At 37.1% G+C, this 1139276-nt stretch overlaps 54 protein-coding genes, 2 long non-coding RNA genes and 1 other non-coding gene across 76 annotated transcripts; 29 read left to right on the top strand and 28 right to left on the bottom strand.

Annotated features, from left to right (window-relative positions):
- The first annotated feature begins 3199 nt into the window (after positions 1–3199).
- On the top strand, positions 3200–11663 carry LOC106142091 (uncharacterized). The gene is made up of 6 exons (XM_013343718.2): positions 3200–3344; positions 7923–8012; positions 8829–8927; positions 10124–10206; positions 10712–10917; positions 11537–11663. Exons 1-6 carry the CDS (start codon positions 3302–3304, stop codon positions 11643–11645), a joined length of 630 nt encoding a protein of 209 aa, XP_013199172.2. The 5' UTR covers positions 3200–3301; the 3' UTR covers positions 11646–11663.
- A 25711-nt stretch (positions 11664–37374) lies between these two features.
- Positions 37375–70061, top strand: LOC106142087 (extracellular serine/threonine protein kinase four-jointed). Its single transcript, XM_060952978.1, has 2 exons — positions 37375–37576; positions 67844–70061. Exon 2 carries the CDS (start codon positions 67885–67887, stop codon positions 69592–69594), a length of 1710 nt encoding a protein of 569 aa, XP_060808961.1. The 5' UTR covers positions 37375–37576; positions 67844–67884; the 3' UTR covers positions 69595–70061.
- On the top strand, positions 64999–66683 carry LOC132903795 (uncharacterized). 2 transcript variants are annotated; one of them, XR_009657489.1, is made up of 3 exons: positions 64999–65654; positions 65729–66287; positions 66398–66683. It is a non-coding gene; the product is annotated as an uncharacterized LOC132903795 (long non-coding RNA). The 2 variants fall into 2 exon arrangements; XR_009657490.1 differs by having other exon boundaries at positions 64999–65959; positions 66123–66287.
- A 23749-nt stretch (positions 70062–93810) lies between the features above and the next one.
- On the top strand, positions 93811–97107 carry LOC132903794 (uncharacterized). The gene is made up of 2 exons (XM_060952982.1): positions 93811–93866; positions 94438–97107. The coding sequence occupies exon 2, from the start codon at positions 94442–94444 to the stop codon at positions 97037–97039; it is 2598 nt and encodes an 865-aa protein (XP_060808965.1). The 5' UTR covers positions 93811–93866; positions 94438–94441; the 3' UTR covers positions 97040–97107.
- A 10909-nt stretch (positions 97108–108016) lies between these two features.
- On the bottom strand, positions 108017–151166 carry LOC106142077 (uncharacterized). The gene is made up of 49 exons (XM_060952977.1): positions 151095–151166; positions 150186–150302; positions 149077–149203; positions 147712–147849; positions 146655–146748; positions 145477–145626; positions 145020–145161; positions 144005–144178; positions 142921–143053; positions 142421–142549; positions 141942–142043; positions 141213–141340; positions 140133–140276; positions 139254–139389; positions 138189–138284; positions 137566–137676; positions 136351–136440; positions 135653–135824; positions 134770–134933; positions 134055–134268; positions 133435–133605; positions 131072–131259; positions 129902–130006; positions 129071–129185; positions 127884–128047; positions 127411–127477; positions 126167–126346; positions 125559–125648; positions 124540–124641; positions 123586–123720; positions 122949–123091; positions 122369–122560; positions 121907–122011; positions 121255–121472; positions 120049–120222; positions 119521–119719; positions 118731–118834; positions 117934–118087; positions 117368–117423; positions 116425–116581; positions 115331–115454; positions 114466–114575; positions 112922–113083; positions 112226–112324; positions 110719–110806; positions 109976–110076; positions 109426–109494; positions 108849–108935; positions 108017–108100 (listed from the first exon to the last, which is right to left on the bottom strand). Exons 1-49 carry the CDS (start codon positions 151109–151111, stop codon positions 108017–108019), a joined length of 6321 nt encoding a protein of 2106 aa, XP_060808960.1. The 5' UTR covers positions 151112–151166.
- On the top strand, positions 150742–155763 carry LOC106142090 (ubiquitin-fold modifier-conjugating enzyme 1). 2 transcript variants are annotated; one of them, XM_060952979.1, is made up of 4 exons: positions 150742–150930; positions 153807–153938; positions 154302–154469; positions 155609–155763. In XM_060952979.1, the coding sequence occupies exons 1-4, from the start codon at positions 150808–150810 to the stop codon at positions 155690–155692; spliced, it is 507 nt and encodes a 168-aa protein (XP_060808962.1). In that variant the 5' UTR covers positions 150742–150807; the 3' UTR covers positions 155693–155763. The 2 variants fall into 2 exon arrangements, with proteins under 2 accessions (XP_060808962.1, XP_013199171.1); XM_013343717.2 differs by lacking the exon at positions 150742–150930 and adding an exon at positions 152165–152401.
- Positions 155764–174755: 18992 nt separating this feature from the next.
- Positions 174756–178370, top strand: LOC106133323 (uncharacterized). 2 transcript variants are annotated; one of them, XM_013333018.2, is made up of 2 exons: positions 174756–175053; positions 176110–178370. In XM_013333018.2, coding segments are annotated over exons 1-2 (2049 nt in total). In that variant the 5' UTR covers positions 174756–175051; the 3' UTR covers positions 178157–178370. The 2 variants fall into 2 exon arrangements, with proteins under 2 accessions (XP_013188472.1, XP_013188470.1); XM_013333016.2 differs by having other exon boundaries at positions 174756–175243.
- A 353-nt stretch (positions 178371–178723) lies between these two features.
- On the bottom strand, positions 178724–181266 carry LOC106142076 (uncharacterized). Its single transcript, XM_060952852.1, has 2 exons — positions 181053–181266; positions 178724–180492 (listed from the first exon to the last, which is right to left on the bottom strand). Exons 1-2 carry the CDS (start codon positions 181264–181266, stop codon positions 178724–178726), a joined length of 1983 nt encoding a protein of 660 aa, XP_060808835.1.
- A 1656-nt stretch (positions 181267–182922) lies between these two features.
- Positions 182923–216106, bottom strand: LOC106142084 (fatty acyl-CoA reductase wat). The gene is made up of 11 exons (XM_013343710.2): positions 215913–216106; positions 198541–198730; positions 190977–191070; positions 189935–190057; positions 189446–189600; positions 188821–188937; positions 188081–188190; positions 186889–186950; positions 185836–186055; positions 184461–184641; positions 182923–184004 (listed from the first exon to the last, which is right to left on the bottom strand). The coding sequence occupies exons 2-11, from the start codon at positions 198726–198728 to the stop codon at positions 183638–183640; spliced, it is 1617 nt and encodes a 538-aa protein (XP_013199164.1). The 5' UTR covers positions 198729–198730; positions 215913–216106; the 3' UTR covers positions 182923–183637.
- Positions 216107–218665: 2559 nt separating this feature from the next.
- On the top strand, positions 218666–242569 carry LOC106142074 (uncharacterized). The gene is made up of 12 exons (XM_060952851.1): positions 218666–218796; positions 219240–219299; positions 232415–232556; positions 233136–233232; positions 233764–233932; positions 234327–234494; positions 235187–235357; positions 236120–236140; positions 236839–236997; positions 239596–239793; positions 241722–241822; positions 242183–242569. The coding sequence occupies exons 1-12, from the start codon at positions 218736–218738 to the stop codon at positions 242564–242566; spliced, it is 1731 nt and encodes a 576-aa protein (XP_060808834.1). The 5' UTR covers positions 218666–218735; the 3' UTR covers positions 242567–242569.
- Positions 219743–231285, bottom strand: LOC106142075 (uncharacterized). The gene is made up of 9 exons (XM_060953002.1): positions 231269–231285; positions 230424–230544; positions 229575–229689; positions 228029–229477; positions 225735–226864; positions 223996–224100; positions 222927–223104; positions 221208–221346; positions 219743–220471 (listed from the first exon to the last, which is right to left on the bottom strand). Exons 1-9 carry the CDS (start codon positions 231283–231285, stop codon positions 219757–219759), a joined length of 3969 nt encoding a protein of 1322 aa, XP_060808985.1. The 3' UTR covers positions 219743–219756.
- Positions 242570–249347: 6778 nt separating the features above from the next.
- Positions 249348–376261, top strand: LOC106142102 (uncharacterized). The gene is made up of 16 exons (XM_060952949.1): positions 249348–249938; positions 263915–264162; positions 358135–358282; positions 358604–358671; positions 359444–359591; positions 360071–360183; positions 361185–361299; positions 361584–361711; positions 364080–364195; positions 365043–365152; positions 366456–366592; positions 367304–367402; positions 373575–373694; positions 374239–374361; positions 374696–374806; positions 375580–376261. Exons 2-16 carry the CDS (start codon positions 264069–264071, stop codon positions 375675–375677), a joined length of 1728 nt encoding a protein of 575 aa, XP_060808932.1. The 5' UTR covers positions 249348–249938; positions 263915–264068; the 3' UTR covers positions 375678–376261.
- On the bottom strand, positions 286596–286667 carry Trnay-gua (transfer RNA tyrosine (anticodon GUA)). Its single transcript has one exon. It is a non-coding gene; the product is annotated as a tRNA-Tyr (tRNA).
- Positions 376262–381923: 5662 nt separating the features above from the next.
- Positions 381924–407331, top strand: LOC106142098 (MAP kinase-activated protein kinase 2). Of its 2 annotated transcripts, none has more exons than XM_013343726.2 (8): positions 381924–382238; positions 395310–395435; positions 395873–396010; positions 396626–396832; positions 397323–397577; positions 397984–398136; positions 398691–398750; positions 399205–407331. In XM_013343726.2, exons 1-8 carry the CDS (start codon positions 382146–382148, stop codon positions 399208–399210), a joined length of 1038 nt encoding a protein of 345 aa, XP_013199180.1. In that variant the 5' UTR covers positions 381924–382145; the 3' UTR covers positions 399211–407331. The 2 variants fall into 2 exon arrangements, with proteins under 2 accessions (XP_013199180.1, XP_013199179.1); XM_013343725.2 differs by having other exon boundaries at positions 398691–398773.
- Positions 407332–407757: 426 nt separating this feature from the next.
- Positions 407758–504383, bottom strand: LOC106143145 (putative fatty acyl-CoA reductase CG8306). 2 transcript variants are annotated; one of them, XM_060952964.1, is made up of 13 exons: positions 504280–504383; positions 432247–432460; positions 431630–431797; positions 430331–430414; positions 429789–429934; positions 428483–428592; positions 423305–423388; positions 421148–421256; positions 415536–415652; positions 415108–415227; positions 413848–414007; positions 413387–413484; positions 407758–409605 (listed from the first exon to the last, which is right to left on the bottom strand). In XM_060952964.1, the coding sequence occupies exons 2-13, from the start codon at positions 432445–432447 to the stop codon at positions 409467–409469; spliced, it is 1536 nt and encodes a 511-aa protein (XP_060808947.1). In that variant the 5' UTR covers positions 432448–432460; positions 504280–504383; the 3' UTR covers positions 407758–409466. The 2 variants fall into 2 exon arrangements, with proteins under 2 accessions (XP_060808947.1, XP_060808946.1); XM_060952963.1 differs by lacking the exon at positions 504280–504383 and having other exon boundaries at positions 432247–432561.
- Positions 434384–435674, top strand: LOC132903791 (uncharacterized). Its single transcript, XR_009657485.1, has 2 exons — positions 434384–434414; positions 434775–435674. It is a non-coding gene; the product is annotated as an uncharacterized LOC132903791 (long non-coding RNA).
- Positions 453441–455388, top strand: LOC106135606 (uncharacterized). The gene is made up of 4 exons (XM_013335963.2): positions 453441–454071; positions 454247–454441; positions 454639–454771; positions 454948–455388. Exons 1-4 carry the CDS (start codon positions 453877–453879, stop codon positions 455217–455219), a joined length of 795 nt encoding a protein of 264 aa, XP_013191417.1. The 5' UTR covers positions 453441–453876; the 3' UTR covers positions 455220–455388.
- Positions 455490–457580, bottom strand: LOC106139017 (putative nuclease HARBI1). 2 transcript variants are annotated; one of them, XM_060952965.1, is made up of 6 exons: positions 457196–457580; positions 456843–457083; positions 456564–456760; positions 456332–456464; positions 456090–456231; positions 455490–455936 (listed from the first exon to the last, which is right to left on the bottom strand). In XM_060952965.1, exons 2-6 carry the CDS (start codon positions 457077–457079, stop codon positions 455509–455511), a joined length of 1137 nt encoding a protein of 378 aa, XP_060808948.1. In that variant the 5' UTR covers positions 457080–457083; positions 457196–457580; the 3' UTR covers positions 455490–455508. The 2 variants fall into 2 exon arrangements, with proteins under 2 accessions (XP_060808948.1, XP_013195805.2); XM_013340351.2 differs by having other exon boundaries at positions 456843–457580.
- LOC132903784 (uncharacterized) lies at positions 469813–470877 on the top strand. Its single transcript, XM_060952850.1, is given in 3 exon segments — positions 469813–470002; positions 470072–470236; positions 470486–470877. Coding segments are annotated over 3 exon segments (747 nt in total).
- LOC132903783 (uncharacterized protein DDB_G0271670-like) lies at positions 475388–481245 on the top strand. The gene is made up of 4 exons (XM_060952849.1): positions 475388–475403; positions 475999–476057; positions 480617–481093; positions 481153–481245. Exons 1-4 carry the CDS (start codon positions 475388–475390, stop codon positions 481243–481245), a joined length of 645 nt encoding a protein of 214 aa, XP_060808832.1.
- Positions 504384–508695: 4312 nt separating the features above from the next.
- LOC106143034 (uncharacterized) lies at positions 508696–557192 on the bottom strand. Its single transcript, XM_060952893.1, has 20 exons — positions 556880–557192; positions 534456–534543; positions 532832–533313; positions 531705–531861; positions 530701–530896; positions 529741–529817; positions 528776–528974; positions 526838–526973; positions 526201–526318; positions 518836–519028; positions 517355–517514; positions 516344–516830; positions 515445–515601; positions 514498–514540; positions 514003–514125; positions 513035–513153; positions 511928–512282; positions 511193–511346; positions 509439–509610; positions 508696–508778 (listed from the first exon to the last, which is right to left on the bottom strand). Exons 1-20 carry the CDS (start codon positions 556908–556910, stop codon positions 508698–508700), a joined length of 3528 nt encoding a protein of 1175 aa, XP_060808876.1. The 5' UTR covers positions 556911–557192; the 3' UTR covers positions 508696–508697.
- A 6-nt stretch (positions 557193–557198) lies between these two features.
- On the top strand, positions 557199–572781 carry LOC106143025 (uncharacterized). Its single transcript, XM_060952894.1, has 12 exons — positions 557199–557326; positions 559396–559496; positions 560909–561020; positions 561597–561760; positions 563546–563716; positions 564191–564350; positions 565549–565619; positions 567941–568004; positions 570950–571080; positions 571408–571527; positions 571732–571886; positions 572703–572781. Exons 3-12 carry the CDS (start codon positions 560933–560935, stop codon positions 572773–572775), a joined length of 1197 nt encoding a protein of 398 aa, XP_060808877.1. The 5' UTR covers positions 557199–557326; positions 559396–559496; positions 560909–560932; the 3' UTR covers positions 572776–572781.
- A 5916-nt stretch (positions 572782–578697) lies between these two features.
- Positions 578698–616166, bottom strand: LOC106143100 (putative fatty acyl-CoA reductase CG5065). The gene is made up of 12 exons (XM_013345086.2): positions 615877–616166; positions 595546–595748; positions 594181–594297; positions 592748–592870; positions 592026–592151; positions 589804–589957; positions 588661–588762; positions 586971–587163; positions 582365–582471; positions 581457–581589; positions 580195–580452; positions 578698–579459 (listed from the first exon to the last, which is right to left on the bottom strand). The coding sequence occupies exons 2-12, from the start codon at positions 595654–595656 to the stop codon at positions 579312–579314; spliced, it is 1572 nt and encodes a 523-aa protein (XP_013200540.1). The 5' UTR covers positions 595657–595748; positions 615877–616166; the 3' UTR covers positions 578698–579311.
- LOC106136109 (uncharacterized) lies at positions 606991–607866 on the bottom strand. Its single transcript, XM_013336558.2, has one exon. It carries the CDS (start codon positions 607864–607866, stop codon positions 606991–606993), a length of 876 nt encoding a protein of 291 aa, XP_013192012.2.
- An 8578-nt stretch (positions 616167–624744) lies between the features above and the next one.
- On the top strand, positions 624745–637656 carry LOC106143114 (uncharacterized). Its single transcript, XM_060952848.1, has 15 exons — positions 624745–624755; positions 625328–625394; positions 626311–626464; positions 627404–627430; positions 628201–628284; positions 629289–629345; positions 629824–629916; positions 630886–630927; positions 631453–631503; positions 632861–632914; positions 633256–633432; positions 633971–634018; positions 634781–634909; positions 635674–636117; positions 636929–637656. Exons 1-15 carry the CDS (start codon positions 624745–624747, stop codon positions 637018–637020), a joined length of 1530 nt encoding a protein of 509 aa, XP_060808831.1. The 3' UTR covers positions 637021–637656.
- Positions 637657–638697: 1041 nt separating this feature from the next.
- Positions 638698–643197, bottom strand: LOC106143085 (arginine-hydroxylase NDUFAF5, mitochondrial). Of its 2 annotated transcripts, none has more exons than XM_060953028.1 (6): positions 642783–643197; positions 642184–642335; positions 641565–641672; positions 640250–640395; positions 639708–639891; positions 638698–638931 (listed from the first exon to the last, which is right to left on the bottom strand). In XM_060953028.1, the coding sequence occupies exons 1-6, from the start codon at positions 643081–643083 to the stop codon at positions 638734–638736; spliced, it is 1089 nt and encodes a 362-aa protein (XP_060809011.1). In that variant the 5' UTR covers positions 643084–643197; the 3' UTR covers positions 638698–638733. The 2 variants fall into 2 exon arrangements, with proteins under 2 accessions (XP_060809011.1, XP_060809012.1); XM_060953029.1 differs by having other exon boundaries at positions 639718–639891.
- Positions 643198–643726: 529 nt separating this feature from the next.
- LOC106143109 (small integral membrane protein 12) lies at positions 643727–645551 on the top strand. The gene is made up of 3 exons (XM_013345100.2): positions 643727–643868; positions 643964–644093; positions 644483–645551. The coding sequence occupies exons 2-3, from the start codon at positions 643964–643966 to the stop codon at positions 644614–644616; spliced, it is 264 nt and encodes an 87-aa protein (XP_013200554.2). The 5' UTR covers positions 643727–643868; the 3' UTR covers positions 644617–645551.
- Positions 645552–647016: 1465 nt separating this feature from the next.
- Positions 647017–648878, top strand: LOC106143092 (gastrula zinc finger protein XlCGF17.1). The gene has a single exon (XM_013345073.2). It carries the CDS (start codon positions 647290–647292, stop codon positions 648262–648264), a length of 975 nt encoding a protein of 324 aa, XP_013200527.1. The 5' UTR covers positions 647017–647289; the 3' UTR covers positions 648265–648878.
- A 58-nt stretch (positions 648879–648936) lies between these two features.
- LOC106143016 (glutamic acid-rich protein) lies at positions 648937–650457 on the bottom strand. Its single transcript, XM_013344981.2, has 3 exons — positions 650371–650457; positions 649896–650114; positions 648937–649235 (listed from the first exon to the last, which is right to left on the bottom strand). Exons 2-3 carry the CDS (start codon positions 650106–650108, stop codon positions 649134–649136), a joined length of 315 nt encoding a protein of 104 aa, XP_013200435.2. The 5' UTR covers positions 650109–650114; positions 650371–650457; the 3' UTR covers positions 648937–649133.
- Positions 650458–656734: 6277 nt separating this feature from the next.
- Positions 656735–694955, top strand: LOC106143007 (serine/threonine-protein kinase BRSK2). Its single transcript, XM_060953012.1, has 25 exons — positions 656735–656819; positions 662209–662303; positions 662940–663025; positions 663521–663661; positions 664236–664386; positions 670509–670625; positions 671332–671430; positions 672110–672244; positions 673765–673829; positions 674554–674689; positions 675556–675629; positions 676502–676575; positions 678056–678118; positions 678825–678896; positions 679284–679382; positions 680425–680514; positions 681943–682056; positions 684225–684394; positions 684969–685073; positions 685539–685620; positions 687778–687909; positions 690772–690890; positions 692013–692072; positions 693178–693262; positions 694633–694955. Exons 1-25 carry the CDS (start codon positions 656735–656737, stop codon positions 694788–694790), a joined length of 2607 nt encoding a protein of 868 aa, XP_060808995.1. The 3' UTR covers positions 694791–694955.
- LOC106143159 (kinesin-like protein KIF23) lies at positions 665608–669190 on the bottom strand. The gene has a single exon (XM_013345178.2). The coding sequence runs from the start codon at positions 669113–669115 to the stop codon at positions 666518–666520; it is 2598 nt and encodes an 865-aa protein (XP_013200632.1). The 5' UTR covers positions 669116–669190; the 3' UTR covers positions 665608–666517.
- Positions 694956–703845: 8890 nt separating the features above from the next.
- On the top strand, positions 703846–710718 carry LOC106142997 (uncharacterized). Its single transcript, XM_060953036.1, has 7 exons — positions 703846–704276; positions 705304–705396; positions 706548–706694; positions 707918–708022; positions 708447–708641; positions 709332–709468; positions 710528–710718. The coding sequence occupies exons 1-7, from the start codon at positions 704216–704218 to the stop codon at positions 710642–710644; spliced, it is 855 nt and encodes a 284-aa protein (XP_060809019.1). The 5' UTR covers positions 703846–704215; the 3' UTR covers positions 710645–710718.
- Positions 710719–715270: 4552 nt separating this feature from the next.
- On the bottom strand, positions 715271–725805 carry LOC106142987 (uncharacterized). The gene is made up of 10 exons (XM_060952847.1): positions 725630–725805; positions 725227–725295; positions 724638–724733; positions 722740–722940; positions 721560–721622; positions 720721–720789; positions 719546–719590; positions 718783–718901; positions 718290–718479; positions 715271–715275 (listed from the first exon to the last, which is right to left on the bottom strand). Exons 1-10 carry the CDS (start codon positions 725694–725696, stop codon positions 715271–715273), a joined length of 924 nt encoding a protein of 307 aa, XP_060808830.1. The 5' UTR covers positions 725697–725805.
- A 5154-nt stretch (positions 725806–730959) lies between these two features.
- Positions 730960–758526, top strand: LOC106143168 (cullin-2). Of its 3 annotated transcripts, none has more exons than XM_060953049.1 (20): positions 730960–731107; positions 731676–731758; positions 732734–732858; positions 733879–733974; positions 735318–735411; positions 736278–736352; positions 737873–738034; positions 739223–739376; positions 740077–740225; positions 741515–741658; positions 742464–742571; positions 748108–748205; positions 748935–749082; positions 750225–750389; positions 751865–752031; positions 753077–753088; positions 753336–753442; positions 755014–755193; positions 756289–756395; positions 757630–758526. In XM_060953049.1, exons 2-20 carry the CDS (start codon positions 731696–731698, stop codon positions 757789–757791), a joined length of 2316 nt encoding a protein of 771 aa, XP_060809032.1. In that variant the 5' UTR covers positions 730960–731107; positions 731676–731695; the 3' UTR covers positions 757792–758526. The 3 variants fall into 3 exon arrangements, with proteins under 3 accessions (XP_060809032.1, XP_060809033.1, XP_060809031.1); XM_060953050.1 differs by lacking the exon at positions 753077–753088 and adding an exon at positions 752915–752926; XM_060953048.1 differs by lacking the exon at positions 753077–753088 and having other exon boundaries at positions 751865–752043.
- LOC132903803 (uncharacterized) lies at positions 747018–748060 on the bottom strand. The gene has a single exon (XM_060953011.1). It carries the CDS (start codon positions 747945–747947, stop codon positions 747036–747038), a length of 912 nt encoding a protein of 303 aa, XP_060808994.1. The 5' UTR covers positions 747948–748060; the 3' UTR covers positions 747018–747035.
- Positions 758527–761457: 2931 nt separating the features above from the next.
- On the bottom strand, positions 761458–779218 carry LOC106143075 (putative fatty acyl-CoA reductase CG5065). The gene is made up of 13 exons (XM_013345049.2): positions 779095–779218; positions 773233–773336; positions 771623–771739; positions 770437–770556; positions 769224–769349; positions 768210–768355; positions 767132–767244; positions 766361–766553; positions 764569–764715; positions 763847–763936; positions 763199–763363; positions 762614–762712; positions 761458–762293 (listed from the first exon to the last, which is right to left on the bottom strand). Exons 2-13 carry the CDS (start codon positions 773329–773331, stop codon positions 762143–762145), a joined length of 1566 nt encoding a protein of 521 aa, XP_013200503.2. The 5' UTR covers positions 773332–773336; positions 779095–779218; the 3' UTR covers positions 761458–762142.
- A 6288-nt stretch (positions 779219–785506) lies between these two features.
- LOC132903782 (uncharacterized) lies at positions 785507–787974 on the top strand. Its single transcript, XM_060952846.1, has 2 exons — positions 785507–785528; positions 787229–787974. Exons 1-2 carry the CDS (start codon positions 785507–785509, stop codon positions 787972–787974), a joined length of 768 nt encoding a protein of 255 aa, XP_060808829.1.
- A 3136-nt stretch (positions 787975–791110) lies between these two features.
- Positions 791111–801526, bottom strand: LOC106142976 (uncharacterized). The gene is made up of 4 exons (XM_060952887.1): positions 801310–801526; positions 799382–799511; positions 794130–797927; positions 791111–793981 (listed from the first exon to the last, which is right to left on the bottom strand). The coding sequence occupies exons 2-4, from the start codon at positions 799493–799495 to the stop codon at positions 793133–793135; spliced, it is 4761 nt and encodes a 1586-aa protein (XP_060808870.1). The 5' UTR covers positions 799496–799511; positions 801310–801526; the 3' UTR covers positions 791111–793132.
- Positions 801527–806881: 5355 nt separating this feature from the next.
- Positions 806882–829838, bottom strand: LOC106143131 (SID1 transmembrane family member 1). Of its 3 annotated transcripts, none has more exons than XM_060952873.1 (20): positions 829573–829838; positions 828778–828847; positions 828550–828652; positions 827551–827652; positions 826058–826170; positions 824505–824608; positions 822175–822262; positions 821405–821488; positions 820442–820575; positions 818975–819105; positions 817743–817856; positions 816402–816507; positions 815709–815784; positions 814712–814888; positions 813701–813818; positions 812539–812661; positions 811821–811937; positions 811047–811179; positions 808738–808942; positions 806882–808368 (listed from the first exon to the last, which is right to left on the bottom strand). In XM_060952873.1, the coding sequence occupies exons 1-20, from the start codon at positions 829686–829688 to the stop codon at positions 808192–808194; spliced, it is 2391 nt and encodes a 796-aa protein (XP_060808856.1). In that variant the 5' UTR covers positions 829689–829838; the 3' UTR covers positions 806882–808191. The 3 variants fall into 3 exon arrangements, with proteins under 3 accessions (XP_060808856.1, XP_060808857.1, XP_060808858.1); XM_060952874.1 differs by lacking the exon at positions 829573–829838 and adding an exon at positions 829351–829414; XM_060952875.1 differs by lacking the exon at positions 829573–829838 and adding an exon at positions 829275–829343.
- Positions 829839–830154: 316 nt separating this feature from the next.
- On the top strand, positions 830155–879875 carry LOC106143123 (protein son of sevenless). The gene is made up of 35 exons (XM_060953046.1): positions 830155–830532; positions 831628–831747; positions 832195–832335; positions 833499–833675; positions 834483–834692; positions 835324–835453; positions 835789–835892; positions 836779–836854; positions 837196–837352; positions 837906–838036; positions 838638–838738; positions 839056–839170; positions 840393–840534; positions 841321–841468; positions 842511–842691; positions 848151–848262; positions 849278–849458; positions 850335–850500; positions 852989–853152; positions 853627–853796; positions 855502–855596; positions 856882–857003; positions 859064–859183; positions 863760–863868; positions 864870–865062; positions 866189–866245; positions 866625–866751; positions 867445–867523; positions 869517–869583; positions 871218–871271; positions 871859–871932; positions 872340–872422; positions 873899–874029; positions 874959–875066; positions 876108–879875. Exons 1-34 carry the CDS (start codon positions 830437–830439, stop codon positions 875056–875058), a joined length of 4233 nt encoding a protein of 1410 aa, XP_060809029.1. The 5' UTR covers positions 830155–830436; the 3' UTR covers positions 875059–875066; positions 876108–879875.
- Positions 879876–881196: 1321 nt separating this feature from the next.
- Positions 881197–882897, bottom strand: LOC132903781 (DNA-binding protein Ets97D-like). The gene is made up of 2 exons (XM_060952845.1): positions 882653–882897; positions 881197–881734 (listed from the first exon to the last, which is right to left on the bottom strand). Exons 1-2 carry the CDS (start codon positions 882895–882897, stop codon positions 881626–881628), a joined length of 354 nt encoding a protein of 117 aa, XP_060808828.1. The 3' UTR covers positions 881197–881625.
- A 3182-nt stretch (positions 882898–886079) lies between these two features.
- LOC132903780 (DNA-binding protein Ets97D-like) lies at positions 886080–887232 on the bottom strand. Its single transcript, XM_060952844.1, has 2 exons — positions 886988–887232; positions 886080–886347 (listed from the first exon to the last, which is right to left on the bottom strand). Exons 1-2 carry the CDS (start codon positions 887230–887232, stop codon positions 886239–886241), a joined length of 354 nt encoding a protein of 117 aa, XP_060808827.1. The 3' UTR covers positions 886080–886238.
- Positions 887233–889845: 2613 nt separating this feature from the next.
- On the bottom strand, positions 889846–891818 carry LOC132903779 (DNA-binding protein Ets97D-like). The gene is made up of 2 exons (XM_060952843.1): positions 891574–891818; positions 889846–890655 (listed from the first exon to the last, which is right to left on the bottom strand). Exons 1-2 carry the CDS (start codon positions 891816–891818, stop codon positions 890547–890549), a joined length of 354 nt encoding a protein of 117 aa, XP_060808826.1. The 3' UTR covers positions 889846–890546.
- A 3182-nt stretch (positions 891819–895000) lies between these two features.
- On the bottom strand, positions 895001–896153 carry LOC132903778 (DNA-binding protein Ets97D-like). Its single transcript, XM_060952842.1, has 2 exons — positions 895909–896153; positions 895001–895268 (listed from the first exon to the last, which is right to left on the bottom strand). The coding sequence occupies exons 1-2, from the start codon at positions 896151–896153 to the stop codon at positions 895160–895162; spliced, it is 354 nt and encodes a 117-aa protein (XP_060808825.1). The 3' UTR covers positions 895001–895159.
- A 2617-nt stretch (positions 896154–898770) lies between these two features.
- LOC106136547 (DNA-binding protein Ets97D) lies at positions 898771–915778 on the bottom strand. The gene is made up of 11 exons (XM_060953030.1): positions 915474–915778; positions 914911–915009; positions 913673–913794; positions 912332–912497; positions 911510–911663; positions 909819–909944; positions 908615–908688; positions 907682–907761; positions 906613–906751; positions 900486–900639; positions 898771–899580 (listed from the first exon to the last, which is right to left on the bottom strand). The coding sequence occupies exons 1-11, from the start codon at positions 915616–915618 to the stop codon at positions 899472–899474; spliced, it is 1368 nt and encodes a 455-aa protein (XP_060809013.1). The 5' UTR covers positions 915619–915778; the 3' UTR covers positions 898771–899471.
- Positions 915779–918073: 2295 nt separating this feature from the next.
- Positions 918074–934042, bottom strand: LOC106136546 (uncharacterized). Of its 4 annotated transcripts, none has more exons than XM_060952888.1 (9): positions 933589–934042; positions 929885–930026; positions 928738–928828; positions 926808–927420; positions 926256–926348; positions 924641–924709; positions 923236–923316; positions 922309–922388; positions 918074–921901 (listed from the first exon to the last, which is right to left on the bottom strand). In XM_060952888.1, exons 1-9 carry the CDS (start codon positions 933785–933787, stop codon positions 921875–921877), a joined length of 1395 nt encoding a protein of 464 aa, XP_060808871.1. In that variant the 5' UTR covers positions 933788–934042; the 3' UTR covers positions 918074–921874. The 4 variants fall into 4 exon arrangements, with proteins under 4 accessions (XP_060808871.1, XP_060808872.1, XP_060808874.1 ...); XM_060952889.1 differs by lacking the exon at positions 933589–934042 and adding an exon at positions 933222–933368; XM_060952891.1 differs by lacking the exon at positions 933589–934042 and adding an exon at positions 932988–933207.
- Positions 934043–934501: 459 nt separating this feature from the next.
- On the top strand, positions 934502–943608 carry LOC106136549 (uncharacterized). The gene is made up of 4 exons (XM_013337133.2): positions 934502–934870; positions 935612–935751; positions 936698–936794; positions 938049–943608. Exons 1-4 carry the CDS (start codon positions 934660–934662, stop codon positions 938573–938575), a joined length of 975 nt encoding a protein of 324 aa, XP_013192587.2. The 5' UTR covers positions 934502–934659; the 3' UTR covers positions 938576–943608.
- Positions 943609–951440: 7832 nt separating this feature from the next.
- LOC106136556 (uncharacterized) lies at positions 951441–970362 on the top strand. Of its 2 annotated transcripts, none has more exons than XM_060953039.1 (6): positions 951441–952620; positions 957732–957837; positions 961645–961820; positions 962488–962600; positions 963218–963373; positions 967691–970362. In XM_060953039.1, the coding sequence occupies exons 1-6, from the start codon at positions 951620–951622 to the stop codon at positions 967726–967728; spliced, it is 1590 nt and encodes a 529-aa protein (XP_060809022.1). In that variant the 5' UTR covers positions 951441–951619; the 3' UTR covers positions 967729–970362. The 2 variants fall into 2 exon arrangements, with proteins under 2 accessions (XP_060809022.1, XP_013192599.2); XM_013337145.2 differs by lacking the exon at positions 967691–970362 and adding an exon at positions 963835–967167 and having other exon boundaries at positions 951445–952620.
- On the bottom strand, positions 968936–1047711 carry LOC106136543 (scavenger receptor class B member 1). Its single transcript, XM_060953045.1, has 12 exons — positions 1047473–1047711; positions 1027817–1028059; positions 1013025–1013116; positions 1008335–1008495; positions 1005840–1005981; positions 983757–983963; positions 982788–983014; positions 977951–978108; positions 976938–977059; positions 975581–975706; positions 974431–974573; positions 968936–973868 (listed from the first exon to the last, which is right to left on the bottom strand). Exons 2-12 carry the CDS (start codon positions 1027872–1027874, stop codon positions 973757–973759), a joined length of 1548 nt encoding a protein of 515 aa, XP_060809028.1. The 5' UTR covers positions 1027875–1028059; positions 1047473–1047711; the 3' UTR covers positions 968936–973756.
- A 3304-nt stretch (positions 1047712–1051015) lies between these two features.
- LOC106136539 (uncharacterized) lies at positions 1051016–1066076 on the top strand. Its single transcript, XM_060952841.1, has 9 exons — positions 1051016–1051050; positions 1051821–1051897; positions 1053147–1053322; positions 1053550–1053657; positions 1054875–1055344; positions 1056029–1056131; positions 1063401–1063496; positions 1064689–1064844; positions 1065491–1066076. Exons 1-9 carry the CDS (start codon positions 1051016–1051018, stop codon positions 1065548–1065550), a joined length of 1281 nt encoding a protein of 426 aa, XP_060808824.1. The 3' UTR covers positions 1065551–1066076.
- A 1889-nt stretch (positions 1066077–1067965) lies between these two features.
- On the top strand, positions 1067966–1077235 carry LOC106136540 (uncharacterized). The gene is made up of 8 exons (XM_060952840.1): positions 1067966–1068000; positions 1069361–1069613; positions 1070831–1070938; positions 1071899–1072134; positions 1072729–1072831; positions 1075353–1075448; positions 1076089–1076244; positions 1077116–1077235. The coding sequence occupies exons 1-8, from the start codon at positions 1067966–1067968 to the stop codon at positions 1077173–1077175; spliced, it is 1047 nt and encodes a 348-aa protein (XP_060808823.1). The 3' UTR covers positions 1077176–1077235.
- A 612-nt stretch (positions 1077236–1077847) lies between these two features.
- LOC106136548 (zinc finger protein ZFP2) lies at positions 1077848–1083699 on the bottom strand. 3 transcript variants are annotated; one of them, XM_060952987.1, is made up of 7 exons: positions 1083440–1083699; positions 1082967–1083093; positions 1082432–1082488; positions 1081883–1081921; positions 1080997–1081050; positions 1080100–1080165; positions 1077849–1079414 (listed from the first exon to the last, which is right to left on the bottom strand). In XM_060952987.1, exons 1-7 carry the CDS (start codon positions 1083578–1083580, stop codon positions 1078141–1078143), a joined length of 1758 nt encoding a protein of 585 aa, XP_060808970.1. In that variant the 5' UTR covers positions 1083581–1083699; the 3' UTR covers positions 1077849–1078140. The 3 variants fall into 3 exon arrangements, with proteins under 3 accessions (XP_060808972.1, XP_060808970.1, XP_060808971.1); XM_060952988.1 differs by having other exon boundaries at positions 1081003–1081050; XM_060952989.1 differs by lacking the exon at positions 1080100–1080165 and having other exon boundaries at positions 1077848–1079414.
- A 357-nt stretch (positions 1083700–1084056) lies between these two features.
- LOC106136544 (gastrula zinc finger protein XlCGF57.1) lies at positions 1084057–1089913 on the top strand. The gene is made up of 7 exons (XM_013337124.2): positions 1084057–1084279; positions 1084636–1084777; positions 1085194–1085241; positions 1086091–1086144; positions 1087086–1087199; positions 1087829–1087879; positions 1088234–1089913. Exons 1-7 carry the CDS (start codon positions 1084127–1084129, stop codon positions 1089421–1089423), a joined length of 1752 nt encoding a protein of 583 aa, XP_013192578.2. The 5' UTR covers positions 1084057–1084126; the 3' UTR covers positions 1089424–1089913.
- Positions 1089914–1093330: 3417 nt separating this feature from the next.
- On the bottom strand, positions 1093331–1095431 carry LOC106136560 (adenosine 5'-monophosphoramidase HINT1-like). Its single transcript, XM_013337153.2, has 2 exons — positions 1094998–1095431; positions 1093331–1094312 (listed from the first exon to the last, which is right to left on the bottom strand). The coding sequence occupies exons 1-2, from the start codon at positions 1095325–1095327 to the stop codon at positions 1094151–1094153; spliced, it is 492 nt and encodes a 163-aa protein (XP_013192607.1). The 5' UTR covers positions 1095328–1095431; the 3' UTR covers positions 1093331–1094150.
- A 1494-nt stretch (positions 1095432–1096925) lies between these two features.
- On the top strand, positions 1096926–1107601 carry LOC106136561 (ribosomal RNA processing protein 1 homolog). Its single transcript, XM_013337154.2, has 12 exons — positions 1096926–1097188; positions 1097963–1098042; positions 1099161–1099310; positions 1099764–1099866; positions 1101384–1101475; positions 1102039–1102218; positions 1103159–1103259; positions 1103585–1103734; positions 1104279–1104436; positions 1105177–1105283; positions 1105989–1106669; positions 1107395–1107601. The coding sequence occupies exons 1-12, from the start codon at positions 1096957–1096959 to the stop codon at positions 1107560–1107562; spliced, it is 2202 nt and encodes a 733-aa protein (XP_013192608.2). The 5' UTR covers positions 1096926–1096956; the 3' UTR covers positions 1107563–1107601.
- A 2161-nt stretch (positions 1107602–1109762) lies between these two features.
- On the top strand, positions 1109763–1135059 carry LOC106136557 (fatty acyl-CoA reductase 1). 3 transcript variants are annotated; one of them, XM_013337147.2, is made up of 14 exons: positions 1109763–1109870; positions 1111654–1111761; positions 1119428–1119544; positions 1120346–1120465; positions 1121342–1121467; positions 1122911–1123050; positions 1124127–1124239; positions 1126504–1126606; positions 1127258–1127347; positions 1131508–1131654; positions 1132263–1132355; positions 1132934–1133098; positions 1133500–1133598; positions 1134827–1135059. In XM_013337147.2, the coding sequence occupies exons 2-14, from the start codon at positions 1111675–1111677 to the stop codon at positions 1135056–1135058; spliced, it is 1632 nt and encodes a 543-aa protein (XP_013192601.1). In that variant the 5' UTR covers positions 1109763–1109870; positions 1111654–1111674; the 3' UTR covers position 1135059. The 3 variants fall into 3 exon arrangements, with proteins under 3 accessions (XP_013192601.1, XP_013192603.1, XP_013192602.1); XM_013337149.2 differs by lacking the exon at positions 1121342–1121467; XM_013337148.2 differs by lacking the exon at positions 1132263–1132355.
- Positions 1135060–1135936: 877 nt separating this feature from the next.
- LOC106136551 (BPTI/Kunitz domain-containing protein) lies at positions 1135937–1138785 on the bottom strand. The gene is made up of 5 exons (XM_013337137.2): positions 1138639–1138785; positions 1137935–1138031; positions 1137290–1137384; positions 1136729–1136816; positions 1135937–1136123 (listed from the first exon to the last, which is right to left on the bottom strand). The coding sequence occupies exons 1-5, from the start codon at positions 1138661–1138663 to the stop codon at positions 1135961–1135963; spliced, it is 468 nt and encodes a 155-aa protein (XP_013192591.1). The 5' UTR covers positions 1138664–1138785; the 3' UTR covers positions 1135937–1135960.
- Between the last annotated feature and the right edge of the window lie 491 nt (positions 1138786–1139276).

Genomic DNA, 1139276 nt, shown 5'->3' with positions numbered 1-1139276 from the left:
GCGCGGGAAAGGAAGCCGTTGTATTATACTACGTTTTTTTTTCGCTGGTAAATCAGCATGGATAAGAAGAAGTATAAAAATAAACAGTATGCGAAATAAAATTAAAAAAAATGTATTTATTCGTATTTATTATTAAAATCTCATATAAATAAATTAATCTGAACAATGTATTATCTCGTCCACATTTCTATTCTAAGTTTGGATAGTTGTGAAGTAGACGTTGTTGAAGAAAATGCTGCAGTGCAGTTTGTTACCGCTTCTTCTGCACTGACACCTTGAAAGCGGCAGTAAACTTAGTTTTAAGTAATTTATTTGACGTCAACCAATGTTGTGAAACTAAAAGATTTGACAATTATGCAGCGATATCAAGTATCCAAGAATAACGAATAATTTTTTTTTTATTGAATTTGAAAAAATAGTTTTATTTATACGCTATAGCGAAATATTGCCTCTGAAGCTCTCTCTACTAGGTAAAGCATAAATAAGGTGCGTTGGGGTAACATCGTGAATGGGGGAAGACCGTTTTCTTTGAATATTTACGAAATCATTAGTAATTTTTCTAAACTGACAACATAGCGCTAGATGCCATTTTGTTGTGCACCTCCCCGCAGTCAGCGTCCTTCACTGAGCCGCGTCGTTTGTGTGTCAGTAAAATTTGATTGATCTGGGTTAAATGTCACAAGAAGGCAAGTTAAAGGTCGGATATTTTGCTATTATGGGCTGTATGTTCTGAGCCATAAAATCGATTTTATATCATTTCCGAACTTACCCCCACTACATCCGATCTTACCCATGGATTTAAAAAAATCTTTGTGTACTTTAAACTCTGTTTATGCGGCAATCATTTAGTTTAGCGAGATATCCGCATTTAGATTTGATACTTTGACATTTCATAAACAATTCCCAATTAAACTTAATGTTTTAATTAAAATATAAGTCTAGAAAAAAAAAACATAAACATGACCTGTCAAACATAACGAAAAACAATCCGAATTTACCCCAACGCACCTTACATAACAAATAAATCACATCTGCGTGATTTATATGTTATGTACCCTCGACTGCGTGAGTCTAGTTTCTACACGAAGCGACTCCCATCTGACCTCCGCAACCACACACAAATGTTTCTAACGACTTTTTTTTTACTCATCGTAAAAGCATCGGTTAGTATTCAAACTAATATTGGTACATGGCCGAGGTGCCGTGTGGTTCCCGGCACCAATAAAAATAAAACACTTCATCTCGTTCCCATGGATGTTGTAAAAGGCGACTAAGGGATAGGCTTATTAAACTTGGGATTCTTTCAGGCGACGGGTTAGCAACCTGTCACTATTTGAATGTAAATTCTATCATTAAGCCAAATAGCTCAATGTGGCCTAACAGTCTTTTCAAGACTGTTGGCTCTGTCTACCGCGCAAGGGATATAGACGTGATTTTATGGCCGAGGTGAGATTCGAACCTGTGCCGGACACCTTACGATTCGTCCACCGAGGCACCAGTTCCGAAGTTCGAGACTTGTGATGGGATTTCTACCTCGTTGGAGATCGAACTTGCGACCTTGTGACTCAGAGGTAAGCACATTCGTACTATTCCACAGAGGTCAAGAATAATAATCATTAAGTCTATAATAATTGAATAATTTGGACAGTTAAAGCAGTGCGCGTAATGCTATATAATTACAAAAATGTCCCGACTTATCCAATCCTAAATGAATCATCACTAATTAATTTGACTTAAGTGTAGTTTTATAATAATTTTCATGGTATAATTAATGGCTGACCAGGAGGAATTATATTTTATTCTACACCTTTTGTAAATCCTTGTCATAAGCAAATAAATATATTCTATTCACTCGTAAAATTATTCGACTTATTAATTGCTAGCGGTGGTATTTCTTCATAACTAACTACCCATTATAAAAAATGTAATTGGACTATGTCTATATAAGATGTTAAAAATAATTTTGATATTAGCTTTTGATATATTTTTTTTTTTTTTTTATTTATTTTATTTGTTGTCACTCTGAGTTTGTTGATCACATGTGTAGAGCAGCTTCCTGGTTTGTGTGCTATTTGATGCATCTTCAAGCCAGGTTGCTAGTGTTTTATGCAATGTGATAACGCAAATGGTTTATTCTATATTTATATATGTTTATATTATATTAATTTGAATTGAATTTTGAGTCACATCTTTATTTAAATAATTGAGGTAGCCTTCTGGTTTGATTGCCATTTGATGCATTTCAACCCAGTTGGCTAATGCTTTGCTTATTTTAAATGGTTCACAAATGGTTTATGATTTGTATATGTATTATAATGTATTACTTAATTAAATTGAATTTTGTGACTTTTGATATATTAGGTTAGGTCTAAAGTGCCGTGTGGTTCCTGGCTTTAGAATAGGACTGCTCAATATCTTACTCATGGATTTCGTGAAAGGCGGCTAAGGGAACGGTTGAAGAACTTCGGAATCTTCATGTGACTGATGGACTCGCGACAGGTCGCTATTTGAGTCTCAATTCCATCATTTAGCTGAACGTAGCCTTCGAGTCCTTTGGTGGCTGTTGACTCTGTCCACCCCGTGAGGGATTAAGACGTGGTTTGTATGTTTATCCAAGGTCAACACACTTAAATCTAGATTTATCTTATATGTAGATAAATATACACATCCTGCTTACTTTCTACGCAATAGGAAGCATGCTGTCACACTCTTACACTATCGTTTTCACGAAATAAGAAAGTGGTGGCATACTCGCCCGTGTCAAAACGTCATAACTCCTAAATACAACAATCTGAATTAAACTTTATTCTGTTCACGTTAATAATCAAAAGTGATTGTTAATTTAGATAGATTTATTATATTAAAGTTTTTCACTTTACCCAGTGAATGGAAACTCACACATGCATGTTACATGCGTGCAGATTTTTCACGTGCGAAATTCAATTTTAAATTTAAGATTATAAAGCTGATTTCAGTAGAGCAGTTATTTAAAATTCCGAACGCATGGACCTCTAAATTTGTAATTCCATAGCGTATTAACTCATGACTTATTGCAAAAGAATTCGAACTTAATGACTCATATTAATAAGAGTCCAAATTAGTTGATTAGCTCTTACTACTTATGACATAATTATAATTTATTTATTGCGACATTGGGTTGTTGAGTTCTGCGTTCAGTTTGGCGGCAAATTTAGTCGAAGCAAGTTCTATTTTTAAATGTTTTTTACTTTTTAAAGTTAAGGACAGTGGTTATTTTTTTAAATTAAAAAGTGATTGTGATTTTTGTGGCCATATTTTTAAAATGGATACTAAATTGTATATACTCTGTTTCCTGTTTTCGTTAGGTAAGTTTTAATAATCGATTAATATGATTCGTTTAATTCGAATTTGTTAGATAAGAATGTTGGGTAAGCGCTTGATCTGTATAAATTTAACTTTTTCTAGTTTTATTAACTTCTACATTCGGCTCTCACATTATAAATAAATAAATAAATACGGGACAAATTACACTGATTGAGTTAGCCTCGAAGTAAGTTCGAAACTTGTGTTACGAGATACTAACTCAACGATACTATATTTTATAATAAATACTTATATAGATAAACATCCAAGACCCAGGCCAATCAGAAAAAGTTCTTTTCTCATCATGCCCTGGCCGGGATTCGAACCCGGGACCTCCGATGTCACAGACAAGCATACTACCGCTGAGCCACAGAGGCCGTCAACATTAAAAAGACAGTCATCACAAAATAATTTGCAGATATTACTCGTATATTCAAGGACTAGGTATCATGGAGTGTTTATAGGTACTTTTTTTTTATTTCTTCCGGTTTTTATTAAGTAAGAGTAAATTTATTTGACTTATGCGTACTATTATTATAATATTTGCATGCGATAATTAATAGCTGATCAAGAGGAAATATGTTTTATGTTACAACTTTTGGAAGCCCTTATCAAAAGCAAATTAAAAAAAAGATTCTATTCTATATGAGCCCGCTAGCTTTATTTTTTTTAAATAAACTAAAGCTATTGAACACAAGGACTTGTTGGCAAATACGGAACCACGCAATGACGAGTGAGCCGTTCACTTCTATAATAAAACTAAATCAATCAATAAATATTATAAAACAATAGATAACCTTTTTTGTCGTACACTGAAAATATTAAAGAAACACTAATTACTTTGACCAAAATTATGTACTTAAATACATACGTACAATCACGTCTACATCACCTGTTGGTTGGACAGAGCTGAACAGTCTCGAAAAGAATGACGGCCACGTTCAGCTGTTTGGATTTTCATACAATAAAAATCGCAAATATTATTATATTTTCCCTTTGTCGCCTTTTACGACATCCATTGGAAAGATATGAATTGCTCTTTTTCTTAAGTGCCGGGCACCACACGTCACTTGAAATATACACACAAAAATTATATATTTTGTTGATATTTATTATAATCATAAAATATAATTTAATATATTAATAACTTACTCGAGCGAGCCTCCTTCCCGTAGGACTATAAAGAAATATAAAGCAGCCTAAAAACTAATTATAATTTTCAACACTTTTCATCAAAATCTCTTCGGTAATTTAAGCAAAAAACATATACATAGGTTTATGTATTTACAAATCCTTCTAAACTTTCACATTTACGATATTAATAGCTATTGCCCGCAACTTCGTTCGCCTTAAATCTTTATAAATTTAAACATATTATGTTACTTCAATGTCTTAGCTATACCTATAACTGAAAAGATTCATGAAAATCCATAGTTTTTGCGTGCAATAGTAACAAACACACACACATCCTTACAAACAGTTGTGTAGTTTTAAAGATCTAAGCATACATACAGACAGATATAGGGACAAACGCGGGAAGCGACTTTGCTTTATACTATGTAGTGATAGCAAAATAGGATATATAGTTAGATTAAGTGTAATTTTATTTTATAGGGTTAGAACTCAATTCGTCTTTTTTATTTATTTAAACTTTATAGTTCAAAACCATTTAACATTATCTACTGATGCCGTGTGGCTCCCGGCACCAATAGGAAAATGAATAGGACCACTCCATCTCTTACCCATGTATGTAGTAAAAGGCGACTAAAGGCTAGGCTTATAAACTTGGGATTCTTCTTTTAGGCGACAGGCTAGCAACCTGTCACTATTTGAATCTCAATTCTATCATTAAGCCAAACAGCTGAACGTGGCCTATCAGTCTTTTTAAGACTGTTGGCTCTGTCTATCTTTTTAAGTTATCTTTATAATGATATGACGCATTTAAAAATCCTTCACAGGTATATTCCAATGATGAAAGAAACTTACGTTTTTTTGCAAATAAAAAGTCTAATAATGACATGTCAGGGCTAGTATTACGAAAAAACTTCTCGTAATGGTAATTAGTAACATTTTGGAGGTCTCATCACGTTGACTTCAAGAGTCAACGTTATATTTATTTATTTAAAAACGTTCAATTGAAAAATATTTATTTATTGGAATCTCAATTCTTTCATAAAGCCATACAGCTGAACGTGGCCTTTCAGTCTTTTCAAGATTGTTGGCTCTGTCTACCCCGATAGAGATATAGACTTGACTGTATGTATGTATGTAAAACTAAAACGTTTCATTGAATATTTATTTATTTGAATCTCAATTCTTTCATAAAGCCATACAGCTGAACGTGGCCTTTCAGTCTTATCAAGATTGTTGGCTCTGTCTACCCCGATAGAGATATAGACTTGACTGTACCTATGTATATATGTATTTAAAACTTTCCCTTTTCACCTGGCGTTCCTCCCGGTAACATCATCACCCCTCTGGAGACGAACCCGGGGGGCCTTTGGCCATGATCTTGCTTTGAGTCACTGAGTCAGTCAGGTTTTACACGAAGCGACTCCCGTCTGACCTCCGCAATCTTTGCAGGGGAACATAACCCATATTGAATCCTGGTAAAGCTGCAGTAGATAAATGAATCTGTTCCCTTAGTCGCCTTCGTCCCTTTTACGACATAGGTACATGGAAAATAGATGGAATGATGGAATGGCACCAATACAAAAAAGAATAGGACCACTCCATCTCTTTCCCATGGATGTAGTAAAAGGCGACTAAGGCATAGGCGTACAAACTTGGGATTCTTTTCTAGGCGACGGGCTAGCAACCTGTCACTATTTGAATCTCAATTCTATTATTAAGCCAAATAGCTGAACGTGGTCATTCAGTCTATAGGATATAGACGTGACCATATGTATGTATGTCTTATTCTAAATTGCCAAGAACAACACGGCATAAACAAGTCTTTAACTCAAATGATATAATAAATTACCCCATTAAATATATAACAAGCGTCATAATAGGTATATTATAGCGTTAAAATGAACATAGTATTTTCACTTTTTAACAAGAGAAAATAAGCCTGTATTATTGATATCATTTTCTAACCCCCAGCAGAAAAGAGGTGTGCCATGGTTTAAGGATTTTTCATGCGTCGAGCAGTATGTCTGACATTTATTTTAAATATTTTCGATTAATCTAACGGATATAAAACGAGGTGAGGTATTATCCTCACCTCTCCGGAGAAAAGAGGAAAGATTGTAGAAATTATTTATTGTGCTTAAAAAATTCGGTAGGTCATGATGTTAAGTACCTACCTACCTACGTGAAACTTTATAATACTTACGTATGTAATCAATCGGTGTAATCTGTCCAGTATATATTGATTATTTAGCATGGACAGTTGAAAAACACACATACATATATATTCACGTCTATATCCCTTGCGGGGTAGACAGAGCCAACAGTCTTGAAAAACTTCAAGGCAAAAGTTCAGCTGTTAAAGAGCTGTCAGATAAAATCATCGTTATATCGTTATTATAAGTTATCTTTTGTACTAGCTGTGCCCGCGACTTCGTCCGCGTGGAATAGTTATTGGGCATCATTGAAGCCCTCAAGGATGAATTATTGCCCCCGTTTTTTCACATTTTCCATTATTTCTTCGCTTCTCATAGTTGCAGCGTGATGTTATATAGCTTAAAGCCTTCCTCGATAAATGGTCTATTCAACGCAAAAATAATTAATCAATTCGAACCACTAAGTTCCTGAGATTAGCGCGTTCAAACAAACAAACAAACTCTTCAGCTTTATAATATTAGTATAGATTTTTTTATTTTTTTTTTTTTACACGCGCCTGCGCAAACCTTAAGATACTCGTAATTACACAACATGTGGCACACGTGTCCGCCTGTCGCAATCGGGTTATTGGGGTCGCCGGTTCATGGCGTTTTCGTAAACTGCGCGACAAACAGCACAGGTTTTTATTTTATATATGTACTAGCTGTGCCTGCAACTTCGTTTTTGTCACTTTTATCCATTATTTCTTTGCTCCTTATAGTTGCAGCGTCATGTTATACAGCCTAAAGCTTCCTCTATAAATGGTCTATTCAACGCAAAAAGAATGTTTCACATCGAACCAGTAGTTTCTGAGATTATCGCGTTCAAACAAACGAACTCTTCAGATTTATAATATTAGTATAGATGTACGAGTATATCTTAAAAACATGAAGAAGAAAATACAAACTTTGCCAAATCATATTGCAATGGGGTTTTAGGGAATTTAGTTATATTCCATTCATTGATATAATCACGTCTATATCCCTTACGGGTATGACACAGCGAGCAATCTTGAAAGACTGACAGAACACGTTCATCTGTCGGGCATGATAGAATTGAGATTCAAAAAGAGATAGGTTGCTAGCCCGTCGCCTTAAAGAAGAATCCCAAGTTTGTAAGCCTATCCCTTAGTCGCCTTTACAACATCCATGGGAAAGAGATGGAGTGGTCCAATTCTTTTCGTATTGGTGCCGGGAACCACACGGTACTATTTTATGAGATACATATTAATAAACATTTTCAATAATTTCCAGTGTCATGCGCCCGAAGGAGCGTCATCATTCCGGAGGAACTTCCATCACTCCTATCAGTCGCGTACTCCAACATACCTCCCATCAAAAAAGGTGAGTTCTCTTTATATAACACTAACTTTTACCCGTGCCGTGTGGTTCCCGGCACCAATAGTAAAAATACCTATTCCTTTTTCTATTGGTGCCGGGAACCACACGGACACAATCATATTTTTTTCCCCATGGATGTTGTAAAAAGCGACCATATCCCTTGGTTTGCTTATAAACTTGCGATTTTTCTTTTAGACGATGGGCTAGCAACCTGTTACTATTTGAATCTCAATTCTATCATTAAACTGAATATGACCTTGCAGTATTTTTAAAACTGTTGACTTGAATAATATGTACATGCATACATTTAATCACATCTTCATCCCCTGCGGGGTAGACAGAGTCAACAGTCATCAAAAGGCTGAAGGGCCTCGTTTAGCTGTTTGGTTTAATGATAGAATTGAGATTCAAATTGGTTGACTTGGTTAAGATGACAAAATCAGCAAATTGAGACTTTTATAATGCGTCGTGTAGACGAATCACTGCATTGATTCTTTTCAAAAAATATATGTAATATTTACTAACTAATTTTTCACTTTGAACCAGTAGTTCCTGAGATTAGCGCGTTCAAGCAAACAAACAAACAAACTCTTCAGCCTTATAATATTAGTATAGATATGTATAATGTAATAACCTATCTTTCCTTTAAATTTTGTCACGCCATGCGCTATCTGTGGTAACAGGTGTTGTTGACAGATGGCGTTGAAGTCGACAATGTCAATGTGCGCTTGCGTTTCTAAATTTCATTTAGCTGATGTAAGACCGCTAATCTGTTCTGATAAAGACGCGATATAAGATATGTACGAATGAATGTTTCAGGCACCGACTCCCGCATCGGTTTTGGTTACGCGTTCGGGAACCACGCTGACTTCCAGGTGCTTTTGGAACTGGGGCCACAGACAAACACACAAAACTTAAGTGAGTATGTTAATGCCTTTTACAGACTCTGTGGCGCGGCGGTAGTTCGCTTGTCTGTGACACCGGAGGTACCGGGTTCGAATCCCGGCCAGGGCATGATGAGAAACGAACTTTCTCTGATTGGCTTTGGTATTTATTATAAAATACAGTATCGTTGAGTTATAGAGCGATACGGGATAGATTACACTGATTGAGTTAGCCTCGAAGTAAGTTCGAGACTTGTGTTACGAGATACTAGCTCAATGATACTGTCTCTTTTCTTTTGGCTTTAGTCCCGGTTGCATCCTCACCTCTCTGGAGAGGTGCCCGGGGTATACCTGTGACCATGGATCCTGGATTGGGGGAGTCAGGTTTTTACACGAAGCGACTCCCATCTGACCTCCGCAACCTTTGCAGGTAAACTTAACCCGTATTGGATCCAAGGTTACACATCCAGTTGCCTGAATGTGCAGGTTTCCTCACGATGTTTTCCCTCACCGTAAGGGCACCGATTAGTACATCCATACATACATAAATCACGCCTATTTCCCGGAGGTTTAGGCAGAGACCACATCTTTCCACTTGCCACGATCCCAAATTTCAAAAATTCAAATTCAAAAACTTTATTGTAAAACATAGGTAAGTAGTACAGATCTGTTACATGTGTTTATAGTATCACTATGTTTTATCCTGGAGAGGATGTACAATAGTTAATTATCACTCACAAAATATCGTTAACATTTATGTTTGATCATGCATTAAAACAAATAGAAGAAAATTATAAATTGGCACATTAGGTATATTATTAATTGTCATTTAAAAAATCATTTATCGTGTAATAGCATTTATCTAATAAAAATAATTTTAATGTCTTCTTAAGGTTAAAAAAATTGAGATCCTTGAAACTCTCTGGCAATTTATTATATATAACAGGGGCCATACCAAATATACTTTTCCTTAACAACGCCGTATTGTGGCCGCCCACTACCAACTTGTGTACATATTGTGGTCTAACATGCTCTGCCCTCCTTCTTGTATCCCTTATTTTCTGCATACTTCTTTCGCTTCATCCACATTCATAACTCTTTTCATGCAAGCTCGTCGGTTTCGGGTACTCTTGACCAGACCTTTACCGGTTATTACTCAAAGTAATTTAGCATATCTTCGATAGAATGGCCGTCAAAGAAGTAATTAAAAGATTATTCTTTAATTTGCAGCGGGTTCAGGTTTTGGCACCAGCAATGCCAAACGTCAGGCGCCTCCGTTGCAGCCACTCAAACTGAACAAGAGCAGAGAGAAGGTATACACACATTAACTTTATACATACATACACATACATACATAAATCACGCCTCTTTCCCGGAGGGGTAGGCAGAGACTACCTCTTTCCATTAACTTTATATTTACATACATACATATCACAATTCACAATCACGTCTATATCCCTTGTGGGGTTGACATAGCCTACAGCCTTGAAAAGACTGATGGACTGCAGAGACTACCTACATTTTGCCGTATGCTACCGTGTTTATTTCGGTGTGCAATAAAGATATTTCAAACAAACATAAAAACACGGCTTCTGTGGCGCACCAGTATTACGCTTGTCTGTGACACCGGAGGTCCCGGATTCGAATCCCGGTCAGGGCATAATGTAAAAAGAACTTTTTCTGATTGGCCTGGGTCTTGGATATTACATTAAAACACAAACATACATACCATCACGCCCGTTTCCCATTGGGGTAGGCAGAGACTATGGAATTCCACTTGCCGCGATCCAAACATACAAACGACCTGATGATTTCCAGTACCTTCAAACGGACGCCGGGAAATACCTTCAGAGCTGGGCCCAGAAGATGAAGCATCCCCACAAGACCACCAAACCTCGCCCGGGGGAGGTGCCCAACCTGGAGGACTCCGTGGTCGAGCTGGTGAAGAATTCCAAGGGCGAGTTCGAGATCCATCAACCAAAGCCCGGACATTTACCGCAGAATGTTCTGGACGATTTGAAAAGGTAAGTTGTTTAGAGTTAAGTGCCATTTCTGATTTCTCATAACAGGTCTCGTATGGTCATGTCATGTGGGTTAACTACTAAGCCCATTATGAAGGGTTGTAGCGGGAGCGATGGTTCGGCTCGACCGCCACCAAAGGGAAGATCTTCCGCCAGGCTGGTGTGACGCCTGGGGAACCGCGCGACAGACGACGTTGTGTCGGATGTTGTATATATAGCTCCAATCCATGAAATCTCCGAAATCGCGATTTAGATTCTTCGCTGCTATTGGTAGAGCGCGTCAATTTCTTCGTGATGATTGACAGTTGTTGTGTGATTTGATGTTGTTGATGAGTGGCGTAGAGATGTCGCCACAGAGTCTATATCCCTTGCGGGGTAGCCACAGCCAACATAAACTGATAGGCCACGTTCAGTTGTTACGCTTAATAATACAATTGATTCTAGAGAATCACCTAAAAGAAGAATCTCAAATTTATAATCCTACCTCTTAGTCGTCTTTTATGAGATCCATGGGAAAGAGATGGAGTGGTTCAATTTTTTTCTACTGGTGCCGGGAACCACACGGCACTTATGTAATAATATATTGTTTTTTTTTTTCTCTAATGAATTTATTTTCTTTCAGGTTATACGGCATAAAGAAACAAGAAGCCATACAGTTAGGAGAACAGAAGAGAACGGCGGAAGAAGTAAAGAAGATCACAGAAGATCTATCGAATGTTGATCTGGATTAAGGGATTTTTAATAAAGAGGGGTAGAATGAAAAAGGTTTTTATTTTACAGAATCTCCTTAATAATTAAAACTCAGGACAACTCCACCTGATCCCCATAGATGTCGTAAAAGGCAGTTAAGGGACAGTCTTATAAAAAACATAACATTTTATTTTTTGTTGTTTATTTTTTTTTAAAACATATAATCACGCCTACCCCTCCGGCAAAGAGGTGTGATTACATTATATCTGTATGTATCTATACATATATTATAAAGCTGAAGAGCTTGTTTGTTTGTTTATTTGAACGCGCTAATCTCAGGAACTACTGGTTCGTATCGAAAAATTCTTTTTTGCGTTGAATAGACCATTTATCGAGGAAGGCTTTAAGTTATATAACATCACGCTGCAACTATAAGGAGCAAAGAAATAATGGAATATGTGAAAAAATGGGGAAAATTATTCCTCCTTGAGGACTTCAAAGATGCCGAAAATAAATATTCCACGCGGATGAAGTCGCGGGCACAGCTAGTTGTATGAAATGTTCCAGTCAACGAATGCTCACTAAATATTAACTCATAGCAAAGATGTATATTAGCCAAATTGGTATAAATTTAAAGATTTGCCTCAATTTCGTATCTTAATTTAACGTAATTCTCAGTTCATCAATTCTTCTACCTCCGACTTTAGTCCTGGTTACATCCTCACCACTCTGGAGAGGAGCCCGGGTATGCCTTTGACCATGGACCCTGGATTGGGTGAGTCAGGTTTTTACACGAAGCGACTAACAATTTAAACATACATACATATGGTCACGTCTATATCCCTTGCGGGGTAGACAGAGCCAACAGTCTTGAAAAGACTGAATGGCCACGTTCAGCTATATGGCTAAATGATAGAATAGAATTGAGATTCAAATAGTGACAGGTTGCTAGCCCATCGCCTAAAAAGAATCCCAAGTTTGGAAGCATATCCCTTAGTCGCCTTTTACGACATCCAAGGGATGGAGATGGAGTGGTTCTATTGTTTTTTTGTATTGGTGCCAGGAACCACACGGCACTAACAATTTAAACTTGTATCGTATCATGGTTACACATCCAGTTGCCTGAATGTGCAGATGTCTATTCGCTTATTTATTCGCTCCTTATAGTTGCAGCGTGATGTTATATAGCCTATAGCCTTCCTCAATAAATGGTGTATTTAACACAAAAAGAATTTTTCAATTCGAACCAAGTATTTCCTGAGATTAGCGCGTTCAAACAAACAAACTCTTCAGCTTTATAATATTAGTATAGATAATCAATGGCTTGGTTATACATCATGAAAGTTAATATAGACAAATAGACAGACGTACAAACGGATTTTATTTATATATATGCCTTGTTAAATCCGTACAAAACAACGTATTGGCATTTAAACGTAGGACGACGGTGCGACCGATTTATTAAGAGATCAATGTTTGGTACAAGTCATAAGTCGTGTGGTCCCCGGCACCAATACAAAAAAGAATAGGACCACTCCATCTCTTTGCCATGGATGTCGTAAAAGGCGACTAAGGGATACGCTTACAAACTTGGGATTCTTTTTTAGGCGATGGACTAGCAACCTGTCACTAGTTGAATTTCAATTCTATCGTTAAGCCAAATAGCTGAACGTGGCCATTTAGATTTTTCAAGTCTGTTAGCTCTGTCTACCCCGCAAGGGTTATAGACGTGAACATATGTATGTATGTACAAGTCATAAGATGAAATACAAACATACACAAAACACGACTCTTTCCCGGAGGGGTAGGCAGAGATTACATACACCACTTACTGGATACTTCTTTCGCTTCGTCTACATTCGTAATTCTCTTTATCAAGATCGTCGGTTTCGGGTACTCTTGACCTGACCCTTAGCTAGAACGTCTCCGATTTGATCAAGGTACGTTCGTCTAGGACTTCCCACTCCAACAGTCTCATTAACACTCCCTTTGTATATCTACTTAGTCAAATACCTACTTAAGTGCTTAGTAAGGTACTTGTTGAAAATTTTATGATTTCTGCCGTAATTTTTACAAGGTTCCGTGTGGTTCCCTGCACCATTAAAAAAAAGAATAGAATCACTTAATCTCGTTCCCATGGATGTCGTGAAAGACGACTGAGGTATAGGCTTATAAACTTGAGATTTTCCCTATCGGCTAGAAACCTGTCACTATCATTAAGCCAAACAGCTGAACGTGGCCTATCCGTCTTTCAAGACTGTTGACTTTGCCTATCTCGCATAAAGACGCGATTACATATATGTTTGTTTGTTTTTACAAAGGGCCATTGCGTATGTATGATAAATATGAATAAATCATCACTAAGAATTTATCACTACAAATAGAACAGAAGGAATAGTTCATCTGTTAATTAAATCGTTTCTAAAGTTATCACGTCACAAACATACCTACATAAAACTCGCAAAATCGCTATCGCTTATAAATCAGACCCGCTCTCCTCATTCACAATAGTTTTATTTTAAACCGAGAATCGAACCTACACTAAGCAGCTTATGCTTAATAGACATATCGCGTTGTGACGGCATCCAAGTCTTATACAGGATGCTCCGGCGGCCGTATACAGAGTGTCTTAATCTCTCATTTAAAAATAGAACATGATTTCGTTTGGAAACGCGTGTACTTTCTTCGTTATTTTTTTTTTTAATTATCCTAGCTTTTGTTCGCGACTGATTTCCCTTAGAAATTTTAAGAAATCTTTCAGACACTTTACTAAAGAAACTTCATGCTAAGTTTTAATAAGCTTTTATTAGAATTGTACTTTCTACGTGTGTGTCAAATTTCATACATACTTACATACATATGATCATTACATATGTATGTAAGTATGCATTCCCTTGCAGGGTAGACAAAGCCAACGGTCTTGAAAACACTGTTAGGCCACGTTCAGCTGTTTGGCTCAATGATAGAATTGATAATGAAATAGTGACAGGTTGACCAAAATGCCCAATCGACTAAAAAATTGCTGAAAAATTATATTTGTTGTATGCGCAAGTTTTATAATTACTTTACTCCCTTAGTCGCTTTTTACGCCATCTATGGTTAAGATCGTATCCTAAATTGCCGGGCACCACACGGCACATCAGTTTGTTTTCACCTCATTGTTTTTGTTATTTTCTCAATATTAATGACGACGCTCAATTGCTCACTCTTTATTCAGTATAACTATAAAACTTCACTGCGATTTAAAGTTATAGCTAATTTATTAAAAAAAATCAATACAATTCAATATTTTATTGGTAAGTTGTGTAGGCGACAATGTTTTATTTATCAAAGATTTGCACGCGAATCAAGCCTCGGGCGCATTGATCGTAATTTTAATAATTTTATTATTATTTTCGCTTTCAATTCTTTAATGAATTATGTAATGGAACTGTTGGATTGTTTACTCATACATACAGTCACGTCTATATCCCTCGTGGGGTAGACAGAGCCAACAGTCTTGAAAAGACTGATCGGCCACGTTCAACTATTTGGCTTTAAGATGGAAGTGACTACAATATTTATATTTGTATTGAATACTTTACTCAACTCCGAATAATAGAGGCGTTATGTTTTAAAGTCAATTTATATATAAATGATGTGAGATGTCATTCTATACGGACTTAAGAAAAGAAAGACTAATATTTTTACTTGGATGTCTAAAGAGGCGACTAAAGTGATATTTAGATTTAAGATCTATTTATGAATTCACGTTGTTTAGGAAGGAAGCTTATACCTACTAAGTGCATGAGCGCTTATTCTCTTAGTCGCATTTAACGACATCCATGAGTACTATATAAAGGGTAGATATATATCGGTTTTGTTCTCGTCACAGAAATTTAAACAAATGGAAATTGCGTCTCAACAGACTGTTATCTTTTCAAATTAGTATCTTCCCGGTAGTTGATAATAATTACAAGCAATTATGACAAAGTACGGCACAACGACAACATCTTAAAAAAAAAATAACAACCACATCATTTCCCCATAACCGAAATTTCGGAACATATCATTATTGAGGCGTACCTTCAAAAACTCCACCTTTTCCGAGATATTTCAAACAAAAAACCGAATGCAGGGTGGAGCCATGGTATAATACGCGGTGACGCAACTTATTTTTCACATAACCTCAAAATTTGACAGCTGTCACACGAAGAAAATAAGGCGCCAAATCGCGTGCGAATTTTTCTCGGTGGCCATATTTAAAATTGTCGTCCCGAAATGCGTTCTGGCTCGCAATTGCAAGAGTAATTAAACTCATTTTGAACTGCATCGTGGCATTTAATGTTTTTTCATTGGATAACTGTGTGCAGTTATTTTCTTTTGCTTGTTAAAGATATTTGACTGTTGCCGGACGGGGAAATGTGGAGGCTGCTTTTATATATTTTCTTTTAATTTTTTTTATGGCCTTTGCAATTTATGAATGTTAGTAGAAATGTTATTTCATTTTCCAAACAAAAGTAGTACTATTAAAAATTTAAAGGTTTTGAAATATTAAAATATATTACAAATAAATGTGAATTAAGCAAAAGATAAATAAAAAATGAAATATATAACTGAATTTATCTACAATTTAAAAATATCTTCAAAGATATATATAATAAGAAAAAAAAATGTAACAAAAATGAAAGCAAAGGTGATAGGATTCTTTCAAATTTACACGGAAATAAAGTTTCGGAACAAATTAGTAGGTCAGTCATAAGTGTAACAATATTTTTGTCTGAGTAAATGTTTATAAGAGGACACTGTCTCACAAATTGATACAGTCTAAACCGGAAGGTCTAAAAGTAATTGGGAACTGGGAAATAAGGCCGATAGATTCTCTACCTTGTGGTTCCCGGCACCTATAAAAAAAAGAATAAGACCACTCCATCTTTTTCACATGGATGTCATAAAAAGCGACTAAGGGATAGGCGTATGAACTTGGGATTCTACTTTTAGGCGATGCGCTAACAACCGCTGTCACTATATTGAACCTTAATTCTACAATTAAGCCAAACAGTTGAACGTGGCCTATCAGTCTTTTCAAGACTGTTGGCTCTGTCTATCCCGCAAAGGATATAGACGTGATTATATGTAAGATTCCTAATGTGGTCTAGGGATGCACTGCAAGAGGACGTCCCAATATTCCCACGTGACCGGATAGTAACCGGATTTTACCTGTTATGCACTGCGGGAGTATTCTTTGTTTAATTAAAAGTCTTCCTCCATACTTTTCACAGCTCCGACGAAACGCTTACAGTGTGTTTAACGGTCAGCTGAATTTTTCTCCAAAACTTTTTCGGCATCGACAAGAACTCAAGTTTTTCGTTCGTGTAGGTCTTTAGTACATTGTATCCGAGTATCTGGTTCTGAAGAACGCCAAAATGAATGTTTTATTTGACAGAGTAAAAGATCATTGTATGCTTTCTTGTTATTCTGGACGTCTTTCAGGGAGAGTGCCGTGTGGTTTCCAGCATAATAGGACTACTCTTTCCTATGGATATCGTTAAAAGCGACTAAGGGAAAAGCCTCAAAAAGGTTCTCCTGAAAAGGTTCCGGAGGTCAGACGGGATTTGCTTCGTGTAAAAACCTGACTCACCCAATTCAAGATCGTGGTCAAAGTATACCCCGGGCTCCTCTCCAGAAAAGTGTGGATGTAACCGTTTCTAACGCGAGTATAAAATAGGAAAAAGAAAAATCTAATAAATATGGAAAAATATGGCGACGTTATTAATGCATTATTAGCATATCCTATATTATATTACGTGCGCAGATTGACCTGCACTAGCGCCTAGGTCATAACTGAGAATATGTATTGCTCTATAGCTATAAATTCGTTGTGATGTGACCTTTTTGTATTGCTGCAACTCACACCCATATTAATTTGTATTTCATCAAAAAATTAATCATTATCTATCCTAATATCCCAAAGGTTGACTGGAAGATATTGCTTTAGCGATTTAAGTCCGCCTTTCCATCTATATCTACTTTGTGCTGTTTTGTATGTTTTACTCTTATGGTGAAATAAAGAGTTTTATCTATCTATCTATCTATATTTAAATAAATATTGATTTTTGTTTATTTAGGATTACATCGCTCAGCTATTTGGCTTAATGATAGAATTGAGGTTGCTAGCCCATCGCCTAAAAAAGAACCCCAAGTTTGTAAGCCTATCTCTTAGTCGCATTTTACGACATCCACGGGAAAGAGATGGAGTGGTCCTATTCTTTTTTGTACTGGTGCCGGGAACCACACGGCATTAAAAATTTAAAAATACGAAATTTCCCAAGTTATTAACAATATAACAGTTTGGGGACACGCCGCCAAGACAAGACAGACAGATACAAATGACCGGCTTAATTATGTCAGGTCCAAATTGAGTGCCAATATACATATATACTTATTTAGGAATATATTTTAAACTAAGGGAAGAATCACTTAGTTTAAAATATTAAAATAAGCAACCTGTATGAGTTGACTTTAATAACTTTATGATGTTGTTAGATGGACACATTATGAAACTATTTAATATTGTTAAAATAATGGAATACACTATTATTTTAGTTCTCATTTAATAAAGAAAAGGTTACAACAACTAATTTATTACAGGCCATCCGCCATTAGACTCGTTTATTAACTAACTGCATTGTACCTCGGGTAAAACAAACAGTGTTGCCAATACAAATGTACAGAGTATATATACCAACAAATATAATATAGATAAATAATTAATTATCAATGTAGGTATATAATAATGCGTTAGATTTATTTTCCGATAAATTAGGACAATTGTATAATGCTTTTCGTATAATTAGCTACTGACTTTTATATGATATTATATTTTAAATTTATCTTGTAAGCATTTTGGGTATAATATCTGTTAGCTTGTAAGATATATTGAATAAATAAATAAATAATATGAAACTAAAGCTAACCCTAAAAAAAAAGAAATTTTAATTAATTAATCTGCGGGTGCGTGTCCAATTGCCGTGTGGTTCCCGGCACCAATAAAATAATAAAAAAAAAGAATAGGACCACTCCATCTCGTTCCCATGGATGTCGTAAAAGGCGACTAAGGGATAGGCTTATAAACTTGGGATTCTTCTTTTAGGCGACGGGCTAGCAACCCGTCACTATTTGAATCTCAATTCTATCATTACCTAAGCCAAACAGCTGAACGTGGTCTTTTCAAGACTGTTGGCTCTGTCTACCCCGTAAGGGATAAAGACGTGATCATATGTATGTATGTATGCGTGTCCAGAAGGCTGGCAGCATCGCTTTATTGATGGCAATTTACAACAGTCGAACTATAAGCATCATGCATAGGTGTGTAATTAACTGCCTGCGTCTTTTATCAAAACTTAAAGATCATTACCTTAATTCCCTTCGAATGTGTTTGAACATACATACATACAAATAATCACGGCTATATCTCTTGCGGGGAAGACAAAGCCAACAGCCTTGTAAAGGCTGATAGGCCACGTTCAGCTATTTGGCTTTAAGATAGAATTGATATTCAAATAGTGACGGGTTGCTAGCCAATCGTCTAAAAGAAGAATCCCAATTTTATAAGCCTACCCAATAGAAAAAAGAATAGGACCACTCCATCTCTTTTTCATGGATGTCGTAAAAGGCGAATAAGGGATAGGCTTATAAACATGCGATTTTTCATTTCGGCGACTAGCAACCTGTCACTATATGAATCTCAATTTTATCATTAAGCCAAACAGCTGAATGTGGCCTATCAGTCTTTTCAAGATTGTTGACTCTGTCCACCCCGCAAGGGATATAGACGTGATTATATGTGTGTATGTTGGACTAAAATGATTGAAGTGAAATACTTTGTGTCTCTTACATAAATAAAGCGCTATTTAATAAATCAGCTTTTTGGACTTAACTCATTTTTCTTACGTTCAAAAAAATCCTACGGAATACTTTCCTACCCCCACCCCGTCGAGTCGTAGTCGACTCGTACACTCTCTAGACATCAATCGTTGCATACCCGAACATGGGGGGACATGCCTCTTTATGTTAAACAACCCGCCTGCCCGACACTCATCAATAATGTCGCGGGCGTTTTACATGATACGACACGATTTCGATACGACTATGGATAGATATATTTCTTTTGCTTTACCTATACATATAAGTATTTATTTTAATAGGCAATATATTTAAATGTTAGTAACAATATAGAGATTATAATTAAATTAAAACTAAAACTACTTATAAAAAGAAAGAAAAAAGATGATTACAAACTAAAATTTAATTTACAAATTTTACAGTCCCTGCATATTTAATTATTATTAAATTTATTGATTTTTTTTTCTATTTGTAACTACAAAACACACATACATTAACAAGAGAAAATAATAGTTGGTCTTAATAGGTAAAACATGCGTGTGCTGTAGCAACTCAGCGACAATGTTGCTTGATGTACTGAACAAGCAATGCACTGATGATGATTAAACATGATGATCATGACAATGATCATAATTAGAGAGACCCTTTATACGCTGCTTATTTAAAATATATGTATATAATTCAGACGCCTTTTATGTGATAACAGAAACTGTACCTAAATACTTAAGACCTATACTGTAACCATATTCAAGGAATAGATGATTATGATTTTCAGTTGTGACCTTTGAAACAAAAAGTTATTAGTGTCAGATAGATCGCATAGTGTCAAGAATAGTTTGGTAAGGTATGTCTAATAATTGATGGAAGGTTAATAAGTGTTATATTTGATTTAATTTTTTTAAACGTTGATAATGTTTAGCTTAAGTGCGAATGTACAGCGCCCAGACAAACTTTAAAATGGTTTTTAGGCGTGATAGTTAAGAAATGCCATGTTGATTTCTCATAAGGATATTAAATAAATAAAATCTTATTTTTGTAACTTATTATGGGCACAATAGTAAGAACGAATTATAAAAAATCAAAGAAATGGTGAATTTTTGAAGTCTCGAAAAATATATTTAAGCGTATTTTAAGACAGTGTATTAAGGCTCGAAAATTTCTTTTTAAGAATGTTCACAATCACTTTGAATTTATTAGTTAAAAATGCAACCGGAAAGATTTGATTAATGTCACATCTGTGCGTGTTCCCGAATGCACCCCCCACATAAGTGTTCCGGGGCCCGGGATCCGCCTTCATCATTTGATAAAAATTCAACATTTTTAAAGGATTTAAAGTAAATTAAAAAAAAAAATCTCTTTATGTTATGACCTACTCTTTACTAGTTTCCGTATAAATTAATTTTGTCCTTATCTCAGGAAATCTGCTAAAAAAATAAATTTTAATTTATATCAGTAGGCGTCATTACAACGTAAATAATAACGTGTGCGCTACGAAAAATTAATTACTCTATTGAAAAAAAAAATCTTACTAAATAGTTAGTTAAAATCGTAAAGTGTAAAGGCGCCGCTCTTTTTTAATGTCAAAAATTGTTAAATATGGCGGGTGACTTATGGTTTCGATGCTCGGATACGGGACAAAATAAAAAGGTCACCTTAACTCGCATTTTTTGTCCCACAGACAGATGTCCTGACCACATTTTTTTATATTAATAACACGGTTTGGAACACACAAATTGTTTATATCACGTGACCTATAAACACCATGATGGGCTAGCGACCTGTCACTATTTGAATCTCAATTCTATCATTTAGCCAAATAGCTGAACGTGGCCTATCAGTCTTTTAAAGACTGTTGGCTCTCTACCTCGCAAGAGATATAGACGTGATTGTATGTGTGTATGTATGTATTTACTATGAAATATACCATCGTTGAGTTCACAATTCTCAAATATTGGGCTATCTCAATCTGTGGGATGGTCCCGTACTTACCTATATCTAAGTTTACTGTGAAAGATAACTAGTTACTATTACCGTTTATATTACTCGTAATACTTTATGAAACGAATCATTTTAAATAAGGAAGTTCCTAGTTATATTAATTGTTTGTAGTTGTTGAGCGCCAAATTGCTACCACTCATATTAAAGAACATTAAAAAATTAAATATAGTCAATATCATTATAAAATTATAAATATTGATGGCCATAAAAAATAATGTCACACTAAATGACCGTGGGACGAATTAATAATAAAATTCCACATACAAATAAATGCTTTTTTTTTCTTCAGATAAAAACATTCATTGGTATCCTGCCATTCTTCATTTTAAACATCGAACGATACGATCAACTGTTTTTTATTCAATAATAGATTAATATCACTGGCAGTAAACCCGGATGTCAAAGGGAATCGGCTTCTATGAGAGAAGAAAAAAAAACACATCAAAGTAAACATTTTAAATATTCAGCCGTGTAATATCATTTTTAAATTCTTTATGATCTACCAAAGACAGCCCTCATAACTGGCTATTCAGAGAAAAAAAACAATCGAGTATTGCTGTCTCTTTCGTGCCGGTAATGTTAGAAGCGTCGAGTCGTATCGTTTGGTTTTATCTCCGATGTGCGGGCAACCGAAGGAGAAACAAAACGGTTGAGCGCGTACTTTTTGGGGTCCCTTTGATTTGGAAATAAGAAAACCATGGGTAATATTATCAGTAATTTTTTTATACCTGCCGAGGGCTTTGGGGCTCCCTAGAGAGTTGATAATGTCACTTTAATCTTCTCTTTCCAACACTCGTCTGGTTAACATTATAGGAAAATAAGACATGCCATGACAATATTCGTGAATTGACCTCTGATAAAATCGCCTTTGACAAAATCGTAACTTCTGCGGTGATGACCTGAGGTTCTCATATTACTAATATCAACTACTCTTAAACCATAATGAGAAACTACTACATTAGCTCTTGTTCTAGCCACAACCTTACTAGGTAATAGGGTATTCTCAATCATAAATTTTGTATATAAATCACTCCTCATTATAATCAAGCTGGATGATCTACAGATGTCAGACGACAAACAATTTGCGATCGTGAAATAATATAGTAGTTACTTTAAGGTTATTATTAATTATTAATCATCATATTATATTTTCTATCATTAAGCCAAACAGCTGAACCTATCAGGCTATTTAAGACTGTTGGCTCTGTTTACCACGCAAGGGATATAGTCATGATTATATGTATGTATGTTTGTATATATGTAGAAACATTAATTTATTCGCCTATAGATAAGGTATTATTTGTATCATTAGATAATTTGAAGGATTGCTTGGCCTAATGGTTGAGTACATATGTCTAAACCACAATACAGTTCCTAGTTTCAGTAAGATACAAACATACATACCTACATATAATCATATTACGTGACAAAAATTAACTAAAATACGATAACACATAAATTAATCTACGGAACTTACACGCTCCAAACCAGCTCGCGGCCGCCGTTCTTTTTATTTTTAAAATTTAAAAATGTATTCCTTTTTTAAATAAATAAAAGTGGCGTCGCATGCGGAGAGACAAATGCGAGCCATTCGTTTTGAGCATGTATTTAGATGTTTGGAACGCGTGGGTATGGTATCGTGTCTCTGGTTACATAAAATTGATTTCGATATTTGAAATTTGAATTAGTATTCGAACGATTTTTTTTTTAATGGCTCTTACACTTTTCTATGGTTATTTATATAGTTACCTATAATAAGGTCCTAGTTCCAACTGATAATAGAAATGTGAAAGTAAGTTTGTTTGTTACCTCTACTCGTTGAAACCACTGAACCGATTTTTATGAAGTTTGGAACAACAAAAAAGTAAGTAGTATATAATATTAAACAGTAATCCGGAATATGCGTTAAGTTCCCTTGCAAAGGTTGCGAAGGGCAGGTAGGAGGCGCATTGTGTAAAAACCTGACTCACATAAAACCTAAATAAATACATACATACATACTCGTATAATCACGTCTATATCCCTTGAGGGGTAGACAAAGTCAACAGGCCGACTGAAAAGTCAGCTGTATGTCTTAATGACGGAATTAGATTCAAATAGTGTTGTCAAGTTGTTAGCACATCACCCAAACGAAGAATCCCAAGTTTATAAGCCTATTCCTTAGTCGCCTTTTCGACATCTATGGGAACGATGAATAAAAAAAATGAAGGAATGAACGAACGAGATGGAGTGGTGTGGTACTATTTTTTTTTATTATTGGTGCCGGGAACCACACGGCACTCCTAGATATAGGTCAAAAAGTGCACCCCGGGCTCCTCAGCAGGGAGGGTGACACTTTGGTATTTACGTTGGGAGGACTAACAACAGTCATCTATACTAATATTATAAAGCTGAAGAGTTTGTTTGTTTGTTTGAACGCGCTAATCTCAGGAACTACTGGTTCGAATTGAAAAATTATTTTCGCGTTGAATATACCATTTATCGAGGAAGGCTTTAGGCTATATAACATCACGCTGCAACTATAAGGAGCGAAGAAATAATGGAAAATGTGAAAAAAAAAACACGGGGAAAATTATTCATCCTTGAGGGCTTCAATGATGCCCGAAATGACTATTCCACGCGAACGCAGTTGCGGGCACAGCTAGTTGGGAATATATACATACACACATATGGTCACGTCTATATCCCTTGTGGGTAGACAGAGCCAACAGTCTTGAAATGACTGCTAGCCCATTGATTACAATAATAATTCCAACTACACATTCAAATTATTTAAACCGTGCCGTGTGGTCCCCGGCACCAATACAAAAAATAATAGGACCACTCCGTCTCTTTCCCATGGACGTCGCAAAAGGCGACTAGGGGATAGGCTTACTAACTTGGGATTCTATATTAAGCGATGGGCTAGCAACCTGTCACTATTTGAATCTCAATTCTATCATTAAGCCAAACAGCTGAACGTGGCCTGCCAGTATTTTCAAGACTGTTGGCTCTGTCTACCCCGCAAGGGACATAGACGTGACCGTATGTATGTAAATTTATATGAGCGCTAAGCAAATTGTTTTGGCGCCGCGTCACCTGACCTCAGGCCTTCAGACGCCCCACGGTCAAAAGCAATATATAAATTGGAGAACATTTGCCCTGTCCGTCCATAAGTCAAAACATATATGTACTCCGCTATCGAAATGATATCATTAAATTCATAAAAATGTTGAGCGTAAGCGCACGTTGCGTTTGTTTTGCGTTTTTTTTAATGCATTTAAGGTGCAGGTATACTGGGGACGAGCGGACCCCGGGTTCGCTTTGGGAGGGGTAATGCGGTCAGGGTTTATGCCAGGAACATGACGGAGGATTGTCAAGGTATAAAAAAAGAATTCTCGGCACTTGAGAATATGACCACTCCATATATTTATAGTACGTAGTGTAGTATAGTTAGTAAAAAGAGACTAAGGGAAAGGCTTATGAACTTACGATTGTTTTTGTAGGCAATGGGCTAGCAACCTGTCTCTATTTGTATGTGAAATTATTATTTAGGCATATAGCTGAACCTGGTCTTCCAGTATTTTTAAGACTGTTGGCTCTGTCTACCCCACAAGGAATATCACAGGTCGCTAGCCCATTGCTTTCAAGAGGTACCCCAAGTTTATAAGCCTATCCTTCTTTACTTCATACACTATAAACAATTTTTTTTAAATAAATATATACGGTTTAAATTACACAGATTGAGTTAGCTTCGAAGTAAGTTCGAGACTTGTCTAAATAAAAAATAAACGAACTTAGTGTAACTTAGTGTATCCTAGCCCTTATCGGCGGGTCATAAAGGACCCCCTGCATTTCTACATGTATTTCGCACAAATACAAAATGCTCAAAAATTATTCAAATAAGACGAAAAAAGAAACAAAAAAAGTTACATGACGTTTTTTGCATAAATATTTTCAAGGTAACCGAGGTACCCCGTCGTAATATCTTGTGATTTGTTTGTTTATATTTTTAATTTAAATTAATTCATGCAAATATCTATAATATTACATCTTTATCTCTTACGGAGTAAACAGAGCCAACTCTAGAATAGTCAGATGGTGATAGAGGCCTGATCATAATGCATGTTATAAAATAGCTATGTTTAATTGAAAATGTATGCATAAATTTTAATTAATTGAGACAAAAATATGTATTATTGACTGGTGAAACGATATGATTCTCACATATTTTAGCCTTTTCCAAATCATTAACATCATCATTTCATACAAATATAAACTTTAAAACTCGAGATATAAACAACGAAATTCCACGGTCGTTTCTCTAATTTGATGTTGCCATATAAAACTGACCCAAAAGTACTAAACTACAGGATGTTGCAACGATTTGGTATAATTTGCATCACCCTGTATGTCTCGGGGCGTCGGGAATGTGTCATAAGAGCGTCATTTGAATTTGGAGCGAGGTGGGGGTGTACTGTAGGAAAAAACGCAGTAACGTAATGAGACGGTATCGAAAAATTATTGTTTCGAAATTTTCCGTATCGTTTATGTATAAACAAATAAATATACATACATACATAAAATCACGTCTATATCCCCTGCGGGGTGGAAAGAGGCGAAAGTGTTGAGAATATTGGGACCACGTTCAGCTGTTCGGCTCAATGATAGAATTGAGATTCAAATAGTGACAGGTTGCTAGCCCATCGCCTAAAATAATCCCTGGTTCTTAAGCATATCCCTTAGCCGCCTTTTACGACATCTATGGGTAAGAGATGGAGTGGTCCTATTCTTTTTTTCTATAGATGCCGGCAACCACACGTCAATAAACAAATATAATAGTAATCCAGTTACCTACATCTCAAAAACAGATGGCACAAAACAAAATACGTTAAAAAAAGTAAAAAAATCGTATAGAATCGAATGCAGTTTCCTAAAGATCGTTCGAAAATCAAAAGTAACGCCTCGCCTTTTATTATTGCCCATATCAATAAAAACTGAGTGTTGCCATAATTTTGTCGCAAAATATACAAACTGGGTTATTGGTATGATCTTAACACTTCAGAAGTGATTCAATTTTTATTATCAATACCTTTATGTTTATTTTGGTTTCCGACAAATACATACATACATGTGGTCACTTCTATATCCCTTGTGAGGTAGACAGAGCCAACAGTCATGAAAAGACTGAAGGCCACGCTCAGCTATTTGGCTTAATGATAGAATTGAGATTCAAATAGTGACAGTTTGCTAGCCCATCGCCTAAAAAAAGAATCCCAAGTTTTTAAGCCTATCCCTTAGTCGCCTTTTACGACATCCATAGGAAATCCGACAAATCTTTGTTACATTCATATGATCATGTCTTGAAAAGACAAAAAGCTTTCCAGGGAAACCTAACCCACATTGGGTCATGGAATTGCACATCCAGTTGCCTGAATATGCAGGTTTCCTCATGATATTTCCCGACACTGTATGATGATTGGTTAGCAATGGAACTTATAATAAATATATACTGGACAATTCACACGGAGGGTATTTCCCGGAGGGGTAGGCAGAGACTACATCTTTCCACTAGCCACGATCCCTGCATATTTCTTTCGCTTCATCCACATTCATAACTCTCTTCATGCAAGCTCGTCAGTTTCGGGTACACTTGACCTGACCCTTTGCCAGGACGTCCTTTATTTGATCAAAATACATGTTTTTTTTTTATTTAAGAATTTATTTACAGAGAACGTGGCAAGTGGAAAGATGTAGTCTCTGCCTACCCCTCCGGAAAAAAGGCGTGATTTATGTATGAATGTATAAAAAATCATTCAAGAACCAGGCCAATAAAAAAATAATTAATTCAACTTATGTACTTAATGATATGCAATAAAGATTTGAATTGAAAAGTCGAACCCTGGACCTTTTGGTTCAGCAGTGAGTTTTCGACAACTGTGCCAAACAGGTCATCAATAAAACATGTAACTTTGTTGGATACATACATACATACAGTCACGTCTATATCCCTTGCGGGCTAGACAGAGCCAACAGTCTTGAAAAGACTGACAGGCCATGTTCAGCTTTTCGACTCGATGATAGAATTGAGATTCAAATAGTCTAAAAGAAGAATCCCAAGTTTATAAGCCTATCCCTTAGTCGCCTTTTACGACTCTATCCATGGGATTTATCCATGGGAACGAGATGGAGTGGTCCTTTACTTTTTTTTATATTGGTGCCGGGAACCACACGGCAAGTTTGTTGGATACGGGTACCATTGGCATTGTCTGTGGTTTGCCTGGTAAGGTTAACAATAAGGGTTCCGGGTTTCAACCTAAATACATTGTTATTAATAAATTTACAGTAAAACGGATCGTAAAATATGCTAAACGCTGGTTAACCGCTAAATGGCTGCGTCGTGGTTAAATATAATCTTAGTGTTTCTATGAGATAGCAATTTGTCGCTATTTGTTACTCAATTCTATCATTAAGCCTAACAGCTGAACGTGGCCTAACAGTTTTATTCATGTAATTTTCTTTTTTTTTAATCTTATAATTACTTTTTTGTCCTATTCTTTTTTGTATTGGTGCCGTGTGGTTCCCGGCACCAATACAAAAAAGAATAGGACCACTCCATCTCTTTCCCATAGATGTCGTAAAAGGCGACTAAGGGATATGCTTACAAACTTTGGTTTTTTTTTTTTTTGTGATGGGCTAGCAACCAGTCACTATTTGGATCTCAATTCTATCATTAAGCCAAACAGCTGAACGTGGCCGATCAGTCTTTTCAAGACTGTTGGTTCTGTCTACCCCACAAGGCATATAGACGTTACCATATGTATGTATGTATTACCGATACCTACATATTTGCGCCTTTTAAGGATTCATTCATTTTCCTTTTTACATGTAATTTTCTTATGTAGTCTAGGAGATGCATCCCATAGAGAGGAATTTCCGAAATGCGCGCGAACAAAATTTGGCGGGAATTTTTTAGTTTTGTTGACGTTGACACTAGTTAGTTTTATAATCTGTGCCCCCGCGCCACAAAGGCCGCCAGACAGATTCCTAAGTTTTGACAAAAGGCCCGCCCGCCATGTTATTTAAATACCAATGTTGAAATATTTTGTTTGAAATTCTAGGAACGCCATTTAAGGTTTTGCGAATCGTCCTGGCATTGCGTCCATCCCATCGCCTAAAAAAAAATCACAAATTTATAAGCTTATCCCTTAGTCTTAGCCTTTTATTATACTATTCTTTTTTTATTGGTGCCGGGAACCACACGGCACGAACGTACATGATTCGGCTCGTGTATCCTGAAGGTTGTTAGAGCTATTCGTGGTAGTGGAATAAGACCTCTTGAGGGTAAATCAGAACATGGGCTAGCTAGCAACCTGTCATTATGTGAATCTCGATTCTATCATCGAGCCAGAAAGCTGAACGTAGCCTATCAGTCTTTTCGAGACTGTTGGCTCTGTCTACTCCGCAAGGGATATAGACGTGAGTATATATATGTATGTTAAAAAACATTTTCACTGTAAAAATAAATGCCGTTGCACCCCCTATTATTACAGAATACGGCACAAACAAACAGACAAAATGACCATAAAAGGTGTGTATTGCAATAAATTACAGTTAGAACTGTTAATTTTTTTTCTATATTAGTAGCTTCATACCAGGAATAGCGGCAAACATTTTTATGACTCATTTGTTAGTCATAAAATGTCTTAATTTTTTATCAACAATGTGTAAGACGTGCACTTTATCGCACCACCAACTCAAAGATTTTCTGTTCGGTCCGCTGGTTGACTGGTAGAGAATGCCAAACGGCATTAAGTCCGCCTTTTGTACATTTTTGTTTTGTGCAATAAAGTTTTAAATAAATAAATAAATAAGACTGATCCACGGGAACATTAAAATAATGTTACAAGGTCCTCAAATGAATATTGTAGGAATAAAATAAAATTTTTGCCATTTTGACGTCACTTCGTCATTGTCGCGTCTATATCCTATGCGGGGTAGACAGCGCCAACAGTTTTGAAAACACTGAAAAGGCCACGTTCAGTTGTACGGCTTCATGATGGAATTGAGATTCAATAATTCTTAAAATACAGTTATTTATTTAAAAAAAAATTAGTATAGAAAGTGCCAACATTAAAATTTTGAAATACTTACAGCTATTTCTACTTTGTGTTAACAGGTAGCGTATGTTTGTTCGTTTATTAAAAAAAAGGCCTTAACTTTATGATGTTCATAAAATATAATATAAATAAATGATTTTACAATTCACCTTGTTAACTTCAAGCCGTTATTTGAAAACAATAAAAAGAGTTTTTCATTGAATTATGTATTTCTGTAACTGTCCGTCCGTTCGTTACGCTTTCTCGTCTAAATTACTGCAGTAGTCATAAATTACAAACAAATAGTAATTGGTTTTAGAACATGCAATAAATATAATCAAAAAAAGGATATTTAAGTGACAATTTAAAAAAAAAATAAGAAAACAAAAATACTATGTTAAGATCTCGTCTTTTATTATGAACTAGCGACCCGCCCCGGCTACTCACAGGTAGCATTTACAGTAAACCTTCTTCAGAAAACGCTCCTTCCAACATTTCAAACTGGAACAAAATCCGAAAGCAGCTTTCCGAGATACGCGCATACATACAGACAGATAAAATAGGGGGACTTTACTTTATAATTATGTAGTGATAGATAATTATGTAGTGATGATGTAATGAAAAAAAAAAAACCAGTAAGTTACTGAGTGATAAGTTGAATGAAAAATAAGAACATAAAAGTACGTATATAAAAGATAATATAAAAAATAAAATTATCAATTAAAAAAAGATTTCGCTAGTCCCAACTATGCCAATCATAACATATATGTAAATGCGAAAGTAAGTTTATGTGTATGTTTGTCTGTTACGTCATTACGATAAGATTTGATCGGTAGATAACCATCTACTTATTAAATCTTCTTGAATTATCACGTAGGTAAGTATAGAATAAGAAGATACATATATACATATAATTACGTCTGTATCTCTCGCGGGGTAGACAAAGCCACCAGTTTTGAAAGACTGGCCACGTTCAGCTATTTTGCTCAATGATAAAAATGGGATTCAAATAGTAACAGGTTGCTAGCCCATCGCCTAAAAGAAGAATCACAAGTTTATAAGCCTATCCATTAGTCTCCTTTTCATGGGAAAGAGATGGAGTGGTCGTTTTCTTTTATTTATTAGTGCCGGGATCCACACGGCGGCGTTGGGATATTCCATCGTTCGAGACCGGAACCCATCCACATGAGAATCTGTCCCACTTGCACAGAGGGGCCGGGTTCTAGTTCTGAGCCATTTAATCACTGCGCCACTGGGGTCTGCATAGTGGTGGTAAAACATGATTAACAAGATGCCCCGGCGTCACTTGTTTATTTAAAGAAATATTTACTTTGGACTTGTCAAGTGCTATCGTACAAATATCGTCGACTTGAAAAGTGATTAACATACACACATATAATCACGTCTATATCCCTTGCGGGGTAGACAGAGCCAACGGTCTTGAAAAGACTGAATGGCCACGTTCACCTATTTGGCTTAATGATAGAATTGAGATTCAAATAGTGACAGGTTGCTAGCCCATCGCCTAAAAAAGAATCCCAAGTTTGTAAGCCTATCCCTTAGTCGTCTTTTACGACATCCATGGGAAAGAGATGGAGTGTTCCTATTCTTTTTTATATTGGTTCCGGGAACCACACGCACATAGTCGTTTAATTCATATAACACGACTTTATTCCTTACAGCTGAACGTGGCCTTTCAGTCTTTTCAAGACTGTTGGCTCTGTCTACCCCGCAAGGATTATAGACGTGATTGTATATAAAGAGAACTAAGTTGCGGACGACAGCTAGTCATTCATATAATATCAATTATCATTTAAATTGTCCTTAACGACGCAAAATCTCATTATGAATACTTAAAAATGAAATTTTTTAAGTCATTACGAAAGTTAATGAAAATAATCCAGCGTATATTTTCATTAAACAATATCATTAATATTTGGGGGTAGCATCCGGGGACAAAGGGTTTTCATTTTTATTTATATACCAAATCTAATTATATCAATGCATTGAGCATTCTTGTGAAATGATTGATGACTAAAGGTGCGCATCGACTGAACGTGTCTGCGAATTTTTCAATCGGTAAGGTAAAAATGCGTAATGCGCCAAAAGGTACTTAAAGGTTCGAATCCCACCTAGGCTTTGTCACCAATAACTAGTTTCGAAAGTTATGTAGATACATTAGTTCGAGTCGAAAGTTATGTACTTACATTAGTTTGAATACTAACGGATGCTCTTACGGTGAGGGAAAACATCGTGAGGAAACCTGCATATCCTCTACGACATCCACGGGAAATGCGATATAAAAAAGAATAGGAACACTCCGTTCCTATTCTTTTTTATATTGCTGCCGGGAACCACACGGCACGTAATGACCTAATTATATGTATGTATGCGCACGCAACAGGTCAACACGCACCTTAATCCTCCAGGTGCGAAATCCATCACCGCCAAATATTTTAATTTGCCCCGGCCCCGGCGCGACGCGGACGTAAATTTGATACATCAATCAATATGCGCCTTGTATGTATGTTTGTAATCATGTACCTAAGCTGAGTTTGCAACGCAGGAAAGACCTAATTATAAAAATATAATGAAATATAAATTTTATCTATTCATAATAGTAATATAATATTTCATTCGACTGACGCTGGTTTTGGAGTTTTGCGATGTCTCTGGCGGCTCTGTCTCTCCCGTAAGGGTGGACGATGTATATCGTATGTTTAACGTAGCGTTTAGTGCAATACAAGGCCTAAAGTTTCCCATGGATGTCGTAAAAGGCAACTAAGGGATATAGGCTATTAAACTTCAGCGGCAGCTGCTCGGCTTAATGATGGAATTGAGATCCAAATAGTGACAGGTTGCTAGTCCATCGCCTAAAAAAAGGATCGCATTTTATACTCGTAAGCTTACGCCTTAGTCCCCTTAGTCGCCTTTTACGACATCCATGGGAAAGAGATGGAGTGGTCCTTTTCTTTTTTGTATTGGTGCCGGGAACCACATAAAAAAAATAACAGAGAAAAGACATGTATAAATAAATAAATATACGAGTATACGGGACAAATTACACAGAGTGAGTTAGCCTCGAAGTAAGTTCGAGACTTGTGTTACGAGATACTAACTCAACGCTACTATATTTTATAATAAATACTTATATAAATAAACATCCAAGACCCAGGCCAATCAGAAAAAAACCTTTTCTCATCATGCCCTGGCCGTGATTCGAACCCGGAACCTCCGGTGACACAGACAAGCGTACTACCACTGCGCCACAGAGGCCGTCATGTATGTAGGAAGCTCCACTTAACTCTACCGACAAGAGTTAGCTTTTTTTAAGAAGAAGAACAAGAGTTAGTGTCTCGTTACACAAGTCTCGAACGCACTTCGGGCTAATTTAATCCGTGTAATCTGTCCCTTATATATTTATTTATTTAATTCGTTTCAATTATTCAATTAATTCAGACTTCAATGCCGACCCATCATAGTCATGGACATCGTGAAAGTGTCCTTACCTGCGTTATCTCTGATACAGGGGTTACGGTTAAAATACAAACAGATCATTAGTGCGCGGGCGCAGGCATTCCTTGTTTAGGAATGTCTTAACATGGCTGCTTAAGGCGAAGCCTATTCTACTCAAAATTTAAAAAAAAGAAAATCAGTTTTATTTTCATTATCACTCAACAATTGTCACATTTTTATAGAATAGAATAGATTTATTTTCAAAATTAGATACAAGATAGATCACTTATTTATGTCACATCACTTTAATCTAATTATAACTGCTACCGCTTCCGAAGCGTTTGAGTTTCACAAAATTCTTTGACATCAAATAAATTACTAGCTACGTTTGGTGCCGATTCCAAAGCGTCAGTGCAAAAGAAGCGATAACAAACTGCACTGCAGCATTTTCTTCAACAACGACAACTTCTTATAATCCCAATTTAGAAATGTGGACAGGAGAATACATTCTTCTCTTCTTGATTGGTCCGAATTATCTCTTCAGAGCTTTCTGGAGAGGAGTCCAGGGCGCGACTTTTTGACCTGCGGAGCTACTGGCATGGCACGCGCGATGCCTTTTTAATCGCGCGATAAACTATCGCTATTTCGCTTTTAATTATGATGTGAAACGAGAGAGCGATATCAGGTACGCTGGTTTGAAAAGATTGGATCATAGTTACACATTCAGTTGCCTGAATGTGCGGGTTCACGATGTTTACCCTCTCCGGAACAGAACTTTTACATTGTCTTATGTAGGTACATACATTAAAACAAGCCTCTTACCAGGAGGGATAGGCAGAGACTACATCTTTCCACTTACCACGATCCCTACATACTTCAGTAGTGTCATCCACATAACTCTCTTGAGGTTATAATTAACCTCGTAGGTTTCGGGTACTCTTGACCTGACCTTTTACCCAGACGTCTCCTATTTGATCAAGGTACGTTCGTCTAAGCTGTTCTGCCTTGAAGTTTGACGTATGTATTTTACACATTAATTAATCGCTTCCCCTTAAGCCTTGAGCCATTGTTCGGTTAGTCTTTGAGTTCGTATCTCCTTGATTTATTGTCTGTCTGTTCGCACGCGGTATGTTTCATTAATATTATTGTAAATATTTGTAATTATATTATTTGCTTTTGGATAATTGTTTACTTTCCTCTAAGAAAGTCTAAGAAAGATGCTGTGTGGTTACCGGCACCAATACAATAAAGAATAGGACCACTCCATTTCTTTCCCATGGATGTCGTAAAATGCGACTAAGGAATAGGCTTTTGAACCTGTCTCAATTTGAATCTCAATTCCATCATAAAGCTAGCGCTAGCACCTTTGTACTACATACAATTACTGTATGAAATGCTCCTGTTTATAATTTTGTGTACATAAATAAGTAAATATGTTTATTTTTTTCCAACCTTAAAGGAATTTGAATTAAAAAAACAAAAAACACAGCTATAAAAGCTAAGCCAATCATACAATATTTTGTTCGTGGCTGGACATCAGCTACTATGTATATATGTATAACCTTATATGCGATTAAAACTCACAAATTTGGCGAATTTAACACAAATTGAAAGCTCAAAATTTTGTGGAAAACCTTATTTGAACTTGTGAAAGCTACCCATTCATTATGAAAGCCTTACCTGTTTGTCTTTTTGTTTCTTTTTTGTCTGTCTGTTAGTCATAATAGTTATCAAGAAGCCAGAGATGTCCCTTTTAGGGTTACTCTTTTAAAAATTCCAATCATCCAAAATAAAATGAAATGCGTCATTTAATATTAGAAATGTAAAAGTTTGTATTTTAAAACTGTAAAGGCTAAACTGATTTTAATGGAATTTGCTATGAATATTGTTAATTATCTGAGGTAAAACAAAGGTTAAACATTTTTTCTGAAAATTTCTACGGAACATACTAGGAAGATTTAAGAAAGAGATATTAGAAATTTCATTTTAATCTGAGCGGAGTTGCGTCCAAAATCTAGTAACATATAAATTATATCCAGTAATTTTTGCACAAGACAGACATCGTTCTCTTAGAAATGTTCATAGATTTGTAATAAAGTGTAAATAAAAAAAAAACATAAAAAATTGGTGGATCCTCAAAAAATCTTAATGTCTATAATCATCATTAATTTTAAAATAAGTTTAAAAAAATTCATCTGTATAGAATATATGTAGTTTTTTTTTTCAGAAAAATATCAGGCATAATCTGAAAAAACATAAACTTACACATACGAATAATTACAGCTTAGTTACGCTACGTTCAGCTTTAAGATGGAATTGAGATTTAAATAGTGACAGGTTGCTAGCCCATCGTCTACAAGATGATTCTTAGCTAAATGTGGCCTTTCAGTTTTTTCAAGACTGTTGGCTCGGCCCGCCCCGTGAACGACAAATTCGTGATGATGTATACACAACGTACTATATGTATACATATTACATAACATACATAACATACTATTTACTACATCTTTCCACTTACCACGATCTCTACATACATCTTTCGCTTCATCCACGTTCATAATTCTCTCCAAACCTCATGCGGTTTCGGGTACTCTTGACCTGACCTATAGCCAGGACGTTCCATATTTGGTCAAGATAGTGCCGTGTGGTTCCCGGCACCAATAGAATAAAGAATAGGACCACTCCATCTCTTTCCCCGTGGATGTCGTAAAAGGCGACTAAGAGATAGGCTTCAGGTTAGCAACCTGTCACTATTTGAATCTCAATTCTATCATTAAGCCAAACAGCTGAACGTGGCCTATCAATCGTTTTAACACTGTTGGCTCTGTCTACTCCGCAAGGGATATATACGTGATTATATGTATGTATGTACGTATAATATTATTTATTAAGTGTATTCGTTTATAATATGAAGAAAAATGCAAAGTTTCAATTACTTTCGCTTTTGAACCCTAACGTTAAAAGCGGCTCACGCTTGACCGTTTTTTTCTACGACTCACTAGATAACCGGGGTGGCACCGCCCGACTTAACGATTTAATTTTGTTTTTTTTTAATGTATGACGTCATTCTGAAAAAACTTAAAGTGTTTGTGGGTGTTCCCAGCATTTTAGGTGAAATGTCATAGTTTTGGAGCTTTTTTTTTATATAACAATACCTTACGGGGTAGACAGAGCCGACGGTCTTTTGTAAAGGTCACGTTCAGCTGCATGGCTTAATGATGGAACTTACATGCATGCTAATAATAACGTCTATTTCCCTTGCGGGGTAGACGGAGCCATCAGTTTTGATAAGACTGGTAGGCCGCGTTCAGCTGTTTGCCTTAATGATAGAATTGCGATTCAAATAGTAACAGGTTGCGAGCCAATCGCCTAAAAGAAGAATCCCAAGTTTATAATCCTATCTCTTAGTCGCCTTTTACGACATAGAGCGGGTCTCCAATTTTTTTTTTGTATTGGTGCCGGGAACCACACGGCAATTATGTAATTGAGATTCAAATAGTGATAGGTTGTAAATACATTTAGCTTAATCAAATGAAAAATTCAGAGACGTTCTAGCAAAGGGTCAGGTCAAGTGTACCCGAAACCGACGAGCTTGCATGAAGAGAGTTATGAATGTGGATGAAGCGAAGGAAGTATGCAGGGATTGTGTAAAGTTCGTCTTCGTTTCTCATCATGTTCTTACCGGGATTCGAACCCTGGACCTCAGGTATCACATACAAGCGCACTACCGCTGTATCCGTCAACATAGCGGTAACCTTAAAATTTTACGCCTATATAACCAAATACACACACACACAATCACGTCTATATCCCTTGTGGGGTAGACAGAGCCAACAGTCTTGTAGACTAGATAGAAAGAGAGAGAATTGAAGACTGATAGGCCACGTTCAGCTATTTGGCTTTAAGATAGAATTGAGATTTAAATAGTGACAGGTTGCTAGCCCATCGCCTAAAATAGGAATCCCAAGTTTATAAGCCTATCCCTTAGTTGCCTTTTACGACATCCGTAGGAAAGAGATGGAGTGGTCCTATCCTTTTTTGTAATGGTGCCGGGAACCACACGGCACTAACCAAATAACAATTCAATAATTTTAAAAATCAAATACTAAAATTTTTATCGGTTTTCTGATAGACCATCAATGAATCAGGCATGGTCGGCGGCATAACTCACGGGGTATAATGATCTATAGATCACTATATAGATCCTTGGTAAAAAAAACGACACGATACCATAATGCATGCCATTATGCCCGTCCCGTTCTAACGTATAGCGTAGAGCGCGAGGAAGCGGGACAAAAGCAGGTCTTATTCAGACTAATTCTTATTGAAAATAGCAGTTGTGCTTTAGCGCTGGTGCGGAGCGGACGTTTAATTTTTTTCGATTTTCGAATATTCTTTTTACGAGTTGTGATCCCGTTTTTATTATAAATATATACAAAAAGACAACGATTGTGATATTTTATTTTTTATTTAAACAGTCAGTGCTGTGATTGTGCATTTTCGACGTGGAATTTATCGAGACTTCAATAAAAATAATGTTTGGAATTTCATATCAGGTTTGTGCTTATTGTTTTTTTTTTTATGATATGTCATTTTTTATGTCTCTTTTATATTTTACTGTCACGCGTTACCGATAGAATCTTATTATAAGATATTTTATACGTTGGTAGAGAAATCGTGTTTATTAATAAAGAAGTATTGATAACTAGAGGCCGCCCGCGACTTCGTCCACGTGGAATCAATCCCGCGGGAACTCCGGGATAAAAAGTAGCCTATATGTTATTCTGGGTCTTCAAAAGTTTTTGCGTGAAAGAGTAACAAGCATCCATACTGACATATTACAACCTTTCGCCTTTATAATATTAATAGGATTAGTAGGATTTTGCTCTTGGTTATTATCATAATATTTTAAATAAGATAGAAATTACCAAATTAGTGTTACGGGACCTGTTGTGAAGATTTATTAAAATTATATTTTATTTAAAAAAATATTTGTTTATAAAAATCAATCACTGTCCATTGTTTTATAATAATATAACATATGGGCAGAAAATTAGCTTAGTTTTCTTTAATAATTTTTAACACACAGTCATCTGACTTTTGTTACATAGGATAAATTAGTTGATGTCTTTTATATGAATAACTTACAACAAGCGTAATTTTTTGGGAAATTTTCTTATTATTTTATAGCAGAAATTAATCGGGTATAATCAAAGATATTTATCATGCCTTGGCCGGGGATTTGAATCCGGTACCGGTACCCTCGAGTTATAGACAAGCGCATTACCACTGCGCCACAGAGGCCGTCAAAGTTATAAGTTTCATTAAAATAGTTACAGCAGTTTTAGATGGCCAGTCAATGTGATATCAGTCGTAATGTTTCTTTTAAGAAAACGGTGTAGTTTAATTATTTAACTTCAGTATTGAAAGTCTGGTAACTTCATCAAAATTATAACTTGTTTCATAATTATAAGCTAAAGTAAAAGTAGTAAGCCATGTTTCAAGTAAATAAAGAACATTTCATTTCATTTCATTTCATAAAACGTATTATTTATAGTTCCTTTATCTGTATGGCTTAATTATGGTTTTGAGATAGAAAAATAGTTATTTGATGTAACCAATGTTGTAAAACCAAAAGATATGACAATTATTACCTAAGTGATAGAATAGAATAGATTTAGTTTCAAAATTGGATAAAAGGTATCACTTATTGACGTCACATCACTTAAATCTAATTATAACCGCTTCCAAAGCGCATGTGCAAAAGAAGCGGCGGAACAAACTACACTGCAGCATTTTCACCGGACGTCAATTTACCTACATATTGTAGTGTCCCATAATTATGACGAATAAGATTCTGAATTTTGAATTTGAATAGTGACAGCTAATCGCGTAAAAGTAAATAATCGTTATACTATATAACCAATAAAAAAAAAATACTTGAGTCCAATAATAATTGAAATTTAAATATGTTAGTTTCAATGTAATGCAACATCTTATATGATGTCTTACAAGTAAGTCTTAATAAAGTTCTAGGCATCCTCACACCGCACTTCCGTTTCCGATCTACGGCTAAGGCTACCTCTTATACCTAAATTTCTCGTGTTATTCTTATGTATGTAGGTAGCGCAGTGGCGCTAAATCGCGCGGGTTAAGGCTAGTTTTTAATAAAAATACAACTCTCTTTTTTAATGTCGAATAAAACACTTTTTTTTTAATGTCCAATACAACTCGTTTTTTTTAATGTCGAATATAACTCTTTTTTTTTTAATGTCGAATACAACTCTCTTTTTTTTTAATGTCGTATACAACTCTCTTTTTTTAAATGTCGAATACAACTCTTTTTTTTAATGTCGAATAAAACTCTTTTTTTTTAATGTCGAATACAACTCTTTTTTTTAATGTCGAATAAAACACTTTTTTTTTAATGTCCAATACAACTCGTTTTTTTTTAATGTCGAATATAACTCTTTTTTTTATGTCGAATACAACTCTCTTTTTTTTTAATGTCGTATACAACTCTCTTTTTTTAAATGTCGAATACAACTCTTTTTTTTAATGTCGAATACAACTCTCTTTTTTTGAATGTCGAATACAACTCTTTTTTTGAATGTCGAATACAACTCTTTTTTTAATGTCGAATAAAACTCTTTTTTTTACTCCCGCGTTAAAATGATTGCTAATAAAATTAGTCCGTATACAAATTAAGCAGACGGAATTACATAATTACAGTTGTTATACGTAATTAGACCAGTTATAAGCGAGGTCTTAATCTTTACACATCTTGTTCAACACACCGTATCAGCGATTAATTAAAAGCTATAATGTGTATGTTTGTATGTTTACGTTACAACAAGTTATTTTTATGAAACATTGGTTCCGTGTGGTTTCTGGCACTTTAGAATAGAACCACCTTTCTCATGGATGTCGTAAATGGCGATTGAGGGTAATGCTTATCTATAAACTTGTCTTTTTTTTGTGCAATGGGCAATTAATCTAGTATTTGAATCGCAATATAGCCGTACTTACACGGCCTGTCAATCTATTCAACACCGTCGACTCTGTGCACCCCGCAAGGGACATAAACGTTATTATACATAGGTATTATGTAAGTATGTACATACATACATACATAATGGTCACGTCTATATCCCTTGAGGGGTATACAGAGTCAACAGTCTCAAAAAGACTGAATGGCCACGTTCAGCTATTTGGCTTAATGAAAGAATTTAAATTGAAATAGTGATAGGTTGGTAGCCCATCGCCTAAAAAAACGGTTTGTAAGTCTATCCCTAAGTCGCCTTTTACGACATCCATGGGAAAGAGATGGAGTGGTCCTATTCTTTTTTGTACTGGTGCCGGGAACCACACGGCATGTTTGTGAAATACATACAAAAAGGCAAACGTGATGAAAACTAAAGGTTCCATTTGCAACGGTACCCTAAATTGAGAAGTACAAGAAATCTTTTGTCATTCAGCCAACAATTTCATCGCATGACCCCAAATTATGGGGTAGGTCAAACGGTCACGACAATTTTTTTCATATTTATCGGTTCAATGCCGTGTGACATGAACTTAAAAGCTCAAAGCTCGTAGTCGGGCGTGCGAGTCGTGTCTTTTGAAAAAAAACGTCCCCGACAAAGCTTTGAACTTACAATTCGATTGTTAAAAAAAATTGATCACGAGTAGGGTCAAACTTAAACCGACCAGCTGGCGTGAAGATTGATAAATGTGGATGAAGCGGAAGAGTGCTGGGGTTGTGGAAATAGGATTGTCATTGCTAATTCCTCCGGGAAAGAGGCGGGATTTGATGTATGTTTAGATCGCAATCCCAAGGTCTGAAAGCCTCTCCTTTGGTCGTCTTTAATGATAAGCAGTTGGCACGCACTGTTTTTTTTTTCGCTATCAAACCAGAATGGTAAACGATTTTTTAATTAACATACATACATACACACATATAGTCACGTCTATATCCCTTGCGTGTGGTTCCCGACACCAATAAAAAAAGAACAGGACCACTCCTATGGATGTCGTAAAAGACGACTAAGGGATAGGCTTATAAAATTGGGATTCTTCTTTTAGGTGATGGGCTAGCAACATGTCACTATTTGAATCTCAATTCTATCATAAGGCCAAACAGCTGAACGTGGCCTGTCAGTGTGTTCAAGACTGTTGGCTCTGCCTACCCCGCAAGGGATATAGACGTGATTATGTATGTATGTATGTAATCCTGATAAAATTTCTATGTAACTATGGCACGAAACCTATCATGCATGAGTTCGACTTTCACTTGACCGATTTCGAGATTTACTGGGAATGAGTTTTTTTGAGTCTTTGACATGGTCATGGTCTTGGACATGAAGGGGTAGGCAGAGGCTACATTCACATTCATAACTGTCTTCGTGCAAGCTCAGCGGTTTCGGGTACTCTTGACCTGACCTATTGCCAGGACGTCCTTAATTTCATCATACAACGGAACCTAATATGCACGATTCCGACTCACACTTGACCGATTTCGAGTATGGGGAATGAGTTTTTTGAGTCTCTGACATGGTTTAGTGATGTTAAAGAATGTATAAGATAGGGGCTAATTTAATTATTTATTGTATTGTATGTAATATAATTAAAATTAATTATTGAGCAGTCATGCGCCTGTTACACGATTGCGGAGAAAATGGTGTGTTATGTTAGTGCCGTGTGGCTCCCGGCACCAATACAAAAAAGAATAGGACCACTCCATCTCTTTCCCATCGATGTCGTAAAAGGCAACTAAGGGATAGGCTTACAAACTTGGGATTCTTTTTTAGGCGATAGGCTAGCAACCTGTCACTATTTGAATCTCAATTCTATCATTAAGCCAAATAGCTGAACGTGGCCATTCAGTGTTTTCAAGATTGTTGGCTCTGTCTACCCCGCAATATAATACCCCGGGATATAAACGTGACGATATGTATGTATATATGTTCTTGATGTGTTTGTTTAAGTTAATTGGAAAGTGGAAAGATGTTGTCTTTTTTCAAATGGCCCGTAAGTAAATCTATACTAATATTATAAAGCTGAATAGTCGCTATTTGAATATCAGTTCCATCATTAAGCTATACAGTCTGCACGTAGCCTTTCGTTCTTTTCCAGACTGCTGGCTCTGTCTACCCCGTAAGGTATAAAGTCGTAATTATATGTAAACGAAGTTATAAACTTAACAACTTTTTAATATTAGTGCACTAGGTAATACGAGTAGATATTTGTAAAACTAAATATATACATACATATAATCACGTCTATATCCCTTGAGGGGTAGACAGAGCCTACAGTCTTGCAAAGACTGATAGGCCACGTTCAGCTATTTGGCTTTAAGATAAAATTAAGATTCAAATAGTGACAGGTTGCTAGCCCATCGCCCTTAAAAAGAATCCCAAGTTTGTAAGCCTATCCCTTAGTCGCCTTTTACGACATCCATGGGAAAGAGATGGAGTGGTCCTATTCTTTTTTGTATTGGTGCCGGGAACCACACGGAAAACTAAATATGCATTTGAATCTAAACTAAACTATAACATACTTACTAAAGACCCCTGTATTACGTGTGACCCTCTTGACCTCCATAACGAACCTGACCAATCGATGACGAGCACAGATAAAAAACATAGATTCGTGATTCCGCAACAAAGGAAGATGGTTGGTTTAGATTATTTTGGTAGGGTTGTCAAAAGTTTGTTTTTAATTTTCACGTACCTACGTAACGTTATAATCAATCCCAATCCCCTTAGGGGTAGGCAGAGACTACATCTTTCCACTTGCCACGCATCTCTGCATGCTTCTTACGCTTCATCCACATTTATAAGTCTCTTCATGCAAGCTCGGCGGTTTCGGGTACACTTGACCTGACCTTTTGCCATAACGTCCTTAATTTTATTAAGTTACGTTCATACAGGCCTTCCGACCGCGACTTCGCCCGTCGTAAAACAAAGAAATGCTGTTCTCGCGGTAATTTCGGTTGATGCTATGCGGGGATTGTACAATTTGTAAATTAAATTTTAGTTTATAATATATATTTTTTAAGTAGCTAGTTTTAGTTTTACGAAAAATCATATTTAGATTTTTTGCCAATATCTTTTCAGACATTGGTCACATTTTTTATATGTATGGATGATTATGGGTATGACTAAAAGAAGCCAAAAACATAATTTTTAAATTATCTGACTGTCTGTGTGTATGTTTGTGCATAGCGACCGACATAAATTCTATAATTTAAATTTCTATCAGCCTGTCTCCGTCTCCATATAGATTTTTTGTCAACACAAAAGGGTCCTGTGACAACCCTACACAGATATAAATATCTCTAATCCGGTATCTATGTCCGAAATTATATAGCTATGACTTTCAATAATTTGGTCCGATTTGGTTTCAAAGAAAAGAGATTTTGAACATCTCAAACTATATCTAACCTCCATATAAGGTATTGATCAATCTGTACCTAAACAGGATTCCGCTACGCAAAATGTCAGTATTGTTATAATGATGATTTTTTTGCTCGCGGCACGTTCCCGTGGGACTTTGTGAGAAGCCTTGCCTATTTGTTTAATTTGCCTACGTCTTTATGCTTTACGGGGTAGACAGTGCTTAAATGTCAGTCAAAGGCACCCTTCCTTTGACTGATATTTACATTTTTCGCTTACATACATACATAAAATCACGCCTCTTTCCCGGAGGGGTAGGCAGAGACTACCTCTTTCTACTTGCCACGATCCCTGCATACTTCCTTTGCTTCATCCACATTCATAACTCTCTTCATGCAAGCTCGGCGGTTTCGGGTACTTTTGACCTGACCCTTTACCAGGACGTCCTTAATTCGCTTACAGTTAAAAATATACTTGGGACATTTTAAAGTGACGGGTATAACAAACTTACTCATTTTACCGTCTCAATACAGTTTCATATACGTGGCCTTCGAGCGTAACTGTTGGCTCTGTCCACCTCGTTACGGATAAAGCCGTAACTATGAGAACATTGCGGCCGTAACTAAACTAGCATTCCGTAAAAACTGGCCGTAATAGTTACGGGAACAGGTCGCTCCAAACCTAGTCTTGGTTGTATATGGGTAAAATCGGTCCCGCTTAGAGAAAGTACGGCTTCGGTCGTGTTGATAAGATATCACTACATAGTATAAAACAAAGTCGCTATTTTAGTCTGTTTGTCTGTATGCTTAAATCTTTAAAATTACGCAACGGATTTTGATGCGGTTTTTTTGTAACAGGTGGAGTGATTCAAGAGGAAGGTTTTTATGTATAATAACATTTATAATTTTGCACCCGTGCGAAGCCGGGGCGGGTCGCTAGTTAAATGATAATAGAAGAATGACGTATCTTCGATCGACGTTTGACGTATCATCGAAGGACGTTCTGGTAAAGGGTCAGGTCAAAAGTACCCGAAACCGCCGAGCTTGCATGAAGTGAGTTATGAATGTGGATGAAGCGAAGGAAGTATGCAGAGATCGTGGCAAGTGGAAAGAGGTAGTCTCTGCCTACCCCTCCGGGAAAGAGGCGTGATTTTATGTATGTATGTATGTAGAAGAATGAATAGGACTACCACACATCTCTTTTCTTTCGATGTCGTAAAAGGCGACTAAGGGATAGGCTCATAAACTTGGAATTCTTTTTAAGGCGATGGGCTAGCCGCGAACTATTGCTCCCCCTACACGTGAACCTTAACGGAGTAGACAGTGCCAATAATCAAAGACTAAAAAAAAATAGGTAAAAAAACTTTTTAAGTTAAACGGTTTTATGTTAAACATACATTGCAATGTTTAATATAAATGTACTAAAACCCAAAAAATAATAAAATAGATACAGTCGTGGGAATTATAAACATATGCATAGACTAGACTAAAATAAAACCGTGGGGCACGTCAATTGTCTACAAATTATAGACTTAATGTGCGATAGAAGAATCGTTTAATTCGTCGTTAGGCAGTTGGCCCGCATACGGTGCGCAAATTACTTACTATTTTGCTGGCTAGCGAGGAATCGTTTCACTGCTCGTAGTTTGTCTTTAATCGACAAAACTTATGATAAAAGTACTACTCGCTCAACATTATGAAACCCTAAAACTCGCTTAATCGAGCTTGCTAACTTGTTTCCACATTCTAGCCCTACTTATCACACGTCCATCGTTGTCGGTTGAACAACTGCCTAATTATAGTGTAACATTACAAAACAAACATTTTAATCAACGATTGTAGACAATTGACGTGCCCCACGGTTTTATTTTAGTCTAGTCTATGCATATGTTTATAATTCCCACGACTGTATCTATTTTATTATTTTTTGGGTTTTAGTACATTTATATTAAACATTGCAATGTATGTTTAACATAAAACCGTTTAACTTAAAAAGTTTTTTTACCTATTTTTTTATTTTTTGGTTTTTAGTACATTTATATTAAACATTGCAATGTATGTTTAACATAAAACCGTTTAACTTAAAAAGTTTTTTTACCTATTTTTATTTGTTTTTGTAACGAATAAACTCAAAAACTACTGGACCGATTTGAATGAAATTTGGCACAGGGATAGACTTAACCTTCAGGAGTAACATAGGCTACATTTTATCCCACTGCTTAGATTTTAATTTTGAATAGTAAATTGTATTCTACTTGTTGAGACCTTTCATTTGATACCCATGTTGATGGGATTGATAAAACCTAAGTTATCCGCCATTTTGTAGAGGCCGCCATCTTGGATTTCAATTTTTTATAGTATATTGTATTTTGCTTGTTGAGCCCTTTCATTTGATACCCATATTGATGGGATTAATGAAACCTAAATTATCCGCCATTTTGTAACGGCGGCCATCTTGAATTTATAATGATAATGAATAAACATAATTATATTGTCACCAAAATCCAAAGTGTATACAAAATTTCAGATTAATCGGTTGACAGGAAGAGGGTGAAATTTGAATTACTAAATTTGACCCAAGAATAAATAAAACAAACGGGGTGAGCTAAATAAAACCGTTTAAAAATACGCGATATCGTATCATATAAACAAACGATCACGCCTATATCCCTTGCAGGGTAGACAGAGCCAACAGTCTTGACAAGACTGATAGGTCACGTTCAACTTTTCGGCTTGATGATAGAATTGAGATTCAAATAGTGACAGGTCGCTAGCCCATCACCTATAAGAAGAGCCCCAAAATTATAAGCCTATTCCTTAGTCGCCTTTTACGACATCCGTGGGGAAGAGACGGGAGTGGCCCTATTCTTTTTTATATTGGTACCGGGAACCACACGGCGCGTTAAACTAAACTAGTATAGTCATAATCATCATACAATCAAACACACTGCCCTCGAAGTGTCATCGACTCAATAATAAAGTTAGTGTACAGTCATTGCCAAAAGTTTTTTAATACCTACTGAAGCTTAAAGCACGCACACGCATGAAAAGTAATAAAAAATAGTATCTTGCCGCTTTAAATTCCGCGTCTGTACAACCCTAGCCGATAGCATACCCCGCCTGTTCCCCGCGGGGCGCTAATTTATAGAGGTGCGCATGCGCATACGACCGTGTTTTCGATACTGAATTATATTTACATGTTTTTTTTTCACATTTGAAAACGCCCTTTGTTGCTTTTTTTAGGCTGATTGTGGATTAGGAACAGATGGTGTAACTGTTGAAAATCTAGTTAGTTAGTTTAAGAAAAAGTTTCTAAGGAATATTTTTAAATTTGGTTTTGTATGAGAAATTAATGAGTGCCGTGTGGTTCCCGGCACTAATAGAAAAAGAAAAGTTCCACTCCATCTCTTTCCCATTAATGTCGTTAAAGTCTACTAGACTTTTAACGACATTCATGGGGTAGGCTTATAAACTAGGGATTCTTCTTTTAGGCGTTGGGCTAGTAACTTGTAATCTCAATTCCATTATTTATCCAAACAGCTGAACGTTGCCTATTGGTCTTTTCAAAACTTGTTGGCTCTGTCTACCCCGCAAGGGATATAGACATGATTTATATGTATGTATGTATATTAACAGACAAACTAGAGCCAGACTTTCAGTTATTGCGAAAGTAAATGATAAATCGTTATCTGAGCGTCTATGACTAAGTCTTCGTTGCTACATATACGCCCCCGGGTTTACTCGATCCAAATATTTCCAGTTTCATCATCTATACTAATATTATAAAGCTGAAGAGTTTGTTTGTTTGTTTGAACGCGCTTATCAAAGGAACAACTGGTTCGAATTGAGAAAATATTTTGGCGTTGAATAGACCATTTATCGAGGAAGGCTTTAGGCTATAGAACATCACGCTGCAACTATAAGAGCAAAGAAATAATTGAAAATGTGAAAAAAAAACGGGGTACATTATTAAACCTTGAGGGCTTCAATGATGCCCAAAATAACTATTCAACGCGGACGAAGTCGCGGGCACAGCTAGTTTCTAAATAATTAATGAAAAGGTTTGACCGCCTCTGTGGCGTAGCGGTAGTACGCTTGTCTGTGACACCGGAGGTCCCGGGTTCAAATCCCGGCGAGGGAATGATTGGAAACGAACTTTTTCCGATTGGCCTGGGTCTTGGATGTTTATCTATATAAGTATTTATTATAAATTATAGTACCGTTGAGTTAGTATCTCGTAACACAAGTCCCGAACTCACTTCGAGGCTAACTCAATCTGTGTAATTTGTCCCGTATATATTTATTTACTTATTTAGGGTACTTTTGACCTGACATTTCGCCAGGACGTTCCCTATTGCAATACCCCAACAAATTATTGATAAGATTTACGATCTGTTATCACAATAGTCAGACAATACCTACTGGTTGGTCGGCGCCATGACAGTTGAGTACAGTCAGATAAACAAGTGAATGCGAAATTAGTTTTAGATTTTCGCTACAAAACTAAGGATGAAGGTGATTATAGTGTGGATATTGTAATAATTATCTTTTTTTTTATTTATAGTTTTTTAATATTGGAATAAGTAACATAATTATTTTTAATTTGTAAAGATTTTTTTTTATAACTTATACTTTAAATTTAATCAAAATAATTTATTCATATATTAATTGAACTTGTAGTTTGGCTATTGTAATAATTACCTTTTTTATGTTTATAGTTTTTTTTTAAATTGGAATAACATAATTATATTTAATTTGTAACGATTTTTTTTATAACTTACACTTTAAATTAAACCTAAATAATTTATTTATGTATTAATTTAAACTTTATGCACTTTATGTACAACAGATGGACTTAATGCTATCAGTCTTTTCAAAGCTCTGTCTACCCCCCAAGGGATATAGACGTGTTTATATATATATATATTCTATTGCCGTTGGTGACCGTACAGTGACAAAACCAAAATACTGGTTCGCATGGACCGCACGCAATTTTGTAATACCAGCGACAAAATACAACCATTTGACACAGACTATAGACTTCAAACTGGATTTTGACAAACTATTGAATATTACAATTTATTTGGACAATAACTGTAGCCTGCATGGCTAAAAAAATACAGACATACATATAATCACGTCTATACGTACGTACGTATATCTGTCTACCTCGCAAGGGATTTGCGAGGTAGACAGATTCAACAGCCTTGATAAGACTGATGGGCTACGTTCAGCTGTTTGGCTTAATGTTAAGAATTGACATTCAAATAGTGAAAGGATGCTAGTCAAAGAAATAAAGAATAATAAGCTTTTTTAGCTAAACAAATCTACATTTTGAAGCAAAAGTTTTGTAAATTGTAAAGACATATCGTCGTATGAAAAAATTATCTTAACTATGTTTACAAAAACAAAAACCTTTTTTAATATCTATTAAAAACTATTTGACGTTTTAGTTCCCGCCGAAAAGTCCACATACCTACGCCATTTTCAATCGCTGTAATGTCATGTCATGTTTTTTTTTCAAATCAAGTTTTAAGTGTCGTAAATAAGCTGATTAATAAAACAGGTTCCCGTCAAATTATATATTATTAACCAATTTGTAAAACTATTTGGACAATAAAATTTATGGGTCTAGTAGCGCTGTAGATGGATTTTATAATTGTTAATTAATTTATATTATTTTATTAATTTTTACAATAAGTTATTAGTGTTTAGTCACGGTTTTAAAAGTATGGAATAAAACTGAATCTTAATTTATAACCCATTATTAAGCCATCCACCTGAACCTGGCTTTTTTGGACTATCGGCTTTTACAACTGTACAAATATACGCATGTCAAGTATTTCTCCTACGGGATAGACAGAGTCAACAGTCTCGAAAAGACTGAAAGGCGTTTATGGATTAATGAAGGGATTGATTGAGAGTCAAATAGTAACAGGTTGCTCATCGGCTTAAAGAAGAATCCCCAAAGACGACTAAGGGACAGGCTTAAAGCCTGTCCCTTAGTCGTCTTTTACTATATATATGGGTTAAATGACCCTTTTTCACAGTGACGACAATGAATCGGGAATTCTGTTTATTCCTGAACTAGATATTGTCCGCGACTTTGCCCTCGTGGAAGAGTGTATTTATTCGCAAATAAATCAATTTTATGTCTTAAATGTAAAAAGGATTTGATTTTCACACGCATTATTTATTGCTTTCTTTTAACGTGTCCTTTTATATAAATTTATATTTGACAAGGAAATGGTTTAGATAAAGCCTTTAAAGTGTAAAAAAATAAAAACAAACAGATGTACAACCTGACTTGAACAAATTGGGTAAATTCTGGGTAATGGTCAGGTCAAGGTTATTTTAAAGCGACGAGAGAGTAATATTACATACATACATATCACGTCTTGCGCGGTAGACAGAGCCAACAGTCTTGAAAAGACTAGGCCATATTCAACCCAAGAATATAAGAATCCCAAGTTTATAAGCCTATCTCTGAGTCGCGAGAGCAATAATAATAAGATTGATGAATGTGGATGAAGCAAAACAAGTATGCAAGTATCGTAGCAAGTTAAAAGATCTGATTCTGAAAAAGAAGTCCAACTACCATCAAGGCCTCTAGTATATTTATAATGCTGAAAAATTACATTTTGAAAAAATATTTTCCTATGTCAACTTCTACACGCTAAATATTTTATGACCACAAAACAAAATTTACGACTCGAGTTACAACCGGTCCGACCGCCATATTGAAACTTTTAACACTGTGACTAGACTTCATTTATATATTTTATGACACATATTAGTGTTTCTCGCGTTTTATTGATACGCGGCAAAATGGCCGTCGCTAATATTAAATTGGGAACCACTTAATTACACAACTTTGTTAAAAAGAGTATCATGTGATCATGTCATTGAAATTAGTTTGTTTTTTTTAACTAGCTGTGCCCGCGACCTTATTGAAGCCCTCAAGGATGAATTATTTTCCCCCGTTTTTTTCACATTTTCTTTTATTTCTTTGCTCCTTTTAGTTGCAGCGTGATGTTATATAGCCTAAAGCCTTCCTCGATAAATGGTCACCTTGTTAAAACAAGGGACATTCCTTTGAAGGGTCAGGTCAAGATTACCCTGAACTGTGGAGTTTGTATGAAAGATAAAAAAAAAATCTATTTCATACATTGATTGGTTAATTGAATTAATTAAATTAAAGTTAATTTAAAGTAGTTTATCAATTAATTAACTTAATTCATTGATATTTTTTTTTATTTAAAGTTAATTTGATTGTCTTTTAAATTTCTTTACAAACAAAACACATAACACCTCTTTTACTCTAGGGGTTAGAATACAGTCCGTAAAACACGCCATATCAAACAGGATGCTAAATAACAATTGTCCCACTCGGACCTATCTGCAAACACGAGCCTTATCAATATCAGCATAGTAAAATGGTTATTTATTACACCCTCCTTCAGCCATAAAGATTTTAGATAATGATGTTTCTCGTCGCATTTCACCATATATTACTAGACCTATTGAGATTTTCAGTATTGTCATTTTGCTATAAAAATCATGAGGAAGACTTGAACTTACTTAATTTGGATGGTAAGAGAGGTTATGAAATATAATGACGCTTTGAAGATTAAGTTATTGACAAAAACATAAGTATCCACCTGTACATACTTATGTACTTCACGTCTAAATCCCTTGCGAGGTAGGCAGAGCCAAAAGACTGAAAGGCAACGTTCAGATGTATGGTTTAATGTTGGAATTGCTAGCCCATCGCCTACAAGTGGAATCCCAAGTGTAGCCTTTCCCTAAGTCGCCTTTTACGACATACATAGGTAAGATATGGAGTGGTCGTATGCTAAAGTGCTAGGAACCACATGGCAAAGAAGATTTATCATTACGAATGAACGAATGAAATTAATTTTTATTTTCCGTTCATAGCATAACACAATTGGTATTTTTTTCATTGCACAAAATTAATTTAATTAAGGATTCCAATTTTACCAACATTGAGGAAAGAATTATGGACTCGAATACTAGTTTATGGCTAGTGATGGAATTTACATTCAGAAATACAGATTACTAGTCAACGATACCTACCTAGCCTAAAATTCTAAAAGTTAATAACCCTTTCCTTGATTGACTTTCACAATTTGCACTGTAGAATAGAATAGCAAAGATTTATTTTTAAAATTGGATACAAGGTATCACTTATTGACGTCACATCACTTAAATCTAATTGTAACTGCTACCGCTTCCAAAGCGCATGTGTAGAAGAAGCAGCGGAACAAACTACACTGCAGCATTTTCATCGGACGTCAATTTACAAATATATATATATATAAATCTAAGAGAAGCATACCAGGCTTACATGAAAGCCAAAGAGGCCGCCTAATGCACTCGAAATTCAAACAATGTCTATGAACCAAATTAAAAATCATAGAACGTCGTAAATTTTAATTGTCGAACGATAAAAAAATAAGTGCCCCTCCACACAAGCAGTCTAATTGCTTCGCAGAACACATACCACTACACAAAGACATTCTTTCCGGCCAGTAATCGGCCCAGGTTTTTGCTGAAAAGAATTTGGCGTTCGATTTTTTGAATTAAAAGTCTGTTCGTGTAAGGGGGCCCTGTGTTCGAAATTTGAACTAGCGACCCACCATGTTCGGATTCATGATTGGAACGCTTTAGTTGCAGAATGACATACAAAGAAATTTTTTCCTGGCGAAAAGTTTAATTTTTAATTTAAGTATATAAGAAATTTTTTAAGACGATTTAACACAGATGTAGAATGCTGTTGTCAAGGATTTTCACTAATTCTTTTTTTTTTTAGTTTTTCTAAACAAGAATTCCATTGATAAGTCTAATAAAAACCTCAGTGCAGAAGAAGCGATATTTACTTCATAGTAAAAACAAGAATGAATGTGGATGAAGCGAAGGAAGTATGCAGAGATCGTGACAATTGGAATGAGGTAGTCTCTGCCTACCCCTCCGGGAAAGAGGCGTGATTTTATGTATGTATGTAAAAACAAAATGCGAACCTTTTTCCTAACACTAAAAAAAAAACAAATCAATGAACTAAAAACCAAAAAAAAAAAATAATTTCTATACAAATTATACAGCTTAGAAATACAAACGCGGGCGTAGTCGGGAGTTGCTCGCATACATTAGTTTACGAACAATACTAATTACAAATAAACGTATAGTAATGGAGATGTCTAGTTGTAACCGGTTCCCCAGTTTCGAACCGCGGTACAGTCGACTGCACATCAACCTTCATACATATAAACACGTCTACGCGGTAGACAGAGCCAAAAAGTCTTGAGAATACTGACAGGCCACGTTCGGCTGTTTGGCTTACTGATAGACTTGAGATACATATAAAGAGACAGGTTGCTAGCCCGTCGCCTAAAAGACTAATCTCAAGTTTAAAGGCCTATCCTTTGGTCGCCTTTTACGACATCCATGGGAAAGAGATGGAGTGGTCCTTTATTGTTTCTATTGATGTCGGGAACTGCACGGCACATCAATGTTGCCATTAATGTTGCCATTAATGTTTCCCCACTACGTAAAGAATTAACAAAAGAAAAAAATAGTCATCATGCCTATTCGCCTGTTTAACAGCGTCAATAGAGTTCCATGAAGGGTAACTATAAATATAAATATATACGGGACAAATTGCACAGATTGAGTTAGCCTCGAAGTAAGTTCGCGACTTGTGTTACGAGATACTAACTCAACTACACAATATTTTTTAATAAATACTCATATAGATAAACATCCAAGACCCAGACCAATCAGAAAGACCATCTCATCATGCCCTGGCCGGGATTCGAACCCGGGACCACCAGTATCACAGACAAGTGTACTACCGCTGCGCCACAGAGGCCGTCAACTTGATTTTCTGCTGACTGTACCGTGGTGGCATTCCAAAAATTTTAAGACACGATCGGATGAAAAAAAAGGGCATTTGAACTACCTGAGCTGCTAAGACAAATGTTTTCTTATTAGGGTCGTGATGAGGACAACAATAACTAGTCCTGATTTATAATTTTTGACAAAATAAAACTCGGGACTCGATAAAAAGATGTGCGTACGGTAAACGTTAAAAAAAGGCGGGAAGATTTTTCTTTTTTTTTTTTACTATGGAAATTGCGCACAGATAACTAATTGGCGGAAACAGGTCGCGATATGATGTTTCTGATCAAATAGGGATTATGATACATACATACATAGAGTCACGTCTGTATCCGTTGTGGGGTAGACAGAGCCAACAGTCTCGAAAAGGCTGAAAGGCCACGTTCAGCAGTTTGGCTTCATGATGGAATTGAGATTGAAATATTAACAGGTTGCTAGATCATCGGCTACAAGAAGAATCTCTATTTTATAAGACTATCCCTTTGTCGCCTTTTACGACATCCCTGGGATATGTAGTGGTTGTATTGTAAAGTGTGAGGAACCATACACCACTATCAACCTGTCACTGTTTGAATCTCATTTCTATCATTTAGCCAAACAGCTGAACGTGGCCTTTCAGTCTTTTAGAAATCGTTTGCTCGGTCTACCCCGCAATTGATAAAGACATGATTATATGCGTATATGAACAAAATTGTTGTGATGTGAAAGAAGATGTAGTGACAGGAATAGAAAAGGGTATGTTAAGATGGTTTGGTCATGTGGAGAGGATGAATGAAAGCAGGTTGACTAAGCAGATATACAAGGAGAGTGTTCAGGGATAGGTCGGAGTGGGAAGACCTAAACGAACGTATCTTGATCAAATTAAGGACGTCCTGGTAAAGGGTCAGGTCAAGATTACCCGAAATGTGGATGAAGCGAAGGAAGTATTCAAAGATCGTGGCAAGTGGAAATATTGTAGTCTCTGCGTGATTTTATGTATGTACTTATGTATGAACAAAATCCCTATTTAAATTTAATTTTATTCCTACATAAATGGAACCACAAAACACAACTAGTGAAACGTATTTAATAAAATCCTGTTACTGTATCTCTGCACAGTATCATTCATGCACTGAACATGCTTTTTTTTTGGGCGCTGCTAATGCGCGCTTCCATGACGTGGGTTATCGGAGATCGACGAAAATATTCCCTTATTGGGGGTCCATCTGTTTGTTTAAAAAACCTTTTTGTGCAACAAGTATTTTTTTTTTATTTATTTATGTACACGAAATTATAAACAGGAGCATTCAATACAGTTATTATAGTATAAAGGTGCTACTTATTTCAAAAGAAATCTCTTCCAGTAGACCCATGATAGTATTATGTACATTCATTCATATAATCATCACGTCTATATACCTTGCGGGGAAGACTGAGCCAACAGTCTTGATTACGTTCAGCTGTTAGGTTTAATGATAGAATTGAGAATCAATTAATGACGGGTCTATCGGACTACGGACTATCCCTTAGCCGCCTTTTACGATATCCGTGGGAAAGGGATGGAGTGGTCCAGTTGTTTTTATATCGGTGCCAGGAACCACTCGGCACTTCGGTATAATCCATAAATAAAAAAAACCATACATTCGTTATAATTAGATTTTTTTTTTGTTTATTCATTTACACTTTTACTATCACTATGTTATAAAGTCCCTCAGTATTTTCTCTATCCGTGTGTATGCACTAATCTCGGAAAGTTGTTGACGGATGTGGACTGTTAAAAAGTTGGAAAGATTGTTTTCCCAGGTAGGTTTATATATTTAAACGCTAACCGTGTAAAGTCGGGGCGGGTCGCTAGTGAAGAATTAACTCTTAAAAAAACTGGAGCTGAATATTTATAAGATTTGATACAAATTGACCACCTTTTTTCGGAATTTCCACGGGTACGTATTTCGTGGGATTAGTCCAAAGATCTACCTACTAATAGAATACTAGATACGCTTTGTCCTCGTGTGAATTTCAAGAAATAAATATTACACCTGAAGTTAATTTTTTTACTAGTGACAAATTTCAGTGAAAAATAGTTATATTTTTGAGTTAATTCTTGTTTTGTTTTTATTATTGATTCTTTATTTTGAATTTTTTGTAAGTGAATATACTTACATAATATTCATTTACAAAGTTTCTCATTTATAGTCGATAAGTTATATTATAATCGTTACTCAAAACTCCAGTGGAATTTTATCATCAAAGAAAGATCACCCTTGGCCATAAATTTTTTGATCATTTTTTCCGGCCAACCGAGGAACAAGTACGGAATTATTAAGTATTTTTCTAAGAAATTTTTCATAACGACAATTACTCTTGCGCAGATTGATTTTGCGATATTTAAATTATAAGAAGTGACAGGTTACGTTGATTTTTATACTCGTTCTTATAGGGTATCGCTTCCGTTACTCGCAACACAAGTCTCGAATTTATTTCGAGGCTAACTTAATCTTGTTGTCGTAAAAGGCGGCTAAAGGATAGGCTTATACACTTCGGTTTCATCTTAAAGGGGCTAGCAACGTGTCCACTCCATCTCTTTCTCATGGATGTTGTAAAAGGCGACTAAGGGATAGGCTTACAAACTTGGGATTCTTCTTTAGGCGATCGGCTAGCAACCTGTCACTATTTGAATCTCAATTCCATCATTAAGCCACGCAGCTGAACGTGGCCGTGAAGTCTTTTCAAAACTATTGGTTCTGTCTACCGCGCAAGCGATATAGACGTGAAAATATGTAAGTATGCCTGTAAAACTTATATTTTTTAGTTGTTGCAGTCTAAACGATGACAAATGTCCAATACCGGACTATTATAGTTACAAGTTTAATTTTGCTATCGGAAAACCTGTTTGTCACCTGTATTTCTAGTATATTACGATTGATAATTGTACTTAATGAGCGCTGAAATAAATTTGTTTTGCTCGGCTCCGGTTAGGGGCCTATGTAAAGGTGGGTTGCACTGTATGGTTAAGCGTTAGTTAGTTTTAATTAGTGACACGTACAGAAAGCATATTACCTTAAAGAATAATAACACTAATTTGTAAGCATTCTTTTCAAATTTATGTTAAGTTATATAACTCGAATTTTTTATTAAATTATAATTAAAATGAACTCAAATTAAAACAAAAGCGAAAACTACTTATAAAAAAAACATTTTAATTGAAATATATGATTTACACTTTAAGAGTTTGAAAAGAAGTTTAAGTTCTTTACATATGTACGTACATACATAAAATCACGCCTCTTTCCCTTAAGTTCTTTACCCTAACTTATATTATAAATACGAAAGTAAGTTTAATGAAATGCTAACTTGGGATTCTTCTTTTAGGCGATGAGCTAGCGGCCTTCAACTATTTGAATCTCAATTAGAATAGAATAGATTTATTTTCAAAATTGGATACAAGGTATCACTTATTGACGTCACATAACTTAAAACTAATTATAACTAATACCGCTTCCAAAGCGCATGTGTAGAAGAAGATTTTAGAATTAGAATTCCAACATTACTCCATGCAGCTTTATTTTTTATTAACTTTGCAATGTCTCAGTGTGTCAAAAGTCAATCTTAAGTAAGTATTTATATAATCAACGCTTAACAGCGACCATTAACTTAAACATTGATCGTGCAACCAGCCTGTAACCTGACCTATCCGTTTGCTAGAGCGCTATCAAATTACCTCATTGTTACTTAGAAGGTACATTGTATAGTCGTTTCGTTATGGTTGCTTATTTTAAACCATAGTTTTAAAAAGTTTAGTGCCGTGTGGTTCCCGGCACCATTAAAAAAAAGAATAGGACCACTCCATCTCTTCCCCATGAATGTCGTAAAAGGTATAGGCTTACAAACTTGGGATTATTCTTAAGGCGATCGGCTAGCAACCTGTCACTATTTGAATCTGAATTCTATCATTAAGCCAAATAACTGAACGTGGCTAATCAGTCTTTTCAAGACTGTTGGCTCTGTCTACTCCGCAAGGGATATAGACGTAACCATATGTATGTATGTTTTAAAAAGATTAACTTTTTCCCTCAGTTTAAAGTGAAATTCCCGCTCCCGTTCTCTCGTATTGTATCCATCAGTTGCCTGCATGTGCAGGTTTCTTCACGATGTTTTTTCCCTCACCGTAAGAGCATTTGGTTTCTTCGAAAATAGTTATTAATACATGGTGGTAGGTGGGATTTGAACCTGTGCCTTTCTGCGCATCACGCATTTTAACCGGACACCTTACCGATCCGACCTACGATCTTAATACAGTACAGAACAAAATACATAAGTACATAAAATACATACATTAAAATCACGCCTCTTTCCCGGAGGGGTAGGCAGAGACTACCTCTTTCCACTTGCCACGATCTCTGCATTCTTCCTTCGCTTCATCTACATTCATAACTCTCTTCATACAAGCTCGGCGGTTTCGGGCACTTTTGACCTGACCCTTTACCAGGACGTCCTTAATTTGATCAAGATACGTTCGTCTAGGTCTTCCCACTCCGACCTTCCCAGAACAAAATATGGCATACAAAAGACATCAACGAGCCCTATTGTCTGAATTGCAGTCTTAAATATAAATTTACTAGCTGTGCCCGCGACTTCGTCCGCGTAGTATAGTTATTTTGGGCATCATTGAAGCTCTCAAGGATGTTTCTCCCCGTTTTTTTTTCATATTTTCCATTGTTTCTTCGCTCCTTTTATATGTAGGTATGTGCTTGCTTTATTTAAAATTAATAAAATAACTTAATTCTATGTATATATATATCGCTTGCGGGGCAAACAGAGTCCTCAGACTTCAAGCCTATGGCGAAGTTTAGCTGTGTGTCTTAATGAATTAAAATTTAAATAGTGCAAACGAAACATAGCAACATTTGCTAGCCCATCGCCTACAAGCGGATTCCCAAGGCTATATCCCTTAGTCGCCTTTTATGCCATCCATCGGCAAGGTCCACAACTTTCCAATGGATGCCGTAAACGGCAAGTAAGTGGTTATATTCTGAAGTGCCATAAACCACACGGCACGTAAGTATTTGTATGTGTATGTAAATTTAATCCATATCCCCAATAACAATACTACAAAACCTAAAAAAAAAAGAATTTCAATAAAAAATACTGGCAAGAATTTACAACAGAAAAAAAAGAAGTCACTCAATCGATCACCCTTGACATATTTTACGTTCATAGGAAAATATCAAAAAGAAACATTTTCAAACAGATTCCATTTTCGACCTTAACTACACTCATTTTAAACTTAAAATCCTTCAGAGCACGCTTAAGAAAATATATTCAATGTTTATTTGAATAGCAGACGTGGAACGCGAATGAAATTGTATCTTAAAGAAGTTAACATAAGACTCAATATCGAATGTTAAGTGTACGAATCCCTTTTTTCCCCTTTTTTCGTTCCAGTCGATTTGTGCCATCATGTCGGGACATGTATTGCTACATGTCACAAACTTTTGATGTGGTTATTAAGATGGAATTGTACGTTTTAGTGCCGTTTCGGTTCTTGCTTACATACATACATATACAATACATACATAAGTACCTACATACAAATAATCAAGTCTTTATCCAGTTCCTGGTACCAAATACAAAAAAGAAAAAGACCACTCCATCTCATTTCCCGTGGATGTCGTAAGAAGCGACTAAGGGATAGGCTTATGAACTTGGGATTTCTATTTGAATCTAGGTTCTGTCATAAAGCCAAATAGCTGAACGTGGCCTCTCAGTCTCTTCAGGACTGTTGGCTTTGTCTACCCCGCAAGGGATATAGACGTGAGTATATGTATGTATGTATGTAAGTATTTATCCCTTACAGGGCAGACAGAGCCAACAGTCTCGCAAAGACTGAAAGTATTTGCGTGAAAGAGTAACGAACATCCATACATACACAATCGCAGACTTTCGCATTTAAAATATTTGTAGGATGTAATGCGCCGTTTGTGCCGTGTGGTTCCCGGCACCACAACAAAAAGAATAGGACCACTCCATCTCTTTCCCATGGATGTCGTAAAAGGCGACTAAGGGATAGGCTTACAAAACACTCAATTCTATCATTAAGCCAAACAGCTGAACGTGGCCATTCAGTTTTTTCAAGACTGTTGGCTCTGTCTACCCCGCAAGGGATATAGACGTGACCATATGTATGTATGTAGGATGTAATCAAATCGCTTCATGTAAACCAACCTTTATAAACACCTAAATGCCGCACTAAGCCAGTTCTGATGAAATTATGGCGCACAATCAGTAACCTAATACCGGTACGGAGTTTTATTTATGACTAGTGTGTGCCTTCGGCTTTGCGCACATAAATTGAAGAGATTATGTATTTTAGAGACTATTTTGAATGCATTCTTCTTCTTTTTTTTTTAAATGATAAATGAGTGCCGTGTAGTTCCCGGTACCAATAGGAAAAATAATAGGAACACTCCATTTCTATCCCATGGATGTCGTAAAAGGCGACTAAGGGATTGGCATATAAACTTGGGATTTTTCTTTTAGGCGCCAGGCTAGGTAGCAACCTGTCACTATTTGAATCCCTAAAGAAAAATCGCATGTTTGTAAGCCAATCCGTTAGTCGCCTTTTACGACATCCGTGCGGAAGAGATGGAGAAGTCCTATTCTTTTTTCTGTTGGTGCCGGGAACCACACGGCACTGCCGGGAACCACACGGCACTTTTATAGCCATTGTAAAGTGAGCCGTGTTGCAATATTTGCCGCTAATGGGCCGTAATAAGAAATTTCCAATGTCCATGCCGTCGCCTGTACGACAAATTGCTTTAGCTAGTTAAAATTGTGCCGTGTGGTTCCCGGGACTTTAGAATAGGACCACATTAAGATAAAATTTAAGATAGAATTAAGATTTAAATAGCGACAGGTTGCCAGCCCATCGCTTTAAAGGGAATAATCGTATCCCTTTGTCACCTTCCTGTCATTTTTCTATTGGTGCCGGAAACGGCTAAGGGATAGGCTTACAGCTAACTTGGGATTCTTCTTTTAGGCGATGGGCTAGCAACCTGTCACTATTTGAATCTCAATTCTATCATTAAGCCAAACAGCTGAACGTGGCCTATCAGTCTTTTCAAGACTGTTGGCTCTGTCTAACCCGCAATGGATATAGACGTGATCATATGTATGTAAGTATGTATGTGCCAGGAACTACACGGCACTAACATATGTATATACAAATATTGCTCCTTCAGTTATTAGCATATTAGACTTAATTAAAATTGAACCTTGTATCTAATTAAATACAGCAGCAGAACGTAGCCTTTCGATCGTTTAAGTCCGTGGTCCTGTCTACCCCGTAAGGGATAAAGACGTGATTATATTTATGTATGTTTATATGCTGATCTTATACTGCTTACCGACAAAAGACTTGACACAAGATCAGAACTTCGGCCCTAGATCTAAGATCAGATAATTGTAACATTTCATTGTTCGTCTCATAATAAATACAGGAGTATGTCAAACTGATTTAGATCATAGTTGAACTCTGTCATGGAAAGGTAAAATTTAATACATTGTCAACTTTTTAAGTCTGTATTTGAACAGATATATCACTCTACGGGGTAGACAGAGCTAGAATTTTAAAGAACTTTAGTAAAACAAGAACCGCCTCCAATCGATATCCTCTAATTTTGTAAGTCTGTTAAATTTCTAAATACTAAGTGTAAAAACATTTTACTGAAAACCGCATCAAAATTGGTTTCGCGAAACGCGAGATAATGACGGACAAACATAAATACGAACAGGTCGAATAGAGAACCACCATTTTTTGAAGGCGGTTAAAAACATAATGACGATCCTGCTATCTCGCTCATAATAGTAATTACATATATATATTTCAGTTCAAATAACCCTTAGAATGCTATTTATCCTACTAATATTATAAATGCGAAAGTTTCTATGTCAGTATGGATGTTTGTTACTCTTTCACGCAAAAACTACTAAATCGAATACGATGAAATTTGGTATGTAGGTAGCTGAAGACCCCGGAATAACACATAGGCTACTTTTTATCCCAGAGTTCCCGCGGGATTGATAGATTTCCATACGGACGAAGTCGCGGGCGGCCTCTTGTTAATAATAAAACCATGTAATTTTACTAATTAGCGTCTGTTGCTTGCCAATTTTATAAAAAAAAATTGGCGCCCTTTGATATACTCAAGCGCTCAAAAACTTTCGCGCCACACAAAAACGAAACTCTTGCGCAGGTAACATCGGTTCAACTTACACAAATTGTAATACTGTATGTATGTATGTATATAAGTTACGCCAAATGTCAAGTCTGACAGCCCTACCGGCGAGCTAGGCGAACCCCCCACAGTCCATTGTTACTTTAACTTACAATAAACGCATTGATTTTAAAGTCACATAGTACTAAACCATTGTCCACCTACATTACAGAATCAGTAGCCCGTATCGAATATCATTTCTCTATGAAACGTAAGAGATATCGATAAATAGTAATCGATTTAAATATTTATTGAATATGTACTATAATTTATGCCGTGTGCCTTGTGGTACACGGCACCAATAGAAAAAAGAATAGGACCACTCTCATTCCCATGGATTTCGTAAAATGCGACTAAGGGATAGGCTTATAAATTTGGGATTCTTTCTTAGGCAATGGGCTAGCAACGTGTCACTATTTGAATCTCAAATCTATCTTAAATTTTATCTTAAAGCTGAACGTGGCCTATCAGTCTTTTAAAGACTGTTGGCTCTGTCTAACCCGCAAGGGATATAGACGTGATTATATGTTTGTTTGTATGTATGTACTAGTCTTTCCTTGAGTCGCCTTTTACGACATGCATGCTCTCATCCATCATGACAATCATTCACATAAATACGTTTTTAATGTACCTACATAATCTCAACATTTATTCGTTATCGCACAATGTTTTTGTAGCCGGCTGTACCATAATAAACACTTGATATTTACAGTTATCGAGAAATTCAATTGATGAAGTGTGTACCTACTTGTGACCTGTCAAAATATCTTATTATTATGTAGGATGACTTGCATTCGCTCGATTCTAGAAAGTTAAGTGTATATTTTATAAGATTTTGTACTAACATTGCTTGATTGCTGAGTGGGTGTAAGGTCCGTCGGATTTATACACCCTGGGTTCACAGGAGGACCCCGGGCTCCTCTCTGGGCGAAGACATAACTGTGACTTATTAATTTTGTAATAATACAAAATATATATAACTTCCAAGACACAGGTTAATGAGAGTAAGTTCATTTCTCATCATGCTCTATGGTCGGGATTCGAACCCGCCTTCTGTATGAAAGACGAGCACACTGCCGCTGCGCTACAGAAACCGCCAAATGTCCTATAAAACTCTTAAACACATTGACAACAGAGTTTCTGGCAAGTTTGAAACACTACAAATATAAAAAAAAAACAAATTTTGCTCCCAATAAAACTTTTTGCATTCCACATTCAAATTTTTATCGCGACCCCATCACAAAGCTGACATTTTAAAACGTTGCTTACCACACGTAATTGATACAGCCACCGTTCCCAAAACGGTGACATGGGCCATGTCAAACAATATTTTTACATGAGCCTTAAAAAAAGAAAAAGGCCTAACCGATTGGACGAGTTAAAAAAAAAAAAACGAAAACCAGTTATAAAAAAGTTAGTTGACTTAGGGCGACTTATATAGAGTTGTTAATACCATTGTTTAGTGGTTAGAGGTTTTGTTATTTATGATAATGTTTGTATTGAATATTTTTTTTAATTTTAGTATTTTTAATATTTTTTTGTATTACCAGTACTAATGGTAAATGAGGGCTGTTAAAATGGGTTAATAATTGTATTTTTTATATCTATTTTTTAAGTTATTGAAATTATTACTTCTCCAACTATGCTATTAAACACTTGAAGATTTCTACTTCCACACAGTTTATTCACTACATTCAGTAGTAACTGAATCGAGTAAAACTCTTGAGTAAAGAAAATAATCAATATAAGACTAACATTAGACACATCTCTTGGTTAATACCTAACTACAGAGCTACAAGATTAAAGCTTCCATTAATATTTTATAAATTATAAAAAAAATACCTACCTGATGTGTTCTTAGAATTTTGTTTTCAATTCGAATTTCTCACGCTTGGCGTTTTAAAAAAGGGGCGATAAATATCTCGCAGTAGTATTATCATCTCTCGCCGTGCACTGCGCACGCGTCAATGGGCGTGCCATAAACAATTACATCCAACACGGGCAATTATGTTTGTCTAGCGATCCGCCCCGGTTCTGCCCGGATGTTTATTATACTTTAAACTATCGCATTGTAAATGTATGATTTATAAGAAACAAAGTTTTAAGCAAATTAGATTGTGATAGGCTAAGCGTTAGCTGAAAAATCAAGTCTTATGAGTATTATAGCTTCGTGCATCACGCGAGAGATACATATATCACGTTTTTATTCGTATCGGGATAGACATAAAATACGCAAAAGCCACGTCCAACTGAATGGCTTAAAAACTCGAATAAAGATTTAATGGTAAATGTAATTGTTTCAAAAAGTTATTGTACTAATAACATATAAATAAAGCAATTTCGTTATTGACTCAATTTTTACAAATTGAATATGACCACTTCACAACTCGCAAAGAAAAGAGACAAAAACTACTACTGCCACTTATTACCTGTCCCTTTTTTTTGTAGGCGTGTGTGTTCGAAACGTTAACCAAGACAATTACAGGGTTATACTAATTGAATTATTAGTTGCTAACCGAATAATAGGCGGTTATAACAGCTTCGTGAGATCTTTTGTTTTTTTTTTCGTTCGCACTCATTATTGTAGTTCTTTTTCCAAAATGTTTTGAGGATTATTTATATTTGTTCTTTTTTTTCATTTTAACATCACATTTTTGTCGGATATCGAAAAAAAATAATAATAAAAGAAGCAAAAATTATCATAAATTTTTTTCTTGTTTTTGAAATAGTACTATAAAAATAATAGATTTTAAAGGTCGTCGATATTTCGATTCTTAATATTATAAATAGATACATATTATCACGTCCTTATCCCTTATGAGGTAGACAGAACCAAGTCTCGAAAAAAAAAGCTCATTTTCTTATTCTTATTATCTACTTATCTTTGCATGCAAATTGTAGAAATAAATCAAGGGAAAGGCGAATATAAAACTGAGATTCTTAAAATACATACATCTAATTAAATATGTTCACGTCTATATTTCATGCGGGGTAGACAGAGCCAACAGTCTTAAAAAGACTGATTGGCCACGTTCAGCAGCACGGCTTAATATACTGTCAAATAAATCTCATAATTGAGATGCAATGAGACTTATCTATCAGTTTTTTGTGACGTCACATTTACCCAGTACTTGACACTTCTATAATCTTATATTATTCCGAATTCTATGATATCTTCTAACTAATGGCCCCTTTAGGTTGCTTCTAATAGAATTTCCACTTTAACTGAAATCGTTATCATCAGTCAGTGTAATAACCTAGGTCGAGACGTTTACGTAAATGGTCAAGAATCCATCATCTGCACCTATTTATAATGTTAGGTTTGTAACCTAAGAGGTCCCGGGTTCAATAGGGAAGATGCAAATATGATATTTATAAAAATTTTACGTATAAAATGTTAAAAAAATATAAAAGAAGGACTTCTTCAACGTTTTTATTTTAAATTATGTTGATTTTTAGCAATTATTACGAATTAAAATTACGTTAAACGAAACGTATTTCAAAACACCAATCAGCGTTCAGTGACGTCACTCGTGCTGTGTCAACTTTTAGAAGTTAACTTTGCGATTAATAGGCAGCAGTGCGTATTATTTACGTTTTTAATAAAAATGGAAGTTGGATTTAATAAAACAGACTCCAAAAATTTACCAAAAGTTAGTGTCGACATGGTAGTAACTTTTTTTGTCATGAGTCCAGAGTTTTCAAGTGTAGAAATGAAAGGCACTAAATTAATACGGTATGCATGAATGTTTTTAAACGTTGTTTGCATTTTATTGAGCAATTTCTAAACATAGCAGTTATATTTAGCTCAACGAGAGAATCTTACGGCGATAACGCAATCGGTTATGTGCAAATTAAAAGAGATGGAGAATTATGTACAGTGAAAAGTCGAGTTACTCCAGAGCACAAAGTACGAAAAGAAGGTTATCGTGTTACAGCTGTAATAAATGACTCCATTTACGTCCGTCATGCTATTGGAAGAAGTCGAAATTATCTACATGTGCTTCTGGAAAATCTTTCATAAAAGCCAAAGAAATGGGTCAAGTTTCAGTCAATAACAGTTTCTCTCAAGTAAGCAGCTTTTTTATTTAAAGAAATTGAAAAGAAGTTAAATGTGTGTTACAATAATAACTGCATATTTTTAGGTGTATATTTTAAAAGAATTTGTAGATGCTGTCAATAAAAAAGATTGTCGGGGAAGTATTCTTCGCAACTTTCAAGAAGACAAGCATTCATAAGGTGTGTTCAAGCTTGATTGGAAAGTTGGACTCTCCAGAATCATTTCTTGAAGCATTATCAAAGCAAATGACCACTGATAATATAAATATGGTATTTTCCACCACCAAACATCAAAGTGATTCACCAATGTGGTTTGAGTTAAGTAGTAAGACTTCTAGCTTAGTTTTGTTTATTGTATTTATCACTAAAATACCGTGAATAAAAAAAATATTTTGACAAAATAAACTTATTATCATACTCACATAACATAAACTTGATTGGCATATTAGCTGTATTTAAGTTTATTTTTTTATTTTACAGGTACGGCAGAATTACTGTCTTTATGAAGCCGCTCACTGTAGAACTATAAATGGTTCCCTTCTGAACGCAATTATGGGAGAACATTCAAAGTTTACTTCCATTGCGATGAGTAGAGGGAAAATACTAGAAAAAAAAGTTCAAAGTAGTACAAGCAAGAAAGAAAAGGTATGTTCGGTGGTTTTTGTTTGTTTGAATATTTTGAATAAAAGAAATTTGTAATGTTTGGTTCAAGGCTTTTGTAGTACATAATTAATATTTTTGTTTCTGCAATTCAGATTGAAATTGAAGAAGCTGGACTACTTCTTAATGCCGAGTATCCTATTTTTGGAGCAACACCTGACGGGCTGACTGAAAATTATACAATAGAAGTCAAATGTCCTTCAACCGAAGCTGCCATACTTTCCTATGTGAAAGACAATAAAATAACACCAAAATGTTGGACACAAGTACAACTGCAAATGTTGTGTGCCATATGATAACAGCATTGTATCTGTAATGAATATTGCAAAGAAATTCTGGATAGATGCTGTATTTCCGAAATTAAAAGATATATATAATATTTAAGCACATTTTCTTGTTTTTCAAAAATTTCATAAATTTATTAAATAAAACTATGCTTCGAAAATATTGTTTTTTATTCAATTTTAATTAAAGGTGATTCACAAGTGCACAACAAATGATTATACTATAGTCTAATTGGGGTATTAGAAAGTGATCTACACAGGCATTTGGAAACTTTGTTGAAGTAGACGGACACATAGGCACAAAACATGAGTCAACACGACTTTTTATCCGAATTTTTTCGGTATTATTGTGATCACTTGATGTGGATGGATATTCCATTTTAAATTATTACAAAAAACTTGGTGGAAAGTCGAGAAAATTTGCAATTTATGATAATCAACCAGTGTTTCCACTATAAAAATTTTCTTTCCCCATGCCTCAATTCCGATTTCCCCTTTTCAGAACTTTTTTCCCCTCAAAAATTATTTTGCTGCAGTTTTGGCACTTTTGTTGTAACTAAAAGTTTAATATATGATTACCTAAAATTCCCCTTTTATAGTATTTCCCCTTTTTCTTCCCCTCTGGACCCTGATTACCCCTTAAAAGGGGAATTTCCCCTCATTATGGAAACACTGTAATCAACGAAGGCAAGCACGACCAGTGTCAGACACGTGTGACGTCATTGGAAGTGTAGGTCCGTTTTGGCGCGAAAATTTAAACGATCAGTTTAAAGCCGCATTTTTTTACGATAGTTTAGATTATTTTAATATTTTTAATATGTTAAGACCTATTTTACATGGAATTCTTTAAAATGAAATCAAAACTAAAATTATTGCATGTTCCCTATTCTGTCGGGTTCTTTATTCCTTGTTTAGTGTATAAACTTGGGATTTTTCTGTAATTTGATGGGCTGTCCTGTCACTATTTTGAATTTTAATTCCAATGATAACCCACTTCACTAAATGTAAACTTTGAGTCTTGTGGCCCTGTCTACCTCGTAAGGGATTATGATGAGATATGTGTACGAGTATGTGTGTTATATTAAGAATGTTCTGACAAAACTTAAATTGAAAAAAATCTTAAATCTTAGTTTAGCTCCCAATTGGAAGGCGTTGTTATATTTCTGAGACTTTTTATATTATAAGAAATAAATTTTCAATTTAATTTAATAGTTATTCTTAATTATTATAATTAACATTACATTTCTCTTGTTACAGATATCCAAAATGCTGATCGAGTAGGATAAAAAGGCGTGAAAATGGACAAAGAACAGGAAAACCAAGACCAAACTATAATTAAGAATATTATGGAAGAAAGAATTCCCGCTGTCACAGAAGTAAAAGAAGAAAACGAAGAAAATATGAGTACAATAATCAATCTTGCCAATTATTTGGCAGTAAAAAAACCTAAACACATTCTAATCGACAATTTAAGATATAGAGAAGATCTATCAAGAAGAAACTTAATCAAGAAAGAATATAATTTCTACAATTATTGTATTATAAGTGTATTAATTAGTTTTATCTTTGGATTAATAATAGGAGTCGTAATAGTGAGCTCATCGCAAGCGCATCTAAAAAACATGAGCTCTAGGAAATTAGTCAAAATCAATAATTTAGTTACATCTAGAACACTGAATAGCCTAAAACTTGACTTGACCGAGAAGACTGATCTAAATAATTTAGAAACGAAAAATGTCGATGCGAAATTTGAAAGCGTATCCTTCACTGGTGTTGCTGAGAAACACAAATACAAAAAAGATGTTTACCCCAAAGGACTGACCGAAGATATGAAAGACATATTGAAGGATAACAAAATGACAAGTCATAAGCATACAATTAATGTTGTTAACAATGCAACGAAATATGTTCCTAATCAGTTTACAGTGCTTTATGATAACGTGTATTGGGGTCCCGAGGTTGAAGATATGATGCCTCAGGGCTACGGAGAGAACACAGCAGAAATATGGGAGAAATATGTTGATCAAAGTGAAGTGGTGAAAATGGAAGCCGGATGTGGTCGAATGCAGAATCGTCTGGTGACATTCAAGGACGGCATACAGGCGTGTGTCCGTTATAGACAAAACACAGACCAAATTCAAGGCGAAATATTTAGTTTTTACGTTGGCAGATTGTTGAATTTGACAAACTTAGCACCGTCTGTTGTTAAAGTTGTGGATTTGAAAGATAAGTTATGGAAGAATGTCGCCGCAGATGTAGTTACAGCCCAGTGGAACACGAATAGAGCGGTTGTCCTGACCCAATACATACCCAGTCTTGAATCTGCTTCTATACCAGAAATTTTCAAACCATCTAACAGACATTTGAACAAAAATGATGTGCTGCATATGTCTTTGAAAGAAAACAATACAGTTGACAATTCTAAAGAGATTCTTATAGAAAAGTTGAAAGTTAAAAATGTGAAAACTACCAAGCCAGAGACGAAAGTTGACGATTTTGATCATATTTATATGGTTTTGAGTAAGAAACTTATCAAATCATTCGTTGAACTGGCGCAATGGTCTGATTTGATAATATTTGATTATCTAACTGCAAATCTAGATAGGATTGTGAATAATTTATTTAATTATCAATGGAATGTCAATATAATGGATGGGCCAGCTCACAATTTGGCTCGCAAAATGGACAGTGGACTGCTAGTGTTTTTAGATAACGAATCAGGACTATTGCATGGTTATAGATTGTTGAAGAAATATAATGTGTACCACAGTCTTATGCTTGATAACTTATGTGTATTTAGAAAAAGGACAATTGATTCGTTAAAAAGTTTATATGAAACTAACACAATAGGTAGTAAATTAAGTTATATGTTTCATAATAAGAATAACGCTGTAATTAGGGATATATTGCCATCTTTGCCCGAGAAAAATGCAAAAATATTGCATGAAAGAATAGGAAGAGTTCTGAGTCAGGTTGAAAAGTGTGAACAGAGCTTTTCATTGAGATAATGTTTTCAGTATTTTTAAGTTATATTCACACTGAAAGCCTGCAAGTCTAAACTTTCAACTTATCAGGCTTATCATTCTTTATGAAAAAAAGCTTTTTAGAAAATTCCCTTTAAATATGGCAAAAAATTATAATCACGCAAAAAATCATAAAGTTTGAATGTTTAATTTGCAAATTAAGCAAAATAAAATTGTAGTTTGGATTTTTTCCGCTTGATAGCAATCTCTCAAGCTATCAATAATTACAATAATTTAGACGATAAATAATGTGTCGTTGTTGAAAAAAGTGTGAATATAACTTTTCAAATACTGTATAGGAGTGATATTAATAAGCATTTTTCGATACCAAATAAAATTAATTTATTGTAAAATAAACATTATTATATAAAACAATGTGCCAGTTTATTTAACGGTGATATTTAAAAATAAAGATTTGTAAATAATTAAGTTATTGTCAAATATTGTAGAGAAGAAAGATTGTGCATATCGTTTTTCAAAATTTTTAATGTAAAAATTCTATTAGAATTCAAAATTAAACTACCTTCTTAATTGTTCTTTTAATACGTACTGTCGTAGTTATTAATAATTAATATTTCATTATTACTAACATAACTAATTATGTATGATTAAATTTACATTTATGTGTTGTAAAAAATACTGCTTCCCTGTTATCATTATATTACCTTCACTACAATTAAATGACAAGCTTTAAATGTGTAAATATATGTAAAAAAATGTAATTACAATAAATAAATGAATTTCCAAAATACATTTTTTTTTTCTTAAAACCACATAGCACGTACGGTGAGCTCAAGAGATAGTTGTTCCATCTCAACTTGATTAATCTTTGGAAGGCGACCAAGGTACCTCTTAAGCCGTGTGTACATTTAGTGAAATGAGACGTTCTTTATACAAAGACGTACGTAGCTTTAATAAAGTATGCAGGAATCGTGACAATTCATGTAGTCTCTGCCTACCCCTTAAATTTATATGGGGAATGAATATTATTACACACTGTACGATTTTTAGTTAGTATCTAAGTAAATGCTTTATTGTTCACTAAAGGAGTACATTACAAATATAAAACAGTACAGTACAAAGGCGGGCTTATCCCTAAGTGGGATCTCTTCCAGCCAACCTGACAATGAGGGGATCGCATACAAAATTGAGGCAAGGGTAAATAACAGTTCATTTACGAGTACTCGTATGATGCTTAAGACTTAAACAATCATATACGTAGGTACATATATAAATAAATTTAATATATATTGTGTGGTTCCTGGCACCAATATAAAAAAAAAGAATAGGACCACTCCATCTCGTTCCCATTAATGTCGTTAAAGGCGACTAAGGGATATGCTTATAAACTAAGGATTCTTCTTTTAGGCGATGGGCTAGCAACCTGTCACTCTTTAATTGAAATGAAATTCTATCATCAAGCCAAAAAGCTGAACGTGGCCTATCAATCTTTTCAAGACTGTTGGCTCTGTCAACTCCGCAAGGGATATAGACGTGATATATGTACGAATACCTGTATGAATACCAAATTAAATTTATAATCAATTCAACACTGGAAAAAGAATTGATTAAGCTAAATTATTATGATTTTACTACTTCAATTCATCCTATGTATGTCGTAATCGTAACAGGCGACTAATGCACAAAAACATTATTTTTTATTTTATTTTATTTTTAATAGGAAGACTACTATTTTATTTTTAATAGGAAGCTACAAACATAATATAGTAGTTGAAATAAAGCTAGTTAGCAAAGGAGCCAATTAAAGGTCCTCACAAATAAGAAACAAGATAAATAGAAAAAGTTGAACACTAACAACACACAACTTAGAGTTCAAAAAAATAATAGAAACTTAAAGTAAAAGTTTTTACAAGATATGTTCTACGATTCACGTGCAAGATGCAGTATATAATATAATTGAACTAAATAATTAATATACACTATCTTATGAGATACAAAATAAAAGGAAAATTTTGCCGTCACTGAAGAAAGTGATCGTAAAGTAGACGTCTGGCTTTTGCTATGCCTGTGGCAAACAAGTCCAAATCCACAGTCCTACAGATATTATTGAAATTTTGGCCAGCACGCATCATAAAAGAGTTCTAGTTCTTGTAATTATGTGACAATCACTTTATGACATAAGTATTCCTAAGGCATCTACCTAATAAAGAAAGAGTTTTGAGGAATGGTAAGCAGTGAAGGGACTCGAGCAACCTATTATTTAATTTTAGTTGTATTTTCACCAGCAAACTAGGGGTATCGAATGAACTTTAAGCAATTTTAACCAATCCAACAATTCAGACTACCAGTCCTCTGAGAATCACCATATCAATAGCGACCACCGTGGCGTAGTCAATAACGCCTACTCGACGTCCAAGGTTCAATTCCTAGCCACTAAACTACTGAATTGACACTCTTGCGCCGTCTCATCTTCAGGTTACCAAATCTAAGGCCGGCTAATGAGGGGGAAAACCTTAAAAGGCGCAAATATGTTGGTATCGGTAATACATACATACATATGGTCACGTCTATATCCCTTGCGGGGTAGACAGAGCCAACAGTTCTGAAAAGACTGAATGGCAATATATATATTTAAACCTTTTGGGGTAGAAACTCTGGGACCGTGGGGCCCATCTGCCCATCAGCTTCTTCGACAATGTATGTAATGGTATATATAGGTATGTACATACATACATACATATGGTCACGTCTATATCCCTTGCGGGGTAGACAGAGCCAACACTCTTGGAAAGACTGAATGGCCACGTTCAGCTGTTTGGCTAAATGATAGAATTGAGATTCAAATAGTGACAGGTTGCGAGCCCATCGTATATATATGTGTATGTATATATGTGTATGTTCTGAAGTCGAGCGATCAGTTTTAACGTAGGAGTACCAAGCATCGGATCGTTTTATTTTTTTGTAATATTTAATTTTTAATATTTAATTCAAGAGCTTGCATGAAGAGAGTTATGAATGTGGATGAAGCGAAGGAAGTATGCAGAGATCGTGGCAAGTGGAAAGAGGTAGTCTCTGCCTACCCCTCCGGGAAAGAGGCGTCATTTTATGTATGTATGTATATTTAAATCTTATCATGGCTATTCTGACGGTCACAAAGCACCGCCCGGTCACCCAGGTACTGTCCATTTAGTTATTCCACGCAAAGGACGTCATAAATGTATGAATATTTTGAGAAAAATACCATGAACAAATTAAAAGAGAATTTTTAATGGAAATTCAAGATTTTACCAGCACGGTTACAATTTGGCACTATATATAGTATATTCTGGTATTTTCAACATTCCCACGGGAGTGAAACCTCGGGCAAAAGCTAGTTATCATTTCAAGCCTTAAGTTTTAAATATGTGATTATCAGCAATATTGTCTGTACGTCACCGAGGCGACCTCCCTGTCTCAACGATGTTTTCACAAAGATTAATACCGTATAGAATGAACTGTTACTTTATTATGATCTAATACGGGTGTGCCGTGTGGTTCCCGGCACCAATGGAAAAAAGTATAGGGCTACTCCATTTCTTCACCACGGATGTCGTAAAAGGCGACTAAGGGATTGGTATATAAATTTGGGATTCTTCTTTCAGGCGATTGGCTAGCAACCTGTCACTATTTGAATCTCAATTCTATCAAAAAGCCAAACAGCTGAACGTGGCCTTTTAGTCTTTTCAAGTCTGTTGGCTCTGCCTACCCCGCAAGGGATATAGACGTGATGTAATACGGGTTAGGATCCCCTTGAAAGGTTGCGGAGGTCAGATGGGAGTCGCATCGTGTAAAAACCTGACCTAATTCAGGATCATTGTCAAATATTGCACCTCGGACTCCTCTCCAGAGGAGAGGTGGCTCTGTCTACCCCGTAAGTGATAAAGACGTGATAATATGTATGCATACAGGACTAAAATCTGTATGTGCATCATACTATTTTAAATCGGCCATCTAAAATCATTGCACCATAGACTATTCTGTTTAAATAAATGTTCTTTGACCACAATTCTCTCATATCTCAAGGTTTAACATTGCGATAGGGCCCATGACTCATATGTGCCGCTTTTTTTCCTTTAAGTGCCATTAGTGTCCTAGATGGTCGGTGACAACCGAGTTGGGGTTCAGTTCCGTTAATAAAGATTTTTTTTTGTATATTAAATAAATAATAATAAATATATACGGGACAAATTACACAGATTGAGTTAGCCTCGAAGTAAGTTCGAGACTTGTTTTACGAGATACTAACTCAACGATACTATATTTTATAATAAATACTTATATAGATGAACATCCAAGATCCAGGCCAATCAGAAAAAGTTCTTTTCTCATCATGCCCTAGCCGGGAGTCGAACCCGGGACCTCCGGTGTCACAGACAAGCGTACTATCGCTGCGCCACAGAGGCCGTCTATTCATTTATTTACTAATTTATGTAAGTACACACTAAACATCGATTCGTCGTATTGGTGCCGTGTGGTTCCCGGCAGAAAAAAGAATAGGACCACTTCATCTCTCTCCCATGGATGTCGTAAAAGGCGACTGAGAGGTAGGCTTATAAACTTAGCATTCTTATTTTAGGCGATAGGCGAGCAACCTGTCACTATTTGAATCTCAATTCAATCTTAATGCCAAATAGCTGAACGTGGCCTGTCAGTCTTTTCAAGACTGTTGGCTCTGTTTACCCCGCAAGGGATATAGACGTGACTATATGTATGTTTGTATGTATTATGAGAAGATTTCATGAATTGAAGCATATATACGACCACCGAATCAACATCTACTGTCTCGCGGTTTCCCAAGCATAATATCAACAGAATTTTAGCCTGCACTCCATATATTTCCCATGGATGTCGTAAAAGGCGACTTAGGAAAGACATGGAATTGTTCTTTTAGGCGTTGGACTACCCTGTCACTATTTGAATCTTAATTCTCAACTCAACGTTCTCTCTCAGTTTTTTCAAGACTATTGGCACTGTCTACTCCGTAAGAGGTATAGACGTGAATAGTATGTATGTAAATTATCATTAATTCATTCAATCGATATGCAGAACCTAATATAAACATACACTTCACCCTTTCCACATTTTGACCTAATCGGTCAATGACCACACTTAGCGTCCGTCGTAAAAGGGAACCGTGTTATATCACAACATTATCTGTATGTTCGTCTGTCACGTCGTAACTCCGGAACGATTGTAAAGTACCCTTGCATTTTTTCCAAACTGGATAAGTGAGTTATTAAATTATGATGATTTTGGTATTTGTTGAATGGGATTTTTTTTTACCGGCATCAAAAAAAGGGGATTCTCGATTTGATTTTGTAGGTTTTTTTGTTTGTTTTTACGGGTGCCGTGTGGTTCCCGGCACCAGTACAAAAAATAATAGAACCACTCCATCACTTTCCCATGGATGTCGTAAAAGGCGACTAAGGGATAGGCTTACAAACTTGGGATTCTTCTTCTTGGGATGGATTAGCAATCTGTTATGTATGTGCATTTTTTGTTTCATGTATTTTACATCTATACATATAATCACGTCTATATCTCTTGCGGGGAAGACAGGGCTCTGTCTTCCCCGATGGCCTAAGCTGAACGTATGTTGTTGTATGCAGCTGTTTGGTTTTATGATAGAATTGAGATTCAAATAGTGACAGCAATCGTCTAAAAGAAGAATCCCAAGTTTATAAGCTTAGTAGCCTTATACGACATCCATGGGAAAGAAACTATTTATCATCATCATCATATTTATATATTAGTGCTGGGAACCACACGGCACATATAAATTACTCACAGCCTTTATGACGAAAACAATAAGGTTTAAATTAATATGATTATTCAAATATCTACAAGACTGATGCCGGCCATTAGATTAGTCAAAACTTGTACTTTCCAATATTATTCATCCAATGAAGATTGTTTATTGACAAATCACTACATAGATGTACGAAGTAACGAAGATTTGTTGATATTCCTGCATTTTTTGGTAAGTAATGCAGTTGAAATGAGAGCGTTAAGGAGTACGATGGGTGTGAAATTGAGTGACCGGATAAGGAACAGCGTGATAAGGGAATGTTGTGATGTGGAAGAAGATGTAGTTACAGGAATAGAAAAGGGTTTGTTAAGATGGTTCGGTCATGTGGAGAGGATGAATGAAAGCAAAAATGAGGTAACAATGTGCCGTGTGGTTCACGGCACCAATAAAAAAAGAATAGGACCACTCCATCTCGTTCCCATGGATGTCGTAAAAGGCGACCAAGGGATAGGCTTATAAACTTGGGATTCTTATTTTAGGCGATGGGCTAGCAACCCGTCGCTATTTGAATCTCAATTCTATCATTAAGCCTATCAGTCTTTTCAAGACTGTTGGTTCTGTCTACCCCGTAAGGGATAACGACGTGATCATATGTATGTATGTTCATATACGTATGAGATAACAATGCCGCATCCAAAATAGAAAACTCATTGTTTACGTTATTAGATATAAGTGTCTTTCGTAACTGCGAAATTATTCAAATTCAGAAGACCATATATTATAGAAATCAATGAACTTGCCAATGTGTTTGTATTTCTTTGGATGGCGCTATGCAACACTATTAAAACACATAATTACATACAAATAATCATTTCAATATTCCTTGCGGGGTAGACAGAGCCAACAGTCTCGAAAAGACTGATAGGCCACGTTCGGCTGTTTGGCTTAATGATAGAATAGAATAAACTTATGTTCAAAATTGGATACAAGGTATCACTTATTGACATCACATCACTTAAATCTTATTATAACTATTACCGCTTCCAAAGCGCATGTGGAGAAGAAGCGCACTACACTGATGGAGTTGAGAACCAAATAGTGAAAAGTGCGAGCCCATCGCCTAAAAGAAGAATCTTAAGTTTATAAGCCTATCCCTTAGTCGCTTTTAACGACATCAATGGGAGAGAGATGTAGTGGCGCTATTCTTTTTTCTAGTGGTGCCGAAAATCACACGGCACGGAGTTTAAATTATTACAGTAGTTTTTGAGTTTCGTCGGTTCAACAGTATTATTTATTTTCTCCTCTCAATATTTCATTTGTATCATACAAATCAAATTTGATGAACAGATGTGACATAACGCCATTCAAATCCATTAATCCTGTTTTTTTTTCGCTCGATTCGACATAAATAACGCTAGATCGCGGTGGGTCGATGGACAACCGTAAAAATTATATTATATTTACATCATATTTATATACATTTAACTGTATTTATTAAAATCCTGAGAAGTATTAACGCTAAATTAAAAACTCCTTAAAATTTGTCTTTTATACAAAGTAGGTGTTTAACTCTATATTTGAATTCGTTATGTGTTAAAGATTTGAAACTTAATACATACATATAATCACGTCTATACCCCTTGCGAGGTAGACAGATCCAACAGTCTTGAAAAGATTGAAAGGCTACGTTGCTACTCTCATCGCCTAAAAGAAGAATTCCATCCACGGGAAAGACATGGAGAAGTCCTATTCTTTTTTCTATAAATGCCTGGAACCACACGGCACTACTTAACTTTGGTAGTATTATTAAAAGGATTTGCGAAATATCTTTTTTTTCCTCTGTGGGTTGCGCTAAAATCGCGCGAGCGACGCTTCGGATAGTACAAAATATTTTGTCTTCATTACTTTAAACCATAGCAATTAACAAAAACACGGTACATAAATTAAAAACTGTGAAAAACAACACTCGAACATGACATAAATTACATCAAATTTACATTTAAACATACCATAATTTAATGATTATGGAAACTATTTCGAACGAGAGGTGTCAGTGAAATTTTAGAATGATATGTTATTGCAAGAATTGGAATGTCCCACTTTATTTGACGGCCTCTGTGGCGCAGCGGTAATGTGGTTGTCTGTGACTCAAGTAGGTGAGGTTCGAAAATATTTCATGAATAACCGTCCATACAGAATATTGGTTTTAATATTCTGTAAAATTCACACGTATTTATGTTACTCTCTTCACTGATACTGAAGACGTTATGATACTACGGTCGAAATGATACTGAACACATAATGATACTATGAACGGAATGATGCTGTAGACATTATGATACTATGGACGAAATGATACTGAAGACATTTTGATACTATGGATGAAATGATGTTGAAGACATTATGATACTGTGGACGTAATGATACTGAAGAAATTTTGATACTATGGACAAAGTGATATTTAAGATATTATGATACTCTGGACGAAATGATACTGAAGACGTTATAATACTATGGACGGAATGATGCTGTAGACGTTATGATACTATGGACGAAATGATACTGTAGACATTATGATAATATAAACTAAATTATACAGTAGACGTTATACTATGGACCCTATGCACCTGAAGGCCTTAAAATACCTAAGACATATTTTGGCAAAAAAAAAAAATTAAACGCAATATCTTATCCCACTATTGTTTGTTAATAATCAAAGTTATAAATACATTTACAACACCAAAAGTATTAAAGTCAGTCACCCCGGTACACTGAACGCTTCAATAACTTGACACACGTCAAACCCAACCACTCTTGATACTTGCGTTTATTTTTACTTTTTGGCCGAGACCTGCGTATTCTATTCACGAGAATACATACATTTTTTTACATCTTGATCCCTAACGAGGTAGACAGAGTCACCATTCTTTTTGACTTTCTGAATAAAAGGCCACTTTCAGCTATATGGCTTATTAATGGTATTATGATTCAGATAGCCCATCGCCTAAAAGAAAGATTTGAAGTTAATTACCCTTTTCCTTAGTCCCCTTTCAAGATATGGAGTGGTCCTATGCTAAAAAGCCGGGAACCGCACGGCACAAATTACGGTAACTTTGATTGTTGGTTTGTAATCTTCGGAAATACTAAAGCTGATCATGAAAATTCTCACACCGTTAAGAAAATACTTTTAACTGCGGTGTTATGAGTCGCTATGTACCGCTAGTTAAAGTTAATAAATATATACGGGACAAATTACACAGATTGAGTGAGCCTCTAAGCATGTTCGAGACTTGTTTTACGAGATACTAACACAACGATATTATATTTTATATTAAATACTTATATCTCATCTTTTTCCCATGGATGTCGTAAAAGGCGACTAAGGGATAGGCTTACAAACTTGGGATTCTTTTTTTAGGCGATGGGTTAGCAACCTGTCACTATTTGAATCTCAATTCTATCATTAAGCCAAATAGCTGAACGTGGCCATTCAGTCTTTTCAAGACTGTTGGCTCTGTCTACCCCGCAAGGGATAAAGACGTGATGTATGTGTATGTATGTATGTATGTATAACTTAGGCCAATAAGAAATAGTTGGTTTTTCTTCATGCCCTGACCGGGATTCGAACTAGGGACTCACTGTGTCACGGACAAGCGCACTACCGCTGCGCCACAGAGGTCTTCAGTCAGCTTAATTAAACTGCTTTATACCACACGTGAATAGGCCCGCTGGTGAGACATTAAATGACTTATAAAAATTCGTGCATAGCCCTGAATGACGATGTGGGAAAAAATGGCGTATATATTTTTTTTTTAATCGCGAGAGTCTTTTGTGCCTTTATTTGCAGTACGAATTAAGTGATCACTTTTTTTAAAGGCTGTCAAGTTGGGTACCGTGAGACTTAAATTGCCTACTTGTGTTTTCATTCATATATGTAATTACGCAGAATGTAGTGTTTAAGATCTTTAGATATGTCAATAATATAAACTTTTAAAATTTGTTTTGTTTTTTTTCTTAATTGAATTGTTAGTCGGGGTAGCTTTCGGCTTATATTTTGAGATGAATAGAGGATTGTATTAGGCGATAGGCTAGCAACCTGTTACAATTTTCAGACTTTTTAGATTGCTGGCTCCGTCTACCTCGCATGGGATATAGACGTGATTATATGAATGAATGAATAGATAAGATATTATAAAAAGGAAGTAGGTATAACAATTATAATAGAAAATTTGGTAACCTTATAAAATTAATAAGTGTTAAGCAAGAGCTCTAAAAACAAAATTAATTACCTTAAACCGTTTTCAACAATTAAGATATATTATCTACATGTTTTTTAATACGGGGTAGACGGTGCCAACAGTTTGGAAAAGACAGATTACCGTCAGCTTGATGACAAATTTGAAAAAAGTATTTATTTCCTTTAAAGCATCAAAACTACCTAATCCTTAAACAAAAACAAACAATTATTTATTATGATTAATTAATATCACTTAGAATAGTAACAGAAATCATTTTGTAGAGCGCGCAGCGGGTAGCTATTCTTATGATGGTGTTAGGGTACCTTCGACCCACGAGTTAAAGCCATAAATAAACGGCATCATACACATACATAATCACGTCTTTATGCCTTACGTGGTAGACAGAGCCAACATTCTTGGAAAGGCTGTAAGGCCGCCTTAAAGCTTAAGAATTAAGGCTAAAGAATAGTGACAGGTTGCTAGCCCATCGTCTACAAGAAGAATCCCAAGTATATTAGCTTTTCCCTTGATTGACTTTACAAACTGCACGGGAAGTGAAGCTTGCACAAATGTATTGCGCCTATTCCTTTAGTCCGACTTTACGACATCCATGGGAAAGAGTTGGAGCATTCCGGTGCCGGGAACCACACGACTTAAATCCATAAATAAAGAGCACCGTTGGTTTTATTTTCAATACTCTAATTCGTTTCAAGTTGTAATGAAAATCCGTTTATTTTCGGAAAAAATCTGTTCAATTATTTTTGCGTGAAAGAGTTACAATACAACTTTGAAATAAAAAAGTGAAAAATATTTATTCGAAAATATTATTTCAAATGCTTACGTTGTTGTTTGTAACAATTAGACATTTTGAGACTTATGTTATCAAACAATAAACTATTATTTAAAAATTTAACGAATGCCAAACACACATTTGTATAATTTGACTATAAATATTGTGCTTATTAGATTAAATTTAACTTTCACTAAGTTTTTGGTGAAAAACCGCTTTCACTACGCACTTTTGAATCGTAGACGTTCATTCATTCGTTCATATAATCACGTCTATATCCCTTGCCGGGTAGACAGAGCCAGCAGTCTTAAAATACTGATAGGGCACGTTTAGCTCTGCTAAATTATAGAGTTGTCCAAACCCCAAGTTTGTAAGTCTATCCCTTAGTCACCTTTTACAGCATTCATTTTTTCTATAGGTGTCGGGAACCACACGGCACAGAATAAATAAAGAAGTAGAATTTGCTGAAAAACTGACAGAAATCGGATAGACCTATATTATTTTGATTTATAAAAAAGAAAGAATAAGTAAGAGAGTGACAAGATAAATCTGTTAAGATCATTGCTAGTTGAAATCCTTAGTCTCTGCCTACCCCTCTGGGAAAGACATTAGGTATCTACGGAACCTAGGTTATAAAATCTATCGTTTATGTCTCACTGTAAAGTCCATTATACATACATAGATGTAACAAAGACAAATACTAAATGTAATGTTAACATTAAGAACTTGATCTATACTAATATTATAAAGCTGAAGAGTTTGTTTTGTTTGTTTGTTTGTTTAAACGCGCTAATCTCAGAAACTACTGAACCGATTTGAATAATTCTTTCACTGTTAGATAGTCTATTTATCGAGGAAGGCTATAGGCTACATTTTATCCCGGATTTCCTACGGGAAACGTCAACAATGCAGGTGAAAGTTGAATGAGTCGGCCATCTGCGAGCTTTCCACGTGAACGCTGCGCAAACCAACAAAGATATAGTAAAACAATGTACTAAAGATGTGAAGTACTCATTTTTTGCCACAAAAAAGTCCGCGAGAGCATATATCTATCTCTTAAGGTTTACTTACAATAACCACTTTTATGTTCAATTTTTAAGATTATTTTTTCATTATAAACATAAGTTTTTTTGAAACCAATTTTCTTTAATTCAGTATTAATCCTTATTCAAATAAATATGTTTATTACTTTTGGCTTTTCATGTAGACTAAAATTGCCATTTACAGTATATAAATCAGACGAATAGGTTTTGAGATATAGTCGTTATAATAAGCAATTTGCAGCGAAACATTTAATACGGCGAACCAGCGTTCTTTCTAATACGCGTAACCGCCTGACCGAGAAATAAATATGATGCCCAAAATAACTATTCCACGCGGACGAAGTCGCGGGCACAGCTAGTTGTTAGATATAACTATGGCTGTTGCCCGCGACTTAGTTAGCCGAGAATCTCAATACTTAAGTCCGTCGAAATGAGAGCGTTAAATAGTATGATGGGTGTGAAATTGAATGACCGGATAAGAAACAGCGTGATAAGGGAATGTTGTGATGTGAAAGAAGATGTAGTTATAGGTATAAAGGGTATGTTAAGATGATTTGGTCATGTGTAGTGGATGAATGAAAGCAGGTTGACGGTTTTACGACATCCATGGGAAAGAGATAGAGTGGTCCTATTCTTTTTTGTATTGGAGCCGGGAACCACACGGCAGATGGTGTAGTAATCTCAATTCCATATGTCATCCATAATCTGACTCTGTCTATGCCGTAAGTCGTCAGGAAGTGATTTAGGTCACGTCGGTATTACCGTTTAACAGGGTTCCCACAAGAAATCACGATGTTACTACCTAATAAACTCATTTACCTTTTAAAGCTTCTTGTGCAAGTTAATCAGTAAGTCAACAATGTAAGTACGGTCTGCAAAGAAAGGACAGTTTTGAATTAATTAATTTATTTTAAAAACTTTATTGTCGTGTCGTTGTCGTTGTAGAATAGGATCACTCCATATTTTTCCCCATGGATGTCGTAAAGGGCTTGGCAAATAAACTTGGAATGATGATGGGTTAGCAATTTGTCATTATTTGAATTTCAATTCTATCATTATGCCAAACAGCTGACGTGTGGCCGATGAGTCTTTACAAGACTGGTAGGTCTGTCTACACCGCAAGGGATATAGAAGTGGTTATATGTACAAAATATATAAATTTTATTGAATTTAAAGCTATAACAAGTAAAATTAATGCAAGAATCATTCTTCTTCTTTCTTGCGTGAATCGTTTTTATCGCGCGAAAACCTATCGCTGTCCCGTTTCAAGTCATAATAAAAAGCGAAACAGCGATAGTATTTCGCGTGATAAAGACGACGTCACGCGTGTCACGGTGCGGTGGCTGGAGAGGAGTTCAGGAAGCGCCTACTGACCTTGTTCCTGGATTAGGTAAGACAGTTTTTTTACACGAATTACACGAAACATTTATCTGACCTCCTCAATCTTTGCAACCAAAACCGTACGGTGAACGAAGTCGCGGACAACACCTAGATATTCATAAAAATCATAAATGTTTAATTGTTTTATTTATTACTAGCTGTGCCCGCGACTTCGTCCGCGTGGAATAGTTATTTTGGCATCATTGAAGCCCTCAAGGATGAATAATTTTCCCCGTTTTTTTTCTTCACATTTTCCATTATTTCTTTGCTCCTAATAGTTGCAGCGTGATGGTATATAGCCTAAAGCCTTCCTCGATAAATGGTCTATTCAACGCAAAAAGATTTTTTCAAATCGAACCAGCAATTCCTTAGATTAGCGCGTTCATACGAACAAACTCTTCAGCTTTATAATATTAGTATAGAAACTCGTACTTATCTTGTTAAAAGAAATCTTTTTTACTGACCGTACTCGATCCGTTTTCTAACAAAATTCCCTGCTAATTATTTCATAGAATTCTTATTTCCTAGACTTGAAGCAAAAACATATTCAATGTTGATTGGCGGATATATTGACCTCAAATCCTGACATTCGTTTATACGAGTCCTGACATTGGTACATAGAAACGGTGATTGAGGGATATTAATCCTTTTATCACTGCGAATAGAAAACTGAGATGAAAAGAAAGGCACCTTACTAAATCCTACCACGGTAACAATTACCGGTATTTGAGGTAAGTACGGTACGTACTTTAGTTTGAGTGCTAACAGTTGCTTTTACTGTCAGGGAAAAAATCGTGAGGAAACCTAAACATTAAGAGGATCTTATATATTATGATGGCCTCTGTGGCGCAGCGGTAATACGCTTGTCTGTGACACCGGAGGTCCCGGGTTCGAATCCCGGCCAGGGTATGATGAGATAAGAACTTTATCTGATTGGCCTGGGTCTTGGATGTTTATCTATATAAGTATTTATTATAAAATATAGTATCGTTGAGTTAGCATCTCGTAACACAAGTCTCGAACTTACTTCGAGGCTAACTCAATCAGTGTAATTTGTCCCGTATATATTTATTTATTATTTATATAGGTCAGGTTACTCTGCAAAGGTTGCGGAGGTCAGACGAGAGTCGCTTTGTGTAAACTCCTGACTTATCCAATCCATATCATAGTTAAAAGTAAAGTGCCGTGTGGTTCCCGGCACCAATATAAAAAGAATAGGACCACTCCATCTCATTCCCATGGATGTCGTAAAAGGCGACTAAGGGATAGGCTTATGAAATTGCGATCCTTTTTTAGGCGATGGGATAGCAACCTGTTACTATTTGGATCTCAATTCCATCATTAAGCCGAGCAGCTAAACGTGGCCATTCAGTCTTTTCGGGACTATTGGCTCTGTCTACCCCGTAAGGGATATAGACGTGACTATATGTATGTATGTATGTTAAAAGTAAACCACATTCACAGGATCAGCGGATCCGAGTTCGAACCCCGGTCAGCTAACGATGATAAACTAACTTATTTCCATTGCCCTAGGACTTTGATATAAGCGCTTTAAATTAAAAAGAATTGCTATTTTTTTTATATAGTATAGTAGTAGTACCGTGTGGTTCCCGTTAACGAATAGAAAAAATAATACTTAGGACCACTCCATGTCTTTCCAATGGATATGGTAAAAGGCGATTTAGGGCTTATAAGCTTGGGATTCTTCTTTTAGGCGATGGGCTAGCAACTTGTCACTATTTGAATCTCAATTCTATCTAAAACCAAAGAGACGTGGCCTATCAGTATTTTCAAGACTGCGGGCTCTGTCTACCTCGCAACGGATATAGACGTGATTATATGTATGTATGTAGGTAGTCATTGAAGCGAAGAAATTGTTAATCAGTTGAAGTATTTTAAACAAGCGTAAAAATTTATGAATGAGTACTCAATACGAATTGAAGAAAGCTAAATAAGGCTCTATTGTAAAGTAGTAAGGTTAAGTTTTGATTAATTTTGTCTTTACAGGTAACGCTATGGTATTTTAAACTTTAAAAATGTATCCGTAAAGTTTAAATTACAGTAATGAAACTTATAAGAAAAAAATAGCGTACCTATGGACCGCATACTGTGTCAATTTATTTTTACTAAATACCCACGTAAAAAAGGGAGGTTTTTATTGTAACAGAGACATCCTTGTTAGGAACAACATGACGTTGGCTAATTCAAAATTATTTGGCTGCATGGTGCCAGACCATGACCTGTTTTCTCTGAAAAAAAAAAATAAGTAATTTGAAAATGGACTAACAGAACTTTTTTCAAATCCATTTCACATGGAGAAAAAATCCATTTTTAATAAGCCATCGATCTGAACGGGCTCTATGGCGCAGCGGTAGTGCGCTTGATGAGACAAAGAAAGTCCCGGGTTCGAATTCCGGCCAGGGCGTGATGAGAAACGAACTTTCTCTGATTGCCTTGGATGTTTTGTCTATATAAGTATTTATTATAAAATTATAGTATCGTTGGGTTAATATCTCGTAACACAAGTTTCGAACTTACTTCTAGACCAACACAATCTGTGTAATTTAGCCCAAAAAAAAAACTAAAATATTTAAAAAAAAAGCTGATCAAAAACAAAAAAAGAAACAAATTTAAAATCGGGATCTCATTTCACGAAATCACAAACGAAAAAAAAAGTCTTCGAAACTAAAAAAGAAGTCCCATTCTGACTTTCACACGTCGAAATCCCATCAATTAAAATAGTACAATTCCACGTTAAAACCAGCGGAAATGCATAGTTCCATATTCGACACATCTATTTAACTCTGCATAGTAAAACTCTTTTGCCTTTAAAAAGTTATTTCTCCAATTCGACAGACGTACACCAATTTATTTAGACCCCTGCCCCTTTCTTCGATTTTTGAATTTGAGACACAAAAGACGTAATGCTATAGAATGACAGGGTTCCTTTCAAGTTGGACGCGTTCGAACGAGCTCCTTTTCAAATTATTTTTTTTTATTTGAATGTTTGACAAAGAGGTTTGAATTCGGTTAGTTAAGGCCAGTCATACACGTTCGGGTTTTTTTTTCCGATGAGCATTTTCTGAATGTAAAGCCTTCATTCTTTGATGTTATGGAATGGGGTTAAAAAATACAATGATGTCTCAAAATTTGAGTTCTTTTCCTGAGCGCCATGATGGTTTGTTGTTGCCGCTCTTAGTTTTTTTTTACAACGTCGTAGGTAGACATATGCATAATATTGATTTTATCAGACAGTGAATTTGATGTTTTGAAAACACAAGTAGGGTTAATCACACACCTATGTAAATCAGCTGATTGGTCAAAACATATTATAGGTACTCTTGCGCTGACGAAAAACATTTTGAGCACATCTTAGTCCGGTTTGACTATAAACCCATTCATGGAGGTCATTTTATTTTTTATGCAAACCATACCTTACACACCTCTTATTTTTTGTCATTCTTTTTTTACACATACATACATACATATGGTCACGTCTCTATCCCTAACGTGGAAGACAGAGCCAACAGTCTTGAAAAGACTGAATGGCCACGTTCAGCTATTTGGCTTAATGATAGAATTGAGATTCAAATAGTGACAGGTTGCTAGCCCATCGCCTAAAAGAGGAATCCCAAGTTTATAAGCCTATCCCTTAGTCGCCTTTTACGACATCCATGGGAAAGAGATGAAGTGGTCCTATTCTTTTTGTAATGGTGCCGGGAACCACACGGCACCATTCTTTTTTTAATTCCTTAAATCAAGCTTTAGGGACCATATTTTAAAAATATACATTAACTCTTTTTAATTCTTATTGGTTTACCATGAAGAACCATGGTTTAGCTATTTTTGAAGGCATCGAACCTAGGATCCTCTCACGACACAGAGTAAACCACTACACTACTGAGGCCGCCCGCTTGAAAGCACCAATGCCATCACATGATTAGACTCATATCTTCATTGCGCAGGTCAGTAATTGCATATAAATTAAAATGGGTAGTATTGGCTAATTAAGTTGCAGGGCTGGCAAATCAGTGTAGTGGGTTATTTTTGCCTACAGTACACTGCACTGATATGACATAGACGTGTATTGAAAATGTAAAATTTTTTTTTTTACTTCTTTTGTGTTTTTTTTTTGTTTTTTTTTCATGCTTCTCTTTTTGAATGTTTGATGCAAAAATTTTAGGTGTTCTACTGTATTACAATAGAGTTAAATCAAATTAATTTTAAATTTTATAGTACCCGACTGCCATGAAGGAATTCTTTATTTCTATTCCGATTAATTTTATAGGCCAGGTTCCTCAGGTTCCTCAGCAAAAAAAAAAGACTCGCTTGGTGTAAAAATCTGACTAACCCAATCCAGCATCGTGGCTGTAAGCGTAGGGGTCGACAATGGAACTTTATCTAATTACTACTATTGTTAAAATTTATTTATTTATACAACAACAAACAGACACTAAGTAATAAGATACAAGGTTTCTTACATACATACATACATATGGTCACGTCTATATCCCTTGCGGGGTAGACAGAGCCAACAGTCTTGAAAAGACTGATGGGCCACGTTCAGCTATTTGGCTTAATGATAGAATTGAGATTCAAATAGTGAAAGGTTGCTAGCCCATCGCCTAAGAACGAGAATCCCAAGTTTATAAGCCCATCCCTTAGTCGCCTCTTACGACATCCATGGTGGTAAATGAGATGGAGTGGTCCTATTCTTTTTTATGTTGGTGCCGGGGACCACACTTAGTGTCCTAAACGTGTAGGCGCAGTTGCTCAAGCTTATTCTTATTCCTCACTTATCCGAAGAAAAATTTCATTTGCACCCTACCTTACCAAATGTAGCGGGAGCGATGTTTCGGCTCGACCGCCACCAAAGGGAAGATCTTCCGCCAGGCTAGGTGTTATGCCTGGGAACCGCGGCTCCGACGATGTTGTGTCGGAGGTTGTATATATAGCTCCAATCCGTGAAATCTCTGAAATCGCGATTTAGATTCTTCGCTGCTATTGGTTGAGCGCGTCGATTTCTTCGAGATGATTGACAGTAGTTGTTTGATTTGATGTTTGTGGCGAGTGACGTAGAGATGTCGCCACAGTACTCCCCCCCAAGACCGGAGGTCTGAAGTCTTGATCTTGCTGTGCAATCTGTGCTTTAGTAGCTTGCAAGTGCCAGTTGTCTTCCAGTGAGTCGGAAGTTGCTCGAAGTCCTAGTGAGTCAGGAGTGAGCCGTTGCGTTGCTCGTAGTCTGCGGTGAGTCGAGACAGTAGAGAGCGAAGTCGACTTGTTAGCGCCGGGAGAAGTCGTGCAGAGCTTCCACGCTGGAGAGAAGAGCGGCCGTCGAAGTGATCCAGCCGTGGGCTGCGGTAGATGCGTCGGTCGCTGAAGTCGATGAGAGTGAGTGCGGGTGGAGACAGGACCAGGAAGCTCGTTGCGTTGGCTGCGATGGACCTGCTGCGATACCCAGTTGCTGGCTTGCTGTGAGACTGCTTTCAGAGTGAGGAGTGATGCTGAGGATTGGAGTTGATGATAATGGAGAAGGTTGCTTCCAATCACGTCGGGGTCACCAATGTAGCGGGAGCGATGTTTCGGCTCGACCGCCACCAAAGGGAAGATCTTCCGCCAGGCTAGGTGTTATGCCTGGGAACCGCGGCTCCGACGATGTTGTGTCGGAGGTTGTATATATAGCTCCAATCCGTGAAATCTCTGAAATCGCGATTTAGATTCTTCGCTGCTATTGGTTGAGCGCGTCGATTTCTTCGAGATGATTGACAGTAGTTGTTTGATTTGATGTTTGTGGCGAGTGACGTAGAGATGTCGCCACAGCACCCATGAAAATCCTGGATTGAGTAAGTCAGGTTTCTATACGAAATGGCTCCTGTCTGTCTTTCTCAACCATTGCATTCAATGCAACCTCACCCATATTGGTTTATGGTTACACATCTATTCACCGAGCTTGCATGAAGAGAGTTATGAATGTGGATGAAGCGAAAGAAGCATGCAGAGATCGTGGCAAGTGGAAAGATGTAGTATCTGCCTACACCTCAAGGAAAGAGGCGTGATTTTATGTATGTTATTTTCAACAAGAGACTTATCAATATTGCAATGACTAGTGACAACCCTACCAATAGGGTTTACGGTTGTCGTAAACGACCCATATATATTTGCTCGACCGACAGACTGTGTCATAATTTAAATGTGTGCGTTATTGTTAGGATAATGTTTTATATTCTCAGTTAAATATAGTACATACATACATACATACATACATATGGTCACGTCTATATCCCTTGTGGGCTAGACAGTGCCAACAGTCTTGAAAAGACTGAATGGCCACGTTCAGCTATTTGGCTTAATGATAGAATTGAGATTCAAATAGTGATAGGTTGCTAGCCCATCGCCTAAAAAAGAATCCCAAGTTTGTAACCCTATCCCTTAGTCGCCTTTTACGACATCCATGGGAAAGAGATGGAGTGGTCCTATTCTTTTTTGTATTGGTGCCGGGAACCACACGGCACTTAAATATAGTTTGTAAATTGACGTCCTATGAAAATGCTGCAGTGTAGTTTGTTCCGCCGCTTCTTCTACACATGCGCTTTGGAAGCGGTAGTAGTTATAATTAGATTTAAGTTATGTGACGTCAATAAGTGATACCTTGTATCCAATTTTGAAAATAAATCTATTCTATTCTATTCTATTCTATTCTATTCTATTCTATTCTAAAATAATAAAAAATACGGCTAAGCCGGTGTTGTTGCTTTAATTGAGAATTAAACCAACCAGAATTAATCTGTATCAATAAAATGCTTAATGCATCAAAAATAAAAATGAGCTTATTATCTTCTAAATGGATCTCATTGTAATTTCCGTAATAGGTACCCAGACGAATCAGAAAAAGTTCTTTTCTCATCATGGCCTGGCCGGGCTCCGAACCCGGGACCTCCGGTGTCACAGACACGCGTACTACCGCTGCGCCACAGAGGCCGTCAAAATTTGAATTTGAATACTTTTTTTAAACTTACAAAAGCGATTTTCACTGATAATAAACATAGTTAATGACTTACGTAATGATGTGTCTACTGAGGGGATCTTTGTTCATTCACGTCATAAAGTATGGACAAAGACTATTAATAAACCAAAAATATTATCACAACACTGTCAATGTCAACATGTCAACTTTCTCTAAAATTCTCATGAAACCACGTAATAATAGCTACAAAATAATAACCAAAACATAGTCCCAACATTCGCCCCAAATCCAAAGTGATTAAAATCACGGTTTCATATTTTGCACTATACAATATTCTAAAATCCTATTTTAAACCGAAAATTTCATTGAATAATATGAATAGAATTTTTAACGCGTATTAAGTTACGCGCGAAATTCGTCAAAGGCAGCTGTGGTACAGATTAAAAAAAAACTCCATTATCTGCGGATTAGGCATTAACAAAAGGAGAGCGTCAAATGGATGGTTTTAAAATGGAATTCGGAATTCTATACTCAAAATAGATTTAATTTTTGATTTTGAAATATTGGAACTCCGTAAATAGGTCGGCGCTTCAATATATAGATACCGTACTACATATTTCAAAATTATATTTCCTTTTTGCTTTCTACTAGAGTTGCCATGTGAAGGAATCTGACAAAATTTTAATGATTTATGGTAATATTTGGTCAAACTTTTAATATTGTTTGATTCGTCAAGATATTTTTTTATAAAAAATAAAGGTTCTGAATACCATTTGAGTGAATGAATATAAGTTCTGATTAAACTAAAAATAGCCAAATTTTTTATTTTTCTATTATTTCACAAAATAAGAACTTTTTTTGTTCTTATTTTGTGTTATTAATAAAAGAAAATTGGTTAGCCGAATTAAAATAACTTTCATGCTTAACAAACCTTAAATCATTTGCTGGTGTTTCTTCAGTATGTATGATAAGTAAGATAACTAAGTAATTACTCTATTGAGACATTCTTTTATTTACAATGACTTTAAATATCGACTGAAAATTTTGTTCAAACATAAAATCATTGATTTTAAACTTTCGCGTTGAATTAGGTATACTATTTTTATACAAGGTACCTACAGAAGCGACAGTCGCTAAGTGACCACGGATCATTACAACATGATTCGAAACGTGCGAGATAAAATAAAGTTACGTTACGTCCGTGTTTAACGTCTTTGTTATTTATACATACATACATACATAAAATCACGCCTCTTTCCCGGAGGGGTAGGCAGAGACTACCTCTTTCCACTTGCCACGATCCCTGCATACTTCCTTTGCTTCATCCACATTCATAACTCTCTTTATGCAAGCTCAGCGGTTTCGGGTACTTTTGACCTGACCCTTTACCAGGACGTCCTTATTATTTATAGTAGTAAAATATAATCAATTTTCTCTTATAATCTTGTTTTGGTTTAGCGGATTATAGTAATGTCTTTTATTCTTTATATTTTTCATTAAAATTTGTTTACTAGTTTTTATGTTTATACATTACAACGATAAATTTAATAATCCAAAAATACTTAAATTGATGATTAAAAAAAAATGGACCATTACCCTTAAATAACAACAAAAACGTAGTTACCAAAAAAAGTTAAATAGAAGAGGTGTCATCTACCGTACAAATACATTGTAGGACAAATAATGTGTTCTTTTTTTATGGGAAGGATTAACGAATGCACAGATAAGAAAGAATGAGAAGGGTGGTTGGTTTGATGTCAAAAAACATACATACATATGTACATACATACACATCTATATCCCTTGCGGGGTAGACAGAGCCAACAGTCTTTAAAAGACTGATAGGCCACGTTCAGCTATTTGGCTTAATGATAGAATTAAGATTCAAATAGAAAGAAATAAATAAACTGAAGAATCCCAAGTTTATAAGCCTATCCCTTTGTCGCCTTTTACGACATCCATGGGAACGAGATGGAGTGGTCCTATTCTTTTGTTGTGTTGCTGTGCCGTGTGGTTCCCGGCAACAATAAAGGTGCCGGGAACCACACGACACAGTTTATAAAACAAAAATTAAAATAAGGAACTATGTAAGGTAGGTAGTCACAAAAATCTGCGTGGACTGCTTTAGCGTTTAACAGCTGAACGTGGCCATTCAGTCTTTTTAAGACTGTTGGCTCTGTCCACCCCGCAAGGGATATAGACGTGACCATATGTATGTATGTATGTAATGCTTTAACCGTTCGTAACTCGTAAATTTACACACATACAAATCTCGTGACTTGACATGCGTGTTGTATTATCTGATTATCACCCACGTTTCTGACTAGTCCAAGATCGCTGTTTGGCTACGAATGTCGCACGTGTAGTGTAAACACGCCTTTATTTGCGGTTTGTAAGGAGACAGGGTGTTTTTTTTTTATAATTACATACATATATATAATCACGTCTATTTCCCTTGCGAGGTAGGCAGAGTCAATAGTGTTGAAAATACTGATAGGCATTGTTCAGCTGTTGGGCTTAATGATAGAATTGAGATTCAGATACAATGACAGGTCGATAGCCTGTCGCCTAAAAGAAGAATCCCAAGTTTATAAGCCAATAAGTTAGTCGTATTTTACGACATCCATGAGAACCTTTTGTTTTAATATTATATTTCCCTTGTCCTTGTAAGAATTGAAATAAAATTGACAATAGTAAAAAGATAAATGTCAGTTAGTCATTCCCTTTCTTCTTGTATAGGTATATTAAGATGATGGAATTGAGAAGCTATACAAATGGCCTTTAATATTTTTAATGACAATCTTAACTATGTCTACCCCGTAATAGATAGACTTATTTGTAAGAAGGAGCACCCTTTACATAAAATGACATACATGTGTCGGTGGTCGGGTTTTTGTTTTATTTCAATTTTAACACTTTGTTGTAATTTAGGGTTCCCTCATATGATTAAGGGTAGTAGCCTTAAGGATTTAAACCATGGAAAAGATGTGAGAGGAATCCCTGAAGGCCTTGATCAAGTTAGGAATGTACCGGCGAAAGGTCAGGTCGATATGAGAGCACCTTTTTTGATGCAGGCGACTTTTTTTTTAATTTTTTTTTTAATTTCCGAATTTTTCTCTAAAATCTCTATTTTAGGGAATATAGTACAGTGGTTTTCACATTTGCCTCCCGTATCGCAGTATTTAACATACATAAATATAATCACATCTATATCCCTTGCGGGGCAGACAGGGCCAACAGTTTTGGAAAGACAGTATTTGAGTTTGAGATTATGTTGAGAGTTCTTAAATGCAAGATGAGGATTTTTGGTACTTTTCCGATGTTAATTTTTTTGTTTTCACTACTTTAGTTATGGTTTTGCCGACTTCCACCAAGCGTAGCTCGGTCACCCAGGTAATACATATGTATATATCGCGCACGTCTTTTTCCTTTGCGTGGGTGAATAAGGAAACAAGTCTCAAAAATATTAGATGCAATTTATAAGCGTTTTCGTTAATTTTTTTTGACTTTAATGGGTAATTCCACAATAATAGTACCACTCATTGTCCGCAACACCTTTCACATAGTACAATTAGTAATATTTTGTAACAAAATTGTTAAGTAACAGCTCGAAATGTGTTTTATTTAGTACCGATATATTTAGGAATAAATATATTTAAAATAAATTTGAAATCTCTCATTAAGTCCCCGAAATATCAGTCCCTAGGCATGTCCGCACTCCAAAATTTTATGTTTGGGCACACATATTTATAGATACATCAACTGTATACTTTATTTGCTTTAACCACTGTCTAGTTTATCATATTTACACCAAATTCTATTCATATTTTGTAGTTTAAATAAAAAATAAAACAATTTTTTAAAGTTAATAAAGTGTCCTCGATTTAATACGCCATTCCCTAGCCAGACCAAGATTTTAAAATTTCGCGCCATAATATGAATGAAGAGTGAATGACATGTAGTCGATTTAATAGTACGACACCAATTCATCCATAGACCATAGTCGCTGAGCGGCGGCCATTTTGTAAATTAGTGCGAACGCGGCAGTTGTTGCGGAAACACGTGTGGATCCAGTCACTTTGTCATTCCCTCGGTGAGTAATTTTATTGTTCATAATAGGTAATTGATGATAATTAAACAATATTTATGTGTGATTTTTCGGTCTTCTACGATACATCGTTTTGAACAGCTTGAATTAGAGTTTTTACCTGCATTTGTTTTAAGTTTTACTCCAAATCGTCAGTCCCTGGACCATCAGGCCCTAGCTTTTAACTGTGCTAGGGACTGACGGATATAGCTAGGGAATGACGATAATTATATATTGTGATATTAACAAAATATTTAAATCTAGATTAAAAGCGAAATGAACTAAAATCTTTGTGAAAAGATATTAGGGACAAAAAGTCATTTAGGGTTAAGTTTCTTATTTTATATAAGAAACTTAACCATCAAAACTTAACAACCAAAAAAAGTCATTTAGACTTTTTTTTTGTTGTTAATATCAATGTAGTATTATTCATTATAATAAACATTTTATATCTTTAATAAAATGAATAATACTACATTTAACGATTGGCTTTTTTATTTTGAGTTTAGAATAATTATAATGTGTTTGTGGTTGTTGGTCATATAATTAAGCATGAATGAATTTTTCCATTTTGCAGAAAAATGCCACCAAAAAAGAAACCAAAATTGTCCAAAGAGGAAATAGCCCTTAAAAAATCAGCCGCCGCAAAAGCTCGATTGGAAAAAATCAAGAGTGATCCAATTCTGTTGGCAGAATACAAAGAGAAAGAAAGACAGAAATATTTAAAAAAGAAAGAGAAGGGACAACGTAAGTCTATTCAGGATATGACCCCACGCGAGCAGAGAAAAATTAGAAAAAAATGGAAGAAATATTCTACTGATTACAGAAAGAAGAAAACAATTACAAAAGACTGTGAGAATTATGTTGCTCAGAATACGCCACCTACATCTGAAAATGAAGAAAATATAGCTCCAGAACCACAGATCATTAATAACAACAACGAAGACCTTAGACAAGTGGAAGCTAAAAGAAGAAGTCGACATCAACGGAAGATAAGAAATAAAGTGTTACAGGAAAAATGTGCAATTATTGATAAGTTAAAGAAGAAACTTAATACTCAACAGAAGAAATATAGTAGACTGAAAAGAAAAATTAAGAAAGCGAAGAAATTGCTCACACCTAAAAGTAAAATAGAACAAATAGCAGAAGATCCTAACCAATATAGAGAACTGGTCAAAAAGGCTTTATTTGGCGAAATTTTGCAAGCTCAAATTACAGAGAATATTTCAAAAGCTCGATCTCATCAAGAAAAATCCAACTTCAAACAACTTTTGTCTGGTCCCAAAGTAGAAAAATATAAACTTTGGCGACAAGGTTGTAACTCTTTGTTGTATAACAAGATTCGGCGCAAAACTATTAAACGTAGTGAGAAAACTAAGAAAGATTTAATAGTTGAAATGGTTCACAGATTTTATGAAGACGATAGCATTAGTCGCGCTGCAGCTGGCAAAAAGGAGTGCATTACTCGCAATAAAATCAAAAAACAAAAACGGTATTTGCTAGACTCATTGGAAAATATACACCAAAAGTTTCTTCAAACAAAGACATTGACAATTGGATATTCACTGTTTTGTAGATTACGTCCATTTTGGGTTGTTCCCCCTAAACTAACAGATCGCGATACTTGTGCCTGCATAATACATGAAAATATGAATCTAAAATTGTCTGCTTTAAAAAAATCTAAGATTCTGCACTTCGACAATTATCAAACAGGATTACAGATACTTTGTTGCAATCGTTATTCCGAAAAATGCTTATTGAGACAGTGCAACGGTTGCTCTACTAAAGTGTTACCTTATTATGAATTCGACAACAGCAAAGATATTTTGGTAAATCAGTGGACACATGGAAAAGAAATGATTACAGATTCTAAAACAAAAAAAGAGCGACTAGTTTCAAAGTATAAAAAAGAAACAAGGAATATGAAGCCACGCGATCTGATTTTACAACTCGAAAATGATCTGCAAAAATTTTTCCAACATGAAGTTAACATTGTTCACCAGTACAGTACTTTGAAATCTCTCAAACAGACATTGACGGAAAAAGACGCAGTGATACATATGGATTTTTCTGAAAATTTTAGTACAAAATGTAACCAGGAAATCCAAGCTTATCATTTTGGGGGTTCCCGCTCGCAAATTTCTATGCACACCGTAGTTGTCTATACAAAAGATTCAACTTCTTCTCACTGCACTCTCTCTTTAAATTTAGCTCACAATGTTGCAGCCATTTGGGCCCATTTAAAACCAGTGTTTGCTTCTTTGCCTCTTACTGTCGAAAATCTGCATTTTTTGAGTGATGGTCCCGTTACGCAGTATAGAAATAAAGCAATGTTTTTCATACTGGCTTGTAAAATTGTAGATTTTCATCCAAATGTTATGACCTTTTCATGGAACTACCTTGAAGCAGGTCATGGGAAAGGAGCCCCTGATGGTGTGGGGGCAACATGCAAGCGAACTGCAGATAAATGTATTGCACAAAAAGCCGATATTACAAATTTATACACTTTTGCTGTTACTTTACGTGAAAACTGCCCGGGAATAAAAATTTCAGTTATTGAAGATTCCGATATTGAGACGGTGCATAAACTGATCAGAGATAATGAAAATAACCTACAAGCCTTCAAAGGTACACTTCTAGTGCATCAAGTTACAGGCCACATATATTCTCCAAATAAACTTACTATGAAATCATTGAGCTGTTTCTGTAGCACCACTTGCAATCATCATAAATTAGGAACTCTGGAATACAACAACCAATCTAAACGGCTCAAAGTAGTTGATGTTTATAATAGTACAGATTCTGAAGAAGATATTCCTTTACAAAACCTACGTAGAAGCAAAACTACAAAACAAGCAGGCATAAGTAAAGATTTAAAAGAGAAAATGAAAGTGACCTATGGCAGTGGTGATTATGTGTTAGTAAAATTTATGGTGAAAACGAAAGAATACCGGTACGCTGCAATTTGTTCGTCTTATGATGACGAAGAAGGAGAATTGACCGTTACTTTCCTTAAAGTATGCAATAAAGAAGGGAACTTATTTAAGTTAGACGAAGGTGATGTCGCAGACGTACTTTATGAAGATGTAATTGGAAAACTATCGATGCCCAGTTTGATTGTCAAAGGTGATAGAGTGTTTTACGATTTTAAAAAGGCTATAAACGTTTTTGAAAAGTGAGATTATTTTATATATATTGTTAAGTCTTCTATGTTACTAAATAATGATACAGAGAAACTGATACGTCCAAATACTAAGGCTGAATATCATAATACTTAAAGATTTTGTTTGTCTTTGATTAGTTAGAATGTTGATTTTGTTCAGTTTATTTTAGACGAAGACTATCCCGATTTTACAATATAGTGTTAAGTAAAAAAGTATTTAAAATGTTATGTTCTAATTACATAGGTACTACCTCAATTACTTTAGTAGTTAAAAGTGACTGATTATTATAAAAAAAAGTATTACTAATTGTTATTTTGATAATAAATAGGCTAGGTTGTGGTTGTCTAAATTATACCCAACAACCAAAGAAGTGACTCACATAGCAAAGCTTGGTCAATAATTTCATTGGAAGAATTCCATTATTAATTTCATTTTTGTTAAGAAGTGTTAACGAGTTATGTTTTTGGTCTTTTTTTTATAAATAAATATGATTCCAAATGCATAACCAAATTATTTTATTTCAATATCACTATTGATTATCAGTCCCTAGGAATACCTATCAGTCCCTAGATGCCCAATAATCAGTCCACAACTAGAGCTGTCAGTCCCTAGATGTCTAAATTGGAAAAACTCCAAATTTCTCCTAAAATAAAGGATAAAATGACTGGCCCTTTTAGGTGTAAGATAGTTAATCAATTACACGTGATATACACTACTCAAGTATCCAAAAGCATCTTAAAAATCTTTAGGACAAAACAAACTCAGAAGTAATCAGATTTTTGTGGAATGACCCTAATAAACCTGTAGAAACCCCGACTCACGCTTGGCCGTGCTCACAATCTCTCACCTGCTTATAAATTCCTTTTTTACAACCTCCTCGTGTTCTAAGCTTATCCATTATTTACTCTGGGGCAAATAAAAATAATTAAACGAAGGTTAGTATTTGTTCAGACCGTGCAGTCACAGATTAAATTTTGACTAGTTTATATCTACTGCTTTGCGCGCGTTAATCGTAAAATGGTTGTAAAGAAAACATGTTTAAGTGGAGTTTTATTCACAGAGACGTAGGCAGAGACTAAATCTTTCCACTTGCCACGATCTCTGCATACTTCCTTCGCTTCATTAACATTCATAACTATCTTCATGCAAGTTCGGCGGTTTCGGGTACTCCTGACCTGATCCTTTGCCAGGACATCCTTAATTTGATCAAGATACCCTCCACACTAAAATTTTTATACTTCAAATAGTAGCTAGCTAAGACATTATAACCAGGCCGTTACCGGTAAAATAAAATTGAAAAAAAAAGTAGGTATTACTGCTTTCGCCAATTCGGTACGTTAAATTTTTTTTTTTACTCGAGAAAAGAGCGAAAGATTTTACGATTCAATCTATACTAATATTATAAAGCTGAAGAATTTGTTTGTTTGTTTGTTTAAACGCGCTAATCTCAGGAACTACTGGTTCGAATTGAAAAATTCTTTAAACTGTTCCAATTTCTTTGTCTCTTGCTTTTTGATCTATGGGCATTTAAACAGTCATAAATCTATACTAATATTATAAAGCTGAAGAGTTTGTTTGTTTGAACGCGCTAATCTCAGGAACTACTGATTCGTATTAAAAAATTCTTTTTGCGTTGAATAGACCATTTATGGAGGAAGGCTTTAGGCTATATAACATCACGCTGCAACTATAAGGAGCAAAAAAATAATGGAATATGTGAAAAAAACAGGGAAATATGAGGGCTTCAATGATGCCCAGAATAACTATTCTACGCGGACGAAGTCGCGGGAACAGTTAGTAATAAATAAAAACCACGATTTACCTATGTAGTAGGTACATTTTTTACTCACTTTACTTTTTTTTTCCAATTCCGATGGAACTCAAATTGATCTGTCACAGTGTTGTCATAACCGTAATGCTTTCTAAATGCTTTATTACCCACATTGTCAAAAGAGGTATTCTTACTCCTGGCTTTAGTCCCGGTTGCATCACCACTCTGGAGAGGAGCCCGGGGTATGCCTTTGACCATGGACCCTGGATTGGGTGAGTCAAGTTTTAACACGAAGCGACTCCCGTCTGTCCGTATGTAAAAAAAAAAATACTTACATCAAAATCTAGTCCATTTTAAATTTTTAGGTCAAGTTATTTGAAAATGAGTGATTCATTCCAAAGATCCTTCTCAGGACATCACTAAAACTATAAACATTTCAAAAATGTGCGCGCATTGTATACTAAAATAAACCTTATTGAATTCAAAATAAAGTTATTATTTCTATACCAATACGCTGGTCATTTTAGTCTGTATTATCACAGCGAGGGAATTTTTTCGGCGGCCATTTTGAAAAAAAATATGGCGTCTTTTCATGTCTCATAATCGTACTATTCCGAGTAACTCGATTATTTCTTGAAGAATATTTTTTTAATTGTTCTTTCATTTGACAAATTGTGACCACCTGATATATTTTCTGGAGGGAACTTTAATTTTTCAGAAGGGTAGGTTTCAAATGGTAATAAAGCGGATCCTACTAATATTATAAATGCGAAAGTTTGTGAGTATGTCAGGATGTCACTATGGATGTTTGTTACTCTTTCACGCAAAAACTACTGAATCGTATACGATGAAAATTGGTATGTAGGTAGCTGAAGACCCAGAATAACATATAGGCTACTTTTTATCCCGGAGTGCCCGCGGGATTGATCGGATTTCCATGCGGACGAAGTCGCGGGCGGCCTCTAGTAGGATATAGTGTAGCAACCGCTGTCAACCCGACAATGACATCATTATGAGTGTGTGCATAGAGCGGGTATATGCTAGGGAGTGAAAAGGACGTAAAATATTAATTACCGTAATAAATATATTGATATATAAATACTAATATTAATTACTTTTCTAAAAGAACCGTGCCGTGTGGTTCCCGAAACCTATGTATATAAATATGAATAGGACCAGTCTGTCTCTTTTCCATGTCGTAAAAGGCGACTAAGGGATGTGTTTTTAAACTTGGGATTCTTTTAGGCGATAGGCTAGCAACCTGTCACTATTAAAATCTCATTTCTATCATTAAACCTATCATCTGAACGTGGCCTAACAGTCTTTCAAGACTGCTGCCTCTGTCTACCCCGCAAGGGATATAGACGTGATCGTTGTGTAGTTTTAAAGATCTAAGCATACATACAGACATAGGGATCAGACGCGGGAAGCGACTTTGCTTTATACAATGTAGTGATTATTAAATGTCCGCATCGCTCCCTAGCGCACAGCGCTCCCGGCAACAATACACTTAAATGAGCTCTTGTGTCAAATAAGAAAAAAAAACATTCGTCTGACATATGCTTTAATTCAAGCTTATAATTATAAGTAAACATTTCAATTCATGTTTATACTAGAATTCTCTGTCTGTTTACACAAAATTTCTCATCAATTTGGTTTCGTATTACATTCATAGAATCACGTCTATATCCTTTGCGGGGTAGGCAGAGGCTACAGACTTGAAAAGACTGATATATCAAGTCCTGATGCATTTCATTCTGATAGGTACGTTAAGAAGAATACCAAGATTATAAGCGTATCCCTTAGTCGTCTTATACGACATCAATGGGCATGGAGCCAGGTAGAGTGGTCCTATTAAGTGGCGGGATCCACACGGCACTATGCCATAGACGCCACAAGATGACAAATGCCAGGAAATGGCGTCATGCTTTTATTTACGACTATTGTAATAGGAAACTTTTACAACAAAAAGAAAGATTGTAACAAAAGATTATTCAAAAAATTGCAAAAAAAAAAATTGAATAGCTTTTGAGTCCCTTCCGTGCCCCGGATACATACACACACACATACACACACTTAAATTACGTCCTACGGGGTGGACAGATTCACAAGAATCCGACAGCTTGACATGTTGATAGTCCATCGCTTCTATGGAGCACATTACCATACATATTACCACGTCTATATTCTTTACTAGGTAGACAGAGTCGTTTAAAGACCGTTGGCCCTCAAGAATTATTAATTTTCTCCGTTTTTTTTTCACATTTTCCATTATTTCTTTGCTCCTTATAGTTGCAGCGTGATGTTATTATAGCCTAAAGCCTTCCTCGATAAATGGTCTATTCAACGCAAAAATAATTTTTCAATTCGAACCAGTACTTTCTGAGATTAGCGCGTTCAAACAAACAAATTCTTCAGCTTTATAATATTAGTATAGATTTAAGATTCAAATGGTGACAAGTTGCTAGCCCGTCGCCTGCAAGAAGAATCTCAAGTTTATTAGACTTTTCCTTTAATTGACTTCAACAATCTAGATACGAAGGGAAACAACTGTACCTACGTAGGTACCTATATGTATATGTATGTGTGGTTCCCGGCACCAATACAAAAAAGAATAGGACCACTCCATCTCTTTCCCATGGATGTCGTACAAGGCGACTAAGGGATAGGCTTATAAAATTGCGATCCTTTTTTTAGGCGATAGGCTAGCAACCTGTCACTATTTGGATCTGAATTCCATCATTAAGCCGAGCAGCTGAATGTGGCCATTCAGTCTTTTCGGGACTGTTGGCTCTGTCTACCCCGTAAGGGATATAGACGTGACTATATGTATGTATGTATATGTATCTTCATAATATATTCACTTTCACACTTTGCTATCATCTGGATATGATTATTTCTTTAGATTGTAATTAAGTAATGTTTTAATTATTCGTAAAAGGCGAAGGAAATATGCAGAGATCGTGGCAAGTGGAAAGAGGTAGTCTCTGCCTACCCCTACGGGAAAGAGGCGTGATTTTATGTATGTATGTAAGTAATGTTTTAGTATAAGTAACTTACAATCTGTACCCTTGGAGTGGCGGAGTCTCCTAACACAGGTATTAGATACTTAACAGGAGACTTCAAACACTTGTTATTTACCATATTGTAAGTTAAAGAATAAATATTTTTCATTTTCATTTTTCATTTTCACCTATAAATATTTTAAGTTATAAATTTACGAGAAAACAGCTTGTTATAGCTTTAAAATGAATGGAACTTCACCATAAGACCCGTGAACTTGGTTCGCAAAAAAAACCTCTTTTAATGTGCACGTGACCGAAAGCCGTGTTCGGGTCGAGCTGAGCTATAAATCTTAGAATTAGTCACAGGTAAGGGTTGTTGACCAGTGTGAAAGATATAATAGCCGCGTGGTTCCCGGCACAGATGAAAAAAAAAGAATAGGGCCACTCCGTCTCATTCCCATGGATGTCGTAAAAGGCGACTAAGGGATAGGCTTACAATTTTGGGATTCTTCTTTAAGGCGATGGGCTAGCAACCTGTCACTATTTGAATCTCAATTGTATCATTAAGCCAAACATACTATTATTATAAAGCAAACATATTCTATACTATATGTTTGTTTGAACTCGCTAATCTCCGAAACTACTGGTTCGAATTGAACGTTGAATAGACCATTTATCGAGCAAGGCTTAGGCTTTATAACATCACGCTGCAACTATAAGGAGCAAAGAAATAATTGAAAATGTGAAGAAAACAGGGAAATTATTTATCTTTGAGGGCTTCAATGATGCCCAAAATAACTATTCCATTACAGGACGAAGTCGCGGGCACAGCTAGTCATACATAAATAAATACGTAAATCATGCCTCTTTCTCGGAGGGGTAGGCAGAGACCACATCTTTCCACTTGGCACGAAAATACAAACAATAAACTTGAGTTAATTTTTAAAGATTTTTGTATGTAGGCTATCGTTCGTCATCGGTTAGTATAGCTTCAACTGCTCTACAAGCCTAACAACATAACTAAATGGAATCCCATAGCTTTGTGCAGGAAATGGCAATATTTTTTGCCATCTCCTATTGTCACGTTAGATTCCGATGTTGAATCCTGTTCATTAGGACTTGGTGTGACACACATCTTAACATTTTACGGTTAAGACAGAGCTATGATCAGATTACTCGCAGGTTACGTTTAGCTGAATGTGTTAATGTTGGAAATTAGTGCCGTGTGGTTTCCGGCACCATTAGAAAAGAAAGAATAGGACCACTCCATCTCTCCCATGGATGTCGTAAAAGGCGACTAAGGATAGGATAATAAACTTGGGATTCTTTTAGGCTAGCAACCTGTCACTATAAAAATCTCAATTCTATCATTAAGCCAAACAGCTGAACGTGGCCTATCGGTCTTTACAAGACTGTAGCTCTGACTAACCCGCATGGGACAAAGATGTGATTATATGTATGTATGTTGTACTTTAAAATTTAGTCATTCCTTAGTCGTAATAAGCAAATTAAGCATGTGTGATCCATATTTTAATGTGTGTGAGCATTTCTGGTTAACGATTTATTTTCAAATACAATGGACGTCTGAATCGGCTGAGCTAGTTAGTCATGGGGATTCTTAGTGGGAATTAGTGAAGGTATTACAAGATATCGATATAAGTTGATAGTTTTCGGGCAGTCTTGACTTGACTCTTTGTCAGAACTTCAGCGATTTGATCAAAGTTATGTTCGTCTAGGCCTTCACACTCCAACAGGCACATTCACTAAGAAAAGAATATAGTTTATTCAAAGACATATGCATGGCAGAATTCTGTGTTATATATAATGTAATCTATTACTTATAGTACCTGGGCGACCGAGCTGTGCTCGATGGACGTCAGAAAAACCACGAAAAGTAGTTAAACATACATATAAACATAAACATACACCAAAAAAAACTCAGGAAATCCTTAAAAATTACTTCAACCGAAAATCGGTGGGTGTCACAAAAACCATAAAAAATAGGAAAACAAAAAAAAAAACACAAAATCAACAAAAAAAAATTGAGAAGACTTCACTATCGATAATACATCCCCAACACTAGATTTTAATGGGCGTCATTTTACACCAGCACTGAGTGTGACCAAATATACCGGGAATTCTACAAATACTGACATTTATTAAGTCTAGATAACTTTATGGGCTGACTACATATATTACAATGGCGTGTGGTTCCCGGCACCAATAGAAAAAAGAATAGGACCAGTCCATCTCTTTCCCATGGATGTCGTAAAAGGCGACTAAGGGATAGACTTACAAACTTGGGATTCTTTTTTAGGCGATGGGCTAGCAACCTGTCACTATTTGAATCTCAATATTATCTTAAAGCCAAATAGCTGAACGTGACCTATCAGTCTTTTTACAAGACTGTTGTATCTGTCTACCCCGTAAGGGATATAGACGTGATTTTATGTATGTATGGCGGATTGAACTCGTATACTAGGTGAACTTATTTATTGACTACATACATACGTACATATAGTCACGTCTATATTGAAATCCTAATTTTAGGCGATGGGCTGGCAACCTGTCACTATTTGAATCTCAATTCCATCATAAGACCATACAGCTAAACTTGGCCTTTCACTCTTGGCACTGTCTCTCCCGCAAGGGACGTAGACGTGATTATATTGTATGTATGTTTTAAACGTAATAGTAAAATGTTAAATGCAGTCTTGTATAGGTAGTGACCGACATTGTACTTCGGAAACTTCACAAAAACTAAGATAGCATATCTTGTACATAATAATTATGGTGAGGGTTAAGAGCTGAGGAGTCGATGGGACATTCACTGTACTAAGCTCAAGCCTTTTGTTAAAGGTTTTCAAATAGCAAATTGTTTTTGCTCATTACTTATAACATAGGTTTCCTGATAGGCTCACGGATTTATAAATCTTTTACATACATATGTACATATATACATAAAATCACGCCTCTTCTCCGGAGGGGTAGGCAGAGACTACCTCTTTCCACTTGCCACGATCTCAGCATAATTCCTTCACTTCATACACATTCATAACTCTCTTCATGCAAGCTCGGCGGTTTCGGGTACTTTTGACCTGACCCTTTACCAGGACGTCCATAATTTGATCAAGATACGTTCGTATAAATCTTTTACTTGGTGATTTAAAGATTAATGTTCATTTCAAAGATTAACTTCGCGTATTTCTTCTCGGGTCTAAATGACCATGATCAAGAATGACTAATATTTATTATTCAAAGTGACTTTGACTCCGATGTGTGACCTGCGCAGTACGTCACCCTTTTAACAGAGTAACCTAATTCAAGTAAAATTAAGTAGTAGCAAAATTAAGTATCTAATCAAAAGAAGAAAAACGCTTATCATCTTTATCGCCTTTTACGATATCATGTACTAAGACTGCAATACTTGAAACTTGATCATTAAATTGTAAGCGCCGTGTGGTTCCCGGCACTAATAGAAAAAATAATAGGACTACTCCATCTCTCACCCACGGATATCGTAAAAGGCGACTAAGGGATTGGCTTATTATCTTGGGATTCTCCTTTTAGGCGATGGGCTAGCAACCTGTCACTATTTGAATATCTCACTATCATTAAGCCAAACAGATGAACGTGGCTTTTCAGTAATTTTAAGACTGTTGGCTCTGTCTTCCCCGCAAGGGATATAGACGTGATAATATGTATGTATGAACATTAAATTAACAGAATCAAAATATGCGCCCGCGCGACTCCCGTACCGACGACTTCCAATCCGCCATCTTGTCCACGAATTTTTAATTACAATGTTTTTGCGCCAGCCAATGGCCGTTGCCGACCAAAACAGAATGCCTCTTTTTGTTAGCCGACTTCGCAGAACGAAATTAAATTCGGTTTAAAATGTTTCAATTTGAACCGTAGGTACCTGCCTAAATTTGTGAATGCAAATTTTGAGGGTAGTTTAATAATTGTTGGTAAGTATAGACCTAGACGAACGTATCTTGATCAAATTAAGGACGTCCTGGCAAAGGGTCAGGTCAAGAGTACCCGAAACCGCCGAGCTTGCATGAAGAGAGTTAGGAATGTGGATGAAGCGAAGGAAGTATGCAGAGATCGTGGCAAGTGGAAAGATGTAGTCTGTGCCTACCCCTCTGGGAAAGTGGCGTGATTTTATGTATGTATGTATGTATAGTCGTCATTAGAGGTGATTACTGTCGTCGATAATTAGCGTACCTTAGGTTTGAAAGCCCAATAGCAGAAGATGCAACTGGTTACACACCATATAGAGACTTTACAATCAATTAACACTTTGACGGCCTCTGTGGCGCAGCGGTAGTACGCTTTTCTGTAACACCGGAGGTCGGGTTCGAATCCCGGCCAGGGCACGATGAGAAAATAACTTTTTCTGATTGACCTCGGTCTTGGATGTTTATGTATATGGGGCTGAAGAACTCAACCGAGTATACAAAGATTCTTTTGTCTATTAATCTGCCACGCTACACTATTGTAAATACCGAAATCTTATCATGGGCTATATATGTATATTTATAACATACATACGTATGGTCACGTCTATATCCCTTGCGGGGTAGACAGAGCCAACAGTCTGAGAAAAGACTGATGGGCCACGTTCGGCTATTTGGCCTGAAGATAGAATTGAGATTCAAATAGTGACAGATTGCTAGCCCATCGCCTAAAAAAGAATCCCAATTTTGTAAGCCTTTCGCTCAGTCGCTTATATATTTATAAGCTGTACTTTTTACATCATTTTCGGTGCCTACCTACCTACCTTTAATCCTATCCATCATTCTCATTATCCGACACTGACATATCGATTGTCATTGTAATCGATGAAAAAAGCGGGCATCGAGTCAGCGAGGCACCAGAATCTACCAAAAATTCACACCTGCCTCAAGAATATGGTTGCTCCGTGTAAAATTAGGTTAAAATACATATGGCGGTGATATATTTGATGCATTACTTGCAGTTTTCAAGTATTGTGTTTGGAATTGAATGGCGAATGGTTAGACAGCGCAGGATTGCATTTTGAATGACTTCGCTCCTGAGATTTTTACAATAAAAAGTAGGTAGCTACTCAGTCCAAGAGGAATTATTTCTATATAAAGTAATATTTAGTTTGACCCCACATAAAGTTCTCTGTCAGACCCAATGGTTGACTGGTAGATAATGCTTCTAGCATTAAGTCCGCCAATTGTGCTATACATTTGTATTTTGTGCAATGAAGTTATAAATAATAAATAAATAAATACCTTTTGATCACGGCTTCGCCGGCGTATATCAGTTGCCATTAAAATTCTCATAATGAGATATTTGAATCTAAATTCTATCATTAAGCCAAACAGCTGAACGTGGCCTATCAGTCTTTCCAAGACTGTTGGCTCTCTCTACCCCGTACGGGATAAAGACGTGTTATATGTATGCAAATAATAAAAACACTTGAAAATTTTCATCATTTATATTATATAAAAATCTACGAGTATAATGTGGCTGAACTTTACAATGTTTTTTCGTTTCTTAATACATTTCATAAAAAAAAAAACATTTTATGTTCACCACAGATCTGTCTACGCAAGTTTAACATTAAAAGATATTTTAATATGACATGTTATTTACTTATTTATTATTTTTTAAACATTTTTCATTTAACAAATTTACAACCTGTAAAAACGATTTTTTAATCGTAAATACACTTCAATATACATTATACAAATTAGTTAAATTACCCAAAATTTCTCATATATTAACAAAATTAAAAGTTATATATATAGCCAATAACTCATTATATATATCGTACTAACATTACCGTTTCTACATTATTCGATTATAAAGTAATACGAATTCTCATTATATTATTACCATCTGTCTCTTATAAAAAAAATGTTTGAGATAGTTACATATAAAACATAACCTATTTTTTTCAAAAAAATGACTCAAAATCTCGAAGAACAAAAACATGTCAATACTGTGACAATAAGAAATTTTTGAAAAATTTACATTGCCGCATCACATTACTTATAACTAAACATGACGCAAAAAAAAACTGAAAAAAAAAATCAAATATTACACTAAAAAAAAATATTTTGGAGAAAAAATCCAAAAAGAAGTATAGTTAACAAATACTTATGTGACCAACCTACGTAGACCAGACCTATAGCGTTTACTTTTTTATTTTATTTTTCTTATTTTTTTGTATTTTTTTTAACGCTCATGTTGATTCAGTCTACGCAAGTTGGTCACTTCCATTCCGTATATGGCGAATGACGCTGTCTCTTCGAAATGTACCTGAAAGTTGTCAAACTGTTCAGCTACTATTGTGATTAATATTTATTTTTTATAATAATTTGAGTGCGTGAAAAATTAAAACTCATTCTGCCTGGTGGTATAGGTATACCACTCCGATCTCGTCCTCATGAGTGTCGTAAATGGCGACTAAGCTTATAAATTTGGGATTCTTATTTTGGGCGATGGGCTAGCAACCTATCACTATTTGAATCTCAATTCTATCATAAAGCCAAACAGCTGAACGTGGCCTATCTGTCTTTTCAAGACTGTTGGCTCTGTCTACCCCGCAAGGGATATAGATGTGATTTAATGTACTTAAAAAGATAAACACCAAGACCCTGGCCAATCAGAGACTGTTAATTTCTCATCATGCCGTAATTATCAATTGTAAATTCATATATGTACTGTGTAGGACCACTCCATCTCTTTCTCATGCACGTCGTAAAACAGAGAAAAAAATAATTAAATTCATGTTTTTTTTGACGATGAGACGAAGCCCTCGTCTACGTTCGCGTAATTCAAAAATCCCATCATAATTTCTGATCTCACGGGAATTTTAGGGGAATCAACGGTCAGTGCACACATAAGGAACCGCCAAAATTCCCAAAAATCTTTTTACGTTTGTGCCGTCCATTGACAATTCAGTCGGTCAATCCTGAAATCTGACATAAGAAGTAGGAGGCATTTCTAGATTTTTCTAGAAGTGTCAACTCCGAGTCTAAAGCTAGTGTGAAATAAAGATTCTCACCCCTTTATCGTCTCCATCTTTGCTCAAGTCAGTCTTGGATTTAGACTCTTTGTGCAACTCCAACTTTGACTTCTTCTCACCCAAAACCTTAGTCAAAAAACAATAAAGAAACATAACATTAATAAAGGTTTTATATCTTAACCACGCACGTCGTTAAAGACGACTAAGGGATAGGCTTATAAACATGAAATTCTTTTTGTATATATAGAGAGAGATATAGACTCAACTATATGTAAGTTCATACAGAAAAATATCTAGATACTAGCTGTGCCCGCGATTTCGTCCGCATGAAATAGTTATTATGGGCATCACTGAAGCCCTCAAGGAGGAATAATATTCCCCGTTCTTTTCACATTTTCCATTATTTCTTCGCTCCTAATAGTTGCAGCGTGATGATAAATAGCCTAAAACCTTCCTCGATAAATGGTCTATAAAACACAAAAAGAATTTTTCAATTCGAACCAGTAGTTCCTGAGATTAGCGCGTTCAAACAAACAAACAAGCAAACTCTTCAGCTTTATAATATTAGTATGGATATCAAAATGGTTAGGTAAAGATAAATATTTAAATTACATACCTCAATATCTTGAGTATCGTTAATCACTGGCGGTATATTCGGACCCAACTTCTCGGCCAAAGATTGTACCTGCAAATGAATATATATTAATTCACATACATACATAAAATCACGCCTCTTTCCCGTAAGGGTAGGCAGAGACTACCTCTTTCCACTTGCCACGATCTCTGCATACTTCCTTCGCTTCATCCACATTCATAACTCTCTTCATACAAGCTCGGCGGTTTCGGGTACTCTTGAGCTGACCCTTTACCAGGACGTCCTTAATTTGATCAAGATACTTATGTCCGTGTGGTTCCCGGCACCAATACAAAAAAGAATAGGACCACTCCATCTCTTTCAAATGGATGTCGTAAAAGGCGACTAAGGGATAGGCTTATAAACATGGGATTCGTTTTTAGGCGATGGGCTAGCAACCTGTCACTATTTGAATCTCAATTCTATCATTAAGCTAAACAGCCGAACGTGGCCATTCAGTCTATTCAAGACTGTTGGCTCTGTCTACCCCGCACGTGACCATATGTATGTATGTATGTATGTAGGTACTTACATTAGGGTACTGAGAGAAACAAGCTCTCGCTTTCCCGACGCAAGGTGGCGCCACAGCGCGCCCGTAGCGATCCCTGTCGGCCGGGTCGAACATGTAGTATCCTGCAACAAAAACACAGATATACAGACATACACACATACACACATACATACTGCACCATAAGAAAAAGAAAAACAGAAAAAAACGCAGGTACAAAGGCGGACTTATCGCTAAAGCAGCCTCTTCCAGTCAACCTTAGGGTGGGAGGAAATTAAAATGAAAAGGCGATTGGCGCAGTACATATAAAATAAAATGCAAAGTATAAATATACCTAAACCTAATATAAACACAATATAAATACATACTACATTGGAATATACCTACATATAAATAACTTACATATCTCTTAGTCGCCTTTTACGACATCCCCGGGAAAGAGATGGAGAGGTCCTATTCTATTTTTATTATTATCATACATACATACATACATACATATGGTCACGTCTATATCCCTTGCGGGTTAGACAGAGCCCACAGTCTTAAAAGACTGATGAAAGTAAATTAAATAAATATATAAATATAAATTATTATCATCTGTGTAATTTGTCCCGTATATATTTATATTTATTTATACATATTATATTTTTATATTAAGCCAAACAGCTGAACGTGGCCATTCAGTCTTTTCAAGACTGTTGGCTCTGTCTACCCCGCAAGGGATATAGACGTGACCATATGTATGTATGTTTAAAATGAAGACTCACCCCTCGGAGTTCTGAACAAGGCAACGGCAAAGTCCCCTACGCCTGCGATGAAAACGCCCGCACGCTCCTCGCTAAAGAATTGCGTTAGCTGAAACATAATATACATATCTATGTATATCTCTACTAATATTATAAAGCTGAAGAGTTTGTTTGTTTGTCTGTTTGTCTGTTTGTCTGTTTGTCTGTTTGTCTGTTTGTCTGTTTGTCTGTTTGTCTGTTTGTCTGTTTGTTTGTTAATCATCTAATCTGAGGCGCTAATCTGAGGAACTACTGGTTCGAATTGATAAATTATTTTTGCGTTGAATACTTAGATCACTTATCGAGGAAGGCTTTAGGCTATATAACATCACGCTGCTCAACTTTAGGGAGCAAATAAATAATGGAAAATGTGAAAAAAAAACGGGTAAAATTATTCATCCTTGAGGGCTTCAATGATGCCCAAATAACTCTTCCACGCGGACGAAGTCGCGGGCACAGCTAGTTTATTTATGAAATTCTCACGTTTAATAAAACGTTACATTTGAATCAATAGAAAACGTATTATACAGGCTTACAAACTTGGGATTCTTGTTAGGCGATGTGCAACCTGTCACTATTTGAATCTCGATTCCAACATTAAGCCAAACAGCCTAACGTGGCCTATCGGTCTTTTCAATATTGTTGACTCTGTCTAACCTGCTTGGGACAAAGTGAATATACAGGATGACTTTTAATTCAACTGCATAAATTTAACTGTTAAGTATACTCATCTAAAGGATATTTTCATTATCTTTCTACTCTAACCTAAGTATATGTTATATTATGTATTTATATGTATTTATGCATATTTGTATGTATTATATTTAGATATATATTCTGTATATATTTTATTATGTTCAAACATTTATTTATCTTGCTTGCTTGGCGCAGGCCAACGCCGATCTCCTGTTTGGTTTCCTTCCACCCAAAGGTTGACTGGAAGAGATTTCTTTAGCGATAGGTCCGCCTTTGTACCATCTATATCTGCTTTGTGTTGTTTTGTATGTTTTCTCTTATGGTGCAATAAAGAGTTTTATCTATCTATCTATATTTAAAAACGTTAAAAGAAAAATATTGGTTCATATTTCAGAAAGTACGAAAAAAAATAAAAGTATCAAAATCCACGATCCTAAATACGTCATATCACCCCGGCCGGCGGAAAAGCGACGCGTATGATTCAGAGGTCAACGACACAATTCATTCAGCTGAGCGATCTCGACAACTCTGTACTTTACTTGATCTTGATACTAGAAGAATAATTTATTTTTCAGACATTTAATTACATGTTTAGTTTTAATTTCTTTTTGTAGTATTGGTCTTTAATAAAGCGTATGACGTAGTTTTTGAGTGTTTTTTAAATGTGAAAATGATGACGTTTAATTTAAATAAAAATAGGCTCAAACGGCTCAGAATCATGGGTATAGTCTATGTTTAAAAGGATGCCGTTGTTTTAAATGTCACCCTGTATGTATGTCTCTATAATACTCACCTGTTCCACCAGATCAGCATCAACCTTCCCCTGCTGCCGAGGTCGGTACACCACAACGCGGCAGACGCAATTGCCTGGAGTGTAAAATTTGCGCAGGATCTGAAAAAATAATATACATACAAATGTAAGGATTGTCATCTAGGATCAATTTTATTGTAATGAAAAATACGCCGTGTGGTTCCCGGCACTAATAAAAAAAAAAGAATAAGACCACCTCCATCTTTTTCCCATGGATGTCGTAAAAGGCGACTAAGGGATAGGCTTACAAATTTGGGATTCTTGGGAACCTGTCACTATTTGAATCTCAATTCTATCATCAAGCCAAATAGCTGAACGTGGCCTGTCAGTCTTTTCCAAGACTATTGGCTCTGTCTACCCCGCAAGGGATAGAGACGTGACCATATGTATGTATGAATGTTCTTTTTTTTTGGCAATGGACTACCAACCTGTCACTATTTAAATCTCAATTCTATCATCAAACCAAACATCTGAACGTGGCCTGTCAGTCTTTTACAAGACTCCGTCTTCGCCCGCAAGGGTTACAGACGTGACTATATGTACTACATATGCCACGTTTATACAACCTGTTGTATAGACAGTATCTTGTTATCCGACTTGAAGTGGAGATAGCTGTCCTGGTACAGCTGGTCGTAGACGTGACTATATGTACCTACTACATATGTACGTCAATACAACCTGTTGTATAGACAGTATCTTGGTGTCCGGCTTGAAGTGGAGATAGCTGTCCTGGTACAGCTGGTCGCCGCTCTCCAGGATGTCGTCCAGATTGGACGAGCACCAGCGGCACACGTCCTCGACCCGGGACATGGCCACGGCCATCACTGAGCACGCCACGGCCTGTTGATGATAGAAAAAAAATAAAAATAAAAGTATTCTCTATTTCAGTAATCTTGGTTACAATAATTATGCAAAAAAATAAGTATTATTTTTTTTAATTTTTTTTATAGTATTTATAGTGTAGTATAGTAGTGTTGACATAACTTGTAGTTACAGTGTGTACACATCTTATTTATCTTGATTTATTTGACAAATATATTTGTACTGAAATCATTAGTTTCACATTCATTCATGTTTTCTTTTAATGTAGACAATGTGCATTCGTCCACGATTTAGATCTTTATTTGTAATTTGAGGTCTGGTGAAAATGCTGCAGTGTAGTTTGTTCCGCCGCTTCTTCTACACATGCGCTTTGGAAGCGGTAGTAGCTATAATAAGATTTAAGTGATGTGACGTCAATAAGTGATACCTTGTGTCCAATTTTGAAAATAAATGTACTCTATTCTATATCTCAACATATGTATAATTAAGAGTTTGGAGAAAGGCATGAGTGACCTTACATCTCTGTAAAAAATACAGTTCCTGTTGAAATTGCGAAAAAACCTGTATTCTTTTGTGGTTGGCGCGAAATCCGTAATTGTAGGTGGTGCAAATTTCGTCGCTTGTTGGTAGATGACGTTAATTAAACACATTGTTATTTGGAACAATCCTGGAGCACCAGTCAACCGCTGGTGTATCTCAATGCCGCTGACACATTATTGGGCCACGGAGCTCCGCATATTCTAATAGCTTTATCCACACACATCAATCTTTACAAATAATGTCTGGGTTAAGGGTATTCTTGTCTCAATCTTTCGGAACCAGAACATTCCCGATTCGTTAAGAACTTACCTATCCAAAGATCCCATTTTGTTCAGTCATTTACTCTCCAGCAAAGCATTCTGTTTACAATTCTCTCAATATTCTTTCCAAATTGGACATTCTGTTATCACGATGATGTCATTCTATCTTGCAATTTTACACCGATCATACTCTCATCTAGCAATAAGACATACCTGGTTCCCCCTGGAACCGTGCAGAAAATTCTTTGGGAACAGACAGGTACTGTGCACCAACCAACCGCTGGTGTATCTCAATCCTGCTGACACATTATTTAGCCACGAGCCTTCATTCATCAATCGTTTCCAGAAATGTCATCATTGAGGGTATTCTTGTCTCAATCTTTCAGAACCAGATCATTCCCAATTCGTTAAGAACTTACCTATCGAAAGATCCCATTCAGTCCTCCTATTTGTTCAGTCATTTACTATCCCAACGTGACGAAGTCATCTAAGCAATCTATTCCCTCTTAACGTTCTTCTTATATTCCACATTGTCACGGTGTTCTCATTATGTCTTGCAATTTTACACCGATCATACTCTCGTCTAGCAATAAGACATACCTGGTTCCCCCTAGAACCGTGGGGGAACTTCTTGCACGCCATGGAGTGATGAGCAGACAGGTACTGCGTGCCATCCTGAAGCACCAACCAACCGCTGGTGTTTCTCAATCCTGATGACACATATACGAGAGAAGATATGTATTTGTCCTGAGCTCTATGGAATTATGCCGTGTGGTTCTCGGAACTTGAGAATAGGATCACTCCATCTCTTTCCTATTAAGATTGGATTAAGAGAATAAACCACTTTTATCAAGTGCATCATACATCCGAGGTGGGATTTTTGTTGATACAGCCCAGATATCAGATTCAGTTCATGGGTATGCATAGTCGCCAAGACAATCCATCCTGGGTTATTCTTCCCCCTGACTTTAGGCCCGGTTGCATCCTCACCCGCTGGAGTGGAGTGGGCTCCACCCCGGGGGGTATGCCTTTGACCACGGACCCTGGATTGGGCGAGTCAGGTTTTTACACGAAGCAACTCCCGTCTGAACTTCGCATCCATGATTACACATCTCACGAGGTTTTTCCCCACCATATGAGCATCGATTAGTATTCAAACTAATGGTTATATCCTCGAAAATAGAGCAGACAGAGTCAACAGTCTCGAAACGACTGAAATGCCACGTTCAGCTTTTGGCTTAATGATAGAATCGAGATTCAAATAGTCACAGGTCGCTAGCCCGTCGCCTAAAAGGAGAACACCAAGTTTATAAGCCCTTAGTCTCCTTTTACGACATCCATGGGAAATTGACGAAGAAGTCCTACTCTTTTTCCTATTGGTTCTGGGAACCACACGGAGCGACACAATAATGTTACAATAAAGAATATAAGAATTATAAAGACAGGAAAAAAGAAGAGAGTATACCCTTCAGCTTCAGCTCTTTATCGCGTTTGTCGGCAGCTCTCTGCGCGTCCAAGCAGGTGGCGCTGCCTGGCGGATGTTTCCTGTCAGCTTCGTCAGCACGCCGCTTGGAGCCATCGACTCCGACCTGTGGTGATAATATTTCTTTAACATCATATTCTATTCTATTCTAAGTATAATTTAATATTGTGAAGTTGACGTTGTTGAAGAAAATGCTGCAGTGCAATTTGTTACCGCTTCTTCTGCACTGACGCCTTGGAAGCGGCAGTAAACTTAGTTTTTAAGTAATTTATTTGACGTCAACCAATGTTGTTATACCATACGACAATTATTAAGCGATATATAGTATCCTATAATAATGAATAAAAATTTTGAATTTTGAATTTTGAATCACATTATATTTTCACTTCCAATGTCGTGTGGTTCCCGGCGCTTTAGAACACGATCACTCGATTTCTTCCTGTGGATGAAGCGAAGGAAGTATGCAGAGATCGTGGCAAGTGTAAAGATATAGTCTCTGCCTACCCCTCCGGGAAAAGGGCGTAATTTTATGTATGTATGTATGACATCTTTCCAATGGATGTCATAAAAGACGACTAAGGGATACCAAATGAGCTTGCAACCTGTCACTATTTGAATGTAATGAATAAATGCAATCGGAAGTCGCTTCGCGTAAAAACCTGACTCACCCCAATCCAGGGTCCATGGTCAAAGGCGCACCCCGGGCTCCTCTCCAGAGTGGTGAGGATGCAACCGGGACTATAGCCTGGAAGAAGAACAAGAGTAAGAAGGAGATATGTACATCATATCTCCTTCTTACTCTTGTTATATATATATACTCGACGGCCTCTGTGACGCAGCGGTAATACGCTTGTCTGTGACACCGGAGGTCCCGGGTTCGAATCCCGGTCAGGGCATGATGAGAAAAGAACTTTCACTGATTGGTCTGGGTCTTGGATGTTTATCTATCTAAGTATTTATTATAAAATATAGATAGTATCGTGGAGTTAGTATCTCGTAACACAAGTTTGGAATTTACTTCGAGGCTAACTCAATCTGTGTAATTTGTCCCGTATATATTTATTTATTATACTCACTTTACTAGTGGCCGGCACCAGTTTAACTCCCTCGGGAGCCCTCACAAGGGGAGGCTTCACGCCCCCCAGGGGTTTGATGGGTTGCACCACCACAGATATGGCGTACAGTTGGAAATCGTGCTTGGGCCGTTGGACCACTGGTATGTTTTGGAGATATCTGTAAAATTCACCAAATTCGGTACAATTTTTTTTGATGATGACGTCCGATTGTGTAACTTGATGATATATGAAACGCATACGCCAGAGGATCGCACACGTCGTAGACACATACGTACATACATATGGTCACGTCTATATCCCTTGCGGGGTAGACAGAGCCAACAGTCTTGAAAAGACTGAATGGCCACGTTCAGCTATTTGGCTTAATGATAGAATTGAGATTCAAATAGTGACAGGTTGCTAGCCCATCGCCTAAAAGAGGAATCCCAAGTTTATAAGCCTATCCTTTAGTCGCCTTTTACGATATCCACGGGAAAGAGATGGAGTGGTCCTATTCTTTTTTGTAATGGTGCCGGGAACCACACGGCACACGTCGTAGATAAGATGGTGGAAAGTCTCCTACGACTATGTAAAGTATAAAAGAAAGTAAGTAGAAAAAGTCGACTAAGGGATTGGCTGATAAACTTTGGATGCTTCCTTTAGGCGATGGACTAGCAACCTGTCACTATTCGAATCTCAATTCTGCCATTAAGCCAAACAGCTGAACGTGGCCTATCAGTCTTTTCAAGACCGTTGGCTTCGTCTATCCCGCAAGGGATATAGACGTGATTATATGTATGAATGTAAGTCACACACACACAATGCACCTTGTCTACATTATAAACATGCTAAATTACAGCTATAGTATTAAAAAAGATCTATGGAAAAGGACAAATTTGAAACACCTATAACAGTAAACAGTTTTTTAACACTACATCTTAAAAATTTTTATACATATACTAACGCAAAAGCCATCAGCTTAGCAGAGGTGAAAGTTAAAACGCACGCGGCGCCGTCATCCTACAAAAAGATTAATTGTATTTTTTACAAATCTATACTAATATTACAAAGCTGAAGAGTTTGTTTGTTTGTTTCGCGAGCACAGTTAGTGCCTGGATAGTCTTAAGATAGTGTAGAAGTCTTTGAATGGCCCTTTTTTGAGTCCGCGCAAAGGGTCACACGAGCCAGAAAAGAGTCTTTTAATAGATAGTACCGAGTGCCGTGTGGTTCCCTGCATCAATACAAAAAAGAATAGAACCACTCCATCTCTTTCCCATGGATGTAGTAAAAGGCGACTAAGGGATAGGCTTACAAACTTGGGATTCTTTTTTAGGCGATGGGCTAGCAACCTGTCACTATTTGAATCTCAATTCTATCATTAAGTCAAATAGCTGAACGTGGCCATTCAGTCTTTTCAAGACTGTTAGCTCTGTCTACCCCGAAAGGGAAATATACGTGACCATATGTATGTATGTATAGTATCGGGAAATCTTTTTGGACTGGTGTGAGCAATTCCGTAAAGTCACTTACCTGAGCATCGATCCTGAGACCGGTGGGTCCGCACGCGTGAGGCTCCATCATATAGTACGGCGGCGAACCAGCCACCCGCCATACCGCCACCGCGTGTGGCACAGACCAGAGTATACCGTGAGTGTGGGCTTCGAAGAATCTCTCTAGGGCCGCTCTGAAAGCATTCAAACCTATAAATCGTCTAAGGTCGATTGTCAGAGATACAAGAGCCTAGGTCACGTGCTGGAGGTTAGGTCTTCTAGGTCGAAGGCTGCAATTTAAAGTAGGTAACAGACGATAATAGATTTTTAGTGTGGGCTGCGAAGAACCTGTAAAGGCTGCTCTGAAAAGACGAACGTATTTTGATCAAATTAAGGACGTCCTGGTAAAGGGTCAGGTCAAAAGTACCCGAAACCGCCGAGCTTGCATGAAGAGAGTTATGAATGTGGATAAAGCGAAGGAAGTGTGCAGAGATCGTGGCAAGTGGAAAGAGGTAGTCTCTGCCTACCCCTCCGGGAAAGAGGCGTGATTTTATGTATGTATGTATGATGCTCTGAAAACATCTTAGGGATCGGAAGTCAGAGTTTATCAGTCATAAACTCAGAAGTAAAGGGTAAGTGGTAAAAGAAGAGGTCAATAATATAACTCGGACCTCCGGAGTTCAGACGATTGACTCGGCTATGGATAACCATTGGATATACATAAGTATACTTCATTCACAAAGAAAGCGCCTATTAACACGATAGAAGAAAACGCAAATGAGAAAGTGCTAATTCAGACTGATGATTGATGAATGAGAACAATAATGCTGTTGATACCTGACAGTCAACTCGCTAGGCTCCTTCTGTTCCAGTTTGCCAGAATAAATAGCGTCCAGTTCGTATCTGACATAGTTGACGCCCAGCACGAATCTTTGCAACACCTGCAATAGAGACAGAATGAAATATATTTTAAGAATCCTTGACAGCTTTGGTAAGGTTCTATTCTTGGCAGAGTCACGATGGTCAGGAGCCCTGACTCTCCGATTCCTTGATTTCCATTCGTTCACAACAAGCCACTTCACGTAATCACCTGGCTTATCCACTGCTGTGTGATAGTCAAATGCAAATACTAAGCCCCTCTCTAAAGACTGGAAGACCCTGGAAAAAGGATATATTATAGAAACTGTAAGGGTACTCACTTGCAGAGGCAGTAATACATCATCGCCAGGGCAGAACTCATAGCCCATAGAGTTGAGTTAGCGAATAATGGACAAGCAGTTGCCATGATCTGGTACACCGTATTTCTCGTCCATAGATAAGAACGGCGGATGTGTCACATCTAAGCAGAGTTATAATTGCACCGCGTATCTTGGGATTCTTCACACTTTCAAATAGGAGAACTTTTTCTGTGTGTTGCATGGTTCCTGATGCCATATGGATTTCTCAACAGTCGACAAGGTAATATCCGCTTTTACCTTATGTAACAGCCACGTTATAGGCCAGATTAGGTTTGTTAATCACCAGACTTACCCACATTTGCAACGTGGTGACAAGCGAAAACAGAGCTCCTCTCCAAAGACTTAACTAGATAAGGATATTTACAGAAATTACATTCATGAGCACTCACTTGCAAAGGCAGTAATACATCATCACCAGGGCGGAACTCATAGCCCAGCGTGCTGAGTGAGTTGGCGAACAATTGACATGCTGTTCCCATGATCTGGTCCACAGTGATCCTCGTCCATAGATGGGGACGACGGATGTGTGACATGCAAGCGGCTACTATTGCGCCGCATGACGATTGTAGAAGGGCATCTCTGGTGAATCTGATAAAAGGCGATGAACAAACGTTATCAAACAGCTATTATCTTTCTTACTAATTTATTTAAAACATGTTCCATTTATAGAAATGAAATCAATTGAACGACACTTCTTAAAACCCGATTGTGTGTTATCTCAAAGTTAATAACCTTTCCATGACCTGAAAGAGCCATAACTTATATGCTCCAGTCCAGGACAAAACTGCTAAAAAACAAATAGGAACTGCTGTAGATCCAGTAGTATGCCTCACAAAAACGAATTTAAATTACCTCTCAAAAATCAGCAACTTGATTATCAGAGAAAATCTAAAAGGACGCGATAATCTAAATCATACTTCTGAAGATCAGGCGGTCTGCTCCCCCTCAATATGGTTCTTCCCCTAGCAGTCTCCACGTAGGCCGTCAGCACCTTCCACTCGTACCCCTCGTCGGGGACCGCGCCCTGGGCCGTCACACCTTGGGGAGTCTTCGATATCTCCCACCAGACTTTCACGGAGGAGATTGAGAGGCTGAAGAAGTATAGACCGATAATAAAGGTTAATCCTAAGAATGCTTTATCGGACACTGTATATGAAGTTTGGCGATCTCATGGATAGCTTTATGTAATGGGATGCCAATTTATACTCGACATCAAAATTTCAGGTCAAACGAAAATTTAAATCAACTTATATTAAACACTAGCTGTGCCCGCGACTTCGTCCGCGTGGAATAGTTATTTTGTCAGGCGGTCACGCGTATTAGAAAAAACGCTGGTTCGCCGTATTAAATGTTTCGCTGCAAATTGCTTATAACGACTATATCTCAAAACCTATTCGTCTGATTTATATACTGTAAATGGCAATTTTAGTCTACATGAAAAGCTGAAAGTAATAAACATATTTATTTGGATAAGGATTAATACTGAATTAAAGAAAATTGGTTTCAAAATAACTTATGTTTATAATGAAAAAATAATCTTAAAAAATGAACATAAAAGTGGTTATTGTAAGTAAACCTTAAGAGATAGATATATGCTCTCGCGGACTTTTTTGTAGCAAAAAATGAGTACTTCACATCTTTAGTACATTGTTTTACTATATCTTTGTTGGTTTGCGCAGCGTTCGCGTGGAAAGCTCGCAGATGGCCGACTTATTCAACTTTCACCTGCATTGTTGACGTTTCCCGTAGGAAATCCGGAATAAAATGTAGCTCATAGCCTTCCTCGATAAATAGACTACCTAACAGTGAAAGAATTATTCAAATCGGTTCAGTAGTTTCTGAGATTAGCGCGTTTAAACAAACAAACAAACAAACAAACAAACAAACAAACAAACAAAACAAACTCTTCAGCTTTATAATATTAGTATAGATCAAAGGTACACGTCAATCAGACTTGGGGAAGATTCATTTCACTAGATGTCTTATTTGACCCACTACAAAACTTATCGATCAAAACTAATAACGAGAAAAAAGTACTGACTTTCCTGTTCCTAATCGCAGTCACAGTTGCCCTTTCAACTTCTTAGGAACCAAGACAATGACTCCAAAAAAGAACAACTCACGTATTAGGACCAGATCGGCCGGTTGCCTCAATATTCTTCTTTATAACATCAGCCATGAGATCCACAGTGGAGAAGAGGATCAGTCCAGCCGCTCCAGCCGGAGACGTGAGACCAGACGGCCCCACAGCATGAGGCTCCCAGAGACACAAGGCCTTGTCATCAGAAGCTCGCCAAATGCCAACGCAGTATTGCTTGCAGCAAAGCACTCCATGTTTGCCCTTTAAATGTATAGTTTTAAAGATGTAAACAGTTACTTGGTCCATTTTTCGAAATTAGATTATTATGTCAATTGATATTAGTGATATTTTTAAATCTTCAAAAGAAGCTAAATGCAATATTCTTTACACTGAAAGTGCAATTTTAATCGATCTTTTAACAGACTTAAATGAAGAAGGAGAATATTTAACTTAATCAAGTTACAAAGTCCGGAGTTGGTAAATAAATTTATTCAGAGCCACCACAAAATTTTATGTTTGATGTTCTGAATTTGAAAAACATTAGATCTTTGGGCTAAATCGTGTTTTCAGCGATTTCAAAAAGAAACAATAAACCAAAAGAGTAAAACAAAATGAAACAAAAGGTGATTCCTTTTGTTAATAATTTTGTTAATAAGACATTAATATCGAGAAGAAAATCTTAAGCATGAACTCACGGTTTCAAAGAACTTGTTGATCGCCCTCTTCACACTTAGCACGCCGCCCGTCTCTCCAGCCTTCACGTCACCAATGACCATATCTGGTTCTATGTCCAGCTTTACCTGTAATAAAATTTTTGGCTTTTATAAAACATCACCCGCACAGAAGTACAGAGAAGGGCAACCTTCTCGGTACTAATTTTTTTATAAATTCCTTAACCACAAGGTTATGATAAGTAAAAAATACCATCATAGACTTGACTTATGGATATACACAAACTGTTTTATAGTAATAAAACTGCACTCCATGATACGGAACAGATAATTCAATACGGCAAATATTGAATTATGATGATACCTACATTAAATATGTTTAATTAATATATAATAATTGTTTATTGACTACAAAAACGGAATACCATGACTTTCTCTTTAATGTAGGTTACTGCATACTTAGATGATATCATTCTATAAACTCACATTAAAAGTAGTAACATGAAACTCCGGAACGATCTCTCTAGCTGTGACCCTCGGAGGTACGGGAGAATTCGGCAGAGACATAGTGTACAATCTGTCGCCATATTTGATAATGGCGTCGATCAGGGAAGACTTCCAGTAGAGGTACGGCTCGATATGGTCCACAACTATGCCCATTACTGCATTGGCAGCATCCTAGGGGACAAGAATAATATTTTTTTATAATTCTTCCTATTATTATTCATAATACTTTCATATTATCATTTGAAGTTACCGGAACTAATGCGAGGACGAAGTGATGAGTTTGTCAGTCTCCATTAGCTAATGATAAAAGTAGATATTATTTGCCTTAAATCTATTAAGAGCTCAGAAAAACTGAGAAAACAAAGGCATATTTTTACATATACTAAACATTGTCACCATTTTGCAACGGGAACTTTATAATCATCACACAAAATTAATCTTTTTTGCGCACAACTAAACTATTTACTAATAATAATTAATAATAATTTTAAACTATTTAACTCTGAAACCAAATACAAATACCTGTATAACTTATAACTCCAAATATATCCCCTTATACCTGATTGTCTCTGTTGGGCTGTTCCATAAAGTAATTCTCTCCCTGCGCAAGTTTCCCTCTGAGAGAAGCCACCGCTCTGCCAATTTTGGTAAAGTATTGCCCAATGGCGGCATCAGACAATGGCTCGATTAGGGACTCCGATTCTGAAATAGGGATATTAAATTATTTAAAAAAAGTCAAAGTAATTAGCTTTTGCCAGAATCATTTTAAATTTGCTCCTTGAGAAATTGTCAAATATTCTTCATTCATTCAAGGATGTTCAAATTTCAAATAGGAATGAAAACAATATACGATTTACCGTACCGAGAAGCGCTAGAAACTATCGCAGTCTCGTTTCACGAAACAATAAAAGCGAACAACGATAAGTTTTTCACGTGATAAAACTGGTATCGCATTTGCCATGCTACAAGGGCTGGAATTGCCAAAAAGTAGTCATTATCACCGCTACTATCGACTGAATACTGCATGAATGCCAAATTTTCTTGAATTTTTTTTATCGGTTTTATTCTACTAACTCATTATAATTGCCTGTCACTATTAAAAATATCATTGTCTGCGTATCAAACATCACAACTTTTGTTCAAAACTCTATTTGGTCATATTTTTTCCATCAGATCAAGTCTTCTACAACTCTTACCATCCTCTTCTTCGCCTTCTTTGGGCTCAGTCGCCTTCTTCTCCTTCAGCAGTGAAGTCAACTCGTTCGTGATTGTCACTGGGTACAATTTGTACGGCGCTAGACACTGCTTCTTGTCCAATGGGCCTTGGAGAGCTGGAATATTTGAATTATTAAATTCTATTTGCACTTATTTTCTATGTACCACTGCTAACTACTTTCCGTCAGACTGCATACAATCGTTCATGCAACAAGGCGATTGCCATTTTTAGGTGAGAGCCTTTAAAACTTTAAGGTACAAACGAAGTTCTTACTAGGTAGGTACAAGTGTGGGACTTTGAAGTCTATTTTCAAAGAAAGTTCTTACTAGTACCAAGTGTGGTGAGCGTCGATGGTCGAATCGGTAAGGTGCCAGATTAAAATGCGTGATGCAGGTTCAAATCACACTGCCTCTTTTCAAAGTTGTCATTAGTTTGAATACTGACCGATGCGCTTACGGTGAGGAAAAACATCGTGAGGAAACCTGCACATGCAAGCAACCGGGTGTATAACCATGGATGCAATACTAGTTAGGTTTACCTGCAAAGGTTGCATAAGTAAGACGGAAGTCGCTTCGTGTAAAAACCAGACTTACCCAATCCAGGATCCATGGTCAAAGGCATACCCTGGGCTCCTCTCCAGAGAGGTGAGGATGCAACCGGGACTAAAGCCAGGAGGAAGAAGAAGACACCTGTTTAAAGTGTCTATATAGAAAGGATATTTTGTGGATTTGTATCATATTCGTAATACTGTGCATCTTAAGACCGCTAAACCATTAGTCTCGGCCGGCCCATAATGTTGGTTTTGACCACGCAGAAAGTGAAATGAGTTAGAATATTAACTCAAAACTCTGTATGATATGACATATACAGTTAATGCATAGTAAGTAACCAAGATTGGGTCGATGTGACACCTCATCAATTATGGGGCACTTACTCAGCTTGTCAATGAACTCAGCAGGACTGGCAAAGACCATCAGAGCTGGACAAGACTCGGGTGGAACGAATTCCGGCTCGGGCTCCGGTTGCGCTTCACCTTCTGCAAAGTGTTATCAATAATATATACAGGGTGACTTTTAATTCGACTGCATAAATTTAACTGTTAAGTGTACTCATCTAAAGGATATTTAAAAACGTTAAAAGAAAAATATTGGTTCATATTTCAGAAAGTACTAAAAAAAATAAAAGTATCAAAATCCACGATCCTAAATACGTCATATCACCCCGGCCGGCGGAAAAGCGACGAATAAGATTCAGAGGTCAACGACACAATTCATTCAGCTGAGCGATCTCGACAACTCTGTACTTTACTTGATCTTGATACTAGAAAAATAATTTATTTTTCAGACATTTATTTACATGTTTAGTTTTAATTTCTTTTTGTAGTATTGGTCTTTAATAAAGCGTGTGGCGTAGTTTTTGAGGGTTTTTTAAATGTGGAAATGATGACGTTTAATTTAAATAAAAATAGGCTCAAACGGCTCAGAAGCATGGGTATAGTCTATGTTTAAAAGGATGCAGTTGTTTTAAATTTCACCCTGTATACATACATACTTATAGTCACTTCATGACTTCCCTTGAAGGATAGACAGAAATAACATTCTTAAAAAGACTGCAATGCCACGTTCAGCTGTATGGCTTTATAACTAAATTGAAATTCAAATAATGACAAGTGGCTAGTCCTTCGCCTACAAGAAGTTTCCAAGTTTATAAGCCTTTCACTTAATTGCGTTTTTTATTTTTATTTTATTTTTCTTTTTATTAGGGATCCAAACAGTTTTACGACATCATAGGATAAATATGGAGTGGTCCCATTCTAAAGTGCTGAGGACCACGCTAGAAATTTCTTCCAATATTGTTAAAAACACAATCATAACAAACATCATTACATCAGTCCTACCTTTAATTTTGATTGCATGTTATCATCTGATGCTCTGACATCAGTATTCGTCTTACCTCCACCAGCCTCCTCATCACCTTCTTCTTCACCGCCGCCACCTTCACCGGCCATCTCGTCTTTGATGCGCTGCAGTCTAAGCTCATCACCTAAACGATCATCATTATATCGATTACGGTAGAGCATTAGAAACTCTAGATACCTTGGTATTTATTGATTGGAATGACATCCAGAAGAAAGTGAGAATGGCCGAACCAAAAGCCGAGGTTTAAATTTAAGTTAATTTTGCTTCGCAAATTGGCTTCTTCTGCGGTACCTCACCGGCCCACATATAAAAAAAAAATTCTTTATATCCCTTGCGGGGTAGACAGAGCCAACAATCTTGAAAAGATTGATAGGCCACGTTCAGCCTCACTTATGCTTTTATGTTGCTAGCCCATCGCCTAAAAGAAGAATCCCACGTTTATAGCCTTACCTTTAGTCGCTTTTTACGACATCCATGGAAGCCGCAAGAAAACACGGCACTTGGCGAATCATTGCTTAGAGCATTGAAAGATATCAATCACCTTTTCATTTTATCAATTTGGTTTGATTTTCACAAAATCCTCTTGTACCAGAGAACCATTAGGTTAAATTAACAAACAGTGACAGTAAAAACATTATTTACCCTTCGTAATCCTCTGCCTGGTCAACATCCCCTTGGCCAAGGTGGGGGCTGGGTCGAAAGCCACCACCTTTCCCCCAGCGGACACCCAAACACCAAGTTGGTGGTAATCTCCAACCAGCAGAGACACCGTACTGGGTTTGGTCTGGTCATACCATTGCTTGAACAGCGCGTCTTTGATTTCTGGAATTACATACATACATACATAAATATGGCCACGTCTTTATCCCTTGCGGGGTAGACAGAGCCAACAGTCTCGAAAAGACTGAATGGCCAAGTTCAGCTATTTGGCTTAATGATAGAATTGAGATTTAAATAGTGACAGGTTGCTAGCCCATCGCCTAAAAAAGAATCCCAAGTTTGTAAGCCAATTCCTTAGTCGCCTTTTACGGCATCCATGAGAAAAAGATGGAGTGGTCCTATCCTTTTTTGTATTAGTGCCGGGAACCACACGGCACTTCTGGAATTAGAATTTTCTATTTACTTACTAGCTCTCACCCGAGGTTTTACTTGCGTGTAGAGATGCACCAAATAGAGAAAATACAGCTATTACTGCGAAATTTTGTCCAAATCTGAAGACGTTGAATATAGATTATATCGTCATGGTCTTAAAAAATAGTCCCCCAATTCACCAAACCATGAAGATTAGGCGTTTGTCTTTCATTTTGTTTGCACGAACTGTAAGTCATCTCTAAAAGTGCACCCAGAAAATTCCCAAAAAGAAGCCACCACCTTTTCCCTGGCAAACACTCAATTATGTATCGTACCATTGCTTGGAAAGGGCGTCTTTTATTTCTGTAATTATAGTTTTTATTTACTTCATTCAAGATAGTCTCTCGTTTAACTTATTGTAGATAGATAGATAGATAAAACTCTTTATTGCACCATAAGAGTAAAATATACAAAATAGCACAAAACAGACAGAGATAGTACAAATGCAGACTTATCGCTAATGCAATCTCTTCCAGTCAACCTTTGGGCCTGTGGAATATTCTGGTATTTAAGCAACTTAATGTAAAGTTTACTTCAAATGTCTGAATTATAGGAGGTTTTGATTGAATTTCTGTTAAAAATTGTGTATCTAAGCGAGGTTTGATACAAATTAGACCAGCTACAAACATGGATCAAAGAATCAATAGTAATACATCGCATCTTGATGAGATGATGCCAATGGAATTGATCCAGCCAGCCAGCAGTTGGATTCAGTCAGTTCAGTCTGTGTTTAAAACAGAAATTAAGTCACCTACGTTTCATTACTTCTTTTTCTTCTTCGCCTTCTCCAAGTTCCTCCTTTTCACCACCTTCTTCGCCTTCCTGTCGATTAAGTTAAAATTTAATTTTTTTTAAGTCAGAAATCGACATCCTTTTTTGCAATAAAAGAAAAATAAAGTTACAAGTTCTTTTGTCACGCATTTAATTTGTTAGCTTCAGGATGCTTTTGTTTGTTTATTTATTTGTAAACTCTTTAATACACATAAAAACAACATATAACAAATCACAAAACAATTATTACATAAAGAAGAATATGTACAATGGTGTTTTCATTAGCTTTCACCTTGAAATTAATACCAAACAAAACTTCAACTTACCTAACTTTTTTGACCAAATATATTATATTTTTATACTAAACCTTATTACCTTCATTTGCAAATCTTCAACTTACCTTTTTTTTTTGACCAAATATTTTATTTTTTGCTTAATTTTATATCCATCTACTCACTCCAGCCGGCTCATCAGGCAGCCTCAACGGCAATTTGATGGGTTCTCCGAGTTCTATGGAGAAGGTGTTGGCGCCCATCTCGAACTTCTCCGTCAGATCTTCCACTTGGATATCCTTACGGCCAGTCTTCTTCAAGTGGTTCAGATAGTACTCTGTGCCCGCGTCTGGTGATTTGCACAAGTAACAAGGATCAAGGATAGTGGAAATCCAGTCTCTGCCTACCCCAGTGGGAGACAGGTATGATGGTGTATATGTATTATGCAGGTTTTCTCATTATATTTGCCTATTAAAAATTTTACCGGTGCCGTGTGGTTCCCGGCACCAATAAAAAAAAAAAGAATACGACCACTCCATCTCGTTCCCATGGATGTCGTAAAAGGCGACTAAGGGATAGGCTTATAAACTTGGGATTCTTCTTTTAGGCGATGGGCTAGCGACCTATCACTATTTGAATCTCAATTCTATCATTAAGCCAAACAGCTGAACGTGGCCTATCAGTCTTTTCAAGACTGTTGGCTCTGTCTACCCCGTAAGGGATAAAGACATGATCATATGTATGTATATGTATGTATGTAAAAATTTTAGACCAATGTTCATTTTACCGTCCACATTTCAAAACTAGGTACCAGAATCATTCAACAACCTTCACTCTATATTGCCCCTCGAGCATAATATTCAGACAAAGACTATTTATACTTCCACTTATTTATTTAGTAACTATAGGCCGTCCGCGACTTCGTCCGCATGGAAACCCTATCAATCCAGAAACTCCAGCATAAAAAGTAGCCTATATGTTATTCCGAGTCTTCAGCTACCCACATACCAAATTACATTGCAATCGGTCCACTAGTTTTTGCGTGAAAGAGTACCTACCTAACAAACATCCACACCGACATCCAGACATACAAAATTTCGCATTTATAATATTAGTGCCGTATGATTCCCGGCACCAATACAAAAAGAATAGGACCACTCCATCTATTTCCCATGGATGTCGTAAAAGGCGACTAAGGGCTACAAACTTGGGATTCTTTTTTTCCTGTCAGTATTTGGATCTCAATTCTATCTTAAAACCAAATAGCTGAACGTGGCCGATCAGTCTTTACAAGACTGTTGGCTCTGTCTACCCCACAAGACGTGACCACGTGTGTGTATGTGTTATAATATCAGTGGGATAACATTCTCACCAATGCAATTGAACATGTGATCCTGATGCATATGCGGCGGTGGCACAGAGTCTGTCGCGGCACAGAACGCAGCAGCGGCCGGGAGGGCCAACGTACGGCCAGCCATATCGTCCTCCTAAAGAGGTTTAATGAAACCCTCACATACATTTGTATTGGTGCCGTGTGGTTCCCGGCGAAATAAGTACCCGAAACCGCCGAGCTTGCATGAGGAGAGTTATGAATGTGGATGAAGCGAAGGAAGTATGCAGAGATCGTGGCAAGTGGAAAGAGGTAGTCTCTGCCTACCCCTCCGGGAAAGAGGCGTGATTTTTATGTATGTATGAACTAGCAACCTGACAACTATTTGAATCTCAATTCTATCAATAAGCCGAATAGCTGAACGTGGCCATTCAGTATTTTCAAGACTGTTGGCTCTGTCTACCCCTCAATGGTTATAGACGTGGCCATATGTTTGTATGTATTCATTACTGTTCCGTACAAAAACATAACTGGTTGTCATTTTATAAACGACAGGTGGGTTATTCATTCATACAATCACTCGTATTACCCTTGCGGGAAAGACAGAGCCAACTGTCTTGAAAGTCCAATAGTCCACGTTCAGCTGATAGGCTTAATGATAGAATTGAGATTAAAATAGCGACAGGCTGCTAGCTCATCGCCTAAAAGACAAATCCAAAGTTAACAAGCCTATCCCTTAATCGCCTTTCACGACATCCATGGTACAGAAACGAAATGATCCTATTCTATTGGTGCCGGGAACCACACGGCACATCTGTACCGTGCCGATGTTAACCTATAGATCTGGGTAACCAATGAATTGAACCCACTCACCCCAATGCCAGCCCTCTCGGCCGCTTTGCCTATAGCACTGTTCTCCCCTCTCGGTCCCATCATGATGGCGGCCGATCCCTTAGCGATCCACTCGAAGGCTTTGCTCTGAAATGGAGTTCAATTTTTAAATATCATTAACATTTTCCTGGCCAAATTTATTAGTACTGGCATGTTAAATGTCTGTTTTGTGTTGCAAAAAGCCACTAAGAAACTAAGCACTTTATGTAAAAAGTCACAACAGGTGAGGATTGAAAATTTGAAAACTCATAGAGTAACGACAATCTTTGATAGCGACTAGTATTGCAGTCTTAGAGAGACGAGTGGGTTTAACTCAAGACGCGAGATCCAGCCAGAAGCTGAAGAAGTAGAAGCAGAAGAACAGAATAGCGGGCTACTTGACACGGTGAGCGCTGAAGTAGAGCAAAGGCGAAGGTCCGGTGCCCCGGGGGTGTGAAGAGCACGATATCTCATGCAGCAACAATCATGAGATTGCCAAACAAATTGTGATGTGCCGTTCCCAAATTCCCGTTCCCAAGAAAACGTTTCCAATTCCCGTTCCGGGGAACGTTCCAGGGAATATAACCAATTTAGTGGGAGCGTTCCCGGGAACGGCCCACGAGAATGGAATCTTTTATAATATTGTTTTTTTTTTATTTATTAAATATACCTACACCAGATATTTGGTCGAGCAGAGCTGAAAATTAATAGATATCTTTACTAATATTATAAAGCTAAAGATTTTGTTTGTTTGTTTGTTTGAACGCGCTAATCACAAGAAGTACTGGTTCGAATTTAAAAATTCTTTTTGTGTTGAATAGACCATTTATCGAGGAAGGCTTTAGGCTATATAACATCACGCTGCAACTATAAGGAGCGAAGAAATAATGGAAAATGTGGAAAAAAACGGCGTAATTTATTCATCCTTGAGGGCTTCAATGATGCCCTTTTTTTTCTTTTTTTTCTCCTAAGGGGAAATCCTTTTAACGGACTGCCTCCCGGGTCTTCACCCGGGAGAGTGTGGGACTCCTAGCATCTAATGTGCCAGCCTAACCACTAAAACCCCTCCGGTCCTTTTCGCCATTTTGAGGACATCATGAGATCGCATGGCGCTATTCCACGCGGACGAAGTCGCGGGCACAGCTAGTTATTATTAAAGTGGCAACCACTCACGTCTAGTTTAGTCGTGGGCGCACCGAGTTCCGGATTTAATTTGGCAGCCGACACCATCACCGGCGATATATTGAAGCTGTCGTCTTGTCCTGGGGCCAGGTTGCCCATTATAATGTTGGCCAGCTCTTCCACGTTGTTGCCGAGACGCACCAGCGCTGCGGCGGCCCTGGGCTCGTTTGATGGTGCACCTAGATTTTATACATACATACATACATATGGTTAAGACTATATCGCTTGTATCCCTAGACAGAGCCGACAGTCTTGAAAAGACTGACAGTCTATCAGTCTTTTCAAGACTGTTGGCTATCAGTGATAGGCCACGCTCAGCTATTTGGTTTAATGATAGAATTGAGATCCAAATAGTGACAGGTTGCTAGCCCATCGCCTAAAAAAAGAATCCCAAGTTTGTAAGCCTATCTCCCTTAGTCGCCTTTTACGACATCCATGGGCAAGAGATGGAGTGGTCCTATTCTTTTTTGTACTGGTGCCGTGTGGTTACCACCACACGGCACTTTATATTTAGATTTTATTGAATAATTGTTAATAATATCTAGGCAAACAAGCAGAAACTTCTGTAGCGGGAGCGATGATTAGACTCGACCGCCACCAAAGCGAGGATCTTCCGCCAGGCTGGTGTGATGCCTGGGGAACCACGCGACAGACTGTGTCCGAGGTTGTACATATGCTCCAATCCGTGAAATCTTTGCTTGAGCGATTTTAGACTATTCGTTTTTTTTTTATTGATGGCGTCGCGTGATTTTGTTTTTGTGAGTTGTGTGATGTAATCCAAACCTTAATCGGGTTACAAGTTATACACTCTTTCTGATCATGAACTCACCGTTCTCATCACATCCATGTGGATCAAAGAAGTAGAGATGATCGTCATCAGCAGTCACCATCGTATCGTAGCTCTTGAAGAGACTCTTCAGTTGGAGTAGACATAGACCAGATATCTTCCCACTTACCACGATTCCTGCATACTGCTCTTGCTTTATCCATGTCCATCAACCTTTTCATGCAAGAATGTCAGTTTATATTTTATCTGACCTTCACCAGAAATTACCTGATAATACAAAGACATTACTTTATCCTTTTTCATTTATCTTCGCCTTCTGTGAAATTGTCTCTGCAGGGAATCCAAAACCTGATCGGGTTACAAGCTATACACACTTTCTGATCATGAACTCACCGTTCTCATCACATCCATGTGGATCAAAGAAGTAGAGATGATCATCATCGAACCAGATGGCCGTGGAGCCGCCGCGGGCAGTCACCACCGCGTGACGGTAGCTCTTGAAGAGACTCTTCAGTTGGAGTAGACATAGACCAGATATCTTCCCACTTACCACGATTCCTGCATACTGCTCTTGCTTTATCCATGTCCATCAACCTTTTCATGCAAGAATGTCAGTTTATATTTTATCAGACCTTCACCAGAAATTTCCTGATAATACAAAGACATTTCTATGTCCTCTTTCATTTCTATTCGTATTCTGTGAAATTGTCTCTGCAGGGAATCCAAAACCTGATCGGGTTACAAGCTGGTATAGTTTGAGAGTGTATACTTTTTCTGATCATGAACTAACCGTTCTCATCACATCCATGTGGATCAAAGAAGTAGAGATGATCGTCATCAAACCAGATCGCCGTGGAGCCGCCGCGGGCAGTCACCACCGCGTGACGGTAGCTCTTGAAGAGACTCTTCAGCTGGAGTAGACAGAGACCAGATATCTTCCCACTTACCACGATTCCCGCATACTGCTCTTGCTTTATCCATGTCCATCAACCTTTTCATGCAAGAATGTCAGCTTATATTTTATCTGACCTTCACCAGAAATTTCCTGATAATACAAAGACATTACTTTATCCTTTTTCATTTATCTTCGTCTTCTCTTAAATTGTCTCTGCAGGGAATCCAAAACCTGATCGGGTTACAAGTGATACACTCTTTCTGATCATGAACTCACCGTTCTCATCACATCCATGTGGATCAAAGAAGTAGAGATGATCATCATCGAACCAGATCGCCGTGGAGCCGCCGCGGGCAGTCACCACGGCGTGACGGTAACTCTTGAAGAGACTCATCAGTTGGAGTAGACATAGACCAGATATCTTTCCACTTGTGGTAAGTGGAAATCGTGGGATTTCTACATACTGCTCTTGCTTTATCCATGTCCATCAACCTTTTCATGCAAGAATGTCAGTTTATATTTGATCTTACTAATACCAGAAATTTCCTGATAATACAAAGACATTACTTTATCCTTTTTCATTTATCTTCGTCTTCTCTTAAATTGTCTCTGCAGGGAATCCAAAACCTGATCGGGTTACAAGCTATACACTCTTTCCGATCATGAGCTCACCGTTCTCATCACACCCATGTGGATCAAAGAAGTAGAGATGATCGTCATCAAACCAGATCGCCGTGGAACCGCCGCGGGCAGTCACCACGGCGTGACGGTAGCTCTTGAAGAGACTCTTCAGGGACTCCTTTAGGGACATCACGCCGCTGCCCTTTTCCGCGTTCAGTTGACCTGGAAGTAAATGCGATTTTAGTTTAACTAGTTGTTAGTTGTAGTAGTTACCAATTTGCTATACCACAAACTGTAAAATTATGTTGACAGACATACCATATATTTCATGAAAATCAGAAGAGTGTTTTGAAAATTATCACGTTACAAACATAAACATAATTCAGCCTCTTAGCATTTAGGTATTTCTAGACTGATGCCCATTACTAGATCTAGATATTCCATTTTTGCTGCAGAGCTTTTAGTAAGATCTTAACTGGATTATTTGATAAGGTAACTGGATTTGACAAAGTGACTGACTGAGGCTGTCTACCGCATCCTAAACAGGAAGTCAGAACCAATCCTGGAAAAGGTAATAGAGTCTTCTAATTCTACCGTAACTGTAGCTGGAGCCACTGAAAATGTACCAAGAGATTTCAAGAAACTTGGAGGCAACAAGAGTTTTAACTTACCACTATACAAACTGTCCATAACATCAGTCTCAATGCAATCAAAGTCTGTGACTCTGAACTTGTTCAGGACATCAGCAGCGGCCAGGGTCCCTGACGGAGAACCGCCGTCTTCTTCTTCTTCAGCCTCTTCGCCTTTAGGTGTTTCAAGACTGATGCCCATACGTTCTAGATGCTCCATTGTGTTCTGGTACAGAATATCACCTCGGACGAGGGACTGTTGGAAAAAAATATATTTCTTATTGTTTTAGAATAGAATAGATTTATTTTCAAAATTGGATACAAAGTATCACTTATTGACGTCACAATATTTTAAATTGTGGACCACAGATGATGAATATTTCACTTTACGAAGGTATTTCATACATACATACATATAATGACGTCTATATCCCTTGCGGGGTAGACAGAGCCAACAGGCTTGAAAAGACTGATAGGCACGTTCAGCCGTTTGGCTCAATGATAGAATTGAGATTCAAATTGTGACAACTTGCTAGCCCATCGCCTAAAAGAAGAATCCCTTGATGAGCCCTTAGTTGCCTTTTATGACATCCATTAGAAAGAGATGGAGTGATCCTATTCTTTGTCAAGAACCACACTGAAAAAATCATTACAAAATTATCAAGCAAAGATAAATCAAAAACGATATGAACAATTATATAGGTATTTTATATAATTTTCTTAAAATGATTTCTCTTCGCTTATCATCAGCACAAACCTCATCAACATCATCAGGCGTCCAGTTGGCTGGTTCCACGATGTGGGCCATGGCGATGGCCGCTATCGACGCGGGCGTGGCCTGCTTCCCTCTGTGCTCCTCCGGGAACCTAGCGTCTGCCTCGTGGAAACGACCGCGGACCACCCAGCGGTTCGGCGCCACGGCTGGTGAAATACATACATACATACATATGAATGAATGAAAACAGGTTGACTAAGCATATATACGAGGAGAGTTTGGAGGGAAAGGTCGGAGTGGGAAGACCTAGACGAACGTATCTTGATCAAATTAAGGACGTCCTGGTAAAGGGTCAGGTCAAAAGTACCCGAAACCGCCGAGCTTGCATGAAGAGAGTTATGAAAGTGGACGAAGCGAAGGAAGTGTGCAGAGATCGTGGCAAGTGGAAAGATGTATTCTCTGCTTACCCCTCCGGGAAAGAGGCGTGATTTTATGTATGTATGTATGTAGAACGATAAAGGAAACACACCCGATGACCCTGACTGAATCCAGTCCAAGATAAACACTCACGCTTCATCTTATTGACCGGCTCCGGCAAGTCCTTCCTCTCGAACACCTTATGATGTCATTAATGCTTCTTGCTACTACTAACGCTGCTCCCAAATTCAATCAAGCTCATTGAAGCATTGGTCCAAGATATTCACAAATTTCCAATATAGAACGATAAACCGCCGAGCTTGCATGAAGAGAGTTATGAATGTGGATGAAGCGAAGGAAGTATGCAGAGATCGTGGCAAGTGGAAAGAGGTAGTCTCTGCTTACCCCTCCGGGAAAGAGGCGTGATTTTATGTATGTATGTATGTAGAACGATAAAGGAAATACACCCGATGACCCTGACTGAATCCAGTCCAAGGTAAACACTCACGCTTCATCTTATTGACCGGCTCCGGCAGGTCCTTCCTCTCGAACACGCTGACGTCGGAGATGCTGAACGGCTTCACCTTCATGTCGGTCACGTTCTCCAGGTAGTAGTCGCAGAGGTGGGAGATGCGTGGGAAGTACATGAGGCACGCTTTGCCGCCGCCTTGGAGACTGACCTTTATCAGAAATTTGAAGGGCAATCATCATGTTGGCCTTTTGGGAATCCGTACATACATATATAGTCACGTCTATATCCCTTGCGGGGTGGACAGAACCAACAGTCTTGAAGAGACTGCCGGGCCACGTTCGGCTGTTTGGCTTTATGATATACTTTTGTGATTCAAGTAGTGACCATCCCAAGTTTGTAAGCCTATCCCTTAGTCGCCTTTTACGACAACCATGGGAAAGAGATGGATTGGTCCTATTCTTTTTTGTATTGTTGGCTCTAGCCTTGAAGAGACTGACAGGCCACGTTCAGCTGTTTGGTTTGATGATATAGTTTTGTAATTCAAGTAGTGACAGGTTGCTAGCTCAACGCCGAAAAGAAGAATTTCAAGCTTAAAGCCTACCCCTTAGTCACCTTTCGCGACATCCATTGTAAAGAAATGGAACGGTCCTATTCTTTTTTTTCGGTGCTGGGAACCACTCGGTCGAAGGAACAGAATGAGTTGGATGATCAGAAGGATAAAAAACAGTACTCACCCTACGTCCAGTTCTGTCGGCAGGCCAAGGATGATACAAATAATACCGATCACCTTCAAACCATATTGCACACTCATATTCCCCGGGGACCTGAAACATACATACATATAATCACGTATATATCCCTTGCGGGGTAGACAGAGCCAACAGTCTCGAAAAGACTGATACGGCCACGTTCAGCTGTTTGACCTGAAATGTAATTCTCATTTATTGGCTCTGGAGCCAATGAGAGCCATAGAGATGGACCCTGGCTTATGATTCCAGATGCTTCAGAATAGGACCATTCCAACTCTCCCACGGATATCAGAAGAGGTAACATACGTACATATAATCACGTCTATATCCTTTGCGGTGTTAGACAGAGCTAACAGTCTTGATAAGACTGATTTGTAACGTTCCGCCGTATGGCTTAATAATAATAGAATTGAGATCTAAACAGTGACAGGTTGCTACGACATCGCCTAAAAGAAGAATACCAAGTTTATAAGCCTATCCCTTAGTCACCTTTTACGATATCCATGGGAACGAGATGGAGTGGCCCTGTTCATTTTTATTATTGGTGCCGGGAACCACTCGGACACAGACACAGACAGAAAACAAACTGGATTTAGATTTTAGCACAATTAGATTTAAATTATATCTAAAATATAAGTTTTTGTCATAAAGATACAAGCTACAAAATACGAGTACCTAAGCACTTAACCCTTCGAGGCTAGCCTCCCCTTCAAGGAACAGAATGGTACGATCTTCAAAATTGACACCAAATGGTAACCTTTCGCGTAATCACTTGACGTACTTCAAAATCGTGGTCATGGTATCACCCCAATCTCTTGATTGATAGTCTGCCACTATAAGTTTATCACTTTTTTCTACAATGAACCATTTCTTTGTCAGACATCTGGTGGCAGATAATTCCTGGTACTTCATCTTCTCACAGCGTTATCTAGGGCAATTTTAACGGCCTCTGTGGCGCAGCGGTAGTATACGCTTGTCTGTGACACAGTAGGTCCCTGGTTTGAATCTCGTTCAGAGTATGATGAGAAAAGAACTTTCTCTGATTGGCCTGGGTCTTGGCTCTTTATCTTTATAAGTATTTATTATAAAATATAACATCGTTGAGTTAGTATCTCGTAACACAAGTCTCGAACTTACTTCGAGGCTAACTCAATCTGTGTAATTAGTCCCTTGTATATTTATATTAAACATATTACTGACCTGAAGTATACCGCTATCAGCTTCCTTGAAAAAAGCTTCTATGCCTCTGCATACGTCGAAGACTTTTGGATTGTTGGAGACTAGCTTACCCCAGACTGCTATACCGCGACGCTGTTGGAATAAAACTAATATCTCATAAACATCAGTCTCCTCTGAAGAAATAACTTAACCATTTAACTAAAAGAGTTATTTCTTCAAAAGAGATGGTAGGTGATGGTATCCGTAAGGTGCCCGGTTAAAATTCCTATGGCGCAAATAGGCACAGGTTCGAATTTCACCTAAGCCATGTACCAATGACTGTTTTCGAAGTTGTGAACATTAGTTGAATACTAACCAACGCCCTTATGGTAAGGGAAAAACAACGTGACAAAACCTGCATTATTAGGCAACTGGATGTGTTACTATGATCGATACAATACGGATTAGGTTCCTCTGCGAAAGTCGCTGAGGTCAGACGAGAGTCGCTTCGTGTAAAAACCTGATTCGCCCAATCCTGGGTCCATGGTCGAAGGCATACCCCGGGCTCCTCTCCAGAGTAGTGAGGATGCAACCGGGACTAAAGCCAGGAGGAAGAAGTTATTCCTCCAGGAATAACTTCTTGCTCCTGAACCTCGTAACCTCACCTTAGGACAGTATTCCTTGTCACGTATCCTGAAGCAGTCCTTCAGCTCGCCCAGGACAAGACGACGAATGGGACCACCTCGTTCTACTAGAGACTCCTGTGATAAATGAATTGAAGTTTCATGGAGTTTCCAAACTTTTGTACTTTACTAGTTTTCGCGCGGGCTTCGCTCCCGTAAGTATTTTTATATAAAAAGTATGTCTAAAGGTCTATTCTATCTGTTCCATTAATTCATTGATTCATATGATCACATCTTTATCCCTTGCAGGGTAGACAGAACCAGCAATCTTAAAAGACTGATAGGCCACGTTCAGCTGTATGGCTTAATGATGGAATTGAGATTCAAACAGCGACAGGTTGCTAACCCATCGCCTACAAGCGGAATCCCAAGTTAATAAGCCTATCCCTTAGTCGCCTCTTACAACATCCATGGGAAAGATATGGAGTGGTTCTATTCAAAATGCCGGAAACCACACGGCACAAATAGAGAAAGAGGCATGATTTATGACTAAATGTATCTGATGGTGATGATCTGATATCATTTTAAATCGCATTAACCTACATTCTAGGAAAAAGGCCTAGAGGCCGTAGTCCAAAACGATAGTCGGATCAGATCTCTCTCTTGGTAACACTGATCAGCGCCACGCTACACCAAGCGACGGATCGCAACCAGTGGAAACTGTTGGTTGACAGAGTCAGGAGTCACGATACTCAGTAATGAGTAACCGATTAAGAAGAACCTACATTCAGTATGGTTGTTTGTGCCGTGTGGTTCCCGGCACCAATACAAAAATGAATAGGACCACTCCATCTCTTTCCCGTGGATGTCGTAAAAGCCGACTAAGAGATAGGCTTACAAACTTGGGATTCTTTTTTAGGCGATGGGCTAGCAACCTGTCACTATTTCAATCTCAATTATATCATTAAGCCAAATAGCTGAATGTGGCCATTCAGCGTTTTCAAGACTGTTGGCTCCGTCTACCCCGCAAGGGATATAGACGTGACCATATGTATGTATGTATGTACATTCAACAAGATGTAAACGGCTGAACAAGAAGAAACTCACCCTGTACAGGTTATAACCTAAATCCAGGGTTTCGTCAATTGTGTCCTCATTCCAGCCCCTAGCTCTTAATCTCCTGAGCATCGCTATTGCGACCACGCAGCATGGTACAGCCGTGTAGGTCTTGAAGGTTTGGTACCTGTTGCAATTACTCATACTAATTCCTTATCGTCAACCTATTGTCCTGATTAGGTCCACATTGAATAGAAACGTTGATAAGTTTTATGCGTGCTTAGAAGTGGAGAAGTCAGATTATTAGTAGACCGTCTGACAGCCCTGATTCTACTAAGAAATTCAACACCTTGGTCACGATTCAGTTTCATGAATACGCTGACTGTTTCGATACATTGTAAAACCATCAGTTACCAATCAACTTATGTTGTATAACCCTGAAAAATATCATTGATGTCTGCAGTGGGATTTGAACCTGGGCTTCTTTGAATTGGACACTATCCAGTCTGATACCTTTTGCAATCGACCACTGAGAAACAATGTCCTATCACTAAACAAACTGTTTCAATTATGTGAACTGTTTCCTTTAAGTAAAACGTCGCAGGTAAGAGTGATACATACATATAATCACGTTTATACTCCTTGAGGGGAAGACAGAGCCAACAGTCTTGAAAAGACTGATAGGCCACGTTCAGCTGTTTGGCTTAATGATAGAATTGAGATTCAAGTAGTGACGGGTTGCTAGCCCATCGCCTAAAAGAAGAATCCCAAGTTTATAAGCCTATCTCTTACTCGCCTTTTACGACATCCATGGGAACGAGATGGAGTGGTCCTATTCTTTTTTTTTATTGGTGCCGGTAACGACACGGCATATCACAGAACAAAATGATTTATTTCTATATCTTCACCAAATTTTGAAAGAAATCTTACCTATAACTGGCCATATGCCTGGTCCCCCTCAATATCCACTTGCCAGCGTCCAGCTGCTGGAACTGAGAGTGGAAGTTCTTGTCAGCAATCTCCACTGGACTGTGCACCAAGACCTCCTCTTTGGGAGACGGGATCATGTCGTCTCTAAAAATCAATTTAAAGTTTGGAGAAATTCTGTCTGCGATCGTCTTTGACTTCAAGGAGCCGGTAGAACTCAAAATGGCAAGAAAATCAAATTTAAAAAAAAAAGAAGAAGAGCCTCCAATCGATATCCTCCTTTTTTGAAGTCCTTTTAAAACCTATCCCTAATTGTGGAAAATAAACACTTTCTAAAATATAACATCAAAATCGGTTCAACGAAACGAGAGCAAATCGTGGACAAATATACATACATATGGCTTTTTGAAGGCGGTTTAAGAACTCTAACCAGAATGAAGGCTTTCGATAGCATTTTTGACCGTTGGCTAGAACCCAAAGACCCTTTTTAGGTTTACCATATTATACATAGGTATACTTTACATACATATAATCACGTCTATATCCCTTGCGGGTTAGACAGAGCCAACAGTCTTGTAAAGACTGATAGGCCACGTTCAGCTATTTGGCTTTAAGATAGAATTGAGATTCCAATAGTGACAGGTTGCTATCCCATCGCCTAAAAGAAGAATCCCAAGTTTATAAGCCTACCCCTTAGTCGCCTTTTACGACATCCATGGGAAAGAGATGGAGTGGTCCTATTCTTTTTTCTATTGGTGCCGGGAACCACACGGCAAACTTTGATTTAAAAAAAGCCAATTTAGTAGGTAGATGTTTAAAGACCTTCTACAAAATAACTATTCCACGCGGACCAAGTTGCGGGCACAGCTAGTCACGTCTATATCCCTTGCGGGGTAAATAGTGCCTGAAAAGACTGAAAAGCTACGTTCAGCCATGGAATTGAGATTCAAATAGTTATAGGTCGCTAGCCTGTCGCCTACAAAAGAAATCCCAAGCTTTTAAGCCCATCATTTTTTACGACATCCATGGGATATGAAGTGGTTCTATTCTAAAAGCGGCGGAAACCACACGGCGCATGCTCACCTGCCGTAATTATGTCCATCAGCTCTGGGGCAGTAGAGGAAGAAGTCTTCTCCACGCATTGCCATGATCTGATCCATGGTAGGACTTGCAGGAGCCTTCTCCGGAGCCATGGGGAGAGTTGGTGGTGGCTAATAGGATTGAAACATACATTTTATGTCTTGTCAACGTTGATTTAGGAGCAGTATTTGACGGCCTCTGTGGCGCAGCGGTAGTACGCTTGTCTGTGACACTGGAGGTTCCGGGTTCGAATCCCGGCCGGGGCATGATGAGAAAAGATTTTTTTCTGATTGGCCTGGGTCTTGGATGTTTATCTATATAAGTATATAAGTATTTATTATAAAATATAGTATCGTTGAGTTAGTATCTCATAACAACAAGTCTCGAACTTACTTCGAGGCTAACTCAATCAGTGTAATTTGTCCCGTATACATATATTTATTTATTTATTCCAACAGTGGGGAACATTAAATAACTGTTGAATTTATTTGGCGGCCGGAAGTCCCATATTCGAATCTCGGCTAAGGCATGATGAGAAACGAACTTTTTCTTGGCCTGGAACTTTGATGCGCCAATCCGTGAAATCTTTGCTTGCGCGATTTAGCGTACGCGCTGTTATTGGCTGATAGCGTCGCGTGATTGGCTGTTGTGACTTTTGGCGTAGAGGTGTCGCTACAATAGACCTTTGCGGAGGGCTTCAGTTCAGCTTAAGGATAAAACCTCCAACATTACCTCTTTAGGGGTCTTCTGGTAGAAATCCCTGACCTTCCTCCTGGAAGTACCTCTGGAAGTCGCCAGGCTCACGGCGCTGAGGGAGGCCAGGGGGTATTGACCCTGTAACCAGATTTTAATATCCAGGAAAATTATGTAAAAAGAAAAGCCTTAATTTAGTAATTCTTATAGTTTTAAAGTTGTAAATTGGCATATCGTTAATTAAATAGAATTGAAATTCAAATAGCGACAGGTTTCTAGCCCATCGCCTAAAAGATGAATCCCAAGTTTATGAGCCGACATTCCTGGAAAAGAGTATTGTTTTTTATTGGTGCCGGGAACCACATGGCACAATTATGTACATATGTACCTATGCAAATTGCTTATAGACATTAATTTGTATTTTGCTTTTAAAAACCTCTGACATAATTCAAATTTAGGTGCTTATTTATTTTGCTAAAGTATAGAACTATTCTGCATTATTTTCATCTCTTTCTCACCTCATTCCTCTTCTTCTCGATCAAAGCGTTGATGTTCATGCTGTCCCACTCGCTCCTGCAGTGGATCTTGAGAGCTTTGAGGTCCAGACTGTAATCTGGTACTCTCAATAGTGGTTCCCTTTGTACTACCTGACGAGGAAACATTTACTATTAGTTACAATTCGAGGAAGCATCCGAAAATAGTCCTAAAAAAGTTTATTAGCCTCTCCCTTCATTGGCTTTCACAATTTTTTCCTGTTTGGAACACGATATGTACGAAATTTTATGGTCTTCAGGACCTGCCTCCGTATTATGGCTTGCTCAGAAGAATCTGGAGTATAATGAGCCTATCATTTACTCGCCTATTAAGACAACCATGGGAAAAAGATGGAGTGGTTTCAATCTTAAGGGCCGGAAACCACACGGCGCAATATAATAACCAACTTAAGACAGCTCGAAACTGCTTCTAAATCGGAGTTTCCATATGCTAACCCTCGTCTCAACTACAAAGTTAGACTTACATCAATGTTAGTCAACGTGATTGGCGGCTTCGGAGTTCCCTTCTTGGCAGAGTCCAGATCACCGTAGTTGGCCAGAAAGTCCAGCACGAACGATGTGACCCCAGCGTAACGGAGGAAGGCGCCGGCCCCTCCCCTAGAAGGTAACAAGCCTTTCATATCCTATCTCTCTTCATCTTCTGTAAATTTATCAGCTGTACTGTTGAGTTGGGTAGCTGTTCTGTGCTGTGCTGAGCACAGGTTTAACTCCCACCGCGGTCGTGACCCACCAATGACCCTTTTCTGAGAATCGGTATGATTACAAACCGAAGCTCATCGTGAGGAAACCACTACAACCAGGTAATCGTGACCAGATATTGGTTACGAGTAGATCCTTCTGCAAAGGTTGCCGAGATCCGACGGTAATATTTGCTGATTTACCCAAGCCGGCATCACGGTCAAGGGCACACCCAAAACTCCTCATCAGAATGGCGATTATGTGACCGAGACTAAAGCTAGGAGGATTAAGTTATTCACATCTTATTAGGCTGGGTCATAATTCTGAATAGGTTGCGGAGGTCAAACTGAAGTCGCTTCGACTTGTCAAATCCAGGATAGTGGTCAAAAGTACACTTGAAACTCTTTGGCGTTTTAGATAAAACGTCGCAGGTAAGAGAGATGAGAGATAATTACAAGATTCATATCATAACTACAATCTTTATTAGCGGACTAGTTTAACAATATTTAAGAGGGCGTGGGTTTAGATACAGACACGAGATCCAGTAGCAAGATCTACTTAACTTATTCTCATATTGATTTATCGAAATGATGTGTCACAACTCTAAAGTTTTGGCATAAATAATGGTGTTGGCGCTAGGGGCACATTGTATTGCCGTGCATCATGGCGGCTAAAACGTTAATGAGCGCTGTAGCAGTGCAAAAGTGAAGACGCGGGGCGCGTGCGCGCTTTTATAGGGCTCCCGGGGGATGAAGAGGGGAACAGGGAAGACCACAGCGGCACGACGTCACAGCTCCTCTCTCCAGAGTCGTCAGGATGCAACAGGGATTAACTGTTGGCATTTTTAAGCATGATGAAGAAGATACTCACAACTTGTTAGGCTGCCCCACGTCATTCAGCATGTGTGGGTCGAAGATATAGCAGACAGTGCGGCAGCTGCTGCCGGCCTCTGGCGGCGGAGGATGACCCCAGATGAGAAAGTGCTTCTCTCCGCCGATGGAGAGGATCATCATGTATGTTGAGCCTATCTTCTTTTCCATTAGCCTAGAAGAAATATATATATATAATCACGTCAATATGCCATGCGTGGTAGACAGACTGAAAGGCCACGTTCAGCTGTATGGCTTAATGATGGGATTCAGATTGAAATGACAGGCTACTAGCCCATTACCTACAAGAAGAATCACAAGTTTATAAGTCTTTCCTTGAGTCTTTATACGACATCCCTGGGAAATAGATTGGAGTGGTTCAAATGTGCCGGGAACCACACGGCATTATTTTTAGCCTAGAATGTAAAAAAGAATAACTATGTGAGTGGATAAGATGTGTGCAGAAGTAGCCAGGAAGTTTTCAATCATCACGTCTTTATCTCGAATAAAGGCAGAATATATATCCCATATCTAGACAGAGTATATATCCCGAATATACCTTCCTATTAGCCACGATCTCTGCACACTTCTTACGCTTCCTCCACATTATTCGGTTAGAGTTAAGAGTACTCCTTGACCTGACCTAACTGAAAATTGACAAAGTAACGAAAAATAAGAGAAGAGATCATGAGGTAATCACTTTTTCTGATTGGCTCCCGTCTTAATTCGTGAGAAAGAGTTTTTACGAGACAAGACAGGTAGCTAGAGTGAAAATTAAATGTAAGCCAAGGTAGATCTTAAGAATAAGATCTATAGAGCCGTGACTACAAAGTTGCCAAAACTAGTAAGTCATGAAAATGTGGGGTTTCTGATAAGAGTCTGGTGTCTAAACTAAGCAGAGCCTGTAACTCCTATTTCCAATTTCTCGATTTAGACTATGGCATTTCTAAATATTCCACCAGAGACAAAAGGACTCTGCGAAGCTCTTGAAGACCAGTTTATCCAAAGCTACGCACGCCATCAAATCAGGATCAGACTGGATATTATCAGGATGTTTCGCCAGCAGTCCCCTCTCAGCTTCTACCATCTTAACCGTATACTTGTTGTCGTGGAAGAAGAATGAGGTGAGGAGCTGGTTCAAGTTCAGTTGGGGCTTGCCTGAAACCAATAACCACAGTGTACATACTCGTACATATAAAAATTCGCGCCTCTGTTCTTTCTGTTCTGACTTATCGCTAAAGCAATCTTTTCCAGTCAACCTCAGGGTGGGAGGAAATTAAAATAGAAATCTTATTCCATGATCTTACTTCCATAGGAGTGACTTACCCAACCCAGGATCCTGGTCAAAAGACCGAGTCCAGGCTCCTTTCCGGAGAGGTTAGGATGTAACCACAATTGACGTTAGGATGAAAATCTGACAAAAACGGCTGTGCAAAAATAATTATGTCAGTCAGTCAGTCAAGTGTCACGTACCTTTGTAACACTTCATGGCGACCATGCACTGCTTGTAGTACCTGTCGCCCGCTTCGATCGCCTCATCAACGTCCCTCCTCACCAGCTCCGATGCTGGCTTCTCTTCCAGGAGAGCACGGCATACAACAGCGATACACGCCGTTTGGGAGCCTGGAGGGAAAGTTTATTTATTTATTTATTTTTATAAAAGTTTATAAATTAGTATTATAAATTAGTGTCACTAATTCAGTAGGTATTATAAACTAGTGTCACTTCTAAAGTCCGTGTGGTTCCCGGCACCAATAAAAAAAAGAATAGGACCACTCCATCTCGTTTCCATGGATGTCGTAAAAGGCGACTAAGTGATAGGCTTATAAACTTGGGATTCTTCTTTTAGGCGATGGGCTGGCAACCTGTCACTATTTGAATCTCAATTCTATCATAAAGCCAAACAGCTGAACGTGGCCTATAAGTCTTTTCAAGACTGTTGGCTCTGTCTACCCCGCAAGGGATATAGACGTAATTATATGTATGTATGTATGTATGTCACTTCTAAAGTTCTTTGTAAAACGTATTAATGGCTTGGGTAGCATTCGAGTAGGAGAGTTTAGCGTGAAGAATATGGAGCTATTTTGCCAACAGAGGCTTCATCCAAAGGTCATTTGCCAGGCTAATGTGTTAGGCCGTGTGGTTTCCAGCACTTTAGAATAGGACCACTCCATCTCTTTGACAGGGATGCCGTAAAAGGCGACTAAGGGATAGGCAAATAAACTTGGTATTCATCTGGCAGGCGATGAGCTAGTCGTCTTAGTAGCCTTTTAAACACTACATACGCACATACATACATAATATGTATGTATGTGCGTATGTAGTAGATATAGACGTGACCATATTATGGTCACGTCTATATCCCTTGCGGGGTAGACAGAGCCAACAGTCTTGAAAGACTGAACGGCCACGTTCAGCTATTTGGCTTAATGATAGAATTGAGATTCAAATAATGACAGGTTGCTAGCCCATCGCCTAAAAAAGAATCTCAAGTTTGTAAACCTATCCCTTAGTCGCCTTTTACGACATCCATGGGAAAGAGATGGAGTGGTCCTATTCTTTTTTGTATTGGTGCCGGGAACCGCACGGCACAAAAAAACGGTTTTTTAAAACTAGTATGCTTAGGTATTTATAAAAAAAAACAAACTCACCACAAGCAGTCGAAGAGTATCTTTTAGAATCGCATCCTATACTGCCTTGTAGCATCATCTTATTCCTTTCGACTTGACTGAAACCGTGCCATATCTGCAAAGGAATCCTCACAATCAGGTAACTGCCGTGTGGTTCACGGTACTTTGAAATAGGACCACGCATCCACTATCTCATTTCTATGGATGTCTTCAAATGTGACTAAGGGGATAGGTTCATTCAGTTAATGCAGCTTTACCGTGATCCAATATGGGTCAGGTTCCCCGTTCTACGTCCTAATAGTTCAGACGACTTAGTGACCTTTTCATTTCATGTAACATACATACTACATACATATGGTCACGTCTATATCCCTTGCGGGGTAGACAGAGCCAACAGTCTTGAAAAGACTGAATGGCCACGTTCAGCTATTTGGCTTTATGATAGAATTGAGATTCAAATAGTGACAGGTTGCTAGCCCATCGCCTAAAAAAAGAATCCCAATTTTGTAAGCCTACCCCTTAGTTGCCTTTTACGACATCCATGGGAAAGAGATGGAGTGGTTCTATTCTTTTTTTGTATTGGTGCCGGGAACCACACGGCACAGTCATGTAATACAGCTTGTAACCTGATCCAATATAAGTTACATTCCCCTGCTGAGATTGCGGTGGTCATAAAAGAGTCGGTTCATATAAAAACCTGACTCGCCCAATCCAGGATCGTTGTCAAATGGCACACAGCGGTCTCCTCTCCAGAGAGGTGAGGATGTTGCTATATACATACATACATACATATATATTGTCACGTCTATATCCCTTGCGGAGGTAGACAGAGCCAACAGTCTTGAAAAGACTGAATGGCCACGTTCAGCTATTTGGCTTTAAGATAGAATTGAGATTCAAATAGTGACAGAATTCCAATTTTGTAAGCCTACCCCTTAGTCGCCTTTTACGACATCCATGAGAAAGAGATGGAGTGGTCCTATTCTTTTTTGTATTGGTGCCGGGAACCACACGGCACTATATAATAGTACTTGCTATAATCCTGGTTAGATTAACTCCTAGAAAAAGTTGGAATTACCTTCTTCAGCTTGGCAAACTCATACAACGGCTGCGTCATCTCTTCAGCTGGTATCCTGAGCCTCTTTGGCCTGGGCCTTCTACGTCTGCGGTAAGGCGGCACCCATTTCCGAATTGTCAACTCGGGCAGTTCAATCGTCTGATGAGGAAATGTCATTATACAAAATTTCGCCTGGAAGTGATTCTATGCCTTTGTTGTTACCTACATTTTTGTAAGATTAATAAGAGAAGAATCTGTTTATACATTAACTATAAGATTGTTGAGAAATTAAAGAATTTTTTTTTTTTTTTTGGTATGATGAGCGAGAGTCGTGGGTCGTATTAAACTTCCTTGATATCAAAAATTTACTTCAAAAACATATTTTTAAAATTTCGTTATATGGTTTTCTACAATTTAGAATAGGACCAATCCATCTCTGTCACATGGATGTCGTGTAAGACGACTAAGGGTATATGCGCACACACTAAGCTTCCAAGCTGGTCTGGTTGCGAACAAAAAACATAGTGTGTGCCAGCTGCTTCTCTTGCCGTCCAGATTGTTAAAGTCAATCAAGGGAAAAGCATATAAACTTGAGATTGTTCTTTTAGGCGATGGGCTAGCAACCTGTCATTATTTGAATCTCAGTTCCATCATAAAGCCAAACAGCTGAACGTGGCCTATCAGTCTTTTCAAGACTGTTGGCTCTGTCTACCCCGCAAGGGATATAGACATGATGACATGTATGTGTATGTATTCTTCTTTAAAGCGATGGGCTAGCAACCTGAAACTATTTGAATCTCAATTCCATCATCAAGCCATACAGCTGAACGTGGAACCTTTCAGTCTTTTTAAGTTGGCTACGTCTACTCTGTAAGAGATAAAGACGTAAAACAATAGGGTGCTAACATAACAACAGGCATATCATATCGTTCAGTTTAACGCGGCCTTTCAGTCTTTACGAGACCGTTGGCTCTGTCTACACCGTATGGAATAAAAACGTAAAACAATGGGTAACAAACATATGCCGTGTTGTTCCCGGCACCAATAAAAAAAGAATTGGACCACTCCATCTCGTTCTCATGGATGTCGTAAAAGGCGAATAAGGGATAGGCTTATAAACTTAGGATTCTTCTTTTAGGCGATGGGCTAGCAACCTGTCATTATTTGAATCTCAGTTCCATCATAAAGCCAAACAGCTGAACGTGGCCTATCAGTCTTTTCAAGACTGTTGGCTCTGTCTACCCCGCAAGGGATATAGACGTGATTATATGTATGTATGTATGTATGTACAAACATATAAGCATAACATGTTCAGCGGTATCTTTTCAGTCCCTTCGAGTCTGTTGGCTCTGTCTACCTCGGGATGTAAAATAACGGTGCACTAACAATAGGGGGCATCCTCTGTGGGGGTCCCGGGGGGTGCCACGGCCGGGTCCTGAACTTGGGTCTCTGGATCTCGGGCCAACGCCTTTTAAACTTTTGTTTCCTCATCATGGCGCGGTATTCCGCCTCCCTGATGGATAAATTGTTTTAAACATATATAGGTAGACCTAATCTACTTATACTTATTATTATCGGAGTGGGAAGACCTAGACGAACGTATCTTGATCAAATTAAGGACGTCCTGGTAAAGGGTCAGGTCAAGAGTACCCGAAACCGCCGAGCTTGCATGAAGAGAGTTATGTATGTATGTGTACTTATACTATACTAACTGCGCCCACGACTTCGTCCGCGTGGAATAGTTATTTTGGGAAACCCTCAAGGATGAATAATTTTCCCCGTTCCTCCCACATATTCCATTATTTCTTTGCTCCTTATAGTTGTAACGTGATGTTATATAGCCTAAAGCCTTCCTCGATAGATGGTCTATTCAACGCAAAAAGATTTTTTTAATTCGAACCAGTAGTTCCTGAGATTAGCGCGTTCAAACAAACGAAATCTTCAGCTTTATAATATTTAGTATAGTATAGATTGCCTTGTGGTTCCCGGCACCAATAGAAAAAAGAATAGGACCACTCCATCTCTTTCCCGTATGTCGTTAAAATCGACTAAAGGATAGGCTTATAAACTTGGAATTCTTTTTCTTAGGCGATGGGCTAGTTAGCAACCTGTCACTATTTGATTCTCAATTTCATCATTTAGCCACATAACTGAATGTGGCCTATCATATCAGTCTCTTCATGACTGTTGGCTCTGTCTACCCCGCAAGGGACGTATAGACGTGATCTTGTGTGTGTCTACTAATATTATATAAATGCGAAAGTTTGTATGTGTGTAAGTATAGTTGTTTGTTACTCTTTCACGAAAATATTGCTGAACCGATTACGATGAAATTTAGTATTTGGGTAGCTGAAGACCCAGAATAACACACAAGCTACTTATTATCTCGGAGTTCCCGCGGGTTTTATTGTAACGTTATGATAGGGTTTTCCACGCGGACGAAGTCGCGGGCGGCCTCTAGTATGAAGATACAAGAAACCACGAAAGTCACTCACTCTCTAGCAATAGCGGAGGGAGTTTTGTTCAGCTCTTCCGGTTCCGGTACTATCTCCACTTTCCCTTTGGGGCCATCTTTCTTGGGCGGCGCGGGAGCATCTCCTCCTGCTTGTGTTCTGGGGAAAAGTTTAAAAGTATATACTTAATTTTAATTGATTATGATAATTATAATTAGTAGTAATTACATACAAATTACATACAGAAAATACATACCTACCTTCGATTGGAAAGGGTCAGGAAATCTAAAAGTTTTGTTACCTAACAAAATATAATTATTTTACTCTTATAATTATGCCTCTCATTTTATGACAATCTTTTTCATTTATGTAAAATTTGTTGGTGCCGCGTGGTTCCCAGCACTTTAGATTAGAATAACTTCATATCTTCCCAAGAATGTCGTAAAAGGCGACTAAGGTAAAGCTACTAAACTTGGAATAGATAATGGGCTAGCAACCTGTCACTATTTGAATTTCAATTAAGCCAAACATCTGAACGTGGCCTTTCAGTTTTTCAAGACAATCGGCTATGTCTACCCCGCAAAGGGTATAGATCTGTTTACAAAAAATAATTTACTATGTTCTCTTCAAATTAATATGAAACTGTGATCAGCGATTATTGAAAATGGTAGACGAAAGCACCCGAAAGACACTTAGTAGCATTCCCTTGCTACAAACCAAGGCTGGACCAAGGGATAAGGAACTATGGGTGACGCGCTTAAAAGAGGAATACCAAGCTTTAATTAAGGTAAACTAGTTTAATTTATACCAATGTATGTTTGTATAAATTACATTTGTTTTATTTACTATTTGTCAAGCGCCTGCGATTATTTTGTTAGCATAAACGCATCGACATCGTACCTATTACCGAATACGAAAATTATGGCAATTATTAAAACAAAAGTAACTTACTTCTTTTTATCTGCCATTATTATAACGCATAAACTAAATCAACAAGAGATATTTCTATATGTTTTTTTAAATCTTCAACCACGCATTCAAACTAAAAACACCATTGAAGAACTGAAACAAAAGAAATTATTTTTGTAAGTTTAAAGTACTTATAAGTTGAAAAATGTAGGTATTTAGTCTCTGCCTAACCCTCCGGGCAAGAAGCGTGATTTTATCTAGAACTTACATAACTATGTACGTATATTTGAAACAGAATTTTATTCGTATTTCTGATAAATCGAACGGGAACGACGCGTCGGACAAAAGCCAGTAAATTATTGTAGTTTTAAGCAAACACACCTTTATTTTAACTTACCATTTCATATTTTTTTTTGCAATTTTTTTGATTTTTTATTTTTTACTAAAACATCAACCACATTACTCTTCGCATGTTCATAGATTTTGCATTTAATTTATTTTTAATGTGACGTGCTTTCATTGAAAATGTCGATTTTGTTTTCGAATTCTATAATTTTGTTGCCTGCCAGGGCTGCAATTCAGTGCCAGAATTTTATTATTTAACTAGCTGTCCCTGCAAACGTTGTATTGCATTATGTGGATATGAAATGAACAATAGATGTTAGCCTAATCTTAGACCTACATACTCAATATGCTCACAAATTTTCATGAGAATCGGTCAAGCCGTTTCGGAGGAGTACGGGAACGAACATTGTGACACGAGAATTATTTTTGTCCAAAATAAATGAATTTTTTTTTTATAGCGAAAAATTTTGCGTTAATCAGAATATGTAATAGTTATAATCTGTATTGTTAGTGTTGCCAAGTGTGCATTTTGTTTAAAAACTGTAAAATTAGATTGTAACACTAACAATATTTTTCAATTCTTTTTCACGTTCTCTCGTTATTTTATCTATTGTCAGTCAAATTAAATTTTTGACAAAACTGATTTATTTATAAATTGGGTTTACAAGCGTAGAAAAAAAATTAAAAGAAATTATACAACCACATGTAACTTTTTCAGACAACTTTTGCCAACTTATGTAACTATTTATATAACTCACCTGGCAACATTAGTTGACACGTCGACGTCATTAGAAAAGTGACTACTAACCATCTGTTTACAAAAAATAATTTACTATGTTCTCTTCAAATTAATATGAAACTGTGATCAGCAATTGTTCAAAATGGTAGACGAGAGCACCCGAAAGACACTTAGTAGCATTCCCTTGCTTCAAACCAAGGCTGGACCAAGGGATAAGGAACTATGGGTGACGCGCTTAAAAGAGGAATACCAAGCTTTAATTAAGGTAAAATAGTTTTATTTTGATCAAATAGGATCACAACAAAGTCATTTGACTATTATACACATACATACATAAAATCACGCCTCTTTCCCGGAGGGGTAGGCAGAGACTACCTCTTTCCTCTTGCTACGATCTCTACATACTTCCTTCGCTTCATCCACATTCATAACTCTCTTCATGCATGCTCGGCGGTTTCGGGTACTTTTGACCTGACCGTTTACCAGGACGTCCTTAATTTGATCAAGATACGTACGTCTAGGTCTTCCCACTCCGACCTTTCCCTCCTCGAATGCCTTGTAGCATTAAGTCCACCTGCTGTACATTTTACGTGCATAAAGTTTAAATAAATAAATGGTAGGTTATTGAAGTTTTAGGGGTGTTACTTTTTACGGTTTTACTGAATTATCTAGTTCCTTTATTGTTTGCCAGTTGACTGGAAGAGATCCCTTATGGGATAAGTCGGCCATTGCAAGTGATTTGATTCTTATAACTATGTACTATTTTCTTGTTATTGTGTAAATTTCTATGCAATAAAGATATTACAAACAAACAAACCATGATGGTTTCACATTCAGTTGCCATAATGTAGTTTTCCTCACAAATGCATTAAATTAATGTGCTTATTACTTAGTTGTCCATTAAATAGAAATATATATATTTTCAAAACACGATACAAGGTATTGCTTATTGTCATCAATTTTAGTATAATAATATACATACATGCATATTCTTTCCCGGAGGGGTAGGCAGAGAGATCTTTCCACTTGTCACAATCTCTGCATACTTCCTTCGCTTCTTCCACATTCATAACTCTCCTCATGCAAGCTCGGCGGTTTCTGATACTCTTATATCGGTGTAATTATATCTTTGCAACAAACTCACTGCAGCATTTTCACTGGACATTACGACATCCATCGTATGAGAAAGTATGGTCTTATTCTAAAGTGCTGGAAACGACATAGTTCAGTTTCGAAGTTCAAATTGTAATCATAATATTAGAAAGACAGGCAGGCAGAGTTTTAGTATATGGTAAAATGAAGCACCCATAGTATATATACATGCCTCAGACACACACTCCTTTTTCTGCAAAGGCCGAGATGACAACATGTAATTTGACTTCTTTTTAGAGACTAGAAGGAGTCGGAATGGACAGGGGCGGGGCGGCAGGAGGGGAGAGGTTCCTTCACGGGGAAGACACTGAATTAGGTCGTGGTCGCGATCGGGCGAGGGTCGGGGTCGTATATCTACTTAAAGATTATCTCACAAAATGACAAGTTTTCTGTCACTCACACATGCATACAATACCGCCATAATGATGCTTCACTTTTTTTTAAGCCATACTCCGTCCGCCTTTTTTTCTTTGTCTATGATTTCGAATAAATATTAATTAATGTATTATTAATTTCAGTATGTACAGAACAACAAGGAAGCAGACAATGACTGGTTCAGGTTAGAGTCGGATAAAACTGGTACAAAGTGGTTTGGCAAGTGCTGGTACGTCCACAACTTGCTGAAGTACGAGTTTGACCTGGAATTTGATGTGAGTGAACGTTAACTTTTCTGTCAGTACAATTTTTTTTTTCTATCATTGCCAAACTTTATTGTCTCTTGGGCTATTAACTTTTTGTGTGATCTGAGGTATATATAATAGTTAGACTTACTTTACAATAAATATACAGATGTCTCAATCCAATAAGTGTTAAGTTTCCCTGCAAATGCTGCGGAGGTCAGACGGGAGTCGCTTCGTGTACAAACCTGACTCACTCAATCCTGAATCCATGGTAAAAGGCATACCCCGGGCTCCTCTACAGAGTGGTGAGGATGCAACCATGTCTAAAAGCCAGGAGGAATAAGATATATGTACATGGATGGTCTTAATTTTTTTTTTTATTGTTAATTACAGATACCAATAACATATCCCACGACAGCTCCCGAACTAGCTTTGCCTGGATTAGACGGAAAGACAGCTAAGATGTACCGTGGAGGCAAGATATGTCTCACGGACCATTTTAAACCTTTGTGGGCGAGGAACGTGCCCAAATTCGGTATAGCACACGCTATGGCACTCGGTGTGAGTATATTATACATGTATTATCACGTGTTTATTCCGATACGGGGTAGACAGAGCCAACAGTCTTGGAAAGACTGAAAAGCAACTGTATGGCTGTAATTTCTGTTCTTAAAAGTTCCAAAAATCGCCAAATATCGAAATAAGACCAAAAATATGATTATTAGTATTTCTGTCTGTTCGTATGTTTGTATTTCGCATCACGCGAAAACTATTGTTCGATCGGATCGATTGTGTGAGGCTTGATGCAATTTAAAAATCCATATAGAAAAATTTCTCCCCATACCCCTCCAAGGGACATATACCTACTGGGGGCCAGTTTTTATGTTTTGAGATTGTCGGCGAACGAAGAATAGAATAGATTTATTTTTTAAAATTGGATACAGGGTATCACTTATTGACGTCACATCACATAAATCTAATTATAGAAGAAGCGGTGGAACAAACTACACTGCAGTGTTTTCATCGGACGTCAATTTACAAATATAGATCTCTTAAATCTAAATCGTGGACGAATGCACATTGTCTACATTAAAAAACATGAATGAATGTAGAACTAATTATATCAATACGAATATGTCGTCAAATAAATAAAGATGAAGATAAAGATAAAGATAAAATATGTACACACAGTACAAATTATGTCAACACCATGTCAAAAATGCACAAGCATTTAAGAGCCCATTATGTCAAACTCGGGCCACACATGTTTATCATTAATATAATTCTCCTCAGGAAGGCGTATGCAACAGCTAGTATTAAATAAAGAATTACTAGTATGTACTTAGTCCAACATTTTAAACGGGAACCCACAATCCACGCTTTCCGAGATTAGCTCATACATACATACATACGTGTGCCGTGTGGTTCCCGGCACTTATACAAAAAAAGAATAAGACCACTCCATCTCTTTCCCATGGATGTCGTAAAAGGCGACTAAGGGAGAGGCTTATAAAATTTCGATCCTTTTTTTAGGCGATGGGCTAGCAACCTGTCACTATTTGGATGTCAATTCCATCATTAATCCGAGCAGCTGAACGTGGCCATTCAGTCTTCGGGATTATTGGCTCTGTCTACCCCGTATGGGATATAGACGTGACGTGACATTAATCATTTATTCATGTAGTGATGTTTCTTTTCAGTTGGGCCCATGGCTAGCCGTTGAAATTCCCGACTTGATCGAAAAAGGGGTGATCACTTACCACGAGAAAGATGAAGCGAAATGATTAACAAGACATACACACAAATTGTATATACAGAGTTATTATTTATATAATAAATATATATTTTTTATAAATTTTCTTTGATTTTTATCCATATCAGCTGTCCGTGACGCAAGGTCCCGGGTTCGAATCCCGGCCAGGTCGTGATGAGAAACTAACTTTTTCTGATTGGCCTGGGTCTTGGATCTTAATATAAAGATTTGCTAATCGCATTACTAAAATGTTTGATGTTGTTGGCTTCAAATTTCAAGAAAACATACATACATATATATTCACGTTCGGTGAACGAAGAATAGAATAGATTTATTTTCAAAATTGTATCACTTATTGACGTAACATCATTTAAATCTAATTATAACTACTACCGCTTCCAAAGCGCATGTGTAGAAGAAGCGGTGAAACAAACTACACTGCAGTGTTTTTATCGGACGTCAATTTACAAATATACATACATATAATCACGTCTATATCCCTTGCGGGGTAGACAGAGCGAACAGTCTTGAAAAGACTGAATGGCCACGTTCAGCTAATTAGCTTAATGACAGAATTGAGATTCAAATAGTGACAGGTTGCTAACTCATCGCCTAAAAAAGAATCCCAAGTTTGTAAGCCTATCCCTTAGTCGCCTTTTACGACATGAATGGGAAAGAGATAGAGTGGTCGGATTTTTTTTTATGTATTGGTGCCGGGAACCAAACGGCATATTTAATAATAATTTCAAGAAAATAATAGATTTATTAGCTTTCTCATACATTTATTAATTAATTACTAAGAGATAAATATATTATAGATGTTAAATTAATCTTGGGCATTCTGGACATATGCAGGGCGGGCATATTGTAGACAATGTAGATGTGCTCAAAGTTACCCGGGGCGGCGTCACCTGGAAACATATATATATATCCTAGCTGCTTCTAATTAAAAAAAAAATTTTTAAGTGTGGACAACCCCTAACACTTAGGGGTATGAAAAATAGATGTTAACCGATTCTCAGACCTACTGAATATGCAAAATGTGGTTAAAATCGGTAAAGCCGTTTCGGAGGAGTACGGGGACAAACATTGTGACACGAGAATTTTATATATAAGATAATCTCGTCTAATATCCCCCGCGGGGCAGACAGAGCCGACAGTCATCAAAAGACTGAAAGGCCACGTTCAGCTGTTTGGCTTAATGATAGAATTGATATTCGAATAGTGACAGGTTGAATGAGGAATTCTAAGAATATAAGCCTTAGTCGCCTTACGACATTCTCAATTGTCAAATTTTACAAAAGATTTAAAAGATGGCGCCCCGAAGTCGCCACTATGGATAGGTCAGTAACCTTTACATTTTATCCTACTACTATTATAAAGGCGAAAGTTTGTATGGATGTTTGTTACTCTTTCACGCAAAAACTACTGAACCGATTACCATGAAATTTGGTATGTAGGTAGCTGAAGACCCAGAATAACACATAGGCTACTTTTTATCCCAGAGTTCCCGCGGGATTGATAGGGTTTCCATGCGGACGAAGTCGCGGGCGGCCTCTAGTACAGATATATATATAACCTTTATATAGCTCGGCGGTTATTATATATATAACCTTTATATATATATTTGCATGAAGAGAGTTATGAATGTGGATGAAGCAAAGGAAATATGCAGAGACCGTGGCAAGTGGAAAGAGGTAGTCTCTGCCTACCCCTCCGGGAAAGAGGCGTGATTTTATGTATGTATGTATGTATATAATAACCTTTATATTATTTTAGGATACAAGGTATCGCTAAATGATTCCAACATAAGTATATAATTAATTACATATAGATACTAAGTACATACCGCTTCCTAAGCGCACGTGGAGAAGAAACGACGGAACTAACTACACTGCAGCATTTTACAAATACTATATATAGTTGCCTTTTTTAAGTACTAGAGGCCGCGTGGAATTAATCCCGCGGGAACTCCAGGATAAAAAGTAGCCTATATGTTATTCTTGGTCTTCAGGTACCTACATACCAAATTTCTTCGTAATCGGTTTAGTAGTTTTTGCGTGAAAGAGTAACAAACATCCATACATCCATACAAACTTTCGCCTTTATAATAGTAATAGTAGTATATAAGTATAATTTCTGTTACATGCCTTTATCCTTTTAAAATGTAAATTCCCCATTAGTTTCAACTTGGACAAAGGAATTCGAGTCACGCAGCCGCACTGTCAACGAAAATAATAATTAATAAAATAATTTTAAAACGTATTTATTTTATTAAATTTTAATTAAGTATTACTGAATTAATTATTATTCTTTATAAAAAAAATAATTTATAGTCAAATAATTAAAATACATATAAGTATTATAAAGAATATTTTAATTCAATCATAAAAACCAAAAATACTTTAAATTATTATTATTCTTTTTAATTAAGAGCTTAACAGTTAATTACTCACCCCGGGCTGAATAAGAATAGATGAAATATAAGTAAGTCACGTATTCGTTAATTTGACATTAACATTTTAATAATATGAATGTAAGTACTTACGATCTGAAAATATAAAAAAAATTGTTAGTTAATTTTATTATAAACGAAAAGTCTGAATTATAAAATAAATTTGTCTGAGTAATGTTGGAAAATTTTATTGAATACAACTGGTTAAATTCATACAGTGTTCTGTATGAATTTAAAGTTTAAATTATTATAAGAATAGAAAAAATTGGATGGATGGATTTATTACTTATTAACGTCTAACGTCACTTAAATCTAATTATATAGAATAGAATAGATTTATTTTCAAAATTGGATACAAGGTATCACTTATTGACGTCATATCTACTACCGCTTCCAGAGCGCATGTGTAGAAGAAGAAGCTGCGGGACAAACTACACTGCAGCATTTCACCGGAAGTCAATGAATATAAATTAAACCTTGCACATATCTTTTAATAGTGCAATTTGACTTATGTTCGCACTTTTTGACGGCCCGTTTCGCGTAGCGATACTTAGTGATACTAAGTCCGAGTTCTAAGGCTTCAAGCGGCTCAAAGGTTTCGCACATTGTTATAATAGCGCACCAGCTTCTTGAGAGGCAATGTTGAACACGTTGCCATCGTTGTCAGCCCTTTTTTAATCTTTTTTCTTTTCTCATTTCGACTTGCTACAGCACACTTGTGTTAGTTTTAAGGATTTGTTATTGTTATATTTGTTTGTGTTTGTAGCGATGTCGTATAAACATTTTATCTATCTATCTAACGCAAGTTGTTCAATAAACCAAGATCTTTTATTTGCATAACAAGAAAAAGCCGGCGACCACTAGGCGACTGCTAACCAAAATATATGACAACTAGTAAATGATTCTCGAGATCACCTAAAATACCTTATTTACATTAAAATTTTGATTTTGAAAATAAAAAAATATTTGAGAGCTAAAATGTATTGTCAGCCCCAAGTTAGTCATGGTTGGTGGTGCGATAGGGGTACGTCTTTCTGGATTTTTAAAAAAGGATCTTACCGTAGGCGGCTGTTAAGAACATAAAGAAAATCATTAGTCAACAAAATATTTTTAATCGCACAGATTCTCTTTTCAATTTTAAGCTCGGGAAAAAATAAAATTCTTTAAAGAGTTTAACATATTTTGTGTTTATTTTTTTTTAGTTATAATCTCGTGATAAATACATGTGTAAAGATATACTTACGACAGTCTGTTTGGAAATAGTAAAACGTTAAGTTATGTACAAATAATACATTTAAACAAAAAATGTACCGTGTGGTTCCCGGCACCAATACAAAAAGAAATAGGACCACTCCATCTCTTTCCCATGGATGTCGTAAAAGGCGTCTAAGGGATAGGCTTACAAACTTGGGATTTTTTTTTTAGGCGATGGGCTAGCAACCTGTCACTATTTGAATCTCAATCATTAAGTCAAATAGCTGAATGTGGCCATTCAGTCTTTTCAAGACTCTTGGCTCTATCTACCCTGCAAGGGATATAGACGTGACCATATGTATTTAAACAATAAATAAACAAGAAAACCATATTTCCACTTACGTAATACTGAAATAATAAGACTTTTTATAAGAAAAACTTAAATTATAATTGAAAATAATTTTACCTTAAATTGTGATGTGAGATGGTAAATTATTTATTATTAGTAGATTATAAAAATTAATGAGTAAACTTACAGTCCTCTGAAACATATGATCGATAATTAAAAGAAATACATATATCGGTAACATTTTTTTAAATTAAATTCATACATATACCTAGTTTTTGTATCAGTCTTGCTTAAATAAGATAATGTCTCCGGGGCATGGGTAAACGTAATTTACTTAGATCTTTAATTACATATATAGAAATCACTATATAAATTTACATTAACATAACTTATCATAATATACCTATCTACATTTATTTTGATAATGTCAAAGCCAAATCACCTGGTCGTTTAATAGAGAATTTCCATGGATGTCGTAAAAGGCGACAGCGAAGGAGCGCAGCCTTTACCATAACCCACTATGAGTAAGGTTCGTTACCGCTTCTTCTGCACTGACGCCTTGGAAGCGGCAGTAAACTTAGTTTTTAAGTAATTTATTTGACGTCAACCAAGTTGTTAAACCATACGACAATTATTAAGCGATATAATAGTATCCTATAATAATGAATAAAAAATTTTGAATTTTGTTCCCCAGCAAAAGTTGCAAAGGTCAGATGGGAGTAACTTAGTGTAAAAACCTGAATTATCCAATCCAGGATCCGATCAGTAATCGGGATTAGTTCCAGAAGAAAGAAGATGATTTAATACTAATATTGCTCTTCAAAAGAGTACCTATGCGTCATTACATCATACTGAATAAGCATGGTAGCAATGCATTATATGTAACTAGTTACTGTTTGATTATTTTGCAGAAGTACTTACCCAAACCTTAAATAGAAACAAAAAAATATTTAAAAAACATTTCATAAAAATTACTGTCATCAATCATTTATTCACTTAATTCAAATCAATTTTAAGTAGGTATTTCAATTAATCTTACCTCTGACTGTAATGCAAAATAATTAATTAAATAATTTGTTGTCAAAGTGTGTGGAAACTTAATAAAAATCATTTGATAACACATCACAGTTACAATAATTTTAATATAATAAATACTTACTACTAATTCCTATATGAAAGGAAAAAAGAAAAATAATATTTTCAGTACAGAATTTAAAAAAAAGTAACAATTAAATCAATTAATTGACAATAAATATATGAATATACTCACAATTACCTATAAAATAATTTATTAGTGTTAGTAAACTCGTATATAAGCGATAATAAAATACTGATTTAATTCCAATACAAAGGCAACTATGAAATATTTTAATTTCTAAAAACTTACACTCCCATCCTGAAAAGTAATAATAAAATAATGTTTTAATAAAGAAAAAGTTATTACTGATAAACTTTTTTTCATTAAGTTTAACTTTTCATCGAAAATTACTGTCATGATATCAATATGGACTTCACTAAAAAAAATAAAAAAAATCTTAAACTTTTGTTAATGAATGTTAAAAGTTTAATTTTAATGAATTACAATTCATACTCACCGGTAGCTAGAGTAATAATTTATCAAATTAAATTTATTTTTGTTATATTTTAAAAATAAAAAGTTAAAAATTAATGCAAATTCATTACCGTGACCTTTAAAAAAATACAAATACAAATAAGTAATAAATAATGAACGAAATAAAAATACTTTCATAATATTATTTTTTTAATGTAACTTACATTGTGCTGTAAGAAACAATTTCACTATAATATTTAAGTATATTTTTATCAATTTAAAACATATTAACATTATGTTACACATTACGGTGGCGCTAGTAGGTCATTGACTGTTTTTTGAAAAAAAAAACATACAAAACTTTGATGAATTGGTATTTTAGAAATATAATTTGGGACTTACCATTTCCTGAAATATCATCAACAAAACGTTATTAAAATAAGATAAATTAAGTATGTAATGAAAAGAATTAATGCATAAGTTAGTTAAGTTTTTACCATGAATGTTTTTAAATAAATTTAATTATTTATTGTTTCACTTACCACTTTCTAATGAAAGAAAATATACATTAAATTATTTTTACTAATTTTAGAAATGTCGTGTCTGACATTAAGATATATATTTTAACTGTGTATCAATTGTCACTGATTTAAAAAACTTACTTTAAGCTGTAAGCAAAAAAGACAATAAATTAATTTAGTAAATAAATATAAAAAAAATAAAGAAAATAATAATTATTATTATATACTTACAGGTAGCTGTAATAACAATAAATTAGTAGTTAAAACTTATTTATCTCTATTTTATTTAACTTAAGTCGACTTTACAATGCTATGGCAATCGAAACGGGTCAAAATTTTATAAATTTTATGATAACTCTTTCTGTTGGCTAATCAAAGATGTGAAGCCATTTTGTGCACAAGCTTTTAAGTGAGATGATGATGTACAAAAATTACTGTTTTATTAAATATGACTTTATGACTTTATGAGATTTTAAATAATCTACATTTTGTACTTACGCCCTGTGCTGTGTAAACAATTGAAAAGTTATAATTTTTTTATATAATACATGGTTAATAATTCTTCTTGTAAGCGATGATCTAGCAACCTGAAACTATTAGAAATTCAATTCTATCAATAGGCCATGCAGTTGAACGTGGCCCTTCAGTCTTTTCAATACTGTTGGCTCTGTCTGCCCTTAAAGAGATATAAACGTGATTTTATGTATGTATGCTTTTTAATAGAATTTTATGGATCTTAAAGCTAATAAACATTTTGATATACTGTACAATGTATATAAAAGACATTTTTTCTAAGAAAAATCGACTGAAGGCAAATTACAAAAATTCTAAGTTTACTACTTATATTTGACCAGATCCTGTCGATCTAAATTACATCAGTTTAAAAAGGAAATTCTAATAAATTCCTTCTCTTTTTTATATTTAAATTTGTGTAATCAAAACATGTGATATCTTACCATTATATAGGCAGACAAGTTAAGTGGTAACATTTCTGATTAACTCATTTTGACTTAAAAAGCAACTGCCGAAATATGGACCCCTTGCCCCAAAAGATCACTTGCAATACCAAGAAATATAAAAGAAAAAGATTATTTGTAATTGAATTTACTTACTGATTGTTTTCATGTCGATGAAGGCAATGTAACGTGAAAAAGAAATGACACAAATATGTTAGAATATATCTTTACAATACGAATATATTAATATAGTAATTTTTATTACCAGTATAAAATTGTAATTGTTTAAAATAAAATTATTATTTTACTCACATATCGGTCCTGATAATAAGAAGAATAATGTTATAATATGTTTTTAGGATCTTTTTTATCATTATAAAATAACTGCTATGACAGTAAAACTTACCGTTACCTAAAAAAAACATAAATGTAAATTAAATCCGGACAAGTAAATAAGCATTTCTTTTTAATGCACATAAGCTAAATAATTTATTTTCTGATGACTACTTACTAGATTCTAAAAAGGTAAATTATAAAATATTTAATTATTTTAAAGTGATCTTAATAAATATCAACGTAAGTAAATTAATTAAAAGTAAGGGAAATTTAATCTTACCGCTGGCTGGAATATTGTAAATAATAATATATATTCATAGTACGTTTCGTTCTTTGAATAAATTAAAAATAAAAATGTCTTAATAACTAAAATTGATCAAATCGGAGTTGTTCAGGCAAAAGGTCAGGTTTAGAGTACCCGTAGCCGACGAATTTGCATGAATGTGAAGCGAAAGAAGTAGTCTCTTCCTACCCTTTCTTGATAGAGGCGTGATTTATGTATGTATGTAAAACTATAATATGTTTTTACCATATTAACCTGAAACAATATTTTTATTATTTTTTGATATAACATAATCTTCAACGAAAACAAACCCAATATTTCTGGTAAAAAGTTTGAAATTAAAAATACGAAACCAACTTGGAAAAATATGAATTAATAAAAAATTTTTTTTAAAATTTAGACACTTATGTCTAAATTTTACATAATTTTTTTTTATTACATTTCAAATATTATTCCAATCTTTATTGAATGTGATTTTTTTAAGAGAATATAAATTTTGAAGAGGCTTACGTACATCTTCCGGCTATAGGAAAAAAAAATATATGTAAATATTTCATTGAAAGTTGATAACACTTTATTTTATATTTCTTTAAAGTTATTGAATTAAGTTGACGAAATGCGAAAATGACAACTTCTAAACTATATTAATAATAAATCTACCTGTAGCGAGCGCGTGAGTAGTTTGACAGTAACCACGGCCGCGTTGCTAGGCAACCGAGCCCGGCTGAGCGGTACCTTGGATCCCTTACATTGGCGCCCAACGTGGGGCGCCAGTGTAAGGGTACCGAGGTTACTGCTTCACTACTTACGCGCTCGCTACATACCTAATTAAAATAAAGTAAAATTCCTAAAATAAAGTTGTAGTTTTCAATTTACATATACATACATACATAAAATCACGCCTCCTTCCCGGAGGGGTAGGCAGAGACTACCTCTTTCCACTTGCCACGATCTCTGCATACTTCTTTCGCTTCGTCCACATTCATAACTCTCTTCATACAAGCTCGGCGGTTTCGGGTACTTTTGACCTGACCCTTTACCAGGACGTCCTTAATTTGATCAAGATACGTTCGTCTAGGTCTTCCCACTCCGACCTTTCCCTCCACACTCTCCTTGTATATCTGCTTAGTCAACCTGCTTTCATTCATCCTCTCCACATGACCGAACCATCTTAACATACCCTTTTCTATTCCTGTAACTACATCTTCTTTCACATCACAACATTCCCTTATCACGCTGTTCCTTATCCTGTCACTCAATTTCACACCCATCATACTCCTTAACGCTCTCATTTCCACTGCATTTATTCTGCTTTCATGCTTCTTTTGCCATACCCAACTTTCACTCCCATACATTAATGTCGGGACCAACACGCCCCTGTGCACAGCCAGTCGAGCCTTTTTGGATAGTTTCTGACTGCTCATAAAGGCATGCAAAGCTCCATTCACCATGTTCCCCGCGTTCACTCTCCTTTCAATATCACTATCATACTTGCCATCTGATGTAAACTTTGATCCTAGATATACAAACTCTTTCACTTGCTCCACTTTTTCTCCTGCAATCAAAATATTACATGCTGTCATTTCTTTCTCCATTTCAAAAACCAGTGTTTTAGTTTTACTTACGTTCACTTTCATTCCTTTCTCTTTTAAAGCTTCATGCATACAGTTTACCATCTCCTGTAACTCCTCCGCTGATGACGCCAGTATAACCTGATCGTCGGCATAGAGCAGACATTTGACGAGTAACTCATTCATCCTTAATCCACTTTTAGACTCTTTCAAATCTGTCAAACAGCTATCCATAAATAGGTTGAACAGCCACGGTGACGCAACACATCCTTGCCTAACGCCTTTCTCAATCTTAAACCACTCAGTGTGCGCTCCGTTTATCCTGACACAAGCACTCGAATCCTCATATAAGGATTTCAGTGCTCGTATTAAGAGACTGCTCACCCCATGCATAGAAAGTGCTGACCACAATTCATTCCTCTCAACTCTGTCATAGGCCTTTTCCAGATCTACGAATGTGCAATAGACTTTTTGACTCTTGGCCAAAAACTTTTCGGCTATGCACCGCAAGGAAAAGACCTGATCAGTACATCCCATTCCCTTTCGAAATCCCGCTTGAGCATCCCATATTTTGTCATCAGTTTCATTCCTGACTCTATTAATCAATACCTTAGCATACAATTTGCCGACAACGCTAAGCAGGCTTATACCACGATAATTTTTGCAGTCCAGCTGTGACCCTTTTCCTTTGTAAAGTGGCACGATAACAGCCTTACACCAATCTTTTGGTACTCGGCCGCTTCTCCAACACAAATTGAAAAGGCAGTACAACTGACTAGCTACTACGCCTTTTCCTGCTTTAAGCATCTCGACCGACACTCTATCACACCCAGCAGCCTTTCCCGCTTTCATACTCTTAAGTGCTTCCACAATTTCGAACATTTCAATTTCGCCTTCCATCTCATTCTCTTTTTCTTCGCTATAGCAGTAATCTTTCTTATTTCCTTCCTTTTTTTCAAATAAACTTTCAAAATAGTCCTTCCATATCTTTAGTACACATTCTTCTCCTTTCACAACGCTACCATCCTGGCATCTGATCCTAGTCAGCTCTCTGGTTATAGTATTTCCTCGGGCTGACCTTACGGATTTCCAGAATACTTTCAGATTTGACTGAAAGTCTTCTGATAGCCTTTTATCAAAATCCTCTTTATACTCTTCTTTCTTTCTAATCACAGCTTTCTTAACCAAATCTTTCATTTTCTTATATTCCTTACGTGCTTCATTCACATCTTCATCTATAACCTCTTGCATTCTTAAGTTAGCTTTTGCTGCTAACAAATCCAGCCATGCTTTCTTCTTTAATCGCACAAGTTCTTGCACATCTTTACTCATCCACGCATTTTTGTGATTTTTTCCTTTCCTTCTTCTACTTACACCACACACTTCAACAGCTACTTTCACAATTCTTTCTTTAAATTCCTTCCATCCATCTTCAATATCGCTCATTTCCTCTAAATCTTCAAATTCATCCTTCAGTCTATTAATATACTTCTTACCTACATCCATATCTTGCAAATTTTCTACTTTTACTCTTTCCAAAGCGCTGGTTTGCTCCCTTACCCTGTGCCGCCAGCGATTGAAGATACCCCTTATCCGGGATATCACCAGTAAATGGTCCGAGTCAATGCCAGCACCGCGATATGCACGGGTATCCAGCACTTTGTTCTTCAATCTTTCATCTACAATCACAAAGTCTATCATACTTTTTAAAATACCTTCCACTCTTGTGTAGGTGTGGATCTCTTTATGTTGAAACATTGAGTTCGACACAAAAAGATCCCACTCTAGACAAATTTCTAATACACTTCTTCCATTATCATTCACCTTTTCCTCACCAAACGCACCAAGCACCTTTTCATATCCATCACGCTTTACACCCACCCATCCATTAAAATCACCTAACATAATAATCTTCTCATTTGGCTTGGTAACTTTCAATACTTCTCTTACACTATTCCAGAACTCCTCGTTTTCGCTTTTTGCTGATGTTGTACCCCTCGAACCCACATCCCAAGGTGCATAAACACCTAGAACGAAGATCCGAGTGATTCCAACTTTCAGCCTAATCCATAGAAGACGAGGGCTGACACACTCATACTCATTCACGCACTCAGCCATTCGTGCAGAAAGAATTAGACCGACCCCTTGACAGCCTCGGCTGGTACTGGAAATTCCAGACCAATACGCCGTGTAAGGGCCGTGCTGCGTCGCGTCGCATCCTTTCCGCTTCGTTTCATTCACGCACAACACATCCAAACGTCTTTCATCCATCATCTGGCATACTTCCTCAATCTTATCCTTCATTCCTCCTCTTACATTCATCGTCGCAAAGCGGCTTTCAGCAGACCGCATACCGCTCCCGCCGGGAACGAGACGTGATGGGGTGCGGACACCATCGCCGCCATTTATATGCTTTTTAAGGTTCATAATGCGATTCCCACGAGACGCTAGGGAAAAATTTTGTCCGCCCCAGCAGAGCCCCGCATGCCAGGGTAAGGCTAGCCATTACCTGGGGGTCGCCCAACCCCATGGCGGAAGTGGCACGCTCGAGACTAGGCTCGCCCCTAGCCATGCATCCATCGGCGCGGCAGACCTTAGATTGGCAGGGATTTACATTAAAGAGGAATCCCAAGTCTATCCCTTAGTCGGCTCTTACGACATCCGTGGGAAAGAGATGGAGTGGTCCTATTCTTTTGTAATGGTGCCGGGAACCACACGGCACAATTTTCAATTTATTCACTGGCAAAAACCGGCTATTTCATAGCTATTTTTAAAACTAAATAAAAATAAAGGAAATGTTTCAAACTCACATTAAGCTGTAAGATATTGTTTTAGAAATTAGAAAATGAAATAACATCATTTGATTTTAACTTGATTTTAAATAAAAAGATGAAATAATATAATATAAATTTTAAAATATATTGCAAAGCGGATAGCTAATCAGCGTAATGGAGAGAATGAGCAAAAATATAATTAATTTAGGACGTTGATGACTAGATTTTTCTAAAAATTATTGTTTAATTAAAACGGAACGCATTAAAATTATTACATACCGTAATCTGTAAGTGCATCAAAATATTGTAGTTTTAATTAATAATTAAAGTAATATTTTTAATTAAATTAAAAGTAAACTACTGCCATGTGTAAAACAAACTTACATTTCATTAAATAATGTTTGTGATAACTAAATTGACCTCAATTTTGTAAGTCATATACGTTTCTGACAATCGAATTGGAGATATAAATATAAGATTATTGACTTACATTCACTTTGACACCCTGTTAAAGTAAAAAGTATATTTATAACATTTCAAATTTCATCATAATTCAGTTAATACAAGTAAGTACTTTAAACTGTTTTCAATGTGTATTTTAAAATATTATTATATATACTGATACTAATTTATATACAATTTGCCAGAATTTGTAATAAAAAATTATAACTAATATTAAAACTGTTAACTAAAAAATAATTCAAAAAGACAAAAATTAATTCAATTGAAAAAAAAAATTAATCTTTGACTAGAATTTAGATTATAAACAATTTCCGTAATAATACTATTATAAACCTTTGCAAAATCAAATCTTTGGACTCTAGGATTTGGGCTATGCATTATGTCAATCAGTCTGTCAATATCCCGTTATTTTACATAATATTAGTATAATTACATTTTCCTGAAACATAACAAGTAGGAACCGTTAAGTTAAATATACATCAAATACAATTAAGTCCAAAATAGGAAATTTAAAGTAAAATCTTACTTGCGTTGCAGTTTCTGCGTCTTCAATCTACAAGGAAAAAATGTTAAATGAATAAAAATGGGTTCTTAATAAATACTTAGTAACTTTTTACCTTTATAAAATATAAACATATTCTTCTTTTTTTTTTAAATTTAAATTGATTGAAAAGTTTCAGAGTTAATCAATGATGCAACACTAAATTATTATATCTATAAGGTAAGTAAGGTACCTAAGTGTTTACCTTTTTTCCTTCATCGTCTTTTACCTTTGAAGCATAATAAAAAAAAATGTTATGACTAACAGAAAAAAAGCCTTAAACATCAATTTTTGAATTTAAAGTCATAATTAGCTCTCTAATAGAAATTAAAAAAAAACTTATTACTATTTAGGAAGAATAATATTATTTTTTATTCTTACCTCAACTGCGTCTGCTGGTTTCTAAAATAAACATTTTCATGTAAAAAATAACGTAAAAATTGAAATTAAGAAAATAATGAAACGGGATGACCTTACGTTAATACCTTATGAAATACGTTCTAGTGAAAGGCCGGGTCAAGACCGAAACGGACGACCGTCTTAAGATCTTCTTAAATTAAATTAAAAATATATATTTATAATTTTTTAAAATTATTTTTCAGTTCTTTAAATCTTATACTTCGATTTATCGTTTTCTATCAATCATGAGCTTTTTTTGGCCTTTTCGGATTCCGATAGGGAATGGAAGAAACATAATTATACGCAAATGAAGATTTAATGATGTATTACGGATTTATATATCTTTTACTCTAGGTGATTGAAAGATTTACTTCGCGCGTTTCTAGCAAATACTGTACCGACTTACTATAAAAAATAACACATAAATAGCTGTATGCCAATTCTCTACCTTTATAAAAATTAGAACTCAACGCATCAAGATTCAAAAAATAATTGTTTTAAGTTCAATTCATCAGGCAATTTATAATTAACCCAATTTTTTTTTTTTTTTTTTGGTAAAATTATTTTTCATATTTGTAGTTAATATGTTGATTTAATTATTTTTTTCTTAAACCAATTTGGATACTTCTCCAATTTTTCTCACTATTTTTAAATTCAATTTAATCATTGAGCCAAACAGCTATATGGCCTATCAGTCTTTTCAAGACTGTCGATTTTGTCTACTCCGCAAGGGATATAGACGTTGAAATTAATCAGGAATAGTAAATACTTACTGCTTCACCTTCCGGCTAAAAATATTTTAAACTAATATTATGTTTATTAGTGTGATTTTTTTAACATACTCAAAAACATATATAACTTAGATAAGATAAGATTTACTTTCCCATACTAAGACAGATTAGGTGATAAAAAAAATTTGATATGGGAATGTTAAATAATTTTTATACATTTTTTTACTTTTTGTTATTATGTCACTGACCAATCCCAACACTTGTAATAAATATGAATTGTATAAATAATAGGAGTGGAACTTACTTTCGCCTCACCTTTTGGCGGCTAAATATTTAAAAAAAAAGGTATGTTAAATATTTTTTATTTATTTATTTAAACTTTATTGCACCAAATACAAATTTATAGCACAATTGGCGGACTTAATGCTGGAAGCATTATCTACCAGTCAACCATTGGGTCTGACAGAGAACTTTATGTGGGGTCAAACTGAATAAATATACATGATTGTTTGATGTATGATGATTGATAATATGTGTGATTGTTTGATAAAGCTTAAAAATGTATATAAGCAAATGTGAAAAACAAAAATTACTTTTGTGGCGTAGAAATGATTGGAGAGAGCGTAATGTGTAAATAAATTTAATTTAATTTAATAATATTTATAAGTTTTAGCGTAGAGTCGAATCATTGCTCCCGCTACACTGTAAATTGAATAATTTGTATCGGACAGAAAAGAAATTATTTTTACTTTTTGCTGTAATTTTTTAATGAAAATGAAATTGAAGTGAAAATTTTCTTAAGCAAAAAAATTGACCAGAAGTCATACTTACTGCTGCACCTTCTGCCTAAATATGAATAATATAAGTAAGTATATTAAATTAAAATAGGTGATTATTACATATTGTTTGTTTCACAAGAAAATAAATTCATATAAAAAAAATATAATACAGCCGTTGGATTTAGAAGAATATGAACAATGGCGGACATATGTATCCCAATTAGGATTTCTTCCAATGAACCTAAATAATTATGACAGAGTTAGCCTCGAAGTATTTAGTTGGAGACTTCTGAAACTATATTTTATAATAAATACTTTTAAAATCACGTTTGATTCACTTAAAAATGATTTTAAATTTAAGTGAAAGTGGCAAGTGGAAAAATGAAGTCTTTGCCTAATACCCCTCCGGGAAGGAGGCTTGATTTTATGTGTGTATGAATGTATATATAATAAAATAATAATAAAAAAAATTAGACTTACATCAGGAGCGGGCTTGAAATATAATATTAAAAGAACATTTAGGATTTAAATGAGCATTTTTTTATTATTATCTATTTTTTTTGTAATATAAATGTATTTTAAATACAATTAAATCCTTGACATCATCTGATCCCATTACTAGGTATTTATTTGTTATTTTAACTTGACGATGCTAAATAATAAATATTTATACAGATAAACATCTAAAACCCAGAACAATCGGAGGAAGTTCGTTTCTCATGATGAGATGGCTCCCTGGCCGGGTTTCGAACCCGGGTCCTCCGGTGTCACAGACAAGCACACTACCGCTAGACCACAGAGGCCGATTTAGAAATACGAACTAGAAATTCAAAATCTTATTCATATCTACTCTAAAAACATAATTTTATTTATACATACAGCAGCGTCTCCTTCCTAAAAACATAAGTTACACTTAAATGGTGCCGTGTGGTTCCCGGCACCAATACAAAAAAGAATGGGACCACTCCATTCTCTTTTGTATTGGTGCCGGGAACACTCACTCCACTCTTTCCCATGGATGTCGTAAAAGGCGACTAAGGGATAGGCTTACATACTTGAGATTCTTTTTTAAGCGATGGGCTAGCAACCTGTCACTATTTGAATTTCAATTCTTAAAGCCAAATAGCTGAACGTGGCCTATCAGTCTTTACAAGACTGTTGGCTCTGTCTACCCCGCAAGGGATATAGATGTGATTATATGTATGTATGTTACATTTAAATCTACAGTAAGCTGTCTGGTAACTCCTGGAACCGGAGGTCCCGGGTTCGAATCCCGGTCAGGGCATGATGAGAAACGAACTTTCTCTGACTTGTCTGGGTCTTGGATGTTTGTATATAAGTAATTATTATAAAATATAGTATCGTTGTGTTAGTATCTCGGAAAATAAGTTTAAAACTTACTTATATCAATATATTTTATTAAAAATCTAAAAGCTATTTGGAGAAAATATTTTTATATATAAGTTTCTTTCCGCGCTGAATGTTAAAGTAATGGAAAATCTTTATAAACTTTGACTTCTTGCTTAAGGCGATGGGCTAGCAACCTGTCACTATTAGAATCTCAATTCTATCACTAAGCCATACAGCTGAACGTGGCGTTTCAGTCATTTTGAGACTGTTAGCTCTGTCTACCCCAAAGTGTTTAAGTGACATGAAATCTAGGAACATGAAAATATTCTTTTAAAAATAAGTTTTTTTCATCTACCTTCTTTATAGATTTAGAATATCAATCTGAGAGAATGAAATAAATTAATAAATTAAACATGATTATAATACAGACCGCTTCACCTTCCTAATTGTAAAACAAAAATAAATATGCGTTATTCTAGTAGATCAACAATATCTATTAAAATAATAATTTTATAAAGAAATTTATTGAGCATTGACATTATTAGGCAATGTTGCTTAGGAGGAACATTCGTTTTCAAAAAAATATAATGAAACATTTTTAATGTTTTTTTTTCGTCGGTTTCAGGGACTTTTGACCTGACCTTTGGCCAGGACGTCCCCGATTTGCCCAAGGGACGTGCTTCTGCGCATTCCTACTCCTATGTTCTCGTTCACACCCTACATATAAGTACATTTACTTCATCTAACTACTTAACCCGCTTTCATTCATCCCCGTGATTAAAAATTTGATCTTATTTGTTTGTTTGTCAACTCTTTATTGCACATAAAAAGAAGAAAACATATAACAAAATATAAAACAGTCATTAGATTTAGAAGATGTACATATTACTAGAGGCTGCCCGCGAGTTCGTCCGCATGGAAACCCTATCAATCCCGCGGGAACTCCGGTATAAAAAGTAGCCTATATGTTATTCTGGGTCTTCAGCTACCTACACACCAAATTTCATCGTAATCGGTTCAGTAGTTTTTGCGTGAAAGAGTAACAAACATCAATACTGACATCCAGACATACGAACTTTCGCATTTATAATATTAGTAGGATATAATGGCGGACTTATGCCAATCTAATAATCTTGTTATCTTACCGCTGCTGGAGGAGCCTAGAAAAATATAATTTAGGTAAATGATTTAATTATTGCCGACTGTCCGTTATATTTAGTTCGTGTCCTAAGAATAATGATGAAGCTCGCGCGTCGAGTGCAGGTGCTCCCAACTTGTTTTCGCTCATATATATACTTTATAGTAAATTTCATCTTGTTTAAAGGACTATTAAGCAAGTAATTTGACTCACCTCTTCCTCGTCTTGCTAAAAAAAGATTATCAAATGTTATAAACCGTTGTTAAAGACGACGATTTAGCTCTGACATTTTAAAATTTTAGATGTAAGTTATGATGTTAGATACAGTTGAAACAAGAAAAAGTTCAATTTTTTTTCGTCTAGAGAGTGAAATCCAAATCTATTCATTGACAGTTTTAAAGAATCCAAATCTATTCGTCGTGAACGTGAAAACATCGAATTTTATCGGTCGAGAGCGTGGAAAAATCCTCATATGTTCGTAGATATCGTGAAAAAATCCAAATCTGTCGAAAGAAATCTATTTCACCACTTTGACCAAGTCTTGATAATTTGAAGTAAGTACACTTACATTCTGTGCGCTGTTTTCTGATAAGAGTCGCCTGCGTGGCAACATTTTCATACGGCCAAAGTTGCGTTTTTATTTCCAAACTTTTCATTGGATTTCGCAGTGTGAAAAGATCACACAACATTGTTTTGTTTAATTAGACCTAATCTTGTCATAAAGTTTGTTTCATAAAATATATATGGAACTTTAAAAATAAGCTAAAAATACTAGAAACTTCTCTCTACTTTGCAAATATTCATAGAAAGTTATTGAATAATTGGCGAAATATTTTTACACAGTTTGTTTGTTTGTTTCTTTATTCCACAGAAATTTACATAGTCACAAGAATTAAATCATAACAGTTGAGAATGAGAGAGAGTTTTTACATAGTCTCGGCCTACCTCAATGAGAAACAGGCGTGATGACTGTCTCTTTTATGTAATAACATACATACAATGTATGTTTTTACATAAAAGAGACAGTTAACATCATACACATACTTACTGGCATAGGTAAGGGATAAACAACCCCAAAAGTTAATAAAAAGACAAAAAATAAACCATTTCTTATCATTATTTTATGCAAAATTCACAAGCGAAGTGTATCAAACGGATTCAAGTATTTTACTGTGGATTTTATTTCTATAAAAAAAATGGATTTTGCAATTTTATTAGCATCACGATAAGGGCCGTATACAAAATAATAACTTTAAGAATTCTAATTCCCGAAACTAGCTATGTATGTATGTCGTAAAAGACAATTATCGAGGAAAATGGCGACTTCAGGATCAATTTATAATTTATTTTTATTTTATTATTTTATTTTTAACGTTAGCAGCTACGAAAGACCAGCGTTGTGGTATATACCACGACAAATGCTGAGGTACCCTATAACAACTTTTGTACCAAAATGTCCCCCACATTTTGGTACAAAAGTTGTTATAGGGTAATGTTTCCGTTCTTGATATATTTTAATGTACCAAATAAACCATTTTTTCTTACTTTCTTTATGTGTTAATAATCTAATTAACCTCAATAGACACAGCCACTTTTTATAAAACGTAATTGAACCACGCTTCCTCTCTGCAGTAGTTGGCATAGACCTCATATTTCCTCTTTCTACGTTCCCTCTCTCGTCTTTAAAGGGTACTCTTGACTAGGGCTTGAGCTCCGGAATTCCGGTTTTAACAAAATTCCGGAATTCCGACATATTTCAGTATCGTTTGTAAATACCGGAATTGGATGAGCAAAACCGGTATTTCGATATTGAAAAAAAATAAAATAAAAACGCAGCTTGAGTCGCGGCACGTCCGCGTAGCGCGGCACGTCCGGCGCCGGCCGATCAACTGTCGCTTCGGTTTGGCCGATCCGCCCGCATCGCCGCCATTTGAATACGGATCGTTACAAGAATCACACGCGAACGAGAACGATCGAACGTGTAATAAATACATTTAAAATGTAAGTTTCAAGTTCTTATTTTACAGAATTAACTACATTCAATACTTGTTCACTTTTAAGTAAAATATTGATTTTATTTCATTGGTCGACAACGGTTCACTTCGTATGTATGTAATATATATACGGGACGCAGAGACAACCTAATGTTTGGCAAAAACAAAGTCGTAAGAAAAGAAGTGACTAAGAAACCGTAAGTCTACGTGTGTGGTTACTGGTGGTGTTTATAGCATCCAGGGTTTTTGCTTGATTTTGCTTGCGCATGCAATGTAAAATGTTTTATTTATATGCTTATTGGTGAAATGTGAATGTGACGGAAACGGGCATTATTTGTTTGCAACTTTTGAAACTTGCTATTCCGTACTACTCAATGTATGGCCATTGGCCATTGCTTAGTTTGTTGCGAATTACTACTAAATAACAAAAAAAATTGGGTTTTGAAACGTATATCAGAATAGTCATGCAAAAAATAACACAATTATCAGGTTTATTTTCTGGTCATTAATAGATCTCAGTTTGATTATTGTATTGCACGTATATAACGTACGCCCGCACCCGCACCTAAATATTATCGTGTTGCTAGGCATGCCGCCTTCGCAGCACGCGCGAACATGACAGCGTTGCTAAGCAACCGAGCCGTAGGTACCTCGAGCCACGCGCGCTGCTGTTCAGTCGCTCGCGCGGCACGTAGACCTAATCCGCGTTCAACACATTCGGCGAACTTTTTGCCGAATTAACGTACTTACATTACTTACGTTTTAAAATGAGCCGTGTTTTTACTACATACAAAGTAGGCAATGTATATCGATTCATGGCGATGCCGGACGAACGCGTAGAGCGGGCATAAGTTATATTATTTAGTCGCCATTGAGTTTTCATTTGAGAATTCGAATAGGGTGGTTTTTATACTACTAATATTCTAAATCGGCGTATAATTTTACAGAATATAGTCGCATGATATGTAAAGAATGGCACAATTTGTTTATAACAAAGCTTTTCTTTCTCTATCGATACGAAATCTTATAAGTATGTATTAGTCAGAAATTTATTTACTTTCAGGTCACTATCAAAACCCGCACAATATTTGGAATTTAATAAAAGGAAAGCGGACACATCAGTTTGGAACCATTTTCTTAGGGCGGAAGATGGGCAATCCGGTAAATGCAAATTATGCTTTAAAATTTTAAAATGCCACGGTGGTGCGACAACAGGTTTGCATGTACATTTGAAATCTACCCACGCTATTGATCTGAAAGAGAAAAAAAACCTTTTGCTGTCTCAATCAGAAACTCAATGTAGTACTTCCGTTACTCCTAGCACCAGCAACAGCATGCCCAGAGCAGCAAAAAAGCTTAAAATGATCACTGCCTTTTTTGACACATCTCTAGAGCTGGCTGTAAAAGTGTCAAGGATGGCCGCTCTTGATGGCATTCCTTTCAGTAAATTTTGCACATCTGAAGACCTTCGAGATCTTTTCCACAAATGTGGATATAATTTGCCGGCGTCTGGTAGCGCTATAAGAGACATTGTACTTAATCAGCACAAATTCTTAAAAAAACAACTCCGACAGCAAATTTCACAAGATAAAACAAGACGATATTCTGTATCGCTTGATGAGTATACATCAATCCGCAATAGACGTTACATGAATGTTAATTTACACTCCGATAAATTTAAGGATAACTTCAAAAATCTCGGCCTTGTGAGAATTGTAGGCAGTATGCCTGCAATAACAGCATACCATTACTTGAAACAACATCTTAAAGAATTTGCTGTTGATTTGGACAAAGACGTTGTTTGCTTAACATCTGATGGGGCTGCAGTTATGGTTAAAATGGGGCGATATTACAAGGGCTACCATCAAATTTGTCTGGCTCATGGCTTACAGTTAGGAGTGATTGATGTCTTATATAAAAAAGAAAACAGTGAATATAATGAAAGAGGTGATACTGAAACGAGACAGGAGGATTTTGTGGCCATGGATATAACTGATATTGTTGATATATCTGCTTCTGAATATGTAGAAAATGAAGATCAGATATTAGAAGATAATGACGATGAAGATGACGAAGAAATTGGAGGTTTTGAGATTGAAGGGGCCTCTGTACAGCAAGAAATGGAAAAAAGACAATTAAACTTTGAAAATGTTATTGAAAAGATTAGAAAGCTGGTCAGGTCAGTACGAAAATCAAGCTTAAAAAATGAAGCCATACAAAAATACGTAGTAGCAGAATATGGAAAAGAACTGAACCTCATTCTTGATTGTAAAACTAGATGGTCAAGTTTAAGCGATATGATTGAAAGGTTTTTAAAGCTCAGGTCTGCTATCACCAAAGGATTTCTAGACTTAGACATAGTAGTGCCTGTCAATGAAGAAGCAGTAGCAGTACTTAAAGCTTTACACGAAAGTCTTCATGTCGTTAAGATAACTGTAGAGTCGCTTTGTCAGAGAGACGCTGATTTGATGACGGCCGATACAGCTCTTAAATTCATGTTAAAGTCTTTAGATAGTAACCAAAACGGTAACATTAGCAAAAATCTGGCACAAAGCCTTAGGAACCGCATTAAGGAAAGACGTCTCCCTATAGCATCTGTTTTGGTGTATCTTTACGATTCAGAAGATTATCACGAAGACAACTTTGACCGTGAGACATTTTCTAAACCGACAAGCAACGAAATGTTAGAAGAAATTGTGAAAATAATTAAAAGGTTGGACGATTCACTAAGCCCGGAAGAAGAAAACTGTGAGAAGTCTGCTGAAGAAAACGTGAATGAAGAAGCACAAGGAATGAGTATGAAACAAAAATTACAAGAAACTATTCAGAGACGAAGAGTTACTATGAAAAGTAAAAAGAAAACAACAAATATTGATCTGGAAAGTTTGCTAAGAGTTGAAATGGCGGTATTTGAAAACGGCGGCGGAAGAGGTCAATATCTGACTAAATGTTTCGAATATTTAAAAACAATTCCACCTACCAGTGTGGAGGCTGAACGCGCGTTTTCAGCAGTTTCAAACGTTTGTAGCCGTGTGAGAAGTTCGTTGAAAGACAACAGTTTAGATGCACTAACTTTTTTAAAATTTCATTACCAACAGAAGTCTATCTGAGCTGTGGGTAATTTTTATTTAATTAGTAATTTTATTAAAGTAAATAGCTCTTTTAATGGTTTTTTATTTCTACTTATAACAATAGCCCTTAGTTTCATTATAATATAGTTGTATGCCATTTTAGAAGGAAGCTTCAAATTCCGGAATTCCGGAATTCCGGAACTGGATTGCTTAATATCAGAACTCAATTCCGGAATTGAAAAATGATCCGATATTCAAGCCCTACTCTTGACCTTTCGCTGAGACTGCTCGATTTGATCAAAGTACAAACAAACATCCCTTGCGTGGTTGACTGAGCTATAAGTCTTGAAAAGACTGCTAGGTCACGTTCAGCTGTTGTAAGGTTTAATGATACAATTGAGTTTGAAAAAGTGATAGGTTGCTAGCCCATCGCCTAAAAAAGTTTGCAAGCCTATCGCTTAGTCGACCAAAGTATACCTACGTTTCAATTCGCTTATCCGCGAGATAAAATAACAACCGATATTATTAATGACTGAACTAAATAAAACAGACAAGACTAATTAAAATTATCTAATTAATAAAACTACAAAAATACAACTAAACGTATTACAAAGAGGTCCTTGAATCCTTTACCTTCTTGAGACACTTATAATCGGATCCATTATTGCTTGACGAATATATTGACGCATGTGATATATGTAACAATTCTAAATTACTCGCACCACTCTTTTTAACTCCTGGATCTGAGGAAGAAGCAACTTTAGAATTCCTTCGGAAAACAGACAGGATATTCTTCACGACGTTGTTTTTAGAAGTCTTACTTGATCCCGATGTGGACGAGCTTTTCATGTCAGTTGAAGAGTTAAATGAAAATTTCGATAGGTCGTCGCCGGCCAAATAAATCATTCCACGTTCCGATAGGAAGTCGTCGATGGAATCGTTTGAAAACTCCGCCTGTGCGGCTTTCTCCGTGGACAACGAAAACGTGTTCTTCTGAACGGGATCAGCCTCAGGAACTTCAACATTTTTAACACTCTCTGGTGGAGCACACGTATCTTCAGCCATCTCGAATGTATACAGATGGCTTTGGAGTTCCTTCTCCGATGAATCGCATTTCGACGTTTTCTCATCAGAATCGCTGTTCGTCCCAAGCTTCCGAAAAATACTTTTGCGAAGGGCGCTTTTTTTCTCCTTCTCTCTACTTGCTGTCTCTTTTTCTATATCAACTTTTGTTTCAGATATATGTTTCTCTTCATTGACGCTTTCATCCTCGTGTTCAGATTTCTCTTGAATTCTACAAATGTCCGAATTGGTTTTGTGTTTTTCGGGAGTATATTTCAAATGCTTGCTGCTCCAGTCCCTTCTTGTAATGCATTTTGAAAGAATATCGTCGGACATACTCCCTTTCATATTAACATCTTTCTGACACGCTTTGTAGCATTTGATCTTTTTATCAACATTCGACTCACTAGTATAATGAGTAGTTTCAGTATCAATATTACTAGTATCAATCAATGGAGTTGTAACAGAAACGTCTTGGCGATAGTTCAGAAAGTTTTTCATCATTTTCTTATTCATACACGCGCAGGGTTTTGGGAAAAAGCATATCATGGCAAATATACAACAGCATTGTATCAGAATTATGATGCCAAGAAAGTTTACTGAACAGCATTTAAATATGTTATTGAAACAACGAAATTTAAAACTCACTGTTTTGACCAGGTCACTATTTATGTTGTGATCAATATTATTGATTTCTGTTGAAGCGAGAGTTGTTGCAGCTACTGGCTTAGTGTTGATAGACACTTTGATGAGATCATTTAATTTCTTGTTAAATGATTTCGTTTTGCTTTCTTTGTATTGTTTATTGGTTTTAGAGGTTTTCTCATCAGTGTGAGAAACAGGCTCTTGAACATTTTTGATAATAATAATATCTTTGGGAGTTCTATGCCTACTTTCAGCTAACTTTTTAACAAAATCCATATCTTCTTTTTTCAATGCAACTTCGATACATTTGTTCGAAGATGCATCATAAACCAATTGAGCATCATTGTGAGATGAACACTTTGGTACTTCAGAACATTTTCTCAACATTCTATCAAAATAGGGCTTCTTTCCATTGTAGTAAGTTTCGCAATCTACAAATTGACAATCGTTTAGAGGGTCTTCGTCAACTCCTGCGCAATTCCTAACATTTCTAGGTATGATCATCGACTGATGCTTATTTTCGAGTCTGGTATCAAAGTTTATTTTAACTCTGTTCCTCATAGATTTTCGGTTAAGTGATGATTTAGAATCAAGATGGAACAAACAGTGGCCGACTCTTTCAAACGGATCTAATATTGGCGCGACCAGTCTCATAGTTTTGATTGTACCTTTGAATAAATATCAGAAAGTTTAATAAGTTATGGACTATGAAGTTGAAATTGAAAAAGACTAAGAAAAAAGTCCATGACAGTGTACTGATTCGAATCCAACCTCACCCATGTACAAATGATTTTCTTTTAGTTACGTGTTGGTTTTTATTTCGGTCATCGTAAACCGAAGCTCTCTCTCTCTCTCTCTCACTCATTTTTCTCTATTATCAGTGTAGAATCTAATTCTATCAAAATCTGTGTTATTCGAAAACTTTCGATTAAACCCTAAAGGCAGCAGACTTATGATGAAGAATATATAGTGAAACTGGCTCTGCCTGCCCGGCAAGGGATATAGGCGTAATTGAAAGCCACGTTCAGCTGTTTGGCTTAATGATAATAAAAAGAGAACCGTCTACAATCAATACCCTTTTTTTAAGTCAGGAGATATAGACGTGATTATATTAATGAATGAATATGTTTAATCGCATAATAAGAACACATGAATGATTATAATTCTGTATCAAAGCAACTGTGAAAATCTTTTAAATGATAAAAATAAGATTTAAACACATCCACACCTCTAGGAATCCTATCAGCGCATGTTCCGATAACTTGTAAAACATCACAATTCATTTCATTCCCAATTGATAGGCAGCATTTATCAGCTGTAAGGTCCACATTGTAATCATTATCAGAAGTATTGTTGACTGTTACAACAAAAACCAATCCAGTGGCCGAAGAACATATTGTGTCTAAATTAGCGTCTGTTACAACCAAATTAGGATTTCTCATAGTCTCTATCGAATTAAAGTATAATATTAAAAAAGTTATAGCAATAAAATTTCTATATAAAGTCATCTGTCATGATCAACTTTCGAAGAGATCATGCTTAGACCATCGACATTTTTAAGATTTGTCAATAGTTCCCGTCATTCTATGAGTTTACCTATTTCACTTGTCATGATATATCTTTATTGAGATCATAGACAAAGTGTGAATTTTTTTGCTCTATGGAAATCCTGCCAAGTGAAAGTCGGATTCACGCACATAAAGTCCCGTAGTCATAGTAAATATACATATCAAAATTAGAAGACTTTGGACTACCAATTTTTTATTCAATACTATTTTTGTAGCGTGAGCGATTATTCGGCTCGACCGCCACCATAGAGAAGATCTTCCGCCAGGCCAGATGTCATAACTGGGGAACCGCGGCTCCGACGATGTTGTATCGGAGATTGTATACATGCTTCAATCCGTGAAATTTTTGTTTGCGCGATTTAGACTTTTCGCTGCTATTGGCCGAGCGCGTCAATTTCTTCGCTATGATTGGCAGATGGTATGTGACGTTAGTGATCGCGCATGAGTGTCACCACACCTACCTGACCATGCCTTTCTTTTTTATGTAATTTCTGGGCACACTATGAATTTTTCTTCACTCTTATAAAAAATTAAGTGCCGTGTGGTTCCCGGCACTATTACAAAAAAGAATAGGACCACTCCATCTCTTTCCCATGGATGTCGTAAAAGACGACTAAGGGATAGGCTTATAAACTTAGGATTCCTCTTTTAGGCGATGGGCTAGCAACCTGTCACTATTTGAATCTCGGTTCTATCATTAAGCCAAATAGCTGAACGTGGCCATTCAGTCTTTTCAAGACTGTTGGCTCTGTCTACCCCGCAAGGGATATAGACGTGATCATATGTATGTATGTATGTATGTTATAAAAAATTAAGAGTGCTGAGCGGGACGTTCCACTACTTTAATTTTGTAGAAATCTTTTGAAAAAGGTTCCAAATTTAGTTAATTTAGTCTCCTAATAAAATGGGTGTGACACAACAACACCGGATCCTAATATTTTATTAGGACGGCCTGTGTGGCGCAGCGGTAATAATTGTCTGTGACATCGGAGGTCCCGGGTTCGAATCCCGGTCAGGGCATGATGAGAAACGAACTGCTTCTGATTGCCCTGGGTCTTGGATGTTTATTTATATAAGTATTAATTATAAAATATAGTATCATTGAGTTAGTATCTCGTTACCCAAGTTTCGAACTTACTACGAGGCTCACTCAATCTGTGTTATTTGTCAAACAAAAAAAATTAATATACCGGGGTCGACCCTAGCTAAAAAATAAACAATATAATTATATCAGATACATTTTAATTCAATACTTTATTTAAATGGCAACCATTGTACATTTATAATCTTACAAATAAAATAATCTTAAAAAATTTAAATGACAAATAATTTCTTAAATTTTAATTTATTACTGAGCAAATATTCAATAATTCATTTATCACAATATTAGATGGGTTTAAAAAAATATTTAAGTGCACAGATTTTACATTGATGTGTAAATTATATAATTATTTATTTATAAGTCAGTGAATTAAATTTTATAAAAACAAATAATTAATTTCAATAATTTATGTACGACACTTACAAAAATATATTCTCTTTTGTTTTACATTGGCTAAATTATAAATATTTATATTATAGGTATAATTATCAAAAAAATTATAACAAATGTGACCTACATCATTTAATTATACCTTAATTAACTATGTCAACGGATAAAAATATTCAACCGAAGTGGTATGACATGACTAATCCTACAGAATTATGCTCTCAATTATACACGAATTTCTTAAAAATTATAAATTAACAATAATGGAAAAGTATCATGTACTTGGAAATTTGGATGTATATATTTTTTTATTAAATATTTTGTATAATCTTTATGTTGTATATATAAAAAAATGTCATACCGCCTGGGAGAAAGTATTTCTTTTGTCAATATATTTTTTTTTAAAGCTAGTTAATTTATACTTATATTGAACCATCACATATTATTAAATTAAGTTTTATATCTAAAATTATTGTACTATTACTTTATACATTGTGACAAACATGACATTTTACCTAAATACAAATATAAATAAAAAATTAAAAATCAAAACTATATTTGTTCGATAAATTAACTCAGCAATTATATAAATAACATAAAACTTATTTAAAGTCTTTATTTTTCAACACAATATTACGATGATGAAATAAAAATAAAAATAATATATAATAAAAAAACAAAAACAACAAGATAATTAAAAAAAACCAGACTCAAAAAAAATCCAAAATCTGTACAGAAAACAATTTAAAAAAAAACTTAAAAACACCTAAAAATCAATGCTAAAACAAAACTAAACAAACTCCACAATAATCTTAGAACGCCGAGACTTAAGATAGCGCAAAAGGCGTAATGCAAACATCTTAATTTCGAATGTTTCTTGATACTGGCCGGTACAGTGTCAATTGGGTCTTTCAGCAAATAAACTCTAATACCCCTGACGTAACTGTAGAAGTAATCGCTCCAGTTCAAGGCGGCCATGTTGAAATCAAACAACTCCTGATCCCTTTTGTTCATTTCGCTGAATAAGTTTTGCACGTTCGCGTTCTCGAATTTCCATTGGCGCACGGCAAAATAAGCAACGACGTCGGAGAATTTAGCAATTTTTGTGTACGCTTTTCTTAACCTGAATGTAATAAAACGTATTTAATTAATTAAAAGTATTTAATTAGATAATATTCATACGTAGTGTAAGTTAAGGTTTATTTTTTACGAAGTAAGTGCAGTTTTTAAACTGTAGATACTCTTTTAGATAACAGTGCCGTGTGGTTCCCGGCACCAACAAATAAAAAAGACCACTCCTTCTCATTCCCCCACGGGTGTCGTAAAAGGCGACTAAGGGATAGGCTTATAAATTTGAGATTCTTCTTTTGGGCGATGGGCTAGCGACCTGCAACATGTCTGTAATATTGCTACAATCCCAAGTTTATTAGCCTATCCCTTAGTCACCTCCTACAACGTCCGTGGGAAAAACGTTGAGGAAGGAGTGGTGCTATTGTAAATTACGCAAGTTAATAAGAATTACGTTAAGAAAGCAGTGGTCCTAATGTTAATTACGTAAATAAGAATCAAATGAACTTACATAGGCTTTTTTCCAATCAACACAGCGATGCCGTCAACTATATAGGCTGGGATCCAATGCAGAAAGAAGCAGGACAGGTGATAGAGGAAGCGAGACGGCGTTATGTGAAGCAAGTAGTAGTATACCGCTTGTATCGGAGGCACGTCGAGACCGTAATACTCATTGTATTTCATAAACTTCTCTGTAACAATTAAACATACATACATACATACATAATCACGCCTCTTTCCCGGAGGGGTAAGCAGAGACTACCTCTTTCCACTTGCCACGATCTCTGCATACTTCCTTCGCTTCATCCACATTCATACTCTAACAATTAAATAAGGGAATTCAATTTTATGAGCTAACAGTGTCCGTCCGACTTCGTCCGAGTGGAATGGTTATTTTAGGCATCATTGAAGCCCTCAAGGATGAATATTTTTCCCCGTTTTTTTCACATATTCCATTATTTCTTTGCTCCTTACAGTTGCAGCGTGATGTTATATAGCCTAAAGCCTTCCTCGATAAATGGTCTATTCAACTATTCTATTATTCCTCAGATACGCGCGTTCAAACAAACAAACCAACAAACAAACAAACTCTTCTTTATACAAACTTTATAATATAGATATTAGATAGATAGATAATAGTTATGAAGTTGACGTAAAGAAGAAAATGCTGCAGTGCAGTTTGTTACCGCTGCTTCTGCACTGATGTTTCGGAAGCGGCAGTAAACTAAGTTTTAAGTAATTTTTTGACGTCACCAATGTTGTGAAACCATTGATATGACAATTATTAAGTGATATTAAGTATCCCATAATAATGAATAAAATTTTGAATTCTTTTTTTTTATTTGCATAAATCACGCCTCTTTCTGCTTGCCAAGATCCCTTCACACTATTACGTTTTGGCTTGTAAAATATGAAGTATAAAGATATACATACATATAATCACGTCTATATCCCTTGCGGGGTAGCCAGAGCCAACAGTCTTGAAAAGACTGAATGGCCACGTTCAGCTATTTGGCGTAATAGAATTGAGATTCAAATAGTGACAGGTTGCTAGCGCATCGCCTAAAAAAGAATCTCAAGTTAATAAGCCTATCCCTAAAAAAAATATAAAGATATCTATAGATAACTATACTTATGTTTTGCTATACTTATGTATATTGTGTATTTCTCAGTAAGCGAATTGTTAATTCTTCATGAGGAAATAAAGTTCTTTAAACCTAACTATCAAGAAATCTCAGTAAGTGAATTGTTAATTCTTACATACATACATATGTTCACGTCTATATCCCTTGCGGGGTAGACAGAGTTAATTCTTTATGAGTAAATAAAGTTCTTTAAACCTCAAGAAATCTCAAATACAACAATAAATAAAACAACAACATTACCCCAAGTCAGTGGCTTCTGTTCGGACGAGACGTAGTTATAAACGGGTGGGGGCAGGTCCGGAGGGGGGGCGTCCTCGTGGTTGCCAGGGAACTCCCGCGCAGTCCGCCATGCGGCCGCAACGCTCGCATTCACCACCATATCCCCCGGGACGAGGTCGGCGACCGCTTTGGGGTCGCAGTTCAACACGTGGAGGAGGCCGACGGCGGCGCCTACGACCACCTTTTTTTTTTTGGAAAAGGAATGATCGTCATTTATTTATTTTTTAGCTACTAATATAATAAATGCGAAGCTTTGACGTAGAAAAAAAAAGCGGACGGAGTGGTACTGTACGGCAAAATGAAGCACCATACATACATATAATCACGTCCATATCCCTTTCGGGGTAGACAGAGCCAACAGTCTTAAAAGGACTGATAGGTCACGTTTAGCTGTTTGCCTTAATGATAGAATTGAGATTCAAATAGTGACAGGTTGCTAGTCTGTCGCTTAAAAGAAGGATCCCAAGTTTATAAGCCTATCCCTTAGTCGCCTTTTACGACATCCATGGGAAACAGATGGAGTGGTCCTATTCTTTTTTGTATTGGTGCCGGGAACCACACGGCATTTATTTACTAATATAATAAATGCGAAGCTTTGACGTAGAAAAAAAAGGCGGACGGTGTTTTACTGTACGGCAAAATGAAGCATCAATAGTATATGTATATACACGCCTCACGCACACACTCTCACTAATAGTGTGACTGTCAACCGCTATAACGACATAGATTATTTTCTGTCACTCACACATGACGTTTGACGGCCTCTGTGGCGCACCGGTAGTACGCTTGTCTGTGACGCCGGAGGTCCCGGGTTCGAATCCCGGCCAGGGCATGATGAGAAACGAACTTCTGATTGGCCTGGGTCTTGGATGTTTGTCTATGTAAGTATTTATTATAAAATATGGTATCGTTGAGTTAGTATCTCGTAACACAAGTCTAGTATCTCGTAAGACAAAAAAAAATATATATACCTCAGGCATAATTAAATATAATGTCATGCCAAATAACACTTACACCTGTGGGTCCATATACGTTGTCTATCCAACCTGACACAGGTTCATTGGCTGTTCCGATCACTGCAAAAAAAAAAACACAATAGAATTCTAATTTATTAACGATCCATCGAACGAAATAAATATAATCACTATACCTATCACTTGCGGGGTAGACCGAACCTGTCACTATTTGAATCTCTATTCTAACAAATACCCAAACAGCTGAACGTGGCCCATCAATCTCTTCAAGACTGTTCAAGATCCCTTGCGGGGTAGACAGAACCAACAGTCTTGAATAGACCGAAAGGCCACGTTCAGCTGTATGGCTTTACGATGTAATTGAGATTCAAATAGTGACAGGTTGCTAGCCCACCGTCAGCGTTACGAATCTCAAGTTAGTAAGCTTATCCCTTAGCAGCTTTTTACGACATCCATGGGAAAGAGATCGCGTGGTCCTAATCTTTTTTCTATTGGTGCCGGGAACGATTTAACGATAGGTTTAAAATTAAACAAACACTTTCCTGAAAACCGCATCACAATCGATTCAACGAAACGCGAGATTATCGTCGACAAACCTACATACATATAAATATACATTCAAACTTACTTACAAAGTAAGAACCATTATAAATTATATTGTCAAAATGTGACTATTATTATTATACACACAAACATGCATACAAACATAAAAACATACAAACATACAAACATACAAACATACAAACATACAAACATACAAACATACAAACATACAAACATACAAACATACAAACATACGAACATACGAACATACGAACATACGAACATACGAACATACGAACATACGAACATACGAACATACGAACATACGAACATACGAACATACGAACATACGAACATACGAACATACGAACATACGAACATACGAACATACGAACATACGAACATACGAACATACGAACATACGAACATACGAACATACGAACATACGAACATACGAACATACAAACATACAAACATACAAACATACAAACATACAAACTTACAAACATACAAACAGACAAACATACAAACAGACAGACATACAGACAGACATACAGACAGACATACAGACAAACAGACAAACAGACAAACATACATACAGACATACAAACAGACTTTTTCTTCTCTTGAAGGCGGTCAAAAGATTTTTCAACGAAGTTCCGTAAAAAAAAAACTTAAAGACTCCTTACCAATAGCTGGCCTGAACAGAGCCACAGGTAGACCTTTGGAGTACTTCAACACAATGTCTTCAGCAGCCGCTTTTGTATACGTGTATGTGTTGGGGCAGTCGCCAAGTAATCTGTAAATTACATACATACATATTAATATTATAAATATTTATAAAGCTGAAGAGTTTGTTTGTTTGAACGCGCTAATCTCAGGACCTACTGGTTCCAATTGAAAAATTATTTTTGCGTTGAAAAGACCATTTGTCGAGGAAGACTTTAGGCTTTATAACATCACGCTGCAACTATAAGAAGCTATAAGAAAAACGGGGAGAATTATTTATCCTTGGGGGCTTCAACGATGCCCAAAATAACTATTCCACGCGGATGAAGTCACAGATGGAACATACATAAAATCACGTGTATATCCCACGCGGGGTGGTGACAGAGTTAATAGTCTTGAAAAGCCTGATAGGCCACGTTCATCTATTTGGCTTGATGATAGAATTGAAATTCAAATAGTGACAGGTTGCTAGCCCGTCGCCTAAAAGAAAAATCCTAAGTTTAAGAGAATATTCCTTAGTCGCCTACTACGACATCCATGGTAAAGAGATGCGGGTGGTTTTTATTGGTGCCGAGAGCCACACGGCATTTAAATTAAAACAATTTTCGTTAATATCCCAAAAGAATCTCATCGCTGCTATTGGTTGAGCGAGTCGTATTCTCACTGTAATTAGCTGATGAAAGTAAACATGATGTCTTACCCAGGAGTGATATTGTTGATGATCTTATCATCCAAGGTCTCCACCAAGTCGATAAGGTTGTCTCCCGGCAATGGGCATTCGTAGAACTTCTCCTCGATGACATTCTGAAGGCAGTTGCTGAAAACAAAAAGTCGTCTAGGTAAATAAACTTGACAGAAAATCTTTAAGATTTTTTTAAAAGGAATAGGATAAATATAATTATGTCTCAGAGAGTTTACGAACAAATAGAGACTTATAATAAAACCATCTAAATAAAATAAAGATAATGTTTCTAGCATTAAGTCCGCCAATTGTGCTTCACATTTGTATTTTTTAACAATAAAGTTTAAATAAATAAAGTGAAATTCCTAAAATACAAAATTAACAAAATAATTAAGATGACTAATTGACATATTAACCCACAGGCAAAACCATTGGGTCTAGGGATTTGACTTTTCCAGGCATATAAATTCCTTACTTGGTATGGAGACGATAATCCCGTAAATTCAGCGAGATTAATGTTGTGAAACCAAAAGATATGAAAATTATAAAGTGATGTTGAAGTGTCCCATAATAATGAACAAAAAGTTTGAATTTTGATTAATTTTAAGTTCAATGACGTTCAAAAATTAAAATGAAATTGTACCTATAAGCAGTAGATATGTGGACTAATGCCTTCAACTTGTGGCAGTTCTTCGCCAGCAGGAACATCTCCCTCGTTCCCCTCACGTTAATGGAGACAGCTGTCTTCAGGGGCTCGTCGAACCTCACTGTGGCTGCCCCGTGGAATATCACCTCGACCTGGAAGCAGAGAATTCCTGGAGGTTAGACAAGAAAGTCTTAAATCTGATAAGCAGCCCATTAACAAAATACTAAATATATACGGGACGAATTACACAGAGTTCGATTCGAGTTAGCCCCGAAGCAAGTTCGAGACTTGTGTTACGAGATACTAACTCAACGATACTATATTTTATTATAAATGCTTATATAGATAAACATCCAAGACCCAGGCCAATCAGAGAAAGTTCGTTTCTCATCATGCCCTGGCCGGGATTCGAACCCGGGACCTCCGGTGACACAGACAAGCGTACTGCCGCTGCGCCACAGACGCCAAGATAATATGATGACTCACCTCATTGATAACTTTGGTTCTATCCTCGTCATTCAGACCAAGACCCAATTGACCAACGTCTCCTTCCAAAATGGCGATCTTCTGCAAAAAGTCTGGATTCTCTTTCCTAAGTTTGTCGTAAAGCTGAAAAATTAAACGTTTCAAATTCAATATGGTCCTATGTATGTATGTGGGAATGAAGGTAAAACAGTGTGGAATTATATCGTAAATCTTCTTATTTTATTGGACTTCTTAAAAACACATCTTATAGCATCTTACATCGTACCACAGACTCACTATTCTATCTCTTAGTAACATACCAATGTAAAAATAAGTAAGTCAGCTAACAAAAAAGATTTAAATAAAAACAAAAAACAAAACTTCTCCCACATGTATATCACCCGTGTCAACAAAAAATTCTCATAAGACTCGATATTTTTGCTAAGGTGTCATTCTAATTTCATTAGCTGGGCAAAAGGGTTCTTTATCAAGTATTATAGTTTCCAAAAAAAATTGTACCCTTTATTTTGTCCATGTTTCATAGCCACACAACAAACAAAATGTCATCAAAATCAGTTCTGTCATTCTGGAGTTTAACGTCTACAAACATAACATATATTATTGTGGTACTCTTCATATCACTTAATAATTGTCATATCTTTTAGTTTAGACATAAAATAAATTACTTGAAACTAAGTTTACTTCCGCTTCCAAAGCGTCAGTGCAGAAGAAACGGTAACAATCAAACATTTTCTACAATAACGTCAACTTCACAACTATCCAAACTTAGAATGAAAATAGAAATGTGGACGAGTTGCTAGCCCATCGTCTAAGTTTATAAGCCTATCCCTTAGTCGCCTTTTACGACATCCATGGGAACGAGATGGAGTGGTCCTATGTTTTTTATTGGTGCCGGGAACCACACGGCACATAGTTAGTTCCTCAGAAATCCCTATTCCCGACATTTCAGGAACAAAATACGTCCACCATTTTTCGAGATTAGCGGATACATACAGACACAGAACAAAAATAGGGGGACTTTATAATATGTAGTGATACATACGACATCATCAAACTGCTCCTGCAATCTCTTCGCGACTTCCTTGTTCTTCTTCGGTCTGGCTAGCAGGAACAACTTCTTTATGTCTGGACATGACCTGGAAGAAATACATACATACATAAATAACGCCTCTTTCCCGGAGGGGTAGGGAGAGACTACCTCTTTCCACTTGTCACGATCTCTGCACACTTCCTTCGCTTCATCCACAAGAAAAGGAAGAAATATACATTGTAATTTTGTTTCCTGTGATTATAAGTCTTAATGTTTTCTGTTTACATAAATTAGCAAATAAATGAATAATTAGAATTTATAAAAATGTAATATATAAATAATATAAAGAAAATATATAAATAAAAAAAATAAATTACGCGCTAACATTGGTTTTGAATGATTTTGGTGTAAACATACATATATACGCATAATCACGTCTTTAACCCTTACGGGGTAGACAGAGCCATCAGCCACGAACAGACTGAAAGGCCACGTTCAACTTAATGATGACATTGATATTCAAATAGTGACAGGTTTCTAACCCATCTCCTAAAAAAGGAATCCCAAGTATATAAGCCTATCCCTTAGTAGCCTTTTACCATCCTTGAGAAAGAGATGGAGTGGTCCTTTTTCTTCTCATTCTTTTTTCTATTGGTGCCGGGAACCACACGGCACAAGCAAGTGTAATACACACTTTACTATAAATATCATAAACTTTGAATAATCTAATATGCTGTTAATTATTTTTTTGATTAGTAACCTAATTATTGCTGATTCTCAAAGATGACTCATAAAATAACAAATTATTAGATACGTATCAATATTGGCGTCAACAAATCATTAATTAATGACTTTTTAATGATAATAAAATTTAACATAATTTCTGGAAGCGTTTTTGGCGGCTAGAAATTTCCAATAATTAAGTCACCTACATTACATTAATTACTTAAACCATATATGTATGCGTCGCGTCGGTCATCGAGTGCCCAGCTATAACATACATACGCAAGTCATGCATGTAAAGACACAGGTTCAAATCCTGCCTCGGCCATGTACCATTGACTCGCTTTTCTGAGTAACATACATTAGTTTGAGTGCTAACCCATGCACTTACGACGAGGGAAACCATTGTGAGGAAACCTGCTTGGAGTATATAGTATCAGGAAAAATCCCACGGAAGCAAAACCGGCGTATAAACTAGTATTTATAAGTCTCAGCTATTATGTCATAATAGGTGAAACTTATAAAGAGTAGTTAGGCTAGTTATAATAGGTGAGACTTATAAAGACTAGTCAGATAAATTAAAACTAAAAAAATCAGAATAAATCTAGTGTTATATACAACGATGCAAATACTTACTTGTCACTATTGATTTGAATCTCATACATATAGTCACGTCTATATCCCTCACAGGGTAGACAGAGCCGGCAGTCGCAACGTTCAGCTGTACGGCTTTATGATGGAATTGAGACTCAAGTCAAATTTGAACGTGACCTTTCAGTCTATTGTTGGCTCTGTCAACCCCGTGAAGGATAAAGACGTGATTATATGTATGTATGCATACAACATATTATTTTATTTGACCACAATTTCCACACTATGTGACCATATTTTCTGCATAAAATGTAATTTTGTTTTTTTTTATACCATTTTCCTTATAGTAACTATATACCTACGTCAGTCATGATCTAAACTGCTAGTTAATAGTGTAGTTCTAGGTAGAAAATTTTCCTATAACTGGGCCTTTTAAACATCATCTCATCATACACTTACAAAACAAAATATTCCTATGGATTTTGAGAAATGACAAAAAAAAATAGGTAACAAAATTATTCTTTTGTAAACAGGAAATAAAAAAAAAAATCCACCATAACCTTAGATTGTATTTTTTTTATGTTTTTGGTGTAAACTTACATACATACATAAAATCACATCTTTTATACTTGCGGGGTAGACGGACTGGCGGTGTAAAAGGCGACTAAGGAATAGGATTATAAACTTGGGATTTGACCTGCACTATTTTAAGCACAATTTTACCACCAAGGCCGCTAACCTTTTGGCACGGTGCATACACACATACATATGATCACGTTTATATCCCTAGCGGGGTAGACAGAGCCACCAGTCTTGAAAAGACCACGCTCAGCTGTTTGGCTTAGTGATAGAATTGAGATTCAAATAGTGACAGGTTGCTAGCCCATCGCCTAAAAGAGGAATCCCAAGTTTATAAGCCTATCCCTTAGTCGCCTTTTACGACATACGTGGGAAAGAGATGGAGTGGTCCTATTTTTTTTTTGGCACAGTGGTTAGATTAAATTTTACCTCTAAACCAAAAGGTCCCGGATTCAATCATCGGTTAGGTCCTGATGAAAATTTTTTTTCCTGATATTTACAGTGAATTCATAAAAAATATAAGTATCGTTGAGTTGATCCCATGACACAAGTCTGGAACTTACATCGCGGCTAACTCAAACTGTTTGTGTGATAAAAAATTACTTTCCACTCTTTTCGAAATTGTTGGCTCTGACTACTCCATACAGAATAAAGACTAGAATATGTTTATAGGTATATAGAAAAGAATAGATTTATTATTTAAATTGTATACAACTCATCACTTATTGACGTCACACAACTTAAATCTAATTACCTATATCTGCTACCGCTTTCAAAGCGCATGTGTAGAAGAAGCGATGGAACAAAACTACACTGCAGCATTTTCACCTTACGTCAATTTACAAATATAGTTTTTTTTTAAATCTAAATCGTGGACGAATGTACTTTAGTATAGATGTCAAAAACAACATTAAGTATATGCCGTGTGGTTCCCGGCACCAATAGAAAAGAGAATAGGAATAACCACTCCATCTCTTTCCCATGAATGTCGTAAAAGGCGACTAAGGGATAGGCTTATAAACTTGGGATTCTTCTTTTAGGTGACGGGCTAGCAACCTGTCACTTTATATGAATCACAATTCTATCAGTAAGCCAAACAGCTGAACGTGGCCTATCAGTATTTTCAAGACGCTCATCTCTGTCTACCCCGCGGGTGTTATCGACGTGATTATATGTATGTGTGTATGTATGTTACATTAAGTACTGAATGGAACTTTATGCTAATATGGCCCAAGAGACGTGAACAAATAAGTACCTACCTGTTCATGTCACGGAGTAAATATTTGAACTACTCGCGTGACCTATGCCAAGGATTATGTTGTGTGTATGAAGTTGTATAAGTATTTGTTTTTTATATTCCGGACGCGTAGGATTAGATAAAAAAAATCGCAATAATTTACATATATAAATATAGTCACGTTTAAATCCGTTGCGGGGTAAACAGAGCCAATAAACTGGTAAAGACTGGAAGGCCACGTTAATCTGTTATGGTTTAATGACGGAATTGAGATTCAGATGGTAACAGGTTGCTAGCTCTTCGCATAGAAGAATGAGAGAGAAGAACCCCACGTTTATTTGCTTTTCCGTGAGTCGCCTTTTACGATATCCATGGGAAACATATGTCCTAATCCAAAATGCCGGGAACCAAACGGCGTACATTAGAAAAAATCGCATAATTTCACATAAATACGTCTTTATTATTATACTTTAAACTATATAGCTGAACACTTTTTCGAGACTATTGGTTTTGTCTACCCCATACATACATATAGTCTTGAAAAGACTGATAGGCCACGTTTAGCTGTTTGGCTTAATTGTAGTATTGAGATTCAAATATTTAAAGACTGTTAGCCCATTGCCTAAAAGAATATCTAATCCTAAGTTTACAAGCCTATCCCTTTGTCGCCTATTACGACATCCATGAGAGAAAAAGATGCCGAAAACCACACGGCATCTTAACCGTAAATAAATAAACTTGTGTATCAAAAGCATTATAAATATATTGTTCAGATATTTTTTTTTAACACGGGGAAATTACGTCGCCTCAGTGTTATGCAAATCATATTGTTGGTTTGCAAATCGCATACTAAGTATTGCACATCTGCGATCTGATTCCTATATATTGTACAAAGTTATAAATTATACACGTCACGTTTGTAAAATGGACGTCACACTAATGATTTATAATCGAGCGAACATTCTCGGTACAGATACCTAGACGACTTTATAATTAACTAGAGTCTTCGTCCTCATGGAAATACGATCAATCCCGCGGGAACTCCGGGATAAAAAGTAGCCTATGTGTTATTCTGGGTCTTCAGCTACCTACATACCAAATTTCATCGTAATCGGTTCTGTAGTTTTTGCGTGAAAGAGTATCAAACATCCATACTGACATCCTGACATACTCACAAACTTTCGCATTTACAATAATATTAGTAGGACTTACAGCCCTCTCAAGCCGTGGAATATAAGACGCAAGTAAAAAAGAAAAAGCCGGGATATAATTATAAACGATGGTTTAGTCATGTGGAGAAGAATAATGAAAGCAGGTTGACTAAGCCAATGTACAAGGAGAGTGTGGAGGGAAAGGTCGGAGTGGGAAGACCTAGACGAACGTATCTTGATCAAATTAAGGACGTCCTGGTGAAGGATCAGGTCAAGAGTACCCGAAACCGCCGAGCTTGTATGAAGAGAGTTATAAATGTGGATGAAGCGGAAGAAGTATGCAGAGATCGTGGCAACTGGCAAGATGATATACCTTGCGGAGTAGACAGAGCCAACAGTCTTGAAAAGACAAAGCCACGTATTGAGATTCAAATAGTGACAGGTTGCTAGCCCATCGCCTACAAGAATCCTAAGTTTATTAGCCTTTAGTCGCATTTAACGACATCCATGGGAAAAAGGAGTCTTTAGTGCCAGAAACCACAAGGCTCAAACGTAAGTAGGTTACAAGAATATAAGATATTATTAATGGGTCATTATGCAAAGGCCTATACCTACTACGAAGGTGTAACAGATGAACATACACATTTAATAGTCTTATTGTTCCATTTTAGGGTCGCGTATTTAAATAATAAGACAGTAAGAAGTAATTCTTCCTCCTGGCTTTAGTCCCGGTTGCATCCTCACCACTCTGGAGAGGAGCCCGGGGTGTGCCTTTGACCATGGACCCTGGATTGGGTGAGTCAGGTTTTTACACGAAGCGACTCCCGTCTGACCTCCGCAACCTTTGCAGGTATAGGATCATGGTTGCACATCCAGTTGCCTGAATGTGTAGGTTTCCTTACGATGTTTTCCCTCACCGTAAGAGCATCGCGTTGTATTAAAACTAATGTACATAACTTATAAAATAGTCATTGGTACATGGCCGGGGTGGGATTCGAACCTGTGCCCTTTTTGCGTCACCCGTTTTCTACCCGTGAAGAGATAACGAAAAAAACAAACAAATAAACTTACTTTCGCATATTATAATATCAGTTGGAATATTATACTTATACAAAAATAAAAATTAATGTCAACAAATATGTGTATTGTATAATATAATCACGTCTAAATCCCTTGCGGGATAGACAGCCAACAGTCTTGAAGACTAAACGGCTACGTTCAGCTATTTGGCTAAATCATAGAATTGAAATTCAAATAGTGACAGGTTGCTAGCCCATCGCATTAAAGAAGAATTACAAGTTTATAAGCCTATCCCGTAGTCGCCTTTTACGACATCCACGGAAACGAGATGGAGAGGTCCTATTATTTTATTTTTTCAATATTCTAATTAGGTACCTACACCTAACTATTTCCCCCTCTTACAATTTCCAAACGAATGAGTTTAAACCCAAAGCTATCATTGTAAAGATTCATGTTTTGAATATAAAACATTGTAATCTTTTAAGGTTGTACCCATATCCTTTAGAATTAAGCAGTATTGCAAGGGATTAAGGAATATATTTGATTGTGTAGTTCTTCATTATCATAATCTTATTGAAGGCCTGATTGAGTGACTTGAATTTATTGAGGAAAACGGGACTATTTTCTTATGACCAACCATCCGACTATCGCTGTTTCGCTTTTTATTATGGCGTGAGAGGGGGACAGAGATAGTTTTTCGCGAAGTAAAATGGCGTCGCGCATGTCATTCTACGGGAGATGAGATTTTTTAATCGTACAATGTGCCGTGTGGTTTCCGGCACCATTAGAAAAGAAAGGATAGGACCACTCCATCTCTTTCCCGTGGAAGTCGTAAAAGGCGACTAAGAGATGTCACTATTTTGATCTCAAATCCATCTTTAAGCCGTACAGCCGAATGTAGTTCTTACAATCTTTTTCGAGACTGTTGGCTCTGTCCACCCCATAAGGGATAAAGACGTGATAATGCGTGTATCAAGATTTCCTATCGATGTCCGTCTATACACAAGCCAAGGCTGCCTTCAAACGTGCGTAAGTTATACGCGATTGTTTTATTAATTACGTTTGTGGACGGCCTAATTTAAATTAAACAAGGTGATATTAATGACTGGCGTAATCATTACGGTATACTAGTGGTTCCCTGTGACTTCGCGTGACTGAGAATTGTTACATACATACATGTGTAGGTACATACATACATACATACATAAAATCACGCCTCTTTCCCGGAGGGGTAGGCAGAGACTACCTCTTTCCACTTGCCACGATCTCTGCATACTTCCTTCGCTTCATCCACATTCATCACTCTCTTCATGCAAGCTCGGCGGTTTCGGGTACTTTTGACCTGACCCTTTACCAGATCGTCCTTAACGTGTAGGTACATAATTTAAAATCACGCCTCTTACTCGACAAATAGTTTTAGTTTCATTTTACGTAATAACTAATTGTGCCCGCAACTTCTTCCGCCTGGAATAGTTATTTAGGCATCATTGAAGCTCTCGAGGATGAATAATTTAGGAGGAGTACCTACGGACTACTTAAAAAAACCAATTATGCTTAAGCGTACAAATGTTATGTGTCTACAAATCCATACATATAATAAAACTGTAACTGAACTTTGTCTGTACATTATACTGTACTGTACAAGATATTTAAGAAAAAAAATTATAAGGGGTCTTTTTAGGGTCAATAGAAGCCAAAACAATTTTTTTTAGAATTTTTTGTCTGTCTGTCTGTATGTTTGTACGCGCATCACGCAAAATCTACCGAACGGATCTGAACAAAATTCGGCACAGATATAATTAGTAACCTGGATTAGAATATAGGCTACTTTTTATCCTGAAATTCTATACCAAGGGAATGAAATAGGGGGTGCAAGTTTGTATGGAACTTCGTCATTTTTGAATCGATATAAAAAGCTATAAATTATTAATAGTGCCGTGTGGTTCCCGGCACCAATACAAAAAAGAATAGGACCACTCCATCTCTTTCCCATGGATGTCGTAAAAGGCGACTAAGGGTTAGGCTTACAAACTAAACCTGTAACTATTTGAATCTCAATTCTATCATTAAGCCGAATAGCTGAACGTGGCCATTCAGTCTTTTCAAGTCTGTTGGCTCTGTCTACCCCGCAAGGGATATAGACGTGACCATGTGTATGTATGTATGTAATTAATTATTATATTTATTACTAGAAATTTCTTTAAAATTAAGTATTTATATGGCAAAACAACGTTTGCCGGGACAGCTAGTTACGTCATAAACAAACCACACTCACCTCAACAATTTCTCCACCAGCAACTTCCCAAGGAACCCGGTACCCCCCGTCACGAGGACAGTGGAGTCAGCGAAGAACTTCTGGATCTGTGATTCTTCCGTGACGGACGTTTCCTCCACCATGTCCTTGAAAGTGATGTCAGAACCCTCCTTTTTCGTAAGGTGGGTTAACTGCACGTCCGTCGTCATGTCTGTAACAAGAAAATATTTGATTTATTTATTTTATTTATTTAAACTTCATTGCACAAGATACAAATGTATAGCACAATTGGCGGACTTAATGCTGGAAGCATTATCTACCAGTCAGCCATTGGGTCTTACAGAGAACTTCATGTGGGGTTAAACTAAATAAATATATTTAGATATACCTACACAAAATATAATAATTATAATATTTACATACATACATACATAAAATCACTACTACGACTACCTCTTCCCACTTGCCACGATCTCTGCATACTTCCTTCGCTTCATACACATTCATAACTCTCTTCATGCAAGCTCGGCGGTTTCGGGTATTTGATTTAAATATTTTAATTTTTTAAAGAATAGAAAGTAGACAGCTGAACGTGGCCTGTAAGTCTTATTAAGACGCTCTGTCTACCTAGCAAGGGATATAGACGTGATTATATGTATGAAGAAAGTAGATATGAATGTAGAAGAACAAAACGTGGTTGCCGGCATCAATTGAAAAAAAAACAATAGGACCACTCCATCTCTTTCCCATGGATGACGTAAAAAGCGCCTAAGGGATAGGCTTATAAACCTGTGATTCTTTTTTTAGACGATGGGCTAGCAACCTATTACTATTTGAATTTCAATTCTATCATTAAGCCAAACAGCTGAACGTGGCCTGACCGAAACTATTAGCTCTGTCTACTCCGCAAGGGATATAGACGTGACTATATGTATGTTACATAATCCTTCAATCATCTAGCTAATCGTGGTTTTACATTCTTGTGACTAAGGCTCTGTCTACCCCGTTAGCGATTACCGCCTTCACTTTCTTCATATTATTACGTTGTATCATGCAATCTAATATTAGAGTATCATTGATTTTCTTCTAGTTATAACGGAGAAAGTTACAGTAATAAGATATGATTACCATTATGTCTAACCACAAATGATACTTATATGTATAAATTATTGATTGGCTTGTTATGTTACATACATACACACAAACATACCTATATATGGTCACGTCTATATCCCTTGCGGGGTAGATAGAGCCAACAGTATTGAAGACTGAATGGCCACGTTCAGCTGTTTGGTTAAATGATAGAATTGAGATTCAAAAATCGCCTAAAACAAGAATCCCAAGTTTTTTAGCCAATCCTTTAGTCACCTTTAGCGACATCCATGGGAACGAGATGGAGTGGTCTTATTCTTTTTTGTATTGGTGCCGGGAACCACACGGTACAAGAAATATACCTACATGTGATGCGAAAAATGATAACTTTTGTAAAAAGAGAACCGTCTACAAACAATCCCTCTTTTTTTAAATACGGTTTAATTTCCAAAGCCTTCTCGTAAGTGCAACAAACACTTTAACGTAAATCGCATCAAAATCGGTTCTGCAAAACGCGTGATAATCGCGGACAAAAATACACACGTAGATCAAACTGAGAACCATTTTTCTTTTGAAGACGGTTAAAATGAATGACTGGCAAATTAACTCACTTAAAACTACTTAGATTTAAGATCGACAAATATTTTTTTAACACTTGAAAATATGGCGTCCGAATGTGATCTTTATAGAATGTCACGTGTCTATGATGGTGTGGTGACAGGGTCATACCTACGTGTCGGGAACCACACGGCACATTATTATTATGAGTGGATTTTCATAAACACTTATTATTATTAATAGAAATGACAAAACTGAAAAAAATGAGGGGTTCTCATCCCGTTAAAAACTAAAGTTTGGGTAGAATTCGCGAAACGCCTGATTTTTTTTATAAGTGGCGCATGAACCTTCTTTTGTGGCAAGTGGGTAAACATAAGATAAATGCCTTACATTTTCAAACGGAGAACGTTCGAAGGACGATCACATATAATTATAATGGCCGTCGATATTTTGCAACATTTCCTACGTTTTAGTTTTAAAATGTATAATTATTGCAACTATTAGTCAACTACATATTTGTGCCGTGTGGTTCCCGGCACCAATACATAAAAGAATAGGACCACTCCATCTCTTTTCCATTAACGTCGTAAAAGGCGACTAAGGGATAGGATACCCAGAAAAACATATAGGCTACATTCTTCATTCATTCATATTCATATAGTCACGTCTACATCCCCTGCGGGTCTGACAGAGCCAACAGTGCCGAAGACACTGATAGGCCACGTTCAGCTGTTTAGCTTTATGATAGAATTGAGATTCAAATAGTGACTGGTTGCTAGCCCATCACCTAAAATAAGAATCCCAAGTTTATAAGCCTATTCCTTAGTCGCCTCTAACGACATCCATGGGAAATGAGATGGAGTGCTCCTATTCATTTTTATATTGGTGCCGGGAACCACACGGCAAATATAATATGTTAACATTAAATCGGGAATTATAGGTAAACAATGTCGCAGGAGAATGTAAAATTGCGTTCCCTTGACCGGCTTTAAATTTGGCAAGCAAGGAAAACAAGCCACTTATTACTGTATCCATGACAGCTGTAAAAGTCATAAAACTGTATTTATTTTTAAAAGATTGACATTCAAAATTATTATCTTTTACTTAGTGCGGATTCGAAATATTATGTACCTACATTTATGAACTTAATTTACCGTGTGGTTCCCGGCTCCAATAGAAAATAGAACAGGATGTAATAGATGGATTGGATATCACTTTCCCATGGTTGTCGCAAAAGGCAACTAAGGAATTGACTTACAAACTTGCGATTCTTTATTTGGCGATTCTATATTTAGCAACCTGTCACTATTCAAATCTCAATTCTATCATCAAGCCGAACAGCTAAACATAACCTGTCAGTCTTATCAAGACTGTTCTGTCTACCCCGCAAGGGATATAGACGTGATTATGTGTATGTATGTTCATTTACATTCCCAGTTATACAAGTTTCGAACTTTTTGAATAGAGTATAGATCTACGTAGATTATTTATTTCTTCCCTCATATTATTATGCAAGTATGAAGGAGGAAGAGAAGAAGATTCAAAGAAATGTATCTAGAAACAAGTAGTACCTACCCTTGTACTAATTTTCTCCTAAGTCTAAGTTAAAATCGTGTTTTTTTTTCCTTAATGTACATTAAAATATACTTGAATAAAATAAAATAAATTATATATTCTTAAATATGCAGTTGTCAAATTTGCTTAAAATCTCCAAATATTTATTGAATGTTTATATAACTAGGTGAATCATTATCACGTGAATATAAAAACGTGCATGTTTTCATTAAAATATTATATTTAGTATATTTGAAAGGTTAACCAACCGATTTCAATAGTTCATAATCATTTGAGGAAAAGAAATCAATCATGTAACAAAAAATACTTCTATTTGGAGTGTAGATATATATTTTTACTAGCTGTGCCCGCGACTTCGTCCGCGTGGAATAGTTATTTTGGGCATCATTGAAGCCCTCAAGGATGAATAATTTACTTTTTTTTCACATTTTCCATTATTTCTTCGCTCCTTATAGTTGCGGCGTGACGTTATATAGCCTAAAGCCTTCCTCGATAAATGATCTATTCAACGCAAAATAATTTTTCAATTCGAACCAGTAGTTCCTGAGTTGGAGAACTCGGGAACTACTACTGGAGAGACTCTTTTTATATATACGCAAAATACCTAACAAGAACATTAGTTCAGTAGATATTTCAATTTTTTCAATTTTCAAATTATTTATTGCATATCATAAAGTACATCAGTTAAATTACAATTCTGCTTATAAATAGGTACAATATGAACCCTGTTGGGCATCGCAATTATAAAATAATATGGAACGGCGGGCAGGCTTATGTCGACTAATGTGTTGAATATATCTAACAATAAAAAAGTGTCGTATATTTGGAGAGAACGTTAATAAGAACATTAGTAAGAACATACATAAGATAACGCGTGTAGAGACAACTAACCAAATCAAATGAACCAACTTTCACATTTATAATATAATTCCATTCATATGGTCACGTATAGACGTGACTGACAGTCTACCCCGCAAGGGATATAGATCCCTTGCGGGGTAGACAGAGGCAGTCTTGAAAAAACTGAAAAGCCAAATTCAACTTTGTTGGTAAGTTGGGATAGGTACACATATTTTATTTTTAAATGTAACTAATGCACGTACTTTTATTTTCTTTAAATTTTACTCTTGGCATTTTGAAATGACTTTTCAAAGGCGAATCGGATATTTTTTGTGTAAAATATTAAATTATTTTATTTTATTTTTACCAAATAAAAGTGAGAAGAATGTGGTCAAAGTAATTTAAAATTAAAACAAATTATGATATGACACAACCAATTAATTAGAATTCCAGTCTAAAATAAGTAGATATTAATTATTATCTAAAAAGAACAAGAAATCCTTGTGGCTATTTCATGTCTGCCCTGTAAAGAACAAAGCTCTGTCTACCTCGTAATAGAGAAGACGTGAAAGTAATCATTCGAAAACAAATTAATGCACTGTAAGAATGATATACATACATATTGTTGATTCACATAATAAGGTTACATAATGTGACCTTAAAATTTGACTCGCGAAAAGTATTGAGGCCACGCGGCGAAGCGCGATAGCTTCCTTGGTAGGTACCACTGTTCCGTATATTTTGTTTTATTTGTTTTTAGGTATTTATTATTAAATATAAATAAAAAAATTGTCACATGACTGACTGAGTGACATAAGGTTAATCTGAATAAAGAAAAAAGTACGTAAAATAGAACACTTACTGATAAATAAATTAACTGATAAATAATTTGGTATTTTATGTATGTAGATATATGTATTTATAATGTATTTTATGTATTTTATATGTATTTATGCATTTTTTGTAATGTATTTATTTTGTCAGTATGCATGTGCACTTTATCGCACCACCAACTTAAAGTTCTTCTGTTTGGTCAGCTGGTTGACTGGTAGAGAATGCCAAACGGCACTAAATCCGCACTTTGTACATATTGAAGCGAAGGAAGTATGCAGAGATCGTGGCAAGTGGAAAGAGGTAGTCTCTGCCTACCCCTCCGGGAAAGAGGCGTGATTTTAAGTATGTATGTTACATATTTTTGTGCAATAAAGTTTTAAATAAATAAATAAATTGACCGACAGGTGTAAAAATTTTATTAGCTTCATTCATTTAGTTATCTTCAGGTACCCTTGAAAAGAGAATTTTCCTAAATTTCCGCGGGAACCGAAAGTGACGGGATTTGTTTAAGCATCAATTTTTTTTACATACATACATATAAACGCGTCTTAATCCCATGCGGGGTATACAGAGCCAACAGCCTTGGAAAGACTGATAGGCCACGTTCAGCTGTTTGGCTTAATCATAGAATTGAGATTCAAATAGTGACAGGTTGCTAGCCCATCGCCTAAAAGAAGAATCCCAAGTTTATAATCCTATCCTTTTACGACATCCATGGGAATGAGACGGAGTTTTGAACCCGGGACATGTGGCAAGAACACTTCTACTTTTTTTCTAAAACGAGTAAAGCCGCGTGCAAAAGTTAGCAAGAAATTAGTTACAAAGTTTTGTGTAGTCCCACGATCACCTTTGACCGGTGTAAGATCAGGTTAAAATTAATGTTTATGACGTATTTAATATTACATACTACATTTAATTGCGTGTAAAATTACTGAAGCTATTTTATAAATGGCTTTCATAGTTTACACTTTGACCCCAAAACGGTATAATCAAAATCGTAATCTACTTATACTAATATTATAAAGGTGAAGAGTTTGTTTGTTTGTTTGTACGCACCAATCTCAGAAACTACTAGTTCGAATTGAAAAATTATTTTTGTGTTGAATAGACCATTTATCGAGGAATGCTTTAGGCTGTATAACATCACGTTGCAACTATTAGGAGAAAAGAAATAATGGAAAATGTGAAAAAAAGCGGAGGAATGATGCCCAAAATAACTATTCCACGCGGACGGGGTCGCGGGCACAGCTAGTTCAGTATAAAATGCTGCGGTGTACATTATACATAATCCGTTACGGGGTAGACAGAGCCAACAGTCTTTAAAATTTCAGCTGTGTGGCTGATATAGTATATGTTCAAAGAAGTTTGAGATGTTATACATACTCCTTCTTGTTATGTTCTTGTTTATCTGCGGCGCGGCGTCTCATGCGCGCGCATCATAAAAATACATAGCATTCATTGCATACATATAGTCACGTCTATATCCCTTGTGGGGAAGACAGAGCCAACAGTCTTTACAAGACTGATTGGCAGCGTTCAGCTGTGTGGCTTAATAATAGAAATGAGATTCAAATAGTGACAGGTTGCTAGCCCATCGCCTAAAAAAAGAATCCCATGTTTATAAGCCTATCCATTAATCGCCTTTTACGACATCCATGGGAAAGAGATGGAGTGGTCCTATTCTTTTTTTTAATGGTACCAGGCACCACACGGCACAATTAATATCTATAAATAAATATATCAATGGCTTAGTGATGGAATTGAGATTCAAATAGTGACAAGTTGCTAGTGTCCAACCACTCCCTGCGTTTGTTACTCAATTATAAATCTAAATATTTTAAGAGAACGTTCTTCAAAGCGATGACAGATACGTTACCTTAATTCTAACTGACTCATTAACTCATGTCAACAGCTAGATAACATGCGAATTTCCTTATGTTTTCCTTCAAATAGAAGGTTCTTGCCCCTCAAGTGCTTATACGCACTATATCAATCCACTTGCCACGATCTCTGCATACTTCTTCTGCGTCATCCATATCATTCAAAAATCTTTTCATGCAAGCTAACTACTAGGTGCTTTCATCCTGAATCCAGACTTGTCATACATTTATACATATGGTCACGTCTATATCCCTTGCGGGGTAGACAGAGCTAACAGTCTTTCGAAGACTGATCGGCCACGTTCAGCTATTTGGCTTAATGATAGAATTGAGATTCTAATAGTGACAGGTTGCTAGCCCATCACCTATATGAAGTAATCCTAAGTTTATAAGCCTATGATATGATGATAATGATAACGATATGATATGTATACTAATATTATAAAGCTGAAGAGTTTGTTTGTTTGTTTGAACGCGCTAATCTCAGGAACTACTGGTTCGAATAGAAAAATTATTTTTGCGTCGAATAGACCATTTATCGAGGAAGGCTTTAAGCTATGTATAACATCACGCTGCAACTATAAGGTGCAAAGAAATAATGGAAAATGTGAAAAATATTTATCCTTGAGGGCTTCAATGATGCCCATAATAACTATTTGACGCGGACGAAGTCGCGGGCACAGCTGGTTGACAAATATAAAGTCATCTTAGTGTCATTGATTCATAGCCGTAAAACTGTTTAACAATATTGACGGCTGAGGTGCAAATTGGTGTCATTATCGTAGACCTATCAATAAAAACTGGACATATGGTAAGAAATAGCGGGAAAATTACTATATTTAGTTATACATCTTAGTGCCAGTGACTTGAAAATATTGTTTAGTAGCTTCCGCGTGCACTTAATTCAAATAATAATTAAATGATAAATAAAATAAATTATTGATCTAAAACTTTGCCGTGTGGTTCCGGCGCTAAAATTAAAAAAGAATGGGACCACTCCATCTCTTTTCCATGGATATTGTAAAAGACGACTAAGGTATAGGCTTATATCTTGAGATTCTTCTTTTAGGCGATGGGCTAGCAACCTGTCACTAATTGAATCTCAATTCTATCATAAAGCTAAACATTTAAACGTGGCCTATCAGTCTCTTCAAGACTGTTGGCTCTGTCTACCTAGCAAGGAATAAAGACGTGACTATATGTATGGTCCAAAAATTCAACTCATCATTTGTCAAAGTTTTTTTTTTATATTTAAGACTCTTTTGGGTGGAATTAATTGGAGTTAACTCTTTTCACTGTTATTTTTTTTCTATTTGTCAGTATGTTTATAACGTTTACTTTTAACGTTTCACTATTTTGTCAGACTAAGGAACCCTATAATTTAGTGGCACGACTTTTTATAAGCAGGTTTTTGGATTACACAATCCGATCGTGCGATGTAACTCCAAGTGTTTAATTTTATTGTGATTTGGTCACGTTTCAAGAGAAAAAAAAGGTTTTATGAACCGGCTTGAGAAAAGAATGAGGTTCTCAATGAAACTGTTTTTTTTTTTTGTATAAGTAGGTACTTTTTTTAATTTATTTAATTTGAAACCGCTGAAGGCTCTGTCCGCGTAAATATCAAACTTTTCATTTATTGCCGTGTGGTTCCCGTCACCAACAGAACCAAGTTAAGTCCCAGGTATATCTAATTAATATAATTTTTTTAAACAGACGTATTAGTTTGTATGTATATATAGGTACAACAATGTACATAAACATATGAACATTAAATATTTTATATGACAAGTTACGAGTCTTGACCTATAACTTTAAAAGATTATAGCGTTTATTGTCTATTTTGATTTAATCACTATAATAACTATGTTTAAAACGCGACTAAGGGCTATCCCTTACTACTAAGCCTATGCTTATGAACTTGTGATTCCTCTTCTAGGCGATAGGCTAGCAACCTGTCGCTATTTGAATCTCAATTGCTATCATTTAGCCAAACAGCTGAACATGACCTATCATTCTTTTCAAGATTATTGGCTCTGTCTACCCCGCAAGGGCTATAGACGTGATGATACAGTATAAATATAAATATATACGGGACAAATTACACAGATTGAGTTAGCCTCGAAGTAAGTTCGAGACTTGTGTAACGAGATACTAACTCAACGATACTATATTTTTATAATAAATACTTATATAGATAAACATCCAAGACCCAGGCCAATCAGAAAAAGTTAATTTCTCATCATGCCCTGGCCGGGATTCGAACCCAGGACCTCTGGTGTCACAGACAAGCGTACTACCGCTGCGCCACAGAGGCCGTCAAGTATGTATGTAGGCTACAAAAATAGTGCCCAAACAGGCAATGTGATGTACCTAACCATGATCCTAGGATCTCCTGTAAAGGTTGCGGAGGACAGACAGGAGTCAGCTTCTTACGAAGTTGGATGATACCAGCTCGACCGCCACCAAAGGGAAGATCTTCCGCCAGGCTGGTGTGACGCCTGGGGAACCGCGCGACAGACGGATGTTGTGTGGGAGGTTGTAGGTATTTATGCTCCAATCCGTGAATAGGACCACTCCATCTCTTTCCCATGGATGTCATAAAATGCGACTAAGGAATAGGCTTACAAACTTGGGATTCTTTTTAGGCGATGGGCTAGCAACCTGTCACTATTTGAATCTCAATTCTATCATTAAGCCAAATAGCTGAACGTGGCCATTCAGTCTTTTCAAGACTATTGGCTCTGTCTACCCCGCAAGGGATATAGACCTGACCAAATGTATGTATGTATGTATCCGTGAAATCTTTGTTTGCGCGATTTAGATTCTTCGCTGCTATTGGCTGGGCGCGTCAATTTATTCTCTATGATTGATATTAGTGATGTCGCCGCTGTGTGAAGACTTGAGACGTTAGGATGTAACTAGGACCAACGGATGAAGCATATACTGCTAAGGGTTTTCTTAACATCTACACTAATATTATAAAGCTAAAGGGTTTGTTTGTTTGTTTGAACCCGCTAATCTCATGAACTACTGGTTGGAATTGAAAAATTATTTTTGCGTTAAATAGACCATTTATCGAGGAAGGCTTTAGGCTATAAAACATCACGTTGCAACTATTAGGAGCGAAGAAATAATGGAAAATGTGAAAAAAAAAAAACGGAAAAATTATTCATCCTTGAAGGCTTCAATGATGCCCAAAATAACTGTTCCACGCGGACGAAGTTGCGGGCACAACTATCCTACTAATACCTATTATAAATGCGAAAGTTTTTGAGTATGTCAGAATATCAGTATGTATGTTTGTTACTCTTTCACGCAAAAACTACTGAACCTGTAGGTAGCTGAAGACCCAGAATAACATATTTATCCCGAAGTTCCCGCGGGATTGATAAGGTTTCCATGCGGTCGAAGTCGCGGGCGGCCTCTAGTAAAGAATAAAGCCGAATTATGAAGCTCGTCTCATTAAATTTAATGTACAGAAATTAGATACACGTCGAAAATATTTTGATTTCGTTTATTTTTATAAAATAATTCACTCCTTATTAGACGTCCCTAACTTGCTGGCTGAATTATCATTTAATACGAGATTTAGTGCTCGTAGAGCTAATCAAATAGGACTTTTTGTTCTACAAGTGTATCGCAATAATACCTCATTTTACAATCCCCTGGTTAGGATGGCTCGTCAATGCAATGAAATCGCCAAAGGCAACCAGACCTTTGACGTTTTTCTACCTAAATTGGCTTTGTATAGTAACACAATCAAAAATATTTTATACCACAAGACGACAGTTTAATCCCTGTCGTGTGGAACATTGGTCTCCTCCTATTATTGTTTAGTATACTCATTCTTTTATTTTTATTTTATATTATTTTAGACATAGTTTAAGTTAACTCTTCTTTTAGCTTTTATAAAAACACATTTTTTGGAATACAACCTAGATTATAAGTTTTGTTTTATATAATTTGTTTAGATATAGTTGTAATCTGTTTTGTGTAATAAATAAAAAAAAAAAAAAAAAAAAAAAAAAAAAAAAAAGCCTAACATTGTAAAAAATACAAAGTCGCCATTTTGATTTTGAATCATACGTGCTTTTGTTTGTTTATTTTGCAGATTTTGCGTGTTCAGTAGAATGCACATTGCACATTTAGTGATTAAATAATGTCAAATTTACTTGCATTATGTATAATCCTAATGAACAGGTCATCCATACAGAATATGGAGAGTAATATAGGTTTCCTTTTTTTTTGTTTTTTCTAAGAATTCCTTCTCTACGGAAGTGAAAAACAGAGATAAAATCTAGTTAGAAACAAATGCCGTGTGGTTCCCGGCACAAATAGAAAAAAGAATATGACCACTCCATCTTTTTCCCACGGATGTTGTAAAAGGCGACTAAGGGATAGGCTTATAAACTTGGGATGCTTCTTTTAGGCGACAGGCTAGCACCCTGTCACTGTTTGAATCTCAATTCCACCGAATTGAACGGGGCCTTTCAGTCTTTTCAAGACTGTTGACTCTATCTACCCCACAAGGGATGTAGACGTGACTATATGTATATGTCTGTGTGTGTGAAGCGAAAGAAGCCGCAAGATTACCATGGCGATACGTAGCAAGTGGGAAGACGTGTCTCTGCCAACCCTATCAGGAAAGAGGTGTAGTTTACATACATACATAAAATCACGCCTCTTTCCCGGAGCGGTAGGCAGAGACTACCTCTTTCCACTTGCCACGATCTCTGCATACTTGCTTCGCTTCATCCACATTCATAACTCTCTTCATGCTAGCTCGGCGGTTTCGGGTACTTTTGACCTGACCCTTTACCAGGACGTCCTTAATTTGATCAAGATACGTTCGTCTAGATCAGAGAGTCCCAAACTTATTTTGTCTACTGCCCACTTTGAGAATAAATATTTTTTTAGCACCCCCATTTTTTCACCTATTTAAAAACCACTATAACTTCAAATTAGTTTTATTAATTATTGTGACCTATATATGTATATAATGCCTCATCACAACGCCCCCATTTTCTTTCTGGGTCTCTTACCGCCCCCCTTGAGACCTGCAGCGCCCACAAGGGGGCGTTATCGCCCACTTTGGTCTAGGTCTTCCCACTCCGACCTAGGGTATGTTAAGATGGTTTGGTCATGTGGAGAGGACGAATGAAAGCAGGTTGACTAAGCAGATATACAAGGAGAGTGTGGAGGTGTGGTTTAATGTACCTGTTAAGGAAAAAAAACAAGATTTCGACATGTGACCGCCTCACATGACGTAAACGTGCTAAAAATTCAAAGAAGCGAAGCTCTAAATAGTAACGTAAATATAATTATAACAAGTGTACCGTAATAATACGGAAATATAAACAAATACAAAATCCGAACACGATCGTAATCATGACCTTTCCCATGGATTATACACATACATACATACACGTCATAATCACGTCTATTTCTCTTACGGTGCAGACAGGGCCAACAACCTTGGAAAGACTGAAAGCACTGTGTGTATTGAGATTCTAATATTGAAAAGGTTGTTGGCCCAATGCGTAAAAGTAGATTCCTAAGTTTATTATCCAATATTTTAGTCGCATTTTACGACATACATTGGAAAAAAGAGTGGTGCTTTTATGAAGTGCCGGGAACCACACGGTCGTATCGAATCTTCTTATCACTGACCGCCAAATCTATCTATACGTTTGAACGTGCTAATCTAAAGAACTACTGGTTCGAATTGAAAAATTATTTTTGCGTTGAATAGACCATTTATCGAGGAAACGGGGAAAATTATTCAACCTTGAGGGCTTCAATAATACCCAAAATAACTATTCCACGCGGACGATGTCGCGGGCACAGCTAGTACTATACTAACACGCGTTAGTGTACATTAGTGTTGATGTCATCACGTGTGTCAATAGCCAGGTATATACCATGGTCATTGCCGTCCAAAGATTTCGTATCCGTGAAGCCGATTCCGCGGAAGAATATTTTTTTTAATAACTTGGGTATCCTCTTGTGGGCGATGATGTAGCAACCTGTCACTATTTGAATCTCAATTCCATTATTAAGCCATATCTACAGCTGAAAGTAGCCTTTCTGTCTTTTCAAGACTGTTGGCTCTATCTACCCCGCAAGGGATATAGACGTGACTATATGTATGTAATATTTTTTTTTGTCAACACAACCTGTCACTATTAGATTCTCGATACAATCATTAACCTATCCAGCTAGACATGGTTTTTGAGTGTTATGTCAGTGACTCTGTATACCCCGTTATGAACGAAAGACATCATCATTATAAAATCTCTTCTTAATCTCTTACGGGACAGACAGAGCTAACACTCTCGTAGAGACAGAAAGGCCACTTTGAGCTGTATGGCCCAATGATAGTTGACATTTTAATAAGTAAAGTACCAGGTTGCTACCCCATCGCTTAGAACAAGAAGAGTTTATTTGCCTCTCCCTTGATCTACTGTTACCTTCCGCTAGGGAAGAGAAGCAGCCGGTGCACACTATGTTTTTCCCAAAGCTACCTATAATATAATCTCATTTGTCTAGTGTAACAAATCAGTATATATGTACCCTTAATCGCCCATTACTACATCCATGAGAAACGGAATGAACTAATTATAAACGTAATATAAAGTCACGTCTATATCCCTTGCGGATTAGACAGAGCCAACAGTCGGCAAAAGACTGCAAGACCACAGCTTCAGCTGTAGAATAGAGATTCAAATAGTGACAGGTTGCTAGCCCATCGCCTAAAAGAGCAATCCCAAGTTTAAAAGCATACCCCTTAGTCGCCTTTTACGACATCCATGGGAAAGAGATGGAATGAATGAAGTCCTATTATTTTTTTCCATTGGCGCCGGGAACCACACGACATATTTGTTATATATCTACCAAACACGTGGAACGTATACGAATTATATATGTATATAATTATAATATTATAATGGAACATATATCTACCAAACACGTGTAACGTACTTATACGAATTATATATAAATAAAATATTATTATTTAAGTTAATTTTCCAACAGTTCTACTTTCTAAGGACGAATACGGCGAGGTCGACAGCTTTTATTGCCATAAACTTGATATTACCGCGAATTCGCTCGCGTGAACCTCGACTTCACACAATTTTGACAATTTACTCATATAGTATCGTACGTAGCCGTGTGGTTTCGGAGAATAGAACCGCTCCATATATTTCCCATGGATCTAGTAAAAGGCGACTAAGGGATAGGCTTATAAAATTGGGATTCCTCTTTTAGACGATGGGCTAGTAACATTTGAGTATGAATTCTATGATTACGAAAAACAGGTGTAGGTCTACCCAGCAAGGGATTTAGACGTGATTATATGTTTGTATATAGAAAATCTAGGTATATTAATATTATAAATCTGAAGAGATTATTTGTTTGTTTGTTTGAATGCGCTAATCTCAGGAACTACTGGTTCGAATTGATAAATTATTTTTGTGTTGAATAGACCATTTATCGAGGAAGGCTTTAGGCTATATTATATTACGCTGCAACTATAAGGAGCGAAGAAATAATGGAAAATGTGAAAAAACGGGGAAAATTATTCACCCTTGAGAGCTTCAATGATGCCCTTATTCCACGCGGACGGAGTCGCGGGCACAGCTAAGTAGTAAGTAACAATTGGTGTGGATAACAAAAAAAAAAATTACAAAATCACAAACATACCGAGAAGAATGAGAATGCGTGATTGAATTGAGAAAAAAAACTAGATTATTTTCGTAAAGCAAAAATAATAATCGATTAATATTATGACAACATGATTACCTAATCTGATTTACTTATATATGTTGAAACGTTTGTAATCTGAACAGTTTTGCAAGTAAGATGCGTATCGCATTCTCATCACGTTCCTATACTTGGTGCTATGTCTAGCCTTGTTCACTGGAGGTTATGGGTTCAAAGCCGGTGGGTATAAAATGTTTATTCGTGCAGTTGACGTTTTCAATGAAAATGATGCAGTGCTGTTTGTTACGAATTCTTCTAAACTGAAGCTTTGGAAACGGCAGTGAACTTAGTTTTAAGTAGGTAATACATTTGACGTCAACCAATGTTGTGAAACCAAAAGATGTGATAATTATTAAGTGATTGATGGCTGAAATGTCCCATAATAATGAATTAAAAATTTTGAATTCGGTTTGCACATTTTATAAATGCGTAAATAACTTAGTTACTTTCGCTGAACCAATTTTGATAAAATCAAAATAAATAAGTTGTAATTTAAATTTAGTTATTAATTTAATGTTTTGAGATATACTACTCTGTCAAGAAAGTAGCAGGAAAAGATCAATAATACACAAACTGTTTGTTATTCATCCAAATTTATTTTATCACCTTCAAAATATGCTCCTTTAGAAACGATACACTTACGCCAACGAATAATCCAATCATCAAAACATTTTTTAAACGCTGTTTCCGGAATTGAGGTCAGTTCTCGCCGCGAATTCTCTTTTATGTCTTCTACCGATTGAAAACGGGTGCCACGAAGTGGTAATTTGAGTTTAGGAAAAAGAAAAAAGTCGGCTGGAGCCATATCTGGTGAATATGGTGGTTGCTCGATGGTATTTGTTGAGTGTTTGGTTAAAAATTCGTTCACAATGATGGCCTTGTGCGAAGGTGCATTATCATGGTGCAAAATCCAAGAATTTTCTTTCCACAAATCTGGCCTTTTTCGTCGCATTTGCTCTCTTAAACGCCGCATAACACTCAAATAATATTCCTTATTTACCGTTTGACCTTCCGGCAAGAATTCCGAGTGCACAACACCGCGATAGTCAAAGAAAACAGTCAACATGACTTTGACTTTTGAACGACTTTGGCGTGGTTTTTTCAAAGTTTGCATCATTCATCATTCAAGTTTGCATGTCAAACTCGTAAACCCACGTCTCGTCACCAGTAACAATGCGTTTCATGAATGTTGGGTCGGAATTGACTCGTTCTAGCATGTCCTCAGCGACTCTCATGCGATTGAGTTTTTGAAAAAAATTCAGGTCTTTTGGGACTAGCCGAGCGGCAACATGTTTCATACCCAAATTATTAGTTAAAATGGTACGGATCGACTCGTGAGATACAGAAAGTTCGGTGGCTATCTCTCTCAAAGTTCAATGAGGATTTTCAGTCACTATTTCCTTCACTTTTGCGATGTTAACTTCAGTTGCAGACGTTGATGGCCTACCAGAGCGAGGCAAATCTTCCATCACATCTCGACCGCTTTTGAACGCTTTGTACCACTCATAAGCACGAGTTTTTGATAAAGTCGATTCACCGTAAGCCTTCTGTAACATTTTCAGTGACTCCGAACACGATATTCCATTGGCAATGCAAAATTTAAGACAAACTCTTTGTTCGATGTTTTTATCCATTATGAAATTAGCAATACACACTAGATATGATATAACTAAAAATAGCACTGTATTTAATGTAAACAACAGATGCAACTCAAACTCCGCGCCAAAATGGAAAACAGTTGTGCCAATCTAACAACAACAAAAAAAACAAAAATTTGAATTTGGAACCATAAATAAATAATCCATTCCCGATACTTTTCTGACTGAATGTATAATTAAGTATAGTATTGTAACTTAACATGATAATCGAAAAGTTTTTTAAGTAATAATTTAATTATGTACAAAATTTTGCGTTGAGTGTCCTTAATTAATATAATTTATTCTGAATTATGTAAGCGGTGTTAATCTTTGCCGCAGGAATCGATGTCTTTATTTTTATGAGAGAAAGTCTCGTTTATTTCATAACATGTGCAAAAACATTAGTTTAGAAAGTTAAGTATAATTAAAAATGAGTTAATTTATTATTATCTCTACCTATATATTTATATTTTGCTTATGGTCATTTTATAGTAGTGTTATTATAATTTCTGATATAATCTAAAACCCTGTTTAAAAATGATATTAATCATAACAGATAAATAAATCAGGCATAACTATAACGTTTTTTTATATAGAAAAACATTCGTAATTATATTACTTTAGAAAAATTTCGACATCTTATTTTTTGTTTTACGATCGAATTCAAATTCTTTTAAAAAATGTCCCATAACTTAAATGAACTCTTTACGAGCACTTACCTCATAATTTTTATATAAGTTTAATTAATTTATGTTGAAAAAATCCCCTTTTGACGCAAGTTAGTCATTGTCACGTAGGTACCATAAATTACATTAGTTTACAATTTTGTATGGTAAGAAAACAGTATAAATTAGAGCACAGAAATAATAAAACATCGAGAGATTGATATGGTAATTGTATTGAATGAACTGGTTAATATTTTATCTCAATTCAACTTCTTAATGGTTTTAATTCATATTACATTGTACCTTATAATGTACATTATCTGGAATATGTCAGTTTTTTCCAAGAATTCGATTAAAACAAAATTACACTATATTTTTATAAAATGGGTATATTATTTTTGACACTCACCTCTCAATGTGGGTACACAAATATATTTTTTTCTCAAAAGTACAGACTAAAACATTAAAAAAAAAAAGAAAAAGAAACACAAAAACTAAAAAAAAAATAACATTACAAAAAAAAGAACAATTTAAATCCAAAAACTCACCTGTCACTTTCACAGCACAAAATTCAAAAATCGAACACTCACACTATTCGTCTGTTAAAAATAAGGCTAATGACACAACTAGTCTGTCAGAGGTAGCGATTTTAACTGACTGACCGTATACGGTACAGACGAGACAAGACCAATTTCGCAATATATATGTATATACACAATGACGTTTGGCCGTCCGTCCGCTTATGACGCGAACTCTTTCATTAATGACCGGAGCAATCACTGTACACCTTATTTATTTTTGACGCATTTAATACGATTTCGGATTGATGAAGTGAATTGTGCGTAAATGACATTTTCCTGGGTTTTTTTTTTTTGGTCAATTTTGAATATGGACTTATCAATTAATCACTACATATTATAAAGTCTAAATACTTTGCCGTGCCGTGTGATTCCCGGCACCAATACAAAAAAGAATAGGACCACTCCATCTCTTTCCCATGGATGTCGTAAAAGGCGACTAAGGGATAGGCTAAAAAACTTGGGTTTCTTCTTTTAGGCGATGGGCTAGCAACCTGTCACTATTTGAATCTCAATTCTATAATTAAGCCAAATAGCTGAACGTGGTCATTCAGTCTTTTCGGGACTGTTGGCTCTGTCTACCCCGCAAGGGATATAGACGTGACCATATGTATGTATGTATGCTAAATACTTTATCTGTCTGTATGTATGCGCTTGAGTCGGAAAGTTGTGGACAGATTTTATTCCTGTTTGTTGGAATGATTGATTGTTTGTTTGTTGCCTCTTTTCTAAGAAAGTAGGTACTTCCGTGCGAAGCCGGGACAGGTCGCTAGTATAAAATTAACTTGGGATTCCTATTTAGACGATGGACTATCAACCTATCACTATTTGAATCTCAATTCCATCATAAAACATTCAGCTGAACGAAGCCTTACAGCCTTTTCAAGACTGTAGGCTCTTTCTACCCCGTGAGAGATAAAAACGTTATCAATATGTATGTCTTATCAAATCAGTAACGCCCCTACATACACACATATAATAACGTCTATATTCCTTGCGGGGTAGACACTTAGACAGAGTCAACAGTCTTGAAAATACTGATAGGCCACGTTCAGCTGTTTGGCTTAGTGATATAATTGATATTCATATAAAGTGACAGGTTGCTAGCCCGCCGTCTAAATAAAGAATACCAAGTTTATAAGCCTATCCCTTAGTCGCCTTCTACGACATCCATGGGGACGAGATGATGAAAGATGAGAGAAGTGGTCCTATTATATTTTTCAATTGTGCCGGGAACCACACGACACGGCACGGCAGTGACCTACATTCATATAATCACGTCTATATCCCTTGCGGGGTATAGTATATTCCTAATGTAGTCTCTGCCTATCCTTTGAGCAAGACGCGTGAATATATACCTACATTCGATTTGAGCATAGGTAATAGCTTAAAATCGTACCCACCCCAAGGTATACATAGTTGCATTAATACATCCACGTCTTTATCCCTTGCGGGGTAGACAGATCCAAGTCTTGAAAAGACTGAAAGGTCACGTTAAACTCGTGAACTTCAAATAGTGACAATGACTTGACCATCTTCTTAGAAAAGGATCTCAATTTTTTAGCCTTTCCCTTAATCGACTTTTACAAACTGCACGTTGACGATGAGTTAAATCCACCGGAATTGCATAAAGATTAATGAATGACGCTTACAAATGTTTTTTTTTGGATTTTCCTAATTAATTTTCTTTAGTCTAACGATCTGTTTTATATCCGTATCCGTTTAATTGAGTTCGAAAACAATTAATTTTGAACGTTATTGATCACGTCTTAATAACTTACGGGGTAGGCATAGCTGATAAATTCAAAACATCGAAAATTTGGATGAAAAGAAGTATGCAGGGTTCGTGGCAAGTGGAAAGATGTGGTCTCTGCCTACCCCTCCGGGAAAGAAGCGTGATTTATGTACGTATGTATGTTTCAAGTTCAAGAAAGACTTTGACTTATTCTGAACTAAACTCCTGTAGATAAAGTCACTGCAAATATAAAACACATTTAAACATTTTTGATATATTAATTTAAAAGGCGCTGTCGCGCTATAATGTGTCAATTGTAACGATGTACTGCCTATCCCTCCAGAAAATGGTATGATTTAAGTATTTATTATACCAAAAAAAAAAAACAATAGATTTATCTGTCAAAATTGTGGTAAACTCAACTTGAAAATAGCGGCTAAAAATAGTTAGAGGAAAAACGAACGAACCATGAATCAAAGTGATGACGTAATGTCAGGGTTTCTCAAACTGGGGAGAAGGGACGTGTACCCTTAGGGGTACCGTAAGCCGATGAACAAAAAGGTGACGCGACATACATACATACATATGGTCACGTCTATATCCCTTGCGGGGTAGACAGAGCCAACAGTCTTGACAAGACTGAATGGCCACGTTCAGCTATTTGGCTTAATGATAGAATTGAGATTCAAATAGTGACAGGTTGCTAGCCCATCGCCTAAAAAAGAATCCCAAGTTTGTAAGCCTATCCCTTAGTCACCTTTTACGTCATCCATGGGAAAGAGATGGAGTGGTCCTATTCTTTTTTGTATTGGTGCCGGGAACCACACGGCGCAAAACTTATCTATGGCTTTTTGATAAATTTCTATCACGGCCAATATTTCCTTGAAATCCTAATCTGTCTACGTGAATACTTTGAGAAACTCTGACTGTGCATTTATTTCATGTAACAATTGAATTTAAGTTTTGGACTACATTAATAATGTGATTACTCCTGAAGCCTTCTTCTGTCATTTACCATTTAGACAGTGTTAAGTCAGTCATAGTGTTAGTCAGTCACAATGAAGTGTATATTTATTGTTTTATTAATTTTAATGCTTTCTAACGGATTTTTCTGTAAAAGTAAGTGATATTTATTTCCATTATTCTTAGTAATAACACTATCACTACTATATAGTATGTTTAAAGCAAAATAGCTTCCCGTGAATGTCTGTATGTATGTACCTACTACCTATGATTAGGTCTTTAAAACTAAACAACAGATTTTGATGTAATTTTTTTTTTTGCATAGAGTGATTTATTTTAGTTGAAATAATATTTATATAATTGAGTATTTTTATGAATTATGGAATATATATACTAGAGAGAATATAAGTAAAAAAATATTACAAAAACAAAGTAACCCTCACTCAGATAACATCCAAAGAGGCGTGCGCCTAGGCTAGTTATTATTTTTATGCTATCAATAAATTGAACAAAACATTATTATTAAACCTTTATTGTAAATACCTACTAAATATAACAATTTTCATTAACAAAACTAAATTATACAAACTTACCTCCAGGCAAAAATGGCAAAAAGAACAGCAAGAGTAGTTGCAGTAATTCGCAGAACAAGGAAACATGTATGTATTTCTTTTTACTATATTATTGAGCTATTTTGGGCTTTGGAAGCGGCAGTAGACTCAGATTTTAAGTAATTTATTTGAAGTCAGCCAATGTTGTGAAACCAAAATATATGACAATTATTAAGTGAAAATGTGTAGTGTCCCACAATAAAGAAATCAAAATTTTGAAATTAAATTTTAATTGTTGTCAGATGTTGCAAAGTTATAGGTAAAACAATGTCTTGTGTGGCATTAAACGCACTTCAAGAAATAAATAGGTATATACGGGACAAATTACACAGATTGAGTTAGCCTCGAAGTAAGTTCGAGACTGGTTTTACGAAATACTAACTCAACGATACCATATTTTCTAATAAATACTTATATAGATAAACATCCAAGACCAATCAGAGAAAGTTCATTTCTCACCATGCCCTGGCCGGGATTCGAACCCCCCCGTTTGCACAAATCAAAATCATATAATACTGGTATCATAATAGACGTTACAACTCTTTCTGCATTTGCAAAATCTGCTCACGCCGCTCGGCGACTCCATTGTCCTTAACGGTAACATCAGCGGCTTCGAAACTGCCTCTTGAAATCGGTCCACACTAACCGCGGCCTGTGGTCTCCTTATTCTTCTATCTCTTTCCGTCCTACACCTCTCCAGTCTGCGAGCATCATCCACACTCTTCTGCAGCCCCGCTAAACTGTCAGTTTTTGCCGGCAACCGCTCCAAATTATTAGACACCTCCCCCACTTCCGCGGTATCTGTGTCTACGATTTCTTTATGATCTAATATCATTCCTATATTCATTTTGATGTTCGTAATGCCATCTCTGAATATGAGATAGACAGTCGCCTGATCCAACACGCGCAGCGAGAAATACTCATTGATCTTCAACGCCTTCATTTTTATCTGAAACGGTTTGAACGACTGCGTCAATTTGGCGCTCTTCTCTTTGATGAAGTTGTCGAATTCTATAGCCAGCATTTGCTCGTCGTCCGGCCTCTGCTTGTTGTCCATTTGCCCGCCAAGTTTGAGAATCTCTGGATCTTTGTGGGCCAGTTGAGTGTCGATCATGACTTGCTGTAGGACGGGCGGGTCGTTCAGCGTGTGCCATTTCCAATGAGATATTGGTCCCAGGGTCCGGTCCAAAACAACGCCTTCGGTCTGATTGTATTTTAGTCTGTAAAGGATTGCGGTCTTAAATTCGTTCCTTCATTCATATAGTCACGTCTGTAGCCCTTGCGGGGTAGACAAAACCAACAGTCTGATGGGCCACGTTCAGCTGTTTGACTTTATGCCCATCCCCAAATGTAGAATCAAAAGTTTATAAGTCTATCCCTTAATCGCCTTTACGACATTCATGGGAAAGAGATGGAGTGGTCCTATTCATTTCGGTCTGAAATATTTGTAATATATTATTATTATTATTATTTGTGCCGTGTGGTTTCCGACACCTTAGAATAGAACCACTTAATATCTTTCGCGTGAATATCGCAAAAGACGACTAAGGGACAGATTTATAAACTTCGGATTCCTTTTGTAGGCGATGGGCCAGCAACCTATTAATAGTTCCTATCCATCATGAAGCCATACAACTGGCATATCCGTTTTTTTTTCAAGACTTGGCTCTGTCTACTCCGCGAGGGATATATACCAACGCGAATATGTATGTACATACATACATACATAAACTCACGCCTCTTTCCCGGAGGGGTAGGCAGAGACTCTTTCCACTTGCCACGATCTCTGCACACTTCCTTCGCTTCATCCACATTCAAAACTCTCTTCATGCAAGCTCGGCGGTTTCGGTACCTATGTATGTATAAGTCATTTATCTTTCTATCTTAATCTTTTACATTACCTACTTACCTGATCTTTCCCGCGTTCATCTATCAAACGCTTTTACATGACATTACCTGATCTTTCCCGCGTGGTCAAAGACGATGCCATTACCCAGGTAGTCAAAGGCAGCCAGGACTGTCCTGGGGCGAGACCTGCCACGCTGGTCCGGCTCACCGCTGCTGTAGACCACGAAGCGTTGCTGGGCGTTCACTTCTGTGGCGAACGGGGCAGACTGAGTCAGTCAGAAGCATAATGGAAAGTCACTGGGGAACATACATACATTTGATGACTGCAAAATCGTATTTGGTTCCCAATATTTTCTTTTTTTTAACGTATATGTTATCTTACATACATACGTACATATGGTCACGTCTATATCCCTTGCGGGGTAGAGCCAACAGTCTTGAAGAGACTGAATGGCCACGTTGAGCTATTTGGCTTAATGATAGTATTGAGATTCAAATAGTGACAGGTTGCTAATCCATCGCCTAAAAAAGGAATCCCAAGTTGAATCTCATAGTCGCCTTTTACGACATCCATGGGAAAGAGTGGTCCTATTCATTTTTGTATTTGTGCCGGGAACCACCTGGCACTGGGGACTGGGGGCACTTTTTTTTTACATTTTCCATTATTTCTTTGCTCCTTATAGTTGCAGCGTGATGTTATAAAGCCTAAAGTCTTCCCCGACAAAATGGTCTATTCGACGCAAAAAGAATTTCTCAATTCGAACTAGTAGTTCCTGAGATTAGCGCGTTCAAACAAACAAACTGGGCTAGCAACCCGTCACTATTTGAATCTCAATTCTATCATTAAGCCAAACAGCTGAACGTGGCCTGTCAGTCTTTTCAAGACTGTTGGCTCTGTCTGCCCCGTAAGGGATAAAGACGTGATCATATGTATGTATGTAACCCTACGTACCTTCAGCATCGTAATAGTCCAAGGCCAGCAGCCCGCTCCTGTAATACCAGCGGCCTCGCCCGTTCTCATCAAACTCCGCCAGCTTCTCCCCTGTGTCTTAGTCCATGAAGACTAACCTTACCTACCTTCAGCATCGTAATAGTCCAGGGCCAGCAGCCCGCTCCTGTAATACCAGCGGCCTCGCCCGTTCTCATCAAACTCTGCGAGCCTCTCCCCTGAGTCGTACTCCATGAAGACCAACCTTACCTACCTTCAGCATCGTAATAGTCCAGGGCCAGCAGCCCGCTCCTGTAATACCAGCGGCCTCGCCCGTTCTCATCAAACTCTGCGAGCCTCTCCCCCGTGTCGTACTCCATGAAGACTAACCTTACCTACCTTCAGCATCGTAATAGTCCAGGGCCAGCAGCCCGCTCCTGTAATACCAGCGGCCTCGCCCGTTCTCATCAAACTCTGCGAGCCTCTCCCCCGTGTCGTACTCCATGAAGACTAACCTTACCTACCTTCAGCATCGTAATAGTCCAGGGCCAGCAGCCCGCTCCTGTAATACCAGCGGCCTCGCCCGTTCTCATCAAACTCTGCGAGCCTCTCCCCCGTGTCGTACTCCATGAAGACTAACCTTACCTACCTTCAGCATCGTAATAGTCCAGGGCCAGCAGCCCGCTCTTGTAATACCAGCGGCCTCGCCCGTTCTCGTCGAACTCCGCCAGCCTCTCCCCTGTGTCGTAGTCCATGAAGACCAACCTTACCCACCTTCAGCATCGTAATAGTCCAGGGCCAGCAGCCCGCTCCTGTAATACCAGCGGCCTCGCCCGTTCTCATCAAACTCTGCGAGCCTCTCCCCCGTGTCGTACTCCATGAAGACCAACCTTACCTACCTTCAGCATCGTAATAGTCCAGGGCCAGCAGCCCGCTCCTGTAATACCAGCGGCCTCGCCCGTTCTCATCAAACTCTGCGAGCCTCTCCCCTGTGTCGTACTCCATGAAGCCACGGTTCTTGTGGTGCTCGAACCAGTTGAATTCCGGATGAGCTGGTCTCATGCGGTACACGTTCATCTTGGAACAAAAAAAAAATAGGTTGTCTGTAAAGTCGTTTCACTGGCGATAGTTGAAAATGACAACGTCTTAAGAAAATACTGATGGAGTGGTAGCATTTTTCAAAAGAAAATTTTAATTAGATTTGTATGTATTATAGAGAAGGAGGTATACGCTGCCGAACGCGAAGGCCGATTGTGCCTCTTTGTCGCTCGTTCCGCGCTCTCGCTTGCACTTCAAGCCTTACATGGAACGCCTCAGAGCGAGGTAACGCCGCATGAGTCATGTTTTGTTGTGTGTGCGGCCGGTTCAATCGAATTATAAGACGTTGTCACGTCAAAAACATACATACCTACATATAATACTATTATAGATGAGCCCCTACGGAGAACAGTCATGAGAAGACTGAAAGGCCACGTTCAGCTGTATGGCTTAATGATGGAACTCAAATGTGCTACGGATTGCTAGCCCGTCGCCTAAAAGAAAAATCCCAAGTTTACAAGCCCATCCCTTAGACGCCTTTTACGACATCCATGGGAAAGAGATAGAGTGGTACTATTCTTTTTTTTTCTATTGGTGCCGTAAATACGCGGCTATCATCATGTGTTATTACTTACGAGCTGTGCCCGCGACGTCGTCCGCGTGGAGTAGTTATTTCGGGCATCATTGAAGCCCTCAAGGATGGAATAATTTTCTTCGATTTTTTTCACATTCTCCATTATATCTTCGCTCCTAATAGTTGCAGCGTGATGTAATATAGCCTAAACCCTTCGCCGATAAATGGTCTATTCAACTCAAAAAGAACTTTTCAATTTAAACCAGTAGTTCCTAAGATTAGCGCGTTCAAACAAACAAACAAACTCTTCAGCCTTATAATATTAGTGTAGATGGATAAAATACTCCAAGACTTACCTTCCTCACAACTTTTTCCGTGGGCAGTTTCGTCCAACCTTTCTCTATGAACGAGCGATCTGACAAGGCGTAACGAACTACCCCCTTAGTATTGTATTCGTGTTCCTGAAAAAATATTATGTCATCACAATGTTTTCAAAAGTAAATTAAAACACACTGATATATAAAGACCGCCGGTGGTCAAATCGATAAAGTGCCCGGTTAAAATGCGTGCGACACAAAAAGGCACAGGTTCAAATCACACCCCGGCCATGTACCAATGAATATTTTCGAAGTTATCTACATTAGTTTCAATACTAACCGATGATAGGATATAGGATAGGGATAGGCTTATAAACTTGGGATTCTTCTTTTAGGCGGTGTGCTAGCAACCTGACACTATTTGAATCTCAATTCTATCACAAAGCCAAACAGCTGAGCGTGGCATGTCAGTCTTTTCAAGACTGGTGGCTCTGTCTACCCCGCTAGGGATATAGACGTGATCATATGTATGTATGTACTAATCGATGCTCTTACAATGAGGGAAAAACATCATGAGGATATCTATCCTCGCACCTGCAGACAACTGGATGTTAAACCATGACCCCATTTAAGTATTGCATAGAGTGCGGAGGTCGGACGGGAGTCGCTTCGTGTAAAAACCTGACTCACCCAATCCAGGATCCATGGTCAAAGGCTCCTCGCCAAAGTGGTGAGGATGCAACCGGGGCTAAAGCCAGGAGGAAGAAGAAACAGTAATATATAAGTCACGGCATCATCATCATATTTCTTCCCGAAGGAGAAGAGACTGCATCTGAAATATGCACTTGCAAGTGCATGTTTAATTAGATCTAATATGGGTCAGGTTCCCCTGCAAAAGTTGCATAGGACATAGGAGTCGCTTCGTGTAAAAATCACATTTATCCGATTCAAGATTACAAAGGAAACGCTATAAATGTTACCAAATTATCTCCTTTAGACATTTTGATTTCAAGAAATTAATTATTCATGGTATACAACTATACATAAAAGATATAAAAATCTCACATAATATTATTATAAACGGTCCCAAATTTAATGATGATTAATGACATTGTCAAAGTAAAAATGACAACAAATTCAATTTTTTATATTCTAAATTGTAAATGGCCTGCTGTTTTCTATTTGGAAAAGAATGTGGTTCTTGTGTTTTAAAGTAAAAAATAAAATGTTGATGACATGACTGAGTAATCAACCAAAGCCCAAACCGCTGGGTGTAGATTGGCCTGTAATTTTATTATGTGGTCTAGGGGTGCACTCGGAGAGGATTTCCCGAGATTTCCACGGGAACGGGAATTATAGTGCTTTTTCCTTTTACGCGGCCGGAGCCACGGGTGTTCTATAGTAATGCATATGGGACAAATTACACGGATTGAGCTAGTTCCAAAAAGAAGGAATACTAACTTAACGATTTTGACTGAATACTCGTATTAAAGTAATTAGTTTTACAATCATTCATGTTTTTAATGTAGACAATGTGCATTCGTCCACGGTTTAGATTTAAGAGATCTATATTTGCAAATTGACGTCCGGTGAAAATGCTGCAGTGTAGTTTGTTCCGCCGCTTCTTCTACATAATGCGCTTTGGAAGCGGTAGTAGTTATAATTAGATTTAAGTGATGTGACGTCAATAAGTGATATTGTATCCAATTTTGAAAAAAAAATCTCTTCTATTCTAATTAACGATACTATTATTTATAATAGACGATGCTTTGACATACCGATTTACCAAACCTCATCATTCTACTTTTGGTTCCTGCGTTCTTCTCAATCCTTGACTCGCCACTGTCCTGACCATAATTGTCACCATAATCTTTATAGAAAACTGTCGGTTGAACCCCTTTCTCTTCTTCCACACCAATTTGTGTTTTATATCTATAAATATTTTCACCAACAACAGCTTCTTTGATTCTATCTTTTATCAATTCTTCCTTCTCTTTTTCCCACCACACGTTCTGCACATCAATGTCTAAATCTGAATCAACACAAATGTCGCAGCTACCATGTTTATGTATACAATGTTTCTTATGGATTTTAATTTCACCGGGTGTTGGTATTTTTCTCTCTTTAAGCTTATCTTTCTCTTTATCAAGTTGAAAAATAGACGGTTTCTTCATTTTGATTGTAGTCAGAGCAAAAGTTTGTGGCGGTTTCTCGAAAATCTGCTCTTTCTTCTTCTTCTCGGCTTCCTCTTTAGCTTTTTGTGCGTCTTCCAATTTCTGCTTTCTGGCTTCTTCTCTCTGCAGTTGCAGTTCCTTCTTTTGCCGTTCTCTATCCGCCGCCTCTTCATTCAACCTGAGTTTCTTACGTTCTTCTGCATCTTGATCAAGTTTCAGCTTCATTTGATCCTCTTTCATCTTTAATTCTTTTTCTTTTGACATATCGTCCTTGGGTCCGGCGGCTTCCTTCAATTTTCCTTCTTTTGACTTTTCATCCTTAGATTTTTCGTCCACAGGCTTTTTTTCCTTAGATTTTTCGCCCGAAGGCTTCTCGTCCTTAGATTTTTCGCCCGAAGGCTTCTCGTCCTTAGATTTTTCTTGTTTGGGTTTTTCTTGTTTGGGTTTTTCTTGTTTAGGTTTTTCTTGTTTAGGTTTCTCTTGCTTTAATTTGTCTTCTTTAACAATTTTTTCAGATTTTTCTAATTTATTTTTTTCTTTAGACGCTCCTTCTTTGATTCTCTTTTCAACTATTTCTTCTTTTCCCTTTTTTACTTTTTCTTCTTTAGCCGAATCGATTGGAGTTTCTTTCTTTTTGGCTTCTTTTGGTATTTTATCCTTACTTATTTTCTCTTTCGTTGGTTTTTCTTTAACGACTTTATCTGAAACTTGGTCTTCTTTTGTCACAGATTTTCCTGCAGAAATAAGCATAAAATAAAGGAAAAAATCTAGGCGATTGATCACACATTATAAATCGCGCGAGAATCGACAGAAACCATAAGCCTTTTTTTATTAGACTAAATAATTAATAATTTTTTATTGGTGCCGCGTGGTTCTCGGCGCCAATAACCAGGACCACTCCTTCTCTTTCCCATGGATGTCGTAAAAGACGATTAAGGGATGAACTAATAAACTTGGGATTCTTCTTTTAGGCGATGGGCTAGCATCCTGTCACTCTGTTTGATGATAGAATCTCAATTCTATCATCAAACCAAAAAGCTGAACGTGGCATATCAGTCTTTTCAAGACTGTTGGCTCTGTCTACCCCGCAAGCGATATAGACGTGACTATATGTATGTATGTATCTATACTAATATTATAAAGCTGAAGAGTTCGTTTGTTTGATTGTTTGTTTGTTTGAACGCGCGAACTACTGGTTCGAATTTAAAAATTCTTTTTGTGTTGAATAGACCATTTATCGAGGAAGGCTTTAGGCTATATAACATCACGCTGCAACTATAAAGAGTGAAGAAATTAAAGAAATTGTGAAAAAAACGGGGAAAATTATTCATCCTTGAGGGCTTTCGTTGCGTGCTCTGCGAAAAGGTTCAAGATACCAAAAATATATGTACGAAAGAATTATTCCTCTTAAAATAATCTAACAAAATGTCTATGATAGTATATGTCTATCTTTTAAGATTAACTCACTAGAACCGTTTATATGGTAATCAAATTTGGTCAAAATTAATGTATTATTTGTTATGAGTTGTATCAACGTAATAATATTAATCTTTACCAAATAAATGTGTTGTTGATTAAGAGTATTTAATTTTGAAAATATAACAATTTCAAAATAACACCGATATAATATTCACCCGCGCCGCACGATGTGCAAAACATGACGCTGCAAGGAAGAGAGGCGTGGCTTGCGAGGTTTATTATTTACGTGGACTAGGAACTGTCTGGAGGATAACGTCGGGTACTTTTCATAAACGCCACAAAAACTATAATTCCTGTGGGATTTGCGACTCTTCCACGCGTACGAAGTCGCGGGCAACAGCTAGTGTACATATAAATTAAAAAAAGAAAATATTGGGAACCAAATACGAGTAGAATCATTTTGCAGTCATCAAACACACCTTTCTTTTTATCTTTAGATTTTTCTTCAAAATCTTCTGCCAAACTTCCTTTCCTTTCCATTTTTCCCTTCTCAAGCTGTTTTCTACGTTCTTCTTTTAATCTGTCAGCCGCCTCTTGCTTCTTTTTCTCTCCTTCTATTTTCGTTTTCAATTTATCCAATGTATCTTTTATCAGTTCAGAGGAGCTTACGTCTTTTGCCACTGTTATCTTTTTAACCTCATCTTTCGTTACCGGAAAGTAATAATCGAAAATTTTCTGCTTTCGCAAATCCTCTCTCATCTTTGTCATACCAGTCAGAAGTGATTCCTCTGAATGATATCTTCTCATGCGCGTTGGTGACTCGTAAATTATCTTAGTGTCCGGTGATATCCTGCCTTCTAATTTCTTTTGTGATTCTTTAATTGAAGTTGGATGATCCGTAGTTCTATCTTCTTCTTTAATATATTCTTTTATCTGCCTTTTATCATCGCTTACATCTTTATCTCTTATTAAATATTTATGATCATCTTCGTAATGCCTTCTATCTCTTGGTGTGTAATCATGTTTCCTGTTATCATCATCATGTTGAAAATCGTCAGAATAATCTTTCATTTTAATGTCTTCATACCGTTCACGGGCAGATGAAACCTTATCTGATACATAACCCTTACTAATTTTCGTTGTGAGTGGAATTTGTTTGTCATATTCTTCACGATAACTTCTAAACGCCGAATGTCTTCTTTCATACCCGTAACGTCCCTTAAGAACTTCATCCTCAACCCTGAATTTGCCCACTGATGTAAACTTATCCTTACTTTCAGAACCTTTATAGCTTTTTCCATACTTTCGAATAAAATCTTTTTCAATTTCGAACTCGTCAAGTGTCACATTGGAAGGCATTAGGGTATCAATAGCGTGACGTCTATCATAACTCGGAACAAAATATTTATCTTCATGTGAAAATTTATTTTCATCGCTCGTTTCATAGAATTTTATATCTATATCCTTCAGTGCTCCAGCACGGTATGCTCGCTCACTAAGAGCTCCTTTCTTGGCGGAATAAATTTCACGTGCACCATCTGTTAACAGATCTTTTATATTAGGTTCGCGATCAGTTTTAGATATTTTCATGAGTAAGTTATTAATGTCAACATCTGAATGTCTGCGTTTCAATTTACCAACTTGAACCTCGCCTTTATCATCAGCGGTACTCGTTTTGATTAGACGTTGGATTTTCGACAGCCAAGTCTTCACTCTTTGTGTGTAACCTTGTTTTTGAGCTTGCATACTTGTCTGAAACTTCTTGACTGCTTTTTCACACTTCAGACACGTTCGTCCGGTCTGAGTTTTCTGGCGACAATGCTCGCAGATCCCTATTACGTCGCTTCTGCCAAAATCCTGATTCTTTAATAGCGTTTGCGCACGTTTTAGTATTTGGACGCATCGTGGACATTTTATCTGATTTCGATCTGAAAGGACATATAATACGTTAATAGCCGTCTAATAAAAAGTTAAAGATAACACTAAAAATTACTTGATTAAACTTTAGCTCAATATCATTTTTACCAATTTCCGGATCAAAATCAATCTTGCCCAATGGGGTTACTTTAGTACTTTCTACAATGAATACATCATCCATTGTATCTGTGACAGTTTCGATAGCGCCGGTTTTTTTGTTGATCTGAAATGGATTATTAATTAATTTATTTAAAACTTTATTGCACTAAAAAAATGGTCAAAGGACGGACTTAATGCCGTTTGGCATTCTCTACCAGTCTGTCAACTGACCGAACAGAAAAACTTTCAAGTTGGTGGTTGGTGGAGGTTATTATTATCATTATGATTAAAATGCAATGTTGTAAAATCACACCTTTTCTCGTAGGGGTAGGCAGAGACTACATCCCCGCGTTCTTATTTAGCGTTATCCACATTAATCATTCTTTATGCAAACTCGTCTGTTTAGAACATTTCATCACTTTCATCACAATTAAAGTCTGCCTTTTGATTTAACTGAGCTTCATCTATACTAATATTATAAAGCTGAAGAGTTTGTTTGTTTGTTTGATCGCGCTAATCTCAGGAACTAGTGGTTCGAATTAAAAATTTATTTTTGTGTTTAATAGACCATTTATCGAGGAAGACAATTAGGCTTTATAACATCACGCTCCAAGTTTTAGGAGCGAAGAAATAATGGAAAATGTGAAAATAAAAACGGGGAAAATTATTCATCCTTGAGGGCTCCAATGATGCCCAAAATAACTATTCCACGCGGACGAAGTTGCGGGCACAGCTAGTATTTTAAATATCACGACTTTAAACATTACGGGGTAGACAGACTCAAACAGTCATAAGACTCGAAAACCGTGTTTAGCAAGATTTCTTTTACCATCTACAAGGAATTTCTTTCGTACTCACCTCCTCAACTCGCGTGGTGTGACGGTACAGGACATACCCAGCATCCGGGGCAGTCAGAACCTTCTGGAAACCTGGACAGTTCGTGCAGACCTTGCAGCAAGGGCACGGGTCAGTCTTAATTCTGGAATACAGATTTTTATGAAATCCGTTTAAAAAAAATCTGCTGTAAGAGATTTCTTTTAGAAAGGAACAGATCCTATGTACTTTTTGTTCTTGTGTTCATCGTTCCTGATGTTTTCTGTGTACATAAAATTGCCGTGCGGTTCCCGGCACCATTAGAATAAGAATAAGACCACTCCATCTCTTTCCCATGGATGTCGTAAAAGGCGACTAAGGGACAGGCTTATAAACTTGGATATATATAATAGAAAGCATGTGAAAAAATGGCATTAAAATCGTACTAATAGTTTCTGAGTTTTATGTATGCTCACAAAATTTCATGAGTCAAGCCGTTTCGGAGGAGTACGGGAACGAACATTGTGTCACGATTTATATATATTTTATATATAAGAAGAAAAAACGGGAAACCGTCTATACCGAGAGCTTCGGCCGCTTGAATTTAGCGGCATCTACAAAAAGTTGCTTGCCCATCGCCTTAAAGAAGAATCCCAAGTTTATAACCATATCCCTTAGTCGCCTTTTACGACATCCATTGGAACGAAATGTAGAGGTCCTATACTTTTTTTTTATCTTTATGCTGGCGTTAAACCCGGTTACATCCTAATTTCTCTGGATAGGAGTTACCTATTGCTATACAGAATTGGATAACACCCGTTCACACTGGCAGCGGTCTGACCTCAATAACCTCTTAAAGGAAATTTAAAATCTTAATCTTCTTCACTTACCCGCCTTCCGGCCACATGATTTCTTACAAAAACACTTAAAAAAAGCTTTACCAACAATAAAATTAAACTACAACAAGAATAACACAATTACCAATACACCAAAAGTCTTTTGTCAAAGTGACATGTTTGTCAAAAACGGTTTTAAAAAAAAAAAAAAAGATTTTTAAGAAGCTTCAGTGCTGGTCTTCTAAAAAAGAGATCATGTTGTGTGCCGTGTAGTTTTAGACACTTTAAAATAGTATTTATAAATAGCTGGCTTATTACCCACACTTTCCTCTTACCCCTGGCTTTGAACCAGGTTTTTAAACGAACCGACTCCCGTCTGACCTCCGCAACCTTTGCAGGTAACCTAACCCGCATTGGATCCATGGTTACACATCCAGTTGCCTGAATGTGCAGGTTTCCTCACGATGTTTTCCCTCGCCTTAAGAGCATCGGTTAGTATTCAAACTAATGTACATAACTTTGGGGGGGATGTATTTTTGTATACCAGTTTTTAAGTTGGACCAACCCTAATGTAGATCGTCTGAAAAAATCGCATTTAAATAGGATTAATAGTTTCCGAGTTTTGCGAATACAAACATACCTACAGACAGACAGGTTTCTGTTGTCTTATGTAGATCTCTCATACATCGATTTTTTGACAATATCTTTAAATTACAGACATCGGGCAATTAATATTTTATTATATGTATGCATGGATACAGGTATTAAACGTGCATGTGACGTACCTTTATTTTATCTTCAAATCCCGGCCAGGGCATGATGAGAAAAGAACATTTTCTGATTGGCCTGGGTCTTGGATGTTTATCTATATAAGTATTTATTATAAAATATAGTATCGTTGAGTTAGTATCTCGTAACACAAGTCTCGAACTTACTTCGAGGCTAACTCAATCTGTGTAATTTGTCCTGTATATATAGGAATGTTCATTTATTTATCTCGGATGTTACTAATCGCTCGGTGACCACGGATCATTATAACGTTATCGAGCAATTGATCACGAAATTGTATCGATATGCATTAGTGCCATCGCGTTAGCACCAGATGGCGCTGATCAAATCGTATACAAATTCGCGTTTACTTGCTAGATGCGTTTGATCGAGCAAACTTCGCTTACTTTTATATCTTTCTCTTGGTTTCAGATAATACAAGTGATTCCAAGTTAACGATCACAGTCAATATTACAAACAAATGTAACGGACAATTTTATTTAAATTTTACTTTATTGGAAGGAAGTGAAGTGAATGTGCATTTTCACACGTCATACTACATAGGAGCTGCGAAGTAAAGTATACATTCATTCATTCGTTCATTCATTCATTCGTTCATTCATTCATTCATTCATTCGTACATTCATTCATTCCTATAATCACGTCATGGAGTCTCACCTCTCGACATCCTTAGCAACCCGCGCCGATGTTGCCCCTTTGTTGCCAATCATGGTGACTGATTTGAGGGGTCCATTCAGTGAGTGGCGAGTCATCACCTGCCACATAATAGTCACGTATGCATGACTAGCTGTGCCCGCGACTTCGTCCACGTGGAATAGTTATTTTGGGTATCATTGAAGCCCTTAAAGCCCTTGAAAGATGAAATAATTTTGCCAGTTTTTTCACATTTTCCATTATTTCTTCGCTCCGTATAGTTGCAGCGTGATGTTATATAGCCTAAAGCCTTCCTTGATAAATGGTCTATTTAACGCAAAAAGAATTTTTCAATTCGTATCAGTAGTTCCTGAGATTAGCGCGTTCAAACAAACAAACAAACTCTTCAGCTTTATAATATTAGTATAGATTACGGTACGTAAGTGCTGATTTAAGTCAATTGGACATCAACATCATTGGACATCTTATTTATTTTCAGTTTTACCGAAAGAGGCGAAGCAGACACACGCTTGGCACTGAATTCTACACACGTAACGAATTTGAGAACTTACAAGGAAAAGTATGTGGTCGAAGTGGTATGTACCATTTATTGACCGACTTCAAAATATAATTTTGTCACCGCTTCTTCTGCACTGACGCTTGGAAGCGTTAACTTAGTTTTAAGTAATTTATTTGACGTCAACCAATGTTGTGAAATCGAAAGATATGACAATTATTAAGTAAAATATTTTAAATGTCCCATAATAATGAATAATGTTTATTGCCGTGTGGTTCCCGGCACCAGTACAAAAAAGAATAGGACCACTCCATCTCTTTCCCATGGATGTCGTAAAAGGCGACTTAATGATAGAATTGAGATTCAAATAGTGACATGTTGCTGCTCATCGCCTAAAAAAAGAATCCTATGTTTGTAAGCCTATGCTTACAAACTTGGGATTCTTTTTTTAGGCGATGAGTTAGCAACCTGTCACTATTTGAATCTCAATTCTATCATTAAGCCAAACAGCTGAACGTGGCCATTCAGTCTTTTCAAGACTGTTGGCTCTGTCTACCCCGCAAGGGATATAGACGTGACCTATATGTATGTATGTATGTATTTTTTTCAGGACTTTATCAATCCAATAAACTACACACTTCCCAAGAATTGGATTTTGTATATTTACGGAGAAAATGACGTATGCAATGAAGAAGGAACTTATTCTAACAATTGTAACGTTTCGCTCAACGGTAAAAAATATATTGGACATAAATATTCTGTCAATTTTCATGTCATTGGTAAGATTTTTCATAAGTCCAGTATCAATTCCATACAGTTAGTTATAATAAATAATGTCAGTTAGTACCTACACATATATAATCACGTCTTTAAATAAAAATTTCTTTAATCCTGGTAAAGGGTCAGGTCAAAAGTACCCGAAACCGGCGAGCTTGCATGAAGAGAGTTATGAATGTGGATGAATCGATGGAAGTATGCAGAGATCGTGGCAAGTGGAAAGAGGTAGTCTCTGCCTACCCCTCCGGGAAAGAGGCGTGATTTTATGTATGTATGTAATAGTGGAGCGGACGACAGACGAAGTACGTCATTAACCATGTTTTTTTAATTGATTTATGAGTTATTGCTAAAAGATTATTAGGAAAAAAATCTTAAAATTTTTATTTATATTTCCAGGCGTGTCCGTAATCGTTAATGAAAAATCACTCACAACGAAAAGTTTAAATCCTCAGAATAAAACATACACATATGTAGTATATTTACATAGACCAGGTAACCAAAATATACAATGCATTTATAAAGGAGATAATGATGTAAAAAGTGAATTGTTGACGTGGGATTTGGGTAAGTATTTATTTACATACATACATACATATATATGGTCTCGTCTATATCCCTTGCGGGGTAGACAGAGCCAACAGTCTTGAGAAAACTGAATGGCCACGTTCAGCTATTTTAATGACAGAACTGATTCAAATAGTGACAGGTTGCTAGCCGATCGCCTAAAAAAGAATCCCAAGTATAATAGCCTTTCCCTTAGTCGCCTTTACGACATCCATGGGAAAGAGATGGAGTGGTCCTATTCTTTTTTGTATTGGTGCTAGGAACCACACGGCACTTTATTTATTTAGGCGAAACAACGTTTGCCGGGACAGCTAGTATTAAATAAAATCTATACTAATATTATAAAGCTGAAGGGTTTGTTTGTTTGAACGCGCTAATCCCAGGAACTAGTGGCTCGAATTGAAAAATTCTTTTTGTGTTTAATAGATCATTTATCGAGGAAGGCTTTAGGCTATTTATCATCACGCTGCAACTATAAGAAGTGAAGAAATAATTAAAAATGTGAAAAAAAACGGGGAAAATTATTCCTCCTTGAAGGCTTCAATGATGCCCAAAAAACACGCGGACTAAGTCGCGGGCACAGCTAGTAATTATAATAAACATATTTATGTGACGAGATTGAAGACTTTATTTTATTACAACTAGGCTTTTAAACTACCTGTGAACGGACCTAAATGAAATTTTGTTTTCAGATACTAATAAAAGTCTTATAACTGATAAGAAAAAAAAGTTAACATACTCCAAATATCTGGGTGAGGAACAAGAATATCGGTATCAATGTATATTCAGCTATAACGATGTTTATAACAAAAGTGTTATAGGCGTTCAAGCCATTATTATATTCAAGTATGCACAGGTAAACGGTAAGTATATACATACATACATACATACCGTCACGTCTATATCCCTTGCGAGGTAGACAGAGCCTACAGTCTTGAAAAGACTGAATGGCCACGTTCAGCTGTTCGGCTTAACGATAGAATTGAGATTCAAATAGTGACAGGTTGCCAGCCCATCGCCTAACTAAGAATCCCAAGTTTGTAAGCCTATCCCTTAGTCGCCTTTTACGACATCCATGAGAAAGAGATGGAGTGGTCCTATTCTTTTTGTATTGGTGCCGGGAACCACACGGCACTGATAAACACAATAAACAAAATTACATTGGTTCTGCTTATTTACATACTATATAATATTTATATCTACATGTACAATTATAAATTTTTCCTGGTATGTTTTGTGACCATTTTTCCGTAATAGTCATGAAGTATGTTTTCAAGAGTGTATAAATATTTGCTCTGCTATATTGTCAAAATGTGTTGCTTGAATTGTGTGATTTTTATATTCGGAATATCAAGTTTCATGACAGACACCTATGTTATTACTCGTTCAAAAGGTACCGCCTTTATTCATGTAGGCAGAGTATTAGACCATACATGCATACATGCATATTGTTATGTCTATATCCCTTGCGGGGTAGATAGAGCCAACAGTCTTGAAAAGACTGAATGAGACCAACATTTGTAATAATCTCTGTCTACGTCTTTGCTTCATTAACTAATAATCATTTTAAGTTATTATATTAAGTTAATCCTACTTGTTTATTAATATAGATATTTTTTTTTTAGATATTGCTGTCAAATCGGCAAGTGAGTACAAATATTCTTATACTAGTGAATGTCCGCGTCTCTGCCCGCGTATTGTCTCATCCACATTTCTATTCCAAGTTTGGATAATTGTGAAGTTAACTTTTGTTATCGCTTCTTCTGCACTAACGCTTTGGAAGCGGCAGTAGACTTAGTTTTTTGCAGCATTTTCTTTTACTGCTTTTACATACATAAATCACGCCTTATTCCCGGAGGGATAGGCAGAGACCAAAACTTTCCACTTGCCACGTTCTCTGCATACTTCTATCGATTCATCCACATTCATAACTCTCTTCATGCAAGCTCTGCGGTTTCGGGTACTTTTGACCTGACCCTTTACCAGGACGTCCTTAAATTGATCAAGGTACGTTCGTCTAGGTCTTTCCACTCCCATGCGATCCGATGATGGAAGACTGGCACATAAGGAGTCCTGCACTCTCCGGGGGAATACCCGGGGGTTGTCCGACAAAATATAATAATTTTTATTATATGGCAACTAAGAGATAGGCTTACAAACTTGGCGATTCTTTTTTAGGCGATGGGTTAGCAATCTATAATTAAGCTGAACGTGGCCATTCAGTCTTTTCAAGACTGTTGGCTCTGTCTACCTCACAAGGGATATAGATGTGACCATAAGTATGTATGTATGTATGAATGTTTTTATGATATTTTGATTAGAAATTTTATATTTTGATTTTCAGATGTACAACAATCTTTTCTGTTGAATGGGAATCCAATGAAAAATGACAACGATTATTATTATGAAGAGAATGAAAGTATAACGCTAGAATGCTTTGCGAATATAACGAGCAAAATTGATACGGATCCAGCTTTGGTACTTCACGTTTGTAAAAATGACGGTAAGTTAGTGAATATTCTCCGTGTGGCGACATCTATACGCCGCAATTCACAAAAATAAAATCACGCGACGCTATCCGTCAAAATCAGCGAAAAGTCTTAATCGCGCAAGCAAAGATTTCACGGATTGGAGTATATATACAACCTCCGACACAACATCGTGTGTCGCGCGGTTCCCCAGGCGTCACACCAGCCTGGCGGAAGATCTTCCCTTTGGTGGCGGTCGAGCCGAATCATCGCTACCGTATTAATCTTCTTCTTCCTGGCGTCAGTCCCGGTTGCATCCTCACTTCTCTGGAGAGGAGTCCAGGGTACGCCTTTGTTCGTGATCCTGAATTGGATGAGTCAGGGTGTGGTTCCCGGAACCAATAGAAAAAAGAATAGGAACACTCCATCTCTTGTCCATGGATTTCGTAAACAGTGACTAAGAGATATGCTTATAGGTAGACTTGGGATTATTTTAGGCAACGGGCTAGCAACTTGCTGTTTGCTTGCTTCAATACCCCTTCTGGAAAAAGGCGTGGTTTTATGTATGTACTAGAGGCCGCCCGCGACTTCGTCCGCATGGAAACCCTATCAATCCCGCGGGAACTCTGGGATAAAAAGTAGCCTATGTGTTATTCTGGGTCTTCAGCTACCTACATACCAAATTTCATGGTAATCGGTTCAGTAGTTTTTGCGTGAAAGAGTAACAAACATCCATACATCCATACAAACTTTCGCCTTTATAATAGTAGTAGAATTCTATACATACATACATACATACATAAAATCACGCCTCTTTCCCGGAGGGGTAGGCAGAGACTACCTCTTTCCACTTGCCACGATCTCTGCATACTTCTTTCGCTTCGTCCACATTCATAACTCTCTTCATACAAGCTCGGCGGTTTCGGGTACTTTTGACCTGACCCTTTACCAGGACGTCCTTAATTTGATCAAGATACGTTCGTCTAGGTCTTCCCACTCCGACCTTTCCCTTCGATTCCTTTTCCTTCTTCGACCTTTCCTTAGGATTCTATCAGTAAGCCAAACAGCTGAACGTGGCCAAACAGTCTTTTCGGAACAGTTAGTTCTGTGTTCTGTCACACTGTTTTACATTGGATAAATAAAATTGTGTTAATTTTCTGTTCTAGGTCCTTTCTTTTATTTTAATGATAACCGAGCTATTTTTGTTACTAAATTTACATTTGTTCAACATAAATTTATATCAATAATAAATAAATAAATAAATAGGTAGGTATATACGGGACAAATTACACAGATTGAGTTAGCCTCGAAGTAAGTTTGAACTCAACGATACTATATTTTATAATAAATACTTATACATATAGAAAAACATTCAAGACCCAGGTCAATCAGAAAAAAATCTTTTCGCATCATGCCCTGGCCGGGATTTGAACCCTGGACCTCCGGTGTCTCACACAAGCGCACTACCGCTGCGCCACAGAGCACCACATCGCATTTGTTTACAACGTGTTTTGTGTTCATTTGCATACATACATATAATCACGTCCATATCCCTTGCGGGGTAGACAGAGCCAACAGTCTTAAAAAGACTGATAATCCACGTTTAACTATTCGTATTTGGCTTAATGATACATACATACATACATACATATGATCACGTCTATATCCCTTGCGGGGTAGACAGAGCCAACAGTCTTGAAAAGACTGAATGGCCACGCTCAGCTATTTGGCTTAATGATAGAACCGAGATTCAAATAGTGACAGGTTGCTAGCCCATCGCCTAAAAGAGGAATCCTAAGTTAATAAGCCTATCCCTTAGTCGCCTTTTACGACATCCATGGGAAAGAGATGGAGTGGTCCTATTCTTTTTTGTAATAGTGCCGGGAACCACACGGCACGGCTTAATGATAGAATTGAGATTCAAATAGTGACAGGTTGCTAGTCTGTCGCCGAAAAGAAGAATCCCAAGTTTATAAGCCTATCACTTAGTCGCCTTTTACGACATCCATGGGAAAAAGATTGAGTGGTCCTATTCTTTCTTTTCTAATGCTGCCGGAAACCACACGACATTCATTGTCACGTCTGTATCATTAGCTCACAGATGTATAATAGTGATACGTACGAGTGAATGATACAGGCTCGAAGTGACAGTGACAGCTATGTTTACCTTTTTCTATAAAAAAAAAAAATATTTTTCATTGTACGAATGCCCGTGATGCCAACCCTGGCATCCCTGGTAGATCAGCGTTGGCTGTGTTGCATATTGTTTGCAGCCAGCATTATGCTGAGTGGTACCCCCTTTCGGGAACACCATCAGTCATTCTACCTGTCTACTTTAGTTGTTTATTCTTTCTATTTCAAAAAAAAAAGAAAGAGAGATAGGTTTTATGAAAAAAATCATTTTTTTACTTTTTACTCCCATGGATTTCGTGAAAGGCGTTTAAGGGATAGACTTAACAACTTGGGATTCCTCTTGTAGGCGATGGCCTAGCAACTAGTCACTATTTATACTCAATTCCATTTTAAAGCCGTACAGCTGAACGCATACATATGTATCATTCTTTTCAAGATTATCTTTGTCTACCCCGCAAGTGATACAGATGTGACAATATGTATGTATTTTTTTTTTTCAGAATCACTCGCAACCGATCCTGATAACAACAAGCAAATGGACACGTTCCTTCAAATCAGATATTCAGGGATGTTGTATGCGGAAGACGACAAAACCAGATTTAGTTGTGTGTTGACTGAAAAACTGACAAATAATTGTAAACCTTACTCTGGTTTAATTATCGCAATAAATTTCATGAGGAGACAATTCACGACGTCAGGTAAAAAACTTGTCACTTGTGTTGATTCCAAAACTAATGTATCGGATTGAAATTTGGAAAATGCCATCTAAATAAGCGCAGTATGTAATTGAGTGACAGGACAAGGAACAGTGTTGAACAGTTAATACTCCAAGATGATACATGCACACATACTGTATAATGACGTATATTAGAAAAAAAAGAACAGGACCACTCCATCTCTTTCCAATGGATGTCGTAAAAGGCGACTAAGGGGTAGGCTCAAAAACTTGAGATTCTCTTATTAGGCGACGGGCTAACAACCCGTCAGTACATACATACATACATACATATGTTCACGTCTATATCCCTTGCGGGGTAGACAGAGCCAACAGTCTTGAAAGGACTGAATGGCCCCGTTCAGCTATTTGGCTTAATGATGGAATTGAGATTCAAATAGTGACAGGTTGCTAGCCCATCGCCTAAAAAAGAATCCAACCCGTCAGTATTTGAATCTCAATTATATAATTAAGCCGAACAGCTGAACGTGGCCTATAAGTATTTTCGGGATTGTTGGCTCTGTCAACCCCGCGGGGGATTTAGGCGTGATTGTGCGTATGTATGTATCTTTCAAATACAGACATGAATTTTATATTGGTACAGTGGTAACCACAACTGTTGGAGCCTGGACTGACAGAAATGACGTCATCGATGACGCAACACAAACAGGCCACATGTTCATCGTAGGTATGTCTCATACTACTATGTTCTTCTAAATCCACACTAAATTCAGCAACTACCTATTCGAAGCCAAGAAAAAAGGGAAAATTAAGGAAAGGTTTATAAACTTGGAATTAATAGTTTTGATGGTGTATTTGCGGGCTCTTTTTTTATTTGTTTACATGGTGTCACTTATGCAGAAATTAAAAGTATATACATATAATACTCTTTTATTCAAAAATAAATTAAAAGCTTGGTTATTAAATAATGTTTTTTATAATTTGGTTGAATATTTTGACCATTGCACAAATTAAACATAAAAATTTAGATGTGTAAAAAATATTCTATGTAATTGGTTTTTTAGAAAAAGTTTTATGTCTGCATTATTTTATACATATATGTTAGTATTTTCAATACTAAAAAATATTGCATGTCTGAAGGGGCAAACTGTTGATACTGTTAAATGTAATTCCATCTATATGTCTACACAGTTATGCAATAAATATTTTGAGTTTGAGTTTGAAAAAGACTGAAAGGCCACGTTCAGCTGTCCGGCTTTATGATAGAATTTAGTAAAAGGTTTCAAGTCAATCGCCTAAAAGTGGAATCTCAAGTATACAAGCCTATCCCTTGCTCGCCTTTTACGACATCCATTGGAACAAAATTTAGTGGTCCTATTCTTTTATCTATTGGCGCTGGGAACCACACGGCACCTTGTCCTTGTTAAAATCTTACACGTATACAGGGTGACTTTTAATTCAACTGCATAAATTTAACTGTTAAGTGTACTCATCTAAAGGATATTTAAAAACGTTTAAAGAAAAATATCGGTTCATATTTCAGAAAGTACGAAAAAAAATAAAAGTATCCACGATCCTAAATACGTCATATCACCCCGGCCGGCGGAAAAGCGACGCGTAAGATTCAGAGGTCAACGACACAATTCATTCAGCTGAGCGATCTCGACAACTCTGTACTTTACTTGATCTTGATACTAGAAAAATAATTTATTTTTCAAACATTTATTTACATGTTTAATTTTAATTTCTTTTTGTAGTATTGGTCTTTAATAAAGCGTGTGACGTAGTTTTTGAGGGTTTTTAAATGTGAAAATGATGACGTTTAATTTAAATAAAAATAGGCCATCAAACGGCTCAGAAGCATGGGTATAGTCTTTGTTTAACAGGATGCAGTTGTTTTAAATGTCACCCTGTATAGGTATTTATTTAATTCAGTATTTTGAATTTCAGAACAAATCTGGTTTTATCCCGCGGTAGCTTGCGCTGGTCTTCTAATCATTGTTATCATTGTTTTCATTATTAAGCTTTTAAGAAAGAGTACGCGTGATATGGTAAGTATTTAACACACAAACGCGTATTATAATATTCTATCTTAAACTCCAAAAAACAAAAAAAAGGGCCACTCAATCTCTCACTGAGTAACAACACGCCATATAAGAAAATGTAAAAAATATCTTTATCCCATTGATGTCGTAAAAGGCGGCTAAGGGATAGGCTTATAAACTTGGGATTCTTTTTTTCAGCGATGGGCTTAGCAACCTGTCGCTATTTGAATTTCAATTCTATCATTGAACCAAACAGCTGAACGTGGCCATTCAATGTTTTCAAGACTGATGATAGCTCTGTCCATCCGGCATATAAAAAAACTGATTGGCCATTCAATTTTTAACAAATATTTTCTCAATTTACAGGAAGAGTTAGTTGCAGCTGAATTTGCCAGCGCCAACGAACCGCCGCCGCCAAATTTTCCACACAACTCAACTTTAGAAGATATTTATTGTAAACCAACAGACGTTACATACTCGAATCCCCAAGAATTGTACTCAATAGTCATACCAAAGAGCATGAGAAATAAACAAAACACTGTGGAGTACGCATCGTTGGAGTTTAAAAAAAAAATTGCCGCGCAAAATGAGGGTAGGTCGAAAAATTCTGACATAAACGAACCTACGTACGCATGTATAAAGAACATTGATGACAGTACGACAAATTATGCCAACGTGTTCATGGATCGCTCGGAATATGCTGAGCCGAATTATTGTGAAGTGAGTGTCGTAAAAAAGAAAGGTGTTTGATAACAAGATACATACATACATACATACATATAATCACGTCTATATCCCTTGCGGGGTAGACAGAGCCTACAGTCTTGTAAAGACTGATAGGCCACGTTCAGCTATTTGGCTTTAAGATAGGATTGAGATTCAAATAGTGACAGGTTGCTAGCCCATCGCCTAAAAGAAGAATCCCAAGTTTATAAGCCTACCCCTTAGTCGGCTTTTACGACATCCATGGGAAAGAGATGGAGTGGTCCTATTCTTTTTTGTATTGGTGCCGGGAACCACACGGCACAAGATTGTTATTAGTATAGTGAATAACCAGGCTAAAGAATAGGCTTATAAACTTGGTAGTCTTCTTTTAGGCGACGGGCTAACAACCTGTCATTGTATGAATCTCGATTCTATTATTAAGATTAAGCTGAAGCTGCCTTTGGTCTTTTCGAGACTGTTGGCTCTGTCTACACCGCAAGGGATATAGACGTGATTATATGTATGTATGTAAAAACCGAGCAATGTGTGTCTCGTCTAGAATGTGTTATCGTCTACGCTATTAAGATATTTTTATAGAGTAGAACATGATGTTTTTGGTGTCTATCGTTAGGTTACTTAGTCAAAATGGCTTTTGAAGTACCATAATAAATGGTTGATGATACATCCTTCCCAAAGCACACCATTACTACATTACTACCACGTTTTTAAAGTCGCCTCGGCAATCTACATCGCAGAATAGTGCAACGTACCGCCGAATCAAACCGCATAAAACTCATTAAAAAATACGACCTTATAACTAAGGCATTAAATTTAAAATCCAAAAAACAACGTGTCTCCTGCTATCTCGCTCATAATAGCGGACAGTTTAGTTCGCGGGTTCAAATGGCGCGCTCTGATAGGCTGATAAGCTCTCATTGGCTTAAACATTTTCGCGCCACACATAAAAATAAATTTCTGTGCTGGTAAAACAGTGTAACTTAAAAAAATAGTAATAATGTGCACTGTAGATAGATAGATAGAAAAAACTATTTATTGCACCATAAGAGTAAAACATACAAAACAGCACAAAACAGATAGAGATACAAAGGCGGACTTATCGCTAATGCAATCTCTTCCAGTCAACAGACTGTACCAAAGATGTAAAGGCAGATGGACCAAAAATGTAACATCTCTATGATACCACTTTGTTAGACTGAATTATTATGTAAGTTATCGCCAACTAGTAAAGTTATTAATGTATATTTTAATCTTTGTAAATTGTAAAGAAAATTAGCAAGGATAGTTAGTTAACTTTAGGAAATAAATAGATTTAATTTAAAATGTTTTATCTTATTAAATTACTGTAGGTACACATTTAAAATATCTATTTCATGAATGTTAATTTTTAAATAAAGATATTTGCTTTTATTGTGCGTTTTGACCGAAGCGACTCCCATCTGCAACTCTTACAGGAACCTAACCCATGTTGGGATATAACATACATACATACATACATAAACTCACGCCTCTTTCCCGGAGGGGTAGGCAGAGACTACCTCTTTCCACTTGCCACGATCCCTGCATACTTCCTTTGCTTCATCCACATTCATAACTCTCTTCATGCAAGCTCGGCGGTTTCGGGCACTTTTGACCTGACCCTTCACCAGGACGTCCTTAATTTGATCAAGATATGTTCGTCTAGGTCTTCCCACCCCGACCTTTCCCTCCACACTCTCCTTGTATATCTGCTTAGTCAACCTGTTTTCATTCATCCTCTCCACATGACCGAACCATCTCAACATACCCTTTTCTATTCCTGTAACTACATCTTCTTTCACATCACAACATTCCCTTATCACGCTGTTCCTTATCCGGTCACTCAATTTCACACCCAACATACTCCTTAACGCTCTCATTTCCACTGCATTTATTCTGCTTTCGTGCTTCTTTTGCCATACCCAACTTTCACTCCCATACATTAATGTCGGGACCAACACGCCCCTGTGCACAGCCAGTTGAGCCTTTTTGGATAGTTTCTGACTGCTCATAAAGGCATGCAAAGCTCCATTCACCATGTTCCCCGCGTTCACTCTCCTTTCAATATCACTATCACACTTGCCATCTGATGTAAACTTTGATCCTAGATATACAAACTCTTTCACTTGCTCAACTTTTTCTCCTCCGATCAAAATATTACATGCTGTCATTTCTTTCTCCATTTCAAAAACCAGTGTTTTAGTTTTACTTACGTTCACTTTCATTCCTTTCTCTTTTAAAGCTTCATGCATACAGTTTACCATCTCCTGTAACTCCTCCGCTGATGACGCCAGTATAACCTGATCGTCGGCATAGAGCAGACATTTGACGAGTAATTCATTCATCCTTAATCCACTTTCAGACTCTTTCAAATCTGTCAAACAACTATCCATAAATAGGTTGAACAGCCACGGTGACGCAACACATCCCTGCCTAACACCTTTCTCAATCTTAAACCACTCAGTGTGCGCTCCGTTTATCCTGACACAAGCACTCGAATCCTCATATAAGGATTTCAGTGCTCGTATCAAGAGACTGCTCACCCCATGCATAGAAAGTGCTGACCACAATTCATTCCTCTCAACTCTGTCATAGGCCTTTTCCAAATCCAGGAATGTGCAATAGACTTTTTGACTCTTGACCAAAAACTTTTCGGCTATGCACCGCAAAGAAAAGACCTGATCAGTACATCCCATTCCCTTTCGAAATCCCGCTTGAGCATCCCATATTTTGTCATCAGTTTCATTCCTGACTCTATTAATCAATACCTTAGCATACAATTTGCCGACGACGCTAAGCAGGCTTATACCACGATAATTTTTGCAGTCCAGTTGTGACCCTTTTCCTTTGTAAAGTGGCACAATAACAGCCTTACACCAATCTTTTGGTACTCGGCCGCTTCTCCAACACAAATTGAAAAGGCAGTACAACTGTCTAGCTACGACGCCTTTTCCTGCTTTAAGCATCTCGACCGACACTCTATCATACCCAGCAGCCTTACCCGCTTTCATACTCTTAAGTGCTTCCACAATTTCAAACATTTCAATTTCGCCTTCCATCTCATTCTCTTTTTCTTCGCTATAGCAGAACTCTTTCTTATTTTCTTCCTTTTTTTCAAATAAACTCTCAAAATAGTCCTTCCATATCTTTAGCACACATTCTTCTCCTTTCACAACGCTACCATCCTGGCATCTGATCCTAGTCAGCTCTCTGGTTATAGTTTTTCCTCGGGCTGACCTTACGGATTTCCAGAATACTTTCAGATTTGACTGAAAGTCTTCTGATAGTCTTTTATCAAAATCCTCTTTATACTCTTCTTTCTTTCTAATCACAGCTTTCTTAACCAAATCTTTCATTTTTTTATATTCCTTACGTGCTTCATTCACATCCTCATCTATAACCTCTTGCATTCTTAAGTTTTGGGATATAAATGGTAAATTAATCGATTTAGTATGGATGGACGGCTAAAGGATAGTAGAAAAGGACTGACCAGAGAGATGGCAAGTGACAGAAGTGATTGGAAAAAACTGACATATTGTGCCGACCCCACGTAAAAGTTGGGAAAAGATAGCGACAAAGTATAATCGATTTAGTATGTAAATATAACTATTTTCTAAACAGATGGGTAAAAGCTGCACTAGGTGAATGTTCATATTGTTACTGGCAACACAATTAATGTATTTATTTTGTTTGGTTATGCATTGACATCTCGCTCTCTTCCGTGAACGTGTTTCTGCTGTAGTATAGTAAGTAGTAAATATGGGAATAAAAATACTTGGCATGATCAAGAGATTACTTCCCCGCCCTGGCCCGACCACAATCGCTTTTCCCTTAGTCGCCATATACTCATACCACATCTAACCTATTACCTACATACACATATATCTTTAAAAATATTAAAAAAGAATTGACAATGGAAAACATTTATACCAAGAGCGTCGAACATGCATTTTTTCAATTAACGCCATCTGTTGATTGAATCCCGTACCAAAACTTAGTACAAAGCATAGAGTATAGCGTAGAGACAACACACAGTGTGAACTAAATAGACAGACAGTTTAAAATATTGCCATCTTAGCAGCATAGATGTCGCTACGATATAAAATGTTCCTCTTTTGTCAAACATTTTTCCATGTTCTTAATTTCTATTATTAACATTGATAATATGGAGCTTAATAAAACTATGGGTGATTTTTTAAATAATTACAGCGTGTGGTTTTTTTTTATTTAAAAGCAGGACTTTCCCCTTGCGTAGACACGTAGTTAGTAGGTACGTGGAAAACATACCTAATTACATACCTACTTGGGTCTCTCTCACATAGTCCGATAGGTCCACCAAAAAAACAGATTTCTATTTTAATTTGTCTTTATATCATCAACCGGTTTGCCCGAAACGAAAAAAAAATCGTTGAGAATGCTAGAACTGTCATGATCTTTCATTCCTTGGTCTCATACGACGATGAAGCGTGGAAAAATAGTGTTAAAAAAAACAACATATCCAATATGCGCTTTATGAGAAACTTAAGAAATGAAAATATAAATATTTAGAGAACCTTCTCCTTTGACGTCAAAAGGCAAACTTTCTAATATAAGTACTTATGCTAATGCAATGTAATGTATTAAAAATCGTTTGATATCAAAGTAATTTCACTGTAAACGACATCTGCTGAGCAATTATCTAACTGGCTGGAATAAAAGCTATTTGAAAACATAGATGACAAATAAAAAGTAGATACGTTCTATCTAAAAGTTTATTTACGATAACGAAAATGTAAAAAAGCATTTATTTAAGTCAATTAAAGCTTAACCTCCAACGTTAAAAAGGAGTCTCTCGGAAGGTTCAAATCAACTGGGTAGCGTTCAGGAAGATGCGTAATGTATTCTCCTCAAGAATACCTCAAAGTCTAAAGACTAAGGTCTTAGACCAGTGCGCAATGCTAGTGATGACTTGATGACCTCCAGCGCTGAGGCGTGGTCTTTAACTGTGGGCCTCTTAAAGAAGCTCAGGGTCACTCAGCGAGCTATGAAGGAAGCTATATCAGTGTTTCTCTGCAAGATCTTATCAGGAATGAGGAGATCTGTAGACGCACGAAAGAACCAGCAGTAACAGTAAAAGGAAATAATTATAAGTGGCAATGCGCAGGTCACATCTACATTAATTTCATCTCCTAGATCGGAATCATAATCGTGCAAACGCAAAGAAACAAAGAGAAATTGCTCGAAGCAATATACAATATGTGTTTTTTTTTGGCCGTGTGGTTGCTGGCATTTTAGAATAGAGCCACTCCATATTTCTCATGGATGTCGTCAAAGGCGACTAACGTTAGACTACTCCATATCTATTCCATAGATGTTGTAAAAGGTGATTAAGGGATAGGCTAATAAGCATGATGGTGACTGATAAGTACTGTGGATAAATAAAAGTACTTACTTATACTTAGGTAAGTATATTCAGCGTCGATGGTCGAATCGGTAAGGTATGCGTGATGCGTAGAAGGGCACAGGTTCGAATCACACCTATGTACCAATGACTTTTTTCGAATATATGTACTTACCTACATTAGTTTGAATACTAATCTACTGCACATTTAACCAACTGGATGTGTAACCAAGTACAGGTTATAGTTTTGTAGCGACCACTACGATGTGTCAGCACGACCCAGTTTATATTACATATGGTCACGTCTATATCCCTTGCGGGGTAGACAGAGCCTTGAACAGTCTTGAAAAGACTGAATGGCCACGTTTAGCTATTTGGCTCAATGATAGAATTGAGATTCAAATAGTGACAGGTTGCTAGCTCATCGCCTAAAAAAGAATCCAAAGTTTGTAAGCCTATCCCTTAGTCGTCTTTTACGACATCCATCGGAAAGAGAGATGGAGTGGTCCTATTCGTTTTTTTATTTGTTGCCGGGAACCACACGGCATTAGATTTCTTATTTAAACCGAAAAATTTTGTTTGATTTAGAAAAAGTACCTACTCCAAACAAAGTATTATAGGTTGGTAATTTGTCTTTGTTTATTATAGTTGGTAGTTTGTTTGTTGTGTTTGAAATGGATATGTCAGAGTTATGTTTTTAATAAAAAAAAATTATAATTAAAATTTCATAAATAGTGAAGATGCATCGATATTCTTGATCTAGATATATTAAAATAAGAAGAGATAATAATCTGTCTGTTATATTGCAGTAGTGATTTTGGTCCTTCGGTCCAGCCGGATAAAATGACAATTATAAACTTGATATCTGGGTCATGGGTCACATAATATTTGGGTTTTATACCTTACTTATTAAACTGGATAAATGAACGAACTATTAAACCCATCTAATTATTACGGCAATCATTTGAATTGGTCATAGAATAACATAAGTAATTGTTACTCAAGGAAGGTGTACAAATTAATATACTTTATGAGAAACGTAATTAAGTTTATTATCGCCTAACATATGAGCATAGATTGGATAACATTCGCGCAAGCGTACAATAAAATAATATATTTTGTTCCAAAACGTTTTCAAGAAAAAGGGACAAAAAGGCTCTATGTATAACCCAAATAGATAAAACGTACATCTTATCACGTCAAAGTCGTGATCACTTAAGTATTTTTCAATTGGTTGCATAATACGATCGAATTGTAGTGTGAGTCAAATATTGCTGAAGTATTTTAGAACGTTTGCTACCAAAATAGGTTATAAAATCGTTTGTTTCAGTTTGACGGATCGTGACGGCCGCCATTTTCCATTATGGCCGTGAATAGCGCGACATCCGCGACATCTATGCTGAAGTTTAGTGTCAAAGAGAGCGTGCATAGGTCGGGTGGTGCGTGTCTCCTAACAATATATTATTAGAACCTTTGTACAAAGAATATGACACGAAAATATGTTTTGTGTTCTTATAAATCACATGTATCCGCCGTTTTGTGGTCGTTAAAAAGCGTGTTTGTAGAATAATACGGTGAATTTTAGTAGTGCAGCTTTAGATAGCAAAATAATGTATTTTAACATGCCGCAGTCTCTTGTTTGAATTGTCAAGACATTGTTGTGGGATCGATTTTTAGGTGTTATTAATGAAATTACCACGGTGCTTTCAAGTGATATTACCTAAACGACATTCATGCTCAACCAGAAACGTGTACAATCTGACTCGCGTTTACGTGCCATCGAATCGATATAAGTTAATAAAAAATGCATATTTTCACCATGGTTTCATAAGTGTTCGGGTCAATACAGTAACCGGCTCGGAATAAGCATTACGATTTGTATTTGTTTATTTTCTTGATTATCAAGTGCTTTTGTTAGCTTGTGTGACCTGTGTGAAGTGATGGTTATTATTACGTACTCGATTGCTCGACGTGCACACAAGATTTCAGCGATACATAAAGGTTGGTAAACAATTTGTTCATTTTATCAATCACAGTCGACGAATTGAATTAAAAAACAACATTAAAAACTGCAAACAATACATTGTGATGACCCATCAATCGCAAAAGAATGATGGAATGGAGCTGTCAAACTTTATTTGAAATAGGAATGCTCTACATGGTTTTTATTTGATTTTTTAAAATTGTTATTTAAAAATTCAATCAGCCAGGAATTCATTACACCTAAACGGCCAAAACATGGCACACAAATAAATTGATGTATGCCGTGTAAAAATCGTCACGACAAAATGAATATTTCAACATGGGTTGCATTAAAAACTCGATAAATATTAAAACAGACAACGGTTTCGGATCGCGTGTTTGTACTCTTTTTTTTTTTATCGCGGACTAATCGGCCTAATATCCCTTTTGTTCTTTGACACTTTCATTCAAATATTCAGTAGATTAAAAATATACCAACATCATAGACAGAGTCAGCATTTTGTGACACCGCAATACCTATATGTTACTTACAGATAAAGGTGTTAATTTCACTGGAAAATGAGTCAGGCTGGCATTTATATGTGTATGAATTACAATAACATTATGCTTAACCATTACATTTTTGCTTCCATACTTATAATTCTTATGTTACAGTAGGTAACTACTTATGTTACAGTAGGAAACTATTGCCCAGGAGTGCTCCTGCAATAATTTCTAGACAAAAGTAACCTGTGCTTGTATCTGCTAAATGTACACGTATCATATCCTTTATTTTATCTCCATGTTTCATATCATGCTGCAACGATCTGTGGTCACAGAATTTAAGATCAGGTATTAAGTGGAAATTCATATAAAATTTCATTCAAATTGGTGTAGTGGTAAAACAGTGACAGCATAACAGATAGATGGACAAGTTGATGTTGGTATATTTTTTAATTTTTGTTCAACGATATATTTGAAAGAATGTGTCAAAGAACAAAAGGGTATAAATAAGTGACGTAACAGTGATGCTACTGGGAATAATGTCATAAGGATGATGAGTTCATACTAACTAGTCATATTGATTTTGTCATACATACATACATAAAATCACACCTTTTCCCTGGAGGGGTAGGCAGAGACTACATCTTTCCTCTTGCCACAATCTCTGCATACTTCCTTCGCTTTGTTATTGTCCACCTTTGAAATTAATAGTATTATTTCTTCAAATTATCCATGCTGTACTGGGGACAAAGAAATTGCAGTATGCCAGCTGCTACTATTCAGCAAAGATTATAAAAGCAAATTGAAAGGCTTATCAACTTTGGACTTCTTTAAGGCTATGGGCTAACAATAGAAATCTATGATTCCCAATTCCATCATTAAGCCAGCTAAATGTTACCTTTGAGTCTCAAGCTCGATGGCTCTGTCTACCTCGTAAGATAAAAAGACATGGTATGACTTAGTCGACTCCAATTATTCTATTGCAGCACTATTGTACATCACTTGATCAAAATCAATTCATTCAAGTACCTCTCCGAGACTAACCGTATCGTTTCTTAGTTCCTTGTTCCTAATGTGTGGTTCTCGGACCAATAAAAAAAGAATAGGACCACTCCATCTTGTTCCCATAGATGTCGTAAAAGGCGACTAAGGGATAGGCTTACAAACTTGGGATTCTTCTTCTAGGTGACATGCTAGCAACCTGTCACTATTTCAATCTCAATTCTTTTATTAAGCCAAACTACTAAACTATGTCTATCAGTCAAAATTGTTGGCACTGTCTACCCCGTAAGGGATATAGACGGGATTATGTATGGTATTGTACCTTATAAAATTTGCCCGAGACTTTGTTCGCGTGGAATTACTTGTAACTCACCACGGACACCTTTTGGATCTGAAATTCAAAGTCTGAAATTCAAAGTCGTCTAAGGCTTTGGGTGCAGTATTATATTTCGGCCCCTTCGACCTGTTTATGGTGTACGAGGAAAATCATTAAATCCACTATTATACCACTGCAACACATAATATGTTTATCCACGACCACTTTTAAACACTAATACATAACTACACACATAAAATCACGCCTCTTCCCCCGAGGGATAGGCAGAGACTATATCTTTCCACTTGACGGCTTCTGTGGCTCAGCGGTAGTACGCTTGTCTGTGACACCGGAGGTCCCGGGTTCGAATCCCGGTCAGGGCATGATGAGAAAAGAACTTTTTCTGATTGGCCTGAGTCTTGGATGTTTATCTATATAAGTATTTATTATAAAAAAATATAGTATCGTTGAGTTAGTATCTCGTAACACAAGTTTCGAACTTACTTCGAGGCTAACTCAATCAGTGTAATTTGTCCCGTATATATTTATATTTATTTATTTATATTTACTTGAAACGATCTCTGCATACTTCTTTCTCTTCATCATTTCGGGTACTCTTTACCTGACCCTTAGCGTAGGACGTCCTTAATTTGATCAAGATACGTTCGTCAAGGCCTTCCCACTCCGACCTTTCCCACCACACTCTCCTTGTAGTATATTTACTTAGTCAAACTCCATAATTGATATTTAAAACTAATTTAAAACTGTAAGTTCAATACAACAGAACAACCAACATGACGTTTGAGATCCCGCCAAAATAACTTTAGTTATTTAAGAATTAAAAAGTTTTGGGAATTTAAAAATGGAACTAACGGGTTCCATTAGGCTTGTATTCCGTAACCCCAAATCCGCGTTGTACCAGGAATGCATTAACGTATCGTATTCCTTCCTACATCCCCTGTTGCTCGTTTCCGAACGCATTCTAAATTCGAATTTTCACATTCGGGTTTAGAAATCCGACTACGGAAACATACTTAATTCAGAATACAGCCGAATTTTTGTTGAGAAATTTTACAAATCAAGTCTTTTTATACCTTGCTGTGTAGACAGAGCCAATAGTCACAGGACTTAAAAGGTGACACAGGTGGAAGGATATGAAATTGAGACTCAGTGACAAGTGACAGTGACTAGACGTAAAAAGGTCCCAAGTTTGTCGACCTATCCCTGGAAAAAATAGGTAAATTAAATAGGTACTTATCACAGATAATTAAAAGGAATACTATTCGTTATCTTTCTGTGAACGAAATATCAAATGAAATACGAATTCTTTATAAAGTGATTTAAAGTTTATTAAGTAAATGTTGTTAATTAAGACAAAGAAATGGAAGATTGTCATTATTCTCTATTCTTAAACTTGCTTTTGTGTAAAATTAAAAAGTAATTGGCGGAAAATTACATGGCTTTGGTTTTCTTTATTAACACACTATATAGGTATTTTGCGCCTTGCGCCATCATATAATATCCGAGCTATCATATTCCCTCTCTCTCTCTCTTCAACTCTCATTTTAACAAAAAAGATTGAGAGAGAAGATAAAGATATGCCTACTTGAGCTTGTCAAGACCTCGTGGAGTAATATGCCTTGGGCTCCTTATCATCGGACTTTATTTAATTTTCATTAATGCAGTTGTTAGAAATAAGTACATTTATATTGGCAACACTCGAGTCTATGATTTACTCTATCTTAAGTTATTGTTCATCTGTGGTCTCTTCTCTGCCCCAGATTTAAGATGGTGAAGTTTTGTCGTAAAATATTTTGTATTAATATGGTTAAATTAGACAGTTAACGGAATGAAGATTTGTATTAAAGAGATATAACACAGTGTTCTTCCTCCTGGCGAAATTTCCGGTTACACCCTCACCTCTCTGGAGAAGATTCCGAGATACATCTTCTCATAATGGTCCCGGATTGGGTAAGTCAGGTTTTCACACGAAGCGATTCCCATCTGACCTCCGCAACCTTTGCAGGGGAACCTAAACTCGTATTGAATCAATCATGGTTACACATCCAGTTACTTCAATGTGCAAGTTTCTTCACGATGTTTTCACTCATTGTAAATTTTTTTAATATTGTAACTATGAACTATTGCGCGCGAAATAATTCATTCTATTTCGCCAATATTGTCTATGGCGCCTTCAATATGGCGGAACGTATAACTACCATAAAGAATATGCGCCATAAACATTTTATAAGCCATTTAATGCACGCACATGTGTAACCCTATTATCTGGGTTCACGATAAAAAAATGTGATTTCTAAGCTATTTCGTAAGATACTCACTTTTGGAAATTTTACATACCTAGTTACAATTTCAAACATAAATAAGTACATATTAGCGTCACTCCCGTGGGAATAGTTATATTATGAACACTAGCTGCGCCCCGGGGCTTCGCTTCCAAGATAAAAAGTACTCTGTGTTATTCCAAGTTCAAAATCCGTTTTTGGCTGAAAGATTAACTAACACAGCAGATCAAAATTATCATGATCACTTCATGTCATCATGCGGATGTTTTAGATGGCGATTGTAGCCTTTGACGCCTACTACAACGTTCAAATGTTCACCTTAATCATAGTCCTAGCATTATTCCCGACCACGCTTTCGGGCAAGAGATGGGGGGTGATCCAATTTTAAAATGACGGGAGGGAATTACTTTCTGTCATCTTGAGAAAACAATTAAATATATTTGTTGACTCGCTTCCGTCATCTCAAATACAGAAGGGTTTAAAAAATATGCGCTAAAAATTTAAAAAAAAAAACAGCGAATGCTTGTTACCGAAAACGTCTCGTGACCTCATAACCTTTTTCTTTTTTTTTTGCCGTCGCAAGCAGAAAAAAACGCTGCTCGACGCGAGTCAAGTGGCGTAGGGATGTGGACATGTTACATTATATTTTTATCGATATTATTTTTCAATAGCATAATGAACTGTTTCATATGGGTATGTTTTGTGTGTATTATAAATGAAAAGCAGGTTCTTTACTTAGTTAATTATTAGTTTATTTTGGGATTGTACTTTAGAATCCGATATAATATTTGTTCACCTACAGGCAGGTAGCAGACCGCTAAATATAACGTAACATTAAATTTATTTGCCGATAAATTGGTTAAGAATAATCAAATGAATAGAAAGTTGAAATGGGAAGGCCTGGACGAACGTGATACGTGATCAGGACGTCCCTGTGACAAGGTCAAGTCAGGAATACTTAAAACTGAAGAGCTTGTATGGAAAGTGGGATGAATTTCAATATAAAGGGAAAGAAGTACTTATTTATGTAGGATGCTGCAAAGTGGAAAGTTATAGCCTTTTACCTACCCCTCCACAAAAGAGGTTTGACTTTTTTGTACATACATTTAATCACGTCTTTATTCCTTACGCCGTAAACAGAATAAAAAGACTGAATGGCCACTTTCAGCTGCATTTTTTTATGTGTATGTAAATTAAAGCATATAGTTACTTTCAGTTCAATAACGATTGCTTTGGATTGTATAAGCGCGAGCCCCTTCATTCAGTCGACCATCTTATCGATATTTCCACCCACCATCTTATCGATAATTCGCCTATAAACCACATCACTACCGCTCCACCTGTATAATTTGAAGAGCCCTCGACTGCAGCCCTCTTACCACCCCTTTACTTGTCTATTCTTTCTCAAAAGCGGTTTAGTTACAACCGGTTGTAGGAAATGTACTGGAAACTATGCCTCTGTGGCGCAGCGGTTATGTGGTTGACTCTGAGAAACAAGTTCCCGGGTTGTTTTATTTTGACGGCCTCTGTGGCGCTTGGTAACAGTCTAGAAAGGCCACGTTCAGCTGTATGGCTTTATGATGGAATTGTGATTTAAATAGTGACAGGTTGCTAGCCCATTGCATAGAAGAGGAATCCCAAGTTTATCGTCCGCCTGGAATAGTTTCCAGTATCATTGGTTATGGTATCGTTATCTAATAGTTGCAGCGTGATGTAATATAGCCTAAAGCCTTCCTCGATAAATGGTCTATTCAACACAAAAAGAATTTTTTAATTCGAACCAGTAGTTCCTGTGTTTAGCGCGAACAAACAAACTCTTCTGCTTTATAATATATGATAGATATTAATGTAGATGGTGCAATTGGCTCTGTCAGCCCGCAAAGTGATAAAAGGTCGTGCGTGATGTGTGTATACATGTGTTTATTTCAAAATAATCGCCACATCGTCAGCTGTTACGTTTAAACAAAACATTTTTTGTTAAGTTTGTTTTCATTAACACCTTTTTTTGACGTCGAGAGCTTGCCAGAAGCTACCAACTGTGAACCCCGCTTTTTTTGCTATGTTGGGGAACCGTTTTTTATTCATATTATCTCGTTTTTAAGTTTTTGACATATTTACATATGTACTTATATATAATTACGTCTATATCTCTTGCGGGTTGACAGAGCCAACAGTCTTGAAAAGACTGATAGGCTACGTTCACCTGTTTGGTTAATGATAGAATTGAGATTCAAATAGTGACAGGTTGTAAGCCCATCGTCTAAAAGAAGCATCCAAGTTTGTAAGCCTATCCCATAGTCACCTTTTACGACATCAATGAAAACGAGATTGAGTGGTCCTATTCTTTGTTTTTTAGTGCTGGGAACCACACGGCAGTTTCCTGACACTTTAGAAGAGGAGTACTCAAATATATGTAGGTATCAATTCCCATTTTGTGGATCTACATCTATTTATCCTGGATATCGTAAGAGACGACTATAGTTCAGTTCTTTAGTCACATTTTAATTTGAATGTTCTCGCACACAAATGTCACCTCTTTCTTCATTACGAGGTGGACAGAGTAAATAGTCATAGTACTTGAAGTGAAGGCCACAAATTCAGCTATTTGAAGGGGTGAAATTGAGATACAGTGACAGGTTGCTGGACTGTTTTTTTTCATCATGACCTGACCGGGGTTCGAACTCGGTACCTGTGGTTCAAAGGCATGAACGCAACATAAAACGTTATCACGTTTCTTTCCATTACGGGTAAACGGAGCCAACAATCTCCCACCACAGAGTCAGCATGGAAGGACGCAGTTAGTTAAATTAAAATGAAGCTAGAAATATCCACTGAATTCTACACAAATAAAACTGTCTTCAATGCACTTGCATCCGAGAAACGGAGTCCGTCAACAATGATTTATACACCCGCCGCCATCTTTGTTTTATTTCAATTTCCCGCTACAAAATATTTAGTGCACAGAAGATTACTTTGACGGCGTTGTGACGAAGTGGCGTTTTTCTTGCTTAAATCTGTTCCGAATTTTCTACTTACATACAAATAGTCACGTCTATATCCTTTGCGAGGTAGAAAGCGCCAACAGTCTTGAAAACACTCAAAGTCCACGTTCAGATGTATGGTTTTATGATAGAATTTCTGAATCAAATAGTGATAGGTTGCTAGCCATCGCCTACAAGAGTAATAGTTTATAAGCCTATCTTCTTTTTTCAAAAAAAAAATGCTTTATTCTACCTAAGTACTGTTCAATCAGAAATGAATTTGTAAGCGTTCACATCACTTCTAAATGAATGTTGTGTCACATCACTGCTTTTGTGAAATCAGTCGCCATGTTTTAGACAAAATACATCATAGTTCCGACTCAAGCATACGAAGTTTTATTTGGTCATCTTTACTAATATTATAAACCTGAAGAGTTTGTTTGTTTGCTTGCTTGAACATGCTAATCTCAGGAACTACTGGTTCGAATTGAAAAATTCTTTTTCCGTTGAATAGACCATTAATCGAGGAAGGCTATATAACATCGCTGCAACTATAAGGAGCAAAGAAATAATGGAATGAATGTGGACGAAGCGAAAGAAGTATGCAGAGATCGTGGCAAGTGGAAAGAGGTAGTCTCTGCCTACCCCTCCGGGAAAGAGGCGTGATTTTATGTATGTATGTATGTATGTAAATAATGGAATATGTGAAAAAAACGGGGGAAATTATTCATCATTGAGGACTTCAATGATGCCCGAAATAATTATTCCACGCGGACGAAGTCGCGGGCACAGCTAGTCGTATAGTAAAATTACATATATTGTCGCTACCTGCCCAAGTACATTTTCAATTCATTCTCATTCAAAGGTACTTTTAAAACTCAGACAATATGTTAATTTTGAAAGATGGTTACAATTACTACTTCAGTATTATAGTGAACACATATTCCACTAAACCCTAATCTTATGTCAGCAGTTTCACTCATTCCTTTGATAGTGCCTCAGGGCAAATCCTTCATCATATGACTACAAAGGTGGATTCAAAGGTTTGTCTGATCTAACATAGGTGTACTGTACCGCAGAATGTAAATACTAAGGAACAGTAAGGGTGTTTAATCTTCCCACTCTCTTGAAGCGCTTAACCCAGCTTTAAAAAGCCTATTGACTGGTGGGTATCTTTGTAGATACTTATTACTTAAGATTTGTACATGTAGTAGTTTATAGATTTCAATTGCAAATGAGTCATATTATATTGATGAATTTATAAAGGGAAAAATATAATTTTGTAATTACAAATAACCACATGAATATTGTTTATTTATTTATTTACGCAATAATACAACGGTAGTACACCTCTTAAAGTATTTGGCAAGGAATTGTTATAGAACAAAATAAAATCTTGAAGACTATCATTATTGTTATTGAGCCAACAGCAAGATATGAAAGCATAAGTTGAATTTACAAAAATAAATACATTTAAATCTAAACACTGAACGAATGTACACTATGCTTTCACCAGAGTAAAATAAGTAAAAAAAAATAACAGAGGAGAAATTAGTGTGAAATCTCGCCTCGTTCCTCGAAGTGTCACTTCTGTACTCCCACTATTTGTGTACGCGTCGTCGGCACCTTTTATCATTGAAGCTATGAAAACGGGAGATTTTTAATTCTTTTATTGTCTGGGTCGTGTGACTGTCGGTTTGTTTTTTTTTTTCGAAGAATTTTCTCTCTCATCAAAAACTAGTGTTCGACATATAGACGTAATTATCACGACTTTATTCGTTACTGGGTAGGCAGAGACAAAATTCTAATCTTGAAGGCTACAATCAGCTGGATTGCATAATTGATGGTTAATTCCATGATTCAAGAGATACCGACAACAAAATAAATTTAAAAAAAGATAGTTTGGATTTTTTTTATGTTTTTTTATCAAACCAATGCTGCTCTTTTGAACCTAACTATAATCTGCGCGGGAGTATAAGCAGATACCACATCATATGATATTTTTTACCGCATTCAAAGAAAAAATGGTGGTGGTGGACCTGTATGTATGTTTGTTTATCCGCGATTATCTCGTGTTTCGCTGAACCGATTTCGATGCGATTTTTAGGAAAGTGTTTGTTACACTTAAGAGCAGTTTTAAGAAATGATAACCGACTTCAAAAAAGGAGACATCGATTGGTGGAGGTTTTTTTAAGAAAGTTATTTCGCTAACAGGTCAGTGTAAAAGCATTTTAGGATGTATTATTATACATGTAGGTATTGTATTTTTCTAATAATCTATTACTTTTTCTGAGTCTCTGTTCCGCCATCTTTTTTCTCCTAGCGTTAGTCTTAGTCACATCCTCACCTCTCTGGAGAGTAGACCGGGGTGCGCCTTGTGACCATGGATCCTGGATTGGGTGAGTCAGGTTTTTACACGAAGCGACTCCCGTCTGACCTCCGCAACCTTTGCAGGTAAACCTGACCCCTAATGGATCTTGATTCAGATATCAACTAACAAATAAGCACTATCCTTTGAGTCTTGTCTCTTTTCCCGTTTACTAAAGAAAATACAGCAGTGCAGTTTGTTACCGCTTCTTCTGCACTGACGCTTTGGAAATGGAAGTAAACTTAGTAATTTGTTTGTCGTCAACCAATGTTGTGAAACCAAAAGATATGACAATTATTAAGTGTTATTGAAATGTTCCATAATAATAAATACAGAAGTTTTGTAATTTGAATGTGAATTATGGGATTGTCTACGCCGCTGTCTTTATAAGACGTGACGTGTGGGATCGCAATGTTTGTATTATTCGTACTTTTCCATTAATATTAACATATTTATAACGAGAATCCGAAAATAGCAAATTGAAAAGTTATTTGTGAATAAGCCAAAGGCGTGTTATACCGCGCGTTATTTTGGGTCCACTTAAATATTTAATATGGAATCATAATTGATATTTAATCTATACTAATATCATAAAGCTGAAGAGTTTGTTTGTTTGAACGCGCTAATCTCAGGAACTACTGATTCGAGTTGTAAAATTCTTTTTGCGTTGAATAGACCATTTATCGAGGAAGGCTTAAGGCTATATAACATCACATTGCAACTTTTAGGAGCAAAGAAATATTGGAAAATGTGAAAAAAAAACGGGGGAAAATATTCATCCTTGAGGTCTTCAATGATACCCAAAATAACTATTCCACGCGGGCGAAGTCGCGGGCACAGTACAACTAGTAAATAATATTAGTTGAGATGAGGATATTATGACCAAGGTACCTTCCAAGATGGCGGCTGATTTCTTCAACGTATTGCAAAACTTATAACACCCTCTTGAGCGACAGGCGTAAAAATTACATATATGTATATATATATATATATATACATATATATCCTTCCCTTCCATAGGGAGAATAACTCATCTGTGTGTTTATTTGTGTGTCTTTGAAGTGTCCACGCCTAAACCCTAATATAAATTTATGGTTCTGAAAACTTCAACACGAATAACCGACCAATTATAAAATGTATGAGGGATCAAAGATTCGTAGTACATATATGTTTAATGTTTATAGATTTAGTTGTATTAACTTTTAAAATTCATTCATTGCAACATGACATGTAGTTAAAAAAGAATGTATGAGAAAAAAAATATGTATTAGAAAAAATCATATATAGGATTATATATGATTTTTCCTACTTCAATCACTTAAAAAAACATACATACATATAATCACTTCTTCATTCTCTACAGGGTAGACAGAGCTTACTATCTCACAAAGGCTGAAATACCACTTTCATTTGTATGGGTCATTGATGGAATTGAAATTCAGACAGTGACAGGTTTCTAGTTCATCGCATAAAAGAAGAACCTCTTGCCTTTCACACATCCATGGCAGAGATATGGAGTAGTCAAAGTGCCGGGAAACACGGCACAAAAGAAGAATACATACATACATATAATCATATCTATATCCCTTGCGGGGTAGACAGAGTTAAACGTCTTGAAAATACTGATAGGCCACGTTCAGCTGAAAAAGAAAAGAAAAGGCGAATTCCAAGTTTATTTAGGTTTTCCCTTTATTGACTTTTACAATTCGTACGGGAACAGAAGCAGTGGGTACTCACTGTTTTTTTTTCTTATATAGGTACTAGCGACCCGCCCCGGCTTCGCACGGGTGCAAAATTCGGGAAAAATTATACAAAAAAACCTTCCTCTTGAATCACTCTACCTGTTACAAAAAACCGCATCAAAATCCGTTGCGTAATTTTAAAGATTTAAGCATACAGACAAATAAAATAGCGACTTTGTTTTATACTATGTAGTGATGTATTTCTTAAATATTTATTTGAAAAATATAAGGTTCGGAAAAAAGAGAATCACGCGAAAGAAGCTGCAGGCATTTCGCTATGTCCTGCTAGGACGGTCCATTATTATAGGCCCCGAGGGATAATCCTTGGGTGGTGTTATGCAACAGTGACGTAGTAAGCCAGCACTGAAGATCGGCGGTCGGAGACCAAAAGGGTATGTAATACTCGTACACACATGTTAATTCTACCGCGATCATTAAAAATTTATAAACAGAGTCTTCTATTTCCTGTCTCTGGAAAAATATGCTGCAGTGTAATTTGTTCGGCCGCTTCTTTTACACATGCGCGTTGAAAACGGTCGTAGATATAGTCAGGTTAATGTTATGTGACGTCAATAAGTGATACCTTGTATACAATTATGAAAATTAATTTATTCTTTTCTGAAAAGATAAAAGAAAATACTCGTAAAATAGAAAATAGGATAAGTATCAGGTTATAACTGACTCAATGTGGTCAGCAACTACGTACTCATATATTAAAAACTATGATGTCATGTTTTGGCGTGAACATGCTTCTTTCATTAGTCTTTGATCTGACTTACCCCATCTCGGATTATGGTCGAAATTTTTCTGAAAAGTTATTCTGAAAATTTGGTTGTGTCAAAAAAAAAAAAGTTGTGACTTGCGATGACGCTCGTAAAATGTCGAAACCGATTTTAATCGCAAAATCGTAAAATAGTCTTTCGCATTTTTATATTAAGTACGGTTTCTGTGGTACTGGTTCCCTTTCGTTTTTCGCCACCCCCGGGCAGTGATGAAACAAAAATACAGACAAAACTGAGTGCAGTAATTACTGCATTAGCCGGCCCTTCTGTTATAGTCCAGGAGCTAGTGAAATAATATCTAAATAATTTTCGAATTTAGATATTTTTGTACAGAATTTTTTTTATCGACTCATCAATTCATAATAAAATAATTTCTGTACATTAAATATATTTTTATTGAAAACAAAATTGCCGATAAAGGAACAGAAGAAGAGTAAGAATAAAAAAAAAAGGAAATTTGATGACTTCTTATTAAAATTCTTTATTTTCTTATTATAAAGCAAATTAAGTCGCAGGCATCAGTTTGTAGTGTTATGGTTTACAAGATTATATTATAATTATTGCTGCATAAAACAAGAAATCTAGTAAACTTTGAGTTCTTGTGACATTTTTATGTGGTATTTCTCAATGAAATTAAAAAGCCAGGTATTATACGCGCACGTAACGTACCTTCATTTTATCTCGGCCGTTACGAATCGTGTTACAATGATCCGTGGTCACCGAGATTATTTTTGCATGCCATGACTGGTTAAATGCGCGAAATGTATATGCTTTGTAACACCTATAATTGTACCGCATTTATAGCAAATAAAGTATTTGTATTTGAGAAACTGAAAACTAGCGGGCTACTGCTCTGTCTGCACGGCAGAATTTTCTTCAACTGCCAAGTTGTTAACACGCCGACTACCGTCACAATACACACTAATAGAGTCCGTATTCTGAAACGCGGAGATATGTGGATGAGAGAAGACATTGTTATCTATACTAATATTATAAAGCTAAAGTTTGCTTGTTTGTTTGAATGCGCTTATCTCAGGAACTATAGCTTCGAATTGAAAAATTGTTTTTGTGTTGAATTTGTTCTACAAAATTTCTATTCAACAAAAAAAGAATTTTTCAATTCGAACCAGTAGTTCCTGAGATTAGCGCGTTCAAACAAACAAACTCTTCAGCTTTATAATATTAGTATAGATTTAAATAATGTGATAAAATGTGTGCCTCAGTCCCTAGACTATGTCATTAACGGTGCTTTTTCACTGTTCAGGGAACAGTAACACGATACAAGTATACATTATCCTTTATGAGCTAATGTGTTGTAGACATACATACATTATTAGGTGGAAGAAATGTGTGGATTGATTTTATTGCAATTGCTTATCCGACTTAGCGTAAAAGGAGATTACCATGTTAATGTTGCTTGAATAAGACACACAAATAGCAATTGTGTTACTTTTTATTCACATGCTTTTGTTTAGAACTTATCTATACTAATAATATAAGAGGAATAAATTGTATGTACTTACTTTGAGTGCAATGTGGTTCCTGGCACCAATGAAAAAAAGAATATGACCACTCCATCTCTTTCTAGTGGATGTAGTAAAAGGCGACTAAGGCCATATCCCTTAGTCGCCTTTTACGACATCCTATTCGTTTTTGTGGTCCTATTCTTTTTTCCATTGGAGCCAGGAACGCTTATAAGGAATATGCGTATAAACTTGGGATTTTTCTTTTAGGCGACGGGCTAGCAACATGTCACTTTATATGAATCTCAATTATTTCAGTAAGCAAAACAGCTGAACGTGGCCTAATAGTATTTTCAAAATTGTTGGCTTTGTCTACTCCGCAGGGATATAGACGTGATTATATGTATGTATGTATTAGATAGTAAAGTTTTAAAAAAAATTGTAAGTAATAGGTACTATTACTAAATGTCCCGTCTTACAGTTTTTTTTTAATGTACTGCTCAATAAATGAATCCCTTTTCAAATACCTAACACGTATTTCCTTTTCTTTCCAGACGCAGACTCGTCCCGCGAATGTTTCAGAAAAAAATACACCAAAATTCGCTCAGAACTCCAGTGAAGATTAAAAACAAAATTAATCTAATATTATGTGATACAGAGTGCTAGTGCGTAGTTTATAGTTCTCCGTCGGCCATTTTGTTTTGCGACATGGCAGCCATCTTGAATGTGCTTCAGGCGGGAAATGGCGGGATTCTAACCCAGATCCTGCTGCTGCTCAGTTTGGCTGTATATTCTTCATACGGTAAGTGGGTTTGATCATTTATCACTAGCTTTTACCCGCGGATTTGCGTTCAATTTAATTTGTTGTAAATGTTAAAGGAACATAACAGTTTTTTGCACATCTGTCTCTCACTTGACTAATATGATACTGGTAACGAATATAAGTGCTAGGGTTTGTGAGAATGTGTGTATGTTTTTCTTCTAAATTATGTTTTTACGCTAAAACTGGTGGACGGATTTTGATAAGGGCGAGAGGAATGTAAGTTGGAGAAACGTATGGGTTACTTTGGGGATGAGGCCCCGTGGCGCTGCTGGTAAAATGTATATATTTACATACATATAGTCACGTCTATATCCCCTGCAGGGTAGACAGAGCCAACAGTCTTGAAAAGACTGGTAGGCCACGTTCAGCTTTTTGGCTTGATGATAGAATTGTGATTCAAATAGTTACAGGTTGCTAGCCCATCGCCTAAAAGAAGAATCCCAAATTTAAAAGCCTATTAGTCGCCTTTTACGATATCCATGAGAGAGACATTTATAAGAAAAAGATAGTAGTAGGAGTGTATTCCTAGTCTGAAATATCAAAAGGTGCCCGCAATGATAACCTCCTTTTTTGAAGTCGGTTAAAACTACTTAAGTGTAATCAAGGTAATGCCTTTAAGTATATCACACGTAACTCTTGAGTGATAGACACAAATTAAATTGAAATTATAACGAAATTGTAACGTTTTCCTAATGTGTACCACACGTTAGTAAATTATACAAAATAACATGTAATGGCCTTCGGGAAGAGACGGGTAATCGAGTGATGTTATGGTTAATTTATTTTATTGTACCATAGATTATTGTAGTCATAGATATCATATATATATTTTTTTTTATTTTACAGTACCATAGACAATTGTAAATGTAGATGCTTAACATATTTTTTTAATTAAACAAAAAAGAAAAAAGTTGGTATCGTTAATCTAGATCGATGTCAGTTGTTTTTATTTATAGTAATTAGTATTTTTTTTTTAAAAACCAAGATAAAAGCTAATAAGCTTTTCAGAGTTATGCTTAAAATATATTGTTTTAAATTAAACATGAAAAAGTCAAGCTTATCGCTTACAAACATAAATATTAACACGTCTATATCCCTTCCGGGATAGACAGAGCCAACATTCATGATATGATAATACAGATGAACCTAACGTATGTTTCAATTTAACCAGAAAAAATGAAGTAGTCTTTTGTTTATTTTTTATTTTCTATTAGGCAAAAGATATTCTGTTAATCAGTTGACATCTAAAACGCCCATTTCCCCGTTGACAGTTAAACACCATAGACAAACGTCAAAACCTTTTTCAAATTTAGAACGCGGCATAACGAGCGGCGGGAGATAATAAATTAAGTTCTCGGCTCCAATTCTATTTTCAAATTCCGAAGTCACTTTCATTTGACAGATGGCGTTTGACACGTTCATTGGATTAACCCTACGTATGCAGATGGAATTTTTTTTTAAATCATTACTGATATAGAACACGTTCTCGAGTAATTAATGATAGTTTATCAAAAATGTCGGATTGATTTCGTTATGAGTCGTTTTTTTCCCCGCGGATTCTCCTCTTTCTCCTTACGTTTGTCCCGGTTGCGTCATCACCTCACCGTGAGTACGCGTATAACCACGATTCTGGATTGGGTAAGTCAGGTTATTCCACGAAGCTACTGGCCTCTGGCCACACCTCCCTTTGAAGAGGAACTTCGGGAAAAAAGAGGTTCTCAGCACATAATACAGAGATTTCATTAGAAATGTCATATGGACAGGACAGGCGTCGCCACGATTATAATCGAATGAACAAATTTCAAAAAAAACGTGTGAGCATGTGAGCTAGCAACCTGTCACTATTTGAATCTCAATTCTATCATTAAGCCAAACAGCTGAACGTGGCCTTTCAGTCTTTTCAAAACTGTTGGCTCTGTCTACCTCGCAAAAGATATAGACGCGATTATATGTATGAAATGTAGATCTTTTACCTATCACATTGTTAAGTCAAAAACTCGCCGACTATTCTTTTCAAAAACAAAAAGAGTTTTCTCTTAACGTTCCCAAGAGAATACAGGATATGAAACTAGTCCGGATGTTCAAGCCAACTTATAGATGCGGAAGAAATTGATAAAGATATGTACAGAGGCGATATGAACAAAAGCCTTTTTATTTTCTTCCGGGAAACTAGATATAAGTGTAGTGATTTAACTTATGGGCTATGATTTTCCAACATACATGCCGTGTGGTTCCCGGCACAAATAGAAAATAAGAATAGGACCACTCCATCTCTTTCCCATGGTGGACGTCGTAAAAGGTGACTAAGGTTTATAAACTTGGGATACTCCTTAGGCGACGGGCTAGCATCTTGTCCCTATTTGAATCTCAATTCTATCAGTAAGCCAAATAGCTGAACGTTGCCATTCAGTGTTTTCAAGACTGTTTACATTATGACCGGTAAAATAAAAGCAAATTTGTAAAGGCAGTTTCAACCATAGTATTCAGTCATTTTTAGAAAAGACAAGATATCTAATAATTTACAGGCGAAACTACTTACTGTATAAATTCCACTGATTATATGCCAGACTGTATTTATATTAAACATGAGCTGAGGAAAAATTTCACTTGAGTATGTTAGTTACTTAAATGTCAAAGGACTAAAAAATATAGTGAAAAATAAAGTTAAAGTCTCATAAAACACGTGCGCTCTAAAGTAAACATACAAAAAAGTGTTACACTACACACCCTAAATTAAAAAAAAAAATGTTTAGACAAACATATTCCTTTCCATATTTAAAAATGTAACACTTCCTCGGCTAATAGCCGAAACGTGCCTCCTTGCTTAATTTCGAATATAGAACGTTCAGAAAATGGCGGCGTTTCCACAAATCCCCGCCTTATCCCGCGGCTTGCAATAAGCGCCATCTGTCATCGAGTTTGACAGTTGACAGTGAAACGTTTTAAAAATAGAACGTTTACGAAGGAACCGCCTCGTGAATAAGTAGGTGTAGGGGAAGATTTCTCCTTGGTCAAAATTTCATCTATCATAATATTATAGGTAGGTATGTCTATTACGCACAAATATTATAAATGCGTATGTCCGTAAAATAACGCTTATACGAATAATTTGCTAGACCGATTTTGATGAATTATTTGTAACAATGTTGTTAGTTATTTGATAAAAGAGGACATTGATTGACTGACATATCAAAGCATAGCCCAAACGGAAGACACTGATTTAATCTACATAGTCAGTGGTAAAATCTGTTTAAGGTGGCCCGCCTTCGATACACCAATGTCACTTTTCCTACACTAGTTTGAGTGCTAACCAATGTGACACATCCATTATGGTTAAGTTTACCCTGCAAAGGTTGAGGAGGTTGAAAGTAGTTTCGGGTTAAAACCTGACTCCACCCAATCCAGGCTCATGGTTAAAAGGCGCATCCCGGGTTTCTGCGAAAGGCAAAGGCAAAAAATGTTTATTTGGTACAAAATACAAATCAAAATATGACAGTTTACATCCTAAAATGTACCAAAAAGGTCTCCGCTCAGCAAATGGCAGACGCTGGTCATCCGCTGATGAAGTTATCCTATTCAAAAGTGCCGAGAACCACACGGCGTATACATTTTGTTTATTTGTTTCCTTTCAGTACCAACTCCTGTCCATTCTTCGAGCCCCCGACTTTAATATAATCTCTGAAATTGGTAAAATTAAACAAATAACACGTAGGTACCTACAAAATTAATGATACATCTTAAACTTTAAGGCCCAAAGTCACGCGGCTTCGGACAAAGGAAATAAGGTTTAAAATTGATCGTCGCAGTTCGAATCTGTTGGTTTATGGAAATAACTTTAGAATAAATCCGTAGAGTTTAAAACGCAGTTTAACGTGGACAGAGAATGGGATGGAGTCGAGTTGTTATGATTTATGTTTCAATGTCGGCCTCAGTGGCGCAGTGGCAGTGCGCTTGTCTGTAACTCTGAGGTCCCGGGTTCGAATCCCGGCCAGGGCATGATGAGAAACAAACTTTCTCTGATTGGCCTGGGTCTTGGACGTTAATCTATATGAGTATTTATTATAAAATATATCTACTATCGTTGAGTTAATATCTCGTAACACAATCGTCCCGTTTATATTTATTTTTATTTTATTTATTTAACGCTATGCAATGCCGTGTGACACCAATGTAAAAAAGAATAGGACCACTCCATCGCTTTCCCATAGATGTCGAAAAAGGAGACTAAGGGATAGGCGTATCAACTTGGGATTCGTCATTTAGGCGATGGGCTAGCAATATGTAACTATTTGAATCTCAATTCTATCGTCAAGCCTAACAGCCGAACTTGGCCAATCAGTCTTTTTAAGACTGTTGGCCCTGTCTACCTCGCAAGGGATATAGACATCACTATATGTATGTATGATATTACAAGCACGTGAACGACCCGCCACATCACTATTTAAAGCGTTCTCGAACACGAAAGTATTTCAGTGCCGTCTCCACCCCACTCTCTGTTCCAGTCATTGATTCATTACCAAGGCGGAGTGCTTAAATTTATGACGTACGGGAACTCCCCTAGACTGAGACAGTATAAAGGTAACGTTTAATAAGCCAGCTTATATGTCACTGATTTATATGTTAAGTGAGTTTTTTAAACCGGTTTTTACCGGATCCGACCGGATTTAGCTGGTAATCTTGACAGATAATTGTGCGGTATCGAGTGAGAAAAACAATAAGGATGTTTTTTTTAATACTTGACAGCATTGTTTAAGGCCTCTGGCTTTTTCGTCCTGTGTAAATATGTAAAACCAAAAACAACAAGCTGAAAAGCAGTAAAATGAGAAATAATTTACAGTTGTTAAGTTAAGGTTAAGGTTTTGACAGGTTTCATCATTGAGCCAGCCAACTGAATATGCCTTTTAACACTGTTGGCTCTGTTTACCCCGTAAGGTATGTAGACGTGATATGTGTATGTTACACTCAGAATATATTCCTGTATCTTATATATGAAAGTGAAATTTATAAACAAAGGCAGGCAATAAATAAAAAAAATATATCTTTAGTAATTACTTTTGTCTTTACATTCCTAATAGCACACAATAAAATTAAGTCGATATCCCTGTCCCCAACCTATTTTGTAATTTGAAAAAAGAATACGACGTCCCCATTCTAAAAGCATCGGCTCATCAATAAATAGTTCTAATTTCGAATTTAAAAAAGGAACGCAAAGGAAACACCGCGCCGACAGCCAGTTGACATGGCGGCCCGGTACTTATTCTTGTGTAGTCATCAATTTTCAACCCGCCCGTTCTAAGTAATTTGCCACGACGTCTGATTATTTATGCTGCATTCATTGCTGTAGACAGCGAAGGCAATTTCTGTTTTTTTTTTGTCTTTCATTTCTGTCAATAAACGCGTTTTGGCGGGAATTACGTGACGCTAACCGGCCGCCATTTTGGGCATGTCGGATAATGGCTGAAGTGGCCTAATGGATTGACGAAATGTTTTCATTTCACAAAGTTCTCAGAAATCGTCGAGTTATCTATCATCAGCTAACAATTGGATGTAATTTGGACAATTATGACTGTTATATGTTTTTTTTTTAAACAAGCTTTTACCCGCAACTTCGCCTGCGCGGTTTTAGCGCCACCTACAGAAAAGCAACATATTTAGCGCCATCTAAAAAAAAATTCGTGCCGTGTGGTTCTTGGCACCAATAAAAAAGAGAATAGGACCACTCCATCTCGTTTCCGTGGATGTCATAAGGCGACTAAGGGAAAGGCTTATAAACTTGGGATTCTTCTTTAAGGCGATGGGCTAGCAACCTGTCACTATTTGAATCTCAATTCTATCTTAAAGCCAATCAGATGAACGAAGCCTATCAGTCTTTTCAACACTATTGGCTCTGTCTACCCCGCAAGGGATATAGACGTGATTATATGTATGTATGTAGGTATAAAAGAATTCAGGTTTTTCGCAAATCTAGTTTTTACCGCGATGCAAGGCACCCTATGTCCATCTCCAAGACTCTTAATTATATAAACATGAAATTCCAAGAAGACTAGTTCAGGAGAAAACACGTGTAGAGATAACAAAAACACTTACTATCACATTAAAAATTACTATAGAACAAAGCTACGCAAACGCTACTTTCTTACATTTTTTAAATTTATTATTCAAATATCACATAATATAACGCATTTCAAACAAAGCCGACATTGTAGACTCTGCCTAAATATTAATTCTGTAATGCCCTGTTTTCACTTAAGACATGTTATAATGAAGCGGAGAGCACACTTGGGTATTTGAGAGCATTAAAAATTCTCTAAGCGGTATAAAGACTATAGAGTTATGAATCTTTAGATGGTACAAGAAAATTGTCTTCAAATCTGGGAAAATTATTTAAGTTTTTGCCGGGAATCTAGTAGGTGTTTGTTTTTATGAAGAGATTATTGAATGAGATATTATATGGATTTTTAAAATAATACAAAATGTGTCTACCTTTTCTAGTGCCAAGCATCGGTTTATAAACTTGAGACGATGATGCGCTGAACCTGTCAGTATCTGATTGAATTTGTCTGAACCGCAATTCATTTAAATGTTTAATTTATAAAGGACATTAATCGTTCGTTCCCATGGTTGTCATAAAATGCGACTAAGGGATAGGCTTATAAACTTGGGATTCTTCTTTTAGGCGATGGGCTTGCAACCCGTCACTATTTGCATCTCAATTCTATCATTAAGCCAAACAGCAGAACGTGGCCTATCAGTCTTTTCAAGACTCTGTCTACCCCGTAATGGTTAAAGACGTGATCATATGTATGTATGTATGTATTAATGAAAAAGACAGCATGTAAGCAACATTCCATGAAAAGTTATAACCAAACCGCCATCAAAAGCACTGAAATCTGTCACATCTAAACTCGTAACTAAAATAACGCATAATTACAACGACCGAAGTATACGCTATTAAATTAATAACAAAGTTGCGACATGCAACTAACTTCAATTCGAGAAAACAAAAGGTGTGTCTCGACTGTAACAAGCCGACTCCTGGCTTTAATTGGTACAACCCGGGCTGAAGTTAGCCACGGAGCTTATTCAACGCCGCACGCTGATTTGGAATTGGAAGTTTTGACAAACTATGAATGCTAACTTCGCGATGTACAGACGATGGGACAAAGCCACTATGTTTGTTGGTATATTGTTGCTTAGACACTTACAAGCGCTAATGAGTTTTTTTTATTTATGAACATACATTAGTTTGACAGCTAACCGATGCGGCTGTGAACGACGGTGAGGGAAAATGTCGTGTGGATAATTGCACATCCAGGCAGCTGTTAGCAGTGGATTAGAGTCCCCTGCAAAGGTTGTGGAGTATTATCATAAATGTTATTCCAGGTTATATTCTACCTGTGTAATAAATTTCTTTGCAAGAGTAACACTCACACACACATATTTACCAACTTTTGCATTTATGATATTTACAAAATATGTTATTATAGCACCATTAATGAAAGTATTCATTCATAATGTATGTAATGTAAAAATATCTAAGTTTAATAATAATAAATAAATAATCACTACCATCACCTACAAAAGAATACAGGTTTTTCCATTCATCCTACAGGAACTATAGTATTTCCGGATACAATCTCCTGTTTGGTTTCCATCCACCCAAAGGTTGACTGGAAGAGATTGCATTAGCGATAAGTCCGCCTTTGTACCATCTCTGTGTGTTTTGTATGTTTTACTCTTACGGTGGCATGATATATTGATATCTATCTTTATCCTTCTCCAGACTTTCGCATTTATAATTTTTAGTTATTATTTAAGCTAAATATCATAAAAACAAATGCCGCTTCTGTGCCTTATAAAGTCTGCGCACAAAATGTACATAATTAATAAAGAAGATTGAATACTCCCAAGTCTTTATACCAATGAAACACATAATTATTTATACATTAATATCTCATTTTTCTAAGCTTTTCGACCTAAATTTGCAAGGGAATGATCTATGAGTTCATTCTTTTCCGTTATGTAATTAAAAATGGCCAAGAGCGAGTTGGATTTACGCACTTATGGTTCTGTAAGGCTGCATACGAATTTTAACTTTGCCGTAGTAAAAATTTGTTGTCTTATTTATATAGCGTTATAACTGACTGCTTCTATCTACGTGCACAAATTTCTTTACCCGTTTGGGATAGGCAGAGCTATTCGAGGTGGTCATTTTTACACAGACATACATACATACATACACACTGTAATGATTAAATGAAACACCTCGAGTTCAAGACAACAACTGTTTTATTTAAATAAGTGTTGTGTAGTTTTTGATTATCGTGAGTCACCTCACGATAATCAAAAACTACACAACACACACCATCACGCCTGTCTCCCATTGGGGTAGACAGAGACTATGGATTTCCACTTGCTACGATCCTTACGGAGCTGGCAATTTTTGATTGTTTTATTTTGCTTGTAGGTAATGTTAAATTTAAAATTTAATATAAAAAAGCAAGTATTTTGCAGTAGGTATGCATGTGCAGTTTTTCTGTTTGGTCAGCTGGTTGACTGATAGAGAATGCCAAACGGCATTAAGTCCGTCTTTTGTACATTTTATCTCTTGCGATAAAGTTTTTAATAAGTAAATAAATAAAGTTGTATACTCCTCAGTGTAGCTAACTATTGTTATCTCTGTCTCATACCCATTAATAACCCACAAACCATTAAACGCAGACAATTACCTAACGTACACAGCTAACAGCTAAGCTAAAAATACTGGCCATCGTAGCTTGACACGCACGAAGTCGTTTTAGCCGCACGAAAAACTATCCCTGTCCCGTTTCACGTCGTAATAAAAAGCGAAACAGCGATAGTTTTTCGCGCGATAGAAACGGCATCTCGCGTGCCATGCTATACTGGGGCAGAAGCCGTTTGGAGTTGACCACAAAAAGATGAAATGGTCATTCCTCGGACGATTGAGAATGTGATTGTTAAATTGATGTGTTCGGACATACATATAATCACGTCTTTATCCCTTGCGGGTGAGGCAGAGCAAACAGTCTTGAAAGGACAGAAAAGCCACGACTTCATTATGGAGTTGAGATTCAAATAGTGACAGGTTGCTAACCCAACTCTTACTAACTTCTAAGAAGAATTCCAACTTCACCATCCTCTCCCTGAGTCGCCTTTACGTCATCCATGGGGAAGGTGTAAAATGGCGGCTTGATTATGGGGTTGAGATTAATATAGTGACAGGTTGCTTGCCCATCTCCCACAAGAAGAATTCCAACTTCACCAGCCTCTCCCTGAGTCGCCTTTACCTCATCCATGGGGAAGATACAGAGTGGTCCTATTCTAAGGTGCCGGGAACCACACGGCACACAATTATCTAACGTATACAACTAACAGCTAAGCTAAAAATACCAGTAACCAGTAGATTGGAGCTGACCACACACAAATAGATGAAAATGTCACCCCTCGGACGATTAAGAAGCAATGTTACTGTTAAATCGATCTGTGCAGACGTGCGACTTTTTTGCGGATGACGGTAATAGTGCGGCGATTTTTTTATGTAATAACGAAATATCCCGTTTATGCTCGCGAGAATTTCAAGCGATCTTTTAACAAACAAACAAACAGACAGATTTTTTTTTTCACGTTCTTACAGTTAATAAATGTGCGCGTTAAATACTTGTATTATTTCTAAGTTGTAGATATAATGCAACGAGAAAAGTTTAAAATCAGTTACAATACTGTTTCTTTATCGTTTTGTTTTCATGTAAAATATGTGCAATGTACAGACATTTCTTTTTTACTGTTTTATTTCATATACCTATTTCATTTATATACATACATATGTACATATAATCACATTTATATCCCTTGCGGGGTAGACAGGGCCAACAGTCTTGAAAAGACTGATAGGTCACGTTCAGCTATTCGGCTTTAAGATAGAATTGAGATTCAAATAGTCACAGGTTGCTGGCCCATCGCCTAAAATAAGAATCCCAAATTTATAAGCCTACCCCCTAGTCGCCTTTTACGACATCCCTATTGGTGCCGGGAACCACACGGCACACATTTATTTATGTACTTGAAATAATCGCAACGCCAAATCGCCCGTCTGCCCCGGCCGCTGTAAGTGATAGCCACAATTGCTTTTGGTTAATTTATGTGTGGATTAAAGGGGAGACAGGTTTAATGAGTGCACTGACTATTTGTATTGATTCGCGGGTTCGATTCCTGCGGGAGAAATTTTGAGGGTTTCTGTGCGGGGGAAAGGTTTTCTCGAGAACTAATGTGTAGGTTTAAGGGTAGATATAGGTATATACCTATAATCACATAACAATTCTTTACGGGGAAGACAGAGCCAAAAATCTCGAAAAGACTGGAAGGCCGCATTGGCTTAATGATAGAATTGAGGTATAAGCCCGTCGCCTAAAAGAATAAAGTTTATAAGCCTCTCCCCTGACTAAATTTAGCGAAAAGAAGTAGTACACTACTACAAATGAAATTTTATTGAAAAAAATAATAATAATAAAAACCAGAAACATTCTATCTATACTAATATTATAAAGCTGAATAGTTTGTTTGTTTGAACGCGCTAATCTCAGGAACTACTGGTTCGAAATGAAAAATTATTTTTGCGTTGAATGCTGCTTTAGGCTATATAACATCACGCTGCAACTATAAGGAGCAAAGAAATAATAGAAAATGCGAAAAAAAAAACGGGGAAAATTATTCATTCTTGAGGGCTTCAATAATGCCCAAAATAACTATTTCACGCAAACGAAGTTGCGAGCACAGCTATTAAAGTTTATAATAACAAAAAAAATAAAACTAAATGAAAAGAAACAGAATGCATAAAACCGTCCTCACAGCATCATAGATCTGTCATCTGTTTTTTGATGAATAACCTGATCAAAAAAGTTAATGTGAACCAACCCTTATTTGAAAGGAAATAAGATTCACGTTAAACAAATGTAACAAATATAATATCCTTTGTAATATGACAACGTGTGATATCTTCAGACATATATTATTCCCCTCTTTAAAACATTCATCGACTTTGTTGGAATTAAAAATGAATGGAGTCGACTAACAAATTAATCCATACATATAGTCACGTCTTTATCCCATGCGGGTTTGACAGAGCCAACAGTCTTGAAAAGAATCATAGGCAACACTCAGCTGTTTGGCTTGATGTTTGAATTGAGATTCAATTAGTGACAGGTTGCTAGCCCATTGTCTAAAAGGCGACTGAGGGATATGGTTATAAACTAGGCATGTTTATAACCATATCCCTTAGTCGCCTTTTACGACATCCATGGGAACGAGAAAGAGTGGTCATATTATTTTTTAACTGGTGCCGGGAACCACATGGCACATCAACCTTAATTAAAGTTTAAATTTTGTTAATATTTAAACTTTAATTAAGGTTTAGTATATTGCCGTGTGGTTCCCGGCACCATTACAAAAGAATAGGACCACTCCATCTCTTTCCCACGGATGTCGTAAGAGCCGACTAAGGGATAGACTTGGGATTCCTCTTTAATGTAAATCCCTGCCAATCTAAGGTCTGCCGCGCCGATGGATGCATGGCTAGGGGCGAGCCTAGTCTCGAGCGTGCCACTTCCGCCATGGGGTTGGGCGACCCCCAGGTAATGGCTAGCCTTACCCTGGCATGCGGGGCTCTGCTGGGGCGGACCAAATTTTTCCCTAGCGTCTCGTGGGAATCGCATTATGAACCTTAAAAAGCATATAAATGGCGGCGATGGTGTCCGCACCCCATCACGTCTCGTTCCCGGCGGGAGCGGTATGCGGTCTGCTGAAAGCCGCTTTGCGACGATGAATGTAAGAGGAGGAATGAAGGATAAGATTGAGGAAGTATGCCAGATGATGGATGAAAGACGTTTGGATGTGTTGTGCGTGAATGAAACGAAGCGGAAAGGATGCGACGCGACGCAGCACGGCCCTTACACGGCGTATTGGTCTGGAATTTCCAGTACCAGCCGAGGCTGTCAAGGGGTCGGTCTAATTCTTTCTGCACGAATGGCTGAGTGCGTGAATGAGTATGAGTGTGTCAGCCCTCGTCTTCTATGGATTAGGCTGAAAGTTGGAATCACTCGGATCTTCGTTCTAGGTGTTTATGCACCTTGGGATGTGGGTTCGAGGGGTACAACATCAGCAAAAAGCGAAAACGAGGAGTTCTGGAATAGTGTAAGAGAAGTATTGAAAGTTACCAAGCCAAATGAGAAGATTATTATGTTAGGTGATTTTAATGGATGGGTGGGTGTAAAGCGTGATGGATATGAAAAGGTGCTTGGTGCGTTTGGTGACGAAAAGGTGAATGATAATGGAAGAAGTGTATTAGAAATTTGTCTAGAGTGGGATCTTTTTGTGTCGAACTCAATGTTTCAACATAAAGAGATCCACACCTACACAAGAGTGGAAGGTATTTTAAAAAGTATGATAGACTTTGTGATTGTAGATGAAAGATTGAAGAACAAAGTGCTGGATACCCGTGCATATCGCGGTGCTGGCATTGACTCGGACCATTTACTGGTGATATCCCGGATAAGGGGTATCTTCAATCGCTGGCGGCACAGGGTAAGGGAGCAAACCAGCGCTTTGGAAAGAGTAAAAGTAGAAAATTTGCAAGATATGGATGTAGGTAAGAAGTATATTAATAGACTGAAGGATGAATTTGAAGATTTAGATGAAATGAGCGATATTGAAGATGGATGGAAGGAATTTAAAGAAAGAATTGTGAAAGTAGCTGTTGAAGTGTGTGGTGTAAGTAGAAGAAGGAAAGGAAAAAATCACAAAAATGCGTGGATGAGTAAAGATGTGCAAGAACTTGTGCGATTAAAGAAGAAAGCATGGCTGGATTTGTTAGCAGCAAAAGCTAACTTAAGAATGCAAGAGGTTATAGATGAAGATGTGAATGAAGCACGTAAGGAATATAAGAAAATGAAAGATTTGGTTAAGAAAGCTGTGATTAGAAAGAAAGAAGAGTATAAAGAGGATTTTGATAAAAGGCTATCAGAAGACTTTCAGTCAAATCTGAAAGTATTCTGGAAATCCGTAAGGTCAGCCCGAGGAAATACTATAACCAGAGAGCTGACTAGGATCAGATGCCAGGATGGTAGCGTTGTGAAAGGAGAAGAATGTGTACTAAAGATATGGAAGGACTATTTTGAAAGTTTATTTGAAAAAAAGGAAGGAAATAAGAAAGATTTCTGCTATAGCGAAGAAAAAGAGAATGAGATGGAAGGCGAAATTGAAATGTTCGAAATTGTGGAAGCACTTAAGAGTATGAAAGCGGGAAAGGCTGCTGGGTGTGATAGAGTGTCGGTCGAGATGCTTAAAGCAGGAAAAGGCGTAGTAGCTAGTCAGTTGTACTGCCTTTTCAATTTGTGTTGGAGAAGCGGCCGAGTACCAAAAGATTGGTGTAAGGCTGTTATCGTGCCACTTTACAAAGGAAAAGGGTCACAGCTGGACTGCAAAAATTATCGTGGTATAAGCCTGCTTAGCGTCGTCGGCAAATTGTATGCTAAGGTATTGATTAATAGAGTCAGGAATGAAACTGATGACAAAATATGGGATGCTCAAGCGGGATTTCGAAAGGGAATGGGATGTACTGATCAGGTCTTTTCCTTGCGGTGCATAGCCGAAAAGTTTTTGGCCAAGAGTCAAAAAGTCTATTGCACATTCGTAGATCTGGAAAAGGCCTATGACAGAGTTGAGAGGAATGAATTGTGGTCAGCACTTTCTATGCATGGGGTGAGCAGTCTCTTAATACGAGCACTGAAATCCTTATATGAGGATTCGAGTGCTTGTGTCAGGATAAACGGAGCGCACACTGAGTGGTTTAAGATTGAGAAAGGCGTTAGGCAAGGATGTGTTGCGTCACCGTGGCTGTTCAACCTATTTATGGATAGCTGTTTGACAGATTTGAAAGAGTCTAAAAGTGGATTAAGGATGAATGAGTTACTCGTCAAATGTCTGCTCTATGCCGACGATCAGGTTATACTGGCGTCATCAGCGGAGGAGTTACAGGAGATGGTAAACTGTATGCATGAAGCTTTAAAAGAGAAAGGAATGAAAGTGAACGTAAGTAAAACTAAAACACTGGTTTTTGAAATGGAGAAAGAAATGACAGCATGTAATATTTTGATTGGAGGAGAAAAAGTGGAGCAAGTGAAAGAGTTCGTATATCTAGGATCAAAGTTTACATCGGATGGCAAGTATGATAGTGATATTGAAAGGAGAGTGAACGCGGGGAACATGGTGAATGGAGCTTTGCATGCCTTTATGAGCAGTCAGAAACTATCCAAAAAGGCTCGACTGGCTGTGCACAGGGGCGTGTTGGTCCCGACATTAATGTATGGGAGTGAAAGTTGGGTATGGCAAAAGAAGCATGAAAGCAGAATAAATGCAGTGGAAATGAGAGCGTTAAGGAGTATGATGGGTGTGAAATTGAGTGACAGGATAAGGAACAGCGTGATAAGGGAATGTTGTGATGTGAAAGAAGATGTAGTTACAGGAATAGAAAAGGGTATGTTAAGATGGTTCGGTCATGTGGAGAGGATGAATGAAAGCAGGTTGACTAAGCAGATATACAAGGAGAGTGTGGAGGGAAAGGTCGGAGTGGGAAGACCTAGACGAACGTATCTTGATCAAATTAAGGACGTCCTGGTAAAGGGTCAGGTCAAAAGTACCCGAAACCGCCGAGCTTGTATGAAGAGAGTTATGAATGTGGACGAAGCGAAAGAAGTATGCAGAGATCGTGGCAAGTGGAAAGAGGTAGTCTCTGCCTACCCCTCCGGGAAAGAGGCGTGATGTTATGTATGTATGTATGTATTTTGTTAATAACCAAAATATGAAAATAAAAAAAGTAAAGATTTACTTATTTAAAACTATGTCGACTCTATAGATTTCCCTGCTCCACCACACATGGCCAGCACGTGTTCCTGTAACCAGATTTCAGGAAACATTGATGTATTAATACTTCCCACTTGATAATTTCACAATGATTCACATACTGATTTACATATACATATTATTATTATAGAGGTTTTTGCAGGGGACTTAGCAAGCGTGCGATTTTTTTAATTTATTAAAAATATGTCACGGACTCTCAAAATATCAACTGACAGGTCAAACTATTTGGTCTTAATTTTACATGTAGGTTACTGTAAGGAACAGTCCTTACAGTCGACTAAGGGATAAGCTTATAAACTTGGGATTCTTCTTTTAGGCGACGGGCTAGCAGCCTGTCACTTTATATGAATCTCAATTCTATCAGTAAGCCAAAAGCTGAATCTATCAGTATTTTCAAGACTGTTTGCTCTGTCTACCCCGCAAGGGAAATAGACGTGATTATATGTATGTATGTAGGTTCGTTACAGTCTAGGGGTGGAATTAAGAGAAGTCTTCCCAACATACTTCCTACTAAAATGACGTTAGAAATACAGTGCTTTTGAAGAAATATAAGGAAAAAGAAAGAAAGGTAAGGTATGCTAGGTAGAATTAGAAGAATCTAAGGTAAGGTAGGTTTGTTAGGTTAGGTGGAATAATAAGAAAGTAATGTAAGGTAAGGTAGGTAAGGTAAAACAATAAGTAAGAAGAAAGTAGGGTAAGGAAGATTTATTTCATCCAATAGGCTTAATTTTTTCTTTCTGTAATTTTTATTTTAAAGCATTTTCAAAGTTTATCTTTCAACTTATATACAAACATAAAACCGTGGTGCAACCAAAGAAAAGTCTCATTTGTACGTTTGATAAAAACCCGTCGTTATCAGCAGATAAATATAACTTACACAGTTAATGCATTCGAGTAATATCTTGTGATAAAACTTATCTTTCCAATGAATAATTAGAGGAATGATTAAGTTAACAGGTTTGGTAGTTTGCCGGTAAGATGAAAAACGTAGCAGTGGTAGCCTTTCAGTCTTTTTTATTATTTATTTAAAATTTTATGCACGTTAAATGTACAACAGGTTTTTGAGACTGTAGGCTCTGTCTACCTCGTAAGGAATAAAATTGCATCTGCCTAGAAAGTCTTATATATATTTCGCACCTTCGGTGCAACAAAGTCACAAATAGCCAAAATTGCAAAAACGAACTAAGTATGCCAAATTGTTTTTGAATCATACCTTTACTTGGGGTAACAAAAACATCCGCGAAAGTAATCAATTAATATTGCAAAGATGTTAAACCTAATATAAATAGTAATCCAGAAATTGAATAAATACATGAGAAAAAAAAGTTAAAGCGTTCTCCTGTAAAATAAAAAAATTGTTGTTGTGACTTTGTTTGAGGGTGGAATTGGGAACATACATACATACATACATACCATCACGCCCGTTTCCCATTGGGGTAGGTTTCGCAAAGATAATTAGTTTTACAATTATTCATGTTTTTTAATGTATACAATGTGCATTCGTCCACGATTTAGTTTTAAGTTGTTTAAGTTTGTAATTAAATATAATTTGTAAATTGACGTCCGATGAAAATGCTGCAGTGTAGTTTATTCCGCCGCTTCTTCTACACATGCGCTTTGGAAGCGGTAGTAGTTATAATTAGATTTAAGTGATGTAACGTCAATAAATGATACCTTGTATCCAATTTTGCAAATCTATCTATTCTATTCTACTAAAAGGCTACGTTCATCTCTATATCTTCATGTTGTTATTGAGATTCGAATAGTGACAGGTTGCTGTTGCTAAATTCTTAATTCTTTATAATAAAGGCCATAATCTAAGTTGCCAGCCCATCGCATGAGAAGAATCTCAATCCTAGACACCAAGACAGCATTGTCTATGGTTAAAAGATTAAGCTGCGTACACACCAGGTCATCAAAGTCTAACGAACTTTGGCACGCACATTCATAGATAGCTCTAAAATGTAGGCGTTAGCATTCACCAAACACCAAAGTGACTTATTATAAGCTTTAACGCTGATAAAAAGCTTATAGTATCTACCGCTTTGACGGCCTCTGTGGCGCAGCGGTAGTGCGCTTGTCTGTGACACCGGAGGTTCCGGGGTTAAATCCCGGTCAAGGCATGATGAGAAATGGACTTTTCCTGATTGGCCTGGGTCTTAGATGTTTATCTACATTAGTATTTATTATAAAATATAAAATCGTTGAGTTAGTATCTCGTAACACAAGTCTCGAACTTTCTTCGAGGCTAACTCAATTCGTGTTATTTGTTCCGTATATATTTATTTATTTTATTTATAGTATCTACCAAAAACATGTGTACATACATCTACATAATTTAAAAAGTTTACTGCTTTTTATAGACTTGAGTTTGCAAAAAAGACAAATTTTGGGATGGATTTCAAAACGAACATTTTGGTGAGAATGCTTATGTCATTGATTTTTTGGTAGATCACGAACAGCTCATCGTTCTCCGCCATATTTTTTTGCCGTTTTATCTCCGACCAAGGCAAAGGGCAAAAAATGTATGCACAAGTCTTTCTATTCGTTTTTATTAAGTTCACGCGATTTAATTTAATTTGTTATTAAAAATATATAATTTTTTCATCATTAAGGAAAATAAATATGCGTAAGCCGTGTGGTTTCGGGCACCAATACAAAAAAGAATAGGACCACTCCATCTATTTCCCATGGATGTCATAAAAGGCGACTAAGGGATAGGCTTACAAACTTGGGATTCTTTTTAGGCGATGGGTTAGCAACCTGTCACTATTTGAATCTCAATTCTATCATTGAGCCAAATAGCTGAACGTGGCCATTCAGTACTTTCAAGACTGTTGGCTCTGTCTATCCCGCAAGGGATATAGACGTGACCATATGTATGTATGTAGAAATATGCGTACAATTTGTTAGGCCCTTGGACCAATGAAGGACATTCGGTAGATTTGATAGCTCAGTCTGTGGCCAGCTTTACAAGATTACAAACTCTATGTTGTCACGTGCAGTTGACATTGCAATATCGAAATGGCATAGACAAATTTGTGTGAATCATCACATAAAGGTTCATATCCACGGAAGCAGTCACAAAATAAACTGGTAGTCTTACGCCTAAATAAAAAAGAAACACATTATCAAAAACCAATTTCGCCAAACTTAAGAATAAGGTTTCAAACATACAGACAGATATTCTAAAAATCTAATTTTTGTCTTTTGTTGGCCAAACTCGTATAAACATGTAATTTATTTAAATTTTTTTAATGAGAATTTTTACTTTATTTTCTAGAATAGTAAAAATTTCAAGCGCAAACATCGCACACTTACAATTTTATTATATGTATGGATTAAGGTCATGTCCCCGGCACATTGACATAGGACCATGCTCTCTCTTTTACATGGATGTCGTGAAAGGTGACTAAGGTATAGGCTGATAAACTTGGGATCCTTCTTTTAGGCAACCTGTCAACATTTGAATCTCAATTCCATCATTCAGCCATACAGCTAAACGTGGCCTTTCAGTGTCACTGTTAGATCTGTCTACCCCGTAAGTATGTTTTTTTTTACAGTCCTTTGTGGAATTATCCAAAAACCAAACAATCCCCGTGTTGTGTGGATAAAGGCTGTTCTCAGGATATCTAGTGAACTCATGCGTAATGCTATTACATTGTAGTGATGTGAAATAAGTTATCGATAGCAAGTGGAAGAAAACGATAAAGCTTTAAAATAAATGCACGATAAGGGTTATAAATGTGGCTGAAGCGAAATAAGTATGATTATGGAATTAAACCCTAAAATAATACTTACACGTTTTTCACAAATCTTACGGGGATTTTTTTGTACCGGAATGAAAAGTAACCTGTGTCCTTTTCCAGATTTTTAATTATAAAACGTGTAATGGAAAGGGGGTTATCATATGAAGTGGGTGGATACTACACCTTTAATAGATTCTTCCTACTTCTACTACTGATCCTTATCACCATGTTCATAAATGCATGTCAATAAAATTTCACAATGAAATTAAATTATTTTAATGTAAACAAACGTGGCCACGTTCAGCTGTTTGGCTTAATGATAGAATTGAGATTCAAATAGTGACAGGTTGCTAGCCCATCGCCTAAAAGAAGAATCCCAAGTTTATAAGCCAACCCCTTAGTCGCCTTTTACGACATCCATGGGAAAGAGATGGAGTGGTCCTATTCTTTTTGTATTGGTGTACCACACGGTACCTACATATAGGAATTCTTCTTTTAGGCGATGGGCTAGCAATCTGTCACTATTTGAATCTCAATTCTATCGTCAAGCCAATAAGCTGAACGTGGGCTTTCAGTATTTTCAAAACTGTTGGCTCTGTCCACCCCGTAAGGGATATAGACGTGACTATATGTATGCATGTGTGTATCTATCGATATCCGATATCGACATGACCCCAACTCACTTCCCCAACACTAAACCGCCTAAGGCGTCGTACTCAATGCCCTTTGTCCTGTGAACGCATCCTAATAATATTGTTTTGACATGTCATCCAGTGGGATAGCATGCAATAAGGGGGGCCGATCAAGCACGTTGTGGGAATCTCGCATGCGAGATTGAAGTATTGATTTTTGTTCGAATCTGTATTAGGTCTTGTGGTTCTTTACCTGTTAAATGGTATGGTTCACAACTGATATTTGAACCTCGTATAGTTTTAATTCATTCATTCTTGTATCCCTTGCGGGATAGACCGAGCCGGCAGTCTTGAAATACTGAAAGGCCTGAAAGGTCACGTCCAGCTGTTTGGCTTTATGGTAGACTAGCTGTGCAAGCAACTTCGTTCGCGTGGAACACTTATTTTGGGCATCATTGAAGCCCTCAAGGATGAATAATATTTCTCCGTTTTGTTTTCATACATACATACATACATATGGTCACGTCTAAATCCCTTGCGGGGTTAGACAGAGCCAACAGTCTTGAAAAGACTGAATGGCCACGTTCAGCTATTTGGCTTAATATAAGAATTGAGATTCAAATAGTGACAGGTTGCTAGCCCATCGCCTAAATAAGAATCCCAAGTTTGTAAGCCTATCCCTTAGTCGCCTTTTACGACATCCATGGGAAAGAGATGGAGTGGTCCTATTCTTTTTTGTACTGGTGCCGGGAACCACACGGTTTTTTTTTTCACATTTTCCATTATTTCTTTGCTCCTTACAGTTGCAGCGTGATGTTATATAGCCTTCCTCGATAAATGGTCTATTCAACGCAAAAAGAATGTTTCCATTCGAACCAGTAGTTCCAGAGATTAGCGCTTTCAAACAAACAAAGAAACTCTTCAGCTTTATAATATATAGTATAGATTTGAGATTGAAAAAGTGACAAGAATTATTCGCTTTAAAATATGACCAAAAGCTATTTCAAACTAGTATTTTTTTACCTTATTGAAGTTAACTCGAGTTTAATCCGGGAATCCCTTTTAAAACCACATAAGATTTATTACACGTAAACTTTACGAGGCACGAACCAGCTAGACAGACCTATCAAAGACCTTAATGAATTATGGCACATTCGTCTTATTTGCAAAATCACAAAATAGTTAGCGGACAGAAAACTACTTTCAAAAATAAATAAATATATACGGGACAAATAACACAGATTGAGTTAGCCCCGAAGTAAGTTCGAGACTTGTGTTATGAGATACTAACTCAACGATACCATATTTTATAATAAATACATACATACATATGGTCACGTCTATATCCCTTGTTGGGTAGACAGAGCCAACACAGACAGAACCTCTGCAACCTAAATACATATTGTTTTTGATGAAGGGTTTTTAATGTTATACAAGTCGTCTTTATATTAATTTCTCTAGAAATAAGTAGTGCTAAATTTCTTCTTATTCTTAAGTTGTAACCGTATTTTTTCCTTGATGTACAAAAATATATATTAAAAAATCTTGTTTGTTTGTAATATCTTTATTGCATAGAAATTTACACAGTAACAAGAAAATAGTACATAGTTATAAAAGAAACAAATCACTTGCAATAGCGGACTTATCCCATGAAGGGATCTCTTCCAGTCAATCGGCAAACAATAAAGGAACTAGATAATCCACTAAATATACATATATGTATAAACTTATTAATAAATAAACATACATAAACTAAGATAAATTGCCTGACGAAAAAAAATCTTACTGAGGAACTGACAACTCTGTCATTTAATTATTTTGTACAACACCTCAGGAAGCGATAAAAATTCTTACTAATCTGTGCGATCCTTTTGAAGCGATGGCGGGAAGTAATTATTAGTTGGGACTTTAAAAAACCTATTGGAATTTCGATTGGCCCATAAATCTAGACGAGGTTTTAAAAAATCCCTGTGTTCGGTTCCCGGCACAAATACAAAAAAGAATAGGACCACTCCATCTCTTTCCCATGGATGTCGTAAAAGTCGACTAAGGGGTAGGCTTACAAACTTGGTATTCTTTTTTAGGCGATGGTCTAGCAACCTATCGCTATTTGAATCTCAAATCTATCATTAAGCCAAACAGCTGAACGTGGCCTTTCAGTCTTTTCAAGACTGTCAACCTCTGTCTACCCCGCAAGGGATATAGACGTGATGATATGTATGTATGTATGAAGTTTAAATAAATAAATAAAACACTAGTATATTGCGAAAAAGGAAACCTCGAATACCTAGGTCCTAGCCTAACCTAGACAAGCCATATGGCAAGCGTCCTAGAATCCATGGCTATCAGATGACGTGATGAGACCTTAAAATAGCCGTGAAGCCTTATATATGATAGAGTTGTCGATAAAGTTAGGCATTAGGGTCAACGGAAATGTAAGTACTAGTATCCGGCCGAGGCTTCACTCGCGTTTCTAATAAAAAATGTTTATAAGACATATGTATACATATATGTAAAGAAAGATTACGCAAATTGAGCTATCTCAAAGTACGTTGTGCCGTGTGGTTCCTGGTACTATGAATACCACTACGATGTTGTTGGTTTGTTTGAACGCGCTTATCTCAGGGACTATTGGTTCAAATTGTTTTTGTGTTGAGTAGACCATTTATCGAGGAAGGCTTTAGGTTATATAACATCACGCTGCAACTTTTAGGAGCGAAGAAATAATGGAAAAAGTGGAATAAAAAACGGGGAAAATTATTCATCCTTGAGGGCATCAATGATGCCCAAAATAACTATTTCACGCGGACGAAGTCGCGGGTAGGCAGTAAGACATACATATGTAAGGAAAGATTACGCAAATTGAGGTATCTCAAAATATGTTTTGCCGTGTGGTTCCCGGTACTCTGAACACCACTACCATCTCTGACCGACGGATCTCATAAAAAGCGACTGAGGCAATAAATAAATATATACTGGACAAACTACACAGATTGAGTTAGCCTCAAAGTAAGTTCAAGACTTGTGTCACGAGATACTAACTCAACGATACTATATTTAAGACCCAGGCTAATCGGAGAAAGTTCCTTTCTCATCATGCCCTGGCCGGGATTCGAACCCGGGACCTCCCGTGTTACAGACAAACGCACTACCGCTGCGCCACAGAGGCCGTCAATAGACACATTCATCTAGAAGATCATGGTAAAAGCTGCGCGGGTCCCCTGCAAAGGTTGCGGAGGTCACATGAGTATCGCTCCGTGTAAAAACCTGACTTTCCCGATCCAGACTTATGATTAAAAATCCCATCAAAGGCGTCCCTCCCGAAAAGTAGGAATACATACATATGGTCACGTCTATATCCCTTGCGGAGTAGACAGAGCCGACAGTCTTGAAAAGACTGGATGGCCACGTTCAGCTATTTGGCTTAATGATAGAATTGAGATTCGAATAATGACGATTTACTAGCCCATCGCCTAAAGAAGAATCCTAAGTTTGTAAGCCTATCCCTTAATCGCCTTTACGACATCCATGGGAAGGAGATGGAGTGGTCCTGTTCTTTTTTTGTATTGGTGCCGGGAACCACACGGTACTTACAAAGTTAGGATGTAACTGGGATTTACGTCACCACGGCTAAATGTCGGCCACAACCAAATTTCATAATTCCTTCACTGCACTTTGTATATTAATGCGTTTCCACCATGTTATTCCGATCATCAAAGAATCAATAAAGATCAAAGTATGTTTGTTTATATAAGGCCGAATATTCCTACTTCCCTTTGCCTCGAATAGAAACAAAGTTATCTATGATGTTTCATAATGTCATAATACATTTCCGAGCGCGGGCGTGAATAAAAAAAAAAGGGAAAAATAATTTGACATTTAGAGCGCGCGCTTTTCAAATTTAGAATTCCGTGCACATTAAACATGGCGTCTGGCTGACTCAAAATAAATATTATTGTTTTCACACCGTTTAGTATATCTCCGTTTTAATGGCTCTTCTCAAGATGCCACATTTGTAATGAAAACAAATTGTAATTTAGAATTTCTTAGGATTTCCGTTACTTTTGTGAACTGAATGAATTGGGTTTAATGTGGCTGAATAGACTAATTTAAAATGTCGAACATTCACTCTGAGAATTTCACATCTTCACATTGGTTTTTACGACTATATTTAAGTCCTTACGGGGTCGACAGACAATTGAAAGAACTATACAACTGGAATAACTAACTGGATAGCCCACCGTCATAATGCTTTTTTGGAATTCGAAACGGGAGCGGATTCATGGTTCCTGATGGAACATTAAGCCGCCTACAGTAATCTTCGTCCGCTTCAATATGTCTAGTGTTAACAGATTATAATAAATCGATATTTGACGTATGGTACAAGCAGTAAACTTTCTGCGAGTTGGTAGGGTTCACAATTAACTGACTGAACAAGCATACTTATTGAAGTTTATCATAATATTTCTTATTAAGAACTACGCGTTATATGGAATCTGACTGAAAGCTATAGAGGTGCTGGTGGAGGTTGGAGAAATGATGGAACGATGGCTTGATCCTGAATCAGTTATATTCCAGAAAAACTCGTGTAAAGATACAATTTCGAAGCGAAAAAAAGTACCGTCAATTATTTTAATAAGGCCCTGTTATATCCTTTTTTCATATTTGACAAAAATAAAAAATCTATAGCGCCGAACCAAAAAGTTTAGCAGCGTGGCCGTCAGTAACACTGGCATTTGAACGTCTGTATGCAGGCAGTAGAGAAATAATTGAAACAAAATGTAACAGCTGGTTGACTGGTGGAGAATGTCAAATGACATTAAGTCCGCCTTTTGTCCGCCGCATGTTTTCCTTCACCGTAAGAGCATCGGTTAGTATTCAAACTAATGTACATAACTTTGAAAATAGTCATTGGTACATGTCCGTGGTGGGATACTTGGTATTCTGTGTTTCGTGTCTATTTTAACATTCTTTAAGAAATTACTACGAAAGAATTTTCAGATCCGCTCTTAGCTTATAACTTGCAACATTCAATGCACAATTATTAATTACCAATCAATAGTATGCATTGCCATTTAGCTCAGACAGTCAGATAATCTAGGAATTGTCTGTCTGTGTATATAGTACTAGTTCTATTAGTTGATAGATTATAATCGACACGGTCTCTATGGTGCAATGGTAGTCCAAGGTACCATGCCTGGCCAGGTCATTTTTATAATGACTTGAATCTTTCATTTAAATAAGTATTTTATACATACATACATACATAAAATCACGCCTCTTTCCCGGAGGGGTAGGCAGAGACTACCTCGTTCCACTTGCCACGATCTCTGCATACTTCCTTCGCTTCATCCACATTCATAACTCTCTTCATACAAGCTCGGCGGTTTCGGGTACTTTTGACCTGACCCTTTACCAGGACGTCCTTAATTTTATAAATTCCGAATATATAAACACAAGACTTTCAAGTTAAATTGGAGCTAGCGCAATTTATGTAATTAATAGGCATGTTGGCAATTTTTTTATTTGCTGTTAATTAATTTTAGTTGCACAACAACTAAAACATTGGTGAAATAATCACATCAATAAACAAAAAATTGTCTGAGATATAACGAAGTACATAACACATTATTTGGGCGAGTCCAAGTCTCCTCTTAGGTACTATACGCTACTTAAATATGGCGTCACACCTTTCGTGTTCGCGTCATGGACCTTATTTTTTTGGCAGCTACCATAGTTATTGCGTTTTTTAAAAACGTCTTAATAAAAGTTGTAAATTTTTTTTAGGCAAAGTCATTTTTGAATAATTTTTTAAATTATTCAAAAATTGTGCCGTGTGGTTCCCGACACCATTACAAAAAAGAATAGGACCACTCCATCTCTTTCCCACGGATGTCGTAAAAGGCGACTAAGGGATAGGCTTATAAACTTGGGATTCCTCTTTTAGGCGATGTGCTAGCAACCTTCACTATTTGAATCTATATTCTATCACTAAGCCAATCAGCTGAGCGTAGCCTATTAGTCTTTTCAAGACTGGTGGGTCTGTCTACCCCGCTAGGGATATAGACGTGATCATATGTATGTATGTTTAAAATTAACTTTTCCATCTTATTTTGTACAAATATAAAACATTGATATGGTCAAAATTATAACTGAAAATTCACGTAATGTACTTAATTACATGTATTCTATCATGTTATTAGCTAATTTATATTGGTTTATGATATGACCTTATCACCAGTTGTAATAAGATATAGAATAGACATTAAATGAATTAAAATCTACATAAAACCACTATCCGACAGAATTCCTGTTTATTATTCCTTTAAAAGCAATTCTTTTTTTAACCTTTACGAATCACGCACATACAATAATCACGTCTTTATCTCTGACGTGGTAGACAGGGCCATAAATTAAAAAAAAAAGACTTAAGGTTTATTTCCGTGGTCAAAAAAAGTCTTAAGGTTTATTTCTGTACTCTCTATATTTTGTGTCATACCCGTGACCTCTTCGCGAAATAGCGGCTTAGTATCCAAGCCTGTAGGCATTAACGCTTAGTTTTCCACGACGTCCCCCTCTCTTTCCCACACCAGCTCGTCGTATATCTCCGTCCCTGTCCACCGTTACCAGATTTCTGTTTGTTTGCGTTTGTTATTGCAAGAAAATGGATTTTGGACTTAGTTGTACCGTAGCTGTTTGTAAGGGTCGTTAGCCGACTGCGTTTGAAAAGGAGGTTATGTCTTAGGGAATTAGAAAATATACTTTTGATGGGAAACTTAATGTTTACTTATATTATAGGTAAATATAAGTTTGTCTGTTACCTCATCACGCATTATCTATTGAACCTGTCATGTCACATAATTTAGTTTATTTTAATAGACATTATTTAGTTTATTTTAATATTTCATAGAGCAGCCATATTTTAATTTATTTTATTTTTATTCTATTATTTTATTTTCCTCGTTGGTGCCCACGGAAGACCAGCGTTGTGGTATATATACCACGACAAATGCTGAGGGGGAGCCATTTTGGTACAAAAGTTGTAATAGATTAAGGTTTCTGTTCTTGATATATTATTATTTACCAAATAAACATTTTTCTTTCTTTCTTACATACATACATATGGTCACGTCTATATCCCTTGAGGGGTAGACAGAGCCAACAGTCTCGAAAAGACCTTTCTTTTTTTCTTTAATTATGTGTATAAGTGGGAAAAAAACATCGTGAGGAAAGGAAGGAAATAGTTCAAATGCTTTGTACGTACAGAAAATCTTATAACACTCTCGGGTTATTGTTCACTTAAGGAGTACATTACAAATATAAAACAGTATTCTTTAGCATTTCTTTTGAAATAAGCAGAACCTATGTAATTTTGTTTCTTGTGTTCTCATCATTTTCGATGTATTCTGTGGACATTGATTATAGCAAATAAATGATTTATTTAAATAATTATTTTTGTTTGTTTCAGGTATGTCAAGCACTAATTTCGTGTTATTCTAGAAAAATAAGAAAAAATTAAGAAAATCCTGCGGTATGTGTTTCTATTTTTTGTAATTCCTACAACATCAAAGCAATGAAAGTTTTACAAATAAAATCATATTTCGGTAACAGTACGTGCGTTTAAAAGTCGCCTCGGCATTGTAAGAATGGCGCAGAATAACGCATTCTACCGTCGAATCTAAATTAAATAACGACCTCATTACAAGTATGTCTATATCCCTTGCAGGGTAGACAGAGCCAACAGTCTTGAAAAGACTGAATGGCCACGTTCAGCTGCTCGGCTTGATGATGGAATTGACATCCAAATAGTGACAGGTTGCTAGCCCATCGCTTAAAAAAAGGATCGCAATTTTATAAGCCTATCCCTTAGTCGCCTTTTACGACATCCATGGGAAAGAGATGAGAGTAGTCCTATTCTTTTTTGTATTGGTGCCGGGAACCACACGGCACTGAATGAATATCGACAATTTACAGGCGATGCCGATGGCAAAGCTTGTTTGATATAAGATTAAGTTTCATCATAAGTTAATCACGAAACCCCTGTTTGTAATTAATTATGTAACTACACATAGCTGATGTTCAATGTATTATGAGATTATCAAATTTTACAAGTTAACAAGCATTGTTGAGGGATGATAGTGTAGCATACACACAGATATTACATGTGATGTTCGTAATTACAAGGTAATCTGTATTGAAAGCGAAATATTCTTCACCCTATCACGAAATCACAAAAACTAATGAGCCAATAAAGATTAAATTTGGTAGAAAGATAGCTTGTAACTAGGAGACGTTGACTAAGAACTTTTTTTTTTAATTCCCGCGGTAACGGTACTTTTTGTTTCATTAATAAAAGTCTGTAGCGGGAGCGATGATTCGACTCGACCGCCACCAAAGGGAAGATCTTCCGCCAGGCTGGTGTGACGCCTGGGGAACCGCGCGACAGACGATGTTGAGTCGGAGGTTGTATTTATGCTCCAATCCGTGAAATCTTTGTTTGCGCGATTTAGATTCTTTGCTGCTATTGGCTGGGCGCGATGATTGACGGTTGCTGTATGACATAAGTGACGTCGCCACAACTCATACCTCTCTCTCTTGTAAGCGACATCTTTTTGTTATATCATTAAACATACTATCAACATACATACATATGTTCACGTCTATATCCCTTGCGGGGTAGACAGAGCCAACAGTCTTGAAAAGACTGAATGGCCACCTTCAGCTATTTGGCTTAATGTTACAATTGAGATTCAAGTAGTGACAGGTCGCTAGCCCATCGCCTAAATAAAGAATCCCAAGTTTGTAAGCTTACCTCTTAGTCGCCTTTTACGACATCCATAGGAAAGAGATGAGAGTGGTCCTATTCTTTTTTGTATTGGTGTCGGGAACCACACGGCAAAGTATCAACAAGTTTTTTAATATGGATTCATCTAAAAGCCTAGTCATAATAGATTTGGAAATTCGGTAAATTCAACACTGAAACTAGTTCGAATTTCATCTAAAGTTTTGATGAATGTTCGCCAAATTCAGTTTTTAACGTTTTCATCGTTTATTTTTTAGCTTTATCTATCTCCGGTGTTATATTTCGTTGCGCGAAGTTTTTTTTTTTTTGTTTTGTTTTACAAGTTTAAATTATATAATATATTATTCAACCTCTTTTGGGTCTTCCCTCTTTTTTTAAAACCCATACCTACATTAAAATGACGCTTCACGGTGGGGGTAAAATCGTAAACAAACATGCACATTCAGACTGGTTGCGTTACCATGATCCAATACGTGTAAGGTTCCCCTGCAAAGGTTGCGGAGGTCAGACGGGAGTCGCTTCGTGTTAAAACCTGACTCACCCAATCCAGGGTCCATGGTCAAAGGCACACCCCGGGCTCCTCTCCAGAGTGGTGAGGATGTAACTGGGACTTACGCCTTGTGAAAGAAGAAAAATCACGCTTCGTTCCCGGAGACTTTGTCAAAGGCCAAATAATCCTACTTCATACTAATATTATAAATGCGAAAGGATGTGAAGTCTTGATCTTGCTGTGCAATCTGTGCTTCGGTAGCTTGCAAGTGCCAGTTGTCTTCCAGTGAGTCGGAAGTTGCTCGAAGTCCTAGTGAGTCAGGAGTGAGCCGTTGCGTTGCTCGTAGTCTGCGGTGAGTCGAGGCAGTAGAGAGCGAAGTCGACTTCTTGGCGTATCATCGGGGTCACCAATGTTGGTAAAATAACTAATAAAATTATCAATCATACCACAGTGTGGTTCCCGGCACCAATACAAAAAAGAATAGGACCACTCCATCTCTTTCCCATGGATGTCGTGAAAGGCGACTAAGGGATAGGCTTACAAACTTGGGATTCTTTTTTAGGCGATGCGCTAGCAACCTGTCACTAGTTGAATCTCAATTCTATTTCTTATTTCTATTCTATCGTTAAGCCAAATAGCTGAACGTGGCCATTCAGTCTTTTCAAGACTGTTGGCTCTGTCTACCCCGCAAGGGATATAGACGTGACCATATGTATGTATGTATGTATGTAGCATGCCACAGATGCGTGTATGAAAAGAAAAAGAATTTATTCGTGAAACACTATTACAAAAAAAAAAACAAAAGAAGAATATGTACAAGTTTGAAAGTAGACTTTTACGTATGTGTGTTTGGTACACTCTCACGCAAAATCTTCTGGACGGATTTTGATGAAATTTAGTACGTGAATAGACTATAACCTACAATAACATGCAGGGAAGACCTAGACGAACGTATCTTGACCAAGTTAAGGACGTCCTTGTTAAGGGTCAGGTCAAGAGTACCCGAAACCGCCGAGCTTGCATGAAGAGAGTAATGAATGTGGATGAAGCGAAAAAAGTATACAGAGATTGTGGCAAGTGGAAAGATGTAGTCTCTGCCTACCCCTCCGGGAAAGGGGCGTGATTTTATGTATGTATGTATCGTGAAATTACGACGGGAGTGAAGCCCCGGAGCGCAGCTATCAAATATATATTTGAGATTTTTCTTTTAGGCGATAGCTATAACAAGAATCTCATTCATATCACTTGGACTTTAGAGTCGTGATGAAAAAAAAAAATTGGCTCTGTCCACCTCTCTGATAAAGACGTGATATGTCAACATATTTGCTTGTATGACTGAGGTAAAATTTCACAAGAAATGAGGTTATCCGATAAGAAAATGTGAATCATAATTTATGTGATGTATGCTTCATATATAATGTTTACTTGTGTACATTCGTGAATCATGTATACGGTTATCAACATGGCATTTTTAGAGGTGCATACATACATACACATAGTCACGTCTATATCTGTTGCGGGGTAGACAGAGACAACAGTATTGACAAGAGTGATAGGCCACGTTCAGCTGTTTGTCTTAAATTATAGAATTGAGATTCAAATAGTGACAGGTTGCTAGCCCATCGCCTAAATGAAGAATCCCAAGTTTATAAGCCTATCCCTTAGTCACCTTTTACGACAGCCATGGTAACGTCATGGAGTGATCCTATTCTTTATTTTTTATTGGTGCCGGGGCCCACACGGCACATTTATTAAGGGATTGAGCTATTAATAGTGACAGGTTGCTAGCCCATCGCCTATAGATTTCCAAAATTATTTGTTTTCCCTTGATGGACTATTACGATTTACACGGGAAGAGAAGCAGCTAGCACACAATGATATTTCTTCACTTCGCTATTTGTCCAGCATGATTTTTCCAGGCTGATCTGTCATTGTAGGTATAAAAGTCAATGGTCGTTAAAGATTTTCGAATAAAGAATTCTAGTCAGAGAGACAGCTAGCAAAAAATTAAACATTTCTTTCGAGGGGCCCGCTAAAATTACATTAGAAGCGGCGGGTCATCATAATATAGTGGATGTAAATTGTTGGAACGCACTCTTTATCAAGTAAAAATTGTCGGGGTGAGGTCTTAGTGCTCGAGCGAGCGTTTTTGTTTAACATTTTTAAATTGATTCGTAAAAAGAATTCTTGTATGTCAGTATGGATGTTTGTTACTCTTTCACGCAAAAACATTGAACCGATTACGATGAAATTTGGTATGTAGGTAGCTGAAGACCCAGAATGACACATAGGCTACTTTTTATCCCGGAGTTCCAACGGGATTGATAGGGTTTCTATGCGGACGAAGTCGCGGGCAGCCTCTTGTATTATATAAAATGCCGATTGAAGTATGCAGGGACCGTGACAATTAATAACTTATGAGTCATTTGTGCACGGTCGAGTTAGGATTTGAAACTTAGCAGCCACGAGATTTTAGCACTAATTATTCAACCACCGACTGTCTATTTTGCAGTTAGTATTCCTAACAAAAAATACCATTTAAATAAAATAAATAAATAAATATATACGGGACAAATTACACTGATTGAGTTAGCCTCGAAGTAAGTTCGACACTTGTGTTACGAGATACTAACTCAACGATACTATATTTTATAATAAATACTTATAAAGATAAACATCCAAGACCCAGGCCAATCAGAGAAAGTTCGTTTCTCATCATGCCCTGGCCGGGACTTGAACCCGGGACCCCCGGTGTCACAGACAAGCGCACTACCGCTGCGCCACAGAGGCCGTCATTTAAGAGCGTTATTTGATTAAAATTGACTCTTGATAATCGTGTATAGTCGTCCCTTTGTCCCTTATTTAGCCGTGTCAAGATGAAAGCGTTTAAGTAACCATGAATACTTCAAAGTGGAATTTATTATGATGAGCTTAAAAGGGATTAAGGTGTCTTCAGGTATAAGGAAAATAACTTCATAAACAAATTTTAATTGGCTGCTGCTGATTTGAAAAGTCAGTGGTGAATTGAAAGAAGATACATACACACATTTATAAACACTTTCTTTTTCCCTTACGGATTAGACAGAGATTTAATGATAGGTAATATTGAAAAGCCACAGTCAGCTGTATGGCCCAATGATGGAATTAAGGTTCGTTTCGGCTAAAAGAAGATTCCCAAACTTCTTTCAAACGTTGAAAGAATGCATTCCCTTCGTCTTGTGTGTCGTTTGGACTGTCTGTTTCTTTTCTCTGTGCTCCTTCTGTATTTCTATAAATTGTACGTGTATCCATTAAAGTGTATTTGCGTGGATATAGATACTTGTTTTTATTCCGGCATACACCAAGACCACTACATTGCGCATGCACATGTGGAACTACGCCCATGTTAAGTAATACTTTTGTTAGTTTCTGTGGCGACATCTCTACGCCACAAGTCTGCGACATGGAGCCGCGGTTCCCCAGGCATCATAACACTTAGCCTGGCGGAAGATCTTCCCTTTGATGGTGGTCGAGCCCGAATCATCTCTCCCGCTACATTTCGTTATACGCTAAGTAAACCTGATCCGTTACGTTTGAGATTATTATAGATAAGTTATGTACCTGTCTTATTTATAAGTATATATTGCAACGCGAAAGTTTAACATCGGTTAAGAAAACGTTTATCTAAGCTATAACTATTTTGTTGCATAAATAGCTTGTATTAAATCTAATGGTTTTTCAGTAATTTAAGAATTTTGGAATAAGTAATTTGAGTCGCCGACCTTCTTCCGAGCAGATTTAGTATGAGTGCGTTTTTAAATGACACAATCAAGAAAGAATCTTAATAATATGATCTTAATAAATGTCTTATTACATGGTCGGTGGTAAAACGCATAACGCAATAACCTGCTGCAAAATGTGACGTCATATTTAAAAAAAATATGTAAAAAATTGAGAACCTCGTTCTTCTTAGAAGTCAATTAAAGAAGATAAAAAGACCGCGTTAAAACACAATCAACTTTAAAATAAATATAGAAAATAGCTAGGAAAACTTAGCCAAACTAAAACTCTCAGAGTATACAAAAATACCGTGAAGTTCTGCACATTCGAGTAACTAAATGTGTAACCATTATGTTCTTGTACTTAAATATTTTTAACGATATATGCCGCATAATAGCGAGCTAAGTTGTATTTTATTCAACCTACTAACTTTTTAAAACGTACGACTGAAAAAATAAATTAATTTTTAATCCTGGTAACAATCATCCATTCAATTAATTAGGGATCAAAAAAAGGTAGCATTACGCGAGCCAATTTTTTGTTATTTTCCGCTCCTCCCATCACAGTGACCGCTCCCTAACTCAACATCGCCTGTCTAAATACTTGCAGAGGAGGATTGTATTTTTTCATAAAATTTACTTTCAGAATATAAAATGAAGTCGCTTCGGGCCCTGGCTCGGTTGATTTGATGTTTTTTTTTTCATTTTTTTTTTCAAAGTACCCCCCCGTACTACGCGATTTTTGAAATTACTGATAATTTAGCTCTTACTATGATGGGAAACATCTTGAGGAAACCTGCACATTCAGGCAAGTACACAAACTTGGGATTCTTTTTTAGGCGATGGGTTAGCAACTTTCACTATTTGAATCTCAATTATATCATTAAGCCAAATAGCTGAACGTGGCCATTCAGTCTTTTCAAGACTGTCGGCTCTGTCTACCCCGCAAGGAATATAGACGTGACCATATGTATGTATGTATGTATCTATCCTTTACAGTGCCGTGTGGTTCCTGGTACTTTAAAATAGAACCACTTCATGTATTTCAATGGAAATCGTAAAAGGCGACTAAGGAAAGGCTACAATAAATTTGGTATTATTCTTGTATGCCACAGTTGAACGTGGCCTTTCTGTCTTGTCAAGACTGTTGGCTCTGTCTACCGCGCAAGGGATATAAATGTGACTATATGTATGTATGTATGTTATCCCTTACTAGGTAGACAGAGACAACAGTCTTGAAATGGCTGAAAGGCCACGCTTAACTGTTTGAAAATAAAATAGTGACAGGTTGCTAGCGCATCGCCTAAAAGAAGAATCCCAAGTTTTAGAGCCCTTGATTGGTGGTGGTCTCCGCAAATATCTGCTCTAGCCAACACGCTTCCAACAATCCTCTTTGACGGCCTCTGTGGCGCAGCGGTAGTGCGCTTGTCTGTGTCACCGGAGGTCCCGGGTTCGAATCACGGCCACGGCATGATGAGAAACGAACTTTCTCTGATTGGCCTGGGTCTTGGATGTTTATCTGTATAAGTATTTATTATAAAATACTTATAGTATCGTTGAGTTAGTATCTCGTAACACAAGTTTCCAACTTACTTCGAGGCTAACTCAATCTGTGTAATTTGTCCCGTATATATTTTATATATATTTATTTATATTTAATCGATATCGATATTTTTATCGACTCGCCCCATCACTATTGGGATCACGTACGCACGTCTGCGTAGCGAAATGAATATAATTTATCTTTTTTTTTTTTGTCACTTCGTATAAAGCTAGGTAGTAGGTAGGCTGTTACACGTTTATATTTTAAGTTTACATACATACATACATATCGTCACGTCTATATCCCTTACGGGGTAGACGGAGCCAACAGTCTTGAAAAGACTGAAAGGCCACGTTCAGCTATTTGGCTTTTTGATAGAATTGGGATTCAAATAGTGACAGGTTGCTAGCCCATCGCCTAAAAGAAGAATCCCAAGTTTATAAACCAATCCTTTAGTCGCTTTTCAAGATTAAAACAATTATTTTAAATGTTAAGTGTATTGGTGTCGTGTGGTTCCCGGCACCAATACAAAAAATAATAGGACCACTCCATCTCTTTCCCATGGATGTCGTAAAAGGCGAATAAGGGATAGGCTTATAAACTTGGGTTTCTTCTTTTAGGCGATGGGCTAGCAACCTGTCACTATTTGAATCTCAATTCTATCCTTAAGCCAAATAGCTGAACATGGCCATTTAGTCTACAAGAATGTTGGCTCTGTCTACCCCGCAAAGGATATTATTTTATCATTATATATTTACTTCATCCACATTCATGACATTCTCTTATCTCACTGAAACTTGAAAAGAAATACATTTGTGCAAAACTTTTTAACTTATTATTATCATTTATCTTTTCACTTCGTTTGGTCTTCAACGTCTTCAGTTTTCAATCTATACTAATATTATAAAGCTGAAAAGTTTGTTTGTTTGAACGCGCTAATCTCAGGAACTTATGGTTCGAATTGAAAAAATATTTGTGTTTAAAGCCTTCCTCGATAAATGGTTTAATTTATCGAGGAAGGCTTAAGGCTATTTATCATCACACTGCAACTATTAGGAGCGAAGGAATAATGGAAAATGTTAAAAAAACCCACGCCCAAAATAACTATTCCACGCGTACGAAGTCTCGGGCACAGCTAGTTAAATATACATATGTACATAATGTTAAGTTCTAAAACTTTCCTTCACCTTACGCGTACTAAGTAGTAAACAATACGACCAAGTAGTTAAGTTACTAACTTAAAACACCCAAGAGACTTAGTAACTGAATACGAGGTATCATGTCGGATCATCAAAACTTAATCATTATTTGAATGCTGAAATTGTAGGCGTGTCTCAAACTGAACACATACGGGGACTTATTGTTACGAAGCGTGAATAATAATTAGTAACATATTATTTTTAATAACGTGTTCGTTTAATCTTTTTTATGTAATTTTTTTAAAAAATATTAATATCGGTGTGTGTACCAGCTACTTCTCTTCCCCATCCGATTTTAAAAAGTCAATCAAGGGAAAAGCTTTGCATTCTTCTTTAAGGCGATGGGCTAGCAACCTGTCACTATCGGAATCTCAATTCGCCATTAAGCCATACAGCTTAACGTTTCAGTCTCTTTAAAGACTGTCTACCTTATTATTAGAACATGTTTTTGAGATACTTACGAACTGATAAATTGATTGTAAAATTTTTTTACTCTGTTAACTCCCCTGGCTCACCGTAAAAAGTACGTAAGGTCTGTTTTTTTTTTCATAATACTTAAATACTAATCTTTTTTAGCGCAGTTAGATAAAAATAACCATACATCTAGAGTTATTCTAAGAATGTCGGTTATGATTTCACTGTTTAACTCTAAAAGGTCTGAGTCATCTATAGACATAAAACTGAAACTAATGAACACATTTCGCTGAAATTTACCACACAAATATATATGACTTAGTTTACGGAAGTACTTATTTTAATTCTCTCTTAAACGGGGACAATGTGCTTATGTTAAAATGAATCCTACTTCAAGTCATAACGAAATTAACCTTTTTTGACAAATATCATCATGACTGGCCAATCAGGCCGGTGTTTTGAATATTTATCTACGTATAAATTGTTCGGAATGAATGATTGAATGATTTATTATGCAATGAATGAGTCATAACATTCTACTTATATATTTTCCTATTCAGATATAACAAAAAAGGGAAAACCAGGCCTCAGAAGGAGATCTTGGCTTGCTGATCTCTATCATAGGTTCCGCATCCGCGAATCTTCTTAATGACGTTATAAGTAGAAGAAGATATTTGAACTAAGTAAATGTATATTTATTAATTAGGTTTACTTTTTTGGTTTTTGACTTTTATTCTCGTAAAAACATATTTTAAATCACCACTTACATGAGAACATAAAATACAAAAAAGAAAAATAAGTTCGTTGTCACACTATAAACGAAATATAACAGCAGAAGTTCAGTAAATTGAGATTATGTACTCGGCTAATTGTCTCTTGAATACATCGAACGAGGTAATATTTTTGATATCAGAGGGTATCTTGTTAAAAAGGCGCTTAATTTGTGCTGTTGCAATACCACCCCGTACGTATACAATCGTAAATTTTCGTAAATTTCCGCGCGTGTGTACCACGATCATTGAAGGTCGAGTGTTGCCCACTGTCTCTGATGAATTCGCGCTTATTTTGGAACTAAAAATTGCTTGATAGGCAAGATATTTATTTAAAAATATTTTTAACGTTTGATAAAATTCTGGAACCAAAAACAAATAAATATTTTTTAAATAATTTTAGCTTCCTCAGCTGACATTCTTTTGGTGCATAGTCCGTTTTTATCTGGCTTGACGTCGCCAAATCTTTGACATAAAATTATCCTTAAAAACCTCTGTGGCGCAGCGGTAATGCGCTTGTCCGTGACACCAGAGGTCCCGGGTTCGGATCCCAGCCAGGGCATGATGAGAAACGAACTTGGTTTTGGATGTTTATCCGTATAAGTATTTATTACAAAATATGGTATCGTTGGGTTACTATCATGTAATACTTCGAGGCTTAGTCAATCTGAATAATTTGTCATGTATATACTTATTTATTTATTAATCTGTGTAAAAAAATAAAAATATTAAAAATTTACTACCAAAACAGACTAATTCGATTATAATAGACTGGATCGAGACGATCTGTTTGGGGGCAGTGGAACCCTGGTAATCACGGTGTTTAGGCGGGAGATTACACAGTAGAAACTTTGTCCAAATGTTGCTATAATGATATGTTCAGTTCTTACTCTCTTATTCGCTATTCGGCTAAATGATAGAATCTCAATTCTATCATTGAGCCGAATAGCTGAGCGTGGCCATTTAGTCTTCGGTACTGCTGGCTCTGTCTACCCCGCATGGGATATGGACGTGACCATCTGGATGTATGTATGTACAGTTCTTACTAGAAATTTCCCGCGGCTCCATCTGCGTAAAGTGAAAATTCGTATAATTCCTTTACCGGAGAAAATTAAGCGTAATCATTTTCATAACAATTAAGCGCCATGTGGTTCGCGGCACTTTGAAATAGGACAAGTCCATAGTTTCGTTATTTATTAAGATAGAAAGAATGGTATTCGTAAACAGCGACTAAGGGAAAGGCCAAATAAACGTGTGATTCTTCTTTGAAGCGACGGGCTAGCAACCTGACGCAATTTGAATGTCAATTCCATCATTAATCCATACAGCTGAACGTGGCCTTCCGGTCTTTACAAGACCACTGGCTCTGTCTAACCTACAAAGGATATAGACACCAAAAAATATTTATGTATAGATAAGAAGTATACCCGAAACCGCCGAGCTTGCATGAAGAGAGTTATGAATGTGGATGAAGCGAAGGAAGTATGCAGAGATCGTGGCAAGTGGAAAGATGTAGTCTCTGCCTACCCCTCCGGGAAAGAGGCGTGATTTTATTTATGTATGTATGGTTGTTTGGATTTATAGATAAAGAATAGGACCACTCCATCTCTTTTCCATTGATGTCGTAAAAGGCGACTAAGGGATAGGCTTATAACTATGGCATTCTTTTTTAGGCGATGGGCTAGCAACCTGTCACTATTTGAATCTCAATTCTATCTTAAGCCAAATAGCTGAACGTGGCCTATCAGTCTATTCGAGACTGTTGGCTCTGTCTACCCCGCAAGGGATATAGACGTGACCATATGGATTTATAGATGGGTGTGGCTCGAATGCTTTTGACCCCGTTAAGTTGGTAAAATAGCGGAAACTTTAAGTTAAAAGCAAGCTTTCGTCACTGAATCATCGTTTAGTCAGTTTAGCGCATCATAATTGTGCTTATCCGTCTGTCTGTTGATTCACTCGTATATATGCAACTTGAGCTGTCAACTCAATTCATAAGCGGAAAGCGGTTTTTTTGCAATCTAAAATAGGTATAAAAAAAGCTAAATTATGCATACAATAAACATGTCTTTTTAATTCATTCGTCACACATATAATCACGTCTATATCCCTTGCGGGGTAGACAGAGCCAACAGTCTTGAAAAGACTGAATGGCCACGTTCAGCTATTTGGCTTAATGATAGAATTGAGACTCAAATAGTGACAGGTTGCTCACCCATCGCCTAAAAGAGAATCCCAAGTTTGTACGCCTATCTCTTAGTCGCCTTTAACGACATCCATGGGAAAGAGATGGAGTGATCCTATTTTTTGTACTGGTGCCGGGAACCACACGGCAATAGGAGTAGTTGAAAATTTTATTCAATTGGCCTGATTTTATATATATTTCAACACCATGCTAAATATCTCATCGCTTGTACCACACATTTTGAATTAATGAAAAGATTCTTTTGTGTGTCACTTCAATAAACGTGTAAGGTTTGAGAAGAAGAATAAACATGTTTTGTTAGTTTTTACGTTCGACTTATTTTCATTTCTTTTCAATTTTTTCAATTCGAACCAGTAGTTCCTGAGATTAGCGCGTTCAAACAAACAAACTCTTCAGCTTTATAATATTAATAGGTATAGATAAATTTCAATTTCTAAGGCTAAATGATGAAATTTAGAACGGAGGAGAATGATGATTTATACTGTGGTCGCACACATTATATAAAGGACTAAGTCACGAGATCTCATTTATAACAATTATTAATAATAATAATCCCACCCGTCTGAAATTACATACCGACAAATTGCCGTAATATTTATTGCAAATATAATTTATTAATAATGCAATTCGCGACCCCCCGCTTTTGCGTAATTTAAATTCAAAAGATTACTTCTATTTGGAAAGGGGGATAAAATAAAATGGCGGATGAGCTGCACATTTTGTTTTATAATCATCACTAGCTTTGCCGTGTGGTTCCCGTCACCAATACAAAACAAGAATAGGATCACTCCATCTTTTTCCCATGGATGTCGTAAAAGGCGACTAAGGGATAAGCTTACAAACTTGGGATTCTTTTTTAGGCGATGGGCTAGCAACCTGTCGCTATAGACGTGACCATATGTATGTATGTAGGTATGTGATTTTATTTATTTGACAAAACATTCGATTGAAGTAATAAGTTTTACGTTCATTTATGTTTGTTAATGTAGACAATGTGCATTCGTCCACGATTTAGATTTAAGAGATCTAAATTGAGGTCCGATAAAAATGCTGCAGTGTAGTTTGTTCCGCCGCTTCCTACTAAACATGCTCTTTGGAAGCGGTAGTAAATATCTCTCGAATGACAATTAAATCATTGCCGCTTTGAAGTCGTGTGACTATCGGCTTTGTATACCCCGTGGGGATAAGACGTGTGTAGCAATTATTGGAGGATGTTACGTACAAACATTAATCATGCGTGAACTACGATAGAGTCGTGGACAATTTTTTTTGGACAATTAGTGATGCGCAGTGGATATCGAGATCGATGTTTTTTTAATCATAATTTTGGATGTGATTCCAGGCACTAATAGCAAAAAGAATAGGACCACTACATCTCTATCCCATGGATGTCGTAAAGGTGTAGGTTTATAAACTTGGGATTCTTCTTTTAGGCGTTGGGCACCTGTTGACCTGTCACTATTTAATCTCAATTCTATCATAAGGTCAAACAGTTCAACGTGCTTTTCGAGACTGTTCTGGCTCTGACTACACCACAAAGAATTAAGATGTGATTATAAGTATGTGAATACGTAATTTCAGATAAATTACTTTCGAAGCGTTAACGCTAGTAGAAAGATTTTATGTTTCGATTTATTTAGTTTTAAATTTAGGATTTAGACATTTTTGCTACCAGTACAAATAGGTAAGTACTTCCATACTATCCATTATCCATGACTATTCTTTACAAATATTATTAATCAAATTCAAAATGTTATTTTTTATTATAGGACATTTCACACATCACTTAATAAACATTAGCAATAAACAACATTGGTTGACGTCAAATAAATTATTTGAAACTAAGTTTACCGCCGCTTCCAATGCGTCAGTGCAGAAGAAACTGTGACAAACTGCACTGCAGCATTTTCTTCAATAACGTCAAATGATCTGTATCGTATTAAGTAAGTAAGAGACCTATATGCTTAAAAATAATCAAAATAAATATATCACGATAAAAAAAAATCGACCGGTGCTACATCACTACCTAGCACTGTCCCATTATAATAGGCGTTTTGTTTACAATTCCTACGGAAGGGGATACCGAGTCCATAGCAATAACAAAACGCTATATCAACCGGGCCATCATTCAAATATACACTTTACGACCTAAGCAAATAAACACGAATTTCCTTAACACATCAGATATTTCTACTTAAACGATTTCGGAAGTCAAACGATCGTGAAAACAATTATGTGTTTTGCTGAATTGTGTTTACATTGTGAAGTTTTAAGGTCGCTATTTGTGTGTTTTGCGAATGGTTTTTATTGCATTTCGTCGTGCAAGTAGTTAGAACTGGGGTTCGATAATGCGAATCGTGTTTCTGTCACCTATAATCGTGTATTGGGCCTTTAATTTTTAGTATTTCGGTTTATTTTATTGTTCATTCATTCATTCGTTCTTTGATAACGTCTATATCCCTTGCGGGGTGGATAGAGTCAGCGGTCTTGAAAGACTGACAGGCCACGTTCAGCTTAATGATAGAACTGAGATTCAAATAGTGACAGGTTGCTAGCCCAGCGCCGAAAAGTAGAATCCCAAGTTTATAAGCCTATCCCTTGGTCGACTTTTACGACATCTATGGGAAAGATATGGAGTGGTCCTATTCTAAAGTACCCAAATTTATATTTTGAAATAATGGTTTAGTTTCTATAACGCTATATAACATCACGCTGCAACTACAAGGAGCAACTATTAGTAGCTAACAAATAATGTAATGTAAAAAAAATAGAGAAAATTATTCATCCTTGAGGGCTTCAATGATGCCCAAAATAACTATATCACGCGGACGAAGTCGCGGGCACAGCTAGTAATGAACAAAAACTTAGAATTTCTGAATTTGATAGTTTTTTTTTTAAATTTTGGATGCAATTGTAAGCTTTTGTGAAATTTTTATTGTAATTGTATTAAATAAATAAATTGGTTTCGTAACACCCTGTATAACTAACTGATACAGTTAATTATTTGGTTTACAACGGCTCAATTAGAAGTTAAATATGAACGTTTATAATAACATACGCACGAACAAAACCACGTAATTATTAACTGAGTAATTAATGTATTTGTAAGCCCTTGTGGCGCAGTGGTTAATATGGAAATCTTTGAGTTACAAGCATCAAGGTTTGATCTCTGGTAATTCAGGAACTTAAAACATATTAGCCGACAATAAATACCATTATATACCATCCTACTAATATTATAAATGCGAAAGTTTGTATGTCAGGATGTCAGTATGGATGTTTGTTACTCTTTCACGCAAAAACTACTGAACCGATTACGATGAAATTTGGTATGTGGGTAGCTGAAGACCCAGAATAACATATAGGCTACTTTTTATCCCAAAGATCCCGCGGGATTGATAGGGTTTTAATGCGGACGAAGTCGCGGGCGGCCTCTAGTAGTCTTATAAACTTGGGATTCTTCTTTTAGGCGACGAGCTAGCAACCTGTCACTATTTGAATCTCAGTTCTATCATTAAGCCAAACAGCTGAACGTGGCCTATCAGTCTTTTCAATATTGTTGTCTCTGTCTATCCCGCAAGGGATCTTAACGTGATTATATGTATGTATGTTAAAACTATTGTACCGATAACTTTTTTCTGAGATACGTACATTAGTTAGATTGCTAACTGAGGTAGAGTAACCGGAAATCCTTGTAATAAGGATTTTATCCTAATCCTAATACATACACACATTCACGTCTATATCCCGTCGAGGAAGACAGAGCCAAATGATAGGATTGGAACTCAAATAGTGAGAGTTTACAGGCTCACCACCGAAAAGAATCCAAAGTTAATGAGTATACCCCTTAGTCGCCTTTTACGACATCCATGGGAAATACACGGAGTGTTTCTATTCTACAGTGCCGGAAACCACACGGCATGATGATAATTATTTAAGTATCTCATGGGAACTTTATGAATGAGCTACATATACATATGTTTGATCATTTGTCACAATTTATACCAATAGATAAATGTATTCAGTTTATTTATATGACATGAACATGTCAGTCATCCTAGCTGTGTGATATCCGGCTGACTAGAGTACATACATACATAAAATCACGCCTTTCTCCCGGAGGGGTAGGCAGAGACTACATCTTTCCACTTGCCACGATCTCTGCACACTTCCTTCGCTTCATCCACATTCATAACTCTCTTCATGCAAGCTCGGCGGTTTCGGGTACTCTTGACCTGACCCTTTGCCAGGACGTCCTTAATTTGATCAAGATACGTTCGTCTAGGTCTTCCCACTCCGACCTTTCCCAAGAGAAATATCGTGAGGAAATCTGAACAATCAGGCAAATCTATAAATCTAATATTATAAAGCTAATAAGTTTGTTTGTTTCAAATGATTTCAAGACTGTCCACCCCGTTACTGATAATTACGTGATAATTGATGTATGACTCGTATGTAACCAGTATTTTAGTAATTGCCCTTCCCTATTACACACGAAGATTCACTAAACTACTTAATATTGATAGCTTCAAATATCGATCCAACTTATTGGGTGAAATACAATAAAATTAATAATCTCGTAATAACATGAAATTAAGTGGATGAAATGACAGCTAGCTATTACCAATTTTAATCCACTTTGAACACTAGTAATTTTGAAATTTACGCCCACATATGAGTATACATGCATACATACATATGGTCACGTCTATATCCCTTGCAGGGTAGACAGAGAGAGAGACTGAGACAAAGAGACTGAACGTGGCAATTCAGCATTTTCAAGACTGTTGGCTCTGCCTACCCCGCAAGGGATATAGACGTGACCATATGTACATATATATGTATGTATATATATACTGATATATATTGTAGTACATACATATACATACATATGGTCACGTCTATATCCCTTGCGGGGTAGGCAGACCCAACAGTCTTGAAAAGACTGAATGGCCACGTTCAGCTATATAGCATATATTGCAGTCCAGTTACAAATATTGCGGTCTAAACATTGTTTATAGGACCGGCAAACGATTGTTCTACAATCCGTCGTTGACCGCGCCAATTCAAAACTCGATTTAACTGCGGCACGGAATAATCAAATCCAGAGTTCGCATACAGACATCGATACATATGTACATACATTCATACATACATACATACTTATAATCACGTCTATATCCCTTGCGGGGTAGACAGAGCCAACAGTTTTGAAAAGACTGATAGGCCACGTTCAGCTGTTTGGCTTTATGCTGGAATTGAGATTCAAATAGTGACAGGTTGCTAGCCCATCGCCTTAAAGAAGAATCCCATGTTTATAAGCCTATCCCTTACATATGTACATTCATACATACATAAAATCACGCCTTTTTCCCGGAGGGGTAGGCAAGTGTAGTATAGGCAGTTTGTAGTGCCTTGGTGGTTCCCGGCACCAATAGAAAAAAGAATAGGACCACTCCATCTCTGTCCCATGGATATCGTAAAAGGCGACTTAGGGATAGGCTTATAAACTTGAGATTCTACTTTTAGTCGACGGGCTAGCAACCTGACACTTTATATAAATCTCAATTCTATCAGTAAACCAAACAGCTGTACGTGGTCTAACAGTATTTTCAAGACTGTTGGCTCTGTCTACCTCTAGACCTGATTATATGTATAGATAAGACCAACCGGCGTTTGTTCCTAGAATATCTGAATGCAAATCGTATTCTTTCTTAATAACACCCCGTTGGATTAAGAATTGGAATCACGTCCCTCATCGTGGGAGTTCAGAGTTCAGGTCACGACCTGTTTTACTTCATAATAACTTGGACAAATTACTTCAGGTGACTCATTTAGAGCACACTGAATTTATAATTTAACGAATTTTAAATCTATACTAATATTATAAAGCTGAAGAGTTAGTTTGTTTGTTAGTTTGAACGCGCTTATCTCAGGAACTACTGGTTCGAATTGAAAAATTCTTTTTGTGTTTATTAATAGACCATTAATCATGCCTTTTTTCTATTTCAGGTAAGTACTTCCACAGAGTGTGGAGGGAAAGGTCGGAGTGGGAAGACCTAGACGAACATATCTTGATCAAATTAAGGACGTCCTGGTGAAGGGTCAGGTCAAAAGTACCCGAAACCGCCGAGCTTGCATGAAGAGAGTTATGAATGTGGATGAAGCAAAGGAAGTATGCAGGGATCGTGGCAAGTGGAAAGAGGTAGTCTCTGCCTACCCCTCCGGGAAAGAGGCGTGATTTTATGTATTTATGTATGTATGTACTTCCACAGTTTACACAACGAATACGCTATTCCAATCAGGTAATCCAATGCAATTTGTGCATCACGTTATCTGTTCGGACACTTTAACCGCTCGACCGACGCGAACGCTCTTAAACTTCCTTACCTACGTACATTCAACCTGATATCAATTTATTCTACTTGGAACTTTATTAAACGGTAGTAGAGACGAATTTGCAATGAATTTTGTATATAGTAAATGTAGTATATTTTTGAATTCATAAATTAAATTACATAAACACATATATATACATAATACCTCTCACGGCTATAATTATATAATTAATAAATAAATATATACCTGACAAATTACACTTTAGTTAGCCTCGAAGTAAGTTTTGAAACTTGTGTTACGAGATACTAACTCAACGATACTATATTCTATAATAAATACTTATATAGATAAAACATCCAAAACCCAGGCCAATCAGAGAAAGTTCGTTTCTCATCATGCCCTGGCCGGGATTCGAACCCGGGACCTCCGGTGACACAGACAAGCGTACTACCGCTACGCCGCGGGAAAGAGATGGAGTTCTAAAGTGCCTAGGACCACACGGCTCATTAAATTAATGAAAAGTATTTCATGTTTTATTTTTATTATATTTCTTTTTTTTTCATTATACCTATAAACGTGTTCCGGACATACAATTAAACAAAAATATTCTACAATTCATTTTTACTGAAACTCTGTAGGGATAACAAGCGAAAAAAACATATTTTTTTATGATAATTTCCATTTGTGTTGGATGGAGAATTGTAAGTTCGTCAATTTTATTTTAATAGAGGCGGTCGCCCATCGACAATATTTTTTTTACGGATTTTTTTTTTAATCTTCTTTTGTCTATGGATGTTTACTGCCAATCTAAAGTCCATTTCTTTTGGTACAATATTTATAGGTACGTACGTATCTTAATTGAAAAATACAACCTAACTCATATTACTTGTACCGGCAGAAACATTTATGGTAACCTTTTGTAGGCGGCGCTAAAATTGTCGCTTTTCTTACGTAGGTCGCGTTTAATTCGTTGCTTTATGTACTGCGGTGATAATTTCGTCTTTTTTTTGTACATACATACATACATATAGTCACGTCTATATCCCTTACGGGGTAGACAGAGCCAATAGTCCCGAAAAGACTGAATGGCCACGTTCAGCTGCTCGGCTTAATGATGGAATTGAGATCCAAATAGTGACAGGTTGCTAGCCCATCGCCTAAAAAAAGAATCACAAGTATGTAATCCTATCCCTTAGTCGTCTTTTACGACATCCATGGGAAAGAAATGGAGTGGTCCTATTCTTTTTTTGTATTGGTGCCGGGAACCGCACGGCTTATTTTTGTAATGAACGCGAAATTCGCCGCTTTTGGTCTTCTACTCTTCTTAGTCGAACACTCTTGTCGGAGTGGTCTTGGTTGCGCAGACGAGGTACATGGAGAGGTGTTCTTCGGCAAGTCGTATTTTTTCCCGAGGACTGTTCTCTCAGTGATGTGCTTCCATTTCTGCTGGTCACAGACATTGCGAGCACACTGGACCATGGTTAAAGTGACCATACGTCCCGCTTTCAGGCTGTCTGTCCCGCTGTCCCCAGCGAGAGCAAAAATGTCCCGCTTTTGCAAACAAACCACAAATTTTTATACTTGTTTTATATCAACATTGCACTCTAATCTCGCTGACGAGAACAGTCAGTCAAAAATACTAAATGTACAGACAAAATATTTTTAACTGTTTCATTATATGTATAGATAATTATTTATAATTGACTTATATATTATATAATATATTTTTTTATTTACTTATATACAAAATTCCGTAAGCGTCCCGCTCTGACGCAAAAAAAAAATGGTCACGTTAACCATGGTAGACTCAGTAGCTTTTTTGATCAGGTCAGTCCAGCGAGTTAGTGATCGGCCGTGTGTTCTCATGCCTTCCACCTGGCCTTGAATAACCAGTTGATGAGGACAACTAGTCCTGATTTATAATTTTTGACGAAATAAAACTCTGGACTCGATAAAAAGATGTGTATTCGGAAAAACGTTAAAAAAAGGCGGGAAAATTTTTCGTTTTTTTTTTTTTTTACTATGGAAATTGCGCACAGATAAGTAATTGGCGCAAACACAGTCTCACCATCGCTTTTGGTAGACGGCGCTAAATTCACGTGCGCTAAGAAAGTATTTATTATTTCCCTAATATTTTTTATTTTTACTTACTTCAAGCAGTACTTGCAAGTTTGTAAATTAACATTTTAGCCTACACATTATACAAATAGCTATTTAATTCGAAAACCATTCATAGCTTTATTATACGTCGACCTTTAGCGTCAAATAGAATTATCTTAGGTGATTTAGACACAGGGGGTGAGACGGTGGGATAGAGGGGCCGGGAGGGGGTGAATTATGAATTTGTGAATAATTCACGCGCCGTCAAGATACTAATGTTAAGAAATGGTGGGAGTTGAGCTCGGGGTACACTGAGAGCGATTTAATTAAATAGTCACAAGAAATGCTGCCGTGTGGATATCACAAGAACTGTTAGTAACACTGGACCAATAAAAATAATCATATTAATATTATAAATGCGAAAGTTTGTGAGTATGTCAGTATGGATGTTTGTAACTCTTTCACGCAAAAACGACTGAACCGATTACGATGACGTTTGGTATGTAGGTAGCTGAAGACCCAGAATGACATATAGGCTACTTTTTATGCCGGAGTTCCCGCGGGATTGGTAGGGTTTCCATGCGGACGAAGTCGCGGGCGGCCTCTAGTAATGTATATATATATATGTATAGGGGATTTTTTTTATTTATTATGTAATTCGTGTGGTTCCCGGCACCAAAAGCAAAAAAATAAAATAACTCAATCTCTTTCGTCTATATCCCTTGCGGGGTAAACAGAGCCAATAGTCTTGAAAAGAATGATAGTCAAATAGTGACGGGTTGTTAGCCCATCGCCTAAAAAGTAGAGTCCCAAGTTTATAAGCGATAGGCTTATATTTATATTTAGTCGACTATTTTTACGACATCCACGTGAACGAAATTGATTGGGGCTATTATTTTTTCTATTGATGCCGGGAACCACACGGCACTAACACTACGTATTTAAACTACATATATTATATACATATATATATATATTTAATCATATGAACCCAATGTGACCAAGCCCTAACGAAACGGAAATTAGTACTAATCACCTGACAGTATTAAAATCGCAATATTTATTTATTACACCACCAATTTGAGTCCCCCAAATAATTAATTAAGACTGTTTTGTCGTAAGTACTAAAAATAATAAGTAAGGCCCTTGCAAGTTTTCCTACACTCCCCATTTCCCGCGTGTTTGTCTTCATTTTTAAAGAGTTTTTCTGATTGGCGTGGGTCTTGCTGCAGTGTAGTTTGTTCCGCCGCTTCTTCTACTTATGCGCTTTGGAAGCGGTAGTAGTTATAATTAGATTTAAGTGATGTGACGTCAATGACTGATGCCTTGTATCCAATTTTGAAAATAAAAACTTGATTGTATATATGTAAGTATGAAAATATTCCAAGGATGAATATTACAATTTACATACATACCATACATATATATAAAATCACGCCTCTTTCCCGGAGGGGTAGGCAGAGACTACCTCTTTCCACTTGCCACGATCTCTACATATATCCTTCGCTTCATCCACATTCATAACTCTCTTCATGCAAGCTCGGCGGTTTCGGGTACTTTTGACCTGACCCTTTACCAGGACGTCCTTAATTTGATCAAGATACGTTCGTCTAGGTCTTCCCACTCCGACCTTTCTCTCCACACCCAATTTACATGGTACACATTAATTCCTAAAAAAATCGTATACGAGTATACAATATTATTTTGATAATATAGATTTTTCCGTCGAGTCAGCCCCACCGCGGGGCTTTGACCCCCTAAAAAGCCGAAACTAATAATAGTATTGCCCAGTTCGATCATTAATCTCCCTCCCCAGAATAGGGGTAAAATTTGACATATCGGTTGTAAGAGCTTTCCTTGGTCACTTTGCGTGTTCTTATTTTGACTACACATACATACATATAGTCACGTCTATGCCCCTTACTGGTAAGTCAGAGCCAACAGTCTTGAAAAGACTGGAATGCCACGATGATCAGTCACAATATGGAAAAAATATGGACATTCTAGTTAGTTGATAATTTAGTTTGTTTGTTTGTTTGTAAACTTGCTTTATTGTCATATAAAAATAATTATAACAAATTACAAAACAGTTATTGGATTTAAAAGAATATGTACAATGGCGGACTTATCCCAAATGGGATTTCTTCCAGTCAACCAAAAGATTAAAGAAAATCCATAATTAAAAAGACAGCGCACATAAAAAGGATTTAGGATGCGTTATAATAAAAGATATATTAATATATTTATGGATGAAATAATTGTATGGATGATGAAGTCGTAATTATATCTACGTATGAGAAAAGTGACTCAAGAGTTCTTTTAAGCAGAATTCTTTGTACCACACTGTGGCGGAATAGGGCTGGAATGGAATAGGACTACTCCATATTGTTCACGTCGTAATTCAAGAAATAATAATTACGTGTGGTTCCCGGCACCAGTACAAAAATGAATAGGATCACTCTATCTCTTTCCCATGGATGTGGTAGAAGGCGACTAAGGGATAGGCTTACAAACTTGGGATTCTTTTTTAGGCGATGGGCTAGCAACCTGTCACTATTTGAATCTCAATTCTATCATTAAGCCAAACAGCTGAACGTGGCCATTCTGTCTTTTCAAGACTGTTGGCTCTGTCTACCCCGCAAGGGATATATACGTGACCATATGTATGTATGTATGTATAATTAATTACTTACGTATGAGAAAAGTGACTCAGAGTTCCTTTAAGCGGAATTCTTTGCACCACATTGTGGTACATACAAAACCTCTTTTCGAACCCTTTGTGTGACACAATGTATTTTGATTGACCTTTTTTTGATGTAGGTAATTAATCATTTTTACTTATAAAGGGTTCTGGGTTAGTAAATTTGAAGTTTTTAAGGAATCTTTTAATTAATGCCGTGTGGTTACCGGCACCAATGAAAAAAAAGAATACTACCACTCCTCTTTCCCATGGATGTCGTTAAAGGCGACTAAGGGCTATCCCTTAGTCGCCTTTAACGACATCCATCAAAGCCTATGCTTACAAACTGGGGATTCTACTTATAGACGATGGGCTTGCAAATTGTCACTATTTGAATCTCAATTCTATCGTTAAACCTAAAACTGAACGTGGCCTATCATTCTTTTCAAAATGTTCGTTCTGTCTACCCCGCAAGGGATATAGACGTGACTATATTTATGTATGTTGATTATGCCATTGCGTATTTCATCAAGTGCAAAAAAGGAGGGTTATATACATACATCCGGTGAAAATGCTGCAGTGTAGTTTGTTCCGCCGCTTCTTCGGAAGCGGTCATCCAAATGATCCTAACTAATTTTGAAAATAAATCTATTCTATTCTATTCAACCAAATTTCATGAAATTCAGTGAAAGCTTAACAGGCAGAGTAACTTTCACATTTATAAACAGGGACTTGATTCCGACCCGACCACAGACACTCTCAAAATCAATGACACACAGTTGGCCTAAAAATCTGTCTGACATCTAAAAAACCAATTAACCACACCACTTATGACCCCTCTAATTTTGACTCCTGTCTGTTGTTTGCGACCAAACGGCGACTGTTATATGGCTCAATCCAATTCTGGATGACGTAGCGTAACAAACCCTAAAGAATTCAATCGTGATTCTCTCGTTTCGAATACGCACTGTATTCTGAGGACGCGGCGTTTTTAGGCGGCTAGTTTGAAGTGAATCACACATCGAATAAAATTACTTAGGGTCACGTCCATATCCCTTGTGGGGTAGACGAAGCCAACAGTCTTGAAAAGACTGATCGGCCACGTTCAGCTATTTGGCTTATTGATAGTTTTGAGATCCATATAGTGACAGGTTGCCAGCCCATCGCCTAAAACAAGAATCCCAAGTTTGTAAGCCTATCCCTGAGTCGCCTTTTACGACATCCATGGCAAAGAGATGCAGTGGTCCTGTTCTTTTTGTATTGGTGCCGGGAACCACACTCGAATAAAATTATCTCATTAATGAATGAACGATTTGAATGAATGATTAATTATGCAATGAATGAGTCATATTACAGTTGTTACATTTTGTTTTAAGCACTAAACTTTCAGCCGCATTGGCATGCATTAACATAGTCTTATGAATTTACATTATAAACATTATCAAATAAATGAATCAATACAATAAATTATTATATTTATCAGACAATTACATGATACTTGTAACTTTATTGTCTTCTAACTTTCCTGGAATTCCGGCATTTTCATGTCTGTAGTTGTTACTTTTTTAAGTTGTAAAAGATGACAAAGGTGAAGGCTTATAAACTTGGGGATGCTTCTTGTAGGCGATGGACTAGCAACCTGTCACTATTTGAACCTCAATTCCACCATTGTGCGATGCAGCCGAACGTGGCCTTTCAGTCAGGCTCTGTCTACCCCGCATGGGATATAAACGTGACTATATATATGTATGTATGTAGGTTTCTATTTTCAATGTACAGAATAAACAATAAATAAAGTTTTGTGAGTTAGTATAAAGCTTGCGTCTTTTTTGTACAGTGCGTATTCCGCAGCATATGGTATCCGAACAATTACAAGAATATTTGCAAGTCATCGGATTTGAACCCCTAATATTAGTTTCTGTTAAAAGCCGTGTCAACCCAATTGTAAACAGATGCTTGATTCGATTGGGTAATTGGTTTCGTGACGGGGTAGTCAGGGCCTCTTTTGAATAATAAATTGTGTTCTTGTTATGTAATAGGAGTTTGTATATAATTTTGTAGCGGGATCATTTATATATATTATAATGAATCTTTCTCATGACAAAAAAAAAACGCTTTATAAATGTAATTTGTACAAGAATAATACTTGATATCATTTCACTGGCTGTAAAAAACACTCTCATGTGTCTTTTACAATTGTGAAAGTATTTTTCTTTGAATAAATGTAGAATTAAAAATATGTAATGTTGCCAGTGAGAACAGTTAAAAAGATACGTACATACATACATTTGTGTTGTGCAAAGGTGGACTGTATTAAATGAAATGAGGTAAATATACAATCACTTCTATATCCCGTTCAACCACTATCACAATACAGTTATATACAGTAAGTTATATATGTAAGTAAATAAGTATTTTTCAATGTGTAGGTTTTGTATCCTAAAATTATAGAGATAGTGTATTTATATATTAAAAACATATTCATACGACATTAAATATTTTCAATTGGGTTATATCCTACTACTATTATAAAGGCGAAAGTTTGTATGGATGTTTGTTACTCTTTCACGCAAAAACTACTGAACCGATTACCATGAAATTTGGTATGTAGGTAGCTGAAGACCCAGAATAACACATAGGCTACTTTTTATCCCAGAGTTCCCGCGGGATTGATAGGGTTTCCATGCGGACGAAGTCGCGGGCGGCCTCTAGTACATACATATAGTCACACCTATTCCCGTTAGTATATACGTTGAGATTCGTATAGAGACAGGTTGCTAGCACGTCGCCCAAAAGAACAAATTACATACATACATATAGTCACCTCTACTCCACTATTAGGCTCTGTCTACCCCGCAAGAGATATCTCTTAGACAGGGCCTAATAGTCTTGAAAAGACTGATAGGCTACGCTCAGCTTTTTGGCCCGATGATAGAATTGAGATTCAAACAGTGACAGGTTGCTAATAATAGTACTAACTTTAATTAATTCTATGCTGAAGACCCTCAAAACAGTAAATAGGCCCTCATGGTGTCCTCAATACCCGCTATTAGTTCAATTAAAATACTATGTCGACCCCGCACATTCAATCAGATCCATTCAACAGGATCGAATCACTCAATTGGTAGATTGGTCGGTCGTTTATAAAAAAATATACTTATGACAGACTAGAGGCCGCCCGCGACTTCGTGCGCATGGAAACCACAAGTAGCCTATACAGGGTGACTTTTAATTCAACTGCATAAATTTAACTGTTAAGTGTACTCATCTAAAGGATATTTAAAAACGTTTAAAGAAAAAGCGACGCGTAAGATTCAGAGGTCAACGACACAATTCATTCAGCTGAGAGATCTCGACAACTCTGTACTTTACTTGATATTGATACTAGAATAATAATTTATTTTTCATACATTTATTTACATGTTTAGTTTTAAATTCTTTTTTTAGTATTGGTTTTTAATAAAGCGTGTGACATAGTTTTTGAGGGTTTTTTAAATGTAAAAATGATGACGTTTAATTTAAATAAAAATAGGCTCAAACAGCTCAGAAGCATGGGTATAGTCTATGTTTAAAAGGATGCAGTTCTTTTAAATGTCACCCTGTATGTTATTCTGGGTCTTTAGCTGCCTACATACCAAATTTCATCGTAATCGGTTCAGTGGTTTTTGCGTGAAAGAGTAACAAACATCCATACTGACATCTTGATATACTCACAAACTTTCGCATTTATAATATTAGTAGGATTGTCGAAAATAACAAAAAATGTTCAGCCTAATCAGAATTTTCTGATAAAAATCGCAGATTTGGATCACCTGATGCACCACCATGATACTCCAGCTTATATTTTATTTATTTATAAAGAAGCTACCCGTCCCGCGGGGTAGGCAGAGTCAAAAACCAACAGTTGTCAAAAGACTGAAAGGCCACGTTCAGATGTTTGCCTTAATGATAGAATTGAGATTCAAATAGTGACAAATTGCTAGCCCATCGCCTAAAAGAAGTATCCCAAAATTATGAGCATATCCCGTTGTCGCCTTTTACGACATTCATGGGAAAGAAATGGAGTATAGTACTATTCTTTTTTCCTGTTGGTGATTATATGTATGTATAATATATGTATGTACTAGAGGCCGCCCGCGACTTCGTCCGCATGGAAACCCTATCAATCCCGCGGGAACTCTGGGATAAAAAGTAGCCTATGTGTTATTCTGGGTCTTCAGCTACCTACATACCAAATTTCATGGTAATCGGTTCAGTAGTTTTTGTGTGAAAGAGTAACAAACATCATAGTAGGATAGTAGGATTCTTTTTTCCTGTTGGTGTATGTATTGTATGTATGTGTGTGAATTCGATTACATTAACTTTTATATATACGACTCAGAAACGCCAACCACTCTTAAATTTTATATTCGACCGAATTCGCCGGTCACCCATCACGTTTCAGACACGCCCGTTATTGCTTAACCCTCACAACACTTAAACATATTAAACTGCTCAACATCCCGCGAAGAAAATTAAATGTAAAAAGTACAGCCAAGTCTCGAACGATTATCGTAACATGCCGTGTGGTTCCCGGCATCAATAGAAAAAAGATCGGTACCACTCTTTCTCCTTCTCACGGATGTCGTAAATGGCGTGTAAAGGATAGGCTTATAAACTTGGAATTCTTCTTTTAGGCGATTGGCTAGCAACCTGTCACTATTTGAATCTCAATGTCAAATAGTTGAACGTGGACTTATCAGTCTTTTCAAGACTGTTGGCTCTGTCTACCCCTCAAGGGATAAATACTAGATTATATGTATCTATGTATGTTTGTATAAATGCCGTTATTCCTATAACTCCCAACCCTGAGTAATAAAAATAAAGCCTACATATTTATCGCACGTGTCAAGTAAAATATTTCCTGATCACAAATGTTTGCGTTTATAACTATAAGAAACAATAAATAGGAAAGGGAAAAACATAAGGAAAAGTGGTTCTACAAAGGAAATGTATTAATAATCACTATGATAACAACGTCGATGTAATTATTTTGATAAGTTTCTCTTATTGCTGTTTATATATGTTTTTGGTATGTGACCAAGGGATCGTCTAATAAACTTTGAATTCTTCTTTTAGGCGATGGGCTAGCAACCTGTCACTATTTGAATCTCAATTCTGTCGTTAAGCCGAACGGCTGAGCGTGGCTTTTCAGTTTTTTGATGACTGTTGGCTCTGTGCCGTGTGGTTCCCGTCACCAATACAAAATAGAATAGGACCACTCCATCTCTTTCCTATCGATGTTGTAAAAGGCGACTAAGGGATAGGCTTACAAATTTGGCATTCTTTTTTAGACGATGGGCTAGCAACCTGTCACTATTTGAATCTCAATTCTATCATCAAGCCAAATAGCTGAACGTGGCCATTCAGTCTTTTCAAGACTGTTGGCTCTGTCTACCCCGCAAGGGATATAGACATGACCATTTGTATGTGTGTATGTATATTTTTTCACATTTTTTTCGTAACTTGGCTCGCAATCTACCGTGCACCTAGATCTTCGTAAGGGTGTCACCCTACAGGTCGTTTTGGACAAACTGTGTGTAGACACGAAAAGGGGAAGAATTATAATTCGATTTTAAGGCTATTATGTCCAAGATGAATGTCTTAGGGTCATCACTGCTTGTAAGTAAACTACACTCTTAATTTCAAGAGATAAATAGCAACTTTATAATGTAAAAATTATTCCGAAAAAATATAGGTGAACTAATATAAATAAAAAATAGCTGCAGCTACTATACCCTTTACATAATATATTTCTTGGAAATACCTGGTTGACTGGAAGAAATCCCTCACAAGATAAGTCCGCCCTTGTACGTCGTTATTTTTAATGTTTTTTATGTATTACTTATAATTTGTTATGTACAATAAAGAATTTACAAACAAACAAACAAACAAAAAATATATAATTTTATGTCTTATATTTATAAAATTATTTTATTAAACTAATCTAATTAATTAAAAAATATATAATTTTATCTCTTATATTTCAATAAGGGTTTAAGGTTTAGATTTTAAGGTTCCGTTGTCTAAAACAATTATAATTTCACCGTCTGTCTTAATCACAAATCTAAATCTGTGTAGGAAGTACTTAAAATAAAATGCTGATTTTGTTGTGCCTCCGTGGAATTCAATGTACCTACGTATTTTTTACTGTATTCAGAGCGAGTGACGTGACATTAATACCTATTATTTTTTTTATCATTTAGCCATGTACATAGCTATTTATTTATGAACATCAAGGAAAGTCACGTCTATATCCTTTGTGGGGCAGACAGAGCCAACAGTCTTGAAAAGACTTGAAAAGGCCACGTTCAGCTTTTTGGCTTGATGATAGAATTGAGATTCAAATAGTGACAGGTTGCTAGCCCATCGCCTAGAAGGAGAATCCCAAGTCTCGCCTATAAATACATATTGACGGCCTCTGTGGCGCAGCAGTAATACGCTTGTCTGTGACACCGGAGGTCCCGGGTTCGAATCCCGGTCAGTGCATGATGAGAAACGAACTTTCTCTGATTGTTCTGGGTCTTGGATGTTTATATATCTAAGTATTTATTATAAAATATAGTACCGTTGAGTTAGTATCTCGTAACACAAGTCTCGAACTTCGAGGCTAACTCAATCTGTGTTATTTGTACAAAAAAAAAAAAAATATACTGTATTTCACGCAAAATCTACTGAATCGATTACGATGAAATTTAGTATGTGAGTAGCTGAAGACCCAGAATAACAGACAGACTACTTTTATCCCAGAGTTCCCGCGGGATTGATAGGGTTTCCATGCGGACGAAGTCGCGGGCACAGCTAGTCTATGCCTATAAAAATAAGACTACATAAATACAAAGTCGACATGAGATTCGATGTCGACATGACATTTTATGTATGTATGTTTAATAATCCAATGCTGGACACGCTATCTTGCGCCTGCGCCAGTACTTGCCTAATATAACAACATCGGCCTTAAGACGTGTTTTAAAAATGCACGAATTAAGCCCCTTGAGGACGACCGGTCGCCAGTCGTTATGGTCCGGAGACCCGCCATTTGCACTCACCGAAGCGCAACTACATACCTCATGTCGACTTTGTATTTATGTACATACATACATACACATGGTCACGTCTATATCCCTTACGGGGTAGACAGAGCCAATAGTCTTGAAAAGACTGATAGGCCACGTTCGGCTGTTTGGCTTAATGACAGAATTGAGATTCAAATAGTGACGGCTTGCTAGCCCATCGCCTAAAAGAAGAATCCCAAGTTTATAAGCCTATCCCTTAGTCGGCTTTTACGACATCCATGGGAAAAAGATAAAGTGGTCCTATTCTTTTTTTGTATTGGTGCCGGGAACCACACGACACAAATAGAATAGTGTCACGCGAAAATTTAAAACAACCTAGAAAATAGTCATTTAGTACGTGGCCGAGTTGGGATTTGAACCTGTGCCTTTTATGCCAAATAGCGGAATGTGGCCATTCAATATTATTAAGACTTTTGGCTCTGTCTACCCGCAAGGGATTTAGATGTGACAATATGTATGTATTATTCTATTTAAAACAGGTATTATATGTTATTTTATCCTGTAAGTAAGTATATACATATAATCACGTCTATATCCCTTGCGGGGTAGACTGTAAGTACATATACACATTTTATATATATATGTATGTATAACAAAGCCACAACAAATCTCAACACATTTCCTAAATAATACCATCAGTCTTTTGAAACCGATAATTTAAAAATATAACACCGTTGCAAATGAAACACTAGTGTTGGGATAATGCGGGATTACAAGCAATCCCGTGGAGGGATTAAGCGGGTCCCTGTCTGCTCGTGTTAAGAAAACAAATTGCGAATTAATGTCGATATATTAATCTGTGGTTCTAGACTTGGCTTTTTTCTTATCTAGTATAATTATTACAATGTAGATAGGTACTTTATTTTTAACTGACATCAAAACGGGAGGAGGTTCTCAATTCGACCGTATTTTATTTCTTATTTATTATTAATCTTTCGCCTATTAGTCTTTTCAAGACGTGACCATATGTTTGTATCACTAATTCATGTGGCTTTCGAGACTTATTGGCACTGTCTACCTTGTAAGCGGAATAGACGTGATAAATGTACAGCCTAGCCAGTCAAGCCAAGCCAGTCTTGAAAAGACTGAATGGCCACGTACAGTACTATTTGGCTTGATGATAGAATTGAGATTCAAATAGTGGCAGGTTGCTAGCCCATCGCCTAAAAAAGAATCCCAAGTTTGTAAGCCTATCCTTTAGTCGACTTTTACGACATCCATGAGAAAGAGATGGAGTGGTCCTATTTTGTTTTGAATCGGTGCCGGGAACCACGCGGCGCATTTACGAATGAATTAGTGATTAGATTTGCAAAAAGCTCTACTGTCTAACAGCCCTTGCGTTATCTTTGAAAACAAATTAGTTGAGGCCACAGAGCAAGGACATCTGTGTGTGCGGTAAGGGCGCGCTCTGTGCCCAATAGTGTCAACATTGTGTTTGCTCAAACATGGTATTAGATTTGAAGCTATTTTCGGAAGTAATGTAAATATTTCTAATAAACATACTGTGTATGGAAAATTTTGTCACGAAATTACCGATATTCTATTTTTGAATCCTATATTGAATACCTACAGGGTGTCTGGTAGATCGCCTTCGTAAATTTTCGAAATAAGAATTTCTTCCTTCGAAATTGATTTTGGTAAAATAATAATCGAATCAACGGGCACTAGCTGGTAAACATTTCTATTGATTATAAAAATGTTCAACCCGCCATCTTAAGACAACGAGCAAAAATTAAAATAGATTAACGCAGCCACCTTTGGGTGTCTAGGACAATTATGTCCGTGTCATTAGATGCGTCGACTTAATCTAGTGTTCATTGTAACATTGTGTCAGTAAAGGTTATATCAAAGCCGGTTTACATTCCAACTAATATTATTGACTAGCGACTAGCTACGGCTTCGCCCGGTCATAGATATAAACCTTCCCCAGAAAACCCTCTCTCCAACAAATACCGTCCACAACTTTTCGAGATTAGTGCATACATACAGACAGAGAAAAAGGAGTATTTTATAATATGTTGTGATTCGGAAACTTATTTTAAAACTTGTCTAAATATATATGTATATACAACTAGCTGTGCCCGCAACTTCGTCCGCGTTGGAAGCCCTCAAGGATGAATAATTTTCCCCGTTTTTTTACATTTTCCATTACAACTTCGCTCCTAATAGTTGCAGCGTGATGTTATATAGCCTAGAGCCTTCCTCGATAAATGGTCTATTCAACACAAAAATATTTTTTCAATTCGAACCAGTAGTTTCTGAGATTAGCGCGTTCAAACAAACCAACAAACAAGCTTTATAATATTAGTATAGGTTTATCAAACAATTTCACAATTATTTTTATCATTATTTACCAGCATCATACTCATAAATGACACTACTGTGTTCCCTTAGATTTACTTACCAATAAAAAATATATAATAATAGAATTTCAAGCCCAAAAGCATTCCAAAAACGAACCCCAGGGCTACGCCGCAGTGGGGTCCGCATGAATAGAATAATTAAGTACAAAAATATGGTTTTTTAAGTGGATGACAGTATTGATTTTTTTTTATTGTCATTCGGGGATGACGTTGATGGAAGATACGTTATTTGTGGCCATTCGATAATTCATTCATTCATTCTTATAATCACGTCTATATCCTTTGCGGCGTAGACAGAGTCAGTAGTCTTGAATAACTGATAGGCCACGTTCAGCTGTAATGATAGAATTGATATTCAAATAGTGACAGGTTGCTGGCCCTCCGCCTTAATGAAGAATCCGAAGTTTATAGGCCTATCACGTCTTTATCCGTTACGGGATAGATAGAGCCAAGGGTTTAGAAAAGACTGGAAGGCAACTTTCAGCTGTATGGCGTACTAATAGAACTGAGATTCTAATAGTGACCAGTTGCCAGCCCATCACCTATAAGAAGAAACCCAAGCTAATTACCCATATCCTTAATCGTCTTTTACGACATCCATGCGAAAGATACGGAGTGGTCCTTTTCCAAATTGCCGGGAACCACACGGCATTCAAACTAGCGGGATTTTTCGTTACACGCGGATGGAGTATTTTCTTTATGATGGCAAAACATAACCCCGTGCCACGTGCGTTCTCATATCTCATAAACCCATGGACATAAATAATAATATATTCCGTTTTTAGGGTTCCCGTACGCGAAAGTTAAAACCGTACTGCAAAGACTTGAAGACAGTTATTTATTTAAAACTTTATTGCACGAAATAATGTACAAAAGGCGGACTTTATGACGTTTGGCATTCTTTACCAGTCAACTAGTTCACTAAACAGAAAAAACTAAGTTGGTGGTGCGATAAAGTGCACATGCATACTGAAAAATACATACGTTACACAAAAAATGCATAAATACATACAAGATACATAATATACATTATAAATAGGTACATATACATACATAAAATATCAAATTATGTCATATGTGCCGTGTGGTTCCCGGCACCAATGGAAAAAAGAATAGGATCACTCCATCTCTTTCCCATGGATGTGGTAAAAGGCGGCTTAGGGATAGGATTATAAACTTGGGATTCTTCTTTTAGGCGACGGACTAGCAACCTATCACTATTACATACATACATATGGTCACGTCTATATCCCTTGTGGGGTAGACAAAGCCAATAGTCTTGAAAAGACTGATAGGCCACGCTTATATGTATCAAATAAGGATGATCAAATTAATATGAGTTATGTAGGTATTTGCCGTGTGGTTCCCGGCACCATTACAAAAGAATAGGACCACTCCATCTCTTTCCCACGGATGTCGTAAGAGCCGACTAAGGGATAGACTTGGGATTCCTCTTTAATGTAAATCCCTGCCAATCTAAGGTCTGCCGCGCCGATGGATGCATGGCTAGGGGCGAGCCTAGTCTCGAGCGTGCCACTTCCGCCATGGGGTTGGGCGACCCCCAGGTAATGGCTAGCCTTACCCTGGCATGCGGGGCTCTGCTGGGGCGGACAAAATTTTTCCCTAGCGTCTCGTGGGAATCGCATTATGAACCTTAAAAAGCATATAAATGGCGGCGATGGTGTCCGCACCCCATCACGTCTCGTTCCCGGCGGGAGCGGTATGCGGTCTGCTGAAAGCCGCTTTGCGACGATGAATGTAAGAGGAGGAATGAAGGATAAGATTGAGGAAGTATGCCAGATGATGGATGAAAGACGTTTGGATGTGTTGTGCGTGAATGAAACGAAGCGGAAAGGATGCGACGCGACGCAGCACGGCCCTTACACGGCGTATTGGTCTGGAATTTCCAGTACCAGCCGAGGCTGTCAAGGGGTCGGTCTAATTCTTTCTGCACGAATGGCTGAGTGCGTGAATGAGTATGAGTGTGTCAGCCCTCGTCTTCTATGGATTAGGCTGAAAGTTGGAATCACTCGGATCTTCGTTCTAGGTGTTTATGCACCTTGGGATGTGGGTTCGAGGGGTACAACATCAGCAAAAAGCGAAAACGAGGAGTTCTGGAATAGTGTAAGAGAAGTATTGAAAGTTACCAAGCCAAATGAGAAGATTATTATGTTAGGTGATTTTAATGGATGGGTGGGTGTAAAGCGTGATGGATATGAAAAGGTGCTTGGTGCGTTTGGTGACGAAAAGGTGAATGATAATGGAAGAAGTGTATTAGAAATTTGTCTAGAGTGGGATCTTTTTGTGTCGAACTCAATGTTTCAACATAAAGAGATCCACACCTACACAAGAGTGGAAGGTATTTTAAAAAGTATGATAGACTTTGTGATTGTAGATGAAAGATTGAAGAACAAAGTGCTGGATACCCGTGCATATCGCGGTGCTGGCATTGACTCGGACCATTTACTGGTGATATCCCGGATAAGGGGTATCTTCAATCGCTGGCGGCACAGGGTAAGGGAGCAAACCAGCGCTTTGGAAAGAGTAAAAGTAGAAAATTTGCAAGATATGGATGTAGGTAAGAAGTATATTAATAGACTGAAGGATGAATTTGAAGATTTAGATGAAATGAGCGATATTGAAGATGGATGGAAGGAATTTAAAGAAAGAATTGTGAAAGTAGCTGTTGAAGTGTGTGGTGTAAGTAGAAGAAGGAAAGGAAAAAATCACAAAAATGCGTGGATGAGTAAAGATGTGCAAGAACTTGTGCGATTAAAGAAGAAAGCATGGCTGGATTTGTTAGCAGCAAAAGCTAACTTAAGAATGCAAGAGGTTATAGATGAAGATGTGAATGAAGCACGTAAGGATTATAAGAAAATGAAAGATTTGGTTAAGAAAGCTGTGATTAGAAAGAAAGAAGAGTATAAAGAGGATTTTGATAAAAGGCTATCAGAAGACTTTCAGTCAAATCTGAAAGTATTCTGGAAATCCGTAAGGTCAGCCCGAGGAAATACTATAACCAGAGAGCTGACTAGGATCAGATGCCAGGATGGTAGCGTTGTGAAAGGAGAAGAATGTGTACTAAAGATATGGAAGGACTATTTTGAAAGTTTATTTGAAAAAAAGGAAGGAAATAAGAAAGATTTCTGCTATAGCGAAGAAAAAGAGAATGAGATGGAAGGCGAAATTGAAATGTTCGAAATTGTGGAAGCACTTAAGAGTATGAAAGCGGGAAAGGCTGCTGGTTGTGATAGAGTGTCGGTCGAGATGCTTAAAGCAGGAAAAGGCGTAGTAGCTAGTCAGTTGTACTGCCTTTTCAATTTGTGTTGGAGAAGCGGCCGAGTACCAAAAGATTGGTGTAAGGCTGTTATCGTGCCACTTTACAAAGGAAAAGGGTCACAGCTGGACTGCAAAAATTATCGTGGTATAAGCCTGCTTAGCGTCGTCGGCAAATTGTATGCTAAGGTATTGATTAATAGAGTCAGGAATGAAACTGATGACAAAATATGGGATGCTCAAGCGGGATTTCGAAAGGGAATGGGATGTACTGATCAGGTCTTTTCCTTGCGGTGCATAGCCGAAAAGTTTTTGGCCAAGAGTCAAAAAGTCTATTGCACATTCGTAGATCTGGAAAAGGCCTATGACAGAGTTGAGAGGAATGAATTGTGGTCAGCACTTTCTATGCATGGGGTGAGCAGTCTCTTAATACGAGCACTGAAATCCTTATATGAGGATTCGAGTGCTTGTGTCAGGATAAACGGAGCGCACACTGAGTGGTTTAAGATTGAGAAAGGCGTTAGGCAAGGATGTGTTGCGTCACCGTGGCTGTTCAACCTATTTATGGATAGCTGTTTGACAGATTTGCAAGAGTCTAAAAGTGGATTAAGGATGAATGAGTTACTCGTCAAATGTCTGCTCTATGCCGACGATCAGGTTATACTGGCGTCATCAGCGGAGGAGTTACAGGAGATGGTAAACTGTATGCATGAAGCTTTAAAAGAGAAAGGAATGAAAGTGAACGTAAGTAAAACTAAAACACTGGTTTTTGAAATGGAGAAAGAAATGACAGCATGTAATATTTTGATTGGAGGAGAAAAAGTGGAGCAAGTGAAAGAGTTTGTATATCTAGGATCAAAGTTTACATCAGATGGCAAGTATGATAGTGATATTGAAAGGAGAGTGAACGCGGGGAACATGGTGAATGGAGCTTTGCATGCCTTTATGAGCAGTCAGAAACTATCCAAAAAGGCTCGACTGGCTGTGCACAGGGGCGTGTTGGTCCCGACATTAATGTATGGGAGTGAAAGTTGGGTATGGCAAAAGAAGCATGAAAGCAGAATAAATGCAGTGGAAATGAGAGCGTTAAGGAGTATGATGGGTGTGAAATTGAGTGACAGGATAAGGAACAGCGTGATAAGGGAATGTTGTGATGTGAAAGAAGATGTAGTTACAGGAATAGAAAAGGGTATGTTAAGATGGTTAGGTCATGTGGAGAGGATGAATGAAAGCAGGTTGACTAAGCAGATATACAAGGAGAGTGTGGAGGGAAAGGTCGGAGTGGGAAGACCTAGACGAACGTATCTTGATCAAATTAAGGACGTCCTGGTAAAGGGTCAGGTCAAAAGTACCCGAAACCGCCGAGCTTGTATGAAGAGAGTTATGAATGTGGACGAAGCGAAAGAAGTATGCAGAGATCGTGGCAAGTGGAAAGAGGTAGTCTCTGCCTACCCCTCCGGGAAAGAGGCGTGATTTTATGTATGTATGTATGTAGGTATGTGGAGGAAGCGAAATAAGTATGCAAGGATCGTGGCGAGTGGAATGATGTTTTTTTTACTTATTTTTGCTCGAATTTCGCAGTTTTTAGTGTGAATATGGTACGGAACCCTTCATACGCGAGTCCGACTCGCACTTAGCCAGTTTTCGCTATTTTACGACGCTAGGTTAATACCTTAAGTGATGGAAGTCCGTTGTCTTTTACGGGTAGTGACGTGCATAGACAATTTAAGTTGGATTTTGCCATACAGAACTAGATAAACTTACTTATTTTAGGATTACTCACTTACTTACTTAGGATTCTTCTTGTGGGCGATGGGCTAGAGAGCTGTCACTGTTTGAATTTCAATTTCATCATGAAGTCATAGAGCTAAATGTGGCTTTTTGGTCTTTTCGAGGCTTTTGGCTTTGTCTACCTTGTAAGGGATGAAGACGTGATTATGTATTGGTATGTATTTATAAACATGATGGTGATTATAATGTTAATATTTTTTTGTATGTATGTAGTACCCGAAACCGCCGAGCTTGCATGAAGAGAGTTATGAATGTGGATGAAGCGAAGGAAGTATGCAGAGATCGTGGCAAGTGGAAAAAGGTAGTCTCTGCCTACCCCTCCGGGAAATAGGCGTGATTTTATGTATGTATGTAGTTTTCTATGTTTGAAACGCGATAACTTTCGTATCTTTAGTCCGATTTTAGATAAAGTTTAAAATGTATGTAGGATCTGTCAATAGAATTTTAAGTTCGTGGGGGAAATCAGATTCGATTAAGTAATATTGAAGAAATTCAAAATTGAAACTGCTGAGCGAGGTCCAAGTTCGCGGCAAGCAACTAATATAAGGAATGAAACATGTGTGGCGACATCTCTACGCCACAATACTCAACAGCCAATCACAGCGCGTGTGCTAAATCGCGCAAGCAAAGATTTCAAGGATTTGAGCATAAATACAAACTCTGTCTGTCGCGTGGTTCCCCAGCCTGGCGGAAGATCTTCCCTTTGGTCGAGCCAAATCATCGCTCCCATAACGCATGATATGTGTTTACATGAACACAAAATTTGCACACGTTGATTTGAGAATTCTGCAATATCCGATAAGTTTTCGGTCGAAAATCAGCCGACCTAGTTCAGAGTCGATATGAGCGGATGCATAACTGAGTTAGGCGCCATATTGAATCCAGATTGTAGACTAGCTCTAATGAGCTAAATCCAGACTAGGTTTTTTTGCTTGTTTGTTGTGTATAGATCGGATTACAGCCTTAGTTGATAACTTAATTTTAACATGGAAGGGATGTCGAGAGGATTAATGAAAACAGGTTGACTAAGCAAATGTACTAAGGAAGAGTGAATGGGACTGTTGGAGTGGGAAGGTCTAAACGAAAGTACCTTACTCAAATCGAAGACGTTCTAGCAAAAGGTCAGGTCAAGAGTACCCGAAACCGACGAGCTTGCATGAAGAGAGTTATGAATGTGGATGAAGAATAAAAAATTTGGAAAGAAATGCTGTTTATGTGTTTGTAAGTACATGCTTATCTCAAAATTACTGGACAGATTTTGATGAGACTTTTTTCTTTCTTGATATATAAGGTAAGTTTTTTGAAACGGAAATGTCTGATTTAGTACTATGTGGTACCATGACGGACTTTTCCACGTGTATAAAGTTGCGGACAAAATCTAGTGATAAATAAATAAATCAGTCTTTTTCCTTTTTTTTTAAACTAGATTTAGATCGCAGTTCCGATCTAGATATACTGAAATTCCCATTTTCCCGCTTCCATGGGAATTTTTGGACAAATGTAGTATACGTTTGGCCTAGTGTTTTTTTTATACCTAACCTCTTCATACAAAGGTCTGTCAAAACGCATTTCACGATATCGGATAATATACCTTTAACAAACACCAAAAAAAAAAAAAACATAACCCACCCTTTCGCAGTCGGCTACAAATAAACACGACTCCCCGTTCGCTCGATTTGCCAAACTTAAACAAACTGAAACGAAAAATCGATTATTAATATTAAATCGGAGCGTATTTCTCGATTGGCCGGATCTCGATTCCGACAATATTCGATTATCGCCAGCGGACCTAGTGGAAATCTTAGTGCACATTGTGTAGGGGGTGCGTTTTGTTTGTGCCAACGAAATAACTAAACCCACGACCTTGTAAGTCTAGTCTAAATAAAGATTATCTTTTTTTTAACAATTTTTTTTATCATCTTTCATGCCTGCGACGTTTTACTAAAACGTAGACAGAGCTGTGACGACATCTATACGCAAGTAATCACAAAAATACAATCACGCGACGCTATCAGTCAAAAACAGCGAAAAGTCTAAATCGCGCAAGCAAAGATTTCACGGTTTGGAGCATGTATACTACCTACGACAAATAGTCGGAGCCGCGGTACCCCAGGCATCACACCTAGCCTGGCGGAAGATCTTCCCTTTGGTGGCGGTCGAGCCGAATCATCGCTCCCGCTGCAGAGCCAAAAGTCTCGAAAAGACTAACAGGCCACGTTCAGCTGTTTGGCTTAATGATAGAATTGAGATTCAAATAGTGACAGGTTGCTACCCTATCGCCTAACAGAATAATCCCAAGTTTATTATCCTATCTTTACGTTGCCTTTTATGATATGTGAAAGAGATGTAGTGGTCTTATTGGTGCCGGGAACCACACGGCACTTACTTATCTTTATATAACTACATATACTCTCATAGTCTCTGAGTAATACCGCGTACAGACAGACATATCAACACAAAAAAGGGGTTGAACACGCTGACCGTACACCGCTACCCGAATTATTGGGAGCGTCTAAATGTTGGGGTGATATTTTAATTTACTGCCGATGGAAGCCATTTTGTGATTCTGTTTCGGCATGATGTGAGATTGATTAGGGTTTAACAGTGTTAAATTCTGTCATGTTCGAGTTACGCCTTAGGTCAACTAATAGACGAATTTTCTGCCTGTAGGTATGTTTGTAAAGTCATCTTATAGTAGCTGATATAGGTATTTAATAATGTTAACTTCGCTCTTAAAAGTTGCAGCGTGATGTTATATAGCCTGAAGCCTTCCTCGATAAATATATTCAACACAAAAATAATTTTTCAATTCGTACCAGTAGTTCCTGAGATTAGCGCGTTCAAACAAACAAACTCTTCAGCTTTATAATATTAGTATAGATTAAAATTTCAAATATTTTTTTCTATCATCATTTTAAAGAGCGCGCAATCGTTACAAGTTCCGTTTCTCACAAACAAAAAACTCGAATCGATACTAAAAACGGAAATGAGAAATGAAAACAAAGAATATTTCATTTCAAATGAAGCAAATATTTTTCTTTACAAGTCTGTTTCTAGGCTCATGGCGGCAGCGGAAAAAAAACACAGTTTAAATGAACCCTTGATGAAAAAGGAGGGGTGCCATTTCAAATGTGGGATGTCGAAGTTGCAAAGAACTAAGAAGTAAAATTTTACATGTTGTGACTACAAGGTTTTAGAATGTCGTGAAAAACGAGTAAGGGATAGGCTTATAAATTTTACATTCTTCTTTTAGGCTATAGGTATGCTAGCAACGTATCACTATTTGGATAACTCTGTCATTAAGCTAAATATATGAACGTGGCCTGTCCGTCTTTTCTAGACAGCTAGCTCTGTCTACCCCGCAAGGAATAAAAACGTGATTATATGTATGTGTAACATTGTTTTTGCGGACAAACGGATCCAAATTAAGCGGGTGAGTGTATGACGTGTATAGACATGTTTTCCCGCCATTTTGCCACCGCGCCAAGCGCCATGTTTAGGGTTGCCATCCGCAATCAGATAATATAAGCTTTAATCTTTAAAGTCTTTTAATTCTGCCTACCCCTCCGTGAAGGAGGCGTGATTTTATGTATGTATCCTTAAAGTTACTTCTACTAGTGCCGTGTGGTACTCGGCGCCAATAAAAAAAGAATATGACCGCTCCATCTTTTTTCCCATGGATATCGTAAAAGGCGACTTAGGGATAGGCTTATAAACTTGGGAGTATTCTTTTAGGCGATGGGTCTAATATTTTCAAGACTGCTGGGTCTGTCTACCGCAAAGGATAACATACATATAGTTGCATTATACACACATTCTCCATTGTTTTTCGCTCTTAGTAGTTGCAGCGTGATGTTGTATAGCTTTAAGCTTTCTTCGATAAATGGTCTATTCAACACAAAAATAATGTTTCAATTCGAACCATTAGTTCCTGAGATTAGCGCGTTCAAACAAACTCTTCAGATTTATAATATTAGTATAGATAGATTACAATTATCTGCACAGGAAGATTTCAAGATTCAAGTTTTGTCATTCAAGATATGTTTATGATTATTCTTTTAATTTTAAGCCAAAGAGAAATATTTTTTCCACTAAATTCTGTATTTAGAAGTCCAGAACTTTTCCACGTAATGGCTACCCTGCCTGTGACGTCATCGTCGGCGCCGTATCCGCCCGCCATTAGCCAATAGGAATTGCGAAATTGGTAGTTCCGGAAATGCATGGATGATTCGATTGTGTTTTTCAAATTACGGCGTAGATAGAGAATTTTAGGCATTGGTGGAGTGGCTGTAATTTGTTATATTAATTTTTATCTGCAACAAAAAGTTTACAAACAAACAAAATCTGTGTTTTCTTTACAGCCACATAAATAAACATACATATGTTCACGTCTATATCCCTTGCGGAGTAGACAGAGCTGACAGTCTTGATAAGACTGAATGGCCACGTTGAGTTATTTGGCTTAACGATAGAATTGAGATTCAAATAGTGACAGGTTGCTAGCCCATCACTTAAAAGAGAATACCAAGTTTGTAAGTCTATCCCTTAGTCGCCTTTTACGACATCCATGGAAAAGAGATGGAGTGGTCCTATTCTTTTTTATGTATTGGTGCCAGAAACCACACGGCACATAAATAAACACTCCCCAATAATACCCTACATTTTTCGCCAGGGGCGCACGTGAGAAATTTTCCGTCACTTCCCTTAATATTGCGGTCTTGGGTACATTTTCCTCAAGGATAGTGGGCACTGTACACAAGTACAGTCAGCAGGATATCAACCCGCACAGGTTCATTGCAAAGTCGCTTTCTTTTAAAGTATCACCGCTTTTGGGCGAGATTGAAAAGTAAAAGCCGACTACGGGATAAAAAAAACTTTACTTCGGTAACTTATTATATGACAACGCTGTATGGCGCGAAAATATACATAGGTACATACATACATACAATATAAGACAGAGCCAACGGTCTTGGAAATACTAAAAGGCTCCGTTCAGCTTTTTGGCTTAATGATAGAATCATTAAGCCAAATAGCTGAACGTGGCCATTTAGTCTTCAAAACTGTTGGCTCTGTCTACCCCGCATGGGATATGGACGTGACCATATGTATGTATGAATGTATGTATGTATAGAATTGATATTCAAACAGTGACAGGTTGCTAGCCCATCGCCTAAAAATAATCCCAAGTTTGTAAGCCTATCCCTTAGTCGCCTTTTACGACATCCATGGGAAAGAGATGGAGTGGTCCTATTCTTTTTTCTATTGGTGCCGGGAACCACACGGCACAGGTACTGTACAGTGTGATAGAGTTCACGGTGTGTCGGTGTTGCATGTTAACTTGATATGCGGTTGACTGTACACAAGGCACGGCATCCGAGGTTGTGAACACATTGGTGTGGTCATGTTATTGAGAGCGTAAGTAAATAAATAATGTTTTTTTTGAGTTCCGTTTGCAGGAAACTCTTAATAGTACATCACTACATAGTATAAAACAAAGTCGCTATTTTAGTCTGTTTGTTTGTATGCTTAATTCTTTAAAATCACGCAACGGATTTTGATGCGGTTTGTTGTAACAGGTAGAGTGATTCAAGAGGAAGGTTTTTATGTATAATTTTTTCCGAATTTTGCACCCGTGCGAAGCCGGGGCAGATCGCTAGTAACATATAATCACGTCTATATCCCATGCGGGGTAGTTCTCAATATGCCTTACCAAAAATTCAAAGAGCATGTAAAGAAAGTACTTTGTGAGAAGACTTATTATAGGACTGATGATAACCTGAATGATAAAAACATCTGGCTTGAGCTCGGCACAGGAACCTCGTAATGAATTGTAGTTTGATTTGAACATAAATCAAAATTCAGTACGCTCTGTACATGAATCTTTTTAAAATTGGCAATCCTTAAAAAATATACTTTTTTTTATTCATTACTAGCGACCCGCCCCGGCCTCGCACGGGTGCAAAATTCGGAAAAAATTATACATAAACACCTTCTTCTTGAATCACTCTACCCGTTACAAAAAACCGCATCAAAATCCGTTGCGTAATTTTAAAGATTTAAGCATACAGACAAACAGACTAAAATAGCGACTTTGTTTTATACTATGTAGTGATTAAAATCTCATATAAATAAATTAATCTGATTAATGTATTCTCTCGTCCACATTGAGTTTGGATAGTTGTGCAAGCCGAGCTTGAATGAAGAGAGTTATGAATGTGGATGAAGCGAAGGAAGTATGCAGGGATCGTGGCAAGTGGAAAGATGTAGTCTCTGCCTACCCCTCCGGGAAAGAGGCGTAATTTTATGTATGTGTATATGTATCTATGGACGCGAAATTGCGGCGTCAGGCTTAAACCCAGGTGCTGAATGTAAGAGGCATCTTGCCAATTGGCAAAGACAGGTATTGTTCAACTTCTCATATTGTACTTATAGGAAAGTGTGCCGTGTGGTTCCCGGCACCAATAGGAAAAGAATAGGATCACTTTATCTCTTTCCCATGGATGTTGTAATAAGCGACTAAGGGATAACTTATAAACTTGGGATTCCTCTTTTAGGCGATAGGCTAGCAAACCTGTCAATATTTTAATCTCAAATCTGTCTTAAGCCAAACAGCCGAACGTGGCCTATCAGTCTAGACTGTTGGCTCTGTCTGTATGTAGACGTTATAATATCTATGTTTGTTTGTTTGTTTGTAAACTCTTTATTGCACATAAAAATAAATATAACAAAATCAGAACAGTCATTGAATATAAAAGAATATGTACAATGGCGGACTTATCCCAATCGGGATTTCTTCCAGTCAACCTAAATAAAAAGGAAAATCCATAGTCAAAGAGGCAGCGCAGATTAAAAGCATTGAGGATGCGTTACAACAATCAATTTATTACAAACTAATTAATGATAAACATACATAAATAAAATATATATAAACTTACATAAATATAAGTACACTCAAATGTTAGATGCATCAGAATACAGTCTTTTGATTAGTGTTTTAAAAGAACTAAGGTTAAGGGCAGATCTCGTATCTTGGGGAAGATCATTCCAAAGCTGAGCAGAACGTACACTAAAAGATAAACCATAAGTTCGAGAGGAATAAGGAGGAATAAGTAATTTGGGATCGTTATGAGACCGCAAACGACTATCCGTCTCACGGAACGAGAAATTATCATGAAGATAGCGGGGGAAAGAAGGATTAAAAAGGACATTAAACAAGAGAGATAGTGTGTGAACATTACGTCTAAGGCGAATTGGGAGCCAATTCAATTGGCGACGAAACTCAGAAACATGATCGAACTTGCGAAGACCGAAAACAAAGCGAATGCCCTGGTTTTGTAAACGCTCTAATCTAAAATCTAATGTATGTATGTAGTTCGAAGAGTTTCTTATACGACTTGCTTAGGCCTGCTTTTTAACTGCATCTCTTGTGATCCACTTTAAATGTGATTTTTTTTACTTTCTTTTTCCGTATAAGAATCGTGTCGTACAACAACGAAAACGCGCACTAACCCTACAGATACTTGTAATTCTCTTAGCGGTCGCAATTGCGTTAGGTGCAGTAAGTGGCGAGCAACTAGCTCCGGGTTCGAGTCCCGGGCCGGTGAAATTCAATGTCTTAATGCGTTCCTTTTATTGGCGATTGGTTCGGGAGGAATTTTAAAATGTCTCTTTACACATTCATTATAAAACTAGAGGCCGCCAATTGATATTGGCCCTTTAGGCGTTTCAATCGGGTCTGTCTATCCCGATAGGGACGTAGTCGTGATAATTGTATGTAGGTATGTATACACACATACATATAGTCACGTCTATATCCCTTGCGGGGTAGACAGAGTCAACAGTCTTGGAAAGACTGATAGGCCGCGTTCAGCTTTTTTGAATTGAGATTCAAATAGTGACAAGTTGCTAGGCCATCGCCTAAAAGAAGAATCCCAAGTTTATAAGCCTATCCCTCAATCGCCTTTTACGACATCCACGGAACCGAGATGGAGTGTTTGTAATTGACATATAATTAGTTATTAAATAGATACCGGCACATTTATACCCACGTAACATAATTTTCATTGGCGTGAGGGAGTCTACGCTCACCGCATATTAAACAGGAGAAGAACAGTAACTAATCAGGAATACGTGCCTTTAACAGCCTTTACGTTGTAATTGATTTTGTGTGTGTGTGTGTGTGTGGGCTGTGAGCCTTTTTCGCGCTTTTGAAATTCGGTCGCTAATTATATTTACATAGTGATGAAATTTGTATTTGAATCGATATTAATTTGCATCTCTTGTCGCCAACGTACATACATATGGTCACGTCTATATCCCTTGTAGGGTAGACAGAGCCAACAGTCTTGAAAAGACTTATAGGCTACGCTCAGCTATTTGGCTTAATGATAGAATTGAGATTCAAATTATGACTGGTTGCTAGCCCATCGCTTAAAAAAATTAATCCCAAGTTTTTAAGCCTGTCCCTTAGTCGCCTTTTACGACATCCGTAGGAAAATGATGGAGTGGTCCTATTCTTTTTTGTATTGGTGCCGGGAACCACACGGCACGGCACGGCATTATCGCAAAGGTGTTGGTGGTAATGTTACTGATTTCATATTTAAACGTTGTATTATGTCACTAGCTGTGCCCGCGACTTGGTCCGCGTGGAATAGTAATACATACATAAAATCACGCCTTTTTCCCGGAGGCAGAGACTACCTCTTTCCATTTGCCACGATCTCTGCATACTTCTTTCGTTTCATCCACATTCATAACTCTCTTCATGCAAGCTCGGCGGTTTCGGGTACTTTTGACCTGACCCTTTACCAGGACGTCCTTAATTTGGAATAGTAATTTTGGGCATCATTGAAGCCCTCAAGGATGAATAATTTTCCCCGTTTTTTTTTTTCACATTTGCCATTATTTCTTCGCTCATAATAGTTGCAGCGTTATGTTGTATAGCCTAAAGCCTTCCTCGATAAATGGTCTATACAACGCAAAAACAATTTTTCAATTCAAACCAGTAGTTCCTGACATTAGCGCGTTCAAACAAACAAACAAACAAACTCTTCAGCTTTATGATATTAGTATAGGTAAGCAGTGTTGTTCCCTAGACGCGGGAAGCGACTTTGCTTTATACTATTTAGTGATAAATGATTATGAAATATAGTATCGTTGACTTAGAACAAGTTCAATACAAGTTTCGAAATTACTTCCGAGGCTTATTAAAAAAAAAGTGATTAATTAATAATTTTTGTTTTTTTTTCAGGTAAGTTCAAAATGGCGTGTCTAAAACCGATGACTTCGTTTAATATTTAAGTAACACAACTTACAAGTAAGTAGATACCTAATTCAATGAACCTCTTATTCAATAAATTTCAGCTTTTTAGCTATCACAGTTTATGAGATACGTAGCCTGGTGACAGACAGACGAACAGACAGCAGAGGGTTAGTAATAAGCCCCGTTTTTAACTTTTACGGTACGGAACCCCTAAAACAATACATTACATGTCATTTTATTACCCCCACCATAAATGCGAACAACAACAATAAATCCTAACACTACCTTATCCGAAGTCGGTGAAAAAACTATTATTTATATACTATACCATAAAGGTTTATAGCGTCGTAAAACACGTCTAATAATATACTTCAATTTTGGACTTAAAATCTTTTTAGATAAGGTTGAGACATATTTTTAGACGGTACAAGTAATAGGTTTGTTATTTGTTCAGCGTTGAGTTTTTGGTTATGTAATAATAATTCATGGATTACTTTTAAATAAGGTTATAAATCCAGTGACAATAATAGTTTTAGATTGTGATGAATACAGGTCTTCCATCTCTATTGATGGATAAATTGACAGCTTGCTAGCCTATCGCCTAAAAGAACAATTTCAAGTTAATAATCCTATCGTTAAGTCGCCTTTTACGACATCATGGGAAAGAGATGGAGTGTTCTTATTCTTTTTTTTTACATACATACATACATATGGTCACGTCTATATCCCTTGCGGGGTAGACAGAGCCAACAGTCTTGTAAAGACTGATAGGCCACGTTCAGCTATTTGGCGTAATGATAGAGTTGAGATTCAAATAGTGACAGGTTGCTAGCCCATCGCCTAAAAGAAGAATTTCAAGTTTATAAGCCTACCCCTTAGTCGCCTTTACGACATCCATGGGAGAGTGATGGAGTGGTCTTATTATTTTTTTCTATTTGATGCCGGGAACCACACGGAACTATCTTTTTTTTTAAATTGAGAATATAGTGGTTCCCGACCATCATATTCTCTGATTCTGTAAACAAAAGAAAAGCTCCAGTATCAATTTTGACGCAGCACAATATAAAACAAGATGGCGTCTTACGAGCGTTGAAAGTACGAACGCGGCGGTTTACAAGATATTAACCGCAGGACGAGTGTTCTGCAGCTGACTGCGGACAGTAGAGTAGATATAGTGTGGAGACCAAGCTTGATAATAATTAATTTTGACGCAGCACAATATAAAACAAGATGGCGTCTTACGAGTGTTGATAGTAGGAACGCGGTGGTTTACAAGTTATTAGCCGCAGGACGAGTGTTCTGCAGATGACTGTGGACAGTAGAGTAGATATAGTGTGGAGACCAAGCTTGATAATAATTAATTTTGACGCAGCACAATATAAAACAAGATGGCGTCTTACGAGCTTTGAAAGTAAGAACGCGGTGGTTTACAAGATATTAGCCGCAGGACGAGTGTTCTGCAGCTGACTGCGGACAGTAGAGTAGATATAGTGTGGAGACCAAGCTTGATAATAATTAATTTTGACGTAGGACAAAATAAAACAAAGTGAGATGGCGTCTTACGAGCGTACAAAGTAGGAAGTAGAAACGCTGCCAAAGCCTCTACCAAAACCGTCGGAAAAAAATATTTAAAAATTATAACATACATACAGTAATAATAACTTAGGTCTGTGATTAATTACAGTTGATCGAAAGCACATTAATAGCTTGGTCTCTATCTCGTGTACCTCTGTAACACTTCATAAGTAGTTCTTCGAAACGGTAAACTAAATGTTTACAATACAAGCTTAGCAAGTAACTTTGATCATACCTTTCAGTTAACTGGCTGGTCACTAAATAAATTCAATCATATGATCACGTCTTAAATCGCTTGCGGGGAAGACAGGCTCAGCAGTCGTGAAAGACTGACAGGCCACGATCAGCTGTTTGGCTCAATGATAGAATTGAGATTCAAATAGTGACATCGCCTAAATGAAGAATTCCAAGTTTATAAACCTATAACTTAGTCGCCTTTTACAACACCCATAGGAACGAGATGCTGTGGTACCATTCTTGTTTTCATAACTGCCGGAAACCACACGGCACTATAAATATAGATGAATATACGCTGACATACAGTGTATAGGTACCCTTACATTAGACTTACACGTCGGGGGGATAACTTAATCACACAAGGTTCCATTTGGCGTCGTCTGCGACTCCATGTAGAATTTTGTCAAATTAAATCAAGCGGTCTGGTCTATTAGAAACGAATTGAACCAGGAATTGCACATATGTATTAATTCATAATTGTATAGCTTTTAATGTAAACAGTTTTACAGCCAAAAACAATTTAGAAAATAAATATAATCTTGTCATCTATACTATACTAATATTATAAAGCTGAACAGATTCTTTTTCACACCCCTAAGTGATAAGGGTCGTCCAGTTATATGTTTGTAACGAATGAATTAACTCAAAAACTACTGGAACGATTGTTATAAAATTAAGCAAAGATACACATACATAAAATCACGCTGCTTTCCCGGAGGGGTAGGCAGAGACACAGAAATAAGCGCAGATATAGATTTTTTGTGGATATTACCATGGTAACAAAGCAGTCTAGTAAATAATATAAAAAAAAATGGTTACTTCAAATAAAACTAACACAATTTTATGACAAACTCTCGCCCTACGAATTCCAACATAGTGTGTAACCCACTCAAATGGTAAATGTATGAATGAGTAGAGAGCTGAGACGCAACGAGACAAGACGGGAATACCAATGACTTCCACTAATATGCTTTGAAGGCGGTGTAAAGGCGTATTCACACTGGATATGGACATCTATATCGACACATATAATAGAAGAGTCCTATTCTTTTCTTTTTATTTGGTGCCGGGAGCCACACGGCAAAAGAATAGGACCACTCCATCTCGTTCCCGTGGATGGCGTAAAAGGCGATTAGGGGATAGGCTTAAACTTGAGATTCTTCTTTTAGGCGATGGGCTAGCGACCTGTCATTATTTGAATCTCAATTCCATCTTTAAGCAACACAGCTGAACATGGCCGTCGACTGGGCTCTGCCTACCCTTTAAGAGTTAAAGACGTGAAAAATGCTGAACAGCTAAACGTGGCCTCGTAAATCTTTTCGGGATTGTTGGCTCTGTCTACCACACAAGGATATAGACACACATACACATAATCACGTCTATCCCTTGCGGGGTAGACAGAGCCAACAGTCTTGAAAGGACTGATAGGCCACGTTCAGCTGTTTGGCTTTATGATGGAATTAAGATTCAAATAGTGACAGGTTGCTAGCCCATCGCCCAAAAGAAGAATCCCAAGTTTATAAGCCCATACCTTAGTCGCCTTTTACGACATGCATGGGAACGAGATGGAGTGGTCCTATTCTTTCTTTTTATTGGTGCCGGAACCACACGGCATATAGATGTGTTAATAAGTATGTATGTATGTATGTAAGAATAGTTCCCGTGACTCAGCTGTTTATTTTCTTCGAACAAAATTATTCACGCGTAAAAAAGCACAAGTGATACACATAAAACAATTGTCTGTCCGTCACAATAAGAAACTTTCTTAAGGAAAACGAAAGGAAAGAAATAAAAGAATAAAAATTATATCTAAACGATACATAGAAAAACACTTCAATAGTAACTAACTTTTGACAAGTATCAAGAACACTAATCCTCTAGGGGCTTAATATGTTTGTTTGTTTGTTCGTAATATTGTTATTGCCCGTGTGGTTTCTGGTACCAATAAAATAGAAGGATAGGACAACTCCATCTATTTCTCGTGGAGTTCGTAAAGAGCGACTAAGGGATAAGATACTAATAAACTTAGGATTATTCTTTGAGGCGACGGGCTAGCAACCAATATGAGTCGGAAAGTTTCAAGACTGTTGGCTCTGTCACCCCGTAACCGATATAGACGTGATTATATGTATGTATATACATGGTGTTAGCTCAAGTAAATTATCATTTTGACAAAGTTAATGAAATAAATAGGATCATAATTCAATTAAATTATTTACTTAAATTTAAGTGGTTTCTACATCTCATTTCAGAAAACAAACTTCAGATATACATATACTTGCATTAAATCCGAAAGTTTTCGTGGACGACACGCGATGGCCCCGCGGGATTCGAACCGGGTACCTACGCAAATGGATAGCTCTTGTAAGCCACGCCCGTGGGCACCGAATGTCCTCGCATATCACGGTTTTATGTTTATACTAGCGACCCGCCCCGGCTTCGCACGGGTGCAAAATCAGTATTTCTCCATTATTTAATAGATGTTATTATACATACAAACCTTCCTCTTGAATCACTCTACTTGTTACAAAAAACCGCATCAAAATCCGTTGCGTAATTTTAAAGATTTAAGCATACAGACAAACAGACTAAAATAGCGACTTTGTTTTATACTATGTAGTGATGTACTAGCTGCTGTCCGCGACTTCGTACGCTGATAATGTGAATGCAATAAACATCACGCCCCTTCCTTCTACCTTCCTACCTTCTACCTCCTAATAAACATCATAGAGGCAGACAGAAATTCCAAAAAAAGAAAACTCATTTTAGTGCCGTGTGGTTCTAGGCACCAATATAAATAATAATGGGACGACCTACTCCATTTCTTTCCCATGGATGTCGTAAAAGGCGACTAAGGGCTTATAAATGTGGGAATATGCATTTAGGCGATGGGCTAGCAACCTGTCACTATTTGAATCTCAATTCTATTGTCAACAAGCAGCTGAACGTCCAACGGCCTGTCCTGTCAAAGGATAAAGACGTGATTATATTAAAGAATAAATGAGGCGGACATACAGACGCGGTTATTTTTATCTACACTAATATTATAAAGAGGAAAACTTCGTTTGTTTGTTTGTTTGTTTGGTTGTAATGAATAGGCTCAAAAACTACTGGACCGATTTTAAAAATTCTTTCACCATTCGAAAGCTACATTATCCACGAGTAACATAGACTATATTTTATTTTGGAAAAAAATAGGGTTCTGTAATATATTTGGATTTTTCGGACACAAACTGAAAGAAATCAACCAAAAAGTTACTTATTTTGCGTACGCTGCCTCAACTACAAAAGATAGAACCATAAAATGTTTTAATTAATTGTAGATCTTATAAATATCTACAAAAAAGTCCGCGACACACTATACCTATCTATGTCGAGTGAGGCACAAAAACCACATTTTTATTTAAAAATCTAGAATTTTTTTTTGGTCTACATTTAAACGCGTTTTTTTTACTCATGCTATTAATCCTTATCAAAATAAATAATTTCATAAATAAGTACAGTTTATGTAGATAATATTTGGTCTTTGAATGATTAAAATTAGACGTTTGGTTTTGAAGTTGTGGTGGAATTAAAATATTACGATTTCTGCTGCACGGCCCGGGACTGCAGGCAGAAGTGACACTTTTGCCGGGAGCAAGACTTAGTTAGCCGCTTTGCGGGCGGTCCTTTAGTTAGTTCTAATAGAGATATACATATTTAGTATCGGCTGTGCATCCGTGCGAAGCCGGGGCGGGTCGCTAGTAATACTATATAGAGATTGCTATTTTAAAAAAATATTTTTAAGTAAATTTTCAAGAAAGAAAATAAACTGTACTACTATATAAATAAACGCGAAAAACACATATTTCCCTCAGTCACGATCACGTAATCTCAGAAACAAGTGAGCCAATAAAGAATAAATTTGACAGGAAGATAGACTGTGACTAATAGGAGTAGTAAAAAATGTCCACTGAGGTAGGATTTTTGTAAATTCCCGCGGTAATCTCATAGTATCTTTCTATCTTATCTTCTTAGTAACCTCCTCTTTCAGAGTGGGGGGTTAGAACAACAACTAATGATATCCAGAAGTACGCGGTCTGATGTGACCGAAATCGTCGCAATCGCGCGTCGATACGTAAAGCGATTGTAGCGCGACCTAGCGGATTGATACTTGGTTGTTTAAAATAGAATAGATTAGATTTATTTTCAAAATTGTATACAAAGTATCACTTATTGACGTCAAATCATATAAATCTAATTATAACTACTACCGCTTCCAAAACGCATGTGTAGAAGAAGCGGAAGAACAAACTACACTGCAGCATTTTACTCATAAATTGTATAAAAAAAAAGATATAAATAAAAATTACATAACAAAACTTAAACAATGACTAAAATTATTAATGTTTCTGATGAGAACAAAAGTATGCTATGCTGAGGATGTAATGCTGCAGTGTACTGCAGCATTTTCATCGGACGTCAATTCACAAATGCACAGATCTCTTAAATCTAAATCCTGGACATTGTCTACATTTAAAAAAGCATGAATGAATATAGAACTAATTTCATTTAAAACTAGCTGATGTTCGTGACTATATTACCGTTTCTGAACCGTTTTTGTTCAAGTCATGTTCGATCCATGCATACTTCTTTCGCTACATCCACATTTTTATTCAAATTCCAAATATTTATTCATAATTAAAGGATACTTCATATCGCTTAATAATTGTCAAATCTTTTGGTTTCACAACATTGGTTGACGTCAAATAAATTACTTTAAACTAAGTTAACTTACCGCTTCCGAGGCGTCAGTGCAGAAGCTGTAACAAACTGCACTGCAGCATTTTCTTCAAATATTCTTTAATTCTCTAAATGCAAGTTGAGCTGACCTTCTGCTATGATAAAATTGTATTGATGACCTTGTATCAAAACCGATCAAATTAAGGACGTCCTGGTAAAGGGTCAGGTCAAAAGTATCCGAAACCGCCGAGCTTGCATGAAGAGAGTTATGAATGTGGATGAAGCGAAGGAAATATGCAGAGATCGTGGAGGAAACGTGGACTCCGGGAAAGAGGCGTGATTTTATGTATGTACTAGAGGCCGCCCGCGACTTCGTCCGCATGGAAACCCTATCAATCCCGCGGGAACTCTGGGATAAAAAGTAGCCTATGTGTTATTCTGGGTCTTCAGCTACCTACATACCAAATTTCATGGTAATCGGTTCAGTAGTTTTTGCGTGAAAGAGTAACAAACATCCATACAAACTTTCGCCTTTATAATAGTAGTAGGATGTATGTATGTATCAAAACCAAACGGTCGTTGTACACAAGTTTCAGTCGCCACCACGGCTCGTTAAGTGATTGGCCCTCACGCCCAGCGGTCCGGACGCCGCCATTTTTATGTATTCGCTGTTTTTTATTGACAATAGCTGTGTTCAATGGTGTCCCCGCTAAACTTATCATGTCGGTCATACAAACAATCACGTCTTTTCCCCTTACGGGGTAGACAGACGGACTACAGTCTCAAAAAGGCCACATGCAGCCGTGTGGCTTAGTAACGAAACTAAGATTCAAATAGTGACAATTTGCTAGCCCATCACCTAAAAGAGAATCTCAAGTTTGTAAGCCTATCCCTAAGTCGCCTTTAACGACATCCATGGGAAAGAGATGGAGTGGTCCTATCCTTTTTTTCATTGGTGCCGGGAACCACACGGCATTCACCCTGAAAGACCACGTTTACCTTATTCGTGTCCTGAAATTGTACCAAGACATCATGATGTATACCTAAGCAGGTTGTCCATATGAATATTTATGCCATATATGGAATTCGTATAGCACGGCAAAATACGGCGGAGTCAGCCAAGCAGGTATTTATAAAGATTTAGTGTGGATAAGGCTTCATATAAATCCCTACTTATGTAAGTTACGGTTTGCCGTTTACCGCTTTTTTGCCCGACAGCGGCAAAGGGAGGTTATGAGTTCGTATCCTTGACATGTATCCATGGCTGTAAAGTTTGAAAATTAGAATAGAATAGAATAGATTTATTTTCAAAATTGGATACAAGGTATCACTTATTGACGTCACACCACTTAAATCTAATTATAACTACTACCGCTTCCAAAGCGCATGTGTAGAAGAAGCGGCGGAACAAACTACACTGCAGCATTTTCATCGGACGTCAATATACAAATATAGATCTCTTAAATCTAAATCATGGACGAATGCACATTGTCTACATTAAAAAACATGAATTAGATATTCTCTTCAATGTAAAAGAGATCGCTGACCGATAACAACATACAGCCAAAACTGGTAGAGATTTGAATATTGGCATTTAAAAGTTGGTTCCACGTTTTAGGAAACGATTTCCCGAAATTCCCACGAGAACGAAAATTAACGGGAATTTTAATTTCACGTGTAATGTAGGTACTCGTAAGTTGTATAAAAAAAAGATATAAATAAAAATAACATAACAACACTTAAACAATGACTAAAATAATTAATGTTTCTGATGAGAACAAAAGTACTTGTAATGAACATTTATGCAAATTAATGCATAAATTCCTTTTTTTTTCTTTCTTTAGAAATAATTTGACACGTCATAATCTTTGTCTATGGTCCTGTGATAAATTACAGTATTTACTTCGTAAATTCCATTTTTGAATCACAATGCTTGATCATAATTGAAATTATTTATTTTTTTAATGCGCGCGAATTTTGTTTCTTTGTTTGTAAATATATTTTTTTTCCAGCACCGTAGACATCGTGTCTTGCTCTAGGTACCTAGTTGATTTGTGATATAACACACATATGGTCACGTCTATATCCCTTGCGGGGTAGACAGAGCCAACAGTCTTGAAAAGACTGAATTGCCACGTTCAGCTATTTGGCTTAATGATAGAATTGAGATTCAAATAGTGACAGGTTGCTAGCCCTTCGCCTGAAAAAGAATCCTAAGTTTGTAAGCCTATCCCTTAGTCGCCTTTTACGACATCCGTGGGAAAGAGTTGGAGTGGTCCTATTCTTTTTTCTATTGGTGCAGTGAATCACACTGGTATGTCCAAATAAAGTAACTATTTTTAACAAACTGTTGTGCTATCATTCAGAAATCGCAAGGTCTTTGAACCGTTGCATGTTTCAATTCAACCATAGAATTAAGAACGCCAACAATATCTGTGCCGGTTTTGCCGTTTTAAGGTTTTTGGGTATTGTAAGCTTTTGTAGGCAACCGATGTTGTACACGAACATTGATTTAGTTTCTCAATTTAATTTTTTTAATTTATTTATGCACTCAAAATTATTTATTTACTAGCTGTGCCCGCGATTTCGTCCGCGCGGAATAGTTATTTTGGGCATCATTTAAGCTCTCAAGGAGGAATAATTTTCCCCGTTTTTTTTTCACATTTGCCATTATTTCTTCGCTCCAAATAGTTGCAGCGTGATGATAAATAGCCTAACGCCTTCCTCGATAAATCTATTAAACACAAAAAGAATTTTTTTTGTTTCTTTGTTTGTAAATATATTTTTTTTCCAGCACCGTAGACATCGTGTCTTGCTCTAGGTACCTAGTTGATTTGTGATATAACACACATATGGTCACGTCTATATCCCTTGCGGGGTAGACAGAGCCAACAGTCTTGAAAAGACTGAATTGCCACGTTCAGCTATTTGGCTTAATGATAGAATTGAGATTCAAATAGTGACAGGTTGCTAGCCCTTCGCCTGAAAAAGAATCCTAAGTTTGTAAGCCTATCCCTTAGTCGCCTTTTACGACATCCGTGGGAAAGAGTTGGAGTGGTCCTATTCTTTTTTCTATTGGTGCAGTGAATCACACTGGTATGTCCAAATAAAGTAACTATTTTTAACAAACTGTTGTGCTATCATTCAGAAATCGCAAGGTCTTTGAACCGTTGCATGTTTCAATTCAACCATAGAATTAAGAACGCCAACAATATCTGTGCCGGTTTTGCCGTTTTAAGGTTTTTGGGTATTGTAAGCTTTTGTAGGCAACCGATGTTGTACACGAACATTGATTTAGTTTCTCAATTTAATTTTTTTAATTTATTTATGCACTCAAAATTATTTATTTACTAGCTGTGCCCGCGATTTCGTCCGCGCGGAATAGTTATTTTGGGCATCATTTAAGCTCTCAAGGAGGAATAATTTTCCCCGTTTTTTTTTCACATTTGCCATTATTTCTTCGCTCCAAATAGTTGCAGCGTGATGATAAATAGCCTAACGCCTTCCTCGATAAATCTATTAAACACAAAAAGAATTTTTCAATTCGAACCAGTTGTTCCTGAGATTAACGCGTTCAAACAAACAAACTCTTCAGCTTTGTTATTAGTATAGATTAGGTAGTATTAAAATCATCCACACTAATAATAAAGAGGAAAGATTTTTGTATGTTTGTGTGGAATAAACTCAAAAACTACTGGTCCGATTTTGATAAAATTTGGCACAGATATAGAATAGACCTTCAAAAGTGACATAGGCATAAATTTGTTTTTACTCTTTGTTTATTTCAAAATATAAAACACAAAAATATGTCCACCCGTGCGAAGCCGGGGCGGGCCGCTAGTTAGTTATATACTCGTTAATATTTTTCAATGTAGACAATGTGCATGCGTCCACGATTTAGATTTAACAGATCTAAATTTGGAAATTGACGTCCGGTGAAAATGTTACAGTGTTGTTCGTTCCGCCGCTTCTTCTACACATGGACCTTGGAAGCGGTAGTAGATGAAATTAGAAATAAGTGATGTGACGTCAATAAGTGATACCTTGTGTCCAATTTTGAAAATAAAATATTCTGTTCTATACAGGAGCCTATAATACAGTAATTGTATTACAAAGGTGCTACTAATACAAACATACTTATGGTCACGTCTATAACCCTTGCGGGGTAGACAGAGCCAACAGTCTTGAATAGACTGAATGGCCACGTTCAGCTGTTTGGCTTAATGATATAATTGAGATTCAAATAGTGACAGGTTGCTAGCCCATCGCCTAAAAGAAGAATCCCGTTTTTGTAAGCCTATCCCTTAGCCGCCTTTTACGACATCCATAGGAAAGAGATGGAGTGGTCCTATTCTTTTTTGTATTGGTGTCGGGAACCACACAGCACAACTAATTTAAATAGAAATCTCTTCCAATAGACCCGTGAGAGGAGAGATGAATACTGGAACAGTATGACGTACGTAATTTGAAACTGAGTTTTCAAATTTGGAACTTAACAAATAATAGAGTGACATTCAAACGAACAGAAAATCGCGACGGTCAGTAACCCATTAACGGGATGTCCGTCGTTCAAAATTGTCGATATCGATAGACGGACTAATTTGGGCACGTCACTTGAGCCCGATGACGTCACGTGTCGGCGGAATAGCGTACGTGTTGGATGCGAGTGGTCGGTGACGGGAGTCTGGTTTTAATTTGGATTTGGATTTATTGCAACATAAGGAGTAAAACATGCAAAACAGCACAAAACAGACAGAGATGGTACAAAGGCAGACTTATCGATGATGCAGTCTCTTCCAGTCAACCTTTGGGTGGAAGGAAACCAAGCAGGAGATTGGCGTTGGCGCAGAGCTAGATAAATAAATGTTTAAACATAATACAATGCAAACAGAATATATATATTAAAATACTTATAAATACAAACAAATACATATAAATACACAGTGCCCTGATGCAATGTGTATATATATATATATGTACTTGAGGCCGCCCGCGACTTCGTCCGCATAGAAACCCTATCAATCCCGCGGAAACTCCGGAATAAAAAGTAGCCTATATGTTATTCTGGGTCCTCAGCTACCTACGTACCAAATTTCATTGTAATCGATTCAGTAGGTTTTGCGTGAAAGAGTAACAAACATCCATACTGACATCCTAACATATTCACAAACTTGCGCATTATAATATTAGTAGGATTTGTTATTACCATGTTTCAAGTAAATAAAGAATATTTCATTTCATTTCATTATATAGAATTTGAATCCATCAAACTTTAATATACATAATACATATATATTATGTATATTAAAGTGGTCAAAATAAAGACGTGATATATGTATGTATATATTTATTTACCAACCGGACAGTTCCTTTTTATCCATTTTTGGTAACTTCTAAGACATTCTGATCTCTCCAGAATGAACCTCAAAAGCAGAATGTGGTTAAAATCCCGTCTACTTTAACCAAATCCTTATTCCCCCGGAGACGGTAAAAACAATATTTGTCATAGTTTTATAGATGCCAAAGTTTAGTGATGGGGTGTTATCGATATCGATAATTTCTTTAAAAGTTCGACTTTAAGAAAATAAATAGTTCGAGGAAAATATTATCGTGATTCATATAGAACGTAGAGACATACATATATATAATCACGTCTTTTTCCTTACGGGGTAGACACATTCAACAGTTTTGTCTTCACAAAGGCGACGTGGGTACGTTTTGGGTAAATCTTATTTAATATTTAAATTAAAAAGAATGTTTCGAAATTGATTGAAAAGCAAATATGTAAATAGCCAAACAATCATTGTTAGTATATTTATGCTTTCTATAACACTAACCTTAAAGTTTTTCTGTTCGGTCAGCTGGTTGACTAGTAGAGAATGCCAAACGGCATTAAGTGCGCCTTTTGTACAAAACCGTTTTAAATAAATAAATAAATAACCTGTCACCGAGCTTACATGAAAAGAGTTATGAATGTGGATAAAGCGAAGGAAGTATGCAGAGACCGTGGCATGTGGAAAGAGGTAGTCTCTCTACCCCTCCGGGAAAGTGGCGTGATTTTATGTATGTTTGTATAACCTGCCACTATTTGAATCTCAATTCTATTATTAAGCCAAACAGCTGAACGTGGCCTCTCAGCTGATTGTATATATATATGTGTTAACGCACACCTTTAATGCCGTAAATACTTAAATTTAGTGCCACATTCAACAGACCTTGCATAATGCTATAACTCACAGCATTATGCAATTTAATGTAACCTTTTGGAAATTGCGAAACATTCATTGATTCACATAATCACGTTTTATCTCTTACGGGGTAGACAGTCTCGTAAAGATTTTAAGGCCATGTTTTCCTGTGTGGCTAAATGGTGGAATTGAGATTCAAATAATGAGAGGTTACTTTGCTAGCCCATCGACCTTAATCGATGGGCTAGCAAATTGGGATTCATTTTAAGAGAAGAATCCCAAATTGATTAACTTGTCCTATGATATTACACACAGCATGGAAAGAAAAACATTCGGCACATTTTTTTACCTACCAATCCAGCATGGCAAATTTCACTAGATGAATGTGCACCCATTCTCTTAATCGCATTTTACGACATCCATGGGAAAAAGATAACTTGCCAATATTGTGAAGCCTCACTTTCTATGCTACATAAATAAAGTATTTTAATTTTGGAACAGATATTATCGATATTGTTATCTAGATAATGTCCCATCACTAGCTCAGCAGGACTCGGGCGACACAAGAAAAACGTCTTCATAGCGCACCTGAGCGAGCACATCGATCTAATTTCTTGATACTTTTTTGTAATTGACATTTTGAAAAATAACTATAATGGATGCATTTTCCCAACAGTGGGAAACGTAGGTATTAGTTTTTTAAAATTGAATTTAAAATCTAACGTATACAATTTCTCTCTTCATTCATTAGAAACACATAAATATGTGTTTCTGCTGAATGGAAACGGTTTGACACACACACACACACACACATATATATATATTTCTAACCACGTCTATATACCTTGTTAGTTGAGCTGTTTGAATTCAAATAGTGAGAGGACGCTAGCTCATCGCCAAAAAAAAACCCACATTTATTAACCTATCCTCTAGTCATCGTTTACTACATCCATGGGAAAGAGATGGAGTGATCCTATTGTATGTATGTATGTTTTTAATTCAGATTGACAAAAAGTATCAAGACCTATTAGTCTCCAACATACCTCAGAAGCAGGTGTACATTGGAACACAAAACAATTACGAACATTATTTTATATTTAAATAGACTTTGTTTTTTATTAGCGGTACTTCGTGAATACTGATTCTGCGGGGGTACAAAATTTATTTGTGGTCTGTGTCGTAATGTGCTCACCTGTTACAAGAAATGGGTTAAGATTTGCGCGAATAATAAAAAAGGTGAATGTACTTGGATAGGTTAGGTTGGGTTAGTACATGTTATGTACATACATACATATAGATTTATGTATATACATACATATAGTCACGTTTAAATCCCTTGCGGGGTAGACAAAGCCAGCAGTCTTGAAAAGGATGAAAGGCCACATTCAGCTGTTAGGCTTAATAATAGAATTGGGTTTCCAATAGTAACAGGTTGCTTGCCCATAGCCTATAAAAAGAATCGCATGTTTATAAGCCCATTATTTAGTCGCCTTTTACGACATCCATGGGAGAGAAATGGAGTGGTCCTATTCTTTTTTGTTTTGGTGCCGAGAACCACACGGCATATATATATTTATGTATTTTGCATTCTTTTCTTAATTTGTATTAATTTTTGATTTAAATTAAGGTAGCCCGCGTAAAATATATAATCCAGCTAAATTCCATACCCGCCTTTCTTTCGAGAAATATTTTCTTAGTGCACCCTTAGACCACATTTAAGGAACTTACCTTTATAATCTCGCGAATCGTTAACTCCTTGTTAACAGATTTCATTGATAGTAAGTATTTTTATTATTTTTATACTGAACAAATTACACAGATTGAGTTAGCCTCGAAGTAAGTTTGTGACTCGTGTTACGAGATACTAACTCAACGATACTATATTTTATAATAAATACTTATATAGACAAACATCCAAGACCCAGGCCAATCAGAAAAAGTTCTTTTCTCATCATGGCCTGGCTGGGATTCGAGCCCGGGACCTCCAGTGCCACAGACAAGCGTACTACCGCTGCGCCACAGAGGCCATCATTGCTACTACGCTCAGATTGGGGAGGTACTGGCGAAATTAATAAATTATAATCTGACCGGCACTCGAACCCGGGACTTCTGGTGTCACACACAAGCGCACTTCCGCTGCGCCACAGAGGCCGTCTAATCATAGTGTGGTGCTTGGAAAAACCGCATCAAGTCCATTAGATGGTGACATAAAGTTGACTTGGCCCAGTCATTTGCGAGGGCCGTTGAGTGTGGTGGCAGAATCGCATTATGCAATTGACCACGTCAAACATTGTCGAGTGAGACCCATTATCTTATCAGGCTGGAGAGTATTCCCACGATCATCAGTTCTACATTCATTCGTGTTTTTTAATGTACACAATGTGCATTCGTCCACGATTTAGATTTAAGAGATCTATATGTTTGTAAATTGACGTCCGATGAAAATGCTGCAGTGTAGTTTGTTCCGCCGCTTCTTCTACACATGCGCTTCGGAAGCGGTAGTAGTTATAATTAGATTTAAGTGATGTGACGTCAATAAGTGATACCTTGTATCCAATTTTGAAAATAAATCAATTCTATTTTATTCTTTCAGTAAGGTTACCAAATTGAAATAATTTTTTTACCAAAATGTTGGCTGGAACCCCTACCCCGCAAGGGATAAAGACGTGACGTGATATGTATGTATATTTCGTATACCTAAATCATAACAATGTATTCTCTCGTCCACATTTCTATTCTGAGTTCGGATAATTGTAAACAGTTTGTTACCGCTTCTTCTGCGCCGACGCTTTGGAAGCGGCAGTAGGTAAACTTTATTTGACGTCAACCAATGTTGTGAAACCAAAAGGTATGACAATAATTAAGCGGTGACTGAAATGTGCCGTAATATTATATATAAAATTCTCGTGTCACAATGTTCGTTCCCGTAGGTAGGTACTCATCCGAAACGGCTTGACCGATTCTCATGTTTTGTGAGCATATTGAGTAGATCTGAGAATCGGCTAACATCTATTTTTCATACCCCTTAGTGATAGGGGTTGCCCACCCTTAACATCTTTTTTAACTGGAAATTACTTAAAAAATATTATTTATATGGCAAAATAACGTTTGCCGGGACAGCTTACTAGCTGAAAAAAAAAATTATTCTATGAATAAAAGTTTTGAATTTGTATAACGCAATTCTAAACCAATTCAAATGCTTTTTTTTAATAGAACCCTCCTAGGTTCAATAGCTTTTTTTTAAACTCAATACGCATTAGGGTTCTAGTTTTCATAGACCGCCTAGGTTTTAATAAACGATTATTATTATTTGTGTTAACAATTGTGGTTGACGTTTGGCACAAGTGAGAAGATGAAAGCGAGTTTGAAAATAATTTTTTTTCTCAACTCGTTCATCTTACTTCCTACTAATATTAAATGCGAATTTTTTTTCCTTAACTTATTACTCAGATGTCTTTTAAAAAAAATATATAGTAGGTACCTCTGTGGTGGTTCCCGGCACCAATACAAAAAAAGAATAGGACCACTCCATCTCTTTCCCATGGATGTCGTAAAAGGCGACTAAGGGATAGGCTTACAAACTTGGAATACTTTTTTAGGCGATGCGCTAGCAACCTGTCACTATTTGAATTTCAATTATATCATTAAGCCAAACAGCTGAACGTGGCCATTCAGTCTTTTCAAGGCTGTCGGCTCTGTCTATCCCGCAAGGGACATAGACGTGACCATATGTATAGTAGGTACCTACCCACACGTTTATAACCTGCCCCACACGACACGCGACTATTGTTTTAAACAATCTTTTGTTTTAATTCCGGCCAGGTGTCGCCTAATCTCATACAATTTCATACAAACGCACTTCTGTGTGGTAATGAGCGCATTTCCGTTTTATTTCACCTTTATTTTTTTAGCCGACTGCACTTTGAAGAGGTTTTTTGGTGTATTTTTTTTTTAAATTGCATAGGTTCTTGTCAAAAATTTTGTAGTTTATCATATATAATTTAATTGGGATGCATATAAGTCAAAAATATTTAGTAGTTTATCAAATAATTTTATTGAGATGCATTATAGTCAAAAATATTTAGTAGTTTCTCAAATAATTTTATTGGGATGCAAATAATTCAAAAATATTTAGTAATTTATCAAATAATTTAATTGGGATGCATTATAGTCAAAAATATTTAGTAGTTTATCAAATAATTTTATTGAGATGCATACTAGTCAAAAATATTAAGTAGTTTATCAAATAATCTAATTGGGCGATGGGTTAGCAAACTATCACTATTTGAATCTTAATTTATCTATAAGCGGGACCATACAGGTTGAATGTGGCTTTTCAGTCTTTTCGAGACTGTTGGCTTTGTATACCCCGTCGGGGATAGAGACGTGTCTTTTCGAGACTGTTTGTTCAGTCTACCTCGTAAAAATAGAGACGTGTTTTGGACATAAACTCTCGCTTATAAGCGATGAAAATGAATGGGAAACAATTAATATAATTTAATTAAAATTCATCCCTCGCGACTTATATTATGACCCTACAATTAATTCTTGCTCGGTAAACAATTTGAGTGTGACAGACTGGCAGACAATTGTATTTTGAATATTAATAATACAATTCAAAGCGAATATCAATTATCGTTAGTAGCGCCGGAGATCGCTTAAACCCAAAAATTCTATTAATTTCTGTTCCCGCGGGAATTTAGGGAAGTCCCGATAGAAAATTAAAGTGAAAAGAATTTATTTATAACATAGGTATTAAGGAACTACAGAATAGAATATAATAAAATAGATTGATTTTCAAAATCAATCTATTTTATTATTAAGAACGTGATGTGACGTCAATAAGTAGGTATCACTTATTGACGTCACATCACTTAAATCTAATTCTAACTACTACCGCTTTCAAGAAGCGGCGCAACAAACTAAACTGCAGCATTTTCACGGGACGTAAATTTACAAATAACAATACATAACAACACATTCACTATCTACTTTTATATATTTAGAATTCTATTTCCTATATCGCCGGGAACCACAAGGCACCAATAGAAAAAAGAATAGAACCAGTCCATTTCTTTCCCATGGATGTCGTAAAAGGCGATGGGCTAGCAAGCTGTCATTATTTGGTCTCAATTCTATTATTAAGCTAATCAGCTGAACGTGGCCTTTTAGTCTTTTCAAGACTATTTGCTCCGTCTCATCTACCCCGCAAGGGATGAGACGTGATTATATGTGTGCATGTAAAAAAAAGACTGGAGCATGACCACTGTAGGATTTGAACCTGTACCTCCCTGTGCATCACGGATTATATTCGGGCACCTTAACCGTTCGACCACCGACCCTTCTCATAACCTCATTACTGCATATTTGCGAGCCGAGGCGACATAAACAAACATGTTATTCGAGTTTGAGTAAACAGGATTATGAGACGGCCATTTTGGTGTAAACAATATTATTTTTTTTTTGTTTAAAAGCTGATCAGGGGATAATTAGTGAAAAATAGTTGGGTACCTTACAAAACGCCTTGGTCGCAATGTTGTTTTGGTGTAAACAATAACGTCTTGTAAAAGTTGATCAGGGGATGGCTATGGTGCCTGAAAATTGGATAAATATCGTTAAAACTTGTTTCATTCTTGTCTGGAAATAAGCAACCTTTTATGTTTCTAACTGGCTACAAATAAAAACTGAAATAAAATAGAACCACGAAAATAAAAACGTGACGATCGGAAGCAAAAAATAATTAAGTAAGTAAGTATTTATTATAAATTATAGTAGCGTTGAGTTAGTATCTCGTAACACAAGTCTCGAACTTACTTCGAGGTTAACTCAATCTGTGTAATTTATCCCGTATAGGACATTCATTTATTTATAAAATCCAAGAAACGTACCTACTCTGTATATGTGCTTACATTCATACATTTATATGTATGCGATTATTCACGTACATACATATGGTCACGTCTATATCCCTTGTGGGGTAGACAGAGCCAACAGTCTTGAAAGAACTGAATAGCCACGTTCAGCTATTCGGCTTAATGATAGAATAATCACGTCTACCTATATCCCTTGCGGGGTAGACAGAGCCGACAGTCTTGAAAGAACTGAATGGCCACGTTAAGCTATTTGGCTTAATGATAGAATAATCACGTCTACCTATATCCCTTGCGGGGTAGACAGAGCCGACAGCCTTGAAAAGACTGAAAGGCCACGTTCAGCTGTATGGCTTCATGATAGGATTGTGATTCCACTGACAGGTTGCTACTTGTATGTGCCTGTGACATATAAAAAAAAGCAATCCCCATAAAACGAAACATAAAAATGATACCCCGTGACGTCATTGCCATAAAAAACCATTAGTGCTGGAATCATACTGAAATGAACAATAGTTTTATGACTTTGAAAATCGTGGAAAAATTTAATATCCAATAATCTTTTATATCTTTAGTCTCGGCCATTTTCTAACGCACACCATAATCGTTGATGTAGTAAAAGGCGATTAAGGGAAAGGCTAATAAATTCGGGATTCTTTCAGGCGAGAGGCTAGCAACGTGACACTCGATCTCAATTTTACAAAACCATACAGCTGAACTAGGCTTTTATAGTCTTAAAAAGATTGTTGGCTCTGTCTACCCCGTGAAGAATAAGACGTGATTATGTTTGGTGTAGTGGCGGTGTACTCACCTTTAAACAGGTTCCGGGTTCTAATCCCAGCACCGAAAATTAAACACATACATATACATATGTATGTGTGTGTTTAATTTTCGGATTTCGGATATTTAATGATAAAAAGTCTAAAGCCTTATTCGATAAATGGTCAATTAAACACAAAAAGAATTTTTCAATTCGAACCAGTATTTTCTGAGATATTTTATATAGATTTTCTTCAGCTTTATAATATTAGTATAGATATGATTAATAGCTGCGGGCGAAAGCTAGTTAATACAATTACATGTCATTCACCTTTCTTTTTTTTATAAGATACCTCAGAATAGTTAGATAATAATGATCCATTATAATAACTGATAAAAATCTATGTAACACAAGGGTGTACAAATATTTGAAAGACTCGTCATTAACAACCCTATATTTATTCGTAACAAACAGACAGGCGATCGTTATATATAGATAAACGAATAATGACCTGTTCATATGGTATACTATGAAACACCCGTGCAAACTAACGATTTTTCCCTTTTATATACCTACATACATATAATCACGTCTATATCCCTTGCGGGGTAGACAGAGCCAACAGTCTTGAAGACTGATAGGCCACGTTCAGCTATTTGGCTTTAAGATAGAATTGAGATTCAAATAGTGACAGGTTGCTAGCCCATCGCTTAAAGAAGAATCCCAAGTTTGTAAGCCTACCCCTTAGTCGCCTTATACGACATCCATGAGAAGTCGATGGGAGTGGTCATATTATTTTTTTCTATTGGCGCCGGGAACCACACGGCACTTATTAACTTCATTTATTTACGCATCGCGTTAATATTAGATGGCGCTGATACAAATTCGCGTTTACTTTCGCGACGTCGTTGGTCCTATTCTTAAATAAAATATTTGAATTAACATTACAAATATTTGATTGATTAATGTCTTGTATAGCATGTAACTATTAACTCCTGTAAACTTATTGTCGGCTACTTTTAACGTTATACATATATATGTTCTATAACATTGGTTACCATAGGACAGGCATGTTGCCTAGTGTGGGACCAATTGTATAACCAATTGTAGCAAACCTAAATGTTAATAAAAATAAATTTCAATTTCAATTTCAATTTCTCGTCACACTTTACCAGGCGGAGGCTGCACATTCCCGCCGGGGTGGACAGGCAGCTGGTTCCTGTCCGGGAATCCGGGACTCATCGCAATCAACTCCACTCACATCCAATCGAAGGGGGAGTGCTCTGAGACCGACTCCTATGACAAATTTCTGTTGTATGACAGGTGAGGAATTAATTAACTTCATACATACATACGGTCACGTCTATATCCCTTTAGGGGTAGACAGAGCCAACGGTCTTGAACAGACTGAATGGCCACGTTCAGTTGTTTGGCTTAATGATAGAATTGGGATTCAAATAGTGACAGGTTGCTAGCCCATCGCCTAAAAAAAGAATCCCAAGTTTGGAAGCCTATCCCTTAGTCGCCTTTTACGACATCCACGGGAAAGATATGGAGTGGTCCTATTCTTTTTTGTATTGGTGCCGGGAACCACACGGCACAATCAATATCAATTTTAACCTTTTTTTTCATCAATAATTACAGGAGTGACGACTGCTACAGATGCATGGTGATACATGAAAAACACAAATATGTGTTGCAGTATAAAGAGAGTAAGTAATTTTGTATATATTTTTTATAGTTTTTTTTTAATTACATACATATGTATAATCACGTCTACACCCCTTGTGGGGAAGACAAACCCAATGAAAGTCTTGAAAAGACCTGCCTACAAGATGACGTCACGCTGTGAAAACTAAAAGAACAGCAGTAGCTCAATAGAGGGATCTCCTTAATTTTATTACAGGCCTAGCAGTATTTGGATCCAATAGATTTATAAGATGTCATTGTCAGAGTTACTCAAAATGAAGAAATAAACCATCCACGCGAAGACCGACGCCCTCGCGGACGGAGTCGCGGGCGAAAGCTAGTATCTTAATAAATCTGTGAAAAAGATGAGAGGTTATATTAAAATACAGTTTTATTTCATACATATAGTCACTTCTATATCCAGAGGAATAGTCTGAAAAGACTGAAAGGCCACGTTCAGCTGTTTGGCTTAATGATAGAATTGAGATTCAAATAGTGACAGGTTGCTAGCCCATCGTCTACAAGAATCCCAAGTTTATTAGCCTTTCCCCTATTCGCATTTTATGACATCCATGGGAAAGAGATGGAGTGTTCCTATTCTTTTTTGTATTGGTGCCGGGAACCACACGGCACTAATTATATTCTAACTCCTGGCGATGGTCCAGGGTAAATTAAGAATTTACCCTGTAATTAAAATAAGTTGCGGGAACCACAGGTCACAACTTACTTTAAGATAGCAGAATTTGTATTATTAGATTATAACTTTAATAATAATTGTTCCTTCTCAAATTTCAGCATACTGCTCACCAAAAGACACGCTATCGTCTATATGCGAGATGATAAGCGGCGACGCGGCGCTCTACTCGATGTTCCGGAAGGAGCCCCGGCCCGTGCCCGAGCAGTGTCCGTTCCACCCGCCGCCGTTCACTTTCACTTACAACCGGTGAGCGGAGACTCTGACACTTGGATATCACTAAACACTCGTCTGACACAAAACACTCTTAAAAATTCCAAAAATCACTCGTCCTTTTAATTCCGAAATTCTTGCATGATAAGATATCTTAATGTGGATGAAACAAAATAAGAATGCAGGGATACATAGATGCACTTACAACCGGTGAGTGGAGACTCTGACACTTGGATATCACTAAACACTCGTCTGACACAAAACACTCGTAAAGTAACTCAAACACTCTTAAAAATTCCAAAAATCACTCGTCCTCTTACTCCGGAATTCTCGCATGACAAGTTGGATACTTGTCTTGTGATCAAGCCAGAGAAGTTTTTATAGTACCACATAATTAAAACGCGAAGCTCAAGACCGAGCGGGATGGCGACGCACTGTGGATGCCCTCTGCCCCAGCTAGGGGACATAGGACCTTAAGTCAAGACATAATTAAACCTCTTTATCTCCGTCTCCAGTGGGTCCGGTGACTGCACGAACCCGCCTTCTCGCGCGGAGTCCTGCACTGATGATGCCAGGTTGCTGCTTCGATATATGGCATGCCCTGACGTGCCAGGGACAGAGAGCAATGGTTAGTTAATCTATACTTTCTATACTTATAATATAAAGCTGAAGAGTTTGTTTGTTTGAACGCGCTAATCACAGGAACTAGTGGTTCGAATTGAAAAATTATTTTTGTGTTGACTAGACCATTTATCGGGGAAGGCTTTAGGCTATATAACATCACGCTGCAACTATTAGGAGCGAAGAAATAATGGAAAATGTCAAAAAGACGGGGTAAATTATTCATCCTTTGAGGGTTTCAATGATGCCCAAAATAACTATTCCACGCGGACGAAGTCGCGGCCACAGCTAGTTATTCATACATACATAAAATCACGCCTCTTTCCCGAAGGGGTAGGCAGAGACTTGCCAAGATCTCTGCACACTTCCTTCGATGAAGCGAATATTAACATAATTATTCATACCAACATTAAGTTATGAATGTCGATGAAGCGAAGGAAGTATGCAGAGATCGTGGCAATTGGAAAGATGTAGTCTCTCCGGGAAAAGCGTGATTGTATGTATATATGTATTTATGTATTATATTATAATAAACTAGCTATCCCGGCAAACGTTGTTTTGCCATATATAAATAATTTGTTAGTAATTTCTAATAAAAAAATGCTAAGGGTGAACAATTATTTACCACTAAGGGGTATGAAAAATAAATGTTGGCCGATTCTCAGACCTAGTCAATATGCTCACAAAATTTCATGAGAATCGGTCAAGCCGTTTCGAAGGAGTACGGGAACGAACATTGCGACACGAGAATTTTAGAATATACATGTAAGATGTGGCGACATGTCCAAACGTCATTGGCCATCGACCAATCACAGCGAGAATACGACGCGCTCAGCCAATAGCAGCGAAGACTGTGCCGATATCACAAACGTCACAACGCCAATCACAGCGCGTGTGCTAAATCGCGAAAAGAGATGGGGTGGTATTATTCTATTAAATTGCCTGGGACTACACGATACCCGAAGTGGACACAAAGACCCTTACTCATTATCACTGTATCATTTCCAGTTGAGGAGCTCGTCTGCCTGGCGACGTGGAAGGAGGGTTCCACCAGATACCTGGTGGGGCAGATATCGCAAGTCAACAGGAGGAATTCCATCGCCTCCGATGAGGATACTTACAGGTACGCAGCTGAAATAATCGTAAAAGGCGACTATGAGATATGCTTATAAACTTGGGATTGTTTGTTCTTTTAGGCGATGGGCTAGCAATCTGCCACTATTTGAATCCCAATGATGGAAATCATTAAGCCAAACGGCTGAACGTGGCCTGTCAGTCTTTCCAAGACCGCTGGCTCTGTCTATTCCAAAGTGTCGGGAACCACACGGCACGGTTTTAAATAAGTTGCAAAATAAGCCTCCTCGTTGGGCCCAATTGTGTTAATTATGATCATGTTTTAAATTCTAGATGCTTCATCTACAAAGGTCAACATAGCGACAAGACGATGACATACAACATAGCGCAGTCGGGTGACGCCACGTGCAACGGCTTGTCGTCGCCCACAGACGGCAGTAGGACCATGAAGCTTACTAACAGTGAGTATTTTATCCTCTTATTGTGTTAAAAAGCGAATTATAACATCGAAAAACAAAATAACGTTAAAAAAGGTAAAACTTCACCTTAAAGGTAAAATTACTTATTAAAGGCAAATTGCACCATAAAGGCAAAATTACACATTAAAGGCAAAATTACACATAAAAGGCATAACATCGTTAAAGGGAAAATGTCTCTAAAAATTGGCAAAACAATGTCAAGCAAAACAAAATGATGTCAAAAGAAATATTCTCTTCATGAGAACATATATATAATATGAAAGGTCAACATAGCGACAAAATTATGACATACATAGCGCAGTCGGGAGACGCCACGTGCAACGGCTTGTCGTCGCCCACAGACGGCAGAAGGACCATGAAGCTTACTAACAGTGAGTATTTTATTGAGTAACCCCTCTTCTTATTATGTCAAATAAGAAGAATGTCAAATAAAGCGAATTATAACTTCGAAAAATTACAAAAGAACGTAAAAAAGTGAAAGTTCGCCTTTAAGGTAAAATTACTTATTAAAGGCAAATTACACATTAAAGGCAAAATTACACATTAAAGGCAAAATTACGCATGAAAGGCATAACATCGTTAAAGGGAAAATGTCTCTAAAAATTGGCAAAACAATGTCAAGCAAAACAAAATGATGTCAAAAGAAATATTGGCTTCATGAGAACATACATATAATATGAAAGGTCAACATAGCGACAAAATTATGACATATATAGCGCAGTCGGGAGACGCCACGTGCAACGGCTTGTCGTCGCCCACAGACGGCAGTAGGACCATGAAGCTTACTAACAGTGAGTATTTTATTGAGCAACCTCTCCTCTTATTGTGTCAAAAAGCGAATTATAACCTCGAAAAATGACAAAGGAACGTAGAAAAGGTAAAACTTCGCCTTTAAGATAAAATTACTTATTAAAGGCAAATTACACATTAAAGGCAAAATTACATATTAAAGGTAAAATTACACATTAAAGGCAAAATTACACATGAAAGGCATAACATCGTTAAAGGGAAAATGTCTCTAAAAATTGGCAAAACAATGTCAAGCAAATCAAAATAATGTCAAAAGAAAAACTGGCTTCATGAGAAATAATATGAAAGGTCAACATAGCGACAAAATAATGACATACATAGCGCATTCGGGAGACGCCACGTGTAACGGCTTGTCGTCGCCCACAGACGGCAGTAGGACCATGAAGCTTACTAACAGTGAGTATTTTATTGAGAAACCCCTCCTCTTATTGTGTCAAAAAGCGAATTATAACCTCGAAAAATGGCAAAGGAACGTAAAAAAGTGAAAGTTCGCCTTTAAGGTAAAATTACTTCTTAAAGGCAAAATTACACGTGAAAGGCATAACATCGTTGAAGGGAAAAAGTCCCCAAAAATTACACAACGACTTAAAATTGGCAAAACAATGTTAAAAAAGTCAAAATGATGTCAAAGGCCATACTGGGTTCATGAGAACGTATATAATATGAAAGGTCGACATAGCGACAAAATTATGACGTACATCGCGCATTCGGGAGATACCACGTGCAATGGTTTGTCCTCGCCCACAGACGGCAGAAGGACCATGTAACTTACTTACTGTGGGTATATTATAAAGAAACCGTGTCAGAAAGCGAATTATAATCTCACAAAGAAGGTAAAACTACGCTTTAAAAGCAAAATTACTTCTCAAAGGTATAATTACAAGTAAAATGCTTAACAATAAATTACTCCTGCCGTGTGGTTCCCGGCACCAATACAAAAAAGAATAGGAAAACTCCATATCTTATCATATCCCATGGATGTCGTAAAAAGCCACTAAAGGGATAGGCTTACAAACTTGGGATTCTTTTTTTTTTGGCGATGGGCTAGCAACCTGTCACTATTTGAATCTCAATTCTATCATTAAGCCAAATAGCTGAACGTGGCCATTCAGTGTTTTCAAGACTGTTGGCTCTGTCTTCCCCGCAAGGGATATAGACGTGACCATATGTATGTACGTATGATATTATGTTTAAACATTTATTTATCCTGCTCTGCGCCAACGCCAATCTCCTGTTTGGTTTCCTCCCACCCGAAGAGACTGCATTAGCGATAAGTCTGCTTTTGTACCACCTGTGTTTGTTTTCTGCTGTTTTGTATGTTACACTCTTATGTTGCAACAAAAGAGTTTTATCTACATACATATATATCGTGAAACGATAACGAAACCGAAACCGCCGAGCTTGCGTGAAGAGAGTTATGGAGTGGATGAAGCGAAGGAAGTGTGCAGAGATCGTGGCAAGTGGAAAGAGGTAGTCTCAGCCTACCCCTCCGGGAAAGAGGCGTGATTTTATGTATGTATATATATCGTATATTTTCCAGGCGACGACGAACACAACCGCTGCCACTTCCCACCCTGGATCGTGGACCACCACAAGTGGTACAGTCTGGACCACTCGCACCAGTACCACTTCACCAAGAAGAACGCCACGCTCAAGGTATGAATATATATAAAAAATAACAATATACTAACAGAAATACAGATGAATGTAATGGTATTATTCTTTTAAATTGCTTGAAACCACACGATACCCGGAGTGGTCACAAAGACCCTTAAATAAATATATACGGGACAAATTACACGGATTGAGTTAGCCTCGAAGTAAGTTCGAGACTTGTGTTACGAGATACTCAATGATACTATATTTTATAATAAATACTTATATAGATGAACATCCAAGACTTTAAATGCGAAAGTTTGTGAGTATGTCAGGATGTCGCTACGGATGTTTGTTACTCTTTCACGCAAAAACTACTGAACCGATAACGATGGAATTCGGTATGTGGGTAGCTGAAGACCCAGAATAACACATAGGCTACTTTTTATCTCAGAGTTCCCGCGTGTTTGATAGGGTTTCCTTGCGGACGAAGTCGCGGGCGGCCTCTAGTATTAAATAAATATAAATATATACGGGACGAATTGCACAGATTGGGTTAGCCTCGAAGTAAGTTCGAGACTTGTGTTACGAGATACTAAACTCAAGGTCAAAGGCATTCCTCGAACTTATTGATAGAATTGAGATTCAAAAGCTACAGGTTGCTAGCCCATCGCCTAAAAGGATTTTGTCTCAATTTTATAAGCGTAACCTTGTATTATGTATTTAATTGCTTTTGTTTTTATTTTTTCATGTCAAACTAACAGCCCAAAAATTGTTTACCAATCTGTGAATAACGGTGTGGGCTATATTGTTACTACTTAAGCATATAACAACTTTTAATATGTCTTTATAATATAGCTGTTTGTTATTCCTAATGAATAAATAAATAAATTTCTTACTTTCACAGATTATGAATGCAGATGGCTCCTTTGAGGAGAAGAGGCTGGTCTGCCACTCCATCTTGGAGCAGAAAGACAAGAAGCACATAAAACTGATCGCCCACGTAACCAGGGGATGGTGAGTGAAACTCCTAAAGAATAGAATAGAATAGAATAGATTTATTTTCAAAGTGAAAGTTGGGTATGGCAAAAGAAGCACGAAAGCAGAATAAATGCTGTGGAAATGAGAGCGTTAAGGAGTATGTTGGGTGTGAAATTGAGTGACCGGATAAGGAACAGCGTGATAAGGGAATGTTGTGATGTGAAAGAAGATGTAGTTACAGGAATAGAAAAGGGTATGTTGAGATGGTTCGGTCATGTGGAGAGGATGAATGAAAACAGGTTGACTAAGCAGATATACAAGGAGAGTGTGGAGGGAAAGGTCGGGGTGGGAAGACCTAGACGAACGTATCTTGATCAAATTAAGGACGTCCTGGTAAAGGGTCAGGTCAAAAGTGCCCGAAACCGCCGAGCTTGCATGAAGAGAGTTATGAATGTGGATGAAGCAAAGGAAGTATGCAGGGATCGTGGCAAGTGGAAAGAGGTAGTCTCTGCCTACCCCTCCGGGAAAGAGGCGTGAGTTTATGTATGTATGTATGTTATTTTCAAAATTGGATACAAGGTATCACTTATTGACGTCACATAACTTAAATCTAATTATAACTACTACCGCTTCCAAAGCGCATGTGTAGAAGAAGCGGCGGAACAAACTACACTGCAGCATTTTAATAGGACGTCAATTTACAAATATAGATCTCTTAAATCAAAATCGTGGACGAATGCACATTGTCTACATTAAAAAACATGAATGATATTGCTACGTTATTTAAAATTGGCAATCCATAAAATATATCCTTCTTCCTTCTTGCGTCGTAAACCTCATTACTGAGGGTCGTGAACTCCCCGGAGACAAGTCAGTTTAGAGCGCACTACGTCTCTCCACCTTGCCCGGTCCTTAGCGGTGTGGAGCGCCTCATGTAGGTCCTTATTCAGCGTCGAACGTATCTGGTCGGTCCATCTAAGTGGGCTACGTTCCCTTGATCGTTTCTCCTCTACCTAGCCGGTGATCATCAGCTGTTCCAAATTGTCGCCATCTTTGCGGGCTATGTGGCCAAAAAAATCCAGGATTCATCGTAAACAGGTGGTGGAAAGCCTAGTTTGGATGTTGTGTTCACGAAGAAAGAATAATATATATATATATTATTAAAATCTCATATAAATAAATCAATCTGAACAATGTATTCTCTCGTCCACATTCAATTCTAAGGTTGGTTATTTGTGAAGATGATGTAGAACTGTACTTACATGAATAAAATACAATATAATATACATAATAATTAAGATTTAAACTTACATGTATTTTTTTTTAATTTTAATTCCAGCGAATCCGGCCATGTCTGCCTCAAGTTTTACAGGAGGGAAGGGAACGTTCTAGAACTCCAGCAGGGCACGGGGCTGTGGGAACTGGCGCAGGACGCTTGTTCAGAGAACACGCCGCTACCCTACATTACTTTGATAAGTATGTTCTTTATATATCTCTTTATATATCTTTGTCTTTATATATATAAGTATTTAAGGAAATCACTGCAAAAGATTGTGCAGTGATTTTCTTTAAATACTTATATATAGATAGATAGATAGATAGACTCTTTATTGCATCATAAGAAAAAGAAAAACAGGAAAAAAAAAGGTAATGAAGTACAAAGGCGGACTTGTCGCTAAAGCAATATCTTCCAGTCAATATATATACATATATATATAGTTACGTCTGTAACCCTCGCGTAGACAGAGTTTACAGTCTTGAAAATACTGAAAGGTCACGTTCAGCTGTGTGTCTTAATCATGGGATTGAGATTCAAATAGTGACAGGTTGCTAGCCCATCGCCTCAAAGAAGAATCCCAAGTTAAAAAGCCTATCCCTTAGTCGCTCTACACAACATCCACGGGAACGATATGGAGTGGTCCTATTCTTTTTTGTTTTATTGGTGCATGATGTATTGGTGCCGTGAACCACGGCAATTCTAATCGGTGCCGGGAACCACACGGCACTTTTTATCGGTGCCGGAAACCACACGGCACTTTTTATCGGTGCCGGGAACCACACGGCACTTTTTATCGGTGCCGGGAACCACACGGCACTTTTTATCGGTGCCGGGAACCACACGGCCATTTTTATACGCGTTATAACTTGTTATGCAATTTTAATAACAATATAATCGTATTGTTTCAGCCACGTCGCTCCTCCCAATGCGTTGTCCAATTTTCGGGCGATACGCTGTTACTAGCGCCGCGCCGGACAGGAGGCGGAGACGACAGCAAGTCACCATCGGTATGTTTGGACGTTAAACAGATATAAACAAAGGCATATTTTCCCTTAGTCGCCTTTTATGATATCTCGGCTCCTCTCCATAGTGGTGAGGATGCAACCACAACTAACGCTAGTACATACATATGGTCGCGTCTATATCCCTTGCGGGGTAGACAGAGCCAACAGTCTTGAAAAGACTGAATGGCCACGTTCAGCTATTTGTCTTTATGAAAGAATTGAAATTCAAATAGTGACAGGTTGCTAGCCCATCGCCTAAAAAAAAAGAATCCCAAGTTTGTAAGCCTATACCTTAGTCGCCTTTTACGAAATCGATGGGAAAGAGATGGAGTGGTCCTATTCTTTTTTCATTGGTGCCGGGAACCACACGTCTCTATACAGGCATATTTTCATCCGTACATGATAGAGCGTCGATGGTCGAATTGGTAAGATGCCTGGTTGAAGTGCGTGTGGCGCTAAAAAGGCCGCAGGGTCGTATCTCACCTCGGCCGTTTGTGCCAATGAGTATTTTCTAAGTTATGTACACTAGTTTGAATACTAACCGATGCTCTAAAGGTCGAGTCTCACCTCGGCCATTTGAACCAATGACTATTTTCGAAGTTATGTACTGTAACGTAACATAACATGTACCAATGAGTATTTTCAAAGTTATGTACATTAGTTTGAATACTAACCGATGCTCTAACGGTCGAATCCCACCTCGTACGTGTGCCAATGAGTATTTTCAAAGTTATGTACACTAGTTTGAATACTAACCGATGCTCTAACGGTCGAATCCCTCACCTTAGCCGTGGTGTACCAATGAGTATTTTCAAAGTAATGTACACTAGTTTTGAATACTAACCGATGCTCTAACGGTCGAATCCCTCACCTTAGCCGTGGTGTACCAATGAGTATTTTCAAAGTAATGTACACTAGTTTTGAATACTAACCGATGCTCTAACGGTCGAATCCCTCACCTTAGCCGTGGTGTACCAATGAGTATTTTCAAAGTAATGTACACTAGTTTTGAATACTAACCGATGCTCTAACGGTCGAATCCCTCACCTTAGCCGTGGTGTACCAATGAGTATTTTCAAAGTAATGTACACTAGTTTTGAATACTAACCGATGCTCTAACGGTCGAATTTCATCTCGGCCGTGTACCAATGAGTATTTACAAAGTTATGCACACTAGTTTGAATACTAACCGATGCTCTAACGGTCGAATGTCATCTCGGCCGTGTACCAATGAGTATTTACAAAGTTATGTACACTAGTTTGAATACTAACCGATGCTCTAACGGTCGAATCTGAACTTGGCCGTGCACCAATGAGTATTTTTAAAGTTATGTACATTAGTTTGAATACTAACCGATGCTCTAACGGTCGAATCCCACCTCGGCCATTTGAACCAATGACTATTTGCGAAGTTATGTACTATAACGTAACGTAACATGTACCAATGAGTATTTTCAAAGTTATGTACATTAGTTTGAATGCTAACCGATGCTCTAACGGTCGAATCCCACCTCGTACGTGTGCCAATGAGTATTTTCAAAGTTATGTATACTAGTTTGAATACTAACCGGATGCTCTAACGGTCTGCCCTGGTATAACTAAAATGCCGTTACCTGCCCAAATCCTTGTTTTTAAGTAAAACGTCAAAAACTACGGTAAAAATTTAAACTGATGCCATTCATCAATGAGAACGCCTATTTATGACTTAAAGGTACCAAAAAGTCGTATATACAGATCGAAAGAGAATTTTTTTTCTTATTTTACTTGTAAAAAAGGTGTAAATCCTGATGTCAGATAACGGCATTTTAGTTATACCACGGCAGCGGGCGAATCCCCAGTTCGGCCGGTGTGCCAAGGACTATTTTCGAAGTTATGTACTGTAACGTAACATAACATGTACCAATGAGTATTTTCTAAGTTATGTACACTAGTTTGAATACTAACCGATGCTCTAACGGTCGAATCCCACCTCGGCCGTTTGTACCAATGACTATTTGCGAAGTTATGTACTATAACGTAACATAACATGTACCAATGAGTATTTTCAAAGTTATGTACACTAGTTTGAATACTAACCGATGCTCTAACTGTCGAATCCCACCTCGGCCGTTTGTACCAATGTCGTATATACAGATCGAAAGAGAATTTTTTTTTCTTATTTTACTGGTAAAAAAGGTGTAAATCCTGATGTCAGATAACGGCATTTTAGTTATACCACGGCAGCGGGCGAATCCCCAGTTCGGCCGGTGTGCCAATGACTATTTGCGAAGTTATGTACTGTAACGTAACATAACATGTACCAATGAGTATTTTCTAAGTTATGTACACTAGTTTGAATACTAACCGATGCTCTAACGGTCGAATCCCACCTCGTACGTGTGCCAATGAGTATTTTCAAAGTTATGTACACTAGTTTGAATACTAACCGATGCTCTAACGGTCGAATCCCACCTCGTACGTGTGCCAATGAGTATTTTCAAAGTTATGTACACTAGTTTGAATACTAACCGATGCTCTAACGGTCGAATCCCTCACCTTAGCCGTGGTGTACCAATAAGTATTTTCAAAGTAATGTACACTAGTTTTGAATACTAACCGATGCTCTAACGGTCGAATCCCTCACCTTAGCCGTGGTGTACCAATGAGTATTTTCAAAGTAATGTACACTAGTTTTGAATACTAACCGATGCTCTAACGGTCGAATGTCATCTCGGCCGTGTACCAATGAGTATTTACAAAGTTATGCACACTAGTTTGAATACTAACCGATGCTCTAACGGTCGAATGTCATCTCGGCCGTGTACCAATGAGTATTTACAAAGTTATGTACACTAGTTTGAATACTAACCGATGCTCTAACGGTCGAATCTGAACTTGGCCGTGCACCAATGAGTATTTTTAAAGTTATGTACATTAGTTTGAATACTAACCGATGCTCTAACGGTCGAATCCCACCTCGGCCATTTGAACCAATGACTATTTGCGAAGTTATGTACTATAACGTAACGTAACATGTACCAATGAGTATTTTCAAAGTTATGTACATTAGTTTGAATGCTAACCGATGCTCTAACGGTCGAATCCCACCTCGTACGTGTGCCAATGAGTATTTTCAAAGTTATGTATACTAGTTTGAATACTAACCGGATGCTCTAACGGTCTGCCCTGGTATAACTAAAATGCCGTTACCTGCCCAAATCCTTGTTTTTAAGTAAAACGTCAAAAACTACGGTAAAAATTTAAACTGATGCCATTCATCAATGAGAACGCCTATTTATGACTTAAAGGTACCAAAAAGTCGTATATACAGATCGAAAGAGAATTTTTTTTCTTATTTTACTTGTAAAAAAGGTGTAAATCCTGATGTCAGATAACGGCATTTTAGTTATACCACGGCAGCGGGCGAATCCCCAGTTCGGCCGGTGTGCCAAGGACTATTTTCGAAGTTATGTACTGTAACGTAACATAACATGTACCAATGAGTATTTTCTAAGTTATGTACACTAGTTTGAATACTAACCGATGCTCTAACGGTCGAATCCCACCTCGGCCGTTTGTACCAATGACTATTTGCGAAGTTATGTACTATAACGTAACATAACATGTACCAATGAGTATTTTCAAAGTTATGTACACTAGTTTGAATACTAACCGATGCTCTAACGGTCGAATCCCACCTCGGCCGTTTGTACCAATGACTATTTTCGAAGTTATGTACTGTAACGTAACATTACATGTATCAATGAGTATTTTCTAAGTTATGTACACTAGTTTGAATACTAACCGATGCTGAGGTCGAATCTCACCTCGGCCGTGTACCAATGAGTATTTTCGAAGTTATGTACTGTAACGTAACATAACATGTACCAATGAGTATTTTCTAAGTTATGTACATTAGTTTGAATGCTAACCGATGCTCTAAAGGTCGAATCTCACCTCGGCCGTGTACCAATGAGTATTTACAAAGTTATGTACTGTAACGTAACATAACATATACCAATGAGTATTTTCTAAGTTATGTACACTAGTTTGAATACTAACCGATGCTCTAACGGTCGAATCCCACCTCGGCCGTTTGTACCAATGACTATTTTCGAAGTTATATACTGTAACGTAACATAACATGTACCAAAGAGTATTTTCTAAGTTATGTACACTAGTTTGAATACTAACTGATGTTGTAACGGTCGAATCCCACCTCGTACGTGTGCCAATGAGTATTTTCGAAGTTATATACTGTAACATAACATAACATGTACCAAAGAGTATTTTCTAAGTTATGTACACTAGTTTGAATACTAACCGATGCTCTAACGGTCGAATCCCACCTCGGCCGTTTGTACCAATGACTATTTTCGAAGGTATGTACTGTAACGTAACACAACATGTACCAATGAGTATTTTCAAAGTTATGTACACTAGTTTGAATACTAACTGATGTTGTAACGGTCGAATCCCACCTCGTACGTGTGCCAATGAGTATTTTCAAAGTTATGTACACTAGTTTGAATACTAACCGGATGCTCTAACGGTCTGCCCTGGTATAACTAAAATGCCGTTACCTGCCCAAATCCTTGTTTTTAAGTAAAACGTCAAAAACTACGGTAAAAATTTAAACTGATGCCATTCATCAATGAGAACGCCTATTTATGACTTAAAGGTACCAAAAAGTCGTATATACAGATCGAAAGAGAATTTTTTTTCTTATTTTACTTGTAAAAAAGGTGTAAATCCTGATGTCAGATAACGGCATTTTAGTTATACCACGGCAGCGGGCGAATCCCCAGTTCGGCCGGTGTGCCAATGACTATTTGCGAAGTTATGTACTGTAACGTAACATAACATGTACCAATGAGTATTTTCTAAGTTATGTACACTAGTTTGAATACTAACCGATGCTCTAACGGTCGAATCCCACCTCGGCCGTTTGAACCAATGACTATTTGCGAAGTTATGTACTATAACGTAACGTAACATGTACCAATGAGTATTTTCAAAGTTATGTACACTAGTTTGAATACTAACCGATGCTCTAACGGTCGAATCTCACCTCGGCCATTTGAACCAATGACTATTTTCGAAGTTATACTGTAATGTAGCATAACATATAATCACGTCTATATCCCTCGCGGGGTTTGCGGGGGGAACCCAACAGTCTTCAAAAGCTGATGAAAGGCCACGTTCAGCTGATGGTGGATTTAATGATAGAAATGAGATTCAAAAAGTTAAACCTCATCATCGCCTAAACTAAACGAATAATCCCATATTATATGAAGCCCCTATCCTATCCCTTAGTCGCCTAGTCGCCTTTTATGATATCTCGGCTCCGAGCTCCCCAGAGTGGTTAGGATGCAACCACGACTAACGCTAGTAAGAAGATATATATTATAAATTAAGCCAACTCTATTATATGCAGTCTCGTATCATTCTCACCTTCAGATAGGAAGCTGGGGTGCGCATACGCAAACAAATATATAATAGGAAAAATAACAACATCGAGAAGAACTGTGTGTTTTCACAGAACGGCCTCCGTGGCGCAGCGGTAGTGCTTGTCTGTGACACCGGAGGTCCCGGGTTCGAATCCCGGCCGGGGCATGATGAGAAACAAACTTTCTCTGATTGGCCTGGGTCTCTTGAAAGTTTAACTAAACAATATTTATAACAAAATATAGTATCGTTGAGTTAGTATCTCGTTACACAAGTCTCGATACTTCTACGGCCAACTCGATCTGTGCAATATTTATTCATTTATTTAAAATTTGAATCTCAATTGTATCATTAAGCCAAATAGCTGAACGTGGCTATTCAGTCTTTTCAAGACTGTTGGCTCTGTCTACCCCGCAAGGGATATAGACGTGACCATATCTGTATTAATATTATAAAGCGGAAGAGTTTGTTTGTTTGTTTGAACGCGCTAATCTCAGGAATTACGGGTGCGAATTGAAAAATTCTTTCTGTGTTGAATAGACCATTGATCGAGGAAGGCTTTAGCCTATATAACATCACGCTGCAACTATTAGGCGCGAAGAAACAATGGAAAATGTGAAAAAAAAAAACGGGGAAAATTATTCATCCTTGTGGGCTTCAATTACGCCCAAAACAACCATTCCACGCGGGCACAGCTAGTGTATGTATAAATGTATGTATATTAAATGATGAATTTCCATGTTCCCAGGGGACTCGGAAACCCAGGGTGTGTCGCCTGCGGAGTGTTCCCCGGAGTTCACCAGCGCGTTAGTGGGTTGTGGAGCTCAGCAGGACAGCATCGAGTTCAAAGCCGTGTGCTCTGCTACAGGTATGTTGTACATTCTCAGCATATTTAATCTTCTTCTTCTTCTTCTGTCTCCTGGCTATTGTCCCAATTTATTTGGGGTCAGCCCTCCTAGTATTTCTGCGCCACACCACACGGTTGTGGGTTGTCTCAGCATATTTAATAAATAAATAAAATAAAAATCATTTATTCCAGATTTCTGGACCCATATCGTTGACACAAAAATTACATTTTAATTCATACATTGAATAATAAATAATAATAAATTCCATTACAAAAATAATAATAATTTTAATTTAAAGATTATAATGCATTTACTTACGTGGTTTTCAGAAGGTATTTAGAATAGAATAGACATATTTTTTTTCTAAATTGAATACAAGGTATCACTTATAGATTTCACATCATTTAAATCTAATTAAAATTGAATAGAATACGTCCTGGTAAAGGGCCAGTGAGTGTTAAAGTGATTTTATGTATGTATGTATGTACCATTTCTAAACGCGGACGTAGTCGCGGGCACAGCTAGTTAAATATATGCTTTAAAATATATTTCCTTTATTTTCAGTATATTCATGCTACGGCAGCTGGTCTGAGAACGGGGTGGGCTACCTCATAGCCGCGCCCGTGGCCAGGGGCTCCACACACCCGAGGACCTTCTGCTTCATGTACACGTCGCGAACTAGCAACGGTGAGTGCACAACATGTTTAAGTTAAAACAAGCTTTTAAGCAATACTCATGTAATTTAATTATACGGTCGTCTAGAATTGAATAATCATTCATACCGCCAATGCGAGTGATTCATTTATTTCGTAATGCCGTGTGGTTCCCGGAACCAATATAAAAAAGAATAGGACCACTCCATCTCTTTCCCATGGATGTTGTAAAAGGCGATTAAGGGATAGGCTTACAAATTTGGGATTCTTTTTAAGGTGATGGGCTAGCAACCTGTCACTATTTTTTTTTATATTGTAATACTATATGTATTTTTAATCTGTATGTCTGTCTGTCTGCGTGTGCGCAGAAACCCGCGGAGGCGTTCAACAGCTGTCAGTGTCGGCGGTGTCTCGCTCGTGTGACCGCAGCGTTATGCCCGGCGCAGGCGGCGATAAAGCTTACAATTTGACGCTTAATGGTAAGTTTGATATTCAAAACATGCACTTCACATTTGACATATCAGAAAAAAAATAATCTATGAACCTCATGTAGGTCTTCACATTTGACATATCAGAAAAAAAAAATCTATGAACCTCATGTTATAAATAAATAGATGATATGTTTGTGATTCATAAAATATCCTCAGAGAAGCATAAAATAGTTTAATAGGAAAAAATGGTTAACAATTATAAACTTGATTGTACATGCTCGTCGGACGAATTGCGATAGTGACGAAATACAGCATGAGACCAGTCGTGATAACAATGCGACGACGTATTAAGATAATGCCGAAATACGTAAAATGACGAGCTGTCAACTAAACCAATGAATTAACACCAGATTTTTTTTAATGATGATAGTGAATTAATTACTTATCACTGCTTACTAATTAAATGAGTTACGTAAGTGTGATTGTACTGATTTATTTATTACTAGCTGTGCCCGCGACTTCGTCCGCGTGGAACAGTTGTTTTGGGCATCATTGAAGCCCTCAAGGATGAATAATTTTCCCCGTTTTTTTCACATTTTCCATTATTCCTTTGCTCTTAATAGTTGCAGCGTGATGCTATAAAGCCTAAAGCCTTCCTCGATAAATTGTCTATTCAACACAAAAATATTTTTTCCATTTGAACCACTATTTCCTGAGATTAGCGCGTTCAAACAAACAAACAAACTCTTCAGCTTTATAATATTAGTAGGTATAGATTATAGATAATTGTAGAAATTTGACATTTTTTTTCTCTGTTCCAGGCACGTGCGAACAAAGCAGCATGTACAACAGCATGTCGCCGCGCATGTCCCCGACCGCCATACTAGTTCTCGCCGTCGGCCTCGCCCGCGTCAGATGATAGACGTAACTCTGTTGTAATGTGATTATACATCCGTTCTGACGTTTATTTTGTATCAATTTTGTTTTTTTTTTTTTTTAGGTTTTTTTTTTTTGCGAGCGATCTGTTGATGAGTTATTTTTATGTATATGTATAGATAAATTCGTGTTGACCCTTACGGGGTAGACGGAGTGAATTGTTAAACAAACTTGCTTGGGCAATGCAAATTAAGAATATTTTTTTTTATATCAACTAATAATCATGTTGATAAATTATCTATATTAATTTATTACAATCTTTTGTTTGGGAATTGAAGGAGATTGCATAAAATTATTGTCTTTGTATGAATTAATTATATCCATACATTGGTAATTTCAACAAAATAAGAGCGTCGTCGGTCGAAACGTTAAAGTGCCCGGTTAAAATGCGTGTGGCGCAAAAAAGCACAAGTTCGAATCCTACTTCGGTCATGTATCAATGACTATTTGACGAAGTTATGTACATTAGTTAGAATACTAACCGATGCTCTTACGGCGAGGGAAAACATAGTGGAGAAACCTGCACATTCAGACAAAAGGTAGCAGAGGTCAGACGGGAGTCGCTTCGTGTAACAATCTGACTCACCCAATCCAGGGTCCATGGTCAAAGGCATACCCCGGGCTCCTCTCCGTAATGGTGATGATGCAACCGGGACTAAAGACAGGAGGAAGAAAATAATTTCAACAAAATCAGTCCAGTCCGGAATGGTCATGAAAATGTCACAGACAGACTTTAATATTTGTATTTATAGATCAATTCTAAAATCAATAATGCGATTTGAAAATATGTAATCTGATATGAATAATTAAATAAATAAAATTCATTTATTTCAGTATATACAGTTTTCAATTAAATCAAATAGATAAAATTAAATCAATATTAAATTAAAAATCAAATCGCAATCAAAATAAGTAATTATATATTATATTATATATAATTTCTGTCAATGGATCGCTCGTAAAATTGTTCTTTTATAGTTTGTTTCTTAAAAGCGAAGGAAGAAAAACGGCCAATAGACATTATCGGTCAAAAATAAAATCTAGATTGTTAAAAATCTAGATTATTATTTAATCCAGTTGTGTCGTCGAATTTTAGTACATCAATATTGAGATTAATATGAGTGATTTTAAATTTGCGCATTGCAATTAGACTATTTATAAATACTACAGTTATTAAACGCGCACTTTACTTTTATTTTGTCTGTGACGATTCAAAACATGTTACAATGATCTGTGGTAACCGTTTGACTCGACCACGAGAGCTTGCTGAGATGTTCTATATATAAACTAAATATAAATAAACAGATGGGATTGCGATTTAAAAAAATAAATAAATTAAACGAGTCTGAGGGATATTAAAAAAAAACATTATTTTTATTGGTCTTATTAGAAAGAGATGAAAAACAGATTCGTATTTTTGATTTTTTTTATTCCGGAATTTGGTTTCCATTATGTATGTAGGTGTGTCTAAAATCTGGGCCTTTTTTTTGTTTTACAAGTAACTTGTATGAATCTCAATATTGTCCGTTTTTCCGCCGAATTAAGAAACAAGCTATACTCATTTCTATTTTTTTAGTAAATTACAAGTCATTATTTAAGTTTATGTATTAAATAATAATTTGCTGTTGAAGTATTTCAAATTACGCTTATGGTAACACAGTCCAATCAACTTTCTAAAGTGTTTTATGGACATGGGTGCAAAATTGAGAAATTCCTTATAAAACTTGTATCCATGGCCGTAAAAATTAAATAAAATTATGTTCAATGTTGTGTTGCCATATATAGTTATACATATTTTTCAAAACCCTAGTGTAAGGTAGGTACACATACGCGGTTTAGAAATAATTAATTATTTACAGTGGCGCTTGTGTATCCCTGCCATTATCCGAACCCAGTACTGGTTTCAGGGCATACCATTTCTTATGAATTAATTTTTATTGTGATAGATGACAGCTGATATTCAATCAAATCTGGCAGCATTTTTTAACGCAGTTTTATTTTTAAATATCTTTTCTGTCATATTTTTTTTATTTTCGTTTTGGTACTAAACAGGTACCATTATAAAGTACCTACATTTATTTTTAGGATAGGCGACAACTAAACAATGTTTAAAGAAACGAAGAAAACGTGATCAAATTTGTAAATAAAGAAAAGGTATTTGATTAAGATGCGTAATTTAAAATATGCGATTTTTTAAATAATGTTAACTTATGTACTTTAACTTTTTTTTTCTAGGCTGTATGTAAATGTCGTCGGCATATTTAAAAAAAAAGTGACCGGGAGTTTTGTACAATTTCTATATACATAAACATTATATAATAGAAAACGCTTTTTAAACTATACATTTGTACTGTATGCTAGTATTAAGATAGATAGATATAAATGTAGAAAATTATGCTCAGCATTTCTTTTTTTTTATTTTGAAAACGTCCAATCAATTTTTAGTTAAGTATTTAATTTGAAATAGATTTTAAGTATTCCAACGGGCACGAACTTCATATTCAAATATAGAAAGAATTTTGTGAAAAATAACTTATATTTACCTCTTTTTAATCTAAGGGGTTCTACTCACTTCGCAATTGCATTGCAGCAACTTATCGCATGCGGTTGAATTACTTCGTAAATTTGTTGTAACCGAATTGCAGGGCACGCATTATTCAATTGCAACGTGAGTAGGTGTAAATAGGTTGTTGCGGCACCCGATTGTATTTTGACTCTTTATGTACCTCGATGTCAATTTATTTTATGAATAATACAGGGAGAAAATACTTACTGGAGATTGCATGCAGAATCACGGCGAACAACAAGCTCTATAGGTACACCACAAAAAAAAAACGTGCCCATGCCTTCTCCAGTGTAATTTATGCTCCCTAGTTCTTTTGAATTCAATCTCCATACTTTTTCATAAAAATAATTATGAGTTAAATACATCAATCCTATGTTAAGGTCATTATTAACTCGACTTACAGTAAATCATTGAAATTTGAGCTTTGTTATTCTCTTTTTATGGTATAATTTGAGGAACTATGAACTTTAAAAAAACAATGATGTTCAATACCTTTACTGTAAGTCGAGAAAGATGATGATGAATGGGGAATAAGTTTACTTGTGATTTTTCATAATTGTCTATGTATTTTTTTTTAAGTGAATTCGTGTCTAATTTTCTATATTTTCTTTATTTACCCAGTGCTCAATCATTTGAACTTTTAAAAACTCAGTTATTGACAATCTTGACCAATAGTAGTTTTATATAAAAAAATATTTACATATAATTGCTCATACGAGAAAATAGTTTGGAATTTTATTTGTGATAAAAATTATCTTTTAAGGTTATAAAATATATGTAAATATATTCACTAGAAAAAGTTCCTGACATTATTTTTTTCTGCGAATCTTGCTTTACAGATTTTTAATTTTTGACGGTTTTACTTGGCGTTTTATTGAATAAATACATTTGCTTGTTGCTCTGACCATTAAAACGTGAGCTGACATTTTAAAACTTCTGGTTATCCTGATATCTACAAGTACTCTTGTGCCAAATCAGCTTTCTTAAATTGATACCTTCAGTTGTGTGTCAGTTAGTCGATCAGTCAGTTTTCCGATAATAATACTTATTTGTAGTAACTTTTATATCTTCAACCATAAACACCAGTTATGTTTAAAAACGCGCCAGTTTTTAACCAGTGTATATTCATAGATTTATTAGATCATTTAATGAAGTTACGCCAAGTGAATCGTCAAATATATATTTTTTAAATATTGAATTGAATATGTCAATGCTTGCCTAAACCCGTGACGCTTGGAGTTAAATGCGCTGTGGTTGCTTATTTTTCGTCCATAATGAAAAACACGCGCGCGGCCGCAAAAGGGCGGGAAATTCTCGAGTTCTTGCAAATTGGAGGGAGTCCAAATATAAATAGAAAAATGTGGATGAGTCATGTAAACAATAACGATCTTAAATACTTACAAAGGACTTCATTTACAATAAAAATTATTTAATTAAATTAAAAACAAACAATTTGTTTCCATTTTTTTACATACGTAGTCAGTCTGGTTGTAAGTAAACTAACTTATTCACACTCGAGAATTTTTCTCTCGTAAATGCCGACTTTATGTTTGTCTTAAGAGTAAGTATATAAAATGTAGCCCAAAAGACTATTGTAAATAAATTTAGTTGGATACTTATATACAATCATATTTTATAAGTGTATAATGTAAACTCATTTCTAAAATACAGGACGAAAGTATTAATTTTTAAATAACAGACGATAATAAATAGTATAGATGGAATATTATTATACCTAACAAATGTTTTCTGACAGCCATTTTAAATTTTTAAATTTCGAATAAAATGTTTTAAGTGCACGAAAGTTAATTGTAATTTCACATTAGCAAATAAGGTCGGTTTTGTTTAATTTATTGATAAAAAATAAATAAATATAAGAATTATTTTCACGATGTGAATAAAGTGCACGAAACGGTTTATGTAAAAAATTATATAATGTATGGGATTGTAATTTTTATGGCTTGTAAATATATGTTTTATTTTTCTTTTTGCTATTTATGTACTTTTGTAATAATTTACCAGCAAAATACGACTCCATTTTGTGTAGATAAGCATTCGTAATGGATTGATTTTTTATAAGTTTGCCTTCTTTTTGTAAAACAATCACGAGATACGATTTGTAACTATTAATATGTAAGCCTATTATTATATTTTGATTACTGAAATATATTTGAAAATCAAAAATTTTGTTTTAATTTAACCTTTAATGAATTACCCTACACCTATTTAATTCATCTATTCATAAACTATAATAAGAATGTTGTTGAATAATAGTATTTCACTCTTATCAGAGTTATTAACCTCTTATATGTTGCTTTTATATGAAGACAAATGACGTGAGGGTGAATCCTTGATTGCTGCGCCTGTTGACCATGTCTGAAAGACTTTCCCATAATCGTTATCACAGGGACTAACAAGGTAGACACCCCTATGAGGACAGTAACTCACTCCTGCAACTTCTAGCAAAGTAATCTTTGTATTCATAGTAGCTATCACCCGTAGCTTCGCCCGCTTGTCAACGCTTCCTACAAAAAGCAGGTGTTCTCTGGGGCGAAAATAATCTTGCGTCCGTATACCTGATGCAGTAAGTCGGTGAACGCAGTATTACTAAGGATTGGAATTGCTCGATTAATAGTATAGGATTTCCAAAATTATCATTAATTAAATTATAATAGGCTATTTGACAAAGATCTAAAAACTATCTTAGGGTATTTATTTGTTTATAAGGAGCCCTACAAAAATACTTTTCTGCCTTAATTAGAGCTATTTTATTAAAAAATCGAAAAAGAAAATAAAATATTCAAATATGCCGCCAAAACGCGACTTTTAGCAATATGGCGGCCATGGCATGCAGTGACGTAAATTTCGTGTAAATATCATACAAAGCTGCTGTTAGTGTTTCGAAAAGTTTTGATTTTCTCTTGTTTTATTTAACTTGTGCCACGTCATATGTGTGAAAATTATTAAAATGAGTTCCTATAAATGTTATGCAGTGCCTCAATGCACTAATACAACAATAAAATCTACTACGAAACTATTTTTTTCTATGCCGATGGATTTGAATATTCGCAAAAAGTGGCTTCAAATCATGATCTAAGATCAGTGGTTACCAAGATATACTTACATTGATGTTTTCACATTCCTCAGTTCGGCAGCATAGAAATCTGGATTGTCTTTGAAGAAGATGCCAACCATTATTGCGTCCACTTTTGGTAGGTTTCGACTGTCAGCTTTCGCGGAATTGGTTTCCATTATTAAATACCTATGTTATCTGAGTAATCCTGAGCGATCAAACACTTATAAAATCTTGAAAAATAATAGCGAACACTAAGGAACGGTACGATCCACAGTCTGTTTATAGATAATTGACGTCATAATAGAAATAGCCAATCACGTTCGTTTTTAGTCACGTGACAGCTGTATAAAAAAACCTAATTTTCTGAGACGGATTTTGTTAAAATAATGCAATATTTTTATCTCGCGTTATTACAAATAGCTCCAAAAAAATAATATTCAGACTGATGACATAAAAGAAATGTATATTTTAAATACAGTCAAATAGCCTATTACATTACATAAATAAATGGTATAAAAAAGCACACGCTACTGGCAATACTAGATTCAATGTTAGGTATGTTTTTGAAGGATAGAGAATGGCAACATTGTCGATTGCTCAACTTCAACGCTACGAGGATAATTTGTCATCCGCGTAAAATTAGATAATAAACCGTGTCCACTCGGCGGTCCGTGACACGAGTTTTTTTTTGTAATTAACATTCTGAAACATCGTAACATAAACAAACAAATCGTGAGTGAAATCAGTGATAGCTGGTGTAAAAAAGAACCTAATAAGATTTTGTAGTGTACATAGGTGCTCTGTGAAACATGAATAATTTTAACAAAACTCCGAAAACTTCACCAATTACAGAAGATTACGACATCTCCAACACTGTACTCGGCCTTGGCATCAACGGGAAGGTAGGTTAAGTCCTGTTTAATTAAAAAGAAAATATTCTTTTCAAATTTCGAATGTGTTGTTTACATATGACGTCAAAATCTAAAATAGATTCCGTTTAGTTTGTCAAATAAATGACGGTGATTTACAAAACGATTAACAAGTCATAAAGTACCTAGGTACCTACCTGGTTAAAAATATCTAAAAATTCCTAATTGATTCATCCAAATTGCGATTATTTTTTAATGACACTTTATCAAATTGACCTATGAAACTTGACTCATTTATATGAAAAAGTCACTAATTTTATTGGAACTGCAAGATAAATCTTTTGAAAAATTGTGTAACATTCCATAAAAGTTTTTTAATTGGCTACAGTCAGCCATATGTCAATTACCTTTCACATCTCTTTTGTGTTAAACATCTACAAATTCCTTATTTATAATAAATAAAAGTTAAATGTCTATAAATTCCTGATTGCTTTACATATCCAAAGTTATTAATAGGCATAATATTGTGATAATTTTTAATGACACCTTTGAATCAAATTGACCTATGAAACTTGACTCATTTTATAAGGAAAAAGTCACAAATTTGTATGGAACTGCAAGAGAATTCTTTTTTAGAAAGTTCTTTAATTATGTGGGCTACAATCAACCTCATATCAATTAACTTGAACATCTCTTGACAAGTCATACAGAAAATTTTTACTTCAAGTGAAACTGATTTGGACACAGTAAATAACTCTCAGGATCAAATATATGCTAATGTTTTACCAGTTATTCCCGTAAGACCAAATCCTACAAGCAAAAGTAAATATAAGCCAACTATCAGTTACATATTCCACACTATTGATAATGATAAAAGATGTGCATTTTTGTATGTTTGTAATGAATAAACTCAAAAACTATGGGAGTGATTTTTACGAAATTTGACACAGATATAGAATAGACCTTAGCCTTTGTCGCTCCCAAAGGCTACTTTTTCCCATGGAAGTGAAGCAATAGCTAGTATAAATATAATTCTGTGATAGTTCTTATTGAGAATGCAGTTTTTAATATATGAATAAGAATCAGGAAAACAGCCTACTAGTCAGTTATCTATTAATATATTCATTTATCTGCCATACTTCTTACATTTTATCCTGGTTGTCATTAAATACAGTAATAACAATTATAACATGTTTCTAATATCTTGCGCCATGTGGTTCCCGGCACCAATAGAAAAAAAGAATAGGACCACTCCATCTCTTTCCTATGAATGTCGTAAAAGGCGACTGAAGAATATGCTCATAAACTTGGGATTCTTTTTTTAGGCAATGGGCTAGCAACCTCCCAATTCTATCACTAAGCCAAACAGCTGAATGAGGTCTATCAGTATTTTCACTGACTGTTGGATCTGTCTACCCCACAAGGGATATAGTGTGAAGTGAAACAGGTCATTAATTCTTTTCGTTATCATACTAATAATGCCAGAAAAATGCCAGGTGTCGAACCTGGGACAACTGACAGACAGGGGTAAAGACATTGTCTTATATATATGTATGTTCACTATCACTACATATTGTAAAGTCCCCCCTATTTTTTCTGTTTGTATGTATGTGTTAATCTAGGAAAGTTGAGCACGGATTTCCTTCCTGTTTGAAATGTTGGAAAGAGTGTTTTCTGAAGAAGTTTCATAATAATTTATTAAATGCTACCTGTGCGAAGTCGGAGCGGGTCGCTAGTGTACATTTAATTGTGATAATAAGCGACACCACAGTGACTCAGTAGCTTGCATAATCCTTATTATCATCTTTATGCGGTATTCTCACAATTATATAGGTGAATGTTGTTTTCAAGTGATTCTTCAAGCCTATAAGTAACTCAAGTAAAAATATTTTCTTAACACGCGAGTTTTATTTATTATTAGTTTCTGTCTGCGTGAGAAGAACTCTTTGTCCTCCTAATAATTTATTTATTTACTTTCTTACATCTACCATTACAGACTTAATCTAATGCGATAGTGTATAATCAATTATTATAACATACTAGCTGTGCCCGCGACTCCGTCCGCGTGGAATAGTTAATTTGGGCATCATTGAAGCCCTCAGGGGTGAATAATTTTCCCCGTTTTTTTTCACATTTTCCATTATTTCTTCGCTCCTAATAGTTGCAGCGTAATGTAATATAGCCTAAAGCCTTCCTCGATAAATGGTCTATTCAACACACAAATAATTTTTCAATTCGAACCAGTAGTTCCTGAGATTAGCGCGTTCAAACAAACAAACAAACTCTTCAGCTTAATAATATTAGTATAGTATAGTCTTGACGACCTGATGTATTATCTTGTAGTGATTTTTTTTCTATATCTATATTTCACAATATTAACAAAACGCCTTTTAGATACTCATGTATACGTAATATTGATAAAAAAATACTATAAACTCCAATTTAGTGTTTTATCTTTCATTCGCTTAATCTTTTTTCTAAACTAACATAAAATCAAGCCTCTTTCCCGGAGGGGTAGGCAGAAATATTTTTTTTGCAAAAGTAGATAGGTGCCGTGTGGTTCCCGGCACCAGTACAAAAAAGAATACCACCACTCCGTCTCTTTCCCATGGATGTCGTAAAAAGCAACTAAGGCTTATAAATTGGGATTCTTCTTTTAGGCGATGAGCTACCAACCTGTCACTGTGTGAATCTCAATTCTATCATTAAGCTGGTCTATCAGTCTTTCAATAATGCTGGCTCTGCCTACCCCGCAAGGCATATAGACGTGATTATATGGCTGAACGAAAAAATAAATTATTTTTGAAATGGACTATTTCCTAGTCCTAGTGCGTGATGTGACGATGCGAAAATTATAATAAAATCATAAAATACAGCCTTGGCCAAAAGTATTAGGCACCCCCAATTTTTATTAAAATAATGAAGTAAAACAACTTTTATTTTCTATATTTATTTATTTCTTAAAAATTAGGTTGATATAAACAAGAAAAGCTTAAAATCTAGTAGGTCAACCTTTAGATTTTATTACTGCACTGATTCGAGCCGGCATGCTGCGTACTAACTTTGTACACTCATTCCTAGAAATAATGTTCCATTCTTAAACTAATGCATTTTTAATGCACTTTTTGATGAAATACTATGCTCCTTGATCCTCTGCTTTAAAATACCCCAAAGATGCTCAATTGGGTTGAGGTCTGGAGACTGCATCGGCCAATCCAGCACCTCAATATTATTTTCAACAAACCAACGCATCACAATCCCTGACTTATGACACGGTGCGTTGTCTTGCTGAAAAATGACGCCGTCTAGGTTGGTGTCACCGTAAATGCTTATTAGCGAAGGTATTAGAGGAGTTTTGAGTACTTGGATGTACTTTTCACTATTCATACGACCTTCACAAACAAACATTTCACCAACGCCATCGGCAGCCATGCAGCCCCAGATCATAATGCTACCTCTGCCGTGCTTGCCAGTAGGTACAACGTAATCTGCATGGTATTCTGCGCCCATACGTCGCCTCACAAAGGTCACACCCGGTGTTCCAAAAACCTGGTTGAGGAAAAAACAATACCTATTAGGAAATTGATTATAATTTGTAATATTAGAGTGGAACTAAAAAGGAAACGTTCTTAATTATAAGAAAACTACTAGAATTGACTCACCTTAAAGTTAGATTCATCAGACCACACCACATTAGCCCAATCTTCCTCTGTGAAATGTTGGTACTGTAAAGCTATTCTAGGCGCTTCTTTTAATTAGTTTCTGACAGCCAAGGCTTCTTCCTGGCTTTGCACCCTTTTAGGCCTGCTTCCCCGAGTCTTCTTGTGTCGGTTCGCGAACTTATTGACTTTCCAGCTTCATCTGACAAGGCAGCAGCAAGCGCGGATGAAGTTTTCTTCCTATTTTTCAGTGACTCTCGAACCAATTTTCTATCTTCGCGATCCGTAGTCACACGTTTTCGGCCTGCTCGTGGTTTGTCGTCGTGGGTACCGGTCTCAGTAAACCGTTTGATGGCCGACTGTACAGCGCAACGCGAACATTTCACCAACTTGGCGATTTCTTTCTGGGATCGCCCTTGTTCGTGTAAAAGTTCAATTTTCACTCGATTTTCAATAGTAATTTTACTTTTTTTGGGCATTTTAGAATTAATATGATGTCAATTTGTCGCTCAAAAAAAATGACAGCTCGTTTACTAGTTGAAGTCTAGAACACAACTGGTCATATAATCACTGATGAGATTACAAAAAACTGAAATCTTTTGTTTTCGGTGACCAGGGTTTTTCATGACCTCAAAATATGCCACCTACTGTGCCAGGTAACGTTTTATGACCCTGACAATACATTAAAGATAAGTATTTATTCATTGTTTCAATAGTAAACATGCATTGTGTATTTTTAAGGGGTGCCTAAAACTTTTGGCCAAGGCTGTAGATAAGCAAAATGGAATCGCTCCGTCAATAGTTCAAGGTTATCATTTGTTATGTTTTGGATCTATTATGTACTAGAGGCCGCCCGCGACTTCGTCCGCATGGAAACCCTATCAATCCCGCGGGAACTCTGGGATAAAAAGTAGCCTATGTGTTATTCTGGGTCTTCAGCTACCTACATACCAAATTTCATGGTAATCGGTTCAGTAGTTTTTGCGTGAAAGAGTAACAAACATCCATACATCCATACAAACTTTCGCCTTTATAATAGTAGTAGGATAATAGTACCTAGTAGGATAATTTACGAAGAATAAAAAACATTAGTAATTATTTTTTTACAGACATAATATATCTGGTATATACAATCACCCTCCCACTCCCACCCTTACAAATAAGCAAAGTCTTGAAAAGACTGTAAGGCCAAGATACAGTTGCCTGAGTGTGCAAGTTTCCTCACGATGTCTGAGCATCGGTTCGTTTAAAATAGTCATTGGTACATGGCCGAGGTGGTATTTGAACCTGTGACTTTCTTTGCATCACGCATTTTAACCGGGCACCTTACCTATTCGACCACCAACGCTCCACATATGTAGTTTAACGGACCAAGCCCTCTATTCCTAACCACTACGCAGATAAAAGGATCTTTTGAAGTATTTATAAACATTATAAATAATAATAATAAGGGTCAGGTCAAAAGTACCCGAAACCGCCGAGCTTGTATGAAGAGAGTTATGAATGTGGACGAAGCGAAAGAAGTATGCAGAGATCGTGGCAAGTGGAAAGAGGTAGTCTCTGCCTACCCCTCCGGGAAAGAGGCGTGATTTTATGTATGTATGTATGTATTATAAATACCTTTATGTAATGACCTTTATTAATTTCGGGTAGTTTCATTTATAGTTTACTACGTAAATAACGCCATTTATTTACTTAACTTAGCCGCCGTGATTAATGCCGTTTGGTTCCCGGCATCAATACAAAAAAGAATAGGACCACTCCATCTCTTTCCCATGGATGTCGTAAAAGGCGACTAAGGGATAGGCTTATAAACTTGGGATTCTTCTTTTAGGCGATGGACAACCTGTCACTATTAGAATCTCAATCCTATCATTAAGCCTAACAGCTGAACGAGGCCTTTCAGTCTTTGTGAGACTGTTGGCTCTGTCTACCCCGTAAAGGATAAAGACATGATGAAATGTACGTATGCGGTTCTATTTATAATAGTGGAAACCAAACAGTATTGTATGTTTGTACAATTCTTTCATCTAAAAAAAGTTACTTACTGCTAGGTTAAGAATTCCAAAGTAAAATTTTTATCAGTTAAACGTCTTCCCACACTGGTCTGCCTTGCAATGCGATGACGCAATCGCTTGCATATGTTGTTGTCTATAGATAGGCTCTGCCGTGGCGAAAAACTAATCTGTACGCCTTTTTTTTAAGGGCAATAACTTTTATACATACATACATACATATAGTCACGTGTATATCCCTTACGGGGTAGACAGAGCCGATAGTCCCGATAAGACTGAATGGCCACGTTCAGCTGCTCGGCTTAATGATAGAATTGAGATCCAAATAGTGACAGATTGCTAACCTGTTGTTGCCTAAAAAAAGGATCGCAATTTTAAAAGCCTATCCCTTAGTCGCCTTTTACGACATCCAATAACTTTTATTCCGACGACTCTCCCAAGTATTCACCCGAGAGAGTGCGAGACTCTTGGCACATAGTGTGACAGCTCACCCACTAAAACCCCTCCGCGCGCCCTTGCCGTATTGAGGGCATCATGAGTTCACAAGGCATTCCAACACGAAGACAGACGTGACCTTTTAATCTTATATATTTAAATATTTTTTTTATTTATCTATTTATTTATAATCTCTATCACTACATAGTATAAAACAAAGTCGCTATTTTAGTCTGTTTGTCTGTATGCTTAAATCTTTAAAATTACGCAACGGATTTTGATGCGGTTTTTTTGTAACAGGTAGAGTGCTTCAAGAGGAAGGTTTTTATGTATAATAACATTTATAATTTTGCACCCGTGCGAAGCCGGGGCGGGTCGCTAGTTTATTTATAATCACGTCTTTATTCCTTACGTAGTAGACAGAGACACCAGTCTCGCAAATACTGAAACGCCACGTCTGGGATTTTTTTGGGCAATGTGCTAACACCCTGTCACTACTTGATTCTCATATCCACCATTAAGCCATACAGCTGAGTGTGGCCTTTCAGTCTGCTAGACTGTTGGTTCTGTCTACCCCGTCAGGGATAAAAACGAGATTATACGTAAGTACATTCATGATGTGATCAAAACTTACCAAAAGGATCTCACTAGCTGACTGGTCGGGGGTAAATATGACAATCTCTCTCAATCTCAAACTACTAGACCTCAGGACCCATCTATAAACATCGTTTTTGCGGTCTTAAGTTCATGATCAAACTAGAGTGCGTTAACATTAAAGCCTCTATATATAGATGTGACTAATCGAAGAATTATGAATCGATTTCACATTTCTTAATGCACATTCTTGCCAAGATCACATTCATCGACGGCCTTTGTGGCGCAGCGGTAGTACGCTTGTCTGTGACACCCGAGGTCCCGGGTTCGAGTCCCGGCCAGGGCATGATGAGAAAACAACTTTTTCTGATTGGCCTGGGTCTTGGTCTTGTTTATCTATATAAGTATTTATTATAAAATATAGTATCGTTGAGTTAGTATCTCATAACACAAGTCTCGAACTTACTTCGAGGCTAACTCAATATGTGTAATTTGTCCTGTATATATTTATTTATTTTTACATTGCACATTCTTGCCGAGGCTGTGTCGTAAATTTTAGGAATACAAAGTTTATCCTACTTCCTACTAATATTATAAATGCGAAAGTTTGTATGGCAGGATGTCAGTATGAATGTTTGTTACTCTTTCACGCAAAAACTACTGAACCGATTACGATGAAATTTGGTATGTAGGTAGCTGAAGACCCAGAATAACATATAGGCTACTTTTTATCCCGGAGTTCCCGCGGGATTGATTCCACGCGGACGAAGTTGCGGGCGGTCTCTAGTATACCTTATAAGTAGCACGTATTTAATGGTGCTTAAAAATTAAATAAATATAACACACATAATAACTTTATTGCACCAAGAAAAATATTAAAAATAAAAATAATCTTAAAATATCTTTTAATTAAAATAGAAAAAATTGTAAAATAAAGTATTGTTATAATAGACAAGTATAATTTAAATACATCATGTTAATTATTTTATTTTCTTTTTATTCTCATGTCTATATTTAGAAAAAATTTAAAAAGTATTTTTTTTTAATTATTTTTTTTTAAAAACAACGTAGGTACCTACAGTTTTTTTTAAGTAGGTAGGTACTTTAACTTCAATAAACAAAAATGGCCTACAGCTATTATATTGCATTGCAAAAGTTACCTTAGTCTCCCTCAAAACCCTATATTCGATCGTTACTGCTTACTATCTGCGACACGACAACTGATAACAGTTATCACTATACAAACTTACATGTGGGAATGGCGCGTAAAACATCGTATGTATTAATAACGTACGTATATATACTAATATTATAAAGCTGAAGAGTTTGTTTGTTTGTTTGAACGCGCTAATCTCAGAAACTACTGGTTCGAATTTAAAAATTCTTTTTGCGTTGAATAGACCATTTATCGAGTAAGGTTTTAGGCTATATAACATCACGCAGCACGCTGCAACTATAACTATAAGAAAAAAAAACGGGGAATATTATTAGATAGATAGATAGATAAAACTCTTTATTGCACCATAAGAGAAAACATACAATTATTCATTCTTGAGGGGTTCAAAGATGCCCAAAGTAACTATTCCACGCGGACAAAGTCGCGGGCACAGCTAGTAAATACTACAAGTATTAAACGCCCACGTGAAAATGATCCGTCGTCACCGAGCGACTAAAAAGACTATAAAAACTGCAATTATGACAAGGAAGCGATTGTGACGCAAAATTCGCATTCGTTATTTCCCATCAGTAACTAAGACGTAATTACAACGCAATGCTGTATAACTAGTGTTGCCGCTCGATATTCCAATATCGATGGTCGATAAAAACAATAGTATCGATATATATGTATATGACTAGAGGCCGCCCGCGACTTCGTACCCGTGGAATCAATCCCGCGGGAACTCCGGGTTAAAAAGTAGTTTATATGTTATTCTGAGTCTTCACCTACCTACATATACCAAACTTCATCGTAATCGGTTCAGTAGTTTTTGCGTGAAAGAGTAACAAACATCCATACTGACATCCTGACATACTCACAAACTTTCGCATTTATAATATTAGTAGGATAGGATAAGTCTCAATTCCATCATAAAGCCAAACAGCTGAACGTGGCCTATCAGTCTTTTCAAGACTGTTGGCTCTGTCTACCCCGCAAGGGATATAGACGTGATTATATGTATGTATAGGATAAGTCACATGTCTCGTGACGTCACTGCGTAAGACGTCAGTTATCTTCGTGTCTCGACTAATTACGTGTAGGCGAATCCGTAGAGTGGTAGTGACTAATTGTTCCGATACTATCTGTTGACTTTACATACACATGCAGCGGGGTAGACAGTGCCAACGGTCTTGAAAAGAAACGTTCAGCTGCATGGTTTATGATGGAATTGAGATTCAAATAGTGACAGGTTGCTAGCCCATCGGCTAAAATATGAATTCCAAGTGTGTAAGCCGATCCCTTAGTCGCCTTTTTGACATCCATGGAACGAGATGGAATGGTCTTATTATTTTTTTATTGGTGCCTGGAACCACACGGCACTATATATAATATGGTTAACGATAGAATTGAGATTCAAATAGTGACAGGTTGCTAGTCCATCATTAACAAGAGGAAAGTTTATTAGCATATCCTTTAGTCGCCTTCTACGACATGGAGAGGTTCTATTCTAAAGCGTCGGAAACCACACGGCTTGTTCTTGTTATATAAAAGTCAAGAAAACAGGGCTAGAGGGTAAAGAATATTAAGAAATACAGCATCTGTTAACCTATTGAATTTAATGTTATGAAAACAAATGTTATCAGAAGTTTAGATTGGTCGAGTAAAGTGTAGCGACCAGTGGAGTGGCGAGTGGTAGTATATAATATCTATACTAATATTATAAAGCTGAAGAGTTTGTTTGTTTGTATGTTTGTTTGATCGCGCTAATCTCAGGAGCTACTGGTTCGTTTTTTATCGAGGAAGGCTTTAGGCTATTTATCATCACGCTGCAACTATTTGGAGCGTGGAAATAATGGAAACTGTGAAAAAAACGGGGAAAATAATTTCTCCTGGATGCCCAAAATAACTATTCCACGCGGACCAAGTCGCGGGCACAGCTAGTATATAATATATACGAAACAAATTACACAGATTGAGTTAGCCTCGAAGTAAGTTCGAGACTTGAGTTACAATATGATACGAGATGCTAACTCAACGATACTATATTTTATAATAAAAACTTATAAAGATAAACATCCAAGATCCAGGCCAATCAGAAAAAGTTCTTTTCTCATGATGCCCTGGCCTGGGTTCAAACCTGGCAGTAATTATTTAATTTAGAAAAATTTTTACGAAGTGCCGTGTGGTTCCCTGTAGTATATGATTACTCCATCTTTTCCCATGGTTTTTGTAAAATGCGACTAAGGGATAGGATGACTAACCAGTCACTATATTAATCACGCAATTCCATTGTAAAGCCATATATCTGAACGCGGTCTTTTCAAGCCTGTTGGCTCTGTCGAACCCGCAAGGGATATAGATGTGATTATATGTATGTATGTGTTTATCGACCAATGTGAAACTGAATTAATCGTTGGCAAACTTGCGTAGGCCCTAGAATAACTTTACTTGTTTTCCTCAGACCCGTGGTGGGGGGGGGGGGGGGGTCCCACATCCCCATCCCCCCCACCTTCGGTAATCAATAACCGTTGAAACGGTAACTTTGAAAATATTGTTGCAATCCTGACTATATAAATACATATAATTATGTCTATATCCCTTTCGGGGTGGACAGAGCCAACAGTCTTGGAAAGACTGATGGCTGATGATTTATTACCAATTTACCGAAAATCCTTGGCAAGTGCAAGAAAGTTATGGCGTCTGATGGTCCCACCGTAATATTAGGGTAGCTGTTATCTATTGATTGTATTATAATTCAATATTTTGTTAACGTCCAACATCAATTTTAATTACAAAACTTTTTGGTCTCGGTTCTGATTAAATTTCCTTGATGATGGTGAGATACCCTAATCAATCAATATTATAACCATTACATACATTCGGTCACGTCTATATCCCTTGTGGGGTAGACAGTGCCAACGGTCTTGCAAAGACTGATACCAAGTTTGTAAGTCAACCCCTTAGTCGCCACTACATATTTTAAATTCCCATTTTTTCTGTGTCTGTGTATGTATGTGCTAATCTCGGAAAGTTGTGAACAGCCGTGTGGTTTCCGGCATCAAAAGAAAATATGTATAAAAGGACCACTCCACCTCTTTCCCATGGATGTCGTAAAAGGCGATTTATATTTTTTTTATTTATTATTAAAATCTCATGTAGGTACATAAATTAATCTGAACAATGTATTCTCTCGTACACATTTTTATTCTTAGTTTGGATAGTTGTGAAGTTGACGTTGTTGAAGAAAATGCTGCAGTGCAGTTTGGTTACCGCTTCTTCTGCACTGACACCTTGGAAGCGGCAGTAAATTTAGGTTTAAGTAATTTATTTGACGTCAACCAATGTTGTGAACTCAATGTCGAAATTTGGCATAAATATAAGTAGGTTCATCATGAGCACTAATAACATAGTCATGCGCGTGCGCATTTAAAAAATACGCCCAACAAAAAATAGTGAACTCTTGACCTGACCTGATTTTATGATGATGGCTGCACCTGCTTCCTTTTTTAACTGTATGAGTAACAAGATGACTCGATGGTCAAGTTTTATCTCTGACCACACCTCATACATATTTTCTTCCCAAATTGACATACATACATATAATCACGTCCATATCCCTTGCGGGGTAGACAGAGCCAGCAGTCTTGAAAAGAGTGATAGGCCACGTTCAGCTGTTAGGCTTTATGATATAATCGAGATACACATGAACTTATATATAAGAATTAGCTACGGTACCCTTAACTTGTAAATTCATACATATAATGACGTCCATATCCCTTGCGGGGTAGACTGAGCCAACGATCTTGGAAAGACTGAAAGGCCACGTTCAGCTGTTAACTTGTAAATTCATGAGTTCCGGGAATCACACGGCACGAACCGGGGTTACCAGAAAACATCCTGATTACTTCAGATGATCGTGATTTTCATGGAATCGTAAATACGGTACATTGTTTACACAAATAGCTATGAATCAGCGAAGTCATTTCACACTGGGCACACTGATTCATTCATCTCGTTGATATGATGTTCAACATCTGTTTTTGTTGATTTATCTCTCTAAGTAAACATATGTAGTTGTTTTAAAATGAGAATGCGCTCGAATTGAGAACCTCCTTTTTTGAAGTCGGTTAAAATTTTTATATTCACATTAGAACGTCGATGGTCGAATTGGTAAGGTGGTTAAGATGCGTGTGGCGCAAAAGGAACAGGTTCGAATCCCACTCCGGCCATGTACCAATGACTATTTTCGAAGTTATGTACATTAGTTTTAATACTAACCGACGCTCTTACGGTGAGGTAAAACATCGTGAGGAAACCTACACATTCAGGCAACTGAATGTGCAATCATGGACACAATATGGATTAGGTTTACCTGCAAAGGCTGCGGAGGACAGATTGAAGTCGCTTCGTCTAAAAACTCACCCAATCCAGGATCCATGGTCAAAGGCATACCCCGGGCTCCTCTCCAGAGTGGTGAGGATGCAACCGGGACTAAAGCCAGGACGAAGAATAATCTACATTATTTAATTATGAGTATTCCATTATCTATACCTTTTGTAAAATAGTAATTAACCCATATCTGTATGTTTGGAAGATATTGACAAAAAGTCGATGTAAAGGATTTACAAAATACTCATTTAATAGGTACAGGAAATTTTTGAATGCGGTGAATACAGTGACGCCATAAATAAAAGTCATTTTAAAAATTTAATTTATTTAAAAATAATTATGCCATCTGTGAATAAAAATAAAAACAAAATACTCAGACATCACAATTAAGAAGTGTTTTGTAGGTAATAGTCGTTTTAGACTCGCCTAGTAAAATGTTATGTACTTCGTTATATCTCAGACTTTTGTTCATTGATGCGATTATTTCACCAATAATATACATAAATATATACGGGACAAATTACACTGATTGAGTTAGCCTCGAAGTTCGCGACTTGTGTTACGAGATACTAACGCAACGATACTATATTTTATAATAAATACTTATATAGATAAACATCCAAGACCCAGGCCAATCACAAAAAAATTCTTTTCCCATCATACCCTGGCCGGGATTCGAACCCGGGACCTCCATTGTCACAGACAAGCGTACTACCGCTGCGCCAAAGAGGCCGTCAACCAATGTTAATTTAATTGTTGTAAATTACTGAACACCAAAACAAAAATTACTCAATAAATCATCATCACGCCTCTTGTTGTAGCATAATAATTGATTTATTTTACCTCATTACAGGTGGTGGAATGTCACGAAAAACGCACGGGAGCGAAGCGAGCCCTGAAAGTTCTGCACGACAGTGTGAAAGCGAGGAGGGAGGTCGAGTTACACTGGCGGGCGAGCGGGTGTAGACATATCGTTGAGGTATGTATTTTCGGCACTGCCGTGTGGTTCCCGGCACCAATACTAAAAAAGAATAGGACCACTCCCATCTATTTCCCATGGATGTCGTAAAAGGCGACTAAGGGATACAGGGCTTACAAACTTGGGATTCTTTTTTAGGCGATGGCCTAGCAACCTGTCACTATTTGAATCTCAATTCTATCATTGAGCCAAATAGCTGAACGTGGCCATTCAGTCTTTTCAAGACCGATGGCGCTGTCTACCCCGCAATGGACATGGACGTGACCATATGTATGTATGTTTTTGCGAAAGAAGTAGGCAGAGAGAGAGAGATTTGAAGAGATTGGAGAGATGAAGTCTGTAGCGGGAGCGATGATTCAGCTCGACCGCTACCAAAGGGAAGATCTTTCGCCACTAGTAGTTTCACTGGCTACTAATAATACCTTTTCTTCTTACAGATAATAGACGTGTATGACAACACCTACGGCGGCAAGCGATGCCTTTTAGTCGTTATGGAGTGCATGGACGGTGGGGAGCTGTTCCAGAGAATACAGGATAATCGGGAGGGCGCGTTTACTGAGCGCAGGGCCGCTGAGGTAACATCAGTAAATCATCAAAATACCGATAGTTCGAATATATAAAGTACCGGTACCGATTGAGGTACAAGTTTCCACCTTGAAAGGTTCCGGTACTGACCACAAGAATACCGGACCAAAAAAGGCTCGTTATAAAACTCGGCAGCTTGTGTGACTACGGGCGATTGTAGAATAGTCAAAAACTGAACCGAGTCTGGGCGAAGTGGACTGTGAATGGGCTAATTACATACAAATAATCACGTCTATATCCCTTGCGGGGTAGACAGAGCCAACAGTCTTGAAAATACTGATAGGCTACGTTCAGTTCTGTTTGGCTTAATGATAGAGTTGAGATCCAAATAGTAACAGGTTGCTAGCCCATCGCCTAAAAGAAGAATCTCAAGTTTATAAGAATATTCTGTAGTCGCATTTTAACACATCCATGGGAAAGAGACTGAGTGGTCCTATTATTTTTTCTATTGGTGCTGGAAACTACACGGCCACCAAATTGACACTAATTGTTATGCAAGTGACCACTTTACATGCTTTAGAAAATTGTCAGTCTTCGTAAATTTCAAGCTTGGAAGCTAGAAGTTTAGTTATCCTATTAACTCATCATTTTTCCTTCTTTTACAGATAATGCACTCAATATGCGTCGCAGTGCGTCACCTCCACGACTCGAACATAGCCCACCGGGACATCAAACCCGAGAACCTTCTATACACCAGTACACAGCCCGATGCACTACTCAAACTGACCGACTTTGGCTTCGCGAAGGAAACTTTGACGCCTGCCGACACGCTACAGACTCCTTGCTACACCCCGTATTATGTTGCTCCTGAGGTAGGTTGAAAGTTGCCAATAGAATGGCCTACATACATACATACATAAAATCACGCCTCTTTCCCGGAGGGGTAGGCAGAGACTACCTCTTTCCACTTGCCACGATCTCTGCATACTTCCTTCGCTTCATCCACATTCATAACTCTCTTCATGCAAGCTCGGCGGTTTCGGGTACTTTTGACCTGATCCTTGAAGAATGGCTTACTTCTCTGAATAATCAGATCAAAACATATTTTTTGTGAAGCATATAAAAAGACGCATTAAATTTAGTAGGGCATTCTGTTCAGTTATTACAATATTAATATTAGTAAATGACTCTATAGCATTAATTAATGAATTTCAAAAACAACGTGAAAGCTGTAAACATACAGACGAACATAAAAATAGGTTTGTACATTTACAATATTATTAGCGAGAATCGATTGATAAAGGCCATTGAATCATATAAAACGAGATTCTCATATATAATTTAAAACAAATTCCTTTACAGGTATTAGGCCCAGAAAAATACGACAAATCCTGCGACATATGGTCACTGGGCGTGGTCATGTACATCTTGCTATGTGGCTTCCCCCCGTTCTACTCCAACCACGGGCTAGCTATATCCCCGGGAATGAAGAAGCGTATACGTCTGGGACAGTACGATTTCCCCGACCCGGAGTGGTCCAACGTTTCATCTGAGGCGAAGAATCTTATCGGTGGGATGTTGTCGGTTGATCCAGCTAAGAGATTAACTATTCATCAGGTACTTTATGTTTTTATACAAATCGTGTGGATTTACGATTTCTCTTATATGGATTTTTCTTTGTGACTGGCAGATGATGCATAAAGTATTAATTTTTTAGTCACCATATTAAAACCTTTTATTTATTTGACTAGCCTTTTGCTGGGATTTCGTGTAATAAAGTGTAGTGCCTACCATCGGTAGGGGCAATGAAATTTAACATTTGTTATCGTGGCCTATCAGTCTTTTCAAGACTGTTGGCTGTCTACCCCACAAGGGATATAGACGTGATTATATATATGTATATATGTTATCTTATTCTCAAGTATAGACAATAATAGAGTTGTTAGCACGGAATACGGATAACATATTTTGTCTGGCAAATTTTGACTAGTATTTTTTCTAATTCTTTGTTGTATTACTGTAGGTCATGTCTAGCCCCTGGATCCGCCAATACACCCAAGTTCCCCAAACGCCGCTGTACACGCACACTCTCCTCCGCGAAGGGGGTGAAGCGTGGGCGGAGGTCCAAGATGAGATGACCAGGTCGCTGGCCACAATGCGAGTTGACTACGATCAGGTGAGCGGACAAAAACATGTTTTTGAACTACCCAGGGGTTGCCGAGGGAATTTCGAAATAAAAGTACTTATATGTTACACTAGTCTATATGTACCATGTACTAAATTTAATCAAAATCCGCCGAGTGGATTTTGCGTGAAAAAGTAACAAACTCATCCACACATCGTTACAAACTTTCTAATTTGGTAGGATAAATACGAGTATTATATTATGTTCTTCTCCTCCTGGCGTTCCCTGTGACAGAGAGAACCCCAAGGAGCCCAGGGTGTGCCTTTTGATCATTGAATTGGGTGAGTCAGGTTCTACATGAATCGACGGGAGTCTGTCCTCCGCAATCATTGCAGAGCAAACTCTTGAATTTGCAGGATTTCACACGATTCTTTAACCGTTAGAGTAAAAACATAAAGTAAAATATATATAAGAATAAAGTCATTGGTATATAGCAAGATAGGATTTGAACCTGTGTTTCCTTGCGCCTCACGAATTTTGACCGGGCACTTTAAAGGAGTTCTACCATTAAAATAAACAAAATAATTTAATTTTATTTGTTTCAGGTCCAAATAAAATCTTTGGAGAACAGCAACAACTCGCTGCTGAACAAGCGGCGAAATAAGGTTGGGGCTTGAACTTAATAAATGTATGTGTTCTTAGTTGGTGTTTTGATTTATATTACATATTTTTTTATGTTATAACATACTTTATAACTAACAATAAAACTAGAAATATTAAAAATAATATAGTTTTAAATTATAAATATAAAAAAATTCAATATATCTTTTGCATAAATTTAATAAATAACCAAACTAATATACTATCGAACGTATCTTGATCAAATTAAGGACGTCCTGGTAAAGGGTCAGGTCAAGAGTACCCGAAACCGCCGAGCTTGCATGAAGAGAGTTATGAATGTGGTTGAAGCGAAGAAAGTATGCAGAGATCGTGGCAAGTGGAAAGATGTAGTCTCTGCCTACCCCTCCGGGAAAGAGGCATGATTTTATGTTATGTTTCTAATATACTAAAAATTTATTACCAAATATAGTTTCTTTGTATTCTTATTATTTTTTACAGGTTTAAATCATGGTGCAACTGAAAAGATGGACTTCGTATTAAACGACAATAATCTTTCAAACTACCCTCAATTATCTTCAGATTTTATCTTGTCCACTAGAGAGCGCCTATTTATATTTACACAGGGTGGCTTTTAAAACCTCAGACAAATTTTCTGAACAAGTCCTATTTATCATATACATACAGATATTACATACATATACATATATTTTTCCATGACCTACTACTTATTTCTATTTCATCCATATTTTCATCGGTTCTTGAAATCTGATCAACTTTTCTAAAGAGTTTGAAACTAGAACTTCTGAATATGACTGGGATTTATAAAGCTACCTTGTATGGCAATCTTTATGTGAAAATAAAAAAAAAATATGAAAAATCTGCACTTTTTATATATAAAAGTATATTATACATAAAACATCCTCACAAGCTTACGCATTTATAATATTAATTAATATAAAATGTACGTCAAAAATAAATAATTTAAAATTTAAGTTACATAATTTTGGTTGTATTTAGAATTAATAAAAAGACGGGTCATTTGAACTGAGGGCCAAAAATCTATGGTCAGTTTAGGGTTGGACTTTGACTTGATGTATTTATCTTGCTCTAGCTAATGATAATTGTGACTGAAAAAAAAGTAGACTTTTGGTACAGATATTGACATATAACGGTACTTTTTTTTGAATAAGCACCGTTTTTCGTTAAGTTTTACATATTACGAAAGTTTATACGAAATGATGAATATGTCCTTAAAATTAATGCATATAAATATAATAACATTCAAGCAAAATATTAAAACTGTACCTTAAAAATTACCGGTACTTATTAAGGTATCCGCCGTGTTCTAACGCGACGCGTCATTACGTACAGTTCTAGCCTTTATTCATACCGATTTAGTTTTAAAACTTATTGAACAAGTATTATATTAAAGGGATGTGTCGATAAACTAGTGTGGTACCGATCAGGTTACCAAGGATACCGGTATCAAAATACCGGTAATTCAAGCATAGGAAAGTTGATTAGATCAACCAAATGTAGTCCAACCTTTTAGTCTTATTAATGTAATAAGTACTTATTAACTTTAGATTTAATCTAATGTTAAAGTTTAAAATGACGTGTACATTTGCAGCAACGCAGTAAATTTTGGTTTGAGGACGGAAAGTTTATAACATTATACATAAACATTTAAGTAAATTGCACTTTTACTCTTAATTGCATTATACTATTTATAAATAATACAGGTTTTAAACGTTCACGTAACACCTTTATTTTATCACGGACGTTTCGAATCGTGTTACTGTGTCTGAGATAATATAAAGTTACGTTACGTGCGCTTTTGCGTGTATTATTAACAAAAACGTATAGTCAATTCATGTAATCTTTATATATTAAGAGGTGCTGTGTTTTACTGTAGTAAAAATAAATATATGTTAGTACAGTCAACGGCATATCAACTTACCCAACAAACTCATTTATGATAGCGACAGTTCTGTGCAAAGTAAGTGTGATACGTATTAGGTAAAATATTTTTTTGGAATAGATTCGAACAAGGTTATGGACGTAGGATGTCCCAGAATTTTGAATTTTACTCACAGAATATTGTTGCGACCATTGTAAAACAGTCTTATTTGCTTAGCGGAAAAGGAAATACGTTGTTTCGGGATTTGAACCCGCGATCCATTTAGAACCTATTACCGAATCTATTCTTGAATTACTTGCAGTTAGCTTTTGCAATAGGTATACTGTAGTGGAAATATATTTATACCTATATCGCATTGGTTGTCCATGGCGCTTCCCGTGCTTTGAAAGATTTATTCTTGATAAAAACAATGAAAAATATACATACCGTAAAATGGGGCTATTTGGTACAAGATTTGGTAAAAAACAATTTTTTTAACGACTTTATGTTTAAATAATCCTGTTTTGATGATTAATTTGGACAGATTTTGAAGTGGCGTTTCCGGAACTATTATTTTCAAACGTATATTGATTAAAATTCCGAAGATAGCCTGTTTTATAAGCGCTGCTCCAATTTTCGCAATTTTGGGGCTATCTGGAAATCGACACAAAATGTTTAATATTTCAGTAAAATGTAGGCCAGTTTTAATTTGAATCAGTTTGGCGATAATCAGAACATTGATAGTGTGTACCTGGCTATATGTCTATAGTGCTCTTGTTCAATTTTGTTGTAAAATCTTGCACTATAAAACTATAGTGCCACTATATTGGGGTTATTTGGAAGTACGATGATTAATCAGTTGGACTAAAGGAGAGAATGTAGGATATATTTGGAACAATTTAAGGGGAAGTCATTATTTAAATGAAATTGTTGAATGTACTTTAAGTATGTTTATTTAAATGAAAAATGTGATACAAAAAAGAAACATCAAATAAGAACACTGGAAGTTTACCATATTAATTAAGTAGGTAGGAACTTTAATAATAAAATTGACCCGGTTAATAACACTTAAACTTTCATAAGTATCAAATAACTGTACTTATTTATCTAATCAGTTCACTCATCATCATCAACAGTCTGAGCAATTTAAAAACAATTTAACTTTTACTATACTAGTAATAAGGCACGCATATTATTAAACAACGTGTAAAATAACTAAAATCACAGTCGCAAAAGGGCAACTCACCCAATTATTTCAAACAACTTAATTATACTATGGAACCAATGTTGAGAACTCAACAACAATCACTAAAATAAACATTACAAAAATAAACCAATTCTCAAAATTCCAAAATGTACATAAAAAAACAAATAAGAACATTGGAACTGGAAGTTTACCATATTAAAAATTCAGTAGGTAGGAATTCTGATAATAAAGTTAACCCAGGTAATATAATTAAAACTTTCAAAAATATGTATCAAATGTCTGTACTTATTTATCTAATCAGGTCTCTCGGTAACTATAATATGTATTAAAACAACAATATTTTCTAGACATCAGCGGTCTAATTCAAACATAAACAAATACTTAATCAACTATCAAAGTTCTCATCAAAGTTTGTAAGAAGGTGAATGTCATTGCGGTAGGTAAACATTTAACAAAAAATAAGGCACAATATTTGGCATTGATACTTCCTTAATTATAATCATAACATTAAATCAGTCTTAATCATAGTCAGTCTAAAGACTTCGAAAATAAAATTTAAAATACCATAAGTCAAAACAGTTAAACCTATTGTACGTTGGTAATTACTCAAATCAATATCAAATATGATTTGTCCTCGCCGAGAGATGTTGGGCTCTGGTAATACTAGAACAATATCATCCAAATGTCTCATGGTACAAATGTCATCTACTGTAGGATAAGTAAACACCGATCCTCTATTAAATTTTGATTCCTTTACTTTTCTCACAAATTTGACATCAGGAATGTTGTTTTTTATTAATATTATCTTTCCTACGAAATGTTTAACGCTCTTTTTTGTAGCAAATTTTGCTAAAATCCAGGAATCAATTTTTAATGTATTATTATCCTCTGTAAAAAATTCAATTTCAGAAAAGCCAAAGGGAATTGATGGTTCTATATTTTCTTGTTCTTCTTCGTAAAATTCCGTGATTAAATCATCCATTGTTTCATATTCTGAATCATCAGAATCAGCCATACACATTATAATCTCAGATGAGCTGGAATCACTACTAGATCTCCTCCATTTTTGTTTTCGAGAAATGTGTTTCTGCGTCCTTTTTTTCACTTTAGTAGCTGTCTCTGTCTCACTTTTTATTTTTTTCTTAGGTTTCACATTATCTATTATTTCTTTTAATTCTTTACTTTCTTGTGTAATTTCTTCTACGACTTTTCTTTTTTCAGTTACTTGTTCTTTATTTTCTATATTTAATTTCATATTTAAAGCAAACTGCGTAATTTCAACATTTTCTTTTTGTAGTATAGCGTTTATTTTCTTACGATTACGAATATTTTGGGAAGATCCTGCTTCAAAAATAACTTCTGATGTAATTATAGGTTTAGATCTAGTAGTGGGTCTGCTATTTAGTAGGCATTCTGGTAATTCACCTATAAATGGCACGTTAGCTTCATAGTTTTTGGTTTCGTACAAATTTTGAATAAATGATCTTTGTCCGGATAGTTCATTGTTTTGAATTAAGTGAGTATTGACCCATCTGATACATAAATTTTTGAGGCTTTCGGGATTTTGGAGAGATGACTGTAATAATGAACCAGAGTTAACTAATGTATCATTTAGAGCTGTTTCTGTTACATTCTCACTTTGTTGCTTCTTATTAATCAATATTTTACAAGGTTTTGTTTTTTTACCGATCCCTTTTCCCATGCCCTTGTAGGATGTTAGTTTTGACTTAGGCATAAGAACAGACGCAATTTGATCATCGGAATTATCACTATCATGATTTTTATTGCTCCTTATTTGATGTAGTCCAGAAGGACCTGGAACTGAATCAATAAATGGGTCTGATAGGATGTTTGAAGTAGACTTCTTTAATTCTTTTCTTTTTCCGGACACCTTTAATCTTGCACTTGTTTTTGACTGATTTTGTACTAAATCGTCGGAAGATACGCTCTTTCCCGGTTCAACCACAAATCTCTTTTTCCGTCTCATTCCCGTCGGCTCATCGGGACATCGCAATTCCATCAACATATCCTTTATAACTGAAGTACTACTTGTCTCTATTTCTTCCTCGGACCTTGGAACATGAGATTGGGGTAATCGAGATTTGGGACGATTAAGATCAACAGGGTAAAGTCCGGATTTATTAAAACCTGCTATTAAATTTCTGGATTCGGCATCATTTTCGATTAATTTATTTTTAAGTTTTTTCAACAATTTAGGAAATGCACTCTTAATTAAGGTTTTGTGATGTCTTCCCTCGGTAATTTTCCATTTGGTAAGAATATCTCTCCAGTATACCTTCAAAGGAGCAAAAAACGCGACGTCCAGAGGTTGTAATAAATGTGTTGTTTTAGGTGGCAGACATACAAATGCAATATTCAATGTCTCACAAGTTTTTATTACACTTTCCGAAAAGTGTGATGATAAATTATCACCTATCAACACCTTCCGTCCAGGCTTATTACGAAAATAGGGAACTATAATGGTATGAAACCAATCTTCGAAGCAGGTTGAATCAAACCATCCGCTCTTGGAACGATTATATCTCGTCCCTTCTGGTCCTCCCTCCATCCACGTATCCCAAAGATTTTCCGATTTGTAGACAACGTAAATAGGTAAGAGATGTCCTGATGCAGTGCCCGAAAACATGAGCGAAATTGCCGTTTTCGAGCTATTTATGATCCGCTCTGGATACTTGCATCCTCTTTTATAAATATATTTTTTATTGCCGGGATCATCTGTTAAATTCGTTTCATCATAGTTAATGATGTGCGCTGCAGGAACACCCTCAACCGTATTAACATAATTCTCAAAAAAGGCATCAATATCATCTGACCTAAATCTGGCTCGGTCACTGGAAATATGTGCAGATTTACGGTTTGAAATTTGTAATCTATGTCTTTGAAGAAAGTTTCTGGCCCAATCATAACCTGGCATATTATCTTTTAGATTATACACATTTTTTCCAAGTCTGTCGAGATATTTCTTGGCAAATACACGAAGATCTGTGGTATCAAACGGAAACCCCCATTCCCCTACTATTAAAACAAATTTAATGAAGACTTTCTCTTCTTCAGGCGTAAATAATGTTGGATGGCCTGCTGTCTCTTGCGTACAGTTAATATTTCTTGTCTTTCTACTTAAGGTACTCTTTGGCACACCAAAAGTGTCTGCGGCATCGGTAAGACTCATTCTTCCTTCTTTTACACTCTCTATTGCTACTTGTAAATTTTCCGCTGAGTAATTTTGGTAAGGTAAAAAAGATTTGCCATTTCTGGAATTTGTATACTTCCTAGTATATGTACGCACCATGATCAATTGCACTGGAACAAAACAGAAGAACTTCGCCTTAATTACTCGAAAGTTACGTTTGGGGCTATTTGGCACATCACCTTAAATCGTATACAAATCTGTCATCGGACATAGAGGGGGCTATTTGGAATTATGTTTTAAATAGCCCCAAAACTGTACCAAAAAGCCCCGTTTGATAAATCAAAACAAATATGGCGAATCAACGTAGTTAGAAAAAGCCTATAGAATCCATTAAAATCACAAGGAAACATAAGATATAATACAAATATCATGTTCAACTTACTTCAAAAAATAACTAGTTACCAAATAAAAGTATGAGAGCCATAAATTAAGCAATATTTTTAATATTTTTTGCAAGCCCCTTTTGCAGCACACACATGTCATTTCTAACCTCAAAATTTCATTGCGTGGTGACAGCTTTAGAGTGAATGTTGCCAGACGAAAACAAAATATCCAATTAGTAGAAAAATAAAATGTTATGAGGTTCCAAATATTTTATTTTTATAATTTCAATTAGCCCCATGAATTTTAAATAGCCCCGTTTTACGGTATACTAAGTACTTTATGATTCATGAAATTTTTAAATTAATTAAATAATAGGTACCTAGTCACGAGAAAATAATAAAGAGGTACACAAAAAAAAAAGAAGAAAAACAGTAGGCATTATGGTAGTAAAATAAAGAATAAAAATATTTAATTAAAGACCATGATACATCATTCATAGGAATATTTTTTTGTCTTAAATAATAAAATTAAATGAAGAAATTTCTTGCCGTCCATTTACAAAAAGTAAATATGAAATGTATTTTTGGATATTGAATAATACGCTGATATATACATACCTATGTATTGTCTTGTTTATATTTTTAGCAAATTTTTGTCGAGAATTAAAAAGTTCGTTTTGACAGCTGTCAAATAAATATATTTTTGAAAACTTTTGGCGGGTAACTGCACTTCATAAATAAAGGAGGTCCTACATACAGTACCTACATCATAAGTAGTAAGAAATTTGTTAAGAGTTTGTAGACAGGTATGTGTGCTAAAACATAATTAACTATTGTTCTTTTTCTAAAAGTAGAGGCCTTGAGTAAGCATTCAAAATTGAAACATATTTTAATAAGGGGAAAATTGTTTTGGTGTCAAAGCGGACTTTTCATTTCTGACTGCTGTTTCTGGATTCAATAACTATAAAAGTCAGGTTAGGTAAGCCGCTGCAACATAGTAGTAGTAACTATTGCTTTTTATAATGACGTGAAAGACAGCGATAGTTATTTGCGCGAAAATGGCGTCATGCTGCGGAGGGCTAGTTAGAATTCAGAAAAGTTATGAGGACTTATGTGCTTCTAATTAACGGACTTAATATTAGTCACAAATTATTATAAGTACATTTACCTTAGTTGTAATATATAAATCATTGGGTGGAATCGTCAGTTCATTAGATAGAAAGAAATCATTTGAAAAAATAACATCACATTTTGAAAAGTTGATGTAAGTACTTATTTTTTATAATAATATAATGTTTTAATATCCTTACGGAGAAAAAATACTTAAAGACAATTAAGTACATTAATTGAAGGTAGCAAACGATCAAAAATTATAAACAACCTTTCTCAATTTTTAATTAAAAAAAACACAACTTCATTTTTGGAGACCTATATGTGTGCATCATTTAAATAACTTTTGTAAAACCGAGAACCGTTTCCAATTGATTTACTCCTTTTTTAAGTCTGTTTTAATTTCTAAACCCTTCTCCTAAGTGTAACACAAGTTTAGTTCGTAAAAAAATCATTATTCGTCTATGTAATATACTGAATAATATACTGTTTACAATAATAATTTACTTTTGGCGTAAACGGGTAAAATTTATAATAATTATAATACAGATAGAAATAATAGATTAATAAATGTTTTCTTCCTAAAATCGTGTACGTATGTGCTTTTGTTTTTTTTATATGATTAAAAAAAATTGATGTAGAAAATAACATATGTATGTCTATACGTATAATAAAATTGTGACTGGAGTTGTTTGACATGTGACGTCGCTTTGTTTAAATTACTGATGTGTATGCTAACACACATAGTATATAAGTTAAGAAATGACTGCTTGTATGGAGTCCGGGTTGAGGTGTAACTTTTGCTTTGTAGTAAACTGTTAAGATTGAATAGAATAAGAATTATTTCATTAATAATAAAAAAAGACCAACAAGCTTATTTTGTTTTGCTTATACTAATACTTTTTCGCTCGGCTCTTCCCGCGCATTTTATAAAATTATGTATGCGTATATACATACATATAATCACGTCTATATCCCTTGCGGGGTAGACAAACCTAACAGTCTCGAACAGAGTGATGGCCACGTTGTTTGGCTTAATGTTAGAATTGAGATTAAAATTATGACAGGTTGCGAGCGACTCTTGGGATTATTTTATCCTATCGCCTAAAAGAATCCCAAGTTTACAAGCCTATCCCTTAGTCGCTGTTTACGACATCTATGGAAAATGTAGGAGTTCTCGTTCTGTCTACCCAAAAAGGAATGAAGACTTAAGATGTATGTATGATGGGCCTCATGCAAATAGCCCTTTTTTCCTGTAAAAGTACCTAAGTAAAAAAAAAAAACATTTTTTTTAAAAAGGTAATAATTTATTAAAATAAAAATTCTCCCTAATGCCATATTAAGCTAATTTTGCCTTAATTATTACACAATCGCTATAATTATGCTTTTCCATTTTCGGTCGAATGCCAAAAACATCGTTTTTTTTTAATTTAAGATCTTTACTGCCACGGATACAAGTCGTCAAACCTTAAAAATAATTGTTTTTTGGTATTTTACCGAAACTGAAAAAATATTATTCTCTTCAAATTGATTACATTATTATTTTCTTAAATGATTAATACAGCGAACCACCTTATACCACCACAATAAGAAATATACAGGATTACTTGTTAAACTTGCATGAAGAGAGTTATGAATGTGAATGAAGCGAAAGAAGTATGCAGGGTACATGGCAAGTGAAAGGATGTATGGTCTACCTACCCCTCCGGGAAGGAGACGTGATTTTATGTATATATGTATTTGTGAAACACCACGAGACGACCGCTATATCACATAAAGATCATTTGTTCAAATAAAGTTTTTTTTTTATTAATTTGTAAAACTTTAAATCCCCGACGTGAAAATTGTATTTGTAAATTGACGTCCGATGAAAATGCTGCAGTGTAGTTTGTTCCGCCGCTTCTTCTACACATGCGCTTTGGAAGCTGTAGTAGTTATAATTAGATTTAAGTGATATGACGTCAATAAGTGATACCTTGTATCCAATTTTGAAAATTAATCTATTCTATTCTAAAACGACGGGGTGTCATATGTTTGACGTGTCTGTGTGTGAGTGTAGTCTATCTGTCTATGGCGTGATACCGTTAGAACGGATGAATTGATTTTGATTTTGTTTTGTTTGTGATAGTGAAGAAAAAAAAACAGTGTGTTTGCCAGCTGCTTCACTTGTTGATATTTCAAAAGTAACCCTGTATATATGTTTAAGGTCACTTATAGTAATTTTAGTAGCTTTTTTTTGCATCAAAACTACAAAATGTATCAATAACATAATAAAATAACATAAAGAGATTACTAAGCGAAGCCGTTTGGCATAAGCATTCGTCCTAAAAGTCCTAAAAGGCAACAATTTACATACATGTATTTTATCATTAAAACTACGCAAGTTATACATAAGTTAATTGGATAACATAGGTATAAAAACGGACCTTAAGATTTAAGCTCATGTCCGGAAAAAAAAATTTGTGTTAAACACAAAAATACACAAAAAGAAAATAAAAGAAAAAGATTCGATCTTCATTAAAACATAATAATATGTTAATTAAAATTACCTGAAAAATATCAAAATAATACTTTAAAACGAGATTTAAACATGAGATTTTTGATCAATTTTGAGATACAAATATCAAATCTTTGCCTTCAAAGTATAAAAAATACGGAATGTATTATATATTTTAAATTGGCAATGTGATACGAGGCACATAATTCGAAGAAAGAAGAAAGGGTCTATATTCATATTCATTTGTCATAATTTAATGACTGCAAAACGTTTAACATAATAATCATTCCGCATAACTTTTCATGTATTTGACACTATAAAAAAAAAATCTTATCATTAAGCAGTCTCTGCCTACCAAGTGAAGCATAAAGATGCGATTACATGCGTCCGTATGTTATACATATAACTAAAACCTTTATACGAAACGTTGGTTATGCCAAAAAATGCAGTTTACAAATTATGCCAAAAAAAATTATGACTCCCGATACGGACCCGAAACAAATCTTTTTTTTTTACAAGCAACTGTATAATATATATATAATTGGCGCGACCCATGCACTCCGAGTCATAGTAAGGCCGGTGGCCATCGAGAATAAATACCAAAGCCCTCCCAGAATCAGGATTTGCCATACCACGTGGAACACAAGGAGACTGTGGAAAAGAAACAAAAGACATAATTAAAAAAAAATAAAAAAATATGTATATTAATCTCGATTCTATCATTAAGCCAAACAGCTGAACGTGGCCTGTCATACAACGTATCTGTGTCTGTTTGGCTCTGTCTACCCCGCATGGGATATAGACGTGATGATAAGTATGTATATATTGAATCGCTTCAAGTTGTAACCTATCAATAAAATATAATTTTACTATTATTTACATAAATGTAGTAATATTAATTATTGGAGGTAACATTATCATTAAAAAAAGTAAGCTACAATATAATAAATTGTGCATCCATCATATCCATCAAGCTAATATAATAGCTTAACGTGGCCCACCAGTCTTTCAAAAGACAGTTAGCACTGTCTACCCGGCAAGGGATACGGACGTGATTACTAGCTGTGCCCCCGACTTCGTCCGCGTGGAATAGTTATTTTGGGCATCATTGAAGTCCTCAAGGATGAATAATTTTCTTCGTTTTTTTCACATTTTCCATTATTTCTTCGCTCTTTATAGCTGCAGCGTGAACTTATATACCCTAAAGCCTTCCTCGATAAATGGTCTATTCAACACAAAAAGAATTTTTCAATTCGAACCAGTAGTTCCTGAGATTAGCGCGTTTTGAATAAACAAACTCTTCAGCTTTATTAATATTATTAGTATAGATGTGTATGTACTCGTTGAAATTATAAAAAAAAAAGTTAAAAAACTTACAATCTATACATATAATAAAACAGTAAAAATATTTTGTCTGTACATTTAGTATTTTTGACTGAAATGGATAGAGGGACACTTAGAATAAATAATAGAAAGCAAAAATATTTTTTTTGAATTTCTTGTCTGTCTGTATGTATGATCACGATTATCTCCGAAAGTACTGAACCAATTTACTTCAAACTTTCACTAATTGCTTTGTTTTAACTCAGAATAACATTTAAAGTTTGTTTCATCAAAATCGGTTTACTAAAAAAAAAGTTATCGACATTTGAATGAACTCAAGGCATCAGTTTGCCTGCAAATAAGTTATGAAATTAAAAATTCAAAGTCATTTATCATTATACGACAGCATTATACCTATAACATATAAATATAAGTGAAAGGCGACTAAGGGATGGGCTTACAAACTTGGGATTCTTTTTTAGGCGATGGGCGAGCAACCTATCACTTTTTGAATCTCAATTCTATCATTAAGTCAAATAGCTGAACGTGGCCATTCAGTCTTTTTAAGCCTGTTGGCTCTGTCTACCCCGCAAGGGATATAGACGTGACTATATGTATGTAGTCTACTTTAATTTCGCCATCAACGCAAGTGCCTCGATGGTCCAGTCCAAGTTCGAATCCCAACAATTACAAGATATTTTTTTTTTAATATTTTTTGTTGTATTGTTTGAGTATTTTATTTAAAAAAAACTGAAAATCAAAATACTACATATAATAAAACGGTAAAAATATTTTGTCTGTACATTTAATATTTTGACTGAAACGGATAGAGAATTTTTTTTTTACATTTTTGGTCTGTCTGTCTGTCTGTATCTCAAATTCAAATTCAAAATTCAAATTCAAAATTTTTATTCATTATTATAGGATACTATATATCGCTTAATAAATTGTCAAAACGTATTGTTTAACAACATTGGTTGACGTCAAATAAATTTACTTAAAAACTAAGTTTACTGCCGCTTCCAAGGCGTCAGTGTAGAAGAAGCGGTAACAAACTGCACTGCAGCATTTTCTTCAACAACGTCAACTTTACAATATTAATTAAACTAAGAATAGAATGTGGACGAGAGAATACAATGTTCAGATTTATATATGAGATTGAATATTGAAAAAAGGAAAATATATATATATATTTTATGGATTGCCAATTTTAAAAAGATTTATGTACAGAGAGTACTGAATTTTGATTTAAGATCAAATCAAACTACAATTAATTACGAGGTTCCTGTGCCAAGCTCGAGCCAGATGTTTTTATCATTAAGGTAATCATCAGTCCTATAATAAGCCTTCTCACAAAGTACTTTCTTTACATAATCTTTGAATTTTCGGTTGAGCATATCAAGAACAGACTCCGGCAACCTATTATAAAATCGTATACAGTTCCCCATAAATGATTTACTGACTTTGCTAAGCCTATGAAACGGCATAACTTATTTATGTTTATTACGTAAATTTCTATCAGTTGTGGCACTAACTTTTTGAAAAAAAGAGGTATTTTTCCTAATATACATTATAAGATCAAAAATGTACTGGGACGCTACTGTAGGTATGTTTATTTTCTTAAAGAGTTGTCTTAACGAGTCTCTTGGTCCTAAGCCGTAAATTGCGCGAACGGCCCTTTTCTGAATTATAAAAATAGTTTGTATATCAGCCGCGCTACCCCATAAAAGTAAACCATAAGATAACAAGCTATGAAAATAGCTGAAATAAACAAGCCTAGCTGTAGCTACATCTGTCAATTGTCGGATCCTCCTAACAGCATAAGCGGCAGAGCTAAGTCTATTGGATAGTTTAGAAATATGAGCACCCCACTGTAGCTTTGCATCAATTATAATTCCTAAAAACTTTGTATTTTCAACAAATTCTAATTTCTGGCCTTCCAGTATTATGTCAGTATTGGCCTGCCTTACGTTTGGAAGGGTAAATTTAATGCATTGGGTCTTATTAGCATTTAAAAGAAGATTGTTGGTTGAGAACCAGATAGATATGGCCGACAGTATATTATTAACCGAACTTACATTTTCGCTATGGCGATCTAATTTAAATATTAAAGAAGTGTCATCAGCAAACAGCACTATACCCGCCTGTTTTTCCACCATAAAAGGCAGGTCATTGACATATACCAAGAAGAGGAATGGTCCTAAAATTGAGCCCTGAGGAACACCCATTGAGACGCTTGATCCGCTTGACTTTACTCCATTAATATCTACAGTTTGAAGCTTATCAGTCAAATAGGATGCCATTAGTTTAGTTGATTTGTGGTCAAACCCATATTGACGAAGTTTACGCAAAAGTGTCTGATGATCTACGCAATCCAATGCTTTAGAGAGATCGCAAAAGACTCCAACTGAATCCTGTGAACTCTCCCACGCGTCATAGATTTGAGTAACAAGTGCTACTCCCGCACCAGTGGTGGACTTCCCGGCAGTGAACCCATATTGTTGGGAATGGAAAATGTTATTGATTTTAAAATATTGTTGCATTTGATTAAGCATCATCTTCTCAAACACCTTGCTCAAAACTGGCAATATAGAAATAGGTCTATAATTGCCAAGGACTGTTTTCTCCCCTTTTTTGAATAAAATTTACTATATTTCATTAAATTTGGAAAAATACCCTCATCAATACATTCATTAAATATAAAAGCTAGATCAGATGCAATAATGTCTATGATTTGACTTATGATACTAACAGACATACCCCAATGGTCTTCAGACTTTTTCAAATTAAGTTGTTTGAACGCCTTTAATATATTATCAGAGTTAACATATTTAAATTTAAAGACAGATTTGATGGGAGTTGTGTTATTATTAAGATTATCTGACTGTATGATTAAGATTCAACTCGAAATTAACGCGGACGAAGTCGCGGGCAACAGCTAGTAATGAATAAAAAAACCGAAACCGCCGAGCTTGCATGAAGAGAGTTATGAATGTGGATGAAGCGATAGAAGTATACAGAGATCGTGGCAAGTGGAAAGAGGTAGTCTCTACCTACCCCTCCGGGAAAGAGGCGTGATTTTATGTATGTATGTATGTAAAAAACTTACATGGTATCCTTCCCTCGAGCGGGTTCCATAGTCTTCTCCTTTTCATTATTCAAGTAACGACGGACGCCCAAATGGAGATTTGTGAAGTATGATACCCACTGTGTAAAAAAAAATAACGATTAATAAATTATTTGAAACAGCCGCCTGCTTTAAAAATACATACATAAAATCACGCCTCTCTCCCGGAGGGGTAGGCAGAGACTACTTCTTTCCACTTTCCACGATCTCTGCACACTTCCATCGCTTCATCCACATTCAAAAATTTGTGTGTCCATCGATCAATTATTTTTAATTAGCTCTGTCTACCCCTTATTACTTAGCTTCAAAAATCATAATGAAAGTAAGATTGAGCCAAATATCGGAACGTGGCCAGACTGATAGTCTGTTCAAGACTGTTGGCTCTGTCTATCCAGCAAGGGATATAAACGTGATTATTATGTATGTATGTAGAAAATACTCACATTGATAGAAGTGATATCTATATAAAACAATTCGCTGTCAGTCTTGTTCAACCGTTTTGCCAAATCCATAGTGTTGGGATTGTGGAATTTCCATTCATTGAAAATGAACGTTTCCAGACGTTTGAGAGAATTCCACACGTTCTTGTGAAGACGGAACAATCTGTAAAAAAATTATAATAATAATGACAGTGTACAAATTTATTATTATTTTATTTTTTCATAGCAAATTCAAATTATCTTTATTGTCTATAAAAAAATACATACATATGTTGTAGAAACATAAATTATGAATATGTTGAGCAACTGTTTCTTAGGAGACTTATCGCTAAGTAATCTTATAATAAATTCAAATTCAAAATTTTAATTCATTATTATAAGACACCTCATATCACTTAATAATTATCATATCTTTCGGTTTCACAACATTGGTTGACGACAAATATATTACTGTAAACTAAGTTTACTGCCGCAGTGCCGTGTGGTTCCCGGCACCAATACAAAAAAGAATAGGACCACTCCATCTCTTTTCCATGGGTATCGTAAAAGGCGACTAAGGGATAGGCTTACAAACTTGGGAATCATTTTCAGGCGATGGGCTAGCAACCTGTCACTATTTGAATCTCAATTCTATCACTAAGCCAAATAGCTGAACGTGGCCATTCAGTCTTTTCAAGACTGTTGGCTCTGTCTACCCCGCAAGGGATATAGACGTGATTATATGTATGTATGTATTCTAACCAATAGGTATTATAAATGCGAAAGTAAGTTTATTTCTTTGTTTGTTACCACTTCTCGTGTAACTTACTGAATTAATCATCTTGAAATATCCCGTATATTATAATTAAGAGTCTGGAGAAAGACACAGGGTACCTTTTCATCCCGATAAAAACTAAAGTTCCCTTTGATATTTGCAAAAATCCTGTATTCTCTTATAGGTGGCGCTAAATTCGTAGCTTTTTGTAGGCGGCGCTTAATTCGTAGCTTTTTGTAGGCGGCGCTAAATTCGTAGCTTTTTGTAGGCGGCGCTAAATTCGTTGCTTTTTGTAGGCGGCGCTAAATTCGTTGCTTTTTGTAGGCGGCGCTAAATTCGTAGATTTTTGTAGGCGGCGCTAAATTCGTAGATTTTTGTAGGCAGCGCTAAATTCGTTGCCTTTTTGTAGGCAGCGCTACATTAATTGCTTTTTCTAGGTGTCGCTAACTAGTATCGTGACTATGCCTACCTCGTAAGATCAAGACGTGATTAATGTATTTATAACTCACATAGGCTTCCCTCCAGTGATCCTTAACAGCATATCCAGGAGTATTGCCGGGAAGAAATGGACAAAAATGGCGGACAAACGGAACATGAATAATGAAGGCACGAATTTCAAATGCGGATACCTGGAACAGGAAACATAAATAAATAAATATATTTTTGCTGAGATATCTATATATCTAATATATTTAAACGAGCAATCTTGATTTGGGTAGAGAGAGGTAGATAGATATACATTGGACGATTTTAACTCGGAGGTATCCGTTTTTCTGACATTTCACTAGTATAGATTTAATTTAGTGAAACGACATTTCACTGACTATTTTAGTAAGAAGGCGTCGTAAATAAGAATATTCAACATATGCCGTGATTTCGTGATATCCCTAGGGATTTCGCTATATATATATATATCTTAAATATATCTTAAACTCACCAAACGGCACTTTTCAACGGATACTTGTGCAGCATTCCGTTGATGAGCGGTTCAATCATCACCCACTGGAACGGCTTGCACGTTGATGATGAACAGTGGTACACGGTCAGGCCGGATCTGAAACATGATGATCGTTTGATATATATAATGATATGAATTTGGTGAAATAATATTCTGATGTGTTGCTCTAAAAAGAGAAATTTATTATTGAAAAGTAGAACGCAAGACAAAACACTAAAACAAAAACAACTTAAAAGTAATATTCTTACCTAAAAAGAGAAACGACATATAATGCAATTATTTCACTCTAAACTAACAAAATATGGAACTTATTTATTTTAACTAATTTATTTATGATATTTTGTAATTCAATTTTATAGTCTTGAGAATATTTGAATTATTTTTACCGGTTAATCAATTGACAGTGACATACGTCACAAATATTCTAAAATCCTATGATGAACCAAAGAGTTCAACATATCTGATGAACCAAAGAGTTCATTACATCTCCCCCCCTAAAAAGTGCTTTCTCGGATCGGAATTAGTTTAGTGATATGGAAAATATTTGATTCACACTTTTTATGACCTGTGTCAATTCTATAAATTGATTTAGAAAGCTTCTGTAAAACTTCATAAGGACCTATTTTTAATTCATCTAACTTTTTCCTGTTCAGTCGGTTACCATTTTCAACATAAACCAAATCTCCGACTTTCAAGTCATAATTAATTCTGTTTTTATCAAAGTAAATTTTATTATAATTGTGTGATTTTAAAGTATTTTCTAATGCAATTTTTCTATCTTCCGTCAAATCATTACAATTATCATATTTTAATTCCTCCGGTAAAATATCAGTATTTTTCCCTTCTAAAAGATAACTTGGGGAAAACCCTGTTACCGTGTGTTCTGTTTCATTATACATTTGGGTACATTCATGAGCAATAGTTGTCCAAGAAAGTTTATTTTTCTTCTCATTTAACCTACATCTTTTGTTAACCAAAGTTTGGTTTAATCTCTCATTTAAACCATTTGAAAAAGGCGCATTTACAGCAGTGAAGACAATAGGTATATTTTCTCTATTTAAATAATTCTTAAATTCTTTGGAATTGATACCCGGATATTGATCAGAAAGAATGAGACCAATCTTATTTCCTTGTGGAACTTTTTGAATCAGTTTTATAAAGTCAGTTGAATTTTGTGTTTTTGAAGTCAATATGAAAGCATATCTAGAAAAATGATCTACCAATAAATGTAAATATGTTTTAGTGGATCGTGAGCCACCAAATCCGCCCACAGTATCTATTGACACTATCTCAAAAGGATAAGTAGCAGGACCCAGGTGAGACATTAGTCCAAAATTGTACTTTCCTCTTGATTTATTCTTTATGCAGGTTTCGCAGTGTTCACAAAATCTTTGTATGTTGTATGATAAATTTTTGGCTGTATAGAATCGTTTGATTTTATTTTTCATTTGTTGTGTCCCGATGTGACAATATTTATAATGAACTTTCCCTATAAGTTTTTTACTGAATTCTTCTGTTAATACTATTTTGTCTTTTTTTCCAACCTTTTGATAATATATATTATTTCTTTGGGTGAATTTCTTGTTATTCAGGTTTACATCTTTATTCTTCTCTTGATCAGTCTTTATATCCTCTAATGTAATAAAATTTACTAATTTCAAAATATCTTCTTGATTTTCATATGGTTCCAGAACGGCATTTCTGCTTAAACTGTCTGCTTCTATGTTATATTTTCCTGGAGAATATATAATTTCAAAATTAAACTGAGATATATAATAAGTTAAATCTCCCAAATCTTCATCTGTTCTAGCTTTTATATTCATTTTCTCTAGTGGCTTATGATCTGTAAAAACTTTAAATCTTTTTCCAATAAGCCAATATTGCCAATATTTTAATGCTTCTTTTATTGCTAAACATTCAATATATATAGCTTTCTTCTTTTTTTGAGAGTCATTTAATTTCTTTGAAAAATATGCACATGGTTTTTCTTCTCCATCACTTTGTGGTTGTTTTAATACCGCTCCTAAGCCCAGTATACTAGCATCAGTATAAATATGTATAGGTAAATCCGGATCAAAAATTGCTAAAACAGGTTTCGAGCAAAGAATTTTTTTAGTGATTTCGAAAGATTCTTGACACTTTTCTGACCAAATAAATTGCTGTCCTTTTTTTAATAAATTATGTAGTGGGTTTAATATTATTGATATATTTGGTATATACTTTCCATAAAAATTTATTTTACCTAAAAATTGCCTCACATTTTTTTGTGACTTCGGAACCGGGAATTCTTTTATAGCAATTAAATTATCCTTTAATGGAGTGATTGTTTTGTTTTCGATGATATGACCTAGGTATTTCACTGAATTTTGAGCAAAACTACATTTCGAAAATTTCAATCTAAAACCTTCCTTTGAAATTGCCTCTAATAATAACGATAAATGTTTAATATGATCCGAGAAAGTCTCCGAGAAAACCAGAATATCGTCGATGAACGTTACAGTAAAATTTGATAATTTATGTTTACGTATAATGCTACTTAGAATTCTCTGGAAAATCGCCGGAGATGTCTTTAAACCAAAAGGCAAACAAGTCCACTGATAATGTCCTTCTTGTGTAACAAACGCTGTCTTCTCTCTATCCTCAATTTTTAATGGTATTGACCAGAATGCTGAATTTATATCAAGTGTTGAAAAAAACTTACATTTGGTTGTCTTTACCATCAAATCTTCTATCCTTGGAAATGGTTGTGATTGTGGAACCACAATTTTATTTAACTCACGAAAATCTATACATAATCTTGTTCTTTTCCCATCTTCTTTTTTATAAGCTAAAGTTACTGGCGCAGCAAAAGGACTATAAGACTCTTCTATCAATTTTTCTTCTAATAGTTTAGATACTTGTTCTTCAATTTCCTTTTTATCTTGTATAGTGCATCTGTATGGTCTCTTACTACAATATTTATCCACCATTAAATCAATATGAGCTTCATACCCCTTCACAGTGCCTATATCATATTTATCTTTTGCGAAAAGGGACTTATATTTGCATATCAATTTATCTATTTCAGATTGCTTTTGAATATCTAAATGATTAACAAATATTACAAATTGGTCTTCTTCAATATGTTCATTAAAGTTTATCATATACTCTTCTTTGTTTTTCATATCTCTTCCGTTTTTGTTAGACTCTTTAATCATTTTTCCTATATATTCTTTATCTTCATTTGTTTTTAAATTGAGTACAATTTGAGCAATTTCTAACTTTTCATTTTGAGCTAATTGAAACTTTTTTATACAGTCTAGACCAACTAAAAAATTATACTTAAAATTTTCTTTATCTATTACAAAAACATCCATATTCTTCTCGATATCAAAAATCTTTATCTTCAATGTTACTATCCCTAATGTTTTTTTCACACCATTAATCGTTCTTAAATTTGCAGTTTTAATAGAAATATTATTGTTGCTTGATAGATTTTTTAAACATAACAATTTAGAATTTATCAAGGAAACATTTGATCCCGAATCATAAATACCAGTTGTTTGTAGAGTATCGTTCAACAATAATTTAATCTTGATTAATGGTGGTACAATCAGTTTTTTGGATCAATTTCATTTAATTCGGTTTCTAATTCAGAATTATTAACAGTTCTTATGTGTTCTCTTTTATTATTATAGCTATTATTTTTAAACCAACATAATGATTCTGGATGATAACGAGAGCCTTTGTTTTCCTTTTCACAAATTCTGCATGGTTTATAATTACTATCCTTTTCTTTATTTTTATTTCCCAAATTTCCGGCGTTATTATTTAAATATTTTTTATTTGCTAGATATTCCAATCCCCGTATATTATTAAATAAATCTTTAGTTTCTTTTATATTACATCTATCAATCTTGTCAGCAATAAAATTTGGGAGTCCAGTAGCAATTAAATCAATAAGAATTGATGAATCCATTGTTTTATTTATCTCCAATAAAAGCTTTTCTTTTTTTAAAGCATACTCCATTAACGACCCTTGCCTATATTTAAACAAAATTGCATATCTTACCGGAGACCACCCTCTATCAGCAAATGTTTCACAGAAGTTTTCTTTCCAAGTTGACCATTCCGAATTTAATGTATATTTTATAAGCATAGAACTATACCAGTCAAGACTAGAATCTTCTAAGAATAACCTTAATGCTTCAATTTTAACAGAGTCTTCCGTTATACTCATACGAGTACATTCCATTTCGAATATGTCCAACCATTGTGTTACATTTGAGGTTTTTTTATTAAATTTCTGCAAAACAAATTTCTCTGTCAATTTCTTTATATTATAGGATTTTCCAGTCTCTTTGTTACAGGCGTTGAAATTTTCAAAGAATTTTGTCATTGCTTCTTCTGAAATACAGGACGCAGGTTTTTGTATGTCACATTCCTCTAACAAATATCCTTTAAACTGCATATTTCCATCCTCATCCATATATGCTCCTCTTATCTCCGGCGTTACACGTATCCAAACTTGTCTTTTGTCATGTCTTTTATGTATAGTATCTTTTAATTTCAGGTAAACTTGAGTTTTGATCACTTGTTCATGTAATCTAGCTGGTTGAAGTTTTTCAGGTATCAAATAAGTGTGTTTCTCAAATTCCAATGAAGTAATGCAAAGTACGTTTGTTTTTGGGTCATTTTCCATCGCTTTTATTACGAATTCAAATCGTATTCTCTCCATTGTGTAAAGGTTAGCGAATATGTCGTTTTATAATGATATGAATTTGGTGAAATAATATTCTGATGTGTTGCTCTAAAAAGAGAAATTTATTATTGAAAAGTAGAACGCAAGACAAAACACTAAAACAAAAACAACTTAAAAGTAATATTCTTACCTAAAAAGAGAAACGACATATAATGCAATTATTTCACTCTAAACTAACAAAATATGGAACTTATTTATTTTAACTAATTTATTTATGATATTTTGTAATTCAATTTTATAGTCTTGAGAATATTTGAATTATTTTTACCGGTTAATCAATTGACAGTGACATACGTCACAAATATTCTAAAATCCTATGATGAACCAAAGAGTTCAACATATCTGATGAACCAAAGAGTTCATTACATATATATTTATTTACTAACTAGCTTTTTAGTCTGCGCGAATTTAGCGCCACCTACAGAAAAAGCGCGGCCTATTTAGCGCCACCTACAAGAAAGCGCGAATTTAGCGCTACCTACATTTAGAATACAGGTTTTTCGTAAACGCCATTTACGAATGGCGACAAATTAGCGCCACTTAAAATAAAAAGAAAATGATCTTTAATGTACTGAAATTGGGTTCGTATGAAATTACTATCAACATCATCACTAAAAGCAAAGTCGTTTCTTGCGTCTGTCTGTCTGTATGCTAAGATCTTTAAAACTACACAATCGATTTTGATGCAGTTCTATTTAATAGATAGAGTGCTTCAAGAGGAAGTTTCACATATTGAAGTCACAACGTTTAAATCCTATTACACCTACCACTGCATCCGCATATAATAAACGCTACCCGATCGAAGACGGGGCGGGTCGCTAGTTAGAAAAAAAAAACGAAATATACTGACTTGGATTTTGCCGCGTCCCATCCAGCCACGAGTAATTGGTTGACCACAACATCTACAGGTATATAATCGGCTATATTCTCAGCTGCCAACGGTAATCGGCGGACGACACCTGCGAAATGAACAACATACATAGGTCCATATGGTCACGTCTATATCCCTTGCGGGGTAGACAGAGCCGACAGTCTTGAAAACCGACTGAATGGCCACGTTCAGCCGTTTGGCTCAATAATAGAATCGAGACTCAAATAGTGACAGGTTGCTAGCCCATCGTCAAAAAAAGGAATGCAAGTTTGTAAGCCTATCCCTTAGTCGCCTTTTACGATATCCATGGGAAAGAAATGGAGTGATCCTATTCTTTTTTGTATATATTGTATGTAATAAATAAATATATACGGGACAAATAACACTGATTGAGTTAGCCTCGAAGTAAGTGCGAGATTTGTGTTACGAGATACTAACTCAACGATACTATATCTTATAATAAATACTTAGATAGATAAAAATCCAAGACCCAGGCCAATTAGAAAAAGTTCTTTTCTCATCATGCCATGGCCGGGATTCGAACCCGGGACCTCCCGTATCACAGACAAGCGTAGGTACATACCGCTGCGCCACAGAGGCCGTCAAACATACATACATATGTATACATACATACATACATATGGTCACGTCTATATCCCTTGCGGGGTAGACAGAGCCGACAGTCTTGAAAACGACTGAATGGCCACGTTCAGCTGTTTGGCTTAATGATAGAATTGAGACTCAAATAATGACAGGTTGCTAGACCATCGCCTAAAAGAAGAATCCCCAGTTTGTAAGCCTATCCCTTAGTCGCCTTTAACGTCATCCATGGGAAAAAGATGGAGTGGTCCTATTCTTTTTTGTATTGGTGAACCGGGAACCACACGGCACGTAATGAACAAAAATATATACATATATAAAACTAAGAGGCCGCCCGCGACTTAGTCCGCGTGGAATCGTTCCCGCGGGGACTCCGGCATAAAAAGTAGCTAGCCTGTATGTTATTCTGGGTCTTCAGCTATCTACATACCAAATTTCATCGTAATCGGTTCATTAGTTTATGCGTGAAAGAGTCACAAATTTCCATACTGACATCCTGACATACTCACAAACTTTCGCATTTACATACTTATGTGCCGTGTGGTTCCCGGTACCAATACAAAAAAAGAATATGACCGCTCCATCTCTTTCCCATGGATGTCGTAAAAGGCGACTAAGGGATAGGCTTATAAACTTGGCATTCTTCTTTTAGGGCGATGGGCTAGCAACCTGTCAATGTCATCGTCAAACCAAAAAGCTGAACGTGACCCATCAGTCTTTTGAAGACTGCTGGCTCTGTCTACCCCGCACGAGATATAGACGTGACTATATGTATGTTTGTATAATCACGTCTAAATCCTATGCGGGGTAGACAGAGCCAACAGTCTTGAAGACACTGATAGGCCACGTTCAGCCGTTGTGCAATTGGATGTGTTACCGTGGATCCAATAAGGGTTAGGTTGCCCTCCGCAATCAGACGGGAGTCGCTTCGTGTAAAAACCTGACTCACCCAATCCAGGGTCCATGGTCAAAGGCATACATACCCCGGGCTCCTCACCAGAGTTGCGAGGATGCGACCGGGACTAAAGCCAGGAGGATGCGACCGGGACTAAAGCCAGGAGGATGCGACCGGGACTAAAGCCAGGAGGATGCGACCGGGACTAAAGCCAGGAGGATGCGACCGGGACTAAAGCCAGGAGGATGCGACCGGGACTAAAGCCAGGAGGATGCGACCGGGACTAAAGCCAGGAGGATGCGACCGGGACTAAAGCCAGGAGGATGCGACCGGGACTAAAGCCAGGAGGATGCGACCGGGACTAAAGCCAGGAGGATGCGACCGGGACTAAAGCCAGGAGAATGCGACCGGGACTAAAGCCAGGAGGATGCGACCGGGACTAAAGCCAGGAGGATGCGACCGGGACTAAAGCGAGGAGGATGCGACCGGGACTAAAGCCAGGAGGATGCGACCGGGACTAAAGCCAGGAGGATGCGACCGGGACTAAAGCCAGGAGGATGCGACCGGGACTAAAGCCAGGAGGATGCGACCGGGACTATAGCCAGGAGGATGCGACCGGGAGTAAAGGAAGAAGGGTTTACCTTTAGCAGCGCCCATGAGGAATCCTTGGGGTCCCACTTTGGAACAAGTCCAGCCGGGTACCGGCTCCTTCCACGACGCCACGACTAAAAACAACAAATAGTATGTTACAATATAAAAACGTTGAAATCACACAAAATTTCATCAAAATAGGACTAGTGATACGAAAGTTATCGAGTCACTAAATGAATTTTTAAATGTATATAGGATCTGTCAATAGATTTTCTATGTTCTATGGGACAACAAAATAGGTTAAGTAGTTTTTGAGGAATTTACAATATTGTTAAAAAAAATAAATGTATACAACGTGTAACGGAAAGGGGTAATCATATGAAGTGGGTGGATACTATACCTTTAACAGATTCTTCCTACATCTACTACTGGTCCTTATCACCATGTTCATAAATGCATGTCAATAAAATACATACATACCTACATATAGTCACGTCTATATCCCTTGCGAGGTAGACAGGGCCAACAGTCCTGAAGAGACTGACAGGCCACGTTCAGCTGATTGGCTTTATGATAGAATTGAGATTCAAATAGTGACAGGTTGCTAGCTCATCGCCTAAAATCCTATCCCTTAGTCGCCTCTTACGACATCCACGGGAAATGAGATGGAGAGATGGAGTGTTCCTATTCTTTTTTATATTGGTGCCGGGAACCACACGGCATGTGAATAAAATTTCGCAATAAAATTTAATTATTTTAATGTATACAAACGTGGCAAATCACTATTGAGGTCAACAACCTCATTTACAATTAACTAAAACTTAAGATCGGACTAAAACATAACTTCAGTATAATTATAACTAATATTAATTAATAGAAAGAAAGAAACTATTCTTAATTATTCTAATTTTAGGGTATTTTTTTTCTAATTTCAAGCCTTGTTAAAAACTCATCAATCCAATCAAATCTCAATTAAAATTCTAATCATGTGATGTTACTTAAACGGGCATGTTTCCCATTTCTATCTACAAAAAACATGATTTTCGTCATGTAATTTCATCAATCCGGTGACAATGTGGAATGGTGAGTTGAAAATATTGTTGATTTATTTTATATCCACTATCATACATACATATAATCACGTCTATATCCCTTGCGGGGTAGACAGAGCGAACAGTCTTGAAAATACTGATAGGCCACGTTCTGCTGTTTGGCTTACTGATAGAATTGAGATTCATATAAAGTGACAGGTTGCTAGCCTGTCGCCTAAAAGAAGAATCTCAAGTTTATAAGCCTATCCCTTAGTCGCCCCTTTTTTTTTTTGGACAAATTACACTGATTGAGTTAGCCTCGAAGTAAGTTCGAAACTTGTGTTACGAGATACTAACTCAACGATACTATATTTTATAATATAATACTTATATAGATAAACATCCAAGACCCAGGACAATCAGAAAAAGTTCTTTTCTCATCATGCCCTGGCCGGGATTCGAACCCGGGACCTCCGGTGTTACAGACAAGCGTACTACCGCTGAGCCACAGAGGCCGTCTACGGCCTTTTACGACATCCATGGGAAATATCTACTAACAACTTTGATTAAGTCTTCATCCTCTTCACTTTTAGTCCTGGTTGCATCCTCACCACTCTGGAGAGGAGCCCGGGGTATGCCTTTGACCATGGACCCTGGATTGGGTGAGACAGGTTTATACACGAAGCGACTCCCGTCTGACCTCCGCAACTTTTGCAGGGGAACCATACCATATATCCAAATAGTAACAGGTTGCTCGCCCATCGCCTACAAGAGGGAATCTCAATTTTTTATGCCTATCCCTTAGTCGCCATTTACGAAATCCGTGGGAAAGATATATGTAGTGGTTCTATCCAAAAGTGCCGGTAATGACGCGGTACTCGGTAAGCTAATATTGTAACAGGATTTATTTGTCCACAGACGCGATATTTCTTTTAATATTCCAAACGATTTCTGTGCATGCGGAACCTCATTTTGAAGTTACGGTTTGTGCAAACGATGGTCGGACATATTCTTTTGAAGATCTGAAATCCGCTCAATCAGAGCAGCCTGATTTGAAGCTGCTCCATGATGGACCGTGTTCTAGGACTTTTGAAGAATTTGCAAAAACCTATGACAACAAGCTACTGTTAGAGTCGAGTGATACAAATTTTCCGTTCAACAATAATGATCTACCATTAAATTTGGCTACAGCTCATGATAATGAAGTACCTGTATACACGAGAGTTGAGTATTTAGACAAAAATCAAATGGAACGCGAATTGTGTCGTGACGATCCAGAAAACGACATTTGTACAAAACATTTGGCCCTTGAGAACGTCCGCACGGTATGTGGCAATGACTTGAGAAGTTACGATCTTGAGGATTTCAAAATGCTAGTACTGGTGAATGAACGGTTGAAGATTCTCCATGAAGGCCCATGTTTTGTAGATTTAACTTATGATGTCGGAAAATCGCTGCTTCGTATGGGTACCACGACACCTCTAGGACTGCGAACAGTTATACATCATTATTATTGGAGTAAAGATTTGAATAGTTTAACAGATTTAAAGGCGGAACCACTCTGGTGGTGGTGGCCAGTCGGTGGGGGAGGTGGCGGTGGCGGGGGAGGAGGTGGCGGTGGGGGAGGGGGTGGAGGAGGAAGGAGCAGGCCATGTCGGGGAGGACAGTGCAAATTAAGAACCAATGAAGGAAATGCAAAACCACTCTGGTGGTGGAAACGCGGTGGGGGAGGTGGCGGTGGTGGGGGAGGAAAGGGCGGTGGGGGAGGGGGTGGAGGAGGAAGAAGCAGGTCATGTCGAGGAGGACAGTGCAAATTGAGTGCCAATGAAGATGAGTCGCTGTTACCGGTTGAACATCACCATCATCTTAGATATTACTACGGAGATGGTGGAATAGCGAAACCACTCTGGTGGTGGTCACGTGATGAGGGAGGTCGCGGTGGTGGGAGAGGAAAGGGCGGTGGAGGAGGAGCTGGCTGTTGGAAAGGGGGAGGACTCCGGATATGTTCGAATGGACGGTGCAAATGTGCCAATGAAGATCAGTCGTTGAAGGCGGAACCACTCTGGGGCGGTGGGGGAGGGGGCGGAGGAGGAGGAGGAGGGGGCGGAGGAGGAGGAGGAGGTGGTGGTGGAGGCTATAGATACTTAAGCCATAAAGGGCGACCGGTAATTGAACATTATCATCACTACTACCCAGAAGGCTACTCTGAAACTTATGTAGGTGAGCTTGGGGAACCTGGTGCGTCAGCTGGACATAGAAACCCAGGGCGGCTTGGTCAAGGCTATGATGGAGGTGCCAGAGTAGACGGGAGATCTAGTGGATGGGGGATTGGAAACGGGATGCCGGGACGCCTGGGGGGGAACGCTGGCGGTCCTGGGAGACCGGGAAGGTCTGGGCAGAAGGGAGGCGGAGGTGGAGGTGGAGGACACGGCAGGCCTGGAATGTCAGGACGTCCAGGAGGATCCGTCGGTCCTAGGAGACCGGGAAGGCCTGGCCACCAGGGAGTTGGAGGAGGAGGTGGAGGTGGAGGTGGGGGTGGAGGTGGAGGCCATGGCAGTCCTGGATGGCCAGGACGACCAGGAGGATCCGGCAGTCCTGGGAGACCGGGAGGGCTTGGCTACCAGGCACTTGGGGCACCAGGAAGTCCGGGGTTGCCTGGTGGTAATTGGGGAGGTGGAGCAGGTGGAGCAGCTGGAGGAGGTGGTGGAGGTGGCGGAGGCGGGGGAGGACCTTATGGCGGATAGGTGACAGCTGACAACATGGAGGAGAGGGCAACGCTGAAATTGATATTTGATTAAGACCTACAGCCGCAGTAAAATTGCGCACGCGACGCCCTTTTAATCACTCCACAAACTATATCTTTACCGTTTCACGTTCATAATGAAAAGCGAAACGGCAATAGTTTTACCCGAGAAGGAAACAGAGTCACAGACACACAACAGAGTTCTAAATCTAATGACAATCTCAGAATAAATATGCACTGCTTTGAAAACTTTATGCTTGTGACGTTACATTTTATACACAAACATATAATCTTGTCTATATTCCATGCGGGATAGACAGTCTTGAAAAAAAAACTAAAAGTTCACTTGCAGCTGTACGGCTTAATGATGGAATTGAACGTCACATTCAATTTGTAATTGTCTCTGCGAATTGGCGAAATGTTTCCAAACCCACGTGTTTCATATTTATTTCAATTTAATCACGGCCATTTTTGTTTTAGTTACAAAAGTTTCATTATATATTCATTATATAAGAATCATAAATAATAATATTGTCATATTGTTGGCAGATTATTATGTTACTTTGAAAAAATCAATTTCAAATTGCAAACTATTAAAAAGGATGTGTTTTTAATTAGACATCTTGTTTTCTTATATATAATAAATATTCTATAAATAATTTATGTAGTTATAATTTGCGTCGTAGGAAAACATACTGACAAAAATCTGTTGAGAAAACACTAAGTACGACATAAACTAAATATTTATTGAAAATGTATGTACATAATCATTGACAAAATTGTGAGACCAAGGTAAAAAAAAAATAATCATATAAAACCGTGTGGTTCCCGGCACTAAAGAATATTAGTACCACTCCATATCTTTCCCATGGATGTCGCATAAGGCGACCAAAGGACAATATTGTAACATCTGTGAGATGAACTTCTAAATAGGTATAACTCCAATTCACCTGCAAATCGCTGCCCCATTAGTGATAAAATCTCATTTTGCTTTATGTAATATATTTTTTTTTTGTCATATTTATGTGGTCAATAAAGAATTATTGTATTAGACTCTTGTGTTTTTAATATATACATAATTTTGGAATGAGCATGATTATAAACTAAAATTAAATTCACAATAATAATGCCTCTAGTTTTATATTATTGTTCATTTCGTGCCGTGTGGTTCCAAATAGGACCATCTCATTTCCCGTGGTTGTCGTAAGAGGCGACTAAGGGATAGGCTTTTAAACATGGGAGGCGATGGGCTGGCAACCTGTCACTATCTGAATCTCAATTCTATCATAATCCTATCGCCTGAGAAAGAATCCCAAGTTTGTGAGCCTATCCCTTATGCGCCTTTTACGACATCCATAGGAAAGAAATGGAGTGGTTCTATTCTTTTTTGTATTGGTGCCGGGAACCACACGGCACACGGCACTTAACTATATATGTAAATTATATTCACTTACTCATAGTGGGCCGAACTATTGTGCACGGGAACATATCAGCACATTTGACCACTTCGTGTTCAGCCAGATGTTTCGTGAACGTGTATGTGTTTGGATGTGTCTTTAGAAGTCTGAAACAAGACAAAAAAACACAAATGTTTCTTAAGGAATCTATTTCTCATGGATGTCGTACAAGCCGACTGAGGGATGGGCTTACAAACTTGGCACTCTGTTTTTAGGCGATGCGCTAGCAACCTGTCATTAGTTGAATCTCAATTCTATCGTTAAGCCAAATAGCTGATCGTGGCCTATCAGTCTTTTCAAGACTGTTGGCTCTGTCTATCCCGCAAGGGATATAGACGTGACCAAATGTATGTATGTATGAGTCTGAAACAAGACAAATACACACATTTTTCTTTAAGAGTCTGAAACGAGACAAAAAAACACACATTTTTGTATACCGGGACGAACACACATTATCACATTGATATCCCTTGCGGGGTAGACAGTGCCAACAGTCTTGAAAATACTGATAGACCAGCTTCGTTCATTTTTTGATTTTTTCAGCTGTTTGGCTTAATGATAGAATTGAGATACAAATAGTGACAGGTTGCTAGCCCATCGCTTAAAATAAGAATCCCAAGTTTGTAAGCCTATCTTTTGTCACCTATTAAGCCATCCGTGGGAAAGAGATGGAGCGGTCCTTTACTTTTTGTATTAGTTCCGAGAACCACACGGCGCTAGTGAAGTGTGTATACATACATACATACAGACATAAAATCACGCCTCTTTCCCGGAGGGGCGGGCAGAGACTATCTCTTTCCACTTGCCACGATCTCTGCACACTTCCTTCGCTTTTTTTTTTTTAAATACTTATATAGATAAACATCCAAGACCCAGGACAATCACAAAAAGTTCTTTTCTCATCATGCCTTGACCGGGATACGAACCCGGGACCTCCGGTGTCACAGACAAGCGTACTACCGCTGAGCCACAGAGGCCGTCAAATCTTTATCTTTAGCCACATACATAACTCTCGTCATGCAAGCTCGGCGGTTTCGGGTACTTTTGACCTGACCCTTTACCAGGAGGGAACCACACGGCGTTAGTGAAGCTTGTATAATCACTACATAGTATAAAACAAAGTCGCTATTTTAGTCTGTTTGTCTGTATGCTTAAATCTTTAAAATTACGCAACGGATTTTGATGCGGTTTTTTGTAACAGGTAGAGTGATACAAGAGGAAGGTTTTATGTATAATAACATTTATAATTTTGCACCCGTGCGAAGCCGGGGCGGGTCGCTAGTATAAGTTAAAAATCACTCACTGAGGTTCTATATCGTCCAACGCTTGATCGCTCATGCTCTTGACCATTTCAATGACTTTCTCAGCGTCAGCTGGCGATTCGTACACTTTCTCGTGAGCCTCGTTCAGGTAGGAGTTCACAAAGGCCGAAGACACGTGGATTAGAACCTGTGATAATAATTTTAATCATCAATCAATTTGGGGTGGAAACAACATTTTTTTTTTGTATGAATTTATTTCTCATGGATGTCGTAAAGGCGACTAAGGGATAGGCTTACAAACTCGGGATTCTTTTAGGCGTTGGGCCAGCAACCTGTCACTTTTTGAATCTCAATTCTACGTGTATCATTAAGCCAAATAGCTGAAAGTGGCCTATCAGTCTTTTCAAGACTGTTGGCTCTGTCTACCCCACAAGGGATATAAACATGACCATATGTATGTATGTATGTATTGAAATGAAAAAAGTGCCTGTAAAGAACTATTTTCTGAAAAAAAAAAAAAAAAAAAATTGATTTCCATTTGGTCTTCATTTTAGCAAGATTAAAAAAAATTCAGGTTACCTACCTTCAGATCCTTGATCTGCCGACACAATTCCGTCACTTGTCTCGTCCCCAGCAAGTTGATCTTCACCGTGGGCCGCAAGTTCTCCTGAAAACGATCATCAAATCGTCATTATGTTTTAAAAAAAAAGTAGAAGTGTGAAGTTAACTGTGCCGTGGTGTGGTTCCCGGCACTATACAATTGTATCACTAAATATTTTTCCCATGGATGTCGTAAAAGGCGATTAAGGGAAAGGCAACAAACTTTGGTTCCCGGCACTACACAATTGTACCACTGAATATTTTTCCCATGGATGTCGTAAAAGGCGACTAAGGGAATGGCAACAAACTTGGGATTCGTCTTTTAGATGATGGGCTTGCAACCTGTCACTGTTTGAATCTCAATTCTATCATTTAGCCGTACAGCTGAATGTGGGTATTCAGTCTTTTCAAGTCTGCCATGTACAAAAATAAATCTATGACATTAGCACCATTTACAAAAGGCAACGAATTAAATGTCACCTACAAAAACCGACGAATTTAGCACCACCTGCAAAAAAACTACAGGTTTTTCGCAATTCCCAGGAAGGAACTATAGTCTTTATAGGGATGTAAGGTACCCTATGTCCTTCTAAAGACTCTTAATTATATGTATGTGATATTTCACAAAGATCAATTCAGTAGACAGCCAGTGAAGTGGTTACAAACAAACAAAAAAATAAATAGTGCCGTGTGGTTCCCGGCACTATTACAAAAAAGAATAGGACCACTCCATCTCTTTCCCATGGATGTCGTAAAAGGCGACTAAGGGATAGGCTTATAAACTTAGGATTCCTCTTTTAGGCGATGGGCTAGCAACCTGTCACTATTTGAATCTCGGTTCTATCATTAAGCCAAATAGCTGAACGTGGCCATTCAGTCTTTTCAAGACTGTTGGCTCTGTCTACCCCGCAAGGGATATAGACGTGATCATATGTATGTATGTATGTATGTAAAAAAATAAACTCTGTTATTTATTTGACGAAATATTCGTATTGACATAATTAGTTCTACATTCATCCATGTTTTTGATGTAGACAATGTGCATTCGTCCACGATTTAGATTTAAGAGATCTATATTTGTAAATTGACGTCCGATGAAAATGCTGCAGCGTAGTTTGTTCCGCCGCTTCTTCTACACATGCGCTTTGGAAGCGGTAGTAGTTATAATTAGATTTAAGTAATGTGACGTCAATAAGTGATACATGGTATTCAATTTTGAAAATGAATCTATTCTATTCTGTAACATTAGTTGGGATAACTGAGGAGTCAAATAATAATTTACCTGAAAGTCGAGTGTAGCGGCCGAGTGCACCACAACATTCACATTGTCGATCAACGTCTGCCGATCCTGAGCGCTGAGCCCCAAGCCGTCCTCGCCCACGTCCCCCGATATAGCCACCAGCTTCTTGAAGACATCAGTTGTACGGCTCTCTATCAACTTCTCGAATATCTATAAATGTTACAAAAAAAATATCAACAAAATTATATACATTTCGTAAAAGGCGATAAAGGGATAGGTTTGTAAACTTAGGATTATTGTATTAGGCAATGACCTAGCAACCTGTCACTATTTGAATCTCAATTCTATGATTAAGCCAAACAGCTGAATATGGCCTATCAGTCTTTTTGGGACTGTTGGCTCTGTCTACCCCGCAAGAGAAATAGACGTGACTATGTATGTAAGAATGTGGAGTAAAAAGATAACTCTGACTTTCATTACGGGAAAGAAGCATGGATTTGCGTTAGTATTTAACTTTTCACTTACCCATGGTTGTCATAAAAGCGACTAAAGGAATAAGCGTATAAAAAAATCTTTGATATCTATTAATACCGAAAATCACCGGTACGAAATCCTATGTAACTGTTGAACATTGGAAATTTGTCTCAAAATATATTTACCGGATTCTTGGGGAACTCTTCGAGCCTTTGCGATATTTCCTTGCCTTTTTTCGGCCTCATCAGCAAATACAGTTTGCCGACGTCAGGGATAGACCTCAGTATCTTTTCAATAAGACATAACCCGACGAAGCCGGTGCCACCAGTGATGAAGAAGTTCTTGCCTGAGTAGAAGGCGCGTATTTGGGACTCGTGCTCGCTCATGTTGGTCGTGTTTCTGTAAAGAATTACACTTTGATTTTATGTATTTTTAATAGTTTTTTGCTTTCCGGTACAATGATTCGTTTTGATTTCGTCATTTGAGTAGTTTCGTTTCGTATTGTGACATTGATGGCACTTTGACATTGACAACTTTGACAATGATTGATGTATATTAGCGTATTTTTTTTATTCGTTGTGACAATCAAACTTCATCTTAAAGCTTATTTTTGCCTAAGTTGAGTTTGTTTTGTTTTTGAGTTTGTAGGACGGAAAGCAGTATGGTAATGAAGGATGAAGGCAATAAATTTATCCCATAATTATTACAATATACATAATATAGTCATAAGTAAGGGATAAATTAATAGTGTATGTAACCCAGATATATTATGGAAGGATAGGAAAGAAATAAGAGCTATATTATATTAAATCAGTCAAGGAGATAGTATAATAATTACAAGGCAGAGGAGCACGGAATTCTATAATGAAGCGGTAAAAATTTCTTCTTTTTTTGTTTTTCTTCTTTTTTAGGCTTCATTCTTCGGAAACAAATGAATATTTTTATTACGATTCACATTCATCAATTCATTATCTATATATATAAAACTCTTCCGTTACTGAGTGACTGACTGACAGACAACGCACAGTCGAAACTACTGGTCGTAGACAGCTGAAATTTGGAATGTAGGTTCCTTGGGATATGTAGGGGAGCACTAAGAAAGGATTTTTGGAAATTCAACCCCCAAGGGGGGGAAAAGGGGTAAAAACGTTTCTATGAAAAATCTTATTCCTTGGGTTTATAAACTTGAAACTTGGCATGAACACGTACATAGGCAAGTAAATACGTTTGACATTATAAGTTTTTTCAAACTACCCTCCAATCGTGATTTAGGGGGTGCGATTGGGTGACTGATTTATTAACGCACAGCCGAAACCGCTCGGTATAGGAGTCTGAGATTTTGAACAGAGGTTCCTTTAGTAACATAAGTGAGCACTAAGAAGGGATTTTTGAAATGTCAACCCCCAAGGGGGGGAAACGGGATAAACTGAGCCGGGGCTGCGGGAAAGTTCTAACGAGATACCGTGGCCCCGGAACGCAAAGGGCAACTGAAGGAACGAGGTGGGTTTTAGTCAGTAAAAGTCTGACACTCCCTTCCGTTCCACCCAGAGCGGGAGAGGTCATTTGATGATTTCCCATCCTTAAAAAAAAAGACTTTGTATGAAAACTTTCAGTCGTCTCTTTAACATACATAATAACATACATAATTATGTACATACATGCATAACATTAATAACATCACGCCTTTAAATCCCTATTTTGTGTTAACACTACCCATACAAACAGCTACGAAATTTGTCCGCATCCATTTTCACCTAAATTCTTAACGTTAATGAGATTTACTTTTTATTATCAGGTCAACCTAATAGCCTCACATGTACGTATAACTTCGTAAGAATTTTCTTTCAACTCCTAACTACTATACTTCAACTGTCTGTACTGTCGAGATCATTAAAAAACGCTATATATAACCGAATTACACGTGGGCGAAGCCGCGGGCGGAAAGCTAGTTAATAAATAAGTTTAAGACGCTATTATTAGTTATTAGACTTATTTGCATACTGTAATGAAGGTAAAACATACATACATACACAAATCTCGCCTCCTTCCCGGAGGGGTAGGCAGAGATCACAGCTGAATAATAAATAAATAGTAAAATAAGTTATTATAAATATAAGAAAAATGTTGTAACCATATAAAAAATAATAAAAATTCTGGCCAGCGTTAACAACACTCTGTATAATACAAATTATAGTGTATGTTTAATTAAGTACTTTTAAATAAACACTGATTTCGTGTTGATTTAATTTGAACAAATCCTATAATTGGCTATAAAGGTATCACAATGCTATTATCACGTATTAAAATTCGATCAATGATAAGTAATAAAAAATGCGTTGGACAATCTGGGCGGGTAAGTGCAATTGTTAATCATAAAAATATAATAAAGTCTTTTCTGATTTGAATAGTGATATTTGAATATTTACTTGTGCCGTGTGGTTCCCGGCACCAGTTGAAAAAAGAATAGGACCACTCCATCTCGTTCCTATGGATGGTGTAAAAGGCGACCAAGAAATAGGCTTATAAACTTGGGATTCTTCTTTTAGGCGACGGGCTAGCAACCTGTCACTATTTGGATCACAATTCAATGTAGGTACCAGTGCTTCCAAATGCATTAATTACGCATTTAAGACGTATCTACACTCGATTCCACCAGCGACGCTCCACAAGCTACTGTCTTTTAGTAGGTAAATAACTACCTATTTATTTTCAGATTTAATATTGTCCTACCAAATATTGACAACATTTGGGTGGGCTACATCGTCAGAGGTATGTGGGTGGTATCCGCGTTCGGGTCAACGGGAAACACCTAATTTGAAACTGTCTCATAATGGACCATGTTTGAAGCCTCAAAATTTACAAACAGTTATGTCAAAACCAACCTTACAATTTTGCGGAAACGATGGACGCACGTACAATGGAAAATCAGAATTTCAATCCGCAAAATTGGAGCAACCTCATCTTGAAATATTGCATTCAGGGCCATGCGTGTTGAAACTACCCCTCAAATGCCTCGGTTGTATTTACGAAATAATACCGAAGATTAAGAAACGGATAATATTTTATGTGTCTTCATCGACTTCTTGTTCTTCATCGTCATCCACTTCTTCATCTTCATCCACGTCTTGTTCATCTGAACGATAAAAATCAACGGAAAAAGTTTGAGGTGGTGACTTGCACAGACTGGCAAGGACTGTAGGTCGCGCGTTCATTTATTTATTCATTCATCTATTCATTCATTTATTCATTCATTTATTCATTCATTAATTTATTCATTAATTTATTCATTCATTTATTCATTTACTTATTCATTTATTTATTCATGAAAAATAAGAATGTACCTTTATGTGGTTTTTAAGATGACGCATTGAAGTATTTAGTTACAAGTATACCTCAATTTTCTCAACAATGACTTAAAAGTGCAGAATGAAATTAATTGCTTTGGATTCTTCTTTTAGCCAACGGTTCACTATTTGACCTATGATTACTAATTTGAATTTCAATTCCATCATCAAACCATACAGCCGAACTTGGCATTTCAGTCTTTTCATGATTATTGGCTCTGTCTACCACGTAAGGGATAAAGATAAGATTAAATGTGTTTCTAAACGTTTCTGTGTATATTTTTTGTCGAATTTGATAATTCTGGAATAGCGATATTTCGGCTCGACCGCCACCAAAGGGAAGATCTTCCGCCAGGCTGGTGTGACGCCTGGGGAACCGCGCGACAGACGATGTTGAGTCGGAGGTTGTATTTATGCAATCCGTGAAATCTTTGTTTGCGCGATTTAGAATCTTCGCTGCTATTGGCTGAGCGCGTCAATTTCATAGCGATGAATTGGCAGTTGGTGTGTGTCATGAGTGACGTCGTCACACCATCTTAAGCCTGACAGCTGAACGTGGTCATTCAGTCTTTTCGAGACTGGCGGCTCTGTCTACCCCGCAAGGGTAAAGACGTGATAATATGTATGTATGTATGAATGAGATACAAAGTGAACTAGCTAACAATCTATGGTCACTATATGTATATGTAATCAGATAAAAATAGTGACATACCTAGGTTGCTAGTTGACTGTTGGCTCTGTCTAGCCCGGAAGGGATAAAGACGTGATGAAATGTATGTAGGTTGCTAGTTCATCGCCTACAAGAGTAAACCCAAGTTTACGTCTTTCCGTCTTTTGGATACTGTTGGATCTGTCTACCCCGCAAGGGATATAGACGTGATTATGTATGATTGAATATGGGAAGACCTAGACGAACGTATCTTGATCAAATTAAGGACGTCCTGGTAAAGGGTCAGCTCAAAAGTACCGGAAACCGCCGAGCTTGCATGAAAAGAGTTATGAATGTGGACGAAGCAAAGGAAGTATGCAGAGATCGTGGCAAGTGGAAAGATGTAGTCTCTGCCTACCCCTACGAGAAAGAGGCGTGATTTTATGTGTGTATGTATGAAGTATCCAAGTGGTCGTATAATCTTCTTCAGCGTTACGCCAATTATCAATTATTAATCTGAACGAAGTTCTGATAGGAATTAATTTTTAATTTCACCGTCTATTCTCAAATCTGATATAAAAGCTATTTTGATAAGAAATTAAATAGTATCTAACCAGTACTCATCAATAATGTATTTGCTTTTTTGGGCCGGTAAGTTAACATTTATAGGTTCAGCTCTATCCCTATTTAAATTACCTACATTTCAAACTTAACTTATATGATTGTAATATCTTATGGTTTCACAACGTCTAATAAATTAATTATAACAACGTTTACTCCTTAAAAACTACATATAGTATAGAAAGTAGGTTTATTATACATTATTTGTTATCACCCACACAAAGGTTCTCTGCTTAACCTAATGGTAGACTGTTAGATAATGCTATTAGCATTAAGTCCGCCTATTGTACTTTACAAATAGTAATAGTTCCGATTAAGAAAAATAATAGTTTAAAAAAAACTAAAAAACTACGCTTTATTGCTAATCAAACTAAAAAATAGAAAATAAAATTTAAAGACAAAGGAATTATAAAACAGTAGTAGCAAGTCGAACAATCGGTTATAGTCAATTACCTCCGATTAAAATTATAACAAAATTAAATTTATAAACAAAACAATTGAAATCTGAGTAAAAAGCGTGGGGTGCCTGATGTAGTAAATATTAAAATCATTCTATTAGCATATATTTATGACAAGAGAGTTATGAAAATGAAGTAAAATGCACCCCACGCTTTTTACTCTGATTTAAATTGTTTTGTTTATAAATTTAATTTTGTTATAATTTTAATCGGAGGTAATTGACTATAACCGATTGTTCGACTTGCTACTACTGTTTTATAATTCCTTTGTCTTTAAATTTTATTTTCTATTTTTTAGTTTGATTAGCAATAAAGCGTAGTTTTTTAGTTTTTTTTAAACTATTATTTATTTTCTATTTTTTAGTTTGATTAGCAATAAAACGCCTAGTTTTTTAGTTTTTTTATACAATTATTTTTTGGTAGAAGTGTTAACTTCCTACTACTTCTACTACGCTGTATAACTATCTTACTAGAAATGACTTTCGCAACCATGCGCCCATCGCCAGAGGTTTTCACAACTAACTTTCTTAAAGTTATATGTGGCCTGATTGGATTAAATCTCATAATATTCTCATCATCATGATTCTTTTTTAGGCGATGGGCTAGCAACCTGTCACTATTTGAATCTCAATTCTATCTTAAAGCCCAATAGCTGAAGGTGGCCTATCAGTCTTTACAAGACTGTTGGCTCTGTCTACCCCGCAAGGGATATAGACGTGATTATATGTATGCATGTATGTATGATGATTGTTAAACCCAGTTGAAAAGAATTTTATAGTGATAAATCACTGTTAATAATATTTTTGACTATCCAGCAAACATAACAATTTTCGATTGTGGCCTTGCCAGGAATCAAACCACAAGATTAAGAGGCAGATTGATACAGGAACAAAAATATTTCAAACATACCTCCACTGCCTTTACAACCAGGAACGCAACAATGTTTATCTGAAGACATCGTGGCACTTTTGTAGTAAAATCTGTCTTTCACAAAAACAAACACAAACTTGGGACTCCTATCTCAAATAATCAGGTACTTTTTACAGGAGTCCTATCTCAAAATATCTGCACAACACAGTGAACACAGTCAGAGTCCAATCTCAGATGATAAAATCACACGAATATCCGGAAGAACAAAGCTCGACTCAACGGAAGATACCAAACTCCAAATAACGACAAGTTATCAGCACAAAACAAAGTGCAAATAGGTAAATACACAGGCACCGGTAAAAAAACAGAAAGAAAGTTTACAGGTGTTAGAATCGAATTCAAAACTTACTGCAAAACTTATTTTACATAAATAAACAAACTGTCACTCATTTTCCAAGCGAGTATTACAGTGTTGCTATTATAAATATGCAAAAGTTACATAATGTTAATTCAAGAATCGCATTAATATGTTAAATACGTATTAAATATCGCAAAGTTCTGTAGGTAGTAACTTTATTCTTGTAAATTTAGTTGTTCAATTTTCATTTATTACTTTTGTTTTATTACTTATATATTTTTTATTGTTTTAAAATATTCTACTAATTCTACTATTGTTTCTAATGGTAATTCTAAATGGAGCGATGCGATGAAATAAAAAAGCCTCAGGTTAATAGTAACATTATATGGAAATATATTACATCTCTTTTTGGACTCCTTATACGTCAGAACTTCTTGGTTTCTTGTATGGAGATTACTGGCACTGGTGCTATCTCTGTCTCTCTTACTCTCATACGAAGGATCTAAAAATGAATTTATTAATCCTGGCAGTTTTAATAAGGATAATGAGAAACTCTTATCAAAATATTGCATTGTCATCGGTCCTTGATACGTGTGCAAAGTTTCAAGTTGATCAGACGTTTAGAAATCAGTGAAAATTAAGCTCAAAGATTCCGTTACATACATACATACATACATACATACATACATACATACAACCCAAGCTAATAAAAGCGTAGTAAAAAAAAAAAACTACTTTCAATATAACACGCCTAGAAGGCGTTCCATTCAAGATGTGATTCATTGTTATTTGGAAAATAGCTGGAAGAAATTACAAATGTCGCAAATATTCCCTATAGTTTTTAAATCTATAATAATATAATAAAGCTGAAGAGTTTGTTTGTTTGAACGCGCTAATCTCAGGAACTACTGGTTCGAATTTGCTTTTTGCGTGGAATTTTTTATTTTTCTTTTATTTATTTTTTAAATTACCTATTCAAATTTAGTTAGCCTCGATGTTAATTTGAGACTTGTGTTACGAGATACTAACTTAACGATACTATATTTTATAATAAATACTTATAATTACTCGTATAGATAAACATCCAAGACCCAGGCCAATCAGAAAAAGTTATTTTCTCATCATGCCCTGGGCGGGATTCGAACCCGGGACCTCCGGTGTCACAGACGAGCATACTGCCACTGCGCCACTGAGGCAGACTGTAAATGTGTATTTTTGTTTTGATAGATATAGATATTTATTTTTAACGAATTTAATGTCGATAAGTACCTTTATTGCTTAAAAAAACTAATTTTGAGAGAAAGAAAAGAATCGTTCGCGAAAAACGCATGAAGAGGTTACACCAAATAAACTTACGCATTTATAATTTTAACTAGCTATGCCCGCGACTTCGTCCGCGTGGAATAGTTATATGGGCATCATTGAAGCCTTCAAGGGTGAATGTAAAATGTGAAAATTTTTTCTTCGTTTTATTTAACATTTTCCATTATTTTTTCGCTTCTAATAGTTGCAGCGTGATGTTATGTAGCCCAAAGCCTTCCTCGATAAATGGTCTATTCAACAGAAAAAGAATTTTTCAATTCGAACCAGTAGTTCCTGAGATTAGCGCGTTCAAACAAACAAACAAACAAACTCTTCAGCTTAATAATATTAGTATAGATTGGGATGTCTTTGATAAAGTTAATTCTGTTTTTAACATCCACAGGTGTATTACTACAGTTCGCAATACGAATAATCAAAACACACTGTTATGATCTGTCATCAATGCTGGTATGCGGGAGCAATGGGCGGACTTATTATTACGAAGACCTGCTTTTAGCACAGAGAAATGTACCTGGCCTTGAAATATCTCATTATGCACCATGTTATGAGTCTGAAAAATCAAAACCCAAATCCAAACCAGAATCACTTGTATGTGGTAATGACGGTAGAACTTACAACGAAACAGAACTATTATCGGCTAATTTGGAACAATATAACCTAAAAATTCTGCATTACGGCCGGTGCGGTGTCAAATCAACAATATTAGACTCACACTTCGAATCAAACGAAGAAATTGACGGAAACAAATCATTATTGAGTATATTGAGGATGTTTAAAGACACTTTAGTGTGCGGTACTGATGTTAAAACATATAATGACGACGAATTTGAATTAGCTCAGATAAAACAGCCCAATTTAGGTACACTTCATCAGGGGCCGTGCGTACTGTCAATTCTCGCTCGATGTCACGGTTGCGTCTATGAAATTATACCTAAATTTATTGAATTGAAACCAATTACTGAACTCAAAAGGAGACCACGGCGACCGCCGCCAGCGCCGAAAACGACGCCAAGGCCGAGGAAAACGACGACAAGGCCAAGGAAAACGACGCCAAATCCAAGAGGCCCTCCAATGTATGGCGACTTTAATTTTGAATATAGTCCACAATATCATTATCATTCATCTGAGAAAATAGTAGACAGGGAATATTGAAAAAGTGAATTTTTTTAGTTGGCACTGTCTAGCCCACAAGGGATATAGATGTGACCATATGTATGTATGTATGTATGTATGTAATTTTTAAAACATTAGAAATTAAAAAAAATTACCGCATTTCTCGTTACCATCATCGTCTACATTTGGCGCGAAATTGTATACAATAAATCTATTGAAAATTTAATTCTGTTTACATTACAAAGACTAAAGTTGACGCCATATTCTTTCTTCTTGTAGACGATGCGCTAGCGACCTGTCACTATTTGAATCTCAATTCTATCATTAAGCCAAACGGCTGAACGTGGCCTATCAGTCTTTTCAGGATTGTTGGCTCTGTCTACCCCGCAAAGTATAAACGTGATTTTATGTATGCAAGTTTTAAAACATTACCGTTTCCCGTTAGATTCAGATTTCCTCGAAGTAAATTCCAAACTTGTTTTACGAGATAATAACTCAACGATGCTATATCTATCTATACTTATAATAAATCTGTAGAGAGGTCAATTCTGTACATTGAATATATTTTCAAAATAACTATCAGGGGGTGATTAGTGATCGATACTGATGCCAAAAATGCAATCAGTAAAATTTTTGTCTGTCTGTCTGTCTGTCTGTATGTTCTTTATAGAAACAAAATCTACTAGACGGATTTTAACGAAACTTAGTACAGTTATTCTTCATACTCCTGAGCAGGTTATAGTATACTTTTCATTACGCTACAATCAGAAAGAGCAGAGCAGTGAAAGTAAATGTTGGGAAAACGGGAGAAGTTACTTGATTTTTTAAGCTTCCGTCGCGTGTGCAGCCTTAATGGTTAAAGCAACAGCGAAACCATGTATTACGGAAATATTCTAAATAAAATTATTAAAAAAATATCCCAAGACAGCATAAGTCTATCTGTTATGGTTGACTCACAATAACTGGTGTAATTCCTAATAGCTTAGCAGTTCGGAGATTTCTGATTATATTTCTATACTCTGACGTTTATAATACCAATAACACTTACACTCATTCGTAATTCTTAAAAATTCATATAAATACCTATTCATTAAAAAAAGAAACATCGAAATCGGTATAGAAACACCAAACTTATACATGAAATGAACTACGCTAACAAGCCATCGCGCGTAAATACTGAATTATTTTTGCGTAACGGTTGCCGCGCTTGCCGCGTCTCGCGGCGGCAGGGTATAAAAGGGGCGGGAGGTTAGTGCAAGCTTCATGACCAAGGTATGCAGGGGAAGACTTCACGCAGTTCTCTCCTCCAGCCTCCCCCTGAGGACGAAGCTCGGGATCTACCAAACGTACGTCAGATCCCGCCTCACGTACGCGGCCCCGGCGTGGTACGCATACTGCTCTGAGACCAACAGGAGAAGACTCAGAGCCCAAGAGAATCAAAGTCTCAGAGCAGTCGTCGGAGCCCCGCGCTACGTGAGGAACTCGACGATCCTCAGGAACCTGAAGTGGGAGAACCTAGATGTTCGAGAGGGCGGACGCGTCATCACACAGCCACCTGCACGGCATCGCGCCGCTCCACGCCCGCCCTCCGGGTCGTCGGGTGAAACCCTCCCCTCGCTGCTTTGCGGCAGACGTCGTCGACCAGTGACGACGCCACCGCCGATGGGAACTCCCAGTGTATGAAGACGTGAAGACCCAGGCCGCCACGGCCGCCCCATCGACCTGCCTACTGTCGTAGGCAGCGATGATGCCATTGAAGAGGGCCAAAAGCCCTGACCAATCTGCTCCGACTCCCCTAAGGGAGTGTGGGAAGACCCGACGACGGCAAGATAGTATTGCACAGGCGTTTCAACTTTATTTTCATTTCTTTTTCTTTTGTAAGTTGTAGGTACATATTTCTGGTTATAATTCTATTAGAATATTTTTTTTTCGAATAGGCACTTAGATTAATCTATACTAATATTATAAAACTGAAGAGTTTGTTTGTTTGTTTGAATGCGCTAATCTCAAGAACTACTGGTTCTAATTGAAAAATTCTTTTTGTGTTGAATAGACCATTTATCGAGGAAGGATTTAGGCTATATAACGTCTAGCTGCAACCATTAGGAGCGAAGAAGTAATAAAAAAATGTGAAAAAAATCGGGGAAGGAGCATCCTTGAGGGCTTCAATGATGCCCAAAATAACTATTCCACGCGGACGAAGTCGCAGGCACAGCTAGTTTTATAATAAATACTTAGATAGATAAACATCCAAGACCCAGACCAAACAGAGAAAGTTCGTTTCTCATCATGCCCTGACCCGGATTCGAACCCGGGACCTCCGGTGTCACAGACAAGCGTAATACCGCTGCGCCACATAGGCCGTCAAACATAGTTGCCATAACAAACGAATAATAAAATAAATTTCAATTATGGCAATTATTTTAATCATTATTTTTACACATAAATTTAGCGCGAAAAAATTATATGAGCTGGTGCTTTTAGATGTGTGTCTGTCGGCGTTCACCTTGTCTCCGTCAGTGATATTTATCGTTCAGATGAAGTAGACGTTGAAGTAGACGTAGAAGTCGACGTTGAAGTAGACGTTGATGAGTAACATAGTTTCTCTTTCTTCATCTTCGGCACCATTTCGAAAACACAAGTCGGGCATCTCAGGGCATGTTTCAACACGCACGGACCCGAATGCAACATTCTGAGATGAGTCTGTTCCAATTTCGCCGTACGCAATTCTGTTCTGTTGTTGTAAGTGCGTCCGTCGTTGCCGCAAACTTGCGAGTTTATTTTCGATTCAGCTGTAGGCACATTTTCAGTCTTACAAGGTCCACGATGTGACAATTTCAGACCGCGTATTTCTCGTTGAGCTGAAAGCAGCTCGTCGTGTTTGTAAGACCTCCCGTTGTTCCCGCATACTACTAACGATGCGGTGTTACGCCCAAATGTAGTTATAGTTTGAAATGTTAATAGCAAAACTGCAAATTAATAAATTATTCAATAATGTGGATGAAGCGAAGGAAGTATGCAGAGATCGTGGCAAGTGGAAAGAGGTAGTCTCTGCCTACCCCTCCGGGAAAGAGGTGTGATTTTATGTATGTATGTATTCAATAACTCTATTGAGCCTGGAAAGTTGATGACATTATCTTATTATGAGATTTTATCTTTATTTGTATTGTGGTTCCCGGCACCAATAGAAAAAAAAGAATAGGATCACTCCATACCTTTCCCATGGATGTCGTAAATGGCGACTAAGGGACAGGCTTATATACTTGAGATTGCTCTTTAAGAATAATTTATAAAGTAGACGTGATTATATGTATATATGTAAAATACATGCGTAACATGATAACACCTATGTCTTATCCTCCTTCTTTCTCTAGCTTCTCTTCAAACTCTTATGATTATTATAAAATATCATAACATATAATCACGTCTGTATCGCTAGTGGAGTAGACAGAGCAAAAAGTTTTGAAAAGCATGATAGGCCCCGTCCCGCTGTTAGGCTTAATGATAGAATCGAGATTCAAATAGTGACAGGTTGCTAGCCTATCGCCTAAATGAAGGATCTCAAATTTATAAGCATATCCCTTAGTTGCCTCTTACGATATCCATGGGAAAGTATTTTATCATTTACAAATTGAATTTACCTGACCAGATTGTCCAACGCATTTTTCTTATCAATTGTGATCGAAGTTAAATATGTCATTAAAGTCAATTATATAGTTAATTATAGGATATGTTAAAATTTAACTACACGAAATTAGCGCTAGGTAATTTGTTAAGTATAATTTAAAATGATTGGTTTAAAACTCTTTAACTTCATTTACAATGGCTGCAACTGACCATTTAAAAAAATTTTTTTTTATTACTTCACTTGGAATTCTTTTAAGTTATAAATTAAGACCAATTTGATATTTTGTAGAAGTTATTATCCTTAATTGAAGTTCACGCTTTTAAATTGAAAGTGCCGTTTCAATTCATCATTCAAGAGTTCATTTCAATATTTTTCAACAAGTGCTTGTAATTTGAAATTTACATAAAAACATACAGTAGACAAAGCCTGCAGATTTGAAAATACTGTAAGGCCACTTTGAGCTGCATGGTTATATAATGGAATTGTGATTCAAATAGTGACAGGTTGCTAGCCCATCGCCTAGAAGAAGAATTCTGAGTTAATTAGCCTATCCCTTAGTTGTCTTTTCCGACATCCATGGGAAAGATATAAAGTGGGACTATTCTGAAGTGCTGGGAAGAACGATAATTTGAAAATTTCTCAGAGTATAGCCAATCTATTGCAGACAGATTTACTGTAGTTTGGTTAGTTTAATTTTAAATGAATATTGGTGCCGTGTGGTTGCTGGCACCAATACAAAAAGAATAGGACCACTCTATCTCTTTCCCATGGATGTCGTAAAAGGTGACTAAGGGATAGGCTTACAAACTTGGGATTCTTTTTTAGGCAATGGGCTAGCAACGTGTCACTATTTGAATCTCAATTCTATCATTAAGCTAAACAGCTGAACGTGGCCATTCAGTCTTTTCAAGACTGTTGGCTCTATCTACCACGCAGAGAATATAGACGTGACCATATGTATGTATAAAAAAACAACATTATATCGATCAATGTTTATTAGTGCTTGTATTTCGCAATATACATATAGCTAAACTCATCATTGTCCGAATTTCTTACTGAACCAGTCTTTTACTTTATTGAAATAACCTTTTTTAATTGCTTTTTTTATCGCGTCGTAATTATCAATTGGTAGTTTCGGTACCACAGGGATGGCACCTAATCCCTGGCCCCCTCGGGCAACTATACCATCATCATCTATACAATCATTGCAATTCATTTTGTTATCAGCTAATTGTAGCACGCATGGTCCTGAATGAAGTATTCCAACATTCTGTTGTTCAACAAACTCTTTGTCATTGTAAGTTTTTAAATCTGTTCCACATAAAAATTCATTTGTATCATCAAATATTTTGTTTAACGATGTTATTCTTTCTACACTTGTTTTTATTGTATTCTGTGAAAAATTTATACACGGCTCCTGATGCAGAATTTTTTCATCAGATTGTTCAAATTCGGCCGATTTAAATTCATTTCTGCGTTCGTAAGAACGATCATCGTTTGATTTTAATTTGACTATTAGTGAATTGGCAGATTTTGGGCATGGTCCGTAATGGGATAATTCTAGACCGGGTATATTCCTTTGAGCTAATACCAGATCTTCGTATTGGTAAGTAAGACCGTTATTGCCACATACTAATATAGTTGAAGCGTCATAACCAAATATTGTTACCATTCGAAATGACAATAATATAATGATAAATACTAAATCTGTAAATTTTCAAAACAGACGTGATTTTAATAAAGAACAGCTTGAAATGGGAGAGGTTAAGTCACCGCGCAGTCACAGGAACAATGATGTGAACCAAAAGATGTGACAATTATTAGATGATGTTGAAATATCCTACGATAGTAAATACATTCCTTTTTATCTGAACTGTCAAGACCTTAAAACCTTCGGGCTTCCATGAAAATATATAATACACAATTAAAAAGACTGAAAGGCCACGTTCAGCTGTAAGGCTTTATGATGGAATTGAGATACAAATAGTGACATAGGTTGCTAGCCCAGCGCTTACAAGAGGAAACCCGCGTTTAAATAAGCTTATACCTTAGTCGCCTTTAACAACATCCATGTGTAACTTATAAATTTGTTTATACTGTACCGTTCCCAAACAGCATTTTAATTATCTATTCAACTTCGACTTCGACTATTTTATTACCAAATGATTTGTTTGTTTGTTTGTAATATCTTTATTGCATAGAAATTTACACAGTAACAAGAAAATAGTAAGTACAGTTATAAAAGAAACGAATCACTTGCAATGATGATTATAATGTAATTTATCTTCAAACTTTTGTGTTCTTAATCAAAGTTGAAGGGTGAAATTAAAATAAATTTCATATCAAACGTAGCACTAATTTCCAATTAGTAAGTGTTAATCATTCAATTTAACTCTTTTTGTTTTCATTAGGTTTAACACATACACCTTTTAGACACAGAGATTGAATGTTCTAAGGTTTTGCAGTAAAACGAAGAAAAAAACATTACAAAATGTTTTTGCTTTTTTGGAAAGGCAAGTTAACTAATTTCTATATACGAACATATAATCACGTCTTTATCACTTACAGGGTAGACAGAGCCAAGAGTCTCGCAAAGACTGAAATGTTCAGTTGTATGGCTTGTGTTGAGATTCAAATTTCTATAAATTATTATTTGCTATATTATTAACTAATAAATAATGAATTTAAGATAAGTTAGGAGGTAAGAGTAGATTAAAACTACATAATAAAAGTTGATATGGGATAGGTTTAAAAACTTGGGATTCTTTTTGTTGGATTGGGAGTGTTTTTCTCGACAGGCTAGCAACCTGTCACTATTTGAATCTTAAATCTATCATTAAGCCAAACAGCTGAATGTGGTCTTTCAGTCTTTTAAAGACTGTTGGCTCTGTTTACCCCGCAAGGGATATAGACGTGACGTGGGAACGAGATGGAGTGATCCTATTTTTTTTAATTGGTGCTGGGAACCACGCGGCTAACAAGAATGATTACTTAATCGGTCTCTAGATGTCTTTAATGAATAAACTTCTAAAATAATTGCAGAGGTAATATTACTATTGTCAATTCGGATGATCACAGTATGCGGTCGTGACGCATTAACAACAATATTATGTGAAATCAACGGGCGCATTCACAAATACGAGGGTACGCATTTACTTCAACGGTTTCTATCTAGAGTACCTGATTCACCTGGTCTGACAATGTCTTATGATGGACTCTGTCCCGAGATTGAGAATTCACAAATAGTTAAAACAAAACCAGAAACAAAAGTATGTGGTGACGATGGTCGAACTTACAACAGCGCTATAGAATTGCTACACGCCAAATTGAAACAATCTCACTTAAAAATTCCGCATCATGGGCCGTGTTTGAATACAGCCACCAGTGAAACAGTCGAGGAAATCGTTACATCAATAAATAATGACATAAAATTTGATGATAAAGTTTTCTGCGGTAATGATTTAAAGACCTACAAAGTAAAAGAGTTCAGTTGGAGCGAACAACAGAATGTCAAAATTCTGCATCCAGGGCCATGTGTATTACAATTGGCAGATGACCATTTCAATGTGTTTCGTGATCCCAATGATTGTAGTGATTGTTATGGCGATGTCGTTCGTGAAGGCCAGGGTTTAAGTGTATTTACCCAGATACCAAAAATCTTTAAACCTGGTTTTAAGTATCTGCCATCCATATTCGATACAATGCGCGACTGGTTTGAACGACTGAGACTGCAGGTGTAGGGGACTAAATAAACTTGAATAAGAAGAAATGGTTTTTTTTCTACATACATACAATCACGTCTATATCCCTTGCGGCGTAGACAGAGCCTACAGTCTTGTAAAGACTGATAGGCCACGTTTAGCTATTTGGCTTTAAGATAGGATTGAGATTCAAATAGTTACAGGTTGCTAGCCCATCGCCTAAAAGAAGAATCCCAAGTTTATAAGCCTGCCCCTTAGTCGGCTTTTACGACATCCATGGGAAAGAGATGGAGTGGTCCTATTCTTTTTTGTATTGGTGCCGGGAACCACACGGCACTTTGAACTTTTTTTTTTCTACATCTAATAAGACATACACTGGCCAAATGCTATCAGGCCACTCAGAGGTTAGTTTGCACTAATTCGATATGCGACGCCAAGTAATATTTGACGTCATTAAGTTATTAAACTATGATAATTGAGGTTTACACACGTGTTTTAAAGAGTCGCCTTTAAATCTGACCAAAGTGGGATTTGCAGTGGAATCTCATTTTATACAGATTGAGTTAGCGTGCAAGAAAGTTGCGTTTCAAGATACTAACTCAACGGTACTATATATAAACCTTCTTCTTCAATCACTTTATCTATTAAAAAAAACTGTATCAAAATCCGTTGTGTATTTTTAAAGATCTAATCATACATACATAAAGACATAATACATACATATAGCTACACGCTTAGATGCGGGAAGTGACTTTGCTTTATACTATTTAGTTTTATGCTAGATACTTATATAGATAAACATATAAGATCCACGCCAATCAGAAAAATATATTTTTCTATCATGACCTGACCGGGAATCGAACCCTACCTCTTGGTTCAGAGGCGAAAATCCAACAATGAATCTGAATCTATGAATGATCTATGAATGTGATTTTTACCTAATTTAGATATACTGTTACTTAACGATTTTAATTTAAACTTCCTATGGTTCCTCGGATAGCCGAATGTCTTTCTCCTTGTTACGTGCCACGATTCAAAATCTCTATCATGTCCCCTTGTAGAATCACCAAAACGAATTGTCACATCGACGAATTCCTTCTCGACTTGCTTCTCATTAACCGGGCACGATTTCGTGTCCATCAATCTCAGGCCAGGTTCTTTTAATCTAGCCAATAGGAACCCTCGAATATTGTAAGTCTTGTAGTCACTTCCACAAACCGATTTGCTTCTAAGTGGTGCCGAATGAGATGTTTTACAAGGGCCCAGGTATAGTATTTCCAGATATGGATCTTCGATTTTAGCTACTTCAAATTCGAATTCACTGTCGTAAGTTCGATAGTCATTTCCGCAAACTGGTGTTAATAATGAAACGTCAAATAGTTTGTATTTTGTGGGTGGTTCGAATTCTCTAGAACACGCGCCTTCGTAAGCCAATACAGGTTTGATTTGTACTGATGTTAATTCATCTAATGAATATGTACGTCCATCTGTTCCGCAAAATGCTAGTTGTGGAAACATATCTGCTTTGCTGATGGTTATCAGACACATCAATAATATCAAATCTGGAGAGAAAAAAAGAATTAGGGCTAAACGAATCGTATGAACAATTTAACTTTATTTATTTCAGACTCAAATTTATTTCCATCGTAGTTATATGGACGACAGTGTTATTATTGGAATAGTACAAAATAATCATACTTTGGATAAGTTGTTACTAAAATGCCAATACTTCGGGAATATAATAATAATATTAATATATATTATATAATAAAATAAAATTGTAATTGACCGATGCCTGCACTTGAAAGATGTTGCCAAAAAATAAAAAATAGAAACAAAACAAATTGATTTTTAGAATTTCTGTTTGTACTCGCATTACACAAAAACAATTGTTCAAATTTCTCAGGTGTTAAGCTTGATCCAACTCAAAAATGGTTACAAAATATCAGCGCCCAGCCCCTTAAGGGGATCAGTATTGGGATTGTCAATCATATAAGTCTCTTGCGATGGTGGATGAACAATTGACAGCGTAGAGCTGTAACTTCATGAGAGGCTGAAATGTGACGTATTTTCCTTCGCTAATCCTATATAATTCCTATCCGGTTTCCCTGCAATAGTTGCGGAGGTCAAATGGTAGTCGCCTTCGCTTAAAAACCTGACTCACACAATCCAAAATGAATAGTCGCAAGGCGCATCCGTTCTCCTCTCCAGAGAGGTGAGGATTTAACCGGCACTTACGCCAGGAGGAAGAAGATTGTAAGTGAGAATATCACAAAATTCCCACGAGACCGGAAAATAATCAAAATTTTTAAGTTTTTTGCGGGAATAATGGTTCTCTAAAGTAAAACGCGTTGGACAGACTCAATAAAAGTTGTGATTGTGACACAAGCATATCTAGTCCAATGTTCCCGTAACGCTGAAGACCGCAACAAATGGAGGCGCATCGCTGAGGCTGCATTGTCCAAGGAAGACGCATCATCATAAAACCACGACCACTCTATCAAGTATGAACGACTGAGGAGGAGGAAAGTAAAACTATTACATACCTTTTTTCAATTTGAACAACATTTTCCTCTTACAGTTAAGCTAAAAATACAAATGGTGCTAAAAATGACAATTTATAAAATCATTTATTTATAGTTGTAGTGGCCATGCGTGAAAAATTAAATATATAATCGTTTTTTATGTAAATAACAAAATGAAAAGTGGCTTTATGTAGAAATATTAAGGCTTGAAATTAAACATGTAAAAAAAATCGTAATTGCTTATGAAATATCTTAACGTAACACAAAAAAGATTTTGTTTTGGATTTTTGTGTAATTTCTTTTAAATATATTTTGTTCAATGTATTGAAGCGTCGGCGGTAGTAGAACAGTTAAAGTACACATATGGAATAGAATAGAATAGATTTATTTTCAAAATTGGATACGAGGTATCACTTATTGACGTCACATCACTTAAATCTAATTATAATATGGTCACGTCTATATCCCCTGTGGGGCAGACAGAGCCGACAGTCTGGAAAAGACTGATAGGCCACGTTCAGCTATTTGACTTAATGATACAATTGAGATTTAAATTGTGACAGGTTGCTAGCCCATCGCCTAAAAGAATAATCTCAAGTTCCTTATCCGGTCACTCAATTTCACACCCAACATACTCCTTAACGCTCTCATTTCCAATGCATTTATTCTGCTTTCGTGCTTCTTTTGCCATACCCATAGCCATATATACCTTTCACTCCCATACATTAATGTCAGGACCAACACGCCCCTATGTACAGCCAGTCGAGCCTTTTTGAATAGTTTTGTATGAGTGATAACTAATGCTCTTCCAGTGAGAGAAAACATCGTGAGGAAACTTACATAGTCAGGCAATTAAATTTATTTATTTACTTATTTATGCACACAGAAAGGTGGGAGTGGGAAGACCTAGAACGTATCTTGATCAAATTAAGGACGTTCTGGTAAAGGGTCAGGTCAAGAGTACCCGAAACCGCCGAGCTTGCATGAAGAGAGTTATGAATGTAGATGAAGCGAAGGAAGTATGAGAGATCGTGGCAATTGGAAAGAGGTAGTCTCTGCCTACCCCTCCGAGACAGAGGCTTGATTTTATGTATGTGTGGTTATAGATATACTTTGAACAAATCAGGAACGTCTTGGCCAATGGTCAAGAGAGCTTGAGGTTTCGGGTACTCTTGACTTGACCCTTTGCCAGGACGTCCTTAATATGATCAAGATACGTTCGTCTAGGTCTTCCCACCCCGACCTTTCCCCCCACACTCTCCTTGTATATCTGCTTTGTCAACCTGCTTTCATTCATCCTCTCCACATGACCAAACTATGTATTAATATAGTCTATTCAAATTAATACGGAGTCTTGGGTAACATATAAAATAAATAGCAAATACTTCGTTGTATATTCAATGTTCATTTATTTCAATTTCTTATAGTAATTTTGACCGAATCCTAAAATTCCTATAACGGACCCTTTGACAACTTTGGTTACACCGCCAATTACGTCTTTTACCCCGTGAACTATACAGTCTAATCCGTAACATTGTCCCGGGTTCCCCCATACGCCTCCTCCTCCACCACCTTGCCCACCAGGTCCTCCTGGCCCACCAGGTCCTCCTGGCCCACCAGGGGCACCGGGCGATCCTGGCCACTGGAATGCCCTATGGCCATCTTCGTCATACTCATTAGGTCCACTTGGCCCACCTGGCCCACCGGGTCCACCAGGTCCACCAGGCCCACCAGGGCCACCAGGCCCACCAGGGCCACCGGGCATTCCAGGCCATCCATGAGCTCCATGCCCACCACCTCCTCCTCCGCCTCCTCCGCCGCCTCCTCCGCCGCCTCCGCCTCCTCCTCCGCCACCACCTCCTCCGCCACTACCAGGCTTTCCAGGCCTACCAGGCCCTCCTGACCCGCCAGGCCCCCCAGGTCCTCCCGGGCCACCCGGTCCTCCTGGACCACCAGGTCCCCCAGGAGCACCTGGTTCACCAGGCCATCCCGGTGCACCAGCCGATCCAGGTGATCCATGTCCACCATGCCCGCCACCCCCCGAAGGCCCTGAAGGACCACCAGGCCCTCCTGGCCCACCTGGTCCACCCGGCCCACCAGGCCCACCAGGACCACCAGGCCCGCCAGGCCCACCAGGACCACCAGGTCCGCCAGGCCCACCCGGCCCACCAGGCCCACCAGGTGTTCCGGGGTAGTGACCACCCGGCCGCGGTCGATTAATTGGACGTCTTTTGGGAAACAAATTAAAACCAAAACACCTCAACGTAGAGCGGTATTGGTCATCATCAGTTCGTAACACACACGGACTTTTGTGCAACACTTTCAATCGAGGGTCTTTCAACTGTGCTAGCTTAAAATCTTCATAATTATAATCGTTAAGATCATTCCCGCATAAGATTGCAAGGTTATCATCACCAAAATAGTTCCTTCTACACGTTCCGCTTCGCAATATGTAAGTTTTTGTGTTTTTACCACATTCATTTTTGCTTTTAATAATTCTCCCATCTCCCAATATAACTTGGACGCATCCGGAGTCACCTGAATCATCTTCGCGTTCTTTAGCGGTCAGCAGGCCAACTCTTGACTTTGATTCGATCTCGATATTCGATCTCGATTCGATCTCGACAAAATCTGATATTGATCACAAAACGGTACTCTTGAGCCGAATCGAATCGAAATCGAGATCGAGTTGAAATCAACCTAAGATGGCGATCCGTTAACCATTTCCGGGTGATGACGTAATCTACATCGAATGAAAGGTTCTTTATAGTGACTTTACTATCTAAAATTTTAAATTTACAATGACTTCTTTTCTTCCAAAAACACATATATTTTGTAATGTTTCTGTAAATATAAGCTATTTTACATCAAATAAGGGCACAATAACTAGTGAAACGTTACTAATTTTCGATCAAACTAAAGAATTTTATTGGATTAATAAATACCTTTGCACAATTTTTAAAAAAGAACTTTGACAGTGACACTTCATAGAAAAAGGGGCGCGCGTTTATAAAAAAATTTAGTAAAAACAGAAAACTTTCAAGTGCTTGGAATGTTTGAAAAAATGTTTAAGTGGTTTTGTGTTGCCTTTTTAACAGAATTTATGTTATTTATTGATATGGGTTTTATAAGTAAGTCGAAGAGTGAGCTTCGTTTGTTCACACGTCTAATATTTTTACTTCATCTGTTATATTTCCTTTAATACGCTATCAAAACTTTTTGAACATGAGTCAGAATGCAAGGCCTACATATCCCCAGTTGGAAGCTTTGGTGAATTTTTTGGAGGAAAATCCAGGAATAGCTAAAGGTCATCTGCGTTCCGCTCAAGCAAAGTGGGAGACTAAAAGAAAATGGGAAGAAATTACCATTACGCTAAATGCTATGGGAGGGACGCAAAAAGATGCCAAAGGTTGGACAAAGGTAAGATGTTTAATGCATGATATATAAATAATTAAATATTGCTAGTAGTTTCATTGTGAAGATAATGTTGATGCATTTTTCTATGGATATTTACAAGTTTCTTTATTCAATCATAAATGTTTTATTAAAAAAGTATAAATATGCATAATGTTAATGGTTATTTATTCGTTTTCAGTTTTGGACTGACAAAAAATATGCCCTAAAGAAAGTTTTAGGGCAGCGTAATGCAGATGCCAACCGAACCGGAGGTGGTAGATCTGCCAACTTACCTCCACTCACATGTATAGAGGAGAGAATGGTGGCTATTCTTGGTGGCAGGGGTTTTGCAGAAGGGGACTCTCAGTTTAGTGTTCCAATACTACCATCTCAGGTGATAATTTTTATTAAAGAAGTTAAAATAGCAAAGAGAGATCGCATAAAATTTTGCATTTAAAATATTTATTCCACAATCCTTTGCCCCTCAGTGCTAAATTAAACAAAGAACTTATTGGAACATGCAGGTTAGAACCATGGAGTTGATAAATTTGTTTTTCTATTGTTAAACTAATTCTGAATTATTGTAATTAGGACCAACCATCAACCAGCCAGCCATTGCCAGCCAGTGTAACATCAACACCACTAGGACAACAGGAAGATTCTATCGTCTTACCTCTACCGGGAACTCCAGCCCACTCTCCACCTTTAGCCTCTATGCAATCTAGTAAGTTTGTCTTTCTATTTTATGCAACGGGAGTACAAACTTTGGATTTCTTCCCCTTTTTCAACTAGATGAAATCTATATAATTATATATATATAATATGAAATTAATTACCTAAAGATTTATGTTATGTTAGTTAATAAATAAAGTTTACCAATATTATGTTTTAATTTTACAGCCCCGAGAAGAAGCCCTCGAATTCGAGCCAGGTTGAGTCGTCAAGCTGCCAGAACAACAGGAGAGCGAGGTAGGCGATCTCAACTTCAAGTTGAAAGAGATCGCCTTGTTTCCATTGAAGAGAAGCGGGTGGAGGCAGAGCTTCTTCAGGCTAGAGCATTGCAAGAGAATATGGCGGGACTTGCTGCAGCTTGCAATAATATAGCTGAAGCCATATCAATATTTGGGGAAAGACTGGTTAATGTTGTAGAAACTTTTATGCAATCACATTAAAGTTTCTACAATTAAACGTAAAAGTAAAGTAGTTTTTGGATTTATGGATATGGATGGTATTGCTGTTTATTTGTTGTTTTTCTTTTTTATTCCATGTTATAACTAGTAGATTACATTAGTATTATTTGACAAATACCAATGTTAACAGAAATACTTTGTAATGTGTACCATATTTTTAAGTGTTACAATTATGTTTACTTAATAATTTTTGCAATTAAATTAATAGCATAGAGTAGTAGTGGTAGTATAAATGTATAAAATAAAACAATATTAATATGATATATCTTTATTAATTTGTTCGTCTCCTTGTCCACAACATATTCACTATACGTTGCCGGGCTTCAACTCCTCTGCGCAGTTCCAGCGTAGCTCCAGCGCTGTGCGCGGCGGCGCTCGGCGCGGGCTCCGACGATGGCTGCTGCGCGGTGCCCGACGACAGCGAAGGGTTAACTTCGCTGGGGGAGGGGATGCGTGCTGTGTTACACATATTATGTAGCACACAACATGCGTTAATTATTTTTGAAACCATGTCTGGTTTATAATGAAGCACCCTATGCTTCAGCAAACACCGCCAACGTGCCTTTAATAACCCTATCGTTCGTTCCACTCTGTTACGAGCTGAACAGTGTATTTGTGTATAGAATTCTTCTGGAGAACCAGCTGCAGCATTGACAATTGGTGTCATCATGTACTCTCTTTGTGCATACCCCGAGTCACCTGCAAATATTAACAAGATGTCATTATTTAAGTTCAGCTTAGTACCTAGACTGGGCACCTATGCTTAACAGCTGAGGTAGCATCTAGGAAAATATTCTAATGAAATTTTTCCAATCATAGAAATGTAAATAAATAATAAAAATAAACACTTACCTAACAAATACACTGTCTCCCCTTGGTTCACTAAATCAATTAGGTGATTTTTGATTGCATGTTGGTTAAAGATGTGTGAATCATGGGTAGCACCACCAAAACATGCATCTACACTTATAATATTTAGATCAAAATCACATATCTGAAACAATAAAAAAATTAATATATCTTTTAACAGTGGCAACCTATACATTCACAAATTACTTCATTTGGTAAGGTATAGTTAATTTAAATGATCTTACAATTTGCACATTTCTGGAATGGTAGTGTTTTCGGTTGAAATACCAATCCTCATTCTCTGATGGTCTTACCATGGCCACATGTGTTCCATCTACACAACCAATAACACCGGGTATTCCATATTTTTCATAGAATCTAAAAGTTAAAAAAAAATTATGAAATGTAATATTTATTATAAAATTTATGTTTCCTACAAACATTTTCCTATAAGAAAATTTTATTGTAACTACTTACTTCATCTTTATAGCATTCCGTTCATTAACATTAGTAGGGAACTTTATATATTTTTGTAGAATTATTATTTGGTTGAACGCATCGGTCACCTCTTTGATACACCTTGACACTGACTGCTGTGACATTGCAGTACCATAGTTCCTTCCTACGATACGTTGATAACTGCCTGATGCATAAAAAGAGAGAGCAACCAATATCTATAACAAGAAGAAAATTTAAAGATTTAGGTATAGATTTTAGAACTAGAACGAAAAAACTATAAAGAACTCAAATACTTGCCTTAAATTTTATGGGAATATCACTTCTGCGAGAAGGTGCCTTTAAGTATGGGGAGAGCACCTCCACAAGCTCCAAAAAAATTTCTTTTGTTATTCGATAGTTTGCCACAAATTCTTCATCGCCAATTTCTATAGCTGCTGCACAATAACGTGCTATTTGCGTTCTTCTTCTTCTTTGGCGTGCGTCAACTCTCTCAGCTTCATCCAATAAATTTAATTGTGCTGCAAGTCGAGCCATCCTGCTATCAATCCACAAAACAAAGTTGTAGACAAAAAATTGCAAATATTTCCCAGCACTTTCACTCACGAAGAAAGATTATTGTATCTCAAAGCATTATTGTTAAAGAAACTTACCTATTTTCTATAATTTAATCTTGAAAACACACTTTTGATTTCAAAAAAGTAGCGTCTTGTGAATCGTGTGATTTGACGTATGTTTTCGATTTAAACATGAGCATAACTCGATCTCGATAGTGTCGAGAGTAAGACATAACGGCGGTTTTCGATTTCAAGTAGTTCACTATTCGACCACAACTCGATTGGCGCTTCGGTCGTTTTCCAGAGTACCAAATTACTGATTCTCGATGTCAATTCGATTTTGATCGTAACTCGACCGCGTCAAGAGTAACCCTACAGTTTATGATGTGATTTCGCATCAACTATTAAAGGCATGTAATTATGTTCCTGCTCATGATGTGATTTCGCATCAACTATTAAAGGCTTGTAATTATGTTCCTTTGCCAATAGTTGAAATGTCTTAGAACATGGTCCAACGTGTAACAGATTCAATCCTGAGTGTCGTGTCTGAGCTAATTTCAGATCTTTATAAGTGTATGTGTGACCGTCATTCCCACACGTCACAGTCTCCGAATTGATTTCAGCGTTTGTTGAAATCGTTTGAAATAATAAGAGGAATATCACATCTGTGGATGATAAAATAAAATGTTGTACCTATTTATTAAACGAATCCTACTTCCTACTTCCTACTACTATTATAAAGGCGAAAGTTTGTATGGATGTTTGTTACTCTTTCACGCAGAAACTTCTGAACCGATTACGATGAAATTTGGTATGTAGGTAGCTGAAGACCCAGAATAACAATATAGGCTACTTTTTATCCCGGAGTTCCCGCGGGATTGATAGGGTTTCCATGCGGACGAAGTCGCGGGCGGCCTCTAGTAATATTATAAGCTTGGGAGTCTTCTTTTAGGCGATGGGCAAGCAATCTGTCACTATTTGAATCTCAATTCTATCATTAGGCCAAACAGCTCAACGTGGCCTTTTAGTCTTTGCTAGACTGTTGGCCCTGTCTACCCCGTAAGGGAGGGCAACGTGGTAGTATGTACGTATAAATATTTATCTCACCTTTCCACATTATAATTCAAATAATGCAACGTCGCCAAAAGGCAATTGGAAATGATGTATCCAAAATAGAGTTATCGAATAACACCATACAATAAAAACGGTAATTAAAATTAACGTGTTTGTTTTAACTTGGCTTGAAATTAAACATGGTATGTTAAATCATTACGGATAAGAAAATTCTATAAATAAATAATTCGCGGTGACGGTTCTGTCAGTATTTGGATATTAAATATATCCAAATACTTATATATAGTTTTTATAGATCTCTTAATTGGCGACTGGCTTTATAAAGTATGTTGACGTCCAGCGAAAATGCTGGAGTGTAGTTTGTGCCGCCGCTTTGGAAGCGGTATTATAAGTTATGTTTAAAATCCAACACATATGGTTCTTTCTTGCAATACACCTAATCTTATAGAAAACTAATGAAATTTTTTAGCTGGAAAAAAATTTCTAGTAACTTCTTCGATGTGTTTATTTACTTATTATTTTTTATGTTTATTGTCCTTATTATTTTTGACCTCAAGACTATACTTTTATGTCTTTTCTTCCTTGTAAGTTTCTTTATATGAAATTATTTTATAGTCTGATATTATTTATAAATAAGTAGGTTAATGACCAAATATTGATTAAGATCTGTCATCGAATTGACAGAATCAGACAATATGTTATATTTTTTTAATTTTTAGGCCCTAAATCAGTCGAATGATATAATATTATATTCTCAGGCGTTCAGCCAACTTCTGTTTTTTGAAGGGGACGATAGCTTCAATGGGATTAAGTGCATAGCACGAACTATAAATAATTATTTTTTTATTTGTGATGCTTATGTAGTACCTACGTAATTGTAGATTTTTGACAAACACTAATATATACTAATATTATAATGCTGAAGAGTTTGTATATTTGTTTGAACGCGCTAATCTCAGGAACTACTGGTTCAAATTTAAAAAATATTTTTGCGTTAAATAGACCTTTTATCGAGGTATTAGGCTATATAACATCACGCTGCAAATATTAGAAGCGAAGAAATAATGGAAAATGTGAAAAACACGGGTAAGTTATTAATCCTTGGTTCAATCCTTCAATGATGCCCAAAATAACAATTCCACGCGGACGAAGTCGCGGGCACAGCTGTTATAAATCAGATATTACATAATTTTAATCTATTGAAATGTAAAATGACGTGAAAATGTGCTTGCGCAGGCTTATTTTGTTAATAAAATATTGTACCTATTTGATTTTGATTGTGTCAAAAAATACGAAATGATGAACTCATAACTACAAAACTCATGCTTTCTCTCATTATGGAAGTTTATTTAAAAAAAAAGAAGAAAAAGTTCATTCCATTTTTATCATGCCTGTGGCGACATCACTAACGTCACACTCCATCTGTCAATCATGACAAAGAAACTGACGCGCTCAGCCAATAGCAACGAAGAATCTAAATCGCGCAAGCAAAGATTGCACAAATTAGAGTATAAATACAACCTCTGACTCAATATCGTCTGTCACGCGGTTCCCCAGGCATCACACCAGCCTGGCGGAAGATCTCCCCTTTGGTGGTGGTCGAGCCCGAATCATCGCTCTCGCTACAAGCGCATTTTAGAAACATGGTTACTTTATAAACGGTGCCGTGTGGTTCCTGGTACCAATAGAAAAACAATAACACCACTCCATCTGTTACCCATGGATGTCGTAAAATGCGACATCTGTCACTGTTTGAATCTCAATTCTATCACTAGATAAGCCAAACAGCTAGTCGTGGCCTATCAGTCTTTTCGAGACTGTTGGCTCTGTCTACCCCGCAAGGGATATAGATTATATGTATGTATGTTTGTTTCATACATACATATAGTCACGTCTATATCCCTTGCGGGGAGACAGAACCAACAGTCTTGAAAAGACTACAAGTGTGTATGTTACTTTAAAAAAAAGTGTTTACTTAAAATAACTGATGTTGAATAAATTAAAAAATATCCTACTATCCTACTACTATTATAAAGGCGAAAGTTTGTATGGATGTTTGTTACTCTTTCACGCAAAAACTACTGAACCGATTACCATGAAATTTGGTATGTAGGTAGCTGAAGACCCAGAATAACACATAGGCTACTTTTTATCCCAGAGTTCCCGCGGGATTAATAGGGTTTCCATGCGGACGAAGTCGCGGGCGGCCTCTAGTATCTATATAAATGTATTTCTAATCACGTCAGCTATTAACACCTCTTGCGTTATGTTTGTGAACATTTAATGTACTAATTAAATGTGACCTTTGATAAGTCACTAGATGTACGTCACACGCAAAGGTTACATGTCACAAATACTTATCCAAAACTCAATAATTCTTAAACTCAATAGCTGAACGTGGCCATTCAGTCTTTTCAAGACTGTTGGCTCTGTCTACCCCGCAAGGGATATAGACGTGACCATATGTATGTATGTATTCTTACACTCATAACTCGTTCATCCTTAATCCACTTTAAGACTCTTTCAAATCTGTCAAACAACTATCCATAAATAGGTCGAACAGCCTCAATTACGCAACACATCCTTGCCTAACGCCTTTCTCAATCTAATACATACATACATATGACCACGTCTATATCCCTAGCGGGGTAGACAGAGCCAGCAGTCTTGAAAAGACTGAATGGACACATTCAGCTATTTAGCTTAATGATAGAATTGAGATTCAAATAGTGACAGGTTGCTAATCCGTCGCCTAAAAATTAATCCCAAGTTTGTAAGCCTATCCCTTAGTCGCCTTTTACGACATCCATGGGAAAGAGATGGAGTGGTCCTATTCTTTTTTGTATTGGTGCCGGGAACCACACGGCACTAAGATACAAGGTATCACTTAAATTTTATTATGCTACTACCATCTTTTTCAAATTTCAAGCCAAGTTAAAATATACACAATATGGTAATTAATGTTTTAATAGTAACATTGTTACTAAGCGTAAATAGTAATTATATTCACTTATATAGGTACATAATTATGACACGAATTTTTTAAATAATTTTACTTTAGTCTTTTATTCGACTATGAGGTGGCAAGGTGAGGGAATAAAATAAATTTACACACATTACATACATACATACATATGGTCACGTCTATATGCCTTGCGGGGTAGACAGAGCCAATACTCTTGAAAAGACTGAATGGCCACGTTCAGCTGTTTGGCTTAGTGATAGAATTGAGATTTAAATAGTGACAGGTTGCTAGCCCATCGCGTAAAAGAGGAATCCCAAGTTTATAAGCCTATTCCTTAGTCGCCTTTTTCCTTAGTCGCTTTTTAACATAATTAAAAATACATACATACACAGATAGAATTGAGATTTAAATAGGGACAGGTTGCTAGCCCATCGCCTAAAAAAAAGACACACATTCATTACACCGTTTCTGCCAATTGGAATGCAGACACGTCAAAATTTCAAATTTCTTATATGTTTAATCATTATTATGGGATACTTCATGTCACTTAATAATTGTCATCAACATTGGTTGACGTCAATAAAATTACTTAAAACTAAGTTAACTGCCGCTTCCAAAGCGTCAGTGCAAAAGAAGCGGTAACAAACTGCACTGCAGCATTTTCTTCAGCAACGTCAACTTCACAACTATCCAAACTTAGAATAGAAATGTGGACGTGAGAATACATTGTTCAGATTAATTGACTTATATGAAATTTTAATAATAAACAAATATATTTTTTTATGAATTGGCATCCCATTTGCCACAATCGATAGTTTAAAAATAGTGCCGTGTGATTCTTGGCACTAAAGAATAAGATTACTCCACCTCTTTCCCTTGGATGTCGTAAAAGGCGTTTAAGGGATGGGCTAATAAACTTGGGATTTTTCAGTACGCGATGGGCTTGCAACCTGTCACTATTTGAATCTCAATTCCATTACGTATAAAGCTGATTCTGGCCTTTCGGTCTTCTTAAGACTGTGTGGCTCTGTCAACCCCTCGAGGGATATAGACGTGATAATATGTATGTGTGTTCTCTAAAATAAAATATGGTATATAGCAAAAGTAATTGATTGCGATATGTGTTATTTTTTTTTTTCATTTAATGCATAAATTATTTTAATAATGTATCCCATTACATCTTATATTATAAATGGGAAAGTTTATTTGTTTGTTTGTTTACTCTTCACGCGTTATCTACTGAACTAAGTCTAGAATAAATTTATACGTATTTTTTTATAAATCACTTAGGTATAAACTTATTCTAGACTCTCGCGTTGCATTATACCTATATACATATAAATACTGCAGGGATTAAACGCGCACGTAACGTACTTACCTTCATTTTATCTGAAACTTTTGGAATCATGTTATATGATGATCTGCTTTATTTGCTTTTAATAAAGGTCTGGTCTTGACGTGGGCGTTTAATAACTGTAGGTATATATATAAATATGAGTTAATGCAACGCGAAAGATTAAAAGCAGTTATGTAACTATCACGTCTTTATTATGTACGAAATATAGGTACTAGGGAGATTAAATTATGTTTATTTTTATCTTTTCACAGCTGTTTTGTGTCTTCTGTTATACCAAACGATTGAAAATAATGCCGGACTGAATTCGGAACCTTTAATTTTTTGTGCGAACAATGGACGAGCATATTTATATGCTGAATTCGTATTTGCTCAAATAAAACAGCCTGACTTGATACTGCTTCACCCGGGGCAGTGTTCTGAGACTTTCCAAAGATTTATGCAAACTGATAACAACAGAGTAATTGTGGCTAAAACAAAATCAACAGATCAGTACATAAGTCAGCTAAATCACAACGAACTACTCATACAGTTAGATAAAGATAATGATTTAGAAACTCCTAGAATCGTATCAGAGGAGGTAAAACCTCAGGCGTGCAGAATACACAGAAACGGAATTGAAACATGCAACAGCAATGTTGATTATAAAGTATGTGGAAATGATCTGAACAATTATGATTTTGAGGATTTTAAAATGGCCCAAATTGAGAACAAACGTTTGACAGTGCTCCATGAAGGGCCATGTGTGCTGCGAGTTCTCAATGATGCGGACGCAAGACGTTCAGGACGGGTTGATGTAAGCAAAGCTGGTGGAGAAAGGGGAGGTGTTGGAGAAGTTGGACAGGCTGGATCGTCTGTATTGCCTGCTGGCCCTAATCAGTCCCGTGGTACCGAAGCAACTGAGAAGATTTTGGGAGGAGCAAGCCAGAATGTGAGAGGAGATACTGCTAAGCAAACTCGTGATCGACCTGGTAAACATGGTAAGCCTTACAGTCTTGAAGTTAGCGGACCCAGAGCTCAAGAAAACGTTAGCGATGAAGTTATCAAGCCTCTGTATAATTATTATTATTATTATTGGTATTGGTATGAAGGCAGATTTTTAAGCCACAGGGGAACCTTTAGGAAAATGTGCAAGGAAATGTCCAGTATACGTTAGAGGCGCTATTCATGGTGTGCCGAGAAGCAAAAAAGAAAAAAGTAAATTGGGCCGTGACATTCGGAACGATACTAAATATATTAAAAGGAACGCTTCATTACGTTCTTATAGATGTTGTTAATAATTACTACTATGAGTAAATGGGGCGCCATATTAGTATATATTTTTTATTATTGTGACATTTTCATATAATTACAGGTCTTTAAACTAAAAAAGCTAGTAAACGATAAATCAAGTTTATCGATACATTGGTTTATGGAGTAATTAATACTTATAACTAACGATGCTTCACTTTTTTTTAAGCCACACTCCGTCCGCCTTTTTTTCTACGTTTATGACCTAATTATAAAATATGTACATATATACGTATGTTATGAATGTGGACGAAGCGAAGGAAGTATGCAGAGATCGTGGCAAGTGGAAAAAGGTAGTCTCTGCCTACCCCTCCGGGAAAGAGGCGTGATTTTATGTATGTATGTTTGTGTAAAATATGTAATAACGTTACAATAACAACCTTACGGTCTTTTGTTTTTGTTCCAAACTATCTTGGCATTACATACAAACAGAAGGTTTTGTTTGTGCTATATCGAACATACATACGTAGTCACGTCTATATTCCTCGCGGGGTAGACAGAGCCAACATTCTTGCAAAAAGTTGGTCACGTTCAGCTGTATGGCTTTATAATGGAATTGAGATTCAAATAGTGACAGGTTGCCAACCCATCGTCTACAAGAGAAATCCCAAGTTAGTGATATATCTTTTAATTTTTATACTTCCTGGCGTCATTCTGTGTTACGTTTTGCCGCAGAGACAATTACTAGGAAGACATAAATAAATAAATTAAATATATACGTTACAAATAACACAGATTGAGTTAGCCTCGAAGTAAGTTCGAAACTTGTGTTGTTCAAAATTCCCCATGATTCCGGTTTAAGGAAAAAAAATTACCCAAGGTCAAAGGTAAGAAAATGGGATTTTCACGATTTTCTTCAAAACGGTAAGTTTTATAGGAAAATTACCTCAGACATAGATTGTAGATCATAAAGATATCTATAAAAAGGAATCAATATTTTTTTTCAATAAAGCTACCGTTTCTGAGATATAACGATGCAAAAAGTTGCAAGCGTCATAATATGCATAAGCACGTCTCGTATATACTCTATGTAGCAGTAATATAAGTAAAAATATTGTTCTGTCGGTAATTTTAACTTGAATTCAAAATATAAAATATACATAAGTATAATGAAACCCAGTCCCTTCATTTATACTGTAGTGAAACCTTGAGACAACATCTGTCTCTCTGTTTAATTGTGTACGTGGCTAGGGTCGTATAGCTGCTTTATCTCAGAATGCTCAACACATGAAATACCGTTAGTCTTTAATAATAGTTGTCCTTGCGGGGATACCGTTGTCGGCTATTGACACCACGGCCTCTCATGCCCTAGGAGTGCCGGCCGTTTAGGGCGCCATGCTGCCCTAAATGATATAATCCTCCGTGCTCTTGCCACCATCCATGTTCCAGCCGTTCTAGAACCAAACGGTCTGGCTCGGGATGATGCCAAGAGACCGGATGGTATGACTTTGGTACCCTGGAGATTGGGGCGGCCTTTGGTGTGGGATGCTACTTGTGTCGACACACTTGCGCCGTCTCATCTTCAGGTTACTAAATCTAAGGCCGTTTTGCTTCAAATGAGGCAAAAAACCTCAAAAGGCGCAAATATGTAGTTATTGGGATCAAAGTTTACATCAGATGGCAAGTGTGATAGTGATATTGAAAGGAGAGTGAACGCGGGGAACGTGGTGAATGGAGCTTTGCATGCCTTTATGAGCAGTCAGAAACTATCCAAAAAGGCTCGACTGGCTGTGCACAGGGGCGTGTTGGTCTCGACATTAATGTATGGGAGTGAAAGTTGGGTATGGCAAAAGAAGCACGAAAGCAGAATAAATGCAGTGGAAATGAGAGCGTTAAGGAGTATGTTGGGTGTGAAATTGAGTGACCGGATAAGGAACAGTGTGATAAGGGAATGTTGTGATGTGAAAGAAGATGTAGTTACAGGAATAGAAAAGGGTATGTTGAGATGGTTCGGTCATGTGGAGAGGATGAATGAAAACAGGTTGACTAAGCAGATATACATGGAGAGTGTGGAGGGAAAGGTCGGGGTGGGAAGACCTAGACGAACATATCTTGATCAAATTAAGGACGTCCTGGTAAAGGGTCAGGTCAAAAGTACCCGAAACCGCCGAGCTTGCATGAAGAGAGTTATGAATGTAGATGAAGCAAAGGAAGTATGCAGGGATCGTGGCAAGTGGAAAGAGGTAGTCTCTGCCTACCCCTCCGGGAAAGAGGCGTGATTTTATGTATGTATGTATGTAGTTATCGGTAATATCTATACTTTTGAACTTTTTGGGGTAGAAACTCTGGGACCGGGGGGCCTATCTGCCCATCAGCTTTTCCGACAATTGTCGAAAAAGCTAATTGAGGTATATCTTGACCGGAGGGCTGGAAATTATCTGGCTCAGAGAATCAGCATTGCCATTCGAATTGGCAATGCTGCCAGCCTTCTGGGCACATTCTCGCATGTTGATGCTATGCAAGGACTGTACAATTTATAAATTAAATTTTAGTTTGTAGTCATCTTTTTTCTTTCTTTTTATAAGTAGTTTAGTTTTAATTTGATTATAGCATTGAGTTTGATAATTGTAACCTCTATTATTGTCCTAAGATGATTTTCTTCACTTAGGGTTATTCTATTTTTTTTTAAATAATAAATACGAAAGTTAGTCTTGAGTGCCACTGCCTAGTGAAAACACGTGTTTATTCTAACCTATTTCAGACTTTTTCAAGTTTAATAATAAAAATGTTAAAAAAAACGCGCTAATTAATAGTACACTACCTCAGAGGTGGCAAGGAAACGGATGCATATTATGACGCTTGCAACTTTTTGCATCGTTATATCACAGAAACGGTAGCTTTGTTGAAAAAAAAATATTGATACCTTTTTTAAAGATAACTTTATGATCTACAATTTATGTCTGAGGTAATTTTCCGATTTGAAAAACTTACCGTTTTAAAGAAAATTGCGATACACCCATTTTTTACCTTTGACCGTGAGTAAATTTTTTTCCTTAAAATGGGGAATTTTGAAATAATGCTTTTGATTGTGTTTTAAATAATTATACTCATTTTCAGCTTGATGGGAATTGATGTAGCTATGTAGTATTTTTTTCATAGTAATTAGTAGCGGCCCGCTTGTGCAGCAAACGGTTCAAGCCAAAGCCGACTTTAGGTGCTACAGGTTACGGCGCTAAATCCACTGCGGGTAACGCAACGTGTGTTCGCGGTTCTACAGAACAACGTCTATGGATAAACTGAAAAATTAAGATTTTTTTTCTTCGTATTTTTTCGGGATAAAAAGTATCCTATTTTACGCCCAGGATAATAAGGTATAATTATACCAAGTTTCATCAAAATCGAACCGTTAGTTTTCACGTGATGCCTGAACATACAGACAGACAGACAAAAATTTTTTTAATCACATTTTTGTGTTTGGTATCGATCCAGTAACACCCCCTGCTATTTAATTTTTCAATATTTTCAATGTACAGAATTGACCTTTCTACAGATTTATTATATGTATAGATTTGAAGTTTGGATGCGGGTATCTATTCTAAGTATAATTTAATATTGTGAAGTTGACGTTGTTGAAGAAAATGCTGCAGTGCAGTTTGTTACCGCTTCTTCTGCACTGACGCCTTGGAAGCGGCAGTAAACTTAGTTTTTAAGTAATTTATTTGACGTCAACCAATGTTGTTAAACCATACGACAATTATTAAGCGATATCTATCTATCCTATAATAATGAATAAAAATTTTGAATTTGAATTTGGTAGGAGAAGAAAATAAAAAATAATTATAAAAAAACTTTTAAAACAAGCTTTTATTTAAGTGTACTTAGTAGTGAAAGTAAAATTTTAAATAACATTAACCACATTCATTTGTGATTTTACAGAATTGAAATTATAATAAAAGCTTGACGCGATAATTTCAATTTGTAATTGAAATTTTGTAATTAAGTAGTTTTGTAAATAACAACATAAAACACACAACTTCTTGTTTCTTTACTGTTTTATTGAGTCTTAATTTCAACGATAACTCTTAGCACTTTATAATAATAATTATAACGGCTCTCGTACCGAGCATTCGTGTTTGTTTCTTGGAGAATCAATCAAGACAAACTTCTAAAAATTTTATGCAAAAAGGAAAACTGTCATCCCCACTTGGTTCATACGAAATGTCGAAAAACGTTTAAATGTCTTCCATTGGTAAGGTCAATCTCCAATCATGTAAGGACTACCATAGACTAAAAATTCAAAATTAGTTTCCCTGATTCGTTGATTCCATTTGACAAGTGAAGCTTAATGGTTAAAATAAAAAATACAACAGGTTGGAATCTTATTGGCTGATCTAAAATGGCGCGACGCTTCATGATTGGAGGATTTGGTAACAAATGTTTACATGTTCGTGTTGTGCAATTATTGGAATGTTGCCTTATATTTATTAAAATGATATGTATCGATTATCGAATAATTAACAAAACAAGTCGATTTTAAATATAATTGGTAAAAATACTGAAGAAAACAAAAAATCACGACAGTAGGCAAACTAAATAAAAGCTTTTAAAAAATACAATGCTGCCAGCTTCCTGGGCACACTCCCGCAAGTTGATGCTATGCAGGGACCGTACAATTTGTAAATTAAAATAATCTTTTTTTTTCCTACTTCTTATAAATACTTTTACTTTTAATTTTGCTCATTCCAAAATTATATATAAAAAAACACAGTCAAATAATATAATTATTTATTGACATAAATACATATGACAAGGAAAATTTATATATTTATATATACTTATTATATAAAGCAAAATGAGATTTTATCACTAATGGGGCAGCGATTTGCAGGTGAATTGGAGTTATACCTATTTAGAAGTTCATCTCACAGATGTTACAATATTGTCCTTTGGTCGCCTTATGCGACATCCATGGGAAAGATATGGAGTGGTACTAATATTCTTTAGTGCCGGGAACCACACGGTTTTTATGATTCTCTAAATCTTTTTTTTACCCGGTCGCACAATTTTGTCAATGATTTATGATAATATATCCCTGGCTTTTCGTTTCAACCACATTTCCTACGACGAAACTTATAATATTAATTAAAGAAAACAAGTTGTCTAATTAAAAACACATTCTAATTAATAGTTTGCAATTTGAAACAATATGACAATATTATTATTTATGATTCTTATATATCTAATAATTAATATATAATGAAACTTCTGTAACTAAAACAAACTGGCCATGATTAAATTGAAATTAATATGAAACACGTGGGTTTGGAAAAATTTCGCCAATTCGCAGAGACAATTACAAATTGAATGTGACGTTCAATTCCATCATTAAGCCGTACAGTTGCAAGTGAACTTTAAGTATTTTCAAGACTGTCTACCCCGCATGGAATATAGACGAGATTAACCTCCATAAGGCCAACCTCCACCTCCACCTCCGCCATAAGGCCCTCCTCCGCCTCCGCCATAAGGTCCTCCTCCGCCTCCGCCATGAGGCCCTCCCCCACCTCCACCATGAGGCCCTCCCCCACCTCCGCCATGAGGCCCTCCCCCACCTCCGCCATGCGGCCCTCCCCCACCTCCACCATGAGGCCCTCCCCCACCTCCGCCATGAGGCCCTCCTCCACCTCCGCCATGAGGCCCTCCACCACCTCCACCATGAGGCCCACCCCCACCTCCGCCATGAGGCCCACCTCCACCTCCCCCATAAAATCCTCCTCCGCCTCCACCATAAAATCCTCCTCCGCCTCCACCATAAAATCCTCCTCCACCGCCATAATGGGCTAAGCCTTCGGGATAACGGCCTCCGCCACCTCCTTCACCTCCCTCATAATAACCAGGCCTCCCCGGACGTCCTGGTGCTCCATGTATTCCGCCTCCTCCTCCGCCGCCTCCACCGCCTCCTCCCCCTCCTCCCCATCCTCCTCCCCATCCTCCTCCCCCTCCGCCTCCCCCTCCTCCTCCCTGATGGCCAGGCCTTCCCGGTCTCCCAGAACCGCCGGATCCTCCTGGTCGTCCTGGCCTTCCAGGCCTGCCATGGCCTCCCCCTCTTCCTTTACCTCCACTTCCTTGGTGCCCAGGCCTTCCCGGTCTCCCAGGCCTGCCAGCGTTTCCCCCCGGGCGTCCAGGCCTCCCGTTTCCACTTTCACTAGATCCCCCGTCTACTCCGGCTCCTTCATCATAGCCTTGACCAGGTTCCCCAGACTCACCTACGTAATTTTGATCAGTTTCAGAGTAGCCTTCTGGGTAGTAGTGATGATAATGTTCAATTAACGGTCGCCTTTTATGGCTTAAGTATCTATAGCCTCCGCCACCTCCTCCTCCTCCTCCTCCGCCCCCTCCCCCACCACCCCCTCCTCCTCCACCGCCACCTCCTCCTCCACCACCACCTCCTCCCCCACCACCACCTCCCCCACCACCCCAGAGTGGTTTCGCCTTTCCACCATCGCCGTAGTAATATGTGAGATGATGGTGATGTTCAACCGGTATCAACGACTCATCTACATTGGCACTTAATTTGCAATATCCTCTCCAACAAATGCGTCCTCCTCCTCCCCCCCCTCCCCCACCGCCACCGCCTCCACCACCACCCCCTCCTCCTCCTCCACCGCCACCTCCTCCCCCACCACCGCCACCTCCCCCACCGCCCCAGAGTGGTTTCGCCTTTCCTTTATTGGCACTTAATTTGCAATATCCTCCCCAACAAAAGCGTCCTCCTCCTCCTCCTCCCCCACCGCCACCACCTCCTCCACCACCCCCTCCTCCTCCACCACCCCCTCCTCCTCCACCGCCACCGCCACCTCCTCCCCCACCACCGCCACCTCCCCCACCGCCCCAGAGTGGTTTCGCCTTTCCTTTATTGGCACTTAATTTGCAATATCCTCTCCAACAAAAGCGTCCTCCTCCTCCCCCCCCTCCTCCACCGCCACCGCCTCCTCCACCACCCCCTCCTCCTCCACCACCGCCTCCTCCTCCACCGCCACCGCCACCTCCTCCCCCACCACCGCCACCTCCCCCACCACCCCAGAGTGGTTTCGCCTTTCTACCATCGCCGTAGGGATGTTTAACCGGTTTCAAGGACTGATCTGCATTGGCACTTAATTTGCACCGTCCTCTCCTACATCCCCCACCGCCCCCTCCTCCTCCACCACCCCCTCCTCCTCCACCGCCACCGCCACCTCCTCCACCACCACCTCCTCCCCCACCACCGCCACCTCCACCACCGCCCCAGAGTGGTCTCGCCTTTGGATCTAATCTATTCAAATCTTTACTCCAATAATAATGATGTACAACTGATTGCAGTCCTAGTGTCGTGGTACCCTTACGAAGCAGTCCATAAGCTAAATCTAACACACATGGGCCTTCGTGGAGAATCTTCAACCGTTCATTCACCAGTACTAGCATTTTGAAATCCTCAAGATCGTAACTTCTCAAGTCATTGCCACATACCGTGCGGACGCTCTCAAGGGCCAAATGTTTTGTACAAATGTCGTTTTCTGGATCGTCACGACACAATTCGCGTTCCATTTGATTTTTGTCTAAATACTCAACTCTCGTGTGAACAGGTTCTTCATTATCATGAGCTGTAGCCAAATTTAATGGTAGATCATTATTGTTAAACAGAAAATTTGTATCAGTCGACTTTAACAGTATCTTGTTGTCATAGAATTTTGCAAATTCTTCAAAAGTCCTAGAACACGGTCCATCATGGAGCAGCTTCAAATCAGGCTGCTCTGATTGAGCGGATTTCAGATCTTCAAAAGAATATGTCCGACCATCGTTTGCACAAACCGTAACTTCAAAATGAGGTTCCGCATGCACAGAAATCGTTTGGAATATTACAAGAAATATCGCGTCTGTGGACAAATAAATCCTGTTACAATATTAGCTTACCGAGTGCCGCGTCATTACCGGCACTTTTGAATAGAACCACTACATATCTTTCCCACGGATATCGTTAAAGGCGACTAAGGGATAGGCATAAAAAATTGAGATTCCCTTTTCTAGGCGATGGGTTAGCAACCTGTTACTATTTGCATATATGGTATGGTTCCCCTGCAAAAGTTGCGGAGGTCAGACGGGAGTCGCTTCGTGTATAGACCTGACTCACCCAATCCAGGGTCCATGGTCAAATACTTACCCCGGGCTCCTCTCCAGAGTGGTGAGGATGTAACCAGGACTAAAAGTGAAGAGGATGAAGACCTAATGTTTTATATGTACTGCACCAATCGCCTTTTTCCACCCTAAGGTTGACTGGAAGAGACTGCTGTAGCGATAAGTCCGCCTTTGTACTTCATTGACTACCTGTGTTTTTTTCCTGTTCTTCTTTTTCTTTGGTGCAATAAAGAGTTTATCTTTCTATCTATCTAATTAACGTTGTTAGTAGATATTTCCCATGGATGTCGTAAAAGGAGACTAAGGGATAGGTTTATGAACTTGGGATTCTTCTTTTAGGCGACAGGCTAGAAATCTGTCATTTTATATGAATCTCAATTGCTGTCAGTAAGCTCGACAGCTGAACGTGGCCTATCAGTATATTCAAGATTGTTCGTTCCGTCTAACCCGCAAGGGATATAGACGTGATTATATGCATGTATGATAGTAGATATAAAATAAATCAACAATATTTTCAACTCACCTTTCCACATTGTCACCGGATTGATGAAATTACATGACGAAAATCATGTTTTTTGTAGATAGAAATGGGAAACATGCCCGTTTAAGTAACATCACATAATTAGAATTTTAATTGAGATTTGATTGGATTGATGAGTTTTTAACATGGCTTGAAATTAGAAAAAAACCGTATAATGTTGATACCTTAAAATTAGATTAATTAAGAATAGTTTCTATCTTATTATTAATTAATATTAGTTATATATACTTAAGTTATTTTTGAGTACGGTCTAAAGTTTTAGTTAATTCTTAATAAAGTTTTAACCTTTGCAATTGATATTTTTTTATTAATTTAAACTTCATTGCCCAAAATACAAATGTATAGCACAATTGGCGGACTTAATGCTGGAAGCATTATCTACCAGTCAACCATTGGGTCTGACAGAGAACTTTATGTGGGGTCAAACTAAATAAATATATTTACAATGGAATTTTTATGTTAAATTATTACATACATACATATAATCACGTCTATATCAGTTGCGGGGTAGCCAGAGCCAACAGTTTTGAAAAGATCAAAAGGCCACGTTCAGCTGTTTGGCTTAATGATAGTATTGAGATTTATTAATGCGCCGTGTGGTTCTCGGCACCAATACAAAAAAGAATAGGACCACTCCATCTCTTTCCCATGGATGTCGTAAAAGGCGACTAAGGGATAGGCTTACAGAATAGAATAGAATAGAATAATTTCAAACTTGGGATTCTTTTTTAGGCGTTGGGTTAGCAACCTGTCACTATTTGAATCTCAATTCTATCATTAAGCCAAATAGCTGAACGTGGCCATTCAGTCTTTTCAAGACTGTTGGCTCAGTCTACCCCGCAAGGGATATAGATGTGACCATATGTATGTATGTATGTAAATAAATATATACGGGACAAATTACACTGATTGAGTTAGCCTCGAAGTAAGTTCGAAACTTGTGTTACGAGATACTAAATTACTAACTCAACGATATTATATTTTATAACAAATACTTATATAGATAAACATCCAAGACCCAGGCCAATCAGAAAAAGTTCTTTTCTCATCATGCCCTGACCGCGATTTGAATCCGGGACCTCCGGTGTCACAGACAAGCATACTACCGCTGCGCCACAGAGGCCGTCCATGGATTAAGTATAGGTAAAAAGTATTTATAGTATGTATACATTATTTATTATCACCCACACAAAGGTTCTCTGCTTAACCCAATGGCAGAATGTTAGATAATGCTATTAGCATTAAGTCCGCCTATTGTACTTTACAAATAGTAAATGTTACAAAAAAGAATAAATAATTATCTGTGGGTGTAAACTTTTGGTCAAGTATCTACGGCGGGCGTAGCCACGTCATACCGCTAGTGTATTTCTGTGGTAGGTTATCATTTTGAAAAAACATTTCACAATTAGTTCCAGCAGTATAGCCTATTAATTTCAAGCCAAATTAAAAAATAATTGAATGCAATGGAATCCTAACAAGTTGCAATTTTACGCTGTCATGAATAAGTGGTAACAAAATATCTATCAGTTTCATATAAACAACCTGTTCAGTTTTTTTTTCAATAACGAAATATGGTAAGGTGAGCTGTTTTTTTTCAGTGGTAAAAGCTGTTTTTAGGTTTAAATAAATAAATATATATGGGCCAAATTACACTGATTGAGTTAGCCTCGAAGTGAGTTCGAGACTTGTGTTACGAGATACTAACTCAACGATACTATATTTTATTGAAATTAAGATTTAATTAAAGGTTATTAAGCCATGTCCATAAAGTAGTTATTTTTACTATACTCGTTCGTGAGAACTTATGCTTCGCGAAATCTTTTATGTAAGTACTTACAATTACACTTTTACATTACATGGATTCAAATTTCAAATAGTTTTGCCAATTTTATCATTAAGCCGTATAGTTGAAGTCTTTTCGAGCCTTAGCCTGCTCTATAAGAGATAAAAACATAATCTATATTAATATTATAAAGCTGAAGAGTTTGTTTGAACGCGCTAATCTCAGTAAGAACTGGTTCAAATTGAAAAATTATTTATCGAAAAAACCCTTAGTGATAAGGGTTGTCCACAATTGACATTTTTTTAACTAGAAACTACTTCATAATTATTTATATGGCAAAACAGCGTTTGCCGGGACAGCTAGTATATATTTATTATATTATTTGTTCACAGATTTACATCTGATATTTCTTTTGTTATTCCAAGCGATTTTATCTTACGCTGGTCCAGATTTAGCAACGTGAAGTGTACGAATGATGGACGCACATACTCATTAAAAGATCTTTCCAGACACCCTAATCTAAGGCTGCTTCACACTGGACCGTGTTCTAGAACCTTCCAAGAAATTGCTAATGCCCATAACAACAAGTCATTAGTAATGCAAGCGAAATTTAATCCCATACATGATGAACTTGATAAAAACCACACGAATGATCCAACAACGTATTATGGCATCTATAAATCAATGAATTCTGAAACTGTATGTGGGAATGATTTATATAACTACAATTTGAAGAGTTACAAAATTGCGCCTTTAGGACTGTTCCTGGATCGGGTGGAGTCAGGTTTTAACACAAAGCGGCGATGATAGACTGACTGAGATTTCATTTGAAATATGTGAGTAAAAAAAGAAAACTATTATATATATATGTACTTAATTTTTCACTATAAATAAATGATTTTATAAATTGTCATTGAATCATTATATTTTAGGTACCATTTGTATTTAAATCCTAACTGTAAGAGGAAAATGTTGTTAAAACTGAAAAAAAAAATACGTAATAGTTTTACTTTAGAGAACAATTATTTCCGCAAAACACTTAAAAATTTTGATTATTTTCCGGTCTCGTGGGAATTTTGTGACATTCTCACTTACAATCTTCTTCCTCCTGGCGTTAGTGCCGATTTCATCCTCACCTCTCTGGAGAGGAGCCCGGGGTGCGCCTTGCAACCATGCAGTCTGGATTGTGTGAGTCAGATTTTTACGAGAAGCGACTCCCACCTGACCTCCGCAACTATTGCAGGGAAACCGGATAGGTTATGATATCGAAGGAAAATACGTCACATTTCAGCCTTGCAGGGAACTACAGGGAGTTACAGCTCTACGTTGTCAATTGTTCATCCACCATCGCAAGAGAATGACAATCCCAATACTGATCCCCTTAAGGGGCTGGGCGCTGATATTTTGTATACCATTTTTAATTTGGATCAAGCTTAACACCTGAGAAATTTGAACAATTGTTTTAGTGTGATGCGAGTACCAACAGAAATTTTAAAACTTAATTTGTTTTGTTTCTATTTTTTTTATTTTTTGGCAATATCTTTCAAGTGCAGGCATCGGTCAATTTCAGTTTTTTTTTATTATATAATATATATTAATGTTATTATATACCCGAAGCATTGGCATTTTAGTTATAACTTATCCAAAGTATGATTATTTTGTACTATTCCAATAACAACACTGTCGTCCATATAACTACGATGAAAATAAATTTGAGTCTGAAATAAATAAAGTTAAATTATTCATACCTTTCGTTTAGACCTAATTCTTTTTTTCTCTCCAGATTTGACATTATTGATGTGTCTGATCACCATCAGCAAAGCAGATATGTTTCCACAACCCGTATTTTGCGGGACAGATAGACGTACATATTCATTAGATGAATTAACATCAGTATAAATCAAACCTGTATTGGCTTACGAAGGCGAGTGTTCTAGAAAATTTGAACCACCAACAAAATACAAACTATTTGACGTTCGTTTCATTATTAACACCAGTTTGCGAAAATTACTATCGAACTTATGACAGTGAATTCGAATTTAAAGTAGCTAAAATCGAAGATCCATATCTGAAAATACTATACCTGGGCCCTTGTAAAAGATCTCATTCGGACTACAATATTCGAGGGTTCCTATTGGCTAGATTAAAAGAACCTGGCCTGAGACTGATGGACACAAAATCGTGCCCGGTCAATGAGAAGCAAGTTGAGAAGGAATTCGTCGATGTGACAATTCGTTTTGGTGAATCTACAAGGGGATATGATAGAGATTTTGAATCGTGGCACGTTACAAGGAGAAAGACATTCGGCTATCCGAGGAACCACAGGAAGTTTAAAATATAAAAAAGTTTTGTATTTATTTTTTTTTGAGATTATTTTATATCTATGGGATAACAATGCTCTTACAACATCACTGTACTGAATTACTATTAGGATGTGATAATTGAGACCATCTTATTGTTAACAAGCATGCTTTTATAATGACTACACCAGAAACATAATCGGCATTTTATATCAGTGTTTTTGGGAGACAATATGGGAAAAACTACTTAATTCGACTCAGCTTAATCGATTTTTTAATCTTGGTATGCGCCTTTATTTCAAACTAGCTGATACCCGCAACTCCGTTTGTGTGTTATTGGAAATACGAAGGTTAAGGTTATTAAATTTACACAAATTCACCAATATAAATTTCAACGAAATTGGGCATTACATCATCTATACATATAATAAATCTGTAGAAAGGTCAATTCTGTACATTGAAAATATTGAAAAATTAAATAGCAGGGGGTGTTACTGGATCGATACCAAACACAAAAATGTGATTAAAAAAATTTTTGTCTGTCTGTCTGTATGTTCAGGCATCACGTGAAAACTAACGGTTCGATTTTGATGAAACTTGGTATAATTATACCTTATTATCCTGGGCGTAAAATAGGATACTTTTTATCCCGAAAAAATACGAAGAAAAAAAATCTTAATTTTTCAGTTTATCCATAGACGTTGTTCTGTAGAACCGCGAACACACGTTGCGTTACCCGCAGTGGATTTAGCGCCGTAACCTGTAGCACCTAAAGTCGGCTTTGGCTTGAACCGTTTGCTGCACAAGCGGGCCGCTACTAATTACTATGAAAAAAATACTACATAGCTACATCAATTCCCATCAAGCTGAAAATGAGTATAATTATTTAAAACACAATCAAAAGCATTATTTCAAAATTCCCCATTTTAAGGAAAAAAATTTACTCACGGTCAAAGGTAAAAAATGGGTGTATCGCAATTTTCTTTAAAACGGTAAGTTTTTCAAATCGGAAAATTACCTCAGACATAAATTGTAGATCATAAAGTTATCTTTAAAAAAGGTATCAATATTTTTTTTCAACAAAGCTACCGTTTCTGTGATATAACGATGCAAAAAGTTGCAAGCGTCATAATATGCATCCGTTTCCTTGCCACCTCTGAGGTAGTGTACTATTAATTAGCGCGTTTTTTTTAACATTTTTATTATTAAACTTGAAAAAGTCTGAAATAGGTTAGAATAAACACGTGTTTTCACTAGGCAGTGGCACTCAAGACTAACTTTCGTATTTATTATTTAAAAAAAAATAGAATAACCCTAAGTGAAGAAAATCATCTTAGGACAATAATAGAGGTTACAATTATCAAACTCAATGCTATAATCAAATTAAAACTAAACTACTTATAAAAAGAAAGAAAAAAGATGACTACAAACTAAAATTTAATTTATAAATTGTACAGTCCTTGCATAGCATCAACATGCGAGAATGTGCCCAGAAGGCTGGCAGCATTGCCAATTCGAATGGCAATGCTGATTCTCTGAGCCAGATAATTTCCAGCCCTCCGGTCAAGATATACCTCAATTAGCTTTTTCGACAATTGTCGGAAAAGCTGATGGGCAGATAGGCCCCCCGGTCCCAGAGTTTCTACCCCAAAAAGTTCAAAAGTATAGATATTACCGATAACTACATACATACATACATAAAATCACGCCTCTTTCCCGGAGGGGTAGGCAGAGACTACCTCTTTCCACTTGCCACGATCCCTGCATACTTCCTTTGCTTCATCTACATTCATAACTCTCTTCATGCAAGCTCGGCGGTTTCGGGTACTTTTGACCTGACCCTTTACCAGGACGTCCTTAATTTGATCAAGATATGTTCGTCTAGGTCTTCCCACCCCGACCTTTCCCTCCACACTCTCCATGTATATCTGCTTAGTCAACCTGTTTTCATTCATCCTCTCCACATGACCGAACCATCTCAACATACCCTTTTCTATTCCTGTAACTACATCTTCTTTCACATCACAACATTCCCTTATCACACTGTTCCTTATCCGGTCACTCAATTTCACACCCAACATACTCCTTAACGCTCTCATTTCCACTGCATTTATTCTGCTTTCGTGCTTCTTTTGCCATACCCAACTTTCACTCCCATACATTAATGTCGAGACCAACACGCCCCTGTGCACAGCCAGTCGAGCCTTTTTGGATAGTTTCTGACTGCTCATAAAGGCATGCAAAGCTCCATTCACCACGTTCCCCGCGTTCACTCTCCTTTCAATATCACTATCACACTTGCCATCTGATGTAAACTTTGATCCCAATAACTACATATTTGCGCCTTTTGAGGTTTTTTGCCTCATTTGAAGCAAAACGGCCTTAGATTTAGTAACCTGAAGATGAGACGGCGCAAGTGTGTCGACACAAGTAGCATCCCACACCAAAGGCCGCCCCAATCTCCAGGGTACCAAAGTCATACCATCCGGTCTCTTGGCATCATCCCGAGCCAGACCGTTTGGTTCTAGAACGGCTGGAACATGGATGGTGGCAAGAGCACGGAGGATTATATCATTTAGGGCAGCATGGCGCCCTAAACGGCCGGCACTCCTAGGGCATGAGAGGCCGTGGTGTCAATAGCCGACAACGGTATCCCCGCAAGGACAACTATTATTAAAGACTAACGGTATTTCATGTGTTGAGCATTCTGAGATAAAGCAGCTATACGACCCTAGCCACGTACACAATTAAACAGAGAGACAGATGTTGTCTCAAGGTTTCACTACAGTATAAATGAAGGGACTGGGTTTCATTATACTTATGTATATTTTATATTTTGAATTCAAGTTAAAATTACCGACAGAACAATATTTTTACTTATATTACTGCTACATAGAGTATATACGAGACGTGCTTATGCATATTATGACGCTTGCAACTTTTTGCATCGTTATATCTCAGAAACGGTAGCTTTATTGAAAAAAAATATTGATTCCTTTTTATAGATATCTTTATGATCTACAATCTATGTCTGAGGTAATTTTCCTATAAAACTTACCGTTTTGAAGAAAATCGTGAAAATCCCATTTTCTTACCTTTGACCTTGGGTAATTTTTTTTCCTTAAACCGGAATCATGGGGAATTTTGAAATAATGCTTTTGATTGTGTTTTAAACAATTATACTCATTTTCAGCTTGATGGGAATCAATGTAGCTTCATTCCTATTTTTTGGTCTAAATTGACCGGACTGAAAATAAAATGGAGAAATAAACCATCTACGCGAAGACCGACATCCGCGCGGACGAAGTCGCGGGGGAAAGCTAGTCAATACATATAATGAAACAGTAAAAAAATTTCAAAAAAAAACAGTTTCAGTAAAATGTCTGTACATAGGGTATATTTTCAAAAAAATATATAATTTGTTTTACACAAATATTATACAAATTTTTCTCATCTATACTTATAGGTACTATACTTATATTATAAAGCTAAAGAGTATGTTTGTTTGTAAATTTAAGTTTAGTTTAAAGTCATCTTTTTTTTCTTGTTTATAAATACTTTTAGTTTTAATTTGGCACATTCTTTATTGACCACATAAATATTACAAGGGAAATTTATATACAAATTGAATGTGACGTTCAATTCCATCATTAAGCCGTACAGCTGCAAGTGAACTTTTAGTTTTTTCAAGACTGTCTACCCCGCATGGGATATAGACGAGATTATATGTTTGTATATATGTAACGTCACAACCATAAAGTTTTCAAAGCAGTGCATATTTATTCTGAGATTGTCATTAGATTTAGAACTCTGTTGTGTGTCTGTGACTCTGTTTCTGTCTCGGGTAAAACTATTGCCGTTTCGCTTTTCATTATGAACGTGAAACGGTAAAGAAATAGTTTGTGGAGCGATTAAAAGGGGCGTCGCGTGCGCCGTGTTACTGCGGCTGTAGGTCTTAATCAAATATCAATTGCAGAATTAAGGCGCAGGGCCAGGGCTAGAATTTTGTAATATTTACGCGTATACATCAAGGCTAAATGTCAATAATTTAAACGGCCTCCGCCACCTCCTCCACTTGAACACCTCCCTCATAATAACCAGGCCTCCCCGGACGTCCTGGTGCTCTATGTATCCGTTTCCTCCTCATCCTCCACCTCCTCCTCCTCCTCCGCCTCCTCCCCACCCTCCTCCCCCTCCGCCCCATCCTCCTCCACCCCATCCTCCTCCTCCCCCTCCGCCCCATCCTCCTCCGCCCCATCCCCCTCCTCCCCACCCTCCTCCTCCTCCTCCCCATCCTTCTCCTCCCCATCCTCCTTCCCCCCCTCCCCCTCCGCCGCCCCCTCCTCCTCCCTGCTGACCTGGCCTTCCCGGTCTCCCAGAACCGCCGGATCCTCCTGGTCGTCCTGGCATTCCAGGACTGCCATGTCCTCCACCTCCACCTCCACCTCCACCTCCACCTCCCTGGTGGCCAGGTCCTCCCGGTCTCCCAGGACCTACGGATCCTCCTGGTCGTCCTGGCCTTCCAGGATTGCCATGTCCTCCACCTCCACCTCCACCGCCGCCTCCACCTCCCTGATGGCCAGGTTCTCCCGGTCTCCCAGGACCGACGGATCCTCCTGGTCGTCCTGGCCTTCCAGGCCTGCCATGTCCACCCCCTTCTCCTCCCTGGTGGCCTGGCCTTCCCGGTCTCCCAGGTCTGCCGGATGCTCCTGGTTCTTCTGGCCTTCTAGGCCATCCATGTCCTCCCCCTTCTTCTCCCTGGTGGCCAGGCCTTCCCGGTCTCCCACGACCGCCGGATGCTCCTGGTTGTCCTGGCCTTCCAGGCCTGCCATGTCCTCCCCCTCCTCCTCCCTGGTGGCCTGGCCTTCCCGGTCTTCCAGGACCGCCGGATGCTCCTGGCTGTTCTGGCCTTCCAGGCCATCCATGTCCTCCCCTTTCTCCTCCCTGGTGGCCTGGCCTTCCCGGTCTCCCAGGACCGCCGGATGCTCCTGGTTGTCCTGGCCTTCCAGGCCTGCCATGTCCTCCCCCTCCCCCACTTCCTCCATCTCCACCTCCCTGGTGCCCAGGCCTTCCCGGTCTTCCAGGCCTTCCCGGTCTTCCAGGCCTGCCAGCGTATCCACCCGGCCGTCCGGGCCTCCCGTTGCCACTCCCACTTCCACTATATCCCCCGTCTACTTCGGCACCATCATAGTCTTGACCAGGCCGCCCTGGGTTTTCATGTCCAGCTGACGCACCAGGTTCCCCAGACTCACCTACGTAATTTAGATCAGTTTCAGAGTAGTCTTCTGGGTAGTAGTGATGATAATGTTCATTTACCGGTCGCCCTTTATGGCTTAAGTATCTAAAGTATCTATAGCCTCCACCACCACCTCCTCCTCCTCCACCCCATCCTCCACCACCTCCACCTCCTCCTCCTCCACCCCATCTTCCTCCCCCACCGCCACCTCCTCCCCCACCACCGCCACCTCCCCCACCGCCACCTCCCCCACCGCCCCAGAGTGGTTTCGCCTTTCCACCATCGCCGTAGTAATATGTGAGATGATAGTGATGTTCAACCGGTATTAACGACTCATCTACATTGCCACTTAATTTGCACCATCCTCCCCAACATGACCAGCCTCCTCCTCCCCCACCGCCACCTCCTCCTCCACCACCCCCTCCTCCACCACCACCGCCCCCACCGCCCCGGAGTGGTTTCGCCTTTCCTTCATTGGCACTTAATTTGCACCGTCCGCTCCAACATGACCAGAGTTGTTCTCCTCCCAGTCCTAGAGGTGTCGTGGTACCCATACGAAGCAGTGATTTTCCGACATCATAAGCTAAATCTAACACACATGGGCCTTCATGGAGAATCTTCAACCGTTCATTCACCAGTACTAGCATTTTGAAATCCTCAAGATCGTAACTTCTCAAGTCATTGCCACATACCGTGCGGACGTTCTCAAGGGCCAAATGTTTTGTACAAATGTCGTTTTCTGGATCGTCACGACACAATTCGCGTTCCATTTGATTTTTGTCTAAATTCTCAACTCTCGTGTATACAGGTACTTCATTATCATGAGCTGTAGCCAATTTTAATGGTAGATCATTATTGTTGAACAGAAAATTTGTATCAGTCGACTTTAACAGTATCTTGTTGTCATAGGTTTTTGCAAATTCTTCAAAAGTCCTAGAACACGGTCCATCATGGAGCAGCTTCAAATCAGGCTGCTCTGATTGAGCGGATTTCAGATCTTCAAAAGAATATGTCCGACCATCGTTTGCACAAACCGTAACTTCAAAATGAGGTTCCGCATGCACAGAAATCGTTTGGAATATTACAAGAAATATCGCGTCTGTGGACAAATAAATCCTGTTACAATATTAGCTTACCGAGTGCCGCGCCATTACCGGCACTTTTGGATAGAACCACTACATATCTTTCCCACGGATATCGTAAAAGGCGACTAAGGGATAGACATAAAAAATTGAGATTCCCTTTTCTAGGCGATGGGTTAGCAACCTGTTACCATTTGCATATTTGGTATGGTTCCCCTGCAAAAGTTGCGGAGGTCAGACGGGAGTCACTTCGTGTATAGACCTGACTCACCCAATCCAGGATCCATGGTCAAAGGCATACCCTGGGCTCCTCTCCAGAGTGGTGAGGATGTAACCAGGATTAAAAGTGAAGAAGATGAAGACTAAATCGAAGTTGTTAGTAGATATTTCCCATGAATGTCGTAAAAGGAGACTAAGGGATAGGCTTATAAACTTGGGATTCTTCTTTGGCGACAGGCTAGCAACCTGTAACTTTATATGAATCTCAATTCTATCAGTAAGCCAAACAGCTGAACGTGGCCTATCATTATATTTAAGACTATTCATCTTGTCTACCCCGCAAGGGATAAAGACGTATATATGCATGTATGTTAGTAGATATAAAATAAATCAACAATATTTTCAACTTACCTTTCCACATTGTCACCGGATCGATGAAATTACATGACGAAAATCATGTTTTTTTGTTGATAGAAATGGGAAACATCCCCGTTTAAGTAACATCACATGATTAGAATTTTAATTAAGATTTGATTGGATTGATGAGTTTTTAACATGGCTTGAAATTAAAAAAAAAACCGTGTAATATTGATACCTTAAAATTAGAATAATTAAGAATAGTTTCTTTCTTTTTATTAATTAATATTAGCTATAATTATACTTAAGTTATGTTTTAGTTCCGTCTAAAGTTTTAATTAACTCTGTAGCAAGTATACCTATTATTTATTGGGTGCTTACAAATATTATTAAATATAGAATCTACCGTTGTACTAAAGAAAATTATAACATCACATATAAACATCGCTCATGGCGGAGCGGACGGCGGACGAACTTTTAGTTTTGGCGCGGGAGAGCGGGGCATGTAAGGAGACATGCATGCAAAAAGGCGGGAAGCTCTCTCATTGGTCGTTCGAGACGGAACGACAACCTATCACAATGCACGCTGCGCTATTGTGATAGGCTGCGGCCGACAAGGCCGCCAACCTTAGCATAAAAATAGGGTTGGGTAATGTCTGCAAAATAGTGATGCGCGCTACAACTCTTTATAAAGTACCTTAGCGATTGATATTTATTTATTAATTTAAACTTCATTGCACTAAATACACACGTATAGCACAATTGGCGGACTTAATGCTAGAACATTATCTACCAGTCAACCATTGGGTCTGACAGATAACTTTATGTGGGGTCAAACTAAATAAATATAAACTGCTTAATCCAATGGCAGACTATTAGATAATGCTATTAGCATTAAGTCCGCCTATTGTACTTTACAAGGGTGTAAACTTTTGGTTATGTATATACCGCGGGTGCAGCCACGGCATACCGCTAGTGTATTTCTGTGGTAGGTTATCATTTAGAAAATACATTTCACAATTAGTTCCAGCAGTATAGCCTATTAATTTCAAGCCAAATTAAAAATAATTGAATGCGATGGAATCCTTACAAGTTGTAATTTTACGCTGTCATAAGTGATAGCAAAATATCTATCATTTTCATATAAACATCCTGTTCAGTTTTCATGTTTCTTTTTTTCAATAACGAAATGTGGAAAGGTGAGGTGTTTTTTGTTCAGTGGTAAAAACGATTTTAGATATAAATAAATATATACGGGACAAATTACACTGATTGAGTTAGCCTCGAAGTGAGTTCGAGACTTGTGTTACGAAATACTAACTCAACGACACTATTTTATTGAAATTGAGATTTAATGAAAGGTTATTAAGCCATGTCCATAAAGTAGTTATTTTAACCATAATCGTTCGCGCGAACTTTTATGAATCTTAAGAAGAAGTAAAAATCTTTTATGTACTTACAAAAACACTTTTGCAAATACATGGGCTAGCAAAGTAGCACTATTTGAATGCCAATTTTATCATTAAGCCGTATAGTTGAAGGTGGCCTTTCAGTCTTTTCGACCTTGTTGGCTCAGCCTACCCCGTAAGAGTTAAAAACATAATCTATACTAATATTATTAAGCTGAAGAGTTTGTTTGTTGAACGCGCTAATCTCAAGAAGTACTGGTTCAAATTGAAAAATTATTTTTGTGTTGTATAGACCATTTATCGAGGAAAGCTTTAGGCTGCAACTATTAGAAGCGAAGAAACAATGGAAAATGTGAAAAAAATCGGGGAAAATTATTCATCCTTAAGGACTTCAATGATGCGCAAAATAACTATTAGTATTTCATGCGGACGAAGTCGCGGGCACAGCTAGTCTTATAATGTATAAAAGATTTTCGTGTCACAATGTTCGTTCCCGTACTCCTCCGAAATGGCTTTACCGATTCTCATGAAATTTGTGAGCATATTGAGTAGGTCTGAGACTCGGCCAACATCTATTCATCTATTTTCATACCCCTTAGTGATAAGGCTTGTCCACACTTGACTTTTTTTTAACTAGAAACTATTTTAAAATTATTTATATGGCATAACATCGTTTGCCGGGACGGCTAGTTATATATATTTATTATATTATTTGTCCGCAGATTTGCATCTGATATTCCTTTTGTTATTCCAAGCGATTTTGTCAGACGCTGGGCCAGATTCAGCAACGTTGGCGTGTATGAATGATGGACGCACATACTTATTAAAAGATCTTTCCAGACACCCTAATCTAAGGCTGCTTCACACTGGACCGTGTTCTAGAACCTTCCAACAAATTGCTAATGCCCATAACAACAAGTCATCATTAATACAAGCGAAATTAAATCCCATACATGATGAAGTTGATGAAAACCACACGAATGATCCAACAACGCATTATGGCACGTACAATACAATGGATTCTGAAACTGTATGCGGGAACGATTTATATAGCTACAATTTGAAGAGTTACGAAATTGCGAAATTGGGAAATGTACGTCTGAAACTATTGCATAAAGGGCCATGTGTGTTAAAATTGCATCGAAACGTGAAGCCAAGTGGCAGGACTAGTGAAATTAGGTCAGATTCAGGGCAAGTGATGATGCCTCACTATGATTTGTACTCTGGAACCCCTGGTGAGTCTAGCGGTTTTGGTAGGTCAGGGGTTACAAAAATTGGCCATGGATTAGGAGGTTGGGGACTTTGGAGGGGTTGGAGAGGAGGAGGCGGGGGAGGCGGTGGAGGAGGCGGAGGGAGTGGAGGGGGTGGAGGCGGAGGACGCGGCGGAGGCGGTGGAGGCGGTGCAGGCGGTGGAGGGGGTGCAGGCGGTGCAGGCGGTGGAGGCGGTGGAGGCGGTTGGCGTGGTGGAGGCGGTGGAGGCGGTGCAGGCGGTGGGGGGGGTGGACGCGGTGCAGGCGGTGGAGGGGGTGGAGGCGATGGGCGCGGTGGAGGCGGCGGAGGCGGAGGAGGTTGGGGATATTGGGATTATTTGGATTATTTAGAAAGCTTTGAATGTCCCGGAATGCCTGGTTGGTCTTGTGGTCCCGGTGGACCTAGACCTAAACCTCCTGTGACAACAGTAAAACCTAGTACGTCTAGCAGGCCTAGTAGTCCGGGTGGAACTAAACCTCCTGTGACAAAAGCTCCAGTAAAACCTAGTACGTCTCGCGGGCCTAGTAGTTCGGGTGGAACTAAACCTCCTGGGACAAAAGCTCCAGTAAAACCTAGTACGCCTGGCGGGCCTGGTAGTCCGGGTGGCCCTGGCGGACCGGGTGGTCCTGGTGGACCAGGTGGCCCTGGCGGACCAGGTGGTCCTGGTGGACCGGGTGGTCCTGGCGGTCCCGGTGGTCCAGGGGGCCCGGGTGGTCCCGGAGGACCAGGTGGTCCAGGAGGACCTGGTGGTCCAGGCGGACCTGGTGGTCCAGGCGGACCTGGTGGTCCTGGTGGACCTGGTGGACCTGGTGGTCCAGGTGGACCAGGAGGTCCAGGAGGACCGGGTGGTACAGGAGGACCTGATGGACTTGGCGGTAAAAAGCCGGGATTGTTTCTTCATGGCTTTAAGGGAGGCAATACAAATAATGGGGCGGGCTCAGGCAGGCCGACAAATAAATATAGCCATTATTACTTCCCTGGAGAAAATGATGACGAAGATATTTGGGGAGTAGGAAGTGGAGGGGGTGGCGGGGGAGGTGGAGGGGGTGGTTGGGCCGGAATGCCTGGTCTACCTGGTGGTCAAGGACTGCCCGGTGCATCAGGTGGGGAAGGGTGGCCTGGTGACCCAGGCGGCCAAGGTATGCCGGGGTATACGGCAGAAAACGAAAGCGGATATGCTGATGGAGCAGAAGATTTTAATGGAAATCCTGACGTTGATGCTAAGTCAGAATATAAGAAGCTCAAAAAGAACACCAAACGGCCAACATTATTGATAGGAATAAGGAATTTTGGTTAATAAAGAAATAATATAGGATGTCTGGTAAATCGTGTTTTATATACATAGGTACATACATACATACATATAATCACGTGTCACATACATACATATCCCTTGCGGAGTAGACAGAGCCGACAGTCTAGAAAAGACAAAATTGATATTTAAAGTGACAGGTTGCTAGCATATCGTCTAAAAAAATTAATATTGTATTCTTTTAGACGATATGCTAGCAACCTGTCACTTTAAATTTCAATTCTATCATTAAGCCAAATAACTGAACGTGGCTTATCGGTCTTTCAAGACTGATGGCTCTGTCTACCCCGCAAAGGATATAAACGTTATTATATGTACATAATATTTTATTCAGAAAATAGGTCTTCGCAGGCACTTTCTCGCGTCATTTTACATACATTTCAATAATATAAATTTAAGTTATATCTCTTAATTAAGTTTTATATAATAACAGATGTCTGGTATACAGGATAAATTTTCTCTTAAGGAGCAATACAAAGGGATCAGATTTTATTTATTGATATTCAAATCAGTTAACTTTTACGGCGAACGAAATTGCGGGCAACAGATAAAACACTTTATTACCTACTGTACTTTTAAGATGTTGGTAATTCCGTTTTTATTGTAATCTACATATTGTGCATAAAATGTTGACGTAATAAAGTACCTACATAAAATAATTTTTTTCAGTTTTTATTTCATCAAAATAATCCCGTGAATTCCCGTCGAAAATTTTTGCTAATCCTCTCTTAGTGCACCCCTAGACTTCGCCGTTAAAAACGCAGCCTCGTTAAAAATATAAGATCCAAATATATTTTTAACTTCAGGCCATAGACGTAGAAAAAAAGGCAGACGTAGTGTGGCTTGAAAAAAGTGAAGCATCGAAGCGAAGCATGATCGTATTGTATGTATGTGTGAGTGATTTAAAATAAGATAATCTGCGACTTATCTATGACGTAAAGGCGGCCGACTCTCACACTGTTGGTGTGTGCATAATGCAATTGGTGCTTCATTTTGCCGTATAGTAAAACTCCGTCCGCCTTTTTTTCTACGCCTATGGTTCATGCAGTAAATGTGAAAAGAATTTTAGATATAAATATAAGTCTTGCATTTCATTGTCTTTAAGTAGAAGATGTATGTAATTACCTTTTCTTTAGTTTTTCAGTGAAATCTTTAAAATTACTTAAATGTCTTATTCGCCTTTGTCGTAAATTAATGTATTATTTAACCTGTAATTACTAACCAAAACATGCATGTTTAATTTCAAGCCAAGTTATAACATACATATATTTCTTAATTTCTTAATTATCGGTTTAATTGTATCGTGTCACTAAACGGCTATTATTGAAATGTTATTACACAAATTAAGCTGAAAATTTGTGAAATATTATCATTGATTAAATGTCCATGATGTGGAAAGGTGAGATAAAAATGGTTAATCTATAGTAATATTATAAAGCTGAAGAGTTTGTTTGTTCGAACGCGCTAATCTCAGGAACTACTGGTTCGAATTAAAAAAATCTTTTGTGTTGAATTACACGCTACAACTATAAGGAGCGAAGGAATAATTGAAAAAGTGAAAAAAAAACGGGGGAAATTATTCATCCTTGAGGGCTTCAATGATGCCCAAAATAACTATTCCACGCGGACGAAGTCGCGGGCACAGCTAGTTTATTATACCAGCACTTTTTCTTCCTCCACCTAGCGTTAGTCCCGGTTACATTCTCGCCATTTCGCCCTTAACCATGAATCCTGGATGGGGTGAGTCAGGTTTTTACACGAAGCGACTCCCATCTAAAATCCGCTGGTAAACCTAACCCGCATTGCATTGATCATGATTGCACATCCAGTTGACTTATTGCGCACGTTCCCTCACCGTAAGAGCATCGGTTAGTATTCAAACTAATGTACATAACTATGACAATAGTCATTGGTGTAGTAGTCGAATCAAACCCATGTTGGAACTCCATGTGAAGACCTGACTTATACCAGTCCAGAATCATGATCACTTCGTCTCCAGAAAAACGATATTAGAACCAAGATTACATACATACATATGGTCACGTCTATATCCCATGCGGGGTAGACAGAGCCAACAGTCTTGAAAAGACTGAATGGCCACGTTCAGCTATTTGGCTTAATGATATAATTGAAATTGAAATAGTGACAGGTTGCTAGCCCATCGCCTAAAAGAGAATCCCAAGTTTGTAAGCCTATCCCTTAGTCGCCTTTTACGATATCCATGGGAAAGAGATGGAGTGGTCCTATTCTTTTTTATTGGTGCCGGGGACCACAAGGAAGATTAATAATCCAAAAATATTCCTTCACAGATGTGATATTCCTTTTGATATTCCAAACGTTATCAGCAAATGGTGGATCCAATATGGCGCCCAGGGCGTGTGGTAATGATGGCCGCACATATTCTTATAAACAACTGAAATCCGCTCAGTTAAAACAGCCTGCACTCCAACTGCTTCATGTTGGACCGTGTTCTAAAACGTTTCAACGAATATCAGAAGCTTATGGTGACAAATCATTAACCGCTAAAGCAAATTCAACTGATGAACTTAGAAATTATACGCTCAATTTAGCAGAAATGAGGAAACGTGATTTCGAAAATTCAGATTGTGACGTGATGGATGACAAAACGGTAGTCAAGTTATTTGGAAATGATACATTAGTCGAACGCAATAATAGTTCGTGTAAATCAAACAGAAATGCGCAACCTGTGTGTGGCAATGATCTACAAAATTATAATTATGATGATTTGAAAACTGCACAACTAAGGAATGAGCGTTTGAAAGTACTTCATGAAGGGCCATGTGTAGTTCAAGTAGATATAGTATATCCAATGCATTTAGCACGACGCAGTGGAGGTAACTTTGTTACAAGAACACCAAAAAGTAGAAGTTATCATCTCTCTGCTGGGCCGAGCGGGCCTGGTAGTTCATATATGCTTAGTACCTCAGATGGACAAAGCGGTCTTGCAAGAATTTGTTGGCCAATAAATTCCATACGCAACAGTAGTCTAGATATATTTAAAAGGATTATTTCACTCGCATGTGTGCCAGGTCAACCTGGCAGGCCTGGTCCACCAGGTCATCCAGGTTGTCCTGGTTGTCCAGGGGGACCTGGACAGCCTGGTGGTCGTGGTGGGGATGGTGGGCCTGGATACCCTGGCTATCCAGGAGGACACGGTGGGAATGGTGGGCGAGGTGGGCCAGGCCTGCCAGGAGGACCTGGTGCTCCAGGAGGACCTGGGGGCAAAGGTGGATCCGGCGGGGCAGGTTATGGATATCCGTCAGGTCGCGGGGGCGCAGGCGGTAAAGGCGGGGCCAAGGGGCGACCAGGTTATTACAGATTAAAGAAAATAAAAGATACAGGGAAAAGGTATAGATTTATTGAAAGTAAAATGCGTAAGCAGAAAAAGAAACGTGGTTTTAATGGCGCTGCATTAGGAGTATTTAATTGGGGGAAATTTTAAATGAAATAAAATTAGTATGAATATTATTATTATTAGTTTTTATTTGTATCGATGTATAGTATAGATAATCACGTCTATATCCCTTGCGGGGTAAACAGAGCCAACAGTCTTGTAAAGACTGATAGGCCACGTTCAGCTATTTGGCTTTAAGTTAAAATTGAGATTCAAATAGTGTAGCACTTACCAGCACCAATAGAAAAAGAATACCACTCCATCTTTAGCCCATGGATGTCGTAAAAAGCGACTACGGTATAGGCTTATGAAGTAGGGATTCTACCTTTAGCGATGGGCTAGCAACCTGTCATTATTTGAATCTCAATTCTATCATTGAGCCAAACAGCTGAATGTGGCCTTCCGGTGTTTTTAGGAATGTTTGACTCTGTCTACCCATCAGGGGATATAGACGTGATTATGTATTAATAGTTGATGGAAGGATAAACACATTAATTAATTTTAATTTTAACATAGGTTTGTTACGCATTAGCACCTCTTGCGTTTGGTTGACTAATTAATTTATCTATACATATAATACGTCCTGGTAAAGGGTCAGGTCAAAAGTACCCGAAACCGCCGAGCTTGCATGAAGAGAGTTATGAATGTGGATGAAGCAAAGGAAGTATGCAGGGATCGTGGCAAGTGGAAAGAGGTAGTCTCTGCCTACCCCTCCGGGAAAGAGGCGTGATTTTATGTACGTATACATATAATAAAACAGTAAAAATATTTTGTCTGTACATTTAGTATTTTTGACTGAAATGGGTAGAGGGACACTTAAAATGAATAATGGAAAGCAAAAATTTTTTTTTTATTTCTTGTCTGTCTGTCTGTCTGTATGTATGATCACGATTATCTCCGAAAGTACTGAACCGATTTACTTGAAACTTTCACCAATTGCTTTGTTTTAACTCAGAAGAACATTTAAAGTTAGTTCAATAAAAAAGATAATTTACCGCGGCGTTATCCCACAAGACAGAAAAATAAATTAGTAACACCTAGCTATAAACTGGTAATCTCAAATTCTGGCCCATTAGCGATGACTACAAAAATCTATAATGCCCTACCTGACTGCATAAGAAAAGAAGAAAATATGAACTTATTTATTAAAAACTTAAAATTACTTTTGACCGATAAATGCTACTATACACTGGACGAGTTTTTAAACGATAGAAATATTGACATTTAAAATATTTTTCATTATTATATACATACATATACTTTTATCAATTAAATACATGTTATAAATTATATTCATTTTGTATTACTTATTAATGTTCTCTCCAAATATAATGCGACACTTTTTATTGTTAGATATATTCAACACATTAGTCGACATAAGCCTGCCCGCCGTTCCATATTATTTTGTAATTGCGATGCCCAACAGGGTTCATATTGTACCTATTTATAAGCAGAATTGTAATTTAACTGATGTACTTTATGATATGCAATAAAGAATTTGAAATTGAAATTGAAAAAAATTCATCAAAATCGGTTCACTAAAAAAAAGTTATCGACATTTGAATGAACTCAAGGCAAATAAGTTAAGAAATTTAAAATTTTAAGTCATTTATCATTGTAAGACAGCATAATTCCTACTTATAATATATATATATATATATCAAAAGTACCCGAAACCGCCGAGCTTGTATGAAGAGAGTTATGAATGTGGACGAAGCGAAAGAAGTATGCAGAGATCGTGGCAAGTGGAAAGAGGTAGTCTCTGCCTACCCCTCCGGGAAAGAGGCGTGATTTTATGTATGTATGTATGTATGTATAATATATAAATATATGAGAAAATCAGTTTGATAATATTTTGGTTTTGCCGCACATAACATGCGTAATTCTCACGTAAAAAGATTTTTGGTTTGTTAGTCTACTTTAGTACAGTGTGGTTCCCGGCACCAATACAAAAAAGAATAGGACCACTCTTTCTCTTTCCCATGGATGTCGTAAAAGGCGACTATGGGATAGGCTTACAAACTTGGGATTCTTTTTTAGGCTATGGATAATTTACGCGGACGAAGTCGCGGGCAACAGCTAGTCATTAATATTATAAATGCGAAGGTTTGTGCGTTTGTCAGGATGTCATTATGAATGTTTGTTACACTTTCACGCAAAAGATACTGAACTGATTACGATGAAATTTGGTATGTAGGTAGCTGAAGTAGGAAGCAGAATAACATATAGGCTACTTTTCATCCCGGAGTTCCCGCGGGGTAGATTCCACGCGGACGAAGTCGCGGGCGGCCTCTAGTTTATCATACACGTGACATGTGACAGACACAAAACACAGAAAATCAATTTGTGTACAATTTTAATAATAATATTTTTGGTCTGTAGTTCAGAATAGTTTTTTTTTATTATTATTACATACATACATACATATAATCACGTCTATATCCCTTGCGGGGTAGACAGAGCCAACAGTCTTGTAAAGACTAACAGGCCACGTTTAGCTGTTTGGCTTTAAGATGGAATTGAGATTCAAATAGTGACAGGTTGCTAGCCCATCGCCTAAAAGAAGAATCCCAAATTTATAAGCCTACCCCTTAGTCGCCTTTTACGACATCCATGGGAAAGAGATGGAGTGGTCCTATTCTTTTTTCTACTGGTGCCGGGAACCACACGGCAAATTATATTAAATATTATTAAGTAATATAAGTTTTAAATACATATAATAATACAGTAAAACATAATGTAGATTTTTTCTTTATTATGTTTATAATATAAACTGTCGTGTGGTATACGGCACTTGAGAATAGGACTACTCCATCTTTTTCAAATGGATGTCGGGAAAGTCGGCTAAGGGATAGGCTAACAGACTTGGGATGCTTCTTTTAGACGATGGGCCAGCATCCTGTCGCTATTTGAATCTCAATTCCATCAATAAGTTATACAACTAAATGTGGCTTTTAGTCTTTGCTAGACTTTTCGCTCTGTCTACTCCGCAAGGGATATAGACGTGACTATATTAATGAATGAAAATGTTAAATAACCAATACTTTTTAATTTCAAGCCAAATTAATACGTACACAAATTCTTAATTAAGAAAGTAATTGTAACAGTAAATAATAATTATTCATTAATCACTTCGCTATATATATACACGCTTCAGAGATATTTGTTAACTGAAATTTTAAAACTTATTCATTTATTCAACAATGATGTGGCAAGGTAAGATGAATTGTTAGAATTAACACACATACATTATTCCTCTTTAACAAAGAAGTACATACATACATACATATACATATAATCACGTTTATATCCCAAGCGGGGTAGACTTGGCCACCAGTCTTGAAAAGACTGATAGGCCACGCTCAACTGTTTGGCTTAGTGATAGCATTTATATTCGAATAGTAACAGGTTGCTAGCCCATCGCCTAAAAGAAGAATCCCAAGTTTATAAGCCTGTCCCTTAGTCGCCTTTTACGACATCCGTGGGAAAGTAGTAAGAACTATTCCACGCGGACGAAGTCGCGGGCACAGTTAGTGTCTAATAAAGTCAATCCCATAATATTTTGTCCCTTCACAGATGTTATATTTCTTCTGCTATTCCAAACGATACAAACAAGTGCTGGACTGAATTTAGAACCAACATTTTGTGCTAATGATGGTGGGACATACTTTTATAAAGAACTTAAACTCGCTCAAACAGAACAGTCTGATCTGATGTTGCTCCACGCCGGACCGTGCTCTGAGACTTTCCAAAGATTTGTGGCAACTGATAATAACCAGCTTATAATAACTAAAACAAAATCAACGGAGCTGCACAGAGATCAGCTAAATCACAACGAACTACTCTTACAGTTAGATAATGATTTAGAAAATCCTAGAATCGTATCAGAGGAGGTAAAACCTCAGGCGTGCAGAATACACAGAAACGGAATTGAAACATGCAACAGCAATGTTGATTATAAAGTATGTGGTAATGACCTGAACAATTATGATTTTGAGGATCTCAAAATGGCGTCAACGGTAGACAAACGTTTGACAGTGCTTCATGAAGGGCCATGTGTGTTGCGAGTAATCGATGATGTGGACGTAACACGTTCAGAAAAGGAAAAAGAGGGAGAAAGAGGAGGTGGGGGAGAAGCTGGTCGACTTGGATCGTCTGTGTTCCCTGCAGGTCCTCGAAGATCTAATGAGCCTCGTGGTATGGAAGGATATAGCTTTGAGATGCTTTTGGGAGGTACATTGGCGAATTGGGGAGAAGGAAGTGATAAACCTCGCGGTCGACCGGGTAGGCCTAACAGTCTTCGAGCTGGTGAACACAAAGCTCCAGGAAAAGGTCTCGTCAGGCCTCTGTGGTACCCATATGACTTCGCGTATCCGTATGTAGATGACTCTTCTTTAGTTAGGAGTGTCTTACGTTATCATCCCCTCTTTGGGCGGCATACGGCTACTCCTGGAGGCGCTGGGGGAGCTGGTGGAGCTGGAGGCGGGACACGACCGAACCCTGGAGCTCCTGGAGCTCCTGCGAATTATGTGGGAAAATGGGTTGGAGGAGGTGGTGGTGGAGGCGGTGGAGGAGGCGGATTATATGGAGGGGGAGGGGGAGGCGGGGGAGGGGGCTACAACAGAGGTTTAAGCTTAAAGCAAACTTTTAAAAAATGTGCGGAAAATTGTACAGTATACGTAAAAGGTTTCATTCACGGGGTACCAATAAGTAAAAAGGGAAAAACGAAATTAGGCAGTCGGTTTAATGTTAAAAACAATTAAAGAAACGTTAGATGGCGTTCTTATAAATGTTATTAGAATAACTGTCAATAAATAAATAGTGCTGGGATCGTGGCAAGTGGAACGGTGTGGTCTCTGCCTACCCCTCCGGGAAAGAGGCGTGATTTATATATACATATATGTATGTAAATAACGCAGTCCGGCGCAGTGGTACATCACCGTAAAACTAGATGGATCTGTGGTATTTTCTTTTTGCAATTGTCATTATATATATATATACATACATACATATCATCACGTCTATATCCCAAACGGAGTAGACAGAGCCAACAGTCTTGCAAAGACTGAAAGGCCACGTTCAGTGGCGTTCCCGTGGATGTCGTAAAAGGCGACTAAGGGATAGGCTTATAAACTCGGGATTCTTCTTATTGGCTGGCTAGGGTTTAAATCTCATACATTGTACATATAATCACGTCTATATCCCTTGCTGGGTAGACAGAGCCAACAGTCTTGAAAAGATTGATAAGCCACGTTCAGCAGTTTGGGAGATTCAAATAGTGGCAGGTTGCTAGCCCATCGCCTAAAAGAAGAATCCCAAGTTTATAAGCCTATCCCTTAGTCGCCTTTTACGACATCCACGGGAACGAGATGGAGTGTTCGTGTGCTTTTTTTATTGGCGCCAGGGACCACACGGCACATTTGAATCTCAATTCTGTCATAAACTAAATTACTTAACTAGAAATATGTACAAATTCTCACGTATGTATGAGAGGACTGACGTTAGGAAAATGAGGCACTTAACATTCAGTTTGTCTGTTTACTTAACATGATCTCGGAAACTAGAAATCTGTTTGCATATTCTATAACCAGTTGTCGTGGTATAGACTTACCTGCGTCATATACTTAAGTACATAGCCGGCGTCTCCTTATTCATTGTAAGTGTCCCTCTATCCTATGAAGTATCTATATGAAGAGAGTTATGAATGTGGACGAAGCGAAAGAAATATGCAGAGATCGTGGCAAGTGGAAAGAGGTAGTCTCTGCCTACCCCTCCGGGAAAGAGGCGTGATTTTATGTATGTATGTATGTATGTGTCCCTCTATCCATTTCAGTCAAAACTATTAAATGTAAAGACAAAATATTTTTACTGTTTTATTATATGCACCTACTAGCGACCCGCCCCGGCTTCGCACGGATGCACAGCCGATACTAAATATATCTCTATTAGAACTAACTAAAGGACCGCCCGCAAAGCGGCTAAGTCTTTTTTTTTTTTTTTTTTTTTTTTTTTTTTTTTTTTTTTCTGGGACAAATTACACAGATTGAGTTAGCCTCGAAGTAAGTTCGAGACTTGTGTTACGAGATACTAACTCAACGATACTATATTTTATAATATAATAAATACGTATATAGATAAACATCCAAGACCCAGGCCAATCAGAGAAAGTTCGTTTCTCATCATGCCCTGGCCGGGATTCGAACCCGGGACCTCCGGTGACACAGACAAGCGCACTACCGCTGCGCCACAGAGGCCAAAGTGTCACTTCTGCCTGCAGTCCCGCAGTGCAACCTGTTGTTTTAGGATACATAACAAAATTATTATAGAGCCTTTCTATAAACAATATTTGATGTTGAATTATTTTCAGCTGACAAAATATACTGATGGTCGGAAGCCCCGACCCTTGATAAGGCAACGTAAAGTTGCCCATGCGTAAAACATCCTTTTCGTAAATAGATTCCTACTAATTTGAATGTTTGGCCTTGTGATTTGTTTATTGCTAGTGCGAAAGAAATTTTTACTGGAAATTGGAGCCTTTTGAAAGGTATTGGCAAATCAGTTTACCTTACTCATAGATCTAAACACCCCTCTCCCGCATGCGTACCCCTGGCCTTGGTGACGCCCACTTCGCAACGAGCCGTGCAGCAGAAATCGTAATATTTTAATTTCACCACAACTTCAAAACCAAACGTCCAATTTTAATCATTCAAAGACCAAATATTATCTACATAAACTGTTCTTATTGATGAAATTATTTATTTTGATAAGGATTAATAGCATGAGTAAAAAAAACGCGTTTAAATGTAGACCATAAAAAATTCAAGATTTTTGAATAAAAATGTGGTTGTTGTGCCTCACTCGACATAGATAGGTATAGTGTGTCGCGGACTTTTTTGTAGATATTTAGCTATAAGATCTACAATTAATTAAAACATTTTATGGTTCTATCTTTTGTAGTTTAGGCAGCGTACGCAAAATAAGTAACTTTTTGGTAGATTTTTTTCAGTTTGTGTCCGAAACATCCAAATTTATTACGGAACCCTATTTTTTTCTATGTTACTCGTGGATAATGTAGCTTTCGAATGGTGAAAGAATTTTTAAAATCGGTCCAGTAGTTTTTGAGCCTATTCATTACAACCAAACAAACAAACAAACAAAGTTTTCCTCTTTATAATATTAGTGTAGATAGATTTTTATTACTTCATAGGTACTTTTATAAATAACTAGCTGTGCCCGCGACTTCGTCCGCGTGGAATACTTATTTTGGGCATCATTAAAGCCCTCAAAAATGAATAATTTTCCCCGTTTATTTTTCACATTTGCTTTTATTTCTTCGCTCCTAAAAGTTCCAGCGTGATGTTATATTGCCTAAAGCTTTCCTCGATAAATGGTATATTCCACACGAAAAGAATTTTTCAATTAGAACCAGTAGTTCCTGAGATAAGCGCGTTAAAACAAACAAACTCTTTAGCTTTATAATATAACTATAGATTTAAAATAAATAGAAATTATAAGATTATAAGTTTTATTATAAGATGGTTTGGTCATGACAAAAGGACGAATGAAAGCTGGTTAACTAAACAAATATACAATTGTTAATGAGAACAGTGAAGTGAGAAGGCCTAGACGAACGTACCTTGATAATTTTTCTCTCTTTCAGATAATCTTGCATGAAGAGAGTTACGAATGCAGATGAAGCGAAAGAAGTATGCATGGATCGCAGCAAGTGGAAATATGATGTATCTGCCTACCACTCCAAGAATCGAGATTTTATATATGTATATAACTTTATTTATTGACAGTTATTTTAACAACATTTATAAGAACGCCATCTAACGTTTCTTTTATTGTTTTTAACATTAAACCGACTGCCTAATTTCATTTTTCCCTTTTTACTTATTGGTACCCCGTGAATGAAACCTTTAACGTATACTGTACAATTTTCCGCACATTTTTTTAAAGGCTGCTTTAAGCTTAAACCTCTGTATCCGTAGCCCCCTCCCCCGCCTCCGCCTCCCCCTCCCCCTCCATATAATCCGCCTCCTCCACCGCCTCCACCACCACCTCCTCCACCCCATTTTCCCATATAATTTCCAGGAGCTCCAGGGTTCGGTTGTGTCCCGCCTCCAGCTCCGCCAGCTCCCCCAGCTCCTCCAGGAATAAACCTAAACCCCCGGAGGGGATAATAACGTAAGATACTCCTAACTAAAGAAGAGTCATCTACATACGGATACGCGAAGTCATATGGGTACCACAGAGGCCTGACGAGACCTTTTCCTGGAGCTTTGTGTTCACCAGCTCCAAGACCGTTAGGCCTACCCGGTCGACCGGGAGGTTTATCACTTCCTTCTCCCCAATTTGCCAAAGTACCTCCCAAAAGCATCTCAAAGCTATATCCTTCCATACCACGAGGCTCATTAGGTCTTCGAGGACCTGCAGGGAACACAGACGATCCAAGTCGACCAGCTTCTCCCCCACCTCCTCTTTCTCCCCCTTTTTCCTTTTCTGAACGTGTTACGTCCACATCATCGATTACTCGCAACACACATGGCCCTTCATGAAGCACTGTCAAACGTTTGTCTACCGTTGACGCCATTTTGAGATCCTCAAAATCATAATTGTTCAGGTCATTACCACATACTGTATAATCAACATTGCTGTTGCATGTTTCAATTCCGTTTCTGTGTATCCTGCACGCCTGAGGTTTTACCTCCTCTGATACAATTCTAGGATTTTCTAAATCTTTATCTAACTGTAAGAGTAGTTCGTTGTGACTTAACTGATCTCTGTGCAGCTCCGTTGATTTTGTTTTAGTTATTATAAGCTGGATATCATCAGTTGCCACAAATCTTTGGAAAGTCTCAGAGCACGGTCCGGCGTGGAGCAGCATCAGATCAGACTGTTCTGTTTGAGCGAGTTTAAGTTCTTTATAAAAGTAGGTACCACCATCATTAGCACAAAATGTTGGTTCTAAATTCAGTCCAGCATTTGTTTGTATCGTTTGGAATATTAGAAGAAATATAACATCTGTGAAGGGGCAAAATATTATAGGATTGACTTTATTAGACACTAGCTGTGCTCGACTTCGTCCGCGTGGAAAAGTTCTTTTGGGCATCATTGAAGCTCTCAAGGCTTCAATGATGCCCAAAAGATGGAGTGGTCCTATTCTTTTTTGTATTGGTGCCGGGAACCCACGGATGTCGTAAAATGCGACTATGGAATAGTCCTTAGTCACATTTTACGACATCCGTGGGAAAGAAGTGCCGTGTGGTTCCCGCTTAGTTAGTTCCCGCTGTGCTTAGATATAAATTTGGGATTCTTCTTTTAGGCGATGGGCTAGCAACCTGTCACTATTCGAATATAAATGCTATCACTAAGCCAAACAGTTGAGCGTGGCCTATCAGTCTTTTTAAGACTGGTGGCCAAATCTACACCGCTAGGGATATAGACGTGATTACTTCTTTGTTAAAGAGGAATAATGTATGTGTGTTAATTCTAACAATTCATCTCACCTTGCCACATCATTGTCGAATAAATGAATAATATTGAAAATTTCAGTTCACAAATATCTCTGAAGCCGAGGTTAATGAATAATTATTATTTACTGTTACAATTACTTTCTTAATTAAGAATTTGTGTACGTTTTAATTTGGCTTGAAATTAAAAAGTATTGGTTAATTAACATTTTCATTCATTAATATAGTCACGTCTATATCCCTTGCGTAGTAGACAGAGCTAACAGTCTAGCAAAGACTAAAAGCCACATTTAGCTGTATAGCTTATTGATGGAAGTGAGATTCAAATAGCGACAGGATGCTGGCCCATCGTCTAAAAGAAGCATCCCAAATCTATTAGCCTATCCCTTAGCCGACTTTCACGACATCCATTAGAAAGAGATGGAGTGGTCCTATTCTCAAGTGCCATAAACCACACGACAATTTAAATTATAAACACAATAAAGAAAAAATCTACACTAAGTTTTACTGTTTTATTATAGGTACATATGTATTGACAACTTAATATTCTAAAAAAAAACTATATTATAAAAAAACGTGGATGTCGTAAAAGGCGACTAAGGGATAGGCTTATAAACTTGGGATTCTTCTTTTAGGCGATGGGCTAGTGTTCAATTTAGGGATCACAATTTTAAAAGAGTAATGCAACCTCATTGGTTTAATAATAGTAATGGCGGGTAATAGACGCTATAATAGATGTAAAAAAAAAGAAAAGAAAAAATAAAATTGTTTTTTGATTGCATAATTATTAGAGGTATTAAAATATTCGAGTTCACTCATTTTAGATCATAGTTTATTTATAAATCAATGTAATAAAATGCATTAAGTTCAAATTACAGTGAAAGTTAAGAATCCAAAGTCTATTTGTATCACAAAATAAGGATACCGTATTTCAGCAGTGCAATAAACAGTTAGCAACATGTCACTATTTGAATCTCAATTGCAGCAGCTGGTATACACTATGTTTTTCTTCGCTCGTATACCAGCATTTCAGATAGCTGGTCAGTCTACCCCGTAAAGGATAAAAACGTGTGTATGTATGTACATTAATAAGGATTAAACAAGGTTTGTTTGCACATGACCTCTGTGGCGCAGCGGTAGTACGCTTGTCTGTGTCACCGGAGGTCCCGGGTTCGAATCCCGGCTAGAGCATGATGAGAAAATAACTTTTTCTAATCTCTTATTATCTATATAATAATTATAGTCGGCTAACATAACCTCTAAATTATTTCAATGCTCAAAGACTCTATGCCTTGTAATCAGTATGATTATGTGGTCTATGGTTTGAGAAAGTGGCGAGTAATTTCCTTACTTTCACTGTACGGTTGGTTTCACGGAGATTATCTATACTAATATTATAAATCTGATGAGTTTGTTTGTTTGTTAATTTGAACGCGCTAATCTCAGGAACTACTGGTTCAAATTGAAAAATTATTTTTGCGTTGAATAGACCATTTATCGAGGAAGGCTTTAGGCTATATAACATCACGCTGCAACTATAAGGAGCAAAGGAATAATGGAAAATGTGGGAAAAAAACGGGGAAAGTTATTTATTCTTGAGGGCTCAATGATGCCCAAAATAAATATTCCACGCGGACAAAGTCGCGGGCACAGCTAGTTAATAATAAATATATAAGTACGGGACAAATTACACAGATTGAGTTAGCCTCGAAGTAAGTCCGAGACTTGTGCTACGGGATACTAACTTAACGATACCATATTTTATAATAAATGCTTATATAGATAAACATCCAAGACCCAGGCCAATCGGAAAAATCTCTTTCCTCATCATGCCCTGACCGGGATTCGAACCCAGGACCTCCGGTGTCACAGACAAGCGTACTACCGCTGCGCCACAGAGGAGATTATAACGTTGAAGGATTCATGATTGAGACATAATTCAATGAATAAATGAAACATTTATTTGAACAACTCGACGGACTAGCTAGCTACTCTCTAGCCCATCGCCTAAAAAAAGGATGCCAAATTATAAGCCTAACCCTTAGTCGCCTTTTACGACATCCATGGGAGAGAGATGGAGTAGTCCTATTCTTTTTTCTATTGGTGCCAGGAACCACACGGCACCTAGTGAATAAAGCTTTTATCTATCTGTCTAAGGGCTTATAAAAAAGATGATTTCCCATCATGATCTGAATCGATCGAACCCAGAACCTTTTAAATCAGAGACGAGAATCCGACAACTTCGCCATATACATAAGTATCCTAAAAACAAACGGTCAAATTGAGAACCTCGTCCTCTTTCGAAGTCGGTTAGGAAAGGTTCTTACCCAATGTAACAAAGAGTTAATAAATCCCCTTTGAGAAGAACATTTCGGAGATTAAACCAAACAGATTAACACATATCACCTTGTGGGTGGCATTGATAGAGTTAATATAGGTCGCGCGGTGGTTAAAGAACGCTCGGAAAAAATAGTGGGGGCAAACGGCGCATGTGTACATTCGCGCTCAAAAATGCTAAGGGAAATGTTTTTATTTATTTATTTAATACTAGCTGTTGTCCCGCAACTTCGCCCGCGTGATTTTCCAAAAAAAGTAGCCTATGTTTTAACTCGGTTATTTAACTATGTACATCCATATCTTATAATATACTTATAATGTTAGTATGGATTTTGTGCCTTATAAATACTTATAATCCCTACTTATATTATAAATGCGAAAATGTGTATGTGTGTATGCATGTTCAGTTTTCACACTTAACCTGACCTGGCTGAACCAATTTTGATGAAATTTGACATAGTTATATTCAACCGTGGACGGACATAGGGTAGGGGCGACTTGTACTGTTTGAGAATTGATATATTATTTTAAGTTGTCGCGTACAAATACGATAAAACAATTTGTGCGCAACAGTACCCAAGAGACACGGGACGCGCGAACTCAACGCGGGAAGTAAAGAGTGACTAATCCACCAATACGTGTCGCCGTCGGCGCACACCCGCCCCCCCTCTCTCCTCGTCGCACCTAATAGACCTAAAAATTGATCACTGCGCATGCCCCTTCTACTTTTGCCGAGCGTTCTTAAACCACCGCGCGACCTATAATGGTCATACGAAGTGCAAAGTTCAATTCTGGTAAACATTAAAAAATTCCATTATACGTACCTTGAAAACTAGTAGTAATATAGCTCTATATATAAAAATCAAGATGAATAAAAATAGATTTATTTGAATTAAATTATAATTATTTTGAGGAGAGAATATTTTATTTATAGACGATGCGCTGGCAACTGTCACTATTTGAATCTCAATTCTATCATTAAGCCAAACAGCCGAACGTGGTCTATCAGCCTTGTCAAGATTGTTGGCTCTGTCTACCTCGCGAGGGATAAAGACGTACTTTATGTATGTATGATATTTTGATATCAATGTCACTTAATTTAAAATTATTTAAATATGTTTATTGTTTGATTACAAAAAAGGAAAAAAGATTTATATTGAATTAAAATAATGTAATTTATCATCATCACAAATGTTAATGATGGTTACGTCTTCTGCTCTATGGAGAAGAGCCCGGGGATCGCTTGTGTAATGGAGTTAATTTGTGGATACTTTTGTTCGAAAAATTTAAAATATCTAAATAGACGTCAGTAACAATAAATAAATTTATCGAATAATATTTTTTGTGACTACCCACTAAATGAAAAAAAAAGGTTTGGAATTAAAAAAAATAGTAGTAAAATCGTAAAAAGAAATAACATATAACTGGCAAGGAAAAACCGCCAGTATACATAGATATATATTTGTTTCATAGTTTTAATACAAGTTGCGACCTACTTGTAAGGTTAATTTAAAAAAATAAACACTAAACGGAAAATATTGTCAATGTCAAGCCGTAAACAATAAAATGCATCTGTAGATAATTATTACTCATCTGAAAAATCCTTGCCGGCCAGTTACATCAAATAAAAAAAAAAACAATTTTTTTAAAAAAAAAAATGATACACTTACCTTGTGATTTCGCCAACAGATAAAAAATCCAAAATGAAGGAATATCACTTGAAAATACACAGTCACTTCACAAAACACTCACTTCACGATCACTTCTCAATGATAACTAGTTTAAACTGAGTAAATTGAGGCTTTTGCAGTCGGCCGAAGGCCTTGGTACAGTTATATACATATAAATTATGGTTTAACAGATAGTTTTCCCGTTATCTTATGGAAAATTTAAAACATGAATGTGAATTAACCAAAAATATATATGGAAACAAAATTTAAAAAAATGTGATTCTATTTTTGAAAGGGATTCATAAAATGATTGGTACATTGTAATTTTGTGTTTTTTTTTATAACCGCGGGCAAAACCTACCTAGTATGTTACATCATAATATAATTATTATTACTAGAATTGCCCGGGAGTTGCTCCCTTGAACATAGCAATTTACTCGTCGAGATCTAGTCTATCTCTGTGTCAAAATTCATCAAAAAAGTTTCATTTTCTACAAAAAAAAAAATACTTTATGTTCAACTGTGTTTATACTAGTGAATGTTTATACTCTTATATATATATTTAATTATAATTAAAGACTTTTGGCTCTGTCTACCCCGTATGGGATACATACATAAAGTCACGTTGATATCCCTTGCGGGGTAGACAGAAACAACAAAAGTCTTGAAAATACTGAAAGGCCACGTTCAACTGTATATATCAATTATGGAATTGAGATTCAAATAGTGACAGATTGATATATTCACGTTGTATTTCGTATGAATATGTCTATGTTTGTATGTATAAATGTAGAAGTGCCGATTTTATACAATACTAGAGGCCGCCCGCGACTTCGTCCGCGAGAAATCATTCCCGCGGGGCCTCCGAGATAAAAAGTAGCCTATATGTTATTCTAGGTCTTCAGCTACCTACATATCAAATTTCATTGTAAACGGTTCAGTAGTTTTTTCGTGAAAGAGTAACAAATATCCATACTGACATCCTGATATACTTACAAACTTTCGCATTTATAATATTAGTAAGGTACGAGTGTATTTTATGTGCACAACTGTACTTCTCCGAATTATAACGGTGCACATTCTGACCGCGATCAACTCACAAAATCTTAATTGATGTGCCGCGTCCGACATTATTCCAAAAATAGTTACATCTATAAATAACTTAGTATTTTTATGTAGCGGTGAAAGGTTCTATTAAAAAGTAACTAGTTTTATTTATTTATTTTTTAATTTAGTAAAGCGTGGTAAAGTATTATCAAGGTGCTATGTACATAAGTGTTCTGTGTCTAAAAAGAATATATCGTTTTATTTTTTCAGCCTTAAAAGTTATACAAAAAATAGTTTTATAAAATCAACATTTCCAATGATGTTAAGTAAGTAAATGCTTTATTATTCACTAAAGGTAATAAATAAGGTATAACAATACTCATGAAAATTACTTACCTTACATATGAAAATGGCGTTTGGTATAGGAGGAACAAAAAGTCTAATATTTTTTAATCTTATATATAAAATTCTCGTGTCACAATGTTCGTTCCCGTACTGCGAAACGGCTTGACCGATTCACATGAAATTTTGTGAGCATATTGAGTAGGTCTAAGAATCGGCCAACATTTATTTTTCATGCCCCTTAATGATAAGGGTTGTCCACCCTTAACATATTATTTTAACTTGAATTTACTTAAAAAATATTTTTATGGCAAAACAACGTTTGCCGAGACAACTAGTTTTAATATAAAAAGGAGAAGCTCTTTAGAAAGGGCAGGGAGTAAAGTAAAACTTCAAAATAATTCGCTAAAACATTACTCGTTTATTTCTTAAAAATACCGATTTGTGGACACATCATGTCAAACGTTATTATAAATAGGCACTAAATGTCTACAATCTATACTAAGTCTAATTTTATACTACAAGTCTGGAATATAATTTGAAAGAGAAATTAATATCAGGCCTTCAAAATAAATCTATGGAAATATTAATATTATTATTATATTTACTTAATAATTGGGATATATAAATTGCCAGGAGATTGTTTTTGAAAATTATATCTTTTTTTGTTTTATATAAAATAACGGGTCGACCAGCACAGTAAATAAAATTAAATTAATTGCCTATTTAAGTTTTTTTTTAGTATTTCTGACACGAAATTAAATCGGGCAAAATATACGATTTGACATATTTGTATAAATGAGATTCTAAAATAATATTTATGACAATTTGTCATAAGAAATAAAAATAAATTGAGCACTAGGAAAAAAACAGATGAAATACATGAATTTTACATCCAAGATTTTATATAAACTAAATTGTAAAAAGCAATTTATATCAAAAAAGCGAAATTTTAATGAATTTTTAATGAAAATTTAGTACTGCATAAAATAAAATCTAAATTATTGATTTATTAAACTCACATGAAACTACAATATGGCAAGATATATTGTTATATTCTATTTATTAATATTAAGTGATAACTAATGATAAATTTTATCAATAAGACATCTAATTGTGATGCAACATCCAGGTATTATTTACTAAGCTTACTCTAAAAACTTTTTACAATTTTCATTCGAAACTTATGTCAAATAAATAATTTAATGAATACTGCCAAAATAATACATAACAGAATTAAACAACGAAATAAAAAAAAAATATTAAATGAAAATTTTGCAATATTTTGACACCAAATTATTGGTAATTATACAATTGCTAATAATTAAAATTAAAAATAATTATTGCTATCAAAGTGTGTACAAAAATATTGTGATTTAACAATTTCTTGTTCTAAAATCAAATTAAAAAATAAAAATAGGTTATATTATATTTAATCTTATTATTACAGAAAAATGACCATTCATTAAAGCCAATAAAATACCAAAAGATTGTGTAATTAATTTAGATAAATTTAAATTATTCAGAAGAATCTTACATGCTAATTAAGTACTGGCATGGAATGTCTACGAAACCAAAAATAAAATAAAAATATATAACATTCTAATAAATTCTACCATTAATTTCAAATACTATGGCTAAACTTCCTTATATTTTGCAACGTTAAAACTAACCCTGTTATTTCTACTGTCATATCTCATATATGGCCTTACCAAAAAAAAACAGGTAGAAAAAAATCATTAAAAAATTATAATTGAGTATTACACTTATATATAATTTATAATAATCTACTTTTAAATTAAAAAAATAAAGCTGTCAAATACGTAAATAAAACATTTTACAAATTTTAATATACTTAAAATTTTTTTGACACTAATCTATTAAAAATGAGATACTTAATTGGATATTAAAATTACTGCTAATTTTAATTAATTCCGTGTATTTGTATAATAATTTTAGACTTATTTATCATAACATACCTACCACCATCAAAATAAAAAATTTCAATTCCTGCTTATGTATTTAAATATTTGTTAATTATTTAGATAAACTGTTGTTTCTATTAATAATCTCTTAGACTTCAAAAATCTAATGTAATTAAAATTGTATTTTCATTGTTGTATGTATAGAAAAAAAATTATAAATAATTAAAAATGAGATTCTGGAGAGTAAATATTTTTGAAATTCAAAACTTATGTAGGACATTTCAATATCATTTAATAATTTTCAAATACAAAACAAAATAAAAAAAATAAAGAAATATTAAAATAAAACTATATTTTTTTTTTTTTTAAATAATATAAATTACCTTTTTAAAATTCCCAAAGGTATCATTTAATCAAAAAGCTGATTCAACTAGATTACTGCGACATATACATATAGAGGTACAATTAAAGGACGGAGATATATAAATTAATTGCACTTTTGGAATGTTATAATATTATATACTTTTATAATTATACTAATAAAAGATGTCGCCATAATAGCACGTCGTCTAATTCGTAGGCCAAATGATCGTAGGAAAATAGTTTTAGACTAGTTATAGAATTTATGATATATTTTTCGATAACTATGTATGAACTCTAAAAATCTGAAAAATTGTGTCGTGTCCGTGGCCTTCGTCTTTTCGAGATTCTTGGCTCTGTCTACCCAATAAGGGATAAAGACGTGATTTTTAATGTGTGTATAATTCTTACTTCTTAGTATGGATAAAATTTTAGACGATAGATAGGCTAACAGCGCGTTACAGTAAGCCATACAGATTAATGTGGTCTTTATTCGAGCCTTGTGACTATTAGCTCTGTCTACCCCGTAAGTAACGGACAAAAATCATACACACATATAGGAAACCGTAAACCGCCTTATTTTTGAAGGCGATTACAAAATATATATTGTTGGATATTAATAAACGAATGTGTATGACATATCGATTTTTTTATGAGTCGAATTAACATATCGATTCACGGAATTCGGGATATCGTCTAATATTATACCGATTGCTATGAAACGATAAGATTATGTAATCGATTTTAATTTTGGCAGTCCCTATACAATCGAATGTTGTATTCCAGATAATTTATCTTGTCCTTCGGGGTTAAACTGCAAATATCCTGGAACAAGGTAATAGAAAAATATTAAAAATACTTACGACTAAGGGATAGGCTTATAAACTAAGGATCCTTCCTATAGGCTAACAACCTGTCACTATTTGAATCTCAATTCTATTGTTAAGCCAAACAGCTAAACGTGGCTTATCAGTCTTTTCTAGACTGTAGGCTCCGTCTACCCCTCAAGTGATACAGACGCGACAATATGTATGTATGACTACAAAAAGACCTAGACGAACGTATCTTGATCAAATTAAGGACTGCTGGTAAAAGGCATGAAGAGAGTTATGAATGTGGAAGAAGCGAAGGAAGTATGCAGAGATCGTGGCAAGTGGAAAGAGTTAGTCTTTGCCTCCCCCTCCGGGAGAGAGGCGTGATTTTATGTATGTACTAGCGACCCGCCCCGGCTTCGCACGGGTGCAAAATTCGGAAAAAATTATACATAAAAACCTTCCTCTTGAATCACTCTACCTGTTACAAAAAACCGCATCAAAATCCGTTGCGTAATTTTAAAGATTTAAGCATACAGACAAACAGACTAAAATAGCGACTTTGTTTTATACTATGTAGTGATTATACACGCTTCACTAGCGCCGTGTGGTTGAAACATGTTGAAACATGTCCCGAAACATGTGTACATGGCTAGGAAAAAAAGGAACTCACATCAATATGCACCACGGCGGTCCTAATCCTCATGACGCTGTCCACGTTACAATCGGCATGTAACGGCATTTTCGCAGACCACTTATCCGCAGTCAGCACCAACTTACGGCAGTTCGCGTCGTGGTTGCAGTCGTGAAAGTCGCACCTTTGGAAGTGGTTGTGTTTCGTTGACCTGTGTATATGATAACAAAAAAAAGGGAGGTATTAACATAATACATACACATACATACATACATAAAATCACGCCTCTTTCCCGGAGGGGTAGGCAGAGACTACCTCTTTCCACTTGCCACGATCCCTGCATACTTCCTTTGCTTCATCCATATTCATAACTCTCTTCATGCAAGCTCGGCGGTTTCGGGTACTTTTGACCATACACACATACATATAAATAAATAAATATAGATACGGGACTAATTACACAGATTGAGTTAGCCTCAAAGTAAGTTCGAGATTTGTGTTACGAGATATTAACTCAACGATACTATATTTTATAATAAATACTTAGATAGATAAACATCCAAGATCCAGACCAATCAGAGAAAGTTTGTTTCTCATCACGCCCTGACCGGGATTCGAACCCGGGACCTCCGGTGTCACAGACAAGCGTATTACCGCTGCGCCACATAGGCCACAGAGTCACGACTATGTATACCCTGCAGGGTAGACAGAGTTAACAGTCTTGAAAAACTGAAAAACCACGTTCAGATGTTAGTCTTTTCAGGATTATTGGCTCTGTCTTACCCGCAAGGGATATAGACGTGATTACATGTGTATGCGCAGGATGAGATGAGATTTTCATACGAAGCGACTTCCGTCTGACACAATAGTGGGACAGTCAGCCGCCATTACGTTATAGATGCGTCATAGATTATCTAATTGTCTGTCACTCACACACGCGTTCAATGCCGCCATTACGATGCTTCATATTTTTTCAAGCTACACTATCACTGCCTTATTTTCTAAGTTTATGCACGTTTGTAAGTTTATTTATTTGTTTGTTTTACTTAATTTACTACTTACTGAACCAATCATCTTGAAAATTTTGCGTGCATATGTCTTTAAAGTCGACGATAGGCTTATAAACTTGGAATTCTTTTTTTAAGGCTATGGGCTAGCAACCTGTCACTATTTGAATGTCAATTCTATCATTAAGCCAAATAGCTGAACGTGGCCATTCAGTCTTTTCAAGACTATTGGCTCTGTCTACCCCGCAAAGGATATAGACGTAACCATATGTAGGTATGTAGTTTTCACTTCACGTGTTACTACATACTAAACCAATCTTCTTAAAAAAAATTGCGTACTTTTAAAAGTGCCGTGTGGTTCCCGGCACCAATACAAAAAAGAATAGGACCACTCCATCTCTTTCCCATGGGTGTCGTTAAAGGCAACTAAGGGATTGGGTTATAAACTTGGAATTCATTGACTGTTGGCTCTGTCTACCCCGCAAGGGATATAGACTTGACTTTATATATGTATTTAGAAGTATGGAGAAGGAGACAGGGTATATATTCTTAATAAATTCTAAAACGCAGCCACGGATTTCTTTGATTTACATTGAAAAAAAAAACTATCCTGTATTTAAAGTAAAGATCAAATTACATACAAAATATATGAAAATTCATGTTAAATAGATACTACATACATACATACATAAAATCACGCCTCTTTCCCAGAGGGGTAGGCAGAGACTACCTCTTTCCACTTGCCACGATCTCTGCATACTTCCTATATATAGATATAGATAGTACCTGAATATAATATCGATGTTCTTATGGTTCAGACAGTGAGACAAGATGACTGTGTAGTTATATATGTGGGAGACACCGGGGCAGACCTCCTCTGTGAACAGGGATGCGTTGGTGATGGACTGGCTCGATATGCCGACACTGACTTCGTCGCATTCTGAAATTGTTATTAATTTTAATCTCTCTCTCTATCTCTCTCTCTCTCTCTCTCTCTCTCTCTCTATCTCTCTCTCTCTCCCTCCCTCTCTTTCCCTCTTTCTCTACGTGTTCCCGGTTGCGCCCTCCACAGGAGTGTTTCGGGGCCCGGGGTCTGCCAACATTATCTATTATTTTAAAATAATGTTCAACATACATACGTACAATCACGTCTTTATCCTTTGCAAAAGTCTTGAAATGAATGTAAAAGTTAATTAAGGATAGAGTCAATAAACTTGGGATTCTTCTTTTAGGCGATGAGCTAGCAACCTGTCAATATTTGAATCTCAATTCTATCATTAAGCCAAACAGCTGAACGTGGCCTATCATTTTTTTCAATACTGTTGGCTCTGTCTTCCCCTTATAGTATAAATAAGTTAAAGTCGCTCTCAGTTTTACTTAAATTATGCCAATGGCTATTTTAACGGCTAGAAGAACTCAAATTGCAATAAATTATTATATAAACTGAACATAAATTACTGGAGAGAGGTGTGAGCTTTTACTGAAAAAATTTAAACAAGAGACCAAAAAAAATTAACATACCTGATTCACTCAAATTCATTTCTTCAGACGAGCCCTTCAACACAGCCTGGCTCGTCTGTCTCGAAACCCTTTTCACCCCAAAACTCACTCCCCTCTTCATCCTGCCCTCAGTCACATTCTGTTTCGATTCTAGAAGATTCGATTCAGCTATTATTTCATCATGCAATTGTGCTTTCAACGCTTCATCTATTTTTAATGTTTCAGAGTTATTTTTCTCAGGCGTATCTGGTATGTTGGGTAATTTCTCTTTGAATGGTTCAATAGGTTTGGCGAATGTCTCATTGTCCTTTTCAGATTTCGTCCTGTCAGCTTCTTGGGTCTCGTAAGTTTGTGGCGCGTCTATACCGCATGACGTCTGTGAACGAAATTAAATTTAATTCGTGAATTTAATTAGCATTCATACTTCTGAACCACTGGTCACAAATTAGATGTTTATCTATTTAAAGGTAATTATTTATTATAAAATATAATATTTTATACGTACAAGAAACATCTTTTTAGCATATTATAATCAAAGATTTATCAAATCATAATTACTAATGGGTGTTAAAACATGAGTATATTGTATCTTACCATTAAACTTTCAATCCACCTTGAAATATGTTTAAAGTCCTATCAATGCAGCATTAAAGGAAAATAAATAAAATATTATTCATTAATTTTGTTTGACAAAAAGAAATACAATCAAAATTAATATTAAGTAAATCAGATATTATTATGATAATAACATGATTGGCTTAACGCATTGCGCAATCGCTTCCAGGTAAAAATAAACATGTTTTTTTTGCATAAACAATCGTTGGACATAATGTTTTTCAGCATAATCATATTATAATGTTTTTGCTAGGTTCATGTTTTTGAATATAATATTATGTGTGTCTGTGATAGCAATTAAATTATTTATCTATCTATATATAAATATTTGTCTAAATTATATCTGCTTTATAGTCCATCACAATATGGTTTGTGTGTGTCTGTGCGGAGATGTTTGTGTGTGTGTGTGTCTGTGCGGAACTGTTTGTGTGTGTGTGTGTGTGTGTGTGTGTGTGTGTGTGTGTGTGTGTGTGTGTGTGTGTGTGTGTGTGTGTGTGTGTGTGAAGTCATTACCTGGCAATCAGGGTCCAGCTCATTGATGTTAGGGTAGGCGCATCCAGCGCCGATGACGTCAGACGTGCGTGACGATACGAGGGGCGGTTCTAACGGCGCTTGGGAGGTTTGCTCGATATCTAAAAAATATTTACATATATCAGACATATAATCACGTCTATATCCCTTGCGGGGTGGACAGAGCCAACAGTCTCGAAAAGACTGATATGCCACGTTCAGCTGTTTGGCTTATAACGATAGAATTGAGAGTCAAATAGTGACAGGTTGCTAGCCCATCGCCTTAATGGAGAATTCCAAGTTATTAAGTCTATCCCATACTGACTTTTACGACATCCATGGGAAAGTGATGGAGTGGTCCTATTCTTTTTTCTATTGGTGCCGGAAACCACACTTTTTAATTGTGTGCCTATGTGTTATTATGAGTCTTCAACTACCCACATAACAAATATCATCGTAATCGGTTTAATAGTTATTGCGTGAAAAAGTAACAAACATCCATACTGATATCCTGATATACTCACAAACTTTCGCATTTATAACATTAGTAGGATAAGCATGCATACATACATACATACAAACTTTTGCAGTTAAAATATTGATAAGAGGACTAAATTTGGCCTCTGTGGCGCAGCAGTAGTGCGCTTGTCTGTGACTGCGGAGGTCCCGGGTTCGAATCCCGGCCAGGGCATGATGAGAAAAGAACTTTTTCTGATTGGTCTGGATCTTGGATGTTTATCCATATAAGTATTTATTATAAAATATAGTACCGTTGGGTTAGTATCTTGTAACACAAGTCTCGAACTTAATTCGAGGCTAACTCAATCTGTGTTATTTGTCCCGTATATATTTATTTATTAAATTATCGTTGAGTTAGTAATTAGCAGTTGCTAATCTCAAAAAAAAAAAAAAATTACGTGCATCATATATTTTTTTTCTTTTTTTTTTTTTAATTGTTCCACGTCACTCACTGTTGCTGATGTAGTTGTTCAGATAACTCCTAGAAGTGTGCAGTAGTATCGTGGTGGTGCTGGTGGAAGGTGGCTGCTGTGGACTGGTCGTGTACTCCTGAGTTGTCTTATGTGGTCCTTTATCTGTGACAACATACACACATACATACATAGGATCACGCACGTAAACTTTTTCGACAATTGTCATACTATGTTATATTTAAGGTTTCAAAATTTTAAGAGGTAATGTTATTTATATACGTAGGTACATACATATAGTCACGTCTATATACTTTGCGGGGTAGACGGAGCCAACAGTCTTCAAAAAGACTGGTAGGCCACGTCCACCTGTTTTGCTTTATGATAGGTTGCTAGCCCATCGCCTTAAAATGAACCACAAGTTAATAAGCCTCCCTTAGTCGCCTTTAAGACATCCATGGGAAAGAGATGGAGTGGTCCTATTCTATGTTATATTGGAAACACACGGCACTGTTATTTATATGTTACAATTATTACCTTTTAATGTCTTCTTCGATTCGTTACCCAGCGGTTTTGAATTCTGTAACAAAAGTTAATCAAATAAATATAATATAATAATTAATATAAGTAAAATATATACAACATTAGTAAAAAATACCGACCTGTAAAGGTCATTTCTAAATAGAAATGATAAAAAATAGTAAAAAATAAAAAAAGATATCAATTGTAAAAAGCAGAAACTATAGGTACATTGATTACCCCAATATTTTGCAAATTCGGACATGGCAACACCGTTACTGCGGCGACTTTTGCGGCCTTGTAACAAATTCGCGTGCGAAATGTGAGCTAACCAATCAAAATAATGAATGGTAGCGATAAAACAAAAGATACATCTTTCTGTGTGAGAGAGGGAGATGTATATATTTTATAGGCATCTGTGTATTAAAGTAAGGACGTCCTGGTAAAGGGTCAGGTCAAAAGTACCCGAAACCGCCGAGCTTGCATGAAGAGAAATATGAATGTGGATGAAGCGAAGGAAGTATGCAAAGATCGTGGCAAGTGGAAAGAGGTAGTCTCTGCCTACCGCTCCGGTCCGGGAAAGAGGCGTGATTTTATGTATGTATGTATACATACATACATAGGTACATATGGTCACGTCTATATCCCTTGCGGGGTAGACAGAGCCAACAGTCCTGAAAAGACTGAATGGCCACGTTCAGCTATTTGGCTTAATGATAGAATTGAGATTCAAATAGTGACAGGTTGCTAGCGCATCGCCCAAAAAAGAATCCCAAGTTTATAAGCCTACCCCTTAGTCGCCTTTTACGACATCCATGGGAGAGTGATGGAGTGGTCCTATTCTTTTTTCTATTTGGTGCCGGGAACCACACGGCATGTATGTATGTATGTATGTATGTATGTATGTATGTATGTATGTATGTATTAAAGTAAGAAAGGGACAAACACATTATCACAGTACAAACCTTTATCTGGTTGGCGTCAGACGGCGCTCTGATCGCGTTGTTGACGTTAAACTTGTTGTAATGCTGATAATTGCTGTATTTCTCGTGAAGTCGCGTCTCTTTTATTGAAAGAAGCTCTTGGTGTTCGCGGAAGTATAAGGCCGACATCACCACAAGGCTGTTGTAACAGATTAAAATTAATTGCCGTGTGGTTCCCGGCACCAACAGGAAAACAAATAGGACCACTCCATCTCTTTCCCGTGGATGTCGTAGAAGGCGACTAAGGGATAGGTGGGCTTATAAACTTGGGATTCTTCCTTTAGGCGACAGGCTAGCAACCTGTCACTAGTTGAATCTCAATTCTACGAGTATTATTAAGTCAAACAGCCGAACGTGGTCTATAAGTCTTTTCAAGACTGTCGGCTCTGTCTACCCGCCAAGGGATATAGACGGCAAAATTATTTCATGCATATTGCAAAAAGATTAAGATAAATTAACGTTCTCAAGTATATTTTTTCATAATATAAAAGAGGTCGCTGTCTGATATATCAACGCTGTGTGGCATTTGGCATGATACGTTATGAGTTCTAAGAGATAATGTCTCGAAATTTTTACGGGATAAAATTTAGACGTAAAACAAATAATATTGTTTGGATGTATTTAAATTTCTGAGGTGAAACAAGATGCTTTTGTTTTGAAAATATCCCGCGGGAGCGAAAACGCTAAGGTTAGTTTAAACTAATATATTTATAGGTATAAAACTTAACTTAACTCCGAGCTTACATGAAGAGAGTTATGAATGTGGATGAAGCGAAGGAAGTATGCAGAGATTGTGGCAAGTGGAAAGAGGTAGTCTCTGCCTACCCCACCGGGAAAGAGGCGTGATTTTATGTATGTGAGTATGTATGTATAAAACTTACCATACGGCCATAATGAAAATCAATATCGTAATAACAATCTGTAAGAACTTATTCGAAATCAACTCATTATTCGCATCATACTCCTTCCTACAGCAAAAAGGCAATCTGGGGTTGCCATACGAAAAATCATCTTCCCTCGGCCACAGATAATCTTTTTTCTTTGTGACCGTATTATAATTCTCCTCTGGCAACTTATCGATCCTATCCACTTCACTCTCCACGTATCTCGGCTCGAGATTTTCCATTTTCTCATCCTTAGTTGTGTGATAGCGTACACATGTTTTATTGTAATTATAATATTTCCCATATTTGGAATTCCCCTGGCAGTTTTTGCACTGTTTTCGGGTGTATTTCGGGGAGTTGTGGCTGAGTTTGTGGCAACACTCGTGTTTGCGAATGTTGCGGGCGATGTCGCGGATGTGGTCGATTGAAATGTTGCCATCGCTGGGGATTTTCGAGACGCACGAAATGGCCGAGTAACGGGAGTCTGTGGAAGAGAATTGAGAATGTATCGTTTATTTACAGCACAATAGTTACAACTTTGTTACAGTGCCGTGTGGTTCCCGGCACCAATAGAAAAAACAGAATAGGACCACTCCATCTCTTTCCCATGGATGTCGTAAAAGGCGACTAAGGGATAGGCTTACAAACTTGGGATTCCTCTTTTAGGCGATGGGCTAGCAACCTGTCACTATTTGAATCTCAATTCTATCATTAAGCCGAACAGCTGAACGTGGCCCATCAATCTTTTCAAGACTGTTAGCTCTGTCTATCCCGCAAGGGATATAGACGTGACCATATGTATGTATGTATGTTTAAATTGTTAGTCGCTTCGTGTAAAAACCTGACTCACCCAATCCAGGGTCCATGGTCAAAGGCACACCCCGGGCTCCTCTCCAGAGTGATGTATGTATGTATGTATGTTTGTTTGTATGTATGTATGTATGTATGTATGTATGTATGTATGTTTGTATGTATGTATGTATGTATGTATGCAAAAAGATCACACACCATTGCTGACGCTGGACCTTGAACTGTCCCTACGCTGTAAAATGCTGAACTTGCACAGTTTCTTGTTGATCCTCTCCAGCTGATCGATCCTGGACTCCAGGTTCCCTGTCACCTTGCACAGCTCCTTCACAGCGCCAATGTTCTCCATGAAAATGCGGTCCTGGAAATATATGCAAATGCAAGTAAGTAAGTTCCTGTTATAAAAAAGTATGTAATTCTTACGTCCGAGATAAATGCAACTAAGTAAGTAAGTTCCTGTTATAAATAAGTATGTAATTCTTACGTCCGAGATAAATGCAAGTAAGTAAGTTCCTGTTATAAATAAGTATGTAATTCTTACGTCCGAGATAAATGCAAGTAAGTAAGTAAGTTCCTGTTATAAATAAGTATGTAATTCTTACGTCCGAGATAAATGCAACTAAGTAAGTAAGTTCCTGTTATAAATAAGTATGTAATTCTTACGTCCGAGATAAATGCAACTAAGTAAGTAAGTTTCTGTTATAAATAAGTATGTAATTCTTACGTCCGAGATAAATGCAAGTAAGTAAGTAAGTTCCTGTTATAAATAAGTATGTAATTCTTACGTCCGAGATAAATGCAAGTAAGTAAGTAAGTTCCTGTTATAAATAAGTATGTAATTCTTACGTCCGAGATAAATGCAACTAAGTAAGTAAGTTCCTGTTATAAATAAGTATGTAATTCTTACGTCCGAGATAAATGCAACTAAGTAAGTAAGTTTCTGTTATAAATAAGTATGTAATTCTTACGTCCGAGATAAATGCAAGTAAGTAAGTAAGTTCCTGTTATAAATAAGTATGTAATTCTTACGTCCGAGATAAATGCAAGTAAGTAAGTAAGTTCCTGTTATAAATAAGTATGTAATTCTTACGTCCGAGATAAATGCAACTAAGTAAGTAAGTTTCTGTTATAAATAAGTATGTAATTCTTACGTCCGAGATAAATGCAAGTAAGTAAGTAAGTTCCTGTTATAAATAAGTATGTAATTCTTACGTCCGAGATAAATGCAAGTAAGTAAGTTCCTGTTGTAAATATGTAATTCTTACGTCCGTGCTGATTACAATATGACCACTCTCTCTCTCTCTCTCCCCCATGGATGTATATGTACATATATAGATAAAATCTCTTGAGAGATAGACAGAGCCAAAAGTCTCGAAAAGACTGATTGGCCACGTTCAGCTATTTGGCTTAGTTATAGAATTGAGATTCAAATCGAGACGAAACCGCCGAGCTTGCATGAAGAGAGTTATGAATGTGGATGAAGCGAAGGAAGTGTGCAGAGATCGTGGCAAGTGGAAAGAGGTAGTCTCCGCCTACCCTACCGGGAAAGAGGCGTGAATTTATGTATGTATGTATATAATGTCATACAGCTGAACGTGGCCTTTCAGTCTTCGCGCGACTGAGTAGCTGTCCACCCCGCAAGGGATATAGACGTGACTAAACCTACATATGTATGTACTTACCTTATTAACAACCAAAAATTTCGGTATAGTATCCCCGTTAGGCAAGGTCACGTCGCCTGCCTCCTTAACGGCTTCCGGTATGACCCTCCTGACCTCCTGCGCTATGACCCCGGTGTCCTGTTGCGGCGCCGACGCAGTGGGGTCATAGCCGAGCAAACCCGAGTGCTCAGCGAATGAGGCGTCGTAATTGAACCTGGATGAGAAAGAAAAAAAAACAAAATTAAGCTTCAGTATCACTAGTAGGTGGCTCTGTCTACCCCGTAGAGAATAAAGATGTGATTATATGTAGGTATGTATGTATATTTATAGAATAGACTAGATTTATTTTCAAAATTGGATACAAGGTATCACTTATTGATATCACATCACTTAAATCTAATTATAACTACTACCGCTTCCAAAGCGCATGTGTAGATTAGTAGTTATATTTTAAGTATAATATAAGTAAGTAAGTTATACATACATACATACATATGATCACGTCTTTATCCCTTACGGGGTAGACAGAGCCAACAGTCTTGAAAAGATTGATAGGCCACGTTCAGCTGTTTGGCTTAATGATAGAATTGAGATTCAAATAGTGACGGGTTGCTAGCCCATCGCCTAAAAGAAGAAGTATATATAAGTAAGTTATATTTTATGTATATTTAGTAGTTATATGTATGAAACTTCAATCTAGCTAAAACAACTAGTTGGTTGCCACAAATTGATACAATTTTTATCAATCAATAAGTTTGATATTTATATAAATAAAAAAATATATGATCGATTAGTGTTTTCCTGTCAGATCTTTTTATTTGTCGAACATAACCTGACCGCGGTTTATCAGTCTCTTCAAGGCTGTAGCTCTGTCTATCCCGCAGGGAATATAGACGTGACTATATGTATGTATAGTTGATAAAAAAATATACTGGAAATACTGCTTTTATGAAAACGATAATCAAATATATAAGTATATATGTATCCTTTGGAATTTTGCATAAATGTTGGGGTCTCAAATAGAAGTAAAAAAAAAATGAGAACATCACGCAAAAGCCACGGAGATGTGATTACAGAGTCTTATTGCTAATGAGTTATATCACTACATAGTATAAAACAAAGTCGCTATTTGACTCTGTTTGTCTGTATGCTTAAATCTTTAAAATTACGCAACGGATTTTGATGCGGTTTTTTGTAACAGGTAGAGTGATTCAAGAGGAAGGTTTTTATGTATAATAACATTTATAATTTTGCACCCGTGCGAAGCCGGGGCGGGTCGCTAGTTTTATTTTAAATTACAAATCATAAATATTATTAACTTAACCTCTCCCCAAAAAGAATCTCCTATATTTACACTTTACCATACCATACTATAGGGCGAAGTTTCAATTAATCTTGACCCGAGAGTCGACCCGAAACTCGCTAAAGAGGTCCTAGAAGATGGTTAGGTTAGGGTCCCTCACCCCACACAGTCCGTGGACTGATGTGAAGTGAGCCGGTATTGACAAAGGTATGATAATGTTCAGTCACCCTATGTAATATCAGATGAGAACTTTCATAGCGCGTTTTAAATTGCTGACAACGCCATCTAGTTTGCGCTGTGAGAGATGTTAACTTTCGTAGCGAGTTTTTTTATCGTAGCGTAGTAAAAGATGGACAATTTTATTATGCATTGAAATTCTCTAATCAGAGATTATTATTTTTTAATTCATTAAGTAATATGATCACGTCTATATCCCTTGCGGGGAAGACAGAGCCAGTTGTCTTGAAAGACTGATCGGCCACAGCTGATAGGCTTAAAGTTAGTAGTGAGATTCAAATAGTGACAAGTTGCTAGCCCATCGCACAAAAGAAGAATACCAAGTTTTAGGCTTATAAACTTGGTATTCTTCTTTTAGGCGATGTTCCCTTAGTCGCCTATTACGTTATCAGCGGGAAAGAGATGGAGTGGTCTTATACTTCTTTATATTGGTGCCGGGAACCACACGGCATTATTATATACATATGTTTTTAACCAAGTATTCTCTAAGACGTCAAGGCGATGTGGTCTTACAATCTTTTTGTACTGTTTATAACATTATTAATATAGTCTGATTTCTATAATTATTATAGATATACTAGTGTTAATCTTCCCGTTTCACTCATTCCCATGGGAATAAAAAAAAATAGACTGCCTCTCTTAAAGATACGTTTTGCCGAACTTCGTCACATCCAGCACTTAGTTCAGTATTAATTACTATTGAGTTTGAAATACAAATCTATACATATAATAAATCTGTAGAAAGGTCAATTCTGTACATTGAAAATATTGAAAAATTAAATAGCAGGGGGTGTTACTGGATCGATACCAAACACAAAAATGTGATTAAAAAAATTTTTGTCTGTCTGTCTGTATGTTCAGGCATCACGTGAAAACTAACGGTTCGATTTTGATGAAACTTGGTATAATTATACCTTATTATCCTGGGCGTAAAATAGGATACTTTTTATCCCGAAAAAATACGAAGAAAAAAAATCTTAATTTTTCAGTTTATCCATAGACGTTGTTCTGTAGAACCGCGAACACACGTTGCGTTACCCGCAGTGGATTTAGCGCCGTAACCTGTAGCACCTAAAGTCGGCTTTGGCTTGAACCGTTTGCTGCACAAGCGGGCCGCTACTAATTACTATGAAAAAAATACTACATAGCTACATTAATTCCCATCAAGCTGAAAATGAGTATAATTATTTAAAACACAATCAAAAGCATTATTTCAAAATTCCCCATTTTAAGGAAAAAAATTTACTCACGGTCAAAGGTAAAAAATGGGTGTATCGCAATTTTCTTTAAAACGGTAAGTTTTTCAAATCGGAAAATTACCTCAGACATAAATTGTAGATCATAAAGTTATCTTTAAAAAAGGTATCAATATTTTTTTTCAACAAAGCTACCGTTTCTGTGATATAACGATGCAAAAAGTTGCAAGCGTCATAATATGCATCCGTTTCCTTGCCACCTCTGAGGTAGTGTACTATTAGCGCGTTTTTTTTAACATTTTTATTATTAAACTTGAAAAAGTCTGAAATAGGTTAGAATAAACACGTGTTTTCACTAGGCAGTGGCACTCAAGACTAACTTTCGTATTTATTATTTAAAAAAAAATAGAATAACCCTAAGTGAAGAAAATCATCTTAGGACAATAATAGAGGTTACAATTATCAAACTCAATGCTATAATCAAATTAAAACTAAACTACTTATAAAAAGAAAGAAAAAAGATGACTACAAACTAAAATTTAATTTATAAATTGTACAGTCCTTGCATAGCATCAACATGCGAGAATGTGCCCAGAAGGCTGGCAGCATTGCCAATTCGAATGGCAATGCTGATTCTCTGAGCCAGATAATTTCCAGCCCTCCGGTCAAGATATACCTCAATTAGCTTTTTCGACAATTGTCGGAAAAGCTGATGGGCAGATAGGCCCCCCGGTCCCAGAGTTTCTACCCCAAAAAGTTCAAAAGTATAGATATTACCGATAACTACATACATACATACATACATACATAAAATCACGCCTCTTTCCCGGAGGGGTAGGCAGAGACTACCTCTTTCCACTTGCCACGATCCCTGCATACTTCCTTTGCTTCATCTACATTCATAACTCTCTTCATGCAAGCTCGGCGGTTTCGGGTACTTTTGACCTGACCCTTTACCAGGACGTCCTTAATTTGATCAAGATATGTTCGTCTAGGTCTTCCCACCCCGACCTTTCCCTCCACACTCTCCATGTATATCTGCTTAGTCAACCTGTTTTCATTCATCCTCTCCACATGACCGAACCATCTCAACATACCCTTTTCTATTCCTGTAACTACATCTTCTTTCACATCACAACATTCCCTTATCACACTGTTCCTTATCCGGTCACTCAATTTCACACCCAACATACTCCTTAACGCTCTCATTTCCACTGCATTTATTCTGCTTTCGTGCTTCTTTTGCCATACCCAACTTTCACTCCCATACATTAATGTCGGGACCAACACGCCCCTGTGCACAGCCAGTCGAGCCTTTTTGGATAGTTTCTGACTGCTCATAAAGGCATGCAAAGCTCCATTCACCACGTTCCCCGCGTTCACTCTCCTTTCAATATCACTATCACACTTGCCATCTGATGTAAACTTTGATCCCAATAACTACATATTTGCGCCTTTTGAGGTTTTTTGCCTCATTTGAAGCAAAACGGCCTTAGATTTAGTAACCTGAAGATGAGACGGCGCAAGTGTGTCGACACAAGTAGCATCCCACACCAAAGGCCGCCCCAATCTCCAGGGTACCAAAGTCATACCATCCGGTCTCTTGGCATCATCCCGAGCCAGACCGTTTGGTTCTAGGAGGATTATATCATTTAGGGCGGCATGGCGCCCTAAACGGCCGGCACTCCTAGGGCATGCGAGGCCGTGGTGTCAATAGCCGACAACGGTATCCCCGCAAGGACAACTATTATTAAAGACTAACGGTATTTCATGTGTTGAGCATTCTGAGATAAAGCAGCTATACGACCCTAGCCACGTACACAATTAAACAGAGAGACAGATGTTGTCTCAAGGTTTCACTACAGTATAAATGAAGGGACTGGGTTTCATTATACTTATGTATATTTTATATTTTGAATTCAAGTTAAAATTACCGACAGAACAATATTTTTACTTATATTACTGCTACATAGAGTATATACGAGACGTGCTTATGCATATTATGACGCTTGCAACTTTTTGCATCGTTATATCTCAGAAACGGTAGCTTTATTGAAAAAAAATATTGATTCCTTTTTATAGATATCTTTATGATCTACAATCTATGTCTGAGGTAATTTTCCTATAAAACTTACCGTTTTGAAGAAAATCGTGAAAATCCCATTTTCTTACCTTTGACCTTGGGTATTTTTTTTTCCTTAAACCGGAATCATGGGGAATTTTGAAATAATGCTTTTGATTGTGTTTTAAACAATTATACTCATTTTCAGCTTGATGGGAATCAATGTAGCTTCATTCCTATTTTTTGGTCTAAATTGACCGGACTGAAAATAAAATGGAGAAATAAACCATCTACGCGAAGACCGACATCCGCGCGGACGAAGTCGCGGGGGAAAGCTAGTCTTATATATAAAATTCTCGTGTCACAATGTTAGTTCCCGTACTCCTCCCAAACGGCTTGACCGATTCTCATGAAATTTTGTGAGCATATTTAGTAGGTCTGAGAATCGGCCAACATCTATTTCTCATAATAACAACATAAATAACTTAAAAATTATTTATATAGCAAAACAACGTTTGCGGGACAGCTGATACTCTACAATACTCTATACAGGTCTAACACTTTTATAAGTTACATCGGCATTGTTCGACGGCGCAGAATAGTACAACCGACCGCCGAATCTGGCCGAATGAAAACATTAGTGAAATAACGAACTTATTGCTACAACATAGGATTTTAAATGCCAAAACAACAGGAGTCGTGTATCTCGCTCGTTACCGACTACCGCGCTCCTGCGAACTCTAGACACGGCGCGTACGCAATTAACCAATAGCGAACGGTTTTGATCCCGCGTTCAAATGGCGCACTATGATTGGCGCAGATATTTTCGCGCCATGACAAAAATTGATTTCTGCGCAGGTTTTAAAATTGGCAATCCATAAAATATATATATATATATATATACTACTCTGTCAAGAAAGTAGCAGGAAAAGATCAATAATACACAAACTGTTTGTTATTCATCCAAATTTATTTTATCACCTTCAAAATATGCTCCTTTAGAAACGATACACTTACGCCAACGAATAATCCAATCATCAAAACATTTTTTAAACGCTGTTTCCGGAATTGAGGTCAGTTCTCGCCGCGAATTCTCTTTTATGTCTTCTACCGATTGAAAACGGGTGCCACGAAGTGGTAATTTGAGTTTAGGAAAAAGAAAAAAGTCGGCTGGAGCCATATCTGGTGAATATGGTGGTTGCTCGATGGTATTTGTTGAGTGTTTGGTTAAAAATTCGTTCACAATGATGGCCTTGTGCGAAGGTGCATTATCATGGTGCAAAATCCAAGAATTTTCTTTCCACAAATCTGGCCTTTTTCGTCGGATTTGCTCTCTTAAACGCCGCATAACACTCAAATAATATTCCTTATTTACCGTTTGACCTTCCGGCAAGAATTCCGAGTGCACAACACCGCGATAGTCAAAGAAAACAGTCAACATGACTTTGACTTTTGAACGACTTTGGCGTGGTTTTTTCGGTTTCGGTTCAGTTGGAAGGCGCCACTCCGAAGCTTGTTGACTAGTTTGCATGTCAAACTCGTAAACCCACGTCTCGTCACCAGTAACAATGCGTTTCATGAATGTTGGGTCGGAATTGACTCGTTCTAGCATGTCCTCAGCGACTCTCATGCGATTGAGTTTTTGAAAAAAATTCAGGTCTTTTGGGACTAGCCGAGCGGCAACATGTTTCATACCCAAATTATTAGTTAAAATGGTACGGATCGACTCGTGAGATACAGAAAGTTCGGTGGCTATCTCTCTCAAAGTTGAATGAGGATTTTCAGTCACTATTTCCTTCACTTTTGCGATGTTAACTTCAGTTGCAGACGTTGATGGCCTACCAGAGCGAGGCAAATCTTCCATCACATCTCGACCGCTTTTGAACGCTTTGTACCACTCATAAGCACGAGTTTTTGATAAAGTCGATTCACCGTAAGCCTTCTGTAACATTTTCAGTGACTCCGAACACGATATTCCATTGGCAATGCAAAATTTAAGACAAACTCTTTGTTCGATGTTTTTATTCATTATGAAATTAGCAATACACACTAGATATGATATAACTAAAAATAGCACTGTATTTAATGTAAACAACAGATGCAACTCAAACTCCGCGCCAAAATGGAAAACAGTTGTGCCAATCTAACAACAACAAAAAAAACAAAAAATTTAATTTGGAACCATAAATAAATAATCCATTCCCGATACTTTCTTGACAGAGAGTATATATATACATATTTCTTTTTTCAATATTAAATCTCATAAATATATAAATCTGAACAATGTATTCTCTCGTCCACATTCTATTCTAAGTTTAATTAATATTGTGAAGTTGACGTTGTTGAAGAAAATGCTGCAGTGCAGTTTGTTACCGCCTTGACGCCTTGGAAGCGGCAGTAAACTTAGTTTTTAAGTAATTTATTTGACGTCAACCAATGTTGTTAAACCATACGTTTTGACAATTATTAAGCGATATATAGTATCCTATAATAATGAATAAAAATTTTGAATTTTGAATTTGAATTTTGTAAATCGGTTTAACTTATTGAAGTGGTAGTAATATGGATAGTATTTAAGTACTACTTACTTTACTACACGAATACTCTGAACATTCCGTAACTGCTGTGCCGTGTCCAACTCTTGAATGTTATGCTTTGCGCGCGCGTCAGATGGATGAAGTATACGACCCATCACTTTGAGGTTACCTGAGGAACAAAAATAAGATAAATTCCACGCAGAAATAAAAAGTGCCGTGTGGTTCCCGGTACCAATTAAAAAAAAAGAATATTTAAACGGCCCACTCCATCTCTTTTCCATGGATGTCGTTAAAGGCGACTGAGGGATAGGCTAACAAATTTGGGATTCTTCTTTTAGGCGATGCGCTAGCAACCTATCACCATTTGAATCTCAATTCTATCATTAAGGCAAAAAGCTGAACGTGGCCATTCAGTCTTTTCAAGACTGTTGCCTCTGTCTACCCCTCAAGGGATATAGACGTGACCATATGTATGTATGTACATATGTATATTTGTAAATTGACGTCCGGTGAAAAAGCTGCAGTGTAGTTTGTTCCGCCGCTTCTTCTACACATGCGCTTTGGAAGCGGTAGTAGTTATAATTAGATTAGGTTATTAAGTGATGTGACGTCTATAAGTGATATCATACACCTATCCAATTTTGAAAATAAATCTATTCTAAAAAAAAGAACAGTTTTTCTTCATTACCATTAACAACGCACGATTCATCCGGCCTGTCAGTATTTATGCCAACTCTGCCATTGAAATGGACGCTGTTGTCTGAAACCCCCCTCTGCCACCAGTTCTCCGTGCAGTCCGACTCGAACTGTCCCGGGTTCGATGCCTGGGGGACCAAAGTTTCATTAAATATATAGTACATACATGTCTATAGTATAGTACGTAGGTATATACATACATACATACATAAAATCACGCCTCTTTCCCGGAGGGGTGGGCAGAGACTACCTCTGACCACTTGCCACGATCTCTGCACACTTCCTTCGCTTCATCCACATTCATAACTCTCTTCATGCAAGCTCGGCGGATTCGGGTAGTTTTGACATGACCCTTTACCAGGACGTCCTTAATTTGATGAAGATACGTATGTTTATAGTTTCTTAAATTTAGTACATATATATCTTAAAAACAGAGCCAAAAGTCTTGAAAAGATTGATACATATAATCACGTCTTTTTCCCTTGCGGGGTAGACAGGGCCTACAGTCTTGAAAAGGCTGAAAGGGTGGCCTTTCAGCCTTTTCAAAAAACACCACTCCATCTCGTTCCCATGGATGTCGTAAAAGGCGACTGAGGGATAGGCTTATAAACTTGGAATTCCTCTTTTAGGCGATGGACAAGCAACCTGTCACTATTTAAAACTCAATTCTACCATAAAGCTAAACAGCTGAACGTGGCCTATAAGTCTGTTCAATACTGTTGGCTCTGCCTACCCCGCAAGGGGTATAGACGTGACTACATGTATGTATGTATGTATTAATCTCCTAATTAGCTTACAGTCCATCATCTACAACTAATTTGAAGATGCAGATTTCACATTCCAACTTACTCTCACTATGATCCTGTCGTGTGCGCCGTGTGAGCTCTGAGAGCCACCACCAGCTGGAAGTGTCTCTGGTCTGGGTTAGGTCTTCCCTTCTTCCTCATGTTATTGTTCGTGGTAAAAGGCGACTAAGGGATAGGCTTATAAACTTGGGATTCCTCTTAAAAGCGATGGACAAGCAACCTGTCACTATTTGAATCTCAATGCTATCATTAATCCAAATAGCTGACTCTGTCTTCCCCGCAAGGGATATAGACGTGACCATATGTATGTATCAGTCTTCCAGTTAGCTTACAGTCCATCATCTACATTCCAACTTACTCTCACTATGATCCTGTCGCTGGCGTGAGCGGCTATCATGAACTCAGCGTGCGCCGTGTGGGCTCTGAGAGCCACCACCAGCTGGAAGTGTCTCTGGTCTGGGTTAGGTCTGCCCTTCTTCCTCATGTTATTGTTCGTGGTAAAAGGCGACTAAGGGATAGGCTTATAAACTTGGGATTCCTCTTAAAAGCAACCTGTCACTATTCGAATCTCAATTCTATCATAAAGCTGAACAGCTGAACGTGGCCATTCAGACTTTTCCAGACTGTTGGCTCTGTCTACCCCGCAAGGGATATAGACGTGATTATATGTATGTATGTATCAGTCTTCCAGTTAGCTTACAGTCCATCATCTACATTCCAACTCACTCTCACTATGATCCTGTCGCTGGCGTGAGCGGCTATCATGAACTCAGCGTGCGCCGTGTGGGCTCTGAGAGCCACCACCAGCTGGAAGTGTCTCTGGTCAGGGTTAGGTCTTCCCTTCTACCTCATGTTATTGTTCGTGGTAAAAGGCGACTATGGGATAGGCTTATAAACTTGGGATTCCTCTTAAAAGCAACCTGTCACTATTCGAATCTCAATTCTATCATTAAGCCAGATAGCTGAACGTAGCCATTCAGTCTTTTGCAGACTATTGACTCTGTCTACCCCGCAAGGGGTATAGACGTGACCATATGTATGTATGTAAGCATCAGTCTCCTAATTAGCTTACAGTCCATCATCTACAACTAATTCGAAGATGCAGATTTCACATTCCAACTTACTCTCACTATGATCCTGTCGCTGGCGTGAGCGGCTATCATGAACTCAGCGTGCGCCGTGTGGGCTCTGAGGGCCACCACCAGCTGGAAGTGTCTCTGGTCTGGGTTAGGTCTTCCCTTCTTCCTCATGTTATTGTTGGTGGTCTCCGCGAAGTGGAGACGGCCAACGGTCACTTTGGCGCCTTCGCGACGTAGTTCCACGCTGGAAAGAACGTTCCTATTAAAATTACATACATAGGTACCTACATATGTACATAAAATCACTAGGACCACTCTCCATCTCTTTCCCATGGATGTCGTAAAATGCGACTAAGGGATAGGCTTATAAACTTGGGATTCTTCTTTGAGGCGATGGGCTAGCAACCTGTCACTATCTGAATCTCAATTCTATAATTAAGCCAAATAGCTGAACGTGGCCGTTCAGTCTTTTCAAGACTATTGGCTCTGTCTAGCCCACAAGGGATATAGACGTGACCATGTGTGTGTGTGTGTGTGTGTGTGTGTGTATACATAAAATCACGCCTCTTTCCCGGAGGGGGGTAGGCAGAGACTACATCTTTCCACTTGCCACGATCTCTGCACACTTCCTTCGCTTCATCCACATTCATAACTCTCTTCATGCAAGCTCGGCGGTTTCGGGTACTTTAGCCTATTAATAAATTAAACTCAAAATTCATTAGACATTGCCGTGTGGATCCCGGTACCAATAGAGAAAGAATACGACCACTCCATCTCTTTCCCATGGATGTCGTAATAGGCTATTAAGTGATAGGCTTATAAACTTGGGATTCTTCTTTGAGGCGATGGGCTACCAACCTGTGACTATTTGAATCTCAATTCTATCATTAAGTCAAACAGCTAGCCGCGGCCTAATGGTCTTTTCGAGACTGTTGGCTCTGTCAGCACCGCAAGGAATATAGACGTGATTATGTATGTTCAATTTAATAAACCCTTATGAAATCACTTACGGCACTGGGTGGAATGGCTTCTTCGTTCTGTCCGACTGACTCTGTTCCACCCGTACTTCTTGAGTTGGATCTTCTGCCTAAAACACACATATAAATACATAAAAATTACACATCTATACTAATATTATAAAGCTGAAGAGTTTGTTTGTTTGTTTGAACGCGCTAATCTCAGAAACTACTGGTTCGAATTGAAAAATTCTTTTTGCGTTGAATAGACCATTTATCGAGGAAGGCTTTAGGCTTTACAACATCACGCTGCAACTATAAGGAGCAAAGAAATAATGGAAAATGTGAAAAAAACGGGGAAAATTATTCATTATTGAGGGTTTCAATGATGCCCAAAATAACAAAATACGAAGTCGTGGGCACAGCTAGTCTTTATTATATACGGGACAAATTACATACATAGATTGGTTTATCCTCGAAGTAAGTACAAAACGACTAAGGTATAGGCTTATATACTTGGGATTCTTCTTTCAGGCGATGGGCTAGCAACCTGTCACTATTTGAATCTCAGTTCCATCATATAGCCATGCAGTTCAAAGTGGCCTTACAGTATTTTCAAAACCGCGTTGTCTCTATCTACCCCGCAAGGGTATATACTCGTATGGAGGTGATTACAAGATACATACATACATACACATGGTCACGTCTATATCCCTTGCGGGGTAGACAGAGCCAACAGTCTTGAAAAGACTGAATGGCTAGCTATTTGACTTAATGATAGAATTGAGATTCAAGTAGTGACAGGTTGCTAGCCAATCACCTAAAAACGAATCCCAAGTTTGTAAGCCTATCCCTTAGTCGCCTTTTACGACATCCATGGGAAAGTGATGGAGTGGTCCTATTTATTTTATCACATTGGTGCCGGGAACCACACGGCGCTACAAGATATATACGATACGTTTTAAGTAAGTAAAAAGGTTTTTAATATTCTATGATAATTTCTATGATTCTCACCTTAACACCATAGAAGTGTAAACAGAAGCTGTTAATCTTCTTGAAACCATCAACGGTCTTCACGTAATGCGCGTCAGCCTGAGTCTGAATCTGGCAGGTGACTTGGAAGTGATTCTTCTTTTGACAGACGAATGCCTCGTCTATTTGGGAGTAGTTGAAGCCCTTGTCCGCTCCAACCACGTATGAGATCATGGGCCTGCAGAAATGAATGAATGAACGAATGAATGAACGAATGATTGAATGAATGAATGAATGATATAATTAATTTCAGTTCAGCTGTTTCTACATTTTCGTTTGTTTTCCGACATTTTCGGATAGAACCATATCTTTCCGATGGATGTCGTAAAAGTCGACTTAGGCTGATAAACTTGGAATTGTTCTTGTAGACGATGGTCATAGCAACCTGTCAATATTTTGAATATCAATTCTATCATTAAACCAAACAGCTGCATGTGGCCTTATAAGTCTTTTTTAAACTGTTGGCTATGTCTACCCCGCATGGGATATAGACGTGACGTATGTCGTAAAAGGCGACTAAGGGAAAGACGATAAACTTAGGATTGTTCTTTCAGGCGATGGGCTAGCACCCTGTCACTATTTGAATCTCAACATCAACATTATGAAAGAACAATGAAAAACCTTTAACCAGAAGATTTCCTAGCAAAATACTCATTTCGGTAATTTTATTTATGTACCTATATTGTTTATCTATTGTAGTTTTTATGTATGTATATCTATTATAATTATTTAATTTATATTTTGGTGTAGGTATAAATATATTTATTCAGTTTGACCCCACACAAAGTTCTCTGTCAGACCCAATGGTCGACTGGCAGATAATGCTTCCAGCATTAAGTCCGCCAATTGTGCTATATCTACATTTGTATTATGTGCAATTAAGTTTAAATAAATAAATAAACAAAAAAAATATCACAAAAAAAAAAGATAATACCACTTAACATCTAATCCACACATTTAATGTAATTTACACATAACAAACTTACAAAGGCTTCAAACTGCCATCGAACAGCGTATGCCAAGAGTTCTGCTGGAATGTGGAGAACCTAATGCACTGCAGCGGAGTATCATCACCAGCTTCTGATCCGTCCACGGACGGAGGAGCTGCCCTGAGGTGAGGTACGCTTTCGGGCGACAGAGCCGCTGGAAATAGTCACAAAACATAATCGATTGTGTGCCGTGTAGTTCCCGGCACCATTAGAAAAAAAAGAATAGGACCACTCCATATCTTTTCCCCGGGGATGTCGTAAAATGCGACTAAGGGATAGCCTCCCGGCACCATTAGAAAAAAGAATAGGACCACTCCATATCTTATCCCCGGGGATGTCGTAAAAGACGACTAAGGGATAGCCTCCCGGCACCATTATAAAAAAAGAATAGGGCCACTCCATATCTTTTCCCCGGGGATGTCGTAAAAGGCGACTAAGGGATAGCCTCCCGGCACCATTAGAAAAAAGAATAGGACCACTCCATATCTTTTCCCAGGGGATGTCGTAAAAGGCGACTAAGGGATCGGCTTATAAACTTGGGATTCTTATTTTAAGCGACCGGCTATCAACCTGTCACTATTTGAATCTCAATTCTATTATTAAGCCAAACAGCTGAACGTGGCATATCAGTTTTTTTAAGACTGTTGGCTCTGTCTACCCCGCAAGGGATATAGGCGTGATTATATATGTATGTACATAATCGATTACAATCGCCGAATTATTGTAACTATTAAAAGTGGTAAGAACTGGTCAAAATTTTAATCTGAATTCGCAACCGATTGTTTGTTTCTAAACTCTTTATTGCACACTAGCTGTGCCCGCAACTTCGTTCGCGTGGAATAGCTATTTCGGGCATCATTGAAGCCCTCAAGGATGAATAATTTTCCCCGTTTTTTCCCTCACATTTACCATTATTTCTTTGCTCCTTAAAGTTGCAGCGTGATGTTATATAGCCTAAAGCGTTTCTCGATAAAGGGTCTTTTCAACGCAAAACGAATTATTCAATTCGAACCAGTAGTTCATGAGATTAGCGCGTTCAAACAAACAAACAAACTCTTCAGCTTTATAATATAATAATAATAATATAATATTAGTATAGATAGTATAGATTTAAAATAACTTACCTGGTTCGCATTTAACTTGAGAATTCGCATCCTGAGAATGTTTCCGTTTTTTAGCATTAGGCTCTTGCAAATTAGTATAAACAGGCGTCAAAGCCTCATGACCCAAAGCCACCAGCTGTGGGTTAATCAGACCTTGATCCAGCTCATTCATGTCCACCCTCATCTGATTATACCTCGTCTGATACGGATCTATAACCAAATCATTCCTCACCGCTCTTATACCAAGTTCGACCATATTATCCGCCGGCAATACAACTACATTATTAAGATTATCTCTTAGGACATCGTGGTCAAGATTATCAGATTTGAGTTCCTCGTAGATATAGTTGCCTTCTTGTAGTATTTCGTGGTTTATATGGTCTTGGACCAGCATGTATTCGCCCCCAAGGACCGTATGTGATATCGCGTGTTGAACTTGCTCTGAAGGGCTGTAGGGATTCTCTGAGCCGGAGTCTGGTGGACTTTCTGGTAGCTGGTGGCTTCTGTAACACAAGTAACATACATATGGTCACGTCTATATCTCTTACGGGGCAGAAAGAGTGAACAGTTTTGAAAAGGCTGAATGACCACGTTCAGCTGTTTGGCTTAATGATAGAATTGAGATTCAAATAGTGACAGGTTGCTAGCCCATCGCCTAAAAAAGAAGCCCTAGTCTGTAAGCCTATCCCTTAGTCGCCTTTTACGACATACATGGGAAAGATTTTTGTATTGGTGCCGGGAACCACACGGCACGTAACACAAGCAAGCTGAATACAATCACATCTTTATTCCTAACGGGGTAGACAGAACCACTTGACCTTTTTATTGTTGAGGATATAAAGTTCAAGATAAGGGACTTTAATTAATAAAAGTAAATATCCCATCAAACTCGCCGTGTGGTTCCTTTAGAGTACCTACTTTACGGCACTTTAGAGTAGGACCACTTAATATCTTTCCCATGGATGTCGTAAATGCGACTACGGGAAAGGCTAATAAACTTGGAATTCTTCTTGTAGGCGTTTAGCTAGCAATCACTATTCAAATCTCAATTCCACCATAGCCGTACATGCAGGTTTTCTTCTTTTTCAAGACGGTTTTCGTCTAAATGTGTATGTTTAGTTAGATACTGTGGCAAAATCTATACGCCACAAGTCACAAAAATAAACAATATCACGAATCACACGAAGCTATCAGTCATAAACAGCGAAAAAGCCAAATCGCGCAAGCAAAGATTTCACGTATTGCAGCATATATACAACCTCCGACACATCATCGTCTGTCGCGCGGTTCCCCAGGCGTCACTCCAGCCTGGCGGAAGATCTTCCCTTTGGTGGCGGTCGAGCCGAATCATCGCTCCCGCTACAATACTTTTTTTTTTATATACAGGACAAATTACACTAATTGAGTTAGCCTCGAAGTAACTTCGAGACTTGTGTCACGAAATACTAACTCAACGATACTACATTTTATAATAAGTACTTATATAGATAAACATCCAAGACCCAGGCCAATCAGAACAAGTTCTTTTCTCATCATGCCCTGGCCGGGTTTCGAACCTGGGACCTCCGGTGTCACAGACAAGCGTAGGTACTACCGCTGCGCCACAGAGGCCGTCATATCATACTATAAATTTTTTTGGACTCACCCCATCCTCCTGGTCTCCAGGGGCTGTGGCGCGTAGCCCTCCCCGACGGGAGCCATGTAGGCCTCCAGCTCGTCAATCAGCCCCGGACCTGATGATGAATTGAATTTTAATCATTAAAAGAAGGCTTCTGTTTTGTGCTGATGACGAATCGAATTTCAATCATTTAAAAGAAGGCTTCTTTTTTATGCCGTATGGTTTAGAGCAATAGAAAAAAAAATAAGACCACTCCATCTGTTGGTTATGGATGTCGTTTAAGGCGACTAAGGGATATGCTCATAAAGTTGGGATTCTTTTTTAGGGCTATGTGCTAGCAACACTAGTCACTTTTTGAAACTCAATTTTATCATTAAGTCTGTCAGTTGTACAGTCGTACGTAACGGCCTGTCAGTATTTCGGACCTATTGGCTCAGTCTACCCTGCAAGAGATATAGACGTGCCTAAATATATATATGTGTGAGTGTAATTAAAATTTAAATAACAAGAAAATATACATAATTTTTTATGAAATGTCGAATTTAAATACATAAATTTTGATTTGAACCTACTACCAATCTTAACGAGATACAAGCGCCGCGTTCAAGCCATACGTTTTTGTCATTCAGTAAGTAAGCTGTATATCATTATCTTCTATCATCGCCCGCCATGCGTAACTCAGAACTGAATCAATTATTGACTTGCATCATCGTAGCTTATTAAAAAAAACTGTTACGGATAAATTAGTGTACAGTATTAAACATTTAATAGAATTCCGTACAATTTATCAGAGCGCCGTGTGGTTCCAGTGCCGTGTGGTTCCAGGCACCAATACGAAAAAGAATAGGACCACTCCATCTCTTTCCCAGGGATGTCGTAAAAGGCGACTAAGGGATGGCTTATAAAATTGCGATCCTTTTTTTAGGCGATGGGCTAGCAACCTGTCACTATTCTGATCTCAATTCCATCATTAAGCCGAGCAGCTGAATGTGGCCATTCAGTCTTTTCGGGACTATTGGCTCTGTCTGCCCCGTAAGGGATATAGACGTGACTATATGTATGTATGTATGTATGTTATCAGAGCGCCGGTGGTCGAATCGGTAAGATGTCCGGTTGAAATGCGTGATGCGCAGATAGGAACAGGTTCGAATTCCACCTCGGCCATTTACTATTACTATTTTCGAAGTTAAGTTTTCGTCATTGGTTAAATGGTATCATATATTGAGGACACTACCACTTCATCTCTTTCCCATGTATGTCGTAAAAGGCGACTAAGGGATAGGCTTACAAACTCGGGATTCTTTTTTAGGCGATGGGCTAGCAACCTGTCACTATTTTAATCTCAATTCTATCATTAAGCCAAATAGCTGAATGTGGCCATTCAGTCTTTTCAAAACTGTTGGCTCTGTCTTCCCGGCAAGGGATATAGACGTGACCATATGTAAGTCACACAATCCAGTTGCCTGAATGTGCAGGTTTCCTCACGATGTTTTCCCTCGCCGCAATAGCATCGGTTAGTATTCAAACTAATGTACAAGACTTTGAAAAGAGTAATGATGTTTACATGGCCGAGGTGGGATTTGAACCTGTCAGAATAATGTACATACATACATACATATGATCACGTCTATATCCCTAGCGGGGTAGACAGAGCCACCAGTCTTGAAAAGACTGATAGGCTACGCTCAGCTTTAACAGACTAATGTATGTCACTCAGGGGTTTGGTGGCATTTGAAATCAGTTCTTCAGATAGTTCTCGCTTTTCTTACACGGATACTATGACCACTCCAAGATATTTCTTCTTCTAGTAGTAGTATTTTGGGATTTACTAAAGCGCAACCTAATAGATCTCTATGACTTGCACTTGCACATAATCACGTCTATATACCTTGCGGGGTAGACAGAGCCAACAGTCTTGAAAAGACTGATAGGCCACGTTCAGCTGTTTGGCTTTATGATGGAATTGAGATTCAAATATTGACAGGTTGCTAGCCCATCGCCTATAAAAGAAGAATCTCAAATTTATAAGCCTATCCCTTAGTCGCCTTTTGCGACATCCATGGGAACGAGATGGAGTGGTCCTGTTCTTTTTTTATTGGTGCCGGGAACCACACGGCACTATGACGCTCGAGTAAAATCCCAATTTGGCCTCGTGGCCTCCCCTACTATTTATTCCTCGTGGCGTAGATCTTACCTAGATCCTCTCTTCTGGAGACCAGGGTCCGCTTAATAACCATGACAAGATCCTCTTTTCCTTACAAATGAAAAACAAACATTTTTTCTCCACATACAATGTCGGTTTTCATGTCGACGATTGCGGATCTCTAAAATCTATCTGACATTGAAATATAGTGAAAGGGAGTTCAATGACTGATGAATTGCGTGTCTAAACAGATGGAGTGAACAGTTTGACAATTGACAATGATGATTATACATCTGTTATGTAACGAGGCGGGAAATAACGGATAATATCAACATAGATATGCCGTGTGGTTCCCGGCACCGATACTAAAAAGAATAGGACCACTCCATCTCTTTCCCGAGGATGTCGTAAAAGGCGACTAAAGGATAGGCTTACAAACTTGGGATTCTTTTTTAGGCGATGGGCTAGCAACCTGTCACTATTTGAATCTCAATTCTATCATTAAGCCAAATAGCTGAACGTGGTAATTCTGTCTTTTCAAGACTGTTGGCTCTGTCTACTCCGCAAGGGATAAAGATGTGACTATATGTATGTATGTATGTATCAAAATAGATGTAGCGGTAAAAGGTCTGTTAAAAGTCGACCAAGGGAAAAACTTACAAATTTGAGAGTCTTTTTTTGTTTTTCTTTTTGTAAGAAACACTCAATAAACCGTGTGGTTCCCGGCGCTTTAGAAAAGGTTTCTTTTTTGATAAATACTTAACACGCCCAGTGGTACCTGGTACTTTCTCCATCTCTTTGCCATGAACGTCGTAAAAGGCGACTAAGGGATTGGCTAATAAACTTAGTATTCTGTTTCAGGCTAGCAACATGTCAATAATTGAATCAAAATTGTATCGTTGAGCCAAACAACTGAACGAGGTCATCAGTATTTTCTAGACTGTTGGCTCTGTCTTCCCCTGCAAGTGATAAAGACGTGATTATACTTATGATATTTCACGGAATATTTATTAAAAATATCTTTTCATGCAAATTCACCGTTTTTGGGTACTTATTTCAATAAATCAATTAATCATAACAGTGTCACCTCCACATTTTATTTTCTTTTATAAGTTTGGATAATTGTGAAGTGACATTTCTGATGAAAATGCTGCAGTGTTACCGTTCCTTCTGCACTGACGCTTCGTAAGCGGCGGTAAACTTAGTTTTAAGTAATTTAGTTAATATCAACCAATGTTGTGAAACCAAAAGACATTTATTAAATTATTTATTTCTTTATTTACTAATTTATATACACAGAAAACATCGAGAATATTATAATCACAAGAAACGAAAATCACAAATCTCTTCCAGCAGACCTGATGTTTGAAATGTCCTACAATCTATACTAATATTATAAAGAGTGAAGAGTTTGTTTATTTGTTTGAACGCGCTAATCTCAGGGACAACTGGTTCGAATTGAAAAATGTTTTGCCTTGAATAGACCATTTATCGTTTTAGACTACATAGGTCTGACTTCACGCTACAACTATAAGAAGCAAAGAAATAATGAAAAATGTGAAAAAAAAAACGGGGAAAATCATTCATCCTTGAGAGCTTCAATGATGCGCAAAATAACAATTCCACGCGGACGAAGTCGCGGGCACAGCTGGTTTTTTAAATAAAAATACCAAACAGGTGATAGTAAAGGTTATTAACAGAATTTTCCGGTTGACCAAACACCACCACGGGGTTTATTTCACACAGTTAAACATATCACCCCTCTGATAGGGGGTGAATGTGTATTGAACCATGTGATTTGATGATTAGGGGGCGAGCAAAGTCAGGTAAACAGGGTAAGTACAGGTATTGTGTCAAGTCAGGTCACGCATAAAAATTATAGGTTTCAATCAGAGAGAAGTGAAGCAGTTTTAAAGAAAATGCTATTGCTACTAATCCTACTACTATCCTACTACTATTATAAAGGCGAAAGTTTGTATGGATGTTTGTTACTCTTTCACGCAAAAACTACTGAACCGATTACCATGAAATTTGGTATGTAGGTAGCTGAAGACCCAGAATAACACATAGGCTACTTTTTATCCCAGAGTTCCCGCGGGATTGATAGGGTTTCCATGCGGACGAAGTCGCGGGCGGCCTCTAGTAAAATTATAAATGCGTAAGTTTGTAACAATATGTTTGTGTGTTTGTTAATCTTTCACGCAAATTTAGAGAAAACAGAAGATCTAGAAAGTAGTTCAAATTTAAAAAAATATTATTCATTACTTGCTGTGCCCGCAACTTCGTCCGCGTGGAATTGTTATTTTGGGCATCATTGAAGCCCTCAAGGATGAATAATTTACCCCGTTTTTTTCACAATTTCCTTTATTTCTTCTCTGCTAATAGTTGCAGCGTGATGTTATATAGTCTAAAGCCTTCCTCGATATAGAGAAAGAGTTTACAAACAAACAAACAATAAATAAAATAAATATACACGGGATAAACTACACAGATTGAGTTAGCCTCGAAGTAAGTTCGAGACTTGTGTTACGAGATACCAACTCAACAATACTTTATTTTATAACAAATACTAATATAGATAAACATCCAAGATCCAGGCCAATCAGAGAAAGTTCGTTTCTCATCACGCCCTGACCGGGATTCGAACCCGGGACCTCCGGTGTCACAGACAAGCGCACTACCGCTGCGCCACAGAGGCAGTCAAACAATAAAAGTACCTAGAACCACACGGCGTACAATTGTAAAACTCGTCTGAGTTTTAATCTAACAGACACAGATTTACGCATATTGTAATACAATACTTTGATAATAACATTGTACACTCAAAGTTTACTACGCTCATACATAGTTAATCACTCACACATTTATAATAACATACTAGAGGCCGCCCGCGACTTCGTCCGCACGGAAACCCTATTAATCCCGCGGGAACTCCGGAATAAAAAGTAGCCTATATGTTATTCTGAGTCTTCAGCTACCTACATAACGAATTTTTGCGTGGTTCAGTAGTTTTTGCGTGAAAGTGTAACAAACATCCATACTGACATCCTGATCCACTCACAAACTTTCGCATTTATAATATTAGTAGGATTTTTAATTTTCACATTCATTATTTATAAATAATACATACAGGTATTAAACGCGCATGTAACGCAATTATCGTGTGATTCCCGGCACAAATATTAAAAGAATAGGATCACTCCATTCCTTCCCCATGTCGTAAAAGGCGACTAAGGGATGGGCTTATAAACTTGGCTTAGTCAACCTGCTTTCATTCATCCTCTCCATATGACCAAACCATCTTAACATACCCTTTTCTATTCCTGTAACTACATCTAATGTAATTTTTGTAAAAATGTATATATAAAAATATTTTTATTAAAATCTCATATTAATAAATTAATCTGAACAATGTATTCTCTCGTCCACACTCTATTCTAAGTTTTGATCTTTGTAAAGTTGACGTTGTTGAAGAAAATGCTGCAGTGCAGTTTGTTACCGCTTCTTCTGCACTGAAGCCTTGGAAGCGGCAGTAAACTAGGTTTAAAGTTATTCATTTGACATTAACCAATGTTGTGAAACCAAAAGATATGACAATTATCAAGCGATATGTAATATCCTATAATAATGAATAAAAATTTTGAATTTTGAACATTACTAAACAAATAATGATACAAATTGCCACTGATTATCAGTTGCTTGCACAATCGTTGACAAATGGAGCGTGGTGTCAGTAGCCGACCACCCTTGTTTAAACGCACATACAAATAATCACGTTTATATCCCTTGCGGGGTAGACAGAGCCAATCGTCTTGATTTGACCTAACGATGGAATTAAGATTTAAACAGTGACAGGTTTATCGTCTAAAAAAGAAAAGAAGAATCTCAAGTTTATAAGCCTATCCCTTAGTCGTCTTTGACGACATACATGGGAACGAAATGGAGGGGCCTTATACAATTTTTTTTATTGGTGCCGGTTACCACATGGCACTGCAATTTGTTGAATCCAGAATTAAGCTATAAATAATTGTAAGTAATTAATTGTATTCTTTTGATAAATAATGTTCATTGGATTAAAGCTATTATACCACACGAAAAAAGAAATACATACATAAGGTCACGTCTATAAGGTATATCCCTTGTGGGGTAGACAGAGCCAACAGTCTTGAAGAGACTGATAAGCCAGCTTTTTGGCTTAATGTTAGAAAAAAAAGAAATTAATTAAAATTATTAAAATAATAAAATTTTGAGAAATAAAAAAAAAAACTAATTATCCCAAAAAAAAAATACTAAAATATTAATTCAATAAAATAATACCTTGTCCCCTTATAGGAATCCTTGCACTTCTTGGTATTTCTTGAGAGCCGTCCTCAATATGCCAAGAATATTCCATTTTACAGACAAAAAATCATTTTTTTACACACGTAAAGTCACGTTATATCCACAATGAATCCAAAACAACACATTTTATTAATAAAAAAATATTTAATTTAATTATAAACTTAAAATTAGTCTTGTAATTAACATTAATTTATTATACACTGCAATTAATATTTACACAATAGATTTTTATTGTTCACATTTACACAGTTATTTTGTTTTTAAATTTTTTTTATATTTCATTTGTCGTTTTATAATAAATGTTCACTCTATAAAGATTAATTTTTGGTTCAATTATGTAATATTTTGTTGATTAAATTTTTAAATAAAATTTTCGTGTCACTTTTGTTTCACAATGTTTTTTAATTTTTTTGTAATCAAATGAATTGTTTTTTTGTTTGTATTATAAACGTCCGTCTCAAGAATAAACTTGAAAGTCACTGAATTATAATCACATCGTTTTTTCAACCCTAGCGTGAGCGAGCAAGGGAGCGTGACGAATGGTAAGTTAGAGCGGGACAACTATATTCTGTTTTCCACATTCAAATTCGTTTTCCACGAAAAACATTGGTGGTTTTGGAAAATTTCATCAGCCAATAGGATTGCTTACAGTACACGCGGGTTGGACATTCCAAATACGATTTGGTGCACGTGAAAAGTCACGAAAATGTAAATGTAATTATTGCAATTAATCAAATTATGTAAATGAGCGGTTTTGAGTTATGGTTTTGTCATTTTTTTTGTTTAAGGTCAAATAACTGATATTTGTACCTACCTACTTAAGTAGGTACGTCTTCTCTATCATTACTTTTCTACGAATTAATATTTGTAAAAAAAAATATTTTAAATATTGTTTGTTAATAAAATGACTTAGTTAATTTAATTAAATTTGTTAATAAAATAGTCGTAAAAGTCGACTAAGGGATAGGCTTATAAACTTGGGATTCTTCTTTTAGGCGATGTTCAAAGTTCAATTCCATCGTTTAGTTATACACCTGAACGCGGCGTATCAGTCTTTTCAAGTGTTGGTGTGTTTGTATAGAATCGCTAAGATAGGAATCTAAAAAAATCTCTTATGAACTGGAAATAAATAAGATTTCCTCTGTTTAACATATTTTATGTATAATATATTTCCTAATTTGATATTTTATGTAGGTATGTACATGTATTTATAATGTACATTATGTATCTTGCATGTTTTTATGCATTTCTTTTCTCGTAATGTATGTATTTTCAATATGCATGCACACTTTATCGCACCACCAACTTAAAGTTTTTTCTGTTTGGTCAGCTGGTTGACTGGTAGAGAATGCCAAACGGCATTTAGTCCGCCTTTTGTACATTTTTGTTTTGTGCAATAAAGTTTTAAATTACATACATGTTATCACGTCTTAATCCCTTGCGGGATAGACAGAGCCAACAGTCTCGAAAATACTGACAGGCCACATTCAGCTATTTGGCTGTAAGATAGAATTTAGATTCAAATAGTGACAGGTTGCTATCCAATCGCCTAAAAGAAGAATCCCAAGTTTATAAGCCTATCTCCTAGTCGCCTTTTACGACATCCATTCTATTGGTACGGCCGAGAACCATACGGCACTAAAATTTTAAATAAATAAAAATTGTCGTGTGTTTCTCGGCACCAATACAAAAAGAATAGGACCACTCCATCTCTTTCCCATAGATGTCGCAAAAGGCGGCTAGGGGATAGGCTTACAAACTTGGTATTCTTTTTTAGGCGATGGGCTAGCAACCTGTCACTATTTGAATCTCAATTCTATCATAAAGCCAAATAGCTGAACGTGGCCATTCAGTCTTTTCAAGACTGTCGGCCCGTCTACCCCGCAAGGGATTAAGACGTGATAATATGTATGTATGTACCTATGTAACGTCGTAAAAGGAGACTGCGGGAGGGGCTTATAAACTTGGGATACTCCATCCTCCTATACTTTTTTTATACCGGTAACCACAAGGCACTAAAGTTTTAAATACTCGTAAATTTGGCAACATTAAGTCTTTTATCAAAATGCCGGTGTCAGCGTATAGGTAATTCGGTAAAGGTGCAACGCGACCAATGATCCGTATAAACGGAGTCAGATGTTGGATCAATCGTTTGACTATCGTTGCTTGGCTACAAGACAGCTGGGTGGGCGGACAATGTGTATTTTTCAGAGGGTAGATAGGTAAATGAGAATAGTAAAATTTAATTTAAAAAAAAACCTTATAAATACAAGGAAAGTGTTTTGAGAAAACACCATTTTAAAAAAAACAATGAAAATAAGCTTTATACGTGGCCTATCAGTCTTTTCAAGATTGTTGGCTCTGTCTACCCCGCAAGGGATATAGACGTGATTGTATGTATGTATGAAAATAAGCCGTGCGGTGTGGTTCCCCGGCACTTATATATAAAAAAGAATAGGACCACTCCATGTACTCGTATTTCCTGTGAATTTTGTAAAAGGCGACTAAAGGATAGGCTTATAAACTTGGAATTCTTCTTTAAGGCGATGGGCTAGCAACCTGTCACTATTTGAAACGTAACTCTATCATTAAGCTACGAGTAGGTATACATCTGAACGTGGCCTATCAGTCTTCCAAGACTGCTAGCTAGCTAGCTGTCTTCCCCGCAAGGAATATAGACGTGACTATATGTATGTATGCACTATCTATATGTATAGCAAAAACAAGAGCTAATCTTAAGGAAATCCGGCATCTTAACTTCAAAATCTGCGCAAAAATCAACATGGCAGATACATTTCTTCGATCATCACATATCCGCGATTTTCACCCAAAAATAAACACTAAATTCAATGTGCGTGACATCAAATTTCCCTATTAGTATGATTGCTAACACAATATTGACAAATCACGATGAACTAAACGACGGACACGGATCGCTGGCCACCCCAAAGCGGAATCAGCCTTGGTTCATATTGGTCGAGTAAAAATGACAGCGACTGTGTCTTAGATGCAAGTTTACATTAGATGAACGTAGGCCACGTTCAGCTACATGTAAACTTGTACATGTAAATCAGTCGTTTCAAGACTGTTGGCTCTTTCTACCCCGCAAGGGATATAGACGTGATTATATGTATGTTATATGTAGTCGAGTGGTTTAAAAGTCAAATAATCCTACTAATACGAGTATTAAAAATGGGAAAGTTTGAGAGTATGTCAGTGTGTCAGTGTGGATGTTTGTTACTCTTTCGCGCAAAAACCACTGAACCGATTACGATGAAATTTGGTATGTAGGTAGCTGAAGACCCAGAATAACATAAAGGCTACTTTTTATCCCGAAATTCCGGCGGGATTGATGCCCAAAATAACAATTCCACGCGGACGGAGTCGCGGGCACAGCTGGTCTTTAATGTTTTTATGATCATTAAAAAATTCAATAAGCATAAAGAAGTTCTAAGCCATACCCCACTCGCCACTTCACTCGCACAATGTGAACATAGCCAAAGATTAGCTAATTGCGCACGTGGGAAATGAGGGGTTATGTTGCACTGCTAATTCGATACGCAGGTGAAATATTAATAGAAATTATTTTAATATTGATGCGTATATCCTAAACTAGTTGTTATTGGGAGCTTAGCACGCGTGGGAATTCCGGGAATTCTCGAAACATAAATTGTCATTTATTATACGTACATACATAAAACATACATACATACGTTAGGTCACGTCTATATCCCTTGTGGGGTAGACAGAGCCAACAGTCTTGTCATTTGCCATGATCTCTGCATACTTCCTTCGCTTCATCCACATTCATAACTCTCATCATGCAAGCTTGCCGGTTTCGGGTACTCTTGACCTGACCCTTTGCCAGGACGTCCTTAATTTGATCAAGATACGTTCGTCTAGGCCTTCCCACTCCGACCTTTCCCTCCACACTCTCCTTGTATATCTCCTTAGTGATTTATTATTTTTAATACAATAGGTGTAAAGAAGAGTGAGAAGAATACGTGTGCCGTGTGGTTACCGGCACCAATAAATAAAAAGAATGAGACCACTCCATTCCTTACCAAATTCTCAAAATATAAATTGTCATCATTGCAGAGATCGTGGCAAGTGGAAAGAGGTAGTCTCTGCCTACCCCTCCGGGAAAGAGGCGTGATTTTATGTATGTATGTATAAATATACTAATATTATAAAGCTGAAGAGTTTGTTTTGTTTGTTTGTTTGTTTGTTTAAACGCGCTAATCTCAGAAACTACTGAACCGATTTGAATAATTCTTTCACTGTTAGATAGTCTATTTATCGAGGAAGGCTATAGGCTACATTTTATCCCGGATTTCCTACGGGAAACGTCAACCATGCAGGTGAAAGTTGAATGAGTCGGTCATCTGCGAGCTTTCCACGCGAACGCTGCGCAAACCAACAAAGATATAGTAAAACAATGTACTAAAGATGTGAAGTACTCATTTTTTGTCACAAAAAAATCCGCGAGAGCATATATCTATCTCTTAAGGTTTACTTACAATAACCACTTTTATGTTCATTTTTTAAGATTATTTTTTCATTATAAACATATGTTATTTTGAAACCAATTTTCTTTAATTCAGTATTAATCCTTATCCAAATAAATATGTTTATTACTTTCGGCTTTTCATGTAGACTAAAATTGCCATTTACAGTATATAAATCAGACGAATAGGTTTTGAGATATAGTTGTTATAAGCAATTTGCAGCGAAACATTTAATACGGCGAACCAGCGTTCTTTCTAATACGCGTGACTGCCTGCAAAAATAAATATGATGCCCAAAATAACTATTCCACGCGGACGAAGTCGCGGGCACAGCTAGTGTATGTATAAATTGATGTATGTATGTATAAATTGTCATTTATTATCTATACTAATATTATAAAACTGAAGAGTTTGTAAGTTTGTTTGTTTGAACGCGCTATTATTAGGAACTACTGGTTCAAATTGAAAAAATGTTTTTGTGTTGAATAGACCATTTATCGAGGAAGGCTTTAAGCTATATAACATCACGCTGCATCAATTAGAAGCGAATTAATAATGGAAAATGTGAAAAAATCGGGGAAAATTATTCATCCTTGAGGGCTTCAATGATGCCCAAAATAACTATTCCACGCGGACGAAGTCGCGGGCACAGCTGGTTTTTAATAAAAGATGTGAAAAGAAGCGTACGAATACGTGTGCCGTGTGGTATCCGGCACCAATAAAAATATAGAATAGGACCACTCCAGCTTGTATCCATGGATGTCGTAAAAGGCGACTACTTCTTCTTGCGTCGTATTCCTCATTACTGAGGGTCGTGAACTCCCTGGAGACAAGTCAGTTTAGAGCGCACCACGTCTCTCCACCTTGCCCGGTCCTTAGCGGTGTGGAGCGCCTCATGTAAACGGCGACTAAGGGACGGGCTTATTAACTTGGGATTCTTCTTTTAGTCGATGGTCTAGCAACATGTCACTATTTGAATCTCAATTCCATCATAAGTCATACAGAACGGCCTTTTTAGTTACTAAACTTACGTAACCAGTTACAAAAGAAGATTCTTATTTCGCTCTTTGGTAACCTTTTTTGTAGATTAATATTTTTCTATCTAGAAAAATCGAAAAAAAAAAAACTTTTAAGGGAGTTATTATTTTTTATGCGTTTAAGATGCTATCCTACCAATTATAACGTGGCCTTTTAATATTTTAAAGACCGCCGGCTCTGTCTACCCGTAAGGGATATAGAAGTGAATCTATGTTTGTATCCTACTTCCTACTTATATTAGAAATGCGAAAGTTTGTATGTCAGTACGGATGTTTGTTACACTTTCACGCAAAAACTACTGAACCGATTATGATGAAATTTCGTATGTAGGTAACTGAAGACCCATAATAACATATAAGCTACTTTTTATCCCGGAATTCCCGCGGAATTGATAGGGTTTCCATGCGGACGAAGTCGCGGGCGGCCTCTAGTCTCTAGTATTTTAAAAGATGGGTAGGTCTTCATCTAGCGTCTCCATTCCACTTTGTCAAGACCACGCGGGCCATTACAATTTTTTGCATTGAACCAACAAAAGTGTTGCTATAACAACAATCTCTTTAATGTACCTTATTCGTTCACGAAATATTGATTAACAATAAAATTTGGGACACCATAACACAGATTTGGTTTTCCATCCGACTTCTAGGAAAAGAGAGTGTTTTTTTTACGTTTGTTTGTTTATAATGATGTTAGTTACAAACATGTAAACTCTTTATTGCACTTAAAAAAATATAGTAGTTCATTCATTTATATAATCACGTCTATGTATATGTCTCTGTACCTATACCCCTTGCGGGGTAGACAGAGCCAATAATCTTGAAAGACTGACAGGCCACGTTCAGCTGTTGGGTTAAATGATTGAATTGAGATTCAAATAGTGGCAGGTTGCTAGCCCAACGCCTAAAAGAAGAACCTCAAGTTTAATAAGGTTTCCCTAGATTGTCTTTTACAATTTGCACGGGAAGAGAAGCAGGCACACACTATGTTTTTCCTTTGCTACCAAACCAGGATTTGAAGTTAAGCAATGTATAATATAAATAACAAATTTCATTCAACACATTCAAGGTTATATTATTTGGCCCTTCCATGAAGAATATTGATCAAACATTTTTGCAACCGCCTAGATTTAAAAAGAGGCGTGGCCCAAGGGGGCCCGTCGGCCAATGAGCGGGCGGTATTTAAATTGCGAACGCGTGCCGATGCGTCGCCACTGGGTAATGTTGCGTTGACGTAAAGTATTAACCAAAACAGTTATATACAGGTTGACTATTTATTGATTTTCGGTTTATTTCGATTTATTTTGACGGCGTCTGTGGCGCAGCAGTACCTACGCTTGTCTGTGATACCCGAGGGCCCGGGTTCGAATCCCGGCCAGGACATGATGAGAAAAGAACTTTTTTTGTCTTGAATGTTCATCTATATAAGTATTTATTATAAAATATAGTATCGTTGAGATAGTATCTCGAACTTACTTCGAGGCCAACTCAAACTGTGTAATTTGTCCCGTATATATACATATATTTATATTTATTTACTTATTCAGGCTCCCCTAGCGAGACTAATACTTATCCAAGATATAAATATCACAGATAGTTTGACGCTCCAAAGTTCACAATACTATCGATACATTCATAGATATAATCACGTCTGTTCCCTTGCGGGGTAGACAGAGGCAACAGCCTTGAAAAGGCGGAAAGGCCACGCTCAGCTGCATGGTCATTGTAATAGAATTGACATTCAAATAGTGACAAGTTGCTATTCCTTAGTCGCCTTTTGCGACATCCATGGGAATGAGATGGAGTGGTCCTATTCTTCTTTGTTTAGGTGCCGGGAACCACACGGCATGAGCACAAAATGTAGGTATTTGCCAAATAAATTACGCGGAAAATTTTGCAGAAAAACCCATCTGGGAATTACCTAATTAATTTCCATGACGACGTAGCTACGGTGGATGATAATTTTAGATATCAGATTCTTAAGAATCTATAGGTACCTACTAATATTATAAAGCTGAAGAGTTTGTTTGTTTGTTTGTTTGAACGCGCTAAGCTCAGGAACTACTGGTACGAATTGAAAAAATCTTTTGAGTGAAAAAAACGGGGAAAGTTATTCATCCTTGAGGCTTCAATGATGCCCAAAATAACTGTTCCACGCGGACGAAGTCGCGGGCACAGCTAGTTTTAGATATCAGATTCTTAAGGATCGTATATATGCCGTGTGGTTACCTCTTAAGAATAGAACCACTCCATATAATTGCTATCGATGTCGTAAAAGGCGGCTAAGGGATAGGCTTATACACTTGGGATTCCTCTTGTAGACGTTAGGCTAGCAACCTGTCACTACTTATTTATTTACCGGACGGGAGTTATTACTGACGTTTACAAGGAACATATCTCGTGTAACCTATCTTTCTAACATTGACGTTATATCTGTATCAAATAGCAGATACCCATTAACGCTACATTGTGTTTAAATTAACAGTAAAACAAATTTTTGAAAAATTCATGCCAACTGAAAAAACTTTATGAATGAATGAATGAATGAAAAAAAAAAACATTGCCGTTTACCAAAATGATAAAAAGAGAGACAATTATGTCTGGACAATGTTCTAGAATGCGGTCTTCAGGAATTTTCCCCACGAGATATGTAGGTATCTTTGGTATTGCAAAATAAATGAAAATGTCACAAATATTGACACAGCATGTACGCTATGATATCATCGTCTCATTCGTGGCTGGAACAACATATATAAATATGTGGGAATGAAAGTAAAACAGTGCGGAATTATATCGTAAATCTTCTTATTTTATTGGACTTCTTAAAACACATCTTATAACGTCTTACATCGTACCACAGACTCACTATCCTATCTCTTAATGTTGCCAGCGTAAAAATAAGTAAGAGGTCAGCTAACAAAAAGGATTTAGATAAAAACAAAAAACAAAACTTCTCCCACATATATATATATATATATATATATATATTAAAACGCATAATTTATACAGATAATGTAGGGATAATGGTTTATTTATAATCCATTTTGGGGGTTTAACGATAGAATTGAGATTCAAATAGCGACAGGTTGCTAGCCCATCACCTTAAAAGAAAAAATAATCCCAAGTTTGTAACCCATCTCTTAGTCGCCTTTCACGACATCCATGTGAATGAGATGGAGTGGTCCTATTCTTTTTGTATATTGGTGCCGGGAACAACACAGGAACAAAATTATGATATTAAAAGCCTCCACCTAAAACTAAGGTATAGTTTTTTTTTTTTTATGTAAACGGAAAAAGCAATAGAATATTATTCGGCCGTTCAAAGTCAAGCGACGACATTGCAAGACCTTGGATTAGATTGGCTGTGTATCACGAAAACTGTGAACTTTGGCGAAGGTTCCAATAATATGCAGTTGAGCAGAAAATTTAGTGTCGTAAACGAGGTTGGTATAATATTGGGGTTCTGTGTCTTAGACCCATTGACCACTAAAATGTCTTCTATTATCTTATCACATACATACATACATATAGTCACGTCTATATCCCTTACGGGGTAGACAGAGCCAATAGTCCCGAAAAGACTGAATGGCCACGTTCAGCTGCTCGGCTTAATGATGGAATTGAGATCCAAATAGTGACAGGTTGCTAGCCCATCGCCAAAAAAAGAATCCTAAGTTAACAAGCCTATCCTTTAGTCGCCTTTTACGACATCTATGGGAGAATGAGATGGAGAGCTCCTCTTCTTTTCTCTTTTAGTGCCGGGGACCACACGGCACAAAACGGTAAGTCGGCGTTAATTCCCGTTTGCCAACACAAATACGTTTGTATTTAAGTATGTATGTAGATAAATAAATAAATATATACGGGACAAATTACTCATATTGTGTTAGCCTCGAAGTAAGTTCGAGACTTGTGTTACGAGATACTAACTCAACGATACTGTATTTTAAAAAAAATACTTACTTATATAGATAAACATCCAAAACCCAGGCCAATCCGAAAAAGTTCGTTACTCATCATGCCCTGGCCGGGATTCGAACCCGGGACCTCCGGTGTCACAGACAAGCGCACTACCGCTGCGCACTAGAGGCTGTCAAAGATAAAGACGTTACATACATATATATGTTACTTTCAATAACGGAACTAACGATTCATATTCTCTTAATAAAAATATACAGAACCCAATAAGCACTTTATTGTTGACAATCTCCTTCTTGTAGATTCACTTGCCGTGACATCGATTTTAAAGTCAGGGTTTTAATTTCGGTGGAGTCGACAAGAGATTGGCACCTTTTTTTGTTGAGAGCAAATCTTTGTTATTTAAGATTGTTTCCTTTATTCGGGTCGGTTTAAAAAAACTGGCAAAGAAAAAAATTGTTATAGAAAAGAAAAATCTAAATTTAATCTACAAAAATGTTTTTATTTTTTACAGGTTAAAATTATTAAATTTTAAATTAACAAGGACATCGAAATATCCGAATTAAAATCAATGTAAAAAACATCAAACAATATGTTAAATTAACCTATAAGATTTTAAAAAACATCACAAATAAAAAAAAAGAAACGTATGTATTTTTTTTAACATTACATTATTAAATTCGATTCATTCGATATTTTATTAAAATCGTGAAATCGCAACACATATTTTCGCATATTTATAATATTAGGAGTGCTTATAAATTCTCAACGAAATCTTTAAGAAAATGTGCTTCGATTTTTTTATCGTAAAAGTCTATAGTTTATGTGGTATCCTCCTGATGCGCCCGCTCATACAATCTTTTGTAAAGTGGTTGACTATTTTCAATTCGGGTACATACATATATATAAAGGTTTGGTCGCGTTGTTCTTTTGTTTGGAACACAGAGTGCAGAACGCCAGCCCTGTATCGTCGTTTCTATAAATATATATAAAACAACGATAAAATGTATGTTTTTATGAGAACTTAAATGATGAATCGTCGTGTGGTTTTGGGCACTTAAAAATAGAACCACTATATATCTTTAACATGGATGTCGTAAAAGGCGATTAAGGGATATGCTAACGAACGTGGGATTTCTCTAGTAGGCGATGGGCTAACAACCTGTCACTATTTGAATCTCAGTTCTATCATAAAGCCAAAAAGCTGAACGTAGCCTTTCACTCTTTTAAGTTGTCGTGTAATTAAATTAATTACCGCTAAAATTAATAATGGTCGTTATTCCTATTTAATACATCATGGCTATATCCCTTGCGGGGTAGACAGAGCCAACATTCTTGAAAAGACTGAAAGGCCACGTTCAATTGTATGGCTTTAAGATGTAATTGACATGGATTGAATGATATTTTTAACTTTGCTGGAACTAACGGCCTCTGTGGCGCAGTGGTAGCGCGCTTGTCTGTGACACCGGAGGTCCCGGGTTCAAATCCCCGGCCAGGCCATGATGAAAAAAGAACTTTTTCTGATTAGCCTGGGTCTTGGATGATTATCTACATAAGTATTTATTATAAAATATGGTATCGTTGAGTTAGTATCTCGTAACTCAAGTCTCGAATTTACTTCAAGGCTAACTCAATCTGTGTAATTTGTCCCCTATACCTATAGATATTTATTTATTTTATAAAAACGGCTATTTTCATAAAATCCTCTGATAAAATAATTACGAAAATAACCAATTCATACGAAACAACAACTTGGACTTAGAGGGAGACAAAACATTGTCCTTAAACAACAGAAAGAGACGGCTAGCGTATCTTACTTAACATCAGAACAATGTTCGCGACGACCAGTTATAGAAGACTCGCGGTATTTGTCTAATCGGCATGGTCTACACGTACCGCTTGCAACATATTTAATCAAGTCACCGTCTGAGCTAACTAGATGATTTTCACGTGTCTAATTAATTTGGTCAATGATTGGTTCTCACGCAAGACAATGAACAAAATGCACAAAACGCATAGAAATTACTGAAATAATGCATTGTAAGTGAAAATAAACGTACGTACACCTGTTCAGCAACGTGAACGGTTAGATGGTTTTAACATACATATAGTCACGTCTATATCCCTTGCGGGGTAGACAGAGCCAACAGTCTGGAAAAGACTGAATGGCCACGTTCAGCTATTTGGCTTAATGATGGAATTGAGATTCAAATAGTGACAGGTTGCTAGCCCATCGCCTAAAAAAGAATCCCAAGTTTGTAAGCCTATCCCTTATATATATATATACATACTTACATAAAATCACGCCTCTTTCCCGGAGGGGTAGGCAGAGACTACATCTTTCCACTTGCACACGATCTGTGTATACTTCCTTTGCTTCATCCACATTCATAACTCTTTTCATGCAAGCTCGGCGGTTTCGGGAACTCTTGACCCGACCCTTTACCAGGACGTCCTTAATTTGATCAAGATACGTTCGTCTAGGCCTTCCCACTCCGATCTTTACCTCTACACTCTCCTTGTATATCTGCTTAGTCAACCTGACCAAACCATCTTAACATACCCTTTTCTAATCCTGTAACTACATCTTCTTTCACATCACAACATTCCCTTATCACGCTGTTCCTTATCCGGTCACTCAATTTTACACCCATCATACTCCTTAACGCTCTCATTTTCACTGCATTTATATGATTTTTACATTAGTGCAAGAAAGAGGGAAAACATCGTGAGGAAACCTGCTTATTCAAGCATCTGGAATAGAATAGAATAGATTTATTTTCAAAATTAGACACAAAGTATCACTTATTGACGTCACATCACTCAAATCTAATTACAACTACTACCGCTTCCGAAACGCATGTGTAGAAGAAGCGGCGGAACAAACTACACTGCAGCATTTTCGCCGGACGTCAATTTACAAATATAGATCTCTTAAATCTAAATTTTTATTTTTATTTATTTATTTTAAATCTAAATCGTGGACGAATGCACATTGTCTACATTAAAAAACATGAGTGAATCTAAAACGAATTATTTTAATACGAGTATTTCGTCAAATATATAAATAAAAACTGGATGTGTAACCATGATCGATCCAATACGGGTCAGGTTCCCCTGCAAAGGTTGCGGAGGTCAGACGGGAGTCGCTTCGTGTAACAACCTGATACCTAATCCAGGGTCCATGGTCAAAGACATACCCCGGGCTCCTCTCCAGAGTGGTGAGGATGCAACCGGGACTAAAGCCAGGAGGAAGATGTCTTTATAAGCAGGTCACCTCACGATGTTTCCCCTCACCGTAAGCGCATGGGTTAGCATTAAAACTAATGTAAACATAACTCAAACGAGTCATTGGTACATTTTGAATCTGAACCTATTAATACTATTTTACTAGCGTAGGTATCATAGTGGTTCAAAATTTTGGGCCGAAAACATAACTCCCCTTTTCGCTGAAGTCGCGTAAAAAACATGACGCAGACCAAAAACAATGATGGAAAATCATGTCCCGAATGACAACAAAGGTATTCAAAGTATGGCGTTAGAATGGGACGCAGGATGTACTTTGAATTGTGCAAGAAAGGGACGGCAACAGCTTTATTTTACCGTTAGTGACACGTCATTTTATAGATACCAACGACAGATAATATAATTATAGTCATTGATTTAGAGAGAGTTATTTTTAAAGCGTTGAATTTATAATATCTTTATTGCATAGAAATTTACAAAGTAACAAAAAATGGGTCTACTGGAAGAGATTTCTTTTGAAATAAGTAGCATCTTTGTATTAGAATTACTGTAATAAATGCTCCTGTATATAATTTTGTGTATATAAATAAATAAAATAAATAGCTGAACGTGGCCATTCAATCTTTTCAAGACTGTTGGCTCTGTCTACCCCGCAAGGGAGATAGACGTGACCATATGTATGTATGTATGTAAATAAATAAGAAAATGTTCGTTCCCATATTCCTCCGAAACGGCTTGACCGATTCTCATGAAATTTTATGAGCATATACACACTACTCAAGGTCATAATAATCGGCCAACATCTATTTTTTTTTTATCATACATCTTAGTGATAAGGGTTCTCCACCCTTAACATTTTTTGTACTAGAAAAAACTTAAAAATTATTTATCCATCTCTTTCCCATGGTTGTCGTAAAAGGTGGCTAAGGGATAGGCTTACAAACTTGGATTCTTTTTAGGCGATGGGCTAGCAACCTGTCACTATTTGAATCTCAATTCTATCACTAAGCCAAATAGCTGATCGAGGCCATTCAGTCTTTTCAAGACTGTTGGCTCTGTCTACCCCGCAAGGGATATAGACGTGACCATATGTATGTATGTATGTATTATTTATATGGCAAAACAACGTTTGCCGGGGCAGCTAGTTAGATACATATATAAGAAAGATATATGCATGTTTACGGCAGATCATTCAGTTCATTACTCGCTATATTGCGGAACACATAACCAGTTAGACATGAGGACGGGAAGTCTAGAAATATGTTCTTAAAATCTAGATTATAGCTAGTTCAACCGCTTCGGAGTTCAGTCGTCAAAGTAATTAGGCACCTACAAGCTGTAAGCAGCCCGTGACTTCGTCCGCGTTTACTGTGTATAAATTTACACATTATTATGTTATTCCAATTTCTACAGTACATTAGTACAAACATACATATAGTCACGTCTATATCCCTTGCGGGGTGGACAGAGCCAACTGTATTGAAAAGACCGGTAGGCCACGTTTAGCTGATTGGCTAGATAGAATTGAGATTCAAATAGTGATGATAACCCTAAAAGAAGAATCTCAAGATTAAAGCCTATCCCTTAGTCGCCTGTTACGACATCCATGTGAAAGAGATGGAGTGGTCCTATTCTTTTTTCTATTGGTGCCGGGAACCACACGGCACTAATTGAAAAGTAACTTTTAAAGTAACATGCCTTTGTTTACTACGATAAAATGGTTTAAAATTAATATAATGAACAATGTTATTTTTTTTTAAGGGGCACATTATTTACATTTGCACCGGCCCCCCACACTTACCTAGCTACGCCACTCGCAAAGATGTCAAGGCATACTTGTTCCTAATGGACGGACAATAGCCATCAATTTGATCATTTGGGGGTGGGATAGGAAGTAACCGTTCTGAACTACATTACCGTCGGTCAGAGAGCGGGGGACAGGTTTCACAACCGGATGTAGTGAAATTGTTTAGTGACGATTAGAATTCGATTCCCGGGCAAGTGGAAAGATGTAGTCTCTGCTTACTCCTCCGGGAAAATACGTGATTTTATGTAGGTATGTATGTTTATTACCTCTTTACGGGTTTGGTATCTACTGTATTAATCTGCTTGAAATATCACATATCTATCTTATAATTAAGAATCTGGAGGACTTAACGTACCTTTTACCCTGGTAAAAACTATAAGTCCGTGGGATTTGCGAATAACCCGTATTCTTTTGTAGGTAGGTGGCGGTTTAATTCGTTGCTTTTCGTGTTAACAAGTGCTAATTTCGTTGCGTTTTTGTAAGATGGCGTTAAAATTGAATTCGTCGATTTTCGTAGATGGCGCCAAATTCACATGGGCGAATTATCGGTAGAATTTGTCTAACGCGTGAATGTACTTTTTTTTGTTTTTTTTTCTAACTTTCGAATTATCATTAGAATTTGTCTAATGCGTGAATGTATTTTATTTTATGTTTTTTTTTTTTATAATAGATTCAGGTCCGTTTTGGTAAGCAAGATGAAGCCTAAGGTCAAATAGTGCCTATTTACTATTGTTGCCTTGAGAATCCCCAAGCTAATTTGAAAAAAAAATACATTTTTCAAAATAGAATGGTGATTTAAAAAAAGTAATTGAGAATAACATGTCTTACATTATTTTGATTATATTCTTGTGGTAAAAATTAATTTTTAATAGCATTTTTCAACGAAAAACTTAAGTAGGTGTAGGTACATTATATAGATTGTTAAACATTATTTATTATAATCGCGTCTATATCCCTTGCGGGGTAGAAAGAGTTGCGGGAGAGACAGTTTTGAACAGTTTTATAAATAAAAATAAATAATAAATAAAGAAATAAATGGCTTACATATAAATATATCTTTGTAAAATTCCACATTTTTTATCAATTTCCTTGATCAACTTTTACAATCTGAACGGGAATAGAAGTAACTGGTACTCACTATGTTTTTTTCATATAACTTCGAAACCGTGCGTGTCTGCACTAAATTAATGTGCTCATATTTCCTTAGTCGCCTTTTACGACACGTACATGGTAAATAGATTGAGTGGTCCTATTCTAGTGAACCGCACAGCACTTTAAATAAGATACCTACTTTTTCTTTTTACTTCCCGAATGCCTTATCTATATCTGTGTCAAATTTTATCAATATCAATCAATTCGATTTTTCAGTTCATACATTACAAATGACTAGAATATATGTTTGTCTGAATGTGTATGTATGTATGTATGGATACAAAAGATAACAAAGTACTCACTCAGAGGCGACAAGTCCGTTATCAAATCCATCCTAAGCTGACTATGACTGTTTTTGTTTTCACTCTAAATGGATGTATCAGGCAGTCATCCATTTCTTAAAACAACACCGTCTCAATCAGATATCCATGTAAATAATCACACACGTCCATTTTTGTGTTTGAAACACAGATTAGTTTAACCCAAAAGTCGGTTGTACATTGTTTTTTTTTATTTCTGTTTGATGTCACACATTATCACTTCGCACAAATCACAATGCAAACACGATCAAAAACGATATTGTCAATTGTACTAGAATCCAGAATAATCCGGTTGCAGATAAAAAAAAACACCAAATCGAACGCTTCAGATGATTATTTTAAATAGGAAAATGTTTTTTTCGATGTAAAAATATATTATCTATCTATAAGGCGACACAGAAACACGGGAAACGTCACTTAACTAAACAGGTTTGATGTTTTTTTTTTTATGTTCAGCTGCCGAGCAAGTGTTGGTACCACGTGATATGTCGATCTTTTCGCAGCGAGTACCGCGGTTGGCCGTTAGATGGCGCTGTAAAGAATTTTTAGATGTATACATCTTCACACGGGAGAGATTGAAATTTGTGTTTCAAGTCAGCTGAATTCAGAAAAGTATAGGGTTTCCATCAATGGTAACCAAGAGGAATGGTAATCAAGAGTAACCTTCACTGATGATTTTGCATACGACTCTAGAAAATTACATACATATATTATGAGTTAGTTTCTTAAAGTATGTCTATTATATAATGTTTGCAACATCCGAAAGGGTAAATATGGAGATCTGTTATATAAATTTACTAGCGACCCGCCCCGGCTTCGCACGGGTGCAAAATTATAAATGTTATTATACATAAAAACCTTCCTCTTGAATCACTCTACCTGTTACAAAAAACCGCATCAAAATCCGTTGCGTAATTTTAAAGATTTAAGCATACAGACAAACAGACTAAAATAGCGACTTTGTTTTATACTATGTAGTGAAGAGCTTGTTGTACTCGTGTTATGCAAATAAAAATTTAAATTTGTATATTTTGATGATGTGATATATCCGGCACCATTAGAAAAGAAAGAATAGGGCCACTCCGTCTCTTTACCATGGATATCGTAAAAGGCGGCTAAGGGATAGGCTTATAAACTTGGGATTCTTCTTTAGGCGGCAGACTAGCAACCTGTCACTATTTGAATCTCAATTCTATCATTAAGCCAAACAGCTGAACGTGGCCTATTAAGTAGTGTTTTTAAGACTTTTGGCTCTGTCTACCCCGCAGGGGATATGGACGTGATAATATTTATGTATGTATGGACATTTTGATGTACACATATTTTTAAACGTACTTATTCGTAAGCTGAGCTGATATAAAAAAAATGCATTGTAAACTAAATTTTCGCCCGAGTAACAATTTTAGCCAATCAAAGCTACGTCATATCAACATAAAACTAAAATCCATTATAAAGAAACCGAGAATGGTAATAATTTTTTTCACGGTTCGTTACGCCAGTGGAATCGGGCAAGAAACAAGTAAATTTATAGTCACGTCTATATACCTTGCGGGGTAGACAGAGCCAACAGTCTTGAAAAGACCTACCTACCTACCTAACCTTTAGGTCTTTTCAAGACTGTTGGCTCTGTCTGTTAGATTTTGAACATACATATAATCACGTCTATATCCCTTGCGGGGTAGATAGAGCCAACAGTCTTGAAAACACTTAAAGAGTTACGTTCAGCTGTGTGGCTTGAAAATAGAATAAGACCGCTTCCCATGGATGTCGTAAAAGGCGACTAAAGGATATGCTTATAACCTTGGACTACTTCTTTTAGGCGACGGGCTAACGACCTGTCACTTTATATGAATCTCAATTCTATCAGTTAGCCAAACAGCTGAACGAAAATCAGTGTTTTCAAGACTGTTGGCTCTGTCTTACCCGCAAGGGATATGTGCAGCACGAAAGCAAAATAAATGCAGTGAAAATGAGAGCGTTAAGGAGTAAGTACATATTGAATGACCGGATAAGGAACAGCGTGATAATATCGTGATAGGCAAAAGACAAACGTATCTTGATCAAATTGAGGACGTCCTGGTAAAGGGTCAGGTCAAGAGTACCCGAAACTGCCGAGTTTGCATGAAGAGAGTTATGAATGTGGATGAAGCGAAGGAAGTTTGCAGAGATATTGGCAAGTGGAAAGATGTAGTCTCTGCCTACCCCTCCGGGAAAGAGGCGTGATTAATATGTATGTAGGTACTAGAGGCCGCCCGCGACTTCGTCCGCATGGAAACCCTATCAATCCCGCGGGAACTCTGGGATAAAAAGAAGCCTATGTGTTATTCTGGGTCTTCAGCTACCTACATACCAAATTTCATGGTAATCGGTTCAGTAGTTTTTGCGTGAAAGAGTAACAAACATCCATACATCCATACAAACTTTCGCCTTTATAATAGTATAGTAGGATAGGATAGTAGGATGTATTTCAACCCTTTTACTGAAATTCACCCTTCAAGGTCAAATTGTGACGTCAAATGTCAGGTCATAGACATTCTCAAGTTTATAAATCGGTATCCATAGCGACCATTTTGACAACGAAAAACTGTTTCTATTGCTGGTAAGTCTATTTTTGATATTTTTTATAAAACTCAAAAATAATAAACAATAATAAGTATACAAAGCACTCCGGGGTAGACAGAGCCGAAAGTCACAAGACTGCTCAAGTTTAGCTCAATTTGTGGCGACATCAATACGCCACAAGTGACAAAAATAAATCTCGCAAGCAAAGTTTTCACGGATTGCAGCATATATACAACCTCCGACACAACATCGTGTATCGCGCGGTTCCCCAGGCGTCACACCTAGCGTTGAAAATTCCGAAAGAAACAAATTGTTTTTTTCGGTGAAAGAAACGTTTTTTCGTTTTTACCGTTTTATTGGTTTGTTACATTGAAATATATCAGAATAAAACCTTGGGGAAAAAACGGTTTTATTGAGATTTTCGTCGTTTGTTTCGAAAAATAAGAAAAAAACGATTGAAGAACTATATATATATTCTATGTATAATTACCAATTTTTGAAACAATGATGCATATTGTAAGGTAATCAATACTTTTCCTATCGTATTTTTCCGTTTCTTTCATATTTTTCCGTTTTATTAATAAAAAACATGAAATATTTAATAAAAAAACTTGTATAAAAACGAGGGAATTTGAAAAAAACCGGAAAATTTCCCGCTTTTTTCAACCCTAGTCACACCAGCCTGGCGGAAGATCTTCCCTTTGGTGGCGGTCGAGCCGAATCATCGCTCCCGCTACAAATGATTTAAGAATACAGCGGGTGTTCTTGGCACTAAGCCATAAGAGCACCACATCATTTTCACATTATTTTTTTATTACTACGTTTTCTTTCTTTTTAGTTTAGTTTAAATAATCATAACAAGAAAATTTCATAAGTTCACCATAGTCATACAGTGGCCTTTCAGTCTTTTCAAGACTGTTGACTCTATCTACCCCGCAATAGATATAGATGTATGCTAATGCTTCTGCGTTTGCTGCAGTGTAGTTTGCTCCGCCCCTTTTTCTACACATGCGCTTTGTAAGCGGTCGTAGTTATAATCCCACGATTTAGATTTAAGACACCTATATTTTTAAATTGAGAATAAAATCCGGTGAAAAAGCTGCAGTGTAGTTTGAAAATTTTGTTCATACTTCCGCTACTTATATGTATTAATTCAATAATTCCGGGAAATAATATTTGGGGCAAAAAGGTGTATAGGGTAAAATTCATGAAAGCACAATAATAATACACACTGCAGTGTAGTTTATTCCGCCGCTTCTTCTACACATTCGCTATGGAAGCGGCAGCCTAGTTTTAATTAGATTAAAGTGATGTGACGTCAATTAGTGATACCCTTTTGTCGAATTATGAAAATAAATCTATTCTATTTAAGTGATGGGACGTCAATTAGTGATACCCTCGTATCGAATTTTGAAAATAAATCTATTCTATTCTATTCTGTTCTTCCAGCATCGTTGGTGAAGAACACACAAAATGCCAGAGCTGGTCGAGCAGATGTACTGCTCTCAGCAGATAGTAATCCCACCAAAGTTTCCTTACATCCTGAAGAGGTATTGTAAAGGTTTGTAAGTCTGTCCATCATAATTTGTCTTGGATATTTAATTTTATTCGGCTTTTCATTCCTATCGCGGGGAGTGTCACATCCTATAAAAACAATTTTCTTGATCGGTTAAGTTTATTATAGTGCCGTGTGGTTCCCGGCACCAATACGAAAAAAGAATACTACCACTCCATCTCTTTCCCATGGATGTCGTAAAAGGTGACTAGGGGATAGGCTTACAAACTTGGGATTCTTTTTAAAGGCGATGCGTTAGCAGCCTGTTACTATTTGAATCTCAATTCTATCATTAAACCAAAAAGCTGAACGTGGCCGTTCAGTCTTTTCAAGACTGTTGGCGCTGTTTACCCCGCAAAGGATAAAGACGTGACCATATTATGTATATACCACATATAGCGACCATACATATAGCGACAGGTTGCTAGCCCATCGCCTAAAAATAGAATCCAAACTTTGTAAGCCTATCCCTTAGTCGCCTTTTACGACTTCCATGGGAAAGAGATGGAATCTGGTCCTATTCTCTTTTCGTATTGGTGCCGGGAACCACACGGCACTCCAACTGGTTTCTCAAATTTCCAGCCGCTATCAAGACCCAACCTTACGACTTACTCAGATGGTCGTATGAGTATTTCAAAGCCCTCGCCCAACGGAAGGAGCCACCGGTGAAGCTGAGGCTGGAGTACCCCGTGTACAGCACCGAAGGTGGACTCACCAGGGGCTGTCTGAAGGTTCTGGCACACCAGGTAATAGATAGATAGATAGATAAAACTCAAAAGAAAACTCTATGGTGCAATAAAGATCAAAACTCTTTATTGCACCATAAGAGTAAAATCGTGTGGTTCCCGGCACCAATACAAAAAAGAATAGGACAACTCCATCTCTTTCCCATGGATGTCGTAAAAAGCGACTATGGGAAAGGCTTATAAAATTGCGATCCTTTTTTAGGCGATGGGCTAGCAACCTGTCGCTATTTGGATCTCAATTCCGTCATTAAGCCGTGCAGCTGAACGTGGCCATTCAGTCTATTCAAGACTATTGGCTCTGTCTACCCCGCAAGGGCTATAGACGTGACCATATGTATGTATGTATTAATTTAGATAGATAGATAGATAAAACTCTTTTTTGCACCATAAGAGTAAAACATACAAAACAACACAAAGCAGATATAGATGGTACAAAGGGGGGCTTATCGCTAAAGCAATCTCTTCCAGTCAACCTTTGGGTGGAAGGAAACCAAACAGGAGATCGGCGTTGGCGCAGAGCAAGATAAATAAATGTTTGAACATAATAAAATACATACAGAATATACAAATACGCATAAATACCTACAGATAAATACATAATAATAACATATACTTAGAATAGAGTAGAAAGATAAAGAGACCTAACGAAATTTTTGAAACTATAGTTTAGTCTATCTTCCTCGTCGTTACCTTTTCCCACTTTCTACGCGGGGTTGGCACAGTAAGTATGTTAGTTTTTTCCAATTACTTCTGTCAATTGTCATCTCACTGGTTACTCTATACTTCAATATTATAACGAATACGTCACACGCACATATCACATCGTGATTTCATGATACGTACATACATATGGTCACGTCTATATCCCTTGCGGGGTAGACAGAGCCAACAGTTCTGAAAAGTCTGATAGGCCACGGTTATTTATTAGGCCTTATGATAGAAGATAGCTGGCTCTGTCTATCCCGCAAGGGATATAGACGTGATTGTAATATTTTTATAAGCGATGCAAAAAGTGCCGTGTGGTTCCCGGCACTAATACAAAAAGAATAGGACCACTCCATCTCTTTCCCATGGATGTCGTAAAAAGCGACTAAGGGGAAGGCTTATAAAATTGCGATCCTTTTTTTAGGCGATGGGCTAGCAACCTGTCGCTATTTGGATCTCAATTCCGTCATTAAGCTGAGCAGCTGAACGTGGCCATTCAGTCTTTTCGGGACTATTGGCTCTGTCTACCCCGTAAGAGATATAGACGTGACCATATATATGTATGTGTGTATTAATTTAATTTAGTTTTTTTTATTCTGAGCGGATTTTTCAAGTATGTATGTAATACAAAAAAATTTACAGTGTTAATTTAGTTTCATATTCTGAGCTGATTTTTTCAATCAGTTGTCAGGCATGAAAGACGTTCCCCTGCCATCGCTGAAGGGCGCCTGGCAGGGGTTCTGCCTGGACCAGAACGAGCTGAAGCGCGTCCTCTGTCTAAGGGCCTATCCCTTAGTCGCTTAAAAACTTAGGATTCTTTTTTAGGCAATGGGTTAGCAACCTGTCACTATTTGAATCCCAATTCTATCATTAAACCAAATAGCTGAACGTGGCCATTCAGTCTTTTCAAGATTGTTGGCGCTGTCTACCCCGCAACGGCTATAGACGTGACCATATATATGTATGTGTGTATTAATTTAGTTTTTTTTATTCTGAGCGGATTTTTCAAGTATGTATGTAATACTAAAAATGTACAGTGTTAATTTTGGTTTCTTATTCTGAGCGGATTTTTCCAATTAGTTGTCAGGCATGAAAGACGTTCCCCTGCCGTCTCTGAAGGGCGCCTGGCAGGGGTTCTGCCTGGACCAGAACGAGCTGAAGCGCGTCCTCTGTCTGTGCGAGGTGTACATGAGGGAAGATACTGTGCCGTTTCTGCATTTCATAGCGGTTGCTGGCGGTTTATTGACTAAGGTATACCTTTCCGCATTCTGACATAAAATCTTTTTATTTTTTTATTTATTTATTTAAACTTCATGCACGTAAAAGGCTGTTGGCTTTGTCTACCCCGCAAGGGATATAGACGTGACCATAATGTTATGTTATACGAAAATTACACTTCCGTGCAGGTGATTAGGTATAAAATTGTACATACATAGTATCTATTACATACATACATAAAATCACGCCTCTTTCCCGGAGGGGTAGGCAGAGACTACCTCTTTCCACTTGCCACGATCTCTGCACACTTCCTTCGCTTCATCCACATTTATAACTCTCTTCATGCAAGCTCGGCGGTTTCGGGTACTCTTGACCTGACCCTTTGCCAGGACGTCCTTAATTTGATCAAGATACGTTCGTCTAGGTCTTCCCACTTCGACCTTTCCTGTAAAATTGTATATATGTAGCTAGAATAGATGTAGCTAGAATTTAACGTTTTATCATTAGACCCTCACCCACACCATGATCCTGCTATGCGAGACGTTGACCAAAGAGCCTGATGGTGGCTCGGCAGCAATACCGACTGAGGACTTCATCAGGATGTACCAGTTCCTCGCCAGGATGGACGCTTCGAAGAACGTCAAGTACATCAATGGATTCAGAGAGGGTGAGTTTCCAAATACATACACATATAAGTGCCGTGTGGTTCCCGGCGCCAATACAAAAAAGAATAGGACCACTCCATATCTTTCCCATGGATGCCGTAAAGGGCGATTAAGGGATAGGCTTATAAAATTGCGATCTTTTTTTTAGACGATGGGCTAGCAACCTGTCACTACTTGGATCTCAATTCCATCATTAAGCCGAGCAGCTGAATGTGGCCATTCAGTCTTTTCGGGACTATTGGCTCTGCCTACCCCGTAAGGGATATAGACGTAACCATATGTATGTATATATGTATATCACTTGGGCGGAAGACAGGGTCAACAGTCTTGAAAATACTGATAGGCCACGTTCAGCTGTATGGCTGGCTTAATGATGGAATTGAGATTCAAATAGCGACAGGTTGCTAGCCAATCGCCTACAAGAAGAATCTATAGTTTACTTAGCTGCCTTGGGAATATATCGAGTGGTCCTATTCTATAGTGTCGGGAACCACACGTCATTTATGTTATTGCATTATCCCCCTGAGATCTTTATTCGCCTCATAAATATTTACGAGAGAATATTCAGAATTCAAAATACAAAAAATTATTTCATTATTATGGGATACTTCATATCACTTAATCTTTTGGTTTCACGACAGAATTGACATGAAATAAATTACTTAAAACTAATTTTACTGACGTTTCCAAAGCGTCAGTGCAGGAGAAGTGGTAACAAACTGCACAGTAGCATTTTCTTCAACAACGTCAACTTCAATATAATGAAGTTAATAGTGACGAATATTAATCCGAGCTTGACATAATGGCCTCTTAAATGCTTGTGTATTTTTGACATGATCTTGACATAATTTGTACAGTAGGTATGTACCTACATATTTTATTTTATCTTTATTTATTTTATTTGACGAAATATTCGTATTGACATAATTAGTTTACTACTACATTCATTCATGTTTTTTAATGTAGACAATGTGCATTTGTCCACGATTTAGATTTAAGAGATCTATATTTGTAAATTGACGTCCGATGAAAATGCTGCAGTGTAGTTTGTTCCGCCACTTCTTCTACACATGCGCTTTGGAAGCGGTAGTAGTTATAATTAGATTTAAGTTATGTGACGTCAATAAGTGATACCTTGTATCAAATTTTGAGAATAAATCTATTCTATTCTATTCCAATAAAGTTTTAATCCCGATTCAGGGGAAGAACCACAGCCGTCTATTGAAGAAGAAGAAGAGGAGGAATTGGAACAGCCAGAGACGTTGGAGGAGGTGAGTGAACTGTCATGAATCATTGTTCAAATCATGATAGGTACGAGTCGCCCGAATGAACTGACGAAATCTTTCGGTGTCATGCAAACTTTCTCATTAATTTGAAGTACAAAATTGATGCAATATTCCCTTCTGTCTATAAATTAAGTTTAGATAGGTACGGTAACATTTCCGTCTAGACAATATATGTGTATTAGATGCTATTAGATGTTTCAAAATAGCCAAATAGAATTATCTAACTGATGAATTTATAATTTTTGTTCATGATCAGAAAACAAATAATACAAAATTCTGTCCTCTATGATTTGTCAAAATAAAAAAAAAAACATTTTAATGACACAAATTCTCTCCGCGCAGTCGGTATCAGACGATTTCTGGTTAGATTCCACAAATCTTCAGAGATTGGACCTGATTGATGATCATGTACCAAGGAACACGAGACTTAGTGTGAAAATGAACATGCCAGTGGTAGGGGAGATAGAAAGGTCACCATCTGTGGAGAGGGCGTCGAGGATTGAGAGGGAGAATTACTTGAGGGAGAGGAAAGGTACTTTGACATGTTTAAAGTAGAATTAGCATTGAACGTAGCTAGTGACACAGGATTAAATTGGGGAAATTACACAATAGCGATGGCGCGTACAAGTTGTAACATGTTCAAACCTGCTTGATCTACATTAGCGAATGTCAAATCTATAGTTATATTATAAAGTAGTAATATTCTTCTAGCGTTGAATAGATCATTTATCGAAGAAGGCCTTAGGCTATATATAACATCACGCTGCAGCTATAAGAGCAAAGAAATAATGGAAAATGTGTAAAAATCGGTGGAAAATTGTTCATCCTTGAGGGCTTCAATGATGCCCAAAATAAATATTCCACGCGGACGAAGTCGCGGGCGCAGCTTCATGTTATACATTCAACATGCCGTGTCGGATATCATGGGGCGCCGCTGGATTATACAAGGGCCGGATTATCGAAGGTCCACTGTACTTTCGCCTTCAGACGTAGTACACTCTACGTCTAAAGACAAACCTTGTCTTGAGTGGTCTAAGATGGTTGGACATATAATTTTTAGTCATCGAGTGATTGGGAATTAACGGCCTCTGTGGCGCAGCGGTAGTGCGCATGCGCATGATGAGAAAAGATCTTTCTCTGATTGCCTTTGGGTCTTGGATGTTTATCTGTACAAGTAGGTATTTATTATAAAATATAGTATCGTTGAGTTAGTATTTCGTAACACAAGTCTCGAACTTACTTCGAGGCTAACTCAATCTGTGTAATTTGTCCCGTATTAAGGTAGAGTACAATCACTATTATTTACTTGATAATGATATGATCGGATCAAAAATGTGTATGTTAATCCTTTAAGCTGTGCCTGTCTCTGAGCCAAAGATCATCGCAATGAGTTCAGCAGTTTTTTTTTGTAGTTTGTTACATACAAATAACTTAAATCTTTTTTGTTTTATACATAGTACTTATACTACTATTATAAAGGCGAAAGTTTGTATGGATGTTTGTTACTCTTTCACGCAAAAACTACTGAACCGATTACCATGAAATTTGGTATGTAGGTAGCTGAAGACCCAGAATAACACATAGGCTACTTTTTATCCCAGAGTTCCCGCGGGATTGATAGGGTTTCCATGCGGACGAAGTCGCGGGCGGCCTCTAGTACTTACTAATTTAGTACGGATTGCTGATTTATCTGTGTTTCAATTCTTTTTCAGGGCGAGCCCAATCTAGCCATGAAATTGATGTTAGTTAATTTATTATTGTCACTAACATACATATTATCACGTCTATATTCCATGCGGGGTAGGCAGCGCCAACAGCCTTGAAAAGACTGATAGGCCACGTCGAGCTGTTTGGCTTAATGTTAGAATTGAGATTCAAATAGTGACAGGTTGCTAGCCCGTCGCTTTAAAGAAGAATCCCAAGTTTATGTATCCCTTATTCGCTTTTTACGACATCAATGGTAATGAGACGGAGTGGTCCTATTCTTTTGTTTATTGGTGCCAGGAATCACAAGGCACTCACATATGTATGTTGTACATACATAACTCAGAAAAGAGTAATTGTTATATGACTTTAGTAGAATTAAAACCTGTGCTTCATCACCTTTTTCACACACCAGAATTTACAATATCGCTTACAAAATTACCTTAAAAGTTAAAAAAAATAATGGTGTCTTACTTTAAATTGGTAAAATTTGTGGTATGAAGTTTAAACTTAAATGCTACTCATGTCAATGCATTTTGAACTTTAAGAGTGATAGATTATTTTATCCAGGACTCTTCATGATCTGATTCATCCTATTGCAGGAACAGCTGCGCAACATGAGTTCTGCCAAGTTGAAGGACCGCCCGGCGGAGACCTCCAAAGATGGTTTGTATAATCATTTTCACTTACATCATTTAGGAGTTTAGGGATTCGAACCGGTGCGTTTATGTGCAACACACGGTTTAAATAACCTTAACCCTTACCTTACCGTTTCGACCACAGACGCTCTTTAAGAAACAAACATACATACATATGGTCACGTCTATATCCCTTGCGGGGTAGACAGAGCCAACAGTCTTGAAAAGACTGAATGGCCACGTTCAGCTATTTGGCTTAATGATAGAATTGAGATTCAAATAGTGACAGCGGTTGCTAGCCCATCGCCTAAAAAAGAATCTCAAGTTTGGAAGCCTATCCCTTAGTCGCCTTTTACGACATCCACGGGAAAAAGATGCGAGTGATCCTATTCTTTTTTTGTATTGGTGCCGGGAACCACACGGCGTAAGAAACAAAAGCTAATGCATTATATTATTGTGATGACGATACAGAACCAGTACAAGATACTAAAATCCCTGAGAAAACTGTGAAGGTTGAGATTGGCGTTTATGATGAAGCGAACAAGCCTATCCCATACGAATTTTACGGTCCAATTTTTATTATTTTCATAGTTACATTTTCGTATGTAAGTTTATTACAATTTGGTGTTACTTAAAATTGTATGTGATTGTTGTTAGATTTTGAATTTGGCATCAATCTTTGTAATATTATTGATTCTAAACGAAATTCTAAAGTTATTATAAAACAGAATTTCGTTTGGAATTTACTTTACAAAGATTGATGAAACAATTTAAGTAAAATTGTATGTGTTTATTGTTAGACTTTAAAGATTGATATCTTTTTTTTTATTTACGAAGTTTGGCATCGTAGTGTTTTACTATAATTATGTTATTAATAAGTTTTAGCTGAAGTATTTAGATAGTGTTTAATTATCATAGTACTAAACTAGTTATGTGTATCAATATTTTTATTTTCAAGTATATTACAGGTATTATTACTTTGGTAAATTTCTATAAAACCTTTTGAACGACTTAAATTGTAGAAGGTAATATGTTTAAGGTATTTATGTTCTTTATTGATTTATATATTTATGTACATCAACGAAAAAAGTAAGAATAAAACTTAAACTAAAGAGAAAAGTACAAAGGCACTACTTGTTTCTAGTGAAATTTCTTCTTTTTTTTATTTAATATTGGTTTAGGCATTCATCTTCCATCTCACCTGATGGTAAGTGACGATGATGATGAAGATGTTACATGCATATCCAAGAGATACCCATTTTTTCTACTTATGAATGTTCCCACCAAAAATAATTTCCCTCGAGATATTAAATAAAATTGAAGCCTATATTTACGTCTGAAATTTCCTATCTCTCTACCAAATTGTACAAATAAATCCGGTTTTACCCGAGACCAGGGTGCGTTGTGTGACTATGATCCGGAAAAAGAGGAGTCCTGACACGAAGCGACTCCTGTCTGACCTCAGCAATTTATAGGGTAACTTAAACTCTTTTGGACTGTGGTAGATACCTAGTAAACTAGATACATACATATAATCACGTCTATACCCCTAGTCTATTTTTATTGGCGCCGGGAACCACACGGCACTCTTGAATGTGACTATTTCCTTAGATTTGAACATCATTATTAATGAATTAGTTTAAGGGAATTAAATATATCAAATATAGGTGAACCACCTCCCGAAGAAGTTGGTGAAGAACAAGAGAACGAAGAAATCGCTGAGAAAGTGGAGAAAGCGGCTCCACCAGATGAAAGAGCGAAGATTGCTGAATTTGTTGCTCGTGTAAATATTTTCTTCTGAATATTATAAAAGAGGACACTGACTGTCTGTTTGGCAGACATATATTTATATTAAAGTAGCTAATTGATTGACTCACATAGCAACTCATATCCCAAGTTGCTGGATTTAGAGATTTAGTTTGTGATTATCACATAACGGCCTCCTGAATAAAATGTATAAATTTTCATTACCAATGCGATGGTTTGGATACCAGATTGCTTGAAGCGGTAAATAAAATCCTAGAATTTATTCAATTCCTAAATCCCACTTTCATTTCCATTGCCGTTATACGTGTGAATAAAACCTACTTATGATTATTATTTAATATCAGCTTCTCTTACGAGGTCTTGCTTTCATGATTTCAGTTTTGGTCACTTCTGTCTTCATGATTAGTGTAATTATTTGTATTTTTTTAAATAGATACTTTCTTGTGCTTCATTCCTTTTACTTTTCCTCATCCAGTTTTTTCCCTCCCAGAGTTATCAAGCGAGAGAAGAACGTTTAGAAGATTTGATGACCACTGTCAATGAGATTGCTGCCATCGTGGATCGATACAAGTCAGCCAATTATGATCTGGGTTAGATGAGCTAGCATTTTTATTACTCCACATGTAAAGGTACTTCCAACTAATTGTGCCACTAGTCTTCGGCCTAAAAAGTGGCATGTTGATATGGAGTTTAATAAAAAGTACGTAGTAGGCAACGAAGGTATAAAATGTATGATTTATAGGTAAATTTGAGAACACCCAAATTTTGCTTATAGTAATAGTGACATGCGGAATATTTCATGGATTCATCCGAATTTAATTGAGACTTGGTTGTGCTTTGTCGAATCGAAAACTTTTGAGAATCTGGTGACGCCGTTAGGTGCAACGAGTGAAAGATACTCTTACATACCGTCTGACCAATATCTAGCTGTGTAATTTGCTTCAATAATTAACCTTAATATTTATATGTTCTTCAATAATTACATTAATATTATCAATAATATATGAATTTTTTTTTTTTTGGCTAATGTATGTATTTTTCCGTATGCATGTGCACTTTATCGCACCACCAACTTAAAGTTTTTCTGTTCGGTCAGCTGGTTGACTGGTAGAGAAAGACAAACGGCATTAAGTCCGCCTTTTGTACATTCTTGTTTTGTGCAATAAAGTTTTAATTAAATTAGAAAAATGTTAATTTTCTGCGCAGGAATGGTGGCAGGGAGACAAATGTCGACCACCAGCGGTGAATTCATCGTTGCACACATCGAACAGGAGATCATGGACTATATCAACGAGCAGATCGCTATACTGCCTGACCCGGATTTGAAGAAGAAAAAGGTAAGAAGAATGATAAAACATGAGATATTGAAGTTACTCTAAAATAGTTTGTAGCATCAGATAAACAAGACAATGCTTATAAATTTAAAAGAGAACTTGGACTGTATCAACAAGAAGATTGCTATAGTAGTGTGCTATAATGCCTAGAATGACGTTATAGGACATTGCTATAGCATATAGCAATATATAAGGACAAGAATAAAAAAGGTTAAGTCAATGATGAGGTACATGTTGTTTAAAAATTAGTTAAGAATAGTAGGTACATAGGACTTCATGAAAAATGTAAAAGCCTTATAAAATTTGTTATTACCTATGTTTTTCTAATAGGCCAAACCGGAGGAAGTACAAATGATCCGTGACATGTTGGAGACGTTTTTGGACGAAAATATGGACATCATTGTGCCTGAAGTAGAAGAGGTAGAGGAAGAGGAGCAACCGATACCAGATGTAAGAATATTACCTACATTCATTAACACCCACAAATGTATTGTGCCGAGTGGTTTACGGTACTTAAGAGTATGAACACTCCATCTATCTGCCGATGAATGGCTTAAAAAGCGACTAGGGTAAAGGATAATGAACTTGGGTTTCTTCTTAAAGCAATGGGCCTGTAAGCTATACTCTAATAAAAAAATTGATAAAAAATTACAGATAATTCAAGTGTACGCCGTTCCCGGTATCGGACCTACCGTTGACGAGGAAATCATTGTGGACTTCATCAACTACATCATGGACGTCAGCAAGGTGCAAGCTGATGTGTGTATGCCGAGGAACATCAGGCACTTCATGTGTCCACCTTTGGAGAAGTGAGTTTGTCTTTAGACACACTGTATAATATTTATATACTAGCGACCTGCCCCGGCTTTGCACGGGTTGATTTTATACATGTAAACCTTCCGCAGAACATTTTAAACAGGAACAAAATCCGTCCTCTACTTTACGAGATTAGCGCATACATAAAAAAGGAAGACTTTATAACAAACCTTTTTTCTTTCTTAACTATAAAAAAATAAAATCTGGATTCTTAACTTTAAAAAGGCCAGAGAGAAGATTCAAAGAATATACTGTTTATAATTAAAATATTATATAAGTCGAATATAAGTCTGTGGCATGGCCATAGTCTCAGACGACAGAAGAGATGCCTCTTGCCGCACAGATTGAAAAAGATCAAAGGAAGGGCTTAAGACTTGGAATTTATTTTTAAATGGGCTAGCAACATATCACCATATCTATTCCATTATTAAGCCATTCAGCTAATCGTGGCTTTAGACTCTTGCAGCTATTGGCTTTGACTAGTTCGTGAAGGTTAAGGGTGTGTATGTGTACAATACTGTATAACTGTAATTTTTTTGGTGGCCGTCATTACCATCATTTTGCCGGCCCATAATAAAAGTCAAAAGCGTACTCTGGCTCTATGATACTTCTTCCACCTGGCTTTAGTAACTTTTGCGTCCTTACCATTCTGGAGAGGAACCCGGGGTATGCTTTGACCATGAATCCTGGATTGGGTGAGCCAGGTTTTCCTCTGCTCTCCCTCTGATACAACAGGACTAACGGCAATATATAATATACAAAATATGATTTTAATATTATAGATACTTACTAACGTTTGATCCGTACAGATATTCAGAGCACAAATATGAAGAAGGAAAATCTAAGGAGGAAGTAGCAACAGGAGGTAAAATTACAGATTAATTTAATGTTACCTCGCAATATTGATTGTTTTCTGTGTAGGCTTTAGTGTCTATTAATTATTAGAAATTTAATAAAAATAGTAAACGAAAGCTAAATTTTATTCTTTCTATCCTTGCTTTAGACTAAGGTTTCTCTCAAGAAATACTATAGATACAGGTGAATAATTAGTTATACATTAAAACCAGATCAGAGATTATTTTGCCACACTATTATATAAAATGGTTTTTATTCGTTCAAGAACTCCAAAATACATGCCAAATTGTTAGTAGTAGCAGTAATTTGACAAATTTTTTTAGGTTTATGGATGATATAATGCATAGGGGAATTTCAATGAAACACCTTAAACTTTACATTCTTTTTATTTTTAATATATGGAATAATAAATAAACCCCCCGTTGTATTTACCGTCCTATCACCGAGACACATTGGCTGCCTGCGGACTATCCCCGTCTCGTTTTAGCTGGGGTGTTCTGTTACAGATCTTGAACATTTTGACTTGATCATGCAATAGGAAATTATGGATGTATTTATAACTTGATCTTTCAAGAACGTTTTTTTTATCACATATTGATGATCAGAATCACTGAATAGTCCACAGATAATACCATGACTTTACCAGCTTTGATCATCGCCTATTTTAGAAATGATTAATTTAACAGTTTATTTGATCAGCTAAACTAAATTTTTGGAACACATCAACATGTGCGTATTATTTTTTCTGTTTACAAATCTATCCTCTAAGGACGAACAAACTGCCAAAGTCACAGCCAGTGATCACAATATATTTCAAAACTGACTATCGTTAGCTACAAAAACAATAGGTTGTCCCCTTACGTAATTCAAATCCATTGTTAATGATAATTTGAGTAGCGTCCGCCAATGTAAATTGAAAAATGCAGCTATTTTCTTTCTCGTGGAAATTTGGGAAATTGCCTTAGCGCACCTCTAGATTAAGGAATGCTAAATTTCAAATCTCTAAACTCGGCGGTTAGGGCTGTGAGAAAATTTAACAGTCGGGCAGTGTCCACTTTTCTTTAGGCGATAAAGTCCTAAACATGTATATACTCGTATTTTCAAGTGCTATACTCACAGTCAAGCAGAGATTATCAATATTGCCAATCTTCTTAATATTTGTGCAACTATTTAAATTACTTTAATCAATCATAGATTTTTTTTTTATGTGATTCTGATGCACAGATCAGTTCACGAGGTTCACAGATCTGGCTGGAGGATCCTGGTGGACAACTTGTCGTGTTTGCTTATGGTACAGATCCAATAAACCAGATCAAATATAGAACAAACCCTAAGATTTTGTTTGAAAGCAGTTACCAATAACAACCATAAAAATATAGTAACCATACCAACCATAGTAATAATAGTAACCAAAAATGTTTTGAAACCCAGCTAAAAAGAGGCAGGGACTATCAAACTTTGAGCATTTGTCGACCAGCACTATATATTTAACATTCCAACGAGTTTTCACTGATTCAATACCATTAGCCATAACCATTGGCGCCTATGCAAAACAAAATTTATTTTTAAGCAGCGTAGTGCGGTTTTCGAACGAATATTTAGCGCCATTATATAGTGGCTTCGAAGGACCAAGAATTTCGGTGCCAATGACAAAAGATATCGTCTTCAATAAGAAAATCTCATCTTTGAGGGCTCAGCTAGGTATAATTAAATATCTTTTATTCTTCTCTTTCTCTTGATCGACTCTTACAATCAAAAGAGAGGCTGATCGAGATTGAGCAGCTGGCCCACACTGTTTTTTTTTCCGGCTACCATACCAGCATGGAACCTTTCATTAGATGTATCAGCTTAAGCCCTTAATCTTGACTTCACAGTAAGGAGAAAACACTACATGCATATTGTCACATATTATTCTAATTTCTGTTTGTTTCATTCACAATCTGTAGATGGGTGAAATGGAGATATCTAATTCTACCTAGCTAATATATAATCTATATTTATCCACAAAGATTACTGCTACATTCACATCAGCGTTTGCTTTCCAGAACAGCACGATTTGTTTGGGAGCTTCTCAAATTTGGGATATAATATCAATTCGACGCTTTAAAATTTTAACGAAGATTGTTCAAAAATTATAATGCGCTCAATACGTTCGAATACCGCCCTCAAAATCGTATAATCATTCCAAAACTACGTACAAATAGCGAAAAGAAATTAAACTTATGTTCGCATGAATGTATTTGGATTTAACTTTGGGCAATCAAATTCTATTTACACAAATATAAATAAATATTTCTCGCACAAACATTTTTTCCCGTTTGACCATCAAACAATTGAAATATAAAATTATCCGCGAACGAAATCTTTTTACATAGTTCACTAAAATAATAAGACCAATGTTTTTGTTCAAAATTTACATATACATAATATTATATACTTACATGCAAAAAGAAAACTATTCATAATTCACAAATCCACCACAGTTTAGGAATCGACAATTTTTTTTTCAAAATTAACTTCTATACAATAATAAACCTTGGTCCGCACGGAACGTCATTGCTTATAATAATTTACCAACCTCAAGATGGTTATGTTAGTCAAGAGTTTTAGATCAAACTTTAAAACCGAAATCCAATTCATTAGAACTTGATACTGAATCCATACTAGTTACTGGTAAATCAGATGAATAGTACCGGTACCTAAAGCTAGTAACTGCATTGATGAGGTTTACGATACGAGGTTTTATAATCATAGAAGAATGCCCCATGAGGACCAATATTTGGGTACCTAATAATTAATAAGAACTGTTTTCCTGAATTTCATACATTTACTTACTTTTTTATTTATACTGAAGAAATAATATTGTAATTCTATTTTTTTTCAAATGCGATCAACAGACAAGGGAATTAATTAAATTGTAGCGTTCATATAGGCCATTTTATATTTGAAATTCATGAAATCAGTTCACATTAATTAATAAAGTATGAAATATTACTAAAAAATAAAGGCTAAAGTTAATATGAATGGCTATTCAAAGTTGGACAAATTAGAGTATTTAAAACTGTCGAAACCTAACATAATGTCTAAATATACAACCTACCTACCACGTGAACAGGTAAACGCTCTGTACAACAGCAACAACTAATAGAAATCGGTGTAGCGATTCCCGATACAACCACAGATATACTTAAAAATAAAAAATTACTCGTAACATCTCTCAGTGATGTATTGAACTATCTCAATATTTCTGATAAGACTACCTTCAAAAAGAAACCGCGTTCGAATCATGATTTCAAAATTAACCAGTATGACCCATTCAACACAATGCCCTCAAACAATAATTTCATTCAAAGAGATCTACTAATCACAATACTTAAAATTTTGTGTCCAACTTTGCCAACCCATCTGTAAAACAACTAATTAAGCCTGCATTAGACTTAACAATGAGAAAAATGCTAGTACTTAAATAACATATATAAACTTAGGCATTACTTAACAAGTACATCTTAAACGACTGTGTTGGAGTAAGAAGAACGAACGAAGGGGAAAGAACAATGTCAGATTTCTGGACGAAACATGAGTTATCAGTGAGTGAGAATAAAATTCCGACGAATTTGAAATTATTTATAAATCGAATAAAGATTTATTTACCACACACCGCTCCTCAAATCTCGTCAAAAAACCTAACCCAACAAGCGAACAGGCGAAAACTCAGTTTATAAATCAAATTCGGCACTTGAACACCTTAACCTATCGATCCTGATCTTGACTTTCCAATTGTTTAGGATAACTCAAAATATGTTAATAAAGGGTGTTGTTACCAAATTGGATTAGCTACACATAAGGTCTTAACATGTTCAATTATAATTTAATAGGAAGTCGAATTTTCGACCAGAATGGCAACAAATGGCATATTCATAAATATTGGCATCTGGTGTGACAATTATGAAAAGCTTTTATTGGTATCTGTAATAATTATAAAATAGGAAATGTCAACTAAGCCACGATGTATCCATTCCATACCAGATACGACTTTATAACTCTAGAATTATCTTTCAACAAAAGAAAGTCAAGAAGGACGCAATTTCAAAAGCACTGACAAATCCAAAAGATTTTTTTACAAAACCTAAAACATATTTTATACTAGGGAAGCGTAATATTTTGGAACAAAATTTCTAAAATTTACAATAGTCTGCGCTGTTCTAAGCTATACGATCTGCGTAACGAATTCATTTACTTTCGAGGAATTTCCACGAGCTTAGCTATACGATTTGTTTTATGCTAAGATTGGACAAGTTTCTTTTGTTCGTTGATTTCATTTGGTATTTTTATATAAATATGTTAATCATTTTGTGTTGCATACGCTTGGTAAGCTCCGACTAATTGTAACCTAACCTACATTTTGATACATTTTCTAGCGATTGATAACATTCGGCACATAAGCGAAGTGCTATTTGTGCCCTTAATATCATGAACACAATAGTTCAGAACGGGCAAACACAAGTAATTTAAGTTGGGTTAAATAATTGTAAATTTGTAATACGTAGCTACTATTAGTTTATTATAGTCAAAAACTGTAAGATAATCTCAAACCGTAGGATATAGTGAATATAAAAAGCTTACGCATGGGACAGAAAAATGATATCATCCATGAAATTGTATGATCTGTGATAACTTGTCTCAATTAGATGTTTATTTGGAATAAATATAACATAACCGATTTGTAAAATCCAATAATAAACCTCAGTATTTATTTCAAATTCATGCATAATTCAATATCGTATGTAGATTAGCAAAACATGTCAACAAACTAATTTCGTGAAAACCGCACTTAATATCAAGTGTCGATATATTATTAAGTTCCAATCTAGGAATGTTTCAATAGATCAAGGAACTCAAAATTAAATTTATTTAGTTATACTAAAATTAACAAAAGCAGCTATTCAAAATAGCTATAGAAGTGGACAAGACTAAAGGAAGAATTTGTTAGAAATTGAGCATAATTGATATATTACTGAATATATCAAACGATGGAATCAAAATAAATCTATTTTATAATTACAAATAATGTACGTTTTAATATAGAAACGTTGCCATATTTTTTGTTATAAAGCACTTACATTCAATGATCAGTAATTTTTCGGTGAAATTTTTGTTTTCCATTCCGAGCGATGCATTAAAAATATGCGCGCCTACGTCATTACAATTATTTTAACGGGACAAAATAGAGTAAAACTACAATTCTAGCCACTAACAAACCTTTCACTCCACAATCTATATTTCATATTTATCATTATTATTACTTCATTTAAAATAATTTTACTAATCAATAACTGTTTCTTTAACAATGTTATGGAGACTTTTATATATTACATAGGTATTTGTGACAAACAGTATATTAATAAATACGATTGCATCTGACTAGTATGATCGGCTATAGTTTGAGCTTCCAAACGAATGGATTGCGAATTTAGTTTGGAAGAAAATAATTTCCCATCAAAATAAGCAAAGAATGAAGTCTTAGAACAATAAAACGATTATTCGTTCGATTAGATTTGATATAGCCTAACAAGATTTTGTGGTAATATTGTTTTGTTTTAGATTTGTAGATATATTCTGTGCCTTAATTGTGATAGCAACATGAATATTTTTTTATTATAAAAAAGTAAATAATAATAGATCATAATGAATAATATTGTAATGAAATAAATGGACTATTTCCAATTCGATATTCAAAGTTTAGTATAGAATCGATTTTCCAAGTCATACTGGTGATTGTGAAATTAGTTTCAAATTTTAATGTTATGAAGGTTTTTATAATAAAGAATGACACTGTATTAGTATAAATCTGTGAAGAATGAGAACCAATGTACTAATCAGGATATATCTACAAATCTAATAAAAAAAAATCAATGTCTAACAATATTGTTACAATGCAATAACGGATCTTTACGGCCACGTACTCGATATAACAGTCGAGCTGTTACAGGTACAAAATATCTGGAATCACTTACCATTACTTATTTTAACAATTAGTAACAGAACTATCTTAATTGCCTAGCGTTTTCGGAAGTGAAAATGACTGAACGTGTTAGTACGAGCATTGGATTCAATTTGAACATTGGCAATGGAAATTTATTGGAAAATTTCATACCTCTCAACTATTATGTCAAAAACAGGGTTTTCTATATCTTCTATCCTATTCAATTCGGGATCATTCAAATTGAATCTAGTTCGACGAGCCACGAACGGCCTGAAGGAAGCAAACATGACAGCCCCGAAAGCCTATATTGAAGAGAAAATATACCTAAACGTATTTATTTGCCGTTGTGTACTTAATAATACCAACCTCAATACATTGTGGTCTAACGATGGTCTTATAGCTGTTATCATCTGAACCCATTTTTAGGGTAGACCCGTAAATTCCTATAACAGCAAAAATTATTGGTGTCAATTATGACATATCGGCCATTTTGTAACGAACGTCATGAGTAATGTCAAAAGAATTTCGCTGCGTATGAGTAAGCGATCCTATGGGGTGTCATCAGGTCGAAATGGCTGCATCAGGCTATAGCTAAAAGGCGGAAAATGCGAGTTATGAACTCCAAGATGCGTCGCCAGATGGATCGAAGAGTTGAAGACTGGGAGAATAGAAATCTCCACAGCAGGAACACCGTCGTTACTTGAGTAAGAGTGTGGACTATGTGTAACCTGCAAACCAGAACCATTGTTTAAAATAGAAACCAGTGAAAATTAAGCTCAAAGATTCCGTTACGTACATACATATATACAACCCAAGCTAATAAAAGCGTAGTAAAAACAGGAATAATAGAGCCATCAAGTAAGTGATCTATCGTGGTGAATTTTGAAATACCCATACACACATACATTAATCACGCCTCTTTCCCGATTAGGAAGACAGAAACTACATCTTTCCACTTGCCACGATCCCTGCATACTTCTTTCGCTTCATCTACATTCATGCAGGCTCGTCGGTTTCGGGTACTCTTGAACTGACCTTTTGCCAGAACGTCTCCGATGTCTTAAAGTTTGCAATGCAACTTGCTTAAAAGTAAGAGGTTCGTCTCACTTTGAATCACCGAGCACTCTCATCGAAAGAGTTTTGTTTGTTTGCAAAAGAGTGAAGTAAATTGTCGAAAGGACCGCTGTTACGGCTTTAATATCGGTTGCACCCTCGCCTTGGGCTTTCAGTCTATTCGAGACTGTTGATTTGTCTACCTCGCAAGGATATAGACTTTATTTATGTATGTGAAATATGTATGTTATGTACATTCGTTTGAATACTCAGATGAGAGTCGCTTCGCGTATAAACCTGACTCACCCAATCCAGGATCCATGGTCAAAGGCATAACCCGCGTTCTGTCCAATTATGTGAGGATGCACCCGGTCTAAAGGCAGGAGGAAGAAGAATTTACATATCCTCACCTTCTTAACAGCGCTCTGGACTTTGGAAGCGTGTCTGGACTCTCCTTGAACAAAAACCTTCTGATCCCGAGCACGTACGACTCAATGTACGCGTCCCAATCGATGTTCCTCACGTTGAAGTCGAAGATTCTACGGTCTTCTACGGACAGGGCGGAGCATAACGCTTGCACGTTGTCGTCGGAGAAAGCCCATTGGCGTGTCGTGAAGTATTCTAAACAGGCCGCCGCCTTCTCCAACTTGTTTTGAACACGGACCATTCTGAAATGTAGAAGGCGTTTTTACAAATGGTACAGCGCTCACAAAGTTATGTAGCTCGGTATCATCTGGCGGCTGCTTGCTGGATCTCGTGTCTATATCTAAACCCACGACCTCTTAAATCACTATCACTACATAGTATAAAACAAAGTCGCTATTTTAGTCTGTTTGTCTGTATGCTTAAATCTTTAAAATTACGCAACGGATTTTGTTGCGGTTTTTTGTAACAGGTAGAGTGATTCAAGAGGAAGGTTTTTATGTATAATAACATCTATTAAATAATTGATTTTTTCCGAATTTTGCACCCGTGCGAAGCCGGGGCGGGTCGCTAGTATAGTATAAAACTAGTCCCTATAAAGTTTGAAGTTATTCTATGGATCTCTAAATTATCTCTCATATCTCTTACCTGTGACGTTTAACCTAAACGACACAATGGGATAGGCTAATAAACTTGGGATTTTTCTTTTAGACGATCGACTAGCTACCTGTCGCTATTCAAATCTCAATTCCATCTTTAAGCCATATAGCTGAATTTGGCCTATCAGACTATCTGGTACGTCTACCCCGTAAGGGATAAAGACGTGATTATGTGTATGTATCTGTGGTTTTTCTTATTGCAACATCATAGAAGTCAAGCGGGAGATATTTTAGTAACCTTGCCTCTTATTTCTCTTAGGTTACATCCTCACCTGTTTGAGAGGAGCCCGGGGCGCGCATTTAGACCATGAACAAATGAGCGAACGAACAAACGAATAAACCGAATGAATGAACGAATGAATGAACGAACGAACGAATGAATGAATGAACGAACGAATGTATTAATAAATTAATGAAAGGACGGACGAACGAACGAACGAATGAATGAACAAACGAATGAATGAATGAACAAACGTATGAATGAATGAACGAACGAACGAATGAATAAATGAATGATCGAATGAACGAATGTACGAACGAACGAATGAAGGGGATGTAGACGTGATTACATGTGTGTACGCAATACTCACACGGGCTTGTTGCCAGACGCTCTCGACACCAGGTCCATGACGATCGCCGGTGCCTTGTGCTGCAATAGCGACAGGATATTGTGTTTCAGCCGATTGTTGGTGATATCACCGCCGGGGAACCACACCACTTCACCTTAAAATCAATAAAAGAAATTTTACATACTTCGTATAGGTATCCTTCTAAATCCAATGACATGTTTTGTAATTTTTTATATATTATTATGTCTATTTTTATGTGAATTAAAAACAAATAAACAAAATAAATGAGTGACATTACAAATTGCACATTATAAACGTAAATGTTTTGCCGTGTGGTTTACGGCACCAATAAAATAGGACCACCCCATCTCTTTCCCATGGATGTCGTAAAAGGCGACTAAGGGATAGGAGAGAAGAATTCTAAAAGAAGAATACCAAGTAGGCTTATAAACTTGTTATTCTTCTTTTAGGCGGATTTCTGGAGGTGGGGGCGTATTGGCATCTGCAACACAGTTAAATTAGGTCTGCAAGTGTCAATCATTATCCTGAATGATTTAATTATATGTATTTGTTCTCGTTTCCAAATTCTAACTATTTCCTCTGTGTCTGTTTTGAAAAGCTGTTCCGTTCTGAACTTTGTAGGGGACGCTAGCATCAAGTGGGTTAAGTGCTAGGTAGCTTTTATCTTGTAGCTTTTTGACAAAAAAAAGTGCTTGCGAAGGCCTATTACTTGATTTTATTATTTCATTGTAATGTGTGTTTATTTGTGTGCGCGAGCGCACCTGCGTGAGTGTGTAAGTGAGCACGGGCGCATTCGTATTAAGTTTGAATGATTCGAATATTTCCTTAAAAAAGGTCATAAATTCGAATACCAAAAAAAATCGAATATTTGCAAGTCCTAGTATGTATGTGTGTGTTTGTATACTCACTAAATGGATGTTTCCGCATATATTTGAAGCTTGTTTTGACGAAACGTTGCCACGTGATCGGATTCTGTTGTCCCGTGCAACAGTTATACACCACCACACCCTCTCCCCTGTGATTGGAAAAGAAAATACATTATAAAATAAATGCCGTGTGGTTCCCGGCACCAATATAAAAAAAGAATAGGACCACTCCATTTCGTTCCCATGGATGTCGTAAAAGGCGACTAAGGGATAGGCTTCTAAACTTGGGATTCATTTTTTAGGCGATGGGCTTGCAACCTGTCACTATTTGAATCTCAATTCTATTATCGAGCCAAATCGCTGAACGTGGCCTGTCAGTCTTTTCAAGACTGTTGGCTCTGTCTAGCCCGCAAGGGATATAGACGTGACTATATGGATGTATGTATGTAAAATACATAAATTAAAGTGGACCCCCGATAATCCGGACCCTGTATAATCCGGCGTACCCTTGTAGTCCGACATGTCTTTAAATTAGTATCAATAAAATATTTGACAATCTTCGCTAATGTAGATCAAACAGGTTTGAACAGGTTACAACTTGTACGCGCCCACCGCTATTGTGCTCGACGCGTAAGTATTGTTTAACTTAGTTTAAACCTAGAATCTTATCATTGGATATGTAATTTGTCGGATTACAAGGTAGTCTTTTGTAAGAAAAATCCGGATTATAGGGGGGATCTGAGACAGTGCTCTATAATACTGCCGCGCAATTTAAGAACGCAGTAAAGAACACGAGAACAGTTTCGAGAAAAACGCGGTCAAAGTTTTAAACTTATTTTAGGCTACCTAAAATATGTTATGCAAAAATTTTTAAAAATAACTATACTGACTTAAAGAGCATAACTCGAAGATTATCTTGATAGTGGCGTTTGGTGTTTAAATTATTATATAGTGCATAAAATTTAATTAAAACTGTTTATGTTATGGCTTAATTAATTTTTTCATAAGACATTATTTTCATGAATGCAGTAAAATTGATCCTTACGGCATTTATGCTAAAATTCTTTTATTTACAGCACATAGGTTACGTGAATTAATGTTATTTTACATATTGCAACACAATATATGCGCCGTAACTTTATAATATACTGCATTTATGATAATAAAAAACATGAAAGGAAATGACTTATCACAGATTATATAGCGCAGTAATATTGCATTTACATTGCATTTATCTTAAGTCAGTAACGCTTTCATTTTGAACTATACCAAAATAAAAAATAAAATGAATTAAAGATCTTCTTGGTCATCAAAAAGATATCTCCGTTTGCGTAACATAATAAAATTATAACTAATAATTAAGTATAAAATGGCACCCATTTCGAGGTTCGTAAGGTAACAATCAGTTCAAAAACTTATAAAATAAATAAAAAACCTTCTTGGTCATCAAAAAAATATCTCCACTTGCTTAACAGAATAAAATTATAACTAATAATTAAGTATAAAATGGCACCCATTTTGAGATTCGTAAGGTAACAATCAGTTCAAAAACTTATAAAATAAATTAAAAACCTTCCTGGAACATGTCCATTTGCTTAATAAATAAAATTAATAATTCGATAAGTACGAAATAATAACCTCTGAGGTTCAAAAGTTTGAATAATAATGTAAATGTTTCATTATAAGTTTTATTTAACAACTAGAGGCCGCCCGCGACTTCGTCCGCATGGAAACCCTATCAATCCCGCGGGAACTCTGGGATAAAAAGTAGCCTATGTGTTATTCTGGGTCTTCAGCTACCTACATACCAAATTTCATGGTAATCGGTTCAGTAGTTTTTGCGTGAAAGAGTAACAAACATCCATACATCCATACAAACTTTCGCCTTTATAATAGTAGTAGGATTACTAATCATATTGAAAAAAATAAATCTATATTTAATTTAATCTATTAAATCTCATATAAGTAATTTTTTTTTATGTACTTGAGAGAGATGATTTAACATTTTGAGCATTTTGTTTTCGATGCATTATTTCAAATTCAATTCAAATTCAAAATTTTTATTCATTACTATAGGATACTATATATCGCTTAATAATTGTCAAAACGTATGGTTTAACAACATTGGTTGACGTCAAATAAATTACTTAAAAACTAAGTTTACTGCCGCTTCCAAGGCGTCAGTGCAGAAGAAGCGGTAACAAACTGCACTGCAGCATTTTCTTCAACAACGTCAACTTCACAATATTAATTAAACTTAGAATAGAATGTGGACGAGAGAATACATTGTTCAGATTTATATATTTATGAGATTTAATATTGAAAAAAGAAAATATATATATATATATATTATGGATTGCCAATTTTAAAAAGATTTATGTACAGAGTGTACTGAATTTTCATTTAAGTTCAAATCAAACTACAATTAATTACGAGGTTCCTGTGCCAAGCTCAAGCCAGATGTTTTTGTCATTAAGGTAATCATCAGTCCTATAATAAGCCTTCTCACAAAGTACTTTCTTTACATACTCTTTGAATTTTCGGTTGGGCATATCAAGAACAGACTCCGGCAACCTATTATAAAATCGTATACAGTTCCCCATAAATTATTTACTGACTTTGCTAAGCCTATGAAACGGCATGACTAATTTATGTTTATTACGTAAATTTCTATCACTTGTGGCACTAACTTTTTGAAAAAAAAAGAGGTATTTTTCCTAACATACATTATAAGATCAAAAATGTACTGGGACGCTACTGTCTGTAGGTTTTTTTCTTAAAGAGTTGTCTTAACGAGTCTCTTGGTCCTAAACCGTAACTTGCGCGAACGGCCCTTTTCACTTAATAGTAGACGTATATTGCTGAAGCATTAATGCAGTAAGTGATCTTAAGACATTAAACTAAATATCGTTCTAGTGATAAACAAATACATGAACGTACAATAAATGCCGTAATTGTCAGTTGCCGCGTTCATGACTTGTTAAACCTAAAAACAATTCCGACGAGCTTTTCGATAAACGCAGTATAATTGTAGTTGCTGCATGAATATTATGTGAGAGTCATTTGCTTTTACCATGGCAACATATAAAAAATGACGTTATTGGTAAATACTGCACTATTGTTGTGTTGCTAATACCATTATGAAATGTTTCTACATAATACTAAATAAGTAAGTGTTTTTACTGCAGTTATATTATGAAAGTGAAATTAAAATCTGCTCATTACTGCATTTATGTTATAACGTATTTCCGTTTCTAAACGAGATAGAAGAAAACGGGTCTTTGATTCTTGTAGATCGCAATGTCAGCATCTCCTACATATAGGACAACCATAAACGCAGTAAGTGGTACTTACTGCGTTCTTAAATTGCGCGGCAGAATAGAAAGGTAGACAATGCCCAGCATAATGTTTGTCGGATTACCGAAGGTTCATTGTAATATTAAAAATTGGGTCTTAATGATGTCAACATATCTAAAGTACCTAGTTAATTTATAGCCGCTTCCAAAGCGAAGGTATGGCAGAAGCGGCAGAACAAACTACACAGCGGCATTTGCAACGGACGTATTTTAGATGTTCTCAATCTCAATTCAGTGATGAAGCAGTACAGCTGAATGTAGCCTTACGAGTCTTTTCAAAACTGTCGGCTTCGTCTACCTCGCAAGACGTGCCTATACGAATATTTGTATGTTTGCAAACTACATCAAATTGATTAATGTATCCACTGGTAAGGAACGATTGCTCTCTTACTTTGCTTTGCAAACTATAATAACAACACAAGATGGCGCTAATATAAAAATAAAACGCGCTAACACAATTCTTAAATGCGTCATTCACGCGCAGACCATCATCAAACTGATGACCGTGTCAACTGTAACTAAATCTGTTCTTAGCATACTCGTAAAGACTCCATTTCTATTAGACTTGCAATAACACCAACAGATGGCGCTAACGAAAAACTGAAACGCGGTAGCACGATTCCCAAAATACACAATTAAAAATTCATCTTGAAATAAACTTTTATTATTATTTATTACTAGCTGTCACGGCAAACGTTGTTTTGCCGTACAAATAACTTTTAACTATATTTAGTTAAAAAAAATGTTAAGTGTGGACAACCCTTATCACTAAGGGGTATAAAAATAGATGTTGGCCGATTCTCAGACCTACTCAATATGCTGACAAAATTTCATGAGAATCGGTCAAGCCGTTTCAGAGGAGTACGGAGACAATTGTGACACGAGAATCACTACATAGTATAAAACAGTCGCTATTTTAGTCTGTTTGTCTGTATGCTTAAATCTTTAAAATTACACAACGGATTTTGATGCGGTTTTTTGTAACAGGTAGAGTGATTCAAGAGGAAGGTTTTTATGTATAATAACATTTATAATTTTGCACCCGTGCGAAGCCGGGGCGGGTCGCTAGTTTTATATATAAGATTACTAGAGGCCGCCCGCGACTTCGTCCGCATGGAAACCCTATCAATCCCGCGGGAACTCTGGGATAAAAAGTAGCCTATGTGTTATTCTGGGTCTTCAGCTACCTACATACCAAATTTCATGGTAATCGGTTCAGTAGTTTTTGCGTGAAAGAGTAACAAACATCCATACAAACTTTCGCCTTTATAATAGTAGTAGGATTATCTCACCGTCTCAAATGCGTCCTCCACGCGCACACAATCATCAAATTGATGACAGTGTCCACGGGAACCAAATCCGCTACCCTGGCGCCTGTGCCCAGCATACTCCTGAACACCCCCTTGCCGACAGCCGCGATGATGCCGTTGGGACCGTTCCAATTGTCCACCCACCCCTTGACTGGTTCTCGTAGGGACGAGAGCACTGGAAATTGTAATGGTAATCATACATACATACATACATACATACATATGGTCACGTCTATACAGGGTGATTTTTAATTCAACTGCATAAATTTAACTGTTAAGTGTACTCATCTAAAGGATATTTAAAAACGTTAAAAGAAATATATCGGTTCATATTTCAGAAAGTACGAAAAAAAATAAAAGTATCAAAATCCACGATCCTAAATACGTCATATCACCCCGGCCGGCGGAAAAGCGATGCGTAAGATTCAGAGGTCAACGACACAATTCATTCAGCTGAGCGATCTCAACAACTCTGTACTACTTGATCTTGATACTAGAAAAATAATTTATTTTTCAGAAATTTATTTACATGTTTTAATTTCTTTTTGTAGTATTGGTCTTTAATAATGCGTGTGGCGTAGTTTTTGAGGGTTTTTTAAGTGTGAAAATATGTTTAATTTAAATAAAAATAGGCTCAAACGGATCAGAAGCATGGGTATAGGATGCACTTGTTTTAAATGTCACCCTGTATATCCCTTGCGGGGTAGTGAATAACTAACTTTGACTTAGATTATACTTCCTTCAATGTACATAAGTTTGAATACTAACCGACTCTCTCTTATCTTACGGTGAGGGAAAACATCGCGTGGAAACCTGCACATTCAGGCAACTGGATGTGTAACCATTCTCGATCCAATACTGGTCAGGTTCCGCTGAACAGATTGCTAAGATCAGACGGGAGTAGCTCCTTGTAAAAACCTGACTCACCCAATCCAGGGTCCATGGTCAAAGGCGCACCCCTTGGCTCCTCTCCAGAGCGGTGATTATGCAATTGGGACTGAAGCTTCAGTCAGACACGACGAAGAAGACCAGAAACGATGAAGAAAACACAGAGGATGCAATGAGAATGATGTGGTGTCTGCCTCCACCACCCCTCCGGGAAAGAGGCGTGATGTATGTATGTATGAATATATATTCAGGGTGACATTTAAAACAATTGCATCCTCTTAAACATAGACTATACCCATGCTTCTGAGCTGTTTGTGCCTATTTTTATTTAAATTAAACGTCATCATTTTCACATTTAAAAAACCCTCAAAAACTACGTCACACGCTTTAATACAGACCAATACCACAAAAAGAAATTAAAACTAAACATGTAAATAAATGTCTGAAAAATAAATTATTTTTCTAGTATCAAGATCAAGTAAAATACAGAGTCGTCTAGATCGCTCAGCTGAATGAATTGTGTCGTTGACTTCTGAATCTTACGCGTCGCTTTTCCGCCGGCCGGGGTGATATGACGTATTTAGGATCGTGGATTTTGATACTTTTATTTTTTTTCGTACTTTCTCAAATAAGAACCGATAATTTTCTTTTAACGTTTTTAAATATCCTTTAGATGAGTACACTTAACAGTTAAATTTATGCAGTTGAATTTAAAGTCACCCTGTATATGTTTGTATGTATGTACATATGTATGTATGCAATGAGAAACGATGTCAAAACTTACCAATAGATGGCCGTACAATGGCGACTGGTAAATTCCCGCATTCCTTTATGAGCATGTCCTCAGCCAATGCCTTGGTGAATGTGTACGTGTTGGGCCTGTCGCCTGAAATCAACACACACATATATCACTCAGTGCCGTGTGGTTCCCGGCTTTTCATTCCTATCCCGGCGAGTGTCACACCCTAAAAAAACAATTGTCATGATCGGTTAAGTATTTGTAGTATAGTGCCGTGTGGTGATCGGCACCAATGCAAAAAACGAATAGGACCACTCCTTCTCTTTCCCATGGATGTCGTAAGAGGCGACTAAGGGATAGGCTTATAAAATTGTGATCCTTTTTTTTAGGCGATGGGCTAGCAACCTGTCCCTATTTGGATCTCAATTCCATCATTAAGCCAAGCAGCTGAACGAGGCCATTCAGTCTTTTCGGGGCTCTGTCTACCCCGTAAGGAATATAGACGTGGCTATATGTATGTATGTATCACTTAGTTGAGACTGTTGACTTGATATTCTTCTTTTAGGCGATGGGCTAGCAACCTGTCACTATTTGAATTTTAATTCTATCATTGAGCCAAACAGCTGAACGTGGCCTATCAGCCTTTTCAAGAGACTGTTGGCTTTGTCTACCCCGCAAGGGTTATTGTAGTTTGTTCCGCAGCTACTTCTACACATGCGCTTTGGAAGCGCTAGTAAGTATGTAGTTATAATTATATTTAAGTGATGTGACGTCAATAAGTGATACCTTGTATCCAATTTTGAAAATAAATCTATTCTATTCTAGTGCCGTGTGGTTCCCGGCACCAATAGAAAAAAAGAATATGACTACTCCATCTCTTCCCTACGGATGTCGTAAAAGGCGACTAAGGGATTGGTTTATAAACTTGGGATTCTTCTTTTAGGGGATGATGGGCTAGCAACCTGTCACTATTTGAATCTCAATTCTATCAAAACAGCCAAATAGCTGAACGTGGCCTTTCAGTCTTTTCAAGACCGTTGGCTCTGTCTACCCCGCAAGGGTGATTGACGTGACAATAATAATATACACTGCAGTGTAGTTTGTTCCGCCGCTTTGTCAACACATACGCATTGGAAGCGCTAGTAAGTAGTATGTATAATCTATTCTATTCTATACTAATAATCTTACCGACTAAATCCGGTGTGATTCTGTCCACCAAATCGTCGGGCAGCGTCTGAACGAGCGTCACCACGTGTTCAGGATGCGCAGGCGGCGCGTACACAGTCTCCTCGACTCGTTCGCGTTCGCAATTGCAATACGCCGTCGAAACGTGCACCAGTGCCTGTGGGGTTGAAGGGATACATACATACATAAAGGAGACATACATACATAAATACATACATATATACAAACATACATACATGCATACATACATACATAAAATCACAACTCTTTCCCAGAGGGGGTGGGCAGAGACTATATCTTTCCACTTGCCACGATCTCTGCACACTTCCTTCGCTTCATCCACATTCATAACTATCTCGTGACCTAGAGTGCTGGAAATTATCTGGCTCAGAGTACCATTCTGAATGGCAACGCTGCCAGCCCTCTGGGCACACTCCCGCAAGTTGATGCTATGCAGGGACAATTTATAAATTTAATTTTAGTTTGTAATCATCTTATTTTTTAATAAGTAGTTTTAGTTTTAATTTTGCTGATTCCAATCCTACTATAATATTATAAATGCGAAAGATTGCGAGTATGTCAGTATGGATGTTTGTTACTTTTTCACACAAAAACTACTGAACCGATTACGATGAAATTTGGTAAATTAAACTAAATTTGGTAGTTAATTTGGGGATATAAACGTGATTATGTGTAAATCTTCAAAAAAACGCCATTGGGTCTGTCTACCCCACAAGTAATATAGACGTGACCATACATACATTCAGTCAGAAAAGTATCGGGAATGGATTATTTATTTATGGTTCCAAATTCAAATTTTTGTTTTTTTTTGTTGTTGTTAGATTGGCACAACTGTTTTCCATTTTGGCGCGGAGTTTGAGTTGCATCTGTTGTTTACATTAAATACAGTGCTATTTTTAGTTATATCATATCAAGTGTGTATTGCTAATTTCTTAATGGATAAAAACATCGAACAAAGAGTTTGTCTTAAATTTTGCATTGCCAATGGAATATCGTGTTCGGAGTCACTGAAAATGTTACAGAAGGCTTACGGTGAATCGACTTTATCAAAAACTCGTGCTTATGAGTGGTACAAAGCGTTCAAAAGCGGTCGAGATGTGATGGAAGATTTGCCTCGCTCTGGTAGGCCATCAACGTCTGCAACTGAAGTTAACATCGCAAAAGTGAAGGAAATAGTGACTGAAAATCCTCATTCAACTTTGAGAGAGATAGCCACCGAACTTTCTGTATCTCACGAGTCGATCCGTACCATTTTAACTAATAATTTGGGTATGAAACATGTTGCCGCTCGGCTAGTCCCAAAAGACCTGAATTTTTTTCAAAAACTCAATCGCATGAGAGTGGCTGAGGACATGCTAGAACGAGTCAATTCCGACCCAACATTCATGAAACGCATTGTTACTGGTGACGAGACGTGGGTTTACGAGTTTGACATGCAAACTAGTCAACAAGCTTCGGAGTGGCGCCTTCCAACTGAACCGAAACCGAAAAAACCACGCCAAAGTCGTTCAAAAGTCAAAGTCATGTTGACTGTTTTCTTTGACTATCGCGGTGTTGTGCACTCGGAATTCTTGCCGGAAGGTCAAACTGTAAGTAAATAAGGAATATTATTTGAGTGTTATGCGGCGTTTAAGAGAGCAAATCCGACGAAAAAGGCCAGATTTGTGGAAAGAAAATTCTTGGATTTTGCACCATGATAATGCACCTTCGCACAAGGCCATCATTGTGAACGAATTTTTAACCAAACACTCAACAAATACCATCGAGCAACCACCATATTCACCAGATATGGCTCCAGCCGACTTTTTTCTTTTTCCTAAACTCAAATTACCACTTCGTGGCACCCGTTTTCAATCGGTAGAAGACATAAAAGAGAATTCGCGGCGAGAACTGACCTCAATTCCGGAAACAGCGTTTAAAAAATGTTTTGATGATTGGATTATTCGTTGGCGTAAGTGTATCGTTTCTAAAGGAGCATATTTTGAAGGTGATAAAATAAATTTGGATGAATAACAAACAGTTTGTGTATTATTGATCTTTTCCTGCTACTTTCTTGACAGAGTAGTACATATGTAAGTATATCGGTATGTAACTCTTCAAAAAAAAAAATGACGTGACCAAGTGTATGTATGTACATATGTCTTCAAAAAAACAAACTGAGTCCCCGGGCTTCGAACCCGCGCCCCCGAATCCTAATCACTCACCTCCAGCCCCAGCATCCGATGACACAGCTGCACCAGCTGCTGTGTGCCCAGCATGTTGATAGTGACGGACAACTTCAGTTTCTCGTCGAACTTCACCGTCGCCGCCGAGTGGAAAACGACTGACACCTGAAAGTTATTTATTTCTTAAATAGATTTAAAGAATTTATTCTCAAAAATGATTACAAAAATCCACTTACATGAGAACAAAAGAGATAAAAGTTCATAAATACATATAATCACGTCTATATCCCTTGCGGGGTAGACACGAGCCAACAGTCTTGAAAAGACTGATAGGCCAGGTTCAGCTGTTTGGCTTTATAATGGAATTTAGATTCAAATAGTGACAGGTTGCTAGCCCATTGCCTGAAAGAAGAATCCCAAGTTTATAAGCATATCCCTTAGTCACCTTTTACGATATCCATGGGAAAGAGATGGAGTGGTCCAATTCTTTTTTTAATGGTGCCGCGAACTACACGGCATCATTTAAAAAAAGTTTACATAATACTGCGCCGTGTAGTTTTTTTGACTTGAGATTCTTCTTTTAGGCGATGGGCTAGCAACCTGTCACTGTGAACGAGACGGAGTGGTCCTATTCTTATCTTTTTCATTGTTACCGGGAACCACACGACACATAATATTACAAATATTTGTCAATCATGATCATATGAACATGTGCCGTGTGGTTCCCTAGCCTATATTTTAATTCAACAAACAATCGTTACCTTCTGACAGAGCATGGCCTGGTCCGCTGGGCTGATACCCAGTTCCGGCTCTGTGATGTCACCAACTATTGGCACTATCTTGGACAACTCCGATGGCCTCTCTTTTCTCAATGTTTCGAACAACTGTAATAAATGTGTCATCGATCAATATACATATGTATATGTATTCGAATCCGGGTTTGAATCCCGGCCAGGGCATGATGAAAATGAAAACATGATAAGATCAATTGTAGGGCTTTAGGATGTAATTGAAATGTATTGAATTATATTTTTAACTTTGCTGGAACTAACGGCCTCTTTGGCGCAGCGGTAGTACGCTTGTCTGTGACACCGGAGGTCCCGGGTTCGAATCCCGGCCAGGGCATGATGAGAAAAGAACTCTTTCTATTGGCCTGGGTCTCGGATGTTTATCTGTATAAGTATTTATTGTAAAATACAGTATCGTTGAGTTAGCATCTCGTAACACAAGTCTCGAGCTTACTTCTAGGCTAACTCAATCAGTGTTACTTGTCCCGTATATATTTATTTATTTATGTATTAAACTGTCACGTTTCTGACTGACAATTTACAGGTGACTGACTGACGCTGCTAGGACGTAGATGTTTTTCTTGGAAAGTTTGTAAAAAGCAAAATTAATTGTGATATATTATACTCATTATATCGTTAAATGGTGAGATTTTTGATTTTTGGTATACGTACATACATAAAATCACGCCTCTCTCCCGAAGGGGTAGGCAGAGACTAAATTTTTTTCACTTGCCATGTTCTCTGCACACTTCCTTCGCTTCATCCACATACATAACTCTCTTCATGCAAGCTCGGCGGTTTCGGGTGCTCTCGACCTGAACCTTTGCCGGGACGTCCTTAATTTGATGGAGATACGTTCATCTAGGCCTTCCCACTTCGACCTTCCCTCTACACTCTCCTTGTATATTTGGCTAGTCATTTTAATGTAATTACTACTTAATATATCGCATTTAACATTTGTTAGTCTCGATGGTGCGATATTTAGTAAAGACTTTGGAAAAATGAACTGCTTTGTAAGTGAATGAATCGGTGTTAGAAGTTAATATTCTCAGAGAAACTCCTCAAAAAGTAGTGGCTTAAATGATGATTTTGACAATAGTAATGATGTAAGCAAAGTTAGAGATGACATTGTGCCGTGTGGCTTAGTAAAAAAAACTGGCCGACTCCATCTCTTTCCCATGGATGTCGTAAAAGGCGACTAAGGGTTAGGCTTATAAACTTGGGATCCATCTTTTAGGCGATGAGCTAGCACCCAGTCACTATTTGAATCTCAATTCTAACATTGAACCAAACAGCTGAGCGTGGCCATTCGGTCTTTTCAAGACTGTTCGCTCTGTCAACCCCGCAAGGGATATAGACGTGAGTATATGTATGTTGAATACAATAAAAAAGACACAATATATTACCGGCGACTGTGTGAGCTCCGTAAGTCTCGACGACACATCCTGACCTCGCTTCGGCCGCATCAGTAGATAGATCTTCTTGATTTTCGGACAACTTCGCAGTAGCTTCTCGACGAGCACCTGTAATTTAAATATTAAATTTTTAATTTCTTCATAATCATAAACATAATCAATTATTTCTTGAAAATGGTATCCCCATGGATGTCGTAAATGTGAAGAATCCCAAGTTTATATAGTTATATAGCCTGTGCCGTGTAGTTCCCGGCACCAATACAAAAAAGAATAGGAGCACTCCATCTCTTTCCCATGGATGTCGTAAAAGGCGACTAAGGGATAGGCTTACAAACTTGGGATTCTTTTTTTAGGCGATGGGCTAGCAACCTGTCACTAGTTGAATCCATTATTCTATCGTTAAGCCAAATAGCTGAACGTGGCCATTCAGTCAAGTTTCAAGAGTGCTACCCCTACAGGCTCTGTCTACCCCGTAAGGGATATAGACGTGACCATATGTATGTATGAATGTATGGTTATAATATAGCTCTTAAGTATTCAATTACAGTTTCTGTCAACACATATTCTACTTTTGAAGGCGTCGGAATAATGTACATATATTTTAAATCAGCGTAAAAAGGCTCTGTCTAATAATGACTTCCTCAGGCTATATAACTATATAAACTTGGAATTCTTCATCAGAGGCGATGAGCTAGCGACCTGTCACTATTTGAATCACAATTCTATCATAAAGCCAAACAGCTGAACGTTGCCTATCAGTATTTTCAAGACTGTTGGCTTCGTCTACCTCGCAAAGGATATAACATAACTTACAATCACGTCTATACCCCTTGCGCGGTAGACAGAGCCAACAGTCATCCAAATACTGAATGGCGGCGTTCACGAGAACATAGACGTGATTGTATGTATGTATGAATGTTTATAGAGGTCAGATAATTGTAGCTTCGTGTAAAATAAAATGACTTCACTCCAGGATTGTGGTAACAGGTTGAAACTTGTCAGAGAGGTGATGGAACGTAACCAAGAAATAACGCCAGGAGATTATAATACTTTTTTCATATACTTACATACGGGACAAATTACACTGATTGAGTTAGCCTCGAAGTAAGTTCGAGACTTGTGTTACGAGATTCTAACTCAACGATGCTATATTTTATATTGAATACTTTTATAGATCCAAGGCCCACGCCAATCAGAGAAAGTTCGTGTCTCATCATGCCCTGGCCGGGATTCGAACCCGGGACCTTCGGTGTCACAGACAAGCGCACTACCGCTGCGCCACAGAGGCCGTCAAAATGTAAGATATATACATAATTATATTGTATATGTAATAATGGTATGTACGTATGATATTACCTTTCCCATAAACCCAGTGCCGCCTGTCACAAAAATCGACTTGTCCGCGTAGAAATCGGCAACTGGCAGATACTCCTGCGCATGGAAAGCTCCACCGACGCACGACGCCATTTTGGTTTTGTCTATTGTCACCAGCTTGTGTTATTGTATCATTCGCGTCTCTCTCAGTTGCTATAGATTCTTCTCAACATGGTTAGTATTATCTGAAACAATTATTAAATCGTGGTGAGTTATAACATCCTTATAGTCACGTCTATATTCCTTGCTGGGTAGACAGAGGCAGCCGCCTTAAAAAGACTGAAAGACCACACTCAGATATTTGGCTTAATGATACAATTGAGATTTAAATAGTGACAGGTTGCTATGCCATCGCTTAATATACCTATATCGCAAATTTTAAAGCCTATCCTTTAGTCGCATTTTACGAAATCCATGGCAAAGAGATGGAGTGATCCTATTATTTTTTTTCTTTTGGTGCCGAAAAATAAAGACCTTAAATCTTTATTACTGTGGTGCTTAGTTATATTAACTTTCATCAGAATTTTTAATTATTCAGTTGCCTGAATGTGCAGGTTTCCTCACGATGTTTTCCTCACCGTAACAGAATCGAAAGCATATAAATCTATAAAGTTTTTCAAAAAAGAGTCAATGGTTTAAAACTATTATACATCTTGGAACCAGTTTGATTTTTTCAGACAGATTTCCCAGGTTATAAAAACATCTTCCTCATGGCGCTAGTCCTGGTTGCATCCTCTCCACTCTGGAGAGGAGCCCGGGGTATGCCTTTGACCATGGATCCTGGATTGGGTGAGTCAGGTTTTAACACGAAGCGACTCCCGTCTGACCTCCGCAACCTTTGCAGGACAACCTAATCCGTATTGGATCGATCATGGTTACACATCCAGTTGCCTGAATGTGCAGGTTTCCTCACTATGTTTTTCCTTACCGTAAGAGCATCGGTTAGTATTCAAAGTAATGTATATAACTGCGAAAATAGTCTTTGGTACATGGCCGAGGCGGGATTCGAACCAGTATCTTTTTGCGCTACACGCATTTTAACCTTACCGATTCGTCCACCAACGCTCGACCAGGTTATCTGAACAATTTGTGACAGAAACCTCATTTCAAATGTTGAATATTACTCACCAAATTCGAAATAACAAAAATATTATATCCTCAAACGCTCAAACGTCAACCGAATTTAGCTATCGGTATCATTTGTGTCATCAGAACCAACCAATATCGGGGTCATTTTGTGAAAATCGCCCACCTTATAGATTCTAACATGAATTACAATTGATTTTCACATAAATCGTCTGTATTTTTTTGACAAAACTATGTTCATTTCACGTCTTCAGACATAGATATGTCCATTCTTTCGTTTTTGCCGTCAAATGAGGTTATGTCGGCAGGTTTAAATTATTATTTTTGATCGACCTTTTTGATTGGACGTTCATGATTGAATGACAGATGTTTTGCAAAGAGCATGTTGTTTTGTTTGATTTTATTCACACATGTCCGCGGCTCCGTCCGCGTAAAACGAGTCTGCTACTTTCCATTCCCGTGGGAATTTCGGGAAATCCTCTGTCACACTCTCTCCCCTAAACTACATAAGGGAACTTCATAGCAAATTTCAAATCTCTAGACTCAGCGGATGTTTCAACAACATTAATTTAGAGAATAACCCGTGAAGAGGTAACAAACAAACAAATAAACTCAGTTTCGCATTCATAATATGAACTAGCTGTGCCCGCGACTTCGTCCGCGTGGAATAGTTGTTTTGGGCATCATTGAAGCCCTCACGGATGAATAATTTTCCCCTTTTTTTCACATATTCCATTATTTCTTCGCGCCTTATAATTACAGCGTGATTTTTTATACCCTAAAGCCTTCCTCGATAAAAAGTCTATTAAACACAAAAAGAATTTTTCAAATCGAACCAGTAGTTCCTGAGATTAACTCGTTCAAACAAACAAACTCTTCAGCTTTATAATATTAGTATAGATTAGGAGTTTTTGTTACGTTTTCTACGTAAATTGTAAAATAATTTTGTCTAAAGTAACTATGTGTTATTGCTCCACTGACATAGCATCAATTTTTTATAAAAATATGACCCAGATTAGTTATAAACGACGTGCAAACATGATGTACCGCTATGATGGTTATCTTGTTCTAACTAGATTATACCCGTCACTATTTGAATCTCAATTCCATCATTAAGCCATACAATGGAACGTGCCTTTCAGACTTTTCGACACTGATTGCTCCGTCTGCCCCGCAGGGAACACAGACGTGACTGTATGTATGTATTAATAATTAGTATCTACATACATACATACATATTATCACGTCTATATCACTTGCCGGATAGACAGAGCCAACAATCTTGAAAGACTGAATGTATTGTAAAAGTTAATGCAAAAAGAATTTCTCAATTCGAACCAGTAGTTCCTAAGATCAGCGCGTTCAAACAAACAAACAAACTCTTCAGCTTTATAATATTAGTAAGTATAGATTGGATAAGGCATTCGTCGTCCATCTCACCCGATGGTAAGTGACGATGAAGGCCAAGATATTACATGCATATCCAAGAGATACCCTATATATTCCACTTTCGAATGTTCGCGGACAGAACTTGCCTAGGACAAAATCCAGACTTAGATCGTACACCATTTTGGAAGTTGGACTAAGCTTAATATATCCGAAAAAATCCACATTCAAATCGAAGCAATACGAGTAGTTTTCGCGTTTTGCGAGTAAAAACATACAGACTGACAGGAAATTCTAAAAATCATATTTTTGGCTTCTATTGGGCTTTTATAGATTCCCAATGGTAAGTGACGATGAAGACCAAGATGCATATCTAAGAGATACCCAGTTTTTCCACTTTCGAATGTTCTTGATTCAGAACTTGCCTAGGACAAAATCCAGACACGCGCTATATTTTTTTTAACGGCTACTAGACTGAAATCAAAAGATAATTCTTAATTATCTATGTGCTCTATCATTTTATCATTTAGTTAATAGATAGGGTTAGCTAATATTTGGAATTTGATAAAATATCTGCATACGTAAGAAGGCATATGAAAAAGTCTAAAATTCCAAGCACCAATAGAATGTCGTAAGTATAAAAATGCGACTAAGGGATTGCAGAACTCATATAAACTTGTAGGTGATGGGCTAGCAGCCTGTCACTTTTTGGATCTCAACCCTGGCATTAAGCCGAACAGCTGAACGTGGCCCATCAGCCTTTTCAAGACAGTTGACTCTGTCTACCCCGCAAGGGATATAGACGTGATTTTATGTATGTATGATTTTTCTGGAGTTCCCACGGGAGCGAAGTCCCGCGCAGAAGCTTGTACTATAATAACATTCGAGTTGTTTCGCGAATTTTCGGTCTAAGAATATTTCCAACACATAATTTTACATCCTTTCCCCAACGACGGGCCCCATAGAGTTAACGCATATTTTTTGTAGAGCTGGCACAATCAGATTTGAATAAAAAAATATATGCAAATGATATTTATAGGCTCACGGGTAACGCCCTCACTTCTCTTCTGTAAAAAGTTTTTTTCTTTTTTAGAAGACTGAATTTTTAAAACTGAATAATTATGTATACCTATGCTACTACTAGCTAGATCATTGAAAAAGCTGATACCCTTGCCATCAGAGGGGTGGGGGAGGTATTTTTGTATACTTATTTTTAAGTTGGGCCAATCCTAATACATCTGAAAAAATCCACATTCTAATCGGAGTAATAGTTTTCGCGGTTTGGGAGTACCGACATACAGACAGACAGGAAATTCTAAAAATCATATTTTTGGCTTCTATTGGTCTTTTATAGATTCCCCGTGTCGATTTTTAGCAATATGTTTCAATTACATCATCGTACATCGATCAGTTACTTTTTTTATTATATGTATGTATGGATGTGAACTTTTATGGATTTTAATTGCCACAAAAGTTAACACTGTTTTTTGACGCTCTATTTTAGTTTGCGACTAGCGGCCCGCCCCGGCTTCGCACGAATGGACATATTTTTGTTTTATATTTTGAAATAAACAAAGAGTAAACATTTCTCTTAGGCGATAATATTTATTTTTACAATTATGTACTATATTTATAGATGTTTATAAAATTATAGATATACATATATATATATAATTTAAATTACAAATCTGTGCACCTAATCAAAGTTTTTTAAAGTGGAATATTTTTTTTATTAGTTTTGATTTTTTTTTACATTTTTTTGTGCTGTGTTCCTCACAAAAATTATCTCAGTTGGTCAAAAAATATAATGTATTTTTATTTTATTATAAGGTGAGTATCTAATGTAATTTTGCAGAATATTAGTTTTTGCGTTGTATATTTTTTTATGTTTTATAGTTGAAGAATATTTTGCGCGCTCTATAACATATGTCACTCTAAGCCCGACCGACAGAGAATGGTCGGGTACTTTCTCCTCAATCAATAGAGGCCAAGGTCGTCCATTGACCTTCCAGGATGGACTATAAGTACTAAGTCTTTAATCATCACATCATCCTGGTGTAAATCCCGGTTGCATCTCCTCACTGGAGAGGACCCTGGGTGCGCCTATAACTATAGCAGCAGCATCGCACGCGCGACGCCTTTTTTATCGCGCGATAAACTATCGCTGTTTCAAACATACATACATAATTATCACGTCTATGTCTACGGGGTAGACAGAGCCAACAGACTTGAAAAGACTGATAGGCCACGCTCAGTTGTGTAGTTATATATAGTATAAAATGGATTTGTGAGATTCATGTAGTGACAGGTTGCTAGCCCATCGACCTACAAGAAGAATCACAAGTTTGTTAGCCTATCCCTTAGTCGTCGCCTACGACATCCATGGGTAAGAGATGGAGTGGTTCTATTCTTTAGTGCTGAGAACAGCTGTTTCGCTTTTTTTATATGATGTGAAACTGGACCAGACGATAATTTTACGCGACTTAAAAATGCCACGGCGGCTGACTTGGGTAAGTCAGGTTTTAACACGAAGCGACTCCCATCTGTATGAAATAACCTTCAAAATTTAACACATATTGGATCATGGTTACACGTCATGAAAAAGGGTATGTTAAGATGGTTCGGTCATGTGGAGAGGATGAATGAAAGCAGGTTGACTAAGCAGATATTCAAGGAGAGTGTGGAGGGAAAGGTCGGAGTGGGAAGACCTAGACGAACGTATCTTGATCAAATTAAGGACGTCCTGGTAAAGGGTCAGGTCAAGAGTACCAGAAACCGCCGAGCTTGCATGAAGAGAGTTATGAATGTCGCTTCATCGAAGGAAGTATGCAGAGATCGTGGCAAGTGGAAACAGGTAGTCTCTGCCTACCCCTCCGGGAAAGAGGCGTGATTTTATGTACGTATGTATGTTACACGTTCAGTTGCCTGAATGTGCATGTCTTCACTATTTTTTCCCTCTCCGTAAAAGCAAGCACCTTAATTCTTAAACAGTTTCAATTATTTATGTCAACTTACCACGGGCGTATGAAAGAAGGGTCATAGTGCTGCCCACCCCATATTTTAGAATTTCACTAACAGAAAACACCTTATAGTTTAACAAACGTACTCCGTAATGATTCATTTTCTACCCCAGAATAGCGGAACGGAAAAACAGTCAACAGCACATCAACCTACCCAAATTCAATTGGCCTCTATTACCGCGCCACAAAACTCCGTGGGTAACTCGAAATGCGATTGACTGTACCATACAATTTGGAGTTGAGACTTTATTATACAAATTAATAAAGTCAAAATTGTCCTTGACATTATTGTTATCATTTTAATTGATGGTGTTATGTAAAGATTCGGACAGAAGTAGAAAAAATTATATTTTTCTAATAAACTTGAAAATAAGATATTCCTGTCATTCCTTCATCACCCTGGTAGTCTGAAAGATCATTTAAAGTTATATTTCACTAGAATTTGCCCGCGGCATCGCCTTTATTAAAAGAATTTATTATCTACATTCTACGCGTATCCAAAATTTTATGATTTTGCAAAGAACAAACAAACTTTCTTTCGCATTTATAAATTTTTTTTTACATTAATTATTTGGAATTTGGCTTACAGTTTGCATTAACTGTCGTGGGACAGGCCCTCCCTAAAAACTGTAGATACGCCCATGCTACAAGTTTATGCGAATTTATACATAGCATTGAGAGAGAAAGTATTGGATCACTGTTTTATGAGACACGCACAGTTATGCATTTAGAAAATATATTAAACTAGCTAACTTAGGTACGTTGTTATGCCATATAAATAATTTTTAAGTAATTTCTAGTTAAAAAACAAATGTTAAGGGTGGACAACCCTTATCACTTAGAGGTATGAAAAATAGATGTTGGCCGATTCTCAGACATACAGATATAATTGAGATTCATATAAAGTGACAGGTAGCTAACCCGTCGCCTAAAAGAAGTATTCCAAGGTTATAAGCCTATCCCATAGTCGCCTTTTACGACATCCACGGGAAAGAGATGGAATGGTCCTATTCTTTTTCTATTAGTGCCGGGAACCACACGGCTTGGATTTTGTTCCTGTTTTAAATGTTTTATATATATATATGTATATCTAAATTTATTATTTATGATTCGAAACAACCGAGATAAAATAAAGGTACGTTACGTGCGCGTTTAATACCTGTATCTGTTACTAGCTGTGCCCGCGACTTCGTCCGCGTGGAATAGTTATTTTGGGCATCATTGAAGCCCTCAAGTAGCAGCGTGATGTTATATAGCCTAAAGCCTTCCTCGATAAATGGTCTATTCAACACAAAAATAATATTTCAATTCGAACCAGTAGTTCCTGAGATTAGCGCGTTCAAACAAACAAACTCTTCAGCTTTATAATATAACTATGTATAGATTATCTCAGCAACGTGGTAACATAAAGATTTAAATATTTGGCAACACCAAAGCGTTAAATATTTTTTTTAATCCTGGCTACGAGTAGGTTTAAAAAGGATTCAATATGCTTGAAATGATCATATGACGAGTAAAATGAACTAAACCGAACTAGATATTAAATACTTCCTTATTATTTAACCGGTAAGTATGTCACGACCGTGTGGAACGAAAAAAATGTGGAGTAGCCACCATTTATTTTTATTTTGTACTAGAGGCCGCCCGCGACTTCGTCCGCATGGAAACCCTATCAATCCCGCGGGAACTCTGGGATAAAAAGTAGCCTATGTGTTATTCTGGGTCTTCAGCTACCTACATACCAAATTTCATGGTAATCGGTTCAGTAGTTTTTGCGTGAAAGAGTAACAAACATCCATACATCCATACAAACTTTCGCCTTTATAATAGTAGTAGGAATAGTAGTAGGATTTCTTTTTTTTTTTTTATTAAATAATAGATTAATAATATATTAATTATTAAATAGATAAATAAATATATACAGGACTAATAACATTGATTCAGTTGGCCTCGAAGTAAGCTCGAGACTTGTGTTACGATATACTAACTCAACTACTATATTATATAATAAATACTTATATAGATAAACATCCAAGACCCAGGCCAATCAGAGAAAATTCTTTTCTCGTCATACCCTGGCCGGAATTCAAACCCGGGACCTCCGGTGTCACAGGCAAGCGTATTTAGGTATTAGCCAAAAGATAGGAGTTACCTTAATTGTAATTGTGTATCCGGTGTAGGTAGTAAATAAATCACTTAACTCACGGAAATGTTTATAAAGTTTATTTAACAGAAGGCAAGATAAAAGCACAGTGAATAGCAAGATAGAAATGAAAGATCACAGCACAGATAGAAAGAAAAGTTCGGAAGAAAAGCTATAGCTAGAAAGTTCAGCTAATTGCGTACGTGCGTAATAATGTAAACAAAGCGTTAGCAATGAATGCACAAGCGACGTGAGCTTCGCGTCAGGATATGATCTCGACTGGCCGATGGTCAGCGACGGCGGCCGAGGAATGCGCTCGCGCAACGCCCAGCGAAACCGGTTTTGATCTACGGGGATAATACGCGTTTCCATAAGACCGCGACTACAACTGACTGGTACACGGCACATCCGATACGATATTCAATATTGATATCATGTATATTAGAATTTAGATTGTAAATATAAAGTGTAAACATTATTAATATTTAGAATTAAGAAAGTGTATATATTGTAAATAAATAAATTGTAAATATAAAATTTGTTAAGGTTTGAATTGTAAAATATAAACGTGTATAAATAAAATGGTAAAATGTATAATTGATAAATGTATATATATCAGTGTGTATACATGCAAGGTAGGTAGGTCACCTACATCACTCCCCTCCAGAGACCGTGTCTACGGGCGATAATAATCTGGGAACTTAACGCGTCGACCAGAACGCGTTGTGGTTGCTTGGGAAGGAGTGGTTTCAGTAGATTTGCTTAGTGATGGTGGGGATAAAATGTTTTTAGCATACCTATCACTACTATTGCTACTAGTGGGGATGTCAGACAGCATGTAGGCTGGTTTTAGCCGATCAATAGATACTGTGACGATTCTATTTTTGACCTTTAGTTTATAAACTTTGGGGCCTCTTTTGACCACTTCATAAGGGCCATTGTAAGCGGGTTGAAAAGTACCACGGACAGTGTCATCTCTGACATATACATGACTAGAAGTGTCCAGGTCTTTATATATAAACACTTTATCCTTATTGTGGTGTGAAGTTGAGACGGGTTGGAGATTAGTGGCAAATGAGCGTAAGCGAGCAGCGAAATCGCGGATGTCGGTGGTGTGGCAAACTGATTTGTCACCAAAAAAATCACCTGGCATTCGTAGGGTTTCTCCATAGAGAAGTTCAGATGGAGTGGCCTGTAAATCTTCTTTAATCGCATTGCGTATGCCCAGTAAGACTAAAGGCAAAGTTTCCGTCCAGTTCACATCGCTATGACACGTTATGGCTGTTTTTAGTTGGCGATGAAAACGTTCAACTAATCCGTTACACTGGGGATGGTATGCGGTTGTTTTTCGGTGTCGGAATCCTATTTGTTTGGCCAACTGTTGGAATAGGGACGACTCAAATTGTTTTCCGCGATCGGAGACTATATCTGTAGGACAGCCGTATCGGGAAATCCAGTTGGACACAAAGGCTTTGGCCACTGCTTCTGCGGTAATTTCGACGAGTGGGACAGCTTCAGGCCATCGCGTGAAGCGATCGACTGCTGTCAAACAGTATCTAAAACCAGCAGATGGTGGGAGGGGACCAATCAGGTCTATATGGACATATTTGAAGCGTGCTTTCGGTAAATCTAAGGTACCTAATGGTGAAGATACATGACGATTTACCTTGGCTCGCTGACAAGCCAAACATGCCTTAGACCACTCACGACAGTCTTTCCTCATTGAAGGCCAAACATAACGTTGAGCAACTAATTTTGCACTAGCGTTTGCACCGGGATGACTAAAACAGTGAAGATGCCTAAAAATCTGTTGACGGAACTCGTTTGTGACAAAAGGTCTGGGAGTCGGGGTGCTGACGTCGCAGTACAAAAAAGAACGACTCCCTGGAACGGTTGTTTTTTCCAGACGAAGTGAAGTTTCGCCTTGAAGTATTTTGGACAGTTCTGGATCTAATTTTTGGGACTTAGCGAGAAGCTCTAAGTCTACCGGCATCTGCAGTTCATCAACACGGGAAAGAGTATCGGCTACGACATTGTCTTTACCAGCTACATGACGAATGTCAGTTGTGAACTGCGAGATGTAGTCCAAATGCCTGTACTGACGGGGTGAGCAATTGGCCTTGCGTTCGTGGAAAGCAAAACACAACGGTTTATGATCAGTGTAGATAACAAAATGTCTAGCCTCTAACATAAACCTGAAGTATTTGATACTTTCGTAAATAGAAAGGAGCTCTCTATCATACGTAGAATAACGTTGTTGGGAGGGGCTCAATTTGCGTGAAAAGAACGCAAGCGGCTGCCAACTATTATTAATGTGCTGCTGTAAGACAGCGCCAATTGCGATATCGGATGCATCCGTAGTCAGAGCCAGTTTAGCCTGAGGGTCTGGGTGTGCCAACATAGCTGCGTTAGCTAAGCTTTCTTTGCATTCGTTGAAAGCTCTTAGCGCGTCACCTGTAATGTTGACTGGTTCTAATCCTTTTACCGATCCCACAAGCAAGGCATTCAGGGGAGCCTGGATTTGAGCAGACTTAGGTAGGAATCGCCTATAGAAATTAATCATACCCAAGAATCTCCTAAGCTGCTTGATGGTTGTAGGTAAAGGGAAATCAGCTATGGCCTGGACTTTATTTTTCATAGGTTTAGCGCCCGAATGAGAAATGGTGTAGCCAAGAAAGGATACTTCGGGCTTGCCGAAAACACATTTGGCGGTATTAATAAGAATACCATATTCTTTCATTCTAGAAAAGATTTGACGCAGGTGGTCCTCGTGTTCTGTCTCGGTTTTAGAAAATATTAAAAAATCGTCCAGATAGGGAAAACAGAAATCGAGTCCACGGGTCATCTCGTCGACGAACCTTTGAAAAGTTTGGCCAGCATTTCTCAGACCAAACGTCATATACGGAAATTCGTATAGTCCGAAGGGTGTAGTTATTGCCGTCTTCGGGATATCGTCCGCGAAGACGGGGATCTGGTGGTAGGCTTTAACCAAATCTATTGTTGAGAACACATTACAGCCTGATAGATTGTTAGCAAAGTCGTGTATGTGCCGTATCGGGTATTTATCAGGGATCGTTCTTGAGTTGAGTTGCCTATAATCGCCGCATGGACGCCAACTATTATCTTTTTTAGGAGTGAGATGAAGAGGCGACGCCCATGGACTGTCAGAAGGACGTGCTGTGCCGTTTGCGAGCATAGCGTCGAATTCCAGCTTGGCGATTTTAAGTTTATCTGGAGCTAATCTCCGAGGAGAACAAGAAACTGGGGGGCCTGGAGTGGTTCTTATGTAATGAACTGTGTTGTGTTTAGGCGAATGTGGTGTACCAGCAGGTCGAGTTATTTGTGGAAACTCACCGAGAATGTTGAAATACCTCCCTTCGCCAGTCAAGACCTTAACACTCGGTACGGCTGATTCTGTAAAAGAAATACTAGCAAAAGTTGAAACATTGGTGCTGCTGTCAATTAAGCGTCTATTTCTTATGTCTACAACTAAATTATAAATACTAAGAAAGTCCACACCAATGATTGCCTTGGTAACGTCGGCCACGATAAACTGCCATGGAAAGTCTCGACGAAGTCCAAGATTTAAATTCAACTGTACTGAACCGTAAGTGTTTATTGTAGATCCGTTGGCTGCACACAACTCATAGTTTGATTTAGCACGTCGTTCGTTGATCATGTACCTCGGTATGACGCATAAGTCACTTCCGGTATCAATGAGGAATTGAACTTTGGATCTGCTATCAACCACGAACAAGCGACCAGTCATCTGCGGGCAATCGTCAGTCGCCATTACCGACTGCCCTGGGAGTTTTCCGCCTTAAAATCGCAGGGGGTGATGCATTTCCTGGCTTTGCCTCCAAATTTAGCATGGTACCAGCACAGCGGTTGCTTCCTATAGCGCGAATTGGATCGGCTGCGGTTGCGGTTACCATAATTGGATCGATTCTGCGATCTGGAACGGTTATGGGCTGTCAGGGCTTTCACCTGCCTAGTAAGTTCCGCAATCTGTTTCGCCATATCTTCCATAGTTATGGCGGGATGATTTGAAGAAGACGTGGATGCTACCGTAGGCGCTGGAGGTGCGATGTCCTGGATACGGTCTGCTAAATCTGCTAAGGTTTCTATTGGTGATGAGGCTTGCGAAGCGATGACCTGCTGCATGTTGTGAGGGAGGCGGCTCGTCCAAATAGTCCTCACAAAATCTTCGGGAACGCCGGGTCCAGCCAAGTGTTGAAGGTGTCGAAGAAATTGGGATGGCTTTCTATCACCAAGCTCTTCGTGCATAAGAAGTTGCTTGACCTTCTTCTCCTTTGAGGCCGACAATCGCTTTATGAGTTCACTTTTAAGCTTTTCGTACTTGTTGGCAGCCGGAGGGGAAACAATAATATCTTCAACTTCTGCAGCATATTGGTTATCTAACTGAGATATTACATAATAAAATTTTGTCGTATCAGCGGTGATGTTAGATATTAGGAATTGGCCCTCCAACTGCGCGAACCAAATCATAGGTTTATCTGGCCAAAATGGTGCAATCCGAACTCCGACTCGGTAGACGTCCGATGGTACCGTGGAAACGCGCGCTTCGGTAGTGTCGCGTTGACCAAAGTCCGGTGCGCTTTTTTCTCGTTGTACCGACTTCATTGATTCTTCGCTATCACTTGCCATTTTCTGTGGTTCTTGAGACGGGGTCACCAGTTTAGGTATTAGCCAAAAGATAGGAGTTACCTTAATTGTAATTGTGTATCCGGTGTAGGTAGTAAATAAATCACTTAACTCACGGAAATGTTTATAAAGTTTATTTAACAGAAGGCAAGATAAAAGCACAGTGAATAGCAAGATAGAAATGAAAGATCACAGCACAGATAGAAAGAAAAGTTCGGAAGAAAAGCTATAGCTAGAAAGTTCAGCTAATTGCGTACGTGCGTAATAATGTAAACAAAGCGTTAGCAATGAATGCACAAGCGACGTGAGCTTCGCGTCAGGATATGATCTCGACTGGCCGATGGTCAGCGACGGCGGCCGAGGAATGCGCTCGCGCAACGCCCAGCGAAACCGGTTTTGATCTACGGGGATAATACGCGTTTCCATAAGACCGCGACTACAACTGACTGGTACACGGCACATCCGATACGATATTCAATATTGATATCATGTATATTAGAATTTAGATTGTAAATATAAAGTGTAAACATTATTAATATTTAGAATTAAGAAAGTGTATATATTGTAAATAAATAAATTGTAAATATAAAATTTGTTAAGGTTTGAATTGTAAAATATAAACGTGTATAAATAAAATGGTAAAATGTATAATTGATAAATGTATATATATCAGTGTGTATACATGCAAGGTAGGTAGGTCACCTACACGTACTACCGCTGCGCCAAAAAGGCCGCCAAATAAAAAGAATATCTAAATGAAGATCTTTTTTGAACGTAACGCTTTTTACATATTTATGAGCTTTCGTTCAAAAAAAAAACAACACCACAGCTACTCCATAGTTTCTTTAGTCCGAACAATCAAACACAGTAATGTCCGTTGAAAGTGGCGCGCGCGACGTGAGGAAAGCCGAACTTTCCCCATCGGCTGAATCACCAGGGTCGAGTGGACTCTCTGGTATGTACTTAACAAGGTTCAATTTTATGGATCCGTACTTTTAAAACGTCCTCTGTGGCGCAGCGGTAATACGCTTGTCTGTGACACCGGAGGTCCCGGGTTCGAATCCCGGTCAGGGCGTGATGAGAAACGAACTTTCTCTGATTGGTCTGGGTCTTGGATGTTTATCTGTAGGTATAAGTATTTATTATAAAATATAGTATCGTTGAGTTAGTATCTCGTAACACAAGTCTCGAACTTACTGCGAGGCTAACTCAATCTGTGTAATTTGTCCCGTATATTAAAAAAAAAGGAAAGTCCTTTTAAGTGCGATTTGTGCTTGCGCACGATTGATGTAGTCGTGAGTTTTTAAGTTATATTTTTAAAGCAACGGAAAATTAAGGTGTTGATAGTGAATTAACGATTTTAAACAAATTAACCGTGGATCTTTAAAATTTTAACTGATTAGAAAAATATCTTTCTTTATATGAGCCGTGTCAATATTTGTTTGTTTTTGATTAAGTAACTTCATTATTTATTTGAAGATTTCGTGTTAAATTTTTAAAAAGTTTTTTACGATTATTTATCGTAAGCTTATTAAAATATTTATTCTTTTTATATGCAAAACCAAAATGGGATACTACTTAGATTGATCATGAAATATTATAATAATACTCACAATTTTTTAAATCACACCTTATTTCATTCATATAACACTTTTTAAAATTATAACTATACGACACTTTAGAGGTATGAATGCCTTTTTTGATTAATAAACATATACTTAAGTATTTTTTCATACATCAAAATATTTTCATCAATTTTATTCTATGTAGGTATATTTATACCGTGTGGAACCCGGCACCAATATATTAAAGAATAGGACCACTCCTCTCTTTCCCATGGATGTCGTAAAAGGCGACTAAGGGATAGGCTTATAAACTTGGGATTCTTCTTTTAGGCGATAAGCTAGCAACTTGTCACTATCTGAATTCTATTATTTTATTCTATTCTATAAGCCAGAAAGCTGAACGTGGCCAGTTTTTCAAGTCTGTTGGCTATGTCCACCCCGCAAGGCATATAGACGTGATTATATGAATGAATATATTTATTTTCAGTTGCCTTATTTAAAAGAAAATATCTTTTTTACATTTTTTGTTTTTGTATTGATGTAGTAATTAAATTAAATTTGAAAACAAAATACCTTTTCAACAGATGCAAATAACACTATGCAACACTGAATTAAAATTAGGTATAACGGTCACTAAAAATAATCACTCCACTTTCGTTCATAGTGCCCACTTTCACTAAGTGCCCGCGTGCAGTCCCATCAAACGTGATTTAGTGACTGATGATGGCTGACCACTTTTACCGTCACTAAAAAGTCGTGATGATTTAGAGTGAACGTTGACACTGCGTAGAGTGCGCTATTGAACATCTTATAATTTACTAGAGGCCGCCCGCGACTTCGTCCGCATGGAAACCCTATCAATCCCACGGGAACTCTGGGATAAAAAGTAGCCTATGTGTTATTCTGGGTCTTCAGCTACCTACATACCAAATTTCAATTGGTAATCGGTTCAGTAGTTTTTGCGTGAAAGAGTAACAAACATCCATACATACAAACTTTCGCCTTTATAATAGTAGTAGGATAGGATTAAGAAACATAACAGGTCTAAATTCGTGTGGTTCCCGACAATTTTATAAAATTCATACATACATATGGTCACGTCTATATCCCTTGCGGGGTAGACAGAGCCAACAGTCTTGAAAAGACCGATAGGCCACGTTCAGCTGTTAAGCTTAATAATACGAGTAGAATTGAGATTCAAATAGTGACAGGTTGCTATCCCATCGCCTTTATTGAAGAATCCCAAGTTTATAAACCCATCCTTTAGTCGCCTTTCACGACATCCATCGGAAAGAGACGATGTGATCCTATTCTTTTTTTTATATTTGCGCCGGGAATCACACGGCATGAGTATATCTAATGTAAATACATATTTCTATGATGCAAATTTAACTACATACATAGATTTATTTATTTTCTACTGTGGATTTTCCCTATAACAAACTTTTTCGAGTATTTACATTTTGTTCTATACAAATTTACAATGCACTTCTGACAGCATATTACTTACTGCAATTGTACATCCTTATTAAATAATGTGTCGTGTGGTTCCCGGCACCAATACAAAAAAGAATAGGACCACTCCATTTCTTCCCCATGGACGTCGTAAAAGCGACTAAGGGATAGGCTTACAAGCTTACATACTTGGGATTCTTTTTTTAGGCGATGGGCTAGCAACCTGTCACTATTTGAATCGCAATTCTATCTTAAAGCCAAATAGCTGAACTTGGCCTATCAGTCTTTACAAGATTGTTGGCTCTGTCTACCCCGCAAGGGATATAGACGTGATTATATGTATGTATGTAGAATAGGACCACTCTGTCTGGTTACCATAGATGTCGTAAAAGATGACTTGAATCTCAATTCTATCTATCATTAAGCCAAACAGCTGAACGTGGCCTATCAGTCTTGAAAAGACTGTTGGCTCTGTCTACCCCGCAAGGGATATAGACGTGTAGCATGAGCTGTCCTCGCTCGCATTCTGACGGTGTAATAAAGGCTTTTTTGAATTGAGATCGTCTGTGTAAACTTTTACGACGATTAAAGTCACAGGCAACAGCTAGTCAGTCATAATGCGATAGTTCACTACTTGACACCGCGTTATAATTTTATTTACTTCTTAACACGTCGAGGCCTTCTGTATATTATCTAACCAAGTACTATATATATACTTACATACATACATAAAATCACGCCTCTTTCCCGGAAGGGTAGGCAGAGACTACCTCTTTCCACTTGCCACTATCTCTGCATATTTCCTTCGCTTCATCCACATTCATAACTCTCTTCATGCAAGCTCGGCGGTTTCGGGTACTTTTGACCTGACCCTTCACCAGGACGTCCTTAATTTGATCAAGATACCATATATATATATATGTACTTATCTACACTAATTGTTATTGAAGAGCGGGATCTCCTAACACAGGTAATTATTTACTGAAAAGGAGATCCCTGTCACAAATATGCTCATGTAAACCATGGTACAGAAATAAAGATTTATTATTATTTATTATATATATATAGTAAATTTGATATTTAAGGACGTCCTGGTAAAGGGTCAGGTTAAAAGTACCCGAAACCGCCGAGCTTGGATGAAGAGAGTTATGAATGTGGATGAAGCGAAGGAAGTATGCAGAGATCGTGGCAAGTGGAAAGAGGTAGTCTCTGCCTACCCCTCCGGGAAAGAGGCGTGATTTTATGTATGTATATAGTAAACGGTTGGCAGACGTGAAGTGAGACACAAAATAGTGTAATTTATATAAACGCAATTTTAATATAAAAAACAGAGATAGAGAATTATTAGTAATCACATCTTTATCAGCTATTCCCTCAGTCGCTTTTTACGACATCCAAAGAAAAAGATAAGGAGTGGCTCTCTCCTTAGTTGCCGGGAACCACACGGCTAATAAACTTGAGATTCATCTTGTCGACGATGGGCTAGCAACCTGTCACTATTTGAATTTCAATCTATATATATAAAACTCTTCCGTTACTGAGTGACTGACTGACAGACAACGCACAGTCGAAACTACTGGTCGTAGACAGCTGAAATTTGGAATGTAGGTTCCTTGGGATATGTAGGGGAGCACTAAGAAAGGATTTTTGGAAATTCAACCCCCAAGGGGGGGCAAAGGGGTAAAAACGTTTCTATGAAAAATCTTATTCCTTGGGTTTATAAACTTGAAACTTGGCATGAACACGTACATAGGCAAGTAAATATGTTTGACATTATAAGTTTTTTCAAACTACCCTCCAATCGTGATTTAGGGGGTGCAATTGGGTGACTGATTTATTAACGCACAGCCGAAACCGCTCGGTATAGGAGTCTGAGATTTTGAACAGAGGTTCCTTTAGTAACATAAGTGAGCACTAAGAAGGGATTTTTGAAATGTCAACCCCCAAGGGGGGGAAACGGGATAAACTGACCCGGGGCTGCGGGAAAGTTCTAACGAGATACCGTGGCCCCGGAACGCAAAGGGCAACTGAAGGAACGAGGTGGGTTTTAGTCAGTAAAAGTCTGACACTCCCTTCCGTTCCACCCAGAGCGGGAGAGGTCATTTGATGATTTCCCATCCTTAAAAAAAAAAGACTTTGTATGACAACTTTCAGTCGTCTCTTTAACATACATAATAACATACATAATAACATACATAATTATGTACATACATGCATAACATTAATAACATCACGCCTTTAAATCCCTATTTTGTGTTAACACTACCCATACAAACAGCTAAAAGGAAACAAGTGAAGAGACGAAATTTGTCCGCATCCATTTTCACCTAAATTCTTAACGTTAATGAGATTTACTTTTTATTATCAGGTCAACCTAATAGCCCCACATGTACGTATAACTTCGTAAGAATTTTCTTTCAACTCCCAACCGTTGAGGAGTTGTACCTTCCATCATCAGCTCATTCACATGAGATGATGACTATCAGACGCAAATACTTAAACAGATCTATGAAATTCTCAAAAACGTAATTGCCTGTAAATTTGAGGTTTGCCCTTGATTTCCCTGGAATACCATCATCAGATCCTGACTAGGTAACAACGGGACCAACTTGAAAGTATACTCTACCGAACAAAAAAAGAATCACGTAAATATATATATAACCGAATTACACGTGGGCGAAGCCGCGGGCGGAAAGCTAGTTCCATTATAAAGCCGTACAACTGAAAGTGGTCTTTCAGACTTTTCAAGCTCGTTGGCTTCTGTCTATCCCGCAAGGGATATAGACGTGATTGTATGTATGTATGTAGGTATAATCATAATCATAATCATTTATTCCTCGAATATGGTTACAATGTTGGTCTTAGTATTTAGGTACAGTTTCTGTGAACACATAATTCTACCTCTTAAGGCGTCGGAATTATATGTATGTTGTGAAGTTGACGTTGTTGAAGAAAATGCTGCAGTGCAGTTTGTTACCGCTTCTTCTGCACTGACGCCTTGGAAGCGGCAGTAAACTTAGTTTTTAAGTAATTTATTTGACGTCAACCAAGTTGTTAAACCATACGACAATTATTAAGCGATATAATAGTATCCTATAATAATGAATAAAAAATTTTGAATTTTGAATTTTTTTGAATTTTGAATACATATAATTTAAATTAGTAGCATACTTAATCATACTTAATCAGAGAACAAAAAATCATCGATGCATGAACGCGGTAAAGCGTGAACCTTGTCCATTAGGTACATTAACCGTTAAACCTCCGACGCTCTACGCAAATGACACACTCCTAACTCGTGGTCTTAAGGCGGACCTTAGGGCTCGTTATAAGAAAAGATTGTGCTGGGATGCCAGTAATTTGATGAAAATGATATAACAACGTGCCGTGTGGTCCCCGGCACCATTACAAAAAAGAATAGGACCACTCCATCTCTTTCCCACGGATGTCGTAAAAGGCGACTAAGGGATAGGCTTATAAACTTGGGATTCTTCTTTTAGGCGGCAGACTAGCAACCTGTCACTATTTGAATCTCAATTCTATCACTAAGCCAAACAGCTGAGCGTGGCCTATCAGTCTTTTCAAGACTGGTGGCTCTGTCTACCCCGCTAGGGATATAGACGTGATCATATGTATGTATGTAATGATATAACAACGAAATAATTAGACTTTTTAAATAAATTGGTTCTGATTAGTTTTAGAACTAACATCACGAATTTTTGATCTAATGCGGGTTAGTTACCCCTGCAAAGGTTACGGAGGTCAGATAGGAGTCGCTTCGTGTAAAAACATGACTCACCCAATCCAGGATCCATGGTCAAGAGCTTACCCCGGGCTCCTCTTCAGAGTGGTGAGGATGCAACCGGGATTATAGCCAGGAGGAAGAAGAGTTTTAGAACTTTTTATAAACATAAGAATGGGTTATGGGCACAGAAGAAGTATCCTTTAATAAAAAAAAACATTTCAATTGTTTGTATTGTTCTTATCATCTTATCTTCTTGATGTAAAACATTTTTTGAGAAGGGTTTAGAACATGTTTAAAAAAAACTTGTCATAACATGTTCCTACATAGGTGCATTAACTAGGTCTGTCAGTCAGAACTAAGTCTAACTATTTTGAAGAACAAAAAAAAAGTGTTTTCTTTTTTATTTTTTCATAATTTTTCTTCTTCAGTATAATACGTACAGTTCAAAAATGACTTTTTACGTAAGAAATGTAACTTTATACGGACTTCAATGATTCGCTTTAGAGCCATTTCTAAACTTACACACGTCTTTATCCCTTACGATTTAGACAAAGCTAACAGTCACAAGACTTGAAGGCCAAGTTTAACTGGATGTCTTAATAGAATTTTGCGAATACATTTAACTGTTAAAAGCGCTTGTGATTTAACGTAATTATGAAACTCGACTGTAAGTGCCCGAATTAAACGTAGTCCTTGAAATGATGTCATCTCTTACTTTCAATTGCAGAAAATATGCATGATATATGTATGAGACTGCAATATTTTAATGCTGATTAACTAATGCAAATTTTAACATTTAGTGGTAGGTTAGGCAGTTAGGCGAAATCCCATAAAAAAATATGATAACTGACGTCTTTGCCCCAAAAATGTAGCGCGCATGCTTAAAACTCATTCAGGAATCAGATAGAGACGAACGCATAGGTGTGAAAGAGATGAGAACAGGGATTCCAAAAATCAGGGAAAACCGTCCCAAGTCAGAATTGACTCACATAGTTACACCTTACTTCAGGCCGTTATATCATCGTTCCATTTTTAAAATAACCGAGGAATGCACTTGACACAAATTTCAAAATTCGAACTCGATATATTTTTAATGACATTACATGATTAACACGCGAAGGAATAAAGTGTCGCGCGGCCAGTAACAAGGCGTGAACACTAACTGCATTAGGTCTAGATTTTAGGTCATACAACCGTCTAATACTAGTAGACTAAATTGATGTACCTAAGCCGTATATTTGTACTTACATGTAAGATGTGAAGATGTTGTTGCTATTACGGTATGACGTGTTCAACCAGCACTCGGCATAAAAAAAACATTGGGCAAATTAACTGATGTCAGTAGAATTATGATTTTGAAGGGAATTAAATCACTGGGTCGGCACTGAACAGGTTATAATTTAATACTTATTTATAAATAGTACGCGTTTATTTGTAGCCAATATGTGTTCCGGTAAAATGTATGACTGGCCGGTTGTAATGTTGATTTTTGGATGATTTAACAAGTGAAATGGAAAAAAAATCAATTGGTAACGCGTTCGTAGACGGCCATTTTAATATCTGGCTGGCTGGGTCGTCGGGGGTGCTTCTTGCGCATGCGTGAAGCGCATCCCGCCGCCGCCCAGACGTCCCGTCACTCATAGACAAATGTGATGGTTTTTTTTTTTAATTAAAAATGGAACGTTCTATTTCAGAGTTGTTAACGTCGCGTTTAGCAAATTTAAAATTAGAACTAGTATGCAATAAGTAACATAGAACAACGATTAATTAAGTAGGATTATTTAAAACAAAATGTGCAATTAGGGAATAGGTTATGGGCGGTCTACAAAATTGTGCCGTGTGGTTCCCGGCAACAATATAAAAAAAGAATAGGACCACTCTATCTCTTTGCCATGAATGTCTCAAACATGACAAATTAGTAAATGCATCATTATAACTTATTATATTTATATTATATTACATTATATCCCAACTAATATAAATAATATAAACATATAATTTTAAATGTGGAAGTAAGTTTGTTGACAACTGAACGTGGCATCTTTCAATTCTGCTGGCTCTGTCTACCCCGCAAGAGATATAAACGTGATTATATCTATGAATGATTGAAAAATTTGTTTGTTCATTTAAGTTTCGTTATCTACTAAACCAATTTTGATAACACGTAAACTATAGATCCCGTGGGATTTGCGTGAAACCTGAATTCTTTTGTAGGTGGCGTTAAATTCGCGCGGGCGCATAGAAGCTAGTCTTTATTATAAATCCTACATTTTCCTGTATTTATCAATGTACGCATATCCTTTTAGGTATCCTAGCCTAGTGCTTAGCTAGTATGACCTATGTTTTTAAAGTAACAAAGTGAAGTGTGCATGAAATTCAAATATTAACATAGAAAAATGTTTAGAACATTTAGAACATTCATCCTTTCGATTAGAACATATAAATTGTGTTTAATTATACAAGTGCTTTGTAAATTTCATTTCGTATATGTTACTCGTAAGTATAGTTTATACATACATAAGTATATACATAAAACCACGCCTTTTTCCCGGAGGGGTAAGCAGAGACTACATCTTTCCACTTGCCACAATCTCTGCATACTTCATTCGCTTCATCCACATTCATAACTCTCCTTATGCAAGCTCGGCGGTTTCGCGTACTTTGACCTGCCCCTTTGCCAGGACGTCCTTAATTAGATCAAGATACGTTCTTCTAGGCCTTCCCACGTCGACCTTTCCCTCCACACTCTCCTTGTATATCTGCTTAGTCAACCTGCTTTCATTCATCCTCTCCACATGACCAAACTACTCGTATCTGAGCATTCCCGTTTATATATAATAATTTTATATTACACATTGTAAAAAGATCAAATGCCAACGAGAGCTTCCGATACAAAGGTACAAAGGTGAATGAAAGCAGGTTGACTAAGCAAATATACAAAGAGAGTGTGGAGGGAAAGGTCGGAGTGGGAATAGACGAACATATCTTGATTTAATTAAGGACGTCTTAGAAAAAGGTCAGGTCAAGAGTACCCGAAACCGCCGAGCTTGCAGGAAGAGAGTTATGAATGCGGATGAAGCGAAGGAAAAATGTAGTCTCTGCCTACCCCTCCGGGACAGAGGCGTGATTTTGTGTATGTATTTCATTTAAAAACCATATTTTTATAGACACAGGTGCAACTGAACTTGTATGCGACTCATCGGGTGATCCGATAAGTTATTGGGAAAACAATTCACGAGGTAAGCTAATAATATCTTTTACATATACATTACGTCTATACCCCTTGCGGGATAGACAGAGCTAACAGCCTTAAAAAGACTGACAGGGCACTTGCAGCTGTGTGGCTTAATGATAGTATTGAGATTCAAATAGTGACAGGTTGCTAGCACAAGTGCCGTGTGGTTCCAGATACTAAAATCATAATCATTTATTAATAAAGAATAGGACCACTCCATCACTTTCCCGTAGATGTTGTAAAAGGCGACTAAGGGATAGGTAATGAACTAGGGATCTTTTTTGTAGGCGATGGGCTAGCAACCTGTCACTATTTGAATCACAATGTATGTAGGTATGCTAGCCCATTGCCTAAAAGAAGAATCCCTAGTAAGCATATCCCGTAGTCCCCTTTCACGACATCAATAGGAAAGAGATGGAATGATCCTATTTTCTTTTTTCTATCGATGCCGGGAACCACAAACGGTGTTTAAATATGTTTAGTTTGATATAATAGGCTTTTAAACTTGGGATTCTTATTTTAGGCGATGGGCTAGATCCTGTCACTATTTGAATCTCAATTCTATCATAAAGCCAAATAGCTGAACGTGGCTTGTTAGTCTCTTCAGGACTGTTGGCTCTATCTACCCCGCAAGGGATATAGACGTCTGTATGATATAATTATTTCAACTTTTAAAAAGGTATCGGATATTTTTTTTTCTTCAGATCCACCGAAGGTCTACTGCCAGCCGGGTGATAAGATAATTTTGACAGTTCATCAATATAACATACCAACGTATTTCATGAACTTTCGCATTGAGGGTAGCACTCAAATGGAAACCGTCAAGCGTGAGTTGGACCCGTCTAGCCGGGGTCTCGCAGGTATGACATAATTATGTGGTAACAAAAAGCTGAACGTGGCCAATCAGTTTTTCCAAGTCAGTTTTTGCTCTGTCTACCCAGCAATGCATATAGACGTGACTGTATCTAGGTATGTTTGTATGTATGTATTTATGTTTATTTGTATACTCACTACCCTTGCCGTGTGGTTCCCAACACTTTAAGACCACTCCCAAGTAACAATTAGGCGCTAAAGTAAGATTTATAATAAGTCTATAAAAGCGCTAACTAGATTCTAAAGTGGTTTATGGGTGTAACAAATTAGTGTTAGAGCGCGCTCTAACCCTACTTTACCCCCGAATTGGGCACAATTTTTATATTACTTAAGGTTGTATAATGACGGTATACAAGAGTTATGGTAATTGGCTAAGAGGTACAATTAGTGCTATAAGAAAGTTATTATAGCGGTAACAGGATCTCTTAGCGATACAAGAGGGGTAAATAAGCGTCAACTGACTCCTTAAGCGGTACAGTAGAGATACAAAGGCGTTAATTATATTTTCAAACGCTAAAAGGGAGGTAAATAGGTGTTTTGTAACGGTCTGAAGCTATTCAAGATAATTAAACTAATTTTGTGATCTAATAATAAATAATTTTATTTTCAATGGCTATAAGTTTAGACTAATGATTTTTATATTAAACAAAAAAAAGTGATATTGTATGGTGAGAAAGGAAGCATATTTTTGCTGCGAAGGGAAGTACACTGTGAATATGTTACATATTTATTGGCAAATAATTCGAGCGCCCGATGTATGTTGTCTATTTACTGAAAACTTTTCCACGTATTTACAACAATTTTTGTTTATTTTGGTTGCGACGCCATTGTCAAAAACAAGTAGTCAATATAAGAAATACAGTAGTGACCTTAAGCGCTATTACTTTACCTTTAGTCACAAAAAAGTAACAATAGACGCTATAGGATCTGTTATAGCGAAAAATTATACTCCTATTTGACTTAAGGTAATGCAAGAGAGTTTTGTATAACTTCAAGCATTTGGTTCTATATAAGATTAAATAAACACTATTGTAAGGCTGGTAGCGCTTATTAACGCTATTGTGCAACTTTAGGTTCTTGTAAAGAGTTTATTATCACCTGCATAGCACTTTTGGAGGTAGTAGCTAATTCTTATTCTTATTTAGATCTTAGAGTTCTAAGATTCACTTAAAGCTATAACACAAAATGCTGTGCATGTACAACAGTGTTAAGATTTGCCATAATACATCCATAACCTTTAAGCTCGCCTAATTGTCGCGCTTGTAACTCTGTATTATAAGTAGAAGTGATATACGTTACTTGGTACGCCACTTTATCGCCAATAGTCATAAGTGTTGCTACTGTAATGCCTTTGTAGCCCACTAAGTAACAAAATAAGCTCTAATCGTCGCCTAAATGTTTGTTGGGACTCTTATCTCTTTCCGGTAGATGCCGTAAAAGGCGACTAAGGAATAGGCTAATAAAATTGGGATTCTTCTTGCAGGCGATAGGCTAGCAACCTATCACTATTTGAATCTCAATTCCATCTTAAGCCAAACAGCTGAACGTGGCCTATCAGTCTTTATAAGACTGTTGGCTCTGTCTGCTCCGAAAGGGATAATGACGTCATTGTAAATCTCAATTCTATCTTAAGCCAAACAGCTGAACGTTGCCAATCAGTCTTTTCATTACTGATGGTTCTGTCTACCCCGCAAGGGATATTAAGACGTGATTAAACGTACGTACGTTTTTCCTCATCATGCAATAACTAGGTATTCAACCAAATATCAAGTCACTAAACCCAGCGGATTGGGCTATTCGTGGTTAAGTCAGTCAATCAGTCATTCACTTTCTTCTTTTATACATACACACATATATAATCACGTCTATAACATTTGCGGGGTAGGCAGTGCCAAAAGACTTATAAAGACTGATAGGCCTCGTTCAACTGTTGTTTGGCTTAATGATATATTATTCGTATTCGTATTGAAATAACTAGTTCTACATTCATTCATGTTTTTTAATGTAGACAATGTGCATTCGTCCATGATTTAGATTTAAGAGATGTATTTGTATATTGACGTCCGATGAAAATGTTTGTTGTGTAGTTTGTTCCGCCGCTTCTTCTACACGTGCGCTTTGGAAGCGGTAGTAAGTAGATATAATTAGATTTAAGTTATGTGACGTCAATAAGTGATACCTTGTATCCAATTTTGAATATAAATCTATTCTATTCTATCACTATTTGAATCTCAATTCCATCTTAAGCCAAACAACGTTTGAACGTGGCCTATCAGTCTTTTCAAGATTGTTGACACTGTCTACCCCTGACGGGATATATATGTAATTATAAGTATGTAGGTATATATAGCTTTATAAAAGAGGTGTTTTTATAACTCTTTTGGCTCTGTCTTCCCCGCAAGGGTTATAAACGTGATTATATATGTGTGTATGTATAAAAGAAGAAAGTGAATGACTGACTGACTGATTTGAGACTTGATAGAATTAAGATCCAAATAGTAACTTCTTCTTTGAAATATTTATGTTTTCAGATTTAGCACATAACAACAGTGATCTTTCTTCTATTCTATTCGAAAAAAATGATAATTATAATTACTTTGGACGAGAGAATGATAAAACAATCACCTTTATAACGATAGAAAATAATTCATTGAGTCATGTAATGACAGCATGCGACCACAAAAAATGTCACAAGAAAGAAATGTATAAACTGAATTTTGAATCTGGTAAGTTTTTCTTGTTTTTATGATCTCAACTTAAGATAACTGACATCCAACGCCAATTTTTCCTCCCCCTCTTTTACTGTACAAGCTGTCCGTCTATGGAATGCTCTCCCTGTCGATATCAGGAAAGCCCAGACTATTGATAGTTTCAAAAATCTCGTTAGGTCTCATTATCTTTCTACTCTATCCTAACTATATGTTATTATTATGTATTTATGCGTATTTATATTGTTTTTATATGTATTATATATAGATACTAGCTGTGCCCGCGACTTCGTCCGCGTGGAATAGTTATTTTGGGCATCATTAAAGCCCTCAAGGCTGAATAATTTTTCCCGTTTTTTTTCACATATTCCATTATTTCTTTGCTCCTTATAGTTGCTGCGTGATGTTATATAGCCTAAAGCCTTCCTGATAAATGGTCTATTTATTATTTGAAATTACTTAAAAATTGTTTATATGGCAAAACAACGTTTGCCGCGAAAGTTAGTACGTATGTATATTATATTATATAGTGTAATGTCTTTATTATTTTTCTTTCAGAAAATTATTTTATACATCGCGTGTTCTACACTGTCAATTGGAGTACTGGATGTGATTGTAAGTCACTTTAGTCGCACTTAAGAATATGATAAATCCAGTCTCCTTCTTTTTTATAAGTTGTTTTAGTTTTAATTTGAGTTAAATTTAATGCGGTTTCGGGTCAAAAGTACCCGAAACCGCCGAGCTTGCATGAAAAGAGTTATGAATGTGGATGAAGCGAAGGAAGTAGGTATGCAGAGATCGTGGCAAGTGGAAAGATGTAGTCTCTGCCTACCCCTCCGGTAAGGAGGCGCGATTTTATGTATGTATGTATGTAAATTTAATTAAGTTTTCTTTTTTATTTTTTCCTGTTCGAAATGTCAGAAAGGGGATTTTCTGAGGAAGGTTTATGTCTGTAAACGCTACTCGTTTGAAACCGGGGCGGGTCGCTAGTTCATATCACTACATAGTATAAAACAAAGTCGCTATTTTAGTCTGTTTGTCTGTATGCTTAAATATTTAAAATTACGCAACGGATTTTGATGCGGTTTTTTGTAACAGGTAGAGTGATTCAAGAGGAAGGTTTTCATGTATAATTTTTTCCGAATTTTGCACCCGTGCGAAGCCGGGGCGGGTCGCTAGTTCATATCTAAAATAAGTGTTTCGTTTCAGCTGTTGACATAAACTTGAAACGATCTATTAATTCTTCATCTTCTTCTTCGACCACAGTAGAAGTTAATACCGAAATGGGTAAGTTTTACTGGGTATGTATTTTCACATACATACTACGTCTTTATCCCTTACGAGGTAGACATAGCCAATTAAAAAATGCAATAAATAATTATGACTTAAATGCTTGGCGTGTAAATAATATTTAGCGTGCAACCAAACAAACAAAAAAATTATAACACAGTTATGTTATAATTTTTTTGTCGTCGTGTGAATTTATGGGATGCGATAAATGATGTGTGCCGTGTGGTTCCCGGCACAATAGAAAATAATAGGATATTCTATTTCTTTCCCATGGATGTCGTAAAATTTGACTAAGGGATAGGCTTATAAACTTGGGATTCCTCTTCTAAGCTATGGGCTAGCAACCTGTCACTATTAGAATCACAATGCCATCTTAAGCCAAACAGCTAAACGTAGCATTTCAGTCTTCTCAAGACTGTTGCCTCTGTCTACCCTGCAGGGGATTAGACGTGAATATATATATTAATGATTGAGTATTGAGTATCGGAAAGACTTATACCTACGTCATGTATAACTGACGATTGCTGATGTAATTTTAATTCAATTGTCATTGAAATTAGAATGATGTCTCTGCCTATCCCTCCAGGAAAGAGGCATGATATAGTTATGTTAGTATGTTCTTAGTTAACAAAACTCAAACAATGGACAGAGCTGAAAATAAGATCAGGATAAACCGATCAATTTCCTGTTCTCAATAAAAATACAGATCAGTGTGACCATGACACGCTTAGAGATAAAATTAAATGAAATTTATTTATTAATTCGCGCGGCAATTAAGCGCTAGTTATATAATACACACATATAATCACGTCTATATACTTTGCGGGGTAGACAGAGCCAACAATTTTGAAAAGACTGATAGGCCACATTCAGTTATCCTTTTATAATATTATAAATGCGAAAGTTTGTGAGTATGTCAGTATGGATGTTTGTTACTCTTTCACGCAAAAACTACTGAACCGATTACGATGAAATTTGGTATGTAGGTAGCTGAAGACCCAGACTAACATATAGGCTACTTTTAATCCCGGAGTTCCCACGGGATTGATAGGGTTTCCATGCGGACGAAGTCGCGTGCGGCTTCTAATATAATAATAGTAATTTAATGTACTTAGATAGAATTAAATAAATAAATAAATATATACGGGACAAATTACACAGGTTGAGTTAGCCTCGAAGTAAGTTCGAGACCTGTGTTACGAGATACTAACTCAACGATATTATATTATATAATAAATACTTAGATTTTACTTAGATTGAATGATTGTTATTTGGTCACCCTAGTGGTACTTGCGTATTGGTCATGATTTAATGACGAATTTGTACAAACCACGCAACCAAATATCCATCAAACATATCATGTGTAATTATATCGTATTAACAAAATCATATCATGTATATTTCGTTAAGTATATTAATTATTTTTGTGAATGTTGCTTTTTCTGCTGACACACAGAGTAAGTGGTTACTTTTTTTTTACCAATACCAATAAAAAATTGACCAAAAACGTTGGGTTTCAAAATGTTTCTTTTATTTTTAATGTAATTTTTTGCCATGTGGTTTCCGGCGCCAATACAAAAAAGAATAGGACCACTCCATCTCTTTCCCGTGGATGTCGTAAAAGGCAGCTAAGGGATAGGCTTACAAATTTGCGATTCTTTTTTAGGCGATGGTCTAGCAACCTGTCGCTATTTGAATCTCAATTCTATCATTAAGCCAAATAGCTGAACGTGGCCATTCAGTCTTCTCAAGACTGTTGGCTCTATCTACCCCGCAAGGGATATAGAAGTGACCATATGTATGTATTTCATTTTAACATATTGATTTTATTTCCAGCTAAACCACCAAGTCATCCAATCATTCCAACGCAGAACAACGAGAAATATGACATATCGACGAAACTAATAATAAATAATCGAACTGAACTAGTCTGTCCACACTATGAAGTTATTAATTTGTTGGAAAAAGACACTGTGGTCATCAAAATGTCCCATAGACGACACATAGATCATGCATTGTAAGTCTGTGAACATAAATAATAAATAAATATATACGGGACAAACTACACTGATTGAGTTAGCCTCGTAGTAATTTCGAGACTTGTGTTACGAGATACTAACTCAACAATACTGTATTTTATAATAATTATAAATACTTATCCTATAGATAAACATCCAATACCCAGGCCAATCAGAAAGAGTTCTTTTCTCATCATGCCCTGGCCGGGATTCGAACCCGAGACCTCCGGTGTCACCGTCAAGGGTACTACCGCTGCGCCACAGAAGCCGTCTGTAAAATATACATATAATCACGTCTATATCCCTTGCGGGGTAGACAGTGCCAACAGTCTTGGAAAGACAGACTTGACTGTCAACTCTATCATTGGTTAAACGTGGCCTGTACTGTACAGCTGGCTGTAGGTACATTACTGAAATATAATAGGTAATAATATATATGTATATGAAATTATATATATTTATTATTTATTATATATGAAATTATATATATTATATGTATAGTCTCAAAGTCTATAACCATATTTACAGTCTCTTAAGAAATTGTTAAACAATGTATTTTTTTTCTATGATTACAGAATTACCATACCACCAGAAGGCGAGAAGGAAATAACAGAAGGAAATTATTATGAAAAATATGCCATGGTATTGTTCAATTATTTTTTTTACTTATTTAACTTGATATAAAACATGTAAACGATGAACTTAGGCCTAGAATAGAATAGAATAGATTTATTTTCAAAATTGGACACAAGGTATCACTTATTGACATCACATCATACATACATAAAATCACGCCTCTTTCCCGGAGGGGTAGGCTACGTCTTTCCACTTGCCACGATCTCTGCACACTTCCTTCGCTTCATCCACATGCATAACTCTCTTCATGCAAGCTCGGCGGTTTCGGGTACTTACAAATAGTATGTATTATACTTATGTAGTGATAGTTATCTTAATAAGACTAAAATCCTAAATCTAAAGGAAACTAAAAGATAAATCTACTAAAAGATATAAATCAAATTCAAAAAATTTTTATTCATTATTATATCATATCGCTTAATAATTGTGAAGAAAAAAAAATGTAAAATTTATATATTTTTTTTATATATGTACATTATTAAAAGCTCATATAAAAATATTAATCTGAACAATGTATTCTCTCGTCCACATTTGTATTCTAAGTTTGGATATTAGTGAAGTTGACGTTGTTGAAGAAAATGCTGCAGTGCAGTTTGTTACCGCTTCCTCTGCACTGACGCCTTGGAAGCGGCAGTAAACTTAGTTTTAAGTAATTTATTTGACGTCAACCAATGTTGTGAAACCAAAAGATATGACAATTATCAAGCGATATGAAGTATCCTATAATAATGGATAAAAATTATGAATTTAATTTGAATTTGAAAATTTGAAGCACAAATAGGCATTAATATAAAACTAACACTTATTTACAAAAATGCAAGTCCCAGCAGATCGAAGTCTTGAGGTTAAAATGCCCAGAAGGCTGGCAGCATTGTCATTCAACGTTGACCATAAGAAAAAAACGTTTTTTTTCTCATTTCAGTTCATCATATCGCCTGGACATACTGGAAAATGGATATTTAAGACTCTGACTGACCGGAACGCTAGTCAAGTGATAACTAGGAATAATTTAACAAACATCGTGCTTTATAAAAACACATCTTATTACAATTACCAATGTGAATTTAACATCAAAGGTAAAATGTTGTAAATTTAATACATACATACATATGGTCACGTCTATATCCCTTGCGGGGTAGACAGAGCCAACAGTCTTGAAAAGACTGAATGGCCACGTTCAGCTATTTGGCTTAATGTAAGAATTGAGGTTCAAATAGTGACAGGTTGCTAGCCCATCGCCTAAAAAAGAATCCCAAGTTGGTTAGCCTATCCCTTAGTCGCCTTTTACGACATCCACGCGAAAAAGATGGAGTGGTCCTATTCTTTTTTGTATTGGTGCCGAGAACCACACGGCACTTAATAAATAAATAAATGTATAATAGATATATAATATTTAATAAATATAATATCTAGTATATTGCCCGCAACTTCGTTCGCATAAATTTCGAATTTTTTCGCGTAAACTTATTTGCAGGCAAACTCATGCCTTGAGTTCATTCAAATGACGATAACTTTTTATTTAGTAAACCGATTTTGATAAAACATACTTTGAATGTTTTTCTGAGTTAAACAAAGCAATTGGTGAAAGTTTTAAGTAAATCGGTTCAGTACTTTCGGAGATAAGTGTGATCATACATACAGACAGACAGACAAAAAAATCAAAAACAAAATTTTTGCTTTCTATTTTTCACTCTAAGTCCCTCTATCCATTTCAGTCAAACATACTAAATGTAGAGATGAAATATTTTTACTGTTTTATTATATATATATAGTTGTAGTGGGTCCAAAGGCCCTTCGCTTAGGCACGCGCTTATAAAGGGCTCTCGGGCTGTGAAGAGTGGCGCAGTTTCATCCCATCCACGGAGTTGCATCCCATGTTTATAAGCCTATCCCCTAGTCGCCTTTTACGACATCCATGGGAAAGTGATGGATTGGTCCTATTCTAAAGTGACGTGAACCACGCGGCAGAAATTTGAACTACTATTTAAAATAATAAATTTAAATTTATTTTTCAGTTTCGAGTCCCAAAATTGATGACAAAAGTAAGTTAACTTCGTCACATTTCATTATCTTAACTAAATTGATTTTTATAGAAACAAAATAGACCATTTTCCTTCCTTCTTTCTTTCTTTATTATTTATTTACCTTTTTTATATCCCTTGCGGGGTAGACAGAGTCAGCAATCTTGAAAGACCAATAGGCCACGCTCAACTGACAGGCCTAATGATAGAATTGTGATGCAAATAATAACAGGCTGCTAGCCCATCGCCTAAAAGGAGAATCCTACAATCCCTTAGTCTCCTTTTACAACATCCGTGGGGATGGCGTGGAGTGGTCCTAGTTTTTTTTATATTGATACCAGGAACCACACGTCACTTTTACATATGTACATACATACATCCATATATTCACGTCTATATCCCTTGCGGGGTAGACAGAGCCAACAGTGTCGAAAAACTTAGAGGCCACGTTTAGCTGTTTGACTCAATTATAGAATACTAGCTGTGCCCGCGACCTCATCCGCGTGGAATAGTTATTTTGGGCATCATTGAAGCTCTCAAGGATGAATAATTTTCCCCGTTTTTTTTTCCATTATTTCTTCGCTCCTAAAAGTTGCAGCGTCATGTTATATAGCCTAAAGCCTTCCTCGATAAATGTTCTATTCAACACAAAAATAATTTTTCAATCCAAATAAGTAGTTCCTAAGATTAGCGCGTTCAAACAAACAAGCTCTTCAGCTTTATAATATTAGTATAGATTATAAAGCTTTTTTGTTTATTTAATTTTTTAATATGTTATTTTACAATTTCAGTGAAATTGTACTACATCGCCGGTGGCGGAATCCTGGCCCTGATAATCATTGTTCAAACTGGTATCATCTGCTACATCCTAAAAGGTCAGGTTCATCATTCTTTAAGAGTATGACAATATAGCTTCAACACGCAGCTTCGTCCGTTAATTCTATCTAACAAAAAAGCGACGAAATTAGCGGCACCTACAAAAACCATGCCGTGTGGTTCCCGCACCAATACAAAAAAAGAATAGGACCACTCCATCTCTTTCCCATGGATGTCGTAAAAGGCGACTAAGGGATAGGCTTACAAACTTGAGATTCTTTTTTTAGGCGATAGGCTAGCAACTTGTCACTATTCGAATCTCAATTCTATCTTAAAGAGTAAGTAGTAAGTAAATAGCTGAACGTGGCCTATCAGTTTGCTCAGGACTGTTGGCTCTGTCTACCCCGCAAGGGATATAGACGTGATTATATGTACATATGTATGTACAAAAACCATCGAATTAAACGCCACCTACAAAAATTTACGAATTCAGCGTCACTTACAAAAGAATACAGGATTTTCGCAAATCCCACGTGATCTTCCTTTTACGGCTTTTATCGGGACGAAAGGTAATCAATGTCCCACTCCAGACTCTTGAATTTTATATCCACACTAATAATAAAGAGAAAAGATTTATATTTTTGTATATTTGTGACGAATAAACTGAAAAACTAAACAGATTTAAAAAAAATATATTTCACCATTAGGACGCTACATTATCCGAAAGTACTAAAGGCATTTTTGTTTTAAAATAAATGATACGAGAAGAGAATAAATCAGTATTTATAAAGTTATACTGAGAAAAAAAACAACCTTTTATTCCAAATGTTATGTTAGGTTGCGTTGCGTTGCGTTGCTTTGCGTTACGTTGCTTTGCGTTGCGTTGCGTTGCGTTGCGTTGCGTTGCGTTGTGTTGTGTTGTGTTGCGTTGTGTTGTATTGTAAAGCGAGGTTTTGTGCGCATATAAAACATGATTCTCAAGAAGAGAAAACGTATATATTGCAATGACATCCGCGGTGTTGTCAGATAAAACTAAATTACTTATTGTATTTATTATTTTCAGCGAAAAAAGTGCGAAGAATTGAGCAATTACTTAACCGACCACGAGGGAGTGACACAGGTAATTGTTTTTTTTAAATTATTTACGTAACGTTACGTCACGTTAAGTTACGTTATGTATGTAAATACGTATAATACGTATTCAAATTAAAAATAGATAATTATTATTTTTTTTAGAAAAAAAAATGTATATATGTATACATATACAGACACTGTATTTATAAGAATTTATTGATACATACATATATACATATGGTCACGTCTATATCCCTTGCGGGGTAAACAGAGCCGAACAGTCTAGAAAGGACTGATAGGCCACGTTCAGCTATTTGCTTTAAGATAGAATTAAGATTCAAATAGTGACAGGTTGCTAGCCCATCGCCTAAAAGAAGAATCCCAAGTTTATAAGCCTATTCCTAAGTCGCCTTTTACGACATCCATGGGAAAGAAATATAGTGGTCCTATTCTTTTTACGATTGGAGCCGGAAACTACACGGCAGAATTTATTGATGATAATTATTTATTACATAATATTTCAGTAAGGTATAGCACGATGCCAGGTAGAAAAGATTTGCTGATGAACGGACAAGATGAAGGTAGCATCTACGAGACTCTGGACGCTTTGCAACAAGGTAAATAATGCCGTGTGGTTCCCGGCACAAATAGAAAAAAGAATAGGACCACTCCATCTCTTTCCCATGGATGTCGTAAAAGGCAATTAAGGGAGTGGCTTATAAACTTGGGATTCTTCTTTTAGGCGATGGGCTGGCAACCTGTCACTATTTGAATCTCAATTCTATCATTAAGCCAAATAGCTGAACGTGGCCTTTCAGTCTTTTCAAGACTGTTGGCTCTGTCAACCCCGCAAGGGATATAGACGTGATGATATGTATGTATGTAAATAATGGTCAGGTCAAGTTCAAGTGTACCCTGAAACGACAAGCTTGCGTCATTTTGGGACGCTCACTGTAATACAATTTTTAATTCAGTAGGTATCGTATATCGTCCCTTTTTAAGTCAGACTTCTTCATAACGCCGTGTGGTTCCCGGCACCAATAGAAAAAAAGAATAGGACCACTCCGTCTTTTTCTCATGGATGTCGTTAAAGGCGAATAAGGGATAGGCTTATAAACTTGAGTCTTCTTTTAGGCGATGGGCTGGCAACCTGTCACTATTTGAATCTCAATTCTATCATTAAGCCAAATATCTGAAACGGGCCTTTCAGTCTTTTCAAGACTATTGGCTCTGTCTACACCACAAGGGATATAGACGTGACCATATGTATGTATGCTCTTCTTTTAAGCAAAAGACTAGCACTAGCAATCTGTCACTATTTGAATTTCAATTGTATTATTTAGCCGAACAGCTGAAAGTGGCCTATTGGTCTTTTCGAGACTGTTGGCTCTGTCTACCCCAGAAAGGATATAGATGTGATTATATGTATGTGACATATAAAAGTTATAGGTACTAACTGCTAACATGCGCTTTGGAAGCGGTAGTAGTTATAATTAGATTTAAGTTATGTGACGTCAATAAGTGATACCTTGTATCCAATTTTGAAAATAAATCTATAAATAAAAAAACTGTCATTATTTTTTCAGCTGAAGAGGCACCTCCTCCTCCACCAATAGAAACGTTGCCACGTATGTATTTTTTCTCTCTTTCATTCATTCATTTATTTAATCAAGTCTTTGTCCCCTGCGGGGTAGACAGAGCCAACAGCCTCGAAAGACTGACAGGTCACACACATCCTACATGAAGAATCCAAAGTTTATTTGCCATTCCCTTAGTCGCCTTTTACAACATCCACGGGTAAGAGATGCAGTAGTCCCATTCTATAAAGCGCCGGGAACCACACGACACTTCTTCTATTTGTCATCATCCCTGTTCTGATATAGGAAAGACTAAAAGAAAGGCATGGTCTTTTGACGGAGAAACCTAATCCAGCCATTATTTATGGTTCCACACACTGATTATGTAAAACACGAAAGGGCAGAGAGAACCCTTGGTTACAAAAAATCAAGGGAAGATCCCTTAATCATGGCATTGAGATTCATATAATGACATGCGTATACGCTTAAAATTGTAATTCCAATACACATTTAGTTGTTTGAGCGTGTTAAGGTAATTACTTAGATACTTATTGATAAAATTCATAACCTTTACAGAAAAAACATCGAAGCGACGCCCTCCCATTCCACTGCCGACTGAAAAAGCAGGTACTATATATGTACATACATACATATACTCACGTCCATATCTAGATATAGACAGAGCCAACAAACAGGCTTGAAAATACTGTAAGGCCACGTTCAGCTATTTGGCTTAATGATAGATTGAGATTCAAATAGTGACAGGTTGCTAGCCCATCGCCTTAAAGAAGAATCCCAAGTTTATAAACCTAACCCTTAGTCGCCTTTTACGAATTCCACGGATAAGAGATGGAGTGGTCCTATTCTTTTTCGTATTAGTGCTGGGAATCACACGGCACTATATATGTATGCTAGAGATAAACCTTTTTTTTTTTGTAAGTTGTGTCAATCAAACTTGCGCATGAGCTTTTTGTGTTGCAAATGTCCAGTTTTAGTCTTCGTTATAGAATTTTCATCTTAAAATGGTCGAGTGCTGTGGATGATCGGGACCTTTTAGAATAGAATAGAATAGATTTACTTTCAAAATTGGATACAAGGTATCACTTTTTAACGTCACACACTTAAATCTAATTATAACTACTACCGCTTCCAAAGCGCATGTGTAGAAGAAGCGGCGGAACAAACTACACTGCAGCATTTTCATCGGACGTCAATATACAAATATAGATCTCTTAAATCTTAATCGTGGACGAATGCACATTGTCTACATATAAAAACATGAATTAATGTTACAGAATTAGTTATTTCAATACGAATATTTCGTCATTTTTGGGCACTAAATCCGTTATTTTAACACTCTCCAACTCAAATACTCATGCTTCTCCGTGAACACATAATCCTACTAATATTATAAATGTGAAAGTTTGTGAGTATGTCAGTATGGATGTTTGTTACTCTTTCACACAAAAACTACTGAACCGATTACTATTAAATTTGGTATGTAGGTAGCTGAAGACCCAGAATAACATAGGCTTTTTATTCCGGAGTTCCCGCGGGATTGATAGGGTTTCCATACGGACGAAGTCGCGGGCGGCGTCTAGTAATCAATGTTTCACATTTCAAATCTTGAGTCGATGAAACACACTTTTGGAAAAAAAAGCAAAATTAACATGACGTTTGAGTTCCCGCCAAGATGTCAGTAAAAACAAAACGAAATGAAATACCTAACCTCTAACTTTTTTGTTTTGTTTTTTTTTTTAATAAATCTGTACTTACATAAATAAATATAAGTACACAGGACAAATGAAACAGATTGAGTTTGTCTCGAAATAAGTGAGAGATTTGTGTTACCTACAAGATACTTACTCAACGATACTACCTATATTTTATAATAAATACTTATATAGATTTATACATCCAAGACACAGAACTTGAAAAGTAAAATACCTACTTATTTTTTGTACCCTTTTTTGTACTTACACAGATATTAAAAAACCAGACCAAAACTCTACTCTGAAAACGACGAAAGGAAAAGAAGGTAGGCAATATTTTCTTAAACCTCTTCTTTAAAGCTATAATCACATCTATATCCCTTGCGGGGTAGACGGAGTCAACAACCTTGAAAAGACTGATAGGCCATGTTCAGTTGTTTGGCTTAATAATAGAATTTAAATTCAAATAGTGACAGGTTGCTAGCCCATCGCCTAAAAGAAGAATCCCAAGTTAATAAACCTATCCTTTAGTCGCCTTTTACGACAACCATGGGAACGAATAAAAGGTAATGGAGTAGTCCTATTTTTTTTTATTGGTGCCGGGAACCACTCGCCTCTATACAGCTATACCTCCAGATTCATAATGAACAAATAACTTTTTTTATAGATGTAAAGCCAGAACTCTTCCCTCCGAAGCCTTCTCTATCAGAAAATGAGAATACAGAAAAGAAGAGAATATCACGCAAATTGAAACTGCCATCTTTTCGAAAAGCATCTACCGCGGACACAGCTACATCTGATAAAAGTGTGAAAACACTACGTAAACTATCGAGTGTTCCTCAAGGTATACTTATTCTGGACTTATGTACATAGATACATATTGTCACGTCTGTATCCCTTGCGGGGTAGACAGAGCCAACAGTCATGAAAAGACTGAATGGCCGCGTTCAGCTATTTGGCTTAATGATAGAATTGAGATTCAAATAGTGACAGGTTGCTAGCTTATCGCCTAAAAAAAGAATCCTTATTTTGTAAGCTTATCTCTGTTATGTACATAAATAAATAATAATAAATATATACGGGACAAATTACACAGATTGAGTCAGCCTCGAAGTAAGTTTGAGGCTTGCGTTACGAGATACTAACTTAACGATACTATATTTTATAATAAATAGTTATATAGATAAACATCAAAGACCCAGACCAATCAGAAATAGTTCTTTTCTCACCATGCCCTGACTGGGATTCGAACCCGGGACCTCCGGTGTCACAGACAAGCGAACCTACTACCGCTGCGCCACAGAGGCCGTCTTATAATGATTGATTGATGTTTTGATATTGGATTCAAATTCTATTCATTACGATTTACTTATTTATTTCAGACGATTTATCGAAAAAACTGAATGATGAACTAAAGAAACGACAAACAGGTAACTTATTATATACATATGTATTTACATACATAAAAATACTCCATATATACATACATGAAAATCACGCCTTTTTCCCGGAGGGGTAGGCAGAGACTACATCTTTCCACTTGCCACGATCTCTGCACACTTCCTTTGCTTCATCCACATTCATTACTCTCTACATGCATTTTTGCCAGGACGTCCTTAATAAGATCAAGATACGTTCGTCTAGGTCTTCCCACTCCGACCTTTCCCTCCACACTCTCCTTGTATATCTGCTTAGTCAACCTGCTTTCATTCATCCTCTCCACATGACCATTTAAACATACCCTTTGCTATTCCTGTAACTACATCTTCTTTCACATCACAACATTCCCTTATCACGCTGTTTCTTATCCGGTCACCCAGTTTTACACCCATCAGACTCCTTAACACTCTTATTTCCACTGCATTTATTCTGCATTCGTGCTTCTTTTGCCATACCCAACTTTCACTGCCACACATTAATGACGGGACCAACACACCCCTGTGCACAGCCAGTCGAGCCATTTTGGACAGTTTCTGACTGCTCATAAACGCATGCAAAGCTCCATTCACCATGTTCCCCGCGTTCACTCTCCTTTCAATATCACTATCACACTTGCCATGAGGTTCAAATAGTGAAAAATTGCTAGCCCTTCCCTTACAAGAATAATCCCAAGTTTATTAGCATATCCCTTAGTCGCCACTTACGACATGTTAAGAAGGAAGACTGAAGGACATCATACAACTTGCTTTCAGGAAATATGACTCCACTTAAACCAGTGTCACCGACGATACCAGAACCAGTTTTCGAAGCAAACCCGAAGGATATTCCTACGGTTCAGAGCTTAAAAACGCAGATTTTGAGGAAAGCCTCTACAACTATCGGTAAGTTTTACATATAGCTGCCCAAAAATTTGAGGTTATGCTTACAATTTTTTACTACTAGTACACATACATACATATGGTCACGTCTATATCCCTTGCGGGGTAGACAGAGCCAACAGTCCTGAAGACTGAATGGCCACGTTCAGCTGTTTGGCTTAATGATAAAATTGAGATTAAAATAGTGACAGGTTGCTAACTAAGCCATCGCCTAAAAAAGAATGCCATGTTTGTAAGCCTATCCCTTAGTCGCCTTTTACGACATCCACGGGAAAGATATGGAGTGGTCCTATTCTTTTTTGTATTGGTGCCGGGAACCACACGGCATAATAAAAAAAAATATAGAGAAAAAACACAATCATGTCCACATCACTTTTGGGGAGAGTGATATACTAGTATCTACATTCTACCTATATTTATACCTGCTTTTTTGAAAGAGTCTTAAGTTTTTCCTAACGTGCATAATGTTATCGAATATGAATTGACTATACTCGTACATGAGATTAATTAAATTTTCAACCAATTAAAGCCGGAGGCTGAAGCCATAATACCTTAAAAAAAATAAAAAAATACACTACCCCAATTAGTGGAAATAATAAACATCATATCAATACTCCATCTCTTTCCCGTGAATGTCTTAAATGGCGACTACGGCTTTATAAACTTGGGATTCTTCTTTTAAGCGATGGGCTAGCAATTTATCACGTTTCAAGGGTGCACATAGTAGCCACTTAGATATGATATTTTAAAACAATTTTCGTTTTCAGAGACGCCAACTAAACCTTACCCAACATTGCCGCGGCCCGTTCCACCAAAAAAGCCCTTTGTATTCGAATATCCAACATCTCAAACAATAACCAACAGTTTACCCAAGAAGCCTTTGCAAAATCTACGTCCTGCGCCAACTCAGCCTACTTTCCAGCCTCAAACGAACCCAATACAGGCTCAATCGCAACCTTTTAATTCCCAATTGCACCCAATACCAACCCAGTTGTCCCCTATGCAAAAAAAATTACCAACAGAGCCCCAATTGCACCCAACAAAGCCCACATTGCACCCTGTACAACCCCAATTGCCCCCAGTACAGACCCAGTCGCACCCAATACAACCCCAGTGGCACCCAATGCCCGTTAATCCCAGCACACAATGGATTAATAAGGAAGGAGCCTCGACGCCTGTCTCTGAGTTGCCAGATTATTATTATACAGAGGGTATGTACCTGAGATTAAAATATTACATTTTTTTCTCGATGTCATGTCTAAAAGTCTAGTCTTCTTTTTTTTTATTAAATACTAGCTTTTCCCCGCGACTTCTTCTGCGTGGTGTTCTTCCTCTTTTAACACAATAAAGAGTCTATGTTCTGCCTCAGGGTCAACTCTGTCTCTGTACCAAATTTTATCAAAATCGGTTCATTGGTTTTGGGTGTGGAAGCATAATAGACAGATAGAGTTACTTTCGTATTAATAATATAAGTAGGGATTTGAGAGCATTTGACCCTGACATGATGCTGCGTTCACACCGAGCCGTTATTTGAGCTTGCCACCTATTATAACTATTGTTTTTTTTAAGAATGAAATCGTTATTTGTGTTTGAAAAGGATGTAAACATTTAGATGGTAACACAGATTACAGATCACCTGTTTAGTGATTGTCAATAGCGTGCAAATGTACCTAGTTTTAATATCTATAAATCGTATGTCTTAAAATAAATGTATTAGGTAATAGGTATTCATTTATTTTTAGTTTATGATATATTGAAGCTCCAAAATTTCTGGACCTTGTAGAAGCTGTTTGCACAGTGCCAATCAGTCAAATTCTTTTTAAATGATTTGAATTTAATTTTTAAAATATATTGCGATTTTTTTTTTAAATTAAATTAACGCTTAAAGTAGATTTTTTTTTTAATGTTCACTTTGTAATCTTGCGTTTGTTTTTTCATTTTTCCTTTTTCCGCGGGAAAAACGAGACCGCGATAGAGTTCAAACGTCATATTATGAAAGTGACATTTCGTTTTTTTTTTCAGAGCCGGAATACGCGACTTATGATGATAACGAAGAGTGGACTTATGAAGCGTTGGAACCTGTTTCCAAGTATAACTACAATGTATACGATTAAACGATTTTTTGATTAACTATAATTAAGTTTAACACCAAAAAAAAGACAATGTATTTTGATCTGTTTTACAGAGGACTTACTTTTACATTTTACACGCAAATTCGCCCGCATGAATTTAGCGCCATCTACGAAAAGCGACGAAATTAGCAACACCTATAAGAGTACAGGTTTTTCACCAATTCCACGGGAATTAGTTTTTACCGGGATGAAAGTTATATGTCCTTCTCCAGACTCTTAATAATTATATATAATCGTGATATTTCAAGAACATTAATCAGTAGGTTACCCGTGAAGAGGTAACAAACAAACAAACTCACTTTCGCATTCATAATATTACTTGGGATTATAACTGGATGTTAAATGTTTCTTAGTAAAGTCATGTGACAGTATAGAATAGAATAGATTTATGTTCAAAATTTTCATCAACATAACTTAAGTCTAATTATATCTACTGCCGCTTTTAAATCGCGTGTGTAGAGAAATCGGCGGAGCAAACTACACTGCGGCATTTTCACCGGACGTGAAATTAAGGTACAAAAGTTCATACTGAAAACCAGCGTCATGACATGACTATGTCTTGTCATAAAACTGAGCGGAGTCTTTTGGTAGAATTTAAGTTAGAATAAGATTTTTTAAGTGTATTTGTGATTTATGCACCAGTAAAATTATTTCTTTCTTTTTTATATCTACTTTTGTATACATTTTGTTATTTGTTTGTTTGTAACCTGTTTATAGTAGGTACTATATTAATAAATAAATAGATAATTTGTATGAAAATTGTTAATTATCCGAATAATTTTCCAGAAATTCTCAATGAACGGGAATTTCCATTTTCCCAATGAAACATGCTTCTTATATTGGAATGAAATTAGTTTAGTCATTACAAACAAATATGTTATAATGAAAACCTGAAAATCTATGGGTACTAATATTATAAAGCTGAAGAGTTTGTTTGTTTGAACGCGCTAATCTCAGGAACTACTGGTTCGAATTGAAAAATTCTTTTTGCATTGAATAGACCATTTATCGAGGAAGGCTTTAGGCTATATAACATCACGGACTATAAGGAGCAAAGAAATAATGGAATATGTAAAAAAAACGGGGAAAATTATTCATCCCTGAGGGCTTCAATGATGCCCAAAATAATTATTCCACGCGGACGAAGTCGCGAGCACAGCTAGTATGACATAATGAACAAACAAAAATATTTTCGTTTCGCAACGAATAAACTCAAAAACTACTGAACCGATTTTGATATTTGACACAGAGACTCGGGATTCAGGAGTAATTTATTAGCAGTTTTAACGCAGATAATAGGTACGAGTTAATACGAGTACAATAAAGTTAAAATTAATAAATAAATTTGTGCCGTGTAGTTCCCGGCAACAATAGAAAAAAGAAAAGGACCATCTTTTTCCCCTTGGATGTCGTAAAAGGCGACTAAGGGATAGGCTTATAAACTTGGGATTCATCTTTTAGGCGACAGGCTAGCAACTTGTCACTATTTGAATCTCAATTCTATCATAAAGCCAAACAGCTGAACGTGGCCTATCAGTCTTTTTAAGACTGTTGGCTCTGTCTACCCCACAAGGGATACAAACGTGATTATAAGTATGTATGTATGTATGTAAATAAATAAAACTATCTTATCATAACAAAAAAAAACAACACAAAATATCTAATAAACAACATTTATCTAATAATAACAATTAATTATTCTTTATCTTCCTCCGTCAGTTTCACCTTCTTAGTATCCTTTATAATCTCGTCAATACGATGTAGATCTTTCAACGATATTTCTCCGGAACCACGCTCAATTGGCTGAGGTTGGGATGGATCTGGCTTCCATCCCAAAAAGTTTATGATTTGATATGTGGCCGGGACACCTCGGGAGTTTCTCTCGGGCATATCCTGAAAAAAAATATCTAATCAATAAATAATAATAAAAAAATATATAAAGGAGTATTGAATTTAAATATGTAGTACAATTGGCGATTTTATTGCGAATTTTTGCTCGAGTGCCGTGTGTGTATTCTATTCTGTTCTTGTGACCGGCACCATTATAAAAAGAAATACCACCACCACCACTCAATCTCTTTACCATGGATGTCGTGAAAGGCAACTAAGCTTATAAACTCGGGATTCTTCTTTGAGGTGATGGGCTAGCAACCTGTCACTATTTGAATCACAATTCTATCATAGCCGAACAGCTGAACGTGGCCTGTCAATGTTCCAAGAACTCTGTGTACCCCGCAAGGGATTTAGACGTGATTGTATGTATGTTATGTAAATGTTTAACAACATACCAATGATATTTTCCATCAGACTCCATGGTTAACTGATAGATAACGTATCTACGTCACTACGACCGCCTATTCCTGGTAAAGGGTCAGGTCAAAAGTACCCGAAACCGCCGAGTTTGCATAAAAAGAGTTATGAATAATATGGATGAAGCGAAGGAAGTATGATGAGATCGTGGCAAGTGGATAGAGGTAGTCCCTGCCTACCCCTCCGGGAAAGAGGCGTGATTTTATGTATGTATGTAAGTATATACAAACTATACTATAGACATGTATGTACTATATTTAACTATTGTTACTATATTTAATATGTATGTATGTATTCTGCTATAGGTACACACACGTACACAGTATATTATACAATACAAATTAAAAAAACCACATCACCTTCCCATACATTTCATCGTATATGGCAGCGGCGGCGAACTGAACGTCGCGGTTCAGACGCAGCGGGCGGTTCAGTGCCGCGTTGGACTCGCCCATAGCGCGGCAGTCCTCCATCACGTGCCACGCCGTGGGGTACCACACTGTCAGCGAGTCGACATCCACCGTTTGTAGGGTGAAGCCAGCTCTGAAGGGTTAAAAAAGAAAATAAAAGTTGATAAACAAAAAAAAAATGTGAGGGTAGTCTGAAAATCCGAGGAGAAATTTCAAAAAAAGAACGTTAACTTTTAATTTTTTGCTAAAATGTAACGATGCTTGGGAAAATTCGAAATGAGAAAAGATTTTTCTATTGGAAACAGGCGCTCAATCCATCTTAAGGAAATTTCAAAAAAAGAACGTTTAGAACGTTTATATTGTAACCATATTCAAGGAATAAATGATGATGATTATGATTCCTAAGTTTATAAGCCTATACCTTAGTCGCCTTTAACGACATCCATTGCAGTAATATGTACCTACTGGTTATTTCCAAAAAATATACTAACGCATTCAGCAGTCCACCAACGTCCCTTATTCTCGTGAACGGTGAAATGTGAGGTGCCATTCCGCCGAGTAGTTCCGTCTCCGCCAACTGCAGAGCCTGGCGGAGTTCAGTTAGGGTGTCTCCGCCGAACACTGTCGCCATGAAGACCTGGAACCATGCATCATATACTAGTGTGATCTCGGCATCCCTGCAACTCACCTAAATCAAAATTCAGTACACTACATACATATAATCACATCTATATCCCTTGCGGGGTAGACAGAGCATACAGTCTTGTAAAGACTGATAGGCCACGTTCAGCTATTTGGCTTTAAGATAGGATTGAGATTCAAATAGCGACAGGTTGCTAGCCCATCGCCTAAAAGAAGAATCCCAAGTTTATAAGCCTACCCCTTAGTCGGCTTTTACGACATCCATGGGTAAGAGATGGATTGGTCCTATTCTTGTTTGTATTGGTGCCGTGTACATTCTGTACATGAATCTATTTAAAATTGCCAATATAATAAAAAATATTATTAAAATTACATATTTATAAGCCAATTAATCTGAACAATGTATTCTCTCGTCCACATTTCTGTTCTAAGTTTGGATAGTTGTGAGGTTGACGTTGTTGAAGAAAATGCTGCAGTTCAGTTTGTTACCGCTTCTTCTGCACTGACGCTTTGGAAGCGGCGGTAAACTTAGTTTTGAGTAATTTATTTTACATCAACCAATGTTGTGAAACCAAAAGATATGACAATTATTAAGTGATATGAAGTATCCTATAATAATGAATAAAAATTTTGAATTTGAATTTGTAAGTTGTACCCTCCGCCACTATACTTTGGACCTCAGGGTCGTCGACAAAAAGGATAAGAATGGAATAGAATAGATTTATTTTCAAAATTGGATACAAGGTATCACATATAATAATGAACAAAACGGGGAAAATTATTTATCCTTGAGGGCTTCAATGATGAGTCACGGGCACAGCTAGTAAAATATAAAATACAATAGATTTTCAAAATTGGATACAAGGTATCACATATTGACGTCACATAACTTAAATCTATTTATATAAAATCTTAAATGACCTGTTGTTCACCCTTGCCTCAATTTTGTATGCGATCCTCTTATTGTCAGGTTGGCTGGAAAAGATCCCACTCAGGGATAAGCCCGCCTTTGTACTGTACTACTGTTTTATATTTGTAATGTACTCCTTTAGTGAACAATAAATCATTTACTTACTTATATCTACAACCGCTTCCAAAGCGCATGTATACAAGAAGTGACGTAACTAACTACACTGCAGCATACGTAAAGTGTAAAAGACTCACTCCGTCCGGTGTCAAGCACCTCATGATATTATCAAAACACCCGGGCAGGTCATTGACCCAGTGAAGCGCCAGGGATGACACCAGGAGGTCCACGCTGTTATCTGGAAACTACCAAATATTGTTGATCATCACATATTTATTTACTAGCCCGCGACTTCGTCCGCGTGGAATAGTTATTTTGGACATCATTGAAGCCCTAAAAGATAAATAATTTTTCTAACTTGGGTAATTAAACATCTAAAATCTGTTTTTTCTCACCTTAAATTGTCAGGAAGGGTTGAATTGAATTTTGAATGCTACAATTCATTTTTTTAAAATCGGTCCATTTTAAAGTACCGTGTGGTTCCCAGTACACACACACACAATTATAATTTTCGCCGTAGGTGTTATTTTTATGCAAATACTCGTAAACTATATTCCTGTAATATTTCTGTAAAATTACATCTGTCCAGTAGATTACGCATCAAATAGTAGCAAACAAACCAACTTTCACATTATTATAATTTACTTCTCAAAAATCAGTCTTTATTTTATAAAAATGTGAAACAGTACGGATTTCTTAGGAAATGGAAAACAAGATATACGGTTTAGTCTTAAAAAGGTTAACAGACAAACTCACATCTATATTTTCTTCATCCATAACAATCCTCTCCGCTTTGACTCCGTCCCCAACTATAGCTTTATCTAAATGTGTCTGTGAGGTGTCGCATAACGTCACCTTTTCAACGCTGTCAGGTAAGAAGTGCCGGGAGACATAGCCCCGGCATGCGCCTGTTGAATAGTTAAACATCCAATTTCATACATAGAATCACGTCAACATCCCTTGCGGGGTAGACAGAGTCAACAGTCTTGTAAAGACTAAAGGTCCACATTCAGCTGTATGGCATACAGCTGAATGCGGACTTTCAATCTTTTGAAGACTGTTGGCTCTGTCTACCCCGCAAGACGTGACTATATGTATGTATGTAATCTCTATATTAGATTGACATTTATCTGATCATGTACTTTCTGTTGAGGAAATCTAAGGAAGAAGAAAAATCATCCTAACGCTTCTATGGAGATCTGGTATCAAATGAAAACTAAATTATATGTGCCAGCTGCTTCTTATTCTGTGTAGATTCAAAACTTAGACTTGTCTAAGAACATCATCTGTGATTGTTGGTATTGTCTACCCCGTAATGAATAGAGACGTGACATATGTGTTGTGTGTGTAATTACCAAGTTCCACGGCATTCTTAAACGTCCGTTTTATATCGAACACTCTGTCAGCAGTCCGCCAGCCAACTTCCTCTCGTATATGCTCAACTAAATGATAATCTTCCCTTCTAGCAGACCTTTCTCTTTGCAAAGCCTTCGCCTGTCTATCAAATATGTTCATACTACGGTAAACCGAGCTTGCAGTCTTGGTTTTTGTGGATTTAAGTCGGCATTTGTTACGTAAATATGTTTGCTCTGATAACTTTGTTAAACACTGCCGAGTGAAAAGCGGGGAAGATAAAAGAAGCTTGGCGTGCGACATTTTCGTTTAATTATTTCTGCACTATTGAACAATCACTTTTGAATAAATACCTACATTTCGTTTATTTTTAGAAAACATTCTTTCGAGAAATTCGAGGTTATGTTTTCTTTTTTTTCTTACCTGACATATCATATTGACAAGTGACAGGACAAGAGTGATGACAGTTTCTGTGTCGTTCAAAAGTTGAATAATGTTCTTCATTTCATGAAGATAAAATGCAACCTCGGATTGTAATTACACTTTCAATGGATATGCCATCTCAATTTTATATCTTTGCCGCTATTCCTTAACTCACTAAGAAGTCATAGTTTCTATGAATCAGAAAGTAATAACTAACATGTGTGTGGTGTACAACATTAACGATTTTTATTATATATTATTTACTTCATGTTTACCTAACGGTCATTTGCATATTCTCACTCTGTGGGTTTATTGTCTGTTCTTTTTTAAATCTTCATTCTAAAAATACATTTTCAATGTAGGCGATCTCTCTCTCTTACATGCATGTTAAGACTCCTAAGCCTTCACTTTAGCACGCGCCTACAGATCTACTTTTTAGTAATATGATCCGGTCCTCTTTGCTGCGAAAAACCGGCTGGAGACAGACTTTTAAACGAAAACACAACTGTCAATGTTACCAATGTTGCCAGTAATGGATTTTGTTGTTTATTTTCGTGCTTCGAAGTTCGTTTTCCTTTCCTCGTCTGTCTCCAGTCTTTGTCAGGCTTATTAAAATCTTAAGATCGTTTGGTTAAATTCAGCCTGAACTTGCTCAATCTACAAAAGTGAGTGTGTTAGGAAAAAGAACTATTTAAATAATTCGGTACCTGCTACATAACCTCAAATTAAAATTTTATCTAACTTATTTATTATATTTCAGATGTGGCCGTTACTATTGAGGTTTTTACGGACCAATGCTCCGTATATAACGCTCCCTGTAGCAGCGATTATAGGCGTAATAGGATATAATATAGAGAGTTTATTATCTGATAGGTATACACCGTATAACAGTAAGTAATAACAACATTTCTGATTATAAATTTTTTTAGACATCTCTTAGTCTCACACTGCCTCTGTTTAAGACTCAGAAATTGTCATAAAATTGAAGATGCTGTAGAGTGCACAAGGTGGAAAAAGTTGGCCCAAAACATGCAAGTATGAGAGTTAGAAAGACTTAAATGAGTGTGCACTGGTTTGAATTTTTACTCTATCATATATTAACATGACTCTCTTCTGAGTTTACATAACTCAGAAGTTTGATTGGTGATTTATGCTCACACATCCAGGCAGCTGAACATGTAACCACGATACAATAAGTGTAAGGTAAAATTAATAAAAAATATTTATATGAGAAGTCTTTTTTGCAATAATTCATGAAAATTTCAATGTCATTTTACAGAATCAGTCCAAGACCAAAGATTAGAAAGATTGACAGACGAAGAGGCGCTCAAGGATCCTACGAAAGTGGATAAACTACAGTACAAGGAGAACGTTCTTGGCAGGAACGTGTCGCCATCTTTACAGAAAGATTAGTCATTATAGGTTACAAATTCAATTATTGTGTGCGACATGAACCGCACTAAGATGAGCATGTTACATCTGTGATTTAAGGGAATGAAGAGTATGCATTTCTAATTTAACCTTTTGAACACTGCAAGTAAAATAATGATTCTTGTCCAGTAAAGTCAACCAAAGTATTTGTCTACGTAAGCTTTTTCAATGATAAGTTTCTGAAACCAATTCTAAAACGATTTTTGTGTTTTAAAGTGTTCCTTTTTATCCTTTGCCGATTTTGGAATCCTACTGCAGCAGATTTTTTGTAGGTTGCTTAAATTGAAAAGAGTTATCAATTAAAACACTGTAACAAGTTTTTCTTGAAAATTTTTCTCGTCATTTTTTTCTTGTAGAGGTCTTTTAAATTACGTTACAGTTGGTAATACATAATTATGGTTGAGAATTTCACTACTGATTTCCAAAGAATGCATTTCTATTTCTAACTATACAGCTGAAAGTGGCCTTTCAATCTTTTCAAGACTGATGGCTCTGTCTACCCCGCAAGGGACATTCAAGGAAAATACATAGACATCATTATATATATGTATGTAAAAAGAAAAACAATATTTACTATGTTCAGAAAATATTTTATTAACATTACTTACAGAGTATTCTACATTCAGCTATTTCTTTTAATCGTTTCAAGTCTCTGTCTACCCCGTAAGGGAAAAGACGCGATTATATGTATTAGTAATTTAAATTAGTACTGTAGTAGCTGCGACTTATTTTCTTAAGTTGCAATAATACTGTATGAGTACATTATACTGAAAATTTTATAAAACTGTCAGATTAAGTACCAATGCTGTTTTTTAATAATTTTAAACTGCATTGTACATAATTGTAGTCAATAATTTTCAAATGTAAATAGTCTTGTAGTTACTTAGATTTTGTTGAATATATTTTGTTACAAAGATTTTTCTCTTTTTTTATTACACCTCGTAACAATATAAATAGGTACTTCACGTGATATTTATAACGACCGCTTATTACATCATCTATTATTTGTGTTTTATTTTATTATGAAAGTCAAGATGACGGAGCCACCTCGCAAAACACCAATTTTGTCGAACCAGCCCTTAGTACCTGGTTTGTACCTTTAGGTACCTATATCAAAAAAATTTGTACCTCAAAGAATTGAAAAATATCGATTGTGATATGTGGTTCCTCCATCTTGACGTCAAAATGGAGGAACCACCTTCGTTTCTTATAAAAATATAATGTATACCGTCGAGATGACCACACGGACACTTAGTACCAGATTAGTACCTCCCAAGATCTTATCGCTATAATCGTTTTTTAAAGCAGGTTTTTAAGAAAATAATTAATCACAATCGATATTTTTCAATTCTTTGAGGTACAAAATTTTTTGATATAGGTACCAAAAGGTACAAACCAGGTACTAAGGGCTGGTTCGATAATATTTGTGTTTTGCGAGGTGGCTCCGTCATCTTGACGTTCATCAGAATTCACAGCTTCTGTCTAATAAAACATGAAACATGAACTGTCTAACATAACATTAGCATTATGCTTTTAAATAATTAATAAATAAAATTTTTTGTACTAAATCCTAAACGCCTAGAACTATTTTGAAGTAAAGTTTTCGTTTAATACATTTTGCTATAATTAATCACAGGCACTTCTGTCATTTTCTTTTTGTTAATTATTTTCTTAAAAAACTGCTTTAAAAAACGATTATAGCGATAAGATCTTGGGAGGTACTAATCTGGTACTAAGTGTCCGTGTGGTCATCTCGACGGTATACATTATATTTTTATAAGAAACGAAGGTGGTTCCTCCATTTTGACGTCAAGATGGAGGAACCACATATCACAATCGATATTTTTCAATTCTTTGAGGTACAAAATTTTTTGATATAGGTACCAAAAGGTACAAACCAGGTACTAAGGGCTGGTTCGACAAAATTGGTGTTTTGCGAGGTGGCTCCGTCATCTTGACGTTCATGAATTCTGGGCACTGGGGCACTGCCCGCTAAAAAGGTAGAAAGAAAATTTTTTTGCTAAAAAAAGTTTTGCCAAAGATAATAAATTGTAAAATAAATGTTTAAATTTTATTTAATGTATTTATGTTGGTAACCAACCAAAAATATCAGTGATTTTTACTTTCCCGCCATATTAGAGAGCCTAATGAAACGGAGAGAAAAGTGTATAGACAGTGTTGCAAAATGCACAATATAAAATTTGGTACAAATAATATTCGCTTAAAACCAAATAAAGACGGAATATGAAAATAAAACATAATTACCCGACTAAACAAATAATATAGGTATGAATATTTTGTCTCCAAGACAATTTTCAATGAGAATCGAAATTATCATGATTTTTCTCTGCTGGCAATAACACACATGTCAACAATTAAAAAAGTCGCTGTCATTAGCGGCCGCAACAAAAAAACGATTGCGCTTCGCTTCTCTTTTGGAATTTATGGTAGTGTAACAAGGGTCGCTTTTGTCTCGCATTCATTTTACCCCGTAAAATATCCTCAAGATCTTCATCAACAATGCTAGATTAGTTGTTTTTGAGCTCTAAAAGACTTATTATATCCGCTATTGCGATTAACTATTCGATCTAAATGGATCAATACGCCCGCGAGTATCGTGTGGCCGTAGCGTCCTGGTAGCGTCATTTTGTTTCAATGGAACCCAAGACAGGCGTTGGGATTCAAGATCACTGGATGAAGAGTATGATGGAACCTACGAGCAGCGACAAAAACGTAAAACGAGAAAAAATGGGCGAAGCTTACAATCCCAGTGAAGGAGTTACTTACGAGCAGATGAAACAGCAGCAGAACGACAATAGGTACAGGTGTGATGTGTGTGACTTAACGTTTGAAGGTATGGAATTTTTAATGCTACATAAAAAGTTTCATGGTAACGACAAGGACGCTCCTATTATGGAGCCCGAGCCGCCTGTCGAGAAAGTAGGCCCGAAGAAGCGGCGCAAATTTAAGTGCGATCAGTGTGACGTCAAAGTTAACTCCCAGTATCACCTGGACATCCACCGCAGCAAGCACGAGGGTGTCCAATCCAAGAAGTACATCTGCGAAGTCTGCGACAGGAGTTTTGTAGCGGCACAATTCCTTAAAAGCCACATGCAGACTCACTCATCCGTGAGCACAATCAACTGTGAAATATGCAACAAAAGTTTCACGGGCCAGGCGTATCTCAAACTCCACATGCAATTGCATAATGATATAAAGAAATTCAAATGTTCAAAGTGCGAAGAAATGTTCCCAACAAAGAACTGTCTGAAGATTCATATGAAAAAGCATACGAAGGTGAAAAATTTCAAGTGCGATTGTTGTCACAAATTGTTTGTATCGAAGATCACGATGGAAAAACATAGGCAGACTCACGAGGGGCAGCCCGTTGACTGTCTCGTGAAGTGTGCACACTGTGATCGCACTGTGCACTCATCGTTACTCAGAACGCATTTGACAAGAGCTCATCCTCCAACCATGGATGATGATGTTAAACGACCACATAAGTGTTCTACGTGTGGGAAGAGTTTCATTGTGAAAATTAATTTGAATCTTCACATACGAGTTTGTCACCCTGATTTGGCTGAGCCAGAAGACGAAGAGGAAGATGTGATGACGGATAATTCTTAGATTGTAATTTTCTAAGTAACATGTATTATTAGAAAACAGTAAAATCTGGATATGACGATGCAAGAATATGAAGTTGTACAAAATGGCTGTGCTCTTTTGAACCAGCCTTCTTCTTTCGCTTCCCTTGATCGTATGACAAAGGTCAGGTCAAGATTACCCGAAACCGTTGAGCTTGCATGAAGAGAGTTATGTATGTGTTTGAAGCTAAAGAAGTATGCAGAGATCGTGACAAGTGGAAAGATGTAGTTGCTGCCTACCCCTCCGGGAAAATAGCGTGATTTTATGCATGTATTGATGCACCACTTGTTTATGTATTTTCACATATTTTTTTGTCTACCAGCCTTGTCAAAATCTTAATCTTTTCTATTGACGTTTGGCATGTCTGAAGTTTCTTTGCTTGTATTGAGTTTTGACACAGCCCAGGTTTGACACCACTGTGCTTAGTTCAACTAAATTGACTTTACAACCTTAGCCAAGACATTGTGGAGCAAGTCGTTTTGTGCGAAAACCGGTTTGTCAAAGCGTTATATCTGAATTCTACTGTAATTATACCTACTTTTTTATGATAAATAATCCTCTATTGGTATTTTATAATAGACTCATTTATTTTTAAATCCTGTGTTTTCTTTTTAGTATTCTTAAGGAGGTTAATGGACAATACGACAAAAAAAAACATCTTTATGGGTAGTTTCTTGTAGTTCTCTCTGTAAATAAAATTTGAAAAGATATTTTTTTTTGCGTAATGACCTGACCTGAATGAATGAATAAGTAAATCCGTATATTTTGCGTACACCAGCAGCCAAGGACGCTGTCAATAATTACAAACTTCTAAAACAACAATAAATAAATTTATTTCCTCTTAATTAAAACTATTCTTCTTTCTGTTCCTCTGTTTCTTCAGCTACCACTTCGTCTTCTTTAGTTTCGTTCTTCTCTTCGTTTTCTTTCTTCGCTTGTTCTTCGGCTTCTTTCTGAGAATAAAGTAAAATCTCTTATTTTAACAGATTTCGAAAAAAGTTGACGTTTCTCTATTCGACCATACTTATATAGATGAATACATTACAAAAATATCTTTACTATTTATACATACAACCACGTCGTTATGCCTTTCGGGTAGACAGAGCCAACAGTCTTGAAGAGACTGAACGATGTCACTTCGTTTAGTCAAAGCCGACAACCAATTTAAAAATAAATCTGACGCCTCGTTTTTTCTGAAGCGTGTGTTAACTCTTTTCGACAAATTAAACGGCATTTTTGATGTGTATAACTAACTTGACCCAACTTAGAAGCGCAATAAGTCACATAATATCCGTATGCCAAGCATTAGTCAAGAAGGCCTCTGTGACGCAGCAGGTCCCGGGTTCGAATCCCGGCCAGGGCATGATGAGAAAAGGAACTTTTTCGGTCTTGGATGTTTATCTATGTAAGTATTTATGATAAAATATAGTAACGTTGAGTTAGTATCTCGTAACACAAGTCTCGAACTTACTTCGAGGCTAACTCAATCAGTGTAATTTGTATATATTTATTTATTATTTATCAATTATGCCTTTGCCACTAAAATAACATTAGGACAAAATAATTTATGGAAAAAAAAATGAGCTGACATGTAAAACAGTATGAATACTCACAGCTTTCCTATCTTCTTCCAATTTCTTGATCTGCAGGTCCTTACTGACCTCCCGGATCAGGTCCAACTCGTCCAACATCTTTTTGGACAACGGGGAGAACACAGTCACCGGTTCCTTGTTCGGGTCGTTGGTATTTGCAATGAATTTGAAGTAATTACGCGCTATGCGATCGTAAGACTCCTTGTTCACTTGTTGTAACGCGTAGAATGACATTTTTACCTGTAAGTATATATGAAAGACATAAAAAATAAATACAAAGACGACTAAGGGAAAGGTTAATAAACTTGTGCTTCTTGTTGCAAACTTTCTGTACTTGAATCTGAATTCCATCATTAACAGCTGAACATGGCCTTTCAATCTTTTTATACCGTGAAGCTTTGTCTGTTCCGCAATGGATATAGACGTGACTATGTATGTATGTCTATATGTAGAAGGAGATTAAAATAAAGACCGTGTAGAAATATAAATTACTCACAATATTTTGGTTTTTAGGTCCTTAAACAAGCCACTTGGTATCGAGTCTAAAATAAAAATGTTACTGATTAACCTTGATCGAACAAAAAAATGAGAATCAGTTTTTTTTACCGTATCTATTTTAAATAGGCTGGGGTAAATAACATTTTTTCAAAAGCCAGTTATATTACATTTACATTACACATAACATTATTACCTTAATATTTTGGCAGCACATACATACAATCACATCGTTAATCCTTTACCTGGTAGACAGAGCCAACAGTCGTGAAAATACTGAGGCTACGTTCAGCAGTATGCCTTTGTGATGGAATTAAAAAAAATTGTGACAGGAAGCTAGCCCATCGCCTACAAAAGGAATTCCAAGTTTATAAAGTTATCCCTTAGTCGTCTTTTCGACTTCTACGACATCCATGGGAAAGATATGGAGTGGATCTATTCTAAAATGCCGGATACTACACAGCTCAAAAACTTACTTATTTCTAACATTAGGTATTTTTTTACAAAAAATGTTTTGTACCCCTGGTGTCACTAGATCAATCTAATTAATAAAACATAAATTATTATTAACATAAACGAACAAACACGGATTACAATTGCTAATTATATATTTTTTTTAAATTACTTTGTATGCCAGTTGCACTCGGTACGAGGTTCCGTAAAAACTTTGGATCCCAACATCATTTAACATACATATAATCACGTCTATATAGTATGCGGGGTAGACAAAGCCAACAGTCTTGAAAAAACTGATGGGCCACGTTAGTCGCCTTTTATGACATCCATCAGAAAAATACGGGATGGTTCTTTACTAAAGGGCCGTTAACCACACGGCACTTGTACCGGCCTGCGCTTAAGGCTTATTACTCATCAGGCACCTTCACCGTTCGACCACCGGACTTGTGAAGATCCCTAAACACTAAATTAGAATTACACCCGGATCTCTCATACAAAACAATGGAGTTGCCTTTTAACAAAAATAAAAAAATACCTAAGTAACTTTTGTAAAAAGAGAACCGACTCCAATCGATGTCGCCCATTCCTGGTTTTAAAACCAAAACCGACTTAAAAAAGAAGTCGGTTTTGTTTTAAAAACCTCCCGATTTTGATGCAGTTTTAGTTACACTTTCATGAAAACCGCATCAAAATTGGTTCAGACGAACTCATTTAACAAATATACACACATACATACAGGTCAATCTGAGAACCACCGTTTTTTAAAGCGAGTTTTTTTTACAGAGCCAATAGTTTCGAAGGCAGATAGTGAGACTGGTTATTAGCTTTGGCACAATAAAAAAAAAATCCAACTATAAACCTTTTCCTTGATTACATACGTATAGACACGTCCATATCCCTTGCGGGAAAGACAGAGCTTTGAAAAGACTGGCCACGTTTAGCGTGTATGGCTTTATGATGGAATTAAGATTAAAACAGTAACAGATTGCTAGTCTAAGAGCCTATAAGTGGAATCCCAAGTTTATGAGCCTATCCTTAGTCGCCTTTTACGATATCCATGTGAAAGAGATGGAGTGCTCCTGCGGCACTTTAAAAATCGCACTGTACAACCTTTGTAGTCATATAATACTTTCAAACTCGTACTATTCTAGGTACCAGCTGAGGATAAATCATCTAATGCACTGAGCATGCGCACTATAAAAACTCAGGTAAAAAAAAATAACGTCTATGGTTAAGGATTGCAGTTAACGATAAAATAAAAGTTAACAAGACTAAGTACCTGAAATCTAGAATCTTAGACCTAACAATACAAACTATTTAGTTGAGTAACCAAATTAACTGAATAACAAATAAAAAAGAACAAAAGAAAAAGTTAACACATTGTTTGTTGCACGTAAAACGGAACGCAAACCCACCCTTCGGTAGCAATGACTCATTTCACCCCCTCGCGAAAATCACCGAAGGGTGCCGAGTCACTACGAATACGCGCGCGTAATCTGGCCACGAAAAACATTTATATTTCCACATAAATTATTATGTAATACTTTACAATTTTTACACGTGCAAATAAATTCGAAATGTTTTTAAACGTAATTAGTGGTTGCAAGTCGAATTTGAAATTGGAACGGCGCGTAAAGCGGCCAAAATGTGCGGACACCACATATTGATTTTTTAGTGACAAGAAGTATTCACGAACTGTGTTATTTCTGTGTTGTTATTAGTGTAGTGGTTAAATAATTGAGTAAGTGCGGTTCTTGATGCGGCGGAAGTGTTTTTACGAAGAGATTTTAGTGCAAAAAGATATTTGAGATTCCATTGCCTCTGACGCTGTAATAAATATTAATGGTCTTATCGTTTAGGTAACAAATGCACGTAAGCATTCAACAAGATTATCTAAAAGTTGAAGAAAATTTTATTTTAATGATACTATTCACTAGTTTCAAATAATAAATAGGTGAAAAGCCCGTCTTAATTAAAAAAAAAAACTATTTAAAAAAATACTGGCAAACAAATTAAAACAATTCAAATTGTAAAAAAAAAATATATCTTGTCAAAAAGCATTCTATTCTTAATATAAATTAAATAATTTAACAGTTGCAGTCGTGTAACAAGGAATCATAACACGTCGCCATATTATTGAATTTTCTATAAATAACTGCATTCCTGTGTAACTTAGGTTTTAAGACTGACATCTGCTTTAGTATGGTCTAGAGGTCAATATCGTATCAGTGAAGATTTTATTTTTATGGTATACATTTGTATTATTTTAAGTTGTAAAAAAATATACTTTTTATTTAGGGTGAAAAGTGACAATATTATGATCCATCTCTTTATACAAACATTTATTAGGTCTTTTCAGAGGTCGACAAAACCGAACTTATAGTAGATGGTTCAATGATATATTTCAGATTCAAGAATGGTTTTAGGTTACAAGCCCATCGCCACCGCAAAGTAATAATACCTTCCAAGTTTATATAATTTGACTTCCCAATCTACTCGGGGAAGAACACCTGGCCTACACTAGGTTTTTAGATATCAGACCAATATTATTAAATGTAAAAATATTTTGGCGCCCAACGTGGTGCTCAAACTCCAACAATCCATTAACATGCAAAAATGTCTGTTTTTTGCAAATAGTTTCCATTTTTATTACGACGTGAAACGGGAAGCGATAGTTTGTCGCGCAAAAAAAACGACGTCGCGCGTGCCATACTAGCCCCGTAGACCAATATTATTACATTTAAAAATATTTTGGCGTCCAACATGGTGCCCAAACTCCAACAATCCATTCACCTGCGATAAATGTACCTAAATGATCATTTGGCTCACTAAACATTTAATGGTATATTGCTGGTCATTTAGCAAAGAATAAAAAGCGTGCAAGCACTTACTCCTGCGCAAATCGTCAAAGTTAATTAAGTCATATAATAAGTTTGGGATACTTCCTTTAGACAAAGGACTAGCAAATATCAACCTGTCACTCTCTTGAATCTAAATTAAATCATTAAGTGTCATTCAAATAAATTTGACCCTCTGGTATTGTGACCATCGTCTTTGTCTTCCCCTTATGGGTCTAAGATGAATACGGAGTAATGTAAATAAATTCAAGCCCCGCGTTGGGCGCCAGAATTTTTTTTCGTAGCTTCCTGATAATTATTCAATGTAAATGAGTTTATGTATTCGCTTCTCTACACCTATATGCATATCTTATATTACATAAAGGGTTATGTGCATGCATATAAATACAATTACCATGTTGGACGCAAAAGATTTTCGCGTGTTCCTGATAATTATTAAGTGTAAATGATCTTTATTTGCTTCTCTACATTATCTACATTAAGAATCACAATACCATGGGAGAGCCTGTTTAGCGCAGTTGTCAGATTCTCACCTCTGAACCAGGAGATCCCCGGTGAGGACATGATGAAAAAGCATTTTTTCTGATTTGCCTGGCTCTTGGATGTTTATCTATTTAAGAGATAAATTATAAAAGATCCGGCGTGAGTATCCGATAACACAAATCGCGAACTTACTTTGGGGCTGCCTCAATCTTTTTGATTTTTCCCGTATAGGTGGTATATTTATTTATTTATAGTCCAACTCTATACTTACATAGTTGACTGCGGTTTTCTGAATCCACTGCCACTGAATAGTTGGCTTGCTGCCAATGTTAACTTGCTGGGGACATGAATATTGACAACAATATTGGCGGTCAATTCTTTATTTGAAAGCTACATATTTAAAACAAGAATCGTCAAACTCGGTTCGTTATTGACTAAGTGATGGCGTTACAACAGTAACATTTCGAATGTAGAACTTCCTCCTTTTATTTAGTAAAGAATAAAAACATTTTGAGGAGACCTGCACATTCAGGCGACTGGATGTGTTACCATGATCGATCCAATACAGTTGTAGATCCCCTGCAAAGGTTGCGGAGGCCAGACGGGAGTCGCTTCGTCTAAAAACCTGACTCACCCAATCCAGGATCCATGGTCAAAGGCGTACCTACCTTGGGCTCCTCTCCAGAGTGGTGACGATGTAAGCGGGACTAAAGCCAGAAGAAGTAAGCCAGAAATTCGTTCAAATCGATTATTATAAGTATTCTTACTTAGCAGTAATACAGCTTAGACAAATTAAAAGAGATTTCAGGGGAACGAACTCCCGGGCAACAGCTTGTATTTAAATATAGCAAGGCTGTATAGGTTATATAGTTCGGTATCTCATTATTTTACGTCCCTAGCGGGCTGGAATTGGGGACAACGGTCGTTCTCTGACAAAGCCCGATAAAAGCTTCGTGATAAAGCTCTTACTGTATTTCATCAAGTTGCTTGTTATTATTGGCTTGACTTTTTTTATTTATTAATTTACCAATTTATATACGCAGAAAACATCAGGAATGATAAACACAAGAGACAAAAATACAAAGGACTTTGTCTTTGGTATTACAGAATAGAAGAGAAGAAATTAAGTACATATTATTTATCATATTATAATAATTCATTTATAGTTATTTTAGGCGTATAAAAATAATTAACAGTAACAAAAACAATTTAATCAATATTAACAGTAATTAAATTAAACTTAAAGTAATTACAATTTAAACATAACCTAAAAATAAACCATATAGGTATGTACCAAAACTTAGTGCACGACTAAAACGAGTAGAATAGAATAGAATAGATATTATGTTTCAATTGGCCAAGTAATTTCAATATCTTAAGGCTGACCTAGAGTAATAATTAGGTAATAACAACAATAAAGAATTGTCCAAACTGACAACAAATAAAAGTGCTTTCACAGTAATTATATTTTAAGTGAAAGTAGGTACCTTTATTTGTTGTCTCTTCACGCATTATTTACTGAAATTTTACATAAAATAGTCTGGAGAACGACATTGGGTAGTTACTTTTTATTCCGGTAAAAACGAAAGTACCCGCCGCGTAATTGCGAAAAACCTGTATTCTTTTGCAGGAGGCGCTAAATTCGCGCGGGCGAAAGTTAATTTACCTTTTTACTGAAGAAAATAACTTTTAAGTGTATAACTTTAACACACTGAAACCAAAAAAGGAACGAAATAACACTCGTTATGGCCACTCGCTAATCTAATTAAACTAATGTATGCTCATAAAACAATCGGTCTATGAACATCAATCCAATCATTGTAAAACCAATTTCCTCTGTTTAACAAATAAAAGGGAAAACTGCTGTTTTTTTTTCACTTTGGTCTTCATTGATTTTGGTAACGTTGAATAGAGCCTCTTTTTGTGTAGCGCTAGCATAGGTTGTTTGTATATATTTTTATGCTTTGAGGCAGTTGACAGATAAAACAGTGGATATTTTTTTTCTATTTGGATCAATTCCATCATTAAGCCGAGCAGCTTAACGCTTTTTTTATTCAAAAAACTTACATCTGTATAATATATCTACAAATTAAATAACTTTAAAGCTATTTACAAGTTGTCAATTTTAAATATATCTATAATATAATAGATATTATTTTAATTAAGTAAAGCAGAGATAATTATCGTCCAAATGTAAACAGTTAGGTGCTGCAAAATATTCGGCTAATTTTATAGGGGTTTAAAAAAGTATCTACTTACTTCAAATAATTATTTAGGTATCTCTACCAAAAACTCATTATTTTGATGAAATCTCTATTTAAATATACTACAACTAATTCAAACAGAGGCAATGGAACATCAAAAGAATATAACAATTCTACGATTTCAAAAAATTTCGTTTTTCAAAAGCAGCAACCTCCGCACGCCCGAATGAAAATGGCCGTCCGTTATGGAACCAAAAAGTGTTCTAAATTCAAATAGTGTTCTAAATTTAACGTTCAAACTTGTGATGAGCCGTTTAAGTGACAGATTAAAAAAGTTATGACTAATACGTGGTAGGTAGTGAACATGGAGGGGGCAGCAACGGCCACGGAGGCCTACCAGTACGTCGGGCCCTTCAGATTGGAGAAGACGCTGGGGAAAGGCCAAACAGGTAATTTTTTTTATAGGTTATGAATGTATTATATATTTGTTCGCTGTGTGGTTCTGGGTACTCAGAGTAGGACCACTTTATTTTTCCCTTGGACATCGTAAAAGGCGATCAAGGGAACGGGGAGCATTGATCTAGTGCAGTTTTTATCATGGGTTAGGTTCCCCTGCAAGGGTTGCAGAGGCCAGACGTGAGTCGTTTCGGGTAAAAACTCGAATCACCCATGGTCAAGGGTGAATCCCGGGCTCCTCTCCAGAGTGGTGAGGATGCGACCGGGATTTATTACTTAGTAGATATACCTATGTTATGTTGATGCAACTTTGTACATTTGTACTTATATTCACTACCATATTATGATTACATAAGTACATACATATAGTCACGCTTATATCCCTTGCAGGGACGACAGAGCCAACAGTATCAAAAGACTAAAAGGCCGCGTTCACCTGTATAGCTTCGTGATAAAATTATGAATAAATAAATACACACGTACATATAATCACGTCTATATCTTATCTTAGCCATAAGTCTTAAAAATACTTTTAAGTAGGCAAAGCTCTGCTACTTTCAGTTAATCACCTAAAATTAGAATCCCAAGTTTAAAAGCCGATCCCTTAGTCGCCTTAGAACCATGGGAATGAGATGGAGGGGTCCTATTCTTGTTTATTGGTGCCGGGAACCACACGGCACATGAATAAATAAATGAGAGATATAATGGGGAGTACGGTGAGGAACATGGGGTACTCGTAATTCGGCGCCGGCGCAGCCGCGTGAGCTATCAGCATAAAAGTAACACAAAATTACATGAGCTCTTTATTCAAAACAGCAAAACGTAACATTTGTAAGTCTTGCAAGTCCCTGTACCTCTGGTAACGCCTCTTCGGATCTGATTCTTGTGCCAAAGACTGTAGTAAGTAATTCGTTATTGGATCTGGAAAAAAAATGTAGTATAAATAATCCAAACATATATATGTACATATGGTCACGTCTATATCCCTTGCGGGGTAGATAGAGCCAACAGTCTTGAAAAGACTGAATGGCCACGTTCAGCTATTTGGCTCAATGATAGAATTGAGATTCAAGTTTGTAAGTTTATCCCTTAGTCGTCTTTTACGACATCCATGGGAAAGAGATGGAGTGGTTCTATTCTTTTTTGAGTTGGTGCCGGGAACCACACGGCACTCCATTAAAATATTATAAATGCGAAAGTAAGTTTATTTGTTTGTTTGTTTATTTCTCTTCACGTGTTATCTTTTGAATTAATCTAAACTTGTTACGAGAACGTATGGGAGACATTTTCAAAAGTTATAAAAAATATTATAAATTAATTACAAAAGTTATATTTTAATATTTGAATGGAACGTCTGTCGGAGGTGCGACAAGATCCGACAAGAACAGTCTAATAAAATGAAACAATGTAATAAGGCTCTATGGAAGTCCCCAAAAGTGCTGACATGCACTAAATTAGTTATAGATACTTAGTATTTAGGAATTTACATTTTTATTTATTTATTTTTTATAGGCGACTCTAGTAGAAGGTGATTGCATGACTATCTTCTTGAAATTTGCGTATATATAAGTAAGAATCTGAAGAAGGACATAGGGTACTTTTTATCCGAGTAAAAACTACAGATCTCGCGAAAAACCATAATTCTTTCGTAGATGGCGCTAAATTCGCACGTGAAATGATGAAATTGAAATTCAAATAGCGACAGGTTGCTAGCCCTTTTCAAGAAGAAAATCTCAAGTTTATTAGTGTAGAAATAAATACTATTTAGTAAATACAACTCGGTTTTATTTATAGAAAAGATATTACAGAATGTAGCAAACAATCTACGCGACAGACATGACCGTGGAAAAGGAAGAGTGGCGCCACGTAGCGGTTGACATAAGCAACAATTAACTTTTTAATTTTGACGCTTGTCCAAGGTAATTGTCTTTATACATCCAACAATTAGCCTATCTCTTAATCACCTTTTACGACACCCATATAAAAGAGATGGAATGGAGTGGTCTTATTCTAAAGTATAGTACGCATAGAAATAAAAAGGACTCACTAATATTGACAGATCGACTAGCAGCAACGAATTCTTTATCGAGGGTAGTTAAAGGTGATTCTGGGGGTAGCACGTCCAGTGAAGATGGGGTGTCCACCGCTAGACTCCCGGAGACGACCACCACGAGGAACAGGCATCTGGAGGTCGATAAATTCAAATTCTTTATTGCATGTCATAAAGTCCTGCAAGAGTCGAAGAGTAATACCTAAACACAGACTTTTATCTTGGAAATACATGTACTTATAAGGCCTCCATTGCAACTACATCCTACTAATATTATAAATGCGAAAGTATGTCAGTATGGATGTTTGTTACTCTTTCACACAAAAACTACTGAACCGATTACGATGAAATTCGGTATGTAGGTAGCTGAAGACCCAGAATAACATATAGGCTACTTCTAATCCCGGAGTTCCTGTGTAAATTACTGTGCAATAAAGATATTACAAACAACAAACACATGTTTGTTTCCCGTTTGAGTGAAAGATTATCTTATGGTAAAGGGTCAGGTCAAGAGTACCCGAAATGTGGATGAAGTGAAGGAAGTATGCAGAGATCTTGGCAAGTGGAAAGAGGCAGTCTCTGCCTACCCCTCCGGGAAAGAGGCGTGATTTATGTAGATATGTATGTATGTATTATCTTATAAGGTAGGCAAAGGTTTGATAAAGACACGTTTAATATTGACGGCCTCTGTGGCGCAGCGGTAGTACGCTTGTCTGTGTCACCGGAGGTCCCGGGTTCGAATCCCGGTCAGGGCATGATGAGAAAAGAACTTTGTCTGATTGGCCTGGGTCTTGGATGTTTATCTATATAAGTATTTATTAATAAAATAAAGTATCGTTGAGTTAGTATCTCGTAACACAAGTCTCGAACTTACTTCGAGGCTAACTCAATCTGTTTAATTTGTCCTGTATATATTAAAAAAAAAAAAATTTTTTTTCAAAGATCTTACCCCAAATTTAGCAGCATGTTGATCTGCCAAGCGTGTCCACTCAACTTGTGAGCCAGAACTGAAAGTAGCTATGTTGTTTCTGCCTTGCTATGATGCCGGTTTGATCTATATAGAGCTGTACACCACTTTTTTTCTGTTCCGAATCCAATATAACGCAGTTTGGGTTTTTTTTTTAATCTTTATAAATTAAGGGGTAATTTGGAGAATTAAAACAGTGCCGTGTGGTTCCCGGCACCAATAAAAAAAGAATAGGACCACTCCATCTCTTTCCCATGGATGTCGTAAAAGGCGACTAAGGGATAGGCTTACCAACTTGGGTTTCTTTTTAGGCGATGGGCTAGCAACCTGTCACTATTTTAATCTCAATTCTACCATTAAGCCAAATAGCTGAACGTGGCCATTCAGTCTTTTCAAGACTGTTGGCTCTGTCTGCCCCGCAAGGGATATAGACTTGACCATATGTATGTATGGGTCCCTTGTCTTTAAGGCTAGTCAGTCCCATTATTACAGATTAACACAAGGTACTAATGGAATCGTAAATTATGTAGAAGTTTGGTACTTGTGTGGATTATTATTAAAGGTCCAATGTGTGGCTTACAAGCACAAAAGGCATCGGAAGCAGGTTTGCTCAGAATACATAGTATGCTCTCATGAAGAAAATGCTGCAGTAAACTTTGTTTTCGGTCATTTATTTGACATCAGCCAATGTTGTGAAACCAAAAGATATGACAATTATTCATTATCATATGATAATGAATAAAAATTTTGAATTTGCATTGAATTTGAATTTGCCTGCTATATTATATTCGTTACTTTTCCTGTTGTCCGCGGCTATGCCCGCGTGTAGTCCCTTTTTCGCGAATTCGCAAATATCAGCTCTATATAAGTCGCAGTAACCGGAATATACAATGCGACACATCTTCACAGAATGGTGTGTTTTGTATACATTTTTATGCCACAAAGTTTCAAGTAGCTTAAGTTTAAATAGACAACACAATATGAAGTGAATGAATGAAGTCAATCTTTGTAACCACGGAAATCTCAATTAATAGGAATAAAAAAAACCTTTTTCACTGGAACTTATAAGTGCAGTGTGGACCCTGACATTTTGCAATGGGACCACCTCCATGGCTTTCCCATGAATGTCGTAAAAAACGAATAAGGGGAAGGCTATAAACTTAGGATTCAACTTTTAGGCGATGGGCTTGCAACCTGTCACTATTTTAATCTCAATTCCATCGTTTAGCTATACAGCTGAACGTGGCCTTTCAGTCTTTTCAAGACGGTCGGCTCTGTCTAGCTTGCAAGGGATATAGATGTGACTATATGTATGTTTCTTGGCTACAAGACCAGAGGGGCTATTTATGAACGTTCCTCTTCTTCCTAAAGTTAGTCCCGGTTGCATCCTCACCTCTCTGGAGAGGAGCCCGGGGTGCGCCTTTGACCATGGATCCTGGATTGGGTGAGTCAGGTTTTTACACGAAGCGACTCTCATCGGACCTCCGCAACCTTTGCAGGGGCACCTTACCTGTATTGGATCATGTTAACAACATTCTTTGCTGAATGTGCAGATCTCCTAACGATGTTTTTCCTCTCCGTAATATATACAGACGTAATATATACATACATACATACATACATATAATCACGTCCATATCCCTTGCGGGGTAGACAGAGCCAACAGTATTGAAAAGACTGATAGGCTATGATCAGCTGTTTGGCTTAATGATAGAATTGAGATTCAAATAGTGACAGGTTGCTAGCCTATCGCCTAAAAGAATACCAAGTTTATAAGCATATCCGTTAATCGCATTTTACAACATCCATGGTAATGAGACGGAGTGGTCCTATTCTTTATTTTTTATTGGTGCTAAGAACCACACGGCACAAACGTTGACAAGATATATTCTTTATCTCGTCTCTCTTTCTATCCCCATGAATGTAAAAAGTAGGTATTTATTTCGTCTTCATAGGCACAGAAAAATTACAAAAAAATGTAGAAAATATTAGTCGAGACTGGCGTATGTTAAAGACTCAAGCATTGTGTAACAGATGTATGTATAATGTATGAAATGGAATTAACTTTATACTAAAAAAAAAACCGTGTGGTTCTCGGCACCAATACAAAAAAAGAATAGAACCACTCCATTTCCTTCCCATGGATGTCGTAAAAGGCGACTAAGGGATAGGCTCACAAACTTGGGATTCTTTCTTAGGCGATAGGCTAGCAACCTGTCACTATTCGAATCTCAGTTCTATCATTAAGCCAAATAGCTGAACGTGGCCATTCGGTCTTTTCCAGACTGTTGGCTCTGTCTACCCCGCAAGGGATATAGACGTGATCATATGTATGTATGTAAAAAAAAACCTCTTTTCTCCACAGGTCTAGTAAAGCTTGGGGTTCACTGCGTCACTGGGAAGAAGGTAGCCATTAAAATCATCAACAGAGAGAAACTGAGCGAATCTGTTCTTATGAAGGTATGTATATATATATAATTACGTCTATATCCCCTGCGGGGTAGACAGAGCTACGATAACGACAATTATAAGGAATAAAAAAATCCTTTTTCTCTGGATTTTACAATAGAAGCGCTCAATGGTTTATATACCTTGCAGGCTATACAGAGCCAAAAGTCTTGAAAAGACTGATAGGCCATGTTCAGCTGTTTGGCTAAATGATAGAATTGAGACTCAAAAAGTGACAGGTTGTTAGCCGATCGCCTCAAAAAAGAGGAATACCAAGTTTATAAGCATATCCCTTAATCGCCTTTTACGACATCCATGGGAACGAGATGGAGTGGTCTTATTATTTTTTCATTGGTGCCGGGAGCCAAACGGCACTATTTACTATTTTTCTCCTTTTTTAGGTATTAAGGTACAATTTTCGTATAAGGTTCGTCGTAGGTACGTTCATTTCATACTACGTGGTAACAGCTACGTAGAAACCGCTACGCCGTAGCAGCTACATAGGAACCGCTACGCCGTAGCAGTAACATATGTATAGATGAAACAATTCGTCTTGATCTTAGAACATTTTTTTACGCTATAAGTTTCCACGTCAAACTGAATCTTTGTTAATTGTCTGTTTATAAATTTACTAAATTTTATTTGCAGGTGGAGAGGGAGATAGCAATTATGAAGCTGATAGAACACCCCCACGTTTTAGGATTGTCTGATGTTTACGAAAATAAGAAATATTTGTAAGTACCAAGAACTCTACATACATACACAGCTAACAGTCTTGAAAACTGAAAGGCCACGACGTTCAACTGAATGGCTTTATGATGGAATTGACATTAGTGACAGGTTTCAAGCCCATCGCCAACAAGAAGAATCCCAAGTTTATTAAATAAATAAATAATTTTTTATTGTCTCACCATAATCACAAAAAAGTTTACAAAAAAAATATTATAATTATATGTATTCGCATATCCCATAGTCGCCTTTTACGACATCCATGGGAAAGATATTATGTGGTCCTATGCTCTAGTGCCAACATGTGTTTTTTGTATGTACAACAACAACATTTTATGTATGTACTAACATGCATAAAATCACACCTCTTTCCCGGAGGGGTAGGCAGAGACTCCCTCTTTCCACTTGCCACGATCTCTGCATACTTCCCTCGCTTCATCCACATTCATAACTCGCAATATACATGTACACGCTAATATCGATGTAAAATTATTTTCCAGATATTTAGTACTAGAACATGTGAGTGGGGGCGAGCTCTTCGACTATTTAGTGAAGAAAGGGCGGTTAACCCCCAAGGAGGCGAGGAGGTTCTTCAGACAGATCATATCCGCGTTGGACTTCTGTCACAGTCATTCCATCTGGTGAGTTTCATTTTTTTCACATTTACCTATAGATAATTTAAAAAAACAGGAACTTAACTTTTTTGTAGTTTATAAAACATAAAAGGTTGTCTTTTTAACCCAATGGTAGACTGTTCTGTAATGTTATTAGCATTAAGTCCGCCTATTGTACTTTACAAATTGTAAATGTTACAATAAAGTAGTGCTGCAGTGTACTTTGTTCCGCCGCTTCTTCTACACATGCGCTTTGGAAGCGGTAGTGATTACAATTATATATAAGTGATGTGACGTCAATATAATGATAGGTACCTTATTATTTAGAAGGTGGCGCTAATTTCGCCGCGCGTGTAGGTAACGCAAATTTCGAGCGGGCGAAGCTATGAGTAAAAGCTTGTCTATACATATAATAAAATAGTAAAAATATTTTGTCTGTACATTTAGTATTTTTGACTGAAACAGAGAGAGAATTTATTTTTTACATTTTTTGTCTGTCTGTCTGTAGGTATCTGACTGTATGATTAAGATTCAACTCGAACTTTACGCGGACGAAGTCGCGGGCAACAGCTAGTATACAATAAAACATTATCTTCTGCAGCCACCGAGACCTGAAGCCAGAGAATCTGCTCCTGGATGAGAGGAACAACATCAAAATAGCGGATTTCGGGATGGCGTCTCTTCAGCCGGCGGGGTCGCTGCTGGAGACCTCTTGCGGGAGCCCACATTACGCGTGCCCCGAGGTTATAAGGGTAAGTGGCTGATACAAGAATAAAGACAAAACTATTGTGTGCTGATACTAGAAAGGAGTTTATAATCTACTAACGACCTGCCCCGGCTTCGCACGGGTGCAAAATTCGGAAAAAATTATACAAAAAAACCTTCCTCTTGAATCACTCTACCTGTTACGAAAAACCGCATCAAAATCCGTTGCGTAATTTTAGAGATTTAAGCATACAGACAAACAGACTAAAATAGCGACTTTGTTTTATACTATGTAGTGATTTTTAATGTCACTGAATGTTTTGTCATTAATCAATCTTTGAATAAAAAGATGTACATTGCACCGCATGTTTATAATATCTAATAATAGGGAAAAAGTTAATACAACCAACAAACTTCAATTACCATAAGGAACGTTGATTTTATTCAGCTTAAAACAGCGCGTAATTAAATAGACAATTTAGTTGACATTATAAATATGGTAGGTAAGGATCAGTAACTAAGAAGCTCTATGAGTAGAGCAATGAGTTTGAACATCAGTGGCTTAATGTTAAACGGTTTTTTTAATCTGAAGATTAAGGAAATTTAAAATGCAATAATTCTTTATTGCACCACAATAAATTACTTACAGAAAATTCCTATGTAATAAAAATTTCAGCACATCCTACTAGTATTATAAATGCGAAAGTTTGTATATCAGTATGGATGTTTGTTACTCTTTCACGGAAAAACTACTGAACCGATTACGATGAAATTTAGAATGTAAGTAGCTGAAGACCCGCACGATTGATAGGGTTTCCATGCGGACGAAGTCGCTGGCGGCATCTAGTACATACGAGTACATAATCAGGCCACTGTAGGTACAATCTACCTACCTATCTCTTTCCACTTGCCATTATCCCTGCCTACTTCTTTCGCTTCATCCATCTGACTCACCCAATCTAGAATGGTCAAAAAGCGCACTCCAGCCATCGAAACAAGACGCGCGACGCCGTTTTGATTGCGCGAAAAGCTGTTTCGCGTTTTTTATGAAGTGAAACGGGACAGCGATAGTCGCGATAAAAACGGCGTCGCGCATGTCATGATACGGTGATAGGCTTCTCTCCAGAAGGGTTACGTTTAACAGGGTTTAACACCAGACGGAAGATAAAAATATTATGTAACCAGGAATATGCTAGCAGAGAAAAAATATGGACATCACATAAACATATTTTATTAATTTTCTTACAAACATTTAAGTATGTCACAATTTACATAACTATATGTAGAATGAAAAATACTGGTAGAAAATTATACAACTTAATATATTAGACACTTTTATAATATTATTTAAGACTCCCTTTTATGCTCAAGTTCTCATCCAAAACCCTTTTTTTTTAATTATACTTAGGATTTTGAGGTTAATTTTTCATTATAGAAAAATGCATTTAATTGGTTTTAAACAGAAAATCAAAAAGGTTTACACTGTCAACTAACTTTATCACTTAATAATATACATATATAAAAAAATACTAAGAATAACATAAAATTGTTAATAAATCACAGTCATCAATTTTATTTTAATCTTAATAAAATAATGTTACTCCTTTTAAAACTTAAGTTTTAGGTACTGCTAGTATTTTAAGTACAAAATTCAAGGGACCTGAACCAATTAAACTACTAATTATTATCAAATCTTATAACTACCTATGTGTGCTATCAATTTCTTAATTTTCCCCACATCATTAAAAATACCAAAACTTTTCGTTGCCCATAAAAAGAGATTTGTATATTTATCAATCACATACTTTGTACATTCTATTTTTTTTTTGTATAGTGATGTGACACTTTATTCAATATTTTTGTAATAAGCAATAACAGACAACCAAAATAAATCAACCTAATTAATTACATATTTTATCAAAATAAACTCCTTAACCCCTTAAAGTTTGAGCACAACAAATGCAAGTCAAAAACAGTGCAGTTTGAAACCGGGCCCGCACCAGGTTGAAATACAAGAATGCAGCGCGGCGGCAGAGCGTTACGATTGCGGGCCCGCGTTCCAATTTGACGTAACGAATCCAAAGAGTCTCTCTTTGTATTACAACATGTCTTTCAAACTGCATGCTTCAAACTCCTCTTCTTGTGCCCGGGAAAACGCCTAAACTATCGAAACGAAGTCTAATCATCATCAATTCTCTGTTTTTTACTAGTATTAGACGGAGTTTGAGGCGGAGAATGGGCTGAATCTCTTCTCTTGCCGGAATGCCTCGCGCAGGACGGTCCCGACACGCGACTGCTCGATTGAGACTCTCGATTCGGGGAGAACTGTTTCAACAGTTCCACGTCGTTGAATATCACTTGCGCACCCCCACCACAAGTTGGTACCACATCGCCTTTATACACCTTCGTCTCCAATTCTCCATCCGTGTCTTGACCTTGCGATATCAAGCAGTAATTAGACGTTTTCGGATTGGCTATATCCCGTACGCTTTTCAGTTTGTTCACGACTTTGCTGTGAACCAAACTGGGTTTCATTACTGTTCCCATTGGAACTAATTTATTGGGAGCGTGTTCCACCCAGCCGCGCCCGTCTGCAGACAAAGATCTCCTGTGGCGAGGGTTTGAGACTGCCACTCCTCGTCTAGATGTCGGTGTATCCTTATTTTGGGCTGTAGACGTGAACGGAGTGAGCAGATGAGCTGGTAATGCTCTAGGCGTACTCCCTGGTGTGAAATAAGTCTGTACATCAGCTGTGCTTCTCGGGACTGCAGCATTGTCACCGCGTTCACAGTTCAGCGCTTGTGTGATGATACGCAGACGGTTCTCTTTCTCCTCATTCATATTCCTCAGTCTTTCGACTTCAGATGTTATTTCTTTAGCTTTTTCGTGCTCAACTGCAATCTTGTTATTGTACTTCCTTTCTAGAATCTTCTTCTGCTTCTCTTTTTCTAATTTAAACTGGTTTATAAGCAACTCTTTCTCTTGTAGTTCGCGTTTGAGACTAGAGGTGTACTCAGTCATTTCATTAAGCTTTCTCTGATGATTAATTGAAGCACTTTCAGTGCCAGTCAAACGTTCTTCTAGAGCCCTTATCCGTCTTTCAGCTGCAGATAATTGACCTTTAAGCGATGCGTTTTCGCTACGGATTTCCATAGACTCTTTCTCCAATTCCAGTATGGCGGATCTTAGTCTTTCATCTTTAATGGCTTTGCTCCTTTTAAGCATTTCTCGCCGACTTATTCTCATCTCTAAATGCGCCATCAACTCTTTTATAACATGAGCAGCTTCAGAACTGTTCAATTCTAGACTCGGGAAGTCTGGACCTAGGCTGTATACTAGACCCAAATCTAATTCTAAATCTTTAGCTTCGGGTCGAGCCATATTCTCTCTAGCTGCTTGGAACAGACGATTGGCCTTACGTCTGCCCGACATAAGGCCTATAGTGGCTCCGATATCAGTAATTTGAGGCTTGGCCACCTCAACCTCGGCAGCCATTTCGGCAAACCTCATAACTTGGAGAGTTTCATCATAATCATCAGCTCTTGGATTTGCACAAACTATCATACGAACCTGCCCTTCGCCTTCAAAGAAATTTTTGAACAGATGTGTGATTTTTGATTCACGGTATGGGACCATATTGTTAGTACCATTGATTTGGTTTTCCCGTAATGCTTCCAAGCAGTTCCGGAGTGTCATAAGCGACTTATTTATGTTTCCAGCTTCACGTAAACGCTGTCCAGTGTTTTTCGTTCTGTTTGTACGCTCACTGCCAGCCAAATCTACTAAACTTAACTGACTTATTGTGACAAACTTCTTGTTTTGTATGATAGCTTCACCGTCCGCGTCTACCGGTGCCTGCACCAGCCGTATAGTGAAAACTGAATGGCTTCTGCTAGATTCGGCATTCAAACTTGTATGAGCCATCCGTTTTCTTTTTAAACCTAGATAAAAAGCATCAAATGCCTCTTCGGCTGACTTAATTTCTATTTCTGTGACCCCATTGACATACATATTGTGTGCAGCGTCTTCCCTTATAAGTTTAGAGGTCAAATTTTTAGATAAAGCTGGCCCGTCTTCTAACAAATCAAAAACACTATTGTTGTACACTTCGACATATGTAACAAAAACAGCATACTGATTATCATCATTAATACCTTCAATTTTAGAGTCTTTAGAAGATGACAAAATCAAATCTGGATTAGAATTATTTCTCTTATTGCTTTTTATCTTGTGCAGTTCCTGTTGGCGTTCCAACATGGCCTCCGCTTCAGTTTGAATATCGAACAAATTCATTTTGTCAGGTTTGAACACGTATTTACGCGCCTGATAGTCATTTATACTTTTGAAGAGTATATTCAAACTTCTCGGTAAAATACCACAATTGTTCGGCTCACCTGTCATTGTGAAGGTTTTCCCGCTACCTGTGACTCCGTAGGTGAATAAAAGACCATTCTTGCCGGTAATCAAGCCTTTGACGAGTGGTAATGCGACCTTATCGAAGACATCTTGTTGTGAAGTCTCAGGCGGGAATATCTCCTTGAAAGTGTACTTCATAGTTTTCGCACTCTCATTTCTGTAGCTCAATGCGGTCGATGGTGGAGTTAGGAGAAGTGTTGAAGGCGAAATTATCTTTATACATGACTCAGACTCCCTCTCCATCGGCCTTATGCGGCAGTATACTTCCACGGGGTCCCGTTCTCCAGTTAGCAGGTTCTGTTTACTTCTGGCCGGCGTCCGCATCTCGTTAAGCCTTGGTTTGGACCTAGCAGACTTCATTTTCACTTTGATGTAACACACTTACTGCTAAACTCAGTAAATAATAACTTCTTCACAAACGGTCCGGTAAATCAAAGCAACGGTCGTTCGAAAAATGACAGTATAGCTTTACTAATTTGTATGTCAGGTTCAAAATGTTCCTTCTCGTTTTAACACTGGGAAAAAACTATTGCTATTTCAAGTAAACTTCAAATGATTGATACTTCTGAAATTGGTTGGTTAGCTCCAAATGTCAAAGAGACGGGTGTCGCTGTTTGGGGTTTTCCGGTGTTGCTAGCTAATCATTCTAAAAAGAAGTAGTAAATTTTATGTGCCCCGACATTTATTAAGGTTTGGGTACTATACTTATTGTATCAATATCGTATCATATCGTAAAAGTAAAGAATTAAATGGATGTAATTAATGATTCTTTTTATTTAATGTCTTCAAACAGGTATCGCACATTCTTGTTCATTGATCCTAATAACGTATGTACCATAAATGGCCAAAGAGAAAATAAGTTTATTTATTTACGCCAATAATACAACGGTAGTAGTACACCTCTGAAAGTATTTGGCAAGGAATTCTTATTAAAATTTTGACAGTCTTCATTTCAGATAAAAAGATCAAATAACAAGTATATGGGTAAGAAACAAAGAAGTTACTTATAGAAACAAACAAGATGAAGAACATTCACCTTTCTCACAAAATAACAAAAAAATTCTAATAATCTTATTTCATCCATTCACGTAAATATCACAATCAGGATGATGATTTAAGAATGCGTTAACGCTCGTGAGCATGCGACAGAGATTATATTGATTTGGTAGGGGCCACTTTTCGCATAAATTTGTAGGTACACAATAGTAAGTATACTTATGTTCTTCGGCATAACGGTTTTGGCATAATTGGTCTAAAGCATAATTGATTCTTAGGATTGGTGCAATGATGAATTTTGAAACAATTTCCTTAAACTTCAGTACACGCATACTGTAAAATCAGTGGGCTTTATGCTTGTTTAGCTTTTCTTCCACAATGGTCGAGATATGTTCCGATAATGGTCACCCTTTAAGATGGTTCAGTTGGTATTTCGTGCTTCCGTGTCGTTGTTATATTGGCAGTTTTTAATTCAACAATTCATTTTACGTACTCATAAAAATACGCGCATAAAAAAATTATTGATTAAACACACGTTATCAAATTAGATGGACAAACCCACCCAATTATTGAAATTTCACATAGTTTAATATTGTAGATATTTGTCAATGACAAAACATTGTAAATATGTGATCATAACATTAACACAAAACGGAACGTAAAAATTGACAATGCCAAAAAAAAATGTAAACAAACAAACACATTTATGGAACTTTCAAATTGTGAATAATTTCAAATTCATCCAATTTTTCCCCAGGGTGAGAAATATGATGGCCGCAGAGCCGATGTATGGTCTTGTGGCGTTATCCTTTACGCTTTGCTGGTGGGCGCACTGCCGTTTGACGACGATAACTTACGTCAATTACTCGAAAAGGTATGATTACACTTAAATTCAGTTACTTTAGGGGTTTTACAGGGTCTGCCTTCCTTGCATCGCCTGGTTATCCTAGGCTCTAGGCTACCCTAGTAGGATAGAAAGATAAGAAGAAAGAAATATCTTTATTTGGCGCTAAAGGCGACATTACATTGTTCATAATCATAATAAAAAATAATATATGATGCGACCAAAACGGTTTCTACTCAGCATGATGTATGATGGAGTACACAATAAATTGAGTATCAAATAGTGACACGTTGTTAGCCCATCACCTTCAAGAAAATCCCAAGTAGTTCAGATCAGCCTTTCCTTTAACCACATCCATGGGAAGGATATAGTTTGATTCTAAATTTTGGTGACTTACATGGCATATTTATTTTAGTAAATTCCCATACGAGCAAAGCCTGGTCAAAAATCAAGTTTCTCTAAATAAACAAACATACAAGAGAGAAAAATAATGGGCAATGATAGATGAAGAAGTATGACTTATTCTGGTCTGATGCCCAAAATTTAATATCCAAGTGAATCTATTTCATTTTAATTATTTTCTATTCCATTCTGATGTCCTGTTTAGTGGAGAAGTTTATCTGCACAGAATAGGAAAATATTTCAGAATGGAGAATAGTAATAAATGAAGAGTGGATCCAATAGGGAAAACAGAATGAATAACTCCATAAACATTTCTAATGATTTTGTTTCTCAGGTGAAACGCGGAGTGTTCCACGTGCCACACTTCGTGCCTCCCGACTGTCAACAGCTGCTCCGAGGGATGATTGAAGTCAACCCGGAGAAAAGGATGACTGTAAGAACTTGTCTATATGTCTACACAATATATAAATAAAAAAAAATGTATTTTTTTTTACATGTAAACTAAATAACGACTGGACTGATGTTCATGTTAAAAAATTAATCCGGCTCTGTTCAAGCCAAAATGGCCTCAAAAAATGGCCTAATTTTATATAAGAGAAGTCCTTGGATGCAAAGAAAGAAGCAGAAACACCAGAAATGATCAAAAAAAGCTCCATAGTGGTGTGTTGGTCCCAACACTAATGTGCACACACAACGCCGTTTTTATCGCGCGATAAACTATCGCCGTTTCGCTTTTTATTATGACATTCTTTACTGATATATACACATATTGTTAATGGTTCCCAAAAATATGTTGTTAGATAATTTCAGACAGAAAGGCATTCACTATTAATTTTTATATATTTTTTGTTACTGTGACAGGATTATATATATATTATTACAGACGTGATTATATGTATGTATGTCACATATAATCACGTCTATATCCCTTGCGGGGTAGACAGAGCCAACAGTCTTGAAAAGACTGAATGGCCACATTCAGCTGTTTGGCTTAATGATAGAATTGAGATTCAAATAGTGACAGGTTGCTAGCCCGTCGCCTTAAAAAAGAATCCCAATAATTGATCCTGTTCATGTTTATCAAAATTTCACTCCTATCATATCTATTTCAGCTGGCAGAAATAACGAGACATCCATGGGTGACTGCCGGCGGTCGGGGGGAGTTGGAGCAGGAGTTGCCTATGATGGAAGTAGTCCAGACCAGGGTGCTACCCTCCGCTGAGGCCATCGACCCTGACGTGTTACAGGTACCACACATACATATATAACTTGTACTGTGGCGACATCTCTACGCCACTCGTCACAAACATCAAATCACACAACAACTGTCAATCATCGCGAAGAAATTGACGCGCTCAACCAATAGCAGCGAAGAATCTTAATCGCGATTTACTTAGTTTTAAGTAATTTATTTGACGTCAACCAATGTTGTTAAACCATACGTTTTGACAATTATTTAGCGATATGAAGTATCCTATGATAATGAATAAAAATTTTATTTTAGGGATATGGACATGATCATATCAAATTCAAATTCAAATTCGATATGATCACGTCCATATCCCTTGCGGGGTATACAGGGCCAGCAGATTTGAAAGACTGACAGGCCGTTCAGACGTTGAGCTGATATTCGGATTTATGATAGAATTGAGATTCAAATAGTGACAGGTTGGTAGCTCATCGCCTAAAAGAAGAATCCCAAGTTTATAAGCCTATCCCTTAGTCGCTTCTTACCTTCTTATTTTTAGAACCCACCTACGCAGAGGGGAGAGATGGGATGAGATGTGTTTTGTAAAACCAATCAGATTTCGTTATTTCCACAGAATAGAATAGAATAGATTTATTTTCAAAATTGGATACAAGGTATTACTTATTGACGTCACATCACATTATCTATTTCCTTTATTGTTTGCCGGTTGACTGGAAGAGATCCCTTCATGGGATAAGTCCGCCATTGCAAGTGATTTGTTTCTTTTATAATTATGTACTTACAAACACATCTTAGTTTAGGTCCAAATAGATCGTTTTTCTTCACTTTTCTCTTGTCGATGGAGTTCAGTGGAGTCTCCTCCATCGAGGGGAGTAAGAACAGGATTTACTGATGACGGAGGTCGTTCAGAAAGGGTGCTACTGTCTGCCGTTCCGGAAACCACACGGCATTATTATTATACAAATACATATATTTTTAAGATACATTTTGGTTGACCGGATGATATCCCAGTTGGGATAACTCCGCCATTGTATATATTCTTCTAAATCCACGAGTGTTTTGTTATTTGTTTTATTTCTTTATTTAAGTGCAATGTAGAGTTTATTTATAGGTATCCTACTAATATTATAAATGCGAAAGTTTGTGAGTATGTCAGGATGTCAGTATGGATGTTTGTTACTCTTTCACGCAAAAACTACTGATCCGATTACGATGAAATTTGGTATGGTGGGTAGCTGAAGACCCAGAATAACATATAGGCTACTTTTTATCCCAAAGTTACTGCGGGATTGATAAGGTTTCCATGCGGACGAAGTCGCGGGCGGTCTCACGGTCTCTCGGTCGGTTATATAATCACGTATCCCTTGGGGGATAGACAGAGCCAACATTCTTAAAAAGAATCTCTGAAAGTCCGAAAGGCCATGTTATTTAGCCTAATAAGGCCCTGTTATTTAGCCTGATAAGATACTTTTTATCCCGGAGTTCCCGCGGGATTGCTTCCACGCGGACGAAGTCACGGGCGGCCTCTAGTATAAAATATTTTTTCTTAAATTTCAGGCTATATGCAGCTTGGGTTGCTTCAAGCAAAGGGACAAACTGATACAAGAGTTACTGAGTCCGCAGTAAGTATAATGTCCATTATTTGTCTCTCTCTTTCTTATGCTATGCAACAGAGACGGAAGGTTTGTGTTTATATTAAATTTAGTAACAGTAGGGAAGTTGTTATAGTTTTTATATGTAAAATTTCAGTGAAATCCGATCAGTTATTTTGCCTCTAACACCTTTCGTTATAAGGATGTTATGATAATTATACTAGCGTGTATTGCTTTCTGTTTTTTAAAATACTGAAAGGTCACGTCCAGCTGTTCAGCTTAATGATAGAATTGAGATTCAAATAGTGTCAGGTTGCTAGCCCATCGCCTAAAAAAAGAATACAAAGTTTATTAGCCTTTCGCTTAGTCGCCTTTTATGACATCCATGGGAAAGAGATGGAGTGGTCCTATTCTATTTCTGGTCCTGTCTAGAAATAAAATTTTATGCATTCTCTTTGAATAATTTGTAAAAGGTCTTTGACAAGGTGGATCACATATTATAATTATTGGCCATTGTCTTACTTAATTTTCGACACAATATATAATGTTTTTTTTTTTTTTTAATAAATGAATATGAATACTTATTAGAAATGAATTCCAAAACTGAATATATTTATTTATTTAGTTTGACCCCACACAAAGTTCTCTGTCAGACCCAACGGTTGCCTGATAGATAATTCTCCCAGCATTAAGTCCGCCAATGCTATTATACATTTGCAATTCGTACAATACAGTTTGTCCCTCCCTCCTCCAGCCACAACACGGAGAAGGTGATCTACTTCCTGCTGCTGGAGCGCAAGCGCAGGCGGCCGGCGCGCGACGACGAGCCGCGCCCGCCCGCGCCGCCCGCGCTGCTCGACCCGCCGCGCAAGCGGCTCGACACCTGCCGGGTACCCGCCGCCCACTGCCTGCCTTCATACATTCAGTCATTCATTCATTCCTTCATTCATTCTTTCTTTCTTTCCTTCCTTTATTCATTCCTTTATTTATTCCTTCATTCATTAATTCGTTCGTTCGTTCATTCATTCATCCATTCATTCATCCATTCCTTCATTCATTCGTTCATTCCTTCATTCATTCCCTCATTCATTCATTAATTTATTCCTTCATTAATTCATTCATTCCTTCAATCGTTTCCTCATTCGTTCATCCATTCATTCCTTCATTCATTCCTTCATTCATTCGTTCGTTCGTTCATTCATTCATTCATTCGTCGTTCATATAATCACGTCTATGTCCCTTGCGGGACAGACATAGACGACAGTCTCGAATAGACAAATAGGCCAGGTTCAGCTGTGTATTGCATAATGGTATAATTAAAATTCAAATATTAATAGGTTGCTAACCCAACGCCTAAAAGAAGAATCCCAAGTTTATAAGCATATCCCTTACTCGCCTTTTACGACGTCCATGGGAAAGAGAAGGAGTGGTCCTATTCGTTTTTCTATTGGTGCCTGGAACCGCACGGCACACGACTTCTATTGATGTATCACTATCACTACATAGTATAAAACAAAGTCGCTATTTTAGTCTGTTTGTCTGTATGCTTTCTTTAAAATTACGCAACGGATTTTGATGCGGTTTTTTGTAACAGGTAGAGTGATTCAAGAGGAAGGTTTTTATGTATAATAACATTTAAAATTTTGCACCTGTGCGAAGCCGGGGCGGGTCGCTAGTGTATGATAAAACAACGTTAATTAATTTGATTAATAAATTGTTTCCAATGTATTGATTCGAACGATTGATCGTATCACAGGTAAACGGGCAGTCCACGCATTTTGGACAAATAAGCGAGGGTTCTCCGATAACGCCTCGAAGATCACAATTCAGGTATGAATGGTTTCATATTCATTTTCATTTTTCACATATTCAAAATATTGTCATCTTGAGGCAAGAAAAAAAAAATTGAATTTGTTAAAAATTCTCACCAGCCATTATCTACCTTTTTATATTTGGGAACTTTTTAAAATGAAGTAAAAAAAAAAATTAGTGAAATTAATAAAAAAAAATACGCTGTGATGTTTTTTTTTATTACATCACAAATGGCGTTATTCTGAAAAGCATAGCATATAAAGAATTCTTAAACTAAAATTGTTCTCAACAAATCTTGTGCTATGCCGAGGTATGATGTGGAAGAGAAAACGTGATAATATTTAAATACTTGACTGGTAGTAACTAGTTTGAACCGGTTTTAAGCAGTTCAGTTAAAAATATATTGAATTATTAGTAAAAATATATTATTTATTTACATACATACATATAGTCACGTCTATATCCCTTGTGGGGTAGACAGAGATAATTGTCTCGATAATACTGAGACCACGTTCAGCTGTTTGGCTTACTGATAGAATTGGGATTCATATAAAGTGACAGGTTGCTAGCCCGTCTCCGAAAAAAAGGATCTCAAGTTTGAAAGCTTATCCCTTAGTCGCCTTTTACGACATCCATGGGAAAGAGCTGGAGTGGGATCCTATTCTTTTTTTTTATTGATGCCAAAGAACCACACGGCACCAATTATTAAATGATGTTTGAAATGTCCCACAAAGTGAAAAGTTAATAAGCCTATCCCTTAATCGCCTTTTACGACATCCATAAGAAAGGAGTCGCGAGTGGGTTGGTTGGGGTCATATTCTATATATTGTATCGGTGCCGGGAACCACACGGCACGGCGGGTTGTGTCGGTAACGGTGTAGATTGAGCAGGTTTGGTCGCAGCAGGTCCGCGACGGGGCGCCGCGCGGACGGCGGCTCCCCCCAGCTGTGCGCCAGCCCGCCAGGTGAGTCATTATATCTTCACTTGCATACATACATATACAGGGTGACTTTTAATTCAACTGCATAAATTTAACTGTTAAGTGTACTCATCTAAAGGATATTTAATTACGTTAAAAGAAAAATATCGGTTCATATTTCAGAAAGTACGAAAAAAAATAAAAGTATTAAAATCCACGATCCTAAATACGTAATATCACCCCAATCGGCGGAAAAGCGACGCGTAAGATTCAGAGGTCAACGACACAATTCATTCAGCTGAGCGATCTTGACAACTCTGTACTTTACTTGATCTTGATACAAGAAAAAAAAATTTTTTTTTTCAGACATTTATTTACATGTTTAGTTTTAATTTCTTTTTGTAGTATTGGTCTTTAATAAAGCGTCTGACGTAGTTTTTGAGGGTTTTTTAAATGTGAAAATGATGACGTTTAATTTAAATAAAAATAGGCTCAAACGGCTCAGAAGCATGGGTATAGTCTATGTTTAAAAGGATGCAGTTGTTTTAAATGTCACCCTGTATATATACATACATATACATACCTACATACATACATATATACATACCTACATACATACATATATATACCTACATACATATATATATATATACATACATATATACATATGGTATATTTATTCTATATACAAATTGAATTATTGAGAATTTTTAATTTGGCCTTTAATTTGTTATTACATTTCGTACGTTAAGTACTTATATACTTACATACACTATACACACACTATATCTATACTAATATTATAAAGCTGAAGAGTTTGTTTATTTGTTTGAACGCGCTTATCTCAGGAAATACTGGTTGGAATTGAAAAATTATTTTTCTTTTTGCGTTGAATAGACCATTTATCGAGGAAGGCTTAAGGCTATATAACATCACGCTGCAAATATAAGGAGCGAAGAAATAATGGAGAATGTGACAAAATGGGGGAAAATTATTCATTTTTGAGGGCTTCAATGATGCCCAATATAACTATTCCACGCGGATGAAGTCGCGGGCGCAGCTAGTAATGGAATATTTTTATTAGCTTAAAATTTGTTATTCATTGAATTACCTTTCATGTTTTTGACGACCTCTGTGGCAAAGCGGTAATGAGCTCGTCTGTGACACCGGAGGTCGGGTTCGAATCCCGGCCAGGGTATGATAAGAAAAGAACTTTTCTGATTGGCCTGGGTCTCGAATGTTTATCTATATAAGTATTTATTATAAAATATAATAGGTATCGTTGAGTTAGTATCTCGTAACACAAGTCTCGAACTTATTTCGAGGCTAACTCAATCCGTGTAATTTGTCCCGTCCTGTATATATTTATTTAAAAGTATCATTATCATTTTAACTTATTATTAACAATTTATTATCATATCAATGATACTAAGTAGATTTTATAATAAATATTTATATAGATAAACATCCATGACCCACTTTTTGGTTCGTAAGTCAAAAATTTATAAATTTGTCATGTGACCAGGTCATACGCCACATCGGGTGTCATCATTGGGCGGCACCCCAGCCACACCTGGATCTCCTTTGGGTAAGAGATATAATTAATCAATACCAATTATCTTTATTACATACATTCCGGTATGAATATATCCTTCACCGGACTCTTAATTATATATAGTTACGCAATTTATAACTTCGAGACTAACTCAATCAGTTTAATTTGTCCCGTATACATACATAAAATCACGCCTCTTTCCCGGAGGGGTAGGCAGAGACTACATCTTTCCACTTGCCACGACCTCTGCATACTTCCTTCGCTTCATCTACATTCATAACTCTCTTCATACAAGCTCGGCGGTTTCGGGTACTCTTGACCTGACCCTTTGCCAGGACGTCTTTAATTTGATCAAGACACGTTCGTCTAGGTCTTCCACCATGTACAATTATCTTTATTGTTTGTTACATTACATTGTCACCAATTATCTTTATTGCCCATAAAAAAATTACATGTGTAGTAGAAAGCAGGTTGACTAAGCAGATATACATACAAGGAGAGTGTGGAGGGAAAGGTCGGAGTGGGAAGACCTAGACGAACGTATCTTGATATACCTTATTATTTATTTATATAATAAAGTTTTACTTTATTGTACAAATTAAAAATGTATAGCGCAATTGGCGGACTTAATGCCATTTAGCGCCAGTGTCTAACAAAAATTCACTTACGGAAACGATATCATAAGATGTTATCTAATTTATATAATTTTCTCAAAACTCCATCATCATCATTTCTGCAGCATCACCATCGATCCGTGAACATCATCACCAGAGGGCCAACTCTACCGGACCCACGATAAGCCTCAACCTGAGTAAGTTTAATTTTAAAAGCTTTCAAAGCCTATTTTAGAAAAATGTTATTTTCAGGACTGTGGTGCATACATACATACATACATATGGTCACGTCTATATCCCTTGCGGGGTAGACAGAGCGAACAGTCTTGAAAAAACTGAATGGCCACGTTCAGCTGTTTGGCTTAATGATAGAATTGAGATTCAAATAGTGACAGGTTGCTAGCCCATCGCCTAAAAGAGGAATCCCAAGTATGTAAGCCTATCCCTTAGTCGCCTTTTACGACGTCCACAGGAAAGAGATGAAGTGGTCCTATTCTAGAGGCTAACACAATCTGTGTGATTTGTCCCGTATATACTCGTATATGTACATATATTAATTTATTTATTATTATCTCGTGTTACAGGTGGTGAGCCCGGTGACGCAGTGCTAATAATCAACGACTCACCGATCATGGGTTCTTCTGTCAACGTGAGGCCGCACAGTCCGTCGCAGACGCATAGAGGTAAGCTTCACTTAATCTTAACAGCCTTTTTTTTTTTTTATATACGGGACAAATTACACAGATTGAGTTAGCCTCGAAGTAAGTTCGAGACTTGTGTTACGAGATACTAACTCAACGATACTATATTTTATAAAAAATACTTATATAGATAATTTTTTTTTTAGATTTTTTTTTTAGATAATTATAGATAATAGATTATAGTGATCACGTCTGTATCCCTTGCCGGGTAGACAGGGCTAACAGTCTGGAAAAGACTGATAGGTCACGTTCAGCTGTTTGGCTTGATGATAATGTTGAGATTCAAATAGTGACAGGTTGCATCGCCTAAAAGATGAGTCCCAAGTTTATATCTCTTAGTTGCCTTTTACGACATCCATGAGGAAGAGATGGAGTGGTCCTATTCTTTTTTTTTTTATTGGTGCCGGGAACCACACGGCATGGTGTTATCATGTGACATAATTATAGTGCATCAGGTTGCTGCCATCATTTGAAATGAATAATTCTTGACTACCAACCTGTCACTATTTGAATCTCCTGTCACTACTTTCATCCGTGTTATCCGTGTCCGTGTGTCCGTTTCTTCCGTGTGGTTCCCGGCACCAATAAAAAAAAAAGAATAGGACCACTCCATCTCTTTCCCATGGATGTCGTAAAAGGCGACTAAGGGATAGGCTTACAAACTTGGGATTCTTTTTTAGGCGATAGGCTAGCAACCTGTCACTATTTGAATCTCAATTCTATCATTAAGCCAAACAGCTGAACGTGGCCTTTCAGTCTTTTCAAGACTGTTGGCTCTGTCTACCCCGTAAGGGATATAGACGTGATGTTATGTATGTATGTATGTATGTCACTACTTTCAAGACTAGTGGCCCAGAAATTTGAAAAATGTGAAATGGCTATTGCCTTTATTATATATATATATATATATATATATATATACATATATATATATACATATATATATATATATATATATATATATATATATATATATATATAAATATAGTTTGTCTTTTACCTTTCAAAATCCCATTGATTTCAGTGCGCGAGAGGTCGTCGCTGCCCGGCCCGCCCGGCACGGCGCAGTCGCCTGCGCAGGCGCCGCTGTTCCCCAACCTGGGAACTATCACAGGTATGGTTGTTATCACTACATAGTATAAAACAAAGTCGCTATTTTACTCTGTTTGTCTGTAGGTATGCTTAAATCTTTAAAATTACGCAACCGATTTTGATGCGGTTTTTTGTAACAGGTAGAGTGATTCAAGAGGAAGGTTTTTATGTATAATAACATTTATAATTTTTCACCCGCGCGAAGCCGGGGCGGGTCGCTATATTTGATATAAACTAGAGGCCGCCCGCGACTTCGTCCGCGTGGAATCGATCCCGCGGGATCTCCGGGATAAAAAGTAAGCCTATGTGTATGTTGTTGTGGGTTATTCGGCTACTTGCTACTATACCAAATTTCGTCGTGATCGGTTTAGAAGTTTGTGCGTGAAAGAGTAACAAATATCCGTACTGACATCTTGACATACTCGCAAACTTTCGCATTTATAATATTAGTAGGATACTGTCATCATTTTGTCATCACCATCATCATCAAATGTTGTGTTATTGATACACGGATGAGAAATTTTGTGATTTGATGATTTAACTTTACTGAAAGTACTATATAAAGTTTAATTTGCCTACAGTTTGAAATTCAATATAAAATCGTGTATATCTTGGCATATATTTGATTACCTAATTAGGCTCTTGAAAATATAGGGCTACAATTTACATAGTGACAGGTTGCTAACTTATCGCCTAAATGAAGAATCCCAAGTTAGTAAGCCTATCCCTTAGTCGCCTTTTACGACATCCCTGGGAAAGAGATGGAGTGGTCCTATTCTTTTTTGTGCTGGTGCCGTGTGGTTCCCGGCACACTTTGCGCTATTCGAATCTCAATTCTATAAAGCCAAACAGCTGAACGTGACCTTTCAGTCTTTCCAATACTATTGGCTCTGTCTCTGGCATGTGATGCAGACGTGACTATATGTACATGTGTATGTAAAAAAGATACAGTATCATATTCAAGTCAGGTTAGTTCGGGTCAGGTCATATTCAAAAGTGAAGAAAACCACGATTGCTTTAGCGATAAGCCCGCCTTTGTACCATCTATATCTGCTTTGTGTTGTTTTGTATGTTTTACTCGTATGGTGCAATAAAGAGTTCTATCTTTTGACGGCCTCTGTGGCACAGCGGTAGTACGCTTGTCTGTGACACTGAAGGTCCCGGGTTCAAATCCCGGCCAGGGCATGATGAGAAAAGAACTTTTCCTGATTGGCCTGGGTCTTGGATGTTTATCTATATAATTATTTATTATATAATATAGTATCGTTGAGTTAGTATCTCGTAATACAAGTCTCGAACTTACTTCGAGGCTAACTCAATCTGTGTAATTTGTCCCGTATATATATTTATTTATTATTATTATTTATTTATCTGTCAAGAAAATTTAGATTTAGATTTTGAATTGAAATAAAGCATTTTAATTGATTGATTGACTGACTGACCGGGCCAGGCGTGGCGGCGGGCGGCGCGGCGGGCGGCGCGGCGGCCCCGTGGCGCGCGCGGCTCGCCAGCATCAAGAACTCCTTCCTGGGCTCGCCGCGGTTCCACCGCCGGAAGCTGCAAGGTCAGATTCCTTCGTTATTTTTACAGGTCGATCGTACATTGAACTCGAGGAATTGGGAATTTTAGGAAAAAACGAATTAATCGATTTGATTACATCTCGCGTGCTTGGATCTCGCGAAATTGTGATTGGGAATATTACAAAAAAAATACTTAATTACCTACATTATTTTTTTTTTTAGTTTTTTTTTAATTACACAGATTGAGTTAGCCTCGTAGTAAGTTCGACATTTGTGTTACGAGATACTAACTCAACGATACTATAATTTACGCGACGTCAATAACTGATACCTTGTGTTCAATTTTGAAAATAAATCTATTCTATTCTCAATATGAGCTTTGATTCTCAGTATACAATTTTGAAAATAAATCTATTCTATTCTCAATATGAGCTTTGATTCTCATTATACAATTTTAAAAATAAATCTATTCTATTCTCAATATGAGCTTTGATTCTCATTATACAATTTTAAAAATAAATCTATTCTATTCTAAATATTATGTGCTTTAATTCTCAATGTGCAATTTTGAAAATAAATCTATTTTATTCTCAATATGAGCTTTGATTCTCAGTGTACAATTTTGAAAATAAATCTATTCTATTCTCAATATGAGCTTTGACTCTCAGTGTACAATTTTGAAAATAAATCTATTCTATTCTCAATATGAGCTTTGATTCTCAGTGTACAATTTTGAAAATAAATCTATTCTATTCTCAATATGAGCTTTGACTCTCAGTGTACAATTTTGAAAATAAATCTATTCTATTCTCAATATGAGCTTTGACTCTCAGTGTACAATTTTGAAAATAAATCTATTTTATTCTCAATATGAGCTTTGACTCTCAGTGTACAATTTTGAAAATAAATCTATTCTATTCTCAATATGAGCTTTGACTCTCAGTGTACAATTTTGAAAATAAATCTATTCTATTCTCAATATGAGCTTTGATTCTCAGTGTACAATTTTGAAAATAAATCTATTCTATTCTCAATATGAGCTTTGACTCTCAGTGTACAATTTTGAAAATAAATCTATTTTATTCTCAATATGAGCTTTGACTCTCAGTGTACAATTTTGAAAATAAATCTATTTTATTCTCAATATGAGCTTTGACTCTCAGTGTACAATTTTGAAAATAAATCTATTCTATTCTCAATATGAGCTTTGACTCTCAGTGTACAATTTTGAAAATAAATCTATTCTATTCTCAATATGAGCTTTGATTCTCAGTGTACAATTTTGAAAATAAATCTATTCTATTCTCAATATGAGCTTTGACTCTCAGTGTACAATTTTGAAAATAAATCTATTTTATTCTCAATATGAGCTTTGACTCTCAGTGTACAATTTTGAAAATAAATCTATTCTATTCTCAATATGAGCTTTGACTCTCAGTGTACAATTTTGAAAATAAATCTATTCTATTCTCAATATGAGCTTTGACTCTCAGTGTACAATTTTGAAAATAAATCTATTCTATTCTCAATATGAGCTTTGATTCTCAGTGTACAATTTTGAAAATAAATCTATTCTATTCTCAATATGAGCTTTGACTCTCAGTGTACAATTTTGAAAATAAATCTATTTTATTCTCAATATGAGCTTTGACTCTCAGTGTACAATTTTGAAAATAAATCTATTCTATTCTCAATATGAGCTTTGACTCTCAGTGTACAATTTTGAAAATAAATCTATTCTATTCTCAATATGAGCTTTGACTCTCAGTGTACAATTTTGAAAATAAATCTATTTTATTCTCAATATGAGCTTTGACTCTCAGGGTACAATTTTGAAAATAAATCTATTCTATTCTCAATATGAGCTTTGATTCTCAGTGTACAATTTTGAAAATAAATCTATTCTATTCTCAATATGAGCTTTGACTGTCAGTGTACAATTTTGAAAATAAATCTATTCTATTCTCAATATGAGCTTTGATTCTCAGTATACAATTTTGAAAATAAATCTATTCTATTCTCAATATGAGCTTTGATTCTCATTATACAATTTTGAAAATAAATCTATTCTATTCTTAATATGAGCTTTGATTCTCAGTATACAATTTTGAAAATAAATCTATTCTATTCTCAATATGAGCTTTGACTCTCAATGTACAATTTTGAAAATAAATCCATTCTACTTTAATCATACGATCAGTAATCCCCACAGCGTCATCAGAGGAAGTCCACTTGACGCCGGAGTCGTCTCCAGAGTTGACCAAGAGGTCGTGGTTCGGCTCGCTGCTGCTGTCCGCTGATAAAGAGGAGACGTTCACGGCCCTGGTGAAAGGGAAGCCCTTGGCTACTGTCAAAGCTGACCTTATACACGCATTTCTCAGTGTGAGTACATATTTATTTGAACAAGCTTTAAACGGCAAGACATAGCGAACTGTACTCGTATTATTGTTCAACAATTGTAACTTTGTACGTATGTTTGACAAATGAATTGATTGATTGATTGATTGATATTAGTGTATAGTGTGCGAGAGATTTCACGGATTGGAGCTATATTATACTTACAACCTGCAGTGCCGTGTGGTTCCCGGCATCGATACGAAAAAGAATAGGGACCACTCCTCCGTATCTTTCCTATGGATGTCGTAAAAGGCGTTTAAGGGATAGGCTTACAAACTTTGGATTCTTTTTTTTTAGGCGATGGGCTTGCACAACCTGTCACTATTTGAATCTCAATTCTATCATTAAGCCAATTAGCTGAATGTGGCCATTCAGTCTCTTCAAGACTGTTGGCTCTGTCTACCCCGCAAGGGATATAGACGTGATTATATGTATAAGTATATGTATGTAAAGATAATTGGTATTGTATTGTACAATGTATTGTATTTTATTGTATATTGTATTGTATTGTATAATGTATTGTATTGTATAATGTATTGTATTGTAAAATGTATTACAGATAGCGGAGTTATCACACAGCGTTCTGAGTCCTATGTCGTTCCGGGTGGAGTACAAGCGGGGCTCCAACGCGCCCGCCATGTTCCAGAGGCACGTCAGATTTCAGGTATATTAAAATACAATCACGTCTCCATCCTGAACGGGGTAAACAGAGCCAACAGTCTCGAAAGACTGAGAGGCCGAGGGGTGAATTGAGAAATGGTAAAAAATTAAATGTGTGATTTTACATGTTCATATTAGGTACATACATCACGCCCCTTTCTCGGAGGGGTAGGCAGAGACTGCATCTTTCCACTTGCCACGTTCCCTGCATACTTCTACCACGTTCATAACTCTCTTCATCCAAGCTCGTCGCGGGCAACGGCTAGTAAAGAGATAAGTTAAAATTTTGGTAGGAAATATTGGCAGAAAATTTTAGTAGAAAATTTTGGTGGGAAATTTTGGTAGGAAATTTTATTATGAAATTCTGGTATTTTTTTTTTGTAAATTTTATTATCAAATATTGACATGCCATGTAGGTACAATTGATAGCTCTTATGAATGGTATTTTTTATATGTTATCATATTTCAGGTGGACATATCGACAATAACGAAAGCACCAGGCGAGAACGGAAAGGAATATTTATACGCCATCACTTTCACTTTATTATCAGGTAATTTAATTTTATTCATAATATTTTTTTTTCCGTACCCCCTTTTTATTTAACTTTAGTGCCTGGGCGACCGAGCGGTGCTCGGTTTATGTCAGAAAAACCGTAGAAAAAAGTAAAAAATTAAAAATCTGTTGCTGGGAATCGAACCTAGGTACTCCGACGTTAAACAAGCGATCGATATATTTTATATATAAAATTCTCGTGTCACAATTTTCGTTCCCGTACTCCTCCGAAACGGTTAGAATAGATTTATCTTCAAAATTGGATACAAGGTATCACTTATTGACGTCACATAACTTAAATGTAATTATAACTACTACCGCTTCCAAAGCGCATGTGTATAAGAAGCGGCGGAACAAACTACACTGCAGCATTTTCATAGGACGTCAATTTACAAATATAGATCTCTTAAATCTAAATAGTGGACGAATGCACATTGTCTACATTAAAAAACATGTATGAATGTAGAACTGATTATGTCAATACGAATATTTCGTCAAATAAAATAATTATAAAATAAAATATGTACATACTGTACAAATTATGTCAAGATCATGTCAAAAATACACAAGCATTTAAGAGGCCATTATGTCCAGCTCGGGCCACACATGTTTATCATTAATATAATCATCCGTGCTGTAATAGGCTTTCCTACAAAGCTCAACTTTAATATACGTTTTGAATTTTCTATCATTCATTTCAAGAACACTCTTTGGTAATTTATTATAAAATCTTATACAATTAATCAGAAATGATTTCCCTACCTTAGCCAGCCGATGTGCTGGGATCGACAACTTGTAATTGTTCCGCAGTGATCTACTAGTACATTCACCTACTTTTTTGAAAGAGTCTAAGTTTTTCCTAACATGCATGATGTTATCGAATATGTATTGGGAGGGCAAAGTTAAAATATTTAGGTTTTTGAAAAAATCTCTAAGAGAATCTCTTTGATTAAGACCGTAGATATATCGAATTGCCCTTTTTTGTAAAATGAAAATAGTTTGTATGTCTGCTGCTGATCCCCAAAGCAGTAGACCATATGACATTAAACTATGAAAATAACTAAAATATACTAGCTTAGCAGTTGCCACATCCGTCAAATGCCTAATACGATGAATAGCGTATGCTGCAGAACTAAGCCTTTTAGAAAGTTTTAAAATGTGAGCATGCCATTTCAAATTTGAATCTAATGTTATTCCTAAAAAAGTAGTACTATCAACAAAATCTAATCTACTACTTATACTAATATCCACATTTGCCTGCCGCACATTGGGAAGTGTAAACTTAATGCATTGGGTCTTATTTGCATTTAACAGTAAGTTGTTGATTGTAAACCAGTTAGAAATGGCGGCTAAAGTGCTATTCACATCATCACAGATTTCGCTACGGCGGTTCATTTTAAAAATTAGTGACGTATCATCTGCAAACAACACGATGCCAGTCTGTTTCTCAATCATGCAAGGCAGGTCGTTGATATATATCAGAAAGAGAAAAGGTCCCAAAATGGAACCTTGCGGTACCCCAATTTTTACCGTCGCTCCTTTCGATTTTGTATTATTTAAATCTACCGTCTGTAATCTATCACTAAGATATGATTTAATTAGTTCAACGGCAGCAGTATCGAACCCGTAATGAGCGAGCTTGAGCAGAAGAGTTCTATGATCTACGCAATCAAATTCTTTGGTCAGATCGCAAAACACTCCGATGGCATCCTGTGAGTCTTCCCATGCATTGAGAATATTAGTGACAAGAGCCACACCTACATCTGTTGTACATTTCCCCTCAGTAAAGCCGTATTGCTGACTATGAAATAATTTATTAGACTTAAAGTAACGCTGCATTTGATTAAGCATGATTCTCTTGAACACCTTGCTCAAAATTGGTAAAATTGAGATTGGTCTATAATTACCAGGATCTGATTTTTCACCTTTCTTGAATAAAGGTTCAAGAAAGGTGAAAAATCAGACTGCATGGTTCGACCGATTCTCATGAAATTTTGTGAGCATATTGAGTAGGTCTGAGAATCGGCCAACATCTATTTATCATACCCCTTAGTGATAACGGTTGACCACCCTTAACATTTTTTAACTAGTAAAAAAATAGGTCAACAATAAAATTATAGGTATTATATATGTGTGTGTGCCCCCCCACCCCCAGGTAACATCCGGCGCTTCCGGCGCGTGTGCGAGGTGGTGCAGGCGGCCGTGTGCCGAGCCCCGGGCGCCGGCCGCCCGCCCGCGCTGCACCCGCCCTCGCCGCGCGCGCACCGCCGGAACATACACCCGCACGGTGAGCTGTACACACGCACATACAGACACACACATACATACACCCGCACGGTGAGCTGTACACACGCACATACAGACACACACATACATACACCCGCACGGTGAGCTGTACACACGCACATACAGACACACACATACACCCGCACGGTGAGCTGTACACACGCACATACAGACACACACATACACCCGCACGGTGAGCTGTACACACGCACATACAGACACACACACACATACACCCGCACGGTGAGCTGTACACACGCACATACAGACACACACATACACCCGCACGGTGAGCTGTACACACGCACATACAGACACACACATACACCCGCACGGTGAGCTGTACACACGCACATACAGACACACACATACACCCGCACGGTGAGCTGTACACACGCACATACAGACACACACACACATACACCCGCACGGTGAGCTGTACACACGCACATACAGACACACATATACACCCGCACGGTGAGCTGTACACACGCACATACAGACACACATATACACCCGCACGGTGAGCTGTACACACGCACATACAGACACACACACACATACACCCGCACGGTGAGCTGTACACACGCACATACAGACACACACATACACCCGCACGGTGAGCTGTACACACGCACATACAGACACACACACACATACACCCGCACGGTGAGCTGTACACACGCACATACAGACACACATATACACCCGCACGGTGAGCTGTACACACGCACATACAGACACACACACACATACACCCGCACGGTGAGCTGTACACACGCACATACAGACACACATATACACCCGCACGGTGAGCTGTACACACGCACATACAGACACACACACACATACACCCGCACGGTGAGCTGTACACACGCACATACAGACACACACACACATACACCCGCACGGTGAGCTGTACACACGCACATACAGACACACACATACACCCGCACGGTGAGCTGTACACACGCACATACAGACACACACATACACCCGCACGGTGAGCTGTACACACGCACATACAGACACACACATACACCCGCACGGTGAGCTGTACACACGCACATACAGACACACACATACACCCGCACGGTGAGCTGTACACACGCACATACAGACACACACATACACCCGCACGGTGAGCTGTACACACGCACATACAGACACACACATACACCCGCACGGTGAGCTGTACACACGCACATACAGACACACACATACACCCGCACGGTGAGCTGTACACACGCACATACAGACACACACATACACCCGCACGGTGAGCTGTACACACGCACATACAGACACACACATACACCCGCACGGTGAGCTGTACACACGCACATACAGACACACACATACATACACCCGCACGGTGAGCTGTACACACGCACATACAGACACACACATACATACACCCGCACGGTGAGCTGTACACACGCACATACAGACACACACATACATACACCCGCACGGTGAGCTGTACACACGCACATACAGACACACACATACACCCGCACGGTGAGCTGTACACACGCACATACAGACACACACATACACCCGCACGGTGAGCTGTACACACGCACATACAGACACACATATACACCCGCACGGTGAGCTGTACACACGCACATACAGACACACACACACATACACCCGCACGGTGAGCTGTACACACGCACATACAGACACACACATACACCCGCACGGTGAGCTGTACACACGCACATACAGACACACACATACACCCGCACGGTGAGCTGTACACACGCACATACAGACACACACATACACCCGCACGGTGAGCTGTACACACGCACATACAGACACACACATACACCCGCACGGTGAGCTGTACACACGCACATACAGACACACATATACACCCGCACGGTGAGCTGTACACACGCACATACAGACACACATATACACCCGCACGGTGAGCTGTACACACGCACATACAGACACACACATACACCCGCACGGTGAGCTGTACACACGCACATACAGACACACACATACACCCGCCCGGTGAGCTGTACACACGCACATACAGACACACACATACATACATATACAGGGTGACATTTAAAACAACTGCATCCTTTTAAACATAGACTATACCCATGCTTCTGAGCTGTTTGAGCCTATTTTTATTTAAATTAAACGTCATCATTTTCACATTTAAAAAACCCTCAAAAACTACGTCACACGCTTTATTAAAGACCAATACTACAAAAAGAAATTAAAACTAAAATAAATGTCTGAAAATAAAATTATTTTTCTAGTATCAAGATAAAGTAAAGTACAGAGTTGTCGAGATCGCTCAGCTGAATGAATTGTGTCGTTGACCTCTGAATCTTACGCGTCGCTTTTCCGCCGGCCGGGGTGATATGACGTATTTAGGATCGTGGATTTTGATACTTTTATTTTTTTTCGTACTTTCTAAAGTATGAACCGATATTTTTCTTTTAACGTTTTAAAATATCCTTTAGATACTTTAGATAAATACACCCGCATGGTGATCTATATATTGTGATACATACATACACCTGCACGGTCATCTTTATCATCACATCTATATCCCTTGCGGGGTAAACAGAGGCAACAGTGTTGAATATACTGATAAGACACGTTCAGCTGTTTGGCTTTGTGATTGAATTAAGATTCGAATAGTGACAGGTTGGTCGCCCATCGCCTGAAAGAAGAATCCCAAGTTTAAAAGCCTATCACTTAATCGCCTTTTACCACATCCATGGGAAAGAGATGGAGTGGTCCTATATTGGTGCCGGGAAGCTCACAGCACATAATATATATATACATATAATTAATTATAATTAATTAGTAATTAAATTGTCTGCAGCCGCCAACGAAATACCGGACAGTCCAGAAACTCCTCACCAGCAGTCTGATCACGACAGTGACTCCTCGGTCTTCGACACGGTGAAGAGTCCGAGCACTTCCATTGACCAGCTGGACCAGGTGAGTCGGTCAATCAGTTAGTTTAAATATTCTTATAGTCCAGAAAAGAAAGCTCAAAAATTAAAAAAAATAAAACAAAATTTGTATTCATTACTATAGGATACTATATATCGCTTAGTAATTGTCAAAACGTACGGTTTAACAACATTGGTTGACGTCAAATAAATTACTTAAAAACTAAGTTTACTGCCGCTTCCAAGGCGTCAGTGCAGAAGAAGCGGTAACAAACTGCACTGCAGCATTTTCTTCAACAACGTCAACTTCACAATATTAATTAAACTTAGAATAGAATGTGGACGAGAGAATACATTGTTCAGATTTATATATTTTTGAGATTTAATATTGAAAAAAGAAATATATATATGTATATTTTATGGATTGCCAATTTTAAAAAGATTTATGTACAGAGTGTACTGAATTTTGATTTAAGTTCAAATCAAACTACTAGCTCGTGTAGGAACTAGTTTCTAATCCTACTCCGGCCATCTAATTATCACTCTTTTCTTTGTTGTGTACATTAGTTTGAGTGCTAACCTATGCTGTTGAGAGTGAGGGAAAACATTGGAAACCCTGCGCATTCAGACAACTGGATGTGTGACCATGATCGATCCAATACGGGTCAGGTTCCCCTGCAAAGGTCGCGGAGGTCAGACGGGAGTCGCTTCGTGTAAAACCTGACTCACACAATCCAGGATCCATGGTCAAAGGCACACCCCTTCAGGCTTCAGAGTAGTGAGGATGCAACCGGGACTAAAGGAGGAGGAGGTGACGATGATGAGATGATACTAGGAGAAATGAGATGATGAAATATACATACATACATTCATACATATGGTCACGTCTATATCCCTTGCGGGGTAGACAGAGCCAACGGACTTGAAAAGACTGAAAGGCCACGTTCAGCTATTTGGCTTAATGATACAATTGAGATTCAAATAGTGACAGGTTGCTAGTCCATCGCCTAAAAAAGAATCTCAAGTTTGGCTTACAAACTCCCTTAGTCGCCTTTTACGACATCCATGGGAAACAGATGGAGTGGTCCTTGATTCTTTTTTTGTACTGGTGCCGGGAACCACACGGCACAATGATGCCATATAAAGCCATTTTTTCTTTTATTTTCAGAACGGAACACATCCACTTGGATCCAGTTCGTCCGTGACCAGCGGTTCTAGTGGCTATAAAGTGAGTGTTTTACCCTACTACTATTATAAAGGCGAAAGTTTGTATGGATGTTTGTTACTCTTTCACGCAAAAACTACTGAACCGATTACCATGAAATTTGGTATGTAGGTAGCTGAAGACCCAGAATAACACATAGGCTACTTTTTATCCCGGAGTTCCCGCGGGATTGATAGGGTTTCCATGCGGACGAAGTCGCGGGCGGCCTCTAGTATCATAATATTGTTATTAACAGATTATTGAATTACAAAGTTTTGATGTATGAATGTATGTATGTATATATGAATTACAAAGTACCCGAAACACCGCAGCACTATGAAAGCACTTTTTTGTATTGGTTAACTGGTGCTGCGTAGTTCCCGGCACCAATACAAAACAGAATAGGACCACTCCATCTCTTTCCCATGGATGTCGTAAAAGGCGACTAAGGGATAGGCTTCCAAACTTGGGATTCCTCTTTTAGGCGATGGGCTAGCAACCTGTCACTATTTGAATCTCAATTCTATTATTAAGCCAAACAGCTGAACGTGGCCATTCAGTCTTTTCAAGACTGTTGGCTCTGTCTACCCCGTAATGGATATAGACGTGACCATATGTATGTATGTATGTATGTTATTAACAGATTATTGAATAAAACAGTTTTGATCTCAACCGAGTTCCGTGTGAAATGTAATTCCAAAATTTCTTTTTACCAAAATTAAAAAAAAAATGTTTCGCCGAATATATTTCGTCGAATAGTAGGTACTAATTAAATTTAGTGACACTTAAAGACTTATATAGATTACTTTAATTGCACTTGTCACTATTTGAATCTCAGTTCTATTATTTAGCCAAACAGCTGAACGTGGCCTATCAGTCTTTTCAAGACTATTGGCTCTGTGTACCCCGTAAGGTATATAGACGTGATGATATGTATGTATATATATATTATATATATATATATATATATAAAGAAGGTTGCCTACACCAAATTAGGATGAAATACCATTTCAATATGTAGTTATATAACAGTATCGTACCCTTCAATATATGTATATGTATACATGTAGATAGATACTCGTATAAATGAGAGGAGAGCCATAACATAGTGTCAGTCGTGTGACCACAGCAGGGCGTGCGCGTGCGCCGCGCCGCCGAGCCAGCCTCCGCCAGCCTAGACCACGAGATCATGGCGTGCGGCCGCGGCCTGCCCGGTGAGTGAACGCCTCTCATTAATGTCTATATATATATTTTATTTACTAATTTATGTACACAGTAAACATCGAGACTGATAAACACAAGAAACAAAATTACAAAGGTTCTGCTTATTTCAAAAGAAATCTCTTCCAGCAGACCCGAGACAGGAGATGTGATGGAAAGGGTGACAGGCGTGTACTCCACTCACACAACTAATAATAGACATACATAAACAAATACATAAATAAAACATAATAAAATAAATATATAAATACAAAAAAAAATAAACTTACACAAAGTAAATACAATGTGTATATACCAATTTTTTTTTTTTTTTTTTTTTTTTTTTCGGACATTATCCATATATTGTTAGTAATTTACAAAGTACCGCTCCAAAATTAATCTCTCCTCTCATGGGTCTACTGGAAGAGATTTCTTTTGAAATAAGTAGCACCTTTGTACTAGAATTACTGTAATAAATGCTTCTGTATATAATTTTGTGTACATAAATAAATAAATAAATAAGTATCTTAAAATATTGCTAAGTTTGTCACCGCTTCTTCTGCACTGACGCCTTGGAAGCGGCAGTGAACTTAGTTTTTTTAAGTAATTTATTTGACGTCAACCAATGTTGTTAAACGATACGTTTTGACAATTATTAAGCGATATATAGTATCCTATAGTAATGAATAAAAAAAATTTTGAATTTGAATTTAAGAAATGTTATGTCAATACAGTCATGTAGTTTCTAGACCGCCCACTAGATGGCGTTGTGTGCAGACTGAATCGCGTTGTGGTTGAGCTCGTGTAAAACAATTGTATCTCGTGATGATGCAATTAAATTATATTTCATACCACATCGTGTTTTACTTGAGGCTTTCTACTGACACGGCGGTCGTAAAAGGCGACTAAGGAAATGACTAATAAATTTAGGGATGTTTTGAGCCAATTGGCTAGCACCCTGTCACTACTCGCATTTCAATTCCACCTTTAAGCCGTACAGCTGAACGTGGCCTTTCAATCCTACCAAGACTGTTGACTCTGTCTACGTCGTAAGGGATAAAAGCATCTCTTTCTCCTTTTCTCCACTCTTTCCAATGGATGTCGTAAAAAGCGACTAAGGGATAGGATCACAAACTTGGGATTCTTTTTTAGGCGATGGGCTAGCAATCTGTCACTATTTGAGTCTCAATAATATCATTAAGCCAAATAGCTGAACGTGGCCTTACAGTCTTTTCAAGACTGTTCACTCTGTCTACCCCGCAAGGGATATAGACGTGACCATATGTATGTATGCTTTCTATAAATAATATTACCCCTTTATATGTATGTATGTATACTAAATGTACGTTCAAAATCTCAAAATATCATCACACTTCCCATCCAGGCACCCACACAAAACGTTCGTCGTCGGAATGTCGCGACGCGACGTCGTCGCCGCGCCGCGGGCTCGGGTCGCGCGAGTCCTCCATCAAGGACGAGTTGCGGCGCAACAACTCGATGCGCGACAGCCGCCGCGACCCGCCGCCCGCGACCATCGCGTGATTGGTCTGATGATTTCGAATAACGGCGCGCGATTGGTCGGACGATTTGTCAGACTGATTCGTGATTGGTCGGATTGTAATACGATAATGTCTGTCAAATGTTGTATGTCTATGAGATTTAAATTGGAGAAATGATAATGTTATTGCTCCAATGATTTCTAATAACGACGCGTGATTGGTCAAATTATTTGTAAAACTGACTCGTCATTGGTCGAATTGTCCTACGAAATAGTCTTATCAAATGTAATATGTCTATCGAATTAAAATTGGAGAAATGACAGTGACATTGCTCCAATGATTTCTAATAACGACGCATGATTGGTCGAACGATTTGTCAAACTGACTCGTGATTGGTCGATATTTGCGACTGAACACGAAAATGTCTATCAAATGTAATATGTCTATTAAAATTGGAGAAATGATAATGACATTGCTCCAATGATTCCTAATAACATGATTGGTCGAATTGTCCTAAGAAAATGTCTATGAAGAAATGATAATGATTTTGATTGGTCGAGATAAGCTTATGAAGATACGAAATGTTTAACACCTTACGAATAATATGTTATATAATGATTTGTGATTAGCCAAAACGTGACTGAAAAAAAAAACAAAGTTTATAACACCTTTATTGTATGAGATGAATTCTGGCAAATAAAACATTTCTGATAAGATAACGTGAATAACGCATTGCGCTGTGATTGGTCTAATTGTTGTCACTTAAATGTCAAATTTAAAAAAAAAACGACTGTCAAATATTGATGAAACTGATGAAAATAAAACCATGGCGGCTGGAGCGTGTGATTGGTAAAATGAAAAAAAAAAACATTGAAATACTTTTTATTATCTTATTAAAGATTTGTGTTACCTTGTTTGTTTGAAAATAATTTAATAAATAAACGTACTAATCGTTAAATGTCCACCTTTTGTACATTTGTTTTGTTCAATAAAGTTTTAAATAAGTAAATAAATACCTAATGCCATAAGCAAGCAAAGTTATAAACCAAACATTGATGAACGTAAAACCTTAGTCGCCTTTTACGACATCCATGGAAATGAAATGGAGTGTTTCTATTATTTTTTCCATAAAGTGCCGGGAACCGGGAACTGCTTCAACCGAAATATATAATTTATAAATGTTATTATGGTTTTTGCGAATTAAAATGAAACTATTATGTATGGAATCTTAACCATGCAGACGACTCTTAATGAATAGGCTTAAGTCTTAAGAGTATCAACTAAAATATAATAAATAAATCTTTTACTGACATATCTTGCACATTCGCAGCTGTCATGGTTTTCATTCACATTGAACGAATGATTTATTTCACATTGAACGGGTCAAATAAGTTTAACAAAAGACCGAAATAATATAACAACTTTATGTTATATTATTTCGGTCTTTTGTTAAACTTATTTATGATAAATTATTTTTTAAATCTTGTTGAAGGAACAGGAAATTTAATTTTTAATAAATTTTATTTAAAATATATATATTTTAATATTTTGTCGTCAATGTCAAATTCAACCAAGGGAAAATTCATAAATGGGTCTAAAATGCGAGTAAATTGAAAATAAATATTTAGTGGAAGCCCCACCCACTTTTACAAATTGTAGAAAGGATCCCATGTCTCTTTCTAATAACACGAATATTAAAGAGATAGAGATATAATCTTTATTGAAATTGCGATTAAAAGGGCAATGTTTAATGGCGCTAACTGAAAAGGTAAACTGACTTCAAAAAAGAAGAGGTTCTCATTTTGCCGCGTCTTTTTTTCTGTCTATAATTTTTATTATTAAAAGTATGTACCTTAATAACCTCAAGACTGTTACCATATTCCCCCATTTTTTTTGCAGTTATTAAATTTCTAAATAAGCCAAATCTTTTTATTGATTTAAAGGTTTTTTTTATTCATGAGTAAATAGTGTTGCTTTAATTTTGCTTCAAAAATATTTTTTTTTTTCTTATTTTGTGCATAAGTTACTTACACTTACACTTAGTGGCCATTAGACACCTAAAACACACGATTAAGGTGTTATTACTACGGATCATGCAAACCTGACTTTTATATATATATAATTGTATCTAGTAGGCTTAAACGTATATAAAATTATATATAGAAAAAAAAAAATTTTGAAACCGGCCATAAAGTATTTTAATGATGTGACGCTACCCGTGTACTGATATCCAATATTTTTAAGGCATGTAATAAGGTATGAATGCTGTATTTTTGCAAAAATTATTAGCATGTATAATTGCAAATTGACATATGTTGTATGCAATTTAAAATATATTAAAGCCATCTTCCAAATTTCTTCTAAACCATCTGCCAATCGACATTTTTTTTATTATTTTCGTGTCTTTTTATTTATGTTTTCATTTTTATTCTTCCTTCGGGCTTTAGTTCCGGTTGCATCCTCACCGCTCTGGACAGAAGCCCGGAGTATACCCTTGACCATGGACCCTGGATTGGGTGAGTAATTTTCCATCTGACCTCCGCAACCTTTGCCGGGTAACCTAACACGTATTGGATTATGGTTACACATCCAGTTGCCTGAATGTGCAGGTTTCCTCCCGCAGTTCTTTGCATCACCGTACGAGCATCGTTTAGAATTTAATCCTCTCTCTCTCTCATTATTCCCGATAATTTTCATGTTTGGCCTGTTTGGCGCAGTGGTAGTATTCCAGCCTCTGAACCACAGGTTCCGGGTTCAATCTCCGGGTCAAGTCATAATGGAAAACTATTAACTATATATTTCTGATTGGCCTAGGATGTTTAACTAAATAGGTAATTCAACATAAGTCTCTAACTCTCGGGTTAGTTCAGTCAGTCTTATTGTCTCATAATTTATAGTTAAAGCTCCAGTCCCATAAGAAATATAAAATGTATTCTTTATAAGTTTGTTTGTTTGTAATATCTTGCATAGAAATTTACACAGTAACAAGAAAATATTACAAAGTTATAAAGTGGTTGTTTAAATTTCTTTCTTTTGTATGTAATTTCTTTGTTTTGGTATTACATGTTAATGATATTTCTATAATGATTTTGCAAAAAGAAACCTTAATTTATTAATACCTTTATTGGCAGATGGTATGTATATTCGTTGTCAAATTTTGAATATAACACAAGCAATGGCTAGCTTTTAGATACCGTAGATGAATGGCACTTTCCATTGGTTTATTTATTACGCCATGTAACTGTTTGATGTTTTCATTTTTCGCCAAATTTTTACGTGGCCACGTTTGGCTGGGTGAAATTCATAAGACAAGATGGAAACAATATAATTACATGTAATTCCACAAATCAATTATCATATATAACAAGTCGAAACAATTTTAATTTAAATGACTACGACTTTGTGCCTAAAATATATTTTTTTATTGGCGTAATAAATAAAACCCAGTACCTAGTCAAGTGAATCACAAAAAATAAATCCGTCAATGTATAAACTTAGAGCCTAATCGACTAGCCGCTTCTTCGTCCATAACAAATGTACTTAGTAGTCTTTAAACATGGTTATTATACATGATTTTTTTAAACAATGTTCGTTTTAAGTAACATAATATTACATCTGTCTAATTGAACGAATGAAACCATTGAAATGCAAAGCGATAATTTAAAAGCGGTAATAGAGATGTCCAATCAAAGACTATGTATGTTAATGACCGATCTTAATAATTGTGATTTAGTCTTGTAATGTCCCGTTTTATTGATAAATTTTTAAGGGCACGCATAAGGCCCTTGATTTTATTAAAAGTTAATTTTTAGACTACAATTAATAATTTGTTTCCTTGTTTTTTTTTCTAAGTAAACACTTTTTGTAAGTATGGCATTTGTTTTGTTTTTTTTTTTTGGAAAACTTTAAATTATCTCTACAATGTTTACTTATCTATAGCATTGCGAGCACGTTGCGAAACTATATCAATGTCGATTGCTAAATAATAAATAATCGTTGTACATATTCGGTCAAGCTGATTGAGCCTTGTATATTTATATATTAATTTATAATATGAATATTTAGAAAAAAAAACGTTGTTGGTTTTTCCATGTAAATATTTATACGTGTATAATTTTAGTACAATAAATACGAGTACATCGTGTGAATGGGAGTCATACATTTCATAGACGCACACTTCGTTTTAAAGTTAAAAAAAATAAAACATTAATTAATTTTAAAAAAGATATGGATTTTGTTTATATTCGTATTTAAATTTCTTATTGCAGGAAATAATTTGATTTAATTGTTACAAAAGTGAAACAAATGTTTTTAAATTTATTCTGTGAGCAAAATTAATTTTAACATATTTTACAAACTGAAAGTATTTTTTTATTTTTGAAAGTATTATTCTTTTTTTGTAGTTTTATTATTTTATTGAATTAGGATTCCTGAGTAAACTATTTCTGTCGCCTACTTTTTTAAAGAATTTTATTTGTGATTTATACCTATTGTAACCGATTACTTTACATGTAAAAAAATTAATTGTAAAACTGATTATCATAAAAGACATTTGTCATTATTGACATGTGATGATCATGATAATGTGACATTATGAATAGTGTATAATTTTTTAGATAGAAAATTTGTATAGATTGTGTATGTCATGGAAATTTTTGTATAATACATTTCTTGTCTTTATCCTATTTACGTTCTTATTAAATTATAAGTTTGATTATTTTTTATATACATTTACATAATTAATGCTCCTATAATTCACTGAATGACTCTTACCCAAGGTAAAATTTTGAAATGCCAAAGAAATTTGTTAAAAGAAGTCAAGTTTAAAAGAAGTAACTATACAAGATTATCCTCTTTAAGTTTAAAAGACTATCCTCTTTAAGACATCATATTCATGAATTCATCTTACTCATAAAATTTTCGAAGAAGTTCGGTAGGTGGTGGAATTGACGTGGTTTATTATATATTTTTTTATTGGTGGACAAAATTATTTAAATAAATATAAATTAACGTGGCTAATTTGTATTTAAATAAATAAAATAAATAAATATATACGGGACAAATTACACTGATTGAGTTAGCCTCGAAGTAAGTTCGAGACTTGTGTTACGAGATACTAACTCAACGATACTATATTTTATAATAAATACTTATATAGATAAACATCCAAGACCCAGGCCAATCAGAGAAAGTTCGTTTCTCATCATGACCTGACCTAACAATTTTGTTTAAGATTAAAGACAAGTGGCGATTACAGTGAGGTTATTGTAAAAAATCTTCTCAGTTAAGTAACATCACCGATAGACAACAGTCAACACTACCTGCAAAGTGAATCTTCTGATAAGTGACTTTCAAATGTTTGTTTTAGAAATGGAAAAAAAAGGAATTCCTTATGGAGAATCTGAAATTCTCACAAGAACGTAAATAGTGTAGAGGCAACCAAAAGTGACTTAATTTAAGGGCTTTTTGTACCAGTTTGTATAATGCGAGTGATGTAGTGTATATCCATATGGTTTTGTTTAACCTTGTGTTATTATTGGTTTTTTTTCTTCGCTACATGCTTAATTTGACCGCGAATGCGCAATAGATTCCAGGTATTATGACTTACCAACGATTGCAATTCCCACGGAAGTTCAGCATAGTTATATCAAATGTCACCGAAATCGGACTGACACTTTTGGCGTGATGAGTGAAAAGACAGACAAACAAAATGAAACGTAAAAATTAATCAAGTTGTCTGGAAAAAGGAAATGTATCTGAAGGTTGGCTGGAAGAGATTGCTTAGCGATAAGTCCGCCTTTGCTCAACATATTCATAATGTATGTTTCTACTACATATGTTCAATTATTTTTTTGGGCAATAAAGATAATTTGTATCTTTTGTGTCTTATCCTACTACTATTATAAAGGCGAAAGTTTGTATGGATGTATGGATGTTTGTTACTCTTTCACGCAAAAACTACTGAACCGATTACCATGAAATTAGGTATGTAGGTAGCTGAAGACCCAGAATAACACATAGGCTACTTTTTATCCCAGAGTTCCCGCGGGATTGATAGGGTTTCCATGCGGACGAAGTCGCGGGCGGCCTCTAGTTATACGTATAAATATGTACTATGCAAGACATTGTAAGTGACTTGTATACTAGTAGCAGAATGTTTGGCGAACTTACATTGTTTAAACTATATTTTACTATAGTTTTTACCGTGCATGTACCCATAATTCAGTAAATTAATACATTCACTCAATCATTCATTCACATTCTTCAGGTCAGTAGCTGTCACGTCATACATAAAAACGTTAAATTCGTCGTTATAAAATCGTCGCTAATTAACAAACGATGAAAGTGAAGTCTTAAAATCTGGATTCTACCGTGTATTCGACGTAAAAGGCACGTAAAAGCATGTATTTTTTGTTTGAAAAAAATATTTTTAGTGCGTTACTATAGGTGCTAGTTCAATTGAATTTTGTTGAATTATATGTTACATTGTTATTTATTTATTGTAATCTAGTCTTGATTTTTTAATAATATTTATTTTAGATTCGTCATTATATCCTTCGTAGACCTGAGTCGTCACATATCACATAAAACAATAATATATTAAATGTGAATTCAATTGATATAATGGGAATATATACATAAATATATCAAATGACTCGTTATTCTTCAGATAAATTTTACTTCGACAATTTTGATTTTGTATTTTTACTATGTTTTAGAATCTTTTTAAAGGTTTCTTTTTATTTCACGAAGACAATAAATATGTCGTGCTTTCTTTTTAATTCAAAGAAATGGGCATCGTAAAAATATTGAACAAAATTGCTTTTTTCATTGTAATAATTTAGCTGACGATTAAAAAGTTCAATTGATTACCTATGTAATAAAATCACTCATTTTGCGTGTGAAGGTATATAAATTTGACCGAATGATAATGAAATATATAAAATTGACCGAATGAATGAACGAGAATGCTTGTCATGTAAATTTAACGTTTAAAATAATGTGAAAATCCATTTTAAGTTAAAGTCTGCGTATAATAAATTATGTAATAATGTATTTATAAATGAAATATATAACATTTGCAAAGAGAAAAATGTAATTTTGTACCCACAAAAGCAAATTTCGATTTCTACTGTATTTTTAAATTATATATTATAAAATATATAAATATTTACTTTATATTTTATAATATATAAATTATGTGTTCGTATTTCTGTAATATATTTAAATTAGCCTTTGATCTTAGCGAGCAAAAGAGTTAAAAGTGTAGTCTTTTGAGAAAAAAAAATAGCTTTTTTGTCATTTTGTTCGCAAGATTTAAGGTGTCTGATGTAAATGACTTATTACTAAGAATGCTATATGCTTATATCCATACTTTAACTGCTTAAGAGACTTACTGGTTAATATTAAAAAAATTAAAATGAAACAAGTGTGTTTAATTTTTTATTTGCAGGTTTTCTTACGCAAATATCAATTCTTTGTCCTTTGCGGGGTAGATAGAGCCAATTGTCACAATACTTGGGGTGGATCTTATTATTTTCATTGTTAGAAGTACTGGGACATTCATTTCATTCATTCATTCTCCCACGATTTCCATTGCTGACGTCTGCGGAAAAAAAAACGCTGTAACACAAGAAATATTTATTTCCTTTCTATCTTTTTATTTACGGTTCTTCTACAGTTTATTTTCAAGTAATTGAATTGATCATTAATTAATTTAAGCCGTCATGTTTATGATAAGTAAGTAGTCTGTAGACCTCGAAGTGAAAATAGATTCTCAAACAACATTGTGCACCATGCATAATTGTTTTGTCTCAACAGATATAATTTTAAAAAATTACATTTGTACTACTAATTATTTCCACGGAAATATTGGGATAGAATAGGACCACTCCATATCTCGCCCATGGATGTCGTAAAAGGCGACTTAAACTTAGGATTCTTGTAGGCGATGGGCTCGCAACCTGTCACTATTTGAATTTCAATTCCATCACTAAGTCATTCAGCTGAAAACTGTTGGCTCTGTCTACCCCGTAAGGGGTACAGACGTGACTAAATGTACTTTGCAACTAAAACAGTATGGCTTCAATTTATGTTACATTATTATATATTAAGAGTTTGTATATCTAGGATCAAAGTTTACATCAGATGGCAAGTATGATAGTGATATTGAAAGGAGAGTGAACGCGGGGAACATGGTGAATGGAGCTTTGCATGCCTTTATGAGCAGTCAGAAACTATCCAAAAAGGCTCGACTGGCTGTGCACAGGGGCGTGTTGGTCCCGACATTAATGTATGGGAGTGAAAGTTGGGTATGGCAAAAGAAGCATGAAAGCAGAATAAATGCAGTGGAAATGAGAGCGTTAAGGAGTATGATGGGTGTGAAATTGAGTGACAGGATAAGGAACAGCGTGATAAGGGAATGTTGTGATGTGAAAGAAGATGTAGTTACAGGAATAGAAAAGGGTATGTTAAGATGGTTCGGTCATGTGGAGAGGATGAAGGAAAGCAGGTTGACTAAGCAGATATACAAGGAGAGTGTGGAGGGAAAGGTCGGAGTGGGAAGACCTAGACGAACGTATCTTGATCAAATTAAGGACGTCCTGGTAAAGGGTCAGGTCAAAAGTACCCGAAACCGCCGAGCTTGTATGAAGAGAGTTATGAATGTGGACGAAGCGAAAGAAGTATGCAGAGATCGTGGCAAGTGGAAAGAGGTAGTCTCTGCCTACCCCTCCGGGAAAGAGGCGTGATTTTATGTATGTATGTATGTATGTATTATATAACCTTTAAATCTTACACATTTGAAATGTCTTGAGAAAGAAAGATGTTAGGAGTACCTACCGGTAAACGTCGAATATGCATGAAAAGAAATGAGTGTGGAGGAAGCGGGAGAGGTCTGTAAGGATCGTAGCAAGTGGAAATCCATAGTCTCTGCCTACCCCAATGGGAAACAGGCGTGATGGTATGTAGGTATGTAAATCTTACACATTTCGGTATTTTAATATTTTCCTGTTATGACCATGAAGTTATTTATACGTCTGTATAATAGCCTAGGGAGTTATTACATTATGTTGACCATTTGAGATTAGTGTCGTAATTTGTAACATTTGAAGAATTATTGTTTAATTTATATAATGTGATAAAATATCTTACATATCTATATAGGAAAACATTGAAAATCCTAATTGTGTGAAAAACAAGGATACAAAATACATACATACATACATAAAATCACGCCTCTTTCCCGGAAGGGTAGGCAGAGACTACCTCTTTCCAAAAATTGACTAATACCGATTCTAGCGAAATATTATAGAATTACAATACATATGTTAGATATATATTGCAAGACAAATTTACTTACGAAGTTCGTGAAAATTACATTGTTTTGGCGTTGTTAAATAATTTATTGTGGTTTATACAAATTTAATTTAGTGGAATATTGTCATACTCAAATGTCACAATAATAAAATGTATAAATTGGTTTTATTTCAACTTTTTTTATGTATGAACGTGTCTTCTGAACTTATCGGTAAGTTTAATTTGTCATATTTTATATAAACAGAAAAAATATATACACACATATAGTCCTCGTCTTTATCCCTTACGGGTAGATAGAGCCGATAACCTCGAAAAAACTGAAGAATCACATTCAGCTGTAGGTTAGATAAGACGAAATTTCAAATGATGACAAAACACTATATGAGTATCTGCTTTGTTAATAAAATATACTAAATTCATTGCATTCGCTGACCAAATTATATCGAAAGTGATCCAGTAACTTTCAAGTTTATTTATAACAAATAATTTTTATAAACCAAAAAAAAAAAACAACTTCAAAATGGAAAATAAAAAGTAAAAATTAATTTTGTTTACCAACAATTTTTTCGAGAGTTTCCCCCTTAATTTCTTCAGAATTCCACCATCAGATCCTGGTTTCCTTACCATGGGATCACTCTTGGGATACTCCCTTGCCAACAAAAACCAAAAAAATTATTATCCGTTCACATTACACACACACACACAAAGTTATCCGCGGACATTCATAAAAAAAAGTGATTCCTTCTGTTTTTGAAGTCGCTTAAAAAACCACAAATTTCCTCTTTATATTCAAGATTTTAATTATATATTTATAAAAAAAGTAGGAATTAATATTAAAATAGTAAGAACCGTACATACAATTATTTATGAATACCTACCTGGAATTAAGGTAACCTGGTAGATATCGCTGTTAGTGATAAGGTCGCTGTCATTTGCTGCTATGATTTTAATTACATGATTTTGAATTTGCTGTTATATATACATACATAAGTACATACATAAACTCACGCCTTTTTCCTGGATGGGTAGGCAGAGACTACATCTTTCCACTTGCCACGATGTCTGCATACTTCCTTCACTTATTTATTTATTTATTATTATGTAATTTATTAGGGTGCAATAAAGAGTTATTGTATTGTATACATTTATATGAATCTATAGAATACAATATTCATATATTCATGAATAGTTTGAAAAAATTATTTATGAAACAATAGATAATAATTATTCCTTTTCAGCAAAATCAACAAAACATATTGGACAAGAATATGAGGTAATCTGTGAAAATAATGGCAGTAATCCATTAGAACTCATGTATTCCGTCAAGAAAGGTAAGTAATGATATCTAAACTAATATTATAAAGCTTAAGAGTTTGTTTGTTTGAACGCGCTAATTTCAGGAACTACCGGTTCAAATTGAATAATTCTTTTTGTGTTGAATAGACCATTTATCGCGAAAGGCTTTAGGCTATATAACATTACGCTGCAACTATTAGGTGCGAAGAAATAATGGTAAATGTGAAAAAAAACTGGGAAAATTATTCAGCTTTGAGGGCTCAATGATGCCCAAAATAACTATTCCACGCGGACGAAGTCGCGGGCACAGCTAGTTCACTATATGTATATTAGAAGCTTCTTACATACATACATACATACATACAATCACGGCTATATCCCTTGCGGGGTAGACAGAGCCTACAGTCTTGTAAAGACTGATAGGCCACGTTCAGCTATTTGGCTTTAAGATAGGATTGAGATTCAAATAGTGACAGGTTGCTAGCCCATCGCCTAAAAGGAGAATCCCAAGTTTATAAGCCTACCCCTTAGTCGGCTTTTACGACATCCATGGGAAAGAGATGGAGTGGTCCTATTCTTTTTTGTATTGGTGCCGGAAACCACACGGCAGAAGCTTCTTGCTTCTTCTATTACGGTGAGGGAAAACATCGTGAGGAAACCTTCACATTCAGGCAACTGGATGTGTGACCATGATCGATCCAATACGGGTCAGGTTCCCCTGGAAAGGTTGCAGAGGTCAGACGGGAGTCGCTTCGTGTGAAAACCTGACTCACCCAATCCAGGATCCATGGTCAAAGGCAGTGGCGTAACTACAGGGTGGCAAGTCGGCAAAATGCCACGGGCCCCCAGCCGGAAGGGGCCCCCGGTCAGAGGAGATTCCCAACTCCAAACATTTCTTATTTATCATACATGTTTAGTAAAAAAAGTTTTAGTCTTTGATTTATTTTTGTGATCTACTCAGTTTCCTACACAAGTAAAAAAAATATTAAAAATTCAAATCTTTTGTAAAAAAAAGGGTTGTAACCCAGTTTTAGAACGTACCTATCCGATGAATTTGCCACGGGCCACGAATGGTATAGTTACGCCACTGGTCAAAGGCATACACCGGGCTGCTTCTTTTTTGAAGTCGGTTAAAACAGCCAATTGAACAGCAACATACTTCGTCAAATGTATTTTTTTGTTTCAGTGTTATTTAAAAAGAAAATGAGGTCACAGCCAATAAAATATAAAATTAGAGTTGAAAAATTTGATAATAATTCTAAAACAATGTGCAACAATGGAGCTTTTGTCACATCATTTCAATTAGAAGTTAAACAAGGCGTTAATTCTACAGGTAAGATTAGTGATACAATTAAAGACTTTACGGCGTGGATAAATAAAGAAATATATGTGGATAGCTAGATAAATATATATGACTAGCTGTTGCCCGCGACTTCGTCCGCGTAATTTTAGAATTTTTCCGCCTAAATTTATTTGCAGGCAAACTCATGCCTTATGTTCATTCAAATGACAGTAACTTTTTTTTAGTGAACCGATTTTGATGAAGCAATCTTTAAATGTTTTTCTGAGTTAACAAAGCAATTTGTGAAAGTTTTAAGTAAATCGGTTCAGTACTTTCGGAGATAAGCGTGATCATACATACAGACAGACAAAAAAAAAATTGCTTTCTATTATTTATTCTAAGTGTCTCTCTATCCATTTCAGTCAAAAATACTAAATTTACAGACAAAATATTTTTACTTTTTTATTATATGTATAGATAGATTAGTGAAAGTGAGACAGAGCGGAAATAAATCGTTAATCTCCTTATTTCATTAGACTTTTTCAGAACACATCTTTAAACATCTTACATCGTACCACAGACTTAATGTTGCCAGTATAAAAAAGATAGAGGTTACCTAAAAAAAGGGATGTAAATAAAATCAAAAAACAAAACTTCTTTGACATATTTATACGGGAAAAATAACTTAATTTATTCTTCGTATAGTGCGCGTGTGGTTCCCGGCACCAATAGTAAAAAAAGAATAGGACCACTCCATCTCTTTCCCAATGACGTCGTAAAATGCGACTAAGACTAATGAGCTTATAAACTTGGTATTCTTCTTTTAAGCGATGGGCTTGCAACCTCTCACTTTATATGAATGTCAATTCTATCAGTAAGCCAAGCAGCTGACCGTGGCCTATAAGTATTTATAAGACTGTTGGCTCTGTCTACTCCGCAAGGGGTACGTGATTATATGTATTTTTGTCTGTATGTATGTATGCATACATATGGTCACGTCTATATCCCTTGCGGGGTAGACAGAGCCAACCGTCTTGAAAAGGCTGAATGGCCACGTTCAGCTGTTTGGCTTAATGATAGAATTGAGATTCAAATAGTGACAGGTTGCTAGCACATCGACTTAAAAAATAATCCCAAGTTTGTAAGCTTATCCCTTAATCGCCTTTTACGACATCCATGGGAAAGAGATGGAGTGGTCCTTTTCTTTTTTGTATTAGTGCCGGGATCCACACGGCTACGGTTTCGGGTACTTGAGGTTAAATGTGTTTTATTAGTTTCAGATTATTCCAAATCAGTTGAATATGCTTATTATGGAAATGAAAAGTTTAATGCGTCGTGCAAGGCTGATGAAGGCACAATCAATTGGATTTCATTCGATGGTAAGTCTGACCAATCAATTCTAACATACATAAATAAATATAAATAAATAAATATATATGGGACAAATTACACTGATTGAGTTAGCCTCGAAGTAAGTTCGAGACTTGTGTTACGAGATACTAACTCAACGATACTATATTTTATAATAAATACTTATATAGATAAACATCCAAGACCCAGGCCAATGAGAAAAAGTTCTTTTCTCATCATGCCCTGGCCGGGATTCGAACCCGGGACCTCCGGTGTCACAGACAAGCGTACTACCACTGCGCCACAGAGGCCGACATATTCTCAGACCCACTCAACATGCTAACAAAATTTCATCTAAATCGGTCAAGCCGTTTCGGAGGATAACGGGAACGAACATTGTGACACGAGAATTTTATATAAATATAAGATAATATTATGTATTTTGTATTTCAGATAACAATAATATTTTCCAAAACGATTATGCCAATTACTTCGACGTTAATTTTGAACTAGACGTAAAATCTGACGGAACAACATTCGCATGCCTTCAACATAAATGTTCTTATAATTCACTGAATGGCTCTTCTACCGGAAGAACAATTTTGGAATGCCAAAGGAATTTGTTAAAAGTGGTCAAGTTTAAAAGAAGTAAGTATACAGAAATAAAATATCTCTTTATTCCTTACGGAGTAGACGAAGTCAACAGTCTCTAAAAAACTAAAAGGTCACGTTTAGCTGTATGGCACAATGATGGAATTGTATTTAATTAGTAAAAGTGCCGTGTAGCTCCCGGCACCAATACAAAAAAGAATAGGACCACTCCATCTCTTTCCCATGGATGTCGACTAAGGGATAGGCTTACAAATTTGGGATTCTTTTTTAGGCGATGGGCTAGCAACCTGTCCCTATTTGAATCTCAATTCTATCATTAAGCCAAATAGCTGAACGTGGCCGTTCAGCCTTTTCAAGACTGTTGGCACTGTCTACCCCGCAAGGGATATAGACGTGACTATAATGTTATACTTTATGTTTTTTTTATAAAAGTGTACACAGACCATAAAATTATGATAGTGTTCGTGAACTTACAGATTTGTAGCTACTCATTACGTTATTTGTCAGTCAATTGGCTGGAAGAGATCCCACTTAGGGATAAGTCCGCCTTTGTACTGTACTGTTTAATATTTGTAATGTAATGTAAAATCTTTTAGTGAACAATAAAGCATTTACTTACTCACTTACTTATTTATTATGAAACAAAATAAAAAATAAAACTTTTAGAAAGTCTTAAGTATAAACTAAATTTAAAAAAAAAACTATTTTTGACCTTATTATTTTCAGAAAAAGCTTCATTTTCGACAATTCCTGTGATTGGAGGAATTTTTGGTACTTTCATAGTGTTATTAATTGCTATAATTCTGTATTGGAAACTTTGCAAAGGAAAAGATGAATGTAACACATATGGAGAGATCACTTATGTAAGTAACATTCATACTCTCTCTCATTTTATAGCCTGTGCCGTCTGGTTACCGACACTTTAGAATAGAACCTTCCATATCTTACAAATTCAAATTCAAAATTTTTATTCATTATTATAGGATACCTACTTCATATCGCTTAATAATTGTCAAATCTTTGGTTTCACAACATTGGTTGACGTTAAATAAATTACTTGAAACTAAGTTTACTGCCGCGTCAGTGCAGAAGAAACGGTAACAAATGTTTCGCATGGATGTCGTAAAAGGCGACTACGGTAGAGGGTTATACATTTGGGATACCTCTTATAGGCGATGGGCTAGCCAACCTGTCATTATTTGAATCTCAATTCTAATCTGAACGTGGCCTTTCCTCCCCGCAAGGGACGATATAGACGTGATTTTATGTAAGTATGTATGTTCACAAAAACCCGTTGCAATCTTGCAATACTCAATGTAAGGGTATAAGCAACTGTATGTGTAACCATGACCCAATCGAGCGTCGGTTAGCATTCAAACTAATGTACACAACTTTGAAAATAGTCATTGTCACATGGCCGATGGTGGGATTTGAACCTGTGCCTTTCTGCGCGTAAACATATTATGCAATTTGAAAATATATTATAATAGAATAGAAAAGATTTATGTTCAAAATTGGAAACAAGCTATCACTTATTGACGTCACATCACTTAAATCTAATTACAACTACTACCGCTTCCAAAGCGCACGTGTATAAGATGCGGCGGAACAAACTACACTGCAGCATTTTCATCGGACGTCAATTTACAAATATAGATCTCTTAAATCTAAATCGTGGAAGAATGCACATTGTCTACATTAAAAAACATGAATGAATGTATACATTACCATGATGATGATATATATTACGATGATGATAACTTTTTAACGAAACCACCGAGCTAGCATGAAGAGAGTAATGAATGTGGATGAAGCGAACGAAGTATGCAGAGATCGTGGCAAGTGGAAAGAGCTAGTCTCTGCCTACCCCTCCGGGAAAGAGGCGTGATTTTATGTATGTATGTATGATAACTTTTTTGCAGAATTCTGAATTACAATATGCAGAGTTAGAATTGAAGAGTTCAGGAACACGACCAGTCAATGATGAAGTTTTATATTCCAAGGTGAAAGGAGTCTTGTATCCAACACCCAGGACTTGAACCTTGTATTATTTGTGACACTAACGACCCGCCCCGGCTTCGCACGGGTGCAAAATTCGGAAAAAAATATATATAAAAACCTTCCTCTTGAATCACTCTACCTGTTACAAAAAAACCGCATCAAAATCCGTTGCGTAATTTTAAAGGTTTAAGCATACAGACAAACAAGACTAAAATAGCGACTTTTTTTATACTATGTAGTGATTAATTATTTCCTCTCGACGTCACTCATGCCGTGTGGTTCCCAGCACTTATCCAAAAAGAACAGGACCACTCCCATCTCTTTCCCGTGGAAGTCGTAAAAGGCGACTAAGGGATAGGCTTATAAACTTAGGATTATTTTTTTAGGCGACGGGGCTAGCAAACTGTCACTATTTGAATCTCAATTCCATCATGAAGCCATACAGCTGAACGTGGCCTTTCAGTCTTTTTAAGAATTAAGGCTATATCTATTTGATAAATACGTGATATACATACATACATACATACATAAAATCACGCCTCTTTCCCGGAGGGGTAGGCAGAGACTACCTCTTTCCACTTGCCACGATCTCTGCATACTTCTTTCGCTTCGTCCAAATTCATAACTCTCTTCATACAAGCTCGGCGGTTTCGGGTACTTTTGACCTGACCCTTTACCAGGACGTCCTTAATTTGATCAAGATACGTTCGTCTAGGTCTTCCCACTCCGACCTTTCCCTCCACACTCTCCTTGTATATCTGCTTAGTCAACCTGCTTTCATTCATCCTCTCCACATGACCGAACCATCTTAACATACCCTTTTCTATTCCTGTAACTACATCTTCTTTCACATCACAACATTCCCTTATCACGCTGTTCCTTATCCTGTCACTCAATTTCACACCCTTCATACTCCTTAACGCTCTCATTTCCACTGCATTTATTCTGCTTTCATGCTTCTTTTGCCATACCCAACTTTCACTCCCATACATTAATGTCGGGACCAACACGCCCCTGTGCACAGCCAGTCGAGCCTTTTTGGATAGTTTCTGACTGCTCATAAAGGCATGCAAAGCTCCATTCACCATGTTCCCCGCGTTCACTCTCCTTTCAATATCACTATCATACTTGCCATCTGATGTAAACTTTGATCCTAGATATACAAACTCTTTCACTTGCTCCACTTTTTCTCCTCCAATCAAAATATTACATGCTGTCATTTCTTTCTCCATTTCAAAAACCAGTGTTTTAGTTTTACTTACGTTCACTTTCATTCTTTTCTCTTTTAAAGCTTCATGCATACAGTTTACCATCTCCTGTAACTCCTCCGCTGATGACGCCAGTATAACCTGATCGTCGGCATAGAGCAGACATTTGACGAGTAACTCATTCATCCTTAATCCACTTTTAGACTCTTTCAAATCTGTCAAACAGCTATCCATAAATAGGTTGAACAGCCACGGTGACGCAACACATCCTTGCCTAACGCCTTTCTCAATCTTAAACCACTCAGTGTGCGCTCCGTTTATCCTGACACAAGCACTCGAATCCTCATATAAGGATTTCAGTGCTCGTATTAAGAGACTGCTCATCCCATGCATAGAAAGTGCTGACCACAATTCATTCCTCTCAACTCTGTCATAGGCCTTTTCCAGATCTACGAATGTGCAATAGACTTTTTGACTCTTGGCCAAAAACTTTTCGGCTATGCACCGCAAGGAAAAGACCTGATCAGTACATCCCATTCCCTTTCGAAATCCCGCTTGAGCATCCCATATTTTGTCATCAGTTTCATTCCTGACTCTATTAATCAATACCTTAGCATACAATTTGCCGACGACGCTAAGCAGGCTTATACCACGATAATTTTTGCAGTCCAGCTGTGACCCTTTTCCTTTGTAAAGTGGCACGATAACAGCCTTACACCAATCTTTTGGTACTCGGCCGCTTCTCCAACACAAATTGAAAAGGCAGTACAACTGACTAGCTACTACGCCTTTTCCTGCTTTAAGCATCTCGACCGACACTCTATCACACCCAGCAGCCTTTCCCGCTTTCATACTCTTAAGTGCTTCCACAATTTCGAACATTTCAATTTCGCCTTCCATCTCATTCTCTTTTTCTTCGCTATAGCAGAAATCTTTCTTATTTCCTTCCTTTTTTTCAAATAAACTTTCAAAATAGTCCTTCCATATCTTTAGTACACATTCTTCTCCTTTCACAACGCTACCATCCTGGCATCTGATCCTAGTCAGCTCTCTGGTTATAGTATTTCCTCGGGCTGACCTTACGGATTTCCAGAATACTTTCAGATTTGACTGAAAGTCTTCTGATAGCCTTTTATCAAAATCCTCTTTATACTCTTCTTTCTTTCTAATCACAGCTTTCTTAACCAAATCTTTCATTTTCTTATATTCCTTACGTGCTTCATTCACATCTTCATCTATAACCTCTTGCATTCTTAAGTTAGCTTTTGCTGCTAACAAATCCAGCCATGCTTTCTTCTTTAATCGCACAAGTTCTTGCACATCTTTACTCATCCACGCATTTTTGTGATTTTTTCCTTTCCTTCTTCTACTTACACCACACACTTCAACAGCTACTTTCACAATTCTTTCTTTAAGTTCCTTCCATCCATCTTCAATATCGCTCATTTCATCTAAATCTTCAAATTCATCCTTCAGTCTATTAATATACTTCTTACCTACATCCATATCTTGCAAATTTTCCACTTTTACTCTTTCCAAAGCGCTGGTTTGCTCCCTTACCCTGTGCCGCCAGCGATTGAAGATACCCCTTATCCGGGATATCACCAGTAAATGGTCCGAGTCAATGCCAGCACCGCGATATGCACGGGTATCCAGCACTTTGTTCTTCAATCTTTCATCTACAATCACAAAGTCTATCATACTTTTTAAAATACCTTCCACTCTTGTGTAGGTGTGGATCTCTTTATGTTGAAACATTGAGTTCGACACAAAAAGATCCCACTCTAGACAAATTTCTAATACACTTCTTCCATTATCATTCACCTTTTCGTCACCAAACGCACCAAGCACCTTTTCATATCCATCACGCTTTACACCCACCCATCCATTAAAATCACCTAACATAATAATCTTCTCATTTGGCTTGGTAACTTTCAATACTTCTCTTACACTATTCCAGAACTCCTCGTTTCGCTTTTTGCTGATGTTGTACCCCTCGAACCCACATCCCAAGGTGCATAAACACCTAGAACGAAGATCCGAGTGATTCCAACTTTCAGCCTAATCCATAGAAGACGAGGGCTGACACACTCATACTCATTCACGCACTCAGCCATTCGTGCAGAAAGAATTAGACCGACCCCTTGACAGCCTCGGCTGGTACTGGAAATTCCAGACCAATACGCCGTGTAAGGGCCGTGCTGCGTCGCGTCGCATCCTTTCCGCTTCGTTTCATTCACGCACAACACATCCAAACGTCTTTCATCCATCATCTGGCATACTTCCTCAATCTTATCCTTCATTCCTCCTCTTACATTCATCGTCGCAAAGCGGCTTTCAGCAGACCGCATACCGCTCCCGCCGGGAACGAGACGTGATGGGGTGCGGACACCATCGCCGCCATTTATATGCTTTTTAAGGTTCATAATGCGATTCCCACGAGACGCTAGGGAAAAATTTTGTCCGCCCCAGCAGAGCCCCGCATGCCAGGGTAAGGCTAGCCATTACCTGGGGGTCGCCCAACCCCATGGCGGAAGTGGCACGCTCGAGACTAGGCTCGCCCCTAGCCATGCATCCATCGGCGCGGCAGACCTTAGATTGGCAGGGATTTACATTAAAGAGGAATCCCAAGTCTATCCCTTAGTCGGCTCTTACGACATCCGTGGGAAAGAGATGGAGTGGTCCTATTCTTTTGTAATGGTGCCGGGAACCACACGGCTGCACCTTGTTACTAACACTAACCAAAAAAAAATAAAATAGATCGTAACTCCTTTAAATGTTCATTGTCAAACGACTATATGTATTATTTCAATGAAACTAACAAACTTTGAAAATGATATATACGTGATATTTATACAAATATATTTAAATACGTACATGCATACGTATTTTAAAAATATATACTATATCTATAGCCATGTGGTTCCCGGCACCAATACAAAAAAGAATAGGACCACTCCATCTCTTTCCCATGGATGTCGTAAAAGGCGACTAAGGGATAGGTTTATAAATTTGGGATTCTTTTTTTAGGCGATAGGCTTGCAACTTGGTCACTATTCGAATCTCAATCTATCTTAAAACCAAAAAGCTGAACGTGGCCTATCAGTCCGCTCAGGACTGTTGGCTCTGTCTACCCCGCAAGGGATATAGACGTGATTATATGTATGTATGTATACTATATCTTTATGTTTTTTTAATTAATATGTCTATGGAATAAAAAACATGAACAAACAATGTTATTTTTTATTTATTATAGAATACGTTCCGTTACTGGTTTGAGGATTTGTTCCAATATTGGTCATATTCCTTTCGTTTGATCCAACGTTGGTTGTAGATTTCCGTCCAACTTGACATGGGTTCGCAATGAGAACTCCCTTTATTTGACTGTAGGTTACATCGTTTGGTGTAAGACGAGACATATTGGCTTGATTTAATTGTAATTCGGCGTACTGTATTTCAGCCTGTTAAATAAAAATTAGTAATAAATATTATCGTATATTATAACTCTTTCCCATCTGTTTCCCATGGATGTCGTAAAAGGCGACTAAGGGATAGGCTTACAAACTTGGGATTCTTTTTTAGGCGATGGCCTAGCAACCTGTCACTATTTGAATCTCAATTGTATCATTAAGCCAAATAGCTGAACGTAGCCGTTCAGCCTTTTCAAGACTGTTGGCACTGTCTACCCCGCAAGGGATATAGACGTGACTATAATGTTATACTTTATGTTTTTTTTATAAAAGTGTACACAGACCATAAAATTATGATAGTGTTCGTGAACTTACAGATTTGTAGCTACTCATTACGTTATTTGTCAGTCAATTGGCTGGAAGAGATCCCACTTAGGGATAAGTCCGCCTTTGTACTGTACTGTTTAATATTTGTAATGTACTCCTTTAGTGAACAATAAAGCATTTACTCACTTACTTATTTATTATAAAACAAAAGAAAAAAGAAAACTTTTAGAAAGTCTTAAGCATAAACTTAATGTAAAAAACTATTTTTGACCTTATTATTTTCAGAAAAAGATTCATTTTCGACAATTACTGTGATTGGAGGAATTTTTGGTACTTTCATAGTGTTATTAATTGCTATAATTCTGTATTGGAAAGTTTGCAAAAGAAAAGATGAGAGTAACACATATGGAGAGATCACTTATGTAAGTAACATTCCTTCTTATACATACATATATATGGTCACGTCTATATCCCTTGAGGGGTAGACAGAGCTACCAATCTTGAAAAGACTGAATGGCCACGTTCAGCTATTTGGCGTAATGACAGAATTGTGATTCAAATAGTGACAGGTTGCTAGCCCATCGCCTAAAAACGAATTCAAAAATTCAAATTAAAAATTTCAAAATGTTTATTAATTATTATAGGATACTTCATATCGCTTTATAATTGTCAAAACGTATGGTTTAACAACATTGGTTAACGTCAAATAAATTACTTAAAACCCATCGCCTAAAAATAATCCCAACTTTGTAAGCCTTAGTCGCCTTTTACGACATCCATGGGAAAGAGATGAAGTGGTCCTTATCTTTTTTGTATTGGTGCCGGGAACCACACGGCACATTCCTTCACCCTCTCATTTTATAGCCTGTGCGTCTGGTTACCGACACTTTAGAATAGAACCATCCCATATGTCGTTAAAAGCGTCTAAGGCTTATAAACTTGGGATTTCTCTGGTAAGCGATGGGCTAGCCAACCTGTCATTATTTGAATCTCAATTCCATTATAAATCTATATAACTGAACGTGGCCTTTGAGTCTTTTCAAGACTGATGGCTCTGTCTCCCAGCAAGGGATTTAGACGAGATTTTACGTATGTATGTTCACAAAATCCCGTTGCAATCTTGCAATACTCAATGTAAGGACATAAGCAACTGTAGGTGTAACAGTGGCCCAATTTAGCGTCGTCGGTTAGTATTCAAACTAATGTACACAACTTTGAGCGTAGTCATTGTCACATGGCCGATGTGGGATTTGAACCTGTGCCTTTCTGCGCATGTATTACGCAATTTGAGAAATATTAGAGTAGAATAGATTTATTTTCAAAATTGGATACAATGTATCACTTATTGACGTCACATCACTTAAATCTAATTATAACTACTACCGCTTCCAAAGCGCACGTGTATAAGATGCGGCGGAACAAACTACACTGCAGCATTTTCATCGGACGTCAATTTACAAATATAGATCTCTTAAACGTAAATCATAACGTAAATAATAATACAAAACATGAAATGAATGTACTCGTATGCATTACGATGATGATGATATATATTACGATGATGATAACTTTTTAACGAAACCGCCGAGCTAGCATGAAGAGAGTAATGAATGCGGATGAAGCGAACGAAGTATGCAGAGATCGTGGCAAGTGGAAGGAGCTAGTCTCTGCCTACCCCTCCGGGAAAGAGGCGTGATTTTATGTATGTATGTATGATAACTTTTTTGCAGAATTCTGAATTACAATATGCAGAATTAGAATTGAAGAGTTCAGGAACACGACCAGTCAATGATGAAGTTTTATATTCCAAGGTGAAAGGAGTCTTATATCCAACACCCAGGACTTGAACCTTGTATTATTTGTGACACTAGCGACCCGCCCCGGCTTCGCACGGGTGCAAAATTCGGAAAAAAATATACATAAAAACCTTCCTCTTGAATCACTCTACCTGTTACAAAAAAACCGCATCAAAATCCGTTGCGTAATTTTAAATATTTAAGCATACAGACAAACAGACTAAAATAGCGACTTTGTTTTATACTATGTAGTGATTAATTATTTCCTCTCGACGTCACTCATGCCGTGTGGTTCTCAGCACTTATCCAAAAAGAACAGGACCACTCCCATCTCTTTCCCGTGGATGTCGTAAAAGGCGACTAAGGGATAGGTTTATAAATTTGGGATTCTTTTTTTAGGGCGACGGGGCTAGCAAACTGTCACTATTTGAATGTCAATTCCATCATGAAGCCATACAGCTGAACGTGGCCTTTCAGTCTTTTTAAGAATTAAGGCTATATCTATTTGATAAATACGTGATATTTATACAAATATATTTAAATACGTACATGCATACGTATTTTAAAAATATATACTATATCTATAGCCATGTGGTTCCCGGCACCAATACAAAAAAGAATAGGACCACTCCATCTCTTTCCCATGGATGTCGTAAAAGGCGACTAAGGGATAGGCTTACAAACTTGAGATTCTTTTTTTAGGCGATAGGCTAGCAACTTGTCACTATTCGAATCTCAATCTATCTTAAAACCAAAAAGCTGAACGTGGCCTATCAGTCCGCTCAGGACTGTTGGCTCTGTCTACCCCGCAAGGGATATAGACGTGATTATATGTATGTATGTATACTATATCTTTATGTTTTTTTAATTAATATGTCTATGGAATAAAAAACATGAACAAACAATGTTATTTTTTATTTATTATAGAATACGTTCCGTTACTGGTTTGAGGATTTGTTCCAATATTGGTCATATTCCTTTCGTTTGATCCAACGTTGGTTGTAGATTTCCGTCCAACTTGACATGGGTTCGCAATGAGAACTCCCTTTATTTGACTGTAGGTTACATCGTTTGGTGTAAGACGAGACATATTGGCTTGATTTAGTTGTAATTCGGCGTACTGTATTTCAGCCTGTTAAATAAAAATTTGGTAATAAATATTATCGTATAATTATAACTATTTCCCATCTCTTTCCCATGGATGTCGTAAAAGGCGACTAAGAGATAGGCTTACAAACTTGGGATTCTCTTTTAGGCGATGGGCTAGCAACCTGTCACTATTTGAATCTCAAGTCTATGATTAAGCCAAATAGCTGAACGTGGCCATTCAGTCTTTTCAAGACTGTTGGCTCTGTCTACCCCGCAAGGGATATAGACGTGACTATATGTATGTATGTATGTTACTGAAAAGGAGTAGAACGTAAAACAGACTTACATAAAGTGGTTCTCCCGACTCCTTCCAATTTCTACATTTATGAAGTAAATATAAAGTTGTGAGCGTCACCAAAATTACTAGTAACGTTATTCCAATTATCATTGGAGAGCTGAATTTATCTGAAACCACACGTCATGCATGTACTGAATATACCTACCTAAGTACTAATGTTTTTGTCTCACAATTCAGAATTGACGGCCTCTGTGGCGCAGCGGTAGTACCTACGCTTGTCTGTGACACCGGAGGTCCCGGGTTCGAATCCCGGCCAGGGCATGATGAGAAAAGAACTTTTTCTGATTGGCCTGGGTCTTGGATGTTTATCTATATAAGTATTTATTATAAAATATAGTATCGTTGAGTTAGTATCTCGTAACACAAGTCTCGAACTTACTTCGAAGCTAACTCAATCTGTGTAATTTGTCTGTTTGTTTGTTAGCCCTGTGGTTCCCAGCACCAATAAAAAAAGAATAGGACCACTTCATCTCGTTCCCATGGATGTGGTAAAAGGCGACTAAGGGTATAGGCTTTTAAACTTGGCATTCTTCTTTTAGGCGATAGATTTGCAACCTGTCACTATTAGAATCTCAATTCTATCATTAAGCCAAACAGCTGAACGTGGCCTATCAGTCTTATCAAGAGTACTGTCTCTGTCTACGCCGCAAGGGATATAGACGTGATTATATGTATGCAAAGTTTCACGACAATCCGTTCAGTTTTTGTGTTAAGGAGTAAGTAACAAACACACATTTAGGTAAGCACTTACCAGTTTTCTCTGTAAACGCTGGTGATGAAATATTGTATGATTTCTCTGAAATGAGAACAACAAATTAGTTTAAATAACACATAAGTCGTACGGTCGAGGGCAGAAAAGTATGAGCACCTTAGACAGATAGATAAAATGTTTATTCGACAGTGCTACAAACACAAACAAATATACATACATACATTTAATCACGTCTATATCCCTTGCGGGGTAGACAGAGCCAATAGTCTTAAAGAGACTTATAGGCTACGTTCAGCTGTTTCGCTTAATGATAGAATTGAGATTCAAATAGGGACAGGTTGCTAGCCCATCGCCTAGAAAAGAATCCCAAGTTTATAAGCCTACCCCTTAGTCGCCTTTTACGACATCCTTAGGAGAGAGATGGAGTGGTCCTTTATTTTTCTATTGGTGCCGGGAACCACACGGTAGGTACAATATACACAACAATAACAAATATACACAATAACATATCCTTCAAACTAATACAGGTGCGTTGTAGCAAGTCGAAATGGTCATAACCAAAGATCGGAATAGGTAGATTGATTCTAAGTAAGTACTTGTATCATGAATTACCATAGAAAGCAGAACATGGATAAGCCTCTTATCCGGGCTTCCAGTTCAGTACTTACACTTACAGTAAACTACATTGTCCGCGGGTAACATAGGACTACAATTTACGTGAACGAAGTCGGGGGAAAACAGCTACCACTAATATATTCTTCATCCCACTTGTAAAAATTCCGGAAAAAATCCCGCAGTCCCGGAGGCATGTCCATATTAATATATACGTTTCAGTTCATTGACCCCAGTTCAATCTACCTATTCCGATCTCTGATCATAACTCAGCGATTTATTTGCACTGAAAGAGTACAAAATCGCTGATTTTCAGTTATTACCATTTGATGTAGATGCGGGTACTAAAACAACATAGTAATCTATACTAATATAATGTTTGAACGCGCTAATATCAGGAACTACTAGTTCGAATTGAAAAATTGTTTTTGCGTTGAATAGACGGAGCGGACTTAAAGGAGCAAAGAAATAATGGAATATGTGAAAAAAAAACGGGAAAAATTATTCACCCTTGAGGGCTTCAATGATGCCCAAAATAACTATTCCACGCGGACGAAGTCGCGGGCACAGCTAGTTAAAAATAAATGCTTTCAAAAACTTACCCTTTTCAGACTTATATTCTACTCCTGTTATAGAGGGAGTTTGGAACTGTTTAACTTCTATGTCTACATCTGAAACAAGAGTCTTCGATGCTTAAAACTTCAGTTAATTTTATCAATAAAAAGAGGAAACTCACACTCGAAAATAAGCTGTAAATACATACATATAATCACGCCTATATCCCTTGCTGGGTAGACAGAGCCTGCGGTCTTAAAGAGACTTATAGAGGCCACGTTCAGCTGTTTCGCTTAATGATAGAATTTGGATTCAAGTAGTGACGTTGCTAGCCTGTCGCCTAAAAGAAGAATCCCAAGTTCATAAGCCTATCCCTTAGTCGCCTATTACGACATCCATGAGAAAGAGATGGAGTGGACCTATTCTTTTTTTTTAATGGTGCCGGGAACCACATGGTACATCCTAAGCTGTAACTGTTTAAAATTATTTTATCAAACAGTGAGGATCTGCGGAATGGCAGCCAACTCAAAATTGGAAATATTGCAAAGATTTGCCAATTTTAAATAAATAAATACATTACATATTTCATTTAGTAATATAAATACATACATATAATCACATCTATATCCCTTGCGGGGTAAACAGAGCCAACAGTATTGAGTTAAAAGTTATCTAAGTATTTGACGAATTATTTGTATTAAAATCAATAGAAATAACTAGTTAGTTATGAGTGATGTGACGTCAATAAGTGACACCTTGTATCCAATTTTGAAAATAAATGTATTCTATTCTGTTGACAAGGTTTGTATAGTTATTTTGTTCGTCCGGTGTTGAAAATAATGATAAAAAAAAACAAAATAATGATTAAAAAAAAAAGAACACTTACAATTACATCCATTTTTCCAATCTATAGCATAAACCACATGATGAACGACGCAATTGTTAGGAACTGAAAATATAAGAAGAACTTAACTAGCTGGTTGCCCCAAGGTTTGCCTTTCGCTTTTATCGCGTAAGCAAACTACAACTATTCTTCTTCCTCCCGGCTTTAGTCCCGGTTGCATCCTCACCATCCTGGAGAGGAGCCCGGGGTATGCTCAATTTTTACTCCCACTCTTTTACTGTAGGTACAAGCTGTCCGTCTATGGAATGCTCTCCCTGTCGATATCAGGAAAGCCCAGACTATTTATAGTTTCAAAAATCTCGTTAGGTCTCATTATCTTTCAACTCTATCCTAAGTATATGTTATTATTATGTATTTATCTGTATTTATGCGTATTTGTATGTATTTATATGTATTATATATAGATATATATTCTGTATGTATTTTATTATGTTCAAACATTTATTTATCTTGCTCTGCGCCAACGCCGATCTCCTGTTTGGTTTCCTTCCACCCAAAGGTTGACTGGAAGAGATTGCTTTAGCGATAAGTCCGCCTTTGTACCATCTATATCTGCTTTGTGTTGTTTTGTATGTTCTACTCTTATGGTGCAATAAAGAGTTTTATCTATGCCTTTGACCATGGATTCCGGATTTGGTGAGTCAGGTTTTTACACGAAGCGACTCCCGTCTGACCTCTGCAACCTCTGCATGGGAACCTGACCCGTATTGGATCGATCATGGTTACACATCCAGTTGCCTGAATGTGCAGGTTTCCTCACGATGTTTTCCCTCACTGTAAGAGCAACGGTTAGTATTCTAACTAATGTACCATAACTGTGAAAACTACAATTATTCAGACCTACAACAGAGATATAGGTAATTCTAACATACCGTGTGGTTCCCGGCACCATAAGAAAAAATTATAGGACCATTCTTTGTCATGGACGGAGTTAAAAGCGACCAAGGGATAGGCTTATAAACTTGGCATTCCTTTTGTAGGCGATGGGCTAGCAACCTGTCACTATTTGAATCTCAATTCCATCATGAAGCTATACAGCTGAACGTGGCCTTCAGTCTTTTCGAGATTGCTGGCTCTGCCTGCCCCGTAAGGGGCATAGACGTGCCTATATGCATGCATGCATAATATAGAAACGTATTTAACTAAAATACTCTTCACTTACCAGGCGAAATACTAAGTTTATAAATTTCTTTTTTTTTGTGACTTTTATTTAAAAACCTCACATCTAAGACGTGGCTTAACAATGATTTATTCGTAATTTTTATTTTTAAATTTATTGTCCTTGTCCGTTCCTCATTATAATGATAATCACCACTGACATCCTCATATAAAGGGGGTTTCGACACATCGTATTGCACGAAATCTGAAAATACATACATACATACATACATATAATCACGTCTATATCCCTTGCGGGGTAGACAGAGCCAACAGTCCTGAGCGGACTGATAGGCCACGTTCAGCTATTTGGCTTTAAGATAGAATTGAGATTCGAATAGTGACAAGTTGCTAGCCTATCGCCTAAAAAAAGAATCTCAAGTTTGTAAGCCTATCCCTTAGTCGCCTTTTACGACATCCATGGGAAAGAGATGGAGTGGTCCTATTCTTTTTTGTATTGGTGCCGGGAACCACACGGCACATCTGAAAATATAATAAATAAAAGGGACAAGTGCGAGTTGAACTCGCGTGAAGAGGGTTCCGTACGATGTTACCTATCATGTTTTTTTAAATCTGACCCAAATTTGTTTGTGGTAACTAAAAAAAATGTAAGTTGGTACGCACAATATTGATTGATTTACCATGTTATTTTAATATCATGGACTTCTTATAGGTTTTCCTATAATCTATAAGGAGAAAACTAATTTCTGTATTTTTTTCAAAATTTTAGGTTCATTAGTTTCGGAGATAAGGGGAGGGGGGGGGGGGGGGGGGGGATGGTCAATTTTCGTCTATTTTCTTGAATAACTTGTAATAAAAACAAAAAATACAAAAAAATACATTTAAGATCTTCTCAACAAGACCTTTCGTTTGATATGCTTTCATATCGTATGATATGATTGAAATAGTGACAGGTTGCTAGTCCATCGCCTAAAAAAGAATCTCAAGTTTGTAAGCCTATCCCTTAGTCGCCTTTTACGACATCCATGGGAAAGACATGGAGTGGTCCTATTTTTTTTTGTATTGGTGCCGGGAACCACACGGCACGAATTGTATATCATCAAGAAAATCAAAATATGTATATAAATAACTTTTTTTAAACAGAACCGCCTCCGATCGATATTTCCTTTTTAGAAGTAGAATTAATTTCTAAAACCTTCTCCTAATCGGTTCAGCGATTCACGAGAGATAAACGCGGATAAACATACATACATACGTACTAATCCATACATGAAAGCAGGTTGACTAATAATCAAATGGTGAATGGGACTGTTGGAGTGGGAAGGCCTAGACGAACGTACCTTGATCAAATCGGAGACGTTCTAGCAAAAGGTCAGGTCAAGAGTACCTACCCGAAATTTGGGTATTTACAAGACTGTTAGCTCTGTCTTCCCCGTGACATTATAGACATGACTACATAGTCATATCTATAATGTCACGGGCTAGAGCTATGTATATACCTATGTAGGTATAGGTATATGTATGTGTATTTCGACGGCCTCTGTGGCGCAGCGGTAATACGCTTGTCTGTGACACCGCAGATCCCGGGTTCGAATCCTGGTCAGGGCATGATTAGAAACGAACTTTCTCTGATTGGTCTGGGTCTAGGATGTTTATCTATATAAGTATTTATTATAAAAATACAGTATCGTTGAGTTAGTATCTCGTAAGACAAGTTTCGAACTTACTTCGAGGCTAACTCAATCTGTATCATTTGTCCCGTATATACTTATTTATTTATTTATGCATTATGATACATAATTACGTTAGTTTTTTTATTAATTACCATAATTTTTGTTTCCGCGTTAATTTTTGGGGATAAACACTAATTATATAAATAGAAAATATTTGTATTTCTAATTGTAACGAATAAACTAAAAATATACGTAATATGTGCCTTACTTTTAATGAGAAATTTATTGAAATATTTTGGAACGTTATGTTGCTTGACAGTCAAATTTATTTCGTCGCCAATTACACAATAAAGTTTTGGTGGATCTGAAAAACAAAACAAAATATTTTACAAATAAATAACTGATAAGCCTGGTTTAATTGGTTGGCGAGTGTTAAGAGCATCTACCCCTACTATTTTACTAAAGCTAATAGTCTTGAAAAGACTGAATGGCCACGTTCAGCTGTTTGGCTTAATGATAGACTTGAGATTCAAATAGTGACAGGTTGCTAGCCCATCGCCCAAAAAAGAATACTAAGTTTGTAAGCCTATCCCTTAGTCGCCTTTTACGACATCCTTGGTAAAGACATGGAGTGGTCCTATTCATTTTTGTATTGGTGCCGGGAACCATACCGTGCGGTTCCCGGTTAAAATTGCGATCCTTTTTTTAGGCGACGGGCTAGCAACCTGTCACTATTTGGATCTCAATTCCATCATCAAGCCGAGCAGCTGAACGTGGTCATTCAGTCTTTTCGGGACTGTTGGCTCTGTCTACCCCGTAATGGATATAGACGTGACTATATGTATGTATTTAATTACCTGGTGGATTATCTTCCCAATAAGTGATCGGATCACCAGACGACCCGCAAATGATCCCGTCATCGTTGGCTTTAAAAAAAATAAATTATTGTCAATGATCACTTGAATAATTACTTTTTTTAATACCGAGTAGGTAGGTCCATTAACTTATACATACACTAGATGTCCCGGCAAACTTTGTTTTGCCATATAAATAATTTTTAAGGTTATTTTTCTAGTTACAAAAAAAATGTTAAGGGTGGACAACCATTATCACTAAGGTGTATGAAAAATAGATGTTGGCCGATTCATAGACCTAAAATTATTCATCCTTGAGGGCTTCAATGATGGCCATAATAATTATTCCACGCGGACGAAGTCGTGGGCACAGCTAGTTATTTTTATTACACTTTAAGATACTTACCAAGAACGGACAGAAAATTAACACACAACACTAGTATTATTAAATCAAATTTTAATCTTGAACACATTATTCACATTAATTTATTATATATCTATCGGTGATTAAGTAAGTATGTTATGCCTTAAAAAAATCGTGACATAATTACCTACTAACAACTTATTGCATTATTTGCGTTGCATTTCATTATTGGCGTATGGAACTACTTACATTGATTGCTAACTGTATTTACAGGAAAATCCAAAAGTAATATAATAAACTAGCTGTGCGCGCGACTCCGTCCGCGTTGAATAATTATTTTGGGCATCATTGAAGCGCTCAAGGATGAATAATTTTCCCCGTTTTTTTTCACATTTTCCATTATTTCTTCGCTCCTTATAGTTGCAGCGTGATGTTATATAGCATAAAACCTTCCTCGATAAATGGTGTACCCTATATAATGGTGTATGAAAAATTCTTTTTGTGTCAACACAAAAAAAAATTTCAATTCGAACCAGTAGTTCCTGAGATTAGCGCGCTCAAACAAACTAACAAACTCTTCAGCTTTATAATATTAATATAGATTGGTGATTCATCATTTGTAATAGGTAAATATCATCGCTTTGTTCACATGTCATGTCATTATTACGGAGCAGGCAAGATTCAAATTCAAGTCAATTCAAAATTTTACATACATATATAAAATCACGCCTCTTTCCCGGAGGGGTAGGCAGAGACTACATTTTTCCACTTGCCACGATCTCTGCATACTTCCTTCGCTTCATCCACATTCATAACTCTGTTCGTGTTACATATTCATAACTCGTTCGACCTGACCTTTTGCCAGGCCTTTTTTCAAAATCTTTATTGCATATTATACAGTACATCAGTTGAATTAGTACAGTTACTGCTTATAAGTAGGTACAATATGAACCCTGTTGGGCATCGCAATTATAAAATAATAAGGCCAGTTGATAAATAAATATATACGGGACAAATTACACAGATTGAGTTAGTCTTGAAATAAGTTTGAGACTTGTGTTACGAGATACTAACTCAACGATACTATATTATATAGATAATAAATACATTTATAATCGATAAACATCGAAGACCCAAGCCAATTAGAAAAAGTTCTTTTCTCATCATGCCCTGGCCGGGATTCGAACCCGGGACGTCCGGTGTCACCGACAAGCGTACTACCGCTGCGCCACAGAGGCCGTCAACTTGATGGAATAAATTTAAAGATATGACAGGTCGTTTGCAGTCTTAAAGTTTATAATTGATTTACATCCTACTACCATTATAAAGGCGAAAGTTTGTATGGATGTTTGTTACTCTTTCACGCAAAAACTTTTGAACCGATTACCATGAAATTTGGTATGTATTTGGTATGTAGGTAGCTGAAGACCCAGAATAACACATAGGCTACTTTTTATCCCAGAGTTCCCGCGGGATTGATAGGGTTTCCATGCGGACGAAGTCGCGGGCGGCCTCTAGTTTACAATATACCTAAGTGATAAAAGAAGATTTGGCACACGCTTTTCTTCTCTTCTTTCTTCGTTGCCAGAGTTCAGCATGTAATCTCATTATGAGTTTAACCCAACCCGAGATTTGACATCAAGTTGTGCCGTGTGGTTCCCGGCACCAATACAAATAAGAAAAGGACCACTCCATCTCTTTCCCATGGATGTCGAAAAGGCGATTAAGGGATAGGCTTACAAACTTGGGTCTTCTTTTTTAGACGTTGGGTTAGCAACCTGTCACTATTTGAATCTCAATTCTATTATTAAGCCAAATAGCTGAACGTGGCCATTCAGTCTTTTCAAGACTGTTGGCTCTGTCTACCCCGCAAGGGATATAGACGTGACCATATGTATGTACGTATGTATGTTGCGGAGGTCAAACGGCAATGACTACCTGACTTTTCCAATTCAGGTTGTGGTCACAAAAAACGTGGAAAATAATTATATTCGATTGTAGGTAATTTTAAATAAAATTTCATAATGTTTCAAAATTATTTATTAAGACATTCATTTACAAATACAATGGCGCCGCCGGGGGAAAGGCGTACGACACGGTTGGGGCAGCTAAAGGTAAAGAATAGGGTAAGGCTGGTAAGGCTGCAGGTAGAGGGGCACAGGGAGGCAAAGGCGCTGGTAGCGCTGGGGCGCATGCGGGTAATGGCGCGGGTAATGGGGCAGGCAGAGTGTACGGTAAGGCCGGTAGCGGCGCAGGGAGGGGAGCAGGGAGCGGTAAAGTGTAAGGTAAGGCTGGCAGCGGGGCAGGTAAAGGCGCGCAAGCTGGTAGTGGGGCAGGCAGGGGGAGAGGTAAGGCTGGGAGTGGGGCAGGCAGCGCCGGTAATGCATAAGGTAAGGCTGGGGCTGGTGCGGGGAAGGCTGGTAGGATTATAGGCTCAATTATGGGTTCTATAATAGGCGCGGGCGCAGGATAATAAGCAGGTGGGGCGGGTGGGGGTAACAGTGCCGTTGGAGGTAAAACAGTGGGTGGTAGCACGGTTGGGGGTAAAGAATAGGTGGGTGGAGGGGCAGGTAGAGCATACGCTGGCGGTGGTGGGGCGTAGGCGGGTGGAGCAGCGGGTAGGGCATACGGGTATGGTGACGGGCCTAGGCCAAGGCCGAGTCCTAAGTCTAGACCGAGCCCAAGGTCTAAGAAGCAGAGGGATTGCTGCAAAGTTAAATCAAATTAAGCAAATTCTTGTTCGTCTTAGAAGAATCAAAGGTATTGAAATGTGCATTCGTTTTTTTTGCTGGTTTGTTGAGGTCAGGCAGTAGTCGGTTCACGTAACAATCTGACTTATCCATAGCTGGTCAAGGCGGCCCATGACTCCTCTCCAGGGAGGAGAAGACAAAAATGAGACGAGGGCCAGGAGCATAAAGACCTCATAGAAAATTATTATTTTCATAATGCCATGTGTGGTTCCCGGCACCAATACAAAAAAAGAATAGGACCACTACATCTCTTTTCCATGAATGAAAACAAAATGATGTCGTAAAAGGCGACTAAGGGATAGGCTTACAAACTTGGGATTCTGTTTTAGGCGATGGGCTAGCAACCTGTCACTAGTTGAATCTCAATTCTATCGGTCAAGCCAAATAGCTGAACGTGGCCATTCAGTCTTTTCAAGACTGTTGGCTCTGTCGACCCCGCAAGGGATATAGACGTGACCATATGTATGTATGTATGTACCACTTCCTGTCTTTTCCATGGATGTCGTAATAGGCGAGTAAGGCATAGAGGCTTATAAACTTGGGCTGGCAATCTGACACTATTTGAATCTCAATCCTATCATTATGTCGAACAGCTGAACGTGGTATAACAGTCTATTCAATATTGTTCGCTCTATCTACCCCGCAAGGGATGTAAACGTGATTATATGTATGTTTTTATGATTTATTATTATTTTTTTTACCTGAAGCAACCCAGCTACACACAACGCAAGTGATATAGTCTTCATATTCACTACTATATTGCTGTCCGTACGTCTCTTGCCCGCTTTAAGTAACGCATTTTTATCAAATAAGCAACAGTTTCGTCAACAAACATAATGTTATGTGTAAATTATTAATAAGTATGTCGTGTTTTTCGCTATAATATTTGGCAATTCGCATTTTTATCTATGCATTGCCTGCATTTGCCTGCGATTAATAGTTCATGGTATTTTTTTTATTTATTTTTTTATGTACACAAAATTATATAGGTACAGGAGCATTTATTACAGTAATTCTTGTACAAAGGTGCTAGTGCTAGGTTATTTCGAAAGAAATCTCTTCCAGTAGTATGAGAAGAAAGATGAATTTTGGAGCGGTATGGCGTGTGCATAAATATCGTAATTATTCGTATCGGTATTATTTGGAATAACATTATTTTAAGCTTGAAACAAAACAAGCGAAAACTATCATGGTTTTCTTATAGTTTATGGTAAGCTGGAGGACTATTCTAAAGTGCTATTAACTGTGTAGCGGGAGCGATGATTCGACTCGACCGCCACCAAAAGGAAGATCTTCCGCCAGGCTGGTGTGACGCCTGGGGAACCGCGCGACAGACGATGATGACAGATCTTTGTTTGAGAGATTTAGATTCTTCGCTGCTATTCGCTGACCGCGTCAATTTCTTAGTGATCATTGACAGTTGGTGTGTGTGACATTACATTCATTCATGTTTTTTAATGTAGACAATGTGCATTCGTCCACGATTTAGATTTAAGTGATTTTTATTTGTATATTGACGTACGATGAAAATGCTGCAGTGTTGTTTGTTCCGCCGCTTTTAAAACCCCCTCATTTTATTTTAAATAACTAGCAAGGAATTATAGGGCAACTTTTATTGAGACCTAATACCCATCTCCTCGCTTTAGTCTCGGTTGCATCCTCACCTCTCTGGAGAAGAGCCCGGGGTATGCCTTTGACCATGGATCCTCACCTCTCTGAAGAGGAGCCCTGGGTATGCCTGTGACCATGGATTGGGTTAGTCAGGTTTTAACACGGAGCGAATCCCATCTGACATCACATCAATATCACATTCATAAACTAATTAAGTTAGCTGCCAAACAACATAGTGCCTAATCACAGATTTAAAAGAAAGCCACTACTTTCATTAAAAGAAGCTTCCGCTCTGCTCGTTAGAAAAAAAAACGTGTGTGCGTACTATAACGATGTTTTGACCTGCGACTTATGCAGAATAAATAAAGCAGTAATACCTTGCATCAGTGATAACTAGGTCACTGGGAAATTTAAAAAAATCACGTACTTACCTACTATTTAACATTTACTTAATTATAGTAGCTTATGAAAGTGATAATGACACATGAAATTAAAAGAAATAATACTACACGTCCATACTAACAAGGTTTTTATCCCTTACGGGGTAGACAGGGTCAATAGTCCGAAAAGGGTCATTGGGCTTTAGCTGAATGGGTTAATAATACTTGTTAGCAAGTTGAGTAGTTACGATGGCCTTTTCAAGAATGGTAAAGAATCCGTATAAAAACTATAGAATAAATATCATTAATTACTATGATAGGGAAACTTTTTGAAATAAAGGAATATTAAAAAAGGAATTGATGGATAACGTGAAATAAAGTATAACTAGAAAAGGTATAGCGAGATGCCAAGTGAAAAAACCAATAACAAAAATAACTTTTTGTGCCGATCCCAAAGTAAATAGTGACTATGGGAGTGGGAGGAGTGATATATGCACTGCATGAAATCAAATAAAAGAAATACTTTTTTTTCGTAATGGTGAAGTGGCAATACTATAAGTTATTTCTTAAAAGGGCAACACTAGGACTGATACGTCACGTATGTCATTGTCACTTGAATGTTCAGTGTCAGATCAATATCAATCAAAGTCATCCCGATCTTGCGTATCACTGTAATTTGTTTGATTATTATGTGAAAATATCTCATAAATTGCTTTAATTTAAACTTTTAACCATTTACTCAAGCTCTTGTGCATATCCAACATCAGTTTGTGACCGATGTAAGTGTTTAAAATCGTAAAATCCTAATGGAAAATCCCAACAGTTGTCATTTTGTGGATTATTTTTGTTTTCTATATTGCTGACTAATTTAGCGTCTAGAAATGCCCAGCGTTACCCGCGACCGTTGTTTCTACTATTTTGTCACGATGCCAAAATCTTACCTGCCAATTTTGCGTAGTTTCAGGCTAGTAATCGCCCAAGTATTTAGAATATAAAATTATAACCTTTAAAAGTATTGTCGTTACATTCATTTATAGTGCATTGACCTCGATCTTATATCCCTGTTTTAGTTTTAAACAATGTGCGTAAACATCTGACTTGCACTTTTCGGTATGCCCTATATGCAGCCAGTTCTTTATTTGATTTTTTTATGGCCAGTATTATTGTGTTTCTCTCTGTGTATGTCTGATAGCCAGTGAGGTGTATCCTTAGCTCTTTTATAATAGCGCGGGAAAAGATAACTTTATGTTCAAAATTGGAATGCATTAGACTTTGTTTTCAAGACGCCTCCCATTAAAAAATGTCTTAGTCCAATAAGAATTCACACATTTGTATTTTTTTTTTCAGTTACATGAACTGAAATTCCGATGATGTCACTAAAGCCCCGTAATGTGGACTTCCAGGAGACTTGGGCCAATCTCAAGGAGACGGTAAGAGAAAGTCATTAATTTACTCCATAAAAATTAAATTTGGTAAATGGATAGTAACACATTTATTGTTTTGTGGTTGTTTTTTTTTTTTGGGAAATTATGATATATCGTTTTCTAAAGGTACTGTTGTAGCTTTGAAGCATTAAAGTTGAGTGTTCTGCCATCATAGAGTAAGTAGAACAAGAGGCAATACAGTTTCCAGAACAAGGTTCAATATAAAAAAGTCTGCTGATTTTGGTGAGGGGGAGGTAATCACAAACTAAGAGAATGTTTAACAAGTAGTTGAATGGCCTGGAACACGTCGCTACTACTTTTATATAAAGAGTATGACCAGTGCTCACATACTATTGGCAGAGGGGAACATTAGAATACAATAGATTTATTTTCAAAATTGGATACAAGGTATCACTTATTGACGTCACATCAATTAAATCTAATTATAACTACTACCGCTCACAAAGCACAAAGAAGAAGCGGCGGAACAAACTACACTGCAGCAGTTAAAAAGTGGCCTCTCCGGTATGGAGTCTACAACCTGCTTCATTGTCCCATATTCTGAGTGGCCCTTGATAAGACAGGTTGCTAGTAGGACATGTTGTAGAATGGGAAGCAAAAGACAGGAATTTTAGAGATTGGAGGAGTCTTTGGCCAACTAGCAATCAGATTTTCTGCCACAAACATTCATCTATGTTTTTTAATGTAGACAATGCGCATTCGTCCATGATTTAGATTTAAGTGTATTTATATTTGTATATTAACATCCGATGAAAATGTTGCAGTGTAGTTTGTTCCGCCGCTCCTTCTACACATGCGCTTTGGAAGCGGTAGTAGTTGTTATTAGATTTAAGTGATGTGACGTCAATAAGTGATACCTTGTATCCAATTTTTAAAACATCAATCTATTCTATTCTATTTGATGATGGCTCTTCATACTTTTAGCATGCAATGTTCATACATAACAAATTACTTTCACAGGTCGCTGGTGTGGTAGGGCTCCGTGCTGTGGAACGTGCGGTGTGGAACACTCGTTTCTCTGATGTGTACGCACTGTGCGTTGCCCACCCTGAACCTTTGGCGGACAAGCTTTACGATGAAACCAGGTGAGGATACATACATACATACATACATACGATCACGTCTATATCCCTAACGGGGTAGACTGAGCCACCAGTCTTGAAAAGACTGATAGGCCACGCTCAGCTGTTTGGCTTAATGATAGAATTGACTCTCAAGTTAATAAGCCTATCCCTTAGTCGCCTTTTACGACATCCACGGGAAAGAGATGAAGTGGTCCTATTCTTATTTTTGTAATAGTGCCGAGAACCACACGGCATTTAAGAATGTTCTACATACATATGATCACGTCTATATCCCTAGCGGGGTAGACAGAGCCAACAGTCTTGAAAAGACTGATAGGCCACGCTCAGCTGTTTGTCTTAGTGATAGAATTGAGATTCAAATAGTGACAGGTTGCTAGCCCATCGCCTCAATGATGCCCAAAATAACTATTCCACGCGACGAAGTTGCGGGCACAGCTAGTTTTGTTCATGGTTCATGTCAGTTCTAACTACTACAATACTCACTGTTTTTATAATGGCTACGACATGAGCCCCGTTGGATATAGCAAAATTATGATAAGCAATAAACAATGTACCTACAACAATATGCAACAGTGCCGTGTGGTTCCCGGCACCAATGGAACAAAAGAATTGAACTACTCCATCTCTTTCTCATGGATGTTTTAAAGGCGACTAAAGCGATAGGCTTATAAATATGGGAGTTCTTTTGGATGAATGTTTACATATTTTTCGGAGAATATGTAGTTACAGGAATAGAAAAGGGTATGTTGAGATCGGTCATGTAGAGAGGATCAATGAAAACAGGTTGACTAAGCAGATATACAAGGAGATGGATGTGGATGAAGCGAAGGAAGTATGCAGAGATCGTGGCAAGTGGAAAGAGGTAGTCTCTGCCTACCCATCCGGGAAAGAGGCGTGATTTTTTGTATGTATGTATGTTTTTTTGGACGATGGGTTTTTTTTTAATATTGGGGCCGGGAACCACACGGCACTTTTAGTAATCTAATTGAAATTTCGCCAATTTGTGCATGATGTTTCCAGAAATTTCCTGGAAGAACACGTGTCTGGACTGCTGGAGCGCGTCCGCGGGTCCGCCCCCCTCGAGAATAACGACCATAAAGACGGCTTGCTGACGAGGTAAAGTGGGCTTTATAGTAACCTCGATAAAGTATAATTTTAAATACATACATACATACATTCAGCTGTTTGGCTTTATGATGTCATGCGTCTCCGATGCCAATAGAAGAAAGATTATGAATCTTAAGATAGGTACATAAACATATACATACATATAATCACGTCTATATCCCTTGCGGGGTAGACAGAGCCAACAGTCGTGAAAAGACTGATAGGCTACGTTCAGCTGTTTGGCTTTATGATGATTATTGAGATTCAAATAGTGACAGGTTGCTAGCCCATCGCCTAAAAGAAGAATCCCAAGTTTATAAGCATATCCCTTAGTCGCCTTTTACGACATCCATGGGAAAGAGATGGAGTGGTCCTATTCTTTTTTGTATTGGTGCCGGGAACCACACGGCACTAATTTTAAATAAAAAACATAAAAAAACAGTAAAGAAGAAAAAAAATATGCTGCAGTGCAGTTTGTTACCGCTTCTTCTGCACTGACGCCATGGAAGCGGCAGTGAACTTAGTTTTTAAATAATTTATTTGACGTCAACCAATGTTGTGAAACTAAAAGTTTTGACAATTATTAAGCGATATGAAGTATCCTATAATAAATAATGAATATAAATTTTGAATTTGAATTTGTTAAAGTGGGCTTTATAGTTCCTCGATAAAGTATAGAATAGAATAGAATAGATTTATTTTCAAAATTGGATACAAGGTATCACTTATTGACGTCACATCACTTAAATCTAATTATAACTACTACCGCTTCCAAAGCGCATGTGTAGAAGAAGCGGCGGAACAAACTACACTGCAGCATTTTCATCGGACGTCAATATAATATAATTTTAAATAAAAAACACCCAAACCCGAAACAGCCGAACTTGCATGAAGAGAGTCATGGAATAAGTATGCAGAGATCATGATGATGAGAAGATGGCAAATAGAAAAATTTTGAAAGCACATTTCGCTCTAGCTAAAAATTTACATACATGCATACATATAATCAGGTCTATATCCCTTGCGCGGTAGACAGTGCCAACAGTCTTTAAAAGACTGATAAGCCACGTTCAGCTGTTTGGCTTATTGATAGAATACATACATACATAAAATCACGCCTCTTTCCCGGAGGGGTAGGCAGTGACTACATCTTTCCACTTGCCACGATCTCTGCACACTTCCTTCGCTTCATCCACATTCATAACTCTTTCCAAGCAAGCTCGGCGATTTCGGGTACTCTTGAGATGACCGTTATTATTATTTGGTTTATTGATAGAATTAATATATATTTAAATAAGACTTGTCACGATGATATTCACAATTATGTTTGAGATTTGGGTTTTTTTTTTCAGATATGTGTCAGCTTGGCGGGAATACAGCCAAGGTGTCGCGTACCTCAACAGCCTTTATTCATATTTAAATCTACAGCACATAAAACGACAGAAGGTATTCAATTCTTTAAATTTATATACATACATATGTATATTCATAGTTAGTCTCTGTCTACCCCTCCGGGAAAGAGGCGTGATTTTATGTATGTATATTAACTCATACAACCACATCTTTACCCGTTACGGGGTAGACAGTTTACAGTCTCAAAAAGACTGATAGGCAACGTTCAGCTGTGTGGCTTTATGATGCAATTGAGATTCAAATAGTGACAGGTTGCTAGCCTACAGCCTGTATGAAGAAAAGTTTTATAAGCATATCCCTTAGTCGCTTTTTATGACATCCATGGGAAAGTGATGGAGTGGTCATATTCTCTTCTTTTTTATTGGTAGCGGGCACCACACGGCACTAAGAAACGGGAAAATATTTCTTTTTTTTTATACGTATTTTTGACATAGACGATGTTTAGATAGTTGTGAAGTTGACGTTGTTGAAGAAAATGCTGCAGTGCAGTTTGTTACCGCTTCTTCTGCACTGACGCTTCGGTAGCGGCAGTAAACTTAGTTTTTGAGTAATTTTGTTAATCAACCATTGTTGTAAAACCAAAAGATATGACAGTTATCAAGCAACATGAAGTGTCCTATAATAATTAAATATAAATAAATATAAACGGGACAAATCACACTGATTGAGTTAGCCTCGAAGTAAGTTCGAGACTTGTGTTACGAGATACTAACTCAATGATACTATATTTTATAATAAATACTTATATAGATAAACATCCAAGACCCAGGCCAATCAGAAAAAGTTATTTTCTCATCACGCCCTGGCCGGGATTCGAACCCGGGACCTCCGGGTACTTACCGCTGCGCCACAGAGGCCGTCAAATTGATGAAAAATTAATTTTAATTTGTATTTGTCAGGTGTCCGACGCTGAGATAATATACGGATCGGCGGCTACTGTTAGCTGTACCGAACACGATTCTAGACAGTTGGAGGTGAGTTTTATCAATATAAGTACAGTAGGTATTGTAACTTTCACTTTAACTAACATTTTAGTGCCGTGTGTGGTTCCCGGCACCAATACAAAAAATAATAGGACCACTCCATCTCTTAACCACGGATGTCGTAAAAGGAGACTAAGGGATAGGCTTACAAACTTGGGATCCTTTTTTAGGCGATGGGCTAGCAACCTGTCACTATTAGAATCTCAATTCTATCATTAAACCGAACAGCTATACGTGGCGTTTCTGTCTATTTAAGACTGTTGGCTCTGTCTACCCCGCGAGGGATATAGACGTGTAATGATATGATAGAATCGAGATTCAAATAGTGACAAATTGCTAGTCCATCGCCTACAAGAAGAATCCCAAGTATTAATTAGCCATTCCCTTAGTCGCCTTTTACGACATCCATGGTATATAAATACATATGATGTTGTCCCATTCCGAAGCCGCCGGGAACCACACGGCATTTGCATTTAGCCTAATAAAGATTTTACACGGAGCCTAATAGAGAACCTTGTGGTACACCACAAAATTTGTACCATTCTTGATCACCTTCATAACCTTGACGGCCTCTGTGGCGCAGCGGTAGTGCGCTTGTCTGTGACACCGGAGGTCTCGGGTTCGAATCCCGGCCAGGGCATGATGAGAAACGAACTTTTTCTGATTGGCCTGGGTCTTGGATATTTATCTTTATAAGTATTTATTATAAAATATAGAATCGTTGAGTTAGTATCTCGTAACACAAGTCTCGAACTTACTTCGAGGCTTACACTCAATCTGTGTAATTTGTCCGATATATACATTTATTTATTTAGTGCCGTGTGGTTCCCGGCACCATTACAAAAAAGAATAGGACCACTCCATCTCTTTCCCTCGGATGTCGTAAAAGGATATAATAATACGTAAGATAACTTATTTGCAAGCAAACTCATGCCTTGAGTTCATTCAAATGTCGATAACTTTTTTTTAGTGAACCAATTTTGATGAAACAAACTTTAAATGTTTTTCTGAATTAAAACGAAGCAATTGTTGAAAGTTTTAAGTAAGTCGGTTCAGTACTTTCGGAGATAATCGTGATCATACATACAGACAGACAGACAAGATAAAAAAAAAAAATATTTTTGCTTACTATTATTTATTCTAAGTGTCCCTCTATCCATTTCAGTCAAAAATACTAAATGTACAGACAAAATATTTTTACTGTTTAATTATATGTATAGATATATATGAATCTATATATGTGGACATATATATGTATATATATATGTGGACGAAGCGAAAGAAGTATGCAGAGATCGTGGCAAGTGGAAAGAGGTAGTCTCTGCCTACCCCTCCGGGAAAGAGGCGTGATTTTATGTATGTATGTATGTATATATGAATCTATATGAATCTCAATTCTATCATCAAGCCGAACAGCTGAACGTGGCCATTCAGTCTTTCCAAGACTGTTGTCTCTGTCAACTCCGCAAGGGATATAGACGTGACCATATATATATATATATATACATCAGGTGGGAGAGCTGGGCCTGGTGATATGGGAGCGCGTGCTGGTGTCGCCGCTGCGGCGCGCGCTGGCGGCGCGCGTGGTGGCGGCGCTGGCGGAGGCGCGCGCGCAGCCGCCGGACCCCGCGCACGCGGACGTGCTCAGGGCCGCCATACACAGCACCGTGCATGTCTGTATTGATTGTATTGTCTGTTGTTGTTGTTGATGATGTTGTGAAGATGATGTGTTTGTTTTGGTGTTTGTTGAAAATCTAAAAAAAAAAATGTTTAATGTTAAAAATTATTTTTAATGTTTTTATGTATTACTTATATTTTGTTATGTACAATAAACAATTTACAAACAAACAAACAAACAAAAAAAAAACCATTAATTAATAAACTAATAATAATATATAGAAAATTACGAATTTTTTAATAGAAATTAATCACAAAATCTTAATAAAAACAGATACAAAATAATTAACTATAATACCATTGATACTATTATGCCACATCCAGATTGCGCTCTGTGAACTTTAGATCCGTGGTTGCCCGACGCGCAACTAGCAGTCGACGCAGATTTTTGTGACTACCCTACATAGTTCCTTATTTTAATTTTTGTTTTATATACGCTCGCTGTCTTGCTATACTTATGATGTATATTGTGAGTTTCTCAGTAAGTGAATTGTTAATTCTTTATGAGAAAATAAAGTTCTTTAAACCTAACCTGAAACCTAATCTCAGGAACTGGTTATTACACCTGCCAAATTCAAATTAAAATTTTTCATTAATTATTATAGGACGCTTCGTATCGCTTAATAATTGTCATATCTTTTGGTTGCACAACAATGGTTGACGTCAAATAAATTACTCAAATCCAAGTTTGCTGCCGCTGCCGAAGCGTCAGTGCAGAAGAAGCGGTAACAACTGCACTACATCATTTTCTTCAACAACGTCAACTAAACAACTATCCAATCTTCGTCTATGTCAAAAATACTGGTTCGAATTGAAAAATTCTTGTTGTGTTGAATAGAGCATTTATCGTGGATGGCTTTAGGCTATATATCATCACGCTGCAACTATTAAGAGCGAAGAAGTAATGGAAAATGTGAAAAAAAAAAAACAGGCAACAAACTGGATGTGTAACCGTGGTCGATCCAAAGGTTGCGGAGGTCGGATGGGAGTCGCTTCGTGTGAAAACCTAACTCACCCAATCCAGGATCCATGGTCAAAGGCGCACCCCAGGCTCCTCTCCAGAGAGGTGAGGATGCGACCGGGACTAAAGCCGGGAGGAATTGAAAGGGAACATAGTTGTTTGAAACTTACACTAATATCTATAAATTTTGTGTAATAATAATGTATGTTAAATTTGCCATCAGGTGCAATCGTTCAGAGTGCGTTCACCGCTCGCATTATACCAACAACTCGTACTGGAGCCTTATTTAGAAGCGGCTGCGGACGCGCACGCGAAACTAGCGGCGGATCTGTTGAGAGACGGGGACATATCCCACTATATGAAGCATATTCTTGAAGGTGAGTTTTATAGAATGTGAAGGCCCTAACATATTGCCCTGGGGTACTCCAATGTATTGTAAGTAAGGTATATATAATAGGTATGTAAAAATATGGTATGTGCCGTGTGGTTCCCGGCACCAATAGAAAATGAATACGACCACTCCATCACTTTCCCATGGATGTCGTAAAAAGTGATTAAGGGATAGGGCCTATAAACTTGGGAATTTCTTTTAGGCGACGGGCTAGCAGCCTGTCTCTATTTGAATCTCAATTGTATCATTTAGCCAAATAGGTGAACGTGGCCTTTCATTATTTTCAAAACAGTTGGCTCTGTCTTCCCCGTGGGAGATGTAGACGTGATAATATGTATCTAAAAATATTGTTGAAGTTATGTTGTTTTCATGGGTTGGGTTGGGACTAATATAATGCCTTTGTGATTTCCAAGGGTAAATATTTCCAAGAGTAAATAGGTATCTATTTAAATACCATCTCCTTAAAAAAGAGTCCCAAGTTTGTAAGCCTATCCCTTAGTCGCGTTTTACGACATCCATGGGAAAGAGATGGAGTGGTCCTATTATTTTTTTGTATTGGTACCGGGAACCACACGGCGCATTTATTTTATATTATTTATTTGAGAAGCTTGTGTACGTTGAGTTATTTCAAATTAATCTTTCATTCACTCATTAATTCATTCATCTTTATTTATGTTTTCAACCAGGTCTCGAACGTGAAATAGCATTAGGGGCGCGTTTCCTCCACTCGTCCTCCGCGGAGGCGGTCCGCAGCTGTTACGAGAGGGCGGCGGTGGCGGCGCATCTCCCCGCGCTTCACGCGCACACCGAGAGACTGCTGCGGGACGCTGACGAGGTGAGTGGTGCTAAATAGTTCCGCGCTCGCTACATAGATGGCGCTGTGACTAATTTTTGTAGGACGCTTCTAAGCTCGACTGGATAAGTTTCTTAAGCTGAAATAGCTAAAATCTACCCGCGCTACACACTTAGAGGCTGCTGCGAGACGCAGACGAGGTAATTAGTGCTAAATAGTTCCGCGCTGGCTACGTAGATGGCGCTGTAACTAATTTTTTAAGACGCTTCTAAGTTCGACTGGATAAGTTTCTTAAGCTGAAATAGCTAAAATATACCCGCGTTACACACTAAAAGGCTGCTGCGGGACGCAGACGAGGTGAGTGATACTAAATAGTTCCGCGCTGGCTACATAGATGGCGTTGTGACTAATTTTTTTAGGACGCTTCTAAGCTCGACTGGATAAGTTTCTTTAGCTGAAACAGCTAAAATATACCCGAGCTGTACACCGAGAGACTGCTGCGGGACGTAGACGTGATTAGTAGTACTAAGCGGCAGTAAATTTAGTTTTAAGTAATTTATTTGACGTCAACCAATGTTGTGAGACCGAATGATTTGACAATTATTTAGCGGTATGACGCATCCTATAATAATGAATAAAAATTTTGAATTTCAATTTGTAAGATGTGAAAGGTTCTATTCTAAAGTGTCGGTAACCAGACGGCACAGGCTATAAAATGAGAGGGAGTATGAATGTTACTTACATAAGTGATCTCTCCATATGTGTTACACTCTTCTTTTGCAAAGTTTCCAATACAGAATTAAAGCAATTAATATATACTATGAAAGTACCAATTAATATCACTATAAGTATGAGTTATGAATGTGGATGAAGCAAAGGAAATATGCAGAGATCGTGGCAAGCGGAAAGAGGTAGTCTCTGCCCACCCCTCCGGGAAATAGGCGTGATTTTATGTATGTATGTATGTTCCGTATAGTCCATATCCGTTAGTATGTATGTATGTAACGTCGTGATAACACCCACTCACATCACGTCTAAATTCTTGCGGGATAGACAGAGCTATTATTCCTTACCTTTATACAATCACGTTATCCCATACGGGGTAGACAGAGTCGACAGACCCGAAAAGACCTTATTAGTCAATAAGCCATGTATAACGTGGCCCATCAGCTTTTTCAATACTGTGGGCTCTGTCGGGATATAGACGCGCATATATCCGGGAAAGAGTCGTGATTTTATGTATGTATGAAAGTACCAAAAATTCCTCCAATCACAGGAGTTGTAGAAGTTGTAGAATTGAATAATGTATGTGTGTGTGTGCGTGTGCGCAGCGGCGCGCGGACCTGCGGCGCATGTACGCGCTGCTGCAGCCGCTGGCGGCGCAGGGCGCGCTGCGGCCGCTCGTGCAGGCGGCGCACGCGCAGGCCGCCGCCGACGGCCGCCGGCTGCTGCTCGCGCCGCACAACAAGGACGACGTGAGCGCATTTCTTGCTTGTTGTCATTGTTAAAACAATGGAATACACTATTATTTTAGTTCTCATTACAACAACTAATTTATTACAGGCCATCCGCCATTAGACTCTTTGTTAACTTACTGCCTTGTACCTCGGGTAAAACAGACAGTGTTGCCAATACAAATGTACAGAGTATATATACCAACAATTATTATTTCTAGTTTATTTCTATACTGTAATATTATGTATGTTTGTTTGTTTGTTTGAACGCGCTAATCTCAGGAAGTACTGGTTCGAATTGAAAAATTATTTTTGTGTTGAATACACCATTTATTGAGAAAGGCTTTAGACTATATAACATCACGCTGCAACTATTAGTAGAAATAATGGAAAATGTCTTAAAAAAGGGGGGAAAATTATTCATGTTTGAGAACTTCAATGATCTACGCGGACGAAGTCGCGGGCACAGCTAGTTATTATATTAATATCATATTATATTTATTTATATTATATAATTATATAAGCATTACTAATATAATAATTGATTATTGTAACGCATCCTCAATGCTTTTATCAATGATTTTTAATCTGCGCTGCCTCTTTGACTATGGATTTTCCTTTTTATTTTGGTTGACTGGAAGAAATCCCGATTGGGATAAGTCCGCCATTGTACATATTCTTTTATATTCAATGACTGTTCTGTTTTTGTTATATTTATTTTTATGTGCAATAAAGAGTTTACAAACAAACAAATGAGTCCTTGTTACTTATATAAATAAAATTCATTCATTAATTCATTCATTCATAATTATATTGACTGTTCCAGGCGCACATACATTTCGTGACTTCGATGCTGTCTCTACACAGCAAGTATACGGAATTGTTTGCTGACGTTTTCGGCGGCGCTCAAGCGTTCGTGGGGGCTTTGGATAAGGTGAGAACCTCTCTTTTTTAACCCCGGCTACGTGAGGTGGACAATTGTTAAAGAATGTACCATAATAGTATATTTTTTTATATTAGGAATGAAAAAAAAATATGTTGAATATATTAATATATGTACATATAAAACTAAACGAGGTTAACCCACTTCTCACAATTTACATTAGTATATACATATAGCCACATCTATGTCCCTTGTGGGGTACACAGAGCCAACAGTCTTGAATAACTGAAAGGCCACGTTCAGCTTTTTGGCTTACTGATAGAATTGAGATTCAGATATAGTGACAGGTTGCTAGCCCGTCACCTTGATAGAGAATCCCAAGTTTATAAGCCTATTCCTTAGTCGATTTTTACGACATAGGGCTAGCAACCTGTCACTATTTGAATCTCAATTCTATTATCGAGCCGAAAAGCTGAACGTGGCCTGTTAGTATCTTCAAGACTGTTGTCTCTGTCTACCCCGCAAGGGATATAACGTGACTATATATGTGTGTATTTATTTATTTAAATACACATAACAAATTGTAGTAAAACTATACATGGTAGTAAAATTATAAGGTAACGATCTACAGTACAATTATAATTACACTATTATTCAAAAAACAGTGTACATACGAAGACCATATAAGAAAAATGCAAACAGTTAAGAGATACTTATATGATAATGAAATAGATAAATATTAACTAAAAAATTTTGGTTTACAAAAACATAGACAGTATTTTTCAAGTAAATAATTAAAATTAAGTTTTTTTAAATACTTATATTACTTAGTATATATTTTATTTTATTTTATTTTATTTTTAATAGGAAGACCAACAGCTACAAACATAATATAGTACTTAGTAGAAATAAAGCTAGTTAGCAAAGGAGCCAATTAAAGGTCCTCACAAATAAGAAACAAGATAAATAGAAAAAGTTGAACACTGACAACACAAACTTAGAGTTCAAAAAAAAAAAATAATAGAAACTTAAAGTAAAAGTTTTTACAAGATATGTTCTACGATTCACGTGCAAGATGCAGTATACAATATAATTAAACTAAATTAGATTCCTATCTATGAGATACAAAATAAAAGGAAAATTTTGTTGTCACTGAAGAAAGTGATCGTAAAGTAGACGTCTCGCTTTTGCTATGCCTGTGGCAAATAAGTCCAAATCCACAATTCTACAGATATTATTAAAATTTTGGCCAACACGCAACATAAAAGAGTTCTTCCGATACTTAGTTGATACAACCGGTACAGATATAAGAGGCGTATATCGAAGATTCCTAGAGGGAGCGACGATTTTTAATTTAGATAGGAGTTCAGGGGAATCCACTGAACCACTAGCAATTTTTAACAAATAAACTATGTCTGCGACATCACGACGTATTTTTAGAGGAACTAGATGTTGTTGTTTGCATAAGGTTAAATAATTATCAGAGCTGAATTTCAGTCTCATGCGGTAACATAAATATTTGACAAACTTACGCTGTATATTTTCTAGGCGATCTATATAGATATTATACAAGGGATTCCATACTTGTGAAGCGTATTCAAGGTGAGTTCGAACATATGTACAATATAATATTTTTATAGTTTTGATGCATTTAAACGTTGAAGAGCACCTTAGGACGAATCCAAGAGATCTAAGAGCCTTCGAAATTATTTTATTTACATGGGTGTCAAATATTAATTTAGTGTCGTGCTCGACTCCCAAGTCACGAACTGACGACGAACGCTGCAATGGCATTTGCTTAAGATAGTATGTGGTTGGGATAATATGTTTTTTTCTGGTATAGGTAATGACACAACATTTGGAGGGATTTAGGTCAAGGTCGTTTTGAGAGCAATACTCTTCAAGCCGCGCAATATCAGCTTGAAGAGCAGCTGCGTCAGATTGCGATGATATAGTAGAAAAGACCTTCATATCGTCAGCAAAGCAAAGCAGTTTAGAAGAATGTAAGCATTTATAAATGTCATTAATCATGATATTAAAGAGAAGAGGCCCTAATAGTGAGCCTTGAGGAACACCGCTGGGAATATGAACCCAACTCGAGATATAATTTTTTACAACAACCGCCTGACACCTATGATCTATATAAGATGTAAACCATCTTAAGAGATCTCCACCGATACCAACTGCCGCCAACTTGATCAACAGGATTCTGTGATCAATTCGATCAAAGCATTTCGAGTAATCAGTGTATATAACATCAACCTGCTGATTAGTTTCCATGGAATCCGTTAGAAAGTCATTAAAGAGTACGAGGTTAGAGACAGTCGACCGTCCACTGAGGAAGCCATGCTGAAAGGGACCAAAGGAATTCTTTAAAATAGGATATAGTTGATTATAAATTATACGTTCAAAAATCTTAGCGATTAAACACAACTTGGAAATTGGCCTATAGTTTGTGACATCCGCTTTGGATCCCTTCTTATGGACAGGAGTAACAAACGCCGACTTCCACATGCTGGGAACGAAACCCTTGCTTAATGACATCCTAAATAACATGGCAATAGGTACGGATATAGTATCGGCTGTAGCTATTAAAAAACAAGCTGGTAGTTTATCCGGGCCCGCTGACTTTGACGTATCAAGTGACAGTAAGTGTTTTTTGACATCATCAGTACAAACTTCAACATTAGAAACAAAAGAAGTGGGTATATCAGAAAAGGAATCGGACATAGGACTGGGGAGAGAGGTCGATGCAATCGGTTGTGAAAAATTAGAGTAAAAATATGTGGAAAACGCGTCACAAATCTCACTGCCAGTTTTATATTGTACGTTATTGTATGAGACGTTGCTCGGAATACTACTGGATTTTGAATTATTTTTTTCTTTAATATAGGTCCAAAAACATTTAGGATTCTTAACAATAGAACTTTCAACTTTATCAAGGTAATTCTGGTGGCAAGTTTTTTCAAGACGCTTACATCTATCTCGTAACAATTTAAAAGTTTCATAGTCCGACAAGTTTTCATAAATATTGTATTGTTTTAAATATTTGTTTTTTTCCTTAATAACTTTAATGAGAGCCTTAGAATACCAAGCAGGGAACGAATTACTAGTGGGTTGCACTGTTGGAACATATTTGTGAATGAGGGTATTAATAAAATTATAGAAATAGTCAGTGGCCTCCTCCACAGTCCTACCCGAAAATTCCTGTTTCCAATTCATTTTAGAAATTTCTGAATTTATTTGTTTGTAGTCACTCTTATAAAAAAGTCGTTTAGTAAATGAGGCTGGCTTGAGAAAAGCGTCAGTATTAAAATTAGCGGAAATAACTAAAGAATCATGCAATGGGTCTATTGGCACCAAAGAATCTGGATTTTTTTGAACATTGACAGTCTCATTAGAGATGACCAGGTCCAGTATTCTACCCTGACTATTCAGTATACCATTGAATTGAGACAATCCGTGCAACTTAAGTTGGTCGGTAAGCAAGTATTCATCACCACTATTTATGTTAGATGGGCTATAACTTAAGTCACTATTCAAGTTCCACACAATTTTACTTAAATTGAAGTCACCGATAATGAGATATTTATCTAAAGGATTATGCATGAATACATCATCCAGGCTGTTAAAAAAGTTAGATAACTGTTGGGAAAAGGAATTGCCCAATTTTTGGGTACATAAATATAAAACACAAAAATTAATTTTAATCGGATTTTTTTTACCTTGTTTAAGAGTCAAGGTCACCCATAAATCCTCCGCGCTAGAGTGGAATGTTGGTTGCGAAGTAACAGCAAGTTCCCGCCGCGCAGCAATGAGTACTCCACCGCCGTATTTCTGTTCTGTTAAAGTATAGTCACGGTCGCGGCGCCAGACTACATACCGATCATCAAAAATCTCACTGTCCGCAATCCCATCCAATAGCCAAGTCTCGGTTAAAAACACTACATCGTAATTAGACATACACAAATTCCGCTTAAATGTATCAGTCTTGGTACGCAGCCCTCTAGTGTTTTGGTAATAAATGCTTAAATTTAATTTATTCACTGTAACTAAGAATGTTGTATGAGACAAAATAGAAATAAATTATTATCGTAATAAAAACTAAGGTAATTGTATCAGAAAGTACGGTAGTTAAAATAATAAGTATCGGACAAAAAGCGTTTATGAATAGATCGTGACTAACTTGAGAATATGCATACGCAATAAACATGTGTAAGAAAAGGATGAGTATAGATTTAATAATATCAACCACAAGCATAACAGAGCGATAAGTCGAACAAAAGCCACCCGGACGAGAACAAAAGGCCAGCGTAGGCACGGACTGCAAGTCAGAGGCGCTAAACATGTTCAAGAAGTAAGTTTTTAAGAAATATGTTTTTAACAATAGACGGGTGAACAAACTGATACGGATTTTTAAATGCAAGAAAGAAATATAAAGCCATAAAATACTTCCGAACAATTGAAATGCAGAACATAAATATAATTTTAAACTACACATTATTATGAACCAAGTTAAGAAAGTTTGTTTAAATCACTGTCGCTATTGATGATGAGAATCTTTGAAGTGTCATTTTGCCTAACATGTATTTTCCCATACTTCACCCACACATAACGGTAGCCCAGTCTTTCCTTAAGAGTAGTTTTAGTTTTAGTGAGTAAATTCTTCATATCAGCCGTAAGGTGATCGTTTACATATATGCGCTGTACGTCATCCCGGTAGCCGATATCACTTGCTACGATGTTTTTGACAGACCGCGCAGCAGCAACAAAGTCCTCCTTTACATAGCGATTAGCGAAATTCACTATAATAGACTTTTCCTTGGAATTATGCGTAGGAACCCTGGCAATGTAGTTTATACATGTTTTAGCAAACTGACATTTTATATGTTTACAAATAGATTCGACAATCGAAAACAGATTTTCATCCTTTTTAGTAGGCACCCCTTTAATCTCAGCGTTGTTTAGACGGGCCCACTGCTCCTTAGCAGCCAAGCTAAGTTTGCACTTCATAAGCTCGTCTTGAGTAGATTTCAGGGCTTCCTTAAGATTATCGAATTCTGCAAATTTAGACTCCACAGCATCTATTCTATTTGCACATTCATCCAGTTTATCATTATTGAATTCACATGCAGCACGGAGCTCCTGCATCTCAGATTTAATGGCCTTAACATCTTCGACCAGTGTAGGAAGGCTCTGTAGTTGTCGCTTCATTCCCAGGATTTCACTAAAAATTTTATCTAGGGAAACAGGATCCTCGGTTCCAGATCTGCATGACGAACACTTCCACGCGGCTCTTCTATCAGCACCAAGCTTTCTATAACCGGCTTCTGTGATATTAGCACAGGCAAAGTCAAACAATTTTTTGCATGATGAGCACTGCACTCCATCATTAAATTCTGAGCTACATCTAGCACACGTATTCATTTTTATTATTTAAGGACGTGAATTATTATGAATCGGGAAAATAAAATGTTGATGACCACTGATTAAACGAATTAACTCGAGTAGCGTGCGGCTTAGAGCAACGTTCAACGGTAACTGATATATGTACATAATATATATATATATATATATATTGTTACAGGCGTGCAGCGAGGTTGTGAACGGCCGCCCGACCCCGGACGCGCCCGCCAGGGCTCCGGAACTGTTGGCGCGGTACTGCGATTCGTTGCTGAGGAAGAGGTACATACATACATACATATTGTCACGTCTATATCCCTTAAGGGGTAGACAGAGCCAACAGTCTCGAAAAGACTGAATGGCCACGTTCAGCTGCTCCGACTTAATGATGGAATTGAGATCGAAATAGGATAGGAAGGATCGCAATTTTATAAGCCTATCCCTTAGTCGCCTTTTACGACATCCATGGGAAAGAAATGGAGTGGTCCTATTCTTTTTTGTATTGGTGCCGGGAACCACACGGCACGCAAAAAGGTGATTATACTAATATCTTTATCCCACACAGGGTTGACAGAGCCTATAGTCTTGAAAAGACTGATAGGCAACCTCCGGGAGATTTAGCTGTAAGGCTTTATGATACAATTGAGATTCAAATAGCAACAGGTTGCTAGCCCATATATGTACATATATATGTATATATAGCACCTAAAAGTAGAATCCCCAAATTTATAAGCATATCCCATAGTCGCCTTTTACTACATCCATGGGAACGAGATGGAGTGTCCAGGCAAACAGGCGAACAATCACACACCAAACAGATAAATAGATATATTATTATTATTATTGTTACCTACCCCTCCGGGAAAGAGGCGTGATTTTATGTATGTTGTTAAACCGTACGTTTTGACAATTATTAAGCGATATGAAGTATCCTATAGTAATGAATAAAAATTTTGAATTTGAATTATGTATGTATGTATGTAATTATATTAATGCCTCCCTCCTCCCCAGGTCGGGGGGCGAGGCGGAGGCGGACGACAAGCTGGCGGGCGCGATTGTGGTCTTTAAATACGTGTGCGATAAAGACGTATTTCAAAAGTACTACGCGCGCGCTCTGGCCCGGCGGCTTATACACCAACTTTCCGCTTCTATGGAACAGGTGAGATGTTACATCTACATACATATGGTCACGTCTATATCCCTTGCGGGGTAGACAGAGCCAACAGTCTTGAAAGGACTGAATGGCCACGTTCAGCTGTTTGGCTTAATGATAGAATGATGAAATGATGTTACATCTATACTAATATTATAAAGCTGAAGAGCTGAACGTGGCCTATCAGTCCGCTCAGGACTGTTGGCTCTGTCTACCCCGCAAGGGATATAGACGTGATTATATGTATGTATGTATGAAGAGTTTGTTTGTTTGAACGCGCTAATCTTGCTCTGCGCCAACGCCGATCTCCTGTTTGATTTCCTTCCACCCAAAGGTTGACTGGAAGAGATTGCTTTAGCGATAAGTCCGCCTTTGTACCATCTATGTCTGCTTTGTGTTGTTTTGTATGTTCTACTCTTATGGTGCAATAAAGAGTTTTATCTATCTATCTAATCTCAGGAACTACTGGTTCGAATTGAAAAATTATTTTCGTGTTGAATAGAACATTTATCGAGAAATTATTTTTTGTATCACCATTTGGATATCTCGGGGTCTATACATCCCGGATTTTTGAGAGGCTTGTAGTGGGGATATGAATCAAACACGTAGAGGCGCTTTGGATAAGTTGATGTTATGTTGTTCTCCTGCCAAAACTCTTACTCGGGCATATCAATAGACGATACCCCTCGCGGGGTAGACAGAGCCGACAGTCTTGAAAAGACTGAATGGCCACGTTCAGCTATTTGGCTTAATGATAGAATTGAGATTCAAATAGTGACAGGTTGCTAGCCCATCGCATAAAAGAAGAATCCCAAGCTTATAAGCCTATCCCTTAGTCGCTTTTTACGACATCCATTGGAAAGAAATAGAGTGATCCTATTCTTTTTTCTATTGGTGCCGCGAACCACACTGCACTCATAGAAAAGAGAATAATGAATTAATTATTTTTAATAAGCTTGCATGAAGAAAGTTATGAATGTGGATGAAGTGAAGGAAGTATGCAGATATCGTGGCAAGTGGAAAGATGTAGTCTCTGCCTACCCCTCCGGGAGAGAGGCTTGATTTTATGTATGTATATATGTATGTATGTATGTATTATTAATTAATAATTAATTAAAATATTATTAATTTTTTGTATCCCCCTCCAGGAAGAAGCAATGATAAACAGATTGAAAGCCGCTTGCGGATACGAGTTCACGAACAAACTGCACCGGATGTTCACGGACGTGACCGTTTCCGCCGACCTCAACGCGAAGTTCCAACAACACTTGAGGGACAACAATGAGACGCTACAAGCCGGTTTCTTTATACAGGTAAACTTGTTCGGTCGGTGCGCGTGCGCAGCCGCTTCTAAATAAGGCTCCTCCAATAGAATAGAATAATTTGTTTTCAAAATTGGATGCAAGGTATCACTTATTGACGTCACATAACTTAAATCTAATTATAACTACAACCGCTTCCAAAGCGCATGTGTAGAAGAAGCGGCGGAACAAACTACACTGCAGCATTTTCATCGGACGTCAATCAATACGAGTTGCTGGTGTAATGCGAGCGGTGAACGCACTCTGAACGATTGTACCTGCGGCGAAATTTATATAAGCCACAAGTCACAAAAATAAAAAATAGAATCACGCGATGCTATCACGTCAAATAACGACGAAAAACCTAAATCGCGCAAGCAAAGATTTCACGGATTGGAGCTCAAATTCAAATTTTTAATTCATTATTATAGGATACCTCATATCGCTTACTAATTGTTAAAACGTTTGGTTTCACAACATTGGTTGACGTCAAATGAATTACTTAAAACTAAGTTCACTGCCGCTCCCAAGGCGTCAGTGCAGAAGAAGCGGTAACAAACTGCACTGCAGCATTTTCTTCAACAACGTCAACTTCACAATTATCCAAACTTAGAATAGAATGTGGACGAGAGAATATCATTTTTGCTATATATATGTTACAGTTAAAACTAGTTTTTCGATAGAACGCGTTCTCCCTAGTTAGAACTAGTTTTTACAAAACTTGTTATTATATAAACTGTAATATTTAATTTTGAGCATTAGTTAATTCTAGTTTTAACAAAGGCATTTAGTTAAAACTAGTTCTGACTAGGGAAAACGCGTTCTATCTAAAAACTAGTTTTAACTGTAACATATACAACCTCCGACACAATATCGTGTGTCGCGCGGTTCCCCAGGCGTCTCTCCAGCCTGCAGAGAGATCTTCCCTTTGGTGGCGGTCGAGCCGAATCATCGCTCCCGCTACATTACGTGACCCGCTCAGTGTGAAGTTGACGTTGTTGAAGAACAATGCTGCAGTGCAGTTTGTTACCGCTTCTTCTGCACTGACGCCTTGGGAGCGGCAGTGAACTTAGTTTTAAGTAATTCATTTGACGTCAACCAATGTTGTGAAATCAAACGTTTTGACAATTATTAAGCGATATGAAGTACATACATATTTGCCGTGTGGTTCCCGGCACCAATAAAAAAACAATAGGACTACTCCATCTCCTTCCTATGGATATCGTAAAAAGCGACTAAGGGATCTGCTTAAAAACTTGGGATTCTTCTTTTAGGCGATGTTCTAACAACCTGTCACTATTTGAATCTCAATTCTATCATATGTATTATATTCTATCTATCTGTCAACCCCGCACGGGATGTAGACGTGACGATGTATGTTTGTACATGTAACGGCCAAACAGCTGAACGCGGCCTATCAGCCTTTCCAACACGGTTGTCTCAGTCCACCCCGCACGGCATACAGACGTGTCGATGTCCGCCGGCAGGTGCTGCAGGCGGGCGCGTGGCCGCTGGGCGGCGCGATGGCGCCCCTAGCGCCGCCCGCGCAGCTGGAGCGGCCCGCGCGCCTGTTCGAGGCCTTCTACCGCGACTCGTTCAGCGGCCGCCGGCTGGCCTGGCTGCACCATCTGTGCACGGGGGAACTGAGGACTAGGTACACGCACAGGTGGGTCTGATGCAACATTGCTATGTCTAGATCATAGCTAGGGAGAACTGTATCCCTACAGAGACCTAAGAAATCTGGAATTGAGGCACTAAAGTGGGGGCAATATGGCCTGGCTACATCATCTGTGCACGGGGGAACTGAGGACTAGGTACACGCACAGGTGAGTCGGATGCAACAAGGTCACGTCTATATCCCTTGCGGGGTAGACAGAGCCAACAGTATTGAAAAGACTGAATGGCCACGTTCAGCTGTTTGGCTTAATGATAGAATTGAGATTCAAATAGACACATGTTGCTAGCCCATCGCCTAAAAAAGTTTGTAAGCCTATCCCTTAGTCGCTTTTTACGAAATCCATGGGATAGAGATGGAGTGGTCCTATTATTTTTCGTGTTGGTGCCGGGAATCACACGGTAGAGACTTAAGAAATCTGGAATTGAGGCACAAAAGTGGGAACTATCTGGTTTGGCTTCATCATCTGTGTACTGGGGAACTGAGGACTAGATACACACACAGGTGAGTCGGATGCAACACTTCATGTTTGTAAGCCTCCTATCCCTTAGTCGCCTTTTACGACATCCGTGAGAAAGAGTGGTCCTATTCTTTTTTCTGTTGGTACCGGGAACCACACGGCGGAGATCTAAGAAATCTTGAATTGAGGCACTAAAGTGGGGGTAATATGGACTGGCTACATCATCTGTGCACTGGGGAACTGAGGACCAGATATACACACAGGTTGGTCTGATGATTATTATATAGCTAGGGAGATGTATGTATATCCCTACAGAGATCTAAGAAATCTGGAATTGAGGCACTAAAGTGGGAACTATCTGGCCTGGCTACATCGTCTGTGTACTGGGGAACTGAGGACCAGATACACACACAGGTGGGTCGGATGCATTACGTCAGTATGTCTAGATCCTGACTAGGGAGAACTGTATCCCTACAGAGATCTAAGAAATCTGGAATTGAGGCACTAAAGTGGGAACTATCTGGTTTGGCTTCACCATCTGTGTACTGGAGAACTGAGGACCAGATACACACACAGGTGGGTCGGATGATTACGTCAGTATGTCTAGTCAGTATCCTAGCTATAAACAATTTAGAAAACAATATCAATATCTCCAATTCAACATTCACGATGGCCCAAGTTTATTAATGTATTAATTAAAATTATTTTTATGAAGTGCTAAAAAAAAATTAAGATTAAAAAAATATATTTTTATTTGACTTTGACAGCTGTCAAAGTCAAAATAAAAGGCGCGGACGAGGTGTAATTTTATTAATTGTTGCAGGGTGTATCACGTGAGCGCCAGCACGCCGCAGTGCGCGCTGTTGTTGGCCTTCGAGAAGCAGGACACCGCTCACAGCAACGAATTGAGGGAGGCTTTACAGCTCACCGGTGAGATGTTATATGTGATACATACCTATATTATATAATCACGTCTGTATACCTCGCCCGGTGGACGGAGCTAACAGTTTTGGAATTGTTTAATGTATGTTTTGTGTATTCCAAAAAGTTTGATAATTTTACTAATATTATAAAGCTGAAGAGTTTGTGTGTTTTTTTTTTGTTTGAACGCGCTAATCTCAGGAACTAACTGGTTCTAATTTAAAAAAATATTTTTCGTTGAATAGACCCTTTATCGAGGAAGTTTTTAGGCTAAATAAAATCACGCTGCAACTATAAGGAGCGAAGAAATAATGGAAAGTGTGAAAAAAACGGGGGAAATTATTAATCCTAGTGGGCTTCAATGATGCCCAAAATAACAATTCCACGCGGATGAAGTCGCGGGCAAAGCTAGTATTATAAATATAGACATAGGTATATACATATAGTCACGTCTGTACCACTCGCGCGGTGGACGGAGCTAACAGTTTTGGAATTGTATAATGTCTTTTTTGTGTATTAATTTACAATAAACTAGGTACCAAATTCTTAAGAAAATGAAAGTAAATTAACTCACTTTAATTAAAAAAATAAAGTCAATTCTTCTTCAAAACAATTTTTATTCTATTCATAAGTATTTTAATGTAAATATGTAATAGAATTATAATACTTTTACGTTGTAACCTTGCAAAAAAAGTATTAGAAAATAATAGTTATTTACAATTATAAATAAATAAGCACCTATAAATAGATAAATATAAATTGTGCAATACTAGGTTTAAGCAATTCTAGTTAGATTTAAAATTATAATGTGATACTAAGTAGGTATCTTTTTGTATAAGTTAATATGTCTACTAATACATAAAAAATGTTTGCAACATCCGAAAGGGTAAATATGAAGATCTGGTATACATATAAATTCAACACCTTGTTATTATACTCATATTATGCAAATAAAATAATTTTAATTTGAAGTATTTACAAACAAATAAGTCATGCTCTTACTTCGATGCTGTGTAATTTGTCTTGTATATATTTATTTATTTACTACATATATACATATAATCACGTCTATATCCCTTGCGGGGTAGACAGAGCCAACAGTCTTGAAAAGACTGAATGGCCACGTACAGCTATTTGTCTTTAAGATAGAATTGAGATTCAAATAGTGACTGGTTGCTAGCCCATCGCCTAAAAAAGAATACCAAGTTTGTAAGCCTATCCCTTAGTCGCCTTTTACGACATCCATGGTAACGAGATGGAGTGGTCCTATTATTTTTCTGTTTGTGCCGGGAACCACAAGGCACCAATATTTTATTTATTTACTCATTTATTTATTTATATATTTATATTCATATTCATGTGGATGAAGCGAAGGAAGTATGCAGAGATCGTGGCAAGTGGAAAGAGGTAGTCTCTGCCCACCCCGCCGGGGAAGAGGCGTGATTTTATGTATGTATGTAGATAGATAGATGAAACTCTTTATTGCACCATAAGAGTAAAACATACAAAACAACACAAAGCAGATATAGATTCCTCCGGGGAAGAGGCGTGATTTTATGTATGTATGTATGTATCACCAGGTGACGCGTGGCCCCGCCACGTGCGCCCCCTCATAGAGGCCGGCCTGCTGACCTGCTCCGCGGACCCCAGCGTCCCCGAGGACGAGTCCGGCCCCCACGGGCTGCTGACCCTCAACCTGGCGTTCACGTGCAAGAGGACCAAAGTCAGGATCACGTGCGCCAACGCGCCGCACCAGCAAGGTGGGTTTGATTGCTGTTTGATAAATAGTACCGTGTGTTGATCATAGATGGCGCTGTACATACAAATGAAATGTTCTTTATTTACTTGAAACATGGTACAAATGGGTGTTAGATATATACATATGTGACCTTACATGTTCCATGTAAATATAGTTTTGTAATAACATTGCGTTACTTTCAAAATTAGTAATTATACAATTTAAAATTTACAATTAAAATAATCATCAGTGGAATAAAAATAATTAATAAGAAAGTTCATGCAGTCTATTCTTAAATTTATTAATTGCCAAAGACTTGTATGAGTCCGACATTTTATTATATGTAAAATGTAAATGCACATGCAATAAGAACTACTAAATACTACATTATGTATGTATCACGTCTATATGCCTTGTGGGGTAGGTCAACAGACTTGAAGAGACCGATAGGCCACGTTCGGCTATATGGCTTAATGATAGAATTGACATTCAAATAGTGACAGGTTGCTAGCCCATCGCCGTTAAAAAAGAATACCAAGTTTGTAAGCCTATCTCTTAGTCGCCTTTTACGACATCCATGGGAAAGAGATGGAGAGGTCCTATTCTTTCTTTGTACTGGTGCCGGGAACCACACGGCATATGGCGCTGTGAGTGATCGTATAGACGCGTAGCAAAGTGTGTATTGATTCCGAGATTTGAACATTGATGGCACGAATTCCACAAACAAAAAACCAATTTGAGATATCGCGCCACAAATTCTTCTCAGCTATTGGCCGAGCGCGAAGTATTCTTGCCGTGATTGGCTGATGGCGCGTGACGTCAATGATGTCGTTGAAACACAATTTATCAGCAAACGCAAAATTTTGAATCCTAGGAGTTCCTAATAAAGCTGATTTATATATTATTATGTTTTCTCCACCATATTAAACTTGGGTTGGAATTAACATTGAACATAAATCAAATTTAATGAACACGTGTACAATTTTTTTTAATTCAATATTGAATCATGCATCCGTCATCCATCTCGTCTGAGTAAGTAAGTGACGTAGATGTATTACTGACTATGTCACTCTGACTGACATCTCCCCCCCCCCCCTACCTGCCCCCCCCCCCCCAGGCGGCGCGGGCGGCGGCGGCGCGGAGAGCGCGGAGGCGGCGCACTGCGACGACGACCGCAAGATGTACCTGCAGGCGGCGCTCGTGCGCATCATGAAGCAGAGGAAGGTAACTGTATGCTTCCTCTCACTCTCGGTAGCTTCCTCGCCGAGAGAGAGAGAGAGAGAGAGGGTGCGCCTTTGACCGTGACCGTGTCCATATATTTGTATATTGACGTCCGATGAAAATGCTGCAGTGTAGTTTGTTGATATAAGTGATACCTTGTATCCAATTTGAAAATGCTGCAGTGTAGTTTGTTAATATAAGTGATACCTTGTATCCAATTTGAAAATGCTGCAGTGCAGTTTGTTCCGCCGCTTCTTCTAATTTTAGATTTAAGTGATGTGACGTCAATAAGTGATACCTTGTATCCAATTTTGAAAATAAATCTATTCTATTCATGGATCCCGGATTGGGTGAGTCAGGTTTTTACACGATATGACTCTCGCACTCAAGTCTGCAACCTTTGCAGGGGAATATGTATATAGATAATCACGTCTAGATATACCTTGCGGTTTAGACACGGTCAACAGTATTGAAAATACTAATTGGCCACGTTCAGCTGATAGAATTGAGATTCATATTGCGGGGAAACCTGACCCGTAATGGATCATAGTTAAAGCTATACATATTGTTTATTTTCAAAATCGCACTATTTCAAAAGTTCTTTTCTCATCATGCCCTGGCTGGAATTTCAATGATTTTTTTTTGTGTTATTTATTTATTTTTATTTACCTAATTAAATTTATTTTTGATTTTTGTTTTCCTCTCAGTCTCTTCAAGACTGTTGACTCTGTCTACCCCGCAAGTGATATAAACGTGACCATATGTATGTATGTAATTTGCATTTGACATTTTATTATGTTACTTTTTATGAAGGAATTATTAATAATAGAATTATTTTTACAGTTGGATACAAGGTATCACTTATTGACGTCACATTACTTAAATCTAATTATAACTACTACCACTCCCAAAGCGCATGTGTAGAAGAAGCGGCGGAACAAATTACACTGCAGCAGTAAAAATTTAAATATTTAAACCTTATTCCTCATGTATGATGAGAAACAAGGTCAATGTTAATTATTTTATTTTTTATTTATGACTTTATATTTGTACGCCACTTTGGCAAAATACAGAGCACCTTAATTGTATTGAAATCTTTGTATTTACCTGTATTTACAAATAAATTATTTTGATTTGATTTGATTTGATTTAAATATTGAAATTTTTGGCTGGCTGCGATTCGAACCCGGGATGTTATATATTCACATGTTTGCATCATAATAACTCTCACTTCCAGGTACTGAGGCACACGGAATTAATCCAAGAGGTGGTATCTCAAGCGAGGGGCTCGTTCGCGCCATCTGTCGCCATGATAAAGAAATGCATAGAGGCGCTCATAGACAAACAATATCTAGAGAGGGCGCCGGGAACTCTGGACACGTACTCGTATCTTGCATAACATTGTATATTAAAATTAGTGGCCATGTTGTTTTTTTTTTTTTAATGTAATAATGAGGTGTGTCGAAGGAATAGCGGTTGTGATTTCTGTGGGTGAAATCTGATGTAAATTTAGCGCGAATTTTCGCGCTTTTACGGAATTGAGTGGTTGCGAAAAATTGTTTGCTTAATGTATTAAGCCGAACAGCCGAGCGTGTTTCAGTCTTCCGGGACAGTTGGCTCTGTCCAGCCCGCAAGGGATAAAGACGTGATTATATGTGTGTTTGTTATTTGCATAACATTAAGCCAAACAGCCGAGCGTGGTCTTTCAGTATTCCGGGACCGTCGGCTCTGTCTGCCCCGCAAGGGATATAGACGTGACTATATGCATGTATGTTATATTTACCTACATAGATAAAATCACGGTTTAAGCCCTTACGAGGTAGACAGAGCCAATAATCTCGAAAAGACTGGTAGGTCGCGTTCAGCTGTATGGTTCAATAATGGAATTGGTAACAATTTTTTTTATTACAATTACCGCTATTTCTAAGATCTTACCTTTAACAAGACTAATATGTATAATAGATTTTTCTTGGAAACGCTGTTCAATTTCTTTTTTTAATTAAATAGTTAGACTCATCAATGCCTTGACAAATATTAGGTTCAAATAAACATCACCGTATTATATAAAATGAAGTGACGTGCAATAAAATACTCGACAATTTAATACTATAATGACACAATTTAAAAAAAAAGAGAACTATAGGTATTTCTTTATAAAGAAACGATTATCCGCGTAAACAAATATTTGTTCACACAAAATTTTATAAGACAATTATTTTTGTAAAGCACAATTTCTAGGAAGATGCACGAATCTGAGTTAATTTTAACGAAATTATGCGTATGGGCATAAACTTAGAAAAAAAGGCGGACGGTATTTTACTATACGACAAAATGAAGCAACAATAGTAGGCCATTGTATATAGGCATGCCTCACGCACACTCTCTCAGTGTTTTGTGAGGCGTGCATATATACATACATAAAATCACGCCTCTTTCCCGGAGGGGTAGGCAGAGACTACCTCTTTCCACTTGCATATATACAGTTGCCTACTATTGTGTGTCACAATTGTGTGACAGTCTGACCAGCCATTACGTCATAGATTATCTGACGTACGCTTTATAGGACACTCGCACCATGACTAGTACATTCATCTCTTCGCGTGGCTTCGCTGAGCTCATCTACGGTTCTGGCAGAATCATCAGCGTTGCTGTGTCTACACCTGCGACATTATGCTGAGTCAGGACCTTTTAATGTGCATCATTGTTCATGGTACATACATGGACATTGCACATTCGTATTGTTTATTACTGTTTATTATGTATGTGTCCAACAAATGTATTGTGATAGTGAATAAAGCTTTTATCTATCTATTTATCTACAACGCCGCCATTACGATGCTTCAGTTTTTTTTAAGCCACACACCGTCCGCTTTTTTTTCTACGTCAATGCGTGTGGATGTGAACATTGAATTGATTCCTAATCAATGCTCTTACTGTGAAAAATATCGCGTGGAAACCTGCACATCCAGGTGCAACTGGACGTGTAACTGGTTTAGGTTCCCCTGCAAAGGTTGCGGAGGTCAGACGGGAGTCGCTTCGTGTAAAAACCTGACTCACCCAATCCTGATTTGAAATTTACTTAATGTCGGTATTGTGCAATTTGTTCTGTTCAAAAATTATATTGTATTTTTTTTTTATAGTCTAGTAGAAATTCAGGAATAGTCAACACACTTGGCAAATTACACAGCATGTATCAATTACATGCTGTTTTGAAATTTGATGTTAAGATGAACACGAAATCGCAATTAGAGAGAGATGAAATATTTCCCTTAATTTCTGATGTGAAAAAATTACATAAGTTTTTAAATGCGAGTGTACACAACACAGAAATCTAGTAGAAATGGCAATACGTATAAATAATGTGGCCACACCACATTATTTAAGAACTGTCAAAGTCTGAACAAATTCTAAACTATTAGCAGAAGGTACAAAATCACTCGCCTATAAGAGACGCTAACCTTTCTTTGTTAATTAAACCCTAAAGTTTCTACAACTAGGTCTTAAATAGCATACACTATCAGCTCCTGTAGGTAAATGTCTTCAATAATAACATGTATTTTTATTTATTTATTGCTATGGTTTACTGAATACTTTTTGTTAACTTTAACCGATGCCACTTCTACTAAATTTCTACTCTGTAACACGAAAAGGATTAAGATTTTTGTAAATTAATATATTTTATAAATAAACAATCGTGTTTAATATAACGCCAGGATTAAATATATTCACTGAAACGCTTTTAATTATAAATATTATTAATATATATAATTTTTTTAATGAAAATTTTTTTTAATGCAATAATAAATTGTATAATTTATAAAAGAAAATAATTTAAATATAAAAACATGACACGCTCAGTCTTACGCTAAATCATAGATTTCTAAATAATACAAGACTGTAGAAGTGGTAAAATACTGATGACGCCGCGACCGAAAACCATAACATTTTCATTACACGTCAATCTCAAAATAACAGCTTTACAACTGCATACTACACGAGAGGATGACACATCACTTTAATACATACATACATAAAATTACGCCTCTTTACCGGATTCCACTTGGCACGATACCTGCATACTTTCTTCGCCTAATCCACATTCATAACTCTACATGACCTTTATAGCTAATCACTCCTTAAATTTCAATTACAATATGTCATTTCTATGATCGTATGCCGTTCGTTGTAAATAGTCTGTGCAAAATCGTCAAAAAATTCGTTTATACTAATATTATAAAGCTGAAGAGTTTGTTTGTTTGTTTGTTTGATCGCGATGTCGTCAGGAACTACTGGTTCGAATTGAAAAATTCTTTTTGCGTCAAATAGACCATTTATCGAGGAAGGCTTTAGGCTATAAAACATCACGCTGCAACTATTAGGAGCGAAGTAATAATGGAAAATGTGAAAAGAACGGGGAAAATAATTCATTCTTGAGGGCTTAAATGATGCCCATAATAACTATTCCACGCGGACGAAGTCGCGGGCACAGCTAGTTTTTCTAATATAAAAGAGAGCATTTCAGTGAATATGAGTTAAAATATTATAATTGCTGTTCTGTTGAGTTCAACGTAGCTGTATTTAATATTATTATTTAATAGTTGTAAAATAAAAGCTATGGAAACAAATTTGTGTTTTATTGAAATAGCTGGTATTCATATTGACGTTATAAAGAGAGATTAACAGTAATATTGTTACTTAGAACGTCGTTAATCGAAAGTTTAAGTTTCCTGGTTAAAATGCGCAAGTAAAGGGTGACCTTAATCGGCATTGTACCAGTGACTCGTTGACTTACGTTAGTTTGAGTGCTAACCAATGTTCTTACGGTGAGGGAAAACGTCGTGAGGAAACCTGTACATTCAGGCAACTGAACTTGTAAACATGATCCAATGTGAGTCAGGTTGCCCTGCAGAGGTAGTGGAGGTCAGATGGATCTTAGTCGTAAAGATGTATCACTGAATTCTCTTCAGAAAGATATATATGTTACCTTTATCTTTCTGGAGAGGATTCATGACTAGGTAATGTCAGGAGGAAGAAGTAATTGTTGATAAGGTAGTGTAAAACAAAATTAACTAAATAACGAATCTTTATTTTAATATATATATAATGGCGATATACATTCATACATACATAAAATCACGCCTCTTTCCCGGAGGGGTAGGCAGAGACTACCTCTTTCCACTTGCCATGGCAATATATATCTATAAAAATAGATCAATAATTTACCTAATTCTATATTTGAGCGATGCTTTTGATTTAGAGCATTTATACGATGAAATATGTCACGGAATTAATTTTAATAAATTGAGGTTTCAAATTTTTTATGTACCTAAGTAATTTGTGTGGATACAAATTTAGACAAGACTAAAAACAAAACTAATAACTTATTCTTTATTATAATTATGTACCTACTAATTTTCACTTTCCGTTGATAGTTGTAGAGATGTATATAAGACAAAACATTTCCGTATCTTTCAAAATGCCCTAATTAAAATAATTAAAAAAAACCAGGTCATTTCATTCACCTTTTGGCTTAAGAGAATGTGTATATAAATTTATTTACATAATGTTACATACCTAACTACATTTTTTTATTTCTATAACCTCAATAGGTATATTAATTTTTTTTCATTTTTCGCCACTTTCAAGAAAAGCCTTGTCACTCTATATCTACCAAAGACAAAATTTCCCGCGCTAAATGCTCTCTGGTTTCAAATTGCAATAAAAACCTCATTTTTATTAACTTTATGCCTCTAAACGATTTTCGAAAACACCGCTCCAAAAGCAGCTGTTAAGGTCCTCACGACGCCGTATATGAATTGTCTCACGAAGTTATTGTTTAAAGCGAACCGGAGCAATAATACCACGACGAAGAGAAGCACGCTGTAGTGGACGTAGAACATTCTGGAAAAGAAAAAATAATCAAATAAGTATCTGCCTAAGTAGTTACTAAGTAATATCGCGTGGTTTCCGATTCCAATCTACATAGATAGATAAAATAATGATGTAAAAATTTGAGAATATTAGATATATGTATAACATTATACTTAAAGATATGAAATAAAAAATGTTTTTCTTTTTTTATTCTAAAATATATGACCCTAGTACAGAAGTTTCATAACAGATGGCGCTGAAAATAATCGCGAGGTGGCGAACGATGATTTTCAAAGTTTGGTCCAAGTTTGCAAAACTTGTACCACAAAATAAAAATGTTATCAACTTACCTCCTGACATGTTTCCTGGCTTCCTCCAAGTCCTGTTCCTTCTCCTTCAGCAGGTATTTCCTCGTGCCCTTTATGAAGTTGCAGTAATGTTCGTCCCAACTAGAAATTGTAAATAAATATATAAATAGATAACGCATTTAATTGATTACACACACAAAATACAATATAACCAACGGTCTTGAGAAGACTGATAGGCTACTTTCGGCTGTTCGGATTAAAGGTAGATTAAAAGTAGACTTGGCGGGGCACTGCCGTACGCCCAGAGAGACTTTGTAGTACCCAAGGAATTATCTATTTTAGTACTCATACATATAATCACGTCTATATCCCTTGCGGGGTAGACAGAGCCAACAATTTTGAAAAGGCTGATAGGCCACGTTCAGCTATTTGGCTTTAAGATAGAATTGAAACTCAAATAGTGACAGGTTGCTAGCCTATCGCCTAAAAGAAAAATCCCAAGTTTATAAGCCTATCCCTTAGTCGCCTTTTACGATATTCATGGGAAAGAGATGGAGTGGTCCTATTCTTTTTTCTATTAGTGCCGGGAACCACACGGCACTATTTAGTATTTTAGTAAGTACTCACTTGAAACTTTTAGGGTCTAAGTTGTAAATCGCGGCGTCCTGGGGCGTGAGTCTGCTCCGCAATCGCTTTACGTTCTCATTGTGGAAGACCCATTCTCTTTGCGCGAAGAACTTGAGCACCTTATTCATGGCTTGGAGTCGATGGCTGACTGTGATTAAGTTCATTCTGAAAAGAAAGTTGTCAAGGCTTTATAAAATCCTTTTTGGGGCAGGCAGAGCCAACAGTCTCTAAGAAGAGACATTCGTATATATGATATTGCATTCTCGCCTCTGAACTAAAAGGTGCCGGGTTCGATCCGCGATCGAATTACTGATTCTCGATGTCGACTCGATTTTGATCGTAACTCGACCGCGTCAAGAGTAAACCTCCAGGTCACGGTGGTAAAAGAACTTTGTATATATGTACCTACTATTTATTTGGTTAAGTATTAATTATTAAAAAATATACCCAGTACCGTTGAGTTAGTATCCCATTCCATTAACGTAGTCACGAACTTACTTTGGGCTAGCCCCAAAATAAGTGTGTTTTACCAAAAAAAAAAGAAAAAAATTACCGCCTTTTTGTAGCGACGGCCATTTTGGATTTATCAAAATGTTTGCAATATCATTCTGTTACAAAAACGAAAAATACGAATACTTAGGTACTTACTGCATTTTGATGCCAAGAAGTCGGACTGTATACGCGACAATGTGAAGAGGTACAGTCTGCGTGAATAATTCCATTGCTTTTTGTGCGTATCTGAAAAATAATTTCACATCATTATAATTATAACCTTATATGTGTTAAGTCTTCAGGATAACAGATTAGTACATATATACAATTAAAATAAGATCTAATAGAGATATACAATCACGTCTATATCCCTTGTGGGGTAGACGGAGCCAAAAGTCCTGAAAATACTGATAGACCTACGATACCTATATGAATCTCAATTATATTCAGCTGAACTTAGCTTTTCAATTTGTCATCACAGTTGGCTCTGTCTACCCCGCAAGGGAAAAAAGACGTGACTATGCGTATGTAGGTCAATAAACTCACGTGTTATCAATGGCCGCGCCCGAGGGGTACCAGAAGGCTTTATCCAGGGGGTACTCCACCAGGTACTTGCGCAACGCTTGCTCGAAGTCACTAATACAAAGTTCTTTTACCACCATGACCTGGAGGTTTACTCTTGACGCGGTCGAGTTACGATCACAATCTAGTCGACATCGAGAATCAGTAATTCGATCGCGGATCGAACCCGGCACATTTAGTCAGAGGCGAGAATGCATTAACATATATACGAATGTCTCTTCTTAGAGACTGTTGGCTCTGTCCACCCCGCAAGGGAAAAAAGACGTGACTATGCGTATGTACGTCAATAAACTCACGTGTTATCAATGGCCGCGCCCGAGGGGTACCAGAAGGCCTTATCCAGGGGGTACTCCACCAGGTACTTGCGCAACGCTTGCTCGAAGTCGATCCATTTTGTGGGATTCTCTCTTGTCGTGCAGTTGTAAACTCGCGCTTCATTTGGCCTGGCGACGAATGGTTTGAGTAATTAAATTTCGTAATGTGACACTATATGACGCCAGATCAGGTCGTTATCTATCTGTAGCGGGGTAGACAGAGCCAACAGTCTTGAAAAATTGAAAGGCTACGTTCAGCTGTTTGGCTTAATGATATACTTAATTGAGATTCAAATAGTGACAGTTTGCTAGCCCATCGCCTAAATGAAGAAAATGATTGTTCATTTAGTTTAAAAGTATATGCCTTAGTCGCCTTTTACGACCTATATGCCTTAGTCGCCTTTTACGACCTATATGCCTTAGTCGCCTTTTACGACATCCGTGGGAAAGCGTCTGTCTACCCCGCAAGGGATATAGACGTGATTGTAAATCTCTATTAGATCTTGATCAAAATAATATTTTTTTTGTATATGAGGTATTATGTTGTAGTCGGGCAATTGTACACGCGGGCTTCATTTGGCCTGTGGCCGGAAGATTTAGAATAGAATAGAATAGATTTATTTTCAAAATTGGACACAAGGTATCACTTATTGACGTCACATCACTTAAATCTAATTGTAACTACTACCGCTTCCAAAGCGCATGTGTAGAAGAAGCGGCGGTACAAACTACACTGCAGCATTTTCATCGGACGTAAATTTACAAATATACCTACTTAGATCTCTTAAAACCACATCGGGGACGAATGCACATTGTCTACATTAAAAAACATGAATGAATGTAGAACTAATTTAATTAATTAAATCTCTCCTGTTTCCAAAAATGGAGTAGAGTCACCCACAAAAGTGTGTGACGTTTAGGTAATACGTCAGAGGTATTGAGAGACAATTTAAAGATTGAAGTTGTTGCGATATTTCTACGCTATAAATCACAACAGCCAATCACGCGACGCTATCAGCCAATAACGGCGAAGATACTAAATCGCGCAAGCTAAGATTTCACGAATTGGAGCATATATCCAACAACTTAGCATAGTGTGTCGCGCAGTTCCCCAGGCATCACACCTGACGGAAGAGCTTCCCTTGGAGGCGGTCGAGCTCGAACTATCGCTCCCGCTACAAAAGCGTACAACATAGACAATAGGTAAGTAGTAAAATCTATACTAATGTTATAAAGCTGAAGAGTTTGTTTATTTGAACCCGCTAATCTCAGGAAATACTGCTTCGAATTGAAAAATTATTTTTGCGGTAAATAGACCATTTATCGAGGAAGGATTTAGGCTATATTACATCACGCTGCAACTATGAAGAGCGAAGAAATAATGGAAAATGTGAAAAATAGGGAAAAATTTTCACCTTTGAGGGCTTCACTGATGCCCAAAATAACTATTTAACGCGGACGAAGTGGCGGGCACAGCTAGTATACCTAAGATATAAAACGGGACGATATTAGGTAGGTACACATATTGAGTTGGCCTCGAAGTAAGTTCGAGACTGATACTAACTCAACGATACTATATTTTTTTTATAATATGTACTTACATAATAGGTACTTACATAGATAAACATCGAAGAACCAGGGTCCAGGAAGAATCGGAGAAAGTTCGTTTAACATCATGCCCTGGCCGGGATTCGAACCCAGACAAGCGTACTAACCGTTTTATTTTGCGACTTGTGGCGTATAGATATCGCCACACTTATAATTAAAAGTTTACTTGTCTATGGCGGTCTCCCAGGCGGCAGCTATCAGCGTGTCTATGGCCACGTCGACAGGCAGCATGTCAGCGTGTGCGTCACCACGACAGCAGAACACGTGCAGCAAACCTTTGCCAGCAGCCGCCACCACCCCGCTAGGACCGTTGAGGTTCTCTATCCAGCCGGGGAAAGGGTGCTTAACTGATGATATCACTAGAAAAGAATATATTTATTTTCAAAATTGGATAGAAGGTATCATTAGGGGGAAAGGGTGCTTAACTGATGATATCACTAGAATAGAATAGATTTATTTTCAAAATTGGATAGAATGTATCATTAGGGGAAAAGCGTGCTTAACTGATGATATCACTAGAATAGAATAGATTTTTTTTTAAATTGGATCCAAGGTATCACTAATTGACGTCACATCACTTAAATCTATTTATAACTACTACCGCTTCCAAAGTGCATGTGTAGAATAGAAAAGAATGGATTTATTTTCAAAATTGGACACAAGGTATCACTAATTGAGGTCACATCACTTAAATCCAATTATAACTACCGCCAAAGCGCATGTGAAGAAGAACCGGCGGAACAAACTACACTGCAGCATTTTCATCGGACTTCGATATATAAATATAGATCTCTTAAATCTAAATCGTGAACGAATGCACATTGTCTACATTAAAAAAAAACATGCATGAATGTACATAGAACTAGTTATTTCAATACGTCAATTTACAAATGTAGATACAACACTTTGAACCACCAAATCGATGTTCACAACTCACCTATGGTCGGTCTGAAGATAGCAACAGGATATCCCTTGTTACCGTGCTGCTGTACCACGTGTTCCGCCATTGATTTCGTGAATGTGTACGTGTTCGGTTTAGGCGCTATGAACCTGTAACAATTGACATCAAATATTAAAAACATAAACCTAGACGAACGTATCTTTATCAAATTAAGGACGTCCTGGTAAAGGGTCAGGTCAAAAGTACCCGAAACCGCCGAGCTTGCATGAAGAGAGTTATGAATGTGGACGAAGGAAGTGTGCAGAGATCGTGACAAGTGGAAAGAGGTAGTCTCTGCCTACCCCTCCGGGAAAGAGGCGTGATTTTATGTATGTATGTATTTAAAACATAATAAAACATACATACTTAAACATACATAGACTTCGTACGCGTGGAATCAATACCGCGGGAACTCCGGGATAAAAAGTAGCCTATATGTTATTCTGGGTCTTCAGCTACCTACATACCAATTTTCATCGTAATCGGTTCAGTAGTTTTTTACGTGAAAAAGTAACAAACATCCATACTAACATCCTGACATACTCACAAACTTTCGCATTTATCTATAATATTAGTAGGATTGTGTCGTGTGGTTCCCGGCACTGAGGAATAGGACTACTCCATATCTTTCCCACGGATGTCGTAAAAGGCTAATAAACTTAGAATAATACTTTCTTCTTGGAGATGATGGGCTAGCAACCTGTCACTATTTGAATCTCAATTCTATCGTTAAGCCAAACAGCTGAACGTGTATCAGTATTTTCAAGACTAATTCTACATTCATTCATGTTTTTTAATATAGACAATGTGCATTCGTCCATGCATCGTCATTTGCAAATTGGCGTCCGATGAAAATGCTGCAGTGTAGTTTGTTCCGCCGCTTCTTCTACACATGCGCTTTGGAAGCGGCAGTAAGTAGTTATAATTACATTTAAATGATGTGACGTCAATAAGTATCCAATTTTGAAAATAAATCTGTTCTATTCTACTGTTGGCTCTACCCCGCAAATAAAAGACGTGATTTTATACATATGTATGTATGTAAAAAATATATAAAATTAAAAGTCAAACTCACTTTGGCGTAATCTCAGTCATCAGCTCGTCCGGCACTGACTCGGCAATGGCCAGCAGCTTTTGCAGCGGCACCTTGGGCGGGTACACGTGTTCCTCCACTTCTGACAGTTCAGCGTTGCTGTACGCCGTCGAAACGTGAACGAAGACCTGGGGAGAAGACATACATACATACATACAGTCACGTCTATATCCCTTGCGGGGTAGACAGAGCCTGTATTTCAAGCTGGTTAGTTGATACCATTTACGGGCGTCAACCAAGTAAATAATATGTAAGTATTTTATACTGTAATATGTCGTGTGATTCCCGCATGATTCCCGGCACCAATATAAAAAATAATAGGAGCACTCCATCTTTTCCCCATGGATGTCGTGCTGGATATCGAAATAAAATAAACGATAGGATGGGCTTAGTCGCCATTTACGACATCCATGGGAAATATGGGATTCTTATAGGCGATGAGCTTGCAATCTGTCACTATTTGATTTTTGTTAAGTTAATTGTGAATATAATAAGTATGTATCTTAATTTTTATAATAAAGTTTTCGAGTAGATTGTTTATAAGATTAAATAAATAAATTTATATATTATCTTATACAAATAATCAAATATACCTAATTAAATAATATACACTAATATTAATTATTTTATAACAATAAAAAAAATAAAAAAAACTATTCTAAATTACAAACTAAAAACATTATTGATTGACTGACGGCCTCTGTGGCTCAGCGGTAGTACGCTTGTCTGTGACACCGGAGGTCCCGGGTTCGAATCCCGGTCAAGGCATGATGAGAAAAGAACTTTTTCTGATTGTCCTGGGTCTTGGATGTTTATCTATATAAGTATTTATTATAAAATATAGTATCGTTGAGTTAGTATCTCGTAACACAAGTTTCGAACTTACTTCGAGGCTAACTCAATCAGTGTAATTTGTCCCGTATATATATATATATTATTATTCAAATTTTGTCCCCTAGGAAGGGTATTTTAAATAAATAAGTTTTATAGATTTACCTGCATTTTGGGCAGCCTGTCACAGATCTCCAAAAGCCTGATGACTGACAGCACATTCTGTTCCACCGCCATCTTCATGGCTTCGTCGAACTTGAGAGTGGCGGCCGAGTGGAAGACAATTGACACCTGCAAAAAATATATTTCATCTATAATCTATACATACATATAATAAAACAGTAAAAATATTTTGTTTGTACATTTAGTATTTTTGACTGAAATGGATAGTGGGACACTTGAATGAATAAAAGAAAGCAAAAATTTTTTTTCTTATTTCTTGTAAATAAATAAATATATACGGGACAAATTACACAGATTGAATTAGCCTCGAAGTAAGTTCGAGACTTGTGTTACGAGATACTAACTCAACGATACTATATTTTATAACAAATACTTATATAGATAAACATCCAAGACCCAGGCCAATCAGAAAAAGTTCTTTTCTCATCATGCCCTGGCCGGGATTCGAACCCGGGACCCCCGGTGTCACAGACAAGCGTACTACCGCTGCGCCACAGAGGCCGTCAAAATCTATCATCATGTTATGGGCATAAGTCCCATCCGCTTAATACTGTAGCGGGAGCGATGATTTGGCTCGACCGCCACCAAAGGGAAGATCTTCCGCCAGGCTGGGTGTTATGCCTGGGGAACCGCACGACACACGATGTTGTGTCGGAGGTTGTATATAATGCTCCAATCCGCGAAATCTTTGCTTGCGCGATTTAGACTTTTCGCTGTTTTTTACTTTATTTTTGTAACTTGTCGCGTATAGATGTCGCCACATTACTTAAATATTTGCGATGATTCCGCGATGACTGCGCGATCGGTAAAATAATGCGACTGAAGGCAAGCAAGCAAGGAAGTCCTTAGTTTTTTTAAAACACTAATCAAAAGACTGTATTCTGATGCATCTAACATTTGAGTGTACTTATATTTATGTAAGTTTATAAACATTTTATTTATGTATGTTTATCATTAATTAGTTTGTAATTAATTGATTGTTGTAACGCATCCTCAATGCTTTTAATCTGCGCTGCCTTTTGATTATGGATTTTCCTTTTTATTTTGGTTGACTGGAAGAAATCCCGATTGGGATAAGTCCGCCATTGTACATAATCTTCTATATCCAATGACTGTTCTATTTTTGTTATATTTATTTGTATGTGCAATAAAGAGTTTATAAACAAACAAACAAGTTTTCCAAAGAATATGTTACCTCCTGTAGCCGCATCAGGGACTCCTGCGTCATCCCGAGGTCCGGCCTGGTGATGTCTCCGGCCAGCATGGACAGCTTGTCCAGCTGTGACGGGTTCGATGCCCGGATTGGGTCGAACACCTGCAAATGTGTAATCAAATTATCCTCCTGGAAGTTCCAGCAGCAGTTCTCCTGGAAGTGTCGTGTGGTTCCCGGCACCATTACAAAAAAGAATAGGACCACTCCATATCTTTCCCACGGATGTCGTAAAAGGCGACTAAGGGATAGGCTTATAAACTTGGGATTCCTCTTTTAGGCGATGTGCTAGCAACCTGTCACTATTTGAATCTCAATTCTATCACTAAGCCAATCAGCTGAGCGTAGCCTATCAGTCTTTTCAAGACTGGTGGCTCTGTCTACCCCGCTAGGGACATAGACGTGATCATATGTATGTATGTAAGTTCCAGCAGACCCGAGATAGCCAAATAACCAGCCTCTGTTATTCTGCTTATTAGCCAGTTTCAGACATTTCTTTTGAAATAAGCAGAACTTTTGTAATTTTGTTTCTTGTGTTTATCAGTCTCAATGTTTTCTGTGTACATACATAAATTAGTAAATAAACAATAAATTAATAAATTCAGTTGCTGAACAAAAACCTATAAAGGAAGTTATACGAGTTTAAGGATTCTTCTTTTAAGCAATGGGCTAGCAACCTGTCACTATTTGAATCTCAATAACATCATAAAGCCATACCTACACCTGAACGTGGCCTTTCAGCCTTTGTTGGCTCTGTCTACCCCGCATTTTAAAGTACTAAGTGCCTAAGTAGTTTTTAGTGTACCTATCTCCTTTAAATCCTCGGTTTATATAACAATGTAAAAATCAACCTTATCACCTCTCGGTAAGATAATTTAGAGTGCAATTTTTAAATGGTGCCGTGTGGTTCCAGGTACAATAAGAAAAAATAATAGAACCACTCCGTCTCTTTCCCTTGGATGTCGAGAAAGGCGAGTAAGGGATACACTTTAAAACTTGGGATTCTTCTTTTAGGCGATGCGCTAGCAACCTGTCACTATTTCAATCTGGATTCTATCGTCAAGCCAAACAACAGCTGACCGTGGCCCATCAGGCTTTCCAAGACTGTTGGCTCTGTCTACCCCGCAAGGGATATAGACGTGATAATATGTATGTACAATTGAACTCTTACCGGTGATTCTATCAACTGCTGTAATCTCCTCTCCGGCGTGACCTCCTTCTTGTGCCTGACCAGCAAATATAGGCGGTCGACGTCGGGGCAAGTAGCTAGTATACGCTCGATTAATACCTGTAATATGAAGGGTGTTAGTAGGTAAGTTCTTTCATCTTCTTCTCTCCTCTTCCTCCTGGCTGGAGTACCGGTTGCATCCTCACCATTCTGGAGAGGAGCTCGGGGTATGATTCAAATAGTGACAGGTCACTATTGCAATCTCAATTCTGAGAAACTTTTCTTTACTAAATTGTTTACAATTTCATGGTTCTGTAGTAATATAGATATTTATTTAATTTATTTATATTCATAATTATTAGTATCCGACCGAAGCTTCGGCTTCGGCTTCGGCTTCGGCCACCTTCGGCCAAAAAATCCACCTTCGGCGAAACATTCGGCTTCGGCACAAAATCCGGCCGAAGCCGAAGGTTTCGCCGAAGGTCCGAGCGACCGTCGAGATTGAACGAACTGTTACGAAAGTCATGAGGCGGCGGGGAGTCACTGTCAAAATATCACATTGCTGATTGCATGCATCAAAACAAGTCCGTACGTGTATTTAAACGAGTGTTTTTGTAAGAAATCAAATCATTATTTTTTACCAGTAGGTAAATCACAAACTTTTATCTATTCAGTCAGTCATTTCAAGTCTGTTGGCTCTGTCTACCCCGCAAGGGATAAAGACGTGACCACATGTATGTAGTCTACTTTAATTTCGACACCAACGCAACGGCTTCGATGGTCCAGTGGTTAGCCCGTGAGACTGTGAAGTTGGCGGTCCAAGTTCGAATCCCAACAATTACAAGATATTTTTTATTATTAAAAATATATTTTTTTTGTATTGTTTGAGTATTTTATGTAAAAAAACTGAAAATCAAAATACTACATATAATAAAACGGTAAAAATATTTTTTCTGTACATTTAATATTTTGACTGAAACGGATAGAGAATTTTTTTTTACATTTTTTGTCTGTCTGTATCTGACTGTATGATTAAAATTCAACTCGAAATTTACGCGGACGAAGTCGCGGGCAACAGCTAGTTTATCTCTAAACCAACCACCTCTATGATATATCATCATCTTCTATATGAGACAGTCAATATATAAACCTTCAATATTGAGGTTTTGAAATGATTTTAATATTAATTGTAGCTTGTAGACAATATTGAACAAAATTAATTACTGAGTGCTGAGAGAATATAAACCTTCGGCTTCGGCTTCGGCTTCGGCCGAAGGTTGTGGCGATAGCCGATTAATCGGCTTCGGCTTCGGCCAAAAATAGACCTTCGGTCGGACACTAATAATTATGTACATCAAGGGGGGGGGGGAGGGGGGGGGGGGGGAAGTATAGAATTTAAATAAAATAGAAATTTAGTACCTACAATGGCGCTACTATTTTTTTAGAGAAATACCTATCTACCAGTAGGTTCATTTTTGTTTCTAACCAATTTTATAAACTCAAAAACAAGTGACGAAGAAAAAGTGACGGGTCACTATTTCAATCTCAATTCTGAGAACATTTTCTTTTACCAAACTGTTTACAATTTCATGGTTCTGGAGTATATCCCTTACCTTCCCCATGAACCCAGTAGCTCCCGTGATGAAGATGGACCTTCCAGCGTAGAACTGGGGGATGACAGGCGCGGACACTGACTCCCGGCGGGCTACCATGGTACCTGTAGAATTACTATTAGATATCATCCCTGAGATACAGATTCTGAGATACAGGCATCTGCTTAGTTCAGACACCAGTCTCTCATATTCATATTCTTACCTATGTTATGTATTGTACTTGATATTTGAGAGAAAATAAAAATATTTGATTTTGATTTGATTTGATCACTACCCTGTAATTTCTAAACCTGCAGAGCATGCAAATCTTAAGATCAGTGGCGCCATCTCTACGCCACAAGTCACAACAACCTGTCACGCGACGCTATTAGACAATTTTTACTAATATTATAAAGCTGAAGAGTTTGTTTGTTTGAACGCGCTAATCTCAGGAACTACTGGTTCGAATTGAAAATTTTTGTGTTGAATAGACCATTTATCGAGGATGGCTTTAGGCTATATAACATCACGCTGCAACTATAAGGAGCAAAGAACTAATGGAAAATGTGAAAAAAAACGGTAAAATTAATATCCTTGAGGGCATTCAATGATGCCCAAAATAACTATTCCACGCGGACGCAGCCGCAGGCACAGCTAGTATAATTATAAATTAGTTTGTATTTTTAATGGCAAATGTAAATTGATAAATAAATATTTTCGTACAGGCTTAAATAAACTTGGGATTTTTCTTTTAGGCGATGGGCTAGCAACCTGTCACTATTTGAATCTTGATTCTATCGCAAGCAAAACAACCGCTGAGCGTGGCCTATCAGGCTAGGATAATTAATAAAGTTAAGTTTAAAATGTATGTACCTATTTAATAGCTTTACAATAAATCAACTTGATTATGCTATAATTCATAGTTGACAAGTCACATCATCGTAAAAGTGAGGTTTATGAAAATTGTTTATTTGTTTCTGGTTAAATACATGACCTTGGTTAACATTGTATGTTACACTTAAAGCCTTGCATGCTATTCAGGTTAAAAAATTACTTACATCCTAGTAACTAATATTATAAATGCGAAAGTTTGTGAGTCTATCAGGATGTCAGTACCTATAGATGTTTGTTACTCTTTCACGCAAAAACTACTGAACCGATTACGATGAAATTTGGTATGTAGGTAGCTGAAGACCCAGAATAAGATATAGGTTACTTTTTATCCCGGAGTTTCCGCGGGATTGATAAGGTTTCCATGCGGACGAAGTCGCGGACGGCCTCTAGTACTTATATAATCACGTCACATATCCCTTGGGGGATAGACAGAGCCAACAGTCTTAAAAAGAATCTCTGAATGTCCGAAAGGCCATGTTATTTAGCCTAATAAGATCAGTTCTATTAAAAAGACGTACATACAGCTGAACGTGGCATTTCGGTCTTTTTAAAACTGATGGCTCTGTCTCATCCAGAAGAAATATAGACGTGATATAATGAACGTATGTAAGCTTGGGATTCCTGTTTTGTTTTGTTATAATAATGTGCCGTGTGGTTCCCGGCACCAATACAAAAACTAATAGGACCACTCCATCTCTTTCCCATGGATGTCGTAAAGGGCGACTAAGGGATAGGCTTACAAACATGGGATTCTTTTTTAGGCGATGGGCTAGCAACCTGTCGCTATTTGAATCTCAATTATATCATTAAGCCAAATAGCTGAGCGTGGCCATTCAGTCTTTTCAAGACTACTGACTCCGTCTACCCCGCAAGGGATTTCGACGTGACCATATGTATGTATGTATCGTTGGGATGCTATGATGATTTAATCGTAGTTGTGAAACAAAAGATAGTTTCGCATAACTGAATAAGTTATCGCCTAATTAGCAGGGAAAATACAAGGAGAATTCACGATGACAAATAATCACCTCATCCTTTACCGGGTCATGAAACTCAGTCTAGTAGTTTTTGAGTTTATAAAATCGGTTTTAAACATACAAAAATAGTTACAAACATACAATTAAACCTACTGGTAGAAATTTCTCTAGAAATAAGTACAATTTTTTTTATTAAGTTTAAATTCTATACTTTCCCCTTGATGTACATAAATATATAAATAAATAAAATAAATATACAATTTTTTTCTCTTTATAGTTTACTCGCTGTGCCCGCAACTTCGTCCGCGTGGAATAGTTATTTTGGGCATTATTGAAGCCCTCAAGGATGAATTATTTTTCACTTTTTTTTCACATTTTCCATTATTTCTTTGCTCCTTATAGTTGCTGCATGATGTTATATAGCCTAAAGCCTTCCTCGATAAATGGTCTATTCAACGGAAAAAGAATTCTTGCGTTGATTTTCAATTCGCACCAGTACTTCCTGAGGTTAGCGCATTCAAACAAACAAAATCTCCAGCTTTATAATATTCACAAAAACGGCGTCAGCGTGCCTTAGGTACTAGGGGGCACGTGTTCATGGCCGTTGAAATTAAAAAAAAAATCCCTTAGCCCTTGGCCGGAGAAGCGAAGTATGCAGGGTCGACTGACCTCGAGATAGGCCCTCTACGCTAAACATCTATTTGTTAAGCAAATGAATGACGCGATCTCCTAAGTACTTATGAATATGCTAATAATCTTCTAGGACTTACAAACTACTTTTTAACACTAACTTTGAACCCTATTACTTAAGATTTAGTGCCGACATTTTTAGACGTTACAAACATAAAGACAAATATTTTGTCTGGGCAAATAGACGGTTAGTTTTATTTGGATGGCGAGAAAATGTGATATTTTATTTGCGGATGTAACTACCTTTAGTAAACATGCATTTCAAGATCAAAGAATAATAGTGAAAAATTATTCATCCTTGAGTTGCTTCAATGATGTCCAAAATAAATCCGCGTGGAATAGTTATTTTGGGCATCATTGAAGCTCTCTAGGATGAATAATTTTCCCAGTTTTATTTTTCACATTTTCCATTATTTCTTTGCTTGTAAAAGTTGCAGCGTGATGTTATATAGCCTTAAGCCTTCCTCGATAAATAAATGGTCTATTCAGCACAAAAAGATTTTTTAATTCAAACTAGTAGTTCCTGAGATTAGCGTGTATAAACAAACAAACTCTTCAGCTTTATAATATTAAATAGAGATATACATAGTATGGCGCAGATGTCAGATTCTCGCCTCTGAACGTCGAACGAACGAAACGTCCCGGGTTTGATCCTGATGGAAAACTAAGTGTTTCTGATTGGAATCCATTGCTTTGAATGTTTATCCATATTAGTATCACTACACTGCATTTTATTAAGTTCCTCTATTTGCTCTGTCTGTATGTTAGCTACCTCCACGCTAATGTCGGAAAGTTGCGGATTTTGTACGAACAGGTACAAAATCACATACATACATACATATGGTCACGTCTATGTCCCTTGCGGGGTAGACAGAGCCAACAGAAGTCTTGAAAAGACTGAATGGCCACGTTCAGCTATTTGGCTTAATGATTAAAATATTGACAGGTTGCTATCCCATCGCCTAAAAAAGAATCTCAAGTTTGTAAGCCTATCCCTCAGTCGCGTTTTACGACATCCATGGGAAAGAGATGGAGTGGTCCTATTCTTTTTTGTATTGGTGCCGGGAACCACACGGCACTACAAAATCACGAACAGAAAAAAAGTAAAAAAAAAACATGCTTTTTTCCCTTCCGTATACGTAATCATTAGTTATTTGTAAACATTTTTAATTTATTTAGTAAACATCAATTATTATCCTTCTTCTACAATTATTACCCACTTCGTGTATCGTAATGTACTGTTAGCGTCTTGCTAAAATGTTATTGCTAATAAATGGCACGTAGGTATTTGGTGTAATGAATACTTGAGTCTACGGACAAAAAAATAAAAAAAGTAGTTTAAAAAAAACACAATTGGACCGTATGTTCCTAAAATTAATAAAAAGAAAAACATAGATACTTTTGATCAAAATTAATTAAGTTAGCACAATATGTACAATAATAAACTATGTAATGATATGAATATATAAGTATTTATTATAAAATATAGTACTTATCGTTGAGTTACTTCAAAGCTAACTCAATCTGTGCAATTTGTCCTGTATATATTTATTTATTACTTAATAAAATCTTTCAAATAAACAAATTGGAACAATATGAGACTAAGTTTTATTATTTTTTAATTACAATTTCGTTTTGGCAGGAATTTTTTATCATTTATTTATTTATTTACCATAAGTTAAAATATGACTGGTGGAGTGGGAAGGCCTAGACGAATATATCTTGATCAAATCGGAGACGTTCTGGCAAAAGGTCTGGTCAAGAGTACCCGAAACCGACGAGCTTGCATGAAGAGATTAGAGTTATCAATGTGGATGAAGCGAAAGAAGTATGCAGTCGTGGCAAGTGGAAGGATTTATGTGGGTATGTATAAGCCAAAATTCAGATTTTTTTAAATAAATTATTCTTATCATTATATCTACAATAACAGTCGCACCCTTTGTGCGACTGTTATTGTAGATATAATGACCTAAAATATTTTTATAAGTAGTATTAATATAAAAAAATGTGTGGTTCCCGGCACCAATACAAAAAAAAAGAATGACCACTCCGTCTTGTTCCCATGGATGTGTCCATGTCCCTAAAAACGCTCCAAGGAATACTTGGAATTCCTCTTTTTTTAAGGCGATGGTCTAGCAACCTGTCACAATTTAAATCTCAATTTTATCATAAAACCAAACAGTTGAACGTGGCCTATCAGTGATTTCAGGACTGTTGACTCTTTCTACCCCGCAAAGGATATAGGCGTGAATATACGTACGTATTAATAAAAAAAACTTAAGTCTAACCAATTTAACCGTACATTAAGATAAATAAGAATCATATTAGTCATATAGTTTTAACTAGATCAAAATCCATATGTGATAATAGATAAGCAGTTTGATAAAAATGGCAAGATAAGTTTTATTTACATTGAGTGAGTCATCATATAACTACAAATATACGATAAAGATAAATGTTCGTGCCAGATTTCAACGAATTTACTATATGAATTCAATAAAATATGTACACGTTTTTGCCGGCCGTTTTGCTCGTCGAGTCTAACTCAAATCCCACGGGACAGCAGGTTTACCTATGTGGGTGAAAATTATATATATTTTACCATAAACATTTTTTTTTCTCCTACGGTTTTATATAAAAAAACCCCATGCAATTCCGCACATATCTTCTTTTAATAAAAAATAATTAAAATACATTTTTAAATATATTGTTAATATAATGTTTTATTATTACTATAGATATACTTTCAAAATTTAGATCTATTTATTTAAGAAACTAGTTTTAAACGAGTCAAGAAGACCACACAATATTTTTTCACTAATATTTTTTCATAAACTGAACGTAATACTCTAATAATAAAATGCATGATTAAAATTATAATACATAAATGAGAATAAATCTTTCTTAAACATAATTTTTATTTTTATTTTCGATCGTACTTTCAATGTCTTAAACAATTTTTTTTATTTTTTCATGAAATATGATAAGTAATTGAAAAACAACTTCACTGAAAACTTTTGTATTTTCACCATTAGCAATATTTTTTTTATAACTTTCCTTAGTTTATTTTATTTTTTAAATTATTAAAGAGATAGTTTAAAGGAAAACATTTAGTTATTAATAAGAATTATTAACATTTTATTAGGTAATTAATTAATAAAATTTACATAAGCGCGATTTAGTAAGCGTTCAAAAAATTACTTGACTTAAAAAATTAAAGCGAATAAAATATTGTAATAAGAAGAATATTCAAAGCAATATTTATTTATTTAATTAATAAAAATTAACCTAAATAATTTAAAATATATACTCAATCGCTCACCTGTTACTATCAACCTTTTTTTAACACAAACAAAACACTTAACTATGTCACTTAAAAAATTTCAACTCGAAATTCACCGGTATGTCCTTTATCAGTCACGACTATCCGTCCACTGACATCGCTGGGCTTCAAAAGGAACATTATAACACATTCAAAACGTCACAAAACTGGATAGATATTTAGCAAATTAATTAAATTCGTCATCAGTTAACGTTAATCCATTCAATTGCGAGGTTAAAAACATTTTGGTGCAGTTACAAACGTAATTAAGCAACGTTATTATAGTAATGAAGGAAAAGAAAGACTATTTTTTTTATTATGACAGGTTGATAGCACAGTAGTGGAGAAAAAGAAAGATAATTTAATTTTTTTATTATGACAGGTTGCTAGCACATTGCCTATAAAAATAATCCCAAGTTTATTAGCCCTTCCCTTAGTCGCCTTTTACGACATCCATGGGAAAGAAGATATGATATGGTCCTACTTTTATGTGATGGAAACCACACGTGCACGGCTATGTTTATATTTAATTATTCTGGTAGATGAGATATTTTTGATTTTAATATGTGGTACCTAAGGCTATTGTGGTATTTATTCCTCAACCAGTAGGATTTTATTTGTTTTTTTTTTACTTAAAAAAATTATAATTTTGAATCAATAGATCACATGGAATATTTTTGAGTAAGTAAACGTAAAACTAAAATAAATCTAAATAAAACTAATTAATGAAAACTAAAAGATTAAAACTAAACCTTACACTATAAGAAATAAAATTAAACTTACTATTTGCTTTCTTTAATAAACTGAATTAACTTTTATACAAATAACCTAAGTATTATACCTAAGTATATTGCACCTATATAGGTATATAAAATTTTTTTCTTTAATTTGTAGCTTATACGCATCTGATAATGGTATTGTTAATTATCTCATATCGTCGGTTTTAATTTTTTTTCATTACCAAATACGTATATTTATGTACGTAACTTACTTAGGTGCTAATAACATTTCGTAAATAATTTATTGGATGACGTTAGAAGTTTACTAAGTATTATACGAGTAGGCGTGACTTTTTAACTTGGTCAAATAAATTGAAGAAATTTAACGTTAAAATAACGTAAAAAATTAAATCTTATTTTACATGTACCTACGTTAGCTATTTTAACTTGTTAAAAAATACGCATCCGTACATATAATTACGATTGCATTCCTTATTAAGAAGACAGATCCAAAATTGAAGACTTTTTGAAATTAGACCAGAATGCCGTGTGGTTCTCGGCACCAATAAAAAAAGAATGGGACCACTCCATCTCGTTACCATGGATGTTGTAAAAGGCGACTAAGGGCTTATAAACTTGGGATTCTTCTTTTGGGCGACGGGCTAGCAACCTGTCACTATTTGAATCTCAATTATATCATTAAGCCAAATAGCTGAACGTTGCCATTCAGTCTTTTCAAGACTGTTGGCTCTGTCTACCCCGCAAGGGATATAGACGTGATTATATGTATGTAGACCAGTGTGAAAACTAAATTAGGTAGATATGTATAATTGCAATATAAATTGTGATTTAGTAGATAAAATGTTTGCAGTCCGAGTACATACAATGATAAAATTGTAAAAGAATGAGAAGAGAAATTAATTTAAACTTAAAAATTATAATATAAATTATCTAACTTAAATCGGATAAATTAACTTTTATACCGTGTGGTTCCCGGCACCAATACAAAATAGAATAGGACCACTTCATCTCTTTCCCATGGATGTCGTAAATGGCGACTAAGGGATAGGCTTACAAACTTGAGATTATTTTTTTAGGCGATGGGTTAGCAACCTGTCACTATTTGAATCTCAATTCTATCATTAAGCCAAATAGCTAAACGTGGCCATTCAGTCTTTTCAAGACTTGGCTCTGTCTACCCCGCAAGGGATATAGACGTGGCCATATGTATGTATGTAATTAACTTTTAAGGCAACCTGGAAATAATGAAAAACTTACGAAATGAAACAAGTGTTATTTATTATTCATCATATCAATTTATTTAAATAGCACATACAGATACATATAAAGGAATAAAAATCCACAATATTGAAGTGTACCGTATAAGGGACACATAAAACGCAGTGACGGAATGAGGTGGCCATCTTGGATTTAACCTTTTTGTTTTTTTCTCACCGAGGTACACTATGAATTTTTTTTTTAATTTTTTTATTAACAATTCCGCAGGCGATCATCTTCTAATAAATATATACCTATATAATCACATCTATATCCCATGCGGGGTAGACAGATCCAATAATCTTAAAAAGACTGATAGTTGGTGATTAAATAAGCAAGTTATATGTAGGTAATTGTTTTTAATATGATATATAACAACAACACATTTCATTATTCTAGACTTTTTTTGATTTTAAATTTTATGAACTTTTATTTTATGCGAAACATTTATGTCTCATAGTCTTTGAATGTTTCACATCTCTCTACCTACTTCGCAAAATTTCATCAAATTGGAAGTAAGGCAAATCTTCACTTCATGCAAAACCCTTGCACACGATTCTTAAGTACAGAATTACACTGACGGAAATGAGAACATAGAATATATTCCTATCGTTTCTACTGTTACTGGTGGTAAAAAAAATATAACCTATTTAAAACATAACGCATTGACAGATAGTTCGCTTGTCATTGGCGGCACACAATGGGTCATAAAATGAACACTCTCGCTATTTGATGGCCAATTTTAACTTGCTAAATTGCAGTAGCTCACACTTAAGCAATACTTTGGCTATAACTTCCGGAAGGTGAAGGTCATTGTATATGTCAAGATGAAGTTCTCTGTCAGACCCAATGGTTGACTGGTAGATAATACTTCTAGCATTAAGTTTAAAAAAGAATAAGACGGAGACCACTCCATCTCTTTCCCATGGATGTCTTAAAAGACGACTAAGAGATAGGCTTACAAACTTGGGATCCTTTTCTTTGGCGATGGGCTAGCAACCTGTCGCTATTTGGATCTCAATTCTATCATTAAGCCAAATAGCTGAGCGTGGCCTATCAGTCTTTTCAAGACTGGTGGCTCTGTCTCCCTCACAAGGGATATAGACGTGACCATATGTATGTATGTATTAAGTCCACCAATTGTGCTATACAATAAAGTTAAAATACATAAATTTTGGTTGGTTGTTTCACTTAATTGTTATTGTTTTACGAGTATTGTCAAAAACAATGACAAATTTTGTAAAAGACTGCGAGGAATGAGAGGGAATTGTCCAAAAGATACCGGAAACCTGGTTTCATCTACTTAGTACATTGTGAATAAGGGAGGACATTTAAAGAAGGTAAAATTACCGCGAAGTTTAATAGGTAACCAGTTAAGTTTACAAAAATAATAAGAAAAATGGTCAAATTTGCGAAATTAATTACATTTGAAAGAGATTTACATTTTATCATAGAAACTTTGCATTCCTTTTTAGGCGATGGGCTGGCAACCTGTCACTATTTGAATCTCGATTCTATTACTCGTATTAAGCCTATAGCTGAACGTGGCCTATCAGTCTTTTCAAGACTGTTTAGCTCTGCCAATCCTGCAAGAGATACAGCTGTGATTATGTTATCATATCAGTATGTCATCATTTTTGCTATGAAAAATGTCCTAATTTTTAATTTATTTAATACCAAGATGGCCGCTTCCCGCCGAAACCTTCACAAATACCACATTATTACAATATTTATTTAAAGTTACATCTAAAATTTGGTGTTCTTCTTTTCATTTATAGTTAATTCTTTTCATTATCCTAACTAAAAATAAATTTAGCCTAATTTAAACTTATTTACAACATTCACTAATTATTTTTTTATAGAACTTCCATCAAAATACATGTCGGGATTCCAATTTAATTATTAATTTAGAACTATCATTATTAGCTTTAATATTGATCAGGCAGTATACGTTTGTGCTAGAAAAATAATTACTTACTTACATACTTATAACATTGTATCGTGCTTAACTAGACTCAAGTTTTCATACAAAAACGCATTTCGCTTTCATTTGCAAATGAATAAAGAATTTGATTTCTATGAGATTTGGCCAATGTCGAAATAAATCACATAAATGTAATCTTATGATTGGTTGTTGCAATATTTAGTAAATTGTTTACTGTAAGTTATTAATTGTTAGACTTAGGTAGGTACATACCTTTCGAGATTTCTCTAATTTGGCAAAATATAATTTAAATTACGATATTAAATTTGGAGTTGAAGCGAAAATACTTACTTTGAATGAAATCTTCCAAACTTTTAAAATTGTTTTAAAATAAAGATGACATGAGGCTACAAGTGGCTCATGAGATTTTATTGCTATCAAAAGTCAAAGTCTGCGTTTAACCCTCATATACGTCAAAAATGGTAACTCTTAATTGAGATATAGTGATGCATTCGACAATCAGCATTATTGCACTAAAATTAGAGCAGGGTCGTTTCACGAAATTTGACAAGGCATATATCTTATCATCCTTCCCACTCTCACTTTGAAATTAATAAAAGTGCAAGAAAGATTGAGAAATAAGACATTAATGATTTCACTGACATTGACAAGGCTTCGTCCTGCATAAGGGTCAAATCTATCTCTGTACCAAATTTTATCAAAATCGGTTCGGTGGTTTAGGCGTGAATGCCTATCAGAGTTACTTTTGCTTGTGTAATATTTTTACGGAACGGAAAAATCTATACTCTGTGGTTAAACTCTGAGAGGAAATATATTAACATATGATTTGGTAATATATATATGTATGTATATACTTACAATTCAGTGCTGATATCCGGCGTAAAAAAATGAGATATCCTTATTGAGTAACTCTTATGTACGTAATGTGAAACAATAAAAATTAATAAACTTTTTTACACTAATACATAAAAATTTACACCTTACTAAATATACTATTAACGTGAATTTATTTTAAATTACATTAAATATACTTATGTCGGATCTTATTCTTCATTAAAAATTAACAAAGATACCAATTTACTGTGCAATTTTTTTAAATATTTTTTTACCTATTTGACGAACGAAATTATCATCATTCGGCCGACTTAAGAGGGAGACGCCATTTTATATTAACTTTGTAGAAGTCGAAAGCATCTTAAACTGTTTTCCTCCTCCCATCCTAATCACATTCTGTTGACAGAACGTTAAAAGATGATAAATCCTGTCACCAAATCGCCTAATTAATTATTAGTTAATAATTATAATTAACTAGTTATACCTATAAATATTTACAATCAGTTTATTGACTACCTATTGATATTATACACAATTAATAAAACAATTGTTATTATAAAACATTTTGGAGAAAAAAATGCCGATGGATACACAGATTTAAAAAACATTATCTATCCACAGATAAACACACACAATAATGATAAAAAAAATACTTTAACAACTACAAAATGGTTTAAAAACCTATTTTTAATTTTTAAAAAAAGGGGACATTTTTTTTTAAAGTTTAACACATGCAACTTTTTGTATAATGCTCGTTTGAAAACTAATAGATTATGATGGAGATGGCACATAATTTGGATCTAAATAAATAAAAATAAAAATAGAAAAAGGATATAAATAAATAAATAAACCTTTAGCGAAAGCCTGTACGGAGTAGTGGAACTGTTTCTGCCTCTAAGTCACGAGATTGTGGGGTCGATAATCGTTATACCCAATCAGGTCATGATGAAAAATTATCTTACTGATAGACCTGGGATTTGGACGTTTGAATTAGTATCGTTGGGATAGTATCCCATCCCATAACATAAACTGGCCTAGGTTGTCCTGGGTCTTGGATGTTTATCTATATAATTACTTACTTAATATAAAAGTACTAGCTGTCCCGGTAAACGTTGTTTTGCCATTTAAATACTTTCTAGTTAAAAAATGTTGTCATGAAAAATAGACGTTGGCCGATTCTCAGACCTACTCAATATGCTCACAAAATTTCATGTGAATCGGTCAAGCCGTTTCGGAGGAGCACGGGAATGAATATTGTGACGTGAATGAAGAGTTATGAATGTGGATGAAACGGAAGATGTATGCGGATCGGGAAAGAGCCATTATATAATGAACATACATACAAATAATCACGTGTAACCCTTGCGCGGTAGACAGAGCCAACAGTCTTGAAATGACAGTTTTAGCTGCTTGGCTTAATGATAGAATTGAGATTCAAATAGTGACAGGTTGCTAGCCCATCGCCTTAAATAAGAATCACAAGTTAATAAGCCTATCCCTTAGTCGCCTTTAACGACATCCATGATATAATGTATATGTACATTTATATCTCTGTCACACTAATCGTTGCCGGAATACATTGAAAGCCATTGAAAAATATTGTGTTAACTATTTAGCATCTTTTGGTTTAGCGAAAATGTTAATTAAATGCGTCAAACGTTAGTTTTGTAAATAGCCATCAAGGAAAAATATAAAACTTATAGTTTCTGCTCGCCGTTTTGCTCGCGGGCATTGTCGTTTATGGCCACTCCCACGGGAAACGTGCATTTTTCCCAGGAGAATACCTACATTGGAATATGACAACTTTGTAGGTACTTTTTAGTATTTTCTATGTACGAATTTGTATTACCACACTAAATTATAAAAATATTTGTATTTTTGTTCGTTTGTAACCAATAAACTCAAAAACTACAACACAGATACAGAAATAGACGTTCAGCAGTAACATACATATACGCTACTTGTTACAGAGCTAATAATGTACAGTGACATACACAGAAATATCACATCTTTATCCGTTACGGGGTAGATAGAGCCGATAGTACCGAAAAGACCGAAAGGCCACGTTCAGCTGTATGGCTTAATGATAAAGTTGAGATTTAACTTGTGAAAAGTGTATAGCTACCAGGAACCAAGTTCCCGCGTTTTTTTTTTAAATATAACCTGTCTACGTAAGTGCTAATTGATTTCATAGACGCTGATAATATCCTACGTGACGGTATAATAACTAGTCACTAATGACAGCTAATACGTAATAGTGATTCCCAGTACTTAAGAATAAGACCGATCTATTATTTCTCAAGAATATAAAGCGATTAAGGGAATAAGCACATTCATCTAATGCTAGATTCGGTGCTGGTTTGGTAGCAAAAAAAAATCGGCCAAGAGCGAGTCGGACTCGCGCACGAAGAGTTATGTCATCACGTTTGTTACTATTTTTTTAATATTCACGTTTATAACTGTAAATAAAAACGACAAAAAAAAATTACGTTTTTTGTATGGGAGCCCCCCTATAATAATAACTTTATTGTTATTTAATTATTTATTTTTTAAAGGTATAACTGTGTAAATTTTTTTTTATTGAGGAAAAATATACCTGTATTGTATGTAGACTTAATATTAGAAATTTTAAGTGTTTGTCGAAAAAGCGGCAACGGAAATACATATTTTTTTAATATTTCAGCTTTCTAGCTATCACGGTTTATGAGACACAGTCTGGTGACAGACAGACAGGCAGCGGAGGCTTAGGAATAGGGTCTCTTTTTAACCTTTTAAGTTCGGAACCCTAAAAATGGTAGATAGCCAGCTGCTTCTCCCGCACAGATTGTAAAAGTACTATTGTTGTGACACTTGGCGCTGTCCACACCATAAGGGAGTAAAGACGTGAACTCTTACGAACTAGGAGTATTTTATAGCATTATTTATGGCCTTAATCTTTGCTTATTAAATGTGTAAGGCGCTGTAGCGGGTATTATAAAATTTGTACTATTGTTAATATTTAAAGATTTTTAATATTTGTAAATTATTTAGTATTTTAGTTTCTGCTGAGTCCGGCCCCTAGATACGGTCCTGTCCTTAATGGAATATCTAGCGCCCGGCATTTTTGAAATCGCGGATTCTATGAAGTTCGTTGCGTTTTTGTTTCTTGTCACATTTTTTCATTCAATATATTTTAAGTTAGTTTTTTGTTAAAATAGCAACCAATATATGTTATTTTTATAAATCGTATTTTTCTCTACATTATTCCCAAGTTGCTATATACCCCGACGTGATATCAGGAAACTCGCGCAGGAGGCAATGGTAAACTGGGAAATGTAGTCCAGGTATCGAAATTGTCGCCCACATCGCATCACTACAGACAGAGGCCGGCAGTTTGAGAGCAAGCTCTTCAAAACCCTGAGTGCTATCCTTGGAGCTGAGCACCGGCCCACCACAGCATACCATCCTGCCTGCAATGGACTCGTGGAGCGTCTTCACCGCCAGCTGAAAGCGTCCATCAAATGTCATGCAACTTCAAACTGGACCGAGGTTCTTCCCTTGGTGCTGTTGGGTATCCGCAGCGCCTGGAAAGAAGATATCCACGCTTCAGCAGCTGATCTTGTTTACGGCGAGCCCCTACGCTTACCTGGCGAGTTCCTTGCCCCAACGTCATCCGACATCATCGACTACACCGACTTCGTGGCACGACTTCGTCTTCATATGGCAAAACTGTCACCACAGCCTACTAGTCGACATGGCGACAAACCATTCTACATTCCGAAAGCTTTAGAGACTGCTGATTACGTCTTTCTGAGACAAGATGGTTACCGACATCCACTAGAGTCACCATACACTGGACCACACAAGGTGCTGGAACGCGGTACGAAGACATTTCGGATTGCAGTCCACGGCCACAATACAACTGTAACTATAAATCGTTTGAAACCAGCTTACGTTGCTCAAAAGGGAGAAGCAGATGTCGCTTTGAAGACCGCTATCACTCCACCCCTGGTAGCTAAGATGCCATCACCTGTGACAGCAGAGAAGCCTACACCACCACCTCAACAAGTCAGACAAACTAGATCTGGACGCCGAGTACACTTTCCCAAGCACTATCGACCTTAGCGTAGCATCGGTCTCAGCAGGGGGGTAGTGTAGCGGGTATTATAAAATTTGTACTATTGTTAATATTTAAAGATTTTTAATATTTGTAAATTATTTAGTATTTTAGTTTCTGCTGAGTCCGGCCCCTAGATACGGTCCTGTCCTTAATGGAATATCTAGCGCCCGGCATTTTTGAAATTGCGGATTCTATGAAGTTCGTTGCGTTTTTGTTTCTTGTCACATTTTTTCATTCAATATATTTTAAGTTAGTTTTTTGTTAAAATAGCAACCAATATATGTTATTTTTATAAATCGTATTTTTCTCTACATTATTCCCAAGTTGCTATAGCGCATTGTTAAATCATAACCATAATTTTTTTCTCTTTGATTCAAATACCCATGGTATGTAATTAATAAATTTGATAATAATGCACATTATCACATCTCTTTCCCGGAAAGGTAGGCAGAAACTACTTTCCACATGCGAGGACCCCTGCAAACTTTTGTTGTCACTTCATCCACGTTCAAACAAGTTTTAGAATCAAGATTTAGGAATAATATAATCTTGACCTTACCTTTCATCAATAGCAATAAAGATATTGTGTCATCTTTGAGTTAGTATATATTTGAGATCATAGCTCCAAAACAGATGAACCTAACTTAAAAATGCATTACTGTTCTCTCCAATGGTCAGTGGTAAATTCGTATTGATAATTCTATGATGATGCCTAAAAAGTGGGGGCTCAAAATATTCCTTACGGGGTATATAGAGTCCAGTCTAAAAAACTGAATAGCTTAAAATAAAGAATATGGAGAATATGTAATTTCGGGATTTACCTACGTCAACAACTGTATTTTACGTGGTAAAAAACAGCTTTTAATTTAGGTAACCTAGGACCGCTCAAACTTTTCCATTTGTTTTACCTGTGGAGTTTTTAGGTTTCCTTTCACAATTCTCGCGATTCCTTTTGCACATTGCCCTTGGAGGATTCTGACAAAAAATAATTAATCTGTGACCTCGGGAGTTTCCATCTTGTATGAGTATGTTTTTATCAGTTAGTTTTGGCGGTAAAAATCTATAACCTTGTTCAAAAATCGTCTAGCTTAAGAAGACACTGAGTTATCGCTAAAAAGGCAACGGGTGTGGTGGTTCGATGTACATAACATTACACCTGTTCCCCACAAGGGTAGGCAGATATCAAGGGATTCCAATTGCTAAGATCCTTAGTAGATTCCTGTTCTTTCTTCGTGATATATACTTTTTATACAGTCTCATGCGCATATCAGATTGTTTCATGCTAGCTCATTGGTTTGTGGTCATAATTGACCATACTCCGGAAACTCAGATTTGATGACTTTGATTATAAGCGTTCGGGACTATGACATATTTTTACTGATTGTAGTATGAACTATTTTAATGATGACATACTTTTTGGCGGGAATCGTCTGATGAAACGATCAACCCGTCAGCGCTGGCTGTATAGCAAATTGTTTACAGCCAGCATTACGCTGAGCTATACCTAAATATTTTTAAACTAGTACATATTCATGTTCTATTTCATTTTTGTAATGACGTTTTTTTTTTTTAATTTTACTTATCAGCTGATCGACCTACGCCATTTTTTAGCGTTTTTACTGAGACCAAGGAATAACGCTATAGCTGCAACTGCAAGTTCAGAGGAAGATACCAGAAAACGCAGGTAGATTTTTGTTTTACTGAGATTCACTTGAATAACTTTTTTTACTAGTGATGTTTCTTTGAAATTTGCATTCATTATACCATGTAGTACAATTGGTCTAGTCTTGTAGTGTTGGTTATCTAACCCGTAAGGTAAAGACATAGGTACTTAAATATGTATGTACATTCTCCATGGACATTATAACCGAAAAAATAAACGCGTGATTATGGCCATTTGAACATAGCTACAACATGTACACAACCAACATTACTGTTGATCATCACATGTTTACACAACTCATATATCTGCGCGTGAGTTTGCTCACGTGGTGATCGTTAGCGAATTAAAAATCAAATAATCACTAAGAATAGGAGTGCGATTTCTATTTTAGTGTCCGTTGTATTTATATTTTAATCTCTTCATATATTAACTAATCTTGTCCTAACTGCAAATATTGTACAGGCTGTACAGTGTCAACATTTCACTAAGTACTCAATACTTCACATTAGATTTATATTCAGTTCGCATTAGGTCATCAAGAGCGCCGCGTGTACTCATTAAAAAAATCATATATCCCCTCCAAAATAGCGTAATGTTTTAATTTTTCTGATAGCACAGAGTTTTCTGATTTTTTGTCAATCTGTTTGTGCAAATATTATTCAAATTGCAGTTTTTTTTACTTTCAGCCGAAAGAAAATGAGAATATTTCTATGAATTAGAACAAATTAATAAAAATCGGTATGAGCAGCCTATGGATGTTAAGAAAATTATAAAACGGTGCAAAGTTAAGCGAATGAATATAAATATAAGAGAGCATACTTAATACTCTGTGGATTTCACTTTATGGAAATAAAGATTTGATTAACAAAAAAACGCAAAAGTTACCGTACCTACCTGATTATTTATGACTAGCAATTGTGGTAAACATTGTTTTTGCCCTCTTTGTGGCTAAAGGCGCTAAAATAATAATAGATTCCGCTAGCCCAAAAATAAACATTGATAAATCTAAAAAAAATACGAAATCTTTTACTGACGATGTCCATATACATAAATAATGAAGTGAAAGGTTTAAGAAATAGGGGAAGACCGAAAAAGAGATGAAAGAAGATATGGACGGCGTAAAGGATAGTACGAGGAGAAAGGGAGTGACCAGTGAGATGGCGAGTGACAGAAGTAATTGGAAATAACTAACATACTGTGCCGACCCCGCGTAGAAAGTGGGAAAAAGTAACGACGAAGAAGTCCATATACCAAGTGGAAAACATAAGAAGTGGGATTTGGCCGACACAGGCATGTTAATAAGTAGGTATTGTTCTACATACAAATGACGAATCTTTGCGCATTGGCAGTGTTCCTGTATCAGAACGACAGGTCCCGGGTTCGATTCCCGGTCGGTCATGATGAAAAAGATCTTTTTTTGGAATGGCCTGGTGGATGATAATCGTTCAAAAATATTTTTTATAAAATAATGGATCATGTACTGTGGTTACTACCCCATTTTTAGGATACCAACGTAATGATTTTATATTTTGTAACTCACTTAAGGGTTAGCTTTATAAAAGGTAATATTTAAAATTAAAATAACAAAAGTAAACATTAAACCACCAGTACGGTTAAATAATTTAAAAAAAACATGGTGAATCCAAAATCGTCTATAAATATTTGTTAATAAATATTTACCCAAACGTCAAAGGATACAGTATTAAATTTAATCAATGTCGATTTTAAAATACCAAAATTTATCTACCTACATTTAAAACACAAAACTTTTAAAATATTTTATACAGATCAATAACAAAACGATAAAAATAAAATATGTATAATTAAATATTGAAATTTATGTTTGAAGACAAAACAGAACTATATATATATTTCAGCGTAAGCCGTATCGCCAGCGAGCGAGCGAAGAAACACTTTTGCACCAATATATCAAAAGCAATAAGGGCCGCGAGTGCACTAAAAGCGGGTCGGGAATAATGCAGTTCGGACGCGGGCCCGCACCAAGTTGTCTTACGAAAAAAAAACCTTTGAACTCGTCACATGTACATTTAAAACGAGCGCTCGAACTGCTCTGACGCCACGCTTTGGTAATGTAAAGACTTTGAAGATTACTGATTATAAACCACGTTGCATTATACTATTTATAAATATATAAATAATACAGGTATTATTATTATGTATAACGCACCTTTATGTTATCTTATCACATGATTCGAAACGTCCGTGTTTGAAATTCTATAGCTCACTGGCCGCTTAGAAAAAAGGACATTTTTAATAAAAAAAAGAAATGACGATCGTTTTTTGTTAATTTTCACAACAATGATTTCCTAAGAAGCAATAATATAAGATTTTTTTTATGTTTTATAATATACGGTAGTTTTCTTTATATTTACCAAAACAATATTTTGTTTTACATCCCGGCTTAGTTAAGTTACGCGCGCATTTAATACCTGTATTATTTATAAACTTTGAAGACTGTTGTATTATGATTGGCGCGGGACCGCTTTCAGACTGCGCTGCTTTTGATGTGCCCCGGCCAATATGGCCGATCACTTCACCAGCTGACGGTACATTCTACACCTTATAGTGATGTTAATTTAAAAAAATTGTCAATAATTCAATATAAATGTACATTTACCTATACAAAACTTTCTACACAAGATTTTATACACAATAAATTAACTATTCTATTTAAAATATACACTAAAATCTTCGAATTTTATATATATATAAAAAAAAATTTGCATACATTTATTTTATAGTTAACTTCGCTCTTTGTCTTAATAAATAATATACATATATATATATGTCATCATCGTCCTGATGTTTGTCCCATCGGTCCACTTACAACCATGATCCAGGACTGCTTATCAGGTTATTACATGGAGTGACTGCCAACTGGCCTAATTACCCACAGAAATCGAATAATTTGAACAACAGAAATGCCATATCGTACTTATTATGACATTGTATTGTCATTTTCCAATGTCACATTCACCAGTACTTACCACTTCTGCGATCTTAAAATATTGCGAATTCTATTCTGTTATTCTATCCTAACCCATAGATCATAGTTGTGGTAGACAGTCCCTATAATCTATAAAGAAAATTCTATAAAAAAAGTGGAGACATTCAAGGCGACTTAAAAGCACTTTCCACAACTATGACCCTAGATGGGGTAGGTTCTCCTAGAGGCAGGTTTCATGTAAATATCTGATACTAATTTCCAGACTAGGTCACAAGGTCACACACACTTAAGCTCACACAGGTTTAGGAGGTCACAAAAAACATATTAACGTTATGGAACAAGCTTCCGAGTGTGTTGTCACTATTTATCTGTTCATCGCTTCAACAATTATCAAGACAAATTATATATGAATTCCTGAATCACGGTCGGAAGCAGACCTTTCCCAGATAGAATGCAACGGATACAAACGTCAAGAAGATGACGATGTCATAAAATTAAACTAAGACCAATCTTACACTCTTCCAACTTACAGCTATAACTTTGGGAGACATATCTGCTCGAACAAACACAACACTTTATGTATCAACTCGTACTGTTCCGAATTCTGAACCATGCCGCCGCGGTTCAGACGCATGTTACACACTATCCCGAGAACGTCAACTTTGTGTTCGTTCGTCAACTGTTTTATACCATTCAATATAGCTATGAGACAGCCCGTTCGACCGATCCCAGCTGAACAGTGTATTATTGTTGCTGGACTATGTTGCTCTACGGAGAAGTCTAAAGGCGTGGACACATTAACGCTCACTTCACACGGCAAAACTCTAGTCTCTAACGGTGGAAACACGAATTTGGAGTCCGCTCTCGGACTGTCACATTTACACTGTTCCTCGTCCACTTCACACGAATCACTGAAGTTCAACTTCTTGTCAGCCAACACGTCTAAACTCAGATTCAACAACGCGTTCACATCTTTTGGACACTTGTGATCGGCCCAATTGTGGAACCAGTAATGGTGTACCGTGATCGATTTTAGTTTCTGATACTTCACATCCAATTTCCTTATCGTATAACCAGGTTTCTTGACCATACCGCAGTTCGTTATACTGAAAGTGCTTCTTTCCTCTGCGGTGACATCTATTTCGTCCGGATTAGGGAAAGTCACTTCCTCGTTCAGGTCCAACGGGAAGTACTTTTCGCATTTCTGCCGGTTCTTCTCAATGAAATTGGTAAGCATTACCACTTTTTGGACTGATGGGGGCGAGGCCTCCTCGATCTGGCAAGAGATGGAGTTCTGGTAGACCATCAGCCAGAAGTCGTAGATGGTGTTCTGTAGCGGCCCCTGGGTCGCTATGTAGCTGTTTTTGGAGTACTCGTGACCCTGGAAAATGAGAAAAGTTCACTTCAATATTCAAGTAATGACAAATTAATTAAAACACAGACTTGCAAAGTTTCGTCGTGTTGACGTGAAAGACGAACAAACAAACATACTTTCACATTTATAACATTAGTAAGTGTGTATAACTCACCTTTATAAAATTGGCATTGATGTACCCCTCACCACCGCCATCTTTCAATATAAATCTCGAATGTTCGTTCGGCAGTATCGTCTTATATCTATTCTTTGGGTGGGAGCCAGACACTATAGGTTTCTCCTGAAAATTCGTGGGCATATCCCAAAACTCCTGATGGAGGTTTCTCAGCAACATCTTTTGGTACTCTGAACACGGTTGGCTCACGACCGGGTCTGGTATGACCATCTGCGGGTTCTCAGACGCCAAGTCTTCCACACGCCCCGAACAACAATGCTTGCCTTCCGATGAACTATGGCATTTGACTGTCGAATAACCGTTCTGGAAAACGTTGTTCAAATCGCGCAATTGCTGCCTTGAAAGCACACTAGAGGCGTTCTGCAGATGCTGCATATTCGCCAAGTACATTCGGAAGTCTTCCGATGTGCTCTGAGGGCTGAGAGGTTTCGTCGTTATGTTCCTGATGAAACCCTGCTGAAAACCACCCTCGTCTTGGCGACCGAACGCGTAAATCATCTCGTTCTCCTGATCACCGCCCACGTAAGTTAAATTTTGAGGATATTCTTGATCTGGGTACGAAGCCGACCAGAGATTGTCGTGGGACCCGAAACCAACTTTCTCTGATGACATTTTTAACCTATTTTTGTAAGATTTCGGAATTAAATTCTCAGTACTCAAAGATTTTCTGTGTTTGTCCCTGTGAGGGAGATCGTTCAAGTTAGCTTTGATCAGACTCTCGTCGATCTCCAAATCCCTTGGCTCCTGAGGTTGGATATTTAGAGTCAATGATGTGTTTGAGCTGCGTCTTTCCAAAATACCTTTTTTAGGTTCTCCTGGAGGATTATCAATACTATGATTGCTATTATATCTACTTAAATTACATGTCGATCCATTCAGATTGTAGTTTGATATACTCAAACCTCTATTGACAGATAATTGCGGATTTGAAGTGTTGATGTTTAAAGTAAGCGACGTGTTTGAACTTCTCCGCTCTAACAAACCCTTTTTCAAAGGTTTAGCCTCTTTGTTCAAAGAAGTATTGCTCGAATGTCGACTTAAGTTGGTCGAATGTATGTTTAATGTCAAACTATTGTTGGAACCTCGTCTTTGGAGTAAACAGTTCTTGGAAACCTCACCGAGACTAGCGTTAGACGTGCAAATGACTCGAGTGGATGGCGTCAAGTGATCTGTGATCAATGAGGTGTTAGAGTCTCGTCTTTCCAATGATAATTTCTTCAGTCTATTGTCTGAGTTCAGACTGAAGTTAGATATGCTTGTGCGGACCGTAGCTAAGTTGTGACAAGACGCGCCTGAGCTGTTCAAAGAACAGTTTGAACTTTGTAAGCTATGCGTGCTCAACATAAGGCTTTGATTTGAATTCCTTCTGTGCAACTTTTTACTTAATTTTTCATCTTCAGCGCTAGGTTCGAAGTCATCCGACGGCACGCCTTCGGGCAATGTCTTCAAATTAGTACTGGACACGCTCAAACTCTGTTTATAATTCAGCAAGTTCGACCCCAAAGTTTGACCAGGTTCGTAATACCTATTGTCGGCACCAGATATGTTAATTTCTGGTCTTTCTGTAAAATCCGCCATGTTCTCATCGAACGAACCCATTGTACGGGAGCCCATTCGCGACGTGCCAGGCTGGTAAAGCATTAGACTAGCATGGTTCTCCCTAAGGAAGATACCACTATCCTGGCCTTTCATAAACAATCTGCGCTGTTCTGCATTTGACAACATGAAATTGTACCCAACTTTCCCGCCACTAAAATCATGCTTCATACTCTTCTGCGCTAAAATACGTTTCAATTGCCGCTTTGGCGTGTTAGGTACAGATACAGAATTCTGTGGTACTTCTAAAGTCTTCTTTTGGGGCAAGGATAAATTGACAGACTCTGATGAATCTAACGATGTGGCTTTTACTTTCAAAGTCGGAGTTTTCACCTTCTTCTCCTCAGCGTCCGTGTATAACTTTTCGAATTCCAACAACTCCTTCTCCAGTTCACTGTCTCGTTTCGTCAAATCTATCGTTAAGTTTCTCAGGTTCTTCCCTTTTCGTTTCGTTTGCATTTCGGCCGCTGTGGTGGCGCCTTCCTCTGACGTCACAGTTATTTCGAACTCTTTCGGCGAAAATCTCGGCATGTCTATAAACGACTGCGTGTCAGAACTCTGTCTGAGACATTTTTTATGTTTCACATCCAGAGGCGATTTTAATTCCTCTTCTTTGTCTTTCATTTCATCAGCAAACTCGAACGACGCGAGTTCGCTTACGGGGGTTTTAGGGTGCCTTTCCAGACTGTCGCATGACGTGCTGACATCTTGGTTTTTGTAAGCTTCGTTCATCTGATCTTTCATTTGTTTCGCAATAGGTAGACCCAGATTATGTTCAATAATTTTCGCGTTATCCGAGTCTAGAGATATCGATTTTAATCGTTGCCTCCTAGCGTGTGCCGAACTTGGATGTGTCGAAGTGATTTCTTCTTTTTCTTCGACGTCTACTTGCAAACTGTCGAGTTTGGCGCAACAGTCTACCACGTCAGTATCTATCACCTCCACTTTATCATCGCACTCCTTGTTATCATCACATTTCGTTATATTCAATTCGATATTTTTATAATTCGTATCGCAACTATTGTGTCTCCTGTATTTCTTCGCTTCCTTATCGGCGGGCGGCGTGAATCTTTCTTTTTCAATGGAATTTCTTCCGCTATATTTCTTCGGCTTCGGCGACACTCTGCATGCATTTTCTTCGAGGTGAACTTGATCGAATGTAAAATAATTTTCTTTATTACAACTATGAATTTTTGGACTGGCTTTAGCGCTTAGTATTCTAGGAGAACTGGGCTTTTCTGATAAACCATTCCTGTTCAAATGATCCCCTAATGTCCTCGGCGATTGGGGAATTTCCGCACATTCCCGTGGGGTTTCTGGGAAGAATTTCGGCGACCTAACGCTGTCGTAATATACCGATTTGGGCGACGGCTCTGAAAAGAACGCCGGTGATACCACTTCGGGCGGAGTGAAGAATCTGGGACTGCTCATGCAATCGGCTAGTATTTTAGGGGAAAAATCGAATTTTGGTGCAGAGGACTTTTCTTTTGCCGAACTGCATTCTATTATCCTCGGCGAATTCTGCATTTCCAGCCTCTCTTGTTGTCCTTCCAAATTCGGGCTCTCCGACACGCTGCACATATTCAGCCGCGTGCTGACAGATCTGAAGCGTCTCAAATTGCTCGGCGACTCCTGTCTCCGCTCCATCTCCTTCGGCGAGGTCATCTCCTCCGTGTCGCCCTCCAGTTTTTTAACTACTTCCTCGTCAAACCCGAAAACTTCACCCTTGTCTGCCGACTTGGCGCTGCCCAAGAACGGGCTCTTGTCGTCTTTCTCCAGTGACGGAGACCTCGTTGCGCTAAATTTCTTAGCTCGCGTCTCCCTGTTCAGATCTGCTCCCAATTCGGAGTCGACGATTTGAACGAGCGGTCGCGGGATTGTGGTAGAATACTTGCAGTCCAAAGGTCGCCGCGGGAGCCACTCGGGGAGCGGTAGTTTAGGTATACCTCGGAATTCTGAGGGCCCAGGAGCCTGAGAATAGGAGTTACCGGGCTCGTGGCTAGGATCAGTGTCTGGGGGTGGAATAGTGTTTTGTACGATCACAATTTGCGGGGGTTCCTGCGTGTCGGGGTCGGGCGGGGCTCGCGTGAGCAGCGCGCGGAGCGGGGGCGGGGGCGCGGGCGGCGGGGGCACCGCCACGCGCCGCGGCGGCGCCGCGGGGGCGAACCGCACTACGTGCACCTGTAACCGGAGATAGAAAATGTTACACTACATCGCTGTTTCTATGCTGCAAACAATGACTGATCTCTTATCTATTTATTATCATACATTTTACCTACTTTGTTAGGAAAATTATCATTCTACTTTTTAATATTAGTTCAATCATAGCACCAAGAAATCTATAAGTAAATACATACATTTAATTATATTCTTTTCAAGACTGTGGGCACTGTCTACCCAGCAAGGGCTATAGACGTGATCATATGACGTGACGTGGCCACGTTAAGCTGTGACACAACTGAGTTTCACACAGTGACAGACAGCTAGCCCGTCGCAAAAAAAACCTATTCCAAGTCAATTTGTATATTATTTATCTACCCTCTTTTTACCACTCAAATCACTCTAGAAAATGAAACATAGATACAAAAACTTTTTTAAAAAAATAAAAAAAAAAAAAAAACTTGCAAAACAAAACAAAAATGCTTTTAATCTGCGCTGCCTCTTTGATTATGAATTTTCCTTTTTATTTTGGTTGACTGGAAAAAATCTTGATTGGAATGAGTCCGCCATTGTACATACAGTAGAATCCGTTTAGTACGACTTCGCATATAACAACCAACCGTTTTTAGCGACGCAACTATAGACATATGTTTGGTTTCGTATCGAGCCACTATGAAAGTACATTCGTTTATTACGACTCCGCTTATAACGACCGACCGCTTTTAACGACGGAATTCAACGCACATTGTCCGGTTATAACGACGTGCGTCGACGTGTTTACAAACAAATCTAAGTTATAGGTACATAATAGAAGCTATCCCCGCCCCGCGCACCTGCCTAGCCCATGCATCGCGGACTGTCTGTTTTGTTTATGTTACATTTCCTAATTTGCGGGTGACAAGTGAGTGCGCGTACTAAAATGGCTAAGCGAAAAAGTTTCTCTATTGAAGAAAAAAGTTTTATTTTACAACGTTTTTACAATTGCATAATGCAGTCCGTACTTCTTACTATAAAAATAAAAAACAAAAACAATCAAAAATTACCGACTTTTTGCAGTAGGTGTTGCGTTGTTTTAAATTACTTATTGATTAATCTCATTTCTTTTCCTTCTTAGTACACTTCTGTACCGTATATGTATGCATATTATTATATGTGAAATAAATAAATATTTTTAATTCAATGTTTTTTTTTTGTCTGTTAGTCACCTTAATACGTATTAATACGTATGTACATAAATTTTGTATATGATTATTAAAAAAAAAATGATTGTTTAGTACGACTTCCGGTTATTACGACGTAATATCACTGGTCCCTTGACCGTCGTTATAACCGGATTCCACTGTATATCCAATGACTGTTTTATTTTTGTTATATTTATTTTTATGTGCAATAAAGAGTTTACAAACAAACAAACAAACAAACAAACAAAAATCTCGAACGGCGACAAAACACCTTAGATCTGAACTACTAGTGACCTGGTGCGGAGGCGGTACGGGCGCCCGCTTGGCGCGGCGGCAGCGCGCCACCAGCAGCAGCAGCAACAGCGCCGCCAGCGCGCCGCACACCAGCCCCGCCACTGCCGCGCACATGCCCCCGTGATCACATCTGTACAACCGTGAGCACTGTGAGCCTTTATAGAGAAAAAAACTAGCTGTTCTCCCCGAGTTCGTCCGTTATTTTGGGCATCGTTGACGGATGAATAATTTCCCCCCCGTTTTTGTTTTCACATATTCTATTATTTGTTTGTAGCGTGATGTTATTTAGCCTAAAGCCTGCCTCTATAAATGGTCTATTCAAAGCAAAAAGAATTACTCAATTCGAACCAGTACTTCCTGAGATTAGTGCGTTCAAACAAACAAACAAATATCAGATAAATATCCAAGGTCATCGGGATAAGATTCGGGCGGCGATTCAGCGATGGATACTAAGTCATATTTTTTTGGTTTCACAACATTGTTTGATGTCAAATTAATTATTTCAAACTTAAGTTTAGTGCCACTTCCATAGTGGCAGTGCAGAATGGGCAGAAACAAACTGCACTGCAACATATGCTTCCATAATGTCAACCTAACAATGATCTAAACTAAGAATTAGAAATAGACAAAAGAGAAGGGGAGGAGAGATAATACATTGTTATGATAAATTTGTTTAGTTCAATAAATTTCAATAATGCAAAGAAATATAATAAATAAGTAATGAAAATAATAAATTCTAAGTCTAAAATTTAAATAAAATTGGTGTACAGTGTACCTACCTACCGAATTTTATTTCTACAGACCTACTACATTCTTCATGAGGTTCCTGCGCCAAGCTCAAGCCAGATGTTTCTGTTATTAAGGTAGTCATAAGTGTCAGAAACTATATAATATAAATATATAAATGATAAGTTTCTCCCAAACTACTTTCTTTACAATTACTCTGAAAGTAGTAGGTACATTCTTTAAATACTCTTTAAAAGAAGGTAGGTAATTCACGCAGTCCATTTTCAGAGAACCTCATGTAAGTGAATAATGCGTGTAACAAAATCTATTTGACGAATTTTGTAGAAAAATAGTTTTTAGGTTGAATATGTTTATAGTTATAATTATATTTAAGTGATTTGATGTCAATTAGTGATACCTTGTGTCCAATTTTGAAAAATAAAAACAATAAAAAAAATACATATGGATATAGAATACTTTTTATCCCAGAATGTCTACAGGAATGGAGAATGCTAGTTGAAAAATAAATTTGACTGGTTAATGGAATAAATATTATAAAAAAAAATATTAGGAAGGTATTAATATCTTGTTTTTACCTACATAAATTAATTATGTTAAGGGTGTTGTGTACATTAATATTTAAGTTATTATTAATTTTAAATATATATCAGAGGTGAAGTTTTTTAACAGTCATTTGCAATGTCTAACATTGATTTTGAGAGGGAAGTTCTAAAGACTATATTATTGAACTATGGCAAAAACACTCAAATTTTCGCGCATATTAAAATTAGTATCGTCACATCCTCCTGCTAAGTTTAGTGACGATTGATAAACACATTTCAATGATGAACTGTCGCAGACGTAAGTACTCAGACTGGTCTATTTCTGGGACTTACACATCTTGTCAACATCAGAGGGAGGTCGAAGCCCAACGTGTGTTTTCCTTCTCTAATTACTCGGATTTCCTCACTAACGTGTCAATGAACAGTCGAAAAGGCCATCCAACTACGTTTTCAAGACAAACAATATGAATTTCAAGGTTTATTATCGAGCAATAGTTTTAGAAAAACAACATCATATTCCCTACGTAATTGCATGAAATTGCAGTTTCAAGTTTGCCTCGTAGTTAAAAGATGACGTGAGCGGGCCGTTTATAGATCTGAGTTGCTGATAACAGAGGAATATTGGGCGAAATTACTTACTGTGCATTTAAATACTGTTGAGGGAACTCCTAGGCCTACGGTTTCCACCATTTATGCGATATCCAAAATCCACAGACCACAACACAAATATAACCCCTGTAATGATTCACAGACACCAATGAATCACTATTTAATTCGTTTTCGATGAAATATTAAGCGTTTTCTTCGTAAGCAGTCACCTTACAAGTTTTGACGTTACGTACGACGGCCATTTTTCTTTTCAAGACAACAAAAGAGAAAATGTTGCCAGTATTATATTTTCAAATTCCCTATCACAATTTAAAATTATATTGAGTAGAATTTGGTAAAATTTTATTTATTTGTTACCAATGAAAAAGTAAAGCAACAAAACAATCTAGCCGAAATTACACAATACAATGACAATGAGTGTCCTGCAAACGTCATGAACAAAAACATATCATCACAACAATAACATCCATAATTAAATCGCGATTCTAGAACGATTAAAACGACTCTTTGTTTCAAACCTTATTTCGCAATGTTAGCTCACTATTTATCTTGACTACGTCATTCCTGCATTATTATCACCGCGATTTGTTGCAGAATCCCAGCTCTCCCAAACAGGGTAGTGCCCATTCAGCCCCTTTAGGGCATGCGCAATGGAGCTGCTAACTAGGGCACTAGGACGACTGCCCCGACCCTTGCTAGGTCACAATACACACTCACAGGTCGGCTATCTGGGTCGCAGGGCTGTAGCATTGTATGCACGTCATTCATTGAAGAGTGATAATTTATTGAACTCGCCCAACATCGATCTAACCTGAATACTACGAGTTTTCTAGGTATTGGTAAATTGGAGCCTAGGACAGGTGGATGAAATTAGAATTTATTTTGAAATTTTAATTCCATGCTAGGCTGGTAGGTAGCGAAGAAAGCAGTATGTGCCACACAGATTCTACATATGTGGTGCTTTTTCTCCATGCAGATTTGAAAAAGTCAGGCAAGACAGCTTATAAACTTGGGATTCTTATAACGGGGCGACTGGCTGGTAATTGTCGATATCTGAATCTCAATTCCATAATTAAGCCATCCAGCTGAACAGGGCATTCGAATCTTTTCGAAATTATTGGTTTTTCTACCCCGTGAATTTACGTAATCTGAATCTCTGAATCTCAATCCTATCATTGACCCATCCGACTCTGTCAACCCCGCCGTAAGGGATAAAGACGTTGGTATTATCGAAATTGTAAGGTCGTCATAGACACCGAACTTATCACAGTGGCGCGATATGTACCTACCTAATGTCGATTAAAATTTTAGTGACGTCATAACAATGACTCTTAAATAAAACAAATTATTACTGGTCATTGGTCAATAGGTATGACGTCATCAACCATTGTGAAATAGTGACGAATGTATGGTGAAATAATTGCTACACGCATTGCGGACACTACTTTGTGACGTTATGCCTTTAGTCTTCAAAGAGTGTAGGTTTTAAAGGCATGATAATAAACATTGATGTAATAATCGCCGTGTGGTTCCCGGCACCAATAGGAAAATGAATAAGACCCCACTCCATTTCCTTCCCATGGATGTCGTAAAAGGCGACTAAGGGATAGCCTTATAAACTTGGGATTCTTCTTTCAGGCGACGGTCGACGACCTGTCATTATTTGAATCTCAATTGTATCATTAAGCCAAATAGCTGAACGTGGCCATTCAGTCTTTTCGAGACTGTTGGCTATAATCTACCCCGCCAAGGATATAAACGTGATTATATATGTGTATGTACATATATGCCGGCTGCATTATTCCCACGCAGAAATCTATTAAGAGAAAGGCTTGTAAACTTAAGAGGTTGCTAACCCATCGATTGAATAGAAAAATGGCAAGTTTATAAGCACATTCCTCAGCCGCCTTCTACGACATCCATGGGAACGAGACGGAGTGGTCCTATTTTTATACTGTGGTAGCGGTACTATACCTATTGGTGCCGGCACACACTAGGTATGTTTCTCTTCCCTATCAGACCTACATGGTGACAGTTTATTGCAATTGTATAACAAAACCAAATATAAATTATCTATACTTATATTATAAAGCTGAAGAGTTTGTTTGTCATCACGCTGCAATTATAAGGAGCAAAGAAATAATGGAATATATGAAAAAAACGGGGAAAATTATTCACCCTTAAGGGCTACAATGATGTCCAAAATAACTATTCCACGCGGACAAAGTCGTATTTATGACTAGCTGTGCTCACGACTTTGTCTTTTTCACATTTTCCATTATTTCTTTGCTCCTTATAGTTGCAACATGATGTTATATAGCCTAAAGCCTTCCTCGATAAATGATCTATTCAACGCACAAAAGAATTTTTCAATTCAAACCAGTAAAAAACCGTAAAATAAAACGAAGCTTAAGCGTAAAAAGTTATATATTTCTTCATAAACCTACTTAACATTTTGATCACTTGAAACTATAGCTAAATATTGCATGATTAAAAAAAAATACGATCGAATTTTTAAAAACCTCCTCCCATTTTCAGTCGGTTAAAAGCTGTTTTTCAATCAATATCACTATCACTACATAGTATAAAACAAAGTCGCTATTTCAGTCTGTTTGTCTGTATGCTTAAATCTTTAAAATTACGCAACGGAATTTGATGCGGTTTTTTGTAACAGGTAGAGTGATTCAAGAGGAAGGTTTTTATGTATAATTGTTTCCGAATTTTGCACCCGTGCGAAGCCGGGGCGGGTCGCTAGTATAGTATAAAGCAGTCGCTTCCCGTGTCTGTTTGTGTGTATGCTTAAATCTTTAAAACTATATTTTAGATTTTGATGCAGTTTTTAAATAGAGTGATACAAGATGAAGGTTTATATATTCGAAGCCGTATTAGATAATTTAAACACTGATTCTATTCAAATATCGAGTCGCGTATCTTCTCCATGTGAAACGAACCTTATTCCTTTTACATATTTTGCAGTGAAGTGTTAACCCATTAGAGGCCAAATAAAAACGCACATGTTAATTTTTAATTTTTCTTTATTTATTCATGAAAGAGGAGTACAAAAACAAATAAATCTGCTCGAAAATGAAAAAAAAACATTTTTTCAGGAAATTACAGGGGTGTACCCAAATTGGCACAGTGGCCACCTAAGAGTGAAAATCAGCGAAACACGATTTTTCTATACAGAGTGTTTTCTTGCATTTTTTGCACCCCCAACGGCTTCTATTATGACAAACAACACACCGTACACGTTTCACAAGTTTTTCAGGGACGTGGTTCTTACCATCTAATTGTAACCCATCAATATTTGATGACGAAGGACGAGTGTTTTGTTTCTGAATTGAATGCCTGAGGTAGTATCTGGCTATGTTTCGCCTAAACAACAATTGGTCCATGGGATCTTCTTTAGCAAGGACATGTAGACGCCATGCGTTTGCTATGGTCATGTCAATCATGTAGGTAAATAGAACCCACCACCATTTCTTGCCATGAATCCCAATCCTATAGAGTGATATCGACTGGTCTAATTCATCCACTCCACCCATGCCTTTATTGTAATTTTGAAAGAGATGTGGAATCGTCACCTCAGCCTTCTCCTTTTTTTCTGGACACCATCTCTTTACAAGTCCTAAAGGCTCATATGAGTCGTAATTGGTAGCCATTGTGCAAATACTGTTATCTTTCCAGCGGACCAAAAGAATTTCATTATTTTTATCAAACCTGTAGTCATATACTGCTCGTGATTTTTTCATCATTTCCTTTACAGACGATAATGGGCATTTTTTGGTACGATTTTCTCTCACAGTTCCAGTGGCCCGAAATCCTGACTGACGTAAGTCATAGAGTAGATCACAGCTGGTAAAAAAATTATCAAAAAATACTTTATGATTTGCAGCATTCGTCGTCAATTTATTGAGTAGCAATTTTACTACTCTTGTACCAAGTGGCTCAGTGGTCGGCGTGGTAGACTTTCCACAGTAAATATCAAAGCTATAACAATATCCTGAAGAACTTGCAGCAACCCAATTCTTGTAACCAAACCGAACAGGTTTGCCTCGAATAAATTGCTTGGCTGGATGATGGCCATAGTACCGAATCATTGATTCGTCGATTGAAATAAACTCGTGAAAAATACCCCACTGGTTATATTTTTTCATGAGTACTTCGGACAATTTTCGGACCTTGAACATTTTATCAGAAGTAGTCGAAGCATCATTATTGTCTACCAAATGCAAGTTTCGTTTGATTTCTCTAAATCTATTTCTTGACATCGCTTTTGACACGACTTCTACGCCAACATCTTCATCCAAAGACCAATACATGTGTTCTCGAGGTAACTTATGGTAACCTGAAAGAATGAGTATTCCAAAAAATATCCTTAGCTCTTCAGTTGTGACACAAAAGTTGTGTCTATTATTTTGGCTCGCATAAAGATTGCTAAAGTGTACAATCATCTCAAATACTTCATCATCAAAAAGCTTTTCAAAAATTTGAACAGGAGTCAAATCTTTTAGTTGCTCTTTCACATGGTTCTCACAGAGTAACCGTTCCTCAGTTTCTTCGTATTGAGTAGAATAGTTAGGAGCACACTTTCGCCAAATTGGAATATTCAAGGCTTGACGACGAGATGGTACAGTGTTTCTGGATTGCTCTGCATGTGATGTACTACCTGTGTCTTTACGTGCTTTTTTTGCAGCCAAAGGCTCATCATCACTACTGTCACCAGAGTCTGAAAGACTACCAATATTGTGAACAAATACTTCAATGTTACCAGGAACGTCATTTGGTAAGCTCGACGGCATCAAATCTTCGTCGAAACCCTCTTCTTCATCAGTAACAATACTTGGATCTGGAGGAATAATGGCTAGGTCATACTCCAAACCGTCATCACTATCCTCTATTATGTCATGAATGGCATCCTCAAGTCCTCTGTAGTTATTACTGGCGCTAAAAGTCTGTTTTCGACTCATCTTGAAGTCCTGAAATGAATATTCAATTATTGCACACTTGTAGCCACTGTACCAAAATTGGCACACCAATATTTACTTGACCGTATAATTGCATACATAAGATAAAAGTTACTAAATTTACATATAAACGTTTGTCCAATATCTTATTTTATAATAACTAAAACCACTATCACGATATCGTACATCGACCTGTCGTATAAGTAAATAATATGCACTTACCTCGATGCTTCTATAAATAGATATTTTTAATTTATGAAAACAATATCACTTTTGATGTTTTATGCTTTTATTTAATTTTTTACCATAAGCGCACTCTTTTGCCTTCACAACTACGCAACAGAACATACACTGGTGTCAACACTTTTTTTATCTACCCTCAAAAAATAAGTGTTCCCAAATTGGCACGGTGGTCAAGAATGGGTTAAACAAATAAACAAAAAATACTTAAATTTTATATATACAACCAACGACGTAACATAAAATGGTGGTAAATATACGAAGAAAATCTAGATAAAGAGTGGAAAAATGTGACCAACTGTATAATATTGACATATTAATATTACTTCTAATATGAGCATATTCAGAAAAAAATATTTTAAAAACATTTACAAAGTTTTTAACTCACGTATTAAAAAGTACCAGTCTCAAATCACAGATGTCGACGCTGTCCACTTCAAAGGGTGCAAATTAGTGCATACGCCGTATCAAAGATGGCGTTACAGTGCTAGTCATGTTAGTGGTAGTCTTTTTATTTAATAGGCATTTTTACCATCCTTGAAAAACAGATAGAAGAGCTCTTATAATATTTCTAAGAGAAACGTCAAATCATTTTTAGGATGATCCATAAATATTATTACAACAATGTATTCTCTCGTCCACATTTTTTATTCTTAGTTTGGATAGTTCTGAAGTTGACGTGGTCAAAGAAAATGCTGCAGTGCAGTTTGCAACCGCTTCTTCTGCACTGATGCTTTGGAAGCGGCCGTAAACTTAGTTTTAAGTAATTAATTTGACTTAAAACCAATGTTGTGAAACCAATAGTTATGACAATTATTAAGCGATATGAAGTGTCCCATAATAATGAATATTTTTTTTAAATTTGAATTTGATGACTTTAATAACAAGTATTCAATTCCGTAGCATTTTTCTTTCTCTCTTGGGAGTTTGCCAAAGTGGGTCACCTGGTCTTTAGAGTAGACGCTAAAGCACTAACGTCAGACAAATGCGACTCATATTGTAACGTCGTCTGCGAGTGTCTACCATTTAGGCGCCCTTGACATACAAACATAAAAACACACAATCCCTTTTTTATCTCTATCGTCTGTTTGGCAAAGACAGAAAGGTGTCACGTTCATCCTCGTCATAGCCTTTTGCCGTCCATAAAACACAAATTCCTATAGGAATATACGTCGATTCATAGATGGCGCTACTTTATTCATCACTTATTTCTTTAAAACTACCTTTGTTTTATAAAGACAAGAAGCAAGTCCCCTGTGGTGTGCCAGAGAAGGTTTGAGTCGTAGTCGTATTAAAAAGTACCATTCTTAAAACACAGATGTCGACACTGTCCCCTTTGCAAGTTAGTATAAACGCCGAATCATAGATGGCGCTTCTGTATCAATATATTTATCTTATTTCTTCAAATTTAGGAACTTTTATTTTGTTTTAAAACACAGGTATCCCTTGGTGTGTTTGTCAGCGGGTCTAAGAGATTGGAAGAGAGTTAGATAGCTATGGCGGAAGTCACGAGACAGAGATCGTAGGAGTAATATAACTGCAGCGCCGAACACACCTCGTCGTGGCAATGTATTAAAAAGTACCAGTCTCAAAACACAGATGTCGACACTGTCCACTTCATAAGGCGCAAATTAGTGTATTCACCGAATCATAGATGGCGCTACTGTATCAATATAAATTTTTTTTTCTTCAAATTCAGGCACTTTTAAAACACAGGTATCAAGTCCCTCGGTGTGTTCCTCAACGGGTCGTCTATGACCAGCAGGAGATTGAAGGAGAGATAGAGTGCTGTAGCGGAGGCCACGTGCCAGAGATCGTGGGAGTCGTAGAACTGTAGCGCTGAACACACGGCGTTGTGGCGGCGGGAATGGGCCGGGCTTTCCTGTGGGAGAAAGGAAACAAGTTCAAATCTGAATGACTCTTTTTTTGTGTCATTTTCCTTTTGTTAATGAGGAAAATTGAAAAAAAAGTTGATATCAGTGAATTTTTTTTTATGAAATTACGATACCTGTTTACTTGCATCTTTGCAACAAAAGAATACAGGTTTCACGGGAACTATAGTTTTTACCGGGATGAAAATTACCCTATTTTTTTTTTTCTCCAGACTCTTAACTAAATATAAGCAATATTTCAAGAAATTGGTTCATTAGATAACGCGTAAAAACACATCAAACAAACAAACTTAACGACGTTTAATCAAGAGGTTCCACCTATAAAACACAGATGGCGTTCCACACAATTCCATACTCACCGACCACTTGGTCTTGGAGTCGAGGAACAGCCTCAGCGCCAAGATCCAGGTGACGTGCGCGGCTATGAAGTAGACCCACGACGGCGGAGACACCTTCTCCCGCTTGCTGAGCTTCATGGCCAGGTAGAACCAGGTGTATAGGATAGTGTTGCCCATTAGAATGGCTAGGAGATGGCGCGCGAAGTCGCGTTTGTGCATGTATAATCTGTGGGAGAATATAGAATTGTGAATTCTAAGACAAGCGATCCGCTCCGGCTTCACATGGGTAGGATTTATAGATAAGAACCCTCCACAGAAAACTCAGTTTTCAACATTTAAAACTTCAATTTTTCGTGATTAGCGCATACAATACAGACAGAGAAAATAATTTGACTTTATACTACATATGTAGTGATTTTCGTGCAGAATTATATATATATATTATTATCCCTTGTTGGAAAGACAGAACCAACAGCCTTAATGATGAAATTCAGATTCAAATAGTGACAGGTTGTTAGCCCATTGTGAAGCTTGGTCTAAGAGCTCTGACAGCGAGGTTGTGAGGTGGGAGACGAGGGCCCAGTTGGCGAGGTTGGCCAGCGCTAGTAGAGCTGCGGGCACCATACTCACCCGTACGCGGCGAGCGCCCAGTTGGCGAGGTTGGCCAGCGCTAGTAGAGCTGCGGGCACCATACTCACCCGTACGCGGCGAGCGCCCAGTTGGCGAGGTTGGCCAGCGCTAGTAGAGCTGCGGGCACCATACTCACCCGTACGCGGCGAGCGCCCAGTTGGCGAGGTTGGCCAGCGCTAGTAGAGCTGCGGGCACCATACTCACCCGTACGCGGCGAGCGCCCAGTTGGCGAGGTTGGCCAGCGCTAGTAGAGCTGCGGGCACCATACTCACCCGTACGCGGCGAGCGCCCAGTTGGCGAGGTTGGCCAGCGCTAGTAGAGCTGCGGGCACCATACTCACCCGTACGCGGCGAGCGCCCAGTTGGCGAGGTTGGCCAGCGCTAGTAGAGCTGCGGGCACCATACTCACCCGTACGCGGCGAGCGCCCAGTTGGCGAGGTTGGCCAGCGCTAGTAGAGCTGCGGGCACCATACTCACCCGTACGCGGCGAGCGCCCAGTTGGCGAGGTTGGCCAGCGCTAGTAGAGCTGCGGGCACCATACTCACCCGTACGCGGCGAGCGCCCAGTTGGCGAGGTTGGCCAGCGCTAGTAGAGCTGCGGGCACCATACTCACCCGTACGCGGCGAGCGCCCAGTTGGCGAGGTTGGCCAGCGCTAGTAGAGCTGCGGGCACCATACTCACCCGTACGCGGCGAGCGCCCAGTTGGCGAGGTTGGCCAGCGCTAGTAGAGCTGCGGGCACCATACTCACCCGTACGCGGCGAGCGCCCAGTTGGCGAGGTTGGCCAGCGCTAGTAGAGCTGCGGGCACCATACTCACCCGTACGCGGCGAGCGCCCAGTTGGCGAGGTTGGCCAGCGCTAGTAGAGCTGCGGGCACCATACTCACCCGTACGCGGCGAGCGCCCAGTTGGCGAGGTTGGCCAGCGCTAGTAGAGCTGCGGGCACCATACTCACCCGTACGCGGCGAGCGCCCAGTTGGCGAGGTTGGCCAGCGCTAGTAGAGCTGCGGGCACCATACTCACCCATACGCGGCGAGCGCCCAGTTGGCGAGGTTGGCCAGCGCTAGTAGAGCTGCGGGCACCATACTCACCCGTACGCGGCGAGCGCCCAGTTGGCGAGGTTGGCCAGCGCTAGTAGAGCTGCGGGCACCATACTCACCCATACGCGGCGAGCGCCCAGTTGGCGAGGTTGGCCAGCGCTAGTAGAGCTGCGGGCACCATACTCACCCGTACGCGGCGAGCGCCCAGTTGGCGAGGTTGGCCAGCGCTAGTAGAGCTGCGGGCACCATACTCACCCGTACGCGGCGAGCGCCCAGTTGGCGAGGTTGGCCAGCGCTAGTAGAGCTGCGGGCACCATACTCACCCGTACGCGGCGAGCGCCCAGTTGGCGAGGTTGGCCAGCGCTAGTAGAGCTGCGGGCACCATACTCACCCGTACGCGGCGAGCGCCCAGTTGGCGAGGTTGGCCAGCGCTAGTAGAGCTGCGGGCACCATACTCACCCGTACGCGGCGAGCGCCCAGTTGGCGAGGTTGGCCAGCGCTAGTAGAGCTGCGGGCACCATACTCACCCGTACGCGGCGAGCGCCCAGTTGGCGAGGTTGGCCAGCGCTAGTAGAGCTGCGGGCACCATACTCACCCGTACGCGGCGAGCGCCCAGTTGGCGAGGTTGGCCAGCGCTAGTAGAGCTGCGGGCACCATACTCACCCGTACGCGGCGAGCGCCCAGTTGGCGAGGTTGGCCAGCGCCAGTAGCACGCAGCGCGCGGTGTAGCGCGGACGGAACGCGGCCGCACCAGAGTTTCGGATCGCGGTCCAACTTCGACGCGGAACAGACCATTCTGGAATAAATCACGTATAACGACTTTATTACAAGTGCCGTGTGGTCGGGAACCACACATAAATTCCTTTCGCTAGTCTGTCCTCATCCATTCTCAACATACTCTTCAATTTTGGTCGCCACGTTCTTTTCACTCCACACATTTCTCTTATGTGTGGAGTGAAAGATAATTGTAACATACATACATATGGTCACGTCTATATCCCTTGCGGAGTAGACAGAGCCAACAGTCTTGAAAAGACTGAATGGCCACGTTCAGCTATTTGGCTTTAAGATAGAATTGAGATTCAAATAGTGACAGGTTGCTAGTCCATCGCCTAGAAAAGAATCCCAAGTTTGTGAGCCTATCCCTTAGTCGCCTTTTACGAAATCCATGGGATAGAGATGGAGTGGTCCTATTCTTTTTAAAAACTATAAACGTCATAAAATGTCTATGAGTACAATGACACTGACAAAAAATTATTAAATGCACCGTCATTTAACTAGCGAGACGGCGACAATACAATGTTAAAATTTCATTCTACGGAATAGGGAACTAACAGTAACGCCATCTCTCGGGCGGTGGCAGAATTAAATAGTAACTTTACGTTTCAGTTGTTGCAACACGATAATAGATGTCGCCACTGTATAATGATTACTTACCAAGTTTGAACTGTCCGACGTAGTATATCTTCACGGTGAGTATAAAACACGTCATAAGATGTAGTATAGTGAAGAAAACCCAGAAATACACGCTTGGGAACATAATGCCGAAGAGACCTGCGAACATTAACAAATCAAATTAAAATATTATATATATATGTTCCGTGTGGTTCCCGGCACCAATAGAGAAAATAATAGGATCACTCTCATCTCTTTCCCATGTATGTCGTAAAACGCGACTAAGGGATAGGCTTACAAACTTGGAATTGTATTTTTTTAGTTAGCAACCTGTCACTTTTTGAATCTCAATTCTATCATTAAGCTAAATAGCTGAACGTGGCCTATCAGTCGTTTCAAAACTGTTGACTCTGTCTACCCCGCAGGGGATATACACGTGACCATATGTATGTATGTACATATTTATGTATGACCCATTCTTGTAAGAATAACTGAAAGCATAGAGAATAGTGAGTACGTAAGTTTTCTTTTAGATAAAATCTTAGATACGCATAAGACATGACACAGCAGATGACAGAAGAGAATAAGACGTAGTTCTTACTTAACTTAAATTAGTAGTAGTTCTTACTTAACTTACATTAAAATCTACTTGACACAATATACAATGGCCAGGGTATTCATTATTGATATTGAAACCATGAACGTTCAACAATTCTTAAACGCAAAGAATGTTCAAGATTCTAGAAGCATCCACACTGACCTATGACAATGATGGCCGCCAGCACCATGAAAGTCGCGTGCGCACTCGCGTTGACGTCGGGATGCCGACTCTGATAGAGCTTCACCGTCACCAGCACCGCTATCACGTACATGAACGACGAATCTGTTGGTACAAATTGAAATAACGAACTTTGTACAGTAATTTGAAAGAAGTACTGCTGGCCACTAAGAAAAAAATAAAGAACAAAAATAGAATATTGCACAAAATATTTAAAAAGACCGAAAGGCGTATCTTACAATGTTAAAATGTATAATAATTTAGTTCACTTTTTATAATTTCATGGATGTTAATACCCAATGTATAAACCAAATATAAGTTCAGTGAGTTATATCAGAAAGTGCAGTTTTAATTTCTTTCAAAACAAGTTCCGACAGAGATCATAAAATAGTTCTGTAATAAACAAACTTATTGCTACAACATAGGATTTTTAATCCTAATACAACAGGAGTCGTGTATCTCGCTCATTACCGACTCCCGCGCTCCTGCGAACTCCAGACACGGCGCGTACGCAATTAGCCAATAGCGAACGGTTTTGGTCCCGCGTTCAAATGGCGCACTATGATTGGCGCAGACATTTTCGCGCCATGACAAAAATTGATTTCTGCGCAGGTACATCGGTGTAACTTATTAAAGTGGTAGTACTGTATGCATGTATGTATGTAATTTAAGCTAAGATATAATAATAATAATAAATGTTTATTTCTCTCCACAAAACAAGAAATCTTAATACTAATTAGATTAAATTAAAGTACCAAATCAACTACTTGAATTTGTGGGAGCTGACGCCTGTAGGTACTAGGAATGCACCTGTATTACAAGTCATCAGGCCCGCCTCTTGATTAATTTTCTAAACATAATAAGAGTAGGTACCTACTTAGTACGAGAAAAAATATCTTATTAACTTAAGTATTGTATTTAGAGAAATATATATATTTAAAAGAAATAGTTACTCCTATAAACGTGGTGTGTGTATGAGGTGTCATGCTTATGTTTGCGACTTATTTATTGTAAAACTTGAAGTAAATTTTCTGTATCTTCGTAATTTTGTTTAAGCAACCATTCCGTAAGAATTTTTTTTAACTTTAAATGTGTTTAGGTGATGAAAAATATAAACCGTGTTCACAATGAACAGTTACGTTACCGAATTGGAAGTTCATCTTGTTGGGGCACAGGTGGTAACACGCTGACAGTAGACCTTCCATCGCCAGGGCCAAGCCCATGGAGTAGAACAGGCCACTGTGCTGGGGGATGCCAAGACCCTGAGGCAGATGGAGAAATGATATAATGTAATTTTTATTTTATATATATTAAATCATGGTCCTTTGTTTCCAGGCACTTAAGAATAGGACCACTCCACATCTTCACATGGATGTCGTAAAAGGCGAATAAGGATAAATAAAATTGGGATTCCCTATGGTAGGAGCTAGCAACCTGTCACTATTTGAATCTCAATTCCATCATTAATGATGGAGTCTATGCGAAGCTGATGGCTTTTTAAAAAATTAATGAATATATAAGGGACAAATTACGCAGATCAAGCTAGCCTAGTGGTAAGTTCGAAACTTCTGTTTTTGGTATTAACTCAACGATAATACTTAAAAATAAGACCCAGGCCAATCGAACAAAATGCAATGCAATTTTTGTCCTTAAGCCAACTGTCTGTGTCCCAATATCAAATGGTCCCAATGTCAACTCGTCCCAATGCCAACTCGTACCAATGTCAAATGGTCCCAATGCCAACTCGTACCAATGTCAAATGGTCCCAATGCCAACTCGTCCCAATGTCAAATGGTCCCAATGCCAACTCGTCCCAATGTCAAATGGTCCCAATGCCAACTCGTCCCAATGTCAAATGGTCCCAATGCCAACTCGTCCCAATGTCAAATGGTCCCAATGCCAACTCGTCCCAATGCAAACTCGTCCCAATGCCAACTCGTCCCAATGACAACTCGTCTCAATGTCAACTCGTCCCAATGTCAACTCGTCCTAATGTCAACTCGTCCCAATTTCAACTCGTCCTAATGCCAACTCGCCCCAGTGCCAACTCATCCTAATGCCAATTCGTCTCAATGCCAACTCGTCTCAATATCAACTCGTACCAATGTCAAATGGTCCCAATGCCAACTCGTACAAAAAATATTTTAATACTCACAGGAGACTGAGGTTTCCTCTGCCTAACTCTGACTTGCAACATGAAGATGACTCCCAACAGCACGTAGCCGATGTTGGACAATACATGATTAAAGTCGGACATCTGAAGCGCGCCGAGCGGATGTGCGCATAGGAAGTTGTAGTAGCACAGATCTTGATTTCCGGTTTGGAAGACCATCTGAGAAATAGAATAGAATAGAATAGATTTATTTTCAAAATTGGAAACAAGGTATCACTTATTGACATCACATAAATCTAATTATAACTACTACTGCTTCCAAAGCGCATGTGTAGAAGAAGAAGCGGCGGAACAAACTACACTGCAGCATTTTCATCGGACGTCAATTTACAAATACTTATAGATCTCTTAAATCTAAATCATGGACGAATGCACATTGTATACATTAAAAAACATGAAGGAATGTAGAACTTATTATGTACAATACGAATATTTCGTCACAATATATGTATATACATATACACTAATAGCAAAGAGAAGGTATTTTTATCGTTTGTACCGAATAAAAACAAAAACCACCTTCGGGCGGTACATAGGCTTAATTTTTCTAGTATTTTCCACGGGAACGAAGCCGCCGCCGGCAAAAGCTAGTTTTAATATAATTCCAGTTTTTATCTGGCAAACATGCTCCCATAGGAAGAATTATTTATTTTTCAATTTATACGCAGAGATCGTGGCAAGTGGAAAGAGGTAGTCTCTGCCCAACCCTCCGGGAAAGAGGCGTGACTATATGTATGTATGTATGTATGTTATACCTACATTAATTTATTTTCAAGGGATAGGCTTATAAACTTGGGATTCCTCTTTTAGGCGATGGGCTAGCAACCTGTCACTATTTGAATCTCAATTCTATCATTGAGCCAAACAGCTGAACGTGGCCATTCAGTCTTATCAAGACTGTTGGCTCTTGTCTACCCCGCAAGGGATATAGACGTGACCATATATGTATGTATGTATGAATTAATATATTTTCACTAACCTGTTGGTATGTAAACAATAGTTGAATAACAGGCAATGCGTACACAATTGCGACGGTTAGGGAGCTCCAAAAATACCTGCAAAACAAAAAAAAATAAAAATTATTTAAGTTTTATTTATTTATTTAAACTTCATGCACGTAAAATGTATGTAGTTATGAATGTGGACGAAGCGAAAGAAATATGCAGAGATCGTGGCAAGTGGAAAGAGGTAGTCTCTGCCTACCCCTCCGGGAAAGAGGCGTGATTTTATGTATGTATGTATGTAAAATGTACAACAGGTGGACTTAATGCCACAAGGCATTCTCTGCCAGTCGAACCTTTGGACCAAACTGAGATGGATGTACGGGTTGTAGTTTTAGCGCCGTGTGGTTCCCGGCACCAATAAAAAAAAGGAACAGGACCACTAAATTTTGTTCCCATGGCTGTCGTAAAAGGCGTCTAAGGGATATGCTTATAAACTTGGGATTCCTCTTTCAGGAGATGGTCTAGCAACCTGTCACTATTTAAATCCCATTTCTATCATTAAGCCAAACAGCTGAACCTAAGCCACGTTCAGCTTTTAGTTTCAGTCATTAGTCTTTTTTAGGCTGTCGGCTCTGACCACCTCGCATATCCCATGCAGGGTGTGTATATTATGTATATACGTGATTATATTATGTATGTACGTATGTGTGTATAAAATTCACACTTACCTATCAGACCTCCTGTTGTGAGCGGTAGGCTTGGCCCGGCTGAGACCAGCTAAGGTCAACGGCGCTAGAGGTTCAGGCCATTCCGGTATCGACTCCGATAGGGAATCTGTCACAAAATCACTACATAGTATAAAACAAAGTCGCTATTTCAGTCTGTTTGTCTGTAGGTATGCTTAAATCTTTAAAATTACGCAACGGTATTTGATGCGGTTTTTAGTAACAGGTAGACTGATTCAAGAGGAAGGTTTTTATGTATAATAACATTTATAATTTTGCACCCGTGCGAAGCCGGGGCGGGTCGCTAGTAAATAAATAAATACTTAGGCTTACCAACTTGGGATTCTTTTTTAGGCGATGGGCTTGCAACCTGTCACTATTTGAATCTCAATTCTATCTTAAAGCCAAATAGCTGAACGTGGACTATCAGTGTTTACAAGACTGTTGGCTCTGTCTACCCCGCGTGGGATATAGACGTGATTATATGTATGTATGTATAAATATATACGGGACAAATTACACAGATCGAGTTAGCCTCGAAGCAAGTCCGAGACTTGTGTTACGAGATACTAACTCAACGATACTGTATTTTACAATAAACTAGCGACCCGCCCCAGCTTCACACGGGTGTAAAATTATAAATGTTATTACACATAAAAACCTTCCTCTTGAATCACTCTACCTGTTACAAAAAACCGCATCAAAATCCGTTGCGTAATTTAAAAGATTTAAGCATACAGACAAACAGACTAAAATAGCGACTTTGTTTTATACTAGGTAGTGATACTTATACATATAGATAAACAACCAAGAACCAGACCAATCAGAAAAAGTTATTTTCTCATCACGCCCTGGCCAAGATTCGAACCCGGGACCCCCGGTGTCACAGACAAGCGCACTACCGCTGCGCCACAGAGGCCGTCAACAACAAAAAGTGTCGACAATTGTATAATTTTAAGTAAGTAAGAAAACGCTTTACTGTCCACTAAAGGAGTACATTACAAATATAAAACAGTAGTTCAGTACAAAGGCGGGCTTATCCCTAAGTGGGATCTCTTCCAGCCAACCTGACAATGAGAGGATCATATACAAAAAAGAGGCAAGGGTGAACATAAGGTACCTAAGGTAAGGAAGGTAATACATACATACATATAATCACATCTATATCCCTAGCGGGCTAGACAGAGACAACAGTCTTGAAAATACTAATAGGCCACGTTCAGCTGTTTGGCTTTAAGATAGAATTGAGATTCTAATAGTGACACGCCCATCGCCTAAAAGAAGAATTTCAAGTTTCTCATGTAGGTACTCCTTTAGTGAACAATAAAGCATTTACTCACTTACCTTCATCAATTAATTTGTCAGTCGCGTGCGAAGGGCCAGGCGTCGCTTCAGCTTCTACGCTCGTGGACGGTCCTGGTTCTTCTGGGTTAGGATCGGTCACTGGTATGAGGATAGCTGGTTCAAAGATAAATAAATTCAATAAATAAATCTATATCTACTAATATTATAAAGCTGAATAGTTTGTTTGAAAGCACTAATCTCAGGAACTACTGGTTCGAATTGAAAAATTCTTATTGCGTTGAATCGACCATTTATCGGGGAAGGCTTTAGGCTATAGAACATCACGCTGCAACTTTTAGAAGCGAGGAAATAATGGAAAATGTGAAATAAAAACGGGGAAAATTATTCATCCTTGAGGGCTTCAATGATGCCCAAAATGACAATTCCACGCGGGCGAAGTCGCGGGCACAGCTAGTATATATATATATATATATATATATATATATATATATATATATATATATATATATATATAGAATGTCTTAAAAGGCTACTAAGGAAGGGGTAGGCTTATAAACTTGGGATTCTTCATTTAGATGATGGTCCAGCGATCCGACAAGATTTGAATCTGAAATTTATTTTTAAGCCATACAGCTGAACGTTCAGTATTCAAGAATCTGTCTACTCCGAAACCGCCGAGCTTGCATGAAGAGAGTTAGGAATGTGGATGAAGCGAAGGAAGTATGCAGAGATCGTGGCAAGTGAAAAGATGTAGTCGCTGCCTACCCCGCCGGGAAAGAGGCGTGATTTAATGTATGTATGTCTACCCCGCAAGGGAGAAAGACGTGATTATATGTATGTATTAAAATAAATGACAAACAAACCTAAATTATTTTTAAGCCATACAGCTGAACGTGGCCTTTAATTTTTTCAAGACTCCGTCTACCCCGCGACGTACCTACGTAATAGACGTGATTATATGTATTAACTAGCTGTGCCCGCGACTCCGTCCGCGTGGAATACTTATTTTGGGCATCATTGAAGCCATCATTGAAGCTTTTTTCACATTTTCCATTATTTCTTCGCTCCAAACAGTTGCGGCGAAATGTAATACCTATTGCCTAAAGCCTTCCTCAAAAAATGGTCTATTCAACACAAAAATAATTTTTCAATTCGAACCAGTAACTCCTGAGATAAGCGCGTTCAAACAAGTAAACAAACAAACAAACTCTTCAGCTTTATAATATTAGTATAGATTTAAATAGATGACAAATAAATCTTTAATTAATTACCTTGTGGCGAGCAAGAGAAGGCAGGTAAAGCGACTATAGTCACTAATATAGCGACTAAAAATATCAAAGCTAACGTGACTAAAGCGCCTATAACATACTCCTTGTACGATATCGTGGCTATAACGCGAAATCTGAAAAAAAAGATATGCAATAATAGAATTCAATATCTTCCGTAACGGCCTCTGCGGCGCAGCGGTAGTGCGCTTGTCTGTGACACCGGAGGTCCCGGGTTCGAATCCCGGCCAGGGCATGATGAAAAAAGAACTATTTCTGATTGGCCTGGGTCTTGGATGTTTATATATAATATTATATATATATAGTAGCGTTGAGTTAGTATCTCGTAACACAAGTCTCGAACTTGCTTCGAGGCTAACTCAATCTGTGTAATTTGTCCCGTATATTATATTTATTTATTTATTTATTTCTCTTCTCCCTCCTGGCTTTTAGTCCCGGTCGCATCTACTAGGATCGGACCACCACATCTCTTTCCCGTGGATGTCATAAAAGGCGATTAAGGGATAGGCTTATAAACTTGGGCTTCATCTTTAAGGCGACGGGCTAGCCACCTGTCACTTTATATAAATCTCAATTCTATCAGTAAGCCAAAGAGCTGAACGTGGCCTATCAGTATTTTTAAGACTGATGGCCCGGTCCACCCCGCAAGGGATATAGACGTGATTATATATATGTATGTATGTATGCATCCTCACCACTCTGGAGAGGAACCCGGGGTGTGCCTTTGACCATGGACCCTGGATTGTGTGAGTCAGGTTTTCACACGAAGCGACTCCCGTCCGACCTCCGCGACCTTTGCAGGTAGACCTTACCCGTATTGGATCGATCATGGTCACACATCCAGTTGCCTGAATGTGCAGGTTTCCTCACGATGTTTTCCCTCACCGCGTCTCTTCATTCGTATGGTGATATATTTTGCCGTGTGGTTCCCGGCACCAATAGAAAAAAGAATAGGACCACTCCATCTCTTTCCCATGGATGTCGTAAAAGGCGACTAAGGGGTAGGCTCACAAACTTGGGATTATTTTTTAGGCGATGGGCTAGCAACCTGTTACTATTTGAATCTCAAATCTATCATTAAGCCAAATAGCAGAACGTGGCCATTCAGTCTCTTCAAGACCGTTGGCTCTGTCTACCCCGCAAGGGATATAGACGTGATTATATGTATGTATGTATGTATGGTGATATAAATTTATAACACCATAGAATTTGGAATACAAATCCCACTACACCTTGTCCATTCGTTTATTTCGTTTTTGACAACTGTTGCTGCATTCACGTTCTACATACATACCTACATCGTCATAGTCACGTCACTATATCGCTCGCGGGGTAGACAGAGCCATCAGTCTTGAAAAGACTGAAAGGCCACGTTCAGCTGTATGGCATGGACATTGTAATTTATTACATTTCTTTTTATGTGCAATCAATAGTTTACAAACAAATACACACCTGAATTCTTTCCTCCTGTCCGCCGGGGTGGACAGAGTCGGAGCGGTTGGCAATATATCAGTCGAACCGATACACTCATCATCTGTCTGTTTAACGATGAACATAACGTAAAAACCCGACGGGAACATTGTTTGCTGAAAACCAATTAAATTATTTAATACATACATACATATACATAGTCTCTGCCTACCCCTCCGGGAAAGAGGCGTGATTTTATGTATGTATGTATGTATATACATAGTAGGATATTTAAATATATCAAATGTTTATGTTTATTTAAATTAAATGTATATTATATTAATTTTAATTAATTAATAATTAATTATAATATATTAAATGTATATGTATATTTAAATATCCTACTAATATACAATAAAGTTTGTGAGTATGTCAGGATGTCAGTACGGATGTTTGTTACTCTTTCACGCAACAACTACCGAACCGATTACGATGAAATTTGGTATGTACGTAGCTGAAGACCCAGAATAAGATATAGGCTTCTTTTTATCCATATATATATAGGGTTTCCATGCGGACGAAGTCGCGGGCGGCCTCTAGTATAATACATATATATTTCATTATATTACTGAAACTATCTATTGTAAAAAGTTTCATAGTGATATTGAAAGGAGAGTGAACACGGGGAACATGATAAATGGAGCGTTCCATGCCTTTATGAGCAGTGCGAAACTGTACAAAAAGGCTCACCTGGCATAGGCATGTTGGTCACAACACTAAAGTACGATAGTGAAAGTTGTGTGTGGCAGAATAAGCACGAAAGCAGATTTAACGCAACGGAATTGAGAACGTTAAACTTATAGTCACGTCTATGTCCCATACGGGGTATACAGAGCCAACAGTCTTGAAAAGACTGATTGGCCACATTCAGATTTTCAAAAAGAACAAATTCATCTTACACCTATTAATTCAATAATGAACAAATTCTTAATTGATAAAACTTACCGTTAGTGTGATCCCGCCCTTATTCGTCATAGTTTGATGGTAACCTTGATATAAGGCGTCATTCTCATTGTCGAACACTGGGCACTGAAAATAATAGTTCATTACATACATACTTACATATATATAAACACGTCTACATCACTTGGGGGTAGACAGTCTTGAAAACACTGACAGGCCCAATGATAGAATTGAGACTCTAACAGTTACAGGTTGCTAGCCCATCGCCCAAAAGAAGAATCTAAAGTTTATAAGTCTATCCTTTAGTCGCCTTTTACGACATTAATGGAAAAGAAGAATCTAAAGTTTATAATCCTATCCCTTAGTCGCCTTTTACGACATTAATGGGAAAGAAGAATCACAAGTTTATAATCCTATCCCTTAGTCGCCTTTTACGACATTAATGGGAAAGAAGAATCACAAGTTTATAATCCTATCCCTTAATCGCCTTTCACGACATCCGTTGGAACAAGATGGGAGCGGTCGTATTCTTTTATTTTCATTGGTGCCGGGAACCACACGGCACGGCACTATCCCGTGTATATATATGTATGTAGGTAGGTACCTAGTCTACATGAAAAAAAAATCCGTAAATATTAATTATTATACATGAAGAAAAATCCGTAAACTTACCGAGTTGTTCTGTATCACGGCACTATTCCGTGTATAATTATTATACATGAAGAAAAATCCGTAAACTTACCGAGTTGTTCTGTATCACGGCACTATTCCGTGTATAATTATTATACATGAAGAAAAATCCGTAAACTTACCGAGTTGTTCTGTATGGAGACCAATCCACATATGTCATCATCCGACTCCACGATCAGTATTACGCTCTTCGGAATCGTGTAGTTGAATCTGGGAAGTAATAGTGGACGTGGAAAATGAGAGCGCATGCCCAGTAGCGTGACACGCGCGACGCTGTATTTATGTCTTATACATACATACATACATACATAAAATCACGCCTCTTTCCCGGAGGGGTAGGCAGAGACTACCTCTTTCCACTTGCCACGATCTCTGCATATTTCCTTCGCTTCATCCACATTCATAACTCTCTTCATGCAAGCTCGGCGGTTTCGGGTACTTTTGACCTGACCCTTTACCAGGACGTCCTTAATACATACATACATACATATTGTCACGTCTATATCCCTTGCGGGGTAGACAGAGCCAACAGTCTTGAAAAGACTGAATGGCCACGTTCAGCTATTTGGCTTTATGATAGAATTGAGATTCAAATAGTGACAGGTTGCTAGCCCGTCGCCTAAAAAAAAAGAATCCCAATTTTGTAAGCCTATCCCTTAGTCGCCTTTTACGACATCCATGGGAAAGAGATGGAGTGGTCCTATTCTTTTTTTCATTGGTGCCGGGAACCACACGGCACACGTCCTTAATTTCAGTCAAAAAGTCAAAAAGTCTATTGCACATTCGTGGATTTGGAAAAGGCCTATGACAGAGTTGAGAGGAATGAATTGTGGTCAGCACTTTCTATGCATGGGGTGAGCAGTCTTTTGATACGAGCACTGAAATCCTTATATGAGGATTCGAGTGCTTGTGTCAGGATAAACGGAGCGCACACTGAGTGGTTTAAGATTGAGAAAGGTGTTAGGCAGGGATGTGTTGCGTCACCGTGGCTGTTCAACCTATTTATGGATAGTTGTTTGACAGATTTGAAAGAGTCTGAAAGTGGATTAAGGATGAATGAGTTACTCGTCAAATGTCTGCTCTATGCCGACGATCAGGTTATACTGGCGTCATCAGCGGAGGAATTACAGGAGATGGTAAACTGTATGCATGAAGCTTTAAAAGAGAAAGGAATGAAAGTGAACGTAAGTAAAACTAAAACACTGGTTTTTGAAATGGAGAAAGAAATGACAGCATGTAATATTTTGATTGGAGGAGAAAAAGTTGAGCAAGTGAAAGAGTTTGTATATCTAGGATCAAAGTTTACATCAGATGGCAAGTGTGATAGTGATATTGAAAGGAGAGTGAACGCGGGGAACATGGTGAATGGAGCTTTGCATGCCTTTATGAGCAGTCAGAAACTATCCAAAAAGGCTCGACTGGCTGTGCACAGGGGCGTGTTGGTCCCGACATTAATGTATGGGAGTGAAAGTTGGGTATGGCAAAAGAAGCACGAAAGCAGAATAAATGCAGTGGAAATGAGAGCGTTAAGGAGTATGTTGGGTGTGAAATTGAGTGACCGGATAAGGAACAGCGTGATAAGGGAATGTTGTGATGTGAAAGAAGATGTAGTTACAGGAATAGAAAAGGGTATGTTGAGATGGTTCGGTCATGTGGAGAGGATGAATGAAAACAGGTTGACTAAGCAGATATACAAGGAGAGTGTGGAGGAAAAGGTCGGGGTGGGAAGACCTAGACGAACATATCTTGATCAAATTAAGGACGTCCTGGTGAAGGGTCAGGTCAAAAGTGCCCGAAACCGCCGAGCTTGCATGAAGAGAGTTATGAATGTGGATGAAGCAAAGGAAGTATGCAGGGATCGTGGCAAGTGGAAAGAGGTAGTCTCTGCCTACCCCTCCGGGAAAGAGACGTGAGTTTATGTATGTATGTATGTATGCGAGGAAGGTACAAGGCTACAATTAGTTCCCGCATGTGAGGAAGGTACAAGACTACAATAAGTTCCCGCATGTGAGGAAGGTACAAGACTACAATAAGTTCCCGCATGTGAGGAAGGTACAAGACTACAATAAGTTCCCGCATGTGAAGAAGGTAGAAGGCTAGGAATTGGTTCCCGCGAGTGAGGACAGCACAAGGCTGGGAAGAGATCCCTTAAAGGGATAAGTCCACCATTGCAAGTGATTTATTTATTTTATAACTGTGTACTATTTCTTGTGACTATGTAAATTTATGTGTAATAAAGATGTTACGAACAAGATCTCTAAATTAAAACGTAAAAAAAACCTTCATTCAATTTCGTTCAATTTATTTACATACATACATACATATGGTCACGTCTATATCCCATGCGGGGTAGACAGAGCCAACAGTCTTGAAAAGACTGAATGGCCGCGTTCAGCTCAGATTTGGCAATCGATCAAATCAACTTATTTATTTCATTCATTCAATTTCCTACCTCGGCAGTAGCTGCTCTCTCTTCGTATCATTCTCCGGTGGTTCACTGTCGAACGAGAAGTAGTAGTACTTGGGTGTACTGGGCGTTACAACCACCGGGACCACCTGCGGCGAACGGGTGAACGGGACGGTGTGAACAGATGTGCGAAAGAGATAGAAATCTACTATATGTATATATCATCTACTATAGCTATATATATATATATATATATATATATATATATATATATATATATATATATATATATATATATATATATATATATATGTATAATTTCTGTTTATCCACATCCACATCCACACTAATAATAAAGAGGAAAGATTTGTATTTTTGTATGTTTGTGTGGAATAAACTCAAAAACTACTGGCCCGATTTTGATAAAATTTGGCACAGATATAGAATAGACCTTCAAAAGTGACATAGGCATAAATTTGTTTTTACCCTTTGTTTATTTCAAAATATAAAACACAAAAATATGTCCACCCGTGCGAAGCCGGGGCGTTGAAACGCACACGTAACATAGGTACCTTTATTTTATCTTGGACGTTTCGAATCATGTTACAATGATATATATATACATACATACATATAATGATATTTATATCCCTTGCTAGGTAGACAGCCAACGTCTTCAAAAGACTGTTAGGCCGCGTTCAACTATTTGACTTAGGGATAGAAGTGAGATTCAAATAGTGAAAGGTTGATAGAGCCCATTGTCTGAAAGAAGAATCCCAAGTTTATAATCATAGGAAAGAGATAGGGTTGCCCTTTTCTAAAGTTCCGAGTACCACACGGTATCAAGTTAATACAATAAACATATATTTTTTTAAATGTTTAATAAAAAATAATACAGCCTAAATTAGAAATAACAGTGTCATCCCTCTTCCTGGTGCGGAAGTTATTACTGGTAAACAGCTGGAATTGCGTATATTATATAAATACATACATACATAAAGTCACGTCTATATCCCTTTCGGAGTGGACAGAGTCAACAGTCTTGAAAAGACTGTTAGGCCTAGTTCAGCTTTCTGGCTTGATGATAGAATTGAGATTCATCTTATATATAAAATTCTCGTGTCACAATGTTCGTTCCCGTACTCCTCCGAAATGGCTTGACCGATTCGCATGAAATTTCGTGAGCATATTGCGTAGGTCTGAGAATCGGCCGACATCTATTTTTCATACCCCTTAGTGATAAGGGTTGTCCACCCTTAAAAATAAACAAAAACATCAGAAGTGGGATAACATACATTTTACCTTCCAATTTAACTGACAAAGAGAGATTGCCGATATGACTTGGTCAACTTATATCCCTGTTTTATTTTTTGGGTGAAAAGCAAGGAAAGCAGGTTTTAGTGGGGTCAACTGGATGGATGGGCTGGAAACCTGTCACTATTTGAATCTCAATTCTAACATTAAGCCAAACAGCTGAACTTTTGGCTATGTCTACCCCGCAAGACGTGATGATATATGTATGTTAACTAACTTGATCGTGTGGTCAATGGCCTTACACTTCTTTTATTCTTAAGTCGGGTGAGGAGTTTGGTTCAAACCTGGTCAAGAGGCACGTAGAAGTCGGTTACGCGTCGCAACTTAACATCAACGCTGACGTTAGCTGGACTGAAGGTGGATAGCTGGAGTTGTGGACGGTTCACTGATGTTATGTCTGCAAGATAGAGTTGACTTACAAACCTGCGTATACATTCAAATTCAAAATGTTTATTCATCATTGTAGGATACCTCATATCGCTTAATAATTGTCAAAACGTATGGTTTAACAACATTGGTTGACGTCAAATAAATTACTTAAAACTAAGTTTACAAGGCGTCAGTGCAGAAGAAGCGGTAACAGACTGCACTGCAGCATTTTCTTCAACAACGTCAACTTCACAATATCAATTAAACTTAGAATAGAATGTGGACGAGAGAATACATTGATTCAACTAGTGACAGGTTGCTAGCCCATCACCTAAAAGACGAATCCCAAGTTTGTAAGCCTATGCCTTAGTCGCCTTTTACGACATCCATGGGAAAGAGATGGAGTGGTCCTATTATTTTTTGTATTGGTGCCGGGAACCACACGGTTATTCCAACAGGCCTAACAATTGCGTTTCGCTAAAGCAGCGCTTACTTAATGCGCTATTCAAAGACGCCTCTATCAAACTAACCACTGTCTTACAAGAGAAAGAGATGAAGTATTAAACGCTATTTCGTATTTATGCGTATTTGTATGTATTTATATGTATTATATATAGATATATATGTCGTTTGGTTCCCGGCACCAATACAAAAAAGAATAGGACCACTCCATCTCTTTCCCATGGATGTCGTAAAAGGCGACTAAGGGATAGGCTTACAAACTTAGTATTCTTTTTTGGGCGATAGGCTAGCAACCAGTCACTATTTGAATCTCAATTCTATCATTAAGCCAAACAGCTGAACGTGGCCATTCAGTCTTTTCAAGACTGTTGGCTCTGTCTACCCCGCAAGGGATATAGACGTGACCATATGTATGTATGTATAAATTCTGTATGTATTTTATTATGTTCAAACATTTATTTATCTTGCTCTGCGCCAACGCCGATCTCCTGTTTGGTTTCCTTCCACCCAAAGGTTGACTGGAAGAGATTGCATTAGCGATAAGCCCGCCTTTGTACCATCTATATCTGCTTTGTGTTGTTTTGTATGTTCTACTCTTATGGTGCAATAAAGAGTTTTGAGATCTATACATTCATAACTCTCTTCATGATTTCATGAGATAAATAAATAAATATAAATAAATAAATATATACAGGACAAATTACACAGATTGAGTTAGCCTCGAAGTAAGTTCGAGACTTGTGTTACGAGATACTAACTCAACGATACTATATTTTATAATAAATACTTATATAGATAAACATCCAAAACCCAGGCCAATCAGAAAAAGTTCTTTTCTCATCGTGCCCTGGCCGGGATTCGAACCCGGGACCCCCGGTGTCACAGACAAGCGTACTACCGCTGCGCCACAGAGGCCGTAAATCTAGATCTATCTATCTAAACTCACTGGGACCAGCGTCGTGGGGGCACAGAGTTCTCGCCATTTCGTGGAACAGCATCGAGGAATGTGACGTCGCCACCTCCAGTGGGAGCTCCCATGATGACACCCCTTGATGAAAGGAAAAGAAGATTGTATTATACACTAGCTGTCACTGCGACGTCGTCCGCGTGGAATAGTTATTTTGAGCATCATTGAAGCCCTCAAGGATTAATAATTACCCCCCGGTTTTTTTTTTTAATTTTCCATTATCCATTACGATTTTTTTTGTTCCTAATAGTTGCAGCGTGATGTTATATAGCCTAAAGCATTTCTCGATAAATGGTTTATTCAATACAAAAAGAATTTTTCAATTAGAGCTAGAAGTTCCTGAGATTAGCGCGTCCAAACAAACAAACTCTTCAGCTTTATAATATTAGTATAGATACATACATTTAGTCACGTCTATATCTCTTGCGAGGTGGACAGAGCTGACAGTCATAAAAAGACTGATAGGCCACGTTCAGCTGTTTGGCTTAATGATATAATTGAGATTCAAATAGCGACAGGCGCTAGCACATCATCTAAGAGAAGAATCCCAAGTTTTTAAGCTTATCCCTTAGTCGCCTTTAACGACACCCATGGGGAAGAGTAGGAGTAGTCCTATTCATTTTGTATTGGTGCCGGGAACCACACTGCACACTTGCATTATGTATATGTCTTGTATTACACCAAATAAATTTAACAATGTGTTAGTCTTACACGACTGTAATTCTATAATTATTCTAAAGTTATCCAGGTTGCTTTACAGACATTTCAAGTGGATGATGAGGTTAATCTGGTGAAAACTGAAAACAGGTGAGCACATCATCTCAATTTACTGAACTTTTGCTATTATATTCCGTTTATTAGTGTGAAAATGAACTTATGTATTTTTATTTATTTTTTTATTTTATGTTCTTATGTAAGTGCTGTAAAATATGTCTTTATAAGAATAAAAGTATATAAACCCAAAAACTTAAGTCTTACCTTTCTGCTGAGTGGTTGTGATGAATACGGGATGTTCCGTGGTGACTGTGTCATTTGTGACGATGTGCACCCTTGTCGGAAAACCACGATATGTATACGAATTCTGGAAAAATAAATACGAGGTATAGACCATATTGATATGCTGATGTGCAGTGATGGGACCAGTTAAGATAGAACCATGGCTGTGGTAAAAGACTGGAGGGTTACAGGATTATTACAAATACTTACCTCACGAAAGTCCATTATCTGCTCCGTATCATTGCTGATTGTGACGTGTATTATTGTGTCATAATCGTATCTGCAAATATTAATACGCTGGTTTATTCACTCTTTGATGCTTCAAATATAAATGAAATTGTTATATTTTTGTACCATATAAATCACTTTTTTCTTGCTTTCAAAATACGATGTTTGTTGCAAGTGGAAACACTGTATATAGTGCTCTAGTGCTAGTGACCCGCCCTGGCCTCGGTAGCATTTATACATATACTAGAGGCCGCCCGCGACTTCGTCCGCATGGAAACCCTATCAATCCCGCGGGAACTCTGGGATAAAAAGTAGCCTATGTGTTATTCTGGGTCTTCAGCTACCTACATACCAAATTTCATGGTAATCGGTTCAGTAGTTTTCGCGTGAAAGAGTAACAAACATCCATACATCCATACAAACTTTCGCCTTTATAATAGTAGTAGGATGTATATATTTATTACCTTCCTATTTATTACCTCTCGAATCAATCTATCTCTTAAAAAAACTACATCATAATCTGTTGTGTAGTTTTGAAGATGTAATCATACATACAGACATAGGGACAGATGCAGGAAGCGACTTTGCTGTATACTGTGAAGTGAAGATAATGCGCTTATCTGTGACACTTCAAAATAGTACCAATTCGGGGAATCCCGGACAGACAGCAGCCCTTTTTGAGATTATGACTACTCATCATGCTTTAATTTATTCTAAACCCTCTTAATTAAAGACTACCGACAGGAAAATAAGTTATGTATGGAAAAGGCTACTTACATGTTGTAAATAAATTGTTTTTCACCCACATTTCGGACAGTAGATGAAGTGTTTGAAATACCCTGAACAAATACGCAGGTGGTGGCAGTACATATAAGAAATAGCTTGAAAATCATCACTAAACTCTCATATTCAATTGTGTTTATAGAAAAATTAAGTTTATTTTATTTATGTGAATCACTGTACGGCGAAAATGATAACACTTAAACAGTACCTATTGACTTGACTTATGAATAAATTTTTATTTTCATCAACAAGCATGACATGTCAATGTCAAATTAACATTTTTGACTGAAGACAGTTTGACAGCTGCGTTTTGTTTACTTGTTTTCTGTGTGCTGTGCTATATAATTTGACTTTATCTACACAGATTAAAAACATTACTTGACGATTACTAATTGCGTAGGTTCAGTTCATAATTTCCTTCTTATTTTCTTCATTAAGGATTATATATTACACAATAACAACAATAAAATCCAGGAATTCTCCAATAAAACAGTTTGAAAATGATTTTCAGAAGAAAAAATGTTATTCTTCTAAGTAGAAAAACGTAAACGCGACATTCAATGCAATCATCCCCATTCAATCAACAGGAACGCGACAACAAAATAGATTGAAAATGGCGTCGTTTTGCCGATCAAATGAGTCAAAGAATTTACATTTCAATTAATTTCTAGACATATTTTTAATTGTAATTACTGTGTCTCGGTGATAAATTGGGATTAACTTATCCATTTATTGTGGTGTCATTAAAAGTTGTGTGTTTGGAAGCTGTAAGTTTCCAAAATAGACGAAATGGTGTATATTGTGTTAGAGTGATAATCAAGACAGTGTTTACATGATTTCGCGGCGGAGCTGGTTAGGATGCTGCCGACCGTGGAGGAGAGTCGAGGGTACGACTTCCAGGACCCGGAGAACGCCGAGAAATGGCGCGGGCTATTCGTGGGACCCTTGCGCAAGGTTCGTTTCTTTTGTATACAAAACGACAGTACGCTATTTTTCTTTCGCAATTTACGAATTTCTTTACATTTGTCTGTAATATAGTGGTTTTAATGATCGCAATAGATCTTTTTAATAAGATTAAGTGATAATAACGTTATTTAATTGATGCAAGGGTGTCCAGGTGTTGATTTTACGGCATGATTTCTCAGTCAAGGTAAAGATATGATATCAATAGTGATATAATTTGGTGTGCCCCTGTTATGCCTTCTATTTACATCAAACTGTTTCAAGGGGAATTCCTGGAAAACTTAATATAGAAAGACCTTTGTTTCTGAGTACACTTTGAAGATAATAGAAGTGTAGCCATAGTACAAACATAGAATGGACATTGAATAATATTATTATATTATGTCACACATTGTAAATTATTACATACATACATACATATGGTCACGTCTTTATCCCTTGTGGGGTAGACAGAGCCAACAGTCCTGAAAAGACTGATCGGCCACATTCAGCTATTTGGCTTAATGATAGAATTGAGATCCAAATAGTGACAGGTTGCTAGCCCATCGCCTAAAAAAGAATCCAAAGTTTGTAAGCCTATCCCTTGTAAATTATTTACATCCATATATTCACGTCTATCTCCTGCGAAGTTATACTGTGGTGTAGACAGAGCCAACAGTCTTGAAATGACTGAAAGGCCACATTCAGATGTATGGCATTATGATGGAATTGAAATTCAAAATAGGTTGCTTGCCCATCATAAAGCGCGATTTAAGTCTTTAGGAGACTATTGGCTCTGTCTATCCCGTAAGGGATAAAGACATGATATGTGTACAAAATTGTGAAACAAACAATCCACCCCAAATTCTTTGGGCATAGTTCAATCAAGTCTTGGAACTTTATCTATTTGACGTCAACCAATGTTGTGAAACCATATGTTTTGTCAATTATTAAGCGATATGAAGTAATTGGAAAAAACTAACATACTGTGACGACCCCACGTAGAAAGTGGGAAAAGGTAATGACGTAGAAGAAGAAGATGAATTATCCTATAATAATGAATAAAAATTTTGAATTTTTGTATATCAAATTTTTCAATTTTTCCAGGTCCTAGAACAAGTGCACCCGACCTTGAGCGCGGAGGAGAGTGCACTGCAGTATGTGGAGTCTCTGTGTCTCCGTCTGTTAGCGATGCTGTGCGCCGCGCCATCACCTCTCACTGTACAGGTATTGCTGCCTTTAGACCGTCTGCCTTTAGACCGTCACAGGGGTATTACGTGGACCTCCTAACGAGTAGTCTATGTGTTTTGGTATCTTGTTCTGTGGTAAAGGCATAAGATCCTTCTTGGTAAATATACATACAAAGAATCAGGTCTATAACCTTTGGTGCGGAAGACAAAGTAAACATGTTGTCTACGTTGAAAAGTTAGAAAGGCCACATTCTACTGTATGGCTTAAAGTCTATCTCTTAGTCGCCCTTAACGACATCCATACAAAAGATATGGAGCGGTCCTATTCTAAAGTGCTGGAAACCACACAGCTGTTTGTAGGTGTTGCTCATTTAGTAGTCTTTTTGTAGATTGCATTATCTTTGTGGCTTTAAGTGGGTGGCGTTAAATGAACGCGGGCTAAGTTGCTGGTAAAACAAGTAACATATTGATTGTCCGCCACCAGGATGTGGAGGAGCGCGTGGCGCGGTCGTTCCCCACGCCGCTGGACCGCTGGGCCGTGGCGGACGCCCGGGACGCCGTCTCCCAGCGCAGGCGGCGCTGCCTCGCGCTGCCCGCTGACCGGCTGCACCAGGCTTTGCAGAAGGTGAGGTCTCGTGACCATGGGCCGTATAACACAACCCTTAATATATGTACATTGAACATACACAGGTTCATGGTGAAACTATCGATAATAATTTCTTTCACTAGTTCCATTTAATGTATAAAAGCAGTGAGCCACCTTAATTTCGAGTCTGATAGCCTAGAGTGTCATGCCAGTACCGAGGGTCTCTCAGGTGCAAAAGCCGGATCTTTCCTAGCCTGTTGATAGATTACACCAGGCTCTGAAGAAGATAAGGGTTTGTAACGATTGGCTGAACAAGTATACCGGATTTGGGTTCTATAAACTAAAGAGACCAAGCACTGGCTGCAGCTGACATTCAGCTTCTTCTTCCACCTGGCTATAGTCCCGGTTACAAGACCCGTATTGACCGTGTTCCCGTGTTCTACATTCATACATGTTTTTTAATGTAGACAATGTGCATTCGTCCACGATTTAGATTTAAGAGATCTATATTTGTAAATTGACGTCCTATGAAAATGCTGCAGTGTAGTTTGTTCCGTCGCTTCTTCTACACATGCGCTTTGGAAGCGGTAGTAGTTATAATTAGATTTAAGTTATGTGACGTCAATAAGTGATACCTTGTATCCAATTTTGAAAATAAATCTATTCTATTCTATTCTATTGGGTGAGTCAGGTTTTTTCACGAAGCGCAAACTTCCGTCTGTCCTCCCCAACCTTTGCAGGTAAACCTAAACCATATTGGACCATACGGTTGTACACTCAGTTGCTTGAATGTGCAGGTTTTTCAACGATGTTTCCCTTACCCTAAGAGCATTGATTAATTAATTGCTCCTATACATATTTAGGATAGTGGCAAGTGGAAAGAGGTAGTCTCTGCCTACCCCTCCGGGAAAGAGGCGTGATTTTTATGTATGTATGTATGTATACATATTTCTTTATTCCAAACAAGGAAAGGTCGGAGTGGGAAGACCTAGACGAACGTATCTTGATCAAATTAAGGACGTCCTGGTAAAGGGTCAGGTCAAAAGTACCCGAAACCGCCGAGCATGTATGAAGAGAGTTATGAATGTGGATGAAGCGAATGAAGTATGCAGAGAATGTGGCAAGTGGAAAGAGGTAGTCTCTGCCTACCCCTCCGGGAAAGAGGCGTGTGGGATTTTATGTATGTATGTTATTCCAAACAGGAGGTCCTCCAATACAAGATCGACACATCGGTCACCGTCTTCATGGCGGCCATCTTGGAGTACGTTAGCGCTGACATACTGAGGTTGGCAGGGAACTTTGTCAAGAAGATATCACAGAAGTCCGGCTACGAGACCATAACTAGTAGCGATGTGAAGACTGCAATGTGTGCCGATAAGGTACGTTTGTTATAATGTTATTATACATACATATGGTCACGTCTATATCTCTTGCGGGGTAGACGGAGCCAACAGTCTTGAAAAGACTACAATAGGCCATACTTGATAGGCCACATTCAGCTATTTGGCTTAATGATAGAATTGAGATTCAAATAGCGACAGGTTGCTAACTCATCGCCTTAAAAGGAATCCCAACTTTGTAAGCTTATCCATTAATCGCCTTTAACGATATCTATGGGGAAGAGATGGAGTGGTCCTATTCTTTTTTGTATTGGTGCCGGAAACCACACGGCATAATGTTATTTTCCAGTTATAATTATAGAGCTTGTTGGAATAACGCATGGGGACAGTTCTCCGTTCGTAAATGTGGCAAGTGGAAAGATAATTTAATTGATAAGGCGGGTTTGAGGGACACATGTGACATTCTACATACATACAAACATATGGTCACGTCTATATCCCTTGCGGGGTAGACAGAGCCAACAGTCTTGAAAAGACTGATAGGGCACTTTCAGCTGTTAAGCTTAATGATAGAATGTGATATTCTAAACAGGGTTATCTTACCTGGTAAACCTGTCATGGTTTTTACACTCTATGAAATTAGTTAAACCCTCAGGGGTGAGGTGAAAAGGTTTTATTTGAAAGTGCCAGGAACCGTACGGTACAAAAGCCTAATTTTTGCACACAAATCTTACCTCTTACAGGATAGACATAGCCAACAGTCTTGAAGAGACCCAAAGGCCATGTTTAGCTTTATGGGATTGAGAATTTAATGTAATCTCTCATCATATTTTCTTTTTGACACAGGTGCTAATGGACATGTTCTATCAAGAATCCGAACTAGTCTCGTCCCCCGCCGCGGCCCCCCCTCCGGAGAGGGGGCGAAGAGCGTCCCTCAGTTATGCCGAGCTAGTGAGGGATCTGTTGGCTGACGAGAAGCACTTCCTGCGGGAGCTACATCTTATAATCAGGGTGTTTAAGGACGAGTTGGAGAAGATACTACATAAGGATAGTCAGGTGAGTTATATGTGTTTAATTTTGTTTGATAAAATATATGTTGGGCCTAAGTTTGGCCCTTGGGGTGATCCAATTTAGTTTAGATTTTCCAATATTTTTCGGACCAAGTCAACCTCATCTGTGAAAACCACATTTAAATCGGAGCAAAAGTTATTCCGTGATGCAGATAGAATATAAAAAAAAAATTGTCTAACTAGCTTTTATTCGTAGCTTCGCTTGCGCAAATTTAACGCCACCTACAGATATTACGCAAAGTTCACGATAATATATAGTTTTAACCTGTGTAAAAAAGTACCCTATGTTCTTCTAAATTATATATACGCTAGATTGGTTCAGACGATAACGCGTGCAGAGAAAACTAACAAAGCAACTTTCGAATTTATAATATTAGTTGAAATATAAATCCCCCTTCGACCGATTTTTGGACAATTCTGTCGCATTACATTGTAAAATGTTTTCCAAATCCCCACAGCATGGCACGCGAGTAGCCGTTTTTATCGTCTTTTTCGCTTTTAATTATGAAGTGAAAAGGGACAGCGATAGTTTTACGCGCGATAAAAACGGCGTCGCGCATGTCATGCTCCAAGGGCAGGTAACCATAATATATAATTCCATTTCCTTCGCTCCGCAGTCTATCTCTCTCATCTTCGGCAACATAGTGGACATATACGAGTTGACGACCACTCTCCTGGGTAACCTTGAAGACGCCATGGAGATGTCTCAAGACTCGCCAACGCCATACATCGGCAGCTGTTTCGAAGGTATGTAGATGATATAATTATTTCTGGCTTAAGAACTGATTTCAATGTGTGCTGGCCATTTTATAAATGTATAATTGTTTATTCTATACTATTTATATTAATAACTATTTAACATGCGTAAAGTTTCAATAAATTTAGTTTTTCATTTATTCAGTTCATGTTCGCTATGTTTTTTTTATTTGTAATTTAAACCCTATAAATGTTATTTACAACATACCAACAATAAAAAAAAATAACAGAGAAAAGTGATACATGAACGACGCTCCACTTAACAACACTGACAAGAGTTAGCTCTTAAATTTAAGAAGAATAATAACAAAGTAATATTGTTTCAGAGTTAGCAGAAGTTGAGGAATTTCGTGCTTACGTCCGCTACGCGAACATCGTCACGCGTAAGGAGTCGCGGGACGAGCTGCAGAGGATAGTGGCTGATCCTATGGTGAGCGTTACTTTTGTATATATGAACATACATACATACATAGTCTCTGCCTACCCCTCCGGGAAAGAGGCGTGATTTTATGTATTATGTATGTATGTATGTATACATACATATGGTCATGTCTATATCCCTTTTGGGAAAGACAGAGCCAACAGTCTTGAAAAGACTGATAACCCATGTTCATGCGCTAAATGCTATGCTAAATTTCGATAATTAAGATTTTACGGATTGGATCATATAAGGTATACAACCTCCGACTCATCTGTCGCGCGGTTCCCCAGTTATCACACCAGCCTACAGGAAGATCTTCCCTTTGGTGACGGTCGAGCCCGAACTGTCGTTTCTGCTACATAGATGACGTTTTTTTTATAGTGATGACGACATTGTTAAATTGGGACAAGACCTCTTCTTGTTATTAGACCAAATTATTTGTCAGACCCAATGGTTGACTGGTAGATAATGCTTCTAGCATTAAGTTCGCCAATTGTGCTATATATTTGTATTTTGTGCTGTGAAGTTTAAATAAATAAATATTAGAGGTGTTATGACCGGAACAGGGTACAAGGATTGAAGGACGGAAGGACGTTAATGCCGTGGTTCCCGGCGCTTTAGAGTAGAACCACTTCAAATCTTTGGATATCGTAAAAGGCGATTAGGGAAAATGCTAATAAACTAAGATTCTTCTTGTAGGCGATGGGCTAGCAACCTGTTACTATTTGAATCTCAATTCCATCATTTAGCCATACATCTCAACGTGGCCTTTCAGTCTTATCAAGTCTGTCGGTTTTGTCTAACCGGCAAGGGGTATAGGGGTGACTATATACATATATATGTATGTATGTATGTAAGTTTAGTTTATATTTAACCATTGGTGTTATTGTTTCAGCTGTCTGAACGATTGGACACGGGGGGCCATGGATTTCGATTAGCTGTCAAATATTATCTTCCCAAGCTTCTTCTTGGTAAGTTATTGTATGCGCAAACGCACATTTAAACATTTTCCAGTACGTAAAGCAAATGCCGACTCAGCGTTTACGTTACACGCGCAACCATCATCAATATGTACTCAATAAACTTGGTACAGTTCCGTACGTTACTCAGGCGGTTTTATTCATCTTCGTCCTTCGAGCCGGATTAATAGATTCGTTTTTTATTTATTCCAAAATTTAACTTGAAAGTTTAACGGCAAATGATAGTTAATTAACTTTATTATTCTGTCCTCCTTTTTTGATTGAAAGTCAACCTTTTATCAAAATGGTCCTTCGAGCCGGATTAATGCATATATTTATTTTATATTTTTCAGCGCCCCTTGCCCACGTGTTCCTCTACCATAATTACGTGTTAGCGTTACTTCAGATAGCTCCGGCTAGTGACGACAGGGAAAGTTTCAAACAAGTGGAATGCAATCTACATCCGATAAAGAAACTCTTGTTAAAAGCTACTGCAAATGGGCCCAAAATGTAAGTCACAATATAAATTTTTCGTTACATAAAACATATCAATTTAAGAAAATGAGAGAATTTGAGAAAAGATTCATCTCCTCCACTGGAAGAGATTTTTATTGAAATAAGTAGCATCTTCGTCCTAGAATTACTTATTATTAATTTCTTAAATTTTATTCATTATTATGGGATACTTCATATTACTTACTAATTGTCATGTCTTTTGGTTTCACAACGTTGGTTGACGTCAAAAAAATAACTTAAATATAAGTTTACAGAAGAAGCGGTAACTAACTGCACTGCAGCATTTTCTTCAACAACGTCAACTTCCCAACTATCCAAATTTAGAATAGAAATGTGGACGAGAGAATACATTGTTCAGATTAATTGACTTATATCTATTAATTTTTTTTTTATGGATTTGCAAATTTTGAATAGTTTTAAATGGACTATATGTATGTATATGTGTGTGTGTGTATGTGCCTGCGTGGCCCCAGGGACGCGACACAAAATTATGGATTGGCATTTTTTAATAGTTTTAAATTATTTGTGTGTATGTATGTGCCCCCAGGGACGCGACGCAGCGCATGGCGGCGCGCGCGCGGCGCCAGCTGGCCGTGGAGAAGTGCAGCGAGCTGGCGCGCGTCGTGGACAACTGGGACGGCCGCGACATCGGCCAGAACTGCAACGAGTTCATCAGAGGTATGCCTACACAATGTTCAGTGCTCTAAATACCACCTCTGAATCACGTATTGTTTAATCAAACCTTCTATCTTAATGGTCCTTCGAGCCGGATTATCAGTAATTTATACCGTATTGCTCAATGAAACCTTCTATCTTAATGGTCCTTCGAGCCGGATTATCAGTAATGAATACCGTGTAGCTCAATGAAACCTTCTATCGTAATGGTCCTTCGAGCCGGATTATCAGTAATGAATACCTTGTAGCTCAATGAAACCTTCTATCTTAATGGTCCTTCGAGCCGGATTATCAGTAATAATCTATTTATGTACTTCTTGTGAAATGTATGTAGTATGGCCAGTATTTCAAGACTGCTGGCACTGGCTACCCCGCAAGGAATATAGACGCGATTATATGAATGTATGTGTAATGCTTTAAATAATAAAGAATTGAAGGGTGAGAAGGAAAACACAGTACATTTTTTAAAAGAAATGTAATGACAGAATTTAACATTTAAAATGGAGGATAAAAAGTGAAGCAAACGAAATAGCTTGTAAAAAACTAAAACTAACTTCGAACTATTTAACTTTATATAATATTAATTTGATATATAATTTTGCAGAGGACACGCTATCAAAACTCGGCCCCGGCAAGCGTATAGCGGAGCGGAGAGCGTTCTTGTTCGACGGCCTGTTGCTACTGTGTAAACCTGTCAACTCTCTGGTAAGTACTAAATAAATATAGATACATACATACATATAATCACGTCTATATCCCTTGCTGGGCAGGCAGAGCTTGAAGACTGATAGGCCACGTTCAGCTGTTTGGCTTGATGATAGAATTGAGATCCAAATGGTGACAGGTTGCTAGCCCGTCGCCTAAAATAAGAATCTCAAGTTTATAAGCTTAGTCTTAGTCGCCTTTTACGACACCCATGGGAAAGAGATGGAGAGGTCCTGTTCTTTTTTTTGTCCCGGGAACCACAAGGCTCTTTCGGTTTTTATATACTCGTAGTTCTAAAATGGTTTTGCATATTGCAGGTGGGCGTGAACAGTGGTACTCTAGTCTCAGGTGGTTCTTCGCAGCACCAGCTCAAGCTGAAGGAGAAGCTGTACGTGAGGAAGATGGAGCTGATAGACAGGCCTGACACTGAAGGTACTCGATCTTCTTCCTTCTGGCTTTTTGATACACGTCGCTTTGATAAAATACTTGCGACCCGCCCCGGCTTCGCACGGATGCACAGCCGATACTAAATATATCTCTATTAGAAAAATCGTAATATTTTAATTTCACCACAACTTCAAAACCAAACGTCCAATTTTAATCATTCAAAGACCAAATATTATCTACATAAACTGTACTTATTGATGAAATTAATTATTTTGATTAATAGCATGAGTAAAAAAAAACGCGTTTAAATGTAGACCAAAAAAATTCAAGATTTTTAAATAAAAATGTGGTTGTTGTGCCTCACTCGACATAGATAGGTATAGTGTGTCGCGGACTTTTTTGTAGATAATTTATAAGATCTACAATTAATTAAAACATTTTATGGTTCTATCTTTTGTAGTTTAGGCAGCGTACGCAAAATAAGTAACATTTTGGTTGATATTTTTCAGTTTGTGTCCGAAAAATCCAAATATATTACGGAACCCTATTTTTTTCCAAAATAAAATATAGTCTTTGTTACTCGTGGATAATGTAGCTTTCGAATGGTGAAAGAATTTTTAAAATCGGTCCAGTAGTTTTTGAGCCTATTCATTACAACCAAACAAACAAAGTTTTCCTCTTTATAATATTAGTGTAGACAACGGAATGGCTTCTAGATTAAATTGAAATTGAGATGGTGACAGGTTTACTTCAAAAATGATTCTCAGTTAAAGGCTATTGTCTTTTATTCGTATTTTATCTATCTATCTTGTGGATGTCGTAATAGGCGACTAAGAGATGGCCTTAAAAACTCGGGATTGTTTATTTTAGGCGATGAGCTAGCGGTCTTTTACTATTTGTATCTCAATTATTTGTATATCATTAAGTAAAACGGCTGAACGTGGGTTGTTGGTTCTGTCTACCCCGCAAGGGATACATACGGTTGCTAGCCTGTCGCCTAAAAGAAGATTCCCAAGCTTATACGCCCATCCCGTAGTCGCCTTTAATTACATCCATGGGAATGAATCTCAATTCTATCTTAAAGCCAAATAGCTGAACGTGGCCTATCAGTCTTGACAAGACTGTTGGCTCTGTCTACCCCTCAAGGGATATAGACGCGATTATATGTATGTATGGGAAAGAGATGGAGTGGTCTTATTTTTTTTCTAAGGGTGCCGGGAACCACACGTCACATGTATCATAACGCTAATAATTTTTGTCCCAACAGAGGGCCGGAACCTAGTAGAACTGTGCCCGCGCGTGGGCCCCGCCGTGGTGTTGTCGTGTGCCTCGTGCGCGGAGAAGAGGAACTGGATGTGCGACCTCGTCATGCTCAATACCAAGCCCATGCTGGACAGAACTGTCGATAGGTATGTGTATTTGTATATAAATAACTGTAAAAAGTGAAGGGCCAAACATATTTCCTTGATGGACTCCATTCACTTATATTGTAATTTGTTCCTTGAACGGTCTGAGAATACCTCCTTGGGGGACACCCAAATGCTTAAAATGAATGTGCGATATATCACTAAACTAGCTGTGCCCGCGACTTCGTCCGCGTGGAATAGTTATTTTGGGCATCATTGAAGCTCTCAATGATGAATAATTTTCCCCGTTTTTTTTTCACATTTTCCATTATTTCTTTGCTTCTTATAGTTGTAGGGTGATGTTATATAGCCTAAAGCCTTCCCCGATAAATGGTCTATTCAACGCAAATCTTTGAATCAATTCGAACCAGTAGTTCCTGTGATTAGCGCGTTCAAACAAACAAACAAACAATCTCCTCAGCTTTATAATATTAGTATAGATTACCTAATGCTAAACCGCATATTTGTTTGTATCTTTGTAACTATAATAAGCGAAGGGCCTAACATATCTCCTTGGGGGATACCATTAGTTTAGACTATATGTGCGAACTCGTCATGCTTAATACCAATCCCATGCTGGACTATTCCTAGGGCTACTGCCTCGACTCATAATTATTTATTATTACTTTAATACGTACATACATATAATCACGTCTATATCCCTTGCGGGGTAGACAGAGGTAACAGTCTTGTATACACTGATAGGCCACGTTCAGCTATTTGGCTTTAAGATAGAATTGAGATTCTCAATTCTATTTCTTTAATTGTTATATATTTTGTTATTGCCAGCATCCTGCTAGACTTAGAACGGCAACACCCGTTAAAACTGCCGCCGGCGTCGTTATACCGGTTCGCGGTGCCCGACTCGCCCGATAACATCGTGTTAGAAGAGCCGACCAGGCCGAATTCTGATAACGCGCCCCCGCCTCTTATCAAGGTGAGAAACTAGCGAGAAACAGGTGAGAAAAAGATGTGTCTGTGTAGAGGCAGTAGGTATTGGTAAAGGATCTATCATGGTGAGAAACTAGCGAGAAACTGACGAGAAAAAGATGTGATGGAGAGGCGACAATAGGTATCACGAGCTGAGTAGCTCATTTATAGTTCTAGTGGTATTTTTTATTCACGATAAATAGTAATGGCGCGCGACGCCGTTTTGCTCGTACGAATAACTATCGCTGTTCCGTTTTTCGTCATTATAAAAGTGAAACAGCGATAGTTTAGCGCCACGCAGCGGGGGGTGGAGTTGCCTCCAGAACTTATTCTCTGTCAGACCCAATGGTTGACTGGTAGATAACGCTTCTAGCATTAAGTCCGCCGATTGTGCTATACATTTGTATTTTGTACAATGAAGTTTAAATAAATTAATAAACTTAATAAGTAGTTCAAGAATAAAATGTGATAATTTGGTGAAAGAAATCTTTATAAAACATAGGTTTATTGTGAAACTAGCTGTGCCCGCGACTTTGTCCGCGTGGAATAGTTATTTTGGGCATCATTGCAGCCCTTCTGTAGCAGCGTGATGTAATATATCCTAAAACCTTCCTCGATAAATGGTCTATTCAATACAAAAATAATTTTTCAATTCGAACCACTAGTTCTTAAGATTAGCGCGTTCAAACAAACTAACTCTTCAGCTTTATAATTTTAATAGTACAGATTGTTTATAAAAATAATAATACATACATACATATGATCACGTCTATATCCCTAGCGGGGTAGACAGAACCACTAGTCTTGAAAAGACTGATAGGCCACGCTCAGCTGTTTGGCTTTGTGATAGAATCGAGATTCAAATAATGACAGGTTGCTAGCCCGTCGCCTGAAAGAGGAATCCCAAGTTTATAAGCCTATCCCTTAGTCGGCTTTTACGACATCCGTGGGAAAGAGATGGAGTGCTCCTATTCTTTTTTTGTAATGGTGCCGGGAACCACACGGCACTACACAAAAATAATAATAATAATAACACTTATCTCTCTTAGGGCGCGACCCTCCTAAAACTGGTGGAGCGGCTCACGTACCACATCTACGCGGACCTGAAGCTGGTGAGGACGTTCCTCACCACCTACAGGTCGTTCTGCAGCCCCGGGGAACTCCTCGACCTGCTCATAGAGAGGTTCAACATACCTGAGCCGAGCGAAGTTTACGACGCGCCCAGGCAAGGTGAGAAACACACAAACATACATATAGTCACGTCTATAGCCATAACGGGGAAGATATAGCTGACAGTCTTGATAATACTGAAAGGCCACGTTAAGCTTAATGATAGAATGTAAGATTATTGTGGTTATGTTATGAATATATAAAATTAAATAAATTTATTAATAGTTTGTTACTCCTGAACATGTTGGCTAATCACTGTCAAGGTTTAAAGATGTTTTTTTTTATTTGCTTCGTAAAATGGTTGACACAATGATATCATGACAAGCAACATTATACATATGTTTTTAATTTATTCTATGAGCGAACACAGCATGCGTATGATTATAAAATAGCTTACAGTGAAGTCACCAAATATATAACTTATAAAGTAAATATCTATTTACAAACAAGCGTTAAATAGCAAAAAAAATATTTTTTTTTATTCAATTATTTGCGTGGTATCACCACACCTGCATATATATAATCACGTCTATATCCCTTGCGGGGTAGACAGAGCCAACGGTCGTGAAATGATTGATGAGACCACGTTCAGCTATTTGGCTTAATGATAAAATTGAGATTTAAATATTGACAGGTTGCTAGCCCATCGCTTAAAAGAAGAATCGCAAGTATTATATACTTGGGATTCTTCTTTTAGGCGATGGACCTATCCCTTAGTCGCCTTTAACGACATCCATGGGACAGACATGGAGTGGTCCTGTTCTCTTTTCTATCGTTGCCGGGAACCACACGGCAGCAGGAATTAAATTAAAAAAAAACTTTGCACATTAGCATTAAAATAATATCCTCGTAAATAAATGCATTATCATAATATGTAATCATGTCCGGGTGATTCCCGGCACCAATACAAAAAAAAAATAGGACCACTCCATCTCTTTCCCATGGATGTCGTAAAAGGCGACTAAGAGATAGGCTTACAAACTTGGGATTCTTTTTTTAGGCGATGGGCTAGCAACCTGTCACTAGTTGAATCTCAATTCTATCGTTAAGCCAAATAGCTGAACGAGGCCATTCAGTCTTTTCAAGACTGTTGGCTCTGTCTACCCCACAAGGGATATAGACGTGACCATATGTATGTATGTATGTAATCATGTCCGTCATGTGTCAATCACCCGTCATAACAAAGTCGTCAGCTTTATGCAGTGTGAACGCTAATGCATTACACTACATGTAGATTACAGTAATGTTAGGAATCGCATGTTATATCTAGCTAGATACGAATTAATTATGAAGATAGGTGAGTTGGATGTGTACGCGAAGCGAACTTTGTGTAACCTACATACATATAGTCTCACGTCTATATCGCTTGCGTGGTGAACAGAGCCAACAGTCTTGAAAATACTGATAGGTCACGTTCAGCTTTTTGGCTCGATGATAGAATTGAAATTCAAATAGTGACAGGTTGCTAGCCCATCGCCTAAAAGAAGAATCTCAAGTTTATAAGCCTATCCCTTTGTCGCCTTTTACGATATCCACGGGGACGAGATGGAGTGGTCCTATTCTTTTTTTTATATATTGGTGCCGGGAACCACACGGCACTATATATATATATACATATATGTAAGATGAACCGTATCTAGCTAGATTTAATTGCGGTTAAGCTTTATGACTTGGCAATGGCTGATGATCAGTTTGTGCGCCAGCGGCTCGGATCAAAACGCGGAAGGAACACACTATGCATCGGGAACACGGTAACGTAGCATACATACATACACGCTGCCGTGATATAACTAAAATGCCGTTATCTGACATCAGGATTTACACCTTTTTTACCAGTAAAATAAGAAAAAAAAATCTCTTTCGATCTGTATATACGACTTTTTGGTACCTTTAAGTCATAAATAGGCGTTCTCATTGATGAATGGCATCAGTTTAAATTTTCACCGCAGTTTTTGACGTTTTACTTAAAACAAGTATTTGGCAGATAACGGCATTTTAGTTATACCAGGGCAGCACGGCGACCCATGTCATACGCACTTTCGGTGCAACAAAGTCATCACAAATAGCCAGAATTGCAAAAACGAACTAAGTATGCCAAATAGGGATGATGACTAGGTCTTAAAACATTATTTATTAGTGCATAACATGATAGAATACACGTAATTAAATAAGTTATGTGATTTTTTTGTTAGATATAATGTTGACGCCCTATATGTTTTATATTCATTCAAAGTACGATGGGAAAGTCCATTACAAAAAATAAAAATTATTTAAAATAACTATGACAGGAGCGAATAAACAAAAATATGGAATAAGTTTCATTAAGACATCATATCCATAAACGCAATAATTAAGGTAGCTGCCATACAAATTAAATTCATGACGCGAACAAGATACTCAGTTGTGACGTCACACTTGAGTAGCGTTTTGTAACGGGCGTTTTGGACTCGTTTAAATAATGTGTTATGTTACCTCGTATATCTCGGGTAGTTTATTGTTTATTGATGCCATTATTTGACCAATGTTTTAGTAGTTGTGTAATTAAATTAACACTAAAAAAAAAACTAATTGTCATCATTGTTTTTGAATCATACCTTTACTTGGGGCAACAAAAACATCCGAGAAAGTAAACAATTAATATTGCAAACATGTTAAACTTTCTATAAATAGTAATCCAGAAATTGAATAAATACATGAAAAAAAATTGTAAAAAGCGTTCTCCTGTAAAATTTAAAAAAAGAGTTGTTGTGACTTTGTTGCAACGAAGGTGCGAATTATGTCCTTATCCTTAAACAGTCGGGAATGATTGTACATTTGTTTACGTACTGATGATATATATATGTGTTAACAATCTTCATTTATGTCTTTTTTTTTATTGATTTCAACTTTATTGTATTGAATACAAATGGAAAAGGACAATTGTTAATTTTAAAATTGCAATGAGAACAAAACGCAAAATGAAATAACGCATTTAACTAACTAATTAATAGTTAGTTTTGCTTTTAACCATATTATGATTTCGTTAATCGGTTTAGCTATTTATTTATGTTTATTATAATTAGTTTATTTTTTATTTTGTGTAGGTATACATATATTTATTTAATTTGACCCCATATAATGTTTTCTGTCAGACCCAACGGTTGACTAGCAGATAATAGCTTCTAGCATTAAGTCCGCCAATTGTGCTACACATTTGTATTTTGTACAATAAAGTTTGAATAAATAATATATAAATTTATTATTAAAAGAAATTTTATTAAGATTGTTAACCTTTATTAAGTACCTAAATAAATGTATCATAGATTAACTGGATTTCTAAAATATTGATAATGTTTGCTAATAGTCTCATATCTCAATCTTTAATATATGATATTATGGATATTTCAGAGACAAATTAATGTCTAAAATACTGATTTTGCTAATAGTCTTACTAAATATATTTAATTTGATGTAAATAAATGAGTCCTGTTAGATATTTTGCTTTATATAAAAGTGAAATCAGGTTTATCTGCCGCTGACGTAAAATCCTTTAATAATCTTAAAGGTGCGTACAGATTATGTAACAATTTTGTATAACATACACACATACATATAATCACGTATATATCCCTTGCGGGTTAGACAGAGCCAACACATTTAAATAACTATCTATACTAATATTATAAAGCTGAAGAGTTTGTTTGTTTGAACGCGCTTATCTCAGGAACTAACGAATACGAATTGAAAAATTCTTTTTGCGTTGAATAGACCATTTATCGTTCGTAGACTTCGTCCGCGTGGAATAGTTATTTTGGGCATCATTGAAGCCCTCGAGGATGAATAACTTTCCCCGTTTTTTTTTTCAATTCTTACCAATAGTTCCTGAGATTAGCGCATTCAAACAAACAAACAAACTCTTCAATTTTATAATAGTATATAGATGTAATCTGTACGCACCTGTCACACATTCCTATTTTTATCTTACTTTTTGTCACAAAATAAACTTATGAAGTGAATTATCGAAAAGGGTCCATTACCTTTTCGAAAGTTATCCTCATATAGTGATCCCAAATGAAATTTCTTTTATTTAATTCACTTTATCGTTCATCCCATAAGTCTTTGTCTTCATTGCATGCGTTATCTGCTTCTTGTGCCTATGCGTCAGATTCATAACTATTGGTCTGTTTTGTGTTAAGTTTGTATTTATATGAGTTTTCTCTTTGACTGGTTAGTTATGTTTAAAGTAACGAGTTAGTTTACAACCAACAAGTAAATCTTGTTTTTTGTAACATTGAGCGGTGAATCAAAACAAAGATTTTACCATTAATCTCGTTCTACCCCTTGTTTTTTTTAATTTAATTTAAGATCCTTTATTAAGATTGATATTATTAATTAAATAAAAAAAGAATGACCTTTTCTTCCCCTTGTTTTTTTAAATTTAGTTTTAGATTATTTAGATTTTAATTATCAATCAAATTAAAAAAATATGAGGTTTAATTGAATTTATAATTTTTGTTTTTGTTTTTCTTCTTCGTCATTACCTTTTCCCACTTTCTACGTGGGGTCGGCACAGTATGTTAGTTTTTTTTCCAATTCTGTCAATTGCCATCTCACTGGTTACTCCCTTTCTCCTTTTTTGTTATATATTAAATTACAAAGAGAGTATCATTCTTTGTCATGTTAAATTAGAAGCTCTTTGCACAATTAATTGCATGTTTATTTCAATAAAATTGTCTAGAACTCATTTTCAAATATCGCGTTGCACTATACTATTTATAAATAATGACTCGCACGGTGATCACGGATCATTGTAACGTGATTTGACGAAACGTCCGAGATGAAATAAAGTTACGTTACGTGCGCGTTTAACGCCTGTTATTATTTATAAATAGTAAAATTATCTAGTTTACATGTCAACTTCGAAGTAGTAAATTTATGTGTAATGCGTAGAAATTTTCACATCATGTAGGTTTTCAAATCACATTTTAATAATAATGTATTGTTTATGCTCCTGCAAAGAAATTTTTTATTTAATATTGATTAGTATTCGGCTTCAGAGAACGGCGAATTTATTTCATATTTTTGATTAAAAATATCTTTTGATATTTATTAGGCGTTTAATCATGTTACTTTAACTTTCTTTGAGAAAAAATAAATTTATATCAAAATTTGAAGTTACTAAAAAGCTCTTATGATGCTAATTTGCATTCATATCAAAATATTTAACCGTTTTGAATTGAAAAAAATAATAAGCGCTATTTTTACTACGGGGTTTTCACAAGGGTTTCACTTAGGACTTACCAATTTTTTTTGAATTAAAAATAACTGTTATTCATTTATATAATCACATCTATATCCCTTGCGGGGTAGACAGAGCAGATATATCTGCCATATAGTTAAAATACTTGTCTTAAATATCATGTTAGTTTTTTGTGTTAGAATACTGAAGCTCTTAAAAGACAAGACATTAGTAGGTATTATTATTTTTACCTTATTTCTTTAAAGTAATTTTTTAATGTTTCTTGTTTCTCAAACAATAGGCGAGGGCGGAGAGTGTGCGGGGAGTACCGACGCGGAGAAGTTAAGCAAAAACACGGCCAGAGAGGACTGGAAGAGATATAGGAAAAAATTTCAACAGCCTGTCAAATTTCGGTAAGATGTCATACCGCTCATTGTTTTTTAATGTATAATATGAATGTTCTGTTATTTTTTGCATCAGTTAATAAATAATTAGTACATACATACATACATACATACATAAACTCACGCCTCTTTCCCGGAGGGGTAGGCAGAGACTACCTCTTTCCACTTGCCACGATCCCTGCATACTTCCTTTGCTTCATCCACATTCATAACTCTCTTCATGCAAGCTCGGCGGTTTCGGGCACTTTTGACCTGACCCTTCACCAGGACGTCCCTTATTTGATCAAGATATGTTCGTCTAGGTCTTCCCACCCCGACCTTTCCCTCCACACTCTCCTTGTATATCTGCTTAGTCAACCTGTTTTCATTCATCCTCTCCACATGACCGAACCATCTCAACATACCCTTTTCTACAATAATTAGTACATACATGCATATAATCACGTCTATATTCCTTGCGGGGTAGACAGAGCTTCAAATAGTGACAGGTTGCTAGCCCATCGCCTAAAAGAAGAATCCCAAGTTAAGCCCACCCCTTAGTCGCCTTTTACGATATTCATGGGAAAGAGATGGAGTGATCCTATTCTTTTTTCTATTGGTGCCGGGAACCACTTGATTAAATTTTCACCATGAATTTAAAGTAACACATACGAGTATAATATCGTTAAATCATTTGAGAAAGTTATTTCAAACTACTTACTACTTGAGATTGAGATATATATTGAGGTAATGTGTAGTATTTTATAGGGATTAATTTATGCACACTTGAGAATAAGTAACTCCATTGTAACAAGACATTGACGAATGCAATAAGAATATCTACATTGTGTTATTATTTCATAAAAAAAAACTGGTCTATTTAAATTCATCATGACTCATTTTACATGATCATGCTGTGTACACTAAAGTTGGACATTTTACTTGTTCATTATATATGTATACATTTCCTAAGGATAATAATGCAATTCTGTAATCTGTCTGTATGTGTACCTTAATAAATAAATAAATAATAAATTAAATGCAGCGTTATCAACGTCCTACGTCATTGGGTGGACCAGCACTTCTACGATTTCGAGCGGGAGCCGCAGCTGCTGGAACGGCTGCGGGAATTCCTGGAGTCAGTGGACGGGAAGCCGATGAGGAAGTGGGTCCAGAGCGTGCTGAAGACATTGCAGAGGAAGGCTGAGCAGAGCGAGGCTGATCAGGTGAGTGTGAGGATGGATGGATCTAAGTGTTTCGGAGTACTTAGTTGATACAGGCGCTGATGTGTCAGTGCTAACGCAAGATTTATTATTCATGTAATGGTTGATGGAGGGAAAGGTCGGAGTGGGAAGACCTAGACGAACGTATCTTGTTCAAATTAAGGACGTCCTGGAAAAGGGTCAGGTCAAGAGTACCCGAAACCTTGCATGAAGAGAGTTATGAATGTGGATGAAGCGAAGGAAGTGTGCAGAGATCGTGGCAAGTGGAAGGAAATAGTCTCTGCCTACCCCTCCGGGAAAGAGGCGTGATTTTATGTATGTATGTATGGTTTTTGGGTGAAGGCAACCTTCTTTATGTACGCCATAGCAACGGTTGCCATGGCTTGTTTAGTTAGAGAAAAATATGTCCGATATTATATTTATTGTCATATATTTTTATTTGATTTCTCAAATATGTATAGTGCTTTTATTTTGATTATTTCTCTCCTCTTTTGTCCGTCTGTCTTCTGTAGTTTATAAATAACTTTTCTTCCTACAACTTCCTGCAACTGTTGACCCCGACGTAATTAACATTGTTTTGTTTATAGTTTCTTAAAGTTAGTTATTCTTAGAAAATTCTTACACAAGTAGTGTATTTACGTAGTGTATTTTTACACATATCACATTGTGTAAGAATTTTCTCAGTTTTGTTAGCCAAAGGTAAATATATATATATATATTTTGTTTCGGATTTCATTAATTTAGAATAATCAAGACAAATTAATGCTCTGTTTTTGAAAATCCTGAAATTTCTGGTTTTTTTTTTAGAATTAGAATAAATCATTAAAATTTTGAAGACTTACGAGGGTGTTATCTATATATGAGACAATGTATGTACAGGCGGGCGGCGTGTCACACGTGTTCAACCGCGCGCCGCCGGGCGTGCTGCGGCACGTGGCGGAGCCCGAGCGCTTCGCGTGGCACCCGCTGGCGCTGCACCCGCTGGAGCTGGCGCGCCAGCTCACGCTGCTGGAGTTCCAGCTGTACCGGCTGGTGCGGCCCTCGGGTGAGACCCTGCCACTACTGTTGTAGCAGGCGGCGCAGTGCTGGGGCAGAGCCTGGCGCCAGCTCACGCTGCTGGAGTTCCAGCTGTACCGGCTGGTGCGGCCCTCGGGTGAGACCCTGCCACTACTGTTGTAGCAGGCGGCGCAGTGCTGGGGCAGAGCCTGGCGCCAGCTCACGCTGCTGGAGTTCCAGCTGTACCGGCTGGTGCGGCCCTCGGGTGAGACCCTGCCACTACTGTTGTAGCAGGCGGCGCAGTGCTGGGGCAGAGCCTGGCGCCAGCTCACGCTGCTGGAGTTCCAGCTGTACCGGCTGGTGCGGCCCTCGGGTGAGACCCTGCCACTACTGTTGTAGCAGGCGGCGCAGTGCTGGGGCAGAGCCTGGCGCCAGCTCACGCTGCTGGAGTTCCAGCTGTACCGGCTGGTGCGGCCCTCGGGTGAGACCCTGCCACTACTGTTGTAGCAGGCGGCGCAGTGCTGGGGCAGAGCCTGGCGCCAGCTCACGCTGCTGGAGTTCCAGCTGTACCGGCTGGTGCGGCCCTCGGGTGAGACCCTGCCACTACTGTTGTAGCAGGCGGCGCAGTGCTGGGGCAGAGCCTGGCGCCAGCTCACGCTGCTGGAGTTCCAGCTGTACCGGCTGGTGCGGCCCTCGGGTGAGACCCTGCCACTACTGTTGTAGCAGGCGGCGCAGTGCTGGGGCAGAGCCTGGCGCCAGCTCACGCTGCTGGAGTTCCAGCTGTACCGGCTGGTGCGGCCCTCGGGTGAGACCCTGCCACTACTGTTGTAGCAGGCGGCGCAGTGCTGGGGCAGAGCCTGGCGCCAGCTCACGCTGCTGGAGTTCCAGCTGTACCGGCTGGTGCGGCCCTCGGGTGAGACCCTGCCACTACTGTTGTAGCAGGCGGCGCAGTGCTGGGGCAGAGCCTGGCGCCAGCTCACGCTGCTGGAGTTCCAGCTGTACCGGCTGGTGCGGCCCTCGGGTGAGACCCTGCCACTACTGTTGTAGCAGGCGGCGCAGTGCTGGGGCAGAGCCTGGCGCCAGCTCACGCTGCTGGAGTTCCAGCTGTACCGGCTGGTGCGGCCCTCGGGTGAGACCCTGCCACTACTGTTGTAGCAGGCGGCGCAGTGCTGGGGCAGAGCCTGGCGCCAGCTCACGCTGCTGGAGTTCCAGCTGTACCGGCTGGTGCGGCCCTCGGGTGAGACCCTGCCACTACTGTTGTAGCAGGCGGCGCAGTGCTGGGGCAGAGCCTGGCGCCAGCTCACGCTGCTGGAGTTCCAGCTGTACCGGCTGGTGCGGCCCTCGGGTGAGACCCTGCCACTACTGTTGTAGCAGGCGGCGCAGTGCTGGGGCAGAGCCTGGCGCCAGCTCACGCTGCTGGAGTTCCAGCTGTACCGGCTGGTGCGGCCCTCGGGTGAGACCCTGCCACTACTGTTGTAGCAGGCGGCGCAGTGCTGGGGCAGAGCCTGGCGCCAGCTCACGCTGCTGGAGTTCCAGCTGTACCGGCTGGTGCGGCCCTCGGGTGAGACCCTGCCACTACTGTTGTAGCAGGCGGCGCAGTGCTGGGGCAGAGCCTGGCGCCAGCTCACGCTGCTGGAGTTCCAGCTGTACCGGCTGGTGCGGCCCTCGGGTGAGACCCTGCCACTACTGTTGTAGCAGGCGGCGCAGTGCTGGGGCAGAGCCTGGCGCCAGCTCACGCTGCTGGAGTTCCAGCTGTACCGGCTGGTGCGGCCCTCGGGTGAGACCCTGCCACTACTGTTGTAGCAGGCGGCGCAGTGCTGGGGCAGAGCCTGGCGCCAGCTCACGCTGCTGGAGTTCCAGCTGTACCGGCTGGTGCGGCCCTCGGGTGAGACCCTGCCACTACTGTTGTAGCAGGCGGCGCAGTGCTGGGGCAGAGCCTGGCGCCAGCTCACGCTGCTGGAGTTCCAGCTGTACCGGCTGGTGCGGCCCTCGGGTGAGACCCTGCCACTACTGTTGTAGCAGGCGGCGCAGTGCTGGGGCAGAGCCTGGCGCCAGCTCACGCTGCTGGAGTTCCAGCTGTACCGGCTGGTGCGGCCCTCGGGTGAGACCCTGCCACTACTGTTGTAGCAGGCGGCGCAGTGCTGGGGCAGAGCCTGGCGCCAGCTCACGCTGCTGGAGTTCCAGCTGTACCAGCTGGTGCTTTCTCTAATCTTTACTAATATTATAAAGCTGAAGAGTTTGTTTGTTTGTTGAACGCGCTAATCTCAGGAACTAGGTTCGAATTGAAAAATACTTTTTGCGTTGGATAGACCATTTATCGAGGATGGCTTTAGGCTATATAACATCACGCTGCATCTATAGCAGCGTATAAGGGCTCTGTCTAATTATGATAATTTTGTTAATATTTCAATGTCAAATAATAATAAATTGGCGAAAAAAAGTGCCGGGAACCACACGGCGCTTTTTTTTACCACGCTGCCCACTGATCTCAAATTAAGTGATACAATTCTAACATTACTCAATTCTTCTACCCACAGAACTAGTGGGAGCGGTGTGGACGAAGAAAGACAAGGAGCGCACGAGTCCGAATCTCCTGCGCATAATAAAGCACACGACCAACTTCACGCGGTGGATGGAGAAGTGGATAGTGGAGAGTGACAATTTAGAAGAAAGAGCGGCCGTGCTGTGCAGATTTCTGGAGGTCAAACATCGAATTCAAATTCCAAAATTCAAATTCAAAATTTTTATTCATTACTAGCGATCCGCCCCGGCTTCGCACGGGTGCAAAATTATAAATGTTATTATACATAAAAACCTTCCTCTTGAATCACTCTACCTGTTACAAAAAACCGCATCAAAATCCGTTGCGTAATTTTAAAGATTTAAGCATACAGACAAACAGACTAAAATAGCGACTTTGTTTTATACTATAAATAAATAAATATATACGGGACAAATTACACAGATTTAGTTAGCCTCGAAGTAAGTTGGAAACTTGTGTTACGAGATACTAACTCAACGATAATATATTAATAATACATACTTATATAGATAAACATCCAAGACCCAGGACAATCAGAGAAAGTTCGTTTCTCATTATGCCCTGGCCGAGATTTGAACCCGGGACCTCCCCCGGGACTATGTAGTGATGTTTGTATGTATGTTCCCAAACCAGGTGGCCGTAGCACTCCGCGACTTGAACAACTTCAACGGAGTCCTGGCGGTGGTCGCCGCGTGCGGCTCGGCCTCCGTCCACCGGCTCAAGGCCACCTTCCAGCTGCTGCCCATCAGGCTGGTCAGGGCTCTGGAGGAGTTCAGGGAGCTCAACTCTGACCATTTCAGAAGGTGAGGTTTTTGTTTCCTCCGACACAATATCGTGTGTCGCGCGGTTCCCCAGGCGTCACTCCAGCCTGCAGAGAGATCTACTCTTTGGTGGCGATCGACCAGAATCATCGCTTCCGCTACACATCTTTACATAAAGTCATATAGAGGATGCGGCGCCCAAATCCAGCATCCATGGTCAAAGGCATACCCCGGGCTCCTCTCCAGAGTGGTGAGGATGCGACCGGGACTGAAGCCAGGAGGAAGAAGAAGATTGAGGAATGCGGCTCCGTTCACAGGCTGAAGGCCACCTTCCAGCTGATGCCCATCAGGCTGGTCAGGGCTCTGGAGGAGTTCAGGGAACTCAACTCTGACCATTTCAGAAGGTACAAGTCATTGCTATACCACTATTTAGAAGGTTATTTACACCTATGCTTATCATTGTGTGCCAACTAAAAAAAAGAATAGGACCACTCCTTCTTTTTCTTATGGATCCCGTAAGAAGGAAGGGAAAGGCGTATATACTTGAGATTCTTCTTTAATGCAATGGGCTAGCAGGCTGTCACTATGTATTTGAATCTCAATTCTATCATCAAGCCAAAAGCTGAATGCGGCCTATTTTTATGACTGTTGGCCCTGATTACCCCGCAAGGGATATAGACGTGACTATATGTACGTATGTATGTAGGTTTCAACTGAAATTAATTAAACTTCAATTTGAGACGACCGTGTGATGTGTGGGTTTAAAATGTTAGGCCAATCAGACATTGCTTATCAAAAACACTATATTCATGACAGAAATAACCATAGCGCGTAATAATAAAGCACACCGCCATCTATTAGAACAAAAACAAAACTAAAGTTTCATACAATTGAACAGTCAGCACACTTCTATTTGGAAGGTTGGTATTGCTGTTACGATGTCTAGAATCCAGCTGTTAATTTAAGGAATCCTCCTCGTTGGACTAAAAACGAGGGACAGAGATGAATGTATGAGTAGAGTAGGATAGCAATATACCGGACATTAAACGTGCGTGAGTAATTGAATTGTATCTGTGGCGACATAACTTATGTCGATCGTAGCGAAGAAAATGATGTGCTCAGCCAATAGCAGCGAAGTCTAAATCGCGCAAGCAAAGATTTCACGGATTGGAGCGTATATACAACCTCCGACACAACATCGTTTGTGTGTGCAAAAAAAAAAATAGAACCACTTCTTTTTCTTATGGATGCCTTAAAATGCGACTAAGGGAAAGGCTACTAATACTTGAGATTCTTCTTTAAGGCAATGGGCTAACAGGCTGTCACTATGTATTTGAATCTCAATTCTATCATCAAGCCAAAAGCTGAATGCGGCCTATTAGTATTTTTATGACTGTTGGCCCTGTCTAGCCCGCAAAGGATATAAACGTGACTTTTATGTATTTATGCTTATGTTTCGACACTCGAACCCTGAGTACTGTTCAAAGAGGGAGTGACAGAGATAGATGCACGAGTGAAAGCGAGATAGCAATAACGGAATGAGATATATAAATGAGGGAGAACAGGACAGCAATATACCAAACGTTTATCGAGACCTAACGAGTTTTTCGGTCAGGTCAAGTTTACAATAAAAAAAAAATTAGTTCAGCATTAAATCCGCCAATTGTGCTATACATTTTTTATTTTGTGCAATGAACTTTTAAAATAAATAAATTAATTTTTTTTTTTGTTTTTTTTTTCTTTTCAGATATCAAGAGCGCCTGCGCAGCATCAACCCCCCGTGCGTGCCGTTCTTCGGCATGTACCTCACCAACATACTGCACATCGAGGAGGGGAACTTGGGTATTTATTTATTTATTTTTTTAGACAAATTACACTGATTGAGTTAGCCTCGAAGTAAGTTCGAAACTTGTGTTACGAGATATTAACTCAGCGATACTATATTTTTTTAACAAATACTTATTTAGATAAACATCCAACACCCAGGACAATCAGAAAAAGTTATGTTCTCATCATGCCCTGGCCGGGATTCAAACCCGTATTCGGTATGTTCGTTGCGTTAGCGGGAATGTGTTTGAATGTGCCGTGTGGTTCCAGGCATCGATAGAAAAAAAGAATAGGGGCCACGCCATCTCTTTCTTATGGATGTCGTGGAATTCGACTAAGGGATAGGCTTATAAACTTGGGATTTTTTTAAGGTGATGGACTAGCGACCTGTCACTATTTAAATCTTAATACTATTTTGGTGGTGGTGATGGTGGTCCTATTTATTTTTATTTTATTGGTGTTGGAAACCACACGGCGCACTTTAAATAAAAAATTCTTATATTGCATATAGATATATAATATATCTATACTTATATTATAAATGCGAGAGTTTGTGAGTATGTCAGTATGCATGTTTGTTACTCTTTCACGCAAAAACTATTGGACCGATTACGATGAAATTTAGTATGTAGGTAGCTGAAGACCCAGAATAACATGAAAAGCTTACTTTTTTATCCCGGAGTCCCCGCGGAAATGATTCCACGCGGGCGAAGTTGCGGGCGGCCTCTACTACAATATGATTTTGAAACTTAAGTTGAAACGGAATGCCAATTATTTAAATAAATAAAATAAAAATAAAAAGCCTTTATTTCCAGAACTTTTGCCATTTTTACATAATTAAAACAAGGTAATTAAAACTAAAATGTACATTTAACTACAAAAGGTCTCTCAGTTCAGTGTGCCTTATGGCAAAGGCCTCCTCCAGCTCTTTCCACTTAATTATAAATAATATATAATTCCACTTATCCAGAGAGATATCATATTAATTTACGTTTAATTAATTAATGCCGTGCCGTGTGGTTCCCGGCACCAATACAAAAAAGAATAGGACCACTCCATCTCTTTCTCATGGATGTCGTAAAAGGCGACTTAGGGATAGGCTTACAAACTTGGGATCCTTTTTAAGGCGATGGGCTAGCAACCTGTCACTATTTGAATCTCAATTCTATCATTAAGCCAAATAGCTGAACGTGGCCATTCAGTCTTTTCAAGATTGTTGGCTCTGTCTACCCCGCAAGGGAAATAGACGTGACGATATGTATGTATGTAATTAATTAATTAACACGCTTACCAATTACAGATTACCTGCCCAACAGCGAATTGATAAACTTCTCCAAACGTCGGAAAGTGGCGGAGATCACAGGCGAAATACAGCAGTATCAGAACCAGCCTTACTGTCTCACCGTCGAGCCCAAGACCAGGGTGAGTCTCGACTTGTTCCTCCAACATACATACATACATATTGACACGTACCGGCGAAATACAGCAGTATCAGAACCAGCCTTACTGTCTCACCGTCGAGCCCAAGACCAGGGTGAGTCTCGACTTGTTCCTCCAACATACATACATACATATTGACACGTACCGGCGAAATACAGCAGTATCAGAACCAGCCTTACTGTCTCACCGTCGAGCCCAAGACCAGGGTGAGTCTCGACTTGTTCCTCCAACATACATACATACATACATATTGACACGTACCGGCGAAATACAGCAGTATCAGAACCAGCCTTACTGTCTCACCGTCGAGCCCAAGACCAGGGTGAGTCTCGACTTGTTCCTCCAACATACATACATACATACATATTGACACGTACCGGCGAAATACAGCAGTATCAGAACCAGCCTTACTGTCTCACCGTCGAACCCAAGACCAGGGTGAGTCTCGACTTGTTCCTCCAACATACATACATACATACATATTGACACGTACCGGCGAAATACAGCAGTATCAGAACCAGCCTTACTGTCTCACCGTCGAACCCAAGACCAGGGTGAGTCTCGACTTGTTCCTCCAACATACATACATACATACATATTGACACGTACCGGCGAAATACAACAGTATCAGAACCAGCCTTACTGTCTCACCGTCGAACCCAAGACCAGGGTGAGTCTCGACTTGTTCCTCCAACATACATACATACATACATATTGACACGTACCGGCGAAATACAGCAGTATCAGAACCAGCCTTACTGTCTGACCGTCGAACCCAAGACGAGGGTGAGTCTCGACTTGTTCCTCCAGCATACATACATACATATTGACACGTACCGGCGAAATACAGCAGTATCAGAACCAGCCTTACTGTCTCACCGTCGAACCCAAGACCAGGGTGAGTCTCGACTTGTTCCTCCAGCATACATACATACATATTGACACGTACCGGCGAAATACAACAGTATCAGAACCAGCCTTACTGTCTCACCGTCGAGCCCAAGACCAGGGTGAGTCTCGACTTGTTCCTCCAGCATACATACATACATATTGACACGTACCGGCGAAATACAACAGTATCAGAACCAGCCTTACTGTCTCACCGTCGAGCCCAAGACCAGGGTGAGTCTCGACTTGTTCCTCCAGCATACATACATACATATTGACACGTACCGGCGAAATACAACAGTATCAGAACCAGCCTTACTGTCTCACCGTCGAGCCCAAGACCAGGGTGAGTCTCGACTTGTTCCTCCAGCATACATACATACATATTGACACGTACCGGCGAAATACAGCAGTATCAGAACCAGCCTTACTGTCTCACCGTCGTGCCCAAGACGAGGGTGAGTCTCGACTTGTTCCTCCAGCATACATACATACATATTGACACGTACCGGCGAAATACAGCAGTATCAGAACCAGCCTTACTGTCTCACCGTCGAACCCAAGACCAGGGTGAGTCTCGACTGATAAGTCCAACATACATACAGTCACGTCCGTATTACGGGCTAGACAGGGCAGTCTTGAAATACTGGCCACGTTCAGCTTCAGCTGTATGTCACGTCTATATCCTCTGAGGGGTAGACGCCACGTTCAGCTATTTGGCTTTAAGATAGAATTGAGATTCAAATAGTGACAGGTTGCTAGCCAGTCGCCTAAAAGAAGAATCCCAAGTTAATAAGCCTACCCCTTAGTCGCCTTTTACGACATCCACGGGAGAGAGAGATGGAGTGATCCTATTCTTTTTTCTATTGTGAAGTTGACGTTGTTGAAGAAAATGCTGCAGTGCAGTTTGTTACCGCTTCTTCTGCACTGTCGCCTTGGAAGCGGCAGTAAACTTAGTTTTAAGTAATTTATTTGACGTCAACTAATGTTGTGAAACCAAAAGTTTTGATAATTATTAAGCGATATGAAGTATCCTATAATAATGAATAAAAATTTTTTTTTTTTTTTATTTTGAATTTGTGGTGCCGGTAACCACACGGCGCATGTATAACTAACTAACTAACTCTGCGACGATACTCTATCTACATCGGCAGGCGTTCCTGGAATCTCTCGACCCGTTCCCGGGACAAGACGACAACGAGATCACCAATTATCTGTACGCGAGGAGTCTGGAGATCGAGCCGAGGCAGCCGGTCAAACAGATGGCCAAATTTGTGAGTATAATCGGCTAATTGTCAAAAAAACACAAAGAGGTTTCAATTGAAATAAATAAAACTTCAAATTGAGACGACCGTGTGATGTGTGGGTTTAAAATGTTAGGCTTAACCAGATATTGCTTATGTGAGTATTGTTTTTACCCCCTCCACTGTACATTCGGCTGAATGACAAAAAAACACAAAGAGGTTTCATTCATTCAATTGAAATAAATGAAACTTCAATTTGAGACGACCGTGTGATGTGTGGGTTTAAAATGTTAGGCTTAACCAGATATTGCTTATGTGAGTATTGTTTTTACCCCCTCCACTGTACATTCGGCTGAATGACAAAAAAACACGAAGAGGTTTCATTCAATTGAAATAAATGAAACTTCAATTTGAGACGACCGTGTGATGTGTGGGTTTAAAATGTTAGGTTTAACTAGATATTGCTTATCAAAAACACTATATGCATGACAATAGACAAACCATAGCGCGTAATAATAAAGCACACCGCCATCTATTAGAACAAAAACAAAACTAAAGTTTCATAAGATTGAACACTCACATATCGTCCCCTTACTGCAAAAACCAACTAAGTGCATGAAATTAAGTTTCGAGAAATTGACGTTTAAAGGTTTGCACTATCAAATCACTATTAAGATTGTAACCTTTCAAGAATCTGTTCATGTATTTTTAATACTTATTTATTAAGCTTTAAAGGTAATTAGTACAATAAAAGCAAATCCTCGAAATACTAGAATAAATTAAGGAATTAGGGCGAGAGGTGGTGCAAATAAATGGTTTTTACTGTAAAGATTTTTTAACTTTACTACTTAAGTGCCCTAAATATTACTTAATATTGGGTTAGTTGCTTTTAATGTAATATTAAAATATCCCATAACTCACTAAAATGTTACAAATATGTTGGTAAAACGAGTTTAAAACACAATTTTGTCGGCCTTAATACTTTATTATGTATAAAAACTATACCAAATAGTACAATCATCATCATCAATGTTGTTAAAATAAAAAAACAATTCTTTATTAATTTAACATAACCAAAATCAAATAAAAAACGTCATACAAAAAGTCTGCAGTTTTAGTGGCTGATTCGTTTAGGTCTGAAGATCCTCTACTGTTATCATCTGAAATATAAAATGTGCATAAGTAGTTGTTCTCTGCTAACTTGCAAATACATATATAAAATCACGCCTCCTTCCCGGAGGGGTAAGCAGAGACTATCCCTTTCCACTTGCCACGATCTCTGCACACTTCCTTCGCTTCATCCACATTCATAACTCTCTTCATGCAAGCTCAGCGGTTTCGGGTACTCTTGACCTGAACCTTTACCAGGACGTTCTTAATTTGATCAAGATACGTTCGTCTAGGTCTTCCCACTCCGACCTTTCCCTCCACACTCTCCTTGTATATCTGCTTAGTCAACCTGCTTTCATTCATCCTCTCCACATGACCGAACCATCTTAACATACCCTTTTCTATTCCTGTAACTACATCTCACATCTTCACATCACAACATTCACTTATCACGCTGTTCTTTATCCGGTGACTCAATTTCAGACCGATCATACATCTTAACGCTCTCATTTCCACTGCATTTATTCTGCTTTCGTGCTTCTTTTGCCATACTCAACTTTCACTCCCATACATTAATGTCGGGACCAACACGCCCCTATGCACAGCCAGTCGAGCGTTTTTGGATAGTTTCTGACTGCTCATAAAGGCATGCAAAGCTCCATTCACCATGTTCCCCGCGTTCACTCTCCTTTCAATATCACTATCACACTTGCCATCTGATGTAAACTTTGATCCTAGATACACAAACTCTTTCACTTGCTCAACTTTTTCTCCTCCAATCAAAATATTACATGCTGCCATTTCTTTCTCCATTTCAAAAAAACAGTGTTTTAGTTTTACATACGTTCACTTTCATTCTTTTCTCTTTCAAAGCTTCATGCATACAGTTTACCATCTCCTGTAACTCTTCCGCTGATGACGCCAGTATAACCTGATCATCGGTATAGAGCAGACATTTGACGAGTAACTCATTCATCCTTAATCCACTTTCAGACTCTTTCAAATCTATCAAACAACTATCCATAAATAGGTCCTCGGCCGCTTCTCCAACACAAATTGAAAAGGCAGTACAACTGACTAGCTAATACGCCTTGTCCTGCTTTTAGCATCTCGACCGACACTCCAGACATACCCAGCAGCCTTACCCGCTTTCATACTCTTAAGTGCTTTCACAATTTCGAACATTTCAATTTCGCCTTCCATCTCATTCTCTTTTTCTTCGCAATAACATAAATTTTTAATATTTCCTTCCTTTTTTTTCAAATAAACTTTCAAAATACTCCTTCCATATCTTAACACACATTCTTCTCCTTTCACAACGCTACCATCCTGGCATCTAATCCTGGTCAACTCTCTGGTTATAGTTTTACCTCGGGCTAACCTTACGGATTTCCAGAATACTTTCAAAAATTTGCAAATATTCTATTCAATACATAAAATGAATGAACCGATTTAGACATGAAAAGACTAGGAGTCGTCGAAAGCCTAAAAGGCGAGGTAAATTAGAAAAGGGGTGATAGGGGAGATGATGCATCATCTCTCCTGTCACCCCAGATGGATAGACAGACAGACGGACAGCGGAGGTTTAGTAATACGGTCCCGTTTTACCCTTTGGGTACGGAACCCTAAAAATAATGTGCACATATAAATTCACTTTCAAAACATAACAACTATAGACATTCATTTAAATATCTTTAATTAGCAAATAAATAGCATGGTAACATATATGAAATGGTAGCTAGACATGTAATTTTTTGCCATAAGCACTTATACAAGCACTTACGGTCAAATCCGATGGGCTAGATTCTTCCGCATTTACACTGACTATTAAAGTATTATTATAGTCACCTAAAAATAAACGATCATCATCACATGCACATTCTTATGTTAGTAGATATAAAAACTGTTGTAAAATATTGTTAACTAGCTGTGCAAATGTGTGCACCGTTATAGGATTAGTTCCTGAGATTATCGCGTTCAAACAAACAAACAAAGAAAAATTCTCTTCAGCTTTATAATATTAGTATGATTAAACAAACAAAATAAGCCTTCCCGCCACCCCAGGTCGCACGTAAGTAGGTATTTATCTTAGTAGATGAAAAATTATTTATCGTCAGAAATCATCGGTAAAGTACCTACATGCGTAATATGATATTGTGCTATAGTTAGGTGTAATACAATCAAAATATAGATCATAATAATACATTCCGTTTCAATTTTCAACTAAGTAGGTAACAAAATCATTCTTACAAAAATCTAACCTAAAATTAATTACGTAATGATTTTACTTACCCGCTTTTTTCGTATTATTACTTTCACCACATATAAGGTTTAACATTTTTCTAGATCTGGAACTCATTACTATAAAATTATACACACAAAACAACAAATTTAACGATTCAACGCAGACGCACAGTAAGAGTGACGGTTGAAACGCGACTTACACGGTTTTTGCTGACGGGCTGAATGAAATCAAAGTTTAAAGCTTACAAGTAAAGCCAACAAAACTACTTTATAAAATTTTGCTTGTAGATAATATTTATTTACGAGGAAAATATGAATCAGTAAAAAGGACTAACAGATTATTAAATATTTCGTAAGTAGGTAACATAGAGAATTTTATCTAACAAGTAAATGCTAAAAGCTTGCTAGTATTGTTAAGTATATTTTTGCAGTACTTGAATATTTTTTTTTTGACAAAATTTAACATGCCAAATCCATTGAAAATACGATTACTGATATTTTTTGTAAATTTTATTTAAACATTTTATTTAACCACTACACATTACTGTTTTACTGTACAATATTTTCAAAATTACATTGTAAGATATCTTAGCGAAAAGCTAAATCAGGAATGAAGCGTCATATCAAAAAACGGGTTTTACCAGCGTATAGAGCTTGAAAAGGAGATTATGAAGGTGCACTTAACTCAGTTTTGACAAAAAGTGACTTTAATTGGTTTTTGCAGTAAGGGGACGATATATTTAGAGAGTAATTGTTAATTTCCCCACACTACACTGTTATGGAATTAAATTAAAATTCATTAATTTTTTTTAAACATACATACATACATATAATCACGTCTATATCCCTTGCGGGGTAGACAGAGCCAACAGTCTTGAAAAGACTGATAGGCTACATTGAGCTGTTTGGCTTAGTGATAGAATTGAGATTCAAATAGTGACAGGTTGCTAGCCCAACGCCTAGAAAAGAATCCCAAGTTTGTTAACCTATCCCTTAGTCGCCTTTTACGACATCCATGGTAAAGAGATGTAGTGGTCCTATTCTTTTTTTTTTATTGGTGCCGGGAACCGCACGGCCCATTATTGAAACTTCATTAAATTTGGAAGAATCCCATGGTCAACACAATTATTGAATATACATACATATATGCTAAGTGACTTAGCATACATGTATGTATATTATATTATCAATATTATACTTAGCCTGAGTCCCTTATAGCTAGATTATATAAAGATGTTTCTCTCCACTACAGCCTCGGAGGTATCCCGAACTGTCTCTGAAGCAAGTGAAGGTGTCACGGCGAGCTCACCACGACGTGGCCAATAACAGCACCAGCAGCGGTGGTGGGGATGATACGCTCAGTGAGTTTTATTCACACAGTCACGTCTATATCCTATGCGGGGTAGACACGGTCTTGGAGGGACTGAACAGCCACATTCAGCTGTTTGGCTTGATGGTTTCAATTGAGATTCGAATAGTGATAGGTTAGGTAGGCTGAGTGAAGGATTCTATGCCTTAGTCGCCTTTTACGATGTCCATAGGAAAGTGGACAATAAGTGAACTTAATGCTGGTAGCGTTCTCTACCAGTCAACTTTTAGACAATAGCTCTATTAAATAATGTTACAAGTATCAAATTGAAAAAGCACTAAATAATATTAAAAAATTCGTGAGAAACCAGTACATTTAGACAACTGAATGTTTATAATTTACAATCCGATATGGTTGAAACTTTCATGCAAAGATTCCGGAGGTCAGACGGGAGTCGCTTCGTGTAAAAACCTGACTCACCAAATTCAGGATAGATGGTCAAAGGCGCACCCCGGGCTCCTCTCCAGAGTGGTGAGGATGCGACTAGGACTAAAGTAAATTAAATTAAGTAGTCTAAAATTATAAATAAATAAACATGTATATACGGGACAAATTACACAGATTGAGTTAGCCTCGAAGTAAGTTCGAGACTTGTGTTACGAGATACTAACTCAACGATACTATATTTTATAGTAAATACTTATATAGATAAACATTCTAGACCCAGGCCAATCAGAGAAAACTATATTTTATAGTAAATGTTTATATAGATAAACATCCAAGACCCAGGCCAATCAGAGAAAGTTCTTTTCTCATCATACCCTGACCGGGAATCGAATCCTAAAACCAAGTTTACCGCCGCTTCCCAAATATGGAGTGCCGAAAGTCGCGACGACGTAACAATGTGCACTGCAGCATTTCCTCATGTTGCAATCAGTGCCGAAAGACGCGACGCGGTAACAAAGTGCACTGCAGCATTTCCTCATGTTGCAATCAGTGTCGAAAGTCGCGACGCGGTAACAAAGTGCACTGCAGCATTGCATCATGTTACAGGCGTGTCGCAGCTGTCGCCGACCAGCGGCAGCTCGTGGGACGGCGCGTCCGTGTCGTCGCTGCAGCTCGACGACCGGAAACAAGATGGCGTCGCCAGCCCGCGGCCGGAGCGCGAGCGGCCCGGCGGCTTCGCGCAGCTCAGCCTCATCGACAAGGGCCGGCAGCTGTTCGACAAGGGGAAGACTCCCAGCAGGTATAAAATACATACATACATACATAAAATCACGCCTCTTTCCCGGAGCGGTAGGCAGAGACTACCTCTTTCCACTTGCCACGATTTCTGCATATTTCCTTCGCTTCATCCACATTCATAACTCTCTTCGTGCAAGCTCGGCGGTTTCTAGTACTCTCGACCTGACCCTTTACCAGGACTTCCTTAATTTGATCAAGATACGTTCGTCTAGGTCTTCCCACTCCGACCTTTCCCTCCACACTCTCCATGTATATCTGCTTAGTCAACCTGTTTACCTGTGTTTGTATAGAATACAATAGATTTATTTTCAAAATTGGATACAAGGTATCACTTATTGACGTCGCATCACTTAAATCTAATTTTAATTACTGCCGCTTCCAAAGCGCGTGGGTAGAAGAAGCGGTGGAGCAAACTACTTTGCAGCATTTTCATCGGACGTCAACGTATCGTTAAGGACCAATGATGCCCGAAAACAAGAATGCATTGCCTTTTGTCAAAATATTAAAAAATAAAATGTCACTGTCATTTTCCTTGTAAAAAAAATAATCGTCGACGGCCTCTGTGGCTCAGCGGTAGTACGCTTGACTGTGACACCGGAGGTCCCGGGTTCGAATCCCGGCCAGGGCATGATGAGAAAAGAACTTTTTCTGATTGTCCTGGGTCTTGGATGTTTATCTATATAAGTATTTATTATAAAATATAGTATCGTTGAGTTAGTATCTCGTAACACAAGTTTCGAACTTACTTCGAGGCTAACTCAATCAGTGTAATTTGTCCCATATATATTTATATTTATATTTATTTATAATTTTCACTTTTGGCGGCATCGCCGGGTTTACGCGCTCTATATAAAACTTTTGTTACACTAAATTTCAAGAAAATTTAGTTTTTATTGGCACCGGTGTGTCAAGCGAAGTTGTTTGTTTGTATACTCATTACACATAAAAAGAAATGTAACAAAAATAGAACAGTAGTCTGTAATGGTCGCTTTTTTTTTTCAATTTGTTTTAGTTTTAATTTTGCTCATTCCTTTAAATGTTTATAAGATAAACTTAATTGAATAAAAAAAGATATGCTGAGGTTAAATACATATATATATATATTTATATATTGATAATGTTTTTAGATGTAATCGAGACGAGCCGCCGTCGCCCCGAGACAGACATTCTCCGCGACACGACAGGTAATTTATGCATACATACATACATATGGTCACGTCTATATCCCTTGCGGGGTAGACAGAGCGAACAGGCTTGAAAAGACTATCTAACTAGCTATTTGGCTTAATGATATATTTGAGATTCAGATAGTGATAGGTTGCTAGCCCATCGCCTAAAAACGAATCCCAGGTTTGTAAGCCTATCCCTTAGTTGCCTTTTACGACATCCATGGGAAAGAGATGGAGTAGTCCTATTCTTTTTGTATTGGTGCCGGGAACCACACGGCAATTCAAAAATTCATATATATCATATATATATTAGTATGTTTTTCTATGTAGTTTATTATTGTCATTTATTAAAACATTTGAAGTAAATTTTATTTATTTACTTTTTTTTCTCCAGGCAACCATCTTTAGGCAGCGTGCCCGAGCGAAAACCTCAGGCGTTATCGCCACGGGGTGCCATAGTGGACGCCGAATTGTTCTACTCAAGGAGTGCTGAACATTTGGCCGGGAGACGGGTTGACCAGGTAGACCCATCTGATGCCTTAGCTAGCCTTTACAGCCGTCTAGAGCCGTCTCTGCATAGTGGACGCCGAGTTGTTCTACTCAAGAAGTGCTGAACATTTGGCTTGAAGAAGGGTAGTCTATTTAGACTTTCCTTATCCTTTTATCACCTTTAACCCTTAGTTAGATAAGTTCCTTTCAAAAATAATCTTCATAAAAAATAACGTTATAAATGTAGACAATGTGCATTCGTCCACGATTTAGATTTAAGTGATCTATATTTGTAAATTGACATCCTATGAAAACGCTTCAGTGTAGTTTTTTCCGCCGCTTCTTCTACCCACGCGCTTTGGAAGCGGCAGTAGTTATAATGAGATTTAAGTGATGTGACGTCAATAAGTGATACGTTGTGTCCAATTTAGAAAATGAATGTATTGCAGTGAGTGCATGAGTGCCGTGTGGTTCCCGGCACTAATACAAAAAAGAATAGGACCACTCCATCTCTTTCCCATGGATGTCGTAAAAGGCGACTAAGGAATAGGCTTACAAACTTGGGATTCTTTTTAGGCGATGGGCTAGCAACCTGCCACTATTCGAATCTCAATTCTATCATTAAGCCAAATAGCTGAGCGTGGCCATTCGGTCTTTTCAAGACTGTTGTCTCTGTCTACCCCGCAAGGGATAGTGACCATATGTATGTATGTAATGTATTGCAGGAGCGCGTGCCGCCGCTGCTCCCGCGCAGCAGCGTGTCGGCGCCCGCCGTGCCGCCGCGCCCGCAGCCGCCGCTCGCGGGTGAGTATATTGCGTTCTATACAGACAAATCCCACGTTCTATACATACATATCCACGTTCTATACATACATATCCACGTTCTATACATACACATCCCACGTTCTATACATACATATCCCACGTTCTATACATACATATCCACGTTCTATACATACATATCCCACGTTCTATACATACATATCCACGTTCTATACATACATATCCACGTTCTATACATACACATCCCACGTTCTATACATACATATCCCACGTTCTATACATACACATCCCACGTTCTATACATACATATCCCACGTTCTATACATACATATCCACGTTCTATACATACATATCCCACGTTCTATACATACACATCCCACGTTCTATACAGACATATCCCACGTTCTATACATACATATCCACGTTCTATACATACACATACCACGTTCTATACATACATATCCCACGTTCTATACATACACATCCCACGTTCTATACATACATATCCCACGTTCTATACATACATATCCACGTTCTATACATACATATCCCACGTTCTATACATACACATCCCACGTTCTATACAGACATATCCCACGTTCTATACATACATATCCACGTTCTATACATACACATCCCACGTTCTATACATACATATCCACGTTCTATACATACATATCCACGTTCTATACATACATATCCCACGTTCTATACATACATATCCCACTTTCTATACAGACACATCCCACGTTCTATACAGACATATCCCACGTTCTATACATACATATCCACGTTCTATACATACACATCCCACGTTCTATACATACATATCCCACGTTCTATACATACATGTCCACGTTCTATACATACATATCCCACGTTCTATACATACACATCCCACGTTCTATACAGACATATCCCACGTTCTATACAGACATATCCCACGTTCTATACATACATATCCCACGTTCTATACATACACATCCCACGTTCTATACAGACATATCCCACGTTCTATACAGACATATCCTACGTTCTATACATACATATCCACGTTCTATACATACACATCCCACGTTCTATACATACATATCCCACGTTCTATACATACATATCCCACGTTCTATACAGACATATCCCACGTTCTATACATACATATCCCACGTTCTAGACAGACATATCCCACGTTCTATACATACATATCCCACGTTCTATACATACATATCCCACGTTCTATACATACAATACATATCCCACGTTCTAGACAGACATATCCCACGTTCTATACATACATATCCCACGTTCTATACAGACATATCCCACGTTCTATACATACATATCCCACGTTCTATACATACATATCCCACGTTCTATACATACATATCCCACGTACTATACATTCATATCCCACGTTCGATTTAGATTTTTTCGCTGTTTTTTTTTGTGACCGTGTGGTTTCCGGCACCAATAGAAAATAAAATGGGAGAACCGCTCCATATCGTCCCATGAATGTCGTACAAGGTGACTAAGAGGAAAATAAAGTTGGGATTCCACTTGTAGTTCTTTTAAGGCAATGAGCTAACAACCTGTCACTGTTTGAATCTCAATTCTATTATGAAGCAATACAGCCGAATGTGGCTATTCAGTTTATTCAGTACTGTTGGCTCTGCCTACCCAGTCAAGGAATAAAGACGTGATCATATGTATATATGTATGAAAAACATAATAAATAATATTATTATTTTTTTCGTAAAATTGCGTACCGTACTGATTATGTAACAATGTTGTATAACACATTCACATTATCTGACACTAGCTGTGCCCGCGACTTTGTCCGCGTGGAATAGTTATTTAGGACATCATTGAAGCCCTCAAGGATGAATAGTTTTCCCCGTTTTTTTCACATTTTCCATTATTTATTCGCTCCTTATAGTTGCAGCGTGATGTTATATAGCCTAAAGCCTTTCTCGATAAATGGTCTATTCAACTAGTATATATATATATAATTTTACAGCAAGCGAAACCCCACCACCCTCACCCCCTGAGCGGCCGATGCCGAGCCCCAAGCACGACTTGCAACGGTCAGTATGACATTACAATCATCATCATCATCATCATCATATTTATCATCATAACCATAGATCGGAATAGGTAGATTGAATTGGGGTCAATGAACTGAAACGTATATACATATTAACGGACATGCCTCCGTACGGGATTGCGGGATTTGTAAATTATTAAGATTTTTTCTGGAATTTTTACAAGTGGGATGAAGAATATATTAGTGGTAGCTGTTTTCCCCCGACTTCGTTCACGTAAATTGTAGTCCTATGTTACCCGCGGACAATGTAGTTTACTGTAAGTGTAAGAATTTTTAAAATTTCATCATTTCATTTTATATAATAATAATCTGATTGACTGGCCTTCTATAGCAAAAAAAGTTTTGGAATGGTACAACTAGTAGCAAATGGAATCCCGGATAAGAGGCTTATCCATGTTATGCTTTCTATGGTAATTCATGATGCAAGTACATAAAATCAATCTACCTATTCCGATCTATGATCATAACTCATGAAGACAGTTATGAATGTGGATGAAGCGAAGGAAGTGTGCAGAGATCGTGGCAAGTGGAAAGATGTAGTCTCTGCCCACCCCTCCGGGAAAGAGGCGTGATTTTGTGTTATGTTTATATATCATCATCGTCCTCATCAGCATTAATAACCTCGTTGGCAGTGCCGTGTGGTTCCCGGCACCTATAGAAAAAAGAATAGGACCACTCCGTCTCTTCCCCACGGATTTCGTAAAAGGCGACTAAGGGATAGGCTTATAAACTTGGGATTCTACTTTTAGGCGATGGGCTAGCAACCTGTCACTATTTGAATATCAATTCTATCTTAAAGCCAAATAGCTCAACGTGGCCTTTTCAAGACTGTTGGCTCTGTCTACCCCGCAAGGGATATAGACGTGACTATATGTATGTATGTAGGTTTTAGAGATCATAATTATCATCGGATTTGTAATTCCATACTAATTTACTACTATCACTACATGTGGTGTAAGTCGATATGTTCGTATATCTGTTTCGGCTGTTATCGTAAACTATGTTAACTCATTTACGTGATGGCAGACGGGCAAGCGAGACGCAAAAGGTATTACATACATGTAGTTACGTCTTTAATAATCACGGGGTAGACAGAGCCAACAGTCTAGAAGGCCACGTTCAGCTGTATGGCTTAATGATAGATTTTTTTTTATTACATTTTGTCTTAAACGTGATGGGTTTTGAGTTCTTTGGTTACAATTGTGTGGTTACCAGTACTTTTGAATAGGACCACTCAATATATTTCCCATTGATGTCGTAATGGGCGACTAAGGGTAAGGCTTATTAGGAACGCGGCCTGTCAGTCTTTTCAAGACTGTTGGCTCTGTACCTAAATCTTTTTAAAATTGGCAATCCACAAAATATATATATCAACATTTTGATTTTTTATATTACACTAGCGACCCGCCCCGGCTTCACACGGGTGCATAATTCGGAAAAAATTATACATAAAAACCTTCCTCTTGAATCACTCTACCTGTTACAAAAAACCGCATCAAAACCGTTGCGTAATTTTAAAGATTTAAGCACACAGACAAACAGACTAAAATAGCGACTTTGTTTTATACTATGTAGTGATTATAATTGAAATATGTGTGTTTGTCTGTTTTGTAGTGTCGCGGCGATGTCCCCCGGACCGGCTACGGCAAGTCCTGTGCCAGCTGACAGGTATGACTTTATGTACATACATACATACATACATATGGTCACGTCTATATCCCTTGCGGGGTAGACAGAGCCAACAGTCTTGAAAAGAATGAATCATTTCTTATTCCAAATCAATATTTAAATGCCTTTGTAGACCTATTTTCTGTATCTGTATTTTAACAAAAAAAAAAACGGTCAAGTGCGAGTCGGAATCGCGCAATAAGGGTTCCTTACAATCATCACCTTTCTTATATAAATCTTTTATTTACTTTTTAAAAACGAACCCAAAAATTTACAATATTATGCAGCATTACCAACGCCCTGGCAAAGGGTCAGGTCAAAAGTACCCGAAACCGCCGAGCTTGCATGAAGAGAGTTATGAATGTGGATGAAGCGAAGGAAGTGTGCAGGGAGCGTGGCAAGTGGATATATGTAGTCTCTGCCTACCCCTCCGGGATAGAGGCGTGATTTTATGTTATGTTATGTTTTATAGATATCAAAAACATAGTATGTATGTTATTACAAAATAAATTAAGAGCAAACCTTGCCGTTTCGGGTCTTTGTTTTATAGATATCAAAAACATATACATATAATTTATCGTTTGCAGGAGCCCTGCGTTCAGTTTCCCCGCGCGGGGAGCCCCGACGCCTTCGCCCCCCGCGCCCCCGCTCACTCCTCATCGTAAGTGGAGTCTTTATTGTGACATACACTATCGTACATACATACAGACATATAATCACGTCTATATCCCTTGCGGGGTGGACAGAGCCGAACAGTCCTGAGCGGACTGATAGGCCACGTTCAGCTATTTGGCTTTAAGATAGAATTGAGATTCGAATAGTGACAAGTTGCTAGCCTATCGCCTAAAAAAAGAATCTCAAGTTTGTAAGCCTATCCCTTAGTCGCCTTTTACGACATCCATGGGAAACAGATGGAGTGGTCTATATTCTTTTTTGTATTGGTGCCGGGAATCACACGGCACTCTTGTACTATTAAACACATAATACGTATTATAATTTAAAAAAAAAATTATATTTATATCGGTCAAATAAATAAAGTTAAGTGTTTTGTCAATGTGTTTGTGTCAGCGGGCGCGTGGTGCGGCACCCCGCCGCCGCTGCCGCCGCGCCGCCGCCGCGACTCCGCCGCGCCCGCCACGCCCGGCCCGCAGGTAGGCCTCCTCCGCACACACACACGGCCACGTCTGTGTCCCAGACAGAGCCAGCTGGCTTGGAAGACCAATAGGCCGCGTTCAGCTGTTTGAATTTAATGATAGAATTATTGAGATTCTGTATCGCAGGTAGGCCTCCTCTGGACATACATAAGGTCACGTCTGTGTCCCAGACAGAGCCAGCTGGCTTGGAAGACCGATAGGAGGTTCAGTTGTTTGGTTTCTCTGTACATACATTACGGTCACGTCTGTGTCCCTGACAGAGCCAGCTGGCTTGGAAGACCGATAGACCATGTTCAGCTGTTTGGCTTAATGATAGAATTGAGATTCAAATAGTGATAGGTTGGCTAGCACATCGCTTAAAAGAAAAATGGCAAGGTTAAAAGCTGATTCCTTAGACACCTTTTACGACATCCATGGGGTGAATATGAAGTGGCCCTGTTCTTTTTATATTGGTGTCAGGAAATACACGGCACTATTGTACTTTTATATACACAATACGTGTTAAAATTAAAAAAATGTATATTTGTCTTTTATTAGGTTTTTCTTTTGGTCTTGATAACTATCACAAAACAACTTATTAACTATGATATCTTATTTCTTAATTATATAGCTAAACTTACTTTGCGCAGACGCAGATAGGTGTCTAGTATATCGTGTGGAATAAATCCTATCTTACTGTTTATCTACACTGAATGAGTATTAAAATAATTAGGAAATAAGTAGGCAATTTTTCTTTTTTGCAATAGAAAATTTATCGGACATTATGATTAAGTCTTTATCCTTTACAAGGTGGACAGAGCCAATTGTCTTGAAAAGATTACAAAGCCACGTTCAGCTGTATGGTCCAATGATGGAATTGAGATACAAATAGTGACAGTTTGCTAGCCCTTTGTCTAAAAAGATAATCCCAAATTTTATAAGCCTGACTCTTAGTCACCTTTTACGACATCCATTTGAAAGAGATGGATTAGTCCTATTATTTTTTTATATTGATGCGTGCATAAATTTATTATAATAAATATCTATTTATTCAAGCTTTATTATCAGAGATCGGAATAGGTAGATTGATTTTATGTACTTGCATCATGAATTACCATAGAAAGCATAACATGGATAAGCCTCGTTTCCGGGATTCCATTTCAGTACTTACACTTACAGTAAACTACATTGTACGCGGGAAACATAGGACTACAATTTACGTGAACGAAGTCGGGGGAAAACAGCTACAACTAATATATTCTTTATCCCACTTGTAAAAATCCCGGAAAAAATCTTAATAATTTACAAATCCCGCAATCCCGGAGGCATGTTCATATTAATATATACGTTTCAGTTCATTGACCCCAATTCAATCTACCTATTCCGATCTTTATTTATTATAAAGGTATTCTCTGCCACTCGAACTTTACACCGAACTAAGTTGAATGTGCGCCATGGATGTACATAATTATATGTGTTATTCCCTCTCGCCAGCCGCCGTGTGCGGCGCCGGCGGCGGGCGCCGCGGGCCGCGCGCCGCCGCCGCTGCCGCCGCGGCCGCCGCCCGCGCCCGAGCTGCTGCGGCCCAGCAGCTCCACCATACTGCAGCGGAGGCACCATTCCATGTCAGTCGCTCAACATTTATATTTATATATGTATATATATATATACAGGGTGACTTTTAATTCAACTGCATAAATTTAACTGTTAAGTGTACTCATCTAAAGGATATTTAAAAACGTTAAAAGAAAAATATTGGTTCATATTTTAGAAAGTACGAAAAAAAATAAAAGTATCAAAATCCACGATCCTAAACACGTCATATCACTCCGGCCGGCGGAAAAGCGACGCGTAAGACTCAGAGGTCAACGACACAATGCATTCGGCTGAGCGATCTCGACAACTCTGTACTTTACTTGATCTTGATACTAGAAAAATAATTTATTTTTCAGACATTTATTTACATGTTTAGTTTTAATTTCTTTTTGTAGTATTGGTCTTTAATAAAGCGTGTGACGTAGTTTTTGAGGGGTTTTTAAATGTGAAAATGATGCCGTTTAATTTAAATAAAAATAGACTCAAACGGCTCAGAAGCATGGGTATAGTCTATGTTTAAAAGGATGCAGTTGTTTTAAATGTCATCCTGTATATTTTTTTTTTCATTTATTGTGGCACAAACAGTCAAAAATACAGATAGAATTACAAAAACAGTAAATATAGTAGACCAAACAGTGCCGATTATGTTTATGGTGTAGTCATTATAAAAGCATGCTTGTTAACAATAAGATGATCTCAATTATCTTATCCTATTAGTGATTTTGTAGTGTAATAAATAAATCAAATACATAAATTTATTCCTTTCCAATTTACATGAATACATGTATGATGATGATGTATATATATATATATATATATATATATATATATATATATATATATATATATAGAGAGAGAGGCAGAGACTACCTCTTTCCACTTGCCACGATCCCCGCATACTTCCTTTGCTTTAATAAAATAAAATAAAACATTCATTCATTCATTCATTCATTCGCAGGTCGGCGGTCAGTTCCACCCCGAGCGCCAACGCCGCGGAGGCCCCCCGGCTGCCTCCGAAGCCGGCCAGCTGCTGCGTCACGTGCGGCGCTAGACCTTAGACTTTAAGGTACGTGGACATAACGTATAGTCACGTCTGTGTCAGGGTAGACAGAGACATATATACTTTGTTTTTTTTAGAACCGAAGAAGTGAAGTGACAAATAAATAAAATAAAAAATAAATCTTTTATTAGGCAACAACGTAGTTTTAACTTAAAATTTAGGTGCTGGAGCCATCTTTTAAGCAAAAGAATGCTTGTGCCAGATGACTCCGCTCTTCTTATCGATAAGACACATAAATGTTACCTAAAGTGATTTAGAACATGCATGACTAAGGTTTAGGTTTAGTGACAGAACTATACATACATATATAGCGTGATTTTTATATATATATATATAAATCACGCTTTTTTCCCGGAGGGGTAGGCAGAGACTACATCTTTCCATTTTCCACGATCTCTGCATATGTACTTCCTTCGCTACATCCACATTCATAACTCCCAGAATAATGTTTGACGTGATTCGGATTAGAAAGGATGGACATAAAATAAACAACAAAATAACATGTGTTTTTTTTTATTAGAAAATATGTCATATGGATGTGGTAAAATGCGACTAAGTAGGCATACCGTTAGCATATTAGATAGGCGTGGCCTTTCCGTGTTTTCAAGACCACAGACTTGACAAGGCCACGTTCAGGCTCTGTCTACCCAGCAAGGGATATAGACGTGTTTATATATATATATATATATATATATATAGGATATAACAATTTCAGTTTGTCCCATCAAAAAAACATCTTTTTGAAAAAGTGATTTTTTTCACAATTTTATTTGACTAAATATTCGTATTGACATAATAAGTTCTACATTCATCCATATTTTTTAATGTAGACAATGTGCATTCGTCCATGATTTAGATTTAAGAGATCTATATTTGTAAATTGACGTCTAATGAAAATGCTGCAGTGTAGTTTGTTCTGCCGCTTCTTCTACACATGCGCTTTGGAAGCGGTAGTAGTTATAATTAGATTTAAGTGATGTGACGTCAATAAGTGATACCTTGTATCCAATTTTGAAAATAAATCTATTCTATTCTAAATTATTTCAGATGCAGCGACTCCCAACTCTCAGTCCTGTGCAGTGCCAATAAATAGTTCCGCTTAGTTGTACGAAACACCGACGGCGATACGACATTTCTTTATATATATATTTAAAAAAATAAATAATAGATACAGATAAAAAGTGTACAAAATAACATGAAGAACCGAACTGTCTTATATCAGAGTGTTTGCGCCCGTGTCGATTAAAAATTTGACGAATACAATATGTATTTATTTTATTCTGAAAGTTGATTTCTTAAAAAATATATAGTTATGATATAAAGGAACTCTGAATAATCTGGCGTGGCATAAGTCTCTGAATACCCTCAATAGGAACGAGACGTGATGAAAAATCAATCTTGTAATATTGAAATAAATTATGTATTCTATTGAGAAATGTGTTTTGTAAATATAAATACGATTTATTTTTAATTATGAAATTGTAATTTTTAACATGAAAATTGTAACGGAAACAAATACTCTGATAAAGATATGGAAAATGAATAAATTATTAAAAAATATATATTTTTAAAGTTTTAAATAATGCCGTGTCGCCTACGGACAGAAATTAATATTAAATGGATGACTTTATTAATAAAAAAAAAGAGACAAATAGTAAACTATCTCGTTCTCGCATTAGAATTGTTTATTTGATTGATTGATTGATAGAAATTGCGCATTTAACTACGTATGTTTCCATGTTTACGATTTAAAATGAAATTTATACCGCAGGTCGTTATGTAATTGAATGTTATTTTTATCAAACGAATACATATTTGGTATCGAAGTTGATAATTTTTGCAACTTTATTTTTAAAAATTAAAGTCAAATGTATATAGTTATTTGTAAAAAGTCAATAATTATGTGGTCGTATTAATAAAGTTTAAATTTTACTATTTGGATTTTTTTTTCTCCGCCGAAATTAACTTTTTTTATGTAGTAATTTTTAAACCTTACTATATTTAAATTTTCAAAATAATATAACTCATATTATTGAAAATAATTTAAGTTAATTTTAAAATTATCAATGTAATTAAAAAATATGAATTATATATTTTTATTTTGTCATGAGGTCGTTTCGGAGTTTCATTTGAAAGTTCAATTTTTTTTCAAAAATTCATACTTCGATGTCGAATATAGTATCGGTTATAGTAGAAAAACAGTAAATTGTATTCATGTGTTATGTGTGTGTGTATGTATGTATGTGCGTGGACACAACAATGCATTTATGTAAATAGGGCGCATGAGTGACGCAAAAAACAAAATATACGTAGAACGAATGTATAAAATTATTTTGCACACACATTACAAAAAAATATTTTGCTACGATTTCATGAGATTTATTTTTTTCGGCATAATTATTAATTATGTATCATCTATGCAACATATTATGCGACACGATTATTATGCCAAAAAAATATTAACCATCTTTAGACGTTTTTAACACACACAAAGTGTCGACCGTCACTAAATAGAAAATGAAAAAAAAAAAACAATACAAAAGTTTTAATTTTAAATATCTGTCTTATATACGCATGACCGCGTAGCAATGCGCGCGCGACGCCGTTTATAACAAGCGAAAAACTATCGCTGTCTCTTTTCACTTCATATGCAAAAGCGCAACAGTGATAGTTTTTTACGCCGAGGGGAATTGGAAGATTAAAGCCATATTAAAGTCCGTATTGAATCAATTGAGTTTGATAGAAATGTTTTTTTTTTCTAAATTATTTTTTTTTTTAATTTATCATTCTTACTTCTAACATATCGGGGTACATTTTCGTTGTGTTTTGTACAGGAAACATAGTGATATTATTATTTCGTGTATCATATTGTATTGTCAAAATTGTGTATGTTGTTTTGTAAGCAAGGTCTGCTGTTAGTGGTCATGTCGTTCTGACTTTCGATTTGTAATTAGGGTTGAACACAGGGTCGGATTTGGAGAAGGTAAAAAAATAATTAGAATAATTGTTTAATTTAAATTCTGACACATTTCTTTTTAAGTTTAAATATATTTCAGACTATTTATGTACATACAGCTATACGTGGCCTATCAGTCTTTTCAAGACTGATGGCCCTGTCCACCCCGCAAGGGATTAAGACCTGATCATATGTATGTTTTAATTTCTACTTTGTCTCATACATTTAAATCTGGCCCTGGTAAAAGGGACTGTTGTGTCATAAATTTGACTTTTAAATTTATTATACCCGTTTATGATCACCGAAAAAAAAACTGTCCGCGTCTGAGTAAGAACGAAACATACACAATAAAACTTGTCCCTTTCGCACAAAATGTAAAAAGAAAGAGACGGATATACGTTTGAAGCTGTTCGTATCACTGTGTAGTGAAAATGTTACATTGTATGTATAGTTTATTAATTGAAATGGTGATTTGAATGACGAGGGGTTACTGCGGCCTATATGTACTGCGCTGATTTACAATAAGGTTGATATCGGGCTATAAGATATTTAATGCGTAGAGATTAAATTACAATGTTTTAATATAAATAAGTTTGTCCGGTGGTTAAGTAGTATTGTTGTTGTCTTTTGTACATAAGGTCCCAGGTTTGAACCTTATGGAGCCTCTAGGTATTGTCGATGCTTTCGGGAACCATTTTGAAACCGACGAAAATAAAATGAAGGACATCTCATGATTTAATTTGCAGTGTTATGTATCGAGGTTTCTTTGAGAAGTTGGCGTTGAACTTTGATGAATAATGTATGAATTTTTAATTATTTTTTCAAGATCTGTTCACGCCTTTAGAACACATCTTTATTAATAAATACTATAGCTGTATGTGATATAAGATATAGTTCTACAAATCTTATAGCCCAAGTCGCCGTGTTTTACCACTATCTATATACGATGGACATTCATTCGTGATGGTGAAGCGAGAATGGACCAATCAAATCGCATCGCTTGTATCCGAACGCCTGATTGGTCGATTCGAATGTAGTAACATGTATTGTTGTCTCTTATCATCGCGCGGTCAACGCTTGGCCGTTTTAGTGATGCGTTTGCGCATCCGGCAGGTTGGTCGATTGTTAATTGTATTAGTTGAAAATATTCTTTATTTTTTAACTTGATTTTTGAATATCAATTGATATTTTTAATTAAAAACGATTGATAGAAATATTTAAACTGAATATTTGAGGTGGCTCAAATTGTTATGATGTGTTAAAATATATCTCTTCGCTATATAAATACGATTCAAAATCAAAGTTTATTTTTGATTTGGCAGAAAAAAACATTTGACTATCGAAAAATCTGCAAGTGACGCTTAGGGTCGGAACACACCTGTCGCAATCGGACGATGAAATTTGGCAAGTTTCTTTATGACTTGCGCCAATCGCGACTAACGCCTATATTAAAAACGTAAAATATCAAAAAGGTTAATTTTTTTTCTAAATAAATATATAAATGCTTGTAAATTTAAAACAAGTCACATCAGTTAAGATGTAAAATTGTATAAGCAATCATTTTGCCAATACTTATAATATTACAGTGTGAAAGTCATACCTACACGAGACAAAAGCGTAGACGCTATGTAGGCACAAATTTAGTGATAATTTTTTTTATCATAGTTTACAATTTTAAGGGTTTTTTTTTAATAAAATGAGTAACCAACATGCAACGCGACAATGAATATTTAACCGCGTTGCGTCCGGTGTGTCCCGGCCCTTATGTTAGACGCGACTAGTTGTAAGACCAGACCACCTGTACTATATAATGTAAATATGTAATGTAAGATAATATAGACATTCATATATATACAGTTGTGGGTTGTTTTATTTCGTTACCTTCTCAGTAAAATCTACAAACACCAGTGATTACTTTCAGTTTGGCATCAGTGGAGTGTGATGAACATCTTACATATTTTCAATTTCATAAATATGTCAAGATATTTCAACGGGACAGTTAAATCTGTAATTGGTCTTGTTATTCAAAGGAATCCTGTTATCCGGCTCGAAGGACCAATGTTTGGGAAGTGAGAGATTGTTGTTGTTAAATGTTAAACCAATTTTAGTTAAACCTCATTTATTATATTCAATTCAATCTTAATAGTCTTGCCGTCTGAAATAAAAAAATCACTAAAAATACATATATGTATATGTAATGTATACGTATGTATTTAACTGTTATCGTATCACCCGTAAATTTATCTCAATCTGGGCTGAATCTGATGTAATATTAAAAGAAGAATCCGAATCTGAAGCTGATTCTTTTGAGCCCTCCCTTGGTCGCATTATACGATACCCACAGGAAAGATATAGAGTGGTCCTATTCTAAAGAGTATTTATTGAATCGTTGAGTAAGTATTCCATAAGTCTTGTACACTTTTTTTTGTACATTTGCTTTCCTGTGCACCAACTGGATTTAACTTGAAGGCGATCAATTCTGGAGTTTCTTCAGCTGGTGCAGCTAATCTCACCAGTGGGAGTACCAGTTTCGGGGAGGGTGTCCTCCGTTTTGGGGAGCGTATCGTTCTGTTCTTTGAAGGGAGGGATTCTGTGTCACGTTTTGTAGAACGTTCAGAATTGAGCCTTGAAGCGGACGCTAGTCTCGAGTGCTTAGGTAGGTTGTAACTTTTTAACAAATACTTAAATATGAGATACAACTTGTCAATTTATTGAAATGTGAATTGACGTGAAAGAAATGCCTGCGACGTTATATTTCTTCTATTTTAGAATAAAACATTTGTTCTCGATTTTCGTGTGTGAATTAAATGACCAGCGCAGCGTGCTTTGTACGTCATATAACTTGCAACGCCCTTATAAGGAAAAACAGGAACCTTCATTAATTCATACATATAATCAAGTCTATATCCCTTGCGGGCTAGACAGACCCAGCAGTCTAAGGATATGTAAATAAAAAAAACTTTAAACGTTGATAGAATTTATTTTTACAGAACACGCTTATTCAAACTTAATAACCTAATAAATTTTCATATTTACACAATAATAAAAAAGTCAAAAAGATCATTTTCACAATATTTACCTAATTGGAAAGATGTACATATGTTTCATTTATATTTAATAAAGGTGTGCCGTGTGGTTCCCGGCACCTATACATAAAAGAATAGGACCACTCCATCTCTTTCTAAGCCAAATAGCTGAACGTGGCCTTTCAGTCTTTTCAAGACTGTTGGCTCTGTCTACCCCGCATTCGGTAATGGTATGCCGTCGGGTCAAAGCCCTGCCTCAAGATACTTAAAAAAGGCTTAAGAAGAAGAAATTATAACTTTTTCCCGGAGGGGTAGACAGAGACCACATCTTCCCACTTGCCACGATCTCTGCACACTTCCTTCGCTTCATCCACATTCATAACTCTCTTCATACAAGCACGTATCTAACAATTTATCTTCTTTCAACTGAAAAGTATTACATCAGTTTCATGACCAGCCATCGCATCACGACAACCCATTTGAAGTATACTTTCGTAGCGCTGAATTGAAGTACCCTCAATCGCCTTTAACCACACGGAGAGCGGCCCCGTTCTCCTCTGCGGCGTGTTGTCGTAGAAGCCAGCTATTCCTCGCACGCCCCGCCGTCGTGGACGCCCTTTACGAGCTCGGCGAGCTCCCCGGCGTCGTAGCCGATAAGTTGTCGTAGGTCGCAAACGAACTTGTACACGAATCTGTAATATACATTATACATATTGTCACGTCTATATACCGTGCGGGGTGGACAGAGCCAATGGTCTTGAAAAGACTGACAGGCACGTTCAGCTGATCGGCTTAACGATAGAATTGATATTCAAATAATGACAGGTTGCTAGCTCGTCGCCTAAAAGATGAATCCCAAATGTATAAGCCTATCCCTTAGTTGCCTTGTACGAAATTCACGGGAATGACATTGTCGCATACACTTTGTATGACGCTATTTTGCCGTGTAGTTCTCGGCACCAATAGAAAAAAGAACAAGACCACTCCATCTCTTTCCCATGGATTTCGTAAAAGGTAACTAACGGATAGGCTTACATTAAACCTGTTTAAGTTTGTCATTCTCATTCGTCAATCCATTTCGTTATTGCATCAATCCGTTTCATTTTTACATCAATCCCTTTCATTATTGCATCATTACGTTTCGTCACTACATCCATCCCTTTCATCATAGCATCAATCCGTTTCATTATAGCATCGTTCCTTTTTATCATAGCATTAATCCGTTTAAATTTACATCAATACCGCTCATTATTGCATTATTCCGTTTCACTTTTACATCAATCCCTTTCATCATTGCATCAATCCGTTTAATTCTTACATCATTACCTTTCATCATAGCATCAATCCGCTTCATTCTTATATCATCCCGTTTCATCATTGCAACAATCCCTTTCATCATAGCATCAATCCCTTTCATCATTGCATCACTACATTTCATCATAGCATCATTACTCTCATCACTACATCAAATCTTTTCAACATTGCATCATTCCGTTTCATCAGTGCATCAATCCGTTTCATCATTGCATCATTCCGTTTCATCACTACATCAATCCGTTTCATCATAGCATCATTCCCTTTCATCATAGCATCATTCCGTTCCCGCTCACCGCTTGCCGGCCACCTTGGCGATCATGTCCCCGTCGTAGTAGTAGCGCAGCGCGCGCGACAGCTTCTCGTAGTTCATGGCCGGCTTGTGCTTGCGCGCGCCCCACAGCCGCGCCACGCGCTCCGGCTCCAGCAGCTTGAACTCGCCCTCCGCGCCTGCGGGCCGGTCAGCGGTCTCGGAGGGAGCGGCGGCTCGCCAGTCACCATTTACGACATCCGCGGGAAAGAGATGGGAACCACACGGCATTCACATAACCTCCGCGCCTGCGGTGGATCGCAATCTCATGCTGTACAGGAGCTGGCGGTCTCGGGAGGAGCGACGGGTCGCCAGCCATACCATACGGTGCTATGACATACCATGCCACAGTATGACGATCGCAATCTCATGCTGTACAGGGGGAGCTAGCAGGCGGCTTCAATTGGTGCCGGGAACCACACGGCATTCACATAACCGTCCGCGCCTGGGGGTACATCTCATGATGTACAGACGGAGCGAAGCCTAAATAAAGAATCCCCATTTACAACATCCATGGGAAAGAGATGGAGTAGTTAGTCCTATTCTTTTTTCAATTGATGCCGGAAACCACACGGCCTTCACACACATACATACATATGGTCACTTTTATATCCCTTGCGGGGTAGACAGAGCCAACAGTCTTGAAAAGACTGAATGCCCACGTTCAGCTGTTTAGCTTAATGATAGAATTGAGACTCAAATAGTGACAGGTTGCTAACCCATCGCCTATATCGATATCTGCAAGTGACGCTTAGGGTCGGAACACACCTGTCGCAATCGGACGATAAAATTTGGCAAGTGTTCAATTCGCGAACTACGATATTAGAGCTTCACAACAAATAAAAACACACACACTTCAAATTATATATATTGAAAAATAAAAGCGACCTGAAATTATCTCTTTGATGAACTTTTGCGTAGTTAGTTTTTATATTAAAATTTTTTCACTAAAGTTCTTTAATAAAAAACAAAACATGTAACTTTTTATAACTGGCCAGTAACATTTGAAAAAGAGGTTGATACTATTTAATGTATGGACTTAATAGGATGACAAATAGTAGGAAATGAAGCCATTCTTTACATAAATTTCAACAGCAAGTTTCTTTATGACTTGCGCCAATCGCGACTATCGCCTATATTAGAAACGTAAAATATCAAAAAGTTTAATTTTTTTTCTAAATAAATATATAAATGCTTGTAAATTTAAAAAAGTCACATCAATTAAGTTGTAAAACTAAATAAGCAATCATTTTGCCAATACTTATAATATTACAGTGTGAAAGTCGTACACGAGACAAAAGCGTAGACGCTATGTACGCACAAATTTAGTTATAAACATTTTTCATCATAGTTTACAATTTGATGTTTTTTTTTTATAAAATGAGTAACGAACAAGCAACGCGACAATGAATATATAACCGCGTTGCGTCCGGTGTGTCCCGGCCCTTATGTTAGACGCGACTAGTTGTAAGACCAGACCACCTGTACTATATAATGTAAATATGTAATGTAAGATAATATAGACATTCATATATATACAGTTGTGGGTTGTTTTATTTCGTTACCTTCTCAGTAAAATCTACAAACACCAGTGATTACTTTAAGTTTGGCATCAGTGGAGTGTGATGAACATCTTACATATTTTCAATTTCATAAATTTGTCAAGATCTTTCAACGGGACAGTTAAATCTGTAATTGGTCTTGTTAAACAAGGGAATCCTGTTATCCGGCTCGAAGGACCAATGTTTGGGGAGTGAGAGATTGTTGTTGTTAAATGTTAAACCAATTTTAGTTAAACCTTGTTTATTATATTCAATTGATCTTAAAAGTCTTGCCGTCTGAAATCGAAAATTCACTAAAAATACATATATATATAATGTATACGTATGTATTTAACTGTTATCGTATCACCCGTAAATTTATTTCAATCTGGGCTGAATCTGATGTAATATTAAAAGAAGAATCCGAATCTGAAGCTGATTCTTCTGAGCCCTCTCTTGGTCGCATTATACGATACCCACAGGAAAGATATAGAGTGGTCCTATTCTAAAGAGTATTTATTGAATCGTTGAGTAAGTATTCCATAAGTCTTGTACACTTTTTTTTGTACATTTGCTTTCCTGTGCACCAGCTGGATTTAACTTGAAGGCGATCAATTCTGGAGTTTCTTCAGCTGGTGCAGCTTATCTCACCAGTGGGAGTACCAGTTTTGGGGAGGGTGTCCTCCGTTTTGATGAGCGTTTCGTTCTGTTCTTTGAAGGGAGGGATTCTGCATCACGTTTTGTAGAACGTTCCGAATTGTTCCTTGAAGCGGACGCTAGTCTCGAGTGCTTAGGTATTATAGCTTGTAACATACATACATACATAAAATCACGCCTCTTTCCCGGAGGGGTAGGCAGAGACTACCTCTTTCCACTTGCCAGGATCCCTGCATACTAGCTTGTAACTTTTTAACAAATACTAAAATATGAGATACAACTGCCAATTTATTGAAATGTATAATGACGTGAAAAAATACCATGACGTCTATATCCCTTGCGGGGTAGACAGAACCAACAGTCTTGAAAATACTGATAGGCCACGTTCACGTTAATTTTTATTTTTGTTTGTAATAATAAAACTAATAAACAGATATACAATGGTGGATTTTTTTCGTTATATTTTTTCTATTTCAGAATAAAACATTTATTATGATTTTCGTGTGTGAATTAAATGACCAGAGCAGCGTGCTTTGTACGTCATATAACTAGCAACGCTCTTATAAGGAAAAACAGGAACCTTCATTAATTCATACATATAATCACGTCTATATCCCTTGCGGGCTAGACAGACCCAGCAGTCTAAGGATATGTAAATAAAAAAAATTATAAACGTTGATAGAATTTATTTTTACAGAACACTCTTATTCAAACTTAATAACCTAATAAATTTTTATATTTACACAATAATAGGATAGTCAAAAAGATCATTTTCACAATATTTACCTAATTGGAAAGATGTTTCATTTATATTTAATAAAGGTGTGCCGTGTGATTCCCGGCACCTATACAAAAAAAATAGGACCACCCCATCTCTTTCCCATGAATTTCGTAAAAGGCGACTAAGGGATAGGCTTACAAACTTGGGATTATTACAGGCAACCTGTCACTATTTGAATCTCAATTTTATCATTAAGCCAAACAGCTGAACGTGGCCTCTCAGTCTTTTCAAGACTGTTGGCTCTGTCCACCCCGCATTCTAATGGTATGCCAAGACAGTTAAAAAAGGCTTAAGAAGAAGAATTTATCATTTTTTCCCGGAGGGGTAGGCAGAGACTACCTCTTTCCACTTGCCACGATCTCTGCACACTTCCTTCGCTTCATCCACATTCATAACTCTCTTCATGCAAGCACGCATCTCACAATTTATCTTTTAACTGAAAAGTATAACATCAGTTTCATGACCAGCCATCGCATCACGTCAACCCATTTGAAGTATACTTTCGTAGCGCTGAATTGAAGTACCCTCAATCGCCTTTAACCACACGGAGAGCGGCCCCATTCTGCTCTGCGGCGTGTTGTCGTAGAAGCCAGCTATTCCTCGCACGCCCCGCCGTCGTGGACGCCCTTTACGAGCTCGGCGAGCTCCCCGGCGTCGTAGCCGATAAGTTGTCGTAGGTCGCAAACGAACTTGTACACGAATCTGTAATATACATTATACATATTGTCACGTCTATATACCGTGCGGGGTGGACAGAGCCAATGGTCTTGAAAAGACTGACAGGCCACGTTCAGCTGATCGGCTTAACGATAGAATTGATATTCAAATAATGACAGGTTGCTAGCTCGTCGCCTAAAAGATGAATCCTAAGTGAATGAGCTTATCCCTTAGTCGCCTTCTACGACATCCACGGGAATGACATTGTCGCATACACTTTGTATGAAGCTATTTTGTATGTTGTAGGTATGTGTGCCGTGTAGTTCTTGGCACCAATATTAAAAAGAACAAGATCACATGGATTTCGTAAAAGGTGACTAACGGATAGGCTTACATTAAACCTGCTTAAGTTTGTCATTCTCATTCGTCAATCCCTTTCATCATTACATCATTCTGTTTCATCATTGCATCATTCCGTTTCATCATAGCATCATTCCGTTTCATCATTTCATCAATCCGTTAATATCTTACATCAATCCCTTCCATCATTACATCAATCCCTTTCATCATAGCATCATTCCGTTTCATCATTGCATCAATCCCTTTCATCAAAGCACCAATCCCTTTCATCACTACATCAATCCCTTTCACCATAGCATCAATCCCATTCACCACCCCCGCTCACCGCTTGCCGGCCACCTTGGCGATCATGTCCCCGTCGTAGTAGTAGCGCAGCGCGCGCGACAGCTTCTCGTAGTTCATGGCCGGCTTGTGCTTGCGCGCGCCCCACAGCCGCGCCACGCGCTCCGGCTCCAGCAGCTTGAACTCGCCCTCCGCGCCTGCGGGCCGGTCAGCGGTCTCGGAGGGAGCGGCGGCTCGCCAGTCACCATTTACGACATCCGCGGGAAAGAGATGGGAACCACACGGCATTCACATAACCTCCGCGCCTGCGGTGGATCGCAATCTCATGCTGTACAGGAGCTGGCGGTCTCGGGAGGAGCGACGGGTCGCCAGCCATACCATACGGTGCTATGACATACCATGCCACAGTATGACGATCGCAATCTCATGCTGTACTGGGGGAGCTAGCAGGCGGCTTCAATTGGTGCCGGGAACCACACGGCATTCACATAACCGTCCGCGCCTGGGGGTACATCTCATGATGTACAGACGGAGCGAAGCCTAAATAAAGAATCCCCATTTACAACATCCATGGGAAAGAGATGGAGTAGTCCTATTCTTTTTTCAATTGATGCCGGAAACCACACGGCCTTCACACACATACATACATATGGTCACTTTTATATCCCTTGCGGGGTAGACAGAGCCAACAGTCTTGAAAAGACTGAATGGCCACGTTCAGCTGTTTAGCTTAATTATAGAATTGAGATTCAAATAGTGACAGGTTGCTAACCCATCGCCTATATCGATATCTGCAAGTGACGCTTAGGGTCGGAACACAAGGTCGTAGGTGTTCAATTCGCGAACTACGATATTAGAGCTTCACGACAAATAAAAACACACACACTTTAAATTATATATATTGAAAAATAAAAGCGACCTGAAACCACCTCTTTGATGAACTTTTGCGTAGTTAGTTTTTATATTCAAATTTTTTCACTCAAGTTCCTTAATAAAAAACAAAACTGGCCAGTAACATTTGAAAAAGAGGTTGATACTATTTATTAATGTATGGACTTAATAGGATGACAAATAGTAGGAAATGAAGCCATTCTTTACATAAATTTCAACAGCAAGTTTCTTTATGACTTGCGCCAATCGCGACTAACGCCTATATTAGAAACGTAAAATATCAAAAGTTTAATTTTTTTTCTAAATAAATATATAAATGCTTGTAAATTAAAAAAAGTCACATCAATTAAGTTGTAAAACTAAATAAGCAATCATTTTGCCAATACTTATAATATTACAGTGTGAAACTCGTACACGAGACAAAAGCGTAGACGCTATGTAGGCACAATATTAGTAATAAACATTTTTCATCATAGTTTACAATTTGATGTTTTTTTTTATAAAATGAGTAACCAACATGCAACGCGAAAATGAATATTTAACCGCGTTGCGTCCGGTGTGTCCCGGCCCTTATGTTAGACGCGACTAGTTGTAAGACCAGACCACCTGTACTATATAATGTAAATATGTAATGTAAGATAATATAGACATTCATATATATACAGTTGTGGGTTGTTTTATTTCGTTACCTTCTCAGTAAAATCTACAAACACCAGTGATTACTTTCAGTTTGGCATCAGCGGAGTGTGATGAACATCTTACATATTTTCAATTTCATAAATATGTCAAGATATTTCAACGGGACAGTTAAATCTGTAATTGGTCTTGTTATGCAAAGGAATCCTGCTATCCGGCTCGAAGGACCAATTTTTGGGGAGTGAGAGATTGTTGTTGTTAAATGTTCAACCAATTTTAGTTAAACCTTGTTTATTATATTCAATTGATCTTAAAAGTCTTGCCGACTGAAATCGAAAATTCACTAAAAATACATATATATATAATGTATACGTATGTATTTAACTGTTATCGTATCACCCGTAAATTTATCTCAATCTGGGCTGAATCTGATGTAATATTAAAAGAAGAATCCGAATCTGAAGCTGATTCTTTTGAGCCCTCCCTTGGTCGCATTATACGATACCCACAGGAAAGATATAGAGTGGTCCTATTCTAAAGAGTATTTATTGAATCGTTGAGTAAGTATTCCATAAGTCTTGTACACTTTTTTTTGTACATTTGCTTTCCTGTGCACCAACTGGATTTAACTTGAAGGCGATCAATTCTGGAGTTTCTTCAGCTGTTGCAGCTAATCTCACCAGTGGGAGTACCAGTTTCGGGGAGGGTGTCCTCCGTTTTGGGGAGCGTATCGTTCTGTTCTTTGAAGGGAGGGATTCTGTGTCACGTTTTGTAGAACGTTCAGAATTGAGCCTTGAAGCGGACGCTAGTCTCGAGTGCTTAGGTATTATAGCTTGTAACATACATACATAAAATCACGCCTCTTTCCCGGAGGGGTAGGCAGAGACTACCTCTTTCCACTTGCCACGATCCCTGCATACTAGCTTGTAACTTTTTAACAAATACTAAAATATGAGATACAACTTGCCAATTTATTGAAATGTATAATGACGTGAAAAAATGCCATGACGTCTATATCCCTTGCGGGGTAGACAGAACCAACAGTCTTGAAAATACTGATAGGCCACGTTCACGTTAATTTTTATTTTTGTTTGTAATAATAAAACTAATAAACAGATATACAATGGTGGATTTTTTTCGTTATATTTTTTCTATTTCAGAATAAAACATTTATTATGATTTTCGTGTGTGAATTAAATGACCAGAGCAGCGTGCTTTGTACGTCATATAACTAGCAACGCTCTTAAATAAGGAAAAACAGGAACCTTCATTAATTCATACATATAATCACGTCTATATCCCTTGCGGGCTAGACAGACCCAGCAGCCTAAGGATATGTAAATAAAAAAAATTATAAACGTTGATAGAATTTATTTTTACAGAACACTCTTATTCAAACTTAATAACCTAATAAATTTTTATATTTACACAATAATAAAAAAGTCAAAAAGATCATTTTCACAATATTTACCTAATTGGAAAGATGTACATATGTTTCATTTATATTTAATAAAGGTGTGCCGTGTGGTTCCCGGCACCTATACATAAAAGAATAGGACCACTCCATCTCTTTCCCATGGATGTCGTAAAAGGCGACTAAGGGATAGGCTTACAAACTTGGGATTATTACAGGCAACCTGTCACTATTTGAATCTCAATTCTATCATTAAGCCAAATAGCTGAACGTGGCCATTCAGTCTTTTCAAGACTGTTGGCTCTGTCTACCCCGTATTCTCATCATATGCCGTCGAGTCAAAGCCCTGCATCAAGATAGTAAGAATTTATCATTTTTTTTCCGGAGGGAGAAGCAGAGACCACATGTTTCCACTTGCCACGATCTCTGCACACTTCCTTCGCTTCATCCACATTCATAACTCTCTTCATGCAAGCTCGCATCTAACAATTTATCTTCTTTCAACTGAAAAGTATAACATCAGTTTCATGACCAGCCATCGCATCACGTCAACCCATTTGAAGAATACTTTCGTAGCGCTGAATTGAAGTACCCTCAATCGCCTTTAACCACACGGAGAGCGGCCCCATTCTGCTCTGCGGCGTGTTGTCGTAGAAGCCAGCTATTCCTCGCACGCCCCGCCGTCGTGGACGCCCTTTACGAGCTCGGCGAGCTCCCCGGCGTCGTAGCCGATAAGTTGTCGTAGGTCGCAAACGAACTTGTACACGAATCTGTAATATACATTATACATATTGTCACGTCTATATACCGTGCGGGGTGGACAGAGCCAATGGTCTTGAAAAGACTGACAGGCACGTTCAGCTGATCGGCTTAACGATAGAATTGATATTCAAATAATGACAGGTTGCTAGCTCGTCGCCTAAAAGATGAATCCCAAATGTATAAGCCTATCCCTTAGTTGCCTTGTACGAAATTCACGGGAATGACATTGTCGCATACACTTTGTATGACGCTATTTTGCCGTGTAGTTCTCGGCACCAATAGAAAAAAGAACAAGACCACTCCATCTCTTTCCCATGGATTTCGTAAAAGGTAACTAACGGATAGGCTTACATTAAACCTGTTTAAGTTTGTCATTCTCATTCGTCAATCCATTTCGTTATTGCATCAATCCGTTTCATTTTTACATCAATCCCTTTCATTATTGCATCATTACGTTTCGTCACTACATCCATCCCTTTCATCATAGCATCAATCCGTTTCATTATAGCATCGTTCCTTTTTATCATAGCATTAATCCGTTTAAATTTACATCAATACCGCTCATTATTGCATTATTCCGTTTCACTTTTACATCAATCCCTTTCATCATTGCATCAATCCGTTTAATTCTTACATCATTACCTTTCATCATAGCATCAATCCGCTTCATTCTTATATCATCCCGTTTCATCATTGCAACAATCCCTTTCATCATAGCATCAATCCCTTTCATCATTGCATCACTACATTTCATCATAGCATCATTACTCTCATCACTACATCAAATCTTTTCAACATTGCATCATTCCGTTTCATCAGTGCATCAATCCGTTTCATCATTGCATCATTCCGTTTCATCACTACATCAATCCGTTTCATCATAGCATCATTCCCTTTCATCATAGCATCATTCCGTTCCCGCTCACCGCTTGCCGGCCACCTTGGCGATCATGTCCCCGTCGTAGTAGTAGCGCAGCGCGCGCGACAGCTTCTCGTAGTTCATGGCCGGCTTGTGCTTGCGCGCGCCCCACAGCCGCGCCACGCGCTCCGGCTCCAGCAGCTTGAACTCGCCCTCCGCGCCTGCGGGCCGGTCAGCGGTCTCGGAGGGAGCGGCGGCTCGCCAGTCACCATTTACGACATCCGCGGGAAAGAGATGGGAACCACACGGCATTCACATAACCTCCGCGCCTGCGGTGGATCGCAATCTCATGCTGTACAGGAGCTGGCGGTCTCGGGAGGAGCGACGGGTCGCCAGCCATACCATACGGTGCTATGACATACCATGCCACAGTATGACGATCGCAATCTCATGCTGTACAGGGGGAGCTAGCAGGCGGCTTCAATTGGTGCCGGGAACCACACGGCATTCACATAACCGTCCGCGCCTGGGGGTACATCTCATGATGTACAGACGGAGCGAAGCCTAAATAAAGAATCCCCATTTACAACATCCATGGGAAAGAGATGGAGTAGTTAGTCCTATTCTTTTTTCAATTGATGCCGGAAACCACACGGCCTTCACACACATACATACATATGGTCACTTTTATATCCCTTGCGGGGTAGACAGAGCCAACAGTCTTGAAAAGACTGAATGCCCACGTTCAGCTGTTTAGCTTAATGATAGAATTGAGACTCAAATAGTGACAGGTTGCTAACCCATCGCCTATATCGATATCTGCAAGTGACGCTTAGGGTCGGAACACACCTGTCGCAATCGGACGATAAAATTTGGCAAGTGTTCAATTCGCGAACTACGATATTAGAGCTTCACAACAAATAAAAACACACACACTTCAAATTATATATATTGAAAAATAAAAGCGACCTGAAATTATCTCTTTGATGAACTTTTGCGTAGTTAGTTTTTATATTAAAATTTTTTCACTAAAGTTCTTTAATAAAAAACAAAACATGTAACTTTTTATAACTGGCCAGTAACATTTGAAAAAGAGGTTGATACTATTTAATGTATGGACTTAATAGGATGACAAATAGTAGGAAATGAAGCCATTCTTTACATAAATTTCAACAGCAAGTTTCTTTATGACTTGCGCCAATCGCGACTATCGCCTATATTAGAAACGTAAAATATCAAAAAGTTTAATTTTTTTTCTAAATAAATATATAAATGCTTGTAAATTTAAAAAAGTCACATCAATTAAGTTGTAAAACTAAATAAGCAATCATTTTGCCAATACTTATAATATTACAGTGTGAAAGTCGTACACGAGACAAAAGCGTAGACGCTATGTACGCACAAATTTAGTTATAAACATTTTTCATCATAGTTTACAATTTGATGTTTTTTTTTTATAAAATGAGTAACGAACAAGCAACGCGACAATGAATATATAACCGCGTTGCGTCCGGTGTGTCCCGGCCCTTATGTTAGACGCGACTAGTTGTAAGACCAGACCACCTGTACTATATAATGTAAATATGTAATGTAAGATAATATAGACATTCATATATATACAGTTGTGGGTTGTTTTATTTCGTTACCTTCTCAGTAAAATCTACAAACACCAGTGATTACTTTAAGTTTGGCATCAGTGGAGTGTGATGAACATCTTACATATTTTCAATTTCATAAATTTGTCAAGATCTTTCAACGGGACAGTTAAATCTGTAATTGGTCTTGTTAAACAAGGGAATCCTGTTATCCGGCTCGAAGGACCAATGTTTGGGGAGTGAGAGATTGTTGTTGTTAAATGTTAAACCAATTTTAGTTAAACCTTGTTTATTATATTCAATTGATCTTAAAAGTCTTGCCGTCTGAAATCGAAAATTCACTAAAAATACATATATATATAATGTATACGTATGTATTTAACTGTTATCGTATCACCCGTAAATTTATTTCAATCTGGGCTGAATCTGATGTAATATTAAAAGAAGAATCCGAATCTGAAGCTGATTCTTCTGAGCCCTCTCTTGGTCGCATTATACGATACCCACAGGAAAGATATAGAGTGGTCCTATTCTAAAGAGTATTTATTGAATCGTTGAGTAAGTATTCCATAAGTCTTGTACACTTTTTTTTGTACATTTGCTTTCCTGTGCACCAGCTGGATTTAACTTGAAGGCGATCAATTCTGGAGTTTCTTCAGCTGGTGCAGCTTATCTCACCAGTGGGAGTACCAGTTTTGGGGAGGGTGTCCTCCGTTTTGATGAGCGTTTCGTTCTGTTCTTTGAAGGGAGGGATTCTGCATCACGTTTTGTAGAACGTTCCGAATTGTTCCTTGAAGCGGACGCTAGTCTCGAGTGCTTAGGTATTATAGCTTGTAACATACATACATACATAAAATCACGCCTCTTTCCCGGAGGGGTAGGCAGAGACTACCTCTTTCCACTTGCCAGGATCCCTGCATACTAGCTTGTAACTTTTTAACAAATACTAAAATATGAGATACAACTGCCAATTTATTGAAATGTATAATGACGTGAAAAAATACCATGACGTCTATATCCCTTGCGGGGTAGACAGAACCAACAGTCTTGAAAATACTGATAGGCCACGTTCACGTTAATTTTTATTTTTGTTTGTAATAATAAAACTAATAAACAGATATACAATGGTGGATTTTTTTCGTTATATTTTTTCTATTTCAGAATAAAACATTTATTATGATTTTCGTGTGTGAATTAAATGACCAGAGCAGCGTGCTTTGTACGTCATATAACTAGCAACGCTCTTATAAGGAAAAACAGGAACCTTCATTAATTCATACATATAATCACGTCTATATCCCTTGCGGGCTAGACAGACCCAGCAGTCTAAGGATATGTAAATAAAAAAAATTATAAACGTTGATAGAATTTATTTTTACAGAACACTCTTATTCAAACTTAATAACCTAATAAATTTTTATATTTACACAATAATAGGATAGTCAAAAAGATCATTTTCACAATATTTACCTAATTGGAAAGATGTTTCATTTATATTTAATAAAGGTGTGCCGTGTGATTCCCGGCACCTATACAAAAAAAATAGGACCACCCCATCTCTTTCCCATGAATTTCGTAAAAGGCGACTAAGGGATAGGCTTACAAACTTGGGATTATTACAGGCAACCTGTCACTATTTGAATCTCAATTTTATCATTAAGCCAAACAGCTGAACGTGGCCTCTCAGTCTTTTCAAGACTGTTGGCTCTGTCCACCCCGCATTCTAATGGTATGCCAAGACAGTTAAAAAAGGCTTAAGAAGAAGAATTTATCATTTTTTCCCGGAGGGGTAGGCAGAGACTACCTCTTTCCACTTGCCACGATCTCTGCACACTTCCTTCGCTTCATCCACATTCATAACTCTCTTCATGCAAGCACGCATCTCACAATTTATCTTTTAACTGAAAAGTATAACATCAGTTTCATGACCAGCCATCGCATCACGTCAACCCATTTGAAGTATACTTTCGTAGCGCTGAATTGAAGTACCCTCAATCGCCTTTAACCACACGGAGAGCGGCCCCATTCTGCTCTGCGGCGTGTTGTCGTAGAAGCCAGCTATTCCTCGCACGCCCCGCCGTCGTGGACGCCCTTTACGAGCTCGGCGAGCTCCCCGGCGTCGTAGCCGATAAGTTGTCGTAGGTCGCAAACGAACTTGTACACGAATCTGTAATATACATTATACATATTGTCACGTCTATATACCGTGCGGGGTGGACAGAGCCAATGGTCTTGAAAAGACTGACAGGCCACGTTCAGCTGATCGGCTTAACGATAGAATTGATATTCAAATAATGACAGGTTGCTAGCTCGTCGCCTAAAAGATGAATCCTAAGTGAATGAGCTTATCCCTTAGTCGCCTTCTACGACATCCACGGGAATGACATTGTCGCATACACTTTGTATGAAGCTATTTTGTATGTTGTAGGTATGTGTGCCGTGTAGTTCTTGGCACCAATATTAAAAAGAACAAGATCACATGGATTTCGTAAAAGGTGACTAACGGATAGGCTTACATTAAACCTGCTTAAGTTTGTCATTCTCATTCGTCAATCCCTTTCATCATTACATCATTCTGTTTCATCATTGCATCATTCCGTTTCATCATAGCATCATTCCGTTTCATCATTTCATCAATCCGTTAATATCTTACATCAATCCCTTCCATCATTACATCAATCCCTTTCATCATAGCATCATTCCGTTTCATCATTGCATCAATCCCTTTCATCAAAGCACCAATCCCTTTCATCACTACATCAATCCCTTTCACCATAGCATCAATCCCATTCACCACCCCCGCTCACCGCTTGCCGGCCACCTTGGCGATCATGTCCCCGTCGTAGTAGTAGCGCAGCGCGCGCGACAGCTTCTCGTAGTTCATGGCCGGCTTGTGCTTGCGCGCGCCCCACAGCCGCGCCACGCGCTCCGGCTCCAGCAGCTTGAACTCGCCCTCCGCGCCTGCGGGCCGGTCAGCGGTCTCGGAGGGAGCGGCGGCTCGCCAGTCACCATTTACGACATCCGCGGGAAAGAGATGGGAACCACACGGCATTCACATAACCTCCGCGCCTGCGGTGGATCGCAATCTCATGCTGTACAGGAGCTGGCGGTCTCGGGAGGAGCGACGGGTCGCCAGCCATACCATACGGTGCTATGACATACCATGCCACAGTATGACGATCGCAATCTCATGCTGTACAGGGGGAGCTAGCAGGCGGCTTCAATTGGTGCCGGGAACCACACGGCATTCACATAACCGTCCGCGCCTGGGGGTACATCTCATGATGTACAGACGGAGCGAAGCCTAAATAAAGAATCCCCATTTACAACATCCATGGGAAAGAGATGGAGTAGTTAGTCCTATTCTTTTTTCAATTGATGCCGGAAACCACACGGCCTTCACACACATACATACATATGGTCACTTTTATATCCCTTGCGGGGTAGACAGAGCCAACAGTCTTGAAAAGACTGAATGCCCACGTTCAGCTGTTTAGCTTAATGATAGAATTGAGACTCAAATAGTGACAGGTTGCTAACCCATCGCCTATATCGATATCTGCAAGTGACGCTTAGGGTCGGAACACAAGGTCGTAGGTGTTCAATTCGCGAACTACGATATTAGAGCTTCACGACAAATAAAAACACACACACTTTAAATTATATATATTGAAAAATAAAAGCGACCTGAAACCACCTCTTTGATGAACTTTTGCGTAGTTAGTTTTTATATTCAAATTTTTTCACTCAAGTTCCTTAATAAAAAACAAAACTGGCCAGTAACATTTGAAAAAGAGGTTGATACTATTTATTAATGTATGGACTTAATAGGATGACAAATAGTAGGAAATGAAGCCATTCTTTACATAAATTTCAACAGCAAGTTTCTTTATGACTTGCGCCAATCGCGACTAACGCCTATATTAGAAACGTAAAATATCAAAAGTTTAATTTTTTTTCTAAATAAATATATAAATGCTTGTAAATTAAAAAAAGTCACATCAATTAAGTTGTAAAACTAAATAAGCAATCATTTTGCCAATACTTATAATATTACAGTGTGAAACTCGTACACGAGACAAAAGCGTAGACGCTATGTAGGCACAATATTAGTAATAAACATTTTTCATCATAGTTTACAATTTGATGTTTTTTTTTATAAAATGAGTAACCAACATGCAACGCGAAAATGAATATTTAACCGCGTTGCGTCCGGTGTGTCCCGGCCCTTATGTTAGACGCGACTAGTTGTAAGACCAGACCACCTGTACTATATAATGTAAATATGTAATGTAAGATAATATAGACATTCATATATATACAGTTGTGGGTTGTTTTATTTCGTTACCTTCTCAGTAAAATCTACAAACACCAGTGATTACTTTCAGTTTGGCATCAGCGGAGTGTGATGAACATCTTACATATTTTCAATTTCATAAATATGTCAAGATATTTCAACGGGACAGTTAAATCTGTAATTGGTCTTGTTATGCAAAGGAATCCTGCTATCCGGCTCGAAGGACCAATTTTTGGGGAGTGAGAGATTGTTGTTGTTAAATGTTCAACCAATTTTAGTTAAACCTTGTTTATTATATTCAATTGATCTTAAAAGTCTTGCCGACTGAAATCGAAAATTCACTAAAAATACATATATATGTAATGTATACGTATGTATTTAACTGTTATCGTATCACCCGTAAATTTATCTCAATCTGGGCTGAATCTGATGTAATATTAAAAGAAGAATCCGAATCTGAAGCTGATTCTTTTGAGCCCTCCCTTGGTCGCATTATACGATACCCACAGGAAAGATATAGAGTGGTCCTATTCTAAAGAGTATTTATTGAATCGTTGAGTAAGTATTCCATAAGTCTTGTACACTTTTTTTTGTACATTTGCTTTCCTGTGCACCAACTGGATTTAACTTGAAGGCGATCAATTCTGGAGTTTCTTCAGCTGTTGCAGCTAATCTCACCAGTGGGAGTACCAGTTTCGGGGAGGGTGTCCTCCGTTTTGGGGAGCGTATCGTTCTGTTCTTTGAAGGGAGGGATTCTGTGTCACGTTTTGTAGAACGTTCAGAATTGAGCCTTGAAGCGGACGCTAGTCTCGAGTGCTTAGGTATTATAGCTTGTAACATACATACATAAAATCACGCCTCTTTCCCGGAGGGGTAGGCAGAGACTACCTCTTTCCACTTGCCACGATCCCTGCATACTAGCTTGTAACTTTTTAACAAATACTAAAATATGAGATACAACTTGCCAATTTATTGAAATGTATAATGACGTGAAAAAATGCCATGACGTCTATATCCCTTGCGGGGTAGACAGAACCAACAGTCTTGAAAATACTGATAGGCCACGTTCACGTTAATTTTTATTTTTGTTTGTAATAATAAAACTAATAAACAGATATACAATGGTGGATTTTTTTCGTTATATTTTTTCTATTTCAGAATAAAACATTTATTATGATTTTCGTGTGTGAATTAAATGACCAGAGCAGCGTGCTTTGTACGTCATATAACTAGCAACGCTCTTAAATAAGGAAAAACAGGAACCTTCATTAATTCATACATATAATCACGTCTATATCCCTTGCGGGCTAGACAGACCCAGCAGCCTAAGGATATGTAAATAAAAAAAATTATAAACGTTGATAGAATTTATTTTTACAGAACACTCTTATTCAAACTTAATAACCTAATAAATTTTTATATTTACACAATAATAAAAAAGTCAAAAAGATCATTTTCACAATATTTACCTAATTGGAAAGATGTACATATGTTTCATTTATATTTAATAAAGGTGTGCCGTGTGGTTCCCGGCACCTATACATAAAAGAATAGGACCACTCCATCTCTTTCCCATGGATGTCGTAAAAGGCGACTAAGGGATAGGCTTACAAACTTGGGATTATTACAGGCAACCTGTCACTATTTGAATCTCAATTCTATCATTAAGCCAAATAGCTGAACGTGGCCATTCAGTCTTTTCAAGACTGTTGGCTCTGTCTACCCCGTATTCTCATCATATGCCGTCGAGTCAAAGCCCTGCATCAAGATAGTAAGAATTTATCATTTTTTTTCCGGAGGGAGAAGCAGAGACCACATGTTTCCACTTGCCACGATCTCTGCACACTTCCTTCGCTTCATCCACATTCATAACTCTCTTCATGCAAGCTCGCATCTAACAATTTATCTTCTTTCAACTGAAAAGTATAACATCAGTTTCATGACCAGCCATCGCATCACGTCAACCCATTTGAAGAATACTTTCGTAGCGCTGAATTGAAGTACCCTCAATCGCCTTTAACCACACGGAGAGCGGCCCCATTCTGCTCTGCGGCGTGTTGTCGTAGAAGCCAGCTATTCCTCGCACGCCCCGCCGTCGTGGACGCCCTTTACGAGCTCGGCGAGCTCCCCGGCGTCGTAGCCGATAAGTTGTCGTAGGTCGCAAACGAACTTGTACACGAATCTGTAATATACATTATACATATTGTCACGTCTATATACCGTGCGGGGTGGACAGAGCCAATGGTCTTGAAAAGACTGACAGGCACGTTCAGCTGATCGGCTTAACGATAGAATTGATATTCAAATAATGACAGGTTGCTAGCTCGTCGCCTAAAAGATGAATCCCAAATGTATAAGCCTATCCCTTAGTTGCCTTGTACGAAATTCACGGGAATGACATTGTCGCATACACTTTGTATGACGCTATTTTGCCGTGTAGTTCTCGGCACCAATAGAAAAAAGAACAAGACCACTCCATCTCTTTCCCATGGATTTCGTAAAAGGTAACTAACGGATAGGCTTACATTAAACCTGTTTAAGTTTGTCATTCTCATTCGTCAATCCATTTCGTTATTGCATCAATCCGTTTCATTTTTACATCAATCCCTTTCATTATTGCATCATTACGTTTCGTCACTACATCCATCCCTTTCATCATAGCATCAATCCGTTTCATTATAGCATCGTTCCTTTTTATCATAGCATTAATCCGTTTAAATTTACATCAATACCGCTCATTATTGCATTATTCCGTTTCACTTTTACATCAATCCCTTTCATCATTGCATCAATCCGTTTAATTCTTACATCATTACCTTTCATCATAGCATCAATCCGCTTCATTCTTATATCATCCCGTTTCATCATTGCAACAATCCCTTTCATCATAGCATCAATCCCTTTCATCATTGCATCACTACATTTCATCATAGCATCATTACTCTCATCACTACATCAAATCTTTTCAACATTGCATCATTCCGTTTCATCAGTGCATCAATCCGTTTCATCATTGCATCATTCCGTTTCATCACTACATCAATCCCTTTCACCATAGCATCAATCCCATTCACCACCCCCGCTCACCGCTTGCCGGCCACCTTGGCGATCATGTCCCCGTCGTAGTAGTAGCGCAGCGCGCGCGACAGCTTCTCGTAGTTCATGGCCGGCTTGTGCTTGCGCGCGCCCCACAGCCGCGCCACGCGCTCCGGCTCCAGCAGCTTGAACTCGCCCTCCGCGCCTGCGGGCCGGTCAGTCAGTCAGATACCTCAGCTCCAGCTGGAACTTTGGCCTCTGTGGCGCAGCGGTAGTACGCTTGTCTGTGACACCGGAGGTCCCGGGTTCGAATCCCGGCCAGGGCATGATGAGAAAAGAACTTTTTCTGATTGCCCTGGGTCTTGGATGTTTATCTATATAAGTATTTATTATAAAATATAGTATCGTTGAGTTAGTATCTCGTTACACAAGTTTCGAACTTACTTCGAGGCTAACTCAATCAGTGTAATTTGTCCCATAAAAAAAAAAAAAAAAAAAAAAAACTGCCACAGCTGGGTCTCTCGGTCAGTCGGTCATTACAAACGTATACTGGCATGTGGGTAATCTCTGGCGAATTCCGTGATAATCAGACCGGTAGTAGTTTTTGAGTTTATTCGTTACAAGCATACAAATCTTTTCTATTTATTATTTATGTTTAATACAGGGTGACATTAAAAACAACTGCACCCTTTTAAACATAGACTATACCCATGCTTCTGAGCCGTTTTTTCACATTTAAAAAACACTCAAAAACTACGTCACATGCTTTATTAAAGACCAATACTACAAAAAGAAATTAAAACTAAACATCGCACGTTAAGAATCAAACCGTCACTATACGAAATTATGCAAATATCGACTATTAACGCCATCTAGTAGCGCGCGGTAAGAACAGTGTAATGCAGAAACTCCCATGTTTATATCATAATCCGTTCGATAGATGTCATTAGTGTCGATATGTCATTGGTGGGAGATCACGAGGCCGTTGACAGCAACATCGTCATTTTTTCATTAGAGACATGGCCGCCGTGATGTTGAGGTCAATTCTGTATTGAACAGTGACATTTTTTGTTTACCTACGCTTCTCCTGAAATTATAAGGTAAGTTTGACTGGGTTTATACATAAAAAACGTTTTTAAACAAAAAGTGACAGTTTTCTTTTTATTTTAGTTTGTATGTTAGATCATACTTTTAAAGAATAGTGTATTTAAATGTAAAGTGTCAGTTGTCCCGTTATTTATGTTGGATATTTGGAATATATTTTAAAGGTATACTGTCATTAAACAATAAGTGACAGTCTTCACATATTTTTGGTTGGATATTTGGAATATTGTTTGAAGGTATACTGTCATTAAACAATAAATGACAGTATTCGCATAATTATGTTCTTAAGTAAGATAACAATTTTAAATGATAATTGTAGTATTACAAATAGTGACAGTGTTTTCCATAAATTCAGAATGTATTATTTAAAACAATTTTAGATCTTTAATGTTTCTTTCAGTTTAAAGTCAGTATTGCTGCAATTTCGAGATGATCACCTTATTTATTAATCTGCCCCTATCCGAAAAGAAACGTTTTTGTCTTAATGTTCCAACTTTCTTGTTACTATACTAATAATAATTATTAAGAGGAATGATTTCATTGTTTGTTTGAATTTAATAGGCTACGAAAATACAACATGAATTTTAAAAAATCTTTTGCCGTTAGATAGGCCCTTATCCCTGAGTGACATAGGCTATGTAAGTAGTTTATAATAATTATGTATTAACGAATGCTGTAATTTTTATACCAAACGACAATTTTTGGTTAAAAGACATGACAATGTTCAGTGGTTTAAACGTGAAAGACGGACAAACAAACAAACAAACGTACTTTCACATTTATAATACCTATTAGTATAGATGATAACAATCTTTTATTGACCGTGCAACCTAACTTTGCCAATATTATCTTACAGTATCTTCATCATGCCTTCTATCAACCCAAGGACTCGTAAATTTAGAGGAATTATTAAAGATATTAATTCCAAAATTGAAGAATCTCCAGAAATAAACGAAACTACGAGTATTAGAGTTGCACAAGATCCAAGCCCAAGTTCCAGCATTACAGGCGTTCAACGTAAACAATACTTAAGAAACAGAAATTCTTCAAGTTCTTCCTGTAGCAGCCGTCAGTCTACTCGAGATTTTTCGCCTGCTTCCGATGATGATAAGGAGTATAAACCCAGTTCTCTAGATAATTCGTCATCTCAAGAATCTGACAATGAAACTCGTACACAAAACATTAAATTACCAAAAAAAGTATGTCAACAACAAAATTTAGTCAGTGGGTCTCAATCACAATTCAGTTCGTACAATTCACTTACACAAAAAGAAACACTATCGTCGGGAACTGCACCCGGATCATCTAGTTCATCTTCATCATCTAGTTCATCCACTTCTAGTACGTCTAGTAGCTCTTCTAACAGTTCTTCAGATTCTGAACAAAATTCAGTTGCACCATCGAAGCGGAAATGTGTTACAATGAACCAAGAAACAGATATTGAAATAATAATAAGCAAATCAACCGAATACTTGTCATCTTTACAACAAATAGCATTACAATATGATTCAAATAGTTCGTCTGATATTAATGAAAATGTGATTAAAAAATGTACAACGTCTGAAAGGCCCATAACCGAAGTAGATAATTCAAACAATTACATACATAATTTAGACTCATATTATGGAGAAACCCAAATACTCTCATTTCATGATAATCAAATTAACGCAACAGTTAATGGTAATTCTGAAGTAGCACATGACCCAGCAAATTTTATTTATGTTTCATCACCCCTAAAGCAAAATAATCCTACGTTTTATAATCCTCTATCTTTAAAATCAATTGTATTAGAGCAAATTAAAAATATTCAAACTGCAGCTATTAGTGATTTGACACCTGATGAAGTTTGCCAGAATGACTCTAATGGACAAACACGAAAAAGAAAGCGCGGCAGTAAAAAGGCTCTTGCAAAAACTTTACGAAATATGGGTTTAAAGTATACATCTTCGTCTACCAAACATAAAGTAATAACAGAAAGAAAAATAGGTGTTCCTTGTAATAATAATTGCCGATTAAAGTGTTCCAATAACTTTTCCGAAGAAGAACGTAAGGAAATTTTTTGTAACTATTGGAGAATGGGGTCACTTACACAACAAAGATACTTTATATCTAAACATATGAGTGAGATTAAACCGAAGTATCAATATAAAAAAATATCTAACAATAGAAAACCCAAACACTCATTTTACTTAACAATAAATAACCAAAAAAAGAAGGTATGCAAAATATTTTTCAAAAGAACTTTAGGTACCAATGACAGGCCAATTCGGACTGTTATAGAAAAATTTAATTCAACGGGTATTATTGAACCTGAACTACGTGGAAAACACAAAAATCATGGAACCAAAGTATCTGCAGAGTTATTGGCTACAGTTAAAAGACATATTGATAGTATACCCAGAATTGAGAGCCATTATTTGCGTCAACAAACAAGTAGAGAATACATAGAGGGAGGGAAAACATTAACCGATTTATACAGAGATTATAAAAAAGATTGTGAAAAGAATGGATCTGATTATGTCAAAATTAATATTTATAGAAAAGTGTTTAAAGAAGACTTTAATATAAGTTTTTTTACACCAAAGAAAGACCGTTGCGAAGATTGTGTTGCATATGAAAACGCATTACAACCAGATAAAGAAAAATTGGAAGAAAAGTATATATCACACTTAAAAGAGAAAGAATTAAGCAGGGCAGAGAAGTTACGAGACAAGGAATTTATCAGTGAGAATAATATTGTAGCATGTTATGATATGCAAGCCATGTTACAGGTTCCTAGGGAAGATGTGTCTTCTTTCTATTACAAATCCAGATTATATTGCATGAATTTTACAATTTGCGAACTAAAAGCAGATAATACTGACTGCTTTTTTTGGAATGAGGTTGAAGGGCAAAAGGGCGCAAATGAAATAGGTACATGCATATTCAAATTCTTAGAGAAAAAGTCCGCGTCTTTGTCAGGAAAAGTAGATATAATATTTTACTCTGATAACGCATATGGCCAAAATAAAAACCAATTCGTATTTTCCACATACATACACGCAGTTAAGAACTTACCAAATATTAATTCAATAATTCATAAGTTTTTGATCAAAGGTCATACGCAAAATGAGGGTGACTCTGTCCATTCCACAATAGAGCGGCAGATAAAAAGAATGTTACGTGCTGGACCTATTTACGTCCCGGATCAGTACATAAATGCCATACGAGAGGCAAAGAAAAAAGGGAACAAATATAATGTAGTAGAAATGTCTCACAAGGAATTTTATGACATAAAAAAAATTCAAGAGTATAAATTGACTAAAAATACAGAAGGAGCGGTAGTTAAAGTAAGTGATATCAAGATTATAAAGATTGAAAAACGGGATTTAAATAATAACGTAAGAGTATATTACAAGGAATCTTATTCGGAAGAAAATTACAAAGAAATAAAATTGATTAAAATACCTCGTGCTCGGCCTCAATTACTCCCTCTTTATACTTCAAAATTACCATTGTCTGATAATAAAAAAAAGGATCTTAAGGATCTTATAAAAAAAAATGCTATATTGCCGTATTATGTATCATCTTTTTATAATCACATTCTATAATTTTCAAGGGATAATAATAATAGGTGATTAAGAAATCCATCTCAAAATTGTCACTTTTTTATTTTGTACTAAGATTTTTTTACTATTTCTTTTTATTTTGATTTTGATTAGGTAAATAAAGTTTATAAAAAAAACTTAAATGAAAAAGTATTTGAAATAGGTATGATTTTTGTTTCATTTTCGAACTTAATGATACCAAAACAAAAACCAATTCGTAATTAGTGAGGAGAGTTGTTTATTGATTTTGGTCAAATTATTGTCTGTCTGTGAGACATTTGTTTAGAATTTAATTTTGTTATCTATTGTTTCAAATAATAGTAATATTGATAGTCTGATTACTGTGATTTTAGATAATAAGAACAATTTCAATAAGAATACTCTACAATTATATATTATTATTTTGTTTATTTATCGTTATAAATATAGGAAGATAGTGTCATTTTAACGCATGTAATGTTTCAGCTCTAACTTAAGACATTTTGAAAAGTGACACTTTTACATATTACGTGGAACAGTGACACTATATTTACAAAAAAAAAAGAAAAAAATCCGTTTTAATAAATAGATTTAAATCCTGTAAGTGGTTAGCACAAAGTTTATCCTAATAATAATGATATGGACACAAAAGTAAGAAAATTATAAACATAATAATAACATTTTGCAATGATTGTAAATTTTGGAATTTCAAATGAACTTTCTGAGGTTTTGATTTTTTTGCTTAGTGACGGTTTGATTCTTAACGTGCGACATGTCAATAAATGTCTGAAAAATAAATTATTTTTCTAGTATCAAGATCAAGTAAAGTACAGAGTTGTCGAGATCGCTCAGCCGAATGAATTGTGTCGTTGACCTCTGAATCTTACGCGTCGCTTTTCCGCCGGCCGGGGTGATATGACGTATTTAGGATCGTGTATTTTAATACTTTTATTTTTTTTCGTACTTTCTGAAATATGAACCGATATTTTTCTTTAAACGCTTTTAAATATCCTTTAGATGAGTACACTTAACAGTTAAATTTATGCAGTTGAATTAAAAGTCACCCTGTATATATAATATATATATGAAAGTAAAACAGTGCGGAATTATATCGTAAATCTTCTTATTTTATTGGACTTCTTAGAAACACAACGTCTTACATCGTACCACAGACTCACTATCCTATCTCTTAATGACACCAACGTAAAAATAAGTAAAAGGTTAACTAACAAAAAGGATTTAAAAAAAACAAAACTTCTCCCACATATATCCTACTACTATTATAAAGGCGAAAGTTTGTATGGATGTTTGTTACTCTTTCACGCAAAAACTACTGAACCGATTACCATGAAATTTGGTATGTAGGTAGCTGAAGACCCAGAATAACACATAGGCTACTTTTTATCCCAGAGTTCCCGCGGGATTGATAGGGTTTCCATGCGGACGAAGTTGCGGGCGGCCTCTAGTATAGGTATATAAGTAATTAAATACACATATATATAACGTACCGTGCCACCGTATGACGTCGAAGTGCTCCGCGCTGGTGAGCAGCTCCAGCAGGAACTGCCACAGCTGCACCTGCCCGTTGTTGCCGTTCCTGGTCGCGTGAGCCGCCGATTCCTCGTCGTTGTTGGCTCTTAAATAAAGCTGGAGGGGAAAAAAAAAAATATTTTTTTTACTTTTCGATTTTTTTTTTGGTTCTTTTTTTAAATTGATTACTTTTCGATTGTTTTTTTTGTTTTTTTTTTTTAATTGATTACTTTTCGATAATTTTTTTTTGGTTCTTTTTTTAAATTGATTACTTTTCAATTTTCTTTTTTGGTTCTTTTTTTAAATTGATTACTTTTCGATTTTATTTTTAATTGAATTTTAAGAGACTGTCGTGACATTTTACTTAAGAGATTATATTGCATACTGTTTAATTGATTCGAAAAAATGTCTAAACGTATAAAATAAGACATTTTGCGACTGAGACACGATCGGAAGATAATCGCTCACTAAGATGATATAATTAATTTTGATAAGATACATACATATAATCACGTTTATATCCTTTGCGGGGTACACAGAGCCGACAGTCTTGAAAAGACTGATAGGCCATGTTCAGTTATAATTAGTATAACAATAATAATTAATGAGTCATTACTAAATTCTTTTAGACGATTCGCTAGCAACCTGTCATTATTTGAACGACAATTGTATCATTTAGCCAAACAGCTGAACGTGGCCTATCAATCTTTATAAGACTGTTGGCTCTGTCTACCCTGCAAGGGATGTAATTATATGCATATATGTTATAAAGATATGAGCTATAATATGGATAGATAGATAAAACTCTTTATTGCACCATAAGAGTAAAACATACAAAAAAACAGCACAAAACAGACAGAGATGGTACAAAGGCGGACTTATCGCTAAAGCAATCTCTTCCAATCAACCTTTGGGTGGAAGGAAACCAAACAGGAGATTGGAATATATATTACATACATCCAAACATACATAAAATCACGCCTCTTTCCCGGAGGGGTAGGCAGAGACTACATCTTTCCACTTGCCACGATCTCTATATTATATTACCTGTTTCGGTTTCTTCTTAATGGCAGACTGTGGCACTTCTAAGCTATCTTTGAGTGGAGACTCGTCATTCTGTACCACCGCTGAAAATTTAACCAATTACTGTTTTTAAGCTACGTACATTAGTTTGCTGTCTAACCGACATTTTCTTTTTGACAAATTACACTGATTGAGTTTGCCTCGAAGTAAGTTCGAGATTTGTATTACGAGATACTAACGCAACGATACTATGTTTTATAAACATCCAAGACCCAGGCCAATCAGAGAAAGTTCGTTTCTCATCATGCCCTGACCGGGATTCGAACCCGGGACCTCCGGTGTCACAGACGAGCGCACTACCGCTGCGCCACAGAGGCCGTCTACTACGTATTGTCTATTTACAGTGAGGGAAAACATCGCGAGGAAACCTGCACATTCAGGCAACTGGATGTGTGACCATGATCGATCCAATACGTGTCAGGTTCCCCTGCAAAGGTCGCGGAGGTCGGACGGGAGTCGCTTCGTGTGAAAACCTGACTCACACAATCCAGGATCCATGGTCAAAGGCGCACCCCGGGCTCCTCTCCAGAGCGATGAGGATGCAAACATACATACATATAATCACGTCTATATCCATTGCGGGGTAGACAGAGCCAACAGTTATGAAAATACCGATAGGCCACGTTCAGCCGTTAGGCTTACTGATAGAATTGACATTCATAGTGGTTACTAGCCCGTCGCCTAAAAGAAGAATCCCAAGTTTATAAGTCTTTCCCTAATCGCCTTTTATATATATATATTCTTTTTCCTATTGTTTTTTTCTATTGGCGCCGGGAACCACACGGACTGTGAATGCAACCGGGACTAAAAGCCAAAGGGGAGAAGAAGCAGAGTCAGTTTTAGAATGCCAAAGAGAGAAAACGTGTCGCGATCTTATTATTTTTTTTTATTACTCACCAATAAATTTGCATTTCCTTAGCAGTTCAAAATGCGTCCAGAACAGGTCCCCCGGGTCAGAAGGTACTTTTGCTCTAAAAAGAAATATTATAATCTATAATAAGTATTTTTATACAGAGTGACATTTAAAACAACTGCATCCTTTTAAACATAGACTATACCCATGCTTCTGAGCTGTTTGAGCCTATTTTTATTTAAATTAAACAACATCATTTTCACATTTAAAAAACCCTCATAAACTACGTCACACGCTTTATTAAAGACCAATACTACAAAAAGAAATTAAAACTAAACATGTAAATAAATGTGTGAAAAATAAATTATTTTTCTAGTATCAAGATCTAGTAAAGTACAGAGTTGTCGAGATCGCTCAGCTGAATGAATTGTGTCGTTGACCTCTGAATCTTACGCGTCGCTTTTCCGCCGGCCGGGGTGATATGACGTATTTAGGATCGTGGATTTTGATACTTTTATTTTTATTCCTACTTTCTGAAATATTAACCGATATTTTTCTTTTAACGTTTTTAAATATCCTTTAGATGAATACACTTAACAGTTAAATTTATGCAGTTGAATTAAAAGTCACCCTGTATACTTGAATAAATTCATAAAAGAAATATTATAATCTATAATATTTTTATATACTTGAATAAATTCATAAGGAGTAACTTCAGAACCGATTACGATGAAATTTGGTATGTAGGTAGCTGAAGACCCAGAATAACATATAGGCTATATATATATATGTATACTAATGTGCCGTGTGGTTCCCGGAACCAGTACAAAAAAGAATAGGACCACTCCATCTCTTTCCTATGGATGTCGCAACCTGTCACTATTTGAATTTCAATTCTATCATTAAGCCAAACAGCTGAACATGGCCATACAGTCTTTTTAAGACTGTTGGCTCTGTCTACCCCGTAAGGGATATAGACGTGACCATATGTATATGTATATATATATATATATATATATATATATATATATATATATATATATATATATATATATATATACAGGGTGACTTTTAGTTCAACTGCATAAATTAAACTGTTAAGTGTACTCACCTAAAGGATATTTAAAAACGTTAAAAGAAAAATATCGGTACATATATCAGAAAGTACGAAAAAAAAAAGTATCAAAATCCACGATCCTAAATACGTCATATCACCCCGGCCGGCGGAATATATATACTAATAGTTACTTGAACTGTTTGTTGGTGATGTGACACAGCTGTTCACCGGTGATGTGCCAATCCGCGAGCCTCACTCCAGACAGCTTGAACTGTCTCACCGCCCACTGGATCCAGAGTTTCACGTGCTGAACGGACCTGACAAGGGAAATCATCTCATCTAGGTACACTAATATTATAAAGCTGAAGAGTTTGTTTGTTTGTTTGAACGCGCTAATCTCAGGTGGTACAAACATACATATGATCACGTCTATATCCCTAGCGGGGTAGACAGAGCCAACAGTCTTGAAAAGACTGAATGGCCGCGTTCAGCTATTTGGCTCAATGATAGAATTGAGATTCAAATAGTGACAGGTTGCTGGCCCATCGACTAAAAGAAGAATCCCAAGTTTGTAAGCCTATCCCTTAGTCGCCTTTTACGACATCCATGGGAAAGAGATGGAGCGGTCCTATTCTTTTTTTCAATGGTGCCGGGGACCACACGGCACTATCTAGGTATACTAATATTATAAAGCTGATGAGTTAGTTAGTTTGTTTGTTTGAACGCGCTAATCTCAGGTAGTACATACATACATACATATGATCACGTCTATATCCCTAGCGGGGTAGACAGAGCCAACAGTCTTGAAAAGACTGATAGGCTACGCTCAGCTGATTGGCTTAGTGATAGAATTGAGATCTCAGGTAGTACTGGTTCGAATTGAAAAATTCTTTTTGTGTAGAATAGACCATCTATCGAGGAAGGCTTTAGGCTGTATAACTGTGTAACATCACACTGCAGATTTTAGGAGCAAAGAAATCATGGTAAATGTTAAAACAAAACGGGGGAAATTATTCATCCTTGAGGGCTTCAATGATGCCCAAAACTATTCCACGCGGACGAAGTCGCGAGCACAGCTGGTATATATAAAATTCTCGTGTCACAATGTTCGTTCCCGTACTTCTCCGAAACGGCTTGACCGATTTTGTGAGCATATTGAGTAGGTCTGAGAATCGGCCAACATCTATTTTTCATACTCCTTAGCGATAAGGATTGTCCACCCTTAACATTTATTTTTTAACTAATAAATTACTCGAAAATTATTTATATGGCATAACAACGTTTGCCGGGACAGCTGGTAATTTATAAAAAAGGACACTGATTGATTAATTTTTTATAACCTGGGGTCATCCGACATTATTAACTGACTTTAATGTGTCATCTGACACTTTTGTGGGGTCATTTGACACTCTAAGTTGACTTTAATTTCGGGTCAACCGACAATCTTCATACTAATCGTGGGATCAAACGATTCGACACTAATCTGGCTATAATTTGGGGTCATCCGACACTAATAACTTAATTTAATGTGGGGCCATCTGGCATTCTCAATTGACTATTTCATGGGATCATTTGACACTCATAATTGAAAATCATCTGGGGCCGACGGGCACTCTCAACTCACCATTTCGTGGAGTCAATCGAAACTATAATCTGGCTATCATTTGGGGTCAATCGACACTCTTTAAGATGGTATGATACCACAAATTCATCTTCCCCCTCCTGGCTTCAGTCCCGTTTGCATCCTTACCCGGGGTATGCCTTTGACCATGGATCCTGGATTGGGTAATTAATGACCCAAGTAATTGATCGAAGTCATATTGTAGGATCTTCCGATAATTACAATTTACTTTTATGTGGGGTCAAAGAACACTAAACTCACCATTGCATGGGGTCATCCGGCACCCTTACTCTATGGTCGGCCTTGAACTGAGAGTCTACCACCCATTTGACGCACGCCGCGTATGGCAATGACTTCTCCTCTTCTGCTGTTGTTTGTTCTTCTTGAACGGTCATAGAATCTTCTAGAGGTAAATCTGGAAATAATAAGGTCAGTTATCATATTTTACAATTCAAAATATGATCACTGCTGGAAATTTCACAGCTTTGACAATGTTTATTTTAAGAAGTATCTTTGGGATATAGATACTTTATTTATTGCATGGCTGTGACGTAGTAATTTTTAAGAAAATACAGTAATTGCATTTTATTGCAATGCATTAAAAAATACTTTCATACATACTTCGCATCGATACTGATTATAAGTACTAAATTCTGTATGTCTGTATGCTACGCCTTCACGACTAAACCGATGGGAACGATTTTTATTCAATTTCGTATGCCCAAACTAGGCTACATTTACCCAGAAAAACACTTTCATACATACATCGCATCGATACTAATTATAAGTACTACATTCTGTATGTCTGTATGCTACGCCTTCACGACTAAACCGATGGGAACGATTTTAATTCAATTTCGTATGCCTAAACTAGGCTACTTTTACCCAGAAAGTCTCCAATATTATCAAGATACGTCTAAGCCCTCACCATCCCAATGGTCTTATTAATATGTCCCTTGTATATTTGATTAGTTAACCATGGGTGACTAATGAAAGCACACATTCATCCATCTTGTTAATCAGATTTTACACGAAACGACTCTTGCCGAAGCAAGATTTTTGCAAATAAATTAAACCACTTACAGTCATCATCCATCCTCGGCTCAGTGGCTAGCGGCACCAATTCCTCGTCAGGTTTCAGAACGTCCAATATGTTGATTTTTCTCTCGTTTGATTTGATTTGTATGTTGACTTGCACAACGCCTTCCCCTCGGATGCACTGTTCTACTAAAGTTTTGTGGCTTTCCAGCTGAAAAAGAAAAAGAAATAAAGTAAACTTTCTGTAGGAAACCTTCTTTATGTAGGTACGCCATAGCAACGGTTTTGGAGTTAGGAAAAAATGACAGAGATTATGTTTTATTGCCAAATTAATTCGCAACTTAAATAAATATATAAATATAAATATATACGGGACAAATTACACAGATTGAGTTAGCCTCGAAGTAAGTTCGAGACTTGTGTTACGAGATACTAACTCAATGATATTATATTTTATAATAAATACTTATATAAATAAACATCCAAGACCCAGGACAATAAGAAAAAGTTCTTTTCTCATCATGCCCAGGCCGGGATTCGAACCCGGGACCTCCGGTGACACAGTCATGCGTACTACCGCTGCGCCACAGAGGCCGTCATATTTATCATTTTATTTCCACAATATAGTATTTTAAATTTGATTATTTCTCTCCTTTTTTCCCCTCCCGTCTCCTGTAGTGAATAAAGTAACTTTGCGACTATACTTCCTACACTTTCTCTTCCCTTGGATTCGGAAAAACCCATTTTAAAAATAATTTTCGAGTTACGTATGCAGAAGTATGTATGTATGTAGGAAGTAAGCAGAGATCGTGGCAAGTGGAAAGATGCAGTCTCTGCCTACCCCTCCGGGAAAGAGGCATGATTTTATGTATGTATGTATATGTATATGTTATGTATAGTTAAAAAAAAAATCAGTCTGTAGTTCAAAGCGTTTACATGTTAAGATGTCTTTAGCCATAGAACACTTTAGTGCCCTAAGTGCAGGTGTCACTTAATTGGTGTCCAAAATGGAATACATCGTACATTTTTTTTAAACTCATGACCAGCCGTTTGGGCTATGCTTCGAAATGTCAGACAGCCAATCAGTATCCTATATACATTCATACGTAGGCAGATACCACCTCTTTCCACTTGCCACGATCTCTGCACACTTCCTTCGCTTCATCCACATTCATTACTCTCTCCGTGCAAGCTCGGCAATATATGTATATATATATATTATACACACACAGTCGCTTTGTAAAGTTTTTGGGAACAGTATTTTTATTGAAGGTGACGTCGAATCTCCCTCTTCCTGAAGGCGGGAATTCCGAAGACGGGAATTCGACAACTCTCGAGTCCACGACTCGAAGGTCGAGAAAATAAAACAAATATATATAATCTTACCATCTTAGCGTCTTGCAGCCAGAATGTGTGATCGGAGAGGTCAACGCCCAGTCTCCTCTCCAGCATGGTGCGCAGTTTCGACAGTCGAGTCCTTATGTCCATCAATTGTACTATCACCTCTTCTGTGAATACAAATTTTTGTTAATCATAAAGAACTATAACTATGTTTCCCCGCAGCTCTGCCCGCGTGAGAATTACCCTATTTCCTTCTAAGGGGAAGGAAATAGGGTAATTCTCACGCGGGCTCCATATCCACACTATTAATCAAAATTTCATTGATATTCAGTGGATTTTACATGAAAGACGGACAAACTAACACACAAAAAATTTTAGCAATGTTTATATAATTTGTGGATGTGGAAAAAGCCAGTGACTTAAGCAAGCTTGCAAATGAAAAAAAAAACTTTATTTCATTTTCTTCAGAGGAAATACAGTCGTCAACAACATAAAGTTAACATATAAACAACTAAAGACCAATTACATGGTCTCGCATATAAATGGAATTCACACAAACTAGATACTTTAAAAACAAACTGGATGTTAATTTTATAACATAAATAAATTTAAAAGTTATACTTTGGAACTTTGTTCATTAGGACCCAGCAAAGGTTCTTTTCACCCCAAAATGTACACAGTACGTATACATATAATCACGTCTATATCCCTTGCGAGGTAGACAGAGCCAACAGTCTTGAAAAGACTGATACATTCAGCTGTTTTGTTTCTATCATTATAGAATTGAGATTTAAATAGTGACGGGTTGCTAGCCCATCGCCTAACAAAGAATCCATCAGCAATCTATGTCAGTACATATTCTAATCTATTAGATAACATGTGTGCTGTGTGCTTCCCAGCACTTTAGTATAGGATGTCGTAACAGGCGACTAAGGAAAAGGCTAGAAAACTTGAGATTCTTCTTGAAGGCGATGAGCTAGCAACCTGTCACTATTTGAATCTCAATTCTATCTTAAAGCCAAACAGCTGAACGTGGCTTATTAATATTTACAAGACTGTTGGCTCTGTCTACCCCGCAAGGGATATAGCCCATCGCCTAAAAGCAGAATCCCAAGTTTATAAGCCTTCCCCTTAGTCGCCTTTTACGACATCCATGGGAGAGAGATGGAGTGGTCCTATTCTTTTTTCTGTTGGTGCCGGGAACCACACGGTTCAAATATGATTATTCGATATGATTCAATGTGTGTATGTTTTTTGGACCATAAGGTTCATTATGAACTTACCGCTAGAATCTGTGCTCTGCATCGTGTCATCTTCATCAGGAGTGTCATTGAAGACGGTCAGGGGAGTTTGTAGGATTTCTGTTCCGGATGGGATCAAACCTGGACATTATACATATATGTGTATAAATTATACAGTTTCATGTTGTTTTTAAGTGAAGAAAATTAATGTGTGTCCTCTGCTTCACAGACTGTAATGAATTAATTAAATTAAGTCCTCTGGGATTAAAGATCTGTTACTTGGAAATTTATGATTATTCTTTTCGACAGAGGGCTAGCAATCTGCCAATATATATCTTATCTCAATTCCGTCAATCTGTGAATGGTAAATACTGAATAACAAGGTTAACTTTGACCTTGATAAAACAAAATATATTTGATTTGTATTCATAATTCAAATATAGTATTGATAATGTGTGCTTTTTTTTGTTTACTTCTACTATGTGTCGGTACTACTTCTTTAAAATATTTGTTTTTAAATCCTATAAACGTATAACTCTTAGTCACAACAAGCTTGTAAACACAGATTATGAAGCTTGTGCTAGCAGTAGTTTTATTATACTTACCCAAATCACTTTCTGTAACATACTGCGGAATCATTGATAATGGATCCGAAGATTCTACGCCAGTGTTATCATCAAACGGGCCATCATTGCTTTCCATTTTTATTGAACGACCATTGAGAATATCACTAAAGTCTGTTACTTCCATCTTTGGAAATTCACTAAAGCACAATCACAATACTGCGATCTGAACTTAGTTTATAAATAAAATTAAATACTTAGCGCCTACAAAAGTTTACCGTGTTTATTTTTGAAATTTATAGGAAAAGGAAATCGGATTCTTTCACTTCCGCGTGCGCCAAAACGGAAAAGCCACAGACAAATTACAAATTGACAGCTACAGAGGGCAGTGTTGGCAGCTGTCATGTATTACAACTAGTATTTTTCTGAGGTACTTCGTAAGTATCGTACTTTCATACCTAGTACATGTTAAGGAGGTGATAAACAGGCCCCGAAACTCTATGGTTGAGCGGGTAACGTGCAATTAAAAATGCGCAAAGATGAGATTATAACTAATAGGCTATTTGACTGTATTAAAAATATACATTTCTTTTATGTCATCAGTCTTAATATTATTTTTTTGGAGCGATTTGTAATAACGCGAGATAAAAATATTGCATTATTTAAACAAAATCCGTCTCAGAAAATTAGGTTTTTATATGCAGCTGTCACGTGACTAAAAACGAAAGTGATTGGCTATTTCTATTATGACGTCAATTATCCATAAACAGACTGTGGATCGTACCGTTCCTTAGTGTTCGCTATTATTTTTCAAGATTTTATAAGTGTTTGATTGCTCAGGATTACTCAGATAACATAGGTATTTAATAATGGAAACCAATTCCGCGAAAGCTGACAGTCGAAACCTACCAAAAGTGGACGCAATAATGGTTGGAAGAAGAAATCCGGATTGTCTTCTTCAAAGACAATCCAGATTTCTATGCTGAGATACGAACTGAGGAATGTGAAAACATCAATGTAAGTATATCTTGGTAACCACTGATCTTAGATCATGATCTGAAACCACTTCTTGCGAATATTCAAATCCATCGGCATAGAAAAAAACAGTTTCGTAGGAGATTTTATTGTTGTATTAGTGCATTGAGGCACTGCACAACATTTATAGGAATTCATTTTAATAATTTTCAGACATATGACGTGGCAAAAGTTAAATAAAACAAGAGAAAATCAAAACTTTTCGAAACACCAACAAGCTTTGTATGATATTTACACGAAATTTACGTCACTGCATGCCATGGCCGCCATATTGCTAAAAGTCGCGTTTTGGCGGCATATTTGAATATTTCATTTTCTTTTTCGATTTTTTAATAAAATAGCTGTAATAAAGGCAGAAAAGTATTTTTGTAGGGCTCCTTATAAACAAATAAATACCCTAAGATAGTTTTTAGAACTTTGTCAAATAGCCTATTTATATGCTTTTTAACCGACCTCAAAAAAGATGATTCTCAATTCTGCCAGTAGTTTTTTTAATGTAAGTTTATTTGATTGTACATCATGGTAAGTAGTAAGAGTAACTACTTAATATGTAATTTAAATCCATAATGTAAAGTACTTACATCGATTACGACTTTTTACGGATCTAGCTTGGCATGCACGACGCAGTTTTTATCGAGCGATACATTTAATCTACCTACATGAATTTTTGGAGTCGGTGTCGGCTAAAATTCTAATAATACCGAAATAATATACTCACAAAATGTAAATGAAAATTAATGATACATTGCGAACACTATACCTTCTTTTTAACGTGATGCGCGCGGTGGGCATAAATTACCAATTATTTTAAACTTTTAGTGTTTTGTGAATTTTCTGTATTTATGAAAAATATGTAATACGAGTTGGGATTTAAAAAAAATCCGTTTAAATTTTTTTTTCATTCCACTGTCTCGCTATCAACATGGTCCAATTCTTGTAATAATATAAAATAAATGTGTGGTAGCGTCAGGATCAAATTAAAAGCCACATATTGTAAAAGCATAATTTTTATTTTTCACTTAACAACGACTTTACATCAAGTTATTCACAGCTTTGGTCTATTTAGAGCGTACACTATCAAAAATTTTAACTGAAAACAAATTTATAAAAGGAACGTAAATAATGAAACAATTTTATTTTATAAAAAGTTAATCTTTCTAAAAAAATCTTTTCAATATATATTGGCACACTGATTCTATTTCACTTACACAAATTAGCGATAAAAATGCAAAAAATAAAATACATAATAATCTAGAAATAAATATGGCTTTGGGATTGGGACACAAAAGATATCGTCAAAATATTCAAGAAAGACATAATTTAATTCCTTTTGAAAACCTTGACTGTTACATAAAATATTTATATAATAAAACATAAAGACAAATAAAGTCTATTTTTCATGATCACTTTTAAAAAATTACACTTTTTTGGTCTAAATTTGTGTCCGCAGACAAATGAAAATTAAAAAAAAAACATAATTGCACGCTCTATCAATTTCAAAATATACCTACTTTCCCGCATGCCTTAGTTTACCTTAACCTATGGTACACGATGGAACGCGAAAATCTTAAAAAAAATAAAATAAAAAAAAAAAACTCAAAACTAGCGGTCGATCTACGTGTGCGCGTTTACACATTTATTAATAGTCAGATGACAGATGAGAAATTTTTTGGCGCAATTTTTTTTTTGTATTTAAGCAATATCCCCATGTTCGCCTTGCGTTATTTATTTATTTAAGCCGCGTCAAATGTGGGATTGCAATTAACTGATCTTTGTTTCATCATATTTTGTTATCAGTTCAGTATTTCTTGTACTATTTGGTTAGATTTTTCTCCCGTTTTGACTTTACTAGAATATATCAAGCCACCTAAATTCACTGCAAATTCGCCTTTATTACCGCGTCATAGAGTTCCGCGCAGGGTAACTTGATATGCGGTTGACTGCACATAGTTGTCATCTGAATTTTGAAATATGAGATGTGTCAACTTATACGTTATTCCTGAAAACTGGTGCGAGATCATATTTTGAAAATCATATTTCCAGTAGGCGAACGTTCAGAAACAGCCGTTTAAATCAGCCAATCAGAGAGTTTCATTCGAAACACGTGAATTGATTGGCTAAAAGCACCACTATAAATCTGTAGTATCATGTATCTCGCGCAAATATATAAAAAAAATAACGTAAATCTATGAAAATAAAATGCAATAAATTCGGGATAATACGATTACGAGCACCAAGAAAAAAAACTAACTTCAGCTATGAAAAATAGAATAAAAAAAAAAACACTACCGACCCATCCCTGGTTTTACTCTATTTCCCTCAATTCTTCAAAGAGGTTGATGACACTTAAACTAATTTTTCTTTACATTATTACAAAACAAATCTTTTTTTACTTTTTTAATATCTAAAATGACTTTGAAACAAGGTTTCTTCAGGCGCCTCAAATTAAAATATTAAGAAAAAAAAAATTGAATTGGCGCCAAAAAAAAAGCAAAGTTCCATGAAAATTAAAACATCGAAATTTACTTTGGCAAGAGCGAAAATGTTTTAGGAATTTCATTCGCAAAATGGCGCAATAAAAATGCTTGGAAAGATTTGTAATTACATAATGTATATGTACAATTTTTAGACCCACACTCTTAAGTAATTATACGTCTGCGCTGATTTGCATCCGATAAAGTATTGACTAATAAATGTTAGTGGTAATCCTACTAATATTATAAATGGGAAAGTTTGTGAGTATGTCAGGATGTCAGTATGGATGTTTGTTACACTTTCACGCAAAAACTACTGAACCTATTACGATTAAATTTGGTATGTAGGTAGCTGAAGGCCCAGAATAACATATAGGATACTTTTTATACCGGAGTTCCCGCGGGATTGATTCCACGCGTACGAAGTCGCGGGCGGCCTCTAGTAGTCAATAAAAGTACAATTATTTATAGCTTGCACTACAATCTTTTCACGGCTTTAGTAATGCATGTAATGCGAAACGAATTGCACCATTTTGTCAACTCAAAATGGGACGCTTGTGGGTTCAAAAGACTTTGAAACATGTTTTTCGTACATTGAGCACACAAATTAATCTTTATCAGGGCTACTATGGCACTCACTATTCACGAGCAATATACTAACTAGTATTCTTTTATCTTTTTAAAAAAATTAAATCCATGTAATTAACAATTTAAAAAAAATCAGATAAGTGTATGAAAGCATAACAGATTGTAACTATCATAATTGTGCTTATTTTGAAAGGAAAATATTTGGGCCCGTCACGAATGAAATCCTTTAATATCTTTTTTTTTTTACAATGAAAATTGTGACAATTATACAACAAAGAAAAAAAATTAAAAAAAAATTATCGACTTAAGGCTACATTCACATACGCCGCGTAAATTCGATAATGTATCACCGACCTAATAATTTTATGTACACCCAATATTCGTGTCATGAAAAGAGGCGAAGGTACGCCATGTCAGATCAAAAAACGGCCAAGTGCGTGTCGGGCCACGCGCTGTGATCCGGTCGCGCATCAGTTTATAACAATTTCACATATAATCACGTCTATATCACCTGCGGGGTAGACAGAGCCAACAGTCTTGAAAAGACCGATAGGCCACGTTCAGCTTTTTGGGTTAATGATAGAATTTTGGGTTCAAATAGTGACAGGTTGCTAGCCCATCGCCTAAAAGAAGAATCCCAAGTTTATAAGCCTACCCCTTAGTCGCCTTTAACGACATCCATGGGAGAGAGATGGAGTGGTCCTATTCTTTTTTCTGTTGGTGCCGGGAACCACACGGCACAAGAATTTAAACGATTTATTTAAGGATACGATGAAATACAAATATAAACTAATAATGGTTTTCTGATTTTAACATAAAAATTAAAGTATATATAACCTATGTATTCAAATTTTATAACGCGACTTTGAAACGATTTTAGTTTCATATCAGTACCATGTACCCTCGCCTTTTCACGAAAATTAATTATTATTTAGACATATCAATAAAAAATATGTGAAAATCTGTTAACACAATGTAATTAATTGCTTACTAATGAGCGTCAGGTCAACTGACAATGCACACCCATGTGTTAGATCACAATCAATTATTGATATAACTGAATAAAAATATCAAAATGGCCGACCAAAATTACTATATGGTAACTATACCGTTAAAACTACTTACACGTGGTAAAATATATATTATTCATATTAAAAAAAAAATATTAAAAATAAAAACAAACTTAATAAATCAGCTAAATTATAAAATAAATGCCATACTTAGTAAGGTATATATGTATGTATTTATATATATAGTTTATAGAGAAAAATATCTTCACTAAAAATACACAAAAAAAAAATTTTTCTTATTCAATTAAGACACCCTATTGATAAGAAATGTAAAAAAAATGGCAACAATATAATTATATCTGTACAATATATGAATGTCAAAGTCAATGGCATTTAGCATGTACCAAAAATTGACAGTATCCTACTAATATTACTTACAAATGCGAAAGTTTGTGAGTATGTCAGGATGTCAGCATGGATTTTTGTTACTCTTTCTCGCAAAAACAACTGAACCGATTACGATGAAATTTGATACGTAGATAGCTGAAGGCCCAAAATAACATATAGGCTACTTTTTATCCCGGAGTTCCCGCGGGATTGATTGTTATGTTATGATGAGGGTTCTACGCGGACGCAGTCTCGGGCGGCCTCTAGTGAAATATAATTGTATTATTTTTTGTTTATTTAGCACAATAAAAGGTAAAATTATTCTAATTTATTGCATTAATGGCATGTAAGAAAATACAAATATGAAAAAAAGAAGAGCTTTTAATGAATTTATTTTGAGACCTGTATAACTTACTACATAAGACGTTAACATTCATATATTGCAGATATAAAAAAAACTGTACACAAAAGAAAAGCATATGAAACTCTTTATATAATAATTTGTACATTTTTTTTTAAATTTTGTTGTAGTTTTTTTCGAAACTACTGTGCGGCCGTATAAAAATATATTTTATTTTAATATAAAACTATGGTAACCATGCATGGTAAAACAAAAACAAATATAAAAATTGACACATTGCAAAGGAATCTAGCTTCGCTAGACAAAAAAAAAATAATGTATTTATTAAAAAAAAAGAAATATATGAAAAACATCTATGAATTAGAATCTTTAGTCCTAATTTAAGTAAAAGCAATAAAAAAAAACAGAAAAAAACTTAAATTTTTTTTTATATATTTCACAAACGCACATTCAAAATATTTTTTAAGTTACTCTTTAAGAGGCCGCACGTTTATAATAATAATATTACAAAATACCCGAGAGATTTTCGTCGAATAGAGATTTTTTTTTAATTATATATATATTTTAAATCACCTTTGGAATGTCAAATCACTGTAGGATTCTTGAAATTGATTCCTGAAAAAAAAAAAAGGAAAATAAATTTGAAATATATTTTAATTTGTATGACGTGTGGTTCCCGACATCAATAGAAAATAGAATGGGACCACTCCATCTCTTTCCCATGTATTTCGTAAAAGGCGACTAAGGGATAAAATTAGGATTCTTCTTTTAAGCAATGGGCTAGCAACTTGTCACTGTTTGTATCTCAACTCTATCATTAAGCCTAACAGCTGAACGTGGCCAGTCTTTTCAACACTGTTGGCTCTGTCTGCCCCGCAAGGGATATAGACGTGATTATATGTAGGTATGTATCTATGTTTTACATACGAAATTGAATTAATGTCTTTCCCATCGGTTTAGTCGTGAAGATGTAGCATATAGACATACAGAATACATTTAATAATATTAAAGTGTTCAATTACCTCGTATCTATGCAATAATTGCGATCCATTATAGTGAGGGCTGTCACTATAGAAGAATGGTCTTTTCATAGTGTTCTGCCCTGTGGAGAGACAAAAAAACACAGTGCTTTTTAAAAATAATTATATACGGTTCACATTACACAAATTGAGTTAGCCTCGAAGTAAGTTAGAAATTTGTGTTACGAGATACTAACTCAAAGATAGTATTATTTTATAAAAGATACTTATATAGATAAACATCCAAGACGCAGGCCAATCAGAGAAAGTTAGTTTCTCATCATGCCCTGGCCGGGATTCGAACCCGGGACCTCCGGTGTCACAGACAAGCGCTTAATTCAAATTCAAAACTTTCATTCATTATTAAGTGACACTTCAACATCACTCAATAATTGTCATAATCTTTTCGTTTCACAACATTAGTTGACGTCAAATAAATAACTTAACACTAAGTTTGCAGCCGCTTCCAAAGCGTCAGCGCAGAAGAAGCCGTAACAAACTGCACTGCAGCATTTTCCTCTCAATAAACATAAGTTTGTAAACCAATAGCATATTCACATAACGCTTTTGCAAAATATTGCCATTGTGAACACTGCCGTGGTATAACTAAAATGCCGTTATCTGACATCAGGATTTTCACCTTTTTTACCAGTAGAATAAGAAAAAAAATCTCTTTCGATCTGTATATACGAAATTTTGGTACCTTTAAGTCATAAATAGGCGTTCTCATTGATGAATGGCATCAGTTTAAATTTTTACCGCATTTTTGACGTTTTACTTAAAACAAGGATTTGACAGATAACGGCATTTTAGTTATACCAGGGCAGCACAGTACTTATCCAATCAGAAAGTGAGTTCCGTTCCTCAAAAAATAAAAAAACCGTAACATAAAACAGTCCAGAAGCGTTTACACAAACGGTGAACACTTACACAGCTGCGTGTGCGCCGCCAGCGCGTTCTGCTTCGCGATCAGCAGCTCGGCGCCCGGCCGCGCCGCGCCCGCGCCGTACCCTGCGCCACCATCCAGTATTATATATATATATATACATTGGTCACGTCTATATCCCTTGCGGGGTAGACAGAGACAACAGTCTTGAAAAGACTGAAAGGCCACGTTCAGCTATTTGGTTTAATGATAGAATTGAGATTCAAATAGTGACAGGTTGCTAGCCTGTCGCCTAAAAAAGAATCCCAAGTTTGTAAGCCTATCCCTTAGTCGCCTTTTACGACATCCATGGGAAAGAGATGGAGTGGTCCTATTCTTTTTTCTATTGGTGCCGGGAACCACACGGCAAATTCAGTATAAATTCAGTATAAATATATAAATAAATATATACGGGACAAATTACACTAATTGAATTAGCCTCGAAGTAAGTTCAAAACTGAACGATACGTACTATATTTTATAATAAATACTTATTACTTATAGATCTTTCTAAATTAATATATGGTTATGAGTATATGGTTACATGAACTTTTTGATTAAATATAAATATATATGGGACAAATTACACTGATTGAGTTAGCCTCGAAGTAAGTTCGGGACTTGTGTTACGAGATACTAACTCAACGATACTATATTTTATAATAAATACTTATTACTTATAGATAAACATCCAAGACCCAGGACAATCAGAAAAAGTTCTTTTCCCATCATGCCCTGGGCGGGAATCGAACCCGGGACCTCCGGTGTCACAGTCAAGCGTGCTGCCGCTGCGCCACAGAAGCCTCAATAAAAATGAAGTAATGAATCGAAGGCGAAATGAAATATACTCTACGTACATACAGATGGAGTGGTCCTGTAACTTTTTCTATTAGTGCCGGTAACCACACGCGGCACACTTTAAATTATTATGCATACATACATAAAATCACGCCTCTTTCCCGGAGGGGTAGGCAGAGACTACCTTCGTGCAAGCTCGGCGGTTTCGGGTACTTTTGACCTGACCCTTTACCAGGACGTCCTTAATTTGAATATCTTGAAAAGACTGATAGGCCACGTTCACCTTTTTGGCTTAATGATAGAATTGAGATTCAAATAGTGACAGGTTGCTAGCGCATCGCCCAAAAAAGAATCCCAAGTTTGTAAGCCTATCCCTTAGTCGCCTTTTACGACATCCGAAACGGCTTGACCGATTCCCATGAAATTTTTTGAGCAGATTGAGTAGGTCTGAGAATCGGCCTACTTGTATTTTTCACACCCCTAAGTGATAAAGGTTGTCCACCCTTAACGTTTTTTTTTTAACTACAAATTTCTTAAAAAATATTTATATGGCAAAACAACGTTTGCCGGGACAGCTAGTAATAAATATATATATATATTTTTTTGTCATACCTGTCGCATTGTTATGCGTGTTCGATTGATAGTAAGGGCTCCCTTGCGGCTGAAGTACCGGCTCGCAAGCTAAAATCAATATAAACACTTTAATAAATACATACATATAGTCACGTCTATATCCCTTGCGGGATAGACAGAGCCAACAGTCTTGAAAAGACTGAGAGGCCACGTTCAGCTGTTTGGCTTAATGATAGAATTGAGATTAAAATAGTGACAGGTTGCTGGCCCATCGCCTTAAAGAAGAATCCCAAGTTTATAAGCATATCCCTGAGTCGCCTTTTACGACATCCATGGGAACGAGATGGAGGTGGTCCTATTCTTTTTTTATATTGGTGCCGGGAACCACACGGCACATACATACATACATAAAATGACGCCTCTTTCCCGGAGCGGTAGGCAGAGACTGCCTCTTTCCACTTGCCACGATCTCTGCACACTTCCTTCGCTTCATTCACATTCATAACTCTCTTCATGCAACCTCGGCGGTTTCGGGTACTCTTTATAATATTAGGAGAATATAATCATATAGTTTTAGTTGTTTGGCTTTATGAAGATTATCTTATTATAAATAAATGATAGTCACACCCGAGAGGAGTCAAATGAAAACGCTAGTAATCTTCATAGTTAAAAATACATAAATACATGTGCCGTGTGGTTCCTGGTACCAATAAAAAAAAAAGAACAGGACCACTCCGTCTGGTCTCGTTCCAATGGATGTCGTAAAAGGCGACTAAGATCCCATCCCTTAGTCGCCTTCCATCATTAAACCATACACCTACCCATGGTCATAGCCTTTCCAAGAGACTGTTGGCTCTGTCTACGTGACTAATATGTACGTACGGAACCTTTCACTAGATAAATGTGCGCCTATTCCCCTATACACGCGACTTTTACTACATCCACAGGAGTGAGACGGGAGTGATTCTAATATGAAGTGTATAGAACCACACGGCACCTTTCGATAAGTCAGTCAAAAGTACATTAAAGATGAGCTTTGTAGGAAAGCCTATTACAGCACCGAGGATTATATTAATGATAAACATGTGTGGCCCGAGCTTGACATAATGGCCTCTTAAATGCTTGTGCATTTTTGACATAATTTGTACAGTGTGTACATATTTTATTTTATCTTTATTTATTTGACGAAATATTCGTATTAAAATAACTAGTTCTACATTCATTCATGTATTTTAATGTAGACAATGTGCATTCGTCCATGATTTAGATTTAAGAGATCTATATTTGTACATTGACGTCCGATGAAAATGCTGCAGTGTAGTTTGTTCCGCCGCTACTTCTACACATGCGCTTTGGAAGGGGCAGTAGTTATAATTAGATTTGAGTGATGTGACGTCAATAAGTGATACCTTGTGTCCAATTTTGAAAATAAATCTATTCTATTCTATTCATGGTCATAGCCTTTCCAATAGACTTTTGGCTCTGTCTACGTGACTAATATGTACGCACGGAATCTTTCACTAGATAAATGTGCGCATATTCCCCTATACACGCGACTTTTACTACATCCACAGGAGTGAGACGGGAATGATTCTAATATGAAGTGCATAGAACCACACGGCACCTTTCGATAAGTCAATAATGAGCTCAATACCTGCATTAGTATCCGGTTCCTGCTTGACGTGATGCTGCAGCTGTTCCATTAGACGTTGATGGACGTAATGGCCGTCCATTGGCTTGTTCGCTTCTGAAAATTTATAACATTAGGACAATAATTACATATAATATACATACAATAATAATTTAATGTGTGCCGTGTGGTTACCGGCACTAATAGAAAAAATAACAGGACTACACTACTATCTCTTTCCCGTGGATGTCGTATATTGCGACTAAGGCTTATAAATTTTGGATTCTTCTTTTAGGCGACGGGCTAGCAACATGTCACTATTTGAATCTCAATTCTATCATACAGCCTAACAGCTGAACATAGTCTATCAGTTTTTAAAGACTGCGGGCTCTGTCCACCACGCAAGGGATATAGACGTGATTAATATTAATGAACGAATAAATGATTTCCCAATATTAATAAAACAGTGACCGGTTGCTAGCCCATCGCCTAAAACAAGAATCCCAAATTTATAAGCCTATCCCTTAGTCGCATTTTACCACATCCATGTAAAAGAGACGGGAGTTATTCACTCACCTATATCCTTATTCCTGTCGAACATAAACTTATCCTCGTCAGCGTTCAAATCCACCTCCTGCTTTATATGGTTCTCGTTGAAAAAATTCTGATTCTCATTGGCACTGTGCTGTTCCTGCAATATCTGGAGATTGTGCTGCTGATTCCTCAGCATCTCAACGCTGTCCTGATACCCAGAGTTGTGATAATACTCCGTTCTGTAACTCTTCTCGAACGTATACACATCTTTCTGATAACCGTCACCGAGCATATCTTTATGGAATCCATCCAACACGGGTTTCTCATAGCCGTTGTGAGATTTCCTTTCCAGTGCATATTTCTCGGCCTCTTTATTGTATTCCTCGTTCGTTCTCGGTATGAAATCTTCATCGTTCTTGGTATAATCCTTCGGGAGCTCGTAGTTCTTGGGGAACTCCTGTGGAGCTGGTGCTGGGTACTCCGGGGCCACTTCGGACGCGTAGGACTTCTCTGATGGCTCGCTGTAGCTGTTGTTAGGTTGGGAGTCGTCCTCTTCAGATTGAATTGGATCTGTTTGCATAAACGCATCCTGCTTCTTTGTTTTTGGCGACACAACGTGGGCGATGGTCGATAGCGATTGTAGACGGTAGGCAATCTGTGACATCAAAAAAATTTAAAAAAATATATAAATTTATTTCTTTAACTAAATGGTACTACCTATATAATTTCACTGTGGTTGTGAGATATACATATAATATATATACATACATATGGTCATGTCTATATCCCTTGCGGGGTAGACAGAGCCTGTAGGGGTAGCAGTCTTGAAAAGACTGAATGGCCACGTTCAGCTATTTGGCTTAATGATAGAATTGAGATTGAAATAGTGACAGGTTGCTAGCGCATCGCCTAAAAAAGAATACCAAGTTTGTAGGTAAGCCTATCCCTTAGTCGCCTTTTACGACATCCATGGGAAAGAGATGGAGTGGTCCTATTCTTTTTTGTATTGGTGCCGAGAACCACACGGCATAGATATATTGATTCTTAATTTTTTTTTTAACGTTTTTTCTCACTTGCAATGGGGTTGCATGCTTGAATATAACTTTGTGAGTGTATTTTTTAGAATAAAATCATGTAACGTGTTGGTCCCTAAATAAATAAATATTCTGAACTAGCTGTGCCTGCGACTTCGTCCGCGTGGAATAGTTATATTGGGCATCATTGAAGCCCTCAAGGATGAATATTTTTTCCCGTTTTTTCACATTTTCCATTATTTCTTTGCTTCTTATAGTTGCAGCGTGATGTAATATAGCCCAAAGCTTTCCTCGACAAATGGTCTATTCGACGCAAAAAGAATTTTTCAATTCGAAATAATGGAAAATGTCAAAAAAAAGGGGGAAAATTATTCATCCTTGATCATTGAAGCCCATTATGACCAAAATAACTATTCCACACAAAGTCGCGGGCACAGCTAATGTAAGCTATAAATAAATAAATATATACGGAACAGCTTACACAAATCGAGTTAGCCTCGAAGTATGACTAAGATATGAATATAAAAATAAAATATATAAATTAAAAAGGTATATACGCGTCAAATTACACAGATCGAGTTAGCCTCGAAGTAAGTTCGAAACTTGTGATACGAAATACTAACTCAACGATACTATATTTTATAATAAATACTTATATAGATAAACATCCAAGACCCAGGTCAATCAGAAAAAGTTCTTTTCTCATCATGCCCTGGCCGGGATTCGAACCCGGGACCTCCGGTGTCACAGACAAGCGTACTGCCGCTGCGCCACAGCAAGCCTATCCCTTAGTCGCCTTTTACGACATCCATGGGCAAGATATAAAGTGTGCCTTCTTTTTTCGTTTCGTTTGTACATATGTTTTGAATTAAACAATTCAAAATTCCATCCTTTCCAATAATGATAATGAATATGAGAGTGAAATATGTGTAACTCACGCTAGGATCGGTCGAGTCGTTCATCACAGTCTCCGTGAGACTGGTAGCTTGGTGTTGTTGGGAGAGAATCTGCCATTTCTCACCTTTCTCGCTGGAAGACGTGGAGATTAATTGTTAAAAATAGGTAGTATAATACTACTTATTTTTAATTAAAATAAATTTATTTAAAATAGGTAGTAATACTTAATGCATTAGCATGTACATATAAATAAATATATATATTTTTGGTTGACTGGAAGAAATCCCATTGGGGATAAGTCCGCCATTGTACATATTCTTCTAAATCCAATAACTGTTTTGTAATTTGTTATATTTATTTTTATGCGCAATTAAGAGTTTATAAACAAACAAACAATATATACCGTCCCGTATATATCCTACTAATATCATAAATGCGAAAGTTTGTACGTCAGGATGTCAGTATGGATGTTTGTTACTCTTTCACGCAAAAACTACTGAACTGATTACGATGAAATTTGGTATGTAGGTAGCTGAAGACCTAGAATAACATATAGGTTACTTTTTATCCCGGAGTTCCCGCGGGATTGATAGGGCTTCCATGGAGACGAAGTCGCACGGGTTCGAATCCCACCGCGGCCATGTACCAATGACTATTTTCGAAGTTATGTACATTAATTATAAACCGATGCTCTTACGGCGAAGGAAAACATCATGAGGAAACCTGCACATTCAGGCATCTGGATGTGTAACCATGATCGATCCAATACGGGTCAGGTTCCCCTGCAAAGGTTGCGGAGGTCAGATGGGAGTCGCTTCGTGTGAAAACCGGACTCACCCAATCCAGGATCCATGGTCAAAGGCACAGCCCGGGCTCCTCTCCAGAGTGAGAACAATGTATTCTTCCACATTCCATTCTAAGTTTGGATATTTGTGAAGTTGAGACGTTGTTGAAGAAAATGCTGCAGTTTTTTACCGCTTCTTCTGCATTGACCTGCCTTGGAAGCGGCACTAAACTTTAAGTAATTTATTTGACGTCAACCAATGTTGTGAAACCAAACGTTTTGACAATTATTAAGCGATATGAAGTATCCTATAATAATGAATAAAAATTTTGAATTATTTTGAATTTGAGTGGTGAGGATGCCACCGGGACTTAAGCCAGAAGAAAGAAGGGGGGTAATCTCACCTGTGTAACTCTTCCCTCTTCTGCGTAGAATCCCTATATTTAATGGTGCGACTCTTTCTGATCACCATAACATTACCGTCAGCGTCCAACTTGGGCAAATTCTGTGAGGGGATGGCGTCTTTGCTCAGGGTCTTCCATTGTCCTGGAACATTTGAGGAGTCTTTCGAGTATATTTTTTTATTAACTTCAACATAACGAAGTGCATACATACAATATAATCACGTCTATATCCCTTGCAGGGTAGACAGGGCCAACGGTCTTGAAAATACTGATGGGCCATGTTCAGCTGTTTGGGTTAATGATAGTGTAGCGAGAGTGATGATTCGGCTCGACCAAAGGGAAGATCTTCCGCCAGGCTAAGTGTTATGCCTGGGGAACCGCGCGACAGACGATGTTGTGTCGGAGGTTGTATATATGCTCCAATCCGTTAAATCTTTCCTTGCGCGATTTAGGTTTTCGGCTGTTTTTGACTGATATGACATGATTTTATTTTTTATTGTTGTGACGTGTGGCGTAGAGATGTCGCCACAATAGAGATTGAGATTCAAATAGTGACAGTTTGCTAGCCCATCGCCTAAAAGAGGAATCCCAAGTATATAAGCCTATAATAATTACAATATATATGTACATATGTGTGTATAATCCAAGATCCAGTCTAATAAGAAAAGTTAATTTTTCATCGTCACCGGGGATTCCCGTGACACAGTGGCGAGTGTTCTGCCGCTTGCGCGAAAAAGGCCGCCAAAGCCTGATTGAAGCCAAACTTGATTACTGATTAAATAGTAAAGAGTTATCAATCAACAACAATTTATTATCACCAAATTAAAAAATTATTTAACAAGAAATGTATTAACTTTTAATTAAATGATAAGGTTTTCAGGGCAAAATTAATCTTATTATTTTTATTTGTTATTAATTTAATAAATGGCAGATAAATGATCTAGACTAAAAAAAATAAAATAGTGTGATTGCCTCTATGAATGTGGATGAAGCGAAAGAAGTATTATGCAAGGATCGCAAGGATCGTGGCATATGGAAAGATGCAGTCTCTGCCTACCTGTGTTTAATTTATATATGTTTTTTTTACCCTCAATTTTAATTGCACTTAAAAATACACTATATAGACAAATTTAATTTGTTTGTCTGTAATATCCTACTAATATTATAAATGCGAAAGTTTGTAAGTCAGGATGTCAGTATGGATGTTTGTTACTTTAAATTAAGGAAGCAACAAATAAATGATTACTCTTTCACGCGAAAACTACTGAACCGATTACGATGAAATTTGGTATGTAGGTAGCTGAAGACCCAGAATAACATTTAGGCTACTTTTTATCCCGGAGTCCCCGCGGGAATGATTTCACGCTAAGTCGCAACGCTCGCTAAACGCTCCAGTCTTTAATTATTTACACAGTTACAAGAAATAGTACATAGTTATATATAAAAGAAATAAATCATTTGCAATGGCAACCCCATTATCGCATGATGGGGTCTCTACCAGTCAACGAACTCAAAATAGAATAGAATATATTTATCGCAACTTCGTCTGCGTGGAATAGTTATTTGGGCATCATTGAGCCCTCAAGGATGTATAATTTTCCCGGTTTTATTCACATATTCCATTATTTCTTTGCTCCTTATACTTGCAGCGTGTTGTTATATAGCCTAAAGCCTTCGTCGATAAACGCAAAAAGAATTTTTCAATTATAACCATTAGTTCCTGAGATTAGAGCTTTCAAACAAACAAACTCATCATTATAATATTAGTAGAGATGACCTCGGCATCTTTTTCTTATGGATGTCTTTAAAGGCGAATAAGGGAATAATTCCATGCTTTCTGGTAGCAAAGCAAGACCAGAATGAGTGCCAATTGCTTCTTTTCACATGCAATTTGTAAAAGCCAATAAAGGGAAAAATAAACTTGGGGTTCTTCTTTTGTGCTAGAATCCTCTCACTATATGAATCTCAATTTCGTCACAAAGTTATAACTAAAGCAGAATATGGCTTTACAGTCTTTAAAAAACTGTTGCCTCTGTCTACCCCGCAAGGGATATAGACGTGATTATTATGTGTTTAGTTTTTATTTTTCCTCCTTGTAGTTGATAACCCAGATAATGCAATGATGTCATCTTTTACCACATCAACCACATTGTAAAAACTAGTTGCTGCCGGCGACTTTGTCCGCCATAAATCTATATACATTTTAACTTACTTGGTAATACCTCGTTTTACATTTAGGATGCATTCCCATTAATGTAATATAATCCTGATTACAAATAAATATGTATATAGTTCCTGATGGACCAAAAAAATTATTCCCATCAATAAATACATTACAATTTAACCTTTATTGCCTTTAAATATTTTTATCTAATGTTTCAAAGTAAAATTCTTTAAAGTGAGGTAGTGTAATCAGAGTTACCATTAGGTTCTTGATGTCTAAGCGATTATTGCAGTATCATGAAAATTACTTTATTAATTTTTGAGTTAATAGAAAGAAGTTGATAAAAAAAAGAGAAGGAAAAATCATAAGGCCATTTTATCTGACATGACGATTTTATCCGAAATTAAAATCATAATTTCTTATATATATATAATAACTATAGTGGTTGGGAATATTAATGGAAAGAGAAAGTCCAAGAATAAAATATTTTGATCAAAAAGTGAATATTTATTTACTTTTTGCTTTATTAACAGAGAAATGTAATAAATGTAGGATGCTCACTTAACTTTGAACAAAAGTTTAGTTTAAGAATTTTTAAGTGATATAGTTACAAAAACCATTCCCCACAAATCCTTACGATTTTAATTTCAAAAATATTAAATAAATTTTAGAGTACAGCCTTCAATTAATTTCCTCCTTTTATAGAGTCGGTTAAATGTCTCATAAGGGTAACAAAAACTTTCCTGAAAACTGCATCAAAATGGGTTCAGCAACAACTGAGATGAGCGGAAAACAAAAATATATCATACATACCTAACCTACATACATACAGGTCAAACTGAGAACCTTTTTTTTTTGAAGGTGGTTAAACATTATAAGAAAAAATTAATTTGTTGGTACCTACCACTTGCTATGTAGATAAATAAAAAACACAGTTACTTTTTTATGTTCTGAATACATACACATTCATGACTTTATCCCTAACAGGGTAGACAGAACTCACAATCTCAAAAAGCCACATTCAGCTGTATGTAACTTAATAATGTCATGTAGTTCCCGGCACCAATAGAAAAAAGAATATTAAAAAAAAGAATAGGACCACTCCATTTCTTTCCCATGGATGTCATAACAGTCAACAAATAAGTCTGATATGTAATCAAATTTATGCTTAACTTGGTTTTATACTGCATCCTACAATGGCACTGTAAACTTTGTTTAACTTCATATTATTGACCTTGCTCATACGAAATTGGCATTAAATTTGACATTAAACTTTACATAAAGCAGTGTGCATAATTCTCTAAAGCACTTGGCAATGAATTGTCTCATTATCAGATAAGATTCCAATAAGACTAAAATATAGATTTGTGTATGTTTGTTTGTAAATATGACTAAAATACAAGGTCATTGTAACCATAGTCTTTTACAAAAAAAAAAAAATACGGAGTTTACAGGGAAACAGTTTTCTCATGTGATTATGTGAGTCACTGTTGTGAAGCAATACCAGTGTTTGGGAAAACCCCAGCCTTTTGTCACTCACCCATCGTTGTAACGTTGTAATCTGACTGGGTAAAATGAAGACTGCAAACTTTAGAATATTTTGTGTATGGCTTTCCGCGCTTCAAAATCAAATTCCATTTGTCAGCCATTGTCTCGTCGCGTGGAAAACGGTGGAACTTCACGTTTTTCGTCTTGCCGGCAAGCGATGTGCATTGTGGTACGGTGCAATAATAACCCATCTTCAAAAAGCTTTGTTGTACAAATACAAAACTATGCGGCGCCCGAAACCGCTGTACAATTTTATATCACATTAACTCACTAGTTTTGAGGTTTGCCCGCTCAATAATAATGGTTTATTGTTGAAAATGTTATCACGTTGGTAAAAAAATGGAATCATCACACACAGGCCTTGAAAAATTTGACATAAATCACCTTTTTTTCCCTTCCCCACTTCCCACTTTTCAGAAAAATGGCCACTGTCATGTCATAGACTAAATGTTTTGTACTCGTTTACTGGAGAAATAGTGTTGCGCAATATAATAAAAAGATACTCTGTTATAGTAGTACCTAGTATAGTACCCATAAAAAGGGAGACACTTAGGCCTAGCAGTTCATGGAAGGAATAAATCCAAGCACATTGTATTTATAATTAATTAGATTCTTTTTAATTAAACAAGCATAAAACACATGTATATAACAGGGATTTGGACAGTACAGGACATTACAAGTCACAGGACTTGTGTAATTAATTCAATTACAAATTACAAATAAGAAATTCAACCCTGTGCCACTCTACTTATAGTAGTATAATTGTGTATGATTTAAGATTTTAATAGAAATAAAAGAAAAATATAAATCGAAAGCATGCGGCTCGTACGAACCGTCCCCAAGTCAGTGACACATATTTTGATATGGCAACACACCTAATTTAATTCGTTCCTTTTTTTTTATTTTGATGTAACGCCGCTTGGTGCCCATCAGTGTTTTGTGTTTTGCGCGAAGTTTTGTTTATTTTTACAAGCTCTTTGTCTCTAAACTAGCTGATGGACTTATTTGTAAACGTATATAGCTATGTTAATAACTGAACTGACTGTTGTGTGGTGTTAACAAAATGCCATATTACTGCACAGTGCCCCGATGTACTTCCATGGCTGGTAAAGCCAAAAACGTCTCCTTCCACCAATTTCCGAGGGACGAGGAGTTAGCAAAGCTTTGGAATGACATACTCAAAAGAGGGAAGCCCTACACGAAGTATTCCAAAGTCTGCAGCTTGCATTTCAAGCCCGAAGATTACACAATAACAAGTGTTGGTAAAAATAAAGGTTGGTTTGTTTTTTATTCACAATGTAATCGTTCCCGGGGATTTCGCCCATAACCAACTCCAGCTACAGTTTATAAATATTAACACACTGTTTTCTATCAAAACAAATTCAATTTACTCAAAAGGGAATTCACAAATACTGATCATATCAGTTTCAGGCTAAAGTTTATGACTTGATCAAATATTTTATTACATATACCAACACGCATGACTTGAACACGAGACAACAAGCAAAACACTGGTTCAGGAAATCCTTATATATTTACTGACAGACTATCCTTCATCTTTCATTCCATTTACAATAAATAATCATCTGAATACTAAGAAGTATTCTAACCAGTACACCACACATACACTATACACTCCTGATAGGCAGAGACTGCATCTTTTTACGTGCTTCAATACCTTCTTCAAATCATACCCCAGATTTTATATGACCATACATACAACATCTATATACATATTACAGCAGGGAGGATTAAATTAATGATAAAAAATAATGTGGCCTCAGCTTGACATAATGGCCTCTTAAATGCTTGTGCATTTTTGTTATGATGTTGAAATAATTTGTACAGTGTGTACATATTTTATCTTTATGTATTTGACAAAATATTCATATTGAAATAATTAGTTTTACATTCATTCATGTTTTTTTTATGTAGACAACATGCATTCGTCCACAATTTAGATAATTAAGAGATCTATATTTGTAAATTGATGACTACTGATTACATGGTTTCAGGTCAATGGCGTACTCTCCGCAAAGATGCTATACCATCACAAAACTTGCCAACAGACAATCCGTCTTCGTACGTCCGAAGAGACAGGAACACAGGCTCGTGGGTGCCAAGTAGTCCATCTCCTGGCTTCATAGATACCAGGGTGAGCTTTGTTGAGAATGTTAGATTTATAATAAATAACAATGTATATTTGTGGGAAACAGTTGCTATTTTTTATCCTATTTGTTTATGGTTCAGTTTTAAGATGTATACTAACTACATAATATGTGTATGTTATATATTGACATCCGGTGAAAATGGTGCATTGTAGTTTTTTCCGCCGCTTTTTCTACACTGGCGCTTTGGAGGCGCCAGAAAGAGATGGAGTGGTCCTATCCTTTCTTATATTGGTGTCTGGAACTGAATAATTGTAAATAAATAAATATATTCTGTATCTTTGCCAAATTTCGTGAAAATCTCACCCCAGTAGTTTTTTGAGTTTATTCGGTACGAACATACAAATCTTTTCTCTTTATTATTTGTGTGAATAGTATTGTTCAGTTAGTATATTGTAACACATGTCTCGAATGAAGGAATGAATGTGGATGAAGCGAAGGAAGTATGCAGAGATCATGGCAAGAAGAAAGATGTAGTCTCTGCCTACCCCTCCTGGAAAGAGGCGTGATTTTATGAATGTATGTCTCGAACTTACTTCTTAGCTTACTTAATGTGTGTCATTTGTCTAGTAAGTACATCTTCGTCTACATCGTCACATACCATCAGGTGAGATGGAAGACTAATGCCTAATCCATTATTGAATAAAACATACATATGGTCACGTCCATAGACAGAGCCAACAGTCTTGAAAAGACTGAATGGCCACATTCAGCTATTTAACTTTATGATAGAATTGAGAGTCACATAGTGACAGGTTGCTAACCCATCGCCTAAAAAAGAGTCCCAAGTTTGTAAGCCTATCCCTTAGTCGCCTTTTACGACATCCATGCGAAAGAGATGGAGTGGTCCTATTATTTTTTGTATTGGTGCCGGGAACCACACGGCACATTGAATAAAAAGAGAAAAAATATGTATATTTTGTTATGTTTCAGATGCAACAACAGATGGCTCAAGCTATATATGTACAGACCATGCTGGCGATGCACGCTGCGGGGGCGACAGAGTCTCTTTCAGTCAACAGCACCAATGGTAAAATATACATCCGTAATCTTTCATTCATTCATTCATATAATCACGTCTAAATCCCTAACGGGCTAGACAGAGCCACCAGTTTCGAAAAGACTGATAGTCCACGTTGAGCTATTTGGCTTACAGATCTATTTTTATTTAAATTAAACGTCATCATTTTCACATTTAAAAAACCCTCAAAAACTACGTCACACGCTATACTACAAAAAGAAATTAAAACTAAACATGTAAATAAATGTCTGAAAAATAGTATCAAGATCAAGTAAAGTACAGAGTTGTCGAGATCGCTCAGCTGTATGAACTCTGTCATTGACCTCTGAATCTTACGCGTCGCTTTTCCGCCGGCCGTATTTAGGATCGTGGATTTCGATACTTTTATTTTTTTTCGTACTTTCTGAAATATGAACCGATATTTTTCTTTTAACGTTTTTAAATATCCTTTAGATGAATACACTTAACAGTTAAATTTATGCAGTTGAATTAAAAGTCACCCTGTATACATACATATATACGGGACAAATTACACAGATTGAGTTAGCCTCGAAGTTAGTTCGATACTTGTGTTACGAGATACTAACTCAACGATACTATATTTTATAAAAAATACTTATATAGATAAACATCCAAGACCCAGGCCAATCAGAAAAAGTTCTTTTCCCATCATGCCCTGGCCGGGATTCGAACCCGGGACCTCCGGTGTCAGAGACAAGCGTACTACCGCTGCGTCACAGAGGCCGGAATTGAGATTCAAACAGTGATAGGTTGCTAACCCATCCAAGAAGAATCACAAGTTTCTGAGTCAATCCCTCAGTCGCCTTTTACGACATCCATGGAAAAGATGCGGAATGGTCCTATTCCTTTTTAGAAGGCGGTTAATAAATACATACATGCATACATAAAATCACGCCTCTTTCCCGGAGGGGTAGGCAGAGACTACATACTTACGCTTCATCCACATTGATAACTCTTCATGCAAGCTCAGCGGTTTCGGGTACTCTTGGCCTTAATAAATACATACATATGGTCACGTCTATATCCCTTGCGGGGTAGACAGAGCCAACAGGCTTGAAAAGACTGAATGGCCACGTTCAGCTATTTGGCTTAATGATAGAATTGAGATTCAAATAGTGACAGGTTGCTAGCCCATCGCCTTACTAAGAATCCCAAGTTTGTAAGCCTATCCCTTAGTAGCCTTTTACGACATCCATGAGAAAGAGATGGAGTAAATAAATAATATGGGAATTTTCTTTACAGGCGCGCCAGGTTTGGATAATCAAGACAACGGCCGGCCAACATTAGAACAACTACTGAAAACAACAGATAATACAACGGAATCTGATGCTGAAACCGTTTCATCATACAAATGTACGGAATGCCTCAAATGTTTCAAAGATCCGGACGTATTCAAACTCCACAAGAGAGTTCATGTGAAAGATGATTCCAATTGTAGTGAAAAGGAGAATTTGACAGAAGGACAAACATTGAAATCTAATCCTATATTAGCTAATTTACTAAGATCTAACACGGGTAATGTCAATAGTTCTGATACGAGTAATATTATGAGTATAGAAAATCACATTATGGCCGCTTTGGCTGTCAATATGGAAACGTATATTAGGAGTGTGTCAATGTTGAAAGGCAGTTTGGATACGGTTGATAATAGCAGAGAATCAGAAGAAAAGAACGGGTCAGACGGAGATTCGGATGAATCTAATAATACCGTTACAGAAATAGTTGAGACGAGAGATACTAGTGATTTGGTGGTCGATGAGAAATCATAAAAAATATAGATACATTATACATATGATCACGTCTATATCCCTTGCAGGGCGTACAGAGCCAACGGTCTTGAAAGACTGACGGGCCGCGTTCAGCTGTTTGGCTTGATGATAGAATTGAGATTCAAATAGTGACTGGTTACTAGCCTGTCGTCCAAATGAAGAATCCCAACATTATAAGCCTGTTCCTTAGTCGCTTTTTACGATATCCATGGTAATGAGATGGAGTGGTCCTATCCTTTTTTTTATTGGTGCCAGAAACCACACGGCACTGAAAGATATAGGTTTTTGTGATAACAGGTCAAGTACTGGAATACAATATACGTCGCCTCGGCGATATTCGACTGAACAGAAGAGGGCAATCTACCGCCGAATTAATCCGAATGACAACTCAATACAATAACGACCTTATTACAAGTGCATTAGACTTAAAATACAAAAACAATGTGTCATGCTATCTCGCTCATAATGGTAGTACAATAGCGGACAATTCGGTTCGCGGATTCAAATGGAGCGCTCTGATTGGCTCAGGCGTTCAAAAATTTTCGCGCCATAAAAACATTACACATTCCACGCGGGTTACTTATTAAATCGGTAATACCGTATAAAGCTATTAAATTATCGGTATTTTTTATGTATAATAATCAGAGATCGGAATAGGTAGATTGCATTGGGGGTCAATGAACTGAAACGTATATATTAATATGGACATGCCTCCGGGATTGCGGGATTTGTAAATTATTAAGATTTTTTCCGGAATTTTTACAAGTGGGATGAAGAATATATTAGTGGTAATTGTTTTCCCCCGACTTCGTTGACGTAAATTGTACTCCTAAGTTACCCGCGGAGAATGTAGTTTACTGTAAGTGTAAGTACTGAAATGGAATCCCGGAAAAGGCTTATCCATGTTATGCATTCTATGGTAATTCATGATGCAAGTACATAAAATCAATCTACCTATTCCGATCTATGAGAATAATGCAACTAAGATGTATCCGTGATCCAATACGGGTCAGGTTCCCACGCAAAGGTAGCGGAGGTCAGACGGGAGTCGCTTCGTGTAAAAACCTGACTCACCCAATCCAGGATCCATGGTCACAGGAATCCCTGGGCTCGTCACCAGAGTGTTGATCACTCATCAGAGACTAACGCCCGGTAGATGATGATTTTATAATTAAAGACTAACTTACTACTATTTATTAGTGTCCGACCGAAGGTCTATTTTTGGCCGAAGCCGAAGGTTTATATTCTCTCAGCACTCAGTAATTAATTTTGTTCAATATTGTCTACAAGCTACAATTAATATTAAAATCATTTCAAAACCTCAATATTGAAGGTTTATATATTGACTGTCTCATATAGAAGTTGATGATATATCATAGAGGTGGTTGGTTAAGAGATAAACTAGCTGTTGCCCGCGACTTCGTCCGCGTAAATTTCGAGTTGAATTTTAATCATACAGTCAGATACAGACAGACAAAAAATGTAAAAAAAAATTCTCTATCCGTTTCAGTCAAAATATTAAATGTACAGAAAAAATATTTTTACCGTTTTATTATATGTAGTATTTTGATTTTCAGTTTTTTTACATAAAATACTCAAACAATACAAAAAAAATATATTTTTAATAATAAAAAATATGTTGTAATTGTTGGGATTCGAACTTGGACCGCCAACTTCACAGTCTCACGGGCTAACCACTGGACCATCGAAGCCGTTGCGTTGGTGTCGAAATTAAAGTAGACTACATACATATGGTCACGTCTTTATCCCTTGCGGGGTAGACAGAGCCAACAGACTTGAAAAGACTGAATGGCCACGTTCAGCTATTTAACTTAATGATAGAATTGAGATTCAAAAAGTGATAGGTTGCTCGCCCATCGCCTAAAAAAGAATCCCAAGTTTGTAAGCCCATCCCTTAGTCGCCTTTCACTTATATTTATATGTTATAGGTATAATGCCGTCGTATAATGATAAATGACTTTGAATTTTTAATTTCGTAACTTATTTGCCGGCATACTGATACCTTGAGTTCATTCAAATGTCGATAACTTTTTTTTTTGTGAACCGATTTTGATGAAACAAACTTTAAATGTTATTCTGAGTTAAAACAAAGCAATTGGTGAAAGTTTGAAGTAAATCGGTTTAGTACTTTCGGAGATAATCGTGATCATACATACAGACAGACAGACAAGAAATCAAAAAAAAATATTTTTGCTTTCTATTATTCATTCTAATTGTCCCTCTATCCATTTCAGTCGAAAATACTAAATGTACAGACAAAATATTTTTACTGTTTTATTATATGTGTAGATAAAAGTTTGTGATTTACCTACTGGTAAAAATAATGATTTGATTTCTTACAAAAACACTCGTTTAAATACACGTACGGACTTGTTTTGATGCATGCAATCAGCAATGTGATATTTTGACAGTGACTCCCCGCCGCCTCATGACTTTCGTAACAGTTCGTTCAATCTCGACGGTCGCTCGGACCTTCGGCGGAACCTTCGGCTTCGGCCGGATTTTGGGCCGAAGCCGAATGTTTCGTCGAAGGTGGATTTTTTGGCCGAAGGTGGCCGAAGCCGAAGCCGAAGCTTCGGTCGGACACTACTATTTATAAATAATACTGGTATTAAACGGACGTGTCGAAACATGTTTTGAGTCGCTCTGTGACCACGGATCATTGTTACGTGACTCGGAAAGTCCGAGATAAAATACCTTTATTTTATATCAGACGTTTATATCGAATAAACTATATCTATATCTCGCGACGTTTCGAATCACGTAACGTGCGCGTTTAATATATCTGTATTATTTATAAATATATAAATATAGTATAAAGACTAATTGTGTAGACTAGAAATAAGACTGATATTTTTATAATTAAAATTGTTAACCAATCATTGTAATTTAAGAAAATCCTAACCAGGCAAAGGGCGATATTCTTAAATTTAGTGATGCGAATGTATCAATCGATATCGAATGTCAATCGATATATTTAAATTTATCCCAGCTTTTTATTCAGCTAGATTCTAAATTTAAGAATAGCACTCTCTTTGAAATTAAGGAAGTCCTGGCAAAGGGTCAGGTGGAGAGTACCCGAAACCACCGAGCTTGCATGAAGTGAGTTATGAATGTGGATGAAGCGAAGGAAGTGTGCAGAGATCGTGATGAAAAGATGTAGTCTCTGCTTCCCCGGGAAAAAGGCGTGATTTTATGTATGTATGTACTCCCTTTACATAATATAAGTTTATGAAAATATATAGACTGAAATTAAGACTTGTAATCAAACGATAACCCACCATTTTTTTACATTTAATTTTAAGACTTTTTTTGTATATTTATTTAGGATTAATTTTGTGTTGAATGCACTCAGAAAACCGTATAATTAAGTTAAATTATGTTTTTTTTTTTTTCATTTTTACGGCAGCGCCGCCTCATGGATTGAAATTATGATTATGATAAAAAATCAACAACTGTAAATGTATCGACTGTCGATACAAAAGTTAAATGCGTTATCGATACTCAAATTATAAAAAAAGTATAAATTTTTTTCTTAAAATAATATCTTAATCAAAAATCTAATGGAAATTAAAAACTTTATGGAGTCAAGTGGAAGGTACTTATAATAAATTACAAACTAAGGTGCGAGGGATTTATTGGCTCACTCACATTCGATTAAAAATATAGCAATTCTTATTTTTATAAATCGTTTTTATTTTTTCTCATATTCTCATCAATCAAAGAAAAATAGGTAGAGAAATTCTTACTTTTAATGAATAGAAATGATTGAACGGCATAATTAAATGATAATAACTCGTATAGTGCCTTAGAACAGTTATAGTTTTTGTATAAAATTGTACATTCTTAATTTTAAGTTAATCATAGTTGAAACGCTTAAAGTTAAGGAATAAATCTTCTACTTCCATTTTTTTTTAATTTATGGAACGCTTTGTTAAGAAGATCTCTTATATCAGTAAAACTTTTTTTTTATTAAAACTTTGTGTTGCCAGCACAGCAGTGTTGTGTTATTGAAAAATGTTCTAAATTATGTATGAACTTTACCTTTAAAAATATACCTATATTATTAGTACACAAAGACTGTAATTTACATAACTCGTATTTATACTGATAAATGTTTTATAAATGTATGTCTATAATTTCTACATTTTTTAATTTTTTTATTGTTGCACTATTTTACCAAAAACCCTAAATGATGCAACAAAATTGGGTTAATTCTATATTTGTAAAAAAAAACATTTCTATATTAAATTATATCGATGATTATTACTTATCGATAGAATTGCTTATACTATCGACGCAATTCGTCTACAACACTGCTCCTTAAAAGAAGTATTATACACGTCGATTATAGTTACTAGCTGTGCCCGCGACTTCGTCCGCGTGGAATAGTTATTTTGGGCATCATTGAAGCCCTCAAGGATGAATAATTTTCCCCGATTTTATTTCACATTTTCCATTATTTCATCGCTTCTCAAAGTTGCAGCGTGCTGTTGTAAAGCCTAAAGCCTTCCCCGATAAATGGTCTATTCAACACAAAAATAATTTGTCAATTCGAACCAGTAGTTCCTGAGATTAGCGCGTTCAAATAAACAAACTCTTCAGCTTTATAATATCAAATCTATAAAAGCGTATCTATCTGTACTATAGATAGGTACGATAAAAAAAATTCTTTATCGTAAGATACGATTTTTTTCACAACACTATTTCTATATACTTTCTCACAACACTATTTTTACGTATTTTTTCACAACACTATTTCTACATATTTTCTCACAAAACTATTTCTACATATGTATATTTTTCACCACTGCGCTGTTTGAATGTCAAAGGTTTCTTTTAAAGGCTTCAGTCGTGGAGGTTTTGCGTGTTAAAGCTAAGATTAAAAAATGAGCCTTTTATGGTAATATCCTTAATAGCCTAAGAGCTAGTGAACCCTCCGAGTAACGGTGTTCCTGTAAGGCTAGAAATTGGTAGAGTGATGATTCATAGCACACCAAGGCCAAAAATCATGACCTGGCAGGCATCTGCCCTGCACGTCATCAACACTTTTATTTCTTAAAATGTAAAATACATAGGAAAAAAAAAACTTCCTGCTGTAAGCTTCAAAATTTAATATCATCTATTTTATTTATTGATAATTATAAAAAAAAATTGCCAGGCGATTAGAGTCAGCAAAAGTACCTGCCAGGTGCATCGAGAACTGCACAGTTTAGGAAGAAAAATAAACTTTCTTCTGTAAAGTTGAAATTTAAGTATATGTTTTAGTATATCATTTAGAAGAAATGTGTACAATGACAGGCGGTTCTGAACAGCATAAGACCTTGACAGGCGAGGGGAAAGATGCTAAGAACGTGCTAGTAAGAGGCGTTACGTAAATGCATGTAGTGTCAGTGACATGTAAGAAAATTAAAAATTATAGATGCAATATATTTTACTAATTGTTATGTAATTTACACGATTTTTCATATAAATTATCATCATCATCCGACACTTCTTCACTACTACTTTTTATCATCACCCGACTCTTCAATATCGTTTTCCTCCTCTGAAAAAATATTTCAATAAATTAATAATGTCATAAAGAATGGAATATCGCGTTCAATTACATAGGACTGTATATTGAATCTTATTGAATCAAATAACTGTATATTACCTGAAATGTATTCTACAGTTAAAAATTCATTCATTCTTCAGAAAACAAAAATGCACCAATCTATATCTATCTATCTATCTATACATATAATAAATCTGTAAAAGGGTCAATTCTGTACATTGAAAATATTGAAAAAATAAATAGCAGGGGGTGTTACTGGATCGATACCAAACCTAAATATGTGATTAAAAAATTTTTGTCGTTCTGTCTGTATGTTCAGGCATCACGTGAAAACTAACGGTTCGATTTCGATGAAACTTAGTATAATTATACCTTATTATCCTGGGCATAAAATAGGATACTTTTTATCCTGGAAAAATACGTAGAAAAAAATCTTAATTTTTCAGTTTTATCCACAGACATTGTTCTGTAGAACCGCGAACACACGTTGCGTTACCCGCAGTGGATGAAGCGCCGTAACCTGTAGCGCCGAAAGTCGGCTTTGGCTTGAACCGTTTGCGGCAAACGCGGGCTGTCGTTCTTATTGGAATTAATAATATTGTATGCGTGTAATAACCCATGGGTGGATAAACTGTTCTTTTTTGTGGCGACTTTAGACAAATTCTGCCGGTGATACCACGAGTGCCGTGTGGTTCCCGGCACCAATACAAAAAAGAATAGGACCACTCCATCTCTTTCCCATGGATGTCGTAAAAGGCGACTAAGGAATAGGCTTACAAACTTGGGATTCTTTCTAGTCGATGGGCTAGCAACCTGCCACTATTTGAATCTCAATTCTATCATTAAGCCAAATAGCTGAACGTGGCCATTCAGTCTTTTCAAGACTATTGGCTCTGTCTACCCCGCAAGGGATATAGACGTGACACCATGTGTGTATGTATATTGCATCTATAATTTTTAATTTTCTTACATGTCACTGACACTACATGCATTTACGTAACGCCTCTTACTAGCACGTTCTTAGCATCTTTCCCTTCGCCTGTCAAGGTCTTATGCTGTTCAGAACCGCCTGTCATTGTACACATTTCTTCTAAATGATATACTAAAACATATACTTAAATTTCAACTTTACAGAAGAAAGTTTATTTTTCTTCCTAAACTGTGCAGTTCTCGATGCACCTGGCAGGTACTTTTGCTGACTCTAATCGCCTGGCATTTTTTTTTTATAATTATCAATAAATAAAATAGATGATATTAAATTTTGAAGCTTACAGCAGGAAGTTTTTTTTTCCTATGTATTTTACATTTTAAGAAATAAAAGTGTTGATGACGTGCAGGGCAGATGCCTGCCAGGTCATGATTTTTGGCCTTGGTGTGCTATGAATCATCACTCTACCAATTTCTAGCCTTACAGGAACACCGTTACTCGGAGGGTTCACTAGCTCTCCAGCTATAACACAAAAATACTGCAAAATTGTGCGTATTTTTTTTTTCAGAGTAAGTAATTATGTGATTTTTTTTTCTATTTCTTTCAGTAGGTACTCTTATACAAGAACGTATATAACTAAATGAAATAAGGGATATGTTTTGTAAACCTTTTGACCTCTTTTGGAAGAAATAAATCGTTTAATTATATATTTTTGTTTTCTTTTCTGCTGTCGAATTATTTGTGCCGTGTTGTACCCGGGATAGGGCCACTCCATATATGCCCATGGATGTCGTAAAAGGCGACTAAGAAACTTGAATTTTTTGAAGCCGACAGGCTAGCAAACTATTTGAATCTGGATTCCATCATAAAGCCATAAGAACGTGGCCTTTCAGTCTTTTCAAGACTTGTCTCTGTCTACCCCGCAAGTGATATAGACGTGACTGACGTTAATGCAAGTGGTGATAGTAAAAGGTAAGCTTCTTTTCTTCTCTTGTGTGGTTCCCGGCACCAATACAAAAAAGAATAGGACCACTCCATCTCTTTCCCATGGATGTCGTAAAAGCCGACTAAGGGGTAGGCTTATAAACTTGGGATTCTTCATTTAGGCGATGGGCTAGCAACCTGTCACTATTTGAATCTCAATCATATCTTAAAGCCAAATAGCTGAACGTGGCTCTTTCTACCCCGCAAGGGATATAGACGTGATTATATGTAGGTATGTGTGTATGTTCTTTTCTTTAATTCTAATTTTATACTATGCATCTGTATCTTCACATCCGCTTCTCGAGATGCCAACGCAGCGGTTTTGTGAAAGCACACATACGCACAGTTTTTGTGTTTAACGTTAGCAAATTATTTAATTTAACGCGAAATCTTCATGATATTCTATTTCCAACTCAGCGGCAGAGCAGAACATCTGTCCAATTTGACCCATGAAAAATAATCGCAGTATCGGATTTACAAGAATTAATTCGTTTACGTCCAAAATATCTTTGTCCCTCTTGCAACGCATTATCTGTCCTTGTCATCAGATAAAGGTTAACTTTAGGGTCTTCCCCGTTCAATGAGAACCATTCAAACTTGGACTGCGTATTATTATTACGGTTTAAATCTTAATTTAGTATGACCAGAGGATTGGAAATAAGTTATGCGCGCGGAGCGGAGTTTTATTTTCAATTTTGGCATAAGTAGTCAAAGATAAATTATATGGGGTGCTTCAAGCGTTCATGGTACTAAGTTAGGCTGTATTCACATGGTGAAATGGTTGGTCATTCTTGTTAAATAATTCACACATGTAGGTAGGTAGGTATACCTACGAACGTCATGTCATCAAAGTTCACACTTACAAAAATTAAATTGTTTTGAAATTGACGTTGAAAGTTTTACATAGATACATATAATCACGTCTATATCCCATGCGGGGTAGACAGAGACACCAGTCTTGAAAAGGCTGACAGGCCACATCGAGGCTTAATGATAGAATTGAGATTCAAATAGTGACAGGTTGCTAGCCTGTCGGCTAAAAGAAGAATCCCAAGTTTGTAAGCCTATCCCTTATCCGCCTTTTGCAACATTCATGGGAACGAGATTGTCGTACCTACCTATTTAAATTCTTAAACCTACCTGTGCATGTAAAAACAGTTTTCGGATTTCCCTACCATAGAGCTTTTCCAAAATCAATAAAAAAAAAGTTGTAATGCAAGCAAAGGTAGACTTAACGTTATGGGTATTAAGATTGAAATTGTGTCTTTCAACAAGACCTAACAATGACGTGGATAAATCCATAAATGTGAAGGTGTGTTTATGTTCTGTTTATGTCGCAACCGATCTCAATATCAAATTTCGCTTACGTAAGTATTTGTAGTATGGGGTTAATTTTATTAAGTGCCGTGTGGTTCTCGGCACCAATAGAAAAAAGAATAGGACCACTCCATCTCTTGCCCGTGGATATCGTAAAAGGCGACTAAGGGATAGGCTTATTAAACTTGAGATTTTTCTTTTAGGCGACAGGCTAGCAACCTGTCACTATTTGAATCTCAATTCTATCATTAAGCCGAACAGCTGAATGTGGCTTATCAGTCTTCTTGAGACTGTTGGCTCTGTCTACCCCGCGAGGACGTGATTATATGTAGGTAAGTATATATGTTAATTTCACCAAGAATCACTTGCCGTGTGGTTCCCGCCGCATGAAATGAGAATAGGACCACTCCATCTGTTTAATATTATTTGTCATGTACCTATACCTATAACCTCTTTTCTTTTTTATTCAGAATGTGTCATAACTGGCCAGTTATAAAAAAAGAAAAAGAATTTTTTAAAGTGTGCATTTGATTCTTTTTTACAATGTAAAATCTAGTACATGCTAAATTGTTTTAAAACTATTGTATCAATAAGTTCATCGGTTTATTACAGAGCATATTGAAAGTTAAACCACAGTGCAGTTTTGCTTCATCCCAAGATCATCCCCAGTTTATTTCCATATCCAAGTTTTACTTTTTTATGGACTGCTTTACCGCCTTCAACACCATCTATTTCCCATGGAGTCTCTTTGGAGAGGAGCCCGGGGTGCATTTTTTTATTGTTGTGTGGATTGGGTGAGTCAGGTTTTTACACGAAGCGACTCCCGTCCGATCTCCGTAACCTTTGCAGGTGAATCTAACCCATCTTTTGAATCATGGTTAAAGACTTAAATATGAATTTGCCTATTCCCTAAGTCGCCCTTTACGACATCCTTGAAAAAGAGTTTAAATGGTCCAGGCCCTAGAATCACACGGTAATAACTTATTTAATAAAACTTTATAACACGAATTCTGTACCTACCAGAGATGAGAAGAAAAAAAGAAATGATTTATTGAAGCATAAAATACAATAAAAATAAACTCAACTTAAAAATCTTATTCTAGCTTATACTCTACCAAAAAGGTTCCACTCAGCTTTGTGTCACGACGTGGTCATGACGCTTGTTTTCAGTGGAAACTTAAAAATAAAAAGTATCAGATAGATGTCAGTAAAATGAATACCTATAGTAAGAATGGTTTCGTCTGACCTCTGCGACCTTATCATTTCAAATTCAAATTCAAAATTTTTATTCATTATTATAGGATACTTCATATCGCTTATTAATTGTCAAAACGTTTGGTTTCACAACATTGGTTGACGTCAAATAAATTACTTAAAACTAAGTTTGCTGCCGCTTCCAAGGCGTCAGTGCAGAAGAAGCGGTAACAAACTGCACTGCAGCATTTTCTTCAACAACGAGTTCAATTTCAAGTTCAATCAAATTCAATCTACGACAAAGTATACTCTGTCTATGTCTTCTTCTATGTTTTCTTTTCATTAAATAAATTAGTACTATCTTTATCCGTGGTGTTGAACTATTATTCCCACGGGAATTTCCATCATTAAAATAATGTGCCTATTTTTGACATCACATTGATTATGTTCTAGCAAAATGTCAGGTTAAAAGTATCCGACACCGCCGAGCTTGCATGAAGAGAGTTATAAATGTGGATGCGGCGAAAGAAGTATGCATGTATGCAAGCTGCGGTCTCTGCCTACCCCTCCGGGAAAGGGGCTTGATTTATATGTATATTTAACAAAACAAAACTTATCAAAATCGGTCCAACGGTTTTGATATGAAAGCGTTACAGACAAACAGAGAGACTGTCGCATTTTTAGTATAATATGTACTTAATTGAATATAGAATTTTTGTTTTTTCTGCCTTGCGGTTTCCGACACTTTAGAATAGGACATATCAATTTTTTCCCATGGATGTCGTAAAATGGGACTAAGGGAATAGGCGCATATCATCTACTTACTTACTTACGTGCGTAATTTTAAAATTCAATGAAGAGAAAGGGTAATAAATCTGGGATTATTATTTTAGGCGATGGGTCAGCGAGCCTGTTACTATTTAAATCTAAAGAACGAAAAAAAGGAAGTCATTTATTGCAGCATTAAATACAAGTTAACATAACTCAAACACTCAAACATCTAACTTGTCATGAAATGGCAATGACGCTGGTTTTTCAGTGGAATCTTATCTAATTTTATTGATTGTGAACGCGGGGAACATGGTGAATGGAGCTTTGCATGTCTTTATGAGCAGTCAGAAACTATCCAAAAAGGCTCGACTGGCTGTGCACAGGGACGTGTTGGTCCCGACATTAATGTATGGGAGTGAAAGGTGGGTATGGCAAAAGAAGCACGAAAGCAGAATAAATGCAGTGGAAATGAGAGCGTTAAGGAGTATGTTGGGTGTGAAATTGAGTGACCGGATAAGGAACAGCGTGATAAGGGAATGTTGTGATGTGAAAGAAGATGTAGGTACAGGAATAGAAAAGGGAATGTTGAGATGGTTCGGTCATGTGGAGAGGATGAATGAAAACAGGTTGACTAAGCAGATATACATGGAGAGTGTGGAGGGAAAGGTAGGGGTGGGAAGACCTACTTAGACGAACATAATTATCTTGATCAAATTAAGGACGTCCTGGTAAAGGGTCAGGTCAAAAGTATCCCTTATGGGATACATACTTGTTATTAGAGACACCAGCGAAAACAACTTGCCTACAACATATATATACAATTTTTTTTTTACAAATTACACAGATTGAGTTAGCCTCGAAGTAAGTTCGAGAGTTGTGTTACGAGATACTAACTCAACGATACTATATTTTATAATAAATATGTACTTAGATAGATAAACATCCAAGACCCAGACCAATCAGAGAAAGTTCGTTTCTCATCATGCCCTGACCGAGATTCGAACCCGGGACCTCCGGTGTCACAGACAAGCGTATTACCGCTGCGCCACAGAGGCCGTCAAATTAAAACTTTACTACTTTCTGATATGGTATTACTAACAGTATATATAATTTGGTCTTATAAATAAATAATAATAATAATATAGGTACTAGCTTTCGCCCGCGACTTACTCCGCGTGCTTTTTTTCGCAATAAACAGCAGCCTAAATTCATTCTCTGTACCAAATTCAAATTCAAACTTTTATTTGCATAATATGAGTACAACAAAAAAATTGTTGTTAATATCTTGAGATTATTTTCTTTGTGGCCTAAGGATTTCGCCCCAAAATCCATGATCATTTTTTTTTCTTTCCAGCGACTTGAAATGTCACTGTCATTTTATTTCGCAGTTTCCAACTAAGAGATTGTACCTAAGTTAGGGGAAGGTAAAAATCATTCATATAATGAAAAAGCCCTTATTTTTTTGTTTCAAAAATAAAGAAAGGTTATGATCAATTTTTTCCAAAAATAGTACATACTCTCTATATTTGTTTATTAATTTCAAAACGAGCTAGGGAATATATTAAACCCGAAAATGGTAAAGAGAATCACAACGTAAGATTTATTTCATGTAAATTACTTATTTAAACAAGAATCGTGTATTTTGTAGGTAGGTAAACTTACATTAAATTATGATTAAATGCAAAATTTTGTAAGAAGTGGATCTCGCAAAAACTACTGAATGGATTTTCATGAAATTTTTCACTAACACAGCTAAGAATAATGTGTTAAAATTTGTAGAGATTTGAAGCGGACCAACTCGCTGGCAACGGATTGTATAATATTTTATCAATATCCGATGTCTGCGTTCCACTGCGAATGTATTAAGAAAAGTTACGCTATAAGACTTAACCAAATTAATTAGAAGAAACAACTGCAACCTGAATTTAATTCTTATTAGGTAGGTACTCCAATTTAAGCATTATGGAAGTATGTATTTAATATAAAAAATATCCGTATGTACCTAACTATAAAAGGTTTGAAGGGAAATTCGGAGAAGAACTTGGGGAAAAATATTGGTTAGGGTTGGTAATATGGAGTCAAACCTTCAAAGCGCATGCGCATGCGTGAACGCTGGGGGTTCCCAGCAACATGACGATTTACTAAAAAAATAACAACACGCGAAGTTGTCCGATAGTCATGTGCCAGGAATCCCCTCGATAGTGCGTAACGCCTCATACAATTAAGTGCCTAAAATGAAATGAATTGAACTGTGTTTATCAATAATAAAAAAATGGCCACATCAAACCATGTTGTGGATAAAAACAAAATTCCGTCAATCTACTTGGGAAATAGAAAGATCACGGTGCTTAAAAGTGATAGCAATTTGCTACAGAGTTTCAAGAACCAGCAAATTTATAGAGAAGACTTAATTTACGAGTCAAAGTCCGGGGACTTTTTGAATTCGTCAGAAAATATTTGCATTGTAAATCGTCATAATTTGACGTCGAATTTTCGTCAGACTTTGGTTAGGAAAGCTGGCGGGAGTGAGGTGCTGAAAACTTCAGATGACATCGTAAGACTTATTGGCCAACAGAATTATGATTTAGTATTTTCCGCTATCAGTTCAGTGTTCAGTTTAGAGTTGAAAGTGCGTGGGATTCTTGCCTTGTTGACTGCTAGAAGATTTAACGATATATGTGTCCAAACAAACGAAACAAAAAACATCAAAACGTGTGTGGACGTGGAGTGTCAAACCAATGAGAACTGTATGGACTTGTTCTTTAAGAAGAACAAACGAAAAAGAATCAAACGGCAAACGTTAACTCCATATGTTGTGAAAGATGATAAGCCTCCGTCTAAAACTGTGAAAAAAATTGTGATTCAGCCCGATGAATTCTGTGAATTTCAAAAGCCTGACGCAAGTGAAGGGGGAAGTACCTTACCCGTTTTGGTTTTGCACGATGAGGACTCTAACACAAGTATTGGTAACATGTCATCATTATCGGCTAATACCATTCCGTTGTTGCTAGAAAACCCTACCGCAATACTTGATAATATTCCAATGCGTACAGAGCCTGATGCAGAGCAGACGTCTACTGATCACTGTCCAACAACTTTAACGATGCTGGACGGTACATTTGTGACATTGTCCGTTAAACCTGAGGACGATTTGCATATTGCTACGTCGGATATTTTAAATAATGTTAATCCAGAACAACGTTGCAAGTTGAAATTGTTGCAAGCGTTTTACGATTGGAAATATTGTTTGGAGAAAGATGAAGATGGGAATTTGTGAGTATAATTTTTTTATTATATTTTTTTAAAGTTTTTTTTTAATTATTGGAATGGGTTGCCAATGAATAAAGCCTTGGTTATTAATAAACACATTGTTATATTGACATTGTTAAATCAAATTCATATCTCTTGAGGACAAATTGATTTACATACATACATATACTCACGTCTATATCCCTTGAGGGGTAGAGAAGTCTCCAGCAGTCTCGGAAGAATGACAGGCCACATTCAGCTTTATGGCTAAGTGATGAAATTTTTTGAATTGAAATTCAAATAATGACAGATCGTAGCCCATCGCCTACAAGAGGAATCCCAAATTTATTAGCCATTCCTTTAGTAATCTCTGCCTTCCCCTCCGGGAAAGAGGCGTGATTTTATGTATGTGTATGTATGTATTCCTTTAGTCGCCTTTTACGACACCCACGGGTAAGAGATGAAGTAGTCATATTCTATTAAAGTTATACATAAATTTGGAATATCCACTTGACTCTTACAATCTGCATAGGAATGCACACTGTGTTTTTTTTTTTCACTATCAGACCAGCACTAGATGAATTTGCGTCGATATGACGTGATTATATGAAGGTGAGGTTTTTTTTTTACTCTATGACAGATAAAGTTTGCTGCGGTCATAAAATAACTTTTGTAAATCTTTAAACTTCTGTTAAGTGAAACAAACACTTTCCTGAAAACCGCATCAAAATCGGTTCACCTAAACTCTTTAACCTTCTCTTAAGTGAAACAAACACTTTCTTGGAAACCGCATCAAAATCGGTTCACCCAAACTCTTTAACATTCTCTTAAGTGAAACAAACAATTTCCTGAAAACTGCATCAAAATCGGTTCACCTGAACGCTAGATAAACGCGTACAAACACACATACGTGCACGTCAAACCGAGAACTATATATTTTTGAAGAGGGTTAAAAAGTCGTGACCATTTTCAGTGCGTAAAATTACCTTACTTTTACTATACAAGGTTTCATTCATGTTTTTTAATGTAGACAATGTGTATTCGTCCAAGATTTCGATTTAAGAGATATATATGTTGTGGTCCAAATGATAAATTGGGCATTATAAATAATGCCGGGTCATTATGAAAAATGCCCAATTTGAGAGAGCAATTTAATAATTATCATTCAAATAATCAAATTGATCGGGCATTCTACATATTGTACATGACCCTTTGGGCAGAGTAATACAAACAAATTAAATTAGTAATTTTTCATTTTTATTGATACTTAAACTAAGTGTTTAACAATTTAAGTAATCAGTCTTATTATTTCCATTAATTAGCAAGTACTTCAACATTAAGAATCTACTAGTTTTTGAATTAAAAACTGAAGGAAAGTAAGTAATATTAAAATTATAGTTAACACAAAACTGAAAATTAAGCACAAAGATTTAAAAACAAATCTTTGTATGTTTTATAAAAGTTTTGACATAGTTATTATTATAAAACATAAAATGAAGTAACATAACAGCACAGCAATAAACTAACACTAACTAAATTAAAGCAATCAGATTCATTATTTGGCATAATTAGCATCTTATAGTTTTCAGCACTTTAAAAGTCAAATGAAAAGATTAGTAAAATATAACAAAATTGAAAATAACAATTATAAAATATATCAAGTAACATATTTATTTATTAGAACAACTGCCGCTATGATGGCATTTTGAGGTACACAACTTTTTGCCTTTGCGACAACTACATTTATCAGACTTGCAACCACTCTTACAACCACATCTATTATATCCTTGCCCTCCGCATTTAGAAGACATTTTACAACACTCTCTCAGCGAAATCTCTGTCTCTGGGACATCATCAGGCGAAATAAATCTTTCCTTGCACACTGTAAATTGGTTTCTTGAATATAGTTGATTTAAAACACCTTGTTTTGTTCCCAGTTTATAAAGGTTAGAGGCTGTCACTTCAATAATGGTAGCAAGCATATTTCTTCCATCGCTACGAGCGCGATCAACATCGGGAACTCGGACTCTCACAGTGTCACCAACTGCAGCCATAGGATATTTAGCGTTCGACACATCCAACATTTTATTTGCTTGTTTCTGCAAATTACTTAAAGCCAGTTTTCTAACCGCCATAACATTTTCTTTTTTGCGCTCCAGGGTCTCGAATTCATTTGTGGGTATTGGGTTTGAATCTGTATCTGAAGTTTTTTCAGACTCCTCTTCTACGGTAAAAGTAAACGAAAATTGTCTTGAGCCAGCTGAAAATAAATTCATATCATTTTCAGAAGATTCCACGCGGTCAGATTCGATGTGCTCTACTAGGTCATTTTAGGCGGACTCAACTTGATCATTTTTGACCGACTCAACTTGATCATTTTTGACCGACTCAACTTGATCATTTTTGACCGACTCAACTTGATCATTTTTGACCGACTCAACTTGATCATTTTTGACCGACTCAACTTGATCATTTTCTGGATCATTTTCGGTAAACTCCACTAGATTCCTTTCGGTAATAGTGCTCCCAGTAGATAATAGTTTCTCCAAGTCTTCTTCTGAATTAATATCAAGCAGAGCCTCATGTGGTATAGAAGAACTCTTAAGTCCTACTTTCATCTTCGTTCCGAACATGGCTTCATATGGGGTACAGTTAATGCCTGTGTGATGGGCTCTATTTTTCATTAATTGTACAAAGCGTAATCCTTCGGACCATTTCTTAGTCTTGTTATCCTCCAACCACGTACTCAGCATATTCTCGATGTCCTGGTTTGCTCTCTCTACTGACCCTTGGCTTTGAGAATGTCTCGGTTTGCCATGTACAATTTTCAATTCGGGCCACATTCCACACGCTTCCTGAACAATTTTATTAGAAAACTCTCTGCCATTATCGCTTTGAAGAATGCTTGGTGCACCAAATATTGTAAAAATATCAAGTAGTACATATGCTACTTCCTCAGCAGTTTTGGTCTTGAGCGGACGAAGTTGCACAAATTTTGTGAGGTGATCTTGGTATACAAGTATAAATTTATACTGATTATCTTCCTGTGTCTGCATATCAATAAGGTCTACTTGACATCTTGCATTCATTTCGCTGCTAAGTATAGGTTTAACAACTAATCCTTTTTTTGGAATGCTGCGTTTCTTTTCGCAGCTCTCACATAGGTTTAAATAAATGGCTATCATTTCTCTCGTAATGTTTTTATAGCGAAAATTTACCTCCTTTTCCATTCGGTTTCTACCACCATGCCCTACACTCAGGTGGGTATCATGCAAAATCTGAAATATCTCGTTGTTTTTCACGTAATACCTAATCATATTGTCTTTGACTGGAACAATCAATTTCTCTGTTTCTCCAACAGCCATGACGTCGAATCTTCGCAAACGCTGATAATCTTCGGGTTTTTTAGACTTCTTTGATTTTGCAGATTTCACTTTTTCAATCATCTCCGTATATCTTTCGTTGGTGAAAAACTGAGTATTTTGTCCTTTAAGAGACATTAATTCACTCAATCTTTCGTTAAATTGACGATTAATTAGGTTTAATTTCGAAATATCCATGATTAATTACTAAAATACACACTATAAGCTGTTTAACTATAGTTGGAGACTGAGTTACGATATTAAAACCTATCCGCGTTCGTCCGTATTCGCTTACAATGCAAAACTAAACACAAACAATAGCGACCGCCGCTCGAGCCGCATGCTGAATAGCGGTCTCTGATTGGTCAAACCGTGACACGCGTTTTTCCCTCCCCGCACCGCGTCAAATTTAGCTTTATTATCAAATTGCCCAAATGTCATGTAGCAATATAATAATGACCGTGCAATGTGATAAATAATGAAATTTAGATAGTAATTAATCACTTAGCCCGATAGAGCTAGACATTATTCATAATGCTCACACATTATTCATAATGCCCGCATTAATCACCTAGTCCATAACATATATACTATTTAAAAGATATATACTACATATATGTATTTGTAAATCGACGTCTGGTGAAAATGCTGCAGTGTAGTTTGTTCCGCGGCAGCTTCTACACATGCGCTTCGGAAGCGGTAGTAGGTAGTTATAATTAGATTTAAGTGATGTGACGTCAATAAGTGATACATTGTAACGAATTTTTTTCGAATTTTTTAAATTCAAATTTTTATTTGCATAATATTTAAAAATAAATCATTCTATTCTATTCATTACCATTAGTCCCGGTTATGACTTCAAAACTCTATAGTATAGTAGAAGTCGCCCGCGACTTCGTCCGCGCGGAAACCCTAACACAACGTAACAATATACACATACATGCATACATATCGTCACATCTATATCCCTTGCGTGGTAGACAGAGCCAACAGTCTTGAAAAGACTGATAGGCCACGTTCAGCTGTATGGCTTAATGATGGAATTGAGATTCAAATAGTGACAGCTCGTCCAAGCTTATACGCCTATTTCTTAATCGCTTTTCACGACATCCATGGGGCAAATATGTAGCTGTCTTATTCTAAAGTGCAGAATGAGACAAATTAATTTATGTGGTAAATTTATTGGCCTTAAAAGTTAACGGTGTTTCTTCTAGGGACAAATTAATCTTATACATAAAATTCTCGTGTCACAATGTTTGTCTCCGTACTCCTCCGAAACGGCTTTACCGATTTTAACCAAATTTTGCATGCATATTCAGTAGGTCTGAGAATCGGCTAACATCTATTTTTCATACCTCTAAGTGTTAAGGGTTGTCCACCCTTAACATTTTTTTTTTCTACTTACTTAAAACATATTTATATGGCAAAACAACGTTTGCCGGGACAGCTAGTTTATATGATAAATTTATTAATATATATAAATATAAATATATGTATACGGGACAAATGACACATATTGAGTTAGCCTCGAAGTAAGTTCGAGACTTGTGTTACGAGATACTAACTCAACGATACTATATTTTATAATAAATACTTAGATAGATAAACATCCAAGACCCAAATCAATCAGAAAGAAAAAGTTCGTTTCTCATCATGCCCTGACCGGGATTCGAACCCGGGACCTCCGGTGTCACAGACAAGCGTATTACCGCTGCGCCACCGAGGCCGTCAAAATTTATTGGCTCCAAAGTTAACGGTGTTTCTCATATACAGACCGATACACATCGCTGTGAACAATGACGACATGGAACTGCTGAGGAGACAGTGCCTCGTGCTCACTATGAGGAAGGAGTCCGTCGACATTGAGGCTGGGGATCGGGTGAGTTTTTTTACATATAATACATATATACAGAGTGACATTTAAAACAACTGCATCCTTTTAAACATAGACTATACCCATGCTTCTGAGCCGTTTGAGCCTGTTTTTATTTAAATTAAACGTCATCATTTTCATATTTAAAAACCCTCAAAAACTACGTCACACGCTTTATTAAAGACCAATACTACAAAAAGAAATTGAAACTAAACATGTAAATAAATGTCTGAAAAATATTTTTTTTTTCTAGTATCAAGATCAAGTAAAGTACAGAGTTGTCGAGATCGCTCAGCTGAATGAATTGTGTCGTTGACCTCTGAATCTTACGCGTCGCTTTTGGTATTTGTCGCGGGGTGATATGACGTATTTAGGATCGTGGATTTTGATATTTTTTTTTTCGTACTTTCTGAAATATGAACCGATATTTTTCTTTTAACGTTTTTAAATATCCTTTAGATGAGTACACTTAACAGTTAAATTTATGCAGTTGAATTAAAAGTCACCCTGTATGTACGTACATACATACATATGTACATACATACATAAATACATATGTACATACAAGTACATACATACATATAATCACGTCTATATCCCTTTCGGTGTAGACAGAGCCAACAGTTTTGAAAAGACTGAAACACCACGTTTAGCTGTTTGTCTTAATGATAGAATTCAGATTCAAATAGCGACAGGGTGCTAGCCCATCGCCTAAAATAATCCCAAAAAAAAGCCTGTTCCTTAGTTACCTTTAACGCAATCCATGGGAAGGAGATAGAGTTTAGGTTATATTCTTGTTTCTATAGGCCCCAGGAACCACACGGCACGGCAAAATTTTATCTGTATCATCCATCCCGAATTATATTATAAATGCGAAAGTGAGTTTATTTATTTGTTACCCCTTCACGGATTATCTTCTAAATAAATTTTTATGAAATACGTGTATCACGTGGGTTCAGATAATTTAAGAGTCTGGAGAAGTACATATTCAAATTCAAAATTTTTATTCATTATTATATCAAACTACATATCGCTTAATAATTGTCAAATCTTTTGATTTCACAACATTGGTTGACGTCAAATAAATTACTTAAAACTAAGTTTACTGCCGCGTCAGTGCAGAAGAGGCGGTAACAAACTGCACTGCAGCATTTTCTTCAACAACGTCAACTTCACAACTTAATACAACCAAACTTAGAATAGAAATGTGGACGAGAGAATACATTGTTCAGATAAATTTTTTTACATTTAAGTATTTAATAATAAAAAAAAAACTTTTATTTATGGATTTTCATACCGAAAATTGCAAAAAACCTACATTTTTATACTACGTGGCGCTAAATCCGTCGCAAACATACATACATAAAATCACGCCTCTTTCCCGAAGGGGTAGGCAGAGACTACCTCTTTCCACTTGCCACGATCTCTGCATACTTCCTTCGCTTCATCCACATTCATAACTCTCTTCATAAAAGCTCGGCGGTTTCGGGTACTTTTGACCTGACCCTTTACCAGAACGTCCTGTTTATAAAATGTCGCTCAATTCGTTTCCTAGGAATTGTTATGACTTTTAAAATTGCCGTTTTCATACATTTCCAGTGACATACTCGTATGCACGTGGAAATTTAAGCTAAGTCAGTAGTTTTTTTCTTTTTCTATGCGTAATAGATAAGTCAGTGACCTTACACCTCCAGATAAGAAATCCCCAATTTTTGATAACGATAAAAGTTTCTGATAACGCCTAACTCAACACAAAAGCGATTGTCTTGTTATCAAGTAGATTTTTTGCGACTACAGTGCCAAATTGTGCCGTGTGGTTCCCGGCACCAATAGTGAAAGGATATATGTTTGTATAGAATAAGGATAGGACCACTCCATCTCTTTCCTATTGATGTAGTAAAAGGCGACTAAGGGATAAGCTAATAAACTCGGGATTCTTCTTTTAGGCGATAGCGAGCCTGGCACTATTTGAATCTCAATTGGATCATTAAGGCAAACTGTACATGGTCATTCAGTTTTTTCAAAACAGTTGATTCTTTCTATCCCGCAAAGGATATACATGTAATTATCTGTATGTATGTAATCAATACTAATATTATAAAGCTGAAGAGTTTGTTTGAACGCGCTAATCTAAGGTTCGAATTGAAAAATTCTTTTTGTGTTGAATAGACCATTTATCGAGAAAGGCTTTAGGCTATTTAACATCAAGCTGCAACTATAAGGAGCTAAGAAATAATGGAGAATGTGAAAAAAACGGGGCAAATTATTCATCTTTGAGAGCTTCAATTATGCCCAAAATAACTGTTCCACGCGGACGAAGTCGCGGACACAGCTAGTCAATAATATAATCCTCCGTGCTGTATAGAGATATAGACGTAATTATATGTAGGTATGTATGTTATTAATAAAATTCAGTTGCCCGCATTTAGCCATTAAAATTATGCATGCAAGTGATATAGTAGTCGTGTGATATGTATGCATGATGACAATTGTAAATAACATACCATATGCCCTCTTTTTCTGGGAAGTGGGGTAAAACTTTGCTGATGGGGGGGAAATCCCTACGGTTTTCCCTTTAGTCTTCCAACGGAATGTTGCGCAATTATATGCTATTCTTTGTATAATCAACCATATATAAAAGATAAATGTAGATAGATAGACTCTTTATTGCACCACTAGCCGTGCCCGCGACTTCGTCCGCGTGGAATAGTTATTTTGGGCATCATTGAAGCCCTCAAGGATGAATAATATTCCCCGTTTTTTTCACATTTTCCATTATTTCTTCGCTCCTTATAGTTGCAGCGTGATGTTATAGGTATAGCCTAAAGCCTTCCTCGATAAATGGTCTATTCAACACAAAAATAATTTTTCATTTCGAACAAATAGCAATCGCATTAAATAGTTTACAAACAAATAAACAAACAAACAAAAATTGAGGAATAACGAATAATTGTATTACTTAGAGAAAAGTTTGACTTTTAGAGGACTTTTCGAAGGGGTAATTTAAAAGAAGAATTATAATAGTGATGGCGTTGGTAAAATGTCATGTCACTTTATAAATAAATATATACGGGACAAATTACACAGATTGAGTTAGCCTCGAAGTAAGTTCGAAACTTGCAACCTGTCACTATTTGAATCATAATTCAATCATTAAGCCACACAGCTGAACGTGGCCTATCAGTCTTTTCAAGACTGTTGGCACTGTCTACCCCTCAAGGGATATAGACGTGACTTCATTTAGGTATTTAATATGCGGTTGACTGTACTCGACACAAGTCACACGATTTCTTGAAATATTGATGAATAGACTTTTCAGATATCGTAACTTGATATTTATAACACGAAATATAACTACTACTGAGTTAGTCATACCAGGAAAATTTGCATTCATAGTATTTACACACACACACACAGTCACGTTCTTATCCTTTACGGGATATATAGAGCCATTTTTTGTAAGACTCATAGCTACATTTAGCTGGGTGAGAAGTGAGATTAAGAAATAGTGTAAGTAAAAAAATAATAGGACCATTCCGTCTCATTCCCATGGATGTCGTAAAAGGCGACTAAGGGATATGCTTATAAATTTGAGCTTCTTCCTTTAGGCGATGTGCTAGCAACCTGTCACTATTTGAATCTCAATTCTATCAATAAGCTGAGCGTGGCCTGTGTCGGTCTTTGCGAGACTGTTGGCTCTGTCTACCCCTGCAAAGGATATAGACGTGACTATATGCATGTATGTATGTATTTATTTATTCATTCATTCAAATGTAAGTATATCATAAATGTTGTAAATCTTCGCCCCATCAGACGGCCCTACAAATGTCACTCTACCAAAAAGACGCGGCCGCAACGGAACTGCTCCTCAAATACGGCGCTGATCCGCTGAAGACTGACGCCGAGAATCGAACCTGCGTCCACTTGGCAGCGGAAGAGGGCACTGAACATCTGAGGGCTATCATCAAACATTGCCGTGACGAGCCTTTGTAAGTATTTTTTATACATACATACATATGGTCACGTCTATATCCCTTGCGGGGTAGACAGAGCCAACAGTCTCGAATAGACTGAATGGCCACGTTCAGCTATTTGGCTTAATGATAGAATTGAGATTCAAATAGTGACGGGTTGGTAGCCCATCGCCTAAAAAAGAATCCCAAGTTTATAAGCCTATCCCTTAGTCGCCTTTTACGACATCCATGGGAAAGAGATGGAGTGGTCCTATTCTTTTTTGTATTGGTGCCGGGAACCACACGGCTATATTAGTATTTTTTATAAATATATATGTATATACGGGACAAATTACACAGATTGAGTTAGCCTCGAAGTAAGTACGAGACTTGTGTTACGAGATACTAACTCAATGATACTATATTTTATAATGAATACTACTTATATAGATAAACATCCAAGACCCAGGCCAATCAGAAAATGTTCGTTTCTCATCACGCCCTGGCCGGGATTCGAACCCGGGACATCCGGTGTCACAGACAAGCGCACTACCGCTGCACCACAGCAAGGCCTATCCCTTAGTCGCCTTTTACGACTTCCGTGGGATAGATATAAAGTGTGCCTTCTTTATTCGTTTCGTTTGTATGTTTTGAATTAATTATAACAATTCAAAATTCCATCCTTTCCAATAATAAATTCCAGATCGATATTAAGAGAAAACGAAGAGTTGTGCAACCCGGGAATCGAATCTATGACCAAGGAGGAACAGGCGGACCATCTTCTTGACAAGATCTGCAGAATGACAGATAATCAAGGTGAGCTTATCATCCATAATGTTAAGGAGTCTGCATGATCTGCCATCAACATTGTTGAGAGTTTTTGGTGAAATTATTAATACAATTTGCGATTAATTATAAAAGTAATTTTATTTTTATAAATTAACATACATACATATATATGGTCACGTTTATATCCCTTGTGGGGTAGACAAGGGCAAAAGTCTTTAAAAGACTGAATGGCCACGTTCAGCTGTTTGGCTTAATTATAGAATTGAGATTCAAATAGGTTGCTAGCGCCTTAAGAAGAATTTCAAGTTTGTAAGCATATCCCTTAGTCGCCTTTTACGACATCCATAGGAAAGAGATGGAGTGGTCCTATTCTCATCAAGACTTATGATGATTATTAAATACATACATATTATAATCACGTCTTTATCCCATGCGGGGCGGACAGAGCCGACAGTCTTGAAAAGACTGAAAGGACACATTAAGCTGTATGACTTTATGATGGAATTGAGATTTGAAAAGTGACAGGTTGCTAGCTTATCGCTAATAAGTCGCTTTCAATTCTTCTAAGACAGTCTCAGTCTACTCCGCTAGGGACGTAGACGTGATAACAATGTATGTATGTGCATTCTTTTTTTTTAAACCAGGTTACACCCCATTAATGTTGGCGAGCAAGCTGGGCTTGTACGAGAACGTTGCCGCCTTACTTGACGCCGCTCCGAAGACGGTCAACTTGCAAATGCCCAACAGTGGAAACACAGCCTTATATGTAGCTGTCAGCGCGGCCTGCATGGACGCTTCGGGTGAGATTCGTTTGTACGAGATTTGATAAATAAACCACTCGTGAATCACTCGGATTACCGATCACTCGTTCATTTATTGTCACTCGTCAAATAAATATTCAGTCAGTCATTGTCACTCGTCAATCAATCACTCGTTCACTTACTCATTCCCTCACTATCACTCGTCAACCAATCACCCATTTTCATACATACATACATATGATCACGTCTTTATCCCTTACGGGGTAGACAGAGCCAGCAGTCTTGAAAAGACTGAACGGCCACGTTCAGCTATTCCTGGGATGAATCTAAATCTATTTCTATAAATCAGTGTCTTTTTCTCAATTCTATCATTAAGTCAAATAGCTGAACGTGGCCATTCAGTCTTTTCAAGACTGTTGTCTCTGTCTACCCCGCAAAGGATATAGACGTGACCATATGTATGTATGTATGTATGTTATGCAGTATTTTTTTCCCCACAGATCGAGGCAACCTGCAGAAAGTCGCCGATAAATATTTAAAAATTGTTGGAAAACTCGTCGAAAACGGAGCGGATCCAAGTTTAGACAATCACGCGGGACATAATGTCAATATACTGCTCACAGAATTTAACGTGGGCGATCTGTCACAAGTTATAGCCAACAAAATGACAGCTATCAACTGTTACAACTTCAAAGTTGATAGCAAAAAGGAATTAAATAATCTTATGCTCGTTAAAGATAAACAAGGCGCTATTAAAGTGGAGGAAATAAGAAATAAACCGATTATACTGGAAAATGTGCGCGTTGACACAAAGATTGATAACAAAAAACTGGTCGTCAGTAAAATAGTGCCGCCGCCCGTCGCTAACTGTTTCGTGGGCACGTTTAGGAATTTCATAAAAAATGACAGTGTCAAAGCGTCGACGGTCAGTAAAATAGATTTGACCAAGAAATCTATGGTTGTTATAAAAGATAATTACAGAGTTAGGAAAAGGAAAGTCATAACAGACGCGGCTCCAGCTAAAATCTCGAAGGTTAAAACTGAATCGGACGGCGATGAAGCGTCGGGTAGTAAAAATAAATAACAATTTTTTTTTTAGGTAATGAAGTCACAGAACAGATATTTAGGTCCAGTCCATGGTTTAGTGAAAGAAATAATATCGATAGAATTATCGATAATTTCAATAATGTCAATACTATTAAAAGTTTTGCAGTTATCATTCCATGTCATTAGTATTCTAGTAGTATAAGTAATGAATTGCCTTAAAACTTAAAAGAACATAATATATTTATTTTCAAAATTGGATACAAGGTATCACTTATTGATGTCGCATCACTTAAATGTAATTATAACTGCTGCCGCTTCCAAATCGCATGTGTAGAAGAAGCGGCGGAACAAACTACACTGCAGAATACTTTTGTTCATTTGTTTAACTATAAAAATTTACAAAACACAGACTTAGTAATTAATGGACATCTAAGAGGAAATTATAGATAGTAAAAAAAATATACTTTTTTTGATTATGTATTATTGAATTTGTATTTTTTTATTGAAGCTATCGATATTGTAAATGATTTCATGAGATCAACTATCGATAATCAGCAACGGTTGGTATAAGTATACTTTAAAATTCTACCTAAACAGCTAAGAGTTTAAAAAATAAAATATAATTTTAAATTCTAAATGATTCTTGCTCCACATAAAAAAATGTTATGAAATAAATATTTGTTTTTGATGAAATTAAAATAAAAAAATATAAAACAAAAATTACACTTAAAAAAAAATATTATAAAATATTTGTTAGAAATGTTTATTTATATGACTATACTAAAGTATACTGTACTAACTTGGTTTGATAAATTACTAAATGAAATAAAAAATTTTTTCATTAAATTTAAGTCATTCGCAAAGTTAACTACAATATTTTCGCTCATGGTGACAAATGTAATAGACGTAAATTATCTTTATTTACTGAAAAAGGTTAACAATAGTGATAAGTCTTTCTGTTGGAAATAAGATAATAATATATGGATGTGTAATAATGTGTAAATAGAGAAATTAAATAACAGATGTCACATGGAATCATTTTGCTATTTACCCATACTTACATATATCATATATATGTAAATCACGCCTTTATCCCAGAGGGGTAGGCAGAGACGACATCTGTCTACTTGCCACTATCCTTGCATACTCCTTTTGCGTCATCCACACTCTTCATGCAAGCTCGACGGTTTCGGTTACTCTTGACCTGACCTTTTGCCAAGACGTCCTTATTTTGATCAAGATACGTTTACTTCCGAAATATATATATATATATTTTCAACAAAAATACTTATCACTTACCTATATTTCAGTACATAAAGTAATGGACTATACCTTCTACTAAATATTTTGTTCTGTGAATAGAATGCAATTTATGCCCACATTATAAAGTTGGAAGTTTTTTTTTTCAACTATAATAATGTTAATCGTGTTGGCCGAATAAGTCAATCGATTATGCACACCCGAGTCCCAGAGTTCCTAAATTACTCTCCTATTTTAAATAGTCGTCACTGGCCCTACAAGGAAGCCTTGAAAAGTGACTTTGGATAAAGTTTTCTATCGAATCGGTCATTACGGGTTTTTGGACAATTGGACCATTTAAATTATTGATATTTTAATTATTAAACGTCCCCTAAAAGACTATATAGTCGTAAAATTTATGCCTTAAAAGACTGGAAGTGGCCGGCACCAGCGACCGTGTCCGCGTGGACTTTAACTATAGAATTCATCATCATCATCATCATAAAATCACGCCTCTTTCCCGGAGGGGTAGGCAGAGACTACCTCTTTTCACTTGCCACGATCTCTGCATACTTCCTTCGCTTCATCCACATTAACTCTCTTCATGCAAGCTTGGCGGTTTCGGGTACTTTTGATCTGACCCTTTAACTATGGAGTTTATCGCAATAAATGTATCATCCATTGTCGTTTGTCCCTGGAGAGGAGCCCAGGGTCCGCCTTGCCTTCCATCTAGGATTAAGTAAGGGTAACTTGGCTTTATAAGAAGCGAGTCCCGTCTGAGCTCGGTATAAACAAGAGGGGAACATGACCCAAGTAGGTTTCCTCACGATTAAAGAACTACTACGCTTCTAAATCACCTCGGCAATATTCGTAACCTGCCGCCGAATCGAACCTAACCGAATGAGAACACAATGAATTAACGACCTTATTGCAAGCGTGTTGAACTTAAAATCCTTAAACAAAATGTCTCCCGCTATCACATTCGTAATATCACAATTCAGTTCCAATGGCGCGCTCTGATTGGTTCTGATCCGCTCAAATATTTTCGCGCCATACAATAACTTCGGAGGTGTAACATATAGAAGTGATACTGTACCTGTTTTCATAGTACCGAGCATCTATTTAGACCATCACTAAACCAAGTATTAAGTTGTCAAACGCAGAAGCTACACAGAAACACAAAGATCTGTTCTTTTTTCGTGTCACGATTTTTTTTTTTATTTGTATGAAAAAAATATTTTACGTATATTTTTTTCCTTATATAACATTTTGTTTTGTATTTTTAAAATGTATTAGAAACATTCCGATTAATTTTTGTTTTAAATTATTGTCCTATATTTTTAATTTTTTTTTTACAGCAAATAATGAATGATGTCTTGTTGTTTTTTCTCTTGCCACTTTTTACAAAATTCGAAAGGATTGCATTAAAAAGTATGAAATGTAATATGTATATGTTTATGCTCTAAGATTATATTGTTTATATCTTAGATGACGGAAAATTTACAATAAGGTTTTTAAAGTTACTTTTTGTACTTGTACTTGTAGTTACTTTAAAAAAAATAAAATATGTAATTACAAATGGCGGACATATACATATGTATTCCTTCTTTAAAGTTTTAAGCGGTAACAATATTAACAATAGCATAAAATAACAGTATTGTTCCTAATCTAACTGAATAACATTTACTTACCGAAAGTAAAAAAAGAAATATGAAACGCTGGTTCGTCGTAACTAAATGTCACAAAATTTCAATTTATATTTTAATTGGCGGATTTTCAAAATTTTCGCCCATGATTTCCTTGAAAAGTGAAAAGTATGATCGGAATGTCTATAATTGTTCAGAATGCAAAGTGGTGTTAGTCCCCGGATCTCCATCTCTTGGGGAGGAGTCTGAGATTCGCCTTTGCTATTATGGATTGGGTTAAATCAAATCAAATATATTTATTTTGCAACTCAGGTTACAAAGGCTGTTACATATTTGCTATCATCGCTGTGAGCTGTCCTAATGGACGTACAATAATTGCATTATTATACGAAGCGACTCCTGTCTTATCTTCGCAATTTTTCAGGGGAACCTAATCCTCTATCGGGGATCCTGAAGGTCTGACGGGAATCGCTACGTGTAAAAACTTGACTTACTCAATCCGGACAAAGGCGCATCCCGACCTCATAACCAGAAAGGTGAAGAGGTCTCCGAGACTACGCAGAAAGGAAGATTTTTTTGGTATTAGTAAAAAGAAAACGTGTATGTTATATTAATTTTTAAGGTAAAGGTTATGTAACCTTTTCGCGCACTTCAATATACTATAATAGTATTTTTTTTAATGTTAATATTATTTTTCAGTAACCAAAATAGGGGTCCATAATAAATGTTATTTTAATATTGTGATGGTGTTATTAATTTGACAAGACCATAATTTAAACCATAATATAACTTAACCGTTACTATGATTTTGTATCAACAAAATTGCGAAACGATGATGTATGGCAAAAAAAAAACGCGTTTTTTTACTTATGCCATAAAAGGTCAGGTTTTTTTTTGTGTGAAAAAATAAATTCAATGTAATAAAATTATTGAACTAAAGATTAACGAACAAAAAACCTTTTTTATTATTATATTTTTTTTATTCAATATAGTTTTTAAATTGATGATCTTGAAAGGCAAAAGTTTTGGTTAATTGTAAAAAAAATATGATGTCTTGATTTATGTATATGTACCTATGTGTGTAAAATTGGTTAGATTTTTAATATTTAAGATCTTTTTTTTAAAGTATAAAAATTAGCATTACTCTGATCATTTAACATTCAAATGGTGAATAAATTTGCTTTATCTCTATTCATCAAAGTTAAATTTCTCCTTATTATATTTAAAGCCACCAAGTACTGAGTACTCATTAAATGTTTCTTTAAGTAGCTAGTAAATATACTTAACATGAAAATGTTTGTTTTATTTTAACACATTCGCCTGTGTCTCTGCCCTTCTGAAAACTACCCTACGTCCAAACTTAAAATATTATACATACATAAAATCACACCTTATTCCCGGAGGGGTAGGCAGAGACCTCATCTTTCCACTTGCCACGATCTCTGCATACTTCCTTCGCTTCATCCACATTCATAACTATTCATGCAAGCTCAGCGGTTTCGTGTACTCTTGACCAGACCCTTTGCAAGCGCGTCCTTAAATTGATCAATAAATAAAACCCTATTTTTGTTTAAATTTTATCAAAACCATGAGTTTATACGTTACAAATCTTTCCTTTTCACAATTTAATATAGATTTCTTAACTCCGAAAAAAATAAAACAAATGAAATAACTTACACCATTATTTAATATTTACAGACAATTTAAACGTCTACACCCGGTGATGTCGGTCGCTTATTTGAGCAAAATGTCATAATATACAATCTCAGAATTCGTTTACAAGTTACCGTTAGCTAAAATATAATAACTTATTCAACGCCAACAATATCTTGGCTGCAGCCATCACGCGTTGGAATAAATTCAAATTGTTAAAAAAAAAAATACCGTATAAAATAATGTGTTTGATTGAAATATTTATTGTAATTTTATTAAAAATAGGATATTGTTCAATGTTCAAATGCATTGTCCAATTGATAGGAGTTGTCATTATGTGAATCACGTTGGTTTTCCTTTAAAGAGTAGTACAAACCATAGTAACCCTTATTCAATCGTACAGATATTTTAAATATTAATTAAAATTAACGAATTAATACATCGTAAATTCGATGACGTACAGTAATTATTATTAAAAAAAAATTACGTGAAATTTAGCTATTTTTCTGCATTAGAATATGTGACGAATTATACCATGACTAGTGTATAAAACAAAACATATTTTATAAGAGCAATTGTAAAAGTTAATTTAACTTACTCGTGATCGCCGCAGCCAATATATTTTTTATTGTCCACTAAACATACATGCCAATAACTAAATTAAAACTATATTCTACAAAAACGTAGCTCACAAAATGAACACCACATAATTCGTTGGACGTTCAAATATATTATTTTCTATTTCAGGATTATAAGAGTTACATTTTTTTACCTTGCTATTGTCCCTAACTACTTTAATATTCAAATGTCACTCTTGTTATCTAAGATTTTGAGGAATTACATACAAAGAGAATCATTTGTCTTAAAGTAGAAAAAATGTAGCTGTAAATTTTTCGAAAAATTTACCTTTATAGTATATTAATAGGTAGAAAAGTTATAATGGACTATAATGGATTCATTTTGACATCTGTAATTACTTAAATTACAAACTTGGCAAGGGTTAGATGACATTATAAAGTATTTTTTTTTAATATGCATATTTTTTTATTAATATATAGCACCTTAGATCCTCCTTGCATAGGGACCAGCAGCATAATTAAAAATAAAATTATTCCATGGAAATCATCGAGTAAATCTGATACTTTACAATTAAGAAATTTCGCTAATAAAGAACTGTTGTATAATATACAAAATAATTAATATAGTAAATTATAAAATTTGCATTATTGCCAAATAAATTATACAACTTTAATTTAAAAAATTTTAGTTTGTCTGAATTTGTGATCAATATAAATAATATAAAAATTGAAAAGTTTGAATTAAAAATATAAAATATTGCGAATGTTTCTAAAGAATAATTTAAATTCGTGAAAACTTGGTCCCTTATTGTATAACAGAAATATTATTAAAGTTTGATAAGAAAATTGATCCCAAAAGCCCCCTTGCCAGTTCACACAAATTATTTTGGATACATTATATTTGGCAACCACTTCGTTATACATAGTCACCATGTCGCGCCTACAATTTTTTTGTACATCACGGTTATAAAAACATTTTACCTTGGATGTAATTATAAATCTACTACTAAAAAAATTTTGGCATACACAATTTTTTTTGATCTGTACGTAATTTTAAACAATAAAATATTTTTATAATCGTGTGGACATCTTAACATACCCATCAAATAGTAACAATTAATTCTATATAAACTGTAAAAAAAGCATATTTATTTCGAGATCATCGTCGTCAAATCTTCAAATATGTAAACTATTTTAAAATAAGAGCAAGAAATTTACCAAAGGCATTAAAAAAGAAATAAAAAAAATGTAGATATAACTAAAAAAGGCGGTCCGATCTAACGACAATCCCAAATTGTATGCTATTTTTACATCTAATTAAGGATTTTAGACTAGTACACTAAGGTAAGATAAAACGAGAGATTCTACACGACCGACCAAAGCTTTACAATATACATATTTCATTTGCCCAACATAATGCAGTACTGAAAAATCTCTTTCCTGCTGCTGCATGATACTAATTATTGAATGATTTAAATGCATATTTAAAAATAGTTTTGTTCGTATGTTAACAATTTTTTGTTTCCGAATTTTTAATGCAGAATATGGACAAAAATATCTGATTTTTTTCTGGTAAATAACCGTACGACGAAATATGAAGTTAAGATCTTGATTTAAATCTGTTTATGGACTTGAACAATTACATTTATCTTTTTTCTAAAACAATCCAAAATGTTGAATTAATACAGGGAAAATAAACATTTATCTATTTATATTTATTTAATTAAGATCATATTAAGTACCTACGCGTATGAAGATATGCTCGTAAGTTATAAAATATTTGTATATTACTATATTCATTCTAATTGTATACTTTGGTCGGTGCTAAATAGTATTAGTATTGCCCTACCGATAAATGGCAACCCGAAGCCCGTATGTAAGAATATGAATAATAAAAATTATATTTACAATTTGACAGTCATATTTAAAAAAAAATAAGTAATCGAGAATATTTTGTCGATCAAAACCATTCCATAGACACTATTTGATTTGTTTCTCGTATGCAAAATAGTATCTATTATAATTTAACTCGGTAAATAGGTAAACACGATATAAGGAACTGTTGAAAATTATATTTTGAATTATTATCAATGGGAAATGTGAAAATAGCAAGCCCTTACGGCACATATTTCTAATAAGTTTTGATAAACAAAATATGACTTATTTTTGTAAACAATTTTTTTTATGTATAAAAACATTAACGTCAATAATTGTATGGATAAGATAATTTGTTCATAAAAATATAAAATTTCGATATTGGAAGATTCATATCACATTAATTGGTAAGATTAATTACAATATATTATAAAACAATTATATAAAATTATTGCCAAATTACACATCGATCAACTTCGTAAATTTAAATTTTATTTCACAATATATTTTGAATTAAAAATATGAAGGCTATTTAAGTACGCATGCAGACAATACAACAGTTATTAAAATTAAATGACAAGAACTAAATTAAATTAATTTTTTTTTGTGTATATTATGTGTGTGCAATTAAAAAAATATTTTTTCAATAACAATTTTGTGATGTTACAATGTATAATTATATCAGAATTTAACGACAATTATGCTAAAAATATATGTTGAAGAAATAATATTAAATATATAGGTACTATGAAAAAAAATCTTTAGTGATGTCCTTAATAAAACAAAAACGCAATGAATTATAATCCCACCTATTGTATTGTCTTATAAGATTCAGTCGTTGTAATTATTAAATTAATCTAAATTCGGACGGATCGTTGGCTACTTAAGAAATTATATGAAATACCATCATTAAAGGTCGGTACAAATTTTTAAGAGTTATTTAAGTACATCATGAAAAGCAAAATAATTATTTTCTGTAAAAAACATATATTCGCTTTGTAGGTGAAATTGAAATTATTATAAGGATTATGTATTTAGTGTCGGAGACAGTTGAAATGTATCCATTAAACCATAGTCATTACAATTGTTCTTAATTTGTGCGAACCTTAATAAGATCGGTTTAAATTTCGTTATTTCTCAACAATAGTACAAAAATATATTTTCTTTTGATCATAAAAAAATATATTAGAATTTCATTAAAATATACATCTTAGTACCATTTGAAGTGAAACACTGACTACATTTTATTTTTTGCAATGCAATGATGATTATATAATTATCTCATTGTCTCTTGTGTGCGATTTTAATGACATGTTACTATCATATTCCATGTAGGTAATTACCACACGAAATCGTAATGTTTTGACATTTCATAAAATTAAATAAAATCTAGTCCGCGTGTACCAATTATGAAACTAACTTGAATAAATGTAAATAATGCTTTAATTCAATTAATAAAATTGCAAATTTTATTCTCATTTTATTATTGATTACGCGAATGTTAATTTTTTTTTGTGTATAAATATCTAATCATTTCTCGAAACAATAAACAAATCGCGCATTATTTAGAATCGAGTAACTAATTTCAATTACAAATATATAAGTCAATAAAAAAAAAACTATTTTCAATTATAGAATCGAAATTATCATATTATTATAATCACTTATCGAACCTGTGAAAGAAAATAAAAATCTACATTCTTCGCGAAAAAAAAACATCAACATTTACAAGTAAGCGATACCTACTCAAAAAAACAGTGTCTCATAAATGGTACACATCACGTTCTGAACACAGGCGTAGAGAAAAAGTCAGACGTAATAACTTGAAAAAAAAATGAAGCATCCTAATTTCCATTGCACCCATGCGCGAGCGTAAAAAAACGAGATAATCTATGACATAATGGCGGCCAACTGTCACACTATCGTTGAGAATGTGTGCGTGATACATACAGCGGCATATACTAGATAGATAGATAATTAATTTATTTGATTTGCTACACACAATTTACAATTTCACATGAAATACAAATTAATTAGGGTGTGCGTTGCAGCAATACAAAAAGTTCACAAATCAAGGAATTTATTGCTATAGAGCAATACGCTGATTTTCAGTTATGACCTAGATGCTAATGCAGGTGCAATCTGCGCACGTAATAAAAAAATAAACATAATAAACAAACAAAGAATCGTGTCGTGATTTAAAAGTTTCATTTGTATAAGTGTGATAAATGTAGCGGCTTAATAACCAAAAGGGTATCCCAAAATATATACTATTGATGCTTCATTTTGCCGTGCAGAATACTCCGTCCGCCTTTTTCACTGCGTCTATGCTTCTGACATTACTGTATGTGTGTCCACTGTGGTACACATCACAAATGTCCCGGTTACCTTCTGCTGTTGAGTTCGAAACCGTTTTCCTTGGAGGGGGTTTTGGCGGGTGGGGGTTTTGCCACCGCGTGACCTTCCAGCCTTAGAGTGCTTTGCCGGTGGGACGACCTGGGAATCATTTGTTTGTTGATTATTATATACTAGCAGCTCATTAAGCTGATGCGTGTGAATTTTGATGCTTGGAGATTTTTAAAGATTAAAGTTTTAATTATTTAACATGTTACCGTGTTGTTACCGGTTACTTTAGAATAGAACCACTCTCCATACCTTTCTCATGGATGTCGTTAAAGGCGACTAAGGGATAAGCTTATAAACTTTGCATTGTTATTTTAGGCGATGGGCTAGCAACTTGTCACTATCTGAATTTTAATTCCACCACTAAACCATACAGCTGAACGTGGCCTTTCATTCCATTGGGGACTGTTGACTCTGCCTACTTTACGTTATCCTATTCGCTATACTGCAGTTATATATATTATATATATACTTTGTTATGGACGTTTAAAGTTGGAATACATGGGAGAGAGATGGGAATGGACCCATTCATTTTTTTCTGTATCGGCGCCGGGAACCACAAGTTACACACACCGGTACAACGACGTCATCCCCCGCCGTAAGAGCGTCGGTTAGCATACAAACTAATGTAAGTACAGTACCGCCGCCCGCTCACCTGATGAGGCACGTGACGGCCAGCAGTATGAGCAGCGCTCCGAGCGCGCTGAGCCCCCACGCGAGCGCCGCGCGCGCCACGGGGGGCACCTTGGTCGCGAGCCGGAGGAGGGAGGACACCTTGTCGGGGAGCTCGTCTATGCCCTGGTGAGGAATGTTAATACTGTAAGTCGTCTATGCCCTAAGCAGATATACAAGGAGAGTGTGGACTATACCCTGGTGAGGAATGTTAATACGGTAAGTCGTCTATGCCCTAAGCAGATATACAAGGAGAGTGTGGAGGGAAAGGTCGGAGTGGGAAGACCTAGACGAACGTATCTTGATCAAATTAAAGACGTCCTTGTAAAGGGTCAGGTCGAGAGTACCCGAAACCGCCGAGCTTGTATGAAGAGAGTTATGAATGTGGATGAAGCGAAGGAAGTATGTCGAGATCGTGGCAAGTGGAAAGAGGTAGTCTCAGCCTACCCCTCCGGGAGAGAGGCGTGATTTTGTGTATGTGTGTGTGTCTATGCCCTGGTGTGGAATGTTAATACTGTAAGTCGTCTATACCCTGGTGAGGAATGGTTATGCGGTAAGTCGTCTATACCCTGGTGAGGATAGATGTTGACGCGGTAATGTTAACGCTGCGCCACAGAGGCCGTCAAATATTATTCATTTTAATCAAGCCATTTTATATAGGTACTAGCCGTGCCCGCGACTTAGTCCGCGTGGAATAGTTATTTCGGACATCATTGAAGCCCTTAGGGATTGAATGATTTTCCCCGTTTTTTTTCACATTTTCTCTTATTTCTTCGCTCCTTATATGTAGTTGCAGCGTGATGCCTAAAGTCTTCCTCGGTAAATTGTCTATAAAACGCAAAAAGAATTTTTCTATTCGAACCAGTAGTTCCTGAGAGAAACGCGTTCAAAAAAACAAACAAACTCTTCAGCTTTATAATATTAATATAGATTAATAGCTTATTTATCATATTAATAGCTTATTTATTTATATATTTATAGCGTATTGATTTACATATATAGCTTACTTTGTTTACATTTCCAAGCAATTAGCTGTCCCAATTTTTTTATTAAAGAAAACAAATCAAATAAATTTAAACTTATATATAAAAATAAAATTGGAAAATCTCAAGACCGGACCGGAGCAGACTCACCTCCTCAAACCACAGTATTGGGAACACGATATCCGGGAAATTGGCCACCTGCTTGATGTCCAGCACTTGGGAGACGGCCAGGTTGATCTGGACGCGGGCGCGGGCGCGCATCGCTATGCCCATTTCCTGGTAGAAATTATGGAAAAATCATTACAAGTCATCATCGCCCACTGATGAGTAAAAAGCTGTTAAGTAAAAAGCGGGGCACTATCACTACATTGCACCGCGTTTTACTTAATTATCTATATAAGTATTTATTATAAAATATAGTATCGTTGAGTTAGTATGAAGAAAATGCTGCAGTGCAGTTTGTTACCGCTTCTTCTGCACTGACGCCTTGGAAGCGGCAGTAAACTTAGTTTTAAGTAATTTATTTGACGTCAACCAATGTTGTTAAACCATACGTTTTGACAATTATTGAGCGATATGAAGTATCCTATAATAATGAATAAAAATTTTGAATTTTTTGAATTTTTTTTTGAGTATCTCGTAACACAAGTCTCGAACTTACTTCGAGGCTAACTCAATCAGTGTAATTTGTCCCGTATATATTTATTTATTTATAATAAAGAATCATAATATGGCAGGGCCGCGTGGTTCCCGGCACCAATTAAAAGCAGAATAGGACCACTCCATCTCTTTCCCACGGATGTCGTAAAACGCGACTAAGGGATAGGCTTACAAACTTGGGAATCTTTTTCAGGCGATGGGCTAGCAACCTGTCACTATTTGGATCTCAATTCTATCATTAAGTCAAACAGCTGAACGTGGCCATTCAGTCTTTTGCAAGACTGTTGGCTCTGTCCACCCCGCAAGGGATATAGACATGACCATATGTATGTACGTATGTATCTATCTATCTATCCGCCGATGCCGATCTCCTGTTTGGTTTCCTTCCACCCAAAGGTTGACTGGAAGAGATTGCTTTAGCGATAAGCCCGCCTTTGTACCATCTATATCTGCTTTGTGTTGTTTTGTATGTTCTACTCTTATGGTGCAATAAAGAGTTTTATCTATCTATCTACATACATACATAAAATCACGCCTCTTCCCCGGAGGAATCTATATCTGCTTTGTGTCATTTTGTATGTTCTACTCTTATGGTGCAATAAAGAGTTTTATCTATCTATCTACATACATACATAAAATCACGCCTCTTCCCCGGAGGAATCTATATCTGCTTTGTGTCATTTTGTATGTTCTACTCTTATGGTGCAATAAAGAGTTTTATCTATCTATCTACATACATACATAAAATCACGCCTCTTCCCCGGAGGAATCTATATCTGCTTTGTGTCATTTTGTATGTTCTACTCTTATGGTGCAATAAAGAGTTTTATCTATCTATATAACTTACCGGCTGGACGTCAATGAACAATCTGTGCTCTTCGGGCACGGGCGGCGATATCCCCTCCACCGCCTCCCTCAGGCTCTGGTCGGCGAGGTAGAAGTGGGGGAACGACAACATTATCGGGGAGTCTGTGGAAGACAATATATTATTATTATTATACTAGAGGCCGATAGTAGGAAGCCTTAACTTTACTTAATCTCGCGAGAACTCCGGGATAAAAAGTAGCCTAGAGATGCAGTGGGCATCTCGTTCCCATGGATGTCGTAAAGGTCGACTAAGGGATATGCTTTTAAATTTGGGACTCTTCTTCTGGAAACTTCCAACCATAACGTAACAATCAATCCCGCGGGAACTTTGGGATAAAATGTAGCCTATATGTTATTTTGGGTTTTAGCTACCCACTTACCAAATTTCATCGTAATCGGTTCAGTAGTTTTTGTGTGAAATTGTAACAAACATTGTAGCGGCCGTTCAGCCTCAATGGATCAAACTCTTTGACTGGACTTTTTAGATGACGAAAACTGACAGACTAATGAAAAAAAGGACAATCTAACGTCGTGAAAGGCGACTAAGGGAAAGGCTTATAAACTAGGGACTCTTCTTTTAGGCAACTGGCTAGCAACCCATCACTATTTGAATCTCAATTCCATTATTAAGCCAAACAGCTGAACGTGGCCTATCAGTATTTTCAAGACTGTTGGCTCTGTCTACCCCGTAAGGGATATAGACGTGACCATATGTATGTATTTTTTTTATTTTTTTTTTCGGGACAAATTACACTGCTTGAGTTAGCCTCGAAGTAAGTTCTTTGAGACTTGTGTTACGAGATACTAACTCAACGATACTATATTTTATAATAAATACTTAATATAGATAAACATCCAAGACCCAGGCCAATCAGAAAAAGTTCTTTTCTCATCATGCCCTGGCCGGGATTCGAACCCGGGACCTCCGATGTCACAGACAAGCGTATTACCGCTGCGCCACAGAGGCCGTCAAATGTATGTATGTATACTTACCGTATTGACACAAAGACACGTTGAACAGCCCGTTTGGCGCACACGGCGGGCCGGCGGGGCAGAAGCATTTGTTGTGTTCATCATCAGCAAACACGTCCTCTGGTGGGGTGAAACGGTAGCCCTGGACGCCGGCCGAGGACTCCACGTCGTGGAGATACCTGGAAACACGCATATATATCAATCATTAAATAAATAATATACTCGTACGAGACAAATGCCGTGTGGTTCCCGGCACCAATGAAAAAAGAATAGGAGACCACTCCATCTCTTTCCCATGGATGTCGTAAAAGGCGACTAAGGGATAGGCTTACACAATTGGGATTCTTTTTTTTTAGGCGATGGGCTAGCAACCTGTCACTATTTGAATCTCAATTCTATCATAAAGCCAAATAGCTGAACGTGGCCATTCAGTCTTTTCAAGACTGTTGGCTCTGTCTACCCCGCAAGGGATATAGACATGACAATATGTATGTATGTATGTATGTATCACTACATAGTATAAAATAAAGTCGCTATTTTAGTCTCTTTGTCTGTATGCTTAAATCTTTAAAATTACGCAACGGATTTTGATGCGGTTTTTTGTAACAGGTAGAGTGATTCAAGAGGAAGGGTTTTATGTATAATTTTTTTCCGAATTTTGCACCCGTGCGAAGCCGGGGCGGGTCGCTAGTTAAATATATAATATACTCGTACGAGACAAATAACACAGATTGAGTTAGCATCGAAGTGAGTTCCGAGACTTGTGTTACGAGATACTAACTCAACGATACTATATTTTATAATATATTATATATGCATACATACATGCATACATATACCTCATCACGTGTATATCCCTAGCGGGATAGAAAGAGCCAGGCTGTTTGGCTTAGTGACAGAATTGAGATTCAAATAGTGACAGGTTGCTAGCCCATCGCCTAAAAAAAGAATCCCAAGTTTATAAGCCAGACATCAGTGGAAAAGAGATGGACTGGTCCTTTTCTTTTTTCTAATAGTGCCGGGAACCACACGGCACATATATAATATTATATATGTCACCAGGAATTGAAAAGAACCTTTCAGAACCACTTCGGTCTCCCCGGGAGCGCTATAAAAGGGCGCGCATGCGCCCCGGATCTTCACCTTTGGACTATCAGCATTCACCAAGTGAAGTAGCTGGCTACTCGCTGCCACGTGTCTATAGCTAAATCCACGACCTCTCTTAACTTGTAAAACAAGTCTGTAGCTGGAGCGATGATTCGGCTCGACCGCCACCAAAGGGAAGATCTTCCGCCAGGCTAGGTGTTATGCCTGGGGAACCGCGCGACAGACGATGTTGTGTCGGAGGTTGTATATATGCTGCAATCCGTGAAATCTTTGCTTGCGCGATTTAGACGACGTTAAAGGCGACTAAGGGATATGCTTGTAAACTTGAGATTCTTCTTTTATGCGATGGGCTAGCAAACTGTCAGTATTTAAATCTCAATTCTATCATTAAGCTGAACAGCTGAACGTGGCCTACTGGTCTTTTCGAGACTGTTGGCTCTGTCCACCCCGCAAGGGATATAGACGTGTTTATGTGTACGTATGTATATATTTATGTGTTCCACATTAAAGACAATTAGCTTTAACTCAAAACACGATGTGTTCCGAACAAAGATATCATCCAGATACACACATATGTACATATACATACATATATATTTATCCAAACACACTGAATCAATATCGTTAATATACAAGACAATGGGGTTGTTATGATACGCGATTGAACAATTGATCACTCGAAACTGACGAATGACGGCCATTTACACCGATTAGATTTAAAAAAAAAATCATCATAACTATGATGATTTTTTAAGCATTCTGACATCACCCGATGACGTCCTATGACAATATATATACATATAGTCGCGTCTATATCCCTTGCTGGATAGACAGAGCCAACAGTCTCGAAAAGACTGAGAGGTCAGTTCAGGGTGTAACGTTAGTCAAATAGTGACAGGTTGATAGCCTACAAGATTAGCCTCAAGTTTATAAGCGTATCCCTTAGTCGCCTTTTACGACATGCATGGTAAACATATGGCCTGGTAGTTTTTTAAGCCAACTACTTTTTTAGAACGTCGGTGGTCGACTGAGTTAGGTTTAAATGCGTGTTGCGCACAAAGGCACTGGTTCGAATCCCACCGCGGCCATGTACCAATGATTATTTACGAAGTAATGTACATTAGTTTGAATACTAACCGATGCTCTTACGGTAAGGGAAACCATTTCGAGGAAACCTGCACATTCAGGCAACTGGGTGTGTAACCATGATCGATCCAATACGGGCTAGGTTCCCCTGCAAAGGTCAGACGGGAGTCGCTTCGTGTAAACACCTGACTCACCCAATCCAGGATCCATGGTCAAAGGCATACCCCGGGCTCCTCTCCAGAGAGGTGAGGATGCAACCGGCACTAAAGCCAGAAGGAAGAAGAAGCTTCTTTTCAACATAACGAAATTATAAATTCACGGTACGAATTCGAACGTTGTATAGTTTGACCCCAGGGCCACGAAGCATAGCGGCGAAGGGCCCAACTGTCTTTTTATCTTACCACTAGCTGTGCCCGCGACATCGTCCGCGTGGAATAGTTATTTTGGGCATCATTGAATCCCTCAAGGATGAATAATTTTCCTCGTTTTTTTTTCACACTTTCCATTATTTCTTTGCTTCTTATAGAGTTGCAGCGTGATGTTATACAGCCTAAAGCCTTTCTCGATAAATCTATCTATTATAATTCTAAATAGGTCTATTTAGCGCAAAAAGATTTTTTCAATTCGAACCAGTAGTTCCTTAGATTAGCGCGTTCAAACAAACTCTTCAGCTATATAATATTAGTATAGATATTCTCCGTAAAATTAAAACAGATATAATGCGCGACATACATATATTATATGGATGAAGCGAAGGAAGTGTGCAGAGATCGTGGCAAGTGGAAAGAGGTAGTCTCTGCTTACCCCTCCGGGAAAGAGGCGTGATTTTATGTATGTATGTATGTACGCGCGACACAGCTAAATCTGCGTTCACCTCAGAACATTCGTTCGACGTACAAACCACCTTTGTTACATTACGGTGTGAGACGCGGCCGCCTCCGTGTAATCTGCTATTGTATCCCGCGGTATTGTTCCATCGTTTTTGTTCAACATGGTGAATGTAATCAAGTCTTACATTACGATGTTTCGACGTAATAGGCCATTACACTCAGCACACGCTTACTATGGATTTGTCGACGTCTACAGACGAAATGCAGGATAGTTTGGGGACTTAGGACCTGGGGTTCGTTTACCAGCCTGTATTTACATACATACATATGGTCACGTCTATATTCCTTGCGGGGTAGACAGAGCCAACAGTCTTGAAAAGACCGATAGGCCACGTTCAGCTGTTTGGCTTAATGATAGAATTGAGATTCAAATAGTGACAGGTTGCTAAACCATCGCCCTAAAAAAAGAATCCCAAGTATGTAAGCTTATCCCTTAGTCGCCTTTTACGACATCCATGGGAAAGAGATGGAGTGGTCCTATTCACATTCGGGAATCACACGATATTGGACGTGACAAGATGTATGAAAACCAGATACTGCTTAGTACTTAACAAAGCACTCTTCAGGTCTCCCATTTTCGATGTGAAGAACATTCATTCATATGGTCACATCTATATCCCTTTTGGGGTAGACAGAGCCAACGATATAAAGATATATGAATCAGGAACTCACTTGAGCGGCAAAACCCGGCACAGGTCCTTGTCATAAACCCTCAGGGTGTTGCACTGCTCGGAGCCCCAATGGCCCAGGCTGTCTTTCATGTTGTACTTCTCGAAGATGCCGTAGCGCGTCATGGGGTAGACAGAGCCAACGATACAAAGATATATGAATCAGGAACTCACTTGAGCGGCAAAACCCGGCACAGGTCCTTGTCATAAACCCTCAGGGTGTTGCACTGCTCGGAGCCCCAATGGCCCTGGCTGTCTTTCATGTTGTACTTTAAAGACTGTGGGCTCTGTCTATTATATATATATATAAAGATATATGAATCAGGAACTCACTTGAGCGGCAAAACCCGGCACAAATCCTTGTCATAAACCCTCAGGGTGTCGTTCCTGGTGATGTGTGGGGGGAATATGGAGCCGTCCGAGCCGGCGATGCTGTTGCACTGCTCCGAGCCCCAATGGCCCAGGCTGTCCTTCATGTTGTATTTCTCGAAGATGCCGTAGCGCGTCATGGGGTAGACAGAGCCAACGATACAAAGATATATGAATCAGGAACTTACTTGAGCAAAACCCGGCACAGGTCCTTGTCATAAACCCTCAGGGTGTTGCACTGCTCGGAGCCCCAATGGCCCTGGCTGTCTTTCATGTTGTACTTTAAAGACTGTTGGCTCTGTCTATTATATATATATATGTATATTACAGAATCAGGAACTCACTTGAGCGGCAAAACCCGGCACAGGTCCTTGTCATAAACCCTCAGGGTGTCGTTCCTGGTGATGTGTGGGGGGAATATGGAGCCGTCCGAGCCGGCGATGCTGTTGCACTGCTCCGAGCCCCAATGGCCCAGGCTGTCTTTCATGTTGTACTTCTCGAAGATGCCGTAACGCGTCATGGGGTAGACAGAGCCAACGATACAAAGATATATGAATCAGGAACTCACTTGAGCGGCAAAACCCGGCACAGGTCCTTGTCATAAACCCTCAGGGTGTTGCACTGCTCGGAGCCCCAATGGCCCAGGCTGTCTTTCATGTTGTACTTCTCGAAGATGCCGTAGCGCGTCATGGGGTAGACAGAGCCAACGATACAAAGATATATGAATCAGGAACTCACTTGAGCGGCAAAACCCGGCACAGGTCCTTGTCATAAACCCTCAGGGTGTCGTTCCTGGTGATGTGGGGGGGGAATATGGAGCCGTCGGAGCCGGCGATGCTGTTGCACTGCTCCGAGCCCCAATGGCCCAGGCTGTCTTTCATGTTGTACTTCTCGAAGATGCCGTAGCGCGTCATGTCGTCGGCGCCCGTGAACATTGTCACCACGTCTGGGGCTGTGCCGTTTTTCTGCGAACATACGTACATACATGGCGGAACATGTAAGATCACATATGTATATTTCTAACACCCATTTGTACCATGTTTCAAGTAAATAAAGAATACATACGTACATACATAAAATCACGCCTCTTTCTTTCGGAGGGGTAGGCTGAGACTACCTCTTTCCACTTGCCACGATCTCTGCGTACATCCTTCGCTTCATCCACATTCATTACTCTCTTCATGCAAGCTCGGCGGTTTCGGTTTACATAAAATCACGCCTCTTTCCCGGAGAGTTGGGCAGAGACTACCTCTTTCCACTTGCCACGATCGCTGCATAATTCCTTCGCTTCATCCACATTCATAACTCATCCATACTTATATTATAAAGCTTGAGAGTTTGTTTGTTTGAACGCGCTAATCTCAGAAACTACTGGTTAGAATTGAAAAATTCTTTTAGCGTTTAGTAGACCATTTATCGAGGAACGCTTTAGGCTATTTATCATCACGCTGCAACTATTGGGAGCGAAGAAATAGTAGAATATGTGAAAAAAAAAAACGGGGAAAATTATTCATCCTTGAGGGCTTTAATACATACATACATACATACATAAAATCACGCCTCTTTCCCGGAGGGGTAGGCAGGGCTTTAATGATGCCCAAAATAACTATTCCACGCGGACTAAGGCACAGCTAGTACGTCATAAAAGCCTCAAGACCTTGACTCAGCATTGTTAGAAAACTTGTTACAACAACTCCAAAAACTCACCCCATAAAATAGTCCGAACTCTTCGTATGGCAACTTCTGCTCCTTGGGCACTACGTCCTTAGCCAGCTTGAGGAGTGGATCCTCGTACCCCCACAGCAGCTGGCCCACAGAGACTTCCACAAACGGCTTGATCTTCAGTATGTCCATGATGGAAGCCATTGCCAGGCGGAGGAAGCGCGCCGCGTGCTTCGATTGGGAAGTGGCGCTCTGGAATGGAGAGAGATAAACTTAAGAATTGTAGGTGCCGTTGTATATATGGGTAGAAGTATATATGTCTATATCCCTTGCGGGGTAGACAGAGCCAATAGCCTTTAAAATACTCACAGGCCAGGGCCACGTTCAGCTATTTGGCTTAATGATATCAATTATTATAAAGTTTTCTATAAACATTTGTAGGAAGTCAAACAAAGGTTTTTTTTATGTATGAGCTAGGTACTTACAGAACCTTGCCCTTTGTAGCGATGCATCATCGATAAACCACAATCATTTTTAACTACTTACTTACATTTTGATATTAATCATTCGATCGTTAAGAAAATGAACAGTGTGGAGTCATTGTGCCGTGTGGTTCCCGGCACCAATACAAAGAATAATAGGATCACTACATCTCTTTCCCATAGATGTCGTAAAAGACGACAAAGGGATAGGCTTACAAACCTGGGATTCTTCTTTTAGACGATGGGCTAGCAACCTGTCACTATTTGAATCTCAATTCTATTATCAAACCAAATAGCTGAGCGTGGCCTATCAGTCTTTTTAAACTGTTGGCTCTGTCTACCCTACAAGGGATATAGGCGTGACCATATGTATATGTATGTATAAAAATTCTTCCGAAGATAACCCCTTACAAACAAACAAACTTAACCAGTTTATAATATTAGTAGAGAATTGTTGACAATAGGTACATAACAAAAAACTCAAGAAACCACACGAATCGTTTCCGTATATGTATATGTAAGAATGTATATATCTATACTAATATTATAAAGCTGAAGAGTTTGTTTGTTTGTTTGTTTTTTTGAACGCGCTAATCTCAGGAACTACTGGTTCGAATTGCAAAATTCTTTTTGCTTTGAATAGACCATTTATCGAGGAAGGCTTTAGGCTATATAACATAACGCTGCAACTATAAGGAGCAAAATTGTTCCCTTGCGTCTCGTGGGAATCGCATGGATGCAAATTTTTTGAAAGAACACCTAAATGGCGGCGATGGTGTCCGCACCCCATCACGTCTCGTTCCCGGCGGGAGCGGTATGCGGTCTGCTGAAAGCCGCTTTGCGACGATGAATGTAAGAGGAGGAATGAAGAATAAAATTGAGGAAGTATGTCAGATGATGGGTGAAAGACGGTTGGATGTGTTGTGCGTGAATGAAACGAAGCGGAAAGGATGCGACGCGACGCAGCACGGCCCTTACACGGCGTATTGGTCTGGAATTTCCAGTACCAGCCGAGGCTGTCAAGGGGTCGGTCTAATCCTTTCTGCACGAATGGCTGAGTGTGTGAATGAGTATGAGTGTGTCAGCCCTCGTCTTCTATGGATTAGGCTGAAAGTTGGAATCACTCGGATCTTCGTTCTAGGTGTTTATGCACCTTGGGATGTGGGTTCGAGGGGTACAACATCAGCAAAAAGCGAAAACGAGGAGTTCTGGAATAGTGTAAGAGAAGTATTGAAAGTTACCAAGCCAAATGAGAAGATTATTATGTTAGGTGATTTTAATGGATGGGTGGGTGTAAAGCGTGATGGATATGAAAAGGTGCTTGGTGCGTTTGGTGACGAAAAGGTGAATGATAATGGAAGAAGTGTATTAGAAATTTGTCTAGAGTGGGATCTTTTTGTGTCGAACTCAATGTTTCAACATAAAGAGATCCACACCTATACAAGAGTGGAAGGTATTTTAAAAAGTATGGTAGACTTTGTGATTGTAGATGAAAGATTGAAGAACAAAGTGCTGGATACCCGTGCATATCGCGGTGCTGGCATTGACTCGGACCATTTACTGGTGATATCCCGGATAAGGGGTATCTTCAATCGCTGGCGGCACAGGGTAAGGGAGCAAACCAGCGCTTTGGAAAGAGTGAAAGTAGAAAATTTGCAAGATATGGATGTAGGTAAGAAGTATATTAATAGACTGAAGGATGAAATTGAAGATTTAAATGAGAGGAGCAATATTGAAGATGGATGGAAGGAATTTAAAGAAAGAATTGTGAAAGTAGCTGTTGAAGTGTGTGGTGTAAGTAGAAGAAGGAAAGGGAAAAATCACAAAAATGCGTGGATGAGTAAAGATGTGCAAGAACTTGTGCGATTAAAGAAGAAAGCATGGCTGGATTTGTTAGCAGCAAAAGCTAACTTAAGAATGCAAGAGGTTATAGATGAGGATGTGAATGAAGCACGTAAGGAATATAAAAAAATGAAAGATTTGGTTAAGAAAGCTGTGATTAGAAAGAAAGAAGAGTATAAAGAGGATTTTGATAAAAGGCTATCAGAAGACTTTCAGTCAAATCTGAAAGTATTCTGGAAATCCGTAAGGTCAGCCCGAGGAAAAACTATAACCAGAGAGCTGACTAGGATCAGATGCCAGGATGGTAGCGTTGTGAAAGGAGAAGAATGTGTGCTAAAGATATGGAAGGACTATTTTGAGAGTTTATTTGAAAAAAAGGAAGAAAATAAGAAAGAGTTCTGCTATAGCGAAGAAAAAGAGAATGAGATGGAAGGCGAAATTGAAATGTTTGAAATTGTGGAAGCACTTAAGAGTATGAAAGCGGGTAAGGCTGCCGGGTATGATAGAGTGTCGGTCGAGATGCTTAAAGCAGGAAAAGGCGTCGTAGCTAGACAGTTGTACTGCCTTTTCAATTTGTGTTGGAGAAGCGGCCGAGTACCAAAAGATTGGTGTAAGGCTGTTATTGTGCCACTTTACAAAGGAAAAGGGTCACAACTGGACTGCAAAAATTATCGTGGTATAAGCCTGCTTAGCGTCGTCGGCAAATTGTATGCTAAGGTATTGATTAATAGAGTCAGGAATGAAACTGATGACAAAATATGGGATGCTCAAGCGGGATTTCGAAAGGGAATGGGATGTACTGATCAGGTCTTTTCTTTGCGGTGCATAGCCGAAAAGTTTTTGGCCAAGAGTCAAAAAGTCTATTGCACATTCGTGGATTTGGAAAAGGCCTATGACAGAGTTGAGAGGAATGAATTGTGGTCAGCACTTTCTATGCATACGTGAGCAGTCTCTTGATACGAGCACTGAAATCCTTATATGAGGATTCGAGTGCTTGTGTCAGGATAAACGGAGCGCACACTGAGTGGTTTAAGATTGAGAAAGGTGTTAGGCAGGGATGTGTTGCGGCTGTTCAACCTATTTATGGATAGTTGTTTGACAGATTTGAAAGAGTCTGAAAGTGGATTAAGGATGAATGAATTACTCGTCAAATGTCTGCTCTATGCCGACGATCAGGTTATACTGGCGTCATCAGCGGAGGAGTTACAGGAGATGGTAAACTGTATGCATGAAGCTTTAAAAGAGAAAGGAATGAAAGTGAACGTAAGTAAAACTAAAACACTGGTTTTTGAAATGGAGAAAGAAATGACAGCATGTAATATTTTGATTGGAGGAGAAAAAGTTGAGCAAGTGAAAGAGTTTGTATATCTAGGATCAAAGTTTACATCAGATGGCAAGTGTGATAGTGATATTGAAAGGAGAGTGAACGCGGGGAACATGGTGAATGGAGCTTTGCATGCCTTTATGAGCAGTCAGAAACTATCCAAAAAGGCTCGACTGGCTGTGCACAGGGGCGTGTTGGTCCCGACATTAATGTATGGGAGTGAAAGTTGGGTATGGCAAAAGAAGCACGAAAGCAGAATAAATGCAGTGGAAATGAGAGCGTTAAGGAGTATGTTGGGTGTGAAATTGAGTGACCGGATAAGGAACAGCGTGATAAGGGAGTGTTGTGATGTGAAAGAAGATGTAGTTACAGGAATAGAAAAGGGTATGTTGAGATGGTTCGGTCATGTGGAGAGGATGAATGAAAACAGGTTGACTAAGCAGATATACAAGGAGAGTGTGGAGGGAAAGGTCGGGGTGGGAAGACCTAGACGAACATATCTTGATCAAATTAAGGATGTCCTGGTGAAGGGTCAGGTCAAAAGTGCCCGAAACCGCCGAGCTTGCTTGAGGAGAGTTATGAATGTGGATGAAGCAAAGGAAGTATGCAGGGATCGTGGCAAGTGGAAAGAGGTAGTCTCTGCCTACCCCTCCGGGAAAGAGGCGTTAGTTTATGTATGTATGTATGTATAAGGAGCAAAGAAACAATGGAATATGTGGAAAAGACGGGGAAATTTATTCATCCTTGAGGGCTTCAATGCTGCCCAAAATAACTATTCCACGCGGACGAAGTCGCGGCCACAGCTAGTATATAATATATATGTAAAAACTTTGTCCCATTATATTCCGAGAACGCCTCTCAAGGTCTAGGCCGTTGTGTTGTGTTGACCGATGATGATGACTCAATCATGGGTCATGCTATTGATGACTGATGATTAATTAACCAAGGAATTTATAATAATGATGTTTAGAATAGTACATACATACATACATAAAATCACGCCTCTTTCCCGGAGGGGTAGGCAGAGACTACCTTTTTCCACTTGCCACGATCCCTGCATACTTCCTTTGCTTCATCCACATTCATAACTCTCTTCATGCAAGCTCGGCGGTTTCGGGTACTTTTGACCTGACCCTGACAGGTTTAGAATAGTATGGTAATAGAAGTGCCGTGTGGTTCTCGGTGCTAATAGTAAAAGGAATGGGACCACTCCATCTCTATCCCATGGATGTCGTAAAAGGCAATTAAGGCATATAAACTTGAGATTCTTCTCGTAGGCGATGGTCTAGCAACCTGTCACTATTTCAATCTCAATTCTATCATTAAACCAAAAAGCTGAACGTGGCCATTCAGTCTTTTCAAGACTATCGGCTCTGTCATCAAGTTGGTAAGCCGGACCTTTAAAAACAAGTTCAAACAAGTTTACAATTAATTGACCCTGGGAAACCCGTTTGACCTTTAACAGCGCCGTATCGGTCATGACCTCGCGTCATCAAAGTCCATGGCGCTTCCTACACCTTGGGTAGAGGTATCTTACATACATACACATGGTCACGTCTATATCCCTTGCGGGGTAGACAGAGCCAACAGTCTTGAAAAGACCGAATGGCCACGTTCAGCTCTTTTGGCTTAATGATAGAATTGAGATTCAAATAGTGACAGGTTGCTAGCCGATCGCCTAAAAAAAGAATCACAAGTATGTAAGCCTATTCCTTAGTCGCCTTTTACGACATCCGAAAGAGATGGAGTGGTCCTATTATTTTTTGTATTGGTGCCGAGAACCACACGGCACAGTGTAGTGACACAGTAGAGGTGTCATTAGGTTACTTTTTATTAATTGAAACCATATGATTTACTAGCTGTGCCCGCGACTTCGTCCGCGTGGAATAGTTATTTTGGGTATCATTGAAGCCCTCAAAGATGAATAATTTTCCCCGTTGTTTTACACATTTTCCATTATTTCTTTGCTCCTAAAAGTTGCAGCGTGATGTTATGTAGCCTAAAGCCTTTCTTAATTAGTGGTATATTCAACACAAAAATAATTTTTCAATTCGAACCAGTACTTCCTGAGATTAGCGCGTTCAAACAAACAAACAAACTCTTCAGCTTTATAATATGTATTAGTATAGATTTGATGCGCATGCGGCGATTTCACTAACGTCACACACTACCCAGCCAATCAACAGTGAGTATTCGACGCGCCCAACCAATAGTAGCGATGGTCAATGACGCCATGTCAAATGTCACACCCCATCAAGCCTATCACAGCGCGTGTGCTGAATTGCGCAAGCAAAGCTTGACGGCTTCAATGAGGCCCAAAATAACTATTCCACGCGGACGGAGTCGCGGGCACAGCTAGTTTGACATATAATGCCTGCATACTATTTGTTACTTCATTTCGTCCTTGCAAAAGGACGGGTCATGAGTACTCGAAACCGCCTAGCATTTGCATGAAGAGAGTTATAAATGTGGATGAAGCGAAAGCCGTGTGGTTCCCGGCACCAATACAAAAAAGAATAGGACCACTCTATTTCTTTCCAATGGATGTCGTAAAGGCAACTAAGGGATAGGCTTACATACTTGTGATTCTTTTTTTTAGGCGATGGGCTAGCAACCTGTCACTATTTGGATCTCAATTCCATCATTAAGCCGAGCAGCTGAACGTGACCATTCAGTCTTTTCGGGACTATTGGCTCTGTCTACCCCGTAAGGGATATAGACGTATGAAGCGAAAAAGTATGCAGAGATCGTGGCAAGTGGAAAGATAGATAGTAGCCTCTGCCCTACTACCCCTCTACCTACTACCCCTCCGGGAAAGAGCCGTGACTTTTGACCTGAGTAGCAGGTGATTAGCCCAGATGCGAAAATCTTCCATATTTGCTAAGCGCACGTCACAATTTGATAATATGCAAATAGATTTATATTTATAGAGTCGCTAAAATCGCACAGTAGAATCATAAAAAATAGTCAACATAGAATTAGTTAGTGCCGTGTGGTTCCCGGCACCAATACAAAAAAGAATAGGACCACTACATCTCTTTCTCATGGATGTCGTAAAAGGCGACTAAGGGATATGCTTACAAACTTGGGATTCTTTTTTAGGCGATGGGCTAGCAACCTGTCACTATTTGAATCTCAATTCTATCATTAAGCCAAATAGCTGAACGTGGCCTTTCAGTCTTTTCAAGACTGTTTGCTCTGTCTACCCCGCAAGTGATATAGACGTGACCATATGTATGTATGAAGAATTAGTTACGATGGAATTTTCATTAGGTACGTCATAATGTCGATTATTTGCGTTAAGTAAAAAAAAAAATTCAATTTTTCCAAAGGAATAGGAACGAGTAGGAGAATAGGTTTCCCCCGATACATACAACTTGGGGATTTTCAACCTTGCGCGTGCGGCGCCTTAGGCTTCATTTTGCTTAGCACCAAGCAGATTGAGGTCAAACGCTCTCAAATCTTACTTAAAAAAAAGATGATTCGTAAAAATATTTTTTACTAACATAAAGTACAGCAATACAAACATATAATCACGTTTATATCCCTTGCGGTGTATACAGAGCCAACAGTCTTGATAAGACAGAAAAACCACGCTCTGCTCTACGGTTTAGCGATGGAATTGAGATTCAAATAGTGACAGGTTGCTAGCCAATCGCTTAAAAGAAAAATTACAAGTTTATAAGTGCCGTGTAGTGCCCGACACTTAAGAATAAGATCACTCCGTATCTTTTCCACGTATGTCGTAAAAGGCGACTAAGGAAAAGGCTTAAAAATTGTGATTGTTCTTGCAGGCGATGGGCTAGCAACCTGACACTATTTGAATCACAATTCTACCATTAAGCCGTACAGCTGAACGTGGCCTTTCAATCTTTCAACACTGTTGTCTCTGTCTACCCCGCAAGGGATGTGGACGTGACTGTGTGTGTATATACGGTACGCCTTCCCCTTTAAATTGGCTTCTGCTAGAAACAGCATTGAGGAAAAGCATACAGTTATATATCTTTTACCGACAGACCAAAATGGAAGAGTTATGTTTCGGCTCGCTTCAATATGTCACTTCTAAAATCAATAATTCAACATACTACAACGGTAAATTCACAACCGCTAGACTGTTGCGTGGGGGGGCCGGAATGACTCATGAATGGACTAAGGTTCGATTCCGATATAACAGTTATATATCTGACCTACGGTTCAACATATTTGACACCCACCTGATTGGTTTTATTGTTTTAATTTTATGTGACGTTCACACGTATCTATACTAATATTATAAAGCTGAAGAGTTTGTTTGTTTGTTTGTTTGAACGCGCTAATCTCAGGAACTACTGGTTCGAATTGAAAAATTATTTTTGTGTTGAATAGACCATTTATCGAGGAAGACTATACTTATAGGCTATAAAACATCATCCTGCAACTATTAGAAGCCAAGAAATAATGGAAAATGTGAAAAAAAGACGGGGCAAATTATTCATCCTTGAGGGCTTCAATGATGCCCAAAATAACTATTCCACGCGGACGAAGTCGCGGGCACAGCTAGTATCTAGCTATCGAACTAAGTTTAGTGCCGCTTCCAAGACGTCAGTGCAGAAGAAGCGGTGACAAACTGCACTGCGGCATTTTCTCAACAGTTTTTAAATTAGCCAATTATTCTGTTCATGTCAAATCCGCGACTGCGGTTTTCACACCTGACTCAAATGGCCATAGGCCATATCGCGACAATCGATACGTAATAACAGATTATATGTACGAGTATATAGGTAGCTTTCTTATTTTCCACTACACTTTCCTAGTGTTACCAGTTGTAGATGGTTTTTAACCGCCTTCAAAAAAGAATAAAACCACTCCATCTCTTTCCCATGGCTGTCGTTAAAGGCGAATAAGGGATTGGCTTATAAACTTGGGATTCTTCCTTGAGGCGATGAGCTAGCAACCAGTCACTATTCGAATCTCAATTCTATCATCAAACAGCTGAACGTGACCTATCAGTCTTTTCGAGACTGTTGGCGCTGTCTACCCCGTAATGGATACTGACGTGTTATAGGTATGTATTACACTTAAAGGATCTATTAAAACCACATCTAGTAAACGAGTTTGCACTGTGTAGGTATGCAAAAACATCATAATACATTATTACTCGTACTGTCCCGGGTTCGACGCCCCGCTTGGAACAGGTTTGCATAAACATATCTGTATGCATGATAGGATATAAGCTGTAGGAAGTATAGTCGCAAAGTTAGTTATTCACTACAGAAGATAGAAGGAGATAAAAGAGGAGAGAAATAATCAGTTAAAAATTATACTATATTATTTGTTAGCAATAATTTAGTTTCAAAATAAGTTTTATATGTTACTAGAGGCCGCCCGCGACTTCGTCCGCATGGAAACGCTATCAATCCCGCGGGAACTCTGGGATAAAAAGTAGCCTATGTGTTATTCTGGGTCTTCAGCTACCTACATACCAAATTTCATGGTAATCGGTTCAGTAGTTTTTGCGTGAAAGAGTAACAAACATCCATACAAACTTTCGCCTTTATAATAGTAGTAGGATAGTAGGATCGTTTCAACATATATGTTGTATAAGTAAAAAGGTTTAATAAGAATGTATTCCAATATCGATGATTAATAATGTTTGTGACAGCCGGTCTTTGAATTGACAATGAAATCATTCTTCTGCTTACGTTTGATTCGTGAGAATCTCTGTCGGTTTGATGATAACAAAATAAATGTAATCGCATAAAATTGGTATTATTCCTGCTTACGTCTGAATTAAGCTAATATGTTGGACATAAAATAAATATATTTGGCAATAAAAATTACATCTGACATTTTTTACCTAACAAACAAAATCATGGCAACCGTTGCTATGGCGTATATGAAGAAGGTTGCCTACACAAGCTTTGAGGCTCAATAGTTTTAAATAAATACAACAATATTCTTGCCTCGAAGAAGTGCTTAAGTAATACTTTGTAGCTTATAGGTTTTTCATAATTCTCTTCATGCAAGCTCGGCGGTTTCGGGTACTTGACCCTTTACCAGGATGTCCTTAATTTGATCAAGATACGTACATACATACATATAGTCACGTCTATATCCCTTACGGGGTAGACAGAGCCAATAGTCCAGAAAAGACTGAATGGCCACGTTCAGCTGCTCGGCTTCATGATGGAATTGAGATCCAAATAGTGACAGGTTGCTAGCCAATCGCCTAAAAAAAAGGATCGCAATTTTATAAGCCTATCCCTTAGTCGCCTTTTACGACATCCATGGGAAAGAGATGGAGTGGTCTTATTCTTTTTTGTTTATGTATTTGTGCCGGGAACCACACGGCACAAGAAGAATGTTTAAAAATGAATTTGATCAAGATACGTATATAACATACTAGCTGGGCCCGCGACATCGTCCGCGTGGAATAGTTATTTTGGGCATCATTGAAGCCCTCAACGGTGAATAATTTTCCCCGTTTTGTTTTACATTTTCCATAATTTCTTCGCTCCTTATAGTTGCAGCGTGATGTTATATAGCCTAAAGCCTTCCTCGATAAATGGTCTATTCAACACAAAAAGAATTTTTCAATTCGAACCAGTAGTTCCTGAGATTAGCGCGTTCAAACAAACAATCAAACAAACTCTTCAGCTTTATAATATTAGTATTGATTGATATAAGCGATCAATGACTCGCCGCGTGCTTTACCCCCACCTGATTTATTCCGAAACAGTTATATCGGCCGTCACGCTGCAACGAATCGTTCCGTGCTATGGCGTCCACGCCAGGGCCGTCGCAAGCGCATACTCCCCTCCAGGGGTGGACAGAGTCTACATCTTTCTGACCACTCGGCACGTTAGGTTCTACTGTATCAGAATGTCCAGTTTTTTGTCAAAATTCAAAATTTTTTTTCATTATTTTAGGATGCTTCGAATCGCTCAATAATTGTCAAAACGTATGGTTTAACAACATTGGTTGACGTCAAAGAAATTACTTAAAACTAAGTTTACTGCCGCTTCCAAGGCGTCAGTGCAGAAGAAGCGGTAACAAACTGCACTGCAGCAGTCGCTTTCTAAAGTTTCTCATTCACCAAATGGCCGTTCCGTTTCCCCAAATGTCTTCCCGGAAAGCACTCGTGTAAAAATTATTAATAATTTAAATATACAAGGAGAGTGTGGAAGGAAAGGTCGCAGTTAGAACGAAAAACGTATCTTGATCAAATTAAGGACGTCCTGGTAAAGGGTCAGCTCAAGAGTACCCGAAACCGCCGAGCTTGCATGAAGAGAGTTATGAATGTGGATGAAGAGAAGATAGTGGGCAGAGACCGTGGCAAGTGGAAAGATGTAGTCTCTGCCTACCCTACCGCGAAAAAGGCGTGATTTTATAGTTATCTTTTGGTGCCGAGAACCACACTGCAGTAAAAAGATATTTAAAAAACGTCGCGATAACCAAAACCCTTCCTTTGCAGTCGGGTAAAAAAAGAAGCCGTGTGGTTCCCGGCACCAATACAAAAAAGAATAGGACCACTCCGTCTCTTTCCCATGGATGTCGTAAAAGGCGACTAAGGGATAGGCTTACAAACTTGGGATTCTTTTTCAGGCGTTGGGTTAACAACCTGTCACTATTAGAATCTCAATTCTAGATATCATTAAGCCAAACAGCTGAACGTGGCCATTCAGTCACTTCAAGTCTGTTGGCTCTGTCTACCCCGCAAGGGATATAGACGTGACCATATGTATGTGTCAACATCAGGCCTACGTTACTATAGTTTTCAGATGTACTACCAAGATTAGTTTTTAAAAGAAACAAGGTACTCACTTTTACAGCATATATTTTAATCTTGTTCACAAAATAGCACTTATACTAAAGGCACTTGACTTCTTACAATACTTATTCACGTCCAACCACTGTGTCACCTTTTATACGACTCCTCCATTTTGTGTTTTTCAGATCACTAAAAGGGCGCCATCTTTTGATGCGCCCCTCTCTTTTTTTTAGTCAAAACAAATACTTACAACTTTTTAAATTAAATTATGTTTTAATATTATATAATCAATTACATTTAATTATTAATATTAACAGTAAAGATTATTTATTACAATTATTTTAAATCAATTAAATAATAAATATCAGTGTTGCTGACAGTCGGCCATCTGATATAACCTGTATGACCTCATACATATTTTAATAGTATATAAGTAATGTTAATCAATTTCAATTCTAACAATACGTTTTAAATTTTATATATAATAAACAATTTTGTTTAATAACATGTTATATGTACATATATTTTAACCGATTTATTTTACTTTCATAGTAGATTATTGACAATCATGGTACTAATTAATTCATTGGGATCATGGTTATCACAATTAAGTAACTTACTAGGTAGTGTGTTAGGACCAGGGTTGTCCGAATAGTGCGTTAGGACCAGGGTTGTCCTAGTAATGCGTTAGGACCAGGGTTGTCCTAGTAGTGCGTTAGGACCAGGGTTGTCCTAGTAGTGTGTTAGGACCAGGGTTGTCCTAGTAGTGTGTTAGGACCAGGGTTGTCCTAGTAGTGTGTTAGGACCAGGGTTGTCCTAGTAGTGTGTTAGGACCAGGGTTGTCCTAGTAATGCGTTAGGACCAGGGTTGTCCTAGTAGTGCGTTAGGACCAGGGTTGTCCTAGTAATGCGTTAGGACCAGGGTTGTCCTAGTAGTGCGTTAAATATATAATAATACAGGATTCTTAATTAATAATTTGAGCTATGTGTGTAAAAATAATGTTTAAGTGCATTTTAACAAAAATAACAATTAATTATTCTATTATAAAATAAAATACCGAATTCCATTAATCACTTTTCATCGTTATTACATCTAATGTATACAATTACAATTTATTATTTAAGTATATTTTTACAACTAGTCTGCTGACTCATTTTCCGTTGACTCACTGGAAGATAATAACTCATGTTCATGCGGTCGGTTAAAACTAAGCCAGGGCTTTATTTTATCGATAGCTACAATGGTAGAAAAACGCCTACCACTTTTTTTTGTGAGTGGAGTGTCTTCTACTTGGAAGCGATCATGATCAAGAATGGCCGTGATTCTGTAAGGACCCTGATGTTTAGGTACGAGCTTTTTGCTGTGGCCAGAAGCTGGCACCTGTCGTTCTACTCTAACCAGGTCTCCAATTTTATAACTGACGGGTTGACAACGTTTCCTATCAAAAGTACGTTTTTCTCTTTGTTGACAAGACTTAATATGTTCATTGATCTCCTGTCTCATTTCAGTCCTACTCGTATCCGTTTCATCAATAGGTCTAGTATCTTCGACTAACTCTGACAAAACCCTACTCTCACTTGAACCGACAGGTCTTGTTCCAAACAAAGCTTCAGAAGGGGTCCGGTTGATACCTTTGTTAAAGGTATTATTCATACCCCACTGAACCTCCGGTAGGTGATCATCCCATTTGTTGTCGGCAGTTCCTATGGAACTAGCGGTTAGTGCATCCACTATTACCTTATTATACCGCTCTACCTGCCCGTTTGCCCTAGGTGTCGCGACTGCATTGAGTATGTGCTTAATACCTTTTTCATTCATAAACCTTTTGAAGCTAGTACTGGTAAAGGAGGTACCACGATCCGAAATTAATCGCCGTGGAACACCAAATAAACCAAAATATTCCCGAAGAACTCTAATGGAGTTGTAAGATTTTGTGTTTCTAACAGGTTTCATATAGATATATTTAGTATAAGCATCTACCACTACTAAAATGTGCATATTACCTCTACTACTTCGCACAAACGGACCAACGTGGTCGATATGTATAGTGTCAAAAGGGATATCAACTTTTTGAATAGGGTGCATAAGTCCTGGCTTTTTACCACCAGATGATTTTGAATAAGTGCACTCTAGGCACGAAGTTACATATTTTTTTATAAAAGAACGCATTTTAGGGAACCAGTAAGATGCTTTAACCTTTTCAAGAGTTTTGTCTACTGAAAAGTGTCCGATATCATCATGATTATATTTTACCACTTGCCAGCGAACGCCTTTAGGTACTACCCAACGATCCCCTTGTGGAGTTATTCTAAACAATTTTAAATTCTTAATTTTATAGTTTGATTTTATATCAATGAGATCATCAAGGCTAGGATCCTCAAGAATTTTGATAATTCTTTGAATCTCTGAATCAGCGTTTTGTACAGTAATAAGCCAACTCTCTTCATTGATATTCCTAATAAGATATGTATCCGTTGAATTATTTGAAACTGGGTTACGGCTAAGCGCGTCAACATGTGCCATTGAAACTCCGGCCCTATATTCGATATCAAAATGAAATTCTTGCATTAACTCCCACCACCTTGCTACTCGTGGTATCATATCGCGTTTTTGGAAGGTTGCGCGGAGGGAGTTGCAGTCTGTAATTATCTTAAACTTAATTCCAATTAAGTAAACTCTAAATTTACGCAAAGAAGACACAACCGCAAGAGTTTCCAGATCATAAGAGGAGTAATTCTGCTCCTCAGGGGTAGTCTGTTTACTAAAATAGGCAACAGGGCAAAGTAGACCATCAGTGTTGCGCTGCAGGAGAATGCCCCCGAGACCTACTTTGCAAGCATCGGTATGCAACTCAGTTAAGGCCTTTGGGTCGTAAAGGGCCAATATTGGCTTCTGAGTCAATTTATCTTGTAAAGTCTGAAAAGCATTATCTTGTTCTGGTCCCCAACTCCATGTTACATTCTTTCTAAGCAATTGTGTAAGTGGCTTGGCTATAATAGAAAACCCAGGTACAAAGCGCCGGAAAAAACTAGCTAGTCCTAAAAATTGCCTTACATTATGTTGATTTATTGGAGTTGGGAACCGTTTTACAGCTTCGATCTTCTTAGATCCCGGTCGTATACCCTCGCGAGAGACTTCAAACCCTAAGTAATCGACATTGCTACCAAAAAACATACATTTTGACATTTTAAGAGTTAGTCCTGCATTCAGAAATAATTTTAATACATTCTCTAGTCTATTCAATCCTTCTGGGAAATCTTTTGCCGGAATTATGACGTCATCCAAGTACGCTAGAGCTTCTCTATGACGCGCAGAACCTAGCACTTGGTTCATAATGCGTTGGAAGGTCGCAGGAGCGTTTGCAAGGCCAAACGGCATTCGGGTAAACTCGAAATGACCGTCCGGCGTCACAAACGCTGTTTTGTGCACATCTTCATTTCGAATTGGGACCTGGTAGTAGCCAGATGCTAAGTCAAGCGTACTGTAAAATTGATGACCAGCTAGAACATCCAGCTGGTCATCTATTAGTGGCATAGGGTAATTTTCCTTGACGGTCTTTTTATTGAGGGCACGATAATCTATACATAACCTGTATTCACCGGTTTTCTTTCGTACCAAGACGATGGGGCTCGCGTATGATGAGGTGGAAGGCCGTACGATTCCATTGTCTAGAAGCTCTGTAACCATATCCCGCACAACCTCCTTTTCTTTGAAAGACAACCTGTATGGCCTGTAAACTACTGGACCATCATCAGTTAAGCTTATTGTCATTTCCCCTACCGTGGTTTTGCCCAACTCTGACAAATTGTATGCAAAACACTTTCGGTATTTATTAAGAAGGCCTAACAATTGTTTTCTTTCTTCCTCAGAGATCCTATCACCGATTCTAACGTCACTACTAACTATACCTGTACTGCCCTCAGTCTCAGATACTTTCATAACTGACGGGTTAGAGACAGTACCGTTGTTGTTACTTTCTTCCCTTGCAACACGCCCACGAGCGATTAAATGTCCCTTCGGAAAGGACACAGTCTTATCTGAAGGAACATTAACTAAAATTCTGCCAATACCTCTTTCACTTAAATAAAATAAACCCGAGGGGACAGAGAACCTTACATTATTTAATATTCGAAAGCTGCCTTCTACATATACCTCACCAACCATTTTAGGACAAGAATTCACCTCTACTACAGATGTGCCTCCAGATAATGTCACATCATTACTACAAAAAAGTTTGACCTTTGGATTATGTCTTATTTCGTCGCTAATCTGTAATAGTTGTAGTTTTTCACTTGTTTTAAACACAAGTATGTGAGGCTGTTCTGTGAATGATTGTCCTATCATGACTGGAATGGTCATAACTTCATCAGGTACAACGAATAATTCTACCTCAGCTTCTACCTCATCAATAACTATACTGACTTGACGCTTACCAAGCGCTTGAACTGACGAATTTCCAAAACCTTTTAGACATGGTAGCCCTTCAGTGTCAAAATCACTATAGTTTGGAATGCTTTTGTAATCAGATATGCGAATCATGCAACATTCGCTGCCAAAATCAATAAAAGCGTGAAAAGAAACATTGTCAATTTCTATGGTCTTATTATATTTATTGCCTATGTTATTATTTAATACTGCCAAAACTGACTTTTCTGCAGTAGACGGTAATTTTGAATAACACTGCTCGGTATCGTGACCCATTTTATGACATCTACCGCACCTTTTTATTGGTTGGGTACATTGAGCAGCGGTGTGTCCCTCTTGTTTACAGTTAAAACAGCGAGGTCCCCTAGCTGTCGACTTCATATCTTGGGGTCTAGTATTTGGTAGATTCTTAAATTTCCGGTCAATTAAAGGTTTACTATTTCTAGCGTTCCTTAAATAAGCTAAAAGCCTATCAGGGTCCTCGTATTGCACCGCTTCAGCGCCTAGCCTAACAGAACGGTCATCAATCCCGTGTAAAACACATTCTACGGCCCTTCTTCCAGTTATACCGCACCTACTAATTAATGCAATTTTGTCATAATAGTACGCTTCCAATGAGTCACCAAACTTAGCACGCTTGGCCAGCATATCGCTCAGCATTTGCCCATAATTCTCTTCCGACGGAAATGCTGCTAGTAATTTTTCTTGCCATTGTTCCCACGAGAAAAGGACAGAAGATAAACCCTCATACCAACGTTGTGCAACCCCGCGTAGTTTCGGTAATGCAAAGTGTATTAGCTGTTTTTCTGTCCATCCATAAATAGTTGAGCACTCGTTTACTTTATGGAGCCACATGGTCATCGTCTGTTCTTTTCTCGAAGGGTCGAATTCAGGTACGGTATTATGCATGTTCCCTAACTTATCTAAATTTAAAGAATCATTCCGATTAACAGATTTTATGGCATCTAAAAGTTCGCGTATACTATCTATATTACGAACTTGGGTACTACCCGGATTTATACAGCTAGAACAACTCGTTGGACCACGATTTTTGCGTTCGGGCGTTTGGCTATTTGACCGGCTACGTACTGGGATCTCCTGACGACACCGCAAATGATCATTTGTCTGACCGTGTGCATGGCCGCGCAGTTGACCGTGCTTCCGGTTATGAACGCGGCTTACGGACCGATCGCGTGATCGATTATCCGTATGGGACAATGCTTGGGTCAGCTCCCGGTTAACAGCTCTACTGTGAGTGTCATTATGACTACGGATGAGAGGTACCCGACCACGTGTCTCGTCATCCGTCCTTGTACGGCTTAAGTTGGTATCGTGTGTGCGGCTATTTGCACGGCTGCGTGAACGGCATGTGCTGATTAGATGTGTCGATTTTTCTATAGTATGACAACAGGATCTGTTAACCGAAATTGGACTTCGCAACTGTCTCACCTCGGACCGAGAGTTGCGCTCCTCGCCGCTGACGCGATCTCTTCTTCCTCCGTTCCCAGAGTCGCGCCTTGGAGAGCGGCTGCGCGTTGCAGGTCGCAGCTCCCGTCGTGACGACGACCGCCTGTTATGGCTCCTTGAACGGTGTCCGATGTCACCGGGGTACGTTGGTGTATATGCTTCACGACCGCTCACTGAAATGCCATAAATATTACACGCGCGGTAAACTGTTTAAATAAAACAATGTTATATGAAGTTCTTCTTTATATTTATAATGAGGAAAAAGAATAAAAATAAAATAATAAAAGAGAAGGAAATATAATTGGGCATATAAAATAGAATTAAATATCTACGTTTAGCAGTTATTATCCAATAACTTTCTAAAGTTCAATACGTTTTTGTTCTTGGTAAAAGAAAAAGAAAACTTTTATCCATGTATAGGAAATCAAGGGCTAAACAAGGACAACGAAAATTTTGTGCGTGGATAAGTAGGTACCCACAGAGAAAAAAAAAAAAAAAAAAAATATATATATATATTAATTTGAACACAAATTAAAATAAAAACAAGTCTTGTGTTGAAAAGAGAATCCTACTCAATCTTATTCGGACATTAGCCATCCCACTTCTGAAAATGTCAACATCAGGCCTACGTTACTATAGTTTTCAGATGTACTACCAAGATTAGTTTTTAAAAGAAACAAGGTACTCACTTTTACAGCATATATTTTAATCTTGTTCACAAAATAGCACTTATACTAAAGGCACTTGACTTCTTACAATACTTATTCACGTCCAACCACTGTGTCACCTTTTATACGACTCCTCCATTTTGTGTTTTTCAGATCACTAAAAGGGCGCCATCTTTTGATGCGCCCCTCTCTTTTTTTTAGTCAAAACAAATACTTACAACTTTTTAAATTAAATTATGTTTTAATATTATATAATCAATTACATTTAATTATTAATATTAACAGTAAAGATTATTTATTACAATTATTTTAAATCAATTAAATAATAAATATCAGTGTTGCTGACATATGTATGTATGTATGTATATAAAAAATAACAACGCGTGCAAAGGCGGCCCTAGACACCGCGGAATGGTATAGTTATGCCTCGCGGACTCGCTCGAATGAACGTAGTATGTGGGCTGAGACGGTCCACAATAGTTCACTGGACTAGGACTGTCCAGTTCTGCAACAAAATATTCAACATACATCTTTCGCTTCATCCCACATTGATAACATTTACTATTACATACATACAGAGACTGCCACTTTCCACTTGCCACGATCAAGTCTCTGCCTACCCCTCCGGGAAAGAGGCGTGATTTTATTAAATAAAATATGCAACCTCACTTCCAGTGACGAAATATTCCTATTGAAATCATTACTTTTACATTAATTCATGTTCTTTTTTAATATCCACGATTTCCATTGATGTACTATGTATATTTGTAAATTATATTTGTATATTGACGTCCGGTGAAAATATTGCAGTGTAGTTTGTTACTCCGTTACTTCTACACATGCGCTTTGGAAGCGGTAGCAGTTATAATTAGATTTGAGTGATGTGACGTCAATAATAAGGTATAATACCTTAAATTTTGTTGAACTTTGGTACAGAGATAGAGTTGACCCTAAAGAAAAAACATACTTCAAAATTCAAATTCAAAAATTCAAAATTGTTTATTTCTTCAAGCAAAGTATACAAAAAGGATGTGATTGGAGTCTCCTTTTAAGCGTGCAAGCCTGTACCAGGAGACCCCGCTCTGTAATAATAGCATATAATGAAGCATTTAACAGTTTAAAATAACTTAGTAAAAATATGTTATACAATTATAATAATGTGCAAAAGTGTTAGGTATATTAAACTGTAGTTTATACTGATAATATACATTCAACTTAATAAAGTCTCAGTCTGATCATATCCTTTAGTTTTAAGCCAACCAATTATCGCAGCTTTACATTCTTTGTACAACTTACTGTATATATAATTCTCTTTATTTGTTTTATTATATAAACGTGCTGAAATAACATAAAACTGTCTATGTGCAAAAAATGTCTTGGTCTGTGGTACTATTGCTATATGATTTCTTCTCTTTCTCTCTACTTCAGGATCATAGTCTATAACTTTATGCTTATTTAAAACACAATGCAAAATATATAGCTGTCTAACTGTAAGCAGATTACACTCTTTATATAATAATTCTGTTGGATAATGTTTTTTCTTAAAATACATAATTTTAATAAGAAACCTCTGGGCTCTTTCCAATCCTAAGAAGTGGGTCTTAGCAGCACTTCCCCACACCGAAATACAATAAATAAGAATAGACTGCACGAGGGAAACATAAATACGATTTAACAGATTATTAGATGAACACTGCCCATTCGAACCTCCAGGAGCTACGTAACGTAAAGATCTGAATATCCAGGACAATTTTCTCACTCTATTTATTACATGATCTAGATGGGAATACCATGACAATCGTTGATCAACCATAACCCCCAGATATTTTACCTTATCCACTCTATCAATAATAGGGCAGGTACAGTTGGGGCTGATAGTATTTTGGCCACAAGAATGAATTTTTATATGGTAGTCTAAATTAGGTTGATTTCGTGAGTCAATACCAAAGCAGATGTAATTTGTTTTTGTAGCGTTGAGTGTGAGTAAGTTACTTCTCAGCCAGTTGCTACCTGAGCCAACCCCGTCTCAATGTTTGTTCGAGTATCATCCCATGTTGTTCCGTTAAAAATTTGAAATTCTCATTTCACAAAGATCATTTATGTACATTAGAAACAGAGTAGGGCCCAGGACACTCCCCTGAGGAACTCCATATGTAACGTTCTTAACTCCACTTACCCAATTATCAATTTTTACAGTTTGCTGTCTATCACTCAGGTAATCCGTCAGCAAGGCAAGTGCCATATCCCGGATTCCTATTCGCTCCAATTTCTGTATTAGAATAGGTATAGAAACGGTGTCAAAAGCACTTTTTAGGTCTAGGAAAACGGTAGCACATTTTATACCATTATCTAAATTCTGTGCAACTAATGTGCTTAGTTCAATTACCGCATCCTCAGCCGATTTTCCTCGTCTAAAGCCAAATTGTTTTGATGAAAGTATGTTATACTTTTCCAAAAAAATTATTAGTCTGTTATTTATCAGTTTTTCGAGGATTTTCGATTTAGCAGGTAAAACAGATATCGGTCGATAGTTACCGACTTCGTCTCTATTTCCCTTCTTATATATAGGAGTGATAACTGATTTTTTTTTTTTTTTTTTTTTTTTTTTTTTTTTTTTTTTTTTTTTTTTTTTTTTTTTTATTCGTCACGTCAATATCTCTTGCGGGGTAGACAGAGCCAACAGTCTGGAAAAGACTGAATGGCCACTTTCAGCTATTTGGCTTAATGATAGAATTGAGACTCAAACAGTGACAGGTTGCTAGCCCATCGCCTAAAAAAGAATTCCAAGTTTGTAAGCCTATCCCTCAGTCGCCTTTTACGACATCCATGGCGACATCCATCCATATCCATCCATCCGAAAGAGATGGAGTGGAAGAAAAAACATCTTATATATAAAATTCTCGTGTCACAATGTTTGTCTCCGTACTCCTCCGAAACGGCTTTACCGATTTTAACCAAATTTTGCATGAATATTCAGTAGGTCTGAGAATCGGCAAACATCTATTTTTCATACCCTCTAGTAATATGGTATGCCCCTTACCTAAAAATTATTTATATGGCAAAACAACGTTTGCCGGGACAGCTAGTATTTTTATATTTCACTCTTTCAGAGCGCCGGTAACCACACGGCACATGAAAGTTGTTATTTAGTGTGTCCATAAAAATATCGCTTGGCAAGACACCGTGAAGTTACCTACTGTGAGGTGGTTCGCGGAGATCACACACTGATCACGACTTTCTTTTTTGCGTGTTGATGAGAATATATATTGATATGATGATGTTTATTTATACTAGTCGTAATATTACAAAACGGAAGAGTTTGTTTGTTTGTTTGTTTGTTTGAACGCGCTAATCTCAGGAAGTACTGGTTGGAATTGAAAATTTCTTTTTTGCGTTGAATATACCATTTATCGAGGAAGACTTTAGGCTATGTAACATCACACTGCAACTATGAGGAGCAAAGAAATAATGGAATATGTGAAAAAAAAACGGGAAAAAATTAATCATCTTTGTACCATCTCTGTCTGTTTTGTGCTGTTTTGTATGTATAACTCTTATGGTGCAATAAAGAGATTTATCTATCTATCTTAATGCATTTTCTTGGGTTAAGCAGAGATATTAAGTGGGTGTTTAATTAATTATTGGATTAACCTACATATATACATATGTTTGTGTTTATGGGAATTTACGATAGTTTAAAAATCCATTCATGATAAACTATTCTAATTATTTAATAATAATAATTAATTAATTATTAATAATAAATTAATTATTAATAAAGAGCTTATGGCGCAACTACTGATTAATTATATAAAACAAGAATAAAAACGAAGAAAGTCTTAATAGAGTTATTAATAAAATTTTGACGTAAGATTTGAAAAAAAAATTCTAAGCATTTACGCACTATACCTACTTGACAAAAAATTGAAAAAACAAAAAGTCCTTTTTGCAAACATTACGACGAAACGTTCAAACTTATTGTAACTATTTCGACGAAACATACGTATGTATGTCACTTATTGTAACTATTTCGACGAAACATACGTATTTATGTCACTTATTGTAACTATTTCGACGAAACATACGTATGGTTGTCACTTATTGTAAACATTTCGACGAATCGTGCTACTTTTATGTAATTTTTACCTTTCGACAAAACATGCGACTCACCAGCATAGGAATGTTTGGAACGACAACCGCATCGTCGTCCGGACCGGCGCTCAAATCCGGCTGGAAGGTGTACGTCCTCCGGTAGTGGAAAGACAGAGTCCCATTCTCGTTGTCGGTTATGTTCACCTTCTCCCACTCCTCCCTGTGAAAGAGAAAAAGAAAGAAAGAAAAAAAATAATCTTTATTTGGCGCAAAAGTTAACATTACATATTTCATAATCATAAAAATTTTTAGAAATGGAGCGGTCCAAACCATTTTGCCGGAGAACCGCACGGCAATTTTTCAACCATTTTTCAAAAGGCGGAAAAGGAGTAATCTTATAACATTTTTCTTAGACGCTTAATGCAAGTAGGTACATCCGTAAATGTTGCATAACATAATAATAGAACTAAATTGGTCGCAATGAAGGTAAATTGCATTATCTGCACGCCAAGTTGCATGTAAAAGGTATTTTTCATCTAAGAATATAATACATACATACATAAATACATATAATCATGTTCCGTGTGGTTCCCGGCACCAATAGGAAAAAGAATAGGATCACTCCGTCTCTTTTCCATGGATGTCGTAAAAGGCGACTAAGGGATAGGCCTATAAACTTGGGTTTCTCCCTTAAGGCGACAGGCTAGCAACCTAACGTGGCCTATTAGTCTTTTTAAGACTGTCGGTTTTAAGAGCGGGGCGGGGCGAGGCGGGAGACGTGATTATATGTATGTATGTATGTATATAATAATGTCTTTATCCCTTGCGAGGAATACAGAGCGAACAGTCTTGATAAGACTGATAGGCCACGTTCAGCTGTTTGGCTTAATGATAGAATTGAGATACAAATAGTGACAGGTTGCTAGCCCATCGCCTTAAAGAAAAATCCCAAGTTTACAAGCCTATCCCTTCATCGCCTTTTACGACATCCATGGTAACGAGATGTTGTGTTAACTATGTAGTAACCATCTCAAAGAAGGCGCAGTAGACAACAAAATCTAATATCAATAAAATTAAAATTAAGAATTTATATGAAGTCAGTCAGACATCATATCAATTCTTGATACCGTGACCTCAATAGCGCCACGTGAGGTCACATAAGTAAATTGATTTTTAATTCAATGTACCATCAAGACGGTATCATTTTAAATTAACATTTCAGGAAGGTGAGGGTTTTATAATTCATTAAGAATTTAGTTTAAATGTTTTCCTTTATCTTATCAAAAGTTGAAGGTACCCAATTGACAAATCAATTTACTAAATGATATTGAGATGAAAATGAGTCTCATTTCCCATAGATGTCGTAAGAAGCGACTAAGGGATAGGCTTATAAACTTGGGATTCTTGTTTTAGGCGATGAGCTAGCAACCTGTCACACACTGTATTTGAATCTCAATTCTATCATGAAGACAAACAGCTGAACGTGGCCCACCAATCTCTTCAAGTCTTTTGGCTCTGTCTACCCCGCAAGGGATATATATATATATATATATATTTTTTTAAATATATATATATATATATATATATATATATTTTTTTTTTTTGACAAATTACACTGATTGAGTTAGCCTCGAAGTAAGTTCGAAACTTGTGTTACGAGATACTAACTCAACGATACTATATTTTCTAATATAGTATCGTTGAGTTAGTACTTTTGTTTGTTACCGCTTCTTCTGCACTGACGCCTTGGAAGCGGCAGTAAACTTAGTTTTTAAGTAATATATTTGACGTCAACCAAGTTGTTAAACCATACGACAATTATTAAGCGATATAATAATATCCTATAATAATGAATAAAAAATTTTGAATTTTGAATTTTTTGAATAATAAATACTTATATAGATAAACATCCAAGACCCAGGACAATCAGAAAAAGTTCTTTTCTCATCATGCCTTGACCGGGATTCGAACCCGGGACCTCCGGTGCCACAGACAAGCGTACTACCGCTGAGCCACAGAGGCCGTCAATATAGACGTGACTATATGAATAAATTAACGAATGAATGAACGAACGAACGAACGAATGAAAAATATTTATTTATTTGACGAAATATTCGTATTGACATAAGAAGTTCTACATTCATTCATGTTTTTAATGTAGACAATGTGCATTCGTCCACGATTTAGATTTAAGAGATCTATATTTGTAAATTGACGTCCGATGAAAATGCTGCAGTGTAGTTTGTTCCGCCCCTTTTTCTACACATGCGCTTTGGAAGCGGCAGTAGTTATAATTAGATTAAAGTGATGAGACGTCAATAAGTGATACCTTGTATCCCATTTTGAAAACAAATCTATTCTATTCTAATGAATGAATGAACGAACGAATGCATGAATGAATGAACGAACGAATGAATGAATGAACGAATGAATGAACGAATGAATGATCGAATGAACGAATGAATGAATGAACGAACGAACGAATGAATGAATGAACTAATGAATGAACGAATGAATGAATGAACGAACGAATGAACGAACGAATGAACGAACGGACGAATGAATATACTCACGAGTACACATAAGGTCCCAGCTCGTCCAGCACAGGCTTGGAGCCATTGTTCAGGAACTCATCGGCGTTGGTCACGTTGTAGACGAACACCCTGATGAAGGGCCTGACGGGGGGGCGCGCCCACCACTCGAACGTCATCGAGCCGGGGCGCAGCACCAGTTCCTGCGGAGGGGGGAGGGGGGGAAACAAAATGATAACGGATTAGTGGAATGCAATGAAAGGTCTTTTCAAGTTTGTTGGCTTTGTGTACCTCGCGAGGGATATAGACGTGACCGTTATGTATGTATGTATGTATTAGTGAAATGCAAAGTCATCGTCGTCGTGTGTTGTGTGATTTGCGGTGAAGCGGAACGTCGAAAAGTAGGCTAAGGGAATGTAAGAATATTCTTTTAATTGTTAAAAATGTGTTAAATTTTAAAGTGCCGTGTGGGTCCCGAGATCAATAAAAAAAGAATAGGACCACCCCATCTCTTTCCATGGATGTCGTAAAAGGTGACTAAGGGATACGCTTATAAACTTGCTATTCCTTTTTTGGGCGACGAGCTAGCAACCTGTCATTATTTGAATCTCAGTTCCATCATAAAACCATAAAGCTGAACGCGGCCTATCAGTCTTCAAGACTGTTGGTTCTGTCTACCCCGCAAGGGATATAGACGTGACTATATATAAGTATAGTAAAACATAGGTCCTAGCTGCGTCTCGTGCGTCAAAATTTTTCGTTCACAATTGCAAAATCACACTGCTTGAATCTCGTTTAGCATACTCGTAAATTTTTACCTAACCAACAATATTTGAGGTCAATATTGCCGTGTCTAACTAAAGGTCAGATTAACCATTGAGTTAATGCTTTGATAAACAAAATAATGGTTATTGCCTGCGAATTCGGTCGCTTGGTAAATAATCAAATTCAACATTTTTGTTCATAACTAGAGGCCGCCCGCGACTTCATAAGCATGGAAACACTATCAATACCGCGGGAAATCCGGGATAAAAAGTAGCCTATATGTTATTCTGGGTCTTCAGCTACCTACATACCAAAATTAAACGTAATCGGTTCAGTAGTTGTCACTAAGCCAAACAGCTGAATGTGGCTTTTCAGTCTTTTCAAGATTGTTAGCTCTGTCTATCCCGCAGGGGTACACATATGTAGAAACATTTTGCATTCTGTTCCGTTCAGTGGGGATGGTAGATCAGTACGGAACAGAAAATAAATAAATAATTAATAATAAATAAATATATACGGGACAAATTACACAGATTGAGTTAGCCTCGAAGTAAATTCGAGACTTGTGTTACGAGAAATATATATATATATATATATATATATATATATATATATATATATATATATATATATATATATATATATGTATATATATATATATGTATATATGTATATATATGTGTGTGTGTGTGTATATATATGTATATATAAGGCACAAAAAGAGTTTTTTGACCAGTTAATATGGATAATAGAATAAAGTGCTAAATTAGGTACAAAATCTTCATACAAAAGACATCAACGATCTTCAATTAAATACGTACAATACATATAGTCACGTATATATTCCATGCGGGGTAGACAGAGCCAACAGTCTTGAAAAGACTTAAGGGCCACAGCTTAATGATGGAACTGACTTTCAAATAGTGACAGGTTGCGAGCCTATCGCCTACAAGAGGAATCCCAAGTAAGATACCTTTTTTTACCTTAGTCGCCTTACAAATACAAAAAATTAAATAAGAAAGTAATTTGACGAACCAATTTAACAATAATATGAATTCTTTTGATATCTATTATAGTATTTGTTAGTACTTTTCATTTTATTCGGTTCCTACCAATCAATATCAAAAATGTACAGCTTCACATTACTTAGTATTTAAAACAAAAATTGGTCCTTCGAGCCGGACCGAGGGAAACCTAGCAACGAAATGTGGGCCAAGGCGTCATAATTAGCATTAACTCGAGTCGCACGCGCTTTCGAAACGGCAGTCGAATGTGAAACAAAGATTCCACAGACTAAGTTAATTATAGACACGGTAATTTTCAACTATTATTATAAATTATTTATTTTTTTTAAGTCAAGTGCACCCTGAAGCGACGAGCATCATTAAATAGAGTTATGAATGTGGATGAAGCGAAAGAAGTATACAAGCATCGTGTCAAGTGGAAAGATGTAGGCTTTGCTTACCCCTCCGGGTAAGAGGCGCGATGTTTTATATTATAACATAACATAATTGTCATAATTTTAATTAAACATTATTTGTTTATTAATGGTCAATGTGCATTAAGTTTTATTTTATGACAATCTAGTAAAGTAAAGTAAAGTAAAAATAATTTATTCAAAGAACACCAAAACAAAAAGACAAAAGAGATCTAGAGATATGGCGACATTACTAACGTCAAACACTATCGAAATTGACGCGCTCAGCCAATAGCAGCGAAGAATCTAAATCGCACAGACAAAGATTTCACTTGATTGGAGTATAAATACAACCTCCGACACAACATAGTCTGTCGCGGGGTTCCCCAGGCATAACACCTAGCCTGACGGCAGATCTTCCCTTTGGTGTCGGACAAATACATATTTAAGAGTTTATTTTTTTAAAGATTGAGCTAACTTCAGTCTGTAACCCAATCTTAAAAAAATCAATACCGTTAAGTTAAAATGACTCAAGGTCCGCACAACAAGTTATTGACATTGAAATAACTGCACGTTTTCAAGGCCGACATAACTATATAGGTTAATTATGTAACGTGAATACATTTGACAATACAAAATGGCCGTGTATGGTAACTTGATATTGATGTCGTTATGATTTAAATTTATTATTGTCTAGCCTTTTAGGGACCTACCTAGCATTGACCTGTTTCAAGTTAAAAATTAAGTTTTCTTTTAATACGTAAAATACATACATGCTTACGTTATATTAGATATAAAAAGCGTAAGGTAATGGAATTAAAATATGTATTTTTTTTAATTGAAATAAATCTCAATCCCTTCATAAGGCAGCTAGTATAGTAGTGGCTCTTTCTACCCCGTATGGACTAAAGACGTGATTATATGTATATATGTAAAAATACATAATTATATAGGTTTCTTTATTATTATATACGTGCGTATTGAACCCAAAAATAAATATACAAATAAGTCTTTGAATTAAACATAAAAAGCGGTTGGGTATTAAATATGCATGTAAAATAAAATGAATTAAAAATATTTGTTGTACTGTCTATTCTGTTATTCGCTCTATGTCAGCTACCGTTTCACGGCGAGAGTGACTTTTGGGAATTCTTTTGTTTTATCGTGGTCCATTGTCAAACATAATCAATGTATAATATCTTTTCAATTCACTTTTCAAGTTCTCAAATTATAAGGTTATATAAAGTTTACAATATAAATATAGATGCATTATTTTTAAACAATACACCGAAATCAATAACATTACATCTTAGAAACTTTTTAATGTAAATTTACATACGGCATTCGCGTCTTTACCCCTTCCGGGGTAGGCAGAGCTAACAGTGTTGAAAATACTGTAAGGCCACGTTCGGCTGTATGGCTTAATTCATTCATACATATAATCATGTGTATATCGGTAGCGGGGTAGACAGAGCCAGCAGTCTTTAAAGACTGACAGGACATGTTCAGCTGTTGGGCTTAATGATAGAATTGAGTTGGGTAGCAACCTGTCACTATTCGAATCTCAATTCTATCATTAATCCAAACAGCTAAACGTGACCATTCAGTCTTTTGATGACTGCTGGCTCTGTTTGCCTCGCAAAGGATATAGACGTGATTAATTGCTATGTTCTGTTACTAAATATACATACTTCTATATACCAATGCAGGTATATACTTAATCGAATGTGGATGAAGCGAAGGAAGTGTGCAGAGATCGTGGCAAGTGGAAAGAGGTAGTCTCTGCCTACCCCTCCGGGAAAGACGCGTGATTTTATGTATGTATGTATGTATATACCTACTTAATTGCGATACCTAGTTACCTAGTTGCAACAGCCGAGTTGATACGCTCAAATTAAGTAGGCCACCGCTCTAAGGTTGTTCAGTCAAGTTGGACGGCTTCTTAGCATGGTCGGTTCGCATTGAAAGTGAATTTGGTATAGTGTAGGTAGGTACTTTACCGCTAAACTTTAATATACAGACGTAGAGATAATAAATAATAAAATAATTTTGCCGTGTGGTTCCCGGCACCAATACAAAAAAGAATAGAACCACTCCATCTCGTTCCCTTGGATGTCGTGAAGGCGACTAAAAGGGATAGGCTTACAAACTTGGGAGTCTTTTTTAGGCGATGGGCTAGCAACCTGTCACTATCTTTGTAGACAGAGCCAACTGTCTTTTCAAGACTGTTGGCTCTGTCTACCCCGCAAGGGATATAGACGTGACCATATGTATGTATATATGTTGATAATAAATAAATCTATACGGGACAGATTACATATATCGAGTTAGCCATAAATACATACTGACAAATCGTTGATTCTAGACATATGATTTAAAAATTGGATTTCCCAGATAATCTGTGCCAGAAAATTTCTGCGGGAACAGGTTTCCCAGAAAATCTGGACCAGAAATGTCCGCAATAACGTAATTTCCAGTAAAATCTGTGACAGGAAAACTCTGCGGGAACAGGTTTCCCAGAAAATCTGGACCACAAAAAGATATACTCACATGGTCTATGAACAGCCGAACCCAAGTGCCGAAGAATATCGCGCATATGATCCCGAGGAGTAGTAGCACCACCGCTGATGCTAGCACGAACCCTGAGTGCAAGAGAAACGGACATGTAAACAAACAGACAAAATTGTAAGAGGAATATAATAAATGTTAATACCTACTTATATTTATAGGGGACAAATTACACAAGATTGAGTTAGTAAGTTCGAGACTTGTGTTACGAGATATTAACTCAACGATACTACCTATATTTTATAATAAATACTCATTTAGATTAACATCTAATAATAATCTTATTTAGACAAATATCATTTTATAATATTTTATTTATGTATTTGTTTATACATACATAAAATCACGCCTCTTTCCCGGAGTGGTAGGCAGAGACTACCTCTTTCCACTTCCCACGATCTCTGCATACTTCCTTCGCCTCATCCACATTCATAACTCTCTTCATGCAAGTTGGACGGTTTCACGATACTATATTTTATAATAAATACTCATTTAGATTAACATCTTATAATAATCTTATTCAGACAAATATCATTTATAATATTTTATTTATGTATTTCTATAATTAGTTGTGAGTGTGTGCCGTGTGGTTCCCGGCACCAATACAAAAAAGAATAATAATAACATAATAATAATAATAATAATAACATTTATTTCTCACCATAATCCGATACAAATGTGACAATAGTCTTAAGAGCTAATACACACTGTAAGGACCATGGTGGGCTGGCACCTGAACTAAGAAAACCTGTGTCTCAGGTTACCAACCCTCCACCCCAATAATTGGTCTTTTAAGATTAGATTATAAGTGAACATTTAAAAATACAAAAGGTTTAGATAGGTAAATAAATCTATGGAATAGGGAAATTATTGGAAAGTTTGCACTAAGTATGAAATACATGTACGGATGGATGTAAAATTGCACCAAATCAGTAGGTCAGTTATTAAGTATGTAAGTGTGTGACTGTATTTTTCGCGTGTGGGTACGTTTATAACACGAACATGCGAAGGTCAGTGGGTAGAATTTTGCTGAAATTTAGTACACGGATACGTGGTAAAAAGTAGAAAAAGTAGAAATGAAGTCAAATCTAATAGAAAGAATGAAGATGGCCTGTCACGTGGGTCAGTTAAATTACAGGTTTAAGAAGTTGTTCAGTTGAGTCATAGGTAAGGGTTTTTAAGGATTGGTTTAAAGCTGTCTTTAGTGATGTAGAATAGGACCACTCCATCTCTTTCCCATGGATGTCGTAAAAGGCGACTAAGAGATAGGCTTACAAACTTGGGATTCTTTTTTAGGCGATAGGCTGGCAACCTGTCGCTATTTGGATCTCAATACTGTCACCAAGCCAAAAAGGTAAACGTGGCCTATCAGTCTTTTCAATACTGTTAGCTCAATCTACCTCGCAAGGGATATAGACGTGACTAAATGTATGTATGGTTTACAAATGCAGAACATAATTCTTCTTATGTCTAAGAATCAACGACAGTCGATCGTACAGCCGGCGAAGTCCGTATATTATGTAAACACGTACGTGGAAACGGTGAGGTCAACAGAACGTGATAATATTTTTGCAAACATGGCCGCCTGGACGCCATCTTGTTACGCTAAACAGGGGTTCTCGTGAAAGTTATTTTTAAACTTTGTAACTATACCTACAGGCTGGTTGTATCGTCTGCGATTTTGTTTTTTTTTTAGTAGTACATACATACATATAGTCACGTCTTTATCTCTTACCAGGTAGATAGAGTCAACTGTCTCAAAAAGAACGCACACAACTAACTGAGACACACTATTTTTTTCTGCGCTGTCTGAACCATAAAGGATACGTATACACGTCTATATCCCTTGCGGGGTAGACAGAATCAACAGGCTTAAAAAGACTGATAAGCCACGTTCAGCTGTTTGGCTTAATGATAGAGTTGAGATTCAAATAGTGACAGGTTGGCTAAAAGAAGAATCCCAAAATTATAAGACTATCCCTTAATCGCCTTTTAAGATGTCCATGGGAAAGAGATGGAGTGGTCCTATTCTGTTTTCTTATGGTGCCGGGAACCACACGGCACCGTAAAGGTTATATATATATAGAGACTTGATAATATGTATGTACGTGAGATATTGCGTCACAAGAAAAAGAAGTGCTTAAACAGAACGGATTGCTGGTTAAGATTTAGATTAACTAGTTCACAAAGGATATTGTGAGTTTAAAAACAACCGTTCACAGTTAAAACCTGACCAACCGGTTATCCGGTCACTTTATTAATGACATCATTCGGTAGTCATGATCATTAGTCGGTAACTGTACTTGTTAATCTTAACTGATTTTATTTTTACGACATCCATTGGTTTGACGTGCCGGAGACCACACGGCACTAAGACTTAGAATAAAGGACGTACATACATAGATACAGTCACGTCTATATCCCTTGCGGGGTAGACTGAGCTAACAGTATTGAAAAGACTGATAGGCCGCCGACGCGTTCAGCTTTTTGGCTTGATGACAGAATTGAGATCCAAATAGCGACAGGTTGCCAGCCCATCGCCTAAAAGATGAATCTCATCTTTATAACCTTATCTCTTAGTCGCCTTTTACGACATCCATGGGAAAGAGATGGAGTGGTCCTATTCTTTTTTGTATTGGTGCCGGGAACCACACAGCACTAAATGTAATTCAGTAAGTATTTTATCTGTAAATTAAAATCTACATATTGTCTAGCAGAGACGAGAGAAATTTATAACAACGCAGTTTTACATAATAATTGACCAGAGTTGTGAATTATTTATTTCGGAAGTGGGTTAAAAAATGTTGAACACAATAATTCATTGTTATTCTCGCGTGCCAACAGCCAAATGTAAAAACGGAGTAGTTGACAATTCAAAATATATAAGGTATAGATATGTAGATATGGTCCAAGAGTGACGAGCTTGCATGAAGAGAGTTATGAATGTGGATGAAAACGAAACGAAAGTAGTGTGCAGGGATCAAGTGGTAAATGGGAGGATGTGGTCTCTGCCTACCCCTCCGGGAAAGAGGCGGGATTTATGTATGTATGTATGTATGTATAGATAGATGGATACGGTCACGTCTATATCCCTTGCGGGGTAGACAGAGCCAACAGTCTTGAAAAGACTGAATGGCCACGTTCAGCTATTGGGCTTAATGATAGAATTGAGATTCAAAGAGTGACAGGTTGCTAGCCCATCGCCTAAAAAAGAATAAAAAAAAAAAGAAATTTTACGATATCCGTGGGAGAGAGATGGAGTGGTCCTATTCTTTTTTCTGTTGGTGCCGGGAACCACACGGCACTATACTATAGATAATTTTAATTAGTTATTTATATCATTTGACTATATATTTGTTAATTTCGTGTCCTAAGGCAAAATAATGAAGCTCGCGCTTCAAGTGCAGGTCCACTTCTGTGCCTACCATATTTAACATCACAAGTGACATAATATTGTTACGCGACAAGATGGGTGTTAAACGAATTGCGTTTCTGTAATGGCGGCGGTGGTGAATTGAGAACAGCGTAATCGGGGGAAAAATGGGACTTACTATAATTATAGTGAAGCGGTACACGCATTCGTCACTCTTTTCTGTGGAGTAGGTTAGAAAAACTATAGTTACGAACTCCTTTCTTCACTTTCACGGCATGATATCAAGGGATAGGCTTACAAACTTGGGATTCTTTTTTAGGCGATGGACTAGCAACTTCTCACTATTTGAATCTCATACATACATACATACATACATAAAATCACGCCTCTTTCCCGGAGCGGTAGGCAGAGACTACCTCTTTCCACTTGCCGCGATCTCTGCATACTTCCTTCGCTTCATCCACATTCATAACTCTCTTCATACAAGCTCGGCGGTTTCGGATACTTTTGACCTGACCCTTTACCAGGACGTCCTTATTTGATCAAGATACGTTCGAATCTCAATTCTATCATTAAGCCAAATAGCTGAACGTGGCCATTCTTTTCAAGACTATTCGCTCTGTCTACCCCGCAAGGGATATAGACGTGACCATATGTATGTATGCATGTATATCAAGGACCATTCCACTGCTTCATTGTCACGTTTCCAACGAATAGAGCAGCTACGCCAGCATTTTTGGGCTCGTTGGAGTAAGGAGTTCGTGTCTGAGTTGCAGCACAGAACTAAGTGGCAAAAGGGCAACGATACCCTGAAGCTGGGAGCATTGGTCGTCGTAAAGGAAGATCATCTATCTCCTGTACTGGGCCAAACGCCTTATTATTTTTAATTTCCTCCCACCCTAAGGTTGACTGGAAGAGATTGCTTTAGCAATAAGTCCGCCTTTGTACCTCATTGAGTACCTGTGTTTTTTTTTCTGTTTTTCTTTTTCTTATGGTGCAATGAAGAGTTTATCTATCCTCTCTTAAGGTAGTCCCTGCCTACCCCTCCGGGAAAGATGCGCGATTTATGTATTTATGTATGTATGTACGAACTTCTTTAGAGTGTTCCGAACTCCTTTCTAAAGAACAAACATATTGTAATTTGAAATAAAAAAAATATAAATGACAGGTTGTTGAGAATGCATCATCATTTCTTTGCCAGCGCAAATGTTTTATTATTTTCAGCATATTTCCCATAACCGTCGACACATAACTTAATATTCGATTGTCATTCAATTCATGTTAGGATTAAGATTTAGATTGTCTTTTTTAAGTTAATACATACATAGGTACATATAGTCACGTCTATATCCCTTACAGGGCCAACAGTCCTGAAAAGACTGACAGGCCACGTTCAGCTCATTGGCTTCATGATAGAATTGAGATACAAATAGTGACAGGTTGCTAGCCCATCGCCTAAAAGAAGAATCCCAAGTTTATGAGCCTATCCCTATCAGTCTTTTCAAGACTGACGGCTCAGTCTACCCCGCAAGGGATATAGACGTGATTATATGTATGTATGTAGAATTGAACTTTGTACCAGTCACGTCCAAGACCCAACGACAGACAATAATATAACATAATTACGTAACAACACGGCAGTTAACGCCGTGATTAATTAATAGTTTTGTTTAAGTACCTACCCATACTTTTTTAGTGATTCACACGATGGCATTTTTAATTCTCGGAATTTTATGAGTTGATAATCGTGCGCCGTATGGTTCCCGGTACATTGAAATAAGTCCTGTCCATGTGTTTCCTAAACATATAATGACATCAATCAATCATAAGACTATCTCTTTTTAAACGCCCCGGAAAGAAGAGTTATTTTATATATAAGTATGTTCTATAAAAGCATGTTTGTTACCTTCTTACAGTGAAAGATACTCCAACTGATTTTCACATACATATGCATATAATCATGTTGTCTATATCGATTCCGGAGGAGATAGAGCCAACAGTCATGAAAAGACTAATAATAAATAAATAAATATATACGGTACAAATTACACAGATTGAGTTAGCCTCGAAGTAAGTTCGAGACTTGTGTTACGAGATACTAACTCAACGATACTATATTTTATAATAAATACTTATATAGATAAACATCCAAGACCCAGGCCAAGCGGAAAAAGTTCTTTTCTCATCATGACCTGGCCGGGATTTGAAACCGGGACCTCCGATGTCACAGTTAAGCGTACTACCGCCGCGCCACAAAGGCCGTCAGAAGAAGACTGATATTGAGATTAAAATAGTTACAGTTTGCTAGACAACGACTAAAAAAAGAATCCCAAGTTTATAAGCCTATCCGACATTCCTATTTTACGACACCCATACGTAAGACATGGAGTGGAGTCCTGTTCTTTTTTCTACTGGTGCCGGGAAACACACGGAAACTATCGCTTTATATAAATTTGTGAAAATGGATTTAGTCATTGGACCACCTTGGCTAAGATTTTGCAATTTTACAATTGTAACGATTTCTACGTAAGAGAAATCAAAATAGGCAAGATAATTGAGAAATTATCAAAATAGTGCCGTGTGGTTCCCGGCACCAATACAAAAAAGAATAGGACCACTCCATCTCTTTCCCGTGGATGTCGTAAAAGGCGACTAAGGGATAGGCTAACAAACTTGGGATTCTTTTTTAGGCGATGGGCTCGCAACTTGTCACTATTGGAATCTCAATTCTATCATTAAGCCAAATAGCTGAATGTGGCCATTCAGTCTTTTCAAGACTGTTGGCTCTGTCTACCCCGCAAGGGATATAGACGTGACCATATGTATGTATGTATGTAATCAAAAACTGAGCAAAAAATAAATATTTTAAAAATGTGGAAGTGAAGAAGTGTAGTCTCTGCCTACCACTCCGGGAAATAGCCCTTATCAGTATACATGGGTAGGTATGTTAGTATAAGTGAACTAAAATTTTGAAAAGAACGTTGGAAGTGGCTTTGGTACTACTTTATGTGCCATGATTAAATTTGGTATGTCCTGGTAAAATGTCAGGTCAAGTACCTGTACCATAAACTTTTCAACGAGCATAATCTAGTTCTTAAAGTTAAAAAAATAAAACATTCTGTAACAAGATACCTATCGGTAATGTTTCAAAGTTATGTTATAATTTCAATGTATTGTTACTTTCTGAAATGTAAACAAAAAGAGAGAGAGATTCAATGTTTAAAAACATAGTATAAATTACAAAAGAAAAAAAAACAATGTAGGAACTATTCACGATTTTTCATATCAACTACTTAAACTAGGTTATATAGCAGCATGAACATTTTTAATTACTTCATACATTTCATTAAACAACGGAATTTAAAGGTTAATTTTCGCAACGTTAAATGTCGGTATTGTATCAACAAAAAAATTTATGAAACTTACGTATTTTTCTATTTGATCTAGCAAATTCCACCATATGACTTAAATTGTACCAAGCCATGGTTAAAAAAAAACAACACACACACCACAGACACTAAAAGGCGCGAAAGAGGAACTGTCAAAAAAATACTGTTTGAAATTGGAAAACTGCACGATTTTAAATCGCCATCTTGAAACGCCGAGCGCGAAGGAGTGACTGGCCGGTACGCGATCGAACAAATCCGTTTTACTCAAGAATTTTTTTTTAAACAGCCGAATTGTGTTCCGTAAGTCATAATAATAAACATTATGACAACCGATCGAGTGGAAAACCTTTTTTTTTTTCAATTTCAGATAGACTTTTGTAACAGATTAAATACCAAAGATGGCTGTTTTACAGCGAGTCGTGAAAGCGTTAATTCTCTTGGACGTTAAGAAATTTTAACAACGGCTCGCTGAAAAAGTGTGAAAATTCCGTTCCGATCAAAAGAGGCGAATTATGTACAATATGTACGTACATGGGCACATTGTCGCGTCTTTGCCTTAAACGGGGCAGATAGAACTTCAAATAGTAAAGAGTATTTAATTTTGTTAGTTTGTTATCTCTTCACGCGTTATCTACTGTACCAATCTACTTGAAATTTTACGTATATATAATTAAGAGTCTGGAGAGGGACATAGGTAGGGCACTTTTCATATTGGTAAAAACTATAGTATGCATGGGATTTGTGAAAAACCTGTATTCTTTTGTAGGTGGCATAAATTAGCGCGAGTTCAAGCTAGTTTACTATAAAAAAAGAGCGTAACATAATATTAAACCCCTCTCAGACGATAATGTATCGATGAATCAACCTTAAAATTACGATCAACAGAACTTGTTTTAAGACAATTTCTTAAACATTTTTCCTTATAAAGCATTCGAGTATTTTCACCTTTAAAAGTTCACATGTAGTGAACTTCCGCTGTACTTTAACCAGTTTCCTGTTTATAAAATAAAGGTGAACAATAATTTCCTTGAGAACTGTCCAAATATATAAAAGAGAGTGTGCCGCGTGGTTCCCGGCACCAATGGTAAAAAGAATAAGGCTGCTCCATCTGTTTCCCATGGATATCGTGAAAGGCGACTAAGGAATAGGCTATAAGCCTATATAATTCCTTAGTCGCCTTTCACTTGGAATTCTTCATTTAGATGATAGGCTAGCAATCTGCCACTATTTAAATCTCAATTCTATTATTAAATCAAAAAGCTGAACGTGGCCTATCAGTCTATTCCAGACCGACTCTGTCTACCTCGCAAGGGATATAGACGTGATAATATGTAGATATGTACTGATTCTACACACACATTAAATAACGCTTTATCCCAGAGGGGTAGGCAGAAACTACATCTTTCCACTTGACACGATCGTGTTTTGTAGATGGCGTTAAATTCGTCTGTATTTATGTAGATGGAGCTAAATTCACACGGGCAAAGCTGAGGGTAAAAATTAGTATACCCCAAGTCTTAGCTCCAAAAACAAAGAGAGAAGTTTATCACTACGAGGTACCGCATCGCGTAATGATTCTAATAGTTTTATAATGACTACAGAAATAATCTAATTTCCAATTAACGGTGACGTACGCATATGTATACGTACATATACATACATACATACACACATACGGTCACGTCTAGCAAGGTATTGCGGGGTAGACAGTGCCACCAGTCTTGAAATGATACAATACGTACATATAATTACGTCTTTAACCTTTACGTGGTAGACAGAGCCAACATTGTTGAATATACTAAAAAGGCAACTTTCAGCTGAACGGCTTAAAAGAACTGTGATTACAGGTTGCTAGCCCATCGACTATAAGAAGAATCCCAAGTTTATTAGCCTATCCCTTAGTCGCCTTTTACGACATCACATACATGCATACATATGGTCACGTCTATATCCCTTGCGGGGTAGACAGAGCCAACAGTCTCGCAAAGACTGAAAGGCCACGTTCATCTGTTAGGTTTAATGCTAGAATTGAGATTTAAATAGTGACAGGTTGCTAGCCCATCGACGGAAAGTAGAATTCCAAGTTTATTAGCCTAACCCTTAGTCGCCCTTTACGACATCCATGGGAAAGATATATATTAATTCTATAGTACATACAGCTAAACGTGGCCCTAGACAGTATTTTAGACACTGTTAGCTCTGCAGTCTTTATTTGTTACTAAAAGCTTCTGCCCGCGACTTCGTTCGCTTTGTATTTCTAATGCGCGTGACCCGACACGCACTTGGCCATTTTTTCTAAGGACTAATGACGCAACGGTTCATTTAATTTTCATATCGTTTACCTTAACCCGCGGTTAAATTGGAAATCATAATAGTTTCAAAGCGAGGTCAAACGTATAATTAACAATATTACCTACATATGTTAAACATATTCGGTGACAGTTCAAATTGCTTTACGAGATTGAAAGACATTGACAGACAGACACACTGACATTGTTGTAAGGTATGGTATATTGTTTATCTAATTATCTTATTTACATATGTTTATGAAAAACTTGGGATTATTCTTGCAGGCGATGGACTAGCTTGTAATTATAATTCGATTTCAGTGATGTGACGTCAATAAGTTTTACCATACATACATATAATCACGTCTATATCCCTTGCGGGGTAGACAGAGCCAACAGTCTTGAAAAGACTGATAGGCCACGTTCAGTTGTATCGCTTTATGATGGAATTGAGATTCAAATAGTGACAGGTTGCTAGCCCATCGCCTAAAAGAAGAATCTTAAGTTTATAAGCATATCCCTTAGTCGCCTTTTACGACATCCATGGGAACGAGATGGAGTGGTCCTATTTTTTTTAATTGGTTTGGATTAATTTTAAAAAAGGAATGAGACCACACCATTACATTCCCATGGATGTTGTAAAAGGCGATTAAGGGCTGAGGGCCCTTAAAAAGGCTTTTAAGGACGATGGGTTAGCAACCTGACACTTTTGAATCTCAATTCCATCGTAAAGCCGTGAAGCTGAACGTGGCCTTTTAGTCTTTACAAGATTGTTGCAGTGCACTGTCTATCCCGCAAGGGATATAGACGTGATGTACAACGGCATCCAAGTAATCTAGTTATCTGGTCATTTATAATTAAAACAAAATCTCAACTGGAGCTACAGCGTAAACGACAGTTTAGTTATCGTTCTCTCTCTCAGTAGTGTAGCGTTAGAGCGAGACAGGGAGTGGAGAAAGTATTTTTTTTCAACTGGGTCAGTTGGTTCGTCGAGTATAAACTCGTAGTAATTGCAGTTCCGCCATTACTGATGACGTACTTATAATGAGAATACTAGACGTTGTCTGTGACTTTGTCCGCCTGAAATACATACATACAAATACTATATCCCTTGTGGGGTAGACAGAGCCAACAGTCTTGAAAAGACTGATAGGCCACGTTCAGCTGTTTGGCTTGATGATAGAATTGAGATTCAAATAGTGAATTAATCCCAAGTTTGTAAGCCTATTCCTTAGTCGCCTTTTACGACATCCGTGGAAAAGAGGTGGAGTGGTCCTATTCTTTTTGTATTGGTGCATACATAGGTAGGTATAGGTACTAGCTATCTCAGCAAACGTTGTTTTGGCATATAAATAATTTTCAAGTAATATCTAGTAAAAATAAAATGATAAGGGTGGATAACCCTTATCACTAAAGGGTATGAAAAACAGATGTTGGCCGCTTCTCAGACCTACTCAGTATGCTCACAAAATTTCATGAGAATCTATTTTTATTTCGGTTTAAATATCTATAAATTTTAACTTATTATTCCAATGTCTAAGCTTGGAACTGTTTATTACAGTAGTTTATGCGTCAAAGAGTAACAAACACACCAACTTTTGCATTTATAATGTCAACTAGCGACTCACTCCGGTTTATCACGGGTTGGATTTATAGATATATAAACCTACCATTTATAGATATAAACCTACCATTTATAAATATAAACCTTTCTCAGAAAACTCTCTTTATTTCAAACTTAATTCTTGTTACTGTGAAAATTTCTGTGCAATAAACATATTACAAACAAACAATCAATAACAAAATCCGTACAAAACTTTTCCGAGATTAGTTTATACATACAGTCAGAGGGGGAATTTTATTTAAAATCATTTAAAATAAACGCGACTTAAATGATAGACTTTATAAACTTGGGATTCCACTTTCAGGCGATGGGCTAGCAACCTGTCACTATTTGAATCACAATTCTAACATTAAGCCAAACAGCTGAACGTGGCCAATCAGCCTTTTCAAGACAGTTGGCTCTGTCTACCCCGCAAAGGATATAGACGTGACTATATGTATGTATGTATGTAACATAACGTAACTCGAATCGTTCGTCGACGTCCTTGCTTTGTTGATAACACTGGTTAGGCAAGCTTATAACTAAACTGGTACCTATGTCGGTTAACTGGCTGTTATTGTATGTATGTCTGTATCGCAGTTAGCTCGTAAACAATACATACATAAAATGATAAAATCACGCCTCTTTCCCGGAGGGTAAGGCAGAGACTACCTCTTTCCACGATCTCTGCATACTTCCTTAGCTTCATCCACATTCATAACTCTCTTCATGCTCGTGAACAATGTCTGTTTTTTTGTCATTGTTTACGAGACATTGTCTGTGTTTATATATATATATATATATATGTGTGTGTGTGTGTTTATATATATATATATATATATATATATATATATATATATATATATATATATATATATATATATATATATATATATATATATATATATATATATAAACACAGACATTATATATATATATTATATTCTTTTAAATAAATAAACGTTTATTTGCTCTTCACAAATGTTTTTACTAACTAGTTAACAATAATGTGTTTAATCTATGAATGACAAATATAATATACTAGAGGTCGCCCGCGACTTCGTCCGTGTGGAATCAATCCCGCGGGAACTCCGGGATAAAAAGTAGCCCATATGTTATTCTGGGTCTTCAGCTACGTACCTTACATACCAAACATCGTTATCGGTTCAGTAGTTTTTGCGTGAAAGAGTAACAAACATACATACTGACAACCTGACATACAAACTTTCGCATTTATAATATTAGTAGGAAGGATATATTCGAGTTACGTTATGTTACATATATACATACATATAGTCACGTATCCCTTACGGGGTAGACAGAGCCAACTGTCTCGAAATGACTGACACGCCATGCTCGGCTGCCCGGCTTTTAATGATAGCTTATCGCCTACAAGTATAAGCTCAAGTTTATAAGTCTGTCCCTTAATCGCCTTTTACGACTACTACTATTCCTTTTACAATTGATCCTGGGTTTTTTTTGTCTATTTGTGGCTTTACAATATCTTAAAAACACATATACCTACATATAACAAACAAACAAAACTTTGAACCTCAAAGTTTCACAACATCTTTGCATATATATTTAAGAAATACTATGAAATACCATATTTAGAGTTAGTTCACGGAAATCTCTCTACAATCCTTGACCACGTCCTGTTTTTGACACGAAAAACTTAAATGGTAGTGTAAATGTTTAATTACCAAAGTGGTCAATTCGGGACTTAACCTTTACTATTATCTATACTAATATTATAAAGCTGAAGAGTTTGTTTCTTTGAACGCGCTAATCTCAGGAACTACTGGTCCGAATTGAAAAATTATTTTTGCATTGAATAGACCATTTATCGAGGAAGGCTATATAACATCACGCTGCAACTATAAGAGCGAAGAAATAATGGAAAATGAAAAAAAAAACATTGTAAGGAAAATTATTCACCCTTGAGAGCTTCAATTAGGCCCAAAATAACTATTTCACGCGGACGTAGCCGCGGGCACAGCTAGTTCAGTCATACCTATAGCTGAACATGGCACTCATATATATAGTCATTTATTTACATTTATACATGAAATCACACCCATTTACAGATAGGCAGAGACTACGGTGCCGTGTGGTTCCCGGCACCAATACAAAAAAGAATAGCATCACACACATCTCTTTCCCATAAATGTCGTAAAAGGCGACTAAGGAATAGGCTTACAAACTTGGGATTCTTTTTTTTAAGGCGATGGTCTAGCAACCTATCACTATTTGGATCTCAATTCCATTATAAAGCCAAACAGCTGAACGTGGCCTATCAGTCTTTACAAGACTGTCGGCTCTGTCTACCCCGCAAGGGATATAGACGTGATTATATGTATGTATGCAGAGACTACGTCTTTCAACTCGCCACGATCCCTGCATACCTAATTCTTTAGATTCATCCACATTCATAACTCTATTCATGCAAGCTCGTCGGATACGAGTGCTCTTGACCTGACCTTTTGACATTACGACCTTTTTGACGAAGGTACGGCCGTGTAGGCCATCGCGTTACCTCGTGCAAATGTACGAGATAAGAAAATCCACACTAATAATCCACATCCACACTAATAATAAAGAGGAAAGATTTGTATTTTTGTATGTTTGTGTGGAATAAACTCAAAAACTACTGGTCCGATTTTGATAAAATTTGGCACAGATATAGAATAGACCTTCAAAAGTGACATAGGCAAAAATAAATTTATTTCAAAATATAAAACACAAAAATATGTCCACCCGTGCGAAGCCGGGGCGGGCCGCTAGTAATAAATATTTACGGGACATATTCGACAGACTGAGTTAGTCTCAAAGTGAGTTGGAAACTTGTGTTACTAGATACTAACTCAACGATACTATATTTTATAACACATACTTATATAGATAAACATCCAAGACCACACAGAGAAAGTTCGTTTCTCATCATGCCCTGGCCGGGATTCGAACCCGGGACCTTCTGTGTCATAAACAAGCGCAATACCGCTGTGCCACAGAGGTGAAACATTCTGATGTCATAAGCTCGTTTAAGTCTTTACTGGGTTATAAAAAAAAACGTGTTTCTATCGTTTACATGAGACGGGGCTCCCTCAAGAATAGACTATCTGTGATGTGGCTATTACTTACATACATATAATCACGTCTATATCCCTTTCGGGGTAGACAGAGGCAACATTCTCGCAACGACTGAAAGGCCATGTTCAACTGTATGGCTTAATAATGGGATTCAGATTCAAATAGTGAGAGGTTGGTTTGTGAATTATGAATGTGATCTATCTTACTACATATAGTCACGTCTATATCTCGTGTGGGGTAGGCAAGAGCTAGTAGTCTTGAAAGAATGAAAGGCTACGTTCAGCTTAATGATAGAATTGAGATTCTAATAGTGACAGTTTGCTAGCCCATCGCCTTAAAGAAGAATCCCAAGTTTGTAAGCCTATCCCTTAGTCGCTTTTACGCCTTTTTTGGGAAAGAGATGGAGAGGACCTTTTTATTTTTGTATTAGTGCTGGGAACCACACGGCACCTGTGATCTTTCTTTTCTATCTATATTCTAAAAGATATTAAAGAGAAAGTCTTATAAATAATTAGTCCTACTAATATTATAAATGCGAAAGCTTGTGAGTATGTCAGGATGTCAATATGGATGTTTGTTACTCTTTCACGCAAAAACTACTAAACCGATTACGATGAAACTTGGTATGTAGGTAGCTGAATAATATATAGGCTACTTTTTATCCCGGAGTTTCTGCGGGATTGATAGGGTTTCCATGCGGAGGAAGTCGCGAGTGGATTCTTTGGATTAATGTATTATCACTGTTATTATTCAAATGTTAATTCCATCATTAAGCCATACAGCTGAACGTGGCCTCGTGGCTCCGTCTACCCCGTAGAAGACAAGGACGTCGTTGAATGTATGATTAAAAATAAAGCATAGAATCAGTTACCCCATTATTTAGTTTTGAATTCTAAACCTAAAATCTTACTTTAAACATAAAAACACATACACAACAGATTATAATCCATAACCAATACTTTAGATAACCGAGTGCAACAGCCTCAAAAGGCAGGCATTCACGGCGACAAATTAAAAAAAAAACTACTTACACCATTTCCTGAGGAATGCGCTCGTCAATTTTGCACACAACTTATCACGGCCCTGCATTTTACTGTCACACGACACTGCACTGTTTTTAAATTGAAATGAATTTAAAAAAAAAAAACACTATTCTATTTTCGAGATTCAAAACATCACTGTTTTTTTTTTTTGCTTTTCTTTTCACGAGAAATCCATCCGCGCGCTACCTCCTTGGCTGTTGAGAGTCGACTGGCTTTGCGTAAGTCTCGATTCTGCAAACAAAATGATATGCTGTTTAAATTGTGTCCGAATAAATTAATCGATTACAACGACTACGACGACGGTTGGTTGTAAATTTTTTCGCACCTGTGTTAACAAAATCGTATTATTTTACGTACACATATATACATATGATCACGTCTATATGCCTTGCGGGGTAGACAGAGCCAACAGTATTGAAAAGACTGATAGGCCACGTTCAGCTGTTTGGCTTAAAGAAAGAATTGAGATTCAAATAGTGACAGGTTGCTAGCCCATCGCCTTAAAGAAGAATCTCAAGTTTATAAGCCTATAATACGTTAGTCGCCTTTTACGACATCCATGGGAAAGAGATGCAGTGGTCCTATTCGTCTTATAATGGTGCCGGGAACCACAAGGCACATGCGTCTTCAGTATACATGAATTGGTAAATAAATTAATAAAAACGATTATTATTTTATAACTAAATCCTTCGACGCCGAATCTATACTAATATTATAAAGCTGAAGAGTTTGTTTGTTTGAACGCGCTAATCTCAGGAACTACAGGTTCGAATTGAAAAATTCTTTTCGTGTTGAATAGACCATTTATCGAGGAAAGACTTTAGGCTATATAACATCACGCTGCAACTATTAGAAGCGAAGAAATAATGGAGAATGTGAAAAAAAATCGGGGAAAATCATTCACCCTCGAGGGCTTCAATGATGCCCAAAATAACTATTCAACGCGAACGAAGTCGCGGGCACAGCTAGTACCTTATATTCTTAGAACACATGTCGTGTAAATCAATTTTTATAGTTCATTTTTATTGTTTCGACAATGTTAAATACCGACTATGGCGTCGATTCTAAAGAACTGATTAGACTGACAGCGCATTGTTGCATTACTAAGAACTGAATATTCTTAACAACTGGCAGACATAAATTTTGGTTAAGCTTTTTAATGTTTTTCCGAAACTAATTTTGATTTTGTGTATCTTATTTTGTAAAATTTGAGGTTGTTTTATTTATTATGTTTTTTTTTGGGCGATGGGCTAGCAACCCACTAATCACTATACATACATTCATACATAAAATCACGCCTCTTTCCCGGCGGGGTAGGCAGAGACTACCTCTTTCCACTTGCCACGATCTCTGTATACTTCCTTCGCTTCGTCCACATTCATAACTCTCTTCATGCAAGCTCGGCGGTTTCGGGTACTTTTGACCTGACCCTTTACCAGGACGTCCTTAATTTGATCAAGATACGTTCGTCTAATACTACTCTAATACTAGTCACTATTTGAAGCTTAATTCCAACATTTTAAGAGGCACGTGGTCATGGCTCTGTCTACCTCGTAAGGGATGCAGACAGGTAATAAAGAAAGAAAAAAAAATGATTATTTGATACATAAGAACAAAACAAGAACAGATAAACTTATTAAAAATTTTGTACCAAAATTCCTCTTCAGCGTTTCTCATGGTACTCGTATATACCACAACGCTGGTCTTCCGCGGGCACCATGATGAAATATATAATATGGATAGATGGACAAAATAATATTAAGACTTCTTTTGTAAGAGACCTAGTTTCTGCGTTATGTCTGCATTAAGTTTAGTACTTTGAGACACTGTATTGTATCGAGGGCATGTCGTTGCGCATGCGCAGGCGACCTCTTCGCGGAGCCTTCAAGGTTTTGCGGTCAAATGATTTACAAATAAATATAAATATACTAGCTGTGCCCGCGACTTCGTCCGCGTGGAATAGTTATTTCGGGCATCATTGAAGCCTTTAGGCATTATTGAAGAATTTTCCTTTGCTCCTTACAGTTGCAGCGTGATGTTATATAGCCTAAACCCTTCCTCGATAAATGGTCTATTCAACACAAAAAAAAATTCAATTCGAACCAGCAATTCCAGAGTTTAGCGCGTTCAAACAAACAAACTCTTCACCTTTATAATATTAGTATACATAAGATAGGTATAGTACCTATACATACATACACCGTGACTTTATTTTGTACACTTTCTATTAGACACGCTTATTCATACCCGTGTTCAACTGTTGTTATAAACGGAATTACATAATGTAATGACATAATGCAATGGTCACATTAAAAATGTCAGTCATTTTTAAAAGAATATTTAATGATGTTGCTTTTTCGTTATGTGATGATTAATATTTTTTGGACGGTCATTTTAATGACGTGTGGTTCCCGGCACCAATAAAAAAAAGAATAGGACCACTCAATCTCGTTCCCATGGATGTTGTAAAAGGCGACTAAGGGATAGGCTTATAAACTTGGGATTCTTCTTTTAGGCGACGGGCTAGCAACCTGTCACTATTTGAATCTCAATTCTAACATTAAGCCAAATAGCTCAATGTGGCCTATAAGTTTTTTCAAGACTGTTGGCTCTGTTTACCCCGCAAGGGATATATATCTACGTGATTATATGTATGTATGTATGTCATTAAAAAATTTGTCTTATTAGCTAACAATTTGACTGAGAAGACTCTTAAAATTAGAGTGAATTAAATGAAAAGGAATAAACGAAAGAAATATGCTAAGATCCTTAGCAAATGGAAAGATGTAGTCTCTGCCTACCCCTCCGGGACAGAGGCGTGATTTATATGTGTGTATGTAAGATACATACAAACTTTTTTGCAAATGTCATAAATTGAATAAACTCCAAAGTAAGTTCAAACCTTGTCATATGGGAATCTAACTCAACATTAATACGAGTTAATTCGGACCGGGGATTGAACCCTGATACTGTACTTAATAAAGGCTCACTGCGCCACAGGCGCTCACAAGGCCGTTAATAAAATAAAATATTTTTCGTTTCATAATTATTTATTGACGTGTGGTTCCTGACACTTAAGAATAGGACCAAACCATCGCTTTTTCTATGGACGTCGTAAAAGGCGACTAAGGGATAGGCTCATAAACTTGGGATTCTTTTATTTTGGCGAGCAACCTGTCACCATTTGAATACCAATTCTATCATTAAGCGAAACGGCCGAGCGTGGCCTAGCACCTTTTTCAAAACTGCCCGCTCTGTCTACCCCGCAAGGGATATAGACGTGACTATATGTATGTATGTGAGTAGCGAAGTCAAGAATAACACCTCATTATTATCGATTTTATATAAAGAGATACCTAAGAACAAAAAACCCATGATCCTAATGATTAATAAAAAAACATCCAGTCATACAAGTTTATATGACGTCGCCGCGCATATAACGTGTTTATGTGAAGTGATAACATACAATGTGTGTAAATTTTAAAACTTCAGTGATAATAATACATCTAAATATACATATAAAGAAATTCTATTATAAAGCCAAACAGCTGAACGTGGCGTATCAGTATTTTTAAGGATGTCGGCTCTGTCTGCCCCGCAAGGGATATTATTATATGTATATATGTACATATGTAAATATGTAAAAAAGGACACTAGCCAACTGACACATACACTGATCTCTGTCTGTATGTACCTATGCATTAATCTCAAAAAAGTGTTTGGACTATTTTTGTTCCTGTTTGAAATTCTGAACTGACGGTTGCCTCAGGAAGGCTTTAGGCTATATAACATCACGCTGCAACTATAAGGAGCGAAGAAATAATGGAAAATGTGAAAAAAATAATAAATTAAACATCCTTAAGTGCTTCAATGACTGCCCAAAATAACTATTCCGCGCGGACGAAGTCGCGGGCACAGCTAGTAACAATATATAATGCGAGAGTCAAGTTAATTTTCTATTCACACGTTATGTACTCAACCAATCTTCTTTAGATTAAGAATCTGTAGAAGTGCATGGGGTACCTTTAATCCCGGTTAAAACAAAACTTCCCGTGGGATTTGCAAAAAACCTTTATTCTTTTATAAGTGACGTTAAATTGGCGCCGGCGGCGTAGTACTTATCATTAGACACCGCCCCCCCCCCCTCACCCTCCCACCTTCCAACTTATTCTGTATTTATTAACAAACTGTATCGTAAAAGCAGGTCGCCGCTTCTAAGTTTATCCAGGCGAATAACTCTAAGGTCGCATAGAATTTGTAACCATCATTCAATTAAATAATCTATGACTTAACAACTTGTTTACTATCAAATTCGACTCAAACTCAACGCAATAACGTCTATATTCCATTGACAGTTTCAAAAATTAACACTGTCATTAACGTAGTTAATTATAGACGTTAAAATTAAAGTTGTAAAGTAGATATTTGCCTGTCGGTGTGTGTAAGACTTTCACAAGCGACTTACGCAAAGTATTTTATGTAAATAGTCGCCAAGTTGACTAATATATGACAGTTTACCAACTACTGGTGCTTGGTTTAGTCAGTTTCAAGGTCAAAAGATCCTATATATATAATTACGTCTTTATCTTTTATTGGGCAAACAGTTTAGTTAGTTTATGTAGACAATGTGCATTCGTCCACGATTTAGATTTAAGAGATCTATATTTGTAAATTGATGTCCGATGAAAATGCTGCAGTGTAGTTTGTTCCGCCGCTTCTTCTACACATGCGCTTTAGAAGCGGCAGTAGGTAGTTATAATTAGGTTAAAGTGATGTGACGTTAATAAGTGATACCTTGTATCCAATTTTGAAAATAAATCTATTCTATTCTGTTCTAGACAGAACCAACAGTCTCGAAAAGACTGGAAGGCCACGTTCAGCTGTATGGCTTAATGATGGAATTGAGATTCAAACAGTGACAGGTCGCTAGCCGATCGCCTACAAGAAGAATCCCAAGTTTATCAGCCTTTCCTTTAGTAACCTCTTACGACATCCATGGGAAAGATGTGGAGTGGTCCTATTCTGAACTACACAACGCAATATTCTACATATAAAAATAAAATTTACATTTTTTGTCTGTCTGTCTGTATCTGACTGTATTTATTTATTTATTTATGTACACAAAATTATATACAGAAGCATTTATTACAGTAATTCTAGTACAAAGGTGCTACTTATTTCAAAAGAAATCTCTTCCGGTATGTATGATCAAGATTCAACTCGAAATTTACGCTGATGAAGTCGCGGGCAACAGCTAGTATAAAAATAAAATTAATTTTACAATTTACAATTTAGTTGTATCTTAATGAGATCTTTGATGGAGTGTTACAGGTCAGTGACGTCAAACACATGAGCGCTGATTGGCTAATTTGAATTCAGAACGCGCGGTTGCGTAGCAACGGTTGACGCGCGTGACATCTTAGTTAATTTATAAATCGAATCACCGATTCAAAATGGCGGATTTTATTCCGCCTATATCTTTTTTCAATAACCCAACTAAAACCATAAAACCTGTATTCTATTGCAGGTAGCGCTAAATTTGCGCGAGCGCAGCTGTCTGTAGCGGTGGCTCTGGTCTAGAAGACCGAAAGGCCATGTTCAGCCGTATGTTCACGTGTAACTGATTCAAATAGTGACAGGTTGCTAGCCGATCGTCTACAAGAGGAATCCCAAGTTCATAGGCCTAAGCCTATCCCTTAGTCGCCTTCACAACATCCACAGGAAAGAGATGGTTATTCTATTCCTTTTTCTATTAGTGTCGGGAACCACACGGCACGAGTAAATAGGAGCTCTCAAAATAAAAGACAACGCAAGTTTAAATTAAATTTCGTTGAACGTTATCAATATTAAACAATAATTTGTATCGTAAGTAGGTATTCAGTTAAAAAAAAAACCGACAAAAAATGTAAACTAGTGCTGTAACATTGACAAAAATAAAATAACACAGATTATCTATCCGAACGAAGGTTAGTACTAAGTTATTGAAAAAAAAAAAGAGTTAATGTTTCACATTATTACTGAGTATTTTTTTTATTCAATACTAGAGGTCGCCCGCGAATCGTCCGCATGGAAACCTTATCAATCCCGCCAGGAACTACGGGATAAAAAGTAGCCTATATGTTATACTGGGTCTTCAGCTACGTACATACCAAATTTTATCGTAATCGGTTCCGTAGTTTTTGCGTGGAAGAGTAATAAACATCCATACTGACATCCTGACATACAAACTTTCGCATTTATAATATTAGTAGGATTGGATAAGGCATTTGTCTTCCATCTCACCTGATGGTAAGTGACAATGAAGACAAAGATGTTTCATGTCTATCCAAGAGATACCCCTTAATTCTACTTCTGAATGTACGCGGACAGTACTCGTCTGGGAATATACATACATACATACATAAAATCACGCCTCTTTCCCGGAGGGGTAGGCAGAGACTACCTCTTTCTACTTGCCACGATCTCTGCATACTGCCTTCGCTTCATCCTCATTCATAACTCTCTTGCAAGCTCGGCGGTTTCGGGTACTCTTGACCTGACCCTTTACCATAATATAGATACTGGTTTATATATTATGTTTTCTTTCTTGTTTTGTTGTGGGAATTTCCAAATACATACATACATATAATCACGTCTATATCCCTTGCGGGGTAGACAGAGCCAGCAGTCTTGAAAAGACTTATAGGCCACGTTCAGTTGTTCGGCTTAATGATAGAATTGAGATTCAAATGTTGATATATTGCTAGCCTGTCGCCTAAAAGAAGAATACCAAGTTTATAAGCCTATCCCTTAGTCGCCTTTTACGACATCCATGGGAAAGAGATGGAGTGGCCCTATTCTTTTTCGTATTAGTGCCGGAAACCACACGGCTACGAACAAAATAAAGCCCCCATTATTTAAAAATTTCATAAACATTGTTGGAACACTCGTATTTCAAAATGGGGAAGCGTATCCTTTGCCGGAACAGCTATACAGACGTGCAACGAAATTGGCAATTATTATTGATGTGGCAACACTTGCGAAATGTCCTGTGTTGCCAGCTGCGCTTGCGCAATTAACCTTGTTAGGGTTTTTCTTATGGTATAACAAATTCAGTTTTGAAAATCTTATTACAGTTAGTTAGATATAGACGTGATTATATTGTATGAATGTATGTATGTATATACATTTAAATGTTATCAGTAATCCTGTAATCTTAATATATATTTTTTTACAACATCCGCGATGTATCTAGTTCACATTTCAGTAATTTCCATTGACGCTTGTTCAATGAATCGTAATGTACATTTTCGCGTGACACCATTTGAGTGGAGTTGGTATTTTTTAGAGCGAGGGTTCAGTACCTTTATTTAAATGTCGATGTGTACATAAAGATTCTGAGGTGTGGACTGACAAATCAACGCACAAATCAAACCGCTTTGAGAGATTTTGAAGACTTGAAATTTGGCTTTGTGGTGATATCCCAAAATTCTTACAGGTACGGAAATATATACTAATTTATACATACGTACATACATATACCATACAATAATATAGATACATAAATACATACATAAAATCACGCCTCTTTCCCGGAGGGGTAGGCAGAGACAGGCATAATATAGATGCTGGTTTATATTATGATTTCTTTCTTGTTTCTTTGTGGGAATTCCTAAATTCATATAATCACGGCTATATCCCAGGCGGGGTAGACAGAGCCAACAGTCTTGAAAAGGCTGACAGGCCTCGTTCAGCTGTTTGGCCTAATGATAGAATTGAGATTTAAACAGTGACAGGTTGCTAGCCCATCGGCTAAAAGAAGAATCCCAAAGTTCATAAGCCTATCCCTTAGTCGCATTTTAAGAGATGTAGTGGTCCTATTTTTTTTTTATTATTGCCGGTAACCACACGGCTCGTGGCCGTGCCGTGTGCCGTGTGGCACCAATACAAAAAAGAATAGGACCACTACATCTCTTTCCCATGGACGCCGTAAAAGGCGACTAAGGAATACGCTTATAAACTTGGGATTCTTTTTTAGGCGATGGGCTAGCAACCTGCCACTAGTTGAATCTCAATTCTATCGTTAAACCAAAAAAAACGTGGCCATTCAGTCTTTTCAAGACTGTTGGCTCTGTCTACCCCGCAAGGGATATAGACGTGGTGACCATATGTATGTATCTACCACACGGCACAAATAAATAAATAATTACAAAAGCAACCCAACGCAACGGACCCCTGAAATAATTGGAGCAATGACGCGACCGGATTCGGAGCGAAGCGGTGGAGCGTGCCCGCGGACGACCGCATGCGCCGGCGCATCTTTGTACACACTACTGCCGTTTCTACGTTAGCTACGATCTATATTAATTATTTTACAAATCGTCATCTTTCTTTCTTTCAAATTAAGGACGTCCTGGTAAAGGGTCAGGTCAAAAGTACCCGAAACTGCCGAGCTTGCATGAAGAGAGTTATGAATGTGGATGAAGTAAAGGAAATATGCAGAGATCGTGGCAAGTGGAAAGAGGTAGTCTCTGCCTACCCCTCCGGGAAAGAGGCGTGATTTTATGTATGTATGTATGTCATCTTTCGCTTGACTTTTGTCCTGGTTGCATCCTCACCACTCTGGAGAGGAGATCAGATCTGTTAAATGTGTTTATAGTATCACTATGTTTTATCTTGGAGAGGATGTACAATAGTTAATTATCACTCACAAAATAACGTTTACATTTATGTTTGATAATGCATTAAAAAAAAGGATATTATAAATTGTCATTTAAAAAATAATTTATCGTTTAATAGCATTTTTCAAATAAAAATAGTTTTAATGTCTTCTTAAAGTCTTTGTCCATGGATCCTGGATTGGGTGAGTCAGGTTTGTACTCGAAGCAACTCCATCTGACCATCGCAACCTTTGCAGGACAACCTAACCATTATTAATTCGACCATGGTTACACATCCAGTTGCCTGAATGTAAAGGTTTCCTCGCGATTTCATCCCTCACCGTAAGAGCATCTGTTAGTATTCTAACTAATGTACATAACTTCGACAATAGTCATTGGTACATAGCCGATGTTGGACTCGAACCTGTGCCTTCCTGCGCGTCATGCATTTTAACCGGGCACCTTACCAATTCGACCATCGACGCTCTTATTTCTACGAATCAAATTTTTATTTTAATATATACGGGACAAATTACACATATTGAGTTAGCCTCGAAGCAAGTTCGAGACTTGTGTTACGAGATACTAACTCAACGATACTATATTTTATCATAAAAACTTATATAGATAAACATCTAAGACCCAGGCCAATCAGAGAAAGTTCGTTTCTCATCACGCCCTGGCCGGGATTCGAACCCGGGACCGAAAAGACTGACAGGCCACGTTCAGCTGTTCGGCTTAATTATAGAATTGAGATTCAAATAGTGACGGGTTGCTAGCCCATCGCCTAAAAGAAGGATTCCAAGTTTATAAACCTATCCTTTAGTCGCCTTTTACGACATCCAAGGGAACGAGATGGAGTGGTCCTATTCTTGTTTTTATTGGTGCTGGAAATTACAGGGTAGACAGTACCAATGTCACAAGAATCACATTATAACATTCATAATTTGCACGAAATAATCGAAATGACGTATCGGTTAAGTATTTTAACGATATCATTAATTAATACATAGATTCAGAGTAACAATTACTTCTGAATTTCCCACCGGTAAAAAATAATGAAACTATAGAAATACCTTTCTCAACGCAATGATGGGTTAATTATTTATGTCTCCCAGAGAGGAGAGGGTATATAAAGTATGTTGTAGTAAATAAAATCGTATCTTGATCAAATTAAGGACGTCCTGGTAAAGGGTCAGATCAAAAGTACCCGAAACCGCCGAGCTTGTATGAAGAGAGTTATGAATGTGGATGAAGCGAAGGAAGTGTGCAGAGTGGGAAGAGGTAGTCTCTGCCTACCCCTTCGGGAAAGAGGCGTGATTTTATGTATGTATGTAGTAAATAAAGTAAAAAGATAAGTGACGTAAGTGATGTAAGTAATATAAATAAGATTATGTATTTATTTATAGCACAAATAATGCTCATTAATTTTTAAGACAGCAAATATTCAACGCAAAAAAAAAAAGCAATTTTACTAAGAATCGTTAAAGTCGGGTCACATCTGTACTGACTATTTGCCATCCCATCCCGGCGCGATCTTGACAAACATTGCTTAACCCGAGTTATTGTCTGCCCGATTCCCACACAATAATGCCAATAGTTTTTGCCCGTTGGGAAACTGGTTTTAAATTCGATATGTAACAGGGTGTAATTGTTACATCAATGTTCTCTGTGGCGCAGCGGTAGTACGCTTGTCTGTGGCACCGGAGGTCCCGGGTTCGAATCCCGGCCAGGGTTCGATGGGAAACGAACTTTCTCTGATTGGCTTGGGTCTTGATGTTTATCTATATAAGTACATACATACATATAATCACGCCCATATCCCTTGCGGGGTAGACAGAGCCAACAGTCGTTAAAAGATGGATAGGCCACGTTCAGCTGTTTGGCTTCATGATGGAATTGAGATTGAAATAGTGGCAGGTTGCTAGCCCGTCGCCTACAAGAGGCATTCCAAGTTTATAAGCATATCCTTTAGTCGCCTTTTACGACAATGAAAGGCGACTAAGGGATTGGCTTAAAAACTTGGGATTCTTCTTTTAGGCGACAGGCTAGCAAGCTGTCACTATTTGAATCTCAATTCTATTATGAAGCCATATAACTGAACAAGACATGTCTCTGTCTACCCAACAAGGGATAAAGACGTGATTATATGTATATGTAAGTAATGCTTACACAATTGACGTGTCAAATTCACTTTCTTATGATAACTTGACACGCCCAAGATAAACGTACACGGCCATTTTAATAATAATACCTACATAATGCAATCATTATACAATTTGCATACAATAGATTTATAATGCTTTGAACTTGAGGAAAATATATAACTATGAGTGATGGGGCATTGTGGAAATATACTATACCTAGAGAGTGGCTGAGCAGATTCAAGATACAAACATACATATGGTCACGTCTATATCCCTTGCGGGGTAGAAAGAACCAACAGTGTTGAAAAGACTGAATGGCTTAATGATAGAATTGAGATTCAAATAGTGACAGGTTGCTAGCCTATCGCCCAAGTTTGTAAGCCTATCCCTTAGTCGCTTTTTACGACATCCATGGGAAAGAGATGGAGTGGTCCTATTCTTTTTTGTATTGGTGCCGGGAACCACACGGCGCAGATCCAAATTCAAAATTTTTAATCAATAACACGGTTCATTTCAACATAATTTAATAATTGTCATATCTTTCGGTTTCACAACATTGGTTGACGTCAAATAAATAACTTAAAACTAAGTGTACTGCAGTAGTGAGACTGTAGTGCAGAAGAAGCGGTAACAAACTGCACTGCATCATTTTCTTCAGTAACGTCAACTTCACAATTATCCAAACTTAGAATAGATTATATGATAATTGAGATTCAAATAGTGACAGGTTGCAAGCCCATCGCTTACAAGTTGAATTCCAAGTTTGAAAGCTTATTCCTCAGTTGCCTTTTACGAAATTAATGGAAACGAGGTGGCGTGGTCCTATTCTTTTTTTTTTTTTGATGGCACACGGCACTAACTACGTATACTATGAGTAAGGGAAAAGGTGCAAGATTTTAATCTTCACTACATACTCGTAGTATAAAACAAAGTCGCTATTTTAGTCTGTTAGTCTGTATGCTTAAATCTTTAAAATAACGCAACGGATTTTGATGCGGTTTTTTGTAACAGGTAGAGTGATTCAAGAGGAAGGTTTTTATGTGTAATAACATCTATTAAATAATGGAGAAATACTGTTATTTTCAGGGTTTCTAATGTGGTGTCGTAAATTCTTGCATTTATCCGAATTTTGCACCCGTGCGAAGCCGGGGCGGGTCACTAGTAATTTATTAACTTCTCGTGTCACAATGTTCGTTCCCGTACTCCGCCGAAACGGCTAGACCGATTCTCATGAAATTTTGTGAGCACATTGAGTAGGTCTGAGAATCGGCCACCATCTATTTTCCATACGCCTTAGTGACAAGGGTTGTCTACCCTGAACATTTTTTTTTTAACTAAAAATTACTTAAAAAATATTTATATGGCAAAACACCGTTTGCTAGTATTATTATATGTTAATAACTCAACCATAGTAGATAACGTGATAGAACCATAGCAGTGACGTGTGGTTCCCGGCACCAATAAAAAAAAAGAATAGGACCACTCCATCTCGTTCCCATGGATGTCGTAAAAGGCGACTAAGGGATAGGCTTATAAACTTGGGATTCTTCTTTTAGGCGATGGGTTAGCAACCTGTCACTATTTAAATCTCACTCAATTCAAGCTGAACGTGGCCTATCAGTCTTTTCAAGACTGTTGGCTCTGTCTACCCCGCAAGGGATATAGACGTGATTATATGTAGGTATATGTACATAGTAGATACCGATGTAAGAATTATATAACATCAGATTATGTGACTAGGAACTAAGCGAATTAACTATAGATTGAAGAATTCCTATGTTATTTGTAACAAACATTATGGTGACGAGGCAGCGATGCATGTGGTCTTATAAAACATGTAAGACTAGAGGGCGCCCGCGACTTCGTCCGCATGGAAACCCTATCAATCCCGTGGGAACTCCGGGATAAAAAGTAGCCTATATGTTATTCTGGGTCTTCAGCTACATACATACCAAATTTCATCGTAATCGGTTCAATAGTTTTTGCGTGAAAGAGTAACAAACATCCGTACTGACATCCTGACATACTCACAAACATTCGCATTTACAATATTATAAGTATTTATTATAAAATATAGTATCGTTGAGTTAGTATCTCGTTACACAAGTCTCGAACTTACATCGAAGCTAACTCAATCTGTGTAATTTGTCCCGTATATATATATATTTATTTATTTATTTAGTAGGATGTAAGAACATGTATGTATGTAATGTATATGTATGTAAGAGCACAAGTTAGTGATTCTAACAATAGCGTGTCTGTCTGTCCAGTACAAACAGTAAGAAAGTGATGCGACCGACAAAAACCGCTTGGAGAAAGCGGACGGACGTCTCAGACGTTACGGGGCGCAATTTAATAGAGTTTGTACGTTAATTGTTCAAATCTATAAATAAATACATATAGTAACTGTATACCTACATATATTAATAAGCGACTAAGGGATAGGCTTACAAACTTGGGATTCTTTTTTAGGCGATGAGCTAGCACCTGTCACTATTTGAATCTCAATTCTATTTAAAAGCCAAATAACTGAACGTGGCCATTCAGTGTTTTCAAGACTGTTAGCTCTGTCAACCCCGCAAGGGATATTGACGTGACCATATGTCAGTATGTATGTATGTATGTATGTATATATTAATATATGAGTCGTGTAGTTCAAGGCACCAATAAAAACAAATAAGAATAGGATCACTCCGTCTCATTCCCATGGATATCATAAAAGGCGACTAAGGGAAAGGCTTATATATATATATATATACTTGGGATTCTTCTATATATATATATACACTGTAGGTTATAGGTATACCATTGGGTTAAGCAGAAAACTTTTGTAAAGTTTGTATGCACATATTAATATACTGTAGGTTAAGAAATTGTACACTAGGATACACTATACTTATATACATATATGTATGGATTAATACATACCTCTTTTCAATTGCACCACACGACATCCGTATAATGGTTTCTTAGTAATGGCTTTGCTATTTATTACGTAGGTATTGTTGGTATGTGAGTACCACGAGAAGATAACATTGGTTTAAATAAAAAAACATTTAATACTAGCTTCAACCCGTAACTTCGCTCGCGTGAATGCAACACCGTTTTCAGAGAGCGACGCGAATGTAGTAGATATATTTTTTTACGGGACAAATTACACAGGTTGAGTCAGCCTCGAAGTAAGTTCGAGACTTGTGTTGCGAGATACTAACTCAACGATACTATATTTTATAATAAATACTTATACAGATAAACATCCAAGACCCAGGCCAATCAGAAAAAGGTCTTTTCCCATCACGCCCTGGCCGGGATTCGAACCAGGGACCTCCGGTGTCACACACAAGCGCCGCTGCGCCACAGAGGCCGTCACATTATTATGGGGCATTTCAACATGACTCAATAATTGTCATTATGGTTTCTTAACATTGGTTGACGTCAAATATATTACTTAAAACTAAGTTTACCGCCGCTTCCAAAGCGAAGGCGAAGTGCAAAGTACAAAGTACCCAAGTAACAAATTTTGGTACTATAAAAAAGTTTTAAGAGCGTTTTGGATCGTTTTAACAACACTTGAGCATTTTCTTCAATCACGTCAACTTCTAGGTCATACGTCCAGGGTTTTCCACTCCAACTTTTCCGTATATTACATACATACATATAGTCACGTCTATATCCTATACGGGGTAGACAGAGCCAACAGTCTTGAAAAGACTGAATGGCCACGTTCAGCTGCTAATGATGAAATTGAGATCCAAATAATGTCAGGTTGCTAGCCCATCGCCTTAAAAAAAGGAATCGCAATTTTATAAGCGTATCCCTCAGTCGCCTTTTACAACATACATGGGAAAAAGATGGGAATGGTCCTATTCTTTTCAGTATTGGTGCCGGGAACCACACGGCACCGTATAATATAATAGTTAAAATAAAAAAAAAGATGGAAAAAACATATTTTCAATGCGTCACGTTAAAACAAAGAGCCCGTGCCCGCAGAAAGCAAGGTTATTATTCCTTACAGGGATATCTTTCCACGGAACCTTACTAGAATACTAATAAGTTGTGTCAGCCTCGTTCACCTCAGGGATCACTGCCACCGCGGGGTGAAGGCAACTGTCGGTTGGTCGCCAATTAAAATACATACGTACATATAGTCACGTCTATATCCCTTGCGGGGTAGACAGCGCCAACAGTCTTGAAAAGACTGATAGGCCACGTTCGGCTGTTTGGCTTAATGTTAAACTTTTAGTTATTAATGTATGTACATATATTAAGCAAAGGATATTAAGATAAGAGTACCCGAAACCGCCGAGCTTGCATGAAGAGAGTTATGAATGCGGATGAAGCGAAGGAAGTATGCAGAGATCGTGGCAAGTGGAAAGATGTAAACTCTGCCCACGCCCTCCGGGAAAAAGTCGTGATTTTATGTATGTAGTATATATATACATACATACATATGTACATATAATCACGTCTATATCCCTTGCGGGGTAGACAGCGCCAACAGTCTTGAAAAGGCTGATAGGCCACGTTCAGCTGTTTGGCTTAACGATAGAATTGAGATTCAAATAGCGACAAGTTGCTAGCCCATCGCCTAAAAGAAGAATCCCAAGTTATAAGCCTATCCCTTAGTCGCCTTTTACGACATCCGTCCGATTGAAATCTTGTTACGATCACGTACATCAATAAACTGTAAAATGGACTCTATACCGTCGGTTTAAGAGCTGTTTTTGTGAACAACTAATGTTTACCTTTGACCTTTGCACGTACGCCCTTGAATTGAGTAGGATTTGTTACAAAACTGAGGTCGAGCTCGTCAGATTACCTAAGTACTGAATGTACTACAATATACATACATACATATGATCACGTCTATTTCCCTAGCGGGGTAGACAGAGCCAACAATCTTGAAAAGACTGATAGGCCACGCTCAGCTGTTTGGCCCAGTGATAGAATTGAAATTCAAATAGTGACAGGTTGCTAGCCCATCGCCTAAAAGATGAATCCCAAGTTCATAAGCCTATCCTTTAGTCACATTTTACGACATCCGTGGGAAAGAGATGGAGTGGTCCTATTCTTTTTTGTAATGGTGCCGGGAACCACACGGCAACTACAACAATATATGTCACGTCTTTATCCCTTGCGGGGTTAATAGTGCTAGTTTTCTAGAAGATTCATTGGTCAGCGACAGGTTCTATTGCCTAAGAGAATCACTTACAATGGCGGACTTATCCCATGAAGGGACCTCTTCCAGTCAACCGGCAAACAATAAAGGAATATTTTTTTTCCCTTCGCTAAGTAATTACAGCCAACCTTGACCAAAGAACTTTTAAACTAATCATATAAAATTACTCTCATCAATACATCATTTACAGACTGCTTTTAAAATAAATTATGTTATTTAATTATAATGAGATAACTAGTGAGGCATCGATACATGACTTATACTTATTTTAAATACGAATATAATACACATATAGTTTTTTGAATACATACAAACTTACATATAATCACGTCTATATCCATTACGGGGCAGTAAGACCAAGTTCAGTGTCTACTGCTTAATGCGGCGTAGACAGAGCCAATAGTCTTGAAAAGACTGAATGGCCACGTTCAGCTATTTGGCTCAATGATGACAGGTTGCTAGTCCATCGCTTAAAAAAGAATCCCAAGTTCGTAAGCCTATCCCTCAATCGCCTTTTACGACATCCTTGGGAAGGAGATGGAGTGGTTCTATTCTTTTTTGTATTGGTGCAAAGAAGCACACGGAATTTCTTCTGATATAGCTACATATATATTTAGATAAAATGGCGTCTGATGTCAATTACGATTCGAACCTGACAATTTACATAATATAACAGAAACGCGGTCAACACGCGCCGCGCTCCTTGACTCAGTCAGTCAGTCAGTCTTACTCAACCTCAACTCACCTAGTAGGTAGTATACCAGTAAATTTCCAAGACGAAACCCAGTTTGGAACGGTCGCATTTAGGCGTGTTACGGTCATTCGTTTAGTGGCATGGCCGAAGCTGTGCTGTAAATCATGTTGTGACTGGGCCGTATGTGTGTTTGTATGTATTAACATCCAATTCAAATTCAAAATTTTTATTCATTATTATAGGATACTACATATATATCGCTTAATAATTGTCAAAACGTTTGGTTTCACAACATTGGTTGACGTCAAATAAATTACTTAAAACTAAGTTTGCTGCCGCTTCCAAGGCATCAGTGCAGAAGAAGCGGTAACAAACTGCACGGCAGCATTTTCTTCACAACGTCAACGTGGCCTTTCAGTGTTTTCAAGACCGTTGGCTCTGTCTACCCCGCACGGGACATAGATGTGATTATATGTATGTGTGTTTTCTTAAACTATGAAGTGGGAATATCTCAAGAAACATGTTTTTTTCCTTATTGGGTAACGTAAAACCTTCTTATGTATGATTAGTTAATATATATTTTTATTTGACATCACTAACCTACATATATATATATATTATAATTATAATAACTGGTTTCACTTCCCGTTTACGCTATATTTACACATTTAAATCTAGTTCAATGTTTCCCAACACTAGTTGGGCATTTATATAATTGGTTTAATTAAAAATAATTATGTTCAGGCGTTGATACTTATTTTAGACTAGTAGTTCCTGAGATTAATGCGTTCAAACAAACAAACAAATAAACAAACTCTTCAGCTTTATAATATTAGTACAGATAATAGCAAATAGAACTTATCTATACTAATATTATAAAGCTGAAGAGTTTGTTTGTTTGTTTGTTTGTTTGTACGCGCTTATCTCAGGAACTACTGGTTCGAATAAAAAAAAATCCTTTTGTGTTGAATAGACCATTTATCGAGGAAGGCTTTAGGCTATATAACATCACGCTGCAACTATTAGGAGCGAAGAAATAATGGAAAATGTAAATTATTCTTCCTTGAGGGCTTCAATGATGCCCAAAATATCTATTCAACGCGGACGAAGTCGCAGGCACAGCTAGTAAGTTATATTACACAGCGTCTATGTCATATAATGTAAGCCTCACACAAATATATACATACATATCTCATATATATCGTAAGATGTAAGCCTCCTTGACATAAAATCCGTTTTTTAACCAAAGACACGATCGTTTCTCGTGCAAATAACGAAATTACGTCACGAACACACATATAGTCACGTCTTTATCCCTCGCGGGGAAGACATAGCCAACTGTAGAATAAAATAGAATAGATTTATTTTCAAAATTGGATACAAGGTACCACTTTTTGACGTCACATCACTTAAATCTAATTACAACTACTACCGCTTCCAAAGCGCATGTGTAGAAGAAGCGGCGGAACAAACTACACTGCAGCATTTTCATCGGACGACAATTCACAAATATAGATCTCTTAAATCTAAATCGTGGACGAATGCACATTGTCTACATTAAAAAAACAATGAATGAATGTAGAACTAATCTTGACAATAATGATAGGCCACACTGATGTATCACGAACCTAAGGATTTTTTGTTTTATTTCAATTGGAAGCCGAGTGCTTTTAACATTAATCTGCAAACATACTACGTATTTATCCCTAACGGGACAGACAGAGCTTGGAAACCCATTGAAGAATGGTCAGCCGCGTTCAGCTCAGGATGGGTTAGTGATGGAATTGAGATTAAGACAGTGACGGTCGCTACCTTATCTTTCTACCTACACAAAGCCACGCCTCTTTCCCGGAGGGGTAGGCAGAGAAACATCTTCCTAGCTCTTCATACATATACACATACATAAAATTACGTCTATATCCTTTGCGAGGTTGACAGAGCCAACAGTCTTGATAAGACTGAAAGGCCACGTTCAGCTGTATGTCTGAATGATGGAATTGAGATTCAAATAGTGACAGGTTGCTAGCCCATCGCTTACAAGAAGAAATCTAAGTTTATTAGCCATTCCCTTAGTCGCCTTTTACAACATCCATGGGAAAGATACGGAGTAGTCCTATTCTAAATAAGCACTACTATTATAAATACTCGAAAACGAATAATTATGTTATTTTTAATGGATAAATTCATTTTTTATTTAAGAAGAAATATTTTTTCTTAGAAAAGACATCAACGTGCTGAACTTATTTAGACCACAATTATTCAAATCCAATTAGGGTTAGGTACACCTGCAAATGTTCCGGAGGTCAGACGGGAGTCGCTTCGTGTAAAAACCTCAATCCAGGATCCATGGTCAAAGGCATACCCCGGGCTCCTCTCCAGAGTGGTGAGGATGCAATGGACTAAAGCCAGGAGGAAGAAAATTATAGAGCTTAAATGGGAAACAAACAAGGCAACTTTCGCTTCTCACTTCTATCTCCAGAACAGGGTAGACAGAGTCTCATTATGAAAATCATGCCCCAAGGCGTCTTCTTTCAGCCGTAATGATGATGAAATATATTATGAAACAGTGACGGATTACATAGCCGTTAAGCCAAATCCCTTGACCGACTTTTACGAAAACTGGTCAAAGGCAACAAGTAGGTAGTATATAATTTTTTTTTTTTTGTTAATTAACTAACATTTTCTTTTTGGCGTAGGTACTCTATGTATTAACTTGACACTATCTATCAACTCCTTCATTAAGCGTGTAACGGGCTCTGTCTATTCCGTAAGGAATAAAGACATGATTGTGTGTGCTATTGAATAAGTCGGTAAACTTAGATGATAATAATACCCACAATTTTAAAATAAACGTTTTAAATATCGATACCATTGCCTACAAATTTTGATAAAAAAAAACAGTGTACCTTTCAATATCTTATTTTTCCAAAAACAAGTTAGCGTAGTAAGACTTAACACAACAGGTTTATAACAAAAAGAACTCACCACAAACTCCTTAGCGACCTTTGGTTTCGAAAAAATTTACGCAACGCACAGTTCAAAAATTACAACACAGAAAATTAATGAACACAGCACACACAAGATTTTGCAGAAAAAGCACAAACGGAAAAACGTTTGACAGATGTCAAATCGCGCTATTTTCCCGTGGAAAATTCTTTCTAATTATTTTCGGCCAGTATTTTCTTTTTTTTTAATTATAGTCAATGACGCGAGCGACGCCGTCCGTGCTGCGGTCCCAACTGACGAACGCAACTTTCCAATCTTCTTGATGCATTCCGAATTTAAAATACCATAACAGCTCACTTTTATGACAACACCATAAGGATTATTATTCTTTAAACTTAGTTTTTAATGAGTATGTACATTCGTTTTGTGCAAATCAGTTTGGCTATGGGAAAGTCGCTCTTAAGCAGTCAAGACAACATCCATATTCTTTTGTATGTATCCGTATGTGGGACAATTTTGAATTACGCTATTACAAAGACGTTTTAGCGAGTTGAGTATAAGTGGGATCTGTAAGTCAATATTTATACACTATGTACACATCGAAAATCAATAAATTTATAACGAAAACATGGATGATAATAATACTAAGCAATAACTACGACTAATTTTATACAGTCAGATCATATAATATCCTACACTAACTGTGCCCGCAACTTCGTTCGCGTAGAATAGTTATTTTGGGCATCATTGTAGCCCTCAAGGATGAATAATTTTCCCCGTTTTTTTTCACATTTTCCATTATCTCTTTGCTCCTTAGCTTTCCTCGATAAATGGTCTATTCAAAGCGAAAAGAATTCAATTCGAACCAGTAGTTTCTGAGATTAGCGCTTCAAACAAACAAACTCTTCAGCTTTATAATATTAGTATAGATATAATATACCGTCATATACTTAATCACTTCTTTACCCTTACGAGATAGACAGAGTCAGCAATCACATAAAGACTGGAAGATCAAGTTCAGCTGTATGGCTTATTGACTGAATAAGGATCTTGGCAGCGGTAGTAGATTCAATTATAGGCAGGAACTTAAGTTATGTTGACGTCAATTTAAGAGCTAGCTTATTTTTAAAACAAATCTATTTTTATTACAATATTTTTCATTTAACATACAAACATACGTATCACGTCTATAATCCTTTCGGGGTAGATAGAGCCAACAATTTTGTAAAGACTGATAGGCATTCAGCTTTTTGGCTTAAGACATAGGGTATTTTACATCCTGGTAAAAACTATAGTTCCCGTGGGATTTGCGAAATAAATAAACAAAAAAAAGTAATATCTGTATCTTTTGTAGATAAGGCCATTAGCGCGGACAAACATACATGTATACATACATATAGTCACGTCTATATCCCTTGCGGGGTAGACAGAGCCAACAATCTTGTAAAGACTGATAGGCCACGTTCAGCTTTTAGGCTTGATGATAGAATTGGGATTCAAATAGTGAAAGGTTACCTACTAACTCATCGCCTAAAAAAAGAATCGCAAGTTCATAAGCCTATACCTTAGTCGCCTTTTACGACATCCATGGAAAAGAAATCCTCGTAATCCTATCCTTTTTTTTCTTATTAGTTCCGGGAACCACAAGGCACTGCGGCGGGCGAAGTTACGGGTAAAATCTAGTTATTCTATACAAGAATCAGCTGGTAATTCTCACACATGTAATTGTTTATGATAAGACAAAGAATTTTTAACTATGAAGATTACTAGCTCTTGCATGTGACTCCTGTCGGGTATGACTATCATCTATTTAGCCAAACAACTGAACGAGGCCTATCATGATTATATCTATACTTCTATACTATTATTATAAAGCTAAAGAGTTTGTTTGTTTGAACGCGCTAATCTCAGGCACTACTGGTTCAAATTGAAAAATAATTTTTGTGTTGAATTAATGTTTTAAAAATTTGTTAAGTTGTTAAACATACATACATAAAATCACGCCTCTTTCCCGGAGGGGTAGGCAGAGACTACCTCTTTCCACTTGCCACGATCTCTGCATATTTCCTTTGCTTCATCCACATTCATAACTCTCTTCATGCAAGCTCGGCGGTTTCGGGTACTTTTGACCTGACCCTTTACCAGGACGTCCTTAATTTGATCATTAATGTATGGGAGTGAAAGTTGGGTATGGCAAAAGAAGCACGAAAGCAGAATAAATGCAGTGGAAATGAGAGCGTTAAGGAGTATGTTGGAAGGAACAGCGTGATAAGTAAGGGAATGTTGTGATGTGAAAGAAAATGTAGTTACAGGAATAGAAAAGGGGAAAGTTATTCAACCTTGAGAGCTACAATTATGCCCAAAATAACTATTCCACGGGGACGAAGTCGCAGGCACAGCTAGTTAATTCTAATAATCATTAAATGTTGGCATCAATAATATACCGCGCGATAGCTTGTAGCCAATTTTGAAAATAAATCTATTTCTATTTCAAATTAGATATACGAGTATTTATGGAATTCATATAATCATTCATCAATCGTCTATTTCCCTTGCGGGGTATACAGAGCCAGCAGACTTGGAAGACTGATAGGCCACGTTCAGCTGTTAGGTTTAATGATATAATTGAGATTCAAATAGTGACAAATTCAAAGAGGTCGCTAGCCCATCGCCTTAAAGAAGAATCCCAAGTTAAAAGCTTATTAGTCGCCTTTTAAACCATCCATGGGAAAGAGATGGAGTGGTCCTATACTTTTTTAATATTGGTGCCGGGAACCACACGGCACCTAAATACATTCAGCAGTTTAGCCATTGAAATGTAACAGACAGACATACAGACGAAATTAATTCTACATATCCATTATTACGAGTGGATTACATATGTTAATTGTTTTTAAATTACCCATTTGATACAAGTGGATAGGTTAAGTTTTTTATTTCAAACCCACCTACCACACCTTAGACTTAATCTTTCTACTTGCCACGATACCTACCTGCACACTTCATTCGCTTCATCCACATTCATTACTCTCTTCATGCAAGCTCGGCGGTTTTTGTTAGACATGACCTGACCTTGTATGTAATGTACGTTTATAATTGTTTAAGTATTAAGCATCATACAGTCAGGTTGGCTGGAAAAGATCCCACTTAGGGATAAGCCCGCCTTTGTAAGTGCTGTACAATTGTTTTATACATACATACATACATACATATGTATATATTCATCTATATAGACGTGACTATATCAAGATTTAGTGACGGAATTGAGATTCATATAGCAACAAATTGCTAGCCCATCGCCTAAAAGAAGAATCCCAAATTTATAAGCCTTTCCCGTCGCCTTTTACGACATTTCAAAATGCCCAGAACTACACGGCACATGTGTCTACTTGTATATGTAAAAAATACTTTATCTTGCGAATCGTTCAAGTAGAAATCATTTTAATTGCGAACTAACTACTTAAGCTTTATGCAAAATATGAATTATTTCATTGATTATAATTTCCTATGAGTATCGTGACATTTATCAATTTATATTGAAGTGTTGTAGATGACTTAACTTTATTGAAAAAAAAAAACAAAATGCCTCTTATCATACGTGATGGTACTGATTTAATGTAAGTAATAATTGTTGCAGTGCCGTGTGGTTCCCGGCACCAATGAAAAAAAGAATAGGACCACTCCATCTCTTTGCCATGGATGTCGTAAAAAGCGACTAAGGGATAGGCTCACAAGCTTGGGATTCTTATTTTAGGCGATAGGCTAGCAGCCTGTCACTATTTGAATCTCAATTCTATCATTAAGCCAAATAGCTGAAGGTGGCTATTCAGTCTTTTCAAGACTGTTGACTCTGCCTACCCCGCAAGGGATATAGACGTGATTATATGGAATAACTGTTGCCGGCGGCTTCATCCGCCTTAAATCTCTAATAATGTTATTCCAATGTCTTAGTTATACAAGTGCCGTGTGGTTCCCGGCACCAATAGAAAAAAGAATAGGACCACTCCATCTCTTCCCCACGGATGTCGTAAAAGGCACCTAAGGGATTGGTTGATAAACTTGGGATTGTATTTTAGGCGATGGGCCAGTAACCTGTCACTATTTAAATCTCAATTCTATCATTAAGCCAAACAGCTGAATTTGGCCTGTCAGTCTTTGCAAGACTGTTGGCTCTGTCTATACCGCAAGAGATATAGACGTGACGTATGTATGTATGTATGAGGCGTTAGAAGTACCCGTAATCATCGAATGTGCATGAAAAAGTCAATGTTTAAAAGGATGCAGTTGTTTTAAATGTCACCCTGTAGATCTCTTAAATCTATATCGTGGGCGAATGCACATTGTCTACATTAAAAAACATGAATGAACATCATTTTGTTATTTACAGAGGTATCCAAAGGCCCCACGAAATAAAATACATTAAACACTTACGAATGTTCATGCTGTTTATGGGCGGATGGCCAGGCAAGTATATGGCAAATTAATGACATATCTATACTAATATTATAAAGCTGAGTTTGTTTGTTTGTTTGAACGCGATAATCCCAGGAACTACCGGTTCTTTTTGTGTTGAATAGACTATTTATCGAGAAAGGCTTTAGGCTATACAACATCACGCTGCAACTTTTAAGAGCGAAGAAATAATGTAAAATGTGAAAAAACGGGGGAAATTATTCGAACTTGAGGGCTTCAATGATGCCCAAAATAACTAATCCACGCGGACTAAGTCGCGGGCACAGCTAGTAGATTATATGAGCACTTTTAGCACTTACGCTGCGTATCGTCGATGGTCAAATCGGTAAGGCGCCCGGTTATAAAATGCGTGATGCGCAGAAAGGCACAGGTTCAAATCCCACCTCGGTCATGTAACAATGACTATTTTTAAAGTTATGTACGTTAGTTTGGATACTAACCGATGCTCTTGCGGTGAGGGAAAACATCGTGAGGAAACTTGAACATTCATGCAACTGGAATAATGTGTAGCCGTGGTTCTAATACGGCTTAGGTTTATCTGCAAAGGTTGCGGAGATCAGACGGGAGTCGCTTCGTGTAAAACCTGACTCACCCCAATCCAGGGTCCATGGTCAAAGGCATACCCCGGGCTCCTCTCCAGAGAGGTGAGGATGCAACCGGGACTAAAAGCCAGAAGGAAGTGTAGTGGGAGCGATGATTGGGCTCGACCGCCACTAAAGGGAAGATCTTCCGCCAGGCTGGTGTGATGCCTGGGGAACCGTGGCTCCGACGATGTTGTGTCGGAGATTGTATATATAGCTCCAATCCGTGAAATCTTTGGTTTGATTTTTGATTGAAAGCGTCGCGTAATTTTATTTTTTATTCTTGTGACTTGTAGCGTATAGATTTCGCCACAGAAGCAGAAAATAATGGGGCCTAAATAGGTAACAAACAAATCAAGACTATTGATTTGATTTGATTCTTTTTTTTTTGACTATGTGAACATAGTTTGCCTGAGGGGCATTTACTTTTACAGCGGGACATTTAGGCGAGGGCTTGACGCTCCTCCTAACAGCCTTTTCGGCAAAAGCGCGCAAGGGGCTCCCAGTTGGGACGAACCTCGGCCTTGGACTTTGCCTTTGGGCAATGCAAACTCGCGAGCGGATGCAACGCTCAACCTTATGGGTTCTAACTTGACTAACCTTGCCTTAGGGGCGTGTCGTGTGTCTACCTCGATGATATTATGTATGTACCTTTATAGGGAAACTGTTTGGAGAACCGGAGAGGTTCAGGATATTCTATCGATGTTACAACATCGTGATGAGCACCAGCCTTTTCATCGCGGGCTGCCTTTACGTGAGAAACAACATGGGTGTACTGTCCTTCGTCAAAATTGGCCAGACTTGTATCACGACGTTGATGAATATCATTTGCATGGTGAGTTTGTTGTTTGTTTTGTCGCCCCCTTGCCCGTGCCCCCCTGATCCCCTCACTCCCTGACCTCTCACCCCCCTGCGCCGAACTCCCTCGTCCCCTCGCCCGTTGCCCCTTCACCCCCTCGCCCTCCTGCTCCTTCGCCCCCTGCCCCTCACCACCCTCGTTCCCTCGCCCCCTTGCCGACTTGCCCTTTTGTGTATTATAAAATAAATGTTTCTATGTTACAGGCTAGATTTGCTTCGGTATTCTCAAAACGATTTGACCAAATCATTGTGGATTTTCTCACGGAGATTCATCTGTTTAACCACAGACACAAATCAGAATATTCTGGAAAGGTATGTACCTACACACGGCTCAGGTTACTAGAACGCAGCAGGCCAGGGGTACGCTAATAGGGAAGATTTAATTATGATACTAGAGGCCGCCCGCGACTTCGTCCGCATGGAAACCCTATCAATCCCGCGGGAACTCTGGGATAAAAAAGTAGCCTATGTGTTATTCTGGGTCTTCAGCTACCTACATACCAAATTTCATAGTAATCGGTTCAGTAGTTTTTGCGTGAAAGAGTAACAAACATCCATACAAACTTTCGCCTTTATAATAGTAGTAGGATTTACGAAAATGTTATGTTTAAAATGTTAAAAAAATTTAAAACGAGGACTACTGCAACGTTTTTATTTTAAATTATGTTGATTTTTAACAATAATTACGAATTAAAATTACGTTAAACGAAACGCATTTCAAAACACCAATCAGCGTTCAGTGACGTCACTCCTGCTATGTCAACTTTAGAGGATGACTTTGCGTGTGAAATTTATTATTAGCGGTGCTTATTATTTACGTTTTTAATAAAAATGGAAGTTGGATTTATTAAAGCAGAGTTTGTAAGGATTTTACACAAACGTCGTTCTGACCGCATCTACCTAAAATCCAAAATTTTCCCCGAGTCCCTTTAACCCGATATGTATGTTATCTATAACTTATACAGTTTTCATCATTAAGCCATACAGCTGAACGTAGAACGTCTCTTCAAGATTGTTGGCTCTGTCTACTCCATAATGTTCTATCGTTCGATCTTGCTGTCACAGATATCAAGTTTTTAGTAATACTTTGCTTACCATTTCAGATCACATCTATCTTTCGTTCATACTTTTTTCATTTTCATCATTCATTCACTTCACATTCATCATAGAAGATCGTAAATTTAGAATGCCCTTGACCAGAACACATACATACATATGGGCACGTCTATATCCCTTGCGGGGTAGACAGAGCCAACAGTCTTGAAAAGACTGAAATGGCCACGTTCAGCTATTTGGCTTAATGATAGAATTGAGTTTCAAATAGTGATAGGTAGCTTACCCATCGCCTAAAAAAGAATCCCAAGTTTGTAAGCCTATCCCTCAGTCGCCTTTTACGACATCCATGGGAAAGAAATGGAGTGGTCCTATTCTTTTTTGTATTAGTGCCGGGAACCACACAACACAGAACACTCACCAGAAATCATGCCAATTATTAACATGGCATTAATTAATAACTTTATAATTTTCAGATGAACTTGTACGTACACAATTTGAGCAAATCATTCACTATATATTCCGTGGCGATGACGTTGACAACAGCTTCAATCTTCAACATTTCTCCTTTCATAACTAACCTATCTAACGGCGGGTTTGGTCGGGACGTTCCGGCGAACATCACTTATGAGCACTCAATCAATTACGTCTTACCTTTTGACCACGAACACAATTTTAAAGGTTTTATAATTGTCTTCTTTTGGAACTTGTATATCACGTTCGCTTCAGCGGAAATGTTCGTTTTCTACGATTTGTTGATCGCTCTCTTGGTTTTCCACTTATGGGGACACTTGAAGATATTAACTTACAACTTAGAGAATTTTCCGAAGCCTGGTTTTAAAGGTCAGAGCTCAAGTTGCACTCCGCTGCGTTATTCCGATGAGGAGTCTTTGGAAGTGGCAGAAATGTTGAAAGGAATTATTGATCATCATAACTTTATTCTCAAGTAAGTTAGAGAATTTCTCTTTACAGCGTAGGTAAAACAGTTACGCGCGCCATTGAGTATTATGGCGCCATCTATACACCAGAACTAAAAACAATTACTATCAGTTAATATGTATACGGGACAAATTACACAGATTGAGTTAGCCTCGAAGTAAGTTCGAAACTTGTGTTACGAGATACTTACACAACGATACTATATTTTATAATAAATACTCGGATATATAAAAATCCAAGACCCTGACCCATCAGATAAAGTTTGTTTCTCATCATGCCCTGACCGCGATTCAAACCCGGGACCTCCGGTGTCACAGACAAGCGTATTACCGTTGCGCCACAGAGGCCTTAAAGAGGAGAGAGCAGAGGAATTTAGCGCAAGCAAAGAACATAAACCACCTTCGATTGAACACCGTCTGTCGCGCGCATTCCAGGCATTACACCTAGCTCAGCGGAAGATCTCTACTTTGTGCATTCATCGCTCCAATTTTTCATACAAACCCTTGGTTTTACGATCATCAGTCTCTCGACAGATGCAACACTTCTGACGCCGACGAGGCGTCTGAAGAACAGATGGGAGCTTTTTAAATAACTGTCTGCCTATTTTCAAAGATTCCCAGCTGATTTGAGGTGTAAGTTATGGACTCGTTGGTGAAAAAAGGTATTAATTAACCAATCCTTGTTATTTCAGACATTCCAGAAACATTTCGGAAGTGTTTGGCTTAAACATTGCTGTGTACTACACGTTTTTCCAAGTAAGCGGGTGTCTGTTCCTTCTGGAATGCTCTACAATGGTACGTGTTTATTGCTATAGCGACATCTATACTACGGCACTAGAACTACTAACTATCGGGCAGCAAGTTACTTTTCGTTCAACTATCTACAAATAGATGGCGCTGCGACAACATTACTAATTGTCAGTCAAAGCGAAGAAAATGGCGCGCTCAGCTGTCACAGCGAAGAGTTTTAAATCGCGCAAATAAAGATATCACGGATTGACTCGACATTGTAGGAGCCGCTGTTCACCTAGCCTGGCGGAAGATCTTCTCTTTGGTGGCGGTCGAGCCCGAACTATTGCTACAGCGGTACTATCATGCTCGCATGAGTAGAGTAACCTTAGAATTCGGTATATCTTCACTACACATTTTTTTTATAGCTCCGCAATAAATTTAATGAAATAAATGTTTAAAAGCACTAAAACTTACTATAATTTAAATGTTAAATAAGAAAATATTATAATAAATGTGTTATAGTGTTTTTTTCGTTAAGAAATATATAGTTTTGTATGGGTAATTTGTGGTGAAAGTTGTAGTCAAGAAGTTGCCGGTTTATAACGTAAACAAAGGTTAGTTCGCCTGTTTTTGTAGTTAATCCTATCGTTTATCTTAGTGTACACCATCAGGTATACTTTATAGACTCTTCTGTTGCCACACATCCAGACGGTAGCCATAATTAATAATTAATATTTATTAAGTAGGTAGATCTTGAAAGGTTAGGTAAGTTGGTTTATAAACTTAACAAGCACTTTTAAATCAAAAACTATATTCGTCCTGTTCCCTGTATTGTACATAAGTCCCATATTTGTTAAATATGTCTACCTCAAGCCGTGCTGTAACTGTTCGCCAAGTTGAACTCAAGCTGAAGACAGCACTTCTCAACCTCAAAACGGAGAGAGAAGAAAAGGAAAGATTACTTTTGGAAAGGGAACAGAACGAACAGGAATTTCAATGTTTACTGGATCGTAACACAAAATTAAATTTAAGTTTAACAGAAAGTAGATTACAATGTGATGACTTAGTTGAGCAGTTAAACCAGCTTAAGTTAGAGTTAGGATATTTCCAGCAATGTAGTGATACTTATGAAGATGTCCTTAGACATAATATTAAATTAGAAAAAGAGCTAGGAGAGGCACGAAGACGAATAGAGCATTATGAACAATCACGGCAGTCCTTAGAGGTCAATAATATGTTTGACCAGATAATTTCAGTTACCTCCGCTCCTCTCTTAGACTCAGTAATTGATCTCACAAGTGAGACCTCACTATGTGAAATTAATAAACAATCTACAGCTATTCGGTTAAGTCACAACAAATGCAGAAAAATCAGAAAATTAAATAAAATTATTAAAAAGAATAAAATCCAAATGAACATTAATAAGAAAAAGTCCCATATAATAAAATCTGGGATCAAAATATATTCAAATATGTGTTCTTGTTTGGAATTAACTGAAAGAAAATTGCTGGAAAGTCAGGAGTTATATAGTGTTGACACCAAGACCTTAACGGAACAAATCTCACAGCTTGAGGAAAATGTATCCAATCTTTTGGAAAAAAATACTGAATCTCTCAGACAAATCTCCGATCATGTCATGGCTACAGAATCATTAATTAAAGATGCTAATTACATTGAGGAAATGATTAAATCCGCAGGAGACTTATGTACCTGTGGAATATTTAACGGGTCAAGTATCAGTAGTACCGTAGTTCCCTCCCCATGTCTTGGGGGCTTGTCTGATAGTATGCCGGAGAGTGTCGGTGTTGATATGTGTAGCCCCCAGAACACAGTCATTTTTTCAGACAGCATAGGACGCAACATGGGTAAACTGTTTAGTGAGAATTTATCAAATATAATAAATTATTGTCTACCCAATTCCAACTACTCACAAATTATTAATTGTATAAAAAACACACAATTGAGCAACACATCTACAATTGTTATAATGGTTGGAAACAGTTTAAATATTAGTAAACAAGACCTTATTCAGGGTCTAGGTACTCTGAATAATTTAAATGTAGGTAAAATAATTTTTTGTGCTTTTCCCTATTTAAGTTGTCAGACGCCAAAGAAGAATAAATTTATTCATTTGATGAACAATATTGTTCATAATATGTCATGTCGTCATGACAAGTTTGTATTTTTTGATACAAATTTGTTCATAAAAAATTGTTTTTTGACTAAAGATAATATTTATCTTTCTAGACTTTATAAAAAAAGAATTGCTACTTTGATAGCAAATAACATAAAAGAATGGACGAGTTTACATTGTGGTAAACTACATTGTTTACAAAATCTGACAAAATCTACAGAATCATCAAATTTTTGTAATGATGATTCTGTGGACGCTTCATGTGGTTTAAACTAAACCACAGGACAAAAGGAAGGACAAATGAATTAAAAATTGTACACCAAAATATACAGGGCCTTCCTGGCAAAGAACTTATTATTGATCTATTTAATGAAAAAATGGATGTTAATATGGTGTGTTTGACTGAGCATTGGATCTTGGAGGGTGAGCTGATGCCCAGTCTTAACAATTTTAATGCGGTGAGCTGCTTCAGGAGAGGGTCTGCAATCAGAGGCGGTTCTGTAATATATGTTAAAAATGGTCATCGCTGTAAGGAGCGCCATGACATAGTCAGACTTTCTCTTGAGCGCTGTGTTGAGGTATCTTGTGCCGAGCTTGAGGAACACATTGTTATTTGTATTTATAGTCCACCCAACAGTAGTATTATGGATTTCCTGAATGTAATGGAGGAAGTTCTAATAGTAGCTACAAAAAGTAATAAGAAAGTAATTGTTTGCGGTGATTTTAACATTGACATATTAGTTAGCTCCACAGTGACAATACAGTTTCTTAACCTATTTAAATGTTTTAACTTAGATAATGCCTTCTTGGAACCAACCCGCTTCACTGCCACATCTGCTAAATGTATTGATAATGTTTTTAGTGAACAAAAACCAAATAATAAAAATGTATTTAGTAAATTACCCTCTGACCACTGCGGTCAATTAGTTACCTTTTCCACTAAACATAGTACATGTGATGGATTAATTATGTGCAGACCTATCACAGCCCATAAAATCAATAAATTTACAAGTTCTTTAGAGAATAAAATTTGCGCAGTAACTTACACGGGCAGCGATCCTAATGGTCATTATAATAAGTTATTTACTACCATTTCAGACGCGTACTCTAAAACATTTATACAAAAGAAACGGAAATGCAATAATAACTTTAAATTCAATGAATGGGCTACTGTTGGCATCTACAAAAGTAGAAAGACTTTGTACGATTTATATGCCCAAAAACAGTATCGATTTGAAAGCGGCTTCGTAGACCATGTTAGGAATTATTCAAAAATTTTCAAAAAAGTATGTCTACATGCAAAATCTTTGTTCATTAAAAACAAAATAAGTAATGCTCCTAACAAAACAAAGGAAACCTGGAGTGTTATAAACAAGGAAACTGGTAGAAGTAATTTTAAAGAAAATATTAATGAAATTAAATGTAATGATAGGAAAATTACCTCTACAACAGAAATAGTAAATTTATTTGAACATTTTTTTACAAATATACCGTTGGAATTAACTTCTAATATTGACTCATGCCCTAATGAAGCTGAAATACTACTTAAAAATAATGTCAGCATTTGCAGTTCCAAATTTAAATTCTTAAATATTGACCCTACTGACATTATTAATACCTTTAAAGAACTTAATCTGAAAAAGTCTGAGGATTATTGGGGTATGTCGGCTGTTGTGATATGTCATATTATAAATATTATAGCTGGGGACTTAGCATATATATTCAATAATTGTGTTGACCAAGGGATATTTCCAAATTTAATGAAGTATAGTAAACTAATTCCATTATTCAAGAAAGGTGAAAAATCAGATCCTGGTAATTATAGACCAATCTCAATTTTACCAATTTTGAGCAAGGTGTTCGAGAGAATCATGCTTAATCAAATGCAGCGTTACTTTAAGTCTAATAAATTATTTCATAGTCAGCAATACGGCTTTACTGAGGGGAAATGTACAACAGATGCAGGTGTGGCTCTTGTCACTCATATTCTCAATGCATGGGAAGACTCACAGGATGCCATCGGAGTGTTTTGCGATCTGACCAAAGCATTTGATTGCGTAGATCATAGAACTCTTCTGCTCAAGCTCGCTCATTACGGGTTCGATACTGCTGCCGTTGAACTAATTAAATCATATCTTAGTAATAGATTACAGACGGTAGATTTAAATAATACAAAATCGAAAGGAGCGACGGTAAAAATTGGGGTACCGCAAGGTTCCATTTTGGGACCTTTTCTCTTTCTGATATATATCAACGACCTGCCTTGCATGATTGAGAAACAGACTGGCATCGTGTTGTTTGCAGATGATACGTCACTAATTTTTAAAATGAACCGCCGTAGCGAAATCTGTGATGATGTGAATAGCACTTTAGCCGCCATCTCTAACTGGTTTACAATCAACAACTTACTGTTAAATGCAAATAAGACCCAATGCATTAAGTTTACACTTCCCAATGTGCGGCAGGCAAATGTGGATATTAGTATAAGTAGTAAAAGATTAGATTTTGTTGATAGTACTACTTTCTTAGGAATAACATTAGATTCAAATTTGAAATGGCATGCTCACATTTTAAAACTTTCTAAAAGGCTTAGTTCTGCAGCATACGCTATTCGTCGTATTAGGCATTTGACGGATGTGGCAACTGCTAAGCTAGTATATTTTAGTTATTTTCATAGTTTAATGTCATATGGTCTACTGCTTTGGGGATCAGCAGCAGACATACAAACTATTTTCATTTTACAAAAAAGGGCAATTCGATATATCTACGGTCTTAAACAAAGAGATTCCCTTAGAGATTTTTTCAAAAACCTAAATATTTTAACTTTGCCCTCCCAATACATATTCGATAACATCATGCATGTTAGGAAAAACTTAAACTCTTTCAAAAAAGTAGGTGAATGTACTAGTAGATCACTGCGGAACAATTACAAGTTGTCGATCCCAGCACATCGGCTGGCTAAGGTAGGGAAATCATTTCTGATTAATTGTATAAGATTTTATAATAAATTACCAAAAAGTGTTCTTGAAATGAATGACAGAAAATTCAAACAGTATATTAAAGTTGAGCTTTGTAGGAAAGCCTATTACAGCACGGATGATTATATTAATGATAAACATGTGTGGCCCGAGCTGGACATAATGGCCTCTTAAATGCTTGTGTATTTTTGACATGATCTTGACATAATTTGTACAGTATGTACATATTTTATTTTATATTTATTTTATTTGACGAAATATTCATATTGACATAATCAGTTCTACATTCATACATGTTTTTTAATGTAGACAATGTGCATTCGTCCACGATTTATATTTAAGAGATCTATATTTGTAAATTGACGTCCTATGAAAATGCTGCAGTGTAGTTTGTTCCGCCGCTTCTTCTACACATGCGCTTTGGAAGCGGTAGTAGTTATAATTAGATTTAAGTTATGTGACGTCAATAAGTGATACCTTGTATCCAATTTTGAAAATAAATCTATTCTATTCTATTCTATTCTATTCTATTCTACATAGTATAAAACAAAGTCGCCCATTTTGTCTGTAGTCCCTTCGTATGCATAAAACTTTAAAACTACGCAACGGATTTTGATGCGGTTTTCACTAATAGAAAGAGTATTTTCTCCGACAGGTTTTATATATAATTGAAATACATTGAAACTATATTAGCTGAGTTATAGCGATTTATGTCCAAGAAGTCAGAAAAAAAATCTAATTGAAGATTGCATTTGTGCGTGCGCCGCTTATACCGTTGGATACAAGTAAGAACAATGTATAGCAAAAACATTGGTCTTTATTAGTTCTACAAAAAAGTCCGCGATGACATATATCCAGCTTTTTTATTTAAGTCACAAAAACTACTTTTCTGTATTAAAAAAACATTTAATTCGTTGGGTGATGTTTAACTGCTGATATAACCAATAATACATATATCCTTATCAAAATAAGTAAGTTCATCATCACGAGCATTTAATTTAGATTATTTTTGCAGTTTACAGTGTGTTATTTAGACATATAGTTTAGGAGATATCACGATATTAGTATTGCGGCACGGTACGGGCCGGCCGCGGCGGCGGGGGCAGCGTCCCTATAAATAGCGCAAAATAGAAAAAAACGGTACATAAAAAATAAATAATATTAAAAAGTAGGTACTACGACTTTGATCTATATATATAAGAAAAAAAAAATCTGTACATTACTTAAATATTTTTTCCAAAAACTGATGGGGGGGCGATCAAAGAAGAGTCACAGAAACCAAAAAACATTTTAATATTTTAAACGCGGTTAAGGGAAAGAGAAGTTATTGTGAATTGAAAATTAGTATCCAATATGTGTTGGTGCGTTGACTGTATTTGTCGAAGTAGCGGGATACACGCAAACGAAGTTGCGCGGGTCAGCTAGTATACCTAATATATAAAATTCTTGTTTCACAATGTTCGTTCCCGTACTCCACAGAAACGGCTTGACCGATTCTCATGAAATTTTGTGAGCATATTGAGTAGGTCTGAGAATCGGCCAATATCTAAATATTATACCGCTTAGTGATTAGTGTTGTCCATCCTTAAAAAAAATTATTTTACTAGATGTTTTTTAGATTACTATAAAATTATTTATATGGCAAAACAAAGTTTGCCGGGACAGCTTGTACTTAATAAAATGTAATTGTTTATGTTTCTTTTAATGTATCACTTGTAAAGTCGAAATTATGTGTAGAAGTTAATTCATTTTTTTTTTGTTTTTTTTTTTTGGTAATTATTTTTTCTAAACGCGCACGTAACATACCCTTTTTTATCTCGGACGTTTCGAATCATGTATATTTTTAAACTAGCTGTGCCCGCAACTTCGTCCGCGTGGAATAGTTATTTTGGGCATCATTGGAACCCTCAAGGATGAATAATTTTTGAACGCGCTAATCTCAGGAGCTACTGGTTCGAATTGAAAAAATCTTTTTGTGTTGAATAGACCATTTATCGAGGCTTTAATAGGCTTTAAGCTATAAAACATCACGCTGCAACTATTAGGTGTGAAGAAATAATGGAAAATGGAAAAAAAAACGCGGAATATTATTCATCCTTGAGGGCTTCAATGATGCCCAAAATAAATATTCCACGCGGAAGAAGTCGCGGGCACAGCTAGTAGATAATATCATGCAACGCGAAAGTTAAAAATCAGTTATAGTTACGATCTATATTTCAGGATCCTAAAGCGGTTATACACTTTGGTCCACTAACAATCGGATTAATAGCTCTGTTGGTGCAGATGTCTATGATATTTGAGCTACTGAGTGCAATGGTGAGTGCGTTTTTAAATCCATACATATGGTCACGTCTATATCCCTTGCGGGGTATACAGAGCCAAAAGTCTTGAAAAGACTAAATGGCCACGTTCAGCTATTTGGCTTAATGAAAGAACATACATTACATACATATAATCACGTATATATCCCTTCCGGGGTAGACAGAGCCAACAGTCTTGGAAAGACTGAATGGCCACTCATATATATATCTCAGAAAGGAATAGTAATTAAAACACCTTTTAACTTGTAGTTTCCTTGTATTTTGATCTACATAAACCAAATCACTTTTGCAGTAAGTACTTTTAACACTATTTATACATAATCATACGCATAATAAGCGTAGTATTATAATAATATCTCTACGACATAGACTCTGACTATGACCAACTTTACTGTTAGACGTTCGGCGACAGAATGACCACCGCAAACAAGCCTACCCCCAGTGGCGTAACTACAGGGTGGCAAGTCGGCAAAATGCCACGGGCCCCCAGCCGGAAGGGGCCCCCGGTCAGAGGAGAATCCCAACTCCCAACATATCTTATTTATCATACATGTTTAGTAAAAAAAGTTTTAGTCTTTGATTTATTTTTGTGATCTACTCAGTTTCCTACACAAGTAAAAAAAATATTAAAAATTCAAATATTTTGTAAAAAAAGGGTTGTAAGTTGTAACCCAGTTTTAGAACGTACCTATCCGATGAATTTGCCACGGGCCACGATTGGTATAGTAACGCCACTGCCTACCCCACCATCCCCACTATCGTCATCGCACCATTGGCTGACGTCACTCGTTGCCATGAGGCGATAACGATCAATTGAGCAACTTTTGGAATATTATTTTAAAACATTAAAATAAACTAAAGAATTACATTAGTTATTAAATTATGAAAATTACAACACATAATATGTTATATTATATATAACATACTAGCGGCCCGCCCCGGCTTCGCACGGGTGGACATATTTTTGTGTTTTATATTTTGAAATAAATTTATTTCAAAACAAATTTATGCCTATGTCACACAAATTTTATCAAAATCGGACCAGTAGTTTTTGAGTTTATTCCACACAAACATACAAAAATACAAATCTTTCCTCTTTATTATTAGTGTGGATTATGTGTTGTGTTGTTATTACACATAATATGTTATATTATATTATGTTATATTATAACATTATCTTACAACAGACAGATCACGTAATTCGGGGCGCGTACAATGTCCCCTGGGAATGCATGGACGTCAAAGACAGGAAGATGGTGCTGATGCTGCTCAGACAGGCGCAGATTCCCTTGGGGTTGAAAGCCCTGGGGGTGGTGGAGGTGGGGGTCCGCACAATGGCCGCGGTAACCATCTTATATTCATACATACATACGTACATTCATATATACATCCATACATACATACATACATACATACATACATACATACATACACACATACATACATACAGACATACATACATACATACATACATACATACATACATACATACACACATACACACATACACACATACATACATACACACACACATACATACACACATACATACATACACATGGCCACGTTCAGCTATTTGGCTTAATGGTAGATTATCTTATATATTATATATATTATATAAAACAAGAGAAGCCTCATAATTGGCTTATGGAATAATGGAGAAAAACTATTTAATAAAATTTTTTTGGGAATGGAGGAATGTAATCGTAAAATTATGTACCTACATGTTTATCATTGTAGTGGTACCCGCACTTTAGACCCCTTTACCTCTACCATATCTTTCCCATTGATGTCGTAAAAGACGACTAAGGGAAAGGCTGATCTGGTAGGCTCTTGTATTATTCTCAATTCTATCGTGAAGCTTTACAGACTAACGTGGCCTTTTAGTTTTGAAAAGACTGTTGGCACTGTCTACCCCGCAATGGGTATAGACGTGACCATATGTATGTATACTGACTGAACTAATGGATTAATTTTGGATTGTTACAGATAATGAAAACTAGCCTTTCTTACTTCATGATGTTAAGAACTTTTGCTTCTAATGAATAGAATATTAACACGTCATATTCACTTATCTTTTGCACAAGAATGTTTAACACCGTTTATCTTATTAAAAAACTGCCCTGCAGCTGTGCCCGCGACTTCTTCCGCGTGGAATAGTTATTTTGGGCATCATTGAACTACTCAAGGATGAATAATTCTCCCCGTTCTTTTTCACATTTTCCATTATTTCCTTGCTCCTTATAGTTGCAGCGTGATGTTATATAGCCTAAAGCCTTCCTCGATAAATGGTATATTCAACGCAAAAAGAATTTTCAACTCGAACCAGTAGTTCCTGAGATTAGCGCGTTCAAACAAACTAACAAACAAACTCTTCAGCTTTATAATATTAGTATAGACTAGGTTTTAGCACGCCGCTTCGCCAGAATGAATTTAGAGCTATCTACAAAAAAGCGACGAATTCAACGCCATCTGCAAAGAAAAAAAGTGACGGAATTAGCACCAAAAAACAAGCAACGAATTTTTCACGCCTCAACAAAAAGCGACGTACTTAGCGCCTCCTACGAAAGTATACGGAGTTTTTACCGGTATGAGAGATACCCTATGTCCTTCTTCAGACTCTAGACGTGATACGTGATATTTCAAGAGGATTTATTCAGTTGATAACCCCTAAAGGGTCAGGTCAAGAGTACCCGAAACCGCCGAGCTTGCATGAGTTATGAATGTGGATGAAGCGAAGGAAGTGTGCAGAGATCGTGGCAAGTGGAAAGAGGTAGTCTCTGCCTACCCCTCCGGGAAAGAGGCATGATTTTATGTATATATGTATGATAACCCCTAAAGTGGTAACAAACAAACAAATAAACTCACTTTCACATTTATTAGTTATGATTTATTTCATGAACCTATTAATTTATTTTTACCTACACCAACAATAAATTACGAAGTCGCACCATGGTCAAAACCAGTTTAATAGTAAAGAAATCAGTAACTAAACCAATAGAAATAGCGCCGTGTGGTTCCCGGCACCATTAGAAACATGAATAGGAATAAGACCACTGCATCTCTCTCCCATGGATGTCGTTAAAGGCGACTAAGAGGTAGGCTTATAAACTTAGGATTCTTCTTTTAGGCGATGGGCTAGCAACCTGTCATTATTTGAATCTCAATCTCAAAAGAGGAATCCCAAGTATATAAGCCTATCCCGTAGTCGCCATACGTGGGAATGAGATGGGATGTTCTTATTCCAGTTCTATTGGTGCCGGGAACCACACGGCGTTATTATACCGCACTCTATGCTTCAAACATACGTACTCTTTTACTAATTATAACTCCAAGAATCAGGTGTGGATTCTCACACATATGTTTCTGATGGGGGGACAAAGGAATTCCATGTAATTCAATGTTATTAGCTTACTCTGACCGGCGGCTCTGCTTACCTTAGGTCTCCCTCTATATTTTTTGGTGAAGCTCAAAATTTGAGAGAGCGAAATTACTTACTTATATATAGTACTAGCTGTGCCCGCGACTTCCGTCCACGTGGAATAGTTATATTGGGCATCATTGAAGGCCTTTAATGTTGAATAATTTCCCCCGTTCTTTTTTCACATTTTCCATTATTTCTTCGCTCCTAATTAATAGCAGCGTGATGTTATGTATATAACCTAAAGCCTTCCTCGATAAATGGTCTATTCAACGCAAAAATAATTTTTCAATTCGAACCAGTAGTTAGTATCTGAGATTAGCGCGTTCAAACAAACAATCAAACAAATAAACAAACAAAATCTTCAGCTTTATAATATTAGTAAAGACCTAAAGCCTTCCCCAATAAATGGTCTATTCAACGCAAAAAGAATTTTTCAATTCGAACCAGTAGTTCCTGAGATTAGCGCGTTCAAACAAATAAACAAAAACTGTTCAGCTTTATAATATTTTCCTACCGTAGGACGTCGTAATGGGACTAGTGGTATACTGAGATATACCGTTTATCTCTTCTCTAACAATTTCGTGAGACAAATATACATACAATCACGTCTTTTTCGTTTGCGGGGTAGACAGAGCCTTGAACAGACTGAAAGGCCACGTTTATCTGTACGGTTTAATGATGGAATTGAGGTTCAAATAGTGAAAGGTTGCTACATTAACTTATTCAGGTCTAATTCAAATTTACAAACAAAAAATGGTACATAACATACAGACTGCGCTTCAAACATTATTCCACTTGGAATCATTTAATTATAATAAACGTCATTCAAAATATTATTTTCTGTATTGCATATGACAATGTATACCTTAATTTTCCTGTCAAATCATTATCTTTATTACAGTTTTCATATTTCAATTTATTACTTTATATTCTTACTTTTAAATTGAAACTAGTTACTGATTCCAAGCCTCAAATGTAGAAGAAGCTTCTGAAGAAGGAATTGTCTTCACAATATGTGGAAATACATGAATGAAATAAAAATGAATTTCTTCACAATTAATGGTGAAGATCTGAGGTAAGTTATTTTTTAAAATAGACTAGTTGTACCCGCGACTTCCGTCCGCGTGGAATAATTATTTTGGGCATCATTGAACCCTCAAGGATGAACAATTTTCCCCGATTTTTTTCACATTCTCCGTTATTTCTTCGCTGCTTAGATATAGTTGCAGCGTGATGTTATAGAGCTAAAGCCTTCATCGATAAATGGTCTATTAGACGCAAAAAGAATTTTTCAATCCAAACCAGTAGGTAGTTCCTGCGATTAGCGCGTTCAAACAAACAAACAAACTCTTCAGCTTTATAATATTAGTATAGATTAAATTTAATTAAATTAAATAGGCACACTCCCGCAAGTTTTTGCTATGCAGGGACTGTACAATTTGTAAATTAAATTTTAGTTTGTAATCATTTTTTTTTCTTTTTTATAAGTAGTTTTAGTTTTAATTTGAATTTTTTTTTAATTAAGTTTTCTTACCATTTCATTATTTCCATTTATGTTACATATTTAAAAGTATTTAGCAATTAAGATACAAGTTTTATAAATTGATAGATAAACTTTAAAATAATAAAATAGAGTTGAGTGCGCATTACTTTAATCTGCCTGATGGTAAGCAAAGTGCACGCATGCACAAATCTTAGTGCATCCAAACTCACTTTTACGTTAATTATATTAGTTGATATTGTTTCATGACCCTATAAATTTATTTTTTCCTAACACCGACGATAAATTACGACCCACCATGGTCAAACCATTAAAATCGGTATGATAGTAAAGATACCAAAATAAAATGAAAGCTAAAAGAAAAAGCAGATATAAGTGAGAGGAGGAGAAACAAGGAGAGTGTGGAGGGAAAGGTCCGAGTGGGAAGACCTAGACGAACGTATCTTGATCAAATTAAGGACGTCCTGGTAAAGGGTCAGGTCAAGAGTACCCGAAACCGCCGAGCTTGCATGAAGAGAGTTATGAATGTGGATGAAGCGAAAGAAGTGTGCAGGGATCGTGCCAAGTGGAAGGATATGGTCTCTGCCTACCCCTCCGAGAAAGAGGCATTATTTATGAATGTATAAATAAATATATACAGGACAAATTACACAGATTGAGTTAGCCTCGAAGTAAGTTCGAAACTTGTGTTGCGAGATACTAAGTCAACGATACTATATTTTATAAAAATACTTATAAAGATAAACATCCAAGACCCAGGCCAATCAGAAAAAGTTATTTTCTCATCATGCCCCGGCCGGGATTCGAACCCGGGACCTCCGGTGTCACAGACAAGCGTACTACCGCTGCGCCACAGAGGCCGTCAAATATTTATGAATGTATTATCGTAATAATTCAATGAGGAGTAGGTATAACGATAAATTATTATTTACAGCGGCATCCAGCGCCCTCAAGATATAAATTACATGAAACAGTTACGAATCTACATGATTATAATCGGTGCTTGGCCTGGCAAACTTTTCGGAGAGCCGGAGAGATACAGATTGGTTTACAGATGTTACAATTTTGCACTAAGCTTCAGCCTGTTTGTGTCAGATCTGCTTTACATAAGGAACAACACGGGGGTACTGACGTTTATTGAAATAGGACATTCTTACATTACCGCGTTGATGAATGTCGTTTGTTTGGTAAGTTTATTTTCTAAGTAACATACATACAGGGTTACTTTTAATTCAACTACATAAATTTAACTGTTGAGTGTGCTCATCTAAAGGATATTTAAAAACGTTAAAAGAAAAATATCGGTTCATATTTCAGAAAGTACGAAAAAAAAATGTATCAAAATCCACGATCCTAAATACTTAATATCACCCCGGCCGGCGGCGGAAAAGCGACGTGTAAGATTCAGAGGTCAACGACACAATTCATTCAGCTGAGCGATCTCGACAACTCTGTACTTTACTTGATCTTGATACTAGAAAAATAATTTATTTTTCAGACATTTATTTACATGTTTAGTTTTAATTTCTTTTTGTAGTACTGGTCTTTAATAAAGCGTGTGACGTAGTTTTTGAGGGTTTTTTTAAATGTGAAAATGATGACGTTTAATTTAAATAAAATTAGCTCAAACGGCTCAGAAGCATGGGTATAGTCTATGTTTAAAAAGATGCAGTTGTTTTAAATGTCACTCTGTATATTGCATGCACGTCTTCATATACATGTGTACATACTACATATAGTCACGTATACACCCCTTGCGGGGTAGACAATGCCTACAGACTTCAAAAGTATGAAAGATCACTTTCAGCTGTATGGCGTTATTATGGAATTATGATTCAAATAGTAACAAGTTGCTAGCCCATCGCCTACAAAAGAAATACCAAGTTTAAAAGCCTATCGCTTAGTCGCCTTTTACGACATACATGGGATAACATGGAGTGGTTCTATTCAATAGTGACGGAAACCACACGGTATTTAATTTATAAAATTACTTAGAAAGAAAGAAGTGTGCAGAGATCGTGGCAAGTAGAAAGATGCAGTCTCTGCCTACCCCTGCGGGAAAGAGGCGTTATTTAATGTATGTTACTTACGTATTTGGCCTCTGTGGCGCAGCGGTAGTACGCTTGTCTGCGACACCGGAGGTCCCGGGTTCGAATCCCGGCCAGGGCATGATGAGAAACGAACTTTATCTGATTGGCCTGGGTCTTGGATGTTTATCTATGTAAGTATTTATTATAAAATATAGTATCGTTGAGTTAGTATCTCGTTACACAAGTCTCGAACTTACTTTGAGACTAACTTTTAACTCAATCTGTGTAATTTGTCCCGTATATAAGTATTTATATTTATTAATTTATGTGATCTGTAAAACTTAAAAGTCCGTAAGTTAATCAAATATTCACAGGCTAGATACGCTTCCGTATTCTCCAAAAAGTTGGACAAATCGATCGTTGATTTTGTCAGGGAGATACATTTGTTTAATCATAGGAACGAATCGGAATACTCGTACAAGGTATGCCCTTAAAATCTTTTATACCTATTTTCAAGACCGTTGGCTCTGTCTACCCCGCAAGGGATATAGACGTGACTATATATGCGTGTATCTGAAGCCGGTATACCTATAACGTGTGCTTCAAACACCAATTGTAAGCAACATTGTCAATGTTTATAAATGTCCCCGAAACATTAGGTACTTATCTTTTTCTTTACACTTAACACACACACACACACACATAATCATGTCTATGTCCTTTGCGGGATAGACAGAGCCAGCAGCCTTGAAAGACTGACAGGCCACGTTCAGCTGTTAGGCTTATTGCCTATTCCTATTGAAATAATTAGTTCTACATTCATTAATGTTTTTTAATGTACTAGACAATGTGCATTCGTCCACGATTTAGATTTAAGAGATCTATATTTGTAAATTGACGTCCGATGAAAATGCTGCAGTATAGTTTGTTCCGCTACTTCTTCTACACATGCGCTTTGGAAGCGGTAGTACTTAGTTATAATTGGATTTAAGTGATGTGACGTCAATAAGTGATACCTTGTATCCAATTCTGAAAATAAATCTATTTTATTCTAAAAAACAGTGACAGGTTGCTAGTCCATCGCCTAAAGAAGAATCCCAAGTTTATAAGCTTATCCCTAAGTCACCTTTTACTACATCCATGGGAAAGAAATGAAGTGATCCTATTCTTTAACCACACTCAACATAACAGTAAACTTGCTCATCTTATTCCAGATTAATCTTTACGTTCACAACTTGAGTAAATACTTCACGGCTTACTCCATATTACTAGTAATATCAGTATTATCATTTTTCAACGTCGCTCCTCTCCTGAAAAACATATCCAAAGGCGGTTTCGATCGGAACGTGCCACCAAACATCACTTACGAGCACTCAGTGAACTACGTCCTACCTTTTGATCACGAACACAATTTCAAAGGGTTCATTGTCATATTCCTTTTTAATTGGTACGTGTCATTCTCATGCGCGTTACTCTTCATCATCTACGATTTGGTGATCGCCTTGCTGGTGTTCCATTTGTGGGGACACTTGAAGATATTGACTCATAATCTGGAGAGATTCCCGAAGCCAGGGTTCAAAGGCTCAAATGGATCTACACTTCAGTATTCCGACGAGGAATCTTTGGAAGTGACTGAAAGGTTGAAAATGATTGTCAATCATCATAGCTTTATTCTTGGGTGAGTTATTTTTTTTTTTTGTTGTACTTAACTTGTTTGTGCAAAGTGTGTAGTAGGAAGGATGGAGTGCCGTGTGGTTCCCGGCACCGGTACAAAAAATAATAGCACCACTCAATCTTTTTCCCATGGATGTCGTAAAAGGCGACTAAGGGATAGGCTTATAAACTCTGGATTCTTTTTTTAGGCGATGGGCTAGCAATCTGTCACTATTTGAATCTCAATTCTATCATTAAGCCAAACAGCTGAACGTGGCCTATCAGTCTTTTCAAGACTGTTGGCTCTGTCTACCCCGTAAGGGATAAAGACGTGATCATATGTATGTATGTATGACTAGAGGCCGCCCGCGACTTCGTCCGCATGGAAACCCTATCAATCCCGCGGGAACTCTGGGATAAAAAGTAGCCTATGTGTTATTCTGGGTCTTCAGCTACCTACATACCAAATTTCATGGTAATCGGTTCAGTAGTTTTTGCGTGAAAGAGTAACAAACATCCATACATCCATACAAACTTTCGCCTTTATAATAGTAGTAGGATAACAGCATTGGTTCCATCTCTCCATACTGTCTCCTACACATAACCTTGTCATTTGCAGACACTCCAACAACATTTCTGACGTGTTCGGGCTCAACATAGCTATATACTACATGTATTTCCAAATAAGCGGGTGTTTATTACTTTTGGAATGTTCTCAATTGGTGAGTTTATTGAATTGATTGTTTAAGAAAAGATTACGTTCAACCAAAGCAATCTCTAATACAAATATAAATATTAATACACAGGCTTTTTCATCATTTCCCCTGCCACAGGCTTTTCTAAACTTACTAGATGGGTCCCAGTTTTGTGTAGTTTTAGAAACTAAGGCGTGGAAATAAAGATTTTTCAATATTTTTTTTCAATACAAATATACAAATAAATATATACGGGACAAATTACACAGATTGGGTTAGCCTCTAAGTAAGTTCGAGACTTGTGTTACGAGATACTAACTCAACGATACTATATTTTATAATAAATACTTATAAAGATAAACATCCAAGACGCAGGCCAATCAGAAAAAGTTCTTTTCTCATCATGCCCTGGCCGATATTCGAACCTGGGACCTCCGGTGTCACAGACAAGCGCACTACCGCTGCGCCACAGAGGCCGTCAAGTATACACAGTATTGTGATTCTTCTTGTGAGCGATGGGCTAACAACCTGTCACTATTTATATCACATATCTATCATTTAGCGAAACAGCCGAACGTGGCCTTTCAGCCTATTCAAGGTTGCTGGCTCTATCTTCCCCACAAAGGATGAAGACGTGATTATATGTATGTAAATTAAGATGCTAACCCATCGCCTACAAATAAACTCCCAAGTATAGCGGGCAACATTGTAGGCCCTTCCGGGGAGACATCGTGTCACTCTCCGCCCCCCTCGTCCATACCCCGCCGTTCCCAGCGCCCGCGCCGAGTACCGCCCGCGCGCCTCATGAACAAGTCAGTCTTTAAACAACGCGCGGACCGGTCTGCCGTGGTATAACTAAAATGCCGTTATCTGACATCAGGATTTACACCTTTTTTACCAGTAGAATAAGAAAAAAAATCTCTTTCGATCTGTATATACGACTTTTTGGTACCTTTAAGTCATAAATAGGCGTTCTCATTGATGAATGGCATCAGTTTAAATTTTTACCGCAGTTTTTGACGTTTTACTTAAAACAAGGATTTGGCAGATAACGGCATTTTAGTTATACCTGGGCATCGTTCTTGATGGCAGATGGAACTTCGGCGCCCACTTCGCGGAATTAGCGCCGCGCGTGACGACGGCGGCCGGAGCGCTGACTCGGCTCATGCCGAATCTGGGAGGTCCAGAAGCGTCCTGCAGACGCTTGTACATGGGGGTCGTGCGATCGATAGCCCTTTACGGGGCCCCCGTATGGGCGGATGCGCTCTCTCGCCAAAACCTCGCCTCCCTGCGGAGGCCACAGAGGCTGATGGCGACGAGAGCCGCAAGGGGATATCGCACGATCTCCTTTGAGGCAGCGTCTGTGCTGGCCGGTTCCATTCCCTGGGACCTAGAGGCGAAAACCCTCGCGTCGCTGTTCTTCTGGCGCGAGGAGGCCGTGGCCCAGGGTCACCGGTTGGCACCGAGGGAGATCGCAGGACGCCGCAATGAGCTGTGTCAGCGCTCCATTGAAGAGTGGTCCCAAAGGCTGGAGCAGCCGACTGCTGGGCGTAGAACCGTCGAGGCGGTCCGTCCGGTGTTGGGACAGTGGTTGGCGAGGCAGCACGGTAGCCTGACTTACCGTCTGACCCAGATGCTCTCCGGACATGGTTGTTTCGGAGGGTATCTGTGTCTGATCGGTCCGGAGCCGTCTGCTGTCTGTCACCACTGTGACGGATGTGCTGACGAGGACGCCCAGCACACCTTGGAGGTTTGCCCAGCCTGGGACCAAGACCGCGCGGAGCTTCGCGCGGTCGTGGGGGACGACCTCTCTCTGCCGGCTGTCGTGAGACAGATGGTCGACAGCGAGAGGTCGTGGACAGCAGTGCAGACCTTTGCGGAGAGCGTCATGCTCCGCAAAGAGGCGGCGGAAAGGGTGAGAGAGGACACGTCCGACCTCCCCATACGCCGCCGGCGCACTGGGCGCAGGAGGCGGGCATACGCCCTGCACCTGCTGCCCCCACAATAAGGGCCGGTCGGGCGGCGGAAACGGGATTCCACTGCCTGGCGAAACGGCCCTGGGTTGAAGGCGCGCTTGTGCCAGGCGCGCCCTCCCCTAGCGGGTAGAAGTGAAGGCCGACGGGTCACCCCGCTGGCCGCTCCGTGGAGAGCGGCCGAGCCGAGGCCGCCGTGGAAGCGGCCGCCGCGTCAGGAATATGAGCGAGGGCAGCTCACACTCCTGACAACGAAGCGGTAGGCGATGGCACCGTGTGGTTTTAGTGGGTTCAAGCCCCACATAACCGGTCCGGCTTCCCGTAGCCGGCCGGGTAGACGAAGGTCTTTCCACACGTAAAAAAAAAAAAAAAAAAAAAAGGGCAGCGGTGCGGTATGCACTTATTAGCGAGCGAGTTTTGTATTTTCTTTTTATAAGTTACCGAAGTAAAGTTGTTATTCCGTAGTTGGCTTTTACTTCTCAATCTCGCCCCGCTATACAAGTTTATAAGCCTATCCTACTTTATTCGCCTATTTTATTAAGAGTTTATCCCCTATTTGACTTGTTATTTTACAGGACACAACCTCGCTGATAAACTTCGGGCCGCTGACCCTCAGCCTCGTCCAGCTATTGGCGCAAGTGTCCATTATTTTCGAATTCCTCAGTTCAATGGTGAGATTTTTGGGCAGATTCAAAAACTTTATGTACCTAACATCCATTGGAAATGGGATGGAGTGGTCCTATTCTTTTTTGTACTGGTGCCGGGAACCACACGGCACAATAATCTCTTCTGAGAATTGTCAGATAAATCCTATGATATATTTAAATATCTTCTAGCTCCTGGCTTTAGTCTCGGTTATTAATGTTAGCAAAGGGTATATTTGTGTTACATAACCACGTATCCATACACCCCAACTAAGATTATTGTGGACAAACTTATATTAGTCAGCCGTGTGGTTCCCGGCACCAATACAAAAAATTATAGGACCACTCCATCTCTTTCGCATGGATGTCGTAAAAGGCGACTAAGGAATAGGCTTACAAAGTTAGGATTCTTTTTTAGGCGACAGGCTAGCAACCTGTCACTATTTGAATCTTAATTCTATCATTAAGCTAAACAGGTGAACGTGGTGGATCAGTGTTTTTAAGACTGTTGGTTCTTTCTACCCCGCAAGGGATATGGACGTGATTATATGTATGTATCGTACTCTAGAAAAGAGTCATTAGTACTTACATTTTACATGCAGTTCTTCAAGCTTTATCATTCGACCTTGGACCAGATAAAGTATCTACCTTTTTGGTTTTCTCACAGACAGACCACGTAATGCGGGGGGCGTATGACGTCCCCTGGGAATGCATGGACGTCAAGAACAGGAAGATGGTGCTGATGCTGCTCAGACAGGCGCAGATTCCCTTGGGGTTGAAAGCCTTGGGGGTGGTGGAGGTGGGGGTCCGCACAATGGCCACGGTATCTATTGAAAAGCATAGTCTTGTTACTCCTGGCTTTTAGTCCTGGTTGCTTTTCCCTGGTCGCTAGCTTATTATATCAGTTGGTTGGGATAGGATTTATACAACATATGTATTGTATAAGTCAAGAATCGCGCTAGCAACATGTCTTAATTATTTTTTTATACAGGGTGACATTTAAAACAATTGCATCCTTTTAAACATAGACTATACCCATGCTCTGAGCCGATTGAGCCTTTTTTTATTTAAATTAAACGTCATCATTTTCACATTTAAAAAAACTACGTCACACGCTTTATTAAAGACCAATACTACAAAAATAAATTAAAACTAAACATGTAAATAAATGTCTGAAAAATAAATTATTTTTCTAGTATCAAGATCAAGTAAAGTACATAGTTGTCGAGATCGCTCAGCTGAATGAATTGTGTCGTTGACCTCTGAATCTTACGCGTCGATTTTCCGCCGGCCGGGGTGATATTACGTATTTAAGATCGTAGATTTTGATACTTTAATTTTTTTTCGTACTTTCTGAAATATGAACCGGTATTTTTCTTTTAACGTTTTTAAATATCCTTTAGATGAAGTACACTTAACAATTAAATTTATGCAGGTGAATTAAAAGTCACCCTGTATACTAAAGCACTAAGTTGGCAATATTTTTATAAGATTAAGTTATCAATATTTATTGTAGACAATAGTCGCGCCGATGGGCACCTGCTATTTGATACAGGTAACCTGTCTTTATTTGAATCTCATTCCATATGCAATCCAGCTGAACGCGGCCTTAGAATCATTTCAAAGTATTAGCTCTGTCTAAATCGTAAGAGATTAAGGCGTGATACCTAAATCTATGTTTTTTTATGTTACAGATACTGAAAACGAGCCTTTCCTATTTCATGATGCTGAAAACATTTGCCGCTGACGAGTGAAACAATCCATACATACAAATAAAATTGTAACTGACTTTTAAATTTTAACTCTCCCACTCTCAAAAAAATCTTTTGGTACAGGCACCTAAAAATATCTTGTTATTAAGTTTAATTACGAAAGCAAAAATAAAAAATTTTCATTACTAATTTAGATGTTTTATTTTTGTCTTCATCCCAAGAGAGTTGGTGGTCGAATCGGTAAGATGCCTGGTTAAGATGTGTGTAGCGCAAAAAGGCACAGGTTCGAATTCCATCTCGGCCATGAACCAATGACTATTTTAAAAGTTATTTACATTAGTTTGAATACTAACCGATGCTCTTACGGCGAGGGAAAACATCGTGAGGCAACCTGCACATTCAGGCAACTGGATGTGTGACCATGATCGACCCAATACGGGTTAGGTCTACCTGCAAAGGTTGCGGAGGTCAGACGGGAGTCGCTTCGTGTAAAAAACTTGTCTCATCCAATCTAGGATCCATGGTCAAAGGCACACCCCGGGCTCCTCTCCAGAGTGGTGAGGATGCAACAGGGACTAAAGCCATGAGGAAGAAGACATTCTTTATCCCTCACGTGGAAGAAACATCACGAAAATTACAACTTACTGATTGAATTAACAAATAAATAAAACAAACAAGTTCATTAATTTTTATTCAAACGTCAGCGTTTAATATAATTTGTACTGTGCAACCTCTTTTCTGTTTTGTTCAGAATGTTGTGTCATAACTGGCCAGTTACAAAAAAAAAAGAAAAAGAAAATTTTTAAATGTTCATTTGATTCTTTTTTACAATGTAAAATCTAGTACATAACAAATTGTTTTACTCGTAAAACCATTGTATTAATAAGTTCAGCGGTTTATTACAGTGGTTATTTAAAATTAAACCAAAGTGCAGTTTTACTTCATCCCAAGATCATCCCTAGTTTATTTCCATATATAAGTTTAACTATTATAGTGCTTTACCGTCTTTAACGGTCAGTCACATTCAATTTTACATCCACAACTTTATTTTCATTCAAATAAGTCACACAATCCTCTACAATTTCCCCTTTTTCGATTTTCGACTCTATTTTGTGCACTTTCAGTTTATGTTTCACTAAAGTACTCTGATGTACATATTTCTGATCGCACAAGTCACAAGCATGCGCTTTTCTGCCGAAATGTACATTCGCCACGTGCCTGTTCAAAGCATTCTTCAACGGATACCTCTTACTGCAATAATTACACTCAAAAGGCTTATTATTGTGTTTGTCCAAATGTTTTTCGAGATCAATGACTTTCCTCTTGCACAAATGACACGGCTTCTTCACAACCACCTTCCCACTATGCAACCGTTTCTTATGCCTAAGCATAGTCATTTTCTGCACAAATTTCTGAAAACAAACATCGCATTCGTGTTTTTTCTCACCGCTGTGCTCCATTACGTGTCTTTTCAACGAATATTTGCACGCGAAATCTTTATTGCACAAATGACATAGCAAAGGTTTCGAACCGGAATGACAACGAGAATGTTTACACAGTTCCCTACGCGTCACAAATTTGGCGTCGCACAATTTGCAAGAGTACAAATACGGCTCGTCGCAATGCGCACGCGCCTTGTGCTGTTTCAAATATTGGAGACATGTAAAGGCCTGTTCGCACTCGTCACAGCTGTACGGCCGTTCGCCGGTGTGAACCCGTTCGTGTATCAGCAAATGCTTTTTAGCAGTGAAATTTTTCGGACAATACTGACATTTAAACGGCTTGAGTTTCTCGTGAACCGTCTGCGCGTGATTCCTCAAGTTAGTTATGTCGTTGAAACCGCGTCCGCATATTTCACACATCTTCTTGTGAATCGGAACGCCCAAATGCAAAGCGTTGATGTGATGCAACAATGATTTTTTGTGCATAAACTTTTTATTGCAATAATCACACTCGAAAAGCGACTGTTTCGTGTGTCGCTTCAAATGTATGTGTAAATTATATTTCTGCTGGAATATCTTGTTGCAATAAGAACAAGGGTATTTCGATTTGTGCACAGCCGTTCGATGCGAGTCCATTTCTTTTTTGTTTTCAAACTCTAAACGGCATATTTTACACGTGTATTGTGACTCGACACAGTGTTTTGAAGATATGTGCTTTTTAAGTGATCTCTTAAGCTTATAACAACGGCCGCATATTTCGCAAGAGTAAACGCCATTTTCTAATTTAACTAATAATTTCGTTTGGGATTCTTCAAGCAATTGTGTATCTTTTTTGCTACCTGTGAACAATTCAAATTTATCGATAATGTAAGAAGTATAGTTATTAAGTTATTTATTCCTACAGAAGATAGAAGGAGAAAAGAGGAGAAAATAATCAGTTTAAAATTACTATATTAATGAACATAAAAATATAGAATCTTTGACAATAAAAATTATTTTTTTGACATATCTTTAACAAACAACATCATGGCAACCAATGATAAATTAATTTATGTGTGTGGCGACATCACTAAATGTCACACAACTGTCATTCATAGCGAAGAAAATGACGCGCTCGGCCAATAGCAGCGAAGGTCTGAATCGCGATTACAAAGATTTCACGGATTGGAGCACAAATACAACCTCCGACTCTCGAATCTTTCAAATGGATGTCGTTAAAGGCGAGTAAAGGATAGGCGTATAATCTGGGATTCAATTCCATCATAAAACCATAAGGTTATCGGCTCTGTCTACCACGCAAAGGTCATTGACGTGACTGCATATATGTAATATGCAAATTGAATGCGGTTTTCTCAGAGCTGTAAGGCTAGGTCTAACTTTTAAATAAATGTGGTATCCTAAAATGTAACCCTTCTAAGGATAAATCAGTATTTTGTAAAGATATTGTTGGTGAACTATTACGGCGCACAAAGTCGCGGATAACAGCTAATTTAATTATATGTACGGATATGTATATAAACTTACCAGAATTCCTCTTACGCTTTGGATTAGTCGTGTCTATGGTTATCTCCATTTTGTTCCCATCTGGAACTAATATTGGGAATTCAATAAGATAAAGAAATAAAAGGAGAGTGGTGTTTATTTCAAAACTAGAGGCCGTCCGCGACTTCGTCCGCATGGAGACCCTATCAATCCCGCGGGAACTCCGGGATAAAATGTAGCCTATATGTTATTCTGGGTCTTCAGCTACCTAAATACCAAATTTCATCGTAATCGGTTCAGTAGTTTTTGCGTGATAGAGTAACAAACATCCATACTGACATCTCACAAACTTTCGCATCTATAATATTAGCAGGATTTACGGCCTCTGTGGCGCAGCGGTAGTGCGCTCGTCTGTGACACCGGCGGTCCCGGGTTCGAATCCCGGCCAGGGCATGATGAGAAATTTTTTTTCTGATTGGCCTGGGTCTTGGATGTTTATTTATATAAGTATTTATTGTTAAATATAGTATCGTTGAGTTAGTATCTCGTAACACAAGTCCCGAATTTACTTCGAGTAATCGAGTAATCTGTCCCATAAAAACATTAAAAAAAAATCTTGTCTTCATATTTATAATTCAGAGTCTCTAAACCTATAAATCCAAGTAATTTCTTGGCAATTTTTTTCAATACAAATTAATTTTTTTTATTCATTATTATTTGACATTTCAATATCACTTAATAATTCTTTTCTTTCTTTTAGGCGACAGGCTAGCAACCTGTCTCTATTTGAATCTCATTTCTATCATTCAGCCAAACAGCTAAACATGGGCTATCAGTCTTTTTAAGACTGTTGGTTCTGTCTACCCCGCAAGAGATATAGACGTGATTGTTTGTATGTATGTATGAAGAAATTAAAATAAAATAAAGTAAATATGTTACCTTCACCTTCCGTCTTGATTTCTGCTTTTTCCTCCTTAACACAATCTCTATTCTCTGAAAATTAATGCATATAATAAAATACTAATAGTAAAAAAGTGTCTGTACATTGAAAAATCAATATATGTACATACATACATAAAATCACGCCTCTTTCCCGGAGGGGTAGGCAGAGACCACATCTTTCCACTTGCCACGATCTCTGCACACTTCCTTCGCTTCATCCACATTCATAACTCTCTTCATGCAAGCTCGGCGGTTTCAATATTATTAAATTTATTTAACTGCCGTGTGATTCCCGGTACTAATATAAAAACTAATAGGACCACTCCATCTCTTACCCATGAATGTCGTAAAAGGCGACTAAGGAATGGGCATAAAAACATGGGATTCTTCTTTTAAGCGATGGCAGGCTAGCAAACTGTCACTATTTGAATCTCAAATCTACCATTAAGCCTAACAGCTGAACGTGGCCTGTCAGTCTTTTAAAACTGCTGGCCCTGTCTACCCCGCAAGGGATAAAGACGTGATTATATAAATGAATATGAATGATTATTTAATTCTTTTTGATGGGATCGTGGCAAGTGTAGAGATGTAGTGTTCTGCCCACCCCTCCGGGAAAGAGGCGTGATTTTATGCATATATGCCGTGTGGTTCCCGGCACCAGTGCAAAAAAGAATAGGACCACTCCATCTCTTTCCCATGGATGTCGTAAAAAGCGACTAAGGGATAGGCGTTGGGCTAGCAACCTGTCTCTATTTGAATCTCAATTCTATCATTAAGCCAAATAGCTGAGCATAGCCTATCAGTCTTTTTAAGACTCTGTCTACCCCACAAAAGATAAAGACGTGACCATATGTATACATGTATGTACAGCAATGAAACTCACCATCTTTAACTTCAAAGAAAATATCATTTTCATTGGAGCCTGAAAAAATAAATTAAATAAATAAATATATAGTACATAGTCACGCCTATATCCCTTGCGGTGTAGACAGAGCCAACAGTCTTGTAAAGACACAGAGGCAGGCCACGTTCAGCTATTTGGCTTAATGATAGAATTGAGATTACAATTTGTGGCAGGCTGTTAGTCCATCATCTTAATGAATAATCCCAAGTTTATAAGCCTATCCCTTAGTCGCCTTTTACGAAATCCACGGGAACAAGATGGAGTGGTCCGATTCTGTTTTGTTATTGGTGCCGTAAATCAATAAGCGACGGGCTAGCAACCTGTCACTATTTAAATCTCAATCCTATCATTAAACTAAACAGCTGAACGCGGCCTATCACAGTGTTTTCAAGACATTTGGCTCTGTCTACCCCGCAAGGGATATAGACGTGATAATAATATGTATGTATTTTTTTTAATGACCAGCCGCATTTTTTTAAGAAAATCTTGTAAGTGACATCAAAAATTTTGAGTATGTGACCAACTTACCATCATCTGATTCCAATTCAAGTTTTATTTCTCCAGGGGCCATCTGAGACTCTTCATCTGTGAAACATATTTCAATTACAGTGAGTACATTACATCATATCTTGCGATGTGGTTCCCGGCACCAATAGAAAAAAAAAAAAATAGGACCACACCATCTCTTTCTTGTGGTTGGTATAAAAGGTGACTAGGGGTTCATTTTCGTGATGGCCTATCAACCTGTAAATATTTGAATTCCAATTTCTTCTAGCTGAATGTGATACCTTTAGTCACTTTATAGGACATACCAAGAAAAAGAATAAAATTATTCTATTTTAAAAATGCCCAAAAATCACATGTCAATTTAAAAGACGTTAATGTTTATATATTTTTTTGTAAAAAAAAAAACATTAAAAAAAAGGATCTGCAAGGCATACAGAACAACGTCACTGCCCGCAGCGTTGATCCTAGCGGGAATCCTACCACTCAACCTTAGAAGGGCTCTCTGTTGATTTCCTACCACCAAAAAAAAACTAAACTAAACTACATAAAAACTCACTCTTGCAATACTCTTCAAACTTAGCCTCACATATGATGACCTGCTTTTTAAATTGGGCCGCTCTCCTTAATTCCTGTACGCATTCTTCGCATACGCTGTAACTGATGTCCCTGGACGGTGGATCAATCTGTTGATAATAGTTCATTCATTAATCACGTAAATAGCCTTGCAGGGTAGACAGAGCCAGCAGTCCTGAAAAGACTGATAGGCCACGTTCAGCTGTTTGGCTTAATGATAGAATTGAGATTCAAATAGTGATAGGTTGCTAGCCCATCGACTTTAAGAATCGCAAGTTTGTAAGCCTATCCCTTAGTCGCCTTTTACGACATCCATGGGAATGAGATGTAATAGTCCTATCTTTTTTCTATTGCCGCCGGTACCACACGGCACTGATTGTTAATAAGCAATAATAAATATATATATTTCTTTTAGCTGGTTACAATAATAGTAAAAAAATATATATATGTACATACAATAATCCCAAAGGTATCCCGTAACATACTGGAGTAAATTTCCACATCGTTGTTGACGACGTAGGGGCGCTTCAAACTTTTCAGCTGCCCGTCAGAGTGGCAACAGCGACAAATGGCGCTCAAATTCCATATGTCGCCCATATTTATCAGATCTGTGATACAAATCTGCTTTTCACATTAAAAATCTTTAAATATAATGTTGTGATTTTGTATTTGTAAATAAGAAATTATTGATCAACTTGATTCTTGTTGACAACTGAGTTGACATTTAGTTGAAATTTGACAAATGTCAAATGAACCATGGACGTACAGTACAGTACAGCCCAACTTTAAATATAAGAACACAGATTTATTTAATTTTCCCCCTGGGCATAATAATTGATAACATTACAGACTAGTTGATGACAAGTTACTAATTTGTTGCTTTTTGTAGATGGTGCTTATTTCTACCTAGTATAGTAGGTACATGCATACCTATGTATGTATATATATAAAATCCATCCATAATCCTAACACATATTCTTTGCTCTTTACCTTTAAGAGTAGAACTGGAAAAATGTTAGTGTCACCTCGGGTAAATTGAAAGAATCAAAAGCTAAAGGTAAAGTAAAGTAAAGTTGTATTATCGCTCGGTACCTAGTATTAAATTTTTGTAATATTTTGAAAAATGAATGAAAATCTACTTACATGTCTGTGAAAATGTCAGAAATTTGGAATGTGAATTGTTTGTGCCGCTGTTGCCACGCTGAAGGCAGTTTCAACAATTCTTCTGCAATATTTAATGACGAAATTACCGCTGAAACATTTTCAGTCATGCTAAGGGAAACATTTAATATTAACGTGAGTTGTTTATAAATATATAGGATGCTTGTCAACCGAAATCTCAGTTTTATAGTATATATTGTCTAGAAATTATGTTTATTATACATTATTATTATCACAAAGGTTCTCTGCTTAACCCAATGGTAGACTGTTAGATAATGCTATTAGCATTAAGTCAGCCTATTGTACTTCACAAATTAAAATTGTTACAATAAAGAATAAATAAATAAACTTTTATTTACATCAAGAAAAAAAAGAATATAAGAACTAAAAAAAAAGAGAGGCTTTTTGGTACAAATTTGATTTTTTCTTTTTTTAAGAGGCTTTAATCTCTTCATGTGACTAAAACAAAGATACAATATTTATTATTGCAGATCACACCTGTACCAAGAGACAGCAAACATATCAACGTCTGTAGCCAATGCGAATTAAGATTACGGGACGCCTCACTCTTCAAACGACAAGTTTTGGATTGCGAACAAAAGTTTAGACAATATTACTCTGAAGAATCCAAAGGTTAGTTTTTTAAACTAAATTTTTACATAGTATAGGAAGTCAGTGGTGGAATTGGTAATGTGCCTGGTTAAAATGCATGATGGGCAGAAAGGCACAGGTTCAAATCATCACTTTTGTAGATGGCATTTTAAATTTTTTATATATATATATATATAATTAACGTAAGTGTTATATATATATATATATTACTTACGTTAATTGCTAAATGTGCAAATCATTGAAGGTAAGCACCGCTTACTCGTAGCTTTTTGTAGATTGCGCTAAATTCACACAGGCGAAACTGAGAGTAAAAGCTAGTATATATATATATATATATATATATATATATATATATATATATATATATATATATATATATATATATATATATATATAGACGCTGCCATATCTGCATACATTTTAAATCTCCGTTTCAGATGAACATTTGAACAAAGGTGTGAAAATAGAAACAGACGATATCGAAGGTATGTATGTGCAAGATGAACATTGGAGGTCGAATTGATGAGGTGCTCGGTTAAAATGCGTTTGGCGCTTAAGGCATAAGTTCGAATCCCACCCCGGCCATGTACAAATGACTATTTAGCGGGAGCGATGATTCGGCTTGACCGCCACCAAAGGGAAGATCTTCCGCCAGGCTAGGTGTGATGCCTGGGGAACCGCGCGACAGACGATGTTGTGTCGGAGGTTGTATATATAGCTCCAATCCGTGAAATCTTTGAAATCGCGTTTTAGATTCTTCGCTGCTATTGGTTGAGCGCGTCAATTTCTTCGCGATTTTTGATTGGATGTTGTGACGAGTGGCGTAGAGATGTCGCCACAACTATTTTCGAAGTTATGTACATTAGTTTGAATACTAACCGATGCTCTTACTGTGACTGACAACATTGTCAAGAAACTTGCACATTCAGACAGTTGGATGTGTAACCATGATCAATCTAATACGGGTTAAGTTCCCCTGCAAATGTGTGAAAGCCTGACCCACCCAATCCAGGATCCATAGTCAACGGCATACCCTGGTCTCCTTTGAGTGAGGAGTCAAAGGCGACTAAGGGATAGGCTTATAAACTTGCAGTTCATTTTTTAGAAAATGGGCTAGCAACCTGTCATTATTGGATCTCAATTCCATCATAAAACCATACAACTATATGTGGCAGGCACAAGGTATATAGACGTGACTATTTATGTAAGTATGTATGTAAACACGCCCGCGAGTATGTTCTCGTGAAACGAGAATTCCATTCCTCCGAGAATTTAACTCCACGCGTCTCAGAAAATGCGTATAATAATTAAAAAAATTTCTTTCAAATTTTCAGACGTCAAAGATGAATCGGATCAAATAGAAGCCAATGAAAATAAATACTATGGAGGTATGGTTCCACAAATAATAATCAACATATGATTATTAAGAGTCCTCTGCATGACTTAATATTCATCCATAGTTTTTTTTTTTTTCATTTTAATGGTGCCAGCTTATTGGGCACCCTAGCCTGCGGTGACGCGGTATTAATATTGAGTTTGTTAGTTTAATATATGTTGGTATCAGCGTTAAATCTTATTTTAGGTTTTCGTAAAATTAAATGACGTAGTTTCGCTTTCAATTCCAAAGTACCTAGGTTGTGGACGAAACATTTTCATGTAAAAATGTCGCCAAGACGAGTCTATGTAACTGACCATGTGAAAAAGTTATCAAATCTCTTATAAAGCCCAGTTGCCCCACGCCCCACGTTGGGCGCCACACTTTTTGACCTAAATGTACAATTTGTAAAATTAGACCTGGTGAAGTTGGGAGGCATAGATCAAGAACCTTGGCTTTAGACAAGGTTAAAAAGCGTGTAGTCTTTAAAACTACACGCTTTTAACCTTAAAATTTTACATTTTGGGCAAAAAGTGTGGCGCCCAACGTGGGGCTTCACACTTTTTGGTACCTGTGTTGCCACAATCATACCTGTGACGTTTAGGTAAATACAAATACTTTATTTGCTATAAATGCGGTACAATTATAGGTGTTACAAAGCATATACATTTCGCGTATTTAACCAGTCATGGCATGCAAAAATACAAAAAATTTGAATTAAATGAAAATTAAAATTGAAATGAAAATTAAAATAATGTCATATTAAATGTTCTTGTCAAAATTTATTTTTTATAGAAATATTCGTCAACAGTATAAAACGATTTTTCGATAAGCCACAGTTTTAATTTAGTTTTAAAGGCATTCAGAGATAGCGACTTTATATCATCCATTGAGGCCGTTGTATATTTTGATAGCTGTTTCTGCTGATTGTATAGAGCAAATGATTTATTCCAGACTCCGGCCAAATCGCTTCAATGAAAATATTCATCAAACCTGTTGTTAATTTGGAAGACCAGCCATTGTCTGTGTTGAAGAGTCATCATGATTGGAGTCCGGACCAGAGCGATGGTAAGTACATACATGCGAGTACATTCCCGGCATCAGTACAAAAAAGAATAGGACCACTCCATGTCTTTCCTATGGATGTCGTAAAAGGCGACTAAGGGATAGGCTTACAAACTTATTAGAGCCGACATATCGTGAGCCAATTTTCATGGATTTGTGTGTGGTTCTCTGCACTTTTGAATGGAACCCCTTTTATATCTTCGCATTAATGTCGCAAAAGGCGACTAAGGGAAAGGCTTATATTCTAAAGCCAGGACCAACACGGAACATGGAAATTTACAATGTAATGGAAATCTGCATATTCAGGCAGCTAGATTGTCAGGTTTTCACACGAAGCGACTCCCGTCCGATCTCCGCAACCTTTGCAGGGGAACCTAACCCGTATTGGATCGATCATGGTTACACATCCAGTTGTCTGAATGTGCGGGTTTTACTCACGATGTTTTCCCACACCGTAAGAGCATCTGTTAGTATTTCAACCAATGTACATAACTTTTAAAATAGTAATTGGTACATGGCCTAGGTGGAATTCGAACCTGTGCCTTTCTGCACATCACGCATTTTAACCGGGCACCTTACCTATTCGATCATCGGCTCTCGACGTGTCACTTATTATGAATTTTTTATTTCAGATGAATATCAGACGCCATTAAATCAACTAGAAACGAAATACACGCACTCAGGTAAAATTAAAACTACGTGTAATAATTAGCCGTGTGGTTGCCGGCACTTTAAAATAAGACTACACCATATCTTCTCCATGTATATCGTTAAAGGCAATAAATCGCCTAAAAGACGAGTACATACATACAATCACGTCTATATCCCTTGCGGGGAAGACAGAGCCAACAGTACTGAAAAGAATGATAGGCCACGTTCAGCTGTTTGGCTTAATGATAGAATTGAGATTCATACAGTGAAAGGTTGCTAGCTTTTCCCTTAGTCGCCTTTCACGATATCAATGGATAAAATGTGGAATAGTTTAAAATAAATGAACAAGAATCATATATGTATATAAATTTTATTTCCATTTTCAGAAAAGCAAAAAAAGACGAAAAAATATTCCTGCGATGTTTGCGAGAAACGTTTCACATACCACGGGTCATTAGAAGTGCACATGAAACTGCACACTGGCGAGAAAACATACAAATGTCTACTGTGCAACAGCATATATACTGAGAACAAGGAGTTGACAAAACATATAGCCGCCGCACATAGCGTGAACGACAGATATACGTGCACTGTATGCGAAGAAATATTCGTTAAAGCGTCAACATTCAAAAAGCATATAACGAAACATTTCTTAGAGAAATTCAAGTGCGCGACATGCAACAAAGAGTTTCAGAAGAAGAAGGGTCTCAAGGAGCATGTTAAAACGCATACGGGTGAGAAAAAACACGTTTGCAATGTATGTTCCAAATCTTTTGTGCACAGTCAGACGTTGAAATCGCATATTTTGACCCACACCGGCGAGAAACCTTACGTTTGTGATGTGTGCGGGCGCAGGTTCCCGCAGAGAACTCATTTGAAACGACACATATATATAATACATACAGGCGTCAAGCCTTACTCTTGCAAAACTTGCAATAAACAGTTCTCGAGTAAAAGTTACTTATCTATACACGAGAGGCAGCATACAGGCGAGAAACCTTTCTCGTGTGATGTCTGCCAGAAGAATTTCACAGCGTACACCACATTAAAAGTACATATGCGCGTGCACACAGGTTTGAAACCGTATTCGTGCAGTTTCTGCGAGCGCCAGTTCGCGCAAATGGCTAGTTTCAAACTTCACGAGCGAACTCATACCGGTGAGAAACCGTTCGCTTGCAAAGTGTGCAAAAAACCGTTCTCCGATAACGGTTATTTGAAAATTCATATGCGCGTGCACACAGGCGAGAAACCTTACGCGTGCGAAGTTTGCAAAAGGCGTTTTCGCGAAACTGGACAGTTAAAGCGGCATATGAGAGTGCACAGCGGCATAAAACCTTATACGTGTAAAGTATGCAATAAACAAATCGGCAATTTGTCTAAGCATATGAAAGTGCATTCGGACGAAAGGCCGTACAGTTGTGACGTATGTGAGAAACAGTTCTCTGTCAACGGTAATTTGAAACTGCACATGAGAATACACACGGGTGAGAAACCGTTTACCTGTGACATTTGCCACAGCCAATTCACTCAGAGCAGTGGTTTGAAGAGGCATAGATGTACGCATGAGAAAAATTAATGGTTAATTTAAGTCCCGATTTCACGAATTTGAATACATATACCTAATCACGTTTTTATCGTGTGGTACCCGGCACCAATAATACACATACATACATATGATCACGTCTATATCCCTAGCGGGGTAGACAGAGCCAACAGTCTTGAAAAGACTGATAGGCCATGATCAGCTGTTTGGCTTAGTGACAGCTTTCCCATGGATGTCATAAAAGGCGACTAAGTGATAGGCTCATCAACTTGGGATTCCTCTTGTAGACGATGAGCAAGCAACCTGTCACTATTTGAATCTCAATCTCAATTTTATCATAAAGCCAAACAGCTGAACGTGACCATCTTACCGTGGCAATGATAAAGATAATTTAATTTATATTATAGTTTCATGAACAATTATATTTTTTTTAAATTATGAAATATGTAATAAAATCTACTTTAAGTGGAGTGTATTGTATATGAAGTGGAATAATTTTTAAGCAAAAAGTATTATTAATATACCTACCTATTTATTTGAATTTGTTTTACAAAATGTATAAAAAATATATTTAATATATTGATTTTATATAAAGCTTTGGTTTCTTTTTTAAAATCTTGTTACATACCAATTTTGTTTTCTTTAGAAAATGAACATAGTCCTACCTAATATAAATAATAATAAATAAATATATACGGGACAAATTAGACAGACTGAGTTAGCCTCGTAAGTTTGAGACTTGTGTCACGAGATACTAACTCAACGATACTGTATTTTATAATAAACGCTTATATAGATAAACATCCAAGACCCAGGCCAATCAAAAAAATTCTTACCTTATCATGCCCTGGCCGGGATTCGTTCACATCCTACTTCCTACTAATATTATAAATGCGAAAGTTTGTACGTCAGGATGTCAGTATGGATGTTAGTTACTCTTTCACGCAAAAACTACTAAACAGATTACGATGAAATTTGGTATGTAGGTGGCTGAAGACCCAGAATAACATAAAGGCTATTTATCCCTGAGCTCCCGCGGGATTGATTCCACGCGGACGAAGTCGCGGGTGGCCTCTAGTTCATCAATATTTTCATGCTAACTTAATGGTTTCCTTTCTTTAACTGAACTTTTAAATAAAAAATAAACCAGAAAAAATTAATAATAAAACCATTTATTCAAACCTTTGGTTACAGAATTTAAACATGGGCTAAATTCTAAACAGCATTTAACGACGTTATAAGTTACGTAAGTTTAAACGTTAAATTTAAACAAACTAACATAAACGACGCGCCCACAACCCTTAATCTAAATTAACATGTTACAAGTACTCCGAAAAAAAAAACCAAAAAAAAAAATTTTTTTGTAATCACAAGTTGAACACAATTTGTAATTTTTATTTATATATTTTTAAAACGGCGAAATTGCAGCCGTTATTTTCAAATAAGATTTTATTAGGAAAATTAATTTTGAATATGATCAAGTAATTTGGGAGTACCTATGAGTAACATTAAAATAATAATAATAAAAAAAACAACACTAATTCTACTGATAAATGAAAAAAAAAACACATTCTGAGGCCTTATACATAATACCCAAACCGATCAAAATTACATCGACTTTTAGTTAAGGGTTAAATCCATCATTGCAGAACTGTATTCATTTTGGATAAAAATCTCAGGAAATTTTAGGGAATTTCCGACAAATTTTCACTTTCTCCTTTTCTTCTATCAAAAAAAAAAAACGGAAGAACGCTATCCTTTTAAAATAATATAAGTATTTCTTAATTTGAACCTGAAGTCGTACTCCAAACTTCGCCCCTTCTGCAAGCAATTATGACCTTTCCTAAAAATCTTTATGCAATCTTTCACGGCTGGTCCATTACCACAGTTTGTCGCCGTAAAACCGACGCGAACAAGTTTGACTAGATCATATTTATATATATATATTTATACTACTATCATTTGGATTTCTTTATATATTTTATACTACTAAAGTTCTGACTAAATTCTGAGATTCTAGGCGGATACGTCTTACAAACTAGAGACATTGTTTTATTACATGCACCCAACGTATTGTAGAAAGTATAGTATATAAAGCTAGAAATATAGTTAAACAAGCACCCACGACGCAATGGAAAAACATCTTGAATGTTGTCCAGAGTAATAAAAAATTGTAAATTTTAAAAAAAATTGCTCATTCTAAGCTCAAACTGAAAAGCAAGTATATAGAACTGAATAGCTTTAATTATAACTTTTAAAAATTAAAATATGTCTTTAATTAAAGGTACGTATACAAATCTCTAGATTGTAAGGAGAGTGATTGCAACAACATAATAATTATGTTTAAAATCTACCTTTTAATGTATTTATATATCATTGTACGTCATTATTCCAACCGGGGTAGACAAAACCGCAAGTTGTATTAAACACGAGACCACGTTAAATATTAACTTAGAAATTATGAGGAAAAAAAAATTGTTAATATTGAAATTCAATCAAATTTTGAGAAATAAATACTCTATGACAAGTGAGTTTTTAATATTTTTTATATAAGATAAATACTCTATGTGAATAGACAATGAGATTTTTTTTTTGATTGAAAATATGCCAAACTGTCGGTCAGTTCTTTTTAACACCTTCAAACTGTGGCAATTTTCTTTTTACGACCTCCATAAAACACGCTTAATAGTATTCAAATACATATATTTCTTTAAAATAAAGCTGCTGTTTTAATTTTTTTTTCATACATTTAAATGAATATAGTAATTTTTATTTATAACGCATTCAATGTACAATAAAGAACCACATTTTATAAAAAAAAAAAACTAATAATTTAATACCAATAAGCGTGTTCACTCCTTATTTTGTAACTTAAAATTATTTTGGCTGTATTATTGCACTAAAACTATTACTTATTACTTACCAATGGCAATTATTATGACGCCAAATACACCTATAAGGCACTTACGAAATACTACAATTTTTTTATAAGAAATATAACAAAAAATAAATGAAATACAATTGGGCACAAATATTTAAAATTAGTTATTTTTTTGTAGATATTTAATTATTTTTCATAATCCAAAATAATTAGATCGTATGACAGTAACAATTTATATGGAAAGTTTAATAACAATTAATTTTGGTATATTTTTTTATAGGAAAACTTACTAAGCAGCTTTCAACTTACTACAGTCAAAGATACTTTATATAGTTACAAATAATTTATTTATTAGATCCAATTTTTATATATTTGTGTATTTTTGTCCTCAATAAACTCATAATAATATATCATTTTTAAATAGAATTGTATAAATTAATACATTATTTTCACAATTAATATTAATTTGGTCATAAAAATTTACCTTAAGCATGACTATTAATATAATTATAGTCAAGTAAGGTTATTTACATTATCTTCAAATATTTTTATGAAAATCACAATGGCACATATTATTTGGTATAATATATTTTTGGCAAAACAAAAACTACTTACCATTAAAATTATTTTTAAATATTCAACGAAATTATTGGGAGATTTTGTAATTTTTTTTTTTTAAATAATTGTGCATTTACTTATTTTCAAAGAAAATATACAGTTTTACAAAATAAAAACATGTCCTGCAGGAAAAATCTCTTACATTTAAATTCTTTATGACACAAAATTTAATTTGTGCTTATAAAATTCTTAAATGTGGCTATGTAGACAAATAAAGTCACAAAAGTAAACTTTTTGTGACTTTATTTTTCTACATAGCACAAATAATTAAAACAATTTTTGGCAACAAAAAAAAATTATCACCACATTTTAAGGAATGTTTTTTTCATATGAATACAAAAATCTCCCTTTTACCTTACAATTTTGGACAATTGAGCAACACGTTTAAAAGCATAATAATATAGCAGGCTGACAAGAACATAAATGAAAAAAAAAATACTATAAAGCTGTGTACACACTAGGCCAACAAATGGGATTTGTTAAGAGTTTGTTGCTCCTGTTACAACAGTTTGGGGAAAAGACAATGTCCAAGAGCCAACATTCGTAGCCTTTTTTGGAACCTGACTTAACATATTTGACAACATTTCTTGTCAGTGTACTATTTTATTAAATTCAGATAAATATTTATTTTCACTTCAAAAGGGATCCACTCTTCATTATTATTATTTGTTTCGTCCGTTCTGAACGACTCGGAATATTGTTCCCGTTCTGTTCTTTTCCCCCATGAACAGGGGATCAGACAGAATACAGAATAATTAAAACAAAACAGATCCACTACAGTATCAGAGTTGGGATATCAAAATAACATTTTAACCGTGATTACATTTTAAATGTTTCCAGTTGATGTCTCAGTTCAGCAGCAATTACCTAAATAACAACTACCTCTTTACGTACAGGGTCAATTTTTATTCACAATGGAAATTTACACAGCATATTTGGACAATAAAACTAAGTAAGTTTTCATAAACATATATAGCAAAAGTAAATTATTTTAAGGCTGTATATCAGAAAGAAAGCTAGCACCTGTGCTACTTAGGCAACTCACGCAAACATTTATTTTTGAACCAAAGATTTTCGCAACATATCAGCGACGTACGGCACTTGTTCGGTGCTTGTTCTTATATAAATGTCTACGTTTATAAGCACTGGTAGACTGCCAGCTTTCTTACTTCATATGACCTAAGACAGATAAACCAACTGGTACGGAGAGTAATGAAGTTCGTGAATAAAAATTCACCCTGTATAATACCTCAACATCGCATTATCCCGGAGGCCATCCCATCTGCCGTCCACCCAAGACGTGAATGTGTAGATGATACACTGACTGAGCACCATCTCGACCGTTGTTGACTACGAGTCTCCACCCCGAGGGTGCCCTTTGGGACCCTAGGGATCGGGCCACCAGCATCAGGTGGCCCAGTATCTGTAGACAACGAAATATATATTTTACGTACTATACATACATAATCAGAGCCAACAGTCTTGAAAAGACTGAAAGGCCACTTTCAGCTCTTTGATAATGGAATAGAGATTTCAATAGTGACCAATCGCCTACAAGAACTTCTTAAAATCATTGCAAAATTAGTCACAAGCGAAAAAAAGTTAAATAATTAATTATACATTATCTCTTGAGTCATAACACGGGAATGCTGATAAACAAGATTGATAACACTGTTTAATTAATGAAATTCTTGTGATAGTGCAGCGGTGAAAGATAAAACATTTCCATCGTCTGGCCTAAAAGAAATTTTGGTGAAACTTAAACATCTTGTTTTAAATTGGTATATAAAGGATGAAAGATTTGTACAATGAATGTCCGAAACTAACAAACATTATAACTTTTGTAATGGTAATAGAGAACTGCTTTCAAATGAAATCCAAATTTTTGATGGTGGTTTAATTTCTAAAACCCTTCTCCTAACTGTAACAAACACTTTCCTGAAAATCGGTTCAGCGGCACGCGAGATACGCGGACAAACATACATGCATACAGGTCAAAATGGGAACCATCAATTTTTTGAAGGTGATTAAAAAACTTTCTTGTCTACAAGATTAGCAGTTCTAGCCCGCGACTGCGCCTTTATTATTATTACAAATGTTCCACTCACCTCCTTATCACTGTCTTCGGAATCCTGCAATCTCGCGATCCTACGTTTCGGAATCACCAGAAAATGGACAGGAGCTTGCGGAGACACATCATTGAAAGCTAAACACAAGTCGTCTTCATAAATTATATCAGCTTTGATCTCCTTTGAAATGATCTTGTCGAATATAGTCGGCCCAGGCGCCGCAACGCTCTGGGCTTGCGCCCTTCGTACTTCGTCGGAATACGGCCTCCGAACCGCTATAGTAGACCCTCTATTTAGATCGTAAATATTCGTAGGGTAACTCTTCTTTATACGGAACCGTAAGGCCCGTTGTAAAACTTTGTTGAACATTTTTCAGAGATGAAAATTCACATTTCAGAGTACGAGCGGGCAATTTACGCAATTTTTTGATTTTCTGTGTGTGACAGTACGACTGCGAACTGCGATTGGATTGTTGGATTGTGACATTGACAATTATATTTTATCTTTTTTACGGCTGTGATGTCAACTGTCACCATTTTTTTTTTATTTGGCAACGTTCATAATTTGAAGTTTATTTGTACGTATAATAATTTTATTTTGCTGTCGAACGGACAATGACGGACATGACATGTACCTATTGAAATGAAATCCTCAATTAACTTTTTAACATAAACGTTCCATAGTACAAATTATATCGAAGAAAAACCGAAGGGTATTAATTCAAAATATAAGGCGCAGGCCGCAGCAGTCTATGTTTCTTAGCATCAAAAAGCAAATTCAGTTCAATTGTAAAATGTCAACGTCATTATAACATTTTAACTACCCTTCCACTCCACAGTCCACTAGGGATGTGACATTGCTGATAAAAAATCGATTTTTATATAATCGATTTATTTTTTAAGTATGAAAAATCGATTAACAAATAATCGATTTTTCTTAAGAAAATAATCGATTTTATTATATTGATCGATTTTTTCCAAATTTTTCAATTTATGTCAAAATAAACGCCATATACATTATATCAATAGATTTATTCATTAAAAATAAACAACAGAATCAGTAAGTTCTTATACAGGGTGACATTTAATTCAACTGCATAAATTTAACTGTTAAGTGTGACTCATCTAAAGGATATTTAAAAACGTAAAACGAAAAAAATATCGGTTCATATTTCAGAAAGTACGAAAAAAAATAAAAGTATCAAAATCCACGATCCTAAATACGTAATATCACTCCGGCCGGCGGAAAAGCGACGCGTAAGATTCAGAGGTCAATGACACAATGCATTCAGCTGAGCGATCTCGACAACTCTGTACTTTACTTGATCTTGAAAAATAATTTATTTTTCAGACATTTATTTACAAGTTTAGTTTTAAATTATTTTTGTAGTATTGGTCTTAATAAAGCGTGTGACGTAGTTTTTTAGGGTTTTTTAAATGTGAAAATTATGAAGTTTAATTTAAATAAAAATAGGCTCAAACGGCTCAGAAGCATGGGTATAGTCTATGTTTAAAAGGATGCAGTTGTTTTAAATGTCACCCTGTATAATCAACACAAATTAAAGTTTATAACAATCAAGTTTGAAAAATGAAGTTTCAGCAACGAATAATGAATAAAATATCAACTGAATGTCGGTAAAATACTGTTCATCGACTAATTCCATCTAGAGAATGTTTGATTAAATTAATCATCTAAACTGTTTTAAGAGCACAGAAAGAATGCACAGATGGCGTTAATGTAATATTATGGAGCTATGATAGTATTCTTTGGCAGTTCGCGTTCCGGGCTCAAAGCCAGAAGACAAAAACAATTTCGGAGTGCATTTATTGGATGATTATAAAAATCGATTTTTAATCGATTATTAATTTAAAAAAAATCAAGTATAAAAATCGATTTTTACTTTAAAAAAAATCGATTTTTAATCGATTTTTTCCATAATCGATTTTTTTTTCACATTCCTACAGTCCACATTCTCCAAAACATTAAAAACATTGTAACATGCGGAATAAAACTAAAAATATGGCTAAAATAAAGCCTAGAAGTAAATTGAACAGGCAATCTCAGAAAATCAAAAAGAAAGTGATAGTGAAGCCCAAGAAGCAAGAAGTTCTAGTTGTCGCTCAAGAAATAAAATTTGCACGGCTGCTTTCGGGAAACGAAAAGAAATCGCGCGACCGTGTACTCAAAACCTTGAAAAAATGGCTTGTAAGCTGTTTCCAGAAAGGACACGGTAATGAATTTTCCTATTAATGTCCATTTTTCTGAGATTTAACATTTGTGAAGGACAACCAGAGTTTTGTGTGATGTATACATAACCTTAAATTAGTATGTAATCATGTTTTGAAAGTAGTCCTAGTCGGTCATGAAGATGATCATTTAGTTTTTTTTTTTCATAAACAAACTTAATTGCAATTTGTTATTATTTAATAAAGTTAAGTTGTTGTCTTACTCTGTAGTAGGTATTAAATATGAAAAAAATTAGTAAACACAGATCCAGGTGGAACAATCTGGAGATTGGTCTTGGAATCTATATCCCTTGCGGGGTAGACATAGCCAAGAATCTTGAAAATATCGATAGGCCACTGCAGTTCAGCTGTTTGGCTTAATTAAAGAATAGTGACAGGTTGCTAGCCCATCGCCTAAACGAAGAATCCTAAGTTTATAAGCCTATCCATTAGTCAAATAACAACATTGTAAATAAAATAAATAAAAATAAAAAGGAACTTTGTTTATTCTCCACAACAAAAAATTGGTGTCTTAACTATACCATAACTAATAAACATATTATGTTGCATGAATGGTCTGTTAATTTTTATACATACATACATAAAATCACGCCTCTTTCCGGGAGAAGTAGGCAGAGACTACCTCTTTCCACTAAATAATAATTAAATATTTATTACTGAAATAAATATTTCACATATTTATTTTTTATAGATCTAGAACAATTTATATCCTGTGTGAGGAGATGTTACCCAACAAATCCTTATCGAAATGCTTTCAGAATTTAAAGAAGATGATTTCATCCGTGTATGGAAGGGCCTGTTTTATGCAGTCTGGATGTCGGACAAACCATTAATTCAGGTATTTATTTTATTTAATTTGAAGAATGAAAACAAACATTTAAAAACCTTGAGTCTTGTAACTATTGGCTCTGACTATCCTATAAGAGACACTATCAGCTCTTAATATATAAGTGTTGTGTGGTTCACTGCACCAATATTAAAAAGAAAAAGACCACTCCGTCTCTATCCACTACAAAGGTGACAAAAAAAAAAAACTTGGGATTCCTCATGTAGGCGGTGGGCAACCTGTCAGTATTTGAATCTCAATTCCATTAATAATATAAGTTTATTGCTTACCATCATCAATTACAGTTAAGTTAAATAGAACAATATAAAAACTTAATTCTAAGATAATTGGGTCATATTTAGGTGTTAGGCTAATATAACAGTGCCTTCTATAAAATTATGGCAGATTGACACCTGAACTAAGACTAGTCCTGTATCTCAGATTAGAATAGAATAGATTTATTTTCAAATTTGGATACATGGTATCACTTATTGACGTCACAATTATATAGACATTCAGCTGAACATGGCTTTTCAGTCTTTTCAAGACTGCTCTGTCTACCCAGCAAGAGATATACACGTCATTATCTGTATGTATGTGTGTACATTTCAAATCGTGTTACAATAATTCATGGTCAGCAAGCAAGTCAGTCACTTAATACCTGTAGTATTTATAAATAGATACATACATACATATAATCACGTCTTTATCCCTTGCGGAGTAGACAGAGCCTACAGTCTTGTAAAGACTGATAGGCCACATTCAGATATTTGGCTTTAAGATAGGATTGAGATTCAAATAGTGACATGTTGCTAGCTCATCGCCTAAAAGAAGAATCCCAAGTTTATAAGCCTACCCCTTAGTCGGCTTTTACGACATCCATGGGAAAGAGATGGAGTGGTCCTATTCTTTTTTGTATTGGTGCCGGGAACCACACGGCACTTTATAAATAGTATAATGCATATATATATATTTCCGAAACCGCCGAGCTTGCATGAAGAGAGTTATTGTGGCAAGTGAAAAGATTTAGTCTCTGTCTACCCCACCGGGAAAGAGACGTGATTTTATGTATGTGTGTAGTAAAATGCAACGCAAGTAGATTTAGTTTTGACCTGATTATGTTTTTATAGGAGGAGCTTTGTGAGAACATAGCGGCCATTTTGGATCAATTTCCAGCCGAGCAGATAAACTATGCTGTTATGATGGTGAAGGCTGGTTTCAAGGTGCTGGCTACGGAGTGGTACGGGATTGACCACCATCGGATGGATAAGTTTCTTATGGTAATACCTTCAACTGTACATATATACGGCCTCTGTGGCACAGCGGTGATACGCTTGTCTGTGACACCGGAGGTCCCGGGTTCGAATCCCGGCCAGGGCATGATGATAAATTAACTTTCTCTGATTGTTCTGGGTCTTGGATGTTTATCTATCTAAGTATTTATTATGAAACCGTTACCGTTACTGTGTGGTTCTTGGCACCAATAGGAAAAGAATAGGAGTACTCCATCTCCTTCCCATGGGTGTCGTAAAAGGCGATTATGGGATAGGCTTGTAAACTTGGGATTCTTCTTCTAGGCGGCGGGCTAGCAACCAGTCACTATTTGAATATCAATTCTATCATTAAGCCAAACAGCTGAACGTGGCCTATCAGTCTTCAAGACTGTAGGCTCTGTCTACCCCGCGAGGGATATGGACGTGACTATATGTATGCATCTATCATTAATGTTTCAGCTGGTGAGGCGCTACCTGCGAGGCAGTCTGCGATGCCTCCACAGATGCGATTGGGACTTAGAAGCATGTAGAAAATACAGCAACATGCTTTCTGGACCAGATGGTATGGATTCTTTATTATTTTTACCTGACAGAATAGGATTTTTCGCAAAAAAAATTTACTTAACAGCTGAACGTGGTCAATCAGTTCCAGTATTCAAGACTGTTGGCTCTTTCTACCCTGCAAGGGATGTAGACGTGATTATATGTATGTATAATCACGTGTGTGGTTCCCGGCACCAATAGAAAAAGAATATGTATTACTAGCTGTGCCCGCGACTTCGTCCGCGCGGAATAGTTATTTCGGGCATCATTGAAGCCCTCAAGGATGAATAATTTTCCCCGATTTTGTTCACATATTCCATTATTTCTTTGCTCCTTTAAGTTGCAGCGTGATGTCATATAGCCTAAAGACTTCCTCGATGAATGGTCTATTCAACACAAAAAGAATTTTTCCATTCGAACCAGTAGTTCCTTAGATTAGCACGTTCAAACAAACAAACTCTTCAGCTTTATAATATTAGAATATATTTTATTTTATTTACAGTTTATTTAATAACATATACAATCATATATCTTATACAAAATCTCATTTAGTTACTGTAGACCATTTATATGATTTTGCATAAATTTAGCAAAAATTCTTTATTATTTATATGTTATGGAACAGGAATTTTTTGTAAAAATAAATTACTAAACAGCTGAACGTGGCTTATCAGTTCCAGTATTCAAGACTGTTGGCTCTGTCTACCCCGCAAGGAATGTAGACGTGATTATATGTATGTATAATCAGGTGTGTGGTTCCCGGCACCAATAGAAAAAGAATATGTATTACTAGCTGTGCCCGCGACTTCGTCCGCGCGGAATAGTTATTTCGGGCATCATTGAAGCCCTCAAGGATGAATAATTTTCCCCGATTTTGTTCACATATTCCATTATTTCTTTGCTCCTTTAAGTTGCAGCGTGATGTCATATAGCCTAAAGACTTCCTCGATGAATGGTCTATTCAACACAAAAAGAATTTTTCCATTCGAACCAGTAGTTCCTTAGATTAGCACGTTCAAACAAACAAACTCTTCAGCTTTACAATATTAGAATATATTTTATTTTATTTACAGTTTATTTAATAACATATACAATCATATATCTTATACAAAATCTAATTTAGTTACTGTAGACCATTTATATGATTTTGCATAAATTTAGCAAAAATTCTTTATTATTTATATGTTATAGAACAGGAATTTTTTGTAAAAATAAATTACTAAACAGCTGAACGTGGCTTATCAGTTCCAGTATTCAAGACTGTTGGCTCTGTCTACCCCGCAAGGAATGTAGACGTGATTATATGTATGTATAATCAGGTGTGTGGTTCTTGGCACCAATAGAATAAGAATAGGACCACTCCATCTCTTTTCCATGGATGTCGTATAAGACTAAGGGATAGGTTTATAAACTTGTGGTTTTTTTTTTGTTTATACGATAGGCTAGCAACCTGTCACTATTTGAATCTCAATTCCATTATTAAGCTAGCAAGGCATATAAACATGACTATATGTATGTATGTATGTATATTTTCAGGTGTCCTAGCTCCTAAAACGCCGCACTACGCTAGAAATGCAACATCAATGATTATGCATTTAATAGATTGTTACCTAGAAGAGCTTGCTAAGGTAAAAAATAAACCTAAATTAAACTCAAACATAAATTAAATCTCATTTCTTTATCATTCAGGTTAACATGGCTTTTCAGTCTTTTGATGACTGTTTGCTCTGTCTACCCCGCAAAGGGACGTGATAATATGTTATGTTAGCCCAACAATAAAAATGCGAATGTGAGTATGTTTGTTTGTTACCTCTTTACCAGTTATCTAATGAATTAATCTTCTTGAAATATCAATATAGATACATTTATGTATATAAAGTTGAGAGTTGTCCAACTTAATAAAACTGGTATAAAAATTTTCTTATTTCGGGTATCATTGAAGCCCTCAAGGATGAATAATTTTCCCCGTTTTTTATTTCCACATTTTCCATTACTTCTTCGCTCGTTATCGTTGCAACGTGATGTTATATAGCCTAAAGCCTTCCTCGATAAATGTTCTATTCAACACAACAATAATTTTTCAATTCGAACCGGTAGTTCCTGACATTAGCGCGTTCAAACAAACTAACTCTTCAGCTTTATAACCTTAATAATATTAGATATACATATCAAAACATCATCTACCTACCAGGTGTCATCAGGTTCGATTCCCGACTCGTCCATAGTGGAATTGCTGCGTCCGTTCGCGACATACATGTGCGCAGGCGCCGCCCCGCCGCTGGTCACGGCGAGCCGCCGCTTGCTGACGGCGCTGCTGCGGCAGAGCGGGCCCGGCGCGCGCTACGAGCACGCGGCGGCCGCTTGGCGGATGGTGAGATGGCACAGCTGATTGGATTACGTGTTACTTGGCTAAATTACGTGTTATATTTGACTAAATTAGGTGTAAGTTGACTAAATTACGTGTTATATTTGACTAAATTAGGTGTAAGTTGACTAAATTACGTGTTAGTTGACTGGATTACGTGTTAGTTGACTAGATTACGTGTCACTTGACTGGATTACGTGTGACTTGACAAGATTACGTGTTACTTGACTGGATTACGTGTTACTTAACTGGATTTCGTGTCAGTTGACTAGATTGCGTGTTACTTGACTGGATTACGTGTTACTTGACTAGATTGCGTGTTTGTTGACTAGATTGCGTGTTACTTGACTAGATTACGTGTTTGTTGACTGGATTGCGTGTTACTTGACTGGATTACGTGTAACTTGACTGGATTACGTGTAACTTGACTGGATTACGTGTTACTTGATTAAATAACATGTGACTTGACTCGATTACGTGTAACTTGACAAGATTACGTGTTACTTGACTGGATTACGTGTTACTTAACTGGATTTCGTGTGGCTTAACTAGATTGCGTGTTACTTGACTAGATTGCGTGTTACTTGACTAGATTACGTGTTACTTGACTAGATTACGTGTTACTTGACTAGATTACGTGTTAGTTGACTAGATTACGTGTCACTTGACTGGATTACGTGTTACTTGACTAGATTTCGTGTTACTTGACTGGATTACGTGTTACTTGACTAGATTGCGTGTTACTTGACTGGATTACGTGTTACTTGACTAGATTGCGTGTTTGTTGACTAGATTGCGTGTTATTTGACTAAATAAGCTTGTTACTTGACTAGAATGCGAGTTACTTGACTAAATTACGTGTTACTTCGCAGTTGGCTCTGTCTACGCCACAAGGGATACAGACGTGATTATATAATTACATATGTACATATGTAATTATTTTTAGATGGGGTGCCCTCGCGGAGGCCCGGAGGCTCTTGAGCTGGAATTAGAAGACGATGATAATGATCAGACCAGTGATGATGAACAAGATGATGAAGATGACGGGTGAGACTGATTTTTGGTTTTATGGATTTATAGAGAATATTATTTGACGGCCACGTTCAGCTGTTTGGCTTAATGATAGAATTGAGATTCAAATAGTGACAGGTTGCTAGCCCATCGCCTAAAAAAGAATCCCAAGTGTGTAAGCCTATCCCTTAGTCGCCTTTTACGACATCCATGGGAAAGAGATGGAGTGGTCCTATTCTTTGAGCCAAATAGCTGAACGTGGCCATTCAGTCTTTTCAAGACTGTTGTCTCTGTCTACCCCGCAAGGGATATAGACGTGATTATATGTATGTATGTATGATATATATATTTATTGCCCCAGAGAGAAGCCTCTGGACCCCCGCGCGGGCCGCGTGGACGTGGAGTTGCCAAATTTGCCCGTGCCTGCGCGTGCGCTGGCCGCCCTACTGAAAGATCTACTGGCCAACGCCTCCTCTAAGGCGCATCGGAGGACGAAAATCTGTTTGGAGAGGTAATTTGTTTCTTTATCCATTGCAGGGTAGGCAGAAAGTCAACGGTTTTGAGAAGACTGGAAGGCCACGTTCAGCTGTTTGGCTTAATGATAGAATTGAGATTGAAATAGTGACAGATTGCTAGCCAATCGCCTAAAACAGGAATGTCAAGTTATAAAGTCGCCTTTTACGGCATCCATGAGAGAGATATAGTGGACTTTTTTTATTGGTGCCGGGAATTTATATAATTTTTAATTATGTCTATTTTTAATTTAGAGTTTACTAGGGGCCGCCCGCGACTTCGTCCGCTTTAAAACCCTGTCATGACGTAACAATCAATCCCGCGGGAACTCCGGGATAAAAAGTAAAAGCCTATATGTTATTCTGGGTTTTCAGCTACCTACATACCAAATTTCATAGTAATCGGTTCAGTAGTTTTTGCGTGAAAGAGTAACAAACATCCATACTGACATACTCACAAACTTTCGCGTTTATAATATTAGTAGAATATATGATTATCTCTCGTTCAAATGCTTCTTTTTATCTTACCCTCCTCCCATTTAGATTCGAAAAACTGGCAAATGAAGAATACCCGTTACCAGTGGAAGAAGTGTATGGAGAAGATGAGAAGCCCGCCACTTGGAGGCCGCAGAAGGCTGCCAAACAGCTGAAGATTACAGAGACTCGACTGGTGGAGCAGGCTGACGAGCTGGCGCTGAGAGGTAGGGGTCCATTGGGGTCCATTGGGTGCTGTTGGGTTCTGGTTCTATTGTTGTGCATAGGGTAGCTTTGGGGTCCATGGAGTACTCTTGGGTTCCATTGGGGTCCATAGGGTGTCATTGGGTTCTGGTTCTGTTGTAGTGCATAGGATACCATTGGTTGGGGTCCATAGGGTTCCATAGGTATCCATAAGTGTAAATTGGGTTCCAAAGGGATATATTTGGCTTCTTAACTGATTCTGATACTTGAGGCGATTTCATAATAATATAAAGGAATTAATCGACAAAAGTAAGGTTCCATTGGGTTCCTATATTTGTGTAAAGGTTTGCACCGGGTTCCATAAATACGCAGTAAAACTATTATGAAACATCACAGTTTATGTGTCAGTTGTTTATCTGTCTATCCTCACGTCACGGTGTCGGTGTCGGTTGGTGGAGCTGTCGCTAAAAGGGAGGGTTCCAAAGGGTCCCATTGAGTTTCAAAGGGTGTTACTTTTATTTTAGTTTACGATATTCTACAGTAGTCAAAAGCGTTTCCACAAGGGTTTCCGTAGGTATCCATAGCGTTCCAAGAAAATTAATTGGAACCCCATTGAGTCTATAGCTTAACATTGGGGTTTAAAGGGTTCTAGGATCACATTGGGGTCCATAGGGTTCCAATGGTGTCCGTAGGGTTCCACGGGATATATTTGGAACCTAACAAATTCAATCTGATTTTGAATTAATTTGTGTATGTTTGTCAGGGCTCAGTCGAAAACATCGGAAACGTCTATTAGCAAAAAGTCGCGCCGGCATCAGCATCATTGAAGATGTCGCTAAATTGAAGGCTGGAGATGAAACTAAGAATTTGGTAAGTACTTATATGTGTATATGGTACATATATACATACATCCATGGGAAAGAAAAGGAGTGGTCCTATTCTTTAAAAAATAATCCGTAATCCGTGTCGTAAAAGGCGACTAAGGGATAGGTTTATAAATTTAGGATTCCTCTTTTAGGCGATGGGCTAACAACCTGTCTGTCTGATGGGTTAGCTCTGTCTACCCCGCGAGGGATATAGACGTGATGATATGTGTGTATATACATACATACATACATATGGTCACGTCTATATCCCTTGCGGGGTAGAAAGAGCCAACAGTCTTGAAAAGACTAATAGGCCGCGTTCAGCTGTTTGGCTTAATGATAGAATTGAGATTCAAATAGTGACAGGTTGCTAGCGCATCGCCTAAAAAAAGAATCCCAAGTTTATGTATAGGGTACCTTACTTATATACGTGTCGTGTGATTCCCGATACCAATAGAAAAATAGAAAAGGACCACTCCATCTTTTTCACATGGATGTCGTAAAACGCGACTAAGGGAAAGGCTTATAAACTTAGGATTCTTCTTTTAGGCGATGGGCTATCAACCTGTCACTATTTGGATCTTAATTTTATGATTCAGTCACACAGCTGAACGTGCCCTTTCACTGTTATCTCTGTCTACCCCGCAAAGGAAAGAGACGTGACTATAGGTATATACATGTTTGTTTGATAATTATTTCGTTTCCTTAGGGTGGCGACTGGACTGTCGAATCTACGGAGATAAAACAAAATGGCGATATATCAAATAAGGAAAATGTACAAAAACGTGCAAAGAAACGCATACAAAAAGACACACAAAAGGACAGTACAAAAAAGCGGAAAATGGACAGCAACGATAACGCGAAAAAAATCAAAGCCGAGAAGAAGAAGAACGATAGAAAAATAAATTCGATAGTCAACAAGAGGGATAATAAATTGAAGAAGATCAAGAATAGTTTAGCACTCGCCGACAGCATTAAGAATTTTTTCGATAACAGAGCTGGCGCTAATGGAAATTGCGACACGGAAGAAACAGCGGCCGTTAAAAATAAAAATGTCAACACAGTGATAGTTAAAAATGAACAGGAAAATGTAAAAGTACACGAGAAACCTGTTAAAACATTAGAAAAAGTCGATGAAACAACAACAACAAGAAAAACTACCAAAATGGTAGGAAATAAGAACAAGTTGGTAGAAAATAAGAACAAAATGGTAGAAAATAGGAAAAAGATGGTGGAAAACGTTGTGAAAACGTTAGTTGATAAGAGGAAAGTGAATGTGGCGAAGAATCCGACAGTTGTCGCGAAGAAAGTCAAGAATTTTCAAAAACAGACAGCCAGCGATAAGAAACAGGATTTGCAGAAAATCATGGCGTTAGGTACGCCGAAGAGAGTAAGTTAACTGTTAATTACAATGAGAATGCCGTGTGGTTACCGCCACTTTAGAATAGGACAACTCCATATCTTTTAGATGTCGTAAAATGTGACTAAGGGATATGCCAATAAATTTAAAATCAACATTTTTATTCATTATTATGGTACACTTCTACATCACTTAATAATTGTCATATCTTTTGGTTTCACAACATTGGTTGACGTCGAATAAATTACATAAAATAAGGTTACTGCCGCTTCCAAAGCGCAGAAGAAGCGGTAACAAACTGCACTGCAGCATTTTCTTCAACAACGTCAACTTCAGAATTATCCAAACTTAGAAAAGGAATGTGGACTAGAGAATACATTGTTCATTGTCATATTTGACAGTTACGTACAAAACCGTATATAGTCACGTCTATATCCTTTTCGGGGTAGACAGAGCCAACAGTATCGTGTAGATGTATGGCTTAATGGAGGAATTGAGATTCATATAGTGAAAGGTTGCCAGCCCATCGCCTACAAGAGGTATCCCAAGTTGAAAAGCCTATCTCTTAGTCGCTATTTACGACTTTCATGCGAAAGGTATGGCGTGGTTCTATTCTGAAGTCCCGGAAACCAAACGGCACACAAATATAAGTGATAATGTGCTATAATAAAGATAATTAAGTCAAGTCAATAATAATTAAGGCCGCAGTTGCCTTAATAGGTATATTCTAATAATTAAATTTGTTTTTCATCCAGGTGAAATTCGTTCTTAAAAACAACAGCGCACAGTTACCCGCGGAGTACGCACGCGCAGTACGTTCCCGCCCCGCGGTCCCTTACGACGCGCGGAAACTTCCGACCAAGGGAAATCTTAAACCTTCTGCGCCGTCAGCCAGAAATCCCTTTACTAGGAATAAGAAATGATGTTAAAATGACTTGTTTAAAATGAATGATGAAATGTTATTTTGTGTTTTATTTCATTTGGAACACCTTACGACGCGTGGAAACGTGTATAAGTCCGGCCCTTACGACGTTAGGTAACCTTCGACCAATTTATTAATGGTGTTACGTTGACTTGGTAAAATAAATGATACATACATGTATATATTTTCACATCTTTATTCCTCACGGGTTAGACTGAGCCAAGAGTCTCGTACAGAATAATGATATCCTTGGAAAAGAAGTGGGGAGCCTATGCAATGTTGTTTTATTTTTTCTTTCATTTGAAAAACTTACGAAGCCTAGCAACTTCCACTAAATGGAACTTTACGACGAGAAGAAATTCATAAGTCAGCGAGACATCCTTTTCATAGAAATATAATATAAAAACTGATTTTAAAATGACATTGTTGGATAAATGATAAAATAATAATGTTCCTTAGTTTTTTTCTTTCTAATTACATCATACGACACGTGGAAACTTCCACTAGACTGAGCCTTACGACGCGTGGAAACTTCTGGCAAAGGTTATTTTTAAAACTAACTAAACTAGTATTTCTGGATGGAGTCATCCTATTCCAGAGTGCTATTTTTACTTTGTAATCTTCAAATTCAATTCTATCAGTAAGCCTAACAGCTGAACGTGGCCTGTCAGCCTTTCTGACTCAAGACTGCTGACTCTGTCTACCCCGTAAGGGTTATAGATATCAGATAACTTGTAACCAAAATATTAACTTTGTATTTAGGGACCGGAGGGCTAGAAATTATCTGGCTCAGAAAATCAGCATTGCCATTCAAATTGGCAATGCTTCAAACTGCCAGCCTTCTGGGCACACTCCCGCATGTTGATGCTATGCAGGGACTACAATTTGTAAATTAAATTTTAGTTTGTAATCATCTTTTTTTTCTTTCTTTTTTATAAGTTTTAGCTTTAGTTTTGAGTTCATTTTGATTATTATTTAATAAAAAACTTGTCTTACTTAGTATTTAACTTACATAACACAAACACAAAAAAAAATGTAACCAATTATATTTCAATGACACGAAACCTTCATTCCTATGTATATAATTACTTATCTCCTATTGTTATGCTTTAAATGAATGATTTCTCATTGATTGACTCAATTCAAAGTTGTTATGTTAGAACGAGTTTTTTTGTTTCGTAGCTATGTCTGTATCCGTGTGGTTCCCGGCGCTTGATAATAGGATCACCTCATATCTTTATCATGGATGTCGTAAAAGGGATAGGCTTACAAACTTGGGATTCTTTTTTAGGCGATGGGCTAACAACCTGTCACTATTTGAATCTCAGAATCTATCATTAAGCCAAATAGCTGATCGTGGCCATTCAGTCTTTTCAAGACAGTTGGCTCTGTCTACCCCGTAAGGGATATAGACGTGACCATAATATGTATATATGTAATGTAATGTAGATATCTCAATGAAAGAATTAGGTCAAAAATAATCACCCGGATATTAAAAGATCGCAAAACTTATTATATATTATTAGATAACTTATTATATCGAATGAACATACGTACTTATTGTACTTACTATCTTATCGAACGAAGCTATAAAAATGGCACATATAAATATATCATAGATTTCATTCGATTACTTAAGATTATTCTAGATAATGCCCTTCTTAAATACGTGAATCTAAATTTATATTAATATGATAATATTAGGGAAAGGTCGGAGTGGGAAGGCCTAGACGAAAATATCTTGATCAAATAAAGGATGTCCTGGCAAAGGGTCAGGTTAAAAGTACCCGAAACCGCCGAGCTTGCATGAAGTGAGTTATGAATGTGGATGAAGCGAAGGAAGTATGCAGAGATCGTGGCAAGTGGAAAGATGTAGTCTCTGCCTACCCCTCTGGGAATAAGGAAAAAAAATGTAACGAAACTCAAAAACCTGTCACCATTTGAATCTCAATTCCATCATTAAGCCAAACAGCTGTACGTGGCCTTGCAGTCTTTTCGAGACTGATGTCTCTGTCTACCCCGTAAGGGATAAAGAGGTGATTGTATGTATTTTAAAACTAACTTACATCCGGCTACCATTGGACACGTCTTGAAAATTTGGAATTCCTTCAAAAAAGACAGATTACTTTAGTTCTAGATTATACGTTATCTTTCATTCGTCACATGGTTCTATATTTTTATTTGATAAATATTATTATTGAAATAAATTTTGATAACAAAGTGCATTTTTGGCGTACAGTTCTACGATAGCTGTTGTGTGTGATCATTAATCTGTGATAAGTTTTTTTTTTCTAAGTTTTACGTCAAAGGTAAGTTGAAACGTAAGACTAAGTAAGGACTTTATTACATACATAAAATGACGTCTATACCTATCCCTTGCGGGGTAGACAGAGCCAAGATGGGTTAACAACCTGTCACTATTTAAATCTCAATTCTGTCACTAAGCCAAACAGCTGAACGCGGCCTATCAGTATTTTCGAGAATATTGGCTCTGTCTACCCTGGGATATGGCCGTGATTGTTTATATGTACGTACAGTCTAAACTGTTTGTTTATCTCTACCAAACTCATTCAAACGCGGTGACTGAATCCATTCAAATATTGGCCAAATAAATGATGTAATGTTGCTGGATTAATCATAAAAATCTAGAGATACGTGCGTTTTTGGCCTTTGCCTTGTCCTAAATTATTATTAAAATCTTTATCCCTAACGGCGTGGACAGAGCCAACAGTCTCGATAAGACTGAAAGGCCATATTCAGCTGTTTGGCTTAATGACAGAAATGAGATGAAAATAGGTTGCTAGCCCATCGCCTAAAAGAAGAATCCCAAGTTTATAAGCCTATCCATGAGTCGCCTTTTACGACATCCATGGAACGTGAACGTGGCCTATAAGGAAAGACTTATGAAAATATTATTATTTTGATAAATCTACGACGATTGTCTACCCCGTAGGGGATAAAGACGTAATTATGTGTAAGTACCTAGTATGTATGGTAGGTAATTTAAGTTCACGAACATCACAAAATTCCGTACCATTTTTTGTACGGAACCCAATGAATGTACGTATCACTAGTATTTATTCTAGTTTGTTTAAATTTGAGCAGTTTTACGTCATACCCTTGCCTGTGGTAGGGGAAATCCGGTAACCGCTTAGCATGAGGTAGAACTTAAATACATACACATTAATCACATCTATATCCCTTGAGGGGAAGACAGAGCCAACAGTTAAAATCAGAAAATTTTGATACTGTTGTCATGGTTAATTTTATTGACATTTTAACCGCCGTCAAAAAAAAGTGTGTCTCGGTTTGATCTGTACTTATCGTATGTAACATAACATATAATCACGTCTATATCCCTTACGGGTTAGACAGAATAAAACAGTCTCCAAAAGACTGAAAGGCCACGTTCAGCTGTTTGGCTTGATGATAGAATTGAGATTCAAATAGTGACAGGTTGTTAGCCCATCGCCTAAAAGAATCTCAAGTATATAAGCCTATCTGTTTTTTTGAACGCGCTAATCTCAGGAACTACTGGTTCGAATTGAAAAATTATTTTTGCGTTGAATAGACCATTTATCGAGGAAAGCTTTCGACTACCTGTATAACATCACGCTACAACTATAAGGAGCAAAGAAATAATAGAATATGTGAAAAAAACACGGGGAAAATTATTCACCGTCGAGGGCTTCAATGATGCCTAAAATAACTATTCCACGCGGACGAAGTCGCGGGAACAGCTAGTTTGTAATAAGATTTTGTTTCTACGACTGGCCGTGTGGTTCCCGGCACCAATACAAAAAAGAATAGGACCACTCCATCTCTTTCCCATGAATGTCGTAAAAGGCGACTAAGGGATAAGTTTTGACACTATTTGGATCTCAATTCCACCATTGAGCCGAGCAGCTGAACGTGGCCATTCAGTCTTTTCTGGACTGTTCTTGACTGGCTTCGTCTACCCCGTAAGGGTTATAAACGTGACAATACAATATGTATGCATGTTCTACGATTGCCACTCACCGCAGCCAGTCTGAACACGCCTTTAGACTCGCGTTAGATATTTATTGAGAATTAATTGTCGCTTGTTTTCAGTTCAGTCTTGAAGCTGTCACGATGGCGGCAAAGTGTGAGATTGGTGTGTCGCAGTTTTTTGCCGGGAAACACGTCTTCATCACTGGCGCCACCGGGTTCATGGGGAAAGTGAGTATTTTTTTATTTTCATTCATTCATTCACACGAGTATAGTATTTTTTTTTTACGCTAAATTGTTTTGAGGGAAATATATTATTTGGTTAAAGGGTAGTATTCTAGTATTAATATAGTACAAAAATACTTTTACTCGTATAGTCACGTCTTTATCCCTTTCGGGGTAGACAGAGCCAACAATCTTGAAGAGACTGATTGGCCACGTTCAGCTGTTTGGCTTTATGATAGAATTGTGATTCAAATAGTGACAGGTCGCAAGCCCATCGCCTTTAATAAGAATTCCAAGATTATATAAACCTGTCCCTGTATTTTTTTTTGTTTCTCAAATTCATTTTAAATATATATATATATATATAAGTAGGTAGGTAGGTATTATTATGGGACACTTCATGTCACTTAACTAGCTGTGCCCGCGACTTCGTCCGCGTGGAATAGTTATTTTGGGCATCATTAATGCCCTCAAGGAAGAATATTTTCTCCTCTTTTTTTTCATTTTTCATTATTTCTTTGCTCCTTATAGTTGCAGCGTGATGTTATATAGTTTAAAGCCTTCCTCGATAAATGGTCTATTCAACACAAAAAAAAAGTCCTGAAATTAGCGCGTTCAAACAAACAAACAAACTCTTCAGTTTAATAATATTAGTATAGATTATGGCACACTTCATATCACTTAATAATTGTCATATCTTTTGATTTCACAACATTGGTTGACGACAAATAAATTACTTAAAACTAAGTTTACTGCCGCTTCCAAAGCGTCAGTGCAAAAGAAGCGGTAAAAAACTGCGCTGCAGCATTTTGCTTCAATAAAGTTAACTTCACAATTATCCAAACTTAAAATAGTAATGTGGACGACAGCATACATTGTTATGATTAATTGATTTATACTGTATTTAAATAAATAATTTTATTTACTTATATCGATACTAGCCCGTACCCGCAGTTTCGCCTGCTACAAAAGAATACAGATTTTTGGCATATCCCACGATATTTTTTTTTACCAAGATGAAAGGTACCCTATATCCTTCTCCAGACTCGTAATTATATATACGTGTGATATTTCAGGAAGATTAATTCAGTAGATAATTCGTAAAGAGGCAACAAATAAATAAACAAATAAAATTACTTTATCTTATATATATATAAAATTCTCGTGTCACAATGTTTGTCTCCGTACTCCTCCGAAACGGCTTTACCGATTTTAACCAAATTTTGCATGCATATTCAGTAGGTCTGAGAATCGGCTAACATCTATTTTTCATAGCCCTTAGTTACTTAAAAATAATTTATATGGCAAAACAACGTTTGCAGGGACAGCTAGTTATTTCAAAAAAAAAATTCCAATTGGGAGTTTTACATAGACACAATATTTTGTGTTTTTCATAAGTACATAAAAAGAGTTTTAATCAAAAAAAAAACAGTATTATGCTAGTATATTGTTTGATACATAAGGTAATGCAAGAAAAAATGTATGCTTAAACATCTTTACGTACTTAGTTCTAGTCATTGAAAGATATTTTTAGACCTAAAATACGTTTGTGATTTTTTTTCTATCGAGTCAAAATATAGATACCTACTTATGTCATGTTTTGAGATTGGTAGTTCACAAACATACATATGACCCCTAGAATCCTATCGTTCTAATATTATAAATGCGAAAATGTGAGTATGTCAGGATGTCAGTATGGATGTTGGTTACTCTTTCACGCAAAAACTACTGAACCGATTACGATGAAATTTCGTATGTAGGTAGCTGAAGACCCAGAATAACGTATAGGCTACTTCTTATCCCGGAGTCCCCGCGGGAATGATTCCACGCGTACGAAGTCGCGGGCGGCCTCTAGTGACATATATTTTTTTGAATAGAATCAATGCAGTGAATCATCTACACGACGCATTATAAAAGTGCCAATTAGCTGATGTTAGCCGCCATCTTACCTGAGGGCTTTTTCTATCAGACAACCAAATTGGTCATATCAGTGTCATATTTTAAAAAATAAACTGTAAATGGAAAGGATTTTTATTTGTTTATTTTCTCGTCACTCGTTATCTACTGAACAAATCTTCTTAAGATTTTGTTTATATAAATATAGGTACGTAATTCTGGAGAGTCTTCGTAAGAGTCTGGAGAAGAACAAAAGGTAATTTTCATGCTGGTAAGAAGTACAGAAGATAAGGGAAGGTCTCCCGCCAGGCTAGGTGTGATGCCTGGGGACCCGCAGCTCCGACGATGTTGTGTCGGAGGTTGTGTAATTATGCTCCAATCCGTGAAATCTTTGCTTGCGCGATTAAGACTATTCGCTGTTTTTGACTGATAGCGACGCGTGATTGGTTGTTTTGCCTTGTGGCGTATAGATGTCGCTACAAAGTAAAGCATTAAGGTGTGTTGTATCAAAATTATTTAATTAACTTTGACCTCACAAGGCCTTGATACTCGTGGATAATTAATAATTTTATTTCTATGTGTAGGTATAATGTAGGTAATTAGAAATAAAATTATTATTAACTAGCTGTGCCCGCGACTTCGTTCGCGTGGAATAGTTATTTGGGCATCATTGAAGCCCTCAAGGATGAATAATTTTCTTCGTTTTTTTTACACATTTTCCATTATTTTTTTGCTTCTTATAGTGACAGCGTGATGTTATATAGCCTAAAGCCTTCCTCGACGAATTTAACGCAAAAATATTTTTTCAATTCGAACCAGTAGGTAGTTGCTGAGAATAGCGCGTTCAAACAAACAAACTCTTCAGCTTTATAATATTAGTATAAATAGTATAAATTATCCACGAGTATCAAGGCTGTGTGAGGTCAAAGTTAATTAAATTATTTTGATACAACACTTTTACGTTAATGCTTTACTTTGTGGCGACATCTATACGCCACAAGGCACAACAACCAACCACGCGACGCTGTCAGTCAAAAACAGCGAATAATCTAAATCGCGCAAGCAAAGATTCATTAAATTTCTCAACTTTGGAGATTATAAACATGCAATTCGTACATTGTTGATGACACATTATCATCAACAATGTACAAAATTGCATGTTCGTAGTATCCATAGTTGAGAAATTTAATGGAGCCATTCCTGGGTCATCAGGTCATGCTTAATAGGTATATTAATTCTACATTCATGTTTTTTGATGTGTACAATGTGTGTCTTGAAGTGTCGCTTATTATTTTTTGGGATTCTTAAAATAAAAAAATACGGAGCTGTTTTTGAATAAAATTTGACTATATGTAATTCGAAATTCGAAAAGTAAAAAAAAACACAATCGGACGTGTGCATTGCGTCAATACGGCACAAAAGACGATGAATAGGAACTTCAACAATGTGCATTCGTCCACGATTTAGATTTAAGAGATCTATATTTATATATTGCCGTCCGATGAAAATGCTGCATGCGCTTTGGAAGCGGTAGTAGTTATAATTAGATTTAAGTGATGTGACGTCAATAAGTGATACCTTGTATCCAATTTTGAAAATAAATCTTTTCTATTCTATTATATTCATGCATTGTCACCAGCCCTGGTCCAGCGTATAAAATGTCAACTAATCTAAATAAGACATCGAGAATTGCATACTTAGGTTGTGAAGGCCAGACGGGAGGAGTTTCGTATAAAAACCTGACTCACCCAATCCAGGATTCATGCTTTTTCATGCATTCATGATTCAGGCTCCTCTCGTGAGTGGTGAGGAGTTAATAGGGCCTAAAACCGGCATGAATTATGTTATTATTTTTAATTGACAACAAATAAGTCCTTTGAAATTTATTTTTAATTTAATTGGTTGTAAGTTTTGACATTCCATTTTTTTAATACGTTACTGATCGGCCACAGCGAAGCCTTTATGGTTACACGAAAAAGTAGTTTGCCCGTAAAGATACATAGTAGACACGCCTCTGACTTTGACAACAAATTACCAACTTCAAATTTTTATATAATAACATCTGGACAACATCTGTGTGAACGCAAAAGAACATTTCGCACATTTCTTGACGCGTAAAAGCGCGGCTTTCGGTCAGTTGTAATCGTTCGTTCCTTCTAATGACAGACAACAAAAACAACTTGAGTGACTTTAAAAATATTTCATTAATGATTCGAAGGCGAATTGTGTCTTTGTGGAAATAACGCCAGAATATATCGGCAATAGCAGATGAATTAAATATTTCGGTAAGTTTTAACATATTTATTTCATTATACATAAATAATTATTTATTAAGCCGTGTGATTCCCAGCATTTTAAAAGCCGTCTTTCTCGCGTTTATTAATTGGAGATGTCGTAAAAAGAGACTAAGGAAATAAAATTCATTTAGTGCCAGCTTCAGTCTTGGTTTTAATAGCGAAAAAAAAAACAGCGTGCGCCAGCCGCTTATCTTCCCGCGCAGATTCAAATAGTCAATTATCAATGGCTACCTGTTTGGCGCAGCGGTAAAATGCTTGCCTCTAAGTGAACTGATGATGTTATTTTCTGTTTATTTTGTTTATAGAAACCAACGGTTCTTGTGGGTTCGGCGCTACGCCTCCGAGGGCTCCATTCAGACCGAGATCCGTCGCCTTATGCCGAAGCTTAAACGAAGAAAGTGTTGTGGAAACAAAAACCGTTTATACGGAAAATCCTTTCACGCCAACGAGAGTTTATTTATTTATTTATTTATTTATTTCAGAAGCTTAATTCTATCTTTACAGTTTGCACCAATGCGATAGAGAAGCAATACATTTAATTGTTATTATTACTGTAGCATACAGTATATAACGCTGTTGTTATGAATTCGCTCAGAGAACATGCAAACAGGTCAATATTTTCGGAAATCCGATTGACATTACGAATCGCGCGCGCGAGCGGGGCCCCGCGCAGCAACCCGGTGCGAGCCCGGGGCACCTCCAGCAGCGGCGGCCGGCGGCGGCGCCCTACGTACCCTTCGGGAACACACAGCCTCAGCAGAGATAGTAATTCGGGGTAGTGAGATCTGCCACGAAGTAGCTTAAATATATATGAGGCAAGCGAAACGTCTCTCCGCGCACGCAGTTCAGTATATCCCACCATACCAAGAACAAATAAGGTGGGATACATTAAAGGATAGTATGGATAGACACCATACAACCTCATATATAAATACCTTATGAATTTATTCTGTATGCGCTCCAGCATGAGACTATATTTAGCTTCATGTGGAGCCCAAATCACTGCGTTACTCTCTAGATGGCTTCTGACTAAAGCATTGTATAAGGACTCAATGGCTTTTGTGTTAGTGAACCCATGTACTCTACGTAATATGAATCCTAAATTTCTAAATGCTTTTTTTTTTGTTTTTAGTTTAACAACAAATGAAGCTCTGTGTTCCAGGATAGGTTCAACCCGCTGGGTCAGATTAACGCATTGTGTTTGTGGCAACCGGCCATCTGTGGCTCCATCAATCGGACATGTGATTGTCAACATGGATGTCAACATACATACATATGGTCACGTCTATATCCCTTGTGGGGTACACAGAGCCAACAGTCTTGAAAACACTGATACGCCACGTTCAGCTGTTTGGCTTTATGATGGAATTGAGATCCAAATAGTGACAGGTTGCTAGCCCATCGCCTTTAAAAAAGGATCCCAAGTTTGTAAGCTTATCCCTTAGTTGCCAGTTTTACGACATCCATGGGAAAGAGATGTGTGTGATCCTATTCTTTTTTGTATTGGTACCGGGAACCACACGGCACTGTCGGGAACCATACGGCACGATGAAATTATTGAATTTATAAATAGGGAAATTTGGTGCAGAGTGTGCAGTGCATATATAAACCGGTTGTGCCAGTGGCCAGTAACTGTTGATGTTTATGTAGAAAATTGATTTTTTGTATTTTTTTTTATTTGAACAATTTATATTACAACTGTAAACTAAATATCCACTTTTATTAACACGACTAAGGGAAAGACTTTTAACTTCTTTTCAAGACAGTTGACTTTGTATACCCCGCTAGAGATATAGAACATTTATTAACAAGCAACCGTCTCAATTGCCACCAAAGCTGAATCATAATACCGAAGAAAATTAGGTGTAAAATATAAAGCATGTTATTAGCAATATTATAATAATAATAATAAAAAATATTTACCAATAAAACAATGAAGCCTTTTTTATCAATAAATTGTTTCTAATATTCATATGAATATGCATGATAACAGTAATGAGTGTGGAGGAAGAGGGAGAGGTCTGTAAGGATCGTAGCAAGGGAAATTCCACAGTCTCTGCCTACCCCAATGGGAAGCAGGCGTGATGGTATGTATGTATGTATTAAATTCAAATATACAGGTACTTAACCTATTTTGTTAACTGTTTATCATCTAAAACTACGAGTAGTTAACCCCTTCTTTATTGTTTTTCATGCTAGTTTCACAGCCTGAATTTTTTTTTTCCACCCCGACCCCAAACTTAACATTAAAGAACCAGACCACTCACATTTGGACCAGACAAAGCTTTAAATATATGTATTGTAAAATAAATAAAGTCATGCAATGCAGCAGGAAGGTAGCATTTTTTATTTCTGGGAGACTGGCGAAATAGTGGCCGGCAACTGCTATGAAATAGAACGATGTGTTATAATTTGTCCAACTTAGGAACTGGTAATTCAAACAAAAAACACGGGCAATACGGGATCCAGCTTTCTTAGTTAACTTTACGACGAACGAAGTCTCGGGCAATAGCTAGCGATGATAAAGTAGGATGAATCTTTACCAAAATTCAAAATTTTTATTCTTTACTATAGGATACTATATATCGCTTAATAATTGTCAAAACGTATGGTTTAACAACATTGGTTGACGTCAAATAAATTACTTAAAAACTAAGTTTACTGCCGCTTCCAAGGCGTCAGTGCAGAAGAAGCGGTAACAAACTGCACTGCAGCATTTTATTCAACAACGTCAACTTCACAATATTATATACCATGGACCAAGCCGGCTAATTAATAATGTGTAACTATATAAACACGAAATTATATGACACATTTCGATGTAGAGGGATATAGACGTGACCACATGGAGGTACATACTTATGGTCATGTCTATATCCCTTGCAGGGTAGACAGAGTTACGAGTCTTGGAAAGACTGAATGGCCACGTTCAGCTATTTGGCTTAACGATAGAATTGAGATTCAACTAGTGACAGGTTGCTAGCCCAGCGCCTAAAAAAGAATAACAAAGTTTGTAAGCCTATCCCTTAGTCGCCTTTTACGACATCCATGGGAAAGAGATGGAGTGGTCCTATTCTTTTTTGTATTGGTGCCGGGAACCACACGTCAACCCACAATTTTGTTGCATTGCGATTGCACAATAAATATAGGTATTTGATTTGGAAGAAGAAAAAATCGGGAAGTCGGTAAAAATTAACTACAAGATTTACATATACATAGGTATACCTACTTACAAGTCAGCATGTCAATTCTGCTATTTTATTTTAATCCGAAACGGATCTGAAACGCATTGATGACAACTTTTGGTATTCTACACTAGCTTCTTTTGGTTTCTGGGCAACGAAGTCGGCAAGCCACACTACTAACAATTTGTCAAAACGAAGCCGTAGCGCATTGGTTACGCAGCCGGAAACTTCAAACAGGAACTAGTAGATAAGTACTTAACTCTTTAATTCCCGTAATAATTGTCTCCTACCCAGGTCCTGGTGGAACGTCTACTTTCCACCTGCGCTGACGTGGGCCGCATTTACCTCCTGATGAGGAGCAAAAAGGACCATTCGCCTGAACAGCGGCTACAGGAGCTGAAAGCTTCACAGGTCATTTTTGTTCATACATACATACATACATAAAATCACGCCTCTTTCCCGGAGGGGAATAAATGTGAAAGTGTGTTTATTTGTTTGATTGTCACCTACCACTTTAGGGGTTATAATACATACATAAAATCACGCCTCTTTCCCGGAGTGGTAGGCAGATACCTCTTTCCACTTGCCACGATCTCTGCATACTTCCTTCGCTACATCCACATTCATAACTCTCTTCATGCAAGCTCGGCGGTTTCGGGTACTTTTGACCTGACCCTTTACCAGGACGTCCTTAATTTGATCAACATACGTTCGTCTAGGTCTTATTATTATTTATTCATACATACATTGGTCACGTCTATATCCCTTGCGGATTAGACAGAGCCAACAGTCTTTTAAAGACTGATAGGCCACGTTCATCTATTTGGCTCTTTGGAGGTTTATAAGCTTTCATAGGATTTTTAAACATGCGTTTATCAAAGTAGACCCATAATGACAAGAGTACCTACTACCGACGCCCTTGCGTGACGAGAGTTATGAATGTGGATGAAGCGAAAGAAGTATGCAGGGATCGTGGCAAGTAGAAAGATATGGTCTCTGCCTACCCCTCCTGAAAGAAAAGCGGCCTGTTTTATGTAACTGGCACTGATTTTATTAGGAAAAAATCTATAAGAATAAGTGTTTTGGATATAATTACTTATGACTAATTTATTATAAGAGTTAGTTAATTAATGTTGTATAAAATTATAGATCTTCAAGCTAAAAAAATAAAATAAAGAAAAGACAATATCGAATTTTATTTTTTTTAATCAGGCATTCGACAATCTCCGGCAGTCCCAGCCGTCTCAGCTGGAGAAACTTCGTATCGTGGCCGGGGACATCATGCTCCCAGGGTTGGGCATCTCCCAGGAGGGCTTGGAGGATCTACAGGAGGTAATTATACAGGGTGACATTTAAAACAACTCCATCCTTTTAAACATAGACTATACCCATGCTTCTGAGCCGTTTGAGCCTATTTTTATTTAAATTAAACATCATCATTTTCACATTTAAAAAACCCTCAAAAACTACGTCGCACGCTTTATTTAAGACCAATACTACAAAATAAATTAAAACTAAACATGTAAATAAATGTCTGAAAAATAAATTATTTTTCTAGAATCAAGATCAAGTAAAGTACAGAGTTGTCGAGATCGCTTAGCTGAATGAATTGTGTCGTTGACCTCTGAATCTTACGCGTCGCTTTTCCGCCGGCCGGGGTGATATGACGTATTTAGGATCGTGGATTTTGATACTTTTATTTTTTTTTCGTACTTTCTTAAATATGAACCGATATTTTTCTTTTAACGTTTTTAAATATCCTTTAGATGAGTACACTTAACAGTTAAATTTATGCAGTTGAATTAAAAGTATGCCTAAATGTTATTCTGGGTCGAAAGCTACCCACATACCAAATTTCATCGTAATCGGTTCGGTAGTTTTTGCGTGAGAGAGTAACAATCATACTGACATCTTGACGTAATCACAAACTTTCGCATTTATAATATTAGTAGGATTTCTTAATGCTATTTCAATCATAGTAAGCTAATTTTTTTTGTATCACTTAAATATAAATTCACTTTGTTAGCGCTGTTCGGATGTTTTTTTATAAACTACATAGAAATCAACTTAGATGGCGCTGTGCGTGATTTTTGTTTATAAACTACGTAGAAATCAACCTAGATGGCGCTGTCCGTAATTTTTCTCTATAAATTACATAGACAACAACCTAGATGGCGCTGTGCGTAATTTCCTCCCCTCCCGTTTCAGGTGTCGGTAGTTTTCCATTCCGCCGCCACAGTTAAATTCAACGAAGCCTTGAAGATAGCCATTGAGCAGAACTTGATGTCCGTCATCAGACTGCTGGAGATCTGCGACAGACTTCCTCACATGCAGGTACATACATACATACATACATATTATACACTAGTTGAAGCCAGCAACACCGTTTGCGTGTTATTGGAAAAACAAAGGTTATTAAATATACTGAAACTAGCTGTGCCCGCGATTTCGCCCGCATGGAATAGTTATTATGGGCATCATTGAAGCCTTCAAGGATGAATAATTTTCCCCGTTTTTTCACATTTTCCATTATTTCTTCGCTCCTTATAGTTGCAGCGTGATGTTATATAGCCTAAAGCCTTCCTCGATAAATGGTCTATTCAACGTAAAAAGAATTATTCAATTCGAACCAGTAGTTCCTGAGATTAGCGCGTTAAAACAAACAAACTCTTCAAGTTTATAATATTAGTATAAATAAGTATTTAAATATTTTTATGAAAATATACTCAATGTACAGACAAATTTTTTTTTCTCGTAGTTAGTATCTCGTAACACAAGTCTCGAACTTACTTCGATGCTAACTCAATCTGTGTAATCTGTCCCGTATAAACATATCTATTTAAAGAACATGTATATATTTGAATTTAATATTAAGTCGTAGTCATATGTTCTTTTTTTCATAAATTGTTTTACTTTTAGTTTTAATTTTGCTCTTGACACTGATTTAAATTTGGAAATATTCTACTGAATTAAAAAATTAAAGAACTAATCTAGTAACAAATTAACCGTTTTAATTTTGCTCTTGACACTAGTTTAATTTTTACATACATACATACATAAAATCATGCCTCTTACCCAGAGGGGTAGGCAGAGACTACCTCTTTCCACGTTCTCTGTATACTTTTTCGCTATTTTTTTAAATAGTATAATTAAGAAAGTTTTTTTTTCACAATATATATAAAAATTAAATATATCTAGTACATATATAATAACACTGATAAAAACCACAGAGGTTTGTCCACAGTGTTAACATCATCGTCAGTATACAGGTGACTTTTAATTCAACTGCATAAATTTAACTGTTAAGTGTACTCATCTAAAGGATATTTAAAAACGTTGAAAGAAAAATATCAGTTCATATTTCAGAAAGTACGAAAAAAATAAAAGTATCAAAATCCACGATCCTAAATACGTCATATCACCCCGGCCGGCGGAAAAGCGACGCGTAAGATTCAGAGGTCAACGACACAATTCATTCAGATGAGCGATCTCGACAACTCTGTACTTTACTTGATCTTGATACTAGAAAAATAATTTATTTTTCAGAAATTTATTTACATTTTTAGTTTTAATTTCTTTTTGTAGTAGTGGTCTTTAATAAAGCGTGTGACGTAGTTTTTGAGGGTTTTTTTAATGTGAAAATGATGTTGTTTAATTTAAATAAAAATAGGCTCAAACAGCTCAGAAGCATGGGTATACGAGTAGTCTATGTTTAAAAGGATGCAGTTGTTTTAAATGTCACCCTGTATAAGTAACAAAGTAACCATCTTTCCACAGGCATTCGTCCACGTTTCGACAGCGTACAGCAACCCGGAATTATCCACCGTCGAAGAGAGAGTGTACCCGCCGCCCGTGCCGTTAGACTATCTTCTTGACCTGGCCGCTGAAGATAGTCCACTTCTGGACAATGTCGAGAGGTATGACTTTATTTTTTAGTTATAACTAGCGACCCGCCCCGGCTTAGCACGGGTGCAAAATTATAAATGTTATTATACATAAAAACCTTCCTCTTGAATCACTCTACCTGTTACAAAAAACCGCATCAAAATCCGTTGCGTAATTTTAAAGATTTAAGCATACAGACAAACATACTAAAATAGCGACTTTGTTTTATACTATGTAGTGATAGCATTTTTTTTTGCCGTATGGTTCCCGGCACAAAAAAGAATAGGACTGCTCCATCTCGTTCCCATGGATGTCGTAAAAGGCGACTAAGACATAGGCTTACAAACTTGGGATTCTTTTTTTAGGCGATGCGCTAGCGACCTGTCACTATTTGAATCTCAATTCTATCATTAGGCCAAATAGCTGAACGTGGCCTATTAGTCTTTTCAAGATTGTTGGCTCTATCTACCCCACAAGGGATATAGACGTGACCATATGTATGTATGTAATAGCATTTTCATACAGCACTTCAGTATTTTCGAGATTGTCGGCTCTGTCTAACCGTAGGGAATATAGATGTGACTATATGTATATGACCGTTTCGGATACTTTTAACCTGACCGTCCTTAATTTGATCAAGGTACATTCGTCTCTCTCCTTGTATATTAGTGCGTATTCAATTTAACTGCATATCATACTAATATTATAAATGCGAAAGTTTGTATGTCAGTATGGATGTTTGTTATCCTTTTAACGCAAAAACTACTGAACCGATTACGATGAAATTTGTTATGTAGGTAGCTGAAGACCCAGAATAACTTATAGGCTACATTTAATCCCAGAGTTCCCGCGGGATTGAAAGAGTTTCCATGCGGACGAAGTCGCGGGCGGCCTCTAGTATTTTATATTTTACATACATACATAAAATCACGCCTCTTTCCCGGAGGGGTAGGCAGAGACTACCTCTTTCCACTTGCCACGATCTCTGCACACTTCCTTCGCTTCATCCACATTCATAACTCTCTTCATACAAGCTCGACGGTTTCGGGTACTTTTGTCCTGACCCTTTATTATTTTATATTTTGTTTGTCTGTTTCCCTGTTGACAGCTTCATATCTCCGAAACCGAACTCGTACACGTTCACGAAGGCTATGGCCGAGGCCGCTGTCCAGAGACACGGATGCCAGTATTATCCTATTGCTATCGTCAGACCTACTATAGGTAAGCTAACGTACATACATACAAACATACATACATACATACATACATACAAACATACAAACATACAAACATACAAACATACAAACATACAAACATACAAACATACAAACATACAAACATACAAACATACAAACATACAAACATACAAACATACAAACATACAAACATACAAACATACAAACATACAAACATACAAACATACAAACATACAAACATACAAACATACAAACATACAAACATACAAACATACAAACATACAAACATACAAACATACAAACATACAAACATACATACATACAAACATACAAACATACAAACATACAAACATACATACATACATGCATACATACAAACATACATACATAAAATAAATATATACGGCACATAAAATAAATATATACGGCACAAATTACACAGATTGAGTTAGCCTCGAAGTAAGTTCGAGACTTGTGTTACGAGATACTAACTCAACGATACTGTATTATAAATACTTTTTTATAGATAAACGTCCAAGACCCAGACCAATCAGAAAAAGTTATTTTCTTAATGAATGAATGCTATTTGGCTTAATGATAGAATTGAGATTCAAATAGTGACAGGTTGCTAGCATGTCGCCTCAAAGAGGAATCCCATGTTAAAACGCCTATCCCTTAGTCGCATTTTGCGACAACCGTGGGAAAGAGTTGGAGTAGTCCTATGCTTTTTCTATTGGTGCCGGGAACCGCTCGGCACAACGATAATGTACTCAGTAAAATTGTCTTTTATTAATATTTTCTTTATTTTCTTATTTTAAACTAGCTTGCCCGCGACTTCGTCCGCGTGGAATATTTATTTTTGGCATCATTAAAGACCTCAAGGATGAATAAATTTCCCCGTTTTATTTTTCACATTATCCGTTATTTCTTTGCTCGTTATAATTGCAGCTTGATGTTATATAGCCTAAAGCCTTCCTCGATAAATGGTTTACCAACGCAAAAAAAATTTTTTCAATTCGAACCAGTAGTTCCTGAGATTAGCGCGTTCAAACAAACTCTTCAGCTTTATAATATTTGTATAGATTACGTTATGTTGTTTTTTTTTTAATTTTTTAATTTAATTTATTTATTCAGATATCATGATCCACTTTGTTAGTAATACAGAAAACTTAGAGATAGTGTTAGTAAATACATATGGCAAAATGAAATTTTAAAAGGTACCCAATAAAAAGAATAACAAGGTGGCCCATTATTGGTGCTTCCGGTCTATCCGCTACAGTTTTCGGGATGCTGTTATGACTCGCTCTTAATCGCCCTAGCAAAGATGCCATTTTTTTACGGATCACGGCATGAAATCCATCCGTTCTTGCCTGAGCAAACATTTCAGAGGCACTACAGAATCGAGGCAGTCTTAGCAGCATTCTAAAAATATTATTGTACTGGACACGAATGGCATCCAGCGATCTTTTGGTACAATGGACCCACAGAGCGCCCGCGTAAAAACCCTGGCAAAAAGCTTTAAAAAGCGTTATTTTGACTTGGTCGCCACAACGGGCAAATCTATGGATCAACATATTGCCCCTCACCGCTAGTGCCCTCCGCTCTCGTTCAACATCGGCATTGTCCTTAAGGTCCTCAGCAAGAATATGTCCCAAATATTTAAGTCTTAACTCTGTTTTGTTAGCGCACTGGCAGCTTATAAAAAAAGTTAATTTATGAGATGAGTGTCGATTTTTTTTCACATTTCCCACACAAAGTTAAGACAACTTAGAATTCACGTTTTTTTATGTTTATTTCAATGTTTTGTTTTACAATATATTAACTTTACAAATTTTAAAGAGTGTTTAATTAACCACTTGTTAGAATAGAATAGATTTATTTTCAAAATTGGATACGAGGTATCACTTATTGACGTCACATAACTTAAATCTAATTATAACTACCACCACTTCGTTTTGTTCTTTAAAAAGGGAGTTCGTAACAATCTGTAATACATACATACATAAAATCACGCCTCTTTCCCGGAGGGGTAGGCATAGACTACCTCTTTCCAATTACCACGATCTCTGCATACTTCCTTCGCTTCATCCACATTCATAACTCTCTTCATGCAAGCTCGGCGGTTTCGGGTACTTTTCACCTGACTCTTTACCAGGACGTCCTTAATTTGATCAAGACACGTTCGTCTAGGTCTTCCCACTCCGACCTTTCCCTCCACACTCTCCTTGTATATCTGCTTAGTCAACCTGTTTGTCAACAATCTGTAATGTGAACATCTATTGTTTTCAGTCATATCATCCCTGAAACACCCGTTCCCCGGCTGGTTGGAGAATGCCAACGGGCCGACTGGAGTCATATTTGGAGCTGGGAGGGGTTTACTACGAGTTTTCAGGTTGGTAAATACTTATATAGTTGGCAATTTCATATTTTACATACATACATATGGTCACGTCTATATCCCTTGCAGGGTAGACAGAGCCAACAGTCTTGAAACGACTGATAGGCCACGTTCAGCTGTTTGGCTTAATGATAGAATTGAGATTCAAATAGTGACAGGTTGCTAGCGCATCGCCTAAAGAAGAATCCCAAGTTTGTAAGCCTATCCCTTAGTCGACTTTTACGACATCCATGGGAATAGAATAGAATATTTATGCCGTGTGGTTCCCGGCACTATTACAAAAAAGAATAGGACCACTCCATCTCTTTCCAATGGATGTCGTAAAAGGCGACTAAGGGATAGGCTTATAAACTTAGGATTCCTCTTTTAGGCGATGGGCTAGCAACCTGTCACTATTTGAATCTCGGTTCTATCATTAAGCCAAATAGCTGAACGTGGCCATTCAGTCTTTTCAAGACTGTTGGCTCTGTCTACCCCGCAAGGGATATAGACGTGATCATATGTATGTATGTATGTAGAATATTTATTTGCTTTGAAAGATATGGAGTGGTCCTATTTATTTTTTGTATTGGTGCCGGGAACCACACGGTTCATTGTCACAGTTGTTATAAATTGTATTTTATGTACAACGCCATCTGTCGGCAGGTGTCGTCAGTCAGCACTGGCCGACCTCCTTCCCGTGGACATAGGCATCGATACGCTGATCGCGGCCGCGTGGGAAGTCGCCAGTGATCGGTAAATCCACTTTATAATATAACATTTTATATATAAATAGACTGAAGGATGAATTTGAAGATTTAGATGAAATGAGCGATATTGAAGATGGATGGAAGGAATTTAAAGAAAGAATTGTGAAAGTAGCTGTTGAAGTGTGTGGTGTAAGTAGAAGAAGGAAAGGAAAAAATCACAAAAATGCGTGGATGAGTAAAGATGTGCAAGAACTTGTGCGATTAAAGAAGAAAGCATGGCTGGATTTGTTAGCAGCAAAAGCTAACTTAAGAATGCAAGAGGTTATAGATGAAGATGTGAATGAAGCACGTAAGGAATATAAGAAAATGAAAGATTTGGTTAAGAAAGCTGTGATTAGAAAGAAAGAAGAGTATAAGGAGGATTTTGATAAAAGGCAATCAGAAGACTTTCAGTCAAATCTGAAAGTATTCTGGAAATCCGTAAGGTCAGCCCGAGGAAATACTATAACCAGAGAGCTGACTAGGATCAGATGCCAGGATGGTAGCGTTGTGAAAGGAGAAGAATGTGTACTAAAGATATGGAAGGACTATTTTGAAAGTTTATTTGAAAAAAAGGAAGGAAATAAGAAAGATTTCTGCTATAGCGAAGAAAAAGAGAATGAGATGGAAGGCGAAATTGAAATGTTCGAAATTGTGGAAGCACTTAAGAGTATGAAAGCGGGAAAGGCTGCTGGGTGTGATAGAGTGTCGGTCGAGATGCTTAAAGCAGGAAAAGGCGTAGAAGCTAGTCAGTTGTACTGCCTTTTCAATTTGTGTTGGAGAAGCGGCCGAGTACCAAAAGATTGGTGTAAGGCTGTTATCGTGCCACTTTACAAAGGAAAAGGGTCACAGCTGGACTGCAAAAATTATCGTGGTATAAGCCTGCTTAGCGTCGTCGGCAAATTGTATGCTAAGGTATTGATTAATAGAGTCAGGAATGAAACTGATGACAAAATATGGGATGCTCAAGCGGGATTTCGAAAGGGAATGGGATGTACTGATCAGGTCTTTTCCTTGCGGTGCATAGCCGAAAAGTTTTTGGCCAAGAGTCAAAAAGTCTATTGCACATTCGTAGATCTGGAAAAGGCCTATGACAGAGTTGAGAGGAATGAATTGTGGTCAGCACTTTCTATGCATGGGGTGAGCAGTCTCTTAATACGAGCACTGAAATCCTTATATGAGGATTCGAGTGCTTGTGTCAGGATAAACGGAGCGCACACTGAGTGGTTTAAGATTGAGAAAGGCGTTAGGCAAGGATGTGTTGCGTCACCGTGGCTGTTCAACCTATTTATGGATAGCTGTTTGACAGATTTGAAAGAGTCTAAAAGTGGATTAAGGATGAATGAGTTACTCGTCAAATGTCTGCTCTATGCCGACGATCAGGTTATACTGGCGTCATCAGCGGAGGAGTTACAGGAGATGGTAAACTGTATGCATGAAGCTTTAAAAGAGAAAGGAATGAAAGTGAACGTAAGTAAAACTAAAACACTGGTTTTTGAAATGGAGAAAGAAATGACAGCATGTAATATTTTGATTGGAGGAGAAAAAGTGGAGCAAGTGAAAGAGTTTGTATATCTAGGATCAAAGTTTACATCAGATGGCAAGTATGATAGTGATATTGAAAGGAGAGTGAACGCGGGGAACATGGTGAATGGAGCTTTGCATGCCTTTATGAGCAGTCAGAAACTATCCAAAAAGGCTCGACTGGCTGTGCACAGGGGCGTGTTGGTCCCGACATTAATGTATGGGAGTGAAAGTTGGGTATGGCAAAAGAAGCATGAAAGCAGAATAAATGCAGTGGAAATGAGAGCGTTAAGGAGTATGATGGGTGTGAAATTGAGTGACAGGATAAGGAACAGCGTGATAAGGGAATGTTGTGATGTGAAAGAAGATGTAGTTACAGGAATAGAAAAGGGTATGTTAAGATGGTTCGGTCATCTGGAGAGGATGAATGAAAGCAGGTTGACTAAGCAGATATACAAGGAGAGTGTGGAGGGAAAGGTCGGAGTGGGAAGACCTAGACGAACGTATCTTGATCAAATTAAGGACGTCCTGGTAAAGGGTCAGGTCAAAAGTACCGCCGAGCTTGTATGAAGAGAGTTATGAATGTGGACGAAGCGAAAGAAGTATGCAGAGATCGTGGCAAGTGGAAAGAGGTAGTCTCTGCCTACCCCTCCGGGAAAGAGGCGTGATTTTATGTATGTATGTATGTATGTATAATATAACATACTCGTAACATAACATATAATAACGTCTATATCTTTGATGGCTTCTGTGGCGCAACGTAAGCTTGTCTGTGACACCGGAGGTCCCGGGTTAGAGTCCCTGCCAGGGCATGATGAGATAATAACTTTTTCTGATTGGCCCAGGTCTTGGATGTTTATCTATACAGGGTGACATTTAAAACAACTGCATCCATTTAAACATAGACTATACCCATGCTTCTGAGGCGTTTGAGCCTATTTTTATTTAAATTAAACAACATCATTTTCACATTTAAAAAATCCTCAAAAACTACGTCACACGCTTTATTAAAGACCAATACTACAAAATGAAATTAAAACTAAACATGTAAATAAATGTCTGAAAAATAAATTATTTTTCTAGTATCAAGATCAAGTAAAGTACAGAATTGTCGAGATCGCTCAGCTGAATGAATAGGGATGTGGACTATTTTTGGGAAAGTGTTTAAATCCATGCATTAGCACCAAATATAACCCAAACTATTTATTATTATTTTTAAATTTCAAGTAATTCCTTTAAAATAATTTATTTAAAATTCCATTTAAAATATCGCGCCAAAACGCGGATACCTGTCAAACGGCCGCTGTGACGTCACGTGTTATAAAATATTGTCGAAGTTGTATGTAATGAATTGTTATTTCGTAGTTGTGTGATAATAATATGAATTCAAAATTTTATGAATATTGTGCGGTGCCGCAGTGTAAAAGTACAACTATTAAAACACCTAAAAAACTGTTTATTCACGTTCCACGTACAAAAACGATGCAAAAATTTTATTTTATTTATTTTATTTTGATGTAAGTTTGATAATATTTGTTACATTTACTTGTATTAAAATAATTTTTCTCTTCAAGTTTTCAAAGACGAAAACTCGAATTTTTAGGTTAAAAATAAAGTAAACAATGTTTCGTTCTTTCATTATAGTTGGCCAATGATATGTCAAAAACATATTATTTCATTTTTACCTTATAATTTATCTTTTCGAGTTTAAAAATACCTACTTTTACTATTATAATGTATCTTGAGTATATTACTTATATGGATCTTCACATTTTATAAATTCAGCAGAGCAGAAGTTATTATTTGTTGCGAAGAAATTAGCCACCGTAAAGCAAACAATTCTTGGCAAATTTGAACTATCTGCCTTAATATATCCACTTTCCATTATGGGAAAACCTTTAAAAATTTATTAAAATATCAACAAACACCATAGTACCTACTTGACAGCGAAAATTCTTGTATTGCAACGCGTGACGTCACGCATTTTGATTGGTGTTCATTGTCACGTGACTTGAGGGTGAAATATTTAATTACATTTTATTAAATAAAAAAATAATCCCTTGTTTATTGAAGAAAATATTGTGTTTTTTATTATTTTTACTATAGAAACTACCTTTTTGTGGTAAAATTTTATACTTATTTGAGTACAGTCCACATCCCTATTGTGTCGTTGACCTCTGAATCTTACGCGTCGCTTTTCCGCCGGCCGGGGTGATATGACGTATTTAGGATCGTGGATTTTGATACTTTTATTTTTTTCGTACTTTCTGAAATATGAACCGATATTTTTCTTTTAACGTTTTTAAATATCCTTTAGATGAGTACACTTAACAATTAAATTTATGCAGTTGAATTAAAAATCACCCTGTTTAAGTATTTAAGTATTTATTATAAAATATAGTATCGTTGAGTTAGTATCTCGTAACACAAGTCTCGAACTTACTTCGAGGCTAAGTCAATCTGTGTAATTTGTCCCGTATATACTGTACTAAACTGTACTATACTGTACTATACTGTACTATACCGTACTATACTGTACTATACCGTACTATACTGTACTATACTGTACTATACCGTACTATACTGTACTATACTGTACTATACCGTACTATACTGTACTATACTATACTATTTAATCACCAGCCCACCATCCCCCCGCGTCTACAACTGCTCGATATCTGAAAACCCAACGACTTGGGGCGACCTGAAGAGGGCCATCAACCTTCACACGAGGAGTCAGCCTCAATGCGGGGCGGTGTGGTACCCTGGGCTCCATACAGCTGAGAACGGGTGAGGGCATTGACATTATCCGGCATTCGGACCGCGGCACGTGACTTAGGTACTTTTAACCGACTGCATAAAAAGGAGGAGGTTCTCAATTTGGTCAGCAAGATGGCTAATTTATGTTTTCTATGACTTTTATGTTTTTTAGTGCCGAGTGGTTCCCGGCACCAATAGAAAAAAGAATAGGACCACTCCATCTGTTTACCGTGGATGTCGTAAATGGCGACTAAGGGATAGGCTTACAAATTTGGGATTCTTTTTTAGGCGATGAGTTAGCAACCTGTCGCTATTTGAATCTCAATCCTATCTTAAAGCCAAATAGCTGAACGTGGCCTATCAGTCTTTACAAGGCTGTAGGCTCTCTCTACCCCGCAAGGGATATAGACGTGATTATGTATGTGTGTATGGAAAAAAGAGGAGATTCTCAATTTGCTCAGCGAGATGGCAAATTTTTGTTTTCTATGACTTTTATGTTTTTTTATTTATTTTGCAATTGTATATTTTATTTATCCTATGAACTATCTAAATAACTTATTGATTACTCATTAAAGCTATCTAATAAAAAAAGATTATGAGAAATGCAAAAATAAATTACTTTTATATTTTATGTGCAGATTCTTGTACAAAATATTAGAAGTATTATTGCAAACGACGCCATTATATATCGGAGAGATCTTGGTCAGAATTCTTGGATATAGTCATAAACGGTAAGATTACAAAATTATTTGATTACGCACTATAAGATTCTAAACATTTAAAATTTTTCATCGATCATGGTCACACATCCAGTTCCCTGAATGTTCAAGTTTCCTCACGATGTTTTCCCTCGCCTCAGACACCTCGGTTAGTATTCAAACTAACGTACGTAACTTCGAAAACAGTCATTGGTACACGGCCGAGTTGGGATTCGAACCTGTGCCATTCTGCGCATCACGCATTTAACCGGGCACATTACCGATTTGATCACCGACTTTCATCGACTCTGTATATACATACATACATATAATCACGTCTATATCCCTTGCGGGGTAGACAGAGCCAACAGTCTTGAAAAGACTGAACGGCCACGTTCAGCTGTTTGGCTTTAAGATAGAATTGAGATTCAAATAGTGACAGTTTGCTAGCCCATCGCCTAAAAGAAGAATCCCAAGTTTATAAGCCTACCCCTTAGTCGCCTTTTACGACATCCATGGGAGGGAGATGGAGTGGTCCTATTCATTTTTCTATTGGTGCCGGGAACCACACGGCGCATCGACTCTGTATATCTGTTAATTTTGATTTACAGCCTAAACCTCATCCGAGTAAGCACCCAAATGAAGAACATGCAGAACGCGATGAAATACTTCGCGTTGCGAGAGTGGAGGTTCCAATCCGATAACGTAAGAAGACTAAGGGAGAGAATGAGCGACGTGGACAAGAGGATTTATAACCTGGACCCTTGTAGTATAGTGTAAGTTAATAAACACTGTAGGCAACCATCTTTATGTAAGCGATAGCAACGGTTGCCATGGTTTGTTTAGAATACATACATACATATAATCACGTCTATATCCCTTGCGGGGTAGACAGAGCCAACAGTCTTGAAAATACTGATAGCCCACATTCTGCTATATGGCTTAATGATGGAAATGAGATTCATATAAAGTGACAGGCAGCTATGTAGATAGTAAAGTCCTATCCTTTCGTCGCCTTTTACGACATCTATGAGAACGAGATGGAGTCGTCCTTATCTTTTTTTTATTGGTGCCGGGATCCGCACGGCACGCAATGACTTTTAAAGACTGTTGGCTGTGTCTGCCCTGCAAGGCATAAAGACGTGATATGTATGAATAATTTTGTTTACGTTTACAGATGGGACGAACACTACAGTAATTACGTAAAGGGTGTGAGATTGTACCTACTGAGGGAGAAGGAACTGGACCAGCCTGCAGCCAAGAAACGATTGAAAAAGTTGGAACCTACTACATTATCACTATCACTACTAATACACTATCACTTCTAATACTCTATCGCTACTACTACACTATCACTACTAATACACTATCACTAGTACTACACAATCACTACTACTATACTATCACTACTACTGCACTATCACTTCTAATACACTATCACTTCTAATACACTATCACTACTACTACACTATCACTACTGCTACACTATCACTAATACTACACTATCACTACTAATACACTATCACTACTAATACACTATCACTACTACTACACTAGTTGAATAGACTATTTATAGAGTAAGGCTTTAGGCTATATAACATCACGCTGCAACTATAAGGAGCAAAGAAATCGTAATGGATAATGTGAAAAAAAAACGGGAAAATTATTCATCCTTGAGGGATTCAATGATGCCCAAAACAACTATTCCACGCGGACGAAGTCGCGGGCACAGCTAGAGATAAAATCACAATCATACAACAGTTTTGGTGAAAATAAGATGATTTGTAGCACCGATAATTACTTCATTCTTCATTATTAATACTTTTAAGCGATGGGCTAGCAACCTGTCACTATTTGAATCCCAATTTTATCATTAAGCCAAACAGTTGAACGTGGCCTATCAGTCTTTTCAAAAGTGGTGGCTCTGTCAACCCCGCAATGGATACAGACGTGACGTATATGTATGTATGAATATTGGATAAATTTAAGATAAAATCACAATCACTTATTATCACATAAAAACTTTATCGCACCACCATCTTTAAGTTTTTTTGTTTGGTCAGCTGGTTGATTGGTAGAGAATGCCAAACGGCTTTAAGTCCGCCTTTAGTACATTTTTAGTGCCGTGTGGTTCCCGGCACCAATATAAAAAAGAATAGGACCACTTCATCTCTCGTAAAAGGCGATTAAGGTATAGGCTTACAAAGTTTGGATTCTTTTTTAGGCGATGGGCTAGCAACCTGTCACTAGTTGAATCTCAATCCTATCATTAAGCCAAAAAGCTGAACGTGGCCATTCAGTCTTTTCAAGACTGTTGGCTCTGTCTACCCCGCAAGGGATATAGTCGTGACCATATGTATGTATGTATGTTAGTACATTTTTTTTGGTGCAATAAAGTTTTAAATAAATAAATAAATCACATAAGTTAAGTATGTACAACAGTTTTGGAAAAAATAACATGATTGTTGGTACAGATAATAACGTAATAGTGTTTTTTTTTTCAGACTGTATTATTTACACTACGGCCTGTCAGTCTTCATGCCTTTCTTACTCTTCAGAGCTTTCGTGAGGAGGAAGCATAGACAGAACATTCTCGAAGTACTCTTCGCGATCTTGTCAATATTCAACGCGATATTCAGACGGTCCACACAAAACATTTTATATATATACAAGGTTTCATTGACTTTTTTAAACGACAATGTGTTTCTGAATAAAGTTTTTAATGAAAGTTCTTAAACTGCATTTTTTTGCCGTGTAAATCCCGACTTAATTGAATAGGTTCACTCCGTATTTTAAGCGTGGATGTCGTGAAAGGCGACTAAGGGCACAGGCGCATAGCGAAGATAAAGCATAGCGTGTGGCAGCTTCTTGTAAGAGTCAATTAAGGGAAAGCTTAAAATAAACTTGGGATTATTTTAAAGCAATAGACTTGCTGTCACTATCTAAATGGAACCACAAGGTAAAATTGAATGTTTAGCGTTAATTACGTTTCGACAAAAGTCTTAGAACTATAGATGCCAATTTAAATCATTATAAAAGTACTTAATTCTATTCATTTAATTTATTTAGTATTTTTATAAGTCATACCAATGTATAGAATATAATATTTATTTGCTTATGACTAGTATATAGCTGCGCAGAAGACAGACAAAATGTTTTTTGGCGCGAAAATATTTGTGCGGTTGAGCCAATCAGAGCGCGCAATTTGAACCCGCTAACCGAACTGCCCGCTATTGTACTACTTTTTAAGCGAGATATGACACAATTTGATTTTGGATTTTATATGTTTTTTTTTCTGAAATATGTCAGTGAAGAAATGCCAAGCAATTTTTTTACAGAAACAGACTTAACTTTCTTGACAGTAAATAAAAGGAGCGTGTGTTCGTCGTCTCCATGTTTTTTTTAGAATCTTTTTTACATCGGTTTGGAATCGGAAATGCAGAACAGTGCTTATCAGTAAATCGAACAATGCCATCTAATACAAATCGGTATAACTACAGTCAAAACATAAAGTTCTGAGAAATTAACTAGATGGCGCTGTTGATAGACATTTAGACTTGGTCTAAATTAAAAAAAAAAGAATTAAATGACCTCAAACAGGGGGTAAACTTTTAATTAATACTCAGTTCACGGGTAAGTCAGTTATAATCTGCCATCGACAGGGGTATACAGATGTTATAGTTGTGGTAACTGTTGAAAGTGGAGTTGGGGTAGCTGATGCAGGTCTTCGCGCAGGCCTCCTTGGTTTCGAAATTGTTCTGGTTCCCCCCACATCCGGAGTAGAGGCGGAGGCGACAAGTCCTGGTATCATAGACATATATACATATATGTATATTTATTCATTCATTTATTTTAGAATAGAACGACTTCCCATGGATATCGTAAAAGGCGCCTATGAAAGCATATGATAGGTTATCTGTAATACATATTGTCACGTCTAATCCCTTGCGGTGTAGACAGAGCTGACAGTCTTCAAAAGACTGAAGGGCCACCTTAAGCTGTTTGGTTTAATGATGGAATTAAGATTCGATTAGTGACATAGGCTGCTAGCCCATAACCTACAAGAAGAATCCCAAGTTTATAAAGCATTTAGTCGCCTTTTACGACATTCGTAGGAAAGTCCTATTCTTAAGTGCCGGGGACCACACGGCACATAATACCTAAGTAATTTTTTTTTCTAAAGTCTCAAGGGGAATTCGCATTCAATAAGTTGACATATATAAAATCACTCCTCTTTCCCGGAGGGGTAGAGACTACCTCTTTCCACTTGCCACGATCTCTGCACACTTCCTTCGCTTCATCCACATTCATAACTCTATCCATGCAAGCTCGGCGGTTTCCGGTACTCTTATTACTAGTAATTATAAATGTCGAAAAAAAAGATATAGTATGTGAATAAAACTTACTTTGAAAACTTATCGAAAGTCCATCTTTGATAATCTGCGAAACATGTCCCATAGTCAAACGCCAGGTTGCAGAAAAATGGAATTTTAACTGAAATATAAAGATTTTAATCTCTATACATCCCAATCCCAACTACTAAGTATTATTAATTATACCGCTTTTACTTCACTGACGTTTTGGAAGCTATGACCGCGACTTCGTCCGCGTGGAATAGTTATTTTGGGCATCATTGAAGCCCTCAAGGATGAATAAGTTTCCCCGATTTCTTTTACATTCTCCATTATTTTTTTGCTCCTTATAGTTGCAGCGTGATGTTAGATTAAAGCTTAAAGCCTTCCTCGATAAATGGTCTATTCAACACAAGAATTTTTGAATTCGAACCAGTAGTTCCTGAGATTAGCGCGTTCAAACAAACAAACTCTTCAGCTTTATAATATTAGTATAGATTGTGGTTAGGAATGTTACGATTAACAGTCGATAAAACAGCCATATTGGAAAAATGTTACACAGAACAACATGACGTTTGGGTTCCCGCCAAAAAGTGAACAATAAACTTAACTCACCCGGCGGATGTGTGCTGTTCAGAGCGCAATATTCTCTACAGTCCTTTTCAGTTTCGAACCTGTTCCCGTTTCCCTGACAGCCTCCCCAGAAAAACCTGTAAGCATGCCCCTTTATCGCATTTATTGACATCCACAGGACTGAAAGCCATTTGGCATACCTACTAGATAATTTTAAACCGACCGCCACCAAAGGGAAAATCTTCCTGCAGGCTGGTGTGATGCCTGGGGAACCGCGCGACAGACGATGTTGTGTCGGAGGTTGTACGAGTATATATGCTCCAATCCGTGAAATCTTTGCTTGTGCGATTTAGACTTCGCTGATAGCGTCGCGTGATTTTGTTTCTGTGACTTGTGGCGTAGAGATGTCACCACAAAACCATTGAATTGGCGTTTGTGTCTGGTGGGTTTTTCGGTCCAAATAGAATACCAGGTTTCCGTTCAACATACTATTTTTGTGTAACAAATTTTTCTTCATGGAACTATATAGCTATACATAAAGGACAATACGCAACAAATCGCACATATTAAGTTAGCCTAGAAATAAGTTCGAGACTTGTGTTACGAGATACTAACTCAACTATGTTGGCTATGTCTACCCCTCAAGGAATATAGACGTGATTATATGTATGTATGTTACAACCTTACCTGTAACACTTCCTCTTAATGACGTCATAGTACCATTGCAATATGTCCGCTCTACACGGCCCGGTATCAGGCCTCAAAAAACAAGCTTTGTGACGAGCTACAAAATTAAATACCAATTACTTATCTTCTGTGCCGCGTGACCAATAGAAAAATAATAGAACCACTCAATTTCTTTCCCTTTGATGTCGTAAAAGTCGACTAACGGATAGGCTTATAAACTTGGAATTGACACATATCGATGTAGATAGTAAGGAATTAAAAAATTTTGCATGGCACGCCAAAAGAACCTCCGAATTGAACGGTCTGCTATTACGAGCGAGATAGCAATAAATACCTTTTGTATTTGAATTACAGTTTTATATACTTGTAATAAGGTCGTTATTTTATTGTGTTTCCATTCGGTTATTTCGGCGGTTGGTTGCGCTATTCTACGCTGTCGATTATTGCCGAGGCGACATTATAAAATGGTTTTAAGTACTGTTTCATACCTTACACACTCACTACACAATATAATCATTAACTTGTCTTCTCTTTTACTAACAATACCTACTTTTTGTGTTTGTACATTTGTTTATCTTCTCCTTTCAGATCGTATAATTTCGTAACTTCGTGTCTGAGTTCAAACCATGACATTGGCAGAATCACCGAAAGTCCGGTGGAAGACATAAGACGAAAAGAAAGACAGAAAGAAGTAGATACTGTACCTCTCAAAGTTTTATCCAAGGGCATGCACCTTGTTATAACAAAAGGATTTACTGTGGAACGATGTTTCCTGTCATTACCGCCACATTTAGGCACGTAATTAAGATACGCCAATGTTATAAACAAAACTATTTGGACGTGGTTCTTGTTGAAAAATATTTCAAACATCTGTTTTCGTTTTTTTTTTTAACAACGGCAATGGACACTAGTTATGTTGTTATATTTTTTAAGTATATTTTGTTTAAGCGGTGGTTATTATAATGCTTAAAATTTGTTTACAAAGAAAATTCAATGTAAGTATACAACTGAGTGAACGTGTGTTATTAGGGTTCTGTAGCCAAAAGACAAAAATGGAATCCTTATACTTTTGGACGTCAGTCGGTAAGTCAAAACCGTTTTTTCTCTGAAACTATGCGTGGTACTAGGTACCGACTTATAAATTTGATAGGTTACGAAATTGTGCTTTTAAATATTGCAATGAAAACTTGTGAAAAACATTAATAGTAGGTAGTACATAATATTATAAATGCGAAAATAACTCTGTCTTTTATGCTTTCACGCCTACTAAGCCGATTCGGATAAAATTTGATATGGACGTAGGTTGAGACCTGTGGAAGGACGTAGGCTCCCGCGGGAACAC

This window comes from Amyelois transitella, chromosome 30, assembly GCF_032362555.1.
Source record: "Amyelois transitella isolate CPQ chromosome 30, ilAmyTran1.1, whole genome shotgun sequence".
Taxonomy (NCBI): domain Eukaryota; kingdom Metazoa; phylum Arthropoda; class Insecta; order Lepidoptera; family Pyralidae; genus Amyelois; species Amyelois transitella.
Note: the sequence above shows the minus strand (reverse complement) of the source record. Positions and strands in the feature narration are given on the sequence as shown.

Bases quoted from the DNA above. Each gene is read 5' to 3' on its own strand.
- LOC106142091 (XM_013343718.2), top strand. From the start codon at position 3,302: ATGGATACTAAATTGTATATACTCTGTTTCCTGTTTTCGTTAG. The intron at 3,345-7,922 runs GTAAGTTTTAAT...AATAATTTCCAG, and splicing joins CTGTTTCCTGTTTTCGTTAG to TGTCATGCGCCCGAAGGAGC. The intron at 10,207-10,711 runs GTATACACACAT...GATGATTTCCAG, and splicing joins TGAACAAGAGCAGAGAGAAG to TACCTTCAAACGGACGCCGG.
- LOC106142087 (XM_060952978.1), top strand. From the start codon at position 67,885: ATGGACAAAGAACAGGAAAACCAAGACCAAACTATAATTAAGAATATT.
- LOC132903794 (XM_060952982.1), top strand. From the start codon at position 94,442: ATGCCACCAAAAAAGAAACCAAAATTGTCCAAAGAGGAAATAGCCCTT.
- LOC106142090 (XM_060952979.1), top strand. From the start codon at position 150,808: ATGGTAGACGAAAGCACCCGAAAGACACTTAGTAGCATTCCCTTGCTA. The intron at 153,939-154,301 runs GTGAGTGAACGT...TGTTAATTACAG, and splicing joins AGTTTGACCTGGAATTTGAT to ATACCAATAACATATCCCAC. The intron at 154,470-155,608 runs GTGAGTATATTA...GTTTCTTTTCAG, and splicing joins CACACGCTATGGCACTCGGT to TTGGGCCCATGGCTAGCCGT.
- LOC106142077 (XM_060952977.1), bottom strand. The intron at 139,390-140,132 runs GTAAGATTTCTT...TAATTGCAACAG, and splicing joins AGGCATATGGCCAGTTATAG to GTACCAAACCTTCAAGACCT. The intron at 115,455-116,424 runs GTGAGTATAATA...TTATCACCACAG, and splicing joins TGGTGCCGGCCACTAGTAAA to GTCGGAGTCGATGGCTCCAA.
- LOC106133323 (XM_013333016.2), top strand. From the start codon at position 175,197: ATGTTTGGCAAAAACAAAGTCGTAAGAAAAGAAGTGACTAAGAAACC. The intron at 175,244-176,109 runs GTAAGTCTACGT...ATTTACTTTCAG, and splicing joins AAAGAAGTGACTAAGAAACC to GTCACTATCAAAACCCGCAC.
- LOC106142076 (XM_060952852.1), bottom strand. From the start codon at position 181,266: ATGAGAAATCCTAATTTGGTTGTAACAGACGCTAATTTAGACACAATA. The intron at 180,493-181,052 runs GTGTGGATGTGT...ATTTATTCAAAG, and splicing joins CGCTGATAGGATTCCTAGAG to GTACAATCAAAACTATGAGA.
- LOC106142084 (XM_013343710.2), bottom strand. From the start codon at position 198,728: ATGACGACGGACGTGCAGTTAACCCACCTTACGAAAAAGGAGGGTTCT. The intron at 190,058-190,976 runs GTATGTATCACT...TTAATTTTTCAG, and splicing joins AGGAGCAGTTTGATGATGTC to CTTTACGACAAACTTAGGAA. The intron at 186,951-188,080 runs GTAAGGAGTCTT...TTTTTTTTGCAG, and splicing joins TCTGTTCAGGCCAGCTATTG to TGATCGGAACAGCCAATGAA.
- LOC106142074 (XM_060952851.1), top strand. From the start codon at position 218,736: ATGAAGTGTATATTTATTGTTTTATTAATTTTAATGCTTTCTAACGGA. The intron at 232,557-233,135 runs GTAAAGTATACA...ATTTATTTTCAG, and splicing joins TACTACATAGGAGCTGCGAA to TTTTACCGAAAGAGGCGAAG. The intron at 233,933-234,326 runs GTAAGATTTTTC...TTATATTTCCAG, and splicing joins TGTCAATTTTCATGTCATTG to GCGTGTCCGTAATCGTTAAT.
- LOC106142075 (XM_060953002.1), bottom strand. The intron at 229,478-229,574 runs GTAAAAATGATA...ATGTCCTTTCAG, and splicing joins TGATTTTGATCCGGAAATTG to ATCGAAATCAGATAAAATGT. The intron at 224,101-225,734 runs GTATGTCAAAGC...ATATTTTTTCAG, and splicing joins TGATGAGGTTTGGTAAATCG to GAACACGAATACAATACTAA.
- LOC106142102 (XM_060952949.1), top strand. From the start codon at position 264,069: ATGGCAGCCATCTTGAATGTGCTTCAGGCGGGAAATGGCGGGATTCTA. The intron at 359,592-360,070 runs GTGAGCGGAGAC...CTCCGTCTCCAG, and splicing joins TTCACTTTCACTTACAACCG to TGGGTCCGGTGACTGCACGA. The intron at 360,184-361,184 runs GTTAGTTAATCT...TATCATTTCCAG, and splicing joins GCCAGGGACAGAGAGCAATG to TTGAGGAGCTCGTCTGCCTG.
- LOC106142098 (XM_013343725.2), top strand. From the start codon at position 382,146: ATGAATAATTTTAACAAAACTCCGAAAACTTCACCAATTACAGAAGAT. The intron at 396,833-397,322 runs GTAGGTTGAAAG...ATTCCTTTACAG, and splicing joins CGTATTATGTTGCTCCTGAG to GTATTAGGCCCAGAAAAATA. The intron at 397,578-397,983 runs GTACTTTATGTT...GTATTACTGTAG, and splicing joins AGAGATTAACTATTCATCAG to GTCATGTCTAGCCCCTGGAT.
- LOC106143145 (XM_060952964.1), bottom strand. From the start codon at position 432,447: ATGAGCGAGCACGAGTCCCAAATACGCGCCTTCTACTCAGGCAAGAAC. The intron at 429,935-430,330 runs GTAGGTAACCTG...TTATTATCACAG, and splicing joins GGCAGATCAAGGATCTGAAG to GTTCTAATCCACGTGTCTTC. The intron at 423,389-428,482 runs GTAAGTGAATAT...TGTTGTTTTTAG, and splicing joins AATAGTTCGGCCCACTATGA to TCGTGGCGTCGTGGAAGGAG.
- LOC106135606 (XM_013335963.2), top strand. From the start codon at position 453,877: ATGAGTCAGAATGCAAGGCCTACATATCCCCAGTTGGAAGCTTTGGTG. The intron at 454,072-454,246 runs GTAAGATGTTTA...ATTCGTTTTCAG, and splicing joins ATGCCAAAGGTTGGACAAAG to TTTTGGACTGACAAAAAATA. The intron at 454,442-454,638 runs GTGATAATTTTT...TATTGTAATTAG, and splicing joins TTCCAATACTACCATCTCAG to GACCAACCATCAACCAGCCA.
- LOC106139017 (XM_013340351.2), bottom strand. From the start codon at position 457,079: ATGGCTCGACTTGCAGCACAATTAAATTTATTGGATGAAGCTGAGAGA. The intron at 456,761-456,842 runs GCAAGTATTTGA...TTCTTGTTATAG, and splicing joins ATATTCCCATAAAATTTAAG to ATATTGGTTGCTCTCTCTTT. The intron at 455,937-456,089 runs GTAAGTGTTTAT...TAATATTTGCAG, and splicing joins GGAGACAGTGTATTTGTTAG to GTGACTCGGGGTATGCACAA.
- LOC132903783 (XM_060952849.1), top strand. The intron at 476,058-480,616 runs GTATTTTGCGGG...CATAATAACCAG, and splicing joins CAGATATGTTTCCACAACCC to GCCTCCCCGGACGTCCTGGT. The intron at 481,094-481,152 runs GCCAGGTTCTCC...CTGGCCTTCCAG, and splicing joins CCGCCTCCACCTCCCTGATG to GCCTGCCATGTCCACCCCCT.
- LOC106143034 (XM_060952893.1), bottom strand. From the start codon at position 556,910: ATGGATTTGATAACGGACTTGTCGCCTCTGA. The intron at 516,831-517,354 runs GTGTGTGATCTT...TCTCTTCCACAG, and splicing joins AAGGTCCAGCGTCAGCAATG to ACTCCCGTTACTCGGCCATT. The intron at 512,283-513,034 runs GTAATGACTTCA...TTTCGTTCACAG, and splicing joins AGCTGGACCCTGATTGCCAG to ACGTCATGCGGTATAGACGC.
- LOC106143025 (XM_060952894.1), top strand. From the start codon at position 560,933: ATGCCAGAGCTGGTCGAGCAGATGTACTGCTCTCAGCAGATAGTAATC. The intron at 561,021-561,596 runs GTTTGTAAGTCT...TCAAATTTCCAG, and splicing joins CCTGAAGAGGTATTGTAAAG to CCGCTATCAAGACCCAACCT. The intron at 571,528-571,731 runs GTAAGAATATTA...AAAAAATTACAG, and splicing joins AGGAGCAACCGATACCAGAT to ATAATTCAAGTGTACGCCGT.
- LOC106143100 (XM_013345086.2), bottom strand. From the start codon at position 595,656: ATGGCGTCGTGCGTCGGTGGAGCTTTCCATGCGCAGGAGTATCTGCCA. The intron at 592,152-592,747 runs GTAACGATTGTT...AATAACTTTCAG, and splicing joins AGGCCATGCTCTGTCAGAAG to GTGTCAGTCGTTTTCCACTC. The intron at 588,763-589,803 runs GTAAGATTATTA...TGTTGATTTCAG, and splicing joins AATCACACCGGATTTAGTCG to GCGACAGGCCCAACACGTAC.
- LOC106136109 (XM_013336558.2), bottom strand. From the start codon at position 607,866: ATGGCAAGTGATAGCGAAGAATCAATGAAGTCGGTACAACGAGAAAAA.
- LOC106143114 (XM_060952848.1), top strand. The intron at 630,928-631,452 runs GTATGTATTTTT...TAACCTTTACAG, and splicing joins ACCAATAGAAACGTTGCCAC to AAAAAACATCGAAGCGACGC. The intron at 636,118-636,928 runs GTATGTACCTGA...TTTTTTTTTCAG, and splicing joins AGATTATTATTATACAGAGG to AGCCGGAATACGCGACTTAT.
- LOC106143085 (XM_060953028.1), bottom strand. From the start codon at position 643,083: ATGTCGCACGCCAAGCTTCTTTTATCTTCCCCGCTTTTCACTCGGCAG. The intron at 642,336-642,782 runs GTAATTACACAC...ACTATTCAACAG, and splicing joins TAAGAATGCCGTGGAACTTG to GCGCATGCCGGGGCTATGTC. The intron at 640,396-641,564 runs GTGAGTCTTTTA...GCATGGTTCCAG, and splicing joins GGTGCTTGACACCGGACGGA to GTCTTCATGGCGACAGTGTT.
- LOC106143109 (XM_013345100.2), top strand. From the start codon at position 643,964: ATGTGGCCGTTACTATTGAGGTTTTTACGGACCAATGCTCCGTATATA. The intron at 644,094-644,482 runs GTAAGTAATAAC...GTCATTTTACAG, and splicing joins TAGGTATACACCGTATAACA to AATCAGTCCAAGACCAAAGA.
- LOC106143092 (XM_013345073.2), top strand. From the start codon at position 647,290: ATGGAACCCAAGACAGGCGTTGGGATTCAAGATCACTGGATGAAGAGT.
- LOC106143016 (XM_013344981.2), bottom strand. From the start codon at position 650,108: ATGTCATTCTACGCGTTACAACAAGTGAACAAGGAGTCTTACGATCGC. The intron at 649,236-649,895 runs GTGAGTATTCAT...CTTTATTCTCAG, and splicing joins TGGAAGAAGATAGGAAAGCT to AAAGAAGCCGAAGAACAAGC.
- LOC106143007 (XM_060953012.1), top strand. From the start codon at position 656,735: ATGGAGGGGGCAGCAACGGCCACGGAGGCCTACCAGTACGTCGGGCCC. The intron at 664,387-670,508 runs GTAAGTGGCTGA...ATTTTTCCCCAG, and splicing joins CGTGCCCCGAGGTTATAAGG to GGTGAGAAATATGATGGCCG. The intron at 693,263-694,632 runs GTGAGTGAACGC...CTTCCCATCCAG, and splicing joins GTGCGGCCGCGGCCTGCCCG to GCACCCACACAAAACGTTCG.
- LOC106143159 (XM_013345178.2), bottom strand. From the start codon at position 669,115: ATGAAGTCTGCTAGGTCCAAACCAAGGCTTAACGAGATGCGGACGCCG.
- LOC106142997 (XM_060953036.1), top strand. From the start codon at position 704,216: ATGTATAAATTGGTTTTATTTCAACTTTTTTTATGTATGAACGTGTCT. The intron at 704,277-705,303 runs GTAAGTTTAATT...ATTCCTTTTCAG, and splicing joins CGTGTCTTCTGAACTTATCG to CAAAATCAACAAAACATATT. The intron at 708,642-709,331 runs GTAAGTATACAG...TATTATTTTCAG, and splicing joins AGTGGTCAAGTTTAAAAGAA to AAAAAGCTTCATTTTCGACA.
- LOC106142987 (XM_060952847.1), bottom strand. From the start codon at position 725,696: ATGTGTTCAAGATTAAAATTTGATTTAATAATACTAGTGTTGTGTGTT. The intron at 718,902-719,545 runs GTAAGTGCTTAC...GTGTGGTTTCAG, and splicing joins AGCGTTTACAGAGAAAACTG to ATAAATTCAGCTCTCCAATG. The intron at 718,480-718,782 runs GTAAGTCTGTTT...TTTATTTAACAG, and splicing joins AGTCGGGAGAACCACTTTAT to GCTGAAATACAGTACGCCGA.
- LOC106143168 (XM_060953049.1), top strand. From the start codon at position 731,696: ATGATGTCACTAAAGCCCCGTAATGTGGACTTCCAGGAGACTTGGGCC. The intron at 740,226-741,514 runs GTGAGTGGTGCT...GCGTGTGCGCAG, and splicing joins TGCTGCGGGACGCTGACGAG to CGGCGCGCGGACCTGCGGCG. The intron at 741,659-742,463 runs GTGAGCGCATTT...TGACTGTTCCAG, and splicing joins CGCCGCACAACAAGGACGAC to GCGCACATACATTTCGTGAC.
- LOC132903803 (XM_060953011.1), bottom strand. From the start codon at position 747,947: ATGAATACGTGTGCTAGATGTAGCTCAGAATTTAATGATGGAGTGCAG.
- LOC106143075 (XM_013345049.2), bottom strand. From the start codon at position 773,331: ATGGTAGCCCGCCGGGAGTCAGTGTCCGCGCCTGTCATCCCCCAGTTC. The intron at 769,350-770,436 runs GTAACATATTCT...TATTTTTTGCAG, and splicing joins CCCTGATGCGGCTACAGGAG to GTGTCAATTGTCTTCCACTC. The intron at 762,294-762,613 runs GTAAGTTGATAA...TTTCTTTTCCAG, and splicing joins GCCAGGAAACATGTCAGGAG to AATGTTCTACGTCCACTACA.
- LOC132903782 (XM_060952846.1), top strand. From the start codon at position 785,507: ATGTTAATTAAATGCGTCAAAC. The intron at 785,529-787,228 runs GTTAGTTTTGTA...GCATCACTACAG, and splicing joins GTTAATTAAATGCGTCAAAC to ACAGAGGCCGGCAGTTTGAG.
- LOC106142976 (XM_060952887.1), bottom strand. From the start codon at position 799,495: ATGTGCGCGGCAGTGGCGGGGCTGGTGTGCGGCGCGCTGGCGGCGCTG. The intron at 797,928-799,381 runs GTCACTAGTAGT...CTCCGGTTACAG, and splicing joins CCGTACCGCCTCCGCACCAG to GTGCACGTAGTGCGGTTCGC. The intron at 793,982-794,129 runs GTGAGTTATACA...CTCATTTTCCAG, and splicing joins TCAATGCCAATTTTATAAAG to GGTCACGAGTACTCCAAAAA.
- LOC106143131 (XM_060952873.1), bottom strand. From the start codon at position 829,688: ATGATTTTCAAGCTATTTCTTATATGTACTGCCACCACCTGCGTATTT. The intron at 826,171-827,550 runs GTGAGTTTAGAT...TCTATCTTGCAG, and splicing joins CCCCCACGACGCTGGTCCCA to ACATAACATCAGTGAACCGT. The intron at 815,785-816,401 runs GTAAGTGTGAAT...TTTGTTTTGCAG, and splicing joins CACAACAGGAGGTCTGATAG to GTATTTTTGGAGCTCCCTAA.
- LOC106143123 (XM_060953046.1), top strand. From the start codon at position 830,437: ATGCTGCCGACCGTGGAGGAGAGTCGAGGGTACGACTTCCAGGACCCG. The intron at 840,535-841,320 runs GTATGTGTATTT...TGTTATTGCCAG, and splicing joins CTGGACAGAACTGTCGATAG to CATCCTGCTAGACTTAGAAC. The intron at 869,584-871,217 runs GTCAGTATGACA...TCTGTTTTGTAG, and splicing joins CCCAAGCACGACTTGCAACG to TGTCGCGGCGATGTCCCCCG.
- LOC132903781 (XM_060952845.1), bottom strand. From the start codon at position 882,897: ATGCCGTGTGGTTCCCATCTCTTTCCCGCGGATGTCGTAAATGGTGAC. The intron at 881,735-882,652 runs GTGAGCGGGAAC...TGTATATTACAG, and splicing joins GCCAAGGTGGCCGGCAAGCG to ATTCGTGTACAAGTTCGTTT.
- LOC132903780 (XM_060952844.1), bottom strand. From the start codon at position 887,232: ATGCCGTGTGGTTCCCATCTCTTTCCCGCGGATGTCGTAAATGGTGAC. The intron at 886,348-886,987 runs GTGAGCGGGGGT...TGTATATTACAG, and splicing joins GCCAAGGTGGCCGGCAAGCG to ATTCGTGTACAAGTTCGTTT.
- LOC132903779 (XM_060952843.1), bottom strand. From the start codon at position 891,818: ATGCCGTGTGGTTCCCATCTCTTTCCCGCGGATGTCGTAAATGGTGAC. The intron at 890,656-891,573 runs GTGAGCGGGAAC...TGTATATTACAG, and splicing joins GCCAAGGTGGCCGGCAAGCG to ATTCGTGTACAAGTTCGTTT.
- LOC132903778 (XM_060952842.1), bottom strand. From the start codon at position 896,153: ATGCCGTGTGGTTCCCATCTCTTTCCCGCGGATGTCGTAAATGGTGAC. The intron at 895,269-895,908 runs GTGAGCGGGGGT...TGTATATTACAG, and splicing joins GCCAAGGTGGCCGGCAAGCG to ATTCGTGTACAAGTTCGTTT.
- LOC106136547 (XM_060953030.1), bottom strand. From the start codon at position 915,618: ATGGAAGTAACAGACTTTAGTGATATTCTCAATGGTCGTTCAATAAAA. The intron at 912,498-913,672 runs GTAAGATTATAT...TTTCTTTTTCAG, and splicing joins GGCTGCAAGACGCTAAGATG to CTGGAAAGCCACAAAACTTT. The intron at 899,581-900,485 runs GTGAGCGGGGGT...TGTATATTACAG, and splicing joins GCCAAGGTGGCCGGCAAGCG to ATTCGTGTACAAGTTCGTTT.
- LOC106136546 (XM_060952888.1), bottom strand. From the start codon at position 933,787: ATGGGTTATTATTGCACCGTACCACAATGCACATCGCTTGCCGGCAAG. The intron at 928,829-929,884 runs GTGAGATTACCC...CACGTCTTCCAG, and splicing joins AAGAGGGAAGAGTTACACAG to CGAGAAAGGTGAGAAATGGC. The intron at 926,349-926,807 runs GTGAGTGAATAA...ATAAATTTTCAG, and splicing joins CGACAGGAATAAGGATATAG to AAGCGAACAAGCCAATGGAC.
- LOC106136549 (XM_013337133.2), top strand. From the start codon at position 934,660: ATGCCATATTACTGCACAGTGCCCCGATGTACTTCCATGGCTGGTAAA. The intron at 934,871-935,611 runs GTTGGTTTGTTT...ACATGGTTTCAG, and splicing joins AAGTGTTGGTAAAAATAAAG to GTCAATGGCGTACTCTCCGC. The intron at 936,795-938,048 runs GTAAAATATACA...TTTTCTTTACAG, and splicing joins TTCAGTCAACAGCACCAATG to GCGCGCCAGGTTTGGATAAT.
- LOC106136556 (XM_013337145.2), top strand. From the start codon at position 951,620: ATGGCCACATCAAACCATGTTGTGGATAAAAACAAAATTCCGTCAATC. The intron at 952,621-957,731 runs GTGAGTATAATT...TCTCATATACAG, and splicing joins AAAGATGAAGATGGGAATTT to ACCGATACACATCGCTGTGA. The intron at 957,838-961,644 runs GTGAGTTTTTTT...TCGCCCCATCAG, and splicing joins ACATTGAGGCTGGGGATCGG to ACGGCCCTACAAATGTCACT.
- LOC106136543 (XM_060953045.1), bottom strand. From the start codon at position 1,027,874: ATGCAGGGCCGTGATAAGTTGTGTGCAAAATTGACGAGCGCATTCCTC. The intron at 978,109-982,787 runs GTGAGTTCCTGA...GCGTGTTTCCAG, and splicing joins TGCCGGGTTTTGCCGCTCAA to GTATCTCCACGACGTGGAGT. The intron at 973,869-974,430 runs GTGAGCGGGCGG...AATGATTCCCAG, and splicing joins GCCGTCACGTGCCTCATCAG to GTCGTCCCACCGGCAAAGCA.
- LOC106136539 (XM_060952841.1), top strand. From the start codon at position 1,051,016: ATGCCTCTTATCATACGTGATGGTACTGATTTAAT. The intron at 1,051,051-1,051,820 runs GTAAGTAATAAT...TGTTATTTACAG, and splicing joins CGTGATGGTACTGATTTAAT to AGGTATCCAAAGGCCCCACG. The intron at 1,055,345-1,056,028 runs GTAAGTTAGAGA...TTGTTATTTCAG, and splicing joins CATCATAACTTTATTCTCAA to ACATTCCAGAAACATTTCGG.
- LOC106136540 (XM_060952840.1), top strand. From the start codon at position 1,067,966: ATGAATTTCTTCACAATTAATGGTGAAGATCTGAG. The intron at 1,068,001-1,069,360 runs GTAAGTTATTTT...TATTATTTACAG, and splicing joins ATTAATGGTGAAGATCTGAG to CGGCATCCAGCGCCCTCAAG. The intron at 1,072,135-1,072,728 runs GTGAGTTATTTT...TGTCATTTGCAG, and splicing joins CATCATAGCTTTATTCTTGG to ACACTCCAACAACATTTCTG.
- LOC106136548 (XM_060952987.1), bottom strand. From the start codon at position 1,083,580: ATGGGCGACATATGGAATTTGAGCGCCATTTGTCGCTGTTGCCACTCT. The intron at 1,082,489-1,082,966 runs GTGAGTTTTTAT...TATGTTTCACAG, and splicing joins GTTTGAAGAGTATTGCAAGA to ATGAAGAGTCTCAGATGGCC. The intron at 1,081,051-1,081,882 runs GTGAGTTTCATT...ATTAATTTTCAG, and splicing joins TTTCTTTGAAGTTAAAGATG to AGAATAGAGATTGTGTTAAG.
- LOC106136544 (XM_013337124.2), top strand. From the start codon at position 1,084,127: ATGTCTGTGAAAATGTCAGAAATTTGGAATGTGAATTGTTTGTGCCGC. The intron at 1,084,778-1,085,193 runs GTTAGTTTTTTA...TCTCCGTTTCAG, and splicing joins TTACTCTGAAGAATCCAAAG to ATGAACATTTGAACAAAGGT. The intron at 1,086,145-1,087,085 runs GTATGGTTCCAC...GATTTATTCCAG, and splicing joins TGAAAATAAATACTATGGAG to ACTCCGGCCAAATCGCTTCA.
- LOC106136560 (XM_013337153.2), bottom strand. From the start codon at position 1,095,327: ATGTTCAACAAAGTTTTACAACGGGCCTTACGGTTCCGTATAAAGAAG. The intron at 1,094,313-1,094,997 runs GTGAGTGGAACA...CGTTGTCTACAG, and splicing joins CCGAAGACAGTGATAAGGAG to ATACTGGGCCACCTGATGCT.
- LOC106136561 (XM_013337154.2), top strand. From the start codon at position 1,096,957: ATGCGGAATAAAACTAAAAATATGGCTAAAATAAAGCCTAGAAGTAAA. The intron at 1,098,043-1,099,160 runs GTATTTATTTTA...ATGTTTTTATAG, and splicing joins CGGACAAACCATTAATTCAG to GAGGAGCTTTGTGAGAACAT. The intron at 1,102,219-1,103,158 runs GTGAGATGGCAC...AATTATTTTTAG, and splicing joins CGGCGGCCGCTTGGCGGATG to ATGGGGTGCCCTCGCGGAGG.
- LOC106136557 (XM_013337147.2), top strand. From the start codon at position 1,111,675: ATGGCGGCAAAGTGTGAGATTGGTGTGTCGCAGTTTTTTGCCGGGAAA. The intron at 1,111,762-1,119,427 runs GTGAGTATTTTT...TCTCCTACCCAG, and splicing joins CCACCGGGTTCATGGGGAAA to GTCCTGGTGGAACGTCTACT. The intron at 1,126,607-1,127,257 runs GTTGGTAAATAC...ATCTGTCGGCAG, and splicing joins GGTTTACTACGAGTTTTCAG to GTGTCGTCAGTCAGCACTGG.
- LOC106136551 (XM_013337137.2), bottom strand. From the start codon at position 1,138,663: ATGCCCTTGGATAAAACTTTGAGAG. The intron at 1,137,385-1,137,934 runs GTAAGGTTGTAA...GCATGCTTACAG, and splicing joins ATTAAGAGGAAGTGTTACAG to GTTTTTCTGGGGAGGCTGTC. The intron at 1,136,124-1,136,728 runs GTAAGTTTTATT...CTATGATACCAG, and splicing joins ACTTTCGATAAGTTTTCAAA to GACTTGTCGCCTCCGCCTCT.